Below are 1,153,433 nucleotides of genomic sequence, written 5' to 3' on the forward strand. Positions count from 1 at the left end.
TCAATAGTAGACAGTTTTTGGTTGAAGCTTTTGGGATTTTGGGAAGAGACCACAGAGTCAGGTAGTATATTCCAAGTATTAACAACTCTGTTACTGAAGTCATATTTTCTGCAATCAAGATTGGAGCAGTTAACATTAAGCTTAAATCTATTGTGTGCTCGTGTATTGCTGCAATTAAAGCTGAAGTAGTCTTCAACAGGAAGGACATTGTAATAGATGATTCTATGAGTTAAACTCAGGTCATGTCGAAGGCGTCATAGTTCTAAATTTTCTAAACCTAGGATTTCAAGTCTGGTGGCATAAGGTATTTTGTTGTATTCAGAGGAGTGGAGAACTCTTCTTTTAAAATATTTCTGGACACGTTCAATTGTATTGATGTCAGAAATGTGGTATGGGTTCCAGACAGGCGAGTTGTATTCAAGAATTGGTCTTGTTGTGGCTCCCGCCCCCGAACCTGGCCCCATGCTTGAAAGTGCCTTGGAGCCGGGCCTGCTGCCAGAAAGTGACTTGGACAGTGAGGGGGAAGGGCCATCAGGACTTACCTCGGAAGCACCAGCCTCCCTGAATAAGCTCCAGGAGCCAGAAGCAGGCCAAGTGAAAGAGATAACGAGGCCTCCTTCCCCTGACTCTTCCCCCCCCCCAGGCCACGCCTGCAGACCCAACTGACAGCAATCAGGCTTGGCTCAATCCCAGATTTCGTAGGCAGGAGAGAAGAGAACAACAGAAGCAGGGGAGGGGCAGGCCCAGGAAGTGCTGAGTCATGGGGCCACACCCCACAGGATATAAAAGGCAGCAAGAGCTGGTGTATTTCTTTGTATCAGGCAAATCCACGGATTGACTAGAGCTGAAGGTTGTGACCCACCAGGGTCTTGGCAGCTAACAAGGGCTCTTGGCAGACGCTGGCTCTTTTGCTGCCAGAGCTGATAAGAGCCGGCTAATTAAGCCATCGTTCGGACGGAGGCAAGGAGGACATAACAGGTCTAACAAATGTTTTATATGCTCTGGTTAGTAGTTAGTGTTTTGGAGAAGAAGCTACGCAAGATTAGGTTTACAACTCTTAAAGCCTTTTTTTTCGATGTAGTTGCAGTGGCCTTTGGCACTTAGATCATTTGATATGAAAACTCCAAGGTCTTTAACAGGGTGGGGGTCATCTGTAAGGTAATGTCCATCAAGCTTGTACTTAGTGTTTAGGTTCTTTTTTCCAATATGTAAGACTGAGCATTTGCTGTAACAACTGTGTCTTAACTATCCCCAAACGTTTGAATCACATACCGGTAGTCCTTAATTTACAACAGTTCATTTAGTGACTGTTCGAAGTTACAACAGCAATGTAAAAAGTGAATCATGACTGTTTTTCACCCTTATGACCATTGCAGCATCCCCATGGTCATGTGACCAAAATGCAGATGCTTGGCAACTGACTCAGATTTATGACCGTTGCAGGGTCATGTAATTGCCTTTTGTGACCTTCTGACAAGCAAAGTCAGTGGAGAAGCCGGATTCAGTTAACAACCGTGTTACTAACTTAACAACTGCAGGTCGTAAAGTGGAGCAAAATTCACTGAACTGCCTCACTTAGCAACAGAAATTTTAGACTCTGTCATGGTTGTAACTTGAGGACTACCTGTACCTTGCACTACAGGTAACTATGTTAGTATTAACTACTGTACACTACTTATAATACCACGTTTCCCCGAAAATACAAGCTACCCTGAAAGTTAGTCCTAGCTTGATTTTACACGTGCACCCAATATAAGCCCTACTGTTATGTCCGCCTCGCCTCCGTCCGAACGATGGCTTAATTAGCCGGCTCTTATCAGCTCTGGCAGCAAAAGAGCCAGCGTCTGCCAAAAGCCCTCATTGGCTGCCAAGACCCTGGTGAGTCACAACCTTCAACTCTAGTCAATCCGTGGATTTGCCTGATACAAAGAGACACACCAGCTCTTGCTGTCTTTTATATCCTGTGGGGTGTGGGCCCATGACTCAGCACTTCCTAGGCCTGCCCCTCCCCTGCTTCTGTTGTTCTCTTCTCTCCTGCCTACGAAACCTGGGGTTGAGCCAAGCCTGATTGCTATCAGTTGGGTCTGCAGGCGTGGCCTGGGGGGGGAAGAGTCAGGGGAAGGAGGCCTCGTTATCTCTTTCACTTGGCCTGCTTCTGGATCCTGGAGCTGATCCAGGGAGGCCAGTGCTTCCGAGGTAAGTCCTGATGGCCCTTCCCCCTCACTGTCCAAGTCACTTTCTGGGATTAGGCTCGACTTCGAGTCACTTTCAAGCATGGGGCCAGGTTCGGGGGCGGGAGCCACAACAAGACCAATTCTTGAATACAACTCGCCTGTCTGGAACCCATACCACATTTCTGACATCAATACAATTGAACGTGTCCAGAAATATTTTAAAAGAAAGTTCTCCACTCCTGGCAGCAGGCCTGGCTCCAAGGCACTTTCGGGCATGGGGCCAGGTTGGGGGGTGGGAGCCACAACACCTACCCCCAAAATAAGCCCTAATTAAGACCTCGCCCACTCCAGGGTGCAGGGGTAAATATTAAGCTAGGGTGGGGATGGGGGGTTGGAGCTGCCCTACTACATACCTTCAAACAGTTGCAGCCAGACCTTGTCCATTCCGATAATCCAGAGCTCTGTTATCAGCTGCAGGAAAGCCTTGACAGAAGAGGTGAGTCAATGGAAGACATCCCACTGAAAATAACACCTGGTGCCCTTTTTGGTGGCAAAAAAATATAAGACAGTGTCTTATTTTTGGGGAAACACGGTACAACTAGCACTGTTACATTATACTGTAGGTCATGGGTAGTCAACCTTTTTATACCTACCACCCACTTTTGTATCTCTGTTAGTAGTTAAATTTTCTAACCGCCCACCGGTTCCACACTAATGCACCGTGTATCGTCATCTGCGCATGCCTCTTGCGCATCGTGGATTGGGTTGGGGGGGTACCGGCTACCAGCTCTGCTTGTCTGTTACAGTTGGGTGGTGTGGGGGGAGATGCGCGAGCTATTCTGGGATGAGGCTCTTTTGTTTGCGGTCGCACTATAGCGCCATTTAGTTTCACTTACGTAATGTGAACTAAACTTATGCGCGGACAATACAAATAGTATATTTTCAGAAATCTAAATTGTCACGGGAAATTTTATGAAAACCTAATGAAAATGTTTTTAAATAATGCTATGATTTTTTTAAAAAAAAAGTCAATTAAATTAAAAAAAAGGAAAGTGCTTCAGTATCGGACAAAACCCCTACCGCCTACCATGAAAGTTGGAATGCCCACTAGTGGTCGGTAGGGATCAGATTGACTACCACTGCTGTAGGTGGAGGTGGATATTTTCTTTTTAATTTTCTGAAAGAGTGTAATGGCGTGTGGGAATGGCCTTGGGAGGCAAGAGGAAAAGCTGCAGACTAGAAATAGTCAGACCAATGGCAGCTGAGTCTGCAGAAGGAAGGCAAGGCAAACACCTTGAAAGGGACCCTCCCCCAGTTTCTTGGACCATAGAGGCGAGGGGAGAGATTTGCAAAATTGATGTCTGCTTTGCAAGAAGGTTCAGTCATATCCAGGAGCACTCATTCTAACTCTGCAAGGTTACCTTAACAGAATCTACAAAGACCATGGCTGAAATGAATAGTATTTCAACCTTATCAATATATGGCCATCCTTGTTTGAAAGGTTGAGGATTCAGTACACCCAGATATGTTGTCCATCCTCTGTCTGTTTAGCCACTGTTGGCTGGAGATTTGGACTGGACTCAGAGGAAAGCTGCAGAGAAAAGAAAATATGGCCTTGATGGAGATAGATGAGATGAGTTACCAAAACGACAAGAGGAAAAAGAACTTGTTGTAAGTCCAAATAAGTAGAAGTGCAAAAGTAGCTCAGATACCTCTCTAATTCATATGAGTATAAGATGTAAAAGAGTTTGAGAGTACAAGGCAGGACGAGAAGCAATGGGTGGAAACTGATCAAGGAGAGAAGCAACCTAGAACTAAGGAGAAATTTCCTGATGGGTAAAACAATCAGTGGAATGACTCGCCTCCAGAAATTGTAAATGCTCCAACACTGGAGGTTTTTAAGAAGAGATTGGACAACCATTTGTCTGACATGATATAAGGTTTCCTGCTTGAGCAGGAGGTTGGACTAGAAGACCTTCAAGGTCCCTTTCAACTCTGTTATTCTGTTATTTTAGGAGGGCGATGTAATAACAGCAGCAAGAATTGTTTTTGCACAAAATTGGAAAACAGAGAAAATACCCTTGGAAGGAGAAGTTATCAAAAAAAATTTAGATTGTACAGAAATGAATAGATTAACTTTGATGATCAAAGAAAGAGAGGATTCAGAATATTTTAAGATATGGGATCAATTTTACCATTGGTTAGAAAAAGATATGAATAAGTAAATTGATAAATATGTAAGAAAATGGTATAATTAGAATATTGAATTAGTGGGGAAAAACTGTTAACAGATTAAATTGAAAAGCCAGGAACAAAACACCAAGATGTCACAGGGAAGAAATGACTGATGTACTAAATGTTTGTTTGTTTATAAATAAAAAACTTTATTCAAAAAAAAGGTCCCTTCCAACTCTGTTATTCTGTTATGAGGTGGAGGACATAAAGCAAAGTGAAACTTGCAAGTTTCTGTTACTATAGCTCACTGGTAGTCAACCTGGTCCCTACCGCCCACTAGTGGGCATTCCAGCTTTCATGGTGGGCGGTAGGGATTTTGTCCGATACTGAAGCACTTTCCTTTTTTTTTTATTTAATTGACTTTTTAAAAAATTTTCATAGCATTCTTTAAAAACATTTTCATTAGGTTTTCATAAAATTCCCCATGACAATTTAAATTTCTGAAAATATACTATTTGTATCGCCCGCGCAAAAGTTTAGTTCACGTTACGTAAGTGAAACTAAATGGCGCTATAGTGCAACCGCACAGAATAGCTCGCGCATCTCCCCCCACACCACCCAGCTGTAACAGACAAGCAGAGCTGGTAGCTGGCACCTCCCCCGCCCAAACTCAATCCACGATGCGCAAGAGGCATGCGCAGACAACGATACACGGCGCATTACTGTGGAACCGGTGGGCGGTTAGAAAATGTTACTACTAACAGCGATACAAAAGTGGGCGGTAGGTATAAAAAGCTTGACTACCCCTGATATAGCTAGTCTTAAAGCAGTTTTAGCCTTCCTATGAAGGGGACTTCTTGGTCTGCACAGTGGGTCTAATAACAGCTCCCAAAATGATTTGGGTTCTAGGAAAGAGCTGGACATGTTCAATTTGCACAAGAGGAGACCAATAATAATATGATCATAATCTACAGATATTTAAAAGGCTGCGACATGCAAGCAGGGACAGACCTTTTCTCTACAGAACCTTGAAGCAAAAGAAAAGATTGAAATGAAAAGAACCAAGTTTACACCAAAATGCTTTATTTTACTTATATATTTTTATTGTTTCAGTTTCATAGCTGCCAAGCTTGATCAAGTAATTCAAGTCAGCTTAAAATTCTACAGCAACATCAGGAAGAATCCCTATTCCTAGTCCCTCAATTACTTACATTTCATGGTGAAGGAGATGCAGTCAACTTTAGGGGGCTTCTAAGGGCAAGTAAGGGAAGCTTCTAAGATGGCTCAGTGGCTAAGGCACTGAGCTTGTTGATCAAAAGGTCAGCAGTTCAGCGGTTTGAATCCCCAGTGCTGCATAACAGGGTGAGCTCCTGTGACTTGTCCCAGCATCTGCCAACCTAGCAGTTGGAAAGCACTAAAAAATGCAAGTAGAAAAATAGGGACCACCTTTGGTGGGAAGGTAACAGCGTTCCGTGCACCTTTGGCGTTTAATCATGCCGGCCACATGACCACGGAGACATCTTCAGACAGCGCTGGCTCTTCGGCTTTGAAATGGAGATGAGCACCAACCCCTAGAGTCGGCAACAACTAGCAAATATGTGCGAGGGGAACCTTTACCTTTACCTTTAAGGGCCGCTGATGCAAAGAGCTATAGGAGGTTATACATTTTGATAATTGTGACTCATCTGGGCATTTCACTCAAGGAAAAAACTGAACCTTGTTTTCACCCTCAGAACTGTTCTCCAAATGTTTTAACAACCGATCAATAAAGTCACTCCTTCTCTCTCACATGGTGCAGGACAAAGGGCAGAAGATGTTTATTTTTTAAAAATATATATATATTAACTTCATAGCCTGCCCATCTCACTATTCAAAACTTTATCATATCCTCCTAATGCAAACTGCAAGGGACAATTCTTATCCTTTTTCATCTCCATCCTAGAAAAGAAGGTATAGCCAATGTTAACAATCTCTCCAGAATGCAGCCGATAGACTATAGTTGTTTTAATTCAGCAGGTTTTAGAGGTAGCTATAGGCATGGATCCTGACTTTAAGCCTTTCCTTCTTTATACCCGAATGCAATACAAAAATATGACAGCAGCATCCTGTATCCCTGTAACATTGTCTTTTTCCTCATTCCTCAGTCCATGAGTGAGACAGGCTACAACTGTGTGGCAAGGTTGTTTTAAAATAGTATATTTCTCCCCGAAACAAGAAGCATTCGCTGCAAGATGTGTAAAATCTGTAATGCTTTGCCAGAAGCAAACTCACGTGTTCCTTGGTAGGTGTTGTGACTCGTCCTCCCTCCTCTCCTCAGCCGGGCCCCTCCCGTCTCCAACCGGGCCTTTTATCAGACTCCGAGTCTGATAATGAAGATGAATGGCCTGTCATGACTCCAGCTCCCGGCCCTGACCCCATGCCCGGAGAGGATTCAAGGAGTGAAAGGAGAAGCCCAATAAACCTCACTCATACAGTGTGTGTTCCTTTGGCACAGCCTTCAGAGCAGGAAGCCAGCCAGGTGGTGGAATTTATTTATTTATTTATTTATTTATTTATTTATTTATTAAATTTTTATACCGCCCTTCTCCCGAAGGACTCAGGGCGGTGTACAGCCAAAGATAAAACACAATACATATACAATTAAAACCAACAATTAAAACCTAGCAAATTACAAAAGGCTGATAATTAAAAGTTTATAAATTTAAAATTATAAAAGAATTTTAAAAACCCAATAAAAACCCCAGTTTAAGATTAAAACTATTAAAACCATTATGCCAATTACCCGGGCCTACTCCCTCTGACCCCTCCCTTCCCCAGATGCTGACAGAAGATCCAGCTGAAGACAATTCAGAGAGGGTGGACCCTCGCTTCCGGAGATCTGAGAGGCGACGCCAGTAGAAGGAAGGGTAGGGCAGGCCTGGATAAATGCTGAGTCATGAAGCCACATCCCACAGCCTATATAAAGGACCTGCTTTTGGCATTCCAACCTTGAGTCAAGCAAAGTGTTAGCTAGTTGGCTGATATCGGACTCTATCGCTGAAGTCACAACTTGGACTCCTGCCTGCCCTGATAAACCTTGAAGGAATGTGGCAAGCTGCAGAGGCTTCGTTGCCAAGTTTGTTATGGACTTCCTTGACTCGTTTGTCAGAGTGGGAAGGGGACACGACAATAGGTGAGAGCAAAGAGGCAGTTTATCAATTTCAGCTTAATGCAAGCACTGCTCCCCACCCCCAGCCCCTCCCCCAGCCCACCCTCCGCAACCTCTGCCCAGCCATTCTGCTGTGGTCTCTCTAAAGAAGTGAGTATCACAGCCCTGTGTTGGTGCTCCATTAGAATTGGGCAGCAACGTAACCCTGCCCTATTGGACCCCATTACATTTACATAGAAAAAGATTGCCCACGACAGCATTTGGTTGGAGATATACTGTAATAAGGTTTAATCCTTCTTTAAAACGCATCCTTTTTGTATAATTTTTTTTAAAAAATTTACAGATTTTTTTTATAAATGCCCATTTCACTTACAGAAGGACCCTGGGCCGGCTACAAGTAAAATCAAACCATAAAAACGGTATATAAAATTTAGCGAAGATGAGTTAAAAAGTTAATTTAAAAGCTAATTTAAGGCAGAGTGTGGTCTTTCAGGGCACTCGCCCACCACCTGGCTATAGAGGCATATTTTTTATACACTTCTCGGAAAGATCAGGAAGGGGGGGGGCTCTGTCATTTCCGGGGAAATATACCACAGGAAAGTGACAACAACAGAGCAGGCCCTTTTCCTAGATCCCTCAGAGTCAAATTTCTTTGATTGATGGGGTGTGCAACAAACCTTTCCTGCTTGATGGGATGGGATGGGCTGACGTGATGGAGTGAAGACAATTCCACAGGTAACTTAGCCCCATGCCATGTAGGATAATGGTGGGTTTCAAAAAATTTTACTACCACTTCTGTGGGTGTGGCTTGGTGGGCGTGGCTTGGTGGGCCTGGCAGGGGAAGGATACTGTAAAACCTCCATTCCCACCCCACTCCAGGGGAAGGTTACTGCAAAATCCCCATTTCCTCCCGATCAGCTGGGACTCAGGAGGCAGAGAATAGATGGGGGCGGGGCCAGTTAGAATTTTTACTACCGGTTCTCCGAACTACTCAAAATTTCTGCCACCAGTTCTCCAGAAAGTTAACCAACATCTTGAATTGGAACATCATTGGAAGGAGTCCAATGGGCTCACACAGCAAATGTGTTACCTGTGCCATTCTTTGGGCACTCAAAACATTGTGCTACACTTACCAGGTTTTGGAAGAACATAGTGGGTTATACAATTATCATTATAATGATTGTGTATCAAAAGTCAACATTCTCAGAGGATATTTTCTTGAACTATAGAACCTAGGAGTTGAAATTTGACACTGGACAATGTAAATGGAATAGCTGTGACCTTATTAAGGCCAAAAGACCAATTCTGCAGCATTGGGGAGATAAATGTATGGCCCCTTTCAGTTAATACAGTCAAGACCTGGTTGCAACTCCACCTACCAATGAATTGCTTCTACAAAATTCAATCACTTTTCTCCAGCCTTTGTTCAAATTTTGTCCAGACTTTATATGTGAACAAGTATAGTGAAATAGAGGGCTTATTTATACAGAATATAGTATTTTTTTTAAAAAAAAAAAATGTATAAATCAGAAATATAAAATTTAAATATAAATTTTATTTGCATTAGACAATTACATATAGAATTGTAGCAATTTTTTGTTATAATAACATTTAATTACATTTCTTTTCTGTTCTATTTTTTCACATTTTTGTTGCAACATTTGTTATGACAAAAAGATAGAACTTTATTTTGTTCATTGTCCAATAAAAATACAATCCATAAAATGAACAACACAAAATTATTCGAAACAACAAGAACTATTAGCAACCATTTGTGGAAAATTTTTAGACATAATGTAGCAAAATTTATGTAAAAATATATTGATCCCAATTATTTAATAAATAACACAAATAAAAACTATCAGAGTGCCCCAGAAATTAAAATAAAAGAAGGGTGATCAACTAGTTATTAATGTTCCTTTAGAAAGAACAATGCAGAAGAACATCTGCTATAATTTCTGTGTATCACATGTACAGTACCAGGTTCATACTTATTTCTTAAATTTATTTGTCATTTTTCTCACTGTGGGCTATTTCCCTTCCAGGAAATCTATAAGAAGAATATTAAATAAAGATAAAGATAATTTCCCACAATTAGGAATTGTAACATGATGTAAATATAAGACTGGTTAGATACTAATATTTGCAATTATACTGTGAAAGAAAACAACAATTTCTGTTTGATCTCCAATATTTAAGAGCATTTGCCTTAGTATTGTTCCAGCATTTTTATGTCCTTTTTCTCTTCTCTCTGACAATGTGTATCACTATCACTATTATTTTTGTGTTTCATTCTTTTGTTCTTTTTCTCTTTTTTCTTTTTTGTTATTAACTTAAAGCAAAACAAGTAAAATTTAAAAATATCTACAAAAAATCAATTGCAATACCCAATAAAATAATAAATGAGTTAAGTTCAAAGTATCTATTTTAATTCTGGGAAAATATTAATGTATTTTTATAGCTGTATCTTTAGGCAATTTCTCTCACAAATATGATATCAAAATTTAAGAGAAATATAAAATTTAAAAGATTAAAATCAGGAACCTAAATCAAAATACTGTATAGCATTTTTTTTATTCGGTAGTAATCATGGAAGTGGCCTTCTACTACAGGTAAACTGATGTGAAAAAAAGATAATTATATGGGCATTTTGAATCGAAATCATATGGCTTGAAAAATTAAGACCAGTGTTTTGAAAAAAGCTTAGAAAATTTCTGGATACAATAAAATCATTTCATTTTAATATGAACTTTTCATTGATTGCCAGTTCATTGTTTAGATTGGCGAATTTTTCGTAATTCTGAATACAGTTCAAATCCACGTAAATGAATATCTCATTAGTCTAAATTTTGAGGTTAGCAAAAAATGGATATCAAATCTGGCATTTTATAAAGTTGTTTAAACAATACTGTTCCACCATCCCCTTAAGTACAGAATGAATATTTCTAGTGGCCATTCTAGAGGATCCCCATTAATCATAATTAGTTTTAGTTTTGTTTTGTATTTTTACTCTGCGGATAGATTAGGGTGGTGTAAAAAAAAACCATACAATATTTATTTATTTATTTATTTATTTCGATTTTTATACCGCCCTTCTCCCGGAGGATTCAGGGCAGTGTACAGCCAAGTAAAACTTCAATATATAAACATTAAAAAGAAGTTAAAAAGAAATATTATAATGTGGCCGAAATTTTAAAACCATTTAAAATCTTAAAACATAAATACCCCAATAAAATTTCAATCCAGTCCCGCTTGAATAAATAGGTGCGTTTTCAGCTCACGCCGAAAGGTCCGAAGATCAGGCAATTGACGTAAACCGGGGGGAAGTTCATTCCAGAGCGTAGGAGCTCCAACAGAGAAGGCCCTTCCCCTGGGGGCCGCCAGCCGACATTGCTTGGCGGACGGCACCCTGAGAAGGCCCTCTCTGTATGAGCGTACGGGTCGGTGGGAGGCACAAGGTAACAGCAGGCGGTCCCGTAAGTACCCGGGTCCTAAGCCATGGAGCGCTTTAAAGGTGGTAACCAAAATCTTGAAGCGCACCCGAAAGACCACAGGAAGCCAGTGCAAGCTGCGCAGGATTGGTGTTACATGGGAGCAACGAGTTGCCCCCACTATTACCCGCGCAGCTGCATTCTGGACTAGCTGCAGCCTCTGGGTGCACTTCAAGGGCAGCCCCTTGAATAAATGTACCCAGGATCCTTGTGCTTTGGCAGCCAGTGTTAACACTTCAAAGGAAATAAATCTTAGTGCCACTCGCCCTACTGAGACAGATAAATCTCATTGCCTAGCTATAGCATGGGGCCATGAATTAAAAACATGATTTCAAAGTAAATGGGGCAGCAAAGGGGAAATTCTTAAATGTGTTATATTTATATGACATATACATTAAACATGTGTGCAGGATCAAGACATGGTACCCTGGTGGTCAATCCACAACATTGTACACAAGGGCTCCTAGTTTTTCCACTCTGTTCTTCTTGGTTATTTTACGCTATCTTTTCTGTCTCTTTCTAATTGTGATTTTATTGTTTCTGAACTGTCTGCTGCTTTGAACTTTTTCATAAAAGGCAAGAACCGGATCGTTTGAATATTTCACATCTTAAGAAGGAGGCTAGAACTCACCGAATAACAAAGTATGATATGTGTTGCTAAAATTACACTTCTTTAAAGGCAAAGTTATTTCCCTGAGACTAACGCCAGAAAATAAATAAGATCTAACAAAACATAGAAGGAATAACCGAATCTATTATTATTTCACTTTACTGCATAAAATTTAGTTTCAACTTAAAAGATCGCAGATGTTTGATTAGAGTGTGTATGTATTTATGTACGTATGTGTTTGTTTGTTTGTTTGTTTGTTTATAAATAAATAACTCAAGGTAGTAAACATACCTAATACTCCTTCCTCTTCCTATTTTCCGCACAACAACCACCTTGTGAGGTGAGTTGGGCTGAGATCTCTCTTAAAGCTGGCTTCATGAAGAGCATAGTTAAGAGTCCAACTGTCTGGTATGAAGATGTGTATTATTGTTCCCTGCTCCTGGCTGGACCAAAATTGGCACAACTGCCTGAGCTGCACAAAGAGAGCCACTTGCCCATGTAGCAGTAACCAAGTGTCCAGGATACCATGTACCTATTTCTTTGGGTTGAGGCAGTTTCACCCCATGAAGAGATAATAGCAATAGTACTTAGACTTATAGTGCGTTCCAGCCCTCTCTAAGCGGTTTACAGAGTCAGTATAAGGCTGTATAGTATATTATACAGTATAGTACTTACAGTATAGTACTTAGACTTATAGTGCTTTCCAGCCCTCTCTAAGCGGTTTACAGAGTCAGTATAAGGCTCCCAGCAATCTAGGTCCTCATTTTACCCACCTCAGAAGGATGGAAGGCTGAGTCAACCTTGAGAATGGTGGGATTTGAACTGCCAAATTGCAGGCAGCCGACGATCAGCAGAAGTAGCCTGCAGTACTGCACTCTAACCAAGGCGCCACCAAGGCTCATACCAAAGTTAGCAAAGAATCCTGATGGATAGTTATTCTCTCTTACTCAATTTCATCCTGTTTCTTCCCATGCAAACAGCCATCAAAGATCAAGGCAAGAGTTTGACCACATTGTCAATACAGTATATTTGGGGATCATAATATGAATGATGTCATGCCTATAAATTATGGACAACCCCTCCCAATAGTTTCATGTAAATATAAAAAAAAACATGGGAGAATCAAACCCTGCATACATAAGAGACCAGGGGAATGACCTCTGCTCTCCTACCACCACCAGCTGGAACCACTGCAGAAGAAGGAAAGAACCAGCTCATTCAATGGAGTTTCTCTCCTATGCCCAAGCCTAAAGCCCGGCTGAAATGAGTCCACTTCCTCTAAGTGCTCCGTATCTGTCTTTTCATCACTGTTTCAATAACATTCTCTAAGAATTGAAAGTTGGAAATAGAAGTCATGAAGGGTCCTTGGTACTCTCTGACCTTGTTTGTTTTCTTGCAGATGTTTCATTGCACGAACTAGGTAACATCATCAATGCTCTCTTGGTCAATCCTGTAGCTCAGGGTTTAGCAAGGATCTCTTATGACAACCCTGAGATACAAATATTCTTTTTTATTATTATGAGCCATGGTGGCGCAGTAGTTAGAATGCAGTACTGCAGGCTACTTTGGCTGACTGCCGGCTGACTGCAGTTCGGCAGTTCAATTCTCACCGGCTCAAGGTTGGTTCAGCCTTCCAACCTGAGGACCCAGCTTGTTGGGGGCAATATGCTGTCTTTGTAAAACCACTTAGAGAGAGCTGTAAAGCACTACAAAGCGGTATATAAGTCTAAGTTCTATTGCTATTTATTATATAGAAGACAATTCCCCAAAACAGCTAAATCCATGGAGAAGAAATCATTTCTGCCTTCTGCTAATATGAGGCATTGTACACCTTCAGAGTCAATGAACCCTTCCCAATTCTCTACAGTTCTAACAAGCACCTTAAGTACATCAGAATCTGCAGTGCTTAAAAAAAAGTCCCAGTTAACACGCCCATGCAATACCCAATACCACCATGGACCCTACCCATAAAGAGTCAAGCTTTAGTATTATTATATATTATGAGCCCTGAAATCTACCAGCTCTGAATGTTGTACTGCGATTTTATAAGTACTTGTAAGGAATTATACCTTAATTGCTGTTTTGATTCTATATTGTAGGTGCACCAAAAATAAATTTACTTTTGCTGCTGCTGCTACCATTACTACTGAATTTATGTTTTTAAATTTATGTGGGATTAACACTCATGTTGCCCAATTATAAATCGCTAATAATGCACACTATATTGTACTGCTGCTTATTGATATGATTATCAACATGGAGAATTGCAATCATAAGACTGTTGATTAATGCTCATCTGGATTACTTTGATTTTCCTGTCTCTATTTTATTCAACGTTCTTAATCATAGATTATACTGCTTTGTGATTTCTCAGAGATTACTGGAGTTTATGTTTGACATGTGGAAACAAATGTAACCAGAGCTAATATTCATAAATTCCATCACTAACTTGAAATATACAAACAAGAGGGTGATAAAATAAATTAGTTAGAATTCATGTTTATATCACAGAAGGCTTTTTTATAAATATAATCTGATAATTCAGATCAGGACAAAATATTTTATCTACTGTTGTTTTTTTAATTTGACTTAGATTAAATAAATTATTTGATTTCTTTTCTTTACTATGTGCCTTTAATATTTTCCTACTCCTATGATACTGCATCTTCTAGCCATTTTATTTTTATGTGAGAGTGCGTAAGATAGATGATACATAGATGTTTATATACTATATAATCTTTTTGTGTGATGCTTATGTATATTGTTGTGACAAAATAAAAATTAAAAAAAAGATAGATGTTGGATGGACGGGAGGAATGGAGGGATGGAGGGAGGGATGGACAAACGACAGAATTTTTATAAAATCTTTTTCTGGCATGCAAGCAGCAGTTATGCATAACAGGTACAAAATTCAATACAAATCAGTAACAAATAAAAGCTTGAAATATACAAATAAAAGCATCAACACTAGGAAAACACATAATAAAATAGTGGTAGCTTTCTATGGCCATTCCTGGCCGCTGTCAAGAATCTTTTAGTGGCATTTACTCTGACAGAAAATAGACAATAGAATATTTTGGGTTACTTTTTTTTTTTAATAGGTGATAGCAGCAGATATATCAAAAGGAAGGATTGAATTTTATTATTTATTTTGCTGTTAATATTCTTTTAATTTCATCATAATTTCTCCAGTAAAAGCAATTGAATCTGGATTTTGTAGTAAGATGTTTTGTTGTTTTGGAGTTTCATTTTGTTTTTTTAAAAAAACTGAAATATATACTGATAATCAAAATTTTAGTCCATGAAAGCACATTAATAATTTGTGTAATAAGCAAAGTGTGATTGTTTATTTTGTATTCTTAATACTTCTGGATATATTCTACTGGATATGGAAATGAACAGAATCATTACTTTTCATAGTACAGTTCTGTTACTTTTCAAAGCTAACACTCAGCGGTGGGATCCAGCCAGTTCCCACCACTTCAGGAGAACCGGTTATTAACTTTCTGAGCAGTTTGGCGAACTGGTTGTTGGAAGAAATCATTAGGGCAGAGAACCGGTTGTTAAATGATTTGAATCCCACCACTGCTAACACTGTATTTAGTTTTACAAAATAGGGTTTTAAATTGTTAAACCTCTAAAAAAAATATGATGTGATAATGTTAGGATTAAAATAATCGTCTCAGAAATATTATTGGTCCTTTGCATAAAAAAATCAACAAAGCATTTTGTGACACTTAAAATTCAACAAAACATTCTATGGCACTTCAAACACATTTTTCCCTCTCTCTCCCTCCCTCCCTCCCTCCTTCTCTCTCTCTCTCTCTCTCTCTCTCTCTCTCTCACACACACACACACACACACACACACACACACACACACACACGTAAATCTCTTTCTCTCTCTCTAGCTCTGTGTATTATCTAGCTATCTATCTATCTATCTATCTATCTATCTCTATCTATTTATCATCCTCATAATAAAGCTGACAGCTTTATGAATAGGGCACTATAAATATTTACCTATTTTATTTTTATAAAAGAGTGCTAGATAAAATGTGAGATTTCTTAATTTATTTCAGTCTGTTTCTTCATAAACATGTAATATATTTGTTCACAGCAATAGCTCCTGATTAATTTGCAACTAATATAGTGCTCATAGCCATGTAACAATGTCCTTGCAGAAGTTGCTTGTGTTAGATGTGTGTAAGACTTAAAATATGAGATGAAAGAGATTTTCCACAGATTTCTCTGTAGGAGGATACAATAGGTTTGAATATGAATTTGATTATAATGTAGTAGATATTATAACACAAAGCGAGAATAATTCTGACTTTACGTATTTAATTGTATGGTCTTTGGTACTTTAACATCTAAGTAGAAATATTACAGGATTTTAAATAATAGCAGCATCTTTTAAAATTAAATAAGGTAAATAGTCATGCCTCATAATACTGTATTCAATAGTTGTGTAGTGGCAGAAATAGATGGCAATTGGAAAGGATAACAAAGGTATATCAGAAAAGAAAAAGGCAGAATAATTTGTAGAAAAATGAGCAATAAAATACAAAAATGGTACTATTTTCCCATTTTTAAAAGAAATGTGTATACTACAGTTAGGTTAACAACTTTTAATAGTGAGAGTTCAATTGACTGCTTTTAATTGCAAATTCACTTTGAAATAGTAGAAGAATAAAGTTGTGGGCACCAGTCTGAAAAGTTCTACTGCAAAGTTTCAAAAATAGGAGCAAGATCGTTTTTTTTAAAAAAATACACAACTAGCCAGCTTCTCACACTAACGTTTCACTCTATTGTTGACTTTTTTAGCATGGCTGGATAACCTTGTACAATGGAGCAGAGCAAGAACAGGATTTCATCTTCAGTTTTTCTTTTCTTTTGGACATTTATCACAAAATGTGATAAAAAATAGAAGGAAAACCATTTTTATGCCCACTTCCACCTTAAAATGATGCTAGCCAAATCTACAGCTGAACATACAATTACAGTATTTGATTCAAACTTTATTTTCCGCTGGGTTTAATAATGATAGAGATTTTAAAAGGGGTCTTCATGGCAATGAGTTGATTAACAAGCAAAGAAGTAGTTATTTAATATATTGATCTACATTGCCTTATTGTCTATATTGTATTAATGGTCTATTGAGTCCTCTTGTATAATAAAAATGAATTTCAGAGGTGTATAAAACGTTATGTATTTTCATATAACACTCAGGCTTTGACTTAGCAAGACAAACACGCACACATATACACAAATCATTAATCCATAACCAAATGCAAATAATGATCTCTTCCAGTATTTGAATTTAGGTAAATTCAAATGTGCAAAATGTCTCATAAGGTATTCGTAGAAGGCAGCCTTCCATTTCTGGTGACTATGATTCTTTTAATTTTCTTAAAAGTTTTCACATTCCCTTCATGGAAAATATTAATTTGGCCTTACTAATTTCTACCGGTTTTTGGGAGCGGGTAAAGGCAAGGATTCCTTTACAGGAAACTCCATTATTTTAAAAGATACAGGATGGTGATAAAGCAAGGTGAACATACTGTTTTTTTTTTTCTCTTATCAATTCCACTGACTATGAATTCATCTCTAGATAGTTTTTGATACTAATGTTTATAGTCTAAAATTGCCTTATTTTCCACCTGTTTCGTGTAATGGCTCCTTTTTAATATCTTCAGTTCTGTACCTTTTTTTTATCAGATGCATACTAATGAATATCTTATTATTGCTTTTGTTATGAACGAATGTGGAAAATGTTCCCACAATGTAGGAATCATTCTCTTTATAACTGTGTTTTTCTTTACCATGGAACTTATTTATTTATTTTTATTTATTTATTTATTTTGTCACAACATCATATAAAAAGATTATATAGTATATAAACATATATATGAGTAAATATTGGGAGGTATAAGCATCTATATATATATAGGAAGAAGAAAAGAAAAGACAATAGAAAAAAAAACTTGAAGATGTGTGGACTTCAACTCCCAGAATTCTCCAGTTCACTATCTGAGCAGAAATGGATCAAAGCCACTTCTAGTGGTCTGGTGATTAAGGTATCAGGAAATTTTGTGAGTTCTAGTCTGACTTTATGAAAGCCAGCTGAATGACTTTGGAATAATCACCAGGAGACAGTGAGTTCTAGTCCTATCTTAGCCATGAAAGCCAACTTGGAGACTTTGGGCCAATCACAGGAGAGTAAGAAATTAGAAACAGGGGGAATATTGTTATACATATTTTTACATAACACATTTAAAGTGAATGTTAGAGGTTAAGATTAGATTTTGAAAAGGATGTTATCAGACATGCCCAAGAATAAGGTTATGACTATTAGAAGGATGTAGCAAATATTGAATAATTGAAAAATGAAGGAATATGTGCTGATATAAATATGTATAATAAAATTAGACCCTGTAAGTTTGACTAATGTAGTAACTTTTATTTGTATTAGTATTGGTTTTGTATCAAAATGAATGACACTCAGATGCCACACTGTCCATGCAATGATATTGATGATATTGATGTATGTTTAAAATTTTTTAAAAAAACTTTACCTCAAAAAAGAAAAGAAAGCCAGCTTGGAGACTTTGCGCCAATCACCAGGAGATTTTGAGTTCTAGCCCCATCTTAAAGCATGGAAGCCATCTTTCTTGGACCTTGGACCACTCACCTTTCTCTCTTAGCCCAATTCATCTCAAACCATGGTTGTTGTGGGAGAAATAGGAAAAAGAAGAAGGTGCGTTGGATATGTTTTCCACCTTGAGTTATTTGTAAAAAATAATGAAGGAAAGTACAAAATAAATGTCTGTGAAAGTGATTTCGAAGGTGGCTGAACTAATTTTAACTATTTCAGGCGCATTTTTAATAGATTTCTCTTTCCAAATCCCAGACTAGATTTATTTAACTTTTTTACGAAAAGCTAGATTGCATTTCTTACTAAAGCCTCAGGGAATTTTGCGACACTATCTAAAAAGTTTCATCCTGAAAGAGACAGGATGTCAGACATACCTGGCTCATAATAAATATACCAATATGTTTAATGGTTAAATACATATTTAGAACGGATATTCATTCTTAGCTTCTGCCAGATAACCTGCTAATATAGCACTTTGCTTCATTCTGATTGGATGTTCTATTCTTATATGTTATTGTTGCTTTAGTGGGATCCTATCTATTTTTTTCAATCTTCTTGACATTTCTTATTTCTGCTGCTTCCACTGCTACCTATTATAGTCATTGTTCTCTTCACTCCTATACAAGTTCACAGATTTTTCCTAAATCTTTGCTTCTATTTTTTATTTCCCCCCCCAAAAAAAATAAGTCAATACATAGTTAATTAATGCAAAAATGAAGCCACTAAGAAGCAGGTGTATCAACTTGCCAAAAATTTAGAGTAATAATGGTATAGGGGAGGGAGGGAGGGAGGGAGGGAAGAAGGAAGGATCTAAGACAACCAAGGGAAAGGGAAGGGAACAGACTAGTAAGAAATTATCTGCCTCAGAAGCAGAGGGAGGAAGATGGCGGGAGCTGGAAAGATGAGATAGGATAGATCAATCTACAAAAATAAAACAAGCTGGGCTAATTAGTACCATCAGGGGAAAAAAAGACATTAGGATATTAAAATACTTTGATGATAGGGAATTTGTAAATAAAATGTTTGGCCATAGCAAATAACTTAGTGAAAATGAAATAGGGTGTTATAGAATTGTTCCACTCCTGGATATTGGCTAGAGAAGGTTTTCAGGGGTTCCATGTTCCCATTTCCAATATCTGAGGCTGCTCCAGAGATATGAGGGCCCAGACCTAAAACTAAACTCTCATGCACAAATGTAAAGGAGAATGACAAAAGAAGAGAATAAATTATTTTCTTTATTTTATGAGCGTCAATGTAGTCCTTTTTTAAAAAAAAAAAAAATACTGTATAGATGTGAAGCAGAAGGTCCTGATGTGATTATCTTGCAAGCTCCAGGCCAGACAATTTAAAGGCATTGTCCATGGGACTGCTTTTAAAGACTCTCCCAAAACTACAACTAGTAGAAAAATTCAGCAACTTACTTGCTAGGGTGTGATTGAGAAGGTGTGATTGAGAATCACAACTAAATGCTGCAACTACCTGTATTTCAGCAATTGCATCAGCTTTTTGTTTATTTATTTCATTTGTTAAATTTATATGCCCACCCATCTCACTGATAATAAAACTCTGGTCTGAAATGGGCTTCCTGCCTGAGCAGGAGGTTGGATTAGAAGACTTCTAAGGTCCCTTTGAACTCCGTTATTCTGCTAGTCTGTTATTCATTACATAGAGCAGGAGTGAAATGCTCCCAGTTCAGAGTGGTTCAGCGAGCCAGTAGCAATGACGGCTGGTGGTTTGGAGAACTGGCAGCGATGGTGGCTCAAGATTCCACCCACCCACCCAATTTTTACCAGGAAGTAACCTGATTTTTTTACCCTCTGCGCATGTGCAGAGGGTCGGTGTGCGCACGTGACGCGCTGCGTGTGCACTTCTGAACCGGCAGGGAAGGTAAGTAGATTTCATCCCTGACATAGAAGGATTCCAATTATAACTCTGCATTCAGTTTTGGTCGCTGCGATGTAAAAAAGATGCTGAGACTCTAGAAAGAATGCAGAGAAGAGCAACAAAGATGATTAGGGGACTGGAGGCTAAAACATATGAAGAACGATTGCAGGAACTGGGTATGTCTAGTTTAATGAAAAGAAGGGAGACATGATAGCAGTGTTCCAATATCTCAGGGGTTGCCACAAAGAAGAGGGAGTCAAACTATTCTCCAAAGCACCTGAGGGCAGAACAAGAAGCAATGGGTGGAAACTGATCAAGGAAAGAAGCAACTTATAACTAAGGAGAAATTTCCTGACAGTTAGAACAATCAATCAGTGAAACAACTTGCCTTCAGAAGTTGTGAATGCTCCAACACTGGAAATTTTTAAGAAAATGTTGGATAATCATCTGTCTGAGATGGTGTAGGGTTTCCTGCCTGGGCAGGGGGTTGGACTAGAAGGCCTCCAAGGTCCCTTCCAACTCTGTTGTTGTTATTATTATTATTATAACTCAACATGCCGCTTGATAACTCAAAAGCCCCCCCATGGTTTGGCACCTAGATACATTCAAGACCACCAAGATATTTTCAGTGGAATCAATCCAGGGGTGAAATCCAGCAGGTTCTGACAGGTTCTGGAAAACCGGTAGCGGAAATTTTGAGTAGTTCGGAGAACTGGCAAATACCACCTCTGGCTGGCCTCAGAGTAGGCTGGGAATGGGGATTTTGCAATATCCTTCCCCCAGGAGTGGGGAGGGAATGGGGATTTTGCAGTATCCTTCCCCTGCCATGCCCACCAAGACACACCACGCCCACCAAGACACGCCCACAGAACCAGTAATAAAAAAAAATTGGATTTCACCACTGAATCAATCCATTGTATGTATAAGTGTGATAGTTTTTCTTGATTAGGGATATAGAGAAGAAACATGTGATAACCAGAGAGAAGAAGGCGAGGAAATTATGTTTTTTTTCAGCTTATTCTGCCTTTCTATGGAAGAATTTGTTACTAGACTGTTAGCTGGCACCCTCCTTTGAGAAAGGCATCAAAATAGAGCTGTGATGGAAAGCATTTTGGTTTTTTAATGTATTTATTTATATCCTGCCTTTTATTATTTTTATAAGTAACTCAAGGGGCAAACACATACAATATTCCTTCCGCCTCCAATTTTCCTCACAGCAACAATCCTGTGAGGTGGGCTGGGCTGAGAGAGCATGAGAGGTCCAAAGTCACCCAGGTGATTTTCATGGCTAATGCAGGACTCAAATTCACGGCCTCCCACTTTGTAGCCTTAACCACTAGACCAAACTGGTTGGAATGACATCCCAAAGGCGGAACCTTGTTTAATTTTTAAATAAAGGATTTTATAGCTTTATATGAATGACCACAGTGTACAAATATTGTGTTAAATAAATAAATAAATAAATAGTCCATGGATGCCTTCTTCCATAAATTAATTTTTGATTGACTTTGGAAAACTTTTTCTAAACATTTCAAAATAAATATTCGAGGAATGCCTTTTCTCTTTGATTTGCTGTAATGAATACTGGAACAGAATAGTTTTATTGCTTCAAAATTGGATTTGAAGCAAAGTTGTAATATCTTAGTTTTAAAATAACGTTTTTCTTGTGCTATCCATTGAATTTATACATACTAAGTGTGTATTGTCAATGTGGGAAGGATGTACAGTAGATCGTCTAAAAACCACAATAAAAACATAAACATTGAACACAATTGTGCGACCACTTTATTTTTGGGAACTCCATCAGAATACTATACTATATCAGAGCTTGGGCATAACTTCTCAGTATGTCCATTCTTATAAACACCAGGCAGAAATCTCTATATAAATGCAGGCACTCAGTTTTACAAAACTTACTAAAAATTTTACCTCTACACAATCTATTCTTAAAAATGTAACTGAAGTTATTTGTTGACCAAAGGTTTATTTTCTCCTTGAATAGGAAAATTCTGAATGGAAGGAAGCACATTTCTTTAAAAAAAAACCAAAAAAAAAACCCAGAGGGCTTGGGAAGTCTAAATTTTACTTGTCCCCACCATGAAAGACCAGAGAAGAGATTGTATGTATGCCCCCCTCCCATCACTGCATTTCTGCAGTCCCAAAATTCAGGCCTTCTTTGAGGCAACCTCAGATTGAACATTCACAATAGCGCGTCTGCTCAGAAATTTGAGCCTCATTTTCATTGATGGCAACTCATAATAAAGAGCATATAGTGGTGTATTTAGCAAATTTACTTTTTATGAAGTATGAATAAACCAGGAGGTCTACCTCATTCATAGCTAAAGTAAAAGTGTATCCCTACACTCTGACAAAGTTCAGCTACTGAGCTGCAGCATTAACTTGTATTCTAACAAGATTAAAATATATTTGTCCTGGGGATTAGCATACTTAAGTCCCCCGTTTGCCTTTTCAACAGTAGTAGTGCACTTTGATCTGTGTTGCGTAGCAAGGGCACGGCTTGGGCCCAGCTATCCGAGTGCCAAGTGTGAAATCAGCCTGATGTCATCCCCATTCTTCATCTTTTACATCTTTCACCAGTTTAATTATATTTCCGCCACAAAGCTCAGGAGCTTCATTGCATATTCAAGTTTGACTAGGAAGCGTTTTAAAGAAGGTATGGGTGAACTTATCTTCCTGGGGGGAGGAACAGGATACTTGGATCTTTGCTGAAAAGGGTCAGCCAGCTTCAGGCCTGGCCTTAGCAGGAAGATAGATATGGCATTATAAAAAGAAAACTCACAGGAGAATTTCTTTCTTTCTTTCTTTCTTTCCCAGTATTATTTCATACAGCTTTAGATAGATGGATCTTGACTGAAGTCTCTTAGGTAGCTGGGGCACAAATTGTGACAATGGGTTGGTTACAAACTGCTTCTTTGTGTAGATTCTGGGGTTTTCAGATGTGTTCCTGCTTAGTTTGGGTTTTTGAAACTGTCCATCCCAATGGTTCTTTCATATTGCTTTCCCCCTTTTTTGGGGTGGGGGTGGGGGAGTTACTGTAGAGAGATGGAAACAGTCCTAACCTACCTCTGGTGACATTTTGTGTTGCAAAGGAAGGAGCTGAGGAAGAAAGGGAGGTGGATGTAAGATTATATGTGTGTTGAATTTTATTTTGTATTGTGTTGTGGACTTAAGCCAATCAGTTGTTCTTCACTCCTTGTTTACCTCTTATCTGTCTGTCTGTCTGTCTATCTATCTATCTATTATCTATCATATATCTGTATCTATCTATCTGTGTGTCTATCATCTATCTGTCTGTCTATATCAGATATCTATCTACTGTATCTCTATCTTGTAACATGTATTACGTATCATTTATCATCTATCTATCTATCTATCTATCTATCTATCTATCTATCTATATCTGTGTATCTACCCATCTATATCAGCTCTGTCTCTCTCTCTCTCTCTAGCTATCTGTCTAGCTATCTGTCTAGATATCTAGGTAACTATTTATATAGATCTATATATAATATTATATAGATATCTATATATAATATTATGTAGATATTTATATATAATCAATCATCAATCTATATCATCATCTATCTATATCTATCTGCCTATATGATCTATATCTTTCTTCATCTCACCTTATCTATCATCTTATCATAACTTCCCCTGAATATGCCCCTAATTTCATTGGCTGAAGGTCCCCTACATAAGTCTGCAACTATACTGAATTTAGTTTGTATTGTGCTGTAGACACAAACCAATCAGTTGTCCTTCACTCGTTTATTTATCACATTGATATGGCCACTCCTCTCAAAAAACTTGAGTCTAGACTAGGGTATGCAATCAAATTGTAAAAAAAATGTTTCAACAAGTACAAAAATTAATATTATTATTAAAACTCCACTTCTACCATGCGCGCATCTTCCTCACTTCCTTGCCACCTTTGTTTTAATATTAACATTAATTTTATTTTTAAAAAGTCAATATTTTTATTTTAATATGAATTCATTTAATTCATAACTACATTAAATCAACAATATGCAATTTAATAATTATTATATATTATTAATACAATAATATTAATTTAATGTTAATCGCATTAATTAGCTAATTAATTTATTATTACTTTTAATATTAACTTGCTTAAAAATAAAGTTAATATTTATTTTAGTGTTTTATATTGCTGCTTTTACTTAGTTGTAAGCTGCTGTGAGTTGCCACTTGACAAAACGGGCAGCACATAAATTTAATAAATTGATTGATTGATAATATATTAAATAAATAAATAAATAAATTTCTAAGGGAGAACGTTATGAACAATGGAGTCACTCCATTCCATAAAGAATTTAGGGCATTGGTTTTATTCTCCTTTTGGGATGCTTGTGATTGATTGCTCCCTTATTTGCGTGGGGGGGGGGGAATCCTTCGCACCCTCACAGCCAATGGGAAAGGTTGCTTTGTGGAGGAAGAAGGAAGAAGGAAGTGAGGAGAGAGGAAACGAGCCACCTGCAGCTCTAACTGAGGCTTTGACCTTCACCCAGCCTTCTGCCCATAGACTCTATTCATAGTAAGTTAGAGTGTCTGTGGCACACAACCACATTCTGTCTCTCCAGCTCATCAAGTCAGGGACTGTTGGGCGTTACTTCCACATACAAGCCAGGCAGAATAGAAATGCAGATCAGCTTCTTTAGCATTTGAGAGCAGGTCAGTGCTGGGAAATGCTCTTCTCAGACAGCGCCTTTTGTCTGTGATTTTCCAGTGTTTTTCTCCTTTCCAGATATGAGCAGAGACAGGTAATGTGACAATAGAAGAGATAAATGTAGGATCCCATTTGCTATTTAAGAGAGATGGGGAGTTGGAAGAAAGGAAGCTGGATGAAAGTCTGAGATACTTCAAATTAATGAGAATTTTATTTGGTGTCATTACTCCACGTTTAGAATGTGACGTTACAATGCCTTGCTTTTTAAATTGAATTGATATAATTATAAAATTATCTCCACATAATTAACTCAAGGATTACATTTGATACTATTTAGCATGTAATCAAAGCCTATTATGTTTTAGCTATAGGAACACCAATTACATTTTAAAGGGTTACTTAGATCCAGCTCCATTAAGGGGTGGGTAGTGGAATATCTATTCATGGTGGTTATTCGGCTGTATTCATTTGTAGATGAAAAGAGGGAAGAAGGATTAAATAATATAATATAGCTCTGTTGGTACACTTTGGGGACTAACTCTCCTTTTGTGTTACCATTTATCTTTCAGATTCATGAAATTGAAGGAAGTTTGCTGCTTACTTCATTTTAAGGTCCCAACAGCACATCAAAAGATAAAATCTCAACTATAGCATTCTTCTCTAAAAATAGGGTCCCATCATTAGCGTGTCCTCAATTTTGCTGGGAAGGAAGGAGAGAGTAAGAGAGAAAGAGAGAGGGAGGGAGGGAGAATTTGCTCTCAATTTCTTAGAGGAAAAAAATTAAAAAGATCCCTTTGACCAATTTTTGGGGGGAAAAAGCAGAAGAACTTACTCAAGATTCATTTTGCACTTCAGTTCAGAAGAACTTTTCCATCAGGCTAACCAACAAGTTTTTATTGTTATTTTTATTAGCAGTATTGCTCTCTTAAATCAGAAATGGAGCATTTAGGAAAGAATCTCTTACTTGAATGCCAGTTGTTTCTGATTGTATAACCTCTCACCTTCTTACTCTTAGTAGCCACTTAACCCCTTAGAACACCCATCTTGTTTCCCCCCCCCATCTCTAATAATCTGTAACTTTAAAGAAAAGACCTTAGCACTGGAGATAACTGCTGTCTCCAAAATGATGAGAAAGTGTTAATATCTTTACTATTTCACTGAAGTAGCTGATAAAAAACATGTACAGGTAGATTTGTTTGTTTGCACCTCCGAAAAATTGATCACATAGATAGATGTATGTGGGATGATAGTCCTAAAATGCAGAAAGACCATTTTTAAAAACACAACCTACTCCTCTGTGCCCCAGGAAAGCTTTCTTTGAAAGATCCTTTGGCAGGCCACATGGGAAAAAGATGGGCCAGCATTCTTCCCTCCTGAGCTAATTCTGAATTCTGCAAAATCCAAGAGTTCAAAAGAAGTTGAACATCTGGCGGGAAAGCAGTTGGGATTGTACAAAACAAGCCGAACAATGTGGGTAAATGGTTAGGTGCCAGAACCGTTGCCTTTGCTGACCATTCTGTTAGTGGATGTTGGAGAAAGCGTTTTAGCCTGATGATAGGATCCTATTCAGGGAAGAGGTGACGGAGAGACTGGTTTGGGGAAAAAATGGTGGAAGAAAAGTCTCAAAGAAAGAAGACCGCCCACCAAGATTTGCAACATCAAGTAATGTTGGTGTTAACAGCAAATTCAAAACATTGAAAGAGTTAAGCAGCTGACCAGCTTCAGCGTGGCTTTTTCTTTCCCTAATCAAAACTTCATTGAATAAATCTTGAAGACATTTCCAGATGTGCTTCTATGTCCCTGAGGTGTTCAACATTATCAATGTGAACCTAGATGTACACTGAAAACCTGTGCAATGTGAAAGCATATTTCTAGAAAACTCATAAGGCATAAATGCAAGGGCGAGAAGGAAGGAACGTGTGTGTAAGTGTACTTTTTTTTCAATACCATTTCAATTCTCTAAAACTGTAGTCTGCTTCTGCTGAAGCAAGAAATAACTTAATAGGTGTTAATTTTTCTGTTAAAAAGTGTCAGCATGCTCCATCTTCCTATGCTGGAAAAACAGATAAGGAAAATTTTAATTTATCCCAATTGTAAGCAAGATATTTTGCCATCATCCCAATTTTTGACTGGGTGAGTTTCCTCCTCACCCCACAAAGATTAAATGTAAGGGACAGAGGAGTAAAGAAATTACAGCTTGTTTCCATTCTGCAAGGCTGAGCCACAGCAGGATTGGATCCCTTACATGGTGCTTCCTTTTCTATCCTGGGTCCTACAAGAGGTGTGGAAGTGCCATCTAATTCCAGCAGCTTCTTTTGGAACTTGGACTAACCCATGACGGGGCTTCTTCCATGGGAAAATCTTATTTTGATGGCCTGCAGTTACTCTAAAAGTAGCCCTATAGCATCTCCAAAACCTTTCCTTTCTCAAAGGGTGGACCTCTTCATCAAAGATGGAAAGAAATTTGCCATTACCAGAAATGATAGTCAACCGTGTATCAAGAGTTTTCAATTGGCTTTTGCATGGGGGATAGTTAATAGGGATTTCATCTTATACTTCTGAAGCTTCTCCTGAGCATCCTTCTAGTAGGAGAGGCTAGTCTGAAAATCCAAGGAGTGCAGGGGTGTTTCCCATAGATAGAAGCAGAAAGTGACTAGACAGGCTGGATACTAAATCAGCAGAATGTGGAATGGTTTTTTGGCACACGCCTTGAGTTTGCTAAATTACTTCTCCTCTAACAGGCAAACCACTGACCACTTAGAATTAGCCCTATAGCCTTTTCTAGGCATACCTCATATATCATGCTAACAGAGCCAAGTAGGGCAAAGATATTTGCATGTATAGCGCCTGGCTGCCAGTTGGAAGCCTATTTGAATGGGATATTAGATTGCTGGGTTATTGCTACCTATCAACTGATTTCATCATCAGATGATAACTTCAACAAGAGATTGCTTATGAACCAACTATTTGCTTAAGGTTAAATCCCTATGAACCTTCATTGCATTTGATTGTCCTTATATTTTCCAGTAGATACCAACAGTACCACAGATCTTACAAGCTTGAAGAGATGCTTTTATTTTCATAAACAATACATTGCTTTTAAGTACTGCTTTTAAGAATCCCATTAAAGTTTGGGAGTTGATTAAGAGGCAATTCTAAACAAGTAAATACCTAGGAGTGAGTTCAGTGACATGGAATGCCAAGTAAATGGGCAGCCTAATTTAGTTGGAATTAATTCTATTATATCAATGAAACCAACCATCCAGCAAACCTGTTTAGTATAAATAAATCTCTTTCATTCTTCTCGATTCTGCAATTAAAGATTTTCTTCCAGTACTATTTGCAAAAAATTTAAATTACTTCTTCCAAAGGATGCGATCCTATGTACACTTACTTGAGAGTAAGCCTTATAAAATTTAATGGGTTGGTGGGTTCTTTTTATCAAATATGTGTAACATTATATTCTAAGGACTATAAGATGACTGGGCTATAAATGCATTGCAGAAGATATTCCACAAATACTTCCCAATATAAACTAACTCAAATATAAGAAGGGGCAGAATTCAAGTCTCACCAAGCTAGGTAAAAGTACACCCATTTTAAATGCAACCATTTTTGTTTCAGATCAGTTGAAAAAAATGACCCAAACGTGTATTAAGAATTAGCAAACTTTAAAATTCTATATACAGCCTGGTTTCCTAAATGCAGACTGCTTTTTAATAGGCTCATACAATTTGCTCTGTGAGCAGTTATAGTTGTTACATCACTTGGCTAAGGTATAAATACCTAGAGAAGGGGGGGGGAGAATCTTAGGGAGAAAGCAAAATGAGCCTTTTGCAGTATTTTTTCTTCGCTAGGATTTGATTTGGGCCCTGTTAAGGATCCCTGTAGATCCAAGCCAACAGATGATGTTGCCTCTGAACCTGATATTTGTGGATAACATATTTTCTTCTGAAAGATGAAGATACACAGGGATTCTCCAACACCCATTTCTGATAAAAGCCTTGGACAATTCTGACAATCCTTTGGACACTGATGAAAAATCTCTATGGACACAGCAAAGCTTATTTTTCTATAAGCATAACTCTATCTCACCTGCAAGATTTTAAGCTTAAATCTGTCCTGTATTTATTTGCATTCCCAGTCTGACAGAGTGATGAATTCTGTTCTATCCAGCATGTTTGACTTTCTGTTGGAACCTAGCCTCCGACTGGGCAAATATAACTTCTATAAAATAGCAGGTGATAATTCCTGCCAGCTTCTACATTTTCTTGCAGCAAAATATTGACTTGTTCAATTTCTTCCAAAGTTAATTTTACAAAGGTTTCTGCTTTCTGCCAAGATCAGATCCCATTGCAAAGTTTTATCTGCATTTATTTCATGCATTTAATTTCAGAAAGCTGCAGCAAGGTTTATTTCTTATTGGGAGTCATTTGAAATTATAGATATAAATAAATCCTTGAATGACAATGCTGATATATGGTATAGATAGTATAGTATATATAGTATTCAAAGTACGGTATATTTAATTGGAAGTGGGATTCTTTATTAAGATAAACCTAGGTCTGATCACTATACACTATAATTGTCTTTAAAAATTAAAAATTAAGTTTGGCAATATAGTTTATGTCCAGGCAGCATAGAGTGTTTCTTTTTAAAAGTTCTTCTTGTCAAATTTACCTGGGATGTTTTTTTTTAAAATTGCAGAACAAATGGAAGTTGAGTTCATCCTTCATAACAGGATTTTAATACTATCAGGATTTGAGTGTATTAATAGTGTTAATCTTAATCCAAATGTAATTTTAGATTTTCCATGTATACTTTCTTAGGTAATTTCTGTAGGATGTGCAGCTTTTTCTTCAAGAAGAAACTATTATACCTTATGTGTAAATTTTATTGTGCATACCATTATATATTAAATCTAAAGCTTTCAGATTTCAAAATTAAAAGGTCTGGTAACTTTTTCCTTGTGTACAAATTGTTAATTAGATTTCTCAATTACTAATCTTGTGAACCATCTATCTGCAAAATATTCACAAATTTTTACACATGCATAATCCTCTTGGGAGGCAAGAACATAAGAGACTACTAGTCTAAAGTTTCAATGGACGCATTGTAGGTTTCATAATAAATTTGGGTTTTTTTATTTAATGCACTCTTCCAAGATTTAAACACACAAAAATGCAGTGAAAATGTGTACAATTTTTGAGACCGCCGGTCGTAAACAGAAACATTCATCTTTCATAAATTATAAATATTTGATATCACGAATTGTAAAACGCACATTTCATAAAACTGGGGGGGGAAAACCAAAACCTTTTGCTTTGCTACAAGGCAGCACCATCGTATACCATCTCCTAAGCATTTAATGGTTATTCACAGAATTTAAAATTATAGCATTTTAAGTGTCTCTCCTCCCCCCAACTTGGTAGGATTATGTACACATGTATCTTTTATAGCTGCGGTACTGTGTTTTTAAGGCAAAGTGAGTAGTTCACCAACAAGCAGGCTGTGCAGTCCTGGATAGTTGAACAGGTAAAGGAAATTCGTGGGCCCAGGGCAAACATTTTGGATGCTCACCTTTGAAGCAGAAAAACGAGGGGGAAGGGGGGGATTCTTCACTCAGCTCACATGAAAAGGAGGGCATTTAACCAGGAAAGGGAGAGAGTTCCTAAAAATTAAACACCCAACTTGCACGCCCTTCCAACCCATCGTGGGGGTCTATGCTCGGTTTATTATTTCTTGGAATGAAAGGCAGCACTTACAAACCAGGACTGTTGCTTCTTTTAAAGAAAGTAGAGCAAATTTCCTTCATAAAGAATTTAGTGTAGTGAATTACCCATGGGGGGGCCCACCCACCCACTCATTTTTCCCCCCTCTCCCGTTTTCCTTTGCTGAAGTAAGAGTCAGAGGGATGAGCATCGCAGCTTCTTTTGCACCCACGGCTGCCCATAAATGCCGAGAGGGGGTCTAAACCAGCCCCTCCCCAAAAGGAAACCCTGTAACGTGCAACGTGATCCGCCAGGCTGCCCCGCTCCGGGCCTCCGAAGCAGAGAACGCCCGCCAGAGTGAAAGGCCTCCAGCGCCGGCCTGAGCTACGAGACCCTCAACCATGGAAAAGAGATCGCCGAAGCTCACGGCTTCACTTCGGCGGACATTCCAAAGCGGGGAGGATGTTTTGTAAACTTTTCCCGTCCCACAGCTGGCCTACAGAAGAAACAACGGCCGCCTTAAGGCTCCTGAAAGTTTCCCTACTATTTAACAACTTTTTCTAAGTCATTTTTTTCCTCCCATCCCTTTAACAGGGAAATATTGAGGAAAAATTACTGGGCCCCGTTCAGTGCCTCGGGATTTATTTATTTTTTATTCGAATTCTTCAAAGGGGAGGAAACATTACCTTGTATGTTTTCATGATTAGAATTATTCTTTCATGCCCACTCCCGCAAAGGCAGCATAAGAGGAAAAGGGTGGAAGGAGGAAGGAGAAAAAATAAACATTTAAACTCGCAGAACAAATAGGAGATCTATTTATTCGATTCACAGTCTCGTGAAATGCAGCAATAAAAATCTTTGGACTTCAGCAAAAGTTGTCTTTTTTTTTTTAATATATTGAGTTTCAAAAAAGAGTGTCCAGTCCGGTTAAAACCGTGCGTGAGTCTATAAAAAAGCAACTGAAGCGTTTAAAAAAATCGGCCGTCAGCGTCTAATTTTTTTTTTTTTGTAGAAACAAAAAAAGTAAAACAAAAAAAAATCAAAAAAATATTTTATAATCAGATATTTGGATTCTTTAACAACACCTTACCTGCAATTTATATATATATATATGCATATATTTATAAATTACATATATATATGTATTTACACACAGAGAATATTGCAGAATTCTATCTAATACAATATTTTCCACTATTTATGCTGGTATAATCTTTGTACACTGGCCCTTAGATCTATGTTTTTTTTTCACCTTCTCCATTAAATTATTGCATTGTCTAAAGCCCGGCCGGCTATCCGCCGCCGCAGCTTTCTCCCCACCCCCACCCCCACCCTCCACGGCCGCCTCCTTCCCTCCGCTCTCTAATCGCTATCGGACTTGCCGTCTTTCGAGGCAGTGGAGTGGTTGTATAGCCCTTGTGCCATGAGGTGCACCGCCAGGGAGTTTTTGCTGCCGGTGGCTTTCTTGATTTTGGCTCGTTTGTTCTGGAACCAGATTTTGATCTGTGATTCGTTGAGGCTGAGCTCCTGAGCCAGGCTCTGGCGCCGCTGCTCCGTCAAGTACCTGTTGGTCTGAAACTCCGCCTTGAGTCTCTGCAGCTGCTCCGCGGTGAAGGCCGTCCGCGGCCGCTTGTCCTCCTTGTTCGGGTTCTTCTTCTTTGGTTTCCGCGATCGGGGGCCTGCGAGCCGCGGGGAGAAGAGGAGGACAGAGAAAGAGAGAGAAAGAGAGAGAGAGGAGGGGTGAGTGGGTAGGCAACCTCAGCCTCCTCTCGCCGGCCTCGCCAGCTCCTGGACGCGAGCTTGGACGCTGGGCGGCCTCGCCAGAGGAAAAGGGGCGAGGGGAAGCCAAGACCCCCCCTCCCCTCCCGAGGACGGCCTTCGGGAGACCGCCAGGCAAAAGGGCTCCCAGGAAGCCGAGAGTCCGTTTGGCGGGGGAGGAGCGAGGATGGAGCCCACCCGGCCCATACTCTGCAGCCAGCCACTGCGCTTTGGCCCCCTTCTGCCTGCGGTCCCAACTCAGTCTGCTTTTCTTCTTTGTTACCTCTCGGCAGCATTAGGACCTGGGGATTCCCTGCAAGCCCCCTCCCAGAGGAAGCCAGACTCCGGCAGCCAATGCCCCTCCACTCTCGGGCCGCGGCGGCGGCGGCTGGCGAAATCCCGGCCGCAATGGCGCTCTCCATCCCCGCTTTGCCCGGGCAAGCCAGCTTCGGTTCCTCGAGACAGTAAGCCGGGAGCCCTTTACCGGGAATTAGGCGGCCGCCTGACCTGTCGGAGACTGTTCGGAGGGGAACTTTCGGAGGGGAAAGTCGGAAAATGTTCCTCGGGTTAGCCCGGGAGAAAGTGGAGACTGGGTCGCCTCACTCGGCCTTTGGAAAGTGGCGGGGCCGGGGGGATCCCCTGTTATTTTTCTTCCCTCCCGCCCTGGAACCTATCAGCAAAGGTCTCAAGGACCGTGGCCTCTTTTTCAAATGAACAACCAACAAACCTTTCTCGCTTCCAGGAGTCACGAGAAAGCCTTCGAGGTCTCCCAGACTTTTCGGAAAACCGAAAAGGGCCCTTCCAACCCTTCGGGAAAATTTCCTGGCTTTTCTGAGCGCACACACACACACCCGACCCTTAGGACAGCTCCCAGCTGGGAGAGCAGAAAACAGCCAAGGATTTTGGGGCTTCGGCTGTTCAAGGCCGGTTAGCCTTTTCGCGCCGGCGCTTCCCTTTTTTTGCGTTTTCCAAGAGGAAGAAGGACGAGACAGGTGAACCGGCAACCGACTCGGCATCCTGAGAGGCCTGGTTGGGTCGGGATCGGGGCCCGAGAAAAAAATAAGACCTTAACAAAGCGGGAAGGTGGAGAACAATGGAGCTCAGGCTCGGGTGCCAAATATCCCCCGCACCAAACTCTCATCACAAAAATCTTCGCTTCTCATTTTTGTGTGGAAATCGGTAACAAAATGCAACCGGGGAAGGAATAAAAATTTCGTTTGTTGGATTCAGAAGAAAGGCAAACAAACGCACCCCCAAAGCAAAGCCCTGGATGATCGCAGAGGTGGCGGGCGCATCCCGTTCGCGGCGTCACCTCCCCCTAAGAGGGTCGAGGGCGCCCTCGCAAAACTCTCGCGGCCTGCGCCTTTCCCCAGCCCCTGGAACGCCTTCCAGCGCCGTTGCGAGGGGAAAGGGCGCAAAGGCCCAGAAGGGGCGAGCCGCCGGGCCCGCTAGCCAGCGGCAGCCAAGGGCCGGGCTCCAAGGAGCGCTCTCCAGCCCTAGCGGAGCCGAGAAGAAAGCGGCAGACCAGGGTGGGCTTCGCTGCGGTCCTGCCATTTTCTGCCCGGTTTTCTTTTTTCCCCTGGCCGCCTTCCAGGCAATTCCACCAGCGAGAAGACCCCGGTGCTGAGGAAGGCCTGCTACGAAAGCTTTCCAAGCGGCTTTGTGGTTCGCAAGGGGAGCTTTCGCCGCAGGCCTCCTTCCTCTTGCGGGGGGCAATCTCCCCGTCGCCGCCAATCCCCCCCAGGCCCGTTCCCTTCAAGGAATGTACCTTCTCAGCCATTCTCCTTCCTTCTCCCGAGCCTCGGTTTTCGCCCCGGCCTCTCACCCGAGCGAGCGAGTGACCGAGCGGACCCAATACCGCCGCTTACCTGAGGAAGGCCTGTCCGAGTAGCGGGTGCAATAGACCCAGGCCGGCCACAGCATGGGCTGCCCACCGGGAAATGAACTGGCCTGCGAGCTGTCCGAATCCGAGCTGAGCGACAGGTCCCCGCCGCCGCCGCCGGACTTCAAGGCTCCGACCAGCTCCCCGCAGTCGCTTCCCTTTTTGGCGGGGACCCCAGTCTGGGGGCCGCCGCTGCCGCCGCCGTCTCCTCCTTCGGCCAGGGAACCCGCGGCCGGAGCAGCCGAGGGACTCCTGGCGTCCAGCAGATGCGGTGGCGGCGGCTGCTGCTGCGGTGGGTGCGGCGGCTGTCGCCGCCGCCGCCGCTCCGGGCTGTTGTCGCGACTGCTGCCGCCGCCACCGCTGCCCTCCTTCCTGCGGCCGAACTCCGGACGGAGGATGTTGTCGATGAAGAAGTTGGTGATGCGGTGCGGCGGGTGCGGGTGGTTGCCCGGCGCTTGGAGCACGCGGGGCGCAAGCAGGGCCCTCCTCCGGCTGGCCTCTCCGTCGCTGCCGCTGCTGGCCTCCTCCGGCAGCTGCGGAGGTGGCGGCTCAGCGCCTCCGTCGCCCGGGTGCTGCTCGTTCTCCTCCATGCCGGCCCGCGGATGCCCGAAAGCTGCCCTCGCCTTTGGGCGACGCACCCCGCCCACCCCGAACGCCAGGCGGGCCGGTCGGCAGGATCCAGAGGGAGAGCGGCTTCTTCGGAAGGCGGCTATCCTGCGCCTGCCTGCGGGCTGCGCGTAGTTGAGATGCCGACTTGCCGCGATCTCCTTCTTCTCTTCCTGCCTCCCGGGGCTATTATAGGGTTCCTCCCTTCAGTTCTGCAGGCCCCTCCTGCGTCCTTGGCCCAGCAACGTAGTCATCGTTAGGACCAAACATCCGCTCCCCCCCCCAACCCTCCCGCCCCCAGCTCCTGCTCCTGTGGGTTGATAAGAGCCTGGTGATATCCTTGCAAAAATTACGCAGCTGCCGAGAAATCCTTCATGGGGTTAAAAAGTCAAAGCAACCCCATCGGTCTGGCTGGAGCAAACGCCTGGCCGGCTCGCTGGCTCCCGCGCACGGCGACCGCAGCCCCGAGCCGCACAAGAGGCTTCTGCACAATCCCCGCGGCTCTCCAGCTCTCCCTCCCCCTTCAGCCAAATATTCTAAGTTGCATTGGAGGACATGGACTGAGAAATTTCTCCCTCTCTCTCATTCTCTCTCTCTCTCTCTCTCTTTTTTCCCCCCTCTCTCTTTTTGTCTGACTCCGTCTAGTTTGCTCTGGCTCTCCGGATAAAGGATGTGAATTTAGAAGCCACTTAAACTGAACCTGAAATACTTTCACTCTCGATTTTTGTTCTTATTTTTAATAGAGCTCCTCAAGTGACGTCGCCAAGCCGGTATCTTAGACACGTGCCTTGAGCCAATGACAGACGAAGTCCTCTCACACGTGATACAGAAGCGTTTTGGTAAATGACAGGAGCAGCCCCCTCCTCCCGGCTCACGAAACCCCCTCCCTCATTTTAAAGCGGTAGCTTCCAACTTGCCGGAGAATTATTATTTTTTTTAAAGAAGAAATGCCGAAATAATTTAATCCTCCAAAACGAACAAGGGATGTTTTCCCCCTTGTCCTGCTGAAGTATTTCCCTTCAAATCTTCGTCTGAAAAGGGGTTCTAGTCTATAATAACGGCAACAATTAGAAAAACGGAATTGTTTACAACTGTAATTGGAGGCGAAAGAGAAGAAGACAGAAGAGGGGGGGCCGAATTCCCACAATTCCTTGCAAAAATAATATGAAATGAGCCAGCCCCATACAAAGAGACTTTTTGTGTTACTGATTTATAGGGACCGAGGAAGGGGATGCAAAATAAAGAATCGAAAATAGTAATTTTAGATGGAAAAGAAAATCCCGTTTCTTTTGTCTTGCTCGATTTTCGGCGCTTAAAACAACCGCCGCTTTTTCTTTTGCAATCGCGAAGCCCAGTTTGTAATATCAGAAATTCCCGCTGTTGGTTTTTAAAACTGTTGTTTGTTATTGTTTGCTTTTTATAACTGCCCAGACTTCTCTGAGTCTGTTATTATTAGTAACTGCAATGCCGTAAACATAAGGCAGTAGGATAATTGAATCATTCAGCTGAAAAACGGACAGGAGCCTTTGATCTTTTATTCCAGCATCCAAAACGATATTAAACAGAGAGGTTCCCGTTGACAGACAGCGGATGGTGAGAGCACCCCCCCTCCCTTCCTCCCCGGAGCACTTTTCGCCGAAATGATACAGCGATTGTGGTTTTCAAAACAACAACAACAACAACAAAAACACAACCCTGAGTCTAATAGCAAATGGCATTAGAATTTTAAAATCATACAAAACTCTAAGAAATAATAGGGGTCTGAATGGGATGCTGGCCATCATTTTAGGAAGGGATACCCAGCGCTGCACGCTCTTTGCTTCATCCTTTCCTCTTCCTCCTGCTAAAAAGGTATTTCTTTTCTTTCTTGCTTTTTTTCTTAAATCCACCAAACATCTGCCTGCAGACAAAACCAAAATAAGCATCTCCAGGCCTCCCTGCGATCCTGACGTGGTTACTCTTGAATTTGTGAAAGTCATACAAAGGTCAAGAAAAGGGAGGGAGGGAGGGAGGGAAGGAAGGAAGGAAGGAAGGAAGGAAGGAAGGAAGGAAGGAAGGAAGGAAGGAAGGAAGGAAGGAAGGAAGGAAGGAGGAAATGGAAGGATGGATGAAAGGACGGAAAAGAAGGAAAGAGAGGTGAAAGGATGAAGGAAGGAGAAATAAAAGAAGGTAGGAAATGGAAGGATGGATGAAAGGAAGGAAAAGAAGGGAAGAGAGAAGGGAAGGAAGGAAGGAAGGAAGGAAGGAAGGAAGGAAGGAAGGAAGGAAGGAAGGAAGGAAGGAAGGAAGGAAGGAAGGAAGGAAGGAAGGAAGGAAAAGTTCACTTTTCATCCAACGTTCCTGGGGATGTGGGGAAAGAGACAAGTCACATGGTTCAGCTACTCCAAAGACCACAACCAAGCCAAACTTCACAGGCAGCTCTTCCTCCTCTTCAAGAGCTTAGTTCCCAATTCAGAGAGGAGCCTCTCAATGCTGCTTGCTCTTTTATTCCAGAAACTCCTTCCAGCCGTCCATTTTGGGGCAGAGAGGAGGGACGGAAAGCCTGGGAAATGCAGACTAAATGAAAGGGATCCGTGCCTTCCTCCTTACACAGGTGTCTCCCTGGGTATAGATAGCAAAGTTACATCTTTTCTTGGGGGCAAGTAATGGAAATATATCTGAAACTGTTTTCACTAGAGATGAAAACAATCCCCTCCAACCTCAAGAGAAACTGGACCCAAATCAAGTTGACTGTTAAAAGTATCAGCAAAAGTACAGGGTATAAAAACCTTAATAATTATATGCATATAATTATTAGAAGGAAAGAATAGGAATAGGAATAGGAAGAACTTCCATTTTCTCAGGTTGTTTATGATAGTAATTATCATTGCCACAACATTTTGCAATTATGGAGTAATTTCTAGCGTTAGGACTCAACTGAGGAATATAATACTGGAGACAAAGAGCATTTAAGCACCCCCCGGGCTGCTTCTATCCCCGTATAAAAATAGATTATTTGTCCCCTCTCTGTATTTGAAGCCTAGCTCATATAGACCTGACTCAGACTCAAAATGGATACTTTGGAGACTGCAAGAAATAACGAGGGGAATCTGACTTGCCTCTTTTGAGCCTTAGTGTAACTCAGAACTCTGTACTATCTTTCTGTCCTCCAAAATATTGTCCTGCTTTCTCTAACTTCACCATTCTTGACTCTTTTTCAAATCCCATATGGTTAAAAGTGCAGGGGGAAGATCGAGAAATATTGCATCCCTGATCTAAGGCGTCTGAGTTCTTAACAGGCATCTTGAGGTTAATATCTCACAGTGTCCCATGTAAAGTGATTAGGCTGTCGCTCAAAAAGTATTTTCTAATTACTTGGAAGACCTGGCTCTGCCATACCCTGTAATTAAACGTGTCCAGGGTGTTGCGTTTCAAATATTTTGCTGCAGGGAGGATCCTAAATTATTGACTTGAGCTTAAAATATCTTGAAGTAAACATAAGCTGTGCAAGGTATCAAGTAACATTTCTTGTCACATAATGCTGACCACACTTTAACATTTCTATTTGTTGAAAATTACCTTGAAGCAGTGAATGCTCAACCACAGGCTAGGAATCCAGGCAGACTTGCTAGATAAACTCCGAAGTAGAGAATTTCAAAAGAAAAATGCTATAAGCAAAACAATAATTGAAACAGACACAAGTCTGGCTTAAATCCCAGTTGTATTCTGTTATCACTACAATAATATTCTATATAATCATAGAATATATTGTTCTATAATAGAATATTATGCTCTGTTACCAAATCTGAAAAAAAATAAATAGGGACAGATGATACAGGAAGCCTGACAAATAAAATCTGAATGGATTTTTAAAGCAAGCCATCTATTTGTTTTTGTTTTTCTAAAAAGCTAGAGCAACAGTTTTATTTCCAAATCAATCTGAAATTACATATGTGTCTATTTTAACAAGATATAAGATATTTCTACATCATGTATGTATGTATGTATTATGTATGCCAAAATAATAGTTTTGACAGTGCTTATTTGATCCATTCTATCTGGACAGCAGGGAAGATTATTGTGAATAAACCCTGAATATACAAAATGCAAATAATTATAATTTAATTAAATATTTACTCATCCCCACTTCCTGATAATTTTGTTGCATATTTGTTTTAAACGCACTGTTGCTTTTTTTAAAGACAGTTCCTTAAGCCAGTTAAACCACACTGCTATGATTGAACCCAAGTGAATGTCCTAATGTAGTCCTTAAGAGTTGAACCAACAATGATATCACGTTATCCATCAAATAAACTTCTCTGACCCAGTTGGAAATTAAACCACGATTTTAAAAAAATTATTTGAGGTGGAAGCCAGATCCATACATTGAGACACAATTGGGTTGGTGATCTATCTTTTGAGACACGTCTCTTTTCTTATTAACGATTTTATAATCTACCAACAATTGATCAGACTTTGAGAAGAAAACTTTCTCTTTTTCTTCAAAGGCTCACATAAATGGACTTTGGAAAGTTCAGTTCTCTGCATTTCCATCAGCAGCAGCCCTCTGTAAAAATATTTCTGTTTCATGTTTTGAATATATTACTACACCCGTTTTAATGGAAATGTAGATTGCTGTACGTGTTTTGAGGCTTGACTTCACTGACTTGGTGCCTAACTATCAGGCTGTTGGGAAGAAGGTAAGTAAGAACTAATGAAAGCAATCAGATAGGTTGGACTCCTGCTGGGTTTATCTACCAGAAGATAAATTTCCCCAGTTCTTATAAAACCTAAATCCCAATGAGACGTCAGTTAGCAAAAGAAAAATAATGCTGGAAGAGTTAACTAAATCTGCTTGCAGGCTGATTTGTTTTGATCCAGTACTGAGTGAAGGATAGCTCCGAAAAGTTTCAGCCGATGGAGGTGGCCAAGTCCAAAATTAACAACAAATCTGTCATTACAAGGAATGCCTTCCTGTGACAAACAAACGAGAAGATTCTCTGCAAAGATTGGCCTTTATTACGGTTTACAGAGTTGCAGGAAAAACTCTTCGAATTCTCTCAACTTCCTATGTTCACCGGCCAATCGAGATTTAAAAAGAAAAAAAACTTCACATCTAGGTAGGATTTTGAAAGTAGAATACTCATCTGAAGAATAGCTATGGTCTAACCCATTCCCAAACACTTGTAGCATAGCTACTGCCAGTCGGAGATTTCTAGAGCAACAAGTTACTTTAAAGGCATAAATAACTTGTCTTCACTACGCTGGTTGAGTGCCCAAACTCAAATCACCTTTAAGAATTAATACTCTGAGCTAGTGACGGAAAGAGATGAAATTTGAATTCCATAAGATATAAAAATAATATAGCAACTTATCTTGGGTGCTTTAAACGCCTCCTTTTATTTCCCTATCCCCATGGGTGTAATTCAAGCTTTTCCTCCTTCCATCAAACTGTTTCTCCCTCTCTCTCTCACACACACACATACACACACACACACAGAGAGAGAGAGAGAGAGAGAGAGAGAGAGAGAGAGAGAGAGATCCTTTGTAGAGTTAAAAGACTAGTCAATTGGTTAAAAGCCAATTCAATAAATTGGCTGCTCCAATTTTTTGGGATGTCCTATCAACTTCTGAGTGTCCTCTCCTTCCATATAATGGTGACAACTAATTTTTTGTTGGTTTGGTTAGATTTTTTCATCTAAGCAAATCATTGAAAAATTACTTTCAGCGCTATATGGGATGAGAGGACATTCAGAAGCTGATTTTTTCAAATCCTGAAAAATTACAGCAGTCAATTTATTGAATAGAAAGTAATGCTACTGGTTCTTATTGTATCATAATTCATATCACTTTTTGTCTTAGTGCATACAAACAGACACGATTGCACTCTGTTTAGGACAGTAAGTTTCTTTAAGTCCTGGGATCAATTTATGATTTATTTATAGAATGATAATGTTACCTCAATCACAAACCCAACATAGTAACCTTAAACATTTTCCTCTTTCATGAATCCCAACATCTGCTGTTCCATTTTCCTAGCTACATCATTATTTATTTCTTACTATTTTTTATATTTCATGTCTCTGTGTATTCCAATATTCAAGACACCTGCCAAATATCAAAAGATATAATAATTTCATAAATAAGCAGGCTATTGAAAAGTCCAAACCTTTTGTGGCACTTTGATCTTGAATACCTTACTTAAGGACAATTTTCCCATGGGGAGTTTCCAATTTAGGAAAGAAATGTCCACCTTGCATTCAAGTAAACAGAAATTGTCTCAGGAGCTCAGCATTCTGGCGTCTTATCCCAAAATAAGAGATCTGCAAGAAATCAACAAAGGTGATTTCCAAACACAGGTGATATCTTACAAATACAAGTAATTTTTCCCCCTTGAGAAATATTCCTCAGCAATTGAGGTGAACAATCTGAATTTTAAATTTTATTTCTTACCTGGATTAGCCCCACAGCTAGTTAACCCCCTCACATCTCTTCCAGTTAATTACTTCCAGGTTGACTCTCCAGAGTAAATCTGTTGTGTTAGAATGAATGCCTTTAAAAAGTGGACACAGAAAACCCCATTTTAATATCAGGGTTATTTTCAGAAAGGCATGAAAATTATCCTCAGATTTTCATAAAGTAAAATCTTGTTAGATTCAAGAGCCTTATAAACTATGTAATACAGAAAATAGATTTTAAGAAGAAACGTAATAGGCAGGATTCCGGATTCCTGATTACCCAAACTATGCATAGATTTTAAAGAGTAAGAAAGAGAAACTTTACCAGAAATCACTAGAAAGAGGCATGAACAACAACAACCACACAAAAAATGGAGGGGGGGGGTTTGTAGACAAACATCTCAATCTCAAATTGCTTTCAAGTTGCTACATATACAATGAAGGGACATTTTGTTTTTAATTGTTGTTTGGCTAAATAAATGGGACTTTCAACTGTGACTTCTCAGTTTTTCACAGAACATAATATAGATCTTTATGTGTCCCCCCCCAATTAAATATTTTCCCCTGTTTTATCTGCCTTCCTTTGGCTATTCTTTCCCCCCCACACACACCCTTTCCACTTTCAATGGCTCGGTTCCTGCTTGCACTTATTCAAAACTGGGGGGGGGGATATCTTTGCAAACTAATAAGTATCAAAATGTGGATTATTTGGACACTGTGTGTATTCTTATTAGTAATATATAACAGCAAAATCAGTTTTAGAAGACATAATATTATGCAAGTGGAACCAGTGGCATGTTATTTTCAAAATAATATCACAAATATAGCATATCAAATTTTTCAGCTTTCAATTTCCAAACATTAGGAGTGCTCAAAAGTTGGGGCATGTCTCGGGGATTGTAAAGGTATTTTGGTTACTTTAGTATAATTTAGATTGCTTGATAAGTAACTATATAAATATCATAACTTTTTAACATTTTGTTCCTTTAATTTGGTCTTTGGGAAAAATGTTCCTACACTTCTTTTCATAAGGATTAACATTTTCAAGTTAAACTTGAAAATGAAGACAGAATGGTGTCTGCTTCTGGATTTAAGTAATATAACTAGAGGCAGCTATTAGAGGCAACTTTGTCCTCCCATCACCCTAAAAGAAAAGTAAATAGAGAGAGGAAGGGAGGGAGGAAGAAAGGGAGGGAGGGAGGGAAGGAAGGAAGGAAGGAAGGAAGGAAGGAAGGAAGGAAGGAAGGAAGGAAGGAAGGAAGGAAGGAAATGAGGGAAGAAGGACAAACCTTGGATCTTTCAAACCTATGATTTGGATGATCTATAAAAATCTAATGCCTTCTAAAATGCCATTTCCTCAAAGAGCTGGGTTACATTTTGTTAACCATCACAAGGAAAACCTGCGCCTTTCCCTCGAGCTGAGCTGCTCTTTCTGCTCTGCCTCTGGCTCAACTTCTGCCAGTCATTTTTAAGGGCTCTGCTTAAAGTTTCCTATGTTGTTTCTTGGATTTAGAAAGGCTAATCCTCATAGACACAACAGCTTCTGTTGTGATGATAAACTCCAGCAGCTCAAGTATTAACAGACAGTCCGAAAGGGAAAGAGGTCTCTACTTTAGACTTCCCACCAATGTAGCTAATTCTCTTAAACTTCTTTGGATTTACACCTTGGCAATTACTGGAAGACACAAGGATCCCTGGCTCTCATTAATGGTCTGATTTCATTTCCAACCACCCCACTAGATAATCAATTTTTATGGTCCCTTTAATGCTCCTTTCCAGCTGTTTTGGAAAGGAATTCTAACAAGGGCTTGAGCACCACTGGGCTGGGAATAAAACTGGATTTGGACAATTTGTGTTTCTGTTTTACTTGCAGGATTTTCTGTCCTCTTAATCACTGCTCATGTTTTAATACAGAATCTGAACTCTCCCATCGTGTTCAATTAGAAAATGTGTTTTGGTCTTTGGCTCCATTCAAAGGAGATTTCCATCTGGGTAACATTTCAGAACTGGTATTAAGCGTCTGAGGGCAATTGGTACATGTAGACTTTGGTGAGGCGGGATGGGGCAATGCTGTTTTTATTCAAAAGGAAAACCCTCAAAGAAATTGAGTTGATTCAGTCATGATCATTCTTGGAGTAGTTCCTTCAAATTAATGGGATAAATTAATTGTTCATTTTTCTCTGCAAATCTGGGCCCAGCCATTTGGCTTGACTGACTGAAGAAACCAATCTACAAGTGCCTCAACCCAACTGAAAGCAAAAAAAAAAACAACACCCCACCCTCATCCAGCTTCCTAAATTTCTGGGCGAAAACAGTTGGTTTTTTTTTTTGTTCCTCCAGGGCTTCTGTAAGAACCTGTCTTTTACCAGGGAGCAACTGGATTTTCAGATCCATTGTAGCTCTTGATCCTATGGATCCAGTGCCTCCATTGAAATGTCTACAATTAAATGGGTGTGATATGGTGCTGATCGTTATCAAATTGAACTCAAATCTTTTAAGTAACACTTAAAAATATGTACATTGTCACTTGCGGGAATGAAAAGCAAGCTTACCCCTCTATTTGGGATAGAATATTCGAGATTAAACTGAATGGAACCGACTAAACTCCATTGAAGTTACATGTAATCTCGTTCAAAGTTTGAAGCTGCAAACTGTAGTCCAAGGGAAGGAACTTTTTATTAGGCATGGGATGAAATTGGAGAGAAAGAAAACCAGTTAAAAGGTGCCCCTCTGGTGCTGGAAAGGAATGTCTGCAGCGAGTAATATACACATTTCTCAAAGTTTCTCCGCTGGTTCATTTCCAGCAGAACCACATCCTTGAGGTTGAGCCTCTATATACATGGGGGCAGACATTTCCGTAAGTTTGATATGGCACATTTTGTACTTCTGGGTAAACATTTGAACACTCGACCAGAAATTAAGGTGGCTTTTCGGAAACAGCATGTTTAGGATTGCCCTGTAAAAGAGCTTTGCCAAACCAATTGCAGTTGCATATTTTCAATTTTGCAGGTCTTCAGAACACTGCTGTTTGTGTGTCTTTGTGGGGGACCATGTCTGGCTGTTTTTGTTTTAACCTGCTTTGAAAGTTTAGGATCAGTTAAAATGGGCTCAGTTATTTACTTTCCAGGAAACTCCTCCTGCTAATTCTCTTTGCAGAAATTTCCGTTTTATGTTGCTAGCGATTGTTTCACAAAATATTATATGGTAGCAGAAGTTTATGTGTGATATATTAAGAACTATCACTTCCTCAAAAGCAACAGTTTTACCTCCACCCTTTCTTCACCAAACAGAAACACAGTACATTCCTCCCTACCCCACCCCAAAAATCAAATTGTTTCAAAATTTAGCTGATGTACTTCTAGTCTAATGCTTCTTTCATAAAGGCAGGTATTTAAAGATACTAGCATATGGAAATTTAGGGCAATGATTTCAAACCTTTGAAAATATTTTCTCACTAGTAGTGGTGATTCACTGTCACCATCCATTTTTGCTGCGATAACAAAAGTTGTTTTTATTATTGTTAGATCAGCACAGCCATTGGTAGATGACTTGTAAGATCCTTATGAAAAAATGGCCTTTCTATAGGATTGGTTTCTGTTTTGCAAAGTTGCATGAGGCTTCTCTTTGAATAAATATGTATAGAGGTGTATTTAACTCTGATACATCCCCTGGTAACTAATACTGCCCGTATTCCACTTATAATATGGCTTGTTTTTTTATTATTTTTACACTATTCAACTAATTCATGTAGGGTTTTCATTGCATTTTCTAAAATCTTCCCCATTATGATTCAGCTTCCCACAATCTAACATAACTATATAAGAGATAGAAATTTGCCTTCCTTATTATTTGTTATTGTGTATTGCCTCTCCTGATCATTATCATCACTGAAAGGCCGTTTTGGTGAAATTAATATTTACTTTTACGAAAATATCTTTAGGACTGGACAGTTAGAAAACAAAGCTGTTTCTCAAAGCAAGATAAACATCGACGATTTAAAAAAAAAACCGGTCTGGAAGTGGGACCCCACAATCTGTTTATAACAGCGTTCTGTTTCACTTCTGATTAATCTGACACGGGTTGAGTTGCTGGCATCTGGCTTTCTCCAATGAACCAAAACAACTTACATTGCTTTTTGTGTCACAAATAAGGTGGAGATAAAATAGAGCAACAGGAAGTTCGGAGGGAAATGGAGAAGACTTTTATCTGGAAAACATTATTTTACAATACAAGCGGAGCTTCGGAGGCGCTTCCTGCCGGGGGCTGAAATGACCAATGATGGCTGTGCCAGTGCCCCCCCCCACCCCCCCGGTTTTCCTTCTGCTGCTTTCACATATTCTGGGTTTGCTGGCCGTGTGAACTCCGCTCGGCCGGTTCTGCTGCTTGCCTGAAGGGCAACGGCTCGTCGAGAAGGTCCCAGTTTAGCCCAGCCGTGGGTGGAAAAGTCGAGAGGGAACAGTTGCTGAAACCGACTAGACGTTTATTAGGAAACATCCGACGGCTCATTCACAGCTATTGCGGCCAGATTCCAGGCGACCATAAGAGCTGTCTTACCCGGCGCTAGAATAGTCCCCCTAAACACACACACACAAGACTCACACTTCCGCTAGACGCGCCTTTTGGCGGGGCGGGATGGGGGGAGGGGGAGAGACGGGGGCCGGCAACCCCTGCGCTCTTTTCACCAGCTCAGAGATCTGATCCAGCGCATCTCCGAAATCCGCCCTTGATTTCGAGACGGGGATCATTCAAAACCTGCCAGTTCACACGCCGGGGTTGGGCTGGGTTGGCCGAAGCTTCAAAGCTTTGGTCGCCTTGAAAAGCTTGCTGCCCTGATGGAGATTTGGTTGAAAGTTGGGGGGGGGCATGTGGGGAGCATTGCAACACTGATCTGAACTGTGGGGGGAAAGGGAGGGAGGGAAAGGATTTGGCCCGCATCGCTGCTCATGTTCCCACTTTTCAAAGTCCAGGACGGGCCGCGGGTCTTCGGGGGGGGAGGCGGGGGGGAGGCGCGGTGACACCCCACCCCCATCCTATCCCTCGCAACCATGGCAGCCCCCTTGGTTCCCTCAGAAAGAGGTGGGGCGCCTATCAGTAACTATCTGTAGCGACTATAGCACAACAGTTGACAACCGGGTGCGTCTGAGTGTGTATGTTTGTGTGATGGGTAGGCAATCCCACTGCAGCGCGACCCTGAAGACGATTGCGATTTGTTTATTTATTTATATTTCATATTTCTTAATATATGATCTGCCAGGCTGGAGAAAACAAAGTGAAAATGGAATCTCATCCTGAACGTAAGGGGGGCGGGGGGAGAGCTTGTTTTCAAAAAAAAAAAAGTCATTCCTGTGGATTTCAATTGCGCTTTAGCCTGGTTCCCCAAAAAACGTCCCCGCGTATTTTCCCTTAACCTATATTTGGGACCATCGCCTTGTTTTAATAGACCCTCGCTGGTCTATCCACTTTGTTTGTTTCGGGGGCTGGGTTGTTTTTGAAAGGATGGATACGAGCCCTTAAAAAAGCAGGAGCACTTGCGCGGAAGTCTGTCTTAGCGGCCTCCCGCTCGCACCTCCGGCGAAAACAGCGACCCTGAACAAAGTTGGAGCGCTTTCCTTTTCAAAGAAGTAATTAGCAGCAGCGAGTTCAAACGAGCTTTTTGTCAAGGAAGGGTGACAGGAAGGTAACCTGGACCGAACTCCCCCTTCAATCCGGCCCGTCCCATGGGCGTGGGGCCGCTGCCTCTATCCTAGTGGGCCGAAGGGCGAAGGGGCGCTCCAAGTTCCCCCGGACCAACGAGCAGAAGTCCTCGCAATCGGAAAACCACATTAGATTTCGCCAGCCTGGCCGTGCCCAGAAGGATCCCGAGTCCCATCAACCCTTTCCTGGTAGTGAGGGTTCTGTCGTCCAACTTCTTTGCTGGATGCCCAAATAGGGCCGAGGCACGCACCACCCCTGTGAGGCCGTTGAACTGGAAGAGGGTGGGAAGAGGCGGACACACAAACAAACAAACAAACACACACACACACACACATCACCAGCTGCATTTCAGATGCGACTCCACTTTCTTCTCTTTTCTTGCAATTCCTTAATTGTGGACTCTATACCGATCCAGATACTCAATACAATGGACGATAATGGTAGTTGTTATCACATTCAGCCAGATGATTAGACTGGATTTGGCATTTTTATCCACCCAAGGATCTGAGATAGGCAGAGGCTGGTTGATAATATAAAATGTACAGTGATTGATAAAAGCTGCCTTTTGTAATGGACTGATCATGGTTTGGTCAATGCCTATCAAGTGTTCAAGTGATGCTCCAAATGTTTTGGGACTGCAGTCCAAATGCCCACCATCTCTGTTTTCCTTCACTCTCAGCCGTTCTACTTCTATTTGTAGACCTTGTATTTTTTGACTTTCCCCCAGTTTTTTCTCTTCTATTCTACTGTCCCCAGGTACCGGCCATGTTCATTATTCAGATTTTTTTTTTTTTGTACAATTAAGCTTGCCGTGTTTTGTGGCAAGTGCTTCTGTTTAAATCTTAAAATCTCAGAGCATTTTAGCTTTATTTTCTATTTTATTTGTCTATTTTATATATACTATATATGTTGTTCGATGGTGTTGAGACTATTGTCACAGAAGGAAAGCTGTTCCAAATAAAATTGCCTTTTGCAATTGATTGTTGGTGGTTTTTGTCAATGCCGATGGATTATTATAATTATTATTTTGATTAGCAATTATTTTCAAAGGATTAAAAATGCTAAGGCGAAGAAATTATAGACCTGAAAGAGAAGAGCAAAGGAGAAAATATATATAAAATAAATGTACATCAAAATTATTCAGTATATTTCCCTATACTTTTCCATTTATTTCATTTTTATTTATTTATTTATTTTGTCAAACACAATATATATAAGTATAAGCATGAAATAACCACACGAATACAACCAAAGGGAACATTAGGACACACTGGTGCTCTTATGCATTCTGGCACACCAACCTGTGTCCATCACATAAGTTGCTTCGTACTTTGCTTTCTATTTTGTTTTGTTTTTAAATTATCACCTCTTTCTTTTGTAGAATTACACTGCCTTTATCAATCTAGGTTTTATGGGTCTTTAACTTCCCATTCTTTTATTTGCAATTTGATACTCATTACATCTCTGTGTGCCACCTCAACATATTTTATTCTGGACACTTATTTTTATAATCAGTCCAAATTAATTCTTGACCTTATTTTTTAAAAAAACTACACATATTTTAATGGCCCCATTCCCATTTTATTCAGCTTAGTCTTATGATTCTGCTGACAACTTTAACTTCCATATAACAAAGTGAGCAGAACAACATTCGTGTTTTTTTTCACTTCACTTCTTTTAACATCAGCACCATTACAGAAAAACAGAACAACAGAGTTGGAAGGGACCTTGGAGGTCTCTTAGTCCAACCACCTGCTCAAGCAGGAAACACTATGCCATTTCAGACAAATGGTTGACCAATCTCTTCTTTAAAACATTCAGTATTGAAGCAAATATTCCTGATACATTTTATCTATGAATGCATAAACAACCAAGGGATATTACCCAACCTGTCTTATTCTTGGATGAATTTGAACATTTGCAAAGCATTCTGATCATACTGGTACTTCCATCATATCTTGTTCTTGCCACATTCAGCAAACAAACTTCAGTTCAAACATTCCATAATTCAGACACGTTCGCATTATGAATTCTCTCCAACTGTATAATAAAATAACAAATGTACGCTAAATATTTATCTTAATGACTACCTATTCCCTGCCCAAATAAAACTGTACTGTATTTTGCTAATTTTGTTCATTGTCACAATTCTTTCAATCATAATTCTGCTAATTACCTTCCCAGATACACCTTGCAAATTAATCCTCCTGTCAGTTAGCATTCGTTCTTGGTACCTTTTCTTTTTAAAAATGGAAAATATAAAATAATGACATTCCTCCTATCATCAAACATGCAGCCTTAGACAATCCATACAGTCACTGCACAAGCAAGCCATATCCATGGTTCAGTTAAACCATCTACACCTGCAGCCTTAACATTTGGCAATGTTTTTGTTCCTGAAGCATACATCACTTTCTTTACTCTTTTCTTAACATTGTAAAGTTTGTATTGTAGAATGCTGTATTTGTTTCAATGTCACTCTTCGATATAATGCAATCATTCACAAAACTTTAAACATTGGGTTTATTTTAAATCAATTTAGAATGAAGTCTAATCACTGCTTGTTTCTTGTTTAGCCCTTTTCAACCACTTCCAATGCAAATCTTTATATCTGACAAGTCTCATTCTTGACACTACTGAAAATAATTTGACTACATTCAAAATCTCTCATATTTTGTATTCTTCATGAATAGTTTTAGCCTCCTATCATAAACTTCTAATAAATTATGCTTGTGTTTGCACTCCTTCATTCTTTTACATATGTGCATATGAATAGACTGCTTAAATCATGTACAACATAGATGTACATTTTTCTGAGCAAATCTCACCAGAAACTACTCTCATTCATTCTTGGGTCTCTCTTTTCCTTTTTAATAAAATTTAATCTCTTTTCACATTCCCAGCTATCTATTCCTAACAGTTAACAGAATAATTCTCCTGCCTTGGATTAAATTCATTTAGAGTATTCTAAATTTTGCTCCCAACATTCAACTTTAGTTCTTCCATTATTATCATTTATTGGTATACAACATGCATCACTGATCTTTGGATTCTTAGTTTCATATACATCCATAAGAAGTAGATGTCATCCATTTATATTTTCTGATGTACATGTTACCACTTTCATTTATAATTAAATCTACACTGTCATTTCACTGCATATATTCATCAGTTCCACTCCACAAAAAACAAGATCCCAACATCTTCATTCAGATCTATTAAAGTCTTCTACTTTCTCTTATTTCATGTTCCTTCCTTCCTTTCCTTCTTTCCTTCTTCCTTCCTTCCTTTCCTTCTTCTCTTCTCTTCCTTCCTTCCTTTCTTCCTTTTTCTTCTTTCCAAATGCCAGTCATCACCAGATGGATCCATAGATCCTGACCTGCACCATCCACCATTGCTTTGATCTACTAATTCTTTTCAATAACATTGATTAATAAGATATATCCTAGATTATCAGTCTTGCTCACATCAATGTTACCTGCAGCATTCTCTACTAATGACAAGGACATTTGGAGTGCAAATGTAACCAAAGACCATTTTAGCCCAGGTTTTGTCATACTATTCCAGGCAAGCTGTGTTCCCTAATCTAGAATCCACCTAGCAAAACAACAAATTGCTGCCTTCATCACACCTCCTAGGAGATATATTCAGTGTATAGACGCATTCAGGATTAGGCCACACTGCTTTACATATTTTGCAGATAAATGCTTTTGTCTGCTTGCCTTGATATTTTTGAGAAAGGCATTTATCTTGTCCAGTGTCTTGGCTGCTTGGGTGTCAATGAAATGTCTCTTCCTAGCTCAGCTCAACCTGTCACCCTTTTTAATTAAAGCATTCCAAATTCTCTTTTCAAGAGAAACGTCTGAACAAACACGCAGCCTAAATGCCGACAGCAGCAGGCTGGGTCCTCCAGCACTATTGTGGCTGTTTTAAAGCATTTCCCCCTGTCCTGGTGGTGACCATCGCAAAAGGAAATTGCTTTTACTTGTAAAGGAAACTTTCAAAGGCTGGGGCAAAGCTCCTTAAGAGAAAGAGGTCACAGGGTTAGAGGGCGGATTACAGTCCCCACCCCACCCCCTTCAAAATTCAGAGCAAGACTTTAACATCTGGGACGGACAAGGAGTGAGAAAAGCTGAAGCTGGGGCAGAAGTGGAGAGCTTCTTTGGGCATTAAACATTTCAAATGGTCACTGGCAAAGGTTAAGGATGAGTTGCTGGAAAATTTGTCCTTGATTTCCAACATTTTCCTAGGAAACTGTCACGTGTCACTGGGTGCTGGAACAAAGGGGATTTGACAGCAGCCACGACACCCACCCACACTTACAAAATGGGGATTTGCTAAGAAAAAAACGGGTCCCCACCAAAACCTGCAGAATTCCCTTTGAAGAGGCTCTGTTGCCACCACTAGGAAGTTCCACTTCCTGAGCCCCCATAGGAAGGCTGGGTTGGGAATTTCGCTCCTCTGAAGCACAGGGGAAGTGCAAGGAATCTGCAGGGAGGTTTCAGAACAAAAGCGAGGTCTTGGTTTGTCTCACTCCCTTTCAAGGCCTTGGGAGTTTAATAGGCTGGGCATCGATCCTCATCCAGCATCCTTCAGTGGATGGGTTTTGTGCAACAATCTAATTAAGGTGCATTGTAGATTTCTTTCTGGCCCTTAGCTGGTGTGCTTTGAAGGTGGTGCGTCAAAAGCCCCCCCACCAGGACTTCCAAGCGGGGGCAGCTTAGCCATTTAGCCCACAACCAAAACATCCACCTACTGTTATCCCAGGTTCTCAGCTTGCAGAGAAGGACTGTCACCTCCATCTCAAGCCTTCAAGGTCAGACACAACAGGGAAATGTCTTCTGCAGAACTCCAGTTGACTGGGGATAATTTTGCTCTCTGGATAAGCCCTGCACTGATATTTGGGGCATCGTTTTTTCCCCCCCTACCTTCTAGAACAAAATGACAGCTGGGGCGTTGGAGGGGAGCTGTGAGCTACGGATGCAAGGAAAGAAGCAAATCAAAAGGATAAAGAAGGAAGGGATGATGTGTTAAAATTCTGGTTTCATTCACATTGTTTTTTTAGAAATCCTCTAATCCAAGCCAAAATTTCATCTAGTTGGCATTGAAACAAAAAAAAAAGTATCACACAGGACCAGCCTGGCACAACTCAGGAAGAACTCAGGACGGATTCAGTAGGAGCCCCAAGGTCTGTTACTGATGTGCAGTTAGTTCAATAATTTTCACAGATATAGGGTCTTAAACCTGTAGCTACCATATATATATATATATATATATATATATATATATATATATATATATATATATATATATATATGTATGTATGTATATATAAAATTGGAAGTGTCTTGGCGACGTTTTGAAGTCTCATTCGTCATTTTTCAGGCTTCAGCTTCGTGTTTCTGTTGCTCCCAGAAACACAAAGCTGAAGCCTGAAGATGACGAATGAGACTTCGTCGAAACGTCGCCAAGACACTTCCAATTTTACTCAGGAGAAAACCCGAATAACCAAAGACCTACATACAAACACTCGCGAAAAATATATATATACCGTGTATCCCCAAAAATAAGACCTATTTTTTTGAACCCTGAGATAAGCGCATGGCCTTATTGCCATGCGCTCAAAAGCCCGATTGGGCTTATTATCAGGGGATGTCTTATTTTGGGGGAAACAGGGTAGGTGCTATGGTGGCATAGTGGTTAGAATGCAGGATTGCAGGCTGACTCTGCCCACTGCTAAGGAGTTCAATCCTGACTGGTTGGACTCAGCCTAAATGAGGACCAAGTCAGATTGTTGGGAGCAAGAGGTTGACATCTGTAAACCACTTAGAGTGTGCTATAAAGCACTATACGGCAGTATATAAGTATGGCATATATTAATAATGTTGTCGTGTCCTTCCCACCTGACTTTCAAGAAGCCAAGTCAATAGGAAAGTCAGATTTGCTTAAGGAACAGTGATAACACATCCATAACAAGAAAAATGTCGTAAAATCAGGTGCAATTCATTTAGCAGCCACCTTGCTTAACAATGGAGATTATAATACCAACTTGTATCATAAGTTGTAAATTGAGGATTACCTGTCCAAGACTTATTACATCAGTTACAATACAATACAAGAACATAAACAATTGCTAAGCAACAACCAGACAACTTGCAGAATATATGTTGGGGGGAAGACTTGAAATACCTCATCTTTGTTTCCAGGAAAAAGTAAAGGTTTCTGTTTGCCAAGAACGAAAAGCTTCAAGCTGTTTACCAAAGCTGAAGAAGAAATATCAATAGCACTTAGACTTATATACTATTTTATAATGCTTAACAGCCCTCCCTATGCAGGTTACAGAGTCAGCCTCTTGCCCCCAACAATCTGGGTTTTCATTTTACGCACCTCAGAAGGATGGAAGGCTGAGTCAACCTTGAGTCTGGTGAGATTTGATCCACCAAATTGCAGGCAGCCGGCTGTCAGCAGAAGGAGCCTGCAATTACTGCACTCTAACCACTCCGCCACCACCTCAAGACTGTTATACATGTGGTAGATACAAAACATTAACCCCAGTTTCAGCCAGTCTAGAACGCCATAACATTTGAAATATTGTGCATAATCCTTATTACTGTAACTTTAACTCAGAATATTCTAGAGCTGTAAAAGACAGGAAAGATAAACAAAATGTGTTAGAAACTGGAGTTACTCTTCTGTAATGAAGGTTTTCACAGCAGGGGCTTTTCAGTTGAGAAGTAAGCATGATTCCATATGACAGACATGTGCAGAAATGATGTTGTGAAAATGGAATGGGGATAGAGCCTCTTAATTATTCGAAATTCAAAGGAATCTCCCACTGTAGAGACACTGCAGTAGAAATACCAAGAATCAAGATAAATATTACTTCATAGCAGGGATTCTCAAAATATGAAAATTGCAGTTGCAAGATGTAGTGATGGCCATCAACGTGAACAGTTTTAAAGAGGATTAGGCAAATCAGCAAAAAAATAAAAATATCAATTGTCATCTTCAGAGACAGTAACCCTCTCAATACCAGATGCCGGAAGAACACAACCATAAATGTCTTCTCCTACTTCTTATTGGCATCTGGCTTGTAATGGTGGGAACCAAATACTAGAGTAGTTTTGATCCAATACAGCTTTTCTTATGCTAATGTTCTTGTTGTACTAGGCAGCTGCGCAACTTTTAGTAGCCAAGGGTTTTGTTTTTTTTAAGTGACTAAAGCATGGAGCCACCCATAGTTTCTCAGTAAGGTCATCTCCTGAACTAGGCTAAAGACAGATCTTTCTATCTGTGTCCATCATGAGCTTGACAAATAAATGGATAGCTTAGGACATCCTGCTTCCTTTTCATCAGGCACAAGAAAGTAGCCTCCAGATGGGGAGTTCTTCAGTTGTGCAGAAAGATGAATAAAAAAATGAATAAAAATGACGTCACCAGATCTGTCCAAGCTAAGGGGTCTAGGACAACTCACCATGGCCAATTTGTCATAGCCAACTCACTGAGAGATAATTCACCACGGAACAAGAGTTACTTTAATATCAAAGAAATGGTGGAATAGAATCATTAAAGAAAGAATGCCAAAGGAGGGACAAAATGAGATGTGAACGGACATAAAAATAAAATATTTTTTTAATTATTTTAAATAAGTAAATTGATAATTCAATTATCAATTGGTCGCAGCGAATTGGCCAAAATGAGTTGGCCATGGCATGTTGTCCCATTCTAAAACTAAGATAGCAAATGAGGATGCATATTTTCCATAAAATTTGCTTCTGCACAATGAATTTGGAGTGGATTTTGGTTAGCTCTAAGGTCCAAAAAGACCCATTAACAGAGAGGAAACTTCTAAAGCACTTGTGGATATGAATGAAAATGGAGAGATTAGAGAGTCTCCGAACAGATTGTGGAAATGTATCTTCAAACACCCTCCTTCAAGTGCTTGTTTTAATAAACCCGCAGCAAAATTCTTATGTTCAGATTCTCTTCCAAAGCAATAATCCCAGATTTATCTAAAGTAGTACCACTCTTTCAGATAACTAGAACAAAGGATTGATGGGAAAATCCAGCAATTACACATAGCAAAGTAGAGCAGAAGACAAAGGATTTTGAAGATGCAAAGCTATCTAGTTGCCGGATAAAGAAAATGACCAACTGAATGAAGTGCTCCTACCTTCTTGGGACAATGATGATAAATATGAGCATCTTTTACAGGCAGACATTATGAAAAACAGCTGGTGGCCAGAATTTGCAATAGATGGAGAATGAAATGGAGAGGAGCTGTAGAGATTTTGGCAAGCACAACCATCAGGTCTGCACCTGATGAAATCTATTCTCATACAATATTTATTAAAATCTGTTTTGAGGAGAAAATATGAATCTTTCCATCCTCAAACAAAACACAGTTGTAGAATTTAATCAAGTTAGTTTGGTTGTCCACATATGTGTAGAGAGAGAGAAAGATTGAGAGGGGGAGAGGGAGGGAGGGAGGGAGGTGTTTAAAAGTAAAATTTTGCTCCAGTGTCAATGATATTACTTCAATAAATTCTTTCTGCGTCATGATTCACACCATACTTTGTCAACAGCAAGGTGATTTAAAATATAATTGCATTCAAATCACCGCTTTGCTTTGAAGAGAAAATTGTATCTAAGCTTTAATCTGCTGATAGCAGCTGCTTCTATGTGATGCCTATACTTAGTCTTTTTCCAGCATTGAAGAAGCTGAGATACTTGTTCCTTATCTTTTTAAATGCTTCTTTCACACCCCAGTTTATGACTGAAATCTCTCCCAATACTGTTAATCATGAAAATGAGTTTGTCATTCAAAACCTTGATTTTCTTTTAATAAAAAGTTGATATAGAATTATTCAAGCTACCAGCTCTATTGTGGTATTATCTACTTATACTAATGCTTATGTTAGATATCACCATCAACTGATATTAGCTATTTTTATTCTAATGATAATTAGTTGATCTTTTGCCTTCTCCAAGAATGTTCTCGTTGTATTATTATTTGTATTCACATTTGTGGCTATTGCTATGATCTAAACGAAACAGGACCAAGTAGTATTAGTGAAAGCATAATATACACATATACATATACATATATGTTTGTGTGTGTGTATATGTATGTATAAAGGGACACGGTGGCTCAGTGCTAAGATGCTGAGCTTGTCAATCGAAAAGTCAGCAGTTCAGCAGTTCCAATCGCTAGTGCTGCATAAAGGGGTGAACTCCCGTTACTTGTCCCAGCTTCTGCCAACCTAGCAGTTCGAAAGCATGTAAAAAATGCAAGTAGAAAAATAGGGACCACCTTTGGTTGGAAGGTAACAGCGTTCCATGTGTCTTTGGCATTGAGTCATGCAGGCCACATGACCATGGAGATGTCTTCGGACAGCGTTGGCTCTTCGGCTTTGAAATGGAGATGAACACTGCCCCCTAGAGTTGGGAATGACTAGCACATATGTGCAAGGTGAACCTTTACCTTTACCTATTAATGCATATGTGTGTATGTGTATGTATGTATGTATACACACACACACACACACACACACACACACACACACACACACACACTGCAGGCTATTTCTGCTGACTGCTGGCTGGTTGCAATTTGGCAGTTCAAATCTCACCAGGCTCAAGGTTGATTCAGCCTTCCATCCTTCCAAAGAGGGTAAAATGAGCACCCAGATTGTTGGGGGCCATATGCTGACTCTGTAAACCACTTACAGAGGGCTGTAAAGCACTAAGTCTAAGTGTTATTGCTAGTGGTATATATATATATATAAAACTTTATTTTCTTTTAAATCACAAAAGTAGGTTACAGTAATATATTGCCTAAAGTAATAAATTCTGTGGATTTATTTTGCAAATCTTTATAATATGGAGAGCTCCAGTTCTTTGCTGCTGAAAACACTGCATTAGATTTCAACAAATTGTTTCCATCCAGAAGTTTTAGTTTACCACGTCTATAAAATATCCACAAAGACAGCAATGCTGACTATGAATTGTGGTCATTTGGAAAATATCAGATTGAAGTCTGCAAAAAAATGTGATTGCTTCCATTTTTTTTTCTAAATACATATTAGTCCTCTACTTACAAGCATTCATTTAGTGACAGTTCAAAGTCACAATGGCACTGAAAAAAGTGACATGGCCAGTCCTCATACTTACAGCCATTGCAGCATCTCCAGAACCTTGGTTGGCTATAACTAGAATAATGCCAGTTTTATTACACCTCACACTGAAGAAAACTATTGTTTTTGCAAACTATTCTGTTGAAATCTCACAAGAACCATAATAGTTATGTTTACAGGTCAAATTATCTTCAAAATAAAACCAAATTTTTGTTATACATAGATATTTAAAGACTCCAAAGGTAGGTAGATAGTAGATAGATAGTAGGTAGATAGGTAGTAGGTAGATAGGTAGTAGGTAGATAGATAGTGATGTCTTTAAGTGAACATTTATGCCTGGCAAGTACCTGGACAAGCCTTCGTAGTTTTCTTGGCAAGGTTTTGCAAAAGTGGCTTGCCATTGCCTCCTTCCTAGGGACGAGAGAAAGGGACTGGCCCAAGGTCACCCAGCTGGTTAAAGCACCTGAAGATCAGACAAGGAATAATGGATGGAAACTGATCAAGGAGAGATTCAACCTGGAAATAAGGAGAAATTTTCTGACTATGAGAGCAACCAACCAATGGAACAGAAGTTGCCTTTGGAAGTTGTGGGAGCTTCATCACTGGAGGCTTTCAATACAATACAATACAATTATTTATTGGCCAAGTGTGACTGGCTACACAAGGAATTTGTCTTTGGTGCATATGATCTCAGTGTATATAAGGAGAATAAAATATGTTCATCAAGAATCATAAAGTACAATACTTAATGATAGTCATAGGGAACAAATAAGCAATCAGATCATACTAGGAAACAATATAAATCGTAAGTATACAAGCAACAAAGTTACAGTCATATAAGTGGGATAGGAATGATGAGAAGTTTATTGGAGTGCAGACTTAGTGAACAGTTTGACAGTGTTGAGGGAATTATTTGTTTAGCAGAGTGATGGCCTTCGGGAAAAAAACTGTTCTTGTGTCTAGTTGTTCTGGTGTGCAGTGCTCTATAGCGTTGTTTTGAGGGTAGGAGTTGAAACAGTTTATGTGAGGTGTCTGTAAATATTTTCATGGACTCCAGAGGATGGTAGAGGATAGGAAGGCTTGGAGGAACATTTTCCATGGGGTCACTATGGGTCGGACATGACTTCGCAACTAACAACAACAATTATCCTCTGAAGTCTGTGTGTTGGGTTGCATAACCAAACCAGACAGTTATAGATGTGCAGATGACAGACTCAAGAAGAGACTGGACTGCCATCTGTCAGAAATGGGGTGGGGGGTTGGACTAGATGACCTACAAGGTCCCTTCCAAGTCTGTTAATCTGTCCCCAAGGCAGAACTCATTATCCTCAATTCCACTCTGATGACCTCTACTCCAAACTAGCACTTCTAAGTAGATAGGAATCCAGTAAATTTTTCTGTTAGGTCATAAATAAATGAGAAAGGGTTAAAGTTGTGCTTCTTTCCAAAGCTTTTTTTGGGGTGGGGGGAGCAAACACAGACATGCAACTGGGCATTTTATGCAATTGGGCATCTAATGACTTGAGAGATATCAGAAGAGATGTTTCAATTGCATGTAATGCTTGCTGACCCGGGGACGGCTCTTTTCACACAATCGTGTTCGAGTAGGACGAATGAAAAGGGACAGACTGAGAAGGTCAAAGGACTGCACCCCAAACCAGGGGAAAGGAGAGGAAAGGAGGACATAAAGGCTTCTTCCCACTAGCATCCCCAAGAGGCTTCTCCATTTTAGTTCCGGTGCTGCACCGCTGCTTCAGGGGTCGGGGACCCATGCTTCTCTCCATCCATGAATGCACGAGACTGACGGACTGGAAAGGGGTCTGGATGCATTAGCAGCAGCGATACGAGTGCCCTGACCCGCTGAACAGAGAAACCCAATGTAATGACCGCTGACCCTCCCAGAGGAAGCGGAGTATTTGCGCTCTTCTCTTGCCTTCAAAGCCCCTGCAAGCTCGGGGCAAGGAGAGTCGTTTCCGTCCCCAGGTTCTTCAGGCCCAGAGGCCGAAGCTCCCTCTCAACACGGGGCTGCACGCGGTACCACCGCTAGATGGCAGCAAAGCGGTTTGGAAATTTCCAACCCCGTCCGGACTTTTGCAGCCCGGATCTGGAGACTCTGGATGGGAAGGGAGCCCCCAAATTGATTTCTCCAATTGGGCGGGGAGGGGGTGAAGAAAATCGACAAAAAGTGATGCATGTTTGTGAGAGGAAAGTCTGCATTAGGTGTGAAGGTGAAGAAAGTAGAGGAAAGTGCATGTCGGGCCACTTTGCATAGAGAGAAAACACTGATCATCCAGCATATCTAAATGCCAAAGAATAGGTTTCATCCACAATGATCAAACAACATCCTTTCATTACCAAGAGACTGAGTGTCATTGTAATGTCCAGGAGTGACTGTGGGAAAGAGAAGGAAAAGGTGCAGATTGGACAATCAGCATTTAGATGAGCCAGTACCAGTGGTACTTATCACTCAGCTCTGGCGTTTTCTCTCTCTCTCTCTCTCTCTCTCTCTCTCTCTCTCACACACACACACACACACACACACACACCCCTATGGTCATAGGATTACTTTTTGAGTGCCTGTCAACTGGTTAGGTACAATGTTCTGCAGTTCTTCAATGAAATTTATGATTTGTTTTTTTGGGCAGGAAAATGTACTTTTGGGCCAGTTTGTGGCTATTATATATATTGCTTCTAGGAGCAGTGTGTGTGTGTGTGTGTGTGTTTGGTTATTCGGGTTTTCTCCTGCGCGACGTTTCGACGAAGTCTCATTCGTCATCTTCAGGCTGGTGTTATCAGCTTCGTGCATCTTGCTCCTAGAAGCACGAAGCTGATAACACCAGCCTGAAGATGATGAATGAGACCGTTAATGATACTTCAATTTTACGCGGGAGAAAACCTGAATAACCAAAGACCTACATACAAACACCCGTGAAAACCTCAGAAAACGTGTGTGTGTGTGTGTGTGTGTTTTCTGAGGTTTTCACAGGTGTTTGTATGTAGGTCTTTGGTTATTCGGGTTTTCTCCCGCGTAAAATTGGAAGTGTCTTAGCAATGTTTCGATGAAGTCTCATTCATCATCTTCAGGCCGCTGTCTTCTGCTTCTTGCTTCTAGGAGCAATGTGGGATCGCAGCTGTTTCTTCCTTTTAACTTTTAGTGGGGGTTTGAACTGATTGGTTGGGAGCTTGGCTCTACTCTGATTGGGTGGAGGTGTGTTCTGATTGGTTGGGGGCTTGGCTGTGCTCTGATTGGATGGTGGGGTTGGCTGGGCTCTGATTGGATGGGGATGTGTTCTGTTTGGGTGGGGGCTTGGTTGTGCTCAGGTTAGTATGAGTTGCAGGGGGATTTGAGTTGGTGAGCTGCATTGCTGTTGTTTGGCTTCGCATTGGTGGTCATGCTACATCTTCATGGTAGGTGTCAGTCTGCTGCATATATGGATTGGAAGAGCTTGAAATGGCTAATGATGCTGCTGTGTTTGGCTTCTGGTCCGTGGTCGTGCTTCATCATCGATGTAGGTTTGAGTCTGCTTTCTGCGTGGATGTGTGGTGGTGACATGCTGTGTGGCCCTCGTGGGTGTGGGTCTGGCATCATTCCTCATGTTAGGGACTCGTTTGTCGATAATGGTGGGTTTCCAAATGGCTGGAAGGTGGGAGGTATCATCTTGTTCATTCATGCTGTGTGGGTGTTTTTCTATCTCGATGGCTTCTCTGATTATTCTGTTCTTAAAGTGTTCAGTTTTGGCGATAGTTCTGGTCTGTTTAAAGTCAATTATATGTCCTGTGGCTTTAAGGTGTTGGACCAGGGAAGAAGTTGGTTCCTCTTTTTCGACTGAGTTCTTATGTTCTTCAATGCGTGCACTTATTCTTCTGTTGGTTTGTCCGATGTATGTGGTGGTGCAGGCAGTGCACGGGATTTCATATACTCCTTGATTTTCCAACTCAATTTTGTCTTTGGGGTTTGTTAGGATGGTGGATATTTTTCAGTTTATGCAGAATGCTGTCTTGATGTTGTGTTTGTGAAGGATCTTGCTGATTCTGTCTGTGGTGCCTTTTATATATGGGAGGAGAGCTTTGCTGTTTTCTTGTTCTCTGTCTTGGATTTTAGTAGGGGTTTCTTTATGGATTAATTTGGTAATCTTATTTCTTTGGAATCCATTGGATGTTAATACGTTAGTGAGAGTGTGTAGTTCGGTTTTTAGGTGTTGTTTGTCAGCTAAGCGTTTTTTTTCTGGAGATGAATGTCTTGGCTACGGAGTTGATCTGTGCTGGGTGGTGGTGTGAGAGTGCATGCAGATAGCGGTTTGTGTGTGTTTTCTTCTGGTAGATGGTGTGTCCTAGGGAGCCATTGGATTTCCTGTAGACTGAGACATCCAGGAAGGGAAGTTGGTTGTGAGCTTCTGTTTCCATGGTGAATTGTATTTTGGGGTGTAGGCTGTTGAGGTGTATGAGGAAGTTATCCAGTTTTTCTTTCCCGTGTGGCCAGATTATGAAGGTGTCATCTACATATCTGAACCAGAGTCTGGGTTTATGATCAGATTTTTCTAGAGCTTGGGTTTCTAAGTGTTCCATGTAGAGGTTTACAATGACAGGTGAGAGGGGTGATCCCATGGGTGCTCCTTCTGTTTGTTTGTATTTTTGTCTGTTATAGATGAAGTATGTGTTGGATAGGCAGTGATTGGTCAGATCTAGGATGTGCTTGGGGGGGTGTTATATTTGTTTTGGATAGCTGTTAAGGCTTCTTTGATTGGCACTTGGGTGAAGAGGGATATGACATCAAAGCTCACGAGTAGATCGCTGGGCTGTAAGTTTTGTTTTTTTATGATCTCTATGAACTGGAATGAGTTTTTTACATGTGAGGTGATGGATTCTGCATAGAGCTGTAGTTGTTTGGTGAGAAATTTGGCTAGGTTTTGTAGAGGTGAGCCTATGGAGCTGACTATGGGTCTGAGTGGGGTTCTTTCTTTGTGTATCTTGGGGAGGCCATAGAATTTAGGGCATCTGGATGATTTATCTCTGGGAATGATTCTTTGTTGGATTTCTTCATTGATGGGGGAGGCTTTTATTTTGGATCTAGTGGTTTTTTCTAGGTAGGTGGTGGGGTCTGTGTTTAGGGGTTTGTTTGTGGAGTCTTGGAGTAGGTTGGTTAATTTGGTTTGGTAGTCCGATGTGTTCATAACCACCGTGGCATTGCCCTTGTCTGCTGGTAGGATTATTATGGTGTCTTCTTTCAGGTTAAGTAGTGCTGTCTGTTCCTCTTTGGGTAAGTTGGTTTTGGGTGGCTTACTGGTGCAGAAGATGTTGGTGATTTCGAGTCTGATTCTGTTAGCATCATCAGGGTTGATTTTGGTCAGGCTGGTTTCAACTTCGCATATAATGGTATAAAGGAAGAAACAGCTGCGATCACACATTGCTCCTAGAAGCAAGAAGCAGAAGACAGCGGCCTGAAGATGATGAACGAGATTTTGTCGAAACGTCGCCAAGACACTTCTAATTTTATGCGGGAGAAAACGCGAATAACCAAAGACCTACACATATACATACACACATACACCTATAAGAATGCATTGACTCACTTAATGACCACAGCATTTGCTTAACGACCCTTGCAAAAAAGGTTGAGAAATTGAGTTGATAATGCAAATGCTTGAATTATGACCGTCATGACTTAGGATGGAAATTCTGGGTTCCATTATGGACACAAGTCAAGGACTAACTGCAAATGGGGGCTCAGTGCCCAGAAGGAGAAGAAGCATTGGAAGCATTTCAAAAGGGAACCTCCCTAGTTTTCTGGAGAGGAAAAGGAAGAAAGGAAGGAGAGATGCTTTCAAATTTGCAAGATTGATATGAGCCCTTCAAGGTAGTCCAAACAAGAAACATGAGAATGAATGAATGAATGATGATGATGATGATAGATAGATAGATAGAATTTTTTATTGGCCAAGTGTGATTGGACACACAAGGAATTTGTCTTGGTGCATATGCTCTCAGTGTACATAAAAGAAAAGATACGTTCATCAAGGTGATGATGTTATTCATTTAGTTGTTCTATGTTCTGGCTGGTGTCAGAATGGATAGTGTCCAGCCATTGTGTTCTTTGGAACCCTGGTATAACACCCTGGTAAGACCACACTTGGAAAATTGCATCCAATTTTGGTCACCACAACATAACAAAGATGATTAGGAGACTGGAGGCTGAAACATATAAAAAACCATTGCAGGAATTGGGTATGTCTAATCTAGTGAATAAAAGAACTAGGGGTGACATTGAAGCAGTGTTCCAATATAGGGCTGCCCCAAAGAAGAGGGAGTCAAGCTATTCTCCAAACCACCTGAAGGCTGGACAAGAAGCCATGGGTGGAAACTAATCCAGGAGAGAAGCAACCTAGAACTAAGGAGAAATTTCCTGACAGTTAGAACAAACAACTGGTGGAACAAGTTGTCTCCAGAAATTGTGAATGCTTCAACACTGGAGGTTTTTGAGAAGAGATTGGACAATTGTTTGTCTGAAATGGGTTTTCTGTTTGAGCTTAATGTTGGACTAAAAAGCCTTCAAAGTCCCTTCCAACTCTTTTAGTTTCTTCTGTTTTTCTGTAAGATGGCCTGGTTTCCTTTTACCACTAATACTTCCAAAGATAATTGCTTTCTCTAGTGAATTCCCACCCACCCCCGCATGACATGGCCAAAGTAAGTGAGACGTAGTTTCGTGATTCTGCGTTTCAGTGACATGTCTTTATTTTCACAGAATCTTGCAAGTCCATAGTCATTCTCACATACCACTACATTCATATATGATGGATCTCATGTTTGGGGATGCAGAGGTTAGTCCCAAGGGAAAACAAAATCAGAGCAGGAAAGTTTGTACAGATGTGATCAGCGTAAATCCAATGCCCCTCTTCATGTTGTAGCTTTGCTAGTTGGAGGTGCATTTTGATATTCAAACCAAACCAGTCCTTATCATATTCCCATAATCAAGTAATTAAACCGGTTTGTCCCAGCTATTGCTCATGCATTCTCAGCTTTGCTCTTGAAGCAACCCCACTTCCTGGCCAGACCCCTTCCTTCAGGGGTGAAATGCTCCCGGATCGGACCGGATCATGCGATCTGGTAGCGATGGTGGCTGCTGGTTCGGAGGACCGGTAGCAAAAATCCCTGGCCCCGCTCCCCCTGCCTCTGCAGCCGCACCATCTGCAGAGGTTGTTTTTTTTTTTTTTTACTTTTAAAAGCCGGTTTTGCTTCAGCCGAAACAGGCCTTTAAAAGTAAAAAAAAAGTCTTTGAGGATCCTGCCCCTCAGCTGAGATCGGCAGAGACTTTAAACTTTTTTAAAAAAAATTAAAGTCTCCTCTGGCGATCTCACCTGAGTTCCTCATCAGCAGAACCTTACTTGTACTCTTACTTGTAGAAAACATGTTTTCTACAAATAAGAGTAGAGATTCTAAGGCACTCACCTGATTACTGATGAATGCATGGCCACAGCCCGAAAGCAGTTTCAGTTTCAGCCAGACAGAATCAATCGCTTACCTAATCTATTTCCTCGGTGATCAACTGGCTGGTTTTGCTGGCTGAGGAACTGTGGGATTTGAAGTCCACAATAAAATAAAATAAAATAAAATAATAAAATAAAATATTTGTGTGGCTTTCTGAGATTTGGTGTGTTTCTGTAGTGTTTCACTCTAACTACACAAAGACACAAAATCTCAGAAAGCTGTATGTGGCATATTGTGTGTGTGTGTGTGTGTGTGTGTGTGTTGTGTTGTGTTGTGTGTAAAGTGTGAAAGTTGGTTTTTGAGCTTTTTGTGGCTATGTGAAGTGTGAAGTGCAGCTGCTTTTACATTGTGTGTGAGTCAGTTGTGTTGTGTTGTGTTGTGTTGTGTTGTCTTGTGTGTGTGTAAAGTGTGAAAGTTGGTTTTTGGTACCTCTTATTGTTTTTTTATACTTTGTTTATTATTTTTATTATTTATTGTTATTGGCCACGCCCACCCAGTCATCTGACTACCAAGCCACGCCTACCAATTAAGCCACGCCCACATAACTGGTAGGGAAAATTTTTAGATTTCACCCCTGCCTTCCTTCCATTGTTGGAATAAATGTCCTTCTGGGTTCAGTTCCAAGTGAGGGAAAAGACACTGGATTCATGGAAGTTGTTTGGAAAGAAGGTTTATTGATGAACAGGATCACATGGCTTGAGATCCTAGGCAAAAAAAAGGGAAGAGATGCTGAGAGTCTCTGGGTTTTAACTTCCTGGGGCACAGAAAAAGTATCCTTACTGGTTGCTGTCAGAGGTTATGGCTAGCTTTTTATTTATTTATTTATTTATTTAATTAAACTTTTATACCGCCCTTCTCCCGAAGGACTCAGGGCGGTGTACAGCCTGCATTAAAAACAATTTATATACACCCTAAAATAACCATTAAAAAACTTATTCCATAAAGGCCGAAATTAAAACCGTCCAAATTGACCATATAAAATACCCAATAAAATACAATTAAAATTTAAAATTTAAGAATTTAAAAATTTAGCAATTAAAAAATCAGGCCAGTCCCGCTTGAATGAATAAATAAGTTTTCAGTTCCCGGCGAAAGGTCCGAAGGTCAGGTAATTGGCGTAAACTGGGGGGAAGTTCATTCCAGAAAGTAGGTGCTCCACAGAAGGCCCTTCCTGGGCCCGCCACCCGACACTGCCTGGCGGACGGCACCCTGAGAAGACCCTCTCTGTGAGAGCGCACGGGTCGGTGGGAGGCATGTGGTAACAGCAGGCGGTCCCGTAAGTACCCGGGCCCTAAGCCATGGAGCGCTTTGAAGGTGGTAACCAAAACCTTGAAGCGCACCCGGAAGACCACAGGTAGCCAGTGCAGACTGCGCAGGAGTGGTGTTACCCGGGAGCAACGTGGTGCTCCCTCAATCACCCGCGCAGCTGCATTCTGGAGTAGCTGAAGTCTCCGAGTGCACTTCAGGGGTAGCCCCATGTAGAGAGCATTGCAATAATCTAGGCGAGAAGTGACAAGAGCATGAGTGACTGTGCATAAGGCATCCCGGTCTAGAAAGGGGCGCAACTGACGGACCAGGCGAACCTGGTAGAAAGCTCTCCTGGAGACGGCCGCCAAATGATCTTCGAACGACAGCCGTCCATTCAGGAGAACGCCCAAGTTGCGCACCCTTTCCGTTGGGGCCAGTGACTCGCCCCCAACAGTCAGCTGCGGTTGCAGCTGACTGTACCGAGATGCCGGCATCCACAGCCACTCCGTCTTGGATGGATTGAGCTTGAGTCTGTTTCTCCCCATCCAGACCCGTACGGCCTCCAGACACCGGGACAGCACTTCGACAGCTTCGCTGGGGTGGCCTGGGGTGGAAAAGTACAGCTGAGTATCATCAGCGTACAGGTGATAACTCACTCCAAAGCCACTGATGACCTCGCCCAGCGGCTTCATATAGATGTTGAACAGAAGAGGCGAGAGAATCGACCCCTGCGGCACCCCACAAGTGAGGTGCCTCGCGGCCGATCTCTGCCCCCCTGTCAACACCGTCTGCGACCGGTCGGAGAGGTAGGAGGAGAACCACCGATAAACGGTGCCTCCCACTCCCAACCCCTCCAGCCGGCGCAGCAGGATACCATGGTCGATGGTATCAAAAGCCGATGAGAGATCTAACAGGACCAAGGCAGAGGAGCAACCCCTATCCCTGGCCCTCCAGAGGTCATCCACCAACGCGACCAAAGCTGTCTCCGTGCTATGCCCGGGCCGGAAGCCGGACTGGAACGGGTCTAGATAGACAGCTTCCTCCAGGTACTGAGGAAACTGCCACGCCACCACACTCTCTACAACCTTCGCCACAAAGTGAAGATTGGAGACTGGACGGTAATTACCCAAAATAGCTGGGTCCAGGGAAGGCTTCTTGAGGAGGGGTCTCACCACCGCCTCTTTCAAGGCGGCGGGAAAGGTCCCCTCCATCAAAGAAGCATTTATAATCCCCCGGAGCCAGCCTCGTGTCACCTCCTGAGTGGCCAGCACCAGCCAGGAGGGGCACGGGTCCAGTAAATATGTAGTGGCATGCAGTCTCCCCAGCAACCTGTCCACATCCTCGGGAGCCACAGAATCAAACTCATCCCAAACAACATCAACAAGACGCGCCTCAGTCATCTCATCCGGATCATCGCAATCTTGGTCCAAGCTATCCCGGAGCTGAGCGATTTTATTTTATTTTATTTTATTTTAGGTTGTCTGAGTGCTAAGTTTGGTTGAATCTTGCTGGGTGATGCAATGAAGGGCAAGTAAATGGCTCTGCCTGAAGGAGGTAGATCTTTGTTATGTAGAACGGACTGGCTCAGGACTTAATGGACCATTGACAAAGGTGGGTGGGTGAGTTTCTGCCTCCCTTTTAGGAGAAATATTCTGCCCTTTTAATGTTTTCTAAAATATTTCATTTTCTAGGATAGGTATGAGTCTTAACTTCCTACACCATCTACTAGAACAGAGTCCTGAGTAATTTAGTAGTTAGCCCCAAGAGGAAAAAAATCTCTCATTGATAAGCAACTAAGGACAAAAACAGAGGATAAGAATACATGGCAGCTAAGATACTTTAGAATTGTGTTTATCAACTCAGCAGTTTTACAATGTACCGGACTTCCAACTCCCAGAATTCCCAGGGCAGCAGATTCTAGAAACACTGTTCTAGAATAATGACTCTTATGTTATGTGCACAAAAATGGGGAGACTCTGGTACACAATAAGAGGAATGGCTGGTGAAGATGACAGAATTAGCATAGAGAACAAACCTGATTTGTTTGATGCGAGAGATGTTACAATGATGACCTTTATTGGTGATTGGAAATCCCTTATGGACTTCTTGCTGAAAAAAGCGGGGAAATGAACTTGGGGTTTATGGGTTTAATGGTTAGAAAGAATAGATTATGGAAAGAATATTATTTTATAACCTTGGAGATGTGCTTGTAACTGGTGTTAAAAAGACTTGAAGCTGCTATTTTATAATTTTTCCTTTTCTTTAATTCTTTCCCCTTTCCTTTTCTTCCCTTGTCTTCCCTTTCCCTCCCCTCCCTTCTTCTCTCTCCCACTCTTCCTCTTATTACTTTCTTTTTTTCAAAATTTGCACTGTTTTTATTCTTTTAAAAATATTTAATAAAAATTGTATTTTAAAAAACTCCTGTGGCAAGCAATTATTTTGTTCCATTTACTTTGCGTAAGCTAAAAAGGAGGCAATTGCTTGCTCAATTTTGAAAGCACAAAAAGCCCAGAGAGCAAGGAAAAAGAGCTTTTCAAAAGTACAGGCATCTTCCCTAAAGAAAAGGAACTTGATTGCTAGAAGTAAAATTAGTTAACATTTAGATGCTGTATCCAATCCGTTTCATCTGCATACATTTTTAATGTTTAGTTTAGCTTCTCGGAGTGTTCCATTTTGAGTGCATAATTTTAGCATCTCGTTTTGCTTCGTCTGTAATATTAATTGTATGTGTGCGCGCGCACGCGAGCTACAAATTGGACTCTTGGAGTCCTTAAACCAGTCCTGTGAGAGCCTATATGATTCAGGACTTGCTGACATAATCCTAGGAAAAGCAATTCAAGGAGACAGGAAAAACAACTGATCAGCCACTTTCTTCCAATATTCTGAAATACACATGTGCAGAAAAAGTGATATTGTAATCAATTTCCACTTCTCAACATTTCCTGGAGGCAGATGCTGGGAAAGGGTTACTTGCCAACAGTGTTTGCAAAATGCTTGATGTCACACGTTCTATAAACAGTTAATGTTATTATACTCAGTACGTTTTATTGAAGTCTATAACACTAAAAGAATACCTGCTTGAACAGCTTGGGGCATTCATCTGTGGAAATGTTTTGCAAAGAAATAGGCCCACCTGTTGAAATTGTTTAAGACAGGAGATCAATAATAGGTGCTGCTTGAAAAGGCAATCGCATTCTGGAAATTCCTCAGGGCACAACTGAGCAAGAACTATTATAATGTAGAAACAGTTATTTAGTACAGCTATTGTAACACGAAGTTAAAAGGGATGAGATCAGGAGTTTAGTAGGATCGTTTCTGTGCTATAATATTCTAATGCCCAAATTCTCCAGCTAGTGAGGTATTTCCGGAGCTTGATGTTCGCATCTCTCTTGTTTAATATCTATATAAAACCACTGCGAGAGATCATCTGTCAGTATGGACTGAATACCATCAATCTGGGGATGATCGTCAGCTAATCAACCATGTCCCAGTGTCGAGAGAGGATCTTCAGATCTGGATGAGGAACAATAGGCTCAGGTTTATCCTATCTGGACTGAGTAACTATGGGAGGTAGATATTACGGTTCCATTCACTGAATCTTGGTCAGGTTGCACTTCCCCATTCAGAGCTAATGAGCAATTTGAAGATCCTCTAAGACTTAATTCTTCCTCAATGAGCAAGTAGCAAGTGTGGCTTTCACTCTGTGAGCTTCACACTGATTCATTTCATCAATTCCACCCTTTCCTAATCTAAAAATTTCTTGGTCTCCTTTGTGGTCTAGCTATCTAGGTCAACCTATTTTTCAAAGCACCAGAAGGCAAGACAAGAGACAATGGATGGAAACTAATAAAGGAGAGAAGCAACCATGAAGTAATTTTAGTTCTCCTAGAACTAAGGAGAACTTGCCTGACAGTGAGAACAATTAACCACTATCTCTAGAAGTTGTGGATGCTCTATCATTGGAGGCTTTTACGAAGAGACTGGATAGCCACTTATCTAGAATAGAATGATCTCCTGCTTCAGCAGGGGGGTTGGACTAGAAGACCTCCAAGGTCCCTTCCAACTCTATTATTCTGAACTTCTTCCATCACTGTAACTCATTCTGTAAGATTGGATAGAGCGAGCAGATTTTATGTCCCAGTCATTCAGCCAGGTTTTCTGATGGGACTTATGAAGTGTGAAATATTGGAGTTTTGGGCTATCCCTGTGACTTGGGTTTTCCCCATTCACTAGGATTGTTTTGGTGGGCATATTTGATATGTATTCTTTGTTTTGGTTCTGATACGTATTTCCTGCACTATGTGAGGTTTGTTTTTGCTGCTTCTTTAGGTGTCATTATGGTTTGAATTGTATGCTCAAGAGTCAGTTTTCAGTTGGAACAGCCTTGATTGTTTGCTTAGCAAAGCATATAGCTGCCCATTCATCAATGTATACTAGCTGGATACCCGTGTGTTGTGTCTTGCCCGCCCTCAGAGCAGCCGGGGCCTTCTTACCTGCTCCCCAACACTGAGGAATGTATGCCTTCCGGCCCAAGTCCTGGCTCCATGCCCCCACAAACTGCAGAAGAAGGAGCATCTCCCTGCCCCAGCCCTGACTCCATGCCCAGGCAAACGGAGCAGCTAGACCCCTCCCCCTCCTCCACAGCAGGTGAGCCTGAGGAGGGTTTACTCCCAAGAACAGCTGATTGGAGTGACCCTCGCATCAGAAGATTGGAGAGGCGGAGGCAACAGAGGGAAGGGAGGGGCAGGCCTTAATGAGTGCTGAGTCCTGGAGCCACACCCCATGGCCTATATAAAGGAGCTACTTTCTGGCAGTCTCTGAGTCAGGCAAAAGTCGAACTTATCTTGCTGAAGTCACTTACTGGTCTCCTGCCTGCTCTGAGGACTTTGCTAGGACTTTGGGCAGAGCTGCAGAGGCAAGCCTGATTCGGATTTCCCGGACCCAGCCGTCAGCGGAGGAGTGGGACACGACACCGTGCTTCGCTACAAAACTATGTGATTGGGCATGGTAAATTTGAACTAACCACCTCTGGAGTAACACCCGGATAGATTTCACAATGGAGGTCCCTCTCATTGTCGTCATCACCAACAAATAAATGGGTTAACAAATCCACTTCTTCAACTATATCTGATATGGCAACTCAAGAGATACCAGAATAGTATTCAGTCTGGAAGGGGGAAATCCCAGGAACTGGGAAGTGGTTGAGATGGGAGCTCCATATATACTGGAAAATATACTGGATATTCTCCAGTATATCTGGAGAAATGAAGGCTGCTGCGGAGGCCCCACCATAATACTCCCTATCCTATGTTAGACTTGCCCCTGCACTTTAAATGTTGGCATATTTAGCTGTAGCTTCCCTGATTAACATAGGGGTTATTAGATGCATATTGACCATCATTTGTGTTGTAAATGTTGTACCTTGATGAAGGTATCTTTTCTTTTATGTACACTGAGAGCACATGCACCAAGACAAATTCCTTGTGTGTCCAATCACACTTGGCCAATAAAAAAATTCTATTCTATTCTAGATGCATATTTTTTTTAAGCTTCTGTATTCGGGATGACTTTGACGATACTTTTTTGCAGCTTCCCTTACTTGTGTTTTCCTAATCGCATCTATAAATCTTTTCCTGTGTTTTTCCCCTCTTTTCCCTTTAACTAATGTTTCAGTAGAAGGAACAGATTCCTCTGAACTAAGAAGGTCAACGTAAGAAGTGAGTTGGGGCTGGGACACTATGCAGGAGAAATTTGGTTCACAATCTGTTGGCTCAGTGGTGGCCGGTGATTGAAACTCATAAAGGAATATCTCTCCCACCACCTTAAGTTTGGAAGCAGTTCCAAAGGTGGAAGGCGTAGACATTTTGGTGAGGTAGAGATCTTTAGTACTGTAAGGAACCTCAGAGCGCTCCTGAGTGAAGAAGTGGAATGTCTTCCAGTTTGAGCTGATGTAGCGGAATGTGAGGCAAGTGGCAGTTGGAATTTTGCAGGTGGGGAGGGGGAGTAAAACGTCTAATCCTTAGCATCAGAGTATGCTAATATAAGGTAACTGGCAGTTGGGACAGAGTTCCTTTCAGATGGGGAGGGGGAGTAGAACGTCTAACTCCTTAGCATTAAAGCGTGTTAATATACTGTATATGAATATACTGTATATGAAATACTAATGATCTGATGGACATTTTGAAAAATCCTTTCTTAGCGAGCACCTAGAAGCCAAGAGGAATATACGTGATAAATTTCAAGTTTGTAGGTTTTATCATTCTGGAGATTTCGTGATGAGTAAGTCTGCAGAGCATGAATAACATTTTATTTATTTTATTTGTCAATCATATATAAGATAACAGGTAAAAGTATAAACATTATTTCGATACATGAAAAGAGTAAGTAAAAAAAGGAATATTAGGACATGGATGGTAGGCACGCGGGTGTCCTTATGCACGCCCCTTACAGACCTCTTAGGAATGGAGTGAGGTAAACAGTAGACAGTTTAAGCTTAAAGTTTTGGGGGTTTGGGGAAGAAACTACAGAGTCAGGTAGTGCATTCCGGGCATTGACCACTCGGTTACTGAAGTCATATTTTCTGCAATCGAGTTTGGAGCAGTTTACCTATATATTATTTGCTTTGTATTGTTGTGGTTGAAGCTGAAGTAGTCATTGACAGGTAGGACATTGTGGCAGATAATTTTATGTACTATGCTTAGGTCAGACTAAAGTCGGCGTAGTTCTAAGTTGTTTAAGCCAGGAGCCTCCAACCGTGGTCCCTTTTAGACTTGTGGACTTCAACTCCTAGAGTTCCTCAGCCAGCTTTGCTGGCTGAGGGACTCTGGGAGTTGAAGTCCACAAGTTTTAAAGGGACCAAGGTTGGAGACCCCTGGTCTAAGCCCAAAATTTGGAGTCTGGTGGCATAAGGTATTTTATTGTGGGTAGAAGAGTGGAGGACTCTTCTGATAAAATATCTCTGGACTTTCTCAATTGTATTTAAGTCCGATATACAGTGCGGGTTCCAGACAGATGAGCTGTATTCAAAGATTCTAAACATTCCAAATATGATGTAATATCTCAAAGCTTCCTGTTCCCTGAGGACCCCACAGTTGATTAAAAAACCATCCCAAAGATGCTTCTTCAAGAGGCAATCAGACTTTTTGGTTTTTCTTTTCTTTGAAGACATCTCTGAAGAAGCTTCTTGGATGTGAAGCGAAATGCCTTCAAAAGAAAATGTCTTCAAATAACACCTTTGGGACAACCATGACCTGGATGACTGAGAATCTCCATAAATATACAAAAAACATGTTTTAAGTGCTTTCTTACTAGTAGTAAAATGGGGGCAACTTCACTTTGGGGAGGGGGATGATGATCCAGAGGGCAGAAACCACAGAGAAAAAGATTTGTTTCCTGGATCTCAACAGATGCAACTCCTTAAGAAGTGGGATCTGTAATATACTTGTCCTGCTAGACCTGATGGGATGGGTAGATGTGATCAGGAAGAGGCAGTCCTCAAATAATCTGATCCATGCAGAATTAGGCAATAAATAGGCAATTATATTTTGCCAGAACTCCTATTTGTTCCAAAAAGTTTAAAGAAGTTCCAGTGTGTGTGAGAAAACAGGTCTGCTCAGAGAGCCTGACCAGTGGTAGGATTCAAAATCTTTTACTACTGGTTCCATGGGCGTGGCTTGGTGGGGTGGCATGGCATGGCGTGGCATGGCTTGGTGGGCATGGCAGAGGAAGGATACTGTAAAATCTCCACTCTCTCACCACTCCAGGGGAAGGTTACTGCAAAATCCTCATTTCCTCCAGATCAGCAGGAAGCAGAGAATAGATGGGGGCGGGGCCAGTCAGAGGTCGTATTTACCAGTTCTCCGAACTACTCAAAATTTTTGCTACCGGTTCTCCAGAACTGGTCAGAACCTGCTGAATACCACCTCTGAACTATATATTTATGGTAGTTGCAGTATCCGGGGTCATGTGATTGCTATTTGCCACCTTCCCAGCTGGCTAGCAACAAGAAAATCAATAGGAGAAGCCTGATTCGTTTTATGACTGCATGATTCACTTAACAACTGCAGCCATTCGTTTAATAACTATGGCAAAAGGTTTGTAAAATCGGGTGCAATTCATTTAACAATGGCCTTGTTTATCAACGGAAGTTCTGGTCCCTATCCTGGTTGTAAGTTGAGTACTATCAGTATTATGACTTGTATTTGAACGTTAGTCTCCCTTTAAGCAATAATCTGTGCTTTATCTGTTATCAGTAATTTCACTGGACCATCTAAATGCATATATTTAGGCAAAGATCCTTCTCTTTCAGTACTTGTTTTGCTACATACTCCAGATGTCACTTTCAATGTGAAGAATGAAGTTTGGAGAAGAGAAGATAAAGATACATATTTTGAATAAAAGAAATGTGAAATTAAATCTGGAGAACAGCAGCTGCAAACCTCACACTATAAATATCAATCAGCGTGTGAGCAGCTTCATCTTTCTACGACTGGAATCTTACATTACAGAGTTTCATACTGCAAGACAAGAATGGTGAGAAATTACAAAATTCTGAGCCAAAACATTTATGATCCAATAAATGACCACAATTGGGAGCAAAATCTCCACTCCAAAATGGCTGTTAAGTGAATCACATAGTCGGTAAGTAAATCTGGCTTTCCCAATCGACTTTGCTTGTGGGGAATTAACTGGGAAGGTTATAAGACCCTGACAGGCTGCACATTTCATAAATATATACAGTAGTGACCAAAATTGTGGAAACCTTTTGGGGAAAGTGTATTTTCTAAAACTAGCTAATAACACCACTATTTTTTCGAGTAGTACCAAAAAATTATATATCAATGGAAAGATAATTTAATCAAGAATGTAATGCAATAACCTTTATGTAGGATTTGCTATTAGAATAGCAGTTACAGTATAAAGGAGAAAAGTGAAACACGTAGAAAAAACGAGATTTACAAAAATTATCACGTCAGTTGGGTAACCTTTAACATGAATTAAGGGCTTACAATGTCTTCCCATGGAGTGAACAAAGTCTTTTAGTTCTGCAGCTGTTATAATGTGAAACCAAGATTGAACAATTGCTTCTATTAACTGGGTTTTATTGCTGGGTCACTTCTGACTAACAAGTTTCTTTAGTCGGCTCCATAGGTTTTCAATCGGGTTAAGGTCTGGGCTATTCCCAGGTCATTCCAGCAGTGGAATAGGATTATCTTGAAATTCCCTCCCCCCAAAAAAGTGGTATTGTTAGCCTTCAAACCTAAAAAATACACTTTTCCCAAAAGGTTCCCACAGTTTTGGCCACTACTTTACAGGTTGCCGAGTGCCCAAATTTTGATCAAGTTACTATGGGAATGCTGCAGTGGTTATAAGTTCAAAGAGCGCTCATAGTCACTTTTTTCAGTGTCATTGTAAGTTTCAACAGCCACTAAACAAATGGTTGTAAGGCAAAGACTACCTGTGGTTTTTTTTTTTTTAAAAAAAGCAATAGCAGATTTTATGGTGCAGTCTTTCCCAGTCTGATATTCTCCAAATGTAAACAAAGCTAAAGGAATCTTAAAGGCAATGCTGTAACTGAATGCGGTAGTTGTGCCTATAAATGCTTTTTCTAAGGGCCTCCATCAAATTCCATAAAATCTAAGTTCAGAGTGCCTTCTGGAGGTGTGTGTGTGTGTATGTGTGTGTGTGTTTTGCAGCATGCAGTGCTGCAGAAATAAGTGAGTTATCTTCTTATTTAATTACATTATTTATTTATTTATTTTCTTCTTTTTTTTTAATTCTCATATCCTTTAAATGATTCCTTAAGCTTTCCAGTAAAAGCCAACTTCTCAGCAAGGCTTCCCTTTAAAATTTAACAGAAAACTTATCATTATTGCCACAACGTCTTGCTTATGCAGGTTGCCTGGGGAGATTTCTTGCTGTGGAAGTTATGAATTTAGATAAGTAGAAGATTGGTTTCCACAGCATAAGTTTCACACCTCTTGCATAGGAAACATGCTTTAGAAAACGTTTGCTATAACCTAAGATTTTCTTCAGACAAAGTTTTGAGTTTCAGACTAAACATCAAATTTAACACTGGTCAAAAGCCACAGGATTGTGTGACGTAATCTTTCCAAGGGCTAGTGATAAGCATTTAAGACCAATTCCTCAATTAATATGTTGTGACTTTTAAAAAAAAAATCTATCATTTTACAAATTCCTTCTAGGACGGCTGTTTAACATATCTCAGGAATATGTATTAGAAGGAAATGCACAGACAAACTGAAGTTTCAAAGTGATAAAAATATTAATCTGGCTGGGAGTATAGCATATCACAAATACTTTGCCAGTTAAAGTAGTTTGATGTACAATTTAAATATTCAAACTCTGTTACATGATGCCTGTTCTCAAACAGTATTCCATGTTTTAAAGGAACTATTTTCTCAAATAATGGAATTCCATTAATAATAATTAATTCCTTTATCATATAATACCAAGGGCCTCTGGTGGCTCAGGCTGCTAAAACAGTCTGTTATTAACACAGCTGCTTGCAATTGCTGCAGGTTCTAGTCTCACCAGGCCCAAGGTTGACTCAGCCTTCCATCCCTTATAAGGTAGGTAAAATGAGGACCCAGATTGTTGGGGGCAATAAGTTGACTTTGTATATAATATACAAATGGATGAAGTCTATTGCTAACATAATGTAAGCCGCCCTGAGTCTTCGGAGAAGGGCGGGATATAAATGCAAATAAAAAAAATAGCACTTAAACTTATATGCCACTTCACAGTGTTTTACAGCCTTCTTTAAGTGGTTTACAGAGTCAGCCTATTGCCCCCAACAATCTGGGTTCTCATTTTACTGACTTCGGAAGGATGAAAGGGTGAGTCAACTTTGAGTTGGTAGGACTCAAACTGCCGAACTGCTGGCAGCAGTCAGCAGAAGTTGCCTGCAGTACTGCGTTCTAACCACTGCACCATCATGCCTCTAATAATAATAGTGAAATTATTATAACGGCATTATAATGATATAATCATTACTAGACTGATGATTTATTCATCAATTCAAAATCAAAAGAAATCTATCCTGGCAGATAGATGGTGAAGAAATGGAGGTAGTGACAGATTTTATTTTCCTGGCTCCAAGATCACAGCAGATGGGGACTGCAGCCAAGAAATTAAAAGATGCTTGCTCCTGGGGAGGAAAGCTATGGCAAATCTAGACAGCGTACTAAAAAACAGAGACATCACCCTGCCGACAAAAGTGTGTATAGTCAAGGCTATGGCTTTCCCAGTTGCAATGTATGGCTGTGAAGGTTGGACCATAAGAAAGGCTGAGCGCCAAAGAATTGAGGCCTTTGAACTCTGGTGCTGGAGAAGACTCCTGCGAGTCCCTTGGACTGCAAGGTAAACAAACAAGTCAGTTCTAGAGGAGATCAACCCTGACTGCTCTTTAGAAGGCCAGATCCTGAAGATGAAACTGAAATACTTTGGCCACCTAATGAGAAAGAAGGACTCACTGGAGAAGAGCCTAATGCTGGGAAAGATTGAGGGCAAAAGAAGAAGGGGACGACAGAGAATGAGGTGGCTGGATGGAGTCACTGAAGCAGTAGACATGAGTTTAAATGGACTCCAGAGGATGGTAGAGAACAGGAAGGCCTGGAGGAATGTTGTCCATGGGGTCGCGATGGGTCGGACACAACTTCACAACTAACAACAACAACAAAGACTGATGATGTTTCCTAATTTAATACTGATGATGTTACCTAGTTTGGGTAATGAAATGCCTGTAAGAAAACAATCGAGAAAACATCAAGGATCCCTTTGAATAGCTGCCACAAAACATTTACACAAAAACAGCATGAGGCTTGGCAGAAGAACCAGCAGCTGGATCCCGAGTCCCTGCCTCATCCCCACATCAAAAGAGGGTGGTTGATGGGGATGCTTGGTGGGAAGGGAGGAGATCCAACCAAGATGCTTGGCCAGTCCTGTCCTTAACATGCTCTCTGCACTATGAAACTTTTCCTCTGATATAGGCAAGCCCCCTGGGATAGGAAATGTATATAGATAGTCCTCAACTTACAATCATAACTGAGTTCAAGATTTCCATTGCTAAGCAAGACAATTGTTAAGTGAGAGTTTTTTACCATTTTATGAACTCTTTTGCCACAGTTATTAAGTGAATCACTGACGTTGTTAATTTAGTAACACAGTTGTTGAGTGAATCTGGCTCCTCCACTAACTTTAGCAGAAGAGAACAAAAGCTGATCACACAAGCACGGGACCCTGCAATTGTCATACATATATGCCGCTTGCCAAGCATCCAATTGTTGACCACATGACCATATGCTGGCCACAAGGATGCTACAATAGTCATAAGCTTGACAAGGGTCATAAATCACTACTTTCAGTGCTGTTGTAGCTTCAAACAGTCACTAAATGAATGGTTGTAAACCAAGGACTAGCAGTATACATCTCTTCTGGTTGAATACGATTGATAAGTAACAATTTGGCTCTCAGACAGAGCATTATATTCTGCAAGGTAGTCCTCAACTTCTGACCACAATTGGGCCCAACATTTCTGTTATTAAGTGAGAGTTTTGCTAGGTGAATTTTGCCCCGTTTTATGAACTTTCTGGCCACAGAACGTTATGTGAATCACTGCAATTGTTCAGTTAGTAACAGTTGTTAAGTGAATCTGGCTTCCTCTTGACTGTGCTTGTCAGAAGGTTGCAAAAAGTGATTCCCCAGGATACTGGAACTGTCTTAAAAATATGCCAAAAGTCTGAATTTTGATCACATGACCATGAGTTGCAACAGTGGTCATAAATGTGAAAAACATCATAAGTCACTTTTTTCAGTGCTGTTGTAACTTCAAACAGTCACTAAATGAACTATTGTCAGTCGAAGACTACCTATACTTGTTTCTGTCATATCCTGTCACCTTATTTTGTCCATAGAGTTACATATAGTTGGTACATTTTAGCATTCATGTAACTGTCACATCTGAGCAGCTCTCTGTTTAGAGAACCTAATACACATACCTGTTATAGCAATAGCACTAAGACCTATATACGGCTTCGTAGTGCTTTAGACCCATCTCTAAAAGGTTTACAGAGTCAGCATATTTCCATCAACAACTTTGGAAGGATGGAAGGCTGAGTCAACATTAAGCAGGTCAGGATCGAACTGCTAGCAGTCAGCAGAATTAGCCTACAATATTGCATTCCAGCTACTGCGCCACTGGGGCTCTTTTTATAAACTTTCTGGTTATGCTACATTTTCTTAAACTATCAACTCTTCACCACATTATTTTGTCTGGACATCTGATTGCTTTGTTGCTTTAGCAAAAGAGTGTAGACAGTTCTCATTTATTTACACAGCCACTTATTTCTTTCTTTCTTTATTTTATTTAGACAGCCACTTCATCTGAAGTTACAGCAGCACTGAAAAAGTGAGTTACACTAGTCCTTGCACTTTAAACCATCACAGCTCCTCATGATCATATGATTGCAATTCAGGTATTTAGTAACTGGCATGCATTTGCAATGACTGCAGTGTCCTGGGGTCATGTGATTGCCATTTGTGACTTTCCCACCAACTTCCAGCAAACAAAGAGAGAAGCTGGGTTTGCTTAATGACCATGTGAACTGCTTATTAAAGACCATAGCAAAAAAGATCAGGAAACTGTGCACAGTCACACAAGAATTAACTTAATCACATAGTTTAGCAATGGAAGTTTCACTCTCAATTGTGGTCATAAATCAAGAACTACCTGTAGAGAGAACACAAATTAACATGGCACATTATTGCTAAAAATGGTGAAAGAACAGCCACAATGAGAAAATAATTGTGGGATCTAATTAGTTGGAAACCCTAAATTTCGTGAAATGGTAGTTAATTATAGTAGCCAGTAAATTGCTATCATGCATTGAGTCTAGGATTCTGAAGGCAGAAGAGCAGCATAAATATTATAACTTACTATTAACTAAGGCCTTTTAAGAGAAAATCTTGCTGAAAGATCAAAGTGTGCTCCTTTTATTAGAATTGCTAATATTTTTTAGAACTCTGCATAAAATGCTCAATCTGACATTATGTTTTTTCACATATAATTTTTATTAAAGATTTTTAAGAAGATTAAAAAAGTAATACAAAGTAATATAAACCAAGAAAAAGAAATGAATCAAAGAGAAAACTTAAAACACAAGGAAGGGGAGGAAAGTAAAAGAAAAATAGAAAAGAAATAGTAAGATATAATAATAATAACAGAGTTGGAAGGGACCAGAGTTGGAAGGTCTTCTAGTCCAACCCCCTGCTGAGGCAGGAGACCCTACTACACCATTTCAGACAAATGGTTATCCAACATTTTCTTAAAAATTTCCAGTGTTGGAGCATTCACAACTTCTACAGGAAAGTTGTTCCACTGGTTAATTGTTCTAACTGTCAGGAAAGTTCTCCTTAGTTCTAAGTTGCTTCTCTCCTTGATTAGTTTGCACCCATTGCTTCTTGTTCTACCCTCAGGTGCTTTGGAGAACAGTTTGACTCCCTCTTCTAACCCCTGAGATATTGGAAGACTGCTATCATGTCTCTCCTAGTCCTTCTTTTCATTAAACTAGACATACCCAGTTCCTGCAACCATTCTTCGTATGTTTTAGCCTCCAGTCCCCTCATCATCTTTGTTGTTCTTTTCTGCATTCTTTCTAGAGTCTCAGCATTTTTTTTACATCGCGGCGACCAAAACTGGATGCAATATTCCAAGTGTGGCCTTACCAAGGCATTATAAAGTTGTAATGTATTTTGAACTTTGAGAGGGAATTTTGGGCGGGAAAATTACACGTTGCTGATTGGTTGAAGCCTCAACCAAAAGAGTATTTAAAGAGGGGGTTTTGCCGGTTGTTCTTCGCTGGGTCACAATAAACTAAAGAGCTATTGTCACTCATTGGTCTCCTGCCTCTTCATTGCCCGAACTTAACATTGGCGACGAGGATGGGATGTTGAGGCAGTGAGATCGAAAGAAAGAGCTGAAGGAACCAGGAATTCAAAAAACCCAGCCAGTTTTCGAAGGCGGAAAATAGCGATGTCCAGCTACACGCCGCCAGCGCCATTCGACCCAGCCAAGGAGAAATGGGGGTCGTACATGGCTCGCTTCGAGTGTTTCCTCGAAGCAAACGAACTACAGGGAGTCTCGGACAATCGGAAGCGAGCATACTTCCTGAGCCACTGTGGTCCAGAGGTCTTCGATATGGCAGAGTCACTCTCAGAGCCAACGCCGGTACAATCGGTACCGTGGCAGACACTACAAACAACACTTCGAGCGCACTACGCACCGGTACCCTCAAAGTTCGTCCAACGGTTCGAATTGAGGCAACGGGTACAGCGAGAAGGCGAATCAATAAGTGTGTACATGGCCGCATTGAGGAAAGCCGCAAACCACTGCGAGTACAGAGATTTGGAGGATTCCTTACTCGAACAGCTCATTTGTGGGGTCAGAGACATCAGACTACAAAGGCGGCTACTGTCTAAAAGCAACCTGACTCTAGCGATAGCCCTGGACGAAGCCAGAGCTCATGAGATGTCCACCAAGGCGGCGGAGACCTTGCAAAAGCCAAACGCGCAGGGTGCCGGGACAAAGACTACACCGGTCCACAGTGAGGAAGTCCAGGCCGAATCGGAAGGTGAGGAAGAGGAAGAGGTGTTCCACACCGGGAAGCTGGAGAGAGGTGACCGGGACGAATGTGTGAGTTGTGGGGGGCAACACCAATGGCAAAACTGCAGATTCAAGGACGCGGTTTGTCGGTGATGTGAAAAAAAAGGACACATAGCTCGGGCCTGCCGAGCCCCCCAACCTTCCCGCCAAAAATTCAAACCGACCAATCAGAGCGCGGGAGCAGCGAAGCGGCCCGGGATTGGTCCATTTAAAAAGGGCGCAAAGTTAAACCAGACCACTGTGAGAGTGGCCCACGCATCGACACGACTAGAGAAGAAAATATTTACCCAAGTCTACATTGAAGGGGTGCAGTGCCCCATGGAAGTAGACACTGGGTCGTCAATCACAATTATGTCCTGGGACACCATCGTGAGAGACTTGCCAGCGATCGCTAAACATCAGCTACAAACCCAGAAGCTGAGAGTGCAGGACTACCAGGGGAATCGGATCCCTGTTCGAGGAGCCACATCCGTCCAAGTCAAATATGGACAATTCACAAAGACCCTGCTGATCACCATAGTAAACGGAACTCTACCGAGTTTGCTAGGGTTGGACTGGTTCCGAGCTTTGGGCATGGGAGTGACCGGGGTCCACAGGAGCGACGTCATCCTCAGAGACGAACTACTGAAGGAGTTCGAGGACGTATTCAAGGATTGCCTGGGCAAGTACGTGGGGACCCCTATTTCTTTCAACCTTGACCCCCAAGTAACCCCCATCCGGTTAAAGGCTAGGAGGGTTCCATTCGCCCTAAAGCCTAAAATTGACCGAGAATTGGACAAGCTAGTAAGCCAGGGAATATTAGTCCCCGTCGACCATGCAAAGTGGGAGACACCCATAGTAACCCCAGTCAAACCGGACGGTTTGGTCCGAATTTGCGCTGACTACAAAGCAACGCTTAACAAAGCATTGCAGAAAAGTGCATACCCCGTTCCAGTGGTGCAACATTTGCTGCACTCATTAGGGCAAGGGCAGGTCTTCGCCAAACTCGATTTGGCCCAAGCCTACCAGCAGCTACCTGTAGATAGCAGCACAGCTGAGGTGCAGACAATTGTCACACACCGTGGGGCTTTCAAATGTACGCGACTCCAGTTCGGAGTTAGCGTGGCCCCAGGGCTCTTCCAGAACCTAATGGAGTGATTATTACAGGGCCTGCCAGGAGTGGTACCATACTTCGACGATGTATTGGTATCAGCTGAAAACTTAGAGGAACTCGGGGTAAAACTAAGGAAGGTGTTGGGCATTTTTAGGTCTGCGGGGCTTAAAGTTAAGCTCAACAAATGCCACATTGGGGTGAAATCTGTAGAATTCCTAGGACACTGAATAGACAGGGAAGGGATCCACCCAACGGGGAGCAAGGTACGGGCCATTAGAAAGGCCCCAGCCCCCCAAAATAAAACAGAATTACAGGCATTCTTGGGGCTTGTTAATTTTTATGCGGTATTCTTGAAGAATAAAGCAACAGTAGCCGAGCCGCTACATAAGTTGCTAGCAAAGAAAGCTGTGTGGTCCTGGGGCAGAGAAGAGGCTAGGGCATTTGAGGGGGTAAAAAACCTTTTGTCCAGCGATAGCCTCCTCATCCAGTACAATGGCACGTTGCCACTAGTGCTAGTTTGCGACGCTTCACCATATGGGGTGGGGGCAGTGCTCAGCCATAGGTTACCAAATGGAACAGAAGCCCCTATAGCGTATTATTCCCGGACTATGTCCTCTGCAGAAAGGAACTACAGCCAGTTAGATAGGGAAGCGTTGGCCATAGTCTCCGGGGTTAAGAAATTTCACGAATACTTGTTCGGGTGAGATTTCGAGATAGTCACGGACCACAGACCCCTTCTAGGGCTTTTAGCGGGTGACCGCCCAACACCCATGGCACTTTCTCCCAGGCTGACCCGATGGACTATTTTCCTAGCGGCATACTCCTACAAATTGCTCCACCGCCCAGGAAAAGACTTAGGGCATGCGGACGCTCTGAGCAGATGCCCTTTACCAGAGACAATTGAGGACCCCACCTCGGGGACACCCGTCTTACTAATTGACTCTTTGGACTCTGGCCCAGTCACATCCAAGCAGGTGGCTAGGGCATCGTATAGAGACATTACAATTCGGACTGTAATCGGTTGGGTGCAAAGGGGTTGGCCCGCTGTGCCAGGCGAGCGTTTCAAAGACTTTGCGAAAAAACAATCAGAACTGTCTGTTCAAGGAGGGTGTCTGTTATGGGGGGACAGGGTAGTTATCCCAGAAAAAATACGCGAAAATGTGTTGGAACTGTTGCATGTGGGCCACCCAGGGATTGTGCGGATGAAGAGTTTAGCGAGGAGTTATGTATGGTGGCCCTTAATGGATAAGGACATCAGCGACAGGGTAGGGAAATGCCAATCCTGCCAAGAGTCGAGGTCGCTACCCCCTACAGCCCCAGTTAGAGAGTGGGAGAAACCCCAGGGGCCTTGGTCCAGGATTCACATAGATTTTGCGGGGCCGTTCCATGGGCAGACTTTTTTAATTGTGGTAGATGCCTACTCAAAATGGTTAGAAATAATCCTCATGAAAAGCACAACGGCCGAAGCAGTAATCACAGTCCTAAGGCATCTATTCGTAACACACGGCCTGCCCGACACCCTAGTCTCTGACAACGGCCCGCAATTCACGGCAAACCAGTTTGAGGGGTATTTAGCGGGAGAGGGCATCAGACATGTCCTCTCGGCGCCTTTCCACCCGGCGACGAACGGACTTGCAGAACGTTTCGTTCGGAGCACCAAGGAAGCGCTATCTAGGATAAGTCCAGGTGACTGGCAAACGAAAATAGACACTTTCCTGGCCGTCCAACATAGGACCCCTTGTGTAACAACTGGCCGCAGTCCAGCGGAACTCTTAATGGGCAGGAAACTCAGGTGCTCGCTAGACCGACTAAACCCAACTTATACCCCAGACGGGTACAAGGGTATTCAAGGAAAAACCAGGGAAATGACAGTGGGTGACCCAGTATGGGCACACAACTATAGCGAGGGCCCAACATGGTTAAAGGGGGAAATTCTGGGCATAACCGGACCCAAATCATACGTAGTAGACATGGAGGACGGCCGGGTATGGAAACGCCACATAGACCAGTTAAGAAAACGTATACCAAACAAACTAGAAACCAAACAACCAGGCCCTGACTACCAATTGTTTGAATCTGCAGCTGACTCAAACCCGAGGCGAGCGGAGGACTTATCTGATTCCGATGAAGTCCAGCGACGCCAACCGGTTCCTCCTGAAGGCAACAGGAACGATTCAGCCAATAATCCAGGGCCAGACGGCCTAGAGGAGGAGCTGGGAGGAACAAACAGTCCCTCCGACCAGCTCGACTCTCTCCCAGAGAATGAACTGCGCAGGTCAGAAAGAGTTAGGAGACGCCCTGTCTACCTGCGTGACTACGTAGAGAAATAGCATGTAAATATTATGTAAATAGAGGTACAAAGCGTTCTGGGAGGGAAGGAGTGTAATGTATTTTGAACTTTGAGAGGGAATTTTGGGCGGGAAAATTACACGTTGCTGATTGGTTGAAGCCTCAACCAAAAGAGTATTTAAAGAGGGGTTTTTGCCGGTTGTTCTTCGGTGGGTCACAATAAACTAAAGAGCTGTTGTCACTCATTGGTCTCCTGCCTCTTCATTGCCTGAACTTAACAAAAGTGGTATTAACACTTCACGTGTTCTTGATTCTATCCTTCTGTTTATGCAGCCCAGAACTGTGTTGGCTATTGAAGCTACATTGGAAGATGTAGTTTCCAGTCTTCCTGGGCATAATTATACATTTACTTTTTGTTCTGTGATTACCACTTAGCTTTCTTCTTTCAATAATCGATCTTCTTTAATCATGAGAATTCTAAATCAGGGGTCCCCAACCTCCCGGTCTGTAGACCGACACTGGTCCACAGGCTGCCAGGAACTGGTCCAACAATTGTCCCCAGTGGTGGGATTCAGTTAGTTTGAACCGGTTCAGGTTGTTAAATTGCTGGCTGACCCTGCCCCTTCCCACCCCGCCCCATCCAGGAGTCCCCCCGTGCCCATTTTTGCTCCCAAGAGGCTTCAGGGAGACCTACTAGGCCCAAAACAGGGCGTGGGAATGCGCCTTCCCCCCGTGGCCCGTTTTTGCTCCCAGGGGGGTGCAGGAGGCCAAGTGCTGCCTGTCATACCCCCTGGCCACACCCACCATGGCCACACCCAGCCACCCAGTCATTAAGGCAGAGAACCGGTTGTTAAATTATTTGAATCCCACCACTGGGTGTCCCCATCCATGCAGGTCGATCCAGGCAGTGTGTGACGCCATGCTCCCCTGTTGCAGGAAATAACGAGACCCAAATCTCAGAATCAAAGGTAGCTGTAAACAAAATAGGTCCAGAATGATATAGCCAAAGCCAAATCTGGACAACTTCCTTAAGGACAAACAAGCATTCTTATACTTGGAAACATACACCATAACCGCATCATATCAGCATTGATCAGTTATTGGCTCATATAGATGTGCAAAAAAAAAGCAGTTTAACATCTTGCTCCCCCCACCCTTCTTCTGACAGGAAGCTAGCATTTCCTGCTTTGTTTATTACTTTGCAGCATAACTCGTGTAGTTAGGCATAATGTGTGAAATTGTGGTTTGCCCTTTTGAACATTCACCTCTTTCTGTTATCTAAAGAACAATCTGTTTTTTACTTATTTGCACCTCTATAACTGTCTGGTTCGGTTCTGCAACCCAGCAAGAAAGACACAGACTTCAGAGGATAATTAGAACTGCAGAAAAAATAATTGCTACCAACCTGCCTTCCATTGAAGACCTGTATATTACATGAATCAAGAAGAGGGCCGTGAAAATATTTACAGATCCCTCACATCCTGGACATAAACTGTTCCAACTCCTACCCTCAAAACGACGCTATAGAGCACTGCACATCAGAACAACTAGACACAAGAACAGTTTTTCCCCGAAGGCCATCACTCTGTTAAACAAATAACTCCCTCAACACTGTCAAACTATTTACCAAATCTACACTACTATTAATCTTCTCATTGTTCCCATCACCCATCTCCTCCCACTTATGACTGTATGACTGTAACTTTGTTGCTGGCAATCCTTATGATTTATATTGATATATTGACCATCATTTGTGTTGTAAATGTTGTACCTTGATGAAGGTATCTTTTCTTTTATGTACACTGAGAGCATCTACACCAAGAAAAATTCCTTGTGTGTCCAATCACACTTGGCTAATAAAAAAAAAATTCTATTCTATTCTAGTCTTACTTTTTGGGGTTCTGCCTTACCCCCACTCTCCCGGTCTGCAGAAAAACCACTCTTCACGGAGCTGGTCTCTGGTGCCCAAAGGTTGTAGGCCCTGCTCTAAATCATGTTCAATTTTTTTGGAAATCATGTTCATTTACAACACAGTCCTTCCAGCTGTCCTAAGAAGGTTCCACACCATTTGCACTCTCGGTGACTTTGAGGGTAGAGATAAATCTCCAAGTGGCCTCAATGACTCTCAGAGAACTAACAACCAGATGACTGAATAACAGAACACAGCTGGTCCTCGACTTACTACAGTTCATTTAGTGACCGTTCAAACAGCGCTGAAAAAGGTGATTTATGACTGTTTTTCAGTTACAACCTTTGTAGCATCCCCATGATCGTGTGATCAAAATTCAGATGCTTGGCAACTGGTTCATACTTATAATCTTTGCAACTGGGGTCACATGGTCATCTTTTGTGACCTTCTAACAAGCAAAATCAATGGGGAAGCCAGATTCACTTAACAACTGGGTTACTAATTTATCAGCTGCAGTGTTTCACTTAACAGCTGAGGCGAGAACGGGGCAAAACCGTTAACAATTAACAATTAACAAGTGTCTCACTTAACAATAGGAAATTTGGCTGCATTGTGGTTGTAAGTTGTGGGCTATCTATAACAGAGTTGGAAGGGACCTTGGAGGTCTTCTAGTCCAACCCTCTGCTCAAGCAGGAAACCCTATATTGTGTCAGACAAATGGTTGTCCAATCGCTTCTTAAAAACCTCCAGTGTTGGAGCAAGCAGGAAACCTTGGCCTATACCATTTCAGACAAACAGTTGTCCAACTGCGAAGAATAGAGATCCTTCCATTCCCCACCAGTCAATCAGAACTGAAGAAGCTTCTTGGATGAGAAGCAAGACATTTTCAAAGAAAAAAAAAGAACAATAAAGTCTAGTGGCCTTGGGAAAGCACCTTTGAGATTGCTGGGATCCTAATGGAATTTATCCATTAATGGATCATTTATCCATTAATTAATTTATCCATTTAATGGATTTTATCAGTAAGAAGGACAGCTTGTTTGTTCGAAGGCTGTTTAGAATGTGACAGCCAGATACAGGGCTTAAGATCTCTTAAGATGTTGGCTGGGGAAGTCCACACATTTGAAAGTTCTATACGTTGAGAAATACAAGGCCCAATAATCAGTAAAGGAATATTCCTTGAACTGAGATGTTACTCTAAGCAAGGCAGTGAATCATTAGGTTATATATTTTAACCGTGACTGACAGAGGTGGCGTTTATCGTGTCTCTGGTGAGTTATACAACAGAATGATAAATATTTAAAAAGAGGCTAAACTTCATGGAGCTAGATAACAGCAACTGCACATAAACTATTAATAAAGTACATAAATACAGAAGTATACAGACTAAATACTTCTGCAGCACTGAATTCAGCACTGAAGCAGAGCTAAGGTAGGGACCTTTCTTTAAAAATAAATTGGAGAATTTTACGCCTTTCTTTTCTCACATAGACTTGCATTCAAGTTTTGATCTTTTTTATTTTTTTTAATACTGCATCTAGTTTAGGACACCATGATATAAAAAAAATATGTTGAGACCCTAGAAAGAGTATAGGAAAGAGTGATAAAGATGATTAGAAGTCTGGAGGCATATGTTAAACAATTGCAGGAACTGGGTATGTCTAGTCCAGCGGTCACCAACTGGTGGTCCATGGACCACTGGTGGTCCACGAGAAAATTTTGGTGGTCTGCAGAAAAATTATTTGCATTTTTTATATTGCACTAAATCAGGGGTCCTCAAACTATGGCCCCTGGGACGGATACAGGCAATGAATGTTTGTGTTGCTGCAGAGTGTTTCCCCCTTCAGGGTCTTTTTGTGCGGGTCGGAGGGAAGCAGAAATTCTGACTTGGGGGCTTGCTTCAACTTCCTGGTGCGGGGCTTTGGGTGAAGGTTGGAGATTGGAGGGAAGTGCTGGTGGTGGTGAAGAGCCGGAGGGCCTTGTTCCAGTGGGACTGCATCATGGCCTGGTACTGGCTGACCATATCAGCCCACTGAGCCTCCAGGTACCGGTACCTGGCCTTGTACTCCCGCAGGTCCTCCCTCTGCTTGGAAAGCCTATGCTCGTAGTCCTCAGTGAGGTACTTCTACTAAGCCTCCTTCTCGGTCAGATCCAATTTGAACTGAACTGTTTTGCCAACTCTTTCTTGTGGTGGCTGCTTAGTTCCAACAACTATTTCTTGTTGGGGCCCTAAGGAGCCCGGGCGGGGAGGCAAGGAGTGGCTGAGAGGGGCGGGACAAGTAGAAGCAGGCAAGGCACCCCTCAATGTGAGTGACATTGAGATGGCCATGCCCATTTAGTCACATGACCACCTAGCCACGCCCACCCAGCCGGTCATTATGCAGATCGTATTAGTGGTCCACGGGATTTAAAATTATGAATTTAGTGGTCCCGGAGGTCCGAAAGGTTGGTGACCTCTGGTCTAGTCTAACAAAGAGAAAGAGTAGGAGTGATATGATAGCAGACTTCCAGTATTTGAGGGGCTGTGATCAGAGGTGATATTCACTTACTTTCCCCACCAGTTTGCAAATGTGAGCATGTGGCCTTCCACGCATGTACTGTGCTCACACACATGGCTTCCTTGCATGCACGCATCTTCAAAATGTGCCTAAATAAGACAGAATAGCACCAGGGCGGGCTCACCCGCAATTTCTGCTACCGGTTTGGCTAAACCGGTCCAAACCGGCTGAATACCTATGGCTGTGGCAGAGAGCAAGGGGTCAACTTTACACTCCAAAGCACCAGAAGGCAGGGCAAGAAGTAATGGACGGAAGATTATCAAAGAGAGATCCAACCTAGAACTAAGGAGAAATTTCCAGCCAACGAGAACAATTAATTGATGGTGATTCCCCCGACCCCTCCCACTTGTCTTGATTTTGCATGTAATACTTTGCCTAGCTTGCAGAAATATTAAACGTTATATTTCAGTTTTAAACATTGCACTTTGTGCACCATTATTCTGTTTCAAATGTGCAAGCTGCCAGCCAGCTAGCCAGCTGCAGAATTGTGCAAGTGAGTAACTGCTGCCAAGAATATGTACCGTATTTTTTGGAATATAAGGCGCTCCGGACTATAAGACACACCTACCTTTTTTGGTGAGGAAAACAAGAAAAAGAAATCTGTCTCTGCCTCCCAGCAATTTTGCCTTGTTGCAGCAAACAGCCTGCTTTACTTTCATTTTCATTTTCATTTTTAGCACAGCTTGATTAGCACAAGAAAAAAAAAACTGCTTCCAGCAATTTACCTCCTTGCAGCAAGCAGCAGAGGCCCACGTAGCAATAGGCCATGACAATCCCTGCAGCCTGAAGCAGCTGAGAGTCGGGGACAATCAGCTTGTGCTAATTAGGCTATGCTGCAGCTGAAATGGGCATTTTCTTCTTGCTGCTTCCTGAAAGGAGGTAAATTGCTGGGAGGCAGAGGCCAAAGGGTGGGGGCCACTGGATGGGCAGGGCTACATTCGGTGTATAAGACGCACCTAAATTTTCACCCCGTTTTGGGGCGGGGGGAAGGTGCGTCTTATACTCTGAAAAATACAGTAAGTATAAAATAGGTATATTCAAAAAGTTCTGCAGGCAAATCTATCTGGTAGAAAGCAGCTGTCTCTTGACACACAATACTAAGCTTTCAGTATCACAACCAATATATATTTATATATCTTTTGCATTAAATTGGAATTTATCTTCTGTAGTTCTCTTTTTTTTCTTCCACCTAAAGGTTTTGAGGGATATAAATAAGCTAAAATTGGACTTTCTAAAGAAAATAAAAGATCCAATCATGTTCATGTTCTTTTTTAAAAAACCAAAGGGCTAAGGAGAATGGCACTATTAGTGTCTTTCACAAAAATAGCTTTTTCATCATTCTCTGTGCAGTTCGTTCCCCAATTTCGAAGGCTGAGGCTTCACACAAAACCACAGAGGTGAGAAGCTTTGATAAAAGTTTCAACCCCTTGAATTCTTCTCCTTCTAAAGAAACATGGCCAATTCAGTAACTGGGGATCTGAACTAAGCTCAAGGATACCGTGAGTTTATTAAAATTGTGAGTTTTTAGGCGGTTATTCTGAATTGCATTAAAATGCTGGCAGGAAATCCTTTTGCTGCATTTATTGAATTATTGCATATAAAGTGTTCTTGTAACTAAGTAAAATATGTAGAAGAATGGTTATTGTGGAGCTTTGTTTGGGTTTCTAAACCAAGCTATCATCCTTGTTTGTCTCTCTTGAGAATCTGCAGCGCTGCAAACATTAATTTGTGAATATAGATTTCTTAATTAATCAATGCAGAGTTAGATGGCCAAAGAAAGGAGATTATTATCAGCAAAGAGAGAGAGAGAGAGAAAGATTTGTTCCTGCCTGCCATTTCCATTAAAAATAGCAGGATCTTCCTATAGTTTATATGGGAATGAATAAAAATATTGTGCTTTATTGACAACAATCTTCTAGAGCAGGGGTGTCAAATTCAAGGCTTGGGGCCCGGATCTGGCCCACAAGGTGCTTAGATCTGGCCCGCGGGGCCACCCTGGAAACAGCAAAGGACCTTTGGCAGTGAAAACAGAGCTCGGGGGATGGGGGGCTATGTGCAGCCCTCTTGAGCTCCATTTTCACTGGCAGAGAGTTGCAGCCGAAAATGGAGTTTGGGAACATTTTCGCTGGCAGAGCTCTTGGGCCGCCACAGGCGCCCCTGATACGAGCGCCATTCAGCTAGCCACGCCCACCCTGGCCACATCCACCCCAGCCCCCCACCCAAGATCAAATACTGATGCGGCCCTCAATGAAACGCTCCTGTTCTAGAGCATAATTTTAAGGATACTTAATTAATGTATTCTCAAAGAACAGAATAGTGAAAGCAGTGGTAACATACAGCTGTGAAAGTTGGAAGCAGAAGAATGAAGAAAGTAAAGAGAGAGATGGATTTCAAAATGGTTGAAAGGTAAAGAGAGAAATGTATTTAATTTATTTATTTTGTCGGGTACATATTAGATAATATATATAAGTATGAGCATGAAGACATAAAATGAATACAATTAAAGGGAACATTAGGACAGGGACGGTAGGCATGGTGGTGCTCTTATGCACATATCCATTATAAGTGTATAATTACGTATCCATTATACGTGTATAATTATGTATCCATTTCTTATGGATTTTGAAATGGTTACTAAAAGAACCACAGATTGCATGAAGAATCAGTCAATAGGTTCTGGATAAAAGATTGGCTATCCCATTGAGGCCATAACCAACAGAGAAACATTCTTGAGTGGGCTAGAAGAGAAGAACTGCTAGCAAGATTGAAGAAAATAGAAGGAGGCAGTGAACAAGGATTGGATGAAATAAAACAATGTATCAGGTGGATAGACAGATTGAAGAGATCCTGGAATTAAGGAGAAACTTCCTAACGGTGAGAACAATTAACCTTCAGAAGTTGTGGGTGCTCTATAACTGGAGGTTTTTAAGAAGAGACTGGACAGCCACTTGTCTGATATGGTATAGAGCAGTGATGGAATTCAATTTTTGTTACTACCGGTTCTGTGGGGCGTGGCTTAGTGAGCGTGGTTTGGCTTAGTGGGCATGGCTTGGTGAGTGTGGCAAGGGAAAGATATTGCAAAATCTCCATTCCCACCCCATTCTGGGGCCAGCCAGAGGTGGTATTCGCTAGTTCTCCGAACTATTCAAAATTTCTGCTACCGGCTCTCCAGAACCCGTCAGAACCTGCTGTTCCTTAAATGCTACCTTGTTTTGATCCTGCTTCCTAGAGCTGTCATTGACTCCCAGTGTCCTTATACAATTTAATAAATATTCTTGTCTCTCAGTATCTAATGCAGTTTTGCCTGGGAAAGGTGATTTTATGTCAGGCAATTTTGCCCTTTTTCTCCTACAGTCCGCAAGCAGACCCATGCTAGCTGACCATTGGTATTCAAGAGGAGGATGAGAAAGTGAGTGGTGTTCTTATGAACTTACCATTGGTACATGCGGAGAAACGATGCTCAAGAAACAAGCAGCCTCTGGCCCATGAGCATGAGGAAGCTACAGTAGATTGCACCAAATGGACCTCTATGGATCACCAAAGGTCCACAGATCACACTTTGAAATATGTTGGTTCCCCTTTCCTATCTATCAAAGTTGGGTTTCTTATGGTCATCTTTGCATAGAAAACTGTCACAATGAACTCTCCATATTTTCAGTTCTGTTCTGAAAGCTTTTGGAGCGGATACTCCCACTAAAACAGGTTAAGATGTGTGTGTGTGTGTGTGTGTGTGTGTGTGTGTGTGTGTGTGTGTGTGTATTTTTATCACCTCTATCTCTATCTATATATCATGTATCTATTTACTATCTACCTACCTGCCTACCCACCTACCTACCTACCGGTGTCTGTCTGTCTGTCTGTCTATATCTATTACTCATTGGTCCTTTCAGTCCTGTTTCTGTCCTTCCCTCCCTCTTGTGTGCCTCTAAAACAGGGGTGTCCAAACTACGGCCCGCGGGCCAACTGCGGCCCGCGGGTCAGTTTTTATTGGCCCGCAGCAAATTCTCGGTGGACAGTGGGGTGCGGCCCCCGTCCTGGCCCCCAAGGAAGCCGCCGCTCGCCCGGTTGCAGATGCGGGGAGGCTCCGCTGAGGCTACCCCTGCCCACCCGGGGCTGCGGGCCGGCCATTCAGCCACTGGGCTGTAGGGGGCGCCCGGGATGCCCACGGCTCCAGCCCGGCCCACCAGACAGAGGAGGAGGCGGGCGGGCGGCAGAGCTTCCGGCGCTGCTCCAGGCGCCTGCTCATGGCGCGCGCAGGTAGGCTCTCCGGGCGGGTCGGCAGAGCAGGGCTGGACGGGCAGGGAGCGGAGCGGAGGAGGATGGGAGGTTGAGCTGCTGAGTGGGCCCGCTGCCGGGCTGCCGAGGTCCCGGAGGGAACGGGACGCTTCTGCTCCCGGAGAACCTCTGGGTGGGGCATACCAGGCATTCCCACCAACTGAGCTGCATCGCTGGGGGAGGCGGTGGCTGGAGAGGACAACCGCCGCCGCCCCCACCCAGAGGTTCTCCGGGAGCAGAAGCGCCTGCCTCGCTGACCTCGGCAGCCCGGCAGCGGGCCCACTCAGCAGCTCAACCTCCCATCCTCCTCCGCTCCGCTCCCCGCCCGTCCAGCCCTGCTCTGCCGACCCGCCGGAGAGCCTACCTGCGCGCGAGCCGAGGGCGCCCGGAGCAGCGCCGAAGCTCTGCCGCCGCCCGCCTCCTCTGTCTGGTGGGCGGCGGCGGGTTGTCCTCTCCAGCCACCGCCTCCCCAGCGATGCAGCTCAGTTGGTGGGAATGCCTGGTAAGGGGGCGAGCTCAGTTGGGGCCTTGTCCGGGAAGCTGAGTGACCAAGGAGGCTCTGGGAGAGAGCCGAAGAGACCTACCCCACCCCACCCCGCCCCAGCTGGGGAAGATGGCAACGCCGCCGCTCGCCCGGTTGCAGATGCGGGGGGGCTCCGCTGAGGCGACCCCCCCCCCCCCCGGGCTGCGGGCCGGCCATTCCGCCACTGGGCTGTAGGGGACGCCCGGGACGCCCACGGCTCCAGCCCGGCCCACCAGACAGAGGAGGAGGCGGGCGGGCGGCAGAGCTTCCGGCGCTGCTCCGGGCGCCCTCGGCTCGCGGCGCCGCGCAGGTAGGCTCTCCGAGCGGGTCGGCAGAGCAGGGCTGGACGGGCGGGGGAGCGGAGCGGAGGAGGATGGGAGGGGTGAGCTGCTGAGTGGGCCCCGCTGCCGGGGCTGCCGAGGGTCCCGGCGGGAACGGGACGCTTCTGCTCCCCGGAGAACCTCTGGGTGGGGGGCAGCGAAGGCGGGTTGTCCCTCTCCAGCCACCGCCTCCCCCCCTCCCCCGGCGATGCAGCTCAGTTGGTGGGAATCCCTCGACGCCTGGTGAGGGGGGGCGCAGCTCAGTTGGGGCCTTGTCCGGGAAGCTGAGTGACCAAGGAGGCTCTGGGAGAGAGCCGAAGAGACCCACCCCACCCCCCGCGGTGTTGCCACAGCTGGGGAAGATGGCAACATCCTGGGATGCCGGGATGCCCAAGGGGGATGAAGCCCTTCCTCGCAAAGAGTCTTTTGGGCCCAAGGCAGCTTGGCCGGCTGGTGGCCCCTGTGCCCCATGGGGCATTGCCAGGGTCGTTCCTCCAATGGGCCAAAGCCTCCTGGCTGACCCACAAGGCCCTCGGAGGGGGAGAACAGCCGGCCTTCCTAGCACAGCGCTGCCTCTTCCCAAAAGGGAAGTTTGTTTGTTTGTTTGCCTTTGAAGGTGTCTCTCACCCGCTTGGCTTGTTTCTGTTTCATTTTGTCTGCCTCTGAGAAGGACTGGCTGGCTGCAAAACTCTTGTGGCTTGAGGCTATTGTGCGCACTCTGTACATGGGCCCCAGCTGCCCCTCGGAGCAGCTTCAAAGCCCTTTGGGGGCTCTGCTCCCAAACCTGTGCCCAAACCGAGGGACCCTTGGGGGCTTCTTTGCATGCTGCAGGATCTCCCAGTGTGACAGTTTTGCACCCTGCAGACTGATAGAAAGCAGCTGGGACTCCCCTGGCGGAAAAGAAGAAGACCGGCATCGAGAAACAGGTGAGGGCGGCGAGGGGCCGAACAGCGTTGGTGGGGGGAAGTGTGCAGAATGTCTCCAGACAAAAACTATATCGCACTTTTGACCAGTCCTCACACTTATGACCGGTCATCATTTATGCCTGTTGCAGCATTTTGTGCATAGGGACTACTCAGAGGGCTGAAAAGTTATTTTTGACCTGTCCTCACACTTTTGACTGGTCCTCACACCTACAACTATCTTTACATTTTGCACCCTATCTTGTAACCGTGGTGAAGAGAAGCAGTTGTGAAATGAGTGATATGGTTGTTAAAAATGCTGCAATGGGCATAAATGTGAGGATGGTCATAAGTGTGAGGACTGGTCAAAAATTACTTTTTTTAGCCCTCTGAGTAGTTTCTATGCCCATAGCCACATCCACTCAGTCACATGAGCAGTTAGCCACGCCCACCAGTCACATGACCACCAAGCCACACCCCAAAATAAGCCACGCCCCCCCGGTGGCCCAGGCCTTTGCTTATTTTTCTGTATTTGGCCCTCACTCAAAAAAGTTTGGACATCCCTGCTCTAAAACCATCACATAACAATTAGAACAGCCATCCTTCTAATTAACTTAGGCTTACCAGAATTCAGCTTGACTCTACGGCCTCTAACTCTACCCCTGTTCTGCCCTGACTCATCTAATACTTATGGAGTGGCAAGTTAGCACTGAGTGGCATTTGCATCATAATGGCACTGTGCCCTGTGAGAACAAGCCCAAACTATGTGCCACCCAGTAATTTAACCACACATGGACCAAACAGATCTGCCCCTGTGTCATTCTTGAGATATGAACCTGCAGTATTATTTTTCTTCCCACTCCACAAAGTATTCCAGGATAATTCAGTGATCAGAATGCCCAAAAATAATTTAGGAGAAACAAGATTGCATTCTTCCTGCTTCTTTCTCATACAAGTCATCTTTGGGAAGACCGAGTCAATTCAGTGATGAACTCAGTACTGAATCCAGATTGAAACTTATCTATCTATCAATCATCTATAGCTATGATGGTGAACCTATGGCACGTGTGCCAGAGGTGGCACGCAGCGCCCTCTCTGGTGGCACATGAGCTGTCACCCCAGTTCAGCTCCTCTCTGCATGAATGCGTGCCTTCAACCAGCCAGCCAGCCAGCTGGTCTTCGGGTCTCTGCTGTGCATGCACAGAGGGCGGGGCACGTGTAGGTGGGCTGCACGTATATGTGTGGAAGGGCGAGTGCAGGAGGCCATGTGTGTATGAGCGGGATCCAGGGCACATGTGGGGGGGCCATGCACGCATGCATAGGGGCCGGGGCGTATGTGCGGAGCCGCACACACATTACATTTTGGGGGTTTGGAGTGTACACACACATTTGTGTGCATGCTTGCACTTGTAGGAATTTAGCACCCACCCCCCTCCTAGAAGAATGAAATATTTTAGAAAATATTTAAAAAGGCAGAATATTATATTTCCCTGGATGAGAAATGGAGAAACATGTTTTAAAGACAAAGCAGCTCCCTGCAACTTCCTGCCACCCCCCACCTTTGTCAATGGGTCAGAGACAGAAACTCATTCTCCACACCTTTGTCAATGGGCCATCATCTGCAACACAATAGGACCCATCTAGCAACAGAAACTCACCACATGGCAAGGCTCAGGCAAGCTTGAGGGACAACCTACAATGTTAACTAAGACCCCTAGACCACCTGGGAGTTTGACAGCCAATCAGGATACTCTTCCTGTGCCCCAGAAAGTTCAAAGCTCAGAAAAAGCATAAAGCCAGGGAGCACACAGGATCTCAGCCCCTTTTTCTGTTCAGGAACTCAAGCCATGTGATCCTGACCACCATTAAACCATCTTTCCAAGCAGTCTCCATGTTTTCAGTGTCTTTGTCCCCACTTGGAACTGAACCCAGATGGACATTTCTTCCAACACACTCTTTGGGCACTTGGTCTGGAAAAGTTTAGGCATCACTGATCTATAAAGGTAAAGGTAAAGGTTCCCCTTGTACATACATGCTAGTCGTTGCCGACTCTAGGGGGTGGTGCTCATCTCCGTTTCAAAGCCGAAGAGCCAGCGCTGTCCAAAGACGTCTCCGTGGTCATGTGGCCGGCATGACTCAATGCCAAAGGCGCACGGAACGCTGTTACCTTCCCACCAAGGTGGTCCCTATTTTTTCTACTTGCATTTTTACGTGCTTTCGAAACTGCTAGGTTGGCAGAAGCTGGGACAAGTAACGGGAGCTCACCCTGTTACACGGCAGCACTAGAGATTCGAACCGCTGAACTGCCAACCTTTCGATTGACAAGCTCAGCTGTCTTAGCCCCTGAGCCACTGCGTCCCTTTATCTATCAATCTATTTTATTTATTATTTATTATTATTTATTATTTACTTATCTATCAATCATCTATCTATTATCTATAGTATCTCAAACTACTACTTACTTGGAACCTCTAGGTAAGTAGCCTTCAATCACTGAAATATTGAAATATTCTTTAGAGTTAAAGACAACCATGCAAATAATATAAACAGCAACAAACAAGAACATATCACAAGACACCACAATACCCATGCATAAATCCACTTCACCTAAGCACATCTGCATTTAGTCAATTACTACCCGACCACCCCCTTAGCCACTTTTGATTGATTGATTGATTACATGCCATAGTCATTTTTGACTCCTACTGACCACATAGGCAGGGTTTTTTATCCATCACAATCTTTCTCTAACTTGTTTTTTTTTTTTCAGATCTTCCAATGATGCACTCATGATCCTGGTAACTAAGTCCATCCACCTTGTCACTAGCCATCCTGGTTTTTCCCCCTTCTATCTTTTCTAGCATTAGAGATTTCCCACAGATTGGTGCGCTAAGGAAACCTATTAAAAAGGGGAAAGAAACCCGACAATGTGTTGCCATTCTACCACGATTTTGCATTAACAGTAGGTGTCAAAAATGACTAATGACTATCTGCTCTGTCTTTTTTGTGCCCTCCTGGGGTTGATTCTGCACCTTCCATTTAAGCTGCTTAGTTACACAAATGATCTTTTTTTTTTATTTGTGTTTGGGTTGTTCCTTTTCTTTATCACCCATCCTATAGAACTCAGCAAAAGGTATGAAGCTATTATTTCCTTTTTTTCTTCCTTTCCTGAGAAAAATGACAGTAGCCTCCAGGCTAAACTTTTGATCCGTCTGTTCTCTTGTTTTCAAAACAGCAAGGATTTACAGTTTTGTATGCAGCCACTGCTTACAGATCTGGCAAATTTGCAAAAGGGAAGAACAAACAGACCCGATATCCTGGAAATGAAAAAATAATTTTAAAAATCCTAAGCAATATTTTAATGTTTATATACCTTCATGATAACTAATTCATTTTAAACTGATTTTTAAAATATTTTAATTGTGCTAAATGAGGTTTGTAGAGAGATGGAATTGAAAAGAGTACATACATTTCATATGTTGATAAGATTAAGATTTCTGCATCCCCTTTAAAAAAAAAACATTTTGGCTATCACTAAGACACACGTTATGAAATTGTGTAATTTCTATTCAAAAATAAGGCCGATGAGTCCGGAAGGTCTTTGTTTTTGCTAATTGGGTAGAAGATTAAAGCTTTCAGAAAAAAATCTCACTTTGTTTTAAAACTTGCATTCTTTTTTCTCGGATTTCTTTGTAAAACTTTCAATGTCAATTTATATATACTTATGTTGGAAGAAATGTCCATCGGGGTTCAGTTCCAAGTGGGGAAAAAGACACTGGATTCATGGAAGTTGTTTGGAAAGAAGGTTTATTGACGAACAGGATCACATGGCTTGAGATCCTGGGCAAAAGGGGCAGAGATGCGGAGAGTGCCTGGCTTTTATGCCCTCTGTTGGGCTTTGAATATGAGCTTGTGTTCTGATTGGTTGTCAGACTCCCATGGGGCCATGCAGGGATAACTTTGTAGGTTGTCTTTGAAGTTCCAGGCTTGGTTGAGCCCAGAGGTGGGTTTCAGCAGGTTCTGACCATTTCTGGAGAACCGGTAGCAGAAATAATTTTGAGCAGTTTGGAAAACCGGTAAATACCACCTCAGACTGGCCCTGCTCCCATCTATTCTCTGCCTCCCAAGTCCCAGCTGATCGGGAAGAAATGGGGATTTTGCAGTAACCTTCCCCTGGAGTGGGGTGGGAATGGAGATTTTACAGTATCCTTCCCCTGCCACACCCATCAAGCCATGCCATGCCACGCCCACCAAGCCACGCCACAGAACCGGTAGTAAAACATTTTGAATCCCACCACTGGTTGAGCCTTGCTGGGTGATGTAAACTCCCCAGGTGCCATGTGGTAAGTTCTGTTGCTAGATGAGTAGAGAGCTAATGCTACCTTTGTTGGATCTTGGGTGAGGGCATTTGCTTAGGAATAGACCTAGCTATCTCTTTATCTCTTCAGTGCTGACATCTGCTGTGGGCTATTGAGGAGGCTATTAAGAGTGAGTCTGCTTCCTGCCTCTAAAAAAACATGTTTCTCCATTTCTCATCCAGGGAAATATAACATTTTGCCTTTTTAATATTTCCTAGAATATTTCATTCTTCTAGGAGAGGAGTGGTGCTAACATCCTACACTTATAAGGAACTATTGGAATTTTTGCCTGATTTCCCATATCTCTTTGGCCCCCGCGCAACTGAGCAGTGCAGAACTTAACATTGTTTATCTATATCAGGGGTGTCCAAACTACGGCCCGCGGGCCAACTGCGGCCCGTGGGTCAGTTTTTTTTGGCCCGCAGCAAATTCTGGAAGTATAATTTAAAATGGCCTTTTACAATGTAGGCTTTAACTCTCCCCATGGGCGGGGAATAATGAAGGAGGGGCAGAGGAGGCGGCAAGCGCGAAGAGGCTGCTGGCCGTGCCCGGCCCAGCAGCTCTGTCCTCGCCTTCCGCGGGCCGCCATGGGGAAAGAGGTGGGGGGGGGTCCTGCCCTCGCCTTGGTGGGGCGGGGAATAAGGAGGGGGGGGGGGAGGTGGCGGCAAGCGCGAAAGAGGCTGCTGGCCGTGCCCGGCCCAGCAGCTCTGTCCTCGCCTTCCTCGGGCAGGGAATAACGAAGGGAGGGGGGAGGCGGCGGCAAGCGCGAAAGAGGCTGCTGGCCGGGCCCGGCCCAGCTCTGTCTCGCCTTCCTCGGGCAGGGAATAATGAAGGGGAGGCGGCGGCAAGCGCGAAGAGGCTGCTGGCCGTGCCCGGCCCAGCAGCTCTGTCCTCGCCTTCCTCGGGCAGGGAATAACGGCGAGGGGGAGGCGGCAGCTGAAGAGGCTGCTGGCCGTGCCCGGCCCAGCAGCTCTGTCCTCGCCTTCCTCGGGCAGGGAATAACGAAGGGAGGGGGGGAGGCGGCGGCAAGCGCGAAAGAGGCTGCTGGCCGTGCCCGGCCCAGCAGCTCTGTCCTCGCCTTCCTCGGGCAGGGAATAACGGGCGAGGGGGAGGCGGCAAGCGCGAAGAGGCTGCTGGCCGTGCCCGGCCCAGCAGCTCTGTCTCGCCTTCCTCGGGCAGGAACAACGGCGAGGGGGAGGCGGCGGCAAGCGCGAAGAGGCTGCTGGCCGTGCCCGGCCCAGCAGCTCTGTCCTCGCCTTCCTCGGGCAGGAACAACGGCGAGGGGGAGGCGGCAAGCGCGAAGAGGCTGCTGGCCGTGCCCGCCCAGCAGCTCTGTCCTCGCCTTCCTCGGGCAGGGAATAACAACGGCGAGGGGGAGGCGGCGGCAGCGAAGAGGCTGCTGGCCGTGCCCGGCCCAGCAGCTCTGTCCTCGCCTTCCTCGGGCAGGGAATAACGAGGGGGAGGCGGCAAGCGCGAAGAGGCTGCTGGCGTGCCCGGCCCAGCAGCTCTGTCCCCGCCTTCCTCGGGCAGGGAATAACGGCGAGGGGGAGGCGGCAGCGCGAAGAGGCTGCTGGCCGTGCCCGGCCCAGCAGCTCTGTCCCCGCCTTCCTCGGGCAGGAATAACGAAGGGAGGGGGAGGCGGCGGCAAGCGCGAAAGAGGCTGCTGGCCGGGCCCGGGCCAGCAGCTCTGTCCTCGCCTTCCTCGGGCAGGGAATAACGGAGGGGGAGGCGGCGGCAAGCGAAGAGGCTGCTGGCCGTGCCCGCCCAGCAGCTCTGTCCTCGCCTTCCTCGGGCAGGGAATAACGAAGGGAGGGGAGGCGGCGGCAGCGCGAAGAGGCTGCTGGCGTGCCCGCCCAGCAGCTCTGTCCTCGCCTTCCTCGGGCCGCCTGGTGAGGCTCCTCGCGCCCACCCCTTGGGCAGGGAATAACGAAGGGAGTTTCAAGTTCATACCAAATACAAAACAAAAGCCAAGATCAGGGGTGTCCAAACTTGGTCTCTTTAAGACTTGTGGACTTCAGTTCCCAGAGTTCCTCAGCCAGCTTTGCTGTTTGGACACCCCTGGCCAAGATGAATGAATATGAAACATTTTCCCCCCTTAAATGAAGATGATATCCACATATTGTTGCTTTTTAGTAGACTGACTGTATCCATCTGTATTGTAATGTCCCAGGTTTTCAGGCCTCTGATATAGTCTATTTACCACGAGTCACCAGAAATGGCAGCACCAAGAAACGCAAGATAGCAAGTGAGTGTAGAAGATTTCAAACACGGTGGGAAAATGAATATTTCTTTAAAGAAATCAACGGAAAGTGTGTCTGTTTGATTTGCAATGAAGATGTTGCCGTGATGAAAGAGTATAATGTCCATCGGCACTATGAGACCAAGCATCAGAGCTACGCATCGTACACAGGTGCCAAACGAGCACAGAAATTCAAGCAAATGGCAGCTAGCCTGCAAGCTCAACAACAGTTTTTATTTCGTGCTAACAAAATACAGGAAAACGCCACAGCAGCAAGCTATGAAGTCGCAAAACTTATTGCCCAGCATGGCAAACCGTTCTCAGACGGTGATTTCATAAAGCAGTGCCTCATCAAAGTCACAGAAGTAATGTGCCCGGAAAAAGTGCAGGATTTCAACAACGTGACCTTATCCAGAAATACAGTGGTGCGGAGAATCGAGGACTTGTCAGCTAACCTGAAACTTCAGCTGAGAGAGAAAGCTTGTGCTTTTGATTTTACTCGATAGCATGCGATGAGAGCACAGACGCCACAGACACCGCACAGCTTTTAATTTTTTGCGGGAGTCGATGATAATATTTGCTGTACGGAGGAGCTGCTTGATATGATGAGCCTAAAAGGCACAACGACAGGTGGAAATATTTTTGACGCTGTGTCAGAGGCAGTTGAAAAGATGGGGCTTAAATGGGACAAGCTCTGTGGAGTAACAACGGATGGAGCTCCGGCCATGACGGGTGGCGCAAAGCAATGGCATCCATGGTGTGCGTCAAGGTAAAAGAGAGCGGAGGTGAGGCTGTTAGGATGCACTGTATAATCCACCAAGAAGCACTGTGTGCCAAGACTGTGCAGCTGGGCGATGTGATGAACACTGTTGTAAAAACTGTCAACATAATTCGAGCTAGAGGACTGTACCACAGGGAATTTCAAGCTTTCTTATCTGACATGGATGCTGAATACGGGGATGTACTCTACCACTCTGATGTGCGCTGGCTCAGCCGTGGCTCTGTGCTGCAGCGGTTTTATTCGCTGAGATCAGAAATCGACAATTTTTTGAAAGAGAAGGACCGACCTCTTCATGAACTGAGTGACCCTCTGTGGCTGGCAGACCTGGCATTTTAGTTGATCTTACTCATCATCTGAATACACTGAACAAGAACCTACAAGGCAAAGAACGGCTGGTATCACACCTGTATGCGCACATGAAAGCCTTCTGTGTAAAGCTCCGCCTGTTTGAGACACAACTACGAAGCTTTAATGCTGTACACTTCCCTCGCTGTCTGAAATCAAGTCTGCTTTTCCAAAGGCAGACCTTTCTGCTAAAAGGAGAAATATGTGTCTGTAATTACATCTCTCGTGACAGAATTCAACCAGCGTTTTCAAGATTTTTCTGTCATTGAAAAACAAATCAAGCTGTTCTCGACCCCCTTCCTGGTGGATGCAGAAGAAGTGGAGGAGAGTCTGCAGTTAGAACTGATTGAAATGCAATGTGATGATTCTCTGAAGAAATCAACGGAAAGTGTGTCTGTTTGATTTGCAATGAAGATGTTGCCGTGATGAAAGAGTATAATGTCCATCGGCACTATGAGACCAAGCATCAGAGCTACGCATCGTACACAGGTGCCAAACGAGCACAGAATTCAAGCAAATGGCAGCTAGCCTGCAAGCTCAACAACAGTTTTTATTTCGTGCTAACAAAATACAGGAAAACGCCACAGCAGCAAGCTATGAAGTCGCAAAACTTATTGCCCAGCATGGCAAACCGTTCTCAGACGGTGATTTCATAAAGCAGTGCCTCATCAAAGTCACAGAAGTAATGTGCCCGGAAAAAGTGCAGGATTTCAACAACGTGACCTTATCCAGAAATACAGTGGTGCGGAGAATCGAGGACTTGTCAGCTAACCTGAAACTTCAGCTGAGAGAGAAAGCTTGTGCTTTTGATTTTACTCGATAGCATGCGATGAGAGCACAGACGCCACAGACACCGCACAGCTTTTAATTTTTATGGGAGTCGATGATAATTTTGCTGTACGGAGGAGCTGCTTGATATGATGAGCCTAAAAGGCACAACGACAGGTGGAAATATTTTTGACGCTGTGTCAGAGGCAGTTGAAAAGATGGGGCTTAAATGGGACAAGCTCTGTGGAGTAACAACGGATGGAGCTCCGCCATGACGGGTGAGCGCAAAGGAATGGCATCCATGGTGTGCGTCAAGGTAAAAGAGAGCGGAGGTGAGGCTGTTAGGATGCACTGTATAATCCACCAAGAAGCACTGTGTGCCAAGACTGTGCAGCTGGGCAATGTGATGAACACTGTTGTAAAAACTGTCAACATAATTCGAGCTAGAGGACTGTACCACAGGGAATTTCAAGCTTTCTTATCTGACATGGATGCTGAATACGGGGATGTACTCTACCACTCTGATGTGCGCTGGCTCAGCCGTGGCTCTGTGCTGCAGCGGTTTTATTCGCTGAGATCAGAAATCGACAATTTTTTGAAAGAGAAGGACCGACCTCTTCATGAACTGAGTGACCCTCTGTGGCTGGCAGACCTGGCATTTTAGTTGATCTTACTCATCATCTGAATACACTGAACAAGAACCTACAAGGCAAAGAACAGCTGGTATCACACCTGTATGCGCACATGAAAGCCTTCTGTGTAAAGCTCCGCCTGTTTGAGACACAACTACGAAGCTTTAATGCTGTACACTTCCCTCGCTGTCTGAAATCAAGTCTGCTTTTCCAAAGGCAGACCTTTCTGCTAAAAGGAGAAATATGTTTCTGTAATTACATCTCTCGTGACAGAATTCAACCAGCGTTTTCAAGATTTTTCTGTCATTGAAAAACAAATCAAGCTGTTCTCGACCCCCTTCCTGGTGGATGCAGAAGGAGTGGAGGAGAGTCTGCAGTTAGAACTGATTGAAATGCAATTTGATGATTCTCTGAAGAGTCAACATCAGCTTCTCTCCCTCCTGACTTCTATCAGAATTTGGATCATGCCAAGTTTCCTCTGATGAGACGCCATGCAAAAGAATGATGAGCCTGTTCGGCTCAACATACATATGTGAACAAACATTTTCTCTGTTAAATCAGAACAAAAGCAGACTGAGATCCAGAATGACTGATAGCCATCTCTGTGAAGTCCTTCGTGTCTCAACCACCAAACTTTCTCCTGACATCCCAGCCATCCTTCAATCCAAAGGACAGCATCACTGCTCCCACTGAGAGCAATGTTCTTCACATTATAGGCGAGTTAGAAATACACACAGTAATCATGTGTCAATATGTCACCTCTTGTGTGTGGGCCGGCCACACATGAATTTACTAGGCTTATATACTGTTTGTTGTCCAGCCGCATGCCTTTCTGAATAATTATATTTAAAATATTACATTAAAATCAACATAACACAAACACACACGTACACAAACATAGAGATACACATGCACATATATATAACTCACACACATATAGTATACTTAAGCCTAAACTGTGCATAGGGACTACCCAGACGGCTGAAAAAAGTGATTTCTGACAGGTTCTCACACTTTTGACTGGTCCTCACACGTACAACTATCTTTACATTTTGCACCCTATCTTGTAACTGTGGTGAAGAGAAGCAGTTGTGAAATGAGTGATATGGTTGTTAAAAATGCTGCAATGGGCATAAATGTGAGGATGGTCATAAGTGTGAGGACTGGTCAAAAATTACTTTTTTTAGCCCTCTGAGTAGTTTCTATGCCCATAGCCACATCCACTCAGTCACATGAGCAGTTAGCCACGCCCACCAGTCACATGACCACCAAGCCACACCCCAAAATAAGCCACGCCCATCCCCCCCCCGGTGGCCCGGGCCTTTGCTTATTTTTCTGTATTTGGCCCTCACTCAAAAAAGTTTGGACACCCCTGATCTATATCTATTCAAACAACAACAGTGTAGCATGAATCAATATATAATATGCATACTGCAGTTTTTCAAGGAACTGAATGACTACAGACCAGTTGCTCTAACATCTGTAGTCATGAAAACCTTTGAAAGGCTAGTGCTGTCCCACTTAAAAACCATCACGGATTCACTGTTAGACCCCTTGCAATTTGCATACCAAGCAAATAGATCAACAGATGATGCTCTGCACTCCATCCTACAACATCTTGAATCTCCAAAGACCTATGCAAGGGTCCTCTTTGTAGACTTTAGTTCAGCATTCAATACCATCATTCCAGACACTCTTCTAACTAAGCAAAACCAGCTACAGATACCTGAACAGACTTGTAAGTGCATCACAGGCTTCCTAACAAACAGGAAGCAGCAGGTGAAGCTAAGCAAGATCATATCAAATACCTGTACAATTAGCACAGGGGGCCCCCAAGGCTGTGTACTCTCCCCATTTCTCTTCTCTCTGTATACCAATGACTGCATCTCTAATGATCCATCTGTTAAACTACTGAAGTTCGCAGATGACACAACAGTGATAGGTCTCATTCGAAACAATGATGAATCTGCATACAGACAGGAGGTTGAATAACTAGTCTCGTGGTGCAACCGGAACAATCTGAAACTAAACACACTCAAAACCATAGAAATGGTGGTAGACTTTAGGAGAAACCCTTCCATATTTCCACCTCTCACAATACTAGACAACTCAGTATCAACAGTAGAGACTTTCAAATTTCTAAGTTCTACCATATCACAAGATCTAAAATGGACAGCTAAAATCAAAAACGTCATCAAAAAAGCACAACAAAGAATGTTCTTTCTGCGCCAATTCAGAAAGCTCAAACTGCCCAAGAAGCTGCTGATCCAGTTCTACAGAAGAATTATTGAGTCTGTCATCTGCACCTTTATAATTGTCTGATTTGGTTCTGCAACCCAATAAGACAGTCACAGACTTCAGAGGATAATTAGAACTGCAGAAAAAACAATGGCTACCAACCTGCCTTCCATTGAGGACCTGTATACTGCACGAATCAAAAAGAGGGCTGTGAAAATATTTACAGACCCCTCATATCCTGGACATAAACTGTTTCAACTCCTACCCTCAAAACGACTCTATAGAGCACTGCACACCAGAACAACTAGGGACAAGAACAGTTTTTTCCCAAAGGCCATCACTCTGCTTAACAAATAATTCCCTCAACATTGTCAAACTATTTACTAAAACTGCACTACTATTCATCTTCTCATCATTCCCATCACCCATCTCCTTCCACTTATGACTTTGTTGCTTGCATCCTTACGATTTATACTGATATTGATTGTTTCCTGATTGCGTATTTGTAGCTTATGTCTATCATTAAATGTTGTATCATTAAGTGTTACATTTGTACCCTATGACTATCATTAAGTGTTGTGTTGTACCTTGATGACAGTATCTTTTCTTTTAGAATAGAATAGAATAGAATAGAATAGAATAGAATAGAATAGAATAGAATAGAATAGAATAGAATAGAATAGAATTTTTTTATTTGCCAAGTGTGATTGGACACACAAGGAATTTGTCTTGGTGCATATGCTCTCAGCGTATATAAAAGAAAAGATACGTTCATCAAGGTACAACATTTACAACACAATTGATGGTCAATATATCCATATAAATCATAATCAAAATAAATCATTTTATGTACACTGAGAGCATATGCACCAAGACAAATTCCTTGTGGGTCCAATCACACTTGGCCAATAAAAAAAAATCTGTTCTGAATCAATATGCAACATGAATACTGCAGGTTTTTTTCTTATATGAACAGATTAAATTAAGAATCAGTCCTAAATTGCCTGGCTAAAATATAACTCATACAAAGGCTGAATATATGACTGGGGTCCTAAAGACTAACTCGGTTATCAGAATAATTGTAAAGTGATCAGCATCCATACATTGTAATTTGGCCTACAACTTTCTGACAATCCTGTTTGATCTTTTGATCACTCGGTGTCCTTGACTGACCAGTTTTCTTGTCATCAATATATACATCTGAGCTATTCTCAGGATAGCATGATCTGGATGAAGTTTGGCATGGTCTAGCGGACAAATACAATGTTCCAGACTTCTCCAGAATGTTCCCATGCCTGAATTGCCACTTTATGCAGTATTTAGTGTGATAAAACTGATAATAGTGAAAACAAAGTTAGAACAGCAAAAAAAATCAGCTAACCTATTAGGATCAGCTCACACATTCACCAGTAACTTGCTTTAAGCATTGTTTTTGGAATCTTCTACTTGTCTACACAACACATCTGACACTATCATGTTTTCAGTTTAACCTATCCTTCCTCTTGATTTTGTGGCCTGAATATATTGTGGCCTGAAATAGCAGGAAGATAAACACACAGGCTCTGGCATGGTTGCCTTTTTCTGCTTTGTATTTCTGTTCAAGCATTTTCTGACTTGAGAGGCTTCCATGTCTGGATTCATGGATTCATTCATGATCCATTCATGGATTCTCATCTCTGTATAATTGCCAACACTTTCCTGCCACTCAGTGGACTGTGTTTCTCACCATATTCTGCTCTGAGGAAATCTCAGATTCCATACAACTGAAAAGAAGTTTTCATTTCTCAAAACCTTCAGTCTTGCTGCTTCTTTATATTCCCTGCATACAATTTCTAAATTGTAGTTTGCATAGTATTTCTCTGATTGCACGTTGTAGTAGTAGATGGAGGAAGACTATTCCCAAATATTTATAACTCAGTGTTATGTGGAAGACAATGGTTTTTATACTGCAATTATTTATTTAAAACATCTATATAGCTGCCTATCTTATAACCAATTCTGAGAAGAATCCCAATTTAAAAAAACAGCATAAATATCATAGTAAAACTAGCAGACCAAATATATTAAAATATTAAAAACTAGGTAGGTAAGTAGGTAGGCAGATAGAGATACAAATAGATAGGTAGATGATAGATAGATAGATAGATAGATAGATAGATAGATAGATAGATAGATAGATAGATAGATAGATAATTCTATCTATTATCTATTATCTATTATCTATAATAGATAATGCAGCCTATTATTAACAGCAACTGCTTGCAATATTGCAGGTTCAAGTCCCACCAGGCCCAAGGTTGACTCAGCCTTCCATCCTTTATAAGGTAGGTAAAATGAAGACCCAGATTGTTGGGGGGCAATAAGTTGACTTTGTATATAGTATACAAATGGATGAAGACTATTGCTTGACATAGTGTAAGCCGCCCTGAGTCTTCGGAGAAGGGCGGGATATAAATGCAAAAAAAAAAAAAAAGATAGATAGATACATACATAGATACATAGATAGATAGATGACAATTGACAGATTATATTAGATAGAGAGAAAGAGATGATAGATGATAGGTAGATAATAGATAGAGAGATAGATAGATAGATAGATAGATAGATAGATAGATAGATAGATAGATAGATAGATAGATAGATAGAAGACAGTTGACAGATTACCGTATATACTCGAGTATAAGCCGAGTTTTTCAGCACGTTTTTTGTGCTGAAAAACGTCCCCTCGGCTTATACTCGGGTCTATACGGCTTATACTCGAGTTGTTTTTTTTTAAGCCCCTCGGCTTATACTCGAGTATATACGGCTTATACTCGAGGTTTTTTTTTTTTTCTTTTTTTCACATTTTACCGGACGGCGCGGGGAAGCCCTGCCGGTGCAGTGAGAGGGCGGGGCGGGGGAGCCGCCAGCCTTCTCAGCTGAGGGAGGGAGGGTTTCCCCAACCGGTAGGTGCCTCATTTCCCACCCTCGGCTTATACTCGAGTCCCCAGTTTACCCCAGTTTTTGGGGTAAAATTGGGGACCTCGGCTTATACTCGGATCGGCTTATATTCGAGTATATACGGTATATTAGAGAGAGAGAGAAAGATGTTAGATGATAAGTAGATAATAGAGGATGGATGGATGGATGGATGGATAGATAGATAGATAGATATGATAGATAGATAAATACATGACACATAACAACAGGTGGTAGATAGTAGAGAGAAACAGATAGATAGATACAGATGATAAATGACAGATAATGGTAGATAGACAAAGATAGTTACATAGACAGAGACAGATAATGGTAGATAGACAAAGATAGTTACATAGACAGAGACAGACAAACAAAGAGATAGATAGATAGATAAATAGATAGATGGATGGATGGATGGATGGATGGATAGGTAGATAGGTAGCTTGACTGTTTGTTTGTTTATTTGTTTGTTTGTTTGTTTGATTGATTGATTGATTGATTATAGGTAGATGGATTATAGATAGATGATAGAAAACTAGATAGTTCACTAGCAAGCTAAGATGTAGATAGATGGATGGATGGGTAGGTAGGTAGGTAGGTAGGTAGGTAGGTAGGTAGGTAGGTAGATACATCACAGATGGCAGATGATAGATAATAATAAACAGACAGACAGATAGATGAGGGAAACAGAAAGAAAGAGATGATAGCAAAGAAATGAATGGCTGTATAACACTGGTAATGCAACATAAAATACAGCACATTGTCTGAACAAAGACCATTTAAAAATAGGTATTTAAAAGAAAGTTTATAGAGAAAACATTCAGTTGGTTTACATCAGCATCTGGTTTCAGTAGATCTGCCCAGACTATTTTGACTCCTTTTATTTAGTCACAGCCTTACCCTTAGCCTGCTTTTTCCAGAGTAGTGAAATGTATATAAACAATGTCCCACCCATGGGATGTAAGGGATTAAGAATTATATCTAACACAACATGATACCTCCATGGTAGTTTCAATTTTTAAAATAGCATAGAAAATTCTTCCAGATTCTTCTTTAACGTTTTGCTTCAGTAATATTTCAATAATATGGGATATTATCATTGATCATACAAAAGGAAAAAAAGAAAATATAAAATAGCATTCCCTTCAATAAGTCTTTCAGAAACAGGCCTTCTCTGCCTTCAACATACTAACTAGGGTTTGCATGGGTCTCGCTTTGGAGAACTCAGGAAACAGTTTTTTAAAAAGCTATAATACCCTGCTGACTTTAAAGAAAATATACAGTATTATCCCTGCTTGGTTTTGGGTTGGGATGTCAGGCTAACATGAATACATGTTAGCAAGGAATACAGAATTCCTTGTCAGATATTGACCTGATACTTGATTGATTTGAATTTGGCAATTCTCCAAATTTCTGATGTATCTTATAACCTAGCTGAAAGATGAACAAGGGTGCCTATTTTTCTTTCCATTCAAATATTAAAGACTTAGCTAGGGTAAAAACTTAGCATTTTTTTTTCCAAAGGAAGGAGGAGGAAAACTGGATAGGTAAGACCAAATTTGCTAAGGAGAAATCTTACCACAAATGTATAATTTACATCCACGGTAAGTAGCGTTTATCAAACTTAGCAATTTTAAGATCCTTGAACTTCAACTCCTAAATTCCATGCATCTTGAATTTTGCCAAGGTTGACAAATACTACATGTAAATGTTGATTTCATGATAAAGTAGGTAAAAAATAAAAAAAAAGAATACCAGGAAAGGGATTTCTGCTCCCTCCCAATAATTTTTTGAGTCCAGGGTGGCCAGTCAAAGTACTTTTGTTTTATTTGTTTGTTTGTTTATTACATTTTTATCTTGCTTTTGGTAACAGCGTTCCGTGCGCCTTTGGCATTGAGTCATGCTGGCCACATGACCACGGAGACTCTTCAGACAGCGCTGGCTCTTCGGCTTTGAAACGGAGATGAGCACCGCCCCCTAGAGTCGGCAATGACTAGCACGTATGTGCGAGGGGAACCTTTACCTTTAAGTAACTCAAGGTGGCAAACATACATAATGCCTGTGCCTATTTTTACCCACAACAACCAGTCTATGGGCTGGACTGAGAAAGTGACTGACCCACAGTCACCCAGCCAGTTTTCATGTCTAAACTGGGACTAGAACTCACAGTCTCCTGGTGGTTGCCCAAAATTTCTCAGCTGGGTTTCATGCCTAAAATGGGGACAAAAGTCACAGTCTCCTGGTGATTGGCCCATAACCACTGAGCCAGCTTTCATGCCTAAAGCCGGGCTAGAATTCACAGTCTCCTGGTTTCTAGGCCAGCATCTTTACCACTATACCAGAGGTGGGTTTCAGCAGATTCTGACCACTTCTGGAGAACTGGTAGTGGAAATTTTGAGTAGTTTGGAGAACTGGTAGTAAAGCTTCTGACTGGCCCAGTCCCCATCTATTCTCTGCCTCCCAAGTCCCAACTGATTGGGAAGTAATGGGGATTTTGCAGTAACCTTCCCCAGGAGTGGGAGGGAATGAAGATTTTACAGTATCCTTCCCCACCAAGCCACATCCACCAAGTCATGCCACGCCGACCAAGCCATGCCCACAGAACCAGTAGTAAAAAAATTTGAAACCTACCACTACACTATAGAAAAGTAGATCTCAGTAAATCTTAAACTTAGGACAGGTTTTTAAGCACCACAGAGTATCTAAGCATGTATCAAGAATACAGGTAAGTTCTGAAGATGACCAGAATAGAAAATTGATATAATACTGATAGTAATATAGCAGGTATTCTAATGAAGCTTTGCTTGTTAATATTAAATCTGAACAATAACACCAGTCCAATAGAATAAATTCTGAACTTGATTATATAAGAGAATTTTGAGAATCTAATTAGGAAAGCATGGAAAAATTAAATTAGTAAATTCTAGGTAGAAACCTTTAGTTGGGGACGAATTCTCCTAATTTAATTTGCTTTACCATTATTTAGATGTAAACTATTCCCTTGAATCACCAGAACAATGGGGTATATTTAAAAAAACAACTAACTGGAATTTGGTAATATTAGTAGGAAAATAAAACATGGAGAGGCAGCACACTTGCAGATCTCAAATCTTAAATGTGCAAGGTGAGGTTTAGGTATATGTTACCCACCTGTACACAAAGGTTTGACTGGGCTAGTTGTTGTCCCGATTAAGAAACACTGATAACAATGTCAACCACTTTCTACTTGTTTGCTAAAATAAATTCCAAGCTTCCTTCAGCTCCTTCTCCCAAAGTAGTTCAGAGTGAAGGGGCTTTCTCTCTGGTTACACTTCTGATCTGAATGGCCACTTGCTATTAAGGAACATGGTCATTGAGTGTGCTGGTTGAAATGCTCCAAATACAGGTAGTCTTTGACTTATGACCACAATTCAACCCAAAGTTTCTGTTGTTAGGTGAGATATTTGCTCAGTGAGTTTTGCCCCATTTTATGACCTTTCTTGCCACAGCTGTTAAATGAATCCCTAGAGTTGTTAAGTTAGTAACACGGTTATTAAATAAATCTGGCTTACTCATTGACTTTGCTTGTCAGAAGGTCACAAAAGGAGATCACGTGACCCCAGGACACCAGAACCATACAAGTAGGAGTCAGTTGCCAAGCATCCAAATTTTGATCACATGGGAATATCACAGCAGTCCTAATGTGAAAAGCAGCTCAACTCAGACTTGTCACTTTTTTCAATGCCACTTTAACTTTGAACGATCATCAAACTGTTGTCAGTCAAGGACTATAAGGGGCATGCATAAGTGCACAAAAGTGCCTACCGTTCCTGTCCTATTGTTTTCTTTCATTATATGTACTTATATATAATGTTGTGGCAAATAAATAAATAAAATAAGGACTACTGTACAGTAGTGGCCAAAATTGTGGAAACCTTTTGGGAAAAGTGTATTTTTTAGGTTTGAAGGCTAACAATACCACTTTTTTGGGGAGGGGGCAGTTTCAAGATAATCCTGTTCCACTGCTGGAATGGCCTGGGAATAGCCCAGACCTTAACCCAATTGAAAATCTATGGAGCCGACTAAAGAAATTTGTTAGTCAGAAGCAACGCAGCAATAAAACCCAGTTAATAGAAGCAATCATTCAATCTTGGTTTCACATTATAATAGCTGCAGAACTAAAAGACTTGGTTCACTCCATGGGAAGACGTTGTAAGCCCTTAATTCATGCTAAAGGTTACCCAACAGAGGTTTCTTCTCAAAATCCCAAAAGCTTTAACCAAAAACTGTCTACTATTGACCTCACCCTAAGAGGTCTGTAAGGGGTGTGCATAAGAGCACAAGTGTGCCTACCGTTCCTGTCCTATTGTTTCCTTTCGTTATATCCAATTAATATAGTTATTACTTCCTTATGCTTATACATACGCTTATATATTATATAGTTATTTTCATGCTTATGCTTATATATACTGCTGTGACAAAATAAATAAATAAAATAAAATAAATCCGGCCAGATCTATCTGGCTCGTATGAATCGGTAGCACCGGCGGCACGAGGCTCTGTCCACCTGCCGGGATGTCATTACATCCCATTTTTGACCCTCTGAGCATGCGCAGAAGAGGTGTACTTGCTCACATTCCCGAACTGGTAGTGAAGATAAATGCATTTCACCGCTGTACTCAAATATTAACTGACATGATAATTTTTGTATATCTTGTTTTTTTCTATGGTGATAATTTTTTCTGTGTGTTTCACTTTTCTCCTTTATACTGTAACTGCTATTCTAATAGCAAATCCTACATAAAGGTTATTGTATTACATTCTTGATTAAATTATCTTTCCATTGATATATAATTTTATGGTACTACTCCAAAACAAATTTGTGTTATTAGCTAGTTTTAGAAAATACACTTTTCCCCAAAAGGTTTCCACAATTTTGGTCATTACTGTATGTTTACATGTGCACCCATCTATCATTAGCCATGCCGGGAATCAATGCTGTATGGACAAGGGATTCCAGGTTTTATAATACCACATAAGGAATCAAACTATGAAGTGAATTGTTATCTAAAGTAGTGTTCAATTTAAGGAGCTTTAAGAGCTTGGACTTCAATTCCCACAGTTCTCCAGGCAGCTGGGCAACTTTAACACCTCTGGGTTTCCACTCTGGCTGGGGAATTGTGGGAATTGAAGTCCATACATCTTAAAGTTGGCTAGCTATCTGGCAAATCCTGGGTATTGAAGTCCACTCATCTTAGTTAGTAAGGTTGAGAAACACCGAATATTTTAAAAAGGAACATTAGCAGAAGTTCGGGGATGTCAGTGGAGAGCAATGAATCTCCTGGGGAGCTTCTGGGTGAGTAATTTACTCAATCTACTTTTGGGGGCTGGTCCAAATTCGGGTTGCAGACACGGCTATCCTATAACTCCCTGCATCTAATTGTAAGCATGACTTTTTTGATTTAAGCGTCTCATAAACGCATTCCGTGATCTGGCTGTCCATATTCATCGGGCTCAAATTGAGACAAACTGGAGCGGATGGATTAAGAGACCGGACTAGGGCCGGCACCATATAATGGCGGAACGGCTATTCCCCGAGCGTCGGTCGAACTTCGCCCGCGAGCATGGTTTGCAAGAGGAGCAAATCAGGGCCCTGGGAGCCTACTGGCCGAAGAACCGACTCCGTCCAAGCCCCGTTCTCGGGCTGGTTTATTGTACTTTGAAAAGGGTGAATAAGTGAAGCAGTGAAGCGCTCTAGCGGGTAGGCAGGCGTCCCTTTATCATATCATCCAAGAAGACGAGCCGGGTGAGAAGGCAGGTCCCACCGCCTCCGAAGAGCAGCTCAGCAGATGAGGTCGGGTCGGGATGCGAAACCCCATTTCTCCCATCCGCAGCCTCAGGTGGAGATGGGTGGGGGCAAAACTCTGCGGCCCTATTCGCGGGCTGGGTACTTGGCCTCCTTCTTTGGGGCGAGCATCTCCCTCCCCGCTTGTCCTGGGCGGAAGTTGTTCGTGGGTCCTGGAGTGAGTTAAAGCTTTCGGGGTCTTTCCACCCCACCCCACTTATTTCTGGCCGCTTTAATGCCGCGGCGCGGGAATAGCCTTTTGTTCCGCCGTGGTTCGATGGAGCCGTTCTTTGAGAAAGCTTCGTCTTTTCGCCAGCGCTTAAAAAGGCCGAGCTCAGTTTTTCGTAACTATTTGGATAGCTTTACGTTTTGTAGCTGCTCCCCGATCCCCAGGCTGCTCCCCGCTTTCCCGCATTTGCGGAAGAGACTCCCGGGTTTTGCAAAAACTCCGGTGCTCAAAGAGGGGCTCCGCACGCGGCCGGCTCGGTGGCTTTTATTATTTATTCGGAAACGAGCCAGCCTCTCAACTTAGCCCAGCGCCGAATCCCGGTTCCTTTTCAGGGCAGGCGGGACGCTCGGAGGACGCGCATCAGTTGCTTTTCCTTGGGGTGTGTGTGTGAGGAAGTGGGGGGGGAAGAGCTGCAAACCCAGCGGCGTCAGAACAGAAGGTGGCGAATTTCACCAAGACTGGCTGCATTGTCTGCCAAAGCAGCAGGGTTTGTAATGCTCCAGTTGGCAAGGAAGTCGGGGGGCGTGAAAGGGTGGCGTGGTGGTGGTGGGTGGGGGGGGGAGATAGCCGTGCACTCTACCCCATGATTTATTTAAACAGCCAAGCGCCGCCAGGAACACTTTTTCGCCCGCCAGTCGGAGCGACGGACAGACCCCTGCTTTGCCTTCTGCAACCGACCAGATCCCAACTAAATAAGTCCGGGGAGAAGCCGCAGACAGAAAAAAGGGGCGCGCGCGGGGAGGGCTGTTTTGTTTGCGGCGGAGTTTCCTTGTGTATGTGTGTGTGAGAGAGAGAGTGTGTGAGTGGGTTGGGGTTGCCTTCGGTTTCGGTCTGGCCTCGCAGGCTCCGTTAATTCCGAAGATTCCGGAGCTCGCGTGGCCTGACAGAGGAGACCCCCCACCCCCCCCGGCTTGGGCCATCCGCGGCGACTGGCGCGGAAGGCGAAAGGAAGGAGAGCCTGGGGCTCGCTCCCTTGCCGAAAGAATGCAGGAATTCCCGGGGTGACCGTTTCGACAAGGTAAGAAGGCTCTGAAGGAGCCAGAAAGCGCTTTCCTCTCCGGCGGCAAAGAACAATGCTTTTAAGCCTGAGATAAATAAATGGCTTGAATCGTGGCTTCTCCCGCTCAAGTCGGGGCCTCCCAGGACGATGTTTCCTGCAGCCACGAAAAGCTTTCGGCCAGACGTATTAAAGGACCAAAGAGAGGGAACGAGAGTGAGCGAATGATTTCATAACGGGAAAGCCGCCCGTTGTAAATAACCTTTTTTTTTTTTTTGGTAAATCCTAGAATTTTAATCCTGTTTTTTTGCAAGCTTAAATTTATGTCTCCTCGCCCCCTGGCGGTCGGCTCGTGTAAAGGCAGGAGGAGACACTCGGTTACGCTCGCCTTAGTTGTGGGGTGTTCCAGAAATCTACAAATAGTACGGGTGAAAAGGAAGAAGAAACCTCTTCAGCATGGTTTGGGCTGCTTGTATTTGAACTTCCGGCGGCCCAAGAAAGAAGCTAAACCGCTTTAGGGGGAATCGGGAATGAAGAGGTGGGTGGCGAGAAGCGAGAGGCCAAGGGAAAACGGTGGCCTTTCTCAGCTGCCCATTTTAAGATGGAAAAGGCATCCTTCTAAATTACAATTTAGACGTTTTAAAGATATTAAATTGTAGGCATTCTTTCCAGGTGAGGCTAAAAATCAGAAATGTACTGAGGTTCGATTTATCCAAATAAACTGTTTGAGAGCTAATTGTGAGCATATTTATTTATAAGGTACAGCTTGTTCCAAAGGTACGTTACCTAAAAAAGGCAGTCCCGTATAGATCTAGGATAAGGATGCAGATCCTGTATGTAACTGAAATTCAGCTGGACTTTTGACAAGATTTTTAAAAAATTCCAGTAGTATGGATATCCTCAGGGGGTTAACTTTTTGATTTCTAATTAACAAATGACAAACCAGCCATCAATAGACATGAACAACATCTATAGACTATGCAAAAGAGACAATCAACCAGTCCAAAAGAGAACAAAAAGACTCCAGCACCCCTCCACCAGTTAACAGCACTCAGATCAGCTTAGCTCCAAGGTTAACTTCAGACCAACAATCAAGAAATTGCCAAACAGCCGTCAGTAAACAGCGCAACAGTCTAACACTGCCAAGACCCACATAGAATATAAATTGACAGCAAATAGCATTCCGTACTAGCACTGATGCTGTTACCTAGTTAGGGTAATGAAACCTCTGCAAAAAAGCAAACAAGTTGGGAGCACCCCCTGATTTCTAATTCTAGCCTACAAACCTGGAGGTCCTTAGCAGCCTCTTCTCCAACTACTTAGAGGCCTGAGGTTCATCCAGGGGTGAAATCAAGTAGGTGTTCTCCTGTCCTTTAAAACTTTCACTAAACATGGTACTAAAGAAGTAAGGTTGCACCCATGCACCCTTCTGAGAAGCAATGGGGTTTTCTTCGGGGCAATGAAAATGTTAAAACGTCGGTTGATCTCAGCGGATTATAAGAAACAGTAATTTAAACGGGCCCATTTTAGAAGAGGGTGTGTGTTTTGTTTACCAAGGCTTTTGGTGGATGGCTAAATGGATTTGTTCTATTGTGCACCAGGAGTCTTTTAAGCTTCTATTGCCTGTGTTTTAAAAACAGTATCAACCCACTGTTACAAAAATAATTGATCTTCCAGGACAGATTTATTTGAATGCCTATTAGGGAGCCAGTTGGGTGTGGGTAGTTAAAAGATTCAGGCTAGAAGGTGGAAGGCCTGGGTGCAATAAAGCCAACTGGATGACCTTGGGCCAGTCACTTTCTCTCAGCCCTAGGAAGGAGGCAATGACACCTCTGAAAAATCTTGCCAACGAAAGTAGTCCATGTAGATTAGGGGTAAATTAGGGGTTTTCTCCGTAATCGGCGCATAGTATAGGATTAATTTGAGGGGATGTCCTTGAAGGACACAAACATAAAAAGGGGGGGAAAGGGGGACGAAAACTCCGATCTTGGCGTTGCCTGGAACTCCATGGACCTCGCTCCCCCGCGCGTTGCAAACGCCGTCGCGTCCTGCCGTTCCTGCCCGCGGATCCTGGCTCGCTTATGTTTGCTGCCCGCCCCCTTTTTTTTAACCCTTCCTGCTCCTGCGTGGATCTGGTGGCTTTGCCTCCCCCTTTCTCGGCTCTCCTGCTCTTCCCTCGTGGGCCTTAGAGAAGGCGGCCGCTCTCCTTCCCGCCCAGCGCATCTTCGCCTGTATTTTGTTTTTAGGTAACAACTCTGCGAGTCCACTTCCTCTGCCCCAGTAGCTGGCATGAGAGAGAAGGCTCAGATCCACAGGACGCCGGGCCACTCATCCATTTGCCGGGAGTGACCGCTGCGAAGCCTCGGGATGACTTACAGTAGCGGTCCCGGTTGGGCTTTGAGACGCCCGAGCTCAGGCAGGGCATTTTTCCGCCGTTGCGCCCGCGGTTCTATCTCAAGCGTGCTTTTTCCCTGCCGCCTTTCCCCCACTCTAGCCGTTCCCCAATACTTTTCCACGCCTGGAAGGTATTTCCTTGACACACCCATCCACCCGCTTCTGAAGAGAGGCGGGCGAAAATCCGCTCGAATTGCGTCCTCCCGGCCCGGAAGAATTCTTCTTTCGGATCCGCAGTGGATCCCGAATCTTTTGCTCAGAATACTGTCCAAATACTCTAAACGGAGAGATTAAGGAGAAGAACTACTTCTTAATGGAAATAGGGAGTGGGTGGTATTGAGAATGGAAGGGTGGGGAGAGAAAGCCCGTTTCTATCGTTACTAATATGTCTTAAATCGGTTCTGCTATGATTGTCTCATCTGAATAAAATAACTGTAGTTTTGTTTCAGGGCGGGAAAAAAAGTTAGCTTTCATGGTTCCCTTTCCTGATTGGATTGACCTCCGGGCAAAGAAAATGTTAATAAAGTAGGAAAGACGGATCCGTAACAATGGCAGGGCAGAGCTGCTGGTTGTAACCGAAGTCAAGCCTTTTGCTTACGGTAATCTGGCGCTCAGTGGCTCGAACGCTGAACTTAGTTTGGCTTTTATTGGAAGCATAGATGTCTCCAGCCAGAGGCCTCCAGCTCAACTGGACTTCAACTCCCATAATGCCCTAGGCGACTCGGACATTGGCCGTGTTCAGTAATGATGGGCGCTGAAAGCCGCGGTAGCTGGAGGGCTCCGCGTTGGGGAAAAGAGGGACGATAGAATTTAAAGCGCTCGACTTCCTATGGGTTACTTTAAACCTCCCTTTAAAATGAATAGAACAGGGTACTGCTCTTTATTTTTGTCTTCAGGATGTCGCTCACACGTCCTAGAGACCTTTGCCCAAAGGCTTTAGATTGGTCTATCAGGCCAGTGGGTTTAATTGGCTAAATTAGGATTTAAACCTTTTTAATCCGGGCCAATTCCACAGAAAGACAAAGGTTAATCCAAACGAATCAAGACCTCAATCAAAATAGCAACACAACGAAAAATAAGTTTTGCTATCCAGAAATCTTGTCCTAGATGTCCGTCTAAAATCGTAAAGTTTCGGTTTAAAGCGGAGGACAGACTCCGCACAGAAGGCACCTTCCGACCTCAGTTTTTTTTTAAAAAGATTAAACAAGAATTGTGGGAGTTCTTTAAACTCTGAACAAAATAAAGGGTTTAGGCTGGAATGGTAGGCGAATCCCACTTCGGTTCTTTCTGAGATTGCTGTGAGCAGGAAGAAAGGCTGACAAGACCTGGTGCGAAGACGGAAAGGGCTTGGAACCGACCTTAAAATGTGCTTTTTTTTTTAATGGTCCGCTTTAAAATGCAGATTTTTGCTTGCTTGAAATTTCCCTTGCGGTAGAGGGACATTTGTTTTCTTGGGTGGAGGGAAGGGTGAGTCTTTTTCGTGTGGTTTCCTCTCTATATGTGAGTCTTCGGGGAAGCCTCAGTTGGCCTGGTAGTTGTTACCCATTGAATGTGCACCGTAAAAGTTGAGCAGCAGTTTCAGCTGGAATTCAAAATTGCAAAGTTAAATATTTGTTTTTAATTTTCTGGCTCACAAATTTTAACTACTAGGCAAGGTTCCTCCTGCGGCTCCTTTAATGGGCTTGCATAAATCGTTTTGTTATTACCTTCTGTCTATTAAAACAACATTGGCTGCGCATCCTGACAGTAGCATTTAAAATCTTGGCAGCCGGAAGAAATCTCTCATCTAGTCTAAGGGAACGGGGATGGAAAGGCGGAGGGGGGAGGGTGGCGGAAAGGGGAAAAAATGGAAATGAATCTGCTTCGGAGTTGGAGGGAGGAGAACAGCTGAGTGAGAAAGTGTAGAAATTAAGAAAACGTGCCCCTTCTGGTAGAAGTGTTTAATTAGATTTTGGTGATGCTTCAACACGTGGAAAGGACGAGACTGGCTTACAGAAGGTGGGGGTGTAGATATCTGTAAAATCTGTTTAGAGTAGTGTGAGATCTCGGCAAAATCAAAAGAAAGGCTGGGAGAGGAGGGATTTTTCGGGAGGTGCCATTCATTCACACCCAAAAAGTTTGGTGCGGCTCATTTTGTAGAGCGGTTCCTCGGCGCCCAAATTCAAAGAAAGCACGAGTGAAAGTGTTTAAGCAACCCCAAAATCTAATTTAAAAGTTCTAGGAGGACTCTTACGCCTGTTGCTCCTGCCTAAATAGCATTTCCTTTCTGAAGGCGCTCTTTAGTGGGTTGCATTCAAAAGAAATCTAAGTGAGAAAGCAGATCTGTGGACGATTAGCCCTCAGAAGAACTGGGTGATCACTGCTGGTTTATCCACCCTAAAACTCGCCCGTGGAAACCTCGAAGCAGCTACAGGGGGAGAAGAGGGCCCATCCCAAAACCAACCCCACTCCACTCCCTCCTGTGGCTGGCCTTCTCAGTCGCTAATTCTGATTTAAGATACGCGGTTTTTTTTAAAAGCAAGTGCAAAACTTTAAACGGGAGTCCCATTTTCGCGGAAAGAGCTGCCTACTTCCAGCCACACCCCCATTTTAAAACTAGAGATATTTCTTGAGAAGAATTGCCGAATTTTTCTCACGAAGAATTCTTGGTGAGAAGAAAAGAGGCGAAAAGAACCAGTCCTTTCCCCCCTCTTTAACTCTAACGAAGAATGCTGGAGAACCCAGAAGCTTGCACTTGTCTTGCGCCTGGCCCAACCCTTAATTTTATTTATTTATTTATTATTTTTTGCACTGGGTTCTTTTTCTTTCCGTTTATGGGATATTAGAACTGTTGAGGGAGGCGAGTCGTATTAGCCTCTTTGAAGTCAGTTGCGTTGTTTGTCCCATTTCCCCACCTACCTAACGTTTGGAATTTTCTCGCGCTGTTTTTCCTGCCCTCCATCCTTGACTCCAGCTTGTAAGCGCCGGTCTGCCAATCTCCACAAGGGGAGGGAGAAAAATCTTCCAGGAGCTGTTCACCCCACCTCCCCTCCCCTCCCCTAAAAATGTACAAGATCAGAGAAAAAATATTCTGTAAAAATCTTTTAAAAAGCATAGAAAAGCGTGGCGTTCGCTGCTATCTCGTTTCCATTTTAATATTTTAAAAACCATCTTCAGAAGTCTGGCGCGATATTTTCGGCTTTGCAAATATCCTGGCTGGCTGGATCAATTGCGTTTGCCAGGGGCGGCTCTTTATTATTCTGCCCTCCTCTTACGTTTTTACACGGGGTTGGTTTGTTTGAGGAAAAAGAGAAAGAAAACGGCTTGATTTTTATGGTCTGGTCGTTATTTTTCCACTTGTTTTGGTTGCTTAATTGAAACCTTACGGCCAAGTGCCCCCTTACTAGAAAAATAAAACTCCAAGCGGTGATTGGTTGCCAGCCCGACGGCTGGTTCCAAATATTTGCTCGCTCCAATCCAGTAGTAACCTCAGGAGAAGCAGCTGTTTGGACCGACCGCTCGTTTAAGCCCGCCTGTAAAGAAGGGCAAGCAAGAATTTAGGTGTGCCTAAACTTAGTCCGCCGAGTGATGCCAACGCCGGAAGTCCTTTACCCCGCCCCCAAGATACACTTCTTGAACCCTGTTCTTCCAGGTCTCGCATTCCAACTGAAGGGATTTCCCCCGTTGCTCGTTTGGATTCGGCTCGCTCCGACGCGAATTCCAGACGGATAGTTCCCTGCTCTTTAAAACAGTTCCAGACTGAGGGGGTTGGGCAGTGAGAGGGGGGCGCGAGAGAACCGCTGAGGGTCTCGTCTGGCTCCAGGCCTTGCGGCGCTTCCTGGCCGCCCCGAAAGCCAACGCCCCTTGAAGGCTCAGTTCCCCGAAAACCGGAGAAGGAATACAGCGCGGATTAACTGCGGGAGGAAGTCACTCGTGAACCCGCTCAGCTCCCGAGCTGTGGAGGGGAAGCAAGCGTCCGCCCCGGTACCGCCGCTGGGAAAGCCGCATATCCCGACGGCGGACGAGCTTGCTGAAGTGAGAAACCAGAGCTGGCGGTGGGTTCCCCCAGGCCATGTTTTCTAAAATTAGGCCCTGCTGGGGAGCCACTTGGGTGTTGAACTCAAGGCACTAGACTGGAGAATCTGAGTTCTAGTTCTGCCTTGGGCATTAAACCAAGTGCGCGATCTTGGACCAGTCACACACTCTCAAACGTAAGGAGAAAGCAAGGGCGTACCAGTTCTGAACTGTTGCAAGAAAACTGCAGGGAGGCCAGGGAGTCACCAGGAATAATAATAATTTTTAAAAAAAACCAATTGAAGGCGCGCACACGCACACATGGCGCTGCTTTTTCCATCCGGTGAGCGGTGGAACTGGCAGCGCTAGGAACTGCCTTTGGAGTGCTCCAGGAGCGCCACGGCTCCGGGTCCAGACAGACCAGTAGCCACCTCGTCCTGTGACCTCTCGTTTATAAGTTTAAGCGCTTATTGAGTCCAGCTACTTGTAGGCCGCTTCGTCCTTTGGTTTTCTAACCGGGCTACCCGTGGGCTTGCGGCGGTTAAAGGCTGCGTCGCCAAGTGATGGCGCTCCGAGCCATTTCGCCTTGGATAAAGCATAGGCGATCTACCGCATAAATCGTACTTCAGCACGTGTGAATGAGGCTGGTGGCACCTTCATACAAGGTGCACCTTCATACAAGGTGCACGGCTTCTAGGCAAGACTCCGGCGGTCCGAAATTCAAGCCCGCAGACGCAGGAAACGCCTTCAAGTAAAGGAATCGTCCCCCATTTAAGCAGCCAGGAAAAATAGGAAAGGCAGTTAAACAGCTCCATAAGAAGAAGAAGGCTCTTCTAAGGATCATTTTGGTTGTTGAATGAGGCCCTGGTCAATTTTGTCTAAAGCCGCAGGTTTTGGCCACACTCCAAGGCTTGAGGAAGGTACCAAGGAGAGGCGCCAACGCTGCATCGAACGGGAACCGAGCAGAATCAATCGGTTTCGGTAGCAATTGGTCTTGATGCTTTCTAGTTTCTACCTCTGGTTGAGTTCTCTGGGTAAGCGGGTCTCTGGCTGCGCGCTTTTCCGCCTGCCCGATTTTTTGGGCCGGAGGAAACAAGCCAAATATTTGTAATTCGGTTAACCGGAGGAAAGGCAGCGCTTTGAGAAACGGTGGCTTTGAAAATGCTACACAGGGACACGGGGTCATATTCTCTCTTATTTTCATTTACAGAGATCTGAGTTTCTTTTCTTCCCGAGAGAGAAAAATCTGACTTATAGGGACGGTTGCTCTCAACCTTGGCAACTTTAAGGTATGTGGTCTTCAACTCCCATAATCTCCTGGTCAGCATACTAGCCGAGGGAATTCTGGGAGTTGAAGTCCACAAAGCTAAAAGTTTCTTTTGGCCCGTTATAATGAGCCTCGCTGCCCTCTGCATGCAGACTCTTAGCAACTTGTTCCCTAGTGTGGTGTCGGGCTGCAGCCTGAAGGTCCCACAGCTGCCGGGAGATGCACTGTTACTCCAAATTGTGTTGGTGGTTCGCGCCACGTGATACTAATAAATTGTTTAGCAGGAGCTCAGCCACCAAAGAGATGGTTTGGTCCACCAGTGCTGGGCGACAACTCACTAATGAAGGCGCTGTGGCCTGGCCTCCCATCCTGGACTTCGAAGTGATGTGCCTCTCCTCCCGCGCCGCTTCCTCCATCTCAAGTAGGTGGTATGGATGGAAAGAGTAGTTTAGTGGTTGAGGGATCAGGTTAGAAGCCAGGAGGCTGAGATCTAATCCTGTCATAGGCATGAGAACTGGTTGGGTGACTTTGGCTCAATCACCTGAAGATATGAGTTCCAGTCCCAATGTAGCCATGGAAGCCGACCGAGTGACTTTGGGCCAATCGCCAGGAGATGGTGAGTTCTAGTCCCACTTTAGGCGTGAAAGCCGGCTGAGTAACTGGGCCAGTTCCTCTTTTTTAGCCCAACCCACCTCAAAGGGTTGTTAATGGGGGGGGGGATAGGAGGAGGAAGGAGTATTATTTAGTAGGTTTGTTCGCTGCCTTGAAATATTTATTAAAAATGAATAAAGACGTGATATAAATAAATTTCAAAAATGTTGCACACTCCAAGGAAGCGAGGGGACAAAGACATATGTCCGGATTTCAGAAAGCTAAGCAGGATCACCTCTACTTCTTTTGGGGGGAGGAAAGTGAAAATACAATACAAAAATTCCTAGGCAGGAAACGGGGTTGCGAATTCAAAATGTCCCGAAGCTTTGGCATACTATTTGTTGTGTTTTTGAGAAGAAAGCGATATCGCCATATCAGGAGCCCCCAGCTGACGAAATCCACTGTTGATTCCCCCCCCCTTACTTCCCTGGGAAGAATCATAATTAAATCAGCTAGCAGAAATGTCAGCTAATTGCTCTCGTGTAGTTCAACCTAGATTTGAGTTTACTACATTAATATTTGCGCCTTCCTTCCCGACTTATTCCTTCCCAAATACTCTTTGCTGTTTCATTAATGGTTTCTATCCCCAGAATTTTTAAAAAACTAAACGAATCAAAATCCTACTGTTGACCTCACCCCATTCCTAAGAAGTAAGGGGCGTGCATAAGAGCACTAGTGTGCCTACCGTCCCTGTCCTAATGTTCCCTTTAATTGTATTCATTTTATGTATTCAGTTCATGCTTATACTTATATATATATTATCTAATATGTACCAGACAAAATAAATAAATAAATAAATAAATAAATAAATAAATAAATAAATAAATAAATAAATAAATAAATAAATAAATAGTAACAGACCGGCGTCGGCCCCTGAATAAAAACCCTCGGTGCTCTACCATTCCATCTCCAGCAGGGGCGCCAAAGAGCAGCTTTCTTGCTGTTGCGGGAAGAAATAGCGATATTCCTGAGGCTTCCGTTCGGAACGAATTGAACCCAAAAACTGGACGGGATGATTAGAGGGATTTCCCATCAGCCGTTTATCTATTCATAATCTGCGGTCGCCCCGTGAGACGTGACACCCATAAAAACTGACGCAACCAACATTGTATGAAATAAAATTTTGCAAATTTGGGGGTTATTTTATTTTATAAATTTCTGCACCGCCCATCTCGCCCAAGTGGGCTGCTTATAGCAGGATATTCAAAACACCTGGATAACACTCATTAGCTAAATAGTTTAATAAACTATTTATGAATGTGATTGTGATTGGTTTGCAATCATGCTGCATGATGCGCACCACTCACTGTTCAAGGTTTGCGTCGAGTTCACACAATATGCTAAGCCAGAGTCACGTGCCGGAATTTATGGTGTTGTATGAACTGAGGTACTGATGTAGCCTTAATGGGATCGGGGATGAATGAATAAATAAGTACCATAAAAAATAATTTCATCGAAAGTACATTTTTGACACCATGTTCAAATGAGGGACTTCAATAACGTTCCTCTCCCAATCCCCACCGCCAATAATTTTGCAACCGCTCCGTTGTAAATTTTAAGGAACACCCCAAGTTTAATACAGAAAAGCGGCAGTCAGAAAGGTAGAAAAGGGGGGGGGAGATGAGCTGTTGGAGAGGATTAATTAGAGATGGGACGCCCCACCCTCCCGTCATTAATGCACGGCTCACAATGCTGATTAATTAGGCACTGAAATGTGAAGCCATATATCGTTAGCAGATTGCCTAATTTTGTTTTTTCTAAAGAGGGTACACAGGAGACTTCCATAGGAGAGGGGTTGGATTTTTTCCTACATCCCCCCCCTTGTTTTTCCTCTTTTTAAAAAGGTCTCCCCCCCCCATCTCCTCCCACCCCTGGCACTGTATGCTATACCAGTTACATGCCAGAGAGTACATACCAGAGTTGGCTAGAGGTACTCATTTGTTTTGGTCACATTACTCCAAAACATTGTCATGGGTTGGGTTAATGCAAGGGTATTCCCAACGGAAGAAAATCAAGATTAGATAAATTGGATGTTATAGAAATAGGATAGTATATATTAAGTATTTAAAAATAAAAAAGTTGAGGTTGTTATGTTATTCTGCTGCCCTAAAAAGAGTTTAAAGTCGTTGTTTTTCTTTTTTTCCCTTCCTTCCTTCCTTCCTTCCTTCCTTCCTTCCTTCCTTCCTTCCTTCCCTCCCTCCCTCCTTCCTTCCCTCCCTCCCTCCTTCTTTCCTTTCTTCCTTCCTTCCTTCCTTCCTTTCTTCCTTATGTTTTTAAAGCATAAGGAGCAGGAAATAAATCATTGTGCGATTCACAGGAAAAGGAAGCCGATACAGTAATTACATCATGGAGATGGTTGGTCATAGAGCAGCCCCAGATTACCACCCTATTCAAAATGCCACCCTCTTGTCCAAGAAACTATGAATTGTGACACTGGCAAGCGGAGCCAGACAAATGCTGCAAAACATCCAATGCTGTAAAAACACTGCAAAGGAGGAAATGACAAACACAATCATCCTCTCCTTTGTTTCACTCTAGTGCAGCGGTTCTCAACCTGTGGGGTCAGGACCCCGTTGGGGGTCAAATGACGATTTGCCAGGGGTCGCCTAAGACCATTGGAAATATGGGAAGTATACTTGTGAGTCGAAGAATCGTGCTCCAATGGTTGACTCCACAAGCCAGCTGCAGGTTCTTCAAATTGCTAGCCAAATTCGGCTTCAGGCGCGATGAATTAAAAAAGAGAGAAATCCTTGCTCTGATGTCTTCCTCTCAAGCCAGCTGCAATCACTCCCAATCGCTAGCCTAATTTGGCTTCAGGTGCGATAAACTTAATAGGGGAGGAGTCTCTGCTTTAATGCCTCCGTCCTCAAGGCAATTGCAAGCAGTTCAGATCGCTAGCCAATACGGCTTCAGGCACGATAAATTCAAAATGAAAATAATTTTACGGTTGGGGTCGCCACATCATGAGGAATTGTATTAAAGGGGTTGCCACATCGTGGGGAATTGTATTAAAGGAGTCGCAGCACTATAAAGGTTGAGAACCACTGCTCTAGTGGGACCCATTCATCCACTGTGCAGCCTGAATTGACCCAGTTATGGGCCCTAAGCAGCATCCTTACCACAGTAAAAAAATAATTACTAGGACAGCCTGGCTCCTTCTCTCTCTACCATCTTAATCATTGATGAGTGGGCTGACCTAGAATGTGTTAAGGGGGCCTGGGTGGGTCGGGGTGGGTCTTTTAGAAAATATGCCCAGCTGGATTTCCGTTGTGGTATCAGCTGAGACTATGGGTTAAAGTTGGAGATGCATCTGAAGATCTCTTACAGCTTTCAGAGCTGCTGCACCACAGGACTCTGAATGGGAGACCCTGTTCATTAGACTGGGATCTAGAGATCAGTTGGATTGTTACTGTCGTACAGGGGTGGGATTGAAAAATTTTAGCAACCAGTTCTCTGCCCAGTGGTTGGGTGGGTGTGGCCATGGGGGCATGGCCTATTCGGCCTCCTGCATCACGGGGAGGGGGCATCTTCGCTCTCCCCAGGCTCCAGAGGCTTTTCTGGAGCCTCCAGGAGGGTGAAAATGGCCTTCCCCAGGCTCCAGAGGCCCTGTGGAGGCTGGAAACGGGCCCATTTTCCGACTTCTGGTAGGCCAGTTTTTTGCCTTCCTCAGGCTCTGGAGGCTTTCCCCTACTTGGCCTCTTGCATCATGGGGGGGGCATTTTTGCTCTCCCCGGGCTCTGGAGGCTTTCCTCGAACCTCCAGGAGGATGAAAATGGCCTTCCCCGGGCTCCAGAGGCCTTCTGGAAATGGGCTCATTTCTGAACTTCCAAGAGGCCCATTTTTCACCCTCCCAGAGCCTCCACGCAGGCTCTGGACTTACCTCGCATCCAAAATGGGCCATGTGGAGACTCCTGAGAGGGATGGGGCAGGGGAGGCCAGCCATTCCTTGCAACTACCAATTGGGCAAACCAGATGTAAAATTAGCATCCGATTCGCCCAAACCGATCCAAACTGGCTGAATCCCACTCCTGCTGTTGTACCAGTCTCCCTGCCTGAACTACTTGACTCCATTTCTGGATTAGAAGTGGCATTTATGACCTTGGGTAACTTTAATCTGCCTTCTCTATCAGTGGGGTCCGAGGTGGCTCAGGAGGTCATGGTAACCATAACAGCTATGGGCCTATTCCAAGTCTTTTAAGAGTCTGACATGGGACAGTGGTCACACACTGGATTTGGTGTTCCTGTCAGAGGAGTGGCTATGTGATCTGAAATTGGGGGAGCTCTTGATATCTCCCTTGTCACCTTCTGATTATCATGGAACTCTCTAATGTCACTGTAGGGAGGCCAGATACATTAGGTTAGTTTCCCACTGGTAGCTGATGAACTCAACTGGTTTTTAGAGGGACCTGGGGTTCTTCCTGTCCATCTGAAGCCTTGGTCACTACTTGGAACAAGAGTCAGCTGAGGCTTTGGATTGGATCTCACTTTGCTACCTCTCTCCTCTTGTGTGGATCCTATCACACCCCACGGTTCATGGAAGAGTTCAAGGAGATGAAACAAGAGGTGAGGCATTGGGAGCATCCATAGTGCTCAAGAGGAGGTGAACTTAACCAAACACAGGTCAGAGTCACAGTAAGGCCTATCTCATGATGGTAAGAGTGACCAAGCATCTGTACTTCTTCAGCCCTACTGCATCCGCAGATAGCTATCCCATGGCCCAGGTGACATAAGAGCTCTTGGGGAAGGAGGGTCACAGAGAAGCTCTTGCTGGGAGAATGCCGAGGAATTTCTTCACATTTGTTGGAAAAGTCACTTGAATTAGTTCACAGTTAGACACAGGCCTTGATACAGGTCCAGAGAAGGTGTCTGGGGAAGAATCCTGCCTGGTTATCTTGGAAGGGTTGCCAAACACGAGTAAGTGGACAGGGTCGTCAGGACTATTAGCTGGGCCATCTGTTCTTTAGAGCCATGCCCCTCCTGGCTTAGTAAAGCCAGGGGCCCAGGGGTGTTGCGTGAGTGAGTTTTGGTGGTGGTTAATTTATTTTTTGAGTGAAGGGCTACTGCTTTACTTCTTTAAGAGGTCATGGTTTGCTCCCCACCCCTGCCAAGAAGCCATTAATGCAGCAGTCCCCAATCTTTCTGGCTCCGCAGAGCCGCAGTGGCGGTAGTGGCAGCGTGGGGGAGGGATGGCTTTCATGGTGCAAATGGAGCTTTGCTGCTTGTCCACCACTTGTGTGGCCTGGTTCCCAATAGGCCGCGGAGTAGTACTGGTTCACTGACCAGGGGTTGGGGACCCCTGCATTAATGGACCCCAATACTTAACAATTTTCAAGGATCTTTCATTTTGGGAGGAAGGTGATTGAGAGGGTGATGGTGCAGCAGCTGGTGGATCCCTGTTAGTTGGAATTCAGTCCGGGATGTGGGATGGCTGTGGTATCGGTTGTGCTTTTCCATGTAGAGGGCAGGATGGGGGATGTGTATCCATCCTTGTCTTATTTATTTATTTATTTATTTATTTAATCAAATTTTTATACCGCCCTATCTCCCGAAGGACTCAGGGCGGTTTACAGCCCGATAAAAATACAAATATAATACAAAATAAAACACTAAATTAAAAAACTTATTTAAATAGGCCAAAATTTAAAATTACAATTAAAATGATAAAAACCCCATTAAAATTAAATTTAAAACTAAAATTCTAGTCCAGTCCTGCACAGATAAATAGATGTGTTTTAAGCTCGCGGCAGAAGGTTCGAAGGTCAGGAAGTTGGCGGAGTCCTGGGGGAAGTGCGTTCCAGAGGGTGGGAGCCCCCATAGAGAAGGCTCTTCCCCTGGGTGTCGGCAGTCGGCACTGCCTGGCGGACGGCACCCTAAGGAGTCCCTCCCTGTGAGAGTGCATGGGTCTTAGTGCAGTGATGGCTAACCTTTTCTGGACCAAATGGCCAAAGCATGTGTGATTGCACGCATGAGCCCCCAAATCCCCAAAATGCAATGTTCATGCGCGCATGGCCCCCTGCATGCATCCCACCCCTACAATGCATGCACCCCATCTATGTACCCCTCCCCATGCATTCATGCATGCAACCCCCCACTTGTCCTCACCCCCTGTGCATGCATGGCAGTGACCTGTAAACCAGCTGGCCGGCAGGAGGTGTGCACACATGTGCAACGGAGCTGAACTGGAGCTGAGTTCAACAGCGGAGCTGAGACCCAACCTCCATCCCTATTGGGTTGCATGCTACAGTCTTTGATGCTCTCTTTGGTCCTATTCAGAATGTATATGAAGCCATTGAGTGAGCTCTTTCTTTGCCAGGATGTGAAATAAATAAATGTTTGTTATTAAAATTTATGTGGCTGCCCAACTCACTCTCAGTTACTCCAGGTGTCTTACAAGGTTATGTACAATATTTTTTGGCAAATTAAGTGATGCTGTGAACATCATTCAATGTTGCAACAGGCATGCCTTGCGGCTACTTACCACCCAGATTCTCAGTTCTGATGGTCAGGTCTCCTGCAGTCACATGATCAGACTTCACAAGTTCAGCCCCGGGGTGGGATTCAGCCGGTTCGGATGAACCGGATACTCATTATACATGTGGTTCACCGAATCGGTAGTTGCAAGGAGTGGCTGGCCCCGCCCACCCCTCCACTTCCAGGAGTCTCTACGCAGCCCGTTTTGGATGCCAGGTAAGTGCAGGGCTCGTGTGGAGGTTCTGGTAGGATGAAAAATGGGCCTCCCACAAGTCTGAAAATGGGCCCATTTCTGGCCTCCAGAGGGCCTCCAGAGCCCCGGGGAAGCCATTTTCGCCCTCCCAGAGGCTCGAGAAAAGCCGCTGGAGCCTGGGGAGGGCAAAAACACTCTGGCAGAGTACCAGTTGCTAAAATTTTTGAATCCCACCCATGTTCACCCCCCCCCGTGGTCACATGACTGCATTTACAGCAATATCACACATCCACAGTATTTCATTTTACGACTGTTTGCAAAAAAACAACAACGCTGGCACTTCTGGTTTTCTCCAAAACCGAAATATTGGTTCACTTAACAACTGCACCAGCTGCTTAACGACTGCACTGGCTACTTTATAACCACTTTGTTTTCTTAATGATGGCTGCAAAAAATAATAATTATCAAAATCAGGTAGGTCACATGACTAACTTACCCCTTGCGGCACACGGCCATGATGAACAAGCTCCGTTATTGTCATAAGTCAAGGACTACCTGTATACAACTTTCTCAAATTCCTAGGACTTACCAGGCAGGTAAAAAAGAAAACCGCGCTGTCATTATTAGATTTTTCCAGATTTCATTTTGGGAGTAGACAGAAAGTTGTTCATTCATTTAAGCAATTAAAATTCTTTTCCCAGCAGTCCCCACCCATCTCAAAATAAATGAAATATTTTTTTTATGGAGGAGCTTTTCCAGATGTTCCGTGCTAACGTCTCTTTATTGTCAGGTTGGCTCCCAGAGGGACACCATTATATATTCATTTAGGCACGACCAGGTAGAGCATCTGCTGCCAGTTTTCACCTGCGTCTCCAAGGCAAAGCCCCTCCTTTTTTATTTCAAGAATAAGTGTTGCTTTTCCCACCCAGCTTCAGATAACTTCTGCAAAGCCTTGCAATTAATAAGAAAGCTTCCACCTACAGAAAGGCCAACAGTTGGCTGCTGATGCAGCCAGGTTCTGTTCAGCTGCTGCCCGTGTGCCAAAGGTGATCTGAGACCTCTCTTCCCACTGATCTTTCTTAAGGCTAAAAATATCAAAGGGACTCTTCCACCAGATGCATTATTTCACCCAGCCTGGATCTTTCTTGTTGCAATTAAAAATTTCCAGAAATTATATAGGGTAAATATACTGTCAGGTAAATATATACTACACTGTCAGACTATTTACTGAATCTGCACTACTATTAATCGTTTCATAGTTCCCATCACCAATCTCTTTCCACTTATGACTGTATGACTATAACTTGTTGCTGGCAATCCTTATGATTTATATTGATATATTGATCATCAATTGTGTTGTAAGTGTTGTACCTTGATGAAGATATCTTTTCTTTTATGTACACTGAGAGCATATGCACCAAGACAAATTCCTTGTGTGTCCAATCACACTTGGCCAATAAAAAATTCTATTCTATTCTATTCTATTCTATTCTATTCTATTCTATTCTATTCTATTCTATTCTATTCTATTCTATTCTATTCTAAATGTAAATCGTTTTCAATGTTAGCTATCTATCTATTTATTTATTAGAGCATCTTGCATTCTGCTCTTCTTTTTGGGAAACTCGGGTGGCTGAAAATGGCAGGCTGGTTCAGTTGTGTGAAAGCGAGAGCTGTGCGCAAAGCTTCTCTTATTATTCCCCCAATTTGGAGCGGGTGGTGTACCGAGAGTGCTCTCTCTCTTGGGCCAAAAGGAAATTCAGTTATGGCGGAGTAGGGAAAGTGGGGGGAGGAATGTTAGGAGAGGGGATGTCAGCGGTTGTCATTTTTGAAAACAACATTCCAAATTTGCAATAGAAATAGTTGCGTGGATGGATGCAAGGAATGACATTTGGGGAAATCATGTTTATTCGCCTCAAACTTTGTTTATTCAAAGCCTGGGGAGATTGCAAGCATCTGTTTTTCCGATGCAAATTATCTGGAAGCTCTCGCAGTTGAAAGTCAAAAAGAACATCAAAAAAACTGGGACAAAGATTAACTAGACCAGGGGTGTCAAACTCAAAGCCTGCAGGCCAGATCCAGCCTATGGGGTGCTTAGGCTGGCCTGGAAACAGCAAAGGACTGACCTGTGGTGCCTCTGCCAGCAAAAATGGCGGGGCACCTCCCCCTGAGCTCTGTTTTTTGCTGGCAGAGGGCTATCAATACAAACTAAAAACAAAACAAAAGGAGAAATGTTTCCCCTTTTGCATTTGAACATGCAGGAAGGGACAGGAAAGGAGGACGGGACAGGAAAAGAGAAAGGGACAGAGGAAAGACAAAGAAAAAGATGGGAAGATGGGAAGAGAGCAAGGAAGGGAAAATAAGAAAGAGGGGAAGGAAGAAGAAAGGAGAATGAAGAGGGAAGGAAAAAGAAGGAAGGAAAGGAAAGGAAAGGAAAGGAAAGGAAGGAAGGAAGGAAGGAAGGAAGGAAGGAAGGAAGGAAGGAAGGAAGGAAGGTTATAATGAAAGTGATTGACGGTCTCAGGGAAGTCCTGCCTTAGTCCTCCCAGGTCAAACACAACCCTGATGCGGCCCTCAATAAAATCAAGTTTGACACCCCTGCGCTAGACTGCAAAGAAGCCTAAACTAATGGCATCAGGTACAGCGACCAGCCTTAAAAGAAAAGAAAAGAAAAGAATTTTTTATTGGCCAAGTATGATTGGACACACAAGGAATTTGTCTTGGTGCATATGCTCTCAGTGTACATAAAAAGAAAGATACGCTCATTCAGAATTCTAAGGTAAATTCTAAGATCACCAGGGGCCTCTGGTGACTCAACAGACTAAGTCTGTCTGTTATTAACACAGCTGCTTGCAATTACTGCAAGTTCAAGTCCCACCAGGCCCAAGGTTGACTCAGCCTTCCATCCTTTATAAGGTAGGTAAAATGAGGACCCAGATTGTTGGGGGCAATAAAAGTTGACTTTGTATATAAATATACAAATAGAATGAAGACTATTGCTAACATAGTGTAAGCCGCCCTGAGTCTTCGGAGAAGGGCGGGATATAAATGCAAATAAAAATAAAAAAAATGAACAATGAAGAAATATGTGATTCAATATCTATGAAAACTTTGGAAAACATATTCAGGTGCTGAACAGGTAGTCCTTGATTTACAACATTTAGTAACCATTCAAAGTTACAACAGCACTGAGAAAAATGGCTTACGGTCATTTTTCACGCTTACTACTGTTTGTTTTTTTTAATTTGAATTTATATCCCGCCCTTCTCCGAAGACTCAGGGCGGCTTACATTGTGTTAAGCAATAGTCTTCATCCATTTGTATATTATATACAAAGTCAACTTTATTGCCCCCAACAATCTGGGTCCTCATTTTACCTACCTTATAAAGGATGGAAGGCTGAGTCGACCTTGGGCCTGGTGGGACTTGAACTTGCAATAATTGCAAGCAGCTGTGTTAATAACAGACTGCATTAGTCTGCTGAGCCACCAGAGGCCTATGTTGCAGCATCCCTGTGGTCATGTGATCAAAACTTGGATGCTTGGCCACTGGCATGTACTTGTGACGGTTGTAGTGTCTCCCGGGGTCAAGTGATCACTTTTTGCCACTTTTTGCCAGGTCAATGGGGGAGTCAGATTCCCTAACAATTGTGGCAAGAAAGGTCATAAAATGAAGCAAAATTCACTTAGCCATTGTCTTCCTTAACAATGGAAATTTGGGGCTCAATTGTGATGGCAAGTCAAGATCTGTCTGTAATATTTCTATAAAGATAAGAATTGTACAAGCAATGTTTTTTTCTGTTACGCTCTGTGGAAATGGAAGTTGGATTTTGAAAGGGATGGGAAGAGCTTTGATGCTGCTGAACTCCGTATTGAAGAAAATTCCTAATGCTATATAGTTAGCCAAGAAACAAGTGTAGAACAAGTCAACTGAAGAGTTCTCATCAGAGGCACAAATGGTCACATTCAAAATTATCATATTTGGATACATTTAGGTGAAGACCTGGCTTTCCATAATGCTAGCAAAAGTGGAAGGAAGAAGAAGACACGGAACATAGAATAATCCAGTTGGAAGGGACTTTGGAGTCCAACCTCCTGCTCAAGCAGGAGACCCTGTAACATTTCAGACAAATGGTTGTCCAGTCTCTTCTTGAAAACCTCCAGTGTTGGAGCACCCACAACTTGTTGGAGCACCCATAACTTCTGAAAGCAAGTTGTTCCACTGATTGTTCTCACTGTTCTCACTGTTAAGACGTTTCTCCTTAGTTCTAGGTTGCTTCTCTCCTTGGTTAGTTTCCATCGATTGTTTCCCATCTTGCTGTTTAGTGTTTTGGAAAATAGTTTGACCCCCTCGCCTTTGTAGGACCTCTTCAAATATTGGAATACTACTAACATGTCCCCCCAAGTCATTCTTTTCATTAGACTAGACATATCCAATTCCTGCAACTGTTCTTCATATGTTTTAGCCTCCAGTCCCCTAATCATCTTTGTTGCTCTTCTCTGCACTCTTTCTAGAGTCTCAACAACTTTTTTTTTTAATTGTGGTACTAGAACTGGATGCAGTATTCCAAATGTGATCTTACTAATGCTTTGTAAAGTGGTATTAATACTTAATGTGATCAACCAAGAGTAAAATGGATGGATTTAATTACAAAAACCTGAAGGTTGTGGGCAGATCCTGGAGAAAATCTATCTACAGGTAGTTCTCTACTAATGACTGTAGTGGTGACTGCCGACCGGAATTGTATACATGATGGTTATAAAATGGCTTGGTCACATGACTGATGCAATTTTACAATCTGTTTTGCAGCAATGGTTAAGCAAACCAATTGTTTGCTATGGATGTGGTTTTGCTGAAAACCTGAAGTAAAGGCCAATTTTGGGAAAAACTGTTGTAAAATCTCATGTGATTGCAAGGCATGCAAACTAACTTTTGGTGTAGTAGTTAAAGTGCTGGCCTAGAAACCAGGAATTAGTGAGTTCTAGTCCTGCCTTAGTCATCTGAAAGCCAGCTGGGTGACTTTGGACCAGTCACTTTATCTTAGCTCAGCCCACCTCATAGGATTATCGTTGTGGGAAAAATAGAAGGAAGGAATATTATGTATGCTCAATGCCTCCAATTACTTATAAAGTAATAAAGATAGAATAAAAAATGCTAATAAATAAATGCAGCCCAGTTGTGAGTGCCTGAAGTCCGGTCACACAATTAGAGGGGCACCATGTGATGTTGATCGAATCTGGATCATTAGTACCCCCAAAGTAGGTCAATCAGAGCTTTGAGTGGCTGCTAAGCAATTGGTTATAAGTTGTTAAGAGTTGACACTGATTTGATGACACATAATAATGTATTTTCAATGCAGGTCTTTTTTTTAAGCATTGTTGAAGTATAATAGATTATTTTGGCAGCTCGAAACATAGTACTTCTTCATAACACTGTTTTCACACTTGGCCAATAAAAATTCAATTCTATTCTATTCTATTCTATTCTATATCTTCTTCCTGTAAAATTCAAACACTATTGACACTCACTGTTTCGGCTAATTTTTATTTTAAAGATAACAATATCTATAATTTAATTCTTAACGTTGTATGATACAGGAAGAGAATAAGAATGATAAAAGCCAATGAATTAATAATGTAATCTTTGATTTATGATTGTAAAGGTAAAGGTTCCCCTCGCACATACATGCTAGTCGTTCCTGACTCTAGGGGGCGGTGCTCATCTCCGTTTCAAAGCCGAAGAGCCAGCGCTGTCCAAAGACGTCTCCGTGGTCGTGTGGCTGGCATGACTCAACGCCAAAGGTGCATGGAATGCTGTTACCTTCCCACCAAAGATGGTCCCTATTTTTTCTACTTGCATTTTTTACGTGCTTTCGAACTGCTAGGTTGGCAGAAGCTGGGACAAGTCATGTGAACTCACCCCGTTCATGGCAGCGCTGGGGATTCGAACCGCTGAACTGTTGACCTCTCAATCGACAAGTTCAGCTTCTTAGCCCCTGAGCCACTGCGTCCCTTTATGATTATAATTAAGCCCAAAATTTCTGTGACAGATCAAGAAAGTTAAGTGTGTTTTGCCCAATTTTTATGACCTTTCTTGCCACCGTTGTTGAGTGAATCATGGTAGTTGTTGTTAGTAACATGGTGGTTAACTGAGTTGGCTTCTCCATTGACTTTGCTTGTCAGGAGGTTACAAAAGTCAATCACATGACCTTGGGACATTGCAACCCTCATAAGTACATGCCAGTTGCCAAGCATCCAAATTTTGATGAAACAACCATGGGGATGCTGCAATGTGTAAGTCACTTTTTTCAGTGCCACTATAACTTCAAATGGTCGTGAAACAAATGGTTGTAAGCAGAGGTGAATTCCAAATTTTTTTTACTACCGGTTCTGTGGGTAGTGAGCGTGGCTTGGTGGACATGGCAGGGGAAGGATACTTCAAAATCCCCATTCCCTCCCCACTCCTGGGGGAAGGATATTGCAAAATCTCCATTCGCACCCCACTCTGGGGCCAGCCAGAGATGGAATTTGTCGGTTCTCCAAACTGCTCAAAATTTCCACTACTGGTTCTCCAGAACCTGTCAGAACCTGCTGGATTTCACCCCTGGTTGTAAGTCAAGAACTACCTATAATATCTCAGGACAAAATGATGACAATATCAGATGAAGCTTTACTATGTTATGGCTGCAGTAAGTCAATGACCCATTGAAGAGTGAAATACTTAATGGAATTAGGTAGAGAGACCATATCTGGGAATTAATAGCTAGGAACACATGTTATTTGTGAAGTATGCAGATGATACAACAATGGTGGGCCTTATTTAGGATGATAATAAGGACAATTACTGGGAGAAGGTAGTGGGTTTGATGAACTGATGTAATAAAAATAGCCTGGTTTTAAATGTAGGGAAAACAAAAGAGATCATGGTCAATTTCAGAAAAGTCAGGCACAGCCAAACACTGCTGTGTATTAACAATTCACCTGTGGAGGTGGTTAGTAGTATCAAGTTTCTGGGTGTGCAGCTTACAAGAAGTTTATCTTGGTCACTCAATAGTGAGAAACTGGTTGCTATCAATTAACATAAATGGATTGAATTCACCAATGAAAAGGAAAAAACTTCCACAAAACTACAAAAATTAAAACTTGACTTAATCTGTCTCCAAGAAGTTCATATTAAAAAACAACATAGTAGGCTTTTAGAATACCCCAAAATGGGAAAAGTATAATTTTCATTAGCACAACAAAAGAAAAGGGAGGTGGACTTACATAAAGGAAACAATAAACACCAAGCAAATAGGAGGCTTAGGGGTTTTTTAATTAGTTGTTTTAGCAGATTTTTTTAAGGGGAGTTTTAGAGGGGATTTTAAGGGTTGGGAGGGGGGGAGGGATTTGACGGGCAGGGGAGAGTACCCGTCGGGGAGGGATCCAGCCCCTGTGCTTGTTCGCGACATTATTACATCTGGTCTGAAGGCAGGGGGGGAGGGTTCTGTTCCAGGACTAGAGGGCTGTTCAATCGGTACGGTAAGTGGGAGAGGCAGATATGGCGGAGGGGGGGGCGTATCGAGTGTTGGGAGCACGTGCTCGATGTTTGAAGGTGATCACGTGCTCCGGCCCCTCAGTCCCTACCCGTTCCTCAGGCGGCCATGATCCTCAGAGCCTGGATCTTCGGTTGATGTTATGTAATGCCCGGTCCGTGGCTAATAAAGCCCCCCTGATTTGCGATCTTATTCAGGGGGAGTCCGCGGACCTTATGGGCATTACGGAGACCTGGTTGGGTCCGGAGGGGGGGGGTTTCCCCTCGTTGAGCTGTGCCCTCCAGGTTTCCGAGCATTTCATCAGCCGAGGACCCAAGGTAGGGGTGGGGGGGTGGCGGCTGTCATTAAGGAAGATCTAGAGCCGAGGGAGGCCACTGTTCCTCAGATTGCCGGTTGTGAATCCCTCTATGTGAGGTGGGGCCATAGGAATCAGTTGGGCTTGTTGATCGCGTACCTGGCTCCTTGCTGCGTGACCACAGCCCTGCCCGAGCTGTTGGAGGTACTTGCCTCTGTGGCGGTTGAGACCCCCCGATTTATAGTCATGGAGGATTTCAACTTGCCATCGGCTGGCTTGCTATCGACTGCAGCTTGGGAGTTCCAGGCTTCCATGACGGCCTTGGACCTGATTCGGGTAAATGATGACCCCACGCACATGGGGGGAGGCACACTGGACCTGATTTATATCTCTGGACAGTGGTTAAATGATCTGGAACTAGATGATTTAGTAACAGAACCGATGTCATGGTCCGATCATTTTCTCCTTCGACTAGACTTCCGAACCGCCATCCACCATCGCAGGGAGACGGAACCTATACGGTGGTTCTGTCCCAGGCACCTGATGGACCCTGAGAGGTTCCTGACGGAGCTTGGGCCATTCCCTGAGGATCTGGCCCACGGCACGACTGAGGAACTAGTCGCGGCCTGGGAGTGGGCCGCGGCTGGGGCCTTGGACCGTGTCGTGCCTTTGCGACCTCTGACCCGGCGCAGATCTCGTCTGGCCCCTTGGTTCTCCGAGGGGCTGAGGGAGATGAAACGCCGGAGAAGACGTCTAGAGAGCACCTGGAGGTCCAGTCGTTCCGAAGCTGATCGGACACTAGTTAGGTCCTATTCTAGGACCTACCTAGTGGCAATGAGGGAGGCGAGGCGCTCATATGCCTCCACCCTCATTGCATCGGCAGATAACCGCCCGGCCGCCCTGTTTCGGGTGACCCGCTCCCTCCTTCATCAGGAGGTGCGGGATGACCCGTTGCAGGGACGTGCCGAGGAGTTTAGTGGTTATCTATACGATAAAATCGCTCAGCTCCGGTATGGTCTGGACCGAAATTGGGATGATCCAGGCGAGGGAGAGGAGACACGTCTTGTTGAGTCCATTTGGGATGAGTTTGACCCTGTGGCTCCCGAGGACGTGGACAGGTTGTTGGGGAGGCTTCACGCCACTACATGTTTACTGGACCTGTGTCCTTCCTGGTTGGTACTGGCCACTCAGGAGGTGATACGAGGCTGGCTCCAGGGGATTATCAACGCTTCTTTGTTGGAAGGGGTTTTCCCTGCCGCCTTGAAAGAGGCGGTGGTGAGACCCCTCCTCAAGAAGCCCTCCCTGGACCCAGCTATTTTGGGTAATTATCGTCCAGTCTCCAACCTTCACTTTGTTGCGAAGGTTGTAGAGAGTGCTGTGGCGCGATAGCTACCCCAATACCTGGATGAAGCCGTCTATCTAGACCCGTTCCAGTCCGGCTTCCGACCCGGGTACAGCACGGAGACAGCTTTGGTCGCATTGGTGGATGATCTCTGGAGGGCCAGGGACAGGGGTTATTCCTCTGTCCTGGTCCTATTAGACCTCTCAGCGGCTTTTGATACCATCGACCATGGTATCTTGCTGCGCCGGTTGGGGGGATTGGGAGTGGGAGGCACCGTGTATCGGTGGTTCTCCTCCTATCTCTCTGACCGGTCGCAGACGGTGTTGACAGGGGGGCAGAGGTCGACCGCGAGGGACCTCACTTGTGGGGTGCTGCAGGGGTCGATTCTCTTGCCCCTTCAGTTCAACATCTATATGAAGCCGTTGGGTGAGATCATCAGTGGCTTTGGGGTGAGATACCAGCTGTACGCTGATGACACCCAGCTGTACTTTTCCACCGCAGGCCACCCCAATGAAGCTGTTGAAGTGCTGTCCCGATGCATGGAAGCCGTACGGGTCTGGATGGGGAGAAACAGGCTCAAGCTTAATCCCTCCAAGACGGAGTGGCTGTGGATGCCGACACCCCGATTCAGTCAGCTGCAGCCGCGGCTGACTGTTGGAGGCGAGTTATTGGCCCCAAAGGATAGGGTGCGCAACTTAGGTGTTCTCCTGGATGAACGGCTGTCGTTTGAAGATCATTTGATGGCCGTCTCCAGGAGGGCCTTCCACCAGGTTCGCCTGGTTCGGCAGTTGCGCCCCTTCCTTGATCGGGATGCCTTGTGCACGGTCACTCATGCGCTCGTTACCTCTCGCTTGGATTATTGTAATGCTCTCTACATGGGGCTCCCCTTGAAGTGCACTCGGAGGCTTCAGTTAGTCCAGAATGCAGCTGCGCGGGTGATAGAGGGAGCTCCGCGTAGCTCCCATATAACACCGCTCCTGCGCAGACTGCACTGGCTACCTGTGGCCTTTCGAGTGCACTTTAAGGTTTTGGTTACTACCTTTAAAGCGCTCCATGGCTTAGGGCCTGGGTACTTACGGGACCGCCTGCTGTTACCACATGCCTCCCACCGACCCGTACGCTCTCACAGAGAGGGACTTCTCAGGGTGCCGTCCGCCAAGCAATGTCGGCTGGCGGCCCCCAGGGGAAGGTCCTTCTCTGTGGGGGCTCCCACACTCTGGAATGAACTTCCCCCGGATTTACGCCAAATACCTGACCTTCGGACATTCCGTCGCGAACTGAAGACACATCTTTTTATTCGCGCGGGGCTGGCTTAAATTGAATTTTATTAAATTTTAAATTTTATTAACTAATTTTAAATGGGGTTTTTAGTTCATTGTATACTTTTCAGGCCAATTCTAAAATAAGTTTTTTAATTGCATTTTAAATTGTATATTGTACTATCTGTTTTATTTTTGCCTGTACACCGCCCTGAGTCCTTCGGGAGAAGGGCGGTATAAAAATCAAATAAATAAATAAATAAATATACACAAATGATGAAGGGAGAATGTTGATGGCAGAAGTAATAATAAACCAAAAACAGGTACTTTTGATAGCAATATACGCACCAAATAATAAACAAGAAGAATTTTATAAACAACTCCACATGAAAATAACTGAAATGGATTGTGAAAATATTTGCATGTTAGGGGACTTCAATGCAATTGTGTATGCAAAACTGGACTATAGAAGTAGGAGAGTAGGTAAAAAGGCAAGGAACCTATAAAAGGAAAAGGTTCCCCTCAGACTTACGTGCTAGTCGTTGCCGGCTCTAGGGGCCGGTGCTCATCTCCGTTTCAAAGCCGAAGAGCCAGCGCTGTCCGAAGACGTCTCCGTGGTCATGTGGCCGGCATGACTCAACACCAAAGGCGCACGGAACGCTGTTACCTTCCCACCAAAGGTGGTCCCTATTTTTTCTACTTGCATTTTTACATGCTTTTGAAACTGCTAGGTTGGCAGAATCTGGGACAAGTAATGGGAACTCACCCCGTTACACGGCAGCACTAGGGATTCGAACCGCTGAGCTGCCGACCTTTCGATTGACAAGCTCAACATTCTAGCCCCTGAGCCACCGTGTCCCTTCTAAGGCTTTCTTTAAAATACTAATAGACTTTCTTTAAAATGATAGAAGAGCTATCACTTCAAGATACATGGAGAGAAATGAACTTAAGAGAAAAAACCAATATACATTCTACTCAGATAGACATCAATCATGGTGAACAGGAGATAGAAATTGAAACTAATGTATGGGCAGATTGCAACCCAATAAAAATAAAATGGAAAGGTCAAAGGAAAAAAATGAGATGGATGTAAAATCAAGCTGCATTAAATGATAAAAAGTTTATACAAATAATGGAGAAAGAAATGGATTTCTTTTTCAAGGAGAATAAAAAAGATGAGACTTCACTACAAAACGTATGGGATACAGCAAAAGCATATATCTGGTGATTAGTGATCACCTATACAGCAAAAAAAAGAATAAGGAGAAGAGGCAAACACAAAAGAGATTAGCAGAACACAAAAGATTGGAAACAGAGTTACAGAAAGAACCACAAAAAAGAAATTAAAAAACAAAACAAATGGGACTGATAAAACATACATTCAATTCAATGGAAACAGAAGAACTAGCACAAAAAATTAAAAGAACAAAACAAAGTTACTTTGAAAATGCCAATAAACTAGGAAGATGGTTAGCATATAAATTGAAAAAGGAGAAAGAGAAGAAATTGATACATAGCTTGCTAGATGAAAAGGGAAACTTTGACTATCAAAATGAAACTAAAAAGAAAATAATCCAGCCTTACTACGAAAACCTATATAATCAAGAGAAGGTGTCAGAAGAAAAAATAAAACAATATTTGGAGAAAGCTAAATTACCCAAATTACCTGAAACAGTGAAGATTATATTAAATGAAAAGATAACAATGATTGAACTAACAAAGGCGATCAGAGACAAAGATAATAATAAAACATCAGGACCAGATGGACTACCGGCAGAGCTTTATAAATGTTTACAAGATACTTTGAGTTTGCCAATGTTGAAAGTTTATAATGAAGTACTGTTGGAGACCAAAATTCCAAACACATGGATGGAAGGATATATAACCCTACCGAAAGAAGAATCAGATTTAATGCAGATAAAAAAATTATAGGCCAATATCACTATTAAATGCAGACTACAAAATATATGCCTCAGTAATTGCAGAAAGATTAAAAATATTCCTGAATGAATTTACACACTCGGATCAGAATGGATTTCTTATTCAGGCGGGGTCCGCGGACCTTATGGGCATTACGGAGACCTGGCTGGGCCCAGAGGGGGGGGTTCCCCTCGTTGAGATGTGTCCTCCAGGTTTCTGAGCATTTCATCAGCCGAGGGCCCAAGGTAGGGGTGGGGGGGTGGCGGTTGTTATTAAGGAAGATCTAGAGCCGAGGGAGGCCACTGTTCCTCAGATTGCCGGCTGTGAATCCCTCTATGTGCGGTGGGGCCATAGGAGCCAGTTGGGCTTGTTGGTCGCGTACCTGGCTCCTTGCTGCGTGACCACAGCCCTGCCAGAGCTGTTGGAGGTGCTCGCCGCTGTGGCGGTTGAGACCCCCAGACTTATAGTTATGGGGGATTTCAACCTGCCGTCAGTTGGCTTGTCATCAACGGCAGCTCGGGAGTTTGAGGCTTCCATGACGGCCTTAGACCTGACTCGAGTAAATGATGGCCCTACGCACATGGGGGGAGGCACGCTGGACTTGATTTATATCTCTGGTCAGTGATTAAATGATCTGGTACTAGATGATTTAGTAACAGAACCAATGTCATGGTCCGATCATTTTTTCCTTCGCCTAGACTTCCGAACCGCCATTCACCATCGCAGGGAGACGGAACCTATACGTTGGTTCCGTCCCAGGCGCCTGATGGACCCTGAGAGGTTCCTGACGGAGCTTGGGCCTTTCCCTGAGGATCTGGCCCACGGCACGACTGAGGAACTCGTCGCGGCCTGGGAACAGGCCGCGGCGGGGGCCTTGGACCGTGTCGCGCCTTTGCGGCCTCTGACCCTGATACTAGGACCTACCTAGTGGCAATGGGGGAGGCGAGGCGTACCTACGCCTCCACCCTCATTGCGTCGGCAGATAACCGCCCGGCCGCCCTGTTTCGGGTGACCCGCTCCCTCCTTCATCAGGAGGTGCGGGATGACCCTTTGCAGGGACACGCCGAGGAGTTTAGTGGTTATCTATACGATAAAATCGCTCAGCTCCGGGACGATCTGGACCGAATTTGGGATGATCCAAGCGGGGGAGAGGAGGCACGTCTTGTTGAGTTTGTTTGGGATCAGTTTGATCCTGTGGCTCCCGAGGACGTGGACAGGTTATTGGGGAGGCTCCATGCCACGACATGTTTACTGGACCCGTGCCCTTCCTGGCTGGTACTGGCTACTCAGGAGGTGACACGAGGCTGGCTCCAGAGGATTATTAATGCTTCTTTGTTGGAGGGAGTTTTCCCCGCCGCCTTGAAAGAGGCGGTGGTGAGACCCCTCCTTAAGAAGCCTTCTCTGGACCCAGCTATTTTAAGTAATTATCGTCCGATCTCCAATCTTCGCTTTGTTGCGAAGGTTGTAGAGAGTGCTGTGGCTCGACAGCTACCCCAGTACCTGGATGAAGATGTCTATCTGGACCCGTTCCAGTCCGGTTTCCGACCCGGATACAGCACAGAGACGGCTTTGGTCGCATTGGTGGATGATCTCTGGAGGGCCAGGGACAGGGGTTATTCCTCTGCTCTGGTCCTGTTAGACCTCTCAGCGGCTTTTGATACCATCGACCATGGTATCCTGCTGCGCCGGTTGGAGGGATTGGGAGTGGGAGGCACCGTATATCGGTGGTTCTCCTCCTATCTCTCCGACCGGTCGCAGACGGTGTTGACGGGGGGCAGAGGTCGACCGCGAGGGGCCTCACTTGTGGGGTGCTGCAGGGGTCGATCCTCTCGCCCCTGCTGTTCAACATCTATATGAAGCCGCTGGGTGAGATCATCAGTGGCTTTGGGGTGAGATACCAGCAGTACGCTGACGACGCCCAGCTGTACTTTTCCACCCCGGGCCACCCCAATGAAGCTGTTGAAGTGCTGTCCCGGTGTTTGGAGGCCGTACGGGTCTGGATGGGGAGAAACAGGCTCAAGCTTAATCCCTCCAAGACGGAGTGGCTGTGGATGCCGGCATCCCGATTCAGCCAGCTGCAACCGCGGCTGGCTGTTGGGGGCGAGTTATTGGCCCCAAAGGATAGGGTGCGCAACTTGGGTGTCCTCCTGGATGATCGGCTGTCGTTTGAAGATCATTTGATCTTCCTCCTACCTCTCCGACCAGTCCCAGACGGTGTTGACAGGAGGGCAGAGATCGGCCCCGAGGCGCCTCTTATGTGGGGTGCCGCAAGGGTCGGTTCTCTCACCTCTTCTGTTCAACATCTATATGAAGCAGCTGGGTGAGATCATCTGTGGTTTTGGGGTGAGTTGTCATCTATACGCTGATGATACTCAGCTGTATATTTCCACCCCTAACCACCCCAACGAGGCTGTTGAAGTGATGTCCCAGTGCCTGGAAGCCGTACAGGTCTGGATGGGGAGGAACAGACTCAGACTCAATCCCACCAAGACCGAGTGGCTGTGGATGCCGGCAGTCCGGTACAGTCAGCTAATTCCATCGCTGACCGTTGGGGGTGAGTTATTGGCCCGCACGGAAAGGGCTCGCAATCTGGGCGTCCTCCTAGATGTACAGCTGTCTTTAGAAAATCATATGATGGCTGTCGCCAGGGGAGCTTTTCATCAGGTTCGCCTGATACGCCAGTTGCGCCCCTTTCTGGATCGGGCTTCCTTATGCACGGTTGTTCATGCCCTTGTTACATCCCGCCTGGACTACTGCAATGCTCTCTACATGGGGCTCCCCTTGAAGGGTACCCGGAGACTCCAACTGGTCCAGAATGCAGCTGCGCGAGTGATAGAGGGAGCACCTTGTGGCTCCTGTGTAACACCCCTCCTGCACAGTCTGCACTGGCTCCTGGTGGTCTTCCGGGTTCACTTCAAGGTACTTGTTATCACCTTTAAAGCGCTCCATGGCTTAGGGCCGGGATATTTACGGGACCGCCTACTACGGTAGCCTTTCACTGACCAGTGCGCTCTCACAGAGAGGGCCTCCTCCAGATACCGTCAGCTAAACAATGTCGGCTGGCGACCTCCAGGGGGAGGACCTTCTCTGTGGGGGCTCCTACCCTCTGGAACGAGCTCCCTCTGGGGCTTCGTCAACTCCCCGACCTCTGGACCTTCCGCCGCGAGCTGAAGACGTTGTTATTTCGAAGAGCAGGACTAGCGTGAACATAGTTTTAAATTGGGGTTTTAAATCAGGGGTTTTAAACAGGGTTTTAAATTTGTATTTAAAAGTTTTAGACCATCAGTTGAATAAGTTTTCTATACTGTTTTTAGCTGTTTTATATGTATTATATGTTTTCTGTTGTTTTTATTGGCTGTGAACCGCCCTGAGTCCTTCGGGAGAAGGGCGGTATACAAATATAATAAATAAATAAATAAATAAATAAATAAATATATTCCAAGCAAACTGCAAAAGTAATGGTTAATGGGGATGACTGAGAACTTTAACATAAGAAAAGGCACTAGACAAGGATGTCCATTGTCCCCTCTATTATTTATATTAAAATTGGAAGTCCTTAATAGCAACATTAGACAAGACTCAGAAATAAAAGGAATGGAAATAAAAACAGAAGAATATAAGCTATAGGCATTCGCAGATGACCTGGTATTTATCTTAGAAGAACCACACGAATCTGGACCCAAGTTAATAAAAATAATAGCAGAGAACGGTGAAGTTGCAGGACTGAATAAAGAGAAAACTAAAACACTAGTTAAAAATGTCACTGAGAAACAAAAAAAAAAGAATTAGTGGAAAAGATAGATATTTAAATAATTAAGAAAATTAAATACTTAGGAGTTAAGCTAACATCAAGATGCACAGCTATAAAATAAGATAATTATATGAAATTATTACAACAAATTAAATTAGATTTGGAGAAATGGGAAAACCTGCAGCTATCATTGATAGGAAGAATAGCTACAATAAAAATGAACACGAAAAGAATGAACATGAAAAGAAGGACTAGGGGAGACACGATAGCAGTATTCCAATATCTCAGGGGCTGCCACAAAGAAGAGGGAGTCAAGCTATTCTCCAAAGCACCTGAGGATAGGACAAGAAGCAATGGGTGGAAACTAATCAAGGCAAGAAGCAACTTAGAATTAAGGAGAAATTTCCTGACAGTTAGAACAATTAATTAGTGGAACAATTTGCCTGCAGAAGTTGGAGTGAGTGTTCCAACACTGGAAATTTTTAAGAAAATGTTGGATAACCATTTGTCTGAAATGGTGTAGGGCAGGGGTGTCCAAACTACAGCCCGCGGGCCAACTGCGGCCCACGGGTCAGTTTTTATTGGCCCGCAGCAAATTCTGAAAGTATAATTGAATATGGCCCTTTTCGGCCACCTCCCGGTACTTGCCCGGTGGTTCGCTGCAAGGCTCGTGGCTCCTCCCCATGGGCGGGGAATAATGAAGGGAGGGGGCGGAGGAGGCGGCGAGTGGGAAAGAGGCTGCTGGCCGTGCCTGACCCCAGCAGTTCTACCCTCGCCTTCCTCGGCCGCCTGGCGAGGCTCCTCGCACCTCCCCATGTCGGACACGCGTGGCGGCAGTGACAGCCATCGAGAAACAGGTGAGGAGGCGGCGAGCGGGAAAGAGGCTTCTGGCCGTGCCCGACCCCAGTAGTTCTACCCTCGCCTTCCTCAGGCCGCCTGGCGAGGCTCCTCGCGCCTCCACCCCTTGGGCAGGGAATAATGAAGGGAGTTTCAAGTTCATACCAAATACAAAACAAAAGCCAAGATCAGGGGTGTCCAAACTTGGTCTCTTTAAGACTTGTGGACTTCAATTCCCAGAGTTCCTCAGCCACACCCCAAAATAAGCCACGCCCACAGAACTGGTACGAAAAAAAATTAGCCCTCCCCCCCCCCGTTCAATGGTGTGGCCCGTGCCTTTGCTTATTTTTCTGTATTTGGCCCTCACCAAAAAAACTTTGGACACCCCTGGTGTAGGATCTCCTGCCTGGGCAGTGGGTTGTGTAATGTATTTAAACTTTAGGAGGGAAGTTTGGGCGGGAACTAGCATGTTGCTGATTGGTTGAAGCCTCAGCCAAAATAGTATTTAAAGAGGGGTTTTTGCCTGTTGTCTTTTGCTGGGATCACTATAAACTAAAGAGCTGTTGTCACTCACTGGTCTCCTGCCTCTTTATTGCCCAAACGTAACATTGGCGACGAAGGTGGGATTTCGAGGCAGTGAGATTGGGAAAAAGAGCTGAAGGAGCAAAGGAATTCGTGAACCCAGCCAGTTTCAAAGGGCGGATATTAGCGATGTCCAGCTACACGCCGCCAGTGCCATTTGACCCAGCCAAGGAGAAATGGGGGTCGTACATGGCTTGTTTCAAGTGTTTCCTCGAAGCAAACGAACTACAAGGAGTCTCGGATAATCGGAAGCGAGCGTACTTCCTGAGCCACTGCAGTCCAGAGGTTTTCGATACTGTGGAGTCACTTTCAGAGCCAACGCCGGTACAATCGGTACCGTGGCAAACACTACAAACAACACTTCGAGCGCACTACGCACCGGTACCCTCAAAGTTCGTCCAACGGTTCGAGTTGAGGCAACGGGTACAGCGAGAGGGCGAATCGATAAGCATGTACATGGCCGTGTTGAGGAAAGCCGCGAACCACTGTGAGTACAGAGATTTGGAGGACTCCTTACTCGAACAACTCATTTGTGGGGTCAGGGACATCTGACTACAAAGGCGGCTGCTGTCTAAGAGCAACCTGACTTTGGCAATAGCCTTGGACGAGGCCAGGGCTCACGAGATGTCCACCAAAGCGGCGGAGACCTTGCAAAAGCCGAACGTGCAGAGTGCCGGAGCGAAAACAACACCGGTCCACAGCGAGGAAGTCCAGGCCAAATCGGAAGGCGAGGAAGAGGAAGAGGTTTTCCACACCGGGAGGCCGGAGAGAGGTGACTGGGACGAATGCGTGAGTTGCGGGGGCCAACACCAACGACAAAACTGCAGGTTCAAGGACGCGATTTGTCGGTGGTGCGAAAAGAAAGGACACATAGCTCAGGCCTGTCAAGCCCCCCAACCTTCCCGCCAAAAATTCAAACCGACCAATCAGAGCGTGGGAGCAGCGAAGCAGCCCGGGATTGGTCCATTCAAAAAGGGTGCGAAGTTAAATCAGACCACTGTGAGAGTGGGCCATGCATCGACACGACTAGAAAAGAAGAAAACATACATTGAAGGGGTACCGTGCCAAATGGAGGTGGACACCAGCTCATCAATCACAATTATGTCCTGGGACACCATTGTGAGGGACTTGCCAGCCATTGCAAAGCGCCAGCTACAAACCCAGAAGCTGAGAGTGCAAGACTACCAGGGAAATCGGATCCCTGTTCGAGGGGTCACGTCCGTCAAAGTCAAGTATGGACAATTCAAGAAAACCCTGCCAATCACCGTAGTAGATGGAACTTTACCGAGTTTGCTAGGACTGGACTGGTTCTGAGCTTTGGGCATGGGAGTGACCGGGGTCTACCGAAACGAAGTCAACCTCAAGGATGAACTGCTGAAGGAGTTCGAGGACGTCTTCAAGGACTGCCTGGGCAAGTACGTGGGGACCCCTATTTCTTTCAATCTAGACCCACAAGTTGCCCCCATCAGGTTAAAGGCTAGGAGGGTCCCTGTCGTGTCCCACTCCTCCGCTGACAGCTGGGTCAGGGAAATCCGAATCAGGCTTGCCTCTGCAGCTCTGCCCAAAGTCCTAGCAAAGTCCTCAGAGCAGGCAGGAGACCAGTAAGTGACTTCAGCAAGATAAGTTTGACTTTTTGCCTGACTCAGAGACTGCCAGAAAGTAGCTCCTTTATATAGGCCATGGGGTGTGGCACCATGACTCAGCACTCATTAAGGCCTGCCCCTCCCTTCCCTCTGTTGCCTCCGTCTCTCCAATCTTCTGATGCGAGGGTCACTCCAATCAGCTGTTCTTGGGAGTAAACCCTCCTCAGGCTCACCTGCTGTGGAGGAGGGGGAGGGGTCTAGCTGCTCCGTTTGCCTGGGCATGGAGTCAGGGCTGGGGCAGGGAGATGCTCCTTCTTCTGCAGTTTGTGGGGGCATGGAGCCAGGACTTGGGCCGGAAGGCATACATTCCTCAGTGTTGGGGAGCAGCTAAGAAGGCCCTGGCTGCTCTGAGGGCGGGCAAGACACAACAGTCCCATTCACCCTAAAGCCCAAGATTGACAGGGAATTAGACAAGCTAGTAAGCCAGGGAATACTAGTCCCCTTCGACCATGCAAAATGGGAGACACCTATAGTGACCCCAGTCAAACCGGACGGATCGGTCCGGATTTGTGATGACTACAAGGCAACGCTTAACAAAGCATTGCAGAAGAGCGCATACCCCGTCCCAGTAGTGCAACACTTGCTGCACTCGTTAGGACAAGGGCAGGTTTTCACCAAACTCGATTTGGCTCAAGCCTACCAGCAACTACCCGTAGATAGCAGCACAGTCGAGGCGCAAACAATTGTCACGCACCGCGGCGCTTTCAAATGCACTCGACTCCAGTTCGGAGTTAGTGTGACTCCAGGGCTATTCCAAAACCTAATGGAACGACTGTTACAGGGTCTACCTGGGGTGGTACCATATTTCGACGATGTATTGGTATCAGCAGAAAACTTAGATGAACTTGGGGTAAAACTAAGGAAGGTTTTGGGCATTTTCAGGTCTGCTGGGCTTAAAGTTAAGCTTAACAAATGCCAAATTGGAATCCGTAGAGTTCCTGGGATACCGAATAGACAGGGAAGGGATTCACCCTACTGAGAGCAAGGTACAGGCCATTAGGAAGGCCCCAGCTCCCAAAAATAAAACAGAATTACAAGCATTCTTAGGGCTTGTCAACTTCTATGCGGTATTCTTAAAGAATAAGGCAACAATAGTCGAACTGTTACATAAATTACTAGCAAAGAAAGCTGTTTGGTCCTGGGGCAGGGTGGAGGCTAGGGCATTTGAGGGGTGTAAAAAACCTTTTGTCCAGCGATAGCCTCCTCATTCAGTACAATGGCACGTTGCCACTAATACTAGTTTGCGATGCATCTCCCTACGGGGTGGGGGCTGTGCTCAGCCATAGGTTACCGAATGGAACAGAAGCCCCTATAGCGTATTATTCTCGAACAATGTCCTCAGCCGAAAGGAACTACAGCCAGCTAGATAGGGAGGCATTAGTCTCCGGGGTTAAGAAATTCCACGAATACTTATTCGGATGAGATTTCGAGATAGTCACAGACCATAGACCCCTACGGGACTCCTAGCGGGCGACCGCCCAACACCCGTTGCACTTTCACCCAGGCTGACCCGATGGACTATCTTCCTAGCAGCATACTCTTACAAATTGCTCCGCCGCCCGGGAAAAGACTTAGGGCATGCGGACGCTCTTAGTAGATGCCCTTTACCAGAGACTATTGAAGACCCGACCACGGGGACACCCGTCTTGCTAATTGACTCTTTGGACTCTGGCCCAGTCACATCCAAGGAAGTGGCTAGGGCATCTTACAAGGATATTACCATAAGGACTGTAATCGGTTGGGTGCAAAGGGGATGGCCCGCTGCGCCGGGTGAGCGTTTCAAAGACTTTGCGAAAAAACGATCGGAACTATCGGTTCAAGGGGGGTGTCTGTTATGGGGGGATAGAGTGGTTATCCCGGAAAAATTACGCAGAAATGTGTTGGAACTGTTGCATGTGGGCCACCCGGGGATTGTGAGGATGAAGAGTTTAGCGAGGAGTTATGTATGGTGGCCCCTAATGGATAAGGACATTAGCGACAGGGTAGGGAAATGCCAATCCTGTCAAGAGTCAAGGCCACTACCCCCTACAGCCCCAATTAGAGAGTGGGAGAAACCCCAGGGGCCATGGTCCAGGATTCACATAGATTTTGCCGGGCCATTCCATGGGCAGACCTTTTTAATTGTAGTAGATGCCTACTCAAAATGGTTAGAAATCATCATCATGAAAACCACGACGGCCGAGGCAGTTATCTCAGTCCTGAGGCATCTATTCGTAACACACGGCCTGCCCGACACCCTAGTTTCCGACAACGGCCCACAATTCACGGCAAACCAGTTTGAGGGGTACTTAGCGGAAGAGGGCATCAGACATGTCCTCTCGGCGCCTTTCCACCTGGTGACGAACGGACTTGCAGAACGTTTCGTTCGGAGCGCCAAGGAAGCGCTATCTAGGATAAGTCCAGGCGATTGGCAAACCAAAATCGATACCTTCTTGGCAGTCCAACATAGAACCCCCTGTGTGACAACTGACCGTAGCCCAGCGGAACTATTGATGGGCAGGAAACTCAGGTGCCCATTAGACCGACTAAACCCAACCTACACCCCAGATGGGTACAAGGGTATACAAGAAAAAACGAGGGAGATGACAGTGGGTGACCCAGTGTGGGCACACAACTATAGCGAGGGCCCAACATGGTTAAAAGGGACAATTCTTAGCATAACCGGGCCGAAATCATATGTAGTAGACATGGAGGATGGTCGGGTTTGGAGACGCCACATAGACCAATTAAGAAAACGAATACCAAGTAATACAGAAACCAAACAGCCAGGCCCTGACTACCAAATGTTTGAATCTACAGCTGACTCAAACCCGAGGCGAGCGGGGGACTTATCTGAATCCGATGAAGTCCAGCGACGCCAACCGGTTCCTCCTGAAGACAGCAGGGATGACTCTGCCAATAATCCAGGGCCGGACGGCCCAGAGGAGGAGCTGGGAGGAACAAACAGTCCCTCCGACCAGCTCGACTCACTCCCAGAGAATTAATTGCGCAGGTCAGAAAGAGTTAGGAGACGCCCTGTCTACTGCGTGACTACGTGGAAAAATAACATGCAAATTTTATGTAAATATGGGTACAATGCGTTCTGGGAGGGAAGGAGTGTAATGTATTTAAACTTTAGGAGGGAAGTTTGGGCGGGAACTAGCACGTTGCTGATTGGTTGAAGCCTCAGCCAAAATAGTATTTAAAGAGGGGTTTTTGCCTGTTGTCTTTTGCTGGGATCACTATAAACTAAAGAGCTGTTGTCACTCACTGGTCTCCTGCCTCTTTATTGCCCAAACGTAACAGGTTGGACTAGACCTCCAAGGTCCCTTTCAATTCTGTTATTATTATCATTTTGCAGAGACTGTTATTCTTATTCCAAATAATTCCGATAAAATTAGAAAAAAAAATTTTTTTGAAAACAAAATGATACTAAAATATATTTGGCAAGGGAAAAAAGCAAGAAAATGGCCCTTGGCTTGCCAGACTGGGAGCTATATTACCAGGCCTCTGCACTTGTCTTAGTGAAAGAATGGGTAAATTAGAGCCATAAAAGACTATTAACTTTGGAAGGACATGATCTTCAACTGGGGTGGCCTGCCTTTTTATGATATGGGGAAAATAAAATACGTGGATATTTTCAAAGGCACCTTGTAAGAAATGCACTATTGTTAGTATGGGGGGAAATTAAAGAAAGACACTATATAAAAATACCAGTCTGGGTCTCCATGATGGAGGCACTGATTCGTCTGAATGTGATTAATATGGAAGAAGTGGTAAAGTATAAGGACATTTTGAATGATAAAGGAGAACTTAAATCCAAACAAGAACTGATCAAACAATTGATCAAAGGATCAATCTAGCATAATGGCCATATGTGCAAATACAATCAAGATATGAGAAAGATGCAAGAATGTATGGTTTCTATACATATAGAACCAACCGAACTAGACCAGATATTACTAGGGACAGATGAAATATTAATTTTAAAAATTTATAGCTACTTACTGAGTATTAAAATGGAAGAAGAGCAAGTGAAAGAAACAATGATAAGATGGGCTAAAAACTTTTAGGTTACTCAATAGAACTAGACAAATGGCAGAAATTGTGGGATAGAAACTGTAAATTAACAATGTCAACGGCCTATAAGGAAAATCTATACAAAATGTTTTAAAGATGGCATTTACTACCAGTGAGACTAGCAAAGTTGTTTGAAGATTTATCAGCTAAATTTTGGAAGTATATCAGATACCGGATTCATATTATCATATGTGGTGGACATGCCCAAAGGCAAAAAAATATTGGTCTAAAATACATACTTGGTTAGAAAAAATAATAAAACAACACATAGATTTGAAACCAGAAATATTTCTGCTGGGGATACTATCCGAACAGTATAATAAAGGGAATACATATTTAATTTTGCATGTAGTAATGGCAGCAAGAATAGTGTTTGCAACAACAATGGAAAAATGAAGAGGACAGATGAAAGTGTAATAAAAAAACATTAGAATGAGCAGAGATGGATAGATTGATACTTAAGATAAAAGAAAAGGAAGAAACAGAATACTTTTAAACATGGGATATATTTTACCAATGGTTAACTAAAGAGGTTAGAATTTAAAAAGAATCCAAAGAGATAACAAAAAATTGTATTGAAAATATTGTAAGATGGACAAACCAATTGTTTTATTATTTTATGATTAATATTGATACGTTTATTAAAGATTACAAGTATGATTATGGTTATTGTTGTATCTTTTACTCAGAATTATGCCCAGACAACACGTTGTTCAGATAGACAGGGAATTTTTTGTTTTTAAAGAAAAAACGTACCAATAAAACATATATTAACAAAAAAATAATAGTGAGACACTGGTGAAGCAGGCACAACACAGCAGTGCCTGCATTTTCTGTGTCATATGGGAAAAGTACATTTTCCTTTCCTTGTCATTACCACTTTCTATAGAGCAGTGGTAGTCAACCTGGTCCCTACCGCCCACTAGTGGGCGTTCCAGCTTTCATGGTGGACAGTAGGGGTTTTGTCCGATACTGAAGCACTTTCCTTTTTTTTAATTTAATTGACTTTTTTAAAAAATTTCATAGCATTATTTAAAAACATTTTCATTAGGTTTTCATAAAATTCCCCGAGACAATTTAAATTTCTGAAAATATACTATTTGTATTGCCCATGCATAGGTTTAGTTCACGTTACGTAAATGAAACTAAATGGCGCTATAGCGTGACCACAAACAAAAGAGCCTCGTCCCAGAATATCTCGTGCATCTCCCCCAGCACCACCCAGCTGTAACAGGCAAGGAGAGCTGGTAGCCGGCGCCCTCCCCCAAACCCAATCCACGATGCGTGAGAGGCATGCGCAGACGACGATACACGGTGCATTACTGTGGAACCGGTGAGCGGTTAGAAAATTTTACTACTAACAGAAAAACAAAGTGAACGGTAGGTATAAAAAGGTTGACTACCCCTACTATAGAGGGACGATGGAAAGCATCCTCTTGTATTGTATTACTGTATGGTTGGGAGCTATTAAGAAGCCGGTGCAGATAGTGGTGAGGACGGCAGAAAAGATTATTGGAAGTTCACTTCCTTCTGTCCAGGACATGGCATATAAATGTTGCTTGACCAGGGTCCACAATATTGTCTGGGATGCTACACATCCTTTCCATAACTTGTTTTCCTTATTACCTTCTTGGAAGGGGCTTTGTGGTACCTGAAGCAGAACCAGATTCTGCTTTGTACCATATAGTATCAATCTTGTTAACTCTCAAGACCCTTTTTTCTACTATGTATTGTAAATGGACTGATTAATATATGTGTATATGTGTGTATATGTATTATATGTGTGTGCATATATGTGTGTGTATATATGTGTGTACATATATCTTTGTGTGTGTGTGTGTGTGTGTGTGTGTATGTATATGTGTGTGTGTGTGTGTGTGTGTATGTATAAACACACACATACACACACACATATATACATACACATACAAATATACATGAAAGATTGAAGGCAAAAGAAGAAGGAGACGGCAGAGAATGAGGTGGCTGGATGGAGTCACTGAACTAGTCGGTGTGAGTTTAAATGGACTCCAGAGGATGGTAGAGTACAGGAAGGCCTAGAGGAACGTTGTCCATGGGGTCGTGATGGGTCGGACACAACTTCACAGCTAACATTTATTTATTTATTTATTTATTTAATCATATTTTTATACCGCCCTATCTCCCAAGGGACTCAGGGCGGTTTACAGCCAAGTAAAATATACACATAAATACAAGTTAAAACCCCAATTTAAAAAACTTATTAAATACGGCCGAATAATAAAACCACAATAAAATAGTAAAACCCCATTAAAACCAAATTTAAAATTTAAAATTCTAGTCCAGTCCTGCGCAGATAAAAAGATGTGTCTTAAGCTCGCGGCGAAAGGTTCGAAGGTCAGGAAGTTGGCGAAGTCCTGGGGGAAGTTCGTTCCAGAGGGTGGGAGCCCCCACAGAAAAGGCCCTTCCCCTGGGTATCGCCAGCCGGCACTGCCTGGCTGACGGCACCCTGAGGAGTCCCTCCCTGTGAGAGCGTATGGGTCGGTGGGAGGCAATCGGTGGCAGTAGACGGTCCCGTAAGTATCCCGGCCCAATGCCATGGAGCGCTTTAAAGATAATTATCAAAACCTTGAAGCGCACCCGAAAGGCCACAGGTAGCCAGTGCAGTCTGCGCAGGAGAGGTGTCACATGGGAGCCACGAGGAGCTCCCTCTATCACCCGCGCAGCCGCATTCTGGACCAACTGAAGCCTCCGGGTGCTCTTCAAGGGGAGCCCCATGTAGAGAGCATTGCAGTAATCCAGACGAGATGTCACAAGGGCATGAGTGACTGTGCATAGGGCATCCCAGTCTAGAAAGGGGCGCAACTGGCGAACCAGGCGAACCTGGTAAAAAGCTCTCCTGGAGACGGCCGTCAAATGGTCTTCAAAAGACAGCCGTCCATCCAGGAGAACGCCCAAGTTGCGCACCCTCTCCATTGGGGCCAATGACTCGCCCCCAACAGTCAGCCGCGGCTGCAGCTGACTGTACCGGGGTGCCGGCATCCACAGCCACTCCATCTTGGAGAGATTGAGCTTGAGCCTGTTTCTCCCCATCCAGACCCGTACGGCTTCCAGACACCGAGACAGCACTTAGATAGCTTCGTTGGGGTGGCCCGGTGTGGAAAAGTACAGCTGAGTATCATCAGCGTACAGTTGATACCTCACACAAAAATACATATACATATACATATACATATATATACAGTAAATAAGAGAGCGAGCGCATGTGTGTGTGTGTGTGTGTGTGTGTGTGTGTGTGTGTGTGTGTGTAGGTCTTGGCGTATTCGGGTCTTTTCCTGTGTAAGGTTGAAAGTATCTACGTGACGTTTCGAAGAGGTCCCACTCATCATCTTCAGACTGGTGCTTTCAGCTTCGTGCTTATGCGAGCAAAGCATGGTCGGAGCTGCCGTCTCTTTATAAATACTGGTGGGGAGATGTGGGGTGCTGGCTTTGTTGCTGTAAGCAGGTTGGTTGGCTGTATTGTTATATCTTGATTGGTTGATGGAGTTGATGTTTGCCGATTGGTCAGCTGTTTCATAGCATCTTGTGTAGGTGTGGTCCTATCTGTGTGCCCATTAGTCTTATAGATAATTCATACATCATACACATCATATGTATGTGTATGAATAGGGATGATCAACAAGGAGGGAGAATGATTCAACAGTAGAAGGTTAAACCTCTAAAACTCCCTGCATTCTTTGCCCGTTCTTATTGCCTTCTTAGTCTTTCCATTTTGACCCGTTGTCAAACTGTATGAACACATTTCTATTTTGCCTTCCTCTGGGAATTCAAGATGATAACCATTGTAAGAGGCTGGGATGATGATTGGCTCAAGGTGATCCCGTATGATGCTGGCTTACATGGGGAGTTTTGTGTTCCCAATCTATTTACTTATTCTACAGTGAATGTTATGAGAGGCATCTCCCTGTGCCTCTTTCCAGTGGACATAGACTGGCCTTGTCACCAGAAGGGGCTCCTGCTAGCCAGATATTGAAGTGAAGTTGAAGGATTTTCTGGCTATGGACAATTCCATCTCAAGTAGAACAGAAGTACAAGAACATTTTACATGGGTTTTGCCCAATTTGCATAAGTTAGAAAGGTCCCAAAACTTATTTGTGTATAATTATTTAAGCAGCACAATATCACAAACATCATATAGTGTTATGTATATACAAATAAAACTCCTTTTTCCCGTAACTTTTAACTGGACAAAATGGTGTGTCACAGGGCAACTACTTTTGAATGGTCTATAATAAAATATAATAAAATGTATTTTATTTTCCTTATGTACACTGAGAGCATATCCACCAAAGACAAATTCCTTGTGTGTCCAATCACACTTGGCCAATAAAGAATTCTCTTCTCTTCTCTTCTCTTCTCTTCTCTTCTCTTCTCTTCTCTTCTCTTCTCTTCTCTTCTCTTCTCTTCTCACTAACAGAATGGACCCAAAATTTGAGATTCCTGAGTCCCAAGGGAATGAATAGAGTTTGTCTACATTAAATTTTAATAGATAGAAATGTGAAAATAAGTAATTTGATATTATTAATTTTGATATCAATGTGAAAAATATTAATTGTAAAGAGAAAAATAAGGCTGAAATTATGAAAGTGGCTATTTGTGTAAAAAAGAAGGAATAGAACATGTTTGTGACAAACCACAGCAGATGAAAAGATGAAAATAAGTAATATAAGAATATCATTAATTTTGATAATAATGGATATTAAGATGAATATTTTATTGTTTATGATTGGGCAGGGAATTAGAGAGACACTTCTGGAAATGAAGGAAGAAAGTAAACAACTGGAGTGATTGTAACAGAGAAGAATCATAAGATGTAAAGTGATGTTATTTAAAAATAAAATTGAAAAAGATACAAAATGATGGAAAGGGAATGAAATTTGGTGAGTTTATGTCTGCTTTAGCTTTGCCCAGCTATTATTGCGATCACAATGCTCGTTTTGCAAATTTCTGCAGGTCTCCCCACTGCTCTTGCTATTCCCTCAATTTTTCTTCCACCTGTTTACTTCCTGATGGGAAAAGAAAGAAAAGGAAGGGAGGGAGGGAGGGAGGGAGGAACAAGGAGGAAGGCGCTCCATGCATCCTTCCAAGCCCATGCCACCCAGCACACACCGTGTGCCTTACCTGACCCATGCAACAACTCTTGCACACCCAAACACACCCTTCCTGACCCACATCACCCTCTCTGCATTGTCCCTAATCTGCATGGCACCTCTAATTCTTCCCAAAGCATCCACTGAACACCTGTCGCGTCTCAATCCTGCAGCACCTCTCACACACTTTCATGACTCTCATAGCAATGGCACATAGCACTTGTGTACCGCTTCACAGCGCTTTATAGCCCCCTCTAAGCAGTTTACAGAGTCAGCCTATTGTCCCGAACAATTTAGGTCCTCATTTTACCCAGCTCGGAAGGATGGAAGGCTGAGTCAACCTTAAGCCAAATCAATCTACAGGCTGTGGGCAGAGTCTGTCTGCAATATTGCATTCTAATCACTGTGCCCTGATGGGTCATGCATCCTTCTGGACCCAAGCGGCCCGCTACCCATTCCATGTGGCATTCTCAAGGACCCCCCATGCACCTTTCCTTATCTTCACAGTACCTCTCGCGCACCAAATGTACCATATTCAACCTGCTATCTCCTGCGCATTCTTTGAACTACGTGGTGCCTCACACTAAGCAACTCCAGGCACCCCTCGTTTCATTTGTGCCATCCGTGTACCCTCCCTGACTCTCACCTGGGATTTGCCACTTTCTGCCGGCTTCCCCACTGACTTTTTTCGACTGGCAAGTTTCTCACAAACAAATGGGGAAGCCAAAAGGAATTCTAGGAAGAGAGGGAAACAAAGAAAATAACAACAGGATGACAGGGAGGGAAGATTTCCTTGCCCTGAAGAAACTCAATGGGGAGCCAGCAGGAAGTTGGAAGCCCTTCCCACTCACCCTGCTTTTTTTATTCACCTGCGGTTATTACTCTGTTTGTTTAGGTAAGGAAATATCTCCGAAATGATGGGGGTGGTCTAGGAGAGTCACATAGCCAAATGGTTTAGAGATGGGATTGCTAGATGATCTTGCCATCAAGTTAATATATTGGAATTCATCTGGTGCTTTACTTTTAATTTAGTTTTGCTTTTTGTACCTCTTAGCTTCCAACATCATGAAGGCTTCTAAATATTAGCAATATTATTTTCTTTTCTTAGAGTTTTAGATCAGTTCTGACTTCATCAAGGGAGTGAATTTTGATCCTTCTAGCTGACAAGTGTATTCTCAGAACAAGCAGCAATTTGTCATTAAAAACCTGAGAGTAATGCCTCCAGTGTTCAGAACCAAAGGATAATTTACTTTGGCCAAAGCTATTGAAATAACTCGCTCTGGGAGGAGAGCTGTATTAGTCTACAGCAGGGGTAGTCAACCTTTTTATACCTACCGCCCACTTTTGTATCTCTGTTAGTAAAATTTTCTAACTGCCCACCGGTTCCACAGTAATGCGCCATGTATCGTCGTCTGCGCATGCCTCTCGTGCTGTTGTGGATTGGGTTGGGGGGGGGAGGGTGTCCGCTACCAGCTCTGCTTGTCTGTTACAGCTGGAGGGGGGGGAGGGAGATGCGCGAGCTATTCTGGGACAAGGCTCTTTTATTTGCGGTCGCACTATAGCGCCATTTAGTTTCACTTACATAATGTGAACTAAACTTATGCGTGGGCAATAGAGATAGTATATTTTCAGAAATTTAAATTGTCACGGGGAATTTTATGAAAACCTAATGAAAATGTTTTTAAATAATGCTATGAAAATTTTTTAAAAAGTAAATTAAATTAAAAAAAAGGAAAGTGCTTCAGTATCGGACAAAATCCCTACCACCCACCATGAAAGCTGGAATGCCCACTAGTAGGGACCAGGTTGACTACCAATGGTCTACAGTAATCAAAAATTAGAGGAAATATGGCAACATCTTTTCTGACTAGCAGATTTTTATTAAAAGGCATAAGCTTTCCTTGAGCTATATTTCACCGTTCACGTCCCACTTTAAATCCTACATCAGTTGCCATTCCGTGCACCTAATGACTTACTAATCATTACTAAAGCTAATGCTTTTAATAAAATTCATTTGAAAAGATGCTACAGCTTTCTGATTTTTTTGAGTTGACCCCAGTTATCCCCAGTGTTCAACTCTGGTTAACAGAGGAAACATCTCTTTTTGCATTTGACTGAAAAGAAGTTTTACTTCTCAATTAGGCAGCAGCAATGTATAAATGGAAATATATCTGGGCAGGTGAAATTTAGAAATATAATATGACTAGAAATAGCTAGTTTGGTCTAGTAGTTAAGGCACCAGATTAGAAACCAGGAAACGATATGTTCTAGTCCCACCTTAGCCCTGAAGCCAGCTGGGTGCCTCTGAGCCAGTCATTCTCTCAGCTCAACTGATCTCACAGGATAGTTGTTGTGGGGAAAATAGAAGGAAGGAGTATTAGATATGTTCACCACCTTCAGCAGTTTATAAAAATAATAAAGTTGGACTATAGATAAATATTACCAGACAGTTTTACACTGCAATGTTGAGTAAGACTAATAGTTCTCTTATAAATAATAAGTCCAGGTGTAAGATTAAATAATAATTCCAGGTGTAAGATTAAAGAAAATAGTTATCATTTGCAAAGAAAATTTCCAACAATTGTATGTCAGATAACTCGTAGGAAGTATAATTTTTGACAAAATGCAGGCACTAAATGGTCAAAACCTTTAATGGATTAAAAAAAAAATCCACACAAATACACACAGTTGAAAAATCTACCAAGTTTGAGAATCAAAGGATTCTTATCTGGAATACAGTGCAATTCCCTTCCCCCCAACACATTTTTCTTTGTAACGCAAACTCTGATCACTTTGGTTCAGATACTTACAAGTATTGGCAAGATTGAACTTGGCTGTCATTTCAAAACACAGACAAATAAACTTTACAAATTAAATATCTGATTTCATGATTACATATTTACAATTACAATTGTCCATTTTCTTAATTACATCTGGTAGTAAGATATTATGGGAAGGTAGCTGTGCAACCTTGAAACTAAATTTAGAGGATATAGTGGCTTTCATCTTGCACATACACGTTACAGAGGCATATCAGATAATACCATTTAAACGGGATTATATAAGAAGTGAATCAATACACTTTAAACAAATAGTGGAAAATGAAAAACCAGGCTTTAAAGCTGCAGCCTATAATTTACTATTCAAAAATACCACAGATTTCAGTGTAACCTCTTCAAAATAAATCATGTATTCTATAGTGCTTGAAGCTTTTTTTTTCAAACTGCCACTTTGTTTAAGGAAAAACAAACAAAAAGCTGATTAAGAATTAATATGCTTTCCAAACAAGTTTGATGCTGAGGTGAGCAAATTCAAAAATTCACTTTAAAAGTGATCCACGAGCATTCAAAGATTCTAGTAAAACCAAAGAATGGGGGGGGGGGAGGGAACTCTATCCTCATCCATCTATATATATAAGCCTCTGAACCCTTTATCCCTTCTTTCTGCTTACTTCCTTTTTAAAGGAGCAGGGATCTCCAAACTTGGCAACTTTAAGATATGTGAGAGCATGGCTGACTGAGGAATTCTGGAAGTTGAAAGCCAGGTCTGAAGACTCCTGAGCTGCAGGAGAAAAGATTCTGGAATTATTGGTATCCTTCTCCCTTGCATTAACGTGCTGTATGGATGTACTCTGAGAACAGAGGGAATCTCAAAACTCTTCTCTGGTTCCAAAATAAGACAATAATTCTAGAATTTAGAAAACTAGCCTTCCCTTTTCAGCAGGCTTTTTCCAGCATCTGAATTTAATTACTACTTCAAACAGAAAATCTATACTGACATCTCAGGTTTAATGTCCCCAGGAAGGGAAAAAAAGGAACCTAGGATTCTGGAAAGCGACTGTATCAGGGAACATCACCTTCCTGGAACAAATCATTTTGTTGTCTCATTCACCACAAACTGGTTAGTTTAAGAAGGGACTCTAAGTCTTCTCCCCATATTATTTTAGATGACTCTCCTAACCCACAGCTGCATCCTTGGAGGATTTTGTGTTCCCGTCTCCCGAACAGCTGTTCAGTGGTGGTGGTGAGTGGGGGAGGCCAGAAAATAAAGTTGGAAAAGGATCCAGTTTGGAAAAATGCTGTTTTGGGGACAAAACCTGGAGAAGATTCTTCAGCTTATCTAAAACTCATAGGGAAACTAGTGACTCCGCAGATAGTTTGGCCTCTCGGTTCTCATCTGCACCAGGCAGCATGATTAAAGACGGTGGGAAATTCCCCAACTTCCTTCTCCTTGGTCTAACATAAACCTTCTGATTGGACTGGAAGCTGAACAAGGCTGGAAGCAAAAGTGCCTGAAGTTGAATGATAATGCAGCATGAGCTCTGTTTTGTTATTAGAGCCACAGGAGTGGAGTACTTCTCAAGAGTTTAGTAAAAGATGCAAACTAGCAACACTAGTTAGATTATTGCTGATGTTTGCTTTCATGAAGCATTAAATAAGTTCAAAACTTTTTTTCTCTTTAATATTCATTGCTTGCTGGAGATATATTAAAGAGGATACTACAAGGCTCAGATTCCTTTCAGCTGTACATTGCACTTTTAAATTTTGAAACTTAACACCCGCTCATTAGGTCAGTGGTGACTTATAGTATTGAACTAACTATTGTGCTCACCCTGGAACTAGTTGAGTACATCAGATATTTAATGCAGTGACATTAGCACTCTTTCTTATAAAGCAATCACAGATTGCAAGTTCTGCAAATTTGCAAAATCAAGAACACCAAGTAATCTCTTCGGAAATTCAGACAAGAGATCATTTACAAGACTTTAACTAACACTATTAACTTTCCCAGTTCTTTTCATGTGGCAAGTCCTGTTTCTGCTCTGAAACCTGCCAGATTCCCAGAGAATTTAACAAGTATCCCGCAAAAATGTCCTCTTCTTCATGGTAGAGTGTAATGAAGACACACTTATTGGTGAAATCGGTATGGTCCCATCTAAATCCATCCTGTTAAAGACCCAGTAGGCTATCTCTTGGAAAAATGTAAATTTTGGCTGCCTGTTTCCAAGAGAAGTGATATAGGGAGCCATAAAACAGCCGAGCAGCTAACAAATTGTTGGTTTTCAAGATGATTTGCTTCCCACCTCAAGAAGCCAGGTGCTTAAGATATAAATCAATGTAATATTCCTGTACTAGCCCTTTTACAATAGGAGGGTCTACAAAAGCCTCTTCTCTAAGACCTGGCCCCTTATTCCTTTATACAACAATCGTTCTTTCATTCAGGTCCCCTTAAAAGCAACCACAGGATGAACGGTACTTGGAGAAATACTATTCTACTACTCCACCATGCCATACCAAGCAACTGTCTTTGGGTATGGATAGAATTAAGATTTGTTGCGCGGCTTTGAAAATGGCAGCTGTTTCAAGGACTCGGAAGGACAGCCATTAAGATTCGGCTTATTGTGCAAGAAAAGTCTGTGCTGAACTTTTTCCACCGAACAGTCAAACCCAGAAACTTCTTAGAAATAAATCAAGGTAACCTCTTGGCCACTTTATGGTGAATTCACTCCTTCCCAGATTTAGGGAGCTCATGCTGGTAATTCAAGACGAAAAATCCTAGCTTGAACTGATCCTCATTCTGCTTTCACAAATACCGGTCAGATCCAGTTATTTAGTCACTGTGAGGCTTCTCAGGAACACCCTGTGGACAAAGCCAAAAATTATTGTACTTTTAAAAAAAATTCCATTGAAATCTGTCTTCTTTGAAATTAGGGAAGCTGTGTAAAAGCTTAGATTCAAAAATGCTATTACTGAAATGCTAGAGAACCATCTAGTATATCACCCAGGAACCTCTTTCAGGTAATTCCTCTCACGAAACAAAGATAAGAATTTTGTAATCATTAAAATAATTACCATTTAAAAAGCAAGTAAAAGGAAGGAAATGAACAGGCCTGCAACGTGATGTTGTAATCCAATGAAGCATCTTTTTTGATTTCAGCCACCGCCCAATGGTAAACTACCCTGTTTGTTTCTGGAAATTGGATCAAAGGTCAAAATTGGGCACATCGCACATCGGACTACAGGTCAAATGAGGCTTGGATCCCAGAATAAGCATGACTAAGGGAGCATACAGGTCCTTTCTGCTTTGGACAGCATAATAGATGCAAATGCAACAAAGCCCTATATGGCATGGGGCTAGCGTATCTGAAGGATCACTTCTCCCCACTTATATCTACCTGGTCAACCAGACAGGAAAGGCTGTGGGTCTTTTAAGGAGTATACCTGAAGGGATCTAGAAGAAGGGCCTTCACTGTGGTGGCTCCTTCCTTTTGGAATATCATCATCCTGGAAATCAGGTTGGCTCTCTCCTTGCTACTTTCCTGGAAGGCCCTGAGGACATGATTCTGTCAATGGGCCTGGGGACCCCAGACTGATTCAGAAACAGTCAAGCGGGTTGTATAATTGTACTTGTCATTGTGGGGGAGGTGGGGGAGATTCTGGGGGTTTTATATAGGTGATTTTTAATTCTGTACATGTTGCCCAGAGTCACTGTGTACGAGTTGAGAGTTTATATAAATCAATTTAATAAACAATTAAAAAAAAACGATACTTCTTCTGCAGTTGGAAAACCAGCCTTGTTACTTTAAACAAGATGATTAAAAACTGGCACAAACTAATATAAACTAAGGAAGAAAAAGAAAGGAATCAAGGAAAAAGTGCAAGGGAAAAATGTTGAAGAGAAATAGAAAAGGAAAAAAGAAAAAAAAGCAGCTTCTGATATTTTTCACATCTGTACTTATAAACAGATGTTTTGACCTGCCTGTCTAAAGTTATATATTATTATTCTTTCTGTAACATATCATATTAATTATCAAACCCATACATCACGTTTCTTTCATTTTTATGCAAAAAGTCCATAAGAGACTTCCAATCACCAATAAAAGCAGTAAGCCTAATAATACTGGAAGCTGTTATTAAGCTCGCCTACTTGATGGGAAGGGGGAAAAAAACCCCTTTTTTTCCAACCTGTTTTTCAATACATTTTATTTATCTGAAGTCTCTTCGTTAACAAGGCTGCTGGCAGAACTATCTTGAACCCCAGACAAGGATGTTACTCTGCACATCGGTTATGCCAGTTGTAGATAGATGGAAGAACCAAGGCATTTAAGAAGGTTGAGGCCACACATTCTTAGTAAAACCAATCAATCCTTACACAGAAGAAGCAAGTTTTCCGAGGAATTTCCTGAGATTGAATGGCATAGCCATTTCAATACTCAAGTCACACTTAGGCATTTTCTGTCTTACTTCGTTTACATTTATGAAAAAAACATAAGGGCTTAGCAATAAACATGTCTGCAGACTGCCTAGGATGATATATGTTTACACTGCTTTAATGATGTCCGTCATTATGAACAGGCATCATTACTTATTACATCCATAGGTAATTATGGTTTTATCAGCTGAAGATGCATTTTTCACTTTAAAAACCCAGCAGAGATATATAATTACCATAGCAAGTTGTCGTCCTATGTTTCCTACAGTCACACCTCCTGAGAAAAATATACATGGTAGCCAAGACCGGATATAAAGGAAATCTGGAGATGTATACCTAAAGGAAAGGGGAGGAAAAAAAATATTGAGGATTATTTGTAGTTTTTAGCATCTCATCAAAATTGCTCTGGACATTTCACCTTGCTGGAAATAGGGAAAGGGCATAAGGAATTCAGTATTTTCTTGTCTTATTAGAAGTACCAAATATGCATACTGATATATTTAAAACGGTTAATGTTAATACTTTTATAGTTACATTTTTATGCCACTGTAAGATGCCCAGAGCAGGGGTCTCCAACCTTGGCAACTTTAAGACTTGTTGGCTTTGCTGGCTGAGGAATTCTGGAGTTGAAGTCTACAAGTCTTAAAGTTGCCAAGGTTGGAGACCCCTGGCCCAGAGTCATCCTAGATAACAAGACAGGCAGCATATAATTTTAATAAATAAAATAATGAATAGAAACATGCCTATTTATACAGAATAATTTGAATGTATTCCTAGGAAAGAGAAGAATTTTTTTAAAAATAAGAAAAATTATGATGTAGCTTTGTAAGTAAGTCCATGGAAGTTACTATGGTTAGAAGTAACACAGGCCTCCTCTAACATACTCTTTGGCTATAGGGATCAGACGTCCCGCTTTTGGTGGGACAGTCCCGCTTTTTAATAATTTGTCCCGCGTCCCGCAGCAATTCCAAAAAGTCCCAATTTTTTTTTGTTTCACTCCCATTCTGAAAATGGGAGGCAGCAATGCAAGAGGAGGAGGCAGAGAAGGGGGAGTGGCAGAGAAGGGGGCGCGAGAGGGAGGAGAGACGCCGCTTGACTTCACCCGAGAGGAAGAGAAGAGCCGAGAGGAGAGCCGAGCCTGCCTGGAAGAGCGGAGAAGCAGCAGCCGCTCCTCCTTCTCCAGGCAGATGGCAAGACTCAACACGTATGCGCAGCCCCCTCCCCCGTCAATGGTGTCCTGCTTTGCCATCACTGAAGTCTGGTCACTTTATCTTTGGCTTATATGCACAGTACAGAAGAGGAAATTAACAGTCGCTCAATACTTTCTCATTCACTTGCTTGTCTGCAACTTTGCAGGGCCTATAACTCTTGGCAAATGTTTTAATGAAAGGCTGGTTTTAGGCAAAGGGACAAGAGGGGGAAAATACCCTATTTGTGCCCGGTTCCAGTCTTAACTGTACATAGTACTAAATCTAAAACTATTTGCCCATGTTATACAGTTAAATTCTGATTGTGCACCTAGAAACAAAGCTGTATTATTAAGTTAAGACAGGCATTTCCTTCTTTAACAGAATAGCCATCAATATTTGAAGAGCTAGTCTGGTGTAGTAATTAAGGTGCTGTACTTAAGACACCATAAGTTTTAGTTTTCCCCAGGTAAATTTAGGACTAGTAAATCTCTTTTAGGGCCATCCATCTCACAGGGGTGTAAAAAAAATAGGAGGAACAACAGGCTGGTAGCAACTATAGTAAACTGAAATGAGTGCAGGCATAATTCATGCCTTTTAAAAAAAGGCTGAACAATTAGAATGAAGAGAATGCAAGGGGTACTTACTGATAAACTCCATTGTAAACCAGAAACTGTGTAATCAGAGTAGCTACAAAAGCAATTGTAATCCCAAGACCAAGACCGCTTCTTGAACGATCAAATGTCCACCAGAGGCCCAGCGACAAAGCTGCAAGAGTCAGGGAAAGCTGGATGTTGTTTGCAAAATCCAATTTCTAAAAAGCAAGCTAAGGAAATTTGATAGTCTGGCAAATTTCTTGCTCCATACAAGTCTTAACACCTATCCAAGTACCCATCCTTTTCACTTTTGACAGGTTCGTTACTTCTCCTACCATTATCTTTATGTCTTATCCATAACATGCATGTGCAGAGATCAATTTATAGAAAGTACAAGAAGTAGGAAGAGTGTATTTGAGAGATTATTTTCCTGCAAATCTACTGGATTCCTGTTTTCAAATGAGCATCTCAACCTGCAGGGGGCAATCTTTTCTATGTATTTTCTAAACTCTCTTTAAGGAGACATTAAATTTCATGAAATAAAATTTAAAGCATATCCTGAGGGAGAAGTTGTAACACAGCAAAGAAAAACAAATCGCTTATTATTTTCACAATTAGGCAGACTGATCTGCCACATTTATCTTAAAACAATGTCTTGTATGAATGCTTCTGGAGGACAATAGATTGTTAAATAAATCTCCAATTCTGTAAAGTGACAAAGAATTAAAGGCTTACTGTTTTTTTATGAGTGTAAAAAGAAATAATTCCTGTGCTCACAATTTGCTTCATTTCCAATAAACTTTTCTTCATAATACCTAAGCAATACCCTGTGCTCTGCAAGTGAAGAGATGACATAATTCCTGTGCTCACAATTTGCTACATTTCCAATAAACTTTTCTTCATAATACCTAAGCCTGTGTTCTGCAAGTGAAGAGATACAGAAGGGAGTGTCTCACTTTGCTATTTAAGTTAGTTGGCATGAATAGTGTAGGTATTAGATAAAAGTGTGGCCAAGTCTTTGGAAGCTAGAAAGGGAATATAAAAATCCTTCAGATCATAGTCAGTATCTCTGGCGACAACAGAATGAAATCAAGCAAGCAAGCCCTCATACCATATTGTTAAGGCACCAGGCTAGAAATCAGGAGACTGAGTTCTAGTTGCACCTAAGCCATGAAAAGTGGTTGAGTGACTTTAGTTCCTACCTTAGACATGAAAGCCAGCTGGGTGACTTTGGACTAGCCCCCTGTCTCAGCTGAACTCACCTCACAGGATTATTGTTAGGGCAAAGGAGGAAAAAGAAAGAGTGTATATGCACTGCCTTGGATTATTTTTAAAAATAATAAAGGTGGAATGTCCCAAAGATGCTTTTTCAAGAAGCAACTGGAGTTTCTGGTTTTTCTTTGAAGACGTTTTACTTCTCATCTAAGAAACTTCTTGGATGAGAAGCAAAATGTCTTCGAAGAAAAATACAAAGAAAGTCCAGTTGCCTCTTGAAAAAGTACCTTTGGGACAACCATGAACTGGATGACTGAGAATCTCTATAGACATAAAGATGGAATATAAATAAATAAGCGTTTTTGGTTTTTTTGCCAGCTCCAGCAGTTTTAGTTTAGATTCTTCAAGACAAAAATAAAGAGAAACAATAAACATTAAGCAGAGACTTTAGAGCAAAGTTTCCCAATTTCAGGAACTTTTAAAGCTATATGGGCTTCAATTCACAAATTCTGGCTGGGGAATTCTGGGAAATATGAAGTCCAGGGATTTCCAAGATTGAGAAACACTGCTTTAAAATATAGATAGCACAGGCACTGATTTGTGAAACGTAATTACTCAAAACAATTGAAGCTGATCCAGTAATGATGGGAAAAATGCTAGGTAATGTTAAGCCTTTTTTTTTTCCAAGGATACAGCACTTGCATGGTTAATGCCAACGAAGACTGCAATACATCGCATTACGCTTGCCCATTCTCGTTTGAATTTGTGAGGTTCACCAAGATGGCTGTCAATGCAGGGATACAGCAGGCCAATAACAGCTGTAAAAGGAAAAGTAATAGAAGAGATGCTGAAATCAGTTGTTCTGTTAGCCATTCATTTTCTTCTCCCCAACAACTAGCAAAGACCACTTTTCATTTTCTGAGCTACTGAAGATTACAAGTAGCTGTCAACATTCGCTTAATTGTTTGAAGATACGATGAGTCCTTGCACTTATGACACTGCAGAACCCCCCCCTTACACAATCAAAATTGGGCATTTGGAAACCAACACATCTTTATGACAGTTGCAGCATTCCAGGGTCATGTGATCACCATTTATGACTTTCCTGGGGAGGGAGGATGTCTGACAATTAAAATAAATGAGGGAAGCCAAATTAGTTTAATGCTGAAGCAGGCTGCCGCTGAAACAATCAACTATTATTTTTACAAATACTTACTATATTCAATAGTAACTTATAAGAAAGTCTCTCTAACCCTCAAAGTCTGTGATTTAGGCTACTATAAAATATAGAAATACACTTTTCCCCTATGGAAAAATCATGTCAAATATTTTTAGATCAGCACAATGACTAAGTGGCAATGCCCTGGACATCTCGGTGCCAACCATATTAAGTTCAATGAAACAATTATGTCTATGCTTTCTTCTGCCTGATTTATTTTACAGTTTATAGGCGGTAAAAAAATCCACCTATTTTTGTGAAAATAAAAGCTAGTTTCTTTTTCCCAACTTGACCTGCAGAGAAAAGATGTTGTCTGATGCCATAAATGGTTCTGGAGCCAAAGCTACGTCCAATCTTCTGTCAACAACAGCTCTATTAAATACTGTAATTTGGAACCCAATGCCTGAAAATACCATTTTGGAATAATTATCAAAAGGGACTAGCTTACCTAATTGAAAAGGAATTATAGTAATTCAACTCTGAACTTTTATTAGTACTTTGCAAATAAAAAAAGTGTCATTTTCTATGAGCATCTTGCTAGGAACTGGAGCTGCTCTTAAAATAGGCACTAAGCCAGTCTCAGTTCCTCTCTTCTGTCACAACATGTGACTTCCTTGTTTTTGATTGAGTATGTGGCATGTTCAGACTGAGAACCAATAGGAACAGGAACACGCGACTCACCAGTTTCCACAGCGAGCCAATTATATGGCCAAGAGTAATGATGAATCATGCCAGCTCCTGGGTTAAAAACTTGCCAAGCAATAATAGCTAGAGGAAACTCTTCTGCTTTCTAGAGTGAGAAATAATGCCACACTCACAAAGCCTTTACAAGGAAGGAGGAAACATATTGTGCTGCAAAAGGTGTTGTTTTCTTACATCTAATCCTAGTGTTCTCCTTGTGAGGTCAAATACAGTCTTATCAAATATCATCAATATATATATAAGCTCCTAAATGCCACTCTGGGACCTGTTTGGTTAAATAATGAGGAAAATATAAAACCACTTTAAAGTAAATAAACAAAAAAAAATTAGCACACACCACTCTGGGCAACTAACGAAAATCCCTTAGCCCATCTTGGAGACACAACAATTGGAAATCCCACCACCTTCTTTAAAAAGCTTCCCACTTACCTGCTGCTGTCCCACAGCAAGGGGGTACCCACCAGGCAGAAGAGAAGATTGTAGAAATGACTTCCTCAGGGAACAGGGTTACATTCCTCTGAATCTGCAGTAAGTTTAGCACCAGTGCAAGGAAAGTGCCCACAGCAAAAAGCACCAGGCTCCGCTGTAGTAAGTCTCTGTTTAAGTTCAAGCTGCTACCAGGGACACTGCCTCTGTTTGGACTGCTTGGGTGCCGTGCTGCATGGCCCACTAAGGTCACAGGAGAACTGGAAACAGATGAGGTCAGCATTTCACCCACTCTGGCTGCTAGCCCTGTTGCACTTCCACCTAGGTGATCCTTGTATCTTCCCCTGGCTGTACAGGAGCAACTCCAGGTATGGTTCTCAGGTTGAGGTACAGGTTTCTCCATCGGGTTCCTGAAAGAGACGTGAAGGTCTTATGGAATACAGAATACTCAGAAAGCTCTCAATAGGTTAAGTGGTGTATGTTTTTTATCTCTATAAAAAAATCCTCCTTCTCTAATTAACCCCATTATAATGTGGAATTCAATAGCACTTTATAATGTCTTGGTAAGGCCACACATGGAATACTGTATTACATAGTCACCACAATGTAAAAAAGATGTTGAGACTCTAGAAAGAGGGCAGAGAAGAGCAACAAAGATGATTAGGGGACTGGAGGCTAAAACATATGAAGAAGGATCGCTGGAATTAGGTATATCTAGTTTAATGAAAAGGAGGATTAGGGATGACATGATAGCACTACTCTAATATCTGAAGAGCTACAAAGACGAGGATGTCAACCTCTTCTCCAAAGCACCTGAAGGCAGGACAAGAAGCAATGGATGGAAACTAATCAAGGAAAGAAGCAACCTAGAATTAAGGAGAAATTTCCTGACAGCGAGGACAATTAATCAGTGGAACAACTTGCCTCCAGAAGTTGTAAATGCTCCAACCCTGGAAGTTTTTAAGAAAAGATTGGATAACCATTTCTCTGAAATGGTATAGGGTTTCCTGCTTCCAAGCAGGGGATTGGACTAGATCTCCCTTCATTGTGTTATTCCCCTGACAGCATTAACATAGGACCAAAGAAAACAACCTTAAAGAAGGAATTTTCTCCTTATCTTTAATTTTAAAAAGTCCTCTCCATTTCAGATCTTGGCCTACCTAACTACATTGTTGTAAGAATTAGGGATATAAAATACTTTATAGTGAAACCGAAGCAGTGATTCTGTGTCTTATTACCAGGCTACAGAATTAGAGGCTTGATTAAATTCCTACTTAGGCAAACATATTTATGAAGTCACCTGATTTCCTTATCGCACAAAGTTGCTGCCAAAAGAAACTTGCTTTGAACTTTTAGAACAACCACAAGATAAAAACCATTATTAATTTAAATATTTACACTGCTTCGAGGTGTATGTAATTCCACACAGATTGTACTGAAGAGTTTTATCTAGAATTCCAAACACAAACATCAGTATAAAATATAAAGTATTATTTACCATGATGTTAAAACAGTAAGAATTTTCTAGGAATAAAACGTAGTCCTTTAAACTTTTGACTGACTAAATGCCAACAAGTTGGTGACTACATAAGTAGATCTTCTCCAGGAACACCCGTTCCAAATCTGGTCCTTCAGGAGCACTCATCCATCTTGTTACTAATTGCCCTCCTCTTTTTCCTCCCACCTTTCCCAACACTGTAGACTTCTTGAGTGATCTGGATCTTCACATGTGTATGCAAAACATAATAATTTGAACTTGGGCATTTTTGCCTCCAGTGAGAATTCTGGACAATTTATTCTGCAGTCAACATTTATTTCACATTTAACATTTAACAGGGCCTCTGTGGCTCAGACTGGTAAGACAGTCTGATATTAACAGCAGCTGCTTGCAATTACTGCAGGTTCAAGCCCCACTAGGCCCAAGGTTGACTCAGCCTTCCATCCTTTATAAGGTAGGTAAAATGAGGACCCAGATTGTTGGGGGCAATAAGTTGACTTTGTATATAATATACAAATGGATGAAGACTATTGCTTGACATAGTGTAAGCCGCCCTGAGTCTTTGGAGAAGGGCGGGGTATAAATGCAAAAAAAAAAAAAAAATTCCTTGGCTCCCTATGGTTGTCTCAGCACTCTTCTCCAATACCAAAATTCAAAATTCTCTAGATACTTTCTGTCCTGGTACTTCAGGATTTAATTTCTATGAAGTGCATGCACAATTCTGATTTTTATATGTATAGACCAGGGATCTTCAAATTTGGCAACTTTACGTATATTGGATTTCAACTCTCAGAATTCCTCAGCCAAGAATGCTGGCTGGGGAATTCTGGGAGCTGAGGTCCACAAGTCTTAAAGCTGCCAAGGTTGGACTCTCTGGTATAGACCCTTCAAGTTTAACCCAGTATGAAATGCAGCATTAAATTGCCCCAAATACCAGTGACATGGTGTGTTTAAATAACAGAATAGAGAATAATAGTGTTGGAAGGAATCTTGGAGGTCTTCTAGTCCAGGGGTCTCCAACCTTGGCAACTTTAAGCCTGGTGGACTTCAACTCCCAGAGTTCTAGGAGTTGAAGTCCTTCAGGCTTACAGTTGTCAAGGTTGGAGACCCCTGTTCTAATCCAACCCCCCTGCTCAAGCATTCACTATAGCATTCAAACACTATAGCATTCTGGACAAATAGTTGTGTAGCTTCTTTTCAAAAGCCTCAGTTTTCAAACAGCTAAAGCCTATAACCTAAATGTTCTCACTTCATGTAGATTATTGAACTGCCCTTTTTTCCCCACTTCAAAGTAGGGCAAACTGTAATAAGATGCCAGACTAGTTTTGTCTATTTCGTGCCACAAGAATGCTAATATTGTGGGAAAAAGACTGCCTCTTGGGAGATGTACCTGAAGGCCACTGATTCTGTTTCACAGAAACCCTTCTGTAGGGACAGAACCACCAGTCTGACATCTGACTACCTTATTCTCCTATCAGATAAGAGGGAGAAGTAAAACAAGTCCCCAGCTCAGACCAGCTGTCTCAATCTCAAGATTTCACCAGCCTAAGCATGTGACTTCAAACTTTGGAAAAAGCTAAGCAGGCTCAATCTTCATAGTTGGATATGAGACCACCAGGAGAAACTAAGCTTGGGAAACTGAACAAATATTCTGGAAGGCAATGGCAAGCTATTTCTACATCCTTGGCAGGAAAAAAAAATGACATGAAGTCACAAGAAGTGAAGCTTGACACCCTGGACTGCTTACATTTTCTACTTTAGGTGCAGCCCAGACTTACAAATTGGCCTCTTCTCCTTCCAGCATTTAACTGCAAAGATCTGAAGGAAGCTTAAAGCTTCTAATGCCATTTCTCTTGCTCCCGAGGCTCTTAACTACTAAAAGCCCTTGCCACTGCTGCCTGCAAAGCAAATCGTTCAGAGAATATAAAGGCAACATGCAAAAAACAGGCATGGTGTTAAGACAAGGGGCGATGTTTAACCCTCCTACCTACCTATTGCAATGCAATAGTGTGTGTGTGTGTGAGATATATACATATATATATATATATATATATATATAGAATAGAATATATTCTATTCCCCCTATATTCTATATAGAATAGATATATATATATATAGAATAGAATAGAATAGAATAGAATAGAATAGAATAGAATATTTTATTGGCCAAGTGTGATTGGACACACAAGGAATTTGTCTTGGTGCATATGCTCTCAGTGTACATAAAAGAAAAGATACCTTCATCAAGGTACAACATTTACAACACAATTGATGGTCAATATATCAATATAAATCATAAGGATTGCCAACAACAAGTTATAGTCATACATACATACATACATACATACATATATATATATATATATATATATATACACACACACACACACATACATACACACATGGCAGAAAGCATTTACAAAGAACCCCTAATTCCACCCAACGGTCCAGATCTCTCTCCCACCCCATCCCCTGCAAAGCTCAATCAGATTTATTTATTTTTTAACCAATTTTTTTTTCCCCAACCGGTGGTCCGTCAGAAAAATAACATCCCCTCTTTCTGTAGGGTCCCCAGTTGGAGGAGACGGATTTGCTGCAAGAGGCTAGAAGAGGCAGATCTCCCTCCCACCCACTCTCCCCTTAGTAGATTCGAGGGCTCTAAGACCCACCAGGTAGGACGCGAGGACCACCGAGGTTTCTTTCCCACCTCCGCCCGCTACCCTCAGGTAGACTGCCTCCAACTGGGGAGGCTCGGGTGACCGCTAACTGCCCGTCTTCCACGAAGCAGGTACCTGTGGTGGTGGGGGAAGCGCTCCTTACACACACACACACACACTCCTCCTCCTCCTCAATACAGCCCCCCTCCCTCCCCGTGTCCTTACCTGAGGGGACTCTGGCGATGATGATGATGATGGTGGCGGCGTCCCTCTCAATCGACCCACTCACGCACACGCGCCCGGCCGGCTTATAAAGGCGCGAGCGTCGCGGCGCGAGGCACTTCGTGCGGCGCGCCTCCGCCCCTCCAGCGGGGCCGCTGCTGCTGCTGAGGCTGACGCGGCGGAGAGGGAGGGAGGGAGTGGAGAGGAGGCGGGGCTGCGGAGCATTCCCGGGAACAGCATTGCAGTCTGGTGAGGCCAGCCAGCCAATGGGAGCCAGGCGGGCCATATGACGTGAGGGACACACCACCCGCTCTTCCCTCAACTGACAGGGCGGGAAGGAGAGAGCCAGCAAAAAAGAAACGGGCGGGTCGGTGAGGTGGTGGGGAGTGGGGGGGAAGGGAGGGAGGAGGCGTGAGGCAGGATGGAACGTCCCAAATCCTAGCGGGGGAGGAGGGGGGTGTTGTTGTGGTGGCGCCCTTAGAGGGGCCCACGTAGAGGGTGTCCGCGTGTCATACAGCCCCGGCTTCCCCCACCCCAGGTTTCCACCCGCCCTCCGTTGCCGTTGGCTCCTCCTCCTCCTGGTCACGTCGCCGCTGCTTTCAGGTTAACAAGAGTTAGAAGGGACCTTGTCGGTCATCTAGTCCAACCCCACCCCAACCCCCCGCCCAAGCAGGAGACCCTACATAATTTCTGACAGATGGCAATTCTGACAGATCTCTTCTTGAAATCCTCCAGGGACGAAGCTCCCATAACTTCCGAAGGCAACTTCTGTTCCATTGGTTGCTTGTTTTCACTGTCAGAAGATTCCTCCTCATTTCTAGGATTGAATCTCTCCTTGTTCAGTTTCCATCCATTATTCCTCCTTTGGCCTTCAGGGGCTTTGGGCAACAGATTGACCCTTTCCTCTCTGTGGCAGCCCCTCAAATATTGCAAGGTGGCTGCGAGAGCCCTGTGAGGTAGGACAGGTGGGAAGCCACTCCAGAAAAAGATCTTCCTGAACCTTGTGTTGTTTTTTTTAACCGCCGCTGGAGGCATTTGTATCACAACTCCCATCCACCATCATCGCTAGTGGCCTTGCTGGGAAGAGGATGAGGTTTACAGGTAGTCCTCGACGTATGGCCACAAAGGTCACCCCTAAAATCTCTATTGTTCTGCGAAACATTGGTTAAATGAGTTTTTGCCCCGTTTTACGACCTTTCTTTGCCACAGCTAAGCGAATCACCACGGCTTTTAAGTGAGTGACAAGATTGTTAAGTGAATCCGGCTTGCCCATTGACTTTGCTTGCCAGAAGGTCGCAAAAGGGGATCCTGTGACCGTCATAAAAATGAGTCGGTTGCCAGGCATCTGAATGTTGATAACATGACAGTGGGAATGGTGCGATGGTCATGTGTGAGAATCAGTCATGAATTACTTTTTTCTGAGCCGTTGTCATTTTGAAGGGTCACTAAATGAACTGTAGTAAGTCAAGGATTTACTTACTGGAAGGGACGCAGTGGCTCAGGGGCTAAGACGCTGAGCTTGTCGATCAAAAGGTCAGCAGTTCAGCGGTTCGAATTCGTAATGGGGATGCATAATGGGATGAGCTTCCGTTACTTGTCCCAGCTTCTACATGTTCAAAAGCACATAAAAAATGCAAATAGAAAAAATAGAGACCACCTTTGGTGGGAAGGTAACAGTGTTCCGTGTGCCCTTGGCGTTGAGTCATGCCAGCCATATGACCACGGAGACGTCTTCGGACAGCACTGCCTCTTCGGTTTTGAAACGGAGATGAGCACCGCCCCCTAGAGTTGGGAACGACTAGCATGTTTTTGCGAGGGGAACCTTTACCTTTACCTAAGTCAAGGACCACCTGTGTTGTAATTCACTAGTTTGGAGCCATGCTGGACAAGAGAGGTGGGGTGAGAGATTGTTCCCACTGTGTGTTTTCTGGGAGAACTGGAAAATATTTCCCCAAGAGACAAGAGTGTCTGCAAATTGTGGGCCAAATTCAGGAAGGCCTCCATTCTGACTTTTTTGCCCACAGCCTGCACAAGGAGAACTCATGGATACCAGGAGAATTTATTATGCATACCAGACAGCCTAGGAGTTTTTGTCATTATCTGCAAGAACGTTGTGGTTTTATTTATGCATATAATGAGAATGACCCACCTACCCCATGATCTGCCTGTTTCCCCTGCCAGCATTGCTCCACTGGGGGAGAAAAGAGGTTGGCCTTTGTCCCAGTATCCTGCCTCCTGCCAAAGGGCACATTGCAAAGAAAATACCCAGTAAACTGGCCAAAGTGTCTGTCCCTGAGGATTGAATCATTCCACTTTTCCTTTCCCCCTGATTTCCCCTGCAGTTTTTATCCAAATGCAAATGCGTAGTGAAAATAAAGAGTTGGAAAGGCTGTTTAGCCCTCCAATCCAACCTCTGTTAAATCCAGGTGGTCCAAATTAAGACCTCCCTTCTCTGGATGTGCTTAAGCAGAGCTGGACACAGTGTCCAGCTCTGCTTAAGCACATCCAGAGAAGAGAGAATCTTGTTTCTTTTTAAGAATTACTTCCAATATTAAACTCCTACAGGTGGGAATTTTTCTTTTTCCAGTGTTTGCAGTGCCTTGATCATGATTCCGGATCTTTCGGTTTGGGGGAAAACAAAACAAATCAGGATTCTTTCTTCCAAATCATTGATTCATTCCTTCAATTTATATAGCCACCTATCTCAGCTACAGTGACTCTGTGTTCCCAAGTTAAAAATCTCGAAAACGATGCAAAAATCCAGCCAAAAAGTAACAAACTTATTAAAAGCAAAAAAATCTATCAAAACTATTAAAAATAATTCAGCAGTGGAACACCATTCGTTTTCTGAAAGTTCAACTACTTAGCAAGCTTAGCATGTCACTGGATCCCTGGGCTCTTCCAGAAGATCAAGACGGTCAGAGCCACTCTCCCCTCTGAGGGCAGGTGACTCAGCAGAAAAAGGTCTCCTGATGCTCATCAGATATCTTTCTTTTCTGGACAGGACTCATAGCATGCCCATCGTGGAAGCCCTGCTAAGAAAGTTGATGTGATTGGAGTGAAATGGACCCTCAAATACCTTGCCTTCATGCCAGGTACTTGTAAGTTGCTGGATTCAGGTAGTCCTCAACTTATGACCATAACTGGTACCTTGTTTCCCCCAAAATAAGGCATTCCTTGATAATAAGCCCAATCCGGCTTTTGAGCGCATGGCAATAAGGTCAAGCGCTTATTTCAGGGTTCAAAAAAATATAAGACAGGATCTTATTTTTGGGGAAACACTATTCATAGGGTTTCTGTTGATGAGGTGGTTTTTAAGTAAGTACCACCTCATTTCACAACTTTTTTTTAAAGGTTTGAAGGCAGCGTGGAAGCTTCTGGTGTTAATACGGCTTCCAAAGCTGACATCATGATTAAGCAAATCATTGCACTTTATATGTGATTTATATGGGTGTTAAATAAATTCTGGTTTTCCCATTGACTTTGCTTGTCAGAAACTGCCCAGGAAAGCCACAAATGGTGATCGTGTAACCCTGGGATGCTTGATGTGTTGCAAATATATCCTGATTGCAAGCACACAAAGTTTAATCACTTGACCATGAGGCTGCTGCAATGGTTATAAGTGTGGGGACTGATCGTAAATCTTTTTTTTAAGCGCAGTTGTAAGTCAAAGGACTACCTGTATTCCTTTTTTTATTTGTCTGTTTTTGAAGTTTGCTAGCATTTGCTATCTCTGTCATCATGTACATCACTCATACTTGAAAATTGTAATATGTAAGAATAAGAGGGTGGGAAAGGCTGCATTAAATGTCAGAACAGTAGGTTACTAACTGAGATAAATAGGCTGATTTCCAGCTTTGCCAGAAAGTCAAGCACTTCTATTCAGAATTATTTAAAGACGTAACTTTGAATGTTCACTTGTTAAAAATCAGTTGAGGTACTCAGTATAGTGGAAAATGCCCTTTGAAGGCACTCTATAGTACTATCCTTGCCTTGGTGCAAAGACATGTCATTAGCTTTTCAGATGACCTGCTCCTGCATATATTGTTATCAACTGTGAGTGCTCAGTTCTAAAATAATGTGCTCCCTTGTATCCAAGAGAGAAATCACCAAGTATGTGAAGGGAGATTGAGCTAACATCATCAGTGGTGATCTGCTTACCTCTAAATATGCTGCTGGACTGGCTCTTTGGTCTAGTTCTGGGTCTCCGTCCCTGTTTTCAAGCATTAGTTTGGTTTCTGCAGATCTTTTTATTTCTGAAATTGACTAGCTTAGGTCCAGGTTAAAAGATGTAACTAAAACTAATTGCTGAGCTTTTGCAGTTTTGAAGCCTGTGTGCAGGGTTTCCCAATAGTCTCAGCCCCCAGGGAGTCCTTGGCTGCTCACTTTGTCCCTTTGTAATTGTTTACAACTCTCCTGCTGATTCCACACAGCAAAATCTTTCTCCAACTCCAGATTTTGAACAACACTTATTCAGTGGATGCATATTTATTTATTTATTTATTTATTTATTTATTTATTTATTTATTTATTTATTTATTTTTGTTTTGTCACAACAGTATACACAATTGTCATAGATAAAACAACATGTATTGAAGAAAATATATAAGTAAAAAAATATGCATCAACTATATTAATTTGATATAATGAAGGGAACAATAGGACAGGAACGGTAGGCACTATTGTACTCTTATGCACACCCCTTATAGTCCTCTTAGGAATGGGGTGAGGTCATTAGTAGGCAGTTTTTGGTTGAAGATTTTGGGATTTTGAGTAGAGACTATGGAGTCAGGTAGTGAGTTCCAAGCATTAACAACTCTGTTACAGAAGTCATATTTTCTGCAATCAAGTTTGAAGCGGTTGACATTTAGCTTGAATCTATTTTTTGCTCTTGTAATATTGCGATTGAAGCTGAAGTAGTCTTTTATTGCTATAGATGATTTTGTGTGTTAAACACAGGTCATGTCGGAGTCGACGGAGTTGTAAGTTTTCTAATCCCAGGATTTTAAGTCTGTTGGTATAAGTTATTTTGTTGTTTTCGGAGGAGTGAAGAACTCTTCTAGTAAAATATTTCTGGACTCGTTCTATTGTATTTATGTCAGAGATGAGGTATGAGTTCCAGACGGATGAGCTGTATTCAAGAATAGGTCTGGCAAATGTTTTGTATGCTCTGGTTAGTAGTGTAGAGTTTTTAGAAAAGAAGCTGCGTAGAATTAGGTTTACAACTCTTAGGGCCTTTTTTGCTATGTAGTTGCAGTGGGCTTTGGCATTAAGGTCATTTGATATGAGAACTCCAAGATCTTTGACAGGGTGGGGGTCGTCAGTTAGGTAATGTCCATTAAGTTTGTACTTGATGTTAGGGTTCTTTTTTCCAATATGTAAGACTGAGCATTTGCTGGTTGAGATTTGGAGTTGCCAAGTTTTAGACCAATCGGAAATTAAGTCGAGATCTTCTTGAAGGGTAGAAGTATTATTAGTGGTATTAAATAGTTTGACATCATCAGCAAAGAGAACACAATAACTTGAGATGAGGTCACAGAGATCATTTATGTATAGTATGAAGAGTGTTGGTCCAAGAACACTACCTTGGGGAATGCCACTTTTGACAGGAACAGGATTTGATATAGCGTTGCCAATTTTGACCACTTGTTGTCTATTTGACAGGAAGGCATTTATCCAATTGTGAAGAGGTCCCGAAATGCCGTAGGATTTTAGTTTGAGGAGTAGTTTATCATGTACTACTGAATCAAAAGCTTTGCAGAAGTCTATGTAGATTGCATCTATTGTTTTTCCTTGATCAAGGTTGGTAGTCCATATGTTTTTGCAGTGGAGGAGTTGTAGGTTACAAGACAATTTTTTTCTGAAACCAAATTGTTTATTAGAGAGAAGGTTGTTTGTTTCGAGATGGAGTGTAATGGATTGGTTTATGATGGATTCCATTACTTTGCAAGAGACACAACATAGAGAGATAGGTCTGTAATTTTCAACAAGGCTTGGATCTCCTTTTTTGAAGATAGGGATGACTGTGGCTAGAGACCAGAGTTTTGGAAGGGAACTAGTTTTGAAGGCTATATTGAAGATTATGCTTAGGGGTTCAGCTATATTAATTGAAAGTTTTTTTAAAAAGTATGCACATAGTCCATCTGGTCCAATAGATAATGATGGTTTCAGGTTGCGAAGGGCTTTTTCACCATTATCTTCTGTGAAGTCTATATGTGATACGTCGTTGTTATCATCTGTGGAGTCTATTTGAGTTAAGTCGTTGTTAACATTTTTGATACGATTGAGGAATGTTGGATGTGAGCCATCACTGTTTACAAAGACTGAGCCGAAAAATGTGTTAAAAAGGTTTGCTTTAACTGTTTCGTCAGTACATTCTTTGCCGTTAGGTTCTTTTAGTGGTGGAATGGATCTTGTTTCTTTAAGTTTATTATTAACAAAATTATAAAAAGCACAACTGGAATTGGTGCGTATCTACATATCTAGATACTAGCTAAAATACATACAAAAAACTTCTGCTGCCATCCAGTAGCAGAATAATGGACCAATAGACTTTGAGTTATAAGAAATTTAGGAGAGTTAAACACTATTAGTGGGAAAGAAAAAAAAATCATGGATACAGTAATCAAAATGCTTTTCCAGCTACCTGAAAGCGACTTTTTGATTGATGATGTTTAGTGGTTCTCTTCTATCCCTTCCTATAAAAATAACTTGAGCATTAAAGTTGTAAGTGTAGCAGCCATTGAGTACCTGCTCCGGATTATAGTAAGGACATATGGGGCAGTGTGATATCCTGCCTGCTTTGGCATGGGAAGGGAGCATGGCAAAGCAGCTGTATGGACCCAATCTAAGATAATCAACTTTAAACATAGGAATGCAAAGTTAAATGTCTTAAAAGGCTGTTTACAGTGAAAAGACTTTTTATTCAGTACCGGTTGAGATTGAAGTCTGCTGCAACAGCATTAAAAAGGAAGGGTAGCCCACTCATCTGTTAAAGAAACATTGGACCAAATTGCTCCAGAAATTGTGTACCTTTTATTGTTTGTTTTACTCAAGGCTATCACTTGAACATCTGTCCCTGCTATTAATTTGTGGAATGAAAGCATACTGTTGCCTATTGGGGCATTGGCAGCATCTTCCCTTAAAAGGTCCTCATAATCTGAAATAACAGCATTTTACCATGTATATACAATTGCACTGTTTGCAGGGAATTCTATTCCTTTATGTGGTAACATCCAGGCCTCCACAAGTGGGAGAACATTTTATGGTTGTTTGGCCCTAAATATGGTTTAAATCCCTTTGAAAAAAAACAGAAAGTGCTGGGTTAAAGTAAACCCTTTAGCTGCTACAAATATGGAAGGTTTATATTGAATCATATTCGTTAGGCATCATACATGTTTAATTTGTCATATTATAACATTCACATACAATCAATGAAATGTAGCTTAGTCAAATTAAACTAAACTTTGTTGGAATATTAATATAATAATAATAATTTATTGATATCGTAATACCAGGAGACGCCAGAGTCAAAGAAAAAGAACTGGAAAAAATCACTCAATATTGCGACCTGGCCATCGAAATTACGCGGTTATGGATGAAACATGTAACAGTGATTCCCATTGTGATTGGGGCACTTGGTACCATGTCCAAGAATTTTGTAAAATACATCAAGAAATTGCAGCTTCCTGCAATAACACCAGCGGAACTGCAAAAAAATGTGCTACTTGGAACATCATATATTTTAAGAAGGTACTTGGTTGATACCTAGGACGCTGGCAGCAACCCGTGTCAACCATTAGCACCAGTCAGTGGTATTTATAATCATTTTTGAATGTTCAGTTGACTGAGTTTCATGTTTAATGAATAAAGTAAACAGTATTATTATTATTATTATTATTATTATTATTATTATTATTATTATTATTATTATTATTGTAGTAGTAGTAGTAGTAGTAATTGTTATTATTATTAGCCTTTATTGCCATTGTACATCATGTATACAATGAAATTGGTTTAGCTTCTACTGGTACAATCCATAACAGAAAATACAATACAGTTCCCAATTTATACAAGTAATTGGAGAAAGAAAAAACTAGTCATACGTTTCCATGTGTGCGTGGAGTGATTGTGATTGTGTTTAGGAGTCAGATAGCCCATGGGTAGAAGCTGTTTTTAAACCTGTTTGTCCGGCTGGCTATACTTCGATGTCTTCTGCCCGATGGTAAAAGTGAAAAGAGACACTGACTGGCCAGGTTGTGAATCATCCCTAAATATCTTCCTTACTCTGCTGAAGCAGCGAGACCTGGTAATGTCATTCAGTGGTACTAGATGGCAACCAGTGGTTTCTTGTGCTGAATTGATCACTCTCTGTAGTGCCTTCCTGTCCACGGCTGTTAAACCAACGTGCCATACTGTTATACAGTATGTGAGGACACTTTCTATCGTGGACCGATAGAAAAAAGTCATCAGCCATTGTTCCACCTCAGAGGTGAGTTTCAACAGGTTCTGACCAGTTCTGGAGGACCAGTAGCGGAAATTTTGAGTAGTTCAGAGAACCAGTAGTAAAAATTCTGACTGGCCCCGCCCCCATCTATTCTCTGTCTCCCAAGTCCCAGCTGATTGGGAGGAAATTGGGATTTTATAGTATCCTTCCCCTGGATTGGGGAGGGAATGGGGATTTTACAGTATCTTTCCCCTGCCACGCCCAACAAGCCATGCCCACCAAGCCACGCCCACAGAACCGGTAGTAAAAAAAATTGAAACCCCCACTGTTCCATCTGATTTTTCTGTAGGACTAGAGATACAGGATAACAAAGTACAGGGAAGATGGATAACAGTTGAACCAATATTTATGTGTTGTGGTATTTTTTATTTTTTCGGTGGGGGGATTGTTATTGCTCATTCATGAAAGCGTTGTATTTTTTGAAGATGGTTAAATAATTGTTGCATTGTAGTAGGATACATAAAGATATTAACCATGTATGTCTATCCCTTCACAGCTAGGCAGGTACAGATTTTATGACATTTTTTGTGGCGCTCATTAACCAAATGCCATGGTCATTAAGCAAATCAACGGTTGGCTAAGGGTGTGGATTTGTGAAAAGCCTGAAGTTAACCCTGGTTTTCAACCATCATAAAATTTAGCCATGTGACCATATCCTTGTAATGGGAGTCTGGCCATCCAGGTTTTGAATGGCCCCCAGGTAGTGTATAGTAACTTTCAGTAGTAACTAAGCAACTGTTCTTAAGTCCAAGACTACTTATAGAGAGGTTTATAGGTGAAATATATGATTTTGTAAAAATCACCTAGTAGTCTTTGCACCTATGCCTATGCAGATAATCTATGGAGATTCTCAGTAATCCAGGTCATAGATGTCATAGGTCATAGCCTTTCAAAAGGCAAATAGGCTTTGTTTTTCCTTGAAGTTCTGAAGCTTCTTCTTGTTGGATGAAAAATGAAATGTCCTCAAAGAAAAACAAAGTCCAGTTGCCTTTTGAAAAAGCATCTCTGGACCCCAAGCAAAGACAGAACTTTTCAGATCTAATGTCAAGTTTTATAAGACTGACAAACTCAAGCAAAAAGACTTGACTTGGATTTCTGGAAAGAACTTTATTACTAGTAGAGCAATGTAACAATCTTGAAAGCCTTCCAAATAATTCTGCTTATAGCTAGTAATTTAAGAGTCCCTTTTGGACACTTCCCCCCCGCCAGCTGATTTCTTCTAGAAATTTCTGTTTCCTCCCTTAACTTTGTGTTCCCATCAAATGTAGAAGCAGCAGCATTTTGACTAATAGTAAAAGCCAATGAAAACAAGAAAAATAGTTCCAATTCCACAAACAAGTTGGTCCTTTTTTCTTGCAAGGAATGCTTTAGTTCAGGGGTCCCCAACCTTTTGGACCTCAGGGACCACTAAATTCATAATTTTAAATTCTGTGGACCACTAATATGATCTGCCTAATGACCGACTGGGTGGGTGTGGCTAGGTGGTCATGTGACTGGGTGGGCATGGCCAACGATGTCACTCGCGTCGAGGGGCGCCTCGCCAGCCTCTACTCGCTCCTCCCCTCCCAGCCACTCCTCCCCTCCTGCCTGGGCTCCTTAGGACCCCAATAGGAAGCAGTTGTTGGAGCTAAGCAGCCATCATGAGAAAGAATTGGCAAAACAGCGCATTTCAGATTGGATCTGACTGAGAAAGAGGCTTAGCAGAAGCACCTCACTGAGGACTAGGAGCATAGGCTTTCCAAGCAGAGGGAAGACCTGCGGGAGTACAAGGCCAGGTACCGGCAACTGGAGGCTCAGTGGGCTGAGATGGTCAGCCAGTTCCAGGCCATGATGCAGTCCCACTGGAACAAGGCCCTCCAGCTCTTCGCCACTAGTGGGCACTTCCCTCCAGCCTTCGCCCAAAGCCTTGCACCAGAAGGCTGAACCAGACCCCAAGTTGGAATTTCTGCCCCCCTCCAATCCACACAAAAAGACCCCGAAGGGGGAGACTCTGCAGCAAACGTTCATTGCATGTATCCAGCCCAAGGATAGTAGTTTGAGGACCCCTGATTTAGTGCAATATAAAAAATGCAAATAATTTTTCTGAGGACCACCAAAATGTTCTCACAGACCACAGTCCATGGACCACCAGTTGGTGACTGATGCTTTAATTGAATCAGAGCTATTCTAATTTGAGGAAAAAACCTCAAATTTGAGAAACAACCTCAAATTTGAGGAAACAACCTCAAATTAGACCTAATCTTACTAGAGGTCAAACATCCTACTTCTTTAATGACTAACATTTTTTACCTACTTGAGATAAGGTTTAAGATTTCCACCTTTTAAAGTGTTTAATTTCTCTTACTGATTTGCTTACTCTTTGCTTTGGAAGAGACCCAACAAGAGACCCAATGTCTTTTCATAAAGTCTAGGCACTTGTTTCTCCACCAAATATTTAAAGTATAAGGAAATGCATGTTCAGATAATAAGCTTGTTGAGAAGTTTCAGCGCCTTTTGGAGAAGGACTTGTGTTTACTTTTGGTTTTCATTGGCAAGAAAAGGAAAGTGATCCAGATTGCTGAAATGCCAAAGATTCTTGCCTCAGTCTCAGATGAGTAGGACATGATCAACGTTGAACAGGCAAGCTCCATTTAGTTTTTGCAAGATATTATCAAGATGCTGCACTGCAAAATTTTGTTTAAATTGTCTTTTGATTCAGAAGTACAATGCTGAGTTCTGTTTATGTTCTCTAGCAATTTTATTTAAAGTCAAACTGGAGAAATATTGAAATGCTTTTTTGATAATGATTTACCCCTCTCTACAAGCTTTCTATGAGAGGAAATCCAGATAATTCAGCATCCTATAGGGTCCTGTGAAATCAAAACTCCTTTTCATGTCACAGACACAATATAATTCATTTTTCCCTGGATGGTACTATGCATACTTGCGTAGGAAAATAACACATTATCAAAATCCTTAAAGCACCTTATAAGTAAGGTGATTAATAACCATTTGTTTAGTGACTCTTTGAAGTTACAATGATATCGGTAAAAGTGACTTATGATGGTCCTCACACTTAACAATTGTTGCAGCATTACCACAGTCACACAATCAAAATTTGGACACTTGGCAACCAGCATGTATTTACAATGGTTGTAATGTTCCAGGGTCATCTAATCACTATTTTTAGCCTTTTCAGTTGGCTTTTGACAAGCAAAATCAATGAGAGAAGCTGGATTTGCTTAATGACCACATGAATCACTTAACAACTGCAGCAATTTGCTTAACCCTGGCCAAAAAAAAAAGTCACAAAATTAGGTGCAACTCACTTAACAACTGTCTTGCTTAACAATAGAAATTCTGGTCCCAGGTATGGTTGTGAGTCAAGATGTACTCACGCTTCATCTACCAGTAATTCTAATTTCCAACAGCATTTTCTTTTTTTCTGCACAATGTATTTTGATTTGAAATATACTGTTATGGAGGTCTTTAAAGTTATAAACTTAACCACAAGTGTTGGCGTTGCTTCCCCCATTTCCTATGTTTGGAAAATTAAGTTTGATTGATTTGATCTTGTTTATGCATGTTCAGTGAATGAATCCTTTCATCTATACCGCTTAATTGGCAATGCTTTAAAAAAAAATCAGAAAAATCCTTTATATAATGTAAGAAATGTTTGCACTATTCACAGAGCAAAGAGCAAATTTATACAGACTTGTCTGGTAAGATAGGTCCATTTTTTAAAGAAAAGTATTTATGGTAGGCATTTATTTAATCTTTTCTCATTGATGGCTTGTTTCACATTACTTTCTTTTATTTTTAGAGAGAGAGAAAAGGGGCAATTAAAAAGATCTCTGCAAGTATGTAGATTTTTATCATAATTTCTATATAATTAGTCGATCAACATCCCCCGCACAGCTGCGAATAAAAAAGCAGGATATTATTTATTAATATCCTGAAAGTTTCTACATGAGAAGTAATGAGATCTGTTCTAAACAGAATATTTAGTATCTCTTTTAATACTAATTTCAGTAAACATGACATCAAAGTAATGCAACCTCCCCCATCTGTTTGCTGCCTTTTATAATTTCAAGATATGACAAGTAAAGGACAAAAAAGTTTTGTACAGATACCTACCGGCATAGGATACAGTGGACTCAGATATTGTACTAAGCCAATAATTAGCTTCACATTCCTAATAGCAACAATCACGACTTAGTGCATTCAGCCTAACATTAAGTCAAAACATGGGCAAATACACTTTTTGTCTCATTTATTTGAAGGTTCTGCTTGTTTGTACTGTTCTTGCCATTTTACACAATCTGTGGCGACTGGTTGAGCTTTGCAAGGCACATACAGTACTGTGTCTTTTGGTTGATCAAGCTAGCACATTATCAATCATCCTATTCACTAATAACCTTCTACAGTACATTTAATTCTGAAGCTGTGTTTTCTATGGAGTTGTTGATATATATAAAACCTGTGGGCAGGACAAGAAGCGATGGGTAGAAACTAATCAAAGAGAGAAGCAACCAAGAACTAAGAAATTTCCTGACAGTTAGAATAATTAATCAGTGAACAACTTGCTTCCAGAAGTTGTGAATGCTCCAACACCGGAAGTTTTAAAGAAGATGTTGGATAACCATTTGTCTGAAGTGGTGTAGGGTTTCCTGCCTGGGTAGTGGGTTGGACTAGAAGACCTTCAAGGTCACTTCCAACTCTGACTACGTCACTGCAGGCAAAATTCTCACCCACCCATTACTTTGTAAACTGTAATCATATTCAAAATTGATTTCTTTATTATCTATATTATAACTTAAGAATTTGTCAGGGAATTGCATTGCTGGTCTCAAAATGGAATCAAGAGACACTGGCATAAACCAGTTTTATATAAATAAATATATTTATAGTAAACAAGATAGGCAAAGAAGAGCATCATCAGGCAAATCAACACAGCAGGAGGTAAATCAGGGCACATAGAGGAAAAAGGTCAGAAACAAGGAAACTCCCTTTTTATACTTGCAGCAACCAATCACAGCTTAGGTTGTCTCATGTAGCAGCCAGATCTCTTCAACCAATTAGCTATAACTGTTCTTATTCATTGTCTAACCTTTCACTGCTCCAGCTATTAATTTTTAAATATCTTTTCTTGCTTCCCAATCTATCTTCACTGGCTTAACTTTTGTTCTTTTGTTTTTACAGTTCCCCCCCCCCCTTCTTAAAACCTTTTTTTCTTAAAGCTTCTTTCTTTGGGGGGGGGGGCTTTCATAAACTCCAGCTTCAACTTTCTTCACTCTAACACTAACCCTTCTTCTCAACCCTTTCTCTGTTTCTTCATATGTTGTGTATTTCAATCTCTATACACTGTATGACCAATTTTCAGATGTATTTGTATGTATGTATATATGTATAGTATATATGTATGTATGTATTTCCTTTTTTTTTTTATTCAAAAAGTTTTACAGAAAAAAAAAAATTTCCCCTTTCCCCCCAACCCCCCTCCCTTCACTAATATCCTCCCCCCTCCCCCCTGGCTTCCCAGAACAAGCACAAGGTATAGTTAAAAATAAAACAAACATATGCTAAGAAAATTTTCTCCCAAAACTATTATACCAATTTTCCCTCTCTAGCTCTGACTTCCTCCTAACATAACCAAAATCCTTCAAAAAAAATAAAAAATAAAAATAAAAATTAAGAATAACAATAGTAAAATATATAAATCAATAGAACAAATTAATCCTAAAGTATTTAAAACCAACTAAAGCATAAAAATCCAATCCAATTCAAAAAATATGTCCCTTATAACTTCTATAACCATATAATTTCCCCCCCCCATGTCTTTCTTACATAAGATCTTTTGAAAATATTCTATTTAAAATTTAGTGCAACACCTTATAAAATTTCAATACAGAAAATTACAATATCTATTCAACTTTAGTCCTTCCTCATCAAAATCCAGTATAGATCCAAACCAGATTCCTCACAAATTGTCTTTCCGGGACACTAATATTTTTGTCTATTAATATTTTAAAAAAACCTTGTTTCAAAAATAATACTTTTGTCTCTTGCCATTTTTTTTGGTGTATTAATCTCTGTCTTTCCTTCGTTACTCCTTTTAAAAAGTCAATCACAATATTTCCTAGTAATTCCTTATGTCCAAAAATCCAAAAATTACTGCCGTGTATTCCATCAGTCCAAAAAGAGAAATCTTGGGAAACATTAAGCTTGTGAGTCTTTTCCATTTGAGGGACATCTCTATATATGTATTTCCATATTTGTGGACCACCAATGATAGGTAAGAATTTTAGATGGAAGGAAAGGTAACTCACAAAATGGAATGAACTCCAGTTCCCATACTGCTTGGAAGATGCAGAGACCCTTAGACATCATGAACTAGTTGTTGACTTTCGTTAGAAATATGCGAAAGCTCTTTTTGTTCATTTCTTAAAGTGGCCTATTCAAATGTTACTGCGTTACAAATAGTCCTCAACTTGTAACAGTTCTGAAAAAAAGGAATTACACACTTTTTACACAGCCCAGTGCCTGTGGAGACCCGGCCCAGGGGGTGGGGGGCGGAATAGACAGGGCGAATGTTGCAGTGCCTCTGCAGTCGTTTGTAAGGATGAACATCGCCATGGTGCTGCAACTTTTGTAACCTTGGGACTTGTTGTAAGTAGTGAGAGAGGGCTATTTTGCAATTTCAAATAGTTGCTAAGTGAACTGTTGTAACTCGAGGATTATTTGTAAATGGTCCAGGGATCTGATCCAACAGGGTACTGCTTATGTTCATAATATAACGTATAACATTTTGTAATGTGAGAATGCTCCAACTTTTCCTCCCCTTGGCTACTTTCAGCACATGAGCTTAAGGATCCAAAGACAGCTTAGATAAGAGGCTGCATGTATAATTCATCCTTCTGTCAGTTTTGCTTCCTCTGTTTCTGGCACCCCCGGGACCCCAATTATCAATTCCTCGGAATATCAGAAGTGTTTTAATGTAACAAGGGAAGGAACAGTTATAAAAGCCACATGGAGAAACTACAGATGCAGCATGGGTGGATGTGACCCTCATCATGACTCAGCTTCACAAGATTGTTTAAAAACAAAAGTCAAAGTCTTCCCAAGAAGCACAAAATAAATCAACAGTGCAAATGAGGTTCCAATTCTGTATTAACAACTGCATTATCTGAAAGTCAGATGGGGGGGGGGGGGCGTTGCCTGAGATTTGAGGCTCAGTGTGGGATTCCACACTGGAGTCACCAGGTCTGAAAGGCAGATAATCTTTCTTTAGTCAAAGGAAGAGGTTCTGCTCCTCAGTGTTGTGTAGGTGCAAAATGCACAGAACATTGGGCAATAAATAGAAAATGAAGCCAAGGCTGAGATTCTGCTGCTGGCTGGAAACTAAATTTGGAAATTGGGATTCAGATATTTGGATGAAGTTGTACTTCCATTGAAAGCAGGTGTGCAGGCTCGGGATATTCCTTGAACTTCGGGTGTCACTAGATTCACAGATGATGGGTGTGGCAAACAGTGAATTTATATAATGTACAATGCATTTGTCTAATTGAAACTAATGTACCAGATGATCTAGCTAGATTGGGCACTAATTATTATCCTCAGCTTGGATACAGTGCATCCTTTCTTAACTATTGCAACATGTGCTTTGTGAAACTTTCCTTGAAAAGCAGATTGAAGTTAGAATTAATGAAAAATGTAATTTAATTATTTTATTCCTGTTTTAATTGCCTATTGGAATACAATATTTATATGGTTTTTATGTTTTTAATCGAACATTGCCCAGAGTTGCTGTGTGAGTGAGATGGGTGGTCTCTAAATTTGATAAATAAAATATTGCAGAGAGACCTCTCTGGTTGCTAATTGTTTGCCAGGCACAATTCAAGGTGCTTATATTAATCAGGTTCAAACCTACATGCCACTCAGAGGAAAGATGCCCTGTGACTGTCTACAGGAGACCCAAAGCTCACACATTTCTGGCCTTAATGTTTTGTAAACAGCTTGAAAGGTGGCCTTGCAAACAACATGGTTACAATTTTTCATGGAGGTATGACAAAGGCAAACAATTAGACTGAAATAGAGATGAGAAAAAGTGGAGGCAGGGAATCCCCAGGTTATTATTTACCATAGGATATAGCTTCCTGTCTTTATCTTTAAAACCAAAATTGTTGTCATCTTCTGTTGCTTATTTTGCAGCAATAACTTTGCAGTTCAGGTGACATTGTTGAAATTTATGTTCCAAAAGGATGATTAGGAAATACTGAAATAAGTCACATTGGAAGAATGAATATGACAACATATTAAGAGACTAGCTGGATACCCATGCTTCACTACCAGACTATGTGACTTGGCTTGATAAATTGACAGAGAGATTGTGGAGATGCCCAACTGATCCTCCAAATTGTTTACAACCAATGCCTTATCCTTTTTGAGGATATTGTCATATCCATGTCAGGTAAAACACTCCTGCACTTCAGATTTCCACCACCTTCATGAGAGCAAGGAGCCGTTGTCAGCAACCATCAATACCTGAGTGAACTGTCTTATAATACTATTCAGCTGTCAGAAACAGTTGCTATGAATGTTCCAAAATTAAATCAAGAACAGAGACACAATATTGCTTCTGATTCTGGGCATTGTTCTTTCTTGACGCTCCTGGTGGCACTGGCAAAATGTTCTTGATCAATCTGTTGCTGGCCAAAATTAGGGGTGGAAAGTATATCGCCTTTGCCATTGCTTCCTTTGCCATTGCTTCCTACCTTGATCAAAGGAGGCAAGACGTCTCACTCTGCCTTCAAGTTACCTCTCAACCTGAATCATTCTGAGTCTGCACTTTGTAACATCTCTAACCAGAGTGACATGGCTCAGGTGCTTCGCGAAGCCAAAATTATTGTGTGGGATGAGTGCACCATGACTCACAAAGGAGGTGTTGAGACTAAACAGGACGCTCCAGAACATTAGGGGCAGCAACTGTCTTATGGGTGGAGTTACTGTGTTTTTGGCTGATGACTTCAGACAGACGATGCCTGTTGTGCCACGAGGGACATGTGCAGATGAAGTCAAGGCCTGTCTCAAGTCATCCATTTTACGGCCTAATGTCAAAGTCCTGTCCTTGAGAGTTAATATGCGTGTCCACCTTCAACGTAATTTGAGAGCAGAAGAGTTTTCTAACTTATTACTTGATATTGGTGATGGCAAACTTTTGGAAGAGGAGGGAAGAATAACTATTCCAAGTAACTTTTGCAATGTTGTGAGAGATTTGACCAGCTTGACTGGCAGAATATACCCTAACATTCATCAGGCTGGAGTGGATTGCACTTCATGGCTGAAGGAAAGAGCTATTCTCACTCTAACAAACAACTCAGCCAATAGCATCAACAACTTTCTGCTGGAGAATCTGTCCATTGAACATATGAAGTATGAGTCTGTGGACTCCGTAATGGAGATCGACGATGCTGTACATTACCCTGTGGAATTCTTGCGCACTCTCAACCCATCAGGATTACCACCTCATGTCCTCTACCTCAGGGTTGCTCTTATGCAATCCAGCCCCTCTGAAACTGCAATGGCACCAGGCTTCAGGTGAAGACTCTCTACAAACACATAATCGAAGCCACAATGTTTGCAGGCGTCAATCGGGGAGAAACCGTTTTCGTATCCCAAATTCCTTTGATCCCATCAGATTACCACTTCGAGTTCAAAAGTCTATAATTTCCTGTTAAGATTTGCTATGCCATCACCATCAATAAGGTACAGGGATAGACTTTGAAAGTGGCTGGTGTGCATCTGACGAGTGACTGTTTTTCCCATGGCCAGTTGTATGTGGCGTGCTCCAGATTCAGTTCATCTGACAGCCTGGTCATCCTCCAGCCAGAGAGCAAAACCAGGAATATTGTTTACAGGGAGGTCCTGAGCAATTCATCTGGGGGACGAATTGGAAATCTATGCTATGCAAGTTATTAGCCTGGCTATGTAGACAAAAAAGGCACGGTTGCTGGAGGGGTTAAAGGGCTTAACCCCATCTATTTGGGGTTTTTATGTGCCATCAGTTCCATAGGTGCAAGGCGTAGATATTTTGGTGAGGTAGAGACGTTTAGTACTGTAAGGAGCCCCAGACCGTTCCTGAGTGAAGGAGTGGAACGTCAGAGTGAAAGAGTGGAGTGTCTGCCAGTTTGAACTGAGGGAATGGAATGTGAGACAACTGGCAGTTGGAACAGGGTTCTTTTAAGGTGGGGAGGGGGAGTAGAACATCTAACTCCTTAGCATCAGAGTGTATTAATATAAGGTAACTGACAGTTGGGACAGAGTTCCTTTCAGGTGGGGAGGGGGAGTAGAACGTCTAAATCCTTAACATCAGAGCGTGTGAATACAGTGCTATATATGAAATACTAATGATCTGATGGTCATTTTGGAGAATCCTTTCTTAGTGAGCACTTAGAAGCCAAGAGGAACACATGCCAAATTTCAAGTTTGTAAGCTTTACCGCTCTGGAGATTTTGTGATGAGTGAGTGGTATTTGGCTTTTATATATAGATTAGATTCCTGTGGATTAAAGGCTGTATGTAAGAACTGCCTGAGTTAAATCGTCCTTTCCAAATCCTGGTTTTTGTTTTGTTTTTTATGAGAATTCATCCATTCTGGTCCTGTAGAGAGCATCAATATTTAAATGTTTACTTTGCAAAGTCAAGTTTAAAGAGAATTGTAGCAGAATTTCCTACAGACTGCAATGTGTTTGGCCAATCCTATCAAGATGGCACCTGGATCAATAAATTATTTGCTGCTTTCTGCATATTACATACCCTTAGTTTAATTTTTAGTCAGATTAGACAGACCAAAACAGCTGATCCAGTGAACTCTATTTAAAGGTAAAATTATTTATTTACCTGTAATTGATACTTAGCACTGAATGCCTCTTTTAATCTACCCACAGGATATCATTTTTAAAAGCATTGTGAAACCATTGCACAGCTTCAGCACTTCATTGGCTTCAGAGTGAATACAATTTTTCATATTTTAATAAACAGAAACAAAAACTCTGTAGAACAGAAACAGTTCTAATTTACATACCAATTTGAGTGAAAGATAGAATTAGGAATAGAATTCTTTCTTAACCAGGACTGTTTTGTTTATTTAGTTGCAGAGAATTTATTATCTTTTGCAAACTCAAGTAGTAAAGCTAAATACATTAAGATGGAATTAGAAAAATGTGCAGAAGCATCAGAGTTGGGTAGCTCACAAACAGTAACCAGAACAATAAAAGCAATTTTAAAAAACCATAAAAGCCCACCAAGAACTTCTTGGTTCTCCCAAATGCAACACATCCCACACTTCTAAAAACAATTCCAGAGCTTCACTGGGATCCAGTCTCATATTATTTCAAGCTTTTAGTGCAAAATCAGCACTGAAATTAATTTTGAAAGCATGATCTTGCCAGATCAAAAGAATTCCACAGCCAAGGGTGAGCTATTTGAAGTATAAGAGACCAACAGAAATAGAAATACCCTAAATCAGGGGAGGGGAATGATGACCCTTTTATTCCCCCTAGCTCGGGAATTCTGGGAGTTCAAGTCCACAAGTCATAAAGAGGCCATCGTTCCCCATCTGTTCCTTAAATAAACCAAATGAGATTCAGCATCATTAACCACACAGTATTTGCTTTGTTCCTTGAATAGGAAAGGATTTTTAAAATCTGGATTGCTGTAACAGATGTCTGAAGTTTAAAAAGCAGTGAGTGAGTTTCTCTCCTTGGCACCAGCTAATAACACTTTTGGATGCAGAAGAAGTTGTCTGCGCTTAAGCAGAAATGGCAGAGAGAGCTGACCCCCTAGATACAGGGATGTTAGGTCCCCCCCAAAAAACAAAACAAAACACTAGAATAACAACACAAAGGGAATTGGATAGGAAGTTGACCAAGAGCTGCACCAATGAGTCTTGCTCAGTTAGCTGGCTTGATGGAGCTTCTGAATAAAAAGGCAGTCTACATCAAAAGAGCTATGCCATCTGGGTAAAAAGTAGGTAGATATAGTGATGTGAATTTGGTAGTTACCTACAGAGATTTGTCTGGCCTTGGTGTATGTAGAAAAGGTGAACCACGTGACCTTTGGTGGGATCCCAGCTTGTCATTGATAGCTTTGTGACATCATCTGTCTAAACTAAACTGTCAGCTACTGTTATCAGTTGTCAGAGTGAAGATGTCTTCCAGGAGGTAAGCTGGTTTTCAGAAGGGCTGCTGAATTTTGGGGAGCCTCCCTCTTTCTATAGCAAACTTCTCAGAGGGGTATTTCAAGAAAATATTAGATTAAAATTTTTGTAAGGTTTTTGGAAACAAGCTGAAAACTATTATAGGGAAAATAATTTCTAACGTTAGCAAATTATTAAAATAATATAAGATGTTAATTTCTTAATGTCGAAACCTCCATGTTGTGGTAAAGGAAAAAGGAAGGTCTCTTCATTCAAGCAGAAGAAAACTGAGATGACCCATGAATGTAGGGATACCCACAGACAGTGGGCTTCCAAAAGTTAGATTAATAGTAGGAGCTGGATTATATCAGTGACTCTTGCTCAAGCAGCTAGCTTAATGGAGCTTCCACATTAAGAGGCAGTCTACATCAGTGGTGAGATTCAAAACTGTTTACTACCAGTTGTGTGGGGTGACTTGGTGGGCATGGCTGGGGAAGGTTACTGCAAAATCCCCATTTCCTCCCAATCAGCTGGGACTTGGGAGGCAGAGAATAGATGGGGGTGGGGCCAGTCAAAATTTTTACTATAAGTTCTCTGAACTACTCAACATTTCCACTACAGGTTCTCCAGAACTGGTCAGAACCTGCTGAATACCACCTCTGGTCTACATCCGAAGAGCTAATCCTCCTGGGCAACAAGATGGAAAATAGGCTGTTTTTCTGATTTTTAGGAGAATCAATGCCTCTCCCAAAGGCATTGGGCCAGCACTGCTGGCTTACAGAAATGTGGGAGGAGTGATCATCATTAGTATTTCAAAATGCTTAAAGGCCAGGAGACCTTGAGTCTCCTTGGAAACTCCAGGGCCTTTGCGGCCTCATCCAGCTATCTCTGGCATTAACTCTCAGTTATAGATAGTCCTTGACTTACAACCATTCGTTTAGTGACTGTTCAAAATTAAAATGGCACTGAAAAAAGTGAATTATGACCATTTTTCACACTTAACAACTGTTGCAGCATCATGGTCATGTGATGGTCATGTGATCAAATTTTGGATGCTTGGCAACTGGCATATATTTATGATGGTTGCACTATGCTGGGGTTACCTTTTGTGACCATCTGGCAAGCAAATTACTAAATTTGCAGATGATACAACAGTGGTGGGACTCATCTCCGGGGGGGAGGGATGAGTCTGCCTATCGAGATGAGGTGGAACATTTGCTTTCGTGGTGTGGAGACAATAACTTGGTCCTTAACACCAATAAGACCAAGGAGCTTATAGTGGGCTATAGAAAGAATAGATCAGGCATCCAACCCTTGCTTATCAATGGAGATCGAGTGGAGCAAGTGGCCGGTTTTAAGTTTCTGGGTGTTATCATAAAAGAGGACCTGACCTGGGACGCTCACATTGCAGCACTGGTCAAAAGGGCCCAGCAGAGATTATAATACCTGAGACTTCTCAGGAAACAACAACTGAATGAAAAACTGCTGGTGGCCTTCTACCACTGCACCACAGAGGGTATTTTAACTTACTGCATCTGGGTACGGTTTGCAAATTGCACAGTGGCAGATAGGGCAGCACTCCAGAGGATTAACATCATTGCCCAGAGAATCATTGGTTGCCCTCTCCCTCCTTTGGAAGAGCTTTATAGCTCCCGATGCCTTAAGAAAGTTCAAAATGTTCTTAAAGATCCATCTCATCCTGGACACCCTTTGAACTATTACCATCTGGCAGATGGTTCAGGACAATAAAAACAAGTACAAATAGGCTGAAAAACAGCTTCTATCCCAGGGCAATTACCATATTGAATTCTACAGTATAGTGCAATATCGGGTTTTCAATTTCAATTTATAGAATGTAAAGGATGTATGTTTATGTTTTTATTTTTATAGTTATAATGTACAGTGGAGACGGCATTTAATTTCGTTGTATCATGTGCAATGACAATAAACTAAACTAAACTAAAGTCAATGGGAGGTCAGATTCACTTAACAACTCTATTACCCTGTTTTCCCCAAAATAACTTAACAAGGGCAGTGATTCACTTAACAATTGAGGCAAAAATGGTTGTAAAATGGGGCAAAACTCACTTAACTGTCTTGCTTAGTGGCAGAAATTGTGGTTGTAAGTTGAGGCCTACTTGTATTTACTGTCCTCAGTGAGTGAAAAAAACCCATTTCAAGATGTAAGATGGATTTCTCAAGGGCTGCTGGATTCTGGGAAACCCTCCCCATTTTGTAGACAACTTCTGAGAGGATTGGTGTTGGGTTTCAATAATTACACAGGAGACTTGAGATGTTGCAAGCGTGCGAGCAAGCGTGCAAGCAAGCATTTTCACACATTTTTATTCTTCCTCTTTTATACATGAAGCATTTGTATAACATGGTATGTAGGGAAAAGTCAGATAGCTTGATGGAAAGGGCTATTGTCACAAATGTGAGACATGAACTTTGCCTGAACCCTCCTCCAGACGACCCAGGCATGACCGAAAGCATACGTATGTAGGAAAGAGGAACGAAACAGCTAAAATATAGTTATTATGCTGATGTGCAGTGGAGCATCAAGGGTGGTGTCCCACAATCTCTTGACCCTATCACTGAAGCAAGTTTTAATAGAATTATGAGATGGGTGAGGATGGCCAGCTTGGTGACCATCTACTCTACAGATTGGGATATTCTATTCTATTGGTATTAAAAGACAGTGTTGATTATTTTTCCTATTGATCAGGATCCTGTAGCAGCCTTAGCGTTTGAATTAGGGAAAGGTTTTTAAATTTGATAAACTACCATGGCTATGGAATGCATCAAACCATTCAAAACCAAACTGAGGTTAACACTACAGGTAATGCTTGGATTATGACCCTAACTGAGCCCAAAATTTCTGTCAAGTGAGTTTTGCCTCATTTTTGGCACAGTTGTTAAGTGAATATTTCAATTATTAAGGGAAACATGGAGTCATCTAGCTTCCCCTATTGACTTTGCTCACTGGAAGCCTACTGGGAAGATTATACATGGTGATCACATGATCCCAGGACAGTGCAGCTGTCATAAAGTACATACCAGTTACCAAGCATCCGAATTTTGATCATGTGACCATGTTGCGTTGCTACAACAATCATAAGTGTGAAAATCAATCATGAGTCACTTTTTTTAGTGCTATTGTAATTTTTATTTATTTATTTATTTATTTATTTATTTATTTATTCGTATTTGTATACCGCCCTATCTCCCGAAGGACTCAGGACGGTTCACAGGCAAGTAAAAACATATATGTACAAATTAAGATAACCATTAAAAAACTTATTCTAAAAGCCAAAATTATTAAAAATAGTATAAATATTAAAACCAATTAGAACCACTATAAATTTAAAATCTAGTCCAGTCCTGCGCAGATGAATAAATGTGTTTTAAGCTCGCGACGGAAGGTTCGGAGGTCCGGAAGTTGACGGAGTCCTGGGGGGAGTTTGTTCCAGAGGGTGGGAGCCCCCACAGAGAAGGCCCTTCCCCTGGGCGTCGCCAGACGACACTGCCTAGCTGACGGCACCCTGAGGAGTCCCTCTCTGTGAGAGCGCACGGGTCGGTGAGAGGTATTGGGTAGCAGTAGGCGGTCCCGTAAGTAACCCGGCCCTATGACATGGAGCGCTTTAAAGGTGGTTACCAAAACCTTGAAGCGCACCCGGAAGGCCACAGGTAGCCAGTGCAGTCTGCGCAGGATAGGTGTCATACGGGAGCCACGAGGGGCTCCCTCTATAACCCGCGCAGCCGCATTCTGAACTAACTGCAGCCTCCGGATGCCCTCCAAGGGGAGCCCCATGTAGAGAGCATTGCAGTAATCCAGGCGAGACGTCACGAGGGCGTGAGTGACCGTGCATAGGGCATCCCGGTCTAGAAAGGGGCGCAACTGGCGCACCAGGCGAACCTGGTAAAAAGCTCTCCTGGAGGCGGCCGTCAAATGATCTTCAAAAGACAGCCGTTCATCCAGGAGGACGCCCAAGTTGCGCACCCTCTCCATCGGGGCCAATGACTCGCCCCCAACAGTCAGCCGTGGACTCAGCTGACTGTACCGGGATGCCGGCATCCACAGCCACTCTGTCTTGGAGGGATTGAGCTTGAGCCTGTTTCTCCCCATCCAGACCCGTACGGCTTCCAGACACCGGGACAGCACTTCGATAGCTTCGTTGGGGTGGCCCGGTGTGGAAAAGTACAGCTGGGTGTCATCAGCGTACAGCTGGTACCTCACACCGAAGCCACTGATGATCTCACCCAGCGGCTTCATATAGATGTTGAACAGAAGGGGCGAGAGGATCGACCCCTGCGGCACCCCACAAGTGAGGCGCCTCGGAGCCGACCTCTGCCCCCCTGTCAACACCGTCTGCGACCGATCGGAGAGATAGGAGGAGAACCACCGATAAACGGTGCCTCCCACTCCCAATCCCCCCAACCGGCGCAGCAGGATACCATGGTCGATGGTATCGAAAGCCGCTGAGAGGTCTAATAGGACCAGGGCAGAGGAACAACCCCTATCCCTGGCCCTCCAGAGATCATCCACCAACGCGACCAAAGCCGTCTCAGTGCTGTAACCGGGCCGGAAACTGGACTGGAACGGGTCTAGATAGACAGTTTCATCCAGGTGTAAGGGAAACTGATATGCCACCATACTCTCTACAACCTTCGCCGCGAAGCGAAGGTTGGAGACCGGACGATAATTACCTAAAACAGCCGGGTCCAGGGAAGGCTTCTTGAGGAGGGGTCTCACCACCGCCTCTTTCAAGGCGGCCGGGAAGACTCCCTCCACCAAAGAAGCGCTCGTAATTGCCTGGAGCCAGCCTCGTGTCACCTCCTGAGTGGCCAGCACCAACCAGGAGGGGCACGGGTCCAGTAAACACGTGGTGGCATTCAACCTACCCAACAACCTGTCCGTGTCCTCGGGAGCCACAGGGTCAAACTCATCCCATAAAATGTCACCAAGACCACCCTCAGCCGCCTCACCTGAATTTTGAATGGTCATTAAATGACTGCAAGTTGAGGACTGCCTATAGTCAGTTCAACCCAGAATTTTTCCACTTTGGGTGATCTCACATGGATATTATTGCAAGATCTAAATCTGCTGAATTGGAGCAAAGGGATTCTGAACAATAGACTCAGTCCATTCTTTCTTCTCCGTCCTAGGGGATTTTTAAAAAATGTTTTCACTGTTTTGGACTGCAACAAGCAGCAATCCAGGAGCTAATGTTCTAAATTCTATGGCAGGAACAACATGCAAACTGAAGGATATCCCCAAGATCAGTGGTGAAATTCAGCCGGCTCTATCCAGATAGTGCGATCCGGTAGTGCCGGCGGTGTGAGGCTTCACCCACCTGCCCAGACACGTGCGAACATGCACGCACTCACATTTGCGAACTGGTAGCGAATGTAAGTAAATACCACCCTCTGCCCAAGACCCCTAGGAAACAAAAGTAAAATTTGTGATCAATATGGAAATCCAAAAAGTGGAATGGTATGGTGAGTAGACAACTTCTGTTGTGGGACGGGAGATTGAGAGGGAAAAGGAAGTAGATTTCAGGAGTAGACTCCTTCATGCAGGATATAGCGGAGCCATTTCTGCCTCTTCTTACGTTCAAGGTTGCACGAAGGGGTTGGGCAGAGGCCAAAGTGTTCCTGACCCACCAACCTCCCCCTTCTGCCAAAATTCCTGAGTCCATACTGACTTCACGTAAGTGTTTTTGCTTTCATGGGGCTGTTCTTGGAACCTTCAGTGGCACTTGTCTAAATGCTGACAACTGGGGAGGGAGATTATGGAGGGTAGGCTTTGCCTTAGCCCCCTGTGAGGCTTCTCTCATGGCTGCTTCATGAATCCCAAAAGCTTTTTAATGGATGGAATTGAGTCTCAAAGGGAAGGGCGTTACAAAGTCAGGGCTGATTTTGATGAGTTTTCTTCATCTGGAGAAGACCTTAAAAAAAAAAAACAGCTGGTGATCACAGTTCCTGTTTGTTCCTAAATTTCCCCACAGCCCAGGGAAAAAGAAGCTCCTCTTCATTAAAACAGAGCCCCATCTAGCACGTAAAGCCCTGTGCCAGAAGAGACCTGCGGCAAACCAACTTTTTGACAAAGAGGTCCAGGAGAGGAATAGCAAGGCAGCCAGAAAAGTAGGTATCCCTTGGTTCTAGTAGTTGCTGTGACTGGGTTTGGATCCTATGTTTGGATTCCAGTCTCTTTTGCCCAACCTTAGTGTGGTGCAAAAGATTCCTCAGGATGGAGGGAGTTTTGGAAGGCTTGTGAGTTACCTCTGAAGGGAATACCATTAGAGACAAGACCATTCAGGGCAAGACTTTCCCATAGATTCCCTGACTTATTGCAGCAAGAGCACATCATTCAGGGTCTCAATTATGGGGTCCTTGATGTTTTCTGAGCTTGGTGGTTTTCTTGCAGATGTTTCATTACCCAACTAGGTAATATCATCAGTGCTGGAAGGGAGTGGGGTTTGCTCTTTGTTTATATACAGGTGGCTTGTTCTTTCAGTTATGGTGGAGTGCTCTTAGTGGTTCTTTGATTAGGCTGTGATTTATTGTTAGCTTGTGTGTGTGTGCATTGGTGGACACAGGGCAAGGAACTCATATAAGAAAACCTAGCACTGATGATGTTACCTAGTTGGGTAATGAAACATCTGCAAGAAAACCACCAAGTTCAGAGAGCATCAAGGACCCCACAATTGAGACTCTGAATGATGTGCGCTTGCTGCAACAGGAAAGAGTCACGCTGAGCTCAAATTCAAACTGAGTCCTGGGCTACCAATGTTCTCTTCTATCAAGACCCCAGTTTTACTGCTGCTGTGTTTCATCTGAAGCCCAATGGGAATTGGAAGGTCTGGTGCCCCGGAACAAGAAATCGTATACTCTTGCTGTCCTGGTAAATAAGCGGGAGGGAGGGTGATAGTTGGAGACAAGCAAAGGAGGATGGAGAGAAGTAGCAGTAAAGAGAGAAGAGAAAAACTATCTCTGGATTTTCATAAGGGTTAGCAGAAGGTCAACTAATCTGTCAGAGAAACATAATGCATCTTTGAAAAACTGACCCATTTGAAGGGTTCTTAATTTGTGGATAATTTTCCTTTGGACAGAGAGAGAAGCTGTAGCAGAAGGTTAAGTCAAAAGAGGCTAGGACAAAGAGGAAGGAGCGGGCTAGAGCAGCATAGTTGACTGGATTCTTTTCCTCTCTCCACTTGCTTCCTACTAGGCTCTGTTGGAGGACAACCAATTAAGCAATATCACTGCAGGACCAGCTGCATTGCTATGTCAATCTCTGGTTTCTTTGGTAGTGATTATGGAAAATCTGTTTGCAATACTCAAAGGGTAAGAACAGGGAGAATAAAAATCAAAAGAAGTAAAACATGATTTCATCTATTAGAACAGTTATACTTCCTCCTAGGTCAGAAGGTGTTTCAGACAGTCATTCACACCCTGGTCAGCTTGCAGTTCGACTACTACAGCAATCTCCACATAAGACTGCTCTTGAATACCACCTGGATGCTTCAGTCGGACCATGGCCAATTTAACTGTTGACTTTGGATTCTCTGCTTCTCTCTCTTGTTGTTTCCTGTCAGGATCTCTTGGAAAAGACAATACTTTAAGCAGTTTCACTGCAGAACTAGCCGCACTGCTCACAATATATGACATCAGTTCAGCCTTTTGTTTCTTTCGTAGTTGGTAAGGAAAATTTGTCTACGCTACTCAGCGAGTAAGAAAGGGGAGGCCTTTCAAAAAGTCACTCACACCCTGGTCGCCTTGTAGCTTGACTACCACAACCACGTCACATAGGGCTGGCCTTGAATACCACCAGAAAGTTTCAGTTGGATCATGGCTATTTTGGGCTCTTTCAACTGGGGTCACCAAATCAAAGAAGATGTTTTCCTGTGAAGTGGAAAGAAGAGGAAAGTAGCCTGACCTCCCCGCGTCTCCTAGTGGCTGACCCAGGTTGTCTTATTCTCTTGGGAAAAATTAAACCAAGGTTGTTGACTAAGAAGTTCACTGATGTCTCTTCTTTTACCTTAAAGTTTGTGTCGTGTCCCACTCCTCCTCTGACGGCCGGGTCGGGGAAGTCTGTATCAAGCGTGGCTACAAAGCCTCTGCAGCTTTGCCGAAGTTCTGTCAGAGTTCTCAGGGCAGGCAGGAGACCAGGATGTGACTTCAGCAATCCAAATTAGACTTTGCCTGACTCAAAGAATGCCAGAAAGCAGATCCTTTATATAGGCCATGGGGTGTGGCTCCATGACTCAGCACTTATCCAGGCCTGCCCCTCCCTTCCTTTTGCTGACGTTGCCTCTCCATTCTCCGGAAGCGTGGATCCATCCACCCTCCAGTTGCCGGCAATTCCAGCTCGTGACTGGCTTCAGGTTCTTCATGTTCACGTGCTGTGGGGGAGGGGTTTATTTGCTCAGTTTGTCCGGGCATGGTGCCAGGAACGGGGGCTGGAGGCATGCCAGGCCATTCATCTTGCTTGGTCTGTCCGGGCATGGTGCCAGGACTGGGGGCTGGAGGCATGCCAGGCCATTCGTCTTCATTATCCGTCTCTGGCTGAGATAACAGGAGATGAGAGGGGCCCAGCTGCGGAGAGGGGGGCGGCCGAGGCACAACAGTTTGCCTCAGCAAGGTTCCGGCAGCCATGGATTTACCCATGGAAAGCATTGACATGTTTTCCTGTGGATAGCTTCCATGGAGATAAAAGATGAGGATGTTCCAAAGCCATTACATTAACCAATATTTCTTGCATTTCCTTTGGTGGTGTTGGCATGGCTGGACCGATATTCCAGAAAAGTGCATGTCATCATCTCAGGGTTTCCTTTCAGGTGCAGAAGTTGCTGGAACAGGTCCTTTACTTTATGCACAGAGGCCTTTGGCTGGCTCTTACCTCAGAGCATTTTTATTTTGAAGGTAAAGGCATATATGTCTCAGAAGGAACTTGAAGGAATACTTGGCCATTGTGAACATTAACAGAATCGGGTGTTAAAATCATTGTTAAATGACCCACTCTGAACAATAACTGTGGGGAGGAGGTTCTCAAGGAGAAGCATCAAGTGCCATAAGAACATTGACTTGTCATAAGAGCTGTTGTTCTTCATGCAAAGATCTCTTCATTAAGATGCGTATTCAACTGTAATCAGTGGTGAAATCCTCCGTGGATTGCCACCAGTCCACTGCCCGCACATGTGCAGTGCGCACCAAAAGCACACTTCGTGCAAAAAAAGGAGGCTTGGGAAGGCAAGTAGAACAACGAATGAGGTGGAACATCTGTGCCGTGTGATATAGCTTTGGATTTCCTGCTTTCTAGCGAATATAAACTGCGCGGCACAGCTGATCATTGGAAATACCGGTTCGGACAAACCGGTAGCTTTTTAAAACTTTTTTAAAGCTTTTATCACTACCAGTTCACTTGAACCGGTGCGAACCGGTAGCATTTCACTCCTGACTGTAATGTTCCAAGGCCGTATGTGGGTTAGGGATAGAGATCAAGAGCAATCCTATTTGTTTGATCTTTTATACTTCACCTAGCTCTTATAGTTCAGTTAGCTTGGCCAAGGACAGGCTGATATAAGTGATCAAGAAATAGGAGAACCTAAACTTGTGGGACACTGTATTAAACATAAAAAAACCTTCTCTAAGGCAGAGGTTCTCAAAATCTGGGTCATAATTTTTAGGAAGAAATGAACAAATTTAAAAGGGGGTGCAAATTGGGTAGCCTTTGCCTGTAAAAAAATTCAGTTGATGAGAGAATTGGTTTCATTTCTTTTCGAACAAGCGAGTGGTGATCACATTAATTCATTTCTCATTTTAAAGACTAACAAGACCATATGGCTTTTATTTAGGCGGAGCCTACCGTTTAAAAGGTACTTTTTTTCTGATTGGATTTATGGTTAAGCATAGTGGCGAATGCACCTTGATGTTGAAAAGATAGTTTGGCTGAAGAAGAAGAAGAAATAGAAAGTGATTGCAGACCGTGACTTGTCTTATGGCAACATGAATTTCCCAGGCCAAGATAAACCACAGACTTGGCACTGCAGTTTTTATGTAACCCAGTCCCAATGTTCACACAAAGATTAGGAACCAATTATCTATTTGAAACCTAGTTGAAAGCGAGTGCCAGCTTTTAAATCATAGTGGCAATTACAGTGTGTGTGTGTGTGTGTGTGTTTGTGTGTGTGTGAATAGTACATGAATGAGGAAAACACATGGAAGAGACCAACATTAAAATCAAAGGCACATGGGGAGTGCCTTCTCTGCTGTTGCTCCTCCCCTCTGGAACATCCCTCCACCGCCTGACCTGAGGTTGGCCTCAACCCTCCTATGTTTTTTTAAGGGCCTAAAGACGTGATTGTGCCAGTCGACTTGGGGCCCCAGTGAGAGAATGAACAGCACAATGGAGGTGGCTGATTGAGTAATAACAGATCCCACCTCCATCTCTGCCCTCCCTGTGTTTCTTTGATTTTAATGCCTGATTTTAACTTTTATGTTTTAGCTTAAATGTAACTAAGCCACTCAGAGTTACCCTATGGTACAATGGGCGGCCAATACACTTTATAAATAAAGAAATTTTGCTCTTGAGCCCTGTTTTACCCTCAGAGATTATGTTAACCAAGTTCAAGAATCCTACTTCCCACTGATTTTAGATGGGAAAAATGTTTTAGATTAATCCAATTGGCTAAGTTGTTGAAGTGCTGTCCCGGTGTTTGGAAGCCGTACGGGTCTGGATGGGGAGAAACAGGCTCAAGCTTAATCCCTCCAAGACAGAGTGGCTGTGGATGCCGGCACCCCGATTCAGTCAGCTGCAGCCGCGGCTGGCTGTTGGAGGCGAGTTATTGGCCCCAAAGGATAGGGTGCGCAACTTAGGTGTCCTCCTGGACGATCGGCTGTCGTTTGAAGATCATTTGACGGCCGTCTCCAGGGGGGCCTTCCACCAGGTCCGCCTGGTTCGGCAGTTGCGCCCCTTCCTTGATCGGGATGCCTTTTGCACGGTCACTCATGCGCTCGTTACCTCTCGCTTGGATTACTGTAATGCTCTCTACATGGGGCTCCCCTTGAAGTGCACTCGGAGGCTTCAGTTAGTCACGTAGCTCCCATGTAACACCGATCCTGCGCAGGCTGCACTGGCTGCCTGTGACCTTCCGAGTGCACTTTAAGGTGTTGGTTATGACCTTTAAAGCGCTCCATGGCTTAGGCCTGGGTACTTACGGGACCGCCTGCTGCTACCACACGCCTCCCACCGACCCGTACGCTCCCATAGAGAGGGACTTCTCAGGGTGCCGTCCGCCAAACAATGCCGGCTGGCGGCCCCCAGGGAAAGGGCCTTCTCTGTGGGAGCGCCCACACTCTGGAACGAGCTTCCCCCGGGTCTACGTCAAATACCTGACCTTCGGACATTTCGTCGTGAACTAAAAACACATCTCTTTATCCGCGCGGGGCTGGCTTAAATTAGTTTTAATGGGAAATTTTATTAATTTTTAAATGGGGTTTTTTAGTATGGAAATTTTTAAATCTCAGGCTAATTTAAATAAGTTTTTTAAATGGTATTTTAATCTGTATATTGTATTGTTTTATTTTGCCTGTACACCGCCCTGAGTCCTTCGGGAGAAGGGCGGTATAAAAATCAAATAAATAAATAAATAAATAAATAAATAAGTACCATATACTTCTAAATGCATTCTGATAAATGCAAAACTACCCTTTGCAAAAGAATCTGGCTCTATCCAATGTATGAGAACATGATATATTCTTAGCCATACCTGATTTAGTCCTCACCAGCTAAAGGCAGTGGTGGGATTCAAGTAATTTAACAACCGGGTCTCTGCCCTAATGATTTCTTCCAACAACCAGTTTGCCAAACTGCTCACAAAGTTAACAACCGGTTCTCCCGAAGTGGTGCGAACTGGCTGAATCCCACCACTGGCTAAAGGGCACAATCAGAAAGAAGTATAGCCATTCTGGGCAAACCAGACCAAATTAAAACCTGATTTGTTCAAATGTTTTGTGGGAATAGAAACAGAAGGCAGCTGTTTTTGCTTATTTGTTTGCAAAATGTGGAGGATGTTTGTGTGCAGACCTTGGCATTGTTTTAAGGGGCACAGTTTAGGAGCAAAAGTGGGGAGGGACACATACTTACGTCTTTCCTGGAACCATTCTGAAATTAAAATAAAAACAAAAATGAGCTGGCACCAGTTATAAGCATGGTACATTATGGGTGCTGAGAAATAGTTTTGTGGGCCATACACTGTTTGATTTTTTTTTCTCATTTAAAAAATCAATATTTGCATAGTGGAAGCCCCATGCGCAGATTGAAAACAAATTTAATAAATTGCAGCATTTGACTGCAGAGTGCTTGAGAAACTGGTTGAACTAGTATGATTCATAGCTAGGGCTATCTGTAGAGCGTAAAACTCGTGACTCTCAAAAGGCTTTCAAAAATGTTTATTTGTGTAGTGAATTAGCTAATCTGTAGACACTGAACTTAATAGATTTGGGAAGAAGGCTCTTCAAATGGGAAAGTGTACTAGATAACTTCAAAATATGACAAATCAGCCCTGTTGTTGAGAGAGGAACGTTTTGTCTACTTTTCAGTGGAACTCTGGACAGCTGTCCAAATGTTGTACTAGATAATTAATGCACAGGTGTAATATGTGTGGAAAGAGGGTTCACATATGGGTATCTGTTTCCTCAGCTGGGTCAAAACAGTGTAGCTAAAGAAACTCCCTGTCACGTTTTTGTAAATTGCAAGTAGAAATTGTTTGTTATTGAATGATTATGCACATCGTTGGTGTCAACTTTTAGCTACATATAGATTTTGTATTTATTTTGCCTTTATTATTCTTATAAATAGTTCAAGGTGGTGAGCTAACCTAATACTCCTTCCTCCTCTTCCCATTTTCCCCAAAACAACCACCATGTGAGGTGTGTTTGGCTGAGAAAGGGTATCTGGCCCAAAGTCACCCAGCCATTTTTTATGCCTAAGGTAGGACTAGAATTCACTTGTCTTCTGGTGATTCACCCAAAGCCAGCTGTTATACCTAAGCAGTGGTGAAATCTGAACCGGTTTGCTACCAGTTCGCTGGCCGCATGCTGTGTACGCGCATGTACACCAAATGTGCCGCATGCGCAGTGCGCACCAAACTTGCACTGCATGCGCAGTGTGCACCAAATATGCACTGTGTGTTTAAAAAGCTATGGGTTCAGGCGAACTGGTAGTTAAAAAAAGCTATGATCCAACAACCACCTATGCCGCGCAGTTTAACTTTGCTAGAAAGCAGGATTTAGCGAAGCTAAATTGCACGCCACAGTTGATCCTCCCCCCCTCGCTGTTCAACTTACCTTCCCAAACCTTCTTTTGGTGTGTACTGGGCATGCGCGTGCACTAACCCTAACCCTCCCTCCCTCCCTCCCTTCCCCACTCCTTCTCTTGATCTTCTCTTATTTTCTTCCTTCCCACCATTTCTAACATTGAGGGTATCTCCAGAGAGTTTTGCATAATATGCAAGAAATCTCATAATTTGAGCCTGGTCGTTTGTGTTGACTAAGAAGTCTGGGTTGATTTGTTTGACAATCCATCCAGTTTGTTTTCTTGGTATTGGAATTCTCAGGAGTTTTCTCCAACACCTCTGTGTATCTTATAAAGTTGGTGAAGTGTGACAGAGAATAGAAGTGTATATATTTTAAGGAAAAGGATAAACTGTTTAGGAAAATGGCAGCTGAGCTGTTCTTCTTCAAGGAAGAAGCTGTATAAAGAGGACAAGATACAGAAAAGTGCTATGCCCTTTGAATAATTTTGGAAGAGACCCAAAGAAATTTCATATGCCATACTTGCAAAGAAAGGGAGTTAGCTGCACTAAACACAACTGATGTTAAAATGAGATTGGTTCAAACAGTTGGACTAATCAGAGAAGATACTTCAGTCCATAACAGAAGCTTAAAAGAATTGAATACAATCTGGAACCAATCTGAATCCATTGATCCAGAAATGCTTGATTCTGGAAATCATCTGAACAACATAATCTGTACACCAGTAAATTAGCAGCTGATAAATCTGGGTCTTCAGAAATTGCTTTATCTTTGTTGATCCTGCTTACTAGGAAATATGAGACCTCCTGAGATCAGCCAGGGTTTTATTTTACTACAGGTAGTCCTCAACTTACCACTGGTCGACGTTACAACAGACCTCTCCACCCCAAGCTATTTTTGACTTGGATTTGAAGCTCTGCTGGTTGCCCCCCCCTGCTGTATTGTGACTGCATTTTGGGCACTTGGTAACCAGTCCACATTTAGGGCCTTTTAAAAGCATCCTGTGGTCATGTGACCTTTATGTGTTTGCTGGAAACCTTTGTTTAGTCTGTTTTTTGCAAAAAAAAAAAAAAGTCCCATAGTGATTAATGGGTTTCCTTAATGACCATACTGTAGGATTTGCTTACAACTGCTGTGTCAGTTTAATGAATGCTGCCAAAAAGTTAAAAAATGGTTCATGGTCATGTGATTACCCACTCAACAGTCATCATGACTTACAACCATAATGGTGGGCACAATTATAGTCTTAAATCAAGGACTACCTATATTTAAAAACTCTCATCCTGCTTTTGAGGAAGGCATGCAATGTTTATTACACAGACAAAAAAATCTGGACTGGAAGACTTACAACCCAAGCCAGCCAGCCTATTCAGAGCAACCAAGCAACCTTTTGAACTAAGCCTTTACTGCAAGCCAAACAACTTTTCACTTTTACTTTTTTTAATATATTTTTAGCGAACGAGATTCGTCACAGAATTGGGCGGCCTTCTAAATACAGTTTTAAAAAGGGAATAAATAAACGAAAGCTGAGAAAGTTTCTTCCTTGGCAGGAAAACATTCACAAGGATAGCAAAATGGCCCTTTTGGCCTTGTTTTTGCTCCTAATCTATAGGTAAGTATGTGCAGATGGTTATCACATGAGGGATGTTTTCAGCAGGTAGCCGTCTTGAGATTAGTATTCTGCTGCTGTTCCCACCTTGGACAGGTTGTTCCTCTTGCTTCTCCTATGTAAACACACTGTAATTAGTCATAATCTTGCAGGCTGTCACCTGCAATTTGTGTCAGCCCCGATGAGACCCAGTCCTTCCCCCCCCTCCCCCACCCATTGCTGGCTTCTCTTGCTCTTTCCATCACACTACATGCTGAATACATATTTTATTCTCTTATTTTGATGTTCTCTCTCAAATATTTGGCTGCTCTTCAATTTGTTTCCTGCTGTCTGGTTTGAGCAACTAATCCCTGTTGATTGACACCAAAGTCAGATTGCGTGTGTGTTTGCAATAGACCTCAGGACGTGCATATTTGTTTATTCTGACTGAGTCTTTTTTCAGATGGAAGAAGAGGTGGAAGTGGGATTTCTCCTTCCACATATACATATCTGCCACTTGACCACCCACAAATACTGAACACTAAAGGGTCCTTGGTGCTCTCTGAGCTGGCTTGTTTCCTTACAGGCATTTCATTATCCTAACTAGATAACATCATCAATGCTAGTAGGGAATGCTATTTGCTTCAGTTTATATTCTGGTGTCTTGCCTGTCAGCGTTGGTGAGGGCGGTCTTAGAGATTCTTTGGTTGGACTGTTGACTGATGGCTCTTTGGCAGCACCGTGATTGGGGAATTGCTTACTAGAATAGAATAGAATAGAATAGAATAGAATAGAATAGAATAGAATAGAATAGAATAGAATAGAATAGAATATTTATTGGCCAAGTGTGATTGGACACACAAGGAATTTGTCTTGCTGCATATGCTCTCAGTGTACATAAAAGAAAAGATACGTTCATCAAGGTACAACATTTACAACACAATTGATGGTCAATATATCAATATAAATCATAAGGATTGCCAGCAACAAAGTTACAGTCATACAGTCATAAGGGGAAGGAGATGGGTGATGGGAATGATGAGAAGATTAATAGTAGTGCAGATTTAGTAAATAGTTTGACAGTGTTTAGGGAATTATTTGTTAGCAGAGTGATGGCCTTCGGGAAAAAACTGTTTTTGTGTCTGGTTGTTCTGGTGTGCAGTGATTGTAGGTTTGAAGTTAACCTTGGAGTTAATCTACGCTGATCTGTGTGCCGATTACTGCTGGAAAGATGCTGGAGTCTTTTTCTTCTCTTTTGGGCTGGTTGATTGTCTCTTTTGCATAGTCTGTAGATGTTGTTCATGTCTATGTGTCTATTGATGGTTGGTTTGTCAGAATGCCAGGCTTCTAGAAATTCCGTGGCATTTTTGGATTTGACCTGATCTAGAATTGTCCCAGTTGAAATTGCCAAAGAGCCATCAGTAAACAGCCCAACCAAAGAGTCTCTAAGGCCACCCCCACCCACACAGACAGGCAAGGCACCAGAATATAAACTGACAGCAAATAGTACTCCTTACTAGCACTAGTAAGGGTGATGAAACGTTTGCAAGAAAACAACCAAGGACCCCCCATTTCAACTCTGAGCTACAAATATTCTCCTTTAGTAATACTGAACCCTCTTTTCTTGCTCAGCGTCATAAGGATTTCCCAGCCTGGTGCTCTAACGAGGATGTATTGGCATTTCAAGACAAATGTTCCAGAATCTCATGCTGGGTGGACTAGGAATGATGGGAATTTCCCCAGAATTCTGGAGGGCTTTGAGTTGAGGAGGATGGTCCCAGAACATTGTTGAGATCTTCTGGTGGTCATTTATTTATTTGATTTTTATCTTGCTTTTATTTTATTTTTATTTATTTTATTTTGTCACACAGTATATATAAGCATAAGCATGAAATAATTATATATAAGTATGAGTATGTAATAACTATATTAATTGGATATAATGAAAGGAAACAATAGGACAGGAACGGTAGGCACGCTGGTGCTCTTATGCACGCCCCTTACAGACCTCTTAGGAATGGGGTGAGGTCAATAGTAGACAGTTTTTGGTTGAAGCTTTTGGGATTTTGGGAAAAGATCACAGAGTCAGGTAGTTTATTCCAAGCATTAACAACTCTGTTACTGAAATAACAGAAACAATAATAACAAAAATACTGACTTATTAATTTATAAGTGAAGGCAGTGAATATACATACTCCTTTCTCCAAAAACCAGCCTGTGAGATTTGTTGTGCCTCTTCTGCTTCCTTTGTTCTTTTGCTCATGAAACAAAGGTTATATGTGCAGGTGAGATGTCAACTTCTATCTGCATTGCTGTATCCAGGAATGACAATTATGGTGCTGTTGTTTAAGAACCTAGGTTTGGCAATGAAGGGGATGCGGGAGTGTTTTTGTAGAATGTATATAGAATAGAATAGAATAGAATTTATTGACCAAGTATGGTTGGACACACAAGGAATTTGTCTTGGTGCATATTTATTTATTTATTTATTTATTTAATCATATTTTTATACCGCCCTATCTCCCAAGGGACTCAGGGCGGTTTACAGCCAGATAAAAAACATACATATAAATACAGAATAAAACATCAATTAAAAAACTTATTAAATAAGGCCGAATATTTAAAATAGCAATAAAAGTAATAAAAACCCCAATTAAAACCAAATTCAAAATTTAAAATTCTAGTCCAGTCCTGCGCAAATAAAGAGATGTGTCTTAAGCTCGCGGCGAAAGATTCGAAGGTCAGGAAGTTGGCGAAGTCCTGGGGGAAGTTCGTTCCAGAGGGTGGGAGCCCCCACAGAAAAGGCCCTTCCCCTGGGTGTCGCCAGTCGGCACTGCCTGGCCGACGGCACCCTGAGGAGTCCCTCCCTGTGAGAGCGCACGGGTCGGTGAGAGGCAATCGGTGGCAGCAGAAGGTCCCCTAAGTAACCTGGCCCTATGCCATGGAGCGCTTTGAAGATAGTTACCAAAACCTTGAAGCACACCCGGAAGGCCACAGGTAGCCAGTGCAGTCTGCGCAGGAGAGGTGTCACATGGGAGCCATGAGGGGCTCCCTCTATCACCTGCGTAGCCGCATTCTGGACCAACTGGAGCCTCCGGGTGCTCCTCAAGGGGAGCCCCATGTAGAGAGCATTGCAGTAATCCAGACAAGATGTCACAAGAGCATGAATGACCATGCATAGGGCATCCCGGTCTAGAAAGGGGCGCACCTGGTAAAAAGCTCTCCTCTCTCCTCATATGCTCTCAGTGTACATAAAAGAAAAGATACCTTCATCAAGGTACAACATTTAACATTTACAACACAAATGATGGTCATAGGATATAATTTAACACTTAATGATAAGCAACAAAAGTTACAGTCATACAGTCATAAGTGGAAAGAGATTGGTGATGGGAACGATGGGAAGATTAATAGTAGTGCAGATTTAGTAAATAACTTGAGAGTGTTGAGGGAATTATTTGTTTAGCAGAGTGATGGGTTCGGGAAAAAACTGTTCTTGTGTCTAGTTGTTCTGATGTGCAGTGCATCAGAGCTTTTTTTTTTACTTTTTTAAAGCATTTTTTTATTACCTATTCAGGCGAATAGGTAGTTAAAAATGCTTCAAAAGGTAAAAAAAGGCTCTGATGATTGTGTGGCTCAGCTGTGATCATCGGAGCCTTTTTTTACCTTTTAAAAGCGTTTTTTACAACCTATTCCAACCATTTGGGTGGGAAAAGTGAGCGAGCCGGAAAGAAGCGGCAAGCAGGCAACTGGGTGATTGGATGGGCATGGGTGGGGGGTGGCAGGGATTTTGCTACTGGTTCTCTGAACCACCCACCACCATCGCTACCGGATCAGTTGATGCGGTCTGAACCAGGAGCATTTCACCTGTGATATGGAGGCTGACCCATATGATGAACAGTTAAGGGAAATAGTCACGTCTAGCTTATTGAAGAAAATCTGTCTCCCAGTATTTGAAGGGCTGTAACAGAGAAGAAAAGATTGCTTTATTCTCCAAAGCACCACAGGGCAGGAGAAGAAGCAATGGGTGGAAACTCGTTAATTCCGGTACAGTCAGCTGCAACCGCTGCTGACTGTTGGGGGCGAATCATTGGCCCCAATGGAGAGGGTGCGCAATCTGGGCATTCTGGATGGACGGTTGTCTTTTGAAGATTATTTGGCGACCATCTCCAGGAGAGCTTTTTACCAGGTTCGCCTGGTTCGCCAGTTGCACCCCTTTCTAGACCGGGATTCCTTATGCATGGTCACTCATGCCCTCGTCACTTCTCACCTGGACTACTGCAATGCTCTCTACATGGGGCTCCCCTTGAGGAGCACCCGGAGGCTCCAGTTGGTCCAGAATGCAGCTGCGCGGGTGATAGAGGGAGCCCCTCGTGGCTCTCATATAACACCTATCCTGCGCAGGCTGCACTGGCTGCCTGTGGTCTTCCGGGTGCACTTCAAGGTGCTGGTTACCACCTTTAAAGCGCTCCATGGCTTAGGACCGGGATATCTTCGGGACTGCCTTCTGTTACCACATGCCTCCCACCGACCGGTGCGCTCCCATAGAGAGGGTCTCCTTAGGGTGCCATCAGCCAAACAGTGTCGGCTAGCGACCCCCAGGGGGAGAGCCTTCTCTGTGGGAGCACTTACCCTCTGGGACGAGCTTCCCCCAGGACTTCGACAACTTCCTGACCTCCGGACCTTTCACCGCGAGCTGAAGACGTATTTATTCTTCTGAGCAGGACTGGCATAAAATGGGTTTTTAATTGGATTTTAAATGGGGTTTTATATTATATTATGTATTTTATATTTTAATTTATAGGCCATATCGAATAAGTTTTTTAAATAGTGATTTTATTGTAGTGTATTGTACTGTATTTTATTTGGCTGTTCACCGCCCTGAGTCCTTCGGAAGAAGGGCGGTATAAAAATTAAAATATTATTATTAATATTATTAAAGAGAAATCCTATACAAAACTAAGAAGGATTTTTCTCACAGAACAATTAATCAGAATGCCTACAGCGACGTAGTCAGAATAACAGAATTGGAAGGCATCTTGAAGGTATGTAATCCAGCCGCCTGCTCAAGCAGAAGATCCTATATCGTTTTAGACAAGTGACTATCCAGTCTCTTCTTAAAAACCTCCAGTGATGAAGCACCCACAACTTCTGGTGGTAAGCTGTTCCGCTGGTTAATTGTCCTCACTTTTAGAAAATTCTCTTTAATTCCAGGTTGCTTCTCTCCTTAATTAGCTTGCATCCATTGCTTCTTGTCCTGCCCTCAGGTGCTTTACATAATGTTGACCCCGTCCTCTTTATGGCAGCGTCTCAAATACTGGAATGCTGCTGTCATATCTTCCTGGTCCATCTTTTCTCTAGACTAGCCAAACTCAAATCCTATAACCGTTCCTCGTATGTTTTAGTCTCCAGGCCTTTAATATTAATTTCTCTTCTTTGCACTCTTTCCAAAGTCCATCTTTTTTATAATACGGTGATCAAAACTAGATGCAGTATTCCAGGTGTGGTCTTACTAAGGCCATTATAAAGCCTTACTAAGGCTTTATAAAGCGGTATTAATACCATGTAGTTTTGATTCTATGCCTCTGTTTATGTTACCAAGGATTGTATTAGCTTTTTTGGCTCCTGCCCCACATTGCTACTCAAGTTTAAGCGATCGGCCAGTAGGATTCCAAGGTTGCTCTCACAGTTACTGTTTTGAGCCAGGTTTCGCCTAATCTGTACTTCTACCTTTTTCCTGCCCAGGTGTAAAACCTTGTTTTTCTCCACGTTAAATTTCATTTTGTTGGATAGGGCCCTTAGTTCAAGTCTGTCAAGATCTTTCTGGATCCTGAGCTTGTCTTCTGGGGTATTGGATAGTCCTGCTAATCTATGGAACAGTTTGCCATCTGGAGTTGTGGATGCTCCAGTACTGGAGATTTTCAAGAAAAGACAATTTGTCTGTGATAATGTAAGGACTCTTGCCTTGGGCAGCGGATTAAACTAGAATATCTCCAAGGTCCCTTCCAGGCTTATGATATTATAATATCATTATAATATATAAGGTATAAGGTATAATATAAGGTATAAGGTATAAGTATAATATAAGGTATAAGCATCTATATATATATATATATATATATATATATATATATATATATATATATATGTAGGTCTTTGGTTATTCGGGTTTTCTCCCGCGTAAAATTGGAAGTGTCTTGGCGACGTTTCGACGAAGTCTCATTCGTCATCTTCAGGCTTCAGCTTCGTGCTTCTGGGAGCAATGTGTGATTGCAGCTGTTTCTTCCTTTTTAACTGCTAGTGGGGGTTTGAACTGATTGGGTGGGAGGTTGGCTGTGCTCTGATTGGATGGGGGTTTTTTTTGTGCTCTGATTGGCTGGGGTGTGTCCTGTTTGGTGGGGGCTTGGTGGTGCTCACATTAATCTGGGGTGCAGGGGGATTTGAGCTGGTGAGCTGCACTGCTGCTGTTTAGCTTCGTGTTCGTGGTGGTGCTACATCTTCGTAGTGGGTGTCAGTCTGCTGCATGTATGGATTGGAGGGGTTTGAAATGGGTAATGTTGCAGCTGCGGTCTGGCTTCTGGTCCTTGGTCGTGCTTCCTGATCAGTGTGGGTTTGGGTGTGCTTTCTGGGTGGATGTGTGGTGACATCCTGTGTGGACCTCGTGAGTGTGGGTCTGGTGTCATTCCTCGTATTAGGGACACGTTTGTCAATAAGGGCAGGGTTCAAATGGCTGGTAGGCGGAGGTATCATCTCGTTTGTTCATGCTGTGTGGGCGTTTTTCTATCTCGATGGCTTCTCTGATTATTCTGTTGTTAAAGTGTTCAGTTTTGGCGATAGTTCTGGTCTTTTTAAAGTCAATATCGTGTCCTGTGACTTTAAAGTGTTGGACCAGGGAAGAAGTTGGTTCCTCTTTTTTGAATGAGTTCTTGTGTTCTTCAATCGTGCACTTATTCTTCTGTTGGTTTGTCCAATGTATGTGGTGGGGCAGGCGGTGCATGGGATTTCATATACTCCTTGATTTTCTAACTCAATTTTGTCTTTGGGGTTTCTTAGGATGGTGGATATTTTTTGGTTTGTGCAGAATGCTGTCTTGATGTTATGTTTGTGGAGGATCTTGCTGATTCTGTCTGTGGTGCCTTTTATATATGGGAGGAGGGCTGTGCCATTTTCTTGCTCTCTGTCTTGGGTTTTAGTGGGGGGTTCTGTTTGGATTAGTTTGGTAATCTTATTTCTCTGGAATCCATTGGATGTTAGTACGTTTGTGAGAGTGTGTAGTTCGGTTTTTAGGTGTTGTTCGTCAGCTAAGCATTTTGTTCTAGAGATGAGTGTCTTGGCTACGGAGTTGATCTGTGCTGGGTGGTGGTGTGAGAGTGCATGCAGATAGCGGTTTGTGTGTGTTTTCTTCTGGTAGATGGTGTGTCCTAGGGAGCCATTGGGTTTCTTGTAGACTAAGACATCTAGGAAGGAAGTTGGTTGTTAACTTCTGTTTCCATGGTGAACTGTATTTTGGGGTGTAGGCTATTGAGGTGTGTGAGGAAGTTGTGAAGTTTTTCTTTCCCGTGTGGCTAGATTATGAAGGTGTCGTCCTCGTATCTGAGCCAGAGTTTGGGTTTGTGATCAGATTTTTCTAGTGCTTGGGTTTCAAAGTGTTCCATGTAGAGGTTGGCAATGACAGGTGAGAGGGGTGATCCCATGGGTGCGCCTTCTATTTGTTTGTTATTTTGTTCGTTATAGATGAAGTATGTGTTGGATAGGCAGTGGTTGGTCAGATCTAGGATGTGCTTGGGGGGGTTATATTTGTTTTGGATAGCTGTCAAGGCTTCTTTGATTGGCACTTGGGTGAAGAGGGATATGACATCAAAGCTCACGAGTAGGTCGCTGGGCTGTAAGTTTTGTTTCTTTATGATCTCTATGAACTGGAATGAGTTTTTTACGTGTGAGGCGATGGATTCTGCATAGGGCTGTAGTTGTTTGGCGAGAAATTTGGCTAGGTTTTGTAGAGGTGAGCCTATGGAGCTGACTATGGGTCTGAGTGGGGGTTCCTTCTTTGTGTATCTTGGGAGGCCGAGAGCTTAGGGCATCTGGATGATTTCTCTCTGGGAATGATTCTTTGTTGGATTTCTTCGCTGATGGGGGAGGCTTTTATTTTGGATCTAGTGGTTTTTTCTAGGTAGGTGGTGGGGTCTGTTTTTAGGGGCTTGTATGCAGGATCTTGGAGTAGGTTGGTTAATTTGGTTTGGTAGTCAGATGTGTTCATAACCACCGTGGCGTTCCCCTTGTCTGCTGGTAGGATTATTATGCTGGTGTCTTTTTTCAGGTTAAGTAGTGCTGTCTGTTCCTCTTTGGGTAAGTTGCTTTTGGGTGGCTTGCTGCTGCAGAGGATGTTGGTGATTTCGAGTCTGATTTTGTTAGCATCATCGGGGTTGATTTTGGTCAGGCTGGTTTCAACTCCGCATATAATGGTCTCAGTGGGGATGTATTTGGGAGTGACTGCAAAGTTGAATCCTTTGGAAAGGACATCGGTTTCAGCTTTGGTGAGGATCCTATCTGAGATGTTATGCACTGTTTGTTTCATGTGTGGCTGTGAAGGTGGAGGGGTTTGTTTCTGGCGTTCTTGTAGTCTTCGGAGTTTGTTGGTGTGTGTGTCCGTCTTGAGGGTGGTCTGTGTTTCGGCCCTCCAGACGGCGAGTTGTTTGGATTTGTCCCAAAGTGCAGGGTGGATCTTGTTGCTGAGTTTGAGGTGAAGTGTGAGGAGATCTTTGTTGATTTGATCTAGGAGGAATCTTTTGTGTGAAGTTCATTTCTGATTAGGCCAATTCTGTTCTTTTAGGATGCGTTTGGTGGCTGCAGAGTTGGAGTGGAATTTCAATTGGAAGCATGTGGGATTAAATTTTGATCTCGCAGTTTCAGAGAATGCAAGGTCACATAAAATGGAAGCTCTTTGGACTTCTAGTTTTCATAGGTCCTGGTCAGATGGTGGATTTCTCCCGTAGAGGTGCAATATTTGTTTTCTGAGGTTTTCACGGGTGTTTGTATGTAGGTCTTTGGTTATTCGGGTTTTCTCCGCGTAAATTGAAGTGTCTTGGACGTTTCATCAAGTCTCATTCATCTTCAGGCTTCAGCTTCGTGCTTCTGGGAGCAATGTGTGATTGCAGCTGTTTCTTCCTTTTTAACTGCTAGTGGGGGTTTGAACTGATTGGGTGGGATTGGGTGGGATTGGAACCTACATACAAACACCCGCGAAAACCTCAGAAAACAAATATTGCACCTCTACGGGGAGGAAATCCACCATCTGACCAGGACCTATGAAAAACTAGAAGTCCAAAGAGCTTCCATTTTATGTGACCTTGCATTCCTACGAAACTGCCGAGATCAAAATTTAATCCCCACATGCTTCCAATTGAAATTCCACTCCAACTTCACACAAAAAGATTCCTCCTAGATCAAATCAACAAAGATCTCCTCACACTTCACCTCAAACTCAGCAACAAGATCCACCCTGCACTTTGGGACAAATCCAAACAACTCGCCTGAGAGTCAAACACAGACCACCCTCAAGACGGACACACACCAACAAACTCAAGACTACAAGAACGCCAGAAACAAACCCTCCACCTTCACAGCCACACATGAAACAAACAGTGCATAACATCTCAGATAGGATCCTCACCAAAGCTGAGACCGATGTCCTTTCCAAAGGATTCAACTTTGCAGTCACACCCAAATACATCCCCACTGAGACCATTATATGCGGAGTTGAAACCAGCCTGACCAAAATCAACCCCGATGATGCTAACAAAATCAGACTCGAAATCACCAACATCCTCTGCAGCAGCAAGCCACCCAAAAGCAACTTACCCAAAGAGGAACAGACAGCACTACTTAACCTGAAAAAAGACACCAGCATAATAATCCTACCAGCAGACAAGGGAAAACGGTAGTTATGAACACATCTGACTACCAAACCAAATTAACCAACCTACTCCAAGATCCTGCATACAAGCCCCTAAAAACAGACCCCACCACCTACCTAGAAAAAACCACTAGATCCAAAATAAAAGCCTCCCCCATCAGCGAAGAAATCCAACAAAGAATCATTCCCAGAGAGAAATCATCCAGATGCCCTAAGCTCTACGGCCTCCCAAGATACACAAAGAAGGAACCCCCACTCAGACCCATAGTCAGCTCCATAGGCTCACCTCTACAAAACCTAGCCAAATTTCTCGCCAAACAACTACAGCCCTATGCAGAATCCATCGCCACACGTAAAAACTCATTCCAGTTCATAGAGATCATAAAGAAACAAAACTTCCAGCCCCGCGACCTACTCGTGAGCTTTGATGTCATATCCCTCTTCACCCAAGTGCCAATCAAAGAAGCCTTGACAGCTATCCAAAACAAATATAACCCCCCCAAGCACATCCTAGATCTGACCAACCACTGCCTATCCAACACATACTTCATCTATAACGGACAAAATACAAACAAATAGAAGGCGCACCCATGGATCACCCTCTCACCTGTCATTGCCAACCTCACATGGAACACTTTGAAACCCAAGCACTAGAAAATCTGATCACAAACCCAAACTCTGGCTCAGATACGTAGGACGACACCTTCATAATCTGGCCACACGGAAAGAAAACTTGAAAACTTCCTCACACACCTCAATAGCCTACACCCCAAAATACAGTTCACCATGGAAACAGAAGTTAACAACCAACTTCCTTCCTAGATGTCTTAGTCTACAAGAAACCCAATGGCTCCCTAGGACACACCATCTACCAGAAGAAAACACACAAACCGCTATCTGCATGCACTTTCACACCACCACCCAGCACAGATCAACTCCGTAGCCAAGACACTCATCTCTAGAACAAAATGCTTAGCTGACTAACAACACCTAAAACCGAACTACACACTCTCACAAACGTACTAACATCCAATGGATTCCAGAGAAACAAGATTACCAAACTAATCCAAAAGAACCCCCACTAAAACCCAAGACAGAGAGCAAGAAAATGGCACAGCCCTCCTCCCATATATAAAAGGCACCACAGACAGAATCAGCAAGATCCTCCACAAACATAACATCAAGACAGCATTCTGCACAAACCAAAAATATCCACCATCCTAAGAAACCCCAAAGACAAAATTGAGTTAGAAAATCAAGGAGTATATGAAATCCCATGCACCGCCTGCCCCACCACATACATTGACAAACCAACAGAAGAATAAGTGCACGATTGAAGAACACAAGAACTCATTCAAAAAGAGGAACCAACTCTTCCCTGGTCCAACACTTTAAAGTCACAGGACACGATATTGACTTTAAAAGACCAGAACTATCGCCAAAACTGAACACTTTAACAACAGAATAATCAGAGAAGCCATCGAGATAGAAAACGCCACACAGCATGAACAAACGAGATGATACCTCCGCCTACCAGCCATTTGAAACCTGCCCTTATTGACAAACGTGTCCCTAATTGAGGAATGACACCAGACCCACACTCACGAGGTCCACACAGGATGTCACCACACATCCACCCAGAAAGCACACCCAAACCCACACTGATCAGGAAGCACGACCAAGGACCAGAAGCCAGACCAGCTGCAACATTACCCATTTCAAACCCTCCAATCCATACATGCAGCAGACTGACACCCACTACGAAGATGTAGCACCACGAACACGAAGCCAAACAGCAGCAGTGCAGCTCACCAGCTCAGATCCCCTGCAACTCAGATTAATTTGAGCACAACCAAGCCCCCACCCAAACAGGACACACCATCCAATCAGAGCACAAAACCCCACATCCAATCAGAGCACAGCCAAGCTCCCACCCAATCAGTTCAAACCCCACTAGCAGTTAAAAGGAAGAAACAGCTGCAATCACACATTGCTCCCAGAAGCACGAAGCTGAAGCCTGAAGATGACGAATGAGACTTCGAAACCGCCAAGACACTTCCAATCATCCAGATGCCCTAAGCTCACGGCCTCCCAAGATACACAAAGAAGGAACCCCACTCAGACCCATAGTCAGCTCCATAGGCTCACCTCTACAAAACCCAGCCAAATTTCTCGCCAAACAACTACAGCCCTATGCAGAATCCATCGCCTCACACGTAAAAACTCATTCCAGTTCATAGAGATCATAAAGAAACAAAACTTACAGCCCAGCGACCTACTCGTGAGCTTTGATGTCATATCCTCTTCACCCAAGTGCCAATCAAAGAAGCCTTGACAGCTATCCAAAACAAATATAACCCCCAAGCACATCCTAGATCTGACCAACCACTGCCTATCCAACACATACTTCATCTATAACGGACAAAAATACAAACAAATAGAAGGCGCACCCATGGATCACCCTCTCACCTGTCATTGCCAACCTCTACATGGAACACTTTGAAACCCAAGCACTAGAAAAATCTGATCACAAACCCAAACTCTGGCTCAGATACGTAGACGACACCTTCATAATCTGGCCACACGGGAAAGAAAAACTTGAAAACTTCCTCACACACCTCAATAGCCTACACCCCAAAATACAGTTCACCATGGAAACAGAAGTTAACAACTCTCCTTCCTAGATGTCTTAGTCTACAAGAAACCCAATGGCTCCTAGGACACACCATCTACCAGAAGAAAACACACACAAACCGCTATCTGCATGCACTTTCACACCACCACCCAGCACAGATCAACTCAGAGCCAAGACACTCATCACTAGAACAAAATGCTTAGCTGACGAACAACACCTAAAAACCGAACTACACACTCTCACAAACGTACTAACATCCAATGGATTCCAGAGAAACAAGATTACCAATCTAATCCAAAAAGAACCCCCCACTAAAACCCAAGACAGAGAGCAAGAAAATGGCACAGCCCTCCTCCCATATATAAAAGGCACCACAGACAGAATCAGCAAGATCCTCCACAAACATAACATCAAGACAGCATTCTGCACAAACCAAAAAATATCCACCATCCTAAGAAACCCCAAAGACAAAATTGAGTTAGAAAATCAAGGAGTATATGAAATCCCATGCACCGCCTGCCCCACCACATACATTGGACAAACCAACAGAAGAATAAGAGCACGATTGAAGAACACAAGAACTCATTCAAAAAGAGGAACCACCTTCTTCCTGGTCCAACACTTTAAAGCCACAGGACACGATATTGACTTTAAAAAGACCAGAACTATCGCCAAAACTGAACACTTTAACAACAGAATAATCAGAGAAGCCATCGAGATAGAAAAACGCCCACACAGCATGAACAAACGAGATGATACCTCCCGCCTACCAGCCATTTGGAAACCTGCCCTTATTGACAAACGTGTCCCTAATACGAGGAATGACACCAGACCCACACTCACGAGGTCCACACAGGATGTCACCACCACACATCCACCCAGAAAGCACACCCAAACCCACACTGATCAGGAAGCACGACCAAGGACCAGAAGCCAGACCGCAGCTGCAACATTAGCCATTTCAAACCCCTCCAATCCATACATGCAGCAGACTGACACCCACTACGAAGATGTAGCACGACCACGAACACGAAGCCAAACAGCAGCAGTGCAGCTCACCAGCTCAGATCCCCCTGCAACTCAGATTAATTTGAGCACAACCAAGCCCCCACCCAAACAGGACACACCCCCATCCAATCAGAGCACAAAAAAACCCACATCCAATCAGAGCACAGCCAAGCTCCCACCCAATCAGTTCAAACCCCCACTAGCAGTTAAAAAGGAAGAAACAGCTGCGATCACACATTGCTCCCAGAAGCACGAAGCTGAAGCCTGAAGATGACGAATGAGACTTCAAAACGTCGCCAAGACACTTCCAATTTTACGCGGGAGAAAACCCGAATAACCAAAGACCTACATACAAACACCCGCGAAAACCTCAGAAAACAAATATATATATATATATATATATATATATATATATATATATATGCTTATACCTCCTAATATTTACTCATATATATGTTTATATACTATATAATCCTTTTTATATGATGTTGTGACAAAAATAAAATAAATAAATAAAATAAATAGCAACCACCTTTTACAGTTCTTCCTCCCTTCCTGCCTCTTTTATTAGATTTCTCTCCATCTTTTAAAAACATAAGTTTTTGCTCATCAGAAGCCAGCTTGGAAGGTCACAAATGGTGATCACGTGACACAAGAATGCTACAGCTACCATAAATACAGTACTTGCTGGTTGCCAATGGCCAAATTTTGATCATGTGACCATAGGGAAAAGCTGTAATGGTTGTAAATTCGAGGGCTGGTCATCAATCATTTGTTTCAGTGCTGTGGTAATTTCGTTAAATGAATTGTTGAAAATCAAGGACTTCCTGTTACCATATGAATTGTCATGACATTCCTGGAGGTGCAAGAAGATTGAGAAAACACAACTGGATATATGAGAGAATGTAACTGGATATGTCATGCCAGATGGAGATCTGAACATAAAGCCTTGCCAGGAAAGTGGCTAACTAGCTGGCTGCCACAGCTTCACGTTGGCTGACGATAAGGACCGTTGAATTCAATGGGATTCAGGCTTGGAATTGGTGGGCAGAAGTCCTATGTATTCACTGGACATCAGAAGCATTTCCCTTTTCAGGACACACTGCTTTGCCCCAAGTGTGAAGGAGAAAGTCATGGCCCTTGGATTGAAGTGGAAGTGGCAATGAGGATTTCCAATTTTTCCACTACCAATTCAACATCTTTTAGTAATCATAAAAGAAGTCTTTCTTAGCCATTCCAGGAATTGGTATTTTTTGTATTTGGTTTGAATTGATCAAGATTCTTATGGAAAGTGAAAAGAAAGCTCCTCCAAAGGAAGCAGACAAATAATTTTCATTACCTTAAAAATATTTCATTTTGTGAATGAACAAAAAGAAAAGCCGAAGGAAGAATATAAATTGACTCATTTATATTAAGTTGGGCTCTAATGATGGCTCAGAAGCAAAATTATTAAAGGAAGTTTCATTATTCTTATATTCTCTGCAGCTATATCTATAATTTCTACTCCATTGGCCTTTTCTAATCGAATACATTCTTTCATATTCAAAAAGGTGGAAAATCTCAGGTGGCCAAACTTTGCCTGCTCATCTTTCAGGTAGTAAATGCACAGTCTTTCCAATTCTCTTTCATGGACGTAACCAAGGAGATAACACCTTTTCCATAGCCATTGCAGAAAGCATTATAAAGGAGCTAAATTATTTTTTAAAGATTTTTTATTAGAAATTGGGTTCAAAATGAAACTTTTATTTTAATTACCTTCATTTCATTTCAGATAAACCTATGGGCAGTATGGTCCCTTTTCTCCAAAATAATAACCCTGTTTACAAAGTGATGGAAACAGTAAAGGTAGTCCTTGATTTACGAACACAACTGAGACCAAAATTAAGTGGTGTTAAGTGGACATTAAGTGTTAAATTTGTATCCTATCACTATCATTCAGTGTTGTAAGTGTTGTACATTGATGAAGGTTTCTTTTCGGTTATGTACACTGAGAGCGTATGCAGCAAGACAAATTCCTTGTGTGTCCAATCACACTTGGCCAATAAAGAATTCTATTCTGTTCTGTTCTGTTCTGTTCTGTTCTGTTCTGTTCTATTCTATTCTATTCTCTTCTCTTCTATTCTGTGAATTTTGCACCATTTTATGACCTTTCTTTTCAAAGTTGTTAAGAGAATCACCATAATGGTTATTTGAATCATATGGTTGTTAAGTGAATCCAGCTTCCCTCAATGACTTCGCTTGTCAAATTACCTATGGTGGACTCCTCAATTTTTGGACTATCTCTTTAAAAATGCTAGTTAATAGGGTGGTTATTTAACATCACCATGAAAAGAATCCAGTTCAACATGGTGTGTACAGAGCAAATAAGGGGTTAGGAAAGAGAAAACAATTTATTTATTTATTTATTTATTTAATCATATTTTTATACCGCCCTATCTCCCAAGGGACTCAGGGCGGTTTACAGCCAAGTAAAATATACACATAAATAAATTCAAGTTAAAACCCCAATTTAAATATGACTGAATATTAAAACCCCAATAAAATAGTAAAACCCCATTAAAACCAAATTTAAAATTTAAAATTCTAGTCCAGTCCTGCGCAGATAAAAAGATGTGTCTTAAGCTTGCGGCGAAAAGTTCGAAGGTCAGGAAGTTGGCGAAGTCCTGGGGGAAGTTCCTTCCAGAGGGTGGGAGCCCCCACAGAAAAGGCCCTTCCCCTGGGCGTCGCCAGCCGGCACTGCCTGGCTGACGGCACCCTGAGGAGTCCCTCCCTGTGAGAGCGTACGGTGGGAGGCAATCAGTGGCAGTAGACGGTCCCGTAAGTATCCCGGCCCAATGCCATGGAGCGCTTTAAAGATAATTACCAAAATCTTGAAGCGCACCCGAAAGGCCACAGGTAGCCAGTGCAGTCTGCGCAGGAGAGGTGTCACATGGGAGCCATGAGGGGCTCCCTCTATCACCTGCGCAGCCGCATTCTGGACCAACTGAAGCCTCCGGGTGCTCCTCAAGGGGAGCCCCATGTAGAGAGCATTGCAGTAATCCTGACGAGATGTCACAAGGGCATGAGTGACTGTGTATAGGGCATCCCGGTCTAGAAAGGGGCGCAACTGGCGAACCAGGCGAACCTGGTAAAAAGCTCTCCTGGAGATGGCCGTCAAGTGGTCTTCAAAAGACAGCCGTCCATCCAGGAGAACGCCCAAGTTGCGCACCCTCTCATTGGGGCCAATGACTCGCCCCCAACAGTCAGCCGCGGCCGCAGCTGACTGTACTGGGGTGCCGGCATCCACAGCCACTCTGTCTTGGAGGAATTGAGCTTGAGCCTATTTCTCCCCATCCAGACCCGTACGGCTTCCAGACACCGGGACAGCACTTCGATAGCTTCGTTGGGGTGGCCCGGTGTAGAAAAGTACAGCTGAGTATCATCAGCGTACAGTTGATACCTCACACCGAAACCACTGATGATCTCACCCAGCGGCTTCATATAGATGTTGAACAGGAGGGGTGAGAGAATCGACTCCTGCGGCACCCCACAAGTGAGGCGCCTCGGGGTCGACCTCTGCCCTCCCTTCAACACCGTCTGCGACCGATCAGAGAGATAGGAGGAGAACCACCGATAAACGGTGCCTCCCACTCCCAATCCCTCCAACCGGCGCAGCAAGATACCATGGTTGATGGTATCAAAAGCCACTGAGAGGTCTAATAGGACCAAGGCAGAGGAATAACCCCTGTCCCTGGCCCTCCAGAGATCATCAACCAACGCGACCAAAGCCGTCTCAGTGCTGTAACCGGGCCGGAAGCTGAACTGGAACGGGTCTAGATAGATAGTTTCATCCAGGTAACGAGGTAATTGATATGCCACCACATTCTCTGCAATCTTCGCCGCAAAGCGAAGGTTGGAGACCGGACGATAATTACCTAATACAGCTGGGTCCAGGGAAGGCTTCTTGAGGAGAGGTCTCACCACCGCCTCTTTCAAGGCGGCCGGAAAGATCCCCTCCAACAAGGAAGCATTCGTAATCCCCTGGAGCCAGCCTCGTGTCACCTCCTGCATGGCCAATACCAACCAGGAGGGGCACGGGTCCAGTAAACATGTGGTGGCGTTCAACCTCCCCAGCAACCTGTCCATATCCTCGGGAGCCACAGGGTCAAACTCATCCCAAACAGTCTCAACAAGACAGCCCTCCGACATCTCACCTGGATCCACCCAATTTTCATCCAGACCATCCCGGAGCTGAACGATTTTATCGTATAGATAACCACTAAACTCCTCGGCACGTCCCTGCAACGGGTCATCCCGCTCTCCCTGTTGAAGGAGAGAGCGGGTCACCCGAAACAGGGCGGCCGGGCGGTTATCTGCTGACGCTATGAGGGAGGAGACGTAACAACGTCTCGCTTCCCTCAGAGCCACTAGGTAGGTCCTACTATAGGACCTAACTAGTGTCCGATCAGCCTCTGAACGACTGGACCTCCAAGAACTCTCTAGGCGTCTTCTCCAGCGTTTCATCTCCCTCAGCTCCTCGGAGAACCAAGGAGCTGGTTGAGATCTGCGTCGGGTCAGAGGCCACAAAGGCACGACACGGTCTAAAGCCCCAGCCGCGGCCTGTTCCCAGGCCACGACTAGTTCCTCAGCCGTGCCGTGGGCTAGACCCTCAGGGAACGGCCCAAGCTCCGTCTGGAACCTCTCCGGGTCAATCAGGTGCCTGGGACGGAACCAACGTATTGGTTCCGTCTCCCTGCAGTGTTGAGTGGCGGTCAGAAAGTCCAGGCGAAAGAGGAAGTGATCTGACCATGACAAAGGTTCAGTGACTAAATCCCTCAAGTCCAGATCCTTCAACCACTGACCAGAGATAAAAAATCAAGTCCAGCGTGCCTCCCCCAATGTGAGTAGGGCCATCAACTACTTGGGTCAGGTCCAAGGCCGTCATGGAAGCCATGAACTCCCGAGCTGCTGTTGACGACATGCCGGTCGATGGCAAGTTGAAGTCCCCCATGACAATAAGTCTGGGGGTCTCAACTGCCACTCCAGCAAGCACCTCCAGGAGCTCGGGCAGGGCAGCTGTCACGTAGCAAGGAGCCAGGTACGTGACAAACAGGCCCATCTGACACCTATGGCCCCACCTCACAAAGAGGGATTCACAACCGGCAATCTGAGGTACAGTGGTCTCCCTTGGCTCTAGACTCTCCTTAATAACAACTGCCACCCCCCCACTCCTACCCTGGGCCCTCGGCTGATGAAATGCCTGGAAACCCGGTGGGCACATTTCAACAAGGGGCACACCCCCTTCTGTGCCCAACCAGGTTTCCGTAATGCCCATAAGGTCCGCGGAACCCCCCTGAATAAGATCATATATTAGGGGGGCCTTGTTAACCACAGACCGTGCGTTGCACAACATCAGCCGGAGCCCAGGCTTTGAGGGTCTTGACCATCCAGGGAACGGGAGAAGTCTGAGGGATCGGGGGGCGCGATCGCCTTCAAACATTGAGCGCGCGCCCCCGAGAAACGATGCGAGCCCTCGCTTCCGCCATATCTGCCCCTCCCACTTACCGTACAAATAGGGCCACCCTCACCAGAAGGAACGCAATCCTCCCCCGTAACCTTCAAACCTGTTAAATGGACGCCGCGAGCACACGCAGGAACTGCCCCCCCTGACGGGCTACCCCCAGCACCCGCCCTTGCCCTCCCACCCCTTAAAAACTCCCTATCTAAAAAACCCCAAAGGCTCTTCCTCGACGCATGCCACCTCTGTGGGTCCCAAGACCCGTCATTGAGGCCGGCCCTCGGTAATTAAGCGGGCCACTCCTGCGAGGCGGGGGCACCTCGCAGGCGCAAGAGTTCCTGTACCGAATATCGCATAAATATCATATAAATATCGCATAACTAGAAGATAGAAGTCGACGAGAGGTGATACTGTCCCAGGATGGCAGAATATTACACAATAGTTCCTCAAATGGATACCCATTATCTGATGACTCTTCAAATGGTGGCTGGCACGTGATGACAAATAATATAAAGATGGAAAAAGATGGAAAAGTAGAAGTTAGAAGCCCAGAATATTTTCCATTTCTTTCTAAAAGGAAATGACAGGGTTCTGGTGCTTGCTGCCTACCACATGTTGGATGAATGAGCAGGACCTGTGAGCTTTGGCCCCTCTGAACATAGAATTTGTGGGCAGGCAAATGAGTAGGAGAGCATAGACTTGTATTAGCATATATATTAATGGGAAACTCAAGAGTGGACTAAATAGTGACTCCTGTTCACAGGACAAAAGTCCACAGAAACTTCTGAAACATTAAATGGATATTAAAATTATCAAACTTCATCTACACAACTGATGCACATCCCATTCAGATGTTTAGTGAATTTGGAGGTTCCCATTGATGAAAAGGATTACAATGTCAAATGAACTCTTCAAAGGAAAAACGCTGGCATTTCTTACATGCACTTCATGCAGTCATGACTACTTAATTGATTGTAGGGTAAAAGTTATATGCTATCCACCAAACACACAGTAAGTGGCTTATGTAAGAAGAAAAACACACCTATACACCTACATACTCCGCAGCTTTAAAAGGACAAGATATGTGTGTAAGCAATAAATTCTATAACAAAACACCAGAAACGGCAATTAATATATATTTTAAAAACATTTTTTGAAAACTTATTTGCTTGGTATATAAAAGAAAAAATAGAAATGCCTGGGGAAATAATAATATGCTTTGACTTTTAGTGATTTGTATTACATGTCCAATTTTAGTTACATGGTTCTTCTTTTACTATTGTCTTTTGAACTTGAACTGAAGGTCTCTTGAATTGTTTGACAATTAGATGTCCATACAGATCCAATAAACAAATAATTACATTTCAAAAGACAAACCACAGGTAGTCCTCGACATAACACCGCAATGGAGGTCAAAATTTCTTTTCCTAAGTGAGACAGTTGTTAAGTGAGTTTTGCCCCATTTTACGACCTTTCTTGCCACAGTTGTTAAATAAATCATGGAAGTTGTTAAGTTAATAACGCTGTTGTCAAATGAATCTGGCTTCCCCATTGACTTCGCCTGTCAGAAGTTTGCATGACCCCCAGGACGCTGCAACTGTCGTAAGTTCATGCCAGTTGCCAAGCATCTGAGCATTGATCACAGGACCACAGAGTTGCTGCAATGGCTGTAGATAATGAAAAATGGTCATAAGTCACTTTTCAGTGCTGTTGTAAATTTGGTGGTTAAATTTATGGTTGTAAGTCGAGGACTACCTATTGTTACACTTAATCAATGAAGGGTTAAAAAAAGAAAACTTTTTTTTAAAAAAGAGTTTGCATGCAGGTGGATAATGTTCTTAAGAGTCCCTACCTGGGCTTCAGTAGGTCTATCCGTATCGAGTAGTGTAGTTCAAATTTGACAAATTTAAGATGGATGGATTCAACTCAGGGGTGAGATGCTCCCTGTTCGCACCGGCTCACCTGATTAGGTAGCAATGGCAGCTGCTGGTTCGGGGGACCGGTAGCAAAAATCCCTGCCCGCCCCTGCCTCTGCTGAGCTGCACCATCAGCAGAGGTTTTTTTTTTTACTTTTAAAAGTTTTTATTCAGCCGAAACATGCCTTTAAAAGTAAAAAAAACAACACCGTCTGATAATCGCGGGGCTGAGCAGAGATTATCAAAATCCTTTAAAAGTTTTTTTTTAAAAAAAAACCTCTTCAGCCGAAGGGGGAAAAAACAAGGAAAAAAACCGAGGTTTTAAAAGCCTCCTCTGAGGATCCCAGAGGAGTTTCCTGATCCTCACAGGCTTTTAATCTCACTTTTTAACAGCCCCCATTTACAAGAGCCCCCATCCACGCCCAGCCAATTCTCCCTCCTCACTTACCTATAATTACTGCTCTTTCGGGCTGGCAACGCAATGCTTTCTTCAGCTACTGAAGGAAAAAAAAAGCTTGCTTTGACTTCCTGCTTTGCTGGCTGAGGAGCTCTGGGATTTGAAGTCCACAATAAAATAAAATAATAAAATAAAATATTTGTGCAGCTTTCTGAGATTTGGTGTTTCTGTAGTGTTTCACTCTAACTACACAAACACACAATATCTCAGAAAGCTTTATGTGGCATGTTGTGTGTGTGTAAAGTGTGAAAGTTAGTTTTTGAGCTTTTTGTGGCTGTGTGAAGTGTGAGAGCATATGCACCAAGACAAATTCCTTGTGTGTCCAATCACACTTGGCCAATAAATTCTATTCTAATTCTAATTCTAATTCTAAAGGGCAGCTGCTTTTACATTGTGTGTGAGTCTGTGCTGTGTGTGTGTAAAGTGTGAAAGTTGGTTTTTGATACCTCTTATTATTTTTTATACTTTGTTTATTTTTTTTATTATTTATTGTTATTGGCCACGCCCACCAAGCCATCTGACCACGAAGCCACGCCCACCAATTAAGCCACACCCACAGAACCGGTGGGGAAAATTTTTAGATTTCACCCCTGATTCAACTCCCAGAATTCTGCTTTTTTTTTTTTTTTTGTAGCCAATTCTGAACAGAGCTAATTGGGCAATTAATGTGGATTGCAATGGGAGAGGGTGGCTGGATCTCTCGAAGATCCACCATGGTGCATATATGGCAGCCTTGTAATCTGCCTGGGTGAAAAAGAACGATGAGAGTTGAGGTCCAACATGGTTGGAAGTCCCAGAAACTCTGACTTTGTGTCCAGTGTGAAAACCCAGTGATAAACACATCAGGGCCTCTGGTGGCTCAACAGACTAATGCAGTCTGTTATTAACACAGCTGCTTGCAATTACTGCAAGTCCCACCAGGCCCAAGGTTGACTCAGCCTTCCATCCTTTACAAGGTAGGTAAAATGAGGACCCAGACTGTTGGGGGCAATAAAAGTTGACTTTGTATATAATATACAAATGGATGAAGATTATTGCTTAACACAATGTAAGCTGCCCTGAGTCTTCGGAGAAGGGCGGGATATAAATTCAAAAAAAAAAAAAAAAGACTAGAGATTGAAAAAGTTTTTATTCTGCACAAAAGAAAGGTCATGTGGGGATCCCTCCCAAAGCTTGTGGTTCCCCCACCCTCTTTATTCCCTACTGTATGGGAATAAAGTGATTTGGGTTACATTCTTGTGTTAGTACTTTATAAGGGGTTATATTTGCCCTTCTTAGCAATTTTCAGTTACATAAATCAGCAGCTTGTCTTTTTCCATATATGCATATATTTTTCATGAAAATAACTTTTAAACCACAATTTCCCTTTGTCTCATATCTAAGTTCCCTTTTCTGTCTGCATCTGTCTTGTCCCATGATATAGTAGGATTACATATCTGCAAGCACAAATATTTCTAGCACTGAATATTGCAGATGTAATTATTTGGGGTAGGATCCTGAAGCCCTCAGGCATCAAATCAACAAAGTAATCTTTGGCGAGACATCAGTGCAATTCTGGTGTCTGTACATTAAGACAAAGGAACTCAGACAACAAGAAAAAGCTTAGACCAGTGTTAACGCTGGCTTAGACTGAGAGTCTTGGAACTCAACCAGATGTGGGTTAGATCTCCCTTAAGGTGTGGTCAAATAGATTGTGCACTGGAATTAGAGCTACTCTTTTACAATGCGTTCAGAAAGTATTCAGACCAGCCCTTTCACTTTTGTCAATTTTGTTATGCTGCAGCCTGGCTCTACAGTTGTTGAAGTTCATTTTTTTCTCTCTCATTGGTCTCCACTCAGTACCCCATAATGACAAAGTGGGAACAGAAGTTTAGAAATGTCTGTAAATATATTAAAAATAAAAAATTGAAATATCACATTGGCATAAGTATTCAGACCTTTCACTCAATACTTTGTTGAAGCAACTTTGGCAGCAATTATAGCCTTTTTTGGGTATGACGTGGCAACTTTGGCATGCCTGGATTGGGGGATTTTTTTTTTTTCATTCTTCCCTGCAAATCCTCACCAGCTCAGTCAGGTCAGAGTCTGTACATAGCCATTTTCAAGACCCTCTGGAGATGTTCAATAGGGTTCATTATATGTTGAATAGTAGCCATTTCTGCTCTCCAGCCATTCAATATAACGTATTGCAGATCTCCTGTTTTATGAATTAATGTTTTTATGGCTCTAATCATTCCAGTAGCAGGAATTTTACATCTTCATTTCTGGGTGTGGGAGAATGATAGTTCATTTTCATCTTATGAAATAACTATATCAGTTTATGTTCTATCTGGCATATTAAATAAACATTATTCACGTTCCAAAATGAGCAGGATCGGCGTTAGGATGTAAAAAAAGGGCTTGATATATAACGTTATCTGTGAAGATTCTTAGTCATGGTTGTCCCAAGAGTGTTTTTTGTCTTCAAAAGGCAACTGGACTTTGTTTTCCCCTTAAAGTTGTTTCGTTTTTCATCCAAGAAGTTTCTTCTGTTATCACTGAATGGTGGAGAATGAAAGATTTATATTCCTTGAAATAATTTGATTGTTATTTTCTGAGAGTCATTGAGGCCACTTGAAGGTTTATCTTACTTATCCTATAAGTAAGATTATTAAAAATAGTAATGTATACTGGCAACAATACAGGATTGATTTGGCCATCTTCCAGAAAATAAATAAAGGAATAATTTTATTTGTTTATTTTGTAGACCTGGCTTTTTCTGGTAGTCTCCCATCCAAGTGGGAATATCACTGTGATGATTGCTAGCTAATAAGGAGAACATGGTCACATGTGACCATGTTCCTGGGGCCTAATGTAACTGAGAACATCCCACAGGATATGCACGGTATGCTAAAGGGAAGATGGACTATCTATAACCATTCTGATAAATCCCATCTAAGTACTAACCTTGTTACCTGCTAAGCTTTCCTAAATCAATCAAGACTAATTAGGTTCTTTCACCTGTTGTATTTCCTTGAATTATTGGCAAGGTTAGGAGACTGATGGGAGACTGAAGTTGCAAACCTCTAGTGAGCATCTGCTTGACTTCTGGGCTAGAGATACATCAAAACCATACTCAAAACTGTTTAGCCAAGTCCAGCCATCATCATAATCACTATTATAATCATGTTTTTAAAAAACAACAACAATGGTTTTCTTAATATGGTTCCTTATAACTAGAAGTTAGTCCTCTAGGTAAACAGGGAATTCCACAGGAAAAGTACCATTAGGGAGCCATCACCTGCTGCAACTTAGAATATTAAAGTCTTAATGCCTAGCTACTGTTCTTCAAATATTTTCAGTCAGTATACTCCAGCTTGGTGCCCTTCAGCTGTGCTAGGTTTCCAGGTCCATAATCCTCATTCAGTGTGGTTTAGAAAGATTGCTGTGGGACTTTAATGTACATTCCAAGGTGAACCTTGACTTACTTTCTCAATTAGTCTTAACATCTTATTTACATGTCCCTGTTATTTTTGCTGTTCCTAAGTCCCATTGTACTGAATCTTCATAATCGCTTGCTCTATTTATTTTAACCTGCAATCATTTAAAAAGCTTTAAAGGAACAGGATAAAATGCAGTTCCAATAAACAAATAAATGAAAAAAATGACCAACGCCTGATATTGTTAGCCAGACAATTTCAAGTGCTGGCAAATTTGTAGCATTTGCATTTTGATATTGAAATTTGAGTGCAGTGAGAATTTTATCTATACAGAAACGGGAAAGATACATCAATTTCCATAATAGAAAAATGGATGGAAGGAATCTGATCTCAATGACTGCCTTTTTAAAAATTGTATTTGTATGTGCACATTGTATAGGCACATCAATAATAGCAGAACTGACCATTGCCTACCAGTACATCTAAACTGGGTTACTTCAACTTGCAGCCTCTACCTACTGTAGCTTGCTGGGTAACAAGAGAAAGGAGGGAAGAGAGGGAAAAGAAAGGAAAAGAAAAGGAAGGGAAGGGAAAGAAGAAAGGGAAGGGAAGGAAAAGAAAGGGAAGGGAAGAGAAAGAAGAAAGGGAAGGGAAGGAAAAGAAAGGGAAGGGAAAAAGAAAGGAAAAAAAGGGAAGGAAAAGGAAAGAAGAAAGGGGAAGGGAAGGAAAAGAAAGGGAAGAGGAGGACAGATGAAAGGGGAAGGGAAGAAAAACTTCAAAATGAAATCAGTGGGGATGGATAGCATCTCAACTCAGTCAGGCATCATTTTGCTTCCTCTTCAAAATGCTTTGATTGCCCTCTGTTGCATCCTTTTAATCTCTGCAAGCTGTTCTGCAAAAGGCCTCCTCCAGCTCTCTCTTCATGGACAGACTGATGGAGCCAGCTGGCTCAAAGCAGAACCTGATTGCTGCCACTTAGCTCCATTTATCTGGCACTAAATGAGAAGTGAATCAAAAGATTGCAGGAGCTGCATTAGGCATAATCTTGTACAATGGGAACTGGAATAGTGTCCTCAGCAACTACCGGTAGGCAGGGATGATCAATTTGACATCTTGTTAGGATTCATCTTCTCGTCTTAACATCAGCAGTGGCTATTCTCTGGACAGATCTGGAAAGAATCATCATCTACTTTCCCCATCTCTGTATTTTTCCCATAAATCTTCTTTCCTAGGAAAAAAAGAAAAGAAAAGGTAAGAGTCCAACTTTCAAACTTCTTGGTTTTGGATTTTGCCCAACTTCCAAGAACTTCTCAGCTAAGGAAGTCAGATCAAAACTGGTCTTTGGGAAAGCTACAAGATGCAAAGCAAGGCAGGCATGAAAACTCATGGAAGAGTTGCAAATTCGAATTTATTTTGTGGGACCAAACAAATTTCTGTAAAATGAAAGTTGCAAAAAAAAAAAAAAGTAGAGGAAACAAATCCATAAGAACTTTCCAAAACTAAATCTTATATATATAGATATAGATATAGATATAGAGATAGATAGATAGATAGATAGATAGATAGATAGATAGATAGATAGATAGATAGATATAGATATAGATATAGATATAGATATAGATATAGATATAGATATAGATAGGTCTTTGGTTGTTCGGGTTTTCTCCCGTGTAAAATTGGAAGTGTCTTGGCGACGTTTCGACGAAGTCTCATTCGTCATCTTCAGGCTTTAGCTTCGTGCTTCTGGGAGCAATATATATATACACACACAATGTGAAATTGTGTTCCTCTGGAACACTTCCTAGTTTAGGTTAGATGGAGAAGCTGAAAATATATTGCCCAAAAAACAAAATGGTAAATTACTTCTGTAATAATGCCAAGAAAACTTTATAAACTTCAACATGTTTATGAACATATCATAACATTTTACCAGGAGTCAAGCTCAAACTGAGGACATCATACATACTTTTATTTGTGAATTGCCAACGAATGAATTCTCTTGTAGACTGATGTGTTTAACCCATGCAGCTCTGAATTAAAGTTAGGTACATTTTTCCTTGAGTTGAACCCATCATCTCTTAAACACCTCATCAATATGTCTGTTGGCATTTGCTTGGTCATGGCCAGGATATTTTTTCCAACTTCCTGTTCATTGGTGTCTCCCGTCCAAATAGTAACCAAATCTAACCCTGCTTAACTTTTCAGGTTTGTTGGAATCTAAACTTTTTCTTTACTGTCTAATGTCAAGGATCTTAGATTTTTTTTTCTTCTGCTGCTCAATTGTACCTAATCCTCAGGGACTTCCTAGAATGGCCTGAATAGACCTGATCCAAATGAGGAAGAGTCTGCTCAGCTACAGTTTTGAATGTCTATCTCAGGATTCTATCGGGTGGTAGAATCACCAGCTGGAAATGTAAACAAAATGATCACATGTTAACCTGTAATGGTTAACATTATGTTTTCACCTTACTTCCACCTTAGGAGCAAGGAATTCTAGACAAAGTGATCTTGTTCTTTGCAAGTTATTTAAATGAATCTCTTTGACTGACTTTGATGCACCTCACCTACTTTTCACTCAGTTAGGAGAAATGCTTGGTCTTCTCCTGGGATTTCAGAGAGGTTATGAACTCTATCTGTTTGTTCCACATCTTCTCCTCATCAGGTGGGAACTGTGTTTAATGATTTATCATCAGCCCCATGCATTTATCCAGCGTGGCATTTTAATCATGCAAATAAGGAACTTGTTAATGAATCAAAAATTAATTTGGTGACTACTGCTGTATACACAGTGACAGGTTTGCTAATGCTATTACACTTGTAATATGGTCAGTGGCTTCCCTGTAATTACTATAAATGTTGCATTTAACACTCAGAATAAAGGTTATATTTTTTAAAAAGGTCCAGATTGATCCCTAATTTAGTTTTCTTGGATCTTATTTACATTTGAAATAAGATATCCAGTCCCGAATGAGAACTGGATTGTGGATGTATAAAATATGGTAAGCAGACTTCAGGTACACAGAAATTATACTGAGGGAAGTTTTTTTCCCCTCGTTTCATAAACTGGAAAGTAACCGAGTTTTGCCAGGTTCGGATTATCACAGCAATTTTGAAATTTGCAAAAAGTGAAACTCCTGTGCTTATTTACTAACTAGGCAGTAAGCTCTTTTCCATGCAATTTTGCATAGTTAGAATAAATTATTAGAATCCCTAATTAGCCTCCTAGAATGTGATTGCTCTAAAGAAATAGTATTTTATACATCTTATTAAGAAAAATGATTAGCACATTTGTTTGGATTTAAGGTGCTGAGATCCAAGCTTAATAAGATAGGAAAGCTTAAATGCAATGGATTAATTGAGATTATCCTGCTTCAGCTTTCTGATTTCAATAACAAAATGGAGCTGATGCTAGTCTGGACTTTTGGTAGTTTTAAGATTTCTTCCATTTTTCCTCCCTATTCTGGGCTCATCCATTTAACAGACAATTTAATTTCCACCCCCCTCCAGTGTTCTTTAGAGTCCAGTTTCTTGTATTTTAGCAACAATAAGCTAACGCTATGGTTGAATCATGTTACACGATAAGCTGTGGTGGCGCAGTGATTAGAATAGTCTAATTTTCATTCCAATAGGATGAAAATACTAACTCTTCTCCAAGTATAATAGGGAAGCACTGATATGGGTTTTTGTTTTTGAAAACAAATCATAAAAATAGCCTCCCAGAAAAACAGTCTGCACGTTATCTGTTCTATTTAATTAAGGGAATATTTGAGAAACCAAAATAATTTGTGTTATTTTCAAACATCCGCAATACAGCCACAGCTTAATCTGCCCAAGTTAGCAAACAATTAAATCTACAAGCTTGGGAACTTTTAAGACAGGAACTTTCAGACTTCAGCTTGAGTAAATTTAGGAAAATTCGTTTACATAAATTTGATGAGATTCAGAGAGGCAGCATTTCCTTCCTCTAATAGTTTTACGAAAAAGGAAATACTGACAGATAAAGTTAGCCTTGAATTAAGGATATTTTGAATGCCAAAAGAGACCTGAAGAAGCTTCTTGGATGAGAAGCTAAGCATCTTCAAAAAAAAAAACCCAAGAAAGGCTGCTCGACTGCCATTTCAGAAAGAAAAGGAGAGAGGAGTAGAAGGAAGGAAGAAAGTAGGTTGGAAAGAGTTGAGAAGGAGGAGGGGAATAAGAAGGTTAGATAGGGTGGAAGAAGGGAGGAGTGGAGAAGGAGGAGAGGAAGTAGTAAAGTGAAGGAGATGAAGGATGGGAAAGTAGTAGAGGGTAGAGGGAGGTTGTGAAGAAAGGAAGTGGCAATCGGGCAGGCCTGAATCAGTAATAAATAAAAATTAATGATTAATGATGGATAATAGTTTGTACATAAATATGATGTTGGAAAATGGAAATAAAAAAAATTAAAATTAAAAAAAAAAACCAAGAAAGTGCCTCCTAAAAAAGCACCTTTGGGACAACCATGACCTGGATGACTGAGAATCACTAAAGACTCATACTACAACTGCACCCCAAGAGTTTGGAACTATGAAGACACTCAATATATCCCCAGTTTCAGTGAAGAGGGAGCTGTTGCAAAGTATATGTTCTTTCTTAACTTGGCAAGCCCCTCACCCCTCCTCAGGCCTGTTGCTTTGCATCTTCATTATCTATTAAGACAGAATAAGGCATTTTCTCTCTTAACTTGTTTGCAAGAAAGCAACTTCCTCATTGCTAGGTTCAGCCTTGCTTATTTAGCCTGCATACCTGAAAAGGGATAGAAAGAAGGTAGTTTGCTCTAAATCCAGTGTGGTTGTGGAAGAACTTACAAAGATCACAAACATTCAGGTTGCTTTCTCTCCCGCCCTTTTCCCCAACATCATTAAAAGCAGAGTCGCCAATAAAGCTGCAACCTTGAACCTTGAACCACAGATGGTGGGGCGGGGGTCACATAATGAATGTGGTAGTACTTAGTGGTAGCAAAATAGAGAAAGAACAGAAGAAGATACTAAAATACAAGAAACTGCAAAAAAAAAAAAGAAATAAAATAATTGTTATTGTAAGTGCAAGTATAGGTCGTAAGTCACTTTTTCCATAATTCTGAACCATTGTTAAATAAACGGTTATAGGTCTAGGACTGCCTCTATAAATTATAGAGAGTGCCAGTTATGGTCCTAAATTCTGATGGTTGCCAAGCAAGTCATCATGTGACCAAACCAATATTGTTATTTTTTTTGTAGTGGTTGTTAAGAGAACTCATGGTTCACCATGCGGCATTTTTTTTCCTGGAAACAAGAATAAGTAGCAATAGCACTTAGACTTATATACCGCTTCACTGTGCTTTACCTCAGAAGAACGGAAGGCTGAGTCAACCTTGAGCCAGTGAGATTCAAACTGCTGGCAGCAGGCAGTCAGCAGAATTAGCCTGCAGTATTGCATTTTCATTTCAGACTATAACAGAAATCAAGCTAAGCGTAAATGAGCTAAATATTTCTACTACTGATTAAACCGTTGCCGATTCCTCCTACATCAGAACTACAGCACTACAGCATTACAGGCTACACGGGCTGAAAAGAACTATATGGAAAAATTGAATGTATTTTATAATATTGTCTTCTATTGCAACTTGTAATATTAGAAGCAGAAAGAGATGTAAGACTCCTTATTGGAAACTCATCTTTCCAATATAATCAAGATTCCTCATCAGTTTTAGCTTCATACAAGACATACAAGTGTGGGGCAGGATAACTTACAGTTTACCGAAAAATACTTTCTAATTTAAACAAAAGTGTGAGTTCCTTGCTGGACTGTAGGGGGAACTGTTGCTACATATACATACCTCCCAGCTAACATAGCTTTCTGGATGGATTAACAGAAATTTCCTTAGGAGAACAGAAAAGCCACCATCCTATGCTGCTCTTTTCAAACGATCAAAAAATGATACCAGAATTTAGTTATCTCTAGACAACTGTGCTCCATTGGGTCATCATTTCAGAGATACTTTCTTAGAGAAACAGAATAATCCATGGGAGGGGAAGAAGCAGTGGGAGCAGGAGGGATTTCTGACCTCCTGATAGCTTCCCCATTGAGTTTCCTTGTGGTAACCTGGCAGGGGCCATCGGAAATCTTCCAAGCAGGCAAGTAAAAATCTGCTGATGGATTGGGGATGGAATGAGGGATTTCACGACTGGCTGGGAAACTCTTATGGAACATTGAAAATGAAGCTCATGTAACTGCAGCAGCAGTCCAGAAACAGCCACAGAAGCACTGAAAAAGCTTCCCCAAATTTCATTCCCTTCGGAGTCATGTTTCCTAGATTATGGACACATTCTACAAATTAGCCCATTTGAAGTACCTTGGTTTAAAAATGGTTGTCCTGTGATGCATCATTTTGTCCAGTTAAAGGTATGATGAGAGTTTTAGTATCATATAGATTAAGTCCAGTGTAGACATTTGACATTGGTCTCCCTTGATCATTTTAATAGGTAAAAAAAAGAAGGTAAAAAAGAAAGGAAACTATCAACTAAAGTGAAAGTGTAGTATACTAATTAAGACATGAGTTGTATAGGACAAATCTATCAGTATTTTAAAGAAAAGTGTTCTCCTGCAAAGGATAATTAATGTAGGTAGCCGAACAGAATAGAATAGAATAGAATAGAATAGAATAGAATAGAATAGAATAGAATTTTTATTGGCCAAGTGTGATTGGACACACAAAGAATTTGTCTTGGCGCATATGCTCTCAATGTACGTAAAAGATACCTTCATCAAGAATCATAAGGTACAACACTTAATAATAGTCATAGGGTTCAAATTTAACACTTAATGATACAACACTTAATGATAGTCATAGGCTACAAATAAACAATCAGGAAACAATATCAATATAAATCATAAGGATACAAGCAACAAAGTTAAAGTCATAAGTGGAAGGAGATGGGTGATGGGAACGATGAGATGATTAATAGTAGGGCAGATTCAGTAAATAGTCTGACAGTGTTGATGGAATTATTTGTTTAGCAGAGTGATGGCCTTCGGGAAAAAAACTGTTCCTGTGTCTAGTTGTTCTGGTGTGCAGTGCTCTATAGAGTCGTTTTGAGGGTAGGAGTTGAAACAGTTTATGTACTAGATGTGAGGGATCTGTAAATATTTTCACGGCCCTCTTTTTGACTCATGCAGTATACTGGTCCTCAGTGGAAGGCAGGTTGGTAGCCATTGTTTTTTCCGCAGTTCTAATTATCCTCTGAAGTCTGTGTATGTCTTGTTGGGTTGCAGAACCAAACCAGACAGTTATAGAGGTGCATGTGTAAGCTACCTTTGAAGACAGTGAACTCTAAGGAAAATCCCCAAATCTGTTATCATTGGGAAACATCAATAAGGATAATACTGATGACGCTAAGCATCTGCACTGAACTTCAAAATGACCAAATTAATGATAACACCTAGAGCAACCAGCCTTAGAATTGGCAAATAAGATATCAAAGTGGTAAATATGGTAGCTTCTACCTTTAAGGATCAACCATCAACAGTAAAGGAATAAGCAATCATGAAATACACTTGGTAGAGCAGCCATGAAGGCCTTGGAAAAAACATTTTCAGATGCCCTGATGTCTATGTCCCTCAAATATCAGAATTTTGCAAGGTATTCCTTATGGAAATCAAAGTTGGACTTTGAGGAAGCAGGATAAGAAGAGTGAACTTTGGTAGGGGAGAAGAACCTGAGAATACTATGGACAACCAAGAAACAATGGATCACAGATCAACCCAGAGTCAAGGTATAAATGACCAGGCTCAATATATCCTACTTGGACTCTTTATATGAAGACTTAGCTCTTTGAAAGGTTTCTAATACTAAGAAAAGGGGAAGGACAGAGAAATAGAGAATGTAGATGGACTTAGCTACAGTGGCTATTGTGCACCATTGGAAGATCTGAAAGACCTGGTCAGGCGTAGATCACAGAGAAAATCTGTCTGTTCACTAGGACTCAAAAACAATTTGATGACACATAGAGTCAATCAATCAATCAACATTATGACTGATGTCTTCCAGATGGTAAGCTTGACACATCTAAAGATACATGGAAACATATTGGAATGGATTAAATTTACATCCTAGCAGGCCCACTCCATAGATGTCAGTGGAGCTCTTTCTTTGACCTGTTAAGCAATAGCTCCTGAAAACATTGCAACCAGATCAATCGAACCTGCTGTGACTTAATGATGTTGCCTCCTGCAGTGGTGCTAATTTTCTGTTCTAAGCTTCCTTGCAGGATGCAATTAAGCTTCTGAAAGGCACTTTTGTTGAAGACTCTGGCAGTTGGAAAAGCGATGCCTCTAAAACCTGGGTTCATCTTAAGTGATATTCAGCTAGTTGAAAATGATGGTTTCAAATTTTAATTTTCAATTCACATTTCATTTTCTGCCATATCTTACTTACAAAGGGCAGTGGGACAAAGTGCATATAAATGCATAAAGAAGATCCCTTCTTACTGAATAACCCATTAGCAATCTCATAAAATGAGAACATTTTCTAGGCAATTCAAATGCTAATCCCATTTACCAGCTTATTTTTCCTACATGTAAGAAAGAATCATACCTGATTTTAGAGTACTTACAGAAGAGACTAGAGATGAGAATATAGAACAGAATGGAATGGAATGAATTAGAATAGAATAGAATAGAATAGAATAGAATAGAATAGAATAGAATAGAATAGAATAGAATAGAATAGAATAGAATAGAATAGAATAGATGAATGAGAGAGAGAGAGAGAGATGATAAATGGAACGATAGAATTCTTTATTGGCCAAGTGTGATTGACACACAAGGAATTCGTCTTTTGTCAAATTTGTCAAGAATCATAACGTACAACACTTAATGATAGTCATTGGGTACAAATATGCAATTGAATCATACTAGGAAACAATCAGTATAAATAGTAGCAACTAGTTACAATCATACAGTCGTAAGTGGGAGGAGAGGGGTGATAGGAACGATGAGATTAATGGTAAGAGTAATGCAGACTTGGTGAATAGTTAGACTGTTAATTATTTGTTTAGCAGAGTGATGGCATTTGGGAAAAAAACTGTTCTTGTGTCTAGTTGTTCTGGTGTGCAGTGTTCTATGGCGTCTTGAGGGTTTTGAGGGTAGGAGTTGAAACAGTTTATGTTAGGGCCGGTGAATAGCGCAGGCTGGTAAAGCCTGTTATTAAGAACACAAAGCCTGCAATTACTGCAGGTTCGAGCCCGGCCCAAGGTTGACTCAGCCTTCCATCCTTTATAAGGTAGGTAAAATGAGGACCCAGATTGTTGGGGGGGCAATAAGTTGACTTTGTAAAAATATACAAATAGAATGAGACTATTGCCTTATACATTGTAAGCCGCCCTGAGTCTTCGGAGAAGGGCGGGGTATAAATGTAAACAAAACAAAAAAATGTCCAGGATGTGAGGGGTCTGTAGATATTTTCACAGCCCTCTTTTTGATTCGTGCAATATACAGATCCTCAGTGGAAGGCAGGTTGGTAGCAATTTTTTTTTCTGCAGTTCTAATTATCCTCTGAAGTCTTTCTTTGTCTTCCTGGGTTGCAGAACCAAACCAAATTTTATTGGCCAAGTGTGATTGGACACATAAAGAATTTGTCTCTGCTGCATAAGCTCTCTGTGTACATACAAGCAGCAAGTGACAAATCATAATCATACAATCAATATAAATCATAACATGCAAACAACAAAGTGATAGCCATAAGATGCTAAAGGAACAGATAATAGGAAAGATGAGAAGGTATAAAGTTCTTCACATGAAGTGACGTACAGAAAGCCAATAATAAAAACCTATATTAGAAAGATGGATTTTACATGCAATCTGGAGTTAGGGGCTCAGCAATCGGAATGGCCGAGATGAACTCCACAAAGAATTTTCCACTGTGGAGGAATAGATACGAAATCGTAAATTAAAATCTGGGTAATATGATGTGTTTAGAAGAAAACAAAACAAAAATCCCAAGATTACTTGTACTTTGATGGATACTGAGCTAGCAACAAAGCATTTTCGGAGTGGCATATAACTCACTAAAAACATTGAAAGGGGCTTTTATGAAAAAGGCAGATGTCAAGTTTGGGATTAACCCAAAAATTAAACTGCCCATGTTATCACACTTTTCCAAACACATATGGTGTGATCACACTTGAAATACAGCTTTAAGACAAAAAAAAGATCACTCAGGAAGTTGTAGCAGCTGAGAAAAGGTGACAGCATTAAGACTTCTTAGAAAAAAAAATATTTAGTAAAACAGATCAGGAGGGCACAACAGAAGCATATTGAATGATAGAATATGGTTGGAGGAAGGACAGGGTTATCAAGGCAGCTGAACGATAGAAGATTCAGGAGGCGGAAAAATGACTTTTCTTTCTCCAGCAGAGAGCTTAACTACGGGATTTGCTAGTATCATGAGAGCAGTCCAGGCCTAAAAGGGCTTAGCTAAATTCAAAAAGCAGAAGTGCCTTTTCTGTATCTTGAGAAAACTCCTCACTGTTATTGGGGAATGGGAGCTGGGGTGTATGAGTTTGAACGTGTCATTGAATTTGTAGCCTGTTTGTGGATTTTTCTAAAACATTTGCTAGTGCTAATAATAAAAGGCTAGCTTGGATGAACCAGATGGGGTTTACTTTTGTTCTTAATTTTTAATAACATAAGGAGACTGCAGTATTATTAGCCATATATTTCAGATGTGGACCTAGGAGAATAAAAGCATATATGTAAGATTATCTCTGGGAGAAAGCTTTGTTTTACAGGCCCGATTTGCTGCCAAAATGCTACAAATTTAATTGCAGGCACTGTTATGTATACACTGCTTGGAAAGGATTCAAATGACCCACCAACAAGTAGTTTTATCTGTCATTAGCTAATTTGAATTGGTTGCCAAGGTCAGTGTTTCCTACACATTGGGGTATTGGTTGCTCTCGCAAGGAACAGGGCGATGAAGATCATGAGCACTAGAGTCATTGCCAATGGTTCCCTACAAAGCCAGTCATAGATATTTTATTGTCTGGAGATATTTTATTAGCCTTCTCTAATCCCAGCATGGAAGGCAGCTAATCTATAGCTTCTTTCTTCTTTAACCTCAACCTCTGTTTTTCCTGCCAAGTTTTCATGATGTTGGCTTCATCTCATCTCTAACCCATGAGTAAGACAGCCTCATTTCCTTCTTAAATTTCACTGTATAAGTAGTCCTCGACTTACAATCATTTGTTCTGTGACTGTTCAAAGTTACAAAAGCACTGAAAAAAGTGACTTATGACTGGTTTTCACAGTCACAAATATTGTAGCATCCCCTTGGTCATGTAATCGAAATTCAGGTATTTAACAACTGGCATACATTTGAGCGCTGAAACCCCCAGGTCATACCATCACCATTTGTAACCTTCCCAGCTGATGTCTGACAAGCAAAGTCAATGGGGGAAGCCGCATTTGCTTAGCGATCATGTGATTCACTTAATGACTGACAAAAATAATTTAAAATATTTGCAGATCACTCGCATCCTGGACATAAACTGTTTCAACTCCTACCCTCAAAACGACGCTATAGAGCACTGCACACCAGAACAACTAGACACAAGAACAGTTTTTTCCCGAAGGCCATCACTCTGCTAAACAAATAATTCCATCAACACTGTCAGACTATTTACTGAATCTGCACTACTATTAATCTTCTCATAGTTCCCATCACCAATCTCTTTCTACTTATGACTGTATGACTATAACTTGTTGCTGGCAATCCTTATGATTTATATTGATATATTGATCATCAATTGTGTTGTAAATGTTGTACCTTGATGAACGTATCTTTTCTTTTATGTACACTGAGAGCATATGCACCAAGACAAATTCCTTGTGTGTCCAATCACACTTGGCCAATAAAATTCTATTCTATTCTAAAAAAAAAAAAAAGCTGTAAATGGGGCAAAACTCACTGAACTGCCTGATTAAGCAACCGAAATTTGGTTGACGACTATCTGATTAAAGTTGTCCATTCCACACACACCGAACAGGGGGGTGAAATTTATTTTAAAAAATCAATATGGCTGCCCAGCTCACTTACTCTGAGTGGCTTACAAAAATGAAACTCCAATACAAACACACAAATACACCATAACACCAATCACTTGATGGGCTCTATATCACCCTAAAGTCTCCAGGACAGCTAACCTGGAGATGGTAATGATAGTTTTACACAGAGGAAGCTGCCTGTTGTGGTCCGTCAGCAGCCTACAGAGCTGGCAACGGAATCGGACAGCGATGAGGCTGAGGTGAGGCCAGGGCCATCGGGAAGTGAGGTGCAGACTCCAGAGCCTTCAGAGACTGATAGTAGTGAGGTAGAGGAACAGGAGGAGCCTGTTCCTAATGCATGCATGAGAAGAGCCGTGGTAGCTCAGGCTGTAAGAAGCCTGTTATTAAAACACAGCAGCCTGCAATTACTGCAGGTTCAAGCCCGGCCCAAGCCTTCCATCCTTTATAAGGTAGGTAAAATGAGGACCCAGATTGTTGGGGGGGCAATAAGTTGACTTTGTAAATATACAAATAGAATGAGACTATTGCCTTATACACTGTAAGCCGCCCTGAGTCTTCGGAGAAGGGCGGGATATAAATGTAAATAAAAAAATAAATAAAATAAAGAGCTGCCAGAAGGCAAGAGCAGCTGAAGCAGAGAGGACAGTTCGGGAGTAGAGCCAAGAGTTGATTGGCCCCTCCCATAAGGCTTAAAACAGACCAGCACCGGTGTTTCAGCTTGCCGGAAAACAATATTGTAGCTGCGTCCTCTGCTTCTTGTACGTCTTTATTTTTGTGGCTAAATTGGACTAAAGTTTGTGAGTTAACTGAAGAATTTGTGTTTGGGAGGCATTTGTTTTACTTTGAATTGAAGGACACTGGGAATGAAGTAATTCCCAGCTGTTCAAATAAAGTTTGTTTTTCCACAGACTAAGTTTATTACTACCTACTTGGGCCTGGGTCACACCCCCGCCATGGAGAGGCCTTCTTGATCTCACTTGGACCTCTTTAAGAGAGGGTACCCATAACATTTCTGGTGGCTCTGATAGATGTAAGAGAGAACAGATAGTCTTTCAAATAATCTGGGCCCAAGCCAAGTAGGGTTTTAAAGGTGGCAACCAGCATCTTGAATTGGACCCAAAAGCAAATTAGCAAGAAATGCAGCTCCTGAAAGAGATGTGACACCTGTGCACTAGACTTGCACAAAACCATGGAGAGATGCACCACATATGGTAATCTGGTAGGCTTGTCACCCATTATCTTGGAGGAAGTCGGGGAACTAGCAAAACCTGAAAACTGAGGCAAAGAAGGCATGAGAAGATCAGTATTGGATTAGCATTCTTGTCACGTCAAGAATGGATGGAGGGCATTTTAGACAGAATCCCACTACTCATTTTTGGCATCTTCTAGAGACATTGAAATATAATTATGGCAATATAATAATGATGAAAATAGACTTTACAATGGCTGAGTGATGATAAAAGAAGCCGTAAGACATTGCTCATGAAACAGCCATAGTGGTGAAAAAAGCTCCCTTTCAATTGTCATGTAAAAGTTGATAAGTAGATTTACTTCGCTCACACAACTACAGGAAGAAAGAATGCACCATTTCATATGTCAGTGAGAAAACCACACTGATTTCTTGGGCTGTGACTTGGGTACCTAATGCACAAGAATAAGTCTCTTAGTTCCAAAAAAGTTGCATGATTAGCTTGATTGTAGTGAAGGATAGGTACGTGGTGGCTCAGTGGCTAAGATGTCTAGCTTGTCGATTGAAAGGTTGGCAGTTCAGCAGTTCGAATCCCTGGTGCCACGTAATGGGGTGAGCTCCCGTTATTTGTCCCAGCTTCTGCCAACCTAGCAGTTTGAAAGCACGTAAAAAATGCAAGTAGAAAAATGGGGACCACCTTTGGTGGGAAGGTAACAGCGTTCCGTGCACCTTTGGCATTTAGTCATGCCAGCCACATGACCACAGAGACATCTTCGGACAGCGCTGGCTCTTTGACTTTGAAACGGAGATAAGCATCGCCCCCTAGAGTCGGGAACGACTAGCACAGATGTGCAAAGGGAACCTTTACCTTTAGTGAATAATTGCTTTGCCCCCGTAGGAAAAGACATTAAGTCCCTCCCATGAATTAGAAGACCGCATTAGCATCTCCCTATTGATTTCCACAACCTATGGACAATTGTTTCCAGAGATGGCATGGACAGTCCTTGCCTTATGACCATAATTGAGTCCAAAATTTATGTTGCTAAATGAGACAGTTGTTAAGTGAGTTTTGCCCCATTTTATGACTTCTTGACACTGTTGTTATAATGGATCCCTGCAGATGTTAAGTAAGTAACACGGTTGTTAAGTGAATTAGGCTTTCTCAATTCTGATTTTGCTTGTCAGAAGGTCACAAAAGGTAATCACATGACCCTCGGACACAGCAACTATCATAAATGTGTCCCAGTCGCCAAGCATCCAAATTTTGATCCGTAACCCTTGGGATGCTGCAACAGTCATAAGAATGAAAATGGTCATGAGTCACTTTTTTCAGGCACTCATAAGGTTGAACAGTCACTAATTGAATGGTTGTAAGAAAAAAAGTTGAAGATTACCTGTAATGGGGCATGCACACGTTCTCAACCAGGCACTTTTTTTGCATTCATCACAACTGGTGTTTTTTTATCCCACAAGTTTTCCTTTCTGTGCCAAATGTCATTTGATTTACCCCCTCGGTCGGTAATGACCATGCCTTGTGTTTTTTCCATCTTGTTCCTTTTACAGGAATTAAAAGACCAAATAATAGGCAAGCTTGTCACACTGGAAGAGGGAAACAAAAGTCCTAATGAACCTGGCAGGAACCATAATAGAAGGGTTCTGCAAAATGGCATGATAATTAGAAAATGCAGCAGAGCTGTAGGAAGGGAGCCAGGGGTGTTCCAAATTGTTTGCTCAAAAGCAGGGCTGTTTGATCTTGCAGGGAAGTCAGAGGGAAAGTAAAGAGAACAAGAGCTTGCCAAAAAGAGGCAGGAGAAATCCTTTCCATGCCCAGGGCTGAATACGCCTCTTTTATTGTGGTCAAGCAATGAAATATATATATAATGGATAATGGACATTTCTGTTCCATCAAAGACTATCCCAGGGCGCCTATTGGAAGGGACGATGCATGAAACACAAATAAAAGAGCAGAACCCTTGGAAAAAATCAAAATCTGTTGGTGGCTATTTTGCTCAAGGCTGTTCCAAAACTAGCCTATAGTTTGACTAAATGGGCTTAGCACAGTTGAGAGTCATGTAACAGCTCCATCAGTAATTTCACCTAGGGGCATAGTTCTTTTTCAATGTTTTTGTCCCCCAGATTTGGAAAGTTTAAGATGTGTGGATTTTAACTCCCAGAATGCCCCAGCTAGCATGAATTCTCCAGTAAAAGTAAAGGACAGGAAGGGTATTTTCAGACTTGCAATTGCCAGTGCAATTAGCCCTTTAAGATAGTGTAGACAAGAAGCATAACCATGAATATTAGATCCATCTTTATTGTATATTTATATTATAATTAGTCCTTGACTTACAACCATTCACTTAGTGACCATTTGAAGTTAGAACACTGAAAAGTGACATGAATTGGTTTTTCCGCTTACAACCATGCAGCATCCCCATGGTCATGTTGATCAACATTTGGATGCTTGGCAATTGGCTCATATTTATGAAAGCTATTGTGCCCTAGGGTCACATGATCAGCTTTTGCGACTTTTTGACAGGCAAAGTCAGTGGGAGAAGTCAGACTATTAACAATTTTTTATTTATTTATTTATTTTGTAACAACAGTATATATAAGCATAAGCATGAAATAACTATACAATATATAAGCATATATATAAGCATGAGTATGTAATAACTATATTAATTGGATTTAATGAAAGGAAACAATAGGACAGGAACGGTAGGCACGCTGGTGCTCTTATGCACGCCCCTTACAGACCTCTTAGGAATGGGGTGAGGTCAATAGTAGAGAGTTTTTGGTTGAAGCTTTGGGGATTTTGGGAAGAGACCACAGAGTCAGGTAGTGTATTCCAAGCATTAACAACTCTGTTACCGAAGTCATATTTTCTGCAATCAAGATTGGAGCGGTTCACATTAAGCTTAAATCTATTGTGTGCTCCTGTATTGTTGCAATTCAAACTGAAGTAGTCTTCAACAGGAAGGACATTGTAATAGATGATTCTATGAGTTAAACTCAGGTCATGTCGAAGGCGGCGGAGTTAGTGGCAATGGTGCCACTAACTTAACTGCAGTGGTTCACTTAACAACTATGGCAAAAAAGGTTGTAAAATGAGGCAAAACTCACTTAATAGCTGTCTTGCTTAGGAACAGAAATTTTACACTTGCAAAATTGTGGTTGTAAATCAAGGACTACCTGTACATTAATACAATCATGCAAGTCTCCTTAATTTTACTCTCCCAGAAACTATGGAGAGTCCCTTCTGAAATTTTACCATCTTTCCTCCCTCATTTCATTCATCAGATATTTTCTAGGCTGCAGCTCTTCCACCTGAATCCGAAAGTCATTCTCACATCCATTACAATTACTGAGTTTTCTCTCCATATCCAACTGTCCCAGATGCTTTTTCAAAAGGCAACTGGACTTCTTTTGTTTTTCCTTGAGGATGTTTCACTTCTCATCCAAGAAGCTTCTTCATTTGAAAAAGCACCTTTGGGACAATCTGGATGACTGAGAATCTCCATAGACGTCCATATCTAATTGTTCTTCCTAAGAATCATGCTGCTAAAGTGACCTTGTGCATTGTGATCATTGCAGGAATTTTTGTGGCACACATTATGAACTCGTCTCCATTTTGGGGGTGGATAGGTGAATTCTTTGTTCTTCAAGAATAGAAATGAGAATGGAGTTAGGAAATCACTATTGATTTTAATGATCAATTTGATTACTCAGCAATCAGCACCGATAGGAGCTCTGAACACCAAGTGCACTTGATCATACCTGCAAGAGCAAACATACCAGAAAAGAGCACTTTAGGGAAATTAAGATAAGCACAATACCCTGCAGAGGGAGATTAAATTAAATTCATGAAAGAACTCCTGGGACAATAAATGTTCAGAACATTAATATATATGAATATCAAGCTCTGAGATGGATCCCATTTCCCATCCCCCGTTTCTGGCTGTGAATGAGGAGAATTTTGCTCCAAAACACTGGTGAGAAACGCAGATTGGACAAGACTAAGAATCTTGCTGAATGCATCCCATCTTCCATCTTTTCTCCTAACATAGCCAAGAAGGAGCTTTTGGAAATCAGATCTTGTGGAGATACTTTTCCTCCGTTATTTTTTTCCCGCATGGAGAAAGGTTATTAAAAGCTCATAATGTCTTATAAACATGATTCTGCATGAGGCAATGGGTGAGAAGGTTCATTCATGGCATCAAATGAGGACATTTATTTTTGAGGTAGGATGATACTAATTTTTATCAATGCTGACTGGAAGATTGGGCACTAATTTGGAATAGACTGCATATACAGGTAGCTGTTCTGTCTCCTTCCCCACTTCAGACCCACGAACTGGCCTTCAGCCAGTGGATTCACAGCTCTTATCAGTCCTGGCAGAGAAATTGCAGCTGCCTGCCAAAGTTCAAACAAATAACTCACGTAGCAAGACTTTCAGCTCTTCTTGAAATGATTCAGCTAAACTTTTGCTTCCCGTGGAGTGAGAGCAGTCCCAAAGCTCCTTATATATCCTGTGGGGTGGGGCTCCTGCCCCACCCTTCCCTTTGATGAAGCTGCCTCTCTAATCTTCTGAAGAGCGGGTCAAGCCAAGCTTAATTATTATTATCAGCTGGGTCTGAAGGCGTAGCTTGGGGAAGGGAGGAATCAGGGGATGACGGCCTCATTGTGTCCTCCGACTGGTCTGGTTCTGGCTCCTGGAGCTGAGTCAAAGGAATCGGTGCTCCTGAGGTAAGCCTTACCGGCCCTTCCCCCTCACTTTCTGAGTCACTTTCGGGCATGGGGCCAGGTTTGGGGGCTGGAGTCACAACAGGTAGCCTTTGACTTACGACCACAATTGAGTCCAAAATTTCTGTTGCTTTTTTCCATTTTACAATTTTCCTTGCCACAGTTGTTAAGTGAATCACTGCAGGTGTTTGGTAACACGTTTGTTAAGTGAATCTGGCTTCCCCATTGACTTTGCTTATCAGAAAGAGATCACATGACCCAGGACATCTCAACCACCATAAACATGAGTCAGTTGCTAACTATTTGAATTTTGACCATGTGACCATGAGATGCTGAAAACTCATTCTGTCATTTAAACCACAAGAGTAATCAAATAAATACTAATTGCTACTGGAATCTTTTGCCTGAGTCTAATAGTAGATTTAGAAGGGACTCAGTGGCTCAGTGGCTGAGCTTGTTGATCGAAAGGTCGGCAGTTCAGTGGTTCGAATCCCTAGTGCCGCGTAATGGGGTGAGCTTCCATTCCTTGTCCCAGCTTCTGCCAACCTAGCAGTTCGAAAGTAGGTAAAAAATGCAGGTAGAAAAATAGGGACCACCTTTGGTGGGAAGGTAACAGCATTCCGTGCACCTTTGGGGTTTAGTCATGCCAACCACATGACCATGGAGACATCTTCGGACAGCACTGGCTCTTCAGCTTTGAAACGGAGATGAGCACCGCCCCCTAGAGTCAGGAACGACTAGCACATATGTGCGAGGGGAACCTTTACCTTTACCTTTAATAGTAGAGTTGGCCCTTGGAGGCTTTCTTTTCTGAATTTGTAAGAAAAGTGAGATGAAGAGAGTCTCATGGCTATCTCATTATCATTGTCAACCTGTATTGGGCATTAAATATCATCAAGACCACATGGCGTTCTGTACAGAATAATGAAATTAAGGGTCAAGTATAGCTAGGAAGTGAAGGCAGCAGGGGAATTTAATTACAGCATAGGAAAAATGCTTTTTTTTTTCCTTTTGCAATCATCCACTTTGCAAGAGAAAACTTGGATCATTCCAACTCATCCTGAGAATCCCAAAATATACCAAACGGGACCTTCATTTTTTTAGCAATCAAACCATAGAACTCAAAGGCTGTGTAAATGAGTCATTTTGATTAACAGCCAGCAACTCCATGAAAAAGGGCCAGGCGTAGTTTGCAGCAGTGGTATCTTGTTCTGTGGAAAAACTTTTCCTGATAATTACTGGCTGTCCAAAGATTTGTAGCCCACATCTGGTAGTCACCAATGCATTCATAAAACAGCAGCAGAAAACTGACATTCCTTTGTGCTTGCCTTATACCCAGAAATACTGGATGTAAGAAGAGGGGTTCAACTTATTTTCCAAAGCACCTGGAGGCAAGACAAGAAGCGATGGGTGGAAACTAATCAAGCAGAGAAGCAACCTAAAACTGAGGAGAAATTTCCTGACAGTTAGAACAATTAATCAATGGAATTACTTGCCTCCAGAAATTGTGAATGCTCCAACACTGGAAGTTTTCAAGAAGAGATTGGACAACCATCTGTCTGAAATGGTATAGGGTTTCCTGCCTGAGCAGGAGGTTGGACTAGAAGACCTCCAAGGTCCCTTCCAACTCTATTATTCTCTTATTCTGTGCCTCCTTTCCCTTTCCTTTCCTTTCCTTTCCTTTCCTTTCCTTTCCTTTCCTTTCCTTTCCTTTCCTTTCCTTTCCTTTCCTTTCCTTTCCTCTCCTCTCCTCTCCTCTCCTCTCCTCTCCTTTTCCATTCCATCCCTTCGCTTCCCTTCCTCTCCTCTCTCCTTTCCTCTCCTCTCCTTTCCTCTCCTTTCCCTCCTCTCCTTTCCCTCCTCTCCTCTCCTCTCCTCTCCTTTCCTTTCCTTTCCTTTCCTTTCCTTTCCTTTCCTTTCCTTTCCTTTCCTTTCCTTTCCTTTCCTTCTTTCCTTTCCTTTCCTTTCCTTTCCTTTCCTTTCCTTTCCTTTCCTTTCCCTTCCCTTCCCTTCCCTTCCCTTCCCTTCCCTGTCCTGTCCTGTCCTGTCCTGTCCTGTCCTCTCCTCTCTCCTCTCCTCCTTTCCTTTCCTTTCCTTTCCTTTCCTTTTCCTCCCTTCCCTTCCCTTCCTCTCCTCCTCTCCTCTCCTCTCCTTTCCTTTCCTTTCCTTTCCTTTTCCTCCCTTCCTCTCCTCTCTCTCCTTTCCTCTCCTCTCCTTTCCTCTCCTTTCCCTCCTCTCCTTTCCTTTCCTTTCCTTTCCTTTCCTTTCCTTTCCTTCTTTCCTTTCCTTTCCTTTCCTTTCCTTTCCTTTCCTTTCCTTTCCTTTCCTTCTTTCCTTTCCTTTCCTTTCCTTTCCTTTCCTTTCCTTTCCTTTCCGTTCCTTTCCTTCCCTTCCCTTCCCTTCCCCTTCCCCTTCCTCTCCTCTCCTCTCCTCTCCTCTCCTCTCCTCTCCTCTCCTCTCCTCTCCTCTCCTTTCCTTTCATTTCCTTTCCTTTCCTCCCCTTCCCCTTCCCCTTCCTCTCCTCTCCTCTCCTCTCCTTTCCTCTCCTCCCCTCTCCTCTCCTCTCCTCTCCTCACCTCACCTCACCTCATCTCCCCTTCTTTCCTTTTCCTTTTTTTTTCTGAAGTCTTCTTCAAGATTGTACCATGGTAACATCATGGACATGCTTATCTCTTGGCATGTTCTTGGCAACAGTTCTGAGTTGTGTTTCATTCTTTCCTCTGTTATTGCAAAATAATCCTAAGAACACAAAATGCAAGAAAAAACATGAGTTAGGGAAGCTGTCTGTCAGAGTGAGAAACTTAGGATAACTAATGTTTTGTTTTTTTAAAAAAAAAATTCACATTGGTGCAACTCCTAACAGCCTAAATTGCTTCCCTGCTGATTCATTGCATAGTTGTTCCCACCTTTTGCCTCCACTGCTTTCTTTATTCATTTACCTACTCTTTTCATTTGCCTTTCATCTTATAAAAACAAGATGATCAAAAAAAGGCAATATACTGCGAAGTGCACAATGAAACAGAGAAAACAGCATAAAGGAAACTAAAGTAGCAAATATAATACATTAATAACTGACATCAACCAAATGAATAAAACTGTTTAAAATGCTAATCAAGATGTTGGACCTGGTGCTTAAAAGATTAGAATGTCTTTGTAAAAAAAACCCGGAGAGGTAGAAGAACTAAGGACTAAAACACAAAGGATTTATTCTCTCCTGTTGCTTCAAACATCTATAGCATTGTATTGGACTGTATTTAGCTGGTGGGATCCCTTCATAAACCCAATTTTGTCCTCCTTTCCATCCTTGGCACTATCTCTATCTCTCCTCTGCTGCAGTGGGAATTTCTTGCCAAAAGACAAATAACTGTTTATCTCTGCAGTGTTTTCATCATGGCCGCTTCTTCGTTCTGCATTAGACCAAGTGAACTATTGGAGAACATCTGGCTGATAGGGCCATGGCCACCGTGTGTTAACCTACTTGACTTTAGTGATAGGAGGAAAAGCATCTTTTTTTCCCCTCACTCTGTTGGAAGAAATGTCCATCTGGGTTCAGTTCCAAGTGGGGAAAAAGACACTGGAAACATGGAGACTGATGGAAATATGGCTTTAACGGTGGACAGGATCACATGGTTTGAGTTCCTGAACAGAAAAGGGCTGAGATGCTGAGCGCGCCTTGGTTTTATGTTTTCCTCTGAGCTTTGAACTTCCTGGGGCACAGGAAGTGTATGGTGATTGGTTGTCAGACACCACCCCAGGGGGGGTGGGGGCTGTCTTATCTAGCCTTGCTGGCTGATGTAATCTTCCCAGGTGCCATGTGGTGAGTTTCTGCTGCTAGATGGGTCCTATTGTGTTGCAGATGATTGTCCATTGACAAAGGAGGGGAAAATGAGTTTCTGCCTCTGGTCCATTGACAAAGATGTGGGGGAGGCAGGAAGCTGCAGGGAGCTGCTTTGTCCTTAAAACATGTTTCTCCATTTCTCATCCAGGGAAATATATTCTGCCTTTTTAAATATTTTCTAAAATATTTAATTCTTCTAGGAGTGGGGTGGGTGCTAACTTCCTACAACTCAAAATAGAAGCCTAGATAAAATTATTTTTTGGAGAGGGGGGAATGGATATTAGATTCCCCCAGGGATCTTTTTTTGAGTGGATATATTAGTTGGGAATGGGTTATAGTTCAGTTTGGCAGCCAACATGGGTGGGTCATGCTTTGGGGAAGGGAGCAATTAAAATGATATGGTTGCAGAGTAGGAGATTAACTTTGACTGATTAGAAGATAATTTTCATGGCATAAATATCAGGCTGATTCACAAGGAAGAGGAAAAAAAAATAGCTTATTAGATATTTGCACCCCTTCCAAAAAATGGAATTTCGGAGCTGGAAATGATACAGAAAATGCAGCTGAAATGTGTGGGTGGAGCTTTTTGTATGTCCCACAGCAAGGAAAGACATTTTTTAAGCTTTGGGGGGAAAAGTCAAGAAGATAAACAATAGATGTTTATTAAATCACTCTTGGTGTGGAAAACATGGACATTTTCTTTATTTTTCATTGGTTAGTTTTCTATCCCACCATTCTACTCAGCCAACAATAATTAAAATACAGAATACAAAATCTTTAAAGATAGGCATTAAAAGCAGTGCTGAAATAAATAATCAGTTAAATGATTTAAGAAAGAATGCATCTTTTTAGTTAGAAAGTAGGATAGTGCTTCTTAAGCAATTTGATTCCATTACTCCTTTTCCTGGTCTCAAATAATGCCATTATTCACACACACACAAAGCCCAGGATTCTATGGTTTTACACAAGCATCTCAGCAGTGGCCCTCCAAAACTAAATCCTTGACTTTCAAACAAGCAATTATGAACAGCTCTAATAACATCAGGATATTAAACACATAGAAGAAATCTGGAGAAAGAGCTAAATACAACTCCAGAGGGAAGGTGCCCACAGCCTACTAATAAATCTTGATCAGGGCAAAGCAATAGATGCAATTTACATAGACTTCTGTAAAGCTTTTGACTCAATAGTACATGACAAACTTCTCCTAAAACTAAAATTCTACGGCATCTCCGGATCCCTCCATAATTGGATAACAGTGTTCCTGTCAAACAGACAACAATTGGTCAAAATAGGCAGTGCCCTATCAAATCCTGCTCCTGTCAATAGCGGTGTCCCCCAAGGCAGCGTTCTAGGACCAACACTCTTCATATTATACATTAATGACCTCTGTGACCATATTATAAGTAATTTTGTTTTCTTCGCTGACAATGTTAAACTATTTAACACTATCAACAATACAGCTACCCTTCAAAAAGACCTTGACTTTGTGTCGGAATGGTCAAAAACTTGGCAACTCCAAATCTCAACCAGCAAATGCTCTGTCTTACACATTGGAAAAAAGAATCTGAACACTAAATACAGGCTCAATGGACACTGCCTATAGATGACCCTCACCCAGTTAAAGATCTTGGAGTTTTCATATCAAATGAACTAAGTGCTAAAGCCCATTGCAACTACATCGCCAAAAAGGCTTTAAGAGTTGTAAACTTAATCTTGCGTAGCTTCTTCTCCAGAAACACTACACTACTAACTAGAGCATATAAAACATTTGCTAGACCAATTCTAGAATACAGTTCGCCTGTCTGGAACCCATACCTCATTTTGGACATTAATACAATTGAGCGTGTCCAGAACTATTTTACAAGAAGAGTTCTCCACTCCTCTGTTTACAACAAAATACCTTATGCCACCAGACTTGAAATCTTGGGTTTAGCAAATTTAGAACTACGCCGCCTTCGACATGACCTGAGTTTAACTCATAGAATCATCTGTTACAATGCCCTTCCTATTGAAGACTACTTCAGCTTCAATCACAACAATACACGAGCACACAATAGATTTAAGCTTAATGTGAACCGCTCCAATCTTGATTGCAGAAAATATGACTTCAGTAACAGAGTTGTTAATGCCTGGAATGCACTACCAGACTCTGTGGTCTCTTCCCAAAATCCCCAAAGCTTTAACCAAAAACTGTCTACTGTTGACCTCACCCCATTCCTAAGAGGTCTGTAAGGGGCGTGCATAAGAGCACCAGCATGCCTACTGTTCCTGTCCTATTGTTCCCTTTGATTGTATCCAATTCATATAGTTATCACATACTTATGTTTATATATATGCTTATATATCGTATAGTTATTTCATGCTTATCCTTATATATACTGTTGTGACAAATAAATAAAATAAATAAAAATAAAATAAAGATCCTCTCCCCTATCTCAAAAACGGATCATTTGTTGACTTCAAGAGCAGCATGACATGGGCCTTTTTGGCAGTCCTTAATCTCCAGCAGGTTTGTCACAGAAGAGAAAGTCCCTTGCACAAGCAGGCCCTTAGGATAAACCTGAGTCCCATGTTGTATGACTTTCTCAGAAAGAGAAAGCTCCATTTTTATAGCTGGGGGGAAAACACAAGACTGTGGAGAATTATTATATATGCCTTAAAATGGGTCTCCAACTTGTGGACTTCAACTCCCAGAATTCATCAGCCAGCTTTGCTGGCTGAGGAACTCTGGGAGTTGAAGTCCACAAATCTTAAAGTTGTCAAGGTTGGAGACCCCTGCCCTAAAATGTAAGTTTAAGTTTGAAAACTTTAGAGTTATATAATTTTTCAGAGTCAGTTTAGTGTCGTGGTGAAGGCATCAGGCTAAAAATCAGGAGACTTGAGTTTTAGTAGTTCCTTAGGCACGAAGCCAGCTGGGCCGGTCACTCTTTCTCAGCCCTGTGAAGGAGACAATGGTGAACTACTTCTGAAAACCCTTCTCAATAATATTGTCGGGCTTATCAAGGAAATCTCTGAGAATCGGAAATGATTTAACCGAAGAGAGAGAGAGAAAAAAAACTTACTTTTCTACTATCTATGCACTACTCAAGCAGCTCCTCTCAAAGGGGCACATTTTGCCTCACTTGAGGATAAAAAACTAAAGAAAGAGCATTTCCAATACTTTGAATTCTTTCTAATGAAGAAAACAAGCTGTTACCATGGCAACATCTCACTCTGAAGTAGGGGAAGTTTTAAAATTGTTTTCTGAGGAAATGTTGGTAGCAGCATTAAAGGTATGAAGCAGACAGTTTATGACACTTGGGAGGGAAATCCAGCATCAGTTTATAGAAGATTAAGGGAGTATTGCACAACCTGGGCTTGATAATATGTTTCTGGGTACCTAAAATGGGAATGTAGGAAGAGGAGAAAATCCACTTTCTATGTCAGCGGTCACCAACTGGTGGTCCATGGACCACTGGTGGTCCGCAAAAAAATTATTTGGATTTTTTATATTGCACTAAATCAAACAAGCCCTGGGACAGATACGTACAATGAACCTTTGTGTTGCTGTAGAGAGTCTCCCCTTGCGGGGTCTTTTTGTGTAGATCAGAGGGGGACAGAAATTCTGACTTGGCGTCTGCTTTGGCCTCCTGGTGCTGGGCTTTGGGCAAAGGCTGGAGGGAAGTGCCGCTGATGGCAAAGAGCCGGAGGGCCTTTTTCCAGTGGGACTGAATCATGGCCTAAAACTGATTGACCATCTCAGCCCGCTGAGCCTCCAGGCATCGGCATCTAGCCTTGCACTCCTGCAGGTCTTCTCTCTGCTTGGAAAGCCTATGCTCATAGTCCTCAGTGAGGTGCTTCTGCTGAGCCTCCTTCTCGGCCAGATCCAGACTTCAGAGGATAATTAGAACTGCAGAAAAAATAATTGCTACCAACTTGCCTTCCATTGAGGACCTATATACTGCACGAATCAAGAAGAGGGCCATGAAAATATTTACAGATTCCTCACATCCTGGCCATAAACTTTTTTAACTCCTACCATCAAAACGACGCTACAGAGCATTGCACACCAGAACAACTAGACACAAGAACAGTTTTTTCCCGAAGGCCATCACTCTGCTAAACAAATAATTCCCTCAACAATGTCAAACTATTTACTAAATCTACACTACTATTAATCTTCTCATCGTTTTCATCACCAATCTCTTTCCACTTATGACTGTATGACTGTAACTTTTTGTTGCTATCATTAGGGGTTAAATTGCAACCTATGACCATCATTTGTGTTGTAAATGTTGTACCTTTGATGAAGGTATTTTTTTCTTGTTCTTTTCTTTTATGTACACTGAGAGCATATGCACCAAAACAAATTCCTTGTGTGTCCAATCACACTTGGCCAATAAAAAAATTCTATTCTATTCTATTCTATTCTATTCTATTCTATTCTATTCTATTCTATTCTATTCTATTCTATTCTATTCTATTCTATTCTATTCTATTCTATTTGAACTGAGCTGTTTTGCCAACTCTTTCTCATGGTGGCTGCTTAGCTCCAACAACTGCTTCCTGTAGGGGGCCTAAGGAGCCCAGGCGGGGAGGCGAGGAGTGGCTGAGAAGGGAGGGGCGAGTACAGGCTGGCGAGGCGCCCCTCAATGTGTCATCGAGTTGGCCATGCCCACCCAGTCACATGACCACCTAGTTACGCCCACCCAACCGGTCATTAGGCAGATTATATTAGTGGTCCATGGGATTTAAAATTATGAATTTAGTGGTCCCAGAGGTCCAAAAAGTTGGTGACCCCTGTTCTAGGTGTAGCCTCACTGCACTTTGCTAGGATACTAATGTTTTTTTCTCCTCAAGCATTTGTGTGGCTTCGCACTGGAGGAAGCTACAGGACAGCTGTAGGTTCTTTCCAAATACTGGGGATGTCAAACTAAAAGCAGAATCAGAAACAGCCAGGGCTTGTCTTGCACAAGGAATCAAGACTACACATTAAATTCCAGTTCAGAAGATTTATTTCTCAAACCTTTATGCAAGATTCTAGTCAACAATATTAAATTAGTGCTATAGTAGATAAAGAGTTAACAGAATCCAAGAGAGAGGTTGACTTGGATTGTTTGTGACAATGTTATGATTCCAGACTGAATACTCTCTTAACTCTTCCCCCAGGCTCTATCTTCTTCTCCTACAAGGCTCCATCAAAGGGCTTTAGTCTTGAGAGGCCAACTGACATAAGACAATTACCACTGAAAGCTTTTTATTTTTGTTTGTTTATATCCAGCCTTTATTATTTTTATAAATAACTCAAGGCTGCACCAAATATACATAATGTTCCTTCCTCCTATTTTCTCCACAACAACAACTGTGAGGTGGGTTCGGCTGAGAGAGAGTGACTGGCCAAAAGTCACTCAACTGGCTTTCATGCCTAAGGAAGGACTAGAACTCACTGTCATTTAGTGGTTGGTCCAAGTTCACCCAGACAGCTTTTATGCTTAAGGTAGGATTAGAACTCACCATCTCCTGGTTTCTAAACTGGTACTTTAATCACTAGATCAAATTGATTCTTTATGTCTTTTTCTAATCCAGACAGATGTAGAGGGTTGTCATGTCCCCCTCCCCCTCTGACAACCGGGTCTAGGAAGTCCGTATCAAGTGTGGCAACGAAGCCTCTGCAGCTTGCCAAATTCCTTTGAGGTTTCTCAGGGCAGGCAGGAGTCCAAGTTATGACTTCAGCGATAGCAGCAAACTAGATGAGACTTTGCTTGACTCAAGGTTGGAATGCCAAAAGCATGTCCTTTATATAGACTGTGGGGTGTGGCTCCATGACTCAGCATTTATCCAGGCCTGCCCCTCCCTTCCTTTTGCTGGCGTCGCCTCTCAGATCTCCAGAAGCGAGGATCCTCCCACTTTGAATTCTCTTCAGCTGGATCTGCTGTCAGTAATTCCAGCACGTGGCTGGCTTCCTGCTCACACGCTGTAGGAGTGAGGTTTATCAGGTTTGTTTGTTCATTCCTGGAATCCTCTCCAGGCATGGGGCCAGGGCCTGGGGCTGGAGGCATGACAGGCCGTTCATCTTCATTATCAGACTTGGAGTCTGATAACAGGCCCGGGTGTAGACGGGAGGGGCCCGGCTGAGGAGAGGAGGGAGGACGAGGCACAACAAAGGTAGAGAAGGGCTGAAGGAAGGAAAAAAGAACCATTATCAAACCAGGGATTAGATAAGCGAGGCTTGAGCCCAGATCAAGAAAGTAATATGAGAAAACGTGTCAGATAAGTTCCTCCTTAATTCAATCACGAGATAAAAGGAGGCAGAAAGCACACCTGTAAGATTCTGTCAGTATAACTGTTAACAGTAAAAGTGGTTCTGACTTAAAAGACGTTGCTTTCTCAGTTTGGTCTATCTTGTAGGGCTGACAACAGCACTCTTGAATTAAGTGGCCTCTGGGTATGAAGCTCTTTTGAGTGCCACATCAGATTCAAATTCTTATGTTCAGTCGCTGTGTTCCTTTCCAGTTCTCCCCTACTCGTTCTTGTTAAGTCTTGTTCTTCCCTCACCAGCATAACCCTCTCTTGATCTTCATCCTTTTGCTCCTCTTCTTCCTCAAAATCAGAAGTGTCATCTTTCCTCTATGGATGTGTGCTATGGATATACCAGCATCAGAGCCAACTTTTTATTTTCACCAGAAGATGAATGGCAAGAGGGTGTAGAGAGGAGAACAGATGTCCTGGTAAATTTCGTGGCCTTTCCGATAATAGGGCCCTGGACCGATTGTAGCTGAACTGCATGTTTTAGAAGGGCTAACAGCCATCTTAAATGAGTAGGATAAGTCCAAAGCTTGGGAATATTTCATGGCCACAAAGATTGCACAAACCCCAGTCTGGCAGCTCTCCACACAGAGTGGCCACCTGCCAACATGCACAGTGCAAATTCAAGAACAGATTATTCTCATTAATCTATTTCAACACTTTCCTTCTATAAGAAGATCTCAGATTGCTTACCGCAAATCAGTACCACCTCCTCCTCCCACAATGTGTGAGAAATGCCAGCCGAGGGCCCTCCTCTCTCTCTTCTATAATGTGGTGTGGATACCCACTTTTGAAAGTGACTGATATAAAATAAGAACATTGTAGCATGCAGAAGTTGGAAAGAACTTTATAGAAGTAGTCCTTGAATTACGTTTTTTTTAATTGACTGAAGTTACAGTAGAAGATGAAAAAAGTGATTTATGACAGTTTTTCACCCAACCGTTGCGATATTCCCATGGTCACATGATCAGAATTCAGAGGCTTGGCAACTGACTCATATTTATGACCATTGCATTGTCCCAGGGTTATGGGATCTCCTTTTGCAACCTTCTAGCAAGCAAAGTCAATGGGGAAGCCAGATTCACTTTTAACAACTGTATTTCTAGCTTAATGACTGTGATTCACTTAACAGTTGTGGCAAGAAAGGTTAAAAAATGAGGCAAGTTTCACTTAACAAAAAAAATTGGGGTCAATTGTGGTTGTAAGTTGAGAACTATCTATGGCTCAACTAGTCCAGTGATTCTCAAACTTGGCAACTTGAAGATGTGTGGACCTCATCTCCCAGAATTCCCTAGGCCAGCAATCAAGGCAATGAAACTGGCTGGGGAGTTCTGGGAGATGAAGCCCACACATCTTCAAGTTGCCAGGTTTGAGAAACACTGATCTAGTCCAAGACTTCCGTCAATGCAGATATCCACTAAACCTTGGTTTGAAAACTGTCAGCAAAAGGGAGTCCACAGCTCTTACAGGCTGGCTATCCCACAGCTCAACATCTTTTATCAGGAAGGGATCCATCCTAATGGAAAAGTTATCCAGTCAGTGTACGAAGCAATAACTTCATTCATGTGACTAGTGAGTCTCATTTTGAAAGCCATGAATTTGACTGTCTGTCTAAATCTGCTAACCTTCCGCAGGAAAATTAGTTATATATAGCAGGATTTGCAGACAGCAAGGAAGTAACAGCTCTATCAAAGTGTAGGATTAGTTCAGATGGGAAGTAAGTGGAGAAATTAAATAGGTTTATAGCAAATTTTCTGATTTAATCCTCTGACTTCTATTATGAGCAATTTTCAAAAGGGCATAATAATCAGAAAAGCTGTACAGGGCTGTGTCCAGACACTGAAGCTGTCACCATTATTATTCTATGTACCAGAACATTTTGTATTGGATTATTTTATTCTGATTTTATATTGGTTTGATAAGTTTTATGTTCAAAAGAAGTAAACCACTGAGCGTGATTGTGGAGCCAAGGAATATAAGGGTACAATCAATTGGTCCAAGTCATTCATATGATCAGTGGTGGGATTCAAGCCATTTACCAACCGGTTCTCTGCCCTCATGATTCCTTCCAACAACCAGTTCACCAAACTGCTCAGTAAGTTAACAACCGGTTCTCCCGAAGTGGTGCGAACTGGCTGAATCCCACCACTGCATATGATGGTGTATAGAACTAAACAATCATCTGTAATCAGTACAAGTAGTCCTTGTTTTAGGACCACAACGGAACCTGAAATTTCCATTGTATTTATGACATACGTTGAGGCATCCACACATGATTTAACAACATTTTTTGTAACAGTTGTTAATTGAATGCAGTGGTCATAAAGCAAACCCCATGGCTGTTAACAAACACTATGGTCATTAAGCAAATTAATTGTCAGCAATGAGTGATTTTTTTTTTATTTTGCCAGAAAGCAGAAATAAATATCACGGCAAATATCCATAAATATAAGCTGGTTACTGAGCACGGAAGATGTGATCATGTGACCACAGGGGATAGGGCAGCTACTGACACTTATAAATATAACTTTTGGGCAGAGGCAGGGGTGAAATCTAAAAAAAAATTGCCACTTTTTCTGTGGGCGTGGTTTGGTTGGTGTGGCTTGGTGGGCATGTGACTGGGTGGGTGAGGCCAACATGATGTCACTCATGTCACTCTTTCTTCTCTTTCTCTCTCCCTTCCTTTCTTTCTTTTTCTTTCTTCTCCCTCCCTCTCCCTTTTTGTGTCTCGCTCGCTTTCCCCGCAGGCGGGTCCCTCTTATCTCCTGCCGAACGCTGAGGAATGTCCTGGCATGCCTCCAGCCCCCAGCCCTGGCTCCATGCCCAGGCAAACGGAGCAACTAGACCCTTCCCCCTCCCCCACAGCATGTGAGCCTGAGGAATGTGAATTGCCAACAGCTGGAGCCTGGAGAGATCCTCGCTTCCGGACAATTGATAGGCGACGTCAGCAAAAGGAAGGGAGGGGCAGGCCTGGATAAGTGCTGAATCAAGGAGCCACACCCCATGGCCTATATAAAGGATCTGCTTTCTGGCATTCTCTGAGTTAGGCAAAGTCTACCTTGGATTGCTGAAGTCACTTCCTAGTCTCCTGCCTGCCCTGAGAACTCTGATAGGACTTTGGCAGAGCTGCAGAGACGCGCTTGATACAGACTTCCCCGACCCGGCCGTCAGCGGAGGAGTGGGACACGACACTTCCTTTCTTCTCTCTCTCTTGTCAGCCCCGCTTCACTGCCGATAGGTTGCCGATTCCCGCGGCTGCCTTACTGCAGAACCAAATGCTGTGTGGGCATGGGAAGGTCATGGGGTGGAAAAGAAAGGAAGTATGCGGAGGTGTGGAATTGTCGGCTGAGTTTGTGGGGAGATTGGCTGGCGAGGAGGAAGAGATGGAGTGGCAAAGCGGTGGGGGTGGGCAGAGCAGCATGGCTGGTGCCACGGGAATTGATGTATTTATCCCAGCACTTTTCTAGCAGCTTACTCCCTTCCCCGAAGCCCTGCCATGCTTGCCTGCCTTCCACGTGGGCTTCAGCTTGCCTGCCTTCTCAAGCAGCCAGGAAGGCAGCGTGGTAGGCAGGCAATCATGTCAGGACTGCGGGCCGTGGATCGATTAGGGGGCATGGCCAGCCAGCGAACCAGTCCCAGTCTTCGCTACCTACTCATCCGATCCGGTCCGATCCAGTAGCATTTCACCCCTGTGCAGAAGGCATCTTTTGCAACTTCGATCAGTTGCTAAGTGACCAGTCATAAGTGGAGAACAACCTGTAAAGTGTTATTGTCATATTTTCAAATTATGCCCATGAATATCTTGTATTCAATTATCACGGTTCCTATCAGAATTATTAAAAAAATCAGAAGAAATAGAGTAACTTCGGAGCTTTTTATAAATGATGAGCTCTGTTCCAGTGCTCATCATTTATAAAAAGCTCCAAAGTTACTCTATTTCTCCATAGCCAAGAGAAGTCTCCAAGGAATATTATTTGAAAAGGAACTAAACCCAGGTGGTCCCTGCTCTTGAAAAATATTTAATCATTTAGAGAAAAAAAGGACATTTCAACATAAAAGACTAGAAAGGCACGAAGCAATATATATATTAAACTTACCTATATTGGATAGTCATATCTCAAGGTCTAATCATTAAAGGGCAAATAGAAAAGGAATTCTCTTTTTTTGTGTGTGTATTCTTTTGTTGTGTAAAATAGATTTCCCTTCAATTTCTCTGAAGCATCTTTTCTCAAATTGTGAAGAGAAAGCAGCGGCCAGGTTCAAGGAAGGTTATAAGATGCTTTTTCTCCTTTTAATCATCTTTGACCATTTCGTATGGATGTGGTCCAGCGCTTGATTGCCTCTTGGCAGTAAGTTGATAAGAGTTAAACATCACAAGGTACTTACTAACCTCATTCAGTTCTCTTCTTCCTGATTCATATTCAGACCTTGCCGTATTCAAGAGCTCTCGGTAAGTTTTTTTTTCTTTTGAAAATACGATTTTCGGTTTTAATTCTGTCCTTCCTCCTTATCCTGGCCTAGATAATAGAAGCCCAGACATGATTAGCTAGCTACCTATGATTCAGGTATCTTATGAGATGAGTAAGCCTCCTGGTTCTTAATATCTTGAAGTTGCATAGAAATCAATGGCGTTTCTGGGGCAAATTGTGATATTTCAGCCCTTACGGATGTCAAAGGACAGAAAGTGCCCCCAAACCTTAAAGGCAGATGGTCACAGCAACAGTGATATAATACAGGTCGTCTTTTTTTTTTTAATTTGCATTTATATCCCACCCTTCTCCGAAGACTCAGGGCGGCTTACAATGTGTTAAGCAATAGTCTTCATCCATTTGTATATGTCTTTGACTTATAACCATTTATTCAGTGACCATTTGAAGTTATAATAGCACTGAAAACAGTGATTTATGACCATTTTTCACACTTGCAGCAATCCCATGGTCATGTGATTAAAATTGAGGAAAGGCAAATGGTATGTTGTTACCACAATTGCACTATCCCAGGTCATGTGATCATCGATAGACTTCGCAGCCAGCTTCCGATTAGCAAAGTGAGTGGGGGAATCCAGATTTGCTTAATGACCACATGACCCACTTAACATCTACAGCAGGGGTCTCCAACCTTGGTCACTTTAAGACTTGTGGACTTCAGCTCCCAGAATTCCTCAGCCAGCAAAGCAACCAACCACATTTCTAGCTGTGTAAATGTGAGATTAAACATAGTTTAGGTGGCAGAGGTAGCGGAAAAGCCCACCCATCTGCCCCACCTCTATGCCATCCTATTTAGGCATGCTAATTAGACTGGGCGCATGTGAGGAAGGCAGGTCTGTGCACAAACAGGATGCGCACGAAGCGAGCAAACCAGTAGTAGCATAATGTGAAAGCCACCACTGCTTCTGGGAAAGAAAACTCTCTTCCCAGTGTTTCCCACTTTAACATTTTAACTTTAACTAGATCAACTAGTAACTACAACACTAGACTCAACAACTGTTCTCCATAGCACCTGAGGTTAGAACAAGAAGCAATGGGTGGAAACTAATCAAGGAAAGAAGCAACTTAGAACTAAGGAGAAATTTCCTGACAATCAGAACAATTAATGAGTGGAACAACTTTATTTTAGTGATTTATTTATTTTATTTTGTCACAACAATATATGTAGGTATCATACAAAAAGATTATATAGTATATAAACACATATATGAGTAAATATAAGGAGGTATAAGCATATATATATATATAGGAAGAAGAAAAGAAAAACAATAGGACAGGAACGGTAGGCACGTTTGTGCGGTTATGCACGCCCCTTATGGTCCTCTTAGGAATGGGGTGAGGTCAATAGTAGAAAGTTTTTGGTTAAAGCTTTTAGGATTATGAGAAGAGACCACAGAGTCAGGTAAAGTATTCCAAGCACTGATGATTCTGTTACAGAAGTCATATTTTTTGCAATCTAGATTAAAGCGGTTGACATTAAGTTTAAATCTCTTGGTTGCTCTAGTATTATTGCAATTAAAGCTGAAGTAGTCTTTAACAGGAAGGACATTACAATAGATGATTCTATGAGTTAAACTTAGGTCTTGTCGAAAGTGACGGAGTTCCAAGTTTTCTAAGCCTAGGATTTCAAGTCTGGTGGGATAAGGTATTTTGTTGTATTTTCTTGCCTCCAGAAGTTGTGAATGCTCCAACACTGGAAATTTTTAAGAAAATGATGGATAACCATTTGTCTGAAATGGTATATGGTTTCCTGCCTGGGCAGGGGGTTGGACTAGAAGGCCTCCAAGGTCCCTTCCAACTCTGTTGTTGTTATTATTATTATTATTATTATTATAACTGCCTCAACCTCATCTTCTGCAACAGCTTAAACTCAATTTATGGACTAAAATAAAAGAATTCTTTTCCAACAGTGACCACAGCATGATTGACTTTTGTCTCAATATGCACCCTTACAAAAACCACCAAAATAATGGGACACCCAATTACAACAACTTCTTTAAGATGTCTGAACTTCAACTCCCGGAATACCTCAGCCAGCAGTGAAATACATTTAAATGCCATCCAGCTGTCCTTTCTGAGCTAATGATACATCATAGCTGGATGAGTTCAAATCAAAGATACGGTAAGATTCCTCCTTATTAATTTGCCACTCATTTGATCATAATCCCGATGGATAAGTTCTTCCTGGCAAGAGAAAGTTAGTATATCAACCCAAAACTTAATACGACAAGAACCCAGTTGTTGTCAACTCTTTGAGTCTCTCCTAAGAAACGCAAAGCTCTGATTTTGTCCAGTTAAAACACTGTGTTTTATTTCCACGCATTTTCTCTGGGATGAAAGAATATGAGAGTCCTTGCAATCAGGTTGACCAATGGAATAGGAAGAGTCACAAGCACAGACATTGTGGAACAATTCTATCTTGATTGTAGCACAGTGGGTTAGACAGGGCATGTCAGCCAAGACAATAGAGCTATCGGGAAAGGCTCTTAGTCCCATTAGGTGGTAGGGTTGACCAAAAAAACACAAAAAACCATTACTGACCTCTTAGCACATTGTCCCTCTTTGTTGTTGCTCAAAATTTAACAGTGTCACACATTTTTCCATGAAGCCTTCATTTGTTTATTTGTTAGAATTTAAGGAGGACCTGACTCCCAGTTTATGTGTCTAAAGGTAAGAAACAATAAAAGGAAAGAAAGGAAAAATATGTGTGTCCAGAATGAAGAGCTTAGCATGTCAAAACAAAAACCAGGAAAACCTTAATAGCAACCTTAGCCTCAAAACTAGGACCAAAGTCAGATTTTCAGTCTTGCGAAATACCCCCAGGAGGTAGACTTACAATTCTCCAAGGAAGTTAGAAAGAAATAGCAAGAGAACTACAGCAGACCTTTTAATCAGAAGGAAATTGGTGACATCCCAGATGCTTTTTCTACTGCGGGAGGTGTCTAGATCTGATTACAGGAAGAACTGCAGACCCGTAATTTCCAAGGTGTTTTCATTTTACACAAAAGATCCCAAAAAATCAGATGCCTCTTCCAAGAATATCTAAAAAAATGTTCAATCTAAAAAATGTTCAAGTTGCACATAAACTTGCTATCCAGGAAACTATTGTATGCGACCTGTCCCTTAACACCACACTTCGATTCCTACTATGCTACAGAGCCCCTGATTACGACATCGCACATGCGAACATGTTAACCTCACTACTAACTTGGGTTACCTCTTGCCCATACCTATTCCCATACCCAGGAAGTGACCTCAATATACCTCTTATTAACTGGATAACTAACGAATGTACAACTGAACCCATCCATACTACCCTATACAATATACATCTGTAATGATCTGTAATTCTAGGAGTTGAAGTCCTCCAGGCTTAAAGTTGCCAAGGTTTGAGACCCCTGCTCTAGACAAACTCTTATTTCAAAAGAATAAGGCTCAGGGTTGAATTGTTGAGTCCTGGGTGCTCTCTAAACTTGGTTGTTTTCTTGCAGACATTTTATTACCCAACTAGGTAATATTATCGGTGCTGATGATGCTAACATGATCAGAAACCCCACATCCTTCTAGCACTGATGAGATAACCTAGTCCAGTAATGAAACATCTGCAAGAAAACAACCACGTTCGAGAGAGCACCAAGGACCCCATAGACTATATCCCATTTTGAAGAATGGGATATGGCTTCACTTAATGATCTTGTGATTCACTTTAAGTGCATTGATTCTCTTAACAACCATGACAAAAAGATTGTAAAATTGGCCACGACTCACTTAACAACCATCTTGCTTAACAATAGAAATTTGGGTCCTCTTCATATAATTTCTAGTCTTACAATAGTATTTCATTTGGATCTGTGTTCTTAATTATTTTTAGACCCTATTATACATATTGTTTTGTCCTTATACACATATATGGGGGGGTTTGCGTCAAAGAAAAGAGGGTCAACCTGTTCTCCAAAGCACCTGAGGGCAGGACAAGAAGCGATGGATGGAAATTAATCAAGGAGAGAAGCAATCTAGAATTAAGGAGAAATTTCCTGACAGTTTAGAATGACTTAACCAGTGTAACAGTTTGCCTCCAAAAGTTGTGAATGGAACACTGGAAGCTTTTAAGAAGAGGTTGGGTAACCATTTGTCTGACATGGTATAGGCTCTCCTGCCTGAGCAGGGGGTTGGATTAGAAGACCTTCAAGGTCCCTTCCAATTCTATTATACATATACATGGAAGGATGATATACTTCTTTTATTCAATATCTTGTTGAATAACAAGGGTTGTAATAAATTTTGAATTTGAATAGTAAGGCCAGCCATTTTCAGCCTAGGACATCACTGAGTGTGCTCTGCGTATGGTCATCTTCAGATCATAAGACTAGCATTTCACTTAAGACAATCTGGTCCTTCTCCTGTCACCTTCCATTCTGAGCTTTGATTCCACCCACTGGTGTCATTCAGCTTTCAGTATTATTGTCCCTATAAATCTGGTTCTTAAAAAAACAGATCTCTACCTTTAGCTTGTTATCTTCCATCACTGACACCAAAGGAACCCAAAACCTAGCTGAGAGAGCAGCAAAGACCCCTGAGCTACAAATAGTCTCCTTTATTGCTAGCCTCCTTTTCTTTTCCCGTAATTTGGATATATTTGATGGCTGAAGAGATGAAGCCTCAAAGGCTGAGTCATAGCTCAGCTGCACTGTAATTTGGGGTGCCTTATCTGTCCTTCATTTTAACACTAGCATTATTGGTTTAATGAATATACTTTTATAACCTCCAAGCTGAAACAGGTTTGATACCAGGCTTATGAAACATTTCTCACAGGACGCTCAGACACATTTCCCTGCTGATCATATGTCAAATTTTCTCTTTTCATTTTTCTCAGATCAGACAAGGGTAGTCTCAACAATTTACTGTACACACAATGCTATATTTGGGTACTCAATCCATATCTTTAATTAATTAGCTCATAACCCCTCCTACGGGGTTTGGCTAGAGCTAATTGACAGTCCCACTATTCCTGCTGCTCTTTAAACTTGTCCTTGATTAGGATTTTTAATAATAATTTAAAAAATCTCATATTAATTGTCCGCTTTGCATGGATGACTCATCCTGAACTCACAGGACCTGTGGAAAATAAGATCTGTTTGTCTTCTAATAGCTTCATCAATGAAATATGAGCTACTTCTACTGGAAGCAAATATGACAACCACACTAATGTCAGGCCAGTGTGAGCATATTGCATTTATTTATAGTCCAAACAGATTCATTTGGTCCTGGTTTTGTTTATAGGCACCATCCATTTTAAGCACCGGTTTAAACTTTTCAGTGTATTATGGTGACCTCTCCTTCATGATCTGGTAGGAGGACGTGGCTGAATAGATATTAGCATGGTAAATATTTTGGAAACTGAAATCAAAATAGGATTATTAATTTTTTTTTCTGTATCTCTTTCACTTTATGTGAGCTTCAGTTTAAGGTTGCTTGCTCACCCACTCACAACCCTAATAAACAGCCACATTCAAACCACTGTCAGCTGACCACTGAAGCACAACTAGTTCTTTATAATACACGTAGAACCTGTGAATTGAAAATAACGGCAAAGCTTACAGTGTACATTTGCTCTTTCCCTCTTTCTATACACACACTCTTCAAAAAAATAGGAGAAAAAACAGACGCAGGAAACTACTCTACAGACCAGTCAGCCTAACATCAATACATTGGAAGATATTAGAAAAGATAATCAACTTTGCGAATATCTAGAAACAAAAAGTTATAACTAGAAGCTAGCATGTTAAAAGCCAGCATGTTAAAAACAGATCGTGCCAAACCGAACTTATTTCATTCTTTGACAAACTGACTAAATTAGTAGGGAAATTGTTCTGTTTCCCTTCCCCCAATACTCCCAGCAAAGAGTCCGTCAGAGGCCTTCCTTTTTTTTTCCCCTTTTATTTACATAGATACATGTCCTGGCCACGTCTACCCACGGGCCTGCCAAGTTTCTGGAGATAACGAGGAAATTATAGATAAGGCCAGAATTACTCACGAATATATTCTTCCCTCCATTGAAATAGTTAGCTCGCGCCAATTCATTAGCTCGCGCCAACTCATTACTTTGTCCAAGACAAAAAACCAGGAAGTCCCGCCTCCTATTTATAGTCTCTGCAGATGTCACTGCATGACAATTATGACTTGGCTTTGTCCCAACTCTTCCGCTGCTGCGCACGGCGATTGCTACGTGCCCTTGCATCGCACCAAACCTGTTCTTGGGGCGTTGCCAAATCAGAAGGAGGCTCCATGGAATCAGGCTGTGCCGGCCCCTCCCCATCCCTTTGAGTGGGTGCCAGGGAGGGAAAGGGCTCAAGAGAAGCAGGGCTGGCCAGGTCTTCTCCCTCACTTTCTGAATCATCCGAGTCCAGGAGTCCGGGTCCAGGAACCTGGGTCACAACACTATCCCTCACCGCAGGGCCCTTCCCCCGGGGCTGACGATCGGGATGCGGTCGAGCTGGGTTCTGCTCATGGAAGGCCTGCACCAGGTCAGGGGCATGAACGTCGGAGGCATCTACCCAGGAGAAATCAGTCCCGTATCCCTTCCACGCGATCAAATATTGGAAACGACCCTTCAGCCAGCGGGAGTCTCGTACGCTGTGGACTTCAGATTCCTCCGATCCGTCCTCGGCGACAGTGACGGGTGCTGTTGGGCACCGAAGGGGACTCGGTGTGGCCTCAGGAACCAGAAGGGACCGTGAAAACGGGTGGATCCGCATGGATCGTGGCAGGGTCAGTCGGTAGGCTACCGGGTTGATGACTGCCTCGACAGGGAACGGGCCGATGAATCGGTGGTCCAACTTCTTTACCGGGCGGTCGGACGGGTGGTGTTTGGTGGAGAGCCACACCGGTCTCCAACTGCCAACGGGGGCGTTGCCCGTCGGGAGCGGTCGGCGGACCGTTTGTAGTCCTCCTTTGCCCGATTCAGCTGCTGGCGTACCAACTGTTGGACCGCACGCAATTCCGTCAGGAAGGTCTGCGCTTCGGGAACAGGAGAGTCCGGTGGTGCCAGAGGAAGAGCGGATGGTACCCCACATTGGCAAAGAACGGGGTCATCTGAGTAGAGGTGTGCTGAGAGTTGTTAAAAGCAAACTCCGCCAGGGACAGGTAGTCGGCCCAGTTGTCCTGTTGCTGGTTGATGAAGCAACGGAGATACTGTTCCAGTATACCGATGACCTTCTCTGTACCCCCGTCGGTCTCCGGATGGTGCGATGACGACAGACATACCTGCACCTCCAACGCGGCCATCAGGCTCTTCCAGAAGCGGGCTGTGAACTGAACTCCGCGGTCCGAAACCACCCTGTCCGGTAGACCATGGAGGCGGAAGATGTGCTGCAGAAAGAGGCGGGCGTTTTGCGGCTGTGGGCAGTCCGCGGCATGGGATGAAGTGTGCCATCTTGGTGAGCATGTCCACCACCACCAGCACCGTGGTGAACCCAGAGGACGGCGGCAGGTCTGTCAGGAAATCCATAGAGATCCCCCCCCAGGGTCTGTCGGGTGTCGGCAAGGGTTGAAGGAGCCCGGGAGGGGCCCCCGTGGCGGTCTTGGCTTGCCGGCACGGTACGCAGGATGTCACGTAGGCATGTATATCATGCCGCACTCGGGGCCACCAAAAGGTCCGTGTCACCAGGTGGAGGGTCTTGAAGAACCCAAAATGTCCTGCTGCAGGGTTGTCGTGGCACTGGGTCATGACGAGGGCTCGGAGTGGTCCTGTGGGTACATATAATCGCCCCCGAAACTTGAGTAAGTCCTCCTCCAAGGTCCAAGGAGCCGTGGGGCCCACCTCCGCTCTCCTTTGCTGCGACCAGGCGTCCTGGCGCTGCGCCTCTCGCACCTGGGCCCGCAAGTCCACTGGCTCCCGTGCTGCGGCCAAGGCTTCTGCCGGCAGCACTGTCCGTGGAGGAAGGGGGTCCTTGGCGCAGAGGTACTCTGGCTTGCGGGACAGGGCATCCGCCTCCGGTTGTGACCGCTGGGAATGTAGGTCACGCGGAAGTTGAACCGGGCAAAACAACGACCACCGGATCTGCCGCTGGTTTAACTTCCGAGCTGTGGTGAGGTGCTCGAGATTCCGATGGTCCGCTCGACCTCCACCTGATGTCGGGCCCTCCAGATGGTGTCGCCAAGCCTCGAATGCAGCCTTGATAGCCAGCAACTCTTTTCCCAGATAGTGTAGTTGCGCTCGGAAGGGTTGAGTTTCCGGGAGTAGTAAGCGCAGGGAAAAGTGTGCCACCATTCGCCGGAGCCTGTAGCAGCACCGCTCCCAGAGCCACATTGACGCGTCGTTTCCACCACAAAAGGCCGGAGCGGGTCGGGATGCCTCAGGACGGGTTCCGTGACGAAGGCTTTCTTGAGGGCTGTGAATGCTTCTTGCTGCGGGGGACCCCACCGGAATGCAACCTTCTTCCTGAGGAGCTGGGTAAGTGGAGCTGTCAGTGTGGCGAAGCCCGGGATGAAGGTCCGGTAGTAGTTGGCGAAGCCCAGTAGGCGCTGAACATCCTTCACCCGACGAGGGGCTTCCCAGCTACACAAAGCTTCTACTTTACATGGGTCCATGGCTATGCCCTCGGGCGAGATGATATGCCCGAGGAATTCTATGGAAGTCCGGAAGAAGACGCTTTCTCCAGCTTCGCATTGAGTTGTTGCTCCCGCAAGCGTTGCAGAACCAGACTGACGTGTCGAAGGTGGCTTTCCCTGGACCGGGAGTAAATCAGGATGTCGTCGAGGTAGATAACCACGAACCGATCCAACATGTCTCGGAACACGTCGTTCATGAAGTGCTGAAAAACGGCGGGAGCATTGGTCAACCCAAATGGCATGACAGTGTATTCGTAGTGTCCGTATCGGGTGCCGAATGCCGTCTTGCATTCGTCTCCTTCTCGTATCCGCACCAGGTTGTAGGCCCCCCGGAGATCGAGCTTGGTGAAGATCGTGGCCTCCCGCAACCTTTCCAGTAGCTCCGGGATGAGCGGCAGGGGGTAGCGATTCCGCACCGTAATGGCGTTTAGCCGGCGGTAATCACAGCATAGGCGCAAGTCCCCTGTCTTCTTCTTCACAAAGAGGACCGGGGCCGAGAGAGGGGACTTTGAAGGCCGGATGAACCCTCGGGCCAGGTTTTTGTCCAGGAAGTCCCTGAGGGCGGCCAACCCGGGCCCCGACATGGAATACAGGCGTCCCACAGGCAGTGGTGCGTTGGGCAGAAGGTCCACGGGGCAATCGTAGGGCCGATGCGGGGGTAGTCGGTCCGCCCCCTTCGCGCTGAACACGCCGGGCGAAGTCCGCCAGCTCAGGAGGCAAGGTGATGGCAGCGGTGGGGACGTTCTGGCCGGCACAGGTGTGGCGGATGTGATCGACGCACTGCAGACTCGGGAAAGAGATGGTGTTCGCGACCAGGCCACCTGAGGATCGTGGGTCCGGCCAGGCCATCCCAAGGACCAAGGAAAATGAAGGTCCGCCGTGACATAAAACTGGATCGCCTCCTCATGGTCCCCAATAGCCAGGCGCAAAGGCTGGGTGGCAAATTTAATGGGGCCGGACACCAGTTCTCGCCCATCAATTGTCTCTACCCGCATCGGAGGGTCCACGGAACCACGGGACCGCAAACTGGGTCACAAAGGCCTGGTCCATAAAGTTTGTTGTGGCCCTGAGTCCACCAGCGCATGCGCCTGGAGCCCGTCCGACTGGTTCCCCAACCATATCCGTGTGTCCAGAATCAGATGCCGAGGGGCCCAGAGTCTACTTCCAACGCCCAGTGGGGCTTAGTACGTGCCCGACCTAGGGTTTCCCGAGGTCGGGCCTGCTCCGCTTCGATTGGTCACGCTGTGATTCGGGACCGGCGTCGTGCCCACTTCGCTTTCTGGGGCAAGAAGCGGCGGGGCGGGCTCCCACAGTACAGGCACAATCCCCTTGGCGCCTCGGTTCCGCTCCTGGGCTGTCAGGCGAGGTCTGGCCGCTCCCAACTCCATGGGCTCTTCCGCAGCGGTTACAAAACGTGGGCGACCCTGGGTGCTGGTGGTGCAGGAAGTGGGGTGCAGATGTCGACGGCGGGTCCCGGGGTGCGACGGACAGTCGCCGTTGCAGACGGGCATCGAGGCGGAGACAAAGGGGCACCATGTTGTCGAGGGTCCGCGGCGCCTCCACGCGCGCCAGATCGCCTTGCAATTCCTCTGAGAGTCCCTCCTGAACGCGCCCACCAGCGCTGCATCATTCCAGTCAGAGTCCTGGCACAAAAGACGAAATTCGGCGATGTACTCCTGCAGGGGCGTTTCCCTTGACTGGAGTTCCTTAAGGCGCCTGGTTGCCGCCAGCATTCGAACGGGGTCCTCATACATGGTGCGCAGGTGCTGCCAAAAACGCTGTTGGTCCGCCAGCAGGGGGCTGTCCTGGAGCAAGAGGGGCGTGGCCCATCGAGCAGCCGAGCCGGAAAGAAGGTTAATCACGAAGGCCACCTTAGCCCGGTCGTCTGGGAAATCCTCTGGCCTCATAGCCATGTAGAGCTGGCACTGTCCCAAGAAGGTCGGGAACATCTCAGGCTGCCCAGAAAACTTATCCGGCACGGTTATCGGGCACTTGCGACGAGGAGGAGGAGTGGGAGGATGGGGGGGGGCTGCAGGCACATTCCTGGCAGCAAGTTGGCCTGCCAAGTGAGCCACTTGCTGCTGGAGCTGTTGATTAGCTGCTTGTAGCTGCTCTAACTGCTGCTGTACCTGCTGCTGATCCATCTTTGGTGGAAGATGTTTTAGTCAGGTCTTGGACAAAATGTTCTGTTTCCCTTCCCCCAATACTCCCAGCAAAGAGTCCGTCAGAGGCCTTCCTTTTTTCCTTTTATTTACATAGATACATGTCCTGGCCACGTCTACCCACGGGCCTGCCAAGTTTCTGGAGATAACGAGGAAATTATAGATAAGGCCAGAATTACTCACGAATATATTCTTCCTCCATTGAAATAGTTAGCTCGCCAATTCATTAGCTCGCGCCAACTCATTACTTTGTCCAAGACAAAAACCAGGAAGTCCGCCTCCTATTTATAGTCTCTGCAGATGTCACTGCATGACAATTATGACTTGGCTTTGTCCCAACTCTTCCGCTGCTGCGCGCGCGATCGTCTCGTGACCTTGCATCGCTCCAAAACTGTTCTTGGGCGTTGCCAAATCAGAAGGAGGCTCCATGGAATCAGGCTGTGCCGGCCCCTCCCCATCCCTTTGAGTGGGTGCCAGGGAGGGAAAGGGCTCAAGAGAAGCAGGGCTGGCCAGGTCTTCTCCCTCACTTTCTGAATCATCCGAGTCCAGGAGTCCGGGTCCAGGAACCTGGGTCACAACAGAAATGCTGTTGACATAGTATACCTAGATTTTAGTACGGCATTCGGCAAACCACTTGTCTGAAATTGTATAGGGTCTCCTGCTTGAGCAGGGGGTTGGATTAGAAGACTTCTAAGATCCCTTCTAGCTCTATTCTGATTGAGATTGAGATTGGTAACATGCATCTATACTTAGCCACGTCCTTCTCAACTCAGCTGCTAGGCACCATCCAGAGGGAAGGAAGCTGCCAAGTTTGGATCCAAAGATGACTAAAGAGTGGGGGGGGGGCGGCTTCAGGACCCCTTTTATCCCCCAAAGTCCCTATTCTGTTGGTTTTCAAGACTGGCATCTACTTTTTCCTTGTTATACCCGTTGATGGGATTTGAGGAGGGGCTTCTCATGGGCTGAAGCCCAACTTCTTTTGTCTGGTTCAGGACATTTTCCTTTGTTTCCTTTGACTTGCCTATAAAGATTCTCAATTATCCATGTTATGGGTTTTTTTTATTTCTTTTTGTCACAACAGTATACATAAACAATTGTCATAGATAAAACAACATATTTTGAAGAAAATATATATATATATATATGTAAAAAAAATATGCATCAACTATATTAATTTGATATAACGAAGAGAACAATAGGACAGGAACGGTAGGCACTTTTGTGCTCTTATGCACGCCCCTTATAGTCCTCTTAGGAATGGGGTGAGGTCAATGGTAGACGGTTTTTGATTAAAGCTTTGGGGATTTTGAGAAGAGACCACAAAGTCAGGTAATGAGTTCCAAGCGTTAACAACTCTGTTACAGAAGTCATATTTTCTGCAATCAAGTTTGAAGCGGTTGACATTTAGCTTGAATCTATTTTTTGCTCTTGTAATATTGCGATTGAAGCTGAAGTAGTCTTTCACAGGAAGGACATTGCAATAGATGATTTTGTGTGTTAAACACAGGTCATGTCAAAGTCGACGGAGTTGTAATTTCTAATCCCAGGATTTTAAGTCTGTTGGTATAAGGTATTTTGTTGTTTTCGGAGGAGTGAAGAACTCTTCTAGTAAAATATTTCTGGACTCGTTCTATTGTATTTATGTCAGAGATGTGGTATGGGTTCCAGACAGATGAGTTGTATTCAAGAATAGGTCTGGCAAATGTTTTGTATGCTCTAGTTAGTAGTGTAGAGTTTTTAGAAAAGAAGCTGCGTAAAATTAGGTTTACAACTCTTAGGGCCTTTTTTGCTATGTAGTTGCAGTGGGCTTTGGCATTAAGGTCATTTGATATGAGAACTCCAAGATCTTTGACAGGGTGGGGGTCGTCAGTTAGGTAATATCCATCAAGTTTGTACTTGATGTTAGGGTTCTTTTTTCCAATATGTAAGACTGAGCATTTGCTGGTTGAGATTAGGAGTTGCCAAGTCTTAGACCAATCGGAAATTAAGTCGAGGTCTTCTTGAAGGGTAGAAATATTATTAGTGGTATTAAATAGCTTGACATCATCAGCAAAGAGAACACAATAACTTGAGATGAGGTCACAGAGATCATTTATGTATAGTGTGAACAGTGTTGGTTGTCCCAATTGTGCTTTTTCTAAAAAAGCAATTGGACTTAGGATTCTTGGCATTGTCTACTGGGCTTATGTGCCTGATTCATCTTTAGACATTGCAGCCTCAGCATAGTTTCACCCTGCTCCCTCTCCCCAATAATTGAAATACCTTAAAAATGTTTACTTCCCCTCTCTTATGATCTCTGAACTGGCAGCCAAGCCTGCATTAATGACTTGGGCACTTGATGTATAAATTCATTTGACTGACGTATTGGTAGGAAGAAAAGGCGCTGGTCCTCAATTGGTAACTATGCAACGGTTGTACGTATTGTCCTTTGTGGAAAAGAATATATTTTTCCACGTGATCTGCTGCATTATTTTTTATTGGGACGTTTTAATGACATTTTAAAAGTTTCCTTGAATGCCACATGTGACAAAGAGACAGTCCTTACAGTTCTACCCGGTAAATTTTCTCTAAATATCACAGCAGAATTTGGTACTACTGGTTATTGATCAACTCTAAACTTTGCAGACATATTTTGCAATCAAAAGCTAAGGTGAAAAACTTTCACAATAAAGTTAAAAATATAGGAACAAAACAAGAAACAAGTAATGAAGGAAAAGTATTAACTGATCAGTTTCCATTTATTAGAGTGCTTTATTTATAAAATCTAGATCTTGCATTTTCATTGCCCTTTCTATAGCCATCTCAAAATCTGTTGCCTGTTGCTAGAGTTTCTTATATTATGATTAATAATTAGAAGAGATTTCCATGTTCTTTTCAACATAGCATCAAGTTCTTGAGCAGCCCATTGATTTCTTTTGATTTAGCTGTAAACACTTTCAAGGATGGATCACAGATTGTCTTCCCCCTGGAGTGATTGCCAATGGCTTGTCTAAACAGATGTGGGAAGTGGGGTGGGGGGGGAGCTGGTTACCTAAGCAACAGAGGAAGAAGGCAGCTGGAAATCTTGGAGTTGGAGGGGGAGAGAGAAAGGGATGTCAAAGAGGTGAAGGACTGGAAGAACATTCTTTGGGACGTGTAGAGTTAAGTCAGGCAGAAGAGCCAAAGAAGGATCCTACCAGGTGCCAGGAATAAGAAGTGGCAGTCTCTGGAAAAAAAGTGAACTAATGGCTATAGTTCCCAGTTCCCAATTCGCTCGGCTCAATTTTTCTTAACACAGTGGCACAATGTGGAAATTTGACACACACACCCAGGGGCAAATCTTCTGCCACCATATCCTTCTTCTTTTTCTTCCTCTTCCTCTTCCTTTTGTTATCCTTCTTTTTTTCCCTTTGTTTCTCTTCCCTCCTTCTCCTTCTCCTCATTTTCCCATTTCCACTTTCCACATCCATTAACTTTTTTCTCTTTTTTAATATTATTATTATTATTATTATTATTATTATTATTATTATTATTATTATTATTATTATTATTATTATTATTATTATTATTATTTAATTTTTATACCGCCCTTCTCCCGAAGGACTCAGGGCGGTGAACAGGCAGATAAAATAATACAATATATTACAATAAAAACACTATTTAAAAAACTTATTCAATATGGCCTAAATTTAAAATACAATACAAAATATAAAATAGACCCCAATAAAATCCAAGTTTAAAAACCCTATTTAAGCCAGTCCTGCTCGGAAGAATAGATATATCTTCAGCTCGCAGCGAAAGGTCCGGAGGTCAGGAAGCTGTCGAAGTCCTGGGGGAAGCTCATTCCAGAGGGTAGGTGCCCCCACCGAGAAGGCTCTCCCCCTTTTTCTTCTTCCTCTTCTGCCTCCTCCTCCTCCTCCTCCTCTGTGCCACTTCTCCTCATCTTTGTTGTTGCAACTAGTTCATATCTGAACATTGCCTGTACCAACAGGCAATTTTAAAACAAAGTGTGGTAGAATAGAATAGAATAGATTTTTTTATTGGCCAAGTGTGATTGGACACACAAGGAATTTGTCTTGGTGCATATGCTCTCAGTGTACATAAAAGAAAAGATACATTCATCAAGATACAACATTTACAACACAAATGATGGTCAATATATCAATATAAATCATAAGGATTGCCAGCAACAAAGTTACAGCCATACAGTCATAAGTGGAAAGAGATTGGTGATGGGAACGATGAGAAGATTAATAGTAGTGCAGATTTAGTAAATAGTTTGACATTGTTGAGGGAATTAATTGTTTAGCAGAATGATGGCCTTTGGGAAAAAACTGTTTTTGTGTCTAGTTGTTCTGTTGTGCAGTGCTCTATAGCGTCGTTTTGAGGGTAAAAGTTGAAACAGTTTATGTCCTGGATGTGAGGGATCTGTAAATATTTTCACGGCCCTCTTCTTGATTCGTGCAGTATACAGGTCCTCAATGGAAGACAAGTTGGTAGCAATTATTTTTTCTGCAGTTCTAATTATCCTCTGAAGTCTGTGTCTTTCTTGTTGGGTTGCAGAACCGACAAGTTTAGTGTTAATACATGGTAAAAATTGGATTAAATTTTATGTAGATCTAAAATTTATTTCAGGGAATTGCGATTTGCTTCACTGAGCTGTGTCCTCTTTTTTCATTGCCTGATCCGTGTTTACAGTTCCCCTTTCTTCTTGATTCACTTTTTTGCCTATTGCATCAGGCTAATTGTTCCAGTTTAAGAGCCACACTTAACATTCCAAGAAAACCTTTTATTTTTTTACTTGACAGACTCTTGCTCAATTTTCTTTGGGCTCATTGCGTTGAATCCAATGGGAAGGGGAAAAAAACCTTTTATCAAAGCTGTTTACATTGTCATAATCAACAACAACTTTCAACAATTATCTCAGATATGACACCATATTTCATAATACTGTATGGATGTAAACATACACACACACACACACACACACACACACACACGGAAACCTATGAAATGAAGTGATTGGCAGTTAATTATTTGGTGTTAAATATATTCAGCCTCCAAACAGCTTGGTAGCAATCAGGTATAGCAACAGGGAACAAGTTAGATTGATTTTATTTTGTGCACTTGTCCAAAATGGAACATTTTGATCATCACTTACTAGGAGTGGAGCTAATAGATGAAGCTTTTCAGTTTTAAAAAATGCTGCACCATAGGAGTTATTTTGCCCAAACAACCTTATTGTCATTTTGTATTTTTTCCAACTCAGTGAAATGTTGGGGGGAAAAATACAATATAGAAAATTCTCACAACTCTGTTCTAGTTCCTTCTCTGAAGTAAAAACCCTCCAAAACCAGAACAGAATGGGATAAATTTATGAAATATAATGAGGGGGTTTCCTTTTTGTTGCAATTTGATATAGATATAAGACTTTTATTGACACTTTCCTCAATTGTTCCACTTCAGGCTCTGAGCTTATAGAAAATATAATTTGCCATTGGAAGAACAGGCCTCTGGTGACCTCAATTTATCTTGCAAATAGTCCCTGACTTATGACCATAATTGGAACCAGACTTTCTACTGCTAAGCAAGGCAGTTGTTAAGTGAGTCATGTCCAATTTTATGATCTTTTTATCACAGTTGTTAAGTGAATCGTAATAGATGAATCATCCAGTCACTAAGCAAACCTGACTTCCTCGTTGACTTTGCTTATCAGAAGCTGGTTGAGAAAGTTGCAAATGGTGATCAAATGACCCAGGCATGCTGCAATCATCTTAAGTACATGCTGATTGCCAAGTGCCTAAATTTTGATCATGTAATTGTAGGGATGCTGTGTTGGTTGTTAAGTGTGAAGACTGGGCATAAGTTACTTTTCGGTGATATTATAACTTCAAACAGTTGCTAAAAGAATGATTGTAAGTTGAGGACTTTCTGTACAGTATGAATATGGTCAACCCTAAGCAGATATGTGACAGCACCTTCAATACACCACCCAGAGTCACTCTGGACAGTGAGATGAATGGAAAATAAATTTAATAAATCAGTACAGAGCAGGACTACATCTTAGTCTAACCCAGCTTTCTGCACTGGAGTTGAAATATTGTACAAAATTTTATCAAGAGAGGAGAATCTCTGCAGCTCAGGGTTCAACTGTGGAGTCCTTGGTGTGCTATGAACTTGTATCTTTGCTTGCAGGTGCTGCATTACCCGAATAGGTAACACCATGCTGATAACGATATATCTGCAAGCAAAGAACCAAGCTCAGAGCGCATCAAGGTGTATCCAAGTTGGAATTCCCCTGTATCCAAAAACAACCCCACAATTTGGAAATGCATTATTAAAAAATGTTTATTTATTATTTAAAACATTTAAGGAACTCCCTGACTCAACCAAGGTGGTTTACAGGCAATTTACTGAAAGTGCAATAGAGCCTATTCCCCCCCCCCCTCCAAAAATGGAACAGTCCATAAACCAATACAAATAATACAATAATAAAATGGTGACTAAAACAGGAATAGCAGCATCATACAGTCGGGGCTTCAAAACATTATGACACAAAGGGCTAGAAAAACAGCCAGGTTTCTTTCTAAAGGCCAGCAGAATTTGGGCCAACTTTATATATCAGGAAGAAGGTGGCTCCATAAGATGCAGGTCACCTCTTGAGAAGACACTTATGAAATAATTTGAAATAAATAGCCAAAATTGTGCATAAGATAGGTAAAGATGGTTTTTCAGTTCTTGAAAACTCCTCCTCAGGCTGAGTAATTAAATAATCTTGGCAAACAAGCAAAATATAAAACTTAGGTCTGTGTTCTCTTCGCTGATGATGTTAAACTATTCAGCACCACAGACAATGCAATTACCGTTCAAAAAGACCTTGACTATGTGTCAGATATCTCTAACAAGTGGCAACTTCAAATCTCAACAAACAAATGCTCTGTCTTGTACATTAGCAAAAAAATTCAAAATATAAAATACAAATTAGATGGACTTGACCTTATAGATGACCCTCACTCTGTCAAGGACCTTGGAGTACTCATTTCTAAAGATCTAAGTGCCAGAGCCCACTGTAACAACATTGCCAAAAAGGGACTAAGAGTTGTTTACCTAATCTTGTGTAGCTTCTTCTCTGGTAATATTGTAATACTAAATGGAGCATACAAAAGGGCCTCTGGTGGCTCAGCAGACTAAGTCTATCTGTTATTAACACAGCTGCTTGCAATTACTGCAGGTTCAAGCCCCACCAGGCCCAAGGTTGACTCAGCCTTCCATCCTTTATAAGGTAGGTAAAATGAGGACCCAAATTGTTGGGGGCAATAAGTTGACTTTGTATATAATATACAAATGGATGAAGACTATTGCTTAACACTGTGTAAGCCGCCCTGAGTCTTCGGAGAAGGGCGGGATATAAATTCAAAAAAAAATAAAAAAATTCCTAGACCAATCCTTGAATACAGCTCATCTGTCTGGAACCCACACTGCACATCGGACATAAATACAATTGAGAAAGAAGAGTCCTCCACCACTCTTCTCGCAATAAAATACCTTATGCCAGCAGACTCCAATTTTTGGGCTTAGACAATTTAGAACTACGCAGACTTCAATCTGACCTAAGCATAGTACATAAAATTATCTACCACAATGTCCTACCTGTCAATGACTACTTCAGCTTCAACCACAACACACAAGCAAATAATAGATAGAAACTCAAGGTAAACCTCTCCAAACTCAATTGCAGAAAATATGACTTCAGTAACAGAGTTGTTAATGCCTGGAATGCACTACCTGACTCTGTGGTTTCTTCCCCAAACCCCCAAAACTTGAAGCTTAAACTGTCTATTGTTGACCTTACCCATTCCTAAGAGGTCTTTAAGGGGCATGCATAAGAGCACCAGCGTGCCTACCGTCCCTGTCCTAATATTCCTTTTTTATTTACTCTTTTCATGTATCCAAATTATGTTTATACTTTTACCTGTTATCTTATATATGATTGACAAATAAAATAAAAAATAAAAATAAAAAACAATCTTTGGGTTGTACAATAGATTAAGCCTCAAGGAGGACACTTCAAATGGCAACATTTAGGGGATTCAAGCATTAAGCAAGACACTTATATTTTGGCAAGAACCTAAAAGCCATTTCTGAAAACGTAAAGACCATCTGTTAGTCCTAAAAAAGCTTTTTTTTGCCTTTACAAAAGCACAAAAAAGTGCAATAGTTACAGATGGAAATTAAAAAGAAACATCAGCTAAATTTGAAGATTACTTTGGATGCGACCAAGAAAATTTAGGAGAGATGCAAAAAAACCCCACCCACTCTTTATTATGATGACCTTTACTTGCACTTTCTCTGAGAGTGACCAAATGCACTATTTGCTTCCAAATTATGCTCTTCGTTTTATTTCCCAATCGACTTTTTGAATTCAAGCATACAAGGCCAACAGAGTTCTCCATCTGCTCTCAAGAACCTCTAAGAGATTAGCAAGACAAGATTTTTCCTTGCAAAATCCATGCTGATTTTCCACTCTTAAGATCTGCTCTACCACACCTCAGTTTTCCTTGATTACCCTACCAATTTGTCTGTTAAGCTTTAACAGCTTAACAGACTTAACAGTTTACCGGACCTTGGAGATCTTCTAATCCAGGGGTCTCCAACCTTGGTCCCTTTAAGACTTGTGGACTTCAACTCCCAGAGTTCCTCAGCCAGCTTTGCTGGCTGAGGGACTCTGGGAGTTGAAGTCCACAAGTCTTAAAGGGACCAAGGTTGGAGACACCTGTTCTAGTCCAACCCCCTGCTCAAGCAGGAAACGCTATACTATTTCAGACAAGTGGTTGTCCAGTCTCTTCTTGAAAACCTCCAGTGATACAGCACTCACAACTTCTGGAGGCAAATCATTCCACTGATTACTAATTTCTCCTTAGTTCTAGGCAGGAGCGGCATTCAGCCAGTTCGGATTGGTTCGGGCAAACCGGATGTTAATTTTATTCTGGTTCACCGAACCGTTTGTTACAAGGACTGGCTGACCCTGCACACCTCACCCCTTCCAGGAGTCTCCATTCAGCCCGTTTTGGATGCCAGGGAAGTGCAGGGCACGCACGGAGGCTCTTGGAGGGCGAAAAATGGGCTTACTGGAAATACCAGAAATCCAAAACCAGGCCCATTTCTGGCCTCTGGAGCCCGGGGAAGGCCGTTTTCGCCCTCCAAGAGGCTCAAGGAAAGTCTCTGGAATCCTGAGGGTGAAAATGCCCCCCCCCCATGGTATAGGAGGCCGAGTAAGCCACACCCACCATGGCCATGCCCACCCAGCAATCTGGCAGAGAACCAGTTGCTAAAATTACTGAGTCCCATCCCTGGTTCTAGGTTACTTCTCTCCTTGTTTGGTTTCCATTTATTGCTTCTTGTTCTGCCTTCAAGTGCTTTTGAAAATAAATTAGCCACCACCACCCTTTCTTTTTGGCAGCCTCTATCACTCTAAGAACCTTATAAATATGTAAAATATTTAAATAAATAAATACAATTTATTCAAGTAAGTAAGATTTATTCCTAGTTATAAGAAGAAGGGAAACTGCCAACTCCTTTCTTCCTAGTCTTTTTGTAAAAAAGTGATCAGATCTTTTTAAAAAGCCCTGGTCTTTCCCCTGTTTCTTAGATTTAAAAAACTAAATTCCTTTCCCGCCACACACACTCTATTTCCTCTAATTTTATTCCTCTTTCTTCTGTTTTCCATTTTCATTAATAACCTACAAGTACTTCATCCTGGAGAATGACTCCACAGGCCATATTGGGTCTCATTCATCTAAGAATGTCTTCATTTCTGCCTGGTGAAGCCATAGCTGAGGGTGAATTAATTCTACCTTTTGGTCAAAGATGGATGCGAGACAATGACGCATAAGAGATTGCGGAAACAAAGGCAGAACAGGAATAAAACAATAACAACAATAAAACAGATAGATAAAATTGGCCCTCTTACTGAGTAGCAGACACTAAAACAAGATGCTTTAGATCAGCGGTTCTCAACCTGTGGGTCGGGACCCCGTTGGGAGTCGAATGACGATTTGCCAGGGGTCGCCTAAGACCATCGGAAATATGGGAAGTATACTTGCGAGTCAAAGAATCACACTCCAATGGTTGACTCCACAAGCCAGCTACAGACTCTTCAAATCACTAGCCGAATTCGGCTTCAGGCGCAATGAATTAAAAAAGAGAGAAATCTTTGCTCTGATGTCTCCCTCTCAAGCCAGCTGCAATCACTCCCAATTGCTAGCCTAATCTGGCTTCAGGTGCGATAAACTTAATAGGGGAGGAGTCTCCGCTTTAATGCCTCCGTCCTCAAGGCAATCACAAGCAGTTCAGATCGCTAGCCAATATGGCTTCTGGTGCGATAAATTCAAAATGAAAATAATTTTATGGTTGGGGTCGCCACATCGTGGGCAATTGTATTAAAGGGGTCGCAGCACTATAAAAGTTGAGAACCACTGCTTTAGATCTTGTACCGTGGTGAAATGCTCCTGTTTTGGGAGAGCCGGTAAAAGAGATTGGGGCTGGTTCGGAGAACCAGTAGCAATCGCTGTCTGGCCATGCCCCCGAACTGGTCTGTGGCCCTCAGCCCTGCCATGCTTCCCTGCCTTCCATGCAGCCTTCCTAGCATCCCCCTTGGCCAACTTTTGAAGGCAGGCAAGCGGAAGGCCACATGGAAGGCAGGAAACTGAGGAAAGCATGGCCGGGCTGCAGGGAGAGGATCTAAAAAGTAAGCCGATGCTGGCAGCAGAGGGGGAGAATGGAGACCCTCTGTGCTTGGCCTCGGGGGGACCTGGCGAGGCTCGCTCACCTTTTGGGCCTGGCATGCTCGGCTTTTGCGCTCGGCTTCCGCTGGGCTTTTGGCAACTGCTGCCTGCTTGCCTCCCCCCCCTTGCATCCAACCCCTGATGGAGAATGCGCTGCTTCTGGGCCGGGCCACCCATCCTTGGGTCCCTGAAGGGCAGGGTGTGTTCTTCTGCCGCTGCTGTCGTCACCACTGTGGCTGCACAGGAAAACTCCCCGGAACAGTGGAGTTCCGGGATGGTGGGGGAGCCCAGGCAAACTCTGCTGCTGCTGCTACCAGGAGTTTCCACGTGGAAAAACTCCCTGGGAAGGGCTCTGTCTATGTGCCCAGACCATGTGTGTATATGTGAATGCGGGTGTGTTTGCGTGAAGGAGAGAGAGAGAGTGAGAGAGAAGAGAGAAAAGGAAAAAGAGAGAAAGAAAGAAAGAAAGAAAGAAAGAAAGAAAGAAAGAAAGAAAGAAAGAAAGAAAGAAAACTTATGACCACAATTGTGCCCCAAATTTTGGTTGCTAAGCAAGAGCGTTGTTAAGTGAGTTTCACCACATTTTACAAGTTGGCCACACCCACCCAGTCACATGACCTTCCCAAGCCACACCCACCAAGCCACGCCCACAGAAACGGTAGGAAAAAAAAATAGATTTCACCCCTCTCCTGTACTCTTCAAGAATAAACTCTCAGACCTTTGCAGCTGGCTTTTACATGAACAGCTTCACTTGGGTGACACAAATCCTGCCTTCAAGCCTGAAATCACTGACTTTAAGGGAGTTATTTATTCTGGGTCCCCCAAGGAAATCAGCTCTGCGATATCAAAAAAATAACTTACATTGACCAAGTTAAGGTAGGTGACCCTATAAGATACATCTTTAAAAGACGATCTTCTCTGTGAATGTGTCTTCTGCTTGAAGAGTTCCCTGGTCCAAATTTTAGAATTGGGAGAAGAACAGATGTCCTTCAGGAGACACAATAACACGCACAATTTTATTTATTTATTTTATTTAATTTAATTTTTATACCGCCCTTCTCCCGAAGGACTCAGGGCGGTGTACAGGCAAGATAAAAACCAACAATACAAATATACAAGTTAAAATACCCTTTAAAAAACTTATTTAAAATAGCCCAAAGTTAAAAAATTGCCATCAGTTAAAACCCCATTTAAAATTAATAAAATTCCCCTTATTAAAATCCAAATTTAAGCCAGCCCCGCGCAAATAAAAAGATGGGTCTTCAGTTCGCGACGGAATGTCCGAAGGTCAGGTATTTGGCGTAAACCCGGGGGAAGCTCGTTCCAGAGTGTGGGAGCCCCCACAGAGAAGGCCCTTCCCCTGGGGGCCGCCAGCCGACATTGTTTGGCGGGCGGCACCCTGAGAAGTCCCTCTCTATGGGAGCGTACGGGTCGGTGGGAGGCGTGTGGTAACAGCAGGCGGTCCCGTAAGTACCCAGGTCCTAAGCCATGGAGCGCTTTAAAGGTCGTCACCAACACCTTAAAGCGCACTCGAAAGGCCACAGGCAGCCAGTGCAGGCTGCGCGGGAGGCGGTGTTACATGGGAGCTACGTAGCTCCTCTATCACCAGCGCAGCTGCATTCTGGACTAACTGAAGCCTCCGAGTGCACTTCAAGGGAGCCCCATGTAGAGAGCATTACAATAATCCAAGCGAGAGGTAGCAGGCGCATGAGTGACCGTGCATAAGGCATCCCGATCAAGGAAGGCGCAACTGCGAACCAGGCGAACCTGGTGGAAGGCCCCCTGGAGCGGCCGTCAAATGATCTTCAAGCGACAGCCGATCATCCAGGAGGACACCTAAGTTGCGCACCCTATCCTTTGGGGCCAATAACTGCGCCTCCGACAGCCAGCTGCGGCTGCAGCTGACTGAATCGGGATGCCGGCATCCACAGCCACTCCGTCTTGGAGGATTAAGCTTGAGCCTGTTTCTCCCCATCCAGACCCGTCGGCTTCCAAACACCGGGACAGCACTTCAACAACTTCATTGGGGTGGCCGGGGTGGAAAAATACAGCTGGGTATCGTCAGCGTACTGCTGGTATCTCACCCGAAACCACTGATGATCTCACCCAACGGCTTCATGTAGATGTTGAACAACAGGCGAGAGAATCGACCCCTGTGGGACCCCACAAGTGAGGCCCCTCGCGGTCGACCTCTGCCCCCGTCAACACCGTCTGCGTCCGGTCGAGAGATAGGAGAGAACCACCGATATCGGTGCCTCCACTCCCAATCCCCAGCCGGCGCAGCAGGATACCATGGTCGATGGTATCAAGCGCCGAGAGATCTAATAGGACCAGGGCAGAGGAATAACCCCTGTCCCTGGCCCTCCAGAGATCATCAACCAATGCGACCAAAGCTGTCTCCGTGCTGTATCCGTCGGAAGCCGGACTGGAGCAGGTCTAGATAGACATCTTCATCCAGGTATTGGGGTAGCTGTCGCGCCACGGCACTCTCTACAACCTTCGCAACAAAGCGAAGGTTGGAGACTGGACGATAGTTACCCAAAATAGCTGGGTCAGGAGGGCTTCTTAAGGAGGGTCTCACCACCGCCTCTTTCAAGGCGGCAGGAAAACCCTTCCAATAAAGCGTTGATAATCCTCTGGAGCCAGCCTCGTGTCACCGCCTGAGTGGCCAGTACCAGCCAGGAAGGACACGGGTCCAGTAAACATGTCGTGCCGTGCAGCCTCCCCAACAGCCTGTCGACGTCCTCGGGAGCCACAGAGTCAAACTCATCCCAAATGAGCTCAACAAGACGTGCCTCCTCTCCCTCGCTTGGATCATCCCAAATTCGGTCCAGACCGTCCCTCAGCTGAGCGATTTTATCGTATAGATAACCGCTAAACTCCTCGGCTCGTCCCTGCAAGGGGTCATCCCGTACCTCCTGATGTAGGAAGGCGGGTCACCCAAACAGGGCGGCCGGGCGGTTATCTGCCGGCGCAATGAGGGTGGGCGTGGGCGCCTCGCTTCCCTCATTGCCACTAGGTAGGTCCTAGAATAGGACCTAACTAGTGTCGATCAACCGGGCGACTGGACCTCCAGGTGCTCTCCAGGCGTCTTCTTGGCGTTTCATCTCCCTCAGCCCCTCGGAGTACCAAGGGCGGACGAGATCTCGCGGGTCAGAGGCCGCAAAGGCACGACACGGTCCAAGGCCCCGGCCGCGGCCTGTTCCCAGGCCACGACCAGTTCCTCAGCCGTGCCGTGGGCCAGATCCTCAGGGAATGGCCCAAGCTCCGTCAGGAACCTCTCAGGGTCCATCAGGCGCCTGGGACGGAACCACCGTATAGGTTCCGTCTCCCTGCGGTGGTGAATGGCGGTCCGGAAATCTAGGCGAAGGAGAAAATGATCCGACCATGACATTGGTTCTGTTACTAAATCATCTAACACCAGATCATTAAGCCACTGTCCAGAGATATAAATCAGATCCAGCGTGCCTCCCCCCGTGTGCGTAGGGCCATCATTTACTCGAATCAGGTCCAAGGCCGTCATGGAAGCCTGGAACTCCCGAGCTGCCGTTGATAACAAGCCAACTGATGGCAGGTTAAAATCCCCCATGACTATAAGTCTGGGGGTCTCAACCGCCACAGCAGCGAGTACCTCCAACAGCTCAGGCAGGGCTGTGGTCACGCAGCAAGGAGCCAGTGCGCGATCACCAAGCCCAACTGATTCCTATAGCCCCACCGCACATAGAGGATTCACAGCCGGCAATCTGAGCAACAGTGGTCTCCCTCGGCTCTAGATCCTCCTTAATGACACCCGCCACCCCCCCACACCTACCATGGACCCTCGGCTGATGAAATGCTCAGAAACCTGGAGGGCACATCTCGACAAGGGGGACCCCCCCCTCTGGGCCCAACCAGGTCTCCGTGATGCCCATAAGGTCCATGGACTCCCCTGAATAAGATCACAAATCAGGGGCCTTATTAACCACGGACCGAGCATTACATAACATCAGCCGAAGATCCAACTCTGAGGATCATGGCCACCGAGGCAGGTCGGGACTGAGGGGCGGAGCACGCGATCGCTCGCAGACATCGACGCGTGCTCCCTCAACTCGCACGGCCTCCCCGCCATATCTGCCTCTCCCACTTACCGTACAGATCGGACAACCCACTAAACCTGGGCGTCCTCCCCTGCCTTCAGACTAGATGGGATAGTGTCGCGAACTAGCACAGGGGCTGGATCCCTCCCCGACGGGTTCTCACCCCCACCCGCCACATCCCTCCCCCCCCCTAAAAAACCCCTATTTAAAAAACTATTTAAAAAACCCCACAACTTCTTCTTAGCCGCATGCCACCTCTCTGGGTCCCAAGACCCTTCGTTAAGGTAAGCCCTCGATAATTTGGAGGGCCATTCCTGCGAGGCGGGGGAACCTCGCAGTCGTAGTAGTTCGGCAAACGAGTATCTCATGGGAAATAGTCAATAAATAGCGAAAAGATGTCCATCCCTGACTGGCGGAGATGTTCCGGTCATACCAATAGATCGTTGGACCTAATATTAGTCATATTACTAGCCACTCAGGCTATAATATTGGTCATAGTCCGTAGAAAATCCAAAGGGTCCAGAAGCAACCAAGGCCGAAAATCCGGTTCCGATCGAATGACCTCCCTCTCGGAGGTTGGCATAATAGCCTCCCCTTGGTTGTTTCCTCGGCTACGAAGATGGAAAAGTCAATAGCCGGAATAAAAGTCTCCCTCGGGTTCCCGGCCGCGTACCACCGGGACAAACCCGTGTGGTACGATAATCGGGACGAAATTATGCCGCCAGTGCCGTCAGTGCCGTCAATGCCGTCCATACCGCTGTCCATATCACCACCCACCAGCCGCGAGTTTTTTTTCCCGCTGGGCCCAATATGGCTCCAGCGCGCCGCTGTGCCGCTGTTGTAAATGCCTAGGCCAAGCCACCTCTCAGTTGCCGATGGGGAAAAAACAACCCAAGAAAGATGTAAGCCGTAGATGACTTGCGGCATTTTAGGCAAGCCATTAGTAGGCAGGCCATGGCAAAAAGTCAGCAGTGGGGGGAAGAGATGTTCCGGGCCTTGAAGGGAGGAAGGAAGGAAGGTAGGGGGAGGGGCAATAATCATGCCCGTACAGGCCCCACTCCAGCCGCCGATGTTACGTGCGGTCCAACTCGGTCCAACACCCAAGCCCCAGCATACCACCATCGATGTCCTCCATCCTCTGTCCTCCATCGAGGTTTGGCACGCTCCCCGGTGACATCCGCGGCCGACAAACAGCTGAGTCAGGCTGGGCGTCTCCTCGCACCCCCCCCAACATGGCCGCCGCCATCCGCTGCTGTTAAGGACTTCGGCTCCGTACTCAGCAGCCGAGAGCTCAATGAGGTCCAAAGACCTCGCTCTCGGCTGCCGGAAGAATCGCATACCCGGAGCCGGGAACCAAGCAGCGAGGCGGCCGACGGAGCGGCATTGCGGCCTAAGGACACTCAGCCGCCGTCTCCACGAAGCCTCAGAACGCCGCCATAACGCCATAAGATATATTTGAATAATACTGCCTCTCCCCTGTTACACGTATCCCATCCGCCAAACGGTATATGTTGTGGATCCCATCTATTAGGATTGTACATCTGATGGGACAATAAAAAAGGGCCTTCTTGGTGTTGGCCTGTCCTCTATGGCAGAGGTCTCCAACCTTGGCAACTTTAAGACTTGTGGACTTCAACTCCCAGAATTCCTCAGCCAGCTTTGCTTTGCTTTGCTTTGCTTTGCTTTGCTGGCTGAGGGATTCTGGGAGTTGAAGTTCACAAGTCTTAAAGTTGCCAAGGTTGGAGACCCCTGCTCTATGGGACATCATTCCATCAGAGGTATGATTGGCCCTCACCTTGTTTGGCTTTCCCAAATAAATCCAGAGTAATAAACATTCCATCTCCTCGCTCACATTAAAAGGATTACCATGCTTTCTTATATTTCTTATATTTCTTTCATTCATGGTTTTTTGAGGAACAAAAATACGCTTCTGCAATATGCTGGATTATTCTTGGGTTTTGAAACAAACTCTGCCAATGGAAGCTGGTTATGTCTGGATCATAAATCAAGCAAGCACAGATGTTGGATTCCAATTAAACGGATGATAGGCTTTTCCAAATGAGTTACCCTAACCCAAACCCTGTATGAAATCAACTTACGGACATTTGATGCAAACATATGTCTTTTTTGCTGTCTTTTTTGTGCCTATGTTGTGAAAAAACAAAAAGTTTGATTTGGGTTATCAGAGGACAAGAAAAACAAAAAAAGTTATCACAAAATCAAATCCATGCTTGGTTGACCCCAGCAAGCTGCAGTTTTTCCCTGACTTTGGATGATCTTGAAAAAGCAAGGTCAGGTCTGGTTCGTACTTGAATGGGACATCAACAAGAAATTCTGAAGCTGTGAACTAAACAGAGAAGTTGAAAAGGACGACAGTGGTTAACATTTCTCTACTGTTGTCTAGACAGTTTGATAAGCATGACCATGAAGTAATCATCAGCTCAACTTGAGAACTGCTACAGATTTTTTTTATAAAAAAAATCCAGCATATTACATGCAGTACTTTGTTGTTGCTTTATATCCATTATTACTAAGAAGTGGTCCCTTAGAAGATGTGCCAATTTTCTTCTGAAGGAATAGAGAATAGATCTTGCAAGAGACAGTAATCAAATGTTAGACCTAATACTTTATTCTTTACAATCAGCATTTGGAGGAGTTTTTATTCTGGATACAGGAACAGCACCATGAAAAGCGTTCAAAGACTGAAGATTGAGACTGCAGCGGAGTGACAGAAATACTTTGTTTTTTATGTGCATCACAGATGAAGTGTCAGTCCCATAATTGTAGGCATCATCTTGAACTTTTTGGCCATACCATGTGGCCCATTGGGGTCGCAAGTGCTGAAACTGGAGTATTGTCAGCAGATCTTTCCCTTTACATGTCTAAAAGGTAAAGGTAAGGGTTCCCCCTCGCACATATGTGCTAGTTGTTCCCAACTCTAGGGGGCGGTGCTTATCTCCGTTTCAAAGCCGAAGAGCCAGCACTGTCAGAAGACATCTCTGTGGTCATGTGGCTGGCATGACTCAACACCAAAGGCGCACGGAATGCTGTTACCTTCCCACCAAAGGTGGTTCCTATTTTTTCTACTTGCATTTTTTACGTGCTTTCAAACTGCTAGGTTGGCAGAAGCTGGGAAAAGGAATGGGAGCACCATGTCACCATGTCACGCAGCACTGGGGATTCGAACCGCTGAACTGCCGACTTTTCGATCAACAAGCTCAACATCTTAGCCTCTGAGCCACAGTGTCCCTTTTTCTACATGTCTAGCTCTCTTTAATTTTTGGGAAGTTAACTTTATTAGACATTCGGGTGAGAGAGAAGTTCCCTGAGGATGGGCTCCGGCACGGGTGATCAACCCAAATTGGATCCTGCATTAGAAAGTGCAATTTGTGGATTGAGGGCTGTATCCAATGATCAATCCCGCCAGGAAACCCAATTAGAATTCCTTTTCCCTCTGCAACTTTTATATGTGCTGTCCATTTTCATTATCCTGGTGCACCTATAAATAAGTAAGGACTCTTCTATCTCAAATATTTGTTTGTTTTGATCTACCTTCCAAGTTTTTCTCTTTTCCCTTTCTCTTCCTGGAATGAATCTCTTATCAATGCTAATGTGGCATTTATTTGAAGGCTGGTGAGTAACAACTCTGCCATTGCTTGTCACTTTGTCACTGTGTGGTGATCCATTCAGTCTGAAATATGGGGGAGAGGAGAAGCCAATAACTCATATTTCATGCAAGCCATTATTTTGATGGAAAAATTAGCTAAGAGTGATGAGAAGGACAGATTAAGAAGGCTCCCAGTTGCTTTAAACAGCATCCAAGGCCATTTATTACATTTCCAAGCTAAACCTGTTACTCTGTGTGCACATTAATTCAAGAATTTTCTCCTCAGAGAAGTGGACAGGAAGGATGATAAATATGATTCCCAATTTGCAGTGGAAGCAATTTTGCCTTTAAAATGTATTGACTGAAGTACTTTAGAAAATTAAATCATTAGAGCTAGTACTGTAGAGGTAATACTGTAGGGAGTAAAGCTTAGAATGACACAAAATGAGTTCATAAACACCACACCTTGTTTTAAAAATCTATCTTGCTCTGGACTTGTGTGGAAGAAATGATGGACTGAGGACAGCTCTATTAAAAGCCAAGTTAACAATCACTGCAGAATGAAGAGCCAGCAAGTAGACCAGTTTTTCAGTAATTCCTCTCTGGACAAAGAAAGGACTTGAGATCACCCACAAATTCTCCAGACAATTGCTCTTCATGAGGAAACTGCGAAATAGATCAGAGTGTTCAGAGATCAGGGTGTTGAGCCCAAACTGTAGTGGACTCCTTTGAAATGACATTAAGTTTGTCTACTTCCTTTTCTAATCACCTTTAGAAATTGTTTGTTAACCGCTTTTCAGCTACTAGCAATCTTTAGAGCAGGAATATCAAACTCGCGGCCTGCGGGCCGGATTCGTCACATGCTGGCCACGCCCACCCCAGTTTAGCGAAGAGGAAAAAAGTTGCGATACATCACGTGACAACATGACACCGTGAGTTTGACACGCCTGCTTTAGATTGACGAAACTGAAAGCACCAGGTGAAATTTTTTCAATCCTTAATTAAAACTTCTTTAGCTTAGACAGATTTAAAAATGTATTTTTTGTAATAAATAGCAAAAGAATAATTGAAAATCTGGATTTTAGAAAGTCATAAAATGGACTAAGGATCCATAAAAATCTGACATAAGATTTTGGAATTAATTATAAAGAATATTATTCTGAGGAAATTCTTTTGCTTTATTTTTTTTAAAAAAAGCATAATGACATAAGAGTTTAAAATTTGGACACTAGGGGGAACTAGAAAGGGCTAAAGATTACAATTAAAGGAAAAGAACACTCAAACTTGACTTGCAAATACAGAAAGAAGCAACATATTTTAACACTGGATATATTAAAATATATTTTTTAACAACTGACCCAAAAGTTAATGTTATGAATGCCTGACTCTATACATAGATTGTGCTAAAAAGATCTTATGGTAGAAGAATAAGTTTTTACGTGAGAAGATTGAGTCAGATGTAAAAGTGAAGACATTTTGAAATGTTTAGTATTATTCTTCCAATACTTCCACTTCTGTATCTTCTGGTCTTGAATCAGAACTAAGTCATAACATATTTAGATACCCCCTCCCCCTCCCACACATCTGTTAAATGGATTATGCTAAGGTTGCACACCCTAAGAAACACTTACTACATTTGCGTTCCAGTTTAAAAACACGAAATATGAATTTTTTTGTAGCTAACACTGTCTTAAGTGTATTTTGATGTGCCTTTTCCTCTTTCCTTTCCTTGTACCCAGTGGTGGGATTCAAATAATTTAACAACCGGTTTTCTGCCCTAATGACCAGCTAGGTAGGCATGGCTGCTACCATACGCCTCCCACCGACCCGTACGCTCCCATAGAGAGGGACTTCTCAGGGTGCCGTCCGCCAAACAATGCCGGCTGGCGGCCCCCAGGGGAAGGGCCTTCTCTGTGGGGGCTCCCACACTCTGGAACGAGCTTCCCCCGGGTTTACATCAAATACCTGACCTTCGGACATTCCGTCGCGAACTGAAGACACATCTTTTTATCCGCGCGGGGCTGGCTTAAATTGGATTTTTTAAATGTGAAATTTTATTAATTTTTAAACGGGGTTTTTAGTTTACGGAAATTTTAATTTCAGGCTAATTTAAATAAGTTTTTAAATGGTATTTTAATCTGTATATTGTATTGTTTTATCTTGCCTGTACACCGCCCTGAGTCCTTCGGGAGAAGGGCGGTATAAAAATCAAATAAATAATAATAATAATAATAATAATAATAATAATAATGTGACCGTGTGGATGTGGCCAACACAACATCACTCAAGTCGATGGGTGCTTCGCCTTAGCTCTTACAATGTAATAAGGGTTTACCAGTTTCTGAAAGCAGAGCAATAAAGATTAGGCTAGAAACAACACCAGAATGTTTCCTTCCTGCCTTCCTTACAGGATTAGCCCTGTAAAGTGGGAAAAAACCAAAATAAGATTTCTTCCAACAACCAATTCTCCAAACTGCTCAGAAAGTTAACAACCGGTTCTCCCGAATAGGTGCGAACCGGCTGAATCCCACCACTGCTTGTACCCCATTTGTATCACCCTAATAATCTCCAATTTAGCAGAATAGAATAAGTAGGGGAGAAAGTAGAGTACAGGGAGTTCTCGACTTATGACTATAATAGGAACCAGAAATTTCATTGTTAAAGCCAGGTAGTTGTTAAGGGAGTTGAACCCAGTTTCACAGTCTTTTTTTTTTTACAGGGTTGTTAAGTGCATCACATGGTCATTAAGTGAATCCAGCTTCTCCTATTGTCTTTGCTTTTTTGGAAGCCGGCGGGAAGATGGCAAATGGCACTCACATGACTCCAGGATGCTGCAGCTATTGTAAATACATACTGGTTGCCAAGCGCCACAATTTAGATCATGTGAATGACAGGGATGCTAGGAAATTCGTAAGTGCAAGAAATAAGTCATAAATCACTTGTTTCAGTGTAGTTGTAACTTTGAATGGCCATTAAATGAATGGTTTGTAAGTTGAGGATTACCTACATCGAGATAATGGTCTTGTTCTGGAACAGGGGTGTAACTCAAGGCCCAGGTGGCGGATTTGTCCCGTGGGGTGTTTAGATCTGGCCCGCAGGTCTGTCCTGGAAACAGCAAAGGACTGGCCTGCAATGCCTCTGCCAGTGAAAATGGAACTCAGGAGCGTCGCATGCGCTCTTCCCAAGCTCAGTTTTTTCTGGAAGAGAGCTGCAGGAGGCTGTCACAGCTGAAAACGGAGCGTGGGAGCCCATTTTCACTGGCAGAGTGTTCAGGCTGCCACCGGCGACCACATGAATGATGTTGAGCTGGTCACGCCTCCCCAGCCCCCCCCCCCTCAGGTCAAACACAACTCTGATGCGGCCCTCACTGAAATTGAGTCTGACAACCCAACTGGCAACAGTAGGGCATTCTGAAACAGCTCAGGATCAATTAGAAAGCGAAGGAAAACGTTACCTACTTTCACTTTAGTAGTGCATCCAGGGCCTAGCACTGATAGTAAAAACAAAGCTGGGGTTACCTAAGAACCCGCCTGCCTGCCATTACAGTATTGATGATGTAAAGCAGGGCTGGGCAATTATGGCCCCTGTACTCAGTGGTGAAATGTAAAATGTGTTACTACTGGTTCAATGGGCATAGCTTGGCTGGGGGGGGGGAGGGGGGTAATGTTACTGGGTGGGCATGGCAAACTTTTTTTTTTTACTTTTAAAAGCATTTTTTCTACAACCTCTTTGGCTGAAGAGGTTGTTAAAAAATGCTTTTAAAAGGCTCTGATGATCCCAGCTGAGTTGCCTGATTGTCAGAGACTTTTCTTTTCTTTTAAAAGCATTTTTTTTTTGCCTTTAAAAGAAAGAAAAGCCTCTGATGATCAGGCAACTCAGCTGGGATCATCAGAAGCTTTTTTTTTTTTTACTTTTAAAAGCATTTTTTCGGCTGAAGAAAAAATGCTTTTAAAAATAATATTAAAAAAACCCCTCTGATGATCCTGTGACTCATCTGGGCATGATGGGGGGGAGGGGAGGGATTTTTGCTACTGGTTCTCCAAACCACCTGCTGTCATCCCTACCAGATCACGTGATCCGGTCCGAACCGGGAGCATTTCACCTCTGCCTGTACTGCCTGTGGACTTCAATTCCCTGAATTCCTGAATCCAGCCATACTGCCCACCCCTGTAACTATGGCTCCAAACCAAATCAAACCTTTATTGTCAATGCACAACATGTGTACAATGAAATTGAACGAGACTCCCTTGGTGCAGCACCCCTTCCCCCACCCCCGAAACACAAAATACATCTCAATGACTCAATAAATGAAAGAAATAGAATCCCTAAACCCAAATAAATAGTAGCTAACACATATTCCCATATACCTATATGTATGTAACATTATATTATATATTACATGGGTATGAACATGTTGAGCTGGCCCTGCAGGTCTATCATATTAAACCTAAATGTGGTGTTACGTTGGTTGAGAAGTCTGATAGATAAAAGCTATTTTTCAGCTGGCGATGCTTCCATATCTCCTGCCCGATGGTAGGAGAGTAAAAAAGTGCTGACCAAGGTGTAAATAATTCCTCAGGACTTTCCATGGCTGACTCAGGAATTATTTTTGTATTAAAAAGTTTTTTATTTTCCATAATAATTCCCACAATTTGACCTGTGTACAGTACAATCACTTATCCAACAATCGATCCTATACTCAAATTATGCTCAATCGGGCCTGCTCGGTCGCCACTCCCTTCCTTAATCCTTTCTACCCTTCTCATCCTTCTACTTTCCCCACCATCCTCCTCCTCACTTTCCTACTTCCCCTCCTCCTTCACACTTCTCACTTCCATCCTTTCTAACCCTCTCTCTTCCCCTCAGTGATAGGATTCCAGTAATTTAACAACCGGTTCTCTGCCCTAATAATTTCTCCCAGCAACCAGTGTGCCAAACTGCTCAGAAAGTTAACAACCGGTTCTCCCGAAGTAGTGCGAACTGGCTAAATCCCACTACTGGGATTCACGCCCAAGGAGCTGCTGATCCAATTCTACAGAGGAATTATTGAGTCTGTCATTTGCACCTCTATAACTGTCTGGTTCAGTTCTGCAACCCAACAAGAAAGACACAGACTTCAGAGGATAATTAGAACTGCAGAAAAAATAATTGCTACCAACCTGCCTTCCATTGAGGACCTGTATACTGCACGAATCAAGAAGAGGGCCGTGAAAATATTTGCAGATCCCTCGCATCCTGGACATAAACTGTTTCAACTCCTACCCTCAAAACGACGTTATAGAGCACTGCACACCAGAACAACTAGACACAAGAACAGTTTTTTCCCGAAGGCCATCACTCTGCTAAACAAATAATTCCCTCAACACTGTCAGACTATTTACTGAATCTGCACTACTATTAATCTTCTCATCATTCCCATCACCCATCTCTTTCCACTGATGACTGTATGACTGTAACTTTGTTGCTGGTAATCCTTATGATTTATATTGATATATTTGACCATCATTTGTGTTGTAAATGTTGTACCTTGATGAAGGTATCTTTTCTTTTATGTACACTGAAAGCATATGCACCAAGACAAATTCCTTGTGTGTCCAATCACACTTGGCCAATAAAAATTCTATTCTATTCTATTCTATTCTATTCTATTCTATTCTATTCTATTCTATTCTATTCTATTCTACTGCTTCCCCTCCTTCTTCTCCTGACTCAGGAATTATTATAGGAGTTAAAGTCCGCAGATTTTAAAAGGCCCGTAGTTGTCCACTCCAGAGTTAAAGCTTTCTTTCCAGCTGACTTTTGTCGCTATCAGTTGGCTAAGCAATGTTTTCTATCCTTTGGAGTAAATGAATTGGTGTGTAATGTCATTATCACTTCTGCACAGCATGTTTAACAATTGGAAAGAGAAAATAAGAGATAAGAACGTGGAAAGAGAGCACCTTTCACTCTGCAGTATCCCTATGTTGTTAAGATGCTTTCATTACGCTTTCTTTCAAGATTAGCATAGCGAACTTGAAAGGATTTAGCTGGCACTCCCCCATCTGTGGGCTGAATGTTTTTCTTTCCAAGTTAGGGAGTTCAATAGGAAAAGGATGTGTTGTGCTGTAATTAACTGAGATTGCTCAGAGTGTGTTTTGAGCCAAGTCTGATAACTGTCTCATCTCCCACTAGCCATTGAATATGTTAAATGCACCAGACCAAGAGCCAACAAAGGCATCAGAAGAATTTCTGACTTTTCTACGGAGAAACAAATGGTGCTGAGAAACAAAAGCTGTGGATTAATGGATTTGATTCAGGGGTGAAATGCTACTGGTTCGCACTAGTTCGGTGGAGCCAGTAGTAATAAAAGCTACTGATTCGTCCAAACCGGTATTTCCAAAGATCAGCTGTGCCGCGCGATTTATATTCGCTAGAAAGCAGGAAATCCTGCTTTCTAGCGAATCTAAATCGCGCGGCACAGCTGTTCCCCCCTTGCTGTTCTACTTACCTACTTACCACGTGTTTGGTGCACACTGCGCATGCGCACGCAGCGTGCGTTTGGTGTGCAGTGCACATGCATGCACAGTGTGTGTTTTGTGAGCAGTGCGCATCTGGTGCGCACTGAGCATGTGTACCCACACAGCACGCATTTGGCGCACACCGTGCATGCGCAAGCAGCGAACTGGTGGCAACCCACGGAGGATTTTCTTTTATGTACACCGAGAGCATCTGCACCAAGACAAATTCCTTGTGTGTCCAATCACACTTGGCCAATAAAAAATTCTATTCTATTCTATTCTATTCTATACTATACTACACTACACTACACTACACTACACTACACTACACTACACTACACTACACTACACTACACTACACTACTCTACTCTATTCTATTCTATTCTATTCTATTCTATTCTATTCTATTCTATTCTATTCTATTCTATTCTATTCTATTCTATTCTATTCTATTCTATTCTATTTCACCATTACTGGAGAATGTTAAAAGGGCTGTGTGGGGACAATGAAAATATTTTTTTCCTAGGATCCTATTATTTGGAAAAGTTAAGGTTAGGAATACTTAGGTAGATGCTTCCGGAATACGAGTAGTCCTTAACTTACAACCATTCATTTAGTGAATGTCTGAAGTTATAATGATACTGAAAAAAGTGACTTGCAACTAGTCCTCATTCTTACAACTGTCAGAGCAACCGCAGGATCACATGAACAAAATTCAGCTACTTGGCAATTGGCATGTATTAACAGATTAACAAAGTTGGAAGGGACCTTGTAGGTCATCTAGCCCAACCCACCCACTCCAACAGGAGACCCTACACCAAGGGTGTCAAACTCAAGGCCCGCAGGCCAGATCTGGGGTGCTTAAATCTGGCCCACAGGGCCAGCCTGGAAATAGCAAAGGACCAGCCCCCAGTGCCTCTGGCAGCCAAAATGGGGTGCAGAGGGCCACATGTTTTCGGCCTGGGTGTCCTCCTGAAGCACTTTGCTGACCAAAACTGGGCACTGGGGGGGCCACATGCGCCCCCCCCTCCATTCCATTTTGGCCAGCAAAGTCCTTCAGGAGCCTGTCCACACTGAAACCGCCCCCTTCCCCCTGGCTGGCCCACAGAGGAAAACTACAATGCTGATCTGGCCCTTGAAGAAATCCAGTTTGACACTCCTGTCCTACACCATTTCTGATATTTGGCGGTCTAGTCTCTTCTTGAAAGCTTCCAGTGATAAAGCTTTCAAGAACTTCTGAAGGCAACTTCTATTCCATTGGTTGACTGTTCTCACTACCAGAAAATTTCTCCTTATTTCCAGGTTGAATCTCTCCTTGATCAGTTTCCATCCATTATTCCTTGTCTGGCCTTTGGGTGCTTTGGAAAATAGGTCGATTCCCTTCTCTCTGTGACAGCCTCTCAAACATTGGAAGATTGCTATCATGTCTCCCCTGGTCCTTCTCTTCACTAGACTAGCCAGGCCCAGTTCCTGCAACTGTTCATCGTATATTTTAGCCTCCAGTCCCTTAATCATCCTTGTTGCTTTTCTCTGCATTCTTTCTAGAATCTCAACATCTTTTTTATAGTGTGGTGACCAAAACTGGATGCAGTACTCTAGGTGTGGTCTTACTAAGGCTTTATAGAGTGGTATTAGTACCTCACTTGATCTTGATTGTATGCCTCTGCTAATGCAATTTAGGATTACATTGGCTTTTTTGGCTGCCGCCACAGATTGTTAGCTCATACCATGTTTCTCTGCAAATAAGACCCAACCAGAAAAATAAGTCCTAGCATGGTTTTTCAGGATGCTCATAATATAAGCCCTACCCCCAAAATAAGCCCCAGTTAAGATTGTCAGCCAGATGGATGCACGTATTTCCCCCAAAATAAGACCTAACCAGAAAATAAGCCCTAATGTGTCTTTTGGAGCAAAAATTAATATAAGACCCGGTCTTATTTTCAGGGAAACACGGTATTTAACTGGTTGTCCACTAAGACTCCAAGATCCCTCTCACAGTTTATTTATGACAGTTGTAGCAACCTAGAGTCACATGATTTCCATTTCTGACTTTCCCAACTGGCTTCTGACAAACAAAGTCAATGGGGGAAGCCAAATTCATTTAGTGATCTGTATTTCACTTAACAATTGCAGTGATTCAGTTACCAACCATGGGGAAAGGTCATAAAATTGGGAGCAACTCACTTAACAACTGCTTTGTTTGGCAACAGGAATGCTGGTCCCAGTTGTGGTTATAATGTGAGGACTACCTGTTCTGGACATTTGAGAGCCTTTTCCTCTGGCTGTTGAAAATAGACTTCGCCATCAACTCCTGCAGCAGGATGTTTCATCAATTACTTGAGCTGTGACTGGGGAAAAAAGATTTTTTTTTCTGTTCTGTCTGCCACCCATGCACGTCATAGATTTTCTAGCGAGCTTTATAGATTTGTATTTCCACTCTTAGCTTGGCTTTATGTTGGAAATATTTGAGAAACGTCCTTTTAGAGGAAGAATTTGCAAAGAGGATTGGAGACTTATGGTATATGTAATTTAAATGAGGCTGAGTTGTGCAGAGAGATGCTGCCTTTTTAAAATTCAGTTTGATGAAGGAGAGCTTGCTTTGAATATCTTTGAAAAAGAGGAAAGCATGTTGGAGTGGTTTTTTTTCCAGCCCAGCTTTAACTGAATGGAAAAACAATTCCACTGAGCTGTAAAAACAGGGTTCAGTTTCCCACATGGCATCGTATTCACAAAGTCCTTCAATGGTTCTGGGACTGGCTATTTTCAAGTATTTAAGGCAGCCAGAAAGAAGATTGGAGAAAGAGGGAAGGAGGGTGAGAGAAGGGGAGGGGAGAGGAGAGGAGAAGGCAGAGGAGGAGAGAAGTGGGGAAGGGAAAGGAGGGCTGAGGAGGAGAGAAGAGAAGACAGGGAAGGGGAGGGGAAGGCAGAGAAGGATAGGAGAGGGGAGGGCTGAGGAGGAGAGGAGCAGGAGAGTGGAGGGAAGGGCAGAGGTGGAGAGAAGAGGGGAAGGGAGGGCTGAGGAGGAGAGAAAAGAAGACAGGGGAGGGGAAGGCAGAGAAGGAGAGGAGAGGGGAGGGCTGAGGAGGAGAGGAGCAGAAGAGTGGAGGGAAGGGCAGAAAAGGAGAGAAGAGGGGAAGGGTGGGCTGAGGAGGAGAGAAGAGAAGATAGGGAAGGGGAAGGCAGAGAAGGAGAGTGGAGTGGAGGGCTGAGGAGGAGAGGAGCAGGAGAGTGGAGGGAAGGGCAGAGGAAGAGAGAAGAGGGGAAGGGAGAGCTGAGGAGGAGAGAAGAGAAGACAGGGGAGGGGAAGGCAGAGAAGGAGAGGAGAGGGGAATGGAGGGCAAAAGAGAGAAGAACGCAGAGGAGAAGAGAAGGGAAGGCAGAGAAGGGGAGGGGAGAGTTTTCTTCAGAAGGTACAATGCCACAGCAATTCTAATTATGACACTGTTTGCCAAAATGCTGTAAAAGGTCACCTCCCTAGTTACAATTTCCTACCACAGAACTGTTTCTACTAGTCATCTGCATGCTTGAAAACTATGATGAGAGGAAACCAATAAGAAGAGCTGTACCTTTTCATTATTTTAGCCTGCAGCCTAATCAAATGAACCCAGAGCTGAATCCCAGAGACTTGGAGCTTAGCACTCCTTGTCCCACAGTGACGTCCAGTGTTCACAGGATCAGCAAGGAGGAGAAACATGAAAGCAGCTGCCGTTGGAGCAATGATAAGTGTTTTGATGGATCAGGAATGGTGAGCTGATCTCCATAGCACGAGTGTGAACAAGGGAGGAACGAGACTTTCAAGGTTTATTATGGTTTGTGGCCCGATCAGCCAGACGTTCAGAAGGCATTTGGCATTTTTATTCTCCTATCCTTCCCAAGGATTGGCAGAGATTGGTGTTTTGTTTTGGGATTGCAGTCAAGACGCATATTACTCTTGGCAGTATCTTTGCTTTCTTTTGTCACAATTCTATTTTTATTTGTAGGTCTTTGCATTTTGTTATCCTTTCTGGTTCCTTTTCCTCTATTCCAGGGGTCTCCAACCTTGGCAACTTTAAGACTTGTGAACTTCAACTCCCAGAATTCCTCAGCCAGCTTTGCTGGGAGTTGAAGTCCAAAGTCTTAAAGTGGCCAAGGTTGGAGAGTCCTGTTCTATTCTACTGTATCCAGATGCTGCCACCACATCCATTATTTTTGTCTTCCTTATCAACAGTTGTTAAGACTGGCGTGTTCTGTGGCAGGTGCCCGTCTGTTTGAATCCTGAAATTCCAGAGTGCTTTAGCTTTTTCATTTTCTCTTATTTTCTCTCTTTTATGGTCCCACTAGTTCCTGCTTGCAGGCAAATGGTATTTCTATTATGATTAGTTGCGCAGTCAGCCAGATGTTCACACAGGATCTGGCATTTTTGTCCCCCTATCCAGTCCTTCCCATGGACCTGGGACAGGCAGATGTTGACGTTTGATCGTGTTACAGATAACTCTCACAGGATTTAAGCTGTTCCAAGCAAGGCTGCCTTTTGCAATTGATTGATATAGTGAATTTGTCAATTCCAGTAGCGTTTTAAGTGCTGCTCCAAATGTTTTCAGATTATTATTATTTCCTTTTATATATTATTTTATTGAAATTATAAAAATATATAATACAAGTGAAAATGGATGTCAGTGGAGATTCTCAGTTATTTTGAGAATCTTCTGCAAGGTTTATTATTATTTTAAGCAGATCAGTAGTGCAAATTCGATCACTTTTTGTTAAGCCCCTAGAACCAGCAACAATAGGAGTTACTTCTGAGTGGTTGTTGTTGTTGTTGTTAATTTATCAATTGAAATCTTGCCAGACTATTTGCATACACTCTGTGAACTGCTAGAAATAGAATAGAATAACAGAGTTGGAAGGGACCTCAGCGGTCTTCTAGTCCAACCCACTGCTCAGGCAGGAAACCCCATACCATTTCAGACAAATGATTGTCCAATCTCTTCTTAAAAACTTCCAGTGTGGGAGCATTTACAACTTCTGGAGGCAAGTCATTCCACTGATCAATTGTTCTAACTGTCAGGAAATTCCTCCTTAGTTCTGGGTTGCTTCTCTCCTTAATTAGTTTCCATCTGTTGCTTCTTGTTCTGCCTTCAGGTGCTTTGGAGCAGGGGTCTCCAACCTTGGCAACTTTAAGACTTGTGGGCTCCAACTCCCAGCAAAGCTGGATGAGGGATTCTGGGAGTTGGAGTCCACAAGTCTTAAAGTTGCCATAGTTGGAGACCCCTGCTTTGGAGAATAGGGTGGGTTCATCTTAGCTCTGTTCTTGCCTATCAGACATTCCAAGCTGCCCTTCCTCCTTGCCCTCAACGAAGCAGCCCCTCCCTCATGGGACTACAGTCTTCATCTCACCACACTTCTACATCTCTGTATGATGTGGTGGCTCATTTGCAAAAGGGGTGGGTCTTCAGCACCTTTTCTTTCATTATTCTCCATCCAATGCATACCGATTCTCTGTGTTATTCCAATGGGAACAGGCCCCGTGTAGATTTGTTCTAATTCTGCTCTCTGTTTATCTTAACTATCAGAATGGCTCCTTGGTTCCTAAATCAGAATGTGCCCATAGGAATGAGACCCTCGACATAACCATCCACTCCATGTGGCTAGATGAATGGTTGAAGGGCTGCTTATTTTTAGTGTTCAGATGCGAAGGAAATTGTGACATATCCATTGAAAAACTGAGAAACGTAGGACTTCCGGTGCTGCACAGTATTGAATTGTCTATACTTTCCAGTGCTACATCTGATCAAAGCACACAACCACCAAATTAGCAAAAGGTTTACATTTGCAAGTGATGGGTTTTCTCTTCTTACAGAATAACAGAAATTGGAGTTGGTAATATTGGCTTGGGATCAACAGCAACATAACTCAAGATCCTGCAGTATTAATTGGATATAGTTCATTTTTTAAGCAGCAGTCCAACTCTCTTTTGGCTGATATTTCAGATTTCCAGGCAAGAAGAAACATATTGGCAGTTGTATTCTTCTACTTCTGTAGATGAATGACAGCCATTGTTTACTAAATTGTAAGCCATATTTTCAAGGACTGAGTGTTTCATAATATGTAAATTCCCTGGTGTTCCCAGACAGGCTGTCACACAAGCATACAAATTCATTTGTTTCCTTCCACTATTTGCTACCTCCATAACTTACCGTACAATTAAGTTCGAGTTTCATTGGAGCTTAATGTCCATAGACTTTGTAGAGTGGTTCTTAATTACTTGCTATTTGCTTTTTATAATACTGGCTCAAGAGATTACTCCGTAGACAAGCATGCTTAACCCCTTATTCTCCAAATTCTGGGATTCAACTCTCACTATAATTCTAAATATGGGAACTGGAATGTTAATGTATCTGGAAGGGTAGGAAGAAATGATAGGTAAAGATTATTACAAACACCATCCTTCCCCAGTTCATTTTTGTTTAAAGAAACTGATCTGGGAAAAGCTGGCCAAATTCCCCATTTTGGAGGAGGTGGGAGAATAATCCAAGTAGTCATCTACAGTACCTGTCTAGTCATCTTGACGTGTGTATGTGTGTGTGTGTGTGTGTGTGTGTGTGTGTGTGTGTGTATATATATATATATATGTCTTTGGTTATTCGGGTTTTCTCCCGCGTAAAATTGGAAGTGTCTTGGCGACATTTCGACGAAGTCTCATTCGTCATCTTCAGGCTTCAGCTTCGTGCTTCTGGGAGCAATGTGGCTGCACGAAGCTGAAGCCTGAAGATGACGAATGAGACTTCGTCAAACGCCGCCAAGACACTTCCAATTTTACGCTGAGAAACCCAATAACCAAAGACCTACATACAAACACCTAAAAACCTCAGAAAATATATATATATATATATATATATATATATATATATATATATATATATATATATATATATATATATATATATATATATATATATATATATATATATATATATATATATATATATATATATATATGAGTTTCAGTCAGTGGTGGGGTTGCCCCCAGTTTGGTCTAGTTCTTACGAACTGGTAGTAAAACCGGGGGGGGAGGCTCTGCCCACCCACCCAGATGTTGTCATAGATGATCTGCGCATGTGAGTGCGTGCATGCGATCCCATTGTGAACCGGTAGTAAAGGTAAGTAGACCCCACCTCTGGTTTCAGTGATCCAGTGGTCAACTGATTGCCATTTGCAAACCTTCTCAACTGGCTTCTGACAATCAAAAACAACGGGGAAGCTGGTAGGAGGTTGCAAGTTACTGCGACGTCTCATTTAATGACTGCAGCAAAAAGGGGCGTGAAATTGGTACAGGCATGTGATGCCTCACTCAAGGACTGCACAGCTTAACAATTAATTTTCCAGTCCTAATTAGGTATGAAAACCAGCTGGGTTAATTTCAGTCAGTTAATTTCTCTCAAGTCCACCCACTTCTGTATAATAAAATCAGAGTTGGAAGAATCTTGGGGATCTTCTAATCCAACCTCCTACTTAAAAGTCTCCAGTGATGGAGTATCCATAACTTCTGAAGGCAAGCATTCCACTGCTTAATTGTTCTCACTGTCAGGAAGTTTCTCCTTTGTCCTAGGTTGCTTCTTGATTTGTTTTCATCCATTGTTTCTTGTCCTTCCATTTGATGCTTTGGAAAATAGGTTGACTCCCTCTTATTTGGGGCAGCCTCTCAAATATTGAAATATTGCTATCATGTTACCCATGGTACTTCTTTTTCACTATCTCATGGGGTTGTCATTGTGGAACAAATAGGAAGAAAAAGATGTACTGTATATATTCATAATCTTGTGTTACTTCATTATATTCATGCGTTGTGGACTTACCAGTATTGCTAAAACAGTTTCCTTTAGAACAGCGTTGTCAAACTCACGGCACATGGGCCGGATGGGTCACATGCTGGCCACGCCCACCCCCGGTTTAACAAAGGGGTGAAAAGTCCTGATATGTCACATGAAAAGAAAAATATATATATATAATGACAACGTGACGATGTGAGTTTGACACCCCTGCTTTAGACAGTTTAGATGCACTAAAGGTCTCCTTTCTAGGTGTTTGGGGAGCTATCCAAGGTCCTGATAGTCTAGCTTATGCAGTATTTTGGTTGAAAGCCTCCATGAATGTCTTTTGCCTTGAACTGAATCTTTATTCCTTAAACCCAGTAAGACTGAAGAACCCGCATATGTATCATTCCTGGTTCTATTTGCACAATCACTCACCAGAGTTGGCTATGGGGTATATGAAATAACTGGATATGCACAATGTTTGCCCTTTGCTACCAAGCAGATGTGTTGCCAGATTCCTGATACACGTTCTTTTAAAATTTCAGATATCTGTGTTAAAGCTTTCATACTTTATTTAATATTGCAGTTCTCTTTTTAGAAAACGAAAGACAGAAAGTAAAGCAGCAAGAAATAGAATCAGATTCTAGTGCCTATGAAACATTCGATTTTCCACAAATGTTACAAAACAATGTAGCTGGAATTGGTTTATATTTCCTATTGTTGCTCAATTTCTGCAGACATTCAAACAGAAGTAACGATCTAGCCCTCTTCTCCTATTACTTCTTCTCACCTTAATTCATATTACAAATTAAGGAGCCTTCGCGCATTACATAAAACAATTTCATCATAATGTTTTTCCCCCCAGATCTACTAGTCTGGTGCTATACTGAAAATTGTAAAAATTGTCCCAAAACAACTGAAGGGCACTAGGTTGGGGAAGCTCTTTTACTGAGAAAAAATAGAAACTGGAAAGTTTCATCAGCTGAAGAGATAATAGCTGTGAAGGAGAATCTGGGCTGATTTGGATCTCTGTTAGAATAACATTGCTCAGGCTTGGTATAATCTTCTTCCAAGCCCATGTATTTTTCATATTAGACTTTTTTCCAAACACAAAAGTTATTTGATGCACTGTGCTTGTAGAAATTCAATACTAACGATGCTTTTGATTAAATGTATCCAAATACCGAGTTTTAATTCTTCATGGGCCTACCTTTGAAGAGGATTTGGAAGCTGCAGCTGCTGTAGAATGTGAGTTTGTGCATGTAACACCTTTACTTTGTGAGCTGCATTGAATGCCAGTTTGCTTCTGTGTCCAACTCAAGGTGTGAGCTACCACCTGGCTACACAGAACCAGATGCTTGGTTCTTGGTGTCTTGAGTGTCTGAAACAATAACACGGGAATGGAGAATCCATGGCTCTTCAGATGTGCCTGAACTGTAACTTCCAATTCTTTGCCCAATATCTATCCTGCCTAAGTCTGCCAGGAATTTTAGTTCAGCAATATCTGAAGGATTATATATTCCCTATTAATGTAATGAAATAAAGAAGTATTAAACTGACCAAAAAACCCATGTGCGAAGTGGGTACCTCATTCTCTTTCCTACCCCTCTGCAAATGACTATTTAAATACCCTACTTGTTCTATTGAGCAGTACATTTATGGGATATGAGTTACATATCTCATAAAGAGTTACAAAGAGTTGCAAAGAGTTACAAAGGAGAACAGATTTCTCTCACTATGGAGCTGATGTCAGTCACAATACGGATGATGCCACAGGTTCTGTGATTCTCTTGGAGGCCATAAACATCCTAGAGTGACATTGATAGCAACATCGCAGAGTGTCACATTAGCAAGTGCAACTGAGCCGAGAAGAAAAATCAGACTGTCCGATTGACAAAAACACCCTTGTATGAGTGTCGGGAAAATACGGTGTCTGAACAAGCAGCTACTGATTTCAATAATTTCCTACAGCAATGAAGAACTAACAGAGATATTAAGAGCAACTGGAATAAATGGTTCAACTGTAAAGGAATGATGTTTATTTCAAGAGCTTTTCCTCTTCCATCTCTGGAGGATGGATGGATCTTTATAGAGAGAATATTCTCTCCAGAGATATAAACCTTCTCCATCATCCAGATCATGACTGTCCCAAAGAGGTGTGTTTTTTGTTTTTTTTCAAAATGCAACTGGACTTTTTTGGGTTTTGTTTGAAAACATTTCACTTCTCATCCAAGAAGCTTCTTCAGTTCTAATTGATGGTGGGGAATGGAAAGATTTATCGTCTTTGAAGTCACCTGGTCATGAGAACTCTTTCGGAGAGCCATTGAAGCCACTTGGGGGTTCATCTGTATCTTCAGAGTCAACTGAATCAGAATGTAAACGGATGTGGAACTTCCTTGGAACTGCTGAAATTTCTATACTCATTTACAGTCTAATTCAGGTGAAAATACAGCATAAAGTCCCAAGTGGGCTCAACAACTCTCAGAGAGCTAACGACTGTCCCTAAGTGAGATAACGACTGAATGATTGTAAAGAATATAAATCGCTCCATTCCAGGGGTGAAATGTAAAATTTGTTACTACCAGTTCTGTGGGCGTGGCTTGGTGGGGTGTGTGTAATGTGACTGGGTGGGCGTGGCCAACTTTTTTTTTTTACTTTTAAAAGCATTTTTTCTACAACCTTTTTGGCCAAAGAGGCTGTAAAAAAAATGCTTCTAAAGGGTTCTGACAATCCCAGCTTAGCCGTGCGATCATCAGAGGCTTTTTTTTTTTACTTTTAAAAGCATTTTTCGGCCGAAGAAAAAATGCTTTTAAAAGTAGAGAAAAAAAAAACACCTCTGATGATTGCACAGCTCAGCTGGACATGGGGGTGTGTGTGGGGGAGCAGGGATTTTTGCTACCGGTTCTCCGAACCATTTGCTGCCATCGCTACCAGATCGGGCGATCCGATCCAAACCGGGAGCATTTCACCTCTGCTCCATTCCCCACCAATCAGTTAGAAGTGAAGAAGCTTCTTGGACAAGAAGGGAAATGTTTTCAAAAGAAATTTTAAAAAAACCTAGGAAACTCCAGTTGCCTTTTGGGAAAAAAATCACCTATGGGCCCTCTCCCCAGACAATGTTTATTGTTGTCTGGAGAAGAGGTTCTTAAAGGCATTGTTGTAATTCTTGTTGAAGGCTGTATAGATCAGAGGGTTGAAAAATGAATTGGAATATCCGAGCCAAAGGAAAACACTTTTGCAGGCTGGCGGGATGTCACAGTAGCAGAGGGAGCTGATGAGTTCAGTGACAAAGAAGGGGATCCAGCAGAGGACAAAGACGCCAATGAGAATTCCCACCATGAGGGCAGCTCTCCTCTCTTTCTGTTCCCTCCAAGTGTCTCCATCCGTGTGGAACGTCACCGTGGCATGCCTGGCGGTGAACACCATCTGTGGATGCTGGGAATCCTCCCTGAACTGCAAAACAGAAAGAGCATCTTTAGATTATTTGCTTTGTCCTGTTGCTGAGCATGAGAGCATCTCCTGAAAGGAGGATAAGGTTCTGTGGGCCAGAGATTAATCTACAGCAGTGCTGTCAAACTCCCAGCCTGTGGGCCACGCCCACCCCTGGTTTAGCAAAAGGGGGGAAATCCCGATATATCACGTGACACCACCGTGATCATGTGAGTTTGACACCCCTCATCTACAGCAAGACCTACCAGCCGCTGTTGAATATTTGCTGTCATGGCAAACAAGAACATTGATTTACAATGGCAGTCCATACAGGCAGCTCTAGATTTACGACCGTTCATTGAATGACCATCCGGAGTTACAACAGTACTGAAAAAAACCAAACTTATGACCAATGGTCAGATTTATGAACATCACAGCAGCCTCAAGGTCAAGCGATCGAACTTTGGGTGCTTGACAACTGGTGTGTAGCATCTCCAGATCATGTGATTGCCATTTGCAACATTCCCAGCTGGCTTCAGAAAAGCGAAGACGGTGGCTGGGGGGGAGAACTGGCCTCACTTAATGACTGTGTGTTTCACTTAACAATTGCAGTGATTTGCTTAACAATCATGGCAAAAAAGGTGGTAAAATCAGGTATGACTTACTTAACAATTGTCTTGCTCAACGATGGAAATTCTGGTATCAGGTGCGGTCATAAGACAAGCACCATCCCTATATGATGCTGCTACTACTACTACTAGGTGCCAGGAGTATGACCTCCAACCCCAACTCATTTTTATTTCTAAGTAGAAGATCGTAAAATGCACCAAGGATCACTTAACTGTCTCATTTAGTAACAGAAATTTTGGGCTCAATTGTAGCCGTAAGTCAAGGACTACCTGTACAGTACTGGAAGTTCACTGTCTTCCAAATTTACATGTATGATTGCATGTTATATCTTTATTCCTTAAGACACATCCTTAGACAATTAAGGTGGCTGGAGGAATTTGGGCCAATCATTCTCTCTCAGCCCAACCAACCTCACAGGATTGTTTTTACTTGGAAAATAGGAGGAGGAAGGAGCATTCGGTATATTCGCTGCCTTATTTATAATAACAAAGGTGCAACAAAAATTGGCTAACTAATTAAATAAATAAAATAATATTCACATGATATTTATTATACTATTTATTGGCTTAAACCAGGAACCATAGCTCATTGCAAGGAACCAGCAAAATAAAGTACTGGAGTATTCAAACAAAAGAATTTTGGCTTCCGATTATCTGGTCCAGCATACTTCCTAATTATATGCTGATCAATCAATTCTGATAATGCTGAAAAAAAGATTGATTTTAATATACACTAAGGCAAGCTGTCTTGCAAAGTTTGAAAACTATATCTTGCAAATACATTAGAACTGCCCAGGGATGAAATGCTCCCAGGTCGGATTGGATGGTGCGATCTGGTAGCAATCATGACCGGTAATTCGGCAATCTGGTAGCGATGGTGGAACGAAGCTCCGCGCACTCGCCCGGTAACTTTTTACCAGGAAGTAATGTGTTTTTTACCTTCTGCGCATGCGCAGAAGGTTTTGCACCTGTGCAGGTCTGCACATGCATGTGACATGCGTGAAGCGATTGCGCGCACAGGACATGTGCACTTCCAAACCGGTAAGGAAGGTAAGTAGATTTCACCCCTGGAACTGCCTATCGTGTCTGCCTTTGAATTTTTCCAGTTGATCTTTTCATTCGTGCAAAAACATCTCTGGAAGAAGACTGGAATTGCCTGAAGGCTGTGTTGACTCACTCACAAGGGACTTCCAAAGCAAGATTACCACTCCAGCACTGAAGAGGTGGTGACAAAGTATTCACACACACACACACACACACACACACACACACACAGATGAAATGGCGGCGACTTCCTATAGAAAATCAGATGGAAAGCATTTAGTTGTGGAAAAGCAATGATGTGTTTTGCTTGGATCAAATGACTGCAACAGCAAGCAACAGAAAGCTGCAGAATGAGTGGCATCACCACAATTCCTGTGATCTGCTGGAAGAATTCCAAAACATCGTGTTGTGTCTGCACCCCCCGAGCCGTCCCTGCTGCCAGAAAGTGACTTGGACAGTGAGAGGGAAGGGCTGTCAGGACTTACCTCAGGAGCATCGGCTTCCCTGGCTCAGCTCCAGGAGCCAGAAACAGGCCAGGTGGAAGAGATAACAAGGCCTCCACTCTGACTCTTCCCTCCACAGGCCATGCCTGCAGACCCAGCTGACGGCAATCAGGCTTGGTTGAACCCTAGGTTTCGTAGGCAGGAGAGGAGGGAACAACAGAAGCAAGGGTGGGGCAGGCCTAGGAAGTGCTGAGTCATGGAGCCACACCCCACAGGATATAAAAGGCAGCGAGAGCTACTGTGTCTCTTTGTAACAGGCAAATCCACTGATTGACAAGAGCTGAAGGTTGTGACTCACCAGCGTCGTGGAAGATAACGGAAGCTCTTGGCAGACGCTGGCTATTCTGCTGCCAGAGCTGATAGTGCCGGCTAATTAAGCCATCACTCGGACGGAGGCGAGGGAGGACAGAACACATCTCTATGTGTATATATATACCTGTTTTCTTTTTCACCGTCTGAAGGAACTTTCTATTCCAGTGTTTCTCAACTTTGGCAACTTGAAGACAGGTGGACTTCCAATTCCCAGAATTCCCCAGCTAGCAAGCCACTTGATGTCCGTACCTCTTCCAAGTTGCAAAGTTTCAGAAAGAACAGGGTATTCCCACAAAATCTCAATCGCTCCCCCCCCCCTTTTTTTTTTAACAGCTGCAAATCTTTTGGCTGTGAGAGAGGGCTATGTGGCATGAGGTGTCTTCTCCTTCCTGGCCGTGTTATTTTGCTCGTAAGACAAGGTGGGACTTTACTTTCTGCCTGCAGCGGGGTATCCAGGAATGGCAGCCGTGGAGTCGGCTGGTGGTTAAGGAAATCTGGGAGTTGAAATCTACATCTCGTTAAACTGCCAAGGTTGAGAAACGCTGCTACATTCCTTAGAATGTAAACACAGGGTTTTTCCCCCCCATGACTGTGTATTTTATTAATGATTTCCAGCAGTTCAAGGCAGCCTTTAGTTTAGAGCATTCCTGCCTCTAAATTTTCCCCTGCAACATGTTGGGCTATGAGTGACTGGCTGAGAGTTATCCAAGGAAGCTTGAGCTTGAGTTTCCCAGCCCTTGGCACAAATCTGTGCTGCCATTTCCCACTCCGGATTCCCTAAATGTATTTACACAAGGAGAGCAGCTCCTATCTCTCGTTGTTTGCAAAGCTTTCTCTAAGCCTCCCCCAACTTCTGCCAAGCTTTTCCCAGAGCACCAGAAGGCAGGCACGAAGTTTGCCCCACCGACAGCAGTTTGCATCAATGAGCTCAATTGGTGGCTTTGGCATATTTTTTGTTCTGCCGCCGAGAGATTGAAAACGTCAAGGCTTTCTGGTGCAAGAGCTGTCAGAGAGGCTAATTCAACATTCCATCTCAGCCACAGGACTTTTAGTTCATGGTCCGATGATGCGGAGTTAAAATCTGAGGCTCTTGAACGCCAGTGATTGGTTCACAGTTGCTGTGGTGAGAATCGGGTCCGAATTTTGCCAATGGTGGAGAGAGGCTTTCGGCAGCCCACTGGTCTATCGATGTGGATATCGGGAACAACAAATACATTTCAAAAGAAAGGACGTTTGAATACTGGGATTTCTGCAGGCAAACACCACAGATTCGTGAGTTCATGCACAGAGACTCTGAAAAGAATTGGCTTTTAAAATGGCCTTAGCTGCTAATTAGGTACCAAAATAAAGAGCGTTTTTCGCAATAGAGATAGTCCAATTCTTTAGTGACCATTAAAAAGTTGCAATGACACTGAAAAAGAACTGACTTACGAACCGTCCTCATACTTACGACCATGGCAGCATCCCCGTACTCATCTAATCCAAATCCAGATGTTTGGCAACTTGAATGCCTTTACGATGGTTGCAGCGTCCCGGGGGGTCATATGATCATTTTTTTGTGACCTTCTGACAAAACAAAGTCAACGGGGGAAGCCAGATTCACTTAACAACCATGTCGTTAACTTAATTGCAGTGATTCAGTTAACAACTATGGCGAAAAAAAGGTGATAAAATGTGGCAAAACTCATTTGAGAACTGTTTTGTTAAGAAATGGAAATGTGGGGATCCATTATAGTCGTAAGTTCAAGGACTTGTTGTAAATCAAGACCTGGACCAACACCAAGAGGCTCAATCTGGCCAAAATAAAACAAAAACAGTGCAGTTGAAATTAAGATACGGGAGGGATTTTTTTATTATTATTATTACATTGAAAAATGTATCAAACCCTGCTCTTTTTCCTCCTGCAAGTGAAAAAAGGGGTGATCTGGAATGGATAAACCATTACATACAAAAAGATTAGGCAGTCCCAGTCCTGCCCATCTCAGCAACCGTTTCCAAAGTAGCTTTTCAATTACGGAAAAGTAATGAAGGGAAACGGATTAGTTCGCAACGCTTGAGTTTGTTCCAAGAAGCTTATGTTATCCTCGCCATGCTGAGCATGAATATGAAGCCAGAAACCTCAACCTAATCACACTCACAGCCACAAATGATAGAAATAGTTATGGGGATAAATCATTTATGGGTTTTACAACACAGGATCTATTCCCAGGGACTGAATTAGAATTTCTCAGCCTCTTTAAGAAAGCGGGGACTTCAACTCCCAGAATTCCCCCAGCTGGCCATGGGACTTACGCTCACCCTGCCACAGGGTATAAACAGTGAGCATGTGCTTTTCACAACTCCGTGCAGCTTGGGGTAGGCAGTGCAGCTGTTTACACATCCACACCAAACAAAGAGAATCTATTGAAAGGGCCAAAGCAAACTAAATGAATGGAGGTGGGGAGGCAGCGTGGAGAGATGTTTGTGTTGGCTGGGTCCCCTCCTTGCTGTACCTAGAGCTTTGCTGCTTGACAGGCTATGTGTAGGAAATACATGGCAGGAACAGTCTCATGAATAAATGCCCACTCTGTGTGTTGATAATGTCCTTCTTTAGAGGATGAAACATCTAAACTTGGATTTCAATTAAGGAGCATGAGAAAGCTGAAGTTCAGAGGCATCACAAAAAGGTAGTCCTCAGTTTATGACAGCCATTTAGTGACCACTGGAAGTTAGCATGGACCTTCTTGCTAAATCCTTCTGGCCAGGAATTGAGGTCCCAAAAGTGCTACCCCCCACACCTCAGTCAAATGACTGCACTTTGGGTGCTCGACAAGCAGTTTGGTTGCCCCAAAGAAGAGGGGGTTAACTTATTTTCCAAAGCCCCAGAAGGTAAGATAAGGAACAATGGATGGAAACTAATCAAGGAGAGAAGCAACCTGAAATTAAAGAGAAACTTTTCCTAACAGTGAGGGCAATTAACTAATAGAACAGCTTGTCTTCAGACGTAGGTGCTTAATCACTGGAGGTTTTTGAAGAAGAGACTGGACTGGATAATTTGTCTCAAATGATATAAGGTCTCCTGCTTGAGCAGGGGGTTGGACTAGAAGACCTCCAAGGTCCCTTCCAACTCTATTCTCTGAATAAGGATTGATGGATGTTTGCAGCATCCCACAATCATGTGACCACATTATCTTGATCCTCAGTTTTGCAACGCTTTTGCCAAAAAAAAAAAAAAAAAGGCATTTACTTCCACTTTTCAGGAAACATATATCTATAGCAAACCATTGGTTTTCTTAACAACCATGGCATTTGCCTCCGAAAAAGGCTGTAAAATCGTGTCCATCACTTGGGTGATCCAATTTATGACTGTCACAAGCATAATCCATTATCGTTGTAACTCAAGGATTACCTATATATGGTGTGCATGTACCTGGGAAAGATCCCCAAATATCCAGGGAGGGCAGAAAAACAGGGAAGTAACTAATAGGCTGACAATATTGATCTTTCTGGCTTGAGTGGTTGGGAAAAATTTAATCTGTTGATTCCTGCCTGCTACTCTTTCTCTTAAAAAGCAGTGAGATAAATCTGGGGAGGTTCTCTCTTAGTGGAAGCTGTTTCTTTTTGTCCCCAAATTGGTAATTAAGTTTCTACTTCAGCAGAAGGGCAAACATCAACCAAATTATAGTTAACCCCAAAAATTCAGGAAATGGGATTAAAGACCATGTCAGTGCACAGCCTAACAAATACAAATTATTTTGCAGTTCTTGATCTAAATTTTCAAAACAAAAGAGAATTGAGAGAATATTAGTTATTACGAGGGTCACCCCTTTGAGTTATATAACCTACATGAAAAGTGTAGGTACTAAAGCTAGCAAATAATGATAGTTTGCTTTTGTAGTGTTGGGAAATTGGGAGACCCTGAGTTCTAGTCTCGTTTTAGGCATGAATATCGGCTGGATGATTTTGGGCCAATCATCAATCGTTGTGTGAGTTCTGGTCCTATCTTAGGCACAAACCCAGTAGGGTGATGTTGGGCCAGTCACCCTCTCTCAGCCCTAGGAAGGAGGCAAGGGAAAAAACACTTCTGAAAAACACTGTCAAGAAAACTGACAAATCCATTCAAAAGGAAGCCAGGAATCAACACTGATTCTACTGGTTGTGTGATTAACCATAATAATAATAATGAATCATGGTTCATAAGCAGGAACACTGTTGAGCTGAGATCTGAACCATGGAGCACAAGTTCACAATTGCCAGCAACGTGATACGCCTGGCTTAAACATGGTAAATTTCAAAGACTGAATGAATGTCTTTGTGCTAAAGACATTCTAACTAAATCTTTGCATTAAACTTACCTCTTGAGTGTAAAAAAATGGGCAAAGCACTAACCTCTAGAACTCCGGGTGTAATTGGACTGATGGAATTGATCTTACGGGATCCAATGCGAAACCTGGCCGCTTTGTAGATCTTCCAGTAGACAAACAGCACGACGCAGAGAGGCAGATAAAAAGCTCCACAGGTTGAAAAGACGGTGTAAGAAGGCTCCCGGCTGACTTGGCATTCAGCATTGTCCTCGGTGTAAGTTTCTCCCCAGCCAAAGAGTAGTGGAGCCAAGGAGATAATAGCAGAGAGCAGCCAAGTCACAGTAATCATAAGATTGGAAATACGCCGACGGGTCTTCAGTGTGTATTCCAGGTGCCGCGTTATGGACCAGTAACGATCTAGTGCAATGGCCGTCACGTTCCAGATGCTGGCCGTGCAGCAAAGCACGTCACAGGAGATCCAGATCTCGCACAGCAGCCTGCCCAGCCGCCAGCGACGGCCGGACAGTTCGTATATCAGGCTGAGGGGCATCACCAAGCCGGCCACCATCACATCAGAGATGGCCATGGAGGCGACCAGGTTATGGGGCACCTTGTGAAAAGTACGTACCCGCAGGATGGTGGCCAGGACCAACAGGTTCCAAAGGAAGGTGGCAACCCCCAGCATGGCCAGCAAAGTCAAGATGAGGACTTTGAAGATTGACAAGGGTTTACCCATGCCGGCCGGGCCGGGCAAGAGGCCAGGATCGGTCCAGTTGGCCTCTGCCAAAGTGGTGGTGGAGAAACAGGTGAAGTTGGCAGAGCGGTCCATCCTGCAGAGGCGAATGGAGAAGATCTGCAGAGGATGAGAACAGAGCGAGAGGCTTCTTCAGATTTTAATCTCCTACAATAGTATCTCCTTACGAAGGAAGTTATTGTGGGAGGTGCCTCTTATTTTAGAAGCCGGTGCTCTGCCACGTGGCTGGTTCCAGCAGCATCAACCTATCGGTGGTAACCATGAATTGCCTCCTGGATGTGGTGGCCACAAGTAATCTTAAAGCCATGTTAGAATTTCTGCCCCTGTAAAGTGCAGGAAAGAAAAGGGGGGGTGGGAAACACCACCAACCAGCAGCCAGATTAATCAAGAGAGACCCTCTGTCTGAAGTTGCCCTGCCTGTTTATCTACAGCACTCTTGCAACAACAGACAATCAAGATTAAACACAGGCTGATGTTTTATATGCAAAGCAGAAAAGTGGAATTGAGATATTCCCAGTTGTATTGCTATGTAGAAGAAAGTCTATCCTGCCACAAACAGGAATTCTGGTTCTGTAGCTCCCAAACCATCTTCTCCTGCTGGGATCACACCTATTTTTCTTGCTGGCATCTATGTGGCTGTCTTGGCTGATCCTCAAGGATCTGGTTAGTACTTGGATGGGTGACCACTACAAAACCCAAAAGTATAAACAACACTGGGAAGTAAAAAAAGAAGTCTCGGAACGATATGGTAAGTCACTTCTCTAACTGCTGCCCAAACAAGATGAATAAAGAAGACAAACACAATGTCACCAGCAGTCAATCTCAATACTAGGAAGAATTAAGCCATAGCAAGTTGGAGGCATCTAGCTGACCCCTACTGATTTCCAGAACCTGGGAGAGCCTGCCCTGGATATATTAAGACAAGTAGGACACCCTGAGGTATGTGTCAGTTCTTCACCTGTAATGACAACTGTATTGGAAAGAGAAAAAGTTCTCCTTCCAACAAAATAACAGAACTTTTTGAATAAGGTTAATCCTGAGAAGATGCCATTAAAACATAGATGCTTTTCCCCTGTATCTTTCCAGACCATATTTCAAGAACACACTTAAAACCTTTCAGATTTATAAAAATCAATCTGCAGCCTCAGAGGCAACAAGGCTTTTAATATCCTTATGCTAAATCAATTAACACAAGGAAAGCCTAAACGTGCACTATAGTAGTAATTTAACAGCATTAGTTTCAAGTCTATGAGAAAAGAGGGAAGGGGAAAAAGGCAGCAATACAAAGACATGGGATTTAAGGGCAGCCCGGAGGGTGGTGGGATGGAAAGGGGGAGGGGCAGGTTCATTCAAGGGAAAACTGTTCCTGAAAATCATGATCAATCAAACTGAGCTTCCATTCTGGGATATAGTGAATTTCTTACAAAGCAATAAATAGAAGAGGCATTGTCTTACATAGGCTGTCGTCTTCGGATTTCCCATGTACATACAGATCTGGGATTCCTACGTCTCCCCTCCAGCTCGGCTTTAAGTATCTTACAGTCTCCTATAGTCAGCTGAGTCTCCAGCCCTCCAAATGGGTGAAAACTGCTAAGCAAAGGAATGGGGTTGACCTCCCAACGCATCTACCGGCGCTTTTCCCCACCGCGACGCAACGAAGGCTGGATGAGCGTCAAGCGCAACCCACGCGTCCGCGGAACCACTTCTGGTACTTTGAAGACTCGGGTGTGGCCGGGCCTTTCCGATTTTCGGAATCCGTGGAGAAAGGGGAGTCCGGACAAAAGCTGGAAATGAACCTTCTGGGAGGGTAGATTAGGTGGAGTGGGTTCTCTGTGACCCGTCGACAAAGCGGAGCTACCAGCCTCAGGTCGGCGTCTAGCAGAAAGCTCCGGGGATTAAACCGAAGCGCCAGGCTTTGGCTGGTGGTCTCGGGCGAGGCTTCGGCCAAAAACACGTCCGGGGCGTCCAGAGAGTCTGGCGGGCCGTTTCGTCCAGCGCGGACGCTGAAGGTTCAGCGCTCTGAGCCCAGCTGGCAAAGCAGGGGAGGCGTATTCTTTCAAGCGATCCCTAGCAGGTCTCAGCGCCATCCTATACACTTCATCTGTACGAGGTCGTGGAAAGTCGGCGCGATTCGGGACGCGCCTCGCCGGGACCTGGAGCCCAGCTGGGGATCGTGTGGTGGCTCCGCCCCCGCTGCAGAGCCCCGCCCCCACCTCGCACCCCTCCCTAGGCGCGGGAACGAAATACCTGAGCGGTCTCTTCCAATCTCCTCCTCTCCGGCTGCTTTCCAGCCGCTACGCCGAGGTCGGCTTCTCCAACACCGAGACGCGCCCGTCAAGTGACGGTCGGCGCCTGATCCTAGTACAGGCCAGTCAGCTAAGGAGAGCCCATCGCGTTGCGCCCACCACTGGGATTGCACCGTCTTCCTCCAGAGAGTGGCAGCAGCTCCGGCGTCTGCCTGCCTCCCTCGGGGCGGGGGGAGGGTGGCGGCTTGGGTTGGAGGAGATCCCCGCCGCTCTTTTCCTCCTTCGCCTTTGATGGAGGAGGGGGGGGGGGGAGAGAAGTTTACACGTCCCCCTATAGGCTTCCCCTCCGTCGCCCACACGCCGCGAGGAAACGCGCAGCACTCATCACATGGGAAAGCGTACATATATGTAGACACACGAACAGACACGCGCCAGCACACGAAGAAAGGGTTTCCGGCCCCTCTGACGGAGAAAGGCGCAGGGGAGAGAAATCTTGAATTCAGCGGCAAAGTCAGTGAAAACTGAAAATTGTCCTCCTTTTGGAATGTCAACCGCAAGCGTGAAAAGGCCTTAGTTTGTGATACTTTTGGGGTTTTTTTGTGTGTGCGTATTACAATACAGGAAAAAAAGGGGGCGAAATGTGCAAGGCAGGGGAAGCAAAAGGAAGCTTGATTTCAGAGGATGAATTCGCATCATTCTAACCTGACTTAGTGAAAGAAACAAACGATATATGTGTTGGCCAAATAAATAAATTATGGCAGAAAGGTTGGGCAAGTCCACACAGTGGCTGCTGAGAAAAAAGGTTGCAAACTGAACCACCACCAATCATCTGAGCCCCATTTAAGTGAAGTTTGGGGTTGTATGAATTCAGCCCCTGAATATCAGGATTGAGTTAGCTTTTACACAGGCCTACTCACTCCTCTAATTCTCTACTCCAATTTTCTGGATACACTGAACTTTCCTCACTTCCAGCTACAACTGATGGTCAGCTTAGTATTGATGAAACAAATTGAGGGTCTCCAGCTGGGGAAAAATCTTCTAATCATGATTACATCCCATTCTGTGCAGGGCACTTTAATGTCGGTGGAAAAGGCATCTCTTGTCAGTCTTCTCTTCAACTCTTCCGTATGTCAAATGAGCCACCTACTTTTCCATTTTTTAAAAGAAGCAGTTCAGTCATAGGGCGGTAAATGATTTTATGAACAACAGAGTAAGCAGGATGATAAATGTCTGGAAGATAAAATACCTGGAAAATAAAGAGGCATTCGCATGAAAGCAGAAAAAGCATTGGCACTAAACAGGTCTCCCTAGAGAGAGAAGTCCATTAAAGGGGTATCCAAGTGCCCCCCATCATTAAAACCTCCACGTTATATACCCTCAAAGCTGACTGGCAAGTAGTTGAGAAAACTGGTGCTTCTTCAGATGCCAGAGTGCTATGTCAGGGTTCAATGTCTGAAAATGAAACCAACATGTAGGTAGGTTGAAGGAAAGAGGCAGTGGGCAGAGGGGCCAGATTCTATCTCTTTCAACCCCTCCCCTCCCTTTTTTAGTGGCAACCGTTGGGAGTAAAACTGCTCTTTTCTTGCCTGAACTTCTACTTCTCCAACTCAATTTCTTTCAAAGTATGAAAAGAAATGTCACAATGTGAAAGAAATTTATATATATATAAATTCTGGGAAACAGGAAAAAGAGAGAAAAGGATGATCAGCAGCAAAAGGGATTTAATTAATTTTACCAGCATTGTTAAAAGATCTAAACGATCAGGTTGGGAACAAAGAATCTTGGAGAAAGTCGACCTGTGCTGTCTAAGGCACAGGACAAAAAGTCAGGAGACTGAGAATTTTAGTCCCACCTTCAGCATCAAACCTGGCTGGGTGTCTTTGGGCCAATCACCAGGAGACTGTGAGTTCTTGTTGTTGTGAGTTGCGAAGTCATGTCCGATCTATCACGACTCCATGGACAACGTTCCTCCAGGCCTTCCTATCCTCTACCATCCTCTGGAGTCCATTTAAACTCACACTTCAGTGACTCTATCCAGCCACCTCGTTCTCTGTCGTCCCCTTCTTCTTTTGCCCTCAATCTTTCCCAGCATTAGGCTCTTCTCCAGTGATTCCTTCTTTCTCATTAGGTGGCCAAAGTATTTGAGTTTCATCTTCAGGATCTGGCCTTCTAAAGAGCAGTCAGTCTTCTAGGACTGACTTGTTTGTTTGCCTTGCAGTCCAAGGGACTCACAGGAGTCTTCTCCAGCAGCAGAGTTCAAAGGCCTCAATTCTTTGGCGCTCAGCCTTTCTTATGGTCCAACTTTCACAGCCATACATTGCAACTGGGAAAACTCTAGCCTTGACTATACGCACTTTTGTTGGCAGGGTGATGTCTCTGCTTTTTAGTACGCTGTGAGTTCTAGTCCCGCCTTAAGTATGAAAATCAGTTAGATGACTTTGGGCTGGTACTCTCTCTCACAGGGTTGTTTTTGTGTGGAAAATATAGGAGGAAGGAATACATTTGCCACCTTTAGTTATTTATAAAAACAATAAAGACAAGATAAAAATAAAATTAAAGCTAACTCGATGCACATAATGAATCATCATATTGTGTACTTTTTTCATCAGAATTCTATGAAATATCTTTATAGGTGGTTTCCCAAATTATTCCCTTCTTGGTTTTTGCATTCTCTCTTACTGGCATTTCCACTGCACAGGGGAACAAGTAAGGTATTTTTCCAGACACAGATGCTGTCTTCGCACACAGTTAAACATCATCCTTCTATATTTACAATCTTACATTCTTTTAGGAAACCCCTTCTATATTTTAATATTGTTCAGTTATGCTATCTATTCCTGCAACCTTGCTATTTTTTCAACCTTCTCACAGCATTTATGGTTTCCTTTTCATCTTTGTTCTCTAACAACATGTATTTCAATTCATCATTCAGCATAAACTATCATTCCCACACACGTTTTTGAAACACTTCCGTTAGGAGTCTTCATTCTAGTTTGCGAAACACAGCAAGTGGGGCTGGGCAACGCCTAGAGTTTGGACAGGTGAAGCTACTAAAAACCTGTCAAGGAAACAGATGGCACTCATCACAGAACTGATGATGCCCTGAAACTCAATTGCCATTGATTTGGGGAGCCTTTCTTCTGTGTGCCAAGAAAAGGGGTTGATTTGTTCCTTGCTGGGAAGTTGGAAAGCATCTAGCGGTGGAATCCATCAGGAAAATGCTGACATCGTGTAAGGATGGTTCACTTGAAAAAGATCAAAGGAGGAGGCAGAAATTTCAGAGGCTTTGTTATCTCCACCATCTGCAGCCTTTACAAGACTTTGAACTTATTTTTGTGGGTTGAGTTCAGCATTCTCCCATCTGGAACCTTCCAGATGTGTTGGATCCACTATTCCCAGAAGACGCAACCAACTTGGCTTGGGAGTTCTACTCTGAATCCACGGGGGGGGGGGGGGGGTCAATAAAAGTTTCCCTCTTTTCTTCCACCCAGTTATGACCTTTGGTTTTAGAATGAGTTTTGCACAACCGTTTCTTGACTCACTTCTCGTGCTTTTTGACTGAGCCACTTTTTTTTTTAAAGGGGGTTTTAAAATATATAGAGGAATAATGCAGATACCCCTGAAGAAGGAATTCAACAGAATTCAAGATTCTGTTATTATATCTTGCAACAACAGCATATCAATAGACCTTGCGGATCTGTATTTTGAGCTGGTCTATTTCCAAAGACTGGCATCAATTCTGAAAACCTCAGTGATTCCTTCTCCCTCATCTTATATTGAAGAAAATCAAATTTAGTCAGTCTTGAGCATCTTTCTCGCTCTCTCCTTTTCATGACTAAACTGTTTTTCACATTTATTATGATCATGTCAGATGGGCGGTTGAACAACTAGCCTCATGGTGCGACCGGAACAATCTGGAACTGAACACACTCAAAACCGTAGTAATGGTGGTAAATTTTAGGAGAAACCCTCCCATACTTAAAATACTAGACAACATAGTATCAACAGTAGACACCTTCAAATATCTAGGTTCTATTATATCTCAAGACCTAAAATGGATACCTAACATCAAAAGCGTCATCAAAAAAGCACAACAAAGAAGGTTCTTTCTGCACCAACTCAGGAAGCTCAAACTTATTTATTTTGTCACAACAATATATATAAGTGTCATACAAAAAATTTATATAGTATATAAACATATATATGAGTAAATATTAGGAGGTATAAGCATATATATATGCTTATCCAAAAACTTTCTACTATTGACCTCACCCCATTCCTAAGAGGACCACAAGGGGCGTGCATAAGCGCACAAACGTGCCTACCGTTCCTGTCCTATTGTTTTTCTTTTCTTCTTCATATATATATATATATATATATATATATATATATATATATATATATATATATATATATATATATATATATATATATATATATATATATTTTCTGAGGTTTTCACGGGTGTTTGTATATAGGTCTTTGGTTGTTGGGTTTCTCCGTGTAAAATTGGAAGTGTCTTGGCGGCGTTTGACGAAGTCTCATTCGTCATCTTCAGGCTTCAACCCGTGCTTCTGGGAGCAAAAGCAGAAGCTCCCAGAAGCACGGCTGAAGCCTGAAGATGACGAATGAGACTCGCCGAAACGCCAAGACACTTCCAATTTACACGGAGAAACCCAACAACCAAAGACCTATATACAAACACCGTGAAAACTCAGAAAATATATATATATATATATATATATATATATATATATATATATATATATATATGTATATGTATATATATATATATATGTATATATATATGAAGAAGAAAAGAAAAACAATAGGACAGGAACGGTAGGCACGTTTGTGCGCTTATGCACGCCCCTTGTGGTCCTCTTAGGAATGGGGTGAGGTCAATAGTAGAAAGTTTTTGGATAAAACTTTTAGGATTATGGGAAGAGACCACAGTCAGGTAAAGTATTCCAAGCACTGATGATTCTGTTACAGAAGTCATATTTTCTGCAATCTAGATTAAAGCGGTTAACATTGTGTAAATCTATTGGTTGCTCTTGTATTATTGCAATTAAAGCTGAAGTAGTCTTTAACAGGAAGGACATTACAGTAGATGATTCTATGAGTTAAACTTAGGTCTTGTTGAAGGTGACGGAGTTCCAAGTTTTCTAAGCCTAGGATTTCAAGTCTGGTGGGATAGGGTATTTTGTTGTTTTCAGAGGAATGGAGAACTCTTCTTGTAAAATATTTCTGGACACGTTCAATTGTATTGATGTCAGAGATGTGGTGAGGGTTCCAAACAGGCGAGCTGTATTCTAGAATTGGTCTAGCAAATGTTTTATATGCTCTGGTTAGTAGTGTAGTGTTTTTGGAGAAGAAGCTACGTAAGATTAGGTTAACAACTCTTAGAGCCTTTTTTGCTATGTAGTTGCAATGGGCTTTGGCACTTAGATCATTTGACATGAAAACTCCAAGGTCTTTAACGGGATGGGGGTCATCTGTGAGATAATGTCCATCAAGTATGTACTTGGTGTTTGGGTTCTTTTTTCCAATATGTAAGACTGAGCATTTGCTGGTTGAGATTTGGAGTTGCCAAGTTTTAGACCAAGCTGTTAGATGATTAAGGTCTTTTTGAATGATAGATACATTGTCTGTGGTGTTAAATGTGGTGTTAAACTGCCAAAGGAGCTGCTGATACAATTCTACAGAGGAATTATTGAGCCTGTCTCTATAACTGTCTGGTTTGGTTCTGCAACCCAACAAGACAAATAAGAGACTTCAGAGGATAATTAGAACTGCAGGAAAAACAATGGCTACCAATCTGCCTTCCATTGAGGACCTGTATACTGCACGAGTCAAAAAGAGAGCTGTGAAAATATTTACAGACCCCTCATATCCTGGACATAAATTGTTTCAACTCCTACCTTCAAAATGACACTATAGAGCACTACATACCAAGACAACTAGATACAAGAACAGTTTTTTCCCCAGATGCCATCACTCTGCTAAACAAATAATTCCCTCAACACTGTCAAACTATTCACATTAGGCTGCATTATTATTGCTAATGGTCTTCTCATCCTTCCTGTCGCCCATCTCCTCCCACTTGTGACTGCATGACTATAACTTCATTGCTTATATCCTTGTGATTTATATTGATATTGTTTCCTAGTATGATTTGATTGCTTATTGTACTGTATGACTGTCACTGGGTGTTGTGCCTTGTGATTCTTGACGGATGTATCTTGTCTTTTATGTACACTGAGTGCATATGCACCAAAGACAAATCCCTTGTGTATCCAATCACACTTGGCCAATAAAGCATTCTATTCTATTCTATGTGCCATTAAATCCATTTTGAATTCCCAATGACCGCATAGATAGATTTTCTCCATGACAATCTACTGTTCTTTCAAGTCTCCCAATGGTGCATTCATTGCCACTGTAGCTAAGTCCACCCAACTTGATACTGGTTGTCCTCTTCTTCTTTCTTCTATCTTTCCCAACATTAGAGCCTTCTCTAGAGAGCTAGGTGTTCGCATAGAATCATAAAGCTGGAAGGGACCTCAGAGACTAGCCTTCTGCTCAAATTGTTGTCAAGTTTATTTTTGAAAAGCTATCCCATTGATTAATTGCTCTCACTCTGATAATGATGATCCAATGACACATAATGTGAGTCAAAAGTAGGACAGTTTGAGCCTGGTCATTTTTACCTTACTTTGGGTTGATTTGTTTGACGATCCATTGCTTTGGTTTCTTAGATGTCGGTGGAAATTCTCAGGTGTGTCTTCTCTCATGCCAAAGTGTCAATTCTTATCCCTCCCTTGCTTCATAAAAGTCTAATTTCCACTTCCATACTGTACCACAGGGAACAACATGACTTGCAAAATTCTGATATTTGCAGGTGCTTGCTGATCTTACGGCATTTGAAGATCTTTTGCAAGGCCTTCATGGCTATTCTACCAAGTGCTAGTCTGCTAGCTCGACATCACTCCTATCGGGGGCGCCTGTGGAGGCTTGAGTGCTCTGCCAGTGAAATTTTTTTTTTTTAAATTTACTTTTATATCCCGCCCTTCTCCGAAGACTCAGGGCGGCTTACAGTGTGTAAGGCAATAGTCTCATTCTATTTGTATATTTACAAAGTCAACTTATTGCCCCCCCAACAATCTGGGTCCTCATTTTACCTACCTTATAAAGGATGGAAGGCTGAGTCAACCTTGGGCCGGGCTTGAACCTGCAGTAATTGCAGGCTGCTGTATTCTAATAACAGGCTCCTTACAGCCTGAGCTATTACGGCCCATGGGCCGTAATACGAAAATGGGCTCTCAAGCTCCAATTTTAGCTGCGATGGCTTCCTGCAACCCTCTGCTAGAGAAAATGGAGCTGGGGGGGGGCACATGCGGCCCTCTTGAGCTCCATTTTCACTGGCAGAAGCACCGCAGGCCAGTCTTTTGCTGTTTCCAGGGCAGCCCCGTGGGCCAGTTCTAAGCGCCCCATGGGCTGGATCTGAGCCCCCAGGGCTTGATTTTGATATCCTTGCCCTGGATTCTTGATGCATTCCTGATTTTAAAACCAAGTACAGGCAGTCCTTGACTTACAACCATTCTTTAAGTAATTCTTTGAAATTGTGACAGCACAGAAAAAGGAACTTATGACCCGTCCTCACACTTATGACTGTTGCAACATACCCCCACATCATCAAAATATGGGGATTTGGCAACTGGCATCTGCTTATGACAATTGCAGCATCTCAGGGTCATGTGACAACTCTGTGTGACCTTCTCAAACGGCTTCCAATGGGCAAAATTAATGGGGTAAGTTGTGTTTGCATAACAACTGCCTGATTCATTGAACAAATTCAGTGATTTGTTTAGCAACCAGGGCAAAAAAAAAAAAAAAAAGTCATCAAATGGATGCAAATCGCTTTATAACCACTTTGCTTAGCACCAGAATTTCTGGCCCAAAACTGTGGTCATAAGATGAGAATTATTTGTACTCCATGCCTTTTTTTCACTCAGCTGATTTTCACAATCAAATTCACAATGGGGAACTTTGTATTTGCAAAACAGCTTTTCCTGCAATTTTAGAAAAGCAATTTATAACCAGGAGCAAGTATATGAAGAATCAATATATTTCTGGTAGATTAATGTACATATTTAGGGACGTGGTGGCTTAGTGGGTAAGAGAAGTTGAGCTTGTCGATCAAAAGGTCGGCAGCTCAGTGGTTCGAATCCCTATTGCTGCCATGTAACGGGGTGAGCTCCCGTTACTTGTCCCAGCTTCTGCCAACCTAGCAGTTTCGAAAGCACGTAAAAAATACAAGTAGAAAAATAGGGACCACCTTTGGTGGGAAAGGAACAGCGTTCTGTGCGCCTTTGGCATTGAGTCATGCCGGCCACATGACCACGGAGACGTCTTCGGACAGCGCTGGCTCTTCGGCTTTGAAACGGAGATGAGTACCGCCCCCTAGTCGGCAACGACTAGCACATATGTGCAAGGGGAACCTTTACCTTTATCTTAATATACATATTTGGCCCAGATTAGCCACATAGGATGTGAAGTGAAAAATAATTTAAAACAAATAAATTTACTTCTAAATTTTCCGTTTTTTCTTCGTACAAGGACTATTCTGGAGTTACCGTTTTGAAAAGTCAGCTTGATGGTTTCCCATAGGAGCTGAAAACAGACTGAAATTTTGAAATATATTTGCCTGATGTGTAATAAATGGCCCTCAGCAGTGAAATAATGTTGATGACACCATCTGTGGCTGAGATGTATTATGAACACAGATCAAGTCAAAGGCTACCAGACCAAAACAAACAACTGAGACCTAAAATCTAGTTAAAATATCTTTAAGCCACAAAGGGAAGTGACAAATAACAAATAACCTGTCAAACATAGCAGACTGTAGGGTGATGTAGTGTACAGTTAGTCCTTGACTTAACAAGCATTCAGTTAGTGACAATTGAAAGTTACAATAGCACTAAAAAGTGATTTATGACTATTTTTCACATAACCTTTGCAGCATCCCCCTATCATTTGATCAAAATTTAGACACTTGGCAACCATTTCATAATTATGACCCTTGCTGTGTCCCAAGATCATGTGATCCCCTTTGGTGACCTTCTGACAAGCAAAGTCAATGGGGAAGCCAGATTCGCTTAACAACCGTGTTAACAACTGCAGTGGTTCACTTAACAACTGTGGCAAGAAAGGTCAGTAAAATGGGGCAAAATTCACTTAACAAATGTTTCACTTAGCAACAGAAATTTTGGACTCAGTTGTGGTTGTATAATGGAGGTAAATCTTTTCAATTATTCCCACTTCTTTTTTGGAAGGAATTGGGGATTCTGGGGAAGAATTCTTGGAAGTTAGAAGGAAAAATGATCCTTGGAATGTCTTAAAAGCAATAAGCAATTTTCAGAATGGCTAGTCCTCCAGACCAAGGGTCTCCAACCTTGGCAACTTTAAGACTTGTGGACTTCAGCTCCCAGAATTCCTCAGCCAGCTTTGCTGGATGAGGAATTCTGGGAGTTGAAGTCCACAAGTCTTAAAGTTGCCAAGGTTGGAGACCTCTGCTCCAGACCACGTTTATTTTGAAATGTGAAATCTGAAAAGATTAAAATTGACGCATGACTTGCCCTTGACTGCTTGTTCTATTTTCTAATTTTAACTTTTTGTTTCAATGGTGTTTCAGTTGTATTTTGATTGGTGTTTAAAAGGGTTATAGGTTTTTATTTTATATAGTAACTGTGCTGTTTGGAGTTTTAATTGTAATTATGTGAGCTGCCTAGAGTCACACTTATAAGATGGGTAGAAATACAAAATGAATGAATGAATGAGTGAGTGAGTGAGTGAGTGAGTGAGTGAGTGAGTGAGTGAGTGAGTGAATGAGTTAATGAATGAATCACATTAGCAGCAGATGCTATAATGGAAAATAACTTAGAAGAGACAAGATTTTTATAATGGCCAATGTTCCTCTGTTTTTTAATTAGGACACAAGCAAAAGCCTTAATTAATCATTTGGTAGTAGTCTTCTTGATTCATTTTTAATCTTACAAAGTAATATTCTGAACATGTTTTAAAACAGTACTTACTCCCACTTTTTTCTGTGTTACTAGGGAAAATGCATTTATCCTCTAATCATATGAATAATTCACTGACTTTCATTTAAATTTCATTAGAAATTTGAACACAATTTAAAAGGAAAGGTCTCCACAGAAGAGTATATAAAGATAACACATTAAAAAAACAACCTGAATTTCATGCTCTCTTTAAAATAAATACCTCTTTGAAATGAATACAGTAAAATGTGAATCTGAGTTTTGTTTGTGGGTTTTTCTTCTCTCTTTTTTGACTCATTAAATATCCATGCTGAGGATATTTCCTTCCGAGTTCTTTATCATAATTGGCCAAACAGTGAAGTGATTGACATGTTACCGGTATGAATAGAATTTTACCTTGCTGCAACTGACATGGAAATGTTTCTTAATGATTCGAACATGTATAGTGCCTTGACCTAGCATGGTTAACATTTGATATTTTCAAGATGGATGTCAGCCTGAATGGGATTTTAAATATCAAATGGGTGTTTTCCCCCCTTGTTGTGTAAATATTGGAAGACTAAAGGGTTTATTATGGCTTTAGCACTATGCTAATCAAGCAGAAACATATGCAAACTTTTGGGTAACAAGGAAATTGAAACAACCCTATTACTGTCTAAGGGAGATAAGAGCTAATATTAGAGCTGGTGAGTCATTGCTTCAGGTTCTAGTCCTGTGCACCTTTAATTGACAATAACTCTAGTGAACATAGTGGGAACTGTGTCTTTTCGTAAGCTTAAGTTCCCATATAAATCAACTTACAGCAGTTCATTTAGTGACCATTCAAAGTTACAATGGCACTGATTTATGACTGTTTTTCCACAGTTACGACCTTTCCAGCGTCCCCATGATCAAAATTCAGATGCTTGGCAACTGACACATATTTATGATGGTTGCAGTGTCCCAGGATTCATGTGATCCCCTTTTGTGACTTTCTGAGAAGCAAAGTCAATGGGGAAACCAGATTCACTTAACAACCGGATTACTAACTTGCCAAGTGCAGTGATTCACTTAACAACTGAGGCAAGAAAGGTCAAAAAATGAGACAAAGTTAACAAATGTCTCACTTAACAGCATAAATTTTGGGCTCAGTTGTGGCCGTAAATTGAGGATTATCTGTTTATGACTTATTTAGAACCAGTTATGAGTTTAAGGAGATCATATCAGAGCTTCAATTTACAACCATTTGTTTATTGACTATTCAAAGTTACAACAGCACTGAAAGAAATGATTTACGACCAGTCTTCACGCAAAGGTTGTAGTATCCCCATGTTCATATAATGAAACTTTGAACCTTTGGCATGTATTTGACAGCTTTACTGTTCCTGAGGTCATTTGTAACCTTCCCTGCCAGCTTCCCACAATCAAAGTCAGCGGAGGAAGCCAAATTCACTTAAGGAACACATGGCTCATTTAACAACTTCAGTGATTTTCTTAACCACTGTGGCAAAAAAGGTCGTAAAATGGGGCAAAACTCATTTAACAACTATCTTCCTTCCTTCCTTCCATCCTTCCTCCCTCCGTCCCTCCCTCCCTCCCTTCCTTCCTCCCTTCTTCCTTTCTTTGAAATTTGGACTTAACTGTGGCTGTAAGTTGAGGACTTTGTATCTGAATAGTATGAGATTATAATTTTGCTTTAGCAATTCAAGTATGGGATTTTAATTTTTTTGTAAACAGCCCAAAATCACTAAAAGTGAGTGGGTGGCCATATAAAGTTCCCAAATAAATAAATAATTGGGCAGGCGTAATTAGCTAGTTAGATTTAAACAGTTTCCTAGATAAAAGAAAGAAGTTGCAAAAACATTTTTCCAAATTAAGCTTTAACTGATACATTTTGTTTCGGATTTGTGATAGCAGTAGTGCCGTTATTTTACTTTTATTGTTGGTAATGCCTAGTTCCACCCAAGTGGATCGAAGCAATTTTCAATGTAATTATGTATGCATAGCAGAGTATTATAGGCAGTCACCTCAATCTAGAGAGCCATGGGAGCAGCAACTAGCTATATGCACAACCTGTGCCTTTGCAAATAGTTCCAGGCCAAGGTCACAAGTCGTGCATTGAAACTCAGTAGGGATGCAAAAACGGGTGGTTTGTTATTGTGAAGTTATACAAATAATCCTTTGCACATCCACGAAACTAGAATTTTTAAAAACCCGCACATTGTCAGTATAACCATGATTTTGTTTTAAAATTTTCTTTTATTTATTTCAATATTTAATTTCATTGGCAATTTATCTTGAAAAACAATCTGTTGTCTGAACTCAAGAAATGCAAGCTGGGAACTTTCCATTATTTTACCGTTTTATGGCTTGATTAAGCTACGAGCTTTCTGTGCAATGAATTATAGGTAGTCCTCAACTTACAACCATTAGGAAGCCTGCCCCTTATTGCCATTAAGTCATGACAACTGTAAAGCATTTCATCCATAAGGCAAGTCAAATTTATAACCTTTTCTGCCATTGTTATTAAGCAAACACGCCAGTTATAAAGCGAAAGGCCATGGTTGTTAACCAAACCTATTGTTCGCTATGGAGTGCTTTTGCCGAAAAGTAGAAGTAAATGGCCATTTTCAGCCAAAATAAATAAATAAATAAATTGCAAATTGCAGTCACCTGATTGTGGATGCTGCAAAAGGCTATAAATGAGAGCATCAGAAATGTGATGTGACAATGGGGGGGGGGCAGCTTCTTCAGAACTGAACATATAAGTAGCTTTTTTGGAGCGGGGTGTCTGTTCTAACAAGTCACTGTGACCGGTTGCAAATTGAGGACTTCCTGCATATAATAAGTAAACTAATCTGCTTGCAGGCCTAATGAGTTCAATCAATTCCTGGTAGAGATTTTATGAATGGAACAGAATAACATCTGTCTTATTTACTTCTGACACATCCCAAATAGGATGAAACTCTGCTTATAGTGACTCCTGCTGGTCAATGACATTGAACTTGTGTGAGCAACACATATGCAAGAAAAATTTGGGAGATGAATATTAAGAGGTTGGAAAACTCAAGGGAACAAGATTGACTTGGATGTCCAGAAAGATCTTTATGACTAGTAGAGTAACGTCACAAAACATTACTTGAAAGCCTCCTAAATTAATTCTGTGCAACATATAATTAAAGTGGAGACCCCTAAGTTTTTCTCCGCAGGGTCCTTCTCATATTTTTCTCATTCAAGGATATATTTTGGGAAGGCCTTTTTTCCTTTCTTAAATGTTTTCGTGTTCCCAAGGTCTCTTTGGGCTTTTGTCCCACCATTGCAAAAATTTGCAGCTGTACGCTAAATATTGTATTGCAGAGAACTCTGAAGGCTATATATTCCAGCAGAAAGCCTTGTAAACAGTGAGTCCATTACAATCCGAAGTCGGAAGGCCGCTAAGTGAATTTAATGACCCCCACAATCCCTGCTCTCCCAAACCATTCATTAAACAAACGGGCGGATTGTTAAGTGGACCATGGGATATCTCAGGTGTGGGGAGACCCTGGGAAGCCTAGCCCACCTTCCTTGGGCCTCCCCAAGGCCTCCTCCCCTCTCTGACATATCCCATGCTGCACTCACCACCCCCTTAAAGGTAAAGGTTCCCCTCGCACATATGTGCTAGTTGTTCCTGACTCTAGGGGGCAGTGCTCATCTCCGTTTCAAAGCCGAAGAGCCAGCGCTGTCCGAAGACGTCTCCGTGGTCATGTGGCCGGCATGACTAAATGCCAAAAGTGCATAGAACGCTGTTACCTTCCCACCAAAGGTGGTCTTTATTTTTCTACTTGCATTTTTACATGCTTTCAAACTGCTAGGTTGGCAGAAGCTGGGACAAGTAATGGGAGCTCACCCCCTTATGCGGCACCAGGGATTCGAACCGCTGAACTGCTGACTTTTCGATCGACAAGCTCAGCATCCTAGCCACTGAACCACCACGTCCCACACTACCAGCCCCTTAGAGTCCCCATAATCATTTCTCCATTGCTAGCTATAGCTCTGCCAGATCGAACGTTAGCTTTAGCCAGGAAAAAGAAAATCTCATCGTTTTCTTTCTCTTGCTAAAGCTAGCCTTAGCTCTGCCAGGCTAAGAACTTTGTCAAGGTTGTTTCTCACCCAGAAAAAGATGGCCCCTCGTGCCTCAGCAATGGATCTGCTCGCCCCTCGTTCTCTATCCCAATCGCCTCGTTTTTTTGAAAAGTAATTTGAGTGGTCAGTGATGGGGGAGGGGGGAAAAGTGCGTGGAACACGTAGCAAAGCAGTTCCTGTGCTTGTGCGGACTTGAAGGGGCAGAATCAAGGATTGGGGGGGGGGAGCAGGGGGGGTTGTGTTTGCAGTCCGTTCTTAAGGTCGTAAAGGACCACAGGAGTACTGCAGCAGATGTTAACTTTGGAATTGGGTCATAAATACCTTTCGAGGGTTCTGTTGTAATTTGGAATAGTTCGAAGTGACTGGTTTTTAGTTGAAGATTGCCTGCAGTCTGAAAATAGAAAGGATTCAGGTGGGAGTTCCTAATAATCAATATATGCAAACTACAGTACAAGTAGTCTCGACTTAAGATCAGAATTGGGACCGCATTCCTGGTCGTAAGTTGTTATGAATATAAATTGAGGCACCCATGTGATCAGACTCAATTTTATATTTTTTGCGTTGATTGTTAAGCAATTGCGAGGGCAAATGTTTTATTTTGAATAAAATGCTAGTCAAAAACTAGCAAAAAAAAAAGTCACAAATCATGGTTTTGCTACAACTGATCATAAAGGTGAGCCATCTTTGTGTTTGTGTATACACAGGCACAAGTGTGTGTAGGCACGCACATGTTCGAGTGGCACATTTTATGATGTCCAGAAGTGCTTTACAGGCATTAGGCATCCATTCTGGGGCCCTTCAGAATTTCAAAGCACCATTAAATGATTGTTAAATCGAGTATTGGGATTCAACATGTTGCTGGCAAAGGTAGCTTATATTTGTTTTACATTACTTTCTTGGAATCAGAAAGCCAAGTAGGAGCAGATCTGGGGATGCAGAAAAATGCAGAGGCAGCTCACAACGATCGTCTTCAATCACTCCCTTAAAGTATTAATTATACCATTCAGAAGCATGTGTAAAAATTTGCTTCTCAATTCAACCCTTTTAGGCCTCGAGGTAGATAATCATTCTCCAGGAAGGACAAAGGTAGATGGATAGATAGATAGACAGACAAACTTAATTTTGTCACTTTGAATGTACACTAATTGGCATGCATTAATGAAATTTCGTTGCATGCAGCCCCCATTAAGCCTTCACTGCAATCATGTTTCATTTTGTTGCCTTTTTAAAAAACTTTTGATCCATGCCTATTATTTAAGATTGCAAAACCTATTCAACAACTCGGCGCCGGCGGGAGAAAGGCGGTGGGCGGAGCTAACGCAGGCGGGGGAGGAATAGTGGGCGGGGTCTTGTAACTTGGCATTTCTGCCGCTTGTTTTGTTAGTGGGCGGAGATTGGGGTGAACTCACTATCGATACCAAGGGGAGGACGGACGTCTCTCGATTCGACGAACCGAACCTTGCCTTTAGCGGAACCGCCGGTTTTTTCCATACGCGCTCTGTCCCATTGAGAGGAGAGCAAGGAAGAGGCCTTCGGGACGTCCCAAGCAGACGGGTGGCTACCTACCCTCCTGCTTTTTCTCACACACCCCCACACGGGCCAGAGGTGGCCCATTCCAAAGAGCGCGTTCATCTCCTAAGCAGCGCTCTGGGCGGGGGGGTGGGTGGGGGTACCCGGCAGCGGGCGGGGTGATCCGGGGCTTCGCGGGTCTTCTTGAATCCTCGAGCTCAGAAGCCGAAGCGGCTGCATTGCCGGAAGCTATCATGGCGAAGGAGGAAGACAAGGGCGAGATGAAGGTCCCCGAGGAGATGTTCAAGGATGTCAAGTTCTTCGTGGTGGGAGACATCGACTCCAAGGTAACCCGAAGGGACGTTGCCGCGGAGGGGGGGCGCGCTCTTCCGCCAATGGGTTCCCGGGCTGTTCCTCCCCACCACCACCACCCCCGCTGCAACCCCCGTTGGGACCATAAGATGACAGCGGCTCGCTCCGGTGGAAGGAGGAGGAGGAGGAGAAGGCGCATGCGCCCCCCGCGAGGCTCTTCTCTCAGAGCGGGACAGGGGGGCATTGTTGCCCCGCGCGCGTGCTAGATGGGGGGGGAGGTGAGGGGCAGGGGAGAGCAGCCGTTTAACCGTTGGCGGCGTCCGGCTTCCACAGCAGCGTCCGGGACTGACGTGATCGCCGCCGCCTCCTCCTCCCCCTGTCAGTTCGCTGCTGTGGAAGCCGGGCAGGCCTCTGCTTCGACCTGGATTGAGGGGGTTTGCGGGGGCGGGAAAAGCGAAGCGAGGGGCAGCTGAGGGCCGGAGGGTCCACCCGGTGTCCCCGCTGCTTGTCGTCCCCGCGCGGGAAGGGCTCCTACTAGGCCTCTGCCGCACCCCGTTTCTCTCCCGCTTGCCGTTTCCTCTTTTTCTGCCTCCCGCCCGCTGGTGAATGGAGCCTTTTAAACCACCTTCTCTCCCCGGCGCACCGGACCTCTTTCCAAGGGGAGGTTTCCTGGCGAACATCTCGTGGGAGGAAAGGATTCCTTCCACCCGGGGGAGCAAAAAAAAAAAAAAAGGAACCCTCCCCGATTTTTCCTTGTTCTTCTAGGGAAGCAGATCCCGCGTATTTAAAAAAAAAAAAAAAAAGGAGAAAAGACCTAACGCCGAATCGCCCTTTCCCTGAGCCGATAGTCTCCCGCGTGCCGGGGAAGTTCCCTTCCGTCAGCGGGGCAGCCCTTTAGCCCCATCAGGGAATCCAACCTGACAAAAGGGTTAACTGGCTTGCATAAGAGCACTAACGTGCCTACCGTTCCTGTCCTATTCTTTTCCTTCGTTATATCCAATTAATATAATCATTGCAACTCATACTCATAATATATGCTTACATATTGTATAATTATTTCATGCTTATGCTTATATGTACTGTGTGACAAAAATAAATAAATAAAAATAAAAGGGTTAACGCCGCCTCTGGATGTGGAAGATGGCAGCCGCTACGTGATCCCGACTGGGAAGCAAAATGCAGCTGGACCTTCGGTTAGGTTTTAGGTGGGAGGCCACTAGGCGATCGCAGGCTGCAGGATAGATGGGAAAAGCTGGAAAACATCCCAAAAGAGAAGCTCGTGCTGTGTGCCTAAAATGCATTCTCGGCTTGTAATAAGACAAACATGGACTCATCAGATCACCTGCACCAATAAAGAATATGTGTCGCTTAGGGTTAAAGTGGAGGAGGGGGGATAGATTGGAAAGGTGAGGAACATCCCAAAAGAGAAGCTTGTGCTGTGTGCCTAAAATGCATTCTCGGCTTGTAATAAGACAAGCATGGACTCATCAAATTACCTGCACCAATAAAAAATATGTGTAGATTAGGGTTGAAGTGGGGGAGGATAGGTTGGAAAGCTGGAAAACATCCCAAAAGAGAAGCTCGTGCTGTGCCTAAATTACATTCTCAATTTGTTTATAATAAGATAAACATGGACTCATCAAAGCACTTGTGCTAATTAAGAATATGTGTAGCTTAGAGTTAAAGTGGGGGAGTCCTTGGTGTTCTCTTGAGTTATTTCCTTGCAGATACTTCATTACCCATTTTCAAGAAAGCAAGTAATCTTAGTAGAGCTCCAAGGACCTCACACATACCAAATCCGTTTTGCTTTTGTGTTCTGAAACTTTTAGATTTTTAACCATTTCAATATTACAAATGTGGATCTGGGGTACAGAATGATTGCAATTTAATGCTGAAGTAAACTTTATTCAGGATACAGTAACACTCTTCCTCCTCCCCTGATGAAATAACATTTTTGAAGTAAATGATTTGATATCCAGACTTGGAAAAATAAGTCTGCCTGAAATAATAAAAAAAAAAAAATAATAGTTTCCTGAGCTTTGAAATCAGAAGGAATTATGGGTAGTTTCACTCTAAATCTCTTTATATAAATGAAATAAAATAAAATGAGATGGGGAGGATGTGAGATTTAAGATTGTTTTTATAATAAAGCACTTTTCTTCGCAAGAACTGAGCTAATTAGGATTTTTTCTGGCTTTTTATTTCAAGATTTCTGCCTTTCAACATGTAAAATAATGTATTCCTAGACAATTTACTTGATGAGAAATAAAATGAGTTCAGTGCAAGAAAGAATTATATTCTTTTCCTAGAAGTTTCAACAGATGACCAAATTATCTTATATAATTCTATATGGCATAAGCAGAAGGAAGGAAGTTCTTAGAGAACTAGAGACATTTGTAGAGTATTTGGTGCACGGAATACATAATTGTTTTTAACAAAATAAATGTGGAATACAAACATCTTTTATGCAATACTTACATCCAGGGGAAAGCTGGTGAAAGTAAAACTTTCTTATTGTGTTACATTTCATTTTTCATTATTTTACATTTTATTTATTTCTATCTTGGCCAACTATGTGTTTATTATGCTAAGAGAGCAAGAGCTGATTTTTTCAAGGAAGGCTTCAGGTAGCCCAGTTTTAATGAAATGTGGTATTCATACAGCATCTTAAATGTATTGGAGGAAAGCTAGCAGATCAGCAGTAGGATTGGGGAGTTAAATGTTAGCCCAAAGAGCCCTAGAGGACTTTTCCTGATCAGTCATGTCATGAACTAATGAGAGAGGTTTTTTTATTCAGTTTCTAGCAATAAGACCTAGAATATCCCCCCACCCCCATTGGAGTGATTTCAAGAGCTCTCTTTTATTTCTATTTTAATTCCCTTCCACATGATCACATGGGATGGAATAGGGTTGGTAGGATAGATCAGTAGCTTTCTTCCCTTTCCTGCTCCCTTTTTAAAAAAAATTAGCAAAGAGCTAGGAACGATAGCCTTTCTCCCCAGCAGTTAGGGGCACAGTTCATTAAATCAGCCTTGAACACAAACCAGATGTTTTCTATCGTTCACTGATGTCCAGCAACAACTTTGTTATTTGGCTTTATTGAAATTTGTGCCGTCTCTGGGAAAGAGGATAATATTAGCATGACTGTACGCACTGTATGTTTGGGAAAATGTGATTTGTTGTACATAAGAATTTTTCTGAAACTGAAAAGAATAACATTTCACTTTCATGTTATATAGGTTATTCAACTTCTGAAAGATGGGAAGGCAAAGGAAGTTTCCTATAATGCCCTAGCTTCACACATCATTTCAGAAGATGGGGATAATCCAGAAGTTGGTGAATCTCGTGAAGTGTTTGATCTTCCAGTAGTAAAAGTAAATATTTAGAGCATTATAACCATTGTTATAATAGATGGGCAGGACAAGGAGCACTGAATGGCGTATGCTAGAACTAAGAAGAAATTTCCTGACAGTTAGAACAACCATTTGTCTGAAATGGTATAGGGTTTCCTGCCTAAGCAGGGGGTTGGACTAGAAGACCTCCATGGTCCCTTCCAACTCTGTTATTCTATTCTATTCTATTCTATTCTTCCAATTAACATTTTGATACAGAACTTAATATTTCCAGGTTTGCATGCAAAGAAATGCTTTTTGTGTGTGTTGGGAAGGGAGAAAGGGTCAAGTCCATCACTTTGAGCACTGTATTGTGTGAATTATGAGCCTACTGGTAAACAGCAAGTTAATGCCTCAGCTCAAATTCCTGGCACCAAAAAAATTCCAAACCCTAAGTTATTGGAATCAGGATTGTTAGTCTCAGTTATCTGGCTGGCTAAGGAGGGCATAGATGTTTGATGAAGATACTTATAAAAGAAATGTCCTTACTGTTGCCTTGTACAGGTTATATGTTTTAATAATATCAAATCCTTTCAATATTTGTAACCTTAACAATAAATCAATTTTATTATAATCACAGATCAGCATAGTTTGGAATACTAATATGAAAGTAAAAGCCACAGATTATTAATTGTATACATGCAGAGGATTCCTACTCAGTATTTTATATCTAGAGATAGGCCTGGGAGAAATTGTTTGGAAAACACACAGTTATTGCCAATTGACATAGATAATAAACATCATTTTGCTTGATAAGATAACTTAATAGCAATAGCACTTAGACTTATATACCACATCACAGTGTTTTACAGCCGTTTAAGCGGTTTACAAAATCAGCATATTGCCCCCAACATTTAAATATGATGAATGAATGATAGCCAGATGAGTGTGTATGCTTATGGTTATAATTAGAAAGTTATTCTCAGATATATAAATACTTATTTATACTTACTAGATTATTTTTTAAAACCTATTCTAGCCTTCCTGGGTGACTTTGTCTGTTCAGTGTGGCGCTCTTCTGCCGTATCCTTTCCAGTGAAAATGTTAACAAAATTATATAACATTTGATGTTTTTAATATGATTTGCTTTTTAGCTAGGCAAGAAATTATTTAAGAGAATTAATTAAAGGAAGGTCCTCCTACATTTTAATGCTCTTGCAAGGTCCAGTGGTTTAATTGGAATAATTCTTTTTTCTTTGTTTGTTAGTCCTTTGAAATTTTTGAGAGAATGTACATTGAAATTACATTGTCCTATTAGTCTGATCTACAGTAAATAAAATGCACATATGTAAAACATAAACTGTTTGGGATTGTTGTTCCTTATTAATTTTTGTCAAACTTGTCTTAGGACATTTGTTTTAGAATGAATTGATTTCTCTAGTCTTGTAGAGATTATAAATTAGCAATTTGCTAAATCATAATTTACAATCTCAAATATATATGTCCCTAATAATTATTCTATAAGTCTGTATTTTCCAGACTTCTTATCTTTCTATTACATTTTTATTTCCCTCTAATATTATTTATATGAATCTTCTTATACTCACAGTAAAAAAGGAATATATTTCTTTCTTTCTGTGGAAAAATCAAATTTTCAAAGTTTTAATAAGTGTGTTAATTATTGATTAATTTATTGTATGTGTCAATAGGAACATCATCTGGCCAACCTTGTTTGGATTTGGAAAGGAAACATGGTAGGTAGATAGGAGATTTTCAGGACATACGAAGGCTATTTGGCAGACAAACCATTTTGGTAATACTTCTAAGAAAACTGAATAATATGTCCATGAAGTTAACGTCAAAGACTTGTTTCAGGATGCCTAATACATATACAGTATTGTTGAAATTCAGTTTCATTTCCTTTTTGATTCCTTCTACTGGTACCAATTTTGTCCCAAATGACCACTTTTTTCTCCACAAAGCCATAATCAATGTTTGAAGGAAAATGCAGGAGTGAAATGCTACCGGTTTGCTCCGATTTGAGTGAACTGGTAATTTAAAAAAAGCTGCTGGTTCACCTGAACCGGTAGTTAAAAGAAGCTACTGGTTCCTCCAAATCCTGTTTTCTACAAAGCTAAATCGCACGCCACAGCTGATCCTCCCCACCCCTGCTGTTCTCCCTAGAGCTGGATCGAGAGCATCCAGAGTGGGTAGTAGCTCTATGTTCTGCATGGAGACTGAGCACGTGATCTTCATTTGCATCACTGGTCACTCCTCCCTTGCCTAGTGCTTTCCCAGTTTGGCTCAGTCTTCATCGTAGACAGAGGTGATCGAATGAGCAGCTTCGCCTTTCTTTCTGTGATCTGCTAAACGTGAGATTGGAAACATTTCCTATTAGGAGGATTATTTTGGGGATTAGACTGCTAGCTGGTCTCTGGCTAGCAGTCTTGTTCCACTTCCAAGCCCAAGTCCCCACCAACCGCGATTAGCGGTAGGGCCTCAGACCGGCATCGATCAGAGCTGGGGGCCAGGCATTCTCGCTGGAGGGTGGAGGGGGAAATCGGTCCCTGCCCAGTTTGTCTGGGCACACTGCGAAGCGGAAGGAGTGCTTTTTGCGGGCAGGCTTGCCTTTATTCAGTAAGTAAAGGGTGTCGCATACGCTTTCCAACAGCCAGCAGGCCCAGAAAGGGGACAAGAGGGCTTGCCCTACTTCCCAGGCCAAAAACATGGGACTTATAGTCATAGAGCTACAGTCAAGGGGGCAACAAACAGGAGCCAGGCAGCCATTTTGAGTGGCAAGAAGGGCTCTAAATTGACGCAGAAAGGAGTCAAAAGGCCTTGGAGAAAGAATTGGCCAAACTTCAGAAGGCTAAACAAAGCAAGGAACGAAATGACTCCCCCAGAGGAGGAGTGGAAATTTCCCACCCTCAAGCAGGCGAGCCATTGGATCCTGCGTATGATCCGGCTCAATTGCAGCCAGCCAGTTACAGTGCTTGGTCACCAGGTGGTGCCAGGGAGTCATCCTCTCTTACTTTAGGAGGGGTTCTGGATAGGGCTGAGACCTTTGCATTTGCAAATCCCAGTTTGCCTGCAGCAAGCTTTGCAGAGACATCCATTTCAGGACCCACTGCTTCCTTTACTCCAACTGCAGTGGGGCTCTGTCCACAGGAGAAAGCTATGTCAGCAATGCCTGCCCATCTGCAGCAACTGATTTCTCAGGCTATTACTCAGGGTATAGCCATTGGCTTACAACAAAGGAATCAGCCTTCTCCAGGGGTTCCACTCCATCAGCCTCCAGTGTTGCCACCTGTAGTTCAAGAGGCTTGGAGGGGCCTCAGAGCCTTCCATCTGAGGCCCATTCAATCAGAAGTGGAGACTCCTCGGCTGAGGAGGATGATCTGATTGCCTTCTCTGAGGATGAAGGGAGAGATTCAGAACCCTCTCCCTTCACAGGCCTATTAAAACCGGATCTTTTCAAACCCTTGCTTCACAACATCAAGTTCATTACAAACTTGGAATCTGAGACTGTTCCCAAACCAGCATGGGGGGTTGGGGAGTCCACGACCAAAATATGCTAGCCCAGGGCAGGTGGAGCTCAGAACAGTCCATCTGGCTCAAAGCCTTCAAGGGCTCCATCTCTGACCACCACGTATTAGTCCTAACAGACAACATGACAGTCAAAGCACATATCAGTCGACAAGGGGACACACATTCCAGGTCCCTCATGGCAGAAGCAGGTCACCTGGGTCACTGGGCAGAGCGGCACCTGTCGCTGAGGGCAGAGTACACCTCAGGGGTTCTGAATGTACAGGCAGACAGTCTCAGCAGGGTGACGGTGGGCCAGGTGGAATGGCACCTACATCCCTCTCTATTCCAGCTGCTGTCAGATCAATTCGGGACTGAGATCCTGGATCTGTTTGCATCCCCAGAGAACTCACAGCTTCCTCGCTTCTTCAGCAGATATTGGACGCAGGGAGCAGAAAGGACAGATGGTGTTGTGACCCAAGCCCAAGTAGGTAGTAATAAACTTAGTCCGTGGAAAAATAAACTTTATTTGAACAGCTGGGAATTATTTCATTCCCACCGTTGTTCAACTCAAAGTAAAACAAATGCCTCCCAAACACAAATTCTTCAGTTATCTCACAAACCTTAGTCCAATTAGGCAAACTGCCAAAAGCCATTCCTGGCAAATATCCTGAAGCCACAAAAACAAAGACGTACACGAAGCAGAGGACGCAGCGACAGTGTTGTTTTTGGGCAAGCTGAAACACCGGTGCTAGTCTGTTTTAAGCCTTATGGGAGGGGCCAATCATCTTTTGGTTCCTACTCCCGAATTGTCCTCTCTGCTTGAGCTGTTCTTGCCTTCTGGCAGCTCTTCTCATGCGTGCATTAGGAACAGGCGCTTCCTGTTCCTCTGCCTCACTACTGTCAGCCTCTGGAGGCTCTGGAGTCTGCACCTTACTTCCCAATGGCCCTGGCCTCACCTCAGCCGCATCTCTGTCTGACTCCTTTGCCAGCTCCGTAGGCTGTTGACGGACCACAACAGATGCCCTCTGCACTCCTTGGCCTCTGGATCTTCTGTACGCCTTTCTCCGCTTCCCTTGATCCCAGCGTTCATCAGGAAGACGATGGAGGAAAAGACGGATGTAATTATACAATGCGACTTGGAGGTCTTTCTGCACCTGGTGCTCCAGGTTTCAGGTTGATTCATCGGCAGCTTCAGTGGCTCAAGTCCTGGAGTTCCTACAGGATGGGTTGGATAGCACCTAGTACCATGAAGAGACTAGTGGTGGCATTGTCCTCAGTTCTGTCTCTTGGGACATGGGACTCCCTTTCCAGACATCCCATAGTACGCAGATTCCTTAGGGGGGCTACTAATTTGTGCCCACCAGTAGTTCACAGGTATCCCACCTGGAACCTGACTAAGGTTTTGCAAGTTCGCATGGGCGGCCCCTTCGAGCCTTTAAGGTCAGCAACACTGCGTTTCCTGACGCTTAAAGCGGCGTTCCTTATTGCAATAGTTTCAGCTTGAAGAATTTCAGAACTAGCTGCCCTATTCATTATACAAGACTTATGCATCTTTCACCAAGACAGGGTCATCCTGAGGCTGGACCCTTTCATACCCAAGGTTAATATCTGGTTTCACAGCAGGAGTTGGTCCTACCAAACCTCTGCCTGGAACCATAACATGCCCTTGAGCGCAGGCGGCATATTTTGGATGTCAGAAGGGCTCTCCATATTTATATTAAGCACACTTTTTCATTCAGGAGGACAGAGTCCTTATTTGTTTCATTCCAACTATCAACATTAGGCAACAAGGTCACTCTTTCAACGGTGGGACAGTGGCTGATAGCCTGCATAGCCAAGGCATATGAGGTTCAGGCCCTCTCAATGCCTGGCTGAATAATGGCTCACTCTACCAGGAACACGGCCACCATAGCAGCAACACAGGCTTCCATTGAGGTGTGTCGAGCAGCCACATGGTCCTCCCTCTCACCATTCATTCGGCATTATAAGTTGGAAACCTTTGCTTTGGCTGACGCAGCTTTTGGGAGGAGAGTCCTCCAGAGGATACATGATGCTGGGGGTGGGATTTAGGACCAGATGATACCCACCCGTTCAGGGGAAAGACCGGTTTTGGTATGTCCCACTCTGGATGCTCTCCATCCAGCTCTAGGGAGAATGGGCATTGGTCCTACCTGAATGTCATTTCTAGTAGAGCTGGAAGAGCATCCAGCTCCACCCTTAATAAGGTCTGGTCCACAGTTTTGGGTGGGGGGTACTCTATTACAGGTCACATATCTATACATCGCTTGGACTTCGCCGAAATGGGGAAGCACCAGGCAAGGGAGGAGTGACCAGAGATGCAAATGAAAATCACATGTTCAGTTTCCATACAGAAATAGAGCTACCACCCACTCTGGATGCTCTTTTCTAGCTCTACTAGAAATGGCATTCAGGTAGGATCAACACCCATTCTACTTACCTTCCCAAGCCACCTTTTGGTGCGTAATGCACAAGGCACACACACGCAGCACACACCAAAAAGAGTTTTGGGAAGGTAAGTAGAACAGTTGGGGGGGATCAGCTGTGCAACGCAGGTTAGCTTTGCTAGAAAGCAGGAAATCCTGCTTTCTAGCAAAGCTAAATTGCACACCACAGCTGATCCTCCCCCCTTCGCTTCTACTTGCCTTCCCAAGCCACCTTTTGGCACGTACTGTGCATGTGCGCACACAGACCATGTATTTGGTGTGCACTGTGCTTGCACATGCAACTTGCGTTTGACACGCAGTGTGCATGCACGAGGGTTACTCTATCGGCACAGTAATTGGGAGGGGCAGATATGGTGGAAGCGGGGGCCCACATTATGTTCGGGAAGTGCATGCCCGCTGTTTGTGAGCGGTCGCGCACTCCGGTCCCTCTGACTTTTCCCGTACCCTGGGTAGCTGGAATCCTCAGAGCCTGGACCTTCGGCTGATGCTATGTAATGCCAGGTCCGTGATGAATAAGGCCCCCCTTATTTGTGATCTTATACAGGAGGGGGGTGCGGACCTGATGGGCATTTCGGAGACCTGGTCGGGCACAGAGGAGGGGGTGCCCCTTGTTGAAATGTGCCCACTGGGCTTCTGTGCATTTCATCAGCCAAGGGCCCAAGGTAGGGGTGGGGGGGGGGGTGGCGGTTATTATCAAGGAAGATCTGGAACTGAGGGAAGTCACTGTGCCGCAGATAGCCGGATGTGAGTCTCTCCTTGTGAAGTGAGGTCAGGGGATGCAGGTGGGCTTGCTGATCACGTACCTGGCTCCTTTCTGCGTGACAGCAGCCCTGCCAGAGTTGCTGGACGTGATAGTCGAGACAGTGGTTGATATCCCCAGACTTATGGTTATGGGGGATTTCAACCTGCTGTCAGTTGGTGAAACATCAGCGGCGGCTCGGGAGTTCATGGCTTCCATGACGGCCTTGGACCTGACCCAGTTAGTTAATGGTCCCACTCACAATGGGAGAAACACTCTGGAACTGATTTTTGTCTCTGGACAGTGGCTGAATGATCTAGAATTAGGGGACTTAGTCATTAACCCCTTGTCATGGTCAGATCATTCTCTCCTTCGACTTGACTTCAGAACCGCCAACCCACACCGCAGGGAGACGGAGCCGATTCATTGGTTCCGTCCCAGGCGCCTGATGGACCCGGAGAGGTTTCTGACAGAGTTTGGGCCACTTCCTGAGGACCAAGCTCACGGCTCGGTGGAAGAACTAATCGCCGCCTAGGAAAGGGCGGCGGGGGCTTTGGACCGAGTCGTGCCTTTGCGGCCTCTGACCCGGCGTCGATCTGATGAATGATGAAGCGCCGGAAAAGACGCCTAGAGAGTGATTGGAGGGCCAGCCGCTCTGAATCCGATCGAACACTAGTTAGGTCTCATATTCAGACCTATCTAGTGGCGATAAGAGTGGCAAAACATGAGTATTTTTCTGCTCTTGTTGCATCGGCAGATAATCGCCCAGCTGTCCTGTTTAGGGTGACCCGCTCCCTACTTCATCAGGAAGCTCAGGAGGACTCTTTGCAGGGTCGTGCTGTGGATTTTGGCCAATATCTGCACGATAAAATCGCTCAGATTTGGGATGGTTTGGACTCTGATTGGGTAGATTCGGGTGGGATGACGGAGGCTGTTCTTGATGATGTTATCTGGGATGAGTTCGACTCTGTGACTCCTGAGGACATGGACAGGATACTGGGGAGGCTGAATGCGACCACATGTTTATTGGACCCGTGTCCCTCATGGCTGGTACTGGCCACACAGGAGGTTACACGAGGCTGGCTCCAGGGAATTGTTTTATTTATTTATTTATTTATTTACATTTATATCCCGCCCTTCTCCGAAGACTCAGGGCGGCTTACAGTGTATAAGGCAATAGTCTCATTCTATTTGTATATTTACAAAGTCAACTTATTGCCCCCCCAACAATCTGGGTCCTCATTTTACCTACCTTATAAAGGATGGAAGGCTGAGTCAACCTCGGGCCGGGCTTGAACCTGCAGTAATTGCAGGCTGCTGTGTTCTAATAACAGGCTTCTAACAGCCTGAGCTATCACGGAATTGTTAACGCTTCCTTGATGGAGGGTGTCTTCCCGTCCACCTTGAAAGAGGCGGTAGTGAGGCCCCTCCTCAAGAAGCCCTCCCTGGATCCAGCTATTTTATCGAATTACCATCCTGTCTCCAACCTTTGCTTTGTGGTGAAGGTTGTTGAGAGTGTGGTGGCAAGACAGCTTCCCCGGTACTTGGAGGAAACTCTATCTTGACCCATTCCAGTCCAGTTTCCGACTGGGATACAGCACGGAGACGGCTTTGGTCGCGTTGGTTGATGATCTCTGGAGGGCTCAGGATAGGGGTTGTTCCTCTGTCCTGGTCCTATTAGACCTTTCAGCAGCTTTTGATACCATCGGCCATGGTATGCTGCTGCGGCGGCTGGGGGGATTGGGAGTGGGGAGCACCGTCTTTCGGTGGTTCTCCTCCTATCTCTCTGACCGATCGCAGATGGTGTTGGCAGGGGGCAGAGATCGGTCGCGAGGCACCTCGTGTGGGGTGCCGCAGGGGTCGGTCCTTTCGCCTCTCCTGTTCAATATCTATATGAAGCCGCTGGGTGAGATCATCCGTGGTTTTGGGGTGTGATGTCATCTGTACGCTGATGATACTCAGCTGTACATTTCCACCCCTAACCACCCCAACAAGGCCGTCGAAGTGATGTCTGGAGGCCGTGCAGGTCTGGATGGGGAAGAACAGGCTCCGACTCAATCCCTCCAAGACTGAGTGGCTGTGGATGCCGGCATCCCAGTACAGTCAGCTGGTTCCATCGCTGACTGTTGGAGGCGAGTCATTGGCCGCTATGGAGAGGGTTCGCAACTTGGGTGTTCTCCTGAATGCTCGGCTGTCGTTAAAAGAACATATGACGGCCGTCTCCCCTGGCGACGGCCTGATTCCACCTGATTCGCCAGTTGTGCCCCTTCATAGACCACTCACGCCCTCGTCACTTCCCGCCTAGACTACTGTAACGCTGTCTACATGGGACTCCCCTTGAAGAGCACCCAGAGGCTCCAACTGGTCCAGAATGCGGCTGCGCGGGTAATAGAGGGAGCTACTCGTGGCTCCCATATAACACCTCTCCTGCGCAAGCTGCACTGGTTGCCGGTGGTCTTCCGGGTGCAATTGAAGGTGTTGGTTACCACCTTTAAGGAGCTCCATGGCACAGGACCGGGATATCTATGGGACCGCCTGCTGCCACCAATAGCCTCCCATTGCCGTGTGCGCTCCCATAGGGAGGGTCTCCTCAGGGTGCCGTCAGTCAAACTATGTTGGCTGGCGACCCCCAGGGGGAGAGCCTTCTCTGTGGGGGCACCTACCCTCTGGAATGAGCTGCCTCTGGGGTTACGTTTGCTCCCCGACCTCCTGACCTTCCGACGAGAGCGCAAGATCTTTCTGTTTCACCGCACAGGGCTGGCCTAATTGTAATATAGTTTTAAACTTGGGTTTTATTATCGTTTTATTAATAGTTTTAATGGAATTCGGCCTAATTGAATTAGATTTTTAAAATTATTTTTTAATTTATTGATGAATCTGTTTTATGTTGGCTGTAAACCGCCCTGAGTCCTTCGGGAGAAGGGCGGTATCGAAAATAAATAAATAAATAAATAAATAAATAAATAAATAAATAAATAAATAAATAAATAAATAAATAAATAAATAAATAAATAATAGTAGAGAGAGGGAGGGAGGGAGGGAGGGAGGGAGGGAGGGAGGGAGGGAGGGAGGGATGGATGGATGGATGGATGGATGGATGGATAGATAGCAAATCGGTTCGGATTTCACCACTGGGAAAATATAATGTTAACAGCATAGTTTAGGATTACTATTTTCTCTCTGTAGATTTAGGTATTATTTTTACATCCCTCAAATTGAACGTTATGCATAAGTACAGATTTATCTATGTTAACAATACAATTCTTAGAACCATGATTTTGTGAGATAGATTGAACCTGATACTTAAAATAATTGGAAACAAAGGCTGCAAAACATGTATACCATGTTTCCCTGAAAATAAGATCCGGTCTTATATTTTTGGGATTCCAAAATAAACATTAGGGCTTATTTTTGAGGAAACACGATTTCAGGGTAATCAGCGTGGCTGGGGGTACCACACCACAGCACGCGCACAAAAGGCGAGCATGCGGGGACTGACGTCTAGCAGCAGCTGCAGCCCGCTAGCCCTTCGGACAGCACATTCTGGGGCTGCACAGCCCGTGCGGCGTAGGTGAGTTGATTGCCTGTCCAAGCAGCAGAGGTGCAGGGTTAAAGACATGCAATCCAGATGCACTGCACAGGCAGAGAATCAGACGGTCGGCCGACCAGCCACAGGAAGCTCCTCTTCAGGCAGCGACACTAACAGCAGATGGAGGCAGAGCGCGAGGGGCGAAGGCACACAATCCGTACTAACCATGTGGGCCTTAGGCAAGGTGAGAGATGGGACGGATTGGATGGCTGGTCGCGGGAGGCTTGTCTTCACATCTCGGCTTGCCTGGAGCCTGTATGAAGCATTGGGATCGCCCCCCCCCCACCTCTGGCTTCACCTGCTGCTTGGATATGTAATCAACTCACCTGCGTTGTGCAGGTTGCGGCTGCTGCCAAATACTGTCTGCCCTTGCTGCCTCTGGTGCTGGCTACCCACACCCCTCCCTGGGCTGATGATTTTCACTCTGACTCATTTTTGGGGTAGGGTTTTGGGGTTTTTTTGAATTTATATCCCGCCCTTCTCCAAAGACTCAGGGCAGCTTACACTATGTTAAGCAATAGTCTTCATCCATTTGTATATTATATACAAAGTCAACTTTTATTGCCCCCAACAATCTGGGTCCTCATTTTACCTACCTTATAAAGGATGGAAGGCTGAGTCAACCTTGGGCCTGGTGGGACTTGAACTTGCACTAATTGCAAGCAGCTGTGTTACTGGGTGCACACTTAAAAATCAGGTTAGGGCTTATTTTCTGGGTGGATCTTATTTTCAGGAAAACACGTATTATGGGTTTTGTAGGACACACTTCCAAAAAGCATCCTCTTTGTTCATAGTAAGACAAAGTATTCACTCAAATATATCTGATGATTTTGTAGCAGAAGAAGGATTGTGATCTCAAATCTACCAAGTTCATTTCCTCTTTTGATTGCATAATGCTAGATTGGTTTCCTTTCTGCTCTTTTTAGAGAACAAAAATTATGCATATTTTTTTGTGAAGTTTGGAATTTTTTTTCATTTGTTTATGTTAATACATTTTACATTTTATTTATGTTATTTCCTTGACTTAATTTTGTCAGAGTAAATGGCTTTTCCCCAGAATCCTGTCAGATCTTTTTTGGAGTTGCTGCTTGTCTGTCTCAGGTAAAATATGTTTGCAAAGCAGTTAAATGATACAATGTACAATTTGAAATATTTTTTACTGAAGTACCTTACCTTTTTTTGGTAGGTTTCCTCTGAAGATCGGAATACGTTGTGGGCTTTGATTACATTTTATGGTGGAGATTGCCGTTTGAGCCTCAATAAAAAATGTACTCATTTGATTGTGCCTGAACCAAAAGGGGTAAGAATTTTAATGCCTATTAATGTTGTTTTAGCATATGGAATACAGGTCAACATAGTTTGTGTCTTGTAAGTATGTTACCATTTTAAAAAGAATCAGCGATATGTAAGTAGATTAATATGGAAGTCTTTTCATACTTTTGATGAAATCAAAAGAAATTTGGCTGCGATGTTCCTAGGCAAAATTGTGTTTTGGGGACTGATAAAATATTCTGATGAATGATAATGAATTTTAGCTTATGTTATTTATAGATAATTGGTGTCACAGCTAAAATAGTGTTACCAATACAAGGGAATAGGATACAATAGTCAAGGTTGAACCTTTGGTGCTCTGAGTTTGGTTGTTTTCTTGCAGACATTTCATTACCCAGCTAGATAATATCATCAGTAGTAGGAGGGTATGGGGCTTGCTCTCTGTGGAAGGGGAGAGATAAAGAAGGTGAAAACAGTAACAGGACTAGAATACCTGCTATTTTCTAAGGAAAGACTCAAAGCTGCATAATCCAAATGCACGGATTTTACCATCCATTTGTTTAATTTTTATTTAATTTACTTTTTATTAACTACCATATAGTTCCAACTAAATCATGTCTCCTACTCCAAAGTAGGAATAGGGGTAGACTTTGGGTAATTATGTATAAAGTAAAAACATCTGCTTAAATCAAGGCATTTCCCCAGACCATTTTCCCATTTCCCTAATTAAAGTAGCATAAAAACACCTAAGCAGCCAGCCGTAATAACCAGGATAGTGATTGATTGGCCACTGAAAAACAAGCATTTTTAATACCCCTTGGTATGTCAGAAGCGAGCTGGCTGGACACAGTTATGATGTCTATTTATTAGGCCCTTGATCAAGGACATTTCCTTTCTGACACATGTTCCTCTCACCTTTTGAGAAAATGAGACACTAAACAGGTCCTCTCTAGATAACCTCATAGGATGGACAGGAAAGGGGTCCCTGATATGGTCTGATGCTGTGGCTTGTAGAATTTGGTAAGTAATAACCAGCATTATGAATTCGGCTGAGATACCTATCAGTAGGAGCAGCCAGTTGAGCCAACTACCGAGTAAGTAAGTTTCATCTATCAGCAATCTGACATTTGAAACTTTTTGAATTCATTCAGTTTGCGTTTATAATATTTACATTTCAAAACATTTTTGTCCTTTCTAGGAAAAATACGAAAGTGCCAGTAGACGAGAGAACATTAAAATTGTGACACCTGACTGGATTCTAGATTCTATATCTGATAAAACCAAAAAAGATGAGGTTCCCTATCACCCCCGTTTAGTAATCTATGAGGAAGAAGAGGAAGAGGAGGAGGAGGAGGAAGAAAATGAAGAACAGGATTCTCAAAATGAAGGGAGTACTTATGAAAAGTTATCAAGTCCACCATCTTCTCAAGAAGGGTCTCCTTTGGGCAATCGAACTTTTTCTCCTAAGTCTATTGATGCTGACAGAAACAAAGGAGAACTTATGTTTGATGATTCATCAGATTCCTCTCCTGAAAAGCATGAAAGAAATTTGAACTGGACCACAGCTGAAGTTCCACAGACTGTTGCCAGAAAGCACACGTTGACTCCAGGCAAGGACTCTGGGTTGATTAATTTGTGTGCCAATGTACCACCTGTCCCAGGCAATATTTTGTCACCTGATATCAGAAACAATATGATGGCTTCGGTACAAACTCCGCAAAGTTCTGGACATTCTGAAATGATGGCAACATGGAGTCCTGCAGTCCGGACACTAAGAAATATTACCAATAACGCTGATATTCAGCAGGTTAATAGACAATCAAATGTAGCACATGTAAGTACTTTTAAGGTATATGTTGATAAAACATTACTTGAAAAGGAACGTTATATCAGTAGTTGGGACTTCCCTGAACTGATGCATGCAGAATTGCAAACACACTTGTCACCTGTCATAATGAAGATTTTGTTGTTGCTTTAAGATTTTCTGTTTGGAGCTCTTAGACCACTCTTTGATCATCCTGGATTTATTTTTTATTTTTGTTTGGAATACAAAAGGATCCTAACTTGTCTGTGAAGTTCAGAAATAAAAAGAGCGTTTTGAAGAGAAAAATGTGATTGTTTTGTTGTTAAAATGTAGGATGTTTTCTGAAAGTCTAGTGGAGTATAAAAACATAAGTTAAGAGGGCATTTTTCTTTTTTACCCAGTCTTGGATTTTTACATGGTAGTTCTAGGAAGAATTCTATTTGCATATTTCTATTTGTGTTTTGGTGAACTACTTGTAACATTTCTGAAGTCTTGACTTAACTGGAAGCAATTATCTACAGCCTAATTAGGGCAGCTCTTTAAGAGCCTTTAGATTTCAAGAAGTGTTAAGTGCAATTAACCAAGGCAAATAGTACCAAGAAAGCATTTCTACAGCAGTGTTGCAGGTCTCACCGGTGCAAGTTATTTTTCAGATTAAACTCCAAATATTGGTCTATCTAAATATCTAATAAACTAAGGAAATGTTTATTTCATTATATGTACCTCGTTGTTTACTAAGATCTTCAGGAAAGACCCCTTGACAGTAATATCACTTTGTCAAACTTATGCGAGTGATGCACTTTATTCAGAACTATAATGTTCCCCATCCTCAGCTTTTGAAAACATGCTAGAGCAGGGGTGTCAAACTCGCAACCCGCGGGCCAGATGCATCATGCCTTGGCTACGGCCACCCCTAGTTTAGCGAACGGGAAAAAAGTCGCTATATGTCACATGAAAACAACGTGATGCGTCTCATGAAAACTACGTGATGCTGCGAGTTTGACACTCCTGTGCTAGAGCAGGAGTCCCCAACTTTTCGGACCTCAGGGACCACTAAATTCATAATTTTAAATCCCATGGACCACTAATATGATCTGCCTAATGACCGGCTGGGTGGGTGTGGCTAGGTGGACATGTGACTGGGTGGGTGTGGCCAACTTGATGTGACTCACATCGAGGGGTGCCTTGCCAGCGTCTACTCACCCCTTCCGTCTCAGCCACTCCTTGCCTCCCCACCAGGGCTCCTTTGGGCCCCAGGAAGCAGTTGTTGAAGCTAAGCAGCCACCATGAAAAAGAGTTAGCAAAACAGCTCAGTTCAAATTGGATCTGACCGAGAAGGAGGCTCAGCAAAAGCACCTCACTGAGGACTAGGAGCATAGGCTTTCCAAGCAGAGGGACGACGTGCATGAGTACAAGGCCAGGTACCGGTGCCTGGAGGCTCAGCGAGCTGAGTTGGTCAGCCAGTTCCAAGCCATGATGCAGCCCCACTAGAATAAGGCCCTCCAGCTCTTCGCCACCAGTAGCACTTCCCTCCAAAGCCCCACACCAGGAGGCTGAAGCAGACCCCAACCCACACAAAAAGACCCTGAAGGTGGAGACTCTCTGCAGCAACACAAGCGTTCATTGCATGTATCCAGTCCAGGGGCCGTAGTTTGAGGACCCCTGATTTAGTGCAATATAAAAAATGCAAATAATTTTTCTGCGGACCACCAACATTTTCTTGCGGACCCACCAGTGGTCCACGGACCACCAGTTGGTGACCGCTGTGCTAGAGTATCTGCTTTCATTTTGCTTTTAATGTTCTTTATATTTAATTCAGTCTTACTGTTTTTATTATTTGATTTGTTCTGAATAATCCTGGTAGCTTTTACCCGGGAGAAATATTAGGGGGGGAAATAAATAAAACTATAATAAAGCCTCTGTGTTGTTTTCTAGATCTTGCAGTCACTTTCAGCACCCACAAAAACTTTGGAGCCACAGATAAACCACAACCAACAGGGGCATCCCAATGCAGTCTTGCTTAGCCAGGTCAAACTGGCCCCGGAAACACGCTTAGTGCAGCCTCCTCCTCCTCCTCAACATCACCAGCCTCAGCAACCGCCACCACCTCCTCCGCCTCCTCCGCAGCAGCAGCAGCAGCAGCAGCAGCAGCAGCAGCAGCATCACCATCTCTTGCATCTCCAAGCTCAGCAGCTCTTGCAGCTGCAGCAACAATCCCAGCCGCCACAGGCTCAGATTCCCCAACCGCCTTTCCCACAGCAGCCGCATCAGTTTGCCCAACAGCAGCAAGTCCATCAACACCAGTTTTCTCAGCAGCCGCAACAGCAGCAGCAGCCGCAGCTGCAGCCACAGCAGCTCCCCTTCCCTTCCCAACTGGTACACTCCCAGCAACAAATGCACCGCCCACCACAACCCAGCCCATTTCAGCAGCAGCAGTTGCATCGGTTGCAACAGCAGCACCTGCAGCAGCAGCAGCGGCAGCAGCAATTGCAGCTTCAGCAGCAAAACCTTCAGCAGTTACAGCAGCAGCAGCAGCAGCAACAGCAACTCCAGCAGCAACAACTCCAGCAGCAGCACTTGCAACAAATGCAGCAGCAGCAAATGCAAATGCAAATGCAAAATCAGACACCACAACACTTGACTCCAACATCTCAGACGCTACACCATCAAGTTCCAATTCAGGCCCCACAGAATCCCCAGCAGCAACAGCTGCAGCAGCAGCATCAACTGTATGGACATGACCCATCTGTAGAAGGTAAGTGACTTAGTTAAGGGCATCCTGACTTTTCTACAGGATTTCAACGCTCAGCGTTTCCTCCTATTTAATAATAATAATAAATAATAATAATTTAATTTGTATACCGCCCTTCTCCCGAAGGACTCAGGGCGGTGAACAGGCAGATAAAATAAAAATGATACATTTCAATAAAAACAATATTTAAAAAACTTATTCCAATAGCCTAAATTTAAAATACAATACAAAATATAAAATAAACCCCAATAAAATCCATATTTAAAACCCTATTAAGCCAGTCCTGCTCAAAAGAATAGATATGTTTTAAGCTCGCGGCGAAAGGTCCGGAGGTCTGGAAGTTGTCGAAGTCCTGGGGGAAGCTCATTCCAGAGGGCAGGTGCCCCCACAGAGAAGGCTCTCCCCCTGGGGGTCGCCAGCCTGCACTGTTTGGCTGACGGCACCCTGAGGAGGCCCTCTCTATGAGAGCGTACCGGCCGGTCGGAGGCATGTGGTAACAGAAGGCGGTCCCGAAGATATCCCAGTCCTATGCCATGGAGCACTTTAAAGGTGGTAACCAACACCTTGAAGTGCACTCGGAAAACCACAGGTAGCCAGTGCAGCCTGCGCAGGATCGGTCTGCGCAGGATCTTTGTCCCCCAAAGATCAACCCTGTGAGATAGATTAGTGATAAATCTATTTTAGTCCTTGCACATTGAGGCAAAATTGTTTAAAACGAGAAAAAATGATTCTGGCTGATAAATTATTGGTTAGTAGTAAATCAGCTAGAGTAAATTCTATACGAATATATTAGCAAGCAAAGTGCTGTGTTAGTAGATAAGCAAGGCAGTTCTAAAAAGACTGTGCTGTAAGCTGTTATATATGAGGAACCAAAGAAATCAAGGATAGCTACTGCCCTGAGGAAGTTCTTGCACATAGGTAAAATGCTTAAAAGATTGCTCTTAAGACTTTTGGATCTCTTTTCAGTTTTTTAAGTGTCATCAATTGGATTGACCTAGAAATGTATTTCTGGCCTACCTATCTTCATACTAGAACCACTAGAAGAAAACCAAATTACTCAGTTGCATTATGCTTCAAATAGTGATATCCCAAATATAATAGTTAAATTTTGAATGCAGTTGGCACTTGAATCCAATATGTTTCCCTCTGTGTCAACTTTCTTTTAATATGGGGTATATTTGTCCTCTCAAAACATTCAGTCCACACATTTGCATGGATTGCAACTTTCTTATAGCAGTACCAGACAGGTAGACATGATTAATTTCTGTCCCATGCGACTCCTTTCTCAACAATCCATGCCCACATTTCCTGTTTCATTCTAAACTCACAACTATATGGACACAACTGGTTTCCGCTGCTGTCTGCTAAGCTAGTAGACGACAGGGATGCAATGTGCAAATCACAAAGCAGCAGCCTAATTGCTGTTGGAATTTTCGGAATTCCAAAAATTGTGTTCTCAGACACAATTCTCAAGGTTGAACTTTCTTTCAGTCTTGGAAATTGAAATGCTTTGCAGGCACTTAGCAAGAAGGCCTCTTTCTGCATTTGAAAGGCAAGACCAGGCATCTGCATTTCGGTATTGATCGATTTGAGAGGAACCAAGTTTTAAATGTACATACCATTGTAGATGATTGGATTAATTATAATTTAAGAGAAAAAGTGTTTTAGATTAATTTCAACTGCATTATTTTTTTCAGTTCCTGAAGAATATTTCTTACTGGGTTGTGTCTTTGCAATTGCTGATTACCCTGAACAGATCTCTGATAAACAACTGTTGGCAACTTGGAAAAGGGTGAATATCAGTTCCATTTGTGACTATTTTTCAAATCAGAATTTCTAAGTACATTTTTAATGAAAAATCCAATTAATCTATTTTTAAAAATAAATTTGCAGTACTTTCTTTGTAACAAATGAATTATAATAAAATGTGTTTAGCATTGTCCAAACTATACTTGTTTTTACCAAAAGATGCAGTATTTCACCACTGTTTTAGGTTTCCCCCCCCCCCGTTGACTGGGTAGCTTCAAACATTTCTATTTTTATTAGGTTACACCAGTGGTTCTCAACCTTTATAGTGCTGCGACCCCTTTAATACAATTCCCCACGATGTGGCAACTCCAACCGTGGAAGGGGGGAAAAAGCAGCAAACTTGTTTTTTTTAATTTATCGCACCTGAAGCCGTATTGGCTAGTGATCTGAACTGCTTGCAATTGCCTTGAGGACGGAGGCATTAAAGCAGAGACTCCTCCCCTATTAAGTTTATCGCGCCTGAAGCCAGATTAGGCTAGCGATTGGGAGTGATTGCAGCTGGCTTGTTTGGAAGACATCAGAACAAAGATTTCTCTCTTTTTTAATTCATCGTGCTTGAAGCTGAATTCGGCTAGCGATTTGAAGAGCCTGCAGCCGACTTGTGGAATCAACTATTGGAGCGCGATTCTTCGACTCGCAAGTATATTTCCCATATTTCCGATGATCTTAGGCGACCTCTGGCAAATTGTCATTCGACCCCCAACAGAGTCACGACCCACAGGTTGAGAACCGCTGTGTTACACTGACATGTCTTTTCAGTTTTCTTAATTTTTATTTTAGGTAATCCAGATTCATGGTGGTACAGTTGATCCTACACTTACAAGCCGATGTACCCATCTTCTTTGTGAAAGTCAACTTAGTAATATGTATGCACAGGTATGACAGAACACCATACATCATTTCTACTTATAGTAAAAGTCTGATAACTCTTTCTAGGTTTTTAAAATATAGTTTGTATATTTTTATTATCAGTAGCAGAAAGTATATCCAATTAATATGTAACTTTCCAAACATGAGATCTTGAAGTTTGAAGCTTAATATGCTGCCCTTCCAGAAAATTGAGCTACCATAGGAAGTTGTTCGTTGGCTCAAAAACAAAACAATAAGGGTCTCATTGGTTCAAGAGCAAAACAAACAAAATTAAAGTAAACCTGAATTAAATCTAGGAATTTTTTCCGCTGCTTCTGTTAATATTTGATGTCTGTCAATGCTAGGAGAAAAACTGTGGCTTGAATTACTGGCTGGTCATGTGCGATTACTGTGTAGTCTCCACTTTGAAATGTGTGGCAGAGAGAACTTCACTTCGTTTGCTGGTTGTTCCAAAATCTCCTCCAGTCTCCTCCTCCACATGTTTCAGGTTTGCAGCTTTATTGGCAACTCTGTTATGCTGACTCCGGAGAGAAGGCTTAAATATGAGGACAGTAATTTATATGTGCCTGCAATTTTTCTAAGCAACATTTTTTTCCATGTTGTTGTTGTTAGTTGTGAAGTTGCGTCCAACCCATTGCGACCCCATGGACAACATTCCTCCAAGACTTCCATGCTTTCCCATAGGGCATGGGAATCAGTTTGGTCTAGAGTTAAGGTACCAGGCTAGAAACTAGGAGACATGAAAATGAAATTCAATGGTGAAAAAAGTAAGGTTCTACATTTAGGCAAGAAAAACAAAATGCAGAGATACAATATAGGTGGTACCTTGCTCAATAGTAGTAACTGTGAGAGGGCTCTTGGAGTCCTAGGGGACAACCAGCTGCTGTTCTGCAGCTGCCAAAAAAGCCAACACAATCCTAGCCTTTGTTAACAGAGTGATAAAATCAGGATCACGTGAAGTGTTTATACCACTTTATAATGGTAAGGCCACACTTGGAATACTGCATCCAGTTTTGGTTACCATGATGTAAAAAAGATGTTGAGACTCTAGAAAGAGTGCAGAGAAGAGCAACAAAGATAATTAGGGGACTGGAGGCTAAAACTTAAAAAGAAGGGTTGCTGGAACTGGGTATATCTAGGTTGATGAAAAGGAATTGTGGTGACATGATAGCAGTGTTCCAATATCTCAGGGGTTGCTACAAAGAAGGGGGAGTCTCCAAAGCACTTGAGGGTAGGACAAGAAGCAATGGGTGGAAACTGATCAAAGAAAGAAGCAAATTAGAACTAAGGAGAAATTTCCTGACAGTTAGAACAATTAATAAGTGGAAAGACTTGCCTGTAGAAGTGTTTTTAAGAAGATGTTAAATAACCATTTGTCTAAAGTGGTGTAGAATATCCTGCCTAAGCAGGGGGTTGGACTAGAAGACCTCTTCCAAGGTCTCTTCCAATTCTATTATTCTGCTCTGCTCTAGTTCCAGTTCTATCCTATCATACCCATGAAAGCTGGCTAGGTGACCTTAGATCACTCACTCTTTCTCAACCAACCCACTTCCCAGGACTGTTGTGGGGAAATAAGAGGAGGAGGTATCTTTATGAATAATTAAGAGTTAAAAGTTGGGATTCAGGTAAATAACATAAATCACTTGCAGGCAAATGCGTAGAGTGCAGATTTAAGTATTCTTGAAATAAAGGTAAAAAATGAAAAGCAGTTAACAAAAAACAAATAGTGTTTTAATACAAAACAATAATAATAAAGGTATTTTTGAAATGTATTCATTCAAATTCTAAAGCCCAACTCAATAATTCTGAGAAGTTTACAATTCAAAATCTATACAGTTAAAAAAAACATATTTTTAAAAAAACCTAAGTAAAAATATTTATCTAAAAGAAATAGGTATCATATAGCAGCTAAGATATTTGGCTAGTTAACAATAAAGTCAAGAAAATGAGCTCCAATACATTCAGCATCCCAGGCTTAGGAACACTGCCAGATTTTTATACCTTTGTGAGTGCCTGTAGTCCATGAAAGCTAGTCCATGTGATAATTTATTTATTTATTTTTATTTATTATTCAAATTTTTATACCGCCCTATATCCCAAAGGACTCAGGGCGGTTTACAGCCTAATAAAAAACATAAGAATAAATACAAGTTAAAAACAACATTTAAAAAACTTATTAAATTAGGCCAAATTTAAAACTGTCGTTAAAATAATACAAAACCCCATTTAAAAACTAAATTTAAAACTAAAAACCCTAGGCCAGCCCTGCACAAATAAATAGATGTGTCTTAAGCTTGCGGCGGAAGGTTCAAAAGTCAGGAAGTTGGCGAAGTCCTGGGGGAAGCTCGTTCCAGAGGGTGGGGGTCCCCACAGAGAAAGCCCTTCCCCTGGGTGTCGCCAGTCGGCACTGCCTGGCGTACGGCACCCTAAGGAGTCCCTCTCTGTGAGAGCGTACGGATCGGTAGGAGGCAATCGGTGGCAGTAGGCGGTCCCGTAAATAACCCGGCCCTATGCCATGAAGCACTTTAAAGATGGTAACCAAAACCTTGAAGCGCACCCGAAAGGCCACAGGTAGCCAGTGCAGCCTGTGCAGGAGTGGTGTCACATGGGAGCCACGAGGGGCTCCCTCTATCACCCGCGCAGCTGCATTCTGAATCAACTGAAGCCTCCAGATGCTCTTCAAGGGGAGCCCCATGTAGAGAGCATTGCAGTAATCCAAGCGAGATGTCACGAGCGCATGAGTGACTGTGCATAGGGCATCCCGGTCTAGGAAGGGGCGCAACTGGTGGATCAAGCGAACCTGGTAAAAAGCTCTCCTGGAGACGGCCGTCAAATGATCTTCAAAAGACAGCTGTCCATCCAGGAGAACGCCCAAGTTGCGCACCCTTTCCATCGGGGCCAATAACTCTCCCCCAACAGTCAGCCGCAGCTGCAACTGACTGTACCGGGGTGCTGGCATCCACAGCCACTCCATCTTGGACAGATTGAGCTTGAGCCTGTTTCTCCCCATCCAGACCTGTACGGCTTCCAGACACCGAGACAGCACTTCGATAGCTTCGTTGGGGTGGCCCGGGGTGGAAAAGTACAGCTGAGTGTCATCAGCGTACAGATGGTACCTCACCCCAAAGCCACTGATGATCTCACCCAGCGGCTTCATATAGATGTTGAACAGGAGGGGTGAGAGAATCGACCCCTGCGGCACCCCACAAGTGAGGTGCCTCGGGGTCGACCTCTGCCCCCCTGCCAACACCGTCTGCGACCGATTGGAGAGATAGGAGGAGAACCACCGATAAACGGTGCCTCCCACTCCCAATCCCTCCAATTGGTGCAGCAGGATACCATGGTCGATGGTATCAAAAGCCGCTGAGAGGTCTAATAGGACCAGGGCAGAGGAATAACCCCTATCCCTGGCCCTCCAGAGATCATCAACCATCATCAAGCCGTCTCCATGCTATATCCGGGCCGAAAACCGGACTGGAATGGGTCTAGATAGACAGTTTCATCCAGGTACCGGGGTAATTGACATGCCACCACACTCTCTACAATCTTCGCCACAAAGCGAAGGTTGGAGACCGGACGATAATTTCCTAAAACAGCCAGGTCCAGGGAAGGCTTCTTGAGGAGGGGTCTCACTACCGCCTCTTTCAAGGCGGCAGGGACGACCCCTTCCAACAGAGAAGCATTTATAATCCCCCGGAGCCAGCCTCGTGTCACCTCCTGTGTGGCCAGCACCAACTAGGAGGGGCATGGGTCCATAAACATGTGGTGGCATTCAACCTCCCCAGCAACCTGTCCATGTCCTCGGGAGCCACAGGATCAAATCCATCCCAAACAGTCTCGACAAGACGGGTCTCCGACATCTCACCTTGATCCACCCAATTTTGATCCAAACCATCCCGAAGCTGAGCGATTTTATCGTATAGATAACCACTAAACTCCTCGGCACGCCCTTGTAACGGGTCATCCCGCACCCCCTGTTGAAGAAGGGAGTGGGTCACCTGAAACAGGGCGGCTGGGCGGTTATCTGCCGACGCAATGAGGGAGGAGACGTAAAAACGCCTCGCTTCCCTCAGTGCCACTAGGTAGGTCCTACTAAAAGACCTAACTAGTGTCCGATCAGCTTCCGAACGGCTGGATCTCCAGACACTCTCTAGGCGTCTTCTCCGGCGTTTCATCTCCCTCAGCTCCTCAGAAAACCAAGGGGCTGGTTGAGACCTACGCCGGGTCAGAGGCCGCAAAGGCACGACACGGTCCAGAGCCCCAGCCGCGGCCAGTTCCCAAGCTACGACTAGTTCTTCAGCCGTGCCGTGGGCAAGATCCTCAGGGAATGGCCCAAGCTCCGTCAGGAACCTCTCTGGGTCCATCAGGCGCCTGGGACGGAACCACCGTATTGGTCCCATCTCCCTGCGGTGTTGGGTGGCAGTCTGAAAGTCCAGACAAAGGAGAGAGTGATCTGACCATGACAACGGCTCAGTGACTACATCTCCCAAAACCAGATCACTCATCCACTGTCCAGAGATGAAAATCAAATCCAGTGTGCCTCCCCCGATGTGGGTAGGGCCATCCACTACTTGCATCAGGTCCAAAGCCGTCATGGAGGCCATGAACTCCTGAGCCGACGTTGATGACATGCCGGTAGATGGCAGGTTAAAGTCCCCCATGACCATAAGTCTAGGGGTCTCAACCGCCACCCCAGCAAGCACCTCCAGCAACTCGGGCAGGGCTGTTGTCACGCAGCAAGGAGCCAGGTACGTGACCAACAAGCCCAACTGACCCCTATGGCCCCACTTCACAAGGAGGGATTCACAACTGGCAATCTGAGGAACAGTGGTCTCCCTCGGTTCTAACTCTCTTGTTTTCTTATATCATGTTTGTGAGGTAAGTGCTCCACTTTTCATTTTCAAATGGAATTGAGGATGACCTGAGCTGAAGAAGCTTCTTGAGTAAGAAATGAAATGTCTTCAAAGAAAAACCAGAAAGTCAAGTTGCTTCTTGAAAAAAAACATCTTTGGGACATAATAGTGTAATTTTTAAGGTGACGAATGAGAACTAGGAAATTTACTGACAGTACTAGATGAAGAAGGCAGTTGCTTTTTCTCAAATAAGTTTATCTCCTGGTTATTATTATGTAGAAAAAATAGAAGAAGTCATACTACATAATTCAAGAGATAAATTTAAGAAGTAAATGCCATACAAAACTTGGTGTTATGTGCTATAGCATACATATCTAAACTTTCAGACCCCAGCATTGATTTTGTTCACCTTTTAAAAAATATTTTTATGTAGTTCTTATAAAATGTGGTGAATTAAAACCTATAGTAACAACATTTTGCTGCACATTTGAATATTGTAGGCTTTGAAAGAAAGGAAAAGATGCATCACTGCCCACTGGCTGAATTCTGTGCTAAAAAAGAAGAAAATGGTACCACCCCATCGAGCTCTTCATTTTCCTGTAGCATTTCCACCCGGAGGAAAACCATGTTCTCAGCATGTAAGGAAACTTAATCTTAAGTTTTTGCTTTGAAATCACTACTGTTATTATTTAGAGTTCAAAAATGAGTAAATACATAGTGCTCTATCTTTAGAAAAACCAAAACAGTTAGATAATACAATTTTGCAGGTTTGCCTCCTACGGTTCTCCCACAGCTTTAAAGCTGTGAAAATATCCCTCCCCAGAAGTCAGAAATCTGCCTGAAAAATGGCAATTCTAGAGAATTTGAGAACAGTTAGGTGATTAAGAGACGGTGTGGGACTGCTATTAATATTTAGGGGGAAATGCTAAAATTTGGCCATTTTTTCGATCATTAATATGTGGACCCAAGTAATAACTGCAGCTAATCCTTGCTTAGCAATGGTAATTGGGGCTGGGAACTCGCATCACTAAGTGACATTATAAAACTCAGTATCACCTGATTGCACTGATTTACACCAAAAATTGTGACACTCCCAGGTGTTATTGTTAGGCGAACCCCATGTGATCGCAGCATCCCACAGTCACAGAATTGCCATTTGTGACCTCCTGCAATAGTGGTGGGTTTCAAATTTTTTATTACCGGTTCTGTGGGTGTGGCTTGGTGGGCATGTCAGGGAGAAGATACTGTAAAATGTCCATTCCATCCCCAATCCAGGGGAAGGATACTGCAAAACCCCCATTTCCTCCCGATCAGCTGGGACTTGGGAGGCAGAGAATAGATGGGGGCAGGGCCAGTCAGAATTTTTACTGCCAGTTCTCCAAATTACTCAAAATTTCCGCTACCGGTTCTCCAGAACTGGTCAGAACCTGCTGAAACCCCTCTATCCTGCAAGCTTTCCCATTGACTTTGCTTGTAAGAATCTGGCTGTGAAGGTGGAAAATGCCATTACATGGTTGTTGGACACTGCAGCCATTATAATTGTGAATTGGTTGTCAAGTACCTGGATCACAATCATGTAACCACCGAGATGCTGCGATGGTCACAGTTTATAAGAACGCATAGGAACTGCGTTCAGCATTGTAACTTTGGTTGTTCTTTGTAAATGAGTGGTTGTTTAACTAGGACTACCTGCACCATGTTGTATTTCATTTGGAAACATTAGCTGGTTGACAATTTGTTTCCAAATGAAATACAACATGGTGCAGGTAGTCCTAGTTGAACAACCACTCATCTACAAAGAACAACTAAAGTTAATGTGCTTTTAGCGTTGATACAGTATGATCTCTCTAACTTCTGTATTTCGTCCTAGTGAACTTTCTTTATTAATTGTAAAGGCAATGTGAAATAAGTTGACAGTATTTACCTCCTGGAACCCAAACCCTACTGTAATTTTCTTCCAGAGGGGATAGAATTAGAGAATCAGAGCTATTAAAAGGTACTCCTGCTGTTGTCTCAATCCAGGAAACCAGAGGGAGATTTCAAATCAAAAGGGCCCTCAAACTTTCTCTTTTCTGTGGAGTGTGAGCCCAGCCTCCTAGTCTTGGGATGGTAGTAAGTTTAGTCATTCCTCTTCCCGCCATCTGTTTTTCAGGTGTGTCTGGACTGACTTCACACTCCTAAATCCAGCGCATGAGCGAGAAAGGGGTCTTGTCCCCTGTATTTTGACTTAATGACAGCAAAGGGAAAAGGCTGGTTGCCTGTCTGCCTCGAACCTTCTGCAGGAGATAAGGCAACCATCTAGCCCAATAGCACGGAGACATAGAGGTTTAACCTTTCTTCTCGTCTTTTGGAGTTAACTCACTTAAGACAGGCCTCCTGTTAAAGAAGATGAATGGCTTGTATTCTAGCCCATGTACAGGAAATCTGGAACTTAAATCTATTCTGGGAGTTGCTTTTGCATCTTGTTTTGAGAAATACTGAATTAGTTAAAGGTTAGTGTCACTTAAAGAAAAATAAAATAACCAACGTATTTACAGTTGTTTCGTTCGTTTCTGTCCAGATAATTGCTGTAACAGGTTTTGTGGATGGTGACAGAGTTGATCTCAAGTTGATGACTTACCTAGCAGGAGCAAAATATACAGGGTATCTTTGTCGCAGTAACACCATCCTTATCTGTAAAGCGTAAGTCCTATTTGGAATAATAATGTGGATAACACTGAAAGGGTCCAGTTTTATGTCTGCTTTTCTAACAGCCGTTTTTCGGAATAAAAAGCATTTAATTTTCCTGGCTGTGTTATGCTGTTATATTAAAAATGCTGGAGTACATTTTTCTTCATTTACAATGTTAAGTTTTACTGTCTATTTTTATTCTAATAAAAACTAGCATTGAAGCCCTCAAAATTTTATGCTCCAATGGTTTAAGAGGGTCCAAAATCATTTTTAATTTTTATAAAAAAATAATAATATAAATACTATGGAATTTATAATAAGTACTATTGGATGTAAAGTTTAACGAATTAGTAATATTGACAGTCTTCCACACCCTGAGTGCTTACTTGAAAGCTGCATGGTTTGAGAATTTAGGGGATGCAGTCCTAATATATTTGGAAAACATCATCTTGGGAAAAGCTATTCTGACTTACTTCCTGTCATTGACTTTTTTTTTTTTTTTTGCTTATTTCAAGGCCAACTGGCGTGAAGTATGAAAAGGCCAAAGAGTGGAGGATACCTTGCGTTAATGTACAATGGCTGTGTGACATCTTACTTGGGAATTTTGAAGCTTTGCGGCAAACGCAGCACAATCGGTACACAGTTTTCAGTCTTCAAGAACCCTTTGCTCCTAATCAGCATCTGGTTCCAAACCTCCTTGGTAAGAAGCCGTGCAAAACTTTACAAATGTTTCATTTCAGTGCAAAATAATAATTTGTTGTATCTTTTGGACATTCCATTATGTGCACTGTGTGTGCTCCTTTTGATAGTACAAACTAAGTGTCAGCGCATGGAAGCCTTCGGCCCAGGAATGCTGACACTCAGCATGTTGACAAAAATAAGGATCTTAATGTTTAATGAGATTTATTTGAAATGTGCATAAAAATAAAAATAATTTAAAAACTAAATTAACCATTGATTGTCTTTAGTTTCAAATCTAAGTTTATTTTTTTAAGTATAGATCTTTCTTTTTAGAGCAGGTGGTAAAGTAATATTTGATTTATTATGCTAACATTAATCTGTAAACTGAATAAATAAAACCTTTTAAATCATTTCTTAGATGCAAATAAACATCATGTCCATCTGAAGAAAAAAAATTCTACTCTAGCAATATTTTATTTCATAGGCATTTCATTTTTCAGTTCTTTCTGCAGAAGTATAGCTTAGCCAAAAGAAGAAGAAATGGAAGATTCAGTTCAAAGGGAAGATTTCATGAAACATCCTTTAATATGAATTATGTCTTACAACAGCATCATCTAGCTCTATAGATGATTATTAATGGGAAATCTGACTTAAAGCAGAGCTTTTAAATGTAGCCTTTTTTCCTGTGATGTAATTAATTGTTCTGAGTTGTCTTTTATCAATTTAATCTGTCAATTAACTTAATCCATTATTTTCTCCCTTTTCATTAACCCATTTTAAGGGAGAGGGAGAAATGATAGGGAAAACTACATGAAACCACATTATATTCATCCAACCTAGGGCAATTGCGTTACGTTTGAATGTTCTGTGGGCTTTTATTGTATGTCTTAATTAGAGTGGATGTACTAACAGATATTGACCCAAGTATTGGAGCATCCCAGAAACCATGCCTTGGTGTAAGAGTTTCTTGTACTTTCTGTTCATTAATTCCAGATGCTTGGAGGGTGCCTTTAAAGGTGTCACCTGAACTTCAAATGGTACGTAGTGTTGCTTTAAACATTTTATTTATTTATTTATTTATTTATTTATTTGATTTTTTATACCGCCCTTCTCCCGAAGGACTCAGGGCATCTTTATGTGTGGGGAACAGAAAAAAGAACACATGTGAAAAAACGAAGAGATCCTGGACTATAAAATACTTACATTGTTTAAAATATTTTGTATTACTCTTTAGTTAAAATTTCTCAGATGCTATACCTGATGGTTACATCTCTTTCCTTCCTTGGAAATCAGATGCAGTGTCTGTGTTATTTGCCCAATTGACTGGGAATTTCCAGCTTGGTTATGATGGGGCTTCCATAAAGTGCCAGGCTCAAGTGCTTGCTGCTTTCTCCTAGAGGAAGATGAATAAACCAGAATTTAGTTTCACTCAATCAGAACACTATTTATTGCTTGCAGAGCTCTAACTAGTTGTTCAATCAGGGGAGTCAGCCTCATCCAGTTCCTTTATTCTGTTGAACGCTCTTTTGCATTAATGTTGCACCCAAATTTAAATCTTGATTCTCTTAGCATGAAATTCAATTCTACTTTATTCTTCTTCCTACGCAATGACGAAGAGGGAGCAAACCCAGGGGCGGTTTTCCGAGAAGGAGGAAAAGGGATGCCAGTATCAGTTCCTCCTGAAATGAGGTGTTGACCAGTCATCCCCCAATGTGGCCTATTACATGCTGTCAGACTTGAGAGGAATGTGTGTCTAGCTTACAATTGGCTCGGAATAAAGGAGTATTCTGTCCAAGACTCTGCAGGGCATAAAATGTTCCAAATAACGGCAGGATTCAACCCTGGTAACGGGTGAAATGCTCCCGGTTCGGATTGGATTGCCTAATCCGGTAGCAATGGCGGCGGGTGGTTTGGAAAACCAATAGCAAAAATCCCTCCCCCTCTTCCCCTGCATGCCCAGCTGAGCTGCGTGATCATCAGAGGTTTTTTTACTTTTAAAAGTATTTTTTCTTAGACTGAAAAAATGCTTTTAAAAGTAAAAAAAAAAAAAAAAGCCTCTGATGACCAGGCAACTTAGCTGGGATCATCAGAACCCTTTCAAAGCATTTTTTTCTACAACCTCTTTGGCCAAGAGGCTGTAAAATAAATGCTTTGAAAGGGTTCTGTCGATCAGGCAACTCAGCTGGGATTGTCAGAACCCTTTAAAAGCTTTTTTTCCTCTGGCGATTCCAACTGAGTTGCCTGATCATCACAGGCTTTTAAAAGCATTTTTTTACAACCTCTTCGACTGAAAAAAATGTTTTTAAAAGTTTTTTTTAGAAAGTTGGCCACGCCCACCTAGTCACATTACCCACCACCACCAAGCAACGCCCCAAGAACCAGTAGTAACAAATTTTACATTTCACCCCTGCCCAGTAACCACATCAGACTCATCCAGGAGGAATTGGCAACTTCGTCAACAAAGTGCTGTGCAAATTAGTTGCAACAATCAAATGGGCAATCTAAGATCTAATTCACTCCCAAGAAGTGAATTGCTCACCCTGAACAACGCCAACAGCTGATGGCCCTTAGCACAGTTTGGGAGAACAACTACACTTTAGGTTGCCTCTTGCTACTATGGTGTAGTTTTGAGGTGGTATTTGTGCTTGGTCAGAATCCCTTTTGGTCTTCCTGCACCATTGCTCCAAGCATTACTTCTGCAACTACATCTCCCAGAGCTCTGCAAACCAGGAAGATACCATGGATCTCCCAGTATAGAGAGAGGAACCATCACATTAGATGTCCCATGTCATCTTACCTTCCCAGTTGCTTTTGAGCTCAGCATATTTCGCATAGGCATATTTCTACTTGTGCGCATAATACCACATCCTGAACTTGCAATATATATGAAGGTGGGCCTCTGTTCTTCATGTCTTGGGGGCTTGACTTCTCTACTATGAATATTTTAGGTGCTTATGTAATAATTGGTGAACTAAGCTAGATAGCATATTTTAAATAAAGAAAATTGTTTGGAAACCATCAAACAATGGTTTGTATCCATGTATCTTTTTCTATGGCAGCATTATGACTAATTATGGTTATTTTCCTGAAATGTAATTTTATGAGTTGGCAGGGGAAGGGTTGTTCTGTACACTTACATGATTTTAATACAGTGTATGTTTTTATATATATTTAATGATATTGGTACAAAACTCTAAAGAAACCCAAATGTATACCTTGTCTCATTGTAGAATGTGAGATTACCGCTTAAACCAAAGCAGAATGAAACAGTAATTCAACCTTCAATCAAGAAGCCAAGGTAAGAAAACGGCAATGCTCAAGCAATTCAATATTTCCTTGGAAATGGTCTTGTTACTGAAATGAAATTATTTTTAGATTTTTAAACATCATACACTTTTGAATTACACATATCGGGAAAAAAGTATAACCATGGGGACAAGTCAAGGAGCCAACATTTGGAAGTGGGAGACAAGTCAAAGGAATATGAAACATCACAGCAAAAGTAGACATGCCCTTATTATTTTATAATCTGCTAAATGAAAAAAAAATTCTTTAATTTAGACATTTAGCATTGCAGAGCACTATATGCTGTTGCCTTAATTTTGGATTTAGGAAATAATTATTAAGTTACTTGATTTTAAAAAAGTTAAAAATAACATTAAATTAATTTTATATTTCTAGAATCGAAGACTTGCCAACACCTACGAAAAAACTGCCACCAGAACTGACACCAGTGATTCTTTTTACAGGATTTGAGCCTGCTCAAGTACATCAGTACATAAAGGTGAATTCCTTCTTTAATTAAAAGATTTCATATGACTTTAGAGTTGTTTTTTCAATGTGCTGGTTATCTCCACTGACAAATTGAATGTGTGACTGGATCATGCCATGAATCCAAACATCTCTTTGTAATAATGGAGCATCGTTTTTTGAAAGTATTTTTCTCATGGACATGGCTGTCCACTGAGTGTATAATCACAATTCATTCTCTAGTCTGTGGTCCTATGGCCTATGACTAAAACTTCTAAAACTCTTTGTTTTTTCCCCCCTTTTTCTTCCGTTTTAGAAAGTCTATATTCTTGGAGGTGACATAGCAGAGTCTGCTCAGAAGTGTACCCATGTGATAGCTAGTAAAGTAACCCGCACTGTAAAATTCCTGACAGCAGTTTCAGTTGCAAAACATATTGTAACACCGGAATGGTTGGAAGAATGTTTCAAGTGTCAGAAATTTATAGGTTAGTAAATGGCCATGTTGAAACAAAGTAAGGTATTGTGGAGTCCTTCCTTAAAATGTGAGGGTGGAACTTTGATTGGAACTGGGGTCCTTGGGTTTACAAGTAAATTACCGTATTTTTTGGAGTATAAGATGCACCTTTCCCCCCCCAAAAAAAGAGGGTGAAAATCTGGGTGCATCTTATACTCCGAATGTAGCCCACCCAGCTTCTCAAACGGAGGTTTCAGAGGCTGAAAGAAGCTTCAGAAAAGAAGCCCCCAAATAGAGCTTCAGGGGGAAAAAAGCTCCCAAACAGAATTTCAGAGGTTTTTTTTTTTCTGAAGTTCTGTTTGGGAGGCTTTCAGAGGCAGAAAAAAGATTTTTCTGAAAGGGAGTTTCAGAGGCAGGAAAAAAAAGCAAAAAAAAAAAAAAAGCAAGGCACAGAGCTCACAACCAAGAAACCTGTTGCTAAAATTCACTTCTGGGAACAGCTAATTGGATGTATTCCGGGAGTCCGATCCACCTGCCAATCAGATTTTTTCTTATTTTCCTCCCCAAAAACTAAGGTGCGTCTTATACCTCGAAAAATACGGTAACTTCACTGAAGTAATTAGAACAAATGTTTTTTCCCTCTAAAATACTACTTTTATTATGCTTGACTAAAATAGAATAAACTGCTGTATCATTTTGAAACTAGTCTCTTACAAGTCAATTCATCCAAAAAATCCATTTCGGACTCTACCTCTAACCCCTCTGTTTTAGTAGTCTAAAGAGTGTGATATAATAGAAAAGCAGAATTGGATGGGACCTTGGAGTTCTTTTAATCCAACCCCCCTGCTCAAGCAGGAAACCCTATATCACTTCAGACAAAATAATTGCCCAATCTCTTCTTAAAACCTTCAGTGTTGGAGCATTCACAATGGAGACGAGTCATGTAACTGTCAGGAAATTTCTCCTTAGTTCTAGGTTGGATCTCTCCTTGATTAGTTTCCCTCCATTGCTTTTTGTCCTTCCTTTGGGTGCTTTGAAGACTAGGTTGACCCCCTCTTTTTTTCCTCCCCCCCCCCCCGCTTCATTCTTCATCTTCCATGTGGTGCTTGGCTTATGTTCATTTGTCAGTGACTGTTTGGAGTTTTGGCAGTGCTGAAAAAATGGATGTAGGGCCGAACCTTGAAGTTCTGGCTGTTGTAGCATTTCCATGGTCACATGATTGCAATCAAGGCACAATACTGCAGTGAGCCACAGTGATGTATTTGCCGTTTGTAACCTTTCCTGTCAGTTTCTCACAGGAAGAATTAGTGCCAAAGCTGGCAGGGAAGGTCATAAGATGCTCCGGTAAATTGACCCCAGGGGTCTTGTACTCTGTAACACCTATCCGCCTTCCATAGTGCCCGCCCACCCATAGCAGCCTCCCACTTAGCCACAGCTTCTGCCAGCCCATCTGCACTTTATAGCAATTGGCCACATTCCCCTACTCCCTCCCATAGCATCTCCACTCCTTGCCTCTTAACAATTAGCATAGTCCTGGGTTTATGAGGGCAACTGGTACTGCCAGGACAGCAGTCAGTAAGCAGTTGCAACCAAGTGATGATGCACTTCATGATGCACTGCTTAGTGACGGTACTCCTAGTCCCAATTGGTATCCTAACCCGTATTGCAGTTTTTACATGCATTCTTTAAAGGCACTAATGCAGCTTTATTTAGTCAATCCAGTGGGTGATCTTCCACTCTGTAAACTTAGTGAACATTAATGAGGTGTATAAAACTTTCGACTGCTAGCGGTAAGGTGACTTTTAAGCATCTCAAACTTTCTCAGAATAATTTTTAAGAATGAGTAAATGCTTTCACCGTCTCAAGTTTTGAAAGATTAAAGTTATGTTTCCCCCACCCACCCACCTTTTTACAGAAGAACAAAGCTACATGCTCCGAGATGCAGAGGCTGAAGTCCTTTTCTGCTTCAGTTTGGAAGAATCTCTAAAGAGAGCACATGCGGCACCTCTCTTTAAGGTACAATTCTGTTCGTTCAGTGAGAGCTACAGATTCATGTATCGTCACATACTGGAGGGTAAGATCAGCAACATAGTTTATAGAAACAAGAGAACAGATTTTTAAGGATAATTCCAGGGGAGAAATCCATGTCATTCAATCTAAAAAAAAGCCCACAGGAGGCTAACCTGAGAAAAATTGGGAACCAGAAAACCAAGTTGAAAAGGAAATGGAATTTAATGTCTTGAGCAGGATACCATTTACTTCAAAAGTGAATTTACATATCACAAATAACCAATAGACCAAAATTAGAATAGAATAGAATAGAATAGAATAGAATAGAATAGAATAGAATAGAATAGAATAGAATAGAATAGAATAGAATTTATTGGCCAAGTGTGATTGGACACACAAGGAATTTGTTTTGGTGCATATGCTCTCAGTGTACATAAAAGAAAAAGAAAAAAAATACTTTCATCAAGGTACAACATTTACAACACAAATGATGGTCATAGGGTAATATTTAACCCTTAATGATAGCAACAAAAAGTTACAATCATACAGTCATAAGTGGAAAGAGATTGGTGATGGAAACGATGAGAAGATTAATAATGTAGATTTAGTAAATAGTTTGACAGTGTTGAGGGAATTATTTGTTTAGCAGAGTGATGGCCTTCGGGAAAAAACTGTTCTTGTGTCTAGTTGTTCTGGTGTGCAGTGCTCTATAGCATCGTTTTGATGATAGGAGTTGAAACAGTTTATGTCCAGGATGTGAGGAATTTGTAAATATTTTCACGGCCCTCTTCTTGATTCGTGCAGTATACAGGTCCTCAATGGAAGGCAGGTTGGTAGCAATTAGTTTTTCTGCAGTTCTAATTATCCTCTGAAGTCTGTGTCTTTCTTGTTGGATTGCAGAACCAAAGCAGACAGTTATAGAGGTGCAAATGACAGACTCAATAATTCCTCTTTAGAACTGGATCAGTAGCTCCTTGGGTAGTTTGAGCTTTCTGAGTTGGCGCAGAAAGAACAGTCTTTGTTGTCCTTTTTTGATGATGTTTTTGATGTTAACTGTCCATTTTAGATCTTGCGATATGATAGAATCTAGAAATTTGAAGGTTTCTACTGTTGATACTGTGTTATCAAGTATTGTGAGAGGTGGAAATATGGAAGGGTTTCTCCTAAAGTCTACCACCATTTCTACAGTTTTGAGCGTGTTCAGTTCCAGATTGTTTTGGTTGCACCACAAGGCTAGTCGTTCGATCTCACGTCTATATGCGGATTCGTCATTGTCTTGAATGAGACCAATCACTGTTGTGTCATCTGCGAACTTCAGTAGCTTAACAGATGGATCGTTGGAGATGCAGTCATTAGTTGGAATTCATTATTTTTATTAGTTGGAATTCATGTTTTTAGTTTCTAAAAACAGTGTGGATTAGAACGGCATTAGTGTTACCAATAAAAGAGAATATTTGTAGCATGAAATGAGGGGTCCTTGGTGCTCTCTGAGCTGGCTTGCTTTCTTGCAGACGTTTCATTAATCAAACTAGGCAATATCATCAGTGCTGGTAAGAAGTGCTGTTTGCTATTTATATTCCGGTGTTTTCCCGGTCTGTGTGGGTCAGGCTGTATTAGAGACGGGGTTGGGTTGTTTACTGATGGCTTTTTGGCAGTTTCTTGATTGTTGGTCTGAAGTTAACCTTGGGGTTAATTTATGCTCATCTGAGTGCTGATAGCTGAGGTAGAGGTGCTGGAAACTTTTTCTCTTTTGCTAGTCTGTAGATGTTGTTCATGTCTATGTGTCTATTGATGGCTGATTTGCCAGAATGACAGTCTTCTAGAAATTCCCTGGCATTTTTGGACTTGGCCTGGTCTAGGATTGTCACATTTTTCCAAATGAAACTATGGTTAAATCTGTCTATATGTTGTGAAATTAAAGAATTTTTGTCATGTCTTCTGACTGCCAGTTGGCGTTTATGGATGCGTTCAGCCAGTCTTCTGCCCGTTTGTCCTACATAGTGGTTGCTGCAGTTCTTACGTTATATGTTGTAGATGACTCCTGTTTTGTCTTCTGGGGTTGCTAGGTCTTTTGGTTTGCTTAGGATGTTTTGAAGAGTTTTGGTTGGCTTGTGTGCTATGCTGATTCCATGTGATTGTAGGAGTCTATTTGTGGTTTCTGATATATTCTTTATGTATGGCAATGTAACTCTTTTTAGGGTTTGTGCTGGTTGTGCTGTATTAAGTGGAGTGGTCAAGGACTTTTTGATAATTGCAAGTTGGAATGTTTTGCAATAGATACTCCATTTCCTTTTTCTGCTATTCTGCATTGTTGCAGTGTGTTTGTTTAATAAACTTGTTTAATAAACAGCCTAACCAAAGAATATCTAACACTGCCCGCTCCCACACAGATAGGCAAGTCACCAAAATATAAACTGATAGCAAATGGCACGCCTTACTAGCAGCTACTTAGGATAATGAAACATTTGCAAGAAAACAAGCAAGCACCAAGGATCCCTCATTTCAGTCCTGAGCTAGAAATGTTGTCCTTTATTGATTAATTCCGTTTACCAGCCAGTCACAAGTCACTATCTTAGTTTGACATATGTGACATGACTATTGTGCTTAGGAAGTGGAATCAATGACTTCTCTAGAAAAATTCTATGGGCGCAGTTAATTTAATGTAAGCCGCCCTGAGTCTTCGGAGAAGGGCGGGATATAAATGCAAATTAAAAAAAAAAATTTCAGAAAAATTTATATTACAGTTTTATATATTATGTATGGTACTTTTATATGTTGACTCTTGGTGGCAGTGTGAATTCTTAGTTTAAAGTTTATGATGGAGAATTAACTGAAAACAAGACCTACCAGGAAATTGCTTGAATAAGCGACTTCTAATATGTTGCAACATTTATAAAACTATCGATTGACGTTTTGATTTTGGATCATTCCATTTGTGTTTAAAGGAATGACTGTTACCTTTGGTAACATGTTAAGAAGTCCTAACCAGTAGGACTGTACAGTGGTGGGATTCAGCCAGTTCGCACCACTTCAGGAGAACCGGTTGTTAACTTTTTGAGCAGTTTGGCAAATGGGTTGTTGGAAGAAATCATTAAGGCAGAGAACTGGTTGTTAAATTACTTGAATCCCACCACTGCAGTGCTTCTCAATTATTTTCTGTCATGCCCCACTAGGAAGAAGAAAACATTTTTCGCGCCCCCCAGGCGACTGTAAACACGGGGCTTAGCTTGTTATGACAGTGTTTGCCGAGGTCAAACGCGCCCCCCTTTACGGAGCCTCGCGCCCCCCCCCCGGGGGGCCTGCCCCACTATTTGAGAAGCACTGCACCACTGGGACTGTGCCTCAAAACTGGATTTGTAGGAGAAAAGATGATGCAGAGCATTGTTTGCCTCTCACCTATGGTCACGTGTCTAATTTAAACACATTTTTCCTGGCTGTGTTGAAGGAATTGTATGGTTGACAACTCTAACTTCTAAGCTGATTAACTTTCTCAGGGCACTTTCCATGTTCTCTTACAAATGCTTTTAAGCAGCCTGGTAATGTAATAAGAAAGGAAAAACAAATCTGTTTGAGCTCAGTCACTCAGTCTCTTCCCAACTTCCGAAGGGTGTTTTAGGGGAGAACGATCCCTTGTAAACCTCATAAATTTCTGGAGGAAAGAGTGGGATATAAACCAAACAATTTCAAATAAATAAATCAATTGTACTTTATGTACTAAAATCACCTATCTGCCTGAAATGCTCCTTGTTTTTCGGAAGCAAAGTGAGAGAACAAGTTTTATTCTAGAGCACAAGGGCCTCTGGTGGCTCAGACTGGTAAGACAGTCTGTTATTAACAGCAGCTGCTTGCAATTACTGCAGGTTCTAGTCCCACCAGGCCCAAGGTTGACTCAGCCTTCCATCCTTTATACGGTAGGTAAAATGAGGACCCAGATTGTTGGGGGCAATAAAAGTTGACTTTGTATACAAATATACAAATAGAATGAAGACTATTAATAACATAGTGTAAGCCGCCCTGAGTCTTCGGAGAAGGGCGGGATATAAATGCAAATTTTAAAAAAAGATTCATTTAGAGTTTCCACAAAATAGTGAACAAAGAAGTCACTATTACAAATTTTCTAGAATGTTAAAGTGTAAAGGATGCATTATTTTCTGCTTGGCAAAAAAGTTACAAGCATTACATCCACATATAGACACACACACGTACACACACACACACACACACACAAAAGTAAAAACTAATACAAACTATTATAGGATAAGGAAGAAAAAAATAGAAAGAAATTAAAAAGAAAGCTAAAAGTGGAAAGAAGAAAGTCAAAATAGAAAGAAAAAAGTATCAAAAAATGACTTCTGATCTTTATAATAGTTATAAGTACAATTCTAAATGTATCTCTTCATCTCTTCTTTCTATAATCCATGCTATCTGATTTTCAAAATCATAAGTTCAACTTTTTCTGTTTTTTACAAAAGTCCACCTGGGTCAGGAATAAATATAAATATTGTCTTTTCTGTGATTCTCTGAATGAACATGGGCCCCATCTTTTTCTTTCGTATCTAGACCAAACTTTAACCTGCCAGAACGAGGCCACTTTTTTGGCTTTGTTGTTGGCCCAAAAGAAGTCATTATTGGTATATCTTTCTGATAGTAGCCAACATACCAGCAGATGGGCCAGGCTCTGTGTCTCTCCACATTCACACAATGTTGTTGTGGTCCGTCAGCAGCCTACAGAGCTGGCAACGGAGTCAGACAGCGATGAGGCTGAGGTGAGGCCAGGGCTATTGGGAAATGAGGTGCGGACTCCAGAGCCTCCAGAGGCTGATAGTAGTGAGGCAGAGGAACAGGAGGAGCCTTTTCCTAATGTACGCATGAGAAGAGCTGCCAGAAGGCAAGAGCAGCTCAAGCAGAGAGGACAACTCGGGAGTAGGGCCAAGAGATGATTGGCTCCTCCCATAAGGCTTAAAACAGACCAGCAGCGGAGTTTCAGGTTTGCTTCTGCTCCGTCTTTTGCTTTGTATATGCCTTTGTTTTTGTGGCTTCTGGACGTTTGCCAGGAAGGGCCTTTGGCAGTTTGCCTAATTGGACTAAGGTTTGTGAGATAACGGAGGAATTTGTGTTGGGAGGCATTTGTTTTACTTTGAGTTGAACAACGCTGGAAATGAAGTAATTCCCAGCTGTTCGAATAAAGTTTGTTTTTCCACGGACTAAGTTTATTACTACCTACTTGGGCCTGGGTCACAGCAAATGTGTTGTTATCCGCTAAGAGCTTCCACTTGAGCATATTGGTCTTATATTTAGGCAGTCCAACTGTCAAGATCCTCCATATAGTATAAGGGGTGTCATATCCTCCAGCCATATCCTCCTCTGATATCTGTTATTCCTTGCTCGGTGGTCTCCTTCCTCCATCTTTTAATTCAGTTTTGTTCCTTGTGTACCCTCAAGAATGTTTTTTTCTTGCCATAATGTTCCTATATTTGCCATAATGTTCCTATATTTGGGGCACATGTCTGTTCAGAGAACGCCAAGAATCGTTCTCTTGCTTACTTCTCTCAGCTATCCTGATCTTAACTGGGGCAATGCCAGCGAGAGGATAGATTTTCTCAATTGATGTAGGTTTGAGACCACTTGTCACTAGGTGTACTGTTTCATTGACGGCTGCATCAACTTGTTTCGCATATGCAGAGAAGCATCACATCGGAACAGCATTCTCTGCTGCAGGGACGCTAAAAACTGATGTGCGCAATGTAGATGGTTGCATTACCCACTTATAGCTCAGCAATTTCCTGATGATCCTGTTCCTCAAGCAGATTTAGCCTTAGTTTTCAGGCATTGCGGTTTAAAAGGGAGCATCTGTCAGGTGTCAAAACGAGATATTTTGGTGTTGGACAGGGCTATAGTCGGTTCCCTTGCCCCATAGCATCCAACTTTTCCTTTGCATCTTGATTTTGGAGGTGGAAAGCAATACTTGGGACTTGTTTGGGTTGGGCTTTAAATTGTTGATGGTGTAATATCGTCCTAATTCTTCAAGTGCTACCCATATGTTTCCCAGCTACCGCATCAAAAGTTGATCTTGATGAGCCCACTGCTATATCATCTGCATAGATGAATAGACATTTATTGTAGAGGATTGGTTGATCGTTCGTATATATTTTATACAATGTTGGAGACATTCTCAGGCATCCTTCATCTACTGTTCTTACCATTCAGGGTCACATAAAATCACAATTTTCTATGATCAAACAAGTCCATAAATACATTTTCTAAGACAAAAAAACGTATTTTTTTTTACAAAGGCTTTTGTGCCCATAAACGTCCCTTGAAAAAAGTAGAAACATATAAATACTTTTAAATACATACATAGAAATGGTAAAACGTAAATGTGCTTTGAACTTTTCTTGTTTTAGGGGAAATATTTCTATATTACTCCTGGAATTTGTCCTAGCCTATATACTATGAAATTGATTGTGGAGTCGGCTGGTGGCAAGTTATTATCTAAACAACCTTCTTTCAGAACAGTTATGGAACACAAACAAAATAAGGTGGGTGTTATTTCTATTTTTTTAATGGAATATTTCACTGTAAACTGTATATCAACTAATTCAGTTCCTCTTTTTTTTAATGTAGAGCTTGTCAGAGATTATCCTTATCGCTTGTGAAAATGATCTACACTTATGTCGAGAATACTTTACCAGGAACATAGGTAGGTGCTTAATATCCTTAGGTGATACTTACATGTTTAAACATGCAATTTGATAATAACATATATGTATTTTTGGATTTATTTACGTTGCATTTAATTCCATTTTGCCTCATCATGCTCTCTCAGACTCCAGAGTTTTACCATAATACAAATGCTAAAACTGTGCATAGGATTTTCTTACGACTGGTTCTGTTTTGCTGTTTGTTTATTAAACTTGCAAAACAGCAGTGTAACATGGGTCACCTATGGGACCCAAGAATTGCCTGCACAGCTGCATTCTGGAACGGCTGAAGCTTCTGATACTCTTCAAGGGCAGACCTATGTAGAGTACATTATAGTAATCCAGCCATGAGATAACTGAGCACAGGGACTCCCAATCCAGAAAAGGGTGCAACTGGCGCACAACACAAAGGCCCTCCTAGACATGACCACCACCTGCTTATTGAGGAGGAGTTGCAAGTCCAGGAGAACTGCCTGATTGTGCACTGGGTCTGTCTGCGATATAGCAAATCCCATCCAGAACTAAATATGTTAAATCCTGGAGCTGGGAGCTCTAACGCACCCAAAGCCGCTTCGTCTTACCAGAATTGAGCTGATGTCTGGAAAAAGTTCAGAGAAGAGCAACTAAGATGGTCAAAGGTCTAGAGATTAAAACATGAAGAACGGCTGCAGAATTTGGATTTACCTAGTCCAGTGATAGTCAACCTGGTCCCTACCGCCCACTAGTGGGCGTTCCAGCTTTCATGATGGGCAGTAGGAGTTTTGTCCAATACTGAAGCACTTTCCTTTTTTTAAATTTAATTGATTTTTTAAAAAAAATTCATAGAATTATTTAAAAACATTTTTATTAGATTTTCATAAAATTCCCTGTGATAATTTAATTTTCTGAAAATATACTATTTGTATTGCCCGTGCATAAGTTTAGTTCGCGTTACGTAAGTGAAACTAAATGGTGCTATAGTCCGACTTTAAACAAAAGAGCCTCGTCCCAGAATAGCTCACGCATCTCCCTCCACACCACCCAGCTGTAACAGACAAGCAGAGCTGGTAGCCGGCGCCCCCCCAACCCAATCCACGATGCGCGAGAGGCATGCGCAGACAACAAAACATGGCGCATTACTATGGAACCAGTGGGCAGTTAGAAAATTTTACTACTAACAGAGATACAAAAGTGGGTGGTAGGTATAAAAAGGTTGACTACCCCTGGGCTAGTCTAAAGAAAAGAAGAATTAGGGTTGACATGATAGCAGTATTCCAGGGGCTGCCACAAAAAATAGGGGTTCAAATTATTCATATTTGTATGTTCTTTTGATATTTTGCAGATGTCCACAGTGCAGAATTTGTTCTGACTGGAGTCCTTACTCAAACACTGGATTATGATTCATATCCTTTTGTATGCCACCTCCCTCCTTAAATATTACACTGATTTCTGCAAGAACGCCAAGCTCAATGAAATAGGCTTGGTTTTCGGTGGTTGTCATAATGGATATTGTGTAAAATAGATATATTCAGACTGGAAATTATAATGCATTACAAGTAATCCTTGAGATATGACCATAATGGAACCTGCCATTAGGATCTCATACTACAATGGCCATTAAGCAAAATTACTCCATCCCTGCTCTCCCTGATGCAGTTGTTAAATGAATGTGCAGGTCATTAAGTGGGTCACAGGATCTCTGGGGTGGAGGAGACCCTTGGAAGCCTAGCACTGGACCAGGTCCACCTGCCCCAGGTGTCCCAAAGATCTACATAGTAATCATTCCTCCTATTTTCCCCCCATAATAATAACCCCATGAGGTGGGTTGGGCTGAGAGAGACTGTCTGCCCCAAAATCACCCAGGTGTTTTCGTGCCTAAGGCAGGAATGGAACCCACTGTCTCCTGGTGATTGACCCAAAGTCATCCTGCCATTTTGATGGCTAAAGCAGGACTAGAACTTACAATCTCCTGGTTTCTAGCCTGGTGTTTTAACCACTAGACCAAACTGGTTTATGCTATTACTTAACATAATGGCATATGTGATGAAGCATAATGATATCAAAATGATGATATGGCATGGTGACGTTATGAGACAAAATGCTGAAATTATGTACTTCTATCATAACTTGATGTTGTCAGAAATACCATATTTTTCGGAGTATAAGATGCTCCGGATTATAAAATGTACCTATCTTTTTTCGGAAGGAAAACAAGAAAAAAAAATGTGCCTCTGCCTCCCAGCAATCTGCCTCCTTGCAGCAAACAGTAAACAGTGGAGGCTAAAAATGGTGTGCGCGGAGACAGCAATAGGCAATGGCAATCCCTGTAGCCTGAAACAGCTGATGGTCGGGTGGCCGATCCAACCGACAATCAGCTGCTTGGGCTAATCAGGCTGTACTGAAGCTGAAACTGAAACGGGCTGTTTGCTGTTTCCTGCAAGGAGGCAAATTGCTGGGAGGCAGAGGCAGATGGGCGGGGCTACATTTGATGTATATGAAGCACCAAAATTTTCACCCTCTTTGTGGACGGGGGAAGGTGCGTATTATACTCCAAAAAATACGGTAAGTTTTTGTTTTTGTTTTTTGTTTGCATTTATATCCCGCCCTTCTCCGAAGACTCAGGGCGGCTTACACTATGTCAAGCAATAGTCTTCATCCATTTGTATACTATATACAAAGTCAACTTATTGCCCCCAACAATCTGGGTCCTCATTTTACCTACCTTATAAAGGATGGAAGGCTGAGTCAACCTTGGGCCTGGTGGGGCTTGAACCTGCAATATTGCAAGCAGTTGCTGTTAATAATAGGCTGCATTAGCCTGTTGCGCCACCAGAGGCCCAAAGAGATTTGCCTCACTTGTCTCAGGTAGTTGAGGCTTGTTTAAACAAGTTGATTCATCTATATCTATCATCTGTCTATCTATATCTATCATCTATTTTGACAGTGAATTTTTTCCTTAACCAAAACTACATATAAATTTACTTGACTCTTAAGTAAAATGCCTTATTTTGCTTCAAATTTTTTGAAGCCTTCCTCTGAGCTTTTCCAGCCTGTGGATTATTTAATCAGGATTTCATTGAATTCTTGTTTTCTCTTGTTTTGCTGAAGAGAGAAGAACAGTTGAAGCAGGAAAGGAAAATTTTTACTGCATCTGTTTAGGATGTATCACCTTTTATTATTGAACTAATTATGTTTTTATACTATACTGTAGACCAGAGAGATTACTTTTTATATCGCAAAATAGTTTCCTGATTTTTTTTTAAAGTTTTAATAATCGGCAGTATTCAACCAAAACCATAATTAAAATGTAAAGGAAGAAGGGCTTGTGGCATGTTTAAGGAAGCAAATATTTTGTACTTATTTTATTATGCTGTTTTATTAATAACTATCCCACGTTTTAAATAAACGTAGTTTTAAATGATGTTTCCTTAAAATTTAGTGGTTGTTTTTAATCTTTTAAATGTTGTGCAATTATAGCACTTTCTGGTAAGAGTAAACACTCCGTTCTCTCAAGTGGTGTAAAATATTTATTTTACCAGATGTGTTTGAATATTAAAATCCTGGTATTTTAAGCAGAGTTTATTAATGTTATATGTGTTCCTGCTGCAGTTAGATTGAATTCACTCATATTTTGCAGTGATATACTTTATTTGTAATTTTTATGGAATAAATATGCAAAATGGAATTCATGCAGGCACTTATTTTATTCAAGTTTAATTGGTTTTAAAATGTTATTGTTAATCTATTGTTAATTTAATCCATTTAATTTTAAATTGGATATTCATCATTTTAGAAGTAATTCAGATGTAACTATTTCAGCAAGTTTGCATACGTTCCAATTAGCTTGCAATTTTACTTAGTTCTAAAGACTTGTTGAATAGATAAAATGTTAAAATCATTTCTGTGTGTTTGGTTTTCTTTTTATAATACATTTTTCATGTTTGCAACTACAAAAACACACGAGTGTCAAAGATAGTCAATAGACTATCTTTGAATTGACAACAGATTTCCCATAGTTCTAAGAAATTTGGTGCCTTAAAAATACTAACAATTTACATAGGCTGAAATAATTGTTTCAGTTTCTAAATGTTGCTTTTAGAAAAGAGCCATGTATGGCACCATGTCTCTACATAGAAAATCTACTAAAACATCTGATGACTGGTTAAACCTGATAGGAATGATTTAACAGTTTACCATTATTTTCTGAAAACCACTATGTAGTTTTGAAGACAATGCATTAATTTCCATCAGTTAAGTTAGGTAACTTTTCTCATGCTGGAACCATACATGTTTTCAAGGAACTGAAAATGCCAAAGTTACATCGGTGTCTTTGGTCATGTGTGCTTTTTTTTAAAAAAAAGTTTAATTCGCCTGGTTCGTAGGTTGCGCCCCTTCCTTGATCGGGATGCCTTGTGCACAGTCACTCATGCCCTTGTTACCTCCCGCTTGGATTATTGTAATGCTCTCTACATGGGGCTCCCCTTGAGGTGCGCCCGGAGGCTTCAGTTAGTCCAGAACGCAGCTGCACGGGTGATAGAGGGAGCTTCATGTAGCTCCCATGTAACACCACTCCTGCGCAGACTGCACTGGCTACCTGTGGTCTTTCGGGTGCACTTTAAGGTTTTGGTCACTACCTTTAAAGCGCTCCATGGCTTAGGGCCTGGGTACTTACAGGACCGCCTACTGTTACCGCATGCCTCCCACCGACCCGTACGCTCACACAGAGAGGGACTCCTCAGGGTGCCGTCCGCCAAGCAATGTCGGCTGGCGGCCCCCAGGGGAAGATAAATTGTTCAGCCATGGTAGCCAAATTAATGGGGCTTTAAAGGTGGCAGTCTTTACCACTCTTGTAGGTTGAAATGAATGGGCAAACCCCATTCACTCACTCCCCTCAAGATTGGCAGCTAATTTGCAAGCTAAAAATAAATTTTACCTTCTTTTTTTTTTTTAATAAAACTCATTTTTAAATCATAACACTGATTATATTTTGTCTCCTTGAAAAGAAATAGGACTGCTATTTTCTGCCCAAGTGCGTCAAAGATTCTATGGCTATAAGTTGTCACTACTTATACAGCTGGTTTGCTTTTCTCTTTTTTTCATCAACCTCACCATTATTATTATTATTATGCCCAAATTGCGGGTAAGATCGGCAGCTCAGTGGTTCAAATCCCTAGTGCTGCCGTGTAATGGGGTGAACTCCCGTTACTTGTCCCAGCTTCTGCCAACCTAGCAGTTTCGAAAGCACGTAAAAATGCAAGTAGAAAAAATAGGGACCATCTTTGGTGGGAAGGTAACAGCATTCCATGCGTCTTTGGCGTTGAGTCATGCTGGCCACATGACCATGGAGACGTCTTCAGACAGCGCTGGTTCTTCGGCTTTCAAATGGAGATGAGCACCGGCCCCTAGAGTCGGCAACGACTAGCACGTATGTGCGAGGGGAACCTTTACCTTTACCTTTATGTTACATAGGCTGAGAAACCCTTCTTTAAATGGGGATCCTGGCCCACTGTTTCATTCCTCTAGAAAGATGGGCAATGGTAGCGGTACCTAACCCATAACCAGAGGCAGAGCCTCCTTCCCAGACAGAAGAGAGACCGCTTGCAGAGCCAACCCTCCTCAATCACTTGCCAATATTGTATCCTTCCTCTGGTTTACACCACAAAAATATTTTTCCTTTTTGCTCACGCTGAAAAATCAGCCGCTGACCCAAAAGAACCAGTTAGCCAAGATGCACTTTCCATCAAGAACTTTCCAGCAATCTTGGTCAAGTTCTGAAGCAAAAGAAGGACATTGTCTTGTCAGGAAGTTTTATGAAGGAATCTCTTCATCCGGTCCAGAAGATTGGAGAAAGAAAAAAAGAAAGAAAGAAAGAAAGGAGTAGGTTGAATCTACTATATTGTTTTAAGAAGGAGGCAAGGGATGAGAACCAGACAACAAGCAATATGGTGGGGGAAGAAAAATTGGATGCTAGGAGGGAAGTTTAACTTGGGAATATTCATGCTCTGTTGGTGGCCCATTTCAGAGAGAGTGAAGAGAGTGCTCTGTGTGCCTTTGCTAATGGGCTAAAGGTAGAATGTGGGATTCCTGTCACACACATTCAAAAGCAACCACTTACGAATCTTGGACAAACATGCTGACGTGGTTGGTGTCATGCACTGTATACACAATTGGATAAGAATAGGGTGGGATCTTGGTATTGCTCAGCCACAGGATTTTCTGAGCTCAAGATTTTGGGGATAGCCCAAAATGCAGAGAAGCTGAACTCTCCCTGGATGGAGACCCCTTTGTTTTGTGTATATCTGAACAATGATTTCCAGGAGGAATGGCGACTGCTCTCGTCCTGTCCTTCCCCCACCAGTCTATCTTGGAGCTGGTCTGTTGGAAGGTGCTTTGTGTACTCTTGAGGCTTACAGCACAACAGTGAATAGATTGGGATGAGAGAAGGAGAGATGGATTAATCTTTTTGGATTGCCCAATAAATTCAGTTTTGTGTATGATGGGAAAAAGAAGCATAGAAATGTCAGGGGGGTGGGGGGGGACACACACCGAAAAGAGGGACATATAACTTCTTAAATTGTGTTCTCATTAAAAGTAAAGATTTTAGAAAGTTCTCTTCACAATATATGAAAATATATTGTATATTTTCATATATTATCTAGCCCAGTGGTAGTCAACCTGGTCCCTATCGCCCACTAGTGGGCATTCCAGCTTTCATGGTCGGCAGTAGGGATTTTGTCCAATACTGAAGCACTTTCATTTTTTTTAATTTATAATATAATATAACAACAGAGTTGGAAGGGACCTTGGAGGCCTTCTAGTCCAACCCCCTTTTAATTGACTTTTAAAAAAAAAATTCATAGCATTATTTAAAAACATTTTCATTAGTTTTTCATAAAATTCCCCGTGACAATTTAAATTTCTGAAAATTTCTGAAAATATACTATATGTATCGCCTGCGCATAAGTTTAGTTCATGTTACGTAAGTGAACCTAAATGGCGCTATAGTGCAACCGCAAACAAAAGAGCCTCGTTCCAGAATAGCTGCCGCATCTCCCCCCACACCACCCAGCTGTAACAGACAAGCAGAGCTGGTAGCCCCCCCACACACACACATAAACCCAATCCACGATGCGTGAGAGGCATGCGCAGATGACGATACATGGCGCATTATTGTGGAACTGGTGGATGGGTGGAAAATTTTACTACTAACAGAGATACAAAAGTTGGTGGCAAGTATAAAAAGGTTGACTACCCCTGATCTAGCCCCGTATTTTTGACAGTCATCAGAAGTGACTGCATGGTCTGAGTTGGGCTTAGAATGCAAGTTTCCTGGATGAGGAATCTGCGCTTTTTTTTTTATTCCTGTTCTTGTCATTTATAAAGTTTACAGGTAGTCCTTGACTTAGAAACATTTGTTTTATACAAATGTTGATACCATGTTTAGAGGCCGAAGTTATAATGGCATTGGAAAAAGCAACTTATCATTTTCCATATGACTATTACAGCATTTCCCATGGTCACATGATCAAAATTTATATAGTTGGCAATTGGCTTGTATTTAGAGTAGTTACAGTGGCCTGAGGTTGTATAATAACCTTTTGGGACCTTGTGACAAGCAAAGTCAATGGGGAAGCCTGATTCACTTAATTGTCTTACTAATTTAACTGCAGTGATCCACTTAACAACTCTGGCTTTGCCCGGGGCCCATAATGCTGTTTAAGAAAGTTTTGAGCACACATTTTCTCTGCATCCTAAGACAGATGCAGAGTTTGAGTTTTTCAAGCTAGAGATGTCTATGGAGATTCTCAGTCATCCAGGTCCCATGGTTGTTCCAAAGGTGCTTTTTCAGGAGGCAACTGAACTTTCTTGCAGATTAGAGGAACCAAGAGCGCTACTCAGGTGACCCTGAGGACACGGATAAATCTCCAAGTGCTTCAACGACCCTCTCAAAGGATGCAAAATGACCAGCTGTCTGCAAGGAATATAAATCCTTCCATTCCCCGCTACCCTGTCAAGACTTGAAGAAACTTCTTGGATGAGAAAGGAATCATCCTCAAAAGAAAAAAAGAAGAAAGTCCAGTTGCCTCCTGGAAAAGCACCTTTGGGACAACCATGAACTGGATGACCGAGAATCTCTATAGATACCATAGCTATTATTTTCAGGCTTTTTAACATGTCAGGAAAGTGGTTTGCCCACATTGGCTTCTTAAAATATTGGCTCCCAAGTGCCTCTTGATTTTGACAGAAGCACAACTGATAGACACTCATGAAGCAGGAGAAAATGTTGAAACGGATATATTGCTTTTAATATCGGAGGCCAATGTGTTATGATGTGGGATTGCAGGATTACCACTTGGAGCTTGTTCAAAAACTTCAGCTTGTAAAAAAATCCAATCTCTGAAGGCTGTTAATAGAAATAAATGTATACATTTTGCTCTTGGGTATTTTACAGGCCCTGTTGGGTCGCTAGTCACAGAACAGCATGTTTAATGCTTAATTTTAAATGAAACTGGCAGCAGGCAGTTTACTTTCCCTAATTCTGAAGAACATCAGCCTAATCGGTCCTTCTACCCACGCAGATACTACACATGGCAGTGGTACCATATGCTACATGCGTTTACTGCAACAGCCGGCTTGCTACAGGCTTCTGAAGTAAGATGACTTTTTAAAATGGAACATATTTAATCTGACAAATAGTGTTACAGTGGATCATAAGACATTTTCTAATCGCTGTCAGTTTTCTGTGCGTGTATAAATATATAATGGACTATTTCAGCATTGCATTTTTTAAAAATGCAAGACAGGTAGTATTGACTTACGACCAGTGGTGGGATTCAGCCAGTTCGCACCACTTCGGGAGAACCGGTTGTTAACTTTCTGAGCAGTTTGGCAAACTGGTTGTTGGAAGAAATCATTAGGGCAGAGAACCGGTTGTTAAATTACTTGAATCCCACCACTGCTTACGACCACTATTGGGACCCGGATTTCGTTAAGTGAGTCACAACCAATTTTATTACCTTTTTTTGCCATATGTTTAAGTGAACCGTGTGTGGTCTTTAATCATGAATCCAGGTTCCCCCAGTGACTGCTTGCCGGAAACTGTCTGGAAAGGCACAAATAGTAATCACGTGTCATCATAAATACATGACAGTTGCTAAGAGCCCAAACTTTTCCCTGTGCTCGATACATAAATGATCAAAATCACAAGGAATTGAACACTAAAGAAAACGTCTCGCACCACTGTTTTTGTTAACTTCCATGTTTTTTAAAGAATATAATAATACCAATAACTTATAGTCTAGTTCAGTGGTAGTCAACCTGGCCCCTACCGCCCACTAGTGGGCGTTCCAGCTATCATGGTGGGCGATAGGGGTTTTGTTTGATACTGAAGCACTTTCCTTTTTTTTAATTTAATTGACTTTTTAAAAAAATTTCATAGAATTATTTAAAAACATTTTCATTAGGTTTTCATAAAATTCCCCGTGACAATTTAAATTTCTGAAAATATACTATTTGTATCACCCACGCATAAGTTTAGTTCACGTTGCCTAAGTGAAACTAAATGGCGCTATAGTGCGACCGCAAACAAAAGAGCCTCATCCCAGAATAGCTCGCGCATTTCCCCCCACACCACCCAGCTGTAACAGACAAGCAGAGCTGGTAGCTGTCGCCCCCCACCAAACCCAATCCATGATGTGCAAGAGGCATGCGCAGATGATGATACACGGCGCATTACTGTGGAACCGGTGGGCGGTTAGAAAATTTTACTACTAACAGAGATACAAACGTGGGCGGTAGGTATAAAAAGGTTGACTACCCCTGGTCTAGTCTGACAAAAATGATTGGGTGATTCTAATAAGTTCGTCAAATAGTCATAAAGACCCGACAGTGAAACAACATCTTGTAAGGCTGGGCTGCCTTTAAACAGGAGGATCTGCCATCAGTTGCACAAAACCAGATTAGATCATGATTTCTCAATCTTGGCCACTTGAGGGCCACTAGGGATTCTGGTGCAGCAATGCTAGCTGCGGAATTCTGGGAGTTGAAGTCCATACATCTTGAAGTAACCAAACATTGGATTAAATAATCTACTTTCTTGCTACTGGATGGCACGTGATTATTGTCTCACTATTCATAAAGAATGATTTGAGTTGAATTGACACATTTAATCCTCAGTTTTCAGGAATACATTAATTCAGGCTAAGACAAATCTTAAAGAATTGGCACCTTTGTTTCAGACTTGAGAAGGATTGAAAAAGTGGGCTGTTTCGATTAATAGTTGAGAATTATTGTGCTTATATGAGGTACGGAGCACTTCATTCTGGAACAATGTCCAGGGATACTAAAAATATTCAAAATATATATACTGTGAACAGATGGGAGACATATAGGAAGCTAAATTCCTATGAGGAAAAGCTATGGAGAACATCACAAATAATTTCCTTTCTTTTCCTTTCTGAAAAAATCTTAAATGTGCTAAAGGGCTAGGAAAACATTATCTATAATAAATTAAGAAAATGAGTGTGCAAAGAATATCACAATATAAACAAAATTAATGTGGAATGTTCATGGGGAAAAAATCAACTTAAACACTTTAGTTTAGTCACTTGGACAGTTTGACGTTAAGGGCATCCAATTTGGCCTTTGCTGCCATCTTGTGTCTAAAATGAATTTGTTCAAAAAATTGAATTTACTGATTCGTTGGCTTTCAATACTGGTATTTTATTCTGAAATATAGTGTCCTATTCCTTAACATGTAATATCCATTTTTATTACACCAACCCCACTTTCCTATAGAAATAATCTGTATTAAATATCATTGAATTTTGGTATTGTGATACTTTTCACTTTGATTTTAGTTGGCAAAATCTTAGTGTGTCAGTCTTTAAGTAGAAACTGTTGTTATTGTGTGCCAAATATCAAAAGAACTGACTTAGTTCAGTTAGCTGTCAGCAGATCTTGGTTGAACTCAGAAGGCTAAATAGTCAAGACTATTATCTGCTTGGGCTAAAACCTGTATTATTCTGCTTCATATTTAGATATTTGCTTTTCACAAATTTCATTATGCAAAGACCTAGCTCTGTGACCTTCTTGGAAAGGTAGAAGGTAAGAGAAGAAGAGAACGACCAGCAACAAGGCAGATAGATTCAGTTACAATGATGATGGGCACACAGTTGGAAGAAATGAAGAACCAAGTTGGGGACACATTTTATTTATTTATTTATTTATTTATTTTTGTCACAACAATATATATAAGTATCATACAAAAAAGATTATACAGTATATAAACATATATATGAGTAAATATTAGGAGGAATAAGCATTATATATATAAGTAGAAAAAAGAAAAACAACAGGACAGGAACAGTAGGCACATCTGTGCTCTTATGCACGCCCCTTATGGTCCTCTTAGGAATGGGGTGAGGTCAATATTAGAAAGTTTTTGCTTAAAGCTTTTGGGATTATGGGAAGAGACCACAGAGTCAGGTAATGTGATCCAAGCACTGATAACTCTGTTACAGAAGTCATATTTTCTGCAATCTAGATTAAAGCGGTTAACAAGTTTAAATCTATTGGTTGCTCTTGTATTAGATCTTGTATTACAGCCTCCTGAAGAAGATCTAGGCGGTCACAATCTCTCCACATAAATGGGATTTTAAAAAATCCCCCAGTCAAAGCAAATTGCCTGCCTTTGAGATCTGAGATTATCTTCTTTAAACTCAGACTGCTTTGCCAAATTCCTAGAAAGAAATTGAAAGTGAGACAAACATACCTTCATTTTCTCAACCCTCTTGGCGATTTCTTTTTATTTTCATTCTGAAAGTAGAGATTTTTTTCCCTCCCATTGTCAAGAATGTATCTTTATTGGCTAGTTTGAGGACAAGGCAAGGCAGGGCAGAAAGATAACTTTTCTGCTATCAGATTCTCCTTTTTAACTTCTGTAAATTGGATTTTCCTGACTTTGGAGAAATATGGCTTAATATAATATATAATATAATATAACAACAGAGTTGGAAGGGACCTTGGAGGCCTTCTAGTCCAACCCCCTGCCCAGGCAGGAAACCCTACACCATCTCAGTCAGATGGTTATCCAACATTTTCTTAAAAATTTCCAGTGTTGGAGCATTCACAACTTCTGCAGGCAAGTCGTTCCACTTATTAATTGTTCTAACTGTCAGGAAATTTCTCCTCAGTTCTAAGTTGCTTCTTTCTTTGACCAGTTTCCACCCATTGCTTCTTGTTCTACCCTCAGGTGCTTTGGAGAACAGCCCGACTCCCTCTTCTTTGTGGCAACCCCTGAGATATTGGAACACTGCTATCATGTCTCCCCTAGTCCTTCTTTTCATTAAACCAGACATACTGAGTTCCTGCAACCGTTCTTCATAGGTTTTAGCCTCCAGTCCCCTAATCATCTTTGTTGCACTCTTTCTAGAGTCTCAAAATCTTTTTTACATCGTGGCGACCAAAACTGGATGCAATATTCCAAGTGTGGCCTTACCAAGGCATTATAAAGTGGCATTAATACTTCACATGATCTTGATTCTATCCCTCTGTTTATGCAACCCAGAACTGTGTTGGCTTTTTTAGCAGCTGCTGCACACTGCTGGCTCATATCTAAATGGTTATCCACTAGGACTCCAAGATCCCTCTCACAGGTACTACTATTGAGCAAGGTATCACATATACGGTACCTGTGCATTTTGGTTTTTTTGCCTAAATGTAGAACCTTACTTTTTTCACTGTTGAATTTCATTTTAGGAGGATGGCATATTGCTAGGGAAGGGTCTTCAGCAACCAAGTGACTCCCTCCTTAAGCCTACTTCCTGTGACAATACAGCAGCAGATTTAAAGAGTTTACAAAGTTTCTGCTGTGATTTTGTTGTTGTTTTTGCTGTTTCTAATTTTAAAATTTGTAATTTGGACCTTCCAGATATGTTGGTTGACAGGTATTCTGGAATTCTGTTCATTGGGCTGTCCCCTCTCAAGATGTCTTTAGAAAACCATTTTATGTAGGTACAAATTGTTTATTTTTAACTAATTTATTTTTCTTTTAAAAATTATTTTGTATTATGCTGGGTTTCGGATGTTCGCTGGGTTTCTGATGTTTGCAGAATTGGGGTGCAAGGAATCCACCTATCAACTCTTTACTGTTCTCCCTGTACCTTCATTTGTGAGTGACCTTTACTGACTCATTTTCTAAAAATACCTGTCAATTATTTTCAAGGCAGTCTGTTGGGGAAAAATATATATACATATGATATATTCTTTACCAATTACCACTCACTTGGAGATTTAAGATTGGTAACTTCGAGTGGATTTCAAATCTCAGAATTCCTCAGCTGGCATTCCATTCTGGGAATTGAAGTCTACATATCTTCAGGTTGCCAAATTGAAAAAACCACTTAGGGGGAGATGGACCGCCCCTTTTTAACCAACTATCTTGGAACTATCTTGGCACAATGTACAAATTCTTGCAGGATCTTCTTGTTTTAATTTATAGTTAATGACCCTTTTCATAGTTTCAAAGGCTTGTTTTCACATAGAATAAATGGCATCCATCTGACACTGAATTCCAACTCATGACCCACTTGTGAAATACGAGGCTGTTTCTAGATGTGGTTGTTGAGATGTCAATAGTATGCAGGGTCCAACCCTTTCAATATTTCAGCTTTTGTATTTCATCTCTCATGATATTTTGGAATCCTGCCTTCCAAATTTCACAAGCTCTCAAAACAGGAACTCCAGAACCTCATGAGATGTTGAGATCAGATCATTTATTAGCATTTTTGCACACAGGAAAACATCCAGATACTATGTCCAAATGTTGGCATAGTGTGTAGAAGAATGGGTTCATGAGTATCCACTAAAAGAACATTGAAAAATGGCAGGACTTCAACTCCCAGAAATCCCCAACCCACATATTGGCTAGGGAATTCTGGGGGTTGAAGTTCTCCTTTTTAAAGTTGCTGAGGTTGCAAATATATATCTATATCTATATCTATATCTATATCTATATCTATATCTATATCTATATCTATATCTATATCTATCTATCTATCTATCTATCTATCTTACTTCAGTAAGGTGCTATTCTAGTCTTCCTGTGGGATTTATCTCAAAGACCTGACAATTATGGTAATTTAAACTGAGGTTTTCCTCTGTACATTTGTGGCTTGTTGTCAGTCTCCCAAGGTTATATATTTAAGATGGTTGCCTGACAAATGTCTTACCTAAATTCAGAACAGAATAGAATAGAATAGAATAGAGTAGAGTAGAGTAGAGTAGAGTAGAGTAGAGTAGAATAGAATAGAATAGAATAGAATAGAATCAGAGTTGGAAGGGACATTAAATATCTTCTAGTCCAAACCCCTCCTTAGACAGGAAACCCATTTCAGACAAATGATTGTCCAATCTCTTCTTAAAAACTTCCAGTGTTGGAGCATTTGCAACTTCTGGAGGCAAGCTGTTCCACTGGTTAATTGTTCTAACTGTCAGGAAATTTCTCCTTGGTTCCAGGTTGCTTCTCTCCTGGATTAGTTTAGAATAGAATAGAATAGATTTTTTATTGGCCAAGTGTGATGTGACAAGGAATTTGTCTTGGTGCATATGCTCTCAGTGTACATAAAAGAAAAGATACGTTTCCATCCATTGCTTCTTGTCCTGCCTTCAGGTATTTTGGAGAATAGGTTGACCCCACTCTTCTTTGTGGCAGCCCCTGAGATATTGGAACATGTCACCCCCTCGTCCTTCTTTTCATCAAACTAGACATAACCCAATTCCAGCGATCGTTCTTCCTATGTTTTAGTTTCCAGTCGCTAACCCTTATTTCAAAAAGAAAGCTGTAGTGAGCAGTTGTGAACACTAGGAGGAGCTATGTCTATGTTCAGGTTATATTGGCAAAAAAGACACACATACCCCCAAAAAATGAGGAAAAAGGGTATCCTTAGATGCTTGGCTGGGCATCCAAGCTGGAACGAAGGGGGGTGGGGGGAGAGCTGTCTCACCTCGAAAGGCCTTATTATTTCAACTCTTAAGTCACTCTTGATGACTGTAGCCATAAAAGTAATCTATCAGCATAAACACATTGATCAATGGCTCTCCCTGGGGACTCTGTAGAGCATTCAGTGCAAAAACATCTAAAAAGTCGGTGGCAGGGACAACAGAGGATGGGGAAGAGACTTTTTACAACCTATGTGCAATGGTAGGTGGGAAGGAGGAAGAGGAGGAAGAGCCACAGATAAGGGGGACAAATGCAAGAAGAGGGCAGAAGAGAGGGTCCTTCCTTGTAAACATCTCAGAAGGGATGGTCTCTAGTTCCTAAGGCTGTAAAAGTAATAAGGAAGAAGTAAATTTTCAGACTTGCAAGATTTTGTAAATGTTAGTGTCAGCGTTCCAGAAACACCCCCCACACACACACACACACTCCGAAGCAAACATCTTTCAAAGTTCTTTTACTAGCATAGGTAAACTGGCACAACTGGATAAATTCCGAATCTGGGGATCCGGGTTTTTCCTCAGTAAGACAAACTCCAAAACCACCACCCCCTTGACTCCTCTGCCGATCACATGCTCCAATCGCCAACCATCCCATCTTGAGACATCACTCCAGCCACTTCTTCTCCAGATGTAGGCTTGGTCTGACCTTGTGTTGTGACTCCAGCCCCCAAATCTGGCCCCATGCCCGAAAGTGACTCAGAAAGTGAGGGGGAAGGGCTGGTAAGGCTTATTTCGGGAGCACTGATTCCTTTGACTCAGCTCCAGGAGTCAGAACCAGACCAGTCGGAGGACGTAATGAGGCCGTCATTCCCTGATTCCTCCCTTCCTCGGGCTACGCCTTCAGACCCAGCTGATAATAATAATCAAGCTTGGCTTGACCCGTGCTTCAGAAGATTAGAGAGGCGGCGTCATCAAAAGGAAGGGTGGGCAGGAGCCCCACCCCACAGGATATATAAGGAGCTTTGGGACTGCTCTCACTCCACAGGAAGCAAAAGTTTAGCTGAACCGTTTCAAAAAGAGCTGAAAGTCTTGCTACGTGAGCCATTTGTTTGAACTTTGGCAGGCAGCTGTGATTTCTCTGCCAGGACTGATAAGAGCTGTGAATCCACTGGCTAAAGACCAGCTCGGGGGTCTGAAGTGGGGAAGGAGACAGAACACCTTGACCGGCAGGAAGAATGTTTTTATGTCTCATGGGTCCCTCTACCAAAACCCCCCTCCTTCTTTCCCACACATGGGAAAGTGGCAGCGTGGAAGCCTCCAGCTTCCAAAGCTGACAGTTACCTTAGAACAGTGGTGGGATTCCCCCGGTTCAGGCCGGTTCGAGTGAACCGGTAGTTAAATTGCTGGCTGGTCCCACCCTTTCCAGGAATCCCCACGCACCGCATTTTGGCTCCCAGGTAAGTGCAGGGAGGCCTCCTAGGCCCAAAATGGGGTGCGGGGGTGCGTGTTCCCCCAGCCCGTTTTTGCTCCCAGGGGTGTGTGTAAGAGATTGAGTGCTGCCTGTCACACCCCCTAGCCACGCCCACCAGGGCCACGCCCACCCAGCCAGTCATTAGGGCAGAGAACTGGCTGTTAAATTATTTGAATCCCACCACTGCCTTAGAATAAAGTTATGGCTGGTACTCCTGGGTGTGCTTCTCGTTTGCACTGCCTCACAAGGCTGACACTAAACCTGGAGCCTTTGCAAGCAAAGGGACAAGATGGCAGCTGTGGCATCCTAATTAAAGTCCTGCCTCCTTTGCACAGGTGCATGGTGCTCCATTGCTATGTTGTAAGGGCCACCTGGCCTGATTTGACCTCCCCTGCAGATGCCACTGCTGGAGCTACTGCAATGATTGAAATACGAGTAGTCCAGAATTTACAACTAGGATGGAATTTCTATCAGAAGTCAGGATGTCCATTCACCTGAGGGGTCCACCTAACTGACTCAATTTTACGACCTTGTTATGCAGTGGTTGTTAACTGAATGCAGTGGCAATTGCTTTGGTCATAAAAGTGAATCTATGCATTCCTATGGGTATTTTTGCTGAAAATTGGCTGAAAAGTTCAGAAACTGGAGAAAAAGGTTGCAAAATGAGGTCACATGACCACAGAACGCTGCAATCGGCTATAGAAGGGAGATGGTTTCCAAACGCCCAAAGTAAAATCATGTGACCCAGTGGTGGGTTTCAAATTTTTTTGCTACCAGTTCTGTGGCTGTGGCTTGGTGGGCGTGGCAGGGGAAGATTACTGCAAAATCCCCATTCCGTCCTGATCAGCTGACACTCGGGAGGCAGAGAATAGATGGGGGCGGAGCCAGTCAGAATTTTTATACTGGTTCTCCGAACTACTCCAAATTTCCGCTCCCGGTTCTCCAGAACTGGTCAGAACCTGCTGAAACCCACCTCTGATGTGACCAGTATGGGGTGCTTATGTGCGCTGTTGGAACCAAATTTGGTGAGTTTGTCGTAACGTCAAACTGTTGCTAGATCGTTAAACGAGGACTGCCTGTACTGAAGATAGATCAGAAAAACCTGGTTTCCATTTCTTTTTCATTTACAAAGTTTTACCTAGTGAATTGAGTTTTCATGCTAGCAGTGTTCCAATATCTCAGGGGCTGCCCCAAAGAAGTGGGTGTCAACCTATTCTCCAAAGCACCTGAGGGTAGAACAAGAAGTAATGGGTGGAAACTAATCAAGGAGAGAAGCAACTTAGAACTAAGGAGAAATTTCCTGACAGTTAGAACAATTAATCACTGGAACAACTTGCCTGCAGAAGTTGTGAATGCTCCAACACTGGAAGTTTTTAAGAAAATACTGGATAACCATGAAATGGTGTAGGGTTTCCTGCCTAAGCAGAACAAAAGACCTCCAAGGTCCCTTCCAAATCTGTTATTCTGTTATTATTCTCCTTCAGTCATATTGTCTTATAGATTTAGCAGGCAGGACAAATCTTATTTGTCCTGCTTACTGTTTATTTAAAAATGGCATAGTAAAACCAGTAGAAAACACTATCTGGTGGTTCCCTCCATGAATTCTGAGCAGGAGATAGATTTTTTTTTTAAAGATATAAGAAAAATAAAATTAGAAAAATTCTTAGTCAGCCAAAGGTTGAATAATATACAAATGGATGAAGATTATTACTTAACACAATGTAAGCCGCCCTGAGTCTTCGGAGAAGGGCGGGATATAAATTCAAATTTTTTAAAAAAAGGTCTTGTAAAATCTACATTATCTACATCAGTGTTTTTCAAGCTCTGTAACTTTAAGATGTGTGGACTTCTACAATCAGCAGCTAGCTGGGGAATTTTGAAAGTTAAAGCTCACACATCACTTAGAGTTGTCAAGGTGGAGAAATACTATCTAATTTATGAGTGGAGAATTGGCTGGCGATGGAGTTCATCTGCCTTGTTCTTTGAGGGCATCAGCTGGGGCCTGTCACCTCCTGTGTTTCCCGATATCCTTCACCTCTATCTTCATTTTGTGGAGGTAGTTTTGTGCCCCTGATGCCTACAAAGGGCATATGAGTGAGTTCCAGAATGGTTGGGTCCCTTTTGTTATAGATGTGGGCTGGAAACGAGAGAATGTGTACAGGTGATCCTCAACTTACAACCGCAGTTGAGCTCAAAATTCACATTGCTAAGTAAGGCAACTGTTAAGTGATTTTTGTCCCGTTTTATGACCTTTCTTGCAAGAGTTGTTCATTAAACCACTACGGTTGTTAAATTATTAACACGGTTGTTAAGTGAATCTGGCTTCCCCATTGACTTTGCTTGCCAGAAGGGGATCATATGACGCTGCCAAGCATCTGAATTTTGATCAGATGACCATGGGGCTGCTGCAATGGTTGTAAGAGTGAAAAATGGTCATAAACGGTGGTGGGATTTAGCCTTTTCTCATGGGTTCGCTAGAATCGGTTGTTAACTGTTCGCTCAGTTCAGCAAACCGGCTGAAGCCTCGCCCCTCCCTCCCAGTCTCTCTTTGCTGGGAGGCTCATCTCACTGCCCAGCCACTTGCCTGAGCTTACTAGAGCCGCTTCGTACTGTGATGTTACCCGAAGGGAGGGGAGCAAGAGCAGGGAGGCTCACTCACTCCTATTCTTTGTGCCTGTGCCGTTCAGCTTTTCCTTTCCCTTTTTTGGCATCTGAACCACATGATTACCACCAGCAGTTGTACTGGAACCACCCCAGGAAGTTCAGGCAGGGCTTGTGCTCCTGGTAGGTCTCTGACCCTCCACAACTCCCTCTTTTCAACCTCTGCCGGGCCCAGTACCAATGCCGTTCGGTGCACACTGGCCTCTGCAACTGGGCCTGGCAGTGGCAGTGAGCACGGGAATTGCCCAGTAGCTAGACATGTAGATGGGAGAGAAAGAGAGGCCAGGTAAGCTGGACCCAGACGCTTCCTGGCTCCCCTCATCCCAGAAGCACCAATCTCGCACTCTCCCTTCTCTGCTAGCAGCCTCCTCCTTCTCCCGCTCCCCCTTTGCTGCCAGGCAATCCCATGTGAAGAAACCAGCTCTCTGTGCTTCTCTCGCCTCCACAGGTCCAGGCGGACAGTCTGGAGGCTGGTGAAAAGTCCAAGTGCATGGAGAACAAGTGGCTTCTAGCCACTTTCCTTGCCTGGCTACAGCTCATGCGTGTTGTGGTGGAAAGAAAGTCCCCATTGAGTTTTAGCCTGAACCTGTGGAGGCGAGAGGACAGGACAGGGCTGGCTTTTTGCCTAGGTTTGTCCGGCTGTCAGGAGGAAAATGGATGAGAGCCTGGGGCATACGGAGAACAAGTGGCTTCCAGCCACTTTCCTTGCCCAGCTGTAGCTTTCGCTGCTGCGTGTTGCGATGGAAAGAAAGTCACCACTGAGTTTTAGCTGGGTTCAGTGGGTGCTGTGAACTCTTTCCTGAAGAGACTTGGGGATGGGCATGTAGGATGGGTGGGAAGGCGTTTTGCATTGCTCTCTGCTGCCCTCCTTGCAGCGAAATCCCAGCTGGAGTGATGGGGAGAGAACTGCAATTTTGCAGGTCCCAATGTTTCTTCTCCGCCTCCTCCTGCCGCTTACCACATTTAACTTTGGAGCTGCCTGGGCAAGGCCAGAGCCCACCGCATCCACGCCTGCCTGCATCCCCGAAGTGGAGATCCCAGCCCTGATTGCCACTGCCACCTTGCAAGCCAGCCAGCAGATTTACAAAGAAAGGGCTGGGAACTTCAAGCTAGGCGCACCCCACAACCCCTGCCTCACCCACCCGATGGCAGTTCTGGGCTGGGCAGCGGTTCAGCTTTCCCAGCTGGCCATGACCCCCTCACAATCCCCGCCTGCCCTTCACTTCCTCCCATGCTGGTGGCAGAGACAAAGGCAAGCCAGGACTGAGCTGTCACCACTCAGCTCCCTCCCCCAGCCTGCATCTCGCAACCCGCCAGGACTTTTCGCAGCTACTGGGTCTTGCTTGCCAGTGCTGCCAGAGGGCAGGGGAATGTCCAGGGACCGCAAGGCTGCACCATCCACATTGCCCCTCCTCCAGAAGGCCTGACCCTGCCTGCCTGCCTGGGGAGGAGGTGCCAGGTTCTGGATTTGTAGTAAAGAACCGCAGCAGGGGTTGGATATAACCATTAGACAATGGGGTAAGCGGGGAGAGCTTTGGTGCCGGGCTGTCTTTCATGTGCAATGGCAAGTGGGATGGCAAAGTGCCTCCTAAGTTTTCTAGGCTTTGCCTCCTTACGAGAGGAGGAAGATGCCCAGGTTCCGTTCATCTCAGCGGAAGGGGTGTTGCTGCCAGGAATCAGGTTGTGACTCTCACCATCCTCAGTCCTAATTAAGGCTGAAGGGGAAGAGCTGAAATGCTGGTGAAGTGCCTGTTGTGTTTATTTCGAAGGCCACGCGAGCTGCCCTGCGAGGAGAAGCCGGGTGAGGAGAGGAGTAGCTGGGGGGGGAGGGGCCAGGCGAGACAAGGCACCCCTTGTCATGACATAGAGTTGGCCATGCTCACCCAGTCACATACCCAACTAGCCACATCTACTCAGCTGGTCATTAGGGCAGATAACTGGTTGTTAAATTATTTGAATCCCACCACTGGATAAATCGCTTCTTTCAGTGCTGTTGTAATTTTCAATAGTGACTAACTGAATCGTTGAAGCTGAGGACTATCTATACAATAAATCACCACGCAGTGTGCCATATTTGACAGGTTAATGGACAACAGACACAGATTTAGAAGTGGGCAGTTTCTCGTTGAATGTTAGGAAGAACCTTAAGCATAGATCTACCCTGTTTCCCCCAAAATAAGACATCCCCTGATAATAAGCCCAATCGGGCTTTTGAGTGCAAGGCAATAAGGCCAAGCGCTTATTTCAGGGTTCAAAAAAAAAAAAAAGACAGGGTCTTATTTTCAGGAAAACACTGCATAGAGTTGATGGTTGATGGCTTATGTTCAAGTGGAGATTGTACAGGATGTGTTGGAGAATCTTACGTTGCAACCCTCCACAGAACAGGAGTTTGGATTCAAAGACCTTTTCCAACTAACAGAAACTACAGTCTGGTACAGGGGTCTCCAACCTTGGCAACTTTAAACTCGGAGGACTTCAACTCCCAGAATGCAAAGCTGGCTGGGAAATTCTGGGAGTTGAAGTCCTCCAGGTTTAAAGTCGCCAAGGTTGGAGACCCCTGGTCTAGTATAAATATACCCTAGTATAGTCTGCATAAACTCATCCTGAATAAGGATTGCAATGGTGGCCCAACAGCAACAACTCCATGTTAATGTCAAATCCATTTTAATGTCCAAAACACGGGCAATTAATTATTGCCCTGTTTATCCAGTCTGCACAGCTGAAAGCAACCCCTTAATTTCCATGAGGGTTTTCTTTTTCTCTAAATTAGTGTTTTTCTAACAGGACATAAAAATGCAGTCAAAAATCACTGTCAGATCCTTGATCCACAATTGAAACCTTCCTGGCAAGGCTGATTAAGTCCGACCGTGGGCTCTCGTCGTTCCTGACAAAACAGCAGGAATAAAATTAAATGAATGGTAGCTTTTTGTGGCCAGAACGGTGATATTAATAAGTGTCATGCTGAGTTCCATGCCCAGGCAGATGCATAATTTATTGAGCTTTATAAATATCAAAACATGTCACAGCTGTTAGGAATTTTCAGAGCAAAACCCACAAATATTGCTTTAATTATTCAACAGATCAGCTTAGCAAAAAATATTTGCCTGCACTGGAATTAAAAATAAGACATGGTTGCAACAGATCTTCCGAACCGGTTCATAGACTATGAGATGTATTAGAATGAAGTATCTAAAGGCAGAAGATCTGAAGAACATGATTGACCTACTGTCCTGGCATTTCCTGAAAAACGGCTAACATCATAAATAGATAGAAGTGGAACAACTTAAAATATTTGAAGTATTATCACCGAGGGAAAAAAAGCAAACATTTCTAGCAGTTAAATCCAATATTCTATATAGGTCCTTGACTTATGACAGGTTGCTTAGTTACGGCGAACCTTCCTGGTTCTGCAGTTCTATGACGCTTAGCAGCTAACCAATATTTAGTCATTTGCAGCATCCTGCAGTCACATAACTTGTGTTAATGATGGTTTTGCTGAAACCTAGTTTTTACTTCCAGTTTCCAGCAAAACTTACCCATCGTGGTTCTCTTAATCTTAATCATTGATTCACTTAACAACGACAGAGGGCACTTAATGACGGTGGTGGTCGCTGCCATGTTTGCTTAATGATCACTTCAGAAAAGGTAGTACAATTTAGTGGGTCATGTGGGTAGCCCAATTTATGATAAACATGACTTATGATGGGCCAGTTCCATTATGGCCGTAAGTTGAGGACTACTTGTAACTAGAATTCTTAAATTCCTACTGTCCATAATATTTACTTTGCTAGAACTACAGAATTTCAGAATTCTGAGTAAACCTTGTACTAAGTACATGTAAACTTAGTAAATGCTGGAGATCAAACACACTTTCTAAACAAGAACCTGGCCTGAAAATTACTTGTTTTGAAATCATAGTTTAGAAGTATGAAAAATAGATCCTTCACCATGCTCCACGACAGCTTCTTTACTTAGGGGTGCTATTTTTCCTGCTCACTATAGATGGTTTCACCTCTCTAACCAGAGAAAATGAGAGGCACATCTTCAGATGTATTCAGTTTTCTTCAGTATAAATCCGGAAACCAATCAAATTTAATGAATATTTGCAGTTCAGGGATCCTTGGTGCTGTCTGAGTGTGGATGTTTTCTTTCTTTTCTAGGTGGTTGTTGTTAGTTGCAAAATTGTGTTCGACCTATCACAACCCCATGGACAACGTTCCTCCAGGCCTTCTTGTCCTCTACCATCCTCTGGAATCCATTTAAGCTCATGCCTACTGCTTCAGTGACTCCATCCAGCCACCTCATTCTCTGTCATCCCCTTCTTCTTTTGCCCTCAGTCATTCCCCGCATTAGGCTCTTCTCCAGTGAGTCCTTCCTCCTCATTAGGTGGCCAAAGTATTTGAGTTTCATCTTCAAGATTTGGCCTTCTAAAGAGCAGTCAGGGTTGATCTCCTCTAGGATTGACCGTTTGATCGCCTTGCAGTCAAAGGGACTCGCAGGAGTCTTCTCCAGCACCAGAGTTCAAAGGCCTCAATTCTTTGGTGCTCAGCCTTTCTTATGGTCCAATCTTCACAGCCATTCATTGCAACTGGGAAAACCATAGCCTTGACTATAAGTACTTTGTTGGGAGGGTGATGTCTCTGCTTTTTAGTACACTGTCTAGATTTGCCATAGCTTTCCTCCCCAGGAGCAAGCGTCTTTTAATTTCTTGGCTGCAGTCCCCATCTGCGGTGATCTTGGAGCTCAGGAAAATAAAATCTATCACTATCTCCGTTTCTTCCCTATCTATTTGCCAGGAATTGAGAGGGCCGGATGCCAGGATCTTAGTTTTCTTTTCTAGGTAACATGATATCACCTTGTTTAAAGAAATGTCCACAAGAAAACAACCAAACTCAGAAAGCACCAAGGACTTCCCGCCAGATTTTCTGTCATGTTGGCTCATATTTTTTCCCCCAACTAAGCATGCACCACACAACTTTTGTTCGTCTCTGTTATCCCAATTGTTCCTTAACTCACTACTCTGTCTTGTTTTTAAACTGAGCCAGATTTGGCACAAAAACCATGTGAAATGAATACAGTAGACCAGGTTGGCAATTCAGCATGAAACGCAGTTTAAGATAATCCGGCCAACCTTTGACTCTGCCATAGAGTTGCACATCAGCCTGGAAAAGGATTCTGAACGCTTAGCCTTTAAGGGATGTTAACAATCTATGTGGAACTAAAAAAAGAGACGCAATAACACTGCAGCAGACATGGAGAAAGATTGTTGTTTATTCGTTGTCCTTTCCATCATCAGGGCAAAGAATGTCTGATTTGTGTCAACGTAGATCAAAGGATGGTAGTAGAAGTCAGAGATTGTCCAGGACAAGCCCTGTTCAAGGGCAGCCAATCTGTCTTCATGGCTTTCTGATTATAGAAAATAAGGGGACCGTGGAGGCAGAAAGGCAGCAGGGAGGGAGGGGGACTCCACTGTCAGATGCCGGTCAGAGTTGGACTTTGGAGAGTGAAATCCAATTAACTTTCTTGAAAATGATGTAATGTGTACAGTGAGCGATGCCTTAAAGAGACGGTAGGGAACATTATGAATGAAGGGAAAAGAAAACTGATCATGTGGCATGGATGAAAATGCAAATGACATGTACAAATTGGAACAAAGAGAACATACATGGTAGAGGGAGAAAGGTAACAAGAAATAAATGCCTGAAAAAGAAGGAAAAGAATATCTATTTTTAGGAAAAACTTCTCAGTGGGAGAAAGACTCTGAAGGACAGAGTTAAGCTCCACAATGGAAAATGGATTGAATGAAATAAATTCTTGAATATTGAGAAGTGGGATGGAGGACATCTAGAGATGAGATGTAAAGTATTCCTTTGCTGTTAGTGTCTAATTTGGGACCACTCTCAGCTGCTGTTGCCTTCTTGGCTTGGTTAATGGGAATGGTAGTTTCTCATAACTTGTAGATGTCACCTTCAAGGAGACGAGATGAGATTGCAGGATTGTCTGAGTATTTCAGGCCAATTATTAATCCTCATATACGTCAGCTCTCAATTCTGGATTGCTGAAATAACTGATTTTGTCTTCTGATTGAATCTGATCCCTCTCATCTCTATTCACCTCCTTATGCTTTCCCTGAGATTTCTTCTCAGACTGCATACAAAACTGCAGAGCCCTTGGTACTCTAAGCTCGCTCATTTCCTGGAGACATTTCATTCATAAACATCATCATCCTAACATCATCAGTGCTACTAGTTGGGTAATGAAATGTTTACAAGAAAACAGCCAAATTCAGAGAGCATTGAGGACCCCACAGTTCAACCCCGAGTACAAATATTCTATTTTATTCTCTGCTTGAGAAAATGTGCCCTTGGTTTGTTTGTTTGTTTGTTTGTTTGTTTGTTTACATTTATACCCCGCCCTTCTCCGAAGACTCAGGGCGGCTTACAATGTATAAGGCAATAGTCTCATTCTATTTGTATATTTTTTACAAAGTCAACTTATTGCCCCCCCAACAATCTGGGTCCTCATTTTACCTACCTTATAAAGGGTGGAAGGCTGAGTCAACCTTGGGCCGGGCTTGAACCTGCAGTAATTGCAGGCTTTGTGTTCTAATAACAGGCTTCTCTATTGCCTGAGCTATCCCGGCCCCGGTTTGTTTGTTTAAATCACAGAATGGTGATGTAATTGACTGGAAAGTTTTGTATTTTGCCAATTCTGTATTTTAAGCAAAGGCAAAACTGAAACAGATCACATATGGAATTTAATCCATGAAGAGCTGTCGTCCATTCAGTGTCCTATTCTTTAAAAAACCAGAAGTCCCAAAGCTGCTTGGGGATATCCACAGTGTGTAGGTCAAAATCTGTAAAATGATAGGCAAGAGGTTGTGACTGATACTACCCCACTTTTGAACATGGGGGCAAGGCCTGGATCAATTTGATTGCAGATTTTGTCCCATATCCTATGCAACCATTGGAACCAGCATCTTCACAGGAGGTTAAATTGTGAATATCAAATGCTCTTACAATCTTCCCCAAGATGGAGTGTTATCTATAATCTTATCTCTCTCATCCAGCATTTATCAATCATCTATGTATCTCTCTCTCTCTCTCTTTATATATATATGTGTGTGTGTGTGTGTGTGTGTGTGTGTGTGTGTGTGTCTTTGGTTATATATATAAAGGTAAAGGTTCCCCTTGCATATACGTGCTAGTCGTTGCTGACTCTAGGGGGCAGTGCTCATCTCCGTTTCAAAGCCGAAGAGCCCGCGCTGTCCGAAGATGTCTCCGTGGTCATGTGGCTGGCATGACTCAACGCCAAAGGCGCATGGAACGCTGTTACCTTCCCACCAAAGGTGGTCCCTATTTTTTCTACTTCATGGCGAAGGGGCTTGCGTAGCTCAATGAAGCTATGAACTATGCCGTGCAGGGCCACCCAAGATGGATAGAGCAGAGAGCTCTGACAAAACGTGATCCACTGGAGAAGGAAATGGCAACCCACTCCAATATCTTTGCCATGAAAACCTCATGTACAGTAATGTTGTTCATGGGATCATGATGTGTCGGACACGACTTCACAACTAACAACAACAATCTATCTTTCTGTCTGCCTGTCTATCTACCTCTATCTACCTCTGTCTATCTATCTATCTATCTATCATCTCTCTCTTTCTTTTTCTCTCTCCCTCTCTCCCTCCCCCTCTCTCATCTATTTTAAAGAATAACTTTTTTACAATGTGTATCAGATCATTTACCCATACAAATTCATGTGTATCTCAGTCTTTCCCAAGCTTTGCTTTGGAACAGCCAACACATATTCTTTGGGAACATGGACCTAGTTAGCAGGATTGGGAGGTCGGCTGAAAAAACAATTGCCTTGCAAAGAGACGTCTTCCTCTTAGAGATCAAGTGGCGATGTCTTGACTCCTTTCAGGCAATGATTAAAGGCCCACCCCTAGATTAATCTAATCATATTCAGCCTCCTCCCCCACTGATTCAAACTATTTTCATTTGGAGAAAGGAGGGATAGAGACAAGGCCCGTTGGACGGAGCAACCTTCCTGCCAGAAAATCTTCTGAAGCTCACAATGAATTTCAGAGACCATGCATTAGATTAGGGGTCTCCAACCTTGCCAACTTTAAGACTTGTGGACTTCAACTACCAGAATTTGCTTTGCTGGCTGAGGAATTCTGGGAGTTGAAGTCCACAAGTCTTAAAGTTGCCAAGGTTGGAGACCCCTGCATTAGATTACACCTACTTTTACAGTCATGTCATAGTTAAGAAAGAGTAACCACAACAACCTAGAAGGTAAAATAATGCTTTATTTCATGGATCAACAAACACTATTGTGCCACACCAGGCTTCTTCTTTACAAAATTTTATAAACAGAGCAAGGGGTCACCTCCTCTGGAGCAAGATCAGCTCAGGCATCCTGGCCTATAAGGTTAGCGAAACCTGGACCCGTACCATTCACATGGTCTATTTGGCATTTGGCTGAAGGAATGGATTATTCTGCAGTAGCTTTCTATATGACTTTTGATGCAGAGTAGACTATGAAAGGGAGGGGGGGAATAATCAAAGAGATTCCTGATTCCCCCCCTCCCTTTGCCTTGGGGTTTGGTTTACTGGTATATCTCCCACGAGGATCTAATTGCCACCAATAGCTAACAATCTCAACCTAAAATAAAGCAGAGAGAGAAAAAAACAGAGAAAAAATATCTGGGTGAAGTAGATCACCAATTCTCCTGCTGTCTTGGATGTGTGTCCTCTCAACAATACATGTAGAAGATGCAGAAACCTGCACTGACATTCAAGCTGTCAAAAACAGTAAAAAAAAAAAAAGGAGCCACAGAGTTAATTTAGTCTGAATGAACACCTCTAAGGGGCCTTAGTAAGGAAACGAAGCTTCTCACATGCACGTAGAACACAAGACGTTAAGAGTAAGAATAATAATCCAAGATGCCGGAGCAGAAGGGAACTTGACAAATCTTCAACTTTACATTCCTTTTTATACACAACAAAATGAAGTATACAATATTCATATTAGTTGTACATTGGGTCAGAATAATTTACAGGGAGGGACAGTAGCGAAGCAAAAGAAAAGAGAAGGAGAAGAAGGAAGAGAGGAATTCAAGGAATAAAAAATATGGATTGGGGTAGTTTTTGAACAGTTTTAATCTTGTCTCCTCTGAACTCTAAGAAAGAAATGACCGTGTTCAAAAATTCCAGGGGAAAAAAATCAAAGGGGAAAAAAAAAAGAAGGCAAACCTGCAATGCCCCAACCCAGATTTTTATCATTACATTAACACAACGTACAGATAAGGCAGTGTGTTAGGACTAATTAAAAGCTGTGTAATATTTTGAAGGTAACAGTATAAATGACAAAAGCTGTAGCTATTGATAAAAGCAAGAGAAGCAATTCAAGAGAAGCAATTCCCGTTTCCAGGGAAGCTGGAATCACTTGCTGATACAAGACACTCCAAGCACGATTAAGACATGATCTTTTGAGACTAACTTCTCACATTTCCTGCCAATCTGCCGCAATAGGGACTAGCAACTTGGGGATATTGTAGGATGACAACCAGTCCTGCAGCTAACCTTGTCCCTCTAAAAAAAGGACTTTTTAAAGAAAGCATAAGACAAAATATTGGTTAATATTGGACAATTCAAATCCATAAAGCTAAATTGCTGTTGGGAGCATTAAAGAAACAAACGGGAAGAATTCCACAATATCTAAAAAAAATATATTTAGATATTTAGATAGCTGGAACGCCTGTGGCTCTCTAAGCTTTAAAGAGGTTTTCTTAAAGCCAGAGCACATTGCAGCAACAAAGTTTTAGTAGAGCAAGGCTGAAGTGAAAGGGGGTGACAGCTAAAAACTATATATATAGAGAAATGCCTGTACAGTGTGAGGTTAGCCAAGCTACAGCGGTGCATTATACAAAGAAAACGCCTGTATAACTGAGCAGTTCTGCAGCAATGCCTAAGTTCTTGGAAATGCAGAAGACGACAGGTAAACAACACACAATTCAGTACCCTCGAAAAATAATTGTGCTATAATCTTTATTCCATTGATGGTTCATTTTATAGGAAACAATGAGATGCTAAATAAGGGACCCCTAACACAGACAGAAGGTGGGTTTTATACTTATTTCTGGGACTTGCATTTGAGCAATGCAAAGGGTTGCTTTGTGGGCGAATTTGCCTTGCGAGTTCAGTTTCCCAGTTGAGACTCTTTAACCAGAAATCACACCGCGGCCATTTTGTTCATAGGGATCGGTTCTCAACAGCAGCGCCTGCTGAGTTCCTCATGCTTAAATATTTTTTTTTCTGTGTGAGAAGGCAGGAGCTCCGATACCAGCACCAGGACTGCTATTCCGTTTTCGCTTTTCTTTAAATACATGCTCACATAACACTCCTTTCGTCAGGGAAGGGAAATCGGGAGGATTTAGTTGCATATCTTTTTTTTTTTTTTTGAGAAGTCGCCTTGTGCTTCTTAGCACAAACCCAGAAAGTTAATCTTCATCCTCGTCTTCTTTCGTGGAAACCACTGGGGCTTTGTCCGGAATTTTGAAACATTCCACAAAGAAATTGACAATGGACTTGTACAAGTGCTGCTCCAGGGTTGGGCTGTTGAAGTAGTGACCTTCGTCGGGGTAGATCTGCCAAGGAAAAAGTCATGGTTGAGATGGATCTCACATCTGAGTATGTGTGTGTGTGTCTTCAAAGCCAGAGAGGCCCCCAAGAAACAAAATGGCTGCACATGCCCCTTGTCTACATGCCACATACGCACAGTGGTGGGATTCAAGTAATTTAACAACCGGTTCTCTGCCCTAATGATTTCTTCCAACAACCAGTTCGCCAAACTGCTCAGAAAGTTAACAACCGGTTCTCCCGAAGTGGTGCGAATTGGCTGAATCCCACCACTGCACACGCGTAATGAAAAGGGGTGGGATTTCAATCACACAATGGAGGTCCCTCAACTTGATTTTTTTTGGGTGGTTTTCATCTGAATGTCCCTGATCAAAGCTTGAGGATCATCAATTATTCACAACTATGAATTGGGATGGGATATGTAGAACAAGGCAAGTGTTGTGTCTGCGCCCCCCGAGCCGGGCCTCCTGCCAGAAAGTGACTTGGAAAGTGAGGGGGAAGGGCCATCAGGACTTACCTTGGGAGCACTGGCCTCCCTGGCTCAGCTCCAGGAGCCAGAGGCAGGCCAGGTGGAGGAGATAACGAGACCTCTGTCCCCTGACTCTTCCCCCCCCCCCAGGCCACCCCTCCAGACCCAGTCAGGCTTGGCCTAGGTTTCGTAGGCAGGAGAGGCGGGAGCAACAGAAGCAGGGGTGGGGCAGGCCTAGGAAGTGCTGAGTCATGGAGCCACACCCCACAGGATATAAAGGCAGCAAGAGCTGCTGTGCCTCTTCGTAGCAGCTGATTAACTAAGAGCTGAAGTACTGTTTGTTCCTGGGTGACTCATCGGCGTCGAGGGAGATAACAGAGGCACTTGGCAGATGCTCACTAGTTTGCTGCCAGAGCTGAAAGTGCCGGCTAATTAAGCCATCGCTTGGATGGACGTGAGGGGGGGACAGAACAGCAAGTTTATATAGAAGTAGTCCTCGACTTACAACCACTTGTTTAGTGACTATTTGAGGTTGCAGTGGCACTGAAAAATTAGGACTGTTTTTCACACAGCTGTTGCAGCATCTTTGTGGTCACATGATCAAAAATTCTGATGATTGGGACCTGGCTCATATTTATGATGATCATGTGATCACCTTTTGTGACCTTCTGACAAGCAAGTCAATGGGGAGACCAGATTCACTTAACAATCGTGTTACTAACTTAAAAATTGCAGTGGTTCACTTAACAACTGTGGCAAGAAAAGGTTGTAAAATGGGCCAAAAGTTACTTAATAACTCCCTTGCTTAGAAATGGACATTTTGAGCTCAGTTGTGATTATAAGTTGAGGACTACCTGTATTTCGAATACAATTTTGAGGACTTAAATCGAAACTAACAAAATGATCTAAGTTTGCTGTCAAGTTCAAAAATCTAAGTTATGTTCTGTTGTTCAGGCTGCAAATAGAAGGGAAGGAGATTTTCTTTTGTAAAACAAACCCATAATTTTCCTTTTTTAACTTAAACATAGTCTTTTTAAAATCATCTTGCTTTTGCTTACTTTTTCTATTTTTTTTTTGGCAAGCAAGTATTTTATATACTTTGTATTCTGAAATATGTTAAAAATGAGCAATTTGTAACATATTTCTTATTAATAAGTTCTTTGGAATGTGTTATTTAAATAAATTCTCCTTTCCTTCCCTAAATTTTTTATGTTTTCTTCTAATAAAAGCATATGATGAAATTCCCAAGATAACAGTGCTTAGTACTGTAGTTTGGGCAAATTCTCTAAAATAATTAGAGAAAACCAAGATCCATGGGAGAAGAGGTGAAAAACACCAAGATGGCATAGTAGCAAGTTTCATTTTGACCTACCCAGCTGCACAGAGGCTGTATTCAGTTCTTAAGATATAGATATATATATTAATTTAATTTGTATTGTGCCTTTCTTACTAGGGCAGTTGGTCTAGTGGTGAGTATTACTACTAACCACTAGACCAAACTAGTTTTAAAATCCTGTGAACTATAAAGAACATACATGCATACATAAACACACACACACACACACACACACACACAGAGGGAGAGGCAGAGACGGAGAGGGAGGGAGAGACTACACTTGTTTTACAAAAAAGTGATTATGTGACAGCACGGTACCTGCAAACTGTAATTAGCTTTTGTCCTAATTAGATGAGTAATGAACTCTGCAGTGTGCTGGAAGTGAATTTTCTCTGTAAAATAGATTAAGGTAATTAAGTTCCAGGAAGTAAATAATTGAATTACTAAAAAACCCTGCAAAACAAAATATTTATTGTGAGTAAATAAAGCTTTTACTTTGCTTTATTTGAGCGGGGAGTGTCTATAGGCTTGGTTCATGCAATCTTACCATCAGCTGTTGAATGGATGATCAAAAAGTTTTGGTCTTTCACGGATGTTACTCGATGAGAGAGTTTAGTAATCTGAGAAGAGTGGGAAAAATATTTTTCAGTATTATAGACACTTTAAAAATCACCACAATCAACATAGCACTTATAACAGAGTATTATTGTGTATTTTCTTTTGTGTACTACCCCCTTTTTTCTGATCTGTATACCACCTTTGTGGTACTTATAGAAAGCAGGATCTATTTTATGAAACTATTAAATTGTTATTTCCACAGACACAAAAAATATTAGCTGGTGACACAGTTCTATCGAGGAATTATTGAGTCTGTCATTTGTGCCTCTATAACTGTCTGGTTTGGCGCAGCAACCAAACAGGACAGGTGCAAACTTCAACGGATAATTAGGACTGCAGGAAAAAAAACACAATTGCAACCAGCCTGCCTTCCATTGAGGACCTGTATACTGCAAGGACCAGAAAGAGGGCTGAGAAAATATCTACAGACCCCTCACATCCTGGACGTACTGCTTCAGCTTCTCTTCTCTGGATGGTGTTATAGGGCATTGCATGCCAAAACAATTAGACACAGATATAGTTTTACACCCCAACCCCCATGCCATCCCTCCGCTAAACACTTAATTCCCACAGCACTGTCTAATCTCTAAAGATATTCACCCAAGTAGTACAGTATAGCTGTATTATTGTTATTATCATCCTTATCTTCTTTGCTACCTCCTTTTATTGGTATCATTATTATGATTATTATTACTCTATTACTTTGCATGTGCACTGAGAGCTTCTGCACTGGAAACAAATTCCTTGTGTGTCTAATCACACTTTGTCAACTGTACTATATACTATACTGTACTCTGCTATGTTATATTCTATTCTATTCTGTTCTGCTCTATTCTATTCTACTCTATTATCTTTCTATTCTATTTCCCCTTTTGATGCTTTTAATATCATCTTTTTAATGACAATATTTATTCTTGTCTTTAAATTAATAAATTATATCAAGAAAAATAAAGATTTTTTAAAAAAAGAAATAACATTTCCAAATGTTTGGAAACCCTTCCTTAATATTATGCTTTCATATTATTATTATTTTTGTTGTTGTTGTTGTCATGATTTCAATACATTGTTATTTTGCACTTTAAGATATTATAACTTAAACAAACTAGAAGGCAGTTTAAAGAGAGCTGGTTAATCATCGCAATAAACTAATCTACTATAGGTTTTGTCATTTGTTTCTTGATGTATATTTTATTTCCTCAAATAATCAAATACAAGATCCTATTTTGATCTGAAGAAAAGCTTATAAAATAAATAAATGAAGAACGCATTCTACCTACTGCCATCCCCATTGTCTGCTTGTAAATAGCATTGTGCTTAATAAATTAATATTTATTAAATTACTAAGTAAATATATCACAGTTAACCTGATTTACCTCATATATCTTATTATTGTCGAACCCTTGTAATCCCAAGTATCTTTCTGAAAAAGCTGAAGCTGAGGGAAGAAAAGAAAAGATACGAAATTTAAATTCAAACTACTGATACTAAATTTGGATGGCATTTTCTATTGTTGGATCTTTGCCTCACAGGTTGAAAATTATACATATCTGGACAAATTATAATGCTAAAAATACTCCATAGGCTGGATATTTAAGCAATTTTCATCAATGGGGCAGTTTTCTGGAATACGACATATGACTAGGGAGGTCTCATCCCAGAGAGATGGTCTTGGCATTGTTGGCCTCAATTTTTTTTCAAGGTTTTCCATTTTTTCTTTAATTATTTTTATTTGCTACATCATTCTCAATAGCTTGCAGCCATTCCTGGTGGATGGAGCAAGAGACTTGGACTCCCAGAATAGTTTTGGAAGTGAATAAAGAATTCTGGGTGTTGAAGTACAACACATCCAGGAGGTGACCGACCGAGAGAAGGTTTTGAACAAAAGAATAAAATTAAACAACAATTAGGAAAGTCATTGTACTGGTTTAGCGTTAGCTCCTTCCTTCCTTCCTTCCTTCCTTCCTTCCTTCCTTCCTTCCTTCCTTCCTTCCTTCCTTCCCTTTCTTCCCTTCCTTCCTTCCCTTTCTTCTTTTCCTTCCTTCCTTCCTCCAATAAACTTCCTTCCTTCCTTTGCCCGGTCCTTCCTTCCCTCTCTCCCTCCCTCCTTCCTTCCTCTGCCCAGTCCTTCCTTCCTTCCTTCCTTCCTTCCTTCCTTCCTTCCTTCCTTCCTTCCTTCCGTTGCCCAGTCCTTATTTTCTGCTCTGCCCTTCCTTCCTTCCTTCCTTCCTTCCTTCCTTCCTTCCTTCCTTCCTTCCTTCCTTCCTTCCTTCCTTCCTCTGCCCAGTCCTTGTTTCCTGCCCTGCCCTGCCCTGCCCTGCCCTGCCCTGCCCTTCCTTCCTTCCTTCCTTCCTTCCTTCCTTCCTTCCTTCCTTCCTTCCTTCCTTCCTTCCTTCCTTCCTTCCTTCCTTCCTTCCTTCAAGGCAAGACATTCTCCCCCAAGCCCAACAAAAAGGAGAGGCTTCTCCCCAGCAGAGCTGGAAAACATGACCACTAATTCAGTATCAAAGCAGACTGCTCATGAAAAACAAAACCAAACCATGAACATTTGAGCCACATTTGTCTTCCTAACACAGGATATTATCTTTCTGAAATGTAATAGTTTTGCTTCAAATGTCTTTATCTTGTATTCGGTTCACCCAGCACTGCAAGCTGTTCAAAGCTGGCCAGATTTCTAAGGCAGGCAGATAAATCCTTATGGCTGCCTTCTAAAGTTCCAGTCAATTTCCTTATTTAGCCTCCGCATCCCATTCTTTTTCTCAGCCAGAAGCCTCCACCTTGACATTTCACAGGCCTGGCCTGCATATTTTAATATTAATGTTTGCAGCCTTAAGGAGTTCAGTTTTGCTTTAGGCAACAGAATGCTAAGATTCAATGCCAGGCAATGAAAAAAAAACCCTGCTTTTATTCCTATCAGCCCAACGAGATCCCTGTTTACCATACAATCTGAAGTCTGACAACGGGGAAAGAGCTGCGCCACACAAAAAGGTTGGCTCTTTATTTTCTTCTCCAGAAAAGTGGAGGTAGGAGCTCAAGTAGCCGCCATAATCCTGAGAGGCAAAGAGAAGACGAAAGCAGATGAAAGGGGGGGTACGTGCAGAGGGAAAAGAATAATCAAGCAACCCTGAATTTCTTTATTTTTTATTTATTTATTTTATTTGTCACAACAGTATATATAAGCATAAGCATGAAATAACTATACGATATATAAGCATAAATATAATCATAAGTATGTTATAACTATATGAAATTGTATACAATCAAAGGGAACATTAGGAGAGGTAGGCACGTTGGTGCTCTTATGCACGCCCCTTACAGACCTCTTAGGAATGGGGTGAGGTCGACAGTAGATAGTCTTTGGTTAAAGCTTTGGGGATTTTGGGAAGAGACCACAGAGTCAGGTAGTGCATTCCAGGCATTAACAACTCTGTTACTGAAGTCATATTTTCTGCAATCAAGATTGAAGTGGTTCACATTAAGCTTAAATCTATTGTGTACTCGTGTATTGTGATTGAAGCTGAAGTAGTCTTTGACAGGAAGGACGTAGTAACAGATGATTCTATGAGTTAAACTCAGGTCATGTCGAAGGCATGGAACTCCGGTTTGCCCCTTTTCAAATGCTTAAGAAGTGGCAATGTCTTTAGTTAAATCATGTGCCGCAACCTTGGAGTACCAAAATCTCAAGAAGGCAGTACAGATAATGCTTGACATACGACTGCAATGAAGCCTGCCCACTACGTATGTCATATGTCGGGACAGTTGGGATTTGAGTCGGTCACGCAACTGACCTGATTTTATGACCTTTTTTTTTGCAACAAATTAAATGAACGAGACAGTCGTAAAATGAATGCTACAGCCGTTAAGTGAACTGATTGTTCACTGTGGCTCAGTTTCAATAAGAATTGGAATTAACTTCTGGTTTTCGGCAAAACATTGTCATGTGACCCTGTGAATGGCCACAAATGTGGCCACAATGCTGAGCTTCCGATGATGTGTGACCAAGGGAGCAGGAGTGGACCTGACCATCTGAACTGGCCGTAACTCTGTTTTTCCAAGTAGCAGTCGGTTGCAACTCAAGGATCTTCTTTACAGACTTCACTTCCATGTTCTCATCGTCTTCTTTTTCATTTTGGGGAGTGCTGTTTCTACTCTATCCAAGGGGCACCATAACTGGGCAGTTTGCTTGTCCCTAAGGCCTGAGCCCTATAATTTGGGGAGACTCACCTGCAGGATTAGTGCTATAAGGGCTTTCACTCAATGCAGTGGGGCAAAGACTGTATCCTGCCTGCAGCCCATTGGTATTCCTATTGAAGACCTTACAGCCATTTGTGTCCTTCCCCCCTTCCCGTTTTGTCAGTTTTTGTGCCTGTGTATGTGGATTTTTGTGGGCAACATTTGAGGGCCATAACATTTTTCAGAAGTGGCTTGCCATTCCAGTTGAATTTGTGCCTAAGGTGGGATTAGAATTCATAGCCCCTCCACCTTCATAGCTCCCCCCGTCAGAGATGGTATTCAGCCGGTTTGCACCGGTTCTCATGAACTGGTGCAAACCATCGTTGGTGGAAAGTTGGCTATGGTCACCGAAGTTGGCTATGGTCGCCGAAGTTGGCTATGGTCGCCGAAGTTGGCTATGGTCGCCGAAGCGGTAGCAATGGCCGGCTGACCATGCCTCCGAACCGGTCCCCCCTCGCACACTCCATCTCGCATGTTCATTGCCGCCATGTTCTTGCAAGTCCAATGGGATGTGCTTGCGCAAAGAACATGGCGGTAACGGCAGCAGTTTTTTCTGTGACCTCTGGTATTCTTCAGCGTCCTGCAGCCAGCTGCCACCTCTTTAAGAGGTGCCACCTCTTTAAGACCTGCTTTACAGCTGCGGCGGCTGACTGGGGACTGCCGAAAACTCTGGTCAGCTTGCCTTTTGGACTCTGGACCAGGTGCCATGGAAGGTAAGCAGCCTGAACAAAGAGGCGGTGGTGGGGAAGGAAGTGGGGCTATGGCTGGGGCCACTAAAGGAGGGAAAATGGGGGTGACTGGTAAAGGGAGGGCGGGGGTAGATAGGTGGAAATTCCCCCAAATTCCTACCTTTTCCTGTGGGTGTGGCTAGGTGGGGGCGGGTCATGTGATTGAAGGGGTATGTTCTGAGTGACATCAAGTTGGTCACACCCACTCAGTCACATGCCCCCCACCTAGCCATGCCCCACCAAACTGGTAGTGAAAATTTTTGAAACCCACCACTGACCCCAACCTTCTAACCAACAACATCACGACTCTTAGAATAACTCTCAGATGCAAGTCATACGGGCCTCTGGTGGCTCAGACTGGTAAGACAGTCTGTTATTAAAAGCAGCTGCTTGCAATTACTGCAGGTTCAAGTCCCACCAGGCCCAAGGTTGACTCAGCCTTCCATCCTTTATAAGGTAGGTAAAATGAGGACCCAGATTGTTGGGGGCAATAAATTGACTTTGTATATAATATACAAATGGATGAAGACTATTGCTTGACACAGTGTAAGCCGCCCTGAGTCTTCGGAGAAGGGCGGGATATAAATGCAAATTAACCCCCCCCCCCAAAAAAAAACAACAACCTTAAGCATAGCCCAGCAAACTGCAGATCAAAATCCTGGAGGAATAGCAGTGTTTTAAGGACACTCACCTTCCCAAACACAGCAACTCGAGTCTTATCGATAAATGCCTTTTCCAGCATTATCCTGGAAAAAACAAAAACAAAGAAGATATGATTATGTTCACACTAACTCCTGTTAACTATATCAAGGTCCGGCTTTGTCTTGATACATAGAAGTACAAATTGCAAAAGGGAGAAATTACACTTGTAAATTTGAACACTTTCGTTGCCTTTTGATTCAGTGCTCAGATTGCCTTTCTCCATAATTTACAAATGATTTAGCATTTTGAAATAAATCATTGCAAGAATGCTGAGTATGCAACTATTGACTGAATTCAATTTCAGTGAGTTAAGGTCATTCACCGAACAGCGTCTGTTTGATCTTTTTCTTGAGCAGTGCCCAGTTTTCTTTTAATGTCATGCAAGAGTTTAGTCCCTTGAAATCCACTTCCACGCCCATCAAACTTCATCACGATGGCACCGTGGGAGCTGACCATGACACTTTCCCAGTTCACTTCAAACTTTTCTGTTACGCTCTGGGTGCCAGGAGTCCCATCCCTGAAACAGAAAAAGAACAAGAACAACTTAGTGGGAGGCTGAGAGTATCGACAGGAGGACCAGGAAAAACACCAGGGAAGGAAAAAAAGAAGGGGGGGGGGAGAATATGCTACTGGCGACAAACAGGGTCTGCAGGCAAAGTTCCTGATGTATATGAAAAGCATGAGAAAATCCTCTGCCTGTTTCAGAATCAGTTTGGTCTATTGCAGGGATGTCAAACTGAAGGCCCGCGGGCTGAATTCGGCCCGCAGGATGCTTAGATCTGACCCGCGGGCCCACCCTGGAAACAGTGAAGGACCGGCCCATGGTAGCTCTGCCAGGGAAAACAGAACCCAGGCAGGCCATGAGCTCCATTTTCACTGGCAGGAGGCCATCATGGCCGAAAACAGAGCCCGGGTGGGCCACACACGGCCTCCCCGAGCTGTTTTCGCTAGCGGAGGGCTGCAAGAGGCCATCACAGCCAAAAACGGAGCTTCGATGAGTGACATCGAGCTGGCCATACCCACCATGCCCCCTGAGGTCAAACACAACCCTGATGTGGCCTCAGTAAAATTGAATTTGACACCCCTGGTCCAGAGGTTAAGACACCAGGCTAGAAACTGGGAGACTGTGAGTTCCAGTCCCACCCTTAGCAGCTGAGTTATCTTGGGCCAGCCAGGAGACTGTGAGTTCTAGTCCTATCTTAGCCATGAAAGTCAGCTAGGGGGCTTTGGGCTAGTTACCAAAGATGGTGATATACTACTAGGTGGTGAGTTCTAGTCCTGCCTTAGTGATGAAAGCGGGCTGGGTGACTTTGGCCAATCACCAGGAGACTGTGAGTTCTTGTTCTGCCTTAGGCATGAAAGCCGGCTGGGTAACTCCAGCCCAACTCACCTTATAGGATTGTTGTAGGGAAAATAAAGCAAGAAAGTATATTAGGTATATTTGCTGCCTTGAGTTATTTATAAAAATTATAAAGATGAAATATGTATGGATGGATATAGATGGAATATAAGCTTTCTAACAAATAGAAAGCAAGTAAAGTAGGGAAAAATCACATCAAACATCCGTTCAATTAGCACAAGAACCCCCCAGAGCTCTGTGCTCTCTCCATTCTTCTTCTCTCTATATACCAAAGACTGTATCTCGAAGGATCCCTCTGTTAAGGTATTGAGGTTTTCAGATGGTACAACAATCACTGGTCTCATTCGAGACTATGATGAATCTACATATACACAAGAGGTAGATCAACTGATCCCGTGGTACAACCAGAACAATCTGGAACTGAACACACACTCAAAACTGTAGAGATGATAACAGATTTTAGAAGACGTTCTCCTATTCTGGTACATCTTACGATCTTAGGCAACACAGTAGAGGCCTTCAAGTTTCTAGGTTCTATTGCCTCCAAGGACTTGAAATGAATACCTAACATTAGAACCATCATTAAAAGGGCACAACAAAGAATGTTCTTCCTGCGTCAACGCTGAAAGCTCAGATTGCCCAAGAATCTGCTGACGCAGTTCGACCGAGGAATTATTGAGTCTGTCATTTGTGCCTCTGTAACTGTCTGGCTTGGTACAGCAACCAAATAGGACACATACAAATTACAACGGATAGTTAGGTCTGCAGAAAAAGCAATCGTAACCAGCCTTCCTTCCTTTGAGGAGCAGTATAATGCCCGGACCAGAAAGAGGGCTGAGAAAATATCTACAGACCCCTCACATCCTGGACATAAATTGTTTCAACTTCTCCCCTCAGGACCCCGCTGTAGATCATTGCATGCCAAAACAACCAGACATAAAGATAGTTTTATCCCCACATGCCATCATTCTGCTGAAACACTTAATTCCCACAGAACTGTCTCCTTTCTCATCTTTCCTACTATCTTCTCCTACTGGTTTCTTATGATTTATCGATTGTTCTTTTATAACTTACGATTAAGTTACAAACAACAATTGTCTAAGATTATGACCTATGATTTATCACTGGCAATTTATGTATACACTGTGAGCTTATGCACTGGAGACAAATTCTTGTGTATCTGATCACACCTGGCCAATAAAGAATTCTATTATTATATCTATATTATTCTATTATATAGATAGATAATCATCCTAAAATAGATTAGATTCCCTATAGCTTAACGAATGCCTTTTCAGTTCTTCCCCCTCTGCTTCTGTGTATATTGTTGTTTGTTCATTTTAGATAGATAGATTTACAGAGTTGGAAGGGACCTTGTTGTCATCTAGTCCAACCCTCCGCCCAAGCAGGAGACCCTACACCATTTCTGACAGATCTCTTCTTGAAAGAAGTCTCTTCCTGAAAGCTTCCAGTGATGAAGCTCCCACAACTTCTGAAGGCAACTTCTGTTCCATTGATTGACTGTTCTCACTGTCAGAAAATTTCTCCTTATTTCTAGGTTGACTGTCTCCTTGGTCAGTTTCCAGCTATTATTCCTTGCCTGGCCTTTAGGTGCTTTGGGCAACAGATTGACCCCTTCCTCTCTGTGGCAGTCCTTCAAATATTGGAACACTGCTATCATGTTTCCGCTGGTCCTTCTCTTCTCTTCACTAACTAGCCATGCCCAGTTTCTGTAACTGTTCTTCATATTGTTTTAATTAATTAATTTAATTAATTAACAGAATAACAGAATAACAGAGTTGGAAGGGACCTTGGAGGCCTTCTAGTCCAAAAACCTGCTTAGGCAGAAAACCCTACTTCAGGCAAATGGTTATCCAACATCTTCTTAAAAACTTCCAGTGTTGGAGCTGTGTTCTTCATATATTCTTCATATATTCATTTTGTTTGGGGAGAAAGGCTTCCTACACGCTGGAAGTTCACAATCTTCTCTGTACAAAATCACCAGAGGGGTTTCTGTAGAATGCCATCAAACGCTCGTGAGTTGGAAGAGGCTCCTAATATGACCAAGTCCAACTTGCGCCATGCGAGGATAGCTGGTTGGCTCTCATTCAGTCTGAAAGGCTCTCTTTCCCAAATTTAAAATCTGTCTGACTTTCCATCCCAAATCCTCCCTGTTTTCTATTCTGCTTCTTTGGACCGAAAGATGATTGTCCTCCCAAACGTCAGCAGACACAGAAGTTCTCCCTAGAGGTTCAGCAATGACTTAGCAGTTTTCTTTGTCATTTTGTCAGGCTTTGTTTTAAGCAATCCCAAGATAAATGTTTCTGGGTTCAGCTCTATTTGGCATTTTGTTACAAGTTATTTGATTTTACATATTCTAACATTGCGTTCGCGCAATATTAGAAACAGAGTAGCATACTGCCAGAGAGTCTGATTATCCAAAAAGTATATGATTGCGCAGAAATTGGTAGGCTTACCATAGAATTACAAGAAAAAGAAGATTCAGAATACTACGCGGTCTGGGAAAATTGATACACATGGACAAACAATAGAAATAGAAAATAATATATATATAAGGCTATTGATGATTAAAGGTAAAGGTTCCCCTCGCACATACGTGCTAGTCGTTTCCAACTCTAGGGGGTGGTGAGCCAGCGCTGTCCGAAGACGTCTCCATGGTCCTGTGGCCATCATGACTCAACGCCAAAGGCGCATGGAACGCTGTTATCTTCCCACCAAAGGTGGTCCCTATTTTTTCTACTTGTATTTTTACATGCTTTCGAAACTGCTAGGTTGGCAGAAGCTGGGACAAGTAACGGGAGCTCACCCCGTTACACGGCAGCACTAGGGATTTGAACCGCCAAGCTGCTGACCATTCGATCGACAAGCTCATAGTCCTAGCCACTGAGCCTATTGATGATTAGATGCGTATAATATATATAGAAATTATATGGAAGGAAGATCTAAAACATACAATAATGTCACAATTTGTTGAATATGCACCAATGTTATGAAAAAGAAAAATCGTAATAAAAATAAAATTAAATTTTAAAAAAAGGATTTTCTTTGTCCAAAGATCAAAAAAGATGATAAGATAACATTGGGATGCTTCAACCGTCATTCCAGTTGCTAAGTGTCTGAGTTTTGATCATGGGACCATGAGAATGCTGCAATGCATTGCAATTTCAAACGGTCACTAAACAAATGGTTGTAAGTCGAGGACAATCAGAATAGCATTGTTCCCACAAATTCTCTTCTCCATAATAAGTCTTGATCTTGGTCTAAACCACAAACTTCTACATTCAGCCAACCTAATGAATTTTAATCAGTTGGTGTTTTGAGGACAATTTAGGCTGACTTAATGTGGCAGATTCTTTTGGAATATTTTTGATTATGCTGTTTAAATAGTTGTTTTAATTAGCAAAAATATATCTACTGTTCCTTTTTAATTTTGGTTTTCAAGATAAAATAGATCAAATTTACCTTACTTGTGACATTATTATTGCCTTACTAAATATCTTCTTCAGCATTCACCACTGATGTAATAGTCCATGTTTCTCTTAACTAGCTTGCAGCTGCCTTCAGGAAATCAAATTTAACAGTCTAGATTGACAAGGAAAAAAATGTAGCTGTATATCCTAAATAAGATGCATCATAAAATAGCTGTCAGTCCTGTAGCCCTGGGGAAAAATAGTTTTCTGACATTAAATTAATAGATAGCAAGATGTTTCTCTTCCTTGAGTCTCTGCATGCAATCTCTAAAGTCTGGATTTAGGAATCAAAACATAGAAAGGTCCTATGATTAGCACCTGCCAAAGGTCAAGAGAGCTCTTATCACCAGCCAGAACTTCTAAGATCTCTCATATCACATCAGGAAGACAGCGGCATTCATGGGAAATAAATAGAATTCTTACTGCACCTAATTACTTCTTGCTTAGTAATCAAAATTTTGGGCTCAGTTGCGGTTGTACATTGAGGACTACCTGTACTATATGGGGACTGATCGTATCAGGAATTTCAGTTCAACCTTTAGGACTAAAAACCATGTAACTCTTTAAAATCTGTGGGAAGTCAGTGTGAGGATATACAAGATGTGGGCAAAACCTCACCTTTAAATTTAACTCTACAATACTGCAGGAACTGGCAAGGGGGATGAATGTATTTACAAAAAGAAAAAGACTCATTCTTCCTCACTTTTTTTGATAGCTCTGTGATGGTAGAAAAATATCTTCTACGGCTCAGTTAGAGACCCTACATGAGACACTCTCTCTCTCTCCCCCCCCCCTTCCCGCTCTCTCTCTCTCTCCCCCTCTCCCTCCCCCTCCTTCTCAGATTGCGTGATTTATAGTTATTTAGGGCCCACCCAAGCTATGCTTTCTCATTCTATGGCAGTCCTAATCAAGTGTTGTTAGCTTTATGAGCACCAATCTTCCCTGGGTATTTGCATAACAAAGCACATTTTCCCAAGAGATAATTTTGATGTGAAGTAAGTGGGAGGGTTTGTGAAAGATGTTTTTTTTTTGTTGTTCTCTCTTTAGACTGGCACACATTTGGACATTTTAATATATATATATATTATATATATATATATATATGTAGGTCTTTGGTTTTACATATATATATGTAGGTCTTTGGTTGTTCGGGTTTTCTCCTGTGTAAAATTGAAAGTGTCTTGGCGACGTTTCGATGAAGTCTCATTCGTCATCTTCAGGCTTCAACCAAAGACCTACATGCAAACACCCGTGAAAACCTCAGAAAACACACACACACACAAACACACACACACATATATATTTGTTTTCTGAGGTTTTCGTGGGTGTTTGTATGTAGGTCTTTGGTTTGCTCCCAGAAGCACGAAGCTGAAGCCTGAAGTTGACGAATGAGACTTCGTCGAAACATCGCCAAGACACTTCCAATTTTACGCGGGAGAAAACCCGAATAACCAAAGACCTACATACATATATGTATATAGTATAGTAACGGAGTGGTCAATGCCTGGAGTGCACTACCCGACTCTGTAGTTTCTTCCCCAAACCCCCAAAACTTTAAGCTTAAATTGTCTACTGTTGACCTCACCCCATTCCTAAGAGGTCTGTAAGGGGCTTGCATAAGTGCACCTGCGTGCCTACCGTTCCTGTCCCAATATTCCTTTTTTACTTACTCTTTTCATGTATCCAAATTATTACTTTTATCTGTTATCTTATATATGATTGACAAAAATAAATATCATATCATATCATATCATATCATATCATATCATATCATATCATATCATATCATATCATATCATATCATATCATATCAATGCAGCTTGCATAGCAGATGTGAACTTCCCCCCTCCCCTCTCTTTTGGCATCCAACATATTATAGCAATACAGTTGTTTTCCTCTTTGCTTTCAAGAAAAATAGGGTGGGAATCATGGACTTTTGTTTTCAAACCTGCCTGTCCATCAAGATTTTTCTAGAAATTGCTAGGCAACTCACCAGGAAATTATATACACCAAAGCCACAATCATTCGCCAAGAGGAATTTTAAAGTAGGGAAGATTAAAATAGGATCCCGTCCTCATCAAGAAGTTTGAAGAAGGAAGTTCGTTGATTATGTTATGGTTAACTCTTTGACAGCCTTGGAGGCCAACATTTTCTTTGGATCTTCAGGGCTGCCACACTTGGTGCTGTGGGAAACTGGGAGGGGGGATTGCATGGAGTTGTAGAGATATCTAGTCATAACAACATTCTTTTCTCTGGGAGTCAAGAACGTTCAGCCTGCACCTGGAGTCGCGTGACTGGGAGACATCTCCTGTTGATATGCTGGATTGATTGGATTATGTGATGGACAGGTGGGTACAGATGAAGGGACTTTGACTTTCCTTTGGGTGGGGAAAACCCGGAAGCTTTCAGATTCAGGTTTTCCCAGATGTGCCAATACGACGTCTCTAATTAAGTGGAACTTTGAGGAACTTCTAGCCTCGGAATCTTTTTTAGTTGGGAGTGTTACTTGGAACCCTGACACTCTTTGTCTTAGATTATGTGTCAAGACCTACCTTATTGTACTATTGATCTTTTAAAACTAGCAAGCATAGGTCACAAGGGCATCTAACTGGGCAATTAAAAAATTAAAAAAGTCAAGATGGTACAATGGCATCAAACCGTTGCTCCTTATTTACATGCAACCTGCAGGTACAGGAAGTGCTTGAGTTCTGACCATAATAGAGCCTATCTATTAAATAATTTTAATACAGCTTTTTAAGCTTTCTTTTAACATATATAGATATATGAGCCATGGTGGCGCAATGGTTAGAGTGCAGTATTGCAACTAATTCTGCTGACTCCTGGCCAGGGGTGGGTTTCAAAACCCATCGCTACCGGTTTGCTCGTGGGTGCGCAGAAATGCCCAGGCGGATGGGCAGAGCCTCCTGCTGCCGTTGCTACTGGTTCGCCTGATCCAGGACGAACCGGTAGCAACCCACCACTGCTCCTGGCTGCCTGCAGTTTGGTAGTTCAAATATCACCAGGCTCAAAGTTGACTCAGCCTTCCATCCTTCTCAGGTGGGTAAAATGAGGATCCAGATTGTTTGGGAACAATAGGCTGATTCTGTAAACCGCTTAGAGAGGTCTGTAAAGCACTCTGAAGTGGTATATAAGTCTAAGGGCTATTGCTATATGGCACCTTCAAATTCATTTACGCTAATCTTTTACAAACTTTAAGAACTATACCAACACTATACACTAGAGAAAAACAGAAAAGAAAAAAGAAGCAATGCATTTTTAAACCCACTTTATAAGCATAAAAAGGCAAAGGTAAAGGTTCCCCTTGCACAAATGTGCTAGTCGTTCCTGACTCTAGGGGGTGGTGCTCATCTCCGTTTCTAAGCTTGCTGTGCCCTGTGATTCTTGACGAGTGTATCTTGTCTTTTTATGTACACTGGGAGCATACGCACCAAAAATTCCTTGTGTATCCAATCACACTTGGCCAATAAAGAATTCTTTTCTGTTCTGTTCTGTTGTTGTGTTCTATTCTATTCTGTTCTGTTCTGTTCTGTTCTGTTCTATTCTATTCTATTCTATTCTATTCTATTCTATTCTATTCTATTCTATATCATGAAACAAAGAAACAACATTAGGAACATAATGCTCTCAACCCAAAACAAGCATATTGGATTCTGATGTGGGGCATCCTTGTTTTTTTTGCCTTAGCTTAAAACATATCATTTAGAAACCTCAATTTGGTCTGCAGAGGAAGGCACTGGGCTAGAAACCAAGAGATAGTGAGTTCTAGTCCTGTCTTAGCCATGATATCCAGCTGGGTTAATTTAGGCTAGTTTCTCCCCCTCTCTCTTAGTCCAACCCACCTTCAGAATTGTTGTGGGGAAAAACAAGAAGAAACAGGATTATAAGGCATGTTCATCTCCTTAAGGTATTTATTTGAAAAAAATAATTAAGGCAGGAAATAATTAAAATAAGTATTCTTTCTAGGAGCCATCTCCATGTTTGTTAATTTTCCACCCTGGTTTTGCTAAGAAAGCCACATCCTTACCCTTCTCAAATATCTCTCTTCTCAACTTGGCTGGCATTTCTGGCTATAACTGGGAAATTATACCATTGTTAACATTACTCACACAATGAGGAGCAAAGGGTAGTGCGTATTTTCCATGAAAACGGCTGGCTTTAAAATTTGCAGTGGCAATTCTGCAAACAGAAGAAAAGAGAAGAAAGGAGGAGAGGAGCATTTAAGCACAGGAAGGCTGTCATTACAACGCACAACCTTTTATTTCTTTCCCTTTTAGTACACTCGGGTACTTTTCGGTGGGAACAAAATGCCATTACAGAGAATGGCTCTGCAAATAACACCCTAGCAGAAGCGATTCTTTTGGAAAGAAAATTGGCACTGCTACACAAAAGGCCACACATCTAACACCCTGGTTCTCCAAGGTGCTTGGTCATGAATCAAACATGCAATTAGGGTGGTGCTGATATGTGTTTTTCCCCCTCTCAGCAGGTGGAGGAAAGGCTGCCTTATCAAACAACATTTGCAAGGAGAGCAAAGGAAGGAGAAACTCAAAGTAAAATGCAAATCCTCTTCTCTAAAATGGAATAAAGTTGTTCTCTCCCCCCCCCCCCCACAAGGGATTTAAGAGTAGGCTTTCTTCAAGGGCATTTTAAACTCCAGGGCCTGGACTGTCACCTCCTTTGCCCTTTGAAATGATATAAATTGGATGAATTAAGAAGAGAAAATAGTTGCCTTTATAGAAACATGTATCCTGAAGTAACAGCTAAGTGTGCTTTTTCTTAAATATATATTGGCACAAACATAAATAGGTTGCTCCCAAACCTATCCTTACTTTTATTTGGTTTTTAAAATGTGAACTGCTGGGCCAATTTACCAAAAGGATGGCAATTAAATTTCAAATTAGTGGCATTTGAAGGGCAGTAAACAGCCAAATGAGTTTTAGTGGTAAGCCTTTTATTTCATTGGGTCTAATTTATTGTTGTATGAGAGTTGTAATAGAGAATGGGTTTGTAGTTATGATTCACATGGAGATCCCTTGGGAAGGCAGAATATAGAGAATTAAACATTAAGGGCTATTCTTGGAAATCTTTTAGGATCACAAAGAAGGAATTGTGCACTACAATTATCACTTCATATTTGTGGGTTTTCTCATTAGCAAATACTAAAGGCGAAGAGTTAAATTATGATACTCTTCATGTGTATTGAATTCTATCCAATGCATCTCGTTTTGGGATTTCTTGTGGACAATTCTTGGAGTCCTAGTGGGCAATCACTTAAATATGAGCCAGCAGTGTGTGGCAGCGGCCAAAAAAGTCAATGCAATCCTAGGCTGCATTAACTGAGGAACAGAATCAAGATCATGTGAAGTATTAGTACTGCTTTATAACGCCTTAGTAAGACCACACCTGGAATACTGCATCCACTTTTGGTCACCACAATATTAAAAAAATGTTGAGACTCTCGAAAGAGTGCAGAAAAGAGTGACAAATATGATTAGAAACTTGGATGCTAACACATAGGAAGAACAGTTATAGGAATTGAGTTATGTTCTAGTCTAGTGAAAAGAAAGACCAGGGGTGACAAGATAACAGTGTTTCAACATCTATGGGGCTGCCACAAAGAAGAAGGGGAGTCAATCTATTCTCCAAAGCAACTGAAGGCAGGACAAGAAAAAATGGATGGACATTAATCAAGGAGAGAAGCAACTTGGGACTAAGGAGAAATTCCCTGACAGTGAGAACAATTAATCAGTGAAACAGTATGCCTCCAGAAGTTGTGGGTGCTTCAACACTGGAGGTTTTTAAGAAGAGATTGGACAACCAATTTCCCAGAATGGTATAGGGTCTCCTGCTTGAGCAGCAGGTTGGCCTACAAGATCACAAAAGTCCCTTCCAACTCTGTTATTCTTTTTTTTTTAAAAAAAAATCACAATTATGGATTTAATCCAAATGTGACTGAATTGATCTGAATTGAATTATGATTCAGTCGCAATGTTATTGGAATAGGAATGATGGAAAGGCATGGAATAGAATTATGGTTTTGTAAAATGCCTCTGGGGGCAAGAAGGCAAAAACATCATAAACTATCTTATTGTGATCATGAAGTGTTAGAAATGTCACTAAATACAGGCCTGTTTCGTGGACCTAAAATGTGATCACTAGTATTTGAAATCTAGTATTTCAAAACTGACTTATAAGTCCCATTCTAGCGAGTCCTTCATAACTTCTAACAGTTACTAAGTGACTGATCATAAATCAAGAGGAACTTCAGTAATTGAAAGAGTTTTGAATAGGAAACATATTTCTTTGAACTCATATCAACCTATTCTAATTTATTCCAATGTGATTTTTAGTGGGTTTGTCAGAAAACTGAAAGTAGAAAAATGTGCCAAATGAAATATAAATGGAAATTGCAGTTGGGCAATGGTAGATTGGTTCTCAAGCACCTATGTTTCTTCTATTAACTGGATAGTTCCTTTGGTCGAATGACTGTTAGCCAAGGTATCCTGGTGGTGGTGTTGGCCAATGAAGAAAGCAAATCACAAAAAATTTGGGGCTTCTGTAACTTATGCTCTGATGTCACACGTGTGTAGAAAAAGGGAGAATCTTGTGAGATGATGGCCATTTTCATTATTTTGACAAGAGTTTTTGGCTCTGCTGACACCTCCATTTCTTAATTAATGACAAATATATCTACCAAGGAGGTTTTTCAGCCTACCAAGGGAATGCGAAGGTAGAAACAAAGAAGGCAAGGCAAGTGGACAACAGAATGGCACATATTTACTCTGCCCATTATGGAAGCAGTACAATAACAGGGGTATCTGCAGGTGAGCTCAAAAAAACTGAAGCGGGTGGCCACAACTCTGTGTGCAGGACACCCCATTCATTTTCACACAGTACCATTCAAAAATAAAAGAGGAGAGCGGGTGAGACTTTGACAAATCGTTTGATCACACTCAACTTCTTTGATTTCTCTGGGGATATTCTTGGCAAGTAATAAAAGCATTAAGCCTGTGAGGCTGATTAACACATTGCATGGAATCAAAACACACCAATGTCTTGTGAGAGCAAGTTTGGTCTAGTTAGTAGTTAAGGCAGCAGGCTAGAAACCAGGAGTTCTAGTCCCGCCTTAGGCATGAAAGCTGGCTGGGTGACTTTAGGCCAATCACCAGGAGGTTGGGAGTTCCAGTTCTGCCTTAGATATGAAAACTGGTTGGGTGACTTTGGGCCAATCACTAGGAGACTGTGAATTTTAGACCTGCCCTTGAGTTATTTATAAAAATAATAATGGCAGAATATAAACAAACAAGCAAATAAATAAATGTTGGGTTGCTAGATCTCTATTGAGCATATTATAGCTGTGGATACATTCTGCTTTTGTATTGGAGGCTGCTACCCATCTTAATTTAAATTTCTACTTTGGGGATTTTTTAAAAAGTGACATTATGCTTTTATCTATTTCTTTCTTTTTAAAACTGCCCCACTAGAATATGATTTTTTGTAAATTAAAAGACGAGATTATAAACTCTTAAATTCAACAATGAAAATAATCAGTTATTTACTGTAATCCTGAATCTTGATATCAAGATATTCCCGCTTGGGCATCTGTCGTTCTGCGACTGTCTTCTGCACTCTGGCATTTACTTCGAGATCAAAAAGTTCTGGAAGAAGGAATAGGAAAGAGTCTCCAATCAGATGAGGAATTAAACAATTATACCCTGACTGAAAGAGACATGATTTCTTCTCTCTCTCTCTCTCTATATATATATATATTCTGAGGTTTTCGCGCGTGTTTGTATGTAGGTCTTTGGTTATTCAGGTTTTCTCCCGCGTAAAATTAGAAGTGTCTTGGCGACGTTTCGACAAAGTCTCATTCGTCATCTTCAGGCTTCAGCTTCGTGCTTCTAGGAGCACGAAGCTGAAGCCTGAAGATGACGAATGAGACCGTGGAAACGTCGCCAAGACACTTCTAATTTTACATGGGAGAACACCCGAATAACCAAAGACCTACACACACACACACACACACACACACACATATATATATTCTTTTTTTAATATAAACATTCCATCTTCCATTCAACAGTGTGTCATCTGGATATAAATATCTCTGTGCAATAACCATAAAAATTTTCAACAGTATTCATTACATTGATAATAATTCTCTGATCTTACAGTGGTAATATTGAGCATAATAAATATGTTCACTTTTCCCTCTTTGCATATCTTCTAATAATATAATAATAATATTAAACGTAATAATCCTAATAGTCATAATAATAATATTGTTTACATCTCTATCTTAACACATTTTTTGCATTTCCCTGATCTCCTACTTTTGTTTCTAACTTCCTTTTTTCTTCTCTAACCACCGATAAAATAATTCCCATGTCATATAATATTCAGTTTGTTCCTTCTCTTTAATTGCAAGCATTAACCTATTCATTTCTGCACATTCTAATATTTTTCTAATCATGTTCTTGTGAGTTGGGATCTCTTCACTTTTCCAGTTTTGTGCAAATACAATTCTAGCTGCAGTTAATACATGAATAATTAAATATGCATTCCCTTTACTATAAATTTCAGGTAAAATCCCCAACAAAAATATTTCTGGTTTTAAATCAATGTGCTGCTTTGTCATCTTTTCCAGCCATGTATGTATTTTTGTCCAATATCTTTTTTGCTTCTACACATGTCTACCATGTATGATGATAAGACCCAGGTATCTGGTGGCACTTCCAACACTATTTGTAAGAAAGAAAGAAAGAGAGAGAGAGAGAGAGAGAGGAGAGAGAGAGAGAGGGAAGGAAGGAAGGACGGAGGAAAGGAAGGAAGGAAAAAAATAAGAAAGAAAGAGGGAAGGAAGGAAGGAAGGAAAGAAAAATAAAGAAAGAAAGAGAGAGAGAAGGAAGGAAGGTAAGAAGGAAGGAAGGTAAGAAGGAAGGAAGGAGGGAGAGAAGGAAGGAAAGAAAAATAAATAAGGAAGGAAGGAAAGAAAGAGAGAGAGAAGGAAGGTAGGAAGGAAGGAAGGAAAGAAGGAAGGAGGAAGGAAGGAAGGAAAGAAAAATAAATAAGGAAGGAAGGAAGGAAGGAAGGAAAGAAAGAGAGAGAGAAGGAAGGTAGGAAGGAAAGAAGGAAGGAGGGAGGAAGGAAGGAAAGAAAAATAAATAAGGAAGGAAGGAAAGAGAGAGAGAAGGAAGGTAGGAAGGAAGGAAAGAAGGAAGGAGGAAGGAAGGAAGGAAAGAAAAATAAAGAAAGAAAGAAAGAAAGAAAGAAAGAGAGAGAGAGAGGAAGGAAGGAAAGAAGGAAGGAGGAGGAAGGAAGGAAGGAAAGAAAAATAAATAAGGAAGGAAGGAAGGAAGAAGGAAGGAAAGAAAAATAAATAAGGAAGGAAGGAAGGAAGGAAGGAGGAGAGAAGGAAGGAGGAGAGAAGGAAGGTAGGAAGGAAAGAAGGAAGGAGGGAGGGAAGGAAGGAAGGAAAGAAAAATAAATAAGGAAGGAAGGAAAGAAAGAGAGAGAGAAGGAAGGTAGGAAGGAAGGAAGGAAAGAAGGAAGGAGGAAGGGAAGGAAGGAAAGAAAAATAAATAAGGAAGGAAGGAAGGAAGGAAAGAAAGAGAGAGAGAGAGAAGGAAGGTAGGAAGGAAAGAAGGAAGGAGGGAGGGAAGGAAGGAAGGAAAGAAAAATAAATAAGGAAGGAAGGAAGGAAGGAAGGAAGGAAGGAAGGAAGGAAGGAAAGAAGGAAGGAAGGAAGGAAAGCAAGCCCAGAATTTCCATTATGGAAGATTTGAAGCTAGAGTCAGTTTTGAAAAGGCAGGTTCCACTACTATATTTTTTTACTCCATCACAACACGACAGCAAGAGGAGATTCATTTCTTAGGATTTAGTCATCCGTTCTGGAGAATTTAGCACAAGGGATGCTGTTTCAATGTGTTACTTTGACTAGTCAAAGCAGTGGGATTCATACTGGGCAGATCTTGAAGATGCCTTGCCCATGGCTTTGGCCATTGCCATCACTGATATCCTTGTCCAACTGTAGACTCTGGGATATTAAAGAAGCCCGTGAGAAGCTGCCATGTACAGAGGGTCCTTGACTCACCACCATTCATTTTATGATCATTCAAAATTACAACAGCGCTGAAAAAAAGTGATTTATGACCAGTTTTCACACTTGTGACCATTTCAGCATTCTCCACAGTCATGTGATCAAACTTTGGGTGCTTGGCCACCGGTGTGTATTTTATAATGCTTGCAGTGTCCCAGGGTCCTAGACGGTCATTTGCAAAGGGAGCTGCTTGAGTCCAAAATTTCCATGGCTTATCAAGACAGCTGTTAATTGAGTTGTACCCCATTTTTTTTTAAAAGTGGATCACTGTAGTTTTTAAGTGAAGCACGTTTTTGTTAAGCGAATTTGGCTTTTCCCATTGACTTTGTTTGTCGGAAGCTCATTGGAAGGTTGTAAATAGTGATCACATGTGTCGTGTCCCACTCCTCCGCTGACGGCCGGGTCAGGGAAATCCGAATCAGGTGTGCCTCTGCAGCTCTGCCAAAGTCCTAGCAAAGTCCTCAGGGCAGGCAGGAGACCAGAAAGTGACTTCAGCAAGATATGTTTAGACTTTGCCTGACTCAGAGAATGCCAGAAAGCAGATCCTTTATATAGGCCATGGGGTGTGGCTCCATGACTCAGCATTTATCCAGGCCTGCCCCTCCCTCCCTTCTGTTGCCTCCGCCTATCAAGTCTTCTGACGCGAGGGTCACTCCAGTCTGCAGCTATTGGCAATTGACCTCCCTCAGGCTCACATGCTGTGGAGGAGGGGGAGGGGTCTAGTTGCTCCGTTTGCCTGGGCATGGAGCCAGAGCTGGGTGCTGGAGGTATTTCCTCCTCTTCAACCTGTCTGGGCATGGAGCCAGGGCTGGGGTCGGGAGGCATACTAGGACATTCCTCCGTGTTCGGAAGCAGATAAGAAGACCCCGGCTGTGGTGAGATCGGACGAGACACAACAACATGATTCTGGGAGAGTGCAACAATAATTGTCAAGAGCAGGGGTATCAAACTTGATTTCATTGAGGGTCACATCAGGGTTGTGTTTGATCTCTGGGGGCCGCGCAGGGCGTGGCCAGCTTGATATCACTCATGTTGGGGGAGTCTGTGGTGGCCAGAGCACTCTGGCAGTGAAAACGGGCTCCGGAGCTCCATTTTTGCTGGCAGAGGCACCGCAGATTGTTTCCAGGATGGCCCCTTGGGCCAGATCTAAACACCCCACGGGCAGGCCTTGAGTTTGACACCCCTCGTCAAGAGCCTGAATTTTGATCACGTGACCATGGAGATGCTGCAGCTGTCGTAAGTTTGGAAACCAGTCATTGGTTACTTTTTTTCAGTATTGTTGTAACTTTAAATCAAGGGTCTCCAACCTTGGTCCCTTTAAGACTTGTGGAGGGACTTTGCTGGCTGAGGGACTCTGGGAGTTAAAGTCCACAAGTCTTAAAGGGACCAAGGTTGGAGACCCCTGATTTAAATGTTGACAAAACAAATGGCTGTAAATCAAAGACTACCTATATCAGAGTGCCGGGCTTCTATACAATAATCTTATGGGACCTGGGAGTCATGCCTTTTCTATGGAGGCACTTGTTCTCTAGAATGATCTATTCCAGATATATAGTTGGCCTGAGTCCTGCAAGCCTTTAAAATGACAGTGAAAAAAACGCTCCCTTGGACATTCCTTGGCTGAGGAGACCGGAGCTCCCATCTAGAAGAATGTAATAAATTTGAGTTCCTGGTCACTGATTAATTACTGAAGTAAGTAACAACTTCAGCAAGAAAGGGTGTAGGATTTGCTGCCTGTACTTGCACCGCTAATGTTACCTAGTTGGGTAATGAAACATCTGCAAGCAAACAACCAAGCTCAGAGAGCACGAAGGACTCTACATATTTCTTCCAGGGGTGAAATTCAGCAGGTTCTGGAGAACCGATAACGGAAATTTTGAGCAGTTTTTTTTTAATTTGCATTTATATCCCGCCCTTCTCCGAAGACTCAGGGCGGCTTACACTATGTCAAGCAATAGTCTTCATCCATTTGTATATTATATACAAAGTCAACTTATTGCCCCCAACAATCTGGGTCCTCAGTTTGGAGAATCGGCAGCGGAAATTTTGAGTAGTTCAGAGAACCAGCAAATACCACTTCTGGCTGGCCCCAGAGTGGGGTGGGAATGGGAATTTTGCAGTATCCTTCCCCTGCCACACCCACCAAGCCACGCCCACCAAGCCATACCACGCCCACCAAGCCACACCCACAGAACAGGAAGTAAAAAAAATTGTATTTCACCACTGATTTTTTCATATTGGAGGGCATGTTTGAGAGCTAATAGAGCAGGGTTTCTTGGTGCTTTCTGAACTGGCTTGTTTTCTTGGAGACATTTCATTATCCTAACTAGGTAACATCACCAGTGCTAGTAAGGAGTGCTGTTTGATGTCAGTTTATGGTGTCTTCCGTGTCAGTATTGGTGGTGTCGATCTCAGGGATTCTTTGGTTGAGCTGTTTACTGATGGCTCTTTGGCAGATTCTTGGTTGGGGAATTGCTTGTTGGTCTGAAATTAACCTTGGAGTTAATCCAGTGGTGGGATTCAGCCAGTTCGCACCACTTCGGGAGAACTGGTTGCTAACTTTCTGAGCAGTTTGGTGAACTGGTTGTTGGAAGAAATCATTAAGGCAGAGAACTGGTTGTTAAACTACTTGAATCCCACCACTGAGTTCATCTATGCTGATCTGAGCACTGATAGCTGCTGGAGACTTTTTGTTCTCATTTGATTGTTGGTTGATTGTCTCTTTTGCATAGTCTGTGGATGTTGTTCATGTCTATGTGTCTATCGATGGCTGGTTTGTCAGAGTGCCAGGCTTCTAGAAATTTTATTTATTTATTTATTTTTATTTTTTTAAATTTATTTATTTTGTCACAACAGTATACATAAGCATAAGCATGAACGTAACTATATAATATATAACCATATATATAAGCATAAGTATGCAATAACTATATTAATGGGATATAATGAAAGGAAACAATAGGATAGGAACGGTAGGCACGTTTGTGCTCTTATTCACGCCCCTTACATTCCCTGGCATTTTTGGACTTGGCCTGGTCTAGGATTGCTAAGAGAACATTTGGGATATATATGCTTATATATCGTATAGTTATTTCATGCTTATGCTTATATATACTGTTGTGACAAATAAATAAAATAAATAAATAAAAATTGTTTATGCATCATCTACCTTATAAGCCAGTTATGAACTTATCAGCCAGTTTGGTGTAACGGTTAAGACAGCGGGCTAGAAAGCTGGAAATCATGAGTTCAAGTCCCACCTCAGCCAGGAATGGGGGCCAGTCATTCTCTCTCAGCCCAACCCACCTCACAAGGTTGGTGTTATGAGGAAAATAGGAGGAGGAAGAAGTGTTGGATACTGTTCGCTGCCTTGAGTCGTTTGTAAAAGCAATGAAGATGGGATACAATAAAAATAATAATAAAAATAAGGCAGGAAGTTATTGATTCTTTTTCCTTCCAACACTCTTCGCTCACTTATCCTCAGCCCCCACACATCTGTCTCTTGTGAAGTTGCATTGCGAAATCACCCTGTTCCAAATACTGAAATTTCCTCTCTTTGTGGGTATTTCAACTGGTAGATTTAATGCTTCCATGTTAAAGTTCTCCCTGAAAAATCTCCCTCCCATTTATGTTGAAATCATAACTCCAGCAGAAAATGCCAAAGCATCAGACAATTAAGTCTGATTGCATGTTGGAATCCTCATTTAATTATCGCTTGCCCAATTAGCCTTATCAGCACAAGGAGGCTGGCCCGTCTGGGATTCGAGAGCAGCCGTCCTGTTTGCTCCCATAATTGCATTCGCAGAAAGCAAGGGCAGACGAAATAAGAGCAGACTGACAGATCTAAAGATTTCTGGATGCATCTCCCAAACCCTTCAGCCTGCTGGGAATCCTCGCCTGTGCCGTTCAGACAACCAGTCCTTAATTAAATATAAGCAGATGGTAAAATTGGGTGGGATTTATAGTTATCAGATTATTGTAGAAGACTCTCGTATTATGGAATAGAATTATTTTGTGAATAAGGGGTGCTTACAATAGTTCTTCCTATTCATTACAGCAAGAGAGACCTGCATAATGAGACCACTGACGTCTTTAATCATATGCACAAGAGACCACGAGGAGAATGGCTTTCTATCTACCGATATAACCTTCTATTCATTCTCTGCTGTCTTTCCCAAAGTGGCTGCATCGCCCTTCTCTGCCCTTAGTTCTTCTGTCTGCTCCACAGCATTTCCTGCTTGCACATGGGCATTTATTGATTTTTGGCATTTATTCATTTTATGAACTGGATCAGGCCAGTGGGCCTCCTTTTATTGTGGTCTCCAATATAGTCCTGGTTTTGAAAAATCTACTTGCTTTGAATCGCCACTGCAAAATTAGACATTTGGAAAGTGTAAAACACAAGACGACATGTACTTGTATTTTTTTCAGCCTACATATTTCTTTCCACCACCCCCGAAAAAAAATATCTGTTGCTATATGGAAAAAGTAGGATTCCTTCTTCACCTTCTTTATATATATATATATATATATATATATATATATTTTAAAAAGCAGGAACAATGATCCATCAAGATTCCTTACAGGCAAGCAGATAAAATACTCATGCCACTTACCTAGCCACCTGGCTTCAGCATTATTCCAAAACCCAAATTTTTGTCCTTGAAAGTTTTATTGATTTTTTAAAATTATATCCTGCCCATCTCAATTGTAAAAGCAAGTACAGCATTAAAACATTAGATATTAAAATAAACCAGATGTGAAAGAAGTTAAAAAGCAGAAAGAGACACGGTGGAAATGGGATCTCTTTCCTGGTCCGCTAACCACGTTCAACAGCTTCATTGTGGCCCCAGGCCAGTTGTGGCAGAGTCAGATTTGATGTTAACAATGGAAGGTAGAAGGCTGAGGGAAGATCTCAAAGCAGACCGGACCATTTTACTGCTTCTCGGACTACATCCAGCCCTTTGGCTGTCCCTGTCTGGTTCACATGAGGGTCAACTGGTAGTTAGAAAACAAAATATAAATAGGTATACCGAAGGGGATGGGACAAGAAGCCGTGTCATAGCTTTACACAGTGACTGTGCGTGCTGTCAAAGTTCCAGAAAACCCCTCCTGCAGAAAGGGACACATGCCTTTAGTCGACTGGTGGCCACAGAAGGGTGAGGAGATGAAACACTCACCCCTCGCCCGGAGGAGCCTGAGGAAATGCTGAGGAAATGCTAAGGGGATCCAGGCTCGGCCACCCATTGCTGCTTTGGTCAAAGTATGGCCTTACAGACAAATGAGCAGAGTGCATCTGGGAGCCATTGGTTCCGCTGTCCAGAACCAATCCTCATTTGGCCTCTTGGGAAAATTAATTGCCCATCCCTGCCTCAAGGGTTATGATGTTCCAGATGGCGGGAGCCACAAAGAAAAAAAAAGAGGCCCTTCTCCTGGACCCCGCCAGCTGGATCAACAGATTCATCAGCATGCCCCGTCTGAAGGGCAAATGGGATGGGCTAATCCCATTGGGATGAGATCAGTGGTACTAGTAACTAGAGCATACAAAACATTTGCTAGACCAATTCTTGAATACAGCTCATCTGTCTGGAACCCGTATTGCATATTGGACATAAATACAATTGAGAGAGTCCAGCGTCTTCCACTCCTCTACCCACAATAAAATACCTTATGCAACCAGACTCCAAATTTGGGGTTAGACAACTTAGAACTATGCCACTTTCAGTCTGACCTAAGCATAGTACATAAAATTATCTGCCACAATGTTCTACTTGTCAATGACTACTTCAGCTTCAACCACAACAATACACGAGCAAATAATAGATAGAAACTCAAGGTAAACCACTCCAAACTCAACTGCAGAAAATATGGCTTCAGCAACAGAGTGGTCAATGCCTGCACTACCTGACTCTGTGGTTTCTTCCCCAAACCCCCAAAACTCTCTACTGAGTTTAAACTCCTCACCCCATTCCTAAGAGGTCTGTAAGGGGTGTGCATAAGTGCACCCGCGTGTCTACTGTCCCTGTCCTAATATTCCTTTTTTACTTACTCTTTTCATGTTTCCAAATTATGTTTATATTTTTACCTCTTATCTTATATATGATTGACAAAATAAATAAATAAATAAATAAATAAAATATTCAGCCGGTTCTATCCGATTTGGGTGAACCGGTAGTGGCAGTAGCAGGAGGGTCCACCCATTACCCGGACATAATCACGTCCCATTTTTGATGTTCTGCGCATGCGTGGAAGGTCCTATACATGTGTGGAAGTGGATGTGCGAGCGAAGTGTGCACATGTGCACACGCTCACATTTGCGAACCAGTAGAGAAGGTAAGTGAATACCACCCCCGGATGAGATGGTTCCTCAGGTAGCATGGACCTATCCCATTTTCATAGTCTTAATGCATCTAGGTTGCTGGCTTGCAACCATTAAGCATGACATCTGTCAGCCTCCGCTAGCTGGTTTTATTGTTTAATTGCTCAGCTAATTGCTTTATTGCTGTCTTTAGTGCTAGGCATTGCAAAGGGGTAATGTATCTTTAAATATGGGTTCGCTGCTTCAACTGCCATAGGTTGGGGGAGGAGAGGGCTAATGCAGAAACGAAACTTATGAATTCAAAGAGAAATGAAACCATCTGAAGATGACTTCACGTGACACCTGAGGGAGACGTGGATTGGACACAACTGCCTGACCTTTGGAGGAAGGAGGGATTTATGTGGGAACTTGTATGTGTAAGACACACCTATTATTCAGAACTTGCTTAACTTCGTTGCAATCAGTTCATTCTCAGTAAAAGATACCTTTCTCTACAGACCATGGAGTTGGGGTTTTTCTTTCTTGAGTTTTGAAAGGAGGCACGCCTGACAACATCAGATACACAATGTGTCTCTTTAACTTTAAGGGAAGGACCAGCTGAGCGATTCTATCCCTCCAATTTCTCTTAAATTTATCTCATACCATAAAACTAACACCCACAAAAAATTTTTGCCTTTTTGGAACTCGGGATATCTCTGTCTTTTGATCTCTGCTGGGCGTGCTGTCCCAATCTCAAAAGCCCCCTGTAAATACTTACTTTCTGTATCAGATGTTCTGTGGACAGTTACCATTGGAATTCGTGGACCTTGAAAAAAGAAAGAAAGAAAATGCATTTAGATTTAAGAAAATGCATCTAGAGTGATATTCAGGGCTAGATGTTAAATCCCTGCCCTATTACATGGAAAGCTGATCTAAGCAACCAGTTGCCCAAAGATAATTAACAGCATCAACCAAAAACATGGAAGATAGACAGATTCTCCCAGTGGAACACCGGCTTGCTTTATCTTCTCTAATTTGTCAATATTTTAATTAGTGCAAACACAATTAAAAGAATTTGTTTTAGATTATTTTAATGTCGTACTATGTATATGACACAAAGGATTATACTTCTCAGATAACTCCTTGTGCGAAGGAGAAAGGAAAGCTCTAAGAATGTAAAAATTTCTAGCAATATAGAATGGAATAGGAATAGGAATAGGAATAGAATAGAATAGAATAGAATAGAATAGAATAGAATAGAATAGAATAGAATAGAATAGAATAGAATAGAATAGAATTCTTTATTGGCCAAGTGTGACTGGACACACAAGGAATTTGTCTTGGTGCATATGCGTCCAGATCAAGATAAATTGATCTTTAAGCATTGCTTCCTGCCAGCTTTGTCTACAGTGATATTGCCTTCTTTTAAAAAAAAAAAAATACAATCTCCTAGACACCAAAATTCATCCACCCTGCTTAAAAAAAAATAAAGTGATCCAGAAATCAAAACAGGACAGCTTATGTTTGAACCAACTTAAATGGCCATGTATGTGTTACAGGGATTTGCTCACTGGGTCAGTGACCCAGCCACCCATGGCACCTAGATGTTTGAAAGTTCCAAATGGGACTTCCAATCTTCCAAAGACTGCAATCAATCCATATATTCCTAGAGTAGCACATGAAATGAAAATAAAGAAGGAATCTTTGTAGTCAAAGGAAGAGAATGTATAGCCCTGAATTATCAACAGTAATTTTCCACTTGTGACTGGTCGTTTAGTGGCATTTGTAGTTATGAAGGACCTGCCAGGAGACTATTTATAACTCAGATAGTTGCTCCACCCCATGATCATGTGATCGAACCTTGGGCACTCAGCAGTTGGACTGTATTTACAGCTGCTCGTAGTGCCCCATAGTCATGTGACCATATTTCAAGAGAGTTTTGCTGAAAATTGGCATTTACTTCCAGTTTTTTAAATAAAACAGCACTCCTTAAGTGACCATGCCGTTTGCTTTACAACCGCAGTGTTTGCTTAACAACTGTCATGAAAATTTTTTTTTTTACAATTGCCCTTATGACCATGATAGGCAAGCTTCCTTCATGGGTTATAATGGCACCTAGCTCCACAATTACAATCAAGACTACTTGGAATTGTGTGGTTAGCTATATAAATAATGTCAAGAACACTTATTTGGATTTATAATAATAATAATATCAGAGTTGGAAGAGACCTTGGAGGTCTTCTAGTGCAACCCCCTGCCCAGGCAGGAAACCCTACACCATCTCAGTCAGATGGTTATCCAACATTTTCTTAAAAATTTCCAGTGTTGGAGCATTCACAACTTCTGCAGGCAAGTTGTTCCACTTATTGATTGTTCTAACTGTCAGGAAATTTCTCCTTAGTTCTAGGTTGCTTCTCTCCTTGATTAGTTTCCACCCATTGCTTCTTGTTCTACCCTCAGGTGCTTTGGAGAATAGTTTGATTCCCTCTTCTTTGTGGCAACCCCTGAGATATTGGAACACTGCTATCGTGTCTCCCCTAGTCCTTCTTTTCATTAAACTAGGCATACCGAGTTCCTGCAACTGTTTTTCATATGTTTTAGCCTCGAGTCGCCTAATCATCTTCGTTGCTCTTCTCTGCACTCTTTCTAGAGTCTCAACATCCTTTTTACATCGTGGCGACCAAAACTGAATGCAGTATTCCAAGTGTGGCCTTACCAAGGCCTTATAAAGTGGTATTAACACTTCACGTGATCTTGATTCTATCCCTCTGTTTATGCAGCCCAGAACTGTGTTGGCTTTTTTGGCAGCTGCTGCACACTGCTGGCTCATATCTAAATGGTTGTCCACTAGGACTCCAAGATCCCTCTCACAGTTACTACTATTGAGCAAGGTACCACATATCCGGTACCTGTGCATTTTGTTTTGTTTTTTGCCTAAATGTAGAACCTTACTTTCTTCACTATTGAATTTCATTTTGTTAGATAGTGTCCAATTATCAGGAATTTGAAGCCCCGATAAGGTGCTTGATGTGTTCCTTGCCCCTGCCATGTAGCTTTGCCCTCTCCATTTTATTTTTTAACGTTCTTTAATGAAAAACAATGAATAATGAAAAGCAAAGCAAGGCAATTCAATAGAAATGCAGCTGCTGGGCAACAGATATGCATTCACAATGGCTGTACTGGCATCATATGATTGTCATTGGCTTAGGGCCTGGGTACTTACGGAACCACCTGCTGTTACCGCATGCCTCCCACCGACCCGTACGCTCTCACAGAGAGGGACTTCTCAGGGTGCCGTCCGCCAAGCAATGTCGGCTGGCGGCCCCCAGGGAAAGGTCCTTCTCTGTGGGGGCTCCCACACTCTGGAACGAGCTTCCCCCGGGTTTACGCCAAATACCTGACCTTCGGACCTTCCGCCGCGAACTGAAGACACATCTTTTCATTCGCGCGGGGCTGGCTTAAATTTTATCGATTTTAAATTTTCTATTATTAATTTTAATGGGGTTTTAGTTTTATATATTTTAAAGTTTTTTAGGCCAATTATAAAATAAGTTTTTTAACTTGTATTTTAAATTGTATATTGTATTGTCTGTTTTTTACTTTTGGCTGTACACCGCCCTGAGTCCTTCGGGAGAAGGGCGGTATAAAAATCGAATAAATAATAATAATAATAATAATAATTTGCAATGTCCCCAGCCAGCTTCCGACAAGCAGAGTTAATGGGGGAGCCAAATTCACTTAATGACTGTGAGATTCACTTAGCAACTAGGTCAAAAGGTTATTAAGTCAGGAACAAATCACTTAACAATCACTTTCCTTAGGAATGGAAATTCTGATCCCAGTTGTTGTCATAAGTTAGGACTACCTGTATCACCTCTTTTTAAGTAAATTGGAACAGGTGTGTAAAAATGAGTTGAGCTTGATTGTGCAGTTGTGGTGGCCATTGGCTTTTTTTAAAAAACCCTTCCTGCAGTTACCTCTGGCAGCTTCATAAAACAAACTGCCTTAATCCAGCTGTCACCAACTGGTGGTCTGTAGACCACTGGTGGTCCGTGAGAAACTTTTGGTAGTCTGCAGAAAAATTATTTGCATTTTTTATATTGCACTAAATCAGAAGTCATCAAACTACAGTCCCTGGAACAGATATGTGCAATGGCTGTTTGTGTTGCTGCAGAGAATCTCCCCCTTCAGGGTCTTTTTCTATGGGTCGGAGGAGGGGAGAAATTTTGACTTGGGGTCTGCTTTGGCCTCCTGGTGCGGGGCTTTGGGAGAAGGCTGGCGGGAAGTGCCGCTGGTGGCGAAGAGCCAGAGGGCCTTGTTCCAGTGGGACAGCATCATAGCCTGGAACTGGCTGACTATCTCAGCCCACTGAGCCTCCAGGTGCCTGTACCTAGTCATGCACTTCTGCAGACTTTCCCTCTGGTTGGAAAGTCTATGCTTGTAGTCCTCAGTGAGGTGCTTCTGCTGAGCCTCCTTCTCATTCAGATCCAATTTGAATTGAGCCAGCTGTTTTGCCAACTTTTTCTCATCGTGGCTGCTTGGCTCCAGCAATTGCTTCCTGTTGGGGCCCTAAGGAGCCTGGGTGGGCAGGTAAGGAGTGGCTGGGAGGGAGGAGCGAGTAGAGGCTGGTGAGACGCCCCTTGATATGAGTGACATTGAGTTGGCCATGCCAACCCAGTCACATGACCACCTAGCCACACCCACCCAGTCGGTCATTAGGCAGATCATATTAGTGTTCCATGCGATTTAAAATTATGAATTTAGTGGTCCCTGAGGTCCGAAAGGTTGGTGACCCCTGCCTTAAGAGTATTTCAAAGGCCTAGCACTCTATTTTGAACTGAGCCTGGGAAGTATAGAAGAGCAACAAAGATACTGGATATCTAGAATATAGAATATGGAATCCGGGTATCCAAGCTTCAGTTAAGGATCAAGGGGAAATGTCATTTTGCTCCATCAAAATTGCTGAGAAGTAAAAGGAATTTCGGGGTCTTCTAACAAGAGATAGAAAGAGGGAAGGGTAGGAGGAAAGTTTGAAACTGGAAAAAAAGAGATATTTTCCAAAGACCAACAAGCTTGTTTTCTTCCTAAATTGGCAGAGGAATGCTACATGATTAAAAAGAGGCATTATTCCAGAAAAAAACCTGAGCAAACTGTTACGGGTTATTCTATAGCAATCTTCCTAAAGACATTTGCGTGCTCCCTTGAGAGCTATGGACTGCATTTTTTAAATTTATCCTACATTTATATAGCTGTTTTCATTCCACAACCTGTTTTCTGCTTTTGCACAGTCCTTTATGCTAAACTGAGAAAAACCCAGGGGGGAAAAAAAACAATTAAGGACGCTTTAAAGAAATCAAGCTTGTCATTTGATGTGCAGCCCTTCTGAAATATTGTTTCACTTCATTGCAAAACATTTTCCTTGCAAACGTTCATGTATTAATGTTTTCCCGAGTAAAAGCCAAATTCAACACCTCTAAACACTGGGAATACATAATGCTTTTGTGTGTACACATGTATGTTACTTCCAGATGAATGTACCACTACAATCCATATTTTTCTCTCTCTTCTTTCATTCAATCATTGACTCTTTTCCCATCTCCCACATTTTAATATAGGTGCAAATGTACCCATGGTGATATATTTCCTCTGACATTGTCAGAAAGGAAAATCTGTACTATGAAAACACACAAAATGACAATTTTTGCTATTTAAGTATTTGGTTGCACAGGGAATTGCCCCCCCCAAAATATATTTACTTTGTTTGCATCACCTAAAAGACTGATTAATAGTTAGAAATAATATTAAAATTATTTTATTAGTCTAGACTATCTTTCCCCATTATTTTTCCCTTAGTTACGTAATAGTCACAAATGCTATTTTCCATCCATCCATGATGTAACAAAATCATCAGCCACCTAGATCTAGGGCCGAGGGAAATAATTAAAAGTGGAACATATTTTTGGAAAATCCTGTTTTTTACCTTTCCAAAACACTGGGCAAGTCTGCATGCCTGTGTTTTGTTTTGTTTTTTTAAATAAGGAGTAATAATAACAGAGATGGGCAGCATATACATTTTAAATACTAATAAAATAAAATAATATAAAGCCAATGAAAATCATGATCATGAGTAATTGGTATTTTGGGATAACTATCAAGAAACATAAAAATGTGGGAAAGGTTTTTTTTTTTTTTTAAAGGTGACAGGGGAATAAATCATTTGTTCTTTTTTAATGGTTGAAAAGAAAAATAAAAAGCCCTCTCTTTAAAATATTTTCAGAAAATTTCAGAGAAACAAATGTTTTCCTACATAACCAACACTGAAAATGGTCTATTACATCATGGTATGATGAATGATTTAAAAGAGCAGCTGGAGATATGGAGATCGCAGGCAGCCCCTGGATGCTACAAAGGGGCTAATTGGCAAGAGCAGATCTCCCCTCCCTGCGGCTCACCCCCCTCCCCTTCCACCCTAGCATATGGCTTCCGGGATCTCTTTATTTGCTAGGCCATGAATTATGGATCACTATAATGCATTGAAATCTCATATATACCAAGGCCATATTATCATACTAATAAACAAAGATGCCAGGAGCACTTTTCAAACCCTGGCTGTAATTAAAAGCTGTGTGCTGCCAGTAATATTCTCCGAGTCAATAACAGAGACAAATGTTTCTGGCATTTGCTGGTGATCACAGACTTCTTCTCTTTAAGGTTCTGAATGGTGGTTTTTTTTTGTTTTGTTTTTTGAAAGTATTGGCAAATCCCCCTCCCTCACAAACTTCCATAACTTTGTACAGGGGTAACTACAGGGGACTGGGTCAAAAAAACTCAAGATGCTATGGAAGTCCTGGCCATTTATGATGTGTGTCACCACAGCATCCTTGAATCTTTTCAAATCTCTTCTGCAACTTTCTGAAAATATATATATATACATACATACATACATACATACATACACACACTGTTTCTCCTAAAATAAGACATCCCCTGATAATAAGCCCAATCAGGCTTTTGAGTGCATGCGCTAAATCCCCCCCCCAAAATAAGCCCTCCCCAAAAATAAGCCCTTTGTAAAAATATTTAAATGCATGAGCTGCTAGTCCCCACCATTTCCTCTGGTTAGGGTTATGGAGACAGAGCTGGAAATCAGGTAAGACAGCAAGAGAAGCCCCGTCTTGTTCCATGCGCCCCAAAATAATAAAACCTCCCCGAAAATAAGGCCAAGAGCTTATTTCGGGGTTCCAAAAATATATATTATTTGCCGTCTCTCTATAAATACTGGTGGGGAGGTGGGGAGTGTTGCTGTGAGTGGGTTGGTTGACTGTGTGGTTGCATCTTGATTGGTAGATGGAGTGGGTGTTTTTATATACACACACACACACATGTATACATATATGCATAAAGGTAAAGGTTCCTGTTGTGACTCGTCTTCCCTCCTCTCCTCAGCCGGGCCCCTCCCGTCTCCAACCGGACCTTTTATTAGACTCCGAGTCTGATAATGAAAATGAAAGGCCTGTCATGACTTCAGCCCCCGGCCCTGGCCCCATGCCCGGAGAGGATTCAAGGAGTGAAAGGAGAAGCCCAATAAACCTCACTCATACAGCGTGTGTTCCTTTGGCTCAGCCTTCAGAGCAGGAAGCCAGCCAGGTGGTGGAATTACCCGGGCCTACTCCCTCTGACCCCTCCCTTTCCCAGACGCTGACAGCAGATCCAGCTGAAGACAATTGAGAGTGGGTGGACCCTCGCTTCCGGAGATCTGAGAGGCGACGCCAGCAGAAGGAAGGGTGGGGCAGGCCTGGATAAATGCTGAGTCATGGAGCCACACCCCACAGCCTATATAAAGGACCTGCTTTTGACATTCCAACCTTGAGTCAAGCAAAGTCTTATCTAGCTGGCTGATATCGGACCCTATCGCTGAAGTCACAACTTGGACTCCTGCCTGCCCTGATAAACCTCGAAGGAACTTGGCAAGCTGCAGAGGCTTCGTTGCCAAGTTTGTTACGGACTTCCTTGACTCGTTCGTCGGAGTGGGAGTGGGACACGACAGTTCCTCTTGCACATATGTGCTAGTCGTTCCTGACTCTAGGGGGTGGTGCTCATCTCCGTTTCAAAGCCGGAGAGCCAGCGCTGTCCAAAGACGTCTCTGTGGTCATGTGGCCGGCGTGACTGAATGCCAAAGGTGCACTGAATGCTGTTCCCTTCCCACCAAAAGTAGTTTCTATATTTCTACTTGCATTTTGTAGGTGATTTCGAAACTGCTAGGCTGGCAGAAGCTGGGACAAGTAGCAGGAGATCACCCCGTTAAATGGCACTAGGGATTCGAACCGCTGAACTGCTGACCTTTCGATCGACAAGCTCAGCATCTTAGCCACTGAGCCACCACATCCCTCTTACATACATACATAAATACATACTTACATACATACATACATACATACATACATGTGTGTGTGCGTGTGCAACAAAAATATAGCACAAACAAAACAAAAGGCTGTAAGTATCCCGCCTTAGAAAGGAAAGTCAGATGGAAGAAGTTGGAGCAATCCTTCTTGCAGATCAACCCAACCTCAGAGGGCTCTTGAGACAAAAATAGGGAGAAAAGGTTGAATATCTTGAAGTGTTGAATATCTATGGAGATTCTCAGTCGTCCAGGACTTGGTTGTCCCAAAAGTGCTTTTTCAAAAGGAAACTGGACTTTTCGGTTTTTTCTTTGAAGACATTTCGCTTCTCATCCAAGAAGCTTCTTCAGCTTCTCATCCAAGAAGTTTCTTCAGCTTCTTGGAGAGCTGAAGAAGCTTCTTGGATGAGAAGCAAAACATCTTCAAAGAAAAACCAGAAAGTCCAGTTGCCTCTTGAAAAAGCACCTTTGGGTCATGTTGAATAAGTTCACCACCTTATCTGTAAAAATAATAAAGGCGGAATATAAATGAATACATAATAGAAGTATGAGGAATGGTCTTAAGTCACTTTTATCAATGCTGTTGTAATTTTGAATGATCACTAACGGTTGTAAGTTGAGGGCTACCTATATCTGGTAAAATACTCTGTATTCCTTTGTATTCCATTTCTTTCCCAATGCCTTCTGAATGAATTTGCATTCTGTGTGGCATCAACTTTTTTTACAGGAGGCCTGAAATAAATTGGTGGTTATGCGTAACGCCTACCTTCACAGGTCAGCAAGAAATAGGCCATGTTGTGGCTGAACGTTGCACGGAAGTAAGTGCAGTTGTTAATCAAATCACAAGAGAGACATTGCCGGTTGAAGTTCCCCTTGGTGCTGGCACTGCAACAAATAACACAAAAGCAAAAAGAGGCTTAATTGTCAAAAAGCAAAAAAGGTGGGAAGAATATTTATTAATGTTTGATCTAGACCAGGGGTCTGCAAACTTGGCTCTTTTAAGACTTGTGGACTTCAACTCCCAGAGTTCCTCAGCCAGCTTTGCTTGTTGAAGTCCGCAAGTGTTAAAAGAGCCAAGTTTGCAGACCCCTGGTCTAGACCTCAAGCTGATCTCTGCCTCAAATTCAGTCTTCCTCAATCTGATTCCATACAGATGAGCTGCAGTGCTTTTGGGTTGGAATTCTGGGAGGTTACAGACCATATTTCAAAGGGTGTGGGAGCCTAAACTGGATAAGTATATAGTATTGGGCCAGGTAGATGAAGAATCTCTCAAAATGCAGCTTTCTATGTATTCATCATGGCTAGATTCATTCTTCATTTGTTTGTTTATTAGTTTAATCCTGCCTTTATTACTTTATCAGTAACTCAAGGCAGTGAACATACCTCATACTCCTTCCACCTCCTGTTTTTCCCATAACAACCACCGTGTGAGGTCGATTGGGCTGAGATTGAGGGACTGGCCCAAAGTCACCCAGCTGGCTTTCATGCCTAAGGCAGAACTAGAACTCACCATCTCCTAGTGATTGGTCCAAAGTTGCCCAGCTGGCTTTCCTGCCTAAAGTTAGATTAGAACTCACAGTCTCCTGGTTTCTAGCCTGATGCCTTCAACTCCCCAAATCTGCCAGCCAGCCATCAACCTACAGGAACTGATCTAGAGGAAGACTGAGATGATGGAGGCTTTTTAAAGTTTTAGGTGCAAACTGAAAAAATTGGCTTTTTAAAAAAAAAGTTTTAAATTTTTAAATTTTTTTAAAATTAATTAAATTAATTAATTAATTAATTAAATTTTAAAAAATTAAATTTTTTAAATTAAAGAATTTTAAATTCTTTAAATTTTAAAGAATTTTAAGACAAATTCCTTGTGTGTCCAATCACACTTGGCCAATAAAAAAAAAATTTAAAAAAGGAATGCAATTAAGATTAAAATCTAAAATGACAGCAGGCAAGTACTGAGGGCGAAAGACATAATTACATATCAAGTGTGAAAAAAAGTTTTTCAACCTTGGCAACGTTCAGATATGTGAATTTCAACTCCCAGAAATTCAGAAACTCTGGAATTAAAAGTCTATACATCTGAAAGTTGCAAAGACTGGAAAAGGCGAATGTAGTGGCTAATGTGCTGGATTAGGAGTTTGGAGACCCAAATTCCAGTCCTCCCTTAAGCACAGAAGTTGACCCTTGATTGTGACATCCAGAAAAGGGCTATCAATCACCTTGCACTGGACCAGAGTGGTAGATGACAACTTCAAAGCATTCAGTGAAGAGATTTCTATCCTATTTGATTTGATTGATTTGGGCTGGTAATAACAAGAATATAACAAATGAAGGCAAACATATGTGTCCCAGGATAATGTTGCAGGATCCAGTCTGTGTTGGTCACTGGGCCCAGATGTTTAGTTTTCTGAGTTTTCAGACATGTGCTTGAGCCCATACTCAGAAAACCTCTTTAAGAGAAGCTAGAAAGAGAAGTTCTCTGAGGATGGGCTCCAGTAGGAACCCTAAAGCTTGGAAGACTAAACCTCTGGTCCCAGTGACTGACCAAGATTGGATCCTGCCCTACAGGGGTGGGATTCACATAATTTACTACCTCCGCGCATGCGCATGGCCTTCTGCACTTGTGCTTTGCTCGTCCGCGTGGCTTCCATGAATGCCCACGGCTTGAAAACGTGGCTAAATAGGACGGCATAGCGCCGGGCGGGCAGGCCCACCCGCAGGTTGCTATTACTGGTTCGCCCCAACCAGCCTGAACTTCAAATCCCACCGCTACCGGTTTGCTATCGTTAGTGCGCGGGGTCGCACACTCGCTATGTGAGCACAAGGCATTTTAGCGCATGCGCAGAGCATTTTTGATGACGTCTGGGTGGGTGGGCGGAGCTTCCCACCACCATCGCTGCTACCAGTTTGCCGAACCAGGACGAACCAGTAGAAACCCCTCCCTCCCTCTCATCTGCAATAATAATATCATTCCGCATCAAGAATCTGATTAAAACGATGAGAAATCCAAGAGCTGTGTTTGAAATTGTCTTCTTGGTGCACATCTAAGCACTGAATCTTGATGGATGTATCTAACAGGGTGCCCTGGATGGTTTACATGTGGAATATGAAGGTGGCCACAGAGCTTTTAGGATGGACTTCTTCAGCACCTGCCATCTGAGGGGATAACAGACAAGCATAACCTTTTCCCACGTAACGAAACAAACAAAACAAGAACTGTGCTCTTGGCCATAGCTCATCCGCCTACGATGCTGCAAACACCAGTCATTTGGGAGGTGATGTCATAATACGCTCCTAAAGATAGTGGATAAATGGGAAAGGTCTTGCTATTTTGTTTATCTTTAAAATGCATTTGGTTCCCTTTGAAATACTCCGTGTTGGCATATTTGTTTGTTTCCTCCCTTCCTCCAAAATAAATACATAAATTAATAAATAAGAACAAGTGTCTTTTGGAGACAAAGACAAAATAAAGACCACAAAGACAAAGACAGATAAATAATAATATCTCTAAGTGGCAAGAGTCTTTTTCCCGAAGTATAATCAGAAAGTTATCTTGGCATAAAATTAATCGTACCTGTATAAATGCCGAGTCCTTGGCAATTCTTCTGTGCTGAGGAAATAGCTAAAATAAAATATACACGCGATTAGGTTTTTAGGAGCACCATTTCACTTATGTGAATTCCCTAACCATAAATTTCTTTTAAAACAGAAGTGAAAACCGTCTGGCCAAAATTTTCTTATGTGCCAGAAACATTTCCCGAAGGGTTTGTTTCTTGACAAAAATCTATATTCCAGGTTGCTTTTTTTTAGCCAAGTCTCTAGTTCTCATGGCTGGGAGTTTGAAAAAAAAAGCCAAGTGGGTGGTTTTTCTTCATTGTGCTGTGTGAATATTCAAGTTCTTCCCCACTCCTTCCCAAATGTTCATTTCTGTCTCCTGTTTTGTATAATTATTTTTTTCCAGTGCATATAAATGTGCATTCAGCTTTCAGGTGCAAAGGTGAGACAATCTGGAGATATAAGTGGGGCCCAATCAATGATTTAGGGCGCATACAAAATACTCTTTCACTATCTGAAAGTCCCCCGAATGCCATTTTCACTGGCGGAGGGCTGCAGGAGGTTGTCATGGCCAAAAAACGGAGCCTGGTACGGTTGCGTGCACCTTTCCTGAGCTCCATTTTTTTCTGGCAAAGGCACCACGGGCCAGTCCTTCGCTGTTTCCAGGGTGGCCCCATGGGCCAGATCTAAGTACCCCATGGGCCAGATCCGGCCCCTGGGCCTTGAGTTTGACACCACTGCTCTAGTGGTTCATATGATAGTAAAAAATATAGAAAAAGTGTATTTACAGGTGGTCCTCAACTTACAACTACTTGTTTAATGTTACCGTTCAATGTTACAGTGGCACTGAAAAAAGTGGCTATGACCGATTCTTGCACTTATAACCGTCACAATATCCCCAGGATCACATGATCAAAATTCAGGCACTTTGCAACTGGTATGTATTTATATCATGGTTGCAATGTGCCAGGCAGAGGTGAACTGCTACTGGATTGGACCGGATCACACGATCCGGTAGCTATTGACCGAATACCTCCCACCGTCCCGTGCGCTCGATCACACGATCCGGTAGCTATTGACCGAATACCTCCCACCGTCCCGTGCGCTCGATCACACGATCCGGTAGCTATTGACCGAATACCTCCCACCGTCCCGTGCGCTCTCACAGAGAGGGTCTCCTCAGGGTGCCGTCAGCGAGGCAATGTCGTCTGGCGACGCCCAGGGGAAGGGCCTTCTCTGTGGGGGCTCCCACCCTCTGGAACAATCTACCCCCCGGACTTCGTCAGCTTTCGGACCTTCGGACCTTCCGCCGCGGGCTTAAAACATACTTATTTAATTGTGCAGGACTGAGCTAGATTTTAATTTTGGGTTTTAAATTGGGTTTTATTTCTATTTTTAATTGGACGGGCTTTAGAATACGTTTTTTAAATGTTTTATATTGTATTTATATTCTATTTATCTGTTTTTAGTGCCTGTAAACCGCCCTGAGTCCCTTGGGAGATAGGGCGGTATATAAATATGATTAAATAATAATAATAATAATAAAATTGTGGCCGGTAGTTCGGTGATCTGGTAGCGATGGTGGAGCAAAGCTCCACCCATTCGCTCAGGTGTCATTATTTCCTGGTTTACCTTTTGTGTGCGCATGTGACTCGCACTCCTGAACCGGTAAGGAAGGTAAGTAGATCTCACCCCTGGTCCCGGGGTCACATGGTCACCATTTCTGTCCTTCCCAGCTGGCTTCCAACAAAGAAAGACAGTGAGGGAAGCCAAGTTCCCTGCATGCAATACAACAACTGCACGATTCACTTAACAACTGTGGCAATAAAGTGATATAATTGGGGTGACTCACTTATCAACTCCATTGCTTAGGAGTGCAATTTCTGGTTGCAGCCTTGGTTATATATCAAGGACTACCTACATTGATTAAACTGTAGCATCATTTAAATTTAAAGGGCCGGGTTACTTACGGGACCGCCTGCTGCTACCGAATACCTCTCACCGACCCGTGCGCTCTCACAGAGAGGGACTCCTCAGGGTGCCGTCGGCGCGACAGTGTCGTCTGGCGACACCCAGGGGAAGGGCCTTCTCTGTGGGGGCTCCCGCCCTCTGGAACGAACTCCCCCCAGGACTTCGTCAACTTCCGGACCTCCGAACCTTTCGCCGCGAGCTCAAAACTCACTTATTTATTTGCGCTGGACTGGGTTAGCTTTTTATGGGTTTTTAATTGGGTTTTATCGATGGGTTTTTAATGGGTTTTTAATGGGTTTTATTATTTGCTAAATTTTAATTGCGGCCAAATTGAATAAGTTTTTTAGTGGTATTTTAATAGTATTTATTTTGTAATAGGAATGTTTATTTTATCTGGCTGTAAACCGCCCTGAGTCCTTCGGGAGAAGGGCGGTATAAAAATTTAAATAATAAATAAATAAATAAATAAATAAATTTACTCCGTTCTATTTTCACTGAACCTCTTTAGCTACCAAAGTTCCATTTTCTAGCTCCCTATCGAATTGTGCTCCTGATTTTTCTATATGTTCTAAATTATAGGTCTATATGGATGGTTGAAAAGTAATCAGAATCTCTTCTTCATACATACATACATACATACATATATTTGGCTAAAACTGTAGTTGGAAGTAGCTATTTCGCATTAGAGGGCAACATGTCCATGAACTATATTTGAACACATTTGTCAAAATAACATGGAAATCAAGCAATTAAACATAGTCACGTGCAATTATGCTTTCCAAATTAGTCACGGCTTTCCAGCTGTCGGATGAAACTGACATAGAATCTCAATGTTGATCAAAGCGACAGAAAAATAACATTTCCATTGTACTGATTTAAACTGCTGCAAGCAAGACCGATGGTTCAGCAATGAATCCTTTTTAACAGCTCTGATTTGCTCCCCAAATTAAGACATTTCAGACACAAGGAATTTTATCATTCAATGCATTTTAATACTACTTTTAACAAAAAAAAAAAAGGCTGGAAATCCATTAAATTTCCTTTTTTGACATCTGGATGATCTGTCCCTCTCCGCAGTCGGGAGACACGAGTGATGACTTAATTAGCCGGCAACTATCAGCTCTGGCAGCAAACTAGCGAGCGTCTGCCAAGTGTCTCTGTTAGCTCTCTTGATGCCGAGAGTCAGCCAGGAATCCAGGAACAAACAGGACTTCAGCTCTAATTCTCCCTACCTAAGCAGTTGATTTGCTTGCCATGAAGTGCTGCTTTTATATCCTGTGGGATGTGGCTCCATGACTCAGCACTTCCTAGGCCTGCCCCACCCCTGCTTCTGTTGTTCCCGCCTCTCTTGCCTATGAAACCTAGGGTCCAACCAGACCTGATTGCCATCAGCCGGGTGTGAAGGCATGGCCTGGGGGATGGGGGGAAAAAGTCAGGGGACGGAGGCCTCATTATCTCCTCCACCTGGCCTGCCTCTGCCTCCTGAAGCTGAGCCAGGGAAGCCGGTGTTCCCGAGGTAAGTCCTGATGGCTCTTCCCCCTCACTTTCCGAGTCACTTTTTGGCAGGGGGCCCAGCTTGGGGGGCGCAGACACAACACCGGATCAGTTCTGCACGAAGATCAAAGGGCAAATAAGATATATGCAAAGTGCTTCTTTTATTTGAAATGTCACCGAATCAAAGATTGCATGTGTTACAAGGGAACCCAGAGGTCATATAATCCAACCCCCTGTTTAATACAGGAATTTGCTTAGCCATTCCGGGCAAGAGGTCTTCCAGTCATCATTTTAAAAACTCCAGAAAATAATATATATTGCTATCACAAAATTCCTTCTAAGATTCAGTCTGAATCTTCCTCTTTTAATTCAATTTATGGGGCTTAACTCATCCCAAAGCAGGGAATTGATCTGACCCCTTTACTGTGATAGACTTATGTAATGATAATGGTATAACTAACTGATCTTTTAAAAATGCTTTTGTAATGTAAACTTGCTTCATTCCTCAATTTATTCCTCAAAGGGGTTGAATTCCAGGATGGAATTAATTCCATAAATTGAATGCAATGTAATGTTAATGAAATCCAAGATTGCATTGGCCTGTTGAACTGCTGCATTATATTGCTGGCTCACCTTCAACTGCTGGTCCACTACTGCCAAGTCAGATCTTCCCATTCCATAGGCATTAAAAATTAATTTCAATGGCCCTATGGCAGCAGGAAGGTCTACATAACAGTCTGTGACAGAGGTGGGTTTCAGCAGGTTCTGACCAGTTCTGGAGAACCGGTAGTGGAAATTTTGAGTAGTTAGGAGAACCAGTAGTAAAAATTCTGACTGACCCCGCCCCCATCTATTCTCTGCCTCCCAAGTCCCAGCTGATTGGGAGGAAATGGGGATTTTGCAGTAACCTTCCCCTGGATTGGGGAGGGAATGGAGATTTTACAGTATCTTTCCCCTACCATGACCACCAAGTCATGCCCACAGAACCGGTCGTAAAAATTTTGGAAACCCACCACTCGTTTGTGATTCTTATGTCCATTTCACAGATTGGGACTTTCACCACAACCAAAGTTAAACCCATACACATTGTTTGGCTTTCAGCAAATGCTTCCCACTGATCAGGTTATCATTATGTAAATCTCAAATCAGTGATACAATACCCCTGGGCTTTGTTAAAGGAAAAAAAAAAGGATCAGCTTCCTTTACTTAAAAAAAAAATATTACTTACATTTTATGCTGCTTCTCATCATAGCCCAAAATTTTGGACACATCCCAGTCACCCGATGTAATAGACTGTAAATTATCATTGCTGCTATTGGGCTGCCAAGAAAAAAGAAGAAAAACAGGACTTCAGAAAGATCTAGCACAACCTCTTATCAGTGAAAATTAGATTTACCATTTTTTTCAAACACATCCCCTGAAATTCTCTACCACCGTCTGAAAAATAACATTATGCTCCTACTTTCCTCTAGTCTTAAAATGTAAATGCCATGTAAATAAAGGGGCTTGAATTTATGCCCAAAATAAACATATCCCATGCTTAAGAGCAGGGGTGTCAAACTCGATTTCATTGAGGGCTGCGTTAGGGTTGTGTTTGACCTTGGGGGGGGGGCATGGCCAGAGGAGTGTGGCCAGCTTGATGCCACTCATGTCGGGGTGGCCGTGGTGGCCCGAGTGTTCTGCCAGCAAAAACAGGTTCCTGAGCTCCGTTTCTCACTGCGATGGCCTCTGCCACCCTCTGCCAGTGTAAATTTATTTATTTATTTTATTTATTTATTTATTTTGTCACAACAATATATGTAGGTATCATACAAAAAGATTATATAGTATATAAACACATATATGAGAAAATATAAGGAGGTATAAGCATATATATATATAGGAAGAAGAAAAGAAAAACAATAGGACAGGAACGGTAGGCACATTTGTGCGCTTATGCACGCCCCTTATGGTCCTCTTAGGAATGGGGTGAGGTCAATAGTAGAAAGTTTTTGGTTAAAGCTTTTAGGATTATGGGAAGAGACCACAGAGTCAGGTAAACTATTCCAAGCACTGATGATTCTGTTACAGAAGTCATGTTTTCTGCAATCTAGATTAAAGCGGTTGACATTAAGTTTAAATCTATTGGTTGCTCTTGTATTATTGCAATTAAAGCTGAAGTAGTCTTTAACAAGAAGGACATTACAATAGATGATTCTATGAATTAAATTTAGGTCTTGTCGAAGGCGACGGAGTTCCAATCCTAAGCCTAGGATTTCAAGTCTGGTGGGATAAAGTATTTTATTGTTTTCAGAGGAATGGAGAACTCTTCTTGTAAAATATTTCTGTACACGTTCTATTGTATTGATGTCAGAGATGTGGTGAGGGTTCCAAACAGGCGAGCTGTATTCTAGAATTGGTCTAGCAAATGTTTTATATGCTCTGGTTAGTAGTGTGGTGTTTTTGGAAAAGAAGCTACGCAAGATTAGGTTTACAGCTGTTAGAGCTTTTTTTTGCTATGTAGTTGCAGTGGAGCTCCGCAGTGGAGCTCCGTTTTCTCTAGCAGAGGAACTGTGGGCCAGTCCTTTGCTCTTTCCAGGGCAGCCCCATGGGCCAGATTTAAGTACCCTGCGGGCCAGATGGCCTTGAGTTTGACAGGCCTGCTCAAGGGCAAAAGAGGAAAAAAAGTACTATGGGTAGTTTTTGACTTACGGCTGTCATTGAGCCCGGATTTATGGTTGTAAAGTTGCTAAGATTGTAAGTCGAGGCACCATGACTGGAAGTAAATTTCTGGCTTTTTCTGTTGTTAAGCAAATGTTGTGGTTGTTAATCAAATATGAGGTCTATTAAGTGAATGCAGCAGTTGTTACCCAAACCATTCACAGACTTTTTTTTTTTGCCCAAAACCAGCAAAAAAAAAAAAGCATTAAAAATGGGACTGCAGAACACCCTAACGGGTTGTAAAACCGACTCGCATGACTGGCAGGCAGATGGCAGAATGACCATTTATGATGGCCAGGGATATTTTTCAGGCTCTAAAGAATCCAGTCTATGGCCATTGTAAGTTTGAAAGACATAAAATGATTGGTCATTAAGTGAGGACTATCTGTACTGAGCAGGAGTGAAATGTAAAATTTGTTACTACTGGTTCTGGGGGGTGGCTTGGTGTGTGTGTGTGTGTGTGTGTGTGTGTGTGTGTGTGTGTGTGTGTGTGTAATGTGACTAGGTGGGCATGGCCAACTTTTTTTTTACTTTTAAAAACATTTTTTCTACAAACTCTTCGGCTGAAGAAGTTGTAAAAAAATGCTTTTAAAAGCCTCTGACAATCCCAGCTAAACTGCACGATCATCAGAGGCTTTTTTTTTTTACTTTTAAAGGCATGTTTTTGGCCGAAGAAAAAATGCTTTTAAAAGTTAAAAAAAAAAAAAACCTCTGATGATCGCGCGGCTCAGCTGGGCATGGGGGTGGCGCAGAGATTTTTGCTACTGGTTCTCCGAACCACCTGCCACCATCGCTACTGGATCGGGTGATCCCGTCCGAACCGGGAGCATTTCACCCCTGGTACTGAGGTTTTTCCACGTGGAGGATAGAAAGAACCGCTTGTCAGTTTGTCACTGCTGTCTTTTGTCCACATATACAATTTTGGATGCAACATTTTCCAAAGGTTGAATTTTTGCAAGGAAGGATGCAGGTGGTCCTGTAGACTTGACTGTCAAGAGTTTTGAATCCAGGTTATAAGTTCCCATTTTTGGGTTGGTTGTAATTTTGAATGGTCACTAAACAAGGCCATAAACTGAGGACTACCCATGTAAGTTCATGGAAATATCTGAACAGCAAACCTATTATAAAAACTAAAGCCGATTTTCTTGGACTGATAACTTTTGATTTTCTCAAGCTCCCAGAAATAATACTTAAATAGCAGCAAGAGAGAAGACACTAAATCACGTTTTAGCTCCATCAATGCCCCAAATTCAACAGCTTTTTAAAAAAAAAAAAAAAAGAGAGAGAGACTATTTGAGTCTTACTTGATGAGATCAGCGGACCATCAACCAATTATTAAAATTTTAACACATTAGCTCTAGTACCCCTGACTGTTCTTTAAATATCTTAACGTACACAATTTTGAATGCATTAATAATTGGTGGGTTGCACTGCAAAAGTCAGAGAAGTGGAAATAATTACATTACAGTTGTGACATTGGTTTCAGAAGTGTGAATAGTAAATTATATTAAAATGGGAACAAAATACATTTGTTCTCATTTTTCTCCCAGGGTGGCTAATCATAACAATGTATTTATTCTACTTTGGCATTTGTTGTATTTTCATCTCCTCCAAGAAGCTTACAGACTGTGAATTGTCTCTCTCAGCCCTACGTGGTTTTTGAGGAGAAAACCATGTTCATCAACTTCTTGAGAATGGCTGTCATAAATCATGCTGGTTGCTTACCAGGGTCATCACATGCCCAACCTGGCTTTATGATATTTTTGGGGGGGTGTTAATTAAACATTTTTTGCTGAAATGTTTGCTGAAAATGAGAAGCAAATTCTAGGAACTGTGGGACACTGCAAATTACCATAAATGTAGGTCACTTGCCAACGGCCCAAAATGCAACTCTGTGACTATGGACATGAGAGAGAGAGAGAGAGAGGTGGCCTTTGGCACTTCAAATCTGCATCATAAGAAGTTTTTTTGGATTGGTTATGACTTTGAATGGTCACTAAGCAAGGACTACCTGCAAATTCTTCTTCTCATCAGCTTCCACCAGTAGCAAACCAGCTTTCCTTCCTCAAAACCTTGGATCGTTGTCAGACATTGCTGGCTTGGGCAGAGGGCATTATTGAGCGTGACTTAGCAGCAGCCAATCTATCCCGTCATAAGAATTTAGGCATATTTATTTTAATCTCACCCACCTGCTCTACAAAGGTAGTCTCACCTGAGATGATGACATGGCAATATGGTAGAACTCGCCTCGTCCCCCTTGGGGAATAGCTCGGACAAAAAAGAACTTCTTGCCATCTTTAGAGAAGATGGGCTCTTCATTCTGCAAAAAATAACGAGAAGGTGCAAATGAAGTTTATAAAGATGATGTAAAACAGAGAGGGAGAGAGGGAAAGGGAGAGGAGGGGAAGAGAGGGGAGAGAGAGGGAGATAGAGGTGGACACAAGGAGGGAGGGGGAGAGAGAGGGGGAAAGAGGTAGCAGGAGAGAAAGAGGGAGAGAGAGTGAGGGAGAGAGGGAGAGAAAGAGGAGGAGGAAGAGAGATAGAGAGTCATGTCAAAGACAGAAGAGTCAATTTTCATTCTATCTTGTTTGAGAATGTGCGTCTCTTCCTTGGTAGATACAAACTGAACTAAATCATCATGCAGCAGAGTATCTAAGGATCCTGCTCTAGCTACTCATTAATAAAATAGATCTGGTTTTCTTTTTGATTTTAGTAGGGCCCTTTATCAAAGGAAGGAGCCCTGAAGAGATTTGAGGACACCTGAAGCACCTTGATCTTCAAAGATGTTTTCTTCCGGCCAAGTTTTTAAAAAGCTTCAGGCATATGTACAGTGATCTACACAGAAATACCCAGAAGACACCTCATGTCTACTTTAAAGGAGGTTACAGTTTCATCCTCCATTGCTGCCAAAATTATGTGCTAAGAACTGCAATGACTGGACCAAATTTGTTTATATTTTAGAGGTTGCTCCTCCACCTTCTTTGCAAAATCCAAACACATGTAGTAATTTTTCTCTGGAATTCAAGGTGTTCAAAAAAAATGTGTGAGGCGTAGCTTGGGTTGCCGATCCCAAGTTTCATCGTCCCCACACTGGTTTTGGGACAAGGGTGTCTTCAGGATGAAGGGGTGGGCTGCTGAGGGTTCGCAGGGGTTTGGGAGAACCTCTAGCTAAGATTTTGTGCAGTTTGGAGAACCCCCAAATCCCACTCCTGGCTGGCCCTGCCCACCCCACTCCGCCCCTCCTAGGAGTCCCTGTTTTGGATGCAGGTAAGTGCAGGCCGCGTGTGGAAGATCAGGGAGGGCAAAAAGCGGGCCTACTGGAAGTTTGGGAAAGGCCTCTGGAGCCTAGGAAGGCCGTTTTCACCTTCCCTGAGACTCGAGGAAAACTCTGGAGCCTGGGAAGGGCAAAAATCCCCCCCGCCATGGTGCAGGAGGCTGACTAGGCCACACCCACCATGGCCACACCCACCCAGCAACCGGGCAGAGAACCCCTTGCTAAAAAATTTTAAGCCCACCCCTGAATGCCAACCCTTTCAGGCCGGGAACACCTAGAGCAGGGGTAGTCAACCTTTTTATACCTACCGCCCACTTTTATATCTCTGTTAGTAGTAAAATTTTCTAACCGCCCACCGATTCCACAGTAATGGTGATTTATAAAGTGTATTGTCGTCTGCGCATGCTTCTCGTGCATCGTGAATAGGGTTGGGAGTGCGCCGGCTACCAGTTCCGCTTATCTGTTACAGCTGGGTGGTGTGGGGGGCGATGTACGAGCTATTCTGGGACGAATAGCTATTCTTTTGTTTGCAGTCGCACTATAGCGCCATTTAGTTTCACTTACGTAATGTGAACTAAACTTATGCGCGGGCGATACAAATAGTATATTTTCAGAAATTTAAACTGTCACGGGGAATTTTATGAAAACCTAATGAAAATGTTTTTAAATAATGCTATGAATTTTTTTAAAAAGTCAATTAAATTAAAAAAAGGGAAAGTGCTTCAGTATCGGACAAAACCTCTATTGCCCACCATGAAAGTTGGAATGCCCACTAGTGGGCGGTAGGGACCAGGTTGACTACCACTGACTTAGAGAAACTCTCCTTTAATTTTACAGGGAACAACAACAGAATCCTGAATGCCTGACATTTCTTTCTCCTGCACATTTATACCAAAGGGAATCAAGATGAGGCAACGTTGAGTTTCATCCTGACCCTCCCCTGCCATTCTGGGGAAAGGTGATGTTTTCATACCTTCTTTATAGCTACCTCAAAGTCTGCCTCTTTCATAAATACATGCCGGTTGCAAAGTGTCTGAATTTTGATCACATGACTGGGGGAGGGGGCTGCAATGGTCATAAGTGTGAAAAATGGGCATATGTTACTTTTCAGTGCTTTTGTCATTCGGGATGGACATTAAATGAATGGTTGTAAATTGAGAACTACCTGTACTGGATTTTTGGAGACCCCTCCCTTCCCAGACTCATGGAGTTCTTTGGCGTAGTAAACCTTGTTGGTCTGTGCAAGCTTTGAAAACAGTTCAGAACAACTGAGTAATCCAACTTGTTTCAGGAATTGAGTCATTCTGATGATTTGCGACCCTTAATGAAATACTAGTTGTTGTTGTTGTTGTTGTTGTTGTTTAAAAAAAAATTTCAAGTGAACAAGCAGCATACAGGTAGTCCTCAACTTACAATAATTTGTTTAATGACTGTGTGAAGCCACAACATCACTGAAAAAAGACATATGACTCTTTTTCACGCTTACGGCCATTGAAGCATTCCCATGATCACGTGGTCAAAATTCAGACACTCAGCAACTCATGTTTATGATGGTTGCAGTGCCCCAGAATCATGCAATCACCTTTGTTCTGACATGTAAAATCAATGGGGGAAACCAGATACACTTAACAGTTGTGTTACTAATTTAACAACCGCACTAATTTAACAACCATTAAGTGATTCACTTAACAACTGTGGCAAGAAAGGTTGTGAGATGGGGCAAACCTCACTTAACAAATATCTCAGTTAGCATTTTTTGGGCTCATTTGTGACTGTAACTTGAGGACTACCTGTATTAAACAAGATTTGAGATTATAATCAGCTCCACTTTGCTAAGCAAAGACTACCTCTAGGTGTCACGGAGAACCAGTTGAGTGTAGCGGAGAAGGCATCGTGCTAGAAACAGGAAGTTCTGAGTTCTAGTCCTGACTTGGGCACAAAGTTAGGTGGCTGATCTTGGGCCAGCCACACTCTTTCAGCCCTAGGAAAAAGGCAATGGCAAACTACTTCCAAAATCTTTCAAGAAAAACTGCAGAGATTTTTCCAGGCAGTCCACAGAAGCCAAAAAACTTGCTCAGAGGCGGTTTGTGTGTGTTTGTGTCCAGCCACTGCATTCCTATTGGATTCAAGTCTATAGAACACGTTATCAAAGGGATTTTATGAATTTCGAATATATAACTGGAAAGCAGATCAAAGCATTTTATTCCATTTATTACAGGGGAAAGTCTCCATTAGAACCAATCATAACATTGATCTCCTGAGTTGTGCTAGGATCGAGATCAATTTTCCAATTGTGTATTTAGAAGAGTGATTGCTCTGAAATTACTTTGCTTAGCATCTGAAAGCTCTTTGACTGTTTCCAAACCTTTGCAGTCCCCTTTGCAGAATGAAATAAAAACACTTTCAAAACCACAATTAATCTGCAACGCAGTGTGAGTTTATATCTCTCTTAAATCTTCATGTCTGTATAAATATAATTCCTGTTGTAATGAAAATAGTAGAACATTTCCATGGGTGAAAATACTATTTTTTTTTGTAAAGTCAAAGAACATTGATTCCATTAAAAAACAACAACAACGGAAATCTTCTATTACCTGCCGATGCAGCCAGGCTGTGCTTTCATCCTCATGTTTCTGAAACGAAGAAACATAATTAAAGTATTATGCTACACTTTGCGTTTATTATATTTTGCTCATCAGTGCAGAAAGCCATTTGACTCGCTTCCAACCGTGAATGAGCAAAAAGAGACGAAACAACTGAGCACGCTTTAAAGGAAGGCAACACAAATGATACTCAAGCTATTCTTGGTTTCGACTCTTGTTAAACTAGCGCCGTTCCCTAGTTAAACAAGTGAATGCAATTACAGCCCAGCAGTTATCCATTGGAGATATTTATTTATTTAAAACATTTACACAGCCACCTACCTTAAAAGAAACTCAGGGCAGCTCCCGATCAAAAATTAAAATAATGTAAAAGCTATATTACAAGCAAATGCATACAGACTAAAACCTGGTGCCAAGTTTATCTTCTGACTCACAGTCACCTCATTTTATCCCAGTGCTTGGGGGGCAAAATTGGGTCTTTAAGGCTTGATAGAGGGCTAGGAGGGCAGGGGTCTGCCAAACATTAAAGGGGCAGAATGTTTCAAAAGGAAGGGACTGCCATGGAAAAGCTTGCTAGCTCTCATTATATGGCAATATTGAGGGGAAGGGTCTATAAGTGTACCCACCCTAGGTGACCTGTTGGATGGGTGGATATTCTTCAAGAAATAAGGTCCTGCAGATAATCTGACACTGCCACACAGAGCTTTAAAGGTGATAGATAATCACCTTGAATTGCTCCCAGAAAGAAACTGGAAACCAGTGCCGCTCACACAACAGAGGCGTAATAGGGGAAAACTAGGTTCACCCATCGCAGGACAGGTAGTCCTCAATTTATGACCACAATTGAGCCCAACATTTATGTTGTTAAGTGAAAAATTTGTTAAGTGGATTGGTCCCGTTTTACGACTTTCCTTGCCACATTTGTTAAGTGAATCGCTGCAGTTTGTTAAATCAGTAACGTGGCTGTTAAATGAATCTTAAGTTCTCCATTGACTTTGTTTGTCGGAAGGTTGCAAAACAACTCCTGAACATCGCAACCGTCATAAGTATGAATCAGTTGTCAAGCATCTGAATATAAATCGCGTCACCCTTGGGATGCTGCAATGGTCGTAAGTGTGAAAAATGGTTGTGAGTCACTATTTTCAGTGGCACTGTAACTTCGGATAGTCACAAAATGAACTGTTGTGGGCTGAGGACTACCTCTACTACATCTTGGACCAGTTGAGGTTTCGGGGTGGTCTTCAGGAGATGCTCAAACTAGTAGTTTTTGGGGGTTTCCCCCCCCCTTCATTCAGGGTGTTTTCTTGTTGGAGGAATTGGAGAAACAGACAGACGGATAGACAGACATCTTATGGAATAGTAGCTATACCAGCAGCATCTGATCTGAATTTTCTCCAATCCAAACTCTGACCCAAACCTACTTCAAAAAAGAGCTAATTTGGTGTGGCAGTGAATGACATTGGAGGAGGAGTATGAAATTAGCTGGGAAGAAGAGAGGAAGAAGACAAAAGCAAACTATTTCTGAAAATATGGCCAACAGAATTGCACTATGTGATCACTAGGGGCTGAGCTGAAGGATCATCACAACAGCAGGTTAATAGGGCCGCTATAAGAATGGAAGTTTGCATGGAGGACTTGATTCCTATATCCAAGGTCTGTCAAACTCAAGGCCCGTGGGCCAGATCAGGCCTGCAAGGTGCTTAGGTCTGGCCTGCGGGACTGCCCTGGAAACAGCAAAGGACTGGTCCATGGTGCCTCTGCAAAACAGAGCTTGGGACAGCTGTGGGAGGGGGAGCTCCATTTCTGGCTGCGACCGCCTCCTGCAACCTTCTACCAGCAAAAATGGAGCTCAGGAGGGCCGCTTCCATTTTTGCTGGCAGAGGGTTGCAGGAGGTGGTCGCAGCTGGAAACAGAGCTCAGGAGCCCATTTTTGCTGGCAGAGCACTTGGGCCACCACAGGTGCCCCCAACATGAGTGACATCGAGCTGGTCACACATCCCCTGCCACCCCCCCAGAGATCAAACACAACTCTAATGTGGCCCTCAATGAAATAGAGTTTGAGACCCCTGTTATATCCTATCATTGCAATGGCAGAAGTCCGCCATGTAATATAAATAATAATATTTAATCCAAACACTGGAAGTTAACCCAAAGATAAGCTTATCTTGCGGGTGTTGGATTGAAAGGTACATACATATTTTTTACGGAATGGCTCCTTCCTAAATCTCACATGCATACTTTGGAGAAGAATGCAAATAACATAAAAATCTGCAAAGGAGAGGTAATTAACATACGGAGCTTCCCCGTCACACATAGGTTATGCTGGTCATAAATAACCTATGTGTGACAGGAAGCTCCATTATGTTAATCACCTCTCCTTTGCAGATTTTTATGTTATTTGCAATCTTTTTACAGCAGTCGTTAAGCAAACGCTGCAATTGTAAAGCTGCAATTGTAACACACCCGTTAACTATTAACATTAGCAGGGTTTGCTATGGATGTGGTTTTGCTGAAGACTGGAAGTAAATACTGGTTTTCAGGAAAACCAAAGTAAAATTTGGCCGTGTGACTTTGGGAAGCTGTGAATGACCATGAATACAGTTGCTGAGCACCTAAAATTTGGTCACATGACTGCAGGGGGGAGGGACCAACCATTGTAACTTTGAGGCAAAAAGAGAGCTGTGAAAATATCTACATACCCCTCATATCCTGGACATAAATTGTTTCAACTTCTACCTTCAAAACGACCTTATAGAGCACTGCACACCAGAATAACTAGACACAAGAACAGTTTTTCCCTCTATACCATCACTCTGCTAAAGAACTAATTCTCACAACACTGTCAAACTACTATTATAGTATTACTATTATTCTTCTCATCCTTCCTATTACCTTTCTCCATTTCTACTTATGACTGTAAGTTTGTTGCTTGTATCTTTACTATTTATACTGTTTTATTTAGTTTCCTAGTATGATTTTGATTGCTTATTTATTATCCTATGGCTATCACTAAGTGTTGTATCTAATAATTCATGATGAATGTATTTATGATGACTATGATCATGATTTATCACTTATATCTTTTATGTACACTGAAAGCTTATGCACCGAAGACAAATTCCTTGTGTCTTGGCCGATAAAGAATTCAGTTCAGTTCAGTTCAGTTCAGTTCAGTTCTATTCTATTCTATTCTATTCTATTCTATTCTATTCTATTCTATTCTATTCTATTCTATTCTTCGAATAAGAGACAAATGTAGTCCCCAGAGAGGTCCGTCATAACTTCAAACGGTTGCTAAGTGACTAGTAGTAAGGGACTACCTTTACTTTTTATTTTTTTATTAATAATAATAACAGAGTTGGAAGGGACCTTGGAGATCCTCTAGTTTAACCCCCTGCTTAGGAAGGAAACCCTACACCATTTCAGACAAATGGTTATCTAACATCTTCTTAAAAATTTCCAGTGTTGGAGCATTTACAACTTCTGCAGGCAAGTTGTTCCACTCATTAATTGTTCTGACTGTCAGGAAATTTTTCCTTAGTTCTAAATTGCTTCTCTCCTTGATTAGCTTCCACCTATTGCTTCTTGTTCTACCCCCAGGTGCTTTTGAGAACAGCCCGACTCCCTCTTCTTTGTGGCAACCCCTGAGATATTGGAAGACTGCTATCATGTCTCCCCTAGTCCTTCTTTTCATTAAACTAGACATACCCAGTTCCTGCAACCGTTCTTCATATGTTTTAGTCTCCAGTCCCCTAATTATCTTTGTTGCTCTTCTCTGCACTCTTTCTAGTAATATCCCCGAATCAAAAGCAGCTGCAAAACTGCATGATGCACCTTAAAGGTGGGAGAAAAAAATCTCTATGGATAGAAATAACAGTCAAGACTAGTTATATATATTTTTTCCTTTTCAGTGTTATGTATTTTCCATGATATTCCATTTTCAGACTTGAAAAATGAAAACTAACTATTAATACCACAGAAAAAGGAATTGTTCAGATGCCGGCAGAGGATTTTCCTTATTTATTTATGTGCTTGATCAATTGTATGCTCAGTCATCTTGGGATTTAAAACAAAAAAGCAGCCTTCGTCTACTGGAAAAATAATAATAATGCAAATATATACCTTTGTGCAGACGCCTGTGGTTGCATCACAGAGAGTCAGAATGGAAAAGTTCTGTGCTCTATTTAGCCAGTTGACTGCAATCCTGGTGCTGGTTGCCCACTTTACCATGGTTATATAATAATCCCTGAAAAAGAAACGGGGGCATTTTAAAAACTTTTTAAAAAATCCACCTGTTTTTCTCCCCCCTCACCTCCGTCCGAGTGATGGCTTAATTAGCCGGCACTATCAGCTCTGGCAGCAAACTAGAGAGCGTCTGCCAAATGTCTCTGTTATCTCCCTCGGTGCCGATGAGTCACCCAGGAACAAACAGTACTTTGGTTCTTAGTTAAGCAGTTGATTTGCCTGCTACGAAGAGGCATAGCAGCCCTCGCTGGTTTTATATCCTGTGGGGTGTGGCTCCATGACTCAGCACTTCCTAGGCCTGCCCTACCCCTGCTTCTGTTGTTCCCGCCTCTCCTGCCTACGAAACCTAGGGTCCAGCCAGGCCTGATTGCCATCAGCTGGGTCTGGAGGCGTGGCCTTGGGGGGGAAAGAGTCAGGGGACGGAGGCCTCGTTATCTCCTCCACCTGGCCTACCTCTGACTCCTGGAGCTGAGCCAGGGAAGCCGGTGCTCCTGAGGTAAGTCCTGATGGCCCTTCCCCCTCACTTTCCAAATCACTTTCTGGCAGGGGGCCCGGCTTAGAGGGCGCAGACACAACACCACCTTTATTAATAACTCAAGGCAGCAAACATACCCAATACCATATTCTTTCCTCCTCCTATTTTATACCCACAACAGCAACCCTGCAAAGTGGGTTGGGCTGAGAGAGAGCAACCAGCCCAAAGTCACCCAGCTGGTTTTTATACCTAAGGCAGGATTAGAACTCACCAACTCCTGGTTTCTAGCTGGGTGTCTTAAACTAGCTCTCTTCATTTAAAAATTTCCATTCTATACATCTGGGAATGTAATAAAGCTGATCAAAGAGATAATCTGATGCATTGACTCTGTTCCAAGAAGGAATGGCCCATAAAGATCATGGCACGGATGGTCTTTGGTCATAGGGGTCCATCCCTAACCATGAAGTTGGATGTTGTGAAGTGTTTCAAGAGGTTGGCTGAGGAACTCTGGGAGTTGAAGTCCACAAGTCTTAAAGGGACCAAGGTTGGAGACCCCTGATCTAAAGTGTAAAAGTCTAAGAAATCAGTTTCCTAGTAGAGGGTTTCAATCCCACAGTTTGACAACCCTGACCATCCACAATTGACAAATCTCATTTGTAGAGATCATGTGACCAATGTAACTGAGAACACCCTCTACAAATTGAATTGGAAACAGACAAAACCAGGAGTGGCTGGTCTCATATGTGCTTTCTCTTGCAGAGCTTATAGACACACACAGATGATGTTACCTAGTTGGGTAACAAAATGGCTGTAAGGAAACAGCCAAGCTCAGACAGCCCTGAGCTGGAATCAGCTTCAATCCAATTCAGCTCTTCCCCCACTTACGACTGTGCCTAGCAGGATTCCCGTGATTCTTTTACTACGCATCATTATATAATATCACTCCTCACATTTGCCTTTTATCTCCTCTATCATCTTCCTTTTGTTCTGCAAAAGGGAGAACACTATAATGTTAAATGTTAAATAATTAACGGCAGCAATCAGGAGAACAAGCAAGTAACATCTTTATAATCTCCCCTATCACCATACAATGTGAAGTAACAAAACACGTCGCCAGTAAACAGCTTATGCTCCCTATTAATTCAGATCACCTTTGAGCAAAACTCTGCAGTTCAGTTTCAAATGGCTAATATTACATCCATCTCTCTCTCTGACTCTCTGACTCTCTGTCTCTGTCTTTTTTTGTTTGTCTCTCTTTCTGTCTGTCTGTCTCTTACTCTGTCTCTGTCTCTCTCCCTCTTTCTCTGTCTCACCCTCTCTCTCCTTCCCTCTCTTTTTGTCTGTCTCTCTTACTCTCCCTCTTCCTCTTTCTGTCTCTCTCCCTCTTTCTCTGTCTCTCTCTGTCTCCCTCTCTCTCCTTCCCTCTCTTTTTGTCTGTCTATCTCTTACCCTGTCTCTGTCTCTCTCCCTCTTTCTCTTTCCGTCTCTCTCCCTCTCCCTCTTTCTCTGTCTCCCTCTCTCTCCTTCCCTCTCTTTCTGCCTGTCTGTCTCTTACTCTGTTTCTATCTCTCTCCCTCTTTCTCTGTCTCTCTCTGTCTCTCTCTCTCTTTCTGTCTGTCTGTCTCTTACTCTGTCTCTGTCTTCCTCTTTCTCTCTCTCTCTCTCTCCCTCCCTTTCTCTCTAAATCTCTCTCCCTCTTCCTCTCTCTCTCTCACTCTCCCTCTCTCTCTCCCTCCCTTTCTCTCTAAATCTCTCTCTCTCTTCCTCTCTCTCTCTCTCACTCTCCCTCTCTCTCTCCCTCCCTCTCTCTCTCTTTCTGTCTGTCTGTCTCTTATTCTCCTTCTTTCTCTTTCTGTCTCTCTCTCTCTCCCTCTTTCTATCTCTGTCTTCCTGTCTCTCTCTCCCCCTCTTTCTGTCTCTGTCTTCTTCTTCCTCTCTCTCTCTCTCTCTCTCTCTCTCTCTCTCTTCTCTCTCTCTCCCTCTTTCTATCTGTCTCTCTCTCTCTCTCTCTGCCTCTCTCTCTTTCTGTCTGTCTGTCTCTCCCTCTCCCTCCCTCTCTCCGTCTCTCTCCCTCCCTCTTTCTGTCTCTGTCTCTCTCTGTCTCTCTCTTTCCCCCCCTCTTTCTCTTTCTGTCTCCCTCTCTGACTCTGTCTCTCTGTCTCTCTGTCTCTCTCTCTCTCTCCCCCTCCCTCCCTCCCTCCCTCTCTCTCTCTCTCTCTCTGCATAAGAATGGATTATGAGTCACTTTGAATAGTCACTAAATAAATGGATGTAAGTAGAGGACTATTGCACTTTTTACTGTGGTTTTCCTCTACAATAAGAAGATTGGGCTGAAGAGAGAACAATCAGTCCCAAATCACTCGGTATTAAATATCTGACCTAAATCTCAGTACTCCAACACCTGAATCATCCCGGTGATTCTCAATACACTTTAGTCTGCAATGAGTCACCTACAACCCCCTTGAGTTTTTCTAATCACCTCTAGCCAAAGTACAGAAGCCCATGGAGACCAACAAAAAGCCTTAATAAGCTACAGCAGATCACAGGAAATGAAGGTCTTTAAAAGGTTTCTTTAGCCGCTAAAGGGGTGATCAGGTGTCCTGGTTATAAAAAGATAGTCCTCTATTCAAAATCCAGGTCTGGTATTAATATATATATATATATATATATATATATATATATATATATATATATATATATATATATATATATATATATATTATATAAAGTATATATATATACTTTAAAGTCACAGGACATGATATTGACTTTAAAAAGACCAGAACTATCGCCAAAACTGAACACTTTAACAACAGAATAATCAGAGAAGCCATTGAGATAGAAAAATGCCCACACAGCATGAACAAACGAGATGATACCTCCCGCCTACCAGCCATTTGGAAACCCGCCCTTATTGACAAACGAGTCCCTAACACGAGGAATGACACCAGACCCACACTCACGAAGTCCACACAGGATGTCACCAGCGCACATCCACCCAGAAAGCAGACCCAAACCCACACTGATCATGAAGCACGACCAAGGACCAGAAGCCAGACCGCAGCTGCAACATTAGCCATTTCAAACCCCTCCAATCCATACATGCAGCAGACTGATACCCACTATGAAGATGTAGCACAACCACAAAGCCAAACAACAGCTATGCAGCTCACCAGCTCAAATCCCCCTGCAACACAGACTAAATTGAGCACAACCAAGCCCCCACCCAAACAGGACACACCCCCAGCCAATCAGAGCACAAAAAAACCTCCATCCAATCAGAGCACAGCCAAGCTCCCACCCAATCAGTTCAAACCCCCACTAGCAGTTAAAAGGAAGAAACAGCTGCGATCACACATTGCTCCCAGAAGCACGAAGCTGAAGTCTGAAGATGACGAATGAGACTTCGTCGAAACGTTACCAAGACATTTCCAATTTTACACGGGAGAAAACCCGAACAACCAAAGACCTATATATATATGTAGGTCTTTGGTTATTCGGGTTTTCTCCCGCATAAAATTGGAAGTGTCTTGGCGACGTTTCGACGAAGTCTCATTCGTCATCTTCAGGCTTCAGCTTCGTGCTTCGTGCCAAGAAACTTCCAATTTTACACGGGAGAAAACCCGCGTTCGGGAGAAAACCCGAATAACCAAAGATCTACATACAAACACCCGCAAAAACCTCAGAAAACATATATATATATATATATGGGAGAGAACCAGAATCTTGATTTCTCTTAGCTGTCAATATCTAGGCTGCAAGTGGAACAATCCTTACAGCTGACCTAATCAACTTTCTCATTGTAGTAAGACAAGGCCTTCTTAAATAATATTATTTTGGCTTTGTCCATCTCAGAAATTCCATCTCACAAAAGACATTCAAATTTGAGGCAGAATGGAAGAGTTTTATCTGGTTTTATTTTTTTATTAGAAAAGTTTTTACAAAAAAAAGCTTTCCCCCCCCTTTCCCCCTTCCCCCTCTACCCCCCTCCCCCTCCCTTCAAAAAATCCCTCCCCCACCCCTGACTTCCCGGAACAAACACAAGGTATAGTTTAAACATAAAACAAACATATGCTAAAAATTTTCCCTCCCAATTCAGTTTTACTCCTGCAATTCTCATCAAATCCTAACCACCCCCATAGCAAATAGAGATAATACATCCTAATCATTCAAAGGCAGTCTGATATCTCTTAATCTGATATCTGTTTTGGGTATAGTCAATCCATTTTTTCCATTCATTTAAGTATCTTTCTTGCGTATTGTCTTTCAAAAAGGTTGAGATTTTTGCTATCTCAGCCAAATTAGCAACTTTCAATATCCATTCTTCTATTGTAGGTAATTCTTTTTTCTTCCAATACTGTCCTATCAGTAATCTTGCTGCTGTTATTAGATTTAAAATCAATTTAGTCTCAATTACTGTACAGTCCGTGATAATTCCCAGTAAAAAAAATTGCGGCAGGAACTTTATCTTCTTTTTCAAAACATTTTGTAAAATCCACCAAATTCTTATCCAAAAAGCCTTAATATTCTTGCAAGTCCACCAAATATGAGTTTTATTTGGTTTTAGAAGTACTGTAATATCTGAGACCGAATATGGATAGATTTTCTGCCTAGAACTGGAGAAGGGGGGGGGGTTGGGATGAAAAACAGAGCCCTCCCCAACAGAAAGACTGACAAACCACGATGCCTGATCATATTCAAGTGGAACCTGCAAGCCAAAGCCATCTTTAAATTATCATACAATAGCTTTTCATAATGTGTACAGTCCATACAATTTTTATGAGTTCATTTGCTGGCTATAAAATATGCATAAGGAGCCATTGGGATTAATGTACTACATTGCTGGAGAGAAAACTCCTGCGTTTTGGAAAAGATTGGCTCTGCATACAAAGGAGTCGGGAATCGAGAAAGGAAGATGAAAAATAATAAACAAGATTCTGCAGCTGTCAGCAAGGTTTAGCCCAAGAATTCAGCTGCAGCTTGGAGGGTAGGATATACAGAATATGGTTGTTTGCCAAAGAGACAGAAATGGCAGAGAAATACAATGACACAGCGCAGGCTGAACAGGTTAAATAATCCCTCTTACCCCAAATTCACCATCAGAATGAAAGACCTGCTTCCTTGATTAGGTTTCTGTTTACAGTTTGATTGTTTGTCTAATGTTACTCTTGTTATTAATCTCAGGTTAACTGGGTGCTGATTGCTGGTGAGAAAGTGTTTTGGTCTTTTCATTTCCCTTTTAGCTTTTTCATTTTTCCCCGAAGGCCATCACTCTGCTAAACAAATAATTCCATCAACACTGTCAAACTATGTATTGAATCTGCACTACTATTAATCTTCTCATAGTTCCCATCACCAATCTCTTTCCACTTATGACTGTATGACTATAACTTGTTGCTGGCAATCCTTATGATTTATATTGATATATTGACCATCAATTGTGTTGTAAATGTTGTACCTTGATGATATCTTTTCTTTTATGTACACTGAGAGCATATGCACCAAGACAAATTCCTTGTGTGTCCAATCACACTTGGCCAATAAAATTCTATTCTTCTTCTTCATATGTCTATATGCCAATGTGTTGGGCAGCGTTAAGCTTTGTAGTTTAGTGGCCATAGTCTAGATATCCGATTTCTTGCAGGTCAGGCCCCAACGCAAAAATATAACATTATTTATTTATTTATTTATTTAATTCGATTTTTATACCGCCCTTCTCCCGAAGGATTCAGGGTGGTGTACAGCCAAAAAGTAAAAAACAAACAATACAATATACAATTTAAAATACAAATTAAAAAACTTATTTTATAATTGGCCTAAAAAACTTTAAAATATATAAAACTAAAACCCCATTAAAATTTGTAATAGAAAATTAAAAATCGATAAAATTTAAGCCAGCCCCGCGCAAATGAAAAGATGTGTCTTCAGTTCGCGGCGAAAGGTCCGAAGGTCAGGTATTTGGCGTAAACCCGGGGGAAGCTCATTCCAGAGTGTGGGAGCCTCCACAGAGAAGGACCTTCCCCTGGGGGCCGCCAGCCGACATTGCTTGGCGGACGGCACCCTGAGAAGTCCCTCTCTGTGAGAGCGTACGGGTCGGTGGGAGGCATGCGGTAACAGCAGGCGGTCCCGTAAGTACCCAGGCCCTAAGCCATGGAGCGCTTTAAAGGTCGTAACCAAAACCTTAAAGTGCACCCGAAAGGCCACAGGTAGCCAGTGCAGTCTGCGCAGGAGCGGTGTTATGCGGGAGCTACGCGAAGCTCCCTCTATCACCCGCGCAGCTGCATTCTGGACTAACTGAAGCCTCTGAGTGCACCTCAAGGGGAGCCCCATGTAGAGAGCATTACAATAATCCAAGCGAGAGGTAACGAGCGCATGAGTGACTGTGCACAAGGCATCCCGATCAAGGAAGGGGCGCAACTGCCGAACCAGGCGAACCTGGTGGAAGGCCCTCCTGGAGACGGCCGTCAAATGATCTTCAAACGACAGCCGTTCATTCAGGAGGACACCTAAGTTGCGCACCCTATCCTTTGGGGCCAATAACTCGCCTCCGACAGTCAGCTGCGGCTGCAGTTGACTGAATTGGGGTGCTGGCATCCACAGCCACTCCGTCTTGGAGCGATTGAGCTTGAGCCTGTTTCTCCCCATCCAGACCCGTATGGCCTCCAAACACTGGGACAGCACTTCAACAGCTTCATTGGGGTGGCCCGGGGTGGAAAAGTACAGCTGAGTGTCATCAGCGTACAGCTGGTATCTCACCCCAAAGCCACTGATGATCTCACCCAACGGCTTCATATAGATGTTGAACAGCAGGGGCGAGAGGATCGACCCCTGCGGCACCCCACAAGTGAGGCCCCTCGCGGTCGACCTCTGCCCCCCTGTCAACACCGTCTGCGACCGGTCAGAGAGATAGGAGGAGAACCACCGATAAACGGTGCCTCCCACTCCCAATCCCCCCAACCGGCGCAGCAAGATACCATGGTCGATGGTATCAAAAGCCGCCGAGAGATCTAATAGGACCAGGGCAGAGGAATAACCCCTGTCCCTGGCCCTCCAGAGATCATCCACCAATGCGACCAAAGCTGTCTCCGTGCTGTATCCGGGTCGGAAGCCGGACTGGAACGGGTCTAGATAGACGGCTTCATCCAGGTATTGGGGTAGCTGTCGCGCCACAGCACTCTCTACAACCTTCGCAACGAAGCAAAGGTTGGAGACCGGACGATAATTACCCAAAATAGCCGGGTCCAGGGAGGGCTTCTTAAGGAGGGGTCTCACCACTGCCTCTTTCAAGGCGGCAGGGAAAACCCCTTCCAACAAAGAAGCGTTGATAATCCCCTGGAGCCAGCCTCGTGTCACTTCCTGAGTGGCCAGCACCAGCCAGGAAGGACACGGGTCCAGTAAACATGTGGTGGCGTGAAGCCTCCCCAACAACCTGTCCACGTCCTCGGGAGCCACAGGGTCAAACTCATCCCAAACAGACTCGACAAGACGTGCCTCCTCTCCCCCGCTTGGATCATCCCAATTTCGGTCCAGACCATCCCGGACGGAGCTGAGCGATTTTATCGTATAGATAACCACTAAACTCCTCGGCACGTCCCTGCAAAGGGTCATCCCGCACCTCCTGGTGAAGGAGAGAGCGGGTCACCCGAAACAGGGCGGCCGGGCGGTTATCTGCCGACGCAATGAGGGTGGAAGCGTAGGAACGCCTCGCCTCCCTCATTGCCACTAGGTAGGTCCTAGAATAGGACCTAACTAGTGTCCGATCAGCTTCGGAGCGACTGGACCTCCAGGTGCTCTCTAGGCGTCTTCTCCGGCGTTTCATCTCCCTCAGCCCCTCGGAGAACCAAGGGGCCGGACGAGACCTGCGCCGGGTCAGAGGCCGCAAAGGCACGACCCGGTCCAAGGCCCCAGCCGCGGCCTGTTCCCAGGCCGCAACTAGTTCCTCAGTCGAGCCGCGGGCCAGACCCTCAGGAATTGGCCCAAGCTCCGTCAGGAACCTCTCAGGGTCCATCAGGCGCCTGGGACGGAACCAACGTATAGGTTCCGTCTCCCTGCGATGGTGGGTGGTGGTTCGGAGGTCTAGGCGAAGGAGAAAATGATCTGTCCATGACAACAGTTCTGTTACTATATCATCTAATTCCAGATCATTTAACCACTGTCCAGAGACATAAATTAGATCCAGCGTGCCTCCTCCCATGTGTGTAGGGCCATCATTTACTCGAATCAGGTCCAAGGCCGTCATGGAAGCCTGGAACTCCCGAGCTGCAGTCGATGACAAGCCAGCTGATGGCAGGTTGAAATCCCCCATAACCATAAGTCTGGGGGTCTCAACCGCCACACCGGCAAGTACCTCCAACAGCTCAGGCAGGGCTGTGTTCACGCAGCAAGGAGCCAGGTACGCGATCAACAAGCCCAACTGATTCCTATGGCTATTCTTGGTTATTATTGGCATGGTTATTCTTCCAAGCGGAATTTTTAAAAATTATTTCTCAGCTACAGATGAATTTAGCACTCACATAGTGAAGGTATCAGGGACACGGTGGCTCAGTGGGTAAGACGCTGAACTTGTCGATCGAAAGGTCGGCAGTTCAGCAGTTGGAATCCCTAGTGCTGCCACGTAACGGGGTGAGCTCCCCTTACTTGTCCTAGCTTCTGCCAACCTAGCAGCTTGAAAGCATGTAAAAAAGGCAGGTAGAAAAATAGGGACCACCTTTGGTGGGAAGGTAACAGTGCTCTGTGCGCCTTTGGCGTTGAGTCATGCTGGCCACATGACCACAGAGATGTTTTCGGACAGCGCTGGCTCTTTGGCTTTGAAACGGAGATAAGCACTGCCCCCTAGAGTGGGGAATGACTAGCACATATGTGCGAGGGGAAACCTTTATCTTTACCTAGTGAAGGTATCTCACAAGAAAAATATATTTCACAAGTAAAGCCTGCTATCTTCATTCCGTTTCTCTCACACATGATATCTGGATTGAGTTGCCTCTTGTTCCTTTGGAATGTACCCCCTCCCTCCAGCAAATCCATTCCTCATTACATTCCATCAAATCTACTCTACTGGTCTTGACCTGACCAGCTTTGAACACAGTGGAAATTGCTATTTTATGACCTCTTTGCATGGAGGCTTCTGCCTGGAGCAAATTTACGGTGATCCTTGATTTCTCCTTGATTGAGAGTGAAGTTTCAAGGAGCTTCTCTCTTGACCCCAGCCATCAGATCAACAAGAAGAGAGCTGCCTTCAGCCCTCCACCAGTTCTCCAGTAGTCCCCCTTACCCTATATTTTCACCCTTGGCTGTTCTGTTCCCTGCTCTTCAGGAACTTTTGTAATTATCATGCTGTTGCTCCTAACATGACCCCTTAAAACATGAACTTCCCTTGCCCTGTATTTTTCACTTTTTCTGAAAGCTCATTGCTCCATTCAAACCTTAGAGCTCCCGAGGGGCACCTATTCTATTTTTGCCCAGACTGAGTGAAGCACAATCTCTTCCTTTGCTCTCTCTACTCACCCGTAGCAAACATTCCTATTCCTTCCTTCCACCCCACTATTATATATTAAATATATAAAGTTGCAATGCAACGTATGCTACAACTACAATGGATACTACTGCATTTCACCCCTAGGGAACTGTATCACCTGTTCTTGCTTGCTAAGAATTTTTTATGGCCCCATTATGGAATGGAAATGAAAGACCAAGATGGTCTCCTTTCGTTTGATTACGGTAACGTCAGAGCCAGATTTTATTTATTTTAGAATAGAATAGAATAGAATAGATTTTTTTTATTGGCCAAGTGTGATTGGACACACAAGGAATTTGTCTTGGTGCATATGCTCTCAGTGTACTAAAAGTTTACTAAAAGTTTACTAAAAGTTTACTCTTTTATTACACTCTGCCTTTACTATTTGTACAAATAACTCAAGGCAGTGAACATACCTAATACTTCTTCCTTCTCCACCACACCAGCCCTGCGAGGGGAGTTGGCCTGAGAGAGATAGACTGACCCAAAGCCTCCAGCTGGCTTTCATGGTTTAAGATGAGGCCAGAATTTTCCATCTCCTGGTGATTGTCCCAGTCCGCCAGCCAGCTTTCATGCCTAAGGCAGGACTAGAATTCACAGTTTCCTGATGATTCCCCAAAGTCATCCATCTGGCTTGTATGCCTAAGGCAGGACTAGAATTCACTGTCTCCTGGTTTCTCTAGCCTGATGCCTTCACCACCAGACCAAACTGGCTATTGGATGGTACAATAAGGGATCAACATCCCAACTAATACTGGATGGACTGAGAGGTACTGAAGTATGAGTATCATTGACAATAGTCTATTGGACTCCATTGCCTTCATAGGGATTTAACTGTGGTTTGAATATGTATTAGAATGTGCTTAGAGTTTTTATTAGATGGATAAGTTTCATTGAAGTGAGCCGTAATTCTGATTCAGAATAACAGACTTGGAAGGACCTTGGAGATTTTCTAGTCCAACCCCCTGCTCAGGCAGGAAACCTTATATCATTTCAGACAAATAGTTGTCCAATCTCTTCTTAAAAACTTCCAACGTTTGAGCACCCACAACCTCCGAAAGCAAATCGTTCCATTGGTTAATTATTCTCACTGTCAGGAAATTCCTCCTTAGTTCTAGGTTGGATCTCTCTTCGATAATCTTCCACCCATTACTTCTTCTCTTGCCTTCTGGTTCTTTGGAAAATCAGTTGACCCCCTTTTCCTTGTGGCAGCCTCTCAAATATTGGAACACGGCTATCAGGCCACTTCCAATCCCTCTTTTCACTAGACTACGGTAAAGGTAAAGGTTCCCCTCGCACATACGTGCTAGTCCCCTTGAAGTGCGCTCGGAGGCTTCAGTTAGTCCAGAATGCAGCTGCGCGGGTTATAGAGGGAGCTACACGTAGCTCCCATGTAACACCGATCCTGCGCAGGCTGCACTGGCTGCCTGTGGCTTTCCGAGTGCACTTTAAGGTGTTGGTTATGACCTTTAAAGCGCTCCATGGCTTAGGACCTGGGTACTTACGGGACCGCCTGCTGCTACCACATGCCTCCCACCGACCCGTACGCTCCCATAGAGAGGGACTTCTCAGGGTGCCGTCCGCCAAACAATGCCGGCTGGCGGCCCCCAGGGGAAGGGCCTTCTCTGTGGGGGCACCCACACTCTGGAATGAGCTTCCCCCGGGTTTACGTCAAATACCTGACCTCCGGACATTTCGTCGCGAACTAAAAACACATCTTTTTATCCGCGCGGGGCTGGCTTAAATTAGTTTTAAGGGGAAATTTTATTAATTTTAAATGGGGTTTTTAGTATGGAAAATTTTAATCTCAGGCTAATTTAATAAGTTTTTAAATGGTATTTTAATCTGTATATTGTGTTGTTTTTACTTTTGCCTGTACACCGCCCTGAGTCCTTCGGGAGAAGGGCGGTATAAAAATTAAATAAAATAAATAAAAATAAATAAATAAATAGTCGTTGCCGATTCTAGGGGGCGGTGCTCATCTCCGTTTCAAAGCCGAAGAGCCAGCGCTGTCCGAAGACGTCTCTGTGGTCATGTGGCCGGCATGACTCAATGCCAAAGGCTCACGGAATGCTGTTACCTTCACTAGACTAGACATACCCAATTCCTGTAACCATTTTTCATATGTTTTAGTCTCCAGGCCTCTAATCATCTTTGTTGCTCTTCACTGCACTCATTTCAGTATCTCAATGTCTTTTTTATAATGTGGTGACCAAAACTGGATGCAGTGTTCCAGATGTGGTCTTATTAAGGCTTTATAAAGTGGTACTAATACTTTATGTGATCTTGATTCTGTCCCTCTATTAATGCAACCTAGGTTTGCATTGGCTATTTTGGCTGCTGCTGCACACTGCTGGCTCACATTAAGTGATTGTCCACTGTGACCCCAAAATTCCTCTTGCATTTACTACTATTGAACCAGATTTCACCTAATCTGTACCTGTACATTTGTTTTTTCTTGCCTAAGTGTAAAACTTTACTTTTCTCTATATTGAATGTCATTTTGTTAGATACGGCCGAGTGTTTAAGTCTGCTTAAATCATTCTGGATCTTGAGCCTACTGGGATGTTGATTATTCCTGTCAGTTTGGTGTCGTCTGCAAATTTGGTGTCGTCATCCAAATCAGTGGTAGTCAATCTGGTCCCTACCGCCCAATAGTGGGTGTTCCAGCTTTCACGGTGGGCAGTAGGGGTTTTGTCCGATACTGAAGCACTTTCCTTTTTTTTTAATTTAATTGACTTTTTAAAAAAAATTCATAGCATTATTTAAAAACATTTTCATTAGGTTTTCATAAAATTCCCCGTGACAATTTAAATTTTTGAAAATATACTGATTGTATCGCCCGCACATAAGTTTAGTTCATGTTACGCAAGTGAAACTAAATGGCACTATAGTGCGACTGCAAACAAAAGACCTCGTCCCAGAATAGCTCGCGCATCTCCCCCCACACCACCCAACTGTAACAGACAAGCAGAGCTGGTAGCCAGCGCCCCTCTCCCCAAACCCAATCCACGATGCGTGAGAGGCATGCGCAGATGATGATACACTTTATAAATCACCATTACTGTAGAACCGGTGGGCGGTTAGAAAATTTTACTACTAACAGAGATACAAAAGCGGGCGGTAGTATAAAAAGGTTGACTACTTCTGATCTAAAATCGTTAATGAGGATACTGACGAGTACTGAGCTTAAGACAGAAACTTGGGGTACCCCACTGCTTATTTCCCTCTATGTAGATGTAGTTCCATCAAGACTACACATTGAGTGTGGTTTGTCTCTGAACTTCTATCACTATTATTATGTCTCTGTCCCCAACAGCCATACATCTGGGTCAAGACAACTAGGCAAGCCTATCTGATATCCAAAACGATACAACCAGCACACAAAAATGGGTAGGGAAGTGAAGAAAAAATAGAATTAGAAAATTTAAGGATAAAGGCAGCTGTTTATATACCAGAGCTTCATTTTATGTTCTCATCCTTACTGTAAAGTAGCACCGCACAAACCTCATTCGTGGATCATCTGGAGGAGTCATTTCTAGAACATGAGGAGGCCCATTCAACACAACTGCATGTAAGGAAATGCTTGGATTTTCTGTCCCAACCTAGAAGACAACATAATGATAGTTAGGACGGAAATCTACCATTGACTGATTTTTATAGCAGTAACACTTAGACTTATATACCGGTTTACACTGCTTTACAGCCCTCTCTAAACTGTTTACAGAGTTAGCATCTTTTCCCCTATAATCTGGCTCCTCATTTTACTGACCTTGGGATAATGGAAGGCTGAGTCAACCTTGAGCCTGGTGAGATTTGAACTGCCAAATTGCAGGCAGCCAGGAGTCAGCAGAATTAGTTGCAGTACTGCACTCTAACCACTGCACCACCGTGGCTCATAATGTATTATGCATCGATCCTCTGGTCATCTTGAAGCTTCTGACTACAGCCTTGCTGAAAAAGTGACCTAATCTCAGTTCTTATTTAGCAACGACCTCATTTAATAATTCTTTGCCATTATGAGGATGATGATAAATCAACTTCATGACCAATTCTTGCATTTATGGCAAGTCTGTATAGGGAACGAAAGCTGAAGTAAGACTATGAGCACAGTTGTGCTTAGCAACCGCTTTGTTGCCTTGGGGCCCAATTGTGGTCGCTAAGCGAGCATCACTGACTATTACAGATTGTGATCCTATAAACATGATCCTGAAGACTATACTTAAAAGATCCATTCAGAAATAATCTTGCTTTTCTAACTGCATTTGGTTAACTTTGAATTGTATCTCCCAGTAAAAGTAACCAAATATTGAATGTTAGATGAATAGTAAAATCTATCCTACCTTTGGGTAGTGATAGGCTTCTGCTTTCGGGTAAAGGCTTCCAGTAAATGTGGGTATCTCCATTAATGGAACCCGGGAATCATTAATAGTTGCATAGGCTAATCTTGTGCCATCAGGAGACCACCAGTGAGCAATCTGGCTTTTCAGGATCTCTTCTAGAGAAACGAAAAAGTTGAAAAAATGCTATGATATCAAAACTGTTAGTTAACAAGGAAATGTAAGGATAGGTTGAAGGGACATCTATCTTGGTGACCTCAACCTACCTCTTATTAATTGAACAATAAACAAATGTACAACTGAACCCATCCATACAATCCTATGCAATGCTGTTTACAAATCTAGGTCAGATCAACTAGTAACGAAGAACACTAGCCTCAACAACTGCCTCAATCTCATTCTCTGCAACACCTTAAACTCAATTTATGGACTACAAATAAAAGAACCCTTTTCCAACAGTGACCACAGCATGATTGACTTTTGTCTCAATATACACCCTCACAAAAATCACCAAAATAATGGGACACCCAATTACAACTTCAAAAAAGCCAACTATGATCTCATAGATTCCAACCTCTCATTTCTTGATTGTCAAATTCTATTCTCTGGCTGGAACACTGCCAAAGACCATTATAACATTTTCTTGCTCAAAATCAATAGTTATTAAACTATATGTACCACTAATCACCACCAAAACCAGGAAAAACAAACTACTCATATTAATAAGAAAGCTCCAATCCCCTCCCCCAAAAAATCCCTCTGGCGAAAAAAAACACCTGGCTATGTAGCTAACTTTAAAAGCCTCTACAAAAAATATATGCCACCAAATAAAGACTGAAAGCACCAATTACCACACCAAACAAGAAGAGAACCTCCTGTGCATGAGATCCAACCATGCCTCCTATAATTTTGTAAACAACAAACTTAGATCCATCCCACCTCTAAAAGGACATAACGGTAAAGAATGCAATGATGAAGCAGTTAAAGCAAACCTCTTCAACACAAGCCTCTTCGGCTTAGTCTTTGTAAATAGCAATGGGTCATGCCCAACATTCCCTAGCTGTACCACAAATAACTACAATGATCTAACACAAATAGATTTTCACAGAAGATAACACTGAAAAGGCACTATGCAGGCTAAAACCATCTCTCTCTATCAGACCTGATGGACTACGTGCATACTTCTTAAAAATGCTTTCCACTGCTATAGCAGAACCTCTAAGCATAATCTTTGAAAAATCCTTCAGGTCCAGCTTCCTACCCAATCTATGGTCACTAGCCATGGTCATCCCCAGCCTAGTTGAAAATTACAGACCAATCTCTTTATGTTGCATCACCTGCAAAGTCATGGAATCAATCATTAACCAATCCATTATCCTCCACCTAGAAACAAACAATGTGGTTTCAGAAAAAAATTATCCTATAATCTACAACTTCTACACTGCAAAAACTTATGGACTACAAATTTCGACCAGGGCAAAGCAATAGAAACAATTTAGATAGACTTCTGTAAAGCCTTTGATTCAGTGGTATATGACAAACTACATCTAAAACTAAAATCCTATGGCATCTCCGGACCCCTACATAATTGGATAGCTGTATTCCTGTCAAACAGACAACAAGTGGTCAAAATAGGGAGTGCCCTATCAAATCCTGCACCCGTTAACAGTGGTGTCCTCCAAGGCAGTGTTCTAGGACCAACACTCTTCATACTATACATAAATAACCTTTGCGATCATATTATAAGCAACTGCATTCTCTTCACCAATGATGTAAAAATATTTAATACCACCGACAATGCTGCTACCCTTCAAAAAGACCTTGACTTTGTGTCGGAATGGTCAAACAATTGGCAACTCCAAATCTCAACCAACAAATGCTCTGTCTTACACATTGGCAAAAAGAATCAGAACACAAAATACAAGCTGTGTGGACACGACTTTGTAGATGACTCTCACTCTGTCAAGGACAGGGGGCATGTATCAAGAGCACCAGCATGCCTACTGTCCCTGTCCTAATGTTTTCTTTATTTTTTTTTTGTATTCAAAAAGTTTTTATTAGTCAAAAAAGGTTTATACAAATACATTTCAGGTATGGTAAATTTTCATTTTTCTTATCTAAAATAAGAATTTTACTCAAATTTTTTAACACATACAACAGCCATATGGCAAGCAGGTGACACGAAGTAGCTAAGTTTACAAATTTTAAATACGTAATAAAGAAGAGTCAAGAATAAACAGAATATCGTACAAAAGAGAGTAAGGAAAACCAACACAATCCCAAATATCTTTATCACTTCCTAGTTTTGGATCTCAGAACTCTGGGTTCAGCCTGACACAACTCCAGGGCAACAGCGGCAAGCCTCCCCATGATCTATAACCTCCCTTCTTCAATTCCTGGGTCATCTGATTCCAGGAGGGCTTTGTGTTCCTCCACATAGGCCGTAGCCTCCATAATTGTACTGATTTTTTCGTAATGCCCTCCCGGAAAATCATCAATCCCTCTGGCATCAGCCATCTGAAGCCCACTCCCTTCTGGTACAATTTGCTTGACAAAAAATAATATTTCTTTCTTTTTTCACGTACCTGTCTGGGAATCTGCCTCAGAATGGCTATCTCCCTGCCCCTGTAAATCAGTGCCCCACTCCTATGTTTTCTAAGAATTTCATCTCTCGTCTCTCTTCTCACAAATTTGACATGAACCTCTCTGGGAACTGCATGCGTGCGTGCATATTGCAATTAACTCTATAAACTCGATCCACATCCCAATTCATAAAATCAACACCTCTCCCAAGAAATTCTCCCAACAATTTAGTCACAACATCTCTCAAGTCTTCTTGGTCCACTTCTTCCAAATTTTGAAACCTAAGGAAATAAGACATTTTATCCATCTGTAGTCCAAGCACAGCATTGCCTGTCGTCTCCTCTCTTTTCTGCACTGCCGCATCTCACCCTCCAAACCTTCCACTTTCTGCTTGTTTTCTGCTGAAACTTGTTGAGTATCCTTTAAATCCTTTTGGATAGTCACAATTTCTGCTCTTATTTCATCAATTTCTTGTCCATATTAGATAACTTTTCCAAAATTCTCTCCATCTCTCCAGCAGTTGGTCTCTGACCTTTTGCCATTAAGGAAAAAAAATACAAAATCCTCAGGCAGGCACAGTATCCTTGTAATTTCCTCCGGATCCACCAGGGGCACTCACAGGAGCAACGAGTCCAGAGTACAGTTAGTCAACCAGGAAGCCGAAGGAAGTGATGTCATCAAAATTCTCATAGTGAAGGCGGAAGCTGGGCGCCACCACTGTTCCCCAGAAGGAGGGGCCTCAAACCTTCCCTCCTAAATTTCTCCATCACCTCTTCTCTCCAGAGCTCCACAAAACCGGTAATCTTCTTATTTTAAGTTCTCCTCTCTCCAGAATAACTCGTGCTCCTTCCAACCGCAGGGGAGAAAACCCCCGCACTCCGGGCACTCCACTCACATTTACCGATATTCCTTCCTTCTCCTCCTCAATTCTTCTCCGTGCCCTGTTCACCACCAGGCTGCTGCAGTTATAAATCCAATGCCCGGTGTCACGGGCACAGCGGCAAGCCTCCCCATGATCTATAACCTCCCTTCTTCAATTCCTGGGTCATCTGATTCCAGGAGGGCTTTGTGTTCCTCCACATAGGCCGTAGCCTCCACAATTGTACTAATTTTTTTCGTAATGCCCTCCCGGAAAATCATCAATCCCTCTGGCATCAGCCATCTGAAGCCCACTCCCTTCTGGTACAATTTGCTTGACAAAAAATAATATTTCTTTCTTTTTTCACGTACCTGTCTGGGAATCTGCCTCAGAATGGCTATCTCCCTGCCCCTGTAAATCAGTGCCCCACTCCTATGTTTTCTAAGAATTTCATCTCTCGTCTCTCTTCTCACAAATTTGACATGAACCTCTCTGGGAACTGCATGCGTGCGTGCATATTGCGAATTAACTCTATAAACTCGATCCACATCCCAATTCATGAAATCAACACCTCTCCCAAGAAATTCTCCCAACAATTTAGTCACAACATCTCTCAAGTCTTCTTGGTCCACTTCTTCCAAATTTTGAAACCTAAGGAAATAAGACATTTTATCCATCTGTAGTCCAAGCACAGCATTGCCTGTCGTCTCCTCTCTTTTCTGCACTGCCGCATCTCACCCTCAAACCTTCCACTTTCTGCTTGTTTTCTGCTGAAACTTGTTGAGTATCCTTTAAATCCTTTTGGATAGTCACAATTTCTGCTCTTATTTCATCAATTTCTTGTCCATATTAGATAACTTTTCCAAAATTCTCTCCATCTCTCCAGCAGTTGGTCTCTGACCTTTTGCCATTAAGGAAAAAAAATACAAAATCCTCAGGCAGGCACAGTATCCTTGTAATTTCCTCCGGATCCACCAGGGGCACTCACAGGAGCAACGAGTCCAGAGTACAGTTAGTCAACCAGGAAGCCGAAGGAAGTGATGTCATCAAAATTCTCATAGTGAAGGCGGAAGCTGGGCGCCACCACTGTTCCCCAGAAGGAGGGGCCTCAAACCTTCCCTCCTAAATTTCTCCATCACCTCTTCTCTCCAGAGCTCCACAAAACCGGTAATCTTCTTATTTTAAGTTCTCCTCTCTCCAGAATAACTCGTGCTCCTTCCAACCGCAGGGGAGAAAACCCCCGCACTCCGGGCACTCCACTCACATTTACCGATATTCCTTCCTTCTCCTCCTCAATTCTTCTCCGTGCCCTGTTCACCACCAGGCTGCTGCAGTTATAAATCCAATGCCCGGTGTCACGGGCTGGCAGCCCAAGCGGCGACCAAAATAATGGCGCGGCCTGTGGCCTCAAACCCCGCCAAGCCTAGGGACGCGCCAGCATCGGTCCCCACAGTCCTGTATGTCGGCTGGGAGACCCCTGGCGAGCCGTCCGTGCGGCAGGTGTCCTTTTCGGAACACCTGGCCCCTGAGGGCCTCGGCGGCGGCCGGATTCGGGCGCTGGAGGCAGGAGAAGCCTTCCAGACGTCCGTTGCCGCTGGATACCGGAAGTCGTCTCCCATTTTCTTTATTTGAATCTATTTTTATGTATTCAGTTCATGTTTATATAAATTACCAAATACGTTCTGGACAAATAAATAAATAAAAATAAGTAAATAATAAAAATTCTACTTTATGGGCAGGATATTACTGGGAGGGAGTAAAAGTAATGAGCAAAAATCTCAGAATCTATTTTATTGATCCTCATGAATGGCTTCCAACCTTGATGAATTTTCTTTGATGCTGTGTAAAATAATATCTCATCAAGAGAAGAAAGGAACAATTGTATGGCTGTTGATCCCAATGATTCATATATTTTGCTTGAGTTTGGAAGAGCTTACCTTGCAGCATTAAACTGGGGAAAAATTCCACTTACTACCAAATTATTAATTGGTAGTATTCTGAAGGGGTTAGGAGCTATCTTTTGCTCTGGACAATGTACAGTAATAAAAAGTACAATCCAACATTTTAATCGCTCAACACGATTAGCTGTAGATCCTGCAAAATTTCTCATAGCTTTCTAAAACCTTTGCTCAGGGATTTGCTTTTAGAAGTTAGAAACACTCTAGGATGGAAGTGGCCGATGGATTAACGGACAAGATACCACCTCTGTAGCATTCGTGTGCTTAGCTTGTATCTGATTCTTGTGGCTTGTTTTTTTTTGTAATGTTCTTTTGTTTATGTTTTTATTTGCATTGTAAGCTTCCTTGGATTGAGAGATAGGCGGGATGCAGACTTAATTAAATAAATAAATGGTGCCAGCGAAACCACGCAGGCACGTCTATGTACTCACCAGGAGTTGAGGGCTCAACTCAACATGACATTCTTAATAAGAACAACTCATCCTACAGATGAAATCTTGAAGAATTTATAACAGAAGAGCAGGGACCTGAATCTCAATCACAGCCAATAATTTTAGCCCCAGGCCCTGTCTTTATTGGCCACAAGGCTGCTGGTTCGCCATAGTGCCTATAAATTATTCCAAGGGATAATTTGAGCTTTGCGTTCGACATGCACCACGAGCCTCCGATGATCCTGTCTTTCTTCTTAATATTATTTGACATGACGCTTTCATTAACTTTCCTATGAAAAGATCATAGTATCCTTTTTTTTCCCCCTCTTCCCACCCCGTCTGCCACAGAACAGGATCAATAGTGCACACTTATAAGGAGGAGAAAAACAGGCCTCTTCCCTTCAGCCTACAAGGTTTCCAACCCCTCTTCAATTTTCTTACAGCACAGCTGTCACTCAGATTTGATGTAGTGCATGATATATTTATTACAGACAATGTGGTGCCTCCACAATGGTGAGATCATGTGTTTTCAGCAGCTCTGAATGGCAGCTCATGCAGAGAAGCAATAGGTATTTATTAAGCCCGCGTTCCAATGCAATGGGGCATTCCAATCAGCAGTGTTTCTGCAACCGAGGAGCAATATTTGAAGCAGCATCCAAGTAAATAACCTTTCTTTCTTTCTTTCTTTCGCTTCCTGATTATTACATTTTATTTACAGAAAAGACTGCCTGCCAGTTTTTGTCTGTTTGGTGCCTTTTGAGAGTCTGGATTACTACTCCCACACTCTCTGGGCTCATGCTGGATGGGAATTAACAGAGCTATAATCCAGAACTTCTGGAAGTCTCAGACTGGCAAAGACTGTTAAAGCAACAACATTGGAAATTCTTCTCTAATTTGCTGAACAGAGACACAGATCTTGCACGTGGAACCATTTCTGCTTCTAGGAAGGTAAAGGTGAGGATTCCTTTGAGTTGGGACCAACTCTTGATGACTTCATGGACTTCTTGGCAATAGAATGGAAGTGGTTCGTGATTGTCTTCTTCCAAGATACATTCTTGACTTTGTAATCTAGCCTTCTACAGCCCTGAGATTTCCTCTTGTCTCCCATCCAAGTACTAACCAAATCTGACCCCACTTAGCTTCTCAAGATCAGACAAGGTTAGCTAGGTGCTGTTAGCTAATGGGATAGGAAGACCAAATGATTGTAACTGTAATTCAGATCTTTCAGCCAACCATGAATCTCCCACTTTAACCTAATTCTTCAAACAACACATGAATCCAGAGGTAGGCATATCAAAGCCTTAGGATCACAGGTGATTGCTGAATCTGTTTTTATGACCTACTAGGAAATCCCTGGTATAAGGGCTATGCTGGGAAGTCAAGACGTATCTTAGAAGAAGTCATGCAGACTCATTGAGAGTTGGGCGACAAACCAGTTTAATAAATTATTATTGTTACTACTGCTATTATTATTAGGAAGAAGGCAATCACTTCCACACTGTGGCCAAGATATCTATGCTCCCTTGGAGTCAAACACAACTCAAAGCCTAATACCAGAAAAAGTGAACATTTCTGGTGCTGTTTCCCATCATAGAAAAAACATAAACTGAAGTGACTTTTAAAAATGAAGAATAACCTTCAAACTTTCCTAATCCAGAAAAAATCTTGGCTCAGAGCAGATGCAGGATTTGGTCCTGTTCACTTGTACTACAGGGATTGAGGTGCAGCTACTGGACACCCAAATGGTGGCTACCATTAATCCTAACCTGATTGCTTTCTTAACTGAGCCCAATGAGTGAAGTAGACATCATGGCTTATTCAACAATTCTGGTTTAATATTACATATCTGGAAAGAATAAACAGAGGATGGGGCTGAATTATAGGATCTATCTAGACAGAGTGAAGTTGAGCTTCACACGAAATAACAAATTAAAAATACGTAGGCTGGTAAAGTGAAAGAATATCCAAGAAGGACCTTATGCATATGTCCCATTTAATTCCCCTGCTCACCTAGCTCAGTGTATTAAAAGGGTCAAGAGATACATTTTCAACTTCCATGACTGTGGTTGGAAGAGATAACATCTTCCATTTCTCATCTAGCTATCCCTAAAAAGATGAAAAAGCTGAGCGAGATTTACCAAAGTTTTATTTGTCACAACTTGGGAAACACTATATGGCTGGAGTAAAAATGCTCCAAAGAAGAACAGCCAAGTTGTGGCTTCATCCAATAAATGAAGCCTATCTCTTTAAAATTCCTGCTCATCTTCAGCCTAGTATCCATTACTGCAATCTCTGTGAAGAAGGGCAATCAATTCAAACTTATGTGGAGGAAAATACTATCTTTGCTCATCAGACACCAACTGCAATCCAGCTGGGGTGCATTAGGTACAGGCAAAAAGGAGGGGAAAATCCGGTTTAACATCTCAGGAATATTTCTGTTATTCGAGGCACCATTTCCTCCTACTTCCCAGTTTCCCTTTCACATTGATGAGGGGGGGGGGAGGCTGCGCATGCGCGCTGAGTCTTGCCACCTGCCTGAAGGAGGAGGAGCGGCTGCTGCTTCTCCGCTCTTCCAGGCAGGCTCGGCTCTCCTCGGCTCTCCTCTCGGCTCTTCTCTTCCTCTCGGGTAAAGTCAAGTGGCGTCTCTCCTCCCTCTCGCGCCCCCTTCTCCGCCACTCCCCCTTCTCCGCCTCCTCCTCTTGCGTTTCCATCTCCCATTTTCAGAATCGGAGTGAAACAAAAAAAAAAAATCGGGACTTTTAGGAATTGCTGCGGGACGCGGGACAAATTATCAAAAAGCGGGACTGTCCCGCCAAAAGCGGGATGTCTGGTCACTATACTTTCACATCATAAAGTGGTGTAGGAAGTTAGCACCCACCCCTCTCCTAGGAAAATGAGATATTTTAGGAAATATTAATTAATTAATTAAATATTTCCCCTAAAAGGGAGGCAGAAACTCAGCCCCCACACCTTTGTCAATGGGCCATTAAGGCCGGGCGAGTCTATTCTACATAACAAAAATCTACTCCTTCAGGCAGAGCCATAGTAGGAATCCTAAAGCACTTTCATTACATCATCACCCAGCAAGGCTCAGCCAAGTTTGGGACTCAAAAACACAACCTATAAAGTTACCCCCTGCATGGCCCCATGGGAGTCTGGCAACCAATCAGAATACAAGCTCAAATTCAAAAGAGGGTATAAAACTCAAGCACTCTCAGCATCTCTGCCTTTATTTCCTCTTCTCCCATGATCTTCAAGGCATGTGGTCCTGTCCACCATTAAAACCATCTTTCCAAGCAGCTATCATGTTTCCATTGTCTTTTCCCCCACTTGGAACTGAACCCAGATGGACATTTCTTCCAACAGTGGCAATACTGGAGTGAAGACAAACTAGCTGATGAGGCATCTTACCTTCTGCTTTCAATGGGTCTGAATAGAACCTTGGTCCTCCTCTGGCACAGGCCCATCTCCATCAATGAGAGTTTCTGACTCCACATTGATAGATCTCAGAAGCTGGACCAGTAAGAAAGGAAGGAGAAGAAAAGAATACCAACATCCAAATAAACCTAGGATACTCTGGTAGCACCCAAAACTGTCTGGAATCCAGAACATAATTAAATTTATCTATTTCTATTGATCTGACTTGGTTTCAAGAATATTGACCAACTTGTAGGATTGTGGCTCTAGCTGAAGGAAATGAATAATAAGTTACTCTTTTTTAAAGTGTAATGTATTAAAAAGCTATGATGGTCTTACTGTTGTAAAATGACCGCAAATTGTATTCAGTGAAACAGTATGTTATGACTTGCTAAAAATCTTTCTTGGAAGACAGGAACATATGCCCAAGGCAAGGCTACAATTCAGTTAGATAGGAACATCCGCCCAGAAGGAAGCTACTAGTAAATAAGATAAGATATCTGTTCCTCCGGAGAAATTGTCATAATGACCCTTTAGAAGACGAAATGACTTAAATAAATGACTTAGTAGAATAAGGGGGTTAGGGGGGAATTTCTTAGGTGTGGCGTGCATTGTGTAGGAGTATAAAACATGTAGCTTGAAAACCACTTCTTGTGCTCTTTGAACTCAATCCATTTGGGAAGGGTCTAAGAGCGCTTACAACCGCTTTTTATTTTTCTTCATTTTATCTCCAATAAACTTTTGGTTTTGTGAACCAGACTTGTTTATGAGTTTTGTGAGGATTAAAATATTTGGGTCTTATATCTCACATAGCTATTTCAGTCACCTTTTCTTCTGCAGCGGCAACAACCTATATGCAACTTTCATCCTGTATTGCATTTTTGGTGACGTTTAAAAAATAATAGTGGACTTTGGGAATTTCCTCATCCTTCTCACTTAACATCCTATCCTTTCTGTTTTATCAATGCTTTGCAAATGTGCATGCTCTTTCAAAAACCAGATTTCTAAATAGATATATCTTTTCTGAAGATAATTATGAACTGGGATGTAAAGTAGATTTTTTGTAGGTAATGTGACGGTAGATTCTGTGCCCTTGGCATTATTAAAGCTAAAAAAAAAAAAAGCAAAGTTCCATAAATTGTATGTGATGGAAACTTCCTTAGGTAAGAGGTAAAGTTGCTGTATGGCACCAATAAGAATCAGATACCTTCATTTTATTTATTCATTCTAGTGGTGAGGTTTTAAAAAGGAGTCTGAGTTTCCACTGCAAGAGAAGCTATTTCAAAAGTTTATAGTAGAACCGTTGGCAGCTTTAATTGAAGCATGACGGAATAACTAAAGAGGACACTTTTCTTATCTTTTCCTCCATGTTCATGGATGAATTCCTAAACTGAATTGCAACTCCCTAGGGATCATAAGCAACTTATGGGGAGAATTGCAATTTTTAAATAAAAAGTGGATAGGGCTTGCAGGCAAAACAGGAGTCTTGTCCTGTCAAAACTCACTCCAGCTTTGGTTAAGCTGAGCAGTAGGAGAAGTCTAGAGTAAGTTTAGAGACACGGCTAAATCTATTGAGTTTGTTAAAACCACTTGCCAATCACATAAGTTCCATATATTATTTACTTATTGTTTCCTTTTAGTTATGATGGTCAACAAATTCATTTTCGGTATTACTGTGTCACAAAGTATAGGGACTTCTTGATTAGTTTAAATTGCAATAAAATAAGTGGTAAACACTTGTAAGATCTTGATTCCTAAATTCCCCTCTCCCCCAAATGTTCAAACTAAAGGATCTAAGTGTCAGGCCTGGAAACCATATTAGATTTTAGGGTTCCAGACGCTGCCACATTTTTCCCCTGAGGGGAGGAAGGGGGGCTGAGGGGTATGGTAACATTCTTCAAGCGGTCAAGGTCGGATGGTGTTCACATCTGCAGGAAGAGTGGCAAGAAGATATTCGAATGAACTGGGAGAACGTGGGACCATGTGACCATCAAAGGGGTCAGGGGGGTGGGACTCTTGGGGTTTGTATAACTGGAGAAAAGAATCCGGAAATTCAGTTTTGGAATTTCACTCATCGTGTGCCAGTTTCCTCATGCTAGTAAAGAACTCTGGAAAACAATCGCTTCTGAGTTTTTTTTATGCAGAAGAGGTTTTTCTGGAACCTTGACACTAAGGCTACTACTCGACATTGCTTCAACTGAACGTATCCTCAAGGGTCAGAGTTTGCCTCTAGCCCAGGGATAGAGGCAAATTGATTTCATTGAAGGCCATATCAGAACCTCAATGTTTGACCCTGGGGTGTGTGGCCAGGGTGGGTGTGGCCAACATAACTCGTGTTGGGGACGCCCCTCCTGGGCTCCATTTTATTTATTTATTTATTTATTTATTTATTTATTTATTTATTTATTTATTTATTTATTTATTTATTTATTCTGTCACAACAGTATATATAAGCATAAGCATGAAAATAACTATATAATATATAAGCATATATATAATCATAAGTATGTGATAACTATATTAATTGGATATAATGAAAGGAAACAATAGGACAGGAACAGTAGGCACGTTTGTGCTCTTATGCACGCCCCTTATAGACCTCTTAGGAATGGGGTGAGGTCAATAGTAGAGAGTTTTTGGTTAAAGCTTTGGGGATTTTGAAAAGAGACCACAGAGTCAGGTAGTGTATTCCAAGTATTAATAACTCTGTTACGGAAGTCATATTTTCTGCAATCAAGATTGAAGCGGTTAACATTAAGTTTAAATCTATTGTTTGCTCTTGTATTGTTGTGATTGAAGTAGTCTTCAACAGGAAGGACATTGCAATAGATGATTCTATGAGTTAAACACAGGTCCTGTCGAAGGCGGCGGAGTTCTAAGTTTTCTAAACTTAGTTTTCTAAACTAAGTTCTAAATTTTCAGCTACGATGGCCTCCTGCAGTGCTCTGCCAGTAAAAAGAGAGCTCGGGGCTGCGGGGGTGTTCCTGGGCTCCATTTTCGCTGGCACAGTGCTGCAGGAGGCCGTCACTGCTAAAAATGGAGCTCGGGAGGGCCAAACACATGCACCCGAGCTTCGTTTTTGCTGGCAGAGGCACTGCGGGCCATTTCTTCACTGTTTCTAGGTGGCTCGACGGTCCAGATCTGAGCACCCCATGGGCTGGATCTGGCCTGTGGGCCTTTAGTTTGACTCTAGCCTATTTATATATGATTTAAAAATTATATTCCCACAAATGTGTCAAGTTCCACTTGAAATGTTGGATTGGTGCTTATGGAGGAGACAGCTGGTAGGTATAGTATTATAACGAAAAGGTTGTGCTACAAATCTTGCTATGAACTTTGTAAGAGCCCTTAGAGAAGCTATACAAGAATGATAACTTTTCTTAAGAGGGTTGCTACAAGTAAGACAAATATGCCCAATTTGCTAGTTAGGGACCACATGCTTCTTGCATCTGTTGGCTAAAGAGTTTCCCACTGTCAGTTGCAAAATAATAGTGATCCGGATAAGAAGCACATGTATAAGTTTTATCTCTAACTTTATTATAAAGATAACAGAATAACAGAGTTGGAAGACACCTTGGAGGCAGAGGTGGGATTCACTTAACTTCCCTGTCGATTCGCAAATGTGAGCACGCGGAAATGTGAGCCACCTCTGTGCATGTGCATAGCCTTCTGCGCATGCGCAGTGTTGTTGTTAGTTGCGAAGTTGTGTCCAACCCATCGCAACCCCATGGACAACATTCCTCCAGGGCTTCCTGTCCTCTACCATCCTCTGGAGTCCATTTAAACTCATGCCTACTGCTTCAGTGACTCCATCCAGCCACCTCGTTCTCTGTCGTCCCCTTCTTCTTTTGCCCTCAATCTTTCCCAGCATGAGGCTCTTCTCCAGTGAGTCCTTCTTTCTCATTAGGTGGCCAAAGTATTTCAGTTTCATCTTCAGGATCTGGCCTTCTAAAGAGCAGTCAGGGTTGATCTCCTCTAGGACTGACTTGTTTGTTCGCCTTGCAGTCCAAGGGACTCGCAGGAGTCTTCTCCAGCACCAGAGTTCAAAGGCCTCAATTCTTTGGCGCTCAGCCTTTCTTATGGTCCAACCTTCACAACTATACATTGCAACTGGGAAAACCATAGTTTTGACTATACGCACTTTTGCTGACAGGGTGATGTCTCTGCTTTTTAGTAAGCGATCTAGATTTGCCATAGCTTTCCTCCCCAGGAGCAAGCGTCTTTTAATTTCTTGGCTACAGTCCCTATCTGCGGTGATCTTGGAGCCCAGGAAAATAAAATCTGTCACTACCTCCATTTCTTCACCATCTATCTGCCAGGAATTGAGAGGGCCGGATGCATACACATTATTTATTTTATTTTATTTATCAAATTATGGAGGGGTCTGGAAATGCCGTAGGATTTTAGTTTTAGAAGTAGTTTGTCATGTACTACTGAATCAAAGGCTTTACAGAAGTCTATTACACATTGTGTCCGGGTGGAGCTTCCTGCAGTCGCCGCTACCGCCGCTACAGCACAGTCCGGAGAGAACCGGCTGAATCCCACCCCTGCTTGGAGGTCCCTTGCTCAAGCAGGAGACTCTATACTATTCCAGAATAATGGTTGTCCAATCACTTCTTAAAAATATCCAGCATTGGAGCACCCACAGCTTCTGGAGGCAAGTCATTCCACTGAATAATTCTTCTTTCACCTGATTACATAACAGAATATACTGCAAGCTTGAAAGGACATCTCTCTCCTATCCTCGTTACAGCCCAAGCTTGCATCTGAGCACTGTCTGTGGCTCTTCCTCCTGCCTCCTAAGATCATACCCACACACCATTACACTTCCAGATTTATTGCTTTCTTAGGCTTACATGCCACTCCAATCATACATGACTCTGAGCAGCAATCATACCTGGATGGAATAACTGTTGTTCTTGCATTTGTCCTGCAGGTCTCCTTATTTTAGCATGGTGCTCAGTTGGTTCACACAGCAATGCTACCAATGCATGATGTGACAAGGGGATTTGTCTATCACTTGGCCTGTTACAAACAGTCTGTGTCACATTAGGGCTGAGAGAAAGTGACTGGGAAGACCCCTTACAGGGACGCGCTGAGGATTTTGTTCAGTATCTGTCTGATAAAATCGCTCAGATTCGGGACAGCTTGGACACTGATTGGATAGATTCAGGTGGGATGGCGGAGACAAGTCTTGAGAATGTTATCTGGGCTGAGTTCGATCCTGTGACTCCTGAGGACATGGACAGGTTGTTGGGTAGGTTGAACTCCACCACATGTTTATTGGACCCCTGTCCCTCCTGGATGGTGCTGGCCACTCGGGAGGTTACACGAGGCTGGCTCCAGGAAGTTACCAACGCTTCTTTGTTGGAGGGTGTCTTCCCCGCCGTTTTGAAAGAGGCGGTGGTGAGGCCCCTCCTCAAGAAGCCCTCCCTGGACCCGGCTGTTTTAGCGAACTATCGTCCAGTCTCCAACCTTCCCTTTTTTGCGGAGGGTGGTGTGGGGGTGGTGGCAAATCAGCTTCCTCAACACCTGGAGGAAACTGTCTATCTGGACCCGTTCCAGTCCGATTTCAGACCCGGTTACAGCACCGAGACGGCTTTGGTCGCGTTGATGGATGACCTCTGGAGAGCCCGGGACAGGGGTTGTTCCTCTGTCCTGGTTCTATTAGATCTCTCGGCAACTTTTGATACCATCGACCATGGTATCCTGCTGCGACGGTTGGGGGGATTGGGAGTGGGAGGCACCGTTTATCGGTGGTTCTCCTCCTATCTCTCTGACCGTTCACAGACGGTGTTGGCAGGGGGACAGAGGTCGACCCCAAGGCGCCTCACTTGTGGGGTGCCTCAGGGGTCTGTTCTCTCGCCTCTCCTGTTCAACATCTATATGAAGCCGCTGGGTGAGGTTATCCGTGGTTTCGGGGTGGATTATCATCTGTACGCTGATGATACTCAGCTGTACATTTCCACCCCGAACCACCCCAATGAAGCCGTTGAGGTGATGGGCCGGTGTCTTGAGGCCGTGCGGGTCTGGATGGGGAGGAACAGGCTCCGACTCAACCCTTCCAAGACAGAGTGGCTGTGGGTGCCGGCGTCCCGGTACAGTCAGCTTACACCATCGCTGACTGTGGGGGAGGAAGTACTGACCCCCAGGGAGGGAGTGCGCAACTTAGGCGTTCTCCTGGACGATCGGCTGTCCTTAGAGGATCATTTGACAGCCGTCGCCAGGGGAGCTTTTTATCAGGTTCACCTGATCCGCCAGTTGCGCCCCTTCCTTGACCGGGGTGCCTTACGCACGGTCACTCATGCCCTCGTCACTTCCCGCCTGGACTATTGCAATGCTCTCTACATGGGGCTCCCCTTGAAGAGCACCCGGAGGCTCCAGTTAGTCCAGAACGCGGCCGCGCGGGTGATAGAGGGAGCACCGCGCTGCTCCCATATAACACCTATCCTGCGCGGCCTACACTGGCTACCGGTAGTCTTCCGGGTGCAATTCAAGGTTTTGGTTACCACCTTTAAAGCGCTCCATGGCTTAGGACCGGGATACCTTCGAGACCGCCTTCTGCCGCCGATTGCCTCCCAACGACCTGTGCGCTCCCACAGAGTGGGCCTCCTCAGGGTGCCGTCGACCAAACAATGTAGGTTGGCGACCCCCAGGGGGAGGGCCTTCTCTGTGGCGGCACCAGCCCTGTGGAACGAGCTTCCTCCAGGATTACGACAACTCCCCGACCTCCGGACCTTCAGACGTGAACTGAAGACTCTATTATTTCAGCGTGCGGGACTAGCCTAAGAATAAAATGTTTTAGCTAAATTTTAATGGGGGTTTTACCGGTTTTTACTGTTTTAGTGATCAGGCCATGATAATATTTAATTTTAACTGGGTTTTAATGTTTAACTGGGTTTTTAATATGCCTGTGAACCGCCCTGAGTCCTCCGGGAGATGGTGCGGTATATAAGTTTGATAAATAAAATAAATAAAATAAACTGGCCCAAGGTCCCCCAACAGGCTTCTTCCCATAGGAGGACTAAAACCTGGCTCTCCCCATTCCTAGTCTAGTATCTTAATCTCTGCACCACACTAGTTCTTCACATACCTGAACACAGTAATAGGATTAAAACAACAAGGTACAACAAAATACTCAAGGTATCATTGAACAACCAATTTTGCAGAAGGGATCAGAAACAATACATCATATACCAAGGCTTGCTGAAAAAGCCAAGTTTTTATTGCTTTTTGAAAACCTAAGAGAGTTAGGTTTTCAGGGATGGGATTCAAAAATTTTAGGGGTTCTCTGCCCGGTTGCTGGGTGGGCGTGGCCATGGTGGGTGTGGCCTAGTCGGCCTCATGCACCATGGTGCGTGTGGGGTGTTTTTGCCCTCCCTTGGCTCCGGAGGCTTTCCTCAAGCTGCCGAGAGGGTGAAAATGACCTCCCCAGGCTCCAGAGGCCCTTTTGAGGCCAGAAACAGGACTTCCTGATCTTCTGGTAGGCCCATTTTTCACCCTCCCTGAGCCTGCGCGCATGGCTTGCACTTACATGCATATAAAACGGGCTGCATGGGGACTCCTGGGAGGTGCGAGGCAGGCTGGGAGGGGCTAGCCAAGAGTGGGATTTGTGGGTTCTCCGAACTGCACAGGATCTTAGAGGTTCTCCCCAACCCTGCGAACCCCCAGCAGCCCACCCCTGGTTAGGTTTCACTGCCCAGCAGCAATAGCTCCATATATCTTCTCATTGCCTCAGTCTGTCACCTCCTTGTATGTGTCTTTTTACACGTATGATTGTGTGTTTACATATACGGATGCAGTGGCTGGTTCCCAGATTAATAAAGTTTATTATATACCAGTTGCAACTTCTACATGATCAGTGATGAGTGAAGTGACATAACTCGTTGCTAGTTATGGAAGACCATCAGAAATAAAATCAAAATATGTCCCCTCTAAAGTGGACTTCAAGAAGGAAGTATTGATTCTAAATGGGAAATGGTGAAGTTGTTAGAACATTTTTCATTCTTCCCATTCTTCTTAATATAGCTTGCTATATAATGAGAATTCTGTGAGATCCGTGCTTGGAAAGAACCACTCTCGAAGTTCTTGAAAATAGATCACCATCTGTATGAAGGAAGTGGGGCAGGATATTATCTGAACTTATTTTATAATTGGGAGTCAATAGATACACTCAGGTGTCATGGATCACACATCATGTTGGCCTTAATGGGCCTCTGGTGGCTCAGCAGACTAATGCAGTCTGTTATTAATACAGCTGCTTGCAATTACTGCAAGTTCAAGTCCCACCAGGCCCAAGGTTGACTCAGCCTTCCATCCTTCATAAGGTAGGTAAAATTGTTTGTTGGGGGCAATAAAAATTGACTTTGTATATAAATATACAAATGGATGAAGACTATTTTTTAACATAGTGTAAGCCGCCCTGAGTCTTCGGAGAAGGGCGGGATATAAATTCAAAATTTAAAAAAAGGTGATTCTGATAGCCTATAAACCAGCCTAATGTACAGTATTGTGTGAAGCCAACTAATTAGCGTATATTCATTAATTAAATAGAATAGAATAACAGAGTTGGAAAGGACCTTGGAGGTCTTCTAGTCCTGCTTAGGCAGGAAACCCTATACCACTTCAGGCAAATGGTTATCCAACATCTTAAAAACTTCCAGTGTTGGAGCATTCACAGCTTCTGGAGGCAAGTTCTTCCACTGATTTATTGTTCTCATTGTCAGAAAACTTCTCCTTAGTTCTAAGTTGCTTCTCTCCTTGATTAGTTTCCACCCATTGCTTCTTGTCCTGCCTTCAGGTGCTTTGGAGAATAGCTTGACCCCCTTTTCTTTGTGGCAGCCGCTGAGATATTGGAACACTGCTATCATCTCACTCCTAGTTCTTCTTTTCATCAGACTAAATCAGGGGTTTGCAAACTTGTCTCTTTTAAGACTTGTGGACTTCAACTCCCAGAGTTCCTCAGCTAGCTTTGTTGAAGTCCTCAAGTCTTAAAAGAGCCAAGTTTGCAGACCCCTGGACTAGGCATACCCAGTTCCAGCAACCATTGTTTATATGTTTTAGCCTCCAGTCCCCTAATCATCTTTGTTGCTCTTCTCTGCACTCTTTCTAGAGTCTCAACATCTTTTTTACATTGTGGTGATCATAACTGGCTGCAGTATTTCAAATGTGGCCTTACTAAGGCATTATAAAGTAGTATTAACCACTTTACGTGATCTTGATTCTATCCCTCTGTTTATGCAGCCCAGAACTGTGTTGGCTTTTTTGGCAGCTGCAGCACAGGGCTGGCTCATATTTAAATGATTGTCCATAGGACTCCAAGGTCTCTCTCACAGTTACTACTATTGAACAAGGTACCACATATACTGTACCTATGCATAAATGAGTGGTCCTTGGTGCTCTCTGAGCTTGCTTGTTTCCTTGCAGATGTTTCATTATCCTAACTAGGTAACATCATCAATGCTAGTAAAGGAGTTCTGTTTGCTGTCAGTTTATATTATGGTGTCTTAGAGATTCTTTGGTTGGACTGGACAAAAAGACTCCAGCATCTCTCCAGCAGTAATCAGCACTCAGATCAGCATAGATTGACTCCAAGGTTAACTTCAGATCTACAATCAAGAGTGCCAAGGACCCCTCATTCCAACCCTGAGCTACAAATATTATTCTTTATCAATAAATAAAGGTGGTTGGTTAATTAAAGGAGAATGTTTGGCATGACAGCTAAAACCTGTATATTTACACAACATATTGAACCACAAACTAACTATATGGGCTAAGATATCCTGGCCTATAACCAGTGGAAGGGATTATTGGTGACCTGTAAACAAAACCCTAATTTCAATCAATTTAGTGGTTTCAGTTCAATCAAATTCAATCAGTTTGATAAGTTAATGTCAAATGCTTTCAAATTGGTTCAATTTGAATTCAGTTATGCTTCCAGGGTTGTTCAGAGGGGAGAGGCGTAAATAAATAGATACACTTTAAATACCTCTACTAATTAAATACCACCAGTTTAATCAATATGTCTCCTCTCATACTAAGAGCAAAGCCAACCCCTTACTTTTGCTAATAAATGCTCTTTAAATCACTGAAAAAGCTGAATATAATCTAGGTTAACAGAGGGAAAGCCATAGTGGTATCAGGCAAGAAATGACATCATTGCGCAAATGATCCAGGTTACACAATTCGTATCGCTCACAGGCAGCACCATCGTGGTACATGTGATCTAATCTGCCCTCCCTTGTGGCTGCTGCTGAATACATATTCATTGGAAGTTTATAAAAGGTTTCGCGCAGAATCAAAAAGAAATGGAAGAATTCCTTTCCCATCTTTTTCTTGTCTAATTATCTGTTTAAATGGGAAGTGTGCAGTTCCATGTGCATCAGAAACTAATCTTGGATCTTTTTTATCAGAAGCAGCCATTTTTAATGAAAGCCATCCTATTTGCATTTACATGGTTAAGACGGCTCTCAGCTGGAAGCTTTTTGTATTAGGGAAACAAAAGGATTTGCCGTAAGGGCCCATCTAGAATCCATCTCAACCGCCAGATGGAGCTTTCTTTCTAAAAACTGTGGATTAAATAGGACGGAAGATTTTTGATAGTTTGTTTGTAAACTGAGAACTATATACAGACATGCTTGGTGTGAGATTTGAACTCTCCTTGACAGCACAAGAGGTCTCCTTAGAACACCCTTCTTCAGTCTGATATTTGGGACCTCAAGTCCCAACATATATTTCAGATATTTGGGACCACAAGTCCCAACATTCATAGCTAATTATTAGTGATTTCTGTTATTAGGCTGCATCTTAAAAGAACCATCCTTCACATTGAAAAAATTATCCCTACCAATCACAACCTTAAGCACCGTGAAAACACTCTCAATACCAATGCAGAATTACTGATGCTGACTGACAAGCTATAGAAATATTCCTAGTCAGAATTTGGTATGATTCACTGCTAACTATTTACCATTTCATAGGAAATCTAACATCACATTAAGAGGAAAGCATCAGTACACAAAACACACACACACACACACACACACAACACCAGCTGCAATAATTATAGCAATTACAAAATTAACAATACAAGTATTGTATCGACTTATGACTGTAATGGACTCCGGAATTTCCATCACAAGTCTTGACAATCATAAGTCAAGGCACGCACAGGCCTGGATTCAATTTCTCTCTCTCTTTTTTTTTTGAGAAATAATTAAGTGAGTTCTGCAGACATTAAACAAATCTGTATATTCCTATGGACATTTTTTGTCAGAAACTGACCATAAAGGCCAGAATCCGGCAAAAAAAAAATATCATATATCATGGACATATGTTCTTGGTTTGCTGCAATTGCCTGTCAAGTAACTGCAGTCACGTGATAATGGAGATATATGCAGTTGTCAGAAATCCATAACTGGGTTGTAAGCAGTTTTTTTTTTTGAGAGGGAGGGAATCCATCATAACTTTGAATGATCACAATATTGCAATTGGTAGGTTGTTTCTACTACTTTCTCTTGTGTTGGGTTATGTCGCTTTGGCCGCTGTAAGAAGATGAGGTGGGGTCTAACCGATGCACAAGGACAGACCTCCCCAGGAAGAATATTAGGTTTCTCAGGGGTGATTTAGGCCCAAAACAATGTTAGATATAAATGGATACCAAAATACCAATAGCAGTTCTTGACATCAAGGCAAGGAGAAATAGACTGTCCATAAGCAACCTTTAAAATTACAGCCATTCAAAGGGAAATGCTACCTGAACAAGATGGTGTCCTTTTCCATTACATGAGCGGAAGCTATCTGGATCTTGCAACTGAATTTTATTTTATTTTTATTTATTTATTTTTGTCACAACAATATACATAACAAAATGATTATACAGTATATAAACATATATATGAGGAAATATAAAGAAGTATAAGGATATATATATATATATAAGAAAAACAATAGGACAGGAACGGTAGGCACGTTTGTGCTCTTATGCACGCCCCTTATAGTCCTCTTAGGAATGGGGGGAGGTCAATAGTAGAAAGTTTTTGGTTAAAGCTTTTGGGATTATGAGAAGAGACCACAGAGTCAGGTAATGTGTTCCAAGCACTCATGACTCTGTTACAGAAGTCATATTTTCTGCAATCTAGATTGAAGCGGTTAACATTAAATTTAAAACTATTGGTTGCTCTTGTATTATTGCAATTGAAGCTGAAGCAGTCTTTAACAGGAAGGACATTACAATAGATGATTGTATGAGTTAAACTTAGGTCTTGTCGAAGGCGGCGGAGTTCTAAGTTTTCTAAACCTAGGATTTAGAATTGCCCTTCAGTGTCAGGCAACCAAAGGCGGCCTTGAAAGCAGTGAATTAACCTAAGTGATATGGATTGGTCTACTGGTATTAACAGAATAACAGAGCTGGAAGGGACCTTGGAAGTCTTCTAACCCGACCTCCTGCTCAAGCAAGAGATCCTATGCCATTTCAGACAAATGGTTGTTCAGTCTGCTTTCAAAAGCCTCTAGTGATGGAGCTCCCACAACTTGTACAGGCAGATTTTTAAGATCAATTGTTCTTACTGTCAGGAAATTTCTCCTTAGTTCTAGACCTTAGTTCCTCCTTGGTTATTCTCCTGCTTTGGAGAATAGGTTGACCTCCCTCTTCTTTGTTTGGGATCCCTTAGATATTGGAACACTGCTATCATGTCCCCCTAGTCCTTCTTTTCCTTAAACTAGCTATACCCAATTCCTGCCTAGGATTAGCTGTACTTGATTTCCGGAACTGCTATTTTTGTTCCGTATGGAAAGATGAACAATTTATCATGGAAGTGATGGCTTCCACTATAAATGGCCACTGGATTCTTCTGAGTAGAAGAATCTAGGAGGACTTTCTAGCTTTTTTCCCCCCTGGAATGCAGAGATTTGTTTATTTATTTTTAAAATGTATAAGGCTGCCACAGAGGGTCAAGCTATTTCCCAAAGCCCCCCACCCCCATCCCGAAGGCCAGATAATAATAATAATAATAATAATAATAATAATAATAATAATAATAATAATAATAATAATAATAATAATAATAATATCAGAGTTGGAAGGGACCTTGGAGGTCTTCTAGTCAACCCCCTGCCCAGGCAGGAAACCCTACACCATTTCAGACAAATGGTTATCCAACATTTTCTTAAAAATTTCCAGTGTTGGAGCCTTTACAACTTCTGCAGTTAAGTTGTTCCACTGATTAATTGTTCTAACTGTCAGGAAATTTCTCCTTAGTTCTAGGTTGCTTCTCTCCTTGATTAGTTTCCACCCATTGCTTCTTGTTTTACCCTCAGGTGCTTTGGAGAATAGTTTGACTCCCTCTTCTTTGTGGCAACCCCTGAGATATTGGAACACTGCTATCATGTCTCCCCTAGTCCTTCTTTTTATTAAACTAGACATACCCAGTTCCTGCAACCGTTCTTCATACGTTTTAGCCTCCAGTCCCCTAATCACCTTCGTTGCTCTTCTCTGCACTCTTTCTAGAGTCTCAACATCCTTTTTACATTGTGGCAACCAAAACTGAATGCAATATTCCAAGTGTGGCCTTACCAAGGCATTATAAAGTAGTATTAACACTTCACGTGATCTTGAATGAGGAACAATGGATGGAAACTGAAAAAGGGGAGATTCAACCTGGAAATAAGGAGGAGTTTTCTGGCAGTAGAACAATCAGCCAATGGAACAGAAGTTGCCTTTGGAAGTTGTGGGAGCTTCATCACTGGAAGCTTTCAAGAAGAGACTGGACAGCCACCCGTCAGAAATGGCACAAGGTCTCCTGCCTGGGAGGGGGGAGTTGGACTAGATGACCTACAGCTAGGACTATCTATCTTCTAGCAGAAGTTTGAATTTGCATGTGTTCTTGAATCTGCTCCGGGACGCAATGTCTTAACTCCAGTTACTCCTCAGTTTTGATTCCTACTTGTTTGTTTCTATCATTCTTGTCAAATGCTAAAATAGATATTTCTGTGCAGCTGTACACAATTGTACAATGATTTGAAGCGTGTCATGCAGAAACAACCCACTAGACCAGAGATGTTAAACTCAAGGCCTGGGGGCCAGATCCGGCCCACGGGGTGTTTAGATCTGGTCCGTGGGGACGCCCTAGAAACAACAAAGGACTGGCCCACAGTGCCTCTGCCAGAGAAAATGGAGCTTGAGAGGGCTGAGGCGTCGCAGCCGGAAATGGAGCTCGGGAGGAGCGCTTGAGCCACCACAGGTGCTCCCGGACACGACTGATATTGAGCTGGCCACGCCTACCCCACCCCAAGGTCAAACACAACCCTGATGTGGCCCACAATGAAATTGCTTGACACCCCTGCACAAGACCTAACAATTCATCATGAAACTCATAAAATCAAGGAACAACTTGTTTCATGAAAAGAAACAACTTGTTTCATGCTAGAAACTCAGAATAAGAAATCCAAACTATTTCATTTAAAAACCTGAATCGGCCCTATTAATTTTAAGTAGCATTAAAATTAGATTCGGGATCTCTTGCCAATTATATAATCTCTGCTTTATTACAGACATCTGACTGTTATTTTGAAGCCCGGCCTTGGGGACGGAGGGGGGGGAGGGGATGGAATCCCACCACTAGGTGGCGCGTCATGTCCAAAAATATTATCTCAGAAATAATGAGAATTTCAGAACGCAGCACGGCCTGTGAAACCATGGTGATGAGGAGATTAATGCTGACACACCCGAGACAGAAGAAAATTCTTTGTAAAAAAAAAAAACAACAACCCAAAAAACCACCCAATAACAGGATACAAGAATCAAAGATCACAGCTGTTTCTCAGAAAGCTTTGGCTCTAATTCTGGCTAAGCCATTTACTTCACAGTAGCTCAATAAAAGTTATTTATTCACGGGAAATAAACAACTCCAAGATGCTATATAAGGATGTATAATCCCATGCAAAATCCCAAAATGCTGATTAGTTCCTCTTAATGTTTTCAGCCACTCCCCCATCCTCATAGTCAAGACAATGAAAAAAAGTAGATTTATTTCCATTGTTCATTTCTGTTTATAACAGAGTAACGGAGTTGGAAAAGACCTTGTAGGTCATATAGTCCAACCTCCCCTCCACCACCCAAGCAGGAAACCCTGCACCGTTTCTAACTGGTGGCAATCCAGTCTCTTCTTTAAAGCCTCCAGTGATGGAACACTCAGAACTTATGAAAGCAAGCTGTTCCATTGTTTGATTGTTCTAACTCTTCCTCCTTATTTCCAGGTTGAATCTCTCCTTGATCAGTTTCCATCCATTGTTCCTTGTCTGGCCTTTTGGTGCTTTGGAAAATAGGTCAATTCCCTTCTCTCTGTGACAGCCTCTCAAATATTGGAAGACTGCTATCATGTCTTCCCTGGTACTTCTTTTCACTAGACTAGCCAGGCCCAGTTCCTGCAACCTCATTGTATGTTTCAGCCTCCAGTCCCCTAATCACCTTGGTTGCTCTTCTCTGCACTCTTTCTAGAGTCTCCACATCTTTTTTATAGTGAAGTGACCAAAACTGGATGCAATATTCTAGGTGTGGTCTTACTAAGGCTTTATAGAGTGGTATTAGTACCTCAGGTGATCTTAACTGAATTATGAAACATCTTGTATTAGTGCTTGCATATACTGAGTAAGAAAGTGGAAAATGGGATTGATTAATGCAGAGTGTAGAGCAGATGTCATCCATGTAGCATCAGACTGTGATTCAGCACATATTTTCTTTAGAGTTGGGGTTCCCCATCGTTATGTCAAGTTGCTTATGATTAAAAGCAAAAGTTACAAAATCACAAGGTCACAAAATGAATTGATCTTCATCGTTGACTAGCTCCATAGATATAGTTAATTATCTATAGCTTGGGGGAAGATTGCTACTACAGATGACGTGAACTCTTCCATGCCTTCATTTTTTTAATGGGAAATTCGCAGCCTGTTTAGCCTGGATGAACTTTGTGACTGCCTCTATTGATTCACATTGATAACCATCATAGATGATGTTTAGGACCTTTTGAAACAAATTGAAAATCGCGATAATATCACTTAAAAACAAAGATGGGCCATTGAACATTAAGTCAGATTGTGCTGGCTTTCGCTGATACGAGCTTTAAACTGCCATAAACCTAATGAGAAGCCTACATTCAGAGATGATTTTATTTCTTATGGCTTGCAGGGTATTTAAATATCCAGCAAGATTGCACCTGGAATATTACTTAAAATTCTCTGAGCAAATGCTGCATGTACTACAGGGAATGATAGATAAGAATTTATTCCTTCTAACTTGATGTTTCAACCTATCTGAAGAATCAACAGTCTTGACCTATTTAGGCAATCTATTTAGAACAAAGAACATAGAAGGAACCCTGGATACTTTCAACTTACTGCTTGAGTAGAAGACCCTATACCAGGGATCTGCAAACTTGGCTCTTTTAAGACTTGTGGACTTCAACTCCCAGAGTTCCTCAGCCAGTTCCCGTGCCCTATATCATTCCAGAAATGGCTAGGCAATCTCTTCTTGAAAATCTCCAGTGATGGAGTATCCACAACTTTTGGTGGCAAGCTGTTCCACTGAATCATTGTTCTTACTGTTAGGGAATTTCTCCTTGGTTCTAGTTCGATCTCTCCTTGATAACCTTTCAACTATTACTTCTTGTCCTGCTCTCAGGTGCTTTGGAAAATAGGTTGACCCCTTCTTCTCTGTGTCCACCCCCCTCTCAAGTATAGAATAGAATAACAGACCTTGGAGGTCTTCTAGTCCAACCCCCTGCCCAGGCAGGAAACCCTACACCATTTCAGACAAATGGTTGTCCAATCTCTTCTTAAAAACTTCCAGTGTTGGAGCATTCATAACTTCTGAAGGCAAGTTGTTCCACTGATTTAATTGTTCTAACTGTCAGGAAATTTCTCCTTAGTTCTAAGTTGCTTTTCTCCTTGATTAGTTTCCATCCATTGCTTCTTGTCCTGCCCTCGGGTGCTTTGGAGAATAGCTTGACCTACTCTTCTTTGTGGCAGCCCCTGAGATATTGGAAGACTGCTATCATCTCACCCCTAGTCCTTCTTTTCATCAGACTAGACATTTATTTTAATTTTATTTATTTATTTATTTGTCGCAATAGTATATATGAGCATAAGCATGAAATAACTATATAATATATAAGCATATATATAAGCATAAGTATGAAATAACTATACGATTTGGATACGATCAAAGGGAACATTAGGACAGGAACAGTAGGCACGCTAGTGCTCTTATGCATGCCCCTTAATATACGCACGCCCCTTAACATACCTTAATATACAGCAACTGTTCTTCATATGTTTCAGTCTCCAGTCCCCTAATCATCTTTGTTGCTCTTCTCTGCCCTCTTTCTAGAGTCTCAACGTCTTTTTTACATCGTGGCAACCAAAACCGGATGCAGTATTCCAAGTGTGGCCTTACCAAGGCATTATAAATACTTATTGATACATGCTATCAAATATCATAGTTGATATTGATAAAGATCAAATATTTATGCCATCAGCATAATCATATCAGGGTGCTAAGCATCTATTTACTAACTTGTTTAAAAGATGATGAAATGGTTATTCAACTGAATGATTCTTGGATTAATTATAACAGCCGTGGGGCAAGAAAAAAATGTGTCTTGCCAGGGGAAAGAATACCTCAAGGCTATCCTTCTCTTTCGCTTTTAAATAATCCCATCTACTTATCCCCATGGAGCTGTATAGATAAAAGCAGAGATCTAAAACCCAGCTACGAAGTGTTAACGTAGCTGAGAGATTATAAATTCCCAAGAGTTATGGGGGACCTTTCCTTGCTGTTTGGTGATGGCTGGGGTGGGATTCAGATAGTAGTGTGAAGATCCAGAAGGAGTGAAGCACCAAATCAAGGATAATCTAGTGGCATCAGGTCATAAGAGAGATTCAATGACAAACATGGCATGGGAGGCTAGAAAAAATCCAGCAAGTATGACTTGAGACAAGGTTTTGTATGGCTCTATTGGGATGGAGGGTGAAAGACCACCCCAAAAAACCCCACAGCAGGCCATGCATTTGCCAACATGGAAGAGACCTACTGAAGGTACCACTGCTGCAAATAATCCATAAAAAATCCCAAGAAGTAGAGAAAAGCTGTATTTCATCAACCTACTGATCAAAACTGTGATATCCTACCTCTTTTCTGAGACATTGCAAAACTATTAAGTAAAGAAAATAGGAGGCATCAATATAGTAAGTATTATAAAAGCCACAGAAAATTAATTGTTGGCTGATCTTTCTGGGTTATTTCCTATGTGATAAGTTGCTTATCACTTCAGGCACAAAAAGAACTCAGCAACGGTGCTTGAGGGAAAAACTTGATACTAAGATTTGCCCAGTGACTCTCCTGCTACAAGCCTTGCTTTTTTGCTTTTTCCATAAGATATTTATATGATGGATAAACGTTCAGGTGACCTTAAACAGTAAGGAAATTCTCAGCAATGTCTCTATGCACCAATACTATAGCTCAAAGAGCCAGCTCAACAACCATTAAGGCCTGTTTTTTCCCCCCCAAACAATCCAATGCCAGTTTGGCTGGTTGTTTTTATTATAATTATTTGTATCTTAATTTTTTGAGGTAACAGATCTTCATACCTTATAGGCAACATAAACCATAGAATATGAAAGTACTATACATATAATTTGACAAGAAGGTAAAAAAGGAAGGAAGATTGGTTCCTGGAATCTTTTCATGAGGTATTTAGGAATAATGCTAATTATTATAAGCTAATAATAATAAGCTAATAATGCTGTCCCGGTGCTTGGAAGCCGTACGGGTCTGGATGGGGAGAAACAGGCTCAAGCTCAATCCCTCCAAGACAGAGTGGCTGTGGATGCCGGCATCCCGGTACAGTCAGCTGAGTCCACGGCTGACTGTTGGGGGCGAGTCACTGGCCCCGATGGAGAGGGTACGCAACTTGGGTGTCCTCCTGGATGAACGGCTGTCTTTTGAAGATCATTTGACGGCCGTCTCCAGGAGAGCTTTTTACCAGGTTCGCCTGGTGCGCCAGTTGCGCCCCTTTCTAGACCGGGATGCCCTATGCACGGTCACTCACGCCCTCGTGACGTCTCGCCTGGATTACTGCAACGCTCTCTACATGGGGCTCCCCTTGAGGGGCATCCGGAGACTGCAGTTAGTTCAGAATGCGGCTGCGCGGGTTATAGAGGGAGCCCCTCGTGGCTCCCGTATGACACCTATCCTGCGCAGACTGCACTGGCTACCTGTGGCCTTCCGGGTGCGCTTCAAGGTTTTGGTAACCACCTTTAAAGCGCTCCATGGCATAGGGCCGGGTTACTTACGGGACCGCCTACTGCTACCGAATGCCTCTCACCGACCCGTGCGCTCTCACAGAGAGGGACTCCTCAGGGTGCCGTCAGCTAGGCAGTGTCGTCTGGCGGCGCCCAGGGGAAGGGCCTTCTCTGTGGGGGCTCCCACCCTCTGGAACGAACTCCCCCCAGGACTCCGTCAACTTCCGGACCTCCGAACCTTCCGTCGCGAGCTTAAAACACATCTTTTTATCTGTGCAGGACTGGACTAGATTTTAAATTTATAGGGGTTTTAAATTGGTTTTAATATTTATATTATTTTTTAAGAATTTGGCTTTTAGAATAAGTTTTTTAATGGTTATTTTAATTTGTACATAAATGTTTTTATCTGCCTGTGAACCGCCCTGAGTCCTTCGGGAGATAGGGCGGTATACAAATACGAATAAACTAAACTAAACTAATGGTCCTGCTTCAGGAAGAAGAAAAGATGGATTGCAGCAGAAAAGGCTTCAATGATTGGTGTCACCATTTTCCTTCCTTTCCATCCGGGATTTCTAGACCATTCTTGCTTCCTTAAAATCCTTCCACTGTACAGATACCTCCTCAGATAAAATAAATAAATATCAGATAAATGATATTTAAAAACATCCCTATTTGCTCCCTTTCCTTTCTGGATATTCCCCTGAAAAAAATTCCCCATCCTTAGAGGAAAAGATGATACCACAAATATTTAATTGACCTACTACTCCAGGATCTTTCTCACAAGTTATCTATCTGCAAGTGTTGCTCACTAACATTTAGGGGTGTGCATGTCTTAATTTCCTAGGATATAAAATGTTCTTTAGGAAAATCTAGCGAGAATGTGTAGTTGAGGGTGAGGTAGTCCAAGAAGACTGGCTTAAACCTAGGATGTGTCTAGCTAATGATGGAAAATGATGGTATTCTAATCTCATACATGCCAAGCTTGTGTGAGGCCAAACAGCCTGATTAAAATCTTGAGGAAAAAGTGATATATATTTGATTCCTTACAAATCACAAAACTGTGTCTCACTTATTTTGACCACGTCATGTGGGGAAATTCACTGGCGAAAGCAATTATGCTTGGAAGGATTAGCAGTAAAAGGAAATCAGGCCACCAAACAACATGGTGGCTGGTCACCATCAAAGCTGACACCAGCCAGAACAATTCAAAGAAGCAGTGCAAGGTCGGAAGATGTGGAGACATCTAACCCATAGAGTCACCAAGAATTGGACACAACTGAATGATAACATCATCATCATTTGATTCCTTGAATTTCTTTCTTTCTTCTCCAAAGATTGGCATGTACATGAGAGAAATCCTGTGAATAGTAATTTTAGAGAAAGCTTCAGTATGGAATGAAAATGGCTCCAGGTCAGCAACGGAAGACGATGAGGCACTATGCTTTCTCCAATTTATGTAACCAGGCTATTTTGAGGGAAGCTAGGCTGGAAGAAGATGCATGTAGCTTTAAAATTGGAAGAAGACACACCAGTAACTTCTACTGTGCTGATAACATTACTCTGACAACTGAACTAGAAATAACCTGGAAACTCTAGTAGTGAAAGTCGAAGAGGGCAGTGAAAAAAAGATGGAATGAAATTAAATATAAAACAGACCAAAAACTTGCCTCCAGAAGTTGTGAATGCTCCAACACTGGAAATTTTTAAAATGTTGGATTTGTCTGAAGTGGTGTAGGGTTTCCTGCCTAAGCAGGGGGTTGGACTAGAAGTCCTCCAAGGTCCCTTCCAACTCTGTTATTCTATTTCTATTTCTAATGAATACAGGTACAGTGACCAGCCTTAAAATGACAAGGAAGATATTGAAGTGATAGATAGCTGCTGCCTTTTAGGAATCAGCTATCCAATAAAGGAACTAACAGTTAAGTAATATGCCATAGATGATCAGGTAGGATCAGCTAGGGTCATCTGCATGCATATGCTGGTTTTTAGCACTGCTGTGCACACAAGGGATCGCGCTCCTGAAAGGCCGAACTTCCAGGTTCCAGCACACATGCGCAGCCAACTATCAGCTGGCCAGCATGCATGCGCACACTGGTTTTCAGCACTGCCGCATGTGTGAAGGACAGCTGATTGTCACATGTGCATGCGCACAGAAACCCGGAAGACAAACAGGTAAGGCCGTGAGTGCCAGGCGACATGGCTTTGCGTGCCACTTTGGGTACGCGTGCCATAGGTTCATCATCACGGCCCTAGAGTGAATCAGTTGGCCAAGGTGGGGGGGGCGGCATCGGCATCGGCAAGTTGCCCTAGATCCACCAATGATGCAAGCTGTTCTGACCCAGCCCTCACAAGCAATGAGAAACGAGTAACACAATCCCCCTTTTTTAAAGTCAGGACAGGAACAGTCTTTGTTCACGCTGGATAAACAAAACCAAAAGTACTGAGGCACAAGTGAAAGTCTTTTTCCCTTCTAAAAACAGGGCAAGAACAGCCTCTGTTCACATCGGCTGAGGCAAATTCACTCCCTATTATTTCCCAGCAGGGAGATTCTGTTGGCACTTCAAATACAGAGCAATTAGTCCCGACAAACCTGGTTCTGGCAAAGGAATCCGATGTGATTGATGTACACTGGAAAACGAATGGTTGTCTGTGACATCTGGCCATTCCCAAACCCCTACTGTTTATTTCCCAGCCAGGAAGGTGCTGGCTAGCGTCCATGTATTCTTTTCCCTGAGAGCCGGCTTATTGCTTTCTGTTGCTCTCCTCTCCTTTCCACCCTACGCATATGTGCATCTGGGATGGACCCCATCTGTTCCTCCCCTTCACTCAACTCAGGCCCCAAAGACAGCTGCTTCTCCACCTGGGGGAGGACGGAAGGCTCTACGCCTGCTCCCGATTCTGCTTCCACCTCAAAGCTTTCCAAACGCTCCAAAGCCGACTCAGGCTCCCACTCCCCCTCTTTGTCTCTGCTGCTAGCTCTGCTGGCAGTCGACAGGTCACAACATAAGCATTTATATTCATAGGTAAAGCATCTGAAGTCGGTTTGCTGTAGGTAATGGAGCACTGATTATTTCTGTGCCTGTTTGTGCTCAGAAACCAAAAGGGATGAATAAAACAACAGAATAATAAAACAGGAAGCAAAATATCTCCCATAACTCAAGAGGCAAGGCAGTTAAGGGAATGTCAGGAGCCAAGAAGAAAACAGATCCCATTGCAAATCTATGGGTTTGTTCTAATAAGATAACAAACTTTGGTCTTAGATCTCTAGCTATCAACATCTGAGAGTTAATTTCCCCGATACTAACTATGATGCTTGGAGCTGATCCTTGCTGGCACATCACCAGTCAATCACACTTCACCCCAAACATATAGAGAAGTAAAAAAAAAATCCAAAATTGATCAGGTCTTTTATATATTTTTGCTGTCTCTTGAGCTGAAGTTCATTGCAGGAAAAAAAATCCATAAGGTGTTCCTATCACAGCAAGCAATAGATTCTACAAACGGATTGCTAATGCCTATTTTAGCCTCCCAAAAATCATTATAATCTAGCCTTTCATGTTACAATTAATCTGATTCTTAGCCTGTAACCTCCTAGCTAAATTCACTAAGTAGATTATTCCATTACATCAGTGCTGATTGATTTGACTGTATTTCTGGTTTTCTGTATCATCAGGAGACAACTTAAGTGTGATGTTTTGAAGAGAAGTTTTACCCAATGGCAGATTTATGAAGGGTGGAAGGAAATGCATCTTAAATGCCAATGAACTTTCATATTTTTAAAAGAAAATTCTTGACTTATAAAATAAATGGCATATGTCTGGATATCTCTCTCAGTGTATACAGGTAGTCTTAGAGATACAACTGGTCACTTAACAGCTGTTCAAAGTTTCGACTGACCTCTCCCCTCCCAAAGCTACTTATGACCCGTTTCAAGTTACAGCCACTGCAGTGTCTCATGGTCATTCACCTTTAGAATAGAATAGAATAGAACAGAATAGAATAGAATAGAATAGAATGAGTTGGAAGGGACCTTGGAGGTCTTCTAGTCCAACCCTCTGCTCAGGCAGGAAACCCTACACCACTTCAGAAAAATGATTATCCAACATCTTCTTAAAAACTTCCAGTGTTGGAGCATTCACAACTTCTGCAGGCAAGTTGTTCCATTGATTAATTGTTCTAACTGTCAGGAAGTTTCTCCTTAGTTCTAAGTTGCTTCTCTCTTTGATTAGTTTCTACCCGTTGCTTCTTGTTCTACCCTCAGGTCAGGGATAGGTTCTACTTTTATTTTTTATTTATTTTATTTTGTCACAACATTATATACAGGAACATATATTGAAAGGAAACAATAGGACAGGAATGGTAGGCACTGTTGTGCACTTATGCATGCCCCTTATAGTCCTCTTAGGAATGGGGTGAGGCCAATGGTAGACAGTTTTTGGTTAAAGCTTTTAGGAGTTGGAGAGGAGACCACAGAGTCAGGTAGTATATTCCAAGCATTAACAACTCTGTTACTGAAGTCATATTTTCTGCAATCAAGATTGAAGTGGTTGACATTAAGTTTGAATCTATTGTTTGCTCTTGTATTATTTCTATTGAAGCTGAAGTCTTTAACAGGAAGGACATTGCAATAGATGATTCTGTGTGTTAAACACAGGTCTTGTCGGAGTCAGCGGAGTTCTAAATTCTCTAATCCCAGGATTTCAAGTCTGATGGAATAAGGTATTTTGTTGTTTACAGAGGAGTGGAGAACTCTTCTTGTAAAATATTTTTGGATTCGTTCAATTGTATTAATGTCAGAGATGTGGTATGGGTTCCAGACAGATGAGCTGTTTTCAAGAATGTGTCTGGCAAATGTTTTGTATGCTCTGGTTAGTAGTGTAGATTTTTTGGAAAAGAAGCTACGCAGAATTAGGTTTACAACTCTTAGAGCCTTTTTTGCTATAAAGTTGCAGTGGGCTTTGGCACTTAGGTCATTTGATATGAAAACTCCAAGGTCTTTAACAGGGTGGGGGTCATCTGTAAGATAATGTCCATTAAGCTTGTACTTAGTGTTTGGGTTCTTTTTTCCAATATGTAAGACTGAGCATTTGCTGGTTGAGATTTGGAGTTGCCAGGTTTTAGACCAATCGGATACAAAATCAAGGTCTTTTTGAAGGGTAGTAGTATTGTTGGTGGTGTTAAACAGTTTGACATCGTCAGCAAAGAGAACACAATAACTTGAGATATGGTCACAAAGATCATTTATGTATAGTATAAAGAGTGTTGGTCCAAGAACGCTACCTTGAGGAACGCCACTTTTGACAGGGACAGGATTTGATAGAGCATTGCCAATTTTGACCACTTGTTGTCTGTTTGACAGGAAAACAGTTTACCTTTACTACCAGATCGCATTGTGCCTGCGCGCACGAGCGGAGCGAGTGCGTGCGCTCTTCTACGCAGAAGAGTTGTGATGATGTTTGGGTCAGTGGGGGGAGCCTCCTGCCGGTTTTACTACTAGTTCTATACAACCGGTCTGAACCGGAGGCAACTGCCTGAGGTGCTTTGGAGAACAGCTTGACTCCCTCATCTTTGTGGCAACCCCTGAGATCTTGGAACACTGCTATCATGTCTATCCCTTCCTCATTCTGAAGGCATCCCTTACTCTTCTTAAGGACCCATGTGCTTGCTTAACAGTGGCATTATGGAGAACATGCATCATTAAGAAGTTGAATGAGAAGGTCACAAATGGTTAACAGATTAACAGAGTTGGAAGGGGCATAGTATGTCTTCTAGTCCAACCCCCCACCCAAGTAGGAGACCCTACACCATTTCTGACAGATGGCAGTCCAGTCTCTTCTTTTTTTTTTTTTATAAAAGTTTTATTTTTACAATCATATCAAATAATTCATCCAATGTACAGTTATATACAATTAGTCGGGCTTGCCCAGTCACCACCACCCTTTTTAACACTCTTCCCTCTTCTACCTTCTTTTACTTTCCAAACCTTCCTCTCCTTCTCTTATCTACATCCGCTCCTCCCTCCACCCTACACCTTCCTTCTCCCTCTACTATCCCTCTTCCTTCCTCTTCTCCTCTTTCCTACCTCCTACTCTCTCTTTTCTCCCTCATCACCGTTCTAAAATGGTAACTATGCAGACCCGACCCTACATTAATTATATTTCTTCAATAATCCTGTACATTAACCATCACTCCATCTCTACCAAACCCCCCAATTCCCTCCCCTTACCCCCACCCCCACCCGACTTCCCAGAACAAAATGCAGGGTATCAAAACTAGCAATCATAATCCAAAATAATTCCTAAATTATAATCTCTAGTCACACCACACTTAGTCACACTCTCAATTCCCCTCTCCTTCAAAAATATATCTAATACAAAATATTTCCTAAATTTACTCATATGCTATTCGATATTTTTTTTATCTGATACTTATTTTAAATATAATCAATCCACATTTTCCATTCTAAAATATATTTTTCTAGTGTATTGTCAGCCTCCACTCCAGTCTTCATATGCTTTTGAATGGTTATATCAGTAGATAGAATGTAAACTGTTTATTTCTGTATTATAAACTGTTAAGGAAATGAGATGTATCATACCTCCGTCCAGGGTGAAGGAAAGGAGCCTATTAAGGGTGTCGGCTGACATAACAGGGGGAGGGATGATTAACTACTGAGTTTTATCAGCGCGCGCTTTTCTAACCGACACTGCATTCCTAAGTTGACTGACATCCAGAGACCTGTGGAAGAAGATTACCACGAGGGGCCGTGAAGGGGTTGGCATTGGACCAGACCAGCCTGACCTCCTGGAGGAGGAGGGACAATTGGGGGGATATGATATGTTAGCTATATTTTGTCTCAGTTCCAGCTTTGCTTGGCTGCTATCAAGACTGTAAAAGTAAAAGTACTTGTTTTCATTCCAAATGAAGTCAAGGTGAATTCTTTCCTATTTATAGTCGGAGGTAGCCTGACATGTATAGTCTTTCAAGTAAGCGGAGATTTTTGTCATCTCTGCCAGATTTGATACTTTGAGTGTCCATTCTTCGATTGTAGGTAATTCTTCTTTCTTCCAATACTGAGCAATCAAAAGTCTTGCGACTGTTATTAAGTTCAAAATCAATTTAGTCTCTATAGCTGTATAGTCCATAATTATTCCTAGTAAAAAGAACTGCGGAGTAAACTTAATCTTCTTTTTCAAAATATTCTGCATGATCCACCATACTTTAATCCAAATGGTAATAAGTAGCATCTTCACGATCGCATCTCCAACATTTAGCAAGATCTAATATGTGTTTCTTGTAAACAGGTAATGTCATTTTTAAATTGTTTCAAATAATGAAATACTTTCCTTCTCTTCTGCGGTGAATTCAGGCCTATTCCAAGATAATAGTTTAATTGCCATTATTGGCCGAAGGAAACTTTTGGAACACCAGCCGCAGATCACATTTTACTTTAGGCCTTGCTCCTCCCACTGTTTCCGTTGTAGTAGTTGCCAGTTGTTGTTGTGCCTTCATCTCTTGTTCCTTGCGTTTAGCAGCAGCTCTTGTCAGCCTTTGTTCTTTTGAATCTAAACCCGTCATAGGTATTTCCAACGCTTGTAATAAATCTTCTTCCATCACAATCTGTTCTTGTACCTGCTTCACTTCTCTTTCCTTCACTTCAGCCTCCCTTCTTCTAGCTTCCAATGGGGGAAGACTTCCAACTTTTAATACCTCAACATAAAATTCTCTTGCTTTTCCAACTGTATTGAACGATGTACTTTCCTGCATAATATACTATTATACCAGTTGGAATATCCCATCTATATTCAATCTGATGTTTTTAAGTTCATTCACCAGGAAGGCAAATTCCTTCCTAGCCCTTAACATTTTGGTGGAATTTCCTTTAATATCAAAACATCTTGACCAGCAATCTGAATCTTCTCCCCCTTATATGAAGCTTGCAAAATCTGATTTCTCACTGTTCTGTTTGTAAAATAAATAACAACATCCCTTGGCAACTTTTTTGCCTTGCTATCCAAGAATTCACACGATATATTTTATCAATTTGATAAGCCACATCTGCTGGACGAGCTGCTAATATCTCAGCAAATACTTCAGAAAATTTCCTTAAATTCTCTTCCTTATTTTCTTTCAAACCTCGAATTCTAAGAGCAAATTCCATATTTCTATATTGTATCAAAACTATTTCATCCTCTGTTTTTCCATTTTACTTTGAAATTCATCCATTTTATTTTCTAATTTTAAATTATGTTGCTTAATTTCTTCAACCTCCTCTTCCAATAAAATCACATTCGTTGCCAAACTTTGTACTGCCATTACAAATCCTTCTTTAACTTCTTTATTTCCACTTGAATTTCTGATATCTGCTCTTTCATTTCAGACATCTCATCAGTTATTACTTTAAATTTTTCTTCTATAAAGCCTTTTAAGTTCTCTTGTAACGCCTCTAAATTCAATGTTCTAGTCTCTGCTGTATGAGCTGGAGAGGCACCAGCTGATAAAGTTCCAGAGCTCTTTGTTACAGTAGACTTTAATTGTTTGGCTGCCATCTTCTATAAAATTATTTATTTATTTATTTCCAACTTAATATTCACTTTAAATCTTCTTAACCTCTAAGAAACACAGTCTTTTAAAGCAGTATTTAAAAATCTCCCCTAGATTCTATCAGCAGGCAGCAAAGAGTTAAAGAGTAAAGCAGCAAGTAACATGCAAATTACCAACTGCAGACAAACGCTGAAAGTATCACTTTCGCTTTCCACTCGTTAACTTGTTAACAATTCGCCTCCATTTTTTTACTGTTTTCAAGCTTGTTACAAGGTATCGGGGAATCGGCTTGGCTACTTGCATAAAGTTCTCCCACTTTCGTTCTGTCCGGTATAATCCTTTATTGTCCAAAATAAATCTCGGCGTTTGGTCGTGGTGATTGGTTCCGCCAAAGCAGAAGAATCCTCGGATCTGGAGCACTTCGGGTTACTGGAGGGAACTTAACCCTTCAAACCCCTTTTTTCTCAGGGGCTTTAGGGAAATTCAACCTCTGCCCTCAGCTCACCCCTTCTCCTTCTCCCGAAGAGGGGGTTTTCCGAACCGCTGGACAGCAGATTTAAGCTGTCCTAGCGATTCCACATAATCCAGAGGTTGGTGATCGTAAAGATCACCGCCATCACCTACGGTGCCAAACCGGAAGTCTCTCAGTCCAGTCTCTTCTTGAAAGCTTCCTGTGATGAAGCTCCCTGAAGGCAAGCTGTTCCATTGTTCTACTGTCAGAAAATTTCTCCTTATTTCTAGGTTGAATTCTGCCTTTCACATTGGAAAAAAGAATCAGAACACTAAATACAAGCTCGATGGACATTACCTTACAGATGACCCTCACCCAGTTAAAGACCTTGGAGTTTTCATATCAAATGATCTAAGTGCCAAAGCTCACTGCAACTACATCGCAAAAAAGGCTTTAAGAGTTGTAAACTTAATCTTGCGTAGCTTCTTCTCCAGAAACACTACACTACTAACCAGAGCATATAAAACATTTGCTAGACCAATTCTTGAATACAGCTTGCTTGTCTGGAACCTACACCTCATTTCGGACATTAATACAATTGAGTGTGTCCAGAAATATTTTACAAGAAGAGTTCTCCACTCCTCTGTTTACAAAAAAATACCTTATGCCACCAGACTTGAAATCCTGGGTTTAGAAAATTTAGAACTCCGCCGCCTTCGACATGACCTGAGTTAAACTCATAGAATCATCTGTTACAATGTCTTTCCTGTTGAAGACTACTTCAGCTTCAACCGCAACAACACACGAGCACACAATAGATTTAAGCTTAATGTGAACTGCTCCAATCTTGATTGCCGAAAATATGACTTCAGTAACAGAATTGTTAATGCCTGGAATGCACTACCTGACTCTGTATACATCGTATAGTTATTTCTTGCTTCTGCTTATATATACTGTTGTGGCAAATAAAATATAAATAAATAAATAAATTTCTCCTTGATCAGTTTCCATCCATTGTTCCTTGTCTGGCCTTCAGGTGCCTTGGAAAATAGCTTGACCCCTTCCTCTCTGTGGCAGCCCCTCAAATATTAGAACACTGCTATCATGTCTCCCCGGTTCTTCCCTTCACTAGACTAGACTACCCAATTCCAGCAACCGTTCTTCATATATTTTAGCCTCCAGTCCCCTAATCATCTTTATTGCTCTTCTTTGCACTCTTTCTAGAGTCCCAACGTCTTTTTTATAGTGTGATGACCAAAACTGGATGCAGTATTCTAGGTGTGATCTTACTAAGGCTTTATAGAGTGGTATTAATGGTAGTACCTCATGTGAACTTGATTGTATCCCTCTGTTAATGCAATTTAGGATTGTATTGGCTTTTCTGGCTGCTGCCGCACACTACTGGCTCATATTTAACTGGTTGTCCACTAAGACTCCAAGATCAAATTACTGTTGGACATTGCAACCGTTGTAAATACATGCTCGTTGCCAAGTGCCCAATTTTAATCACATGACTTTGGAGGTTGCTGAAACAGTTATTAGTCACTGTTTTCAACCCTGTTGTAACTTTGAACAGTTGCTAAATGAATTATTGTAAGTTGAGGACTATCTATATCTCCTTCCCATCTTTTCAGTTTTATTATCTTCTCTCTCTCTCTGAGAACTCCACCAACACAGGTTGAGCAAGCCAGCTGGAGTTAGCTATTGAAGGTCCGACAAAAGGAACGGATATCACAATATTATAAGCTAAGTAAGGGTAGGCAGCAGGGGTGGGTTTCACATATTGTTGCCACTGGTTTGCCATGCGTGCGCAAGCTCGCTTCTCTTGTTCATTTTCCATGCATGCGCCCAGCCTTGAAAATGTGGCTAAAAAGGACGGCATTACGTCCTGGTCGCCGCTACTGGTTCGCCTGAACTGGTCTGATCCAGCTGAATACCACCTCTGGTAGGCAGGTATATATCTCTACATTTCTAAAACAGGTATATCTTATTTTGAGTCTTTCCAACCTCAATAGCTTGTAGGTCGAAACAATGAAGGCTATTTATCTGTCTCAGCAATGAAGCTGCCTATTCACTCCCTTATTACACTGCTTTATGGGGACATTTACTTGTCCCCCCGCTGTGCAAGGAAAGCATCTCCAAGTTCTGAAGCAACCAGCTGATACGGTCTCTCCTCTTGAGCGGCGAAGACAGTCACTCCAGCAGGAAAAGAGGAGGTTGAAAGCATGGCCTGGGTGTTTCGACAGCACGCCAAACTTGACACATTATTCCATTGATTCATGTTGCCCCCTCACCTCATCTTCCAAGAAATGCCGAAAGAAGCTTCGTGATCTGGCTATATAAAACAACGTTTGATTGATGGACGAAAGGCGAGGCCATGTAGCTGGAAATATAACTTGGCATTGCATTATAACTCTATAAGCAGATATGAAAGGGCCATCTGCCATATTTGATCCAGAATGGCCTTTCTGCAAAAACAGGGGCTCCTCTGCTGACAGCATAATCATCGCTTAACAACTGTGTGCAAATGCATCCTGGCACTCCAAAAAGAAGGAAACAACAGCTACCCTAAAGTTGCGAGTGAGGGCATGTCTTAATTAAAACCGATCAACAACTGAAATGGAAATGGACACATTATCTAACTTTCAATAACACAGTCTTCAGGCACCAACCTTTTCCAAGGTGTTTAGATATTTTGATGTAAAAGCCTGAAACCCACAGAAGATTAAAACTAACTGTAATAGACTGTAAAGTATCAGTCCATCTGGATAAACCAGGCAGAAAACAGTAGGTGAGCTAAACCTACTTTATTGAAAGGTTACATTAACAGATTTTTTCCAAGAATTCCTCCTGCCACTTTTTTTTTTAGTTAAAAAGTTTTACAAAAGATTGTTTCCCCCCTATATCCACCTCCTCCCCTTCCCTTCCCTTCCCCTCCCTCCTCCCCAAGACTTCCCAGAACAGAATACAGGGTATAAGATTAACAATCATAAATTAAACCACAACATGAGTCATAATCCATAGTCACTCCTTTCTCTAAAACATTAACTTCCCTTCCAGAAACAAGAAAGTACATTCTTCATCCAGTCCATTATATATCAGTCCATTCCACTCCTAAAGTCTTCAGCATCTTCCAGTTAAATTGGTATTTCCAGTTCTTCAATAAAGTACATAGTTTTTTAATATCCAATCTTCATCGATCAACGCCTAAACAACGTTCCTTCTTCCAATATTCATCAGGAATTCTTCTATAATATCTTTCTTCCTTAAACAGTCTCTCAGAAATAGTTCATATTTCCAATTTAAATTCTTAATTTTTCCAATCTCCCAAAATAAACGACATTCTATCTTCTCATATCTGCGACTTTTAACCACTATATCCATTAGGGTGGGTCCTTCTTAAATTTCTTTCTCTGATTATTAAGCCCCTGAGGTCTACTCCTTCTCTTGTCTGATCATTACCCTAGGCAGCATCTCTTTTCCTTGTCCTCCAAGATCATCCACACATTCTATTACAGGGAGTCAAACTCAAGGCCCGCAGGCCGGATCCGGCCCACGGGGTGCTTAGATCTGGCCAGTGGGGCCGCCCTGGAAACCGCGAAGGACTGGCCCTCAGCCCTCCTGAGCTCCGTTTTTGCTGCCAGAGGATTGAAGGAAGCCGTCGCAGCTGAAAACGGAGCTCAGGAGCCCGTTTTCGCTGGCAGAGCTCTCGGGACATCTCTGCCCCTCCTCCACTCTTTCAGTTGCACATTCCATCAACTCAGGATCTTTTTCCTACTCAATCTTGGGATTCACTGGATGACTTGGGTCAGTCACAGCCTTTCACCCAGTGGTGGGATTCAGCCAGTTCACACCTATTCGGGAGAACCGGTTGTTAACTTTCTAAGCAGTTCGGAGAATCGGTTATTGGAAGACATTTTATTTTGTTTTTTCCCCACTTTATAGGGCTAATCCTGTAAGGAAGGCAGGAAGAAAACATTCTGGTGGTGTTTCTAGCCTGATCTTTATTGCCCTGCTTACAGAAACTACCTCTCTGGTTAACCCTTATTACATTGTAACAGCTAAGGTGAAGCGCCCATCAACGTGAGTGACATTGAGTTGACCACGCCCACACAGTCACATGACCACCAAGCCACACCTAGCCAGCTGGTCATTAGGGCAGAGTACCGGTTGTTAAATTATTTGAATCCCACCACTGCTCTCACCCCTTGTTGAGAAGCACCCAGGGAGTGCTTCTGACAGGGAAGAGAGATGAAGCACAGAGTTAGTCTGGAGTCATTGTGTAACTACAAAAGGGCTAGTATTATCTCTACCTTTCCCCCCCCTCCCAGTTCTTTGGAGTCATATCTAATTGCTCCTAAGGGTAGGCTACCAAACTGGGAAGTTTCCTGTATTTTAGGCAGAACGTAATAAAGTAGTTAGCCTGAACTCTGCATATCTGCGTCTGATTGTTCACACCTGACATCCATCTCTCAGTTATATTTTAAGGGGCACAATCATACAAATCTAATAAATAAATAAATAAATAAATAGAATAGAATAGAATAGAATAGAATAGAATAGAATAGAATAGAATTTATTGGCCAAGTGTGATTGGACACACAAGGAATTTGTTTTGGTTCATATGCTCTCAGTGTACATAAAAGAAAAAGAAAAAAATACCTTCATCAAAGGTATTTTTTAAGAAATAAAGAATTTTTTTTTCTTTAAAAAAAATTATTTATTTAAGAAATAAAGAAGGCAGTGATAGAGAATTCTACGGGAAAGCAGCAGTTAATTCAAATTCATCATTTTTAGGGTCCTTGGTACATGTAATCCTTGACTTACAATAGTTTGCTTAGCGACCGTTCAGAGCTGCAACGGCACTGAAAAAAGTGACTTATGACTTGGTCATTCTTAAGGAAAAATCAACAGTAGGTTGACATTCTTGGGTGGTCAGAAGGTTATATCGTCTCTACAGGTAGTCCTTACTTACCAACCATAACTGGGATCGACAACCCCATTGCTAAATGAAAGGGTCATAAAGTGAAATGTCACATGACTGCACTGACATATGACATCAGTTTCACTGTGGTCATGAAGCAAGCCACCACAGGTTAAGTGGACAGGTTAATTTCCTGCCATCTTTCTTGCTGACTTTTTGCTTGTTGGAATATGACTGTGAATGTTGCAAATGGAGATCACATGACCCTGGGACTATCAAAAGCATGTTCGAGCCGCAAGTACCCAAATTGTGAACCCATGACCATGAGGATTCAGGAACAGCCACAACTTTGAGGATCTGTCACAAGTCTCTGTTTTTAGCACTATCATAACTTCAGAGGATAATTAGAACTGCAGAAAAAATAATTGCTACCAACCTGCCTTCCATTGAGGACCTGTATACTGCACAAATCAAAAAGAGGGCCGTGAAAATATTTACAGACCCCTCACATCCTGGACATAAACTGTTTCGACTCCTACCCTCAAAACGACGCTATAGAGCACTGCACACCAGAACAACTAGACACAAGAACAGTTTTTTCCCGAAGGCCATCACTCTGCTAAACAAATAATTCCATCAACACTGTCAAACTATTTACTGAATCTGCACTACTATTAATCTTCTCATCGTTCCCATCACCCATCTCTTTCCACTTATGACTGTATGACTGTAACTTTGTTGCTGGCAATCCTTATGATTTATATTGATATATTGACCATCAATTGTGTTGTAAATGTTGTACCTTGATGAATGTATCTTTTCTTTTATGTACACTGAGAGCATATGCACCAAGACAAATTCCTTGTGTGTCCAATCACACTTGGCCAATAAAATTCTATTCTATTCTATTCTATTCTATTCTATTCTATTCTATTCTATTCTATTCTATTCTATTCTATTCTAATAGTTGATGAACAGTAAGGAACGACCATCTATTCAATGTTTGTTCTTGAGTGTGTGCTTTTAGGGAGGGAAGGAAAGAAAGAAAGGAAAAAGAAGGAAAGAAAGGAAAGGAAAGGAAAGGAAGGAAGGAAGGAAAGAAAAAGCTTGGAGAGAAAACTATGAGAAAAAAATGAAGAATTGAATGTATCTTATACATATAACATGATTGAGAGATGTTATGAATAACAGTCACACTGAAGATGGAACAAAGTTATTTTCTGTCATTCCCTGTTTCAAAATAAAAAAATGATTTTGACTAAGATTGCAAGGCTATAAAAATTGCAAGGCAATAAAAGAGGGGGTCTTAGAAGGGTGTAGATTTTATTCCATTAAAGGTTTTTACAGAATTTGAATCAGAGCTGTGGTCATAGGAAATTGGACCAGAATCCCTTCCTATCATATAATTATTTCATGTAATTTCTAGCAATGTGAAAGAGCTCATCTCAGAAATATTAACCAATTAGCCAACTTTTCAATTCTCATCTTACCTTCGTACAGCCAATCGCTGAGTCCGTTAAAAATAACTTTGTCTTTTCCAGTGGAGACTACACGGATCGCCTGTTTCCCGATATGGGCACAATAGTAGATGTTGTTTTCAAATATAAATATCTAGGCAAAAATTCAAAAATAAACCATGATTAACACAGAAAGCTCAACAGCAAGCTAGGCTCTAGTCATTGGCGGTCTCATAGGTACATGACCTTTGATTCCCTCTTTGTCAACCGAATATCAACATCAACTTTTATAATTGAGGTTATTTTTCTGTATGATGGTTATCTATGATGGAGAAAATGACTCGCCTTGACCCTACCTCTTTAGTATATGATAATTCATACATTTCATAGAGAACAGTTTTATGTGTGTGGGTGTTCTGGCTCCCGCCCCCAAACCTGGCCCCATGCCTGAAAGTGCCTTGAAGCCGGGCCTGCTGCCAGAAAGTGACTCGGAGCCGGGCCTGCTGCCAGAAAGTTATTTGGACAGTGAGGGGGAAAGGCCATCAGGACTTACCTCAGAAGCACCAGCCTCCCTGGATCAGCTCCAGGAGCCAGAAGCAGGCCAAGCGAAAAAGATAACAAGGCCTCCTTCTCCTGACTCTTGACCCCAGGCCACACCTGCAGACCCAGCTGACAGCAATCAGGCTTGGCTCAATCCCAGGTTTCGTAGGCAGGAGAGAAGAGAACAACAGAAGCAGGGGAGGGGCAGGCCTAGGAAGTGTTGAGTCATGGAGCCACACCCCACAGGATATAAAAGGCAGCAAGGGCTGCTGTGTCTCTTTGTATCAGGCAAATCCACAGATTGACTAGAGCTGAAGGTTGTGACTCACCAGCGTCTTGGCACCCAACGAGGGCTCTTGGCAGATGCTGGCTCTTTTGCTGCCAGAGCTGATAAGAGCCGGCTAATTAAGCCATCGTTCAGACGGAGGCGAGGAGGACGTAACAGTGGGGTGGTTTAAAACTAAAACTCTACTTTAGGGAGAATAGGAAATAGATGTTGCATGTGAACAAGGATATTCCTGCTTCAAACTTTAGAGCCTTCAGTTTAATAATAATAAAGTAGGTAGTAGTTAATAGGGAAAAATGCTGGAGAATCATAATTTACATGTACACATTTATACCGCCTTTTCATAAATTCTTAAGTTTGGGGCCCAGCATTTCTAGTGCTTATTGATTAAAATTAATTGTTAATTGATACTTGTTATTTGCAACTCCTATCGACTAAAACATAAAAGAATAATAATATGCTATTGTTCTACTTAGAGCAGGGGTGTCAAACTCAAGGCCTGCTGGCCGGGTCTGGTCCACGGGGTGCTTAGATCTGGCCTGCAGGGCCGCCCTGGAAACAGTGAAGGATTAGCCTGTGGTGCTTCTGTCAGCGAAAACGGAGCTTGGAAAGGTCACAAGTTCTGTTTTCGCTGGCAGAGGATTGCAGGAGGCTGTTGTAGCCGAGAACGGAGCTCAGGAGCCTGTTTTCTCTGGCAGAGCTCTCAGGCCACCACAGGCACCCCCGACATGAGTGACGTCAAGCTGGCCATGCCCCATGGCCACGACCACTCCAGCTCCCCAAGGGCAAACACAACCCTGACGTAGCCCTCAATGAAATTGAGTTTGGCACCCATGGCTTAGAGGGTATTTATTTATTTATTTATTTATTTTATTTTATTAAATTTTTATACCGCCCTTCTCCCGAAGGACTCAGGGCGGTGTACAGCCGGAATAAAATACAAAATATATACAATTAAAAGAAATTAAAATAAACTATTACTAAACGGCCGGTAATTTAAAAGATTTAAAAATTTAAAATATTACTAAAACCCCAATTTAAAATCAACTATTTATGCCAGTCCTGTTTGAATGAATAAATATGTTTTTAGCTCACGACGAAAGGTCCGAAGACCAGGCACTTGACGTAAGCCGGGGGGGAGTTCGTTCCAGAGCGTCGGTGCCCCCACAGAGAAGGCCCTACTCCTGGGGGCCGCCAGCCGACATTGTTTGGCGGACGGCACCCTGAGAAGGCCCTCTCTGTGAGAGCGTACGGGTCGATGGGAGGCATAAGGTAACAGCAGGCGGTCTCGTAAGTACCCGGGTCCTAAGCCATGGAGCACTTTAAAGGTGGTAATCAGGATCTTGAAGCGCACCCGAAAGACTACAGGAAGCCAGTGCAGACTACGGAGCAGTGGTGTTACATGGGAGCCACGAGCGGCTCCCATTACCACTCGCACAGCTGCATTCTGGACTAACTGCAGCCTCCGGGTGCACCTCAAGGGCAGCCCCATGTAGAGAGCATTGCAATAATCCAGCCGAGACGTAACCAGAGCGTGAGTGACTGTGCATAAGGCCTCCCGGTCAAGGAAGGGACGCAACTGGCGAACCAAGCGAACTTGGTAAAAGGCCCTCCTGGTGACGGCCGCCAGATGTTCATCAAAGGACAGCCGACCATCCAGGAGGATGCCCAAGTTGCGAACCACCTCCTTTGGGGCCACTAACTCGCCCCCAACAGTCAGCTGCGGGAGCAGCTGACTGTACCGGGGTGCCGGCATCCACAGCCACTCCGTCTTGGAGGGATTGAGCTTGAGTCTGTTTCTCCCCATCCAGACCCGTACGGCTTCCAGGCACCGGGACAGCACTTTTTTATTTATTTATTTACTAAATTTATATGCCACCCATTTCACTATTGAGCATTCTGAATGGCAAATGATATTTATTGTAATGCTGCATGCTATATTACATTATTAAATTATAATATTGTAATAATTTAATAGATCAATTTATTATATGATCTAGGAGAAATCAGTGGCCTACAAGGAGATTCTAGCTAATCTTTCTTTTTCACCTGGAGACCATTTTCTAAGAGACTTTATACATTAATAATTGAATAACATTGTTGTTATTGTTGTGGCCCACCAGTGGCCAGCAGAGCTGGCAGCAGATTTGGACAGTGAGGAGGTTGGGGAGGAATGTGAGCCAGTCCTGGAGTCTGGGGAAGGCTCGGACAAGGGCTCTGCATCAGAGGCAGAGAGAGGGCCAGGGCCATCTGGTAGTTATGTGCTGCCTCTGGAATCTGACATCAGTGAGGCAGAAGAACAGTGTGAGCCTGTTCCCAGTGTGCGCATGCTCAAAGCTGCCAGAAGGCAAGAATAATTAAGAAAAAAAAGGGCGACTCAGGAGTAAGGCTTGGAGATGATTGGCTTCTCCCATAAGACATGAAAGAGGAGCAAATGGATGTGAGCCTTTGCAGAAAGCGATTAGTTCATATAGTCAATTCAAGCTCTGAGAAGTCTGTTTGACTCTGTGCTCTGTTTGGCCTTGCAAAACTAATTGACAATTAGTTTCTGGCAGCATTTCAAGGGAGATAAAGGTGGGTGTTTATCAACATCACCCTGAAGGACTGTCAACTCAAGCAGACATCTGTCGGAATCTTCACAGACTGTCTGTGAATCATTAGGGACTGTGAATGACCATAATTCACAGCCAAGTCAATAAAAGAGGTTTTTTGGGACTAAGTTTGTGATTTAGGCTTTCTCAGGAAGCCTAGGTCAGAACAGTTATCTACAAAACCATCAATAGTAAAGAAATTAATAAGTGTACAGAACCAGTGGCTGCTCAGTGGTGTACTGCAACCCTCAACTTGAAGACTGGATACCTTTGATATAGATAAAAGTTATACGAGAGTTATATAGTTCTTTTCCAAATAAGGAGGAGATAGGACCCAAAACAATAGCAAAATAATATTAGGTGTGCAGTTTAGCACGTCATAAATCAGAATATATTGGGGGGCTGTCCTCAGATTTTACAAAATTCCTAGAATCGACAACATAAACCAAGTCTTTAGATTTTTCTATCCTTTACTATAGATAATCTGCATTCCTTGTTTAGCTTTAAAATACATCTAGGATTAATTTAATATGGATAAATCCAGAGATATAACCGGCACATCAGCATCAGAGCACAGTGATTTGAAAGACCACTTATTAATTAATTCATTAATTATCAAAATATCTAAGCCTATCCATTCCAGTAAAGCTTGGAGTAAGTTTATTATTTATCTTCAAGTATGCCTTAAGGCTTGGTGGATGCACTTCATCTATCTTGAAGAGAGGCATCCATTTGCAGAGAAGAAATATATGCCACGTTGAGACATTGCCGAGATTCAGTCAGTCAATTTGACTGCTGACGTGCAGAAATAGTCCTACATGGTCTGAATCAAAAGAATTCCTGTCATTTTTATGGGATGTAATGGTATTTTAAATTCTCTGGCATATCGAATCAGTTTTTTAAGGGTTGTTTTAATTATGGTGTATGTTTCTGTTTGTATTTTATTGGCCTGTTCACCGCCCTGAGTCCTTCGGGAGAAGGGCGGTATACAAATTAAAACATTATTATTATTATTATTATTATTAAGCAGAAGGCTACTTATTTACCCTGTTTTCCCTAAAATAAGACCCAACTGGAAAATAAACCCTAGCATGATTTTTCAGGATGCTCGTAATATAAGCCCTACCCCCAAAGTAAGCCCCAGTTAAGATTGTCAGCCAGATGGGTGCATTTAATACCATATTTTCTCTAAATTAAGACCTAACCAGAAAATAAGCCCTAGTGCATCTTTTGAAGCAAAAATTAATATAAGACCCGGTCTTATTTTTGGGGAAACACAGTAGATACAGAGAAAGAACTCAGGGAAGAGACATAAAAATGATAAGAGATCTAGAGATCTAAATTTTATGATGAACGGTTCAGGGAACTAGGTATGTCTGCCTAACAAAGAGAACTTTTAAGGGTGACATGATAGCAGTAATCACATGGTAACTGGCGTTCTGTTCAGATTGAACCAATTACAACAGTGAAAATAATGGATATATGTTTCAACCAGAGAAAAAGTTGGAATGGATACCCAAGTGCAGAAATTATATTTTAGCTTCCATAGCTGTTTTAATGGATTGATCTGAGGCTAAATCATAAAGCAAGGATTAAAACAAAACTGTTCATGTTACAAATTTCAATCTTTCTCCAGAGTTATCTTTTTGGAAAAAAAACAAAAACAGTTTCATTCAATAAATATATAATAAGATATATTCACAAAAAGGCCCCCTGCTTTCCAAGCCCTTTCTATTATGGGAGGCATTGGAACTAACACAAAACAGAATGAAATTCAATTAAGGAGCCAGCATGGTGCATCAGCTGCGATAGAAATGGACTAATTGAGAGAATAAAACCTCTGCCAATTCTGTGGAAGCTTGGAAAGGAATTGGAAGTCCCTACGAGCCGTTCATTTGATTCTCTGTGCCTAGAGTGTTAGGCCTAAACTCAGGAATCCAGAATTTATTGTTAACACACAAAGCCACTCATCACTTCTCATCCAACCTTACAGAACTGCTGTGAGAAAGAAAGAAAAAAAGATAAATTGACATGCATAAAGGTAGTGCTAATGTGTGATGTTCTAATAGGAAGTCATTACCATTGATAATGTTTGTAGCATGACTGGGGTTTAGGCGTGGGAATACAGCAGAAGTGGGTTTCAGCAGGTTCTGACCAGTTCCGGAGAACTGGTAGAGGACGTTTTGAGTAGTTCAGAGAACCGGTAATAAAAATTCTGACTGGCCCCACCCACATCTATTCTCTGCCTCCCAAGTCCCAGCTGATTGGGAGGAAATGGGTATTTTTGCAGTAACCTTACCCTGCCACACCCACCAAGCCACAGCCACAGAACCAGTAGTAAAAAGTTTTTAAACCCGCCACTGGAATAGAGGGTACCTCCTCCCAGGAAGTCACTACCATTGACCATGTTTGTTTTAGGATTGGATTTTACAGCTGTCACTCAAAGCATGGGAATGCAGGGTTCCTCCTCCCAGGAAGTCATTACTATTGACAATATTTGTATGAAGATTGGGTGTTAGAGTTGTCACTCAAAGCATGGGAATACAGGGTACCTCCTCCCAGGAAGTCATTATCGTTGACATTGCTTGTGTGATGAATGGGTCAAACCATGGGAATGCAGGGTACCTCCTCCCAGGAAGTCATTATCGTTGACATTGCTTGTGTAATGAATGGGTCAAACCATGGGAATGCAGGGTACCTCCTACCAGGAAGTCATTATCGTTGACCATGTTTGTGTTATGATTGGATTTTACAGCTGTCACTCAAAGCATGGGAATGCAGAATACCTCTTCCCAGTTTATATTCTGGAAGAAAAAGGAACCAAGGTGAGAGACACTGAGAGATGAGAGTAGAAAGACGGAAGAGTTTGGAGTCCTGGGAAAACGTTCGACTATCATGCAGGTTATGGATATTTATTCTGTACAGGGAAAGGAAAAGATTGATGGCCTACAACTCTTCTCAGCTGGGGGTTCCACCAAACGTCACTCAGGATTCCATGAAAAATTGTGATTAAACAAAAAATGAAACTTTTTGAACTTCATACACCACACTCACAATCGGGGAATTTTAATGTGTTGTGACTTGCTGCCAGCGTGCAGCTTCCCTCTTGTTGTAAATGCTGTAAAACATGGAGCGTGCGCAGGTTAGAAATGAACTGTGTTGTGTAATTTTCATCATTTTATGGGTGATTTCTATACAGGGAAACCCTGAAGTCTGAAATTTATTTCAGACATAAAGTTATTACACACACACACACACACACAGAGCAAAACTAAATTTTTGGTATCAAGGCATTTGAATTTATGTATGTGCTGGTTCTCCGAATACTCAAAATTTCCACTACCAGTTCTCCAGAACCTGCTGGATTTCACCCCGATTACATATATAGGTAGTTCTCAACTTATGAGCTGTCATTTTAACGACCTAAGTTCAAACTTCAAAATGCTTATTTAAGATCCATCCTCAAAGCTGAAACTGCTGTTCCCTACTACCACAATCACATAATTACATTTTGGGTAGCTGGGTAACTACCTCACATTTATGACTGGTTGTAGTTTTGTATGGTCACATGACCATGATTTATTTCATTTTTCTTTCTTTACATTTTTCAATTGAATATGCTGGATTTGCTTAACAACCACATGATTCGCTTAGAAATTGTTGTGATTTGCTTTATGACCAACATAAAAATTGTTGTAAAATAAAATCTGGAAAAATGGTACTTTGATGTCTATGGAGATTCTTAGTGATGGTTGTCCCAAAGATACTTTTTCAAGAGGCAACTGGACTTTTTTGTTTTTCTTTGAAGTCGTTTCACTTCCCATCCAAGAAGCTTCTTCAGTTCTGATCGGATGGTGGGGAATGGAAGGATTTATACGGGTTATTTACGGGACCGCCTACTGCGACCGAATACCTCCCACCGTCCCGTGCGCTCTCACAGAGAGGGTCTCCTCAGGGTGCCGTCAGCGAGGCAATGTCGTCTGGCGACGCCCAGGGGAAGGGCCTTCTCTGTGGGGCTCACCTCTGGAACGATCTACCCCGGACTTCGTCAGCTGACCTTGGACCTTCCGCGGGCTTAAAACATACTTATTTAATTGTGCAGGACTGAGCTAGATTTTAAATTTTGGGTTTTAAATTGGGTTTTATTTCTATTTTTAATTGGACGGGCTTTAGAATAAGTTTTTTAAATGTTTTATATTGTATTTATATTCTATTTATCTGTTTTTAGTGCCTGTAAACCGCCCTGAGTCCCTTGGGAGATAGGGCGGTATATAAATATGATTAAATAAATAAATAAATAAATAATACTCCTGGCAGACAGCTGGTCATTTGCATTCTTTTACAGAGTTGTTGAGGCCACTTGGAGGTTTATCTGTGTCCTCAGGCCTCACCTGAATGGTGCAAATGGGTGTGGAGCCTTCTTGGAACTGTTCATCACCATCCAGTCAGAGCTGAAGAAGCTCCTTGGATTTATTTATTTTATTTATTTATTATTCATACTTTTATACCGCCCTATCTCCCTAAGGACTCAGGGCGGTTTACAGCCACTTAAAAAAACATATATATATACAAGATAAAACATTAATTTAAAAAACTTATTACATAGGCCGAATATTTAAAATAGAGATATAAATAATAAAACCCCATTTAAAACCAAATTTAAAATTTAAACATTTAAAATTTAAAGTTCTAGTCTAGTCCTGCGCAGATAAATAGATGTGTCTTAAGCTCGCGGCGGAAGGTTCGAAGGTCAGGAAGTTGGCGAAGTCCTGGGGGAAGCTCGTTCCAGAGGGTGGGGGCCCCCACAGAAAAGGCCCTTCCCCTGGGTGTCGCCAGTCGGCACTGCCTGGCCGACGGCACCCTGAGGAGTCCCTCTCTGTGAGAGCGCACGGGTCGGTGAGAGGCATTCGGTGGCAGCAGACGGTCCCGTAAGTAGCCCGGCCCTATGCCATGGAGCGCTTTGAAGATCATTACCAAAACCTTGAAGCGCACCCGGAAGGCCACAGGCAGCCAGTGCAGTCTGCGCAGGAGAGGTGTTACATGGGAGCCACGAGGGGCTCCCTCTATCACCCGCGCAGCCGCATTCTGAACTACCTGGAGTCTCCGGGTGCTCCTCAAGGGGAGCCCCATGTAGAGAGCATTGCAGTAATCCAGGCGAGATGTCACGAGAGCATGAGTGACCGTGCATAGGGCATCCCGGTCTAGAAAGGGGCGCAACTGGCGAACCAGGCGAACCTGGTAGAAAGCTCTCCTGGAGACGGCCGTCAAATGGTCTTGAAGACAGCCGTCCATCCAGGAGGACGCCCAAGTTGCGCACTCTCCATTGGGGCCAATGACTCGCCCCAACAGTCAGCCGCGGCTGCAGCTGACTGTACCGGAAGCCGGCATCCACAGCCACTCCGTCTTGGAGGATTGAGCTTGAGCCTGTTTCTCCCCATCCAGACCCGTCGGCTTCCAGACACCGGGACAACACCTCGATAGCTTCGTTGGGGTGGTCCGGTGTGGAAAAGTACAGCTGAGTGTCGTCAGCGTACAGCTGGTACCTCACACCGAAACCACTGATGATCTCACCCAGCGGCTTCATATAGATATTGAACAAGAGGGGCGAGAGAATCGACCCCTGAGGCACCCCACAAGTGATGCGTCTCGGGGCCGACCTCTGCCCCCCCATCAACACTGTCTGTGACCAATCGGAGAGATAGGAGGAGAACCACCGATGAACGGTGCCTCCCACTCCCAATCCCTCCAACCGGTGCAGCAGGATACCATGGTCGATGGTCTCTAAAGCCGCTGAGAGGTCTAATAGGACCAAGGCAGAGGAATAACCCCTATCCCTGGCCCTCCAGAGATCATCCACCAAAGCGACCAAAGCCGTCTCAGTGCTGTAACCGGGCCGAAAACCGGACTGGAATGGGTCTAGATAGACGGTTTCCTCCAGGTACTGGGGTACCTGACATGCCACCACACTCTCAACAACCTTCGCCACGAAGCGAAGGTTGGAGACCGGACGATAATTACCTAAAACAGCTGGGTCCAGGGAAGGCTTCTTGAGGAGAGGCCTCACCACCGCCTCCTTCAAGGCGGCCGGAAAGACCCCCTCCAACAAGGAAGCATTCGTAATCCCCTGGAGCCAGCCTCGTGTCACCTCCTGTGCAGCCAGCACCAACCAGGAGGGACACGGGTCCAGTAAACATGTGGTGGCGTTCAACCTACCCAGCAACCTGTCCATGTCCTCGGGAGCCACAGGGTCAAACTCATCCCAAATAGTCTCAACAAGATGGCTCTCTGACATCCCACCCGGATCTACCCAATTTTGGTCCAAGCCATCCCGAAGCTGAACGATTTTGTCGTATAGATAACCACTAAACTCCTCAGCATGTCCCTGCAACGGGTCATCCCGCTCCCCCTGTTGAAGGAGAGAGCGAGTAACCCGAAACAGGGCGGCTGGGCGGTTATCTGCCGACGCAATGAGGGAGGAGACGTAGCAACGTCTCGCTTCCCTCATTGCCACTAGGTAGGTCCTAGTATAGGACCTAACTAGTGTCCGATCAGCCTCCGAACGACTGGACCTCCAGGAACTCTCTAGGGGTCTTCTCCGGCGTTTCATCCCCCTCAGCTCCTTGGAGAACCAGGGAGCTGGTTGAGACCTACGCCGGGTCAGAGGCCGCATAGGCACGACACGGTCCAAGGCCCCCACCGCGGCCCGTTCCCAAGCCGCAACAAGTTCCTCGGCCGTGCTGCGAGCCAGACCCTCAGAAAACGGCCCAAGCTCCGTCTGGAACCTCTCCGGGTCCATCAGGCGCCTGGGACGGAACCAACGTCCCAACCAATGTATTGGATGAGAAGTGAAATGTCTTCAAAGAAAAAACAGAAAGTCCAGTTGCCTCTTGAAAAAGCACCTTTGCGACAAGGTACTTTGAGTTACGACCGCAATGACTGATGACCAAAATTCTTACAGGCAGTCCTTGACTTATGACCACAATAAAGTCTGGAATTTTGATCTTACGTTGAGGATTACCTGTATTGTTAAGGTTTGTATATAAATCAAATGTTACCTTCAGTGAGCACTTATGCAGACGGAAAAATGGTGAAGTACACAAATGACCTAGATAATATAATACAATACACAACATGCAGGCTGCATTTAAAATAAGGTTATGACTGAACAACAAACAAGCCCAATTTTCTCATAATAGTGGCCATATGTTATTTTAAAAGGCTATTTTTCATGTCTGGCTCTCCATCTGGAAATACAAAACACAATTTAGCACCATTATAGTTATTTTAAGATGAGCTCTTTGCAAATACGTGTTATATTTGCGCAGTGATTTTTTTTTTATACTGTGAAACACGTAACCACCTATTAGGGAAATGGATGCAAATTCTGCCTCTTTGTAAATTAGCTTTAGACAGCGGTTCTCTTCCTGGCACAGCCTCTTAGAACTGATATACGAAAATAAGTAACCTACTGACAAGCAGTAAAGTCTCCAATGGCCACTTCCTTGTCAGAAGTCTATCTTTCATCAGAAGCGTTCAATATTGTTGAACATAATAATAAGAAAGAAAGCTAGATTAGAAACCACCACGTACACCTAAGTCCTCAATTTGCAACAATTCGTTTACTGACCCTTCAAAATTGCATCAGCATTGAAAAAGGTGACATAACCATTTTTCACATTTATAACTTTTGCACCATCATACGATCAAAATTCAGACTCTTGGCAACTAACACGTACTGTATATTTGAAGATTGCAATGTTCTGGGTTCATATGATCCCCCTTTGTGACTTTCTGATGAGCAATGTCAATGGGGAAACCAGGTTCACTTAACAACCATGTTTTATTTATTTATTTATTATTCAAATTTATATACCGCCCTATCTCCCAAAGGACTCAGGGCGGTTCACAGGCATATAAAACATCAATATCAATATACAAATTAAAATAATCCTTAAAAAACTTATTCTAGCGCCCGAATTATTAAAAATAGAGATATAAATATTAAATATAAATATTAAAATCAATTTAAAACCCCTCTAAATTTAAAAATCTAAGCCAGTCCTGCACAGATGAATAAATGTGTCTTGAGCTCGCGACGGAAGGTTCGAAGGTCAGGAAGTTGACGGAGTCCTGGGGGAGTTCGTTCCAGAGGGTGGGAGCCCCACAGAGAAGGCCCTTCCCTGGGCGCCGCCAACGACACTGCCTAGCTGACGGCACCCTGAGGAGTCCCTCTCTGTGAGAGCGCACGGTCGGTGAGAGGTATCTGGTCGCAGTAGGCGGTCCCAGATAACCCGGCCCTATGCCATGGAGCGCTTTAAAGGTGGTCACCAAAACCTTGAAGCGCACCCGGAAGGCCACAGGTAGCCAGTGCAGCCTGCGCAGGATGGGTGTTATCACGGGAGCCACGAGGGCTCCTCTATCACCCGCGCAGCCGCATTCTGAACTAACTGCAGCCTCCGGATGCCCTTCAAGGAAGCCCCATGTAGAGGCGTTGCAGTAATCCAGGCGAGGCGTCACAAGGGCGTGGTGACCGTGCAAAGGGCCTCCCGGTCCAGAAAGGCGCAACTGGCGCACCAGGCGAACCTGGTAGAACGCTCTCCTGGAGCGGCCGTCAAATGATCTTCTAGAGACAGCCGCTCATCCAGGAGGGCGCCTAAGTTGCGCACCCTCTCCATCGGGCCAATGACTCGCCACCGATGGTCAGCAGCGGTTAGCTGACTGTACCGGGATGCCGCATCCACAGCCACTCTGTCTTGGAGGGATTGAGCTTGAGCCTGTTTCTCCCCATCCAGACCCGTCGGCCTCCAGGCACCGGGACAGCACTTGATAACCGTTGGGGTGGTCCGGTGTGGAAAAGTACAGCTGGGTGTCATCCGCACAGCTGGTACCTCACACGAACCCACTGATGATCTCACCCAGCGGCTTCATGTAGATGTTGAACAGAAGGGGCGAGAGGATCGATCCCTGCGGCACCCCACAAGTGAGGGGCCTCGGGCCGACCTCTGCCCCTGTCAACACCGACTGCGACGGTCGGAGAGATAGGAGGAGAACCACCGATAAACGGTGCCTCCCACTCCCAATCCCTCCAACCGCGCAGCAGGATACCATGGTCGATGGTATCGAAAGCCGCTGAGAGGTCTAATAGGACCAGGGCAGAGGAACAACCCCTATCCCTGGCCCTCCAGAGATCATCCACCAACGCGACCAAAGCCGCTCCGTGCTGTAACCGGGCGGAAACCGGACTGGAGCAGGTCTAGATAGACAGTTTCATCCAGGTGTAAGGAAACTGATATGCCACCATACTCTCAACAACCTTCGCCGCGAAGGTTGGAGACCGGACGATAATTACCTAAAACAGCGGGTCAGGAAGGCTTCTTGAGGAGGGCCTCACCACCGCCTCTTTCAAGGCGGCCGGAAGACACCCTCCACCAAAGAAGCGCTCGTAATCGCCTGAGCCAGCCTCGGGTCACCTCCTGCGTGGCCAGCACCAACCAGGAGGGGCACGGGTCCAGTAAACATGTGGTGGCATTCAGCCTCCCAACAACCTGTCCATGTCCTCGGGAGCAACAGGGTCAAACTCATCCCATAAAATGTCACCAAGACCACCCTCAGCCGTCTCACCCGTATCACCGCAATCTTGGTCCAAACCATCCCGAAGCTATACGATAAGTATAGATAACCGTTAAACTCCTCAGCACGTCCTGCAGCGGGTCATCCCGCTCCCCTGGTGTAGGAGGCGGGTCACCCAAACAGGGCGGCTGGGCGGTTATCTGCCGATGCAATGAGGGAGGCGTAGCTACGCCTCGCTTCCTCAATGCCACTAGGTAAGTCCTAGTATAGGACTTCACTAGTGTCCGATCAGCTTCCGAACGGCTAGACCTCCAGGAACTCTCTAGGCGTCTTCTCCGCGCTTCATCCTCTCAGCTCCTCGGAGAACCAAGGAGCCGGTTGGGACCTGCGCCGGGTCAGAGGCCGCAAAGGCACGACACGGTCTAAGGCCCCGCCGCGCCCGCTCCCAGGCCGCAACAAGTTCCTCAACCGAGCCGTGAGCCAGACCCTCAGGAAATGGCCCAAGCTCCGTCCGAACCCATCCGGGTCCATCAGGCGCCTGGGACGGAACCAACGTATCGGCTCCGTCTCCCTGCGGAGGTGAATGGCGGTCAGAAAGTCCAGGCGAAGAAGAGAGTGATCTGACCATGACAAAGGTTCAATGACTATTTCCTTTAAGTCCAGATCTCTCAACCACTGACCAGAGACAAAATCAGGTCCAGAGTGCCACCCCAATGTGAGTAGGGCCATCAACTACTTGGGTCAGGTCCAAGGCCGTCATGGAAGCCATGAACTCCCGAGCTGCCGTCGATGACGAGCCGGAAGATGGCAGTTAAAGTCCCCATGACTAAAAGTCTGGGGTCTCAACTGCCACCCCAGCCAGCACCTCCAGGAGCTCGGGCAGGCGGCTGTCACGCAGCAAGGAGCCAGTGTGACCAGCAAGCCCATCTGACACCTATGACCCCACCTCACAAAGAGGGATTCACACCCGGCAATCTGAGGTACAGTGGTCTCCTCGGCTCTAGACTCTCTTTAATAACAACCGCCACCCCACCACCCCTACCCTGGGCCTCGGCTGATGGAATGCACGGAAACCCGGTGGGCACATCTCGACCAGGCACGCCCCTTCAGTGCCCAACCAGGTCTCCGTGCGCGCCTATAATATCCGCGGCACCCCTGAATCTGATCATGTATTAGGGGGCCTTATTGCCACGGACCGTCGTTGCATAACATCAGGCGAGGCCCAGGCTCTGAGGGTCTTGACCATCCGGGAACGGAGAAGGGAGGGATCGGGCGCGATCGCCTGCAGAAGTTGTAAAACTTCCAACACTGGAAGTTTTTAAGAAGAGGTTGGATAACCATTTGTCTGAAATGGTGTAGGGTTTCCTGCCTGAGCAGGGGGTTGGACTAGAAGACCTCCAAGGTCCCTTCCAACTCATTCTATTCTATTCTATTCTATTCTATTCTATTCTATTCTATTCTATTCTATTCTATTCTATTCTATTCTATTCTAAAGGTGAATGACCATGAGACACTGCAGTGGCTGTAACTTGAAATGGGTCATAAGTAGCTTTGGGAGGGGAGAGGTCAGTCGTAACTTTGAACAGCTGTTAAGTGACCAGTTGTATCTCTAAGACTAAGACTAAGACTAAGACTAAGACTAAGACTAAGACTAAGACTAAGACTAAGACTAAGACTAAGACTAAGACTAAGACTTTGCTGGCTGAGTTCCTCAGCCAGCAAAGTTGGGAGTTGAAGTCTTCCAGACTTAAAGTTGCCAAGGTTGGAGACCCCTGCTCTAATCCACGGGTGTCAAACTCAAGGTGTCACGTTTCTATCAGGTGACTTTTGTGCTGTTTTTTTCTATTTGCGGAGCTGGGGTGGGCGTGGACTGCATGTGATGCATCCAGCCTGCGGGTCGCCAGTTTGACACCTCTGCTCTAACCACTGCTGTATAGTGACTTTGCATAAACTTTAAAACTGTTTGAGGTAGCCTATCTCTGTCTAATGCCAAACAAGCTCTAAAGCTTCTATTAAAACTAACACAGGTTTTATTTTAATTTTTGGAACAGCAGTTCATATTAATCTTTAAAACCCAGAAGGATTTTCTGCATATAATATCTTTAATACCCCAAAAGCTGACAATATTTGGAGCAAAAATAATGTTGTGGAGCTGCCTGACCTGTAGCAAAAAAATCTTCCTCAGATTGAATGCTGAATCAAAAAAAGCTCAATTGGAACCTTAAAAATTATCATTATATAGATGCTGATGTTTTAACCTTACAATCTCTCCTCTGCATATTTTTTTTTAAAGTAATCTAACTCCCTCACACACACATTTTTAACCAGGACTTGGCAACAAATCTTGCAATAATTTGTATTTTGCACAAACTCTACTGCACATTTTAGCCACTTATAGAAGGAGAAAACACTTTTTAATGTTTTCAGATGTTTTATTCTGCTTTAATATTTTCTATGGCTGTGTAGAATGTTGTTCCTAGGCTTCTAAACCAGTTACAACTTATGGCTATAATTAGGACTGTAACTTCCATTTCTGAATGATGATTTCATTAAGTCACATGACTGGACCTGATTTTACAGTCACGTTTATCATGGTCGTTAAACGAATCTGTCTTCACCGATTAACGTTGTTTGTTGGAAACCAGCTGGGAAAGTCAAAAGTTGCAATTACATCACTGCAGGTTGCTGCAACCAGTTGTATCTCTAAGACTAAGACTAAGACTTTGCTGGCTGAGTTCCTCAGCCAGCAAAGTTGGGAGTTGAAGTCTTCCAGACTTAAAGTTGCCAAGTACCTGATTTGTGATCAACTGAAGTGGTATGATGGTCATAACTTCAGGGACAGATTGCAAATTGTCTTTTCCATTGCCTTTGTAACACCATCGTTACATGGGTTGTAAATTGAGGACTATCTGTATTTTTGCATGCTAACTGCCTTGTTATATTGTTCCCAGAATTTATTAACCCAAGTGGCCTTTAATATGCACTCTGCGCGTTAAACTTCTGCAAGATGGATTATCTTGCAGTCAGTAACCTAATATCACTGATGTTTATGTAGGGCATCACTGTAAATTAAGTTTTCTTCATGTGAAATGATACACCCTGGTTCATTGATTATACTTTATTGCATTACAGGTATGGAGAGCACATGGTTTTGTGGTGGGCATAAATGATTAAGAGCTAGGATTTTGGCTATGCATCGGCAGAGTGGTTTGACAAGGTCAAAACAAGGTTTCTTTGAAGCGGGTGCAGAGTTAGTGATAAATTCATTCATAAGAAGAACAAAATTAAAATGTGGAAAATTCCTGACTCCTCATGGTTGAGAAAGCCCACCAGGAAATATTTCCTAGTTAGGATCTCTGAGTCAGTGGCTGAACGGCCTGAAATGACAAGTTGAAATCTTTACTTTGTGAAGTGCCTCAGGGCTATCTTCTCTTCGCTTCTTTTTAACATCTACATGAAACTGCTGGGGGAAGAATTTGTTGATAGGAGGACCTATATTTTCAATGTGCTGATGATACCCAACTATTTCTCTGGTAGGCCAGACGGACAACAGAGTCAAAATGCTGACTCAAGGCCTGCTGGCGGGTCTGGTCCACGGGTGCTTAGATCTGGCCAGTGGGGCCGCCTGGAAACCGCTGAAGGACTGTCAACTCAAGCAGACATCTGTCGGAATCTTCACAGACTGTCTGTGAATCATTAGGACTGTAACTTCCATTTCTGAATGATGATTTCATTAAGTCACATGACTGGACCTGATTTTACAGTCACGTTTATCATGGTCGTTAAACGAATCTGTCTTCACCGATTAACGTTGTTTGTTGGAAACCAGCTGGGAAAGTCAAAAGTTGCAATTACATCACTGCAGGTTGCTGCAACCGGTTGTATCTCTAAGACTAAGACTTTGCTGGCTGAGTTCCTCAGCCAGCAAAGTTGGGAGTTGAAGTCTTCCAGACTTAAAGTTGCCAAGTACCTGATTTGTGATCAACTGAAGTGGTATGATGGTCATAACTTCAGGGACAGATTGCAAATTGTCTTTTCCATTGCCTTTGTAACACCATCGTTACATGGGTTGTAAATTGAGGACTATCTGTATTTTTGCATGCTAACTGCCTTGTTATATTGTTCCCAGAATTTATTAACCCAAGTGGCCTTTAATATGCACTCTGCGCGTTAAACTTCTGCAAGATGGATTATCTTGCAGTCAGTAACCTAATATCACTGATGTTTATGTAGGGCATCACTGTAAATTAAGTTTTCTTCATGTGAAATGATACACCCTGGTTCATTGATTATACTTTATTGCATTACAGGTATGGAGAGCACATGGTTTTGTGGTGGGCATAAATGATTAAGAGCTAGGATTTTGGCTATGCATCGGCAGAGTGGTTTGACAAGGTCAAAACAAGGTTTCTTTGAAGCGGGTGCAGAGTTAGTGATAAATTCATTCATAAGAAGAACAAAATTAAAATGTGGAAAATTCCTGACTCCTCATGGTTGAGAAAGCCCACCAGGAAATATTTCCTAGTTAGGATCTCTGAGTCAGTGGCTGAACGGCCTGAAATGACAAGTTGAAATCTTTACTTTGTGAAGTGCCTCAGGGCTATCTTCTCTTCGCTTCTTTTTAACATCTACATGAAACTGCTGGGGGAAGAATTTGTTGATAGGAGGACCTATATTTTCAATGTGCTGATGATACCCAACTATTTCTCTTGGCCCCAGGCCAAACGGACAACAGAGTCAAAATGCTGACTCGGCGTCTTGGAGTCCATCAGGGTCTGGATAGGGAAGAAGGGATGCAGATTAAATCCTCTGAGACTCAGATACTTTCATTTGCAGGCCCATTGAATCCTGAAAAATACCATCTTTGACCACGAATGGAATTGTCCTCTCCTATTCAGAGACAGCTAGAAGTCTGGAGATCTTTCTAAAGTCATAATTCCTATTTAATAAGGAGGTTGGAGCTATAGCAAGGAAGGCTTTGCCTAGATATACCACATGTGTTAAAGATGGCCATTCTTGGATCAATAGGCTTTCTTCACATTCTAAACACCTGTTGCTTGGATTACTACATTGCGTTGTGCACAGGCCTGTCCTTGAAGAATATTCAGAAGGTACAATTCATAAGGAACATGTCTGTCTGGGTGATAACAGCTGTTATACCTGAGTGATTCTTCTGTTTATGCACTATTTGCCAGTTGGGTATATAGTACATTCAATTTTAAGGCTCTTCCTGGTTAGACCTGGAGGGAACACCTTCTCTAGTATTTATCTATTTGTGCACCTATGGGGTTTTCTCTCTGTTTATATACAAGTGGCTTGCCTTGTCAGTGTTGGTGGGAGTGGTCTTGATGGTTTCTTGATTTGGCTGTTGTTTTCCGTTTCATCTTTTGTCTGAGTTAGTACTTCCTTCATTGTTTGTTTATTGTTTATTTGCTTGGTTTATTTGCTTGGTATTGTTTATTGCTTGGTTGTTAGTCTGGTATTATTCCTGGTGTTAATCCATGGGGAAAACAGTACTTCCACCAACACTGACAAGGCAAGATGCGGCTGTCTATCGGGGGCGAGTTGTTGGCCCCGATGGAGAAGGTACGCAACTTGGGCGTGCTCCTGGATGGTCGGTTGTCCTTTGAAGATCATTTGGCGACCATCTCCAGGAGAGCTTTTTATCAGGTTCGCCTGATCCGCCAGTTGCGTCCCTTCCTGGACTGGGATGCCCTATGCACAGTCACTCATGCTCTCGTTACCTCTTGTCTGGACTACTGCAATGCTCTCTACATGGGGCTCCCCTTGAAAAGCACCCGGAGACTTCAGCTAGTCCAGAATGCGGCTGCGCGGGTTATTGAGGGAGCGGTTCGGAGCTCCCACGTAACACCTATCCTGCGCAGACTGCACTGACTGCCTGTTGTTTTCCGGGTGCGCTTCAAGGTATTGGTTACCACCTTTGAAGTGCTCCATGGCTTAGGACCGGGTTACTTACGGGACCGCCTACTGCCGGCCTCTATCTCCCAGCGTCCGGTGCGTTCCCACAGAGAGGGACTCCTCAGGGTGCCGTCAGCCAAACAATGTCGACTGGTGGCCCCCAGGGGGAGGGCCTTCTCTGTGGGGGCTCCTACCCTGTGGAACGAGCTTCCCCTCGGGCTTTGACAACTACCTGACCTTAGGACCTTTCGCCGCGAACTTAAAACCTATTTATTTCATATGGCTGGACTGGCCTGATTCTTAAATTTTTAAATTTTAATTGTGGGTTTTAAATTGTTGTAATTTGTATGGGTGTAATGTTATTTTAAATTTTTGGCATATTTGAATCAGTTTTTTAAGGGTTGTTTTAATTATGGTGTATATTTCTGTTTTGTATTTTACTTGCCTGTTCACCGCCCTGAGTCCTTCAGGAGAAGGGTGGTATACAAATTAAAACATTATTATTATTATTATTATTATTATTATTATTATTATTATTATTATTATTATTATTATTATTATTATTATTATGTAAACAGAGAGCAAATTCTGTTGCCTTGTAGCACTGATGATGTTACCTAGTTTGGTAATTAAAGGTCTGCAAGAAAACCACCAAGCTCAGAGACCACCCAGGATCTCACAGTTCAACTCTGAGGTACAAATATTCTTCTTTGTTGGTTCCTTAAACTGTTTGACTCATCACCCTTTTTCCAGTCTTGAATAATGCCATTGTCACCCCAAGAAAACAAGATAAAAAATTACTCCAAGAATGCCAGACTATGCTCAAATTATTCCTACCACTGCTCTAGTGCACGAGGAGGGGATGGTATGATTGGTAAAAGGGTTAATGAGGGCACAGCATTCTATTTTTGATTTGTCTTTTTTTAATGTATGCTCAGATTAGTTTCTCTTTCTCCTATAGATGCCTTCGTCTTATGATGAGATTGTTGGCTGCCTGGGAAATTGCACAGCATACAACTGAAATAAACGAACAAACACAGTACAGATAGTTCTCAACTTACAACCATTTGTAAATTGCCAAGAGGCAACTGGGCTTTCTGGTTTCTTGGATGAGAAATGAAACGTCTTCAAAGAAAACCAGAAAGTCCAGTTGCCTCTTGAAAAAGCACCTTTGGGACAACCATGACCTGGATGACTGAGAATCTCCATAGACAACCATTTGTTTAGTGACCATTCCAAGTTACAACAGCACTGAAAAATGTGACATGACACTTTTTCACTCATACGACTGTTGTAGCATCAGCATGGTCACATGATCAAAATTTGGATGTTTGATAACTGTCTCAGATTTATGACGGTTGCAATGTCCCAGGATCATGTGATCCCCCCTTTTGCAACCTTCTGACAAGCAAAGTCAATGGGGAAGCCAGATTCACTGAACAACTGTGTTACTAACTTAACAACTACAGTGTTTCACTTAACATTGGTGGCAAGAAAAGTCATAAAATGGAACAAAAGCCTGCAATTACTGCAGGTTCGAGCCCAGCCCAAGGTTGACTCAGCCTTCCACCCTTTATAAGGTAGGTAAAATGAGGACCCAGATTGTTGGGGGGGCAATAAGTTGACTTTGTAAAAAATATACAAATAGAATGAGACTATTGCCTTATACACTGTAAGCCGCCCTGAGTCTTCGGAGAAGGGCGGGGTATAAATGTAAACAAAAAAAACCTCACTTTGCAACTGTCTAGCTTAGAGAGAGAAATTTTGGGCTCAGATGTGGTTGTAAGTCAAGGTGTGAGTCCACCTATAGCTGGACTCAAGGCAGCATCTGAAGAGCTCCTGGGACTCTTAAGAGAGAGGTTCTTTCTTGCCATGTCCAGCACAATGTCTAGAGATGATGATCCTTGAGTTTTAGTCAATGAAATACAAGGGGTGGGAATCAGCAGAGATAAATTGTAGTTGGCTCTCGACTGAGAAATCTTTTCTGTCACCATAATGCCGTGGTCTTTCTTCTCCCAGTTCTGCTAGGTTTTTCTTCATACCCAGTAGCCTTTAATGATTGAGGGAGAACCCAAAACCTGGATCTACCCACTTAGTTCGCGAATTTCGCCATTGCATCACCCCAGCAGTGATGGGTTTCAATTATTTTTACTACCGGTTCTGTGGGTGTGGCTTGGTGGGCGTGGCATGGTTTGGTGGGCGTGGCTTTGTGGGCGTGGCTGGGGAAGGATACTGTAAAATCTCCATTCCCTCCCAATCAGATGGGACCTGGGAGGCAGAGAATAGATGGGGATGGGGCCAGGCAGCATTTTACTACCGGTTCTCTGAACTATTCAAAATTTCCGCTACCGGTTCTCCAGAACTGGTCAGAACCTGCTGAAACCCACCTCTGCATCCTAGGCTCTGCAGCTCACAGAAAGAGAGAGATTAGCCCTTGTCCACCAGTGAATTTCTGTGGCTACGAAGGGATTAGAACCACCTCTCAATTACAGCCCTAATCTCTTCTGCTCTGCTGGCTTTTAGTATCTGAATTCTTTGGATCACCAAGAAGCCTTGCTACTAGACAAGCGCTATCAGTGCTGAATTAAGTCCTGACCTATCAGCAACGTGGCTGCATGGTTAGATTAGCAAAGTAAGCCAAGAGGCCATATGGGATCCCTTTTATTTGTGTTTGTGGACTGACTTTGCAGCAAAGAAAGACAAAAAGTCGTAGCGAGCAATCTCTTACCAGCTGCTGGCCTTTGGGTCCCCATCCCGCATATTGGAGCTTTGCATTGCTAACCTCGGGAGGGTAGAGATTTTGAGGCTCCCTGTAAACGAATAAAACATTGGGAGATTTTAATAAGATCCTGCACCTCCACTGTCCTTAATGGGATCTACTGTGACAAGTTCAAGTTCACCGCTATGTTCTTTACCCTTTATAAAATTGGAGGATACAGAGCCATGCTACACTCCCGTATGCCTGAGAAACATGGATTTTCTATGGAAGGCATGCAAAACGCTTTGACCATTTCCACATGACAAACCTTCGTAAGATATCAGATGAAGTATAGGTAGTCCTCGATTTACGTCCAGGCTCTTTGGGATCAGTTGAAGTCATATTGCCCCCACCCCAAAAGTACTTACAACTCCGTTCTGAATTTACAATGACAAAAATCTCTCAGTGGTCACATGACCATATCAATGCACACATAATCAGGGTTAGAGCATCAGCTGTGAATGTTTCCAAGTTTATCTGACCTGAAAATAATTATGCATAGTTTAGCAAAATAAGAATGAGTTATTCTAGTAAAAGGGAACTTAGAGGTCTTCTAATCCAACCACCTGCTTAGGCAAGAGACCCTATATCATTCCAGACAAGTGGCTGTCCAGTCTCTTCTTAAAATTCTTTAGTGATGGAACACCCACAATTTCTAAAGGCAAGCTATTTAATTGTTATGAGTGTCATGAAATTTCTCCTTAATTCTAATTGGTTCTTTCCTTGATTAATTTCCATCCATTGCTTTTTGTCTTGCCTTCAGGTACTTCGGAGAATAGGTTGACCCCCCTCTTCCTTGTGACAGCTCCTCAAATATTGGAGCATTGCTATCACGTCTAGTCCTTCTTTTCATTAGACTAGACATACCCAATTCCTGTAACCATTCTTATGTTTTACCCTCCACCCCCCTAATCATTCTTGTTGCTCTTCTCTGCACTCTTTCCAGAATCTCGACATCTTTTTTATATTGTGGTGACCAGAACTGGATGCACTAAGTGTGGCCTTGCCAAGGCTTTGTAAAGTGGTACTAGAACTTCATGTGATCATGATTCTATTCCACTTATTAAAGCAGCCTAGGATTGCATTGACTCTTTTGGTTGCTGCTGCACACAGTTGGCTCATATTGGAGTCCACTAGAACTCCAAGATCCCTCTCACAGTTAATGGCATTAAGCCAGGATCCACCTAGTCAGTACCTATAAGTTGGTTTTTCTTGCCTAAGTGTAAAATCTTACTTTTATCTATGTTAAATTTCATTTTGTTAGATAGGGCCCAATATTCAAGTCTGTCAAGAACATTATGGATCTTGAGATTGTCTTATGGGGCTGTTGGCTATTTCTGCCAGCTTAGTGTCATCTGCAAATTTGACAAGTTCCCATTTTATTTCCTCATCTAGATCATTTATGAAGATATTGAAGAGTACTGTGCCTAAGACATAACCTTGGGGTACCCACTGCTTACTTCCCTCCATATGGATGTAGTTCTGTCAACAACTACATGTTGAGTATGATGTGTCACTCATTTACAAACCCATCTGGTGGTAGTGCTGTCTATCCTACATTTTTCAAGCTTTCCAAGAAGTAGGTTTGTGACCTACTTTATCACTCTGTTGGGGCACCTACCCTATGGAACGAACTGCCTCTGGGGCTACGCCTTCTTCCCGACCTCCGGGCCTTTAAGCGCGAGCTCAAGACTTTTTTGTTTCAACGAACAGGGTTGGCCTAAGAGTAATTTTTAATTGAGTGGTTTTATTTCTTGTTATTTTAATATTCGGCCTTATGGTTTCAGATTTTTAAATTTCAAATATTGTGTTTTAATTTTTGTATATGTCTTTTTAACTTGGCTGTAAACCGCCCTGAGTCTTCGGAGAAGGGCGGTATAGAAATGTAAATAATAAATAAATAAATAAATGCTTTACTAAAACCTAAGTATACTATTCCGCAGCATTTCATGATCCAGTAATTTAGTCCCTTTGTCAAAGAATGAAATAAGATTTGTTTGGCATGATCTGTTTTTGATGAACCCCTGGACTGCAAGGAGATCAAATCAGTCCATCCTAAAGGAAATCAGTCCTGACTGTTCTTTGGAAGGACACATCCTGAAGTTGAAGTTCAAATACTTTAGCCACTAAATCAGAAGACAGGACTCACTGGAAAAGACCCTGATGTTGGGAAAAAGTGAAGGCAAAAGGAGAAGACAGCAGAGGATCAGATAGCATTAGATGCAATGAACATGAATTTGAGCAAGCATAACAGTGGAAAACAGAGAAATCTAGCATGCTATTGTCCATGGGGTTGCAAAGAGTCAGACACCACTTAGTGGCTGAGCAACAACAGCACACATTCTTTCCTGCCTATTTCTTGTTGACCTTCTGTATGTTCTTTTGGTTTTCCATCTTTAGTAAATGAAATCAATTTAGCATTGAAGAATCTATGTTCTTTGACTCTTGGATCATTCCTTTATGATCTAATTTGTAGAGTCTTGACCTATAAACAAAAAGATGGGGTGTACATTTGCCACTATAACGCTAAATACAATAAAGTCTCTTTGATTCCCCTTACGTTCAAGGTAATTTGAACTTAATGGCATTATTTAACTATTTAACATTAATGATGTTAATTACTTTCCTTTTCATTTACTTAATTTCTCCCAGGATATTTATTGAGTTGGAATGCATGCAGTGGCTAGCTCTCAAAAATTGTGTGTGTGTGTGTGTGTGTGTGTTGAGAAAGAGAGAGAGAGAGAGAGAGAGAGAGAGAGAGAGAGAGAGAGGAAGGAAGAGAGAGGGAGATTATATCACACAATTTAGCCATGGTGCAAGATAGAAACTTCTAAACCTATAATTATCTAAGTTTTAGTATTCTAGAACAGGTAGTCCTTGATTTATGATTACAATTGAGCCCAAAATTTCTGCTACCAAGCGAGACATTTGTTAATTGAGATTTTCCCCATTTTACAGCCTTTCCTGCCACAGTTATTAAGTGAGCCAGTGCAGCTGTTAAGAAAGTAACATGGTTTTTAAGTGAATCTGTCTTCCCCATTGACTTTGCTTGTCAGAAGGTGATAACATGATCCTGGGACATTGCAACTGTCATAAATATGAGTCTGTTGCCAAGCACCTGAATTTTGATCACATGACCATGGGGATGCTGTAATGGTCGTTAAGTGTGAAAAATGGTCATAAGTTATGAATGAAGACAAATATACATGTCCAAGGATAATGTTGCAGGATCCCATCTGGGTTGGTCACTGGCACCAGAGATGTGGTGGGTTTCTACTGGTTTGCCCCGGTTTGGGCGAACCAGTAGTGGCGGCGGCAGGAAGCTCCGGCCACCCGCCCAGATATCATTATGGATGCTCTGTGGATGCACAGAAGCACCGCACGCAAATGAAGCAACTGCACATGCACGCTCACAGTTCCAAGCCAGTGGTGAAGGTAAGTGGAACCCACTACTGGATCAGAGGTTGCATCTTCCAAGCTTTCGGACTTAATAATATAATAATAACAATGGAGTTGGAAGGGACCTTGGAGGCCTTCTAGTCCAACCCCCTGCCCAGGCAGGAAACTCTGCACCATCTCAGACAGATGGTTATCCAACATTTTCTTAAAAATTTCCAGTGTTGGAGCATTCACAACTTCTGCAGGCAAGTTGTTCCACTTATTGATTGTTCTCACTGTCAGGAATTTTCTCCTTAGTTCTAAGTTGCTTCTCTCCTTGATTAGTTTCCACCCATGGCTTCTTGTTCTACCCTCAGGTGCTTTGGAGAATAGTTTGACTCCCTCTTCTTTGTGGCAACCCCTGAGATATTGGAAGACTGCTATCATGTCTCCCCTAGTCCTTCTTTTTATTAAACTAGACATACCGAGTTCCTGCAACCGTTCTTCATATGTTTTAGCCTCCAGTCCCCTAATCATCTTTGTTGCTCTTCTCTGCACTCTTTCTAGAGTCTCAACATCTTTTTTACATCTTGTATCTTTTTACTTGTATGGGAGCCCATCTTCAGGGAACCTCTCTCTGACCAGGAGCCCATTTCTTAGGCCTCAATCACTTGAATGGGTCCCTCCTCAGTCAACAGGAGTGCTGATTTACTACCAGCTTATCAAGTACTTAGGAGGTGAGGGGTTGGCAGCAGAAGCCAACAACAGCCAATGACTTAACAGCCAGCCATCAACAGCCCAATCAACATCTAAAAAGCCACATACAGCAGGTACCATATAAATACCATACTCAGAACAGCCCAAAGCACATACTCTGCTAGAGAGAAGTTCTCGGAAGCTGGGCTCCAGTATAAGCCCGAAAACTCAGAAGACAAAATCGCCAGTCCTGATGACCGACCCATATTGGGTCATAAGTAATCCCCCCTCCCCCCGTGTTGTAGTAACTTTGAACTGTTGGAAGATATCTGGGTTCAGTTCCAAGTGTGGAGTAAGACACTGGAAACGTGGAGGCTGATCGGAAAGATGGTTTTAATGGTGAAGCGGAACCGCCAAGCTCGTGTGATTCTGGGTAACTGACCGCATGGAGAGGAAAGTAAGTGTTATTTATACCCTCTCTTGGGCTTTGAACTTAAGCTTCCTGTTCCTGTGGCAAGGGCATGTATTCTATTTGCTGTCAGACTCTCAGGGGGCTAGGCAGGGTTCACAGTGGAGGTTGTCTGAATTAAGGTTGTTTGAACCTTGGGCTGATGTAAAGTCCCCAGGTGATTTCACAATTCAGTGAGCCATGCTGCTAGATAGGTAGAGGGCTAATCCTATTATATCCTGGGGGTCATGTCTTAATCCCGTCATCCTGGAGCTGAAGTTCTAGTTGTCTTGTAGATAGGCTGGTCCAACGTGCACCAAATATCTGCTGGGGACAGGGACCTGCTCTTTGTTTTTAAAAACATGTTTCTCCTTTTCTCATCCAGGGAAATATAATTTTTTTTTTCATTTATATCCTGTCCTTCTCCGAAGACTCAGGGAGGCTTATACTATGTTAGCAATAGTCTTCATTCTATTTGTATATTTATATACAAAGTCAACTTATTGCCCCCAACAATCTGGGTCCTCATTTTACCTACCTTATAAAGGATGGAAGGCTGAGTCAACCTTGGGCCTGATGGGACTAGAACCTGCAGTAATTGCAGGCAACTGCTGTTAATAACAGACTGCATTAGCAGTCTGAGCCACAGAGGCCTAGTCTGTGTGTAATATTATGCCTTTTTAATATTTCCTAGAATATTTCATTCTCCTAGGAGAGGGGTGGGTGCTAACTTTCTACAGAACAGTCACTAAATTAATGGTTGTAAGACAAGGACCCCTTGTACTTATCATTTGTGGCTCCAGTTCTCTCAATTTTGTTGTACTGGGTTCATATCTGGTCAGTGACCATATCAAAGTGATCTATTTTAAGTTCACTTTCAAATGCAAAATGGAATGTCATCCAGCTTTAAAGGTGAATGGGTGGGTTTCACTCATTCCCCTTCTTCAATTTTGCAATTTTGGCTGGGAAATTCTGGGAGTTGGAATCCAGCCAGCTTAAAGCTGTTAAGGTTAAGAAGCACCTGACTAGGTGGCTCAGTGGCTAAGACAGTGAGCTTGTCGATCAGAAAGGTCGGCAGTTTGGCAGTTCGAATCCCTAGTATTGGTCTCCTGCATGAACAGGGGGTTGGACTGAATGACCTCCAAGATCCCTTCCAACTCTGTTGCTGTTAAACTGCACTGCTCCAAACTAACAGTAATATTTTTACTATCCAGAAAGAAAACAAGAAATAAAGAGTGCAAGGGGAAAAAAATTGAATTTCTGGGTTACATTGTGAAGTGACATTTGGATGGGCTATTTCATAATTGCATGCCGCAATTGGATGACTAATTTGGCATCATGTGCTGTGATCTATTTTGATGGTCTATTTCTATTTCTTTCCTGGGCAGAGTATCACAGCTCATTAAGGAAATCAGGCTTCTAAATAATGACCTGGAATGCCTTTTTCTCACTGTTCATCTCTCATTAATACAGCTTTTTTAAAAATAAAATGTCAGGTTCAAGGCACATAGAAAACTGCTTGAATACACTTATCTTGAACCAGCTGTTTTTTAACAGCAGTTTTGTTTTAATATTCTGACCCAGGCAAACTCAGTCACAATTTCAGCTTGGAAACTGTTGATTAAGCTGAATCTAAACAAACAAACAATAATGCTAAAGAATTAGTTGCTATAGAGATATGCCTCCCCCATTTTTCCCCTCTTGAACTCTCAGACTAGTGAGTTTGCAGGTATTAATTTTGTCTGGGCCTTTTTATTAAAGGACTCACACCCAATGGGAATGTATATTTTTAAAAAATTAATGTTTTATTTACTATTGACCACTAGGGGGCACTGTATAACTAGTACTGGGACTCGTCACTACCCTCCATTTTGAACTGTTTCCTTTTACTAAATCACAACTCCTTACCAAGATTCCAAATCTTTTGTCTATGGATTCAACACCTAGTAAGCAGTGATAGTGACAGACACATAGACAGACTCACTCCCTTCTCATGCCTATGTGTCTTCCTCAATCTTGGGTCCTCTACCAGAGACCTGGGAGTTTGAGGGTTCTGCGGGTGATTTCAGCTGTTCCTACCATTGTATTGTCTGGAAAGAGAACTCTGATATTCCTGAGATGTGTTGGAGCCCCTCTTCAAGCTTAGGAGTCACAACTATGAGTGCTCCTACCATCATTGGAACGACTTTGGACTTGACTTTCCACACTCTCTCTAGTTCCTCATTCAAGTACAGTATCTCCTGCTACTTTTCCAACTTCTCATCGTACTTCTTCCTGATTTATTTATTTATTTATATTTATTTATTTTGTCACAACAATATATGTAACTATCACACAGAAAGGTTATATAGTATATAAAGGTATAAGCATATTTATATATATAGGAAGAAGAAAAGAAAAACAATAGGACAGGAACGGTAGGCACGTTTTTGCGCTTATGCACGCCCCTTATGGTCCTCTTAGGAATGGAGTGAGGTCAATAGTAGAAAGTTTTTGGTTAAAGCTTTTAGAAAGCTTTTGGTCTTGTCGAAGGCAACGGAGTTCCAAGTTTTCCAAGCCCAGGATTTCAAGTCTAGTGGGATAAGGTATTTTGTTGTTTACAGAGGAATGGAGAACTCTTCTTGTAAAATATTTCTGGACACGTTCAATTGTATTGATGTCAGAGATATGGTGAGGGTTCCAAACAGGCGAGCTGTATTCTAGAACTGAATACTGTATTCTAGAATTGAATACTGAAGTTGAGGTCACTTGGCACTGCTGCATCTATCATCACCACAGTCCTCTGTTTTTTGTCTACTGTCACGATGTCTGGTTTAATGACCAGAACTCGCCTGTCCCACAGGGATCTGGAAGTCCCACAGGATCTTAGTTCTCTTATTCTTCATGACTTTCTGTGAAGCCGCCTACTTGGGATAGTGTGGCATGTCAAATTTTTCAGCTTTCAATTTCCAAACATTAAGGGTGCTCAAAAGTTGTGACGTGCCTTGTCATATTTTGGTTACCTTAGTATAATTTGGATGTGCTTGGTAAGTAACTACGTAAATATCATGACTTTTTAAACACTTTGCTTGTTTTATTTGGGATAAATAAAATTTATCTTTGCTGGCTGAGGAACTCTGGGAGTTGAAGTCCACAAGTCTTAAAAGAGCCAAGTTTGCAGACCCCTGGTCTAGCCCATACACGTTATACGTTGCATAATGAAACCTCTTCAGGAAAATAACCAAGATCAGAATGTAGCCCTAATAATGCTTAATAATGCTTGTTTGATGCAACGGAAGGCCACTTTTTTTTACTGCATCTGATACACATAAAATTGTGCTTTCTGTGTACCACACAAACGATGTGGCTACCATCTTGACTTCTTTGACCAAGAAACACCCTTGGGAATGTATGTTTTCTGAGAAAACAGTCAAAAGAGTTAGTGAAGCAAGAAGAAGTGCCCAACACACATGCAAATAAATGAATTGGCGAAATCGCCCGCATATCCTTCTTAGATACACCATGTACAATGTGCCTCCATGAAACACGTAGGTTTTAGATGGTTGCTTGCCTTTCCATTGCCTTCAATTCCTAGCCATGAGATGGGCAGAAATGACACCCTATTTTTTGGCAGCAGCAGGTTAGATGACACTCCAAATTAGGAAAAGATCAAAGAAGACAATTCATCTTTGGTCTCCTTCTAAGCTTGGCAGGCAACTAAGTATAAATCAGGATGAGCAAGCTGCTTCTTCTTGCAGACAAAAGAGGGGAAAAAAGGGAATGAATTTGGGAAGACAACAAGGAAAAAAATATGTATCAAGGACTCCCTGGAAATCTGACATTGACCAGAGTTCTGGCTGACATTGGGCATTACTGTTTGAACGAAATTTCTCCGTAAATAGGTAATAATGTATGCAAGTAATCTTCAACATATCACCATAATGGAGTCTGCCCATTATGATCATATACAGATCCCTACAGATTATCAGAGTTGGAAGGGATCTTGTAGCAGTGGTGAAATGCAATTTTTTTTACTACCGGTTCTGTGGGCGTGGCTTGGTGGGCGTGGCAGGGGAAGGATACTGCAAAATCTCCATTCCCTCCCTGCTCCTGGGGGAGGGATATTGCAAAACCTCCATTCCCACCCCACTCTGGGGCCAGCCAGAGGTGGTATTTGCCGGTTCTCCATACTACTCAAAATTTCCGCTACTGGATCTCCGAACTACTCAAAATTTCCACTACCAGTTCTTCAGAACTTGTCAGAACCTGCTGGATTTCACCCCTGCTTTGTAGGTCATTTAGTCCAACCCCCTGCTCAAGCAGGAGACTCTACACTATTTCTGACAAATGGCAGTCCACTCTTTGTGAAAGCCTCCAGTGATGAAGCTCTCATAACTTCTGAAGACAAACTGTTCCATTGGTTGATTGTTTTCACTGTCAGAAAATTTCTCCTTATTTCCAGGTTGAATCTCTCTTTGATCAGTTTCCATCCATTATTCCTTGTCTGGCTTTCTCTCCCCCTCCTCCTATTTGAGCCCCTCAAATATTGGAACCCTGCTATCATGTCTCCCCTGGTTCTTCTCTTCACTAGACTAGCCATGCCCACTTCCTCAAACCATTCATCGTATGTTTTAGCCTCCAGTCCCCTAATCATCTTGGTTGCTCTTCTCTACCCATATATCGTGATGGTTGTACATTGGGTTAGTTACATGACCAACTTGATTTTATGACGTTTTCTGCAGCAGTCATTAGGTGAACATAATGGTTATTAGACAAATGCTATGACTGTTAAGCAAACCCATTATTTGCGATGGCTTTTGGCAAAACCATTGATCACACAATGTTGCAAATTGCCATAAATGCAGTTGTGTTACTGATGTCTAATCACTTCACCGTAGGAGGAAGCAATTCTTGGAACTTTGGGACTGGGTCTTAACTCCCTTTTTCAGGTAGGTCGTAACTTTGAATGGTTGCTAATGATTGGTTGTAAATTGAGGATTACTTGTCCATGTAAATAAACCCAGACTACCTTGACATCCTTCCAAAAGAAAGTAAGCAAGCATAAAAGATGTTCCTCGGGAACTTCTTGTCCCTTGAGCATCTCCTCAATTTCAGATTAATTTTTTGTGACGGATCAACTTATTCTGTTTTTGCCACAGCTTTAAAGCATTTAATTAACTAGAGACGGATCATCTTGCTTCAGGTTTTTGGAAAAAGTCCCCTAACGTCATTTGTTAGGAATTAACACACAAGTCCAGTTACAAGATAACCTGTCTTGAAGTGACAGTCTTGGGAAAACTATCCAGATGAGATGTGTTTTGCAGAAATATTGAAATTAATTTTTTGCAAAATTTAATGGCTAATTATCCGGCCTTGATTGTACTATCTCTTTGAAGCTGTTTTAGTGCATTAGTGTTGTGCCAGTTTATACCAGGATTGCTTAATGGCAGCTTATTCCTGCATAGGTAGTTAGATTTACTTTGTTTATCATTTGGGGAGTATAAATAAAAGAAGGACATCAATAGCTCATTAACAAATGTATCAATTATGTTTACGGGCCACAGTTCTACATGAAGCAATACAACAAAGCAACTCTTGTCCAGTGGTCTGCTTAAATATAATTATGAATTCAGCAAAGAACTGAAGAAAATTAAGTGCAGGAACTGGGTATGTCTAGTTTAACAAAAAGAAGGACTAGGGGAGACATGATAGCTGTGTTCCAATATCTCAGGGGATGCCACAGAGAAGTGGGAGTCGGGCTGTTCTCCAAAGCACCTGAGGGTAGAACAAGAAGCAATGGGTGGAAACTGATCAAGGAAAGAAGCAACTTAGAACTAAGGAGAAATTTCCTGACAGTTAGAACAATTAATCAGTGGAACGACTTGCCTGCAGAAGTTGTGAATGCTCCAACACTGGAAATTTTTAAGAAAATGTTGGATAACCATCTGACTGAGATGGTGTAGGGTTTCCTGCCTGGGCAGGGGGTTGGACTAGAAGGCCTCCAAGGGCCCTTCCAACTCTGATGTTATGTTATGTTAAGTTTCACAGACCACCAAATGTCAAGACCACAGAATGGAAGAGTCAAAAGGGAGCTTAAAGGCCATCTATTCCAACCACCTGTCCTGTGAATCTCCTACTATGGATCCCAAAACATGGCAATCTGACTTCTGTTTAAATGCATCCAGTGATATCTGTCCCAGAAAAAAAATACTGTTTATCTTTAATCCGTAAGATGTACCTCAGATCTGATATTTCAATATTTTTTAAAATATATAACTTAAAGTATGATCAAGAAGGAAAAGTTCAATGGTAATTCACAATAGGTGTTCCAGCCTGAAAACATGTGCAATTTTGTGTTAATTGCTGAATGTGGATTATTTACTGTTTTGGGTTTTTAATTGCTATTAAAAATTAAGCATTTGTATTTTTAAACTATTAGCAATTCTATTTTTATGAGACTTTCAATCACTCACAAGAGGGCTATCAATCCTACTGCTAATGGTAATTACCACAACAATTCTACTTATTATAATTAACTGGATAGTCCCTTTAAGTTCCCACCAATGGTAACTGTTGGTTGCCTTTAACTATAAGAAACATGGTTTTTTTTAGCTTAACATATTGGATAACCTGATTAATTGCTAAATTAATTAAATTAATTGTCTAGATGTATTTCACGAGAAAAGTCTTGCACTCTTCCGTACATAATAGAATTCCCTATGCTACTAGGCTCAAAATTCTCATTTTGGATAACTTAGAACTGCGTCGCTTGCGGTCAGACCTAGGTATTGCATACAAAATTATAGATAGTAATGTTTTAACTGTAAATGACTTTTTTTGTTTTAATCGCTAACAACCGCTTTAAACTCATGTAAATCATTGTAAACTTGACTGTAAAAAATATGATTTCTGTAATAGAATTATCGAAGTCTGGAATGCCCTACCTGATTCAGTTGTTTTAGCTACCAATTTTCACAATTTCAGTCACAAATTGACCTCTGTGGACCTTACTTAATACTTAAGTGGTCAGTCGAGGGGGTGTGCATAAGTGCACTAACGTGCCTATTGTCCTTGTCATTGTATTTTTATTCTTTTATTCTTGTTTTTGTTTTTGTTTGACAAATTCTAATAAATAAATAAATCTCAGTTCTTCCTTTATTACTTTACAGTTCAATGCTTTCTGAAAATATAGAAAATAAATTAACTGAGGAATCCTGCACTGGGAGAAAACAGGAATACAAGGCAAAACTGGGCAAGGACCATTGGCTGATGAAAGCAATAAGAAATAACTTGCTTAGCTTAGGAAAGTGTGGAATTACCCAAAAACTTTCTTGTTCTTTGCCATATCTTTTCAGATCTGGCCTATTTTGAACCACTGACATCAGCAGAGCCAAGTTTGCTCTAGTGGCTAAGGCACCAGGCTAGAAACTGTGAGACTGTGAGTTCTAGTCCTGCCTTAGTCATGAAAGCCAGCTGGGTAACCTCACTCTCAACCCAATTCACCTTACAAGGTGTTACGGGCATGTGTGCTGGATATATTTGTCACCTTGAGTATCAAATAATAAAAACAATAAAGGCAGGATACAAATAAACAAATAAATTATAAATTAGTCCTTGACTTATTACCGGTTTCATAGTGGCCATTCAAGGTTACAATCTACCTGAAAAAGGAGAGTTACAACCCAGTTCTGAAGTTCTTAGTCAAATGACTGTATTTTGGGTGCCCAGCAACATGGGCTCATTTAGAGTTGTGTCTTACAGTCACATGACCATGATTTAAGAATGGTTTTGCTGAAAACCTGCACTTCCAGTTTCTAGCCAAATAATTGACATAGCAAATCAGAGATTCGCTTAACAACGGCTGCAAAAAGGCCATAAAATCAGGGTGCCCATGTGACCAACCATTTTAACAAGTGTTTAGACATAATGTGATGGGCGGGCTCAGTGATGGGTTGTGGCCGATTGTGGGCAAAGCGCATGCAAGAAGCGAACCAGTGGTAACACTGGTTAGAACCCACCGCCGAGGGGGCTCCATTACAGTCGTATGTCAAGGACTACCTGTATGTAAACCTCAAAACTGACTTCCATGGATCATAAAGGTGCAGAGAAGAGCAACAAAGATGACTAGAGGCCTGAAGGCTAAAACATATGAAGAATACTTGCATAAATCAGATATGTCTGGCTTAATGAAAAGAAGGACTAGGGGGCAACATGAGAGTAGTATCTAAGGGGCTGCCACAAAGAAGAGGAGGTCAAGCTATTCTCCAAAGCACCTGAAGGTAGGGCAAGAAGCAATGGATGGAAACTAATCAAGGAAAGAACCACCCTAGAACTAAGGAGAAATTCCTTGGCAGTTGAGAACAATTAATCAGTAGAACAACTTGTCTCCAGAAATTGTAGGGGCTTCAACACTGGAAGTGCATAAGAAGAGATTGGACAACCATTTGTCTGAAATGGTATAGTGTTTCTGCTTGAGCAGAGGATTGGACTAGACGACCTCCAAAGTCCCTTCCAATTGTGTTATTCTGTTATAACCACAATCAGGTTCAGGCAGATGCTAAAGGGATCTACCACAACAGAGAGTAGATCAATCTTAGTAACATGGGTGTTCTGAGCCACGTACAGAAGAATTTGTATGATGATCGTGGATCAACAGTTAAAGTGGAGCAGAGAGCAACTAAATGATTTGGAATGGAATTAGGAATGGACCAAGGTTGTCTCTTGTCATCTATGTGCACAATACATCTTGAGAAATACCGGATCTCAGGACACAAGATATTGGAATTACAATGAGAGAGACATCAGCCACCTCAGATATGCTGATGATACCACTTCCGTAGTTAGAAGCAACAAAGGCTTAAAAAAAACATGTTGTAGGTCAGGGGTGTCAAACTCAATTTCATTGATGGCTGTATCAGGGTTGTGTTTGACCTTGGAATGCCGGGGTGGGCGTGGCTGGGTTCGGAATGTCCGGGGTGGGGGTGGCCATTTTGACATCACTTATATAGTGGGTGCCTGTGGTGGCCTGAGCTTTCTGCCAGTGGAAACGGGCTCCTGAGCTCCATTTCCGGCTCCAACGCCTCCTGCAACCCTCTTCTGGGGGTGTCAGAGGCACTGCTGGCCAGTCCTTCACTATTTCCAGGGCGGCCCCTGCAGGCCATATCTAAGAACCCTGCGGGCCAGATCCTGCCTGTGGGCCTTGAATTGAACACCCCTGTGGTAGATGAAAGAAGAATGCAAAATGGTTCTATTGCTGAAAATTAAAACAAATAAAATAAGATTATATAAACAGGCATTACCAATCCAAGGCAAGTAACTGAAGTAGTTAATAGATTTTATCGTTAAAAAAAAATTCACACAGTTATAACCATGCTATAGAGAGACATCTGCTCCTGGGGAGGCAAGTATGAACTATCTAGACAAAATATTAAAACTCAGCGACTTCGTACTAGCAACAAAGGCACATATTGCCAAGGTTATAGTTTTCACGGCGGTAGCATATGGCTGTAAAAACTGGACTGTCTAAAAGACTGAATTAATGGTTGCTTCTGAATTGTAGTCCTAGAGACAACTAGAATGAATCATTCACTATGAGATGACTTTAAAAAAAACAACAACTCTGCAATAGAAGCACTGATAATGAAGCCAAAGCTTAAATATTTTGCACCCATTATGAGAAGACAAGAGCCATTAGAGAAGACCCTGATTTTGGAGGCCAATGAAAAAGAAGTTAATAGAAGACAAGGTGAATGGATTGTATTTTTGAGGGCATTAAGGATGAGTGTCCAAGAACTCAAAAAAGCAATCCGGGGCAGAAAATCCTGGAGAAATGATGGCCACAGTCACAAAGAGTCACGAACACCAAAAGATCCATGCAGAAATTTATTCAGTTCTTCTTCTGCTTGAAAAATAGGTTTTCCATTGCTCAAAATGGGGCTGCTCATCACTAGAATTTTAGTTCGATTATTTGTATGCCTCACTCTGTAAGAAAAGGAGGATCCTAGAAAGACCACTAGGTGGCGCTCTGGCTTAACCTGAATTTCACTCCCATATTTAGGAAAAGAACAGAAAAGCAAATGGAAACAGAGAACCCAGAGGTTGTGTTTCCAGCTCTGCCAATAAACTGCTAATTTGAGAATCGGCTTCTGAAAACAGAGACATTCAAGAGGTGGTCCTGTTGCAAAAATAAGAATAATAAAAGATGCTCTGGATAACGATTGTGGAGTGAACCTGGTCTCACTCCAAAGGCTAGGAAGCTCTAAGATTGCAAAATGTTACAGAGTGCGGCATAGCTGCTAAGAATAATGCTAAAGTGGGAATGATTAAAAACCAAACATTTGAGTTAGAAACGATACCTATGAAATGGTTTTCCTCATCAAGTTGGGCCACCGACAATCAACTGACTTTTTAATAAAATAACCCAAGCCAAACCAATCCTAGAAATAAGAGGTCATTTCTGAATCACAGGCACTTAATGGATGGCTCAGACTATTTAGCTGGGTGCCTTTTTTGGGTATGTTTTGCACCACTTCTTCAACAGTTTGCAGTATTTTAAATTTAATTTAGACTCATGTTTGAAAAGAGGCTGTTTAGCCATAGGTGCAGGCGTGAAATCCAGCAGTTTCTGACAGGTTCTGAAGAACAGGTAGCGTAAACTTTGAGTAATTCAGAGAACTGGCAAATGCCACCTCTGGCTGGCCCCAGAGTGGGGTGGGAATGGAGATTTTGCAGTATCCTTCCCCCAGGAGTGGGGTGGGAATGGAGATTTTGCAATATTCTTCCCCCAAGAGTGGGGAGGGAATGGGGATTTTGCAGTATCCTTCCCCTGGAGTGGGGAGGGAATGGAGATTTTGCAATATCCTTCCCTCAGGATGGAGTGGGAATGGAGATTTTGCAGCATCCTTCCCCTGACACACCCACCAAGCCACACCCACAGAACCAGTAGGGAAAAAAATTGAATTTCACCCCTGCATAGGTGCTTGTATATATTTTACTCTGAAAGAGATATATTTTAAGCTCTTTTTTTTAGCCAAGAACCGCACCCTAAAAGAAACCTTCGCGCTAGAGAAACAGTCAAACATACCTATAATTTTGTGTGTGTGTGTTTATGTGGGGCATAGACGAAGTTCTACTCCCAGAGAACTAGCCAAATTGTAACACCTTTCTGAAAAAAACAGCAGGGGCGGATAGTCTCATGGGGGGGGGAGGAATAATCTTGGGGGTGGGAGCTGTTTCAAAGACAGGGACCACCTGAGAAGATGACCATCTTCCTGAAGATGACATAAGCATCTAGAATAAGCTGAAAATCATGGCACATGCATCATGATATCATCACAGAAATAATCAGTGTATCTATCCTCTTAAACCATCTTCACTATGCTGTAGTGCAGGACTGTCAAACTCCTGGCCCACGGACTGGATGCGTCATAGCACTGGCCACGCCCACGCCTGGTTTAGCAAAGGGGAAAAATGTCTTGACATGTGTTGTGATGCCACCATGATGACGCGAGTTTGACACCCCTGCTGCAGTGGGTCTTCTCTTGTTTAAAGTCGTGTAAAAACCATTTGGAAGCTTCAAGTGGTCCAGAATCAACCGTCCTGAGTAGTGACATGAATGACTAAGTATCCCTGCATAAATACTTCTATTTGTGGAGCCCATCATTTCCTGGATGTCAAAGTGCTTGGCAGAAGTGACAAGCACTTTGACAAAATGCTTGTCAAAGAATGACATGTGGCAGTTCGTCCAAGTTGAGTTCATTATTGTTTCACACCTATAGACAGAATCTTGCCAAACTAAAGACTCTACTGTCTGCTTCTGAGAACTATTAAGTTGTGATTGTCTTCCTCTCACACATAATATTTGGGCTGAATTGTTTTGTACTCCTCTGGAATGAGCCTCTCCTGTCCTGGGAATCCACTTCTGCGATACATTCCATCACAATACTGGTTGTCATTTTTAAAACCCTATATTTCTTAGGATCTGGGCTCCACAGCTGTTGTGGTCCGTCAGCAGCCTATGGAGCTGGCAATGGAGTTGGACAGCGATGAGGCTGAGGTGAGGCCAGGGCCATCGGGAAGTGAGGTGTGGACTCCAGAGCCTCCAGAGACTGATAGTAGTGAGGCAGAGGAACAGGAGGAGCCTGTTCCTAATGCATGCATGAGAAGAGCTGCCAGAAGGCAAGAGCAGCTCAAGCAGAGAGGACAACTCGGGAGTACGGCCAAGAGATGATTGGCCCCTCCCATAAGGCTTAAAACAGACCAGCACTGGCGTTTCAGCTTTGCCGGAAAACAAGGTTGTAGCTGCGTCTTCTGCTCTATCTTCTGTTTCGTGTACGTCTTTGTTTTTGTGGCTTCTGGACGTTTGTCAGGAAGGGCCTTTGGCAGTTTGCCTAATTGGACTAAGGTTTGCGAGATAACTAAGGAATTTGTGTTGGGAGGCATTTGTTTTACTTGGAGATGAATGACGCTGGGAATGAAGTATTTCCCAGCTGTTCGAATAAAGTTTGTTTTTCCACGGACTAAGTTTATTGCTACCTACTTGGGCCTGGGTCACAACAACAGCACCCCCTATTCCCATTGGCTTCTGTTCATCTAGTATGTTCTAGGACAGTAGGGATTCTCTGGGTGACTTCCCCCCAAAAATGTCATCTGTTCTGGATTGATTCTGGGAAAAATAATACTGTGGTACAGAATCTACACCGTATTAGCTTCTTAATATGCATTTGACTCCCTATACCGAGTGCCGAAAAGAAAGCACACTCGCAACCCAGAAGAGAAGCTGCCCAGGGGGCATGCGCGTGCCGGAAAATGAACTTCTGGTTTCCGGCGCATATTTTCTGGTTACTGGTGCGCATGCGCGCGTGACAATCAACTGTCCGGTGCAAATGCTCACCCCAGAAAATGGAAGATCAGCTCTTCCAGTTTCTGGCACTGCTGCACAGATGAAGGCCAGCCGATTGTCACACGTGCATGTGCGGCAGAAACCAGGGAGAGGAATGGGTGACGCAGCTTGTGCCAGGTGACATGGCTCCACCTGCCACTTCGGGCATGTGTGCCATAGGTTCACCATTACAGCCCTATACGATCTGAGATCAAGTTTATCATACAGTCTTGGAGACCACACAGAATCATGTGATAAAGGAAGAAATTAGACACCTGCTGAGATTTCTTTCACACGGCAAGAGATGTTAATAAGCAAATGTGGGCTCTTTCACATCCTATCTTAATAGCAATAGCACTTAGACTTATATACCGCTTCACAGTGCTTTTCAGCCCACTCTAAGCGGTTTATTGCCCTTAACAATCTGGGCCCTCATTTTACTTATCTTGGAAAGATGGAAGACTGCATCAATCTGGAGCCGGTGAGATTCGAACTGCAAATTTCAGGCAGACGCAGTCAGCAGAATTAACCTGCAGTACTGCGTTCTAACTATTGACTAAACTATTTACTAAATCTGCACTACTATTAATCTTCTCATCGTTCCCATCACCCATCTCCTTCCACTTAATGACTCCAATTTTGTTGCTTGTATCCTTATATTGATATTGATGGTTTCCTGATTGCTTATTTGTACCCTCTGACTATCATTAAGTGTTGTATCATTAAGTGTTAAATTTGTACCCTATGACTATCATTAAGTGTTGTAAGGGTTGTACCTTGATGAAGGTATCTTTTCTTTTATGTACACTGAGAGCATATGCACCAAGACAAATTCCTTATGTGTCCAATCAGACTTGGCCAATAAAAAAAAAATCCATTCTATTCTATATCAGTAACCACTGTGCCACTGAGGCTTTTAGTTAGTTTATGCATCAAGCTAAGTTGAGTTTGTTTAAACATGGATTTTGAAAAAAGCCACGATTGGCTGGCTTTAAAGAGCATACTAAGACATTATCTGTGGTTCACTAACCATGCTGGCTTAATTCATATAACATAAGCTAAGCAAAACTCATTTCTTTTCTTGCATGAATGAAAGACTTAGTTTATGAATGGAACGTGTGTTAACAAAGACTAATGAAGCAGAATGCTTTGTTGCTATTTATATAATGAACCGTTACCTATAAAACTCTACAGGAATTTTTTTTTTTTTAAAGGCAATGGTATTTCCATGCAATGGAAATTTCATTCCATTCCATGCAATGGAAATTTCTCCAGCAATGGTGCTGGAGAAGACTCCTGCGAGTCCCTTGAACTGCAAGGCGAACAAACAAGTCAGTTCTAGAGGAGATCAACCCTGACTGCTCTTTAGAAGGCCAGATCCTGAAGATGAAACTGAAATACTTTGGCCACCTAATGAGAAAGAAGGACTCGCTGGAGAAGAGCCTAATGCTGGAAAAGATTGAGGGCAAAAGAAGAAAGGGATGACAGAGAACGAGGTGGAGTCACTGAAGCAGTAGGCGTGAGTTTAAATGGACTCCAGAGGATGGTAGAGGACAGGAAGGCCTGGAGGAACGTTGTCCATGGGGCCGTGATGGGTCGGACACGACTTCGCAACTAACAACAACAAATTTCCATAGAAGATGCCAAAAGTATCAAAATGGTGGCCATGGCTGCACAATTGAAGACCCTGGAATGTATCCTAACTAACATCTTAACTTTTTCTATCCCTGTTTCAAGGGAAACTTCATTATAAGTTTTTTTAAATTTTTATTTTATTATAAAATCTGCTTAATGGCTGGAGTTTGCGAATAGTTGCCCTGTGCTCAATATCTAGTGATCCCTCCCTCCTACCCAATTATCCCATATAAGCCAAAAACAGCAACACATGGAATGAAGAGTTTTCACTCTATCACTTACCCGTTAGGCAGCTTTCTGAGGACATAAAAAGCTGTGTATGAATACCGGTACATCTACAAAATAAAATAATGAGAGAGATTAAAAAACGAGATTAGTCATGACAAGACATGGATGGTTGCTTAAAACTTAGTGTAAAAAAAGTAGGTTCAGTTGCGTTTATTAAGGTGGGGATGGATGGGAAAGGCATAAAAATTAATTTTCTTCTGTTGGAGCAGAGGGAATCAATCTACCTTCTGCTGCTGTGAGAGTTTTGCACCTGGTCGGGTGCTTTTGTGAGTCCTGAGGCTTTGTTTCATTGCCACGGAGACCGTATCCTTGATGATCCTGGGGAGCAAGTTCCCAGCAATAACTAAATTTGGAAGAGCCAATAATGAGGACACTGCCAGAGTCTGCCAGAGGCAACATTCGCGGTTATAACTAAAGCCAAATAGAGAAATAGCCCAAAACACAGTTCTAATACATTGTAAATATACCCAGGCATTAATTTGCTAGCCCCAGAAGAAAAGTCACAGTGTCCTTTTCCTGTTGTCGAGTGAAAGTTTGTGGTGTCAGCGCTTCTTCCTGAACTTTTGATTTGAGCTTCCTGTTTACTCTTAGGCGTAACAATTTATAGCAAACCAATGCATGCATCTTTGACCTGATAAATAAGCTTTGGCAAGTCATGTGAGGATAAGATTAAAAGGAAGGTGATATTAGATATGGGTAAGGAGAGAAAATGCTACCAATCATAGCAGCTAGGATGCTAGTCCTCACTGCAATCCTCAGGAAGAGGTGAATCCTTAGAACAGTGAGGGCTAATCTTTTTGCCATCGTGTACCAGGTACGGTGTGTGTGTGTGTGTGTGTGTGTCACGTGCATTTGTGCCTACACCCATAATTCTATATGCACTCCCCCTGTGCCTCCCAGCTCGTGGCACACGATGGCCCATTTTACTCTCTCCCCAGGCTCCAGAGCCTTTCTAGGAGCTTGGGGAGGGTGAAAACAGCATTCCCACCCACCCCCGGAGGCCCTAGAAAGGCTCTGGAGGCTGGGGAGAGAGAAAAATGGGCCTTCCCCATCCCCCATGGCCCTCCAGAGGCAGGAAACAGCCTGTTTCCCTACTTCCGGTGGGCCCAAAAGCTCCAAAAATCAGCTGGCACACGCCGGAGCTGAGTTCGCATGCCCATCAATATGGCCATAGGTTCGCCATCACGGCCTTAGAAGGAGCATATTGTATTAAAAGAAATAATTTAAAATAATAATATTAAAAAAAATATTTACGTAGTTCAAAATACAGGTTGTCCCCAACGTATAGCCACAAGGGAGACAAGAATTTCCATTGCTAACGAAGGCAGTTGTTAAGTGAATCGCACCCAATTTTACAACCTTTTTTGTCATAGTTGTTAAGTGAATCACTGCAGTTGTTAAGAATTGTTGTTGACTTTACTTGTTGGAAGGTGGCTGGGAAGGTCACAAATGGATGTCACAAGACCTTTGGATGCTACAGCTGTTGTAAATATATGCCAGTTGCCAATTATCCAAATTTTCATTAATTCATGGGGATGCTGCAATGGTTATAATCGGTTTTTTTCAGTGTCATTATAACTTTGAATGGTCACTAAACAAATGGTTGTAAATTGAAGATTCCCTGTAACCCATAACAAACTTGTGTTAGTCATAAATATTATATATTTTAAAATGTTACTTTAATGATTGAAGTCTGCGTGGTTATAAATTGTCTAAGCCCAAAATTTGGAGTCTGGTGGCATAAGGTATTTTATTTATTTTATTTTTAATTTATTTTATTTATTTGTCAAACACAACAATATATATAAGTATAAGCATGAAATAACCATACAAATTGGATACAACCAAAGGGAACATTAGGACAGGAACGGTAGGCATGCTGGTGCTCTTATGCACACCCCTTACAGACCTCTTAGGAATGGGTTGAGGTCAACAGTAGATAGTCTTTGGTTAAAGCTTTGGGGATTTTGGGAAGAGACCACAGAGTCAGGTAGTGCATTCCAGGCATTAACAACTCTGTTACTTAAGTCAATCAAGATTGGAGCGGTTCACTTTAAGTTTAAATCTATTGTGTGCTCGTGTATTGTTGTGGTTGAAGCTGAAGTAGTCTTTGACAGGAAGGACATTGTAGCAGATGATTTTATGAGTTATACTCAGGTCATGCCAAAGGTGGCGGAGTTCTAAATTTTCTAAACCCAGAATTTCAAGTCTGGTGGCATAAGGTATTTTGTTGTGATCAGAGGAGTGGAGAACTCTTCTTGTAAAATATTTCTGGACATGCTCAATTGTATTAATGTCTGAAATGAAGTGTGGGTTCCAGACCGGCGAGCTGTAATCGAGAATTGGCCTAGCAAATGTTTTGTATGCTCTGGTTAGTAGTGTAATCTTTCTGGAGAAGAAGCTATGCAAGATTAAGTTTACAACTCTTAAAGCCTTTTTGGTGATGTAGTTGCTGTGGGCTTTGGCACTTAGATCATTTGATATGAAAACTCCAAGTTGCATTGTCTGTGGTATTGAATAGTTTAACATCATCAGTGAAGAGAACACAGTTGCTTTTAATATGATCGCAAAGGTCATTTACGTAAAGTATGAAGAGTGTTGGACCTAAAACACTGCCTTGGAGAACACCACTATTAACAGGTACAGGATTTGATACAGTGCTTCCTATTTTGACCACTTGTTGCCTGTTTGACAGGAAGGCAGTTATCCATTTATGTAGGAGACCAGAAATGCCATAGGATTTTAGATTTTGAAGTAATTTGTCATGGACCACTGAATTGAAAGCTTTACAGAAGTCTATGTAAACTGCATCTATTGCTTTTCTAGACCGGGATGCCCTATGCACGGTCACTCACGCTCTCGTGACATCTCATCTGGATTACTGCAATGCTCTCTACATGGGGCTCCCCTTGAGGAGCACCCGGAGACTCCAGGTAGTTCAGAATGAGGCTGCGCGGGTGATAGAGGGAGCCCCTCGTGGCTCCCACATAACACCTCTCCTGCGCAGACTGCACTGGCTGCCTGTGGCCTTCCGGGTGCGCTTCAAGGTTTTGGTAATTATCTTCAAAGCGCTCCATGGCATAGGGCCAGGCTATTTACGGGACCGTCTGCTGCCACCGATTGCCTCTCACCGACCCGTGCGCTCTCACAGAGAGGGACTCCTCAGGGTGCCGTCGGCCAGGCAGTGCCGACTGGCAACACCCAGGGGAAGGGCCTTTTCTGTGGGGGCTCCCACCCTCTGGAACGAGCTTCCCCCAGGACTTCGCCAACTTCCTGACCTTTGAACCTTCCGCCACGAGCTTAAGACACATCTATTTATTTGCGCAGGACTGGACTAGAATTTTTAAATTTTAAATTTGGTTTTAATGGAGTTTTATTATTTATATTTCAATTTTAAATATTCGGCTTATTGAATAAGTTTTTTAAATTAATGTTTTATTCTGTATATATTTATGTTTTTATGTGACTCCCTGAGTCCCTAGGGAGATAGGGCGGTATAAAAGTATGAACAAATAAATAAATAAATAAATAGGGCCGGATAGCTCAGGCTGGTAAAAGCCTGTTATTAAGAACACAAAGCCTGCAATTACTGCAGGTTCAAGCCCGGCCCAAGGTTGACTCAGCCTTCCATCCTTTATAAGGTAGGTAAAATGAGGACCCAGATTCTTGGGGGGGGCAATAAGTTGACTTTGTAAAAATATACAAATAGAATGAGACTATTGCCTTATACACTGTAAGCCGCCCTGAGTCTTCGGAGAAGGGCGGGGTATAAATGTAAACAAAAAAAAAAAATTTCCCTGATCGAGATTTGTAGTCCATATGATTTTGCAATGTAGTAGTTGTAGATTACAGGATAATTTTTTTCCTTTTTTAAATTTTTTTTTATTTTAAATTTAAAAAAAATTTTTTTTTGCCAGCAACAACATCTTGGCATCATCATTCCACTCTTTGGGGTTACTTGAATATCTGTAATATTATAGTAATCTATATTTTATTGTGTTGTAGTCAGGAGCTTGTAATAAAGGAATTGCTGATGTTACGTTTAAAAAATCCAAATGGTAACTTTCAAAAGTTATCTGTATTCATCGACTGTCTGCTTTTGGGCCCAGTAGCGCTTCCTCAAATGTTTCTATATAATTGCTTGGAGAGCAGTTTCTGCTTTGCTCCCTTCAATAGCCACAATGCCAAGTTCTGATACTCAAACAGGCCTCTGTGGTTTATCTCCTGCCCACTTTCTAACAAGTGTTTCTCAACCTTGGCAACTTTAAGAATTCCAAGGTGGAATTCTGGGAGTTGAAGCTCGCGCACATCTTAACAGTTGTGAAGGTTGAGAAGCATTGCTCTGACAGGATGAAAATGAAGTCATTCACTGTCTTGGGATGCAGGGAGCAAATTAGTAATCCTCGCCTTACGACTACAATTGAGCCCAACATTTCTGTTGCTAAGTCAGACAGTTGTTAAGTGAGTTTTGCTGACCTTTCTTGCCCAAGCTGTTAAATCAATCACTGCAGTTAAGTTAGTTAACACAGTTATAAAATGAATCTGGCTTTCCCGTTGACTTCCCCATTGAAGGTCGCAAAAGTTGATTACATGACACTGCAACCGTCATAAATATGAGTCAGTTGCCAAGCATTTGATGTTTGGATCACATGGACACGGGATGCTGCAATGGTCATAAGTGTGAAAAATAATCATGTGACTTTTCTTTAATGCCATTGTTAACTTCATCACTAAATGAACTGTTGTAATATCAAGGACTGCTTGTAGTTTTCTCTAAATAATTTCTACCCGAGAGATACTAAAATGCTGCCCATTCCCACCAGTTTTAGAGCGTTGATTGTGTAAGAAGTTGTGGTCATGGAAACACTCTCACTCTCTAACTGACACAGCAGAAGAATCTTGACATTCCCTGCTAACAAGGCCACTGAATTATCTAGATTGCAGAAATAAAGTCAACGTGTCCAGTTACATGTGCTCTAAATGGACAGCTAATGAATACATCATCCGCTGGTAAATATGACAATTCCAAACCACTGTTAAGAAATGAGCTAAATCTGGGCAAAAGGGTGATGGAAAGATTTATTGTAGTTTTATATTCTCTACTTGTTTTTGCAGCTATATACAAAGAATGGGGAGGCTTATCAAACAATTGCAGCGATCCAACACTACTGGAGCACACAAATGATTAATCAGTCCCCTACCATGAAATCATCTCTGATCCCGGATTCATTTAGAATCATGGAACCATAAGGCTGGATGCAACCTTGGAGGTCTTCTAGTCCAGGGGCCTCCAACCTTGGTAACTTTAAGCTTGATGGACTTCAACTAAAGTTGCCAAGATTGGAGACCCCTGTTCTAGTCCAATCCTCTGCCCAGCACTGGACTATCATGTTGCTATTTGGAAAATATATACAAAGCCATGATGTGTGTAAGGCTATCAGAATATCAGAGATATCAGAATCATATACCACCAATGGTTTTCCCTATGACGCTTTATGTCCTTGAAAATTGGACTTTGAAGAAGCAGGATAGGAGGTTGATGGACGCATCTGAGCTTTGGTGTGACACTATGGTTAACCAAGAAAACAAATGGGTCACAGAGGTAATCAACTCAGAGTTCTCTCTTGGGGTTACAAATGGCCAGCCTCAAGTTATGGTATTTTGGATACCCTGTATGAAAATCCAACTCTGTTGAGATGTTGGCCAAGGTGGAGGAAAAGAAAATAGACTGACCAAGCAGCTAGGTGGATGGACTCAGTTATAGGGCACGGATGGAGGATCTGAAAGACAGACTGGGGCAGAATGCCCTGAAAACAGTCTGACTTGATAAATTAATCAGTCAAGTTGCTATAGGTAGTGTGCTCGTTGCCATCATGATGCATTTAATAGACAACATACAATTTGTCCTATGCAGAAGCCCATAGAAGGCACATATTATTTTCTGTCCAGGGATTTAAAGCTTGTATCTTTGTAACAGCCTCTCTTGTCTAGGAATGTAAAAGGGCTCCTGCAAAAATATAATAATAATTAAAAAAAATGTTATATTTTTTTGGGGAAAAAAAGAAGGCACATATTATCATGTATTAACCCTTCCTGTTCCCAGGTAGCAAAATTCTAAATATACCTCAGTAATTTATGTCCTCTGAGTTCCATGCTAATTATTTGGGAACTATGTAAAAGCAAGAATGTTAGACAGAACCAATGGTGGGATTCAAATAATTTAACAACCGGTTCTCTGTCCTAATGATTTCTTCCAACAACTAGTTCACCAAACTGCTCAGAATGTTAACAACCGGTTCTTCCGAAGTGGTGCGAACTGGCTGAATCCCACCACTGGACAGAACCCAGGTCTATGTAGTTAATGTCCATCACAATGCAAACCGGTTATTATTCAGAAGTAATCCTCACTGAGTATATAAGGGTTTACTCCAAAGTAAATGAGCCTGATATGTAAGCATGAATTTGTCCTACAGTAGGATACCTCTGATACAGGGGTTAAATCCAGCAGGTTCTAACAGGTTCTGGAGAACCGGTAGCAAAAATTTTGACCAGTTCAGAGAACCAACAAATACCACCTCTGGCTGGCCGTAGAGTGGGGGTGGGAATGGAGATTTTGCAATATCCTTCCCCTGGAGTGGGGAGGGAATGGGGATTTTGCAGTATCCTTTCTCCGCCACGCCCACCAAGCCACAGAACCAGTAGTTAAAAAATGTGGGTTTCACCACTGCTCTGATATTTGTTTTTGGAGTCTTGAGCAGTCATAACCAACTTAATATTTTCCAGAAATGGTGAGTGAAATTCGGAGAAAGGGGAAGAGGGAGGAAGAGAGCGAGCAAGCACTGATTCTATGGTAAATGGTTATAGTTAGAATGCCTCAGAATATGGAAACTTGCATCACAATTAAGCTTGTGTTAGTGCTAATTCTGGCTTATGGTTTCAACCGATCAAACTACCCATCTGTCCATCCATCCACCACTAGAGGAATTCATTTTCATTGTATGGTAACCGTTGTTGTTTACTTTCACTCATTTTCATTTTTTTTTTTAATCTGAAAGGATCGATTAGGAATGAAAACCCCAGTTATGACACCGAGTAACGAACTAGAACTTATTTGCTTCTGAATTAGCTTTATTACTTGCCCAGATTCACTGCAGAAGCAGGCCATAAATGTTCGCAAACTATCATAAAATGAAATGTTCCAAAGGTGCTTTTTCAAAAGGTAACTGGACTTCCTTTGTTTTTTCTTGAAGATGTTTCGCTTCTTATCCAAGAAGCTTCTTCAGTTCTGACTGAAAGGTAGAGAATGGAAGGATTTATATTCCTTGCTGCAAAGAGATCCTTCCATTCGCCACCATTATATCAGAACTGAAGAAGCTTCTTGACTGAGAAGTGAAAACAAAGAAAGTTCAATTGCCTCTTTTAAAAGCACCCATGGGACAACCATGGCCCGGATGACTGAAATCTCCTTAGACATAAAATGAAATGTTTCTTTTATTTTAACAGCATAGTGAAAAAGGAACCTGAATATAAATGTAGGATTCATAGTCTTGAGACCCTCCTTTCCTTATGGGTTATTTCTTTCTCTGCCTTCAACTGTAAGTTGAAGTTCGACATGACCTGAGTTTAACTCATAGAATCATCTATTACAATGTCCTTCCTGTTGAAGACTACTTCAGCTTCAATCACAACAATACACGAGTACACAATAGATTTAAACTTAATGTTAACCACTCCAATCTTGATTGCGTAAAATATGACTTCAGTAACAAAGTTGTTAATACTTGGAATAAACTACCTGACTCTGTGGTCTCTTCCCAAAATCCCCAAAGCTTCAACCAAAAACTGTCTACTATTGACCTCACCCCATTTCTAAGACGTCTGTAAGGGGTGTGCATAAGAGCACCAGCGTGCCTACCGTTCCTGTCCTATTGTTTCCTTTCATTATATCCAATTAATATAGTTATTACATACTTATGCTTATATATATATGCTTATATATTGTATAGTTATTTCATGCTTATGCTTATATATACTGTGTGACAAAATAAAAAAATAAATAAAAAAGTTCACTAAAAAGATTTCCAGCCCTGAATTTCCTTCCTTTAGAAAAAAGCCCTTTATCATATTGTGTTGGGATAAAAAGTTACCTTCAAAACTTCTGGAGCAAGTTTAGTCTAATGGTTAAGACAGGAGGCTAGAAAACGGGAGATCATGAGTTCTAGTGTCACCCTAGGCATGAAAACCATCCTGGTGACTTCGGGCCAATCATTAGCAGACTGTGAGTTCTAGTCCCTCCTTAGGCATGAAAGCTGACTGGGTCACCTTGAGCCAGTTACACTCTGTCAGACCAACTCACCTCACAGGGTTGTTGTTGTGGGGAAAATAGGAGGAGGAAGGTATGTTGGAAGTATTTACCATCTTGAGTTATTTGTAAAAATAATAAAGGTGGGATACAAATAAATAAAAGAATAAATCTTTGAAGGGCAAGCACCACATTTATTGAGTATTTCACACTGAGCCACTTTGATAAGGGCAGGAAACCTACAACAGCATTTCCTTCTTGTCCCTTCCTGTCGCATGCAGATATTCCTAAAGGTCTTTGTTTCCCACCAATAATTCCCAATAATTTTGAGGTGCTTTTGAAGGTCTTTCCCACATCCAGTTGAAATTGTAAGATTTCAAAGAAAACAGGGCTTTATAATTGACTGTGAATTCTCTTCTCTATCTCAGGTCTGTCAAATTCGTGGCCCGTGGGTCAAATGCGTCATGAGCTGGCCACGCCCAGGCCCCGTTTAGTGAAAGGGAAAAAAGTGAAAGTCACGTGACACCGCCGTGATGACGCAAGTTTGACACCCCTGCACTATTCTCTGCAAACATCAGATGATGTTTGGGATCAAGCATTTCCTAATAGTGATGCAAAGATATTTATTTGAAGCTGTCAGTCTAGGAGATAATAAATGTTTTAATTATATATCATTCAGGCCCACAAGCATACAATCCACCTAGCCTTTTTTGTTGCTTTCAAAGTCAGGATAGATTAAAAAGTCAAATTAAGAGAACCAAAACACTTGTCTCATTCCATTTACCTTGAAATAAGGAAGAGGATCATCTGGGAGAAAAAATTAAATGTGAAGAGGCACTGAAATCACTACGGGAAATTACAGTCACTTAACATCTTATGGATTCCATCCAGCTCTTTCCATATTATGGTGTGCACCAATCAGTTTAAAGGAGAAGAAAGGTTTAGGGCAGTGATGGCTAACTTTTTCTGGACCAAGTGCCCAAAGCAGGTGCCCAAACCCCCAAAATGTAATGCGTGCACAGCCCCCTGCATGTACCCCGCGAATGCTCATGCGGCCCTGTGAAAGCTCACGCGGTTCTGAGCATTCCTTGTGCCCCCACATGTGTGTGCACCCCTACCCACCCACCCACACTCTGCACATGAACGGCAGAGACCCAAAGACCAGCTGGCTGGCGGGAGGTGTGCACAGATGCGCAGCGGAGCTGAACTGGGGCGACAGCTCAAGTGCCATCAAAGAGGGTGCTGCAGGTTCACCATCATGTAATGTTCTGTACAAACTTTTGCCCACAGAGTAATTTCTTTCTGTGATTTTTATTTCAGCACAAATGATTTTCAAATTAAGCTCTTTTTTTGGCATTTTATTAGTTTCAGCATCTCCTCTTAATAATGGCAAACTGTAAGTCTATCTCTTACCACCTCTCCCTGAAAATATTTTTTCCTACAATGCTGATAGCAGATATTTGATACCAATTAATATTTTTTCCCCTATGGAGCTGCAGAAATGTATGAACTTTCTGGCTAAATTTCAGCTGAATTTCGTATATATTTTACATGATTTCAATTTGTTTTTTTTTTACTGAGATATTTGCTCATTATAAAACCATCTCAACACGTTTCTAGTAAGTTCTGTTATGCTGATGAATGATTCTGAAAGCTCAGGAGCACCGGGGACAAAGGAACATGCCTTTTTTTTTTTTTTTTTTGCAACCCAGGTGGTCCATTAAGATTTCACAAATGCTCTTCCTTGCTTAATTGGTACAGAAGTGCTTATTTATTTATTTATTTATTATTTAAATTTCTATACCGCCCTTCTCCCGAAGGACTCAGGGCGGTTCACAGCCAGATAAAAATACACAATAATATTACAATATAAATACAATTAAAATACAATTAAAAAACTTATTCAATTGGCCGATATTAAAATTTAGGATAAATAATAAAAAACCCATTAAAAACCCATAAATTTAAAAAACTAACCCAGTCCTGCGCAGATGAATAAGTGAGTTTTAAGCTCGCGACGAAAGGTTCGGAGGTCCGGAAGTTGACGGAGTCCTGGGGGGAGTTCGTTCCAGAGGGCGGGAGCCCCCACAGAGAAGGCCCTTCCCCTGGGCGTCGCCAGATGACACTGTCGCGCCAACGGCACCCTGAGGAGTCCCTCTCAGTGAGAGCGCACGGGTCGGTGAGAGGTATTCGGTAGCAGTAGGCGGTCCCGTAAATAGCCCGGCCCTATGCCATGGAGCGCTTTGAAGACGTTCACCAAAACCTTGAAGCGCACCCGGAAGGCCACAGGTAGCCAGTGCAGTCTGCGCAGGATAGGTGTCACGCGGGAGCCACGAGGGGCTCCCTCTATCACCCGCGCAGCCGCATTCTGGACTAACTGAAGCCTCCGGATGCCCCTCAAGGGGAGCCCCATGTAGAGAGCATTGCAGTAATCCAGACGAGATGTCACGAGGGCGTGAGTGACTGTGCACAAGGCATCCCGGTCTAGAAAGGGGCGCAATCTATTGAGATAGATCAATAGCTAAAGTAATTTTGATGTGTCAGAACGTGGCAGAAGCGTCAGCACAAGTCCTAGTCAACTAAAAGTTTCGTTAACGGTTCTAAAATTGGACTGTCCTAACGAGTTCACAACGTTTGACAAAAGCAGCAGCTACTGTGGGTAACAATGCCATCCCGTATTGATCCTTCTACAACCGTGATGGCGAACCTATGGCACGTGTGCCAGAGGTGGCAAGCAGCACTCTCTCTGATGGCACGCGAGCCACCGCCCCAGCTTAGCTCCGCTGCGCATGTGTACGCGCCTCCTGCCGGTCAGCTGGTCTTTGAGTCTCTGCTGCGCATGCTTGGGGGGGCGCATGTAGGGGATGTGCGTGTATGCACAGGGGATGCACGCACGGGGCCTGCACATGCATAGCATTTTGGGGGTGCATGCGCATTTGCACCCATACACGCATGCTTTGGGCACTCTGTCTGGAAAAGGTTAGCCATCACTCTTCTATAACAAGAAACTTGAGAAATTTTTTTCCTATTCTAAGAACTTTTCACTCGGAAGCAGAAGAGAGAAGGAGAAAGGAGGACAAATTATTTTCCTACTCTAAGAAGTTCTCTGGAAGGAGAAGGGAGGAAAAGGAGAAGAAGGAGAAGACAACAAGAGCAATGTGTAGGCAGGTCCATGCTTCTCATATCAGCCATGTTAATCTAATCCAGTTAATGGGAACATTAATGTTCTTCCTTTTATCCTTTTTCTTACATGAATCTTTCCCTGGTTATTTCTAGCTGTTGGCACAACATCCTCTCTTACTTTGTGTCCTCAGCTATATCAAAGCCTCTGTGGCTCAGACTGGTAAGACAGTCTGTTATTAACACAGCTGCCTGCAATTGCTGCAGGTTCTAGTCCCACCAGGCCCAAGGTTGACTCAGCCTTCCATCCTTTATAAGGTGGGTAAAAGGAGGACCCAGATTGTTGGGGGCAATAAGTTGATTTGTATATAAATATACAAATAGGATGAAGACTATTGCTAACATAGTGTAAGCCGCCCTGAGTCTTCAGAGAAGGGCGGGATATAAATGCAAATAAAAAAATAATTAACCGCTGGTTTTGAACCAGCAGCAATTTATAGGGAAGTGTTAAGTCTTCTGCCTTACAGCAGGAATACTGTTAAGGTAGCCGTAGATCAGAGGTGGGTTTCAACAGGTTCTGACCAGTTCTGGAGAACTGGTAGTGGAAATTTTGAGTAGTTCAGAGAACCGGTAGTAAAAATTCTGACTGGCCCCGCCCCCATCTATTCTCTGCCTCCCAAGTCCCAGCTGATTGGGAGGAAATGGGGATTTTGCAGTAACCTTCCCCTGGAGTGGGGTGGGAATGGAGATTTTACTGTATCCTTCCTCTGCCACGCCCACCAAGCCACACCCACCAAGCCATGCCACACCCACCATGCCACACCCACAGAACCAGTAGTAAAAAATTTGGAAACCCACCACTGCTGTAGGTCAGTGTTTTTCATGCTCAGGAACTTTAAGAAATATGAACTTCAACTCCTAGAATTCCCCAACAAGCATGAGGTTGAAGTACATATATCTTAAAGTTGTTGAAACACTGTTCTAGAATGAGATTAGAAACCCTAATAACCATTGATTTAGTTGACCGTTTTTCCTATCTCCCATTCCCTTTTAGCACTAATGATGTCACCTAGATGGGTAATGAAATGCCTGCAAGAAAACAATCAAGTTCAGAATGCGGCTGCGCGGGTGATAGAGGGAGCCCCTCGTGGCACCCATGTGACACCTCTCCTGCGCAGACTGCACTGGCTACCTGTGGCTTTCTGGGTACGCTTCAAGGTGTTGGTAACTATCTTTAAAGCGCTCCATGGCATAGGGCTGGGCTATTTACGGGACCGCCTGCTGCTACCGAATACCTCTCACCGACCCGTGCGCTCTCACAGAGAGGGACTCCTCAGGGTGCCGTCGGCTAGGCAGTGCCGTCTGGCGACACCCAGGGGAAGGGCCTTCTCTGTGGGGGCTCCCACCCTCTGGAACGAACTCCCCCCAGGACTTCGTCAACTTCCGGACCTCCGAACCTTCCGCCGCGAGCTTAAAACACATTTATTCGTTTGCGCAGGACTGGACTAGGTTTTTTAAATGTAGATTTTAAATGGGTTTTATTATATATACTGTTTTTTAATTATCGGGCTATATTTAATTAGTTTTTTAATGGTTATTTTATTTTGTATTTATATGTATTTTATTTGCCTGTGAACCGCCCTGAGTCCCTAGGGAGATAGGGCGGTATACAAATTTGAATAAATAAATAAATAAATAAATAAATAAATAAATAAGCAGGAGAGACTTTTTCATTCTTGGCTTAAGATGTGTGGACTTCAACTCCAAGAATTCTGGGAATTGAAACCAATTGAAACCAAGCCCATAAAGTGGCCACGTCTGAGATAACCTGATGTAGTATGAGCCAAAGCTTTCCCCGTGCAAATAAATATGTAAAAATTACTCCCACATTTACCCTTTGCAGAGGATAAATGCTCTGTCAACATGAAATGAAAATCAGTTCAACGTTAAAATGAATGAGCAGTTCTTGACTAAGAGATTCAAGATCTTAATGTTTTCCCATTGAGGCAGACCTGTACATTTAAAAAGTCACCATTAGCGAGTATACTAAAGTTTGGTTTACTAAAATTTATCACATTCCCCGTTTAGTTTTTGTATGTCAGTTTTTTTTCTTCATTATTACAGGTAGTCCCCGACTTAGAACAGTTCATTTAGTAATCATTTGAAGTTACAGCGGCACTGAAAAAAATAATGACTTATGACTGTTTTTCACACTTAACAACCATTGCAGTGTCCTAGGATCATGTAATCACCTATTGCAACCTTCTGATAAGCGAAGTCAATGGGGAAGGCACAGTCACTTAACAACCCTGTTAATAATTGCAGTGATTCAATTAACAATTGTGGCAAGAAAGATCATAAAAAGGGTGCAAAACTCACTAATAAATGTCCCACTTAGCAACAGAAACATCGAGCTCAATTGTGGTCATAAGTTTAGAACTACTATTCATTACTCTCATATCCCTCCCTAAATCTCATTCTCACAAAAATCCCATCACCCGTTTATGTTTTTGAGATGATTGAGCTCATGTTCCTTCAATTCCTAACGTATTATAGGATCTTACAGTTCTTTATAAAATGAGCCTGAACATTGACTGGATAGGATATATAAATGCTCACTGGAAGTAAAATTGCACTCATTGAGATTTTGTTTAAAAAAAGAAAAAAGAAAATATGCAATCAAATCTCATTAAGTACGAAATTGTGAGTATCTGTTTGAATCAGCTCTAGAAATCTTAGTTGGTTAATTAGGGGCTTGTAGAACTCCTTAATGCTACAACTGGAAGCAAAAGAGACACAGCATAAAGAAAGAAGTGAAGAATTGATATCAGAAGGGAGAAAGCTCAGAATGAGCAGAGAATGACAAAGGAGGCAATGTACACAAAAAAGAGTTTCTTCAGATATTTTCAAAACAAAAGAAAGATAAATGAATACATATACCAATTACTCAAAGACAGAAAAATGCTAACAGAAGCAAAGTTCAGACAGAACGTTTCCTTTTTCCCCCCCAGTCTTCTCCAAGAAGATAAGCGTTCTATTAAAGATAAATGCAAAAAGCAAAACAAAGCAGCAAAACTAAAGCTTGAGACTGATAGAAACCTGGCCTGAGAATATCCATTCACTATGAATTAGTTTAAATCTCCAGGCAAGATGAATTACATCCTAGTTTGCTGATGGTCTGTTTGAAACCTTAGGTATCAATCTTTGATAGATTCTGGAGAAGCAATGATGACTTTTCCACAAGACAGGAAGACAGCAAATTGTCCTTATCTTCAAGAAAGAGAAATGCAAGATCCAAGGAGATATTAGCCAGCCAGTTTGATAGCAGTGCGTGGGAAGATTTAGAGCAGATTTTAAAATGATTGTTCGGTAAGCACCATGGAAACAACATAGTGAGTACAAGTCAGACCAATTCTTATTTTTTTAATTGCTACCTTTCTTAGTGGATTGAGGAAATGCTATAGACATGATATAGATTTCAGGCAACAAAAATTGACAATTTCTGGTGGTCCAGTTAATAAGCTAGCTAAGCATAGGGCAGGAAAAACTGAACATTGTACTCAGAATGTTACCTAATAACAAATGCTTATCAAAGTGAATTATAGAGTAAGGTGCCACAAAGTTAAGACCTGGGACCTGCAAACTTCAGTATTTTTATCAATGGCTTAAGGAAAGTAGTGCACACACTTGTCAAATCTGCGTATTTCAAATTGGAATAGGGGTTGGAGGATAGCTAATATCCTAGAAGAGAGAAACACAATTGAAAATGATAGGTTAAAAAACCAAGCAAAGACAAATGAAAATAAACTTTTGGGAAACAGGGATCAAAGTCATTGTGTTTAAAGTAAGGAATATCTTGTTTAATAAGTAAGCTTGTATAGAAGATCTCTGAAAGGGCTCTAAATGAAAAGCTGAACAGAAGAAATTGAAACAGATGCTGAGCAGAGCAATGAGAATTATTGGGGACTAGAAATCAAACCAGACGAAGAAATATGGAAAGATCTGGGAATATTGAGATGGAAGAATGTGAAATCACTTTTTTAATATCCAAGAGGGAGGCACAGAAGAATGCCAGCGTGTTTTCTGTTGGTCCAGATGGTAAGACATGAAATATTTATATTACAGGAAGCCAGGTTGGTTAAATGTTAGGAAAATGTTACTTACAATAAAAACACTTTGACAATGGAATTAATTACTTAGAGAAATGGAAGGGTTTTTTTTTGTTTTTTTTTACATGAATGTAAAAAAAAATCCACTTTCTGGATGCTTCAGTTTGATTTCCTTGTACAGAATAAAAAGCTGGACTTGATAGAATGAATTATCATCATCAATTCTAGGACTGAATGGTTCTCTTGATTGCAGCTAGTTAGTTAGCTAACAATTGAATGTAAGAAAGATACAGGGAAATTTTTATTTCAGTGGAAATTTTATCATCTCTCTAGCCAGTCATAATGAAAGCAATTTAATATTCTCAAGTTAACATCAAGCTGTATGACTACAACAAGGCTTACTTTTATTTACTGTTTGGTGTTTTTTGTATTTTGAATTAGACAAAGTGCAATTAATTTTGATGACCGTAAAGCTTCACATAGTGATATACAGTACTTAAATAAGATGTACCACTTTACAGATTGATAGGGTTGGATATGGAGAATACGTAGATCTTTACTTCAATATTTTAAAATTCATTATTTAATCTGTATAATACTTACTTAAAGGTTTAAAAGTTTGAGCAGAGAATATGGCTTTGAAGGCTCTTTACCGTTAAATATCTGTCCAATGCTGTGTTTGTCAACTCTGGCAATTTTAAGATGCATGGATTTCAAATCCCAGAATTCCCCAGCTAGCGTCTGCATGATGCATAGTGTGAAGTTTAATTGATTATATTTGGTTGGGAAAAAATAATAGCCCTGCCTTGGCTGGCAGCTTCTTATTAGAGACATTTATTAAATTTAACAAGCATTTCTATGCCACTTCCCCTTGCAAAGAATTCTGAACATTGCCTCTTACATGTCAGAAGAAACAGGTATTTTAATGAAAAATGTTTGCCACTTGTATTATTTATTAGTATTTGTATTCTCTAGAAAACAAAAAAAATTATAAATTCTGACCCAATAAAAAGGAACTTCTTTTTAGTCAGAGAAGGGTTTTCCCCCATTCAATCAATTAGCTAAAAGCTGCCAATATTTTTTTAAACAAATATTAAAATGTAACAAATATCTAAAAATGCTCGGAAAATATAAACCATAAGAAAAGAAATGAAACCAGAAGTAAAACCAACCAAGAATTAAATCTCTATGTAGGTGCAGAATGCCATTTTTTATCAATATGTGGGCAATAGCACAAGCCTATGTGTGTCACATAGTAGTTGTGGCAGCGGTGAAATCAATTTTTTTTTACTACTGGTTCTGTAAATGTGGCTTGGTGGGCGTGGCAGGGGAAGGATACTGCAAAATCTCCATTCCCACCCCACTCTGAGGCCAGCCAGAGGTGATATTTGCCGGTTCTCCAAACCACTCAAAATTTCTGCTACTGGTTCTCCAGAACCTGTCAGAATCTGCTGGATTTCGCCCCTGAGCTGTGGATATATTACAAACCCACCATAGCCTCTTGCTTATCAATTAATCCTTGGTGAAAATTGGCTGATCCTAATGGCTGGCCATTCCACGTGAACAATCAATATATCTGCTATTGTGCATTCATTATTTCATTCATGAATTTTTGAACAAACCCTTCCAAGTTAAACAAATCTTACGAATAAGAAAGCATATGGAAGCTGGTTGGCTTTTGTTTAACGGTTTTATTATATACTGGGATTTTAATTTTTTTTCAATTTTGTAAGCTACCTGGAGTCATCTATGTGTGAGTTGGATGGCTATGTCAATTTGTTTAATAAATAAATAAAATAAATTTTATTTGCAAATAGCCAAAGAGTATTTGTAGACCAGGGGTGTTAAACTGGTGGCCCGTATGTGGATGTGTCATGCACAGGCCACGCCCAGCCCAGCCCCATGAAGGGATGAAAGTTGTAATACGTCACAGGATTACAACGAGATGTCAAGAGTTTGACACCCATGTTGTAGACTGCTTAGATTGAACCCATGATGAGTCCAAATCCTTCCCAACTCAGAAATGTGGAAATTTAACAATCCTGAATTCTCTCTGCATGCTTTTACTTAGTTTCAGGATTGTGGGCACCTTACTAGTCTATTGATGTGATGTAATATACCTCCTTCCTTGCCAAAGTATTTCTCTGCTCCTTTTTAAGAATGATATTAGCATGCTTTCCTGTCAGAGGATCTTAGAGTCATCCAGAAGAAAAGACTTTCAAAGGGACATTTCACTTTATGACTTTCATTTCATCCTGACCCTTCTGGTAAGTTTGGAGTTCAGTTGGAATTTAATTTGTAGCTCTTTCAACTTTTCTGAAAGATTTGCACCCCAAAGAAATAGCCATAAAAGTTCATATGTCCTGGCTGCATGCCTTAGGCTAAATAGGAATCCCACTCAAGCCAGTCATTCTTTGATAGTTGATAATTCTTTTAATTAACTGTGCCATCAATCCAGAGCTGATGCCTATTTATGATGGGCATAAATAATGGCACCTGGTGCAAGACGAACTGAGCTGATTTACCCCCGTTTGGAATAGTACTCATTGGATTAGATTCATGATCACATTAGATCCCATTGAGTTCTATAGTTATACTCAGAGTCTGATTATCTGAATATTGAAGCTGCTCCTATGGTATGTATCCTAAGTTACTGTTCTACAATTCCCCAATTCAACTTGGGTTGCATGTTGTTTTTGATATTTATGAAAAAGGAGATGAACATTCTGCATCACTGATGTCAAGTTTTCTTCTTCAGAGCTTCTTCAATCATAAACCTGATTCTTTTGCATAATTTATTCAGTTCACCTGCTAATAGAGAGGAACAAGCCACTACTCATGAGATGGAAAATATATCTTCTACATATTCTACATATCTTCACCTTCAAAGATATAACTAAGCGTTTCCAACTATCTCATAATCTAATTTAATCCACCTTCTTTATTTCCTGTTTGGAATATTAATTATTTAGATTTTGAAGATAATGGTCCCAAGAAGATTGCTGGTCCAATGATTAGGTTTAAATTCCTTGGACATTTAAGCAACTGAATATTCATGCATGCTGATATATCAACCTTAAGCCTGACATGGGAAGAGAGGTATTATAATTAATGAGGTATTTCAGCAGTGAAAGCTACTGACATTTACCTTCTGTTAAAATTTATAATGATTAAGAAAGTTTGATAAGAAAGTTAAACAAAGAAGTCCCAAAGGTACATTTTCAGGAGTATCTTCTAGTTTGTGTCCCTTCATTGTTGAAGACAGGAATAGGCTGTTCTGTTCATACATCATTCAAAGGGTGCTCATCCCAAAATGCATAGTTAAATGTCTGTGGAGATCCTCAGTCATCCAGGTCACGGTTGTCTCAAAGGTGCTGTTTCAGGAGGCAACTGGACTTTCTTGTTTTTCTTTGAAGACGTTTTGCTTTTCATTCAAGAAGCTTTTTCCAAGCTTTCATCCAAGAAGAAGCTTCTTGGATGAGAAGTGAAACATCTTCAAACATAAACAAGAAAGTCCAGTTGCCTCCTGAAAAAGCACCTTTGAGACAACCATGACATGGATAACTGTGAATCTCTATAAACATTTAAACAAAGAAGATTAAAAGTCATAGTGCTACAGCAGTTTTTTTCTATCTAAAGAAGCTCAAATTCTGAGTGATGGGAGTTGGACTTCAGTTTCCAATAATCCTCCAGCCAATGAATGTGTTGGTGGTACATATGGAACTGAATTTCCCAAGTGGACGCAACAGTTGTGAACAGATGTTTTATAGTTTTCATAACCAAAGGACCAATAATTGCTCGATCCACCGGTGATAACTTTCATATTTTGCTAGATGCAACACATCTCCCTTTGTATAAATAGGGATTTCTCATCATATATACTAAATCTAATCCTAAAATCAATGGTGACATTTATGTTATTGAAGAATAAGGAAAATCTTCAAGTTGAACACCACTTCTGATAATTCCATAGGCATTATTAGGCAATTTTCTCAGCAGATAGGGCTATTTTGGTACTCATTTCTAACTACAGATCGAGAGGAATCCACCGAAGGGATCAAGTGCCCAGCCAATAATTATATACCTATATTTTTTTCTAAATTATCCTTTAGCTGGCACGTATGTAAATGCTTCAGCAAAAATAACAATTGTAGGACCACCTCTTACATCCTTTTGAAATAATTTTTCATTCCTAGGGAAGGCCCATTTTACCTTCTTTAAATTAATAATCCAACTTTTTCTTATCATGATGTTGCTATTTTCCCCTTTATGCTCTTATTTCCATTCTATGAAGTTACTACATACAATTATGTATAATGAAGCCCTGACTTCAAGACCAATCTTTCAATAGGAATCTTTCTCTGGGTCAAATTACACTATCATGTCAAGAAAACACTATTAAACTGAAAGCAAAATAAATACAGTCTGCTTACTTACCGGTACAATGTCATAGGCAAAAAGTCCATATTCTCTGTCTGGTGAAACTTCATATTTAATAGCTTTTATAGACACCTGAAAAATAAAACAAAACCCAACATCTCAAATAAATACATTCTAATATTTATTTAATTTAATTGCCACTTATCTCTGTATATGAGGTGACTCTGAGTGGCTTACAGAGCTAAAAATAATAAAACAACACAAAAATATGTATATAATAAAATAAAACACTATAAAATACAATATAAAAAAGATATGCTTGCATAACTTTTACCACATGCCTAACAAATTGGTATGTTTCCTAAAAACTGTAAATATCTGCTTTATTTATTTTATTTTTATTTATCAAATTTTAATATGCATGCACAACCTTTACAACGTGCCTAATGCATTAGTATGTTTCCTAAAACTTGTAAATATCTGCTTTATATTTTGATCCGTCTTATGAGAGTTAATATTTGCTTTATGTGCCCTGGTGTTAATTGTCAGCCAAAACCGAATTTTAAAGGCCAAGCTCACATTTTTGAATTTAATATAATGGATGATGCACAGAACCCACAATGTCTGAGGTAAAGTCTAGGCAGCAGAGAAAATTAACTATGAAATTAAATAAAAGGATATAAAATTTGTGTTTTTAGTCAGTAAGAAATTTCTGAGAATTCTTGACCAGGGAAGGTTTTATACAATGGCTTCCTTATTGTTCCAGAATGTAAGATACAGAATAAGAGACTTAAATTCCAGGATGTCAGATTCCAGTTCAATGAGAAGAAATAATTCCTAATAAAAAGAGAAGTTTAATAATGAAACCAATTATCTAGCAAGGTTATGGTCCACCTCTTCCTGGATATGTTCAAGTAAAGTTAAATAGCCATCCTTAGGGAGTCTTTATTTTTGGATTCTGAAATTGAGCAAAGATGAGATGTAGCAATAACAATAGCGCTTAGACTTATATACCGCTTCACAGTGCTTTTACAGCCCTTTCTAAGCGGTTTACAGAGTCAACGTTATTGTCCCCAACAATCTGGGCCCTCATTTTACCCACCTCAGGACGATGGAAGGCTGAGTCAACCTTGAGCCAGTGAGATTTGAACTGCTGCAGCTAACAGTCAGCTGAAGTAGCCTGTAGTTCTGCACTCTAACCACTGTGCCACCTCGGTTCTGTATGGACCAATGTTAGTGGTTCTTAACTTTGGCAACTATAATAGGTGTGGACTTCAGCTCCTACAATTCCCTGACCTGCAAATGGGGAATTCTGGAAGTCCACACCTCTTAAAGTTCCCAAGGTTGAGAAACGTTGGCTTATGTGATCTCTCCTACTATGTTAATATAAATATTGCAAAAAAAATTGGGACATTTTAAATTTCTAATTGAATTGAAAATAATGTAGCAATAGCAACAGCACTTAGGCTTATATATTACCCCAGTGCTTTACAGAGCTCTCTGGGTGGGTTACAATATCAGTACTATTTGCACACATTCCAATAGAGATAAGTTCCCTGAGGATGAGCTACAGCATGAGTCCAAAAGCTCAGAAGACTAAACTATGTGACTAACCCAGTGACTGACCCAAATTCGAACCTGCAATATTATTTGCATATTACCTCCAACAATCTGGGTCCTCATTTTACTGACCTCTGAAGGATGAAAGGTTGAGTCAACCTTGAGGCCCGTCAGGTTCTAACTCCTGGCAGCGGGCAGAGTCAGCTTGCAATATTGCATTGTAACCACTATACCAGGGAATTTCCTGCAGAATTTATCACAATCTCCCCCAGTGACCTTTCGGTGGAGTTAAAGCTGAATTATATCTTTCAAGTCTTACTTTTAAGGTTAGAGGGTTTAGGCTGACCTCAGCAACTGTGGGAAACACTTGTCACCTGGACCCTGTTTTCAAAAGAAACTCACAACATGAGGGAAAACAAGTGGGAAGAGATGCATTTATTCCTTTTTTAAAAAATAAGTAACTTAAGATTTTTCGTAGCCTATTCTTTTTGATTGCTGGCTCTTCATTTTACAAGGAAAAGGAATTATATTATTTATTGGAAGTGTTTGGCTAAAAACTCAACTCAACTCACAAATCTCAACTTCAACTTCGTAGAGTAGAATAGAGCAGGGGTCTCCAACCTTGGCAATTTTAAGCCTGGCAGACTTCAACTCCCAGAATTCCCCGCCAGCATCTGCCAGGCTTAAAGTTGCCAAGATCGGAGACCTCTGGAATAGAGTACAGTTGAGTAGAGTAGAATATAGAATAGAATAGAATAGAACAGAACAGAGAACAGAATAGAGAATAGAATAGAACACAATATAGAATAGAAAATAGAAAATAAAGAATAAAATAGAATAGAATAGAATAGAATAGAATAGAATAGAATAGAATAGAATAGAATAGAATAGAATAGAATAGAATAGAATAGTAGAATAGAATATTCTTATTGACTAATTGTGATTAGACCCACAAGGAATTTTTTTTCAGTGCCTAAGATCTCAATACAAATACACACACATATAAAGCATTTATAAAAATAAATGTTTTTGTATTTTTCAGTGTTGTTTCAGTTAGAATATTCAACTTCTGTTCAAGTAACTAAAGGTATGTTCTTTCTTAACCCAAAAGACAGACAGATGTGCAACTGTATGACCTATTCAAGGAGATACTCACAATGATTTTGTTTTCTATTAAAACTGTTGAATGGTTTGTTTCCACATTGTGTACTATCACTGAGCCATTCTGGTCTCTATAAATGAATTCTGCATCTAAAAGAGGAGAGAGAACAGAAGAAGAGGGTGATTTATATCTATCACATATGGGCCAGAGGATAATTAAGAGAGGACTTAGTGGCAAAACATCTAGCTTGCTTTAACGAACGTCCAGGTCTACATTTATTACTTGCCGTTTCCAACAAAGAGGATCAGAAAACAGAAGAGAGAAAGAAAAAAAAATTGGATACTAGAAAAAGGAATCACCAAACAAAATAGGAAATTTTGATTACAACTTTTCTGAACTACGATGCTAGCTTCATTTGCTTAAATCATTTGCATAATTAAGAGAGGACCAGTTCCTTTTCCACACTAAGGAGAGAACTAACCTATGCTTAGAAAGCTCTGGATAATGTCTACAATAGAGAAGCATCTTCAGTTCTCATGATTTTAGCTAGCATCAGAGTCACAGATTAGATATTTTAAATCAGATATACACTAACTCAGTTTTTTAAACATATCATTATCACCCACTTCCATCAACACATACTTCTGTGAGTATACCAAAATTATTAAGTGAACCAATTGTTTCTGGTGGGTTTCTTTTGCTAGAAACTGGAAGAAAACACTGGTTTCTGCCCCCCAAAAATGTCACAAATTGTGATCACGTGACTGGGGAATATTGCAAACAGCTATAAATGTCAGCTAGTTACCAAGACTCCCAAATGTGTGGTCTCATGATCAGTGTTGAAAATTCAAATCCAGGACATGAGTACCCTTTTTGTGTCCATTGTATTTTAAGTGGTCGCTAAGCAACTTGTTGTAACTCAAGGACTAGCTGTAAATGGCATTAAGGTAAATTCAACTCTTAGTAACTAGACATTCACATCCCTGTCATTTTTTGGGGGAAACACTACAAAAGTGACTGCAATTTCTTTCTTCCAAGATTTATTTCAGCTTCTCAGTCAAGTATACAACCCTGGGATTTATTGGTATTTTCCCATCCTGGCATTAAGTAGGCAGAATCCTACTTAAGCTACTTTGAGATAAACCAAAGTTGGCTAGGTACTCTTAAATTCATACCAATTTTAAGGGAAGTGAAAGTAAAATGTGAAATGAAATGAAAGTTGATATCCACAAGTTAATGTAACTTTTAGTCTCTAAGAAAATAGAAAACCTAGCCATTCCATACTGTATAGCAAGCCTATAAAAATTGTTAGGAAAGCAAACAACCTGACGGTCTGCAGGACAACTGACAGCCCATACATGAAAGTTTTAGTCCTGGGTGTAATATAAAAACTCCCCAAAATCTGTTCATGTATTTATTGTGTTTAATTATTTTGTACACATGGTGAAATAATATTCCTGGACTTACCTGTGACTTCAGCACCGCTCACTTTTTAAAACAGGGGTCTCCAACCTTGGTCCCTTTAAGACTTGTGGACTTCAACTCCCAGAGTCCCTCAGCCAGCAAAGCTGGCTGAGGAACTCTGGGAATTGAAGTCCACAAGTCTTAAAGGGACCAAGGTTGGAGACCCCTGTTTTAAAATATCTTTCCCTAATCTTGGCATTCTCCACATGTTTGAACTTCAACTCCCAGAATTCACCGCAAAGGCTGGGGGTGGCAGCTCAGGACTTCTGGGAGTTTAAGTTCACCAACATCTGGACAATGCCCAAGGTAGAAAGGCTGTTTTTAGATGTAAACCCTTATGTTACATAAAAAGTTTGTTTATACCCAAGGACAGTCTTCTGGACTGGAAAACTCCATGCCTCCTTGTTATATTCTGAGAAATGAAGTAATTTTTCTAAAGATTGCATTGCCTTTGAGAAGTTAATAATTTCCTGTCTTTATAAGGTGAAAAGCAAAAAGGAATTAAAGCAGCATTGACTGGTTGGTTCTGCTGGTACAGCCAATTCACGTCGTCAGCAAAGGGTTAAAAATTTAATGGAGAGCAAATTGGCTTGCTTTAAGGAAGCCAAAATTGATTGGCTCCATGACCCAAAGGAAAACACAATAAGCCTTTGCTAGTCTCCAAGTCCTGTAATCATCTCAGTCTTCAGAACCAATAAATAATAGCTCTCCGTTTGTGTTTTGAAATGTGTGATTCATGTTATTGAAGCTGTATTCATTTTCACTGGGCGTCCCTCAATCAAAGACAGAAAGCAACGCAGCACCCTTTGTCTGCAAATGAATCCTGTCCAGGAGCCTGATGAGAATTTCAGTCTGATTTATAGCTGTCATCAAAGCTGATAAAGGTCATCACTGAATCTCATTTTTTTTTTTTACTGCTTCCAATTTCTCCGGCAACTATTTGGAGCTTCAGATGCCCACCTCTTTAAGTAACAGTTATTTATTCCGGTTTGTATTGAGTAGATCACAAAAGCTCTCGACTCGACTGTTTTCCTCACTTGCAATTTCAGAGACTGGGGGGGGGGATCTACACCCAACATTAGTGGGCATTTTTAGCACCAGTGTATACTTCTTTGCATATCTCACAGAGAAGCATTTCCTTATGATGGCAGGAATGTATGTGGCATGTCACTCCAAGGAGAAGGATTTCTGGAGGCTACTAGGTAGGACTGCTGGAGAAGGGTGAAAACATGCAAATGTGGAAACTCTACAGTGATTTCCCATGTTCTGCTCCTAGAAGAATGATTTCATTTATTGATAATAATAATAAGAACAACAGAGTTGGAAGGGACCTTGGAGGCCTTCTAGTCCAACCCCCTGCCCAGGCAGGAAACCCTACACCGTTTCAGACAAATGGTTATCCAACGTTTTCTTAAAAATTTCCAGTGTTGGAGCATTCACAACTTCTGCAGGCAAGTTGTTCCACTTATTGATTTTTTCTAACTGTTAGGAAGTTTCTCCTTAGTTCTAAGTTGCTTCTCTCCTTGATTAGTTTCCACCCATTGCTTCTTGTTCTACCCTCAGGTGCTTTGGAGAATAGTTTGACTCCCTCTTCTTTGTGGCAACCCCTGAGATATTGGAAGACTGCTATCATGTCTCCCCTAGTCCTTCTTTTTATTAAACTAGACATACCGAGTTCCTGTAACGTTCTTCATATGTTTTAGCCTCCAGTCCCCTAATAATCTTGGTTGCTCTTCTCTGCACTATTTCTAGAGTCTCAACATCTTTTTTACATCGTGGCGACCAAAACTGAATGCAATATTCCAAGTGTGGCCTTATCAAGGCATTATAAAGTGGTATTAACACTTCATCTTGATTCTATTCCTCTGTTTATGCAGCCCAGAACTGTGTTGGCTTTTTTAGCAGCTGCTGCACACTGCTGGCTCATATCTAAATGGTTGTCCACTAGGACTCCAAGATCCCTCTCACTACTATTGAGCAAGGTACCACAAATCCGGTATCTGTGCATTTTGGCCTAAATGTAGAACCTTACTTACTGATGTCTCCCTTGTCTGCAACAACCTTCAATGGTGGTGTGTGAGGTGAATTATGGGTATGAGAAAGGCTGCTTACAAAATGTACTGTGACAAAGACTCAGGGCCCTCAAGAACTCATTCACGTTTTCTTCATGTTGCCTATTTCCTCCATGCAAATGTTAGCTCTGTCCCTTCCTTGCAAATATTATTTGTCTGAAGAAGATGAGAAGGCCTTGGACAGATAAGAAACAGGCTTTCTTTTGCATTTCAGCATTCCAGGATGAAATGTGGCAGAACTGCAAAGCACCTAAGATCAAGACGAATATATTTTTCAGGGTGGAAGCGGCAACCGAGTTGTGTGTTATTAGCCTTGACTGCAGTCCGTTGGTAGACTGAGATTCAAAGAGGATACGATTCTAGGTTTGCAATGAGGGTGGGGGAAACTAATTTGATTCAAAGTGGTTTGAGATCTGATGAGAAAAAGATTCTTCCCTACATTCTAATGAGGAAGGAAGCATCGTCGTTTCTAGCTGCTTCGTATTTCAAGGAATGGAAAATCAAAGAGATGGGTGGAAGATCCGTTAGAAGACATCATCTAGTTTCAGCTGGATATCTTCAAGGGTTTCGGATGAAATATTTTCCATACACCTCTTTTTGGCTGACCAAAAAATAACACAACAATTTTCCACGTATGCTAAATTAATACAAATGACAGTTTCAAAATACAATTAAAAGGCAAGGTTACTTTTCCACATGCGTTTACTAAAATGCCAGGTTTGGCATTTGTTGGAGAATGACTAATGACTGCCGCTATTGTGCTGCCTCTGATCATTAGATTACCTATGGTGATAAGAGGGCTGGCATAGCCAATTGGCCAGATTGGCATCAAATCCTGGAAGAGAACTCCTCATCAGCAGGGAGATTCAATTGTGACAGGTTTCTGGCTTCTTGATTCTCAACATTAGTTAAATGGCAGAAACAGCAAAATAGCAGAGCAAAAGGGCTAAAATGTCTGTTATTGATAGAAGAGTATGTCTGTAGAGTTGAAACGAAAGGTCCTTGGTGCTCTCTGAGCTTGGTGGTTTTCTTGCAGAAGTTTCATTACCAAATAGGTAACATCATCAATGCTAATGAGGAATGGGGTTTACCCTCATTATATTCTAGTAGCTTGCCCTGTTAGTGGTTCTTAGTGGCTTTTTGTTTAGGCTATTCACTGTTCTTGTTTGGCAGTTCCTTGATTGGGGTATTTATTTCTTGATTGTTGGTCTGATGTTAATCTAAGTGTTAATCTACAGCTGGGTATAGATTTCTGGTGGGGAGATGTTTTGATCTTTTTGTTCCCTTTTTGGTTTGCTGATTGTCTCATTTGCATGGTATGTAGATATTGTTTATATCAACAACCTCAGATATGCAGATAAGGCGATGGAGGTACTATGGTTTCATCTGCTTGTAGTCCCCCTTTGACGGTTTATCATCTGCTACGTCTCTTCTGGCCATTTTGGGACTCTTGGCCGTGGTTGGTCCTTTGGGCCTTTTGGAAGATGCAGTAGTTTCGACGAGGGACGGAGGCCGACATTGTTTACGACTGGAACATCCCCCCCACTTCTTATTCCAGGATGTTTGTTTCAGACTTCTGACAGACTATCATCTGGACTGTTCTGTGTTTACTACTCTTGTCTGCCCTTATTGGGACTACCAGCATCCTGGACTATTATCTTGTGTCATCATTTTAGGCCTGCCCTTTATTCAAGATTATAATCATTTGGAACTATCATTAATTGTCATCATCTTTGCCACTCAGAGTTGGACCATCCTTTTCGCCGATCTTATCTTCTACTGCTATGTGCTATTCTTCTCATGAACTGAGAGGTTCCGGACGGAGCTTGGGCCGTTCCCTGAGGATCTTGCCCACGGCACGACTGAAGAACTAGTTGCGGCCTGGGAGCGGGCCGCGGCTGGGGCTTTGGACCGTGTCGTGCCTTTGCGGCCTCTGACCCGGCGTAGATCTCAATTGGCTCCTTGGTTCTCTGAGGAGCTGAGGGAGATGAAACACCGGAGAAGACGCCTAGAGAGTACCTGGAGGTCTAGCCGTTCCGAGGCTGATCGGACACTAGTGAGATCTTTTACTAAGACCTACCTAGTGGCAATGAGGGAGGCGAAGCGTTCTTACGTTCTTACTCTTGCAGCTGCGAGGTGCCCCCGCCTCGCAGGAATGGCCCTCCACATTACTGAGGGCCGGTCTCAATGACGGGTTTTGGGACCCACAGAGGTGGCATGCGAAAAAAAAGAACCTGTGGGGTTTTTTAAATAGGGAATTTTTAAGGGGCGGGAGGGTAAGGTCGGGTAATGGGGGTAGCCCATCGGGGGGGTTAAAGGGGGGGAGGGGATTGACGGGTATGGGAGGAAGCCCGTTAGGGAGGGTATGTCCAGTCCCAGTGCATGCTCACGGCAGGATTTTATCAGTTCCGAAGACAGCGGGGGGGGATGTTCAAAGCGTAGTGCGTTATTCCATCCGTACGGTAAGTGGGAGAGGCAGATATGGCGGAGGCAAGGGGTTGTATCATTCACGGGGAGCACGTGCTCAATGTCTTAAAGCGATCACGTGCTCCGGCCCCTCAGTCCTTACTCGTTCCCCGGATGGTCAGGATCCTCAGAGCTTGGGTCGGAGACAGCTTTGGTCGCGTTGGTGGATGACCTCTGGAGGGCCAGGGATAGGGGTTGTTCCTCTGCCCTGGTCCTATTAGATCTCTCAGCGGCTTTTGATACCATCGACCATGGTATCTTGCTGCACCGGTTGGGGAGTTTGGGAGTGGAAGGCACCGTTTATCGGTGGTTCTCCTCCTATCTCTCCAACCGGTCGCAGACGGTGTTGACGGGGGGGCAGAGGTCGACTGCGAGGCACCTTACTTGTGGGGTGCCTCAGGGGTCGATTCTCTCACCCCTCCTGTTCAACATCTACATGAAGCCGCTGGGTGAGGTCATCAGTGGTTTTGGGGTGAGTTATCATCTGTACGCTGATGATACGCAGCTGTACTTTTCCACCCCGGACCACCCCAACGGTTGTCAAGTGCTGTCCCGGTGTCTGGAAGCCGTGCGGGTCTGGATGGGGAGAAACAGACTCAAGCTCAATCCTCCAAGACGGAGTGGCTGTGGATGCCGGCACCCGGTACAGTCAGCTGCAGCCGCAGCTGGCTGTGGTGTTATTGGCCCCAACGGAGAGGGTGCGCAACTTGGGTGTCCTCTTGGATGGGCGGCTGTCGTTTGACGATCATTTGGCGGCCGTCGCCAAGAGGGCCTTCCACCGAGTACGCTTGGTGCGCCAGTTGCGCCCCTTCCTTGACCGGGATGCCTTATGCACGGTCACTCATGCCCTTGTCACTTCCCGCTTGGATTACTGCAATGCTCTCTACATGGGGCTGCCCTTGAAGTGCACCCGGAGGCTGCAGCTAGTCCAGAATGCAGCTGCGCGGGTAATAGTGGGAGCAACTCGTTGCTCCCATGTAACACCAATCCTGCGCAGTTTGCACTGGCTTCCTGTGGTCTTTCGGGTGCGCTTCAAGATTCTGGTTACCACCTTTAAAGCGCTCCATGGCTTAGGACCCGGGTACTTACGGGACCGCCTGATGTTACCTTTTGCCTCCCACCGACCCATACGCTCACACAGAGAGGGCCTTCTCAGGGTGCCGTCCACCAAGCAATGTCGGCTGGCGGCCCCCAGGGGAAGGGCCTTCTCTGTTGGAGCTCCTAATCTTTGGAATGAACTTCCCCCTGGCTTACGTCAAGTGCCTGATCTTTGGACTTTTCGCCGTGAGCTGAAAACGCACCTATTTATTCAAGCGGGACTGGATTAAAATTTTATTGGGGTTATTTATATTTTAAGATTTTAAATTGTTTTAAATTTTCGGCCACCTTATAATATGTTTTCTTTTAATTTCTTTTAATCTGTATATAGTGTATTTTTACTTGGCTGTACACCGCCCTGAGTCCTTCAGGAGAAGGGCGGTATAAAAATCGAAATAAATAAATAAATAAATAAATAAATAAATAAATAAATAAATAAATAAATAAATAAATAAATACCACTCTAATGGCAGAAAGCGAAGAGGAACTAAAGAGTCTCTTGATGTGGGTGAAGGAGGAGAGTGCAAAAGTTGGCTTGAAACTCAACATTAAGAAAACTAAAATCATGGCATCCGTCCCTTTCAATTCCTGGCAGATAGATAGTGAAGAAATGGAGGTAATGATAGATTTTATTTTCCTGGGCTCCAAGATCACCGCAGATAGGGAATGCAGCCAAGAAATTAAAAGACGCTTGCTCCTGGGGAGGAAAGCTATGGCAAATCTAGACAGCGTACTAAAAAGCAGAGACATCACCCTGCCAACAAAAGTGCGTATAGTCAAGGCTATGGTTTTCCCAGTTGCAATGGATGGCTGTGAAGGTTGGACCATAAGAAAGGCTGAGCGCCAAAGAATTGAGGCCTCTGAACTCTGGTGCTGGAGAAGACTCCTGAGAGTCCCTTGGACTGCAAGGCGAACAAACAAGTCAGTTCTAGAGGAGATCAACCCTGACTGCTCTTTAGAAGGCCAGATCCTGAAGATGAAACTGAAATACTTTGGCCACCTAATGAGAAAGAAGGACTCACTGGAGAAGAGCCTAATGCTGGGAAAGATTGAGGGCAAAAGAAGAAGGGAATGACAGAGAACGAGGTGGCTGGATGGAGTCACTGAAGCAGTAGCCATGAGTTTAAATGGACTCCAGAGGATGGTAGAGGACAGGAAGGCCTGGAGGAATGTTGTCCATGGGGTCGCGATGGGTCGGACACAACTTTGTAACTAACAGCAACAAATGTGTTTACTGACGGTCAATTTGTCAGAGTGCCAGGCTTCCAGGAATTCTCTAGTGTTTTTGGACTTGGTTTGTTTGAGGATTGTCATCCTACAGTAAATTTGACCCCCAAAGTGCATTCTAGACTGGCCAACCTCAAGCCCATATTTAGAATGGAAAAAGTGGAATTTAATTTAATTTAATCAGGAATTTCAGCAATGCAAGCACAGGAGTGCAATGTTTCGCTAGCACAAGAGGGAGCAAAATTATAATTTGTGGTGAGCTGTGTTAAAAGAAGCTGAAAGATAAATGATGTCCAATAGAATATTAGCCAGAACGGAACTATTCTGACAGGCAAAGCATTTAATAAGGTGATAAATATTATTGGTCAAGTGCCCATGGCACTATCAAATAAGTCACTACATGACCCAATCCCTTTTATCGTTCTCCCTATCTGGATTTGGAAAACTGGCAGCCCAGATTCAAGACCAGAGCTCCACATGATAGGGTGAGCTCCCATCCTCACCCCAGCTCCTGAGAACCTAGCAGTTTGAAAGCATGCAAATGCAAGTAGATAAATAGGTACCACTTCAGTGGATGGTAACAGGGTTCCATGACATCATGCTGGCTTCATGACTGTGGAAATGTCTTCAGATAGCGCTGGCTCAATGGCCTTGAAAAGGAGATGAGCACTACCCCACATAGTCGGCAACAACTAGCAGAATAAAATCCTCAGGGACCCCTTTTTACCTGTATGGAACTGAACTTGGTCTCTGACCATCTCAGAAGCAGCAAAAATATAACAAATCTGGAAAAAAAATCAGGCTAGAAGATGCTTTGAAGTCATTTAATTTGATTTACTGCCTCAAAACAGGTCCAGACCTTGACCCATAAATCTGCTTCAAGGGAGTGATGGATTGAAACTTGATAAACTGACTGCACTCTGTTGGCATTCCCCCCAAGCCTACAATCTTGCACCCTGCATGACTACATATTCTGCAATTTTCTTCTATTGCCCAGCAGAACCAATTATTTAGAGCGATTATTCCAACCTTGGCAACTTTAAGACTTGTGGATTTCAAGTCCCAGAATTCCCCAGCCAGCCGTACACATTTATGGTTTAGAGGACACCTGATTGCCTATTCTGATTTAGGCCTATCAAAATGTCTGACGCTGATTAAATCAGCATTTTACTGCTTCTACACAGTTCCCCATATTTTCTTTGAAGATGAAATAATAATTAACGTAGAACATAAGTGCATAAGTAGGGCCTCTCTGGTGGCTCAGCGGATTAAGTCTGTCTGTTATTAACACAGCTGCTTGCAATTACTGCAAGTTCAAGTCCCACCAGGCCCAAGGTTGACTCAGCCTTCCATCCTTTATAAGGTAGGTAAAATGAGGACCCAGATTGTTGGGGGCAGTAAAAGTTGACTTTGTATTATACAAATGGATGAAGATTATTGCTTAACACATTGTAAGCCGCCCTGAGTCTTCAGAGAAGGGCGGGATATAAATTCAAATAAATAAAACAACAACTGCCAAATGTGACTTTGGCCTTTTCAATCCAGCAATTTGTTCTAATTTGTTCTAACCACTGTACAAGGAAACCAGGGGTGAAATGCTCTCAGTTCGGACCGGATCGGCCGATCTGGTAGCAATGGCGGCAGGTGGTTCGGAGAACTGGTAGCAAAAATCTCGTCCTCCCCGCCATGCCCAGCTGAGCCATGTGATCGTTAGAGCCGAAGAGGCTGTGAAACAAATGCTTTTAAAGGGTTAAAACAAGGCTCTGACGATCCCAGCTGAGGTGCCTGATCATCAGAGGCTTTTTTTTTTACTTTTAAAAACTTTTTTTAAAAGGTAAAAAAGCTGAAGCCTGCTAGGCAAAAAATTGGGGGTGCAGGCAAAAAATGGGGGGGAGGTTAGGGGATTCATTTGAGAGAGGGGGGGGGAGGGAGGAAAATGGAAAGGAAGGAAGGACTACAAACTTAGCACTAGACGCAGCTTCAGAGGATAATCCAGGGTTGGAAAGGACCTGGAGGTCATCTACCCCAACCCTGCTCCAGCAGGACATTGTTAGTGAGCTTCTGTCTTTTGATCCCCAGTCATACAGCTATGCCCACCCAATCAGATGACGCCCCCCACCAAGCCACGCCCACAGAACCGGTAGGAAAGAAATTTAGATTTCACCACTGAAGGAAACCCACAAGTCTTTTGGCAGATGGCCTTCAGAGGCAGTCTGACTGCCATCAATAGCAATGATCCCCACGAGTTCCATGAATTGATCCAACCCATTGTTTGATGGTTGACCTCAATGGTCAGAACCACATTTTGTGGTAAGACTCAGAAAGGATGATGCAACAAGACCTGAGGATAGGGAGAAGCCATAGATTTCAACTCTCCTATTTAGAGCAAGTCTATCCAGAACATGATCGTATTTGTATAGGGTTAGGGTTAGGGTATCATTACAATAAAACAATAAAGGTTTCCCCTATGTAGTCTCTAGGGGGTGGTATTCATCTGTGTTTTGTAGCCAATGGACCTAATGGTGTCTGAAGACATTTTGTTGTGCCTTGCTCGCTCCCCCCGATGCAGCCGGGCCCCTCTTATCTCCTGCCAGACGCTGATAGTGCTGAAGAATGTCCTGGCATGCCTCCAGCCCCCAGCCCTGGCACCATGCCCGGACAGGCCGAACAAACAAACCTCCCTCCGATAGCATGTGCGCCTGAAGCCAGCCACGAGCTGGGATTACCAACAGCTGGAGACGAAACGATGCAATGGATAGATCCACGCTTCCGGAGAATGGAGAGGTGACGTCACCAAAAGGAAGGGAGGGGCAGGCCTGGATAAGTGCTGAGTCATGGAGCCACACCCCATGGCCTATATAAAGGATCTGCTTTCTGGCATTCTTTGAGTCAGGCAAAGTCTAACTTGGATTGCTGAAGTCACATCCTGGTCTCCTGCCTGCCCTGAGAACTCTGACAGAACTTTGGCAAAGCTGCAGAGGCTTTGCAGCCACGCTTGATACGGACTTCCCCGACCCGGCCGTCAGAGGAGGAGTGGGACACGACACATTTTCTGTGGTGATGTGGCCAGCATGGCTATACACTAAAAGCGCATGGAATGCTGTTAAGTTTCCACTAAAGTGGTACCTATTAATCTACTCGCGTGTGCATCCTTTCGAACTGCTAGGTGGAAAGGCACAGACCCAGGAACGGGAGCTCACCCTGTTGCATGGTGCTTGGGTCTTGAACCTGGACTGTCAGCTTTTCAGCTTACAAACTCAGCATCTTTTAACCATTGAACCATCATGCACACATCATTATAATAATCTTGCAGAATTGAAGAAGAGATAAGGAATAACAGGTAATCCTGTGGATTTAATTTATAGGTGAACATGTAGCCCTTTCAATATTGCTGTACTATAATTCCCAACAGTCCTCCGTTATAGCATAATTCATAATGAGGGATGATGGGAGTTGGTAATTCAGTTCCATGCCTTCCATCAATTATTTCATTGTAGAGATTTGCTATTGTCATTACGTGCCAGCAGTGATAAAATATTATTCTTGTTTTTAATCAGGGCAACCTAGCTAGGTAGGAGATACATTGCAATTCATACGTATAACACCAACACTCTTTTTAAGTAGGCTAAAAAGATTCATTATTCTATCCATTGGACTATTTTAGAGAGAATTTAAAAAAATCAGTCCAGAGAGCAGAATGGAAAAATATACAGCAGTTTTTAATTTTTCTAAATTACCATGTTAGTATTATGTAGCACATTTGAACAAGGTATAGTTTGCTATAATTAAGCCTTTTCTTCTTACAGGCACCTGGAATTTTTAAGTTTAATTTTTCTTCCTACACAGGCCATTATGTTCTCAGTCCTTTGCCTCTTTTCCTAATCCTCCTTGCTCAATTTCTTTCGTTTTCCTTTTCTTTAAGTGAAATGGAGGAAGGAAATGGAGCTTTAAATACTCAGTTTGTTGTAATTTACCTAAACGATGAACATTTCATCATATTGGTACATCAGGCAAGCTGAACATGTTTATTATGCAAGAAGTAGCTTTAGTCACTCTTTATTTTAATTCAGTGCAAGCTCAGATCTCTAATGTAGCAGTATTTGTGTGAATGTGTATCATTCAATGTAAACACACATTCACACAAACAGTAATATTTCCTCTTGCTCCCCTTAGACAAACAACCTTGTTGACTTTCCATGTAGATCAGGAGTGTCCAAACTTGGCAACTTTAAGACTTGTGGACTTCAACTCCCAGAATTCCTCAGCCAGCTTTGCTTCAGCTTCAGGAATTCTGGAAACTGAAGTCCACAAGTCTTAAAGTTGCCAAGTTTGGACACCCTGATGTAGATAATAAACTAGTACTGGAAACACCACGAAATTCTAGCACAGGGGTGTCAAACTCGAGTTCATTGTGTTTGACTTCGGGGGCTGGGGGGGCATGGCCAGCTCAGTATCACTCATCAAGGGCTCATTTTCGGCCATGATGGCCTCATGGAGCTCTCTGCCAATGAAAATAGAATTTTCGCAGAGAGCTCCTGGAGGCTGTCGCGGCTCATTTTCGGCCATGATGGCCTCATGGAGCTCTCTGCCAATGAAAATAGAATTTTCGCAGAGAGCTCCTGGAGGCTGTCGCGGCTGAAAACTGAGCCCAAGTGGGCAATACGTAGCCCTCTCAAGCTCCATTTTTGCTGGCAGAGGCACAGCGGGCTGGTCCTTCGCTGTTTCTAGGGCAGGCCCAGAGGGCAGATTTAAGCACTCAGTGGGCCAGATCCGGGCCTTGAATTTGACACCCTGCTCTAGCATAAAACCAATACCTGCATATCAACCAGTGGTGGGTTGCTCCCGGTTCGCCCCAGTTCAGGCGAACTTGTAGTGGTGGCGGTGGAAGGCTCCGCCCACTGCCCAGACGTCATCAAAAACGCTCTGCGCATGCAAACCAGTAGCGCCGGGATTTGAATCCCACTACTGATATCAACAGTAATAAATATAACTATCCCTGCGTTGTAGGGATTTTCCTATAACACAGTTGAATGCAATGGTTGATAACCAAATTTTGTGAACAGAATACTGTATAAGATTTTAGAGATTCTACTACTAAACTTCTACTAGCTGATTCATAGTATCTTTTCATTCTAGCATCTTTTCTCTTATTTTTAAACAATCTGTTTTTTACACTGGAGTGTAATTGTTTAATTGTCTTCGTTATGGAATAACAGTAAACTACTTCACCCCTTCCAAACATATTAGATTGCAAATCCCATAAACTTCCACCATTATCCATGATATCAGAGGGTATGACAGTTGTAGTCTCAAGAAATCCATGAAAACGGATGCATTTAGATCTGGAAAAAAAAATCAGGTTTCTGTAGGCAGCTCTGAATACTTATAAAGATTTAACCACCAGGTAAAAGCTAAAAAATTTTTTTAGAAATCAAACATAGTTTAACATTTGCATTTTAGGTACTGTTCGTAGTTTCTCTGCTTAATTGATAAAGAAGTCAAGACAGGAAAATGTATGTGTTGCTGAGTTATCTTCTGACCTTACTCCCATAACTCCTGGGAGCGAAATGCTACCGGTTCGCACTGGTTCGGGAACCGGTAGTGATAAAAACTACCGATTCAGGTGAATTGGTAGTAAAAAAAAGCTACCAGTTCTTCAGAACTGGTATTTTCAACGGATCAGCTGTGCTGCATGATTTAAAATTGCTAGAAAGCAGGAAATCCTGCTTTCTAGTGAATCTAAATTGTGCGGCACAGCTGTTCCCCCCCCCCGCTGTTCTACTTACCTTCAAAAGCCTCCTTTTTTCTGTGAGAAGCATGCATTTGGTACGCACTGCGCAGACGCGTACAGCATGTGCTTGGCACACACCACACATGCATGGCCAGTGAACCAGTGGCAAACTGGCTCAGATTTCACCACTGCATAACTCTGTATAGTTATGATCTGTCCCTCTCTGCAGTCCGGGAGACACGAGTGATGACTTAATTAGCCGGCAACTATCAGCTGTGGCAGCAAACTAGCAAGCGTCTACCAAGTGTCTCTGTTATCTCTCTTGATGCCGATGAGTCAGCCAGGAAACCAGGAACAAACAGGACTTCAGCTCTAATTCTCCTAAGCAGTTGATTTGCTTGCCACGAAGTGGTATAGCAGCCCTTGCTGCTTTTATATCCTGTGGGATGTGGCTTCATGACTCAATACTTCCTAGGCCTGCCCCACCTCTGCTTCTGTTGTTCCCACCTCTCCTGCCTATGAAACCTAGGGTCCAGCCAGGCCTGATTGCTATCAGCTGGGTCTGGAGGCGTGGCCTGGGGGGAAAGAATCAGGGGACAGAGGGCTCATTATCTCCTCCACCTGGCCTGTCTCTGGCTCCTGGAGCTGAGCCAGGGAAGCCGGTGCTCCCAAGGTAAGTCCTGATGGCCCTTCCCCCTCACCTTCCGAGTCACTTTCTCGCAGGGGGCCTGGCTCGGGGGGCGCAGACATAACAAGTTACTATACAGCTAGACCAGGGGTGTCAAACTTGCGGTGTCACGTTGTTGTCATGAGACGTATCGTGACCTTTCCCCCCTTCACTAAACAGGGGGAGCGTGGCCTGTGCATGACACATCTGACCCACAGGCCATTAGTTTTACACTCCTGAGGTAGATTATCATCCCTGGCCAGTCTATCCAGTGCATCTCTTTCTTTAAGTATCATTCATCTTTCTACAGAGAGCTTTTTTTTGACTCCCAAACTCAATACTCATAACGATCTTTAAGATGTGGAATAAACTGCAGCTGAGAAACAACTATTGATTTGTCTTCCATGTTGCCAAACTGTATCTTTCTTCAGGGCTTCCTCTGACTGACTGATCACATCAACGTTTGGCAGTCATTCCTTGCTATCTTGCTTGATCTTTATAGTGACTACTGTTCAGTTATCATCTTTCAGAGAAAGCAAGACCCAGCCTGTGTCTTCAGATTGGACTCAACGAATTTTGAAGAACAGGGACATAAAATGGCTGCGTTCAATCATCTTGACAGTTTCTCCTGCATATCACTGTGGTATCTCCCTAGTCTCTCTGCCTACCTTGAGATCTTTTTGTTGGAGGATTTTTGCTATAAATATTTCATCTGATCCAGATCTGCTCATAAGTTTCACCATTCACAATAATCTTTAAGAACGGAGTTTGCCAACTTTGGACACTTTAAGATATGTGGACTTCAATTCCCAGAATTCCCCAACCAGCATAAAATTCATGCAAACATACTGAAAAAACTCCATTATGTTTCAACTTCTATTCCGATTGTGAAGACGCTTTATCAATTCAGTCTTTTTGCTGATTAATTTATTATTAATTAAAACTATGCAAAAGTAGAATCCATTTTTTAAAATTTGCATTTATATCCCGCCCTTCTCCGAAGACTCAGGGCAGCTTACACTATGTTAGCAATAGTCTTCATTCTATCTGTATATTTATATACAAAGTCAACTTATTGCCCCCAACAATCTGGGTCCTCATTTTATCTACCTTATAAAGGATGGAAGGCTGAGTCAACCTTGGGCCTGGTGGGACTAGAACCTGCAGTAATTGCAGGCAGCTGCTGTTAATAACAGACTGCATTAACAGTCTGAGCCACAGAGGCCCTTATTTCTATCCACTTCTCCAACTTCCTTTCTTTCTTCCTCCTTAAAGCTCCTTGCTGAAGGCAAGGTAGATCTGGAAGCGTAATGCCATCTTTTAGCAAAATCATCCACACCAATTTCAAACTATATACAGGTAATCCTTGATTTATGACCACAATTGAGCCCAAATTTTCTGTTGCCTAGTGTGAGTTTTGCCCCATTTTACAACTTTTCTTGCCACAGTTGTTGAATGAATCATTGCAATTGTTAAGTTAGTAACACGGATGTTAAGTGAATCTGGCTTCCCCATTGACTTTGCTTGTCAGACAGTCACAGAAGGGGATCAAGTGACCCAGGGACACTGCAATCGTCATAAATATGAATCAATTGCCAAGCAATTGAAATTTGATCACATGGCCATGGGGACCAATGGTCATAAGAGTGAAAAACAGTCATAAGTCACCTTTTTGTAACTTTGAACGGTCACTAAACAAAACTGTTGTATGTTGAGGACCTCCTGTGTATATGGGATTTCAGTCAAGATGTACTTTATTGGCTAATGTTAAAACTACAATAGAATCAAGATGACATCACAGACAGAAGGTAAGCCATTAAAATCTAGTTTTGTCCATAGCTCAACCAACACTTTGCTTTATATTACCTTTATATTTATATCATTCTTACTTATTACCTTTAGTATCATCTACCATGGAATATGAGCTCTCTATGAAGAACTGTTTTATTGGTCTATTCTGAATGTTAATATGAATGATCAACACCACCTTTTAAACAATTTTAAACAAATGGCAGTCCAATCTTTTCTTGAAAGTCTCCAGTGATGAAGCTCCTACAACTTCTGAAGGCAACTTCTGGTTCCATTAGTTGATTACTCTCACTGTCAGAAAATTTCTCCTTATTTCTAGATTGAATCTCTCTGTCAGGCCTGGAAACCATACTAGGCCGTAGGTTTCCAGACGCTGCCACATTTTTCCCCTGAGGGGAAGAAGGGGGGTTGAGGGGTATGGTAACATTCTTCAAGCGGTCAAAGTCGGATTGTGTTCACATCTGCAGAAGGAGTGGCAAGAAGAGGTTTTGAATAAAGTGGAAGAACGTTGGACCATGTTAGGGGTTGGGGGGTGGGACTCTTGGGGTTTGTATAACTGGGAAAAGAATCCGGAAGTTTCGGTTTTGAAATTTCACTCATCGTGTGCCAGTTTCCTTATGCTAGTAAAGAACTTTGAAAGACAATGGCTTCAGAGTTTTTTTTTATGCAGAAGAGGTTTTTCTGGAACCCTGTCACTCTCCTTGTTCAGTTTCCATCCATTATTCCTTGTCTGGCCTTCAGGTGCTTTGGAAAATAGCTTGACCCCTTCCTCTCTGTAGCTTGACCTCTCAAATATTGGAATGCTGCTATCATGTGACCAGTGGTGGATTGGGCGAACCAGTAGCGGCAGTGGGCGGGAGGTTCCGCCCACCCGCCCAGACACTTCTGCGTATGCATGTTCATTGCGTGTGCGCAGAAGCATCCTGTGGGCACTCACCCACATGCGCGACCACAAACGAACCAGTAGCAATGGGCTTTGAAACCCACCCCTGAATGTGGCCCCTGGTCCTTCTCTTCACTAGATTAGCCATGTCCAGTTCCTGTAACTGTTCCATTATTGCAACAATGCAATAATGAGGGCAAAAGGTTAGGATTTAGTCTCATGATTAAGGCACCAGGCTACAAACTCTGAGACTGTGAGATACAGTCCCACTTTCGGCATGAAAACAGCTGGGTAACTCTGGGCCAGTCAACAGAACCAGGAGATGGTGAGTTCTAGTCCTGCCTTAAGCATTAAAGCCAGCTGGGTGACTTTGGGTCACAGCCCAACCACACATCACAGGTTTGTTATTGTGAGGAAAAGAGGAAGCGGAAGGAGTATTAGGTATTACTGTCACCTTGAGTTGTTTATAATAAAGGCGAGATATAAATTAAATAAATAAGATTTAGATCAGGGGTCTCCAACCTTGTCAACTTTAAGACTTGTGGACTTCAACTCCCAGAATTCCTCAGCCGGCAAAGCTTGGAGACCCCTGATTTAAATAACAAAACAAAGGAATCAGATAGTTATTTTCATAACTACTGGAATGGATCACAACTCCAGATATATGAAGAACAATGAAGGAAATAACACAGAAATAAAACCAAGGAGATCATGTTTAGCATATGTTTACAAAAGTGTGTGTGTGTGTTTGTGTGTGTGTGTGTGTGCGCGCGTGCGCGTGCAGGGGGTGAAATCCAGCAGGTTCTGGCAGGTTCCGGAGAACCAGTAGTGGAAATTTTGAGCAGTTCGGAGAACCAGCAAATACCACCTCTGGCTGGCCCCAGAGTGAGGTGGGAATGGGCATTTTGCAGTGTCCTTTCCCTGCCGCAGCCACCAAGCCACACCATACCCATCAAGCCACACCCAGAGAACCGATAGTAAAAAAATTTGGATTTCACCAGTGTGTGTGTGTGTGTGTGTGAGAGAGAGAGAGGGGGGGGGAAGGGGGAGGGAGGGAGAGAGGGATCTGGAGAGATGGAATGAGAATGAATCTGCAGAATAATGACCATCCCATACTGGCTATCTTGCAATTTTTTAATGCTTCCAGGTCTATGGCTACCATCTACTTTATTTATTGATTTATTTATTTTTCGTATTTTTATACCACCCTATCTCCCTAGGGACTCAGGGCGGTTAACAACCAGATAAAAATATACATATAAATACAAATAAAAACCTCCATTAAAAAACTTATTATAATTGGCCGAATAATTAAAATGATGATAATAAAAATAATAAAATCCCCATTAAAACCAATTCAAATTTAAAAACTAGTCCAGTCCTGCGCAAATAAATAGATGTGTCTTAAGCTCGCGGCGAAAGGTTCGGAGGTCAGGAAGTTGGCGAAGTCCTGGGGGAAGCTCGTTCCAGAGGGTGGGAGCCCCCACAGAGAAGGCCCTTCCCCTGGGTGTCGCCAGCCGGCACTGTTTGGCCGACGGCACCCTGAGGAGTCCCTCTCTGTGAGAGCGCACGGGTCGGTGAGAGGTATCCGGTAGCAGCAGGCGGTCCCGTAAGTATCCTGGCCCTATGCCATGGAGCGTTTTGAAGATAGTCACCAAAATCTTGAAGCGCACCCGGAAGACCACAGGTAGCCAATGCAGTCTGCGCAGGAGAGGTGTCACGTGGGAGCCACGAGGGGCTCCCTTTATCACCTGCGCAGCCACATTCTGAACTAACTGGAGCCTCCGGGTGCTCCTCAAGGGGAGCCCCATGTAGAGAGCATTGCAGTAGTCCAGACGAGACGTCATGAGAGCGTGAGTGACTGTGCATCCCGGTCTAGAAAGGGGCACAACTGGCGAACCAGGTGAACCTGGTAAAAAGCCCTCCTGGAGACTTAGGTTTATTATTAACTTAAAAATATTGCTTTGAATTTCAGAAAATGTGAGATTGGCAATCCATGCTTGCATTTAAATAAGGAAAAGATCAACTTGGCATAGAATACCGGCAAATTCTTTTTAACTGTCTGCAAAGCAGAGATTGTGTTCGGAATTCACTGGGCCAGATGTCTGCTTGGCTCCAGTATGGGTTAAATCTTAGCCCACATGTTCCTAAAGTCATGATAATGAGGTTAATAGTGCCTCAAGGGGTCTACTTGTAGACCAAAAAAAAATCATTATTTAAATATTGTCAAGCTTTATCACATATGTTTTATCCAGAAGATAGAAGAAGGAGGGCAGGAGAAACCATTTATTCATGCAACAGATGGAGAGGAAGAATAAAGAACAACAGGGGAGAACATTGAAATGTTCTTCACGTTATGGAGGCTTCAGTTAAGGCCCACATCCTAACAATCTCAGTTGTGTTCCTGGAATAGTTCTCTACCAAAATTGGCAGAAAATTATCTTTAATTTTTCCCCTCTTATGCTTTCATCTACAAATACCTTCACGGTAATTGTCTATCTGATCCACTTGTAGCTTTGGAATGTAAGGTATTGTTGCAATCAGTTGCCTGAATTTCTACTTTGTTCTTTAGTCTATGGAGATTCTCAGTCCTCCAGGGTCACAGTTGTCCCAAAGGTGCTTTTTCAAGAGGCAACTGGACTTTCTGGTTTTTCTTTTGAAGACTTTTCGCTTCTCACCAAGAAGCTTCTTCAGTTCTGACTGGATGGTGGCGGAATGGAAGGATTTATATTCTTTGCAGACAGCTGGTCATTTGCATTCTGTTAGAGTTGTTGAGGTCACTTGGAGGTTTATCTGTGTTCTCAGGGTCACCTGAGCGGTTCAAATGAGTGTGGAGCCGTCTTGGAACTGCGGAAGGGACTGTACTGTAGACTGGAGATAGATGATGTCATATCCCTCCTCCTCTGTTGAGAGGGCCACTCAGTTTTGACATGGGGGTGTCAAAGAGACCACAATAATCCTTTTTTTAAAGGTATTTCTTGACTTATGACCACAGTTGGAACTACGATTTCTGCTGCTGAGCAAGGCACCCGATTTTTATGACCATATTTTCTGCAGTTGCAAATCACAGGAATTGTTAAGTGAATCATGTGGTTATTAGGCAAATCCAGCTTTCGCTTTTTGGAAGCCATCTGGGAAGGTTGCAAAAGGTGACTCTGAGATGCTACAACCATCATAAATGCATGTATTGCCATGTATTTACCTGAATTTTGATCACATGACAGGGTTGAAATGCTACCGGTTCAAGTGAACCGGTAGTGATAAAAACTGGTAGTAAACAGGTAGTAAAAAATATGTTCCACACCTGTGCCACGCGATCGTTGGAACCTTTTTCTTACTTTTTTAAAGCCTTTTTTACTACCTATTCACTGGAACTGGTAAAAAAAATGCTTTAAATTCAATTCAATTCAATTCAATTCAATTTAAAAAAGAAAAAAAACAATCAGATGTGCTACGCGATCCTCGGAACCTTTTTAAAAACTTTTTTAAAGCATTTTTTTTACTACTGGTTCTGTTGAATAGGTAGTAAAAAATGCTTTAAAAAGGTAAAAAAAAAAGTTGGCCATGCCCACCCAGTCACATGACCAACCCCAACCACACCCACCAAGCTACGCCCACAGAATGAGTAGCAACGAATTTTACATTTCACCATTGTCACATGACCACGAGGATACTATGACAGTCATAAACAGGAGAATTGGACATGTCAATATTTTTCAGTGCTCTGTAACTTCAAACGTTGTTTAAATGAATGATTGTAAATCAAGGACTTCTCATACTTGTTCAGTCAATCAGATATTTTTTTTAATTTCATTTTGTCATAACAGTATACACAAACATTGTCATAAGTAAAATAAAAAATCATGAAGTATATATATATATATATATATATATATATATATATATATATATATATATATATATATATATATTTGTTTTCTGAGGTTTTTGGGGTGTTAGTATGTAGGTCTTTGGTTATTCGGGTTTTCTCCCGTAAAATTGGAAGTGTCTTGTTAAGACACTTCCAATTTATTGAGAAAACGAATAACCAAAGACATATATATATATATAGGTCTTTGGTTGTTCGGGTTTTCTCCCGTAAAATTGGAAGTGTCTTGGCGACGTTTCGACGAAGTCTCATTCGTCATCTTCAGGCTTCAGCTTCGTGCTTCTGGGAGCAATGTGTGATCGCAGCTGTTTCTTCCTTTTAACTGCTAGTGGGGGTTTGGATGTGCTCTGATTGGATGGGGGTTTTTCTGTGCTCTGATTGGCTGGGGGTGTGTCCTGTGTTGGTGGGGGCTTGGTTGTGCTCAGTCCAGTCTGTGCTGCAGGGGGACCTGAGCTGGTGAGCTGCACAGCTGCTGTTTGGCTTTGTGGTCGTGCTACATCTTCATAGTGGGTGTCAGTCTGCTGCATGAATGGATTGGAGGGGTTTGAAATGGCCAATGTTGCAGCTGCGATCTGGCTTCTGGTCCTTGGTCGTGCTTCCTGATCAGTGTGGGTTTGGGTGTGCTTTCTGGGTGGATGTGTGGTGGTGACATCCTGTGTGGACCTCGTGAGTGTGGGTCTGGTGTCATTCCTCGTGTTAGGGACACGTTTGTCAATAAGGGCAGGTTTCCAAATGGCTGGTAGGCGGGAGGTATCATCTCGTTTGTTCATGCTGTGTGGGCGTTTTTCTATCTCGATGGCTTCTCTGATTATTCTGTTGTTAAAGTGTTCAGTTTTGGCGATAGTTCTGGTCTTTTTAAAGTCAATATCATGTCCTGTGACTTTAAAGTGTTGGACCAGGGAAGAAGTTGGTTCCTCTTTTTTGAATGAGTTCTTGTGTTCTTCAATGCGTGCACTTATTCTTCTGTTGGTTTGTCCAATGTATGTGGTGGGGCAGGCGGTGCATGGGATTTCATATACTCCTTGATTTTCTAACTCAATTTTGTCTTTGGGGTTTCTTAGGATGGTGGATATTTTTTGGTTTGTGCAGAATGCTGTCTTGATGTTATGTTTGTGGAGGATCTTGCTGATTCTGTCTGTGGTGCCTTTTATATATGGGAGGAGGGCTGTGCCATTTTCTTGCTCTCTGTCTTGGGTTTTAGTGGGGGTTCTTTTGGATTAGTTTGGTAATCTTATTTCTCTGGAATCCATTGGATGTTAGTACGTTTGTGAGAGTGTGTAGTTCGGTTTTAGGTGTTGTTCATCAGCTAAGCATTTTGTTCTAGAGATGAGTGTCTTGGCTACGGAGTTGATCTGTGCTGGGTGGTGGTGTGAGAGTGCATGCAGATAGCGGTTTGTGTGTGTTTTCTTCTGGTAGATGGTGTGTCCTAGGGAGCCATTGGGTTTCTTGTAGACTAAGACATCTAGGAAGGAAGTTGGTTGTTAACTTCTGTTTCCATGGTGAACTGTATTTTGGGGTGTAGGCTATTGAGGTGTGTGAGGAAGTTTTCAAGTTTTTCTTTCCCGTGTGGCCAGATTATGAAGGTGTCGTCTACGTATCTGAGCCAGAGTTTGGGTTTGTGATCAGATTTTCTAGTGCTTGGGTTTCAAAGTGTTCCATGTAGAGGTTGGCAATGACAGGTGAGAGGGTGATCCCATGGGTGCGCCTTCTATTTGTTTGTATTTTTGTCCGTTATAGATGAAGTATGTGTTGGATAGGCAGTGGTTGGTCAGATCTAGGATGTGCTTGGGGGTTATATTTGTTTTGGATAGCTGTCAAGGCTTCTTTGATTGGCACTTGGGTGAAGAGGATATGACATCAAAGCTCACGAGTAGGTCGCTGGGCTGTAAGTTTTGTTTCTTTATGATCTCTATGAACTGGAATGAGTTTTTACGTGTGAGCGATGGATTCTGCATAGGGCTGTAGTTGTTTGGCGAGAAATTTGGCTAGGTTTTGTAGAGGTGAGCCTATGGAGCTGACTATGGGTCTGAGTGGGGGTTCCTTCTTTGTGTATCTTGGGAGGCCGTGAGCTTAGGGCATCTGGATGATTTCTCTCTGGGAATGATTCTTTGTTGGATTTCTTCGCTGATGGGGAGGCTTTTATTTTGGATCTAGTGGTTTTTCTAGGTAGGTGGTGGGGTCTGTTTTAGGGGCTTGTATGCAGGGTCTTGGAGTAGGTTGGTTAATTTGGTTTGGTAGTCAGATGTGTTCATAACCACCGTGGCGTTGCCCTTGTCTGCTCGTAGGATTATTATGCTGGTATCTTTTTTCAGGTTAAGTAGTGCTGTCTGTTCCTCTTTGGGTAAGTTGCTTTTGGGTGGCTTGCTGCTGCAGAGGATGTTGGTGATTTCGAGTCTGATTTTGTTAGCGTCATCGGGGTTGATTTTGGTCAGGCTGGTTTCAACTCCGCATATAATGGTCTCAGTGGGGATGTATTTTGGGAGTGACTGCAAAGTTGAATCCTTTGGAAAGGACATCGGTTTCAGCTTTGGTGAGGATCCTATCTGAGATGTTATGCACTGTTTGTTTCATGTGTTGCTGTGAGGGTGGAGGGGTTTGAAATGGCTAATGTTGCAGCTGCTGTCTGGCTTCTGGTCCTTGGTCGTGCTTCATGATCAGTGTGGGTTTGGGTCTGCTTTCTGGGTGGATGTGTGGTGGTGACATCCTGTGTGGACCTCGTGAGTGTGGGTCTGGTGTCATTCCTCGTGTTAGGGACATGTTTGTCAATAAGGGCAGGTTTCCAAATGGCTGGTAGGCGGAGGTATCATCTCGTTTGTTCATGCTGTGTGGGCGTTTTCTATCTCAATGGCTTCTCTGATTATTCTGTTGTTAAAGTGTTCAGTTTTGGCGATAGTTCTGGTCTTTTAAAGCCTTTTTTACTACCTATTCACTGGAACTGGTAAAAAAAATGCTTTAAATTCAATTCAATTCAATTCAATTCAATTCAATTCAATTCAATTCAATTTAAAAAAGAAAAAAAACAATCAGATGTGCTACGCGATCCTCGGAACCTTTTTAAAAACTTTTTTAAAGCATTTTTTTTACTACTGGTTCTGTTGAATAGGTAGTAAAAAATGCTTTAAAAAGGTAAAAAAAAAAGTTGGCCATGCCCACCCAGTCACATGACCAACCCCAACCACACCCACCAAGCTACGCCCACAGAATGAGTAGCAACGAATTTTACATTTCACCATTGTCACATGACCACGAGGATACTATGACAGTCATAAACAGGAGAATTGGACATGTCAATATTTTTCAGTGCTCTGTAACTTCAAACGTTGTTTAAATGAATGATTGTAAATCAAGGACTTCTCATACTTGTTCAGTCAATCAGATATTTTTTTTTATTTCATTTTGTCATAACAGTATACACAAACATTGTCATAAATAAAACAACATATCATGAAGAATATATATATATATATTTGTTTTCTGAGGTTTTTGCGGGTGTTAGTATGTAGGTCTTTGGTTATTCGGGTTTTCTCCCCCGTAAAATTGGAAGTGTCTTGGCCAAGACACTTCCAATTTTACGTGGGAGAAAACCCGAATAACCAAAGACATATATATATATATATGTCTTTGGTTGTTCGGGTTTTCTCCCGTGTAAAAATGGGAGTGTCTTGGCGACGTTTAAGTCTCATTCGTCATCTTCAGGCTTCAGCCGTGCTTCTGGGAGCAATGTGTGATCGCAGCTGTTTCTTCCTTTTAACTGCTAGTGGGGTTTGAACTGATTGGGTGGGAGCTTGGCTGTGCTCTGATTGGATGGGGTTTCTGTGCTCTGATTGGCTGGGGTGTGTCCTGTGTTGGTGGGGGCTTGGTTGTGCTCAGTCTAGTCTGTGCTGCAGGGGATTTGAGCTGGTGAGCTGCATAGCTGTTGTTTGGCTTTGTGGTCGTGCTACATCTTCATAGTGGGTGTCAGTCTGCTGCATGTATGGATTGGAGGGGTTTGAAATGGCTAATGATGCAGCTACGGTCTGGCTTCTGGTCCTTGGTCGTGCTTCATCATCAGTGTGAGTTTGGGTCTGCTTTTTGGGTGGATGTGTGGTGGTGACATCCTGTGTGGACCTCGTGAGTGTGGGTCTGGTGTCATTCCTCGTGTTAGGGACTCGTTTGTCAATAAGGCCGGGTTTCCAAATGGCTGGTAGGCGGGAGGTATCATCTCGTTTGTTCATGCTGTGTGGGCGTTTTTCTATCTCACTGGCTTTTCTGATTATTCTGTTGTTAAAGTGTTCAGTTTTGGCCATAGTTCTGGTCTTCTAAACGTCAATATCACGTCCTGTGACTTTAAAGTGTTGGACCAGGGAAGAAGTTGGTTCCTCTTTTTGAATGAGTTCTTGTGTTCTTCAATCGTGCACTTATTCTTCTGTTGGTTTGTCCGATGTATGTGGTGGGGCAGGCGGTGCATGGGATTTCATATACTCCTTGATTTTCTAACTCAATTTTGTCTTTGGGGTTTCTTAGGATGGTGGATATTTTTTGGTTTGTGCAGAATGCTGTCTTGATGTTGTGTTTGTGGAGGATCTTGCTGATTCTGTCTGTGGTGCCTTTTATATATGGGAGGAGGGCTGTGCCGTTTTCTTGTTCTCTGTCTTGGATTTTAGTGGGGGGTTCTTTTTGGATTAGTTTGGTAATCTTATTTGTTTGGAATCCATTGGATGTTAGTACGTTAGTGAGAGTGTCTAGTTCGGGTTTTAGGTGTTGTTCATCAGCTAAGCATTTTGTTCTGGAGATGAGTTCTTGGCTACGGAGTTGATCTGTGCTGGGTGGTGGTGTGAGAGTGCATGCAGATAGCGGTTTGTGTGTGTTTTCTTCTGGTAGATGGTGTGTCGAACAACCGAACAACCAAAGACCTATATACAAACACCCGTGAAAACCTCAGAAAACAAATATATATATATATATATATATATATATATATGTAAAAAAGATATGCATCAGCTATATTAATTTGATATAATGAAGGGAACAATAGGACAGGAACGGTAGACACTTTTGTGCTCTTATGCACGCCCCTTAATTTAATTTAATTTAATTTGTCCACCTGAATCAGAATATAAATTTTTCTTTGAATTTTGTTCTCTAAAGTCCAATTCTTCATTCTTCTATGAAGGGGTCTACAAACTTGGCTCTTTTAAGACTTGTGGACTTCAATTCCCAGAGTTCCTCAGCCAGCTTTGCTTTTTCAACTCTGGGAGCTGAAGTCCACAAGTCTTAAAAGAGCCAAGTTTGCAGACCCCTGTTCTAGGCAGTTGGAGCTTTTGATCACTCTTACATTACCTGCCACCTCTTGCCTTCCCCCCCAATTTCATTTCCTTAATCCATCCCAGATTTTTAAATCTTTCCCCTTTTCTTTCTTAATGGTATTTAAATTTTTTGGTGGGGGGGGGGGGAATATATTCTGATACTATGTCAGTTCTGCAAACATTATGATAACCACCTACTCAGATTAGTTTGAATGTAATTATGAAAGGTGCTTGAAACTCATAGATTTGTCACAAAGGAGCTTTTCATTAACAATATTTATCTCTTACTGAGTGCCTAATTAGCTTTTACATAAAAATGTGCAGATTTTTTTTCCTCAATTCAATTGCATTGAAAGAAAGACAGAGAGTAAAGGAAAATGTAACACGTTCCATTAGGACTCTATTAGAATTCTATTCTATTTCTTGCAGGAACACAAAAGATCAGACAGAAACCATAACTTTGAATGAACAAATATAGAGATATATATTTTTTTTTTAAGATTTCATTTTCTGGAAAGAAAGAGGATGGAGGCTTTTCATGATTTTGTGCAAAAACATAGGACAGAATAAGAAATAAATTGAGAAGGGGACATACAAGATTGCTAAGTCCTTCCAAAGGAAGCAGATATGAAAAATAATGAACACAAAGACAATGAAAATTCTTTTAAAGCTAAGAATAAAGGAGTAGGCGACATACATGCCTGCTTGCAAACCAAGATATTTGCTTTTAAGACTTGTTAGCCAAGCTCTTAGATTCTCCCGTGTTTTTGCTTCAGAGACCAAGGCCTACAAGGGTCACACTTTCTTGAAGTTCCAAACATTGAGGATCACAGAAAATACTCACATTTTGGAACAAAACTATACTTGAGAACAACATCCAAAGAACTGTGATGAAAAAGTTGATTGTCAATAGCAGTGTAATTTGGGAGTGAGTGAAAGTAGAACAAAGTTTGTTTTACTTGAACAATGATTTACTGTTTTTCTAGGAAACAATTTCCTGTGTATGGGATCTACCTTTCAAGTCTCAACACAAAGCAATGTCTCTACTGCTACTGCCATCCTAAAGAGAAAAAATATATATCTTAATTTGAAAGCAGGGATAAATATGGTTCTCCCATCTCATCTGACACAGTAAAATACAGCCTCACTAACTTCAATAACTGTCTTACAAAAATACTCCCACAAATAACATGGCTGGGGACAGAGGTCTTCAGAGGAGAGTGAGGAAAACATTTTTTGCAAAACTTATTTCAGTGATGAAGAACTAAAGAAAAGAATTTGGGGCCGTAACAACTTTGTAATAATGTAATCTTATCTATGCAGTGGCTTAGTGGGTAAGACTGGACCTTTCTATGGACAAGCTGAGCTTGTCCATCGAAAGGTTGGCAGTTCAGCGGTTCAAATCCCTAATGCCGCATAACGGGGTGAGCTCCCGTTACTTGTCCCAGCTTCTACCAACCTAGCAGTTCAAAAGCATGTAAAAAATGCAAGTAGAAAGAATAGGGACCATCTTTGGTGGGAAGGTAACAGCGTTCTTTTGTTGTGCCTTTGGCGTTGAGTCATGCCGGCCACATGACCATGGAGACGTCTTCGGACAGCACTGGCTCTTCAGCTTTGAAACGGAGATGAGCACTGCCCCCTAGAATCAGGAATGACTAGCATGTATGTGAGAGGGGAACCTTTACCTTTACCTTTTAATCTTATCTATACCTATTTAAAAGTAAGCCCCAACTGAGTTTAATAAGATTCTTTCACCAGCTATTTTAATAAGATTCTTTCACCAGTACTATAGTATAGAACTGCTGACAGGATTTGCATTTAAGATAGTTTTTGATTTACAACCATTTGTTTAGTGACCATTTGAAGTTTCAATAGCATTGGGGAAAAAAGACTTATGACTGGTTTCATACTTCATAACAGATACATAATATTTAGTTTTTATTAGCATATATTTATGTCACTAGCATATTTCGATGCGTTTATTGTTTCCTTATACTTTTAATTGTGCGGGCTGCCTAGAGCAACATATGTGAGTTGGACGGCTATGTAAGTGGAATGAATCCATGAAAAAGTAGCTACTTCTGAACTTCTATATTTGTCAATATTCTAATTTTTTTTAACAGTACCATTGGGGCTTTACTGAAATGACACAAAATGATACTGATATTATAGTTCTAAAACATGAAGCAATAACTGCTTTTTGTACGCATATGTTATCAGTGACGATGAGAATAGGGAGAGGATACAGAATTTCCTAATTCGTTTGTATTTATTTATTTATTAAATTTCTACACCACCCATCTTACCTAAGTGACTCTGGGCAGTTTACAACATCAAGAGCCGCAGATTAAACATCACATAGTTCCTTGGCTTAAAATGTAATTGATCCCAGAGTTATAGTTGTAAGTCAATGCATCCCATAACTGGATCCAATTTTATTTTTTTTTACATTTTTTGTAGTGTCATTAAGCAAATACTACAATCATTAAACAAATCAATTTTCAACAATTGGTTTTTGGGGTTTTTTGCCAGACAAATGAACACGGCAAAATGGCAAATCATAATCAGTTAATCACATCACATCACAAAGGCTGTAAAGGTTGAGCCAGCTGCTAAGGGTCCAAATGTGTTCATATGACTATAAGACGTGTGTGTGTGTGTGTGTGTGTGTGTGTGTGTGTCCATTGTAACTTTGAGAATAGGTTGTAGGTAAGCGTCTGTCATAACTTTCAATGGTTGTTAAGCATCAAGGACTTCCTGTAAATGTCACACCATCAGTCCTGAAGTTGAAACAGAATAATCTTCAATGCTGGGTGAAGAAAGCAATTCTCAGGTATAAATCATGATTAAATTCAACAGAAGTTCAAAGAAACAATTCCAGAATTTTCTCTTTTCTTCCTTCTTTCCTCTCCTTCTTCACTTTCCTCTTAGTCAGTCCATGTCTTTTGCAACTAGTAATTCTGCAGCCAGTTGTCTTCCCTTTGCTCCAAATCCTCCTTCGTCAATTACCCGACTTTTGAAAACTGACCTTCCTTCCAAAGTACTTACCCTTTGGCTAGACTATGCCCAAACAAAAGTGATTTATAAAGCAGCACCCTTCTGAACCCCTATCCTAGAGGGCCTTAATCCAATTTTCACAATATTGAGATCACAAATAAAACTCAAGATCAACCTAGCTAAAAGAGCTCCTGCTGCCTTCTTTGTGTAGGAAGACTACAGTCATATTGTATCTCACACGATGCCTATTTTTCCATCTAGCAGCTGTCACTCCTATGGAGAGGAAACTGTGAACAGACCTCCGCGTACTAGAGCTCCAGAGGAAGCAGATGGCAATGCAATTCACTGATATACCACATCAAGTAAAGTGAAGTCATAATGATTACCCAAGGAGCTTTGGACAGCATTTGGTTGAGAAACCAGCTGGAGCATCCTCACTGAGTGATAGTTGTTATTCCAACAAAGGATTTAGGAAACCGACAAAGACCAAGTGATTTCAAGCAGCTCAACTACTCCAAGATGCTGAGAGAGGAGCACCTTTTGATCTCACACACCCCAGGTTGTTTTCCATTCTGTGGCAACCCACAGTCCCAAATCTTCCGTGGCACAGTGCAAGCTTTCAAACTGAACCACCGTGGGCACCAGAAGTTGGGAAAACTGTGTTGGCAAGGATTTTGGCCAAACCCATAGCTGATGTCAAGCTGATGGTTGACACCATCAGTCAGATTTATCAGCAATTGCTGACATAAGTTTTTTCCCGAAGGCCATCACTCTGCTAAACAAATAATTCCATCAACACTGTCAAACTATTTACTGAATCTGCACTACTATTAATCTTCTCATCGTTCCCATCGCCCATCTCCTTCCACTTATGACTGTATGACTGTAACTTTGTTGCTGGTAATCCTTATGATTTATATTGATATATTGACCATCAATTGTGTTGTAAATGTTGTACCTTGATGAAGGTATCTTTTCTTTTATGTACACTGAGAGCATATGCACCAAGACAAATTCCTTGTGTGTCCAATCACACTTGGCCAATAAAAAATTCTATTCTATTCTATTCTACATTGGGTATTATTTTTAAAACAAGCTTGGGGCAGAAGATTGTAAAAAAAATTCCAAAAACACAGGTTATGCAACTTTGACAGGCTGCAATTATATTGGACAGAGCAAATATATGAACAGAGGTAATAATCTTCAGGTAGTTGGAAAATGTCTCCTTAGTCTAGTCTAATCTTAGTAACGCAGAAAGAGTCTAAATTGTTTTCCATATACAGTATGTATACATGGAGAATTCTCGTACTGCTGATTCTGGCCACTAGAGACGATACATAACATCCTGATTCCTACTTTCCATTCTCAAGGGGATCATGAAATGTAGGATAATTCCTAATTCCATTCTCTGAGCTATGGGCTTTCTTCTTTTTCATTTGAATCAAAACTCAATGGACCCTGGGGTGGAGTGGGGGGGAAATGGTGGGATGTTTAAACCATAACAGCAACCCATATTCTGTTTTTTTGTTATTGTTAGGAAGAAATTTAAAAAAACCCCACACCACATGTCCTTACTGCTGGTGAAGAGAGCAGAGACTTAATTAAGGGTCTCTTTAGGTTTAGAAGGCATTTCCCTCGTTCAGTTTTTGCCTCCAACCTCCAGATTTTGCTAGTTATTTCCAAGGCAATTTCCCTTTTCCTGCTTGGACATGATTTATTCATATTTGTCTTATAGACAAATTGCCTTGCAGACCTAGATAACACAAGCTTTTCTTCACCATAGTTTCTGGTACACTAATGAGCATAAATTGGGTCAGGCTGGAGGACATAATGTGTGGGTAAGCAGTGCTTTGCCTGGTAGGAAAGTCAACTTTTCGGACCTAGGAACCATCAGCTGAACGAGAAGAAAATTTTGTCTGCAGAAATCACCAAAAAAAACCCAACAACCCCGAAACAAATGGCCAGATTTAATCTGACCTAGAAATCCTTGAGAAAAAGTTCCATGCAATGTAACACAGTTTTTTAAAAGTACATCAACTAATGTAGCCTTATTATAGAAGTAAATCAGGATTGGATAAGTCAAAGATGAGATGCTATGGGGTGAAAGAAAGGAAAGAAGGAAGGAAGGGAAGGAAGGAAGGAAGGAAGTGCCTGAGTTTATACTCTCTGTGGGGCCCCACCTTGGTGTTTCCTGTTCCTGTATAAGAAATGTATCCTGATTGGTTGTCAAACTCCCAGGTGGTCTAGGGATCTTAGCTAATGTTGTAGGTTGTCTCTCAAGCTTGCTTGAGCCTTGCCATGTGGTGAGTTTCTGTTGCTAGATGGGTCCTATTGTGTTGCAGATGATGGTCCATTGACAAAGGTAGAGGGGATTGAGTGAGCTTGGCTGAAGCCTTAATGGCCCATTGACAAAGGTGTGAGGAGGCAGGAAGCTGTTTTGTCTTTAAAACAGGTTTCTCAATTTCTTATCCAGGGAAACACAATACTCTGCCTTATTCAATATCCTCCAAAATATTTCATTCTTCTAGGAGAGGGCTAACTTACTACAGAAGGAAGGAAGGAAGGAAGATAAAGAGAGAAAAGAAAGAGGAAGGAAGGTGAAATATAAAGAGAAAGAGTGAGGGAAGGGAGGGAAGGTGGGAGGAAGGAAGGAAAGGAAGGGAGGAAGGGTTAACTTGATAACTGATTAGTATTCTTCACCTCCAAAGCTTGAAAACTGACAACAACCCACACACACAATCCATGGTTTATTGTTGAATTAGGTACACAATGAAAAACTACCTATGTGTCATTTCGATTCAGATGAAGTCTTTATTATTGTTGTTGTTGAAGTGTTGGAAGTATCAAGGCTTTTTATAAAGGTGATAAAGTACCAAAGGGAGTAATCCACAAATCACTCATGTCCTGCCCACACATCTAAACACAACAAAGCGTCAGTGGTTTTATTGTTTAAAAAATGCAGTAAGGCTCTGTTACATAAAGAAATGCAAGATAAATTACCTTAAGTACTGTGGGGGGGAAAAAACCACAGGAACCCCTACATTGGTCTGTATGTATGCACACAACAAATGCCACTTTACAAACTTGCCATCTTGCCATGCTTCTAGCCATTCACAAGTCAGGAAAATCACAGGAATCTTGGTTTATGGAATTCTTGCCAGCGTAAGGGCTTCTGTCTAATTACCTCTCCTAAGGATTTCTTCCTCTTTCATCTAGAATTTTCCTTCTCAACTTTTTTGGATTTCTCCCCCACCCTCAACACTAAATTTGGTCCCATTCTGTTCAATTTTCATCTTGGATCCCCCTATAAAATTTAAAAAGTTTCCTGTTATAATACTTGGAAATTTTTTTAATAGTTATCTATCATAAATTCAAGACAAACTACCCTGAAGGGTATTATCTGCTGTGCCATTTATCCACTTTTGTCTTCAGTAATTACTAAGAAGTAGGGATTGAATTGTTAGATCATAACCTCATAGTCTCAAAGGTGCTTTTTAAAAAAAGGCAACTTGACTGTTTTTTACCATAACCTGATAGTTTCAAAGGTTTCAAACGGTTGCAGGAACTGGGCCTGGCTAGTCTAGTGAAGAGAAGGACCAGGGGAGATACGATAGCAATGTTCCAATATTTGGGGGGCTGCCACAGAAAGGAGGGGGTCAAACTATTTTCCAAAGCATCCAAAGGCCGGACAAGGAATAATGGGTGGAAACTGACCAAGGAGAGAGTCAACCTAGAAATAAGGAGAAATTTTCTGACAGTGAGAACGATCAACTGATGGAACAGAAGTAGCCTTCAGAAGTTGTGGGAGCTTCATCACTGGAGGCTTTCAAGGGATTGGACTGCCATTTGTCAGAAATGGTGTAGGGTCTCCTGCTTGGGTGGGTGGTTGGACTAGATGACCTACAAGGCACCTTCCAATTCTGTTAATCTGTAATCTGCTTTTTCAAAAGGCAACTGGAAGAAAACATTTTGCTTCTCACCCAAGAAGCCTGACAGAAGCGAAAAGTTTTTTTCTTCTTCCTGAAGAAAAAAACCACAGTCCAGTTCCTTTTGAAAAAAAGCATGTTTGAGACAACTATGACTGAGAATTTCCACATACATAATGTGATATGTTTTTTCCCTTAATTAATTAAAAATCTATAAAAGAAAATATTACTAATCTGCAACCCAAAAGCCCAGAAATATTTTACACAGTCACCTACATAGGACTGTGGATTTCATGAGCACAGTCTTTATCTGACTTATTTTATAGCTAGATGCAAAGATTCTCCAGGAGGATTCACCCCCCACATATTGGCAAGGACATAGCTTTTCTGTTTTGAAAAATGGAAATATTAAATGCTTCAGCCACTCATGATCTGCCATCTTCCCTTAAATGTATATAAACACAATTAACTAATCTTTCAGAACTCAATCCATCTGTATCCAAGGGAATACCATCATAGTACTTTTTTAGATTATTTTCTTGAGTTCTCAAAGAAGACTTTAATTCATCAAATCAGTGCTCATTTCTATTCTATTACTGATGTCCATTAACCAGGTTATAATATAATGGAATCCAAGACTACACTGAAATTACAATAGTGGCCAAAATTGTGGAAACCTTTTGGGAAAAGTGTATTTTCGAAAACTAGCTAATAACACAACTTTTTTGGGGAGTAGTACCATAAAATTATATATCAATGGAAAGACAATTTAATCAATAATGTAATTTAATAACTTTTATGAAGGATTTGCTATTAGAATAACAGTGACAGTATAAAGAAGAAAAGTGAAACGCTTAGAAAAAATGAAATGTTCAAAAATTATCACCATAGAAAAAATGAAATATACAAAACTTATCACGTCAGTTAGTACTTAGTTGGGTAACCTTTAGCATGAATTATGGCCTTACAATTTCTTTCCATGGAGTGAACCAAGTCTTTTATTTCTGCAGCTGTTACAATGTGAAACCAAGATTGAATGATTGCTTCTATTAACTGAGTTTTATTGCTGAGTCACTTCTGATTAACAAGTTTCCTTAGTCGGCTCCATAGATTTTCAGTTGGGTTAAGGGCTGGGCCATTCCCAGGCCATTCCAGCAGTGGAATATGATTATCTTGAAACTCCAGAAAAAAAAGTGGTATTATTAGCCATCAAACCTCAAAAATACACTTTTCCCAAAAGGTTTCCACAATTTTGGCCACCACTGTAATAAAAGACGAAAGTGGTTTATAACAGCGCCTATCAAAATGGTGCACCATATTGTATTCCCAACTCTACACTGCTTTGCTGATGACCTTAAAAGTCATCATTCTGTTTTGTTGTTTACCCAGATGTAAAATGAGTATAATAACCACATTTGTCGGCCCCACAGGGGTTATGCAAGTCTTAATTAAAGGCTACAGAATTGTTCTGATGACCTCGGATGAACATGGTGGCATTTAATTTATTTCTTTCGGCAAGATGCCCATCTCTGTAATTCAGGGCTCATAGACTGGAAAGAATGCTAAGTTATACAACAGAGGTCTTCTGAGCTTTTACACCAAAAATAACTCGAGAATCTGACACATCCTAATAGAAAGCAGCAGCAAAAGGCTAAGACATTCAGCTCCGAAGCAGTCTGACATTTATGTAACAGCGCTTCCAATGACAGCTCACGATAGATCTTTTTCAGTGCCAGATCAACCTTCAGTCTTTTCAACCTGTTAATGAGACACACAGCTCGATTCTTTTCAGCCAAAAACAAGAATAAAAAACATACGTTATATGGGCCCTGGGCAACTTCTTTACCTCTAGCATGGCTTAATGAAAAGGAAGCATTTGAGATGGAAACCAGGATGACAGAAGGAATAGATAGAACCGAGCATTTATCCATGGGCTCTTGGGTTTTGGTTTATAGCTTCTAAAGATGTTTTCCTTTGCAAAAGTAAAAGCCAGGAACTGTATTTGCAATTTTAGTTTCCATTGCTATGAGGCTCCAATTTCCCAGTCTTCCTGCAAGTAATACCCTTGTAGGACCCAAAGGCTTCAGTTGATAGGGAGCTGTCCAATATCAGCAAATGCTGAACAAAGAAAATGTTAAATCAGTATCAAGCGTAGGCATCAACCGAATGTCTTCATAGCTCTTCTGGAAATTCCAGTCTTACCAGAGTCTTGACCCAGCTTGTATGTGGAAATTTCTTTGTAATTCTGGCAGCCTTATGTGCAAGAAGATCCAAGGCTTTAATTTATATATTCATTAGATTCTTATCCTGCCTTTATATTTATTAGATTTTCATCCTGCTTTTATTACTTTATAAGAAACCCAGGATGACGAGCATACATAATACGCTGTCTCCTATTTTCTTCACAACCACCACCTATGAGGTGAGTTGGTCTGAGAGAGAGTGACTGGCCCAAGGTAACCAAATTGGCTTTCCTACCTCTGAGCCTCAGGGTTTCTAGACTAGCACCTTTATCACAATACTGAACTGGCTCTAGTTCTCTCCACTCCCACAGTCTCAAAGATGTACCAGGCCCTCAAATCTACTTTTATTTACTTTTAGAATAGAATAACAGAGTTGGAAGGGACCTTGGAGATCTTCTAGTCCAACCCCATACTTAGGCAGGAAACCCTATACCAGATAAATGGTTATCCAACATTTTCTTAAAAACTTCCAGTGTTGGAGCATCCACAACTTCTTGGAGGCAAGTTGTTCCACTGATTAATTATTCTAACTGTCAGGAAATTTCTCCTTAGTTCTAGGTTGCTTCTCTCCTGGATTAGTTTCCATCTGTTGCTTCTTGTTCTACCCTCAGGTGCTTTGGAGAATAGATTGACTCCCTCTTCTTTGTGGCAGGCCCTGAGATATTGGAACTCTGCTATCGTGTCTCCCCTAGTCCTTTTTTTCATTAAACTAGACATTCCTGCAACCGTTCTTCATATGTTTTAGCCTCCAGTCCCCTAATCATCTTTGTTGCTCTTCTCTGCACTCTTTCTATAGTCTCAACATCTTTTTAAACATTTACATGATTAAAACCAGTGACAGCATCCCTAACTCTCTAAGGAAAATTGGTCTACTTCTGGGTAGGTCCTGACAGGCTGCTGTAATGGAGAATGATGGAAAGAAAAGTAGTTTGATGAAGCCTTTTGAGAAGAAATATAGTTGGTAGATCCAGGAACCCTCTCAGTGCATGATCACTTTATTCATTATTGCACCCAAGTTGTTGAATAGTTACATGGTAATCTACACACCACACAATTTGGTCCCAAAATAACCCAAAATCTCAATACACTAACAGAGATTGATGTGAAATCCCTGCACTTATTAGAGGTCATGTCCATGGTATTTATATCTAAATAAACACAGATGCATGATGGACCTTCTAAGCTGCTGAAGTGAGGTCATGAAGTTTGCAGTCACCCGGTAATACTTCAAGTAATTTCTATACTCTCTCTGAGAAGAATGCCTGACTGTCCACCATAAGAATAAATCTAGCTATTTCAATATCGTTTTATTAAATTAATTGTGCTATATAGGTAATCCTCGGCTTACATGCATCTATTTAGTGACATTCAAAGTTACAATAGCACTGAAAAAAGTGACTTATACCTTCACATTTACAACCTTTGCAGCATCCCCGTAATCATGTAATGCTTGACAACTGTCATATATTTATGATGGTTGCAGTGTCCTGGGATCATGTGATCACCTTCTTCAAAGACTTGTGACAAAGTCGATGGGGAAGCCAGGTTCACTTAACAATTGTAGTGATTCACTTAACAATTTTGGCAAAAGATCATAGCAATGAAGCAAAACTCCTTTAACAACAGCCTTGCCTAGCCACAGAAATTTTCACTTGTGGTCATAAGTTGAGGACTATCTGTGTATTTATCCCTGTGGTGCACTGGAACATCTGCTCACACTCCCCAGACTTTGTTCTAAAATTGTAAGAGAGCAGCTGGTTAACAGGGCTTTCCTTTTACCTCACCTTGAGGCTTTACCGCTAAATAAACATTAAGCAACAGAATATATGAGTAACAAGATGTTACACTCCTAAGTGAGGAATATATAGGTGAAATTAAAAAACATTTGGCACACTTCTCATCTGAAGGTTTTGGAGCCATTTAGAGAAACAGGAATCAAATGTTCATTTCAGGCATCCTTGGTCTTGATATGATTGGAGGCAGATATATTTTGTAATGTGCCGAATTATAGTTTTTTCAGGGTTTGAACAATGCAGGATTTTTGTTGTTAGTTGCGAAGTCGTGTCCGACCCATCGCGACCCTATGGACAACGTTCCTCCAGGCCTGACTATCCTCTACCATCCTCTGGAGTCCATTTAAGCTCATGCCGACTGCTTCAGTGACTCCATCCAGCCACCTCGTTCTCTGTCGTCCCCTTCTTCTTTTGCCCTCAATCTTTCCCAGCATTAGGCTCTTCTCCAGTGAGTCCTTCCTTCTCATTAGGTGGCCAAAGTATTTGAGTTTCCTCTTCAGGATCTGGCCTTCTAAAAATCAGTCAGGGTTGATCTCCTCTAGGACTGACTTGTTTGTTCGCCTTGCAGTCCAAGGCACTCGCAGGAGTCTTCTCCAGCACCAGAGTTCAAAGGCCTCAATTCTTTGGCGCTCAGCCTTTCTTATGGTCCAACCTTCACAGCCATACATTGCAACTGCGAAAACCATAGCCTTGACTATACGCACTTTTGTTGGCAGGGTGATGTCTCTGCTTTTTATTATGCTGTCTAGATTTGCCGTAGCTTTCCTCCCCAGGAGCAAGCATCTTTTAATTTCTTGGCTGCAGTCCCCATCTGTGGTGAACTTGGAGCCCAGGAAAATAAAATCTGTCACTACCTCCATTTCTTCTCCATCTATCTCCATCTATTGAGAAGGCCGGATGCCATGATTTTATTTTCTTAATGTTGAGTTTCAAGCCAACTTTTGCATTCTCCTTCTTCACCAGCATCAAGAGACTCTTTAGTTCCTCTTCGCTTTCTGCCATTAGAGTGGTATCATCTGCATATCTGAGGTTGTTGATATTTCTTCCGGCAATCTTAATTCCAATTTTTGATTCATCTAGCCCCGCCTTTAACTCATGGAAAACATGGTGGGCCAGAGAGGGCTGGATTTTTTTTAACTATTGGGTACAGAAACCTGGAATCACAGGCAGAGCAGATCTACAGACTGGGAAGGCAGAAACTCAGAACTATGTCATCAAAGGGAGGAGGGGGAGGACGGAGGGGGAGGACGGAGGAAGGAGGAGAACAAGGAAGAGGAGATTCTATATTCCAAATCTGTCTCTCGTTCTGTCTCATTTTATCCACTTTGTGTCCTTCTTGTAAGGAATTCTTGGTACTTTTTTTGTTTTATCTTCGCAACTATCTGTCCAGCAGCTCAAGCCCCAAAGTAGCCCTATCAACAAATTAAAAGCAGCTTCTGTATATCCTTATTTGTAAAGTTCTTTTCTCCATATGGGAAAAAAAATATTTCTGGCAATGCTAACACCTTTACTTTGGTATGCGTTCCTCTGAGACATACCCTGATTATAATACTCTTTTTGACAACAGATTAAAACCTTTTTTATTTGCTTCGTCATTTTGCAGTTAAAGCTAGATAACAAGCTTTTACACTTCTTAAGTTTCACTATACCAATGTTTAGCTTCTACTAACCCATGGAATATTTCATTTTCAATGTATTACTCTAGAATACTTCCCTTTTTTTTCTTTTTTATGGAGGCATAACTTATTTTTTGTTTTAAAAAGATAAAGTTTTCTAGTTCAGCTCTTAGCGACATCTTATTTATAAAGCCCAAAGGGATCCTTGTGCTTCATAATATCGCGAAGATTTTGCCAGTTGTGGCATCTCTGTGCTCACTGGATAAAAAGGTTTGACTCATAGAGAATCTCTTTATAAATTTTTGTTCAGCTGAATAATACAATGAAACACTCCAGGCAAGAGAAGTGTTTGAAACAAATGGTGTAGGAAGTTATTTTTATACGTGATTGCAAGACTTACCACTTATCCATTTAGCCTCTGGGTCATGAATTTTGAAATCTTCACTGAACAGATCTTCCACTGTAATTTTCTTCTTCTGAGACTGGCTATTATCTTCAACTGTAAATCAAGAGGGGGGGAAATATCCATTATGACTAATTTGCAATTTACCTGCCCATTCAACAAATGAGACAAGTTATCCATTTTCCTTCTGAATTAGCAATGTTGGATAGATGTACATGGGATTTGTTAGAACTTTTTATTGCATTAGCGTTGATCTAATAAGGAGAGAACTTTTCATTTGCAACTTGGAATGTATGAAGTACAGCCAGGATAGCATTTATTAGCACAACATTAAAGGCTCAACTAAAATGTCAGTTTTGAAAGTGTTTTACCACTGAACCAAGACAAGACAACTTTACAACATTCCTTGTGAGACAATGGCGTGAAAAAAGGGCAGAATGAATATAAGGAGCATCTGTGAACTATAAAAATAAAATCAATAGTTTTGTACCAACTTGTAAAACTATTTTGCATAAAACACATGTGCTATTTCCACAGGTCGGATCTGAATTAGTCTTAAAGCAATGATAACAGAAGACTGAATTCTAGCTCTAGAATTGACTGGAAGTTTATTCATAGCAACTGGACTTATTTTCTCGTTGGTTTGAGACATTTTGCTGCCCATCCCAGCAGCAAGTTCGTTAGGGGAATCTGAGTAGGCAAGAGAGCCATTGGAATTACCAACTCCTAAAATTTGGGACTCAGGGTTTCTTCCAGGGGTTGTGTTGTGCCTCGCCTGCCCTGCTCTCCTCAGCCGGGCCCCTCCCATCTCCTGCTATCTGAACCAGAGACTGATAGTGAAGAAGAATGGCCTGGCATGCCTCCAGCCCCCAGCCCTGGCACCATGCCCGGACAGACTGAGCAAACAAAGCTCCCTACAGTGTGTGAGCACAAAGCCAGCCACGAGCTAGAATTGCCGGCAGCTGAGCAGGAGGACGAAAAGACACAATGGACAGATCCCCACTTCCGGAGAATGGAGAGGTCAGTAAAAGGAAGGAAGGGGCAGGCCTGGATAAGTGCTGAGTCATGGAGCCACACCCCATGGCCTATATAAAGGATCTGCTTTTTGGCATTCCTTGAGTCAGGCAAAGTCTCATCTGGTTGCTGAAGTCATACCTTGGATTCCTGCCTGCCCTGAGAACTCTGACAGGAATTTGGCAAAGCTGCAGAAGCTTCGTGGCCATGCTTGATACAGACTTCCCAGACCCGGCCATCAGAGGAGGAGTGGGACATGACAGGTTGGCTGCTGGGGATTCGCAGGGGTTCAGGAGAACCCCTAGCTAAGATTCTGTGCAGTTCGGTGAACTCCCAAATCTCACTCCTGGCTGCCCCTGCCCCTCCTGCCCCACCCCTCCCAGGAGTTCCCACACGGCCCATTTTGGATGCAGGTAAGTGCAGGGCATGTGTGGAGACTTGAGGTGAGCAAAGAATGGGCCTACCAGAAGTTCAGCCCCGTTTCCGGCCTCCAGAGGGCCTCCAGATCCTGGGGAGGCTGTTTTTGCCCTCCTGGAAGCTCAAGGAAAGCCTCTGGAGTCCACCTCCCCTGGCCATGGTATAGGAGGCTGACTTGGCCACACCCACCATGGCCACACCCACCCAGCAACCTGGCAGAGAACCCCTTGCTAAAATTTTTGAAACCCTGGTTTCTTCCCCAAAGTGTGTGGCAATATGTCAGCAAAGATTCTCAGTCACTCAGGTAGAATTGCCGCAAATTGTATTTTTAAAGGCCAGAATGTCCAGATATCCTTCAGAAGAGACACTTTGCTGATTCATTGAACTATAAGAAGCAGAATGCACAGAACAATCAGATTTTCAAGGTTCGGTTTTATGGGCAATCTCAATTTTACTCTTCCAGTGGAGTTGATTTCTTGTCCGATTTACCCGGTAGGCTGAGAATATCACTGAGTCTAAAACACCTAAATATTCCAGTGTGTGTGCCTTCCTACATTGGACCTTGCTTAAGGATTGCCTTCTTTAATAACCAAAGTTACAACCACACTGATAAAGAAATGTTACGGCTTGTCTTTGTATTTACGACTGTCGTAGTAACCCCATGATCATATTATCGACATTTGGTTGCTTCACAGCCTGTGGGCATTTATGACCATGCCAGGATCCTATGGTCACTGAAGAACATTGTGCTTCACAATTAGCTTTTGACAAGCAGAGTCATTGGAGAAGTTGGCAGTAACATCATAAGTGGCAGTATATGAGGTGTTGGATAATGAGCATGGCAAAAATGAAGACATTAAGTGTTGTGGTCTCATGTTTCCCTTAGTGATAGTATTGCTTAGTAATGGAATTGTTCTGTCCCCTCCCCCCCTCACAGAGAAGACGCAGAGACGTGTGTCCCACAGTCCTTTGTATTTACAACAGACCTGACTTTCTGTAGTGGATGACAGACTTGGCAGCGACAGTGCAAAAGCCTGCCAAGTTCCTAGTTCCTTATCTCTTACGTAGACAGAAGCCCATGTGTCCAAAATCCGTTGCCAAGAGCTCACAGAAAAATCCTTTGCACAGTCCAGGCCTTTTAACTCCCAAACGACCGATCTGCAGTTCACACTTGGTAGCTTTTTGTCCATCACAAGGGCCAGATGGCAACTCCACCCGCTTTTATCCCCTGTGGGGTATGGCTCAGTGACTCAGCAATCTCTGGACCTGCCACACCTCTTCCTTTGCTGCGCATGCTTAGTTTTTCATCGCTGCCTCGGGTCAATCCAAGATTGATCTTCAGCAGCTGGAACCTGAGGCTTTGCCAGGGAGGAGGAGGGTCCGGGAGAGGGAGGCCTTTTTGGCTCCTCCCCATCACTCTCAGAGTCATCCTCCTCCATGAGGACAGGCTCGGGGACCAGAGTCACAACAGGAATTGTCAACTGTGACCACTAAGTAAGGATACCTATGTTTGCTGATAATGAAACGTGGGCCCTTGAAATTGTTGTAGGAGATGAAGGCGATGTTCGTCTATCCCAGTCAAAGAATTTATTGTACGCTTGACTTCACTCTAAGCTTTATGTAAACCCAATGTAAATACATACTGAAGAAAGAGCCAGCAATAGATCAGACCAGATCTTATGTGTCTCTGCCATGGAAAATTACACCAATCTAGTAGTACCAGCCTGCAAGAGTAACCTTAAGGAGATGGAGGACAAACCACAATCAAGACTATGGTCAGCCAAAGGAAACTTGAGTCTGAGTCAGAAATGTAATCTAAAAAAAGCATCTAAAGACTTGCCTTCCATATGATACAATTTAATGAGGTAGTAGATCACCTGAAAAAAAAAAATTCTACAGGTTTCTATATGCTGGTTAATAATTCATTTGTTCCTTGCCCTGTCAACTATGGCCAATGAGCCAAGAGATGAGTGTAGAGATGGTTCTGCCTCATCTGACAGGTGTGTAAAAATCTCTTGGTGCTCTGATGTCATGCTTTCATGGGCACAGCCCATTTGTAACTCCTCTGATACCATGCCTTCATTTGCATAGGTGCAAAAACAAAAACAAAAACAAAAACCCAAACCCTTGCGATGCTGTGATTTATTTTGCATAGCCTTTCCATCCTTCCTGTGATGTCCTGCTTTGATTTGCATAGTCCCTTCCCTTCCCTTTGATTAGTGTGTTGCAATGGCTCTTAGAACTAAACCATTAGCATGTAGTACAAATGGAAGCTTGTGTGCCTATTAATGAAATGAAGCAGGCTTTCATGGCTGAATCTTAAGTGGCTGGAGTACTTTGGGACTACTGAAGTGAAAAGCCATTTTCCTCTCCATTAATTGGCTCAAAGGAAACTGTTTATGGCATCTTTAAATAGGGATGTGTGTGGCCCGCATAACAAGTAAAAGTCGTTGGATGGAAGAGATGGAAAAGATGCCCAGCGGCACAACAATCCTTTAATCATTTGATACAAGAACCTGGTTTTTAAATATTTTGATTTGGAAATGGCCCCATTAATGTCAATGAACTCCCACGCATGGAAGTGCATTTAGGATTGAGTGTTACCTCTAATGCTGTCCTTCGGATTGAGGGGTGACCTATAACTGAATCATTTAAAGGGATTATTTCATTTTAAAATGGGAGCTTGGATGAGTGAGAGAGAGGAGGTGCAGACCAAATGTCAATTTGCAAAACATCCCTGGCCTGCTCTTGAGTTGCCATAGGCAAAGGGGATGGAAAAGCAGCGAAGCAGCAGACAAAACCACATTCCAGACATCTCTCTCTCAAGGCTGTTTCCCAGGATTACCCATAGTGGCCAGAGGGGAATGATCTCTACAACCTGTGAAAACGCTCTGTTGGCAAATATGACTGATGACACACCCTGAGGGGATGGCAGAAATAGGGTCAAGTCTCGGCTGTAAATTACGTGGGGTCAGAGTTGGCTTCACTTGGAATGTGCCGACATGGCGCTCCTAATAAATAAATGGATTTCTTTTGAAACTTGGCTCGAGGCTCATGATTTAATTAGGGCATCCATCAGAACCCTGACACCAGTTACCAAATGTTACCAAAAGGGAAGGAAACAAGAAAACTCGGTATAAAAAAGGCAAATCACAAGATCTCACTTTCCAAGTAAAAATTAAAAGCAGGTATTTTAAATGGTCTTGTTAAGTGATAGTGGATCACATTTGGAAGCATGTTTTGGGGAGACATGCATCTGCTTGTCGGACACTTCGGCCCAGCATGTAAGTGGGGTTTCTTGAGGATTAGAGGCCATTCCTTAAATTTTTCTCTTTGGAGGAGAGAATGAGACTTGCAGAACTAATTAAAATTGGTCTTCCCAAGCAAACCAGATGGAAACATGACCGCATGAGCTAATTCTACTTTACTATAAGGCTGCATTAATAGAACCTTGAAAGTCTAAAAGTACATAATAGAATTTAATTCTATTATATATGATTATGATTAATTTTTGTAAATGATTTATTTTGGATATAAATGTGTAATTTTAGGGGTACTATTTGATATATTTCAGGTATAAAGGAATAGGAAGATGGAATATTGTTTAACTTTGGAGGATAGATAGTAAAATTTAGGAATTTGGATTAAATATTATATTTAAGAGATGGATGTAATGTTGTTATATGGCTAATTAGAATTTAATTGTTATAATAGATATATTTTGGATAGGTGTAATTTTAATAATGTTATTTGATATAAGCAAGGTAAAGTGAAGATTTTAATTATTACAATTGATATATTGGATATTTGTAATATTATTTGATGTATATAAATGTCAAAATGTGAAAAGATGGACTATTGTTTACCCTTGAAGGTTGGATAGAAAAATTTAAGAAATTAAGTTGGAAATATGAACTATTTTTGAGAGACTGCTTAAGGAAGAAAGACATTTTAGAAGAACCCATGGTGAATATTGGAAGATGGAACGTTGTTTTGATATTGATTGATGAAGGTTGGATATTAAAAACTATGTACTTTATTCAAGAACAAACACTAACTCAATCGGAAATTTCTGAGAACTCTAGGAGTGGAATGGTCTGATATATAATGGATTGGAAGAAATGTATTTTCTTTGTTTCTGGAAGGGGAGTTGAGGTTTTAAGGAGTGACTATGGATTATGATTTGTGTTATATTTTAATTTTTGTTGTTAGTTTTATACCCTGTATTCGGGGGGATGAGGGTAGAAAATTGATTGATGGTCAATGTACAAAGATGATTGAAGACGTATAATTAATGTAAGATCGGAGCTGCCTGGCTACCACTTCAGAATGATGGGAAAGAAGGAAGTAGAAGAGAGAAGGAGGTAGGAAAGAGAAGAGGAGGAAGAGGAAAAGAAGGAAGAGGGATAGAAGAGGGAGAAGAAAGGAGTAGGGAGGAAGGAGGAGAGGATGTAGATAAGAGAGGGGGAGGATGGTTGTGGAAAGTAGAAGAAGGTAGAGAAGGGAAGAGAGTTAAAGGAAGGGGGTGGTGACCGGGCAGGTCCGATTAATTGTATATGATGGTACATTAAATATGTTATTGGATATGAATGTTAAAATAAAACTTTTTTAATAATAAAAAAAAACTCTAAAAGTACAAATCTCTTACCATCACTCTGACAATCTGAGAAGTTAGGGAGGGTCTGTTCTGAGCCTCTCTCCACCCAGTATGCAGGTGTATCTGATCGTTCCCTAGACAAAGGAGTCTCTAACCTTGACAACTTTAAGCCTGGCGGACTTCAACTCCCAGAATTCTGGGAGTTGAAGTCCGCCAGGCTTAAAGTTGTCAAGGTTAGAAATCCCTGCCCTAGACAGCATCTCTGTGGTTTGTATTCCAAGGTCTTTGTTACATCCCATTACAGGATTTCAATTTGATCCCAAGGGATTCAGCTCCGGATATCCATGGTACATGTCCCTGGAATCGAATCACTTCCAGATGGAGCAGGGGAAAGGCGTGGAACATGATTTTATATAGCTCCCATATAGTCTGGCAGGGATCCAGACCTAGTAAGTACAGGTCATCCTCAACTTACTATTATAATTGAGCCCAACATTTTTGTTGTTAAGACATTCATTAAATGCCCCATTTTATGACCTTTCTTGCCATAGCTGTTAAGTAAATCAATGCAGTTGATAAGTGAATAACCCGGTTGTTAACTGAATCTGGCTTCCCCATAGATATCGTGTCCCCCTCCCCCTCCGATGACCGGGTCTAGGAAGTCCGTATCAAGCGTGGCAACGAAGCCTCTTCAGCTTGTCAAATTCCTTTGTGGTTTCTCAGGGCAGGCAGGAGTCCAAGTTGTGACTTCAGAAATAGCAGCAAAGTAGATGAGACTTTGCTTGCCTCAAGGTTGGAATGCCAAAAGCAGGTCCTTTATATAGGCTGTGGGGTGTGGCTCCATGACAGCATTTATCCAGGCCTGCCCCTCCCTTCCTTCTGGTGGTGTCACCTCTCAGATCTCCGGAAGTGAGGATCCTCCCACTTTGAATTCTCTTCAGCTGGATCTGCTATCAGTAATTCCAGGACGTGGCTGGCTTCCTGCTTACATGCTGTAGGAGTGAAGTTTCTCGGGCTTCTCTGTTCACTCCTGACATCCTCTATGGGCATGGGGCCAGGGCTGGGGGCTGAAGGCATGACAGGCCGTTCACCTTCATTATCAGACTCGGAGTCTGATAACAGGCCCGGGTGTAGATGAGAGGGGCCCGGCTGAGGAGAGGAGGGAGGACGAGGCACAACACTAGATTTTGCTTGTCAGAAGGTTGTAAAAGAACATCACGTGACCCTGGAGCACCGCAATGGTCATAAGTACGAACCAGTTGCCAAGCATCTGAATTTTGATCATATGATCATGGAGATGTTACAAAGGTTGTAACTGTGAAAAACGGTCATAAGTCAGTTTTTTTCAGTACCATTGTCACTTTGAATGGTCACTAAATGAACTGTTGTAAGTCGAGGACTACCTGTGTAGCATGCAGCCTAATGGTTGAGTGCAGCTAGCGTTCACCCTCACTCATCTTGGACAGCAGAAACGTGAACCTTTTCAGCAACTGTTGTTCCAGACAACAAATGCTATTCCAGAGTGAATATAGAGTGGAGTTTTAAAGGTACTGCTGGACTTCAGACATTCTTTTCACTGAGTAGTTCAATTTTCAATATTTATCTCTTGTTTGTGATATGGCAGGGGTCTCTGTTATTTTTGTTAGGTACACCGACATATTATTGAACTTGGTAAGTGTGTTTATTTATCCCCATTCCATGGGTGAAATCCACTTACCTTCGCTACCAGTTCACAAATGGGAGCGTGCTCACTCATTTCACTCATGCACGACACCTCTGCGCATGCGCAGATCCTTCTGTGCATGCGCAGAGCATCACAAATGGGACATGATGATGTCTGGGTGGGTGGGTGGAGCCTCTCACCACTGCCGCTACCGGTTCGCCCGAGCCAGATAGAAACGGCTGCATTTCACCACTGCCCCATTCTTAGCGCTAATGAAATTGCTTAGGGAGAGCATCAATGGTTCATTGCGAGAGGTTACAGAACTACCAAGTTTGAGAATCCCTGTATAAATGAGTGCTACTGACCAATCATAAAATGAAATCCTCCAAGAATCACTCCATAGATGACAATTTGGTGGCAGATCACCTGCTTTAGTGGATCCAATCTCCCATTCTGCTTTTTTCCAATTTGAAGAACGGATGATAGCTGCTAAAAAACACTTCATCATAGAATCTAAGAAATTACCATCAATTGCACTAAATGCGCAAATGGCTTGATTAAATGGAAGGCAATTTGCTTTTACGGCCCTGAATATGTCAATTGAGTTTTGTAAGTCCTTGTTTTGACAATACAACTGAATATATAGGTAATCCTTGATTTACAATTAATCTTCTAATGACTGCTTGAACTATAAAAAGCCTCAAAAACAGGGCTTCATGGCCTGCAATGCACTTTCAGCTAACATAAGCGGCCCAGAGTAACTTGTGAAAAGATGGATAGCAGATGTATTTAATAAATAAATAAAATTCTACAGAGGAATTATTGAATCTGTCATCTGCATCTCTATAACTGTCTGGTTTGGTTCTGCAACCCAACAAGAAAAACACAGACTTCAGAGGATAATTAGAAGTGCAGAAAAAACAATGGCTACCAACCTGCCTTCCATTGAGGACCTGGATACCACACAAGTCAAAAAGAGGACTGTGAAAATATTTACAGACCCCTCACATCCTGGACATAAACTGTTTCAACTCCTACCCTCAAAACGACACTATAGAGCACTGCACACCAGAACAACTAGACACAAGAACAGTTTTTCCCCGAAGGCCATCACTCTGCTACACAAATAATTCCCACAACACAGTCAAGCTATTCACTAAGTCTGCATTACTATTAACCTTCTCATTGTTCCCATCACCCCTCTCCTCCCACTTATGACTGAAACTTTGTTGCTTGTATTCTTACGATTTATACTGATATTGTTTCCTGATTGTTTATTTGTAGCCTATGACTGTCATTAAGTGTTGCAGGTGTTGTACCTGGATGAAGGTATCTTTTCTTTTATGTACACTGAGAGCATATGCACCAAGACAAGTCCAATCACACTTGGCCAATAAAAATTCTATTCTATTCTATTCTATTCTATTCTATTCTATTCTATTCTATTCTATTCTATTCTATTCTATTCTATATAAATAAAACATAATAAATAAATGTAATAAACACATAAAAATTGTGTTACTCTCCTGTAGTCACATGACTGCATTTCAACTTGGCAACTGGCTCACATTTACAGTTGGTTGTGGTGCCCTGTAGCCAGATGAATACAATTTGTAACATTTTTATGCCAGTTTCGGGGGGGGGAGAACCCCCCCACCCATTTGAAGAATGGATCATTTTAATGATTGTGTTATTTGCTAAATGATCATTACAAAAACAATAAAAAAATTGGGGCTGGTCATATGTGTGTGTCTCGACTTATGACCCCAACAACTGATGACTGAAATTTGGGACCCAGTTGTGGTTATAAGTTGAGAAGGACCTTTGTGGGGAAGATTGGTTGCAGGAGTGAAATGCTCCCGGTTAAGACCAGATCACCCAATCTGGTAGCGATAGCAGTGGGTGATTCGGAGAACCGGTAGCAAAAATCTCTTTCCCCCCCTCTTCCCCCCCCATGTCAGGATGAGCCGCACAATCATCAGAGATTTTTTTTTTTTACTTTTAAAAGCATTTTTTCTTTGGCCAAAAAATGCTTTTAAAGGTAAAAAAAAAAGTTGGCCACACCCACCCAGTCACATTAACCCTAACCCTAACCCTAACCTCCACCAAGCCATGCCCACAGAACCGGTAGTAACAAATTTTACATTTCACCCCTGATCAGTTGGTATCTCATTTGAGCAGTTCTTTTCATATAGGATATGGATACCTACGATTCTTTGATATACACGTGTACTGTATATTCTTGATATCATCATTTTTTAAAGAGAAAACCCAAATCCAACCTTTTATTGAAGGTTAACAGGACTCAATAGAACAGGGCTTAGAGAATCTCATCATAGGGTTGATCTTTCAGCCCAACGGAATATAATCAGGTCTTTTTAAAATGCCTTTGGGAAGATTCTGGAATTAAAACAACAGCAGTAACAAAGGCTAAAGATGATATAAATACCTGGTGTCAGCAAGATAACGGAAGTGACAATCAAGGAGCAGATAACCAGAATGACAAGTAGAGCAATCGCAATTCCTTTCCAGTTCCTTTGTGGAGGGTTGCTTCCCACCAGCTCCTACAAGCAGCAAAAAGAGAAGAAACAATGAACAAACAGGAAGTACAACAGCCTAAATCTAAGGAGCAATAAATAAGGTGAGTTATTTTAACAGCCCTAACCTATTGTAGTGGCGGCGGCGCAGTGGCTACAATGCAGTATTGCAGGCCAACTCTTATCGTTGCCAGGAGTTCGATTCTGACTGGCTCAAGGTTGATTCAGCCTTCCATCCTTCCAAGGTCAGTAAAATGAGGACTCAAAGATTGTTGGAGAGGCAATATGCTGACTGCCAGGCCTGGAAGCCATCTTTGCATTGGATCTTCAGGCCTGCCACTATGAAGTGGTGTATAAGTCAGTGATGGGGAACCTTTGACATCCCCGCGTGCCGGCCTGCATGCTGGAATTGGCATGAAAAACCATCCCACGAGGTATGCGCAACCCCGCTGGCCTTCACATGCTCAGGAGCGGCAATACCCAGAAGAGCGGCGGTCCATCACATGTGCGAGCCAGCACCCAAACCCCCAGATACCGGCATGGAAGCGCGCCCAACGAACACTGGCCATTGCGCATGCGCACAACATCAATCCAGAAGGTTGGGTGCCAGCCTGCGCATGTGTGACGGAACGCTGCTCTTCCGGGTTCCGTCGCTCCCGTGCACGCGACGGCCAGCTGACTGCATGCGTGTGATCACAGGAACGCGGAATAGAAGCCAGCGAGTCCGCACATCACTTGTGTGGGATGGTGCCAGAGGTTCACCGACACTGGTCTAAATGCTATTGCAAGTGCTATTAAATCATCCATGCTTTGAAGAGATACAGTTTCCATAGGCTTCTATGTTATGGATACCTCTTCATTAAGGAGGAGTATCTTCGTCTAAGTTAATTGGCTGGAGTGAATAAGTAGCCCTCCACCTATAGACATTCATTTAGTCACATTCAAACTTACCACAATGTTGAAAAAAGTGATTTACGAATGGTTTTCACACTTGCAACCTTTGCAACATTCTCATGGTCACGTGGTCAGAATTCGAGCCTTTGGCAACCGGCGTGTATTTATGACCGTGTCCCAGGGTCCTGTGATCACCATTTGTAACTTTCCCAGCTGGTTACATTGCGATGAGCAATGTCAGTTGGGAAAATTGTATTGGCTTAAGGACCGTGTGATTCACTTACTGATCACAGCGATTCATGTAATGAGCACAGTAAAAATTATTGTAAAATCATGCTAGGCACACAGTGGTCCTCTTAATGACTGTATTGCCTAGCAAATAAAATTCTGGTCCCAACTGTAGCCATAAGTGAAGGACTACTTGTAATAGAATATAGCTAAGCCAAAAGGGTAAGAAAAGAAGGTTCTATAGAGATTCTCAAGTCATCCAGATCAGGGGTCTCCAACCTTGGTCCCTTTAAGACTTGTGGACTTCAACTCCCAGAGTTCATAATCATAATCATAACAACAGAGTTGGAAGGGACCTTGGAGCCTTCTAGTCCAACCCCCTGCCTAGGTAGGAACCCTACACCATCTCAGTCAGATGGTTATCCAACATTTTCTTAAAAATTTCCAGTGTTGGAGCATTCACAACTTCTGTAGGCAAGTCGTTCCACTTATTAATTGTTCTAACTGTCAGGAAATTTCTCCTTAGTTCTAAGTTGCTTCTCTCCTTGATTAGTTTCCACCCATTGCTTCTTGTTCTACCCTCAGGTGCTTTGGAGAACAGCCCGACTCCCTCTTCTTTGTGGCAACCCCTGAGATATTGGAACACAGCTATCATGTCTCCCCTAGTCCTTCTTTTTATTAAACTAGACATACCCAGTTCCTGCAACCGTTCTTCATATGTTTTAGCCTCCAGTCTTCTAATCATCTTTGTTGCTCTTCTCTGCACTCTTTCTAGAGTCTCAACATCTTTTTTACATCGTGGAGACCAAAACTGGATGCAATATTCCAAGTGTGGCCTTACCAAGGCATTATAAAGTGGCACTAACACTTCACATGATCTTGATTCTATCCCTCTGTTTATGCAGCCCAGAACTGTGTTGGCTTTTTTAGCAGCTGCTGCACACTGCTGGCTCATATCTAAATGGTTATCCACTAGGACTCCAAGATCCCTCTCACAGGTACTACTATTGAGCAAGGTACCACATATACGGTACTGGTGCATTTTGTTTTTTTGGCCTAAATGTAGAACCTTACTTTTTTCACTGTTGAATTTCATTTTGTTAGATAGCGCCCAATGTTCAAGTCTGTCAAGATCTTTCTGTAATTTGAGCCTATCTTCTGGAGTGTTGGCTATTCCTGCCAGCTTGGTGTCATCTGCAAATTTGATGAGTTCCCCATCTATCCCCTCGTCCAAGTCATTGATGAAGATGTTGAAGAGTACTGGGCCTAAAACAGAGCCTTGGGGTACTCCACTGCATACTCCATGTGGATGTAGTTCCGTTGAGGACTACACGTTGAGTGCGGTTGGTCAGCCAGTTACGAATCCATCTGGTGGTGGTGCTGTCTAACCCACATTTTTCTACTTTATCTAGTAGTAGGTTATGGTCTACTTTATCAAATGCTTTACTGAAGTCCAAGTAAATTATATCGACAGCATTCCTCTGGTCTACTAATTTTGTCATTTTGTCAAAGAATGCGATAAGATTAGTCTGGCATGATCTGTTTTTGACAAACCCATGTTGGCTTTTGGTTATTACTTTGTTTGCTTCTAGGTGTTTGGTGATTCGTTGCTTGATTATCTTTTCCAGAATCTTCCCGGTATTGAGGTCAGGCTGATAGGTCTGTAGTTTCCTGGATCTGTTTTTTCCTTTTTGAAGATGGGAACTACATCAGCTCTTTTCCAGTCCTCTGGCAGCTCCCCTGTACTCCAGGATCTTTGAAAGATATAGTTCAGTGGTTCTGAGATCACGTCTGCCAGTTCCTTCAGAACCTTGGGGTGTAATCCATCCGGTCCTGGTGATTTGAACTCGTCTAGGGTAGACAGGTGTTCACTTACCATTTTCTTCCCTATTTTAACTTGTGTTTCTAATCTGTTTTTTGTAGTGCTGTTTTTGATAGGTTGGCTTGTTTTTTCCTTTTGTGTAAAAACAGATGCAAAATATGAGTTAAGTAGATCTGCTTTCTCCCTGTTGCTTGTCACCTTCTTGCCACTTTCTCCCAGCAATGGGCCAATTGTTTCCTTGACTTTTTTCTTGTTTTTAACATGTTAGAAGAAGCTTTTTTTGTTATTTTTTACAAGTCTTAAAGGGACCAAGGTTGGAGACCCCTGATCCAGATCATGGTAGTCCCAAAGGTGCTTTTTCAGTTGCCACCTGAAAAAGCATCTTTGGGACAACCATGACCTGGATGACTGAGCATCTGTACAGATTTTTAGCTATACAATTTGGGATGAACACTCTTGGAATGGTGTGGGAGTAGGAACAGATTTCCAGAGGAAAAACTGCAGACTACAGGAACCAGGAGCACCACTCAAGTGACCCTGAGAACACAGATAAACCTCCAAGTGCTTCAACGACCCTCTAAAAGGATGCAAATGACCAGCTGGCTGCAAGGGATATAAATCCTTCCATTCCCCAATGTCCTGTCAAGAGCTGAAGAAACTTCTTGGATGAGAAGCTAAAAGTCTTCAAAAGAAAAAAACAACAAACAAGGAAGTCCAGTTGCCTCCTGAAATCATATATCAAACTTACTGCTGCTTGGAAGGAGAAACAAATTCAGGTGTCTTTTGCTTACTGAAAAAAACACCTTTGGGACAAAAAAAGAAGACATGCACCAGAAAAGGTCCAAAAAAATGGAAAGGGAAGAAAGAAAGAAAAAAATATTCCAGAAAGAAGAGATGGAAAAAGTAAGTAAAAGAGACCTGGATTTGTTTATCCTTCCAAGCAGCAGTCAGTTTGATATATGATTATGTATTTGTTTACTGCAATTTATATGCTGTGCTAAGCCTAACAGGGCACTAGGGAATGCTTCTTCTAGTAGACAACTGTTAGCTCGTGTCCAGCTCCTGACAGCCTGTTTATTCCCCTGCATAAACAGAGATAGAGAGAAGCTATAAATAATGCCGGGGAGTTGGAATAAACAGATAACGTTTGTTCTTATTTATATAGGATCCCTTGCAAAGCTCTGGCTTCAATTTCAATTATAGAAAACTGTTTTGTCACTTGAATAACTGTAACCACCACCAAAGACTTTAAAAATTTATGGATGGCACAACTCGTTTATGGAAACTAAATCTATCAGAAGATATGGAACACCAAAAGCTGATGTGCATATCTCTGTCTTTTCATTGCTGAAGAAAAAAAAAACATTGCTTTTCTTTTAAGTTTTTCTAGGTATGATTCTATCAGTCTATTACTTATCATTTACAGGAAAAAAAAAAAAAAGAGATGTTTCCCCCATCCCCACCCCGGGAATGGATAAAACTCCCAGATGGAGTAGATGTAAAAAGCAAATTGAACTAACCCTTGCCTTTCATTTACAGCATTTCATAAATATATCAGTAGCTTGTGAAAATCATATTTTAAGTTTGATGTTATTATTCAAAAAGTATGCACCGTAACTAACGTTTGCTGCTGATTTCAAATCTATTATAAAATATAAACCCACATTTTATACTTATCGATAAATGTCCATTCTGCTCAGAATGGTAAATTACACAAGCAGGGTGGGCGCGTATCCAGAATATGCTCAGAGAAACAGGTATAACATTTTAAAGCAAACACAAAACACAAATAAATGTATCTTTTCCCTCCTCTCAAAGATTATGTAAAAGAGTCATTTTTTCAGGAAGTATTGATGTATTTGCTACTTCTGAACATGTAGTCCTCAAGGATCCAAAATCTATCTCACAATGATGGTCAATTTATGGAAAATCAATATTCAACTTGCTTTGGACTACAATAATATTTCTCAAGCTCATCTAAGCTCATCATTTAAGATATGTGGACATCAACTCCCAGAATTCATAGCTACCCATGTAATAGTTCTTGTTATTTCTTCTTCTTCTTCTACAGTTGTCTCATCAAAGGAGTTCCCCTGGCACAGCTTGGGATTAACACGGAATATGTTTAATCAGCCATGATTTAGCAATAGCGCTTAGACTTGTATACTGCTCTATAGTGCTTTACAACACTCTCTGAGCGGTTTACAAATGTCAGCATATTGCCACCAACAATCTGAGTTCTTGTTTTTCTGAGCTCAGGGCGCTGAGTCAACTTTGAGCTGGTCAGAATCGAACTCCTGGCTGTGGGCACCACCCACAGCTCAGTGATCTCATCCTTATAGCTGCCTACAAATGAGAAGAAGTGACTTTCAAAAAAGATAGGTGACCAAAGTGAAACCTGGATAATTTTAGTTCTTTAATAGGTAGCATGCAAACAACCCAGCATGGCTGCTGCAAATTCTGGGAGTTGAAGTTCACAAGTCTTAAAGTTGTCAAAGTTGTCATCTCTGCTCTAGGCCATTCCCTCTGCTCTCTACAAAAAGCTACTTCCACCAGGATAGCAGGTAAAGGAAACCATCTTGAACATGATTTATAGATTATCGTGACACAGATCCAGAAAAGGTAAAATGATCAGCAAAGGTCTACAATAATGACCATGAATGTTTTCGTTTAATATATTGACATCTCTTCCTATATCACGGGATTTTAGTTCCTTTGAATTAAAAAAAAAATCTTTTCCATCTTGTAATCTTCCCACAGAGGAATAGAAAAGCAAAGCTAAAAAATGAAAATCCTTAGGCATCTATTTCTATAATTCTCTGCATGGTTAAAAGCATGCAGTCCTGGCAGCTGTTCCATTTTTTAAAAGAGAAAAACCACAGCATAAATGAAGTAATCTTATAGTTGTAAATCAAAGACTGCCTGTAACTAATAAGGTGATCATAATAAGATTACAAATGACTCACTGCATTTGTGTATACTGGTAGTGTGACAGTTCTTGTGTCAGCGTTCCAGAAAACCCTCTCCTGCAGAAAAGACTTCGAAGCTAACATCTTTCAACATTCTTTTACTAGCATAGATAAACTGGCACAATTGGATGAAATCCGAATCTGGGGATCCGGGTTTTTCCTCAGTAAGACAAACTCCAAAATCCCCACCCTCCTTGACCCCTCTGCCGATCACATGCTTCAATCGCCAACCGTCCCATCTCGAGACATCACTCCGGCCACTCCTTCTCCAGATGCAGGCTCAGCCTGACCTTGACCGATAAGAAGAATGTTGTTATGTCTAATGGCCCCTTCTACCAAATCCCCCCTCCCAATTTCCCACACATGAGAAAGTGGCAGCGCGGAAGCCTTCAAATCTTCCTTTCTATTCCTCACTGCTATTCTTTTATGGAATATTGTATCCAATTCTCTGCCTATTAACCAATGGTGGAATTCAGCAGGTTCTTTCCGGATCGCATGAACCGGTAGCGGTGACTGTGGGACGCTCCACCCACTTTCCTGGACGCAATGCGCGACTACTGTGCATGCCCAGAAGGCCATGCACATGCACATAGGTGGCGCATGCGAGCAAAACCAACATGCGCATGTGCATGCTCACATTTGCGAACCAGTAGGGAAGGGAAGGGAATCCCACCTCTGATAATAACAAACTATTGTATTTCAAGAAGTGTAAGGCATCTAGAAGAAAAAAAAATTCTGATGGTTGTAGCCACTGGGAACTACATTTGGCCTGTGAAAGAATGATCTGTAGAATGATCTTCAAGCATCTAAAAGGCGATCATGGAGAAGATGGGGCTGAATTGCTCAGTTGTTCCAGAAAACAGGAAAAGAAACAGTGTGCTTGCTTACATTATAAGGAACATGATTTTGGTTGAACATTCAAAATAAATTTGAAGGTACAAATTGGCATAGTTGTTGGACTAGAATCTAGACATACCTTCAACTAACTCAGGAATGTTTTTCTTCTATTTCTATCTTGCTACTTCTTTGCCAGCCTCCGCTAATCAATATAGACATATCTGGGGTAGGTTATTACTATGTAAATTCAAGGCAGAGGAACGGCCTTTTACTAACCCAATTTAATTACTTATTACCTGAAGAAAACCAAGCACACGAAAGCAATCTGTGGATTCTAGTTTTGAAGAAGCTACCTTATTTAATATTGATGAGACTTGCTTCTAAACAAAGCCCAACAAATTAGCTACAGACATCACTCTTCTTGACCAAACATTAGCAAGTGTACAGGAGGAGCCAGAGGAGTTTTGTGTAATTACAAAGATCAAGCTTAATTGTCTTTGCAAATAAATCAAAGATGCTTTAAAACTTGGGGCATAGCCTCCTTATCTTTGCGGCTGGTTTCACTTTCTCTTGATTGCATAACCACCTCAGATTAACTAGTATTACAATTAGGTACAGGATTGTTCCATTTTTAAGTAGGAAAATTTTATACACTTTTATTTTTTGTATTTCCTTGGAAAATATTATTTTAGCCACTTGCTCAGCTAAGCTACACTAGCTGTCTATCTGCGGGCAACCTATTTCCTGTAATTTGAATATTGAGATGGTTAAAACCTTAGACCCTCAAAAGCCATCATTTCCTAAATATGAAAATGATGAATAAGCATGGAATACATGGAGCCTGGAAACCATTCAGGTCAAGAGGCTGTGAGCAAGATTATTATAGGCATCTCAAATTCTCATCTCAAATACTCATCCCAAATGATCTAAGTGCCAGAGTTCACTGTAACAGCATTGCTAAAAAAGCATTAAGAGTTATTGACTTAATATTGCATAGCTTCTTCTCCGGTAATATTGAACTGCAAACTAGGGCATACAAAACTTTTGCCAGCCCAATTCTTGCATACAGCTCATTTGTCTGGAACCCAAACTGCATATCAGACATTAATACAATTGAATGAATCCAGAGATATTTCACAAGAAAAGTCCTCCACTCCTCTGCCCGCAACAAAATACCTTATGTCACCTGACTTGAAATTTTGGGCTTAGACAACTTAGAACTTTGCCGTCTTCGGTCTGACCTAAGCATAGAACATAAAATCATCTGTTACAATGTCCTACCAGCCAATGAATACTTCAGCTTCAACCAAAACAATACAAGAGCACACAATAGATACAAACTCATGGTAAACCGATCCAAACTAGACTGCAGAAAATATGACTTCAGTAACAGAGTGGTCAATGCCTGGAATGCACTACCTGACTCTGTGGTTTCTTCCCCAAATCCCCAAACCTTTAACCTTAGACTGTCTACTGTAGACCTCACCCCGCTCCTAAGAGGTCTGTAAGGGGCATAAGTGCATCTGTGTGCCCACCGTCCCTGCCCTAATGTTTTCTTTTATTTGTATCCTTTACAGGTATTTATAATTACGTTTACACTTGTATCTGTCATAAATACATGCTTGACGAAATAAACAAAATAAATAAAAAATAAAAATCTGCTTTTGAATTAGCCACGGAATGGATCTTTAGACTTTCCAACTGCAACTTCACTTTGGCCTCGATATCATCTCATAAATAAGGAAGCTTTTCAAAATCATTTTATCAGTAATCTCTCTCTCTTCACTCTGTAGATATTCAAGAAGGGGCATGGTGCTCTCAATGAAGCATTAGAGTAGTCTGAAAATCAATAATTCTCAGAGTTAATATCTCTCAATAGCTCACAGTAGATGTGTGTGTTGCTCATCAAAAATAAATGTTGAGGAGAGAAAGCAACTATAATCTTATTCCAGTATCTGCAACTTTAGTAAATTTGCAGAAATGAATCCCCACAACAACAACTACTACTATTAGATTTTATAATTTAAGTTACATCTCCATCAGAAGGAAAAACAGATTTCATCTACCACATACAGTGTAAAGACGGCAACAGTCACTACGTACAAGCAGAAGACTAGCAGAACACATCCTTCGACACCTAGCACTCAAAAAACATAATGAAAACTCTTTAATTTCACAACATATGGACATACCTAACCATAGTTTCAGCTGGGAAACTGTGAGCATCCTTGACTAAGCCGAGACCAAAAACATTAGAGAATTTCTAGGAGGCCGGAACTCTGACAAGTTGGCTGATAGACACTTAGACATAAACAACACCTACAAAAGAGACAATCAACAAGCGAAGCCAAAAAGGAAACAAAAAGACCAAAACAGCTTCCCACCAGCAATCAATACCCAGATGAGCAAAGATTAACACCAAGATTAACCTCAGACTGACAAACAAGAAGTAAACAATACCTCAATCAAAGAAGCTAACAGTAAAGAAGCCCAACCAAAGAACCTCCAAGACCATTCCCGTCAACACTGACAGGGCAAGGCATTAGAACCATGTTGGCAAACCTATGGCATGGGCATGCGAGCCTTTGCCCCAGTTCAGCTCTGCTGCGCATGCACATGCGCCTCCCGCCAGCCAGCTGGTCTTTGGGTCTCTGCTGTGCATGTGTGGGGGCAGAGAGCGTGCATGGGGGGCATGTGTGCATGGATGAGGGGTGCGTGCACAGGGTGTACTGTATTTTTCCGGCACTTCATCCGGAAAAGGTTAGCCATCACTGCATTAGAATATAAATTGAGAGCAAACCCTACTCAGTTAGCACTGGTGATATTACCTAGTTTGAGTAACAAAATGTCTGCAAGAAAGCAACCAAGCTCAGAAGGCACCAAGGACTCTCCATTTCAACCCTGAGCTACAAATATTTTTCTTCTGCCAGTAAGTTGCACCTCATCTGTCAAATTTAGGAGTTGTCTTACAACTGTATGATATAGATCTCTTAACCACTGAGGGATTTACTCCCCCATACCATCAGTCTTCTAAACAACTAATTCCCACAACAAGCTCAAATTACCTAACACGCCTGTAGTACTATTCTTCTTCTCATCTTTCCTATTACTTATTTCCTTATCTTCTTAGGACTACAACTTTGTTGCTTGCATTTTATGATTTATATTAATTGTTTTATTTAGAATCCTGATATGATTTATGTTGACTGCTTACTTAGTATCCTATGTCTATCACTAAGTGTTGTATCTTATGATTCCTGGTGAATGTATCTTAGGATGATTATGATCCACCTGAAGGCTTCTGTATGAGAAAAGTAAGAACTTCTTTACACTCCAATGCAACCTTAAGAATATTTACTTAAAATCAGTGATGTTGATTGGATTTACGCCGGGGCTAAGCACAGGTTTCCTAACTGCAGCTAAGTGAACAAAGCATAAATGTCTGGTACTGTGGATTGAGAGAAAGACAATTCAATTACTAAGCATGAACCCAACTTCAGTCATTCGTGGCACTCACCCTTAGAAAAAATTGTCACTCTATTTGTTAGGATGCTGAACAGAAATTCAGGCATCCATTTGATAGTGCTTGTGGTAGGAAGAAATACCACCAAACTAATAACATATTCTGTGATAAACGGGTAGTCCTCACTTAATGACCAAAGTTATGACAGACTTTTCCAGAGCTACTTATGACCCTGTTCCAGCATTCCAATGGCTGCATACCACTCCCCTACAGTCTTCATGTGATTTCATTTTTGGATGCTTAGCAACAGATTCACATTTATGGCCATTTGCAGCATCCCACTGCCATGTGGTCAGGATTTTCAGAATCTTTTGTTGGTTTCTGGCAAGAAAACGCCACTTATTGAAGAAAGCAGGTAGGTAGATAGAGTAACAGAGTTAGAAGGGACCTTGTAGGTCATCTAATCCAACCCCCTACCCAAGCAGGAGATCCTATACTATCCCCAACAAATGACAGTCCAATCTCTTCTTGAAAGCCTCCCGTGTTGAAGCTCCCACAACTTCTGAAGGCAACCTCTGTTCCATTGGGTGATTGTTCTCACTGTCAGAAAATTTCTCCTTATTTTAAGTTGAATCTCTTCTTGATCAGTTTCCATCCATTATTCCTTGTCTGGCCTTCAGGGGCCTTGGAAAATAGCTTGAGCGCTTCCTCTCTGTGGTACCCCTCAAATATTGGAACACTGCTATCATGTCTCCCCTGGTCCTTCTTTTCATCAGGCTAGCCATGCACAATTCCTGTAACCGTTCTTCATATGTTTTAGTCTCCAGTCGCCTAATCATCCTGGTTGCTCTTCTCTGCATTTTTTTCTAGAGTCTCAATAACATTTTTTATAGTGTGGTGAACAAGACTGGATCTAGGTGTGTGTTGTGTCTCGTCCGATCTCACCACCACAGCCGGGGTCTGCTTATCTGCTTCCGAACGCTGAAGAATGTCCTAGCATGCCTCCCGGCCCCAGCCCTGGCTCCATGCCCAGACAGGCTGAGGAGGGGGCATCTCCCGGCCCCAGCCCTGGCTCCATGCCCAGACAGGCTGAAGAAGAGCAAGTATCTCCAGCCCCCAGCTCTGGCTCCATGCCCAGGCAAACGGAGCAACTAGACCCCTCCCCCTCCTCCACAGCATGTGAGCCTGAGGAAGGTCAATTACCAACAGCTGCCGATTGGAGTGACCCTCGCTTCAGAAGAATTGATAGGCGGCGGCGTCAGAAGGAAGGGAGGGGCAGGCCTGGATAAGTGCTGAGTCATGGAGCCACACCCCATGACCTATATAAAGGATCTGCTTTCTGGCAGTCTCTGAGTCAGGCAAAGTCTAAACATATCTTGCTGAAGTCACTTTCTGGTCTCCTGCCTGCCCTGAGGACTTTGCTAGGACTTTGGCAGAGCTGCAGAGGCACACCTGATTCGGATTTCCCTGACCCGGCCGTCAGCGGAGGAGTGGGACACGACAGTGTGGTCTTACTAAGGCTTTATAGAGTGGTATTAGTACCTCACTTGATCTTGATTGTATCCCTCTGTCATTTAAACATCATTTAACAACAATGGCAAAAAAAAGCCAGTAAAATCAGGTGGAGTCATATGGTGATCCACTTAATGACCACTACAACTTACCACCCTAATTCTGGACTCAATTGCGGTCATAAGTCAAGGACTGTCAGTAATTCACATCTTTTTGACAAAGGCATGATGGATGCTTTTGACACTGTTGTAGCTTCTCATCATAGAGGTGACAAGAGTCCATTTATTCAATTTCAGCTGCAAACATTCTTACTCACAAGGGCAGATGGCTATAACTACATACTTGCAATTCCAAATACGGACCTCTTGTATTTTATAAATTTTATTAATAGAATAGAATAGAATAGAATTTTTATTGGCCAAGTGTGATTGGACACACAAGGAATTTGTCTTGGTGCATATGCTCTCAGTGTACATAAAATGACATGATGCCCTGCTTCTCAGATCAATTGTTTGTTTGTTTTTAATAAAAAGAAAAGGTTCACACACAGATCTTTTTGGCAGAAATGACCAACTCCAGAAGCTATATAGAGATGGCACTTAAAATTAAGGGTTAAAGTAAGAATCAAGCATGCCTAAGGGACATGTCTTTTATTCTTTAAGGCCTCCAAATTGCCTGCTAGTACAGAAATGTTACTTCTCACTTGGAGAGAAGAAAAGTCAATGCTATTTTTATCTATTTATTTACAGCCATCATTATGCCAGCTGGCAGGTGGCTATTAAATGCTGTCAGAACTTGGGCACATTTGCCCAAATTTTGCAAGGACAAATAATGGCTTGGATAGTGCTTTGCATATGCAATTGATTGTAAATATCTGAGCTAATGTTAGTTGGGAAGGACTTCACTCAGAAGCAGCAGAACCTACTAACATTGTGTTTCTTGTCCTCCTGAGGTTTTACCAGCAGTAACTCTAAACAATGTACACAACAGAAAATGGTACTTTCTAAAATACTACCAGAATTTATTTTAGGGTTCAGTGAAGATTGGATTTCCAGTAGGAATCACTCTTCCAGGCTTAATCAGGTAGGTTCATGTTCCATGCCAAATATTAGATGAGAAATTCTTATATGGAACTTTGAGACAATTGCAAATTGCTATTGGCACTCTGGGTATAATAAAAAACAGGCAAGACATTTTAAAAATAAATACTTTGGCTGGGTGAATGAGAAATCTAACTTAGTTGAAGGCATCTTCCTATGCTCTTGAGGATTCATTCCATTTGAAGAACATCATATAAATAACCTTTTTTATCCACATTCCAAATTAAATATTAATTGGTGAAAAAACGAAATTAAACCATTACTTATTGACAGATAAGCATCTCCTAAAAACTGGACTTTGGGATTATTGTTTTTTTTAAAATATTGATTAAACAGACTGAAGTTTCATTCTTTCAATGACTCCTTCAAAGATGAATATATATAAAACAAAGCTGTAATATGTTGGACCTCAGAAAATTTCTTTGTTCATATTTTTGCATCAAACATAAGTCAACATGGAGAATATTTCCAGATTCCCCTCAAAATAGATATTCACCGTTATTAGTTATCACATGTTTTCTGATAGACATACTTTGGATGTTTTGAAAAATTTCAATTCATCATTTAATGGGCATCTGACTTAAATTGACAATCCTTTCTTCCACTAATTCATTAAATCATGTATAATTTTGGCAAAAGTTGTTTTTAAGCAGACAAACAATAATGAACATAATATTTGATCAACATGATTGTCTGATTTGGTCCATCCATAGTACAAGCCCCCAACAATCTGGGTCCTCATTTTACCTACCTTATAAAGGATGGAAGGCTGAGTCAACCTTGGGCCTGGTGGGACTTGAACCTGCAGTAATTGCAAGCAGCTGTGTTAATAACAGACTTCATTAGTCTGTTGAGCCACCAGAGGCCCTTGATTAATGAAAGTGATGGAATTGACAGGGATGACAAAATAAATGGCTCTCATTAGAGGAAATGGGTAAAATTTAACTCTGAATGGAAGACTTTTTGCAAGAAATAGAAATAGAGAATTCTTTATATTCAAAAAGTTTTTATTAGTCAAAAAAAAGGTTTATACAAATACATATCAGGTATGGTAAATTTTCATTTTTCTTATCTAAAATAAGAATTTTACTCAAATTTTTTAACACATACAACAGCCATATGGCAAGCAGGTAACACGAAGTAGCTAAGTTTACAAATTTTAAATACGTAATAAAGAAGGGTCAAGAATAAACAGAATATCGTACTAAAGAGAATAAGGAAAACCAACACAATCCCAAATATCTTTATCACTTCCTAGTTTTAGATCTCAGAACTCTGGGTTCAGCCTGACCCAACTCCAGGGCCGCAACAGCGGCAGCCGCTTCCGCCCCATGATCTATAACCTCCCCTTCTTCAATTCCTGGGTCATCTGATTCCAGGAGGGCTTTGTGTTCCTCCACATAGGCCGTAGCCTCCGCAGTTGTACTGATTTTTTTCGTAATGCCCTCCCGGAAAATCATCAATCCCTCTGGCATCAGCCATCTGAAGCCCACTCCCTTCTGGTACAATTTGCTTGACAAAAAATAATATTTCTTTCTCTTTTCACGTACCTGTCTGGGAATCTGCCTCAGAATGGCTATCTCCCTGCCCCTGTAAATCAGTGCCCCACTCCTCTGGTTTCTAAGAATTTCATCTCTCGGATCTCTTCTCACAAATTTGACATGAACCTCTCTGGGAACTGCATGCGTGCGTGCATATTGCGAATTAACTCTATAAACTCGATCCACATCCCAATTCATGAAATCAACACCTCTCCCAAGAAATTCTCCCAACAATTTAGTCACAACATCTCTCAAGTCTTCTTGGTCCACTTCTTCCAAATTTTGAAACCTAAGGAAATAAGACATTTTATCCATCTGTAGTCCAAGCACAGCATTGCCTGTCGTCTCCTCTCTTTTCTGCACTGCCGCATCTCACCCTCCAAACCTTCCACTTTCTGCTTGTTTTCTGCTGAAACTTGTTGAGTATCCTTTAAATCCTTTTGGATAGTCACAATTTCTGCTCTTATTTCATCCAATTTCTTGTCCATATTAGATAACTTTTCCAAAATTCTCTCCATCTCTCCAGCAGTTGGTCTCTGACCTTTTGCCATTAAGGAAAAAAAAAATACAAAATCCTCAGGCAGGCACAGTATCCTTGTAATTTCCTCCGGATCCACCAGGGGGCACTCACAGGAGCAACGAGTCCAGAGTACAGTTAGTCAACCAGGAAGGCGAAGGGAAGTGATGTCATCAAAATTCTCATAGTGAAGGCGGAAGCTGGACGCCACCACTGTTCCCCAGAAGGAGGGGGGGCCTCAAACCTTCCCTCCTAAATTTCTCCATCACCTCTTCTCTCCAGAGCTCCACAAAACCGGTAATCTTCTTATTTTAAGTTCTCCTCTCTCCAGAATAACTCGTGCTCCTTCCAACCGCAGGGGAGAAAAAACCCCCCCGCACTCCGGAGCACTCCACTCACGCTTACCGATATTCCCTTCCCTTCTCCTCCTCAATTCTTCTCCGTTCCCTGTTCACCACCAGGCTGCTGCAGTTATAAATCCAATGCCCCGGTGTCACTGGGCACAGCGGCCCAGGCGACGACCAAAATAATGGCCGCGGCCTGTGGCCTCCAAACCCCGCCAAGCCTAGGACGCGCCAGCATCGGTCCCCACAGTCCTGTATGTCGGCTGGGAGACCCCTGGCGAGCCGTCCGTGCGGCAGGTGTCCTTTTCGGAACACCTGGCCCCTGAGGGCCTCGGCGGCGGCCGGATTCGGGCGCTGGAGGCAGGAGAAGCCTTCCAGACGTCCGTTGCCGCTGGACACCGGAAGTCGTCTCGAAATAGAGAATTCTTAGTTGTGGTACCCTAGTTATGGACTACAATCCCATGGAAATATGAGAACTGAATATCAATAAGGATGAAAAGGAATAATAGAATAGTCCTGGAGGAACAAAATTACGCAAACTGCTGCTTGCATTCCTCAGTTATCATGATGTTTAATTTATTCTGTGTTTTTTTAATTTACCCCTTCTGACTATATTCTCTGGGAATTTCGGGAAATGCATAAGCTGAACATTTGAATTGTGCCACATTGTGGAAAGTCGATCTAAATTTCACAACAGTGACTGGGGGTGGCGAGCCAGTTTGGTGTAGTTGATCAAGCACCCAGAAACGGTGAGATTGTGAGTTGTTGCATTTATTAATTAAGTAAAGGAATAGAATAAGATGTAATCTTTAACTCATATATGCTGTTATTGAACTTTAAAAAACAAAACAAAAATTCTTTTGCTTTGCATAAGGTAAAGATAAAGGTTCCCCTCGCATATATGTGCTAGTCATTCCCGACTCTAGGGGGTGGTGCTCATTTCCGTTTCAAAGCCGAAGAGCCAACGCTGTCCGAAGACGTCTCCGTGGTCATGTGGCCGGCATGACTAAATGCCAAAGGCGCATGGAATGCTGTTACCTTCCCACCGAAGGTAACTATTTTTCTACTTGCATTTTTTATGTGCTTTCGAACTGCTAGGCTGGCAGAAGCTGGGACAAGTAATGGGAGCTCACCCTGTTACGCAGCTCTAGGAATTTGAACTGCCGACCTTTCGATCCACAAACTCAGCGTCTTAGCCACTAGATTTCTATTATGAATATATACCAGAAATAATTGACAATGAGCAAAGTTGGAACCGGACTTTCCATTGCTAAACAAAGCAGTTGTTAAATTAGTTGTGTCCGATTTTTTGGCATGGTTGTTTAGTTAATCATTTTTTTTTTAATTTGCATTTATATCCCGCCCTTCTCCGAAGACTCAGGGCGGCTTACACTATGTCAAGCAATAGTCTTCATCCACTTGTATATTATATACAAAGTCAACTTATTGCCCCCAACAATCTGGGTCCTCATTTTACCTACCTTATAAAGGATGGAAGGCTGAGTCAACCTTGGGCCTGGTGGGGCTTGAACCTGCAGTAATTGCAGGCAGCTGCTGTTAATAACAGACTGTCTTACCAGTCTGAGCCACAGAGGCCCTTTAATCATTGCAGTTGTTAAGTGAATCATGTGCTTGTTAAACAAATCCGGCTTTCCCTATTCACTTTGCTTGTCAGTCTGCCTTCACAGAAGGTCAAAAGTGGCCATCACATGAACCTGCAACGACTGTAAATATGCAACCAAATTTTGTTCATATGATTGTAGAGCTGTTGTAACTGTGAAGACTGATTGTAAGTCACTTTGTTTCAGTGCTGTTGTAACTTCAAATGGTCACTAAATCAATGTTTGTAAGTCAAGGACTACAATTTCCGCATTGCCACATATTATGTCATTTTGCTTTTTTGTATTGTTGGCAAGATTTTTCTAATCCAGTGTTGCGATTGCTTCTTGACTCAGCGCAGAAGTGCTCTTAAACTCACGATTGTTCTTCCTTTTACGAAGTAAAATATAATCCTTTCTCTTTGGCAGGTGATTATTTAAAAAAATGAAAAATGAACCTAGCACCTCATGAAAGATGGGGGGAAGAGTAGGGAGTTTTAATTTAGAAAATTATAGGTAGATGATGAGGATGAATGAGCTTTCAAAACTCAGAATCATCCAGTGACAGGTAAGGTTTTAAGTCCAAAGAGAGTACTTCTTCACCAAATGAGATAGTTAATTACTAAAGGACTTTATGACAGCTACTTGCATTAATAGCTTTGAAAAAAGACAGAGGAACCAATGAATAAGATCTGTCTGAAGAAACTAGGTGTGAGGGCCAGAAATCAACTATTCTTCATACAGATAACACTTCTGACAGTCAAGATAAAAATCTATCCATGTGATTTCTAAGAGACTATTTTACAGCCTATCATCAGCACCATCATCATTCCTGACAGCAGTGGATGACATGATTTCGATCTATTGGAGAGACATCTCGCCACCTCATGAAGATGATGATGATTATATTTTATACCGCCCATCTCCTGAAGGACTCAGGGCGGCTTACACTATGTCAAGCAATAGTCTTCATCCACTTGTATATTTATATACAAAGTCAACTTTTATTGCCCCAACAATCTGGGTCCTCATTTTACCTACCTTATAAAGGATGGAAGGCTGAGTCAACCTTGGGCCTGGTGGGGCTTGAACCTGCAGTAATTGCAGGCAGCTGTTAATAACAGACTGTCTTACCAGTCTGGGCCACAGGGGCCCTTTAATCATTGCAGTTGTTAAATTAGTTGTGTCCGATTTTTGGCATGGTTGTTTAGTTAATCATTTTTTTAATTTGCATTTATATCCCGCCCTTCTCCCAAGACTCAGGGCGGTTCACAGCCAATAAAACAACAGAAAATGGTACTTTCTAAAATACTACCAGAATTTATTTTAGGGTTCAGTGAAGATTGGATTTCCAGTAGGAATCACTCTTCCAGGCTTAATCAGGTAGGTTCATGTTCCATGCCAAATATTAGAGTCCTGGATGAGAAATTCTTATATGGAACTTTGAGACAATTGCAAATTGCTATTGGCACTCTGGGTATAATAAAAAACAGGCAAGACATTTTAAAAATAAATACTTTGGCTGGGTGAATGAGAAATCTAACTTAGTTGAAGGCATCTTCCTATGCTCTTGAGGATTCATTCCATTTGAAGAACATCATATAAATAACCTTTTTTATCCACATTCCAAATTAAATATTAATTGGTGAAAAAACGAAATTAAACCATTACTTATTGACAGATAAGCATCTCCTAAAAACTGGACTTTGGGATTATTGTTTTTTTTTAAATATTGATTAAACAGACTGAAGTTTCATTCTTTCAATGACTCCTTCAAAGATGAATATATATAAAACAAAGCAGTTGTTAAGTGAATCATGTGCTTGTTAAACAAATCCGGCTTTCCCTATTCACTTTGCTTGTCAGTCTGCCTTCACAGAAGGTCAAAAGTGGCCATCACATGAACCTGCAACGACTGTAAATATGCAACCAAATTTTGTTCATATGATTGTAGAGCTGTTGTAACTGTGAAGACTGATTGTAAGTCACTTTGTTTCAGTGCTGTTGTAACTTCAAATGGTCACTAAATCAATGTTTGTAAGTCAAGGACTACAATTTCCGCATTGCCACATATTATGTCATTTCGCTTTTTTGTATTGTTGGCAAGATTTTTCTAATCCAGTGTTGTGATTGCTTCTTGACTCAGCGCAGAGGTGCTCTTAAACTCACGATTGTTCTTCCTTTTACGAAGTAAAATATAATCCTTTCTCTTTGGCAGGTGATTATTTAAAAAAATGAAAAATGAACCTAGCACCTCATGAAAGATGGGGGGAAGAGTAGGGAGTTTTAATTTAGAAAATTATAGGTAGATGATGAGGATGAATGAGCTTTCAAAACTCAGAATCATCCAGTGACAGGTAAGGTTTTAAGTCCAAAGAGAGTACTTCTTCACCAAATGAGATAGTTAATTACTAAAGGACTTTATGACAGCTACTTGCATTAATAGCTTTGAAAAAAGACAGAGGAACCAATGAATAAGATCTGTCTGAAGAAACTAGGTGTGAGGGCCAGAAATCAACTATTCTTCATACAGATAACACTTCTGACAGTCAAGATAAAAATCTATCCATGTGATTTCTAAGAGACTATTTTACAGCCTATCATCAGCACCATCATCATTCCTGACAGCAGTGGATGACATGATTTCGATCTATTGGAGAGACATCTCGCCACCTCATGAAGATGATGATGATGATGATGATTATATTTTTATACCGCCCATCTCCTGAAGGACTCAGGGCGGTTCACAGCCAATAAAACAACAGAAAACATATAATACATATAAAACAGCAAAAAAGAATAGAAAATTAATTCAATTGATGGCCTAAAACTTTTAAATACAAATTTAAAACCCCGTTTAAAACCCCTGATTTAAAACCCCAATTTAAAACTACGTTCAAGCTAGTCCTGCTCTTCGAAACAGCAACGTCTTAAGCTCGCGGCGGAAGGACCTGAGGTCGGGGAGTTGACGAAGCCCCAGAGGGAGCTCGTTCCAGAGGGTAGGAGCCCCCACAGAGAAGGCCCTCCCCCTGGAGGTCTCCAGCCGACATTGTTTAGCTGACGGTATCCGGAGGAGGCCCTCTCTGTGAAAGCGCACTGGTCGGTGAGAGGCTAATGGTGGCAGTAGGTGGTCCCGTAAATATCCTGGCCCTAAGCCATGGAGAGCTTTAAAGGTGATAACAAGTACCTTGAAGTGAACCCAGAAGACCACTGGGAGCCAGTGCAGATTACGCAGGAGGGGTGTTACACGGGAGCCACAAGGTGCTCCCTCTATCACCCGCGCAGCCGCATTCTGGACCAGTTGGAGTCTCCGGGTACCCTTCAAGGGGCGTCCATGTAGAGAGCATTACAGTAGTCCATTACAGTAGTCCAGCATTACAGTAGTCCAGGCGGGATGTAACAAGGGCATGAGCGACCGTGCATAAGGAAGCCCGATCCAGAAAGGGGCGTAAGTGGCGTATCAGGCGAACCTGATGAAACGCTCCCCTGGCGATGGCCGTCATATGATCTTCTAAAGACAGCCGTGCATCCAGGAGGACGCCCCGATTGCGAGCCCTTTCTGTGGGGGACAATAGCTCACCCCCAATGGTCAGTGATGGAATTAGCTGACTGTACCGGGCCGCCGACATCCACAGCCACTCGGTCTTGGTGGGATTGAGTCTGAGTCTGTTCCTCCCCATCCAGACCCGTACGGCCTCCAGGCACTGGGACATCACTTCAACAGCCTCGTTGAGGTGGTTAGGGGTGGAAATATAGAGCTGAGTATCATCAGCGTATAGATGACAACTCACCCCAAGACCACGGATGATCTCACCCAGCGGCTTCATATAGATGTTGAACAGAAGAGGCGAGAGAACCGACCCTTGCGGCACCCCACATAAGAGGCGTCTTGGGGTCGATCTCTGTCCCCCTGTCAACACCGTCTGCGACCGGTTGGAGAGGTAGGAGGAGAACCACCGATGAACAGTGCCCCCCACTCCAAATCTCCTGAGTCAGCGCAGCAGGATACCATGATCAATGGTATCAAAAGCCGCTGAGAGATCTAATAGGACCAGGACAGAGGAACAACCTCTGTCCCGAGCCCTCAAGAGATCATCAACCAGAGCGACCAAGGCTGTTTACGTGCTGTGACCAGGCTGGAAACCAGACTGGAATGGATCAAGATAGACAGTTTCATCCAGGTACTGGGGCAACTGTCGTGCAACCACACTCTCGACAATCTTTGCCACAAAGCGAAGGTTGGAGACCGGACGATAATTTGCTAAAGTAGCTGGGTCCAGGGAAGGCTTCTTGAGGAGGGGCCTCACCACCGCCTCTTTCAAGGCGGCAGGGAAAACACCCTCCATCAAAGAAGCATTCACAATTTTCTGGAGCCAGCCTCGTGTCACCTCCCGGATGGCCAGTACCAACCAGGAGGGACAGGGGTCCAATAAACATGTGATCGCATTCAATTCCCCCATTAACCTGTCCATGTCCTCAGGAGCCACAGGATCAAACTCATCCCAGATAATAACATCAAGACCTGCCTCCCCCACCCCGTCCGGATCTACCCAATCTGTGTCCAACCCTTCCCGAATCTGAGCGATTTTATCAAACAGGTATTGTCCAAATTCCTCAGCTCGACCCTTTAAGGGATCCTCTACCGTTTCTTGATGGAGGAGCGAGCGGGTCACCCTAAACAGGGTGGCTAGGCGGTTATCTGCTGATGCAATGAGGTTGGAAAAATACTCCCGTTTTGCCAGCTTCATCGCCACTAGATAGGTCCGAATTTGAGACCTAACTAGTGTCCGATCAGATTCGGAGCGGCTGGCCCTCCAGATACTCTCTAGGCATCTTTTCCGGCGCTTCATCTCCCTCAGCCCCTCAAGATCAAGAACAACACTTATCAAAGGTCATAATGATGGCAGTGATGATTCATCAATGGAATTTTAAAATGGAGTTTGAACGTTTCACCCTACTTATAAGTCCTAAATCATATTGCATCACTGATGCAACCGCATGACAAAAAGCAGCCTAAAAATAGCAGTTAGACTTATATATCGCTTCATAGTATGTTACAGCCCTCTCTAAGCAGTTTACAGATTCAGCCTTTTACTGCCCCCAACAATCTAGGCCCTCATATTATCCACTTCAGAAGGATGGAAGGCTGAGTCAATCCTGAACCTGTCAGGATCGAACTCCTGGTAGTTGGCAGAATTAGCTTGTAATACTGCATTCTAACCACTGCACCCCCACAGCTCTTGATAGATTCTTCTTGGGCTAAACATTAGGAGATGGTGATAAAGGGATTAAACCTTCTCATGCAATGTTCTTGATATTAATTAACTCAATGTTATCTAGAACACGGGTCTCCACGGGTCTCCAACCTTGGAAACTTTAAGCCTGGAGGACTTCAACTCCCAGAGCTTTGCTGGCTGGGGAATTCTGGGAGTTGAAGTCCACCAGGCTTAAAGTTGCCAAGGGTTGGGGACCCCTGATCTAGAATGTATTAATGGAAGATATCTAAGTCAAGATGAATTCAGTGGAGTTTCTCTCTCTAAAAGCGAGCATGCGACATTGGCACCATTGTCTGCTTCTCCCCAAATAATTCAGTTTCCTAGTGGAAAATGCCAAGCCAACCAATTGTAACACCAGTTTCCAAAAACTGTTTAAATAGCCCTGAAAGATAATAACAGAACCACAAAAAGAGCATAGCTTCACTGGAAGGCAGTTGCTTGCTGACCTATATTCAATCTGCTAAATGAATATTATAAAGTCATTCCTTCATATCAAAGGCAATGTGATTTTCTTATTGCAGAAAGAGAGAAACTGCGTCCCAACAGATGTTGAATTGCGTCTCCAAGCAGTATAGTCCATAATTCAGCAGGGCTATTGAGGCTCACCAAGTGCCTCCTACTGAAAAGCCCTACAGAAGACAGATGGAGCTGCCTTTTATTTTGTTTTGAAAAGAATCTGTTTTATGGCTTGCAGTGGAAATGAATTTATCCGACCAGCCAAATAATTTGTCTGGATTGAATCTGGCAAGGCAGAAACCAGCCATTTGCAGGCTGGAGAGAACTATTATATCAACGGATCTCAGTTGCCACCCAAGGCTGCCCAAGTATTCAATAACTCAGAAGAGTGGAAGAAAAATGTGTAGGATGAACATTTGGAGCATATATGTGTGTGTGTGTGTGTTGGCATTTTTGAGTCTTTTCCCATGTAAGGTTGAGAGTATCTTGGCGACGTTTCGACGAGGTCTCACTCATCTTCAGGCTGGTGTCTTCGGCTTCGTGCTTGTGCGAGCAAAGCGTGGTCGGAGCTGCTGTCTCTCTATAAATACTGTGGGGAGGTGGGGAGTGTTGCTGTGAGTGGGCTGGTTGGCTGTGTGGTTGCATTTTGATTGGTAGATGGAGTGGGTGTTTGCAGATTGGTTGGCTGTTTCATAGCATCCTGTGTGGATTTTGGTTTGGCTCCGAGTCTGAGGTCTTGTCATGTGTTCCTGGGGTGTGTCAGCTTGCTTTGTGTGGGGATTGGCTGACACACACCAGGAACACATGACAAGACCTTGGACTCAAAGCCAAACCAAAACCCGGGATGCTGCATCACAGCCATCTGCTCAAGACATCACATCACAGAACTCCAGAGGCCACAACATCAAAGCTCAGGACATTACAACACAACCTACTACCCAGGATGTTACAGCACAAGACTCAGGAGGTCACATTCCCAGAACTCAGGACATTTCCAGGAAGCCCATTACCACTACAGGAGGTCACATTCCCAGAACTCAGGATGTTTCCACACAGCCCATTAACCAGGTTGTCACAACACAAAAGACCAGGACCACACCCACACAGGATGCTACGAAACAACTGTCCAATCTGCAAACACCCACTCCTTCTACCAATCAAGATGCAACCACACAGCCAACCAACCTGCTCACAGCAACACTCCCCACCTCCCCACTAGTATTTATAGAGACGGCAGCTCCGACCATGCTTTGCTCGCACAAGCATGAAGCCGAAAGCACCAGCCTGAAGATGATGAGTAAGACCTTGTCGAAACGTCGCCAAGATACTCTCAATCTTACATGGGAAAACACCCGAATATGCCAAGACCTACATACCTATACCCGTGAAAACCTATGAATACACACACACCCAGAGTATGTAAAGGCTCCGAATTCTTTGCACTAGTGTAGGAAATCAGTGCTTCTTTTTAATGCTTCTTGTCTGCAATAAAGGTTCTAATTTAGCCAAATAATGTTTGGGCTGTTTGCCAAGTCAAGTCAAAGATTGAAAAAGGGATTAAGTGACTGAAGGGCTGGGATTTATTGTTGAACCCTGGTATAGCTATTGGCCTGAATTCCCAATTTGCAGCCAGCTTACAAATTGGGCGGCGACTATCTGGCACTGGGATGAAACCGACGTCATCCTGAGTTGACTTCCCAACATCTGGAGCTGGATTAAGGTGAACCTAAAAAAACAACAATCCCAGAACAGAATTGGAAGGGGCCTTGAAGGGCTCCTAGCCCAACCCCCTGCTCAAGCAGGAGACCCAATATCATTTCAGACAAATGGCTGTCCAGTCTCCCACAACTTCTGAAGGCAAGCCATTCCACAGGTTAATTCGTCTCACAGTTAGGAAGTTTCCCCTCAATTCCCGGTTGCTTCTCTCCTTCATTAGTTTCCATCCATTGTTTCTTGTCTTGCCTCCAGGTGGTTGGACAATAGGCTGTCCCCCTCTTCTTTGTGGCAATCCCTTAAATATTGGAAGACTGCTATTATGTCACCCCTAAGTCTTCTTTTCATTAAACTAGATATTCCCAAATCCTGCAACCATATATTTCTAGTACTATATTGATTTCCTTATTTTAATACTTGGACCTAGTTGATTATGGCTGTCCTTGGAAACTAGGCAAGTCTTTAGTGGTCTCTCTGTCTCTGTCTCTGTCTCTATCTCTCTCTCTCTGTCTGTCTGTCTGTCTGTCTGTCTCTCTCTCTCTCTCTCTCTCTCTGTGTGTGTGTGTGTGTGTGAGAGAGAGAGAGAGAGAGAGGGTGGGGAGAAGGGAACAAAGAAAGACTTGGAAGAAATGGAAATGCAACGTAAAATCCTTCCCATACTATGTTGTTGTCCTTTAAGCTTCCAGAGATATGTCTATATGCCACCCCAAGTCTCAGTTCACAGGAGATTTTATTTCCACGTCTGCACTTCAATTTACAACTTCTCAATTTTTCCAGATTCTTACTCATTGCAGGCATTCAGGTAAGTGGCTGTTTAAAAACCTTCAGATGTTTTAACCTCTTACTACTACAATGGGTGGAGGGGTGGGGAGAGAACAAAAAAGTGGTTATGATGCAAAAAAGCAGAAATCTGTTACATTAATAAAATTTAAGTGCTCAGGGACTTCTCTTCAGCTGAATATCCTAAGTGACTAAAGAGGATAAATGCAATATTCTGTAAGTACTTTTTAAAACATTAATTAAAGCAATGGAGGTTTTTTCCCCCCCTCCTGCTGCAAATTAATCTCCTACACTATGAGATGATGCTTCAAACTTAATTTAGGAAAAAGGAAAATTGCACAAAGACCCCTGATGGAAGCAGACAGAAAACATTAGAAGTGACACGTATCCCATTTTTTAAAACCTTTTTTGATAACTGAAAGTCTTTTATAGAGGCCAATTCATATTGAGTCCATAATTAGAAATCTGTCTTTTCCACTCAAAAAACCCACAACATATAGAAATCTAGAAAACTAAAGCCAGTCTTTCCAACTAGCCCCATAGCAGATCTGCCTTTCTCCAATTCAGGAATTGGACATTTGATCTCTCAAGAAGTTTCTGTATTTTTCCTCAAAAAGCCATATATTGTTATCACCAATACAGATAGTCCTCAATTTATAACTATTCACTTAGTGACTGCCTGAAGTTGCACTGAACAAAATGACTTATCTTCACTGCTCATATTTGCGACCACTGCAGAGTCTGGCAACTGGCATAAATTTACAAGAGTAGCAAGGCCCCAAAGTCACACAAGCTCTACTTGCAACCTTCCCAACTGACAAACAAAGCCAATGAGGAAACATGGATTCACTTAACATCCACATGATTCATTTAACGGCCATGAAATTCACTTAACGATCTTAGCAAAAATGTCCATGAAGTTGGGTGCAACTCACTTAGCAACTACCTTAACTACCTTTGTTCCAGTCCCAATTTTTTTTTATTTTTTTTATTGAAAGAGTTTTAAAAAACAAAAACATTTCCCCCCCTTTTTCCCCCTCCCTCCCAAAAAACCAAAAAAAAAAACCCCTTCCCCCCTCCCCCCCCCCGGCTTCCCGGGTCAATCACAAGGTATTGTTATACATAAACCAAGCATAGAATAAAATTTTCCCTTCCAATCCAAATAACCACATCCAAAGCTTTTCGTCTCCCAACCCCCTCCCCATTCATAAAATAACTTTCTAATTATTCAAAGGCAATCTGATATTTCTTAATCTGATATCTGTTTTGTAGATAATCAATCCATTTTTTCCATTCAATTAAATATTTTTCCTGCGTATTGTCTTTTAAAAACGCTGAGATTTTAGCCATCTCAACCAAATTAATAACTTTCAATATCCATTCTTCTATTGTAGGTATCTCTTCTTTCTTCCAATATTGTCCAATCAACAGTCTTGCTGCTGTTATTAAATTCAGAATCAATTTAGTCTCAATCCCTGTACAATCCGTTATAATTCCCAAAAGGAAAAATTGTGGCAGGAACTTTATCTTCTTCTTCAGTACATTTTGAATAATCCACCAAATTCTTATCCAAAAAACCTTAATTTTCTTGCAAGTCCACCAAATATGAAAATATGTAGCATCATCACAATCACACCTCCAACATTTCGCTTGGATATTAGGATACATACATGATAATTTTTTGGGATCTAAGTGCCATCTATAAAACATCTTATAAAAATTTTCCCTTAAATTCTGTGCTTGTGTAAACTTAACATTTCTAACCCAAATTTTCTCCCATGTTTCCAACATTATTGGTTCCTGAATATTCTGTGCCCATTTTATCATACAATCCTTTACCAAATCCTTTTCTGAATCTATTTCAAGCAACACATTATAGTTCCAGTCCCAATTGAAATAGTAAATCAAGGACTACCTGAATTGGAATTTGGGGATAAAGTTGCTGATTTCTCCCATTCTGCAACCAGATTCTTTTTAGCTGATGAGACTTTACATAGAAGACATAGATTAACAGAGTTGGAAGGGACCTTGTAGGTCTTCTAGCCCAAGCCCCAGCCCAAACAGGAGACCCTACACCAGTGATGGCTAATCTTTTTGCCTTGGTGTGCTAAAAGTGAGGAGAATGTGGGGTGGGGTCGCATGCGTGAGTGACCACACCCATAATTCAATGCGCCCCACCTTCCGCACATGCACGGATGACCCTCCCACGCTCCCCACGCTTTTGGCTCACGATGGCATGGTGGGCCCAGTAGGCCCGTTTTTTGCCCTCCCCAGGCTCCAGAGGCTTTCTTGGAACCTGGGGAGGGCGAAAATGGCCTTCCTCACACACACCCCGGAGGCCCTCTAAAGGCTGGAAATAGCCCATTTCCCGACTTCCGGTAGGCCCGGAAGGCCCGAAAATCAGCTGGCCGGCACACGCATGAGCACTGGAGCTGAGCTAGTGCAACGCTCGCGTGCCCACAGATATGGCTCCGCTTGCCACCTGTGGCACGCGTGCCATAGGTTCGCCATCAAGGCCCTGCACCATTTCTGACAGATGGCAGTCCAGTCTCTTCTCTTTTTCCCCCTTTTTAAAAAAAACCTTTTTTATAAATGTCTAATTTAATGAAAAGAAGGACTAGGGGAGACATGATAGCAGTGTTCCAATATCTCAGGGGTTGCCACAAAGAAGAGAGAGTCGGGCTGTTCTCCAAAGCACCTGAGGGTAGAACAAGAAGCAATGGGTGGAAACTAATCAAGGAGAGAAGCAACTTAGAACTGAGGAGAAATTTCCTGACAGTTAGAACAATCAATAAGTGGAACGATTTGCCTACAGAAGTTGTGAATGCTCCAACACTGGAATTTTTAAGAAAATGTTGGATAACCATCTGACTGAGATGGTGTAGGGTTTCCTGCCTGGGCAGGGGGTTGGACTAGAAGGCCTCCAAGGTCCCTTCCAACTCTGTTGTTATATTATTATAAATAAACATTAAAAACATTGGACACAGTGTGACCATCCTGGTCTTGTCATATCCATGCATATTTTAACCTAACAACAAATAGTATTACTATTTAACATACATTGCTGCTTTGTCCTTATATACATATCCCTTGTCCTCATTTTTACATATTTGTCTAAATATTATCCAGTATTAATTCTACAAACCCTAAACCTTTTTTGTTCCAACTCCTTTTCTCCTTTCCAACCATTGGTATACTTTATTCCAGATTTTATAGAATTCTGCCTCATCCTTGTTTTTGAGTTATAGTGTCAGCCTGTCCATTTTTGCACATTTATTTATTTTTTATTTTGTCACAACAGTATACACAAACATAATATATAAGCAAAAATATGCAAAAACTATATTAATTTGATATAATGAAAGGGAACAATAGAACAGGAACGGTAGGCACTTTTGTGCTCTTATGCATGCCCCTTATAGTCCTCTTAGGAATGGGGTGAGGTCAATAGTAGACAGTTTTTGGTTAAAGCTTTTAGGAGTTGGAGAAGAGACCACAGAGTCAGGCAGTGTGTTCAAAGTGTTAACAACTCTGTTACAAAAGTCATATTTTCTGCAATCAAGATTGAAGCGGTTAACATTAAGTTTGAATCTATTGTTTGCTCTTGTATTATTGCGATTGAAGCTGAAGTAGTCTTTAACAGGAAGGACATTGCAATAGATGATTCTGTATGTTAAACACAGGTCTTGTCAAGATCTTCTTTATTATTTCTTCTTCTGGTTTTTTTTCCTTTTTCCAGTATTGCGCATAAACCAGCCTAGCTGCTGTTATCACATGCAGCATTACGTATATCAATTCTTTGCTATATTTCTCTTTTGTAATTCCTAATAGGAATAATTCTGGTTTCAGATCTGTTTTGTTCTAATATCCCCTCCAACCATGCCTTAATCTGGCGCCAAAACTCCCTGGTTTTTTTTACATAACTACCACTTGCAATAGAAGGATTCTGACGCTAAATTGCATTTCCAACATTGTGATAAGTTCCTGTTCATTTTCACTAATCTTGTAGGCAGGAGATGCCACCTATAGAACATTTTATACAAAATTTTCTTGGTATGCAGTGGCTAATGTTAGTTTCCTGTTTCTCTCCCATAGATCATTGTTAAGTTCTGGAAGTAACGAGGCTGGAGACCAGGGTAGTGACAACAGCTCTTTAATATAGGGTGAACCCAGCAACAGGCTGGGGAAAAACCTCTCCTTTTATACAGTTCTACTGGAGGCTTCGTCCAATCAGCAACGTGCTGATTTCCCGCTCAAATATTTAAAGGTACAAACATGAATACATAACAATCATGTCAATTATCTATGTTAATATTATAACCAAAATTTTGGGCCCACATTACCATAGTTTCCTTTATTTGTTCTTCCACCATTTTATATTCCAATAGATATTGATAAATTTTCTTTATCGCCTTTTCGTTCATTCCTAATAAGATTTTATCTAGCGCTGTCAATTTTTTCTTAATACCCCGTTCTTTTTTATCCTTCATATAGTATGACTTGATCTGTAGATATGCCCGCCATTTCAATTCCACGCCTTCATCTTGTAGTTCTTTCTAGATTTTAGTTCCCCTCCTTCATTTAAAATCTCCTTGTATATAACTACTTTTCCCAGGTTGACAAAATTTGTGTGTACTAGCACCTCTAATGTAGAGAGCCAAACAGGAATTTCCAAATAGTTTTTGTTGCTTTACTTTTGTCCAAACTTCAAGAATAGCTTCTCTGACATGATGCCTTTGGAAGTACTGGTGTGTTTTTTGTCTTCCATCCCGCAAGAAGGCATGCCATCCTATTTGCATATCATATCCTTCCAACGTTAGTAACCTCCTGTTCTTTAAATTTATCCATTCTTTCACCCATGTGAGTGGGGTAGCTTGGTAATATCTTTCTTAATCTGGCCATCCGAATCCTCCTCTTTCTTTGGCTTCTTGTAATAATTTCAGTTTAATTCTAGGCCTTTCGCCCTGCCAAATAAACTTAGACATTATTTTATCCAGATTTCTAAATAATTCATCACCAATCTCTTTCCACTTATGACTGTATGACTGTAACTTTGTTGCTGGTATCCTTATAATTTATATTGATATATTGACCATCATTCGTGTTGTAAATGTTGTACCTTGATGAAGGTATCTTTTCTTTTATGTACACTAAGAGCATCTGCACCAAGACAAATTCCTTGTGTGTCCAATCACACTTGGCCAATTAAAAAAAATCTAATCTAATCTAATCTAATCTAATCTATTCTATTCTATTCTATTCTATTTTATTCTATTCTTTATCTAATTTTATGGGTATGTTCTGAAATAGAAACAATAATTTGAAGCTTTTCAAAAATATATTGGACAACCATTTGTCCGTGATGGTGTAAGATCTCCTTCCTTGAGCAGGGGGTTGAGCTAGAGGATTTCTGAGGTCCCTTCCAGCCTTATAATTCTGTTTTCTATCTATGTGAACATAAATTGTTTCAACTTCTACCCTCAAAAAGACACTATAGGGCACTGCACACCAGAACAACTAGACACAAGGACAGTTTTTTCCTGAATGCCATCACTCTGCTTAACAAATAATTCCCACAATTGTCAAATAATTTACTAAGACTCTATTACTATTATTCTTCTCTTCCTTACTAGTATCTATCTCTTCCCACTTATTACCATAACCATGTCGCTTGTATCTTTCAATTTATATTTTTTATTTGTTTCCTAGTATGAGTTGATAGCTTATTAGTATCCTTGACTATCACTAAGTGTTGTATCTTTTTATTCTTGATGAATGTATTTTATTCTCCTTATACTGAGAGCATTTATATCAAAGACAAATTCCTTGTGTGTCCAATTACGCTTGGCCAATAAAGAATTCTATGCTATGCTATGCTATGCTATGCTATGCTATGCTATGCTATGCTATGCTATGCTATGCTATGCTATGCTATGCTATGCTATGCTATTCTATTCTATAAGAATGAATTGAATATTTTATAATGAATTAGACTTTATTTTTATATACAATTTCTGGTTAATGGCTATAATAATGTTTTAATTTGATTCCACCATCTAATATCCACCCGAAGGCTTCTGTATGAGAAAAGTAAGAACTTGTTTACACTCCAATGCAATCTTAAGAATATTTACTCAAAATCAGTGATGTTGACTGGATTTACGCCGGGGCTAAGAACAGGTTGCCTAACCGCAGCTTAGTGTCTGGTAATGTGGATTGAGAGAAAGCCAATTCAATTACTAAGCATGAACTTCAGTCATTCATGGCACTCACCCTTAGAAAAAAAAGTGATTGTCACTCTATTTGTTAGAATGCCAAACGGAGAGAAATTCAGGCATCCATTTGATAGTGCTTGTGGTAGGAAGAAATACCACCAAACTAATGACATAAATTCTGTGATACATGGGTAGTCCTCGCTTAATAACCAAAGTTATGACAGACTTTTCCAGAGCTACTTATGACCCAGTTCCGATGGCTGCATACCACTCCCCTATAGTCATCACATGATTTCGTTTTTGGATGCTTAGCAACAGACTCGCATTTATGGCCATTTGCAGCATCCCACTGCCATGTGGTCAGGATTTTCAGCATTTTTTTGTTGGTTTCTGGCAAAAAAAACCCAACGTATTAAAGGAAGCAGGTAGATAGATAGAGTAACAGAGTTAGAAGGGACCTTGTAGGTCATCTAGTCCAACCCCCCGCCCAAGCAGGAGATCCTATACTATCCCCGACAAATGACAGTCCAATCTCTTCTTGAAAGCCTCCAGTGATGAAGTTCCCACAACTTCTGAAGGCAATCTCTGTTCCATTGGATGATTGTTCTCACTGTCAGAAAATTTCTCCTTATTTCTAGGTTGAATCCTTCCTTGATCAGTTTCCATCCATTGTTCCTTGTCTGGCCTTCGGGTGCCTTGGAAAATAGAGTTGTTTTCTTAATGCTGGATTTAATATTTTGTAGTAAACTGCCCTAAAATTGTAAAATTGTTCTTGCAGGCAGAGAGGTCAAAGAACACAATTACCTTCTTCCCTAATGGGTTTACTGTGCTTTATATTCCAGAGGTAAATGGACTTTCCAAGTACAGAGCAACCCATTAAATTTTTGCCTCTCTCTTGATACATGCAGTTTGTACTTGAAAACAACTCAGCCATTTTTTCCAATCCATATAACACCCCTACCTGCAAGCCACTTAAGTGGAAATGTTTGGTAGAACCGATTTAATCTCCTTCATTCCAAATTACAAACACATTAGCAGAAGCGGATTGCAGTTTAGCGTTATTTTTAAGGCATTATCATTTTGCTGTTGTTGTTATCATCGTTATTGACTTTCCTTGTTGTATTGCTCTGCTGGACTACCTCTATTTTTTTCCCTCGTAATGTGCACTTTCATTCATGTCATAAATTCATATGACTACATTTCAAATACTCGAATAGCTTTCCTTAGCCCCAAGGTAGGAAAAACCGGGCAGGCAGTGAGCGCAAGTTTAAATAAAACCATGTGTTTGAGCTTTGAAGATCTGCAAAGGAAGGACGCAGCAGTATTGAGAAGGCTAGGACAGAACCTGAGGGTCTTTCTAGCATTTTGGATGTGGAATGTGGTAAAAAAATCAATCAGAATTTGGAAATACGAATTTCAATGGTATTTGCCCCCCGAGGGGCGTTGGGGGAATCATCAGAATATCAAGTTGCTTTATTCAGCAATTTAGCAATGCAGTCTTGGCCCCACTGTAATCTTGAAAGCGCAACACAGACAATGTGACAAGTGAACCCCTCCAGTAGTGGGTTTCAATTTCATGCGCTACCGGTTTGCTTGTGGGCGTGCGTGCACACACGCAGAGACATCAGGGCAGGTGGGCAGAGCCTCCTGCCGCTGCTACTGGTTTGCCCGATCCAGGGCGAACTAATAGCAACCACCGCTGAAGCCACCTGTACATGGATTGCAGAAACAATATAGGTAGTCCTTGGCTTAAAACCATTTATTTAGCAACCATTCAAAGTTACAATATTTAAAGAAGTAACTTACAACTTACAGCTCGCACAAAAATGGAATTTTGACCCCTACGATGGACGGATGGTTGCAAAAGTTGATGGAGTTAACAGAGATGGCTAAATTGACTGCTTTGGTCAAAGAAAAAAAAATACAAATACTTTTATTTCTACATGGAAACCATTTCTGGACTTTATGCTTGAGGTGGAAAAAAAATGAAACTTTGATTTTGAGTTTTATCGATTAGATAGATTTGTTGTTTGTTACAGATAGTCCTCAATTTACAACTGTTCATTTAGTGACTGCCGGTATTCAAAGCTACAACGGCACTGAAAAAGTGACTTATGACTGTTTTTTACACCAGTTGCAACATCCCCATGGTCATGTGATCAAAACTCAGACACTTGGCAACTGGCTCATATTTATGACAACTGCAGTGTACATGCAGTCATTTTTGTGCCTTTTGACAAAGTCAATGGGGAAGTCAGATTCACTTAACAACCGTGCTACTAAGTTTAAAACCAGTAGTGACTCACTTACAAACGATTAGCCTTGTGGTGCAACCAAAACAATCTGGAACTGAACACACTCAAAACCGTAGAAATGGTGGTAGACTTTAGGAAAAACCCTTCCATACTTCCACCTCTCACAATACTTGACAACACAGTATCAACAGTAGAAACCTTCAAATTTCTGGGTTCTATCATATTGCAAGATCTCAAATGGACAGCTAACATCAAAAACATCATTAAAAAAGGACAACAAAGAATGTTCTTTCTGCGCCAACTCAGTAAATTCAAACTGCCCAAGGAGCTGCTGATCCAATTCTACAGAGGAATTATTGAGTCTGTCATTTGCACCTCTATAACTGTCTGGTTCGGTTCTGCAACCCAACAAGAAAAACACAGACTTCAGAGGATAATTAGAACTGCAGAAAAAATAATTGCTACCAACTTGCCTTCCATTGAGGACCTGTATACTGCACGAATCAAGAAGAGGGCCGTGAAAATATTTGCAGATCCCTCGCATCCTGGACATAAACTGTTTCAACTCCTACCCTCAAAACGACGCTATAGAGCACTGCACACCAGAACAACTAGACACAAGAACAGTTTTTTCCCGAAGGCCATCACTCTGCTAAACAAATAATTCCCTCAACACTGTCAGACTATTTACTGAATCTGCACTACTATTAATCGTTTCATAGTTCCCATCACCAATCTCTTTCCACTTATGACTGTATGAATATAACTTGTTGCTGGCAATCCTTATGATTTATATTGATATATTGATCATCAATTGTGTTGTAAATGTTGTACCTTGATGAACGTATCTTTTCTTTTATGTACACTGAGAGCATATGCACCAAGACAAATTCCTTGTGTGTCCAATCACACTTGGCCAATAAAAAATTCTATTCTATTCTATTCTATTCTATTCTATTCTATTCTATTCTATTCTATTCTATTCTATTCTATTCTTAACAACTGTGGCAAGAAAGGGGGTAAAATGGGGGCAAAATTCACTTAACAACTGTCTCTCTTAGCAACAATTGTGGTTATAAGTCAAGGACTATATGTATTTGTTTCTTTACTCTGAGATTGACAAGTTCCCCATTCTACAAGTTTTCAGACAAGTATGATTTATTGAAGGCAATAAACACCAAACCACTTTTTTTTTCTTGAGCTCCAGGATCCTATTTCCAAGAATACAGTATGTCCAGATGAAGTTTCATAAGCTGCACAAAATGTAGATATGATCTCAAAGCAAACACTCTTTTTCTTGCCCAAGATACCAAATGGCAAATGATTAATCTTCTAAAAACTTAGCAAGCTTCCACATTGTTGACTCACTATGTGGATGATTGAAAGCAGAAAGATGCACTACATGCTGGGCACAGTTATGAAACCACAGGCTTAAATGAAAGTACTGCTTTGTGTTTGCTAGAAGGACGTAACCTCTGCTTAATCACCACTTCTTTCAGTAGTCTAGAATCACATGAATCAAAGTTTTATCTGGGGAAGCTGATATCTGCTAAGATACAAGAAGCTTTCTTACTTAACATAGGGTCAACTTCCTTGGAAGATTCGCAAGATTCTGATACTAATGGGAGTTTTGTAAATATCAAACCTCATAAGGCCCAAAATATCAAGAGGTCAATTCATATTGACACTATTACTGTTCCCATTTTGAGGTTGTCATTCAAGGAGACACATCAAGGAAACCATGCTGCTGCCAATCTTCTCAAATCCGTCCTTTGTTGAAGCAGAGTCCTGGCAGAATTTCAGAGCTGTGGTTCATCCAGTCATCTCCAGATAGTCCTCGACTTACAACCATTTTAGTGACCGTTCAAAGTTACAACGACACTGAAAAGGTGACTTAGGATCTTCATACTTAGGACTGTTATGGCATCCCCATAGTTATGTGATCAAAATTCAGATGCTTGGCAACGGGTTCATATTTATGGCCTGGGGTCATGTGATCACCTGTTGTGGTCCGCCAGCAGCCTGCGGAGCTGGCAACGGAATCAGACAGCGATGAGGCTGCGGAAGAACATGGGCCAGTCCTGGAGGCTGGGGAAGGCCCAGATGAGGGCTCTGCACCGGAGGCAGAGGTGGGGCCAGGGCCATTGGGGAGTGATTGGCGGACTCCAGAGCCTCCAGAGGCCCACAGTAGTGAGACAGAGGAACAGGAGAAGCCTGTTCCTAATGCACGCATGAGAAGAGCTACCAGAAGGCAAGAGCAGCTCAAGCAAAGAGGATGACTCGGGAATAGGGCCATGAGATGATTGGCCCCTCCCATAAGGCTTAAAAGACCAGCGATGGCGTTTGGGCTCTTTGCCAGAAAACAACGTTGATAGCTTTGTCTTGTTGCATTTGTTTTGTATCGGTGTCTTCTGAACTTTGCCAAGAAAGGCTTTTGGCAGTTTGTCTAATTGGACCAAGGTTGGTGATAGGACTGAGGAATTGTGTTGGGAGGAATTTGCTTTAATTTAGTTGGACTATGCTGAGAATGAAGTAATTCTCAGCCGTTATAATAAAGTTTGTTTGTTTTTACACTGATTAGTTTCCTACTACCTACTTGGGCCTGGGCCACAACATCAACTTTTGTGACCTTCTGACAAGCAAAATCAATGGGGAAGCCAGATTCACCTAACAACTGTTACTAACTTAACAACCGCAGTGATTCACTTAACAACTTTGGCAAGAAAAGGCTGTTAAAAAGGGGCAAAACTCCCTTAATCACTGTCTTTCTTTGCAATGGAAATTTTGAGCTCATCGGTGGTTGTACCTCTAGGACTACTTCTAACTGTCTGTATTCACCTACTATGAAATCCCACCATGCTAAATATGTCTAGAATTGTGAATTTGGTGGCTTATTCCCTCCCTTCATTTCTCCTCACCAAGTATTTAGATGACAACTCTCAGGGCTGGCCAAAATGATCGGGAAGGGTGTGAGTTTTTGTCCAATGTATCTGGTGGGAATCCGGTTCCAAAGAACTGGCATATAAAACTTAACACTCGCTTATTGCCAAGTAAAGGGTGACTGAGGTCTCACACATACAATTAAGGCCCAATCCAGTCTTGGCTCTATGAATTATTCTGGCTAAAACATACAGAGAAAGACAACAGTTTATATCAGGAGCTAGAGAACAGATACATTTCATTTCCAAGATTATTTCTGTGTATAAATTTGCCTCTGTAGAGTCAATAAAAAGTGCTTGTTTTAGCAAAAAAGCAGCCTGTCTGCCTATCTATCTATCTATCTATCTATCTATCTATCTATCTATCTATCTATCTATCTATCTATCTATCTATCTATCTATCTAGATAGCTATCTATCTAGATATCCACCTATTTTTCATATATCTGTATCATCTCTCTAACTGTTTGCCTGTTTGCTTGCCTGCCTCCTGGCAGGCAAATAAACAGGATCTATCTATCTATCTATCTATCTATCTATCTATCTATCTATCTATCTATCTATCTATCTATCTATCTATCTATCTATCTATCTATCATTTAATTTGTATCCCAATGCCTCTGGAAAATAGGCTTCTAGTGAACTAGCACTGATATATCTAATTATTACTTAATAACTCAGATGAAATTGTCTGCGAGAAAAGCTGATCATGATAGACAAAGTCCACTCCTTAAAGAACTGTGGATATATTGAACGGTACCAGTGGAACTGAGCCCAGACATTTGGTAGATACGGGATCTATCAGATTGTAGAACAATTCAGACAATGCTCAAAAAAACCATACCATGAGATACTTGATTAGTCTGAACTCGATACTAGAATACACAAAATATTAAAACCAAGAGGAAAGTCACCGAACCATCAGTCTGGTGCAGCGGTTAAGGCACCACACTGCCTTAAAACTTCCACTGCCTGGAAACCAGAAGATGATGAGTTCTAATCTCATTTTAGGTATGAAGCTGGAGTACATAATACTTAAGGGGGCAGATGGATTTTAAATCTAGTATAGATCTAGAAAAACCTAATGCATCAACTTATAAAATATCATATCATGCTGCTGGAGAGCAATTACCTCTCATGGGAAGAGGGCTCTAATGCAGTGGTTCTCAACCTTTATAGTGCTGCGACCCCTTTAATACAATTCCCCACGATGTGGCGACCCCCAACCATAAAATTATTTTCGTTTTGAATTTATCGCGCCTGAAGCCGTATTGGCTAGCGATCTGAACTGCTTGCGATTGCCTTGAGGACGGAGGCATTAAAGTGGAGACTCCTCCCCTATTAAGTTTATTGTGCCTGAAGCCAGATTAGGCTAGCGATTGGGAGTGATTGCAGCTGGCTTGAGAGGGAGACATCAGAGTAAAGATTTCTCTCTTTTTTAATTCATCGCGCCTGAAGCCGAATTTGGCTAGCGATTTGAAGAGCCTGCAGCTGGCTTGTGAAATCAACCATTGGAGCGCAATTCTTCAACTCACAAGTATACTTCCCATATTTCCGATGGTCTTAGGCGACCCCCGGCAAATCGTCATTCGACCCCCAATGGGGTCCCGACCCACAGGTAGAGAACTGCTGCTCTAGTGGGAAGGTAGCTTGAATTTCCTACATAAACACAAGAGGGCAAGGTCTGACTTCCTTTCAATGTTTTTGAGCCTTATCTAGTCATTCCTAGGTGAAAGCTGCCAGGCTAGGGAGATTTTTTTTTTTTTACCCTCATCATCACAATTTTATTTTTGATTTTGTCACACAGTATATATAAGCATAAGCATGTAATAACTATACAATATATAAGCATATATATAAGCATGAGTATGTAGTAACTATATTAATTGGATATAATGAAAGGAAACAATAGGACAGGAACAGTAGGCACGCTGGTGCTCTTATGCACGCCCCTTACAGACCCCTTAGGAATGGGGTGAGGTCAATAGTAGACAGTTTTTGGTTGAAGCTTTGGGGATTTTGGGAAGAGACCACAGAGTCAGGTAGTTTATTCCAAGCATTAACAACTCTTGATTCCTGTATTATTGTCTGATTCCTGTATTATTGGCAGAGGACAATAAAGTAGTTAGTTTGAATTCTGTATGTAGGTCTTAACAAATGCTGTACAAATAGTACAAAGACAATATGAGACACAAATGTGGGCATATCACATCCTGCAACTGGTATATGTATATCAAACTGGCTGTAACATATTTTTTAGATAATTTTTTTTAACCTAATACAGGTAGTCCTCTACTTACAACCACAACTGTGATCAGAATTTCCATACCTAAGCAAGGCAGTTGTTAAATTGTTAAGTAAACTGATTTTACAGCCTTTTTTTTTTTTTGGCTAGGGGTGTTAACTGAATTACTGCAGTTATTAAGTTAATCACACATTAAGTGAATCTGTCTTCCTCTATTGATTTTGTTTGTTGAAGACAGGCTGGGAAGGTTGCAAAAGGAGATCATATGATGTTGCAACCATCACAAATACATGCCAGTGGCCCAGATTTTGACCATGAGACCATGAGGGTACTGTGATAGTTATAAAATGTAAGGTCTGATCATGCACCTTTTTTATTTATTTATTTATTTATTATTTACTTATTTATTATTTAGATTTTTATACCTCCCTTCTCCCGAAGGACTCAGGGCGGTGTACAGCCAGATTAAAACAATTCAATATACAAAATTAAAACAACATATTCTATAAGTGGCCGAGAATTAAAAACGTCAAATTGACCTATACTAAAATATCCCCATTAAAATTATTAAAAATTCAAAAATTTAAAAATTTAAAAATCAAGCCAGTCCCGCTTGAATAAACAGATACGTTTTCAGTTCGTGGCGAAAGGTCCGAAGGTCAGGTAATTGGCGCAAACCGGGGGAAAGTTCGTTCCAGAGGGTAGGTGCTCCAACAGAAAAGGCCCTTCCCCTGGGGGCCGCCAGCCGACATTGCTTGGCGGACGGCACGCTGAGAAGACCCTCTCTGTGTGAGCGTACGGGTCGGTGGGAGGCATAAGGTAACAGCAGGCGGTCCCGTAAGTACCCGGGCCCTAAGCCATGGAGCGCTTTAAAGGTGGTAACCAACACCTTTCAGTGCCACTGTAGCTTTGAACTAATTAAATTAATAGTTGTGAATCTAGGATTACCTGTACACAGAAGTGGGATTCAGCCAGTTTTGTCCGGTTCAGGCAAATAGGTAGTGGCGACTGTGAGAGGCTCCTCCCATCCATCCAGATGCAATGCGTAAGCAAAGAGCATGCGTGGAAAGCCATGTGCATGCGCAGAGGAGGCACATGTGAGCAAAGCGAGCGTACACACTAACATTTGCGAACCGGTAGGGAAGGTAAGTAAATCTCACCTCTGTATATATTTTTATATCTCTGTACATACTTTTATCTAACCGCTCCTTCTGTCAGGGTTCCAAGTAACACCCCCAACGAAAGAAAATTCTGAGGCTTGAGTTTCCTCAAAGTTCCATTTTATTAGAAATGTCATATTGGCACAACTGGGAATCTGAAAGCTTCCAGGTTTTCCCCATCTAAAGGAAAGTCCAAGTCCCTGCCCAGCACCCACATGTCCATCACATGATCCAATCAGGCACCATCCAAAACTAGAGATGTGTCCCAGTCACCTCATCATAGCTGCAGGGCAAGGCATCCTTGACTCTCTGAGAAAAGAATGTTATTTTGACTACGTATCACCCATACTCTATGCAATCCCACCTCCCACTTTCCCACAGTAGTAAATGTGAAGATCCAACGAAAAAGATGGCTTCCAGGCCTGACACTTTCTTCTTTCAGCATGATCATCGTGACTGTTAGATGAGCCTTTGCTCACTGCAGGAGAAATGAACCTTTTTCTATTAAAAAGTCAAACTGATGAAGGATCTGGCTTATTAGCTTGTGTAACAATCCTTAGCCTGGGAAACTATAGAGTGGTTCTATCTTTATCTGCGTGGTTTCGGAAGTCAGTTTTAGAATTGTTGCCACACATAAAACAAGAAGCGCTAATTCTCAGATCAATGCAACTAATCCTACACTAATAATCCTTTTTCCTTATTTCTGCACTGAATTCAGATGTTTCCCAGAATAAATTCCATAAGGGGGAGATGAATAAAATCTGTCTGCTTTACAAATATTGAGCTACATTAGCATTTTACTCCTGGAATATTGATGTGGAATGTCAACATATGCAACCCTGCTTTCATTCTCAATATCTTAAATTTTGATTGTGACAACAACAACAACAACAACAACAACAACAACAACAATTGATACCCATTGTCATTGAAGCACTTGGTACCATGTCCAAGAATTTTATAAGATACATCAACAAATTGCAGCTTTCTGCAATAACACCAGCGGAACTGCAAAAAAATGCGCTACTTGGAACATTGTACATCTTAAGAAGGTACTTGGTTGATACCTAGGATGCTGGCAGCAACCCGTATCAACCATTAGCACCAGTCAATGGTATTTGTGATACATTTTTGAATGTTCAATTGACTGAGTTTCATGTTTAATGAATAAAGTAAATAATAATAATAATAATAATAATAATAATAATAATAATAATAATAATAATAATAATAATAATAATAATAATAATAATATCTATTTAGTGCCTATAGCTAACCTTGGCCAAGACCCTCACTACCATAACCCTCAGCTGCTGGGATTCCCCCCACCCACCCTGCAGCCAATTCTTGGAAATGACTAGAAGCAGAGATGTGAAAGGATTCCTGCCGTGATAATTGATTGCAACAAGTTTGACTTATCTAGTAAGACTTGTAATTATCTCACAGATACTAAAACAATATCTGTGGCAGAATCTTATCCCTCCCCCTTTTTAATGTATTAGCATTGTTTTAGCAGAGCCTTTTAGCAGGTTTGAAATAGCAATCAATAGTGAACTGTACCAGAATCAGTGGTGGGATTCAAATGATTTAACAACCGGTTCTCTGCCCTAATGATTTCTTCCAACAAACAGTTCACCAAACTGCTCAGAAAGTTAACAACCGGTTCTCCTGAAGTGATGCGAACTGGCTGAATCCCACCACTGACCAGAATCCAATAACATGGGCAATAAACCCAAGAAAAAAGATTTTCTGCATGAAAAATAACTTCTTTTCAGGCAATTGGTAGATACAAAACTTAGAAATGTTGGGGAAATCGAGCTTTCTAAGCAATATTGTAAACATTGCAATAAGCAACAATAAGGCAGTGAATGCATTGCCTGCTTATTTTTCTAGCATGTTCAATTTGTCTGAACCTAATTTTATTTTATATTTTTCTATAGAACTGATCCATCTGAATCTTGCTAAATGCATCCAACTGGTTCCACTCCACTAATTGGATTGTTAGCCTGACCTGGCACCATTCTTATCTTCAGTGAACATTTGGCCCCAAGAGGTGCCTAGTTCATAGGCTAATAGGGTTTTTAATTTGATTTTATGGATAGGTCTTTATTCTGGTTCTTTTAAAATGTGTTTATTGTAAGAACCTTTGCAATTGGGTTGTTTAAAGATCTAAGGAAATGAGTAGATAAAAATAATCTCTATTTTTTATGGCTATAGTATTTTTTTAGTAGATCCTTGTATCTTCTTGTTTATTATGTTACATTGCAATGCTCTTTTTTGTACAAATATATGGTGAGTTCATTCCCAGTGACTGCAACATTGAGAATAAATTTGTGAGGATGCATTGGACATGCAATTCTACAAACAATGATGAAGAGTAATTTCAATAACTGAATACCAGAGTTGGAAGAGACCTTGGGGGTCTTCTAGTCCCAAGCAGGAAGACCCTATACCAGTCTGGACAAATGATTGTCCAATTCTTCTTAAAAACCTCCAGTGATGGAGCATTCACAACTTCTGAAGGCAAGCTATTCCATTGGTTAATTCGTTCTCACTGTTACGAAGTTTCTCCTTAATTCCAGGTTGCTTCTCTCCTTGATTAGTTTCCATCCATTGTTTTGCCTTCTGGTGCTTTGGAGAATAGGTTGACCACCTCTTCTTTGGGCAGCCCTTCAAATACCGGAATACTGCTATCATGTCTCCCCTAGTCCTTCTTTTAATTAAACTAGACATATCCAATTCCTGCAATCATTCTCCATATGGCTGAGCCTCCCCTAATCACCTTCGCTGCTCTTATCTGAGATTTTTCCAAACTCTTTTTTTATAGTTGGTGATCAAAACTGGATGTGGTATTCCAGGTGTGATTATTAGGCACCTCTTTTCTTGATCCTGATAAAGATTGGCAGTAGATGACACCAATAACCCAGAAAATCTAGGAAAAAAATCCCTACATTGGTATGACCAGTGGTGGGATTCAGCTGGTTTGGCCCTGTTTGGAAGAACTAGTAGTTAAATTGCTGGCTGGCCCCACCCCACCCTGCCCCACCTCTTCCAAGAGTCCCCACACACCCCATTTTGGCTCCCAGGTAAGTGCAGGGGTGCCAACTAGTCCCAAAATGAGGCACAGGGGGTTGCGGTGCCCCCCCCCCTCCTGCAGCCCATTTTTGCTCCCAAGAGGCTGAAGGGAGCCCTACTAGGCCCAAAAGGAGCTCAGGAGGGCACGTCCCCCCTGAGGCCCATATTTACTCCTGGGGGGTGCAGGAGGCCGAGTGTGCCTGTTATTTGAATCCCACCACTGGGTATGACCACATTCTACAAGCAATGTCCCACACCCTCACCTGAAATTCCTATCACTTTGACAGTGATGGCAAATGCCCATGTGAAAAACCAAAGCAAAGGTGGCAGGTGTTATCCATCCCACTTAGTTGAATTAGCAGAGAAAGACTCATGGTTCATTTGTTTTTCCAAGAGTATACTTTACTAAGCACAAAGCGGTTACAGATTAGATGTATAGGATATATACATCTACAGGAAGGATATGTTGGCTTGCTACAAAGAAGAATGCAATTATTCCCTTCTCCCCTGGCCATCCCCTTGTTATCAGTCAATGATCAATTAAAAGTTCTCAGGTTGTTTTTGAAAGGGTCCCTGCGATCTGCACCTCTTCCATCTCCGCATTCCTTTCGCTGACCTCATGCTCGATGGGTGCTCCTCATAGTCAGAGCTGGCTCTGCTTCAAACCCGACCTCCGCCATCAACCCACATTCCAATCTCTCCCCCTCCCTCTGTTGCTGATGTCAAGCTGGCAAGATGCAATGCGAAGCAAAAAGCAGCAGAATGACAACTATAATAGCAGGGCACAACTAAGGCAGGCATGAAAATCATTCCCATTGGACCCAGCTGCTGTGTTTGATCACGTGAAAGGGGATTTTTTTTTTTTTAATCAGAAAAGAGGACCCTCCAGGAAAACGTTAAGATCAAGGGGAAAAAAAAGAAGACTTGCAATACATTTAGTTAGAGAGTCTTCAAATCCAAAGTGGCAGCTATCTGGATAGAAGAGGAAGATTGCAAGGGTTCTTTACTTTTTCAAGATCCATCTGATTTCTTCCTCTACATTCAAGAGCTTTCTTTAGAATGATAGCCGGAGAAGAAAAATAAAAGTAAAGTCAAATAATCTGAACCGACAGCTCCTCTTAATCATCTGTCATCAAAACTGAGAATCGGTGCTTTTTCACAAATTTTCCCAAGAGAGGCCAAGACAGGTGCATTCAGATTGAAGAATAATACTTCTTATGATGTTCTTTTTAGACATTTGAACTTAATACTTTCCCCCCCCCTATTCCAGTTGCTCCTTTGTGCTGCAGGACTAAACAGCATGTTCAGATTGTGTTGAATACTTTGGCTATCCATTATTCAAATTATTAATTCCCAAAAGGTGTGTGTGTGGGGGAGAGGAGAGATGGTAATGGAAAGGATCTTGGCTTCAAGTGATACTTTTGGTGAGGTTTGATCTAGAACATTTTTGCTTGTTATTTTTGCAATCCATCGGAGGCGCAATAGTCACCTCCAGCAACATAGTTCAAAGGTGTCCCCCTCCCTTCACCTCTCCGTCTGTTTTCAGAGTCCACATCATAAATAGCAATTGGAAAAATTATTGCGTTAACCAATCTATTAATGCATTAATTATCGATGTATGCAAACTCTCTAATTTGGGATCTATTCCGTTTGTATCCTGCAGCCTGTGAATAGCTGCTTTGCCCATTAGCAGTGAAAACGACCCACTGGCTCTAGAGACGTGTAAACCAGGGGTGAAATCTAAAAATTTTCCCTACCGGTTCTGTGGGCGTGGCTTAATTGGTGGGCGTGGCTTGGTGGTCAGATGACTGGGTGGGCGTGGCCAATAACAATAAATAATAAAGATAATAAACAAAGTATAAAAAACAATAAGGTACCAAAAACCAACTTTCACACTTTACACACACACAACACAACACAACACAACTCACACACGCACACGCACACACACACACACACAAAATGCCACATACAGCTTTCTGAGATTTTGTGTGTTTGTGTAGTTAGAGTGAAACACTACAGAAACACACCAAATCTCAGAAAGCTGCACAAATATTTTATTTTATTATTTTATTTTATTGTATTTTATTGTGGACTTCAATTCCCAGAGTTCCTCAGCCAGCAAAGCCAGCCAGCATTAGTTGATTACTGAGGAAATAGATTAGCTAAGCGATTGATTCTGTCTGGGCTGAAAGTGAAACTAGAGCTTTCGGGTTGGGAAAAAAGCCATGCATTCATCAGTAATCAGGTAAGTGCCTTAGAATCTCTACTCTTACTTGTAGAAAACATGTTTTCTACGAGTAAGAATACAAGTAAGGTTCTGCTGATGAGGAATTCAGGTGAGATCGCCAGAGGAGACTTTAATTTTTTAAAAAAAAAGTTTAAAGGCTCTGCCGATCTCAGCGGAGGGGCGGGATCCTCAAAGGCTTTTTTTTACTTTTAAAGTTAAGTTTTCGGCTGAAGAAAAACCTGCTTTTAAAAATAAAAATAAAAAAACCCTCTGCTGATGGTACGGCTCAGCAGAGGCAGGGGGGCGGGGCCAGGGATTTTTGCTACCGGTCCTCCGAACCGGCAGCTGCCATCGCTACCTGATCGGGCGAGCCGATGTGAACTGGGAGCATTTCACCCCTGGTGTAAACCAATTTGATTTTGAGCTGTTCTGAGCTCAAAATAGCCTCAACTCAAAAAGCTCAAAGGAAGAATCCCAAGCTGGAAATGATCCTGTAAGATAGGCATTTCTAATTGGGCCCAATGATCAAGGGGTATTTCCAACACTTAATCATTTCACATTCAGGGGAAACATCAACAGATGTCATCTCTCACCAAGCTTGATTTATTCATTATTAATTAATTAGGTTATTTGGAAAGGTAGTTTAAGGAGAAAATTGCCACGGTACATATTAATTAATAAAGTACCTCTAAGTCCAGTGTTTTTCAACCTTGGCACCTTAAAGATGGGTGGACTTCAACTCCCGGAATTCCCCACCCAGTACAGCTAAATTTGGAAAAGCACAGCCGGCTGGAGAATTCTGGGAACTGAAGTCCACCCATCTTAAAGTTGAGAAATACTGTTCTAGTCCAGTGCTGAAATCCAATTTTTTTTACTACTGGTTCTGTGGGCGTGGCTTGGTGGGCATGGTGTGGTTTGGTGGGCGTGGGCAGGGGAAGAATACTGCAAAATCTCCATTCCCACCCCACTCCAGGGGAAGGGTACTGCAAAATCTCCATTCCCACTGCACTCTGGGGCCAGCCAGAGGTGGCATTTGCCGGTTCTCCAAACTACTCAAAATTTCCGCTACCGGTTCCCAGAACTACTCAAATTTTCCACTACCGGTTCTCCAGAACCTGTCAAAACCTGCTGGATTTCACCCCTGTTCTAGTCAGTCTCCTCCTGAGGACAGAAGTCACAACACTATGAGCAATACTGCACCCCACCATTATTCTTCAAGTTTTGCCTCCAAATGTATTGGCTTTCCTGAAATTCCCAACCAGCCTCAAGCCATGAGGAGCAGGTTGGGCAGAGCTGAAAAAGTCCTTCCTTACTCCAGCAAATTCAATGAGATGTGAAATGTGTGGCATCTTAAGTGCATAATCTCAGAAAATGGTTGTTTTGAAAGAGCAGTTAAGAGAGAAAGCACTTTCAAATGTGTAACTACTTAGGAACACAACTTACGCCTCTCTCCCTCACCATTTACAACTGACATATTAGCATCTCATAAAACTTGATGGAATCAAGTTGCCAGAATACATATAAAATTGCATTTTATTGCCTTTTTAAAGTGTTCAAAATAAATCACACACAACGATGCTGTTCAGGAGGCATTATGCAGATCAAAACGAAAGAAAAAAAAATATCCAGGCAACGGCAATCTGGTGACTTATTTCAGCAAGAAACACAACAAACTTGGAGGCCCCTGAAAGGGTTTGTTGACAAGAAGAAAGTCAGGATTCTGAAGCCAGACAAGACCTAATGTTGGGAATTTAATAATGTATTTATTAATTAAATAATGTATTTACCAGCGTGCCTACCGTTCCTGTCCTAATGTTCCCTTTGGTTGTATCCAATTCGTATGGTTATTTCATACTTATACTTACATATATTGTTGTGTTTGTCAAATAAATAAATAAATAAAATATTTCATAGTGGCTGTGGAAACTCAGGGCAGATAGACACATGCTTGATGGACCTGCTGGCCTCCATTATTAAGTCAAGACAGTTTGAGCATCCATATGAATCAAAGCTTGACATAGTGTAAGCCGCCCTGAGTCTTCGGAGAAGGGCGGGATATAAATGCAACTTAAAAAAAAAAGGTGGTATTCAACAGATTCTGACCAGTTCTGGAGAACCGGTATGGAAATTTTGAGTAGTTCGGAGAACCGGAAGTAAAAATTCTGACTGGCCTCACCCCCATCTATTCTCTGCCTCCCGAGTCCCAGCTGATCGAGAGGAAATGGGGATTTTGCAGTATCCTTCCCCCGCCATGCCCACCAAGCCATGCCATGCCCACCAAGCCACACCCACAGAACTGGTGGTAAAAATTTTTGAAACCCACCACTGATAGGAATCCTTCTGCTCCTCAATCCCTAGAGACTCACTTGGTTTTCCAAATTTAACGATATAAGGACAGCAGTGGGGAAATTATATTTCTATTGATCCCGGGAAAATAATGCTCCTCCTGTGTGTACTGAATCTAAGAAGTCTTCTCTAATCTGGTGGTGTCAGCCAGATACATGGAGTGCATCTCCCATCACCCCAATGGCTACGCTATCTGATAATATCAGCTGTAAGTCCAACATATCTAGAGGTGCCAAGTTTATGAAGATCTATCCATAGTAGTGATGATGGTGGTGAGGGAGCCAAATTTAAACAGCCCATTGTAAGATAGTTGGTCATCAAATCAGATTTTGGTCACACCCTATGACTTCCTACTTGGAGTAGATAGGAAAAAAGTTAAGGTAATTACAAGAAGAATAAGAAAGCTAAGTCACAAAAATTGAAAGGAATGGTTTCAGAAAGAAACTGGGTATCCATTTTTGGTTTTGACTCAACCCATCAGCCAATCCCCAAAGTATTAATGAACAAAATGACAGCCGCTTTGGTCTAGTGTTTAAAATACCAGGCTGGAAATCAGGAAACTGGGAGTTCTAGTCCCACTTCAGGCATGAAAGTCAGCTGGGTGACTTTGGCCAATCACCAGGGGACTGTGAGTTCTAGTTTCACTTTAAGCGTGAAAGCTGGCTGGGTGACTTTAGGGCAAGGGTGAATTCTGCCTTGTAGATATGAAAGCCCTCACAGGGTTGTTGTGGGGAAAATAGGGGAGGAAGAAGTATTAGATTGGTTCGCTGCCCTAAATTATTTACAAAAATAATAAAGGCGGGATTTGAATAAATTAAACGGTCTTCATTAACAAGAATTTTGCTTACTGATGCTCTGTTGCATAATGGAGATTCTATTGATAGCAGTGGTTAGAATGCAGTATTGCAGGCAGAGGTGATATTCAGGTGGTCCGGACCGGTTGAGGCGAACCGGTGGTGGAAATCGCGGGTGGGCCAATCCCTGCTCACCTACCCAGCCTCTATGCTGTCTTATTTGGACACCTTTTTGAGGTTGTACATGTGAGCAAAGTGCATGCGTGGAAGACATGTGCAGAAAGCGTGTGCGCGGGGCGAACCGGTGGTAACAAAATGCGAAATCCACCGTTGATTGCAGGCTAACTTTGCTCACATTGCCTGGACTTTGATTCCTTCAATCCTGACTGGCTCAAGGTTGACTCAGCCTTTCGTCCTTCCGAGGTCGTATAAGTCTAAGTGGTATCGCTTTTGCTATCTTCTGATGAAGCTACTGAATATTATCACATCGGCCAGGGAACGGAAAAAAATCAGCAAGGGACTTTATTATGGAACGAGGGTAGGGGTCAATCTATTTCCATCATAATTTGGAATATAAGACACTTAGAGGATATCCAGAAAACACAATCTGGATCACATAAATTACTGCCTGTGTGGACTAGACATCCAGGAGAACAGTGGAAATGAATAAAATGTTAATTCAATTGTCTGGGTTACTTCAGCCTGGCTTTAATCAGCAGTTATAAATAATTAAACAAAATCCTTCATCTTATTACTAGATGGGGAAATTAAATTTCCATCCATGTTGCAAATAACTATATCTATCAGCAAGTCATTAATTTTGACATTAAACATATACTCTTCCAAGGGTATGATTTATTGTGGGAGTTATGATGAAATCTGTTTTATCACTATTTATGTATAAGGTAACAACTTTTGGGAGAGACCAAAAAAAGGGACCTACATCCTAATGAAGGTATTATCAATTCATTGCAAAAGAACAAAATCATTTTGATATACACACACACACTTATAAATAAATAAAGTGGATTTTTTCCCCCTATTGACCTGGTCTACCCAAACATGGGAGGGAGCATACTCCCACTTAATCTTTCCCCTGGTACAGTTGACAAAATGAGGAGAGCCTGTGGCTTAGAGGTTAATACATCTGCCTAATATGCAAGCAAGCCGAGGTTCAAATCCTAGAAGGGTATGGTTTTTTTTATTTCTTGTTTCTATTCAATATTGGAGAAGCTACTTTGAAAACAGGGCAGAAAAATTTACACCAGATTTTTTTATTCATTTGGGGCTTCACAATGTTTTAATTCAGAGCAAGAAACCAGGAAATTGTGAGTTCTAGGTTCCATCTTAGCCATGAAAGCCAGCTGGATGATTTGGGGCCAATCACCAGGAGATGGTGAGTTCCCCTTAGGCATGAAAGTTGGTTGGGTAACATTGGTGCCAATCACCAGGAGATGGTGAATTCTAGTCCTGCTTGATCGGCATAAAATCTGGCTGCCTGACTTTGGGCCACTCGCTCTCTCTCTAAGCCTAACTCAGGATTGTTGTTGTGGAGAAAATAAAAGGAATAAGCAATATTAAGTACGTTTGCTGCTTTGTGTCATTTAAAAACATAATGAAGGTGGGATAAAAAAATCCACCTTCACATCTCCTGTCAATATACTTGGATCTATCTCTGGTGTTCCATTGTGGATGCATTGGAATTTCATTATCTGAGCACTGTACAAAAGTTGAGAATTGCTATCTTTCTAACAAAAAAACCCTGAATTTATTAGTTCTGATCACCCTCTGCCCCTGAGGCTCCTACTTCTCCAAAGAGACTCGCAAAGTTACCAGCATGCTCAAACACATTCTCCAGGGAAGTTTCATCTTTAGGGTTCTTTTTTTTAAAAAAAATCTATCTCTTCTTTTGCAGCTGTCCTGCTTGCTTTGTATCTCCTCCAGCCATCCGTTAGGTCTCTCTCTTCTAAGTAAGAATGCATTTTGAATGCATTGGGACTTCACACCCTGAGTGCACTATAAAAAGCACTCCTACATATCCTGATGGTATGCTGATGAATCATGCGCATTTTAGAGCATCCTTTATTCCCCTTAATTACATCCTGAGGTTTCAAAATTGCTATCTGGTAGACATCCATGTGAAAGCAGACTTAAAGAAAGCAGAAGAGATAGCGAGAATTCACAGGAGGGAGCCCACGGACATAGAGAGATTCCCCCCCCCCCATTTTCATTCACCCTTGTAGAGAATGGAATGGTTCCTCTCTGGCAGGAATCAGGATGCTCCAAAGCCATTTAGAAGGTAGAAAATGTCCAGTAGGAGATCGTTGTGGTCCGCCAGCAGCCTGCAGAGCTGGCAACGGAGTCAGACAGCGATGAGGCTGAGGAAGAACATGGGCCGGTCCTGGAGGCTGTGGAAGGCCTGGATGAGGGCTCTGAATCAGAGGCAGAGGTGGGGTCAGGGCCATCTGGGAGTGATGTGCGGACAGCAATAGCCCTTCACACCAGAACAGAGCCTCAATCAAAATCAATGTTAAAATTGGAGGCAAATTTGAATTCCTTCAGGATTGAAATGCTTGGCTAGGTCTAAGCAGTGGTAGAGAGGTCCAGTCCTCTGCTAGACTGAGTTGAAAAGTTGGAAGGAGGCGGAAGAGGCGGGGCCAAGTGAAATTAGCAGACTCGGTCCTATGTGACTAGGCACGGGAGAAACCCCAGTCTGACTGGAAGAAGAGGGCTCTGCGTCAGAGGCAGAGGTGGGGCCAGGGCCATCGGGGAGTGAGGCAGAGTAGTGAGGCAGAGGAACGGGAGGAGCCCGTTCCTAATGCACACATGAAAAGATTTGCCAGAATGCAAGAGCAGCTCAAGCAAAGAGGACGATTCGGGAGTAGGGCCAAGAGATGATTGGCTCCTCCCATAAGGTTTAAGTATTCGGGAGTAGGGCCAAGAGATGATTGGCTCCTCCCATAAGGCATTTGAGCTCTTTGCCGGAAAACAACGTTGATAGCTTTGTCTTGTTGCATTTGTATCGGTGTCTTCTGAACTTTTGCCAAGAAAGTCCTTTGGAAGTTTGCCTAATTGGACCAGGTGATAGAACTGAGGAATTGTGTTGGGAGGAATTTGCTTTAGTTTAGTTGAATTACGCTGAGAATGAGTTAATTCTCAGCTGTTATAATAAAGTTTGTTTGTTTTTACACTGACTGACTTTCCTACTACCTACTTGGGCCGGGTCACAACAGAAGATGACCAGGCTGAGCCAGAGGGAGGGGTCAAAGTCATAAGTCACGAATCCCTGTGTGCCGGCCAAAGATCTAAGTCCAGCCCACCTTGAATGCCTTTCTTATTTCCCGCTCATTTTCCTTAACTTCCAGTTGGCCAGATTCTTGTAAGCTTGCAATAAGTCTTTATACTCATTTGCACTGCTTGAATCTCCTGATTTCCCTGAAGCTTGACATGTCCTTGGGAAAAAGACCCATCTAATCACTGAAGAAGGGATAGTAGCAGTGGTGAAATCTGAACTGGTATACTACCAGTTCGTTGGCTGTGCATGCCACACTGTGCTCCAAACGCAAGCTGCACACGTGCATTCGCAGTGCACACCATGCACCAAATGCGAGGTGTGCACGCACGCGCAGTACACGCCAAAAGGAGGCATGGGGTAAGTAGAACAGTGAGCGGAGGGTGTGTGTGTGATCAACTGTGGCGCACAATCTTTTTTTTACTTTTAAAAGCATTTTAAAATGCAATTTTAAAATTGCAATTCAAGGTGTTGGTAATCGCCTTTAAAGCGCTCCATGGCACAGGACCGGGTTACCTACGGGACCGCCTACTGCCGCCTATAGCCTCCCACCGACCCTTGCGCTCCCATAGGAAGGGTCTCCTCAGGGTGCCGTCAGTCAAACAATCTCGACTGGCGGCCCCCAGGGGGAGGGCCTTCTCTGTGGGGGCTCCAGTTCTATGGAATGAGTTGCCTCCGGGGCTGCGTCAACTCCCTGACCTCCGGTTTTTTAAACGTGAGCTCAAGACTTTCTTATTCCACCGTGCGGGGCTAGCTTGATGAAATTTTAAGTGGGGTTGGCTGATGCCAGAGGGATTGATGATTTTCCGGGAGGGCATTACGAAAAAAATCAGTACAATTGCGGAGGCTACGGCCTATGTGGAGGAACACAAAGCCTTCCTGGAATCAGATGACCCAGGAATTGAAGAAGGGGAGGTTATAGATCATGGGGCTGAAGCGGCTGCCGCTGTTGCGGCCCTGGAGTTGGGTCAGGCTGAACCCAGAGTTCTGAGATCCAAAACTAGGAAGTGATAAAGATATTTGTGTTGGTTTTCCTTATTCTCTTTTGTACGATATTCTGTTTATTCTTGACTCTTCTTTATTACGTATTTAAAATTTGCAAACTTAGCTACTTCGTGTCACCTGCTTGCCTTATGGCTGTTGTATGTGTTAAAAAATTTGAGTAAAATTCTTATTTTAGATAAGAAAAATGAAAATTTACCATACCTGATATGTATTTGTATAAACCTTTTTTGACTAATAAAAACTTTTTGAATAAAAAAAAAAAAAAAAAAAAGAAATTTTAAGTGGGGTTAAGTGGGTTGAAATTTTAAGTAGGGTTAAATTGATGAAATTTTAAGTTGGGTTTTAGAATTGCTTATTTTAGTGTTAATTTTAATTGGCCAGTTTATAATTAGTTTTTGAATATGTTTTAACTTTGTCTATGTGCTTGTTTGTTTTTATTTGGCTGTTCACCGCCCTGAGTCCTTCGGGAGAAGGGCGGTATAAAAATCTAATAATAAATAAATAAATAAATAAATAAATAAATAATTTTTTTTTACAACCTATTCCTATCGTTTGGGTGGGAAAAGGGAGTGAGCCGAAAGAAGCAGCAAGCGGACAAGTGGGTGGGAATGGGCGGGGGGAGGAGGAATTTTTGCTACCGGTTCTCTGAACCACCCACTGCCATCCCTACCAGATTGGCTGACCTGGTACGAACCGGGAGCATTTCACCCCTGGATAGTAGTCAGAGCTCATATACATTTCAGGGTTTTTTTTGAAGGTATCTGGAGATCCTTTTCCAGATCATTCAGCAACCCCGCCATTCTTATTCCCCTCCAAATCCCACAGCCACATTCTCTTCTCTACATGTAAAAATGCTGAGAGGAAGAGAAAAAAAACTGATTGAGCTGCCACAGTTGTTTCACCATGATAATCTCCCATCAACTTCAATTTTGCTAGGCTTATTTCTTTCATCAATGACCTTACTTTTTGTTGTGTTGATTGCCTTATCAGTACTTACTTATTTGGTAAATGTATATGGCCACCCATCTCATACCTGTGATCCGGGTGGGGAACAAAGTTAAATCAGAACAGTCTAATACATAATTTAAAAATATCAACAAAAATCACTGAAAATATTAAAAGCAGCAGAGCCATTAAACCATGAAATGTAATTTGTGGAGCAGCAAAATCAATAATAATACAGGTACCTTACGGTCTCATCCTGCCGTTACAAGATCCCGAGGCCAGATGGCAAAACCATATTTTGAGTATCTTACACAGCCAGCTGAATAGCCTTCCTTTATTATTAAATTTCATAATATAAAATACAAATGAGAATAAGGATAGTAGAGAAATGGAGAATGGAAAAGGGAAAAAGAAAGGCGTGTAGTGAGAGGAAAAGAAAGTAAAGGCATTAACTTCCAACATTTCGGCCACAATAGAATAAAAATAATAAGATACAGCCACAACCGTTTACTTTTACATACTTAGTAAACTAGCCATAAACTGCAACAACGGACTTATCTAATCAGGAAATCCCAAAGCCAACTTTTGTTTTTTTCTGCCTGGAGCACAATGTCTAGAAGCGGTTGCCTAATAGAAACAAAACTAGATTTATAGTAATTTTTTCCGTTTGATTAAAGCAGTTACTTTGGCTATTTCTGCAAGTTTTTCCGTCTATTCTTCTATTATGGAGATCAATGTATCTCTATTTTTTGTGCATAAAGAGTTCTTGCTACAGCCGGCATATATAATAATAAAAGTTCCAGATATTTTTTCAAGTTCCCTGTGATGTAGTCTTAAAAGAAAAGTTTCTGATTTCAGTTTTATATTCATTTTGAGAATCCTCTCCATTAAAATATGAATCTGGCCCCAGTATTTCTGTGCATTACCATAAGTAGCAGCTTAAGAAAAGTCTTAAAAGACTATTGGCTTTGTAACCACAAAGAAAGAACCAAGTTAGACAAGAATTTTCCAAATGGAAAAAGGATGTGTCTTAAGTTCTGTAAGGTTGCAGAACCTCAAACAAACACAAATTTCTTAGTGGGTTTCAAGTTTATACCACAACTGAATTAGAAATGAAGTGGCTTCAGCTATCAATCAGAGATGGAGGCACGATGCCATACGCAGCTTGAGCTGATCTGGAATTGTTCACACCCTACGTAGAGGTGATTCTCGATTTCAAATCACGTGCTATTGTGACATACACAAGCCCATACGCAATACAGGTAGTCCTTGACTTAAAGCAGTTTGCTTAGTAACTGTTCAAAGATACCAAGGCACTGAAAAATGTGACTTATGACCATTTCTCACCATTTTATGACCTTTGCAGCATCCCCATGACCATGTGATCAAAATTCAGATGCTTGGCAAGTGACTCATATTTATGACCATTGCTAACCGTAACCTTTTGCAACCTTCTGACAAACAAACTTCCATGGGGAAGCCAGGTTCACTTAACAAACTTATCAACTGCAGTGATTCCCTTAACCACAGATCAGAAGGGTTGTAAAATGGGGCAAAACTCACTTAACAAATGTCTCACTTAACAACATAAATTGTTGGTTCAAATTGTGGTCATAAGTTGAGAACCTTCTGTACAGATAGTCCCCAATTTACATCCATAATTAGGGCAAGAACTTCCATTGCTAAGGAAGTAGGTTTTGCTTGATTTTACATCTTTTTTTTTTGCCATAGTTGTTAAGTGAACCATGTGGTCCTTAATAATAATAATAATAATATTTTTATTTATAGACCGCCCTTCTCCCAAAGGACTCAGGGCGGTGTACAGCCACAAATAAAATACAGAAAGAAGACAACAATACAAAACTAAAAACAACCCTTAAAAAACCTATTTAATTTGGCTACTTATAGATAAAAATATTCCCTCTAAAATTTACTAAAAAATTTAAAAACCCAAAAATCAATTTAATAATATAAAATTTAAGCGAGTCCAGCAAGACGAAATAAAGTAAATCTAGGCTTCCCCCACTGACTTTGCTTGTCAGAAGCCATCTGAGAAGACCACCAACGGTGGAACCATTGTAAATACCTGCCAGCTGACAAGTGTCCAAATTTTGATCACGTGACTGCGTGCTGCAACAGTCCTAAATTCAAGAACCAGTCATAAGCCACTTTTTCAGTCACGTTGTAAATCTGAATGATCACTAAATGAATGGTTGTAAGTGAAGGACTACTTGCCATCCAAGAAGAAACTGAACCAAAAAAAAAAAAGCATCTCAACTATAGGTAGTCCTCGACTTACGACCACAATGGAGCCCAGAGTTTATGGTGCTAAGTGAGAAATTTGTTAAGTGAGTTTTGCTCCATTTTACGACATTCGAGTTGTTAAATTAGTGACATGGTTGTTAAGTGAATCTGGCTTCCCTGTTGATTTTGCTTGTCAGGAGGTCACAAAAGATAATCACATGACCATGGGACCCTGTGACTTTCCTAACTATGAGTCAGTGGCCAAATGCCTAAATGTAAATCATGTGACACTGGGGATGCTGCAATGGTCATAAGTGTGAAAAATGGTCATAAGTCTTTTCATAAGTGTGAAAAATGGTCATAAGCACTTTTTTCAGTGCTGTTGTAACTTTGAACGGTCACTAAATGAACGTAAGTTGAGGACTACCTGTATACCATTATAGAATGTTTTGCACAGCTATTTAGTAAAGTATAAGTGTAAATTACATCAATCTTATCTATCCTAATCAATTCCACATTTTATTACAGAGTTCAAAAGATGTAAACCCGTTTAGGACATTCAATTAGGCTTCACAAAAATTAAGCTTAAATTTTATGAATTGTGGGTAAAAATAACCTTACATAACTGTTTCCACTTATTTTCAGACACACTGAGGCACAGCTCCCCCATGTCCCTGTGAACAAACCATCCTTAATGCCATATTCTGTTACAATACTATTAATCAAACAGATTGCTCTAATATTTAATTGTAGTTAATCTGTCTAAAATGTGGTAGACTTTACTAGACAACACAGTATCAACAGTAGAAACCTTCAAATTTCTAGGTTCTATCATATCGCAAGATCTAAAATGGACAGCTAACATCAAAAACACCATTAAAAAAGGACAGCAAAGAATGTTCTTTCTGCGCCAACTCAGTAAGCTCAAACTGCCCAGGGAGCTGCTGATTCAGTTCTACAGAGGAATTATTGAGTCTGTCATTTGCACCTCTATAACTGTCTGGTTCAGTTCTGCAACCCAACAAGAAAAACACAGACTTCAGAGGATAATTAGAACTGCAGAAAAAATAATTGCTATCAACCTGCCTTCCATTGAGGACCTGTATACTGCACGAATCAAGAAGAGGGCCGTGAAAATATTTACAGACCCCTCGCATCCTGGACATAAACTGTTTCAACTCCTACCCTCAAAACGACGCTATAGAGCACTGCACACCAGAACAACTAGACACAAGAACAGTTTTTCCCCGAAGGCCATCACTCTGCTAAACAACATCAACACTGTCAAACTATTTACTGAATCTGCACTACTATTAATCTTCTCATAGTTCCCATCACCAATCTCTTTCCATTTATGACTGTATGACTATAACTTGTTGCTGGCAATCCTTATGATTTATATTGATATATTGACCATCAATTGTGTTGTAAATGTTGTACCTTGATGAAGGTATCTTTTCTTTTAGGTATACTGAGAGCATATGCACCAAGACAAATTCCTTGTGTGTCCAATCACACTTGGCCAATAAAAATTCTATTCTATTCTATTCTATTCTATTCTATTCTATTCTATTCTATTCTATTCTATTCTATTCTATTCTATTCTAAAGTGATGTGACAAGTTAAGAAAGAACAGCATCTGCCTTTCAGTTTTGCTGGGCAGGGAATTCTGCCCAGTTTATATCTTAAAAAGTTGTGGGTTTAGACACAAAACAAGGACAAAATGATATGCAGGAATTTTGGCTGGTGATTTAAGTTAGCAATCATTGTGTCGGCATTTCCTCCAACTAAGAAAAAAATACATAAGAAAAGAAATAGGTTTGGGTACTCTGTAAATGAATGTCAAGGCAATCTTAGAATTTCAAGATGGCTAAGCAGTCTGGGGGGACGCGGTGGCTCAGGGGCTAGGACGTTGAGCTTGTCGATCAGGTCGGCAGCTCAGCGGTTCGAATCCCTAGTGCTGCCGTGTAAAGGGGTGAGCTCCCGTAACTTGTCCCAGCTTCTGTCAACCTAGCAGTTCGAAAGCACGTAAAAAATGCAAGTAGAAAAAATAGGGACCACCTTTGGTGGGAAGGTAACAGCGTTCCGTGCGCCTTTGGCGTTGAGTCATGCTGGCCACATGACCATGGAGACGTCTTCGGACAGCGCTGGCTTTTCGGCTTTGAAACGGAGATGAGCACCGCCCCCTAGAGTCGGCAACGACTAGCATGTATGTGCGAGGGGAACCTTTACCTTTACCTTTAAGCAGTCTGGATAAGATTCCCTTATCAACAACCTTTGGCTTACAAACAGTATTTTGGGCAGGATTAGTTTAGAAAGAATCCCAATTGTATTCTACAAGTGGTTCTCAGATGCAACCACATGTTCAGCAACTATTTAAATTTATGATGCTGCTAAACACCTGATACTTCTGACCAGTCTTCTAAGTCCTGGCCATTGCGTTGTCCTGTGGTCATGATTTGTGACTTTCTGGCTTCCTACAAGCAAAGTTAATGGGAAAGCTGGCAGGAAACCGGAAATTGCGGTCATATTCTCGTTTAATGACCCACAGTGATTTGCTTAATGATAGTAACAGGGACTGCCAGAACTGCAGTTGCTAACTTGTGTGATGTTGTGCTTTGCAATCGTGTCATTTAACAGGAGAAACTCTGGTTCCAATTATTCCAGTTACAATTGAGGACTTCATGTAATTTCTGAAGTAGAAATACTTTATATAGAGAATATTAGCAGCCATGCCTTTTTCTTCTCATTCTATGTGCAAGTTCTATTTTTATCTTCCTACCAGTGTTCACCACTAGCAAGCTTAGATATCGGGATTTGCTTTCAACCTTAGCTGCAGATTTCTCACCCATCTCTTAAATTTTCTTCTACTCAATTTTCTGCTATTCTTATTCCCATCTTTTCCACCAAAATAGCCTCCTTTGGCAGGGACTGTTTAATCCATAGGATTCACACATAACATTTGAGGGTCATTATACTACTTTTCAAAATAATCCTGTTAGTGCATATACCATTATCATCAGAATTATGCATTTTTCACAGCATAATAATAATAATGACAGTTTAAATATGCAAAGAGCATCCCTGATTTAAAGAAATTGGGATTTAAAACTAGAGAAAAAGAGTAAATATCAAGGGATGGATGCTAACAATTCTTGTCATAAGTAAGTATTCTTCATTTCAATTGGGAATAAAAAAATAGCTTGTTAAATCAAGGGTTACTAAGAAAGCACATTCAGGGATGAACAAGAATTTCTAGTATGAAGAATGATAGAGTAGAATTATTGAGCAGAAAACGTTAGAATGACAATCCATGCCTTTCTTGGATTTATAAGATGAACAACACAGACATCAGCTTTCTGAATTTGTAAATGTTACAACCTACGAAGTACATGTTTGCAACATGAGCATTGGATTTTCAAGCAGAAGATATTCTTGTGTTGCTTTTCGAATAGGTCAAAAGTAAAAATTCTCCAGATTTCAAGCAAATGTTCCAGATGATAATAGAACTTGTGAATCTTACATGAACACAGTGATCTAAAATATATCACTTCCTTCAGAACATTAAGAAATGTGTTTTGCACACAATGGTAATTAATAAATTGACACTTTTAGAAGATATGAACTTTTGGAAAATAGTACAGGAAACACTACTGAAAAAAAACTCGTAATTATTAGCTACTTGTGGTGGAATCAGAAGTGGTATTCAGCCAGTTCAGACCGATTCGGGTGAACAGGTAGCAGGCCCACCCGTCCCATCCGCCCCGGCGTAATACCGTCCTATTTAGCCACATTTTTGAGGCTGGGCGCATGCGCAGAAGGCATGTACACGAGCAAAGCGCATGCATGGAAGGCCAGATGCATGTGGAGAAGGTGCGCACGGGGGAGGGGGGACAACCAGTGATAAGAGTAGGTGAAACCGACAGCTGGGAGGAATGCAATCTGGAGTCCCAGGAGGGAGAGGCTGCTTTCCAAAGGGCAAAGAGGCAGTGCAGGCGGGAAAATCTGGTAGGCAGGAAGAGGGCTAAGATGACCTGTCCCTAGCAATCTGCAGAGACTATCTCTAAAGCAACTAGAGAGTTGCTTTAGTCTAGCAAGATTCTGTCTGTAGGTGAATAGCAATAATGAAACCATTCAGAAGTAATTCCATGGCCACGTCTGACATTACTACAGAACCATACTCAGTGGTGGGTTTCAATTTTTTTTTACTACCGAGTCTGTGGGCATGGCTTGGTGGGTATGGTGTGGCGAGCATGACTTGGTGGGCGTGGCAGGGGAAAGATACTGTAAAATCTCCATTCCCACCTCACTCCAGGGGAGGGTTTTTGCAAAATCCCCATTTCCTCCTGATCAGCTGGGATTTGGGAGGCAGAGAATAGATGGGGGCGGGGCCAGTCAGAATTTTTACTAACAGTTCTCCGAACTACTCAAAATTTCCACTACCAGTTCTCCAGAACTAGTCAGAACCTGCTGAAACCCACCTCTGACCATACTTGATAGAAAATCTGTATGTGAGTCTTAGGGACTTCTTTGGTTATTCATTGTGGATCTTAGACTAAAATGACTTTTTCTGATCTAGTGTAGCTTCTCCAAGGTTATTCAAATACTACCATTTCTTATATTTCCATTAACTGTTGCTTTCATTAGCAAAGGTGCCAATACAGTAGAAAGGATTAAGTGTCTTCTTCCATTCCTGTACATTTAACAGCAAGTACCTCTTAAGAGCTGCTGAAAACCTGCCAAGATTCCCAATGATTCTCAAAGTCAGTCCAGAATTGCTAAGACTAGCAAGAATGCCATTTTAAATAATTTATTGGCATTTCTTCATAAATGAGACATCCGGGTGAGAATGTCATGAATCTTTGAAGTGCTGAATGTTCACTACATTATAAGTCAGCCCAAGAGATCTATCTTCAAATGGCTTAAAGCCTGAATATATTTCTGAGGAAAAGTTCAAGGGTTTCACGAAGTGGAAGTGTTGGCCACAGGGCCGCTAGAAGAAAATGGGCATTAAAATGGCAAAAGTTGATTATCCTAGATTTAAAGCGACCAATACAATATAAATATGTACATAGCTGATGAGCCTTGTGAAGCTAATGTAGCTAATGTAGTTTATTTATAATAAAGTAAAATTAGTTCGTCTAGCTGTGCTTCTTGTCAGGTCTACCTGGAAGGCCGATACTAATTTTAAAGGTATTTATTTATTTATTTATTTATTTATTTATTTATTTATTTATTTATTTATTTATTTACTTCCTTATTTATTTACTTCCTTATTTATTTATTTATTTATTTATTTATTTATTTATTTATTTATTTATTTATTTATTTATTTATTTGCATTTATATCCTGTCCTTTTCCGAAGACTCAGGGCGGCTTACACTATATTAAGCAATAGTCTTCATCGTATTTGTATATTTATATACAAAGTCAACTTATTGCCCCTCAAATATTATATAAATATAGATACAAATGTTGAAAGAGTAGTTAAAATGATTTATTTTATTTTAATTTAAAATAGTGTTTTGAATGTTTTGTGACATTTTAAAATAGTGAAAACAGGAACTCAAATCCAATACGGGTAGTTTCTGGACAGGCAAAACCTTATCCAAGATAATATGAAGCAACATAATTTGGTGTCCTCTAGATTAGTTGGATTTTAATATTCAGAATGCTGTGACATCTGAGAGATAAAATTCAGTATCTCTGAAGGTCAATATGTTGCAGAAGGCTAATCTCATGACTATGGAAAAGCAAACATGTAGGACAACAGTGCAGCAATCCAATTCTTTATCAGCACTGATGATGTTACCCAGCTGGGTAATGAAAATTCTGCAAGCAAACAGCAACTTCAGAAAGCATCAAGAAGTCCATAGTTCAACCTTGAACTTCATATATTTTCTTTTACAGCAGCTCTTCATTTACACATCAACTAATCAGTCAACATGCCAACGGACGTGTACCTGTTGGGAGATGAAAATCAGCGGTGAAATCCTACCATTTCGCACCGGTCCAGACGAATCGATAGTGATAAAAACTACAAGTTTGGGAGAACCGGTAGTAAAAAAACCCTACTGGTTCTTCCGACGATCAGCAGGAAATCCTGCTTTCTAGTGAACCTAAATCGCGCGGCACAGCTGTTCTCCCCCTCGCTGTTATACTTACCTTCCGAAGCTTCCTTTTTCTGTGTGTTTGGCACGTATTGTGCATGCACAGCACACGTTTGGCATGCAGCGTGCATGCATGCATAGCACGCATTTGACATGCACTGTGCATGTGCGCACACAGCGCAGGCTTGGCACACAGTGCGCATGTGCAGCCAGTGAACCAGAAGCAAACCGGTTCAGATTTCACCACTGATGCAAACCCATAAGTAAAAGCCTGAGATTACTCTAAAAAGCAGTGTCAATAATTTTTCTTTCAAAAATTAAAACTCAGCCAGGGTGGTTACCCAGCATGGATTCTTATGTTTCATTTGCTTTTTCTCAAGGTCATTTTCTTACACACGAATGTAATTGCGATCAGTTACACAAACTAACAAAGTTCCGGCCACCACAATTGTCCCTCGGTTAGATTGTTTCAACATGAGTTTCATGACAAGAGTTTTGTGGATGACTCATAACTCCATTTCCTTTAAAAGAATTGTCAAATTTGAAAGGTAAAGCGAAGAGAGGATAATGTTTGAAGATCACAAACATTCTGCTTCTTATCTTTGACGTCTTCTCCGTTACTTGCACCCTGAATTCACTAATCCTTTGAAGAGATCACTTCTGTATGAATTTGGGGTATGTGGATAGACCTATAAGCGATGACTAGGCTGAGCCTGAGGGAGGGGTCAAATGCATTATCAGTCATGAGTTCCTTCGTACCTACAAAAGATCTAAGTCCAGCCCACCTTGAATTTCTTCTATTCTTAATTCCTGCTAATTTCCCTTAACCATTAGTAGTTCAGATTCTTGTAGAAAGCTTATACTTGCAATAAATCTTTACACACATTTTTATTGCCTGGATCTCTTGATTTCCCTGGTACTTGACAGAACCTGACACTCAACTTACCACTTTGATCAATGACAATGGTTTAAGTCTACCATGGACTCACTCCTTGGTTACTCTCTGAAGTCCAGGATGTCCAGCTCAGAGTTGAGCTTGTGCTTAGAGAACTGTACTTCACTTGTTTTAATTTTTTTCTAAAGCACCCCAATGTACTTGATCATAAGAATACTACTGATGTTGTTTTGCCTCAATCAATGACAAATTAACAGCTACATCTGCTATCTGCATTCAGTTCTTCTTAAAGCACCTGAGCAAAACCAAAGAGGACTTATAGGTAATTCTTGAGTTATAAGCATAATAGAATCTACCCTTCATGGTTGTAACTCATGAGTTATAAAATGGGTTGGTCGTATGGCTGCCCTGATTTTACAACAAGTTTTGAATGGTTGATTTATGCAACGCAGCATTCAGCTTTCCCTCCTATTGCTGTTATTCATTGCTATATGATTTCCAAAGTTTCTTCAAATTTTCTGGAGCTAAGTAAAAAATACTATTTTAAAATATTTATTTCCTTCCTTCCTTCCCTCAGAAAACTGCCTGTCTCGCTCACAGATTCTGAAATATCATATACACAAACAAAACTGATAGGAAATATGGACATATGGACAATAGCTTCAAAAATTATTGTATATATATAGATCAATTCTATTCCCTTATCTGAAATCAAATACGTGACTAAAAAGATATGGACGTTTCTTCTACATACACTATTTTTTTTCACATTTGTGTGTAAGTTTTTCTTTCTACTTTTTTTCTTGGTTGACTTTAAGAATCCTTTTACTCTTGAAATATGTGAGCTCGAAGAATTTCATTATGTGCATATTTCAAGACCTATTTATCAAAACTTTGCATAAGGGTCCATTCACTCTGAAAGTTGATGCCTTACTTTTGACAGCTGAATGACAAAGAAGGAGGAAAGAAAAAGCTATTTTGGGTGATAGGGAACAAAGCTATTTCTATGCTAATATGTTGGGAAATATTATGTTTCTCTGACATAGCATAATATTAGAATTTGCAGAATGTCTGAATGTCATTTGTTTCCTTGTTGTAATATGCAGCAAATATTCATTAATCTAATTTTTGTCCTTCAGCTTCACTTTGAATAAAAGAAGTGAATTTTTCACAAGGTTTCTCTCTCTCAAACATATATATACAACCAGTGGTGAAATACAGCCAATTCTATCCGGCTTGGGCAAACCAGTAGCGCCGGTGGCGGAAGGCTCCGCCCACCCACCTGGATGTCATCACATCCCTTTTTTTGATGCTCTGTGCATGTGCAGAAGGTCCTGTGCATGTGCAGAGGTGTCGCGCATGAGCAAAGCGAGAGTGCGCTCCCATTTGAGAAACAATAGTGAAGGTAAGTACACAACACTGTGCCAAGAACAAAAATAATTGTCCGTTCCAGTAGAGGTAGCCCTCAAGTTACCACAGATCATTTTCACACTTACAACCACTGCAGTTTCCCAATGGTGACATAAGCAAAATTAAGAAGCTTGGCAACTGACTTGTATTTATGACAGTGTCCCAGGTCATGTGATCTTTTTTGACTTTCTGACAAGCAAAATCAATGGGGAAGCCAGATTCACTTAACAACCATGTTACTAATTTAACGACTGCAGTGATTCACTTAACAAGTATGAGAACCAAGGTTGTAAAACAGGGCAAAATTCACTTTAACAAATGTCTCGCTTAGCAACAAAAAATTTGGGCTCAATTGTGGTCATAAGTCAAAGTCATCGAAGGGATCATCTAAGGTTAGCTGGGATAGCTTGTCAAAGGATTAATTCTGCTATTCCTCATTGCTTGCATATTTGTGAGGCAATAAGAATGGGTCACTTTTTAATGCTTATTTTCTTAAATACCCAAGGAATGCAGCATTGTCATGCCTGCAATGAAAACCAGTCCAGATTTGTTCTTGTAAATGATTGCAGAGAACCCCTAAAAGGAGTTGACTTTGCATGAGGCAAACTAGTATTCAAGTGACAAGATTTATGACCTTCAGATGGGTAATTCAGAGGTTCTACTTTTTCATATGAAAAAGCAGGGAAAACAACAGAAGCATGTTGTGAGAACTGCACATCTCAACTGCATGTACTGCAGATGTACCACAATTTATTGTGGGTAATCCCTGACTTATGGCCATTGGTTTGATGATGCTGAAACTATGATGATGCTGGGAAAAGTGACTTACTACTCGTCAATGAAGCTTGATTTAACTTTTAACACATTGTCTAACTATAAAGGTAAAGATAAAGGTTCCCCTTGCACATATGTGCTAGTCGTTCCCAACTCCAGGGGGTGGTGCTCATCTCTGTTTCAAAGCAGAAGAGCCAGCACTATCCAAAGACATCTCCATGGTCATGTGTCTGGCATGACTCAACATCAAAGATGCACGGAACGACGTTCCCACCAAAGGTGGTCCCTATTTTTCTACTTGCATTTTTTATGTGCTTTCAAATTGCTAGGTTGGCAGAAGCTGGGACAAGTAACGGGAACTCACCCTATTATGCGGCACTAGGGATTCGAACCACTGAACTGCTGACTTTTCAATCGACAAGCTCAGCGTCTTAGCTACTGAGCTATCACATCCCCTGTCTAACTATAGGCGCTTCAATATATAGGCCAGGGCCACAGCCCACCTAATGGTCTCAGGTGTTCAGAACTGGGCCAAGGAAGCAGTGAACAAGAATGCGTGCACACACGTCCTCTTTACATGAACAGTGGGTGAGTGCGTGTACTCTCTATTTGAAAATGGAGCTGCGTGTGCTTGGCTGGTGTTGGTGTGGAACCATCCCCCGCCCCGTCCTCAAAGCCAAAAAGGTTGGAGAACTCTGATCTAGGCTACCCCCAAGATAACCAGAGATAGCATTTCAAAAAATGTTCTATTTTTGAGAGTATACCATCTGTGTTATTCCAAACAAAATTAATATTTATTTCAGCAACTCAGCAAAGGAGCTGAAAATAGCTCCCTTCCTTACAACCTTATTTACAGTAAGTCAAATTTTAAAACAGAAACTGGGGGATTTCCATTAGCTTCAGCATGAAATGGCCTCAAGCACAAATTTGTTTTCCATATGGGAACTTAATTAGAAGGCTGGGTTTATAAGTAGGCCAGCAAGTTCAAATGGATCAGTTTTGATTCTCATTTAAGTATCTTTTTATATTTTAAACTTGACTCCCATTTAAGTATCTTCATATATTTTAAACTAATTTGTTTCAAAAGGAATTTTCAAAACATTCATTGTCCACCAGGGGATTCATGAAGTAAATAGAACCATGCCGGCTAATTATACTTCTATCTTCTAAAACGTTAGCAGAAAATCCTGGATTACACATTACTCTAACCATGGTTTATTGAAAGAAAAGAACTCCACACACACACACACACACACACACATACACACACACTACATCAAGAGATATATCTGAGTTTGGAAACCACATTGGTTGAATTCACATAGAATGAACCCAAAATGAACAGACCATGCTATGGCATTTATTAGCGATGTGACTCTGCTGATATACTGAGCTATGACTAGGCCAATATAATAGTATACATAAAGATAATGTGTGCAGAAGGCATTTTAAACATTTAAAACATTTGAAAATAATCTAGTATTTCTCAACTTTGTCAACTTTAAGCTGGGTGGACTTCAACTCCTAGAATTCCCCAGCCAGCAATGCCAAGGTTGAGAAACTAATCTATAAACAGAGATATCATGCATAGGTATTGTTTCAATTTTCTTCTGGACATGTGGCAGCTGGTATGTGAAAGGAAGATCCTTTTATCTTCTCTTACCTTATCTATGGACATCAGGTTGTAGGAGTAGGACTAAAGTGAATGGGGTATTAGAGCAATTCAACTTAGTGGAAAGTTAGCTGCTGCCCTGTCTGGAAACTATATATTAAAAATGACATATTCAAAAACAAAAAAATATAAATCGAACAAATACAAACGCATCAAAATTACATTACTCATAACAGCTTTTCCTACATCGGTATCTCTATCCTATTTAACCTCTAAATACAGATTCTTGTTGTGCCTTGCCCTCCCTCCTCTCCGCAGCCGGGCCCCTCCCATCTCCTGCCGGGCCTGCTATCCGATTCAGAGACTGATAATGAAGAGGAACGGCCTGGCATGCCTCCAGCCCCCAGCCCTGGCACCATGCCCGGACAGAATGTCAGGAATGAACAAACAAACCTCACTCCTACAGCGTGTGAGCACGAAGCCAGCCACATGTTAGAATTGCCGGCAGCAGATCCGGAGGAAGGGAATTTACAGTGGACGGATCCCCGCTTCCGGAGAATTGAGAGGCGACGTCAGCAGAAGGAAGGGAGGGGCAGGCCTGGATAAGTGCTGAGTCATGGAGCCACACCCCATGGCCTATATAAAAGACCATCTTGAGTCAAGCAATCTGAGTCAAGCAAAGTCTCATCTGGTTTACTGAAGTCACACCTTGGATTCCTGCCTGCCTGAGAAATCTGAAAGGAATTTGGCAAAGCTGCAGAGGCTTCATGGCCACGCTTGATACAGACTTCCCAGACCCGGTCGTCGGAGGGGGAGGGGGACACAACAATTCTATTCTAAGCATCTCTATCTTAGACTAACATTCTTATTTGGATTATCCTAACCTCTATTCAGAATTCAGTCTCATGACAAAAATCTCCCTTAAGTTTTATGCTTACACTCCAGCCAGGAATACCATCTAACCCTAACCCTAACCCAAATTGGGCAGTTAGAAGAAAGTTTATTCTTGACCCAGGAATTCAGTGAGAATATTTTGATTGCAAGCTGGCTGAGGAAAGTTATGCTTCAGACACAAAACAATTCTCTGAAACATATGGTGTGCTAGCCATAATGCCAGACCTTCAGAGCCTTCTATTTTAGTCACTAGTAAATTAAAAGACTTCTTTGCTCATGCAATTGCTTTAAAAATGTTTTAAACCAGTTTTCCCTTAGCCAGGGCTTCCAATATAGAGGGATTTCAGCTCCCATCGTTTCCAACTAGCATGGCAAAGCAACATATCTAAAACATGTTACATTAAAGAAAGTTTATTTAAACAAAAGCAGAACTTTAAAAGCACTGTATGAGACATATGATGTCTATTCTGGGGCATATAAGAGTCTGATCACGTTTCTCCTTCAGTATTTGGTGTATTGCTAAAGTGTCAGTGGGAGTAAAAAATATTTTAAGAATGGCCTGTGAGCAGAAAGGGGAAGGAGGAAGAGAGATGGATGGAGGAGGAAGAGGAAAAGGAAGGAGGGAGGGAGGGAGGGAGGGAGAGAGATGGATGGATGGAGGAGGAAAAAGACAAGGAAGGAGGAAGGGAGGGAGGGAGGGAGGGAGGGAGAGAGATGGATGGATGGAGGAGGAAAAAGACAAGGAAGGAGGAAGGGAGGGAGGGAGGAAGGAGCATGCAATGGAGCATCATTGGAAGAGCTGAAAAACCAGGTTACAGAACAATTGTCATAGGGAAAATCTGTCTATGTGATTTATGTTTTCACAGCAATTTGATGGGACATATCAATCAATCTCTGTCAATAATTATTAAGATAGACAAATCATCAAACTACTGAGTACCTCCTACAAATAAAATTGAAGCTGCAAATATTTTTGTTAGGTATAATTCCAGAAAACATAGTTGAAAAACGTTACAATTTGCTATGTTGACAGATTCAAGGCCAGGTTTGGCATAACATTGGAAAAAGAGGGATTATAGGAGTGATATTAGACCAGGAGATCAAAATTGGGGAATATGCAGGAATGGCAAAATTACTAAATTTATTATGCGTCCACAATAAAACTGTAACCAAATTTAAGCAAGAATGGCTCCCGTATATATTCACATTACAGAGCAAGGTAAATAATGACGTTTGGAATATGGTTTCTAGGAAAAAATTATGAGCTCTATCAAAAGGACTAGACTCAAGCAGATATTAGCAATAATGTTCAATTTTCACTGTAAAGGAAAAATATCTAAGTTGTGGTTGGTAGTTGGAACAACAAATGGATAAGGAAGAAGAAGGTTTTCTATAATCTTTTTTTTAATTATTTATGCTTTGCAGTTTTTCCTCTTCATTTTATTTTACCATCATTATCTAATATAGATTCCATTTCTCAAAACTTCCCACACCTACCATAAAATTGATTGTTCAAACTATGCTTTAGAACAGGGCTGTCCAACCTTGGCAGTTTTAAGACCTGTAGACTTCAATTCCCAGAAATCCCCAGCCAGCAGAATATTGGTTCTTAAATTATTTATTTTATTTATTTATTATTTAAATTTTTATACCGCCCTTCTCCCGAAGGACTCAGGGCGGTTCACAGCCAATTAAAATACACAATGATACAATAAATACAATTAAAATACAGTTAAAAAACTTATTGAATTGGCCAAGATTAAAATTTAGAATAAAAACCCATTAAAAAACCCATAAATTTAAAACTAACCCAGTCCAGCGCAGATGAATAAGTGAGTTTTAAGCTCGCGACGAAAGGTTCGGAGGTCCGGAAGTTGACGGAGTCCTGGGGGGAGTTCGTTCCAGAGGGCGGGAGCCCCCACAGAGAAGGCCCTTCCCCTGGGCGTCGCCAGGCGACACTGTCGCGCCGACGGCACCCTGAGGAGTCCCTCTCTGTGAGAGCGCACGGGTCGGTGAGAGGTATTCGGTAGCAGCAGGCGGTCCCGTAAATAGCCCGGCCCTATGCCATGGAGCGCTTTAAAGACGTTCACCAACACCTTGAAGCGCACCCGGAAGGCCACAGGTAGCCAGTGCAGCCTGCGCAGGATAGGTGTCACACGGGAGCCACGAGGGGCTCCCTCTATCACCCGCGCAGCTGCATTCTGGACTAACTGAAGCCTCCGGATGCCCCTCAAGGGGAGCCCCATGTAGAGAGCATTGCAGTAATCCAGACGAGACGTCACAAGGGCGTGAGTGACTGTGCACAAAGCATCCCGGTCTAGAAAGGGGCGCAACTGGCGCACCAGGCGAACCTGGTGGAAAGCTCTCCTGGAGACGGCCGTCAGGTGGTCCTCAAAGGACAGCCGTACATCCAGGAGAACGCCCAAGTTGCGCACCCTCTCCATCGGGGCCAATGACTCGCTCCCAACAGTCAGCCGTGGACTCAGCTGACTGTACCGGGATGCCGGCATCCACAGCCACTCCGTCTTGGAGGGATTGAGCTTGAGCCTGTTTCTCCCCATCCAGACCCGTACGGCTTCCAAGCACCGGGACAGCACTTCGATAGCTTCATTGGGGTGGCCCGGTGTGGAAAAGTACAGCTGGGTGTCATCAGCGTACAGCTGGTACCTCACACCGAAGCCACTGATGATCTCACCCAGCGGCTTCATATAGATGTTGAACAGAAGGGGCGAGAGAATCGGCCCCTGCGGCACCCCACAAGTGAGGCGCCTCGGGGCCGACCTCTGCCCCCCCGTCAACACCGTCTGCGACCGGTCGGAGAGATAGGAGGAGAACCACCGATAAACGGTGCCTCCCACTCCCAATCCCTCCAACCGGCGCAGCAGGATACCATGGTCGATGGTATCGAAAGCCGCTGAGAGGTCTAATAGGACCAGGGCAGAGGAACAACCCCTATCCCTGGCCCTCCAGAGATCATCCACCAACGCGACCAAAGCCGTCTCAGTGCTGTAACCGGGCCGGAAGCCGGACTGGAACGGGTCTAGATAGACAGTTTCCTCCAGGTGCAGGGGAAACTGATATGCCACCATACTCTCTACAACCTTCGCCGCGAAGCGAAGGTTGGAGACCGGACGATAATTACCTAAAACAGCCGGGTCCAGGGAAGGCTTCTTGAGGAGGGGCCTCACCACCGCCTCTTTCAAGGCGGCCGGAAAGACTCCCTCCAACAAGGAAGCGCTCGTAATCCCCTGGAGCCAGCCTCGTGTCACCTCCTGAGTGGCCAGCACCAGCCAGGAGGGGCACGGGTCCAGTAAACACGTGGTGGCATTCAATCTACCCAGCAACCTGTCCATGTCCTCGGGAGCCACAGGGTCAAATTCATCCCAGACAATATCACCAAGACCGCCCTCAGCCGTCCCGTCCGAATCGCCACAATTCTGGTCCAGACCGTCTCGAAGCTGAACGATTTTATCGTATAGATAACCGTTAAACTCCTCAGCACGTCCCTGCAACGGGTCATCCCGCTCCCCCTGGTGAAGGAGGGAGCGGGTCACCCGAAACAGGGCAGCTGGGCGGTTATCTGCCGGCGCAATGAGGGAGGAGGCGAGCAACGCCGCTTCCTCAGTGCCACTAGGTAGGTCCTAGTATAGGATCTAACTAGTGTCCGATCAGCCTCTGAACGGCTGGACCTCCAAGAACTCTCTAGGCGTCTTCTCCGGCGTTTCATCCCCCTCAGCTCCTCGGAGAACCAAGGAGCCGGTTGGGATCTGCGCCGGGTCAGAGGCCGCAGAGGCACGACACGGTCTAAAGCCCCAGCCGCAGCCCGTTCCCAGGCTGCGGCTAGTTCCTCTGCCGTGCCGTGAGCCAGATCCTCAGGGAATGGCCCAAGCTCCGTCCGAAACCTCTCTGGGTCCATCAGGCGCCTGGGACGGTACCAACGTAGTGGTTCCGTCTCCCTGCGGTGTTGGGTAGCGGTCAGAAAGTCCAGGCGAAGGAGGGAGTGATCTGACCATGACAAAGGTTCTGTGACTATATCTCTCAAGTCCAGATCCTTCAACCACTGACCAGAGATGAAAATCAGGTCCAGTGTGCCTCCCCCGATGTGAGTAGGGCCATCAACTACTTGAGTCAGGTCCAGGGCTGTCATGGAGGCCATGAACTCCCGAGCTACTGTCGATGACGAGCCAGCAGATGGCAAGTTAAAGTCCCCCATGACTAAAAGTCTGGGGGTCTCCACTGCCACCCCGGCAAGCACCTCCAGAAGCTCGGGCAGGGCGGCTGTCACGCAGCAAGGAGCCAGGTACGCGACCAGCAAGCCCATCTGACATCTATGACCCCACCTCACAAAGAGGGATTCACACCCGGCAATCTGAGGTACAGTGGCCTCCTTCGGCTCTAGACTCTCTTTAATAACAACCGCCACCCCCCCACCCCTACCCTGGGCCCTCGGCTGATGGAATGCACGGAAACCCGGTGGGCACATCTCAACCAGGGGGACACCCCCTTCAGTGCCCAACCAGGTCTCCGTAACGCCTATAATATCCGTGGCACCCCCCTGAATCAGGTCATGTATTAGGGGGGCCTTATTGGCCACGGACCGTGCGTTGCATAACATCAGACGAAGGCCCAGGCTCTGAGGATCTTGACCATCCGGGGAACGGGAGAAGTCAGGGGATCGGGCACGCGATCGCCTGTATACATCGAACGCGTGACCCCTAAACCGATGCGATCCCCTTCCGCCATATCTGCCCCTCCCACTTACCGTGCAAATGGACTCACCTCATACAAAGGAACACACTTCTTAACCTCCGAACCCATTTGATAGTCGCCACGAGCATGCGCTGGAACTGGTTTCCGACGGGCTACCCCATCACCCGCCTATCCCTCCCCTTAAAATTCCCTTAAAATCCCTCCCCTTAAAATTCCCCTTAAAATCCCCCAATAAAAAACGACTAAAAGAGTTCATTAAAAATCCCCTAAGCCTCCTAGATTTCGCATGCCATCTCTCGGGGTCATTGGGACGTATCCTGGGAGTAGAGGACCAGTTGTGAATTGGTGCTCTGATCTGGATAGCCCAGATACAAGAGGACTTGTGCAAAGATCTCTTTTCAAAGGATAGCTTTGGAAGTCTATTAGGGACCATTGACAGAATCTTCAGCCAGCAATTAAATACTTGAATTTAAGATTTAAGATTTAATTTAAGATGGCTTTATAGAATTCCCAGCTCTGTCCTAACAGCAGACGCTCGTGTGAATTTACCTACACTCAAAGGAGAATAAGAGAACATTTATGAGTCCCCAAATTCTCCATACTATATCTATCATTGGAACTATTTTGGCTACTTATATACTTTGAGAATCGGAGTTAGGGACTTACTGGAAAATAATTTTGCTCAATGCCAAGATTTATCAAATACAGCATATGCTCCTTGTGCATTCCGCTCTTTGCCTTGGGAGGAAAATGCTCCATCCAAGCTGCCCTATTTCAGAAAGGAAGTGGTGTCCTTAATTCTTTGCCACCCATTTTTGCCTTTCAACATCTGTGTACTTTCACCAAATAGAGGAGAACATCAGACTGAGTTGGTTGCCGTTTTCAGATTCAGAATGAGATACTTCTTCAAGAGCAGGCGCACAGAATTATTTTTCAATTAGCCATGCCGTCATAAAATGACCCATTAGAAAATTCTTTACATGTGCTTAATCAGCTCACCCATGGCTTTATCCCTCACACTGATGAGGTATTTTGCCTCAAAGTCCAGGAGTCTTAATTCCCCTCCTAGAAACCGCTTCTCAGAGTTTGCCATTCCAGACATAAAAACTGTCCATTCGGAGCAGCTCAGCAGGCATTTCTGAAATGCCAGAAATATCTCATTATGCAAAAACACTTGTAGTAGGCTTATCACTCTGGAAATCATGAACTTCCCCCAGCTAATCATTAGCAGAGAATCCAAGTGTTTTCAAATGATATTTTTAATCCACAGTAAAGCTTCAAGAGTAGCAGGGCAACAAGAAATTCCCACTACTGCCTTCATATCCATTTTTATTTAATTTTAGCAGAGGTATTCTTATTTGCAGAAGATGTCCCTTTGTCACAATTTTGAAACAGATCGCCCTGGAGAAAACAAAGATGGATGCTAGAAAAAAAAAGAAAGAAAGAATGAGTTGGTTTGATTAAGAGAACTGTGGAAGGAAAGCTACCTAGCTGGTGGGCAACAGCATCTAGAAACCAAGAGATCCCTGTAGAGAGAGAGAGAGAAAAAAGGAAGTTTTTCAGTCTAAAACCTGCTGGAGAGAGCAAGGAAAAACTTCAAAGGATACGAAGATGCAAATCAAGGCTAAGCCTTGTCACTTTCTCACAGCATATTTTCATTTCCTGAATTAGGCACTGTGAGCACATCAATAGAGCATCTGTTGTTGGTACTTTCTGCCGCATTCCCTACTCGTATGGGCAACCCAGCTCTCTGGAATCCAAGCATAGTGAAAGGGTCTTATTGGCAGCTTCATTAAAAGAATAGGACAACTTGGTCAATCACTCAAAGATACAGAAGAACTAGGCATCAGATTTGCACTGGAATATTGCAGAGGTGTTTTGATGTTTTTGTTGCACCCTGTGTGATGTGCATCAAAATACACAGTCATGCTTGACAAATCACATCTAAGTACTATTTTGGCATGCAATTAGAGCTGTGTAAAGTTGCACATACAGATAATTACATTGAAACTATGTGTCAAGCCCAGCTCCGGCTCAACATGAAGTTGTGGGAAGCGCCTACCCAGAGATCCAGAGGAACGACTTGTTATGGAATCATTAGGGTGGTGCGGGAACCAGCGTCTGGGTTGCACGAGAGGTTAATCATGAAACATGCTGCCGGGATAGCGGCGAACGAGACTGCCGCGGTTCCAGGGTCTGGAGGGTGACGTGGCAGCTGACACCGTCGGTCATGGAGGGACAGAGTTGCCGGGCATGCAATCAACTGAGCAGTGCGGCCAAGGGCGGGGCGCGGGTGACACAGTATGTTCAAAAGACGCTGAGAGGCAGAAGCTCTCAGCGCCGACTTTGTACAGAGCGAATTCGACTACTATAGAGACCCGGTTTGTAGCAGACCCCAATAAACAAAGTCACAGGTGGTTATTCTTTACATCCAGATTCAATATACTATTGGCTACGAGTCTCTGCCTCCTATGCCATTTTCCAGACTCTTCCATTCTGTTTCTTTTTTCCCTTTCTCCTCCTCCTCCACTTTTTTATTTTTTTTCCTCAGGAGTCAGCCAATAACTGGGAAGAAAATTGGACTCGATGGTTAAAATTGGACCGCTGTGTTTCTAAGCTCTTATGTCTAACACGGGGCCATTGAACAGTCTCTCTCTCTCTTTTTTTAAAGGTTCTCCTTTAAGGATTTTTTTATGGGATTTATAGCTGCCTGCAAAACTTGTGGCTCTCTCAAGCATACGTCCCTCTTATATTTGCATATTTTAATTTGACCCAATGGGAAACATCATTTATTGTCTGAATACTGAAAGCAAAAGGGTAAATGACCTACATCAATGTAGCATCTCCAAGGTTGGGTACAGATAGGAAATGAATTCAATGATGTCATAAGCTATTTGTAACACGGGCAGCTGAGGTGCATGAAAATAGGGGTTCATCAGCTTCTTCTTATCTATGAAATGCTGTAGGACAGTTTCCTGGCTCCTTGTCACATCAAAATGGGAAGAAATGGAGATGTTCAAAGACCATGCCATTTTTCTTCTTTTTTCTTCTGCTGGTCGTACAGCATTGTATCAAAAGAAGAGGCTGCCAGTAACTCAGCCTACCAATGTAGATAAATACATTAAAGAAATGGATGGGGAAGATAATACCCACCCTTGGGCTGCCAGTTGAGTAAGAGCAGATATCCTCAGTCTACCTCTGTGATTCCGTGAAAGAAGCCGCAAGCTCTTAGTATCTAAGAGGGGTTAAAGAAATCAATGCCACCCGCGTTCTGCATTATCCCTAACAGCAAGATTGAATGCTTTGGTTTCATCTAGCAGAGGGTTTTTACATAATCCAGTCACTTGATGAAACTTGACATGTAATTAGTAGTTAAAATGGCATCTTCCCTCTCGTGAGATGATTAAAATCATAGAATTTAAATGGGATGGTCCCTTTTGTTATCTGCAAAAAACCTTAGGCTAAGGAACAGGAGAAGAACGTGAAGGCAGCTTGCTCCAGTCATGACAACAGCTGTCTGACTGGTCCCCCAAGCCAAGAATGGATGGATCCAGCTTCTCCGTGCTCCTTTTATGAATTCAGAAACTGACCTGATCAGCTTCATCCATGCAACTTGAAGGATGATGTGCATGCATCAGTGCTTCCTGGGTTATGAAAACTGGCAGGTCTCCTCGCTCATCTCACAGTTTTCCTGCTTCACCCATTCTACATTGCAAATGCAAAATCTTTTTTTATAGCAAAGAAAAAATTGTACTACCAGGCTGCATTGTAGATCAGTTGCTTTAAAGGTGTTTTCTTGGATCTCCCTCACATCCTTCTAAAAGAAAGTTCCCATTATAATTATATCAGAACAAGCTAAATTAACACTTTCTTGTCTATTCCCGATTTTTGTGGGTTGCCTTTAAGGGCAAAAGTTGCCTGAACACAGTTTATCAAAATATCAAAAATTTAAAACACTATCTACCTATCTACCTACCTACCTACCTACCTACCTACCTATCTATCCATCTATCCATCCATCCATCCATCCATCCATCCATCCATCCATCCATCCATCCATATCTATCTATCTATCTATCTATCTATCTATCTATCTATCTATCCATCCATCCATCCATCTCTCTCTCTCTCTCTCTCTCCCTCTCTCTTTCTCTCCCAGAGGTGTCAAACTCAAGGCCCGTGGGCCAAATCCGACCACAGAGTGCTTAGATCTGGCCCGCAGGGCCGCCCTGGAAACAGCAAAAGACCAGCCCATGGGGCCTCTGGCAGTAAAAAACGGAGTTCGGGAGGGCCATTATGTCCTCCTGCAGGCCTCTGCCAGCAAAAATGGAGCTCTGTTTTCTCTGGCAGAGGACTACCAAAACAAACTAAAAACAAAAGGAGAAATATTTCCCTCTTTGCATTTGAGCATGCAAGAAGGGACAGGAAAGGAGAAAGGGAAACAGGAAAGACAAAGAAAAAGAAGGAAAGATGGGAAGAGAGCAAGGAAGGGAAAATAAGGAAAGAGGGGAAGGAAGAAGAAAGGAGAATGAAGAGGGAAGGAAAAAGAAGAAAAGGAAGGGAGGGAGGGAGGGAGGAAGACTATAATGAGAGTGAGTGAGGGCCTGAGGGAAGTTCTTCCTTAGCACTTGGCTATCACAGGCGCCCCCGACATGAGTGATGTTGAGCTGGCCATATCCATTGCAGCCATGCTCCCCCACCCACCCACCCCGAAGTCAAACACAACCCTGATGCGACACTCAAAATAATCGAATTTGACACCCCTGATCTATCCTATTGTAAGCCACCCAGAGTAGCCCCATGGCAAGGTGGGCAACATAATAACAAAATAAATTTTGAATTATGTTCTTAAATAATGGAAACCAGAATCTTTGTGCTAATTATGGGTCTATGCTAAATTGTTCTCAGTTCTAGAGAAACAGTTCTAGAAAAGACCATAAGGTTATTCATTTGTGGGCATTAAAACAGGGGAAATTCTATCTCTTGGTTCAGCATCTAAAGAGAAATTCCAGCATCATGATACCTGAGTTGTATCCAAATACAAGACAATCAAATATTAGATCCTAACGTAGAGGTCCCATTCCTTCTACACCTTCAATTGTTCAACATTTTTCTTTCAGTATATTTTAAAATATATCTGCGAATTCATGAAGATTAGAAATTTATATAGTTTTAACTGGACAAGGACCTGTGCTTATATTGCTCTGTAAATTGTAAGGAAGCTGTGTGATATATTGATTCAGGAGCTGAGTACGAACCAAGACTTGGTTACAAGTCCACATTTAGCTATAAAAGTCTAGTAGAGGTTTCTCAGCCTAATCTACATAGCTCATTCAGTTACAGGAATACAACAGAAAGAATCCTTAACTGTAGTTATAATGCCTTGCACCCATGATAGAAAGGCATAATAAAAATCTAATACATCTTACATTGTCTAAAACAAGAAATTGTATTTCAGTGTATTTTATTGAAAAAGGATGGGATTTTCATATTAAACATATTTTATTATGAACATACATTGGGATTCAAATGTCAAACCAATAAGTCTAAAGTAAAGGTTAAAGAAAGCAATGATTTAGTGATGTTCCCCATATGAATTTTTCTCACCTGCCAATAAGTTACCTAATCAAAGTAAGGCATATTCCAGTTGTTCACCATTGAAAAAGAGGCAGAAGCTCAATTTAACTGCAGTAATTTATTAAGATTCATCACAGAACCTTTCTCAGGTATTATGTTCAACAGTTCCCTGATTTTTTTTTTGTTTTTTTCCTACTTGGTTTTCTAGTTTTTGAAGTTAATTGATGCCTGGGATCAAATCTCTAGGTGTTTTAAATATACTTTTGCTGATATATATATATATTTATGTGTTTGTGTGATATTGCATAAGTCAATAGAGACACCATTGACTTAAAGTTTGTACTTTTTTCATATAACAATATAACAATATAACAATATAAGCCTACTTATTCCAACTTGGTACAAAATACACAACAAAACCATTGTTGAAATGCACCAGGACACAGGAGAATCATACAGGAAATGGATGCAATCCACACATAGAGTTGCTAGCAATTTTGGAACAAGCTAATTCCATCCAAACTTCATGCAAACAGTATTTTTAATAATTAAAAGGAAAAACAAAAACAGCAAGAAGCTAGTAAATGGGGGTGGGGGGGATGTTGAAAGAAACAATCCTATCTGTTCCAAACAAGCCAGACTTGTTAAGAATGGAGAGAACGACATTTTACCATTTATAAACTGGAATATTTTGTTTGTACTGCTTTACTGTATGAAATATTTACATTGCAATTTGGCTGCACTGGAAGTGGAAAAACAATTTAAGACTCTGGTTTATACCCTATCCAGCTGTTAAGAGTCATAAGATTGCTGCTTGTGTTACGTGTTGTACCATATACATATATTACTATTTCTTGCATTATTAAGTATTAAGATATTTAAATTTAGCAGCTGGAGCTGTGGGGCTGTGTAGTAAGCCAGAACACACAGTCAGAACTGATTGATTGGAGAGCGCTGGCTCCTGCGTGAGGCAAGCTGTGCTGTGATTGGTTGCTGTGGGTTTGGAAGGGAAGTTTCCGTTCCCTCCCTCAGGGCCTTTTTTCCTGTGTGTCTCTGCATGCTCTATAATTTACCTCATGGCATTCTTGCTGTATTGATTTACTTTATTTATGACTTCATTTGAACACCGGCTGTGCAATTCCCTGACATTAAGAAACCCAAATCTCCAGACTGATGTATTGTGGACACACATATAAGAACATCCTTGGCCACTGAAGCATCCAACCAAATACTTCCTTCTATACAGGATAGGAGTAGATTCACCAAGTTCAAAAATTATGTTTCAACTATGCCTGCAAAATTAAACCAAATTAGTGTCTAATATGATGTGCTGTAAGAAATGGAGGTAGTGACAGATTTTATTTTCCTAGGCTCCAAGATCACCGCAGATTATTATTATTATTATTATTTATTCGATTTTTATACCGCCCTTCTCCCGAAGGACTCAGGGCGGTGTACAGCCAAAAGTAAAACCAGACAATACAATATACAATTAAAATACAAATTAAAAAACTTATTTTATAATTGGCCTAAAAAAACTTTAAAATATATAAAACTAAAACCCCTTAAAATTAATAATAGAAAATTTAAAATCAATAAAATTTAAGCCATCCCCGCGCGAATGAAAAGATGTGTCTTCAGTTCGCGGCGGAAGGTCCGAAGGTCAGGTATTTGGCGTAAACCCGGGGGAAGCTCGTTCCAGAGTGTGGGAGCCCCACAGAGAAGGACCTTCCTGGGGCCGCCAGCCGACATTGCTTGGCGGACGGCACCCTGAGAAGTCCCTCTCTGTGAGAGCGTACGGGTCGGTGGGAGGCATGCGGTAACAGCAGGCGGTCCCGTAAGTACCCAGGCCCTAAGCCATGGAGCGCTTTAAAGGTAGTGACCAAAACCTTAAAGTGCACTCGAAAGGCCACAGGTAGCCAGTGCAGTCTGCGCAGGAGCGGTGTTACGTGGGAGCTACGCGAAGCTCCCTCTATCACCCGCGCAGCTGCATTCTGGACTAACTGAAGCCTCCGAGTGCACCTCAAGGGGAGCCCCATGTAGAGAGCATTACAATAATCCAAGCGAGAGGTAACGAGCACATGAGTGACTGTGCACAAGGTATCCCGATCAAGGAAGGGGCGCAACTGCCGAACCAGGCGAACCTGGTGGAAGGCCCTCCTGGAGACGGCCGTCAAATGATCTTCAAACGACAGCCTCTCATCCAGGAGGACACCTAAGTTGCGCACCCTATCCTTTGGGGCCAGTAACTTGGCTGCAGCTGACTGAATCGGGGTGCCGGCATCCACAGCCACTCCGTCTTGGAGGGATTAAGCTTGAGCCTGTTTCTCCCCATCCAGACCCGTACGGCTTCCAAACACCGGGACAGTACTTCAACAGCTTCATTGGGGTGGCCCGGGGTGGAAAAGTACAGCTGGGTGTCATCAGCGTACAGCTGGTATCTCACCCCAAAGCCACTGATGATCTCACCCAACGGCTTCATATAGATGTTGAACAGAAGGGGGACTGCAGCCAAGAAATTAAAAGATGCTTGCTCCTGGGGAGGAAAGCTATGGCACATCTAGATAGCTTACTAAAAAGCAGAGACATCACCCTGCCAACAAAAGTGCGTATAGTCAAGGCTATGGTTTTCCCAGTTGCAATGTATGGCTGTGAAAGTTGGACCATAAGAAAGGCTGAGCACCAAAGAATTGAGGCCTTTGAACTCTGGTGCTGGAGAAGACTCCTGCGAGTCCCTTGGACTGCAAAGCGAACAAACAAGTCAGTCCTAGAGGAGACCAACCCTAACTGCTCTTTAGAAGACCAGATCCTGAAGAGCAAACTCAAATCTTTTGGCCCCCTAATGAGAAGGAAGGACTCACTGAAGAAGAGCCTGATGCTGGGAAAGATTGAGGGCAAAAGAAGAAGGGGACGACAGAGAACGAGGTGGCTGGATGGAGTCACTGAAGCAGTAGGCATGAACTTAAATGGACTCCAGAGGATGGTAGAGGACAGGAAGGCCTGGAGGAACGTTGTCCATGGAGTTGCTATGGGTCGGACACGACTTCGCAACTAACAACAACAAATGATGTGCTGTTTACACAATCTATTAATACTATGGCTGGATTCTACAACATCTGAAATCACATAGTACAAATTTTAATCTACTTTAGCTTACTCATACAAAATACAAATAGTAATAGGTCCAGATCTGTAGGTATTAAGAATATTTTAACCAGGTATAGCATGCATTCCCAAAGGCACTACAGGTAGTCCTCGACTTACAACCATTTGTTTAGCAAGTGTTTGAAGTTACAGCAGCATTGAAAAAAAATGACTTACAACCAGTTCCCGCACTTCCATTAATTGCAGTATTCCCAGTTAAGTGGTCAAAATTGAGAGACCTGGCAACTGCCATGTATATATAATGGTTGCAATGTTCTAGGGTCATGTGACTATCATTTGCAATCTTCTCAGATGGCTTCCAACATGCAAAGTTAACGAGGGAAGCCTGTTTCGCTTAACAACCCATGATTCACTTAACAAATGCAGCGACTTGCTTAAGAGAGTCAGACTGCTGGAGAAGTTAAGGAAGCCAGGAGATTGTGACTTCTAGTTCTACCATAGGCATAAAACCAGCTGGGTGACTTTGCGCCAGTCATTCTGTCTCAGCTCTAGGATGGAAGCAAGGACAAACCAATTCTAAAAACTCTTGCCAAGAAAACTGCAGAGTCCTGCCCAGGTAGTTGCCAGGAGAGAAAAACTGACTTGAAAAGAAACTCAACCAAGCCTAATCATATGTAAGCTATGCTCCAAATTCTTCATTTCTTAGCTAAAGATAGCCTGTTCTATCATTACTTTGTGCTTTCTGCAACGGATATTGAAGGCAGATTCCCAAAGGCTGAGTTATAAATTATGATGTAAATCTGCACTGTTATTCCCCAGTTGTGCTAGATTACTGGTGCAAAAATTCCCAGGCAGCCAGCAAAAGTCCTAGTGGAATTCTTCCCCAGGGATTTAAACACAACTCCCAATTCTACAAGCAATTGCAGATTATGACTCCATGCGGCTGAGCGGTATCAGCTAGGGAAAAACCTGTGCATACATTTAATGGTGCTGCCTTCAGAATAACAGAGTAGGAGGGGGCCTTGGAGGTCTTTAATCCAACCATCTAATCAAGCAGAAGTCCCTATATCCTTCTAGACAAATGGCTGTGCATTCTCTTCTTAACTTCCAGTGTTGGAGCGCCCATAACTTCTGGAGGCAAGCCATTCCATTAATTAATTGTTCTGTCAGGAAATTTTTCCTCATTTCTCGGTTGGTTCTTTCCTTGATTAGTTTCAAACCAATGAAATAATTGATTTCAGTATGTCTGAACTCAAGTTGGAACCCAAACTATGAATTTAATTAGAAGAAAATAGCTATACAGTAGCAGAAAAATGTAGGTGGTCCTCAACTCAGCAATTATGGTCCTATGTCATGACAGTCATTAAGCAAGTCATCATGTGACCACATCTGATTTTACAGCCTTTTCCTTTTCAACCTGGGGCTGAAAATCATGTTAGCAGCTGCATAAAAACAGTAACGTTAAATGGGGTGCTTTGTTTGCACTGACAGGCTGAATGGGGCAGTGAGGCTTTCAGGGAAGCTGAGGTTTTGTGACCCCCTGCAGCAACCCCCCAATTTGTATATAGACTGCGCTGGGCCTTCCAGTCTCTTCCGCCATGACCTGAAGTGTCCCACATTCCTTATTTGGGATTACCCACTGAATGACCGGCAAGATCACTCAATGACCATGAGTTCCAGAATTGTGGTAGTTGAGCAAAGTGGTCACATGACATCTCACTTAATGACCATATTTTGAGGAGTTTAATGACGTATTATGATTTCGCCTTCATAATAAAAACATTCTAAATATTTACACAGAAGTTTTAAGTTCATTCTGAGTTAACCAGCTTGTCCTCCCCCACCAACCTTCTTAATGAATAAAGAAAGGTGGAGAATCTTTACATAGCTGCAAAGTAATGGTTTATTGTAAAGTTTTCAAAGTTATATATCATCTAGTCAAGATCAGATCCTGCAGGCTTGTTACCATGGTAGCAGGATTATATAATTTGGTGCCATAACAAAATCCCAGTGCCCTTTGAGCTTCTGCATAGGCGTGCTGTGCATCTTGGCCTTTTTGAAGTCCTCTGCTGTTGCTTCTGAATTTCCCAACAGTTGACGAGACAACATTGATCTGGTAGTTAAGGCGCTATGCTAGAAAATGGGAGACCATTTAGATATGGAAAAAGTATGGCTTTTATAAAGGGCAAAAACCCTTTGATCAAATACTGTGGAATTCAGATGAAAAATTAATTAAGAAGTTTATAACTTTTTATTAAATTTGAAAATGGAAAATGTACAAGTAAAAGATACAATGGTACAGGGGGAATTTTTTTTGGTCATAATATAGAATTAGAGGAATGGCAAAATTTATGGGAAAAGAACTATAAATTAACAATGGCAACATATAAAGAAAACTTACATAAAATATTTTATAGATGGCACTTACCACTGGCCAGGTTAGCTAAAATGTTTAAAAATAGCAAATGTTGGAAATGCAAACAAAAACCAGGCACATATTACCATATGTGGACTTGTGGCAAAGCAGAAAAAAACACATAAATGGCTAGAAAAGATGATTGCAAAGCATATAGATTTTAAACCTGAACTATTTTTATTAGGTAAACTTGATAAGAAAAATATGTATTTGAGGATTGTATTTGAGCAATGTTGGAAAAATGTAGAAACACCACGAGATGAAGAAATAATTAAGAAGAGACTAGAGTGTGCAGAAATGGACAGACTGACATGAAAAATGAAACAGAAAGAAGATACAGAATATCATCAAACATGAAATCTATTTTACCAGTGGTTGGAAAAAAGAGGTGGAGATTAAGAATGTAATTATGTATTGTTAAGCAAATTAAATACCCAGACAATATGATGTGTATTAAGCACTAAGAAATGTAATTAATTAAAAATTAATAAAAAAAGAAAAGAAAACGGGAGACCATGAGTTTTAGTTTCACTTTAGGCATGAGAGCTGTCTGGGTGACCTTGAGCCAATCACCAACAGGCTGTGAGTTCTAGTTCTGCCTTAGGCATGAAAGTCAGCTGGATGATCCTTGGCCAATCACACTCTCTTAACCCAATAGACCTCACAGGACTGTTGTTGTGGGGGGGAAATGAGGAAGATGTGTTGGATATGTTGGTCATTTTGATTTATTTGTAAAAATAATAAAGGCGAATATATAAATAAAATCTTGCTTGGTATGTTATAGTTTTATGTTTCAGTTTATATATGATGGTGAGATAGTATTCTTAAGATTGCAAGTCTCATATAAGCTTTCTTGAAAACAAGTCTGTAAACATAGATAAATTTATTTCTGAGGGAACATATATAGGACATTACTGTTTCTTTGTCTACAGGACTTGTCCGGCTGACTATCTCATATAATCACTCCATTCACACCAGCTCAACAATCACAACAATTATTATTTGAATACATATTTGTGATCATGAAAACAGATCAAAGGTAACAACACTGCCTACTTAAGAGCAATTTGTTTTACCTAAAAATATCTGTGAACTAATAGCTTTTATACCTGATATTTACTTCTTGCAAACAACTTTTATTTATTGTTAAAATAAACCCCACTGGCATATTGATTACCTAATTTATATACCTTTAAAAGGGAAATAGTTTTTAAAATTAAATATTTGGCCTACAAATTTATTACATAAAATTTATCTTTTAATTACAACTAATGCTTCAGAAAGTTTACTGCTACAATAAACTAAAATCTGGTTGACTTCCTCCATTATAAAAATAAAAAAGACTCTCTCTAATCAATAAAAATTGTACTAATGGAGAAGTCTTAAATGTGAAGCACCTCCAGAGATATTTGAATCCTCCATTTCTCTCTGGATTTTGCTGTCTTACAAGATGTTTTTCTTATATCTCTTTTGCTTAGATGTCTCTGCTGTTTATTTATAGCAATAAACTTACAACTATGAGGAAATGTAACTGTAAAGCAGGTGCGGGTTTCAAAACCCGTTGCTACTGGTTTGCTCGTGGGCGCTCACATGACACTTCTGCGCTTGCACAGAAGCGTTCGGGCAGGTGGGCAGAGTCTCTCGCCGCCACCGGTTCGCCCAATCTGGGGCGAAACGGTAGCAACCCACACTGCCGTAAAGATTAACATCTTTTGGAATGTTGTAAAAATCTAAAGTTCAGCTTAAAAGGAAATAGCTATAGAAAAGAATTGAATGTAATTCTCTTGAATCTTGTTCTGATTAAGCTTCATCAAAATTAATCTTTGAGACTTTACATTCAGTGGATCATCATTCTAAGAAATGACAGTGTGTTGAACTTTTTCATTAACCAGACTAGAATGAAAAAGGAAGGAAAAAACTCTCAATTTTAATACTTCAATAGTTTCACAGGAAGAATGAGGGACTTAATAACTGAATGAAAAATTGATGAGGGGAAAAAACTGCCTTCCAACACTATGGAATTATCTTCCCATGTTATCTATGAAAGGAATGACGCAATTTCTTTTTATACTGAAATGTTATTAAATGCCTTTAGAACATAGGAGATATTTTGTTGGATACAGTTTACTGAGTACCTTACTGACATTCTAATATATATTTTTTGCAATCTTAAAAATATAAATAGGGCTTACCTCACTAATATATTACAATTTGATCTTGAATGGTATATTACTGATACAGTCTCTCCAGAAAATTTTGTTAGTCTCTCCTATTTTTAATATGAGTCCAAAAAACTTACCTTTTTAAGAAAACTTTGATATCTGAAGGCACATTTTATATCAGTTCTAAAAACAAAGCAGATTTGGACATAAAGGCAACATTTCTTGGAAACAGAGTAGTTTTTATGCCTGTATGTGTTTTTTAAATGGATTGCATCCAGATTGTGTTCCATTGATTTCCACTTAAGTTGAGTAAGTCTAGATCAGTGTTGCTAACTTTGGCAACTTTTAGACATGTAGATTTCAACCCCCAGAATCTGCTGGATCGGGAATTCTGGGAGTTGAAATCAAAAGGTCTTTAAGGTTTTGAAGGTGAAAAAGCACTGGTTTAGATCACTCTAGACCAGGGATGTCAAACTCAAGGCCTGGGGCAGGATCCGGCCCATAGGGTGCTTAGATCTGACCCATGGGGCTGCTCTGAAAACAGCGAAGGACTGGCCCGCAGTGCTTCTGCCAGTGAAAATGGAGCTCGTGAGGGCCCTCCCAAGCTCCGTTTTGCTGGCAGAAGGTTGCAGGAGGCCGTCGCAGGCGAAAACGGAGCTTGAGAGCCCGTTTTCACTTGCAAAGTGCTCAACAGTGATGTTGAGCTGGCCATGCCCCTCCTGGCCACGCCCCCCCGAGGTTAAACACCACCCCTGGTGTGGCTGTCAATGAAATCGAATTTGGCACCTCTGGTCTGGACCAAATCCACCATATATAGATGAGAATGTCACCATACTCTTCGAATAACCAAAAAGAAGTCATCTAGGAAAAGTCCCAGAGTTACTTTAAATTGTTTTTATAGTGCAGATGACATAACAATATATTTAAGCCACAGGAAGTCAAATTTTAATTAAATACTAGAAGGTATTTCTTAATATTATTCATGGTTTGATGGAACTAATTACCCAGAGAGGCACCAAACTCCCTTTTTCCTGGATATGTTCAAGTAGAGAGGGAACAGCTGTCTTTCAGGGATGCTTCAACTAGGATTCCTACATTTAGCAGAGGTTGAACATCTTGATCTCAATGAGCCTGTGAGTTGGCTTGCCTCCAGAATTTGTGGGTGCTCAATTGCTGGGGTTTTTTAAAGAATAAATTGGGCAGCTATTTGTCTGAAATGGTATAGGGCAGGGGGTTGGAATAGAAGACCTCCAAAGTCCCTTCCAACTCTGTTATTCAAAGTGACAATAAAGTTATTCTAAGTCTAAGTCATTTACTATTACTGATTTTAATCTATTGGAGAAATGACTATTCTAGTCTCATAACATTAAACAGCTGGATATTCTATTCAGCTTTACTGCAGGAGAAGTAGTTAAGGCATAGGTCAAGAGGAAATCTACCCACACATTTGAGAGGAATAAAAGCTAATTGTCCAATTGGAGCTTATGTAAGTTTAGTTGCATGCTGTTTGAAAAATACCACAATTACTTAACTGCTTTAGCAAAAAAAAAAAAAAATCTATTTGTCTGTCCCACCCATCCACTCACCCATCCATACTGCTCCAGTTCTGGCAAAGATAGCAAATACATATTTTAGAAGCATAAGGTAAAGGTAAAGGTTCCCCTCACACATATGTGATAGTCGTTGCTGACTCTAGGGGGCGGTGCTCATCTCCGTTGCAAAGCCGAAGAGCCAGCGCTGTCCGAAGACGTCTCCGTGGTCATGTGGCTGGCATGACTCAACGCCAAAGGCACACGGAATGCTGTTCCCTTCCCACCAAGGTGGTCCCTACTTTTTCTACTTGCATTTTTACGTGCTTTCGAAACTGCTAGGTTGGCAGAAGCTGGGACAAGTAGCGGGAGCTCACTCCATTAAACAGCAGCACTAGGGATTCGAACTCTGAGCTGCTGACCTTTCAATCGACAAACTCAGCGTCTTAGCCACTAGATTTCTATTATGAATACATACCAGAAATAATTGACTTAACAATTATTTTGAGTAGTTCGGAGTACTGGCAAATGCCACCTCTGGCTGGCCCCAGAGTAGGGTAGGAATGGAGATTTTGCAGTATCCTTCCCCTGGAGTGGGGTGGGAATGGAGATTTTGCAATGTCCTTCCCCTGCCATACCCACCAAGTCACACTCACCAAGCCACGCCCACCAAGCCACGCCACGCCCACAGAACTGGTAGTAAAAAAAAATGGATTTCATCATTGGAGCATAATTATTGAAAGGCAAAAATAAAGTTTGAAATGTCACCATATATAAATCAAATGTGCAAATACTATAAGCTAATTAAGTTTTAAAAGAGCATGTACAGATTAAAATAGCCTATCACTGGAAAATACGACTGACTGGTTTACAGCTCCTAATCATGCAGAATTAAGGTTATGTTATGGGCAACATGTAGTAAGCACAGTATGTATTTACAAACAGTCAACTCTATGTTTATGATAGCTCTGAAGAACTACTTCAGTAATAAATCATCCACTGAATTTTTAACATGTAATGCAATGGAAATAACTATCTCATCAAATGATTCCAGCAGCAAATACATTGAGATTGGATATTAGGGTAAATTATTTATATGATGCTTCAGTAGATTAACTAAAAAATGTGATTTTAAAAAATGTATTTGTTCTAATGTAGCTTGCTTTTTTGTTAATTGTGTGGTTTTTGATGTTTTGCTCAACTGACCTATGTTTTCAGTCCAGACAAATTTGTAATCTAATTTCCAACAGTGATGGAAGCTGATGTTCAACACATAAGGAAGGCAACAAACCAGAGAAAACTGATCTAAACATGTATTCAAGGCAGCAAACATACTTAATACTCCTTCTTCCTCCTATTTTCCCCACTACAATTACCCTGTTACATGGGTTGGGTGAAAAGAGAGAATAACTGGCCCAGGTCACCCTGCTGGCTTTCATGCCTAAGGTAGGACTGGAACTCTAGTCTCCAGGTGTTTGGCCTAAAATCATCCAGCCTACTTTTATGCCTAAGGTGGGACTGGAACTCACCATCTCATTGTTTCTAGCCTGGTGCTAGAAGTTAAGGAGAAAAAAATACAGGTTTGTACTCTGTTTCTTTTCCAAGTAGAGCTAATAGTTCACCTACATTTCTAGAAACCCAGAAATCAATCAACTGTGATCTGTGAGCTATGAAGTTCCATCAAAGATTCAAAAGAATGACAAATGACACATAAATCACTGGAACTCTTAAAAAGTGCATAGTGATTGAATTCACATAATAAACAAATCTCTAAATTATAATTCACAAACTACAATGGCTGAATTCTTGAAATAAAATAGGTTAAAGCTAAACCAAAACATTATGATTTAGTAATACATGAACACAATTTACTTATTGTATTAAATTTTGGATGGAGGAAAAGTATTTGGTGGCAATGGATTAATTTACTGCAAAATATTATGTAAACTATCTAAAATATTAATATAAACCTATTACAAAGATGTAAAATTCTGAGAGATAGCTTGTGCAACGTGTAACTTGATAAACCTTGGATGCATTTCATTCTTGCACTATGTTGTGCTAATGAAAAGCATTACACTGTGAAGTTAAAAGTGACTTCAGACATCAACATTCTTAAGATATCAAGAATAACAGTGAGACGAATCCAGAAATAGTACAGTATGTTTTCTGAGACAAGATTTACAAGGAGACAGAAAAGCAGAAAACATTAGACCATCAAATAAGAACCATGGACAGCACCAAATTCAGTTTAGGAAAATTCAGTTCTCTGTTTAACTTTAGACAGACCAGCATGGATCTCCTAGTGTGGAGATGCAGAGATTTTGTTGAGCCTCCATAGAGTTCTCCAGCTTTGGAGTCATTTTAAGGCAGTATTTCTCAATCGTGGCAACTCTAAGATATGTGGAATTTTGGGAGTCCCAGAGTCCTTAGAGTCTCTCTTCTATAGACTCTAAATTCTTAGACTTATCCAAATCTAAAATCATCTTAAAGCATTTGCTCAGTTCCCAGAATTCCTTAGCCAGCCTTGCTCTGAAAAACTGTAGGGATTCTGGGTGTTGAAATCCAGACATCTTAAAGTTGCCAAGGTTGAGAAATGCTGTCTTAAAAATCGCTCTTATAAGATCCATTCCGTTTAACTCTCCTCTCTGAAACCATGAGAGGTACAAACAAGGGCAGTCACTAAACATTTGTTTTGTAACGCCATTAAAGTATTCAGTGGAAAAGATACAAATTTGAAAAGGGAAGTTCACATCCTGAGTGAACAGGTTTGACCTCAAACCAAAGCTCGACAGAAACTCAGAAACCAGTCTAGTGAGAGAACAGCTGATCTAGCAACTTTCTTGGGTCATTTGTTTCTGCATTGGGCAATGAGCTTTGATTCAGCAAAACTTGAGAGTGAAATACTTGACGTAATATTTCAGAAAGCAGGCAGGAGAGTCACACTTCTGATTCCCACAAAAATGAAGCAATTATTCTATGCACAGTCCCTCATGTGCATTCATTCATATTCATTATTCATTCATTCATGCGCTCGTCACATCTCGCTTGGATTATTGCAATGCTCTCTACATGGGGCTCCTCTTGAAGAGCATCCGGAGGCTTCAGTTGGTTCAGAATGCAGCTGCGCGGGTAATAGAGGGAGCCCCTCGTGGCTCCCATGCGACACCTCTCCTGAGCAGACTGCACTGGCTACCTGTGGCCTTCCGGGTGCGCTTCAAGGTTTTGGTTACCATCTTCAAAGCGCTCCATGGCATAGGGCCAGGTTATCTACGGGACCGCCTGCTGCCACCGACTGCCTCCCACCGACCCGTACGCTCCCACAGAGAGGGACTCCTTAGGGTGCCGTCCGCCAGGCAGTGCCGACTGGCGACACCCAGGGGAAGGGCTTTCTCTGTGGGGGCTCCCACCCTCTGGAACAAGCTCCCCCCAGGACTGCGCCAACTTCCTGACCTTCGAACCTTCCGCCGCGAGCTTAAGACACATCTATTTATTTGTGCGGGGCTGGCCTAGGGTTTAGTTTTTAAAAATTAGTTTTAAATGGGGTTTTGTACTATTTTAATCAATATTTTTAAATTTGGCCTAATGTAATAAGTTTTTTAAAATGTTGTTTTAACTTGTATTTATTCTGATGTTTTTTATGTTTTTATATGGCTGTAAACCGCCCTGAGTCCTTCGGGAGATAGGGCGGTATAAAAATTTGAATAATAAAAATAAATAAATAAATAAAATAAATTTTGATTACTGAAAAGTTACATGCCACGTCGGCTGGCTTCATGCAGGATGTTAAACCATCGTTGGTTAACTTTAGTTTGTCTGAAAGAAATATTGGTTTAGCATGAAGCAAAAATCCATCCAGAATTCCTACAGTTTTTCAGAGCAAAATAAAAGCAAAAAGTTTTTAGTGTAAGAAATGAGGAAATAGTTATTGTAGTCCACTATAAATTACACTCTTCCTGAGTGTATAGCCCTGTCATGCTTTTTCATTTTATTTTATAACCATAACTGCAAAAAAACAATCATTATTAAGGAAAATAATAGTTTTTATTTAGCAATTTGTATCAAACTTAAAAGGACAAAGAATCAAGGAGATCTTTTGGTTATTCATTTAACAAGACTTGTAAAAAGGCTACATTACAGGAGTAATGTAGAAAAAACCTGTAATACTACCAAGACTTTATACACTTCAGGGAATTTAGTTCATGAAAAAGGTGTGCCTAAACCACTGCAAAGAACTACTATAATAGTCCTCAACTTATCATTACAGTTGGGATCAAAATTTCTGTTGCTAAGCAAGGTGGTTGTTAAATGAATCATGCTCAATTTTATGAATGTTTCGCTGTTCAGTAAAATATTGTGATGGTTAAGTGAATCAGATGATTGGTAAATGAATCCAGCTTCCCACGTTGGCGTTGCTTGCCAGAAGCCAGCTGGGAAGGTCTCAAATGGCAATCACATGACCCAGGAATGCTGCAACCATCACAAATACATGTCCAAATTTTGGTCATGTGACCATGGGGATACTGCAACTGTTGTCAGTGCAAGGACCATTTTATAAGTTGCTTTTTTCTTTTTTTTTAATGCTGTTGTAACTTTAGTTATGGATGTAAGTTGAGGACTAGCTGTACAGTATTACTATTACTTGGAATAGAGCAGAATACAGAACAACATAGTTGGAAGGGACCTTGGAGGTCTTCTAGTCTATCCCCTGTTGAGGCAGGAAACCCTATACCATTTCAAACAAATTGTCATCCAATCCAAAACTTTCAGTGTTGGAACATTCACAACTTCTGGAGCCAAGTTGTTTCACTGATTAATTTTTTCAACTCTCAGGAAATTTCTCCTTAGTTTTAAGTTGGTTATCTTCTTTATTAGTTTCTATCCATTGCTTCTTGTCCTGTCTTCACGTGCTTTGGAGAATTGCTTGACTCCCTCTTCTTTGGGGCAACCCCTTAGATATTGGAACATTGCTGTCATGTCACCCCTAGTCCTTCTTTTCATCAGACTAGACATACCCAGTTCCTGCAACCATTCTTTATATATTTTAGCCTCCAGCCCCTTTAATCATCTTTGCTGCTCTTCTCCACACTCTTTCTAGAATCTCAGCATCTTTTTTACATTGTGGTGACCAAAGCTGGATGCAGTTTTCCAAGTGTGGTCTTACAAATTGAAAGTGCCCATAAAGCATTCTGGGACTGAGAAGTTACAGTCCAAGTGCATCATAAAGCATTCTTTATCCTGGTACAGCTTTGCTAAAACAACTTGGGATAGAGCTTTCTTTATTGACTGTTTACAAATAGTGCTAATCCTTTTGGCATGTTGTTAATATTGGCTTAACTTCTAGGACGAAATAAACTTAGCAGCCCATGATTGCCCTTCCTCCATAGAATTTTTCTGTGTCTCTTTGGGGGGAGCTTCACAGGCTTATAAATCAGTAAACCCCAGTCAAATATTTTAGGCGACCACTATTGCCAAGTTTTTCAGACTTGGCAACTTGAACATGTGTGGCTTTCAACTCCCAGAATTCCCTAGCCACTTGCACACAGACATTTTTTTGTTACTAGAGATTTACTCTTGATCATGGATTCTAGATTTTTTTTCAACCAGTTTCACGACCCCAAAAAGTTGAAAACTTAGCTCCAGTAGAATTAGTACTAGATTTAGGAACTATTAACTGAAGCAGTGTTTTTCAAACTTGGAATGTTTAAAACGTGTGGACTTCAACTGCTGACTAGGAAATTCTGGGAGTTTGTCCATCAATATCTTCATAAACGACTTAGATGAGGGAATAGAAGGGGAACTTACCAAATTTGCAGATGATACTAAACTGGCGGGAATAGCTAACATCCTAGAACATAGACTCAAGATCCAAATGGATCTTGACAGACTTGAACACTTGGCCCTATCTAACAAAATGAGATTCAATGGAGAGAAAAGTAAAGTCTTACACTTAGGCAAGAAAAAATCAAAACTACATATACAGACTGGGTGAAACCAGGCTTAATAGCAATAACTATAAAAGGGATCTTGGAGTTTTAGTGGACAACCAGCTAAATATGAGCCAGCAATGAGCAGCAGCAGCCAAAAAGGCCAATGCAATCCTAAACTGCATTAACAGAGGGATACAATCAAGATCAAGTGAGATATTAATACCACTCTATAAAGCCTTAGTAAGACCACAACTAGAATACTGCATCAAGTTTTGCTCACCACACTATAAAAAATATGTTGAGACTCTAGAAAGAGTGCAGAGAAGAGCCACAAGGATGATGAGGGGACTGGAGGCTAAAACATATGAAGAACGGTTGTAGGAATTGAGCATGACTAGTCTAGTGAAAAGAAGGACCAGGGGAGGCATGATAGCAGTCTTCCAATATTTGAGGGGCTGCCACAGAGAGGAGGGGGTCAAGCTATTTTCCAAAGCACCTGAGGGCCAGACAAGGAATAATGGATGGAAACTGATCAAGGAGAGAGTCAACCTAGAAATAAGGAGAAATTTTCTGACAGTGAGAACAATCAACCAATGAAGCAGAAGTTGCCTTCGGAAGTTGTGGGAGCTTCATTACTGGAGGCTTTCAAGAACAGATTGGACTCCTACTTGTCAGAAATGGTGTCTCCTGCTTGGGCGGGTTGGACTAGATGATCCATAAGGTCCCTTCCAATTCTGTTAATCTGTAAGTTGCTAAGCCCTGTCTGAGTGTACATCACACTCTCTTTTCTGCACACTGGAAGGAGAAGTTTAGAGTAGGGCCTTGCAAGATCTGGAGTCAAAGAACAGCCATGTTTGTCAAGGAAAAGATATAGCTGCTTCAAAGTTCTTCTGACAGAGACAAGACCAGTGGTGAGATTGTGTGAACTGGTAGCACCAACCGTAGTATGCCCCGCCCACCCAGCCGGAAGTAATGCTGTCCTATTTAGCCACATTTTGGAGGCTGTGCACATGCACGGAAGACGCGCGCATGAGCAAAGAACATGCACGCAAGGCCAAGCATGCACAGAAAGTGGTGCGGGTGAGTGTGTGTGCACATGCGTGCACATTTGCGAACCGGTAGGGAAGGTAAGTGAATCCCACCTCTGGGCAAGACATACTTGTCCACATATGTTTGGAATCATGTTTTGCCCTTTGACTCAGCATTTTGGTTCAGCCATGTTTTCAAGGGTTTTTAAAGCTTCATCTATGTTTTTGAGATCTATGTCACCCTGCTGAGTGATTAAGATTGAATAGTTGAGACAATGAAAGTCATCAACACAGTTACAGTATTCCCACCCCACCTGCATTGATGACCTTACCTAGTTGGGTAATGAAAAGTCTGCAAGAAAACAACCAAGTTCAGAGAACAGGAAGGCCCACACAATTCAACTCTGAACTACAAACATTCTCCTCTACTGTTATTTCTTGTAAAATGGTGGTTATATAAATTTCATAAATAAATAAATATGGGGCAGATAGGCGCAACCAAACCTTAATCACTTATAAAACTTTTTCATTTAAGGATGTCAGAGGAAATTCTATCCAAAGCCACCATTTCTGCAATGCTTCTTGAGAAGTAACTTTTACTCCATTAGGTTTATTTTTTTAAAAAACATGTGTAGGATTGCAATTTTACCACTATATAAAAAAAAGAGAGAGAGAGAGAGAGAAAGCGATTGCATAAAAAGAACAGTACCAGTCAGGAAAATTTTATTTTACTGGTTGGCGATCAGCTCAGCTGAAGAACTGGATAATTGGTGATATTTTTTTAACATATGAAAAATTCATAGTGAGGCAGAACTCTTCAGAAGGCACAATAAAATTATTTGCTTATTAAGCCTGGGCAAAATGTATTAATGTCGTAAATGTTTCTTGAGATGTTTTGGTTGACAGCTAATTCACAAAGCTTTTTAGTATAAGATGGAAGACCCATTAACTAGCAGGAAAGATGTTATAAAGATCCAGTAACACTTCTCATTTATTGTCAGCTACAAATGATTCCTTTTAAATTCACATCTTATCTTTATTTGTGGAAAGCTTGAGTTTCAGCTGATAAATACAATACCCCTTAAGAGAAAAAGGAAAAAGGAAGTTTGGGAAGGGACAAGCTGAGAAAGGTCCCTCTTTTTTAACTAGAAAAGTTGGTCAAGCCATTTTTGTTTCAGTGTAATGTCACCCTGAGAAGGGAGGACTGTCCTTTTGTAGCATTTCAGATAACGCTGCATCTAATAAAGAATCAACCATCTGCTTCTCCCCACCTATCTTTAAACTTAGCCACATGCTTGGAAGGGGAGGAAATATAAATTGCAACTCTCAGCATACTGAGCCAGAGGAAAACTATTTTAAGAATTAATTTGCATCTGGGGACATCTGTTTAAACTAGTCTCCTGTGACATCTTATCCAGTAAGTTAAAACACAGTGTTAAAGCCTGTTTTGGTTACAGTGAATGGCTTTGGATGTAACATTAAACTATAGATTAGCGGTAAGGATAGCAAGAATTATCTGCAGAGCCTGTTATCAGATGTATGTTTAACACCTTGCAACATTCCTGCAGAAAAGAATTGAGACTATATAAAGATAAAGGCTTTCCTGTCCAGTCATGTCCCACTCTGGGATGCGATGCTCATCTCTTTTTCTTGGCCGGGAGAGCCAGCATAGTCCAAAGACATTTCCGTGGTCATGTGGCCAGTATGGCTATATGCTGAGGTGCACAGAACGCTGATACTTTCTCACCGAAGGTACCTATTTATCTACTCGCATTTGCATGCTTTCGAACTGCTATGTGGGTAGGAGCTGGGGCAAGGAACGGGAACTCACCCCATTGCACAGTGCTCAGGTCTCGAACCTGGATTGTTAGCTTTCCAGCTGAGAAGCTCAGCCTCTTTAGCCACTGAGCCATCACATTCCCTGAGAATATACACACATATTTAAAATTAACTGTAGCCTGGTCTGGCATCTAAACTTGAACACATTCTGCTTAATTTTCACTAGAATAAGTTCAAGCAAGCCCAGAAACTATTTATTTTTATTTTATTTATTTATTTTATTTTGTCACAACAATATATGTAGGTATCATACAAAAGATTATATAGTATATAAACACATATATGAGTAAATATAAGGAGGTATAAGCATATATATAGGAAGAAGAAAAGAAAAAAAACAATAGGACAGGAATGGTAGGCACGTTTGTGCACTTATGCACGCCCCTTATTACTGTAGTAATCTGACTTATTACAAGGAAGTATACTTAAATAAACTATAGTTTAGAGTTTCAAAGCATACTTTTGTAAAATAGTAGTGGAAGCTTCCAATCTCTTCCTCCTGGCCATGCTTATGTAGAAAAAGAGAAGATAATTCAGATTACTAGATGCAGGGTAGGTTTAAATTGTGTTAATTCCTGGTGGAATCTGATATTTGAATCTGAAGCAAATGGGCTCTCTATATTCTTTATTTCTTACAGGAGGATCTGCAAATAGGATAAAGAGCGAAGGAGTTAAAAAGCACCTGTGAAATTTTTGTAGGTTTTATCAGGATCTGAGATATCTTAAACAGTCTTTCCATCTGCCATGCCTTCCTGCCCACACTCTATTAGTTTGACAAAGTGACTCCTTACTTTACCAGGATGAAAACTGGTTTCTATTGAGAAGGAAACTCTTTTTATGAACTGGACCAGGAAAAAGCCATCCATTTACAGATAAAATTCAGGAAGTGACTGAAGTAGATTTTTTTTTAAGTGATCTTGCTGCTGTGCACTTATTATCTGGCACAAAAATATTTTTATACTTGAAGTTTTTTCTTGATAAGGGGATAAAGAAAAAAGACTAACAATATATATATATATATTTTTGAGTATTCTGCAACTACAGGAAACAAGGCCAGGAGCAAAAAGAAAGTAACAATCTCACTAGGGATACAGCACCTGGAATACACAAGAGAGATATATTTTGCAGCAATTTCTAGATAACACTAACTAGATTTGACCTCCATATTTCCGTAGATTTTCTCAATTGAAGATGCTAACCTGGATAAGATTTGGGACTGAGCTGTGGAGCCCCACATCACAAGAGCACCCCCAAATATAGCAAAATTCCCTGAATGAAGGGAAGCAGCAATGACTATATAAATGTATATAAAGCACAGTTCCCAAAAGACTATTATCCAAAGTCTAAAATTCTCTATTAGCTGCGCTGTGAATAAAGACAAACATATTAAGTCTTGTACAAAGGTGAAGAAGCTAAAAAAAAAAAAAGGCAGCTGAATCAAATCTGCTTGGGTTAAAACAAACCTGGTGAAGGGACATAATTAGCCTTTGCAAGCAAGTTAGACACCATAAACTGGGTTAATGCCGTGAGGAAAAGATGAGGCTTTTACACCCCCACCTCCCAAATTCTCACCTGGTGTCTACTGGAAAATCCCAAACATCCAGCAAGCTCTCTCTCTCTCACACACACACAAAGACACACATGAACAGAGTCATAGTATAAATCACTAGAAACTGCGAAATTCATGCACAAGTATTTATATTCAGTGACAGCTGATAGTCAACATCCTGCTTGGGATGACTCATTTTAGAATGTTAATTACACATTGTTAGCAATGAAAAGGGAAGGAAGCCAACCAACGAAGAGGCATAAATGCATTCAAAATTATCTCCCTATACGCCCCCCCTTCCCCCCCCAAAAAAAAGAAGAAAAAAGAGAGAGAATGAGAGAGAGAGAGAAAGTCCATTACCTGTTCCTGTTGTTGGGCTGATTTTCCTGATGCAGTTTGCTCCTTAGCTGTAGTCATGTTCACCTACTTGGACCCACTGCAGTGAGAAACAGGATTTCACAAGTCTTGTGTATGCGTGTGTATGTAGGTATGGGTCTGCTTCTGCTGATGTGCATGAGAGGCAGAGAAAAGGAGAGTGAGCGTGCAACTGTGGAAGTGTTTCACACCACCCCAGCTAAAGAAATACGGATGAGTAGCTAGCCCATCACTTAATCACCGGTGGAGCATCAGCCAGCACAAATTTATTGCATTAAAAATAACACAGCAACAACCCCTTAATCTCCTGCCTTTATCTGAATGGTCTCTCTCACGCTTGTATTCTTTTTTTCTCCCTCTTTCTCCCTCTCCAAATTAAATAAGAAGAGTGAAAGAGGAAAACCAAAGATGCTAAGAGGACTCCTTCAATTAACAGCCTCCGCAACCCCACCACAAAACAGTAACTGCTTGGCAACCAGGAACCGGCAGCTCAGAGCTGGCAGAGCGCTACTTCGCTCTCCCTCCCCCCCTCCCTCCCTCTCTCTCTTTCTCTCTCTCTTTGCCTCCCCCCCTCGCACCCCACCTTGACAGCCGGTTGAGGACTGGAGCAGCGCATGCTCCAAACGGCATTGTAGGAGATGTGCAGAGCGGAGCTCAGCACTGAATGTAAATTCCCAACCTTTGCAAGAAAGAATTAATGGCAACTTTTAATTGCTAAACAGTCACCTTGGATGAATTGCCGCCAGTTGTGTTTGCTCCCTTAATCACTGGGCTTCCTAACACAACCCTGGCAGTTCTGCTGTGACATTCTCCATGGGGTCATTGCTAGACTTGCTTTCAGCTGACCCTCTTTTCTTGGGACCTGTGTGAGGACACGTCTTACAAATGAGAGTGTTCAAAAAAAAAAGGCCAGAGCATGTTAAAATCTCTATCTGAATCTCTCTTATCACAGTGACATTTACAACAGTTTTCTTGAATTGGGCTATCAGATCTAGGCTGCAAAACAACACTGGAGGACAGAGAAATAGCTAGCGATAGCAGAGACAGTTCTACAGTCAACTGTAAAATGTATGTATTTCAATTCCCAGAATTCCCAGGCCAGCATACTGTCTGGGGAATTCTGGGAGTTGAAGACTTCACCTCTCCAAGCTACCATGGTTGTGAAACACCGCATATGAATCTCTTTCTGCTATTGCTAGCTATTTCTGTATTGCAACCACTGATTGTCTGAATTTTTGGCACCCCAATCGTGATATGTCGGTCTATATGACAACCATATTGTGCACCAAGATACAGTTCAGCTTTGTATTGGGCCTCAGCTGCTAGGAACTGAAATTTAATACATTTGGAGAGCACTAGGATACAGAAGGATCAATCAGAAAAGAATCAAAGGAAGAAAGACTTATATATTTCAAAAGTTTGGTAGAAAAACAATTCCCAGCCACACACATAAAATATGTCCAGAATTCAAATGATCTTGTTCTGCACTCACAGTTATCCAGAGTCTTCATGAAATGTTTAAGGAAGCACTGAAAATAAGCATGCATTAAGAAGGGAACATATTTACTCTTCTGCAATACTAGTAATAAAGGAAATGGTTGAATGGAAATTTTCAAGAATTTAGCAATAGCAATAGCAATAGCACTTATATTGCTCCACAGTTCTTTATAGCACCCCTCTGGGCCTTTATAGAGTCAGCATATTGCCCCCAACAATCCTCTTTTATTGACTTTGGAAGGATGGAAGGTTGAGTCAACCTTGAGCAGGTCAGGATTGAACTCCTGAAGGCGGCAGTTAGCCTGCAATACTACATTCTAAACATTATGCCACCACAACTTTTAAATTACGGTCACATCTTAGCTTCTGAATCAATTTTCAGCGGCAAGGCTGAGCCTGGATTTTGCAAAGAGTTAAAAGTGAAATTTTAATATGGAATTTTCTTGTTCAGAAACTAAACACAGGAAATCACGTCTCCAAACTATATTTAGTATTCCACTCCAGAATGGTTTCCCATTTAGAGTCACTTTGTGATATGGACACTCTAGAGATTTAATAATAAATAAATTAATTTTATAAAATGGGAAACACCTTTGGTAGATGCCATAGTTTACTCAAAATCTATTGGTCCACAGACACTTCCCAATTAATTTTCCCACTTAAAATAATTCTTTTTAAGCATCTTTGTGCATTGATGCAACACTGCTTGGGAACTGTAGTTCAGGGAGAATGGCATGTTGCCATGGGCAATGGGCATCAAAAGTGGTACCCTCCCATCAGGCAAATGATAACTGCTCTGTCCTGGAATTAAGTAGTTTATATCTCTATAGGGTACTCTGGGACTGTGGTAGTGTAGACTCCCAGTATGGATGAGAATCATTCCAGTTGGTGATTACCTTCTGAAGATTATGCTCTGAATGGTGGTAATGGTTGTATGGAGTGAGGTCTGAAGATGCCTGAAGGAAATTATAACTTGCATTGTAGAATTCTTGTGAGCCAGTACATGAGAACACACCATGTTATGGCTTATTATTGGGTCATGAATCCAGCCTCTCTCAGCTGTAAACCATGGAATATGGCCTATTATATTGCGTGAAGCCAGTCAACTGTTTTTTTAAAAGCATGACAAATAAACTAACCACAGCTTAGTTTGAGAGATGAAACCCATGACCTGGACTGTTTTCAAATTGAATATTTGATGTTTATGAACCAAAATTCATATTCTTCCATCAAATTAATATTTTCATTTCAATAAAAGGCAGATATTATCTCTCTAATCATCTATATCCATCCATCTATCACAGACTCAAATCTGTGAGGTATAAACTAGCATAGTTTTCAATCAGAAAAAAAAAATACAAAATCACATTTCAAAACAAGAGATAGATGGAAACCAAGCCTCACATACTGTACAAGTAATAAAATCTCTTATGTATGATGCATTTGAATATTATTGCTGTATGAAGGGCTTTCTCCACATTGTAATCTAGATTTCTCTGAATTATAGTGCCTTAGTTGTTTGTACAAAAATAAGTGTAATTTTAATTTCACCTATGATTTACCTTGTGCAGACTACCCTGTTGGTATCAATATTAACATTAATATCAAAAGAAGATTTTAACAATGATTTTGTAGTTTTTCAAAATGATATTTAGTTTTTTAAATTAATGAAATGTTGGAAATTTCAACCTAATTTCATAATACTTGTAAATATCATGTTTATTCCATTTCTTCAATTTTTCTCTTTTGCCTTCCCCTTCTTAAAATGGTTTTCCTTTTCTTAAAATGGTCAACAAAAATAATTTAAAAACGAGTCTTCCTTTTGAAATACAGTTATCCCTAGAATTTCCTCATTATTGCTTTCTAAATTTATTTCAATAAAGTTTAATTATCAAGAGGAAATTTAGAACTGGTACTAAGTTAGTTTGTAAGTGTACAAAGAACATATTTGTTCTGGGCAAACCAACAACAAGTGCTACATCTGCTATTGTTTATGTAATTTGTTCTGCATTATAGGTGATTTCATTTCTCAAGAATTCAGCCTGTGCTGTAATAGTCCCACGCAATGGAAAAGTCACTCAGTAAGTGGTGTGAGGCACATCACACAAAAGAAGAGTGAGATTTTGAAAAGGGTGAGCAGAAGCTTAATAGTTTTTACAGAAATGATTTGGTGTATATTCCTTGGATTTAGGACAGCAGTGAGGAATCCACAGGCTTTACATTTCTGTTGAAAGAAATGCTGTAGCCAGTATGGATAATGGTGAAGCTGGTTGGGAGTTTTCAGTTTCTGAGATGATACAAGTAAGTTCTGTTTTAAAGCATTCTTGAATTAGTCAAGAACCTTTATATCATTAGAAGGATATACTTCACCAAATAACCAACCTTCCTTCCTTCCTTCCTTCCTTCCTTTTGTTTCTCTTTTTAATGTTCTCCTTTCTCTCTCTCTCTTTCTTTGTTCTCTGCCTCTGGCTTTTTCTCTCTATCCTCTTTTTCATCTCTTTCTCTTTTCTTTCTTTCTTTCTTTCTTTCTTTCTTTCTTTCTTTCTCTCTCTCTCTCTCTCTCTCTCTCTCTCTCTCTCCCTCTCCCTCCCTCCCTCCTTCACTATCCTCTTTTTTATTCTACTAAATGCTAGGCCTGAAGACTTTGTCTCATAAAGTACCATTTTAAAGAAAGTCAAGGAGCCTCCATTTAAAAAGTCAATTTGTGACTTACCTGTTATTTCCCATTTATCACAATAGCAACCAAACTCTCCATCCACCACCTCATGAACAGCATAGCTTTGATCCAAAGAGGAAGGCTCTGTGTCTAAATGTCCTCCTTAAAGCACATAAAAAAGGGCATCTAACTATGTAGCTACCCATACTGGTAGCCCAATTTGTTGTTGGGCTGTTCAAAGTTACAACGGCCCTGAAAAAAGTGACTTATCACTTTACAACTTCACATTTACAACCATTGCAGCATCCCCCCAGTAACATGACCAGAATTAGGGTGCTGAGCAATTGGCATGTAATAACCAAAGTTGCAGAATCTCAGGGTCACGCGATGGCCATCTGCAACCCTCCCAGCTGGCTTATGAAAAGCAAAGTCAGACTAAGACAAGTAAAGGAAGGATTCTCTTAATGACTGCATGATTCACTTAACGACTGTGGCAAAAAGGGGTTATAATTATTATATTTTGGGCTTAGACAATTTAGAACTATGCAGACTTCAATCTGACCTAAGCATAGTACATAAAATTATCTACCACAATGTCCTACCTGTCAATGACTACTTCAGCTTCAACTACAACAATACACAAGCAAATAATAGATAAAAACGCAAGGTAAACTGCTCCAAACTTGATTGCAGAAAATATGACTTCAATAACAGAGTTGTTAAAGCCTGGAATGCACTATCTGACTCTAGTTTCTTCCCCAAGCCCCCAAAACTTTAAGCTTAAACTGTCTACTGTTGATCTCACCCCATTCCTAAGAGGTCTGTAAGGGGCGTGCATAAGTGCACCTGCGTGCCTCCCATCCCTGTCCTAATATTCCTTTTTTACTTACTCTTTTCATGTATCCAAATTATGTTTATACTTTTACCTGTTAACTTGTATATGATTGACAAATAAAATAAATAAATAAAAATCGGGTGAAATTCACTTAGCAACCACTTTGCCTAGCAATAGAAATGTTAGTCCCAGTGGTTGTAAGTTGAGGACTACCTGCATATCGACCATATCTGTCCATCATCTAGACTCCCAACACCCACCTATCCATCATCCACATCTAGCAAGCATTCTAAATACTCTTGATGCCTTGTGTGAAGCTGTTGATCCTCCATAGCCCATCTACAAAAACACTGATGCCAAATATAAGTGGCATCAAATTCCCTTCTTTGTTGATAACCACCTTTAAAGTGCTCCATGGCACAGGACCGGGCTATTTACGGGATCGCCTGCTGCTACCGATAGCCTCCCACCGACCGGTGCGCTCCCATAGAGAGGGTCTCCTCAGGGTGCCGTCAGCCAAACAATGCCGGCTGGCGACCCCCAGGGGGAGATCCTTCTCTGTGGGGGCACCCACCCTCTGGAATGAGCTTCCTCTGGGGTTACGATTACTCCCCGACCTCCGGACCTTCCGACGCGAGCTCAAGACTTTTTTATTCTACCAAGCAGGGTTGGCCTAAGAGACTATTGTTTTAAGTGGGGTTTTATCATTATTCTTTGAATAATTTTTAATAGGTACTAGCCAAATTGAATTAGATTTTTATATTGTCTTTTAATTCTGTTTATAAATATTGTTTTTTATGTTGGCTGTAAACCGCCCCGAGTCCTTCGGGAGAAGGGCGGTATAGAAATTTAATAAATACTAATACTAATACTTTATAATTAATTAACAGTGACAAAAAGCGATCCAATCACTCTCATGCCCCAGCCCCTCCCACCAACAACCTCTCCCCCTATTGTTTTCCCCAGTTACAATTTCCCATCAAAACCCAAGGCTACAATTTCCTGCCTTTCTATGATGAGTTCATTCATAGCCATCTGTCCAAGGTCAGTGCTGTGATCTATGTATAGAAGCAGAAAGGAAAGATGGGCGATGCAAAACCCAACACAATTTTACTTTCTCTACATTATTTTTAGTCCCCGTTGTTTCCCCAGCAATTCTAACATCTGTTTCCACTTTTCAACCTAGAAACCCACCTGTGCCAAACACTGCAACTCATCTCCATCTAATTAATGCACAATGAAAGAAGACATTAGTGGGAATTAACCCACAGCATTAAGTGAACTAGTTCCTCCTTCTGCTGCTCCAGGGAATGGAAATTAACCTTTTAACAGTTTGTTAACAGCGTTTCTCAATCTTGAGAACTTTGAGGCATGTGGACTTCAGCTTCCAGAATTCCCCAGCCAGCTACAGCTGTTGAGAAACACTGGTATAATACTTGTTCCATTTTATTTCTTCCATTCTCATTTCAAGAGGTTTTGGACTTCTTCAATACTTTAAAGAGCCTCTTTTATATGTTATGGGGAAAAAAGAATTATTCCAGGTTCTCTCTGAGATTGTCATTTGTTTCCTTTTTAATTTTAAAAACCACACATTTTTTTTTATGTCTACTGACAAATTCCTTTCCAAACTTCTTATTCATGTTGTTCTCAGATGGACTTGGTTGCATATCTTTTTCTGTAACTTCTGGGAACAAACTGTTCCCACAAAAACACAACGTAACTGACATTATTGATTCAAAATCTCAATACGTTTCCTCAAAAATATCTTTGAACGCCTTTATAAATTGATTCTCCTGTTATATCTCCAATATAAAAAACAGTTTTTCTTTCCCTAAAAAAAATTCATTTATTCCTTAACATTAATTTCAAAATCTTAATCTTCAAAATCTGCTATTTATTTATTTATTTATATTTCACAATTTTAAACCGCCAATCTCCCTCAAAGTGGGGCTATGGCTGGTGTACAATAAAATATAATTGATAAAACAATGTATAAAAATTAACATTAAAATTAAATTAGGATTAAAATCTTTAAAATGATAGAAGAATGACAATCAAAAGGGAAAAAAGAGAAAGTCTTACAATGACCATTTAATGTTGGGTTATTACCAGTGGTGGGATTCAGCCAGTTCGCACCAATTTGGGAGAACCGGTTGTTAACTTTCTGAGCAGTTTGGCAAACTGCTTGTTGGAAGACATCATTAGGGCAGAGAACCGGTTGTTAAATTATTTGAATCCCACCACTGGTTATTACAGGAAGGGAGGTTCTCAAGAGACTATCCAGCCTCATGTTTGGGTGGTTATCTATGCCTCCCATGCAAGCCACAGAGCCAAGATTTGAACCCTATGCAGAAAGTCAAGAGAGATTGGGGGCTTTTGTCACCTCTGGAGGTAGGACATTCCACAAAGAAGGCTCTCTGCCTAGATCCCATCAATCGAAGTTCTTTGACTGGCATGTTCTTCAGTATACCTTCCCTGCCTGATCAAGACAGACAGACTGATGAGACTGAGCAAGGTCGATTTTGTAGATTCTATGCCAGGTAGGTCTTTGTAGGTGGTAACCAATACCTTGAATTGGAACCAGAAGCAAACTGGTACCCAATGCAATTTGCAGTTTGTTATATGTGCTCTTCTTTGGGCACTCAGTGTAGCCCACATGGCCTCATTCTATACCATCTGAAGCTTCTGGATACTTTTCAAGGGTAGCCCTGTGTACAACAGTTAAATGTTTTCTGACCCTTTAATCTGTTTAAAACTTTTTATAGCCAAAAACTTGTTTTGCTGTTTTATTTTAAATACTTAATAATAATAAATAATCAGTTCTATAATAATAATAATAATAATAATAATAATAATAATAATAATAATAATAATAATAATAATAATAATAATAATCAGTTCTACAGAGGAATTATTGAGTCTGTCATTTGCACCTCTATAATTGTCTGGTTCGGTTCTGCAACTCAACAAGAAAAACACAGACTTCAGAGGATAATTAGAACTGCAGAAAACACAATGGCTACCAACCTGCCTTCCATTGAGGACCTGTATACTGCACGAATCAAGAAGAGGGCCGTGAAAATATTTACAGACTCCTCGCATCCTGGACATAAACTGTTTCAACTTCTACCCTCAAAACGACGCTATAGAGCACTGCACACCAGAACAACTAGACACAAGAACAGTTTTTTCCCGAAGGCCATCACTCTGCTAAACAAATAATTCCCTCAACACTGTCAGACTATTTACTGAATCTGCACTACTATTAATATTTTCATAGTTCCCATCACCAATCTCTTTTCCACTTATGACTGTATGACTATAACTTGTTGCTGGCAATCCTTATGATTTATATTGATATATTGACCATCAATTGTGTTGTAAATGTTGTACCTTGATGAACGTATCTTTTCTTTTATGTACACTGAGAGCATATGCACCAAGACAAATTCCTTGTGTGTCCAATCACACTTGGCCAATAAAAAATTCTATTCTATTCTATTCTATTCTATTCTATTCTATTCTATTCTATTCTATTCTATTCTATTCTATTCTAAAGATATAAATTTTCATTTTTACATTAAGGATCAAAGGCACTCAACACAGTGTTTTCAGTCTTGTCATTTTGAAGACGTCTACCTTAAAATAATTAATAGACAATTTCTGAAAGTGATTAGCAAGGGGAGTATAAACTTAGAAAGGTCCTGTTTGTGGCTGTAGAGCACAAGTTTGAACATTTCCCTTGTCTCAGGCTTACCAGAGATTGCTGTTTTGCAATTTCTTATTGAGATGCAATTGTAGGGGCACAATTTGGGTGATCTCATATCCTCTCTTTGTCCAGAGGGGCACAAAGGAGACAATTGTCATCTCTTTCTTCATGGCTGCAAATATTAGCTCTCCTTTTTCCAGACTGATCTTCAGTTTGCCTCCCTGGAAAAATCTTATCAGCCCTTTTAAAATTAAGTATATGTATTTATGTAAGATTTAGAAAGCCAGATCCTGAAGATGAAACCCAAATACTTTGGCCACCTAATGAGGAGGAAGGACTCACTGGAGAAGAGACTAATGCTGGGAAAGATTGAGGGCAAAAGAAGAACGGGACAACAGAGAATGAGGTGGCTGGATGGAGTCACTGAAGCAGTCGGCGTGAGCTTACATGGACTCCAGAGGATGGTAGAGGATAGGAAGGCCTGGAGGAATGTTGTCCATGGGGTCACAATGGGTCGGACACGACTTCGCAACTAACAACAATGAATTTATGCAAGAAGGACTGAGGCAAGTAGTAAAGAGGATACAGAAAATGCTACAAAAATAAATTTTCAAGGCTATTGAACTGTTGAAAAAAAATCAGTTATAATATTGGAGGTTGGTTCTAATTGGACATTTTCTAGTCGACAATACGCAAGTCCTAGTAAGAAAACTTCCAGTTCCATATACATCCTGAATTTTGAAATTAGCAACACTCCAATTATTTTTCAAATCAGATGCCATGTGATTATTAAAATTAAAATGCTTAAGACTGGCAATGCCCTATCATGCCAAGAATGTATTCATTTGGTTTCCTCCCTGTCATATGTATAGTCATATTCATCTAATGATCTTTTTCCAAGAATTTCATTGGGCTATCAAGAAATAGAATCTACTCCTTCTTCTCCCACTATTGTTTATTTATTTTGTGGCAGCCCCCATGCCACAAACTACCATCAAAAACATGATGCAGAGGTTAGAAATGGCTTTTATGCGCTCATTGCATTCATTGGCTGATTTTCAATTCTGATTGTTTTTAAAACAAAAGGCCATTCTGTAAATGGTACCGAGATTTGGACTTTGAAAGTCTGTGAAATATATTATTCACTAACAGTGAAATGTTTACTGTAAGTTAGGTTCTATAGTTATTGCTATTCTGTGCTTCAAATGTCATTGAGTCATGCTGGGGATAAAGGAACCACTCCATAATTGCTTGCTATTGTGTTCTTCCCCTTTCCATTTATTCCACAGTAAATTTTTCTTGCAAGAAAATAATAATAGTGCGATGATACCACTGTAATTAGTGTTACTCCGAGCTTAGCCCCTCCAATTTACTTCTAGTTTCTCCATCTCTGCATCCATAATCTGTTTTATAGATAAGTGAACTGAATCCATTCCAATTACTCTCTCATTCAGCCTATAAGAGTCAATAAACCCCCCCTCTACCAATGCTAGTATTAGACAAGGAATCTAACTGGATATTGCTGAGTCACCTTGAAAATATTCATAGGAAAATATAATTCAATACTAACAAAACAAATACAATGAAAGAACAGTTGCAAAAATAAATTGCAATGAACAATTCAGGTATCATAGAAATGTTTTCAATATATGAACCACAATGAGAAACTTCTGCTAGATATTTTGTTGATTGGTGTGTGTGTGTGTGTGTGTGTGTGTGTGTGTGTGTGTGTTTTCAGCTTGTTTCTAGATCTGGATCAGGGGTAGTCAACCTTTTTATTCCTACTGCCCACTTTTGTATCTCTGTTAGTAGTAAAATTTTCTAACTGCCCACTGGTTCCACCGTAATGCGCCATGTATCGTCATCTGCGTTTGCCTCTCGTGCATCGTGGATTGGGTTGGAGGGGGGGGCACCGGCTAGCAGCTCTGCTTGTCTGTTACAGCTGGGTGGTGTTGGGGGAGATGTGCACGCTATTCTGGGACGAGGCTCTTTTGTTTGCGGTCGCACTATAGGGCCATTTAGTTTCACTTACGTAGTGTGAACTAAACTTACGCGCAGGTGATACAAATAGTATATTTTCAGAAATTTAAATTCTCATGGGGAATTTTATGAAAACCTAATGAAAATGTTTTTAAATAATGCTATGATTTTTTTAAAAAAAGTCAATTAGATTAAAAAAAAAGGAAAGTGCTTCAGTATCGGACAAAACCCCTACTGCCCACCATGAAAGCTAGAACACCCACTAGTGGGCAGTAGGGACCAGGTTGACTACCACTGATCTGGATCTTCTGTAGATATTTCTGCTTTCTAACTCATCCTGAAAAAGTTAGGCTCATATCTTGAAAACAGTGTCTTTTTTGAGAAAAGTGGTCAATATTGAGAAGTGAAAGCCCATAACACATTCTCTTTTAAGTTTAGTGGACACACATCTTCATACCTGAAAAGGATAGCAAGTATCATTACTTACTTTCCGTTTCCTACTCAACATGTCAGCCTATAAATCATATGATGCAGTGGAATACATATCTAATTCCCCCTCCCCTCACCAACATTACAAAGTGATCTCTGTCCTTACTTAAAGGCCTTTATGGTCAGGAGTTTATTTTGTTCCCAAGAGAAATATATAGCACTTTAATAAACTGTGTTAAATACATTTATTTTGTTACTGTTTGTAAACTGCCCAGAGTTGCCTTATAATATTGTTATAAATAAACAAATAAACCGCCTTGTATCTATGTTATATTTCTTTTGCCCTAGTCCCAACCATCTTGTCTTTAGAACTGCAGAAAAAATAATTGCTACCAACCTGCCTTCCATTGAGGACCTGTATACTGCACGAATCAAGAAGAGGGCCGTGAAAATATTTACAGATCCCTCGCATCCTGGACATAAACTGTTTCAACTCCTACCCTCAAAACGACGCTATAGAGCACTGCACACCAGAACAACTAGACACAAGAACAGTTTTTTCCTGAGGGCCATCACTCTGCTAAACAAATAATTCCCTCAACACTGTCAGACTATTTACTGAATCTGCACTACTATTAATCGTTTCATAGTTCCCATCACCCATCTCCTTCCACTTATGACTGTATGACTATAACTTGTTGCTGGCAATCCTTATGATTTACATTGATATATTGATCATCAATTGTGTTGTAAATGTTGTACCTTGATGAACGTATCTTTTCTTTTATGTACACTGAGAGCATATGCACCAAGACAAATTCCTGGTGTGTCCAATCACACTTGGCCAATAAAATTCAATTCAATTCAATTCAATTCAATTCAATTCAATTCAATTCAATTCTATTCTATTCTATTCTATTCTATTCTATTCTATTCTATTCTATTCTATTCTATTATGTACACCGAGAGCATATGAACCAAAGACAAATTCCTTGCGTCACACTTGGCCAATAAAGAATTCTATTCTATTCTATCTCCAGTTCTTTTGTCTGCAAGCATTTTAGCAGCTACGGGAGAAATAAATCATATGCAGATCCATGCATTTATTTATTTATTTATTAAGCTTTTATGCCACCCATCTTTCTTATAAGGTGACTCTGGGCATTGCTGAGCATATTACAAAGTAGGTGGCACCAAGTAAAGTACACAGTAATACACATCCTCACTAATATGCCATAATGTTCAATAGGGCAAATACAGGACTTACAACCATAACTGATGATTATGGTCATAAATCATGATGGTTGTAGAGAGGACCATCACATGACTAGACCTTTTGTGACCTTTATTGCAGGGGTCATTAAGCAAACATGGTCGTCATTCAGGAAAACTGTTGTTTTCCACAGGCCAGTTTTGGAAGCCAGAGTGGAAGAAAACGTAAGTTTCTACCAAGATCATTGTTAAATTGTAGTTGTATAACTATGGGGCACTGAAAACAGGTGTAAATGCAGGTAGGTTACTGAGTGCCCAAAATGAAGCCCGGTGACCACGGGAGTTGAAACTAGGTTGTAAGTAGCTTTTCATTGTAACTTTGAATGGTTGTTAAATGACTGGTCACATAAGTCAAGCCTGTATTGTCCCAAAGGTGCTTTTTTCAAGAGGGAATTGGACTTTCTGGTTTTTCTTTGAAGGTGTTTTGCTTTTCCAATCTACAACACAGTCCTTTCAGCAATTCCAAGAAGGCGCCACACTCATTTGCACCACTCAGGTGACTCTGAGGACACAGAAAAACCTCCAGGTGACCTCCAGTACTCGCTAAAAGAATACAAATGTCCAGCTGTCTGCAAAGAGTACAAGTCTTCCATTCCCCACCATCCTGTCAAAGCTGAAGAAGCTTCTTGGATGACAAGCTAAACGTCTTCAAAGAAAAACCAGAAAGTCCAGTTGCCTCTTGAAAAAAAAAGCACCTTTTGGACAACCATGACCTGGATGACTGAGAATCTCCATAGACATCAAGCCTCTATTGTATTCAAATTTGATTTCAGTGAGTTTGATTATTGGTATTCCACCAATCCAAGTGTTGATCCATTGATTTAATCAGTCACACTCAGATGGATCAAATCAACTCTGACTACACCAGAATACAAGGCACTAACATTGCAGCTCTATCCATGTTTATTAGGAGTAAATTCCATCAAGTTCGAGAAGATTTATTTCAGGTAAGCACGAGTAGGTTAACAATTTAATTCTATTTGCTTGAGAAAAAAGCCTCCTGAGATAAATGCTTGTTCCCTATCTCTTTTACTTCGAGTATGTAATTTGCTTTCCATGTCCAAAGCTTCAGCCCTTCGGCACCAGAGTATCGAAGATTTATACACAACTGCCACACTCACTTGGCACAATTAATTCTAGTGCTCATACACCAGACACCAATCTGGTCCATGTCTTCTAGCTTTCTGTGCCTGTTCCAGTTGGCATGACCTTGGCAGTTTCAGCACTACAAAGGCATAATTCTAGTTTGCTAGAACCATCTGTGGTATCTTACATAATTGCAGCTCACTGCCTATTATACAATCTGTGGTAGGCATGATACCCCCTTTAAAAAAAAATCCAGTTACAAAAAATTGGGTAAGGCGTCAAACGCTATACTCAACTGAAATGTCAGCACTCGTAATCTTTCAGGTTACCAAGGTTTCTAATATAGATATTATTTTTGGGAGGGGTGAAAAGAAAAAAAAAACAAAATCTGAGTAAAGCTAGTCTTTGATTTACAATCACAATTCCCATTGCTAAGTTGTTAAGTTAATTGTGTGGGTTGTTAAGTGACTCGGGCTTCCCCCCATTGACTTTGCTTATGGGAAGCTGGACAGGAAAATTAACAAATGGTGATCACATGACCCAAGACCTTGCAACTATAATGAATACACGCTAATTGCTATGTGCCCAAATTTTGATCATGTGATGCTGAAACAATCGTAAGTGTGGAAACCGGTCATTTTTCAGTGCCATTGTAATTTTGAATGGTCACTAAACGAATGGTTGCAAGTCAAGGACTACCTCTATGTTATGATTGCTGACTTCCCAAATCTCAACTCTCTTTGGATGTATACATTCTTGGAAGTTCAGGCATGGCCACCATTGAGGATTTGGGGATAATTCCACATAATTGGAGAATCCCTAGTTCAGAAGACAGATGTAATCTCATCATCTTCTATCAATCACAGAATAAAGACGGTAGTTCAATCTCCTATACGCTGAGACTATGTGCAAAAGCAATTTCATTCTTTGTAGGGGCCTCTTAAAACCGCCGTTCTTGCTTTAGAAAGATAAAAAGCCAATAGTATTTGTTTATTTAAAGAAATTATAAGCTGTTATTATGGATAGCTTTTAAGATAATGGACAACTGCTTAATTTTGGCCATAAATACCATTAGCTGGCCCAACAATACCATAGTGACATCTCGTGGCATCGTAACAGCACTGTAAGTTTGGATCTGAGGCTTCAGATCAAAATGTCAATAAAGAGGAATGCTGTACACTTTGCTTTTACCTGGATTTATCATTCTAAATTCGTTACCAGAGGAAAAGGGACCTTTCATTCAACAAAATGAAGAGAGAACTTTGCTCATTTTCGTCAGATCATTACTTGATCCTTTATTAAAGTTGGTAGCCTTGAAAATCCCCAAACATTTTGGATTTGGCTTGGAAATTCTAGAGTGTGTTAGGAGTGCAGAACAAAATCGAATGATGTTTATAAACAACCACAAAACATTCCTGTATTAGGAGGTACACTTAGTAATCTATCACCATACTATTTTTTTTAAAGAGCATTTTGGGAAGGGTATGTCTTATTTGGGGTCCCAGGAAATATTCATTCTTTGCTATATTCACAATGGGACATTATTTTTTTCACATACAAATTATAATACAGGTGAACGGGCTAACCAAAATTATGCACATAAACAAATTGGTGATTTTTGCTGTAACTACTGTGAGCAATTATCAGATGTTCACCGACCTATTTGTTTCTAAAAATGCTGAAAATGAGAAGTTTACTGAAAAGTACAAACTGTTGATAATATCAGGGCTGCAGACTCACTTATTTATTATATTGTGCCTTCAGATTTAACTTTGTATTCCTGTATCTCTTACGGTAACATCCAGATTCCTCTTGAAAATAGGTTTATATTCGTTATATTGAATAAGTGAGGTTCTGATTGCAATAAATGCATTGCAACCTTAAACAGGAAAAGCACCCAGTTAAACCATCCAGTTAAAAATGAAGAAATATATATTTTAATCCATCTTTTAGAGATTAAAATATCAACTACATTATGCTTCAAATTCTTTTTTTTTATTGAAAAAGTTTTACAAAACTTTCCCCCCCCTTTCCTCCCTCCCCCATAGCCCGCCTCCCCTCCTTCACAAACCCCTCCCTCTCCCCACCCCCCGACTTCCCAGAACAAACACAAGGTATAGTTAAAAATAAAACAAACATATGCTAAAAAAATTTCCCTCCTAACTCAATTATACTCCTACAATTCTCATCAATTCCTAACCTCCCCCAAAACAATCAAAAATAATACATCCTAATCATTCAAAGGCAGTCTGATAACTCTTAGTCTGATATCTGTTTTGAATATAGTCAATCCATTTTTTCCATTCATTTAAATATTTTTCTTGCATATTGTCTTTCAAAAAGGCTGAGATTTTTGCCATCTCAGCCAAATTGGCAACTTTCAATATCCATTCTCCTATTGTAGGTACTTCTTTTTTCTTCCAATACTGTCCTATCAGTAATCTTGCTGCTGTTATTAGATTTAAAATCAGTTTAGTCTCAATTACTGTACTGTCTATGATAATTCCCAGCAGAAAAAAATTGCGGCAGGAACTTTATCTTCTTTTTCAGAACATTTTGTAGAATCCACCAAATTCTTATCCAAAAAGCCTTAATATTCTTACAAGTCCACCAAATATGAAAATATGTAGCATCATCACAATTACATCTCCAACATTTTGCTTGCATATCTGGATACATACACGATAATTTCTTAGGATCTAAATGCCATCTGTAAAACATTTTATAAAATTTTCTCTTAAATTCTGTGCCTGCGTAAATTTAACATTTCTAACCCAAATTTTTTCCCAAGTTTCCAATATTATTGGCTCCTATTATGCTTCAAATTCTTTCAGATGGTATGACTCAAAAACACTGATGTGCAAATATATGCTCGAGAAATACCTAACTTCGAGCCACCAAAGAGGACATTACTGTTCATAAATATCACTTGACTGCCATTGCAAAATCTGCCTATATTAATGAAACTAGTCATTTCAAATCTATCCACACAGGTGGTTGCTTGAACCAGTGGTGAAATTCAAATTTTTTTACTACTGGTTTTGTGAGTGTGGCTTGATGGGCATGGCAGGGGAAGGATCCTGCAAATCTCCATTCCCTCCCCACTCCTGGGGGAAAGATATTGCAAAATCTCCATTCCCACCCTACTCTGGGGCCAGCAGAGGTGGCCTTTGCCAGTTCTCCAAACTACTCAAAATTTCCGCTACCAGTTCTCCAGAACCTGTCAGAACCTGATGGATTTCACCCCTGCCTTGAACTTTTATTTTTTATTTAGTCTATGAGATATGTGGACAATACAACATAGGACATTGGTATATTAATTACGTAGCTTGAACTGAATAATACATTCTGAGCAATCAAGAGATTGAGACCTAATACGAATTAAATGCTGGACTGCAAGTGGGAGATATATCATGGAAAAAAGTGACTAGGTGAAAGGTAGATACATATAGAAATGTTATCAATCAGGGCATGCTCCATATACATTTAATATACAAGAGAAACAATCTTGAAGGAGGACTGTAGGAGAGGTTATGTAGACATCAGCTTGGTCCTGAAAGAGAGTAGAGGATAAGGAAGAAACTCAACATTGTCCAACAGAACCACAGTGGCGCAGTGGTTAGAATGCAGTACTGCAGGCTACTTCTGCTGATCACTGGCTGCCAACAATTTGGCAGATCAAATCTCACCACCAGGCTCAAAGTTGACTTAGCCTTTACCCTTTCGAAGTGGGTAAATTGAGGACCCAGATTGCTTGAGGGCAATACGCTGACTCTGTAAACCGCTTAGAGGGGACTGGCAAGCACTGTGAAGCGGTATATAAGTCTAAGTGCTATTGCTATTCCTATCTTGATTCTCTTTGATATAAGAGAGGGACAAATAAGCTCTATCAGGTTTTTAAGTTTCTTTTTTATTTATACTTATTTATTTATATTTCACATTTTTGAACCTTTCATCTCCCTCAAGAATTGATATCATTATTTCTTTGATATATCAGAGAATTTCGATACTGAGATGATGATGATGATGGATGAGTTATGTTCCATCCAATCAGTATTGATTTTTAAGGACAATTAAAAATCAGTATAAGATTTTTTTTGCAGGACAATTTATCTCCAACCTGGTTCTTCAGATCTTCCAAGGCTGCACCCATTGTTGCTGTAATTTAGTCCCATCCATTTTACTCCTGATCATCATCTTATCTTTCTTCCTAACTTGCTCACCATTACAGCCTTCTGCAGAGAACTAGATTTTTGCCTAATGTGCCCAAAACAACATAATTTGAGCCTCGCCCTTTGTGTCTTGAATTTGAGTTAATTTCTTGGGTGATTCTCTTCTTTGTCTTCTGTATACTTTATACTTCCCATTTTCTAGATTATAAATCTCTTATAGAATAGAATAGAATAGAATAGAATAGAATAGAATAGAATAGAATAGAATAGAATAGAATAGAATAGAATTTATGGCCAAGTGTGATTGGACACACAAGGAATTTGTCTTGGTGCATATGCTCTCAGTGGACATAAAAGAAAAGATACGTTCATCAAGGTACAACATTTACAACACAATTGATGGTCAATATATAAATATAAATCATAAGGATTGCCAGCAACAAGTTATAGTCGTACAACCATAAGTGGAAAGAGATTGGTGATGGGAACTATGAGACGATTATTACATTACATTAAGTAGAGTTGCAATGGTTTTTGGAATGCTTCCTTGAAGGACTGATACATACAGTTAGTAGCTGCATCTTGCAATATTGTAAAGGTCTGAAGCTCAAACAGATCTGATTCTGGGCATTTTTGACCCAATGATAGTAGTGTTGTCAGGCCACCAAAAAAATAAGTATTCTTATCTATATGATGTCAGTTACTCCCACGATGTTTCCTACATATTTTTCAATGTAAATGTATGTTGCTATGGTACAATCGGAGCTGGCAATTACTGTTAAACAATGAACATAATAGATGCTACAAAAGGTTTAAGGACATTGAACAGCAAGTCAACTGTTTCTCAACTGCAGCATAATCAAAATAGCAAGGGTGAAATTATACAATGTTCACTCTTTTAAGACTTTGAGGCAAACTAATGAACATTTCTCTAAATGACACATCAAGTTAGACCTTCTCACCTCCCTCTCATTTTATGAAATGAAAACCTAGTGAAGATGGGAAGAGAAAGACAGCAAATGTTGCATTCTGTCAAGTAATGCAAAATAAAGGTACCAAAGACGCATAACTATTTCAGTTTGCCAGCCAGTGAACCATCAAATATGTTATTTCCTCTTATGGGATTTTACGTGCCTATGTTTGCATATTACCTGAGGAACATTTCTCAGAATGCATTTCTCCAGTTGAATAATTTTACATCATTATTTCACCAGAGTCCTTCAAAGTATTGTGGGTGACACCTGAGTCTCAATGAGACTCTTAGTACTAATGCTATAATTGTCACCTTAAGCTGCACATTAAAACAACCATCTCTGAAACCCAACCAGAATACAGAAAGATATTTGTAATACCAAGACCAAGGCTGCATTTCAGAATCCCAGTTTTGGCAACTAGTCCTCCTCCTGCAAAAATGAAATGGACATGAAAGGATTAAAGTTGGTGATGAACATGCTAGTGGAATAACGCATTTTTCCTCCTATGATTTCCTAGCGTGCAAGCTGAAATCATCTACCTTATCCCACATGATATTAGAGGATGCTAAATCACCATATTGTACTATCAAGTTCAGTCTCATATTTTTGGGAATTTTGTGTCTCAGGAGAGGTGAAAAGCAGTTGCTAAAGGTCTGGAAACGTTGCTATGGTACAATCTGAGCTGGCAGTTACTATTAAACAATGAATATAATAGATGCTACATCAATAAAACTGTGAAACACGGCCAGGGGAATTTTCAAGAAAAATTCTGCCCCAACACTTTCCTGAAATGTATTAAAAAGTTTCCAGTAAGCACTTTTGGTTTAGATTAACACAGATAGTTTTGTGGAATTCTTGGTGAACTCTGAGCTTGATTGTTTTCTTGTAGATGTTGTTTCTCACAGCACTGATGATGTGACCTAGTTAGGTAATGCAATGTCTCCAACTAAGTAGTCAAAAATTGACAGAAAGCACCAAAGACTGCACAGTTCTTAACGCTAACCCTAAGCTATTGATATTCTCTTCTACCAGAGGAGAATGTATTGCGGTGTCTTATTTTTAAACTGTATGATTCATATTGTTGATTCTATACATTCAGTTCCCTTTCCAACCATTTGCAAATTCTGTTCGCTTGTGCATATCTTTCTGTTCCTCGCTCAGCTCTTCAAATAGATTATGTCTACATGTGAAAGACAATGATCTAAGAATCTCTGGACTCTTTAAGTGTTGAACAGATTATGATTTTAAATAGGCCTATTTTTGACATGGGCATTAGGAAATGTTGAGATCCAAGACTATTATAACACCACACGCATTATACTCTAGAACAGGGGTGTCAAACTCAAGGCCTGGGGGCCAGATGTGGCCCGTGGGGTGCTTAGATCTGGCCCACTGGGTCACCCTGGAAACAGCAAAGGACTGGCCCGTAGTGCCTCTGCCAATGAAAACAGAGTTCATTAAGGTTGCAGGCGGCCTTCCTTAGCTCCTTTTTTGCTGGCAGAAGCTCGGGCCACCACAGTCGCCCCTGACTTGAGTGACGTCGTGCTGGCCCTGCCTGTGCCCCCCCCCCAGGTCAAATGCAACCTTGATGCGGCCCTCAATGAAATCGAGTTTGACACCCCTACTCTAGAGAATACACCTTTCAATTTGGGAGGAAAATCTCTGGAATATTAGCTGGGCTATAGACTAATAAACTCACCATTCAGAAACGTTTCTGAATCTAAATTCTGAAATTCTTATGTACTAGGCTACCTCTTCTCCACTCCTCAAACTGACATATTGCAAATTTATTCTAAATTTGAATATAGGTGCTCATCAGTAATTGTATTTCTAAATAAAATTCTGGCATTTTTGAAAAATCATCTCTGACTTGGAGAAAAAAAATGGTGTTATTTGAACAGTTTCTTTAATTTATTCTATGTTTTGCCTATCTTCCAGTGAATTAAAATGAATAAGCAACATTCATCAACTCAATGCATATGATTTTACGCAATCCCTTTGAATTTGGGATTGTTGTCAGCAAGAGACGGGGACAGCAGAGGATGAGATGGATAGATACAAATGCAACAAACATGAATTTGGGCAAACTCTGAGAAGCAGTGGAGGATGGGGGGAGGCTATGATCCATGGGGTTACGAGGAGTCAAACACAACTTAGCAACTGAACCACAACAATAAAATGGATTGGAGACAGGGATTGGAGACATCTATCATCTATCGTGTTTTGTTTTGTTTCTTTAAACTGTCTATATTCTATCACTGAATGCAGATTAAAAGGGGTGGTTTTTTTTTCAATCAATAAACACTGATTTTGATTTGAAGGAAAGGCATTCCTCCCAGTCTACATAATCCAGTAGGGATCACCCTATTAATTTCCAGTTCAATAAACCCAGCATATCAGGTATGGAAAACTAGTAATAGGATTTAATAAGAGAAATTCCATGTGATTGCATAAACAAAACCAGAAATTACAGGGGATGTATCTAAATTCAAGGCAATAAAATAATTAGGAAGTGTAAAGTAAATTCTGTCTGTGTGGGTTTTGAAAACAAAAACTCAAAACTGACGCAGAAACTTGTACTTTTTGAAAGAAAAATGAAAACACTCTATACAGAGAAAGAATTAGTAACCATTTTTGAAAGTAGGGATTTCATAATTCACAATTCTTTATTCATCAGGTTACATCCCAGACTATTATATAAAATGGACAGTGGATCACCAAAGCCATGTCAGTTAATAGGCAGAGACCAAATCAGATCAATAAATCAAATAAGAAGATCTACCTCAAGCAGTCTCATTTCAGAATTTATAAACAGCCCAGCTTGTCTGAACACTATCCCACATAGGAAATCATAATTCGAAATATTTCATAATTATAGAAAACTGAATATTTGAGAAAAGACCTGGTGGAAAATCAGACTGACATTCTGAAGAAAGTTCAATCATGCAAAGAATCATTGAAAGCTCCACATGTAGGGGTTGTCCAGTGAAGCTCCTATTGGTCTTCTGCTGAGAATTACTTTCTCAGCTTCTGCTCAAGAAGAAAACTTGGGAAGATATTATAGCAGTCCTTCCTGAGGGGCTGATGGTTGCCCACAGGGTATCCATAGAAGGAATTAAAAAAAGAGTAAAGATTGCATAGCCATGGTTACTTCTTGACATTTTTGATCTCTCCAGCGCAGATGCTTCTGGTCTGGTTGGTTAGAACCTTTAAATCCACACATGTCAGGTGGCCAGGTTACCTGCAGAGCTGTATTTGCTCAACTATATCAGAACATCCCACTCAGTCAAGCAGGGAGGGTATGCTGTGACCACATCAATTATAGAAGTTCAGCTTTCTCTCGTTTCTCCTATCCTGTGGAACATTCTCCATCCAGAAGTGAGATGGGTCCCTGCTCTATTGGCCTTTATGAAATGTTCTGGCTCTGCCATCTTGTTTGGGGTGCACAGAGGAATAAGCAGTCATGGGGTTTTTAGTTTTGGATTTTAATTATTTTTTTCCTGTTTTAATAGCCTCCTGGTAAAATATTTATATATAATTGTTATAGGGGATGCGGTAGCTCAAGGGGCTAGGATGCTGAGCTTGTCGATCAAAAGGTCGACAGTTCAGCAGTTCGAATCCCTGGTAATGATAATAGTAATAACAACAACAGAGTTGGAAGGGAACTTGGAGGCCTTCTAGTCCAACCCCCTGCCCAGGCAGGAAACCCTACACCATCTCAGACAGATGGTTATCCAACATTTTCTTTAAAATTACCAGAGTTGGAGCATTCACAACTTCTGCAAGCAAGTTGTTCCACTTATTAATTGTTCTAACTGTCAGGAAATTTCTCCTTAGTTCTAAGTTGCTTCTTTCCTTGATCAGTTTCCACCCACTGCTTCTTGTTATACCCTCAGGTGCTTTGGAGAACAGCCCGACTCTCTCTTCTTTGTGGCAACCCCTGAGATATTGGAACACTGCTATCATGTCTCCCCTAGTCCTTCTTTTTGTTAAACTAGACATACCCAGTTCCTGCAACCGTTCTTCATATGTTTTAGCCTCCAGTCCCCTAATTATCTTTGTTGCTCTTCTCTGCACTCTTTCTAGAGTCTCAGCATCTTTTTTACATCGTTGCGATGTGGTGCTGCCGTCTAACCATTACATGGTGCTGCCATGCAACGGGGTGAGTGAGCTCCCATTACTTGTCCCAGCTTCTGCCAACCTAGCAGTTCTAAAGCACATAATAAATGCAAGTAGAAAAATAGGGACCACCTTTGGTGGGAAGGTAACAGCGTTCCGTGCACCTTTGGCCTTGAGTCATGCCGGCCACATGACCACAGAGACATTTTCGGACAGCACTGGCTCTTCGGCTTTGAAACAGAGATGAGTACTGCCCCCTAGAGTCGGGAATGACTAGCACATATGTGCGAGGGGAACCTTTACCTTTACCTATAACTTTTATGTTTCTAGGTCTTACTTGTGCACTGCCCAAAATCACTCTGAATGTATTATATAAATAAAATAAAATTTCTGCTCTTTGGGAGGGGCAGTTTTGCTCCTTTCCTTTGGGGGAGGGGGTCAGAAAATTTTGTGTTTTCCTTATGAAAGAAAACAGTGCAATGAGGAAACAATAAAAACAGTGGCTTGGTATTATATTTTGTGTTCTTTCACTCATCAGGTGAGAAAGACCATTGGTCTTCTGGACAATGATGGGGAAGATTATCTCCCAGGGTAATGGTGACTGGATGAAAGTGCCCCCATCCAACAATTTTGGATGAGCGTTATACTCGGTGATTTTTCTGAAAGACAAGAATTCTCTCTTTTTTTTTTTACCATTTAATGCTGTAGTTGAGGGAAGAAAGAAAACATCTTAGAAGAAACTATGCAAGAAATTAATTGAGTAATGTGGGCGTATGGGTAGCTTTACTGCACAAGTGAAACGGGCTAGAAATAATGAATCCTGTGAGATATTTTTATCCAGATTTCAATTTTAAAATGAGAAGAGTGGGAACACTTTAAAGCACAGTTCTTCCCGTTAGCAGAAAAGAAGCAACATAAAACACGATTTAGTACAGTTTAATAGAATTAAGCGAGTTTGTCTACAGTTCATGTAAGCCTCTGGTCAAAACCATGTTTCCATTAAATAAAATACATTGCAATTAAAAAAAAATGGTTTTTGTTTCTTTACTGTTTCTTGTTTATCCTGGGAAAGATGATCGAGTGGAGGATTTGTGAGCACCTAAAAACAAACAAGGTAATTACTAGAAGCCAGTTTGGGTTTGTTAAAATGGATAGTGAAATGATGTCGGCGTAATATACTTGAACTTCAATAAGGCATTTGACAACGTAGATAATACCCTACTTCTTTATAAGCTAGAGCAGGGGTCTGCAAACTTGGCTCTTTTAAGACTTGTGGACTTCAAGTCCCAGAGTTCCTCAGCCAGCTTTGCTGGCTTGGGAATTCTGGGAGTTGAAGTCCTCCAGGCTTAAAGTTGCCAAGGTTGGAGACCACTGGCTTATATTACTTTGAGTTTTCATCTACCTTTTAACCCTGGGATATAGCCTGAGGAAGAGGGTTTACCATCCAGATGCTAATGTGCAACTGAGCCTAGGCAAGGCCAGGCCCACCCCAGTTCCACAAAGGAGAAAAACATTGTGATACATCAAGCGATGGCAATGTAACACAGTGAGTTTGACACCCATGAGCTAGAACAATGTGGATGGATAGTATTGCCACCAAATGGATTCACAATTAGCTGACCAACTGCATATTGTGGATGGTTCTCAATGGAACTACATCTACATGGAGAAGAACATGTACCTCAAGGTTTTGTCTTGGGCCCAATATTCTTCAACATCTTCATAAATGATCTAGCTGAGGGATAGAAAGTGAACTCATAAAACTTGCAGATGACACCAAGCTGGGGGAAAATGCTAATACTTAATAAGATAAGGTCAAAACCCCAAAGGACCTTTACAGACTTGAATGCTGGGCCCTAGTAATAAGATTAAGTTCAGTGGTAAGAAAATAAAGTTCTGCACTTAGGCAGGAAAAACCCAATGCACAGATATAGAATAGATGGTATAAGGCACAACAGTAATAACTGTGAGAAAGATCTAGGTTCCTTGCAGATCACCAATTAGGTACAGGCAGTCATTGACTTACCACCATGATTGAGCTCAAAATTTCTGTTAAGTGAGACATTTGTTACATGAGTTTTACCCCATTTTATGACTTTCCTTGCCACAGCTGTTAAGTGAATGCAGTTGATAAGTTAGTAACCCAGTTGTTAAGTAAATCTGGCTTCCCCATTGACTTTGTCAGAAGGTCACAAAAGGGGATCACGTGACCTTGGGATACATCAAAGGTCGTAAGTATGAACTGGTTGCCAAGCATCTTAATTTTGATCACATGCTCATGGGGTTCCTGCAAAGGTTGTAACTGTGAAAAACAGGTATAAGTCACATTTTTCAGTGTTGTTTTAACTTTGAATGGTCACTAAATGAACTGTTGTAAGTTGAGAACTACCTGTATGAGCCTGGGGCATGATGGCTCAGCAGTTACAGACACTGATGGTTGTCAGCTAGAAAGCCCAGGTTTGAGTCCCGAGTGCTGTTTGTCAGGTGAACTCCCGTTACTTGCCCCAGCTCTTGCTCACCTAGCAGTTCAAAAGCATGCAAATGCAAGTAGATAAATACTTCTCTTCCCATTTTGATGGGAAGAGAACAGCATTCTGTGCACTTCTGGGTACAGCCACATTGGCCACATGACCATGGAAGTATCTTCGAACAATGCTGATTTCCTCAGCTAGGAAATGGAGATTAGCACCCCACCCCTACAGTCAGACTGGACTGAAAGGGGGAAACCTTTATCTTTTTAAATATGAACCAGCTGCAATTGTCAGAAAAGTCAATGCAATCTTAGGCTACATCAATAGAGCATCAAGACAACGAGAAGTGATAGTACCGTTTTACACTGCATTGGTGTGACCACAGAATACTGTGGTCCAGTTCTGGTTACCACAATGCAAGAAAGAAAGAAAAAAGATGCATAGGCCCTATAAAGTGTGCACAGAAGAGCAACAAAAATAATAAAGAATCTGGAGGCTAAATCATATGATGAACCATTGAGGGAGCTAGGAACTCCTAGCTTATGGAAGACAAAAATTAGGAATGGACATGGTAACTATCTTCAGTATTTGTCAAAAAGCTGTCACAAAGAGCAGGAGATTGGATTGTTCTCTAAGGCAGAGTTCCCCAAACTTTCCGGTTTTGTGAACTGGGGTGCGTGGGTGGGGAGGGTGGGAAGAGAAGTGCAAGAAGTGAGATCCCTGGGAGAAAACATCTGCAGAAAGAGTGGCAACAAGAGGTTTCGAATAAACTGGGAGAACGTGGGACCATGTGACCAGCACAGGGGTTAGGGGGGTGGGACTCTTGGGGTTTGTATAACTGGGAAAAGAATCCGGAAGTTCAGTTTTGGAATTTCACTCATCGTGTGCCAGTTTCCTTATGCTAGTAAAGAACCAGCAAATGCTCAGTCTTATATATTAAAAAAGAACCCTAACATCAAGTACAAACTTAATGGACATTACCTAACTGACGACCCCCACCCTGTCAAAGATCTTGGAGTTCTCATATCAAATGACCTTAATGCCAAAGCCCACTGCAACTACATAGCAAAAAAGGCCCTAAGAGTTGTAAACCTAATTCTACGCAGCTTCTTTTCTAAAAACTCTACACTACTAACCAGAGCATACAAAACATTTGCCAGACCTATTCTTGAATACAGCTCATCCGTCTGGAACCCATACCTCATCTCTGACATAAATACAATAGAACGAGTCCAGAAATATTTCACTAGAAGAGTTCTTCACTCCTCCGAAAACAACAAAATACCTTATACCAACAGACTTGAAATCCTGGGATTAGAAAACTTACAACTCCGTCGACTCCGACATGACCTGTGTTTAACACACAAAATCATCTATTGCAATATCCTTCCTATAAAAGACTACTTCAGCTTCAATCGCAATATTACAAGAGCAAAAAATAGATTCAAGCTAAATGTCAACCGCTTCAAACTTGATTGCAGAAAATATGACTTCTGTAACAGAGTTGTTAATGCTTGGAACTCATTACCTGACTCCATAGTCTCTACTCAAAATCCCAAAATCTTCAACCAAAAACTGTCTACTATTGACCTCACCCCATTCCTAAAAGGACTATAAGGGGCGTGCATAAGAGCACAATAGTGCCTACCATTCCTGTCCTATTGTTCCCTTTATTATATCAAATTAATATTATTGATGCATATTTTTTACTTATATATTTTCTTCAATACATGTTGTTTTATCTATGACAATCGTTTGTGTATACTGTTGTGACAAAATAAAATAAAATAAAAAAACTCTGAAAGACAATGGCTTCTGAGGTTTTTTTAAGCAGAGGAGGTTTTTCTGGAACCTTGACAAACAAATAATTTGGCATGAGTGGCTGGCAAGCATGCATGTGCTTATCTGCTGATCAGACAAGTGGGGATGCATGTACCCTCTCAACTGCTACTTCCGTGGCCTGGTTCCGAATGGCTTATGTCCCAATAGTGGGCCCTGACTAGGAGTAGGGGCTCCCAGCTCTAAGGCGTCAGAGGGCAGGACAAGAAATAATGGGTGGAAGCTTGTTAAGGAGATACAACCTAGAAATAAGGAGAACTTTTTTTGACAGTGAGAATAATTAGTCGAAGGAATGCTTGCCTCATGGGGTTGTGGGTATTCCATCACTGGAAGTTTTCAAAAATAGACCGGACTATCATTTGATCAGGATGGTATAAGGTTCCTGCCTTGAGTAGGGTGTTGGATTAGAAGACCTCTAGTCTTTTGAACCCCATGATTCTAGATTTCTTTTTTTTTTTACATTAGTTAATAGAGTTCAGTTAAGTGTAGCATTGCTGTCTTCTATGAGTGTCTAAACTAGCCAGAAGGGCACATCTAAATAAACAAAAAAATAAACAAGAAACACCCAACAGACCATAAATAGCTAGAGACACCAAAACTGCATCACCTGACTGTTAGATTAAAGATCCATCAGTCACAGTAACCCATCTCAACCCAAGCTAGCAAGAGACAAACCACAAGCAGGATAATATTTTGACAGCTTGTCTTTTGGTTGTCCTCAACACTCAATTCTCAGAAGCATTTTATTCAAATGTACATTTTCCCTGTATGCTCTCTGTCTTTGTTAATTTTCCTGCATGCTTCCTAGTGAGATGGGTGAACCCGTTGCTGACCTTGAAAATAGGGGAAACATTTGCAGAGATTCTAACTCCATGCGTTCAATGAGCTTTGAAGGAGCTTAATGCAATTTTTTTTTCAGAGCCGCTGTGAATATGCCCATGTCTTCCTCTGCAAAGGTATACAAAGCATTTCTGGGCAGGACGGAGAGATTTGTACTTTTAAATGTCACTGTAGGCAGTCCAAAGAACCGAAATGGCCAGAGATCAGCAAGGAAAATGGTTTTTGGATACCAGATTGATTTCAGTGCATTTGACAATCCTTAGGATTATCTTCAGTCTGGTTTAGATGTGTGTTAGAATGGTTGGCGTCCGATTATGATATATTGTAATTTGGTTTGGTTTTTGTTGCTGTTGTTGTCCCAACTGTTTGTTGCCACTCTGTATACATTCTATGTTAGAAATGTCTCACTGATTTGATGGTTGATTTGTTAGGGTCAGAGGATAGGAAGGGGTCTTCCACAAGTAATTGCAACCAATTATGCAGCAGGTGTCAAGAGTCAGATGGTAGAAAATGGTTTTCAACAGTTACTGCGACCAATTTACTTCACATCCTATTCTTTTTCAACTTGTACATTTGTTAAGATTGCACACTTAAATGCAAAAGCTTGTATATGTAAATGCAAGCAATAAGTGTAAGTTGTTATGGGCACTGCAACCATAGTAAAGGTAAAGGTTCCCCTCGCACATATGTGCTAGTCGTTGCCGACTCTAGGGGGCGGTGTTAATCTCCGTTTCAAAGCTGAAGAGCCAGTGCTGTCCGAAGACGTCTCCGTGGTCATGTGGCCGGCATAACTCAACGCCAAAGGTGCACGGAACGCTGTTACCTTCCCACCAAAGGTGGTCCCTATTTTTTCTACTTGCATTTTTTTTATGTGCTTTCGAAACTGCTAGGTTGGCAGAAGCTGGGACAAGTAATGGGAGCTCACCCCATTGCACGGCAGCACTAGGGATTCGAACCGTCGAGCTGCCGACCTTTCGATCGACAAGCACAGCGTCCTAGCCCGAGCTACCGCATCCCTGCAGCCATAGCCACTTTAATTTTCATATTATTATGCCACATTATTTTTTTAAAAAACCCAAATAAGACTGATATTCTCTCTGATCTATCCTGTAGCACTTAACTTCTGCTGTTAATACTGGGAAATTCAAAAGTATATCTGTGTGAAACAAATGGAATGTCTTACCAGTATTAGAGATGCTATTTACCGTTCTAATTCAATAAGATGGGTTCTTTCATGCAAATCATTTCAGTGATACTATGCTTTCTTATCTCTTTTCTGCATTCTCATGTTATTAACTGAAGTGACAAATTGAATACGATTTAGTGCATGTCGGTTATCTTAATAATCTCTGCCTTTATGATGAATTCCGTCCTAAATAATGTATTTTCACTAATAATTTTTTTTTAAAAAAATGCCCACCCTGTTCAGAATTAGCATACCAAATGTAGAACTTTGAACTGAGGAAATAATGAAAATTATTTAAATAGTTTTAAAAATAAAATTAAGTAGGTAAATGAAGCTAGTAAAGATTCTCAAGTCAGTATCAACTACCGTTTTCCCCAAAACAAGACATCCCCCGATAATAAGCCCAATTTGGCTTTTGAGTGCATGGCAATAAGGCCAAGCATTTATATCTGGGTCCAAAAAAATATAAGACAGGGTCTTATTGTGAAAATATTTACAGACCCCTCACATCCTGGACATAAACTGTTTCAACTCCTACCCTCAAAATGACGTTACAGAGGACTGCACACCAGAACAACTAGACACAAGAATAGTTTTTTCCCGAAGACCATCACTCTGCTAAACAAATAATTCCCTCAACACCGTCGAACTATTTACTAAATCTGCACTACTATTAATCTTCTCATCGTTCCCATCACCAATCTCTTTCCACTTATGACTGTATGACTGTAACTTTGTTGCTGGTAATCCTTATGATTTATATTGATATTGATTGTTCCTGATTGCTTATTTGTACCCTATGATTATCATTAAGTGCTGTATCATTAAGTATTAAATTTGTACCCTATGACCATCATTTGTGTTGTAAATGTTGTACCTTGATGAAGGTATCTTTTCTTTTATGTACACTGAGAGCATATGCACCAAGACAAATTCCTTGTGTGTCCAATCACACCTGGCCAATAAAAATTCTATTCTCTTCTATTCTATTTTGGGGGAAACACGGTAGGCAAGACAATCATTACATCTAGCAGGAGAGCAACTATGAGAAATGTCAAAAGGCAAACATTGTTGTCAGTGGTCACCATATATGCTATGAAGATGCATAATCTACAGGCTGGATGTGCTGATTCTTGTATTTTGCTTGTATGGACAACAACGCAACATATACATTTGCCTGCTTTCTCCTTTGTTTTTAGACCCATTCAAGCTCTTGAGTCAGAGAAAGTAAGGGACATTGACTTCTGTTGTTGCTTACAATACACGGTGTCGGTGTAAACAACCAAGCAGCATTGGAAGTAGTAGCTCAAGGACAATCTAACCATCGTGGGTAAAATGAGGACCCAGATTGTTGGGGGCAACATGCTGACTCTGTAAACCGCTTAGAGAGGACTGTGGAGCACTGTGAAGCGGTATATAAGTCTAAGTGCTATCGCTATTCTCTCCCTCTGTAGGCTTCTAATTGACTAAACCACAAAAGCTCAAAGCAAATGGGACATGATAAAAAAGGACATTTTTCTTACTGTTTCTCTGTACAAATGACCCCCCCCCCAAAAAAAATATCTTTAGCAGGATCCACACCTGATGTCTGAAATTTATTGATGAATTTACAAGCTGACTCTTATGTGGTTACAAAGGGAAGAGTATCAATATAGGGGGTGTCAAACTCAATTTAATTGAGAGCTGCATCAGGGTTGTATTTGACCTTGGGGGCTCTTCCCGAGCTCTGTTGTGCTAGCAGAGGGTAGCAGGAGGCTTTTGCAGCCAAAAATGGAGCTCGGGAGCCCATTTTCCGTGGCAGAGACACTATGGGCCGGTCCTTCACTGTTTCTAGGGTGGCCCATATGGGCCAGATCTAAACGCCCTGCAGGCCGGATCCAGCCCCAGGACGAGTTTGATACCCCTAATCTAGGGCGGTTTGAAAAATCATAATAGTGATTAAAACCTGGGGCATGTAACTTGACATCTGTCAAGGATAGCAGCAGTGTCTCAAATGTGTTTTTTCCCCCCTCAAAAAGCAACTTGGCTTTCTTTTCTTTGAAAATGTTTAGCTTCTCATCCAAGAAGTTTCTGAAGATCATAACTCAAGAAGCTTCTTGGATGAGAAATGAAACGTTTTCAATGAAGTCCAAGTTCCCTTTTGGAAAAAGCATTTTTGGGATAACCGTGACCTGGATGACTGACAATCTCCATACCTCCACACATAACAACAGTGATATCCAGAAAAACAACATTTTGACTTAATGTCATTTTTATTTAAATTTAATTTGAATTAAACTTAACTAATGTAATTACTTTGCCTACATGCCTTTTTTTCAACAATTCTTCCTCTTATATTAAACACTGATTCATTAAGTTCGCTTGGTCCGCCAGTTGCGTCCCTTCCTTGACCGGGATGCCTTATGCACAGTCACTCACGCTCTGGTTACATCTCGGTTGGATTACTGCAATGCTCTCTACATGGGGCTGCCCTTGAGGTGCACCCAGAGGCTGCAGTTAGTCCAGAATGCGGCTGCGCGAGTAGTAATGGGAGCCGCGCGTGGCTCCCACGTAACACCACTGCTCCGTAGTCTGCACTGGCTACCTGTGGTCTTTCGGGTGCGCTTCAAGATTTTGGTTACCACCTTTAAAGCGCTCCAAGGCTTAGGACCTGGGTACTTACGAGACCGCCTGCTGGTACCTATGCCTCCCACCGACCCGTACGCTCTCATAGAAAGGGTCTCCTCAGGGTGCCGTCCGCCAAACAGTGTCGGCTGGAGGCCCCCAGGAGTAGGGCCTTCTCTGTGGGAGCATCGACGCTCTGGAATGAACTCCCCTCTGGCCTATGTCAAGTGCCTGATCTTCGGACCTTCCGTCGTGAGCTAAAAACATACTTATTTATTCAAGCGGGACTGGCATAATAGTTTGATTTTAAACTGGGATTTTATTAATATTTTAAATATCTTAAATTTAAATTTTAATTATCAGCCGTTTTCGTAATTTTGCTATGTTTTAATTCATTTTTAACTGTACATATCTTGTATTTTATTTCTCGCCTGAGTCCTTCGGGAGAAGGGCGGTATAAAAATTTAATAAATAAATAAAATTAACAGGTTTCTGACTTTCTAAGACTTCTGTATTAAGATCTTAGCAGCTTTATTGAACTGAGTAGCTCTAGGCTACATCAAGTAAGTATTTGAGGATCCTTCCTTCCTTCCTTCCTTCCTTCCTTCCTTCCTTCCTTCCTTCCTTCCTTCCTTCCTTCCTTCCTTCCTTCCTTCCTTCTTGTAACTAAGTCAAGGTGGTAAAAATACATATATTGTTGATAATGTCAATGCCAAACAGTATGATGGGACTCAATAAACTGTCTACTACTCATTGTCACTTGATACTAGAAGCTATCCTTTCTTAACAGACCTTTTAGTATTTAGAGTAGTCTTTCCCAGCCTGGGAAATGTATATATCATCTATACATGTGGACTAAGAAATCTCAAGCCCAAGCTATACAGAATGGGACAACTCGCACATGGCCAACTTGCTATGGCCAATTTGCCACAGGACAATTCAATAGGACAATTTAATTATTTAAAATAATTTTAAAAATATTTTAATTTTTGTCATTCACGTTTCATTCTGTTCCTGCTTTTGCATCCTTTCTTTAATGATTCTATTCCACCATTTCTTTGATATTAAGAAATGCAACTTGTTGTGACTCCGGACCTCGAGCCTGTATCCCATGGAGGAGAGTGACTCGGAAAGTGAGGGACAGGAGCCAGCAAGGCCTCCCTCGCCAGGACCCTCCTCGCTGGCACTGCCCCAAGTTCCAGCTGCAGGCCAGGAGGAGGACCTGACAAGGCCTCCCTCTCCCGCACCCTCCTCCTCCTCCCTACCAATGCCTCAAGTCCCAGCTGTTGACGATCAATCCTGCGTGGATCCGAGGTAGCAACGTAAGGATAAGCATGCGCAGCAGAGGAAAAGGTGTGGCAGGCTCAGAGATTACTGAGTCACTGAGCCACACCCCATGGGGTATAAAAGTGGGTGGAGCTGCCATGTGGCTCTTGTGACGGACAAAAAAGCTACCAAGGGTGCACAGCAGCTCGGTTGTTGAAGGGTTAGAGGACTTTGTCAGTGAGTTTTGGCAACGGATCTTGGACACGAGATAACAGAAAAATGAGGACCCAGATTGTTGGGGGGTCAATACAAGTTGACTTTGTATATAATATACAAATGGATGAGACTATTGCCTTACACAATGTAAACCGCCCTGAGTCTTCGGAGAAGGGCGGGATATAAATTCAAATAAAAAAAAAAAAAGGAGAGAAGCAACTTAGAATTAAGGAGAAATTTCCTGACAGTTAGAACAATTAATCCATGGAATAATTTGCCTCCAGAAGTTGTGAATGTTCCAACACTGGAAGTTTTTAAGAAGAGATTGGATAACCATTTGTTTGAAGTGGTGTAGGGTTTCCTGCCTGGGCAGGGGGTTGGACTAGAAGTCCTCTAAGATACCTTCCAATTATTCTGTTCTGTTCTGTTCATGAGACCATGCACACAGGTGTATATATTTCACAAAAAATACAGTAGTTGGACAGATTTTAGAAAGGGGAAATAGCATAAAAATTAAGCCTGCATCTCCACCCCAAACTGCTTTTCACATTAAATTAATGTTTTAAGATGCAAATACATTTATATTTAATGATAGTTTATTCCCCAATAGAAAATTATGAGGAATACTAAAAATCCAAGATTCTCTTGTTTAAAAATATTTTTTGTCCTCATATTTTCAGGAAAAAGAAGCATTTTTGCCCATTATGAATCCTTAAAAAAAAAAAAGAGCAGAATAGTTATGGTATTATGAATTACATTCAGGCGTAGTCTGAGAGCAACTGAGAATGGCAAACCTTCCCCCACCCCCAAAAAATAAACCCTGTATTATAGTATTAAACAAAGTGTTTTTTTATATATTTGGAAGAATGTCAGGAGTCATTCTTTGCATATATTTTTGTTTTCTTCTTTTTATCTTTCTGCACCTCTAGCTCTCTCTTTCTCCTATTACTCTTTCTTTCTGATTGTTAGTTTATGTTAGTTTTTATTTGTACGTTTTGTAAAATGTATCAAATTATTATATTCGAGAATGGCACAGAATAAATCAATGCAATCTGAAGGTAAAGATCTTTTATATGACAACAGAACGTGTTCAGCAAAAAGTACAAATAAAAAGATTATCTTAAAATGGATAGTTCCCCATGAAAAGGAAAAAAGCAATGGGCCCCTTATAGTTTTTGAGACTAAATGTCTGTAATAAATTCAGTGTTCATCTACCTATCTATCAATTTATAGTACACGCTTCCTCAATCATAACATGATTCTAGGTGATTTACAGAGTATGATTAAAACATCTATTAAACAATTGCAAGCAACAGGGACAAAATTAACAATGAAATGCACAATTTTGTATTTTGTATTCTCTTGTCTTTTCAAGAGCAGCTACTGGCTTTATCCTGAAAGGATGAAGAACTTACTTGGAGTCAAAAAATACAGCTGCATAACTTCATACAACCTATTAGGAGCCATGGTGGCGCAGTGGTTAGAACGCAGTACTCCAGGCTATTTCTGCTGACTGCCAACTACCTGCAATTTGGCAGTTCAACCCTTACCAGCTCAAGGTTGACTCAGACTTCCATCCTTCCGAGGTCGGTAAAAAGAGGATCCAAATTGTTGGGGGCAAGATGCTGGATGACCCTACTCGATTTCACAGCCTTTTTTTAATCATTAGCAAGAATGGTTGTTATATAAACCCACTCTTCATTATTATTATTATTATTATTATTTATTATATTTGTATACCGCCCATCTCCCGAAGGACTTAGGGCGGTTCACAGCCAATAAAACAACAGAAAACATATAATACATATAAAACAGCAAAAAGAATAGACAATTAAATTCAGTTGATGCCTTAAAACTTATGGGACATATTTGCCAGAAATTTATTTCCAAAACCAGTTTTCAGCAAAAATGATATAAATTGCAATTACATGACAGCAGGATGCTACAAAAAGCTGCAAATACAGGCTGGTTGCTGAGATCTTGGGGGAAGAAGCACAACTGTCAGAATTTCAGAACCAGCTTGTAGATACATTGGAGTGGTGGTGGCATCATGATTTCTAATGGTTGTTAAGTGACTGATTGTAAGCTGAGGACAACCTGTAAATGTAGATAGAACCTGGAGCACATGGCGTCTACTGTGGGCTGGGACAAGAGTAAGGCACATCAAGAGAGTTAAAACTTTGGGAAAATAGCACTTAGCAATAGCACTTACAGCCCTTTCTAAGCGGTTTACAGAGTCAGCATCTTGCTCCCCCAACAATCTGGGGTCCTCATTTTACCAACCTCAGAAAGATGGAAGGCCGAGTCAGCCTTGAGCTGGTCAGGATAGAACTGCTCGCAGTCAGCAGAATTAGCCTGCAATACTGCATTTTAGCCACTGCGCCACCACAGCTTCAAAAATATCAACGATAAGCCACTCAGAGTTGCTTCAAACCATGAGATGGCAAATATATTTAATAATAAATAAATAAATATTCACATTTACGAGATGTTCAATTTTATGATTTGAAAAATATAGTTTTGATAAATTTATCACAGATTAGGCTATTTAAGGTTACATGTAATTATCATCTTTCCTGCCTGGGCAGGGGGTTGGACTAGAAAGCCTCCAAGGTCCCTTCCAACTCTGATGTTATGTTATGTTATGTTATGGTTGATTTAGTGATGGCCTAAAACAGAGTACATGAGCTTTGAGAAAGGATGTCAATCTTGAAAAAGAATATTCCTCTGTGTAACAAATGTATTTGCCTACATTTTTAAAACAAATTTTTATTCATCTTTTTCTTCTAGACTTTCCCCCATTAGACTAATATCATTCAAACATGCAGTCTTGTTCGTAGTTTTACCAAGAGTATAAAGAATGACATGTTTCATTTATAACAATTCAAATGGGGAAAAATTCTGTTACAGGAAAAGAAAGAATCAACAACACCTTCCGGTCTGCAGTTCTAGGAATGTAGATGGATTTTGCTAGGAAATACATCTAATAGGGTTAGGCTTTTAAAGGTTCTATGCTTCTTAGCTGCAAAATAAATGAGTCCAAATGTGAATTTTTCCAAATGTTCTTAATCCAGGAATTGAATTGTATCTCCTGCCACAATGTCTTAAGCCTCAATTGAGCTTCCTTGCTGCTAAATTACAACAACTGGCTTTTCGGGATCAAGTATTTGATTTCCCTCAGTAAATCAAACCCCCACAAACCATCCCCTCACTCCTCAGTTGATCCTATGCTCCAATCACCAGCCGTCCTATCTCCAGAGAGCATTCCGACCACTCCTTCTCCAGATGCCACATATAATTTCAAGTGTTTGTTTATATACAAATGCCATGATTACTTTTTTCACACATCCAATTCATCCCTCCCCCAATACTAGATGCTAAAAAATTTGGGCGACCAAATTTATCTCAAGTTATGATTTAAGAAAAAAACAGGTACTAAATATTTTTCAGGTGGTATTTTGCTGTTCCATAACCTCAAAAATAGATAAATCACATAACAATAAATGTTGGGTGTGATTCTGTTGGGATAAAGAATAAAATTTTAATTTTATGTGGTAAATCATATGCTTAAAAAATAAAAAGTACTGGAAAGTAATACACGAGTTATTGGAAAAAAATAACTGAGCTACACTAAAATTAATTTATGGCAAAATACTGATGGAGTTTTATATGTGTATTCTTGGTGTCAATTCTAAATCAATCTCAATATTTCTTTTAATATCAAACAGAAGCTTAATTCCTGGAAATAAATTTGCAAACCTCTGTTTGCTAATAATTAATTCACAATCTTCTATCCCTTTGATCTGGTTCTCACTGGATTCCATGAAATTTATTCAAGAGGAATTAAACTCTCAAAGAAACCAATTTAAATCATTTGTGAACAAAATCTGTTTTCCCCTTCCCTTATATGCATCATTACCATTTTAGCATAAAGCCTTTTTTCCCTTTAAGACTCCTCTCCTCTTTTTTCTTCCGTTTTAAAAGCTTCTCTGCTTCTGAGCAGAATGAATGAATATAAATCGCAGTTAACAATTTACTATTGTTTGAGGCTTCAAATGTTTTGAAAATAATTAGAATAGTGGTTAGAATATTTGGGAACATGAGCATAGTCCCTCCCCACCCATATTTTTCTAAGTTGCTTCTGTTCCCACTGCTTTTTTGCTTGAGATGGTCATTCTATCTCTGTTTAGATAAGGAAATATCCCTGAAATGACAATAGATTGTCTAGTATGATTGATTGATTGATTTGATTTGATTTCTGTAGCTGCCCATCTCAGCAAACAACTCTGAGCAGCTCACAATTCAAAAATTTAAATCTGAATCTTGTATCTTCCCCTGATACCGTAACAATGGGACGCAAATTATTAAAATACATAAATACATTAATAAGCAAGCAACAATAATTCAGATTGCCAAGAAATAATGATGTTATCATGTCGCATGATGGTGTTATATTTCCAGAAGCAACAGCACAAAAGAGCACAATGAAGCTTTGAATTAGAAGGAAAGGACTTTATTACTTCATAAAGCTGGTAAAATGAAACTAATAATTCTATTCCCACGCTAAACTGCAGATCCAACAAACTCCGTAATGCAGCCCATTACTCAACGATACCTCATAGTTAATTACAGACATTTATATATTAAGCGTATGCAGAGAGAATGCATGTGGAAGATAGGAAAAAGGGCTTAGCGGTAAGCAAACCCAAGACCTATGGGGATCCAGTAGGGTATTTGTGGGGGAAGACAGGCAGTAAGGTTGTAGCTGGTGATAAAGGCAAATAACAATGGGGGTGCTGCAGTGGCCATAACTTCGAAACCAGGTCATAAGTAACTTTTGAGCAGGGAGTCCATCAGAGGCGGTATTCAGCAGGTTCTGACCATTTCTGGCGAACCGGTAGAGGAAATTTTGAGTAGTTTGGAGAACCGGTAGTAAAAATTCTGACTGGCCCTGCCCCCATCTATTCTCTGCCTCCTGAGTCCCAGGTGATCGGGAGGAAATGAGGATTTTGCAGTAACCTTCTCCTGGAGTGAGGTGGGAATGGAGATTTTACAGTATCCTTCCCCTGCCACGCCCACCAAGCCATGCCACGTCCACAGAACCAGTAGTAAAAAAAAGTGGAATCCCACCACTGAGTCCATTGTAACTTCACAAAGTGATTGGTCATAAATCATAGACTACGCATATACCTTCCACAGTAATTTGACTGGAGCATTTTTAAAAAAATTGCTCAATGAATCAATCCTCTCTTCAGTCCTCAAATTTGTCTAGCCTCTAAGACAGAGGTAGTCAACCTTTTTATACCTACCACCCACTTTTGTATCTCTGTTAGTAGTAAAATTTTCTAATCGCCCACCGGTTCCACAGTAATGCGCCGTGTATCGTGTAGTGCATGCCTCTCGCACATTGTGGATTGGGTTTGTGGGGGGGCGCCGGATACTAGCTCTGCTTGTCTGTTACAGCTGGGTGGTGTGGGGGGAGATGCGCGAGCTATTCTGGGACGAGGCTTTTTTGTTTGCGGTTGCACTATAGCGCCATTTAGTTTCACTTAGGTAACGTGAACTAAACTTATGAGCAGGCGATACAAATAGTATATTTTCAGAAATTTAAATTGTCTCGGGGAATTTTATGAAAACCTAATGAAAATGTTATGAATTTTTTTAAAAAAGTCAATTAAATTAAAAAAAAGGAAAATGCTTCAGTATCGGACAAAACCCCTACTGCCCACCATGAAAGCTGGAACGCCCACTAGTGGGCGGTAGGGACCAGGTTGACTACCATTGCTCTAAGACCCTGTCTTTGGACTAATCAGCGATACCTAAGTCAGGAAATCCTACTGCTCTTCTGATCTAAGAGCAGATCTCTCAGTCATTGAATCGAAAACAAGGATCAATAAGGCTCCTAAGTAGACCAGACCAGATTGTGTTTTATCAATACTATGTAAACTCATTTCAAATCATCCCACCCACATCAGCTTCGTATTTCAGACCAGGGGTCTCCAACCCCTGGTCCTCAGCCCGATACTAATCTGCAGTCTGTTGGAAACTGGGCTGCACAAGCAGTGGATGAGTGCACAAGCTCCATTTGCACATGTGGGGATTAGTCATGAAACCATACTCCTCCCCCCGCCACTGAGTCCACAGAGCTGGAAAGGTTGGGGTAGTGGTGAAATGTAAAATTTGTTACTCCCGGTTCTGTGGGTGTGGCTTGGTGGGGTGGTGGTGGTAATGTGACTGAGTGGGTGTGGCCAACTTTTTTTTTCTTTTAAAAGTCTTTTTTCCTACAACCTCTTCGGCTGAAGAGGTTGTAAAAAATGCTTTTAAAAGGCTCCTCTGATGATCCCAGCTGAGCTGCGCAATCATCAGAGGCTTTTTTTTTTTTGGCCGAAGAAAAAATGCTTTTAAAAGTAAAAAAAAAGACAAACCCTCTGATGATCGCATGGCTCAGCTGGGCATGGGAGGGGGGGGGCAGAGATTTTTGCTACTGGTTCTCCAAACCACCCACCACCATCGCTACCGGATCGAGCATTTCACTCATGGGTTGGGGACCCCTTTAGTTTCAGATTAAAGAGGACAGAAACTGTCATAAATGCTTATTTATTTACCGAATTTATATAACAAGTAAGTGACCCTGGGCAGTGCACAACAAGACTAAAAGGCAATTAAATTAATAAACAGAAACACAATTCTTATCATCATCATTATTATTAGAAAAAAACATTTAAAAGCTATAAAAACATAAAGATAAAGAAGAAGAAATGTTAGGGAGATAGGGAAATCACCTCAATAATTTCCATGTCTCCCGGGGTCCCAAGGTACAATATATATGTATTATTCTTAATTATTTATAGACATATTCTTAAACTATAAGAGTAGCTCCTGAAATTTAATTCCGAAGTATAAAAACTGAGGACAGCGCCATGAAAAAAAATATGTGATTTTTATCATCATAAATATCATGCTACTCCCCACTCAATACTGCATCTGGTATGTGCTCTAGTGACAAATGGTGTTATTAAAATAACAAGCAACATATATTTTTGCATGTCGTTGGGGAGCTGTATTTTTATCCTCATTAAGTCTGCATTTCAGTCTCCTACTGAGAAAGGAAAGATTCTAACTAAACCATGGGATGGATATCTGAAAGTATTGAAGATTGGATATTCTTTGAAACAAGAGCTTCTAAGGCAGGGGGTGTCCAACTCCGACAACTTTAAGAATTTCAAGTCCCAGAATTCCCCAGACAGCATGACTAGCCCGAGTCTTAACATTGCCAAGGTTGAACATCCCTGCTTTAAGGCATTTTTAAAGAGATTTTTTTAAAAATAGAAATTCAGTCCAGATGTAGTTTGAAGCAGCCCTGATCTTAGACTAAAGTGACCAGATTTCAGCGATGGCAAAGCGGGATACCATTGATGGGGGAGGGGGAGGGGGGGCTGCGCATGCGTGCTGAGTCTTGCCATCTGCCTGAAGGAGGAGGAGCGGCTCTGCTTCTCCGCTCTTCCAGGCAGGCTCAGCTCTCCTCTCGGCTCTTCTCTTCCTCTCGGATGAAGTCAAGCGGCATCTCTCCTCCCTCTCGCGCCCCCTTCTCTGCCACTCCCCCTTCTCTGCCTCCTCCTCTTGCATTGCCGCCTCCCATTTTCAGAATGGGAGTGAAACAAAAAAAAATCGGGACTTTTTGGAATTGCCGTGGGACGCGGGACAAATTATTAAAAAGCGGGACTGTCCCGCCAAAAGCAGGACGTCTGGTCACTATATCTTAGACCAGTGATTCCCAACCTTGGCAGCCTGAGACTGTATGAACTTCAATTCCCAGAATTCTCTAACCAGCGTATCAATGGTGGGTTTCAATTTTTTTTACTACTGGTTCTGTGGGCATGGCTTGGTGGGCATGGCTTGCTGGGTGTGGCAGGGAAAGGATACTATAAAATCTCCATTCCCTCCCCAATCCAGGGGAAGGATACTGCAAAATCCCCATTTCCTCCTGATCAGCTGGAATTTGGGAGGCAGAAAATAGATGGAGGTGGGGCTAGTCAGAAGTTTTACTACTGGTTCTCAGAACTATTGAAAATTTCTGCTACTGGTTCTCCAGAACTGGTCAGAACCTGCTGAAACCCACCTCTGCAGCATATGCTCTCTTGAAGAATTCTGGGAGTTGAAGTTCATGCATCTTCAAGTTGTCAAGGCTGAGAAACACTGATCTCGACTAACATTAAGACTGGAATTTAACTATCCTTTGGATTTCTTGGAGCAAGAGATATTCTTTTTCACTTAAATGCAAGTTTTTCCTCTCCAGTGTATAGCATTCATCTTGGACATTTGTATTAAAAAAGAAATGTTAAGAAAAATATATATCAGAGGAACTATATGTATGTACTCTTCAAAGTGTGAGTTTAGCCATCTTCTGTTCCCATGAATTATCTAGAAATTAAAAACCAACAATACTACTAGCACACTGCCTCTATCATACCATTTTATTTCTTTATTTTCTTTATATTCTACCCAGATCTTTTATATTCTTTAAACTGTCCTTGCTTATTGTGTAGTTTATTCATTACAGGCAGTCCTTGACTTACGACCACAACTGAACGCAAAATTTCTGTTGCTAAGCAAGAGAGTTGTTAAGTGAGTTTTGTCCCATTTTATAATATTGCTTGGCACAGTTAAATGAACCACTGCAGGTATTAAGTTAGTAACAAGTATGTTGAGCGAATCCAGCATCTCCATTGACTTTGAGTGTCAGAAGGATCATAAAAGGTGATCCTCGGATACTGCAAAAGTCAAAAATACCTATCAGTATTTAAATAAATACTTAATGTAATTAATTAATTAATTAATTAATTAATTAATTAATTAATTAATACACAGTGTAATGCATAAATACATATACGTATCAGACTGTATTTATGCCAGTAAAAACCAGGGGATACTGCATTGGTCAACGGTGTGAAAAGGGATCGTAAGTCACCTTTTTCGGTCCTTTTATAAATTTGAACAGTCACTAAACAATTGGTTGTAAACTGAGGACTACACAGTGGTTGTCTGTGGGTTTTGTAACTCTTTTCCTGATATCTCCATTCCAGCATCCATATTCCAGGCATGTATATATGTTAACCATTACTTTTTCTCAACCTCCACTCTTCAATTTCTCAGCACTTCGTTTTAGATACTTGCTATACAGGTAGACCACAATGGAGGCCAAAATTTCTTAAGTGAGTTTCGTTCCATGTTTACGACCTTTCTTGCCACAGTTGTTAAGTGAATCTCTGCAGTTGATAAGTTAGTAACCTGGTTCTAAGCGAATCTGGCTTCCCCATTGACTTTGCTTTCATAAGGTCGCGAAAGGGGATCACTTGACCCTGGGACACAGAAAACGGTCATAAATATGAACCAGCTGTCAATCATCTGAATTTTGAACACATGATCATGGGGATGCTGCAAGTTGTAAGCGTGAAAAATGGGTATAAGTCGCTTTTTTTCAGTGCCACTGTAACTTTGAATGGTCACTAAATGAACTGTTGCAAATCAAGGACTGAGTTCGGTCCCCCTTTCTTCCGGTTCTTCCCGTGTTTTCTACTTTTATGCCTCACTAAGTGAAAAGATTGTATCCTGTCACTTCTTCCCAGCAAGGTAATTGCCAATTACTTACTCTTTGCGATATGCAGGGAAAACAATTCAAATTCTTCTGCTTGTGCTGAATTGCTGATGTGAATTGGTATAAATCAGGCTCACCTCAAATTCTAATAACTCTAACTCTTTTTCCCCTTGCGGTATCTTGTTAAGAATATCCATCGTTCTCTTTATTCTCTCTATGTCTTTAGCAAAGGAATCTATAAACTGCAATTTGTGGCTACTGGTCCCCACTGAAATTGTTAGGAAAAAACCTGACTTTCCTATTGTTGGAAGAAATGTCCATCTAGGTTCAGTTCCAAGTGGGGAAAAAGACACTGGATTCATGGAAGTTGCTTGGAAAGAAGGTTTACTGATAAACAAGATCACATGCCTTGGAGATCTTGGGCGAAGAAAAGGGAAGAGATGCTGAGAGTCCCTGGGTTTTATACCCTCTCTGGCTTTGAACTTCCTGGGGCACAGGAAGAGTATCCTGATTGGTTGCTGTCAGAGGTCACGGCTAGCTTTGTAGGTTGTCTGTGTGCTACGTTTGGTTGACTCTTGCTGGGTGATGCAATGAAGGGCAAGTAAATGGCTCTGCCTGAAGGAGGTCTTTGTTATGTAGAATAGACTGGCCCAGGCCTTAATGGACCATTGACAAAGGTGGGTGGGGGGGGGCTGAGTTTCTGCTTCCCTTTTAGGGGAAATATTCTGCCCTTTTAATATTTCCTAAAATATTTCATTTTTCTAGGAGAGAGTTGGTTTTAACTTCCTACACTATTTATGTTTCAAAAACCCTAATCAACTGACATTACCTTTCCTTTAACATTGAAACTTAAAAGCAACCAATAAGGCTAGCAAACCTTTTCCTATCCTGTGGCAACAGAAATATTAGAGAACAACGACATAATTAAATAAGGGCTGCTCAGAACGATCTCTAGATCTTTTTTTGATTTTAACATTCGCCAGTTCCAGCTAAACGCGTCCAATGGCAAAGCATTTTCAAAGCTGTAATCCCAGACCAGGGATCTGCAACCTTGAACACTCAAAGAGCCATTTGGACCCGTTTCCCACAGAAAAGAAAACACTGGGAGCCACAAAACCCTTCCCGTGCCTGATTATTTCTTGAGCGGCCACAAAACTAGCGTATTGTTGTGACCCAGACTCGAGCAGGTAGCAACAAACGCAGTCCTTAATGAAAATAAACTTTATTCAAGAAGCTGGGAATTGACCCATTCCCAGCGTCGTGAAAGTCAAAAGAAAGCAAAGGCTTCTCACACAAAACAGTCTGTCATTATTTCCAACCTCATCAATTTAGATAACTGCCAAAGTCCTTTGCAGATAAGTCCTTTGCAGATTGAGCAGAGAATGGAGAGCTGCCAAGGTCTTCTCAGAGAAACATCCACAGCAGAGAATGGGACGAGCGCAGCTCCAATGTTGTTTTCCGGCAAACTGAGACACCGATGCTGGTCTCCTTTTAAACCTTATGGGAGGGGTCAATTATCTCTTGGCCCTATCCCTGAGGTGACCTCTCTGCTTGAGTGCTCCTGCCTCTTGGCAGCTCTCCTCATTGGGGCATTAGGGACAGGCTCTCCCAGTTCCTCCTCCTCCTTGCTACTCTCGGCCTCTGGAGGTTCTGGAGTCCGCACCTCACTCTCACTACTCTCAGGCCCTGGAGGCTCTGGAGTCCAAACCCCATTTCTCGATGGCCCTGGCCTCGCCTCCGCCTCATCACTGTCCAATTCCGCCACCAGCACCGTAGGCTGCTGACGGACCACAACACATATGTTGTTGAACGAAACGTTATGTTTTCTTCTGAAACTTCTTTTCTTGGATTTATACATGGTTGGCCTAACAGAGGTCAAAAAGCTCAATAAATTGCATGCCAGCGGGTGTCACACATTGGCAGTTTTGACGTATATTTTGAGTGTCAGGGAGCCGCAGCAGAGGGGTGAAAGAGCCACATGCGGCTCCAGAGCTGCAGGTTGCTGACGGAAAGCATCATATTGCTATGTCTTCAAAAGATTTTATTTTAATGCCCTACAATTATTAGTTACAGATAATTCTTGCTTAATGATTGGTTGGTTAATGACAATTTGAAGTTAGAATAGTCTTGAAAGGCTACAAGATTTACAACCTTTACAATAGTCGGAAATGCTTTACAGCCGGTCTAAAATGCCGCAATCCCTCCGCCCAGTGATCATTTGATCGCATTTTGGTTGCTTCACAATAGATGGCATTTACAGTGTTTGCAGTGTTCCAGTCATGTGATTCTGATTGCAATACAGGTAGTCCTTGACTTACGACCACAATTGAGCCCAAAACATACGTTGCTAAGTGAGAAATTTGTTAAGTGAGTTTTGCCCCATTTTACAACTTTTCTTGCCACATTTATTAAGTGAATCGCTGCAGTTAAATTAGTAACACGGTTGTTCAAGTGAATCTGGCTTCCTTGTTGACTTTGCCTGTCAAAAGGTCTCAAAAGGGGTTCAATCATGTGGCCCTGGGACACTACAACCATCATAAATGTGAGTCAATTGCCAAGCGTCTGAACTGTGATCATGTGACCACAGGGATGCTATAACCGTTGTAAGTGTGAAAACAGGTCAAAATTTAGAACTCCGCCACCTTCAGCATGACCTGAGTATAACTCATAAAATCATCTGCTACAATGTCCTTCCTGTCGAAGACTACTTCAGCTTCAATTGCAACAATACACGAGCACACAATAGATTTAAATTTAATGTGAACCGCTCCAATCTTGATTGCAGAAAATATGACTTCAGTAGCAGAGTTGTTAATACTTGGAACACACTACCTGATTCTGTGGTCTCTTCCCAAAATCCCCAAAGCTTTAACCAAAGACTATCTACTATTGACCTCATCCCATTCCTAAGAGGTCTGTAAGGGGCGTGCATAAGAGCACCAGCGTGCCTACCGTTCCTGTTCTACCGTTCCCTTTGGTTGTATCCAATTCGTATGGTTATTTCATGCTTATACTTATATATATTGTTGTGTTTGACAAATAAATAAAATAAATAAATAAATAAGTAAGTAAGTAAGTAAGTCACTTTTTCCAGTGCTGTTGTAACTTTGGTCACTAAATGAACTGTTGTAAGTTGAGGACAACCTGTATTTTTTTTTTTTTTTGGCAGAAAATGATTAAAAAAACTCCCATCAATTATGCTGGTCTTCGTAACAACCATATGGTTTTCTTGAAAACTATGGTGATTCACTTAATGGCCACCGTAAAAATGGCCATTAAATGAAACAGTTCACATGGTGATCCCATTAATGACTGCCAAACTTACAACCAAAATTCCAGGCCCACTTGTAGTTCCTAAACCAGGATTACCTACATAGTCCTTAACTAGTAGTGGATTGCAATCCTGTTGCTACTGGTCCGGGCGTGCCGCTACCAGTTTGCCTGGTCTGCGGCGAACTGGTAGCAACCCACCACTGTCCTTAACCATGAAAGTCAGCTGAGTGACCTGGAGCTAATCATTCTCTCAGTCCAACCTACCCCATAGGGTTGTTGTGGGGGAAATTGGAAAAGGAAGATGTGCTGTATAAGTTCATCGCCTGGAGTTATTTGTAAAAATAATAATAATGGTGGGATACAGATAAATAAATAAATCTGGACCATGCCAACTGTTTAATATTTGCATTTACATTCACTAGGGAGAAGGATAACAAGTGAGCAAACAGGCACTCCATGGGGAATACAGACTGAGAGGAATATGCAAGCACCAGATGTTGGCTTAGTTTGCTTGTGGCTGCCAACTGCTAGATGCCAGCCCCCTAAAAAACAAAAAGCCTTAGTATGTAACTGATTAAGGTCTTGTCAGTTTCCAGCAGCGGGAGGATACTAATACAATTAAGGTCACAGAGCAGAGCTTGTTAACTTGCAGTGAGCACTTATTACAGAAGCGGAGGAAAAAAGCTGTTCAGGAAGAGGCAGCTTGTTAGATAGTCAAAAAGCCGGACCATATTTGACGTTAAGGATACACCTGCTAAATGGGAGATATGAGGATTAATAGGGAGATATTTTCTCCTTTTGCTGGATGCCTGGTAACTCTGCACAGAGGCAAGGATCATACATTGTGTAGGGTTTCCGCCTCCTCCCCCCTAGTACAGCTGGTGGAGGAGATAAGGTTAAGTTTCAGTGGGCAGGTTCATGTATCACACAATGTTAAAAATAAGAACACTACACTAAGGCTCAGTGCAATATTGTGTAACCTTCCAGAGGCTGTGAAAGTTCTCAGCCAGGCTTATCACTGCCTTAATCTCTGCATTTTGGATCAATGGAAGCTTCCAAGTAATCTTCAAGGGCAGCCCCATGTAGAACACACTGAAGTACTGAAATGTAGAACATTATATTTTTGTGGAGTCCTTAGTGCTCTGTGAGCTTGGTTGTTTTCTTCGAGATGTTTCATTACAAACTACATAACATCATCAGTGGTGACCGACAAATACTGGTACTGATATTTCCTAGTAGGGTAATGAAATATCTGTGGGAAAGCAACCAAGCCAAGGGTAAAATGCTCCCGGTTCGGACTGGATCGGCTGATCCGGTAGCAATGGCGGCAGGTGGTTTGGAGAACCCGTAGCAAAATTCCCTGCCCCCCGCAGCCCATGATCACCCAATCGCCTGTTTGCCGCTTCTTTTAAAAAATGCTTTTAAAAGGTACAAAAAGGCTCTGACGATCACGCAGCTCAGCTGTGATCATCAGAGCCTTTTTTTTACTTCTAAAAGCATTTTTAACAATCTATTTGGCCAATTAGGTTGTAAAAAAATGCTTTTAAAAGTAAAAAAAAGGCTCTGACAATCACAGCTGAGTTACGCGATCATCAGAGCCTTTTTTTACTTTTAAAAGCATTTTTTAAAATGCTTTTAAAAGGTACAAAAAGGCTCTGACAATCATGCAGCTCAGCTGTGATCGTCAGAGCCTCTTTTTTTTTACTATTAAAAGCATTTTTAAACAACCTATTCGGCCGAATCAATTGTTAAAAAAAATGCTTTTAAAAGCAAAAAAAAAAAAAAAGATTGCTCGCCACAGCTGATCACCCCCTGCATGCTGTTCTGCTTACCCCATGCCTCCTTTTGGCATGCACTGTGCACGTGTGTGCATCTTGCATTTGGTGCATGGTGCGCACTGTGCATACGTGAATGCAGCGCGCATGCGCAGCCAGCAAACCAGTAGTAAACCGGTTCATATGTCACCACTGAACCAAGCTCAGAGAAAACCAAGGACCACACAGTTTTAACTCTGAAGTGTAAATAATCTCTATTGGCACATTATGTTTCATAACAAAGCTGAGGTTTTGTATTTCTACCAGTTTCTTCGTGGTTAAAATGGTAATCCTTTGCACCTTCTTTTTTCATTCAACTGGATGGCAAAACCTGCCATTATCTATGATTTTGATAGGCCAGAGCAGGGGTCCATAACCCCTGGGCCATGGCCCACTACCCAGCTGTGGTCTATTCGGAATTGGGTCATGCAAGTGGTTGGTTGGGGCAGGCACGCGTGGGCTGGCTGCACTGGCATGTGTACCTCAGCCTACCACTCATGCAAGTCAAGCTGTGTGTACATGCACCAGCCCATGACTCATGCAAGGGCTGCGTGTAGGTGCACTGGTTGATCACTCATGCAGCCCAGTTTCCTTCTCCCTCCCCCAGCTGGGCCGTCAAGTCAAAGTTTGCGGACCGCTGGGCTAGAGCCATAATTATGATGACGTATTTAAAAAAGGAAACCACAGACACTATAAAGTAACGAACACTGATTAGGATGTTACAGTTCAAATGAATTTGTTTTCATCTGTTCAGAAAATAATTCATCTTCTCAATAAATAATGTAATTTGCTAGTCTGATGGCAAGCAATTGTCTCACAAGGTAGGAGGGCTTAAGTGAGGAATCAGCTTGGACTCCTTAAGTAAACACAAGAGGGCTAGCAATATGGGGAGATTCCTGTACTATAGGCAGAGAACAATAAAATAGCTAGTTTGAACTCTACATGTGCAGGTCTGGTTATTTGTGCCTATCATAGTTCTACTTTTAGTTCTTTCCTAGTTCTTTGCATTTAAAAATGCAAAATAATATAAATATAACTAGCTATTGGTGGGTTAGGACAGCGTTCCCCTTGAGATATGTTTGAAATCACAGATTCTGACTTGATATTTGAAGTAAGGTATGGTACAGTTTTTTAAGCGTATGGTTAAAAGAGAACTATCACATAACTGCTCTGTCATGAATATGGAATATGGAAAGATGAAATCTCTTGGCTTTCCATTTTTATAATAACTTATTCTTGGTGTCATCTTATGGAAATAAAATCTTATTTGTTTTTTTCATTTAAATGATAATCAAGCTGATTTTTTTTCATTTGGGAGAGAAGCCTGCTTTAGTATTAAATCAATTCAGGAGACAGAAATGTATTAGTAAAATAATGGCAAACATGGACAGATTTTCTTTCAGAAATCTACAGTTTAATATTCTTTACACTAATTTTCTACAAACTGTAAGATATAGATTCAAAATCTATCCACTGTTGACCTCACCACATTTCTAAGAGGACTCTAAGGGGCGTGCATAAGAGCACAAACGTGCCTACTGTTCCTGTCCTATTGTTTCTTCCCCTATATATATATATATATATATATATATATATGTTTATACTACCTTGTTTCTCCTCATATATATGTTTATATATTATATAATCTTTTGTGTTATGCTTGTGTATATTGTTATGACAAAATTAAATAAATAAGTAAATAAATAAATAAGATATGGAAACCATGTCTTTAAAAGGTAAATTCAATATTTATGGGAGGGTATTCCTTATTTATTGATTAATTAATCATGTTTATGAGGCTGTCTGACTCCAACATACTCTGAACAGTGAACAACAATAGAAACCTAGTACAGAAATAACCGGGGGTGGGGGGGTGGGGGGGAAACCCACAATGAAGGGAAGAAACCACAACCAATTTCTGAATTCAGCCCAGAAACTTATTGGCAAACCAATGCAGCTCACAAAGCAGAGGTGTTACAATGGTCAAACCAAGGCACATCCACCACTGCTGATGCCGCATACTTTGGGCTAGCTGTAGCATCTGAATGCAATTCAAGCATTCAGCTGATCATTGGAGTGAACCGGTTCGCTCCCAGCTGATTGTTGGAGCTACCGGTTCACCCGAAATGGTCCAAACTGATAGAATTCCATCCCTGTCCATATGCCAGGTGACTAAGACATGGATCACTCTGAGGAAAGCCTCATAGGAAGATATACCTGGTGTACAAATAAGTGTGTAAAAAGTCTCCTTGGCTGCAGTTGCTATCTGTTCACCACATCTCTGACATCAATACAATTGAACGTGTCCAGAAATATTTTACAAGAAGAGTTCTCCATTCCTCTGAAAACAACAAAATACCTTATCCCACCAGACTTGAAATCCTAGGCTTAGAAAACTTGGAACTCCGTCGCCTACGACAAGACCTAAGTTTAACTCACAGAATCATCTATTGTAATGTCCTTCCTGTTAAAGACTACTTCAGCTTTAATTGCAATAATACTAGAGCAACCAATAGATTTAAACTTAATGTCAACCGCTTTAATCTAGATTGCAGAAAATATGACTTCTGCAACAGAATCATCAGTGCTTGGAATACTTTACCTGACTCTGTGGTCTCTTCCCATAATCCTAAAATCTTCAACCAAAACTGTCTACTATTGACCTCACCCCATTCCTAAGAGGACCATAAGGCGTGCATAAGCACACAAAATGTGCCTACCGTTCCTGTCCTATTGTTTTCTTTTCTTCTTCCTATATATATATATATATATATATATATATATATATATATATATATATATATATATATATATATATATATATATATGTTTATACTACCTTTTCTCCTCATGTATATGTTTATATATTATATAATCTTTTGTGTTATGCTTGTGTATATTGTTATGACAAAATTAAATAAATAAATAAATAAATAAGATATGGAAACCATGTCTTTAAAAGGTAAATTCAATATTTATGGGAGGGTATTCCTTATTTATTGATTAATTAATCATGTTTATGAGGCTGTCTGACTCCAACATACTCTGAACAGTGAACAACAATAGAAACCTAGTACAGAAATAACCGGGGGTGGGGGGATGGGGGGGAAACCCACAATGAAGGGAAGAAACCACAACCAACTTCTGAATTCAGCCCAGAAACTTATTGGCAAACCAATGCAGCTCACAAAGCAGAGGTGTTACAATGGTCAAACCAAGGCACATCCACCACTGCTGATGCCGCATACTTTGGGCTAGCTGTAGCGTCTGAATGCAATTCAAGCATTCAGCTGATCATCGGAGTGAACCGGTTCGCTCCTAGCTGATTGTTGGAGCTACCGGTTCACCCGAAATGGTCCGAACTGATAGAATTCCATCCCTGTCCATATGCCAGGTGACTAAGACATGGATCACTCTGAGGAAAGCCTCATAGGAAGATATACCTGGTGTACAAATAAGTGTGTAAAAAGTCTCCTTGGCTGCAGTTGCTATCTGTTCACCACATCTCTGACATCAATACAATTGAACGTGTCCAGAAATATTTTACAAGAAGAGTTCTCCATTCCTCTGAAAACAACAAAATACCTTATCCCACCAGACTTGAAATCCTAGGCTTAGAAAACTTGGAACTCCGTCGCATACGACAAGACCTAACCTTAACTCACAGAATCATCTATTGTAATGTCCTTCCTGTTAAAGACTACTTCAGCTTCAATTGCAATAATACTAGAGCAACCAATAGATTTAAACTTAATGTCAACCGCTTTAATCTAGATTGCAGAAAATATGACTTCTGCAACAGAATCATCAGTGCTTGGAACACACTACCTGACTCTGTGGTCTCTTCCCATAATCCTAAAATCTTCAACCAAAAACTGTCTACTATTGACCTCACCCCATTCCTAAGGGGACCATAAGGGGCGTGCATAAGCACACAAAATGTGCCTACCGTTCCTGTCCTATTGTTTTTCTTTTCTTCTTCCTATATACATATATGCTTATACCTCCTTATATTTACCCATATATGTGTTTATATATTATATAATCTTTTTGTATGATACCTACATATATTGTTATGACAAATAAATAAATAAATTAAGCAGGAGCTGAGAGTCCAAGAAGTTGCAGCCCATCCAGAATGAACAGTGGAAGCTCCCTAGATCCAGGTGGCCCTGTAGCCACTTGGTTTTCTTATGACTGAGCCAGAGTCTATTTTTTTTTTACAATCAACCTCCAGAAGCTTTATCACTTGGTTGCCCTAAAGTCAGGTGTACAACTGGATGTCCCAAAGGTGCTTTTTCAAAAGGCAACTGGACTTCCTTTGTTTTGCTTGAAGTGGGTTTGCTTCTCATCCAAGAAGCTTCTTCAGTTCTATTCTGTCAGAACTGAAGAGGTTTCTTGGATGAGAAGCAAAACATCTTCAAGCAAAACAAGGAAAGTCCAGTTGCCTTTTGAAAAAGCACCTTTGGGACAACCATGGTCTGGATGTCTAAGAAGCTCCATAGAAATATGCAACTGGATATTCATTCATTCATTCAATCATTCATTCATTCAATCAATCAATCAATCAATCAATTTATCTAGCTGTCCATCTTGTACCAAACTCTGGGCAGTTGACAACAATAGTGAAAACAACATATGTGTATAACAAAACATACTAAAACCACATATATTAATACCTGGCACCATACTTAAAACTTTTGCATGGAGCCCATCACATACTAATAATATTTTATGATAGATAATCTTTCCCAGCAGCCTCATGGATGTGTTAAACAGAAAGAATGAGAGCACTGAGCTTCAGATTGTATCTGCTCTCTTATCAACATCAGCTGGAAATGGATGCAGAAGAAAGAAGAACCATTGGAAAACATTGCCTTCCATTCTCAACGTCTGGACTGATGACATCAAAACCTGCTGAAAATTCAGTAGGACCACTTAGGCCAGGGGTGTCAAACACGATTTCATTGAGGGCTGCATCACGGTTGTGTTTGAACTTGGGGGGCTGGGGTGGGCATGGCCAGTTTGATGTCACTTGTGTCAGGAGTACCTGTGTTGGCCAAGTGCAAAGGCAGGACTTCCCTCAGACCATCCCTCCCTCTCATTATAACCTACCTTCCTTCCTTCCTTCCTTCCTTCCTTCCTTCCTTCCTTCCTTCCTTCCTTCCTTCCTTCCTTCCTTTTCTTTTTCCTTCCTTGCTCTCTTCCCATCTTTCCTTTTTCTTTGTCTTTCCTCTTTCCCTTTCTCCTTTCTTGTCCCTTCGTGGATGCTCAAAGGCAAAAGGGGAAACATTTCTCCTTTCGTTTTGTTTTCAGTTTGTTTTGCTAGCCCTCTACCAGCAAAAACAGAGCTCCTGGGGGCCGCATGCGGCCCCCTGGCCCCCATTTTTGGCCGTGACTGTCTCCTGCAGCCCTCTGCCAGCAAAAATGGAGCCAGGGGAGCAAGCATGGCCCCCGAAACTCTGTTTTTACTGGCAGAGGGCTGCAGGAAGCTGTCACGCCCTCCATTTTTGCTGGCAGAGGCACCACAGGCTGGTCCTTTGCTGTTTCTAGAGTGGCTCTGTGGGGCGGAGCCTTGAGTTTGACACCCCCGACTTAGGCTACGTCAGACCATAGATGGATTTATTCCTTCCAAAATGTTAAATGCAACATTTATTTTGCAGGAACAGGATGGCAGCAAAAGGTATGTATCATATATAGGTGGTCCTCATTTAGCATCGAATCGTTCAGGGACTGAAGTTATGGCAGCATTGAACGAGGGGTCCTTACAATGGGTTCTTATACTTGTGGCTTTCGCAGTGTCCTCTTAATCATCTGAGTGCCATTCAAGCAATTAGCAAGTAGCTTGTAATTATGGCATTGCAGCATCCCAAGGTCACATAATTGCCATTTTGACCTTCATTGCTGACTTCCGACAAGCAATGGGGAATCCAGCAGGAAATTACAAAAGGCAATTACTTTTGTATTCTTTGATCATGATAGATTTGCCTATGAATAGCAACTGGACTGCTGGAACTTCCCCCACAAGTTGACGTGGTCACCTTATAACCATATTGCTTAGCAACAGAGCACTCAGTCCCAATTACCATCGGCAAGAATTATCTGTACCATTACAAAAAGCATTTTCTGGAATACCTGGGGGCTTCCTGCAATAAACATGACAGGTAGACCTGCTTATGGTTGGCTTATGGAGGGAAGTCAGATTAATTTACTTTAAGTGGCGACCATGTAGGTAATTCATGAATGCAAATATATCAATCTCATCATTCGGTAAATTACAAATGAGTGAGCTCTATTGAAAAAAAATATTGTGTTGGGTTGACACAAGAGTTCTTAGATTGAAGGCAGTCATATATTTTCTACAAGAATTAATGCACTTTTAATAGCTTCATAATGGGTGGAAAGTTTGAAGGTGAAATATTTCCCTGAGGCTGGGAAATTAGTTAACAGATCATAGAACTGTTGTTAAAAGCAGAGATTTCTCGGGATAGTGTAACAGGCAACCTTATATTGGGCACGGGAAAATAGTGTGTATATGGCAGGGGTGAAATCCAGCAGGTTCTAACAGGTTCTGGAGAACCGATAGCGGAAACTTTGAGCAGTTCGGAGAACCAGCAAATGCCGCCTCTGGCTGGTCCCAGAGTGCGGTGGGAAAGGAGATTTTGCAATATCCTTCCCCTGCCACGCCCACCAAGCCACACCACGCCCACCAAGCCATGCCTACAGAACCAGTAGTAAAAAAAATTGGATTTCACCACTGGCATGTGGTCTTTTTGCATGCTGCTAAACTGCAATTTGCAGAAACTCTAACTACAGTGGCGAACAGTGAAGGATTTTGGGTTTTGTAGTTCAGCTGCTTATGGAGCTCTTCAAGATTCTCATGCTCTGTTCTTTTAACTTGTGATTTCTATTTTCAAAGTAAATGATCATTTGATATCACGATCTTCAAATACACACACAAAAAAACAAAGGCAGTTAGCCCTTGACTTACAACTATGAGTTTAGCCACAGTTCGTAGTTACAACGGCACTGAAAAAAAAAAGAGACTTACAACTGGCCCTTGCACTTATAACCGTCCTCACGATCATGTGATCAAATTCAGGCCCTGGGCCACTAGCGTGAATTTTCAATGGCTGCAGTGTGCCATGGTCATATGATCACCATCTGTGACTTTCCCAGCCAGCTTCTGATAAGCAACTCCATGGGGGAAGCCAGATTTATTAAGCATCTCGTGATTCAATTAACTGCAGTGATTTGTTTAAACATCATGGCAAAAAATAAAGTCATAAAAACAGGTGTAACTCACTTAACAACTATCTTGGTTTGTCAATGGAGATTCTCAGTCATCCAGAAAGTCCACTTGCCTCTTGAAAAAAAGCACCTTTGGGACAACTATCTTGGTTAGCAATGGAAATTTGAGTCCCGATTGTCATAAATCAAGGGCCACCTGCATAGAGTAGAACCTCATCTAATCAATTTATTAAAAGCATCCATCGGCACCTCCATAACTGTCTGGTTTGGTTCTGCAACCCAACAAGACAGACACAGACTTCAAAAAATAATTAGAAAAGCAGAAAAAACAATTACTACCAACCTGCCTTCCACTGAGGGCCTGTATACTGCATGAGTCAAAAAGAGGGCTGTGAAAATATTTACAGTCCCCTCGCATCTTGGACATAAACTGTTTCAACTCCTACTCTCAAAACGACGCTATAGAGCACTGCACACCAGAACAACTAAACACAAGAACCGTTTCTTCCCAAACGCCATCACTCTGCTTAACAATTAATTGAAACGCCGGAGAAGACGCCTAGAGAGTTCCTGGAGGTCCAGCCGTTCAGAGGCTGATCGGACACTAGTTAGATCCTATACTAGGACCTACCTAGTGGCACTGAGGGAAGCAAGGCGTTGCTACGCCTCCTCCCTCATTGCGTCGGCAGATAACCGCCCAGCTGCCCTGTTTCGGGTGACCCGCTCCCTCCTTCGCCAGGGGAGGGGGATGACCCGTTGCAGGGACGTGCTGAGGAGTTTAACGGTTATCTATACGATAAAATCGTTCAGCTTAGGGACGGTCTGGACCAAAATTGTGGCGATTCGGACGGGGCATCTGAGGGCAGTCTTGGTGATGTTGTCTGGGATGAGTTTGACCCTGTGACTCCCGAGGACATGGACAGGTTGCTGGGTAGATTGAATGCCACCACGTGTTTACTGGACCCGTGCCCCTCCTGGTTGGTGCTGGCCACTCAGGAGGTGACACGAGGCTGGCTCAGGGATTACGAGTGCTTCCTTGTTGGAGGAGTCTTTCCGGCCGCCTTGAAAGAGGCGGTGGTGAAACCCCTCCTCAAGAAGCCTTCCTGGACCCGGCTGTTTTAGGTAATTATCGTCCGGTCTCCAACCTTGGCCCCGGCGGCGAAGGTTGTAGAAATATGGTGGCATATCAGTTTCCCCTGCACCTGGAGGAAACTGTCTATCTGGACCCGTTCAGTCCGGCTTCGGCCGGTTACAGCACTGAGGCGGCTTTGGTCGCGTTGGTGGATGATCTCTGGAGGGCCAGGGATAGGGGTTGTTCCTCTGCCCTGGTCCTATTAGACCTCTCAGCGGCTTTGATACCATCGACCATGGTATCCTGCTGCGCCGGTTGGAGGGATTGGGAGTGGGAGGCACCGTTTATCGGTGGTTCTCCTCCTATCTCTCCGACCGGTCGCAGACGGTGTTGACGGGGGGGCAGAGGTTGACCCCGCGGCGCCTCACTTGTGGGGGGCCGGAGGGCCGATTCTCCCCCCTTCTGTTCAACATCTATATGAAGCCGCTGGGTGAGATCATCAGTGGCTTCGGTGTGAGGTACCAGCTGTACGCTGATGACACCCAGCTGTACTTTTCCACACCGGGCCACCCCAATGAAGCTATCGAAGTGCTGTCCCGGTGTTTGGAAGCCGTATGGGTCTGGATGGGGAGAAACAGGCTCAAGCTCAATCCCTCCAAGACGGAGTGGCTGTGGATGCCGGCATCCCGGTACAGTCAGCTGAGTCCGCGGCTGACTGTCGGGAGCGAGTCATTGGCCCCGATGGAGAGGGTGCGCAATTTGGGCGTTCTCCTGGATGAACGGCTGTCTTTTGAAGACCATTTGATGGCCGTCTCCAGGAGAGCTTTCCACCAGGTTCGCCTGGTGCGCCAGTTGCGCCCCTTTCTAGACCGGGATGCCTTGTGCACAGTCACTCACGCCCTTGTGACGTCTCGTCTGGACTACTGCAATGCTCTCTACATGGGGCTCCCCTTGAGGGGCATCCGGAGGCTACAGTTAGTCCAGAATGCAGCTGCGCGGGTGATAGAGGGAGCCCCTCGTGGCTCCCGAGTGACACCTATCCTGCGCAGGCTGCACTGGCTACCTGTGGCCTTCCGGGTGCGCTTCAAGGTGTTGGTGAACGTCTTTAAAGCGCTCCATGGCATAGGGCCGGGTTATTTACGGGACCGCCTGCTGCTACCGAATACCTCTCACCGACCCGTGCGCTCTCACAGAGAGGGACTCCTCAGGGTGCCGTCGGCGCGACAGTGTCGTCTGGTGACGCCCAGGGGAAGGGCCTTCTCTGTGGGGGCTCCCGCCCTCTGGAACGAACTCCCTCCAGGACTCCGTCAACTTCCGGACCTCCGAACCTTTCGCCGCGAGCTTAAAACTCACTTATTCATCTGCGCTGGACTGGGTTAGTTTTTTAAGTCTATGGGTTTTTAATGGGTTTTTATTTTTAAATTTTAATTGTGGCCAATTTAATAAGTTTTTTAACTGTATTTTAATCATATTTATAGTGTATTGTGTATTTTTTACCTGGCTGTGAACCGCCCTGAGTCCTTCGGGAGAAGGGCGGTATACAAATTTAAATAATAAATAAATAAATAAATAAATAAATTCCCACAACACTGTCAAACTATTCACATTAGGTTGCATTAATATTAATCTTCTCATCATTCCATCACCCATCTCTTCCCACTTACGACTGCATGACTGTAACTTTGTTGCTTGTATCCTTACAATTTATATTGATTATTTCCTAGTATGATTCAGTTGCTTATTTGTAGCCTATGATTATCATTAAGAGTTGTACCTTAGAATTCTTGATGATCTTTTCTTTCATGTACACTGAGAGCACATGCACCAAAGACAAATTCCTTGTGTGTCCAATCACACTTGGCCAATAAAGAATTCTATCATTCTCTCTCTCTCTCTCTCTCTCTCTCTCTCTCTCTCTCTCTCTCTCTCTTTCTCTCTATTTTCTGAGGTTTTCACGGGTGTTTGTATGTAGGTCTTTGGTTATTTGGGTTTTCTCCCGCGTAAAATTGGAAGTGTCTTCCAATTTTACTTCATCGAAACGTCGACAAGACACTTCCAATTTTACGCGGGACAAAACCTGAATAACCAAAGACCGACCTATCTATCTATCTATCTATCTATCTATCTATCTATCTATCTATCTATCTATCTATCTATCTATCTATCTTTTTCTGTTCTATTCTATTCTATAACTATGTATACAGGCAGTTCTTACAACTATTAGTTTAGAGACCATTATATGTTATAATGGCAAAGGAAAAAGGGGCTTATGGTCAGTCCTTGCACTTATGACCATACTGGCATCGCCACCATCATGTGATCAAATTTCGGATACCTGGCAAGCATTTTGTAATTTGCAACAGTTGCAGCATCCCAGAATCAAGTGACCATCATTTGTGACCTTCCTAGCCAGCTTCTGACAAGCTGGATTCGCTTAAATACCACACGATTCACTTAACAACTGCATCGAATTGCTTAACAATGGCAATTGTTGGCAAAAAAGATCACAAAATTGGGCATGATTCATTTAACAGTCTCCTTGCTTAGCAACATATGCTTTGCTCCCAGTTGTGGCTGTAAATTGAGGACTACCTGTAAGAATTATGAGTACCTTATTTGGATGCCAAGCTTTGGAACTTAGAGCAGCAGCCTCCAAATAAATTCATATGCAATAAAATCTCTGTTTCCTATTATATGGATTCATGAAGCCAATAATTTTAATCCTGATAATCTAAGCAGTTTTTAACTCTGGAGGCTCTACAAAGAATCTCTCCATTGGAGGAAGTTGGTGCTCCAAATTGCCTTTTGTTGAAGGAGGAACGGGTCACCCAAACAGGGCGGCGGGCGGTTATCTGCCGGCGCAATGAGGGTGGAAACGTGGGGCGTTTCGCCTCCCTCATTGCCACTAGGTAAGTCCTGGTAAAGGACCTCACTAGTGTCCGATCAGCCTCGGACCTGCTGGACCTCCAAACACTCTCTAGGCGTCTTCTCCGGCGTTTCATCTCTCTCAGCTCCCGGAGAACCAGGAGCCAATTGAGATCTCGCCGGGTCAGAGGTCGCAAAGGCACGACACGGTCCAAAGCCCCAGCCGCGGCCCGATCCCAAGCCGCAACTAGTTCTTCAGTCGTGCCGTGGGTAAGATCCTCAGGAAACGGCCCAAGCTCCGTCAGAAACCTCTCCGGGTCCATCAGGCGCCTGGGACGGAACCAACGCATCGGCTCCGTCTCCCTGCGGTGGTGAGCAGCGGTTCGAAAGTCTAGGCGAAGGAGAAAATGATCCGACCATGACAATGGTTCTTTCACTATATCTCCTAATTCCAGATCATTAACCCACTGACCAGAGATAAAAATCAAGTCTAGCGTGCCTCCCCCGATGTGTGTAGGGCCATCAGTTACTTGAATCAGGTCCAAGGCCGTCATGGAGGCCTGGAACTCCTGAACCACTGTTGATGACAAGCCGGCCGATGGCAAGTTGAAATCTCCCAAGACCAAAAGTCTGGGGATCTCAACCGCCACGCCAGCAAGCACCTCCAGTAGCTCAGGTAGGGCTGTAGTCACGCAGCAAGGAGCCAGGTACGTGATCAACAACCCCATCTGATTACGATGGCCCCACTTCACAAGGAGGGATTCACAGCCAGCTATCTGAGGAACAGTGGACTCCCTTGGCTCCAGACTCTCTCTAATCACAACCCCTACCCTGGGCCCTCGGCTGATGGAATGCACAGAAACCCGGCGGGCACAGTTCTACCAGGGGTACACCCCCTTCTGTGCCCAACCAGGTCTCTGTAATGCCCATAAGGTCCGCGGACTCCCCCTGAATCAGATCGCAAATCAGGGGAGCCTTATTAACCACGGACCGGGCATTGCAGAGCATCAGCCGTAGGCCCGAGCTCTGAGGATCTTGACCATCCGGGGCAGTAGGGACTGAGGGGCGGAGCACGTGATCGCCTTTAAACATCGACCACGTGCTCCCAAAGAACGATCTGACCCCCCTGCCTCCGCCATATCTGCCCCTCCCACTTACCGTACAGATGGAATGATATTCTCTGCTCTGTTCAAACCCCTCCTCCTGTCTTGGACCAGCTAAAATAATGTCGTGAGCGCGCGCTAGGACTGGACATACCCTCCCCGACGGGTTTCCCCCATCACCCCCCCTTGCCCTCCCCCCCTTTAAAAATTCCCTAATTAAAAATCCCCAAAGGCTCTTCCTCGTCGCATGCCCCCTCTGTGGGTCCCAAAACCCGTCATTGAGGCCGGCCCTTGGTAGTGCAGAGGCCATTCCTGCGAGGCGGGGCACCTCTGAGGCAGAGGAGTTCATGTGCGGAGTATCGCATGTTGAAAAGTAGAGACAGCGAGAAAGACATTTCCTCAGAATGGACAAGGCAAGAATAGCTGGTCCAACCAATGGGAGGCCCTTTGTCCGATGGAAAGTCAAAGTCAAAATAGGCCAACACCCATATGGCAAGAAGGTGAGGCGCCATCGTCCCCAACCATCGCTGGCACTGTCAATTCGGAAAGAAACCCCGACAGCTCTTACAAAACCGGGTGGAATCCCTCCCCACCTCTTCAAACAAGGCGGGGGGAGTTCAAAACCCGTCGAAGCAACAATGACCCAGCAAGGAGCATAGTATATGGGATCGAGAGGGGCGCCGTTCTCAAAGCTCACCCCCCCCCGCGGCCTTATGTCCATGCCGCGGTCTCGTCCAAACTTCCGACACCGATGATGAGGGTGGGCGTAGATGTAAACTCAGCAGACCAGGCGCCGATAGACAAACGCGGGCGGGGGCCGTGTCCTTCCACCCGTCGCCCTCAACCGCCCGCGCCATGGCCGCCACCATCTGCAAACTCCCAACAGGCCCGGTCTTCGTGTCCACTACCTCCGCGCGGACACAAACCTCAGCAGCCCAAACATCCGGGCTGCTGGGAAGATGGAACCGTCAGGTGCCAAGGACGCCAGTCCAAGACGTCCGAATCAGGAAGCAGCAGGTCGCCAGCAGGCCACAGGCCGGAAGACAGCCGCCCGCTATTTTCACGGGCCGCTGTTTTCCCGGGCCGAAAAACAGGCCGAAAAACAGCCGTCCGACCACAGACCGCCTGCAGCAGGCCGTTCGCAGCAGGCCGCGCCAAGCGGAAGGGCGCTCGCCGCTCGCCGCCGCCCCTGCCGTTCTCAGCAGCCGCTAACCCGAGAGGGTCCAGAAACCCCTCCTACGGCTGCTGGGGTGACAATCCAGCGGGTCAGGGGGTATAGGCGGCTCGGCGAGTCTCAGGAAGCCTCCATTCTCAAGGTAAAATGTCCCTCGCTGTCTCCCGACTCAGCCGCGAGCCTCCATTCCCCACGCATGCGCAGAGCCAATTGAGTATGAGTCAATTGCTTATTTGTAGCCTATGATTATCATTAAGTGTTGTACCTTAGAATTCTTGATGATCTTTTCTTTCATGTACACTGAGAGCACATGCACCAAAGACAAATTCCTTGTGTGTCCAATCACACTTGGCCAATAAAGAATTCTATCATTCATTCTATCTATCTATCTATCTATCTATCTATCTATCTATCTATCTATCTATCTATCTATCTATCTATCTATCTATCTATCTATCTATCTATCTATCTATCTTAAGACATAACATAACATCAGAGTTGGAAGGGACCTTGGAGGCCTTCTAGTCCAACCCCCTGCCCAGGCAGGAAACCCTACACCATCTCAGTCAGATGGTTATCCAACATTTTCTTAAAAATTTCCAGTGTTGGAGCATTCACAACTTCTGAAGGCAAGTCGTTCCACTGATTAATTGTTCTAACTGTCAGGAAATTTCTCCTTAGTTCTAAGTTGCTTCTTTCTTTGATCAGTTTCCACCCATTGCTTCTTGTTCTACCCTCAGGTGCTTTGGTGAACAGTCTGACTCCCTCTTCTTTGTGGCAGCCCCTAAGATATTGGAACACAGCTATCATGTCTCCCTAGTCCTTCTTTTGTTAAACTAGACATACCCAGTTCCTGCAACCGTTCTTCATATGTTTTATCCTCCAGTCCCTAATCATCTTTGTTGCTCTTCTCTGCACTCTTTCTAGAGTCTCAACATCTTTTTACATCGTGGCGACCAAAACTGGATGCAATATTCCAAGTGTGGCCTTACCAAGGCATTATAAAGTGGCACTAACACTTCACGTGATCTTGATTCTATCCTCTGTTTATGCAGCCCAGAACTGTGTTGGCTTTTTAACAGCTGCTGCACACTGCTGGCTCATATCTAAATGGTTATCCACTAGGACTCCAAGATCCCTCTCACAGGTACTACTATTGAGCAAGGTACCACATATCGGTACTGGTGCATTTTGTTTTTGGCCTAAATGTAGAACCTTACTTTTTCACTGTTGAATTTCATTTTGTTAGATAGCGCCCAATGTTCAAGTCTGTCAAGATCTTTCTGTAACTTGAGCCTATCTTCTGGAGTGTTGGCTATTCCAGCCAGCTTGGTGTCATCTGCAAATTTGATGAGTTCCGCATCTGAGCCCTCATACAAGTCAGTGATGAAGATGTTGAAGAGTACTGGGCCTAAAACAGAGCCTTGGGGTACTCCACTGCATACTTCCCTCCATGTGGATGTAGTTCCGTTGAGGACTACACGTTGAGTGCGGTTCGTCAGCCAGTTACGAATCCATCTGGTGGTGGTGCTGTCTAACCCACATTTTTCTACTTTATCTAGTAGTAGGTTATGGTCTACTTTATCAAATGCTTTACTGAAGTCCAAGTAAATTATATCGACAGCATTCCTCTGGTCTACTAATTTTGTCATTTTGTCAAAGAATGCGATAAGATTAGTCTGGCATGATCTGTTTTTGACAAACCCATGTTGGCTTTTGGTTATTACTTTGTTTGCTTCTAGGTGTTTGGTGATTCGTTGCTTGATTATCTTTTCTATCTTTTCTATCTATCTATCTATCTATCTATCTATCTATCTATCTATCTATCTATCTATCTATCTATCTATCTATCTATCTATCTTTTTCTGTTCTATTCTATTCTATAACTATGTATACAGGCAGTTCTTACAACTATTAGTTTAGAGACCATTATATGATATAATGGCAAAGGAAAAAGGGGCTTATGGTCAGTCCTTGCACTTATGACCATACTGGCATCGCCACCATCATGTGATCAAATTTTGGATACCTGGCAAGCATTTTGTAATTTGCAACAGTTGCAGCATCCCAGAGTCAAGTGACCATCATTTGTGGCCTTCCTAGCCAGCTTCTGACAAGCTGGATTCGCTTAAATACCACGTGATTCACTTAACAACTGCATCGAATTGCTTAACAATGGTAATTGTTGGCAAAAAAGATCACAAAATTGGGCATGACTCATTTAACAGTCTCCTTTCTTAGCAACATACGCTTTGCTCCCAATTGTGGCTGTAAATTGAGGACTACCTGTAAGAATTATGAGTACCTTATTTGGATGCCAAGTTTTGGAACTTAGAGCAGCAGCCTCCAAATAAATTCATATGCAATAAAATCTGTGTTTCCTATTATATGGATTCATGAAGCCAATAATTTTAATCCTGACAATCTAAGCAACTTTTAACTCTGGAGGCTCTACAAAGAATCTTTCCATTGGAGGAAGTTGGTGCTCCAAATTGCCTTTTGTAGCCATACTGAGATTATTGCTAATATTGGGCCAGTCTGATGAACCACAAACTCCTTGAACTGCATCACCTTTGCAATGTGCAAAATAAGTAATAGAGGAAACTGTGTGTAACTTTATAAACTGGAACATAAAGTGGTGAATAATGTCCTCCATCTTAATGCAGAATTCTGGAATGTATAATTTAGCATTTATAGTCCTGCTAGCATTATCTACATAAATGCTTTAGTGCACAAAACAGTCAATCAAATGCATTAGCAAACAAAATCTATATACAAAGAAAACCAAAAAGCAAGTTATGAATAATTCAGAAATCCATGCATTAAGAATAATCTAGCTAGAAAGATGTAAAGTGCACTTAACCTGTCCCAGAGAAACGTTGATAAATTATCAGAATAATTGGTCATATCAACATAATATTTTAGTTATCCTGAAGTTATCATGAATGGTTGGTTTCTTTGGGTGACTTTGAACGCAATTAATTGAACTGACATCAACAGAAATTGATTGATATTCCTTTGAATTGGACCAGTGTCACATCTAGTTAAAATGGAATATTGGAACACGTGACTTAAAGTTTGAATCAAAGGAAGAAATATTAGCGTCTTATTTACAAGTAATTTTCAACCTATGACAATCTGTTTAACGACCATTCAAAGTTATGATGGAAAAAAATGACATAACTCATCCTCACACTTATGACTGTCACAGCATTGCTGCAGTCATTTGATCAAAATTAAGATGCTTGGCAACTGGCATGTATTTGTGACAGTGTCCTGAGGTTACGTGATTGTCATCTGCAACCTCTGAGGGAAGGTTCAATGGTGGAAGTCAGAGTTGGAGCAAAAAGTGTCATATAATCAGACACAACTCAATTAATGACCACATTGCTTAGTGATGTAAGTTCCAGTACCAATTGGGGGTTTTAAGGGATTATTTGTATATCCTGTCTGTTGTACGCCTCTCCCATCAATAATCTAACAGAAATGAAGGAAGACAACATACAATCTAATTTTAATTTACGATAAAATTAATTGGCTAAACATTTTTACATCATCTATATTATGGATTAACTAATTCCTCTTGCTGGAAAAAAAAATAAGCCAACTACCAAACGTTGCCATTCAATTAACAGAGGATATAGTTAAAGGAGGACTTTTTGTAGTCTCTGAATTATGCTAAAAAATTGTCAAGATCCAAATGACAAAAACTGATTCAGTCAGTGACCAACATGTTATTGGAATCAATCCAAGAATTCCTTGTTTTAATTCAGTCTCTCTTTTTATTATAGATTGTGTCCCGTTTAAGACCATCCATAATATATTAATAGTAATTGAGCGTGTCCAGAAATATTTTACAAGAAGAGTTCTCCATTCCTCTGAAAACAACAAAATACCTTATCCCACCAGACTTGAAATCCTAGGCTTAGAAAACTTGGAACTCCGCCGACAAGACCTAAGTTTAACTCACAGAATCATCTATTGTAATGTCCTTCCTGTCAAAGACTACTTCAGCTTTAATTGCAATAATACAAGGGCAACCAATAGATTTAAACTTAATGTAAACCGCTTTAATCTAGATTGCAGAAAATATGACTTCTGCAACAGAATCATCAGTGCTTGGAATACTTTACCTGACTCTGTGGTCTCTTCTCATAATCCTAATAGCTTTAACCAAAAACTTTCTACTATTGACCTCACCCCATTCCTAAGAGGACCATAAGGGGCGTGCATAAGCGCACAAACGTGCCTACCGTTCCTGTCCTATTGTTTTTCTTTTCTTCTTCCTATATATGTTTATATGTGTATATACTACATAATCTTTTTGTATGATGTTGTGACAAATAAATAAAAATAAATAAAAAATAAATAAAATAAAATAAATGTATGTTCTAATGATACAGCTATTGTTATTAGAACGGGGGACTAAAATGTTGAACAATTAAATAATGAAGTCTTATATTTTAATACAAATATGTATAAGAATATTATTACAATTATGTAAGTATGAATTAAATAACAAATGTTAATACTATCATTACTACCTATATTCAAATGAATGATACTGAGATGCCTCACTATTTCATGTATTGATATTGATGTATATTCAAAAAATAAAAAAAATATTTTAAAAAAGTGAGAAGAACAATAAACCAGTGGAACAGGTTGCCTCCAGAAGTTGTGGGTGCTCCATCATCGGAGGCTTTTTAGAAGAGACTGGACAGCCATTTGTGTGAAATGGTATAAGGTCTCCGCGTGAGCAGAGGTTGGATTAGAAGACCTCCAAGGTCCTTTCCAACTGTTATTCTGTTTCGCATGGATTATTGATTCAAGCATTATTGCTTGTGCCCACTGGAGTTTGCCTTCTTTCTGGGCATGTCATTCTGCTTTCAAGTATTACATTTTAATTAACTAACTGCATAATTTAGCATAATTTCCAGGTGCAGCAATTTCTCATGCCTTTGCAGAATATTCTGCCAATAGAGACTTTTCTTGTTTTAATTCAGTCTCTTTATTATAGATTGTGTCCCGTTTAAGACCATCCATAATATATTAATAGTAATTGAGCGTGTCCAGAAATATTTTACAAGAAGAGTTCTCCATTCCTCTGAAAACAACAAAATACCTTATCCCACCAGACTTGAAATCCTAGGCTTAGAAAACTTGGAACTCCGTCGCCTTCGACAAGACCTAAGTTTAACTCACAGAATCATCTATTGTAATGTCCTTCCTGTCAAAGACTACTTCAGCTTTAATTGCAATAATACAAGGGCAACCAATAGATTTAAACTTAATGTAAACCGCTTTAATCTAGATTGCAGAAAATATGACTTCTGCAACAGAATCATCAGTGCTTGGAATACTTTACCTGACTCTGTGGTCTCTTCTCATAATCCTAATAGCTTTAACCAAAACTTTCTACTATTGACCTCACCCCATTCCTAAGAGGACCATAAGGCCCGTGCATAATTGCACAACCGTGGGTACCGTTCCAGTCCTATTGTTTTTCTTTTCTTCTTCCTATATATGTTTATATGTGTATATACTACATAATCTTTTTGTATGATGTTGTGACAAATAAATAAAAATAAATAAAAAATAAATAAAATAAAATAAATGTATGTTCTAATGATACAGCTATTGTTATTAGAACGGGGGACTAAAATGTTGAACAATTAAATAATGAAGTCTTATATTTTAATACAAATATGTATAAGAATATTATTACAATTATGTAAGTATGAATTAAATAACAAATGTTAATACTATCATTACTACCTATATTCAAATGAATGATACTGAGATGCCTCACTATTTCATGTATTGATATTGATGTATATTCAAAAAATAAAAAAAATATTTTAAAAAAGTGAGAAGAACAATAAACCAGTGGAACAGGTTGCCTCCAGAAGTTGTGGGTGCTCCATCATCGGAGGCTTTTTAGAAGAGACTGGACAGCCATTTGTGTGAAATGGTATAAGGTCTCCGCGTGAGCAGAGGTTGGATTAGAAGACCTCCAAGGTCCTTTCCAACTGTTATTCTGTTTCGCATGGATTATTGATTCAAGCATTATTGCTTGTGCCCACTGGAGTTTGCCTTCTTTCTGGGCATGTCATTCTGCTTTCAAGTATTACATTTTAATTAACTAACTGCATAATTTAGCATAATTTCCAGGTGCAGCAATTTCTCATGCCTTTGCAGAATATTCTGCCAATAGAGACTTTTCTTGTTCTTTCACACAGATTTTCTTTTCATAATGTCAGTTTTTATTCCTATTTCTGTTGTCCAAATTATTTGCATCCTCTCTGCCAAGAAAATCTTTATCAGTTCAATCTCTCTTTTCATATCTCTACCACTGAGTATCTAAGTAGAGTTTGGCTTATTCAAAGCTCCATTTGAATAACTGAAAAATAAAGTTTCCATGCTACACTGGCACTAGAACAAGTGAAAGAGAAGCTATGGAAATGATAATCAGATTTCTTAGCTAATCCCTATTGACACTTGTCCAACATTTTGGCTAAAGGCAAAGCAGCCTCTTAAAATTTAGAAACTAAGGAGATTAATAGAGGAGAATATCTGTAGCTCAAGGTTGAACTATTGGGGTCCTTGGTGCTCTCTGAGCTTGGCTGTTTTCTTGCAGATATTTCATTACCCAATGAAATATAGGAAACTGATAGGTAACGTTATGAGTGCTAAAAGAACAAACCCCATTACCTTCTAGCACTGATGATGTTACCTTAGACTTAGAATAACTTTATTGTCACTCTGAATGTACACTAATTGGCATATATTAAAATTAAATTTCATTGCATACAGCTCTCAAAGGGTCTCCACCTCCAATATACACTACATAAGCATGACAAAATAAATACATGTAAAATTATGCATATACCCACCAGTGGTGGTATTCAGCTGGTTTTATCCGGTTCAGGAGAACCGGTAGGAATGACTGTGGGATGCCCTGTTCACCTGTGTGGACGTCATGATGTCCCATTTTTCTACGTTTTTGAGGATCTGCGCATGTGCAGGAGGCCGTGCAGGCACATTTGTGAACCAGTAGGGAAGGTAAGTAAATACCTACCCCGATACCCACATATATTACATGACACAGAGACACAGAGACTGACATACAGTCTAGTTTAGATGTACATGGCGAGAGAAACCAATCTTGCGAGTTTACCAGATGGATGGCATAGGGAACAAAGCTGTTACAGAATCAGGTAGTCCTGATTCTCCCCTCCTCGAGGGGAGCAGCAGTTCCTGTAAATGACTACTTCAGCTTCAATCGCAATATTACAAGAGCAAAAAATAGATTCAAGCTTAATGTCAACCGCTTCAAACTTGATTGCAGAAAATATGACTTCTGCAACAGAGTTGTTAATGCTTGGAACTCATTACCTGACTCCATAGTCTCTACAAAAAATCCCAAAATCTTCAACCAAAAACTGTCTACTATTGACCTCACCCCATTCCTAAGAGGACTATAAGGGGCGTGCATAAGAACACAAAAGTGCCTACCGTTCCTGTCCTATTGTTCTCTTTATTATATCTAATTAATATAGCTATGCATATCCTTTACTTATATATATATATATATATCATGATATGGTTTTTTTTTTTTACTATGACAATGTTTATGTATATTGTTGTGATAAAATTAAATAATAAAAAAAAGTGGGTGTGTGGGGTCTCTAATAATGCTTCAAGCTCTAAACACATAGATCTTATAAACAGTATCCTGAATAATGGGAAGCAAGCTTCCTATAATCTTCTTGACTGTCCTTACCACTCTCTGTATGGACTTTCTATCTGACGCACTGCAGCCACCAAACCAGACAGCGATGCAGTTTGTTAAAATGCTCTCAAAACTGCCTCTGTAAAAAGTAGCCAGAATAGAAAGAGAAAGATGTGCTCTCCTCATCTGATGCAGGAAATGTAGATGCTGGTTTGCATGCTTCACTAAGGATGACATGTAGAGAGACCAAGTCAGATTGTTAGTTATCTGCACCCCCAGATACTTAATACTGTTGCATCCTTGATAAGGAGTAGAGTATGACCATACCGGCTCTTTCTAAAATCTATGATGATCTCCTTTGTTTTATTTACATTTAGAACTAGATTATTTTTATTGCACCAGTCCACCAGAGCCTTCCCCTCTTCATTGTTGTCCCAGATAAGACCCACCACTGCTTTGTCATCCGCTTGGTTGTATGATTTGTAGCAGATTTGGATAGTGAAATGTCTGTAAGGAAACAACCAAGCTCAGAGCACTAGGGATCCTCCACTAAGGAGTCAGGAAAAGGTAGAAAACAACCACCATATTTTCTCATAACAATAGAACTCTGAAACTTGTATAATAGGGCCTTGCCCATATCTCCTGATATTTAGAAGAATGTCTGTTTTTCTAACATTAAATTTAATGGTGTGCATGGGTTACAGATTAGTGGCAATGGTACCATCAGTGCAGAGGTGGGTTTCTACCGGTTCTGTTGTGGCTCCAGCCTCTGAACCTGGCCCCATGCCCGAAAGTGACTCTGAGAGTGAGGGGGAAGGGCCGGTAAGGCTTACCTCAGAAGCACCGATTCCTTTGGCCCGGCTCCAGGAGCCAGAACCAGGCCAGTCGGAGCACGTAATGAGGCTGACATCCCCTGATTCTTCCCTTCCTCAGGCTTCGCCTTCAGATGCAACTGATAATCATACTAATCAAGCCTGGATCGACCCGAACTTCAGAAGATTATAGAGGCGGCGTCATCAAAGGGAAGGGTGGGGCAGAAGCCCCACCCCACACGATATATAAGGAGCTTTGGGACTGCTCTCAGTTCCACGGGAAGCAAATTAGTTGAACCGTGTTGAAGTGAGCTGAAGTCTTAATCTGTTTGAACTTTTTGGCAGGCAGCTGCGTTTTCTTGGCCAGGACTGATAGGAGCCGTGAACCCACTGGCTGTAGGCCAGCTCGTTACTCCAAAGTGAGGACGGAGACAGAACAGGTTCGCCCCAGTTTGGGTAAACTGGTAGTGGCGATGGCGGGAGACTCTGCCAACCCACCCATCAAAAATGCTCTGTGCATGAGCATAAGCACTGCGCGCTACCGATAATGAACCGGTAGCGCCGGGATTTGAATCCTACTACTGCATCAATGGTGCCATTATGAATACTCAATTTATATCCTGCCTATTTTATTTTTTTATTTTTATTTTTTTTATTTTCTCAAATACATATTAAATAATATATTTAAGTATAAGCATGAATTGAATACATAAAAAGAATACAACTAAAGGGAACATTAGGATAGGGACATTAGGCACGCTAGTGCTCTTATGCACGCCGCTTACAGACCTCTTGGGAATGGGTGAGGTCCATGGTAGACAGTTTAAGGTTGAAACTGTGAAGGTTTGAGAATGTAACAACAGAGTCGGGTAGAGCATTCCAGGCATTAACAACTCTGTTACTGAAGTCATATTTTCTGCAATCGAGATTGGAGCGGTTCACTTTTAAGTTTGAATCTACTGTGTGCTCGTGTATTGTTGTGGTTGAAGCTGAAGTAATCATTGACAGGAAGGAGATTGTAGCAGATGATTTTATGAGCTATGCTCAGGTCATACAGAAGGTGGCATAGTTCTAAATTTTCTAAACCCAGAATTTCAAGTCTGGTGGCATAAGGTATTTTCTTGCGAGCAGAGGAGTGGAGAACTCTTCTTGTGAAATATTTCTGGATGCACTCAATTGTATTAATGTCCGATATACAGTGTGAGTTCCAGACAGAGGAAATGTATTTGAGAATTGGTCTAGCAAATGTTTTGTACGTTCTGGTTAGTAGTATAATCTCACCGGAGAAGAAGCTACGCAAGATTAGGTTTTATTTTTTCAAGGGTAGGTTCTCTTGATTTAAAATCTTAATGACCACAACTGGAACAAGATTTTCTGTTGCTAAGCAAGGAGGTGGCTAAGCAAGTCATATCCCATTTTATGACCATTTTTGCATTGCTGTTATGCAAATCACTGAAGTTGTTAAGTGAATGTGGCCATTAAGAGTATCTTATTTCCTGCATTCACTCTGCAAGTAGTGGTCATGTGACCTGGGATACTACAACCATCATAAATTCATGACATTTTCTAAGGCCTGAATTTTGCTCATAAGACTGTGGGGATGCTGCAACCGTCATAAGTGTGAGCACTGGTCCTAAGTCACTTTTTTCAGTATAGATAGTCCTCAATTTCGACCACAATTGAGCCCAAAGTTTTTGTTGCTAAATGAGACAGTTGTGAACTGAATTTTGCCCCATTTTACAACTTTTCTTGCTATAGTTGTTAAGTTAGTATCACAGTTGTTAAGTGAATCTGGCTTCCCAATTGACCAGAAGGTCCCAGAAGGAGATCATGTGACTCCATGAGACTGCCGCCATCATACGTATAAGCCAGTTGCTAAGTATCTGAATTTTGATCACATGATCATAGGGATGCTGCAATGGTTGTAAGTGTGAAAAATGGTCATAAGTCAATGAACTGTTGTAAATTAAGGACTATCTTTACCGTTGTTTCAAATGGTCACTAATCTAAATTAAAAGATAATCCAAAAATGTTCCAAAAATGTATGTTTGTTTAAATCAGGCATGACTCAAACCTCCACATTTTTGAAGCAATACATGACAGTGAATAGAGGGAAGAACCAGAAATTCAGAAAATTCCCAGGAAATTCCATATTGTAAAGCTACATTTGAAGCCCTTCATAATTCTAACCAGATGATTCATATCCAACTGCTTTCAATCTAGCAGCTCAATTGTTCCCTGTGTTAATGCAATGCTAATAGCATTGAATAATCAGAGTTACATCAATAAAACAGTCAAATTTAAGATTAATTTAAGGAAAACAAGTTATAAAATAAAATGTTAGTGTTGTATAATCATTAGATCAATATGTTCTGAGGGTTTTTTGGAATGGAAAACTTGTTTAGAAATGATGTTTCACGATTATTGTATGCACAACAATGGAATATTAATGAAATTCTCGGAGCGCTGGAATGGATCGTGGAAATGTCAGAATTCACAGAAATGGCCAAGATTGTTTGATCAGAGAGAGAAAAATATTTCCAAAAAACTGCAATCTCCAGTGGACTTTTTAATAAAAGCACAAAGAAACGCAATGAAAATTTATTCTTTATGGATCTGAAGATTAAGAAAGATGTGGATTCAATCAGAGTATGAATGAATTTGTATAATATCTAAGAAGAAGAAGATTGTAATTATCTGTTGAAAAGAAGGGACAGCAATGTTTCTAATGATAAGTGAAAGAGTAAGTCTAGCAGCAATCTCAATTTTTGGAATATGCTACAATTGCAGTAAAAATATCAGATTGCAAATACAGGTAGTCTTGAATTTAGGAATGACAATTGTAAGGCATTCATGTGACCAATCCAATTTACATTCTTTTTTGCTGGTTATAAATGCTATAGCCGTTAAACAAATCCCACAGTCATTAAGCGAACCCACTATTGGCAAGGCTGAAAACTGGAAGTGAACACTGGTTTCTGGCAAAAAAGTGTTGTAAATCTGTCGTTACTCACAATGTTATCTTCACCCCAGGATATTTTGTTGTCAAATACACATAATTTGATCATATATTTATTTGCTGTTATATTTATGAACAGTTGCTGAATGATATAGGCATTAAACGAGGACTACCTCAATAGTGTAAATGACTCAGAATGTTAAGCAATTTGAACAATCCCAAACAATCAAAGTGGTAATTGGGCTCCAGATTGCATACATGGCTACTTCCACCTTTAGAAGTAAAATTTCATTCATCCAATCCAAGTGTGGAAAACTTACAGAAAGCTGGATAAAACATTGTTTAGATTTGGCTTGTAGAGAAATGCCTTAAAGAATAGAATAGAATAGAATAGAATAGAATAGAATAGAATAGAATAGAATAGAATAGAATAGAATAGAATAGATTTTTTTTTATTGGCCTAGTGCGATTGGTCACACAAGGAATTTGTCTTGGTGCATATGCTCTCAGTGTACATAAAAGAAAAGATACCTTCATCAAGGTACAACATTTACAATAAAAAAGGTTAATGACACAGTATAACTGCTGCTGTATTGTAATACAGCTTTCCTTTACTTACAATCATCTGTTTACTGACCATTCAAAGTTACAATACCACTGAGAAAAATGACCTATGCGACAACTGTTGCAACATCCCCATGGTCACATGATCAAAATATGGATGCTTGCAACCGGCATGTCTTTATGAATTGCAGCATCCCGAGGCCATGTCAGACCTTCTGACAAGCAAAGTCAATGGGGAAGCCAGATGCATTTAACAACTGTGTTACTAACTTCACAACCACAGTGAAAAAGTACGAAGATGAGCAACTAAGATGATTAAAGGCCTGGAGACCAAAACATATGAAGAATGGTTACAGGATTTGGATTTGGCTAGTCTAGAGAAAAGAAGGACTAGGGGTGACATGATAGCAGTATTCCAGTATTTGAGGGGCTGCCACAAAGAAGAGGGGGTCAACTTAGGGGCCGGGATAGCTCAGGCAATAGAGAAGCCTGTTATTAAGAACACAAAGCCTGCAATTACTGCAGGTTCGAGCCCGGCCCAAGGTTGACTCAGCCTTCCATCCTTTATAAGGTAGGTAAAATGAGGACCCAGATTGTTGGGGGGGCAATAAGTTGACTTTGTAAATATACAAATAGAATGAGACTATTGCCTTATACATTGTAAGCCGCCCTGAGTCTTCGGAGAAGGGCGGGGTATAAATGTAAACAAAAAAAAAAAACTTATTTTCCAAAGCACCAGAGCAGGAACACCAGAAACAACGGATGGAAACTAATCTAGGAGAGAAGCAATTTAGAATTAAGAAGAAACTTCTTAACTGTGAGAACAATTAACCAGTGGAATAGCTTGTCTTCAGAAGTTAGAGGTGCTTCATCGCTGGAGTTTTTAAAGAAAAGACTGGACAGTCACTTATCTGGAATGGTATAGGCTAACCTTTTTGCCATCGTATGCCAAGAGGGGGGGGGGAGGCAAGTTGCGTGTGCAACTGCCCACACCCATAATTCTATGCAGCCTGCCCCCACACATGCGCATGCGACCCCCCCCTGCTCCTGGCACACGATGGCCCAGTAAGACCATTTTTCTCTCTCACCTGGCTCCAAAGCCTTTCTAGGAGTCTGGGGAGGGCGAAAACAGCCTTCCAACCTCCCCCGGAGGTCCTGGAGGCCGGAAATGGCCCGTTTGCCAACTTCCAGTGAGACCAGACGCCTAGAGAGGCTCTGGAGCCAGGTGAGAAAGAAAAATGAGCCTTCCCCACATCCCCTGAGGCCCTCTGGAGGCAGGAAACACCCTGTTTCCCTACTTCTGGTGGGCCCAGAAGGCCCGGAAATCAGCTGGAGCTGAGCTCCCATGCCCACTGATATGGCTATGCATGCCACCACAGATACAGGGTCTCCTGCTTGAGCAGAGGGCTGGACTAGAAGACCTCCAAGATCCCTTCCAGCTCTGTTCTGATTGATTGATTGGTTGGTTGGTTCACAACTGTGGCAAGAAAAAGTTGTAAAGCTCACTTAACAATCGTGTCACTTAGCAAGATAAATTTTGGGCTCAACTGTAGTCCTGTCAAGGATTACCCGGAGAATGTGTGAAGGACCTTGGGGGATGAGGGAAGAGATGTTGCCTAGGAAACAATCAGAGAAGAGAGGCAGAAATCCCCCAGTGACTTAAGGAGCAGAGAAAGAAACTCAGAGGGCCTCTGGTGGCTCAGCAGACTAAGTCTGTCTGTTATTAACACAGATGCTTGCAAATACTGCAAGTTCAAGTCCCACCAGGCCCAAGGTTGACTCAGCCTTCCATCCTTTATAAGGTAGGTAAAATGAGGACCCAGATTGTTGGGGGCAATAAAAGTTGACTTTGTATATAATATCCAGATGGATGAAGACTATTGCTTAACACAGTGTAAGCCGCCCTGAGTCTTCGGAGAAGGGCGGGATATAAATTCAAATTAAAAAATAAATAAATCTGAATGGATCAAGCAGTTAAAATGGTGATAGGAAGTTTGTACCTTCAGGTTTTTTCCTAACCTAAAATAGTTTGGTCTGTTTAACTTGAATGCTCAGTATGATAAGGCAAAGGACAGGTGTAAAAGAAAACTGGACTGGGGAAAACCATAAAATAAAGCACTCTTAACAGTTTTTAAGAAAGCACTCCTAAATTCAACATGTCCAGGAAATCTTGGCAGCTTGCAATGGAAAATGAAGCATTCGATGGTTGAATATTATATTAAAAAAAGAAGAAGAAATAATGCATTTTCACTTATAAGCTAGAAAAATGTTCCAACAAAATTTAAATGCTTTCAATGCCTATTTGAAAAAGATTCTTGGGCAGCATAAATTATCCCCTATCTCTGAATACTTTATAATATCCACTTAACAGAAAATGAATATACCTTAATTCTGGTGTAAATTACATGTTGTCTTAGGTAATTATCCCATGATAAATTTGTGAATTTAAAGTTTGCATGCAACATACTTCAAAAGCAACAGTATAATCATAGTATATTCTGTTTAACAGATTCAGGGAATGGCAATATACTGCGGCAATCAGTCAAATAAAATTAAGTCAAATCCAGAGCATTAGCCAATCTCAGTCCTGCTTTACCTCAGTCCAAAATTTTATTAACTTTGCTAAGATCCTGCATTTTCACCCATTATATACTCAACAGAAAGCTTAAATACTATAAATAATTCCATTACGGAATTAAATAAATAATTAAATAAGAGGAAGTGAATGAAGGCATAACCAGCAGCTAAAATGTTTTCAGCATCACCAGAATTCTACTTCAGTTCCAACATTCATTATTCGGGTTGGGAATTTTTCAACCAATCCTCATATTTTGAAATCCAAACCCTTGCAAATACATTGGAGATGGATATTAATTTGCTTTTTTGTGACCCATTTTGACTAGGAGGTTAAATAGAGAATCATTTGAACTCTTAACAATTTAAGACTGAATGACTTAAATTTTAACTTTTTGTTTTCCTGTTTTATATTAGACATGCAATGAATCAAATCTGATACATCTTAACTAATAAACTGTAGAGCATATATAGTTTTATTTTTATTTCATACGTATTAATATTTTAGATTTATTATCCAGTTAACAACTGTATTAACCTAGGAACGGAGGAATGAATATTATTCTGTATGATTTATTTTGTTAGTTATTAGAATATTATTCTTTTATTTACTTCACTCTGCTTTGTTTTTTACAGGTCATTGACTGAATAAATATTATTGATTAATTCTATATCTTCTATATCTCTTTTGCTTATATTCATTTATATTATTTCAAATTATCAAATATATGTAACTGAAGTCTGTCTGATTCATTGGAACATGCACAATGATATTTTTATTCCAGTTTTTTAAAGTAATGATTACTACAGATGGATGTTACACAGAAACGTAGCTGAAAAATTTCCTATGCCTTTTTAGAAAAGAAATTCCTGTAAGCTTAGTCATTTCTCTTGATGCATGCAAGTGAATCTCAGATTTTCTTCTGCTAAAAGTAGGACTAATATAATTTATTTAAATGGAAAATCCATCCAAGTGATTTTTATAATTATTATGCTCATTATGTCTAAACAACCTGTAGCTGCCCTAGGTAAAATGAAATTACTATGAGGATAATCCAAGTCATTCATATTCCACAATGTTTCCTCTCCAAAAGTAGTTATATTCCAAATAATAGAAAACAGAAGGAATTATTCAATATAATATATTTGTTTGTTTGCTTTTTAGCAGTCTTGCCAGTATAGTTGTGTACATTGTAAAGTGTTGTTAATTGAGTTCAATGTTTTAAAGCAAACTATTTTGCTTATCTTGTATTATGTGCTAAACTGATGTTTAGAAGGCTAATTTACAAAATTATTTAGTCCATTAAAATAATGTACTTTAATTCCAACATGCTTTAGAAAGCTTTCTGTCCAATAAATGAAATGCAGAAATAAATTAGGCACTAAAAATCCTTTTTTACAAATAAAGTTTTCCTAAAATGAAAACAACTTTATGCAGCTACAGGCAGGTGTACACACATACACACATATACACAAACACACACACACACAGACATGGGGGGGGGAGCGAGAGAGGCATGAGATACACAAACAAATTTACATTAACATAAATTTACATTATTATTTTTTTACCAACAGTACTGTCATAAAGACTATTTCCAGCATGTGGCACATTCTTTTCAACATTTACTTCCAATTACCATGTCATAATTTTTCTAAGGAAAAGCAATATTACTATTTAACTCACCTTCCAAATTTTTTTAAGCTTGCTAGCTCTGGATAACTGTGCTTTGTTCATCTCCAACAGCTGTTTAAATGTATATCCTGTGCAGATTTAAGTATGCTCTACGGTCCAGGCAGAAGGAAAAAACACACACTCCAAATAGTTGTGTTGTAAAAATGTTGTGCAAAATAAAAAGCACTCTTAGCTTTTAGTGCTCCTTCCAATAGCAGTGCAGTTCTAAGCTCAGCATAAAATAGCCAATAACACGTGGCTGTACAAAAAAAAATAATACAAAGAGCATTGGCCATAAGACTCTGTCCAACTCATACTAGGTTTGGACTAGAGGAAAAATAAAACAGTGCTTTTACCAATCTATCTAAATCCTTGTATTCTGAAATCCAAAACCAAATTGACTTATTTACATCTATATCTGTCTACTGATACTCCTTAGTTAATGACCATTCGTTCAGTGACTTGAAGTTATGATAGCGCTGAACAAGTGGTGGATATGATTGGTTCTCAAAGTTATGTCTCTCGCAGCACCCCAATAGCGATGTGATCACAATTTACAAACTTTTCTGTTGGCTTTCTCCACTGGTAGTAGCCATGCCAAAACCCACCACTTTCTACTCGTGTCTCCCCCACCACTCATGTGGCCTTTCTGGCCATTCACTTACCCTCATGCACCATCTCCAACCCAGCAGTAGCCCCTGTTCTTTGACTTCCTGCTGGCTTCCCCAGCAACTTTGGTTGTTGGAAGCTGGCAGGAAATTGTAAACAAGGGCTCAATTAATGACCCATGATCCTCACTTAACTATGGTAACAGGAACCCCACTCTTCCTTGTGCTGATAACATTATCTAGCTTGGTTACAAAATGCCTATAAATGCTTTCAAAGGTTTCAAAGACAAGAACCCAAAGGTTCGATCCTGAGCTATATATATTCTCTTCTATGAGACCTTCTGAATGTGTACAAAATTCCAGGTGTATGAAACTCGAACTATTTAAAAACACTCACAGATATCCTTACTTGTAGCAGCAAAAAATGTTTCATTAAATGGTTCCCTCCTCTTAATAATGAGTCTCAAAAACATTTATGTTGTTCATAAAGACAACGTTCAGCTCACTGAACACAATATCCAAATTTAAATTACCTCTCAGTCTTGAAAAGGCAATTTTATTTTATCATAAAAATTGAGGAATGAGCTCTTTTTCTGGACAGAGAATAAGTGTTGTTCAAATTATATTTATAACCAAACTTAATCCTATAATAGTTCTAGATCACGGGTGACAAACTCACAGTATCACGTTGCCATCATGTGTTGTATTGTGATGTTTTCTCCTTTTGCAGAGCTAGGATGGGCGTGGCCTACACGTGACACTTCTGGCCCGCAGGCCCCCAGTTTGACACCCCTGTTCAAGATGGACTACCATTGCCTAAGTGCATAACATCCCCCAATATTGCTGATAAGGCCTCAGGTCTTCTCAAGCAGCAAAGACTGAGATGTTAAGAAAGTAGGTGGAACCAGGAGTGAAATCCAGCAGGTTCTGACATGTTCTTGAGAACTGGTAGCAGAAATTTTGAGCAGTGCAGTGAACCAGTAGCGGAAATTTTGAGTAGTTCAGAGAACTGGCAAATACCACCTCTGGCTGGCCCCAGAGTGGGGAGGGAATGAGGATTTTGCAATCTCCTTACCCCAGGAGTGGGGTGGGGATGGAGATTTTGCAGTATCCTTCCCCTGCCATGCCCACCAAGCCACGCCTGCAGAACTGGTAGCAGGGGAGAAATGCTCCTGGATCGGACCAGATCACGCAATCCAGTAGCGATTGTGGCTGGTGGTTCAGCGATCTGGCAGCGATGGCGGAGCGAAGCTCTGCCCACCCACCCGGGTGTCATTACTTCCTGGTTTTAACCAGGAAGTAATGTTTTTTACCTTCTGCACATGCGCAGAACGTTTTGCACATGCACAGAACATTTTGCGCATGCGCAAAAGGTCTGCGCGTGCATGTGATGAGCACATACATGAGTGAATTTTGCATGCGTGGGCTGCATGTGCACTTCCGAACCGTTAAGGAAGGTAAGTAGATTTCACCCCGACTGGTAGTAAAAAAAATTGGATTTCACCACTGACTGGAACCATCTGTTACTGGTGTCTTGCTTAGCATCCAATTAACTCTTTAAGATATCTAAATCTTGAATTTGCTTTCTCTTCCTCTTTTTGTATTATTTTGGAGAATCAAAGCAACAGAACTCTTCTGAAGTAATATGTGATCTACAGCATATAAATACTAAAGTGAGTTGTTTTCTTTGGGATTAACATAACTCTGTAAATTTTGTGGGATCCTTGGTGCTCTCTGCTTGGTAGTTTTCTCGCACATGTTTCATTACCAAATTGGGAAACATCAGTGCACTGATGATGTTACCTAGTTTGGTAATGAAACTTCTGTAAGAAAATTACCAAACTCAAAGTGTACCACAGACCAAATAGTTCAACTGGTGAGCTACAAATGTTCTCTTCTATGTGCAAATTTTGCCAATGAGGTTGGTCAGCTAAGGTGCATGACTGAAAGGGCAGATTTGATGGACTGTTAGTCTTTTTCTGCCTTCAGTTTTCTATGTTTCTAATGCAGTTAAAACACACCATGAACTTACAGTGATGTGCATCTATGCCTTGCCAAAAGCTGGTTAGGTTGTTCTAATTCTTGAATAGTATGTGGAAGTGTAAATAGGGCAAACGAAACTCTCATATAGCAGCCACACAAAAGAAAATAGGAAGACTCCTGACATCCCACTGTGGATATGGTTAATAGGCCAATTTAGCAGACTAAAAAGAGCCCACACCGACCCGGTTTATGTATTCCTTTCTTAGCTAGCTTGACATTCATTGTTAATATTTTAATTGTTTAATTGTTATTGCTGTTTAGTGATGTCGCAAGCCCAGAGTCGCCCGACAGTGAGATGGGCAGTCTATAAATTTAAATAAATAAATAAGAACCAAGAGGAAATTCACACAAAATATCCTCCTTTTTATTGGTTTAATGTGACTTGGGTAGGCCACAAGACTGAAATATGCAGTCGTATGTGCAAATTGGTCCTTCTTCATTCAAGTTTAATTTATTTTTTAAATTTTTATTTCCGTCAAGCATGTATTTTATGACAGACACAAGTGTAAACATAATTATAAATACATGTAAAGGATATGAATAAAAGAAAACATTAGGACAGGGATGGTAGGCACGCTAGTGTGCTTATGCACGCGCCTTACAGAGCTCGTAGGAATGGGGCGAGGTCTACAGTAGACAATTTAAGGTTAAAGTTTTGGGGATTTGGGGAGATTAACCATAGATTACAGCTCCCTGCTGATGTGCTGCTATGCCTCAACAAAGCCTACCTCAATTTTACTTTCCAGGGGCTTTTATTTTCCAAACTTCACATTGCCAGAAGGTCTGAAATATTTTCTTTGCCTCCTTTCCATCCTTTCCTACCCACTCCACCTTCCAACAATCATTTCTTAATTTCTTTATGTTGGCATAAAGAATGAATGCACTTTCTAATCAGAGTCAAGTAAAACATTTCTTATCAATGTCCTTCGGTTTTCTACCTTTATTTATTTCACTTTGCAGGGAAGTTTTGTTATGAATGTTAATAGGCTTCAAGCTGAGGCATTATTAACTTCAGGGCTGTTTAAGCTTTGATCAAGTTTAAGAGTCGTAGGAGTAAATTAGTCTCCAAGCACAGGCAAGGAAGGCATTAAATACCTATCAACACAAGTGCATAGAACAAGCAAGTGGAGCTTATTACATCTTCGGGAAAATAGCACAGTACTTGAGTTAGAAGTATAGATGTTTTTAATTTGTATGGAGAACATCAAGTGCTTTCCAATTTTTATCCCGTACATCCTTCAGGCCAAGTTAAATATTACATTTCCTCACAGCCCTTGCACAAAACGCCTCCATAAAATGATGTTTTTGTTCATCAGCTTTAGAGCTTTGCAAGTAACTTACAAAACACCAGAATTTGTGATTACAGCTTGACACAGTATAGGTCACGAAGAAATAAACCATGTTTCTCTTAATCAGGGAATAGGCATCAGGACAGAATCTTTCCATGTTTTCTCTTTCCTAGCTTTAAGCCAAAAATTCAAGCTTATTGCCATGAGTGCAATGGGTAAAAAGCTTGTTAGAAGTGAGGAGGTTGGAAACAATGAGGAAAGAGAGAAGAATTTGGCAATATTTCAATAATAATAATAGCTTTGCAGGTATCTTCACCAATATGCCCAGTAATTAGACTTATGGCAGAAAAAATCCACATGGTATGGATACAGAATAAGGATTTCACCAAGGAGGCGACAAATACTCTAAAACTGATGCCTTATTTACTCCTAGTGCATAATTCTTACATTTACAATGTTTCCTCGTCTTGGAAGACCAGAAAGCCCCAAATAGGGTAATTCTTCAAAACCTTACATAGAGAAAGCCAGTTTGGTGTTATAGGGAGCCAGTTTGATCTAGTGATTAAGGCCCCAGGCTAGAAAGTGGGAGATTGAGTATGGATCCCAACTTAACCATGAAAGCTAGCTGGGTGATTTTGGGTCAATCACAATGGAGACTGAGAATTCTAGTCCTGCCTTAGGCATGAAAGCCACTTGGATGATTTTGGACCAGCCACCAGGAGACAGTGAGTTCTAGTCCCACCTCAGTCATGAAACTCAGCTGGGTAACTTCAACCAATCATCAGGAGACTATGGGTTCTAGTCCTGCCTTAGGCATGAAAGCCAACTGGATGGGTTTGGACCAATCACCAGGAGACGGTGAATTCTAAGCCCGCCTTCAATATAAAAGCCAACCGGTTGACTTTGGCTCAGTCACTCTCTGTGAGCCCAACCATCTCACAGGATTGTTGTGGGGGGAAAAGGAAGAGGAAAGTGTGTTGGATATATTTGTCACTTTAAATTATGCATAAAAATAATAAAGATGGGATAAAAAAATATAAAATATTTTTTTTAAAAAATGATATAAAGTCAAAAGGACTTAATTCTATTTTGTAAGAAATAAGAATTTTGTCATCCAAAGAATGTGATACTCACAGCTAGATGAATGAAGAATACCCCATTCTATTTTTAATTAATAGAAAATAAATATTGTACCTGGAATTAGAAGAGGAGCAGCCTTGAGATGGAAAGAGGCTGAGTGGTTTAGAAATTAAGAGTGCTGCATCACTACTGTTATTTTGATTGTACAGAATATGGAAATATACTAATCTATTATTAGATATCCAGAAAAAATATCATCGCCAAAGACAATAAATTGAGTTGGAGTTGATAACCAATGTTCATTGTCAGAAAGCTGCTAAATTGTTCCTGGTAATGAATATCAAATTTAACTTGAAGGAATTGAATGACATACTTGCAAAATGCACACAAAAACCTACACTACCATAAATCTAGGAGGAAAAAAAACATTTGAGGAAGAATAGGCAGCTGTTTTTCTCTGCCAGAAAGATTAACACGCTACAATTCTATAACCTTTGCAGAAACAGTTGCATAATCATATCATCAAGGACAACTGAAAATCTTCCTTTTTCCTCCACTAATTTTGTGCAGGAATGGAAGTTGAGCGAACAGTTTCCACATGGATTTTGTACCACTGCAAACATTTTTTCTGGGGTGATGAGACAGACCCACCTTTGAGTGGGTCTACATATTTAGTAAGCTTAGTCCTACCAAAGACAGGTAGTTTGGTCTAGTGGTTAAGGCTTCAGGCTAGAAACCAGGTGACAGTAAATTCTAGTCCTGCCTTAGGCATAAAGTCAGAAGGTTGAATTTAGGCCAGTGTAGGGAAAGAGGCAACAGCAAATCAGTTTCAAAAATCTCACCAAGAAAACTACAGGGATTGGTCTAGGCAGTCATCAGGAATCACCAAGAATTAACACTGACTTAAAAGCACAACCACTCACCCACCCACCCAAAAAATGCCTTTGTTGTCATCTCTTCCATGCAAGTGTAGTACTGCCTATACACCTGAGGGCAGTAGAGGAAAGCAGTCAAAAGTCTGCCTTTTCCTTTCCTTATTTTTGTTCGTTACTTGTAACTTGCCATTGTTAAGGCTGAACTGTAGTGTAGAACATAGAACATAGGGCAGGAAGGGACCTTCGAGGTCTTCTAGTCCAGCCCCTTCCTCAAGGCAGGAGACCTCAAACTATCCCAATCAAATGGTTGTCCTGTCTATTTTTGAAACCTCCAGTGATCGAGCACCCACTGATTAACTGTTTTCATTGTCAGGAAATTTCTCCTTTTAGGTTAGATCTCTCTTTAATGGTCCTTCACTCTTGTTTTTTGTCTTGCCCTCTGGTGCTTTAGAGAATATGTATCCCTTCTTCTCTCTGAAAGCCTTTCAATCCCCTGTCTTTTATCATGCCGCCACCCCCACCCCCCAATCCTTCTTTTCAGTAGGCTAGGCATACCTGTTATCAAGAGTCTGCTACTTTTCAGGAGTCATGACCAATTAAAAGCTGAAACTATGATGGGATCATATTAAAGCGAGAAATGGGAGAAGATACTTTTCCAGCAAGTCCCACCTCTATCCTTCTAATTCCCATGATAGCTTTTACTACAATATTCAGGATTTCTTTTCAGGAATATTCAGGGATAATTTACTATAGGACATACACCACAAAAAAAAAAATATGTTGGGTTTCTTCCAGCTACAATACCTTCAAATGGATCAACAATGAGCTACAGCCAATAGTCAACTTTGCAATTTTGCTCTGGAGACTTTGCATCAGAGGTGGGTTTCAGCAGGTTCTGACCAGTTCTAGAGAACCGGTAGCGGAAATTTTGAGTAGTTTGGAGAACTGGTAAATGCTACCTCTGACTGGCCCCGCCCCCATCTATTCTCCGCCTCCTGAGTCCCAGCTGATTGGGAGGAAATGGGAATTTTGCAGTAACTTTCCCCTGAAGTGGGGTGTGAATGGAGATTTTACAGTATCCTTCCCCTGCTACGCCCACTAATCCATGCCCACCAAGCCACACTCACAGAACCGGTAGTAAAAAAATTTGAAATCCACCACTGTTTTGCATGACAGTCCTGTATATTTATTCAATGCTACCTTGTCACATAATAAAGAAATGGGTTCTTACAATGCACCCATCCTAATTACGTCCTAATAACACTCTGCTAACGCTATTCTGCAATTTCTGCATCCATCTTATCTTTTCCCTGTGTGATATCTGTGATATGCTATCATCACACTAATTATCATTATTATTAATAGTAGTAGTAGTATTTAATGTTGTATGTCACTAATCTTTCAGATTACAATAAGTAGATAAACAGAGATTAACACCAAGACTAACACTAGACCAACAATTAAACCATAAACAGCCTAGTACGGAACCACCAGGAAAGCTCCCACCAACATTGACCGGAAAAGCCACTTGTCTGTAACCAGAGGACAAACCTCACTCCTTCTTAGTACTGCAGATGTTCCCCTAATTCAGTAATGAAATATCTACAGGAAAACAACCAAATTCAGAGAGCACCAAGGCCCCCAAAGAAGAATTTATGGGCTTCAGCCCTCCTCATCTCACAAAACTGGAGCTGTGAGGATTTCCAACTGGTTGAAATAGGTGGCCCTGAACTGCCAAACTGTATCTGTCAGTTTCTATACAAATGAATACTAATCTGGCAACACAGCAACATTTAAAGACATTAATTTGGAGTGAGGGTACAGTTCAGCCTTCTAGATCTCAAAATGCTCCTCTTCAAGTGAAGTAACTATTATATGAAAACACACATACCTCAAGAGCTGAAGTCCATCCCCACCACACTGCACCATATACGGTAAGCTCTTCTCATTTCATGTAACAATTCAGATTGTTATGCATTATTTGCAACTGTTTGCGGGTAATGGTTCATGGTTAATATAATGGTTACTGTCTGCATTGTTGGCAATTTTTGTATTTCCCATTCATTATTTACACAACACTTTTAATAACTCAAAATATACTGTATATTGCACTCAGGGTTTTTTATGCATTTAATAGGCAAAATATAAAACAGGTATCTCCAGATAAGATGGGGGGGAAAAGGACTTTCTGAGAAAAGGAAGAATGGTGAGATTAATTTTGTGTTCATTAGAGGCATCACCAATGTTAATATCCAAGGTTGACTCAGCCTTCCATCCTTTATAAGGTAGGTAAAATGAGGACCTAGATTGTTGGGGGCAATAAGTTGACTTTGTATATAATATACAAATGGATGAAAACTATTGCTTGACATAGTGTAAGCCGCCCTGAGTCTTCGGAGAAGGGCGGGATATAAATGCAAATAAAATAAAATAAAATAAAAAATCATTAAATGGAGACCATTAAAATACTGAAACAAAAAAAAATTGTAAAGAATGTGGATAGATAACTTTATGGTACAGTAATTAAAAAAAAAAAGGACTACCAAGGAGAAAAATCACAGCCCTACAGACTCTGGCAGGACAAGCTACTGCATATAAATAGCTAGCAAACTTCACACTCACTTGCCCTGATGATGTTACCGGGTTGGGTAATAAAACGTCTGCAAGCAAACAGCCAAGTTCAGACAGCACCAAGGACTCCACAGATTTTTCTTCTGTCTCTCTTATACCACAGAGAATTAAGGGGAGTCCAGCTGGGTTTTTTCTACCATTTCCCTACTCCCTTAAACTTAACACAACTTTTGTTTGTACCTGTGATTGTTCTAATAGCTTCTGGAAGTCACATCTGCAAAATCATTTCCATGCCATACAAAATGCCATTTCTTCCCAATATAATTTGGAAACCAAAGGAACCAAAGATTCTACCACTTGGTTGAATTCACAGGGCACATTTTGTCTCTGGAGTTTATCAAAAATAAATGAATTGAATCCCAGTGCAATCAAAAGCCCAGTGAAATCATTTGCCAGTTAGATTTTTATCCTAATAGTTGCATATTCCATAAAATACTGCACATCTCACCAGCTTGCTAATGAAAATACATTATTCTCCTTTCAGTTTAATTAAATGTCTCTCAAACACTAAATAGAAGGGTTCCTGCTAGAGTTATGTATTTACTGGAACTATGCACAACTCGGGGTTGTATCTCGCAAAGAGTTATGTTTAATCTTCTTGAACTCCTCCTAAATAGGTGGAATATTAGAATTTGCTTTCCATGTACTTGCAAAGGCAGCTTAAAATGAAGAATTTCAGAGTCAATGGTTTTGGATTTAACACTTTTCAGTGAGCTATCTCTAGGATGGTAAAAAATATCACAGGGACCTGACTGTTTTGCGCTTGCATGTAACAACTTTTATTCCTTCTGTCCTTGAACAGAATTGGCTTGTATAAATTTAGAGTGTGATACATTCTTCTGCAGAGTATTGTTTATGACGGAGGGAAAACTTACCATCGCAACATATTCATTTCTTCTTCTCTCCCTTCTCCTGGGATTGATGCGCATGTACAGGTAGTCCTCAACTTACAGCCGTTTGTTTAGTGACTGTTCAGAGTTATAACTGCATTAAAAAAAAGGACTTACAACCAATGCTTGTGCTTATGACTGTCACAGCAATCCCATAATCACGTGATGAAAATTTGGGAGCTTAGCAACCAGCATATATTTATGACAATTGCCAACAATTCCTGGGGTCATTTGCAAATCACCATTTACAACTTTCCCAGCTGGATTCCAACAAGCCACCATTAGGCTAAATCTGAGTTGCTTAACGACCATATGATTTATTTAGCACTGGCAGTGATTCGCTTAAGAACTGTGGCCAAAAGGATGATAAAATTGAGTGCAACTCGTTTTACAGAAAGGGAAATTTTGGTGCTAATTTGGATGAAAGTCAAGGACTATCTGTATTCTAAGTCTTTGCCTATTAAATTATATATGGTTAAGGGAGTGAATTATGACTGGAGAGATTCAGAATCAAAACAACCCTTATCCTTAGAAGGTCATTAAATGACTCTCGGCTGTTGTTGTTAGTTGCGAAGTCGTGTCCAACCCATCACGACCCCATGGACAACGTTCCTCCAGGCCTTCCTATCCTCTACCATCCTCTGGAGTCCATTTAAGCTCACGCCTACTGCTTCAGTGACTCCATCCAGCCACCTCATTCTCTGTCATCCCCTTCTTCTTTTGCCCTCAATCTTTCCCAGCATTAGGCTCTTCTCCAGTGAGTCCTTCCTTCTCATTAGGTGGCCAAAGTATTTGAGTTTCATCTTCAGGATCTGGCCTTCTAAAGAGCAGTCAGGGCTGATCTCCTCTAAGACTGACTTGTTTGTTCGCCTTGCAGTCCAAGGGACTCGCAGAAGTCTTCTCCAGCACCAGAGTTCAAAGGCCTCAATTCTTTGGCGCTCAGCCTTTCTTATGGTCCAACTTTCACAGCCATACATTGCAACTGGGAAAACCATAGCCTTGACTATACGCACTTTTGTTGGCAGGGTGATGTCTCTGCATTTTAGTACTCTGTCTAGATTTGCCATAGCTTTCCTCCCCAGGAGCAAGCGTCTTTTAATTTCTTGGCTGCAGTTCCCATCTGTGGTGATCTTGGAGCCCAGGAAAATAAAATCTGTCACTACCTCCATTTCTTCCCCATCTATTTGCCAGGAATTGAGAGGGCCGGATGCCATGATCTTAGTTTTCTTAATGTTGAGTTTCAAGCCAATTTTTGCACTCTCCTTCTTCACCCGCATCAAGAGGCTTTTTAGTTCCTCTTGGCTTTCTGCCATTAGAGTGGTATCATCTGCATATCTGAGGTTGTTGATATTTCTCCCGGCAATCTTAATTCCAATTTTTGATTCATCCAGCCCTGCCTTTCTCATGATGTGCTCCGTTAAACTCTTGGCTAGTCATCTTCTATTAGTCTTAGTTTAATCTACGATTAATTAGTCTAATCTATTTCATACATTCGTGCTTGTGGGAAAAAATTAAGGGACAAGCCCACATAAACTTCTTCGGGAAGAAATTCAGGAGAAAAGGTAGAACACATATTTAAATCATAATCAATGTGATATAATGGTTAAGGTTTTAAATTTGGAGCAGAGAGGCCAGCAGCTGAGGTTATGTGTTCTAACCTCGCAGAAGGTCTTAGGCGATCTTTGGCCAATATCTATCTTTCCACTCCTATCTGTTGTTGTGCAGGACAGGAAGAGGGGACATTGTATACACAGCTTTGACTTTCTCTACAAAAGATGGAATATAAATCTGATAAACACTGGAGAAGAGCCTAATGCTGGGAAAGATTGAGGGCAAAAGAAGAAGGGGATGACAGAGAATGAGGTGGCTGGATGGAGTCACTGAAGCAGTCGGCATGAGTTTAAATGGACTCCAGAGGATGGTAGAGGACAGGAAGGCCTGGAGGAACGTTGTCCATGGGGTCGCCATTGGTTGGACAAGACTTCACAACTAACAACAGGAAAAACAAATAATCATACCTATGATCACAACTAACCTTGGTAAGACCACACATGGAATATTGCATCTAGTTTTGGTCACCATGATATAAAAAACATATTGAGAGGCAATGCAGAGAAGAGCAACGAAGATGATTAAGGAACCAAAGGGTAAAATATATGAAAAACAGTTGCTGGAATTGTGTATGTCTAGGTTAATGAAAAGAAGCACGGGGGGACACGACAGCAGTCTTCCAATATTTGAAGGGCTGCCACAAAAAAGAGGGGGGTCAACCTATACTCTAGAGCAGAGATCTCCAACCTTGGCAACTTTAAGCCTGGGGGACTTCAACTCCCAGAATACCCCAGCCAGCAAAGCTGGCTGGGGAATTCTGGGAGTTGAAGTCCCCCAGGCTTAAAGCTGCCAAGGTTGGGGACCCCCGTTCTAAAGCACCTGAAGGTAGGTCCAGAAGCAATGGATGGAAACTAATTAAGGAGAGAACCAACCTAGAACTAAGGAGAGAATTTCCTGACAGTGAAAACAATTGATCAGTGGAACCGCTTGCCTTCAGAAGTTGTGGGTGCTCCATCACTGGAGGTTTTCAAGAAGAGATTGGGCAGCCATTTGTCTAAAATGGTATAAGATCTCTTGCTTGAGCAGGAGATTGTACTGGGAGACTTCCTTCCAACTCTATAATTCCATTATTCCACTTTGTTTGGGCAAGGGAATGCCTGAATTTTAAGAGTAAGCAAATTCTTGTACACAGAGGATGCTACTTCCATCCCTAGTATCTTTAGGTAGCAGAAAAAAGCTTCCTGCCTGAATAGCTTCCATCAATCAAAGTCAACCAGTGCATTCATGATGATGATGATGAAGAAGGAGAAGAAACTGCATAGGCACCCACAACTCATCCCCATCTTATAAAAACAGTGAAACTGTGTCATGACCACCCCAATAATTTCTGCTTGCGCCTTTGACCTCAACAGGGTTTGTAACGTGTTGCTATATATATTTAATTACTTGTTGCCCCCCAGCTTCTTGTGTTGTCCCATGTGCACAACTGACTCAAGTATCCGGACCTTATTGTGATGCCATCAATTTATTGTGATGCCTAATCCAACTGATTAGAAAAGAGATGAATGACTGAATTATAAATTGGATAGAAAAATAAAAAAGTAAAGATAATCTGTTTAGTATACATGGATCTGAAAGTCTTTATTTTGCATACATTTTAATCTGTTTAATAACTAGGAGAAATGGTGGGCTGGGAAATATATTTCTTGCACTCAAAACATTTTCCCATAATAGTTATATGCTCTATAATTACATATTCTGCAGTCATAAATACATTCCCATTTATACCCTGCAGATGTAAATACATTATTAACAATAATATTCAGAAACCAGTAGGAAGGCAATCTTTTTTGGGAGTAAAATTGAGATAAGATTAGCTTGCCATTGTTTGTTTAATATAATCTTGAAGAGATCATATAAAATACAAAAATATACCCATTTTCCATTGAAATTGATCAATATCAGAGCTCCCCATAGTGCTTTAAGGTGAAAATAAATATGTCTTTGAGATCAATCAAGTGATATACATGCTCTTAATTTTGTGAAGAAACAAACAGCTTTGTACTTGGAGGTGCCTTTATTGATTAGAGCCTACTACCTATAAGACATCTGAAGTTATTTATTATAGAAAATTATAACTTACATTTACCAAGTCTTTGTAAAGTCAGAACAGTGGTGAGTCAAAGTCACAAATAAAGCACTACTTTGGCAATTGTTCCAGGTGTGCATATGATTTTATTTCAGATAATAGACCAGCAATCTAAGTGTATACAATTATATATAATATTTACTGATAATTTAAAACTGAAAGACTCAACATACGTATTAGTCTGGTGGCTCAACAGACTAATGCAGTCTGTTATTAACAGCAGCTGCTTGCAATTACTGCAGGTTCAAGTCCCACCAGGCCCAAGGTTGACTCAGCCTTCCATCCTTTATAAGGTAGGTAAAATGAAGGCCCAGATTGTTGGGGGCAATAAGTTGACTTTGTATATAATATACAAATGGATGAAGACTATTGCTTGACATAGTGTAAGCCGCCCTGAGTCTTCGGAGAAGGGCGGGATATAAATGCAAATAAAATAAAATAAATAAATAAAATAAAATATTTTACTTTAACTATAATCACATAGCCACATTTAAGCCCCAGCTTACAAAGCCTTTGCTGTAAACACTATATTTTACTTTTTCTATTTACTATCACACATATTTTGCTAAGCTGGAAAGAGGCACTAATGATCCCTGATTACTGTAGTTAAGGTTGAATTGGATTCTGATAAAAATTACTTCCATCCACAGTGAAGGTGGTAATAAACTGCACTCTGAAAGATAATGTGGCATGGAAAAGTACTATTTTTACTAGAAAGCAAAGGTAAAGGTTTTCCCAATCCAATCGTGTCTGACTCTTGAGGGCTGAGCTCATCTCTGTTTCTTAGATGAGGGAGCCAATGTTATCCGAAGACATTTCTATCATTATGGCCATATTTTTTTTTATTTTATTTTTTTGTTTACATTTATACCCCGCCCTTCTCCGAAGACTCAGGGCGGCTTACAGTGTATAAGGCAATAGTCTCATTCTATTTGTATATTTTTACAAAGTCAACTTATTGCCCCCCCAACAATCTGGGTCCTCATTTTACCTACCTTATAAAGGATGGAAGGCTGAGTCAACCTTGGGCCGGGCTCGAACCTGCAGTAATTGCAGGCTACTGTGTTCTTAATAACAGGCTTTACCAGCGTGAGCTAAACCGGCCCCTATATGCTGAGGCGCATGGAATGCTGTTATCTTCCCATCTAAGTGGTACCTATTCATCTACTTGCGTTTGCAGGTTTTTGAACTGCTAGGTGGGCAGGAGATGAGGCAAGTAATGGGATCTCACTCCATTGCACTCTGCAGTATAACCTCAATTCTGATTCCAGGGAGTTCTCGACTTACGACCACAATTGAGCCCAAAATTTCTGCTGTTCAGTGAGACACTTGTTAAGTGAATTTTGCCCCCTTTTAAGACCTTTCTTGCCATAGTTGTTAAGTGAATCTGGCTTCCCCGTTGACTTTGCTTGTCGGAAGGTCTCGAAAGGTGATCACATGACCTTGGGAGACACTCAGTGGTGGGATTCAGCCGGTTCTATCCGGTTCGGGTGAACTGGTAATGGAGGCTGCGGGAGGCTCCACCCATCCGCCTGGATGTATTGCGCAAGCAATGAGCATGCGCAGAAGGCCGTGTGCATGTGCAGAGGTGGGGTGCGCTCACATTTGCGAACCGGTAAGGAAGGTAAGTGAATCCCACCGCTGGAGACACTGTAACCATCATAAATATGAACCGCTTGCTAAGCATATGAATTTTGATCACGTGACCATGGGGATGCTGCAAAGATCGTAACTTTGAAAAATCATATGTCACATTTTTCAATGCTGCTGCAACTTTGAACAGTTATTAAATGAACTGTTGTTAAGTCAAAGACCACCTGTATAATGAATAAATCAGAAATGTGGGGATCAAATCTAAGAGGAGTTGGGTCCCAATTATCATTTTGGTAGGAGATCTCTAAGACATACCAAGACTATAAGCGGTAGAGGGAAGTTGAAAGAAGAAATTCTGGAAGAACACAAAGGCATCCACATTGTATTCATGCCAAGAAAACTACAGAAATGCCTCAAGCTTGACTTAATAAAGTTTTTATAGGTAGTCCTTGTTTAGTGACCACAATTGTGACCAGCAGTGCAATCATTAAGTGAACTAATTATTAAGTGAAACCATGATTGTGCGTATAATCTTACTTCAGCTTTCCTTTGCTTTACAGATCTAGGAAAGGTCATAAATATAAGAATTGGTTCCAAGTTATGTTTTCCATTATTTTCATAACTGTGAATGATCACTGTCCAAGGCAGTCAGTAAGCGAAGACTACCTGTATCTTAGTTCAGGAATGACATGGAATAAGAACTTGGTTTCAGGAAACATTATTCAATCCATGCAATTATTTGATGTAGCACCATTATAACAGAGTTTTAAGAGAAATATTAAAAGCAATTCAGCTTGGAGAAGTTCACTTCTAATCTACGTCTCAATTTCACTCTACATTTTCCTTCTGCTACCTTATTCATAACTCAAAACCTTAAGGCTCAATGATGTGGCTCAAGAGAATTTGGTCTATTTGAGTATTTTAACAGGAGAAAGCAAAATGACACCTTTTCTACCTTTGATTCTGCCCAAGCATCATCTCAATACTCCTGACAACCCACGTTCATAATAGGCAAAATGGTTTTTTTAAAAAAGATACTCAAATAACAAAATTCTCTCCAGTGCAGTTGGGAAGAAATGAAATGGCATGCAAGAACATGGCTTATCATTCAAATTAAGTTACGATGTTATTTCAGACCTACTAGTACTCAGAGATTGATCAGGTGTTATAGAAGGTAAGTTTAAATGAGAGATAGCTGAAGAAAGAAAGAAAGAAAGAAAGAAAGAAAGAAAGAAAGAAAGAAAGAAAGAAAGAAAGAGCCGTTTCGCAGATGGTGTTGGCAGGGGGGCAGAGATCGACCTCAAGATGCCTCACTTGTGGGATGCCACAGGGGTCGGTTCTCTCGCCTCTCCTGTTCAACATCTACATGAAGCTGCTGGGTGAGGTTATCCGTGGTTTTGGGGTGGAATACCATCTGTACGCTGATGATACTCAGCTGTACATTTCCATCCCGAACCACCCCAACGAAGCCGTCGAGGTGATGGTCTGGTGTCTTGAAGCCGTGCGGGTCTGGATGGGGAGGAACAGGCTCCAGCTCAACCCCTCCAAGACAGAGTGGCTGTGGGTTCCGGCATCCCGGTACAGTCAGCTTACGCCTTCGTTGATTCTTGGGGGTGAAATATTGGCCCCCAGGGGGAGGGTGCGCAACTTGGGCGTTCTCCTGGACGATCGGCTGTCCTTAGAAGAACATTTGACGGCCGTCGCCAGGGGAGCATTTTATCAGGTTTGCCTGATTCGCCAGTTGCTCCCCTTCCTTGACCGGGACTCCTTACGCACAGTCACTCATGCCCTCGTTACTTCCCGCCTGGACTATTGCAATGCTCTCTACATGGGGCTCCCCTTGAAGAGCATCAGGAGGCTCCACCTAGTCCAGAATGTGGCTGTGCGGGTGATAGAGGGAGCACCGTGTTGCGCTCATATAACATCTATCCTGCGTGGCCTGCATTGGCTGCCGGTAGCCTTCCAAGTGCAATTCAAGGTGTTAGTGACCACCTTCAAAGTGCTCCATGGCTTAGGACTGGGTTATCTACGAGACCGCCTTCTGCCACCGACAGCCTCCCAACGACCTGTGCGCTCCCACAGAGTGGGTCTTCTCAGGGTGCCGTTGACCAAACAATGTCGGTTGGCGGCCCCCAGGGGGAGAGCCTTCTCTGTGGCAGCACCGGCCCTTTGGAATGAGCTGCCTCCGAGGTTACGCCAACTCCCTGACCTCCGGATCTCCGGACCTCCGGATCTTCAAACGTGAACTGAAGACTTTATTATTTCATCATGCGGGACTAGCCTAAGTGTATTTTTAAAGAGGTTTTATGTCGGTCTATGACTGTTTTAGTTGATTTGGCCTATTAAATATTTGTTTTTAATTCTTTTTAAATTTGTTATTTATATTCTGTGTTTTAATATGGCTGTAAACCGCCCTGAGTCCTTCGGGAAAAGGGCGGTATAGAAATTAAATTATAAATAAAAGAAAGAAATAAAGAAGGAAGGAAGGAAGGAAGGAAGGAAGGAAGGAAAGAAAGAAGGAAAGAATAAATACAAAAGAAAGGAAGGAATGAAGGAAGGAAGGAAGGGGAGGGAGACATACTTTATATAATTAGATTCTCACTGAGGTTGGAATCATCAAATATTTACAAAACTGGACTTCCTTCAACTTCATTTCAATAATATACAATACCCAGGAGTTTGTGGCTATTCCTGTAACCAACAATTACGTTTTCTATTTGCTTTTAATTCTTGGCTTCCTTTAAATCAGTGGTAACTCTCAGTTATGTCAGTGAAAGAGCGAAGAAGATGGCTCTTGTCCAAAAACTTGCAACAAAACGTTGCAAGTTTAAGTGAATCATGTGGTCACTAAGCAAATCTGGCTTCCCTCATTAGTGTTACTTGTCAGAAACTGCCCAAAAAGATCGTAAATGCTGGTCATGTGATCCCAAGGCATTGCAACCATAGTCAACACAGACCAGCTGCCAAGCATCTGAATTTTGATCCTGTATCTGTGGGAATTCTGTGACAATTCTAAGTGTGAGGAGTGGTCATAAGTCACTTTTTTCAAAGAATGGTAGGTAAACCAATGGCAGTAGGTCAAGGACTATGTGTACCAGAAAACTGTGAACCATCCAGGAGACAAAATCAACAGATTTAAACAAAGACGAATGTACTGTTTGAAAAGGTTTCGCCTACGCACATATGTCTCTTGCTATAATGAGACAATCACTGTAAACATGTCTTTAAGAAGTAAGACATTTCTAACCTTTAGAAAATCTACTTGTCTTCATTTGATGAAATTTTTATACTTTATTTGAACAAAGCAGGAGAAAATATTGAAAGAAACAAATTGCCAAACATTTCATATGTCCCTCAGATTTTTAAACTAAATAATACTTTAAACGTCGTCTAAAAGCAGATTTTTTTTCGCCCTGTGATTCAAATGCCAAGTATATTGGTTGGATCATCATATCACTATTACAGTTTCTTTGGTATAAGTCTTATTGGTTTGAGCCCGGCTCCGTGAGATGGAGTGAGCTTCCATTGCTTAACCCCTAGTTCCTGCCCACTCAGCAGTTGAAAAAAGGGAATACTGCAAGTAGAGACATGGGTACCACTTTGGTGGGGAAAATCCTGGCTGCATTCATGTGTGCAAAGACTGGAAGCTAGTGCTGGACATGGCTGGCGTGAGCCATAGTGAGACCGGTGGAAGAGCCAGCAACCCAACTGGCACTAGTAATTTGGTGTAAAGCTAATTTGTCCTCAGCAGTGCACCAACGATAGGTGCGTAAGCATTGAATAGAATGAACTAGCATTCTGTTGTATGCTATCAGGACTGCATTGTGTGTGCAGCGATGTGTAGATATCCCTAACACTGACTGCCATATGCTAAATGAATAAATAATGTCCAATATATCCCAAAAGATATTCAGATGTTGTGATATACATCTATACATCTGAATCTGCACTACTATTAATCGTTTCATAGTTCCCATCACCAATCTCTTTCCACTTATGACTGTATGATTATAACTTGTTGCTGGCAATCCTTATGATTTATTTATTTAATTATTTATTTATTTATTATATTTGTATACCGCCCTTCTCCCGAAGGACTCAGGGCGGTTCACAGACAAAAAACAACAGAAAACATATAATAGATTAAAAACAGCTAAAGAATAGATAGTTGAATTCAATTGATGCTCTAACTTTTGAATACAAATTTAAAACCTCATTTAAACCCCTTTTTTAAAAATCCCAATTTAAAAAACTATATTCAGGCTAGTCCTGCTCTTCGAAACAGCAACGTCTTCAGCTCGCGGAAGGACTTGAGATCGGGAGTTGACGAAGCCCCAGAGGAGCTCGTTCCAGAGGGTAGGGGCCCCACAGAGAAGGCCCTCCCCTAGAGGTCGCCAGCCGACATTGTTTAGCTGACGGTATCCGGAGGAGTCCCTCTGTGAGAGCGCACTGGTCGGTGAGAGGCTAATGGTGGCAGTAGGCGGTCCCGTAAATATCCCGGCCCTAGGCCATGGAGCGTTTAAAGGTGATGACAAGTACCTTAAAGTGAACCCGGAAGACCACTGGGAGCCAGTGCAGGTTACGCAGGAGGGTGTTACATGGGAGCCAAAGGTGCTCCTCTATCACCAGCAGCCGCATTCTGGACCAGTTGGAGTCTCCGGGCACACTTCAAGGGAGCCCCATGTAGAGAGCATTACAGTAGTCCAGGCGGGATGTAACAAGGGCATGAGCGACCGTGCATAAGGAAGCCCGATCCAGAAAGGGGCGAACTGGCGTATCAGGCGAACCTGATGAAAGGCTCCCCTGGTGACGGCTATCGTATGATCTTCTAAAGACAGCCGTGCATCCAGGAGGACGCCCAGATTACGAGCCCTTTCCGTGGGGGCCAATAGTTCGCCCCCAATGGTCAGTGATGGAATTAGCTGACTGTACCGGGCCGCCGGCATCCACAGCCACTCGGTCTTGGTGGGATTGAGTCTGAGTCTGTTCCTCCCCATCCAGACCCGTACGGCCTCCAGGCACTGGGACATCACTTCAACAGCCTCGTTGGGGTGGTTAGGGGTGGAAATATAGAGCTGAGTATCATCAGCGTATAGATGACAACTCACCCCAAGACCACGGATGATCTCACCCAGCGGCTTCATATAGATGTTGAACAGAAGAGGCGAGAGAACCGACCCTTGCGGCACCCACATAAGAGGCGCCTTGGGGTCGATCTCTGTCCCCCCGTCAACACCGTCTGCGACTGGTCGGAGAGGTAGGAGGAGAACCACCGATGAACAGTGCCACTCACTCCAAGTCCCTCGAGTCGGCGCAGCAGGATACCATGATCGATGGTATCAAAAGCCGCTGAGAGATCTAATAGGACCAAGACAGAGGAACAACCTCTGTCCCGAGCCCTCAAGAGATCATCAACCAGCGCGACCAAGGCTGTTTCCGTGCTGTGACCAGGCCGGAAACCGGACTGGAATGGATCAAGATAGACAGTTTCATCCAGGTACTGGGGCAACTGTCGTGCAACCACACTCTCGACAACCTTTGCCAAAAAGCGAAGGTTGGAGACCGGACGATAATTTGCTAAACTAGCTGGGTCAAGGGAAGGCTTCTTGAGGAGGGGCCTCACCACCGCCTCTTTCAAGGCGGCAGGGAAAACACCCTCCATCAAAGAAGCGTTCACGATTTTCTGGAGCCAGCCTCGTGTCACCTCCCGGGTGGCCAATACCAACCAGGAGGGACACGGGTCCAATAAACATGTGGTCGCATTCAATCTCCCCATTAACCTGTCCATGTCCTCAGGGATCACAGGATCAAACTCATCCCAGATATATTGATCATCAATTGTGTTGTAAATGTTGTACCTTGATGAACGTATCTTTTCTTTTATGTACACTGAGAGCATATGCACCAAGACAAATTCCTTGTGTGTCCAATCACACTTGGCCAATAAAATTCTATTCTATTCTATTCTATAGTGATGAAAATCAGGCAAGGTTTGTCCTGGAACAGTCTATAAACATGAAAAATGGACTTTGGGATTAGACTTTGAAGAAGTAGGTCAGAAAGAGTATTGTTAATTTTGAACTTTGGTGTTGAGAAGACTCCTGAGAACACCATGGACAGCAAAAAAAACCCAACCAACCAACCAACCAACCAGGGAATTGTTCAACAAATCAACCAAGAAATTTCACCCAAGAAACAAATAATCAGACTTAATTTATTCTACTTTGGGCACCTAAGTGAAAACCTAACTTTCTGGAGAAGACTCCAATGTTGGGAAAAGTGGGAAGGATGACAATAGGATGAGCAGCAGAAGGTGGATGGCTTGATCTACAGTGGCAATGAGGGCACTGAAAGACCATAGAATATGGGATACAGAATAATAAAGTTGGAAAGGCTCTTGGAGGTTTTCTTGCCCAAACTCCTGCTCAAGTAGGAGACCCCATACCATTCTGGACAAATGGTTGTCAAATCTCTTCTTAAAAACATCCAGTGATGGAGTATCTACAATTTCTGGAGGCTAGCTGTTCTACTGATCAATTGGATTATCTCCAGGATAGTTTCTCATGCAGAAAAATTATCTATATGATACATCAATCAATCAAGAACAGAAACATGAAGCAAGCTACTAGGCTTCTGAAAACTATATATAAATGTTAGGTTGAGCTACATGAAATATAGCAAAAAGAGTGTGTAAAATAATTGTTTCCTTTTCTAATGTATTTTGGATATGTTTATATGTGAGTTTGTGTGTTTATGTGTTTACTACTACTTCAAACTTAAGTTTATTGCCTTATATGCTACAGAGGATGCATGTTTACAAAACATTTTACTATAATTGCACCCAAAATCTATTTACAATTTATATTTATATTTATATATTTATATATCTATTTACAAAGTCTTCTACTAGTGAAGCTACTGCTAAGGAATGGAAAGCGGGCACCTACAAAGGAAAGAAGAGAAATAATCAGTTATAAAAAGAAAACCACCCAATTAAATGATGAACATCCAAGTTTTCAGTGTTGTCATTATCTATGAAAAAAATAAATAAATGAAGGTAAGAAAGCTCAATAAGGAATATAAGTAACCATCCAGCTTTAACTTGAAGAAATAGAAAACAATGGAGAAATTCCATCCTCTTTTAGCTCAACTTAATTCCCATATTTTCGTGATTTACATGCAATCTTCTGCTCTCCATTTCTATGAAATTCCATATCCATTTTCGCAAAACAGTCTCTAGTGTTGTTTCTTTCAACATCCCTTCTTAAAATAATAATAAATCTACATCCCACGTGTTGGGGATAAAATTAATGTGAAATTTTCCATTAATTCTATTTATATACCACAAAGATACAAACAATGGACCTTTCCTGTGAGCAATGTCATAGCAAGTTCTATAAGTATATCGGTAAAAATATTCTTAGACAGCAGTGATATTTTAATCATGTCAAATCCCAGATTTTAATTCACCACCCAAAATTCCCCAAAAGTATGGTGAGGCATTAAGAATTCTGCAAGAACTACATATCTGGAAGGTTAAGGAATACTAATAATATATGAACATAAAATGTAGGAGGCACCTTTCTTCGAATGGGAATTTATTTTTTGTGATAAAACACACAGCCAACTCGTGTCCTTGGCAATAAGAAAGAAAATTATTTCTACTGCCTTCTTTTAGGGTCTTTTGTCTACAGTTCTAATATTTTCACTTAATATTTATCATCTTTTAGCAAATATACCGTATATACTCGAATATAAGCCGATCCGAGTATAAGCCGAGGTCCCCAATTTTACCCCAAAAACTGGGGTAAACTGGGGACTCGAGTATAAGCCGAGGGTGGGAAATGAGGCACCTACCGGTTGGGGAAAGCCTCCCTCCCTCAGCTGAGAAGGCTGGCGGCTCCCCCGCCCCCCCCTCTCACTGCACCGGCAGGGCTTCCGTCCGGTAAAATGTGAAAAAAAGAAGAAAAAAAAACTCGAGTATAAGCCGTATATACTCGAGTATAAGCCGAGGGGCTTAAAAAAAACAAAAACCTAGAGTATAAGCCGTATAGACCCGAGTATAAGCCGAGGGGACGTTTTTCAGCACAAAAAACGTGCTGAAAAACTCGGCTTATACTCGAGTATATACGGTAATCATTTTTAAAAAGCCTTCCTTATTAATTATTAGAGCAAAATTTATCAATAGAAGGGATAATTTATTGGCAGTATACTAAACTTTGACAAAGGAAATAATGAGTAAACTTCTGGAACTATTAATCTAGGGCTCTTCCAACCACTGATAAACTACCTTAACAAAAAATGTTTATAATTATTAATATCTATCATTATCTACTAGCAAGTTCTTCAAAGTTCTAAGAATGGTAAAATTGTCCTCCCAGTCAAATATCTGCTTGTTTTTGAAATTTATAATAAAACCTTAGGCTATATTGTTCCTTGTGGACTAAAATGTTTGGTGTACTCCAGAGGCCTCAAGGTTTATGGAAAAAACAAATGTTTCTATAACGTAGATATAAAAACAAATTCATTAAGGTTCTCCAGTCACCTACCAATAAAATCCCTTGGTCATCCATGTCTATTGAATATATTTTATTTCATATGGAACTTCTGAAGCTTCATTAATATTAATAAACTAAACTTTCTGCCAGCAAAATTTGAGCAGACATCTCTCAAGAATATTTTCAGTTCAAGATATAATAATAAAATACCATAATAAATTGTAGGGACATTTATTAACGAAAATTACCGAAATCAAGGGAAAATTTTCTGTAAACATGGCAGAATTGGAATTATGAATTTTTCAGGAATTTAGGTTATGAAGAATTGGGAGTGAAAGAATCACTGAACACCAATCATAACAATATAGGCAAATGAAGTTAGATTAGCTAAATAATCAAATGTGAATTTCTTGAACTGAATTCATCTTAAACCCATGGAAGTTTTCTGGACTGTACAGTATGAAAGTAAAGGTAGTTTTCAACTTATGACCACAACTGAGCCCAGAATTTCTATTGGTAAGCAAGATTTATTTTATTTATTTATTTATTATTTATTATTTAAATTTTTATACCGCCCTTCTCCCGAAGGACTCAGGGCGGTTCACAGCCTGGTAAAAATACAAAATAATACAATACACATACGATTAAAATATAATTAAAAAACTTATTGAATTGGCCACGGTTAAAAATTTAGAATAAAACCCATTAAAAAACCCATAAGTTTAAAAACTAACCCAGTCCAGCGCAGATGAATAGGTGAGTTTTAAGCTCGCGACGAAAGGTTCGGAGGTCCGGAAGTTGACGGAGTCCTGGGGAGTTCGTTCCAGAGGCGGGAGCCCCACAGAGAAGGCCCTTCCTGGGCGTCGCCAGGCGACACTGTCGCGCCGACGGCACCCTGAGAGTCCTCTCTGTGAGAGCGCACGGTCGGTGAGAGGTATTCGGTAGCAGCAGGCGGTCCCGTAGATAGCCCGGCCCTATGCCATGGGCGCTTTGAAGGCGTTCACCAACACCTTGAGCGCACCGGAAGGCCACAGCTAGCCAGTCCAGCCTGCGCAGGATAGGTGTCACGTGGGAGCCACGAGGGGCTCCCTCTATCACCCGCGCAGCTGCATTCTGGACTAACTGAAGCCTCTGGATGCCCCTCAAGGAGAGCCCCATGTTGAGAGCATTGCAGTAATCCAGACGAGGCGTCACAAGGGCGTGACTGTGCATAAGGCATCCCGGTCTAGAAAGGGGCGCAGCTGGCGCACCAGGCGAACCTGGTGGAAAGCTCTCCTGGAGACGGCCGCCAGGTGGTCTTCAAAAGACAGCCGTTCATCCAGGAGAACGCCCAAGTTGCGCACCCTCTCCATCGGGGCCAATGACTCGCTCCCAACAGTCAGCCGTGGACTCAGCTGACTGTGCGGGATGCCGGCATCCACAGCCACTCCGTCTTGGAGGATTGAGCTTGAGCCTGTTTCTCCCCATCCAGACCCGTCGGCTTCCAGACACCGGGACAGCACTTCGATAGCTTCATTGGGGTGGCCCGGTGTGGAAAAGTACAGCTGGGTGTCATCAGCGTACAGCTGGTACCTCACACCGAAGCCACTGATGATCTCACCCAGCGGCTTCATGTAGATGTTGAACAGAAGGCGAGAGAATCGGCCCTGCGGCACCCACAAGTGAGGCGCCGCGGGTGACCTCTGCCCGCCAACACCGTCTGCGACCGGTCGGAGAGATAGGAGGAGAACCACCGATAAACGGTGCCTCTCACTCCCAATCCCCCAACCGGCGCAGCAGGATACCATGGTCGATGGTATCGAAAGCCGCTGAGAGGTCTAATAGGACCAGGGCAGAGGAACAACCCCTATCCTGGCCCTCAGAGATCATCCACCAACGCGACCAAAGCCGTCTCAGTGCTGTAACCGGGCGGAAGCCGGACTGGAGCAGGTCTAGATAGACAGTTTCCTCCAGGTGCAGGGGAAACTGATATGCCACCATACTCTCTACAACCTTCGCCGCGGCGGGTTGGAGACCGGACGATAATTACCTAAAACAGCGGGTCAGGAAGGCTTCTTGAGGAGGGCCTCACCACCGCCTCTTTCAAGGCGGCGGAAGACTCCCTCCAACAAGGAAGCGCTCGTAATCCCTGGAGCCAGCCTCGTGTCACCTCCTGGTGGCCAGCACCAACCAGGAGGGGCACGGGTCCAATAAACAGATGGTGGCATTCAACCTACCCAACAACCTGTCCATGTCCTCGGGAGCCACAGGGTCAAACTCATCCCAGAAAATGTCACCAAGACCACCCTCAGACGCCTCATCTGAATCGTCGCAATTTTGGTCCAGACCGTCCCGAAGCTGAACGATTTTATCGTATAGATAACCGGTAAACTCCTCAGCACGTCCTGCAGCGGGTCATCCCGCTCCCCTGGTGAAGGAGGCGGGCCACCAAACAGGGCAGCTGGGCGGTTATCTGCCGGCGCAATGAGGGAGGAGGCGTAGCAACGCCTCGCTTCCCTCAGTGCCACTAGGTAGGTCTAGTATAGGATCTAACTAGTGTCCGATCAACCTCTGATCGGCTGGACCTCCAAGAACTCTCTAGGCGTCTTCTCCGGCGTTTCATCCCCCTCAGCTCCTCGGAGAACCAGGGAGCCGGTTGGGATCTGCGCCGGGTCAGAGGCCGCAGAGGCACGACACGGTCTAAAGCCCCAGCCGCAGCCCGTTCCCAGGCTGCAGCTAGTTCCTCTGCCGTGCCGTGAGCTAGATAGTTGTTAAGATAGTTGTTAACTGAATTTTTCTCCATTTTTTGACCTCTCTTGCCACTAGTTATTAAGTGAATCACTGCAATTGTTAAGTGAATCTGGCTTCCCTATCGACTTTCTTTGTCAGAAAGTCATGATAGTGGTCACATGATCCTCAGACACTGCAACTGTCATAAATATGGGTCAAGTGTCTGAATTTTGCTGCAATGGTCATAAGTGTGAAAAAAAGTCGTATGTCAATTTCTTCAGTGCTGTTTAATTTTGAACGGTCACTAAATGAACTGTTATAAGTCAAGGACTACCTGTAATTTGATACTACCTTTTGTGACATTTTTTTTTACTTCCTTGTATAACTTACAACTGGGTTACACAGGATCAAGTGTCATTTCTTGAGCCTTAAATAGCAGGAGAGGTTCTGATGGAAGTCACGTTTAAAATGGACAAAGCTTTTAACCCATTATGTCTTTAATCCCTTTCCTCTACTTTATTCATTCTCCCCCTCTTCTACTTTTCTCTACTATTGACCTCACTCCATTCCTAAGAGGACCATAAGGGGCGTGCATAAGCGCACAAACGTGCCTACCGTTCCTGTCCTATTGTTTTTCTTTTCTTCTTCCTATATATGTTTATATGCTTATATACTATATAATCTTTTTGTATGATGTTGTGACAAAATAAATAAATAAATAAAAAGAGTCATTTTTCTGGTCCAGCATATGCTCATAGCATATCCCCCAAATCTGTCCCTTTCTGATTGATGATAATCTCCTCAAGAGAGCAATCAACCTTTATTAGGTCCATGGCTGATTAATTGGCTCTTCTTACAGTCCATAGTATATATAGTAAAAATCTCAAAATATCTCTATGGCTTAATATCCAGCTTTTGCAGAATATGTTACCACTAAAAGGACCATTGCTATAATATTCTGATCTTTGCTCTTTCAGAAATATCCTTATCTTTCATAATTCTGAATAAATTTGTTGTTCCCAACCTCCCTAGAATGAATTTTCTCTTTACTTCATCGATACACATTTCATTTTGCAGCCGCGCAGGATATAGAGGGAGCAAACCGAGGCTCCCATATAACACCACTCCTGGGTAGGCTGCACTGGCTTCCGGTGATCTTCTGGGTGCAATTCAAGGTATTGGTTACCACCTTTAAAGCGCTTCATGGCATGGGACCTGGTTATTTATGGGACCGCCTACTGTGACCGATGGCCTTCCAGCGACCAGTGCGCTCCCACAGGGTGGGCCTCCTTGGGGTACCGTCGGCTAGACAATGTCGGCTGGCACCCCCCGGGGGTAAGGCCTTCTCTGTGGGGGCTCCAACCCTTTGGAACGAATTACCACCTGGTATTTGCCAACTCCCCGATTTCCGGACTTTCCAACGCGAGCTGAAAACATGGTTGTTTCATCGCGCAGGACTGGCCTGATAGTTTTAATTGGGAATTTTAAACGGGTTTTAAGGAGTAGCCTAAATTTAAATATTTCGTTTTAAATTATTTAAATGTTTGTATACTGTTTTTTATATGGCTGTAAACCGCCCTGAGTCCTTCGGGAGAAGGGCGGTCTAGAAATTTAAATAATAAATAAATAAATAAATTTTATTTATTCATGTGCCAGAAATGCCAAATTATCTCCCACCTTCATTTCTTTGCTATCAACTGCAAATTCAATAGGCATGAAAATTGACATTACTTTTATTTTAATTTAACATTAATCCTTTTTTACATTTTAGAGCCATAATAAGATCTTCTCTAACTTTCAGCTAAGAAAATAGGCTTATCTGCATATTTCAGAATTGTTTCAGCTCCAATTGTGATGCTAATTGTTATCAACTATCATTCTTAAAATTTGTTGGTTGTACACATTAAATAGATGTGGGAGTATAATGCACTCACGTTTCATTTCAGATTTAAGCTTTTATACTAGCTTCTTATTTATTGTAAGCCATACACAATATATTCTACATTGTGGTGTGATCTTCATATGCCTTATTCTAATCAATAAAAAACAAATATAAAGTTTTTTTAAAAAAATGTTGTTTTTCCTTATTTATTTTATGTTAGCCATTGTACCGGCCATGAGGAAGACCATTGTTATTGCTGTTGGAATTTAATGATTTCTCTTTCATATTAAGTAAAAGTCCAGAGGTTTAGAACTCATTCTGAATTCACCTTGGTTTTTTTTTTACTGTTGTTCACTAAATAAAGGAGAAGCACATAGGGGAATCTTCACGTAGCTTCAATGTTTTTCTCATTGTGAAAATCTTTTAATTCCCTTCCCAGAATCATGCTGCCCACTCAAGATAAGTGTCGTGTCCCACTCCTCCGCTGATGACCGGGTCAGGGAAATCCGAATCAGGCGTGCCTCTGCAGCTCTGCCAAAGTCCTAGCAAAGTTCTCAAAGCAGGCAGGAGATCAGAAAGTTACTTCAGCAAGATATGTTAGACTTTGCCTGACTCAGAGAATGCCAGAAAGCAGATCCTTTATATAGGCCATGGGGTGTGGCTCCATGACTCAGCACTTATCCAGGCCTGCCCCTCCCTTCCTTCTGTCGCCACCGCCTATCAATTCTTCTGAAGCGAGGGTCACTCCAGTCTGCAACTGTTGGTAATTGACCTTCCTCAGGCTCACATACTGTGGGGGGGGGAGGGGTCTAGTTGCTCCGTTTGCCTGGGCATGGAGCCAGAAGGCATACTAGGACATTCCTCAGCGTTCGGAAGCAGATAAGGCCCCGGCTGCAGTGAAAGCGGGCGAGACACAACAATAAGGTCCTCATATTTTGGATGTATTATAAAGGTAAAGGTTCCCCTCACACATACGTGCTAGTCATTCCCGACTCTAGGGGGTGGTGCTCATCTCCGTTTCAAAGCCAAAGAGCCAGCGCTGTCCGAAGACATCTTCATAGTCATGTGGCCGGCATGACTCAACGCCAAAGGCGCATGGAACGCTGTTACCTTCCCATCAAAGATGATCCCTATTTTTCTACTTGCATTTTTTACATGCTTTCGAACTGCTAAGTTGGCAGAAGCTGGGACAAGTAACGGGAGCTCACCCCATTACGCGGCACTAGGGATTCGAACCGCTGAACTGCTAACCTTTCGATTGACGAGCTCAGCGTCTTAGCCATTAAGCCACTGCATCCGGATGTATTATAGTATGTCCTAACTTCCTTGAGAAGTCCATAATGCTGGAAAAGATGGAAGGAAAGAGAAAAGGGGGACCAACAGAAAGGTAAATGGACTCGGTTACAAATGGTGATGAACCCATCATTGGAATATCTGAAGAACCAGACAGACTATTCTGGAAAAATTCTGTTTAGGTGGTCACTAAGAGTTTACTCAAATGGCATATAATCAATCAATCTGGAGTATTGAAATGCTAGTCTTATCACACTTAAGTTGCAATGCAATTTCTTTTCCTGTCCATATGCAATCAAGATATCCATACTATATATTGCATGTTGGAATAATACTGATTTAAACATTGCTGTGGGGGAAATATACAGGTATACTTGATTTACGAGCACAATTGAGCCCAAATTTCTGTGGCTAAGGGAAACATTTGTTAAGTGAGTCTGCCCCATTTTACGACCTTTCTTGCCACAGTGGTTAAGTGAATCACTGTCACTGCTAAATTAATCGCAAAAGGGAATATGTGGCCCCAGGATACTGCAACCGTCATAAATATGAGTCAGTTTCCAAGTGTCCAAATTTTGATTATGTGACAGCGGGAGTGCTACAATGGCCGTAGTTCTGAAAAATGGTCATAAGTCACTTTTTTGAAAGGTGTCGTAACTTTGAATGGTCACTAAATGAATCATTTTAAGTTGAGGACTACCTGCAAGAGAGCAGAGAAAAATATTACCCTGTTCCAATTCCGTTAGTCATTTGTTGGATATTTTAGGCTTTACCTATTCATCAAATATTGGCTTCTGCTTTAGAACTGTGACTTAATGCTAGTCCTCTAAGCCAGCATTCATGGCAGTTATAATCAAGGAAGGAAGTGGGTGATTATTTGTCTGCACTAATGGCCATGATGCTTTCAAGGGCCATTCAAGCATGACCAAGATTCTGCATGTATTATCCAGGATAAGATCTCTAAAGTGCTTTATAAAAATACATCCATTATTTAAAATGGAGGCTATGCATTATTAATATTTTTCCCATTACTTTCCTAACATACCCTTTGGAAATATCAATACTGTTTTTCAGATTTCCATCAAACTACCAGGCTACAAGATTTTTCTCAGTATTACTTAGTACTCAGTACTAAATCTGCAGGGGGAAAGGAACAAAATGATTCAATTCCAAAAGTGACTTGGCTTAGTGGTGAAATCCAATTTTTTTTTTACCACTGGTTCTGTGGGCGTGGCTTGCTGGGCGTGGCAGGGGAAGGCTACTGCAAAATCCCCATTTCCTCCCCACTCCTGGGGGAGAGATATTGCAAAATCCATTTCCACCCACTCTGGGGCCAGCCAGAGGTAGTATTTGCCGGTTCTCTGAACTACTCAAAATTTTCGGTACTGGTTCTCCGAACTGCTCAAAATTTACGCTACTGTTTCTCCAGAACCTGCTGGATATCACCCCTGAATTGGCTCCAACAAAGTGCTTTTAAAATCCCGACAGTTATGCAACAGGCAGGAAATATGGAACCATCTCTAATCTAATTGCAATATTTGTTATAATTTGTATTTATTCTGTGTATTGAGCAAGAAAGTATAAATGTGCCGTAAAATCTGGGAATCAACAGTGAAGAGCAACAGGCATAAGTAATCAATCAGTGGAATGATTTGCCTCCAGAAGTTGTGGTTGCTCCAACATTGGAGGTTTATAAGAAGAGACTGGATAACCATTTGTCTGAAATGGTATAGAGTTTCCTGCCTGAGCAGGGGGTTGGACTACAAGACCTCCAAGGTCCCTTCTAACTCTGTTTATTCTGTTATTTTATTATTACATTTTGGCTTGTTACAATAAATAATGTGAAGATGAGCTTGAAATGTTGTTATTGTTGTTGTTAGTTGCGAAGTTGTGTCCGACCCATCGCGACCCCATGGACAACGTTCCTCCAGGTCTTCCTATCCTCTACCATCCTCTGGAGTCCATTTAAACTCATGCCTACTGCTTCAGTGACTCCATCCAGCCACCTCATTCTCTGCCGTCCCCTTCTTCTTTTGCCCTCAATTGTTCCCAGCATTAGGCTCTTCTCCAGTGAGTCCTTCCTTCTCATTAGGTGGCCAAAGTATTTCAGTTTCATCTCCAGGATCTGGCCTTCTAAAGAGCAGTCAGGGTTGATCTCCTCTAGGACTGACTTGAAATGTAGTTAAGATTATTTTCCTCAAGTCAAACATTTACCTTGATAATTTGGGATTAGGGGTGACACGATAGCAATATTCCAGTATTTAAGGGGCTGTCACAAAGAAGAGTGAGTCAGCTTACTTCCGAAAGTGTCATAAGGCAAGACAAGAAACAATGGATGGAAACTAATCAAGAAGAGAAGCAACCTGGAATTAAGGACTGTCTATGGAGATTCTCAGTCATGGTTGTCCCAAAGATGTTTTTTTCAAGAGGCAACTAGACTTTCTAGTTTTTCTTTGAAGACATTTCACTTCTTATCAAAGAAGCTCTGAGCTGAAGAAGCTTCTTGGATGAGAAGCGAAAAATGTTCAAAGAAAAACCAGTAAGTCCAGTTGCCTCTTGAAAAAAGCACCGTTGGGACTGGAATTAAGGAGGATTTTCCTAAAACTAATCAAAGAGAGAGAAGCAATCTAAAACTAAGAAGAAATTTCCTGACAGTGAGAACAATTTAACCAGTGAAACAGCTTGCCTTCAGAAGTTGCAGGTGCTCCATCACTCGAGGTTTTTAAGAAGCGTAGAGATACTTCGAAGAAAGAATTCAGCGCCATTCGACAAACATCAATTTAGTTTGGACAGAAAACAAAAACAACTTGCCAAATTCTGTTTAGTACAAGAGGAAGGAATAAAAACGCTTTCAAGATTCTGTTACTAAATCCTGCAGGCAGGGCTCTCCAAACCTGACAACTTTAAGACTTGTGGATTTCAACTCCCAGAATTCCCCAGGCTGGTGGGAATTCTGGGAGTTGAAATCTACAAGTCTTAAAGTTGCCAGGTTTGGAGAGCCCTGCTCTGCAACAATAATCTTCTAGTAATTCTCTTGTTGGCTGTTTCCCAATCTGATCTTCTTCCAATGGCTGACAAGCTTCTTGTTTTGGAGATATGCATAATTATATTTTTGAATCTGCACCAGAGGTGGGTTTCAGCAGGTTCTAACCAGTTCTGGAGAACTGGTAGCGGAAATTTTGAGTAGTTCGGAGAACCGGTAGTAAAAATTCTGACTGGCTCCACCCCCATCTATTCTCTGCCTCCCAAGTCCCAGCTGATTGGGAGGAAATGGGGATTTTGCAGTAACCTTCCCCTGGATTGGGGACGGAATGGAGATTTTACAGTATCCTTCCCCTGCCACACCCACCAAGCCACGCCCACCAAGCCACATTCACAGAACTGGTAGTAAAAAAATTTGAAACCTACCACTGATCTGCGCCCCAGTTAAGAATGCCCCACCCCACTGTGCGATTGCTACAATTGACTTCTCTCAGTGCTGCGCAAGGTAAAAAGAAATATTTGAAATCCCTTTCCAAAAGCACAGTCAGAAGTATGAAGAAAAGAAACCCTGCTGGTTTGTTTCTGAGTATTGTTGGCTGTTGCGTAATTAACTTAAGTAGATATTGTACATCTTTTGATAGATGTGCTGTTTATTTGCGGATGGCAGCTATTTCATCATGGTAGCTTCAGCTGCCAGATTCGCTGCTTCTGTCCAGTGTTCATGTCCTCTTTTCCTCTGACCATGGAAGACTTTGTTGAATGGACAGTTCCCAATGAGAAGTCAGTTGTGCAGCACGATCTAGGCCAGGGACAGCCAATAATTTTCCCAAGGAGCCACATGAGAAACTGGAATTTTGTGGGGGAGCTGAACTAATCTAACCTGATTTGAAGCCCTCAAACACTGTCAACTCAACTCCTCAGGCTGCTCCAGGCGAGGGATGAGTGCTCCACAAGCACAGAAAATTCCTTCCTTTCCTCATCCTCCTGTGGCCTCCAGCTGACTGAAAAAGCACACAGTGACTAGGTAGCAATAGCACTTAGTTCTTTACAGCCCTCTCTAAGCGGTTTACATAGTCAGCGTATTGCCTCCAACAATCTGGATCCTCATTTTACCCACCTCGGGAGAATGGAAGGCAGAGTCAACCCTGAGCCAAATCAGAATCGAACTTCCGGCAGTGAGTAGAGTCAGCCTGCAATACTACATTCTGACCACTGCGCTACCATGACAGCAGCAAAGAGCGATGTGTCTGATTCAGCTTCTCCTCCTGGCCCCCGTGGCATACTTATTTATATTTTATTTTTAATTTCTGATTGACCTCATATGGGTCAGACAGGGATAGCCAAGACTCATCCAGACAAAGGGTCTGATACTTACGGTCTATGGACCCATTGTCAACAGGCCTCAACAACAGAATATAGGTCATCCTTGACTTATGACCATAACTGAGCCTTCAATTTCACTTGCATGTTGTGATTGTGGGTCACAAATGGTCATTGGGACTGTTCTAGTTTTACAACTTTTTGTTGCAGCAGTCATTAAGTGAATGCAGTACAGGTAGTCCTCGACTTACAACAGTTCATTGATGGACTGTCGAAAGTTACAATAGCAAACACAAGTCACAAAAGTGACTTGTGACTGTTTTTCACACTTACGACAGTATCTCCATAGTCACATGATCAAAATTCAGACGCTTTGCAACTGACTCATATTTATGATGGTTGCAGAGTCCTCAGGTCATGCAATCCCCTTTTGTGACCTTAAGTTAGTAACGACGGTGTCACTAACTTAACAATTGCAGTGATTCACTTAACAACCGTGCCAAGGAAATGTCATAAAGTGGGGCACAACTTGCTCAACAACTGTCTTGCTTAGCAAAAGAAATTTTGGGCTCAATTGTGGTCACAACATGAAGGCTACCTGTAATCTTCTCAAAAATTAAAACCAGGTTGGATGCTGTAGCAACTGGAGGCTTTGTCGAAATGAAAAGGCAGGTAGTGTGACAGTGTCTCAAAGACGCTTTTTGAAGAGGCAACTGGACTTATTGGCTTTTTCCTTGAAGACGTTTCGCTTCTCATCCAAGAAGCTTCTTTAGAGCTGAAGAAGCTTCTTGGATGAGAAGCGAAACGTCTTCAAGGAAAAAGCCAGAAAATCCAGTTGCCTCTTCAAAAAGCACCTGTCGTGTCCCACTCCTCCTCTGACGGCCGGGTCTGGGAAGTCTGTATCAAGCGTAGCCACGAAGCCTCTGCAGCTTTGCCAAATTCCTGTCAAGAGTTCTCAGGGCAGGCAGGAATCCAAGGTGTGACTTCAGCAACCAGATGAGACTTTGCCTGACTCAAGGAATGTCAAAAAGCAGATCCTTTATATAGGCCATGGGGTGTGGCTCCATGACTCAGCACTTATCCAGGCCTGCCCCTCCCTTCCTTTTGCTGACGTCGCCTCTCCATTCTCTTGAAACGGGGATCTGTCTACGTTTTGTCAGCTGCCGGCAATTCTAGCTCGTGGCTGGCTTTTTGCTCACACTCTGTGGGGGGGGGAATTTATTTGCTCAGTCTGTCTGGGCATGGTGCCAGGGCTGGGGGTTGGAGGCATGCCAGGCCATTCTTCTTCACTATCAGTCTCTGGCTCAGATAACAGGGGATGGGAGGGGCCCGGCTTCGGAGAGGGGAGCGGGCGAGGCACAACAGCACCTTTGTGATGACCATGTCCTGGGTAACTGAGAACTTCCATACACATATTGTGAGAACAAAGTGAGTCCCCTCCCCGCTTTATGCATCAATATCAGACTTTGCATTGGGAATAGGAAAGGGATGAAGCAAATTTTGGGTCACGGCATAGCAACATCCATTTCACCTCCCCACCCCATGGGTACCCATGGCTGATGCCCCATAATTTGGAAGTTAAATTTAGTAAGTAATGTAATGATAGCTGATTCTGTAGCATAAGACCAAGACTATCTTTGAAAATGTATTAAAATTTTACTTTCAAATGGCCATATTATAGCACAAAGATCACAGCAGTACAATTTAATATAAGGGCTGAACGGTTAAGAATTTCATGATTGCTTTCTTTGGGACTCTCATTTAGGAGTTCTTTGGGGAAATCCCGGATTTATTTTGAGAACTTCGTGTACACTTTGATACATGGTTTAAATTGTGGGCACATTCCACATTCTGTTTTTTAACATATCGAATTCCTTTAGAAGTATAGATTCTCGACTTACGATGACAATTCTGTTATTAAACAAGGTTGTGTTAACTGATGTTACCTTTTTTGTATTGGTTAAGCGAATCCATGCGATTATTAAGCGAATCCAGCTTCCCCATTGACTTTGCTTGTTCAAAATTGCAAATGGTGATCACAGGACACTAAGATGGTACAACAGTTGCAAATAGATGCTGGTTGCCTAGTGCCTGAATTATGACCATCTGACGATGGGAATGGTCATAGATGTGAGGACTGATCATAAGCAGTGGTGGGATTCAGCCAGTTCGGACCAGTTCGGGCGAACTGGATGCTAATTTTACATCTGTTTCACTGAACCGGTATTGCAAGGACTGGCTGGCCCCACTCACCCCACCCATCCCCTCCCAGGATTCTGCACGTGGCCCATTTTGGATGCCAGGTAAGTGCAGGGCCCGTGCGGAAACTTTGGGAGGGCAAAAGACGGGCCTCCCGGAAGTTCCAGAAGACCGGAAATGGGTCTGTTTCCAGCCTCCGGAGAGCCTCCGGAGCCAGGGGAAGGCGAGCTTGGGGAGGGCAAAAATGCCCCCCCTGCTGTGGTGCAGGAGGCCAAGTAGGCCACGCCCACCCAGCAACTGGGCAGAGAACCAGTTGCTAAAATTTTTGAATCCCACCCTTGATCATGTCACTTTTTTCAATGTCGTAGTAACGTCAAACAAGTCACTAAATGAATGGTTGTTAAGCCAAAAATATCTGCATATTATTTTCATTATCCATTCTGGAAAGATTTCTGCAGATCAAAATGGAAAAATGAAGAAAGAGAGAGGGGCGGGTGGGACAGGGACAAAGAGAGGCATATAGAAAAAGAAAGAGAGAGAGAGAAAGAGAGAGAGAGAGAGAGAGAAAGGTATATAAAGAAAGAAAGAGAGAGAGAAAAATTGAGAGACAGAGAAAGAGGGGGGCATATAGAGAAAGAAAGGGAGAGAGAGAGAGAAAGATTGAGAGTGAGAATGAGAATGAGAGACATAGAAAGAGAGAAAGACAGGGAGAGATTGAGAGAGAGAGAGAGAGATGGGAAAGAGAGAGAATAACTGAACAACGAATGCAAAACGGTGAATGTGATCAATATAAGCAAATGTTTATAGGCAAGATTTTGAGAGAAAGATTTAGGTCCCATCCACAATGTACTTGGGAAGCTTCCAAATGCAACAAGGCTGTTTATCTTGTTTTGCAACAGATATTGAACTGATGTAGTTCTAATCACAGTTAAAGCAGGGCTATTCGAGGCAATGGAATTGAAATTTGTTATGACTAATTTAAGCCTTATTGATTTTAAAATGTCCATTATAAGTCTATCTACATCTGGAACTAATTCATTGCCAAATAAAGGGGAAGGTTCTTATAGGACTGTTAATTCCTACATCTAAAATTACCATTGTTTTGGAGGAAGAAAATAGTTCACAATCAATTAGACTGCATTTATGCAAAAATGAGAAACTGTTTGACAGAATACATAACGACCAGTTATGTATGCTTTCATGACCAGTTCCCTTCCCAAACTTTGGTCACTTGCCACAGTCATCCCTGTCTTCAAAAAAGGAGACCTCAGCCTAGCTGAAAATTACAGACCTATCTCTCTTTGCTGTGTCACCTGCAAAGTAATGGAATCTGTCATCAACCAATCCATTTACCCTCCACCTAGAAACAAACAACCTACTCTCTAATAAACAATTTGGTTTCAGAAAAAAATTATCATGTAACTTAAAACTTCTTCACTGCAAAAACATATGGGCTACAAATCTTGATCAGGGCAAAGCAATAGATGCAAACTACATAGACTTCTGTAAAGCTTTTGACTCAGTAGTACATGATAAACTTCTAAAACTAAAATCCTACGGCATCTCAGGATCCCTCCACAACTGGATAACAGCTTTCCTATCAAACAGACAACAAGCAGTCAAAATTAGCAGTGCTCTATCAAATCCTGTTCCTGTCAAAAATGGCATTCCCCAAGGCAGCATTCTTGGACCAACACTCTTCATATTATACATTAATGATCTCTGTGACCATATTACAAGTAATTGTGTTCTCTTTGCTAACAATGTCAAACCATTTAACACCACCACCAATACAACTACCCTTCAAAAAGACGTTGACTTTGTATCTGAATGGTCTAAAACTTGGCAACTCCAAATCTCAACCAGCAAATGCTCAGTCTTACATATTGGAAAAAACAAACATAAACACTAAGTACAAGCTTGATGGACATTACCTTACAGATGACCCCCACTGTTAAAGACCTTGGAGTTTTCATATCAAATGAAAAAATAATTGCTACCAACTTGCCTTCCATTGAAGACCTGTATACTGCACGAATCAAGAAGAGGGCCGTGAAAATATTTGCAGATCCCTCGCATCCTGGACATAAACTGTTTCAACTCCTACCCTCAAAGCAGCTATAGAGCACTGCACACCAGAACAACTAGACACAAGAACAGTTTTTTCCAAGGCCATCACTCTGCTAAACAAATAATTCCCTCAACACTGTCAGACTATTTACTGAATCTGCACTATTATTAATCGTTTCATAGTTCCCATCACCAATCTCTTTCCACTTATGACTGTATGACTATAACTTGTTGCTGGCAATCTTATGATTTATATTGATATATTGATCATCATTTGTGTTGTAAATGTTGTACCTTGATGAACGTATCTTTTCTTTTATGTACACTGAGAGCATATGCACCAAGCCAAATTCCTTGTGTGTCCAATCACACTTGGCCAATAAAAAATTCTATTCTATTCTATTCTATCTAAGTGCCAAAGCCCACTGTAACTACATCACAAAAACGGCCTTAAGAATTGTAAATCTAATCTTGTGAAGCTTCTTCTCCAAAAACACTATACTACTAACCAGAGCATATAAAACATTTGCTAGACCAATTCTTGAATACAGCTCGACTGTTTGGAACCCATACTACATTTCTGACATCAATACAATTGAATGTGTCCAGAAATATTTTACAAGAAGGGTTCTCCACTCCTCTGAATACATCAAAATACCTTATGCCACCAGACTTGAAATCCTGGGTTTAGAAAATTTAGAACTATGCCACCTTCGACATGACCTGAGTTTAACTCATAGAATCATCTATTACAATGTCCTTCCTGTTGAAGACTACTTCAGCTTCAATTGCAACAATACACGAGCACACAATAGATTTAAACTTAATGTTAACCGCTCCAATGTTGATTGCAGAAAATATGACTTCAGTAACAGAGTTGTTAATGCTTGGAATAAACTTCCTGACTCTGTGGTCTCTTCCCAAAATCCCCAAAGCTTCAACCAAAAACTGTGTACTATTGACCTCACCCCATTCCTAAGAGATCTGTAAGGGGCGTGCATAAGAGCACAAGTGTGCCTATCGTTCCTGTCCTATTGTTTCCTTTTGTTATATCCAATTAATATAGTTATTACATACTCATACTTATATATATGCTTATATATTGTATAGTTATTTCATGCTTATGTTTATATATACTGTGTGACTAAATAAATAAATAAATAAATAAATAACTGAGGCAAGGATGAGAAATGAATCCGGGCTAAGATGAATCTGGCTGTTGATGTTATGGTTACATCATCCTCATTATCATCATCATCATCATCATTATGTTGAATTTAGGTTGAAAACATTGACTTACTATAACATATTCTATGCATTTTATGTTATGTTGTAAGCTACTTAGAGTCATATTTATGGGATAAATGGCACTATTTCTCAACCTCACTGCCAGGTGCAACCACCAGGACAGCTTCAAGAATGGGTCAAACATCTTTATTGCTGATCACCAGTTTACAAGAATCTTGCCAGGCTCTTCGTCTTCCCTTGGGAAACAGTAGATACAGGTAGTCCTAGACTTATAACAGTTTGTTTAGTGACTGTTCAAAGTTAAATTTTCAGGAAGGCGCTGAAAAAAGTGACATGATTATTTTTCACACTTATGATTGTTGTAGCATCCTCGTGGTCACGTGATTTACATTTGGATGCATGACAACTGGCTCACATTTATGACGGTTGCAATGTCCCAAAGTCATGTGGCTCCTTTTTGCAACTTTCTGACCAGCAAAATCAATGGGTTATCCAGATTCAACTGTGTTACTAATTTAGCAACTGCAGTGATTCACTTAACAAATGTGGCAAGAAAAGTTGTTAAACGGGGCAGAAGTCACTTGACAAATTTCTCACTTAGCAACATAAATTTGGGAGTCAATTGTGGTTGCAAGTTGAGGACTACCTGTATAGAGGTTTGACTTCAGACGTTTCCTCCCCCAATTGGGCTCTAAGCTTAACATGGTTGTTAAGTGAATCTGACTTCCCCACAGACTTTTTTTGTGAAGAGGTCACAAAAGGGGATCACATGACTTCAGGACATTACAACAGTCATAAATACATGCCAGTTTCCAAGTATCCAAATTTTGATCATGTGATCTTGGAGATGCTCCAATGATCTCAAGTGTGAAAAATGGTTATAATTCACTTTTTTCAGTGCCACTGTAACTTAAATGGTCACTAAATGAAAGGAGTACGAACTGTAGTAGAGATCCTTAGATTTTCATTTAACTGCCCTGCACATTTCGGTACGGCTATGCAGTAGTAATATTAAAGAAGTAGAATAAAGTAGATGTTTAGTTAGATCTGGCATCTCTTCCCCAGAAAATACTTCTCTACCAGTATGTTGATTTTCTGTAGACAAAATAGATCAGGGGTAGTCAACATTTTTATACCTACCGCCCACTTTTGTATCTCTGTTAGTAGTAAAATTTTCTAACTGCCCACCAGTTCCACAGTAATGCACCGTATATCGTTGTCTCTCGCCTCTCGCGCATCGTGGATTGGGTTTGGGTGGGGCGCCAACTACCAGCTCTGCTTGTCTGTTACAGCTGGGTGGTGTGGGGGGAGATGCGTGAGCTATTCTGAGACAAGGCTCTTTTGTTTGCGGTTGCACTATAACGCCATTTAGTTTCACTTACGTAATGTGAACTAAACTTATGCGCAGGCGATACAAATAGTATATTTTCAGAAATTTAATAGAAGAATAAAATAGAATAGAATAGAATTTTTATTGGCCAAGTGTGATTGGACACACAAGGAATTTGTCTTGGTGCATATGCTCTCAGTGTACATAAAAGAAAAGATACGTTCATCAAGGTACAACATTTACAACACAATTGATGATCAATATATCAATATAAATCATAAAAATTGCCAGCAACAAGTTATAGTCATACAGTCATAAGTGGAAAGAGATTGGTGATGGGAACTATGAGAAGATTAATAGTAGTGCAGATTCAGTAAATAGTTTGACAGTGTTGATGGAATTATTTGTTTAGCAGAGTGATGGCCTTCAGGAAAAAACTGTTCTTGTGTCTAGTTGTTCTGGTGTGCAGTGCTCTATAGCGTCGTTTTGAGGGTAGGAGTTGAAACAGTTTATGTCCAGGATGCGAGGGGTCTGTAAATATTTTCACGGCCCTCTTCTTGATTCATGCAGTATACAGGTCCTCAATGGAAGGCAGGTTGGTAGCAATTATTTTTTCTGCAGTTCTAATTATCCTCTGAAGTCTGTGTTTTTCTTGTTGGGTTGCAGAACCAAACCAGACAGTTATAGAGGTGCAAATGACAGACTCAATAATTCCTCTGTAGAACTGAATCAGCAGCTCCTTGGGCAGTTTGAGCTTACTGAGTTGGCGCAGAAAGAACATTCTTTGTTGTCCTTTCTTAATGATGTTCTTGATGTTAGCTGTCCATTTTAGATCTTGCGATATGATAGAACCTAGAAATTTGAAGGTTTCTACTGTTGATACTGTATTGTCAAGTATTGTGAGGTGGGAGTATGGAAGGGTTTCTCCTAAAGTCTACCACCATTTCTACGGTTTTGAGTGTGTTCAGTTCCAGATTGTTTTGGTTGCACCACAAGGCTAGTCGTTCGACCTCTCGTCTATATGCGGATTCGTCATTGTCTCAAATGAGACCAATCACTGTTGTGTCCTCTGCGAACTTCAGTAGCTTAACAGATGGATCATTGGAGATGCAGTCATTGGTATACAGAGAGAAGAGAAGTGGGGAGAGCACACAGCCTTGGGGGGCCCCTGTGCTAATTGTACAGGTATTTGATGTGATCTTGCTTAGCTTCACCTGCTGCTTCCTGTTTGTTAGGAAGCTTGTGATCCACTTACAAGTCTGTTCTTCTAAACTGTAGCTGGTTTAGCTTAGTTAGAAGAATGTCTGGAATGATGGTATTGAATGCTGAACTAAAGTCTACAAAAAGGACCCTTGCATAGGTCTTTGGAGACTCAAGATGTTGTAGGATGTAGTGCAGAGCCATATTAACAGCATCATCTGTTGATCTATTTGCTTGGTATGCAAATTGCAAGGGGTCTAACAGCGGATCCGTGATGGTTTTCAAGTAGGAAAGCACTAGCCTTTCAAAGGTTTTCATGACTACAGATGTTAGAGCAACTGGTCTGTAGTCATTCAGTTCCTTGATGGTGGGCTTCTTCGGCACTGGGATGATGGTAGAGCGTTTGAAGCAAGAAGGAACATAACACATCTCTAGTGATTTATTGAAAATATGGGTGAAGATGGGGGCCAATTGGTCAGCACAGACTTTTAAGCAAGAAGGAGTTATCTTGTCTGGGCCTGGAGCTTTTCCTGGCTTTTGTCTGTGAAATAGGTCCTGCACTTCCTTTTCTGTGATCACTAGGGGTTGTGAACCCAATGAAATGGGGTCAGTTGTAGGAGGCTTGGCTGTTGTTGGTGTGTCTGAGATGGGGGTTGTGGAGATAGGTGGCTGTAGTTTCCTTTCAAACCTGCAGTAAAACTCATTCAGGTCATCTGCCAGTTGTTGATTACCTTCAGCCTGGGAAGGAGGTTTGCCATAGCCGGTGATATTTTTAAGAGTTTTCCACATGTTTGCTGGTTCATTTGCTGAAAACTGATTCTTTAGCTTTTCAGAGTAGCTTTTTTTGCTGCTCTGATCTCCTTGTTAGTGCATTTCTGGCCTGATTGTACAGCATTTTATCACCTTTTCTGTAGGCCTCCTCTTTGGAATGTCGTAGCTGCTTAAGTTTAGGTGTGAACCAAGGTTTGTTGTTACTGTATATTCGCAAGTTCCTTATAGGTACACATAGGTCTTCACAGAAGCTGACATATGATGTTACAGTATCTGTGAGTTCATCCAGGTCTGCAGAGGTATCTTTAAAAATATTCCAATCAGTGCAGTCAAAACATGCCTGTAGCTTTAATTTTGATTCCTCCGTCCAGGTCTTCACTGATTTAATTATTGGTTTTGTGGCTTTAAGTCTTTGCCTGTAAGCAGGTACAAGATGAATCATGCAATGATCAGAGAGTCCTACAGCTGCACGTGGTAAAGATCGATAAGCATCTTTTAGTGTTGTGTAGCAATGGTCTAGAGTATTCTTGCCTCTGGTGGGACAATTGACATGCTGAAAGTATTTTGGTAGCTCTTTCCTTAAGTTTGCCTTGTTTAGATCTCCCAAAACAATGGCCAGTGAATCAGGGTGTTTGGCTTCAGCCTCCATGATTTGGTCAGCTAGAGTTCGTAATGTCTTGTTTACACAGGCTTGTGGTGGGATATAAACAGTAATTAGAAGAAATGAGGAAAATTCACGAGGCGAATAGTAAGGTTTGCAGTTGATAATTAGAGCCTCTAAATTATTGTCACAGAATTTGTAAATTATTTTAAAATCTTGACACCAGTTTCTGCTAATATATAGGCATAAGCCTCCTCCTTTCTTTTTACCAGATGTTTCTGGAATCCTGTCTGATCGTTCAATCTGAAACCGTGGAATGTTCAGGCTGCTATTTTCAATTGATTCATTTAACCAGGTTTCAGAGAAGCATAGAACTGCTGAATTGCGAAAATCAGAATAGTATTTGTTTAAGAGGAGTATTTCATCCATCTTATTTGCAAGTGAGTGTATATTTGTTAGGAAAATTGTCACAGGGAATTTTATGAAAACGTAATGAAAATGTTTTTAAATAATGCTATAATTTTTTTAAAAAGTCAATTAAATTAAAAAAAAGGAAAGTGCTTCAGTATAGGACAAAACCCCTACCGCCCGTAGGAACCAGGCGGTAGGGACCAGGTTGACTACCACTGGACTAGATGCTAAAATCAAATTACAGTTCCTAGCAACAGAAAGCAGTGAAAAGTCCATTGCATTGAGATAGGCAGCTATAAAAATTGAATAAATCAATAAAAAATAATAAAAGTAAAATTCTTCTTGGCTCAATTAATCAATTAAGATATATTTGTACACCTTTATAATTACCTTGTTCCTTTCTAAATACTTGCAAGCCAAGTGAGATCTACTCTTGAAAATATCCAGTCAAGCTGGCTGGATATAATCCTTTCTATCAATCAATCAATCAATCAATCGATCAAGCAACCAACCAACCAATCAATCAAATAGCTTAATATCTATTAAAAAAAAGCTTTCTTTGCAGCATTATGTATTCATTCAGGACCTAAAGATGGAGCAAACTAGCAATGCTGATTGACCTGTTCCGTTTTCATTCATATTTTTTGCTATTTTGCTCTTATGATTTTATAACATGCATAAAGGTAAAGGTAAGGGTTCCCTCTCGCATATATGTGCTAGTTGTTCCCAATTCTAGGGGGCGGTGCTCATCTCCGTTTCAAAGCTGAAGAGCCAGCACTGTCCGAAGACGTCTCCGTGGTCATGTGGCCGGCATGACGCAACGCCAAAGGCGCACGGAACGCTGTTACCTTCCCACCAAAGGTGGTCCCTATTTTTTCTACTTGCATTTTTACGTGCTTTCGAAACTGCTAGGTTGGCAGAAGCTGGGACAAGTAACGGGAGCTCATCCCGTTACACGGCAGCACTAGGGATTTGAACCGCCGAGCTGCCAACCTTTCGATCGACAAGCTCAATGTCCTAGCCCCTGAGCCACCGTGTCCCATAACATGCATACACAATCGTAATTATTGTTTATGCAGCAAGTATTGTTTTGATTTTCTCCTGGCCAAAAATTATTTGGGGGTAAGTACAGTTCCCTTATTCAAACAATATCTACATAATAAGCTGAGTTTTCATTCCTTTTTAAATACTCTCCTTCTTCGTGTGTGTGTGTGTGTGTGTGTATGAGATACGTGAGCATGGTGGAAAATAGAGGTTGCCATGGCAATTATTCATTATTTTTCCATAGTAGGCTTAAAAAAAATCCAACATATCTCTTTGGTCTGCAGAGAGAGCTAATTTACTTGCACATTGAACTTCGTTTTTCTGACACTTATTTGATCAAGTGCTGTAATCTCGGGCCAACAAAGAAGTGTTTTGTTTTTGAAAGCAGATTTAAGGACAATACTTGAGGGATCAGGATGAGGAAGAATGTTTAATCTGTATCTCTGTATGTATTCTTTAAAAAAGAGCTCAGCTAATGGAAATATCTGAATGCTTAATTCAAATTAAACATATGGTGCAAGGCAGTAACAAATGTCTATACAATTCAGATCCAAAATGTACCACCCAATTTATACACAATAGTTGTTTTTAACTTCATGCAGATTATGATTTGGACTGAAACGCCAATCCTTTGCATGTTTATAAAATACATACAGCCTCTACCTCACTTGGTGATTCTGGGCCACTCACTTTAAAGCAGTGGTAGTCAACCTGGTCCCTACCGCCCACTAATGGGCATTCCAGCTTTCATGGTGGGCGGTAGGGGTTTTGTCCGATACTGAAGCCCTTTCCTTTTTTTTTTAATTTAATTGACTTTTTAAAAAAAATTATAGCATTATTTAAAAACATTTTCATTAGGTTTTCATAAAATTCCCTGTGACAATTTAAATTTCTGAAAATATACTATTTGTATCGCCCACGCATAAGTTTAGTTCACATTATGTAAGTGAAACTAAATGGCGCTGTAGTGTGACCGCAAACAAAAGAGCCTCATCCCAGAATAGCTCGCGCATCTCCCCCACATCACCCAGCTGTAGTGTGACAAGCAGAGCTGGTAGCCAGTGCCGCCCCCCCCCAAATCCAATCCACGATGCGGAACCTGTGGAACCAGTGGGCAGTTAGAAAATTTTACTATTAACAGAGATATAAAAGTGGGCGGTAGGTTGACTACCCCTGCTTTAAAGCATAAATACACCGTGACATCTATTTTGATTTGATTTAATTATTAAGAAAATGTATATTGCCATTCAAGTCATGATGACTCTGGGGAGCTTAAAGAAATAAAATTGCAAATACAAAGCCCAGTAAACCTCCCCCCGCCCCTGGTGACAACAAGCAGATCAACCACTTGATGGGCTCCATATTACTCTGGGGCCCTCAGGCCCATTGGCACAACTGCATCTTCAGGGTCTTTCAAAAGAATGTCAAGGTGGAGGGCATTTTTATTTCCACAGGGAGGGAGCCACCACAGAGAAGGACCTTTTTCTTGGTCCCACTAGATCAGGGGTGTAAAACTCAAGGCCTGGAGACCAGATTATGTCTTCAGGATACTTAGATCTGGCCCACGGGGCTGCCCTGGAAACAGTAAGGGACTAGCCGGCGGTGCTTCTGCCAGCGAAAACAGACTCCCGAGCTCCATTTTTGGCTACTGCGGCCTCCTACAACCCTCTGCCAGTAAAAACAGAGCTCAGGAAGGCTGTGTGTGGCCCTCCTGAGCTCCGTTTTTACTGGCAGAGGGTTGCAGGAGGCTGCGGTAGCCAAAAATGGAGCTCGGGAATCCATTTTCGCTGGCAGAGCGCTGGGGCCAACACAAGCGCCTCCCACAGGACTGTTGCTGAGCTGGCCATGCCCACCCTGGCTACGCCCCCACCCCCGAGGTCAAAAACAACCCCGATGTGGCCCTCAATGAAATCAAGTTTGACATCCCTGCACTAGATGAACCTCCATAAAAGAGAGAACTTGTAATATACCTTTCCTCCCTGCTATGATGGGTCAAATATATACGATTGGGAAAAGAGAGCCCCTCAAATAATTTGGCTCCTGACCACATATTCATAAAATAATACTACTGTATAACCAAGGCCCTTAAAACTATCTTGCAATCATTGTCCTACACATGTTGGGAACTTTGAAATGATTCAATCAAGATGTACATAGTTAAATACCAATTTGACTGCTACAAACTGGGAAAGTCAAGTTTTAACATGCCACTTAAACACTTGTTCAGATTGCACTAATATTCAAATCATGATTGTATTTTGCATTATCTGGCTGCCGTAATAAACCAAGAATGGTGGCCCCAGGTTTTGCTCTTTGGGTACAAAAATATCCACCAGACTGACACAACATCAGTTCTAGTCTTACTCAAAATAAGAACATAGAATTTAATTCTGTCTCTTTCCCAGATAACATCAAGCTTATAACTAATGTAGGAGAAACTTCCTTAACTTTTTTTTTTAAACGTACAGATTTTAAGTGAAAGAATCTTCTCAAACAGTATTTCATAAAAACATGAACAGCACCCCCTAGCCTTGTCTTTTTCAACCATTCATAGTGCCATTTCATTATGATTCATACAAATGAATATTTTTTCACACATTTAAATTTATGGAGAGGTGGGAAAAAAGAGGAAGAGAGAAAGAAGATATGACACATTGGAAATCTGTTATATAAAATGAAAAACTTTAGTACAGAATGCAGTTTGTATCGAGAGCTGTACTTTTTTGATTTTATTTATTGATCAGATTATAAAAATAATTTCAGTGCTGAAGAAGTAGTAGCATATTTTATAAAATAAATGAAAAATATGATTTTTAGATTTTGGATACGGGTAGTCCTTGACTTCTGACCATAGAATTTCCATTTCTAAGCAAGGCTGTTAAGGGAGTCACGCTTGATTTTATTATCTTTTTTGCCAGTCCTTAAATTAATCATATGATCATTAAATGAATCTTGTTTTCATCACTGACTTTGCCTGCTTCAAATGAAACAAACAAAATGTTAAAAAGCTATGATATTTATGTAGTTATTTACCAAGCACATCTAAATTATATTCAAGTAACCAAAATATCTTTACAATCTTCAAGGCAGGTCACAATATTTGAAAATTGAAAGTTGAAAAGACTGACATGCCCTAAAATTTCTGGAAGCCAACTGGGAAATTTGCAAATGGTGATCACAAGGCCATAGGATGCTGCAACCTTTGTAAATCTATTGCCCAAATTTTGATCAGGTGTCCATGGGAAAACTGCAGTGGTAAAATCTGAACCGATCTGCTACCAGTTTGCTGGCCACACATGCGCGCTGTGCGCCAAGCATGCACCAAATGTGCAGTGCGCATTTAAAAAGCTACCGGTTCAGGCGAACCGGTAGTTAGCAACAGGTTCAGGCAAACCAGTAGTTAGCTACCCGTTCGATTGAACCGGTAGTTTAAAAAAGCTATGATCTAATGATCACTTGTGCCGCGCGGTTTAGCTTTGCTAGAAAGCAGGATTTTCTGCACTGTACATAGCGAAAGGAGGCTTGGAAAGGTAAGTAGAACAGTGAGGAGGGGGGATCAGCTGTGGCACGCAGTTTAGCTTCGCTAGAAATCTGGAAATCCTGTTTTCTAGCAAAGCTAAACCACGCGGCACAGGTGATCGTCAGATTGTAGCTTTTTTTTAGCTAACTACTAGTTCAATCGAACCGGTAGCTTTTATTCAGGCAAACCAATAGTTTTTATCACTACCGGTTCGCCTGGAGCGAACTGGTAGCATTTCACCCCTGGAATACTTTATTGGTCTTAAGTCCAAGGACCGGTTGCAAGTGGCTTTTTCAGTGCCATTTGTAACCTCAAATGGCCGCTAAAGCGTTAGTTGTAAGTCAAGGACTACCTATACTGATTCTCTACATAAACCAATGTTCCATAATAGTTTATTACTGCAGAGCTATAAATTCCTGCAATGTCATTCTGCAACGGGAATACTGATTGCCAAGTCTCTTCCTTTCTTGACATTCTGCGTTTCCTAAAAAACTGATCACTTTGAACAAGAGGAGAATTGATGGCATCAAGAAACTGCTGAAGGAGGCAGACGAGCTACCAATGAGATGTCCATCATTTTCCTACCTCTGTGACTCACTCGATTACTAGGAAAATTCAGTCGTGACTAGATTTAATGTTTATTCATCTGTGGAGGAATTAAAATTTTGGTATGGGTATAACTAGAGAAACATTCAATCCCGCCAATAAATTCTTGTTCAATTAGAAGTCACGAATGTTTCTAAAGCATCCAAGAAGTATTTTTGAATAAAGCCGATGCTTTTTTTTTTTTAATTTATATCCCGCCCTTCTCCGAAGACTCAGGGCGGCTTACATTGTGTTAAGCAATAATCTTCATCCATTTGTATATTATATACAAAGTCAACTTTATTGCCCCCAACAATCTGGGTCCTCATTTTACATACCTTACAAAGGATGGAAGGCTGAGTCAACCTTGGATCTGGTGTGACTTGAACTTGCAGTAATTTCAAGCAGCTGTGTTAATAACAGACTGCTTAGTCTGTTGAGCCACCAGAGGCCCTTCTCTTGTGTTACATTTCCAGTTAAATTAATTTCATAGATGGAATAGAGAAGGCTGCTTTCAAAATCTTCTCAGGATGGCTTTTATTCCGAGAAAGCAAAACCAGACTGAAATAATGATTGAAGAAGTTACATAATCTTTTACTGAACTCTTTTTTTTAAAAAATAAAATCATTAAATCAAAAATAGAAATAGCTACTTTATTAAGAGATGATGAGATTTTCCAAAAATGAACAACAGTTTGGCAGTGCACAGAACCCGAGTCTAAGAACCATATTTAAGAAGAGGTTTCACCTAAAATGCAGCATTTTATTATATGGTCATTGTGCTTGGCAATTTTTCTACCTTCAGATAATTTATTCATCACACATCACAACCAATTTCAGCCCAGCTTCCTCTGCCCTCTGCTGGCTGAATGAAATACTTGCAGGTGGGTTTATTTCTGTGGTTTCGTGCTTGGTATTTGCATTTAGATTGCAGTGGAAGCATTGCAAGTCTTGAGGATATTTTTAAGAGTCTTACATATTCTGAATCTGAAGGCCTTCATCAAACATAATAAATAAGATTATATACTATCAATCAGAACTATATAGAGCTTTACAAAAGTGATGAATGGAGCACTCTGATTTTCATGTGAAAATTATGCATTTGAAATATATCCATCTCATGTCTTTTGCTCTCACAATGACCGTGGCACTCAGGATTTGCTGAAGCAGAATGAGAATCTTTCCATATTTTTAAAGATTGCTTCTAAAGATACAAAGTAGTTCAAAGAAACAAAATAAACAAATTTAGCCCAGACTCTCTTTTCCTCTGGGGAAAAAAAACCCACCTATTTTTGTTTCTGTTTTGTTTTATAAACTGGCATTTATTTAATTTAAAAATTATTCAACTAATTGCATGGATCTGGTAGAACGGGGGTGTCAAACTCGATTTCGTCAAGTGCCGCATCAGGGTTGTGTTCAACCCTGGGGGGCTTCAAGGGGTATGGCTGTGATGGGCGTGGCCAACATGACATCACTTGTGTCTGGCGGTCTGAGCACTCTGCCAGTGAAAACGGGCTCCCGAGGTCAGTTTTTGGCTGCGACGGCCTCCTGCAACCCTCTGCCAGTGAAAACAGAGCTCAGGAGGGCCATGTGCAGCCCTCCATTTTCACTGGTAGAGGCTATTTCCAGGGCAGCCCAGCGGGCCAGATCTAAGCACCCTGCGGGCCAGATCTGGCCCCCGGGCCTTGAATTTGATAACCCTGTGGTAGAACATTATACAGGTAGCCTTTGGTTTACGGCCATAAGTATGCTCAAAATTTCTGCTGCTGAGCGAGGCAATTGTTAAGTGAATTTTACCTCATTTTATGACTCTTCTTGCCATAGTTGTTAAGTGAATCACTGTAGTTGTTAAGTCAGTAACTAGGTTGTTAAGTGAATCTGGCTTCCTTGCTGACTTTGCTAGTCAGAGGTTCGCAGAAGGGATCACAAGACCCTGGGACACTACAACCGTCATAAATATGAGTCATTGAATTTTGATCACGAGACCATGGGAATGCTGCAACAGTCATAAGAGTGAAAAACATTCATAAGTCACTTTTTTCAGTTCCGTTGAAATGTCAAATGGGCATTAAATGAACTGTTGTAAGGGACGCGGTGGCTCAGGGGCTAGGACGTTGAGCTTGTTGATCAAAAGGTCAGCAGTTCAGCGGTTCAAATCCCTAGTGCTGCCGTATAACGGGGCGAGCTCCTGTTACTTGTCCCAGCTTCTGCCAACCTAGCAGTTTCGAAAGCACATAAAAATGCAAGTAGAAAAAATAGGGACCACCTTTGGTGGGAAGGTAACAGCGTTCCATGCATCTTTGGCGTTGAGTCATGCCGGCCACATGACCACGGAGAGGTCTTCGGACAGCGCTGGCTCTTTGGCTTTGAAATGGAGATGAGCACCGCCCCCTAGAGTCGGCAACGACTAGCACGTATGTGCGAGGGGAACCTTTACCTTTACCTTTAAGTTCAATTGGGACAGGAATTTCATTCCCAATTGACAAATATGATCATTAAGTGAAACATGTCTGATTTTATGACCTTTTTGCTGCAATCATTCAACGTGGTTAAATGAATCACTCAGTCACTAAGCGAATTTGGGTTCCCTTATTGACTTTGCTTGCTGGAGTCCCTGGAGAAGATTACGAAGGGTGATCACATGATCCTGGAATGCTGCAATTGTTGTAAATAATGTTGGTCCTCAAGCACTTGAATTTAATTCATGTCCCGTACTTTTGGGAGTATAAGACGCATCTTTTTCCCCAAAAAAAGAGGGTGAAAATCTGGGTGAATCTTATACTCTGAATGTAGCCCCTGCAGCTTCTCAAACAGAGATTTCAGAGGCTGAAAGAAGCTTCAGGAAAGAAGCCTCCAAACAGAGCTTCAGAAAAAAAGCCCCCATATAGAGCTTCAGAAAAGAAGCTCCCAAACAGAGCTTCAGAGGCTTTTTTTCTGAAGTTCTGTTTTGGAGGCTTTCAGAGGCAGAAAAAAGTTTTTTCTGAAACAGAGTTTCAGAGGCAGAAAAAAAAAAAGCAAGGCACAGAGCTCACAACCAAGGAACCTGTTGCTAAAATTCACCTCTGGGAACAGCTGATTGGAGGTATTCCAGGAGGCCAATCCACCTGCCAATCAGCTTTTTTCTTATTTTCCTCCCCAAAAACTAAGGTGCGTCTTATACTCTGGTGCGTACTTCGAAAAATACGGTAACTGCATGGATGTTGTGATAGTCATAAGTGCAGAAGACCAGTTGTAAGTCACTTTATTCCAGAACTGTCATAACTTCGAATAGTCGCTAAAGAAACTGTTGTATGTTGAGGACTATCTGTACTAACCTCTAGCCAAAATTTTCTACAAACATGTCTCCTTCTCAGGTTGAACATAACATGTGCAGCTAATGGACATGAGAACTAAGAATTTGCAGAATCTTTTCAGCTTGCAAAAGTCCATATCTTCAATCAACCACACATGCACATTTTTGCGAGCAAGACTTGAACCTTCACAGTCACATTATATGTAAATAGGACGAACACTCGAAAATATAGAAAGCTGTATATGGTTCTCTGTAATGCTGAATCATTTTTATCCTATTAGACAACCAGGGCATTGTGATAAATTGCATGGAAGTTTGAAAAATGATACAGCAAACAGATTGCAGGAAGATCGATGTATGATTGGAGAAGAAAAGAGTCAAAACATTAGCATCAAAAGACAGCATAGCTGAAGAGCATCAAGGAAAATCAATACTAAACACACAGAACGCATAAAAGAGAATGTCTGCATTATTGGCTAGCTTATCTGGATTTTTGTGGAACTCATGGAAGAAAAGAGAAGGGAGAAAGTGATAAAATAAAGCAAATTGAAATTCTATTGTTTTCTTTATAAATCTATAAAAACTGTAGGGTGTTTAAGTTGTGACACTGGATAAAGAGCGGCATCTATCAAAGGTGGGCTCAAAACCAACCCGGTTAGTCCTATCTGTTATATCAGTGTTTCTCCATGGTAGCTATTTTAACCTATGTGGACTTGGATTTCCAGAACTCCCCAACTAGCTATGCAATTGGGGAATTCTGGAAGTTGAAGTCCACATATCTTAGAAAGGCTAACTGTCAACGTTCCAGAAAACCCCCTCCTGCAAAAAGACTCTGAAGCAAACATCTTTCAAAGTTCTTTTACTAGCATTGGTGAACGGGCACAACTGGATCAAATCCGAATCCGGGGATCCGGGTTTTTCCTCAGTAAGACAAACTCCAAACCCCTACCACTTGACCCTTCTGCCGATCACATGCTCCAATCGCCAACCGTCCCGTCTTGAGACATCAGTCCGGCCACTCCTTCTCCAGATGTAGGCTCGGCCTGACCTTGACTGGCAAGAAGAATGTTATTAGGTCTAATGGCCCCTTCTATCAAACCCTCCCTCTTACTTTCCCACACATGGGAAAATGGCAGCGCAGAAGCCTCCGGCCTAGGATGGCTTCCAAAGCTGACACTAACATTAAGAAACACTAAAGTATACAATAGACCAAACTTCGAAAGCAATTCCCGGAAGTAGGCTGTAGCAAATCGTTTCTGTAATTGTTGCCAAAAAAAATCTGTGAATCTTGATGTTATCAGTTGTCAAGCTCAATTTGGAAGAAATAATCTCAACATATATTGAGTTACCTATCTTTGTATTTTACTTAGTCTCTGGCATGTGTTCCTTTTCCTTTGCATTAAATATTTTGATTTTATAGAAGTCCCATGGAGTGCGTAAGTTATCTACCCAAAGCATTAAGGGCATAAAGCTTTTAATAACTTTGACTTAATGATCTGAAAATAGATAGTTATAAAATAGACATGTTTAGGAAAATGGTAGCATAGTGCCTACATGCTGTTTCTCTTGAACATGTCATAAGATCAGTAGTGATTCCTTCATTCAGATATACAAAATTACATTCGCGGATAAAAATATATATGCTATGGTTTTTCCATTCAAGGAAATGCATTCAGCGTACATTTGTGTCACAGGATAACTCCAAGTCATTTACACCAAGTTCTGGAAAGTCTTTATGTCTTATCCTAGGCAGAGAGCAGCTAGATAATTCCAAACATCTGAGAAACTGATCAGAGATTGGATTGTTTTATCATCAGTACTGGTGGAGATTTTAATATCTCTGCTACGTTACAACTATACTGTCCTAGGGCTTGAAGGGACCTTGGAGGTCTTCTAGTCCAATCCCTTGCCCCAAGGCAGGAGAACTTAGGGTTGCTTTTCTGAGCTATATGGCATCTTCTCCTTCAAGAGGTTAGTGAGGAAAAGTAGAAGCCAAGAGAACTGGTGCAAACTATTTTTAATTTCCATCTTCCTCTATGGATGAAGTTAATTAGATCCAACTTAATCGATATTCTAACCTTGGAAAAGTTCATAAAAACCACTTTTCCTATCAAATTGGACTTTTTGGCATGTGGGTCTTTAAAATGCAGATAGGATGTATGGAGCAGCCAAACAAAGAGAAAAGGACATCATATTTTTTATTTTATTTTATTTTATTCTATACTACTCTTTGAACGTTCCCAAGCTGGGGAACTGGGCTGGGAAGTGGCTCACCAGGCTAATGCAGCCTGTTATTAACACACAGCTGCCTGCAATTACAATTACTACAGGGTCGAGTCCCACCAGGCCCAAGGTTGACTCAGCCTTCCATCTTTTATAAGGTAGGTAAAATGAGGACCCAGATTGTTGGGGGGGCAATAAGTTGACTTTGTATATCAATATACAAATAGGATGAGACTATTGCCTTACACAATGTAAGCCGCCCTGAGTCTTTGGAGAAGGGCGGGATATAAATTCAAATTAAAAAAAAAAAAAAAGCTCAGCTCACAACCATTTCAGAATCACTATTAGATTCTTTTAAATACAAAGCTTGGTATATTTAAATAGTCGTTTCCGTCCTCGCATTCTCATTCCAGGGCAGTCTTGTAAAGAGGTCAAGTATTACAAAAAATACTTTTTTTATCTTTTTATTGTTTAAATCATTTGCAGAGGGAGCTCATAATGGGCATCCTACATGATGCTCAAACACAGGGATTAGAGATTATATAATATTTAGGATGACCAGATTTGGCTGCAAAAGTGCAGATGATCACAGGGTGGCAGAGAAAACTGTAGGAAGACTCTTTGTAGAAACCAGGAGTTCTAGTTCCTTCTTAGGCAGAAGCCATTCAACTCAGGCCACTCACTTTATCCTAGGAAGCAAGCAATGGAGAACCACTTCTGAAATCTTGCCAAGAAAACTGTAGGGATTTGTCCAGGTGGTTATCTAGAGTCAACACTAACCTCAACATAATGACTAACCCAGGTCCTTGGAAAAGACTCAACAGATGGCTAAAATATCATATCCAATCTGAACATCTGGCTGACTATATTATTCACCATAATAATATACAATAGGCACCTTGGGTACAATCTCATAACAACAACACTGGCATTGACAAAACCAACATCAGTCAATTGCAAAAGGCAGCTTTACTTAGAACTACTTGCATTCAGGGCTGAAATCCAGCAGGTTCTGACAGGTTCTTGAGAACCAATAGCAGAAATTTTGAGTAGTTCGGAGAACCGGCAAATACCACCTCTGGCTGGCCCCAGAATGGGGTGGGTATGGGATTTTGCAGTATCCTTCACCCAAGAGTGGGGAGGGAATGGGGATTTTGCAGTATCCTTCCCCTGGAGTGAGAATGGAGATTTTGCAATATCCTTCCCTTGCCATGCTCACCAAGCCACGCCCACCGAGCCACACCAGAACCGGTAGTAAAAAAAATTGGATTTCACCAGTGCTCTCATTCTATAATTGGTATCTTTAACACCATCAAACAACAACCTCTGCCTATCCCAGTTCATGGGGAAGGACTTGGTAGGAGGACAAAAATGACAAATCCAGCCCAAAACATCTGGCTGACTATGCAACAACCATAATACAGGTAGTCTTCAACATACAACAGCTCATTTAGTGACAGTTCAAAATTACAACAGCACTGAAAAAAGTGACATGTGATCAAAATTCAGAGTCTTGGCAAGTGGTTCATACTTATGACGGTTGTAGTGTCCTGGGGTCATATGATCACTTTTTGCGGCCTTCTGACAAGCAAACTCAATGGGAAGTCAGATTCACTTAACAACCATGTTACTAACTTATCAATTGCAGTGATTCACTTAACAACTGTGACAAGAAAGGTTGTAAAATGGGGTAAAACTCACTTAAAAAATTCTTATTTAACAACAGAAATTGTGGGCTCATTTGTGGCCGTAAGGGGAGGTCTATCTGTAATAATAGAAGAAAGAAATTGAAATATTCTGGCCCCATACATTAAATGCCCAGGCCCCACATGTAGTATCATCCTTGTAGTATTGTCTCCTAACCATCATTAAGTATAGTCCTTGGCTGTTAGATGTTGACCGATTGACTTTTCTGGACAACTTCTGATTGAAGTTCAGTAACTCTGATTTCGTAGAATTTCTTTACAGAAAGCAAGCAAGGCAGTAACATTTAATTCTGGAACCTATTAACTCACCAATCTAAAATATAATATTATTATGATTCAGTTATGGGGATTGTAGTTATTAAGATAATTTACAGAGTGGTTTAGGAAAGGGCTATATAGTGTCTACAAATTGCAAGTTTTCCCAGCATAATTATTTTTAAATTACAACATGGTCATTTGAAGCAGAGAAGAGGGAAATGAATTAAGAAAGTAGAAAAATCACAATTTGGATTTTTTTTTTAATGTTTCTTCTGAGATTGCAGGACACGTTCTGTGAGCGGTTACTAAAAGCTTGTCAGAGCCACAATTTTAAAACAAAGAGAAAGACTCTCATAAACCCCCCAATGATTTTGCCATCTGTTTCTGTGCATGGAGTCATTCCGCTCCAGTTAGAATTAAATAAGGAGGTAAATAATCAAATAGGTCTTGAAACACATCTTGTATCACACTCTCTAAATCATTTACATGTGTTGTAAATGTTGTACCTTGATGAACGTATCTTTTCTTTTATGTACACTGAGAGCATATGCACCAAGACAAATTCCTTGTGTGTCCAATCACACTTGGCCAATAAAAATTCTATTCTATTCTATTCTATTCTATTCTATTCTATTCTATTCTATTCTATTCTATTCTATTCTATTCTATTCTATTCTATTCAAAAAAGGAAGGATAAACCAACTACAGTAACTGTACAAAAAAATCTGAACACATTGGAAGAATAAATGAAGATGTTTAGGCAGCAAAATATACTATGGGAAATCTAGAGAAAGCGAAAGTATGTCTATACAGGTAGTCCTTGACTTACAACCATTCATTTAATGACCATTCAAAGTTACAACAGCGTTGAAAAAAAAATGACTTATGACCCCTCTCACAACTGTCGCAGTATCTCCATGGCCACATGATCAAAATTCAGGCAACTAGCATGTATTTACGATAATTGCAGCATCCCTGGGTCATGTGATCACCGTTTGTGACCTTCCCAATTGATTTCTGACATGCGAAATCAATGGGGGGAACCTGAATTTGCTTGAACACCGTGTGAGTTATTTAACAACTGCAGTGATTCTCTTAACAAGGTCATAAAATCAGGTGTGGCTCACTTAACAACTACCTTGCTTAGAAATTCTGGTCCCAACCGTGTTTGTAAGTTGAGAACTACCTGTCTGTGAAAATCTTTTGTGGTCAAAATTTCTGAATGTTTGTTGTACTTTTCTTCTTTACATACAAACAGTGGTGGGCTGCGGAGGTGGGTTTCAGCAGGTTCTGACCAGTTCTGGAGAACCGGTAGTAAAAATTCTGACTGGCCCCATCCCCATCTATTCTCTGCCTCCCAAGTCCCAGCTGATCAGAAGGAAATGGGGATTCTGCAGTAACCTTCCCCTGGAGTGGGGCGGGAATGGAGATTTTACAGTATTCTTCCCCTAGAATGGGGCGAGAATGGAGATTTTACAGTATCCTTCCTCTGCCATACCCAAACCACGCCCACTAAGCCACACCCACAGAACCGGTAGTAAAAAAATTTGAAACCCACCACTGGTGAACTGCTGCCGGTTCAGACTGGTTCACGCAAACCAGTAGTTCCGACCAGCGGCTGGGCCTGCCCACCTGTCCTGGCGCTATCACGCCCTATGTAATCGACGGGTTTTCTATGCCGCTTGTGTGCACGGAAGGCGCACACTCATTTTCAGTTCTGGGCGAACCAGTTGTTACACTATATGACACCCACCTCTGCATACAAACAATATGTAAAGAAAATAGAGAGTGATAATTCTGAAGAAGCTTCATCAGTAAATCTGATTAAAGCCTGGTTAATACTTGGATTGTGTTGCTTCAGTTGCACTAAGAAGAGAAATTGCAATTACCATACGGAACAACCTGGAAAATCAGAATGCTGGGGTTAATAGATGTTGTGAAATATTTCAGTTTTTAAAGTTTTCAGAGCTGTCTGAGAAAGCCTTATTTTTGAGAGCTGCACAGAGGCTTCTAGAAATGACAAATAAATGAATAATGCAGTAGAAAAACAATGCAAATAAGCAAATCAAGCTGGTATTTTGGCACAGAGGGATGGAGAGTTTCTGATAGTCAGGAATGAAGGTGATCATTCAGAATTCAGGCATGTAAAGTGACAGCCCGATCTCCATATAAGAAGAATGAACGGAGGGTTAGAGTTCTGCTCTCTGAGCTTGGTTGTTTCACTGCAGATCTTTCATTAACCAACTAGGTAACATCATCATCATGAACTGAGTGTTGGGTTTGCTGCCTATACTTGCACTGAGTAAGTCAGGAGTACATACAGATGTAATCTCAACAAGCAAGCAAGCAATACACAATGAGAAAAGAACACAGACCTGGTCTGGCTAATGAATTGTCCAGAGGAAGGAGTATTTGGTCTCGAGAAAGATGAAAGGGTTAGTTAGTTAGTTTAGTTTATTGATTCGCCCTTGGACCAAATCAAAGTGCAGAGTTCCAGATACAAATTATTACTAAAATCTGATAAAAACAATTTAAAATGGAATTGGAAAAAAAATACAATTTAAAATGGAATTGGAATAAAATACAGTTTAGAAAGAAACTGGAATAAAACACAATTATTTAATATATAGATAAATAAAATATGATGAAATTGTATTTCGGTATCACCCCTACAATCTACTCCAATCAGTCCCACGTATGCTGATCTCAGCTGAATCATTTTGCTTAAGGTGCTGTGTTAAATGTTATTTTCAGATTCTGACCGCACATAAGGTAAGTTGTTTTGATATGGGGATCCCAATGGGTCATTCGTTTGGTATATAGACGAAGGTGCCTGTCTTTCACACTCTTATATAGGCAACAGTCCAATAGGATATGAAAAGATGAGAAAGAAACTCAAGTTAAGCCAGCTTTGAATTTGCTCAACACAAAACCGAATAGAGAGAAATTTTGACAGGCTTTCAAAATTCTGCTTTTCTAACCCACAACAAGAAAGAGCAGTTGACAAACAGTTTTAAAAAGAAGTATTCTCACTGCTTTTCCTAGGAATCCTATTGTATAAAGATAAAGGTAAAGGTTCCCCTCGCACATATGTGCTAGTCGTTCCCGACTCTGGAGGGTGATGCTCATCTCCGTTTCAAAGCCGAAGAGTTAGCGCTGTCTGAAGACAGTCTCCGTGGTCATGTGGCTGGCATGACTAAAAGCCAAAGGTGCATGGAATGCTGTTACCTTCCCACCAAAGGTGGTTCCTATTTTTCTACTTGCATTTTTTACGTGCTTTCGAACTACTAGGTTGGCAGAAGCTGGGACAAGTAACGGGAGCTCACCCCATTACGCGGCACTAGCGTTTTAAATCGCTGAACTGCCTACTGTTTACCACAAAATATAGCTATACAAAATATAGTTTCCAACTGTATAGTTTATCACAAAAAGCTGTGACAATGACAACTCCAAATTTCTGTTACCAAAATAGATGTTCTCCTGTCTTATTTCTCCTTGATGTTCATAACCCCGCAGATATATGATTTGAAGCCTTCAGTAGCCTTCCATTTATCACATACCTGAAAAGCAGGTTTGTGTATGTTTTCCTCAGCCTAATCTTGTCACTTTGTCATAATGGTTCTCCTTTCCATCTTTGGCAATCTCTGTCCTGCACATAGTACACATAGTCCTTAACTTACAACCACTCATTTAGTGACCAGATATAACAGCACCGAGAAAAGTGACTGATGACCATTTTTCACTTACGGCAACTACAGTAGCCCCATGGTCACATGATTAAAATTTGGATACTTGGCAACTGGCATGTATTTATGACAGTTTTAGTGTCCCAGAATCATGTGATCCTCTTTTGTGACCTTCTGACAATCAAAGTGAATGGGAAAGCCAGATTCACTTAAGGACGGTGTTACTAACATAACTGCAGTGACTCACTTAACAACTTTGGCAAAGAAGGTCATTAATGAACCAAAACTCATTTAAACACTGTCTTGCTGAGCAACATAAATTTTGGGCTCATTTGTGATTTGTAAATTGAGGATTACCTATATTACTTTAAAGCAAATGCACAATATTTAGTTTTCATTAGCATATATTTATTTTGGTAGTATATTTTTATTTATTGTTTTCTTGTACTTTTAATTCTGTGAGCCGTCCAGAATAATGTATATGAGGTAGACAGCTGCATAAGCTGAATGAATGAATCAGTAAGTAGCTAACTGTATGAGCAAGCCAATATGTTTTTATAACATGGTATATTAGCTAATTAAATAAATAAGAGCAATACTGTCCATCTTTTTCTTACTATTTCTACATTATCTGATTTTGATGCATTTTGGCTCCATCTCACATCTCCCAAACAACTATCTTTATTAATTCTTGTAAGATAAAATAAAGTGAATATTTAAGATGATTATCGCTTCCCAGTTCTACTGACACGTTGCAGGAAATGGGAACATATAGGTAGTCCTTAACTCATGATCAGAATTGAGCCCAAAATTTATGTTTTTAAGTGAGAAATTTGTTAAGTGAGGTTTCCACATTTTACGACTTTCCTTGTCGGTTGTTAAGTAAATCACTGCAGATGTTAAATTAGTAACATGTTTGTTAAGTGAATCTGGCTTCCTCCATTGACTTTGCTTGTCAGAAGGTCGCAAAAGATGGTCACGTGACCCTAGGAACCAGGGTCACGTGATAGGAACCAGCTGTCAAGTATCCAAACATAAATCACCTGATGATGGGGATGCTGCAACAGCCTTAAGTGTGGAAAACAGTCTCTTTTTTTCACCGCCATCATAATTTCGATCGTTCATTAAATGAACCGTTGTAAGTCAAGGTCTACCTGTAGTTCGCTGTCTGGAGTATGAAAAATCTACCAATCTTAAATGCTTGGACAGTATATGGTTTAACATTCTGTACTAGAAGAAGCAAGACTCTGCAACTAATAATGTCCTCATAAGAAGAAAGCAAAGAAATAATATTTATTCTGCTTAATTATGGTAGCTGGAGAGAGAGAGAGAAACTGTGCGTGAGAGAGAAACAACCAGTAAAAAAAAAAAGTTATTATTGCTATATGAAATGTTGATAATAGTAACTGAAAGACAGAAGGTAACAGAAAGGGAGAATTTTTGGCAATGCTTTAAAGTGCACCTATCCATGCCATAAACATGGATCCTTGCTGATATATATTTTTTTCTGCTGTGTCGTCATGACATTGACTTCTTGTCCTGAGTCTATAGTAAGAGATGTAAATCATATTCACTGAGTTTGTTTTGAAATTCTTTGTGTTTTATTTCTTATTCTAACATCATTCAAGGGCACTTTCAGAGTATATTAAAGACAGTCTCCTTCAACTTCTACACTCTCTCTCTCTCTCTCTCTCACACACACACACACACATACACAAACACCTCTTTTTTGTGTCTCCAAATCAGTTTCTGACTCCTGGTGACCACCTGAAGAAGTCCTTGCAGGATATTTTTTCAAGATCTCAGAAGTCTTTTGCTTCCTAGGGCTGAGAGCGAAAGACTGGGTCACAGCCTAAGGTTAGACTAGAATTCACAGTCTCCTGGCTTCTGGCCTGATGCTATAACCACTATATCCGACTGGCTGTCTTTTGACACCTGTTACTTCGGAGGAAAATCAAGTGAAATAGTGACTTGAAGCAGAAGCAATTAAGGTAGGAGGGAGATCAGAAATATGCCATGTTTTCTGTGATTTAAGAATGAGTAAAGAACCCTTTAATCCAGCAGTGGGAAAAAGCTCAGCATGGGGAAGAAGTTGATGGCTATATCATAAATTCTTGCTAAACAGTGAGTAACTTTTTTGGACACTTCTGGAGCAAAACTCTCAGGGATGCGATCAGCGGTGGAATACACATACTGTAACAACCAATTTGCCCAGAACCGGAAATGTGAGTGTGTGCGCCATCTGCACATGTGTGCGGCGTCACAAAACACAGCAATTTGTGCACACGTGCTGTCCACACATGAGTGTGATGTCAAACAACACGGCAATTCGCTAGTTCATGCCATCCACGCATGCGTGTGGCATAAAAAACACAGCAATATAGGCTGGGATTGCGCCCGGGCAGGTGGGCGGGCCCACTCGTAGATCGCCACTACCGGTTTGTCCAAACTGGTGTGAACCGGCTGAATATCACATCTGGATGTGATCTGATAGTCCTACAAATAAACTAGGATAGTGGTTGAACAGTTAAGTTTAGAGGACCAAAGAAATAAACAGAAGCAACAGCTCAGGAACTTCTGTTTCTTCAATGCAAGTTAATGAAAAGACTATGTGATTCTTGATATCTTTGTAAACATATATGCATTTATCTTAGCTGTGTGCTGCTTGCAGCTGCGCATCGAATGGATATCAAATATATTGACAACGTAATGTCCTTTGAGTTTCTTTCAAAGCACCATCTTTGGCAGGATTACAAATGGAGAGAATGATGAATATTATAGAATGTGATACAAGCTAGAAGGTTAAAATGAAATATTCTGTCACAAAATGATTTAAATTTCTGACTGCCTCAAAAACTGAGTGCAGCTGGATCTAACAGGCTCACCTAGCTTACCCTTGTTAGAAGGAAAAAAAAAAGAATTCAGAAGCATTTTTCACAATTTAGCAGACATTTAATCTTGCAAAATGTTCTTTTCTGTCTCTAGTAAACTAAGAGAAATGATAGGAAGAGAAAATAAAGACAAATTCCTAGGCACACTTAAGCAAACATAAGGGGACATTAATAGTTCCTTACTATTAAGAATTGGTCAGGCTAATCTGAAATGGGTTTCACACCAGAAATAAATTGAACAACTCTGGGAGGACAGATTCAGCAGAACTGGAGGACACCCTACTAGAGAAAGTTGAGATACAACCCTGTTAAGAAGTAAATAACACTTATATCATATTCAAAAGATGCTTAATTTTTGAAAAGCAGCTCGGTTGGCACAACTTTCGAAAGATCTTTTTTAGAAATCCATTAATTTTAGATACTCCTCTTTTCATTTCACTAAATGGATCAGTGACCAGTTAACAGGGGGGAGTCCGTTAGGTCAGTAAATTTAAGGAAGGCATTTGGAAAAAAAAAATCAGGCAGTTCTTTATGCAGTCTAATTCAATATTTGTAGCTCATTTTTCTATGGACTGATTGAGTATAGTATACAGTTGCCTCTTCAGAGCCCAAGAATTCAGAAGGCTAAAAATGTAGGCATACATGTCCTCGACTTATGCCTATTTATTTAACATCTGTTCAGAGTTGCAATAGTGCTAAAAAAGGGTCTTAAGCATGCTCCTTGCACTCACCACCGCCATAGCGTCCTCATGCTCACATGATTAAAACTGGGGTGCCCAGCAACCAGTATGTATTTACAATGGTTGCAATATTGGGGGGGGGTGGAGGGGGGTCATGTGATCGCCATTTGTGATCTTCTTAGCTGGCTTTGACAAGCAAAGACAACAAGCAAGCTGGTTTTGCTTAATGATTGTATGACTCACTTAACAACCATGGCAAAAAGTAAAAAAAAAAAATCAAGTGCGGCTCAGTTAACAACTACCTTGCTTAGCAATGGAAATTCTGATCCCAATTATGGTCATAAATGGAGGACTATCTGTAAAGCAATAGACAACCGTTCCATCCGCTTACATGACCAATGGCCAAGTTATAGTCCAGCAAACAAACCTACAGGAGCATAGACTGACTCTTGATTGATATACTCGCCTACATGTTCAACTTACAGCAGTTCATTTACGAACCTTCCAAAGTGACAACAGCACAGCAAAGTGGACATGACCGTTTTTCATACTTACAACCGTTGCAGCTTCCCTATAATCATGCGATCAAAATTCAGATGCTTAGTAACTGGCTCATATTTATGATGGTTGCAATGTCCCAGGGTCATGTGATCCCGTTTTGTGACCTTCTGACAAAGTCAGTGAGGAGGTCAGATTCCCTTACGTCACTAATTTAACAACTACGCTGATTCACTTAGCAACTGCGGCAAGGAAAAGGCCGTAAAATGGGGCATAATTCACTTAACAAATGTCTCACTTAGTAATAGAAATTTTGGGCTCAGTTGTTTGTTAGGACTACCCGTAGTAGAAATATAGTTTCTCCCATTCTCCACTAACATGTACTCAGTCAAAAAGAATTCAAAACTAAAGTGTTTTTCATAATCCATCATTTCCAAGACATTTTCTTGTTCTGTTTGGGACTTGAATCTGCTGTTGCTCCCTCTCATTCTCCCTTTCATGTAAGTGATGCAGATGGCAATGGCTCATAATTTCAGTAACCGGGGTTCGGGTTAGCCCTATTATATATAAAGGAAAATAGAGTATTATAACAAATTGTACCACTTCAGCTAGCAGGTAGCAGAGAAAGATTGCACGGTTGCAGTCAGACTTAATTTACTTTGAATGCTTCCTAAAAGAATAGCCGACACAGGAGAGTAAGGACTCCTCCATAAATAAAATAAAAACGTTTGATCTTTTAACTGCAGAGAGTTTATCAATAGAGAAACACTAAGGTATGACTTTCTCTACTGGCACTTTTATGTGCCTTTATGCTGTCATTCTCTGCACCGAACTATCATATTCTCTGCATATGCAGACTAGATCTAGTTGTAAGAGAAAGACATAGCTGCTTTCAAAGGAAAGAGACTAAGTGTGAAGGTCAATTCCCAGCTTCTGTCTTTCCAAGGAACGAGAGATTTTACCGATGAATTGAAGTCATTAGCTGAAGAGTCTACAGAATCAAAGGAGAAGAGGATTGGAATTTTGATAAAGGAAAATTTGGTCTGCTTCTATCTGAGTTATACTGAATGCCTGCGCTTAATTCAGAGGTCATTTATTGCCTCTCTAGCAATCTCAACCCTCAGCATAGTGCCAGCAAACCAACTCTTTGCTTCTTATGACCCGATATATGGGTAGTTCTCAATGTACGACCATGATTGACCCCAAAAATTTATGTTGCTAAGTGAAAAATTTGTTAAGTCAGTTTTGCCCCATTTTCTCACCACATTTGTTAAGTGAAACACTTCAGTTCTTAAATTAGCAACATGATTGCTAAGTGAATCTGGTTTCCTGCTTGACTTTGCTGGTCAAAAAGTCACAAAAGGGGATCACATGACCTGGGACACTGTAACCGTCATAAATGTGAATCAGTTGTCAACCATCCAAATGTAAATCTTTGTACCGTAGGGATGCTGCAATGGTCATGTGGCTGGCAAAGTGCTGCAGGAGGCCATCCAAGCCGAAAACGGGGCACGGGGAGCCGCATGTGGCCCCCTGCACCCTGTTTTGGCTGGCTGGGTGCTGCAGGAGGTGTTTGTCCTGTTCCGTCCTTCCACTGGCCTGCAAAGGAGAACTCCAATGCTGATTCGGCTCTTGAAGAAATCCAGTTTGATATCCTTGGTCTAGAACTTATAGTTTCCTATTGATTGGCGAAAGGCACCTAGCTGGCTTTCATGCCTAAGCCAGGACTAGAACTCACTGTTGTGCCTCGCTTGCCCCCCCCCCCCCGCTGCAGCCGGGCCCCTCTCATCTCCTGCCAGACACTGATAGTGTAGAAGAATGTCCTGGCATGCCTCCAGCCCCCAGTCCTGGCACCATGCCCGGACAGACCGAGCAAGACGAATGGCCTGATATGCCTCCAGCCCCCAGTCCTGGCACCATGCCCTGACAAACTGAGCAACTAAACCCCTCCCCCACAGCATGTGAGCCTGAGGAGTATGAAGCCAGTCACGAGCTGGAATTGCCGGCAGCTGGAGGCTGGAGGGACCCACACTTCCGGAGAATGGAGAGGCGACGTCAGCAAAAGGAAGGGAGGGGCAGGCCTGGATAAGTGCTGAGTCATGGAGCCACACCCCATGGCCTATATAAAGGATCTGCTTTCTGGCATTCTTTGAGTCAGGCAAAGTCTAATTTGGATTGATGAAGTCACATCCTGGTCTCCTGCCTGCCCTGAGAACTCTGACAGAACTTTGGCAAAGCTGCAGAGGCACGCTTGGTACGGACTTCCCCGACCCGGCCGTCAGAGGAGGAGTGGGACACGACACTCACTGTCTCCTGCTTTCTAATTTGGCGCTCTAACCACTAGATGTTACCATGTGGTAAATATACAAGTAATGAGATTATGATGCCACGTGCAAAGTTTTTTCTTCAATCCTACCGAAAAGAGGGCAATGAAAAAGTTTATGAAGTTCTCTCTCTATATTTATTATTGCTGATCCTTCTTCTCTTTTTCCAAACAGCTATCCTTCTGTTTGTTATTGTACGGGAGAGGTTTTGCTTGTTCTTCCTAAAACTGTTGTCTTATCGCATTTCACCCCCTGACAATTCTTTTCAGAGCCTGAAATGACAGGCTGATAATGTATTCAGCATCTGTAATCAATGCTAACCTTTCAGGTTACTGGAAAATGCATTTTGAAGAATATTTCAGGTTTGTCTCTGCCAGAGAGAAAACCGTTCTCCTTTCCCTGACACCTCAAGGTAAAAACTGTATAAAACATTGAAAATAATATTGAATTGCATCACTCAAACACCGTAAAAACAATATCGTTTTGCAAAGAGCTTGTGGATGAGTGCATATTTGCCGAGAGTATTTTTTAGGGTCTGTACTATTTTGATGTATGTTTTGTTAAAGTACAATTTTATCTAAACGATCGATTTTAAAATTGAACTCATGGCCATTAAGAGATGGCGGGAGACTGCATTATTTATTGCATGTGAAATGAAAACTATAATACTGTAATTTGCAGTAATGGAAACTCAGGACTGTCAGCTAATAATGGAAAAAAATAGATCTGCAAGATTCTGCAGGCATAAATCACTTGACTTACAACCATTCGTTTAGTGACCATTCAAAATTACAACAATACTGAAATAAGTGACTTCACACTTAGAACCACTGCAGCATTCCCATGGTCAAAATTTAGGCACTTGACAACTGACATGTATTTAGGACAGTTGCGCTGTCCCAGGGTCATGTGATCACCTTTTGTAACCTTTCCAGCTGTCTTCTGATAAGCAGTCAATGGGGGAAGCCAGATTCACTTAATGACCATATGATAATCATGGCTCCATGATTAAAGATGCTGAGCTTGTCAGCTGGAAAGATGACCGCCCGGGTTCGAGTCCTGAGAGCCGCATGACTGACGAGCTCCTGTTACTTCCCCCAGCTTCTGTCAACACAGCAATTAAAAAATATGCAAATGTGAGTAGATAAATAGGTACCACTTTGGTGGGAAAGTTTACAGCATTCCATGCACTTTGCTGGACACATGAATACGGAAGTGTCTTTGAGAAACTCTGGATCGCTCGGGTAAGAAATGGAGAGGAGTACCACCCGCTAGAGTCAGGCATGATTGGACAGGGGAAACATTTATCATTTTTTTAATGCAAGACTTAAAATCTTCACCTCGACTTTGAATGATACCATTGTTATTCTGAAGAGATATTCAAGACACCCATTTCCAGCAGGCAAACTGGTGAGGTTGAGTCCCATCGTGTCTTCTGGCTCTCTAGTATACTTTGGGACGTCCTTTTTCTGAATTCGCTCATCCACAGCTATATCCCATATAACCGGCGTTGTATGCTTTTTCTAAAAGTGTATTGGGCACCCGAGGAGTTTTGGTGCATTAAAAATTAACAAAATCCCTTTTACTTAACAGGATGGCTTCCTATATAATGAATAAAGTAAAGTAAAAATAAAATAAAATGATAAAATAAAATAAAATGCCACATGGGACAGGAGGTATAGAGAATGCAATTCTTCCTGAGCACATAACTATTAGTTCACATTGCTTTTTGTATGCCATAATTACAGTGCTGACTCTCAAAGCATCCCTGGGCTGCTCTTGAGTTGCCATAGGCAAGGGGGATGGGGAAACAGCGAAGCAGCATGGCAGCCAAAAACAAAAGCACATTCAAGGCATATATCTCTCAAGGCTGTCTCCTAGGCTTACCCACAGCAGCAGGAGGGCAGTGATCTCTACAACCTGCAAAATTTCCCTGTTGACGAATGTGACTGATGGCATACCCTGGGGGGGAGGGGGGAAACAGGGTCAAGCCTGGGCCGTAAATTACGTGGGGTCAGAGTTGGCTTCACTTGGAACATGCTGACATGAAGCTCCTAACAAATAATTGGATTTCTTTTGAAGCTTGGCTCAAGGCTCACGATTTAATTAGGGCACAGGTAGGAACCCTGACACACAGCTCCAACTATTGTTACAAAAATAAGCATAGCCCAAGTATCAGATTTTAAATCAACAAAGAAATAGATAAGTGATATTCCATGTATAATTTAAATCAACAAATAGATAAGTGATATTCCATGTATAATTTACATATCTGAACATATTAGCAGCAGCAAAAATTACATAGAAGGAAGAAAGATAGATCTTTTGTTATGAGCTTTACTTGATGAAGTTTGATCATACAAAGCGTGTGAGAATTTTAAAGCCAGGTATCTACCGACAACTAGCAGGAAAACAACAGACCAATAATGTTTCAAAACTGCATTTGATTGAGAAGGAATGGGAAGTAATATGTATTTAGTTACCAACCTAGCATCCCACTATCTATTCTTCTGTTTCTACTTCCTGAATATAATAACAAATCTTATGTATATGAATAATTTATAGGTTAATAAAAAGAAGATTCTCAGCAATTATAGAGTCACGGTGGCGCAGTGGTTGGAGTGCAGTACTGCAGGCTACTTCTACCGCCTGCCTGCAATTTGGCAGTTCAAATCCCACCAGGCTCAAGGTTTACTCATCCTTCCAAGGTGGGTAAAATGAGGACCCAGATTGTTGGGGGCCATATGCTGCCTCTGTAAATCACTTAGAGAGGGTTGTAAAACACTGTAAAGCGGTATAAAAGTCTAAGTGCTATTGCTATTGTTACAGGTGGTTCCTCACTTACAAGTATTCGTTTAACATCCTTTCCAAGTTCAGCATGGTGCTGAAAAAAAATGACTTATGACTGTGACTAGAAAAATGAGTAGTCCTAGCACTTAGAAGCACTGCAGTATCTCCACAGCCATGCGATCAATTGGCATGTATTTATGATGCTTGCACCATCCCAGGATCACATGATGGCCGTTTGCGACTTTCTCAGAGGGGTTCTAATAAGCAAAGTCAACAGGGAGAGCCAGATTCACTTAATGACCTTGTGATTCCCTTAATGCAGCGGTTCTCAACCTTTATAGTGCTGCGACCCCCTTAATACAATTCCCCATGATGTGGCGACCCCAACCGTAAAATTATTTTTTTTTAGGCAGCGATCTCAGCGCACCTCAGCAGCCGCAGAAGAAGAAAGGAAGCGGCAAACTGGTTTTTTGAATTTATCACGCCTGAAGCCGTATTGGCTAGCGATCCGAACTGCTTGCGATTGCCTTGAGGACGGAGGCATTAAAGCGGAGACTCCTCCCCTATTAAGTTTATCGTGCCTGAAGCCAGATTAGGCTAGTGATTGGGAGTGATTGCAGCTGGCTTGAGAGGGAGACATCAGGGCAAAGATTTCTCTCTTTTTTAATTCATCATGCCTGAAGCCGAATTCGCGATTCTTCGACTCGCAAGTATACTTCCCATATTTCCGATGGTCTTAGGCTATCCCCTGGCAAATCATCATTCGACCCCCAACAGGATCGCAACCCACAGGTTGAGAGCCGCTGCCTTAATGACTACAGCAAAAAAGCTTGTAAAATTAGACATGGCACATTTTATGATTGTTACACTTGGCAACGTACGTTGCAGTCCCAATTGTGGTGGTAAACTGAAGACCCTGTATGAACTGCTTACAAATTGTTAAAAATATTTAAAACAAGAAAATAACAACAACAACAACAACAAAAAACAAAGATGGCAGAGATAACAATGCCAAGGACTTGCCGAAAAGGTTGAATTTATATGTATGTTCAGTTGGAATAATTTGCAGTTCTTCTGTTTTACAGGATAATTCATTTTGCATAGCAATCCAATTCCATTTTATTTCACAGGCTCGTTTTTCAGAAATCTCTGCCCCCCCCCCCCAAATGGAAAAGGTCTTGCTTTGGCACATTTCACTACAAAGCAATAGCAATTATCATTTTCTTTGCAGTTTTCAAAAATAAATTACTCTCCAGATCTTGTACTATATATTCCTGAAGGCTTGTAAAGGCTAATTTAAACAGCCTCACCCACAGCCTGAATTATTAATACCGAAAATATTGGCAATTACTCCTTTGATTCATAACTTGTCTATCTCAGGAGGCCAAAAAAGGCAACTATAAAACATCTTTTGAAGTCCAAGTTAAGTTAGTTAAATAGAGGGTACAAGGGAACATGACCATGTACAAAACTTCCTCATTTGATTTTGGCAAAAATTACTTGCATTTGCTATTCTGTAAAAAAAGAAAAGAAAAAAAGAGAGAGAAATAGCCATTTAGAGATCACGGCTTTGGATTAGAATGCAACAAGTAGGGGAAACATCAAGTGACATCTATATATATATGTATGTATGTATGTATGTATGTATGTATGTATGTATGTAGGTCTTTGGTTGTTCGGGTTTTCTCCCGTGTAAAATTGGAAATGTCTTGGCAACATTTCGACGAAGTCTCATTCGTCATCTTCAGGCTTCAGCTTCGTGCTTCTGGGAGCAATGTGTGATCGCAGCTGTTTCTTCCTTTTAACTGCTAGTGGGGGTTTGAACTGATTGGGTGGGATCTTGGCTGTGCTCTGATTGGATGGAGGTTTTTTTGTGCTCTGATTGGCTGGGGGTGTGTCCTGTTTGGGTGGGGGCTTGGTTGTGCTCAATTTAGTCTGTGTTGCAGGGGGATTTGAGCTGGTGAGCTGCATAGCTGTTGTTTGGCTTTGTGGTGGTGCTACATCTTCATAGTGGGTGTCAGTCTGCTGCATGTATGGATTGGAGGGGTTTGAAATGGCTAATGTTGCAGCTGCGGTCTGGCTTCTGGTCCTTGGTCGTGCTTCATGATCAGTGTGGGTTTGGGTCTGCTTTCTGGGTGGATGTGCGGTGGTGACATCCTGTGTGGACCTCGTGAGTGTGGGTCTGGTGTCATTCCTCGTGTTAGGGACTCGTTTGTCAATAAGGGTGGGTTTCCAAATGGCTGGTAGGCGGGAGGTATCATCTCGTTTGTTCATGCTGTGTGGGCGTTTTTCTATCTCAATGGCTTCTCTGATTATTCCCCTGCAACACAGACTAAATTGAGCACAACCAAGCCCCCACCCAAACAGGACACACCCCCAGCCAATCAGAGCACAAAAAAACCTCCATCCAATCAGAGCACAGCCAAGCTCCCACCCAATCAGTTCAAACCCCCACTAGCAGTTAAAAGGAAGAAACAGCTGCGATCACACATTGCTCCCAGAAGCACGAAGCTGAAGCCTGAAGATGACGAATGAGACTTCGTCGAAACGTTGCCAAGACATTTCCAATTTTACACGGGAGAAAACCCGAACAACCAAAGACCTATATATATATATATATATATATATATTGCTCCCAGAAGCACGAAGCTGAAGCCTGAAGATGACGAATGAGACTTCGTCGAAACGTTGCCAAGACATTTCCAATTTTACACGGGAGAAAACCCGAACAACCAAAGACCTACATACAAACACCCGTGAAAACCTCAGAAAACAAATATATATATATATTGCTCCCAGAAGCACGAAGCTGAAGCCTGAAGATGACGAATGAGACTTCGTCGAAACGTCGCCAAGACACTTCCAATTTTACACGGGAGAAAACCCGAACAACCAAAGACATATATATATATATATATACACACACACACACACACACACATGCATACATACATACATACATACACATTCAATTCCATATCTAATGTTTTAGTTTTTTCGTATCCTTTACATGTATTTATAATTGTTTACACTTGTATCTGTCATAAAATACATGCTTGACGGAATAAATAAATAAAATAAATTATTGTAGAAGAATATAGAGATGGCTTCAAAGAAAATATTAAGTTCTTGTAATTAATATAAAATATTAATTACAAGAACAGAATTTTCATTGCTAGGTAAAGCAATTGTTTAACTGAGCTGCACCCATTTTATACCCCTCCCCTTTATTTTTGCCATGATTTTTCAGTGAATGCTACAGTCATTAAGTTGAATTATGTTGTTGTTTAAGTGAATCCGGCTTCCCGCATTGATTTTGCTGTGGGAAGCTGGCTGGGAAGGTCGCAAATGGTGATCACGTGACCTTGAAACATTGCAACCATCGTAAATAATGCTGGTTGCCAAGCACCAGATCACATGACCCTGGGGATGCGGCAACAACCGTAAGTTCAAGGATCGATCCAGAAGTTACTTTTCTTAGTGCCGTCGTAACTTTAAATGTTCGCTAAATGAACGATTGTAAGTTGAGAACCACCTGTATGTGGCAACTATTGGTAGAACATGAGAAAGCTTGGGAAAGAAACTTTTTTGGGTATAAAATGAAGAAAACAACAACTCTTACCAGGCTTTTAAGATTATGTTATTGTAGGCCAGACAAGACTAGTTCTATAATTTATTATGGTATATCTTTCCTGACCTGGTCTACCTTGAAGGGTTACAAATATTTTACAAGTAATGTAAGTACCCTAACAAGTATTTTATTATCCATTTAATCAACAGTTCTGAAAAGGTATCGTTGTTCCACAAGGAAGGAAAGTTAAATGTCCCTTTTTTGCATATCATAATCCCAATAACTATCAATGCTTCCCATCCAAATGGCTGGTTCTTTTTCAAAAAAACGCTGTTTCAAAAACACGGTACAGGTAGTCCTTGACCTACGACCACAATTGAGCCTAAAATTTCTGTTGTTAAGTGAATTTTGCCCAATTTTACTACTTTTCTTGCCACTGTTGTTAAGTGAATCAATGCAGTTGATAAGTTAATAACCAGGTTGTTAAATGAATCAGGCTTCCCCATTGACTTTGCTTGTCAGAAGGTCACAAAAGGGGATCACATGATTCCAGAAGGCTGCAACCTTCATGAATATGAACCAATCGCCAATCATCTGAATGTTGATGATCACATGATCATGGGGATGCTGCAAAAGTCATAATAGTGAAAAATGGTCCTAAGCAGTGGTGAAATCTGGCTGGATCTATCCGGTAGTGCTGGCAGCAGGAGGCTCCGTCCATCTGCGAGGATATTATTATGTCCGATTTTTGACCCTATGCACATGCGCAGAAGGCTCTACGCATGTGCATAAGAGGCGTGTGCACCCACATTCCTGAACCAGTAGCGTAGGTAAGTGCATTTCACCGCTGGTCCTAAGTCACATTTTTCAGTGCTGTTGCAACTTTGAACAGTCACTAAACGAACTGTTGTAAGTCGAGGACCACCAGTACACTTAAATTATCCTGATGAATTATCCTGATGATGAATAAAGAAGGACTTGGATATTTAAATAACAGTGTAAAACCGATTTATGATGCGCAACCTTCTCAAGAAAAAATAACTCATCAATGTTAAAGGGATGATTGTTATGATTAGTTTTATTGTCTAATAGAATAGAATAGAATAGAATAGAATAGAATAGAATAGAATAGAATAGAATTTTTATTGGCCAAGTGTGATTGGACACACAAGGAATTTGTCTTGGTGCATATGCTCTCAGTGTACATAAAAGAAAAGATACCTTCATCAAGGTACAACATTTACAACATTATGAACTGGTATTTTACACTAGAGGGAAGATCTGATTTTCTTATGAACTTGATTAATGTATTATTGTTTCATGGTAATTAAAAGGAACCAAGTTATAGACAGTCTGCATGAATATCAAACTCAGCACCTTTGGCAGTTGCTTACAGAAATTACGGTCATCAATCACCTTGTCTGTAAAGAAAAGTAAGCAAGAGAGAGAGACAAACAAGGAAAATGCTCAAAGGCAATGCTAAGTAATGTAAACGTTTGTGTTCTAGTCTGAAAAGGACTAATCTCAAAAGGAAAAGTTGGTTTATAATCCCAAAATTATAAACAAACGTCCCCCAGGTATATTCTCCACATTTATTTTTGCAGCGTATGAGGCTAGAGAATCATTGCCTATTGGCTTATAAATGAGTGGCCATCATTGGCCAACAGGTGATAGCTGCTATATAAGTAGCAGCTGTGAGTGAAGTTGGTTTGTTCGGGAATATTGCCCTATTTTTACTCGCTGTTAGTTTGTTGTTAATAAAGGATTATTGCTAACCGTCACGCCTCCATTCCCTTCTTCATTCTTTGAATGAAGCAATTTTCTTATTTATTTTATCTATCAGATTTTTTTTTACCCTACCTGCATTACTTTTTAAGTAACTCAAAATTTAAAACTCCTTCCTCTTCCTATTTTTCCCAGAAGGATAACCCTGCGAGGTGGATTGGGTTCAGAGAGAGTGAGTTGCCAGGCCCAAAGCCAGATTTCCCCCTCTAAGGCAGGATTAAAACTCACAGTCTCTTGGTGACTGGCACAAATCAGGTTTGCTTTCAGGTTTAAGATGGGGCTAGACTCCTGCTAGAGTCAGCAACGACTAGCACATATGTACGAGGGAAACCTTTATCTTTAGAACTCCTGATTTCTAAGCCAGCTCCTTAACCGCTACACCAAACTGACTCCTTACTTTTATTTCTTTACCAAATTATATCGGTAACCATTCATCTGGAGACACAATTCTACAACCACAGGAGAAGATTAATGCAATGTGTGAAATTTAGATGACCAGCAATTTTTGAAAGTGATATGCTCTAGAAGCCATGGACAGTACTGAATTATAGCATTTAGGCACTACAAAAAAAAGAAGAAATCTTCATAAGGAAGTGAAGGCCAAAGCTGGCAGACAGGAATTTAGGCTAAAAAATTTGACAGGTGTTCTGTATATTTCATTGTCTCTCTAGACTCATCACAGTCTTTTTTTTTATGCTCTCATTTCTAATATCCCACAAAGTAATGCAGCTGTCACCTTCATATCAATTGTCCCAATGCTGCACAATGTATCTCTCTTTCTCCTTGATCAGAGATAATTAATTCTCCACATCTATGGCCTTCTGCTAAATCAAAACACAGAAACTTTTAGATCTTCACTAGCTATGGAGATTTCATTTTATTTTATAGCATTTGCAGGTTCGATTTCTTCTTAGTGGTCTTTAATTCACTATCATGAGTTCAGGGTACACTTTAAAATGTAATAAACACAGGATTTGAATTTATTCTTTCCATTCAGCACATTCAGTTAATTACTGCCCCAGTCAATTTTTATAGAATGATTACAAGGAGAAATGGGGAAAACAATGAAGACAGATTCTTCTGAAAACAAAATTGGAGACAAATAATATACATTTATCTGATCTTTCTGGAGATCAAGCAAAAAGATAAAAAGATAAAAAGTCAAGAATTTTAAACACAAACTTTTGATTGATTTGATATGTTAGGCTAAATCCTAATTAAGAAGCGTTGGCCTGGAAGCCGGGGTAATATTCTGTGTAAATGAATTTATTTTGGAAACAATAGTTTATAACTTAGTTAGTGCCTTGTATAAATTTAGCCAATTATGCTTTCTTGAAGAAGTCATGATTAAACCAATTAAAGAACAGCACAGCTAGTAACTGTGAAAAAATCAGATATTAGCTTTTAGAAAACATAATCAAATTGTTATCACATAGCTTCATTACATGCTGGAATTATTTTAAAATATGCTTGAAATGAATGGACAAAAACATTGTAAAGATCAGTTGGGTATTTCACATGATAAGATATATTCCCACTGCAGCTGTCTCCAACAGCTGGGAGTGATGGTTGGGTTTGTACAACATATTACTTAATCCACAAATTAGACAACTGAATTTTAGCGTAAGCATAACTGCACAAACTTAGTGGTACTATTAATTGTTTAGTGTGTTGTACACATCCAGAAAAAGAATGTAATTCAATTAATCACGGTTATATTAACTATGAATATGCACATCATGTAAATATAGGATCCATTCCTTGAAAGAAAAGAGTCCTTTGCTTAATTTTGTGCTTTGATATGAAATTCATATTAGAAGTCTAATCTTTCCAGAATCTGGTCTATTATACTTTCTTTTGTTGTGCAGGAGACATCAAACACAATCATAAACCAAAGTAGAAGGATTTGCAGCGACTGTGTATTCAATTCTGTAGAAATTTATTAAAAAGTATGTTTTCTACATTCCATGTGGCCACAGTTATCCTAACATTGCTTCCCCTGTCCTCCAATGTCTTAAAAACCTGTAAAACTATTTGTGCGACGAAAGGCACATCTATTCACAATACTCTTACATCTTACTAGGGATCTTGTTCCCAGCAGTGCTTGCAATAAGGAAGAATAATTCTGACTTGTTTTTTTGCATTTAAAAAAAAAACACTAAGATAAAAAATGTGCTCTCATTGTTTGGTTGCTTGTTTGCAGATGTTTTATTACCTGACTAGGTAATAAAGTTTGGGTGAGTATGAGATGAATGAATGGGACTAGCCACAGGGAGCAAACCCCACACTTCAACCTTGAGCCATATATATTTCTTTCGCAAGTCAAAAACCCTGCTTTGGCATAACAACAGAGAATTTTTTATCAATTAACAACAAGCAGCCAAAGTCACAAAACTTCCATTCTCTCATTCCAGAGTTCAGGACACAGAATGATGGGTTATCCTGGGTTATCAGAAAATAGTTACCAGCTGAATATTATAAAAAAATATTATAGCTTTCCAGTACTAAGAGCAGTTTGGCAGAGAAGCCAATTACATATAGGTCCTCAACTTACGTTGTGTTTAACAACCATTCAAAGTTTCAATGGCACTGAAATAAGTAGCTTATGACCGGTCCTCATAATTATGACCATCATACTATCGCCAAAGTCATGTGATCAATATTCAAGCACTGGGCAACGGGGATTTATTTATTGGTTATGTCTAGTCTAATGAAAAGAAGGACTAGGGGGTGACATGATAGCAGTGTTCCAATATCTCAGGGGTTGCCACAAAGAAGACCGGGTCAACCTATTCTCCAAAGCAACTGAAAGCAGGACAAGAAGCAATGGATGAAAACTAATCAAGGAGAGACTAACCTAGAACTAAGGAGAAATGTCCTGACAGTTAGAACAATTAATCTGTGGAACGACTTGCCTCCAGAGGTTGTGAATGCTCCAACAAAAACTGGAAGTGGGATAGGGTCTCCTGCTTGAACAGAGGGTTGGATAAAAAGGCCCCAAGGTCCATTCCAACTCTGTTATTCTGTAATTCCCTGGCCACATCTGGACCTTTGGCTGTTCCTGTCTGGCCATGCATGAGGTCAATTGGAAATTAGAAATCGAATGTAAATGAGTGTACAGCCCTATTACTTCATCCCTCTACAATAATCCCAGTTTCTCATGTGGTCCTTTGGAAAAATTAATTGCCCAACCTTGCTTAAAGACCAATTCACAATCTGCAAGGCACCCGACATAGATTAGCACATTAAAGAATCATCACAGAAGGAATACAGGCATGAGAAACCGAGGCTGGTTCTCCTTAATATCAGAAATGGAACTAGCATTTTTATGTCTATGCTTCATTTTTAAAATTCTCCTTAAATGTAAGATACACACATAGACTACTGCTATTCTACAGATTGTATTACCTCTAAACATTGGATTATATTACTGCTTCACGAAAAGCAGTTTCATTGTAAGTGTGTGTGGGTCTCAATCATGATTACACAGCTCTCAAACTTGACTCCTAGACAATAATAATTTTTTGCACTGGAAAAATACCATACTGACTGTCAGGTCTCCTATCTAAAGAAAACAAGTGAGAATCAGGATTTATTAATTGGTGGAAGTTTTCATTTATTTTATTATTGGGTTTTGTTTTTTTTGTTACAGATTTAGGATGAAACCAGAAACTGTCCAGTGGCAGAGAATTCTACAACATCTTACAAGATGCTTACTAACATATAAGTAGAAAGGAAAGTTATTTCATCTAAATATGTAGATGATTATAGTACTAATAAATATTGTTCTGGAAAAAAGTGTGGCTTTAACTTTTAATCTGAGTCAGTTTAAAACAATCCACATTTATCCATTAAACCTTTCAAATTCAAAATGTCCAGTTGCTAGGCAGGTTTTTGCTATATACAAAATTGGGTGCAGGTAAAATACAAATTGTCAGCTAAATGTTAAAAAAAAAATTAGGAGGCAAAAGTAAAGTTTGCTTTCTTATACTGCCACCTAGAGGGCAATGCCTGCAATACACTCAACAACAGCAAAACATAATCCTAGGGAAAAGTGAATTAACTGTGTCAGTTGGATTTAGATCTTATTTATTTCTACTAAATATTATAATGGAACATAAAGCACAATTCACCTGGAGGTACTGAATGTAACAGAACTGCTGGGCACTTTGCAAGGTTTTTATATATTTATTTAAGGATAAATGTTCTCTCAAATAACATTTAAATAAAAAGGAACAAAAGGCAAAAAAAACCCCTTGCTTACTAAGTTTCTCAACGGTGACTTTTAATAAAAGGAATTGCTTCTCCTTCTATTAATTTTATGCAAATTACTCTTGTTTTTTTATAACCAATGTCTGAGCAAAGCTGTTATTGTGATGCAACTTTAGATGAAGGAATATTTAAAAATAAATATGCTTTGGAGATACTGTACACAATGAACTTTGAAAATCCTCCTCTTTTTTATTATATAAGTACAAATAGATGTGAGCGCAAATGCATGCACATACATACACACACATATACACACAATCACTACAGTAATACAAACCCAATTATGAAATGATGCAGTACTGCAAGCTGAAGAATAAACACTGAATTGCTAGTAGCCATATAGACACCTTTGCCTGATCTAGAAGGCAGAATTAGCCTTAGTATTTGGATATGGAAACCATTGTAAACTAGACGAGCAAATTTTGCCTTTACTTGTATAGAAAACATCCTAAGAATTCAGTTAAACAAAACTTAAAGGAGCCTTTGTTTCTATTAGCACAAACGTAAGTGCACACAAACATACAAAAACAACAACAACAACAACAACACATGAATCAACTTCAAGGAGAAGGCGCCCTCCCAGGCTAAACTAGTAATGTATCAACTAACATAACCTTCTTTCTTTAAAGAAGAGTTACGAATTCCAGATTATTCCAACTTCTTTTTCTCAGAAACATCGTTCTCAGAACCAGTAAGTGTCCTGGATGAGTCACACGTTACTAAGGAGATATGCAAATAAAAACTCTTTGAAATTTCTCCAAGAAAGTAGAAAGGTAGAGAAGAAAGTGGGGATTGGGGAAGAGAGTGTGGGGAAGAGAGAGAGAGAGAGAGAGAGAGAGAGAGAGAGAGAGAGGTGCAAGAAATCTGGAAACCAACAAAAGTACATATTGCTCAAAATTTATGCTCCAACACATTCTTGGAGGTTAATATACCTCTTGAAAATCTACTTTTGATCAGTTCCTATCAGAGAAGAGAAGAGAAGAGAAGAGAAGAGAGGAGAGGAGAGAGGAGAGGAAGAGGAGAAATCTCTGTGTGAGCTATTCTATTTCTCTCCAATCCTACGCGACTCTTTTTTAGAGGATCTGCTTCCTCCCTTTAACTTTTCCTTAAATGTGAGGTTTCCAAGTACCACTAGCCGCATCCATCTCTTAAATCCAAAGGAGACCCCGAGTTTTTTCATGAGCTTCCCCAAGATCCCCGTACCAAAACCAGGGGGTGATGGGGTGGGGAGAGAGAGAATAAGAACAAGGAGAGAAAGTCTCCGCAAAGCCCCTCTCTCCCACTGCCCAAGCACTATCAGCCCGTCGCACGGACTGGACTGCTCCGTCCGTCCGTCCGTCTGTCCGAGCGGAGGGGGCGGAAGGCGCTGAACACCCGAGGCGTGGAGCCCGGCTTTCTCCCACCCGCGTCCTGCCCCCCACGAGCCAGGCAGGGGTTGTCTTACATCCTCCTCCTCGCCGTCGCTCCTCCTCGCCTGGTACTGGAAGCGAGGTCTGGGGTTGTGCGGCTGAGACGGGCGCGAAGCCTTGGCTGCTCCAGCGGCCGCGTGGGCCGAGGCGGCGGCGGCGGCAGCAGCAGCAGCAGCAGCAGCGGCGGCGGCGGCCCCGTCTTCCTCGGAGCACTGGGGGCCTAGGAGATGGCTGGCTTCGGGCGTGACGGGGAAGGAGCGGGAGGTGTTGATCTTCCCGCCGAAGCGCTGGTACAAGGAAGCCATTCGGTCGATCCAGGGCGGCAGGCTGACCACGAGAATACGGAGTTCACCGGCCGTCTGGAGCGCGCCCCCTCCCCAACTCCCCTGTTCTTCTGCCTGGCGCTGGACAGCTCCAAACGCGCCGCCCGGGTCTGACTCAAGGGAGGCGGCGAGAACTGCGCGCTCGCCGCCCGGGCATCGGAAAGAGAGGAGGGCTAGGAGGGGGAAGGAACGTGGAGGAAACCCCGCCGTCGGAGCGTCAAACTCGCCGCCTTCTTCCCTCGCCAGGAAGAACGACGCGGTCCTGACCTCCTCCAACTCCCCCACGCCACGGTTAGAGGAGGAGGAGGAGGGGCGCGGAGCAGGGAGGCGACTTGGCTCCCTCGCCCGGCGCCTTCCCGGGGCCACAGAGCAGCCGCCTTCCAGGTCGCATGCCAGCAGTGAGTGAGTGACTGTGAGTGTGTGTATGTGTGTGAGTGTGAATGTGAATGTGTGTGTGTGTTGGCTGGAGGGGGGGGAGAGGAGGAGGAGGAGGAGGAGGAGGGAGGGTGCGAGCGAGTGTGCGCGCTCGTGCCAGGGAAGGAAGGAAGGGCGAGTGTCCTTCTGCGCGCAAGGCGGCTGCGAGAGCCGGGGAGGTCCTCAGACCAAGCGAGCCCCGAAGGCTCCGGGCAACTGGGTTACCTCCCTCCAAGGGGAAACTTGGAAAGCGGAGGGTGGGTCATTGTGGGGCTGGGTGGGTGGGTGGGAATAACGGCTCGCGCGCCTGCCCCGTGCTCGGAAGCGGGGAGGCGAGAACGGCTGTGGCGCGCCACGAGTTGGCGTAGACAAGGGGCCGGGGACGCCTCCCGGCCGGCGCCCCTCCTTTGCTTGCTTGCTTGCTCTCTCTGTCTCCCGTCCGCGCACTTGCCCGAACCTTCCCCCCTCTCGCCGCGGGGCTCGTTTTAACCCCCGCCGGCGCTGCGCCCGCTTTCTTCATTCATTTTGCTGCATTAAAACGTGCTCCAGCGCCCCTCGGTGGAAACACGCGCGCATTGCTTCGCGGGCGTCAACAAAGCGCCAGACAAGCCAAGACCCACGCGAGACCGCCCGGAGCCCCCGGCGGGGCGGAGTAGATCAAAGCCATTTCCACTCCACCTTTACAGCTCCCCGCTTCCTCGGGAAGGGCTGGCGGCGTCTTCTGGCTCCCCTTCCCTGCCCTGCCCTTCCCGGGTGACCGGCTTGCCGGTTTGGATGGCTCAGAGGTAGCCAACGGCGATGACGCGGCTCGGGGCCAGCCAGAGGTTAGCTCTGGCCAGCGGCATTTCACAAAAAGGGGAAAGGGGGGGAGGCTGTCCGGGCTTCGGGATGGGGAGACTGAGAGCCCCCCCCCCTCGCAGATCTCTGGGTTCCCATAGCAACGTGTGTGTATGTGAAAGAGGGAGACAGACAGGTGTGTATGTGTGTGTGAGAGAGAGACAGGAGAGAGAGAGATCTGTCTCCCTCTTCAGCCTTAGGATGTACAAACTTGAGAAATCAGACAGGGGCCCGATTCTTGGAGGAATATGATTTGAACTTTAACCACTCTACCTTTCGTTAGCTTTTAACAAAAGGCTTCTAAGCGGAGAGGTTTCTCTTCTCCCGACATTTCCTTCCTTCCTTCCTTCCATTATTGTTATTATTATTTCTTAAATAACAATAAAAGAGAATACTTGTAGCAGATGGCTGAACTGTGGGTTGTCCCTGGCGCTCTCTGGGGTTAGGTGGGGTTTAGGTGGTGGTATTTTGTTTTGTTTTTTTGCAGACATTTTATTACCCAACTAGGTCATTTTGTCAGTGCTAAGGTTGGGCTGTTCTCTTGCTAGCATTAAAGATATTACCTACTCTGGTAATGAAACATCTTCAAGAAAACAACCAGCTCAGAGAGGACAAAGGACACCACATATTTTTTTCAGTAACAATATCCTTCCTTCTTCCCTCCTTTCCTTCCTTCTCTCCCTTTCTTTATCCTTCCTTTCTCTCTCCTTTTCTTTATCCTTCCTTCCTTCCCTCTCTCCCTTTCTTTATCCTTCCTTTCTCTCTCCTTTTCTTTATCCTTCCTTCCTTCCCTCTCTCCCTTTTCGTTACCTGGCAATACAAACTTCCTTTCTTGAACCGTGAACCAATGATCCCGCAATAAACATATAATTTGCCCTTGATTGTTGAGAAACCCAAATATTTAGATTAAAAGGCGGTCCTGATCCAAAGGTAGAGAAGGGCGTCCTACAGGCTCACTTGTCAGTAGCCAAGGGCTAAAATAAACTTCCTTGTGATCTTCAAAACTCATCTACTGAAATTTATTAACGAGAAGTTCAAGTAGCAGGAGCCTGTAAGTCTCACATTTAACCAGATCCAATTTTTGCAGCCCAGTGCCCCAGAACCTGGATTCATGATTCTGCATATAGATAGTCCTTGACTTACAACCATTCATTTAGTAACCATTTGACGTTACAATGAGACTTAAAAAGGTGATATTGTTTCCCTCCCCCCCCCTTATGGCCATTGGAAGCATCTCCATAGTAAGGTGATCAAAATTAGAGCACTTGGCAACTGGCATGTATTTATAAAAGTTTCAGTTCCCCAAGGTCACGCCATCACTTTTTATGTCCTATCTGAGCGAAAAAGCCAGATTAATTTAACAACCACGTTACTAATTTAACAACTGCACTGATGGGCAAGAAAGGTTGTAAAATGGGCTTTGCTTAACAACTGTCTTGTTTAGCAATGGAAATCCTGGGTTCAATTGTGGTCGTAATTTTAAGGACTGCGTGTATTGATCTGGAAGTCTTTTCATGTTCGAGTTTTTAAAATAAGCAGAGACACAATGGGACAAATATCATAACTAATTCCAGGAAACTGTAGAAAAAGATGATGAGTGCCATCATCTTTGTGAGAAAACAGATACAAGATTAGCAAGAGGAAGAGGTAGGAAATTGGGAAAGAACATAAAAGCAGAATTAAAGTTGATGTTTTTCCTTCCTCTAGAAATGGGCAGGAATGGAGAACTCTGAAAGAAAACATTCAAGATGACTATAAAATGATAATGGGAAAAAGACCCTCAAGGCCACATGTGTTAATAAGAATGCTTTCTTTTATCAGCATGCGAACAAAATAGTGTATTTTCTGCAGTGCTGTGCTCTCAAGTCACAGCTCAGACCCTTAAGCAAAGATTACATGTACGTAAATCCAAATTTACTGAAAATGTATCGAGGTAGTCCTCGATTTACGATAACAATTGAGCCCAAATGTTTTGTTGCTCACCAAGGCAGTTCTTAAGTGAGTTTTGCTCCATTTTGCAACCTTCTTTTGCCACAGATGTTAAAGCGAATCGCAGCTATTTTTATGTAAACCATGCAGTTTTTAAGTGAATTTGGCTCCCCCCCCCATTGACTTTGCTTGTGGGAAGCCAGCTGGGAAGGTTACAATTATGATCACATAACGCCCCAAAACGCTGCAACCATCATAAGTACATGCCAGTTGCCAAGCATCTGAATTTTGATCATGTGACCATGGAGATGTGGCAATGGTCTTAAGTGTGAAAGCTGGTCACAAGTTGCTGTTTTCGGTGCCGTTGTAACTTCAAACAGCCATTAAACAAATGTTAAGTCGAGGACTACCTTATACTCCAGAACATGTAGAAATGAAGAGTTTGAAGAAGTCAGAGGAAGTAACTCATTTATCAAGGGAAGCAATATCTCAGCACAGGTTATATGTTCTCCAGGCTGGAGAAACACACACACACACAAACATACCCCTCAAATACATCTGAAATAAAACCTTTTTTCTCTTTCTTTAATAGCAAATTTTTGTAGGAAGGCACAAAAAACCCAGAATGCAGAGATTTTTAGGAAGCTGGAATCAAGCATCAATAAGAGTAGGGAAAAAGCTTACAGAAATGCAAGGGCTGTTTTTTGTTTTTTTTAAAAAAATGGATTTAGAAACCGATAGAGGAAGTCTCGGCAGCCACAAATAATAGAGTGGAATTAAACAACTGCCTGGCCGGAATGCTGAATTGTAATGTTTGCACAGTATTAAAAGATCAACGTAAAGAAAACCTTGGGTTGAACTTGATCCCCAATGACATGGACAAGCTGCTTAACAGATGCGCTTCTTTACATGTGCCAGATCTGAAAACCAAATCAGAGTTCCTAAATAGAGGAAGGCATTCTCCCCCTGGCTCACTGCCCTTCCTGCAGAGGTCTTAGAAGGCAGATTCAAAGCATCCCGTTTTGGTCCAAGGTTTTTGCTCATCTGCAGAGGGGTTATTGAAACAGCGAAATGCGTTTTGTTATATGCTTTATGCTGGCGCACATTCAGCTTTGATAACCCCATAAATTTCTCAAATCACTGAGCGGTTTTATTCACAGTTTTTACTTTCAGATGAATAAGACCTTATTACTCTTAAGTGCGGTTAAAAGCTGCTATGTCACATGCAAAATGTGCATTGAACTGCTAATCTTGTGTGTGCATTACACTATAATAAGGCAAAGGATAAAATAATTGGTTCTATAACTTGGAACAGTCCTTTATCAGATTGTCAAAACAAGTGCGGGAAATAATCACTGGATCAACAAAAAGCTGGATTTATACATCATGCTAATGTAATTTTCTGATTTGGGTGAAGCATGTGAGCTTTTGTAGACCCAGCCATTACAGGTAGTCCTTGATTTACTACCACAATTGAGCCCAACTTTTCTGTTGCTAAGCAAAACTGTTGTTAAATGAGTTGCGCCTCTTTTTATGACCTTATCCCCAGTAGTGAAATCCAATTTTTTTTACTACTACTGGTTCTGTGCACATAGCTTGGTGGGCATGGTGTGGCTTGGTGGGCATGGCAGGGGAAGGATGCTGCAAAATCTCCATTCACTCCAGGGGAGGGATACTGCAAAATCTCCATTCCCTCCCCACTCTTGGAGGAAGGATGTTGCAAAATCTCCATTCCCAGCCCACCCTGGGGCCAGCCAGAGGTGATATTTGCTGGTTCTCTGAACTGCTAAAAATTTCCGCTACCAGTTCTCCAGAACCTGCTGGATTTCACTCCTGCTTCTCCCCCATAGTTAAGTGAGTCACTGCAATTCTTAAGTGAATCATATGTTGTTACCCTAAGTACCAAAAGTTACCATTGACTTTGCTTGTTGGAAACTAGTTGGGAGGGTTACAAATGGTGATTATTTGATCCCAGGACACTACAGCTGCCATAAATATGAGTCAGTTGCCAAGTGCCCAAATTTTGATCACGTGACCATGGGGATTCTGCAACAGTTGTAAGCATGAAAACTAATCATAAATCACTTTTTTTTCATTGCCATTTGTAACTTTGAACGGTCATTAAATGAATGGTTGTAAGTCAAGGACTATCTGTAGTGATTTGTTCAATAAAATATTGCCAAACGTATAAACATATAAAATATTGTCATGACATATAAAGATTAATTCACAACTGATAGCTAGTACTGTTGTGAAGCAAAACACCAAATTGTCCAGTGTGGTTTGTATATGTTAACTTGGATCATTCTTCAAACCAATCCTGTAATCGCTTGGACCAACTATTATCTCTCTTAGAAACAATTCTGCACCTGCTGTATCTTCTAAAGAAAAACAAAGAAATATTCAAATAAACCAACTGAAAATGGGGTAGGACAAGAAATAGAAATAATTCTAGTCAAATTAAATATTTTGTCCAAGGAAGCCAATTTATCAGCCCAGCATAAAATACATCTTTCTTAAGTGGCCTAGTGAAAGGCAATAGCCATTATAAAATAAGTTGAATATTGCAGCAATATAATCCTTGCGGAAAGCAAGAAACATAACATCTGAAACAACCAAGTGGGCTTTGTAGGGAAATGTTCTGGGAATAACCGCAATCCCCCTCCTAATTTTTTTGTTTAAAAATGAAAACGAATATTAAAAATATATTACATTTTATTAATTTTAAAAAAACTAAGAATGGGAAAATCTCAAACATGCAGTACATTCAAGGAAAGGTAAGAATAATTATTAATATTAATTAATTAATATTTAATATTTATGAACCAAAAAGATGGGGAGGAAATCCAAAAGAATGCTAAACTGGGAATAAATGGAAATTGTTTGAAATTGTTATTTTTAACAAAGTAGGTGCCGTATAGTTCTGATCCGAACAGGTATCCAAACATTTGACTCTGTCAGGCAGGAAAAACCAGGTGAAGATTCAATTAAACTGTTTATTAGTAAGGCCTGTGAATGGAAATCTTCTCAATTAACAGTCAGCCCTTGCTTAGAATTAGATAAGGTTCAATGGCACTCTAAGGAGGGTTGGATTTAGTTCATTTGTGGTTACCTAGTGATTCTATTCCAAATAAATAATAAATACAGCTAGTCCTTGACTTACAACAAAATCGGGATCAGTATTTTTGTTCTTAAGGTAGCTGTTAAATGAGGTAGTTTGATTTTATGATCCTTTTTTTGCCAGGGTTGTTTAGTGAATCACGGCAGTTATTAAGTGAATCACATGGTCGTTAAGAAAATTCAAATTCCACCAATGACTTTGTCAGAAGCTCCTGGGAAGGCTCTAAATGGCAATCACATGACCTCAGGATGCTGCAATAGCCCTAAATACGTGCTGGTTACCGAGCACCCAAATTTTGATCACGTGGCGCTGTTTTGACAATTGTAAGTTTGAGAACTGGATGTAAATCATTTTTTTCAGTGCTGTTGTAACTTCAAACAGTCACTAAATTGAGGGCTGTAAAGGACCGTATGTTTGCATCCACATTTGCCGAAAACATCGTTTGACTTTGTATGCTGTAGATCAGGGGTGTCAAACTCAAGGCCCGTGGGCCGCATCTGGCCCACAGGGTGCTTAGATCTGGCCCACAGTCTCGCCCTGGAAACAGCGAAGGATCGGCCCGCGGTGCCTCTGCCAGAGAAAATGGAGCTCAGGAGGGCCACATGCAGGCCTCCTAGGTTCCATTTTCAGTCATGACAGCCTCCTGCAGCCCTCTGCCAGTGAAAACAGAGCTCGGGAGGGCATGTGCAGGTTTCCTGGGTTCCGTTTTCGGCCATGATGGCCTCTTGCAGCCTTTTGCCAGTGAAAACGGAGCTCCGAAAACTCATTGTCACTCATTGAGGCCAAAAACGGAGCCTCAATGAATGACAGCTAGCTGGCTACGCCCACCCTGGCCACTCCCCTGGCTCCTCTGAGGTCAAATACAACCCTGATGTGGCCCTCAATGAAATCAAGTCTGATACCCATGCTGTAGATGCTTCAGTGCAGCGGTTCTCAACCTGTGGGTCAGGACCCCGTTGGGGTCGAATGACGATTTGCCAGGGGTCGCCTAAGACCATCGGAAATATGGGAAGTATACTTGGGAGTCGAAGAATTGCGCTCCAATGGTTGACTCCACAAGCCAGCTGCAGGCTCTAGCCGAATTCGGCTTCAGGTGTGATGATGTCTCCCTCTCAAGCCAGCTGCAATCACTCCCAATCGCTAGCCTAATCTGGCTTCAGGCGCGATAAACTTAATAGGGGAGGAGTCTCCGCTTTAATGCCTCTGTCCTCAAGGCAATCGCGAGCAGTTCAGATTGCTAGCCAATATGGCTTCGGGGCGATAAATTCAAAACAAAAATAATTTTATGGTTGGGGTCGCCACATTGTGGGGAATTGTATTAAAGGGGTCGCCACATCGTGGGGAATTGTATTAAAGGGGTCGCAGCACTATAAAGGTTCAGAACCACTGCTTTAGTGCCTACTTATTTGGGGATTTATTGGAACATCTAATCTAACCAGCAGAACTTGTTTTTTTGTTTTTTACTTTTATGGCTTTACAAATCAGCCTGATTATTCATCTTTCAACTCGAACCCCAGGGAACCAAAAGGAGAGTCAAAAATATGCTGCAGTCATCTTTATTCCCGCCCCCCGCCCCCAGTTCCTGAAATCTTACGTACTGTACTTTCTATTTTATGTCTTATTTAATGTCCACCACTATACTGAAAATGGATAGCTCATCTGGAACTGGACGGATGTTAATCATTTAATTAGGCATTCGGATCTGCCACCATAATTCAGGCCAATGATGCATTTACCTCCTGTTTCTGTTTTCTGACCCTGCCAAGCACTGAATGTTTCAGAAGAACTAGGAGCCAAATGCAATTCAAGAATTGCAACTCTGGGCTGTAGATCAACATCAGCTGCCAACCTGCAGAACTTTAGATAAAGCTTTGGAAAAGTGGGGGGAATATCAGAAGGGAGAACCCTCCATCGGGCAGGCTATAGAGGCCACCCTTACCTCTTACAATGTACTTGGCAACAGGAATGGCAGCTTGCATGGTTCTTTTGTGTCATACAGAAACCAGTATTTCTGCAATAACAGAATAAGAGTTGGAAGGGACCTTGGAGGTCTTCTAGTCCAACCCCCCTGCTCAGGCAGGAAACCCTATACCATTTCAGACAAATGGTTGTCCAATCTCTTCTTAAAAACCTCCAGTGTTGGAGCATTTACAACTTCTGGAGGCAAGTTGTTCCACTGCTTAATTGTTCTAACTGTCAGGAAATTTCTCCTTAGTTCTAAGTTGCATTTTTCCTTGATTAGTTTCCACCCATTGCTCCTTGTCCTGCCTTCAGGTGCTTTGGAGAATAGCTTGACTCCCTCTTCTTTGTGGCAACCCCTGAGATACTGGAACACTGCTATCATGTCTCCCCTAGTCCTTCTTTTCATTAAACTAGACATACCCTAGTTCCAGCAACCGTTCTTTATATGTTTTAGCCTCCAGTCCCCTAATCATCTTGGTTGCTCTTCTCTGCCCTCTTTCTAGTCTCTCAACATCTTTTCTATATCGTGGTGACTAAAACTGGATGTCACCATTTTCTCCAATAGGACACTCGTATTTCTTTATGAGATTGATTTTTTTTTATGAGCGGATGTACTAACGTTATATTCCTCAGTTGCATTGTTTATTTCTGGACAGCTTAATGGGAAATATATAAAATAATCCGTGGAATAGTAAAATATGAATAGCCCTTGCCAACTGCATCCAATAGAAATAGGCCTACCATCTGGTACCTTCCAATTCCGTAAATAATTATTTGCTACTGTTTTTTTCCTTGTTTTCTTTATGCTGTTTCTCTGGGCAGTTACAATCAGCAAGGAAATTAGATTCAAAATAAGGTTACTTAGAAGGATAGCTTGTTTGTCTCATGAAAGAAACAACAAAGCCTTACAAGATGCTAAAAACAGCCCAATGTATTTATATTTGAAACAAAACTCCTAGCATTTCCAAAATTAAAAACAGATACCGTTTAAGGGCTTGTCATGTTTTAAAACCAAAAGAATGTGGATTAGCTATATATTGTTATTCTTTGTCTTAGATAAATTGCTTTCTTTTTTACACTTTATTTTTTATTTTTATTCAGAAGCCTTTCTATTTTTAAGCTAATCTCCTTGCTGATGTAGATTTTAATTACTAGATTATAGTTCTTCTTTTTTTGAGTCCTTCGGGAGAAGGGCTGTATACAAATTAAAACATTATTATTATTATTATTATTATTATTATTATTATTATTATTATTATTATTATTTTACTAGTGTGGTTTTAATCAATTTGTTTTCATATTTTAATTATCATTTAGGATTCAGTGCGCAATTATAAATAAGACATCTTAAAAGCATTTCTCTTGGGAATATTTGTAACCTGACCCATTCCTTTGTTTTTTAGAGCAGTCTCTTTCAAATTAGGCAATTTTTATATGTGTGGATTTCAAGAATTCCGCAGTCTAATAAAAAGCTGGTGAATTCTGGGAGTTGAAATCTACAATATCCTAAAGTTGGAAAGGTTGAGAAACATTGTTTTAGAGGCCCATACAATAATATTTAAAGATGTTTTATATAGAATTTATGATGAAAAAAGAGTCTGCTCTAGGATCGCTGAGAGATTAAACTTGTTCTACTCCGACAGAAGTATATTCATTTCCATTATGTAAGAAAATGATAATAATGTATTTGTGGAAAAATGATAATAGTTCAAATCGAAGTGAAGAAAGAAGAAAAAACAAAATGATGGAGCCAGGAAGAAAACACTCAGACGTCACACGGAAGGAATTGCTGATGTTTTAAATGTATGTTTGTCTATAAAATAAAAAAAACTTTAAATAAAAAAAGAAGAATATTCATTTCCATATTAAACCAAATCCACAGATAGTCCTCAGTTTATGACATTTGTTTAATGCCTCTCTGAAGTTATAACAGCACTGAAAGCAGTGATATACAACCTGACTTACAACAATTCCTCACACTTATGCCCATTGCAATGGCCCCATGATTAAATCTGAGTGCTTGGAAACCAGCATGTATTTACAAGGGTTGTAGCATTCTAAGATCACATGATCCCCATTGGTAACCTTCCCACCCAGCTTCAAACAAGCAATGGGGGAGGTGGATTCATTTAACAACCCAATAATTTACTTAACAATCAGTGACTCATTAAGTGACTCATGAGCCACTTAATGATCAAGCAAAAAGGTTGTAAACTTAGATGCGACTCATTTAACAATTGCCTCACTTAATGATGGAAGTTCTAGTTTTAAGTCAAGAACTACCCGTAGTCCAAAATTTGGATCTGTTTGAGTTCTCTCCATTTTCTCTTGGACTGTGGAAATGTTTGGTTATGGCCATTAACACTCTATTCTGGATGCTTGAGAGGGAAGTCAATATATTTAAAAAGTGAATAATCCCTAATATTTGAAGAAAAGCAGTCTTAAATCTGAGGTCATTTAGTTGTGTTAAATTGTTGGTCGGGATTTAAGGGAAATTTTTATTGCCTGGCATAATCGCAAAGAGCTTTATCAATAGTATCTTTTTTTAAAAAAAAAAAACTTGAATAGCAAATCCACATTCTGTTTCAGAATTTTATTTTGAAGATCTTCCCATTTCCCAAAGTGATTTACTTAATAATGATAAGAGCCAGCAAGTCAGATGCTTGAAGGCTTTAAGCTCAAAAGTTTTCTGGATGAACAAAGCCTGCTATTTTTCTAATCGCGGCCATAAATTTGGGAAATCTAAAACCATTTGGAACGAAAAATTTACTTTAATAACTTTAGAATTTACTTTAATATCTCACCATCTGTCCTGCCAGAGCTAAAGGTAGAAGGAGGGGGGGACCAGTGGTGGGTTTCAAATTTTTTTACTACCGGTTCTATGGGCATGGCTTGGTGGGCATGGCAGGGGAAGAATACTGTAAAATCTCCATTCCCACACCACTCAGCTGGGACTCGGAAGGCAGAGAATAGATGGGGGCAGGGGCAGTCAGAATTTTTACTACCGATCCTCCGAACTACTCAAAATTTCCGCTAACTGTTCTCCAGAACTGATCAGAACCTGCTGAAACCCACCTTTGAGGACGACTTGTGGGCACCACTGACTTCATAATGAAGCTTCATGAGTCCCTTATCAGTGACATTGTAGAGAGAGAAATATTTTTTTAAGAAGGCAGCACATTCAAAAACTAATGTCGAAAGGGTGAAAAAGAAAAAACTGACTCGTCCTTTGCTTTCTTAGTCCAGTGTTTCTCAGCCTTAGCTACTTTAGGATGTGTGGTTTCAATTATGAGCATTGAAATCCACACACTTCTTAAAGTCGAGATTAGATTGATCAATAGGTGGAACATTGGACCAGGCTGGCAGAGTGGAATGGCGTTACAGGAGGGCATGGAGTTTTGCTCCTTTGCTTTCTCAGCTGGAGTTTGCCTGTCATGGCTGCACTTTGGGATGAGGGGAAAAACTTACAGCAGGCTCTTCCAACACGACCATTGGAGCAATGAATGTTTTTAAATTGCCATCTAGCAAATTGTTGCTGACATTCTGATGTGATTAATGCTTAGAACTCAGATGCATAGGTTTCCCGAAATATAACTACGGACAATCAATATGGTATTATTTGCAGGTAATCCTCGACTTTTGAACTTAATTGAGTCCAAACTTTCCATCATTAAGTGAGACTGTCAGCTTTGGAAGCCATACTAGGCCGGAGGCTTCCGCGCTGCCATTTTCCCATGTGTGGGAAAGTAGGAGGGGGGGGGGTTGGTAGAAGGGGCCATTAGACATAATAAAATAATAACAGGGCCTCTGGTGGGTCAACAGACTAATGCAGTCTGTTATTAACAGCAGCTTGCTTGCAATTACTGCAGGTTCAAGTCCCACCAGGCCCAAGGTTGACTCAGCCTTCCATCCTTTATAAGGTAGGTAAAATGAGGACCCAGATTGTTGGGGGCAATAAGTTGACTTTGTATATAATATACAAATGGATGAAGACTATTGCTTGACATAGTGTAAGCCACCCTGAGTCTTCGGAGAAGGGCGGGATATAAATGCAAATAAATAAAATAAAATAAATAAATAAATAAAAATAAATAATAAAAACATTCTTCCTGCCGGTCAAGGTCAGGCCGAGCCTACATCTGGAGAAGGTGTGGTCGGAGTGATGCCTCGAGATGGGACGGTTGGTGATTGGAGCACGTGATTGGAAGAGGAGTCAAGGAGGCGGTGGTCTGGGGTTTTGGACTACTGAGGGAAAACCCGGATCTCCAGATTCGGAGTATATCCAGCTGTGCCAGTTTACCTATGCTAGTAAAAGAACTTTGAAAGATGTTTGCTTCAGAGACTTTCTGCAGGAGTGGGTTTTTTGGAACATAGACAGAGACATTTGTTAAGTGGATTGTACCCCATTTTACAAACTTTCTTGCCACATTTGTTAAGTGAATAACTGCAGTTGTTAAGTTAGTAACACAGTTGTCGAGTGAATTTGGCTTCCCCCTTGACTTTGCTTGTCAGAAGGTTGCGAAAGGGGATGACATGACCCCTGGATACTGCAACCGTCATAAATATGAGCCAGTTGCCAAAAGTCTGACTTTTGATCATGTGACCGAAGGATGTCACAATGGCTGTAAGTGAGAAAAACAGTCGCTTTTTCAGTGTTGTTGTAACTTCCAACAGTTACAGATGAATGGACTGTTGTAAATCAAGGACTACCTATATCACATTTATAATCCCCTTCCAGTTTCATCCCAACCATGGGCCATTTTTAATTCCACGTCTTTTTTAAAGAATGCAGGTAATCCTCCATTTACGGCCATTTGCTTAATGACCATTCAAAATTACGACAGTGCTGAAAAAATTGATTTACAATAAGTTCTTGCACTTACAATTGTTTCTTTATCCCCAGTCATGTGATCAGCCCTTGGCCACCATCATATACTTATGATAAGCGCATATTCGTGATCATTTTTGCATAATCATAATCGGGATCGCATGATCACTTTCCCAGTGGGTTCCAATAACCAAGTTAATGGGGGAAGTCCTGTTCACTTTAACAGCTTTGGCAGAAATTGTAAAATCAAGGGCGACTCATTTATTAACTGCATTGTTTAGCGATGGAAGTTCTGATCCCAATTTTGATTGTACGTCAAGGACTACCTATAAAAGCTTTGCTCCCCCTAATATCTTTCAGCTGCAGCTAATGATAAAATAAGTTCAAAATTACAAATATTCCTCTTAAATCCTGCCTTTCAGTTTTCTCCTACCAATGCTTTCATAATAAACAGTACATTTATATATTTAAAAGAAATATATGAAGGGGGGATTGTTTTTTTTAAAAAAAAAATCAGTTGTACATTTCCATTCTCATCAAGTTAGGCTAAAAGCAGGTCTTTCTCCATGGCTGATAAGAACCGATTTGGTGCGATGGTTAAGCTATTAGAGTGGGAAGATGTGAGTTCTAGTCCCGATTTGGGCACAGCGTCAAGTGAATGACCTTGAACCCATCCCTCTCTCTCCTAGCTAGGAAGGAGGCAATGCCAAACCGCTTTTGCAAAACCTTGTCAAGAAAAATGCTAGTCTAGGTAATCAACAGGTGTCAAGGTTGTTTCAAAGGCACCATCCCTCCCCAAAAGGGGAGGCGGGAATCCTAAAGTGCATTTTCATTTAAATTCATATCAATGCAACAGAAGTTGGATAGATTTGCTCCCACTGAATATTTCCATCTCCTTAGCAGATCCTTTGACAAAGGTATTAAAATCTGGGCCTGCTTCATGAATGCCTTCTTCCTTCCTTCCTTCCTTCCTCCCTCCCTCCCTCCCTCCCTCCCTCCCCTCTCCTCCCCCTAGGACCCCATATATTTTTTCAACAATAATATTCTCCCTGCTTCCCTGCTTTCTTCCTTCCTAATACTCCATATATGTTTTCAGTAATTATAATCTCCTTCCTTCCTTCCTTCCTTCCTTCCTTCCTTCCTTCCTTCCTTCCTTCCTTCCTTCCTTCCTTCCTTCCTTCCTTCCTTTTAATTTAATGCCTTGCTTGCATTTAAGTGACAGGAGGAAGATTCATATATGTTTAAACCTAACCAACTGCAAATGAAATGCAAGATACCTTTTTTGTGCGAGACTTGGCAGAATGGCAGGAAGGAAAATAAAGCTTGGTGGAGTTCCCTCATGAATTTTCATGATTATTTTACACAGTGACTAACTGCAAGGATTGGAAACCGAGGATAAAGAATTTGGTGTCCTTTTACTGGCCAATTTATGCTTCCATTTAATTCTGAACTTGGCACTAAGATATCAACTTGTTTATTGCATAAAATTAATATCAGAAGGAACAGATTGTATTCAGCTAGCTAGAAACAGGATGGATCTAAAAATGATTTCCATTTTCAGAACATTCATTTTCTGAGGAAGAAACATGTCAGCTAAATTTGTGAGACACAATTATATTTTGATTTATAAAAGAGCAGGATCAATAATTCACATATACACGAAGTTGGAAAATGCCTCCCAGATAACCTCACAATTTGTTCCTGATCTTTACTGTACATTCTTATACGCATTTCCAGCAATCAGGAAAATAATTTGAATTATTTAAGGCAAAGTATATGTCGACTTAAAGAAACAGCTGGCGGCTCTCCTGCTTAATTTTGCAGTAAGCGTATAAAACCTGATCTGGATTAGCATACATTCACAAAGTTCACAAGTAGACTCACAGTCAGAGGCTTGTGACGTAAACATTTTCTAAGTGAAAATCCAAATTCAGATTGGGTTCCTTTCACTTTATATTTGAGCATAAGAGAAACTTCCTTCTAGTTTCATATAAAATCTTCTAGTCACTAGAATCTAGTGTTTCTCAACCTCAATAACTTTTTAAGATATGTGGACTTCGACTCCCAGAATTCCCCAGCCAGCTGTTGCTTTCAAAAGCAGGAAGTGGCCTGGCTACAAACCTCTTATCTATTCATCAATATTAGAACACAGAAGAGTTTTAAGAATCATGGCAAGGAAGTGAAGGCTGCCAAGTTTTGCAAGGATTTTTTTCAAAGCAAAACCAATCTGGAAAAAGAAATGTTATACAATAGACAGAAGTATGGAATGAGTGTCCCTGAATCTCTTCTTACTGCTACTTTTCTAATTTGAATATAGGTCTGGGAAAGCCTGACATCAGATATGACTATCAACCTTCTCTTCAAAATAGAAGAGTGGATTACAGAGTAACAGAGTTGGAAGGGACCTTGGAGGTCTTCTAGTCCAACCCCCTGCTCAGGCAGGAAACCCTACACCACTTAGACAAAATGATTGTCCAATCTCTTCTCTAAAACCTCTAGTGTTGGAGATGACTGCATGAAGCTAGAATAGATTTTTTTTTATTTGAATTTATATCCCGCCCTTCTCCGAAGACTCAGGGCGGCTTACATTGTGTTAAGCAATCCATTTGTATATTATATACAAAGTCAACTTTTATTGCCCCCAACAATCTTTTATTGCCCCAAACAGTCCTCATTTTACCTACCTTATAAAGGATGGAAGGCTGAGTCAACCTTGGGCCTGGTGGGACTTGAACTTGCAGTAATTGCAAGCGGCTGTGTTAATAACAGACTGCATTAGTCTGTTGAGCCACCAGAGGCCTCTAGATGTAGTTTGGCTATGAGGTCCTTGCCCATCTAAACAACTAAGACAGGTATGTCCAACCCATACAACAGCAGCCCCACAAGATCTCAAAATTCTAATATTATTCTACAATTTGTATACATTTATTATATTAAATATTTTATATGCAGCCCAGAACATTTCCTCTTCAATCAATGCATCTGAGGCAAGCCAAAAAATTGGGCACCCATGATCTAGAACAGGGGTCTCCAATCTTGGCAACTTTAAGACTTGTGGATTTCAACTCCCAGAATCCCTCAGTCAGCAAAGCTGGCTGAGGGATTCTGGGAGTTGAAGTCCACAAGTCTTAAAGTTGCCAAGGTTGGAGACCCGTGATCTAGAACATCCAAATTGGCTAAATCACATATTTAAAAAAATGCCTTAATACCACCTAACTTTTTCAAAACAAGCAACACCAACTAGCAGTCAAAGGACATCGTGAAAACTCCTTAATTGTACAACATATGGACAGACACAGCCTTCACAGCTGAAGAAGATTCTTGGATAAGAAGTGAAATGTCTTCAAAAAAAAAAAACAACAACCTAGAAAATCCAGTTGCCTCTTGAAAAAGCATCTTTGGGACAAACACAAGCCATAGTTTCAGCTGCAGAACTGTGAGCATCCTAGATGCAGTTAAGTCCAAATTCACTAGAAGATTGCCACTCAGACAATCAGCCATCCACTGGCACACAGGGACAAGCAACATCTACATACATTCAAAAGAGACAATCAGAAACCTGAAAGATCAGAACACGTCCTTGCCTGCAATCGAAAGTAAGATAATCAAAAATTAATACCAAGATCAATACTATACCAACAAACAAGCAGTAAACAATACCCCAATCAAGGAACTGCTTAGACAAACAATCAAACAATAAACAACAGCTTAATCATGGAACAACCAAGAACACTCCTACCAACACTGAAAGTTTTATGTATATAAAAATAGAGCAAACCCTAATTCTTTTCTAGAACTAGTTTGGTAATGAAATATCTGCTAGAAAACAACCAACCTCAAAGAGACAGTTGGGGTTGCAAATATTATGATGGTACAAGGAACACTGAATGCTTTTCAAATTATGCTGTCTCCTTCGAAATACAAGTGCGTTACTTCTTGATTTATGACCACACTTGAGCCCAAAATTTCTGTTGTTAAATGAGACTGTTGTTAATTTTGCCCCATTTTTCTTGCCACGGTTGTTAAGTGAATCACTGCAGTTATTTTTTTTTTTTTTTTATAAAAAGTTTTATTTTTACAATCATATCAAATAATTCATCCAATGTACAGTTATATACAATTAGTCGGGCTTGCCCAGTCACCACCACCCTTTTTAACACTCTTCCCTCTTCTACCTTCTTTTACTTTCCAAACCTTCCTCTCCTTCTCTTATCTACATCCACTCCTCCCTCCACCCTCCACTTTCCTTCTCCCTCTTCTACCCCTCTTCCTTCCTCTTCTCCTCTTTCCTACCTCCTACTCTCTCTTTTCTCCCTCCCCACCGTTCTAAAATGGTAACTATGCAGACCCGACCCTACATTAATTATATTTCTTCAATAATCCCTGTACATTAACCATCACTCCATCTCTACCAAACCCCCCAATTCCCTCCCCTTACCCCCACCCCCACCCCGACTTCCCAGAACAAAATGCAGGGTATCAAAACTAACAATCATAATCCAAAATAATTCCTAAATTATAATCTTTAGTCACACCACACTTAGTCACACTCTCAATTCCCCTCTCCTTCAAAAATATATCTAATACAAAATATTTCCTAAATTTACTCATATGCTATTCGATATTTTTTTATCTGATACTTATTTTGAATATAATCAATCCACATTTTCCATTCTAAAATATATTTTCTAGTATATAGTCTTTCAAGTAAGCGGAGATTTTGTCATCTCTGCCAGATTTGATACTTTAGTGTCCATTTGTTGTTTTGTTTTGTCCATTCTTCGATTGTAGGTAATTCTTCTTTCTTCCAATACTGAGCAATCAAAAGTCTTGCGACTGTTATTAAGTTCAAAATCAATTTAGTCTCTATAGCTGTATAGTCCATAATTATTCCTAGTAAAAAGAACTGCGGAGTAAACTTAATCTTCTTTTTCAAAATATTCTGCATGATCCACCAGCCTTTAATCCAAAATACTTTAACTTTTTTACAAGTCCACCATATATGGTAATAAGTAGCATCTTCACAATCGCATCTCCAACATTTAGCAAGATCTAATATGTGTTTCTTGTAAACAGGTAATGTCATTTTTAAATTATTTCAAATAATGAAATACTTTCCTTCTCTTCTGCGGTGAATTCAGGCCATTAACATTCCAAGATAATAGTTTAATTGCCATTATCGGCCAAAGGAAACTTTTGGAACACCAGCCGCAGATCACATTTTACTTTAGGCCTTGCTCCTCCCACTGTTTCCATTGTAGTAGTTGCCAGTTGTTGTTGTGCCTTCATCTCTTGTTCCTTGCGTTTAGCAGCAGCTCTAGTCAGCCTTTGTTCTTTTGAATCTAAACCCGTCGTAGGTATTTCCAACACTTGTAATAAATCTTCTTCCATCACAATCTGTTCTTGTACCTGCTTCACTTCTCTTTCCTTCACTTCAGCCTCCCTTCTTCTAGCTTCCAATGGGGGAAGACTTCCAACTTTTAATACCTCAACATAAAATTCTCTTGCTTTTCCAACCGTATTGAAACGATGTACTTTCCCTGCATAATATACTATTATACCAGTTGGAATATCCCATCTATATTCAATCTGATGTTTTTTAAGTTCATTCACCAGGAAGGCAAATTCCTTCCTAGCCCTTAACATTTTGGTGGAATTTCCTTTAATATCAAAATATCTTGACCAGCAATCTGAATCTTCTCCCCTTATATGAAGCTTGCAAAATCTGATTTCTCACTATTCTGTTTGTAAAATAAATAACAACATCCCTTGGCAACTTTTTTGCCTTGCTATCCAAGAATTCACACGATATATTTTTCAATTTGATAAGCCACATCTGCTGGACGAGCTGCTAATATCTCAGCAAATACTTCAGAAAAATTTCCTTAAATTCTCTTCCTTATTTTCTTTCAAACCTCGGATTCTAAGAGCAAATTCCATATTTCTGTATTGTATCAAAACTATTTCATCCTCTGTCTTTTCCATTTTACTTTGAAATTCATCCATTTTATTTTCTAATTTTGAATTATGTTGCTTAATTACTTCAACCTCCTCTTCCAATAAAATCACATTCGTTGCCAAACTTTGTACTGCCATTACAAATCCTTCTTTAACTTCTTTATTTCCCACTTGAATTTCTGATATCTGCTCTTTCATTTCAGACATCTCATCAGTTATAACTTTAAATTTTTCTTCTATAAAGCCTTTTAAGTTCTCTTGTAACGCCTCTAAATTCAATGTTCTAGTCTCTGCTGTATGAGCTGGAGAGGCACCAGCTGATAAAGTTCCAAAGCTCTTTGTTACAGTAGACTTTAATTGTTTGGCTGCCATCTTCTATAAAATTATTTATTTATTTATTTCCAACTTAATATTCACTTTAAATCTTCTTAACTTCTGAAAAACACAGTCTTTTAAAGCAGTATTTAAAAAATCTCCCTAGATTCTATCAGCAGGCAGCAAAGAGTTAAAGCAGCAAGTAACATGCAAATTACCAACTGCAGAGGCACACTCGTTAACTTGTTAACAATTCGCTTCCATTTTCTTGCTGTTTTCAAGCTTGTTACAAAGTATCGGGGAATCGGCTTGGCTACTTGCTTAAAGTTCTCCCACTTTCGTTCTGTCCGGTATAATCCTTTATTGTCCAAAATAAATCTCGGCGTTTGGTCGTGGTGATTGGTTCCGCCAAAGCAGAAGAATCCTCGGATCTGGAGCACTTCGGGTTACTGGAGGGAACTTAACCCTTCAAACCCCTTTTTTCTCAGGGGCTTTAGGGAAATTCAACCTCTGCCCTCAGCTCACCCCTTCTCCTTCTCCCGAAGAGGGGGTTTTCCGAACCGCTGGGCAGCAGATTTAAGCTGTCCTAGCGATTCCACATAATCCAGAGGTTGGTGATCGTAAAGATCACCGCCATCACCTACGGTGCCAAACCGGAAGTCCAATCACTGCAGTTATTAAGTGGTAGCCTGGCTGTTAAGTGAATCTGGCTTCCCTGTTGACTTTGCTTGTCAGAAGGTCACAAAAGAGGATCACATGACCCCGGGACACTGAAGCCATCAGAAGTATGAACCGGTTTCCAAGCATCCGAATTTCGATCACGTGACCAGGGGTTTGCTACAACAGTCATTAGTGTGAAAAACAGTCATAAGTCTCTTTTTTTCAATGCCGTCGTAACCTTGAATGGTCACTAAATGAACTGTTATAAGTCGAGGACTGCCTGTATTCAAAATCAATCCATCAGATTTGTCAAGAATGATTTCTTAAATATTGCGTTTGCATTGGCAGTTTATACCTCTGAAAGCTATAGGCAAGAACTCTTAGTAGCTACTTCTATAAAATTTGTCTTCAGGCTTCAAGTATCAGCATTCTTAGGATCATTTCACCCATTTTACTCAAAACCAGAGCATTTGCCTAGTAGCTTGCAGGGGGATTTTGGAAGTCAATAAAAGAACGCCAAAAACATACTATGCAGTTACAGTGGGAAAATCGAAGCTGCGGGGGCCAAAAGATGACCTGGATTTCCCACTGAAATCAAAGTGAAAAGCAGAAATGAATTAGCTGCCTCTGGATCAGTCCAAAAATAAATATAATTACAGCAACTGAAAGAATTAATAGGCAAAGAATACTAGCTTGATTACAGTGGCTATGTGATTTATTGATTTATTTATTTGTCAAACACAACAGTATATATTTATTTTATTTACTTATTTATTTTGTCACAACAATATATGTAGGTATCATACAAAAAGATTATATAGTATATAAACATATATATGAGTAAATATAAGGAGGTATAAGCATATATATAGGAAGAAAAAAAGAAAAACAATAGGACAAGAACGGTAGGCACGTTTGTGCGCTTGTGCACGCCCCTTATAGGAATGGGGTGAGGTCAATAGTAGAAAGTTTTTGGTTAAAGCTTTTAGGATTATGAGAAGAGACCACAGAGTCAGGTAAAGTATTCCATGCACTGATGATTCTGTTACAGAAGTCATATTTTCTGCAATCTAATTAAAGCGGTTGACATTAAGTTTAAATCTATTGGTTGCTCTAGCATTGTTGCAATTAAAGCTGAAGTAGTCTTTAACAGGAAGGACATTACAATAGATGATTCTGTGAGTTAAGCTTAGGTCTTGTCGAAGGCGACAGAGTTCCAAGTTTTCTAAGCCTAGGATTTCAAGTCTAGTGGGATAAAGTATTTTATTGTTTTCAGAGGAATGGAGAACTCTTCTTGTGAAATATTTCTGGACACGTTCAATTGTATTGATGTCAGAGATGTGGTGAGGGTTCCAAACAGGCGAGCTGTATTCTAGAATTGGTCTAGCAAATGTTTTATATGCTCTGGTTAATAGTGTATTTAATAGTGTATTAACTCTGGTTAATAGTATAAGCATGAAATAACCATACAAATTGGATACAATCAAAGGGAACAATAGGACAGGAATGGTAGGCACGCTGGGGCTCTTATGCACACCCCTTACAGACCTCTTAGGAATGGAGTGAGGTCAATAGTAGATAGTCTTTGGTTAAAGCTTTGGGAATTTTGGGAAGAGACCACAGAGTCAGGTAGTGCATTCCAGGCATTAACAACTCTGTTACTGAAGTCATATTTTCTACAATCAAGATTGGAGCGGTTCACATTAAGTTTAAATCTATTGTGTTTGTAGCAGATGATTTTATGAGTTATACTCAGGTCATGCCGAAGGCGGCAGAGTTCTAAATTTTCTAAACCCAGGATTTCTAGTCTGGTGGCATAAGGTATTTTGTTGTGATCAGAGGAGTGGAGAACTCTACACTAACACATGGACATTGGTTTAAAAAATAGATATAGGATATAAGATTTGAAGATACAGGATAAAAGTAGTGCTACTGTTTTTATGCTAATCAGGAGTCAGTATTCCTCCCTACTTTGATGCACGTATTTCTCAATCTTGGCCTTTTGAACAACAAAACTCTGACATTTTCCCAACCTTAATGTGAAAGAACTGGGTGTTCCTAGGGTCTAAAGAGATCTGAGCACAAAAGTCTAATCAATAATCACACCACAGACTGCTGGACTTTCCTGCAGACTGGAGGGAAACAGCTGGAGACCAGTTTAAGCCATCTGTGAGGCCTTCAAGTCCTTCTGCACAACTGAATGCTCTTTCCAAGGATTGTCCCCCACCGAGGAGATGTTAAGTCGTCTCTTAAAAGGATTCTGAGTGCCTTGAGCAATGAAAGTCTAAGTGCGATTGCTGTTTACATCCCTTCAGATTCCTAACTGATCCTATAAAAGGCCAAATAATGGGTATAAAGTGCCACTCAAGCACAGTACCCAAACCAGCACATTGCCTGCTAAAGAGGATGACAAAAAGCCATGATATGCACAGTTTAATACTATGGATTCCAACATTTAGGAACCCAAATATGTTTCATGAATTTACAGATAGGAAGTATGGAGAAGGAAGGGAGGGCAGGAGGCACGGAGGGAGGGAAGGAAGGAAGGAAGGAAGGAAGGAAGGAAGGAAGGAAGGAAGGAAGGAAGGAAGGAAGGAAGGAAGGAAGATTTAGTTGGTTAGTTAGTTAGAAAGGCCTATGGAATAACTTATAGGAAAAAATGTCAATATTTAGGTGTTCCTATATTGGTCGCCATGATGTAAAAAAGATGTGGAGACTCTAGAAAGAGTGCAGAGAAGAGCAACCAAGATGATTAGGGGACTGGAGGCTAAAACATATGAAGAACAGTTGTAGGAACCAGGCATTGCTAGTCTAGTGAAGAGAAGGACTAGAGGAGACATGATAGTAATGTTCCAATATCTCAGGGGTTGCCACAAAGAAGAGGGAGTCAAGCTAGTCTCCAAAGCACCTGAGGGTAGAACAAGAAGCAATGGGTGGAAACTAATCAAGGAGAGAAGCAACTTAGAACTAAGGAGAAATTTCCTGACAGTGAGAACAATGAATCAGTGGAACAATTTGCCTCCAGAAGTTGTGAATACTCCAACACTGGAAGCTTTTAAGAAGATGTTAGATAAACATTTATCTGAAGTGGTGTGGGGTTTCCTGCCTAGGCGACCTTCTAGAAGACTTTCAAGGTCCCTTCCAACCCTGTTATTGTATTCTATTTTATATGGCAGAGGTTGCAGATCATCCAATCCATCCTATATTTCCTAAAATGTCCTAGATAGTTTTTTCAAGGGTCGTTCAAGATGCTCCTCTGCTGCCAGTTTGAAACCCTTGTAGAAATTCTCTTTTTCATGGAAAGAAGCCCCATTTTGGTCTTCTGCCTTTGAGAACTAAGTTTCTTGGGAAGGTCGCTACTACTTTGAATCTAAAGTAGAGGTTTCTCCTCTTACCTCCTATTTTTCATGTAGAAATAAGCAGAGTTTAACAAGGGCAGGAACAGAGGGAAGGATTTGTGCAGTATCACTAAATTACACCTCTTCCATTCTCTCCCTTTCCCTGAAATATTTTTTTTTAAATCAAGCATAGAGGCCAAAACCAGAACAATTTCATTCTGCAAATAAACGTGTACATACAAATCAGCATTGCCACTGGAGGGTGCTCCTGTAATTCTTAACTATTATAAACTCAAGATGCTGTTTTCAACCTATCCTTTCAAATGAAGACTCCCACAGCAGTAATCGAATCCACTCAATCTATGCCCCTAATAATGAACTTTCCGAAAACAAGTATTTTCGAGTGAATTGAATATAGATTGTGAGAATTCTTGCATGCTGTTTTGTCCATGAACTTTTCCTTTGACAAAGAGGTTTTAGAATCTGCAAAAAAAAAAAAAATAAAAAAAAATGGAGCATATTCATCAGGCGTGCTCCCGGCAGGAAATGGTCAAAAAGATGAATGCAGGTTGCATACAGAATTCTATGAAGAAAAATAATATTTGTGATTCTCAATGATGCAGCTTGAACTACCAGCTATTGTAGGATAATGGTATATTTGAAGAACAGTAAGAAAAGCCTGCAGATAAATATGCACTAGCCAGACAAAGGTTTTAGAGAAAAAAGAAAACTGGAGCTGTGTTTTCAAGGTAAATTCAGCTTTGCTTATCTTGCTGAAATAGACATCTGCAACCATCTTAACTGGCCACCCCAGCGAAGCTGTTGAAGTGATGTCCCGGTGTTTGGAAGCCGTACGGGTCTGGATGGGGAGGAACAGGCTCAAACTTAATCCCGCCAAGACGGAGTGGTTGTGGATGCCGGCACCCCGGTACAGTCAGCTGCAGATGCGGCTGTCTGTTGGGGGCGAGTCGTTGGCCCCAATGGAGAAGGTGTGCAACTTGGGCGTGCTCCTGGATGGGCGGTTGTCCTTTGAAGAACATTTGACGACCGTCTCCAGGAGAGCTTTTTATCAGGTTCGCCTGATCCGCCAGTTGCGTCCCTTCCTGGACCGGGATGCCTTATGCACGGTCACTCATGTTCTCGTTACTTCTCACTTGGACTATTGCAATGCTCTCTACATGGGGCTCCCCTTGAAGAGCACTCGGAGACTCCAGCTAGTCCAGAATGCGGCTGCGCGGGTTATTGAGGGAGCGGGTCGGAGCTCCCATGTAACACCGATCCTGCGCAGACTGCACTGGCTACCTGTTGTCTTCCGGGTGCGCTTCAAGGTATTGGTTACCACCTTCAAAGCGCTCCATGGCTTAGGACCGGGTTACTTACCGGACCGTCTACTGCCATCTTCTATCTCCCAGCGACCAGTGCGTTCCCATAGAGAGGGACTCCTTAGGGTGCCGTCAGCCAAACAATGTCGACTGGCGGCCCCCAGGGGGAGGGCCTTCTCTGTGGGGGCTCCTACCCTGTGGAACGAGCTTCCCCCTGGACTTCGACAATTACCTGACCTTAGGACCTTTCACCGCGAACTTAAAACCTATTTATTTCATATGGCTGGACTGGCTTGATTTTTAAATTTTTAATTTAATTTAAATGGGTTTTAAATTTTTGTAATTTTATGGGTGTAATTTGTATTTTAAATTTTTTGACAAATTGAATAAGTTTTTTAAGGGTTGTTTTTTAATATTGTATGTGTCTGTGTTTGTATTTTATTTGGTTGTTCACCGCCCTGAGTCCTTCGGGAGAAGGGCGGTATACAAATTAAATTATTATTATTATTATTATTATTATTATTATTATTATTATTATTATTATTATTATTATTATTATTATTATTATTATTATTAACTGAATAAGTGGGTGAATGCACTGTTATAAAAATGCAAAGACACTGTATGCCCAAATGCCTACCACAAAGAAGCCATTGTCATATCAATAGTTAAAGAAGAAAGTGATGTTGAATTAGATCCAGTCATTGGGAAATGGGCAGTGTACACATTCGGATGGATGGATGGATGGATGGATGGATGGATGGGTGTGTGGATGGATGGATGGATGGATGGATGGATGGATGGATGGGAGGATGGGTGAGTGGTTGGATGGGTGGATAGGTGGGTGAATGGATTAATGAATGCGTGGATGGATGGATTGATGAATGGCTGGCTGGCTAGGTAAGTGGAATGATGAGTGGTTAGGTGGGTGGATAGCTGGATGAATGAAAAGATGGATGAGTGGCTGAATGAATCGATTTATAGGTGGGTGGGTAGATAGATGGATGGATGAATGAATGAATGAATTTCCAGGGCTGCACAGATGAACAATCCTGCTCTTGGAGTAGTTTTATTTAGCCTTAATTTAAGAACCTCAGCAAGTTCAGACTTCTAGCAAGACTATCAGTCCTTATCCCAACAAATGTTTGTGGAAAATGGAGGAGGGAGGTAAAGAAAGAAAAGGAGCCATCAGAAAGCAAGGAAAATGAAAAAGAGGATTGCAGAAAAGGGAAAAGGGGATTATTTGACCCACATGTTATTGTCTTTGAATGTCTGTTTCCCTAGCAAGGAACATCCAGATAGAAGTAGGCACTGAAGACTTGGACGACCAAAAGAATTTCTCGTTTCTCATGCCCTGCTCCTTAAATTTATATCTAGATGATTTGCTGTCTGAGAGAAAATCTCTAATGGTTAAGTAGGACCAAGAGGGGAAGTCAATAAGAAGAAACATTGTCAGAAACAAAAATGGATTTTTCTATTCACATTCCCAGGGGAAGAACATCTAAAGTACAACACTAATAAAGAACAAAGCACTGATATTGAACTACTACTCTAGGAGTCACAGTTTTATTTTCCTTGTTACTATAAGTAGGCAGAGTACAAAATGATAAAATGCAACTTCAACATGACTATAATGCCATTGAAGATCACACCTGTAACAATCTGAGCGGCCCATAATATTTAAAATAATCATTAGAATGTATAGCTAAAGCAGGTGAACTTAAATCCACAAATATAGCCTACAGGTAAGGTGTTCTCTATCAGTTGGGTCTCAAAGGATGTCCTGGAAGTTATCCTGCTAGAAAGCAAAGCATCAGCTTCAAGCATTCTGTGAATTCTAACAGGAAGTTTGAGCCCCACTGAAACCCTACAGGTGTCCTTAGAAAGCAGAATGATGGGTGACTGCGGAAAACTCATATTTTGATTGTCAGTGCTCACTGTAGGACTTTGTAAGGCTGCCTAGAAGTTGAACTCAACATTCCAGGATCAGCGTTGTGGTTCCTTGCTTTCAGCTTCACACTTGAAGAGCGGGCTTGGCTCTCCATCTAACATGTGAATTTATGCATGTCGTGTTTATTCTTCAACCTAAAATGCTATAAAAATGCTGATTCAGTCAAAGGTACAGACCACGGGGTCCCTTGGTGCCCTCTGAAACTTTGTTATTTTCTTGCAGAAGTTTCACCATCCAACTAGGTGCTAACTTAGCACAGCCTAGTACTGATGACGTTACCTAGGAAAACAAGCAAGCTCAGAGAGCACCAAACGCCCCACAATTCAGCCCTGAGCTACAAATATTCCCTTCTACTGATAGATACAAACAGGATCTTCCAACTCCTGTTTCATTCGCTAACTGAGCACAGATGAATCACAGGACAAAACCTTTTATAATTAAGTGTCATTTTGCAATTTCATGATGATAACGGATTCGTATTTTAGGAACCACCAAATCCCCTTGCTTTACCTTTCCCATTATTATGGATTAGGTGGAATCAAATAAATCTTTAGAGTATTATGGTCATAGATCAGAATAATGAATTGGATGGTGCTTCCTCCCTAGGCTGAACCACAAATGCAAAATTTTGAATCGGTCCAAGCACTCTTATAAAGAGGAGCAGCGTGAGAGTTCTCACAGTCAATGAAAAAACAACAGCACTTATATTATATACTGCTTCACAGTGCTTTATAACCCCCTCTAAGTGGAGTCAACATTTTCCCCCCACCCCACCCCAACAATCTGGGTCCTCATTTTACCGACCTCGGATGGATGGAAGGCTGAGTCAACCTTAAGCTAGTCAGGATCGAATTCCTGGAGTGAACAGTGAGTTAGCCCTGCAGTACTGCCTTTTAACAATGTACTGCCTTAACCACGTTAACCACAGCTCAAGAGGGTTGCTATATTGTTTCTCTACAGGTAGTCGTCAATTTATAACCCTGATTGGCCCCGCAATTTCGGTCAAAAGTCGTGATGGATATGGAATGGGTCATCACATGTTCCAATTTTCCAAACATTTTTTTGCTGTGGCTGTTAAGTGAAAGTGGCAGCCAAATGTGGCAATCATTAAACAACCAGCATAGTTGTTAAAATGAAATTGTTCACTATGGGGCATTTTTTTTTCTCCTTCTTCCCAGAAAGCAGAAGTAATTGCTGGTTTTCAGCAAAAACGTTATAAATTGAGGTCATGCGATACTGCAGATGGCCATAAATGCAGTTGGTTAGTGCCCAAAATGCTGTCACGTGACCATGGGGAAGAATTTGTCAGTTTTCGGAACTCGGGTCATACCTCCTTTTTTCACGGTTTGTTGGAACTTCAAATGGTTAAAGACTACCTATAGGTGAGACATGACTGAATCAGAACATCTGCTGAAATTTTGTTTGCTCTACTCCCCGAGCACAGTATTTTTCCTTCATCTTGGTTGCCTTCGTGATGTGCTCCATCAGCTTCTAATTTCATCTGCTCTATCCATAAGATATCCTAGCTTTTACTCGCATCTGATTACGGTCTGATGCATGTTGATTCTGCGTCCTGACTCTGCAAAATCTGCCAAGGCCCTTGAACGCCATACAAAAAGCTAACGGGGAAAAAAAAAAACAAAGACTGAAAAATCTGTCCACATATTTTCTACTTATTTGTCATATTTTCTTAGTTGTATTTTAATGTATGAATACTAACGAAGAATAACACAAATCAGAAGGCCATAGTAATTACGAATTTCCACCTAACAAAATCAGTTCACAAACCAGCAAACAAAATTTAAAACTTCGAAGAAGAAGAAAAAAGAAACTTAATAAGATGTATTTCAAACAATGACCTGTGATACAACCATTTGTCTATATCCTCATTAAGAGAGAGAGGAGGGAAGGGGAGGGAGGGAGGGTAACCGGACCCTACACTAAACTTATCAACTGAAAAAAAAATTCTTTTTCAATCATGAAACTTTCACAAAAATGAAGGAAAGGAAGAAATTGACTTTGTAATTTTAAGGCTAGATCCATAAAACCTGGACTCTGGAAGTCGCAGACTTGAACCAAGAAACAGAAGAAGGTTGCACTTCATGTTGCTAAGTCATGTTGTGACCCCATGGACAAGAGCACACCCGGCCGTCCTGTCCCCCACAGTCTCTCAAAGTTTGCCCAAATTCACATTCATTGCGGCAATGACACTATCTAACCATCTCATTTTCTGCCATCTTCTCTTTTTGTCTTCAATCTTTCCCAACATCAGGGTCTTTTCCAATGAGTAGACTGCACTGCACTGAAATAAAAGCACAGGATTGCGGAGACAAATAACAGCAAACAAACATTTGGAGTGTATGTGTGACAGGAGTGTTCTAAAGAAAAACATCAGTAACTTAAACTGAGCACTGGCCAACCATGTGTGCAGTGGGAAAGCTACCACAATCACCCTCTTGATGTTTTGAGACAGTATCTAAGCTGCAATAACAGAGAAATAGAATCAAGATCACATGAAGTGTTTGTTGTTGTTAGGGGTTGCGCAGTCGTGTCCGACCCATTGCAACCCCATGGACAAAGTTCCTCCAGGCCTTCCTATCCTCTACCATCCCCTGGAGTCCATTTAAACTCACGCCAACTGCTTCAGTGACTCCATCCAGCCACCTCGTTCTCTGTCATCCCCTTCTTCTTTTGGCCTCAATCTTTCCCAGCATTAGGCTCTTTCCAATGTTACTACCACTTTATAATGCCTTGGTAAGACCACACTTGAAATACTGCGTCCAGTTTTGGTCGCCACAATAAACAAAAGATGTTGAGACTCTAGAAAGAGTACAGAGAAGAGCAACAAAGATGATCAGGGGACTGGAGGCTAAAACATATAAAGAATTGGGTATGTCAAGTTTAATGAAAAGAAGGTGAAGCGATTACATGATAGCAGTGTTCCAATATCTAAGGGGCTGCCACAAAGAAGAGGGGGGGTCAACCTATTCCTCAAAGGACCTGAAGACAGCATGGACGGAAACTAATCAAGAAGAGAAGCAACTTAGAACTATGGAGAAATTTCCTGAGAATTAGAACAATTAATCAGTGGAATGACTCGCCTCTAGAAGTTATGAATGCTCCAGCACTGGAGGTTTTCAAGAAGAGATTGGACAATTATTTTTCCAAAATGGTATAGAGTTTCCTGTCTGAGCAGGAGGGTTGACTATGTAGAAGACTTCCAAGATCCCTTCCAGCTCTCTTATTCTGTTATCTCCACTCAAATAAGGAGCCAGTGAGGGGTATACATAACGACCAGACATGAGCATTTTCTTTTTATGAACCACGCTGGATATTTTAATGCAAAAGTAGCCATAAATGTTTTAGAGAAGTGTAAGTGTAAACAAAACTATTAAAGCAGCTCTAGATTCAAAATTCAGAGAGCTTGACAGTTTCCAACAACCCGTTGACTGAGCCATAAGAGTTTAAATGCTAAAGAAACTATAAAAATAAATGGACATTTGCTCAAGGACGGCCAGTTAAGTGCTGTGTAAATCATTATGGAGTGACATGTTAAGCATTTGTTAGCTCTTAAAACATCAGTGTTCCCATTGTGAAAGAAGGAATGGAGTTAGTTATTCTGGCAACTAATGTGGCCAAGATCAATTTGATGTCCACATGTTAAACAGCTTTTTGAGGGATTCAGTAATTAAGCTGAGGAATTTTCCTACATTCTGATGACTGGCATGTACCACTGCTGTTGAACTGGAAGGTTTGACTTTGTGGAAGCCAATCTTCCATAAATCGGTATCCTCCAAATATGCTGAAGAGCAATTCTCACAATTCCACAAGTCGACACTTGAAAGCTGGCAATGCATTCAGTATTGTTGTATTCATAACTAAGATAACATAATAACAGAGTTGAAAGGTACCTTGGAGGTCTTCTAGTCCAACCCCCTGCCGAGGTAGGAAATTCTTCACCATTTCAGACAAATGATTATCCAACATTTTCTTAAAAATGTCCAGTGTTGGAGCATTCACAACTTCTGCAGGCAAGTTGTTCCACTTATTGATTGTTCTAACTGTCAGGAAATTTCTCCTTAGTTCTAAGTTGTTTCTTTCTTTGATCAGTTTCCACCCATTGCTTCTTGTTCTACCCTCAGGTGCTTTTTAGAATAGTTTGACTCCCTCTTCTTTGTGGCAGCCCCTGAGATATTGGAACACTGCTATCATGTCTCCCCTAGTCCTTCTTTTGATTAAATTAGACATACCGAGTTCCTGCAACTGTTCTTCATATGTTTTAGCCTCCTGTCCCCTAATCATCTTTGTTGCTCTTCTCTGCACTCTTTCTAGAGTCTCAACATTTTTTTTTACATCGTGGCGACCAAAACTGAATGCAATATTCCAAGTGTGGCCTTACCAAGGCATTAAAAAGTGGTATTAACACTTCACGTGATCTTGATTCTATCCCTCTGTTTATGCAGCCCAGAACTGTGTTGGCTTTTTTGGCAGCTGCTGCACACTGCTGGCTCATATCTAAATGGTTGTCCACTAGGACTCCAAGATCCCTCTCACAGTTACTACTATTGAGCAAGGTACCACATATACAGTACCTGTGCATTTTGGTTTTTTTGCCTAAATGAAGAACCTTACTTTTTTCGGATCAGAGCACAGAATAACAGAGTTAGAAGGGACCGTGGAGGTCTTCTAGTCCAACCCCCCATGCTCAGGCTGTATCATATCTAAAAGCTTACAAGTAAGCTTAGGGCAGTAACTGAACCCGCAATTACAACTGGAAATTGTGATTGTTTTTAAGCAAATTGTGATGTGCCAAATTTTATGAGCTTTTTTATGTTGGCTGTTAAGTGAATGCGGTCGTCATTAAGCAAACCCATTTTTCTCCATGAAGTAAATGCCAATTTCTGATGAAACCATTGTAAATTGCAATCATTGGACCACTGGTCATTGCAAAGGGAGCTAAATGCAGGCTGGTTGCCAAACTCCCAAAATGCAGTCACATGACTGAAGGGGGTGATCATTGGAACTTGGAATCTGAGTCATAAGTACCGTTTTCAGAATTTATCATACCTTAAATGATCGCTAAGCGATTGGTCATAAATCAAGGACCATCTGTGTTTTATATCTAAAGAACAGGAAAAGTATCCTATGTCATTCTTATGTTGGAAAACTAATTAATTTATTCAGTCATCCAGGTCACGGTTTTCCCAAAGCGAATGTCTTCAAATTAAAACTAGAAAGTCAAGTTGCCCCTTGAAAAAAACACCTTTGGGATAATTAATTTATTGTGAGCTGGAATAGGCAAACCTTAATGCCAGAGTTGAGATAAGTGAGCGGGAATGTTTTTGCTCTGCCAAAAAGATCCTTCTTCTAACTACAGTTTATCGATATTTTATTCTCTTTGGACTTGTCAGTTTTTCTATTAAAAGACAAAAATCACGCCCCATAGCCCATGTATTTTTATTTCAGGAATCAGTTTGAAGAGATAAGTATTTTTTGTTTAACATAAATGGTAATGACAAAAATACTACACTTTTGAATGATTAAATGTATTTACTATATAGCACAGTATGAATTCTGTTAAGAAAATACACCCAAGTTAAAATCAGAAAAATTTATAGATTAAGAAAAAATCTATAAGCTTTATCAGGGACTAATTTTCATCAATTTTTATAAGTTAAGACTGCCCTAGAAATAAAATAGATGATTTGAAATGGATGATTTTCTCCAACTATATAAAAGCTTTGAAATTTAACAGATCTTGTATGTATAAAATAAAATAGCTCTAATATTTTTAAAAAGTTTTTTAAAGCAGCTATCACATATTCAATTCTTCCTCTTTACATCTTGAGTATCTTGTAATTTTCTCTTACGTAAACTACAGTATATTTTATGGTCATGTTTGGTACCTTTAACTGATTTAATCTTCATTTTGGAATAATTTTTGGACTATTCCTGACTGTTTCCACTGACCACAAGTTTAGAATCAGGTCAATGGGGCCTACTTTCAGTGTAACCTCAATCTAAGCCAAAGAGACTGACAGTAAACTCACTGAGATGTATGCATGCACAAAATTGTTGTTATTAATTGGCTTTATAAGGTCACCTATTCAGTGGGACTCTGGGTTGTATACAGATAGTCCTTGACATAAATGTTAAGCAAATCATGGCAATTGTTAAGTGAATCATGTAGTTATTAAGTGAACTGGATTTCCTCCTTGACACTGTTTGTCAGAAGCCAGCTGGGAAGGTCACAAGTGACCATCACATAACCCCAGGATACTGCAACCATTGTAAGTACACGCCTGTTGCCAAGTGTAGATCATGGGATTAGGGGAATGTTGCAATAGTTGGAAATGTGAGGGCTGGTTGTAAGTCCATAATTTTTTCCATAACTGAACAGTCACTAAATGAATGGTTGCAAATTAAGGCCCATCTGTACATAATAAAGAACAAGCAATAATGCAGCTCCCAAACCCTGTAAACAATAGGTAAATGTAAAGGTTCCCCTCGCACATACGTGCTAGTTGTTGCCGACTCTAGGGGGCGGTGCTCATCTTCATTTCAAAGCCGAAGAGCCAGCGCTGTCCGAAGACGTCTCCGTGGTCATGTGGCTGGCATGACTCAACGCCAAAGGCGCACGGAACGCTGTTACCTTCCCACCAAAGGTGGTCCCTATTTTTCTACTTGCATTTTTACGTGCTTTCAAAACTGCTAGGTTGGCAGAAGCTGGAACAAGTAACGGGAGTTCACCCCGTTACACGGCAGCACTAGGGATTCGAACCGCTGAGCTGCTGACCTTTCGATCGACAAGCTCAACATCCTAGCCCCTGAGCCACCGCGTCCCTGTTCTCTATACAATATATACATATAAAATACAAAACATAAAATAGTGACCAAGCTGCAGAGCAGAACCACCAAAATGGAACCCTTGCTCAACTAGTGCTTAATGCCTAGGAGAAGTTATCATCTATAAAGGTCTACTAGAAGATCTCTGAGGCAGGGGTGGGTTCTACTTACCTTTACTACTGGTTTGCAATGGGAACACGCGTGCACGCCCTTCTGCACATGCACAGATCGTCAATTATAATGTCTGGGCGGGTAGGCGGAGCCTCCTGCCGCTTTTACTACTGGTTCTAAAGAACTGGACAGAACGGGGAGAAACCCACCATTGCTCTGAAGTATCTTCTATATTCTATGTCAGGGATATCAAACACACGTCGTCACGGTGGTGTCACATGACAAATCAGGACTTCCCCCCTCCACTAAACCGGGCATGGGTGTGGCCAGCACATGATGCATCCGGCCAGCAGTCCTGTTCTATGTTCTTTCAAGCCCAATTGTTAGCCTTCATGGTAATTCAGACCAGGAAACTAAATTCATGAATGTTAATGAAGACTTGTGTACTTCAACTCCCAGAATTCCTTAGTCAGGCTGAGGAATTCTGGGAGTTGAAGTCCACAAGTCTTAAAGTTGCCAAGGTTGGAGACCCCTGGATGGGGCTCTTCCTTCTGTCTTTCGAAGTTATTTTCACAGCCTGTTACACCTATACATCAGTGCTACCGGTTCTCCCCGGATCAGGCGAACCGGTAGCAGTGGCAGCAGGAGGCTCCACCCACCCACCCAGACGCTTCTGCACATGTGCAGAAGCGTTGTGCGTGCGCCTACAAGCAAACTGGTAGCGACGGGATTTGCAACCCAGTACTGCTATACACTCTTGTTCGCATCCAAGTAGGCCTTTTGCACACAAAATAACTAGAGTTCATCATTAGTGCTCAGGATTGCAAATGACTCAAATGCTACGGTACTTTAAAAATTGAAATGCAGCCATCAAAATTAGTTGACAAATTCACTACGGATTTTTGGCAGTCAGATCTCTCCATTAGTCACAAGGGTTTGAAGAACTACCGTATATACTCGAATATAAGCCGATCCGAGTATAAGCCGAGGTCCCCAATTTTACCCCAAAAAACTGGGGTAAACTGGGGACTCAAGTATAAGCCGAGGGTGTGAAATGAGGCAGCTACCGGTCGGGGAAACCCTCCCTCCCTCAGCCGAGAAGGCTGGCGGCTCCCCCGCCCCGCCCTCTCACTGCACCGGCAGGGCTTCCCCGCGCTAATGCAAAAGCCCGCCAAGTTTGCGCCATCCGGTATAATGTGAAAAAAAGAAGAAAAAACAAAACTCGAGTATAAGCAGATATACTGAGTATAAGCTAGGACGTTTTCAGCACAAAAAACGTGCTGAAAAACTCGGCTTATACTCGAGTATATACGGTAACTAAACCAAATCATTCTAATTTTATAAAAATCTATCCATTAATTTCTAGTGCTTTATGATTCTTTATTCTTCCATTCCATACATTCTTCCTTCTTTTCTGAAAGAGGAAGCTTACTTCTACACTATGAAAGCATAAAGGAGACACTGTTTTTCTAGTATATGGTATTTTCTCTCTTCTAACTGAAAGTTTGGAAAAGTGTGCCAAGTTCAGACACAATGTGCTATTTCTGCCACAGATCTTAAAATGAACTCGTCAGCATCAGATGTATAACCAATTTCCAAGAAGGCCAAGCATCTTCCGGATATAATCATTTGTTCGTCCTTTAATTACGACCAGAATTTTTCACTAGATGTGCCAATGCTTATAAATAAAGCATCAGATTTCCAATACTTCTGGATGGGTAGGAATTAAAAAAGAAGTAATGGGTTTTCAAGAAACTGGCTTTCATTTTTAATAATAAGTAATGTGGCGCTGACATGTTAGCCAAGAGTCTGCAGAGAAACAGCATTAATGAGACAATGAAATAAAATACATGAGCATGTCTGGGATTTCTGCATAAAAGACAGGAATCAGCAAAATGAACTGTAGAAATATAACAATGGAAGAAGGTCTGGGCAGCAGAGGCAGAATAATAGAATAAGAGAGTTGGAAGCCACTTTGGATGTCTTATAGTTCAACTCCCTGCTCAAGTAGGAAACCCTATACCAGGGGTGTCCAAACTTTTTTGAGTGAGGGCCAAATACAGAAAAATAAGCAAAGGCCCGGGCCACGGGGGGGGGGGGGGAATGGGCGTGGCTTATTTTGGGGTGTGGCTTGGTGGTCATGTGACTGGTGGGCGTGGCTAACTGCTCATGTGACTGAGTGGATGTGGCTATGGGCATAGAAACTACTCAGAGGGCTAAAAAAAGTAATTTTTGACCAGTCCTCACACTTATGACCATCCTCACATTTATGCCCATTGCAGCATTTTTAACAACCATATCACTCATTTCACAACTGCTTCTCTTCACCACGGTTACAAGATAGGGTGCAAAATGTAAAGATAGTTGTACGTGTGAGGACCAGTCAAAAGTGTGAGAACCTGTCAGAAATCACTTTTTTCAGCCGTCTGGGTAGTCCCTATGCACAGTTTAGGCTTAAGTATACTATATGTGTGTGAGTTATATATATGTGCATGTGTATCTCTATGTTTGTGTACGTGTGTGTTTGTGTTATGTTGATTTTTAATGTAATATTTTTAAATATAATTATTCAGAAAGGCATGCGGCCTGAAAACCTGGGACATTACAATACAGATGGATACAGTCAGTCTACTAAAAAGCAACAATATGTGGATATCATCTTCATTTAAGGGGGGAAAATGTTTCATATTCATTCATCTTGTTAGGTGTCAAACTTGGTCCCTTAAGACTTGTGGATTAACTCCCAGAGTCCCTCAGCCAGCAAAGCTGGCTGAGGAACTCTGGGAACTGAAGTCCACAAGTCTTAAAGAGACCAAGTTTGGACACCCCTGATCTTGGCTTTTGTTTTGTATTTGGTATGAACTTGAAACTCCCTTCGTTATTCCCTGCCCAAGGGGTGGAGGCGCGAGGAGCCTCACCAGGCGGCCCGAGGAAGGCGAGGATAGAACTGCTGGGCCGGGCACGGCCAGCAGCCTCTTTCGCGCTTGCCGCCGCCCCCCCCCCCCCTCCCTTCGTTATTCCCTGCCCGAGGAAGGCGAGGATAGAACTGCTGGGCCGGGCACGGCCAGCAGCCTCTTTCGCGCTTGCCGCCGCCTCCTCCCCCCCTCCCTTCGTTATTCCCTGCCCGAGGAAGGCGAGGATAGAACTGCTGGGCCGGGCACAGCCAGCAGCCTCTTTCGCGCTTGCCGCCGCCTCCTCCCCCCCTCCCTTCGTTATTCCCTGCCCGAGGAAGGCGAGGATAGAACTGCTGGGCCGGGCACGGCCAGCAGCCTCTTTCGCGCTTGCCGCCTCCTCACCTGTTTCTCGATGGCTGTCACTGCCGCCACGCGTGTCCGACATGGGGAGGCGCGAGGAGCCTCGCCAGGCGGCCCGAGGAAGGCGAGGGTAGAACTGCTGGGGGCAGGCACAGCCAGCAGCCTCTTTCCCGCTCGCCGCCTCCTCTGCCCCCTCCCTTCATTATTCCCCGCCCATGGGGAGGAGCATGAGCCTGAGTTAAAAGGGCCATATTAAATTATACTTCCAGAATTTGCTGCGGGCCAATAAAAACTGACCCGCGGGCCGCAGTTGGCCCGCGGGCCGTAGTTTGGACACCCCTGCCCTATACCATTTCAAACAAGTGACTGTCCAATCAGATTAAACTAAAATGATTAGACTAAAAAGAGGCAGAGAAAATCTTCATTGAAGTTGCTCTCCAGATGGCATTTGAAGACAAGACAAGGAACTGACTTACAGGAAAGGCAAAATAGTTGCCTTTGAAATTTTAAGTATTAAAGACAATAACTGCAAAACAAAGAAGAGGATCTAATGCAGGGGTAGTCAACCTTTTTATACCTATCTCTGTTAGTAGTAAAATTTTCTAACTGCCCACCGGTTCCACAGTAATGCGCCGTGTATCATGTAGTACATGCCTCTCGCGCATCATGGATTGGGTTGGATGGGGGCGCCAGCTACCAGCTCTGCTTGTCTGTTACAGCTGGGTGATGTGGGGGAGATGCGTGAGCTATTCTGGGACGAGGCTCTTTTGTTTGCGGTCGCACTATAGCACCATTTAATTTCACTTACATAATGTGAACTAAACTTATGCGCGGGTGATATAGCTTGACATAGTGTAAGCCGCCCTGAGTCTTCGGAGAAGAGCGGGATATAAATGCAAATTAAAAAAAAAAAATAGTATATTTTCAGAAATTTAAATTATCACGGGGAATTTTATGGAAACCTAAGGAAAATGTTTTTAAATAAAGCTATGAATTTTTTAAAAAAAAGTCAGTTAAATTAAAAAAAAGGAAAGTGCTTCAGTATCGGACAAAACCCCTACCGGCCACCATGAAAGCTGGAACGCTCACTAGTGGGCAGTAGGGATCAGGTTGACTACCACTGATCTAATGTGTAGTAAAAGTACACATTCAACTAATTCAACAACCAGTTCTCTGCCCTAATGACCAGTTGGGTGGGTGTGGCCATGCCCCATTTTGGGCCTTGTAGGCCTCCCTGCACTTACCTGGGAGTCAAAATGGGGCGCATGAGGACTCCTGGAAAGGGCGGGGCCAGCCAGCAATTTAACAACTGGTTCGCCCGAACCAGCCGAATCCCACCACTGATTGTACAGGTTGTCCTCGACTTACAACCATTCATTTAGTGACCATTCAAAGTTATAATCGCACTGAAAAAAAAGTGACTAAGACCATTTTTCACTTACAATCATCTGGAGGATCCACATGATCATGTGATCAAAATTTGGATACTTGGCAACCTTCCAACAAGTAAAGTCAATGGAGAAGTCAGATTCACTTAACAAATGTGTTACTAACTTAACGACTGCAGTGATTCATTTACCAGTGGTGGCAAGGAAAGTTGTAGAATGGGCCATTCTTACTTCTTACTTAATGGAAATTTTGGGCTCAGTTGGGGGTCATAAAATGAGGACTACCGGTATACTTAGCCTAATGGATATAATTCTAGAGAGTGGTTATCCTAATGCTTTTCCTCCGTTTCCTAACTTGTCTTACTCGTTCTTTGAAAGGTGCTCCCTTCTTCCTGGGAAAGTGTTGTCAAACAGTCACATAGTCCTCAACTTACAACCAACTGTTTAGCAACCGTTCAAAAATATAACCACTGAAAAAAGTGAGTTACAACTGGCCCTCGTCCTCACAGCATTTCCATAGACACATGATCAAAATTTGAATGCCATGTATTTATCATGGTTGCAACATCCCAAGTCACATGATTGCCATTTCCGATCTTCCCACCCGATTTCTGACAAGCAAAGGAGAAGCCTTACACACTTAATGACCACATGTCCCACTTAACAACTGCCATGATTCACTTAACACCACTGGAAAAAGGTTTATAAATTCGGATATGACTCACTTGTCTTGCTTAGCAACAGAAATTCTGGTCCCAATTAGGGTTATAAATGAAGGATTATCTATTGTCCAATATACTTGCTCTCCCGCTGTGGACTTTTATCTCTCACACCATCTTCAATCATGAAGTATTTTAGAGGTCTAGAACTCTGGATCAGAGAAATGGAACAATTCCACTGTTTTATTGATTTGGGATTGCTGTGCAATTTGTTGATCTGGTTATATTCTAGTTATCCATCTGTCTTTCTAAATATCAGATTTGGACAGATTGTGCACAATCACTTTTCCCATTTTTAAAAAAAACTAAAAACCAAATTTGAATTTAAAAAAAACGCTGCATCATTTTATGTTGAGATGCCGCAGCCATTAATGTCGCTTCATCCATTAGGTGTGACCCTTATATTGGCCAATCTTCTGTTCCCCGGCATTTTAAAATCTGCAGCCTTTTTTGATTTTCATATTGATTTCAGTTGAGAAACTGTTTCCAAAACAATTGTGCTTACATGCACAATTTACAAACCAGGGAAGTAGGCTATCATGAAAAAAGGTTTTATCTAAAAAGAGAACGGAAGGCAGAACAACACAAATTCATTATTCTTAGTAAACATCATTGTTCTGCGTTGGGGATAAGACTGAAAATTCCACCCACACAGAACACTAAGAAAAATAAATTAGGTAACTTCTCCTTCCTTCTCATCAGCAGTTCTGATGCTTCCAGGCTTAATTTATAAACCATTTATAATTCATAAACAAAAAGGCTGCCCTCTGCTAATCCCATAACTTCCTTTTATTCATAATTAATGTTCAGATCTGAAATTTAATTAAGTTTTTAACAACTCTTTTAAGAGTGGGGAGCCACAAACAACAAAAATTAAAAGTTCCAATGTATAGCCCTTAAACATTCAGTCTTATTCGCACAGATCTAAAATGCATATTTAAAATTATATATACAGCATATTGAATTGTACCACTTTTCACCCTGAAGTCCAGTATACCTCAAGGGTTTCTGATAGGGGTGAAATTCAGCAGGTTCTGACAAATTCTGGAGAACCAGTATGTTCTGTCCCCCACCTCAGTTCGGGAGGCACGTGAACTGACTCAATTAGCCAGCAATTTAATCCACGGCAACTATCAGCCCTGGCAGCAAACCAGCGTTCATCTGCCAAGGTTTTCTTATCTTCTTGATGCCGGCCTCGCTGAGCTCGTTACCGGAGCAACCAGGAAGTCAGGAGCAAACAGCAATTCAGGCCAAAGGCTCAGTCAGATAGTTCAGCTCAAGTGTTCTCCAGTCAGCTGATTTGTTCGTCACGAAGTAGTATAGCAGCCCCTCCTGCTTTTATACCCTTTGGGGTGTGGCTCCGTGACTCAGCACTTTTTAGGCCTGCCCCACCCCTGCTTCTGTTGTTCCCGCCTCTCTTGTCTACGAAACCTGGGATCTAACCAGGGCTGATTGTCCACAGCTGGGTCTGGAAGCGTTTCCTGGGCGGGGGGAGATACAGGAGACAGAGACGTCATCACCTCCTCCACCTGGCCTGCCTCTGGCTCCTGGAGCTGAGCCAGAGAGGCTGGCCCTGCAGAAGGGAGCCCTGACAGCCCTTCCCCCTCACTCTCTGAGTCACTTTCTGGCAGGGGGCCAGGCCCGGGGGGGCTGGAGCCACAACACAGTAGTGGAAATTTTGAGTAGTTCAGAGAACCGGCAAATACTACCTCTGGCTGGCCCCAGAGTGAGGTGGGAACGGGGATTTTGCAGTATCCTTCCCCTGCCACACCCACTAAGCCACACCATGCCCACCAAGCCATGCCCACAAAACCCGTAGTATAAAAATTGCACCAAACTCAGAGATGAAGATGCTGGGGACAAGGAGGACAGAAAAATAAAATTAAATCTTTATTATGGTTATAGATCAGCATAAGTAAAGTAGAATACCTTGGTTAAAGAAGTATCAAGGTTACATCAAGAGCAAAAATACAACTCTAAAAAATTATGAAAAGCCAGAAATATATGAATTAAGATCTAAAAGTATATAAAAAGTGAGAAGAGGTAGAAGTATTAGAGGGTATAGGAGGAGAACAGAAATATAGCATCTACAGGTATTCCTCCACCTACAACAATTCATTTAGTGACTGTTCAAAATTACATCACTGAAAAAAAAAATAACTTATGATTGCGTTTCACACTTACATCCACTGCAGCATCCCCCAGGGTCACATGATCAAAATTGAGATGTTTGGCAACTGACTCATACTTATGACAGTTGCAGTGTCCCAGGGTCCTGTGATCACCTTTTGCAACCTTCTCATCAGCAAAGTCAATGGGGAAACCAATTTCACTTAACAACCATGTTATTAATTTAATAATTGCAGTGATTCACTTAACAATTTTGTCAAGAAAGGTCGTAAAATGGAGCAAAACTCAACAGATGTTTCACTTAGCAACATATAACATATAAAGTTGTTATATGTTAGGGTGTAGGTATATAGGTAAGTATGTATATAGCATTTCTATATGTGTGTTATGTATATGTACACTTTTGAAATCAGGCAACAGAATTTCATTTTTAATGTGTGCTAGTGTGCCCACAAAAAAAATGACAATAAAGGTTATCTTATTTTAACAGACACTTTGGACTCAATTGTGGTCATAAGTTGAGGACTACTTGTTTTAAAAACTGAGTTACTGGAATATAAAACAGGCTAAATTTGGCACAGAAAGATTTTCTTGATCCATTGCTGTTTCAATGATTTCATTTAAAGAACTGATTTTCAAATTGGCATCTTTAAGAAGTCTGACCCAATGGGCCAGATTGCTTTAAAGAGAAGTTAAAAACTAACTTTAGTTTTTAACTTCTCTTTAAGATAAGCCAATCTATCCAGGTAGTCCTCCATTTATGACAAATCCATTTTTGGTTCCACTAGAATAGACTAGACTAGACTAGACTAGACTAGACTAGACTAGACTAGACTAGAATAGAATTTTTATTGGCCAAGTGTGATTGGACACACAAGGAATTCGTCTTGGTGCATTTGTCTTAATGCTCCGAAGATGGCTTAAGTAAGAAAAAATTACAATAAGCTGACTTTATTTATCTATTGGCTTGGATTAAGTCAGTAATAATAACCAACATTTGGAAAATAGTACAGTAATTCCTTCTTATATACTGTAATATATATATATATATATATATATATATATATATATATATATATATATATATATATATATATATATATATATATATATATATATATATATATATTTTCTGAGGTTTTCATGGTGTTTGTATGTAGGTCTTTGGTTATTCGGGTTTTCTCCCACGTAAAATTGAAGTGTCTTGGCGATGTTTCGACAAAGTCTCATTCGTCATCTTCAGGCTTCAGCTTGTGCTTCTGGGAGCAATGTGTGATTGCAGCTGTTTCTTCCTTTTAACTGCTAGTGGGGTTTGAACTGATTGGGTGGGAGCTTGGCTGTACTCTGATTGGATGGGGTTTTTTTTGTGCTCTGATTGGCTGGGGGGGGTGTCCTGTTTGGGTGGGGGCTTGGTTGTGCTCAGCTGAAGCCTGAAAATGACGAATGGGACTTCGTCGAAACGTCGCCAAGACACTTCAAATTTCTGTGAGAAAACCCGAATCAAGACCTACATATATATATATATATATATATATATATATATATATATATATATATATATATATATATATATATATATATATATATATATATATTTGTTTTCTGTGGTTTTCACGGGGGTTTGTACATAGATGTTTGGTTGTGCGGGTTTTCTCCGTGTAAAATTGAAGTGTCTTGGCGATGTTTCGACAAAGTCTCATTCGTCATCTTCAGGCTTCAGCTTGTGCTTCTGGGAGCAATGTGTGATTGCAGCTGTTTCTTCCTTTTAACTGCTAGTGGGGTTTGAACTGATTGGGTGGGAGCTTGGCTGTGCTCTGATTGGATGGGGGTTTTCTGTGCTCTGATTGGCTGGGGTGTGTCCTGTGTTGGTGGGGGCTTGGTTGTGCTCAGTCTAGTCTGTGCTGCAGGGGGATTTGAGCTGGTGAGCTGCATAGCTGTTGTTTGGCTTTGTGGTCGTGCTACATCTTCATAGTGGGTGTCAGTCTGCTGCATGAATGGATTGGAGGGGTTTGAAATGGCTAATGTTGCAGCTGCGGTCTGGCTTCTGGTCCTTGGTCGTGCTTCATGATCAGTGTGGGTTTGGGTCTGCTTTCTGGGTGGATGTGCGGTGGTGACATCCTGTGTGGACCTTGTGAGTGTGGGTCTGGTGTCATTCCTCGTGTTAGGGACTCGTTTGTCAATAAGGGCGGGTTTCCAAATGGCTGGTAGGCGGGAGGTGTCATCTCGTTTGTTCATGCTGTGTGGGCGTTTCTCTATCTCAATGGCTTCTCTGATTATTCTGTTGTTAAAGTGTTCAATTTTGGCGATAGTTCTGGTCTTTTTAAAGTCAATATCGTGTCCTGTGACTTTAAAGTGTTGGACCAGGGAAGAAGTTGGTTCCTCTTTTTTGAATGAGTTCCTGTGTTCTTCAATGCGTGCACTTATTCTTCTGTTGGTTTGTCCAATGTATGTGGTGGGGCAGGCGGTGCATGGGATTTCATATACTCCTTGATTTTCTAACTCAATTTTGTCTTTGGGGTTTCTTAGGATGGTGGATATTTTTCTGTTTGTGCAGAATGCTGTCTTGATGTTGTGTTTGTGGAGGATCTTGCTGATTCTGTCTGTGGTGCCTTTTATATATGGGAGGAGGGCTGTGCCGTTTTCTTGTTCCCTGTCTTGGATTTTAGTGGGGGGTTCTTTTTGGATTAGCTTGGTAATCTTATTTGTTTGGAATCCATCACCGCCTGCCCCACCACATACATTGGACAAACCAACAGAAGAATAAGTGCACGCATTGAAGAACACAGGAACTCATTCAAAAAAGAGGAACCAACTTCTTCCCTGGTCCAACACTTTAAAGTCACAGGACACGATATTGACTTTAAAAAGACCAGAACTATCGCCAAAATTGAACACTTTAACAACAGAATAATCAGAGAAGCCATTGAGATAGAGAAACGCCCACACAGCATGAACAAACGAGATGACACCTCCCGCCTACCAGCCATTTGGAAACCCGCCCTTATTGACAAACGAGTCCCTAACATGAGGAACGACACCAGACCCACACTCACAAGGTCCACACAGGATGTCACCACCGCACATCCACCCAGAAAGCAGACCCAAACCCACACTGATCATGAACCACGACCAAGGACCAGAAGCCAGACCGCAGCTGCAACATTAGCCATTTCAAACCCCTCCAATCCATTCATGCAGCAGACTGACACCCACTATGAAGATGTAGCACGACCACAAAGCCAAACAACAGCTATGCATCTCACCAGCTCAAATCCCCCTGCAGCACAGACTAGACTGAGCACAACCAAGCCCCCACCAACACAGGACACACCCCCATCCAATCAGAGCACAGAAAAACCCCCATCCAATCAGAGCACAGCCAAGCTCCCACCCAATCAGTTCAAACCCCACTAGCAGTTAAAAGGAAGAAACAGCTGCGATCACACATTGCTCCCAGAACCAATGGGTTGAAGCCCAAGATGACTTAATGAGACTTCGAACGTCGCCAAGACACTTCCAATTTTACACGGAGAAAACCCGAACAACAAAGATCTATATATATATATATATATATATAGAGTGTCTTGGGCGTTTCGGCGAAGTCTCATTCGTCATCTTCAGGCTTCAGCTTCAGCACGAGCTGAAGCCTGAAGATGACGAATGAGACTTCGCAAACGTCGCCAAGACACTTCCAATTTTACGCGGGAGAAAACCCGAATAACCAAAGATCTACATACAAACACCCGCGAAAACCTCAGAAAACAAATATATATATATTTGTTTTCTGAGGTTTTCTGTTATATATATATAACAGAACAACTAGATACAAGAACAGTTTTTTCCCGAAGGCCATCACTCTGCTAAACAAATAATTCCCTCAACACTGTCAAACTATTTACTAAATCTGCACTATTATTAATCTTCTCATAGTTCCCATCACCAATCTCTTTCCACTTATGACTGTATGACTGTAACTTTGTTGCTGGCAATCCTTATGATTTATATTGATATATTGACCATCAATTGTGTTGTAAATGTTGTACCTTGATGAAGGTATCTTTTCTTTTATGTACACTGAGAGCATATGCACCAAGACAAATTCCTTGTGTGTCCAATCACACTTGGCCAATAAAATTCTATTCTATTCTTCTATTCTATTCTATTCTATTCTATTCTATTCTATTCTATTCTATTCTAAATCTGATAGATAATGCATGGCAACATATTCAATTCAGAGCTGCAGAAGGATCTCTTAATATTTTTAAAGAAACTTTTTTCAGTATTGCTTCCAAGATCTTAAAATTCACTCTGTAAAAATAGTCAAACTGGACAAGAAAGTAAAGCTTTCTTTGAAAAAGAATACATCTTATAAAACAGGACAATCCTGAAATAGCTCTTTGTGCCCTATCATGTCCAGCAAGATAACAAAATCTTTATAAACTGTCACAGATTTGGAAAGAAAATGAACGTAGGCAAGGATTGGGAACCATTTCTAAAATTATGTCTTTGCAAGACAAGCTTTCTTAGATCCGTTCCAAAGTGGAATTGTGTCCTGGCAAGCTTAAGCAGAAAACAAAAGAGAGGATCTATGATCAAATTTAGAAATAACAGAATGGACAAATAAGAAAATGAGAATGAGATGGAAAGGAGATAAATTGGTAGAGGCCTCAAACTCTAGGATCAGTTAGTATATTTATCAAGAAGTTGGAAGGACTTTGAAGAGAAACTTAATGGTGAATTAGGATAAGTTTTAGAGATGTGGCTTACAGCCAGAGTAAGACTAGTAGGTAAGCACTAAAACAAAAATGTAAGGGGGAAGAATTAAGGTTTGTAAACTACAGATCTTGTGATTGATTGATTCAATTTGTCTATTGATCTACAGCAGGGGTGTCAAACTCGATTTCATTGAGGGCCGCATCAGGGTTGTGTTTGACCTTAGGATGCCGGGGTCGGCATTGCCAGGATGGGCGTTGCCAGCTCGTGTCAGGAGCACCTGTGGTGGCCTGAGCGCTCTGCCAGCGAAAACGGTCTCCGTGCTCCATTTCGGCTATGACAACTTACTGCAGCCCTCTGCCAGTGAAAACAGTGGTCCTCATGAGCTTTGTTTTCATTGGCAGAGGTACTACGGGCTGGATCTTTGCTTCTTCCAGAAAAGACCCATGGGCCAGATCTAAGCAACCCATGGGCTGGATCCAGCCCCTGGGCCTTGAGTTTGACAGCCCTGATCTACAGGATGAAATGGTATTTAGTCCAAAGTTTGAATAGAACTTCAGAACTAGCATCAGTGATGGGTTTCAAAAGTTTTTACTACCGGTTCTGTGGGTGTGCCATGGCTTGGTGGGTGTGGCTTGGTGGGTATGGCAGGGGAAGGATACTGTAAAATCTCCATTCCCACCCTAATCCATGGGAAGGTTACTGCAAAATCCCCATTTCCTTCCGATCAGCTAGGACTTGGGAGGCAGAGAATAGATGGGGGCGGGGCCAGTCAGAATTTTTACTACCGGGTCTCCAAACTACTGAAAATTTCCACTACCGGTTCGCCAGAACTGGTCAGAACCTGCTGAAACCCACCTCTGACTAGCATGCGTTGATTCATTGTATCTGCTGGCAACTCCTTAAATAAGAAGACACAATATTTTGCTAAGGAGGTGTTGTCACAAAAGCATGAGTATCTATGTTAAGAGAAAGTTAAGGAAAAAGATGTATTAGCTTAAAGAAAAAAAATTAGAGCTTTTAAAAGGATGTATACAAGAAGAAAAAATTATTCTCTGAGGGTAACTTAGAAGGAATGATCTAAATTTAATGAGTTAATTGGAGTAAGTTGGAATGTTATTGGGCTGAAAGTGAACTTTAAAGTTTGTATGTTAAAAGAAAGTTTAAAAAGGATGTATTAGAATGTTTTGATTTTAGAAATGTTTTTAAAGAAAAGTTTACTGTTTTAAAATGGATGGGGAAAAATTATTTTTCCCTTTAAGGTTAAAGAATCTGAAAGAATACAGTGAATTTTGTAATATAAATGGTGATTGTTTATAAAGATTATTAAAAGCAAATAGAAATACATACTATTTCCACACCAAGGAAGATAAAATAGAAATGCTTAAATTGATTGTTTTATTCAAAGAGGAGGATATACTTAATATAATATATTTAATTAACAACTCAAACTCAATTTATGGACTACAAATAAAAGAACCCTTTTCCAACAGTGACCACAGCATGATAGACTTTTGTCTCAATATACACCCTTACAAAAATCGTCATAATAATAGTATTCCAAACTACAATTTCAAAAAAGCCAACTATGACCTTATAAACACCTACCTCTCATTTCTTGTCTGGCAAAATCTATTCTCATCCTGTATCACTGCTGAAGACCACTACAGAGTTTTCCTACTTGAAATCAATAGAGTCATTAAACTCTACGTACCACAAACTACCACAAAAATCAAGAAAAACAAATTACCCATATCAATAAAAAAGCTTCAATCCAAAAAAAAATCCCTTTGGAGAAAAAACAAAAAGGGACATGTAGCAAATTTCAAAAATCGATACAGAGATATATGCAACCAAATAAAAACTGAATGCACCAATTACCACACCAAGCAAGAAGAAGACCTTCTGCGCACAAATTCCAATCGTGCTTTTTATAATTTTGTGAACAACAAACTTAATGACTCGAGATCTATCCCACCACTAAAAGAATCTAACGGCAAAGAAAATACTGATGAAACAGTTAAAGCAAACCTCTTTAACACATTCTTTGGCTCAGTCTTTGTTAACAGTAATGGATCATACCCAACATTCCCCAACCGCACCAACAACGACCTAACATATATAGATTTCACTGAAGAAAATGTTGAAAAAGCTCTTGAAACCATCCCTATCTATTGGACCTGATGGACTATGTGCATACTTCTTAAAAAAGATTTCCACTAATATAGCAGAACCCCTAAGCATAATCTTTGGAAAAGCCTTCACAACCAGTTCTCTTCCCAAACTTTGGTCACTAGCCACGGTCATCCCAGTCTTCAAAAAAGGAGACCCCAGCTTAGTTGAAAATTACAGACCAATCTCTCTATGCTGTGTCACCTGTAAAGTTATGGAATCTATCATCAACCAATCCATTATCCTCTACCTAGAAACAAACAATCTATTCTCTAATAAACAATTTGATTTCAGAAAAAAATTATCATGTAACTTACAACTTCTTCACTGCAAAAACATATGGACTACAAATCTTGATCAATGAAAAACAATAGATGCAATTTACATAGACTTCTGTAAAGCTTTTGACTCAGTGGTACATGACAAACTTCTCCTAAAACTAAAATCCTACGGCATCTCCGGACCCGTCATAACTGGATATCAGCGTTCCTGTCAAACAGACAACAAATGGTCAAAATAGGCAGTGTCCTATCAAATCCTGTTCCTGTCAATAGCGACGTACCCCAAGGCAATGATCTTGGACCAACACTCTTCATATTATACATTAATGATCTCTGTGACCATATTAAAAGTAATTGTGTTCTTTTCGCTGATGATGTCGAACTATTTAACACTACCAACAATAGAGCTACCCTTCAAAAAGACCTTGACTTTATGTCAGAATGGTCAAAAACTTGGCAACTCCAAATCTCAACCAGCAAATGCTCTGTCTTACACATTGGAAAAAAGAATCCAAACACTAAATACAAACTCGATGGACATTATCTTACAGATGACCCCCACCCTGTCAAAGACCTTGGAGTTTTCATATCCAATGATCTAAGTGCCAAAGCCCACTGCAACTACATCGCAAAAAAGGCTTTAAGAGTTGTAAACCTAATCTTACGTAGCTTCTTCTCCAGAAACACTACACTACTTACCAGAGCTTATAAAACATTTGCTAGACCAATTCTTGAATACAGCTCACCTGTCTGGAACCCATACCACATTTCAGACATCAATACAATTGAACGTGTCCAGAAATATTTTACAAGAAGAGTTCTCCACTCCTCTGAATACAACAAAATACCTTATGCCACCAGACTTGAAATCTTGGGTTTAGAAAACTTAGAACTCCGCTGCCTTCGACAGGACCTGTGTTTAACTCATAGAATCATCTATTGCAATGTCCTTCCTGTTAAAGACTACTTCAGTTTCATTCACAACAATACAAGAGAAAACAATAGATTTAAACTTAATGTCAACCGCTTCAATCTTGATTGCAGAAAATATGACTTCTGTAACAGAGTTGTTAATGCTTGGAACACACTACCTGACTCTGTGGTCTCTTCTCAAAATCCCCAAAGCTTTACCAAAAACTGTCTACTATTGACCTCACCCCATTCCTAAGAGGTCTGTAAGGGGCATGCATAAGAGCACAAACGTGTCTACCGTTTCTGTCCTATTGTTTCCTTTCATTATATCCAATTAATATAGTTATTACATACATATGCTTATATATATATGCTTATATATTATATAGTTACTTTCATGCTTATGCTTATATATACTGTTGTGACAAAATAAATAAATAAATAAAAAATAAAATAAATAAATAAATTATCTTTTTTATTTGGATATCACTTCTGAATTTTGTGTTTGTGATGAAAAAAAAAATGCAACTTTGACTTTGGTTTTTCCAATTAGATAAATTTGTTATAGAAATGGCTAGTAATATACTAATGTGTAAAAAGGAAAAGTTGAGGTTGTAATGTTGCTACTTGTACTGTGCCAAAAAAGAGTCGGAAGTCAATGCTTTTTTCCTTCTTCCCTTGTACCTCATATTTTCTCCCCCCCTCTTTTTTCCTTCCCTTAATTTCCTATTTTTTATTTTTCTTTGTATTTTATACATTGATATAACAATAAAAGTCACAAAAGCATAATTTCCCAAGGTCAAAACAATATATATACATGACCCCCACAAAAAAGCTTCCTTAGGGAACAATCAACAAGTAAGTACTAAGTAAGTAAGTACTCAGAGCCAAAGGTGGCTTAATGCTTCAGAACCAAACACAGGTAGTCCTTGACTTACGACCGTAATAGAGTCTAACATTTCCATTGCTAAGCAAGAGAGTTGTTAAATAAATTTTGCTCCATTTTGCAATCTCTCTTGCCACATTTATTAAGTGAATCATCGCAGTTGTTGCTAATAACAACTTAAGTTATTATGGGACACTGCAACTTTCATAAATATGAGATAGTTGCCAAGTTGAATTTTGATCATGAGGTCAGGAGGAAGATGGGTTGGATATGTTTGCTCCTTTGAGTTATTTGTAAAAACAATAGATGGATGGATGATGGATGGATGGATGGATAGATGATAGATAGATGATAGATAGATAGATAGATAGATAGATAGATAGATAGATAGATAGATAGATAGATAGATAGATATAGAAAGTCTCTTTTGTATACAGAAACTGAATAAACCTCTTTCCAAACCAAACTTATAATTGCCATTCCTGCCTTTTTCCCACAGCTGCAAAAACTCCTCCATCTTATATATTCCATATTTTCACCATGCAATTCTTCGCTGTATTTGATGCTTCTGGCTTCCCCCTGATATTATCAGCAGATAAAAGCATTATAGAATTGCCGGAAAAGATGCACAGCTTTGCTTTCCCTCTTTCTACTCAAAGCCTAGAAATCATTTATAAAAGTCTATAATGGAGAGACCTTGGAAGCATTATTGTGACTTTTTTTTTTATCACAGACATACAATATCTGCAGCATATTAACTTGGTCCCATCCTACACAGTACCAAGGATTATTGGTTTTTCGGTACATCTGTGAATGAATGCAGCAACTTAGCTTCAAATTTTTTGTAAAGGGAAACCCTCCTTTGGAAAACAGTATGTTGCTTTTCATTGTACTTGTGCAAAGATTGTGCCAGCTTACTTGTTTTGCTCCTGTTACAATTTGAAAGGAAAAAAAAATGAGTATAATACTCTAATACTATTCATTAGCTTCAGTTCCATTCTGAAAATAGAAGTTATGAATGTAGGGTGCAAATGTAGTAGGATCTTTCTACAAATTTTTTAAAGCAGCTGCATCAATTGTTTGAGAAAGACACAGCTGTTTTAAAGAGCTGAAGCTAGGTGCTATATTTATGCCCTTGTCTATTCCAAAGCACCTTTTGAAACTGAATTTAAAGTACATTATGGTCCACTTCCAATTTAGCATCAGTCTGAAGTGTTGGAACTGCCCTGCTCCAAATTCTGAGTCAACTCTTCGTCCTTGGAAGTGAACTACATTGGCCTTGCTGATTAACCCACAAGCAGCTGAAGCCCCATCAGGTCCAAGCAAACATGCTGAACAACAATTTCCAAAAATGTTTCATGAAAGCAAGGACGCCCTTCATAATGAAATGAATGCTTTTCGTGAAATTTTCCAAAAGAAAAGGCGGCCCAAGCATTCTGAATTGTGGAACCTACTTTTATTTCATTTAAAAAAAAATCAGAAGAGATTATATTTGAAGATACATAAATGGAGAAAGCAGGACATATTTCACAAAGGATGGATACCAGAGGTGGGTTTCTACCAGTTCTCCCCAGTTCAGGAGAATCAGTAGTGGTGAAGGTGAGAAGCTCCACCCACCTGCCTGGACATCATCACGGAAGATTCTGTGCCTGCGCAGAAGCGCCCCATGCATGCTCCTGGTTCCAAATCGGAAGTGAAGGTAGGAGGAACCCACTACTGATAGAAACTACATGCTTTAAAAAACTGTTTTTAAATATCTATAACTTTCTGCTTTGAGACAAAATAAGTTGTTCCTCAGAGGTTAAACTTTCTTAAAAGACATTTATGAATTTTTAAATTTGCTCTTCTTGATAACTGGCACCCAAATTTTAGTTTCATACTCTTTCATTCTAAATGCCAGAAATCCAGGTGACCTGTTCTGTAAATCATACTGATATTTCTGTGAACCTCTTCTGATTTTTGATGCATTTACTTTTTGCCTGCCATAAGACACTACTATTTTCAGTTTATGCTTTCCTGTTAATCAAAGGGCAAAATATCCCATTTCAGACGGGTTTCTCTACTTCATTTGATGGTTATATGAAGCCACCCATTACAACCGTTAAAACCCTTTTTTATTATTATTATTATTTTTATTTATAATAAGTAATTATACTTATTACAACAGTGATTGGTCTCATTTGAGACAATGACGAATCCGCATATAGACAAGAGGTCGAACGACTAGCCTTGTGGTGCAACCAAAACAATCTGGAACTGAACACACTCAAAACCGTAGAAATGGTGGTAGACTTTAGGAGAAACCCTTCCATACTTCCACCTCTCACAATACTTGACAACACAGTATCAACAGTAGAAACCTTCAAATTTCTGGGTTCTATCATATCGCAAGATCTCAAATGGACATCTAACATCAAAAACATCATTAAAAAAGGACAACAAAGAATGTTCTTTCTGCGCCAACTCAGTAAGCTCAAACTGCCCAAGGAGCTGCTGATCCAATTCTACAGAGGAATTATTGAGTCTGTCATTTGCACCTCTATAACTGTCTGGTTCGGTTCTGCAACCCAACAAGAAAAACACAGACTTCAGAGGATAATTAGAACTGCAGAAAAAATAATTGCTACTAACCTGCCTTCCATTGAGGACCTGTATACTGCACGAATCAAGAAGAGGGCCGTGAAAATATTTGCAGATCCCTCGCATCCTGGACATAAACTGTTTCAACTCCTACCCTCAAAACGACGCTATAGAGCACTGCACACCAGAACAACTAGACACAAGAACAGTTTTTTCCAAAGGCCATCACTCTGCTAAACAAATAATTCCCTCAACACTGTCAGACTATTTACTGAATCTGCACTACTATTAATCGTTTCATAGTTCCCATCACCAATCTCTTTCCACTTATGACTGTATGACTATAACTTGTTGCTGGCAATCCTTATGATTTATATTGATATATTGATCATCAATTGTGTTGTAAGTGTTGTACCTTGATGAACGTATCTTTTCTTTTATGTACACTGAGCATATGCACCAAGACAAATTCCTTGTGGGTCCAATCACACTTGGCCAATAAAATTCTATTCTATTCTATTCTATTCTAATTTATTTATTGCAGATCAGCATTACAAATAAAAACATTGAAAAAAGAAAAGACAATACAGTAGTCCTCCACTTACAAAGTTCACTTAGCATTGTTCAAAGTTCTGATGGTACTGAAAAGAATGACTTATGACCATTTTCACACTTCTTGTATCAGCATCCTCATGGTCCTGATTTACATTTGATGTGACAAGTGACTCACATTTATGGGTTGTGTCTGAGGTCACGCAATGCCTTTACAACCTTCTGGCAGCAAAATCTATGCTGATTCATTTAACAACCAGGTTACTAATTTAACAACTGTGATGACTCACTTAACAGATGTGGCAAGGAAAGTGGTAAATGGTAAAGTCCTTAACAAATTCTCACTTAACAGATATTTCTCCATTGTGGTCTAAGTTGAGGACTACCTGTGGTGGATTGTCACTGGACAGTCAAAGCTCCTAATTTTGCAGACAATATAACAAAATGGCTACACTCAAAGATTAGCATGCTCATCTGATAACAGCAATTTTATGTTTAGATAGGAGTTTCCCAGGTATTTTACCAGGTGAGTGTTATAAAGTGGATTTATGAGTCTATTTTTATTTATTTATTTATATAAAATTTTATTTATATATTAATTTAATATAATTGTTGTGACAGGCCCAAGTAGGTGTGTGTCACTCCTCCGCTGACAGCCGGGTCAGGAAATCGAATCAGGCTTGCCTCTGCAGCTCTGCCAAAGTCCTAGCAAAGTCCTCAGAGCAGGCAGGAGATCAGAAAGTGACTTCAGCAAGATAAGTTTATTTGCCTGACTCAGAGACTGCCAGAAAGCAGATCCTTTATATAGGCCATGGGGTGTGGCTCCATGACTCAGCACTCAGTAAGGCCTGCTCCTCCTTCTGTTGCCTCCACCTATCCAGTCTTCTGATGCAAGGTCACTCCAATCAGCAGCTGTTGAAATAAACCTTCCTCAGGCTCACATGCTGTGGAGGAGGGAGGGTCTAGCTCCGTTTGCCTGGGCATGGAGCCAGGGCTGGGGCAGTGCTCCCTCCTCTGCAGCTTGTCTGGGCATGGAGCCAGGGCTGGGACCAGATGCCTTCCTCTTCAGCTTGTCTGGGCATGGAGCCAGGACTCAGGAGGACATTCCTCCGTGTTCAGGAGCAGCTATAGAGCACTGCACACCAGAACAACTAGACACAAGAACAGTTTTTCCCAAGGCCATCACTCTGCTAAACAAATAATTCCCTCAACACTGTCAGACTATTTACTGAATCTGCACTACTATTAATCGTTTCATAGTTCCCATCACCAATCTCTTTCCACTTATGACTGTATGACTACAACTTGTTGCTGGCAATCCTTATGATTTATATTGATATATTGATCATCAATTGTGTTGTAAATGTTGTACCTTGATGAACGTATCTTTTCTTTTATGTACACTGAGAGCATATGCACCAAGACAAATTCCTTGTGGGTCCAATCACACTTGGCCAATAAAATTCTATTCTATTCTATTCTATTCTAATTTTTATTAAGGTTGCAGATCAGCATTACAAATAAAAAGCATTAAAAAAAGAAAAAGAAAAGACAATACAAGTAGTCCTCCACTTACAACAGTTCACTTAGCGATTGTTCAAAGTTCTGATGGTACTGAAAAGAATGACTTATGACCATTTTCACACTTCTTATCAATGCAGCATCCTCATGGTCACGTGATTTACATTTGGATGCTTGACAAGTGACTCACATTTATGACGGTTGCAGTGTCCTGAGGTCACGCAATGCCCTTTTGCAACCTTCTGACGAGCAAAATCTATGGGGAAGCCAGATTCATTTAACAACCAGGTTACTAATTTAACAACTGTGATGACTCACTTAACAGATGTGGCAAGGAAAGTGGTAAAATGGGGTAAAAGTCACTTAACAAATTTCTCACTTAACGAGATAAATTTTGGGCTCCATTGTGGTCGTAAGTTGAGGACTACCTGTGGTGGATTGTCACTGGACAGTCAAAGCCTGCCTAATTTTGCAGACAATATAACAAAATGTAGCTACACTCAAAGAGATTACAGCATGCTCATCTGATAACAGCAATTTTATGTTTAAAAGATAGGAGTTTCCCAGGTATTTTACCAGGTGAGTGTTATAAAGTGGATTTATGAGTCTATTTTTATTTATTTATTTATAATAAAAATTTTTATTTATATATTAATTTAATATAATTGTTGTGACCCAGGCCCAAGTAGGTGTCGTGTCCCACTCCTCCGCTGACAGCCGGGTCAGGGAAATCCGAATCAGGCTTGCCTCTGCAGCTCTGCCCAAAGTCCTAGCAAAGTCCTCAGAGCAGGCAGGAGATCAGAAAGTGACTTCAGCAAGATAAGTTTGACTTTGCCTGACTCAGAGACTGCCAGAAAGCAGATCCTTTATATAGGCCATGGGGTGTGGCTCCATGACTCAGCACTCATTAAGGCCTGCTCCTCCCTTCCTTCTGTTGCCTCCACCTATCCAGTCTTCTGATGCAAGGGTCACTCCAATCAGCAGCTGTTGGAAATAAACCTTCCTCAGGCTCACATGCTGTGGAGGAGGGGGAGGGATCTAGCTGCTCCGTTTGCCTGGGCATGGAGCCAGGGCTGGGGCCGGGGAGTGCTCCCTCCTCTGCAGCTTGTCTGGGCATGGAGCCAGGGCTGGGACCGGGAGATGCCCCTTCCTCTTCAGCTTGTCTGGGCATGGAGCCAGGACTGGGGCCAGGAGGCATACATTCCTCCGTGTTCAGGAGCAGATAAGAAGGCCCCGGCTGCTGTGAGAGCGGGCAAGACACAACACTAGGTAGTAATAAACTTATGCCGTGAAAAAACCAACTTCATTTGAACAGCTGGGAATGAAGTAATTCGTTGTTCAACTCAAAGTAAAACAAATGCCTTCCAACACAAATTCCTCGGTTATCTCACAAACCTTAGTCCAATTAGGCAAACTGCCAAAGGTCCTTCCTGGCAAATGTCCAGAAGCCACAAAACATATACAAAGCAGAAGACGAAGCAGAGGACGCAGCTACAATGATGTTTTCCAGCAAACCTGAAACTCCACTGCTGGTCTGTTTTAAGCCTTATGGGAGGGGCCAATCATCTCTTGGCTTTATTCCGGAGTTGTCCTCTCTGCTTGAGCTGCTCTTGCCTTCTGGCAGCTCTTCTCATGCATGCATTAGGAACAGGCTCCTCCTGTTCCTCTGCCTCACTACTATCAGTCTCTGGAGGCTCTGGAGTCCACACCTCACTTCCCGATGGCCCTGGCCTCACCTCAGCCTCATCGCTGTCCAACTCCATTGCCAGCTCCATAGGCTGCTGACGGACCACAAAAATAATATAAATCTATATATTAAATTTATCTCACAATAAGTGACTCTTGATGGCATACCACGAAGTGATAAAACAGTAAACATGTAGCGAGGCAGTCATTCTTCAAATGTTAAAAAAATATAGTGCACACAATATATTAGATTTGCAAGAGGACCCATCTCAAGATCCTACTTGTTCCCTGTTCCAGGGAAGATGATTTAGCCAAATCTTTCCAGAAAACAAATCGGGATGAAGATGGCCTCTTTTCAGAGGGGTGGCAGAATGTTCCATAAGGTGGTTGCCATGGCAAAGAAAGACCATCTTTTTGGGCCCAAGCACAGTTTCCTTACCTGGGGCATGTCAGCAGGTCTGATGGGATAAGTAGATATAATTTTGGAGAAGTGCTCCTTCAAATAACCCGGCCCCATGCCATGATGGGACTAATGTACAAAACTAATGCACAATTGTATATATAATAATACATCTGAGAAAAAGCAAAGAGGTAAGTAAACATTACTGAGGATTACTGGTTGGTAAAAGGGTTATGAACAGACCTCAAAACAGCACCTGAGAAACATACATTAGGGTTGAAGAACTGAGTTTTGTCTCCATTAATTCAATTCCGATTTCATCTTCTCAAAGCTTATATAATTACAATAGAACTTTAAAGCCGAAGGAATAAAATGATTTTTTTAACCATTTATATGAAGTATGTGTAGGTGTTCAAAATGGTAATATTCTAAGATAGGTAACATATGTGATTAAGACTGTTCCTTCAGACTTCTTCTGATAAAACAATAATGTACAGGAACAATCCATAAAGGCTTGTGTTATAAAGGGGAAAAAATGTGTGTTTTAGGAATTGTGATTCTTTTACATCTCATAGATTTTATAGAGCCTTTCATCCAGGCGGGCGTCACGAGTGCGTGGTGACCGTGCATAGGGCATCCCGGTCCAGAAAGGCGCAACTGGCGTACCAGGCGAACCTGGTAGAACGCTCTCCTGGAGCGGCCGTCAAATGGTCTTCTAGAGACAGCCGTTCATCCAGGAGGACGCCTAAGTTGCGGACCCTTTCCATCGGGGCCAATGACTCGCCACCGATGGTCAGCCGCGGATTTAGCTGACTGTATCGGGATGCCGGCATCCACAGCCACTCTGTCTTGGAGGATTGAGCTTGAGCCTATTTCTCCCCATCCAGACCCGTCGGCCTCCAGGCACCGGGACAGCACTTGATAACCGTTGGGGTGGTCGGTGTGAAAAGTACAGCTGGGTGTCATCCGCATACAGCTGGTACTTCACACGAAACCACTGATGATCTCACCCAGCGGCTTCATGTAGATGTTAAACAGAAGGCGAGAGGATCGACCCCTGCGGCACCACAAGTGAGGCGCCTCGGGCCGACCTCTGCCCCCTGTCAACACCGACTGCGACCGGTCGGAGAGATAGAGGAGAACCACCGATAAACGGTGCCTCCACTCCCAATCCCTCCAACCGGCGCAGCAGGATACCATGGTCGATGGTATCGAAAGCCGCTGAGAGGTCTAATAGGACCAGGGCAGAGGAACAACCCCTGTCCCTGGCCTCCAGAGATCATCCACCAAGCGACCAAAGCCGTCTCCGTGCTGTAACCGGGCCGAAACCGGACTGGAACGGGTCTAGATAGACAGTTTCATCCAGGTGCAAGGGAAATTGATATGCCACCATACTCTCTACAACCTTCGCCTGAAGCGAAGGTTGGAGACCGACGATAATTACCTAAAACAGCGGGTCAGGAAGGCTTCTTAAGGAGGGCCTCACCACCGCCTCTTTCAAGGCGGCCGGAAGACACCCTCCACCAAAGAAGCGGTCGTAATCGCCTGGAGCCAGCCTCGTGTCACCTCTCGAGTGGCCAGCACCAGCCAGGAGGGCACGGGTCCAGTAAACACGTGGTGGCATTCAACCTACCCAACAACCTGTCCATGTCCTCGGGAGCCACAGGGTCAAACTCATCCCACACAATGTCACCAAGACCACCCTCACGCATCTCACCCATCACCGCAATCTTGGTCCAGACCATCCCGAAGCTGAGCGATTTTATCGTATAGATAACCGTTAAACTCCTCAGCACGTCCCTGCAGCGGGTCATCCCGCTCCCCTGGTGTAGGAGGGAGCGAGTCACCCAAACAGGCGGCTGGGCGGTTATCTGCCGATGCAATGAGGAGGCGTAGCTCGCCTCGCTTCCTCAATGCCACTAGGTAAGTCCTAGTATAGGACTTCACTAGTGTCGATCAGCTTCGAGCAGCTAGACCTCCAGGAACTCTCTAGGCGTCTTCTCCGGCGCTTCATCCCTCTCAGCTCCTCGGAGAACCAAGGAGCCGGTTGGGACCTGCGCCGGGTCAGAGGCCGCAAAGGCACGACACGGTCCAAGGCCCCCGTCGCGGCCTGTTCCCAGGCCGCAACAAGTTCCTCAGTCGAGCCGTGAGCCAGACCCTCAGGAAATGGCCCAAGCTCCGTCCGGAACCCATCCGGGTCCATCAGGCGCCTGGGACGGAACCAACGTATCGGCTCCGTCTCCCTGCGGTGGTGGATGGCGGTCAGAAAGTCCAGGCGAAGAAGAGAGTGATCTGACCATGACAAAGGTTCAATGACTAATTCCTTTAAGTCCAGATCTCTCAACCACTGACCAGAGAGAAATCAGGTCCAGGGTGCCACCCCCAATGTGAGTAGGGCCATCAACTACTTGGGTCATGTCCAAGGCCGTCATGGAAGCCATGAACTCCCGAGCTGCCGTCGATGACGAGCCGGACGATGGCAAGTTAAAGTCCCCCATGACTAAAAGTCTGGGGGTCTCAACTGCCACCCCAGCCAGCACCTCCAGGAGCTCGGGCAGGGCAGCTGTCACGCAGCAAGGAGCCAGGTACGTGATCAGCATACCCATCTGACACCTATGACCCCATCTCACAAAGAGGGATTCGCACCCGGCAATCTGAGGTACAGTGGTCTCCCTCGGCTCTAGACTCTCTCTAATCACAACCGCCACCCCCCCACCCCTACCCTGGGCCCTCGGCTGATGGAATGCACGGAAACCCGGCGGGCACAACTCAACCAGGGGCACGCCCCCTTCAGTGCCCAACCAGGTCTCCGTAATGCCCATAAGGTCCGCGGAACCCCCCTGTATAAGGTCACAAACGAGGGGGGCTTTATTCACCACGGACCGAGCATTGCACAACATCAGCCGGAGGCCCAAGCTCTGAGGATCCTGACCATCCGGGAAACGGGTGAAGTCCAAGGGGTCGGAGCGCGTGATCGCTTTCAAACATCGAGCACGCGCTCCCGGAACTTGATATGACCCCTCGCTTCCGCCATATCTGCCTCTCCCACTTACCGTGTCAATAGAACCACCCTCACAGATAGGAACACACTCTCCCCCCATAACCTCTGGACCTAATAAAGAAAAACCGCCGCGAGCATGTGCAGGAACTGGCCCCCTACCCGACGGGTTACCCCCATTACCCGCCCTTACCCTCCCACCCCTTAAAAATTCCCTTTCTAAAAAACCCCATAAACCCTTCTTTTTAGCATGCCACCTCTGTGGGTCCCAAGACCCGTCATAGAGGCCGGCCCTCGATAGTGTGGTGGGCCATTCCTGCGAGGCGGGGGCACCTCGCAGGCGCAAGAGTTCCTGTTGCGAATAACGCATAGAATCAACCATCAGCTGACTATGTCCCATTTGGCAGCCGAGATGTTATACTGGGATGTCATTCTGGAGTCCGTAACGGATGGAAAAAGAGATGGAAAAAGAGACAGGCAGTCCGTCCTAAAAGATGTAAAGTCCATTTATATCCTGATGGATTAGCAGACAAAGATCGTAAACCGTCTCAGCCCATCCACCAGGTAGATGTTCCGCTGGACCGAGTATGCCGTCTCATGGAGAGATGTTCCAGCAGTCCAGGAAGGAGGTCCGGGGGTGGGGGTAGAGGGTAGCCACAGTATCAGCTGAAGAATACACCTTCCTGCCCCACGCCTCAACATGGTCATCATGTCCATCACTTGCCCCCATCCACAGTGGGAGAGATGATCTAACAAGCTGGAAACCAGAAGCCCAAGGAGGCGGAGTCCAGGGGTGCAAACAAGGCGCAGCTGAATAAGCGCCATCTCAGCTGAAAAACATGCAGCCCCCTCCCCCCATCTCCACAAGGCCGCCTTCACCAGTCCGCCAAGCCTCCACCGCCGATGGAAAAGACGTTTTGAAGAAGCGAGGGCCAAAATGCTGAGCCACACAACCCGGGCGTCGCGGCGGAGCTGGCATCCGCCGCCCCCACACCTCCACATGGCCGTTCGTCTCCCACCGCTCACCCTGTAACCAACAGGGAGATGACAACAAGAGCGGGGGAGCCGAGTCCATGCGGCTTAGTCCAGGGTGGGTGTCGCCTGATGGAAGCGGTAGCGGCGCTAGAAACCCATGCCGCTCACCGCCAAACAGCTGAGAACAGCTGAGGGTCGGCCAGCCGCCCACGCACCTCCGCAGGGCCGCCATCTTCATCCGCCCCGTCTCCGGTTCCTCCGGCCTCCAGCGCAGCAACCGCGGGTTCAAAGAGGTCCAAAGACCTCACCCGCGATTGCTGAGATGTACTATTCACCGGGCCGAGGGGAGCCAGCGGCATAGGCGACCGCAAACCATCGCCATCAGCCAGGGATCCACCAGCCGATGATCCGGCGTTTCAGTAAGCCGCCATCTTGCGCATGCGTAGAAGAGTATCATAATAAACTTATGCCGTGAAAAAACCAACTTCATTTGAACAGCTGGGAATGAAGTAATTCGTTGTTCAACTCAAAGTAAAACAAATGCCTTCCAACACAAATTCCTCGGTTATCTCACAAACCTTAGTCCAATTAGGCAAACTGCCAAAGGTCCTTCCTGGCAAATGTCCAGAAGCCACAAAACATATACAAAGCAGAAGACGAAGCAGAGGACGCAGCTACAATGATGTTTTCCAGCAAACCTGAAACTCCACTGCTGGTCTGTTTTAAGCCTTATGGGAGGGGCCAATCATCTCTTGGCTTTATTCCGGAGTTGTCCTCTCTGCTTGAGCTGCTCTTGCCTTCTGGCAGCTCTTCTCATGCATGCATTAGGAACAGGCTCCTCCTGTTCCTCTGCCTCACTACTATCAGTCTCTGGAGGCTCTGGAGTCCACACCTCACTTCCCGATGGCCCTGGCCTCACCTCAGCCTCATCGCTGTCCAACTCCATTGCCAGCTCCATAGGCTGCTGACGGACCACAAAAATAATATAAATCTATATATTAAATTTATCTCACAATAAGTGACTCTTGATGGCATACCACGAAGTGATAAAACAGTAAACATGTAGCGAGGCAGTCATTCTTCAAATGTTAAAAAAATATAGTGCACACAATATATTAGATTTGCAAGAGGACCCATCTCAAGATCCTACTTGTTCCCTGTTCCAGGGAAGATGATTTAGCCAAATCTTTCCAGAAAACAAATCGGGATGAAGATGGCCTCTTTTCAGAGGGGTGGCAGAATGTTCCATAAGGTGGTTGCCATGGCAAAGAAAGACCATCTTTTTGGGCCCAAGTACAGTTTCCTTACCTGGGGCATGTCAGCAGGTCTGATGGGATAAGTAGATATAATTTTGGAGAAGTGCTCCTTCAAATAACCCGGCCCCATGCCATGATGGGACTAATGTACAAAACTAATGCACAATCGTATATATAATAATACATCTGAGAAAAAGCAAAGAGGTAAGTAAACATTACTGAGGATTACTGGTTGGTAAAAGGGTTATGAACAGACCTCAAAACAGCACCTGAGAAACATACATTAGGGTTGAAGAACTGAGTTTTGTCTCCATTAATTCAATTCCGATTTCATCTTCTCAAAGCTTATATAATTACAATAGAACTTTAAAGCCGAAGGAATAAAATGATTTTTTTAACCATTTATATGAAGTATGTGTAGGTGTTCAAAATGGTAATATTCTAAGATAGGTAACATATGTGATTAAGACTGTTCCTTCAGACTTCTTCTGATAAAACAATAATGTACAGGAACAATCCATAAAGGCTTGTGTTATAAAGGGGAAAAAATGTGTGTTTTAGGAATTGTGATTCTTTTACATCTCATAGATTTTATAGAGCCTTTCATCTAAAATAAGGTGAAAGATTTAATAACTTTCTGAAGTCCAGCTTCACTCCTGAAGAACAACTACTTTTTCTTGAACTTCGGTGGATAACTTCTAAAGAAAGTTCTTGCCTTTCTTTGTTCTGCAAAATAATTCAAATGATTAGTGCTTTTAATTTAGCATGTTGGTTGGTAGTAATACTACTGTTAGCTTTAGTAGACATACTAGGCCGAAGGCTTCGGCGCTGCCACTTTCCAATATGTGGGAAAGTAGAAGGAGGGGGTTGGTAGAAGGGGCCATTAGACATAATAACATTCTTCCTGCCAGTCAAGGTCAGGCCAAGCCCACATCTGGAGAAGGAGTGCTCGGAGTAATGTCTCGAGATGGGATGGTTGGAGATTGGAGCATGTGATCGGCAGAGGGGTCAAAGGGTGGTGGTTTTGGAGTTTGTCTTACTGACAAAAAACCCGGATCCCCAGATTCGGATTTCATCCAACTGTGCCAGTTTACCTATGCTAGTAAAAGAACTTTGAAAGATCTTCAGAGTCTTTTCTGCAGAAGGGGGTTTTCTGGAACGCTGACAACTACTGTGTTTTCCCGAAAATAAGACCTTGTCTTATATTTTTTGGAACCCGAAATAAGCTCTTGGCCTTATTTTCAGGGAGGTCTTATTATTTTGGGGCGCGTGAATCAAGATGGGATTCCTCTTGCCATCTTACCTGATTTCCAGCTCTGTCTCCCTAAACCTAACCAGAGGAAATGGCAGGGACCAGCTGCGCATGTGTTTAAATATTTTCGGGGAGGGCTTATTTTCAGGGGGAGGCTTATTGTAGCGCATGCGCTCAGAAGTCTGATTGGGCTTATTATCAAGGAATGTCTTATTTTCGGGGAAACAGGGAACTTTTCCCCCAGTTATTGTTTGTAGATGACATGCTTATAAATGAGAGGGCAGCATTCTCTAATGTAGTGGTTCTCAACCCCATTGGGGGTCGAATGACGATTTGCCAGGGGTCACCTAAGACCATCGGAAATATGGGAAGTATACTTGCAAGAATCATGCTCCAATGGTTGACTCCACAAGCCAGCTGCAGGCTCTTCAAATCGCTAGCCAAATTCGGCTTCAGGCGCAATGAATTAAAAAAGAGAGAAAACTTTGCTCTGATGTCTCCCTCTCAAGCCAGCTGCAATCACTCCCAATCGCTAGCCTAATTTGGCTTCAGGCGCGATAAACTTAATAGGGGAGGATTCTCCGCTTTAATGCCTCCGTCCTCAAGGCAATCGCAAGCAGTTCAGATCGCTAGCCAATACGGCTTCAGGCATGATAAATTCCAAAAAACAGTTTGCCGCTTTCTTCTGCGGTTGGGGTCGCCACATCGTGAGGAATTGTATTAAAGGGGTCGCAGCACTATAAAGGTTGAGAACCACTGCTCTAATGCATATGGGAATAAGCAAGATGACTACTCATAGGTGTATGCGTTATGTTTTCATACTGAAAGGATTAGAACATACACAGAGTGTATCTAACTCAATTTTTGATTCCCTGCTGAGCTGAGCTCCATTGTAACCTAATGTGCCAACTGCAAAGATAAAGCCTCTAGGCAAATTGCCAAGCTTAGCCTAGCTAAAGTAACTTGTGAAATGCAAAATGTTGAATTCTGCCTGCTTGCTGTAACCTAAAATGTGTGTTCTCAGCAACTTAATGTGAGATAAATGTATTCCTTTCCCATCTAAGGTCCTTTTGTTTGCAGAAGCACTGAGAAAAATCATGAGGTTTGCATGATATGAAATTATATTTCTAAAACTATGATGATCTATGCAAGCAATATGTGTAAACTATAAGAAGGGAAAAGTTTTTTTGCGTGCGCCTGCTTTTCTCTCTGCCTGCTCTGTTTAAGGTGGGAGACAAAAAGATCGCCCAGTTTTGCTTTCTGGCCAGAAATAAAAGCTGATTATCAGTTGCCTTGTGTTCAGAATTTCATTGGACTTATCAGATTCTGAGCTGCATTCAAAAACCTTACAGTATCATTTTGACTGATTGACTGAATACTACTATACAGCTTCTGTTCCCGCAGTGTACTGAGTCCTTTGCTTTATTATGCACAGCACAGCAGAAACATGGAAGAGAAATCCCATAATCAGAAACCATTTTACAGTTAAAAAATGCTGACTTTTGGGATTTTGTTCCAATTTCCTTTGCAAAAACACTACGTTAAGGATTCCTTGGGAAATCATGTGGTGGTAAACGACTTTGAAGCCTTCTCTAAATGCGTACAGATAGAAAGAGACTTTGGGAGCAAGTAGATAAAATAAGATTATCATTGATTCTCTCACCACTGTGTTGAACCACCCAAGCCATTTCTTTGGTTCCACTACAGAAAAGATTTTTTAAAAAAGTAGGCCATTGTTTACTTGAAGAAATAACAAGAAAAAAGGATCCAAGCAAAAAAAAATTTTTTTTTCACTGAATTTGCTAAGCCACTATCATTCCAAATTGAAATATCTATAACAACAACAACAACAACAACAACTTGAGAAACGTTGAAGGAAAATGTGATGACAACTTGACATGGGCATTGCTTAAGATGGGAACCATCAAGAAAGAAACGGAAGGTTTCATACTCGCTGCTCAAGAACAAGCACTACAAACTAATGCCATGAAAGCAAAGATACAAAAATCCACCCACAATCCAAACTGCCAACTTTGCAACAACAAAATCGAAACTATTTCACATTTAATATGTGAATGTGGCAAAATTGCACAAGCTGATTACAAAGCTAGACACGACTGAGTTGCTAAATTAATCCACTGGTCATTATGTAAAAAATAAGACTTGCCTGTATCCAAAAAGTCATGGGAACATAAAGTGGAAAAAGTTATAGAAAATGAGAAGGTGAAGAACTTGTGGGACTTTCTAATACAGATGGATCATCACTTGGAACACAACATGCCAGATATCACAGCTGTAGAAAACCGAAATGTACAATTTATTGAGATCGCAGTACCAGGAGATGGCAGAGTAGAAGAAAAAGAACTGGAAAAAATCATGAAATATCGCGACCTGGCCATTGGCTATGGATGAAACATGTAACAGTGATACCCATTGTCATTGGGGCACATGGTACCATGTCCAAGAATTTTATAAGGTACATCAACAAATTGCAGCTTCCTGCAATAACACCAGCAGAACTGCAAAAAACTGCGCTACTTGGAACATCGTACATCTTAAGAAGGTACTTGGTTGATACCTAGGATGCTGGCAGCAACCCGTATCAACCATTAGCACCAGTTAATGCTATTTGTGATGCTTCTTTGAATGTTCAGTTGACTGAGTTTCATGTTTAATGAATAAAGAATAATAATAATAATAACAACAACAACAACAACAACAATAATAATAATAATATAATAAGCCATATTATGGAAAAGCATCTGCCTATTAAAGATTGCTGAGTAGATGAAACATTTTGAACATTTACACACACTCGTATAAATGGTATAAAAATCATTTTGGCTTTAAGATTCAATTGTAATTATACAAGCTTTGTGAAGATGAAGTCTGAGATAAATTGAAACTAGATAATAGACATAATTTAAGGTGTTTTATTGAACATTGTGGGCTCTACTCACACCTTATTCACAAATGTTAATGGGATAAATTAATGCCTTTGTAGCATATATGTTTGATGGGTTCCAAGAGAGATATAATAATACGGAGCAGTGTTAGTTCAGTAAAAATGGATCCTGGTTCTGATTCAAGGAAACATTGAAAATGTTCTAATTAATATATTCAGTGGAAATGTATTACTAATTAGCTCACAATTGTTTCCAGTGGCAAGTTGTCTAGCAGGATCTATATATTATACTCTTTTGCTTCCTATGGTGACTGATGAAAAATAGAAATGAAATCACTGCACTCAAATTCATTCCTTAATCTATACCTTGAGATTCAGTCTAAGTCAGGGGTGTCAAACTCAAAGCGTGAGGGCCAAATCCGGCCTGCAGGGCTGCCCTGAAAGAGCAAAGGACCAACCCGTGATGCTTCCTCCAGCGAAAATGGGCTCCTGAGCTCTGTTTTCAGCTACCACAGCCTCCTGCAACGGAGCTCGGGAGCCTGTTTTCACTGGCAGAGCGCTTGGGCTACCACAGGCGCCCCCGACATGAGTGACATCAAGCTGGCCATGGCCACCCTGGCCAGGCCCACTCTGGCTCCCTGAGGTCAGACACAACCCTGATGCAGCCCTCAATGAAATCGAGTTTGATACCCCTGGTGTAAGTGAATAGGGGAAAACTGAGAATTGAATAGAAGCTGAACACTCAATTATTCACACTAGGAAGCTTCAGAATTAAAAAGGAGGCACTGTAATAACTGAATTCAGAGAAACAGAATGGTTAAGAATAAGGTGGGAAGTGAGACAAAGATGTGTATTTTTTTTAATCGAACTTAAAAAATTAGTAAGACTAAGCAGGAAGATTAATAGAACAAAAGGAGACCAAAATACTAATGCTAGTCATGGTTTTGTTTTCTCGGGTTCATAAATAGATTAGGAGGAAAAGAATGCTGATCCAAGATTTAACACTTAGTGATGAGATTCAACAAATGATTGAATGCCTATATAATCTTATACAGATTATAAATATTAAGAGCAGTGGATTTAGCACACTGTCAATTATAAAATGAAACTGTAAACTACAATAAATTCTATCTATGCTACTAGAACTATAAAACTGATATATGAAGAGTTCACATAAAAGAAGCCCAAATTAATTATATATATGTTTAATAAATATTAAACAAATATATTGCCCCATATATTACATGTAATGTAAAAATGCCTTCCAATTCAATTCAATAATTAAATTACGTCAGGTTTATTTTTAAGACATAAAGTTACTCTAGACATCAAAACACTCCTCCAAGTTGTGAGTCATTCTCTTATGAGGGGATCAAACATTCTTTATCATCATCATCACCATTCTATCCATTGTCTAGCCATTGCAGGGTGAAGGCCTCTTCTGCATGTTTCCAACCAATAGGGGCTTGAGTTTTCCTTTGCCAGTTGGGCCACCAGTACTATCGTAATGTCAGTAATGTCTTGTTTTATCTTGTTTTAGGTCTCTTTTGTTTGATGCTTTTTATCAACTGGGACTCATTCTATGACTTCTTTGGTCCACCTGCCATCAGTTCTTGCTGCTGTGTGACCAGCCCATTTCCATTTCAATTCTTCTACTGTTTTGATGATATTGCTTACTTTTGTTTGTTCTCTAATCCATGTGCGGGTCTTTCTATCTTGTCTTGTGATGCTGAGCATGTATCATTCCATGGCTCTTTGCACCACTCGGAGCACAATTTTTTTTGTGTATCGATTGTGAGGTTACTCTCCATGTTTCACCAGCATATGTTAGAAACAGGTAGCACACAATGATCGAAAACTTTTCTCTTCAGGCATGGGGGGAGGTTGTTCTTGATAATTACGTTTTGCTTGCCAAATGCCTGCCGACCACATTTAACACTGTTGTGACCCAGGTTCCTGGACCCGGACTCCTGGACTCGGATGATTCAGAAAGTGAGGGAGAAGACCTGGCAAGCCCTGCTTCTCTTGGGCCCTCTCACTCCCTGGCACCCACTCAAAGGGAGGAGGAAGGGCCGGCAAGGCCTGATTCTCTGGAACCTTCTTCTAATTTGGCAATGCCCCAAGAACAGTTTTGGAGTGATGCAAGACTGCGCAGACGTGACCGGCGCGCGCAGCAGAAGCAGCGTTGGGATAAAGCCAAGGAATGATGGACATCTGCAGAGACTATAAACAGGAGGCGGGACTTCCTGGTTTTTTGTCTTGGACAAAGCAATGAATTTGCGCGGGCAAACTGTATCAATGGAGGGAAGAATATATTCGTGAGTAATTCTGGCCTTATCTATAATTTCCTCGTTATCTCCAGAAACTTGGCAGGCCCGTGGGTAGACGTGGCCAGGACATTTATCTATGTAAATAAAGTAGAAGAGGAGGCCTGTGACTGACTCTTTGTTGGGAGTATTGGGGGAGGGAAACAGAACAAACACACTGTTCAGTTTCCTTTGTCGTATCACCTTCCATTGAGATCCGTTGGCCAAGGTATATGTAATGGTCTACTACATCTAGTTCAGTGATGGTTAACCTTTTTGGTGCCGAGTGCCCAAAACGTGCGCACACACGTTGGAATGCACCCCCAAAATGCAATGCAAGTGCCCCGCGCATGTGCACACATTCCCTGCGCATGTGACCCCCATGCATGTACCCCAGCCCCCATTTTGGCTTCCAGGTTGGTGCAGGAGGCTTTTCAGGCCCAAAACAGGGCCAGCGAGGGGCCTTACGATCTCCACAGTTTCTCCACCCACCCACCCACTCACCCTCAGAGCATTCTAGCTTTCTCCTGCATTCCTGCCATGGAGAGGCACCTGTGGAGGGTGGAACCTGCAGAGTTCGGGGAAGGCCCCACCCACACGCATGCGCAATAGGGACCCGAAGACTAGCTGGCTGGCAGGAGGTAGGTGCACATGCACAGTGCAACTGGGCTGGGGCAACGGCTGGTGTGCCCGCAGAGAGGACTCTGCGTGCCACCTGTGGCACCCATGCCATAGGTTTGCCATCACGGCTCTAGTTCTTCTCCAGATATATATATTTTTTCCTTTGGTGAATTTATTAAATATAACCAAGGTATTGTCCAAGGTATATGTAGTGGTCTACGACATCTAATTGTTCTCGAGATATAAATGTTTTTCTTTCTTTGGTGAATTTATTAAACATAACTTGGCTCTTTTTTAGGTTCATTTTTAAGCTGACTATTTCTCCTGCTTTGTGCAGCTCTTGTACATGTCTTTGTATAAAATATCCTTGTAGCAATTAGCATATAGGAAACCAGTTTAATAATTTTGTGGGAATATATAATTTTGTAAAACTTAGTAAACACGCACTGAAAAAGGAAACTCGATTTTTAAGATTTCTTTCATCCTAGACCAGTGTTGGAGAACCTTTTCGGCACCGAGTGTGAAACGGGACCGTGTGTGTGTGAGTGCCAGAAACAGGAAGAGCGGGCGCCCAGTGCGCATGCGCACGCTGGGAAGATGATCTTCCAGTTTCTGGCAATCTCATGTGCACTGGGTGGCTGTTCTTCCGGTTTCCAGTACTCCCGTGAAGACCAGCAGGCCACTGGCTGGAACCTGGCTCAGGTGCCCAGAGAGATGGCTCTGCATGCCACTTCCGGCATGTGTGTCATAGGTTCGCCATCATGGTGCTAGACAATCATTTCCCAGAATTGTTGAACTTTAGGGCATTGTCATCTGATATGAAAGAAACATCCAACCTCAGTATTACACGCCTAACAATTTTTAGATAAATAATGTAGTGAACAGGACTGGGTTAATATATCGACGATAAAAACACTTCATACCAATTTTCTCTAACTATAGTATTTGGTACAATATTCTCCTTCAATTGACATTCCTGTTGTTAAATATACAATACAGACACTGAAATTCTACAGTCATTTAATCCTACAATATTTAATTTCAAGTCTTGAGTCCTATTTCATCATCAATTTATAAATACAGCCTAGCACAGTGATGGCTAACCTTTTTGCCATCGCGTGCCAGGAAGGGGGTGGGTGGAGGGATCGCGTGCACATGTGCCCACATCCATAATTCTATGTAGCCACCCCCACACATGCGACCCCCTCCCCCGCTCCTGGCACGCCATGGCCCGGTAGGCCCATTTTTCTCTCTCACCTGGCTCCAGAGTCTTTCTAGGAGTCGGGGGAGGGGGAAAACGGCCTTCCCCACCCCCCCAGAGGTCAGAAATGGCCTGTTTGCCAACTTCCGGTGGCTATATATGGCTATAGGGATCCTGTCAGTGGTGGTATTCAAATTTTTTTACTACTGGTTCTGTGGGCATGGCTTGGTGGGTGTGGCAGGGGAAAGATACTGTAAAGTCTCCATTCCTTCTCCATTCCAGGGGAAAGGATACTGCAAAATCCCCATTTCCTCCTGATCAGATCGGACTCAGGAGGCAGGGAATAGATGGGGGGTGGGGCCAGTCAGAGGTGGTATTTACCAGTTCTCCGAACTACTCAAAATTTCTGCTATTGGTTCTCCAGAACTGGTCAGAACCTGCTGAAACCCACCTCTGGATCCTGTAATAGTTTTAAGTGTGGGGAATGGTTGCAAGTCACTAGTGCCATTGTAACGTTGAAGTTGAGGACTACTTATACATAATAAATAATAGTAGCTAACATGATCCCAGCTTTTTCTTCAAAGATGAGAAATTTAAGGTTTAGTTAACAAAAATCACATTTTTGTTACATGTTTTGGCATGTATTTTATTTGCAATAGGATGTAAAATGGAAAATCTAAATGAAGAATGACACGGCCATACATTTTGAGAATTCATTCCTGAAAAATTGGTTGAAGTGCATCATCATGACAGATTTCTACACGGTGGGAATTATATAAGACAAAGCTAAATCATCTTTCACTAGTTTCAGCAGGAACAAAATATGCTTGTTCCTTCGGATTGGTTCATTACTCATTGCGTATCTGGCAAGCCTGGATTTTGAGAATTGAAGTAATTGGCCCAATATTTCTTCCACAACAAAATGGTGTGATTCACAAATATGGACTTCACTGATGCACAAAAATCAGTAATGCCCAGAATCTGCAGGTGCCTTGTTAGAAGGCAAACAGAAAATTGTTCACAACTTGGAAAGATGCAGTATGTGGAAGAAGTGAAGAACGCATTACACAGGTGTTTGTAGAGGAGAACCTAAGTAGTCATCTAATAGTTATTAGATTAATTTCTTAATTAAACAAGATAAAATAAATATGCATGTGCAATCTCCATGAGAGATCTAAGCTCATTATAACTGCAGTGAAATTATAAAGCAGGGCAAAACAGATTCTGAAACAAAAATCAGCCTAATTAGCAATTTGCTATAGCCAAAAATGCCTGGACAATAATGCCAAATCTGTACAGATAGTGCTCAACTTAAAACCATTCATTTAGCAACCGTTCAAAGATACAATGGCACTGAAAAAAGTATTTTTCATTGTCCTTGCATTTATGGCTGTTGCCGCATTCCCACAACCATGTCATCAAAACTTGGACACTTGGCAACCAGCATGTATTTATGACAGTTGGAGTGTCCTGTGGTCACATATGATCTCTATTTGTGACCTTCTGACAAACCAAGCCAATGGGAGAAACCAGATTTGGATGCTCCCAACTGTGATTGTAAATCGAGGACCATCTATGTTGATGGTAGCAAGATTACTTTATGCACAAAAATGGAACATTGATTCCCATAAAGGACGAATGGCTGCAAAAGTTGATGGAAATAGCAGAGATGGTTACACTAACTACTTTGATTAAAGAAAAAAAACACATTTGCTTGTGTTTCTACTTGGAAACCGTTTGTGGACTTCGTACTTGAGGAGGAAAAAAATGAAACTTTGATTTTGGATTTTGCTGATTAGATAAATTTGTTATTATAGAAATGACTAATGTACTGTATGCTATTATGTAAAAGAAAAATGTTGAGGTTTGATGTTACTATCTACTGCACCAAAAGGTGTTGAAAATCAATGCTTTTCTTTTTTCCCCCCAACTCTACACTTTTAGCTCTTCCCCCTTTCCTCCCTTATTTTTCCAATATTTTTTTTCCCATAAAGTTCTGTATTTTATATTTTGACAAAACTAGTAAAATAGTAAAACACCGTAAATTGAGGACCACCTGAAATGGAACGTATGGATGGCCTTGGGGGAGGAGGGGAAGAGATGTTGCCTAGGAAACAATCTGAGAAGACAGGAGGAACCCTGGTGGCTTAAAAGTCAGAAAAATAAATTTAGGGAGGACTGGGTTTAAAGGATCAGTCAGATATGTGACAGTGGGAAATTTGTACTTTCAGACTTATAAGACAGATGTCAGCCCTTCCAGGTGAATCAGAGAGCAAACATGACAAGATGAACTAATTCTACTCAATTGTAAGGCTATATTACTGAATCTTGCAGGAACAGGTCATGCAACATTTTTTAGTTGATTTCGCAAGTTATTTTGGAGCATATAGATACGCATACAATACTTAATAATAATAAATACTTAAAGTAACTCTATCTTTTTTCTTTTAGTCATATGGGTTACTTCCATAATTGTCACACAAGTTTGGGAAAAGACGTCCCTGCCTTAAAAGAGCTGCAGATAGAAGCTATCTTTGCATTCCGAAGCACCTCTTAGGAACTCAATACACAACCCTATAGAGTAGGGGTGTCGACGAGAGAAACCTAGTGATAATCCAGCACAGGGCGAGAAACCACCAATAAACAAGTTGTTCCAGGCTTCAGGGCCCCGATGTTCTAGCCGAATTGGGCTTCACCCAGCGTATCTTCGAGACTATGTCTGCACGAATGTGGTGGGAAGGGGTGTAGTGTTCTAAGTTCTTCTCCCTCCCCCCCCCGGGGTCCATTCCCTTAGTGGAGAACGGGGATAGTACTTCTCTGTGTTGATTGGCTAAGCCAGTTGACAGCCGGTATAAAAGGGCTATCAACAGAGAGGGAGAGAGTTTTTTGTTCGTTTGTATTTGTCACTGCTGTTAGCTATGTTAAGGTTAATAAAGTAAATTACCTGCTATCCAGAGTCCTGCCTACACTTTGCCGGCACCTGAACCCACAATATAACAGGCCGCATCATGGTTGTGTTTGACTTTGGGGTGGGCATGGCCAGCTCAATGTCACTCATGTCGGGTGTCCTTGTTGCGGCCCGAGCACTCTGCCAGCAAAAATGGGGTCCCAAGCTCCGTTTTGGCTGTGACAGCCTTCTGCAACCCTCTGTCAGTGAAAACGGAGCTCGTGAGGGCTGTGTGGGCCAGTCCTTTGTTTCAAGGGCAGCCCTGTGGCCAGATCTAAGCACCCCACAGGCCGCATCCAGCCCACAGGTCTCGAGTTTGACACCCTTGCTATAGAGAAGCGGTCACCAACTGGTGGTCCATGGACCACTGGTGGTCCGTGAGAATTTTTTGGTGGTCCCCAGAAAAATAATTTGCATTTTTTATATTGCACTAAATCAGAAGTCATCAAACTACAGTCCCTGGAACAGATATGTGCAATGATATGAACGTTTGTGTTGCTGCAGAGAGTCTCCCCCTTCAGGGTCTTTTTATACGGGTCAGAGGAGAGGAGAAATTTTGACTTGGGGTCTGCTTTGGCCTCCTGGTCTGGGGCTTTGGGAGAAGGCTGGAGGGAAGTGCCGCTGGTGGCAAAGAGCCAGAGGGCCTTGTTCCAGTGGGACAGCATCATAGCCTGGAACTGGCTGACTATCTCAGCCCACTGAGCCTCCAGGTGCCTGTACCTGGCCTTGCACTCATAACATAACATAACATAACATCAGAGTTGGAAGGGACCTTGGAGGCCTTCTAGTCCAACCCCCTGCCCAGGCAGGAAACCCTACACCATCTCAGTCAGATGGTTATCCAACATTTTCTTAAAAATTTCCAGTGTTGGAGCATTCACAACTTCTGCAGGCAAGTCGTTCCACTTATTAATTGTTCTAACTGTCAGGAAATTTCTCCTTAGTTCTAAGTTGCTTCTTTCTTTGATCAGTTTCCACCCATTGCTTCTTGTTCTACCCTCAGGTGCTTTGGAGAACAGCCCGACTCCCTCTTCTTTGTGGCAGCCCCTGAGATATTGGAACACAGCTATCATGTCTCCCGCAGGTCTTCCCTCTGTTTGGAAAGCCTATGCTCCTAGTCCTCAGTGAGGTGCTTCTGCTGAGCCTCCTTCTCGTTCAGATCCAATTTGAACTGAGCCAGCTGTTTTGCTTACTCTTTCTCATCGTGGCTGCTTGGCTCCAACAACTGCTTCCCGTTGGGGCCCTAAAGAGCTCCAGCGGGCAAGTGAGGAGTTGCAAATAGAGGCTGGCAAGGTGCCCCTCAATGTGAGTGACATTGAATTGGCCATGCCGACCCATTCACATGACCATCTTGCCATGCCCACCCAGCATGTCATTAGGCAGATCATGTTAGTGGTCCACGGGATTTAAAATTATGAATTTAGTGGTCCCTGAGGTCTGAAAGGTTGGTGACCCCTGCTATAGAGTATAAGTCAAGAAGAAGAACAACAAAGGATAAACAGTCTGGTGTTATATAAATATTTGGTTCAATCCAGTTAAAGGACTCAGCTCCTATTTTTTGGGTTTTTGAAACTATCTATGGGGTGACTACTATCAGAAACCAGACTATCAAAAAACAACTCTTGGCCTTATATGAAGCTTTTGAACTTTTTTGATTTACATATATCTTTTCAATTAACCAATTAATCTACCTTTAAAAAAAAACCAGCATTAAAGACTTGTTTCATGCTTTTCAGAATATTACATTAAGTTTGGAGGTCAGTTCTTTAAAAATTAGTACCACAATGTGAAATAAGGTAGGAGTAAATATTAAAAAGAATGTATGGATATTTCAGTGCATATGTATGTATTTTTTAGTGATTACTTGTATTTTCTATATAAAGCTGTAATTTAGAATGTTATGATTTAGAAAAAAAATTAAAGGTCATTATTTTATGGTAAATAACTTTTGTAATGATTTAATTTTTTTTAAACCAGCTTTCTAACTTGAGTTTTTGGTAAATTGATCACCCCAACTATTTGATTTTTTCTTCAAAGCACTGTAGTGGGATAAACTCATTTTCTAGAAGACATTGTTTGATACTTCAACACCTTACACAAATCTTTTTCCTAAATCAATACTATCATCGTTTTCTCTTCCCATCCAGCTATACTTTATTTAACAGTAGAATTTGCTCTTGGGATATCTTTTTCTTTAAATTTATAAGGAATGGAAACTGTGTTGTTTCCAACTGTAACCAAGAGACTCATAACCAATTCTCAACATCCAATAAATGTCATTATGTTGTGACCAAACCTTACACTAGTGGGGGAAAAAACAGATCCTAAAATCTCCATCTTTACAAGTGTATCTCTATATCTTTGAAAACTGGAAAAAAAGTGGGATAGGTGTTTAATAGAATCTCAGAAGTAATGAAGATAAGTGAAAATTGTGTTCATATATAAACATGTACAGGATTATTTGCATTTGAAGTCATCTCGAACTGAGATGGGCAGCATATAAATTTAATAAATAATAATATTTCTTCACCAAACTTTTTCATCAAGCAAATCTGTATAATTGCCTTGTCATAACACATAAGTCGTTTTAGATCCATTCTACATAGTTGACCAACTAGATAAGAAAACTAAATAAATAATCATTATCTTCTGAGATCAATAAATATATTATGACTACACAAAATCTCTCAACAGTGCAGGAAGCAAGAATGGCTATAGAGCGTCTATAATTTATTATCTTTAAAAAGTTTAAATAATTGCATACTCTACCATGTACCTGATCCAATATCATAAAACACTGTAATCTATTCTCGTAAAAATAATGGTTTAAAATCCTATTTAGTACCACATATTTTCTATTTAGTACCACCAATTATTAATTAGACATATCTTCCAACTGTTCCTCATTACTAGATAATAGCAATAAGGAGGAGATAAGGGATAGTGATCCCATCACCTCAGAATTAATTAGATCTGTTATCAAATTATAATAAAGTATCCCTACTCATTAACTTTAGAGAAAAGCAATACTGCCAACTGAAATTTTGCAAAGATATACAAGATAATATATAATATATAATATAATCCATCCATCCATCCCTTTATCTATCTATCTAATGGTATCTACCTATCTACCAGTTATCTATCTATCTATCTATCTATCTATCTATCTATCTATCTATCTATCTATCTATCTATCTATCTATCCATCCATCCATTTATCCATCCACCCATTTATCCATCCATCCATTTATCCATCTATCCATTTATTTTTCATAGTTCTTAGTTGTCCATCTCCCTCCCCACATGACAAGAAAAACAAGACAAAGAGTGGTTAGAAGTCCATTGATTTTCTTGTTGCTTTCCAGAGGGGAGTTTTATATTGTTACTGTTTGGACAAAACTGTTAAGAAGAAGGAAAAGTTGTATTTCTAGTTTCTAGTCTAAACAGTTCCAGGAATTCTCTTACTGACTGTTAAGTGAACTTTCCTTTCAAAGTCCTTCAAAAATTTAACTTGCACCCAGACTTTAGAAGTGGGTGACTTTAAAGTCCTATAGACTACTATCATAAATGACTCTGCTAGTGTCATTTTCTCCAGATATTTCTTCAATTACTTCTGAACTTGTAATAAAGGAGACCCTTACCTTCCTGAGAATGCATATAAAAGAAAGAAGTTTGAACTTTCTGAAGCTGAAATGGAAATGTGATCTTTAAAATTTTTGGACCCCACACCTATCAAACTAGCCAGCATGGCTAATGAGGCTAAAAAATTCTTCTAAACCAGTGTGTTTCAACTTTAGTAATTCTAGATAGCGATGGCACTTAGGCTTACATACCACTTCATAGAGCTCCAGAGCCCTCTCTAAGCAGTTTACAGAGTCAGCCTATGGCCCCCAACAATCTGGCTCCTCATTTTACTGACTTCGGAAGGATGGAAGGCTGAGTCAACCTTCCGTGGAATTCCAACTCCCAGAAGTTCCAATGAATTCTTGAAGTTGAAGTCCAAATATCTTAGAGTTGCTAAGGTTGCGAAACACTGCTCTAAACAATTATGCTCTGATGTTTTATGTTTATCTTAGCTTTTTACATTTCTATTTAGAAAAGGTGTGGTACAGCTGATTAACAACTCATTACAAGCTGAGTTTTGAAAGTATTACCTAGGCGTTGGGATTGACCTGGAGGATTCATATTTAAATTCTTCTCAGCTACATTGGGGGATCACAAATCATTATGAGCCAGTATGGTCTAGTGCATGGCAACTTTAAGACTTCTGGACTTCAATTCTCAGAATTCAGGGAGTTGATGTCTTAAAGTTGCCAAGGTTGGAGAGCCCTGGTCTAGTGGTTAAGGCACCAGACTAGAAATCAGGAGACTGAATTCTAGTTCCACATTAGGTATAACTTTTCCCCAGTCTCTTTCCCTCAGTCCAACCTATCTCTATGGGCTTGCTGTTGTTATGGGCAAAATAGGAGGAGGAAAGAATATTAGGTATGTTATACTATAAATAATACCACGAGTTATTTATAAAAATATTAAAAGGCAAAATATAAATAAATAAATAACCATCATCATACCCTCTCAATTTGACTTATGTTCTGAAGGTTCTGATGGTGATGAGCAGCAGTATGTCAATATTAGCTCCTTGGAGGAAGCATCAATGTAATAAATAAAATGATAATGAATAATTAAAATGAATAGAATAAGCTATGATGATCAAAGCTCACTCCTTTCTAGAACTGATGTTATTACCTAGTTGGGTAATAAATGTCTGCAAACAACCAAGCTTAAACAGCACCAAGAACTCTACTAATAACTGCATATAGAATCGCTAAAGAAAAGAAAAAACACTACTCGTACACATAAACAAATATTTGCCATGACATATATATTCATAAATAAACAAACACTGTTACTTTTTACCTTCAGAACTGATGACTTCATGCATATCTGAAATTCTGTTCTCTTTCCATCTGTGCACCTAATTTATTTTCTTTTAGCTTTCCATCTATTTCTCTGACAGGCACAATCTGTTACAATGAACTTACTCCATGAATTGAGACTATTATTTTAGAATTTTCTGCGGTGCCTCTCACTTTCTGAGGTTTAGAAGTTGAATTCCAGCAAAAGGGCCTTTTCTGCATTGGTACCCACCCTAATAACCATTAATTGGTGGTTTTGGGGGGTTTTTTTGCCCAACGGTCAAGCAAAATCTGTGCTTTCTTTCAAATCATCAGTCATCTTAATATTTGACCATTTTTCGAGCTATTTCTCTATGCAAAACTCTTACTTTCCTCCCATGGTTTTTTTTTTAATTTTATTTTTTCAAAGCTACAGTTTAACTTTGAAAAAGTACTTTTTAAAAAATGATGGAACAACTGTAAGTTAACTTGAGGGCATTTCTACTGAATGACAGAACACAAAAAATATTAATCATTATTGAAAGCACCTTTGAAATCCAAGATGCATTTGGTAAGGTGATGTTGATGTTTGTTTAATAATAATAATAATAATAATATTAATAATATTTTAATTTGTATACCGCCCTTCTCCCGAAGGACTCAGGGCGGTGCACAGCCAAAATAAAAGCAAAAACTACACATACAATACTAAAAACAACCCTTAAAAAACTTATTCAATTGGCCTTAAATAAAATATCTCCCTATAAAATTACAAAAATTTAAACCCCATAAAATCAATTTAAAATATTAAAAATTCAAGCCAGTCCAGCCAGTTTCTGCTCATTCCATCAGATCTGGGAAGGTTGGCATGTTCTGAGTCATCTCTATTAGAATAATAGTATCCTAGGATTTGAAAGGACCATGGAGATCTTCTAGTCCAGAGGTCTTCAAGACTTGTGGACTTCAACTCCAGGAATTATCCAGCCAGCATAGCTGTCTGGAGAATTCTGGGAGTTGAAGTCCACAAGTCCTAAAGCTGCCAAGTTTGAGGACCTCTGTTCTAGTCCAACCCTCTACCCAAGACAGATCTTATTGTATCCTGGACAAATGGTTGTCCAAGAACGCCGAGTGGAATTGCAATATGGATGTGGGGCTTTGTAGTGAAGATCTCAGATTGGGCCTCTGGTCTATACGTTTCCTGACTGTGGGAAAGCTCAGAGATGTATCTTCCCAAGCATAACTGAAAGGATGTCCTCTCCCTGTGTACTCCTCAGTAGAATAATGGCCATTGCCAGATCCTCAGAATAAGTGCTAGAAGAGACCGGTGGCGCCACAGCTCAGAAAGTGGGGAGATAAATGGGACAGGTTGGGCATTTCTCACAATCTGCTGGGTTGGCCATGTGCACAGGTGTGAAATCTAAAATTTGTTACTACTGGTTCTTTTTTTTTTCATAAAAAAGTTTTATTTTTACAATCATATCAAACAGCTCATCCAATGTACAGTTATATACAATTAGTTGGGCTTGCCCAGTCACACCCCCCCTTTTTAACACTCTTCCCTCTTCTACTTTCCAGACCTTCCTCTCCTTCTCTTATCTACATCCTCTCCTCCCTCCACCCTACACCTTCCTTCTCCCTCGTCTACCCCTCTTCCTTCCTCTTCTCCTCTTTCCTACCTCCTACTCTCTCTTTTCTCCCTCCCCACCGTTCTAAAATGGTAACTGGGCAGACCCGACCCTACATTAATTATATTTATACATCTTCAATAATCCCTGTACATTAACCATCACTCCATCCTCTACCCTCAACCCCCAATTCCCTCCCCTTACCCCCACCCCCACCCGACTTCTCAGAACAAAATGCAGGGTATCAAAACTAACAATCATAATCCAAAATAATTCCTAAATTATAATCTCTAGTCACTCCACATAATCACACTCTCAATTCCCCTCTCCTTCAGAAATATATCTAATACAAAATATTTCCTAAATTTACTCATATGCTATTCGATATTTTTTTATCTGATACTTATTTTGAATATAATCAATCCACATTTTCCATTCTAAAATATATTTTTCTTGTGTATAGTCTTTCAAGTAAGCAGAAATTTTTGCCATTTCTGCCAGATTTGATACTTTGAGTGTCCATTCTTCAATTGTAGGTAATTCTTCTTTCTTCCAATATTGAGCAATCAAAAGTCTTGCGGCTGTTATTAAGTTCAAAATCAATTTAGTCTCTATAGCTATACAATCCATAATTATTCCTAGTAGAAAGAACTGCAGAGTAAACTTAATCTTTTTCAAAATATTCTGCATGATCCACCATACTTTAATCCAAAATGCTTTAACTTTTTTACAAGTCCACCATATATGGTAATAAGTGGCATCTTCACAATCGCATCTCCAACATTTAGCCTGTACATTAGGATACATACATGACAACTTTTGGGGTCTAAATGCCATCTATAAAACATCTTATAAAATTTTCTCTCATATTTTGCGCTTGTGTAAATTTAACATTCCTCACCCAAATTCTTTCCCAAGTTTCCAACATTATTGGTTGCTGAAAATTTTGTGCCCACTTAATCATACAATCCTTAACCAATTCAGTCTCTGAGTCTATTTCTACTAATACATTATACAACCTCTTAATATGCTGTTGGCCTTGATCTCTCATTTGTTTTAACAAATTATCCTCAGTTTGCTTAACACCTATTTTTTGATCTAATTTCCATCTAGCTTGTAATTGTCCATATTGGAACCATGTATAATTTTTCCCTTCTTCCCCCATCTTTTCTCTGGATTTTAATTGTAATCTCCCTTTTCCATACAAAGATGTTCTTTATAGGTAACTACCTCCATCTTTTGATATATATTTATATTTTCTATCATGTGTCTCGGGATTGCCCATATTGGAATCTTTCCATCTAATTTATATTGATATTTCCTCCAAACCCTCAATAATGCATTTCTAATTATATTATTTTTAAATATTTTATCTACTTTCTTATCATATAATAAATAGGCATGCCACCCATATAACAAACCATAATCTGCTGGGTTGGCCATGTTCACAGGTGTGAAATCTAAAATTTGTTACTACTGGTTCTATGGGTGTGGCTTGGTGGGGGCGGAATGTGACTGGGTAAGCGTGGCCACCTTTTTTTTTTTACTTTTTTACTTTTAAAAGCATTTTTTCTACAAACTCTTCCGCCGAAGAGGTTGTAGAAAAAATGCTTTTAAAAGGTTCTGGTGGTCCCAGCTGAGTTGCCTGATCATCAGAGCCTTTTCTTTTCTTATAAAAGCATTTTTTTTTGCATTTAAAAGAAAAAAAAGCCTCTGATGATCAGGCAACTCAGTTGGGATCATCAGAGGAGCTTTTTAGAAGAATATTTTCTACAAGAGGTCTTAAAAGGCTCTGACAATCCCAGCTGAGCCCCGCGAACGTCAGAGCCTTTTTTTTTTAACTTTTAAAAGCATTTTTTCGGCCAAAGAAAAAATGCTTTTAAAAGTTAAAAAAAAACACCCTCTGATGATTGTGCAGCTCAGCTGGGCATGGGGGGTGCAGGGATTTTTGCTACCGGTTCTCCAAACTACCCACCGCCATCGCTACCGGATCGGGCGATCTGGTCCAAACCGGGAGCATTTGCAGGAGTGGTATTCACTTACCTCCTCTACTGGTTCGCAGTGTGAGCGCACGCATGTACAGAAAATCAAAAATGGGATGTGATGACGTCCAGGCGGTGGGGGGAGCCACCCTCAGCTGCCGCTATTGGTTCGCCCAAACCGGATAGAACCAGCTGAATACCACCACTGTTCATGTGGTCTAGCAAGGCACTGGGTTTACTAGGATGGTGCTGAGGGATGGAGCAGGAGAAGTGAGCGGCAGATCTGAAGAGCGGTCTTTGATGACATGGAGAACTGAGGAAGAGCAGAGGAAGAGGAGGAAGAGAGGGTACAGGGCGGAACCCTATGGCTGCATTTCTGTATGCAGCATCCATGGGAACCAGCAACCAAAGAAGATCCTAGCAATGCCATCTTATCGGTCCCAGGAATCATGCTTATTCAGCACCTGTTGAATGGCAGCTTCCAAGGTTGGCTCCTTCTTAAGCCGATTGGCTGTTTTCCCAAGCATTAGGACCAGGGCATCAGCAAGCTCCATCAGTTGATTGGTTGGCTGATGTATTGTTGCTTTGGCAAATGATAAATTGTAGTTGGCATTTTACACTGCCCACTGCTGAGCTCGGCAGACTTATAAATTGTTTAAATAAATAAAATAATAAATAATTGGAACATAGTACTGAAATTCTATAGCTTATAAAAAAAATTGAGCCAGCAGAAAGGGCATGTTGTTCCAGTGTTTGTAAAAAATAATGTATTCCCTCACCAAAATTTTGGCATCAAGGCACTAACATCCTGGAAAAGTGTTTAGAGTCCTTGACTTGTGGCCATTCATTTAACAACCATTCAGAATTACAATGATGCTGAAAAAAATGATTTATGACAGATTCCCACACTTATGATTGTTTCAGGGTCTCTGCAGTCATATGATCAAAATCTGTGTAGTTGGCAACAAACATGAACTTACAATGATTGCAGCAACCTTCCGACGGGGCAACCATTAAGTAAAGTCAAAAGAAGTATAACATAACATAACATAACAACAGAGTTGGAAGGGACCTTGGAGGCCTTCTAGTCCAACCCCCTGCCCAGGCAGGAAACCCTACACCATCTCAGTCAGATGGTTATCCAACATTTTCTTAAAAATTTCCAGTGTTGGAGCATTCACAACTTCTGAAGGCAAGTCGTTCCACTTATTAATTATTCTAACTGTAACTGGATTCACTTAATGACCATGTGATTTGCTTAACGACCATGATGATTCAATTAAGAAGCACAGCAATGAGGTTATAAAATCAAATCTGTATTAGAGAAAGAGGGTGAAGACAACCCTAATAGTCGCAAATGTACAGTTTTCAGTCTGGCAAGATTTTGTCTACAGGCGTGAAACGATAAAGAATTCAGCTTGGAAGAATTACAGTATGTTATTCTTGGTTTTGGACCTGACAGCAACCATATAATGCAGCTGCTAAAAAGACATTAAAGGATCAAAGTCCTACTGATAGAACATCATTGGTCTATACAATTTTTGTCACACCCCACTTTGGAGTGAGGGGTTCAGACTGGGGCATGACAGTCCAAAAAGAGGACTAATAAATTGAGACAAGCTTCAAAAAAGGGCTAAATTTATTTATTTATTTATTTATTATTTACATTTCTATACCGCCCTTCTCCGAAGACTCAGGGCGGTTTACAGCCAAGTTAAAAAGACATATACAAAAATTAAAACACAATATTTGAAATTTAAAAATCTGAAACCGTAAGGCCGAATATTAAAATAACAAGAAATAAAACCACTCAATTAAAAATTACTCTTAAGCCAACCCTGCTCGTTGAAACAAAAAAGTCTTGAGCGCGCGCGCTTAAAGGCCTGGAGGTCGAGAAGAAGGCGTAGCCCCAGAGGCAGTTCGTTCCATGGGGTAGGTGCCCCAACAGAGAAGGCTCTTCCCCTGGGGGCCGCCAGCCGACATTGTTTAGCTGACGGCACCCCGAGGAGAATAAATACAAGGACAAGAAAACCTATGAGGAATTATTAAAGAATTTGAGAAAGAGATGACTGAAGACAGATAACAATGTGCGGTCCTTGGTAGTCTCCGAGCTTGGTTGTTTTCTTGCAGATGTTTCATTAATCCAAACTGGGCAACATCGTCAATGGTAGTACTAGCATCACATCAGTGCTACGGTAGCACTAGGAGTAGAACTGACACTATTACCTAGTCTGGGTAATAAAATGTCTGCAAAAAACAACAACAACCAAGCTCAGAGAGCACCAAGCATTCCTCATTTCAACCCTGAGTTACAAAAATATTCTCCTTTATTGAGGCAGATAACAGATCCCAAAGGGTTGTCACAGAAGTAGACAGATGGGCTTCCTGACCCATTCCAACTCTATGATCCTATGATTCTATTATAACTCTAGAGGGCAGAATTATAACTGTAATAAAGAACCTCTAGACCTGTAATGGCGAACCTATGGCATGCGTGCTATAAGGTGACACACAGCGCCCTCTGTGGGCATGCGAGCCATTGCCCCAGTTCAGCTTCGCCGCGCATGCATGCTCGCTTCCCATCGGCCAGCTGGTCGGGTCTCTGCCTCGCAGGTAGGGGGTGCGCATGCAAGTGGGGAGGGCACGTGAGCATATATGGGAGTTGGGCGTGTGTGTAGGGCTGCGTGCACGTGGGGTGCATGTGTAGGGGCCGCACACACATTGCATTTTGGGGGTTCACACACGTGCACGCTATGAGCACTCGGTCCGAAAAAGGTTTGCCATCACGGCTCTAGATTATATGAACTGTTAGTCCGTGGAACATGCCACCACATGAAATGGGGAGTTCTCCCTGGTCAGAAGCCATTAATCAGAATCTGTAAGATCATCTCTCAGAGATCATTGTTCATAGATGCTGCCATTGGTCCTGCACTGTGCAGGGGTTGTATTAAATCAGGGGTCCCCAAGCCCTGCCAAAACTGGGCCATTTGCGCAAATGGAGCTGCACACAAGCACACCCATGTGGGAAACTCTGTTTTAGATGATGTCGAAGGTACATTCCAACTTCATAATTCTATGTATACAGGCAATCCTTAACTTACAACCGTTCATTTAATGGTGACTCAAAGTTACAGCAGCCTTGGAAAAAGGGACCTGCAACCTGTACTCACATTTATGACCGTTGTGCCAACCTTACGGTCATGTGATTGCAATTTGGGTGCTTGACAGTTGTTTCGCATTTACGACCAACAGCAGGACCATCCTGTGGTCATGTGATCGCTATTTCCAACCTTTTTATGGCCGGTTTCCAGCAAAAACCTTACTCTTAGGAGACTGGATTTACTTAATGACCGCATGATTTGCCTAATGGCCATAGTGATCTGCTTAGCAACTACAGTGATTCGCTGAATGACCACCATAACAACTTTGTAAAATTTATGACCCGCTTTGCCTTACAATAGAAATCCCAGTCGTATGTTGAGGACTACCTGAATATGGTTATAGTTTTAAAGTACTACACACACAGCACTCTTGGCTGCTTTGGGAGTTCTATGAATGTTTAGGGCTAAATTAATTTTCTCTGCCTTCAGAGGCTCAGAGGGAGAAAAAAACTGCCGAATTTAGAAACTGTCCACAGGCAGTTTCAAACAATCAATTTTTCCCTGTCTCTCTCCCCTCCACTCCCTGCAAACGAGAGAGGGATGGAAATCCCACACTCCCACCATAAATTCCGAAGCATCTTAGCATATTAAACAGAAATTAATTTGGTGACTGCTCTCTTTGCTACTCGGAATTTAAATCTGCTACAATCCAATGATTATCAAATCTTTAAATCCTTATTTTGGGGTAGGGGAAGTAATTAATCTTGCAGGTAATAAGAAGATTTGGAAATCTTCAGCATTCTACCGGTAGAGTGCTGCGGGGGGGGGGGAGGGGGAGGGGGAAGAAATGTGGTGGGAATGATTTGATTTTCCCTTTCACGAGAAAAAAAGAAATACCTGCAAGAATATTAATGTACCTGGTGGACAGCGGTTTTTATCAAAACACAGAGAGAAATTGAAACGGTTTAAGGCTCTACTGCAGTGGAGCAAGCAGGATTCCCACCCACCCACGCACCCCGTCTGTGCCTCCTGCCTCAATTTCATTTCAAATTTAATGACCGCGAATTTACTCTGCCAGCAGAAGTCTTGTGAAAGGCTGGCCCCTGAAGGTTCTTGTCCTAGAACCAGCAGGTAAGCAAAAGGAATAAGATCTCCCTGTAGGATCCTTTGTGGTGAACTCCAGCTCAGAGTGAATTGGGAATCCCATGCTGAAATGGGGAGGAGGAAGGGGGAGGGACGGAGGGACGGAGAGGGGATGACTTTCCACCATAAAGCGGGAGGGGTGGAGGTTGTCTTCAACCTGCCTCCAAAGGAGCAACCAATATTAATTAAGTGGGTCTGCAATCAATACAGATGCGGTCTCTCGGGGGTTAAAGAGCAGGATGGGTGATGAAACGTGAAGCTTGGCCAAAAGGGCAGCCCACTGCAGTGGGGGCTGCAATGGAATTCCCCCTCCCGCCCCTTTCTAGGGACACGACGGTCCACCTCGACAGCAGCAGGTCTTCCTATTTCTCCCTAACAGCCTTGACGCTTCTCCTTCGGAGACATCGGGCGGCTATCGCCGCTTGGCACAAACGGGATTGGGTGGGTGGGTGTGATTTATTCGGAAGACGGTAATTCACTCCAGACTCCATCAGCTAAATTGCTGGCGGAGGGGCTTGCAAAGAGCAGAGGCTGCGAAGAGAGCCATCCACACCCCTCCCTGAATCGCTGTGCAAGCAACAAGCAAATTCCACGCCAATTAGCCTCTGGGAATTGGGGTGCGCACACACACAAGCGTATGTGTCTTTGCGTAAGCGCATGTGTGCACATATGAAATGGTAAGACAAACCTTCGCTCTGGTTGTGTGTGTGTGCGCAAATGCCCGCGCACACGTGCAGGTGAAAGGATAGGTATGACATTTTTCTTATCAGTCTTCCATTATCAGTCTTCCATTATCAGCAAAATGCTGACCTAGAGCTTTCACGACCGGAAAGAGGTTGTGCCTGCTGCTGGTTTAAATGAATTGGGTAAGTCATCTCTCTCCGTCCCGGTCTCCCTCCCGCATTTGCTTAGTATATCTGTACACATCATGTGCAAACTTGCAAGCTGACTCTTCGTTTTAAAGCCTTGGGCAAGAAGAAACACACCGGGGAGGGCACAAAAAGCAATTGGGAAGAAAGGAACTGCCGATGTAATTTTTTTGGGGGGTGGGTGGATAGAATAGTAATTAATGTGTGTCCTCATTCCAGGATGAACCCAGAGCTCTGGATTCTCCCCTCTCTCCAACATGGTGCGGGAAGGCACCGCTGAATTTTAAATTCCCCTGCCTTGAGCAAAATCTGCCCCCCCCCACTTTTACAATCACAGTAGTCTCAAATCAATGCAGTTGCACCACATTGCCAAACGCCCTCACCAAAGTTTTGCCCCTGTGTGTCACATACACCATGCACTTTTGGCACAATCCAAGGAAAATACCCGCCCAGAAACAATACAGAGAATTCCCAGTCTTAAAAAAGCTGCATGAACAGGATTCCTCTTTTATTCTAAGCTTATCGTTTCTTTTCTTTTCTTTTTTTTAGTTGCCTTGTAATAACTAAAAGAAAGCATGCAAGGTAGCTCAGGAGCTATCACCTACCAGTTTGCTGATGGCAGAAGCTGCTGACGAGAAGGTGGAAGTGGTGGTTACTTTTTGGTGTGCCGAAATCATCATTGACATCGTGGCAAAGGGCTAGTGAGGATCCCAGTTAGCTGTTCTCAAAAGAAAGCCATCCTTTTATCTTCCCACCACGCAAGAGACCTCAATCCTTTCTTCCATTCAGGGTACTTTCCCCTTTCTTCCATGAGGAAATCATGCCTCCAGAAATCCAAGATCGGTTTCTCACTCAAGCATAGAGACACCTTCAGTCATACAATGCAAGGATGCGTCTTCCAGATGTTTAGAGGGAAAAGAATAGTAATCCCACACCCATCGCTTTCCAACAGCATCAGCCCACTGGATGTCTCTCCAGCCTGTGTGTGAATGGATTTTTTGCACAAGGGCTCAACTACTTCCAAGCACAACTGCTGAACTTAGTGCTGCTGCAAATTCTCCCAATGCCCAGCCAGGCAGATATTTTATAACCCACCCCCTTCTCTTCCCCTCATCTCCCCCTCCCTCCACCCTTCCCCAAGCCCACCGGCTCCAAATGCAGCTTATAGTCTTTGGTTGTGATAAAATCCTGACGGTATTTATGGTGTTGTCTTAGCCCAACGTTAATTATTGCAACTCCCAGGAAGTGTCAGTCCCTCTGGCTGTACTGGAATTCCATTTTATTTATGTTGCACTTACCTACCTGAATACTGAACCCGTATTTAAATAAGACAAAAAATCAATGCTCCAAGGAAGAAAGGGAAGAAAGAGGAGGGGGATGTGAGAAGAGAGAGGCTACAGCATCTCTAGTCTTTCCAACAAGCTAATAGATTTAAGAAAACTGCTGAGAATGGAGAAAGACTTCTTGTAATAGGACTGCACACTTTACCTATTGAAGGAAGCGAGGGGGAGATGAGAGCCATCCTTAAAAATTCAATTAAGTTCTCTCCCATGGATGATCCATTGTCAAGGGAAAGAAACAAAAAGAAATTGCTTTCCTACTCAGTTCTCTTTCAGAGCTTGAGTTACTCAGATGTATTTTTGAGTAACTGATTGAACACAACATTACTGGACTAGAAAGGTACACAGAAGGCCATTTAGATCAGCTTCCCATTTTATCTAGGAGTATAATGCACAATATGCTATTTCACACTACATAAACGTTGCCTGTTCTGGTGTTTGCAAGATATGCTGGCCAAGCTCGCAAGGAATTTGGGGCAGTGGTCTAATGTAGGGGGTCCCCAACCCCCTAGTCCTTGAACCCGGCACCAGGCATGACCTGGCATGCCAGAAACCAGGCTGCGTAAACAAGCGAAGCCCCATCCGTGGGATGCGGACAGCACATGCAACCACGCCCCTTCCTTTCCCAAAAGATTGGGGGCTTCTGGTCTAATGCATTTGGAGAAACCCAGTTTGGCAACCCTTTTCAAAGCAACATCTATGCTGGTTTGCAAGAGAGTTATGAAGCACCTTACGTTTACCACCTCATAAATTGTAGCCTATCGCATCAGAGCGAACAAAATATTATTCTACGTTGTTTTCTGGACTGTCGTATTATCTACCAGCACGTGACAATACTTCGTGCATGGGCAGCACGGACTCTAGACCGTAGGAACTTACACCAGAGTAAATTTACTATTAAAAAAGGTCAAAAGACATCACAACTGAAAGCAAGGGCTAAACACGTCTATGATCATCATCATCATCACTTTAGCCACTGTCTATCCACTACGTCTTCCACACGTTTCCAACCATAATGGCTTTCAGCTTTCTTTTGCTAGTTGGGCCTCATAATACTTGCTGATGTTGTCGATCAATCTTGTTTTAGGTCTCTTTTGTGGATGCTTTTTATCAAGTGGGATCCATTCTATGACTGCCTTCATCCACCTGCCATCAGTTCTTCTTGCTGTGTGACCAGCCTGTTCCCATTTCCATTCTTTGGCTCTCTGGGTGACATTATATACTTTTGTTTGTTCTCTAATCCATGTGCAGGTCTTTCTATCTTGTCTTGTGATGCTGAGCTTGTATGTTTGTTTCCATGGCTCTTTGTGCCATTCTTCTATGATATTGCCAAGAAAATGACATGGCCGCAGCTAAACGTTCCCTGGGAGTCAAACCTCACCTGAAGAAAATTCTATGTTTAAAAATGTGTAAGAATCTATACTGTTCTCGCAGAGCCTTTATGTTTCCATGAAGACACTGCATTATGATCTATTTACATGTGTCCGTTTTGGTTTGCAAAAATGCAAAAGGAAGCTTGAACTGATAGCAATTCCTACCAATCTGGTAGGACAGCTGCTAATTGTACCAAACAATCTCAAGCTTTACACATTACTATGCACACAGGATCTCCTATGTAGCAACAGTGTATGTTTATGTAGCAAGAGGAAGAAAGAGAGTTCCCATTCATAGTCAAATTATAATATTTTAATTCTTTCATTTGGAAAGAGAAAAGCCAAAGGGAGGCTGGCCCAAGATAATAGGTTTAGGTGTAATACTTTCCCCAATTATTTCACACCTGCATTGTGTCTCATTTGCAAATTAAAAAGACTCAGTAGTAAAAAAGGGAGGAAAGTCCTATAATACTAGAAAAACAAATACAATAAAACTACATATATCTCTTTACATTGCCTGGCTAGGTGGCAGTGTCGATCAGAAAGGTCAGCAGTTTGAATCCCTAGTATAAATCTCCTGCATGAGCAGGGGGTTGGGCTAGATGACCTCCAAGGTCCCTTCCAACTCTGTTACTGTTACTATTATTAATTGATATCTCTTTCAATGAGCAAAAAGCAATGAAGAGGTTCTGAAGTTCAGCCCATAGGAAAAAAAACAGCAAAGATCATTGCATCCCAATTTGCTTTGGATTATATAGTCCTCACTCAGTGACTGTCTCATTTAGTGACTGCAGTTATGATACTGATGAAAAAGTAACTTTGCAACCCCTCTTCACATTTAGGACTTTTGCAGGTCTGTAAAGTAAAGGAAACCTAAAGTAAAATCATCAGCACAATCACAGTTTCACTTAGCAACTGTGCTGATGGTTCCAACTGTGGTCACTAAATGAGGACTACCTGTACATCTTTTATCAAGAATCAGTTTGGCCTAATGGTTAAGGCATCAGGCTAGAACCATGAGACTGAGTTCTAGTCTCACCTGAGGAACAATGTCGGTGTAATGAATGTTATGGTTTTAAATGCTTATATGTATTATACAGTCATTTATTAACATAAGATTGTTTTAAGAACTCTGGTCGGGCAAAGGGCCCATTAATGCAAAATTGGGTAGACATAGTTCAAACTATGCATTTTTAATTTCTTTACTGTTAGCAACTCTGAATTCCCTAGAAGAAAAAATGAATGAAACATTAAAAGGAAAACAAAACATTAAAAAAATTACTAGTCTTTCAGTCTGTGAATTAAACATGCAAATCCTTAAGGATTATGGCTTATTGGTTTATGAATCCCAAATACAGACATCCAACTTCGGCTTCTTAAAAGAAATGTCTGAATCTTGAACTGTTTTGACCAACTTTAAATAGAAGCAGATGTCAACTTGAGGCAGTATTTGCAACTATCTTTGTCAATCACTGCCAACTAGCATTCCTTCACATCTTGATCTTATGAACTTGTGTGCCTAAGAGACTCTTACTAAAGTACTGAATGAAACACACTGTGGATTGCAGTCTAAACTATTATCCATCTCTTGGACTTGATCTGGACCACTGCTCGGCTTTCCAGCATCGCTTTAAAAATGTAAGCAGAAAATTGACTAGTGTGTCACATTCAGAATTTTACTTTATTTTTTAAAGAGAAATATCCCCACACCAAAAATAAATTATCAAACACAAAAAGCCAGAGTCCTGGTTGCCTTCAAAACAGGATCTGCCAGCCAAAGCCGTTAAAAATGAAAGCGCTGATTCTATTTGATTTGTTAAAAAACTTCTGGAAAGTTGCAAATTTAATTAAAACAATCACAACATTAAATATTGAGCTAAATATTGCAAAGCAAAACACAAGCCTGCAACATTATACATTTAAAAAAAAAAACCTGTGTGGAGACCCATAAACATTCTTAGAAAATAAAGATATAAATAAAGGGAAATTATAGCTCAGATTCTTGTTTGGAGGTGTGCCCAGCAGCTCAGAGAAAAAGACACATTTATTTATTAAACTATTCATTAATCAAATGTATATCTCGCATATCCCCATTCATCAGTCTGACTCAATCTCACCAGTTTGCAATTTTACCAGTCTGACTCAATCTCACCCGCTGGGCAGATTTTGTAATTCTGAGTCCCCCATATTTACATCATTCCTATATACCTCAAAAAGAACACACAGAATAGAATAGAATGGAATAGAAACAGAAACAGCAACAGCATAGCATAGCATAGCATAGCATAGCATAGCATAGCATAGCATAGCATAGCATAGCATAGCATAGCATAGCATAGAATAGAATAGAATAGAATAGAATAACAGTTGGAAGGGACCTTGGAGGTCTTCTAGTCCAACCCCCTGCTTAGGCAGGAAACCGTATACCACTTCAGACAAATGGTTATCCAACATCTTCTGGAAAAAATCCATTGTTGGAGCATTCAAACTTGGCAATGTCAAATCTCAACCAGCAAATGCTCAGTCTTACATATTGGAAAAAAGAACCTAAACACTAAGTACAATCTTGATGGACATTACCTTACAGATGACCCCCACCATGTTAAAAGGATGGGGAGGAACAGGCTCAAACTTAATCCCTCCAAGACGGAGTGGCTGTGGATGCCGGCACCTCGGTACAGTCAGCTGCAGATGCGGCTGTCTGTCGGGGGTGAATCATTGGCCCCGATGGAGAAGGTACGCAACTTGGGCGTGCTCCTGGATGGTCGGTTGTCCTTTGAAGATCATTTGGCGACCGTCTCCAGGAGAGCATTTTACCAGGTTCGCCTGATCCGCCAGTTGCGTCCCTTCCTGGACCGGGATGCCTTATGCACAGTCACTCATGCTCTCGTTACCTCTCGCCTGGACTACTGCAATGCTCTCTACATGGGGCTCCCTTGAAGAGCACCGGAGACTTCAGCTAGTTCAGAACGCTGCTGGGTTATTGAGGGAGCGTCTCGAGCTCCCATATAACACCTATCCTCGCAGACTGCACTGGCTACCTGTTGTTTTCCGGTGCGCTTCAAGGTATTGGTTACCACCTTTAAAGCGCTCCATGGCTTAGGACCGGGCTATCTACGGGACCGTCTACTGCCGGCTTCTATCTCCCATCGTCCGGTACGTTCCCACAGAGAGGGACTCCTCAGGGTGCCGTCAGCCAAACAGTGTCGACTGGCGGCCCCCAGGGGGGGGGGCTTCTCTGTGGGGGCTCCGACCCTGTGGAACGAACTTCCCCTCGGACTTCGACAATTACCTGACCTTAGGACCTTTCGCCGCGAACTTAAAACTTATTTATTCCGTATGGCTGGACTAGCCTGATTCTTATTTTTATTGGATGGGTTTTTAAAATTCTGTGATTTTACGGGGAAGTACGTTTTTTAATATTTTGGGCATTTAAATTAGTTTTTTAAGGGATGTTTTTAATTATTGTGTGTATGTATATTTTATCTGCCTGTTCACCGCCCTGAGTCCTTCGGGAGAAGGGCGGTATACAAATTAAAATATTATTATTATTATTATTATTATTATTATTATTATTATTATTATTATTATTATTATTATTAAAGACCTTGGAGTTTTCATATCAAATGATCTAAGTGCCAAAGCCCATTGCAACTACATTGCAAAAAAGGCTTTAAGAGTTGTAAACCTAATCTTGCATAGCTTCTTCTCCAAAAACACTGCACTACTAACCAGAGCCTATAAAACATTTGCTAGACCAATTCTTGAATACAGCTCGACTGTCTGGAACCCATACCACATTTCTGACATCAGTACAATTTAACGTGTCCAGAAATATTTTACAAGAAGAGTTCTCCACTCCTCTGAATACAACAAAATACCTTATGCCACCAGACTTGAAATCCTGGGTTTAGAAAATTTAGAACTATGCCGCGTTCGACATGACCTGAGTTTAACTCATAGAATCATCTATTACAATGTCCTTCCTGTCGAAGACTACTTCAGCTTCAATTGCAACAATACACGAGCACACAACAGCTTAATGTTAACCGCTCCAATCTTGATTGCAGAAAATATGACTTCAGTAACAGAGTTGTTAATGCTTGGAATAAACTTCCTGACTCTGTGGTCTCTTCCCAAAGTCCCAAAAGCTTCAGTCAAAAACTGTCTACTATTGACCTCACCCCATTTCTAAGAGGTCTGTAAGGGGCGTGCATAAGAGTACAAGCGTGCCTGCCGTTCCTATCCTATTGTTTCCTTTCATTATATCCAATTAATATAGTTATTACATACTCATATATATATGCTTATATATTGTATTATTATTTCATGCTTATGCTTATATATACTGTGTGACAAAATAAAATAAATAAAATAAATAAATTCACAGCTTCTGGAGGCAAGTTGTCCCACTGATTAATTGTTCTAATTGTCAGGAAATTTCTCCTTAGTTCTAAGTTGCTTCTCTCCTTGATTAGTTTCCACCCATTGCGTCTTGTCCTGCCCTCAGGTGCTTTGGAGAATAGATTGATTCTCTCTTCTTTGTGGCAGCCCCTGAGATATTGGAACTCTGCTATCATGTCTCCCCTAGTCCTTTTCATAAGACTAGACATATCCAGTTCCTGCAACCATTCTTCTTCATATGTTTTAGACTCCAGTCCCCTAATCATCTTTGTTGCTCTTTTCTGCCCTCTTTCTAGAGTCTCAACATCTTTTTTACATTGTGGTGACCAAAACTGGATGCAGAATTCCAAGTGTGGCCTTACCAAGGCATTATAAAGTGATATTAACACTTCATGTGATCTTGATTCTATCCCTCTGTTTATGCAGCCTAGTACTGTGTTGGCTTTTTTGGCAACTGCAGCACATGGCTGGCTCATATTTAGTATTTAGCACATAGCTAGCCCTTACTGTATTTCTTTACCCTGATTAAAAATTACAAGGAATTGTTCTGACGGTTGGGTAGTACAAAACTGTTTCTGCTCCAAGATACAGAAATTGGTGTATAGACCTTTTCAGCTGGATGCACTGCTTCATTCAATCAAGACTGGGGCAGAATAGTAGCAAATTACTGCTAGATTGTGAGGAGACAACTCACTGTGGCCACCTCATTGCAGGACAATTCGCTGCAGGGCAATTAACAATTCAATTTAACTATTTAAAATAAATTTTAAGAATTGTTTAATTTTTGTCATTCACATTTCATTCTGTATCTCCTTTTACATCCTTTCTATAATAATTCTATTCTATTGTTTCTTTGATATTAGTGTAACTCTTGTCCTGCGGCGATTTGGCCATGCCGAGTTGGCCACATCGAGTTATCTTAGACTCCTGCTAGATATCTACAATTCTAAAAAAACTAGATTAAAAAAGTGTGAAATCCTGAGCAGAAGTTAGGAGTTCAGGTGATCCTGGAGTTACAACTGTAGTTGAGTCCGGAATTATAACTTTAAGCCATCCCTGTCATTAAGCTGGTCACATGATCAATTCAATTTTATGACATTTCGTGGTAGTAATCATTAAGTGATTCACCAAAACTGTTAAGCAAATCCATTGTCCATAATGTGTGGGTTTTTTTGCCTGAAACTGGAAGTAAATGCCAATTTCTGGCAAAAAAGGTGTTGCAAATTGTAGTCAGGGGATTACAGGATATTCCAAATAACTATAAATGCTGACTAGTTGCCAAGCATTTATGTTTCCAAGCAAGTTTAACACACAGAATCATCTATTGTAATATCCTTCCTGTCAAAGACTACTTCAGCTTCAATCGCAATAATACAAGAGCAAACAATAGATTCAAACTTAATGCCAACCGCTTCAAACTTGATTGCAGAAAATATGACTTTTGTAACAGACTTGTTAACGCTTGGAACTCATTACCTGACTCTATAGTCTCTACTCAAAACCCCAAAATCTTCAACCAAAAACTGTCTACTATTGACCTCACCCCATTCCTAAGAGGACTATAAGGGGCGTGCATAAGAGCACAAAAGTGCCTACCGTTCCTGTCCTATTGTTCTCTTCATTATAGTATTATATGCATACTTTTACTTATACTTTTACTTAAATATACTTTTTCTCTCATGATGGGTTATTGTTTATGTTGATGATTGTATATACTGTTGTGACAAAATAATTTTTTTTAAAAAAAGCACCCAAAATGTGATCACATGATAAAGGGAGAGTGGGGCTGATTGTTCTAACTTTGAATCCAGGCTGTAAGTATTTTTTTTCTCATCCATTGTAACTTCAAACAGTCACTACCAGTTATAAATGGAGGACCACCTGTAAAGTACACTTGTTTGAAAAAATGTTGTTGTTGTTAGTTGCGAAGCCATGTCCGACCCATCACGACCCCATGGACAACGTTCCTCCAGGCCTTCCTGTCCTCTACCATCCTCTAGAGTCCATTTAAGCTCACGCCTACTGCTTTAGTGAAAAAATTCAGTGACAAAATTCAGTGAAACAATGTACCTGGTCTAAAATTACCTATTAAAAAAACTAGTCTTTTTCCTAGAAATTTCTTCCTAATTTCAGGTGGATCGAATTAGGAACTTATTTGTCTGTCTTTTGAAGAAGAAGAAGAAGAAGAAGAAGAAGAAGAAGAAGAAGAAGAAGAAGAAGAAGAAGAAGAAGAAGAAGAAGAAGAAGAAGAAGAAGAAGAAGAAGAAGAAATAGTAGTGGAGGAGGAGGGGGAGGGGAAGGAGAAGGAGAAGGAGAAGGAGAAGGAGAAGGAGAAGGAGAAGGAGAAGGAGAAGGAGAAGGAGAAGGAGAAGGAGGGATTGATCTTGAATGAAGAAAGCTAGAAGCCATCATGAACTTTTCTGATTTTTTTGATGTAGAACAATTAGTCTTAACTTGTGGTCAACAACTGAATATATATTAGGTGGTAAGGGAAGCTGCCTCTGTCACAGGTTGCGAGGATCATACAACCAGACTGACCCAATTTTTTATGACCTTTATTGTGGCGTCATTAAGCAAACGCTGCAGTTGTAAACATCTGTATAATGTGGCTGATTACCAAGCGCCTGAAGTTCAGTCATGTGACCACATTGGAATTTTGAATCCAGGTTGTAAGAAGCCCCCAGATAGATCTGTTTCAACTTCAAATGGTTGCTAAGCAACCAGTCCTAAGTCAAGGACTACCTATACTATACAGGAGTGGTCTCCAACCTTTCCGTCTCAGTGGACTGGCGGAGGAGGCTGTGGTGGAGGCAGGAGGGAGGGGGGATTGTTTTGCGTGTGTGCACGCACCATTTTTAAAAAATACAACTGCATATGCGTGTGCACTCGCACACTCACCCACCACTTCTTCGGCCAGGTGTCTAATGGGCTGCGGGGTAGCACTGGGCTGCAGATCGGTGGTTGGAGACCCCTGCTATACTATACGTTACATAAGGCAATAGAAGAGAAAGTTATATAGCCTGACCTTTTTCCAATAGTTGAGCTCTCAGCAGCCCTTCGCTAATCTTAAATATCTCAGAAAAAAACTCAGCAAGGGCAGATTTGTTAAATGCTTGGATGGGAAACCATCAAAACCATCTTCCATCCTTTATAAGGTAGGTAAAATGAGGACCCAGATTGTTGGGGGCAATAAGTTGACTTTGTATATAATATACAAATGGATGAAGACTATTGCTTGACATAATGTAAGCCGCCCTGAGTCTTCGGAGAAGGGCGGGATATAAATGTAAATTTAAAAAAAAATCTCAGGGCTTTATGATAAGCAGGAGAAAATCAACCCAGAAAAAAGTCAAAGGTGAATCACCTCCTATTCTTCCCATAATACAGAATAACAGAGTTGGAAGGGACCTTGTAGGTCATCTAGTTAAACCTCCCAACCAAGCAGGAGACCCTATACCATTTCTGACAGATAGCAATGCAATCTCTTCTTGAAAGCCTTCAGTAATGAAGCTCCCACAACTTCCAAAGGCAACTTCTGTTGCATTGATTGATTGTTCTCACTCTCAGAAAATTTCTAGGTTGAATCTCTCCTTGATCAGTTTCCATCCATTGTTTGTTGTCTGGCCTTCTAGTGCTTTGGAAAATAACTTGATCCCCTCCTCTCTGTGAAAGCCACTCAAATATTAAAACCCTGCTATCACGCCTCCCCTGGTCCGTCTCTTCACTAGAGTAGCCATGCCCAGTTCCTGCAGCCGTTCATCGTATGTTTTAGCCTCCAGCCCCCTAATAATCTTGGTTGCTCTTCTCTGCACTCTTTCTAGAGTTTGAACATCTTTTTTATAGTGTGGTGACCAAAACCGGATGCAGTACTCTAGGTGTGGCCTTACTAAGGCTTTATAGAGTGGTATTAGTACCTCATGTGATCTTGACTAGATCCCTCTTGTTAATGGGTTCCCAAAAGCCATAGCTCTATGTGACCATCAGGAATCAAGAGTGACTTGAAGAAAAGGTTCTCTTTCTACCTTCCTCAAGCCCATAAGTCATGAGAGAGCAGTTGTATAAGCCCATTGCAACCTTAAATGGTAGTAAATCATGACAAGATTTATAATTTGCTTCATATGACATGGAGACCTGAGACAAAATATCCAGAAAAAACACTTCTCTCATTAGTAATTACCTGCCTCCGTGTTTCTTAATCTTGGCAATGTTAAGATGTGTGGACTTCCACTCCTGGAATTCCTCCAGGCAGCTTTATTGGCTGGGGAATTCTGGGAATTGAACTCCACACATCGTAAAAGCTGCCAAGATTGAGAAATACTGATCTACATGATTCAGGATTAGCAGAACTACTATTTTTTTCTGAATATGATCAGAAAAAACAAACTTTCAGCAGGTCTTTTGCATCTATTGAAATGAATTATTATGAAAATCTGACAAACTTTGAACATCCTTTCCAGAATTATGTACCATCTTTCTAAGGTTTCTAATCTTAATTTCTTTAAATCTTGTACATAAAATAATTACCTTTCGGCATATAATGTTTTCCTTAAGTTGTGTTTAACTGCATTTGAAATCAATGGGATATTAAATGACCCCACTGATTTCAAATGGTCTCTAAGTGCAGCTTACATAGTTTGAAGCCAATTCCATTTGTGTTATTAGTTCCTAAAATATTATATATGAGGTTTGGCATTAGAAATAAGGTTACCAGAGTCACTTAATTCTGAGGGGAATCATTAATTTTCAAGTGTACAAAATACATTAAGGATATATTCTGCGGGTCATAAAAGGTATAGACCGACATTAATAACAAGGATCTGGTTGATAAGGGTTTATCCAGAAAGGAGCGTACCATGTCAGAAAGCTTCTTCTCTATGCATAACGGAAGATTTTTTTTTTAAAAAAAAATTACCCTCACTGCATGAGAATTAAATATTTATTTCCACCACAAGAAGTTATTAAAACTCCGCAGGAATAAATATAGAGCAGGAAAACTGTAACCCACAAGACATTAGCGTATTTTACTAAAATGCATTGTGACAATAGATGTAAACAGAAGAGATTCACTGAAAAGAATATAGTAGCTGTGTAAATTCTTTGTGCAGTAGGTTTGCGAATTGATTCATCTGTCAGATGTGATTACAGGTAGTCCTCGACTAACGACCACAACTGAGCCGTAAATTTTCTGTTGCTGTGTGAGACATTTGGTTAAGTGAGTTTTGACCCCTTTTACGACTTTTCTTGCCACGCTCATTAAGTGAATCATCGCAGTTGTTAAATTAATAGCATGGTTGTTGAGTGAATCTGGCTTCCCCATTGACTTTGCTTGTCAGAAGAATGGAAAAGGGGACGCTATAACTGTCATAAATGTGGATCAGTTTCCAAGCAAATAGATTTTGATTATGTGAAGGTGCCGCCACAATTCGTATTAAAAAAGTGTACTTTTTTCAGTGCCTCTGTAACTGGAACGTGCGGGTTGAAACAAAGGTGGGGAACCAAACTTCCAGCAACGATGCTTTTATTAAGATAAGGACTCAGTAAAAACCAACATCCTGTCGTGTCCCACTCGACGAACGAGTCAAGGAAGTCCGTAACAAACTTGGCAACGAAGCCTTTGCAGCTTGCCAAGTTCCTTCGGGGTTTATCAGGGCAGGCAGGAGTCCAAGTTGTGACTTCAGCGATAGAGTCCGATAGCAGCAAACTAGACAAGACTTTGCTTGACTCAAGGTTGGAATGCCAAAAGCAGGTCCTTTATATAGGCTGTGGGGTATGGCTCCATGACTGAGCATTTATCCAGGCCTGCCCCACCCCTCCTTCTGCTGGCGTCGCCCCTCAGATTTCCGAAAGTGACGGTCCACCCACTCTGAATTGTCTTCAGCTGGATCTGCTGTCAGCTTCTGGGAAAGGGAGGATCAGAGGGAGTAGGGCCGAGTGATTCCAGCACCTGGCTGGCTTCCTGCTCTGAAGGCTGAGCCAAAGAAACACACACTATATGAGTGAGGTTTATCGGGCTTGTCCTTTCAATCCTGGAATCCTCTCCGGGCATGGGGCCAGGGCCGGGGGCTGGAGGCATGACAGGCCATTCATCTTCATTATCAGACTCGGAGTCTGATAAAAGGCCCGGTTAGAGATGGGAGGGGCCCGGCTGAGGAGAGGAGGGAGGACGAGTCACAACACATCCAGTTTCCGGCTAACAGCCCCTTTTAAAGGAAAACTGTCAGTCTTTAACCAATAGCTTTAAAATATGTCCCGCACTTGCATGGCAGAGGAAACGCCTCTGCTCACGCCTGCGTGGACACAACAGTAACTTTGAATGGTCACTAAATGAACTGTTGTAAGTCGAGGACTAGTTATATAAGGGCAGGGATGTGCAAATCTTTAAAAAGGCACTTGTTAACCTTGTGAGGGAGACCAGATCAGAAACCCAGCCAGATGAGCTTAATTTACTTTAGTGTGCATTAGTAAAAAAAATTGCAAGACTGAGAATGCGCTTCTTCTCCTGTGCTCTTCACAACTCAAGAAACTAGAGAAGATGCCTTCTGAACTGCTTGTCCCATCCATATTTCTTTGTGGGCTAAGCCGCTTTTTATCTGGGTGTGTTTCTTTGCCTTGCCCCAAATGCTACAAGGTTATTTGTACCTACCATCACAGTACTTTACTTCAACATTTCAGTCTCAACACCCATTAAAGGAAATGCAGAATCTTTGCATGGCCAGAAGTCCAGCTTGTGGCCAAATGAGTTTAGTCCTACTTGGGTATTTTCAATCAATCAACCAGAATAGAATGGAAGGGACTTTGGAGGTGGTTTTCTAGTTCAACAGGAAATCCTATACCCGTCATGGTATGCGTGCCAGAGGTGGCACATAGAGCCCTCTCTGTGGGAACCCGCGACGTCACCAGTTAGTTTTCTGGTTTCCAGTGCACCAGCCAGCTGGTCTTCGCAGGCGCCAGAACACCGGAAAACGGCCTGAGAACAGCCAAAAAAACAGGCATATGTGCGCCGGGCAGTTGGTCTTCAGGTTTCTGGTGCTCTGCCACGCGCACATGCACCCACATCCATCGTGTTCCGGTTTGGGCACTCAGTTCGCCATCACTGTCCTATACCATTTCGGATAAGTAGTTGTCCAGTCTCTTCTTAAAAACCTCCAGTAGTGAAGTACCCACAAAGCAAGACGTTTCCACTGGTTAGTTGTCCTCACTGTTAGGAAGTTTCTCCTTCTCTCTCCTTGATTAGTTTCCATCCATTGTTTCTTGTCTTGCCTTCTGGTGCTTTGGAAAATAAGTTGACCCCTTCTTCTGCCTATTTGAGGCAGCCGCTCAAGTAGGAATACTGCTATCATGTCACCCCTAGCCTTTCTTTTCTCTAGACTAGTCATACCCAGTTCCTGATATCGTTCCAGGATTTTAACAATGTTAGTTTCTGTTCTCTGCACTTTTTGCAAGCTTCATACTGCCATAAAAAATTTTATCCAGGAGGAGCATCTTAGTAGAGAGCTCCACCTCACACCACCCTAAATGATGCATTATTCTTGCCAAGTTTATTATTTCAGTGCAAACTGGAATAATTGGTTGGCATCTTTACATTTGTACGATCTTGTGCCTAAGAATACCAATGTGGCTATGGACACCTCCTTAGTATCTGCCAGGTTCTGGTACTTTCTGTCATTTTATATTAAAAAAAAACTCCTTTAATTAAAAAAAGAAGGGGAGCTGGCATTCAGGGAAAGAAAACAGCAGTCTCCAATATTTGCTTGATTCTCCATTCCAAGAATGTTGTTTTTCTAAATGAAAATGACGGGCATTGCGTAATACTTGGTTTGCTCACCTCCCTAGGAAACAGACAATGATAATCTGCGAGCATCCAGCAGGACAAGGAGTTAAGAGGCAAATCAATCCTAAATTCTTGGTATGTAGGAAGACAGCCAGGGTGAACCCTCCCTAACCTTTCATACAGGTTATATGATCTAATAGTGTTTTACTCTGGCAGAGTCTTGTCTGTAGGCAAGCCACAATAAAGTAATTATTCTAAGTAACTCTTTGTGTCTTTCTTGGTTCCCTGTGCCCGATAGCAGTACATTCCAGAGAGAAGCCCAAAAAGAAGAGACTACACATTCCCAAATGGGATGGGGAAGAGAGAAAGGTATTCAGGAGAGCCACACCCTAAAATCTCTATTAGGTTAGAAAGTTATAGCTTTAGTCTGGCAAGATTCTGTCTACAAAGTACAAGTAAATGAAGAATTGGATCTAACTGTCTCTTTTTGGGACTTGGACATGTCACAGGCTGTTCTACTGCTTAATCAATCTGCAACCTTTCATTCCCATCCCAAAAGGCAAGTCAACAAAATGAAGCAGTATTCAAAGTATAATCTATCAGAAATAAAGCTACATTATTCCAACTCGGTTGTCAAGGCAAAACACAACCTCACCTTATCCATTTATTGGCTACAAATCTCTCTGAGGCACAAGAGCTGGAAAAGAATTGGTGAAATTGCAGCAAGAAATATGGATATTACCTCAGCCTTTCCACTTAATGATTCCACAGAGCTCTACTGTATTTTTAAAAGGAAGTTTTCAAACTACTTTATTTACTAGGGCTACCTTGCATCATGATCATTATTTTTATATTACAGAAATCGAAAAACCTGAACCTGGAATAGAAGTTTTTCCATCATATTTGACATTTCTTTAAATCACCTGAAACAAAACTGCCAAACCTGTATGCCTATTGACCAGCCTTTGGAAAAACTACTTTTATATTTATTATGGTAATAAGCCTCCTCTGGGGAGGGAATAAAGTGATAACAATGCTCTAACATTTGTGACAGACACCTTCTACTTCAGGAAGTTTAAAAATATATAATCACTCCTACTTCAAAATGCTGAGCTTTATTATTTCCTCTAATAACTTTCTCTAATCTCCTGTCCTCCAAATGTGTTAATTAAACTCCATAATCCTGCAGCAAACATGCTAGGTTAATTGTGGATGATGGAAATTGTAGTGCAATACCTCTAGGCACCAACAGAGGTAGCAGTCTCAAACATGTTTCGTGATTGGACCATAGTAGGGGAAAGGGATGGGATGGGATGGGACGGGGCAGAGCAGGGCAGGGCAGGATGGGAAAGGACAGGACAGGACAGGACAGGATAAGATAAGATAGTGTGAGGTGAAGTGGGATGGGATCTGAAGGGATGGGACAGGACGGGACAGGACATGAAAAGATAGTGTAAGATGAGGTTGGGTGGGATCTGACGGGATGGGACAGGAAAGGATAAGATAGTGTAAGGTGAAGTGGGATGGGATCTGAAGGGATGGGACAGGACGGGACAGGACATGATAAGATAGTGTGAGGTGAAGTGGGATGGGATCTGAAGGGATGGGACAGGACGGGACAGGAAAGGATAAGATAGTGTAAGGTGAAGTGGGATGGGATCTGACAGGATGGGACAGGACGGGACAGGAAAGGATAAGATAGTGTGAGGTGAAGTGGGATGGGATCTGAAGGGATGGGACAGGACGGGACAGGACATGATAAGATAGTGTAAGGTGAGATTGGGTGGGATCTGATGGGATGGGACAGGAAAGGATAAGATAGTGTGAGTTGAGGTGGGATGGGATCTGACAGGATGGGACAGGACAGGACAGGAAAGGATAAGATAGTGTGAGATGAGGTGGGATGGGATGGGATCTGAAGGGATGGGACAGGACGGGATAGGACATGATAAGATAGTGTAAGGTGAGGTTGGGTGGGATCTGACGGGATGGGACAGGACGGGACAGGAAAGGATAAGATAGTATGAGGTGAGATGGGATGGGATGGGATCTGACGGGATAAAACAGGAACAGGACGGGACAGGACATGATAAGATAGTGTAAGGTGAGGTTGGGTGGGATCTGACGGGATGGGACAGGACGGGACAGGAAAGGATAAGATAGTGTGAGGTGAGATGAGATGGGATGGGATGGGATCTGAAGTGATGGGACAGGACAGGACATGATAAGATAGTGTAAGGTGAGGTTGGATGGGATCTGAAGGGATGGGACAGGACGGGATGGGACAGGATAAGATAGTGTGAGGTGAGGTGGGGTGGGGTGGGATGGGATGGGATGGGATGGGTGAGATGAGATGAGATAATATTTATTGTCACTTTTTTCCTGTGGATATACTGGTACATATTAAAAGAATTATACACCCCCCCCACACACATACACAAATATATATAATCACAGACTATTTAAAATATATAAGGGAAAAAAGAGTCTTGAGAGTTAACAAGATTCAACACTCTAAGGCACAAAGCTTGTACACTCTAATTCTTCTGCTTCAGATACTGTGAAGCCTGCCCCCAGAAGGTAACAAAGAAAACCAGTCATGGAGAGGACGTATACCTAGTAATCTTCAAACTTTGCTCCTTTGGATTATAAAATCTACGTAGTCAGGCAATAGATAGATAGATACCGTACTTTTCAGAGTATAAGACACACTTCCCTCCCCCCAAAAGAGGGTGGAAATGTTGGTGCACCTTATACACCGAATAGCCATTTTTGGCCTCCCAAAGCCTGCCCTGCGCATGGGGTGCACAGAAGGTTTGGGAGGCCTGCAAAGTGCTCCTGGGGGCTGGGGAGGGCAAAAACTTTTTTTTCTTGCTTATCTCTTTGAAATCTTGCTGTGTCTTATACACTGGTGACTCTTATAGTCAGGTAGGTAGGTAGATAGGTAGACAGACAGACAGACAGACAGATTGACTGTTAGATGAAAATACTAATTTGACTTTTAATTAAACAATTAAATTGTTTGTGATTGTTCATTATAGTTGTCATGGGCACTTCCTAAGAACATCTTCAACTGCCTCCACCTATCTAAACTGTTTTTATATTGTTGTGAGTTTATCATTTTTTCCACATTAAAAGAAGCAACATGAGGAACTACAGACCTCAACCTACGACCACAATTGTGCCCAACATTTTTGTTGCTAAGCAGAGTTTTGCCTCATTTTACGGCCTTTCTTGCCACAGTTCTTAAGCGAGTCTGATTCCCCAATCAGAAGGTGGCAAGACGTGATCACATGACAACCGTCATAAATACAAGTTGGTTGGCAGGCATCCAAATTTTGATCACGTAACCATGGGGATGCTACAATGGTTGTGAGTGTGAGAAATGTTCATAAAATTACTTTTTTTTCAGTGCCAATATAACTTCGAATGATCACTAAATAGTAACAGCAATAGCACTTAGACTTGTATGCTTGACAGCCCTCTCTATAAAAGCAGTTTACAGAGTCAGCATATTGCCCCCAACAATCTGGGTCCTCATTTTACCCACTTCAGAAGAATGGAAGGCTGAGTCAACCTTCCAAATAAACTGCTGTAAGTCAAGAACTATCAATGTTGATTTTACAATGAAAAAAGATAGAAAGCAAAGTGATAGTCTAAAACAGGGGTGTCAAACTCAATTTCATTGAGGGCCATGTCAGGGTTGTGTTTGATCTCGGGTTGGCATGGCCAGCTTGATGTCACTCATGTTGGGGGTACTTGCGGTGGCCCCAGTGCTCTGCCAGGAAAAATGGAGCTCGGGAGAGCTGCACTCTGCCCTTCTGAGCTCCGTTTTCACTAGCAGAGGCACCACGGGCCGGTCCTTTACTGTTTCCAGGACTGCTCCGTGGGCCAGATCTAAGCACCCCACAGGCCAGATCCAGCCCATGGGGCCTAGAGTTTGACAGACACCGCTGGTCTAAAAGAACAGTAAACGTGGATCGGCAAGCTCAGACTTTAGTCATAACATTGGAATGTTGGCGTTTTCATACACTCATATGGTTGAAAGAAATTTTAAAGATCATCTGTGGCAAACGGATCACAAAACTCACTGTAATTCAACACAGCCCAACCCATCAGCATTTTTCCAAGATTGCAAGCACAGGTAGTCCTCGACTTATAACAGTTCATTTATGACCATTCAAAGTTACAATAGCATTGAAAAAAGCTGCTACAACAAGCCCAAGTCTGGCTCCCTATGAATTCCTTTGACCCTTATCAATGCCTATGTAGCTGACTGTTATTTGACTAGGTTTCTTGTATTAGAGCAGTGGTTCTCAACCTTTATAGTGCTGCAACCCCTTTAATACAATTCCCCACGATGTGGCAACCCCAACCGTAAAATTATTTTCGTTTTGAATTTATCGTGCCTGAAGCCGTACTGGCTAGCGATCTGAACTGCTTGCGATTACCTTGAGGACGGAGGCATTAAAGCGGAGACTCCTCCCCTATTAACTTTATCGCGCTTGAAGCCAGATTAGGCTAGCGATTGGGAGTGATTGCAGCTGGCTTGAGAGGGAGACATCAGAGCAAAGATTTCTCTCTCTGTTAATTCATCGCGCCTGAAGCCGAATTCGGCTAGCGATTTGAAGAGCCTGCAGCTAGCTTGTGGAGTCAACCATTGGAGCGCGATTCTTCAACTCGCAAGTATACTTCCCATATTTCCAATGGTCTTAGGCGACCCCTGGCAAATCGTCATTCGACCCCCAACAGGGTCGCGACCCACAGGTTGAGAACCGCTGTATTAGAGGCTGTGGTAATAAATTCTTTTGTGCTTTGAACTCAAGGAACACTCCTGGTTATCTTTGCCTGATACCGGATTGGTATATTCTTCACAGTTTATAAATCACGAATATCATCATCCAATTTATATTAGGGGAAGTGGAAGAGTACCATCTACTTAAACGAACATTATTATTCTTCACATCAAGGACAGATAATGTTTGGTTCTATAACATTTGAATACAAGTGGTAGGTATTCAGTTTTGAAAAGGCAAAGGAATGGATATATTTATGTCTAAATTTTTTGGCACGCAATAGAAAGAAGTACTTTTTTTGTAAAACAAAAAAAAGAGCAACTTCAGTAGATGAAACCTGAGCAAGATATTTTAGCTTGCATGAAATAATGTCAATGGAGTCTTTGGTGCTCCCTGAGTTTGGTTGTTTGTTTGCAGAATTTCATTACCCACTAGGTAACATCATCAGTGCTAAGTGTGGGGTTGTTTTCTATTTATATCCAGTAGCTCCCCTGCTAATGTCGGTCAGGCTGTGATTTCTTCCATTGATCCTTGATAAGAGTTGAGATAGTCCTTGACTTATAACCATTCATTTAGCAACTGTTTAAAGTTATAACCGCACTGAAAAAAGTGACATACTGTATGATCAAGCTTCATACTTAATGCTGAATCTCCCACAGTCACGTGATCAAAATTTGGGCACTTGATAACCAGCATATGACTTTCCCAGCCAGCTTCTCACAATGGAAAAGCCAATGGGGGAATCTGGATTCACTTAAGAATTGCATCACTCATTTAACAACGGCAGTGGTATGTTTAGCAACTGTTGCAAAACAAGTTGGAAATCTGGTGTTTGCAATAAAAATTCTGGTTCCAACTCTGGTCATATGTCACGTACTATCTGTTTTCTGCTTGACTGCTTGTCTGCTTGATAGTTACAATGTTAAAAGATTGCAATCAAGTAGAAGACAGTCCTCTAAATCAAATACCAGCACTGACAGGGAAGCAACTGTATAAAAACAGGGAGCAAACTCCACACTCCCTCACACTGATGATGTTACCTAGTTAAGTAACGAAATATATGCAAGCAAACAATCAAGGTCAGAAGCACCAAGGATCCTATATTCTCTTTTATTGGCAATAATCTCTTATTGGCATTAAATAGTATGTGCATGCTTGGGGTAAAACTATGTTTGGCTGGGTTATGGCCCATTGGCCCAAATCAGAACCAAGTGATACTTTCCACAGAATTAGCAGCGAATGCTGCACATGTCATATGTACATCATTATTACTGGTGCATTAGTTGTATCTTCTCTAGGTAAAGGTAAAGGTTCCCCTCGCACATACATGCTAGTCGTTGCCGACTCTAGGGGGCGGTGCTCATCTCCGTTTCAAAGCCGAAGAGCCAGCGCTGTCCGAAGACGTCTCCGTGGTCATGTGGCCGGCATGACTCAACACCAAAGGCGCATGGAACGCTGTTACCTTCCCACCAAAGGTGGCCCCTATTTTTTGTACTTGCATTTTTACGTGCTTTCGAAACTGCTAGGTTGGCAGAAGCTGGGACAAGTAACGGGAGCTCACCCCGTTACACGGCAGCAAGAGGGATTTGAACCGCTGAGCTGCCGACCTTTCGATCGACAAGCTCAACGTCCTAGCCCCTGAGCCACCGTGTTCCTTTTCTACCTTACTAAAAAGTCTAATGTTATCTTCTCTACCTTACTAAAAAGTCTAATGTGATAGTCGTCATGGATGAAAGCCATGATGGGTAGTTGAAGCCAGTATAAGAAGAAACAAATTTGCATGACTTCACCATGAAGGAAAATAGTGATTTAATTATGATTATGGATGGGCAAAGAACATATTATTACTATGCTATTTACTTTTAATAAATATATTTTACTCTGTGCTTCTCAAAGCTTTCAGTATGGCAATTACTGAGTGTGTAATATTGTGACACTGTTCACTGCCCAGAGTCAATTGAATTGAGTTGGGGGGCTATAGAAATTGAATTAATGAATGAATAAATGTTTGGAAGAAGAGTATTAATCAACAAATAAAGGGAAAAGAAGATGTATGAAAAGAAGATGTAAGAAGGAGGATATATTTATATAGCCTTCTTTTCCTTCTTTAGAAACTTCTTAGTCTGTAATTGAGAGGGAAGGGGGAAGAATTAAAATGTTTGATCCCATGGAGTGGAGTTGATGAATACATGCAGGGAAGTGCTGGTATGGGTTTAATTAGTGAAAGGTAAAGATTATTTTGCAAATTGGTAGGAAAAGATGGGAGTGAACGATGAGAGGAGAAAAAAAAGGAACTGGACTATTTGAATACCGAAGAAAGAATGAATAAGAATCATTACTAGTGGGTATCAGCTTAGAAGGAAGCATGTTTAGTCCAAATACATGGGTTACACGCATATATATGTACACACGATTAAAAAAATGAATTGAAATCTAAAAAGCATAATTAATTACTGATAATGAAAGACTCAAATTGAAGGAATCAAACACCAAATATTAACATACAAACACAATTGAGTCCAAAGTTTATACTGTTAATCTGAAAAATTTGTTGAGTGAGTTTTGTCCCATTTTACGAATTTTCTTCCCCACTTTTGTTAAGTGAATCACTGCTGTTGTTGAATTAGTAACAAGGTTGTTAAGTGAATCTGGTTTTGCCGTTGATTTTGCTTGTCGGAAGGTCTCAAAAGGCGATCACAGGACTCTGGGACACTGCAACTGTCATAAATGTGAGTCAGGTATTCAAATGTAAACCATGTGATCATGGGGATGCTACAATGGTCAAAAGTGTGAAAAATGGTCATAAGTCACTTTTTCAGTGAAGTTGTAACTTTGAATGTTCACTAAATGAACTGTTGTAAGTCAAGGACTACTTGTAATGGATTTAAATCAGAGGTTTCCAACCTTGGCAACTTTAAGACTTGTGGACTTCAACTCCCAGAGTTCTAGGAGTTGAAGTCCACAAGTCTTAAAGTTGCCAAGGTTGGAGACCCCTGATTTAAATTACAGGAAAGCAGTAGTCAGTTGAATGCCACAAGCACAAAACCTCCCCAATTATATGAGAAGCTCCATAGCACATCTGGAGGGTTTATGGACATTCGTTTGTTAGGTAAAGGTAAAGGTTCCCCTCGCACATACATGCTAGTTGTTGCCGACTCTAGGGGATGGTGCTCATCTCCGTTTCAAAGCCAAAGAGACAGCGCTGTCTGAAGACATCTCCTTGGTCATCTGGCCGGCATGACTCAACACCAAAGGCGCACGGAACGCTTTACCTTCCCACCAAAGGTGGTCCCTATTTTTTCTACTTGCATTTTTTACATGCTTTTGAAACTGCTAGCTTGGCAGAAGCTGGGACAAGTAACAGGAGCTCATCCCGTTACACGGCAGCACTAGGGATTCAAACCGCTGAGCTGCCAACCTTTCGATTGACAAGCTCAACGTTCTAGCCCCTGAGCCACCGTGTTCCTTTTCTACCTTACTAAAAAGTCTAATGTTATCTTCTCTACCTTACTAAAAAGTCTAATGTGATAGTCGTCATGGATGAAAGCCATGATGGGTAGTTGAAGCCAGTATAAGAAGAAACAAATTTGCATGACTTCACCATGAAGGAAAATAGTGATTTAATTATGATTATGGATGGGCAAAGAACATATTATTACTATGCTATTTACTTTTAATAAATATATTTTACTCTGTGCTTCTCAAAGCTTTCAGTATGGCAATTACTGAGTGTGTAATATTGTGACACTGTTCACTGCCCAGAGTCAATTGAATTGAGTTGGGGGGCTATAGAAATTGAATTAATGAATGAATAAATGTTTGGAAGAAGAGTATTAATCAACAAATAAAGGGAAAAGAAGATGTATGAAAAGAAGATGTAAGAAGGAGGATATATTTATATAGCCTTCTTTTCCTTCTTTAGAAACTTCTTAGTCTGTAATTGAGAGGGAAGGGGGAAGAATTAAAATGTTTGATCCCATGGAGTGGAGTTGATGAATACATGCAGGGAAGTGCTGGTATGGGTTTAATTAGTGAAAGGTAAAGATTATTTTGCAAATTGGTAGGAAAAGATGGGAGTGAACGATGAGAGGAGAAAAAAAAGGAACTGGACTATTTGAATACCAAGAAAGAATGAATAAGAATCATTACTAGTGGGTATCAGCTTAGAAGGAAGCATGTTTAGTCCAAATACATGGGTTACACGCATATATGTACACACGATTAAAAAAATGAATTGAAATCTAAAAAGCATAATTAATTACTGATAATGAAAGACTCAAATTGAAGGAATCAAACACCAAATATTAACATACAAACACAATTGAGTCCAAAGTTTATACTGTTAATCTGAAAAATTTGTTGAGTGAGTTTTGTCCCATTTTACGAATTTTCTTCCCCACTTTTGTTAAGTGAATCACTGCTGTTGTTGAATTAGTAACAAGGTTGTTAAGTGAATCTGGTTTTGCCGTTGATTTTGCTTGTCGGAAGGTCTCAAAAGGCGATCACAGGACTCTGGGACACTGCAACTGTCATAAATGTGAGTCAGGTATTCAAATGTAAACCATGTGATCATGGGGATGCTACAATGGTCAAAAGTGTGAAAAATGGTCATAAGTCACTTTTTCAGTGAAGTTGTAACTTTGAATGTTCACTAAATGAACTGTTGTAAGTCAAGGACTACTTGTAATGGATTTAAATCAGAGGTTTCCAACCTTGGCAACTTTAAGACTTGTGGACTTCAACTCCCAGAGTTCTAGGAGTTGAAGTCCACAAGTCTTAAAGTTGCCAAGGTTGGAGACCCCTGATTTAAATTACAGGAAAGCAGTAGTCAGTTGAATGCCACAAGCACAAAACCTCCCCAATTATATGAGAAGCTCCATAGCACATCTGGAGGGTTTATGGACATTCGTTTGTTAGGTAAAGGTAAAGGTTCCCCTCGCACATACATGCTAGTTGTTGCCGACTCTAGGGGGCGGTGCTCATCTCCGTTTCAAAGCCGAAGAGCCAGCGCTGTCCAAAGACGTCTCTGTGGTCATGTGGCCGGCATGACTCAACACCAAAGGCGCACGGAACACTGTTATCTTCCCACCAAAGGTGGTCCCTAGTTTTTCTACTTGCATTTTTAGGTGCTTTTGAAACTGCTAGATTGGCAGAAGCTGGGACTAGTAACAGGAGCTCACCCCATTACATGGCAGCACTAGGGATCCGAACCGCCGAACTGCCTACCTTTCGATCGACAAGCTCAGCTGAGCCACCGCATCCCTTCTTTTGTTTGTTAAATGTGTCCAAATATAGAAATTATATTTATCTGTAATTGTTTGCATTTATGCACTGTTGCAGGAGTTGGACTGAAAAATCATTTTAAATTTAACATAGAGCAGCCTTGACAATACAGCTATGAAGGCCTTGGAAAAGATATTCAGATACCACGCAGTGTCTTTAATTTCCAACATCAGAATTATATAAACCATGGTATTCCTGATAGTTACAACATACTAAGATGCTTAGTGTGAAATAACACATTACCTATTCTCTCTATGGAAATGAAATGAGCCATAGTTCATATAGTTGATAAATTGTAGTCAGATGGACAGTTGATAAATGAATGGATGGATGGATGGATGGAAGGAAGGAAGGATGGAAGGAAGGAAGGAAGGAAGGAAGGAAGGAAGGAAGGAAGGAAGGAAGGAAGGAAGGAAGGCAATCAGCAACAAGTAGATATTTAAGATATGGGATAAATTTTACCATTGGTTAGAAGAAAGGTACAGATAAGCAATGGATAATTATGTAAGAAATTGATAATAATACATCTGTGGAAAAATGGTAATAGTTTAAATTGAAGAAAGAAGAAACAATAAAAAGATGGAGCCAGGAAGAAAACACCGAGACGTCACATGGGAGGAATTACTGATGTTTTAAATGTACATTTGTCTATAAAATAAAAAACTTTTAAAAAAAAGCAACAAGTAGATATATATAGTTACCACTGTAATGGATGCGCTGTTGGAACACCTGACCAGGTTAGGGACAGACTGTGAAAAATCTATCTATGTAGTCATTAGGAATAAAACTGATTTGATAGAACATGATTAATCAATCAGTCAACCACGTTCTAGGATTTCCCAAATCCCTTGTTGTCTTGAGCTTTTTCATGCTGACATCCACGGGAGGTGGGACAAAGCTAGGAATAGGTAATTGTTATTTCAACACACACTAAGTAGGTAAATATGTTGTAACTATCAGGCCTAGTGATCTCATGGGAGTGTGGATCCATTAAATGGCTGGTAATTGGATTATATTTTTTTCTGTCTTTTGTTACTTTTAATGGTTTCTAATTGTTTTAACGGATAAAGTATATTGATAGTTTAGTTTTGATTATACACCCTGCCCAGAATAACATGCAAGTGAGATAAGTTTCTGTATAAATTTCATCCATCCATCAGTAACCCAACAAATAGAGAACACTTACATCGGAAATACAGCACTGCCTACAAACAAATCCACTCCGGTTCATATTTCAGTTTTTCATAATGACATAAACCCCTTTCCTTCTCATTGCAGCTAATTTAACAGATGGTTAGTGGATTTCCTTTTAACAAGATTAAATTACATGATCGCAGAGAAAGAGATGCTTAGGCTCTCAGCACCAATCACACTTCCGATAAATGTGTAAAAGTTCTGAATTAAAAGGATTTGCCGGATAAACTGAGCTTATGTACCAACATCATATTGCTGACTGTAGGATTTAATTAGTTGATGGTGTGGGGAAGAGAGAGATTTTTGCTAATTCACTAATTCACCCCCTCCTTCCTTACGAGAGTACGATCAATCATCTTGATGCAACAATGTCACACCGCTGTTCTAAAGAGTAATAGCCCCTCTGTGCAATAATGAAGGGGTTCAAAAGCTAAAAGGGAAAGTTTTGTTTGTTAGTGATTATGCTCAGTTTCTAAGCAGGTAACTATCGCTTTGCTTTCTTCTACTTGATTCAGAACAAAGAGTTCTGTGATCAAAAAGATCCCTAAACATTTTTGCAAGAATCATCCAACACATATATCTGGCGTCAGATCTGGGCTACAAAGATTAAGCACAAAATCACAGCAAAATGGATTTTTTTTTTTTTGTTTACATTTATATCCCGCCCTTCTCCGAAGACTCAGGGCGGCTTACAGTGTATAAGGCAATAGTCTCATTCTATTTGTATATTTTTTACAAAGTCAATTTATTGCCCCCCCAACAATCTGGGTCCTCATTTTACCTACCTTATAAAGGATGGAAGGCTGAGTCAACCTTGGGCCGGGCTTGAACCTGCAGTAATTGCAGGCTACTGTGTTCTAATAACAGGCTTCTTAACAGCCTGAGCTATCCCGGCCCCTTAGGATTTGCCTATCATCTACTGGTCACCTGGATTTCTGCAATCCAGAAATCTGAGACCCCTCTAGCAGAAGGGTAGTCAACCTTTTTATACCTACCGCCCACTTTTGTATCTCTGTTAGTAGTAAAATTTTCTAACCGCCCAACGGTTCCACAGTAATGTGCCGTGTATCATCGTCTGCGCATGCCTCTTGCGCATCGTGGATTGGGTTTGGGGAGAGGGGTGCCAGCTACCAGCTCTGCTTGTCTGTTACAGCTGGGTGATGTGGGGGGAGATGCATGAGCTATTCTGGGACGAGGCTCTTTTGTTTGCGGTCGCACTCTGGCACCATTTAGTTTCACTTACGTAACATGCACTAAACTTATGCGCGGGCGATACAAATAGTATATTTTCAGAAATTTAAATTGTCATGGGGAATTTCATGAAAACCTAATGAAAATGTTTTTAAATAATGCTATGAAATTTTTTTAAAAAGTCAATTAAATTAAAAAAAAGGAAAGTGCTTCAGTATCGGACCAAAACCCCTACCGCCTACCATGAAAGCTGGAACGCCCACTAGTGGGCGGTAGGGACCAGATTGACTACCACTGCTCTAGCATATTTTCTTTAAGATAAACATTACTTCTCCTAAAATCAGAATAAAGTAACTTTCTTGGGAAAGTTAAGATGTGTAGACTTCAACTCCCAGAATTCCCCAGTTAGCTGAGCTGGATGAGGAATTCTGGGAGTTGAAGTCCATGCATCTTTAAGATGCTACAGTTGAGAAACACTGAAGTTAGCTATGGTGATCTACCTGTAATTACTTAAATTTATGTGTAGTTGCGAAGGTTGTACATAAAGCTCTTTTAAATCTAATGCAGATCAGCCTTGACAGAGTACCCACAAAGAGATTGGAAAACATATTCACAATGTCACAATGCGTCTGTCTCTTCAAAGATCAGAATAATTTACATCATACGCTGTGATTCTCTATGGAAAAGAAATTTGGACTTTGAAGAGACAGGATAGAAAGAGTATTGATGCTTTTGAACTTTGGTATTGCAGAAGACTTCTGAGAATAGCATGGACAATCAAAAGAGCAAACCAATGGATCATCAAACAAACCCAGAGTTCTCGTTGGAAGCATAAATGACCAGGCTCAAGTTATCCTACTTTGGACACATGATGCGCTAGCTCTCTGGAAACGGCCCTCATGCTGGGAAAGATGGAAGGAGAAAGAAGAACAGAGCAGTCAGTAAGAAGATGGATGGGCTCAATTGCAGCAATGATGGGTGCACCATTGGAAAACCGAAGGATCAAGTTAGGGATAGATTGATTGTCAAGGAGAACATCTATTTATGAAGTCACTAAGGGTTGTCATCAACCGGACAACCTATAATTCATCCATCCATCCATAACTGATTAACATAACGAAAGCACCACCTCCTACTAAAGAGATCAGAGTTTTGGCACTAACACATAAATGACTATTAATAGTTCTCAAGCCCTGGCAAATTTCTAAGTCAGAGCTAAGCATTCCCTGAGCAATAATTAAGAATATGAAACTGCACATCAGTAATTCTAAGATACTAAATCACATTCAAGAAACAGTATATCTTCTTGGCCCAATGAAATAAGAGTTCAATTGCGAAATACAGTAATTGTAATGAAAAATCCTTACACACCAACTTTTTCAATGTGGTTCATTTGGATACCATATCTTTGGTGCTAAGCAGATATTTTTAATCAGCTGTTCTACTTATTTCGCATAAATTGGTTCCTATAGTACCGATTTTTTTTTAAAAAAATGATGATGTTATGGCAAACATTTTATTATTAAGCACACAAAATTTAGTTACTAGCATATGCCCAGGATAATTTCAGACAAGATAAGATCCGCAGTGCAATTAAAAAAAACAACAGAATTGGTTAATTAGTTAGTTAATCATTTCAAGCCTTTCTACTTTTGCAATCTTGCAGGTGCAAATATATAAATATTTCTCTCTTTCCCTCCCTCTCTCTCTCTTTCTCTCCCTCCCTCCCTCCCTCCCTCCCCTCTCTCAACAAAATGATCTTCAGGTATATCCTAAAGCAGCTACATTACAATGTGGCTTTTTCCTTCTTTTGCCTATTTAAAAAAACCCTACAGCTAATAAAATAAAAGTATTTTTTAATGTCTTGAGAAAAACCTCCTCTGATGTAGATACTGTAAAAGGAAACACAATCATGCATGTATCTCTTCTATAGCAATCAAATAAACTGACCTACTTCCAGTTTTTCCATTTGACTTAGGATCATACATGCTTATCATGCTGAGGTTTTCCACAAAAGTCAATATTTAGAGGTGACTGACAGTTTTGGGACTGCAAAGGGATTTTTCAAAGGGATTTCTCAAGTTAATATCCTCCTTTGCCTGATAAAGTCACCAGAAATTGGACAGCTGCTCTTTAATTCCCCAGCAAAAACAAAATTTAACAAAACACTTTCTTCTTTCTTTTTAACCCAAGAATATTTTCCTCTTTAGCTAGGGGCACACTCAAAGTTGCCTTAGGTCTTTTGTTAACTCAAAATTCAGTCATAGTTCAGTTATACCATTACTTTACATTGCTTTGTGCCAACAATAGGTTAACATGTCTACAGTGATGAGCAATTCAGCATTTAGAGACTGTTCTTGTGTTTTTCACTATCTAGCTCAGTGGTAGTCAACCTGGTTCCTACTGCCCACTAGTGGGCCTTCCAATTTTCATGGTGGGCGGTAGGGGTTTTGTCCGATACTGAAGCACTTTCCTTTTTTAAAAATTTAATTGACTTTAAAAAAAAAATTCATAGCATTATTTAAAAACATTTTTATTAGGTTTTCATAAAATTCCCTGTGACAATTTAAATTTCTGAAAATATACTATTTGTATCACCCGCGCATAAATTTAGTGCATGTCACGTAAGTGAAACTAAATGGCGCTAGACTGCGACCGCAAACAAAAGAGCCTCGTCCCAGAATAGCTCGCGCATCTCCCCCCACACCACCTAGCTGTAACAGACAAGCAGAGCTGGTAGCCGGCGCCCTCCCAAAACCCAATCCACGATGTGCAAGAGGCATGCGCAAGAGGCATGCATAATACACGGCGCATTACTGTGGAGCCATTGGGCAGTTAGAAAATTTTACTACTAACAAGATACAAAAGTGGGCAGTAGGTATAAAAAGGTTGACTACCCCTGATCTAGCTCATTCTACTCTATGGAGTTGTTAAGCCTGGTCCAGCACACCACTGATAATCTCAAGGATCAATTGCAACAAACCACAACACCAAAATGTACAAAAATGCTGATAACCATCATCAAGGATACATCTCTAAGAAAAATCTGGGGAAAAAAACTAAAAATAAAACTCCACATCAAACTGTTGAAGCTAAATTCCAGAAACAGATACACATGAACCAAAATAGGCAATCAACATGTTCAGCTGACCACTATTTGCCATGGACTATAATACACTTCAGAAAGGCCTTAGCTATAACATTGACAAAGCTAATCAGTCAGATTTTTTTTTTTGCAGTTTTAGAAGCAGCATTTAAAAAACACAGGACTTCTTATCACAGACACCCAAGAAAAGAGGACAATCGTACCAACAGGCTAAATGAACACAGAATCAGAACCTACTCAAAGCAGAGGGCAGAACAGTCCTCAAAAACCTAAAGAAGGACCAAAGGCCTAGCAGACAAAGGCCAAACCATGGTTATCATGAACAGAACACAATACATGCTAAACGCCAAGAATTACTGGAGCACAAAGAAATTTACATCACAGTAAACCTCAACCCAGCACAATATCTGATCAAGAGAATCTTCAACAACCTAACCAAGAAAGGTCAAATCACAAAAGAAGAAAAGTGATGGATGAAAAACACTGGACCCATGGATCAGTTGAGGCTCAAAAATACACATACCTGGCATACCTCTTTGTCCAATTATATTGTTCCAGAAACTCTTATCATAAAACATAATCAAGAACTTTTTAAAAAGTTTGCACATCTCACAGAGAGGAGTGAATATTCTGGAGTGCCTTCAGAAAGTCGAAGACCTAAAAAATAGAAGAAGATGACTAAATTTGATAGAAATAATAAAAAATAAAATGAAATTTTGGTTTCATTCAGTCTTGCAGCACTCTGTATATCCATAGATCCAGAACTTGTGAAAGAATTATGGCAGCAATACTACCCAATACACTCCACCTAGCCAAATACACTAATATTGTCCCAGCGGTGTTTTTTCAAGAGGCAACTGGACTTTCTGGTTTTTCTCTGAAGATGTTTCGCTTCTCATCCAAGAAGCTTCTTCAAAGAAAAACCAGAAAGTCAGTTGCCTCTTTAAAAAGGCACTTTTGGGATAACCATGAGCTGGATGACCAAGAATCTCTATAGACAGTTACACTAACATTGAAAAGCAAGAATGGAATTCATCAATCTCTGCTTCATCACTTATTTTCAGTTTGATGGACAAATGTATCAACAACTCAGAGGCAAACTGGTCATACCCATGAGATGATCGCTCTCAGGGACTATAGAAGAGACTATAATGCAACATCTTGAAATTATAGCATTTCCATTCATACAATCGAATGCATGGATCCATTATGTAGATTCCACCTTTGTTACATCATTTTAAAAGAAGGAACCATTAGAGAAGACAAATGAAATGATCAACAACATCTGCAAAGGAATAAAATTCACAAAAGAAGAAAACAACACACTAGCCCTTCCTGGATGTCCTCGTCAGCCAAGGAAATGACAAATTACAAACGCATGTCTAACGAAAAACAACCCACACTAACCCATTTCCAAAGTAACAATTCAACCTCCCACAAGAGGAACTGTGTAAGAATATTATTTAGACAATTACAAACACCCTGCAGAAACCCAGAACACAAAAAAGGAAACAGATCATCTGTATATCTTCCAACAACATCTTCCAACAAATGAGTACCCATGCAAATTTATCAAAAAAAAAATATGAATAACACTATCCAATATGAGAAACAATCAATAGGCTATTACAAACACACAAATCATCACAGCATACAAAACCTTCCAAAGCATTTTATGTAAATCAAAAGATCCGGTAGCTCAAGAAGAAAAAACCAAAAGCCATCTTCTACAACATAGAGTGTTAAGGACTGCACAGCCACTATGTAGGACACAAGTAGAAGACTAGCAGAATCCATCTATGAACACCAATTAGCAACCAGAAGATACAATAAAATCTCCTTAATCTTGCAACCTATGGACAGACTTAAGTCACAACTAAGAAACTGTTAATATCTTCGACCAGGCCAAATCTAAAAATGCACAGGAATTCCTGGAAGCTTGGGATTCAGACAAATCAGTCATCAGTAGAAACAAATAAACCATATGTACAGTACACATCATTCAAAAGAGACAATAAGAAATTAAGAAATAAACAAAAAAAATCAGAATGCATCCCGACATCTCCATGACACAGGACCGGGTTACCTTCGGGACCGCCTACTGCCGCCTATAGCCTCCTATCGGCCTGTGCGCTCCCATAGGGAGGGCCTCCTCAGGGTGCCGTCAGTCAAACAATGTCGACTGGCAGCCCCCAGGGGGAGGGCCTTTTCTGTGGGGGCTCCAGCCCTATGGAATGAATTGCCTCCGGGGCTGCGTCAACTCCCCGACCTCCGGTCTTTTAAATGCGAGCCCAAGACTTTCCTATTCCACCGTGCGGGGCTAGCTTGAGGAAATTTTAAGAGGGTTTTAGGACTGTTTGTGTTAATTTTAAATTTGGCCAGTTTATAATTAGTTTTAATATGTTTTTAAGCTTGTCTATGTATTAGTTGTTTTTTACTTGGCTGTTCACCGCCCTGAGTCCTTCGGGAGAAGGGCAGTATAAAAATCTAATTAAATAAATAAATAAATAAATAAATAGACAGCAGGCAACACCCAGATAAACAGGCATTGACACCAGAAATATAGTCAAGCAGAAAACACTCTCTTAATTAAGGACCTATCAAGGAGAAAATCACAACCTAAACATTGATATAGGGATAAATCTCCTATACCAGTGATGGCTAACCTTTTTGCGCCAAAAGTGGGGGGAGTCACGCATGTGCATGCCCACACCCATAATTCTATGTGCCCCGCATCCCCGTGCTCCCGCTTTTTGCACGCGATGGCAGGGTGGGCCTGGTAGGCCTGTTTTTCACTCTCCCAGGCTCCAGAGCCTTTCTAGGAGCCTGGGGAGGGCGAAAAGAGCCTTCCCCACCCCCCACCCCTCCGGAAACCAGAAACTGTCCATTTCCTGACTTCTGGTGGGACCGGAAGGCCTGCTTTTGAGCTCGTGTGCCCACCGATACAGCTCCGTGTGCCACCTGTGGCAACGTGCCATTGGTTTGTCATCATGGTCCTATACATTCACACTGATGATTCTACCTAGTTAGGTAATGAGGTGTCTGCAAGTAAATTACAAGCTCAGAGAGCAACAAGGATTCCACAGTTCATACCTAAGCTATATATATTCTCATTCTACTTCTTTCTCAGGTTCCGTTTATTATTTTTTCAGCATCCCCCCCAATTTCATACTTGCTCTATTCATTTAGTACATCAGCCCTTCTCACAATTCGTATTTGCAGACATTAGTTGCACAAACTTCTGTGTTTGCACTTATATCTGTATACAGATCAATAAGCAGTGTGTTAAAATGTATGTAAATCTCATTCGTTGCCAGTTTTAGAGGGTTGAGGTGGTTTATGCTAGAGATAAAATAGACCCCAAGATCAAGATTTTCCCCTGAGAGAATACACAGGGGGTCCTCAACATATAACCAGTCGCTTAGCAACAATTCAAAGTTACAAGATATTCCCCAAAAGGTATTTATCACTTGATTCCAAAGTCGTGATGGTGTTCCCTGCCCCCATAGCCACATGACTTAGATCAGTGGTGAAATCCAATTTTTTTTTACTACCAGTTCTGTGGATGTGGCTTGGTGGGCGTGGCAGGGAAAGGATACTGCAAAATCCCAATTCCCACCCCACTCCTGGGGGAAGGATATTGCAAAAGGTGGGGGGTGGCAGGAAGTTGCAGGGAGCTGCTTTGTCTTTAAAACATGTTTCTCCATTTCTCATCCAGGGAAATATATTCTGCCTTTTTAAATATTTTCTAAAATATTTCATTCTTCTAGGAGGGGGGTGGGTGCTAAATTCTTACAGAGCCATGGAGAGTGTTGCTGCAAAATACAATACTTGTTCTGAGGAGACTCATGGTGCCCTCCTCCAGGGTAGTTGGGTTGTCCTGCACTGACTCTGCCTCCTCTCCATTCTCCACACTCGGGGATCGGCCAAGGGAAGCATTTGCTTGCCTCCAGAGCTCTGCGGCTCCTCTGCTCTGTTCTTTCCTTTTCATCTCTTCCCTCCTTCCTTGAGCATCCTGCGCCCTCTCTTCCTCCCTGCCTACTCTTCTGAGGCCTGAGGGACCCAGGACTGCCTTGTCCTCATACTCAGGTTGTTCCTCTTGAGCCATCAAGGCTAAGCCAACTCCTTCTGTCGGCCCTGGCTCCCCATCTCCTCTTCGATCTCGGGCTCCAACGGAGCCATGACAGGTGGTATATACTATTGCTATCTGAAATAATGACGGCCTTCCAGATCTGGCTCTTTTGAAAAGTATTGACTAGGGAACTTCTACTGCATTCTCAAAATATGGACAATCTAAGTATCGACTAATAAACTGCCTCCCTGATGTGTTTTACCTCAGAAATGTGGAAACTACAATCCCCAGAATGAGGCTATACACTGGCAAGCTCAAGGAAGCAAGAACAATACGGATTTTAGTAATGGATCTTTAATGCTAATTAAATGCTAATGCTAATTTAATGCTAATACAGAACGTTGAAGACTAAGAGCAATTTCCCCAGAATTCAACTAACTCCCTATAGAGAGTTAAAGAGAAGTTTCTCTGTAGCTTTTCGTTCTTAGCAACTGGAATGGACTGACTCTTCTGAGGTAAACACTCAAACAACTCAGTCCCAGCTCTCTTTCCCACTGTCCCTCACACCATGTCAGATCAGAATTTTATTAATTACATTCTCCCCGAAGTTAGCATTTTGCAAGGAGCTCACAGGATTCATACCTGCCCTGAAGCATTCACTGGGGGGAGAGGGATAAATTTATTTATGTATATTTTATATCCCTAGTGCCACGTAACGGGGTGAGCTCCCGTTACTTAACCCAGCTTCTGCCAATCTAGAAGTTCAAAAGCACGTAAAAAATGCAAGTAGAAAAATATGGACAACTTTCGTGGGAAGGGAACAGCATTCCGTGCGCCTTTGGTGTTTAGTCATGTCAGTGACATGACCACGGAGACGTCTTCGGACAGCGCTGGCTCTTTGGCTTTGAAACGGAGATGAGCATCGCCCCCTAGAGTTGGGAACGACTAGCATATATGTGCGATGGGAACCTTTACCTTACATGGTTTTGAACCCTCATCTACCTCAGAGAGGAACACTAGGTGACAATAATAAAATATACAATCACTGGAGAAGAGACTAATGCTGGGAAAGATTGAGGGCAAAAGAAGAAGGGGACGACAGAGAATGAGGTGGCTGGATGGAGTCACTGAAGCAGTAGGCATGAGTTTAAATGGACTCCAGTGTGGAGTCAGTGTGCATTGCGAGGTACAAAATCTGAGCTGTAATTCGGCCCTGTAAATCCTTGGTCAGACAACTGAGTCAACTGTCAACAGTTTTCAATACACATACAAAGCAAGAGGAAGACATAACCTAATCAAGAGGAAGAAGGGGAAAGAGATTACCTAATATGGCAATTGGGGAAACAGATACTTAAAATAACAATACCTGCTACGTGACAATTGTATAATCATGCTTTACCTGTTTGCTACTCAATAAAAGGTGTGCGCTCAGAGCAATCTGGGCTCACCCCATCCAGAGAGAACAATGGTGTCTGAGTCTTTATTGGGAAGGTAGCCCGTGTTCCTAACACGCACCCTTGCGAGGGCCTGATCCATCTGCAAACAGCATCCCTGCGGGGACCCTACGAGTCAGCGAAGAAGACCCACCCTAGATGACAACGACGCAACACTCCAGAGGATGGTAGAGGACAGGAAGGCCTGGAGGAATGTTGTCCATGGGGTCGCGATGGGTCGGACACGACTTCGCAACTAATAACAACAACAAAATATACAATGTCAAAATATAAAAACAGCATATAGCAATTAAAAATTTAGAAAGAAGCAGTGATGATTAAACACTGTTAAAATTAATTTTAAAATGTGAAGGGGGGACTCTTGGTATCAGCCAGCCTCACAGCTATGTGCTCATCTAGAGGCTGCAGATCCATATTTTGACTCCTTTTTGGAAGGCCAGGAGAGTGGGAGGGGCTGTTCCCCACATGGGAAGAATATTCCATAAGGCAAGGGCAAAAGCAGACAAGGGTCTCTTCCTGGACCCCACCAGTCAGAATCCTTTAACTGACAGGATCTGCAATATACCTTCTCTGCCTGACCAGATGGGACAGGTAGATGAAATTGGAGGAAGACTGGCCTCATGCCATGTAAAAAACAAATTATTTGGACTGTAGTTTTGTTACATGCTTGCAAGTAACAAGTTTGTGTTGGAAAAACACAAATACCCTTTGGTTTCTGTCACTCAGGGATTGGATCTTCCTATTCTAGTGACAACTTTGTGCTACGTCAGGGTTTTTTCAAACTTGGAACCTTTAAGCTGTGCGAACGTCAACTCTCAGAATTCCCCAGCTGTACCGCAACATAATGATTTTCAAATTTGCTGGCTGGGGAATTCTGGGAGTTGAAGTCTGCACAGCTTAAAGATGCCAAGTTTGAAAAACACGTCACTACATTATGCGTTTGGCAATGAAGTAAATGGAATGGAATGGCCCAGAATTCCGCCAACTCATTTGCCACTGTGTCTTTTAATCCTTAGCAAAAAATCATTGGATTTAGAAGATACTGAGAAAAGCTATTTCTATTTTAATTCTGAGCACTTGCAGACCAATGCAGGGTGCCAAAAGGAAGAAGACACAGATGGTATAGAAATTAAATCGGCTGTCCTTCCAGTAATGTTAGACACAGCAAAAATGATAGAGAACAATAACAGAAGCAACATCTCAAAATGTAGGCCTCACAGCTATTTCGAAAGTTTAGAGGCAGATTTCAAAACTGTTCTACTCTTTTGAAACAAAAAGGAATCTACTACTATTGAAATACTGAAAATACTGAGTAATCAATTTTGTAACTCACCTATTTTTTTAAAATGGGTGGGTGGGTGGGTGAAGAACCTGAAATTAAAATATAGAACCTTTTGATTCTTATGAAACCGAGGGGTTTTTTAGTTGAAAACATTTACAAAACTAATAAAATCTTTCCAAACAAGATATTTTAGGAACTAAATTCAGTGTGAATGTAAACATGATGCCAAATATATATATTTATTAAGGCTAAGAATTATTCAAATGTATTCAGAAGAAACAATCCTATTCATGATTTTGCTTTGTAGAATATTGTATTTTGAAGGCGGTAAGAAGTATCTTTCACCCACCACAATTCAGAAGGATGTATGCTAATAATTGGAGATTCATTAAGAAAGAAAGTTTTAGAGGGTCATGGCATCAATTGTTGGGGTTTCACAGCTCAATGCCGCCATCTGATTCTACAAGTCTATACTACTTTCATCTTCGGAAATATGTCAGTATACTTGTAAGGTTGAAGGTCAAATTATAAGTAGTCCTTGACTTACAACCATAATTGGGACCAGAACTTATAAAAATCATAAATACATGCCAATTGCCAAGCACCTAAATTTTGATCACATGACCACATGGACGTTGGGATGGTTGTGAATCATGTTTTTCACTGTAATTTTGAACAGTCATTAAACAAAGGGGTCATAAGTCAAAGATTACCTGTAAGAGTATTCAGGCCGTTTAAAATGAATTCACTTGTTACCTGGCTAATTTGCTTGGACTTTAATGGCCAAGCCAAAAAACCTAAAAATGCTGTGTGTGTATTCTACGGGATATTAGATCTTTATGGAAGAAAATAATTGAGATACTAAAAGCTACAATCCAATTGTTTAGACTTTGCTCTTCGTGATATCTTCATAAAAATGTTTGTAAAACCAATTGAAATGCATTGCTCAGAGCTATAATAAATGATCAGGGAAAAGCATTAGAAAGGCCCAATTTATATGAGAAAGTACGTGTTAGGGAATATTTATATGTGCAGGATGAAATATTAAACTGCAGAGTGAAATGTTTTGTACAGAAGCCTTCCCATAAATGGTAGGATAACTATTTTGAATATTACTCCACTAGAAGGGGTGGGAGGCGGGAAAGAAAAAGCAATTCATACTTTTGAGACTTAAATTACATTGTCTGACAATGTAAATTCTGAATATTTGATTTATTTATGGGTTACATTTATATTTGCCTTCTCCTAGATTTCCAAAGCACTTACTCTTCCAATTTTCATTTACATGAGGAGCAACATGAGGAAAAATGAGCTCTTAGCGAGCAACCTGGGTTTGAATGGGTTTCCCTCTCCAAAGAATGCGTGCATTCAATGTGACTATACTCAAGGAATTCTCCTGAATTCTCCTGAGTTAATTCACTCCTCAGTTCATCAACACTTTTGTACCTTATTCACACCTTCACTAAATTCCATCATGCCATTACTCAGGAATCAGGTAATAAATGCGAAGAATCTGCTTTAACAGCATCTGTGTAATGTCAGCCTCAGGTAATAAAAAAGCCAAGAATCACAAGAGGCTGATGAAACAGAGATGCCACACGAAGTCCTGAAACAGTCCAGTGATGATGACATAAGTCCTCCAGGCACTCTATTCACTAAGGAGTAAATCTCCTGATTAGAAACAGATGGTTGTAGCCTAATTTTAGCAGCAGCTCTGACCGACAATACCACATTGGAATCAACTATCTGATTTCTGGCTCTTGTATGATGCTTATGTGTGGATTCTGCTTGGGAAATTACTATTTCTAGACTGACTGTCAACCCTGATCTGGATCTAGGAATTCTGGACTAGATTTGGACCATTGGTCTGTGGTCTCCGGTTAAAAAAAGCAACCAGGCAAGCTTCTTTCTTTCTTGGCTTGCATGCCTTGTCTGCTATTATCTTTTGGTTTTGAATAAACTACTAATTTCCATAGCAACTGTGTTAGTGAATGTTTAATTGGAACTAGAAGCAGGACACATCATTTAAACAAGATTTTATTTTAAACATAATATTCTCAGTTAATTAGCTGGTTTAATGCATAATACCTTATTATCTATGAATTGATATATGAGTTCCCCAAATATGAAATTGCATGAATGGTTGTTTATAAGTAAATGTTAAGACTTTGTCCAAAGGAACTTTGTATCTACTAATTAGTTTATTACAACTAAAAACCTGTAATCCAGAGCATAATGTTGAAAAGCCTTATCCTCATAGCAGAGTGGAGATTTTTGAATAGAGGTCTAATTACTTATTAATTCCCTTAATTACTAACTGAATGACTGTTATTTAATTTCAGCCAAACCTCTTCTGTTACAAATTCAAAAGAAAAATGGATAAACAGAATAACAGAGTTGGAAGGAGCCTTGGAGGTCTTTTAGCCCAACCCTCTACTCAGACAGGAAACTCTACACCATTTAAGACAAATGGTTGTCCAATCTCTTCTTGAAAACGTCCAGTGTTGGAGCATTCACAGCTTCTAGAGGCAAGATGTTCCACGTAATTATTGTTCTAACTGTCAGGTCATTTCTTCTTAGTTCTAGGTTGCTTCTCTTCTTGGTTAGTTTCCATACATTGCTTCTTGTTCTGCCCTCAGGTGCTTTGGAGAATAGCTTGACTCCCTCTTCTTTGTGAAAACACCTGAGATATCAGAACACTGTTATAATGTCACCCCTAGTTGTTCTTTTCATTAAACTAGACATACCCAATTCCAGCAACTGTTCTTTTTAAGTTTTAGCCTCCTAATCATCTTTGTTGCTCTTCTCTGCACTCTTTCTAGAGTCTCAACATCTTTTTTACATCATGGTGACCAAAACTGGATGCCAGTATTCCAAGTGTGGACTTACCAAGGCATTATAAAGTGATATTAATATTTCATATGATCTTGATTCTATCTCTCTGCTAATGCAGCCTAGAACTTGTGTTGGCTTTAAGCTAATGCAGCACATTGCTGGCTCATATTTAAGTGATTGTCCACTAGGATTCCAAGATCCCTGTCACAGTTAGTACTATTGAGCCAGGTACCACCTATACTATACCTGTGCATTTTGGTTTTCTTGCCTAAATGTAGAACCTTACTTTTTTCACCACTGAATTTCATTTTGTTAGATAGCGCCCAATGTTCAAGACTGTCAAGATTCTTCTGCATCTTATGTCAGCATTCCAACTAACTCCTCATTCAGAATTTCTAGACAAAGTCCATCAAAGTAAGATTTTATTAGAGAAGTCATATTGGCACATCTGGGGAAAACCCGGATCTGAAATCCCGCGTGTCCCCCCCCCCACTAAAACTCACACCCTGCCCTGTCCAATCCAAACTTTGTTCACTCCCCTTCAGGTACCAGCAGCCTGACCTTGATCTCATATGAAAGAATGTTATGATTTACTCTCTTCTCTACTCTCCCGTTTCCACAATTGTAACTGTGGCAGCCCTGTAAAATCTGACTAGAAATGGATCCACGACTGACATCTTAAGCCTATCTTCTGGAGTGTTGGCTAGTCCTGCCAGCTTGGTGTCATCTGCAAATTTAATGGGTTCCCCACCTATCCCCTCATCCAACTCATTGATGAAGACATTGAAGAGTAGTGGGCTTAAAACAGAGCCTTGGGATACCCCACTATATACTTCTCTCCATGTAGATGTAGTTCCATTGAGGACTATACGTTGAATGCAGTTGGTCAGCCAGTTATAAATCCATCTGGTGGTGATGTTGTCTAACCTACATTTTTCTATCTTATCAAGTAGAAGGTTATTGGCTACTTTATCAAATGCCTTATTGAAGTCCAGGTAAATTATATCCACAGAATTCCTCTGGTCCACTAACTTTTCACTTTGTCAAATAACGCAATAAGATTTGCCTGGCATGATCTGTTTTTGACAAACTCATGTTGGCTTTTGGTTATGTCTATGTTTGCCTCTAGGTTTTCACTGATTTGTTGCAACTAATAGTATATAATCCTTAAATTTAACAGAAAAAAATTGAACAGATTTTGGCAATAACTAATAATAAAACAAATTAAATTCAAATGATTTTAGAATTTATCTAAATGCAAAAAAATCTCAAATGCTTTTATCTTAAACTGAATCTATAGCGCACTAAACCAGTGGCTAACCTTTTTGCCATCACGTGCCAGCAGGGGGGGGGGGGGGTTGCACACGCGTGTGTGCCCACACCCATAACTTTATGTGCCCCACCCCCGCACATGCGTACGCAACCCCCCCATGCTCCCCCCACTCCTGGCACGTGATGGCACAGTAGGCCCATTTTTTTGTTTTCCATAGCCTCCATAGCCTTTCTCGGAGCTTGGAGAGGGTGAAAAGGGCATTCCCCCCCCAGAGCCCTCCGGAGGCCAAAAATGGCCAGTTTGCCAACTTCTGGTGGGACCAGAAGGCCCATTTTTTGCTCTCCCCAGAGAGCAAAACGCTCCTCTAGAGCGTTTCTAGGAGTCTGGGGAGGGTGAAAAGAACCTCCCCCCTGGAGGCCTTCCGGAGGCTGGAAATGGCCCATTTGCCAATTTCCAGTGGGACCCGAAGTTGGTAAATGGATCGTTTCTGGCCTCTGGAGGGGTGGAGAAGGCCATTTTCCTAGAAAGGCTCTGTAGGCTGGGGAGAGAGAAAAACAAGCCTTCCCCACCACACCCAGAGGCCCTCCTGAGGCAGGAAACAGCCTGTTTCCCTACTTCTGGTGGGCCCAGAAGGTCTGAAAATAAGCTGGCCGGCGCGCACATGCATGTCGGAGCTGAGCTTGTGTGCCCACCAATTTGGCTATGCGTGCCACCTGTGGCACGCGTGGCATAGGTTCGCCATCACGGCACTAAACAGTAGTTCAAGAAGAATTAATTGGCAAAAGCTAAAAAGCAAAAAAAAATATTATCTTCCAATGCTTAATGAATTCAATTTTACTAAAGTTCTCATAGGATTCTGAACACTTAAACGTTGCATGTTGCCAACTTATTTCTGTAATTCTCCATAGGTTATCTTCTAGAAAGACCTCTGCATTTTAATATTTTCTAACACACAATTTCTTGTATATTATAAATCCCAATGAATATTTATGATTTATGAAAAGCCATTTATATAGTTTGAAATTTGGCTTTCTTTCTGGGTGAAAATTACTGCAGAATCAAACCTATGAGGCCAATAAAGAGAAAATGTTTTTATGTGTATATTGTTTTTTTAATTGTTGGCTAACAACATTTGCTGGGGCAGTCATAATGATGTTGAATACCTGGTTATCTCATATATGATACCAGATTGTAAGAATAATATCTTCTCATTTAAAAATGTAAGACACAAAGGAGAAAAAATACAAATATCCAACACTCCATTGCATTCTACATCTTTATGCCTCTCTAGCTGACTTCCAATGTTGTACAAAGGCTGTAGAGAGATCTTAAGACTCTAAAGCAGTGGTAGTCAACCTGGTCCCTACCGCCCACTAGTTGACGTTCCAGCTTTCATGGTGGGCGGTAGGGGTTTTCTCTGATACTGAAGTACTTTCCTTTTTTTAATTTAATTGACTTTTTAAAAAAATTTCATAGCATTATTTAAAAATATTTTTATTAGGTTTTCATAAAATTCCCCGTGACAATTTAAATTTCTGAAAATATACTATTTGTATCGCCCACACATAAGTTTAGTTTACGTTACATAAGTGAAACTAAATGGCACTATAGTGCGACCGCAAACAAAAGAGCCTCATCCCAGAATAGCTCGCGCATCTCCCCCCACACCATCCAGCTGTAACAGATAAGCAGAGCTGGTAACCGGCGCCACCCCCCAAATCCAATCCACGATGCGCGAGAGGCATACGCAGACGACAATACATGGCGCATTATTGTGGAACCGGTGGGCGGTTAGAAAATTTTACTACTAACAGAGATACAAAAGTGGGCGGTAGATATAAAAAGGTTGATTACCCCTGCTCTAAAGAAAAGAGGACTGTGAAGATATATACAGACACCTTACATTCTGTACAAAAACTGTTTCAACTTCTACCCTCAAAACGATACTATAGGGCAGTGATGGCTAACTTTTTTGCCATCGCATGCCAGGAGCGGGAGGGAGGTGCACATGCGCATGTGCCCACATTCATAATTCTATGCACCACGCACATGCACGCATGACCCCCACCATGCTCCCCACATTCCTGGCACACGATACGCAGTAGGACTGTTTTTTGCTCTCCCAGCCTCCAGAGCCTTTTTAGGAGTCTGTGGAGGGCGAAAACGACCCCCACCCCACCCTCCAGAGGCCAGAAACAGCCTATTTGCCAACTTCCATTGAGCTCATGTGCACACCAATATGGCTACTCATGCCACCTGTGGCACACGTGCCATAGGTTCACCATCACGGCTATAGGGCATTGCACTGCAGAACAATTAGACACAAGGACAGTTTTCCCTCCATGCCATTACTCTGCTAAACAGATAATTCCCACAACACTGTCAAACTATCTAGTAAGGCTGCATTCTATTATTCTTCTCATCTTTCCTATTACCTATCTCCTTATCTTCTTTTAACTATAACTTTGTTGCTTGCATCTTATGATTTAGATTTACTTAGTATTTTAGTATGGTTTATATTGATTGCTTATTTAGCATCCTATGACAATCACTAAGTGTTGTATCTTATGAATAATATAAATCTTATGATTTATAATGAATGTATTTTTGTGATGACTATGATTGTGATTGATCACCTATTGTTTGCAAGTACACTGAGAGCTTATGCACCAGAGGAAAATTCTTTGTATGTCCTATCACACTTGGCCAATAAAGAATTCAATGAATTAATTCAATCAATCAATCTATTGGAAAGAGACTGGCCAACTCAGAGGGAGGAGTCAAGTAGGGAATGGAAACTATGTAGGCACAAAAGGCAATGTAATTGAACCTTATCTAGTCTGTTCCAGGTACAAACTGCCAATCTGAGAAGATTCCTGTGAAATAGGCATGAGCAAAAAAGTAGCAAATTTAACTTTTCATATGCGGATCTGATCGTTCGCAATTGACAAAGTCTGAGTAATAACACGACTTATACTACCAAGACTCACTTGTATGTCTGTATATATGTATGTATGTATGTGTGGTGGGAAAAGGGGAAAAAGATTTTTCCCTTTAATTAATTTGCAAACTGCTGTTTTATTGTAATGTAGACATGCCTGGAGTTATCTTCTTTCACACTGAATGTCAACTTAGTACTTAAGTCTGAAAGGGTTTGTTTGGTTGTTTTTAAAATATGGTTACCTTCTTTCTTTATTAATTAAGCTTGATTTTGTTTATCTCTTATGACCAGCAGTGAAATGCTACCGGTTTGCACCGGTTCAGGTGAACCGATAGTGATAAAAACTACCGGTTCAGGCGAACCGGTAGTAAAAAAAAGCTATCGATTTGTCCGAAATGGTATTTTTGATGATCACCTATGCCGCGCAATTTAAAATCGCTAGAAAGCAGAAAATCCTGCTTTCTAGTGAATCTAAACCGCGCAACACAGCTATTCCCCCCCACTGTTCTACTTATCTTCCTAAGCCTCCTTTTTCAGCATGAAGTACGCATTTGATGCATACTGTGCATGTGTGTGCATGCAGCATGCATTTGGTATGCACTGTGCATGCATGTGCAGCGTGTGTTCAGTATGCACTGTGCATGCGCACACTTGGCACACACTGCGCATGCGTGGGCAGTGAACCAGTGGCAAATCGGGAAGTATTTCACCACTGTTTATTATCCATCTACTAGGTGAGGGAGGGATGAAGGGATGAATTCTTCCTCTATCCTGCATAGCAGGAGATACTATAGCAGGTACTATAAAGATTGCTTTTATATTTCAACCTTTTAATCACCAGAAAAGTTGCAGTGGGTGTGTGAGCCCTATCCCCATCTTTCTCTATTATCAGCCCTATGAGGTAGTCTAGACAGGCTGTTGTGACTCTAGCCCCCATGCCCAAAAGTGACTCTGAGAGTGAGGGGGAAGGGCCGGTAAGGCTTATCTCGGGAGCACCGATTCCTTTGGCCCGGCTCCAGGAGCCAGAACCAGACCAGTCGGAGGACATAATGAGGCCGTCATCCCAATTCCTCCCTTCCTCAGGCTACGCCTTCAGACCCAGCTGATAATAATAATAATCAAGCTTGGATTGACCCACGCTTCAGAAAATTAGAGAGGCGGGGTCATCAAAGGAAAAGGTTGGGCAGGAGCCCCACCCCACAGGATATATAAGGAGCTTTAGGACTGCTCTCATTCCACGGGAAGCAAAAATTAGCTGAACCATTTCAAAGAGAGCTGAAAGTCTGTGAGTCATTTGTTTGAACTTTGGCAGGCAGCTTTGATTTCTCTGCCAGGACTGATAAGAGCCGTGAATCCACTGGCTGAAGGCCAGCTCTTTGCTCCGAAGTGGGGAAGGAGGCAGAACACAGACATCTAAATTCATCTGAAATGATATAGGGTCTCCTGCTTGAATAGGAGGTTGGACTAGAAGACCTCCAAGATCTCTTCCAACAATTATTATTCTGTAAAATTTTGATAATATATATGATCTACACTTCTATCTTAGTCTCTAGATGTTAATATTTCTGTGTTGTATTTTTCCCTTTATAGTCATCCAGCTGATTAGTTGAAGCAAAAATTAAAATTGTTCTAGTAGCACTGACATTTTTTTCCTAAATATTCTGTTCAAGCATCCATATCAAATCAATGAGACCCAGGATAATCAGTGTACAGCAAAGTCTACAATGTACTGCAAACGTAGCCTGTAGGCTCTGATGGGAAATCTACTTCCTTGTGAGAAGTCATATATTTGGTCATGTAGAGAGTCAGATTATTCCAGCCACCTACTCTGCTGGAAAGGTGTGGTCTTTTGAAAACAAAGGACAAAACACTGGGGAAGTCAGAGAAAAGAGGCTGGATAAGGAACACAAAGTCAATTTCCCCCAAACCTATAATCAACGGGCAGAACCTCCCAGAACCTGGAGAAGTCCAGGCACAAAAGCAAACATTCTATTTATTATAAAAGTAGTTAACCTAAAATGTACATTAGGGTTTTTTTGTTTGTTTGTTATGTTTTGCCAAATCACTTAAAAAACAAACAAAAAACTGTTGAATTTATGAAATTCAATGTTTAACATCCACCTTCATTGAGGAAGAAGCAATTTTTGAAGCCTCTCCAGTATATTTCTGGAAATTCTGCAGAGAAGATTTGACGTTTAGCATGCCAGTACCACCTGTCTGGAGTTTAGCTTTTCTTTTCCTGTTTAATTATTTTGCCAGCTGCTATTTTGCTGTGATCTGGGCACCCCTGTAGTTATCTTCTTCCATACTGTCAACTTAATACTTAAAGCTAAAAGGGTTTGTTTTTTAAAATATGGTTATCTTCTCTTCCCCCCACCCCCTCTTTATTAATTAAGTTTGCTTTTCTTTATCTCTTATGACCTATCTGCTGGATAAGGGAAAGATGGAGAGCTGAAATCTTCTTCTACACTTCATGGCCAGGAGATGGCACTATAAAAATTACTTTAATTACCAGAGAAGCTGTAGATAGAGGAGCTCTATATCAGTCTTTTGAGATAGTCCAGACAAGAAACCAAAGCTTTGAGTACTACTACTATCTTTATTGTACTATTACAGTAACAGAGTCTTGCAAGTCTAACAATATTTCCCATCCCTTGCCTATAGTTTACAGACCACTGGGGTGGGGGTCCCTTCTGAAATGCTTTCTCCACCTCTGTTAGTCTGTGGACTGAGATATCTCTTATCAGACCATTGTCAAAGATTCAGCTCTTCCTCCTGTCTCTGAAGGTTATTTTCACATCCCATTACACAGAACATAGAATTCTAGAGCTGGAAGGAACCTCGGAGGTTATCTAGTCCAACCCCGAGCTTCTATAAGAGACCTTGTATCATCTCGGTCATTTTGGTGCCTCCAACCAAGAGGAAAATATCCAGGGAATGGAGGAGTCAACTAGGAGAAGGGTGTCATGCAGAGGAAGGTGCAAGCAATCCTCAACCTATGACCACAACTGACCCCAAAATTTCGGTTAGTAAGCGAGACAGTGGTTAAGTGAGTATTGCTCCGTTTTATGACCTTTTTTTGGAGCAGGAATGACCAAGCCACTGTCGCAAAGCCAGTAGAGGAAATCAAGATTTGAAGACTAAAAAATTTTGCAGCCTCCAGTTTTCCATTTTATAGGCTTGAACCATCTGCCACAGATGGCTCCAAATCTATTTGTACATTTATCTATTTTCCACCTACCATGTAATACCGGTAACTTTCCAACTATCAGTTGGCTCCAACAAAGTGGACATGTGAAAAGTATGATTCATATTTTTTTAATCTATCTCTCTGGAGTAGTTACTAAACGAATCTGGCTGCGTCATTTCCATTTACTACAGCAATATTTTGGATTCAAGATCAGGTGACCCATTTTCATGAGCAGAAGCTATAAACTCTGGAATTATAACTTAAAGCTTCTTTTTTTATAGGAGGAAGAAATTTTTTCTTTTTTTTTTTTGGTATATTGCTTCAAGCTTCATCAAAATATGCATTTAGCATATATCACAGAAAAGATTTCTTACCTATTTAAAAAAAAAGAGGGAAAAAAACCCATGCCTGAATGTAATACTTGGATATGAGAAGTTTCATAATTTCCCGGAGGATCCCCAAAAATATATTTGAATTATTTCTTCAGAGCTCCACTGAAAATAATCACTGCTGGTTGCAGTAAAATACATTAATGACTTTTTTTTTTTTTTGGCTTTCTGAGCATAATAATGCTATTAATGCTTGTCAACCTCCCACCCTTTTTCCTCTATAATGAAGATTTCTTTAATTGATAGCCACACTTATAAAAGCAAAATTAGAAGCTACCACTGTAGAAGGTGCCACAATAATTCTTGTACAGCATTCTAGCACCAGATTAAAAACAGACTTAATAAAGAAGTTATAAACAAGTGTAATTTTTTTTTAAAAAATGGGATTTTCTTACTAAATCCTCCCACAGTCTGCAATAAAATGTTGTCTATCAATAAGTCATAGGGTTTGTTTTTTTGTTTTTTTACAAAAAAAACTAGTTCCAATAATGCTAAGACTCAGTTCAGTAGGAACACTTCCATCTTCAGTTTAATGATGATATCTTCAGAAGAAAAAAGGTTTATAAAGATAGATTGCTTGCAGCGGCTTTCTTGCATTCTGCGGTTCCAAGGAAGCAATTGAAAAATTAGGGCCTTAAATTCTGATATAACAAAATACTGACACCATGAAATTTATAAAGCAATATTGCCTTAAATAATATGTTTGGCTTGGTTCTTCGAAATATATTATCTGAACACTAGCCTATCAAAAATAAACTCATATATGGCACGCATTTTGCCGGCATTCCAGTTTGATACATATACATTTAAGAGATTAAACATGCAATTCACAATCTAATTAACTAATCTCTGGAAAGGATGATTGGAGAAGAATTGAATGCACACTCTAAAATTTATTTGTTCAGCCACTTTAGAGAACTGCTCATCTATCCAGAGGAACAGAACAGAAATAAAAATAAAGTAAGCTATATAAATAAAGTACAGAAGGAAACTGGGTTGAGACTCCTAAAACTCACATTATCAACATGTAATAAAACCACACTCAACGTCCCTCAATGTTTAGGGTAGGAGGTGTCTATGGGGATTTTCAATCATCCAACTCATAAAGGTGCTTTTAAAAGGGCAGCTGAACTTTCCTGGTTTTTTTCCCTTGAAAACATTTTGCTTCTCATCCAAGAAGCTTTTCCAGAACTGAAGAAGCTTCTTGGATAACAAGCAAAACCAATGGTGAGTTGCTCCCGGTTCGCTCCGGTTCTGGAGAGAGCCTGTAGTAAAAATCTGCTGGCGTTCGGAGAACCGGTAGTAATGGCTGGCCGGCCATGCCCCCGAACTGGTTCCCCAATCATCAGAGGTTTTTTGTTTTTTTTACTTTTAAAAGCATCTTTTCTTCAGCCAAAAAAAGGGTTTTAAAAGTAGAAAAAACCTCTCTGATGATTGCGCAGCTGAGCAGGGATCATCAGAACCCCTTTAAAAGTTGTTGTTTTTTAACAACCTCTTTGGTTGTTAAAACAAAAGGTTTTAAAAGGCTCCTCTGACAATCCCAGCTGAGTTAAGAGCTTCTGGGCTGCAATTAGGCAACTTCAGCTGGGATCGTCAGAGGAGCCTTTTAAAATCTTTTTTTCCTCTGGCCCATCCAATCCTCACTTACTAACTGCTCCTTTCGGACTAGCTTTCCCTGGGCTTCTGCAATCAGTTACATCAACTAGCAACTGAACCTGTCGGCCTGCCTGCCTGCCTGCAATCCATCTCCACAGTGCCTTTGCTGGCTGAGGAACTCTGGGAGTTGAAGTCCACAAAACTTAAAGTTACCAAGGTTGGAGACCCCTGATCTAAAAAATATAAACAAAATAAAATAATAAAATAAAATATTTGTGCAGCTTTCTGAGATTTGGTGTGTTTCTGTAATGTTTCACTCTAACACACAGAATCTCACAAAGTTGTATGTGGCATTTTGTGTGTACGTGTGTATGAGTGAGTGTGAGTCAGTTGTGTTATGTTGTGTGTAAAGTGTGAAAGTTGGTTTTTGAGCTTTTTGTGGCTGTGTGAGGTTCCTGCTGTTGCAGGGGCCATTTTGGGTGAAGTGCAGCTGCTTTTACATTGTGTGTGGGTCTGGTGTGTTGTGTTGTGTTGTGTAGTATGTGTGTAAAGTGTGAACATTGGTTTTTAAGCTTTTTGTGGCTGTGTGAGATTCCAGTTGTTGCAGGGGCCATTTTGGGTGAAGTGCAGCTGCTTTTACATTATATGTGTCAGTTGTGTTGTGTGTGTGTGTGTGTGTGTGTGTGTGTGTGTGTGTCCCTTCGCAAGGACTTGGAGGCAGCTCCTCTGAGGAAAAGAGGAGGTGGCGAAGCTCTGGCTGTCCCCCGAGAGAAATCACCCTGTCTCTGCAGTGTTGGTCATGTGACTTGTGTCGCCCCACCTTGCTCTGAGTGACTTCAAGTTGGCCACGCCCACTCAGCCACATGACCAACAAGCTACTCCCACCAAATAAGCCACGCCCACAGAACCAGTCGTAAAATAATTTGGAACCCATTCCTGAGCGAAACGTCTTCAATGGGAAAAAAATCAAGAAAGTCTAGTTATCTTCTGAAAAGCATCTTTGGGACTGATCTAGTCAAAGCAACCCAATCTTCACAGTCATGTGGAAGTCCATCAGCATTAGGGTTGTCCACATCTCAGTGGAAAGATTATTCCATAAAACAGGACTATGGCAAGGGTGGCATATTTCCTGCAGCCCGTCATGTGAGACCGTTTCGCCAGGGGGACCAAGAGCAATGTCCAGTCAGGCAGATCTAGTAGGGGGAACAGAAACTTAAATATGTCTTGGTGGAACATTCTGGATGTGATGTTTGTTTTGAGCTTAAAAATAAACATGCTTTCTGCTTTATGCACTTCCTTAGATAACTGCAGATCAAACTTTTTTTGGGGGGGGGGAGGAAATCCAATTTATTTTATTCAGCTTGTGGAACAAAAGGCTTTCAGCAAGACAGAGAAGCCATTCATGAAAATGGTTCTCAATTTTAATTCCAAACTCAGTATAGGAACAGTGGTTGCGGCAATTTTCTTCCTTCGTCTTAATAACAACAAAACACCAATTAAAGAGTTACACCAATTGTAATTTATAAACACCAATTAAAAAGTACACTTTTAATAACTAGCAAAACCAACACTAACCCATACAGTGGGTTTTTCCATTTGTTATCATGTTCAACCGCTATTAATCCAATACATTGCCTGGAAATTGAAGAATGTATAATTAACTAGAAATCCCAGAAAAAAGCTTAATTTATTATACATGATCGAAAAGCTCTTTGCACTTATACACAGTTACAGGAATGATTGCTGCCAACATTCAAATACTGCTAAAATTCAGAAGCTTCTTTTACCATAAAGCATGGGTTAAGTAAAGGCACCCATCTCACACCTGCTATTTCAAGACAAAAACTGGCTGAAACAAAAATTAAAAAAAAATATTCGTATTAAAGCTGATTAGAACTATCCATAAGATACCTTGCAAGGGCGTGCTGAGGATTTTGGACAATATTTGCACGATAAAATCGCTGATTCGGGATGGTCTGGACTCTGACTGGGTGGATTTGGGTGGGGTGACGGAGATAGGCCTTGAGGATGTTATCTGGGAAGAGTTCGATACTGTTGCTCCGGAAGATATGGACAGGATACTGGGGAGGTTGAACGCGACCACATGTTTATTGGATCCGTGTCCCTCCTGGCTGGTATTGACCACCCAGGAGGTTACACGAGGCTGGCTTCAGGGAATTGTCAACGCTTCCTTGACAGAGGGTGTCTTCCCTGCCACCTTGAAAGAGGCCGTAGTGAGGCCCCTCCTCAAGAAGCCCTTCCTGGATCCAGCTGTTCTAGCGAACTATCGTCCTGTCTCCAACCTTCGCTTTGTGGCGAAGGTTGTAGAGAATGTGGTGGCGCGACAACTCCCACAGTACCTGGATGGAACTGCCTATCTTGACCCGTTTCAATCCGGCTTTCGGCCTGGGTACAGCATGGAGATGGCATTGGTTGCGTTGGTGGATGATCTCTGGAGGGCTCGGGACAGAGGTTGTTCCTCTGTCCTGGTCCTATTAGATCTCTCAGCGGCCTTTGATACAATCGACCATGGTATTTTGCTGCGCTGGTTGGAGGGTTTAGGAGTGGGGGGCACCATTCTGTGGTGGTTCTCCTCCTATCTTTCTGATCGGTCGCAGACGGTGTTGGCAGGAGGGCAGAGATCGGCCGCGAGGCGCCTCATATGTGGGGTGCCACAGGGGTTGGTTCTCTTGCCTCTTCTGTTCAACATCTATGTGAAACCGCTAGGGGAGATCATCCGTGGTTTTGGGGTGCGATGCCAGCTGTACGCTGATGATACTCAGCTGTATATTTCCACCCCAAACCATCCCAAGGATGCCGCTGAAGTGATGTCCCGGTGTCTGGAGGCTGTGCGGGTCTGGATGGGGAGAAACAGGCTTCAACTCAACCCTTCCAAGACTGAGTGGCTATGGATGCCGGCGTCCCGATATAGCCAGCTAATGCCATCCCTGGCTGTTGGGGGCGAGTCATTGGCACCCACGAAGAGGGCTCGCAATCTAGGCGTCCTCCTGGATGTACGGCTGTCTTTAGAAGTGCATATGACGGCCGTTGCCAGGGGGGCTTTTTATCAGGTTCGCCTGATACGCCAGTTACGTCCCTTTCTGGACCGGGATTCTTTATGCATGGTCACTCACGCTCTCGTCACTTCCCGCCTGGACTACTGTAACGCTCTCTACATGGGGTTCTCCTTGAAGAGCACCCGGAGGCTCCAACTGGTTCAGAATGCGGCTGCGTGGGTAATAGTGGGAACAACCTGAGGCTCCCATGTAACACCTGTCCTGCGCGAGCTGCACTGGCTTCCGGTGGTCTTCCAGGTGCAATTCAAGGTGTTGGTTATCACCTTTAAAGCACTCCATGGCATAGGACCGGGTTATCTACGAGATCGCCTGCTGCCACAAATAGCCTCCCATCGACCCAAACGCTCCCATAGAGAGGGTCTCCTCAGGGTGCCATCGGTCAAACAATGTAGACTGGCAACCCCCAGGGGGAGAGCCTTCTTTGTGGGGGCTCCTGCCCTCTGGAATGAGCAGCCTCCGAGGATATGACAACTGCCTGATCTCCGGACCTTTCGCCGCGAGCTAAAGATCTTTCTATTTCATCGTGCAGGGCTGGGTTAATTAAGTTTTTATTGGGGTTTTATTATAGCCTTATATTCCTTCAGTTTTTAATTTAAGTAGTTTTTATATGTTTTTTAACTTGTCGGAGTTGTGTTTTTACCCTGGTTGTAAACCGCCCTGAGTTCTTCAGGAGAAGGGCGGTATATAAATTAAATAAAATAAATAAATAAATAAATAATTACTAATGCATTTCACTGAACCCAGTAAAACACCTACTGGCTTCCAAATGATGGATTTCTTTATATACAGGTAGGCCTCAACTTACAACCAGTGGTGGGTTGCTCCTGGTTCGCACGGGTTCGGGAGAACTAGTAGTAAAAATTTGCCATCAGTCGCAGAACCGGTAGTAATGGCTGGCTGGCCACACCAGCAAACCGGTCCCCCAATCGTCGCTCGCTCGCCCTGACCACCATCTTTGTCGCCAACATGTTCTTCATGTATGTACATCCCATTGCCTTGCAAGTCCAATGGGATGTGCATGCGCGAAGAACATGGTGGCGACGGCAGCCGAGGCCGCTGGCTTCGCTCTCCCCGCTGCCACTGCCCTCTCCTGCCGAGGCCGCCCCTACCATCTCCTGCCACCGCCGTCACCTTTCCTTTGGAGGCACATGGAAACAGCTGTCTCGGGAGGGACGTGGCAAGGCTCACAGCTGAGCCGCACGATCATCAGAACCATTTTTTCCCCTTTTAAAAGCATTTTTTACAACCTATTCGGCCGAATAGGTTATAAAAATGCTTTTAAAAGGTAAAAAAAAAGGCTCTGACGATCCCAGCTGAGCTACCTGATCATCAGAGTCGGGTTTTTGTTTTTTTTTTGCATTTATATCCCGCCCTTCTCCGAAGACTCAGGGTGGCTTACATTGTGTTAAGCAATAGTCTTCATCCATTTGTATACTATATACAAAGTCAACTTATTGCCCCCCAACAATCTGGGTCCTCATTTTACCTACCTTATAAAGGATGGAAGGCTGAGTCAACCTTGGGCCTGGTGGGACTTGAACCTGCAATATTGCAAGCAGTTGCTGTTAATAATAGGCTGCATTAGCCTGTTGCGCCACCAGAGGCCTCTTCAGGCGAATATGTTGTAAAAAAAAAATGTCCCTGTTTCTCCCCCACCCCCAGGTGATGGCAAGCATTTAATACTGCTTGTAAGATCTATAACATAAAATCCTAACCGTAACAATAAGATTATTCAAAGCCAAAGTATTAAGATTTTTGCTAAATGGCACATAATATACTGCAATAGGGAGGGAGGGAGGGAGGGAGGGAGGGAGGGAGGGAGGGAGGAAGGAAGGAGGAATGGATCTGGGAATGAGATGGAAGGATGGATGAAAGGAAGGAGATGGGAGGGAGGGAGGGAGGAAGAATTGTATGTGGCTCCAAATAACTTTTAGGGAGGGAGGGAGGGAGGGAGAAAGGAAATAATAATAATAATAATAATAATAATAATAATTTAATTTGTATACCGCCCTTCTCCCGAAGGACTCAGGGCGGTGAACAGCCAATACAAAAAGAACAACACATACAATATTAAGAAAAACACTTAAAAAACTGATTCAATTGGCCAAATTTAAAATACAATAACCCCATATAAAATTTACAAAAATTTAAAACCCATTAAATCAAATTAAAATTTTAAAAATCAGGCCAGCCCAGCAAGACGGAATAAATAGGTTTTAAGATCGCGATGAAAGGTCCTAAGGTCAGGTAGTTATCGGAGTCCAGGGGGAAGTTCGTTCCACAGGGTGGGAGCCCCCACAGAGAAGGCCCTCCCCCTGGGGGCCACCAGTCAACATTGTTTGGCTGACGGCACCCTAGGGAGTCCCTCTCTGTGGGAACGCACCGGTCGCTGGGAGATAGAAAACGGAAGTAGACGGTCCCGTAAGTATCCCGGTCCTAAGCCATGGAACGCTTTAAAGGTAATAACCAATACCATGAAGCGCACCCGGAAGACAACAAGTAGCCAGTGCAGTCTGCGCAGGATAGGTGTTACATGGGAGCTCCGAACTGCTCCCTCAATAACCCGCGCAGCCGCATTCTGGACTAACTGGAGTCTCCGAGTGCTCTTCAAGGGGAGCCCCATGTAGAGAGCATTGCAATAATCCAAGCGAGAAGTAATGAGAGCATGAGTGACCATGCATAAGGCATCCCGGTCCAGGAAGGGATGCAACTGGCGGATCAGGCGAACCTGATAAAAAGCTCTCCTGGAGATAGTCGTCAAATGATCTTCAAAGGACAACCGCCCATCCAGGAGCACGCCCAAGTTGCGTACCCTCTCCATTGGAGCCAATGACTCGCCCCCAACAGACAGCCGCGTCTGCAGCTGACTGTACCGGGGTGCCGGCATCCACAGCCACTCCGTCTTGGAGGGATTAAGTTTGAGCCTGTTCCTCCCCATCCAGACCCGTACGGCTTCCAAACACCGGGACAGTACTTCGATAGCTTCATTGGGGTGGCCTGGGGTGGAAAAGTACAGCTGCGTGTCATCAGCGTACAGTTGATATCTCACCCCAAAACTACTGATGATCTCACCCAGCGGCTTCATATAGACGTTGAACAGGAGGGGCGAGAGAATCGATCCCTGCGGCACCCCACACATGACGCACCTCGGAGTCGATCTCTGCCCCCCTGTCAACACCGTCTGCGTCTGGTCAGAGAGGTAGGAGGAGAACCACCGATAAACGGTGCCTCCCACTCCCAAACACTCCAACCGGCGCAGCAGGATACTATGGTCGATGGTCTCAAAAGCCACTGAGAAGTCTAATAGGACCAGGGCAGAGGAATAACCCTTATCCCTGGCCCTCCAGAGATCATCCACCAATGCGACCAAAGCCGTCTCCGTACTGTATCCGGGCCGAAAGCCGGACTGGAACGGGTCTAGATAGACAGATTCATCCAGGTACTGGGGTAGCTGACATGCCACCGCACTCTCTACAACCTTACCGTGAAGCGAAGATTGGAGACTGGACAGTAATTTCCTAAAACAGCTGGGTCCAGGGAAGGCTTCTTGAGGAGAGGTCTCACCACCGCCTCTTTCAAGGCAGCGGATAAGACCCCCTCCCTCAAAGAAGCATTTGTAATCCCCTGGAGCCAGCCTTGTGTCACCTCCTGCGTGGCCAGCACCAACCAGGAGGGGCACGGGTCCAGTAAACATGTAGTGGCATTCGACCTTCCCAGCAACCTGTCCATGTCCTCGGGAGTCACAGGGTCAAAAGTATCCCAAACAACCTCAACAAGATGGGTCTCGGAACTGTCGCCTGGATCTACCCAATTTTGATCCAATCCGTCCCGAAGCTGAACGATTTTATCATATAGATAACCATTAAACTCCTCGGCATGCCCTTGTAATGGGTCCTCCTGCACCTCCTGTTGAAGGAGAGAGCGGGTCACCCGAAACAGGGTGGCCGGGCGGTTATCTGCTGACGCAATGAGGGAGGAAACGTAAGAACGTTTCGCATCCCTCAATGCCACTAGGTAGGTCCTGCTATAGGACCTAACTAGTGTCCGATCAGCCTCAGAATGGCTGGATCTCCAGGCACTCTCTAGGCATCTTCTCTGGCTTTTCATCTCCCTCAGCTCCTCGGAAAACCAAGGAGCTGGTTGAGACCGGCACCGGGTCAGAGGCCGCAAAGGCACGACACGGTCCAAAGCTCCAGCCGCGGCCTGTTCCCAGGCCGCGACTAGTTCTTCAGTCGTGCCGTGGGTCAGATTCTCAGGAAACGGCCCAAGCTCCGTCAGGAACCTCTCTGGGTCCATCAGGCGCCTGGGACGGAACCAACGCATTGGTTCCGTCTTCCTGCGGTGGTGGGTAGCGGTCAGAAAGTCCAGACGAAGGAGAAAATGATCTGACCATGACAAAGGTTCAACAACTAAATCATTTAAAATCAGATCATTTATCTGGCCAGAGATAAAAATCAAGTCTAGGGTGCCTCCCCCGACGTGGGTAGAGCCGTCAACTAATTGAGTCAGGTCCATGGCCGTCATGGAAGCCATGAACTCCCGAGCCGTCGAGGATGCCGTGCCAGTTGATGGCAGATTGAAATCCCCCATGACCAACAGTCTAGGGGTTTCAACTGCCAGCACAGCCAGCAACTCCAACAGCTCGGGCAGGGCTGTCGTCACGCAGCAAGGAGCCAGGTACGTGATCAACCCACCTGAGTCCTACGACCCCACTTCACGTAGAGGGATTCACACCCAGCTATCTATCCCTCGGTTCCAGACTCTCCTTAATAATAACCGCCACCCCGCCACCCCTACCCTGGGCCCTCGGTTGATGGAATGCTTGGAAACCTGGTGGGCACATCTCCACCAGGGGAACTCCCCCTTCGGTGCCCAACCAGGTTTCCATAATGCCCATAATGTCCGTGGTCCCCTCCTGAATTAGATTTGAAATCAGGGGGGCTTTGTTAACCACGGACCTTGCAATGCATAACATCAGCCGAAGGCCCAAGTCCTGAGAACTCTGGCCACTCGGGGAACGGGAAAATTCTGGGGGGCCGGAGCACGCGATCGCTCTTAAATAGCGAGGGCGTACCCCCAAAACCTGATGTGCCCCCCCTTTCCGCCATATCTGCCTCTCCCACTTACCATATTGATTACACAGCCCTGATAAACTGGAACGAAACCCTCCCCCACCATCTTCGGACCTATTAAATTACCGCCGCGAACACATGCTGGACTTGGCACCCTCCCCAACGGGTTTCCCCACCCACCCATCTTCCCCCCCACCCCAGACCCGTCAATACCCCTCCCCCCCCTAAAATTCCCATTAAAATTCCCCTTAAAAAGATGATTAAAACAGTTTGTTAAAAATCCCCTAAGCCTCCTAGATTTAGCATGTCAACTCTCGGGGTTCCAAAACCCGTCCTCAAGATGGGCCCTCGATAGTGTGGAGGGCCAAACCTGCAAGAGAGGGGAATCTCGCAGGGCAAGAAGGTCCGCAGTTGAAAATATCCGCATGACAAAAAGTACGGTTAGCAGCCATTCTAGCCGGTCAAGATGTCACTACAACAGAACGAGGCTCCCCGGCTGGCAGGATGGACCATGGACTTCCAGGGCTCCGTGGGGCCGTTACTCTACCACCAAACCCAGACAGCCACCCCTCGCCCCAGGTCCAGATGAAACCAGCCACTCTCCTCCGAGCCAATCCAGTCGGCTTTGATGTTAAATGCCGATATGGGCCAGGGACCCCACACCAGGCACCAAAGAAACCAGAGGTCGGGGGTCCTGGCCTCAGTCCAGCCACGGGAAGGCCAACGTCACTGTCCCCACCGTCACTGTCCCCCCCGCCGCCACCAACACCGATACCCCCCGAGGCGGGGGCCAGGAAGAGGGCCCGAACCTGCCTCGAGCCCACTCTTTGGCAGGTTCCACCCTCAGGTTGCCTCCTCCAGCCTCCTCTGGCTCTTCAGGCCTAGCCTTGGTGAGGGCCTCGACCCTCCGGATAAATCCATCAGGAAGAAAAGGCCGCCGCGTCGCCGCCGACCGGGACTCCGACTAGAACTCTGCGCCGCCATCCTGGGCCATCCTGGGCCATCCTGGGCCATCCTGGGCCAAACAGCAGAGGGTCCGAAAGAGGGCCAGCCTCGACCTCCAGGCACTCTCTAGGCATCTTCTCTGGCATTTCATCTCCCTCAGCTCCTCGGAAAACCAAGGAGCTGGTTGAGACTGGCGCCGGGTCAGAGGCCGCAAAGGCACGACACAGTCCAAAGCTCCAGCTGCGGCCTGTTCCCAGGCCGCGACTAGTTCTTCAGTCATGCCGTGGGTCAGATTCTCAGTAAACGGCCCAAGCTCCGTCAGGAACCTCTCTGGGTCCATCAGGCGCCTGGGACAGAACCAACGCATTGGTTCCGTCTCCCTGCGGTGGTGGGTAGCGGTCAGAAAGTCCAGACGAAGGAGAAAATGATCTGACCATGACAAAGGTTCAACAACTAAATCATTTAAAATCAGATCATTTATCTGGCCAGAGATAAAAATCAAGTCTAGGGTGCCTCCCCCGACGTGGGTAGAGCCGTCAACTAATTGAGTCAGGTCCATGGCCGTCATGGAAGCCATGAACTCCCGAGCCGTCGAGGATGCCGTGCCAGTTGATGGCAGATTGAAATCCCCCATGACCAACAGTCTAGGGGTTTCAACTGCCAGCACAGCCAGCAACTCCAACAGCTCGGGCAGGGCTGTCGTCACGCAGCAAGGAGCCAGGTACGTGATCAACCCACCTGAGTCCTACGACCCCACTTCACGTAGAGGGATTCACACCCAGCTATCTATCCCTCGGTTCCAGACTCTCCTTAATAATAACCGCCACCCCGCCACCCCTACCCTGGGCCCTCGGTTGATGGAATGCTTGGAAACCTGGTGGGCACATCTCCACCAGGGGAACTCCCCCTTTGGTGCCCAACCAGGTTTCCATAATGCCCATAATGTCCGTGGTCCCCTCCTGAATTAGATCTGAAATCAGGGGGGCTTTGTTAACCACGGACCTTGCATTACATAGCATCAGCCGGAAGCCCAAGTCCCGAGTACTCTGGCCACTCGGGGAACGGGAAAATTCTGGGGGGCCGGAGCACGCGATCATTCTTAAATAGCGAGGGTGTATCCCCAAAACCTGATATGCCCCCCCCTTCCGCCATATCTGCCTCTCCCACTTACCGTATTGATAACACAATCCTGATAAACTGGAACGAAACCCTCGCCCACCACCTTCGGACCTGTTAAATTACTGCCGCGAACAAACATTGGACTTGGCTCCCTCCCCGACGGGTTTCCCCCCCCAACCATCCTCCCCCACCCCAGACCCGTCAATACCCCTCCCCCCCTTAAAATTCCCATTAAAATTCCCATTAAAATGACGATTAAAACAGTTTGTTAAAAATCCCCTAAGCCTCCTAGATTTAGCATGTCAACTCTCGGGGTTCCAAAACCCGTCCTCAAGATGGGCCCTCGATAGTGTGGAGGGCCAAACCTGCAAGAGAGGGGAATCTCGCAGGGCAAGAAGGTCCGCAGTTGAAAATATCCGCATGACAAAAAGTACGGTTAGCAGCCATTCTAGCCGGTCAAGATGTCACTACAGCAGAACGAGGCTCCCCGGCTGGCAGGATGGACCATGGACTTCCAGGGCTCCGTGGGGCCGTTACTCTACCACCAAACCCAGACAGCCACCCCTCGCCCCAGGTCCAGATGAAACCAGCCACTCTCCTCTGAGCCAATCCAGTCGGCTTTGATGTTAAATGCCGATATGGGCCAGGGACCCCACACCAGGCACCAAAGAAACCAGAGGTCGGGGGTCCTGGCCTCAGTCCAGCCACGGGAAGGCCAACGTCACTGTCCCCACCGCTGGCAAAGTCCATCGCCGCCGCCGCCAACACCGATACCCCCCGAGGCGGGGGCCAGGAAGAGGGCCCGAACCTGCCTCGAGCCCACTCTTTGGCAGGTTCCACCCTCAGGTTGCCTCCTCCAGCCTCCTCTGGCTCTTCAGGCCTAGCCTTGGTGAGGGCCTCGACCCTCCGGATAAATCCATCAGGAAGAAAAGGCCGCCGCGTCGCCGCCGACCGGGACTCCGACTAGAACTCTGCGCCGTCACCGCTGCCGCCGCCGCCATCCTGGGCCATCCTGGGCCAAACTGCAGAGGGTCCGAAAGAGGGCCAGCCTCGACCTCCAACTCCCTCTTCAACGGGCTCTTCAGAGGGCCTCGTCCGACCCTCTGCCTCTGCAGCGTGGATGGAAAAAAAACCCTCAGCTCCTGGGGGAGGTCGCAACTGCCGCCGCTGGCGGCGGAAACCGGAAGTCATGCCACGACTGCCGCGACCGCTGCCCCAACAGAAGATTGAGGGCAATGCTGGGCCTGCCACTCGTCCCGGACCACCAGCTCGGCCAGCCTTACCACGAATGCTGCTCAAGATGTTCCCCCGGCAGGGTCTGGGACCAGAAGGTCAGAAAACAAACCCCTCCTGGTCCCAGACTCTAGGAAAGGCTGCCATCCTGTTCAGTCGGAAATTTTCACTGCGCCATCTTGGGCATGCACATGGAAACAATCCAGAATCTAACAAATATTCTAACACATTATTACTAGTATGTTTATTAAGAAGATATATTCAAATATTAAGAACTGAACACCTTTCTTTCTTTCTTTTTCTTTCCTTCCTTCCTTCCTTCCTCTACTATACTGGGGCCTCCCCCGCCCCCCAAGGCCCTCTGGAGGCTGGAAATGGCCCGTTTGGCAACTTCCGGTGGGCCCAGAAGGCCCGAAAATCAGCTGGCTGGCGCACGCATTTGCCCTGGAACTAAGCTTGTGTGCCCACCAATATGGCTCCACATGCCACCTGTGGCCTTATATTATCTGAATTATTTTGGTGCCTCTAACAGAGAGGAAAATTGCCAGAAAGGAGAAGGAGTTTACTAGGATAAGGCTGCCATGCAGAGGAAGGCAGAGATAGTCCTTGATTTACAACCACAATTGAGCCCAAAATTTTGGCTGCCAAGCAAGAGCGTTGTTAAGTGAGTTTCACCACATTTTACTCAATCCATGACCTCTCCTGGCTCTAACAGTCATGTGCAAGCTAGGGAAGAACATCTGAAGGCGTGTATAATGTTCTAAATGTACAGAAGTTATAGTGTGGCAGAAAATAGACTCTGGGTGTGTTTTTCCAAATGTAGTAAGTGAGGTTGAATGTAAGAGCTGTGTGTGTGTGTACATACACATACAGTATATATAGTAGATAATGTATCTTTTTGTGTGCCTATAGACACTATACTATGTATTATGTATGTACACATATGGCATATATACATAGTATAGTTTGAATGTTCAGTAGTAGTAAATAAATAGACAAGGAAATGGTACCCCGTTGAGACCTTTGAGGCAAGAGGCCAGGCACCCTAACCCTAACCTTTGATGTGAGTGACATCAAGTTGGCCACACCTTCCCAGTCACATGATCACCCAGCTACGCCCACTCAGCCACATGACCACCAAGCCACGCCCACCAAACAAGCCACGCCCACAGAACCTGTAGTAAAAAAAAATTTGGAACCCACCCTTGCTTACAATCATTTGTGTAGTGACTGTTTTAAAATACAATAGTACTGGAAAAGGTGACTTACGACTTATCCTTGCACTTATGACCATGCAACATGCTGATGCTCACATAATCAAAATTTGGGTCCTTGGCAACTGACATGAATTTATAATGGTTGCAGTATCTTGGGGTCATGTAATCACCATTTGCCACATTCCCAGCCAACCTCGGACAAGGAAAGTCAATAGGGGAAGTTGGATTTGCTTAACCACCGCATGATTCACTTAACAATTGCGGTGATCTGCTTAATATCCATGATTTTAAAAAAGTCATAAAATTGGGCATGACTCACTTAACCACTGAAGTGGTTAGCTTAGCAATGAAAATTCTGCTCCTGATTGTAGTAATAAGCATAAAAGTTCATGCTGTTGTTACATTACTACTACCTATATTAGTTCTGTTTTATTGCATCTTTCCCCATACAGAAAATATTTTTTTCTTCATAAATTCCTGCAGATGTCTAGTTGTGAACCATTGCCTTATTTTGCCTAATAGTAGGCTGGCTTTCATTTTGAGTTTCCCATAAATTATGGTATTAAAATTGCTTTGAAAACCAATCAGAAATTCTCCACTGCTTAAACACTTCCACTACATACAATCATTAGAGTTGCAGTACTTGCTATTGCATTTAAGGACAGGCCCATTTCTCATGTTGCTCTGCAGAATCATAATTAATGAGAAAGAAACAGAACTTAAATATTCAACCATTTATTTGCACCCCTAGCAACATCCTTCATTAGAAGATAGCCATGCATTCTCTTAATAGAATTAACATAGAACTCTTATGCAAGACAGGAATCACTTATTTAAGATAATTAAAACTCAATCCATAATTCAAATGTTCATATTTTCCCCCCAATATACGTTAGAAATCTTACTGTTCATCTCGCACGTCAAGACAAACTAATTCTCACGTGCAACCTTTTGGGTAGAAATAGCCTGTATTAATTTCAAATAGTGTGTTTGATTTATGATTCAAAAGAATAGAAGCAGAATGGCTAAAAAAGATCACGATTAAGTGACAAATATAATACTAGGGAATTTACTGGGCAGGGATTCAGAGCCAAGAATGATGAAAACATTGTTCATGTACCATGCTGAAATTTCCACAGCCATCTGCGGGCCACAACAGTATTTTTTTTAAAAGTTTTTTTATTTTATAGACATACATACATTTAAAACATCAGTAATTTCTCCTGTGTAACATCTCGGTGTTTTCTTCCGGGCTCCATCTTTTTATTGTTTCTTCTTTCTTCATTTTAATTTAAACTATTACCATTTTTCCACAGATACATTATTATCATTTTCTTACATAATTATCCATTGCTTATCTGTACCTTTCTTCTAACCAATGGTAAAATTTATCGCATAAAAATATTCTAAATCCTCTCTTTTTTTAACCACCAAAGTTAATCTGTTCATTTCTGCACAATCTAAAATTTTTCTAATAATTTCTCCTTCCAGGGGTATTTTCTCTGCTTTCCAATTTTGCGCAAAGTCAATTCTTGCTGCTGTAATTACCTGTATAATCAAATAAATATTTTCTTTACTGATTTTCTCTGGTAGAATCCCCAATAATGGGGCCTCTGTGGCTCAGACTGGTAAGATAGTCTGTTATTAACACAGCTGCTTGCAATTACTGCAGGCTCGAGTCCCACCAGGCCCAAGGTTGACTCAGCCTTCCATCCTTTATAAGGTAGGTAAAATGAGGACCCAGATTGTTGGGGGCAATAAGTTGACTTTGTATATAATATACAAATGGATGAAGACTATTGCTTGACATAGTGTAAGCCGCCCTGAGTCTTCGGAGAAGGGCGGGATATAAATGCAAAATTTAAAAAAAAATAAAAAAATAAGAACAACTCTGGTTTTTAGTCATTGTGTTGTTGGATCATTTTCTTCTAACCAACCCTTTATTTTCTCCCAATAGTTTTTGGCTTCTGAGCATTTCCACCACATATAATAACAGTATTGATGCTGTGTTAAATGGGCTGTGGGTTTAATCCAGAGTTTCTCAATTGTGACAACTTGAAGAGGTGTGGACTTCAACTCCCAGAATTCCCCAGCCAGCTGTGCTGGCTGGGAATTCTGGGAATTGAAGTCCATACCTCTTCAAGTTGTCACAATTGAGAAACACTGGTTTAATCCAAGAAAAGGATGAATCTGTGTTAATCCAGGGATTCTCCAGTTGTATTGTCATGAACTGGAGATTGTAAGGAAATCTGAAGGGGAATCACAAATTTTAGGAAAAAGCTGCAGAATGTACTTATCTATTACTTATCTATTACTTTAATAAATTTATTGATTACTTTAGGCAGTGTTTCTCAACCTCAGCCGCTTTAAGATGTGTGGACTTCAATTTCCGGAATTCCCACAGGTGAGGTTGCAAAACACTGGTTGATGGAGATGTGGCACTAGAAACTTCTGAATTTAGCATGCATGAATTTAGCCTATTGGTTTCCCACGTTTATTATTAATACACATAACTCAAAGAGGCAAACAAATCAAACATATCTTCCTCTTCCTACTTTCCCCAACAACAACCCTGTGAGATGGGTTGGACTGAGAGAAAGAGGGACTGGCCCAAGGTCAGCCAACTGGTTAAGATGGAACTTGAACTCAGCCTCCCACTTTCTACCTTGGTGCCTTAACCACTACCATGTTTACCCGTAAATAGGACATGTCCTGAAAATAAGGCCAAGCTTGATTTTTGGGGTGGGCCTAAATATTTGCCCTCCCCTGAAAATAAGCCCCCCCTCTCTCTCTCTCACACACACACACACAGGTCCCTCACCCCCCCAACCCTCCCAAGGCAGCCACATCCCTGCGAACTCCTGTGCCCACTGACCCTTTTGCCAGCCATGGCACTGATCATAGACCTTGAGCACCTGCTCCTGCTCCTACGCCATGGTGGCGGCCTGCTCACTCTCGCCCCCGCATCCAGGTGTCGCGTCCGCATAGCCCGTGCTACCAAGCACCCGCCACAGAAACCCCAGTGCAAGCATTGCTGCCCTGGGGCTTCCTTGGCAGAGTGGCTACCGGCGGCAAAGAGGCCTTCATGCACGGCGGGCAGTCACGAAGGACTACAATGGCAGGCCAGGCACGTCCTGCGGCTGGGCGTGGGTCTCGGCGGGGATGGCTGAGGCGCTGCAAGTTTTGCTGCTGCTGCCGCCGCCACCTACAGAGGTCCGACGCTCCCCTGCAGCAAAGCGGGCAAGATATGTTGGCTGTGGCTGGGCAAGCTGTGTTTGTCGGGGCTGCCCTTGGCGTGGCTGCCGGGCGTCTCACTGCCAGGTGCCTGGAAACAGTAAACTGGACCTGTGGGAGGAAGAGAGATTGGCAAGGATCCTGTGAGGCTCCCTTCTCCAGAAAGCGTCTGGCCTGATTATCGTCCAGTCCGGTGACTCCTGAGGTGGAGGTGCTTCCCGGACTCACCGACGGGTGCTCTGGTCAGTCAGCGCTCAGGTGGGGGGGACCGTGGGGGGATTGGAGTGGAGCAGGGGGGAAGGGGAGGCCTCCGGCGACTGTCACCATAGAATGGGAAGCGCACTCCCAGAGCGGCCACTGCCCTGGCTAGGGTTTGGAAGCCACGGAGGCATAGCTTGGGGGAGAGAAAGAAAGACTTCTGCTGCTTCTGATTTTGGCTGCATGCAAGGAAAGCAGCCGAAGCAGCCAAAGTCTTTCTTTCTCTCCCTCAAACTCTGTCTCTGCGGCTTCCAAACCCTAGCCAGGGCAGTGGCCGTTCTGGGAGTGTGCTTCCCAGTCTATGGTGATGGCTGGAACTGGAGCCTGCAGGGAGAGTTGGCCCAGGCTGTGGCTTTCGCGTGGGTGCGAGTGGTAGATACCAGCGGCATTGGCTACGAGCTCAAGGAACTGGTTCTTACTGGCTTTGCCCACATCAATGTGGTGAGGCCTATGAGGCGCGTGAGTGGGGGATGGGGACAGGCATTCACACAGCTTGGTGCCTTCAGGTTTCTCACATTCTACATACATACCCCGCGGGAGGCGGGGCTTGATGGCAGCACACGAAGGGAACCTCTCTCTGGCAGATTCCCAACTGTGAGTACGCAGGCTGCCTGGTGCTTCCTGCACACCCGAAATAATAAAAGCCCCTGATAATAAGGACAAGCCCTTATTCTGGGGTTCAAAAGAAACATGGGAAACACGATAGACCAAACTGATTCTTAGCCTATAGTTTTTTTTATTTTATTGTTTAAATTTACACAATTTATCCACCAGAAGTTCAATATGGCATATATAAGTTTTTATTTTTATTTTCTTTCACAACGTATCTGTTTTATTCATTATATTGAAATTTTTCCCTTACTGTATACAGCATAGAAATGAGCTCATAATAATATTTAAAAACTAACAAACTCAAATTCAAGATTGGAAGAGTTACAATTTTAGGAATCTTATGACAGGTTAAAAATGGCAACCTCTATTTTTTTCACACATTTTAATTTCTATTTCAGCTATACTTTAGAAAGTAAACAATCTTTTCAAAGTAAACATGTTACCATAAATATATTTCTTAAATTGTGCTAAATTTTTCGCTAACAAGGCTAGCTGGCTGTACTCTATTTGCTAATTTCCATTGCTCCAAAAACAATTACTGTCACCTAATACATGCTGGTAATTCAAAGGGAGAGAACATTTTGGTAATCCATTTAACACTCCCCCAGAATCAATTCTCTTCGAGTTTTATGGGAAATTTTAAATATGACTCATTAAACGCGCTTCATTTGCAAACTCAGGCATACCAAGTTAGAAGAAACAAGTTACTATGTAATATTTATGAGTTATAGTCGGAATGTAAAAACAATATAGAATTTATATATTGCTTTAATTTAAAATAATTATAATGAATTAACCCTTAATAATTTTGTCCTCCCTGACTGCAGCTTCCAGGCTCTTAAAAACCAGAAACCAAACAGCTAAGAATGGCTATCCTGAATATAGGAAAATGACGTTACAGAATTTTACTTTCTTATGTGTTCATTTTCCAGGAAAATCTTCCAGAACCTACAATTTCTTTAGGAAGGAGGATAAACAGTGTTACGATATTTAAATTTAGTAGTTGGAGCGATGGAGTCGTGTAGTGAGTCAGGACTCAGTTGTAGTTGATTGATTGAAGAGGGCTGGCTCTTGCGTAAGGCAATCTGCGCTGCAATTGGTTGATGTGGGTATAGAGGGGGAGTTTCCTTCCCTCCCCGCCTTTGTCTTCTGTTTGTTCTGATTTACCTGATGATGCTCCTATTTGCCCAACTATCTAGTCTGCCATATAAATTGATGTAAAATGTTTTTATTTATATAAGTGTCAGTGTCTCTGACTTCCTTTGGGAAACCCACTGAGCAATTCTCTTGAAAAAAGGTAACTTTCTTTTTCTCCTCAGTGGGAAGGAGGGTCACTCATAGAAAGAAAGTCAAAAAAAAGTCAAGATGGCAAATGCCTCATTTCTTTCTTCTCATGTTGTGGTAAATTTGTGTCTCTACACTTTTGAGTGGTAAACAGCAATATTAAGGTAAAGGTAAGGTTCAGGGGTGAAATGCTCCCGGTTCAGACCGGATCGTCCGATCCAGTAGCAATGATGGCAGATGGTTTGGAGAACCGGTAGCAAAAATCCCTCCCCGCCCCCCGCATGCCCAGCTGAGCCGTGTGATCATCAGAGGGTTTTTTTTTTACTTTTAAAAGCATTTTTTTCTTTGGTTGAAAAAATGCTTTTAAAAGTAAAAAAAAAAGCCTCTAATGATCGTGCGGCTCAGCTGGGATCGTCTAAACCGTTTAAAAGTATTTTTTCTATAACCTCTTCGGCCAAAGAGGTTGTAGAAAAAATGTTTTTAAAAGGTTCTGGCGATCAGGCAACTCAGCTGGGATCATCAGAACTCTTTAAAAGCTTTTTTCCCTCTAGCGATCCCAGCTGAGTTGCCTGATCATCACAGGCTTTTAAAAGCATTTTTTTACAACCTCTTCAGTAGAAGAGGTTGTAGAAAAAATGTTTTTAAAAGTAAAAAAAAAAAAGTTGGCCATGTCCACCCAGTCACATAACACCCCTATGAAGCCACGCCATAGAACCGGTAGTAATAAATTTTACATTTCACCCCTGTAAAGGTTCCCCTGTAGATGTGTGCTAGTCGTTTCCTGCTCTAGGGGGAGATATTCATCGACGTTTCTAAGCCGAAGAGCCAGTGCTGTCCGAAGACATCTCCATGGTCATGTGGCTGGCATGACTCAACGCCAAAGGCGCACGGAGCACTGTTACCTTCCCACAAAAGGTGGTCCCTATTTTTCTACTTGCATTTTTTAATGTGCTTTCGAACTGTTAAGTTGGCAGAAGCTGGAACAAGCAACAGGAGCTCACTCCATTATGCGGCACTAGGGATTCGAACCGCTGAGCTGCCCACCTTCTGATCAAGCTCAGCATCTTAGCCACTGAGCCACTGCATCCCTATAACAGCAATATTACAAATCTCTATATACAGACGAATAACTATACTGTCTATCATAGATTTTCTTCTGAAGTTTCAGTTCTACCTAAGCAAAAATACATACCGTATTCTTATGAGACACAGCAGGACAAACTGTGTTCAGATGCTTTTGTAATCATGTCAGGACACAGCTTTACTCACAGCCTGTGACTAGCCTAAGCAAAAATCAATATAAGGCCGTCATTGTTTTGCAACAGAAACCCACAAGGATGGATGCTGGATCTTCTATATCATTATCTCAGGCTCCTACAAGGCTCAGTTATTGAACAAAAAGAAACTTGAGGCAAATACAGGTAGCCTTCATCTTACAATCGTAACAGAGCCTGCCCATTAGTCATAATTTGTGATGGTCACAAAGTGGGTATTCATATGACTGACCTGATTTCATTATCTTTTTTTGTGGAGGTCATTAAGCCAATCACCATGATTAAATGAATCCACAGTCGTTAAGCAAGTCCATTGTTTGCGAACAACCAGAAGTAAACATAATTTTTGGCAAAAAAAAATATAGTAAATCACACACATAGGATCACAGGATGCTGTAAGTGGCTGTAAATGCAGGCCAGTTGCCGAACACCTAAAATGGAGTCACATGATCAAACAGGGGGAGGGGAGAGGGGGGCTTTGATCAGAATTTTGGAACCTGGTTGTAAATATCTTTGGGTGGGGGAAGTCCATTGTAACTTCAAATGGTTGCTGAACAACCAGTCATAAATCAAGGATTACCTATATGCAAGAGCCATTAGTCAGGCAAATGAAGCCGAAACATTATTTAAGCTCTGCAAAACAAGACAATATTACAGAATTACAGAATAACAGTTGGAAGGGACCTTGGAAGTCTTCTAGTATAAACCCTTGCTCAAGCAGGAGACACTATACCATTTCAAACACATGGTTGTCCAGTATCTTCTTAAAAACCTCCAGCATCAACCATCACTGAAGCCATGAGCCATTTCACTGATTAGCTGTTCTTACTGTCAGCAAATTTCTCCTTAGTTCTAGGTTGTCTCTCTCTCTCTCTTTTGTTCCAAGTTTTTTATTTTTTAAAAACATATCAATGCATGAACAGTATGGCACCTGAGTGTCATATATTTTGATACAAACAGAAAAATATTGATCACACTTACCTCATGTAATAAGCTTATACAGTTCTGATAACAATACACATTATGTTAAATTACAGTCTTTCATTATTTAGTTATTCAAAATTTCAATGTTATTTTTATGCCAATCACCATGTTCTGAATGTCATACCTTTTAATACAAATAAAGTATTGATCATATTTATTACATTTATCAAGCTTATATAATTCTAATAATAGTACACATATTTCAGTTACATTATAGTCTTCCATTATTTAGTTATTCAATATTGCAATGTTATTTTTATGCCAATCACCATATCCTGCATATCCTACATTCTAATGCAAATAAAATATTATCAGATAAATAGTATTAATCATATCTGTTTCATTTAACACTTATATAATTCTAATAATATACATATTTATGTTAAATAATAGTCTTTCATTTCAATGTATTATTTTTATGCCAATCAATTCTAATAATAATACAAACATTTGTGTTAAATTATAATCTTCCATTATTTGTTTATTCAATTTATAATCCTTCATTATTTAATTATTCAATATTTCAATATGTTATTTTTATGTCAATCACCATATTCTACATGTCATACATTTTAATACAAATAAAATATTATAATCATATTTGTTACATTTGGCAAGCATGGACATATTTATGTTGGATTATAATCTTTCATTATTTGATTATTCAATAGTTCAATATATTATTTTTATCTCAGTCACCATATTATTTTGATATACTTGATAAAACCATGATTCATATTCTGATTTTCCCTATTATTACTTCTCCTTATTATATAAAAATGTGTATTTTCTTAATCCCCTTCCCTTTAGTTTCCATCCCTATTCTAACTTTTGATTATGCCATTACTATATTTAAACATATTCCCTTTCTAGCCATTGTCTCTTACCCGCTTCAAAGTTTTAGTTGTTCGTTTCTTAGCTTGCCTCCCATATTCCTCTCTTGGATCTTTATTTCTATCTACTTCCACATCTTGACTGCTCATTTTAAACATTTCTCTCTTCTCTGCCCTTTTCCATTGTCTAGCTTTCAAAGTATCTCCTCTTGCCCCAGAAAAATCTTCCTGATTCTCCGGTTCCTTTTTTAATTCCCTTAGAATACTCTCTCCTTGGCTTATTTCATCAATCATTATTTTTGTTATTATCTCCTTTTTATCAGCTCGTTTCATTTGTTATGTCTGTTCAGTTTTTTCATCTACTCTTTCATTTCGCTCCTCCTCTTCCTGGGTATCTTGATCACTCATTGTCCTTTGTATTATATTTCCCAGGCTTTCATCTATGCTCTCGATTTGGTTCATAATTTCATTGTGGTTTCTTATCAGTATCTCCTTTGTACTTTGAATTAACGATGCCATCTCTTCCCAAATTCCACTCATTTCTTCTTGATGAAGCATCTTAAATTTTATTGTGTCCCTCTTTTGTCCAATAATCCAAAAAACCATATATTCAAACCTAAAGTCACTTCTCAAAAAATTCAGTGTTCTTAATTCTTTGTATCCCACAATTGATCAACGTGTTCCTCTGGTTAGTCTCATAAGTTTTCCAGAACCTCCTTAAGTCCCTCTATAGATTCTGTCTTATGTTGTAATTTTCAGGGATCATTTTAATGATAGTGTCCTTCTTATTCTCACATTTAAGTCTCCAGTAATCAAGTATTTCCAAGATTTTGGGGATGTGTTATACTTCCTTTCGTCAGCAGGTGGCACTCTTAAATTAGATTTCAATGTTAACCATTTTTTTCAGTTTTCTACAATGTAAAAATGTTATTTTTTTAAGTAGATAATTCCAATATTTCAAAATGCCTATCCATAACAACGCCTTTCCAATTTAAAAGTCCAATTTTCTGTATTTTAAACTATTTTTTTTGCCTTTTTCCCTTTAATTCTTTTTCCTTCAGTTTTAAAATTTTCCTCAGAGTTTTAAGTTGCTGCTGCTTTTAAAAATAGTTATGAGCCTCTCTTTCTCTGGATATTCTTTTGGGGTTAAAATTTGAATAAAAAGGATTCTTCTCATCCAGTTCCAGACACTATTCACCAACTCCACTCCAGCACAATTCTTAGATGTTCCTTGGCTGTCCCAGCTTCGTGACAGCCATCTTAAACTGCCTCTTCTTCTTGCTGTGGCATAGAGGTAAGAAAGCCCTGGGGTTCACCAGGAGAGTTGCGATCTCTCCTGTGACCTGTCAGAGCACCCTCTTTAGCTTCACCGCCCCTATAAGACAGCTTTGGCTCCTTTCAGAGCCCACAAACAGGAAAAAGCCAGCACAGGAACAGAGAGGTCCATTTGTTGTCACTAGTAGTGCCGCAACGTCAGCCAGAAGTCCTAGGTTGGTTTTTCTTTGATAATCTTCCGTCTTTTTCTTGTCCTGCTTTCAGGTGCTTTGGAAAATAAGTCAACCCCCAAGTATGTGCCAGCCCCTCAAATACTGGATGATGCTATCATGTTAGCCCAATCCTTTTCTTTGTTAGACTAGATATACCCAGTTCCCACAACCATTTATCTTGTGTTTTAGCCTCCAGCCCACTAATTATCTTTGTTGCCCTTCTCTGCACTCTTTCTAGAGCAGGGGTGTCAAACTGGATTTCCTGAGGGCCGAATCAGCATTGTAGTTCTCCTCTGTGGGCCAGTGGGGATGAGGTGGGGAGAAGCAGGGGGGACGCCTCCAGCAGTACTCTGCTGGCCAAAAACGGGCCACATGGAGGCCTCGTGGCCCGTTTTTGGCTGATAAGAGTGCTGCTGGAGGCTGGAAAGGCCAAAAACAGGCTGCAGGAGGGCCGCAACCCATCTTGAAAACTTGAGCACAATTCTTTAGTATTCATGGCCCAATGGAATATGTCTAAGTAGATATAAATCAAAGTCAGCTATATTTTTTTTCCTACCTCTATCCTTGTTTCTGTGGATTCTCTTCTCACAAATTTTAGACTGCAAGTTCTTTAGACAGATTTTACTTTAAAAAGAGGGCTGTGAAAATATTTACAGACCCCTTGCATCCTGGACATAAATCGTTTCAACTCCTACCTTCAAAACAATGCTATAGAGCACTACACACCGGAACAACTAGACACAAGAAGAGTTTTTCCCAAATGCCATCACTCTGCTAAACAAATAATTCCCTCAACACTCTCAAACTAGTGACTAAGTCTGCATTACTATTAATGTTCTCGTCGTTTCTATAACCCATCTCCTCTGACTTATGACTGTATGACTGTAACCTTGTTGCTGGTATCCTTAAGATTTATATTGACTACTTCCCTATGACTATCATTAAGTGTTGTACCTTATGATTCTTGACGAATGTATCTTTTCTTTTATGTACACAGAAAACGTATGCACCAAGACAAATTCCTTGTGTGTCCAATCACATTTAGCCAATAAAGAATTCTATTCTATTCTATTCTATTCTATTCTATTCTATTCTATTCTATTCTATTCTACTCTACTCTACTCTACTCTATTCTAAAAGCATTGGAGTGATGGATGGTGCAAACAACAAATGAATAATAGAATCCAGAGATAGCTTAGGACACTGCAGTAGTTCCTACTGTACAGCTTTTCTGTTTGAGATATTGGAAGTGCTGCAATTCCTAATAAAAGCAAATATTTGTATTTTTTGGAAGAAAGGACTGGGGCATTATAAAGCATTGTTTGTGGTAGTCTGAAAGCAATTATCATCAGTTGCTTTAAAATCTTTTTAAAATCTAATTTCTATGTATTTGGAAAAAAATCAAAATCACAATGCAAATTGTACGGAAATGCACGGTTGGGAGGGGCAACGTTTCCCAACAATTTTTTTTTATTCTAATGGGAGGTATAGGAGGAAACAATTATTTACAAAGATTCAGCCTTTGTAGCATATTACAGGTAGTCCTTACTTAACAACCAGTCACTTAGCAACTGTTCAAATTTACCACAGACCCTCAAAAGATACTCAAGAGTTGATTTTGAACTTCTGATGGCAACACTCCTTCCCCCCACGGTTACGTGTTCACATTTTGGACATTTGGCAATCAGCTTCTATTTAAAGCTGCTTGCAGCATTCCACAGTCCTGTGACTACGATTTTTGATGTTTCCAGTGTTTCCAGCAAAAAATGCCCATTGGATAAATTGGATTCACTTAACGACTGGGCCGTTTACTTAATGATTACAGCATTTGGTTAACAAACACAGCATTCAAGGTTGACTCAGTCTCCCATCCTTCCGAGGTCAGTAAAATGAGGACACAGATTGTTGGGGTCAATGTCAGGCTGACTCTGTAAACCACTTAGAAAGGGCTGTAAAGCACTGTGAAGTGGTATATAAGTCTAACTGGTATTGCTAATGCTATTTGCTGAATGACTGTCTCAAAGCAGATCATAAAATTGAGCAGAGTGCTGGTGCAGAACAATTTAATGACCTCAGAAACTTCAGAGACTGTAATTCTGGGCTCTTACAGCCTTAAATCTGGGACTACTTGAATTAACAAACATTAACAGATTTTTCATATCCTCATAATTAAACTTTCATTTCTGGAGAAGCAAGAAAAACTAATACATTTCACTCATAAGAGAAACTGTAGCTCTTTTATTTCTTATAGAAAGCCTGCCCAATAAAGAAGAAATATTAATTTCCAATATTCCACTTCCATTTCTACATCTTCATTAGAGCAACAGTTGTAGGGGAAGTTATATCCAAACATAAAGGATATTCCATGTTTTTTTTGTAGCTATACACCTAAAGAAATAAGTAAATAATGTTTATTTATTACTACTATTTTACTAAAAGGGACACGGTGGCTCAGGGGCTAAAACGTCGAGCTTGTCGATTGAAAGGTCGGCAGCTCGGTGGTTCGAATCCCTAGTGCTGCCATGTAACGGGATGAGCTCCTGTTACTTGTCCCAGCTTCTGCCAACCTAGCAGTTTCGAAAGCACGTAAAAATGCAAGTAGAAAAATAGGGACCACCTTTGGTGGGAAGGTAACAGCGTTCCGTGCGCCTTTGGCGTTGAATCATGCCGGCCACATGATCACGGAGATGTCTTTGGACAGCGCTGGCTCTTCGGCTTTGAAACGGAGATGAGCACAACCCCTGAGAGTCGGCAACGACTAGCACATATGTGCGAGGGGAACCTTTACCTTTACTATTTTACTTCTGTTCTCTTTACACTTTACACTCCTTCTTGTTGTAAGCGACCTAGATTGGCCCCATGGCAAGATAGGCAAAAAATCATTTTAACAAACAAACAAACAGAAACCGGAAGGAAGGAAGGAAGGAAAGAAAAAGAAAGAAGGAAAAGAAGGAAAAGAAGGAAAAGAAGGAAAAGAAGGAAAAGAAGGAAAAGAAGGAAAAGAAGGAAAAGAAGGAAAGAAGGAAAGTTCAAGAGATGCATTTATGTAGATTCTGGAGCCAAACGAGCTTGCTGTTGTACAGGGTTTGAATGGTTCATAATAAAGACTAAATGAGTCGGTCTCAATTTATATTCATATAATAGTCTGTAGTCTACATTTAGCACTTTTGCAGTTGCATCAGCCTTTTTTCTCACTCACGGCACAAATGACCATGCTCCAATTATCACACTTCAGAGGCATTATCAAAGACCTACTTCTCCCGAAACATCTAAAATGTTGGGAAGGAAAGAAAAGAGCAGCAGTGAAGTAGATGAATTCAATTATAGTGTTGACAATACACTACTGAAAGATCTGAAGGACCATAATGGGAGCAATCATCCTGCAGAAGACCTGTCTCTGTGACTCTAAAAGTTTATTGTGTCTCACTTATTTTGGCCATGCCGGGGGAATTCACTGGAGAAAGTAATTATGCTTGGAAAAGTTAGCAGTAAAAAAAAAAAAAAACCAGGCCGCGCAAGAACATAGTGACTGGATACTATCAAAGCTGACACCAGCCAGAAGACAAAACAACTCAAAGAAGCAGTGCAAGATCAGAAGATGTACAGCAGAGGTGTCAAACTCGTGTAGTCATGGCGGTGTCACGTGACATATCGTGACTTTTTTCTATTGCTAAACCGGGCGTGGCCAGCGTGTGATGCATCTGGCCCGCGGGCCGTGAGTTTGACAGCCCTGATATAGAAAGACCTGGCCCACAGAGTCACCAAGAGTTGGACACAAATGGATGGATAACATCATCATGATAAGGTAAAGGTAAAGGTTCCCCTCGCACATATGTGCTAGTCATTGCCGATTCTAGGGGGCGGTGTTCATCTCCATTTCAAAGCCAAAGAACCAGCGCTGTCCAAAGACATCTCCGTGGTCATGTGGCTGGCATGACTCAACGCCAAAGGCACATGGAACGCTGTTACCTTCCCACCAAGGTGGTCCCTATTTTTTGTACTTGCATTTTTACGTGCTTTCGAAACTGCTAGGTTGGCAGAAGCTGGGACAAGTAACGGGAGCTCACCCCGTTACACGGCAGCACTAGGGATTCGAACTGCTGAGCTGCCGACCTTTCGATCGACAAGCTCAATGTCTTAGCCCCTGAGCCACCGTGTCCCTATCATCATGGTATTCAACCTTTATTATTTTCATAACTCAATGTAGAGAACATATCTATTACTCCTTCTTCCTCCTATTTTCCAACACTGACTTGTTACTCCATAATCATCACAATCGGTCCTTCGTTTTCTGTGCTGATTGGCATTATACCAAATTGAAAACAAAATCAATTGATTGAGGAAACTGTAAAAAAAAGAATCCACTCCTTTTACAAACATTAAAAAGAAACATTACCAATAGAACATTGGATGAAACTCTGATACAGTTTGCATTTCTTTATTCCCATGTTTTTAAGATAATTCAAAAATAAGGACATTTTTATTTTTGGTTTTCCATCCAGGTTTTTGTGCTGGTTTTGTTGCTTTCTAAACTTGTTGATTTTCTTGCAGATGTTTCATTACCGAACTAGGTAACATCATCAGTGCTAGCTGATTCAGGATTCAGATTTCTTTTTCAAAAGTATCACAGTATTTCTTTTTGATTCATATAGCATCATTAGCACCAAGGAGATATTTTGCAGCCTGGATATGATTTCCAGTGCTACTGGTACGGTATATCCCAAGTAATATGGGATAGTGAGAGATCTGGTAGAAGGAAAGGTGTACACTTGTTAAAGCAATATGATCCAAGTCCTCATAATGCATCCCACCTATGTCTCAAAATCACATCTGCAATAAACCATAAAGGGATTGTTTCAAGTTTTATGCAGATCAAAGAAATACATCAATTTCAGCAAAGTACTTGTAATGTTCGTCTGTTATAATTATAGAATCTTGGAAAATTTATTAGGAAAATTTCATGAGGTGAAGTTTCTTTAATGGATTTTCCCAAGATTTCTTCTCATTTTTGCTGAAATTATTTATTTATGATTATTTTTTTACAAATAATTCAAGGTGGTGAAATGTCCAACGTACCTTCCTCCTTCTATTTTCCCCACAACAAAACTCAGGGATGTGAGTTGGCGCTGAGAGAAAATGACTGGCACAAGGTCACCTTATTTGACTTACACCTGAGGTGGGACTAAAACTCACAGTCTCCCCGTTTCTAGCCTGGTGCCTCAACCACTATATCAAACTGGCATCTAAATAAGATAATCTATCAACCCTGTGGTCTTTCGGGTGCGCTTTAAGATTTTGGTTACCACCTTTAAAGCGCTCCATGGCTTAGGGCCCGGGTACTTACGGGACCGCCTGCTGTTACCTCATGCCTCCCACTGACCCGTACGCTCACACAGAGAGGGCCTTCTCAGGGTGCCGTCCGCCAAGCAATGTCGGCTGGCGGCCCCAAGGGGCAGGGCCTTCTCTGGTGGAGCTCCTATGCTCTGGAACGAACTTCCCCCTGGTTTACGTCAAGTGTCTGATCTTCGGACTTTTCGCCGTGAGCTGAAAACACACCTATTTATTCAAGCGGGACTGGCTTAAAAGTTTTATTAAATTTTAATTGGGGTTATTTATATTTTAAGGTTTGTTAATTGTTTTAAATTTTCGGCCACCCTATAATATGTCTTGTTTTAATCTTGTTTTTAATGTGTATATTGGGTATTTTAAATGGCTGTACACCACCCTGAGTCCTTCGGGAGAAGGGCGGTATAAAAATTGAATAAAATAAATACATAAAATAAAATAAATAAATTGAACACTGTTCTACCAGCCATCAGCTATGGATTTGCAATGGTTTCGCACATGCTACCAAGGGCGAGAAAGAAAGGAAGGTGTTGGCAGATCCACAACACGACTTGGCACAACAGTGAGCAACTTTTGAGGGATCAGGTGTTGCAACTAAGCAGCTTGATCTTCTGGAGGGCTTCTGGATGCCATCTGGTGACATTGTGGTATTACCAAAGGAGGAATGGTTGATTTGCTTTTAGCTCATTAGGGAGTTTAAGCATGAAAATAAGAACCAAGCGGTTGTGAAAGACACCCAGCCAGTGGTGGGTTTCAAATTTTTTTACTACTGGTTCTGTGGGTGTGGCTTGGTGGGTGTGGCATGGCTTGGTGGGCATGGCAGGGGAAGGATACTGCAAAATCCCCATTTCCTCCCAATCAGCTGGGACTTGGGAGGCAGAGAAAAGATGGGGGCGGGGCCAGTTAGAATTTTTACTACCGGTTCTCCGAAGTACTCAAAATTTCCGCTACCGATTCTGCAGAACTGGTCAGAACCTGCTGAAGCCCACCTCTGTACCCTGCCCCTCATCTTTCCAAACTCCAAATGTTGCACAGATTTGGATGAAAAATCATTCATTTCAGCCGTGCAGCCTTGGAGTGCAAAGGGGTCATAAGCAAAGGGCTGAATGAGGCCACAAATTGCCTACTACAGCTTAGAAAAAGTAGACCGTAAATGCATGCTCCGTTTTAATAAGTGACACATCCCTAACTATCAAGTAAGAGAGGCGTTCAAATGAAAAGAGCACAGAATGTTAAAGCTAAATTCTGAGTCAAATTAAGTCTGTTTATGTCAGTAAAACCACCTTAACATGCCACATTAATAGCTTGTTTAAATGGATACAATTACATAAATTAGATAATGATAGAGCCTTTCCCCCAAAAACCTAGCTCATTGATTTTCACAAGGTGTCAGAAAGGGTATTGTTCAATCACACAAGGATTTTTTTTTAATCCATCTTGTCTTCACAAATTACATCCACCTGCTCCTTCCTAACAGACATGCTTTATAACATTTATATCTCTAGATTAGCCAAAATGCTCGTTTCTAACCTTAGGTTCCTCCAATTGCACAAGGAATTGTAAAGGGAAAAATGATATTGTGCTCTCTTGCCAAGCGTACTGGCCTGAATATGAACGGAGAGGACATCAAAACTTATTAAAAGCAATTAGCAAGGCCATCAAATGACCAAAAGTCAGAATGTAGAAAAAGTTCTTCCTGACTGAAGCATTTTATTACCCAAGTTATTCCCACAGAATCCACTACTTAAATTAAAAGAAGATAGTAATGCTGACAAAGCTGAATAATCTAAATAGCAAAACACAAAGAAGAGCTGAAGAGAAGAGGAAGCATTTAACTGAAAGGGCAGAGAAAAAATGTGAAATAGAAGAATGTTGACATAACCCATTATTTCTCAACCTTAGCAACTTTAAGACAGGTGGACTTCGACTCCCAGAATTCCACCCCAAGCCAGCAATGCTATGGTTGAGAAGCACTGACATAAATAATTGTCCACTGGAATGAACAAAACTAGCCTCCTTCTAAATATGTAAGATTTGACTTTTAGAATTCCCATCATCATCATCAATGAACAACTTGGGAGATAAAAGTTCAGAAATCTGGAATACAGGGATTCTTAACTTATAACCAATACCTTAGTTTCTGTTTAAAGTTATGATGGACCTCACTGAGGATGATTACAACTCAGTTTCAACGTTCTCATAGTTGGTGGCATGACTGCATGTTGTGTGCTTGGCAACTAGCTGACACTCATAGCTATTTGCAGCATCCTGTGGTCATGTTTTGCCTTTTTTTGAGGAAAAATTGGTTCACTTAACAATGGATACAGAAATCTTGAAAAATTGGTTGGCCGTGTCAGTGTACCTACTTTATGATTGTCATGACTTACGAATGTGATGGGCAAGTCATCACAGTTAAGGTCAAAAGTCAAGGACTACCTGTATGCCCAAATTAGGAAAGGCTGAACTAAAGAGAAATCGGCCATGTATCAACCTAGGACTTCTAAACTTCATGAAAATTTATTATTTATTTATTTATTTAATTTTATTTTGTCACTCAGTATATATAAGCATAAGCATGTAATAACTATACAAAATATAAGCATATATATAAGTATGAGTATGTAACAACTATATTAATTGGATATAACAAAAGGAAACAATAGGACAGGAACAGTAGGCACGCTTGTGCTCTTATGCACGCCCCTTATAGACCTCTTAGGAATGGGGTGTGGTCAATAGTAGACAGTTTTTGGTTGAAGCTTTGGGGATTTTGGGAAGAGACCACAGAGTCAGGTAAGTTTATTCCAAGCATTAACAACTCTGTTACTGAAGTCATATTTTCTGCAATCAAGATTGGAGCGGTTAACATTAAGCTTAAATCTATTGTGTGCTCGTGTATTGTTGAAATTGAAGCTGAAGTAGTCTTTGACAGGAAGGACTGTCCTCAAGATATTGTCCTCAAGATACTGGTAGGTGTTTTCTACTGCTTCCAAGGAGTATCACTATCTCTATATAGGTATAGATTTCCAAAGAGTGCTTCAGATTTCCAGTAGTTGAGACTTTGACATTTTAATCCTAAACTTTAGTTTTTAGTCTAGAGAAAGTTGTATTTGCTGATATAAACATGATGGGATGTTTTTGTCAAGACAGAAAGCACTGAATCTATGAGAAGAGTCCTCTACTCCTCTACCCGCAATAAAATACCTTATGCCACCAGATTCCAAATTTTGGGCTTAGACAACTTAGAACTACGCCGACTTCAGTCTGACCTAGGCATAGTACATAAAATTATCTACCGCAATGTCCTACCTGTCAATGACTGCTTCAGCTTCAACCACAACAATACAATAATAGATACAAACTCAAGGTAAACCGCTCCAAACTCGATTGCAGAAAATATGACTTCAGTAACGGAGTGGTCAATGCCTGGAATGCACTACCTGACTCTGTAGTTTCTTCCCCAAACCCACAAAACTTTAAGCTTAAACTATCTACTGTTGACCTCACCCCATTCCTAAGAGGTCTGTAAGGGGCGTGCATAAGTGCACCTGCGTGCCTACCGTTCCTGTCCTAATATTCCTTTTTTTACTTACTCTTGTCATGTATCCAAATTATGTTTATACTTTTACCTATATGATTGACAGAATAAATAAATAAATAAAAATTGGTAACAATCAGGTTTTCTTAGGAAGTGGAACTAGGCTGGTCGTCACACCAAGTAAGTTTTTATTCTTTATTCTATTATTGTGGTCAGCACAAGAGGTTATCTTCTCCTCTCTCTCTCTCTCTCTCTCTCTCTCTCTCTCTCTCTCTCTCTCCCTCCCTCCCTACGCATCCATCAATCTTCTATTATCTAGTGTTTGTCTGTCTGTCTATCATCTCTCCAGTTTTTAATGTTTTAATGTGTTTGGTTTTCTAGTTTTACTACGATTTTTATGCTGCTTTAACTTTTAATTGGGAGCCACCCAGAATTGGTTATAAAATAGGCAGCTATATAGATTTTTTAAATAAGTAATTGCAGTACAAAAAACATTTTGTCTTTCTTATACACTGAGTTATAAATATTTGGATATCTATCTATCTATCTATCTATCTATCTATCTATCTATCTATCTATCTATCTAATCTATCTATTTATCTATCTATCTATCTATCTATCATCTATCTACCCACCTACCTAGGGACAACCTGCCAATGGCCCTTGAGAAACAGGTAGCTCTCTCTGATTTTACAGTAGTCTGGATTTTGCAGACCAGATAAGACAGTCATTGTCTTAGTTTTAGATTTCTTTCATCAAAAAGAGTTTCTTCTTTTTCTTCTTCCATTTTCAAAATTTTGAAAATCTGCAGTTTCACAAATAAGTAATAAACTGCCCAACCTGTAAACTGAGGATGTGTATTTTAATGAGCTTAGCAAAACAGGCAATCTTGCTTTTCTGTGAGTATGTGCTTTAAAAAAATCTAGGTATTAACGCTCAATTTTATTTCTTATAAGGCATTCAGGTTTATTGCACATACCAATCTTGTTTTGTCTAGTTGATGACTAGTTCATAAATATTAAAGACCCTCAAGAGGAATAGATCAGTACCATGCTGTTCATTTGCAACTTTACAGATACACTTTTAAATTAAAACCACCAACTATAAACAAAATCTAAGGATGGATAAATAAGGTAAATAAGAAATACAATATTTACTACAAATTACCATAAAGCTATATTAGGTCTAATTATTCAAAATATGAATAGGAAAGTTTTGTTAAAATTTTCAGAGAACTAATAAATAAAGCTAATTAGTTCACAGAACTAATAATAAAACCAATAAACCTGATTGATATTTTAATAAGTTTTCTTCTAAATCTGAGAACTTGCATTATGAACAACTGCTGAAAATTCAAATGAGTTGCCCATATAAAAATCTCAGTATACATCTCTCTTTCCCCTCCCCCATTCCTGCACACTGCCCCACACAAACACACGCACTGTTAAATGTTAAAGTATAACCAGGGGTGAAATCCAGCTGGTTCTGTCCAGCTCGGAAGAACTAGTAGCGGCGGCTGTGAGAGGCTCCGCCCACCCACATGGATGTCATGACGTCGCTTTTTTGTGACATTTTAAGCCTCGTAGGCAGCGTGCGCACATTGGCGAACCAGTAGCAAAAGAAAGTAAATTTCACCCCTGAGTATATAACAGTAGGAATGATGATGACTTTTAAGATGAAACCTAACTGATCTTTGGATATAATCTATCTTCAATAAAAAAAACATTAGAACGAAGACACTGGTACTTCATGATTCAATTACTAAATTACTAGTTAAATCTTGTTTTAAGATACAGAAGATTAACTAACTGAAGGGATTATTACAGCATAGTAATAGGAGGAAGTAAAAAAATAATATGTTGAGTTAACTGAGTAAAGTTCTACTTTTCATAGACAATACCTCTAAGGAAAAGTGTCCAACCTTGGAACGCTAAGACTTGTTAAGAATTCTGGGAGTTGAAGTCCACATATCTGAAGTTGATCATCCCTGTTCTAAGCCAAGCTAAAACAAGTCATTTAACTTTTGAGATTTATCAATACCTATTTCTTTATGTTGATCAAATCTGTAGAAAAATAAGAATCCAGTTGTTGAATTCTCTAGCATCCAGAGTCAGGTTGAAAATATATTATTAACAGTCTTTGCATGTCTAAGCAAATGAAATAAATCATTATGGAGTGTAGGAATTTAGCACCCCCACCCCCCTAGAAGAATGAAATATTTTAGAAAATATTTAAAAAGGCAAAATATATTTCCCTGGATGAGAAATGGAGAAACATGTTTTAAAGACAAAGCAGCTCCCTGCAACTTCCTGCCACTCCCCACCTTTGTCAATGGGCCATCATCTGCATCATAATAGAACCCATCTAGCAACTGAAACTCACCACATGGCACCTGGGAAGATTACATCAGCCAGCAAGGCTAGCTAACACCCCCACCCCCTGGGAGTTTGACAACCAATCAGGATACTCTTCCTGTGCCCCAGAAAGTTCAAAGCTCAGAAAAAGCATAAAACCAGGGAGCACACAGGATCTCATCCCTTTTCTGTTCAGGAACTCAAGCCATGTGATCCTGACTACCATTAAACCATCTTTCCAAGCAGTCTCCATGTTTCCAGTGTCTTTGTCCCCACTTGGAACTGAACCCAGATGGATATTTCTTCCAACAGGAGAACACAATTGTCAACATAGATGGACTAAATACTGCTTTGCTATAGAGAGAAATATTTCAGAACTTTCATTTAATCTCTATATACCCCAAAAGTTTGAGTGGGGAAAAAATCATTTCATTTTTGTAAAGTAATATCAATAAAATAAGATATCAAAGCTTACTGTAGATAGATAAATGTACCAAGGAATGTCATAAGTCGTTAAATATATTATAAAGGCACACTATTAAATCAAGTTAATATTATAATTTTTTTAATTGGATGGATAATTACAAGGGAAAGATAGCAGGAATATTGATTAATTACAGACTTCTAAACTCTGTAGGAAGTTTAACCAGAGTTACCAGGCAAAATGTTTCTTTTTTAAAAAATAACTTTATTAAAAGTTAGGGTAGAAATATAAAAACTACCTAGAACAAATAATCAAGAAACAGAACATAAAAGAAAAAAAAGAATAAAGAGAGAGTGCATAATAGTGAAATGAATTGTCTGGAAAGATTTTTTTTTTGACAAAAACTGTAGATTAAAATACGCAAATATTTCTCTGCTGAGACTACCTACTGCATCCATATTTATAATAAAGATAACCTTGGCTGTTTAGGTTCAATCCTTTCTACCACATGTGGTCCCTTAAAGAAAATTGGCATTTAAGTGTCAGCTAAATGGTCTAACAAAGGCAGAAGAGATTAAGAAGAGGTGGCAAAATTACACAGAACTATACAAGAACCAGTTTAACAGCCCTGATAACCACGATGGAGTGGTCACTGACCTCGAGCCAAATATCCTAGAATGTGAAGTCAAATGGACTTTAGGAAATCTGAGCAACAACAAAGCTAGTGGAAGAGACAGTATTCAGCTGAGCTATTCAAAATCTTAAAACACGATGCAGTAAAAGTGCTACACTCAATTTGCCAGCAAATTTGGAAAACTCAACAGTGGCCACAGGATTGGAAAAGGTCAGTTTACATTCCAATTCCAAAGAAAGACAATGCCAAAGAATGTTCAAACTATTGCACCATTGCACTCATTTCACATGCTAGTAAGGTTATGCTTAAAATCCTACAAGCTAGGTTCCAGCAGTATGTGGATCGAGAACTATCAGAAGTACAGGTAGGATTTCGAAGAGGCAGAGGAACTAGAAATCAAATTGCCAACATACGCTGGATCATGGAGAAAGCTAGGGAGTTCCAGAAAAACATCTACTTCTGCTTCATTGACTTCATGTGGACCACAACAAATTGTGGCAAGTTCTTAAAGAGATGGGAGTATCAGACCATCTTATTTGTTGCTTGAAAAATGTATATGCAGGTCAAGAAGCAACAGTGAGAACTGGACATGGAACTATTGATTGGTTCAAAATTGGGAAAGGAGTCCAGCAAGGCTGTATACTGTCACCCTGCCTATTTAATTTATATGCAGAGCATATCATGAGAAAGGCAGGGCTAGATGAATCAAAAATTGGAATTAAGAAATATCAACAACCTCAGATATGCAGATGATACCAATCTAATGGCAGAAAGTGAAGAGGAACTAAAGAGCCTCTTGATGCGGCTGAAGAAGAGTGCGAAAGTTGGCTTGAAACTCAACATTAAGAAAACTAAGATCATTTCCTGGCAAATAGATGGGGAAGAAATGGAAGTAGTGACAGATTTTATTTTCCTGGACTCCAAGATCACTGCAGATGGGGACTGCAGCCAAGAAATTAAAAGATGCTTGCTCCTGGGGAGGAAAGCTATGTCAAATTTAGATAGCCTACTAAAAAGCAGAGACATCACCCTCCCAACAAAAGTACTTATAGTCAAGGCTATGGTTTTCCCAGTTGCAACGTATGGCTGTGAAAATTGGACCATAAGAAAGGCTGAGCGCCAAAGAATTGAGGCCTTTGAACTATGGTGCTGGAGAATACTCCTGCGAGTCCCTTGGACTGCAAAGCGATCAAACTGGAGAGTCCTAGACGAGATCAACCCTGACTGTTCTTTAGAAGGCCAGATCCTGAAGATGAAACTCAAATACTTTAGCCACCTAATGAGGAGGAAGGACTTACTGGAGAAGAGACTAATGCTGGGAAAGATTGAGGGCAAAAGAAGAAAGGAACGACAGAGAATGAGGTGGCTGGATGGAGTCACTGAAGCAGAGTTTAAATGGACTCCAGAGGATGGTAGAGGACAGGAAAGCCTGGAGGAATGTTGTTCATGGGGTGGCGATGGGTCGAACACAACTTCACTACTAACAACAACAAAATGTTCAACATGTTTTATTTCATCATGATTGTTACAAAAGAGTCATTACAAAAGCAGTACTCTTATTTAAACACACTTATTCAATTTAGTGATGGGCATCAGAAATATGATTTGTAGGCAAATAAATTCTTTTGGCTTTTTGGTTCAGTTTTCATTGTTGCATTCATTCTTCGTCTCTGCCCCAATTTATGCATAGATTGTACTCACCTACAAGATACAGGGGCTCACTAAAGGCAAAATATGGGAATGATGATGGATTAACTGATGACATTGCTTATGTATACATAGATTTATTCAGAACCAATCTATTGGATTTTCATTTTATTACTAGAATGATTTTGTCCTTTTGTGATACTGGATGGAATCATTATTTATGCACGCATAGTAATTTCATGTGCTTTTATGGATAGAATTCTCCTGTTTTTAACATGTATTGTTGAACTATGCAGAATCATTTTCAGTTAGATAATGTGAAAATACTTCTATCACCTCTAATGTGTAAATTTTTGGCCACTTACCAAAACATACAGTTGGGAAAATGGGCTGATACTAGGAATTGCTGAGAGTTTTACCATTTTCAGTCTATCCCTTCTATTAATTTGATGAATGGAACAGAATGCAATGGAAACCAAGAGATGTTTTCCAAATTAAAGAATGGATGCAATTATGTTAATGAGTCTACATCATCATTCCTCATCCCAGCCATTGTCTTATCCACTGCAGGATGAAGTGGCCTCTTCTGCATGTTTCCAATCAATATGGTCCTGAGCTTTCTTTTGCCAATGGGGCCCAAAATACTTGCTGATGTCTTTGATCCATCTTGCTTGAGGTCTCTTTCATGGACACTTTTTATCAAGCGGGATCCATTCTATTACTGCCACCTGCCACATTTTCTTCTTGCTGTGTGACCAGCCCATTTCCATTTCAGTTCTTTTATTCTAACTAAAAGCATTAAAAAGGACTAAACTTGGCAAAGCTAAAGGGAAGTTTTGTGGCAAACATTCCATCTGCTACCAATAAATGAGTTAATATTTGTTAATTTAAAGAGACAAGTAGAAAAGGCCTAGAGCAGGGGTGTCAAATTCACATTGTCACAGCGGCATCATGTGACATATCAGGATTTCCCCCTATGCTAAACCAGGCATGGGCGTGGCCAGCGCATGACACATCTGGCCCGTGGGCCGGGAGTTTGACAGCCCTGGCCTAGAGGGTTTCTCACCCTTAGGAACTTTACACCATGTGGACTTCTACCCCCAGAATTCTGCCAGCATGCCAGAAGAACTCCAGGGCTTGAAATTCACACATCATAAAATTGCTAAGGTTCAGAAACATTGGTTTAAACAATGGAATGTGATCTTACATAGCAGGGTTGACATTTCAGATAGAAAATCTTCTGATATGCTTAATGTCTCATTCTTCTGGGGTTCGTGATGCTTTCTGAGCTTGGTTTTTTTCTTGCATACATTTCATTACCCAACTATGTAACATCATCAGTGTTAGAAGGGAGTGGGATTTTCTTACTGTATGAAACTACCAACTTAGATAAACAGGCTAACTGTAAACAATCGTTTAATCATGAAATCACCAAGAATACTCTCTTCATCTTCATCAGTACTCTCTTCATCACTGACAAGGCAAGCCACTAATATATAAACAGAGAGGAAAACCCTACTCCCTACAGCACTGAAGATGTTACCTAGTTGGGTTATGAAATGTCTGCAAGAAAACAACCAAGTTCAGAGAGCACCAAAGACTCCACAATTCAACCCTGAGTTACAAATATTCTCCTTTATCAGTGTTTCATTCTTATATGGAATAAAGACTCTAATCTAACCAAGTCATGTCTGCAAATCTGCCAGATTATGCCAAATGATGAATAAGAGGTCAAGTATCTGGAGAGCTGAGATTCACTGCCATGGCTTGGTAAACCTAATGCTTATTATGTTCCAAAACTATTTTCCCTCAAATATTGATTTAGTTAAAGTTAGCAAAATATTAGGATTGAGCAGAACAGTCAGAAAGTATTCATAACAATACATAGCATGATGAATGTTCACAGGTTATCTTATAGGCACTAGGAATGAAAGTGCACATTTACAAAGAACTTTCTAGAGAAAAATCAACATATATTATTCTCTGGACACTTATTAGAATGCTAACCTATAAAAGACATATCAGTCAAAAGCAATGATGTTTTATGCATCCGAGTGAAATATTTCAATATTCCTAAGACTTTTATTATTATGCATTATTGATTGCTAAAGAGAATACAGATCTTTTTTTTTTAATTTGTATTTTATAAGTTTATCAGCCCGTTAGCAAATGAAGCACTATTGGCAAGCAAGTAACAAACTTACTGCTATAAATGTGTGTACACCAATTATTTTAAAGGGGTTATGTCTATTACCGGAAATACAGGCCAATGTTTGTCTCCTAAAATGAGAAATTCTATAAATATGCAACAGGAGAATACAAGTTCAGAATCAAATAAAACAAAAGCATAAGAATTTAGGGAATCCAAAAATGTTCTTTAATACTATAGTGAAGAATCCTCTTTAAATTAAGACAGGTAAATAACATCCTTGCAAATATATCTAGAGTCAGGCAATAGGTTTTTTTCATGTTTTCCAAATATCAAGGGGGATTTTTTTCCCCCAAAAGAAAATATTCTGTGTTCTTCTGCAAACATTAAAACCTGTTTGAACCTCACATCCTGTAAACAACAGTTTTATTCTATACTTCTAAATCACTGTTGTCAGTTAAGCTGTTTTGCTGATCATTTGGTGGCTCTTTACAGACAACAAAAGCAAAAATAAATGAAATAGGAATGCTTATTCAGGCAAAAGTCCCAGGGCTCATGACTCAACAGATTGCCATCACATACCAGCCAATCTGCATTCAGAATATCCCAAGATTGGACAACTGGAATTAATGGCTTTGTGGAGTAAAGCCAATTTTAGCACCAAATTCAATGACAAATTAACCCACTTCTATTTGTTTCTCATTGTACAGCTATGTCTATATTCCTCTTTTCTGGGTGGATCTATTCTATGCTATATAGGAACTTAACAGCAACTTTGTTAAAAAGTTCTCACTAAAGAAAATATGGAGGGTTTTTTTTATAAAAGGCAAGAAAAAAAATCAGTTTATTATATCTAAAGAGCAGATATCTTTAAATGATAACTAGGCCATAGTGTTCTATGGGTGAACATGTACACATAAATTAGATTAATTGAAGGCCAGCCATAGCTTCTGTCTCTAAATAGTTCTTTTGGTCTTACTTACTTCCATGTTTAAAAATGACAGTGAACTTCTAGGGGAGCAGTTTAACAGAGAAAGAAGAGAGGGCTCAACTAATTTTAAACTCCCTTGGATGGTTTAACCAGATATTGGAATTGTAGCAACAATTCCATTTTTAAACTGCTTGTTGGAGTTGCTATTCGACTGATCCTTTCCTTAAATCCATAGGTCACCTTCTTATTCAAGAAAGAGGGAGGGGGGGGAGGCAAGGAGTTCAATTGTGACAAAAACCAGCAGTGGCTCCTCCCGACAGAAAAAGAAAGCGGCAGTGAGTCACCCATACAGAGCCCGGGTGAAAGAAGGAACGGTACGAGAGTTGCTGTTTTTAAATATATCTCAAGAATGACAGGCATCATCAACCTTTGCTCCCTCCCTTCAGTTCGAATACAAATGACTCCTAAGAGGCGTGCAAAATCACCTACCAAAACAGGTGCTAAGAAGTCCTGGGTGCAGACTGCAAACATTATTATTTTTCTGAAAAAGGACATTTCCCCCCCCCCCTAACATCACGTGCCACTCCGCGCCGAGCTCTTGTAAGCTCAGCCTCCAGTCCCAAACCCAAACATCGCCGTCGCTGGGTCAGCTTCTCCTAATAATATAACAAGCAGAAGCAAATATCCTCCTTCCCAAATCCCGCCGCCACAGCTTCCACTCCACTGCCTCAAAACGCGCGTTCGCACCAAGGCTTGCCGGCGACCAAAGCGGGAAGGCCAAAGAAACACGTTTCCTCCAAAATGGCATCCGATATTACCTGGGGATGCGGGTAGGGGGGAGAGAGGGGGGGGAGGGTTCAGCATATTTTATTTTAATTTTTTTTAAAGAATGCACCCAAAAAAGGGGAGGAAGGAGGTCCATTGTTCCTAGAAAAGGAAAGCGGGGGGGGGGGGGGCAGAAAAAGGGTCCGACCAATCCACCCCGGACAGACGCAAGTGAGCAAGTTATCAAAGTTGGCTAAGGGTGCAGCAGCTCCTTCGCTTTTCCAGCTGGTCAAATCCAGACTTTTCTTTTTTTTTTTTTTTTTTTTGCAAACATTCCACTACCCTAGTAAATAACGGCGAAAGCGGATCCTTCCCCCCACCCCACCCCACCCGCCTCTCCCCCGCTTCTTCCTTCTAGCCAAACCGGCTATTTCTCCAAGCAAAGGGCAAGGAATGCAGGGGCAGCGGGCGGTGGCAGCGCGCGAGCCCAGAGGCGCGTCCCGATTCTAAGGTCACTCATCCCTGCACACCATCCTTCCACCCTTCCTCAGCCCCAGCCACACGCCAGCACCCGGCCGAAGCTCGTTTCCAATTGCGCTGTGCTGGGCGGGCCAGGGACGCGTCCTCAGCCGGTAAAACACGACTAAGGGTTTCCGCGCGAGGAGCTCCGCGCGCAGATGCGACGCCGCGCTCAGCCCGGATCGCGCCTTTCTGGCGGCGAAGGCTAATGCACGTCCCTGCTCGTGAACGAACGAACGAACGAACGCCGTGGAAAGGCGCCCCGGAGTTACGCCGCCGCTGCCTCCGGCTACTTACCATCATGTTGCCTTGCATTTTGGCAGTTTTAATCATCGCCTTTTCCTTCATGTTGGCTGGGTTGGGGCGCTGGTGGAGGAAGGGAAGAGCGCGCCTGGCGTTCTCCTTCCAAGCAACCTTACTACAGTACTTAATCCGCCGGCTTGGTCACTTTAGTCTGGAAGCTGTTTTTTTTTTTACACTTGCTAGATGTGTTTTTTTTTTAAGGGGGGAGGAAGTGACAGGAGGAGGAGGAGTAAAGGAAGTTCTGATTCCCCTCTTGTTTTATTTTATTTTATTTTAAGTCAACGCCCTTTTCTTTTCTTTTTTTAAAAAAGGGCGCTACTAATTTTTTTAGGGGGCTGTTGCCACTCTTCTGCTCTTCTTCCCACCGCGACGGAAAATCTTTTGAAAAGAATGGGAAAAAGATAGGAGCCGGTCTCCTAAAGGCTGGTGGTGCCCCCGTTTCCCACGCTGCCTGTAGCGAGAACTGTCTGGAGGTAAACAGAGGACAGAAACAGCTTCGCCACATCACCCGCCCCGCTCACCCCGTTTCGGCACAACCCCGTGCAAAGCACACGCATCGTTCTCGTGAGGCGGCGGGAGGGTGGCGTTTGTTGTCGTGAGAATCCGTGAGACTTGGCTTCGCGGCTAACGCGTGTCCTGCTTTTAATGCTTGGTGCCAAAAACTTGTGGGAAGGCAGGGAATTTGGTGCGAGAGGGGCGCGCGCGGAGAGAGTTTGCGGACTGGCCAGAGGCGGGGAGAGCGATCCACGCGGGTTTGGGTGGGCGCACGGCCCCGTTTTAGGGCAACGGCTACCCTTCCTAACGCGGAGGTCCCAGCTCAAAAAAGGAAGCCGCACAACCCGTCGGAGATGGACGGATCGGTGTCAACCCCGTTCCTCTTACAGGTTACTATGAGACACCCGTTCCGTGGTTTCCATGGTTGCGCTTGTTCGGGGCTGCCTCTAAATCAGCTGCCGCCGCCTGCAACTCCTCGCGTGGGGGGTTTCCCACACCCCTGCGCGGGCGCCTGGTCTTCACCAAAGCCCCCTCCCCAACGGGTCCCCCCCTACCCCCCCGCCAGCTGCTCCTCAACTACCCGAATCGCACCTCCCCTCCCTCCTTCCCATTCCAGCCGGGTTTTCGCCACCGACCCGAGAGCTTGGCACACCCATCCGAGCCTCTTTTGTGCTTCATTTCCGGAACGCCCCTCCCCAATACCCGAGGCGCGACCCCGAATCACTTTCACCCTTCGCCACAGCGGCATTGGCGCACCCAGCTCGGGTTCAGGCTCCCTCGCGCGGCCTGCGCCTTCTGCCCAAGCCGCGAGCCCAGGAACGGGTGTTCCCCAGTAGCCCCGCGCGCGCAGCGATTCCCCAGCCAGCCCTGCTGCTCTCTCCAAAACAAAGCCAGGCTGGTTTTGACAGTCTAGTCACGCCGGGAGCTCGGAAAGGCTTTCAGGCGGAGATGCGTGTGCGCCGCAATTTCCTTTTCGTCTACAGGTGCAGCAGGAGAAAAAAAAAAGATAGGAACAGATACAGCTCCCCTGGGCGGTTTGTGCATGCCAAGCCACCCATCACCTATAAAGGAAAGTGTGAGATTTTTCTGGTGGTTCTCCAACAGATGAATATTTTAATACAGTAAGGGTTATCATCAAAGGGTGATTTTTAACATCCCCTGATTGAAATTTTGAAGACAGTTGTGGAAGTAATATGTAATTAGACCATCATAGTGCAAATTGTAAACACATTGTTAGATTTATGAACTCTCTCTCACTTGCTCACTCAAAAAATAGTTTTTTGCAGTGTCCACAGGGAAGAGTCAAAAAAGATGGCCATAGTTGTACAATTGAAGCCATGTATACTTTTAACAGGGACTTAACAGGTGATACAGGCCGAATATTTTTAACCCTGTCATAATAACTGAACGAGAATTCTTCAAAATACAAGCACTGGGTCTTTTGGACCAGACCTCCAATGAGGAAATGTTTTTTCCTTTAAAAATAAAAGTTTAAAAGGGACGCAGTGGCTCAGGAGCTAAGACAGCTGAGCTTGTCAATCGAAAGGTCAGCAGTTCAGCGGTTCGAATCCCTAGTGCTGCCGTGTAATGGGGTGAGCTCCCATCACTTGTCCCAGCTTCTGCCAACCTAGCAGTTTCGAAAGCACATAAAAATGCAAGTAGAAAAAATAGGGACCACCTTTGGTGGGAAGGTAACAGCGTTCTGTGCGCCTTTGGCGTTGAGTCATGCCAGCCACATGACCACGGAGACGTCTTTGGACAGCGCTGGCTCTTCTGCTTTGAAACGGAGATGAGCACCGCCCCCTAGAGTCGGCAACAACTAGCATGTAAGTGCAAGGGGAACCTTTACCTTTATACTTTTAACGCACAAAAGGAGAGGGGGCTTTGATCACACAGTTATGACTGCTTCCTTGGCCCCTCCCTATGGATACCCTTGACTTTTCTTTTAGCTTTCAGAGAACAATTCCCCTGGATAACTTAGAACCAAAACCATCCTTCAGAATTAAAAAATGCAGCAAATAAAATAGACACTGGGAAGATGTTAATTGTATTTCTTCAGGTGGTCCTGAAATAAGTGAAATTAAGTGCAGAGAGTCAAAGAATACAGATTGTAAACAGCGGATGCTATTCAAACTGCTTGGTCCACTTTTAGTTTTGTTTTGACCCCTGCCCCAGCAAAACCTCGGGGTAGTGGGTCATTATTTCTACTTTCTAATCAGGCAAAGTTAAATAAGAACAACATAGAATTAAAGAAGCGGTTGTAAGTCACCTTTTTAAAATGCCACTAAACTTTGTATACTTACTAAACAAATGGCTGTAAGTTGCAGTATCTTGACAAAGCCTCTTGTAACATCAAGCTCAGAACTTCCAGTCATAGCAGTGCTGAGCATAAATGCTGTTAAAATGGTAGTCAAGCAATTTTAAAACTGCCGCATATTTCTGAAAACATTAACTTGATTCATTTTTATCGACAGACAGTTATTTTAATCAGAACCAGAGTCATCAAAAGAGTTAAAGAAGGAGGGAAGCAAGTTAATGGTAATAAATCACTTTTTTCAGCGTTATTGTAACTTTGAATGGTTACTAAATGAAAGGCTACCTCTATAGACAAGAATTAATGATAACTAAGGTGGAGGGGAACCAATTCTGTACTGGTAAGGAATTAGCACAGAGAACGAAATGTGATGATTATGATATATGTATGGAAGTTCAGTTTGGGTGGCCCCCTAGAAATATAGCAATGCCCCTTGGGAAAGGGGATTAAAAACTAAATCTTTTTGTTTCTTCTGGACCATTGATACAAAAATCTGAGCTTTCTTTTCCTGCCATGTTCCATTTTGTGGTGGTTTTTTTTAATAGCACAGTTCATTGGTGCCTAAAGAAAAGCTGGATGAGTCAAAACTTGTCAATGATGGCTTATGTTCCAAAATATTTGTAGATATTGCCTAATTCACTCAGCAATAGGCTTTTATTGCTTTCTGGACTTTCCTGAGGAGCCAGAATATTACTTAGTGAATTTCAGCACAGTCTAGATAAATTAGAGACTGCTAACCACAATGTTATCATTATGTATACAGAGGACATTGTGTACTGTAGCTTGAAAGGGAGAACACCAGAAGTAATTATTATTATAATTATTTTCTTTTTCACTAAAGTGTTTCTTTTGCAGAATGATCCTTACAAATTACCCCACAAATCAGTTAAAGAGATAAGGTAACTTTATTGCCACTTTTTTACTGCAAGCAGACTGGCCCACATTAAAAATGAAATTCTGTTACCTGATTTCAAGAGAAAGTATATATCTACCCAAACTCATACATAACACACATATACACATGCTATATACCCATGAAGGCTTCAACTAGTCCAGAATGCGGCTGCGCAAGTAATAGAGGGAGTAACTCGAGACTCCCATGTAACACCTCTCCTGTGCAAGCTGCACTGGCTTTCGGTGGTCTTCCAGGTGCAATTCAAGGTGTTGGTTACCACCTTTAAAGCGCTCCATGGCATAGGACTGGGTTATTTACGGGACCGCCTGCTTCTACCAATACCCTCCCATCGACCCGTGCGCTCCCATAGGGAGGGTCTCCTCAGGGTGCCGTCAATCAAACAATGTCGACTGGCGACCCCCAGGGGGAGGGCCTTCTCTGTGGGGGCTCCTGCCCTCTGGAATGAGCTGCCTCCGGGGATACGTCAATTCCCTGACCTCCGGACCTTTCGACGCAAGCTAAAGAGTTTTTTGTTTCATCGCGCAGGGCTAGCTTAATGTAGTTGTAACGGGGGTTTTACTATAGTTTTAGTTTGTTTTGGCCTGATCGAATTAGCTTCTTAAAATGTTTCTTAATTTTTGTGGTATTTGTTTTTATTTGGCTGTAAACTGCCCTGAGTCCTTCGGGAGAAGGGTGGTATATAAATTAAATTAATAATAAATAAATAAATAAATAAATAAATAAATAAATGGTGAACCTATGACACGTGTGTCACAGGTGGCACATGTAGCCATATCAGTGGGCACCCGAGTTCAGCTCTGGCGCACATGCTCATACCGTCCAGTTGATTTTCGGGGCTTCTGGGGCAACTAGAAGTAGGGAGACAGGCTGTTTCCTGCCTCCAGAGGGCCTCGGGGGTGGGGTGGGGAAGGCCCGTTTTTTTTTTTGCTTGGGAGTCTGGGGAGGGTAAAAACAGCCTTCCACACCACACCGGAGGCTCCCCGGAGGCCAGAAACAGCCCGTTTGCCAACTTCTGGTGAAACCGGAAGGCCCGTTTTTTCCCTGCCCCAGCCTCCAGAGCATCTCCACCACCCACCACCCCTGGAGGCCCTCCGGAGGCCAAAAATGGCCCGTTCACCAACTTCCGGCCAAATAAATAGGTTTGTTGAATAGTATCGTGTGTGAGCTAAGCCATACACATGACACTAAGCCAGAGTCAGGGAAAACACGTTTTGCATAATGTAAAATAGGGATGTAAAGAGCTAGATCTGAAAGACAAATCTAGTCAAATGACAAGTGTCCCTGTATCTAATCCTTGGTGCTCTCTGAGCTTGGTTGTTTTCTCGCAGACGTTTCATAACCCAGATATTTCAGCTGGGAAACTGACCATCCTAGATCTGGATCAGACCACTAGAGAATTCCTAGAAGCCTGTCAGTCTGACAAATCGGCCCTCAACAGGCATATAGACATGAACAATAGCTACATACTATTCAAAAGAAACAATCAACAAGCCAAAAAGGAGAAAAGAGATCAAAACATCTCACCACCAGCAATCAACACCCAGGTGAGCAGAGGTTAACACGAAGATTAACATCACATCAATAATCAAGAAGCAAACAATACCACAATCAGGGAACTTGCAGTTAAACAAACAGTAAACAATCTAACCAAATAGCCTCAAAAACCACTCTAACCACTGCGCCACCATGGAAAGTTCACAGGAAGTCAATTGGGGAAGCCAGATTTGCTTAACAATCCACATGATTCACTTAAGAACTGCAGTGATTCATTTAATAGCTGGGTCAGAAAAAAAGATTGTAAAATGGGGCACAACTCACTTAACAACTGACTTGCTTAGCAATTAAAATTTTGGGCTCAATTCTGGCCGTAAGTCGAGGACTACCTCCATACAATTGATACATCTGAAAGACCAAGCTAGGGACCGATCGTCATAGACAAAATCTGGCTTGCTATGAAGTCAGGAACAACCCAATGGCATGTAAACCCAAAAGTTCAATTTTAGAATGCACGTAATCAAAATCTCAATGTTAAAATGGTTCAGATAAGGCTTTGCTTAAAATAGTCCCATATTTCAAGATTCAGCAATAGCTACACCTAGAGTCCATCTAAGCCCCTCACCTTGAAGTTCTATGGAAACTTCACCCCAAGACAGCAAAGGTATTTTTTTCTTTTTAAGCTTCCTTCTAACCTCTAGAACAGGGATGTCAAACTAGATTTCTTTGAGGGCTGGATCAGCATTGTAGTTCTCCATGAGTTGGCGGGTGGGAGGGCCGGGGTGTGGGGAGGGGGAGATGAGATGGACGCCTCCTGCAGTACCCTGCCAGCCAAAATGGGGCAAGGGGGGGCTGCATGTGACCCTCCCATGCCTCATTTTTAGCCTCCATGTCCTCCTGCAGCATTCTGCTGGCCGAAAACCGGCTCTGTGGAGCCCCCCACCCCTTGTGACCTGTTTTCTGCCTCCCTGGCCTCCAGCAGCACTCTTGCCAGCCAAAAACGTTTTAGCTGGCAGAGGCACCGCAGGCTGGTCCTCTGATATTTCCAGGCTGGGCCCGTGGGCCAGATTTAAGCACCGGATCCAGCTTGCAGGCCTTGAGTTTGACACCCCTGCTCTAGGATTTTGAGGTGAATTGTGTGTAAACCTAGCGTTTGTGGTCAGCTGAGTTTTTAGTGTGTCATATCGCTTGAAAAAACAGTACATCAGGGAAATATATCCTGGCTTTACAATATGTGTTTCAGCTAATGACAGACAAGTGACAATACAGGTTGTGCTTTAAGCAGAATCAAAAGTATGGTTATCTTTTATGTTTTGTTTCATGCTGGTTCTGCTGACCTGAAATTTCTTTTCATGAAGTGTGAGCCAATTTAAAATTGAAGTTGGATAAACGTTTCTGAAATAAGCTAGCAAGGGTGATGGCATATGAATCTGTTTTGTGAATTCTTCAGAAATGAATTTCTGGGCAAATGCCAGATAGCAATGCACTAAGGATGGGACTGGAAACCATGTAAGGTTATCTGGAGAATGCAAGAAAACGTAGGAAAAGAGGCAAAAGACCCAAGTTATGAGAGAAACAATTAAGGATGCAAAGTTGGAACTACTTACTTGCCTGAGGCATGAAACAGGCTATGCCACAGTATGATTTCTTTAGTTTTGGCATAGTGTTTTGTGTGAACCTGGTTGTAATTATTTATTTATTTATATTTATTATTCAAATTTTTATACCGCCCTATCTCCCGAAGGACTCAGGGCGGTTCACAGCCTTACAAAAAACATAAGAATAAATACCAATTGAAACAACATTTAAAAAACTTATTACATTAGGCCGAATTTAAAACTATCGTTAAAATAATACAAAACCCCATTTAAAACTAACTTTAAAACTGAACTCTAGGCCAGCCTAGAGTTATTATTGATTCTAATACTGATAACATTTTAGAAAAAGGTTGTGTAAACAACCACCTGCAAGCTTCTGGGTAAAAAGAGGGCTTTTTGGGGTCATAGAAAGGATAATAAAAAGATAAATTAAAAATCTCTACCCTAACGTGCATGGAACTAGATAGGTTTTAACTGGATTACTTTTTTAGTTGCTGGAATTCTATTTCATTCTGAAAATTATCAGAGGATAATTAGAACTGCAGAAAAAATAATTGCTACCAACCTGCCTTCCATTGAGGACCTGTATACTGCACGAATCAAGAAGAGGGACGTGAAAATATTTACAGACCCCTCACATCCAGGACATAAATTGTTTCAACTCCTACCCTCAAAACGATGCTATAGAGCACTGCGCACCAGAACAACTAGACACAAGAATAGTTTTTTCCCGAAGGCCATCACTCTGCTAAACAAATAATTCCCTCAATACTGTCAAACTATTTACTAAATCTGGACTACTATTAATCTTCTCATTGTTCCCATCACCAATCTCTTTCCACTTATTACTGTATGACTATAACTTTGTTGCTGGCAATCCTTATAATTTATACTGATATATTGATCATCAATTCTGTTGTAAATGTTGTACCTTGATGAATGTATCTTTTCTTTTATGTACACTGAGAGCATATGCACCAAGACAAATTCCTTGTGTGTCCAATCATACTTGGCCAATAAAAAAAAATCTATTCTATTCTAAATGTCTTGCTAGAAAGAATTCTGAGAGAATCATGCTTGAAAAGTATCATTTTTGGTTTTAGCCAACTGCTATATAGCCTAGTGCCAGCCTTTATTTGTCTGCTAATCAAGATTCATTACTTAATATATTTTTGCATGCCCAATGCATTGTAATGTAATCAATAAACTATAATTAACCAAACAAACATAAATTGTGTGAATATAACTGTTGTCAAATCTTTTTATTCCATCTGATTAAAGCAAGTTTAACACTTTAACATATTAGCCATGTTTAAATAATTTATAAACCTGAGATAAATTGTCCATCCAGAAGTCATTTTTAGTTTTAGCTTTTTCCTTTCCATAGTTTCGTTTCTGCACGTAACACTAACAAAAGGTGCTTAAAATAAGATAAAAATAAAACTTCTGGTTTAGATTCAGAAAGCTCTGAAGAAGATAAAACATCGGGAACGTCAAAGATATCTTTAAAAAATTAAAATTTTACATATATTCCACATTACCAGCCGTTCTGACGCAGTGATTAGAATTTAGTATTGCTAATTCTGCCAGTTGCCAGGAGTTCAATTGTCACCAGGCTCAAGGTTGACTCAGCCTTCCATCCTTCTGCGGTTAAAATGACCCAGATTGTTGAGGGCAATATGCTGACTCTGTAATTGGCTTAGAGAGAGCTGTAAAGCACTGTGAAGAGGTCTACAAGTCTAAGTGCTATTGCTATTATAAATCATAATTAAGGCTTGTTTAAACAAAACAAAATAAAATAAAGGAGTTCCTGCAAATTTTACTTCGTAGTCATTGCTGTCTTTAGGGGACAATGATCCAGGGGTGGTATTTACTTACCTTTGCTACCAGTTCGTAAGTGGGAGCATGCATGCTTGCTTCACTTGCATGCACCACCTCCCCACATACACAGGACCTGCGCATGCGCAAAGCGTCAAAAATGGGATGTCATGCAGGGGTGGGTTCTACTTTTACTACCAGTTCGCAGCGGGAGCACACGCACAGATCAGCAGTTTTGATGTCCGGACAGGTGGGCAGAGCCCTCCACCGCTTTTACTACCAGTTCTATAGAACCGGACAGAACCGGGAGCACCCCACCACTGATATCATGACGTCCAGGTGGGTGGGTGGAGCCTCCCGCAGCTGCCACTACTGGTTCGCGCGAACCAGATAAAACCGGCTGAATAGCATCACTGCAATGGTCATCTTTGTATCAAGGCCATTGAGCCAGACATTTCCACGGTCATGTGGCCAGCAAGACATCATAGAGCACTTTCTGCCAGAGTGGTACCTATTTATCTACATGCATTTGCATGCTTTCGAACCGCTAGGTTGGCAAGAGCTGGGGCAAGTAACAGGAGCTCATCTCATCCTGTGGCTCTTGGGTCTCCAACCTCTTAACCACTGAGCCGCCACACCATCCCAGTATACTGTGTGTATCCACCTAGTTGTGATTGAACAAGCCATGATTTAATATAAAATACAAAACATCCAAAGACATGCTAGGAAGGGTATATAGCACAGTCCTTACAGTTATTCCAGAAGGGATATCTTGCATCAGGACTGGGGCCTTCAAAAAATGTGTGTCCTCAGAAAATCATCAGCAGCCCTTAAAGCCTTTGCAGAGAAAATATGGCCAAAGTATTTGAATATTTTGTCTTTTTTTTAAGGAATAAGAAGGCACCTTAAATTTTGCAGTGTCTTATAGCAACCCTTACAAATTTCACACACAGAGAAAACTGGATTGATTATGAGAAGAGACAAGAGCAAAATAAGACTTTTATGTATTTTATTTTCCTGGGCTCCAAGATCACCGCAGATGGGGACTGCAGCCAAGAAATTAAAAGACACTTCCTCCTGGGGAGGAAAGCTATGGCAAATCTAGACAGCGTACTTAAAAGCAGAGACATCACCCTACCGACAAAAGTGTGTATAGTCAAGGCTATGGCTTTCCCAGTTGCAATGTATGGCTGTGAAGGTTGGACCATAAGAAAGGCTGAGCGCCAAAGAATCGAGGCCTTTGAACTCTGGTGCTGGAGAAGACTCCTGCGAGTCCCTTGGACTGCAAGGTGATCCAACCAGTCAGTCCTAGAGGAGATCAACCCTGACTGCTCTTTAGAAGGCCAGATCCTGAAGAGGAAACTGAAATACTTTGGCCACCTAATGAGAAGGAACGACTCCCTGGAGAAGAGCCTAATGCTGGGAAAGATTGAGGGCAAAAGAAGAAGGGGACGACAGAGAACGAGGTGGCTGGATGGAGTCACTGAAGCAGTCGGGATGAGCTTAAATGGACTCCAGAGGTTGGTAGGGGACAGGAAGGCCTGGAGGAACATTGTCCATGGGGTCGCGATGGGTTGGACACGACTTCGCAACTAACAAAAACAATGTATTTGTGATAATAATGTATATCATAATGTATATGAGAGCATATGCACCAAGACAAATTCCTTGTGTGTCCAATCACACTTGGCCAATAAAAAATTCTATTCTATTCTATTCTAAACCATCTATGAAAAAGCCTGTCATCCACAATACTATAATGCAAATTCTGAGTACCAGCCATCTAACTGGTGTGAAACACAAATAGTGCAAAGTATCACTAATGAAAGACTGATTTAAAATATGAATATATATAAAATCCCAAAGAGAGCCAGTTTGGTGTTGTGTTTAAGGCAGGGGTCTCCAACGTTGGCAACTTTAAGGCAAGACTAGAATTCACAATCTCCTAGTTTAGCCCAATGCCTTAAACCAGGGGTCTCCAACTTTGACAACTTTAAGACTTATGGACTTCAACTCCCAGAATACCTCAGCCAGCAAAGCTGGCTGAGGAATTCTGGGAATTGAAGTCCACAAGTCTTAAAGTTGTCAAAGTTGGAGACCCCTGGTTTAAGGCATTGGGCTAAACTAGGAGATTGTGAATTCTAGTCTTGCCTTAGATACAAGGCCAGCTGAGAAACCTTGGGCCAGTCCCTCTCACTCAGCCCTAGGAAGAAGGCAATGACAAACCACTTCTGAAAAATCTTGCCAAGAAAACTGCAGAAAAATCCAGGCAGCCAGCAGGAATGAAAAAGAGACTTAAAGGCTCAAAAATGCAATATATAAAGGATTTTAGTCCTGATTACCAGCCTTTCCCATTAGGCCATACGTTCTGCCCTTAAGATCTGCAGGAAGGGGGCCTTTACATCGATTCCTCTCAGCCTGCAGAATGGACAAGTATGTTTTTTTCCTGGAAACTTTCTGCCTTTGGAAGAAGCCAATCAAACAAACAAATCAAAAGTGTTTATAGCTTAGTTGCTCTTGAATACAACTGGGAGCAGAACTCATGAATAGCACTGATGCTTCATGTTTTTATGGCCACACTCTTTCTGGTAGAGGCTGAAGTCTATCATCAAAATAATACATTGCTGTTATTAAACATACTTAATCCTACTGTTTTTTAAGTGAACTCCCTGAAGTAATAAATGAAAGGATGATATCTCTTGATTCATGCCCTTCCTTATTGCTTGACAAAGAGTTCCAAGTTGATATTTCTTGACCAAGTCACAGGAAGTCCTCGAGTTACGACCCCAATTGCGCCCAACATTTCTGCTGCTAAGTAAGGCAGTTATTAAGTGAATTCGGCCACAATGAATAGAATAGAATAGAATAGAATAGAATAGAATAGAATTTTTTATTGGCCAAGTGTGATTGGACACACAAAGAATTTGTCTTGGTGCATACGCTCTCAATGTACATAAAAGAAAAGATATGTTCATCAAGAATTATAAGTTATTAAGCAAATCATTGCAGTTGTTAAGTGAATCACGGAGTCATTGAGCAAATCTAGCTTCCCCCATTGACTTTGCTTGTTGGATACCAGCTGGGAAGGTGTCAGACCTGGTGCAACTTGGTCCCTTAGGAAAGAAACTTCTCAATTCCGTTTGTAGTGAAAAGCTACAAAATGTTGACTGAAAGCCGAGTGGTTACATTGAGCAAAGCCAGAACTAAAAATTTGCATGCAAAGATTCCCCTTCTCTGGCCCACCCCTCTGTTATCTCCCCATTGTCCAGCCATATTTGAAGAAGATGTTTTGCTAACTGTCCCTGCGACAGTTGGCTAGATGGGGAGGTGTTGCATTCCATTCTCAGGTCCACGACCTTGGGATGTCACAAAAATTGCTTTTGGCGCACGAAGGATGGCCACTCCGGCAGAAGGTTGCAAAGGGTGATCACATGACTCTGGGACAGTGCAACTGTTATAAGTACATGCCAGTTGCTAAGCATCCAAGTGTTGATCACATGACCATGAGGGTGTTCGTGTAAACCACTCACAAGACACTTTTTTTCAGTGCTGCTATAACTACGAAAGGTTACTAAATGAATAGTTGTAAGTTGACTACTTGTACGTGAAAATGCCTTAAAGCAGAAGTTTCCCAAATTTCTTGGTTCAAAACCCTCTTACTAATTTTTTTCACAGTGCCCCTCAGCCAAAACTGGGAACGACTTCAGCCTAGTAAATTTACAATGTCAGAGCACTTCTGTGAGTTCATTGGGTCCCTTGACCCCCAGTTCGGGAACCATGACCTTAAAGATCAGAGCTTCTGGTTTCTGTCTAACAGCAGATCTGACAAGAGACGTTAATAAGTGAATTATTTTTTTTTTAAAAATTAAGCCCTGGGAATAAATGCTATCGTGAATAAACACTCTGCAGAAAAAGAACGTTTTAAGGTTAGATGGCAAAGCTAATCCTTAACCTACAACCTCCAAAGGGACAAAAACTTCAGTCACCAAATGAGGTGGTTAACAAGAGTTGTGCCCAACTTTATGACCATTTTTGCCATGGACATTAAGTGAATTATGTAATCGTTAAGCAAAACTTATTTCCCCCATTGACTTTGCTTGTCAAAAGCCACCTAGGAAGGTTGCAAGTGGCAATCATGTGATCCCAGGATGTTGCAGTTGTGATAAGGTAAAGATTCCCCTCGCACATACGTGCTAGTCATTGCCGACTCTAGGGGCTGTGCTCATCTCCGTTTCAAAGCCGAAGAGCCAGCTCTGGCCGAAGATGTCTCCGTGGTCATGTGGCCGGCATGACTCAACACCAAAGGCGCACGGAACGCTGTTACCTTCCCACCAAAGGTGGTCCCTATTTTTTCTACTTGCATTTTTTTTATGTGCTTTCGAAACTGCTAGGTTGGCAGAAGCTGGGACAAGTAACGGGAGCCCACCCCGTTACACGGCAGCACTAGGGATTCGAACCGCCGAACTGCCGACCTTTCAACCGACAAGCTCAGTTGTCTTAGCCCCTGAGCCACTGCGTCCCTTGCAGTTGTGATAAATACATGCCAATTGCCAAGCGCTCAAATTTTGATTACAGGATCTGAAGATTCTGCAACAATTGTAAGTGTGAGGATCAATCACAAGTTAGGTTTTTTTTTGTGCCATTGTAACTTTGAAGATTGTTGAACAAATGCTCATAAGTTGAGGCCTACCTGTACGTACAATTTTAGAATCTGTTAATTATCATACAGATGCTATATGTATCTGTAAGTGGTCAAGCCAAATAATTTTCTGCTTTTTACTTTTATGTCAGCCAGTCACACACCTGAGATGGGCAACTTCATAAATTCAATAAATAGCACAATTATTGATTGGAGGTTTTTTTTCCTTTTTTTTAAAAGTCATCCTAATGAAAAGATATTAACTAGCTGTGCCAGCAGAGGGCAAACTGACTCTGTATTATGTAGGTGATCATTTTCTGCAATGAGACCCAATGACTATATACTTAGCTTTTATCCAATAATCAATGTAAACACCTTTAACTATTGCATCTTACAATACTCCCAAATTATATTGACTTTAACCCCATGTATTTTCTAAAAACTCCATTCGTATATTTTAACAAGCAATCAAATTGGCAAGAAAACGGCAAAACCTTATTTCATTTTTTTTTAAAAAATATTGTATTATCATGTGCACAAAATAAAAAAATATATATATTCTCCCTATGAAGGGGAATGAACCGCCCTGATACTGAAATACGTTCCAGGTTACACATATTTTTTTTTGAATTTTTTTTTCCTCTGTAAGAGTCTGAGGGGAGACGCGGTGACTCAGTGGCTAAGGCGCTGAGCTTGTCGATCGAAAGGTTGGCAGTTCAGCGGTTCGAATCCTTAGTGCTGCCGTGTAACGGGGTGTTACTTTTCCCAGCTTCTGCCAACTTAGCCGTTTGAAAGAACTTAAAAAATGCAAGTAGAAAAAATATTTTTACCAAAGGTAAAAATGTTACCTTTGGTGGGAAGGTAACAGCATTTCATGTGCCTTTGGCGTTGAGTCATGCTGGCCACATGACCATGGAGATGTCTTCAGACAGCACTGGCTCTTCGGCTTTGAAACGGAGATGAGCACCGCCCCCTAGAGTCGGGAACAACTAGCACATATGTGCGAGGGGAACCTTTACCTTTAGGCGTCTGACTTGTCCAGCTGTTTAATTAATTAATTGCACATAGGCAATTGCAAAGAAAGGAAAACAATATTTAAAAAATTACCCAAAAAACCTCCTTAGAAGTACCTGCAGGCTTCAAAAGAAGTATTGATAGTCCACAGACTCCATTCACAATTGAGCCCAAAATTTATGTTACTAAGCAAGACAGTTGTTAAGGGAGTTCTGCCCCATTGTACAACCTTTTCTGCCATGGTTGTTCAGCAAATCACGATAGTTGTTAAGTCAATCATGTCATTAAGCAAATCTGGCTTCTCTCATTGACTTTACTTTGGAAGCCAGCTGAAATGGTTATAAATGACGATCATATGACTCCGACAGTGCAGCTGTAATAAATATATACCAGTTATCAAGCACTTGAATTTTGATCACGTGATCCCAGGGACGCATCTATCGTAAAGTATGGAAACTGGTCATAAGTCATGATTTTCCGTGCTGTTGTATCTTTGAACAGTCACCAAACAAATGGTTGTAAGTCAAGGACTACCTTTATAAGAAATACCAGAGCAAGTAGACGGGATGGGGGAAGGTTTTCTTCCAGGTCCGGCAGGAATTACTCATGGGGCAAGAGACAACTGGACAAGATGTGGAACAGAAGAAGCTGGAAGACCTCCATTCAAAGGGAAGGTGTATTTATTTTATTATTAAACAAATTTATATAGCCACCCAACTTACACACAGTATCTCTGGGCAGCATACAACCATAAAACTCCACCATTAAAAATGAACAATTTTTTAAATTTGCATTTATATCCCGCCCTTCTCCGAAGACTCAGGGCGGCTTACATTGTGTTAAGCAATAGTCTTCATCCATTTGTATATTATATACAAAATCAGCTTTTATTGCCCCCAACAATCTGGGTCCTCATTTTACCTACCTTATAAAGGATGGAAGGCTGAGTCAACCTCGGGCCTGGTGGGACTTGAACTTGCATTAATTGCAAGCAGCTGCTGATCCAATTCTACAGAGGAATTATTGAGTCTGTCATTTGCACCTCTATAACTGTCTGGTTCGGTTCTGCAACCCAACAAGAAAAACACAGACTTCAGAGGATAATTAGAACTGCAGAAAAAATAATTGCTACCAACTTGCCTTCCATTGAGGACCTGTATACTGCACGAATCAAGAAGAGGGCCGTGAAAATATTTGCAGATCCCTCGCATCCTGGACAAAAACTGTTTCAACTCCTACCATCAAAACGACGCTATAGAGCACTGCACACCAGAACAACTAGACACAAGAACAGTTTTTTCCCCGAAGGCCATCTCTCTGCTAAACAAATAATTCCCTCAACACTGCCAGACTATTTACTGAATCTGCACTACTATTAATCGTTTCATAGTTCCCATCACCGATCTCTTTCCACTTATGACTGTATGACTATAACTTGTTGCTGGCAATCCTTATGATTTATATTGATATATTGATCATCAATTGTGTTGTAAATGTTGTACCTTGATGAACGTATCTTTTCTTTTATGTACACTGAGAGCATATGCACCAAGACAAATTCCTTGTGTGTCCAATCACACTTGGCCAATAAAATTCTATTCTATTCTATTCTATTCATTGCTGACTTGGAACATAAGCAACTGAGCTTCTAAATGTTCCATTTTCAGTTCTGCGCACAAGTGCCTTAGGCACACACACAAAGCGCGCATGCACGCACAAAGCACACGTTCACCGAGCCGGTTGTTAAACCGGCACCATCCCCCCATGGAGGTGATCCATCAAATCACCTGGCCCCAAGCCATGTATACCATCCAAGCCAGGAAGATACCTGGGACAGCTGAAACCAAAGAAAACCCAGAAGAAAGAAGGCCCTTTTCCTAGGTGCCACCAGATGTACTTCCTTAGTAATGGAGAGCTGTGCTATCATGCCTTGCCTTCCTGTTCTGGGGAGCCAGGTAGATGTAATATGGGAGAGGTAATCAAAGGTGCTTTTCAGCCTGTTCAGACCGGTTCGTGTGAACCGGTAGCTCCAATGATCAGTTGGCCCCGCCTACCTGCCCCGGCTCTATCCTGTCCTAGCTCATCTCAATAGCTCGGCACAGCTGATTCCACCCCCCACCCCGCTGTTCTACTTACCATTTCATTGGGTTCACAACCCCTAGTGATCACAGAAAAGGAAGTGCAGGACCTATTTCACAGACAAAAGCCGGGAAAAGCTCCAGGCCCAGACAAGATAACTCCTTCTTGCTTAAAAGTCTGTGCTGACCAATTGGCCCCCATCTTCACCCATATTTTCAATAAATCACTAGAGATGTGCTATGTTCCTTCTTGCTTCAAACGCTCTACCATCATCCCAGTGCCGAAGAAGCCCACCATCAAGGAACTGAATGACTACAGACCAGTTGCTCTAACATCTGTAGTCATGAAAACCTTTGAAAGGCTAGTGCTTTCCTACCTGAAGACCATCACGAATCCGCTCTTAGACCCCTTGCAATTTGCATACCGAGCAAATAGATCAACAGATGATGCTGTTAATATGGCTCTGCACTACATCCTACAACATCTTGAGTCTCCAAAGACCTATGCAAGGGTCCTTTTTGTAGACTTTAGTTCAGCATTCAATACCATCATTCCAGACATTCTTCTAACTAAGCTAAACCAGCTACAGGTACCGGAACAGACTTGTAAGTGGATCACAAGCTTCCTAACAAACAGGAAGCAGCAGGTGAAGCTAAGCAAGATCACATCAAATACCTGTACAATTAGCACAGGGCCCCCCCAAGGCTGTGTGCTCTCCCCACTTCTCTTCTCTCTGTATACCAATGACTGCATCTCCAATGATCCATCAGTTAAGCTACTGAAGTTCGCAGATGACACAGCAGTGATTGGTCTCATTCGAGACAATGACGAATCCGCATATAGACGAGAGGTCGAACGACTAGCCTTGTGGTGCAACCAAAACAATCTGGAACTGAACACACTCAAAACCGTAGAAATGGTGGTAGACTTTAGGAAAAACCCTTCCATACTTCCACCTCTCACAATACTTGACAACACAGTATCAACAGTAGAAACCTTCAAATTTCTGGGTTCTATCATATTGCAAGATCTCAAATGGACAGCTAACATCAAAACATCATTAAAAAGGACAACAAAGAATGTTCTTTCTGCGCCAACTCAGTAAGCTCAAACTGCCCAAGGAGCTGCTGATCCAATTCTACAGAGGAATTATTGAGTCTGTCATTTGCACCTCTATAACTGTCTGGTTCGGTTCTGCAACCCAACAAGAAAAACACAGACTTCAGAGGATAATTAGAACTGCAGAAAAAATAATTGCTACCAACTTGCCTTCCATTGAGGACCTGTATACTGCACGAATCAAGAAGAGGGCCGTGAAAATATTTGCAGATCCCTCGCATCCTGGACATAAACTGTTTCAACTCCTACCATCAAAACGACGCTATAGAGCACTGCACACCAGAACAACTAGACACAAGAACAGTTTTTTCCCGAAGGCCATCACTCTGCTAAACAAATAATTCCTCAACACTGTCAGACTATTTACTGAATCTGCACTACTATTAATCGTTTCATAGTTCCCATCACCAGTCTCTTTCCACTTATGACTGTATGACTATAACTTGTTGCTGGCAATCCTTATGATTTATATTGATATATTGATCATCAATTGTGTTGTAAATGTTGTACCTTGATGAACGTATCTTTTCTTTTATGTACACTGAGAGCATATGCACCAAGACAAATTCCTTGTGTGTCCAATCACACTTGGCCAATAAAATTCTATTCTATTCTATTCTATTCATTGCTGACTTGGAACATAAGCAACTGAGCTTCTAAATGTTCCATTTTCAGTTCTGCGCACAAGTGCCTTAGGCACACACACAAAGCGCGCATGCACGCACAAAGCACACGTTCACCGAGCCGGTTGTTAAACCGGCACCATCCCCCCATGGAGGTGATCCATCAAATCACCTGGCCCCAAGCCATGTATACCATCCAAGCCAGGAAGATACCTGGGACAGCTGAAACCAAAGAAAACCCAGAAGAAAGAAGATGCAACCCTAGACTCAACAATGATGACAGATGTGGTTCAGGTACTGAATGTTGGGCAAGAGAGAAATAAAAGGAGGAACTGTGTCAGCATTCCTAAATCTATAGTAAAGTCAGCATGAGGAAGATGAATAACCAGCAGCAAAGCAATTTGTATTATAAGTCTAATAGAACTTTTTTTTACTTAAGATTCATTAAGCTGATACCAGGTACATATTGATGCTAAGTCAAGATAGAAGTTAGATAAGCACCAATACACAGTCTTGTAAATACACATAGACTGTATTTGTACAGTAAGTATCAACCTCACTCATTAAGGGCCGCAGGATAGCTCAGTGGTTAAGAGGCTGGGCTTGTAAAGATGGCAGCCTGGTTTCCATGCTCAATGCTACAGGGTGAGCTCCCATCCTCACCTCAACTCCTGCCAACCTAGTGGTTTGAAAGCATGCAAATGTGAATAGATGAATAGGTACCACTTCGGTGGGAAGGTAACAGTGCTCTGTGATGTCATGGTGGCCACATGACCACGGAAATGTCTTTGGCGGTGCTGACTCAATGGCCTTGAAACGGAGATAAGTACCATCCCCTGTAGTCAGCAATAACTAGTAGAGTAAAATCTGCAGGGACTGCTTTACCTTTACTCATTAATTTTGTACGTGTGGCTTCTTTCCTATCCATTTGCTTCCTCCTAGTTATTGTAGGTTCATATTAGACTAAGACCAGCCAGTTTATGTATCTGTAATTTAGTATCTTTAGGGCTATAATAAAGGTTTGATTCATAACTGGGTTGCAAAAATCCAGATGGCCTCCAGAAGCTAGCAAACAGAGGTCATCACTTTGCTTGCTAATAACACACACAGAGAACTGACTGAGGCAGTAAGCATAGCAGCACAAAAATAGACATTAAGCATTAGATCCAGTTCACACCCCTTTGGGAGAACCAGTTGTTAACTTTCTGAACAGTTTGGCAAACTGGTTGTTGGAAGAAATCATTAGGGCAGAGAACCAGTTGTTAAATTACTTGAATCCCACACCTGGATCCATAGAAACGGTTTCTAACACACTAAACAGTACCTGAGGTGCAGACTATGCAGAGAAGCTTCAGAGATGATCCAATACATAGTTGGAGGGTGTAAGATGCTGGCAGGAACAGCATGCCCTGAGTGGCACAACCAAACAGCTGGCATTGTGTATAGGAACATCTGCACTGTGTATGGGCTAGTTCTGTGATGGCAAACCTATGGCACGCGTGCCACAGGTGGCACACGGAACCGTATCTGTGGGCACACGAGCATTGCCCTAGCTCAGTTCCAGCGCACATCAGCCAGCTGATTTTTGGGCCTTCTGGGCCCACCGGAAGTCGGGAAACAGGCGGGTTCTGGCCTCTGGAGGGCCTCTGGGGGGGGGCAGGCCATTTTCATCCTCCCCAGGCTCCAAGAAAGCCTCTGGAGCCTGGAGAGGGCGAAAACGGGCCATCACGTGCCAAAAGTGGGGGGAGCACAGGGGGGTCACGTGCGCCTGCATGGGGCAGAGTGCATTGAATTATGGGTGTGAACACACACACGTGTGACACCCCCCCGCACGCCCCCACTTTTGGCACGAGGCGGCAAAAAGTTTAGCCATCACTGGGCTAGATCTTTCCAAGTCTGGATGGGAGAAGATCTGTAGAATAAGAAAGCTAAGATCCCCTGGGACTTCCAGGCAAATATTAAGCCAATCAGCCAGACGCTGTGGTAGTTAGTAGCAAGGGTCAGCAGACAGCAGTGATGATAGATATAATGGTTCCAAGTGACAATAGCATCAGGAAGGATGAATAGGAGACGCTGGAGAAGGATCAGGGCTGAAAGAAGAACTGGAGAGGTTGTGGAAAGCAAAGGCCAAAGTAGTCCCACTGGTGATAGGAGCACTTGGAGCTGTGACTCCAATCAGGAAAACTGGCCCCAACAAGAATGACATCAAAGCTCTCTGTCCAGAAGAGTTCAGTCCTAGAGTACAGCTAATTTCCTGCACAGAACCCTCAAACTCTCACGTCTCTGGTAGAGGACCCAAGATTGAGGAAGACACATACCACTCATAGAGCAGAGGTGGTATTCAGTCAATTTCGACCAGTTCGCCCGAACCAGTAGTGGAAATCAGGGTGGGCCAGCCCACCCATCCTGGCTTTATGCTATGCATGTTTTTGAGGCCGGGTGCATGTGCAGAAGGCGTGCACACGATCAAAGCACATGTGCAGAAGGCAAGCGTGCACGTGAACCAGACGCGTGTGTGCACAAAGTGAGTGTGTACATGCGGGGCAAATAATAGTAACATAATGTAAAATCCACCACCGCCATAGAGGTAAAACACATGTACTGTACATATACTGTACATTAGCATCAGAATCTTTACATACAGAGAATTTGGACTAGATCCAGGGGTGAAATGCTCCAGGTTTGGGCCGGATTGCCCGATCCGGTAGTGATGGCGGCGGGTGGTTCAGAGAACCAGTAGCAAAAATCCCTGCCCACCCCATGCCCAGCTGAGCCGCACAATCATCACAGGTTTTTTGTTTTTTGTTTACTTTTAAAAGCATTTTTTCTTTGGCTGAAAAAATGCTTTTAAAAATAAAAAAAAGCTCTGATGATCGTGCGACTCAGCTGGGATCATCAGAGCCTTTTAAAAGCATTTTTTACAACCTCTTCGGCTGAAGAGGTTGTAGAAAAAATGCTTTTAAAAATTAAAAAAAAGTTGGCCATACCCACCCAGTCACATTATTCCCCTCCCCCCCACCAAGCTACGTCCACAGAACCAGTAGTAACAAATGTTACTTTTCATCACTGACTAGATCTATATATTTTCCACCCCTGATTGCTGGATTGAATCTTCTTCTCTTCCAACCCTGTTTCTGTCATGCACCATGTACAACTTCAGATGGTGTTACTATCTTCTGCTTTAAAATAAGGATCTTTCTCTTCCCATCTACTTTGATGGCTGAAGATGTAGCTTAACTACCTCAGGTACAGGTGAGCTGTTAAATAGCTGAATGAGGCTCCTTATGATGCAAAATACATTAGTGGAGAATTCCTAAAACTGCAGAGAGCCACTTGTAGCTCATTGTTTAAGCCTTCCATTCAGACATCACAGCTGCAGTCCTGCATTTAGAATAATGATAATTGGACTTTCCTGTTGCTTCCAGTAAGGAATGAAAGCATCATGTGGATAAGTTTCCTTCTTATGGGGCTTTTGTGTAAGTAATAGACAGGAAAATAAGAGTTGTTAAAATCTAACTCGCTACACAATGATGAACAGATTCAAGTGTTCATTGTTATCATTTTAGGTATCCTGTTGAGGTAGCTGAATATTCCCTTCCTGTTTCATTTAAAACCTGCGTGGGGTTTTAATTAACCTCTCCTACTATTGATCTCCCCATAGATATTATTAGCCTGTCCTTCCTAATTTCTTATCATATCCATCATTTTCTGAATGGCAGCTTTTATAATGCAGGGAAATGTCTTCCCACCAATCAACTAATCATGCCCCCTCCCATTCTTCTCAAAACACATCTTAGCTGATTCATAAACAAGGAAGGGTAAATTTATGTGGCTTCCAGAATTGTTTGCAGTACACCAATAAATTAGTATGGTGTTTGCGTGTGGTGTACACATACTGTAGTTAATTGTATTAGCCAGGAAGAATGGGAGGGGGGCGTGATGGCTCAGTGGTTAAAGATGCCTGAGCTTGTCAGCTGGAAAGATATGAGCCCTGAGTGCCGTGTGATGGGGTGAACTCCCGATACTTGCCTCAGCTCCTGCCCACCTAGCGGTTCGAAAGCATGCAAATGCGTGTAGATAAATAGGTACCACTTTGGTGGGAAGGCAACAGCATTCTGTGCACCTTGGCGTATAGTCATTGTTAAGGGTAATCTGGGTTCACAACCAAGGTTGTGGACTGTTGAGCAGAGTACCCTACGCATGAAAACGACTGAGACTGTTTGTATACAATAACAGTCACTTGCAGACAAACTGGGGTTTGATATTCCTTTACTTTTAGGGAAAAGGCAAAGTCATAGTCCAAAAACAATTCCAGGTCGTACACATATAAAGCCAGTCATGGATGTTATGAAGTCTTCTTACCAACGTAGACTTGCACAACAAACAAGGTCTTCTTTCAGTTCGGCAAAACACAGTTCAATTCACAACAGTCAGTATCTTGAGGAATCAGTAACTAGCCATGATCAAGCAACGATCATAAAGCTCAAATATACAGTTGCAGCATGTCATCAGGTTACAATGCTGTAGCGTCCCTGTAGGTTCCTCACAAGCCATAATTTAGTAGTCCTTTTATACATTGGCTACAGAGCTCAACCAATCAGGATGCTTGCATGATGCAGCACAGCCTTAAAGCAATATCATGCCTTTCTACAAACATACATAGTTAGTTTATATATTGCCTGGCCAACTAGTTAGGCAAATAATAATTTCCTGACAGTCATGATGGCCACATGATCATGGAAGTGTCTTCGGACAATGCTGGCTCCCTTGGTTAAGAAACACAGGTGAACATTGCCCCTTAGAATTGGACACAACTGGACAGGGGAAACCTTTACCATTAGAAGAATGGGAGAATAATGAACCATAGATAGTTTCTTCTAATTCTCATTTGCTAGTGGTTAAAAGGTGCCCTTCTCTGTAAACATTACTGGCCAGGAAGAAAAAGAGGACAAATAGAGAAAGAACATTTGATTCATGGTGCAATCTTGTCCAACACCTGCTGTCCTCCATTTCTGGAAGCTGTGGGTGATAAAGCATAAAGAAATGGAATTGTCTTTTCATTTCTGGACGTTTTATCATTCTCAACCAACAAGTACAGGTACTCTTCGAACTATGACTATAATTGAGCACAGAATTGCAGTTGTAAGTTATTGAGGTTGTAAGTCAAGGCATCATGTAGCTGGACCTGATTTTTCAACATTTTTGACGGCAGTTTTTAATGCAGCAGTTGTTAAGCTAATCAATTCTCCCCAATCGGTGTTTTGGTTTTGGTTTTTGCTAGAAATTAAAAGTAAATGCTCAAAACCAGCAGAAAATATTGCAAATCATAGTCATATAACCATGGGATAATGGCAAAAGCCAAAACGGTGAGCCAGTTGCAAAACATTACTCAGGGGCAAGTGTCCATGGTAACTTTGAAAAGAGGTAACAGGTAGCTTTGACAGGGTCCATCATAACTTCAAACAGTTGTTAAACAACTGGTCATAAGTTGAGAACTCGCTTTAAGTTTGTATACATTTTTTCTTTAGATGGATGCTCAAATTATACAAGCTTCTTTCAGCATAAAACTATGTGCCTCTTATTCTCGGAGCACAGTTTTTACTAGCCCTGCTTTCTAAATAAAAATTTCTGGGGACAAGCTTTAAGAAATTAAACACGTAATGTATCCATAGAAATAGACACTTAATCAATTATAACTCTCTAGTTGAGATCCTTATTTGTTACTGTCCTCTTCCAACAACACTTCATTCCCATTTATCTACAATTTGGTGTTAAACTGAGAGCAAACAGATTTTGTGGCAACATAGCCATCTTGTATCTCACAAAAATCTATAAAAATCCAGGAAATCAATCAGAGGATTTTTACTTTGGGAATCCAGCCCCTTAAGGAATAGGTAAGCAAATTCTCAAAATGTGGTCTGGGGATCCTTAAAGACTCTTTTGGAGTATCTGTGAAATCAAATATTCTAAAAACATTCTAAAATTTCTCAGTTCTGATTTCTAATATAATAAATATAGTTATTACATACTTTGTAATAACCAGTTCCAGCGCATGCTCGTGGCGACTATCAAATGGGTTCGGAGGTTATGGGGGGGGGAGTGTGTTCCTTTGTGTGAGGGTGAGTCTATTTGCACGGTAAGTGGGAGGGGCAGATATGGCGGAAGGGGGGGATCGTATCAACATAGGGGTCACGCGTTCGATGTTTACAGGCGATCGCGCCCCGATCCCCTGACTTTTCCTGCCCCCGGATGGTCAAGACTCAGAGCCTGGGCCTCGTCTGATGTTATGCAACGCACGGTCCGTGGCCAATAAGGCCCCTAATACATGATCTGATTCAGGGGTGCCGCGGATATTATAGGCGCACGGAGACCTGGTTGGGCACTGAAGGTGTGCCCTGGTCGAGATGTGCCCACCGGGTTTCCGTGCATTCCATCAGCCGAGGCCCAGGGTAGGGGTGGAGGGTGGCGGTTGCTATTAAAGAGAGTCTAGAGCCGAGGAGACCACTGTACCTCAGATCGCCGGGTGTGAATCCTCTTGTGAGGTGGGGTCATAGATGTCAGATGGGCTTGCTGGTGGCGTACCTGGCTCCTTGCTGCATGACAGCTGCCCTGCCCGAGCTCCTGGAGGTGCTTGCCGGGTGGCAGTGGAGACCCCCAGACTGTTAGTCATGGGGGACTTTAACTTGCCATCTGCCGGCTCGTCATCGACGGTAGCTCAGGAGTTCTTGGCCTCCATGACGGCCTTGGACCTGACTCAAGTAGTGGATGGCCCCACTCACATCGGGGGAGGCACACTGACCTGATTTTGTCTCTGGTCAGTGGTCGAGATCTGGACTTAAAGGAAATAGTCATTGAACCTTTGTCATGGTCAGATCACTCTCCTTCGCCTGGACTTTCTGACCGCTACCCAACACCGCAGGGAGACGGAACCATTACGATGGTACCGTCCCAGGCGCCTGATGGACCCAGAGAGGTTTCGGACGGAGCTTGGGCCACTTCCTGAGGGTCTGGCTCACGGCACGGCAGAGGAACTAGCTGCAGCCTGGGAACGGGCTGCGGCCGGGGCCTTAGACCGTGTCGTGCCTTTGCGGCCTCTGACCCGGCGCAGATCCCAACCGGCTCCTTGGTTCTCCGAGGAGCTGAGGGGGATGAAACGCCGGAGAAGACGCCTAGAGAGTTCCTGGAGGTCCAGCCGTTCAGAGGCTGATCGGACACTAGTTAGATCCTATACTAGGACCTACCTAGTGGCACGGAGGGAAGCGAGGCGTCCCTACGCCCCCTCCCTCATTGCGCCGGCAGATAACCGCCCAGCTGCCCTGTTCCGGGTGACCCGCTCCCTCCTTCACCAGGGGGAGCGGGATGACCCGTTGCGGGGACGTGCTGAGGAGTTTAACGGTTATCTATACGATAAAATCGTTCAGCTTAGGGACGGTCTGGACCAAAATTGTGGCGATTCAGACGGGTATCTGAGGCGGTCTTGGTGATGTTGTTTGGGATGAGTTTGACCCTGTGACTCCGAGGACATGGACAGGTTGCTGGTTAGATTGAATCCCACCACGTGTTTACTGGACCCGTGCCCCTCCTGGCTGGTGCTGCCCACTCAGGAGGTGACACGAGGCTGGCTCCAGGGGCTTACGAGTGCTTCCTTGTTGGAGGGAGTCTTTCCGGCCGCCTTGAAAGAGGCGGTGGTGAGGCCCTCCTCAAGAAGCCTTCCTGGACCCGGCTGTTTTGGGTAATTATCGTCGGTCTCCAACCCGCCATGGCGAAGGTTGTAGAGAGTATGGTGGCATATCAGTTTCCCCTGCACCTGGAGGAAACTGTCTATCTGGACCTGCTCCAGTCCGGCTTCCGACCGGTTACAGCACTGAGACGGCTTTGGTCGCGTTGGTGGATGATCTCTGGAGGGCCAGGGATAGGGGTTATTCCTCTGCCCTGGTCCTATTAGACCTCTCAGCGGCTTTCGATACCATCGACCATGGTATCCTGCTGCGCCGGTTGGAGGATTGGGAGTGGAGGCACCGCTTATCGGTGGTTCTCCTCCTATCTCTCCGACCGGTCGCAGACGGTGTTGACGGGGCAGAGGTCACCCGCGCGCCTCACTTGTGGGTGCCGCAGGGTCGATTCTCTCGCCTTCTGTTCAACATCTATATGAAGCCGCTGGGTGAGATCATCAGTGGCTTTGGTGTGAGGTACCAGCTGTACGCTGATGACACCCAGCTGTACTTTTCCACACCGGGCCACCCCAATGAAGCTATCGAAGTGCTGTCCCGGTGTTTAGAAGCCATACGGGTCTGGATGGGGAGAAACAGGCTCAAGCTCAATCCCTCCAAGACGGAGTGGCTGTGGATGCCGGCATCCCGGTACAGTCAGCTGAGTCCGCGGCTGACTGTCGGGAGCGAGTCATTGGCCCCGATGGAGAGGGTGCGCAATTTGGGCGTTCTCCTGGATGCACGGCTGTCTTTTGAAGATCATTTGACGGCCGTCTCCAGGAGAGCTTTCCACCAGGTTCGCCTGGTGCGCCAGTTGCGCCCCTTTCTAGACCGGGATGCCTTGTGCACAGTCACTCACGCCCTTGTGACGTCTCGTCTGGACTACTGCAATGCTCTCTACATGGGGCTCCCCTTGAAGGGCATCCGGAGGCTGCAGTTGGTCCAGAATGCAGCTGCGCGGGTGATAGAGGGAGCCCCTCGTGGCTCCCGAGTGACACCTATCCTGCGCAGGCTGCACTGGCTACCTGTGGCCTTCCGGGTGCGCTTCAAGGTATTGGTGAACATCTTTAAAGCGCTCCATGGCATAGGGCCGGGTTACTTACGGGATCGCCTGCTGCTACCGAATACCTCTCACCGACCCGTGTGCTCTCACAGAGAGGGACTCCTCGGGGTGCCGTCGGCGCGACAGTGTCGTCTGGCGACACCCAGGGGAAGGGCCTTCTCTGTGGGGGCTCCCGCCCTCTGGAACGAACTCCCCCCAGGACTTCGTCAACTTCCGGACCTCCGAACCTTTCGCCGCGAGCTCAAAACTCACTTATTTATTTGCGCTGGACTGGGTTAGCTTTTTATGGGTTTTTAATTGGATTTTATCGATGGGTTTTTAATGGGTTTTTAATGGGTTTTATTATTTGCTAAATTTTAATTGCGGCCAAATTGAATAAGTTTTTTAGTGGTATTTTAATAGTATTTATTTTGTAATAGGAATGTTTATTTTATCTGGCTGTAAACCGCCCTGAGTCCTTCGGGAGAAGGGCGGTATAAAAATTTAAATAATAATAATAATAATAATAATAATAATGCTCATATATATGCGTATATATTATATAATTATTTCATGTTAATGCTTATATATACTGTTATGACAAAATAAATAAATAAATAAATAAATAAATAAATAAATAAAATATTGATAGATAACTCATACAAAACAAAGTTCTGTATGTTCCCTGGTCATTTTTAAGAATGTAAAGGACTCCCGGAATCCACAGCATTATGGAATAAAGCTGCAATTCTGCATCTTTATTCCATAATGCTATTCCCATTGTGAACTTTGAGAGTTTACTCTTAACTTCCCCAGTACTAAGTTTTGAGATTCATTCGTAATGTTAATTATCTTAAATTATCATGATTCAGTAGCCAAGTGTTACGGTATGTTATAGCATACAGTAGAGGTTGAAATCCACAAATTGCATTTGATTAAACTGTAGGATTCTTTTGCCTTCAATAAAAGTGGACAAGTGTTTCTGACAAGACGTTTATCTCACAGGGATGAGAAAAAGTACAATGCACTTAAAAAATATCTCCCACTATTGAAGTCATAGATGTCCAGACCTATTTTGCATTTAGGAACTTCAAGAGTGCAAGAATGCTTTCAAGGAATGCATGCAGTGACTAAAAATAAAAATTAAAAAAATCCAAGAAAAAACCAACCATACATTCCAAACAAAAGTGTACAGATGCAATGATAAGAAACAAAGTTTGAGCATCCTTTTTATTCCTACTATGAAAGAAATAGTTACAATGGAATGGATTTGAAGAACCAGACATAAGTGATACTTGGAAAACAAGGACCCTGAGGGGAAAAAAGCAAGAAAATTGGATAATTACAGATCACATATCCTACCTTTCACAAAACCTCAATTCTGCATGTAGTCCTAAGGACAAGAACTGTCATGAAAAACAGTATCTAAAATTAAGTATCTACAGGAGCTTCAGCTAAAATACAATAAACAAAGCTGATATACAATACAAACTCAATGGACATTTTAGCGATTTTAAAAATCGCTAAAATTTTAAAAATAGCGATTTTAAAAATCGCTACAGAACTTTATGCAACCAAATAAAAACTGAATGCACAAATTACCACACCAAGCAAGAAGAGGATCTTCTGCGCACAAATTCCAGTCGTGCCTTCTATAATAATAATAATAATAATAATAATAATAATAATAATAATAATAATAATAATAATAATAATAATAATAATAATAATAATAATAATATTTTAATTTGTATACCGCCCTTCTCCCGAAGGACTCAGGGCGGTGAACAGCCAAAATAAAATACAAAAGGAACAATACATACAATACTAAGAACAACCCTTAAAAAACTTATTCAAATGGCCAAATTTAAAATACAATAACACCCTGTAAAATTGACAAAAATTTAAAACCCATAAAATCAAATTAAAAATTTTAAAAATCAAGCCAGTCCAGCAAGGCGGAATAAATAGGTTTTAAGTTCGCGGCGAAAGGTCCTAAGGTCAGATAGTTGTCAAAGTCCAGGGGGAAGTTCATTCCATAGGGTAGGAGCCCCCACAGAGAAGGCCCTCCCCCTGGGGGCTGACAGTCGACATTGTTTGGCTGACGGCACCCTAAGGAGTCCCTCTCTGTGAGAACGCACCGGTCGTTGGGAGATAGAGGATGGCAGTAGACGGTCCCGTAAGTATCCCGGTACTAAGCCATGAGAAATGAGTATAGAGTAGAGTATAGGTCCTAAGAAATGAGTATGACAACTTAACAAATATATATTTTACTACTTTACTGAAGATAATGTTGGAAAAGCTCTTCGCAACTTGAAACCATCTCTATCCATTGGACCTGATGGACTTTGTGCCTACTTCTTAAAAAAACTTTCTAGTAATTTAGCAGAACCCCTAAGTATAATATTTAATAAAACTTTCACAACCAGTTCCCTTCCCAATCTCTGGTCACTAGCCACAGATTCCAATTTTCAAAAAAGGCGACCCCAGCTTAGTTGAAAATTATAGACCAATCTCCCTATGCTGCGTCGCCTGCAAAGTAATGGAATCCATCATCAACCAATCCATTACCTTGCACTTAGAATTACACAACCTACTCTCAAATAAACAATTCGGCTTCAGAAAAAAATTATCATGCAATTTACAACTTCTCCACCGTAAAAACCTATGGACTACAAATCTTGATCTAGGTAAAACAACAGATGCAATATACATAGACGTCTGTAAAGCTTTTGGCTCAGTGGTACATGATAAACTTCTCCTAAAATTAAAATCCTATGGCATTTCAGAACCCTTACACAACTGGATATCTGCTTTTGTGTCGAACAGACAACAAGTGGTTAAGGTTGGTAGTGCTCTATCAAATCCTGTTCCTGTCAAGAGTGGTGTTCCTCAAGGTAGCGTTCTTGGACCAACTCTCTTTATAGTATACATAAATGATATTTGTGATCATATCTCAAGTGACTGTGTTCTCTTTGCTGATGATGTCAACCTTTTTAACACCACTGACAATACATCTACAATTCAAAAAGAACTTGATCATCTAACCGCTTGGTCTAAATTTTGGCAACTACAAATCTCAACCAGCAAATGCTCAGTCCTACATATTGGAATCACTAAGTACATGCTTGATGGACATTATCTTACAGATGACCCCCACCCTGTCAAAGACCTTGGAGTCTTTATATCTAACGATGTAAGTGCCAAAGCCCACTGCAACTATACAGCAAAAAAGGCTCTAAAAATTGTTAACTTAATTCTACGTAGCTTCTTTTCCAAAAACACTATGCTACTGACCAGAGCATATAAAACTTTTGCTAGGCCAATTCTTGATTACTGCTCACCTGTCTGGAACCCATACCATATATCTGATATCAATACAGATGAGCGTGTCCAGAGGTATTTTACGAGAAGAGTTCTCCACTCCTCCGTAACAAATAAAATACCTTATTCCACCAGACTTGATATCCTGGGTCTAGAAAACTTGGAACTTCATCGCCTTCGACAGGACCTGGGTTTAGCTCATAGAATCATCCGTTGTAATGTCCTTCCTGCCAATGACTACTTCAGTTTCAACTACAATAACAAGAGCTACCAACAGATTTAAACTTAATGTCAACCCCACCAGTTTAGATTGCAGAAAACACGATTTCTGTAACAGAATTGTCTATGCTTGGAATGCATTACCTGACTTTGTGGTCTCTTCTCATAACCCCAAAAGCTTTATTAAAAATCTATCCATTGTTGACCTCACCACATTTCTAGGAGGACTCTACGTGCATAAGAGCACAAATGTGCCTACCATTCCTGTCCTATTGTTTCTTCCCCTATATATATATACATGCTTATACTACCTTGTTTCTCCTCACATATATGTTTATATATTATATAATCCTTTGTGTTATGCTTGTTATGCTTGTGTATATTGTTATGACAAAATAAAATAAATAAATAAAAATAAAATAAACATTACCTTACAGATGACCCCCACTCTGTCAAAGACCTTGGAGTTTTCATATCCAATGATCTAAGTGCCGAAGCCCACTGCAACTACATCGCAAAAAAGGCTTTAAGAGTTGTAAACCTAATCTTACGTATCTTCTTCTCCAGAAACACTACACTACTTACCAGAGCTTATAAAACATTTGCTAGACCAATTCTTGAATACAGCTCGCCTGTCTGGAACCCATACCACATTTCTGACATCAATACAATTGAACGTGTCCAGAAATATTTTACAAGAAGAGTTCTCCACTCCTCTGAATACAACAAAATACCTTATGCCACCAGACTTGAAATCCTGGGTTTAGAAAACTTAGAACTCCTCCGCCTTCGACAGGACCTGTGTTTAACTCATAGAATCATCTATTGCAATGTCCTTCCTGTTAAAGACTACTTCAGCTTCAATCACAATACAAGAGCAAACAATAGATTTAAACTTAATGTGAACCGCTTCAATCTTGATTGCAGAAAATATGACTTCTGTAACAGAGTTGTTAATGCTTGGAACACACTACCTGACTCTGTGGTCTCTTCTCAAAATCCCCAAAGCTTTAACCAAAAACTGTCTACTATTGACCTCACCCCATTCCTAAGAGGTCCATAAGGGGCGTGCATAAGAGCACAAATGTGCCTACCGTTCCTGTCCTATTGTTTTCTTTCATTTTATCCAATTAATATAGTTATTGCGTGCTTATGCTTATATATGTATGCTTATATATTATATAGTTGCTTTCATGCTTATGCTTATATATACTGTTGTGACAAAATAAATAAATAATAAAAAAAATAGCTTCCAGGTTTCATGCAGACTGTGAGCCACCTGATGCTTATTCCACTGTAAAGTGGACTTGCAAAATTTGGATTTCATTGCAAAGATTATTTATGGAATCTTAAGTAATTCAGACGTTTTGAGAGCTGATGATCTGATCTCAAAGTATATTGAAAATAATGCTTATAGAAAGCTCAGTGCCAAAAATAATTGCTATAGAATCCCCTTTAAGCTGTGTGCTGATTGTTTCTTCTTTATTTAAAAAAAAACCATGATTAGGTATCTTTTGTTCTTTATTTAGTCAGCAGTTTAAGCCTTTCTTGCATCTGCTGAATGCCAAATATAAATATTGATTTCTGAGAAATGTATGATGAACATCTAATAATTTTCAGGGCTTTTTTCCTCCCCCATTGACAGCAGAACAATAATTCTAACAGTTCAGCAACAGATTTGCCCAATCTACTAAGTGAAGTGTTTTCCCTCTAGAGCAGAGCAGAGCAGAGCAGAGCAGAGCAGAGCAGAGCAGAGCAGAACAGAACAGAACAGAACAGAATAGAATAGAATAGAATAGAATAGAATAGAATAGAATAGAATAGAACAGAACAGAATCATAGGATTGGAAAAGGTCTTCTAATCAAACCCTCTTCCCAAGGCAGGAGACCCTGTACCTGGGTCTTGGAACTCTCTGATCTTGGTGGTTTTCCTGTTGACACTTCATTACCAAACCAGGTAGCATCAACATCATGACGATATCACCTAGACTGGTATTGAAACATCTGCAAGAAAACCACCAAGCTCAAAGCACCAAGGACCCTAAAGTTCAACCCTGAGCTACAAATATTACCTTCTATCAGTTCCTTATTCCATCCTGGTCAAATGGTTGACCAATGTATTCTTGAAAACTTCCAGTGATGGCGAACCCTAAACTCCAGGAACTAAAACTGTTCCACTGATCGATTATTATCACTGTCAGGAAATTTCTCCTAAGTTCCAGGTTAGATATCCTTTTAACAATCTTACATCCATAACAAACGAGAATTGGTGATATGAGAAAATCCTAATAGTTAGCCAGGTAGTAAGACCAGACACTCTCTCAATTTTCTTTAACCCCTAAACCAGTAGTGGTTTCACTGCTATTTTTGGTAAAGGAGGAATGGGATTTTTGTTTTTATTTTGTTTTTTAAAATAACACCATCCCCAAGAGTTAAGGCACCAGAGAAAGGGTTTTAAAAAAAAAAAAAAAACTGCTAATAAATCAATTGTGGAATATTTTTGGAAGAAGAATGGGGTTTTGTTTGTTTTGTTTTTTAGGTGAAGAAGTCAAAAATCCAACGGACATTGTAAATCTGGGGGGCAAGAAGGAGGGAGGGGTTTTAATTTAATTTTTTGGGTTTAGGCAGAGAAGACAAATCAGGGAGATAAGAAAGTTCTACTTGTTATTGTTGTTCTTTGCTGTGTACGTCTCCCAATTGGTGGCGCAATTTTTAAAATTTATTAGCAATAGAAAAAAGCTTTTCTTCTGTTACCACTCTTGCTACAAAGAATCTAACGTAAGGATTTATGATCCGACAAACACACACACAATTTAATTCAGAGAGATTTGCTCTTATGGTATTGCATTTTGGCTTTGGGTTATAATATTTGCTAGCTGGCCAGAGGAGTGGTGATGGGGGAAAATCCTGTCTTTACACACCCTATGTATAAACCCTGCTGTTTTAATCTGTGATACACTGATCTGTCTTAAAGGGCTTAATGCTATATAATTCTTATTTAATGCAGGTCACTGTTTCTTTGCTGCCACCCCCATCATGGCTTCAAGGCAAAGATATCTCCTAAATTCCTGGGCTGGAAATGAATCTAGCTCAGCCACAGTTGTGACAGACGCCGTGAAAAGAAACAAACCAATTTGGTTTTCTTTCCAATAGTGACTCCGTTTATTGGGTCTGCTACAAACAGGGTCTCAGTAAAAGTCGAGGTCTCTCTGTATAAAGTCAGCGCTGAGAGCTTCTGCCTCTCAGCCCCTTTTTAAACATCTCGCGCTGTTCATGCCCCGCCCCATGGCTGAACTGCTCCGTTGATTGGACGCCCAGCTGCTCTCTCCCTCCTCGTCTGACAGCCTCAGCTGCCACATCATGTGTCATGGCACATCATACAGATGTCTAGAACATCTGTAAAAGGTGATGCGGTGACACCTTCATAAAAGGGAAGTCGCAATGAATCTAATCCTCCATTTACCAGCATTAGAGCTGTTTCTTCCCGAAAAAGAAATTGATACTTTTGTAGTTGCCCCAACACTTTTAGGTGATCCTAGAACACGTTCATAACATCTTATGAATAATTGAAAACGCAAGGAAGTTCCAAAAAAGACATCTCTTTGGCTTTATTAATTATGCTAGGCTTTTCACTTTGCAGGTTGTAGAAAATTTATAATATGGGTAAATACGGGTGTTACTAAAGCGCTTCAAGGTATTGGTTACCACCTTTAAAGCACTCCATGGCTTAGGACCGGGCTATCTACGGGACCGCCTACTGCCGGCTTCTATCTCCCATCGTCCGGTACGCTCCCACAGAGAGGGACTCCTCAGGGTGCCGTCAGCCAAACAGTGTCGACTGGCGGCCCCCAGGGGGAGGGCCTTCTCTGTGGGAGCTCCGACCCTGTGGAACGAACTTCCCCTCGGACTTCGACAATTACCTGACCTTAGGACCTTTCGCCGCGAACTTAAAACTTATTTATTTCATATGGCTGGACTAGCCTGATTTTTATTTTTATTGGATGGGTTTTTAAAATTGTGTTATTTTACAGGGGAGTATGTTTTTTAACGTTTTGGGCATTTAAATTAGTTTTTTAAGGGTTGTTTTTAAATTATTGTGTGTATTTATATTTTATCTGCCTGTTCACCGCCCTGAGTCCTTCGGGAGAAGGGCGGTATACAAATTAAAATATTATTATTATTATTATTATTATTATTATTATTATTATTATTATTATTATTATTATTATTATTATTATTATTATTATTATTCATCTACCTACAGGTAGTCCTTGATTACAATCACAATTGAGTCCGAAATTTGTGTTGCTAAGTGGAAAATTTGTTAAATGAGTTTTACCCCATTTTATAACCTTTTTTGTTGTTAAGTAAATCACTTCAGTTGTTAAGTTAATCACATGGTTGTTAAGTGAATCTGGCTTCCTCATTGACTTTGCTTGTCAGAAGGTTGCAGAAGGGGATCACGTGACCCTGGGACACTGCAAACGTCATAAATATGAGCCAGTTGCCAAGCCTCTGGATTTGGATCATGTGATCTTGGTGACGTTGCAACAGTCATAAGTGTGAAAAATGGTCATGAGTCACTTTTTTCAGTGCCGTTGCAACTTCGAACAGTCACTAAGTGAACTGTTGTAAGTCGAGGACTATCTGTATTGAGGAACTTAACCAGAAATGGAATACGCAGCAGCCAGATGTTCCAAATAAGTGTGCTCCAAAATTGTATATAGTAATTTATATGTGGAACACACGGTTTCCCATATATACATACATGCACGTACACATACACACACCAGAGGTGGGTTTGAGCAGGTTCTGACCAGTTCTGGAGAACCGGTAGCGGAAATTGTGAGTAGTTCAGAAAACCAGTAGTAAAAATTCTGACTGGTCCTGCCCCCATCTATTCTCTGCCTCCCAAGTCCCAGCTGATCGGGAAGAAATGGGGATTTTGCAATAGCCTTCCCTGGAGTGGGGTGGAAATGGAGATTTTATAGTATCCTTCCCCTGCCACGCCCACCAAGCCACACCCACCAAGCCACGCCACGCCCACCAAGCCACACCCACAGAATTGATAGTAAAAAAATTTGAACCCCACCACTGGAATAGTTCATCAGAAATGGTGGATTAGTAAATGCAGGAATGGGGCCATAGCATTGCAAAGTTTCTTCTTTCTCTAAAGTGGGATACAGCCCAAGCCTGAACCCCTGATGGGCCCCATGGAATGACTCAGGACTCAACACTATTTCTAATTCTCTTGTTTAACATCTAAATGAGGCTGCTGGATAGGGTCATCCACCAGTCTGGAGCAAGGTATCATTAGTATTCTGATGATACTGAGTGAACATGACCCTGGACTCATCTGATGGTGTAGTCAGGAGGTTCTTCCAGTAGCAGGCTGTGGGGGACTTTATGGAGAAGAACAGACTTGGCCTCAACCCCAACAAAACAAAACAGGACCTATGTTTAACTCATAGAATCATCTATTGCAATGTCCTTCCTGTTAAAGACTACTTCAGCTTCAATCACAACAATACAAGAGCAAACAATAGATTTAAACTTAATGTTAACCGCTTCAATCTTGATTGCAGAAAATATGACTTCTGTAACGGAGTTGTTAATACTTGGAACACACTACCTGACTCTGTGGTCTCTTCTCAAAATCCCCAAAGCTTTAACCATAAACTGTCTACTATTGACCTCACCTCATTCCTAAGAGGTCCGTAAGGGGCGTGCATAAGAGCCCAAACGTGCCTACCGTTCCTGTCTTATTGTTTTCTTTCATTATATCCAACTAATATAGTTATTGCATGCTTATGCTTATATATATATATATATATGCTTATATATTATATAGTTACTTTCATGCTTATGCTTATATATACTGTTGTGACAAAATAAATAAATAAATAAATAAAATAAATAAAACCCAGTGGCTGTGGGTATTTGGACCACCATTGAAAATTAGTTTTCAGTGGGGTTGGATTTCCCTCTTCAAGGTAGGAACAAAATCTGGGAATATTCATGAACTCACATTTCTGCTTGAAGGGCAGATGGCAGATGTAGCTAGGAGAACTTCATACAAATTCATCTGAACTGGGAGGCCTTTGGATAGTCACTCATGGTTTGGATATCTCACATATGGGCTACTGCAATGCATTCTAAGTGGGGCTGCCCTTGAAAACCACTGATAAATTGCAACTGGTCCAGAATACAGCAGTAACGAGAAGGTCCGCTTAACACCCTGGGAGGCCTAAAACATTTAACCATAAAATCAAAATTTTATCTGGGGCCATTAATTTTCTCTTCACCTGGAATGTTAGAAACAGCTATATAGCCTTGTTAATTTATACCTGCTTTCTGTGGGTATCACTTATTGAATTGATTCAGCTGTTACAGAGACAGAAGATAAGAGAGTTAAAATAATGCCTTCAAGCTTGAAATAATCTCTGTTTTTTCTAATCTCTTTTCTTGGGAATGTGGCAAGTTAATAATCCCCCTCTAGATATGACATTCTTCCAGAGGTATTTTTTTTCTTATCTTTGACGGCATTTTGCTTGAATAAACGTGGACTTGGTAAAAATTGAGTACAGATAGTTCTTGACTTAGAACCATTAGTTTAGCAACTGTTTGAAGTTACACTGAAAAACGTGATTTACAAGTCCTCAAATTTACAACCAATGCAGTATCCGTGTGGTCAGCAAATTTGGGTGCCTGACAACTGACATGTATTTACAATTGTTACAGCATCCTATAGTTGTGTGATCACTATTTGCATCCTTCCCAGCCATCTTCTGACTAGCAAAATCAATGGGGAAGCAAGATTCCCTTAATAACTGAGTGATTTACTTAACAGCTGCAGTGATTCACTTTACAACCATGGGGAAACTGGTTGTAAAATCAGCCATGAGTCACTTAACAACCTCCTTGCTTAGCAATGGAAATTTTGATCACAGTTATGGTCATTAAGTTTTCTGGATTCTGATTGTGTTAACAATTTCAGCAGAAATTAGATTGTCTGTTGTAGGACTAAGTCTATGATCAAAATTAAGGCTGATTTTTAATGTCATGGAAAGCTCTAGTTTGGTATAATTTAAATGGGGATAAATGTTTTATTCCTCAGAGGAATAAAGAGGAATGGAGACTGTCTGAAAAGGAATACAACTCCCATTCAAGAGTTCTATTTGGAAAGCTATCTGGAAGGAAGGAATAGAATTTTTTTATTGGCCAAGTGTGATTCAATAAATAAATAAAAAATTGGACACACAAGGAATTTGTCTTGGTGCATATGCTCTCAGTGTACATAAAAGAAAAGATACGTTCATCAAGGTACAACATTTACAACACAATTGATGGTCAATATATCAATATAAATCATAAGGATTGCCAGCAAGAAAGTTACAGTCATACAGTCATAAGTGGAAAGAGATTGGTGATGGGAACGATGAGAAGATTAATAGTAGTGCAGATTTAGTAAATAGTTTGACAGTGTTGAGGGAATTATTTGTTTAGCAGAGTGATGGCCTTCGGGAAAAAATTGTTCTTGTGTCCAGTTGTTCTGGTGTGCAGTGCTCTATAGCGTCGTTTTGAGGGTAGGAGTTGAAACAATTTATGTCCTGGATGTGTGGGATCTGTAAATATTTTCAAGGCCCTCTTCTTGATTCGTGCAGTATACAGGTCCTCAATCTGGTGCTTGGTGAATCAATATGTTGATACTGATAATATTTATGCAAGTCTATAGCAGGCCATCTGGCCTGTTAACCCCATCTGGAATTAAATAGATTTTAACCTGACTTGTTTGCAAATATTTAAATAATTAATCATTTTTTCCTTTCTTTGGGGTGACATTTAATTAGCTAAGAATGGGGAGGGGTCTGTTTGTATTTCTTACTTGTGCTAGCATGTATCCCCAGGCCCTCTTCTTACATTGTCTTTGAGATAAGATGTCAAGATGTCTTTGAGCAAAAAGATCAGAAGAGCTGCTGTGAAGTACTGCTCAAGGATAGTAATAACGGCTATTGCGCATCCTCTTTAGGGAAGAGATAGTTTCCAGACAAAGTTTGTTGTTATGGGAAATAGGGCAGAAATATCATTTCTGTTGCCACATCTTGAAGAGCAGTGCAGAAATTTTCTTTTGAGATTCCTCCAAGTCCAGATTCCCTAAGTTCATGGTCGGAGGAATTGCTTGCTAGTTTTCGTTAAACTATCCATTTTAAGCTATTTCATAGATTTTGAAAATATCATAGGTGCTGGACTCTACTTTTCCTTTTGTTTCCTGTGTGGGGATTCCTTGATATGTCTACAAAATAAATAAGTTTTATTTTATTTATTTATTTTTTATTTTATTTATTTATTTGTCACAACAGTATATATAGGCATCATCATGAAATAACTATACTATATATAAACATAAATATAATCATAAGTATGTAATAACCATATGAAATTGGATACAATCAGAGAGAACATTAGGACAGGAACGGTAGGCACGCTGGTGCTCTTATGCACGCCCCTTACAGACCTCTTAGGAATGGGGTGAGGTCAATAGTAGATAGTCTTTGGTTAAAGCTTTGGGGATTTTGGGAAGAGACCACAGAGTCAGGTAGTGCATTCCAGGCATTAACAACTCTGTTACTGAAGTCAAATTTTCTGCAGTCAAGATTGGAACGGTTCACATTAAGTTTAAATCTATTGTGTGCTCGTATATTGTTGTGATTGAAGCTGAAGTAGTCTTCGACAGGAAGGACGTTGTAACAGATGATTCTATGAGTTAAACTTAGGTCATGTCGAAAGCGGCGTAGTTCTAAATTTTCTAAACCCAGGATTTCAAGTCTGGTGGCATAAGATATTTTGTTGTAATCAGAGGAGTGGAGAACTCTTCTTGTAAAATATTTCTAGACACGCTCAATTGTATTGATGTCCAAAATGAGGTATGGGTTCCAGACAGGCACATCAGGAGCCACAGCTAACAAAATTCTGGAGGAAAAGCAGAAGACTGAAATGATCGCCCATCTTTCTCCTTTTATTAATGCTGGCAAATGAATAAATAATAAATAAATAAATAATAAAGATCCCTGGCAATAAAGGTTGCAAATGGTGATCACATGACTGTAAGATGCTGTAACCTCATAGTTGTGGGATGGTCACTAAGTGCCCTGTGATCATGTGACCACAGGGACACTGCAACAGCTGGAAGTACAAGAACTCATCACAGGTACTTCTCATTCAGTGCTGTTGTAACAGATTGAGTGGACTTAAAACAAGGACTAACTGCACTGTGATCAAGCTGAATCAGATTGTGAAGCTACACTTAAGAGACAAACCAGTGTTTGTACTAAGGTAAAGGTAAAGGTTCCCCTCGCACATATGTGCTAGTCGTTGCCAACTCTAGGGGGCGGTGCTCATCTCCGTTTCAAAGCCAAAGAGCCAGCGGTGTCCGAAGACATCTCCGTGGTCATGTGGCTGGCATGACTCAACGCCAAAGGCACACGGAACGCTGTTACCGTCCCACCAAAGGTGGTCCCTATTTTGTCTACTTGCATTTTTAGGTGCTTTCAAAACTGCTAGGTTGGCAGAAGCTGGGACAAGTAATGGGAGCTCACCCCGTTACACGGCAGCACTAGGGATTTGAACCGCTGAGCTGCCGACCTTTCGATTGACAAGCTCAACGTCCTAGCCCCTGAGCCACTGCCTCCCTTTAGTTTGTACTAAAGATTGTTTTAAATCAGGGCTGTCAAACTGGCGGTCCACGAGCTGGATACATCACATGCATGCCACACCCACCCCAGCTCAGCAAAGGCAAAAAAGTAATGTGACCTCACGGGACACGGTCGAGTTTGACACCTGTGCTTTAAATAAACCTGAAAGTCTTGCGTGGGAAAACATGTTTCAAAATAAGGAATTATTTAAAGAATCCATATTTGTGGAAGACACATTAAGAGCTAAATTTCCTATGATGGGAAGTCTGAAAACAAATTGCGAACGACCACCTAGAATGGAGAGCAAGAAAATCCAAAGTGTAGGAAGAAATGATAACCAGCTTTCAACTCGGGAGGATATAGGATGTAATAGCAACGTTAACAACAGGTCCTCGACTTATGACCACAATGGAGTCCAAGTTTTCTGTTGCTTAATGAGACATTTGTTAAGTGAATTTTGTCCCATTTTACAATCTTTCTTGCCACAGTTGTTAAGTGAATCACTGCCGTTAAGTTATCAACATGGTTGTTGTTGTTTTTAATTGAAAAAGTTTTACAACAAACAAGTTTTAAAACATTTTTCCCCCTCCCCCCCCTCCCCCTCCCCCGAGACTTCCCAGAGCAAAATACAGGGTATAACATCTAACAAACATATGCTAAAATACTACAAAAACCATACCCCATAATCCCTTCTCCCCCATCGATCCCTTAACTCCCCATGGTTGTTAAATGAATGGCTTCCCCATTGACTTTGCTGATCAGAAGGTCAGAACGTGATCCCTGGGACACTGCATCTGTCCTAAATATGAATCAGGTTCCAATCACCTGAATTTTGATCACATGATCATGGGGATGCTACAGCGATTGTTAAGTGTGCAAAAGTCATAAGTCACTTTTTTCAGTGCCATTGTAACTTTGAATGGTCACTAAATGAGACTACCTGTATCAGAAGGCATTCCACTGTTTGAAGTGGTTTTGGTCTTGGTGTACAATATCCTTTATTAACCATGCTGGAAATGACTATTTGGAAATATTTTTTAAAAAAATGGGAACATAAACTTACATTCAAAATAGAAGCTTTTATTGAGAAACTATGCTTCTTAGTCAAATTCTGGTGAATGAAATATTTTGTCAGTTTAATTTTATATCAACCGCATGATGTACTGGATTTCACTGATGACACAGATAAGATTTCAATCTCATCTCCATCTCCTATGGAAGAAGCTTATTGACATAAAACAGGATTAATATGATAGGTGTGACAGCAACCAAAACAACAACAACAATATTGAACTTGTATGCCACCCAGATCCCAATAACTCTGGGTGTTAAAATGGAATGACAATAGAATAGTTTGTAAGTGGACAAAACTACAATTTCTGGTTGTTCTAAGTACATGTGGCTACTTTTATTTCAGTTGTGCTACAATTATCCATCAGCTAATAGACCCTTTTTGCTTTCATTCCTGCCAAAATGAGTGAGAAAGTACACCTCTGTTCAACAGTTTGCTATTGAATTTCACAAATATCATTTCTGGAGTTTCCACTTCAAAAGAAATCTCCAAAAATTTGAAAGCCTCATGCATGACAATCACCCATTGTGACATCAAGTAATTAATGCAGAAGAATTAATGCAGGGGCCTCTGGTGGCTCAGACTGCTAAGACAGTCTGTTATTAACACAGCTGCTTGCAATTATTGCAGGTTCAAGTCCCACCAGGCCCCAGGTTGACTCAGCCTTCCATCCTTTATAAGATAGGTAAAATGAGGACCCAGATTGTTGGGGGCAATAAGTTGACTTTGTATATAATATACAAATGGATGAAGACTATTGCTTAACACAATGTAAGCCGCCCTGAGTCTTTGGAGAAGGGCGGGATATAAATACAAATTTTAAAAAAATGCAACGGATATCCTGGGCATTCAATACTGATAAAAAAAGAAGAAGAAGAAAACAGTGCAAGAGCATGGTCTTCCATTTGTTTTGCATCCAAAAAACTCATTTCTGATGTCTTCCACAGTTCATCAGCCTTGCTGACATCAAGATCTGATTAACTCCTTTTTGTTTTGCCAAACCTGGAAGGTTATTACATATTTAATTGCAACAGGCGTGCCAGGAAGCTGAGAGTCTAAAGGGAGCTCTAAGAAAAAAGTAAAGTGCTGTCATAAACAGCCAAATAGCTAAGTCATATTGTTAAAAGTCAGAGAACATAACCAATTTCAGCTGGGACTTGAAGGCCTGAATGCATTCAATCCAGAAAATCTAAGCCCCATTTCAAGATGCACCAAATCTAGCTGTGTCGTTAAACACCTATCGTGATAGTTTTGTGCCCATAGCAATAGCACTTAGACTTATATACCGCTTCACAGTGCTTTACAACCCTCTCAAAGTGGTTTACAGAGCCAGCCTATTGCCCCCAACAATCTGGGCCCTCATTTTACCCACCTCGGAAGGATGGAAGGCGGAGTCAACCATAGGCAAGATATACACAGAAGATGTAAAATATCAAATGACATCAATATAGAATTAGATGATGTTATCATGCATTGCAGTGTTTTATCGGAAATGCTGTATGTAACAGCCTAGAATAGAAACTTGAAGACTCTTCTATAGCAGAATAACAGAATTGGAGGGGACCTTGGTGGTCTTCTAGTCCAACCTATACCATTCTGGACAAATGGCTATCCAATCTCTTCTTAAAAATCTCCAGTGATGGAGCATCCACATCTTCTGGAGGCAAGTTGTTCCACTGGTTAATTTTTCTCAGAGACAAGAAATTTATCTTTAATTCTAGGTTGTATCTCTCCTTGATTAGTTTCCAACTATTGCTTCTTGTCCTGCCTACAGGCGCTTTGGAGAATAGGTTGACCCTCTCTTCTTTGTGGTAGCTCCTTAGATATTGGAACAATGGTATCATGTCACCCTTAGTCCTTCTTTTCATTAAATTAGACATACTCAATTCCTACAATTGTTCTTCATATGTTTGAGCCTCCAGCCCCCTAATCATCTTTATTGCTCTTCTCTGCATTCTTTCTAGAGTCTCAACAACTTTTTTATATCGTGGTGATAGAGATATAAAAGAGACATTCCCATTTCCCAATAGAAGTAAATTGTAAGGAAGAGAATCAAAATTTGGGGAGGAAAGAAGGACAGGAAGTAAAACATTTTAAAAATCGCAAAAAAATAAGTTTAGATGCTTAAATGTTCTTCAATTCACTGTTGTGGTGAAAAACCTCTTATCCATTAATTTTGAAGCGATACTGATCTAAATATGTTGTAAAACTCAAGACAATACAGGTATTCCTTGATTTATAATCATTCATTTAGTGTTCGAAGTTACAACAGCACCCAAAAAATGAATTATGACTGGTTTTCATCCTGAAGACCATTGCGACATCTCCATGGTCACATGATCAAAATTTAGATGCTTGGCAACTGGCATGTATTTATTATTATTATTATTATTATTTATTCAATTTTTATACCGCCCTTCTCCCGAAGGACTCAGGCCAAGGTAAAACAAACAGTGCAATATACAATTTAAAATACGAATTAAAAAACTTATTACATAATTGGCCTAAAACTTTGGAACATATAAAACTAAAACCCATTAAAAATTAATAATAAAAATTTAAAACCAATAAAATTTAAGCCAGCCCCGCGCGAATAAATAAATGTGTTTTCAATTCGCGGCGGAAGGTCCAAAAGTCAGGTATTTGGCGTAAGCCCGGGGGAAGTTCGTTAATTTAATTTAATTTATGATAGTTACACTGTCCCAGGGTCACGTGATCACCATCTGTAACCTTCCAAGCTGGTTTCTGACTAGCAAAGTCAATGGGGGAAGCCAGATTCGCTTAATGAACGCATGTTTCACTTAGCAAGTGCAGTGATTCGTTTAACAACTGTGGTAAGAAAAGTTGCATAAGGGAACAAAACTCATGAACAATTGTCTTGCTCAATTGTCTAGACTTAGTTATGGTTGGTAAGTCGAGGATTACCCTGTGCCTTCCAATGCATTTTTAGCAGATCCCAGCTTTAGCAATTAATCTATCTTTAGATTAAATTCAATTAATTCAATTCAATTCAATTCAATTCAATTCAATTTAATTTAATTTAGATTAGAGGGCCGTGAAAATATTTACAGATCCCTCACATCCAGGACATAAACTTTTTTCAACTCCTACCCTCAAAACGACGCTATAGAGCACTGCACACCAGAACAACTAGACACAAGAACAGTTTTTTCCCGAAGGCCATCACTCTGCTAAACAAATAATTCCCTCAACACTGTCAAACTATTTACTAAATCTGCACTACTATTAATTTTCTCATCGTTCCCATCACCAATCTCTTTCCATTTATGACTGTATGACTATAACTTGTTGCTGGCAATCCTTATGATTTATATTGATATATTGACCATCAATTGTGTTGTAAATGTTGTACCTTGATGAACGTATCTTTTCTTTTATGTACACTGAGAGCATATGCACCAAGACAATTTCCTTGTGTGTCCAGTCACACTTGGCCAATAAAAAATTCTATTCTATTCTATTCTTTCCTAAATTGGTATACATAATCCCCTGATTGACCTTGGACTGAACAAGCAGGAATCTGAAATAAACATAGATCCTGGAGCCATGGGCTATATGAGTATGCATGAACAGATGTTTTTCCATTCATGCTTAGTGTGAACATTCTACTCCACTGGGTCCATTCTGTCCTTGTAAAGCATAAATCAACAGGAACATTTACCCAAGCCACTCAAAACCAAGATTGGTATGCAGAATACTATATGCCTTCATTAATAAAGTGCCTGTAAACTGTCAAGGTTTTCAAGCATTTCCAAGTCTGGGTCAAAACTCAAGAGGATTTACAATTTCTGAAGGGGAAGGCTGCATATTAACATCACCAGCACTGTTTCTCACAGTAGGATATTGTCTTTGGGGGAGCCAGGAAAAGAATAGGTGGGTGGAATAAAGGTAGTAACAATGCTTGGGAGTCAGACTCTTTCTGCTTTGCCGCTGAAGAAATGCCCTGTGTGAAGCACTTTTTGAAATCGTAAGTCTACTCTCATGATCATGTCTCACACCTGGACTACTGCAATATGCTCTAGGCGGGGCTCCCCTTGAAGAGTATTCAGAAGCTACAGTTGGCATGGAATGCAGCTACGTAGACCATTCTTGGAGGGCCCCCCCCCCAAGATGACACATGTAACACCACTGTTGTGTGAGCTGTACTGGTTGCCGTTGCTTCAGGGGGATGGTTATCACCTTTAAAACACTTCATGGCATGGGTGCAGGATATGTAAGGAACTTATGCTCACCCAAGTTGGATCAACCTTCCCCACTCATGCCAGCAGAAGAAACATGCTTGGAACTTGTCAGTGAAGAAATTCCATATGGCGGATTCAAGGAGATGAGCTTTTTCTGTCATGGTGCCCGCTCGCTGAAACATTGCGCCCCTTGAGGTAAGATCCTGGATCCTGGCTCTGATTGGCCTGGGGTCCCGATGAAGGTGGATACTGGATTGAGAAAAGATCCTACCTCTACCTAGTTGGTATCCTGCTTCTTTCCTTAGCCATCTTTATTAACTTTAATGCTAATATTTATTGTTTTAATATTTTAACATTTTATATTGTATTTACTGCGCTGTGTTTTACAGATGGTGAGATAGGCATCGTATCATCTTCATTTAATGACTTTGTGGGGTGGAATCTGGGCAACTGAATGGAGCTAGCGGAGTGTTTTAACGGCCAGATGCCCTTCTTGTCGCCAATGCGGAGTTTTGTTCAGCAGATACATTCTCAGTATGCCCAGAGAGAGAAATGCCTGCCTGCCTCCTGATTGTGAGGCGAGAGCTCCAGCTCTAAGCCACTGCACCACTTAGACATCATATAAATTTAATAAATCAATAATGTTCCTTACAACTATTAACAGCGCTCTGCCTATTGTTTTAGCAACATGGATATCAACATCCAAAGTTCAATTACCATTTTAAGGAAGTTATCATTTATAATATATACTTTTGAAGTAATAGTTGATACCAGGCAGATTTAAACCATCAGTTCAATGTTCTTTGCACGTTTAGAACTGCAGCCCTAGAAGATTTTGCCCAGCATTTGGCTGATCAGCCATTTCTCTAATCTCAAAATAACAGAGTTGGAAGGGACCTTAGATCAGGGGTGAAATCCAGCAGGTTCTGACAGGTTCTGGAGAACCGGTAGCGGAAATTTTGAGCAATTTGGAGAACCGGCAAATACCACTTCTGGCTGGCCCCAGAGTGGGGTGGGAATGGAGATTTTGCAATAATCTTCCCCCAGGAGTGGGGTGGGAATGGAGATTTTGCAGTATTCTTCTCCTGCCATGCCCACCATGCCATGCCCACAAAGCCACACCAACAGAACCAGTGGTGGGATTCAAGTAATTTAACAACCGGTTCTCTGCCCTAATGATTTCATCCAACAACCAGTTTGCCAAACTGCTCAGAAAGTTAACAACCGGTTTTCCCGAAGTGGTGCGAACTGGTTGAATCCCACCACTGAACAGAACCAGTAGTAAAAAAATTTGGATTTCACCACTGCCTTAGATGCATCGTAGTGCAGTCCCCTGCTCAAACAGGAAGCAGCATCTCAGACAATTGTCTGTCCAATCTCTTCTTTAAAATCGCCAGTGGTAGAACAACCACAACTTCTCAAGATAAATTGTTCAATTGTTTAATTGGTCTAACTCTTAGAAAATTTCTCCTTAGTTCTAGGTTGATTCTCTCCTTGATTAGTTTCCATCACGTTCTCTGATTCAGGGCTAATAAAAACCATACAGATTCGCAGCAGGGCCTCCCTCCTCCAACAATCGATGCACTCAGAATTATGGCTCTTGCTTGCCTGGTTCTCTTTTCCAGGAGGGAAAAGCCAGAGAAATTACAGAGGCAACCTGTATTGCCACCTTTAGCATTTTTGCAGGATCTATTTCAAAATTGCTGCTATGCAGCAAAGTGACAAATGGCTTATTTGCAAAGATAGACATGATGGGTGAAAGCATTAGCCCTACATACAATTTCATGATTTATAGCTTTTAACATTTGAGTTGACTTATCTCAACTTTAATTATAAGGCACAAGATAAGGAGCCATGAAATAATATTACACCAACTCAGATCACTAGTCCATTAAATAACCCAGTGCTGTTTTCTTTGCCTGACATGAGAGTCTGCACCAGTGACATTTCTTATCATCTGCTTTCTGACTACTTAACTAAAGATGTTGTTAGGAACTCAATTCATCATCTATGTTTGCAGGTTCTACCTAATTACATCTACTGTTTAAGAGTCTTTCGTCCTATTCCAGGGGACATCTGCTACTGCAGAATTAACTATGTATTTCCTTGAATCAATGTCAGTTATTCATTTTCTTCTCACTGAAATGATTGTTATATGACTCAATTTTTTTTCCCAGGGGAGCCAGACAAAGGTGGGTTTCAGTAGGTTCTCACCAGTTCTGGAGAAACAGTAGTGAAATTTTGAGTAGTTTGGAGAATCGGTAGTAAAAATTCTGATTGGCCCCTCCCCCATCTATTCTCTGCTTCCCGAGTCCCAGCTGATCGGGAGGAAATGGGGATTTTGCAGTAACCTTCCCCTGGAGTGGGGTGGGAATGGAGGTTTTACAGTATCCTTCTCCTGCCACGCCCATCAAGTCACGCCACCAAGCCACGCCACCAAGCCACACCCATAGAACCAGTAGTAAAAAATTTTGAAACCCATCACTGGAGCAAGAAGTAAATAAAACTCTCACTTGTGCAGGAGTTGTCTCCATACAGTTCAATCTCACCACAGTAGACTAGACATAATGTCAGCTTTACTCCTACTGTGACATGGGATTTATGCAAAAAAAAAAAAAAAAAAAAAGTCAGAATCCCTTCATTGATCCATATTAGTGAACAAATAAAAGAACTTAAACAAAAATGCATATTTTTGACCATGAGGTAAACATGCATTGTTTTAAAAGGTGTATTAAAATAAATGTTTTTATGACTGTCGCACAGTTCTTCTTTAGAGCAATATAGATTTAAAAATATGGTATGCTAGTAGCTGTCTTGCATATTTAACAAAACTGTTGTAAAGTTTCAATGTTGTTTAACAGCAGTGCTTATGCTAAACATAAGATTTAAATTCACACACAGGCTGTGGTCAGAATTTAAAAGCTACTTTAGATATACAGAGTCTGCAATACCCTAGTATAGTTTTTTGAATAATATTTTTTTCTCTCTCATCATAACCTAAATGGAAAGTGAGAGAAAGAGAGAGGGAGGGAGAGAAAGAGAGAGAGAGAGAGCGAGAGAGATTTTGGTTGTGATGCTGATAAAAGAGCTATTACATAAGCAACATAAATCCAAAATTGGAATACAATCACATATAAGCAATACCTTATACCAGATATTTAAATCCCAGCATTGTACTGGTGCAGTTTTTTCTTTCTAAATTATCTATATTTCTTCTTCTTGCAAGTATCCTGTGATGCCTTTTATTATTCATAGTTTAGAGACAGGAAAATCAATTTCACAGACTGTCTTATGTAAAGCAATATTTTTCTTTTTTAAATGGAAAAATCTGTGGATAACTGAAAGAGGACATGTTCCCTTATAAACTACTCTTATCTTCAAGATTGCTGGTGGAAACTCTTGGGGTGGGGTATTTATCTCCAGAATATCCCCCCAGTACAAAGTTAAAATTCATTTCCCCTGACATTTTACAATATGGGAAAGTAACTTATAAATTAACAACATTTGTGGATGATTTGGATTTGAAAGATCCACTAGAGGAGGTAGAAACATTAATGAGACAATTAAAGGACTTGGTTTTAAGATTAATAATCAGATGACAAAGATGCTATCGAAAATTGGCAATTAGAAAATCAAATAGAACTGATGGAGAAACCTAATTTTAAGATGGATAAAAAAGTAAAATACTTGCGTATAACTATGATAAGTATGAACTTATTATGTTAAGACTGGGATGGAATTAAGAAGGGATATTAAGATGGGAGAAATTAAAATTGTCATCTCTGTGATAAAAATGAAAGTTTTACCAAAATTGAAATTTTTGTTTCAGATTGTCCCCATTTTAAAAACTGATGTACCATTCAAATAAATCTAAATCCATATGTTCAGGGGATGGGGGAGACAAGTTAAATATAGAATATTACAAAATGCAAAGGAAAGAAGTAATATAGGTTTTGGGTACATATGAACCAGAGCCAATTTGGTCTAGTAGTTAAGGCATCAGACTAGAAAGCGGGAGACTGTAAGTTCAAGTCCCGTTTTCTCATGAAAGTTAGCTGGATGACTTTGGGCCAGTTAGTCTCTCTCTCTAACCCACTTCATGTGTTTTGGCATTTTGGGCAAAATAAGAGGAGGAAGGTATGTTTGGATATGTTCATGGCCTTGAGTTATTTGTAAAAATAAAAAGGTGAGATATAAATAGAATAGAATAAAATAGAATTTTTTATTGGCCAAGTGTGATTGGACACACAAGGAATTTGTCTTGGTGCATATAATCTCAGTGTCCATAAAAGAAAAGATACCTTCATCAAGGTACAACATTTACAACACAAATGATGGTCAGTATATCAATATAAATTATAAGGATTGCCAGCAACAAAGTTACAGTCATACAGTCATAAGTGGAAAGAAATTGGTGATGGGAACAATGAGAAGATTAATAGTAATGCAGATTCAGTAAATAGTTTGACAGTGTTGATGGAATTATTTGTTTAGCAAAGTGATGGCCTTCGGGAAAAAACTGTTCTTGTGTCTAGTTGTTCTGGTGCGCAATGCTCTATAGCGTCATTTTGAGGGTAGGAGTTGAAACAGTTTATGTCCTGGATGTGAAGGATTTGTAAATATTTTCACGGCCCTCTTCTTGATTCGTGCAGTATACAGGTCCTCGATGGAAGGCAGGTTGGTAGCAATTATTTTTTCTGCAGTTCTAATTATCCTCTGAAGTCTGTGTCTTTCTTGTTGGGTTGCAGAACCGAACCAAACAGTTATAGAGGTGCAAATGACAGACTCAATAATTCCTCTGTAGAACTGAATCAGCAGCTCCTTGGGCAGTTTGAGCTTACTGAGTTGGCGCAGAAAGAACATTCTTTCTGAAAAGAACATACACACATATACACATACATACATTCATACATACATGCATAGTGTCAGTTCATCTATTATAGCATGTAAGGCAGAGTATCTTGAGAAAAATATGGACAAATTGTTTCATAAGGAAAGAAGGTTAAAAGTTCAAGTTCCAAGAACCAAAATCATTCCAATAGAAGAGAATATCTGCAAATTCGTGATTAATCTGTAGAGTCCTTGATGCTCTCTGAGCTTGCTTGCTTGCGTGTATATATTTCATTACCCAACCAGTTAACATTATCAGTGCTAATATATCTGGGATTGGCTGCCTATACTTATACCACTGGGTAATAAAACATCTGGAAGCAAACTCAAAGACAGCTATCTACAAGCAAGATAATAACCAGAAGACACTCAGGTAAATATAATGATGAAACAGCTAAAGCAAACATCTTTAACACATTCTTGGGCTCAGTCTTTGTTAACAGTAATGGCTCATACCCGACATTCCCCTATCGTACCAACAATGAGTACAACGACCTAACACAAATAGATTTCACAGAAGATAATGTTGAAAAAGCTCTTCGCAAACTGAAACCATCCCTATCTATTGGACCTGATGGACTATGTGCATACTTTTTAAAAAAGCTTTCCACTAATATACAGAACCCCTAAGCATAATCTTTGAAAAAGCTTTCACGACCAGTTCCCTTCCCAAACTTTGGTCACTAGCCACGGTCATCCCAGTCTTCAAAAAAGAAGACCCCAGCCTAGTTAAAAAACTACAGACCAATCTCTCTATGTTGCGTCACCTGTAAAGTTATGGAATCTATATCAACCAATCCATTACCCTCCACCTAGAAACAAACAACCTACTCTCTAATAAACAATTTGGTTTCAGAAAAAAATTATCATGTAATTTACAACTTCTCCACTGCAAAAACATATGGACTACAAATCTTGATCAATAGATGCAATTTACAGAGACTTCTGTAAAGCTTTTGACTCAGTAGTACATGATAAAACTTCTCCTAAAACTAAAATCCTATGGCATCTCAGGACCCCTCCACAATTGGATAAATGCCTTCCTGTCAAACAGACAAGTGGTCAAAATTGGCAACGCTATATCAAATCCTGTTCCTGTCAAAAGTGGTGTTCCCCAAGGTAGTGTTCTTGGACCAACGGTCTTCATATTATACATTAATGATCTCTGTGACCTTATTTCAGGTTATTGTGTTCTCTTTGCTGACGATGTCAAACTATTTAATACCACCAGCAATACATCTACCCTTCAAAAAGACCTTGACTTTGTACCTGAATGGTCTAAAATTTGGCAACTCCAAATCTCAACCAGCAAATGCTCAGTCTTACATATTGGAAAAAAGAACCTAAACACTAAGTACAAGCTTGATGGACATTACCTTACAGATGACCCCCACCTGTTAAAGATCTTGGAGTTTTCATATCCAATGATCTAAGTGCCAAAGCCCACTGCAACTACATCGCAAAAAAGGCTTTAAGAGTTGTAAACCTAATCTTGCGTAGCTTCTTCTCCAAAAACACTACACTACTAACCAGAGCATATAAAACATTTGCTAGACCAATTCTTGAATACAGCTCGACTGTCTGGAACCCATACCACATTTCTGACATCAATACAATTGAACGTGTGCAGAAATATTTCACAAGAAGAGTTCTCCACTCCTCTGAATACAACAAAATACCTTATGCCAACAGACTTGAAATCTTGGGTTTAGAAAATTTAGAACTACGCTGCCTTCGACATGACCTGAGTTTAACTCATAGAATCATCTATTACAATGTCCTTCCTGTCGAAGACTACTTCAGCTTCAATTGCAACAATACACGAGCACACAATAGATTTAAGCTTAATGTTAACCGCTCCAATCTTGATTGCAGAAAATATGACTTGGTCTAGCAAATGTTTTGTATGCTGTGGTTAGTAGTGTAATTTTACCAGAGAAGAAGCTACACAAGATTAGATTTACAGCTCTTAATGCCTTTTTGGTGTTGTTGTTACAGTAGGCTTTGGCACTTAGATTATTTGATCATTTGAGTACTCCAAGGTCCTTGACAGAGTGAGGGTCATCTACAAGGTCATGTCCACTTAGTTTGTATTTTGTGTTCTGATTCTTTTTGCCAATGTGTAAGACAAAGCATTTGTTGGTTGAGATTTGGAGTTGCCAATTTTTTGACCATTCCGACACAAAGTCAAAGTCTTTTTGAAGGGTGGCAGCATTGTTGGTAGTGTTAAATAGTTTAACATAGTTTAGGATTCTGTTATTATAATCTATATTCAATAACATGTCATTTTAGTCTTCTTGTGCAGCTTGTTTTCTGATGGGACCTGCCTAGTGATGCTGACAGATAAAAGGTACATTTAATCAAATCATAAATTTAATTAATTTAGCTACTGAAGCACTGGAAATTTCCTTGAGGCATTTTTTTCAGGGAACATCTTCAAGGCTTTTAATCATGAAAAACATAGTCTATCACTAAAATAATCTCCAATTTATCAACTTGTTTTAAGAACCAGAACTAACTTTGCTTAATAAACTTTTATTTTAGATAGCATTGGTTATTAGATTTAGAGTTTCAATTCTTAGGATTAAAAAAAAAAATTCAACAGCTGCATACTTAAATCAAGCTATATTCTACTGCTTTCCCTGAGCAAAAAAACTGTAAAAGATTAAAAGCCTACTCTGAAGCTCAAATATGAAAACTAAAGGAGGGAGGGAGGAAGGAAGGAAGGAAGGAAGGAAGGAAGGAAGGAAGGAAGGAAGGAAGGAAGGCCGGCCATCTTTGGATCAAAATAGTATCGAAGTTCCAAATAATTTATTGAAAATACAGGATACTATGTGAAAAGATAAAGTCAAATAAAGACATTAATAGGTGGGGTAGGAAAAAAATAAACTTCCAGATTCAGAAAACTAAATTTTAATGTTTGCAAATAATCAATATTTAAATATCTAAAAGCCAGCCATGCAGATCATAGGAACGCTTACGGGATGAATTTCAAAGGAAAAAAAATGATTGGGTAGATTCTACAGAAACGTGATTAATTCGAGCCAACATGGACATTCTCACTAAACATATCGCAAAATTCTTGACTTTGACACTTGGCTACCAGGGTAGCATAAAAAATACCCTTCTATATGTTCACCATATTTCTTGATCAATAGAAAAATCACTATGTAATGGATTTTAATTTCACTATTGTTGGGTCAGTCTGGATGGTTGCCTTTGTAGAAACAGTTCCAGTTATTGGTTTTTTTCCCCCAATAATTCTCTCTATAATTTGCATCACAGTAAAACAGGAGATCGCCAAAGAATTGAGGCCTTTGAACTCTGGTGCTGGAGAAGACTCCTGCGAGTCCTTTGGACTGCAAGGCGAACAAACAAGTCAGTTCTAGAGGAGATCAACCCTGACTGTTCTTTAGAAGGCCAGATCCTGAAGATGAAACTGAAATACTTTGGCCACCTAATGAGAAAGAAGGACTCACTGGAGAAGAGCCTAATGCTGGGAAAGATTGAGGCCAAAAGAAGAATGGGATGACAGAAAACGAGGTGGCTGGATGGAGTCACTGAAGAAGTAGGCATGAGTTTAAATGGACTCCAGAGGATGGTAGAGGACAGGAAGACCTGGAGGAATGTTGTCCATGGGGTCGCGATGGGTCGGACATGACTTCGCAACTAACAACAACAAAAAACAGGAGAGGCCAACTGGAAACTTAGCATGCTTTTAAGAATCCTTAGAGGTCACTGCAACTCAAAATATCACCGCTCAAGCAATACCACCATTGGCCAGGAAGAATGGCTGGGGGAGGGCCAGTGGAGGAGGAAAGCTAGCTGGGCAGAGGGAGGAGGCTAGAAAAGGAGACATGGCCAAGGGTAGGAGCCTGAAAGTTCCATTCTGCCCACTGAAGTGAACACATCAAGATGCTAGAATTAACCACTAAATCACCCTATTTATGTGCAGTTTTGCCAAGCCAAGTTCTCTTTTAAGCCAAGTTTCAAATACATCTAATCAGGGGTTTCACCAGCTTGACTGAAACATTTATTCTCCAGTGTGCTGATCCAACAGAGCACAACCCCCAGATTTCAATCTACCTTTTTACTGTTTCCCAAAATACAACTCCTAAATTCGTAAACACAAACTATAGTCAGCAAAAAATAAATAAATTCGATAGTGGAACAGTGTGCTGATCCAACAGAGAGCACAAACCCCCAGATTTCAACCTACCTTTTTACTGTTTCCCAAAATACAACTCCTAAATTCATAAACACAAACTATAGTCAGCAAAAAATAAATAAATTCAATAGTGGAACAGTGTATTACTTCTATTTCTTTTTTACGGAAGGATGGCCTTCCTTCACATTTTTACTAAATATCAAACAAGTCAACCAATCAGACTAACTTTTGGTACCAATGATAGCTAAGAATTGTATGGTAAAGTAAATGTTATTCCACGCAGTTCCTTTCTTCCATTTTACCAAGCTTTTTACTCTATTATGTAGGATCCAGGCCAAGATTATGTGATGTGATTCGAATTCCTAAGCATTTAAGCTTAATAGTGTTTTTAGAGAGCCAGTGGTTATAGTACCAGGCTAGAAACTGCAAGACAATATGTTGTAGACCTGCCTGTCAATTATTGTCAACCACAGGAAGAATACACAATGGCAAACCACTTCCAAAGATGTTGCCAAAGAGTAGTTAAGGCAGTTGCTAGGAATCAAGAAAGCCTCAAAGGCGGGTGTGAACACACGCACACACACATTTTCTAAGTTTCCAGAATTAAGTCGCTTATAGACTGACATGGTCACCATCAAGGAAAGAACAGCGGCCCATTGATTTAACTGCTTAAATTAATTCTTTTCCTGGATGGTTCAATGCCTCTAATTTTATTAGATAATTTTCATTCTGCTCAGAGGAATTCGCCAGTAGGAAATCTATAGTTTTATGGATTTGCTTCTGATTTTTTTAAAAAAAAAGTTTTTGTATGCTCGGATAGCTCCAAATTGTCCCTCAAACAAGGAATGCACTGAACCTCAGGAAGATTTAAGTGTAATAGTTTTTTTCCTTGAGGATGGCTTCCTTCAGAACAAATTCTGATCTTTGTACAATGTGTTTGGGAGCAACCAGCTATGAGCAGAAGAGTTTTGCACTGGGATGTGTTTTACACACTCTGTTTTTGGCGTTTAGGTGAGGAAGGTGCCACAACTTCTTCCTTTGGAATGTGTTTACCTATGTTATATGGAAAAAAGTAGAAATGGTGGTTTTATTTATTAAGTAATCAAATTTATAAAGTTGCCCATCTCATGAGAAGTGATTCTGACAGCAGACAATATGGTATATCTAAACAACGTAAATATAAAACAATCATTTAAAGCAGAAATTAACTGAAATGCATACATACATACATAGGCACACATAGAATTTTATAGAATATTTATTACACCCACATTACAGATAGTCCTCAACTTACAACATAATTGGGACCAGAATTTTGGTTATTAAGCAAGATGATTAAATGAATCCCTCCCTATTTTACAACCTTTTTTTGCCAGAGTTGTTAAATAAATCTCTGCAGTTGTTAAGTGAATCATGCAGTTGTTAAGCAAAGACAATATCCCAATTGTCTTTGCTTGTTGGAGACTGGCTGGGAAAATTACAGATAGGGTCACAGGGCCTGCAACATTGCAACCATTACAAATCAGCTGCCAGGCAGCTTAATTTTGTTCATGCGACCATGGGAATGCAATGGTTATAAGTGTGAGGATCGATTGCAAGTTACTTTTTTCAATACTGTTGTAACGTCAAATCACTTCTTAAATTAACAATTTTAAGTCAAGGGGTGCCTATAACTAAACCAGCCTCATACACCTCTCATTTCCTCCTCTTTCAAATTATGATGCAGCAGAATCTAAATAAATATTCTTGACAGTGGCTATTTATATCACTTCAACAATTGGCCAAATTGAAATAATTCCATTGATGTTACTTTGGAATAATTTGATTTTGTGCTTACTGATGTACTCCAAGCACGTAATTTTGATTTATGGCAGATTTACACCTTTATGTATTTATCGGTTTATTTCCTGCCTTTATTATTTATGCAAATAAATCAATGCTATGAATATATCCAACACACCTTCTTCCTCCTATTTTCCCCACAACAATATTTTTTTCAGGAAGTGCAGTACATGCCCCTTCACCCAAACTGGAAGCTGAGGGTTGTTGTTTTTTTCCAAATACATATTTTGCAAATTGGAAAAGACCAAACTGGAAGGCTGAGACTTTTTTCAAAATTATATATTGCATATGGTTTTGTATATTTAAGTAACCTAACTCAAAATGGATTTTTGAAATCCATAGTCTTTAAAATGGATTATAAAACACATGCTCTGTTGAAAAATTGAGCAAAGATGTACATGAAATTTATTTTATGATTACTGCATTTTTCAGAGTATAAGATGCACCGGAGTATAAAATGCACCTTAGTTTTTGGGGAGGAAAATAAGAAAAAAGCTGATTGGCAGATGGATTGGCCTCCCGGAATACACCCAATCAGCTGTTCCCAAAGATGAATTTTAGTAACAGGTTCCTTGGTTCTGAGCTCTGTGCCTTGCTTTTTTTTTGCTTTTTTTTCTGCCTCTGAAACTTCTGAAACTGTTTCAGAAAAAACTTTTTTCTGACTCTGAAAGCCTCTGAAACAGCTTCAGAAAAAAAGCCTCTGAAGTTCTGTTTGGGGGCTTTTTTTCTGAAGCTCTGTTGGGGTCTTCTTTTCTGATGCTTTGTTTCTGATGCTTTTTTCAGCATTTGAAACCTCCGCTTGAGAAGCTGGGCGGGGCTACATTCAGAGTATAAGACACACAGAGATTTTCACCCTCTTTTTTGGGGGGGAAAAAGGTGCACCTTATACTCAGAAAAATATGGTATCTTTCTTTTTCCCTTCTAAGAAGGGAATTGAGCCAAAGCGTTGGACTAAAACTGAAGAATTCATATATGCAGTAATCAGGGATGAAATGTAAAATTTGTTACTATGTGGGTATGTATGGCATGTGGGGGTAATGTGACTGAGTGGGCGTGGCCAACTTTTTTTTATTTATTTTTAAAAGCATTTTTTCTACAACCTCTTTGGTTGAAGAGATTGTTTAAAAATGCTTTTAAAAGCCTCTGATGATCAGGCAACTCAGCTGGGATCGCCAGAGGAGCCCTTTAAATGCTTTTAAAGGGTTCTGGCAATCCCAGCTGAGTTGCCTGATCGCCAGAACCCTTTAAAAGCATTTGTTACAGCCTCTTCTGCGGAAGAGGTTGTAGAAAAAATGCTTTTAAAGGGTTCTGGCGATCCCAGCTGAGCCGTGTGATCATCAGAGGCTTTTTTTTTACTTTTAAAGCATTTTTTCGCCCAAAGAAAAAATGCTTTTAAAAGTAAAAAAAAAATTCTGATGATCGTGCGGCTCAGCTGGGCATGAGTGGGGCAGAAATTTTTGCTACCGGTTCTCTGAACCACCTGCCATCATTACTGGATTGGGCAATCCGGTCCGAACCAGGAGCATTTCACCCCTGGCAGTAATCCTCAACCATTTGCTTAGTGACTGTTCAAAATTACACCAGTACTTAAAAAAACTGACTTAGAATCATTCTTCACACTTATAATTGCCATAGCATCACCACGATCATGTAATCAAAATATGGGCAAAGAGCATCTATCATATATTTATGACAGTTGCAGAATCCTGAGATTATGTGATCACCATTCACAACCTTCTCAGCTGGTTATTTCAATTTTTGCAGCCATGTCATGGTCTTAATGAAAGAGGGACGCCTGTTAGGTGTGAAAAACCAGGTCCATACATGAAGGTCCAATTGAATTGGTTCTGTGGTAGATCCTCCCCTCAAGCCTCTGATGATCAGGCAACTCAGCTGGGATCGCCAGAGGAGCCCTTTAAATGCTTTTAAAGGGTTCTGACGATCCCAGCTGAGTTGCCTGATCGCCAGAATCCTTTAAAAGCATTTGTTGGACATGACTCACTTAACAATCAACTTGCTTAGCAACTGAAATTGTGACCTCAATTGTGGTCATAATTCAAGAATTACCTGCAATTCCCATTCAGCCACAAATCTCAATGACTATCTTTCTGTATTATAACTTCTCTCAAACTAACCTATCATATGGACAGCATAAGCAGAAATCCAGAGACTAATTATGTGTTGTGTTCAGTTCTTGGATGAAAAAAAATCTAATGAGCAGACAAAATCTTAAAAAAATTAACTTTACAATTGGAAAAACAAACAAACCTTAACACTATAGTAATAGCAATAGCACTTAGACTTATATACCACTTCACAATGCTTTCCAGCCCTCTCTAAGCAGTTTACAGAATTAGCCTATTGTATCCAAACAATCTGGGTCCTCATTTTACCCACCTGGGAAGGATGGAAGGCTGTGTCAACTTTGAGCCTGGTGAGATTTGAACTGCCAAATTGCAGGCGGCCAGATGAAGTAGCCTGCAGTACTGCATTCTAACCACTGCACCACTATACTTTTATAATGAGAAACATTTAGACTTTTTCCTAACTTTTGCAATCCCACTGTCCAGAGGTAACCATGTTAGTATTAACATATAGGTAGTCCTCATTTAAAGAACGCTCAAAGTTTCAACCGCACTGAAAAAACTGACATTATCAGTTTTCACACTTTTGACTGTTGCAACAACCCCTGGGTTGTGGGGTTGTCATTTGCAGCTTCCTTAGTCATCTTCTGACAAGCAAGCAAATGTCAATGGGAAAAGCCAGATTTGCTTAACAACCACACAATTCACTTTAACATCTTCAGTGATTCACTTAACAACCCTGGCAAAACTAGGGTATGCCTCACTTAAGAACTGTCTTGCATAGCATTGGAAATTTTGAGCTCATTTGTATTGTAAGTCAAGGACTACCTGTAGAGCAATTCAGAATTAAAAGGGTCTTCGGAGTTATGAATTGACATACAGCAAGGTTTTAAAGACATGATTATGTATGCAAGACATGAATAGTTAGTGCTTTTCCAGAACATTTAGAACAGCAACTGTTAGTTAATATGGCAAGTGAAAACAAAATAAAATTTTATTGTTTATTTAGCACTCATTAAAAATGAAAAACAGCCAAACTTGGTATCCCAAATAAAAAAAAGAGAGCTTTAGCAAAAATAATAAAAATAACAACACCCAACAACAATCTGTGCTATTTGATGTGGGTTTAATCACATCTATTTTGATCTTCTCTTTATGTGGACATCAACCATTTAAGGCAATTAAATATTGATGATTTGTATACACAATAAAGAGACTAGGGCTGTGTGAAGTTTTGATTTGGAGACTTAATCCAAATTACTGGATTAAACTGGCTATCCAGGTTGAAATGGAAAGTCAAACAGAATCTGAAAACAGAATCTGATTTTGCTGAATGGCAAGCAGAACACAACAGAATCAGAGTATCTTGAAAAATAAGACATTTTTAACTGCTATCTAAAGCAGGGGTCTCCAACCTTGGCAACTTTAAGCCTGGAGAACTTCAACTCTCAGAATCTCCCAGCCAGCAAAGCTGGCTGGGGAATTCTGGGAGTTGAAGTCCTCCAGGCTTAAAGTTGCCAAGGTTGGAGACCCCTGATCTAAAGGACTGAAGCTCAATATTATTCAGCTGTCCAGAATTTCCAATCCACCAGACATAATAAAATACATTCAAAACAAAACAAAACAATATTTTTCTACTGCAACATCAAAGACTTGCAAGACAGTGCAAAATCTGATTGGTCATGACATATATTTGTATGGAGAATTATGAAATTTCACACTGGCTTGAGTCATTTTGTAATAAATCACTGACTTCCCAATGCTATGAATCTGGATGATGTTCAACCGGACATTAACTAGTTTATACAATCACCTGTATACTTGTTTTTATGAGATCATTTTATTATATTATTAATACATATAAAATAAAGGAGCCAGTTTTGTGTTGTAGTTAAGGTATCAGATTTTACAAACAGGGAAACTGTGAGTTCTAGTCCTACCTTGGGCAAAAAGCTAACTGGATGTCCCCAGGCCAGCCCCTCTCTCTCTGCCCTAGGAAAGAGGCAATGGCAAGCTGTTTCGGAAAAAACCTTGCAAAGTAAATTTCAGGGACTTATCAAGAAAGTCTCTGACAATAAGACATAACTGAACAGAAGAAAAATAAAATCATCCCAATTTCCCTCAAATATTCTCCTACAAAACATGAAAAATGTGCAGTTTAGAACTAGGCATATTTTCTACTCTCCTCAAAATGGTAAGAGAGCTGTAGTATTATGGGTCAGGAGACATCACTGAACAATTTATAACTAAAAAGTATAGTGCAGCACACACAAAGAATACAATAAATGTTGTGCTCTGTGCTCCCTGTCTTCCATGTGTTGTGCTGTGGTACACAGTGCAGGAAGGTCAGAAAATTTCCTCTTATTTGTTACTTGAGAAAAACAAGCATATTTTAGTCAATGTCTCTAAGCACTGATTAAAACAACAACAACCTGGCAATGCTGCATCTGATATAATAGGCTTAAAAATTATAACAAGTATTACAACAGTACAAACTGACCATGAGATACTCATATAAGATGAAACCTGACTCAAAAGCAGTGACTGTGAGAGGAATCTTGGAGTCTCACTGGACAATCACTTAAACATGAGCCAGCAGTGTGCGGCGGCAGCCAATAAATCTAATGTAATCCTTGGTTGCATTAACAGAGGGATAGAGTCAAGATCGCGTGAAATATTAGTGCCATTTACAAAGCTTATAAAGTAAGCTCACACTTGGAATACTGCATCCAGTTGTGGTCACGTTATAAAAGAGATTTTGAGACTCTGGAAAGAGTGCAAAGAAGAACAATGTAGATAATTGGGGGGGGGGGTGTAGAGGTTAAAATATATAAAGTACAGTTGGAGGAATTGGGTGTGGCTAGTCTAGAGGCAAAAAGGACTAGGGGGTGACATGATAGCAGTATTCCAATATTTGAATACTGCTGCCATGAAGAAGAAGGGATCAATCTGTTTTCCAAAGCACCAGAGGGCAGGACAAAAAACAATAGATGGAAACTAATCAAGGAGAGATCCAACCTAGAATTAAAGATAAATTTCTTGTCAGTGACAACAATTAATCAGTGGAAGGGCTTTTCTTCAGAAACTGTGGATGCTTCGTCACTGGAGATTTTTAAGAAAAGAGTGGATAGCCAGTCTGAAATGGTATGTGGTCTCTTGTCTGAGCAGGGGTTGGACCAGAAGACCACCAAGGTCCCTTCCAAATCTATTATTCTGTATTCTATTCTGTAATATCTGCAATGGCATAATTCCCCAAAATTAAACTACTCAATTAAAAATAAAACATTCGATCTCTAAAATGTATAGTGGATATAAAAATCTCTAACACACCCTTGTTAAAATGTCAGGTTTTTGAGGTGTAAAAAAAACACCAGACCCAGATTTTATATTTTTTTCCCCACTTTAATGTAACATATAAACTGTACAATTCAAGTGAAAAGCAAATTGAAATCTTTTAGGAGGAAAAAAAAATAGCAATTTAAAATATGCAGGTGACCTGAAGAGGCACAAAATATGCCCTCTCAATCTGACAGATTTTGGAGAGTTTTTGGAAGGAAGAGTGGGCAAAGATTCCCAAGGCAAGATATGCTCCTACCCCAAAAGACTGAATGCTGTCATAAAATCAGAAGGTTCTTCAACAAATATTAGTTTAAGGTTGCGCATCTTTAGGCAATGTTTTTTATTGTTTATTTTTTCAGCTAAAAGATTTCAAATTCGTTTTTCAATTAAACTGTGCAGCTTATATGTTGTATTAAAATTGGTGGAAAAAATTCTGAAATGATTTATCTTAGTCTGATTTTTATATATATATGAAATAAAAGGGAGGAAAATTCACTTAACAAATGTATCACTTAGCAACATAAATTTTGGGCTCAATTATGGTTATAAGCCAGTGGTGGGATTCAGCCAGTTCGCACCACTTCGGGAGAACCGGTTGTTAATTTTCTGATCAGTTTGGCAAACTGGTTGTTGGAAGAAATCATTAGGGCAGAGAACTGGTTGTTAAATTACTTGAATCCCACCACTGTCATAAGCCTAGGACTACCTATAACCAGTGGTGGGTTGCTACCAGTTCGCCCCAGATCGGGTGAACTGGTAGCGGCAGCAGCAGGAGGCTCCGCCCACCTGGACGTCTCTGCACATGTGCAGAAGTGTTGCGCGTATGCATGCGTGCCCGCACACGAGTGAACCAGTAGCGACCAAAATTGAAACCCACTACTGCCTGTAACTGTATAATGGCTACTCAGCTTCATGGCCACCAAGTGTCACATCAACTAACTCTTAATTCATGAGTGGGAAGGAAATCTCAAATGTAAATTCCCCTTCAATATTTTTTATTGTTATAACATTTTGCATCATTTTATAAGCTTGTATGTCTTTCCTTTACTTAAAATCGTTAGTCCTCTCTAGTGTCTACTTTTTGAAATCATGACACTACTTACGTTTTTTATGTATTGTAAAAATCAAATGAAGATTAATTTCCCACAAGAAATTGTTTGTTTTTTATGATTAATTCCAAAATCTTATTGTAAAAGTTTAAATATTCCAAATTTATCTGGACCCTTAGTCTGTTTGTGAGATCAAAATCTTATTTAGCTTCCTGTCGTTTATTTCAGATTCTTTAAATTATTATTATTAACATGTTTTTCCCCCCGATTCAGGATTAAAAATAGATTTACACAATGTTTTCAAATTTGTCTTTCTAAAGGTCACTAATAACTTAGAAGTAGTTATTAAGCAATTTCCAAAAGTGAGTAGAAAGTGCAGTCTGTGAACTTAGTTTCCTTTAAAAGTCTCCACTATGATTAGGAGCAAGATGCCTAATCTCACTGACTCCCAATACTGAACTGAATAACAGAATAAAAGAGTTGAAAAGGACATTGCAGTTTAAACCCCTGCTCACCCTAGAGACCCTAGAAATGTTTGTTCAATCTCTTCTTAAAGACTACCAGTGTTGGAGTACCTACAACTTCTGGAGGCAAATGGTTCCATTGATTAATTATTCTCAAGGTCAGGAAATTTCTCCTCAGTTCTAGGTTGTTTGGTTAGTTTCTATCTGTTGCTTCTTGTCCTACTCTTAAGTGCTTTGGAGAATAGTTTAACTCCCTCTTCTTTGTGGCAACCCCTGAGATAATGGAACACTGCTATCAGGTCACCTCTAGTCCTTCTTTTCATTAGACTAGACATACCCAATTCCTGACACCGTTCTTCATATGTTTTAGCATCTAGTCCCCAAAAAGATTTTATTGCTTTTCTCTGTACTCTTTCTAGAGTCTCAACATTTTTTTTATATTATGGGAACCAAAATTATACTAACTTGTACTAACACTTCACATGATCTCGATTCTATCCCTCTGTTAATGCAACCTAGGACTGTGTTGGCTTTTTTGGCAGCTGCAGCACATTGCTGGCTCATATTTAAGTCATTGTCCACTAGAACTCCAAGATCCCTCTCACAGTTACTACTATTGAGTCAGGTATACTATGCTATACCTGTGCATTTGGTTGTTCTTGCCTAAATGTAGAATTTTACTTTTCTCACCATTGAAGTGAACCCCATGGAAAGTTACAATTTCCTTATGACAAACAGTTGTCTGGAACACATGTGGTCAATTTCCTGTCCTCTTAATCGGGATAGGTGGAGTTTTTTTTTCCCCTTTGTTGTTGGCACCGCATTCACAAAGCTGCCTTCAGTTCACCATATGTTGCCCTGAAGTGTCAATGCAGCTTCATTCAAGATTCTCAGTTAACCAAGCCCTGTGTGTGAATCTAAGTCTAGCCAAAAAATCAAGCTAAGTCACTAAGAGTTAGGAGATCTGAAATTTACTGCTAAGTATCCTAACACCAAGAGTAGTTGTGTTGTTTCCGCTTATGCTACAATAACATTTTCACTTGCACAGAGGTTAACATCAAATTTTGGGGGTGGGGGGCCTTCAAGAGGTTTTCTGTACAACACATTTGCATAGGAAATGATTAACAAAGACTGAGCCCGGGAGAACCAGTATACATTTGTGACAAGTTGTTGATCTTTTTAGATAGTGAAAAAATTAAATTTGCAAAATATGTTTCCTTTAGCCAGATATCCACATATGTGATATATAAGCCTACTTGGTGGCTTAAGCTTTTAGCACATGACAGATTGAATATTAAAAGCAATAATCATACATTGCTCCTCTACATGGTTATAGAAGTTGTGACACAGAGGGAGAAGTGCTGGAACATATTTATAAGTGTGAAAGAACGGCTCACAAAAATCATTAGCGTTAGTCACAGCTGTCAGGGACATCAAAGCAAGCTCTTTAATATTGCCCTGAGTAACACATTTGTTATTTTTTTTTCATAACTCTGAATCAAGCTGGGAATTCCCACTTTTCTAGCAAGCCAGTAAAAGCAAATACAGAGAAGTGGGAAGAAAATCCCAATTAATCAGTCGGAAATCTACACCCTAAACTTCATCTTTGGCACCTTACAAACTCCTCAACATTCATTCACACTTTCAACATAGTGAGAAAAAAAATAAAGGCGCATGTAAAAACAGAGCAAGATTTCAATCATGAAATCACAGACAGCATATTGAGTGTTCTTTTTTAAATCCTGTCTCATCCCATCCCATGCAATCATTCCTGAAAGATGCCTTCATAGGAACATGAAGTCTTGCTGGGTTGTCCAGCTTGATGTCCATTTTATTTCTCAATACTGTCCAACAAGATGCTTTCTGGGTACTCATAGGTATGACATGAAGACATAACCCTTTCTGCTGCAGCTCATCTTCAACTGTTATCTGGGGTCATGGTACCCCAATAAGAGATAACAATGAATCTTCAAGACTCATCAGCTTTTGAAAGACTTGTCTTCCATGAATCTAGTCAATACTTTTTGACTGAAGAGTTCCACAGGTTAAATATGTGCTACGGGAAATGATACCACCCATCTCCTGTTTACAACACAGTCCTTTCAGCCCTTCCAAGGGGTTTCCACAGCCATTTGCACCGTTCAGATGACCCTGAGGGCACAGATAAACCTTCAAGTGGCCTCAATGACTCTCAGAAAGAGAGCTAATGACCAGATGACTGCAAGGAATATAAATCCTTCCATTTTTCACCATCATTCAGAACTGAAGAAGCTTCTTAAATGAGAAGTGTTGCCTTTTGAAAAAAAAACAAACTACCCTTGGGACATATGCTATGGGAAGATATACTTCCTTTTGTCTGTCGTAAATCTAGTTCCAATCAGCTAATTAAATGACCCTTAATGCTATTGTTGGAGTAGGAGGCAGGAATTCTTCCTTTTCCATTTTCTCCATAGTCCACATGATTTTATATACTTTAACTATATTTGTCCATCCATCACTCTTTTTCCAAGCTAAAGAATTCCAAGAATTTTAGACTTTTCTTGTAAGGAAGATAATCAAGTCTACAATCGCTTTCATTGTTCTTGTTGTTGTTTTTAGATCTTAAAAAAAAAAAATGGCAACCAGAACTGTGCATAGAGTTCTAGAGGTGGATTCCAAGGTATTATAGCATCAACAATTTCATTTTCAATCCCTTTCTTAGTGGCAATTAATATGGCATCTGTCTTAATCTGCCTTTTTCTGAAACAACAGTAGCTTTTATGCCAGGGATGGGCAATTATGGTCCTTCAATGATCTATGGACTTCAACTCCCAGAGTTCCTAAGTCAGCCATGTTGTCTCAGGATTTCCGAGAGTTGAAGTTCACAGGTCATAAAGGGGTTGTGTTTCCCATCCCTCTTTTATACCATTTTTTACAGCCTTCTTCTGAGAAAGTTCTTGGTCCATCATAGAAAATTCCAAGTGATCCATCATCCAGGTACTAATGAGGTCAGAAACACACTTAAATTGTGTGTGGTTTGCTTTAGTGTCTTTAAGTAAGTTTTTGACTCTTAGAAACTGCTTGGAGAAGTCCGTGCATTTTTTATTTTATTTGTCGGATACATTTTAGATAATATATTTAAGTATAAGCATGAATTGAATACATAAAATGAATACAATTAAAGGAAACAATAGGACAGGGACGGTAGGCACGCTGGTGCGCTTACGCACACCCCTTACAGACCTCTTAGGAATGGGTGAAGTCAACAGTAGACAGTCTAAGGTTAAAGTTTTGGAGGTTTGGGGATGAGACCACAGAGTCAGGTAGTGCATTCCAGGGATTAACAACTCTGTTACTGAAGATTTTTTCTGCAATTGAGTTTGGAGCGGTTCGCTTTAAGTTTGTATCTATTGTGTGCTGGTGTATTGTTGTGGTTGAAGCTGAAGTAGTCATTGACAGGAAGGACATTGTAGCAGATGGTTTTATGAGCTATGCTCAGGTCATACCGAAGGCGGCATAGTTCTAAATTTTCTAAGCCCAGAATTTCAAGTCTGGTGGCATAAGGTATTTTGTTGCGAGCAAAATATTTTTCTTAGCAAGGATTTTCAGCAGTGGTTCTCTATTGTATCCTTTCTAGGACTCATAGTCTCCAAAGCTTCTAGCCTGGTGTCTTAATCACTACATCAAACTCGCTTTTCCCAAAGGTGCTTTTTTCAATAGGCAACTGGATTTTCTTGTTTTTCTTTGAAGATGTTTCCCTTCTCAGAAGCTTCTTCAGCTCTGAAGCGAAACATCTTCAAAGAAAAACCAGAAATCTCCAGTTGCCTCTTGAAAAAAGGACCTTTGGGACAATTATGATATGGGCTGAGAATCTCTACAGACATCAAACTGGCTTATTTGTTGTTTTAGTACGTAATAACAAAATTCAATTTGACCTTTGATTAATAGAATAGAATAGAATAGAATTTTTATTGGCCAAGTGTGATTGGACACACAAGGAATTTGTCTTGGTGCATATGCTCTCAGTGTACAAAAAAGAAAATATACCTTCATCAAGGTACAACACTTACAACACTTAATGATAGTCATAGGGTACAAATTTAACACTTAATGATACAACACTTAATGATAGTCATTGGGTACAAATAAGCAATCAGGAGACAATATCAGTATAAATCGTAAGGATACAAGCAACAAAGTTACAGTCATAAGTGGAAGAAGATAGGTGATGGGAATGATGAGAAGATTAATAGTACTGCAGATTTAGTAAATAGTTTGACAGTGTTGAGGGATACAGCAAAAAACACAATTTGGCTTGGACTGATTCAAGCTCCATTCCATTTCCTGTGCATAATTCACTCACAAACCATTTCTCAGTATAGAAAGCCAATTCTCTCATTAACTATCTCTGGTCATAATTCAGTGGCTAAAACTTGTTTTTTTTTGCAAAAGCACAAACATACTACATGACTTTTTAGGGGGTGGTAGTAACACCCCGTAAAAAGAATAAACTTGACCCATTTCAAACAGGTGTCACTGTATCTCTCTTTTTTTTTTTGAACATCCTTACCAAATTTATTGCAAATGCTGTTCAGTTTTGGGATGCCAGGATCAGAAACTCTTTAAAGCAGCTGGGTCTTTTCCATGGATGCTGAAGATCCCTTCCTTGGCTGCAATTACAATCTCAGGAAAAGGCTCAAAAACCTAAAATACTTAAGGGGGGGGGGCTATATGAGCACCCCCATTTGCTCTGAAACACTTTTTTTCTGGAATCTGAAGCACTACATAGCCTTTCTCACTGTCACGACTGACAACTGTTTTTAACCCTACAGGCAAATTATCAAAAAGTGCTATTTATACCTGCATAAGCTTTTAAAAGTACGTTGAATCGGTTATCTTTAAAAAGCACGATTTAAACTGTTATCTTTAAAAGCACAGTTTAAATTGGAACCTTTAAAAGCTGACTGTAGTTTAATTCCTGTCCTTTGTAATGCAACGAAGGCAAAAACAGCATCTTTCCTATCTACTCTATGATTTAAATGCAAGACAAGGTTTGGAATTGCAGCCTCTGCTATTATCTGCTGGAACTTCCTCTGCAGGCATTTTCTGGCTCCTTTAAAATGGAGAGAACAGCTCTCCACGCAGAAGATACTATGAAGATTCAGTCTCTTGGTTTTTGGATTGTTAATACCATTCAGAGGCAAGTTCCCAAAAGACTATTAAATGCCATTCCCATCCATCACATTCTCCTCCTTCTAAAGTCTCCTTCATCACCAATCTCTATGATGTGGCGCAGATTCTCTTCACTTACATATCTAATCCATTTCTCTATAATGGTTGTGTAAAACCCATTAATCTATGTGGTGTCCCCATCAAACTGCCTAAACACTTAACTTTCTTGTTCATCATACCTGACCTGTCACCTACATTTTGCAAAAGAACATCCCTTCATTTTGCCAGCAAAATAATAACTGCAGAAGGGAGAGAAAAAACACACACTCTGAATCGGCTCTGGTACAGAATGGAAACTCTCCTTCCATGTGTCCGCGATGAACAAACCAACAAAATCATGTCATATATTAAGATGTGGCAAAGTAACAAGGTTTATTTATTTATTTTGTCACAACAGTATATATAAGCGTAAGCATGAAAGTAACTATATAATATATAAGCATATATAAATAAGCATAAGTATGTAATAACTATATTAATTGGATATAATGAAAGGAAACAATAGGACAGGAATGGTAGGCACGTTTGTGCTCTTATGCACGCCCCTTACAGACCTCTTAGGAATCGGGTGAGGTCAATAGTAGACAGTTTTTGGTTAAAGCTTTGGGGATTTTGAGAAGAGACCACAGAGTCAGGCAGTGTGTTCCAAGCATTAACAACTCTGTTACAGAAGTCATATTTTCTGCAATCAAGATTGAAGCGGTTAACATTAAGTTTAAATCTATTGTTTTCTCTTGTATTGTTGTGAATGAAGCTGAAGTAGTCTTCAACAGGAAGGACATTGCAATAGATGATTCTATGAGTTAAACACAGGTCCTATCGAAGGCGGCGGAGTTCTAAGTTTTCTAAACCCAAGATTTCAAGTCTGGTGGGATAAGGTATTTTGTTGTTTTCAGAGGAATGGAGAACTCTTCTTGTAAAATATTTCTGGACACGTTCAATTGTATTGATGTCTGAAATGTGGTGAGGGTTCCAGACAGGCGAGCTGTATTCTAGAATTGGTCTAGCAAATGTTTTATAAGCTCTGGTTAGTAGTGTAGTGTTTCTGGAGAAGAAGCTACACAAGATTAGGTTTACAACTCTTAATGCCTTTTTTGCGATGTAGTTGCAGTGGGCTTTGGCACTTAGATCATTGGATATGAAAACTCCAAGGTCTTTGACAGGGTGGGGGTCATCTGTAATGTTCATCGAGTATGTATTTAGTGTTTAGATTATTTTTTGTTTTTAGAACAAGTCAGCTATGGATAACAGTACCAATTAAACAGTTATGGTTTGCATTTCTGTAAATAGAAATATCTGTGAAAAGAAAATGCAACATACTTAAGTTTGTTAATGGAAAGAGCATTAAACCTTTTCCTTGTTTGTGGCTTATATTAGTACCAGAATATTCTGGTGCTCCAAGGTTGATGTAGGAGATGACCAGGCTGAGTCTGACGGAAGGGTCAAACATGTCATCAGTCTTGAGTCCCTTTGCACCTAACAAGAGATTTAAGTCTAGTCCACCTTGAATTGAATGGGACCTCACCCCATTCCTAAGAGGTCTGTAAGGGGTGTGCATAAGAGCACCAGCATGCCTACCGTTCCTGTCCTAATGTTCCCTTTGGTTGTAGTCATTTTGTGTGTTTATTTCATGCTTATACTTATATATATTGTTAGTATGTGTTTGACAAAATAAATAAATAAAATTAATTGCACTGACTTTTATTTACCACTAATTCGCTTTGACTGTTGGTAATTCACATTCTTGTAGAAAGCTTTAGTGTGCAATAAACCTATATATTCATTCGAACTACCTGGACTCCTGTGCTTGACAGTTGCACTTTGATCATATAATGACATGATCATGCATTTATAATGGAATGTGTAGGTGTTCCTGGGGGATGTAAGGAAGAGATGCTGCCTAGGAAACAATCAGACAAGAGAGATGGGCCCCCCCCAATGGATTGGCAGAGGAAGGACTTAGGAAGGACCTAAGATCTGTCCTAATTAATCAGGTGGTTAATCGGGGTGGCAAGAAGTTTGTACCTTTACACTGGCAAGATTCTGTTAATAGCAATAGCACTTAGACTTATATACCACTTCACAGTGCTTTACAGCCCTCTCTAAGTGGTTTACAGAGTCAGTCTCTTGCCCCCAACAATCTGGGTCCTCATGTTACCCACCTCGGAAGGATGGAAGGCTGAGTCAACCTTAAACCGGTCAGGATCAAACCCTTCCTTCCTTCCTTCCTTCCTTCCTTCCTTCCTTCCTTCCTTCCTTCCTTCCTTCCTTCCTCCCTCCCTCCCTCCCTCCCTCCTTCCTTCCCCTTCCACCATCTGTCTCTCCCTGCCTCCTTCCCTTCCTTTGCAATAGCACTTAGACTTATATACCACTTCACAGTGCTTTACAGCCCTCTCTAAGTGGTTTACAGAGTCAGCCTCTTGCCCCCAACAATCTGGGTCCTCATGTTACTCACCTCGGAAGGATGGAAGGCTGAGTCAACCTTAAACCGGTCAGGATCAAACCCTTCCTTCCTTCCTTCCTTCCTTCCTTCCTTCCTTCCTTCCTTCCTCCCTCCCTTCCTCCCTCCCTCCTTCCTTCCCCTTCCACCATCTGTCCCTCCCTGCCTCCTTCCCTTCCTTTGCAATAGCACTTAGACTTATATATCACTTCACAGTGCTTTACAGCCCTCTCTAAGTGGTTTACAAAGTCAGCCTCTTGCCCCCAACAATCTGGGTCCTCATTACCCATCTCAGAAGGATGGAAGGCTGAGTCCAATCTTGAGCCTGGTGAGATTCAAACTGCCAAATTGCAGGCAGCCGATGGTCAGCAGAAGTCACCTGCAGTACTGCACTCTAACCACTGTGCCACTGCGGCTCTTCTAATGTAGCCTAATAAAGTGGAATTAGCTTATCTAATCATGTTTCCTGTCTGGTTTACCCAGAAACAGTGACAGCGCTGCAGTGAATTCAAGACTGAAACAGCATTATATCCTTTGCATTCTGAAAAATAATGACTTTGACCTACTTAATCCACTATGTAACTTTGTAATAAAGTCTATTATACTTCCTAATGTACCCACACACAATCTTGCTCAGCCACTGGTAGATTCGTTGGGTGCCGGTATTTTAGGATGGAGAACCAGCAACATTTACTTGCCCATGACCACTATATGGAATTTTCCTGTTCTTTCTGCAATTTTTGTCTGCAGACAAACATTTCTGTAAAATCAAAACACAACTGAATGACTTTCACTTGGACTCAGAAGTGGAATTGATCTACAGTAAAGAAAACAAACTTGAAAAGCGAGAGGAAGAGCAGAAACAAAAGAGATGGACGAGGAATAGGTGCAGATCTGGATTTAACATAGTGAATTTTAATCCAGGGTTGCAGGAAAAAGGGAGTCATTCCCAGAGGGCAAAGAGACAGTGTAGCTTGGAATGTCTTGTGGGCAAGAAAAGAGCAAATCAGACCCTCCCTTGCAATTCACAGAATAAGTTCTATAGTGATTGCAGATAACTGCTTCAGTCTGGCAAGATTCTGTCTGTAGGTGCACAGAAATAAAAGAATGAATTCCACATGGTTCTTTGAGTTTGACATTTAGGTGGCACAATGTGATCCGGAGCAAATATTGTCATGCACTTAAACCAAACTGATCTTTCCTTGGAATGTTTATTTATTTAGAAAACTTATATGGTCACCCAACTCACTCATAGTGACTCCGGGCAGCTCACAGAAATTAAACTCCAACACAACACCCAATAAATTCTTACTCTACCTCCCAGTGACAACAATCAAGCCACTGTCTGCTGAGGCTCAGGACCCTGGACAGCACCCCAGAGTTCGGGGAAGCTGCTTAGTTAAAAAGGGGGTTCAGGTTAATGTCAGGGTTCCAAGTAACACCCCCAACAAAAGAAAACTCCGAGGCTTGGATTTCCTCAAAGTTCCATTTTATTAGAGATGTCATATTGGCACATCTGGGAATCTGAAAGCTTCCAGGTTTTCCCCACCCAAGTGAAAGTTCAAGTCCCTATCAAACACCCTCATGTCCATCACATGGTCCAATCATCTACAGTCCAAACTAAGAACATCTCCCAGTCATCTGACTCCAGGTGCCAGGGCACTGCATTCTTGACTCTCTGAGAAAGGAATGTTATTTTGACTACATATCATCTACAACTCTATGCAATCGCCCCTCCCACTTTCCCACAAAAGAAGATGTGGCAGGCGTGAAGGCCCAAATGTAAAAGAAAGCTTCCAGGTCTGACAACCACTTGATGGGCTCCATATCATCTGGGCGTCCCAGGTCTGTTGGCAAAATCGCGTCTTCAAGGCCTTTGATAAGCATGTCAAAGTGGAAGCCAATTTTATTTCCACAGGGATGATGTCCCACAGGGAGGGAGCCACCACAGAGAAGGCCCTTCTTTTTGATCCTAGCAAATAGACCTCCTTAAAAGAGGAACCCATAACATCCCATGCTCCTTATCTGGTGGGTTAGAGAGATGTAACTGGGAAAAGATGGTTCTTCAAATAAATCATACCACAGCTGAGGAGAGTGGTCTCTCGTGACATTGGGACACAGGGAAATGTCTTTCTTAAGGTATTTCTGATGGGTGCCGCCTAAATGCTGGAAATCACATTTTGCTTTTCAAATCCATCCCTAATCAACAGCAATTCTCTTTTTAACTATCTCAGCTTTAGTAGCTGGTGATATCAGTTTCTACTATAGTATCACTCATCCTGGCTTAGGTTATCTGAGCTTCTGTTACAGCTGCTTTAGAAGGTTATCTGATTTATGATTTGGCTCTAACTTATCTCATTCCTCACTGTGAATTGATTGGAGAACCGATGGCAAAACTCATTTCAAATCTACAGCTTTGAGAAGAAGAACTTCTGTGCCCGTTGAATTCTTCGTTTTCCAAATTTAGTTATTTTTTTTCACACTTGTCTCTTTTTTTTAATTACAGCAACTTTCAATAACTTTCAGTGGGAAGTTAAGAATATAGATTTAGTAAATAAAACAAATAGCTAATTTTTATAATTGGTTATAAGAATGCTGAACAGGGCTTTTTTAAAAGCAGTAAATGATCATTGTTTTATTAGGCTCATGTATCTCAGCACATTTTTCTTAGTATTGGTAAGTTGCATGGCAGAAGCATTTTTCCACATATATTTTAGCACCTATGTTATTGCTTTTATTTTACTTTTTAATTAATTAATCAAATTTATATAGCTACCCATCATACAATTAATGGTTCTGGGCAACTTAGAGTATTTACTTGTTATGTGCTCCTATTATTGTTTTTTATACTAAAATAATTAAGAATACAAATTTATTTAACCTGTGAAATATTTTTAAAAAACGAATCAGGGCTCTTATGTCGATGCTGAATAAAAGTGTACTATTGTACTATGTACTTATGTACTCTGAAAAGTCCACTATTTTAAAAATGCTTTTTTTATTTCTTTTGTCACAACAGAATACACAAACAATTGTTATAGATAAAACAACATATTTTGAAGAAAATATACATATATGTATAAAAATATGCATCAACTATATCAATTAGATATGATGAAGGGAACAATAGGACAGGAACGGTAGGCACTTTTGTGCTCTTATGCACGCCCCTTATAGCCCTCTTAGGAATGGGGTGAGGTCAATAGTAGACAGTTTTTGGTTGAAGATTTTGGGATTTTGAGTAGAGACTATGGAGTCAGGTAATGAGTTCCAAGCATTAACAACTCTGTTACAGAAGTCATATTTTCTGCAATCAAGTTTGAAGCGGTTGACATTTAGCTTGAATCTATTTTTTGCTCTTGTAATATTGCAATTGAAGCTGAAGTAGTCTTTTATAGGAAGGATATTGCAATAGATGATTTTGTGTGTTAAACACAGGTCATGTTGAAGTTGACGGAGTTGTAAGTTTTCTAATCCCAGGATTTCAAATCTGTTGATATAAGGTATGTTGTTGTTTTCGGAGGAGTGAAGAACTCTTCTAGTAAAATATTTCTGGACTCTTTCTATTGTATTTATGTCAGAGATGTGGTATGGGTTCCAGACGGATGAGCTGTATTCAAGAATAGGTCTGGCAAATGTTTTGTATGCTCTAGTTAGTAGTGTAGAGTTTTTAGAAAAGAAGCTGCGTTTACAACTCTTAGGGCTTTTTTCGCTATGTAGTTGCAGTGGGCTTTGGCATTAAGGTCATTTGATATGAGAACTCCAAGATCTTTGACAGGGTGGGGGGTCGTCAGTTAGGTAATGTCCATCAAGTTTGTACTTAATGTTAGGGTTCTTTTTTCCAATATGTAAGACTGAGCATTTGCTGGTTGAGATTTGGATGTTCTTCACTGAAGAGCCACTGCTGATGTTAACTATTCTTTTCACTGCTTATTCTCAATTATTTTCCTTTTGCTTTCAATCTTTTGTTGCATTGTATTATTTCTGGATTCTGAAAAGCTTCTTTGCAATGAACTCAATCATGCAGAGAGATAGCTGTTATTTAATTGCTTTAGATTATGACAGTAAAACATGCTTTCAAATAAATACTGCCCTAGTGTGATTAAAATATATACATATCCTATTAACCAGTGATTATTTTGATTATGTGCAATCAAAAGTCAATATTGACTCTTAATGGTCACATACAGCTAGTCCTCAACTTATGACCACAACTGAGCCCAAAATTTCCATTGCTAAGCAAGGCTGTTGTTAAATGAGTTTTGCCCCATTTTACGACCTTTTTTGTCACAGTTGTTAAGAAAATTACTGCAGCTGTTAAATGAATCACACATTTGTTAAATGAAACCAGCTTTCCCTCATTGACATTGCTTATTGAAAGCCAACTGGAAAGATCACAAATAGCAATACTACTTTACAGCGCTTTACAGCCCTAAGCGGTTTACAGAGTCAGCATATTGTCCCCAACAATTTGGATCCTCATTTTACCAACCTCGGAAGGATGGAAGGTTGAGTAAACCTTGAGGCTGGTGAGATCTGAATTGCCAAATTGCAGGCAGCCAGCAGTCAGCAGAAGTAACCATTCTAATCACTGTACCATCATGGTGCACGGTGAGCACATGGTGAGCACATGACCATGAGACAGTGCAACTGTCATAAATACATGCCAGTTGCCAAGTGTCTGAGATCTGGTCACGTGACCCTGGAGGTGCTGTAATGGTTGTAT

At 41.7% G+C, this 1,153,433-nt stretch overlaps 6 protein-coding genes across 10 annotated transcripts; 2 read left to right on the top strand and 4 right to left on the bottom strand.

Annotated features, from left to right (window-relative positions):
- Window positions 1–31,923: 31,923 nt before the first annotated feature.
- EN2 (engrailed homeobox 2) lies at window positions 31,924–34,791 on the bottom strand. The gene is made up of 2 exons (XM_058182765.1): window positions 34,188–34,791; window positions 31,924–32,240 (listed from the first exon to the last, which is right to left on the bottom strand). Exons 1-2 carry the CDS (start codon window positions 34,789–34,791, stop codon window positions 31,924–31,926), a joined length of 921 nt encoding a protein of 306 aa, XP_058038748.1.
- Window positions 34,792–83,766: 48,975 nt separating this feature from the next.
- LOC131197150 (uncharacterized protein K02A2.6-like) lies at window positions 83,767–84,363 on the top strand (the record flags this gene model as incomplete). The annotated part of the gene is made up of 1 exon (XM_058180835.1): window positions 83,767–84,363. A coding segment is annotated over exon 1 (582 nt), but the record flags the coding sequence as incomplete, so codon positions are not given.
- Window positions 84,364–162,656: 78,293 nt separating this feature from the next.
- On the bottom strand, window positions 162,657–177,152 carry INSIG1 (insulin induced gene 1). The gene is made up of 6 exons (XM_058184249.1): window positions 176,982–177,152; window positions 172,605–173,011; window positions 170,948–171,072; window positions 169,091–169,257; window positions 167,493–167,592; window positions 162,657–165,684 (listed from the first exon to the last, which is right to left on the bottom strand). Exons 2-6 carry the CDS (start codon window positions 173,002–173,004, stop codon window positions 165,655–165,657), a joined length of 822 nt encoding a protein of 273 aa, XP_058040232.1. The 5' UTR covers window positions 173,005–173,011; window positions 176,982–177,152; the 3' UTR covers window positions 162,657–165,654.
- A 136,947-nt stretch (window positions 177,153–314,099) lies between these two features.
- HTR5A (5-hydroxytryptamine receptor 5A) lies at window positions 314,100–326,791 on the bottom strand. 3 transcript variants are annotated; one of them, XM_058184248.1, is made up of 3 exons: window positions 326,721–326,791; window positions 323,805–324,572; window positions 314,100–316,972 (listed from the first exon to the last, which is right to left on the bottom strand). In XM_058184248.1, the coding sequence occupies exons 2-3, from the start codon at window positions 324,546–324,548 to the stop codon at window positions 316,640–316,642; spliced, it is 1,077 nt and encodes a 358-aa protein (XP_058040231.1). In that variant the 5' UTR covers window positions 324,549–324,572; window positions 326,721–326,791; the 3' UTR covers window positions 314,100–316,639. The 3 variants fall into 3 exon arrangements, with proteins under 3 accessions (XP_058040231.1, XP_058040229.1, XP_058040230.1); XM_058184246.1 differs by lacking the exon at window positions 326,721–326,791 and adding an exon at window positions 325,929–326,616; XM_058184247.1 differs by lacking the exon at window positions 326,721–326,791 and adding an exon at window positions 325,929–326,616 and having other exon boundaries at window positions 323,805–324,796.
- A 15,466-nt stretch (window positions 326,792–342,257) lies between these two features.
- PAXIP1 (PAX interacting protein 1) lies at window positions 342,258–389,861 on the top strand. Of its 3 annotated transcripts, XM_058184244.1 has the most exons (21): window positions 342,261–342,740; window positions 345,945–346,079; window positions 347,077–347,120; window positions 357,396–357,459; window positions 357,545–357,658; window positions 358,829–359,464; window positions 361,370–362,189; window positions 363,884–363,978; window positions 364,776–364,871; window positions 370,219–370,356; window positions 372,279–372,400; window positions 372,904–373,088; window positions 374,063–374,106; window positions 376,300–376,367; window positions 376,751–376,853; window positions 377,136–377,304; window positions 379,189–379,289; window positions 385,688–385,822; window positions 385,908–385,983; window positions 387,306–387,365; window positions 388,933–389,861. In XM_058184244.1, the coding sequence occupies exons 1-21, from the start codon at window positions 342,648–342,650 to the stop codon at window positions 388,947–388,949; spliced, it is 3,315 nt and encodes a 1,104-aa protein (XP_058040227.1). In that variant the 5' UTR covers window positions 342,261–342,647; the 3' UTR covers window positions 388,950–389,861. The 3 variants fall into 3 exon arrangements, with proteins under 3 accessions (XP_058040228.1, XP_058040226.1, XP_058040227.1); XM_058184243.1 differs by lacking the exon at window positions 388,933–389,861 and having other exon boundaries at window positions 342,260–342,740; window positions 387,306–388,926; XM_058184245.1 differs by lacking the exons at window positions 347,077–347,120; window positions 357,396–357,459; window positions 388,933–389,861 and having other exon boundaries at window positions 342,258–342,740; window positions 387,306–388,926.
- A 23,696-nt stretch (window positions 389,862–413,557) lies between these two features.
- Window positions 413,558–900,605, bottom strand: DPP6 (dipeptidyl peptidase like 6). Its single transcript, XM_058181717.1, has 26 exons — window positions 899,970–900,605; window positions 644,764–644,878; window positions 634,621–634,719; window positions 595,109–595,203; window positions 592,450–592,524; window positions 572,476–572,528; window positions 553,148–553,229; window positions 531,547–531,667; window positions 487,597–487,751; window positions 486,761–486,858; window positions 473,142–473,265; window positions 469,011–469,049; window positions 465,355–465,462; window positions 461,671–461,762; window positions 456,997–457,044; window positions 454,195–454,313; window positions 445,809–445,856; window positions 436,193–436,291; window positions 432,740–432,809; window positions 424,084–424,278; window positions 423,751–423,805; window positions 421,037–421,148; window positions 419,475–419,536; window positions 418,031–418,103; window positions 417,802–417,875; window positions 413,558–415,686 (listed from the first exon to the last, which is right to left on the bottom strand). Exons 1-26 carry the CDS (start codon window positions 900,237–900,239, stop codon window positions 415,540–415,542), a joined length of 2,628 nt encoding a protein of 875 aa, XP_058037700.1. The 5' UTR covers window positions 900,240–900,605; the 3' UTR covers window positions 413,558–415,539.
- Between the last annotated feature and the right edge of the window lie 252,828 nt (window positions 900,606–1,153,433).

The sequence above is a fragment of the Ahaetulla prasina genome, chromosome 4 (genome assembly GCF_028640845.1).
Source record: "Ahaetulla prasina isolate Xishuangbanna chromosome 4, ASM2864084v1, whole genome shotgun sequence".
In the NCBI taxonomy this organism is placed as follows: Eukaryota; Metazoa; Chordata; class Lepidosauria; order Squamata; family Colubridae; genus Ahaetulla; species Ahaetulla prasina.

What these genes read in the sequence shown, in the direction of transcription:
- EN2 (XM_058182765.1), bottom strand. Translation starts at nt 34,791, where the DNA reads ATGGAGGAGAACGAGCAGCACCCGGGCGACGGAGGCGCTGAGCCGCCA. An exon ending in CTCGGACAGGCCTTCCTCAG is followed by an intron (nt 32,241 to 34,187) that starts GTAAGCGGCGGT and finishes CGCGGCTCGCAG; the next exon opens with GCCCCCGATCGCGGAAACCA.
- INSIG1 (XM_058184249.1), bottom strand. Translation starts at nt 173,004, where the DNA reads ATGGAGAAACCTGTACCTCAACCTGAGAACCATACCTGGAGTTGCTCC. An exon ending in GCATTAACCATGCAAGTGCT is followed by an intron (nt 169,258 to 170,947) that starts GTATCCTTGGAA and finishes CTTGCTTTTTAG; the next exon opens with AAATTGGATTTTGCAAACAA. An exon ending in GTTTACAATGGAGTTTATCA is followed by an intron (nt 167,593 to 169,090) that starts GTAAGTACCCCT and finishes CCTTTCCTTTAG; the next exon opens with GTATACATCTCCAGATTTCC.
- HTR5A (XM_058184246.1), bottom strand. Translation starts at nt 325,961, where the DNA reads ATGTACATGGGAAATCCGAAGACGACAGCCTAT. An exon ending in ATCCGAAGACGACAGCCTAT is followed by an intron (nt 324,573 to 325,928) that starts GTAAGACAATGC and finishes CATCCTCTGCAG; the next exon opens with ATCTTCTCCATTCGCCTCTG. An exon ending in TTACACCCGGAGTTCTAGAG is followed by an intron (nt 316,973 to 323,804) that starts GTTAGTGCTTTG and finishes TCTGTTTTGCAG; the next exon opens with TTCAGGGAGGATTCCCAGCA.
- PAXIP1 (XM_058184243.1), top strand. Translation starts at nt 342,648, where the DNA reads ATGGCGAAGGAGGAAGACAAGGGCGAGATGAAGGTCCCCGAGGAGATG. An exon ending in TTGCTGCTTGTCTGTCTCAG is followed by an intron (nt 357,460 to 357,544) that starts GTAAAATATGTT and finishes TTTTTTTGGTAG; the next exon opens with GTTTCCTCTGAAGATCGGAA. An exon ending in CCTTCAATCAAGAAGCCAAG is followed by an intron (nt 376,368 to 376,750) that starts GTAAGAAAACGG and finishes TTATATTTCTAG; the next exon opens with AATCGAAGACTTGCCAACAC.
- DPP6 (XM_058181717.1), bottom strand. Translation starts at nt 900,239, where the DNA reads ATGGCTTCCTTGTACCAGCGCTTCGGCGGGAAGATCAACACCTCCCGC. An exon ending in CATCCATTCAACAGCTGATG is followed by an intron (nt 417,876 to 418,030) that starts GTAAGATTGCAT and finishes TCTATTTTACAG; the next exon opens with AGAAAATTCACTTCCAGCAC. An exon ending in AAGCTAATTACAGTTTGCAG is followed by an intron (nt 415,687 to 417,801) that starts GTACCGTGCTGT and finishes TTTCCTTGGCAG; the next exon opens with ATCTACCCCGACGAAGGTCA.